Genomic DNA, 1,153,433 nt, shown 5'->3' with positions numbered 1-1,153,433 from the left:
TGAGACTTTTCCGAGGGGAGGACAAAAAGCACCCCCATTTTATGAGCAGCCTCAAATGGGCAGGGCCATCACATAGAACCCATCAGCTGTGGACTTTACTTGAATCACTAGGGTGATTTCAGCTCCCTCGATAGGCACACCAAATAGTTTGCTGAGTCCTCCAGTCTGTTAAGTGGCACAGTCTAAATAGGTATCAGTCTTAGTGGGAGGAATGTTGTGCCTAGAGAAATATATATTTCTATAGAATGCAGCAAATATTTCCTTCACCTCTTTGTTGCTGCTACACATGGTGCACTCAGGGGTTTCAATCTTCAATTTTTTCCTATTCTTCATCTTCCGGCATATTATCCAGAGCCACAATTTCCATTGGTGTTCACACACCCTGTATTTTTGAGCCATGACCTTGTGAGACATAAATCACATCTGGTGATTATCCATATCTCAAAATTGTAATATTTACTATTTTATAATGGGGAGGAGATCATCTCCACCACCTTTATAGTAAGCTATCTACAGCCCATGTTGCTAGATTAGAATCCGAGTGATCAGACCGCGGCTGATTTGGCCGCGGTCGGAACGTTCGCATGAAAAAGGTGCAAACTACCAAAAGTTTGCACCTTTCTCATGCGAACACGCGTACTACAAGGGCTGCAGGGGTTGTCCCCCGCAACCCCATGCTCCCTATACTGTAAAGTATAGTGAGCGGGGTGTTGCGTGGGACACCCCTGCAGCCCCCGTTTTTTTGTTTTTTTTTGTTTACGGGTGTGCTGTGGAGGTGTCCCTTGCAACACGCCGCTCCCTATACCACACAGTATAGGGAGCGGGGTGTTGCGGGGAACACCCCCGCAGTCTTTTTTTAATTATACTTACCTGCAATGCAACCACCAAAGGTACAAACTCTTGGTGTTCGAACCTTTGGTGGTAGCATTTTTAGAACTTTTGGTCATTATGACCATTTATTTGCAGTAAAATCGACCTAAACCGCTCAAAGGTATCCCTGAATTTCTCTAATACAGTTTGTGTACCCACACCTCATTGACAGTAAAAACACCACATACGTAAAAACACCACATATCTATATGTTGAAGGTTCATCATATACAAGTGAAATAAGAATCATTTTCTGTGGCAAAGTGGGAGATTTCCCAAGAAAGCGATGTGCCCAATGGCAGGTTGAAAATGATATCCGTTTTACATCATTAAGATTGGGTGCTCAACCTGGATTATGTCCAATGAGAGTGTTGGGCAAGATTGTATTCAGTACCCTGTGGGAGACTGCAACAACATTGTCCTCTTGGCAATATTTAACCCAACCTTTGGTATAAGTCTGCACTACACAAGTTGGTAGAGTGACTGAGCAGCCAGTCTTATCTCAAGAGGGGATAATGTGAGCTGTAGGGTTGCATCATAGTTTCACAGTGACATGTATCCAAATAACACCTACACTCAGGGTTTATTGATTAAATAATTATTTATCAATTTAAACAGTCAGTCTGAATAAGCCTTCTTTAGAAGGTAGCAAATATGTAACATTTCATTATGCTTCGAAATACACACTCTCAGTTACAATAAATCAGTAGATATCCTTTGGGGATGGCACGCAGACACTTCGTACAACCTAAGGTGACTTCAATAGTTAGGATACTGTGGACATAGATATATAATTGGTACATTTAAAGCAATACTGAGTTTTGTGTCAAAAAGGAAAAGGTTAGGCAAAGAAACAATGGTAAGTTTCTCAAACATGTAAGCACTTTTGAACCCCCAATGCAATGTAGATTAACACTTTCCCAGCTATACAAGTAGAAAATGTATGACTTTTGGAGGGACAGATCAAAACACAAAGTCAGAGTTTAGAAGAATCTTCAGGGAGCTAGGACAGCCAATGTCAATTTGAGCAAAGTCTAGCGGGAGCTTGAAGGTAAGTAAAAAGTCTTGCACAATGTAATAGAGAGTTTTGTTGAAAAATAAATCACTGTTGGGCCACAAGCTGGGAGGCTTGTGGTGGGCAAAGATGCAAGCAACTCTGCAAATGGCAGCAAATGCAATTCACCACTGAGAGCAAGCAAGCTACACAACAAGAGGCAAGTACCCTTTAGGTCACAGTACCTTGGGTCTGAAGAAATGAAATTGATTCCAGCTGGCTTCTTTTCCTGTTGTAGTGTGGCATATCCTGTTGTTCCTGGGCCTCAGTCACGGGGACAAGAGGGAGGACTTCTGGGGACTCCTGCACTATGATTTGAAGGTCGGTGGCAGCAATTGGCAAAGTTCAGATCATCGGCACTTCACGGTTTCAGCTTTCTGCAAATGGCACCACTGCAGTTCTTGGACACCTTGTAGGCTTTCCTTGCTTCTGGGGTCCAGCACTCTGTTGAGGTGGCTCAGGCTTGGTCAGCCCTGCTTCGAGGGAGCCCAGACACAGAGAATCTTCCTGGAGCTTGGGTTCAGCTTAAAAACGATGCACTTGATTTTTTGTGTTCTTGTCCCCTGGCACTCAGTTTGTGCAGCAATGGAAGTACAGCCAGCAAAGATAGGATTTCCAGTGAAGTTCGTCTTGGGGTTGATTGGTCCCACCAACCCAAGGGGAGAGGTCGTCCTTTGCAGGACTTCTCTAGTCGAGGCAAATTCTTAGCTTCAGCACTTCAGTGTGGCTTCACCGCGCAAACCAACTGTCCAGTAGTTACAGCAAGCTTCTATTCCAAGTTCTTCTTCGGATTCCTTTGTCCAGTCATCAACTCTGCCTTCTTTGCAAAAAGACCTTGCCTTGCATTTCAGTCTCTCCCATTCATTTGCAGCCCAGCTGTCACTCACACAGCAGGATTGCTGTCCTCGAGCCAATCACCTTTGGGTGCATTCCTGTAACCAAGGAGACTAAGTACAGGGAGTTTAGGGCCCCTCCCTCACTTCCTGTCCTGCCAGACACGCTGGAACCAGAGGCAGGCTTCAGCAGTGAACCCTGCCAAAGACAAAACGAACATAGAGGGCACATCTAAAGATGACCCTTTACAACAAGAAATGGCGAAAAAAGATGACCAGGGCCATTTTGACAAAATGGGCACCCATGGGTGCTGTACTGCAATTGCAGCCTGCGGTAAAAACACATAATGGTTGGAAAAAGTAAACCACTGCCACCAGCCATTACTTGTAGAAAGGGTAAGATAAAAATGTTACATGAAAAAGTAGACAAAGGGGATACTAAGTAACCCCTCCAGCACTCTATGGAAGATAGTGTTTGCTGGGTCTACAAAGTTACAAAAGGTAAGTAAAGTCAATTTCACTTTACTGCTTTTGGAAACAGTAGTTTAACCACAAGTAGGTATTTCAACATTTGGTAAATCTGAAAGACTTCCCTGTGCCACTGCATTGAAGGTGCTGTTTGTCACAATGTAAAAAGATGATGCCTATGGAGTTTGTCACACTCCAATACCAAACGAAACACAGTGTTCAAATCAAAGAAAAATAGACGAGAGAGTGGGAAAAAGGTCTCACTCTCTCCAGGATAAAAATTAAAAGTACTAAAGTCGAGCAAAAGAGATGTGGGTCACTAAATTAGCACATTTCTGAGAATTCTCACTAACAGAGAGTTTGGCCAGAAGCAGAGAATAGTCTGAAAGAGTTTGAGGGAATATTATACAGTCGAATCCAGCACAACATTCACATTAATACAACCATAGATCAACCCTTGAGGAGTTGTTGAGAACCGAGGAGAAGTGTGTACTCCTCCATGTTAATGTAGAACTGACATCAAACATCTCTCAGTTCAAAAGGTTCCATGTTTTGCAGCAATGTTATGGCTGATTGTGAGAGTATGCATGCCGCTGTAGAGGGCATGTGCATTATAGTGTCAATTATTGTATTGACAACTCCTCCCATTAACAACACCAAAGTTATAAATGTGTAATACTTGGAGAATAACTGCTGTAAAAAGTTGGGAGATTCAATTTGGGGCATATATATTGCAGTATGATGGGGCTATAGTCAGGGGGGGGTCAACATTTTTACATATTAATAGTTTAGGGCCCCTTTGTCAGTAGCTGCTTGTAATACAAGATCTTGATCACAGTGATTGAAGGCATAGGCAATAATCAACCTCGGTGGAATGCCAGGAGCTGGTCTGGGGCCAGGTACATTATGCACCTTTTCAATCTGTTATTTTACGCAACCACACATTTATTTGATTTTACGGTTTGAGGTTTTGGGGTGATGTTAGCCACAGTTTGCTTGCAAGTGTTGGAGCATAGTTTGGACTAGTAGTGCATTGACAGCTGCAGCTAAGCCATTAACACCCAGCAGACACTGTTACTGATTGGCAGAGCTAGCTTAAAGAGATCTCGGGAGGATATGTTTTGGGCAGTTAGTGGGTGGGAATGGCCACAACTCTCTCATAGCTCTGCTTCAATGCATTTGTGTCGTCTCATAAATGGTGGCTAAGCACCACCGTGGAGCCAAACCTAAAAACATGAGACGGAGAAGAAGCTGGTTATAGCATGAGTGGTATATCACAAATGGTTACTCACAGCTACATGCTAGAAAACCTCCATTTGAAAGGTAAGCCATTCATTCTACTGGATCCAGTTGAAGCTTGCAGGGACTAATGCAATTTAGTAGATAAGTAGTAGAAATCTTTATTTTGAAAGTTACAAACCATCATAAAAGAATACAAAATTAAAACACTGAAACTTGAAAGATCACAATAGTAAAACCCATATGGGATGTATTGAAATAAGTTAATTGTTCAGACAGCATTGTTGATTTAATAATACAGCTATTTCTTTAAATGAGTAGACCGCTTGAGCTTCACTTTAACTCGGGAAAAAGAGCACATATCTTAATTCTTTTGGCGTCTGATATTGTCCTCCAATTGTTCTTTCAGTAACGGAACTAAAAACCATTACCTAAGGTTATGTGAATGCAAACAAAAGAATAAGAAATGTGTGAAATCATCCTGAAATGTATTATTAGAAGGACAAAGTTACTCAAATGGAAACCTTTGATATCCGTATGACGACTCAACATAGTGGGCATGGGTAGGCAGTTAGCCCTTAAACTGAACAACAGACTCCTTGTTAGGACTCAGGAACCAGCGTACATAGTTAGCTTTTGTTTGATGGCAACCATGCATAAAATAATGAGAAACCCAGTTCTTCCTTATCTCAGTACTAAGGTGCAGATTCCTTCTCTGTTCCATATATCTCAATGAACCAGAGATGAGTCCTTTTGCAATATATTAGAATGGGGGCCGAAGAATTTGATATGGCCAAGGGAAATCAATTGCTTTTTTAGTTGGTCAAACGTGGGAATTTTGGTACATATATCATAGACTAATAATTATCTGATGATATTCAGATGTGGCTTTGGATTTGACCACAGTCTCATCCAGAATAATAGTGGTTTGACACTGCTATGATCACTTTTATACTCCGGACTAACTTCCAGGTGTGGCAAGTGTTTTGCAACTCCAAACAGATGTCGTAAGAACATATTTTCTTTAATTTGGATTGGTGTAAGAGGAGAGAAACCGCCCCCCCCACACACACACAATTCAGCCCAAGATACACTAGTTACAATCAACCTGGCCCGATAGATAGGACGTATGGAATTAGAAGTTGCACCACCCACACCTCTAGCAAACCGAATAATTGTGCCATTTAACTGGGCGAATTTAATGGCAGAATAATTGTGTCACCAGTTCAGTGCACTGTTAAACACTATCCGGAGTTATCTTAATTTGGAGACTCGCTTTAGTTTCCGCCCCGATTCTGGATTGAAGAAGGGTAGGTTAGCCGAAGGCTTACCCGCACACATAAGATACAATCACCCCTGCACCATTCTTTGTAGCAATTGAAGAGATGTGCAGGCCCTCGCCTGTGAGCAAAAGGATCCATATGAAACCGTTTAGAAATAGTTGACTGGGATTTGCATTGGGACACTATGCTTTCAGGTAAAAAAGCATGCGACAACCGAGTCTATAGGATCCAGGGGCAGGTGTGTACTTTATTTGGCAAACTGGTACCCTATACAAATAGAAGAAAACATGAACCCCTTTTATGCACCACCCCAAAATGTGTAATATTCACACTTTCATTTAACATGGAGCACTCATGTGGTCCTATCCTTACACTTGCTTCGATGCTAAGAGGCGTTTCATTGCATCTCTCTCGTCTCTACGGGTGTCCTTTCCTGTTTTAATACACGTTTCCTGCTTGCAGATTTAAATGAAGTTCAGCCATGCAGGTATTTTTGTATTAGATGCAGGATAGGGAGGCAAAGCAGACACATCATGCTTTGATAAAGTGCTCTAAAGGGTTGAATGTAGGTGTCCATGGGAGTTGTATTCTTTCAATAAGTATAATTCACCATTTGTATTTCTTTGTCTGGCCCAATATCGCAACCACATTTGCCTTAAGAATCCAGTTGAGAGCAAGGTTGTATTAAATTAAGAGGGGGGGGTTGGGATGGAATAACTGGAGTGAAGGGTGTGGATTCACTGCATTTCAGAGACGCTTGGCTACAACACTAGGCACCGTAAATTTGTTGAATGACCCGGGACTCCTTCAAATCATGGGATGATTGGTTGACCTATGCACACACACACACGCACGAACACACTGGCACGTACGCAAACAATGACACGACCACACTGACACAATCAGACACGTAAGTTCACACAATAAACGAAGGCATTTTCTATGATGCTTGTTTTGTATTAAATTGGTGTTCTCATTCAGGAATGTGACCAGGATTTTAACCATGTCGGCTAATCTGACAGCAATAATGATCCTACGGCAGGAGTATGCCAATAACAGTGGGATGTCAATCCTTCCCTATGCTGACAGAGCATCATATCTATGGTCAATAAGTGGTTCTATGTGAAATTGACAAGTAATGAAGGGCGCACACAAAAAATATAAAAAACAGATCTGTTTCTGCCGATTTGGTATGGCCCTCAATACTCATCATATATCACTTTTTGGGGAACGGTTTATCCTTCTAAACCCTGGCTTCACCCAATCCCCCTCCCCTCTAACCTTAAAACAAGGGTTTGACCCCCAAACCTCCCTTCGCTCCTTACCCCCTTCCTGACAAAATACATTACCCTAACCCCCCCCCTCTCATGACAGATGCACACAAACTAATAGACATACACCACACCCGCCGCCTCCCTTCTATGGCACAAACACTCCTCCTGGACCCCCCCCCCCCAAACACCCTTACACATAACATATCCTCCCACCATGCTACATTCTCCCACAGACGCATTTGATATCTCTCTCTCTCTCTCTCTCTCTCTCTCTCTGTCTCTCTCTCTGTCTCTCTCTCTGTCTCTCTCTGTCTCTCTCTGTCTCTCTTCTCTCTCTCTCTCTCTCTCTCTCTCTCTCTCTCTCTCTCTCTCTCTCTCTCTCTCTCTTCTCTCTCCCTCCCCTCCCCCCCCTATTCGGCCCTGCCTGTCTGCCTCTGTGCACACTCGTTTGCAGCAGGGGCGTGACAGTTTGATTTAGAAAGACCGCTTTGAGGGGACTCAGAGTGGTAATTCTGCATGTGCTTTTTATTGGCCGGTAAATATAAAGGGTGATTTTCACTCTATACCCAATATGTATGTATGTATGTGTTGGATTATTCAAGCCCAAACCTAGATGTGAAGCAATGGAGTACGGTACATTGGGATGCAACAATAGACCTACATGTAGGGTGCAGAGGTGGCAGGGAAGCCACAATCGATGTAGGAGCTCAGAAGGGGGAACAAGTAGGTTTGGGTGAAGTGATCGGTGAGATGTTTTTAAAAAGTAGGGTCTTCAGGTCCTTTCTGAACCTTGGTATGTAGCAGGACAGACTTGTCTATGTTGGTAACATGGTACAGGGTGCATAGCAGTATTATTTAATCATATTAAATCACAGTTGTATACAGCACCAACATAATCTGTGAAAGGAGAGTTGCTCCAGGACACTTAAGAAGTCCAAAGTGCAGATATTTTGAGTTGGCATTGGGGATGTGTCCAAGTTAGCAATATGTTTCCCCTTAAGCAAGCATTAAGAGGTGCATACAATAATTTGAATGCTCAAAGTGAAGAAGAATGCTTTCAAAATGTCCATGTACATGCAACAGGAAGATCTGTTCATGCACCTGGAAGGATGGTGGTTTGTAGGCTTGTCATGGGTGCAATGCATTGCTTGTAGACTGTGAGGCTGAATGGGGTATACTTGGCAACTGATGGTGACTGCTCATGGCACTGAAGTGAACCCCTATTGTAGATCTTGGTCCAATTACTTCCATAGACATTCCAGGCAACTTGTTCAACATGTATGTATCCATTTGGTGGCATGTGGGTTTTTGGTAATCTGCAATATTGTTCAGGAACAAAGTTGATTCCATTTGCGCCTGGGAATTGGTTACTGCTGTTGAATGGTGTCTGATTGTGTTAATGGCCATTGCTATGCATTTAGCAGCCTGCACATTCATTATTGGCTTCAACATGGCGTTGGGCTGTCATTATGACATCACGTACTGTAAAAGGAAAGAAATACTGCGTCATACATCCATAAACTGAACAGAGAGCTCTTGCTTCTCCTGTTGGTGGCACTGTGCCACAACTGTGCAAGAGCAAAACACAGTAAGCAGTGCTCACCAAATTTTGGTAATGGGGATCGCCAGAGGCTGTGACAGCCCAGGGAGTTTGCAGCATAATGTATCTTAAAATGGCCGACATTAAAGGAGGGAATAGAATTGGTGTGATTCGAAGTTTACTGTGTCTAGCATGATGAGGTTGATCGTCTTTAATATGCCAATAAGCGTAATTGCAAGCATTTTGTTTGTTTTCTAAGCACAGGATGACTGCCCGATTTCCTTTAAAAGTACTTAGTATGTTTGCAGTGCTTTGTGAAAATGTATAGATGGACTGACACAGCAGCCACTATGTGACCATGTCTGTAACCCATACGTTATTTTCATCGCAAATTTGCCATAGATTATAATTTACTTGTTGCGAGTTAAATGGCAATTTAAACCTTTCTTTGGGCAGTGTTTGGAGTAAGTTCCAAAAACAGTCGCCTCAAACAATGTTAACCAGACATTTCACCTAGGAAGTGAAGTCAAACATCCTCTGTTTTGTGGTGACGGAATATCTACTAGCCACCATGTGACTCCTGTTGAACCAATGATGGCACTAAGAAGTAATGCTGGCTTCCTCTTTCCTGGAACTCTTAGACTGCACTCTGCTTACTTCTCCTTTTGGAAAAATGTCTCCACTCTGATACTAGACCGAGAGCTTCAAAATATAAAAAATAATGTTCTGTACATTACAAGATAAGTACACTTGGGAAACGAGTATCATTATAAACATTTGTCTCAAGTCATTTCAATGAAGCATTCAAAGGTTATGCCTTCTTGATCGTCTACCCTGCTGACTCAAGCCGCAAGGACATGCCCCCATTGAATACACATCATAATTCTTTTACCACAACAGAAAATAATCAACAGAATGCTCCTAACACCCCTCCCTGCTACTCCCAGTGGGGCCAATTCACTTTGGTTGGTGCCATAGTAAACTCGCAACTGGAAGAAACTCACATTTTCCTCCAGCCTGGCAGACTGAAATCATCCCAGAATCCAGAAGGTGCCAGGTGTTGTCTGGCAAAGTATCTTAGGGTAACAGGAATTCCAATTTTTAGAGAAACAGCCAAGCAGCCTTGACTGGTGTCTGGCTCGTGCCAGGTTGACATTCAAAGCTACATGCCTGGTCTACAAGAGTATCAATGGTGCAACCCGCAATACCTCAAATTCGACATACACAGATAACATCCTGGATTCTCCTGTTTGCTCCCCTGATGGCCATCTACTTATTGATCCCCACTCACAAGACAATGGGCCTCTGCCGCTTTGACAGCCCGACACAGAAACGAACAATCGCCCAGTGTTTCTCTCTGTTTAAGGCCAAACCTGTGATCCACTCAACAGCTCCCACCGTGCACTTTGATTCTGGCAATGCCCTTGTAGTCAGGCTTTTCTGGGATGCAGTGGCCCCTCCAGGCCATCAGACTGAGTCATGGGCCTGAAATCCTCACATCACCTTTCAACTCTCTGATGCTCTCCATCCCAAGACCAAAACAACCTCATCGACCAATATTTTGTTGTGCTGTTTTCATCATGTTCCATCACCAATTAATAGGCTGCCTAGTTAATTAGTCCAGGTGCTGCTTGTTAGAGTATGAGGTGCCCTAGCACTGACCTGAAAATAATCAAATACAACAATCCCACCATGCACTTCCACTCAATGACTATAACTGCCAACCACAACTATCCAACACACCAACAGAATGCATCTTATCAAAATTCTTCATACGATTTGAAAAAGTGATCATCCAGGGCAACCAACGCGATTTGTTGCTGTTTAACTTGAATTTCCATGCGTCAAAACTGGGCAACCTGTCTATGCGAAGGGCTCTGACATTCTCCGTTGGTGACTTTCCCAATCTGACAGCAGCTTGGTTCCTGTTTATTCGAGCACTCAACTGCCCAAGCTACCCTTCTCCTACGCCTGGGGAGACACCAGACACCACACAACCTGAACATTCCTTGCTACTTCTAACCTTGCCAACCAGAGAAGTGTGGGCATTTTCAGAAACCAATACGTTGCGGAATTCCTCTCCTATTTGGGTTACCCCCCCTGGCTCCAGGTTCGCGAGATCCTTCCTAAAGAATGATCAGCAGTCAACAAAACCATGAGATTATCATAGAGCACTCCATTGATTTTCTAGCCATTACTGAGATCTGGTTTCTCGGAGTCCTGGTTCCATCCCATCTGACATACTTCCTGCGGGTTATAACATCCTGTGCAAGAATAGAATTTTGGGAAAAGGCAGAGGAGTTTCAATAATGTATTCTGATGTCATCCCATGTAAGGAGATTCTAGAACCCGGCTGTGGTGTTTTAGAATACATTTTAGTGAAGTGCTCCAGAAGCTCTCTTTACTTTCTGATGATCACAATGGTGCATCATACGTTAGCTTGGAAGGCTTGCTCAACATCTGCTTCCTATTTCCAGACACACACACATGGACATTTCAGCATCTAGGCTGATGACCCATAATTAGTATGCAGAAGGTGGTGTTCAAGGATTTGGATAATATAGATTTTGCATAGCTAGTTTACTATCAACTCTTGCCATCTGCAGTCTACATCATTTGTTTTCTCATAACTAAACTGTTAATATGTCTGACTTTATTTTAGTCTCATGGTCTTGCCACTTCTAGATTATGTTTACCCACCAAATAAATCTGCCCACCCCTCTGTTGAATAGATAAGCTAAGTAACCAGCCTAATGCCAAAATTCCAGAATGGTTACAGCATACTTTTTCACCGATGAGATCCCCAGAATGTACATAACCCCTTGACAGGTCCCCATACAAGATCCTTTGATTAGAAATGATATGTCATTCATAACGTGCCTGTACACAAGTGTTTCTAAGCGCGACAAGACAAGGAATGGGAAACAGAAGAAGGACAAAACAACGATCTTACTAGACCTTGTGTCATTCAGATCATGCAAGTGTGGGGAAGAGGGAGGGGAGAAATGCGAGGGGGAGGAAGGGAGAAGTGCAGGTAGCTCAGTAAGTGCTACCAAAAGGTTGCTCATAAGTGAAGAGAGACGAGACTGTAGGGGTGTAGATACAGACCCTTACATGCTGGGGGAGCCCAGAGGTAGTGCAAAGGCAACTGGACAAGAAGGAGCCTGGGCCCGAGTTCAGTGGGTGTCCAGGTGACCAGTGCCCAGATATGGAGTGACGTAGGCACAGAATCTTGTGCCACCTTTTGATATTCCAAGACTAAGTCAACTAAATCGGAGGGAAATGCATGGCTCACACATTATCACCACTCTCCCAAACTCTGGTAGAGTCCTTGAAAGAAGCCAGAATATGTCCAGATGTGGTTTCTACTCTACTGCATGTCTGATCATTTGTATAAGTGTCAAGAACATGGCCTGCCATGCTATTGCATCTCCTTCCACATTGTGCACCTCACCATCCTTTCGCTTGTGTCTCTTGCGCCCTGCTGCAGCCTTGATAATACTCCCCTCCCCCTCAGTCCATGGCCTCGTCAGAAGGACGAGTGGGAGGTCTTTTGCAAAACAATTCAGAGAGTCAGTCCTGGCCCTGAGACAGAAGCCCGTTGGGGGATGGGGGGTCGTAATCCTTGTCCCTTCCTGAAAGTTTATATGTTGGCAGTCGCCCTCTGGTTCCAACAATGCCTCAAATGGCAAATGTTCTCGCCAGTTTGTCGCTCATTATTTTAGACATACTAACCTGACTGCAATCCAGAGAGGAAGAAAACACAAAATGGCAATCTTCCAGTGCCCCACGTTTCCAGTGTCCGTCTCATCGATAGGAGCAACCCATTTGTGTCCCTTGCGGGATGCCTTACTATGGCAAGAGCACACCAACCAGAGATGAGAAGACCCTGATTAGGGTTCTCCAGTACTGGTGGCAAGGACTCACTTCCGGCAACAGAAACCCTAGAGCATCAGGGACGAGTTGGGGGCTCGGAGCCCTTTTGGGATAATGCACTTACCTTGGGGGTACCAGTATTATCAACCTTCCGACCTGCCCTGGCACTCCTCGCTGACCGTGTGCAGAGAAAGTTGGCAGAGTTTAGCCCTCTTTTTTTTTAAAGAATTTCCCTTGCATTTCCGGGACAGGATTAGCTACTAAAAGGTGTGCAATAAGGGTAGGGGTTGGAAACCCTAAGCACACGACAGAAAACTGAAAGTGTGGATTGTCCAGGTGAGGTCAGAGGAGAGGAAGGAGGCAGACCAAGAGACCTGAAGGAGAAACCTGCAGAATGTGGAGACTCTTCATTCGGAAGATGAGATATTGGTTTAGTGAGTTCAAGGATACTTCAGTTTGAGTGTGTGTTTTTAGGTGGTGTTTGATTAGAGTACGTTAGTGTGAGGATTTAAACTGAAGTGGTTGGTACAGAGTACAAGTACAGTGTTTGGGTACTGGTGGAAGGAGAGTATGGGTGGTGGGATGTGAATAAGAGTGGTGGGGGAATATGTGATGTGCAGTGGAAAGAGTGGTGAGATCAATGGTTGGAGGAAAGAACTAGGAGGAGTGAAACATTGGAGGGATAGAGGATTGGCCGGAGAAGTAACAGAAGGGGTCAGGGTTGAAAGGGAGAGTTGCTCGTGAGCTGCAATGAATTTGCTTGCAGTCTATTGAGTAAGTGTAAGGCACTTCAGAACTACTTTAGAACACTAGCAACTGGACAGAGTAGGAACAGGTAGTACATCCCTGAGGGAGTTGAGACTGCCAGCAAATTAGGGAGACTGCTCTAGCATAAGACCAGCTCTTAGACAGTAGGGGTTACTGCTCGTTAGAACTAACCTGGCATTATGGTTATCTGGGTTAGGGAGGCATTGCAGGCCGTTGACAGAGTGAGAGGGTGGCCCTTGGGCCCTCAAAGTACCAATAAACACATTTGAACCATCTTTGAGCCTCAGGGTGCTTTGCACCATTTGCAGCACCTATCATACAGATCTAGAATGTGCACCGATGGGTTACCCAGGATGACAGTTGGAGGGGGACCAAAAGGGGGAGAGCTGCACAGGGTCCTCCCCCTTCAATGCATATTCTTACCTTGCTTGCCTCATTCTTAACAGGGCCAACACACCATTTTGTGGATAAGGAAGCACACCCAGGACCCTGTGTGGCAGATTTGACCACTCAAGCTCTCACTGGTGACAACACACCCTGCAGCGTTCAGCCACTGCCACCCTCCTTGTGAATACCATTTCTGCTGTACACAAGACAGCCTAAAGTCAGCTCCCCACACCCACAGTGCCCAAAGGCTGACTATTTACACACTGCACCCCATCAGATGCCCCATTTTGGCCAAACAGTGCCACCAGCATGTGAGAAGCAAACCTTTTCATAGAAGGCAGTACAGTACTGTTAGTGATATAAGATTTGTCCAGGATCACTGTATTGTCTACTAGCAAAGCCAGGATCCAAGCATGAATGCTTTGGTTCCACAGTCTGGAATATGGAAACATAAGCAACTCTAACACTTTATTGTCATCATTGGAGGTGCCTGCCTAGAATTTGCAACTCCCCATCTAAACAAACCAATTTCTAGACCTTCACCATACTGCTGCTATGTTAGTTTCTATATCAACCGCTATCTGGTGCAGGTACATAGGTTATGATAACACCTGGAATGCTATAAAACAAAGTACATATACATGCAGGCTTAACAAATTCATACATTCAAAACGCTGAGTTGACCTTACTGGAATTTGGTATTGTAATATTGTAATCTTGCATATGAACGCATATCTCTGCAATGAGTGCTTAACACACTGAGCTATCCTCTGAACCATCATGGGACTCAATTGTATCAATATGTATTTCAACTTTGGCTATTGCACATGATCAATATAATTCCCACAGAAAGGTGAGCATGCTATAGGTGTTGTGCCACACAAACTATGTATACCACAGTAAACATAGCATTGCAAGATAAAAAGATCAGAAAAAAATGTGCTCGTCAACAACAGACAGAAAATAGGTTTAGCCTTAGCAGCACACAGTAGAAAATCCTGATGTGTGATAATTAATTTTGTTGACTTAGGGAAACTGACTTTTTTTTAATAAGCTTCCTTCTTGGTGCCCCCTCGAAGGTGGGGGCCCGAGGCAAGTGCCCCTTTTGCTCTCCCATAAAGACGCCTCTGAATTAATGTGCCCTCCCCACAAACAATGAAGGCAAAAAACAAGTCAAACTTGTGAAGAAATACTAGGAATTCTAAGAAAAAGCGAGCTAAGGATCACGAACAAAGAAAACCGAGAGAGAGAGCGCTGCCTCATTTACTGACACTAAGAAATACAAATGCGTCTGCTGTGGGAGTTCTAGCCATTTCCACAATTCCCACTGTTGCTTTGCAATTAACCAAAAATGTTGTAATTGCCTCACCAGAGGATATGTTACAGTGGTGTGTTGCAGCAAGAAAAAGGTATCCTACGTCCAGGAAGATGACCGCTCCGATGTGGAGCCAAGTAATGATCACTAGAATGCAAACTGGATGGTGCAGATCAACCTAATTCCAACACGCATGATTATAGAAAGTTGCTCACCGTATTCTGTTTTATTTGAAATACAAATGCAAAACACTGTTGGAAATGGGCATTAACAGTAATGCAATCGAATATCAAAGAAAATGGAAGATTTGCAAATCGCAAATCAAAATTGTTTTTCCACATCCTCCTGGAGCTTAAAGTGATTGAGGTCCTTAAGTGGAGACACGAGGCTGCCCTGGTCATCAAGCTTCATCATACAAAGCAATAGCCTGTTTTTTACCTAAATGTACAACTACAGTCAGAAGAGAATGTATTTCCTGTTGAACAACAAGATTGGTTAATTCCAAGGTGCATACACGCATTCATATTGAAGACTGAGGCAGTACCCGTTGGTCACAAACCTAGGAAAATATCACAAAAACGCCAAGAGCAGAAGTGGAACTTGAGTGGCTTGCGTTATTGGACATTGTTTAACCAATTGAATCACCTGTATGTGTTAACCCCATTGAAGGGGCTGTGATGAATCCAGTGAAATCATTACTAAAACCCGGTATGGGCCTCCTCATGTGGCCATGGGAAGGCCGCCACTACCTGATCCTGACCCTCGTGGTGGTATCATGAGGGAGGATCATGTGGGAGGAGACTCCTATCAGGAGGTAGTGGTGACTTCTCTGACTAACGATTCCTCCATTCTCCCTGAAACATTAATGGCATATTGTACAGTAGAGCCAAGCAATGTAACTGATATTCATATAACATCTCAAAGCTCTGATTACTTGAAGTTTAAAAATCAATCAAAACCTTAAACCACTATGGACTTTAAAATCCATTATTCCTATGGTACTGGGGTGAGGAAGAGGAACAAAGATTTGATGATGATCAATGGTGTTGTTAAGAAGATTGTGCAGTCTAGTTGTTTTGCTTCAAATCACTTAAGCAGGACATTTAAATGTGGAAAGCATCCACAGGCGAAGGTATCGGAGGCAGAAGTAGTCAGTAGCAAGACCGAAGTGGTTGGAGCTGAAGCATAAGCGAGAGTGCCAGTCGAAGCCAACGCGGAAAGAGAAGGCATGTGGTTTTGCAGAGTATGCACAGCATGAAGCAGAGTCGTGGAAGGCAGTGGAAAGAGAAGCCCAGCTGTTCGGGAGACGTGCTCCCCACCCGAGCTGTGCCGCTCAGGTGTGCTTGATGCATTTGAACCATCTTTGAGCCTCAGGGTGCTTTGCATCATTTGCAACACCTATCCTACAGATCTAGAATGTGCACCGATGGGATACCCAGGATGACAGTTGGAGGGGGACCAAAAGGGGGGAGAGCTGCACAGGGTCCTCCCCCTTCAATGCATATTCTTACCTTGCTTGCCTCATTCTTAACAGGTCCAACACACCATTTTGTGGATAAGGAAGCACCCAGGTCCCTAAAGAGGGAGGTAACCCTGGGACGCTCCGAGCAGAACCATTGACCATAAAAGACCATTTTGAATACCAAACAAGTAGAATAAAAGGGCAAAACAGGTGAATTCTCCTTTTTTGAGATACCTTGGGGAAACATGTAACCTACATTGCCAAGAGCCAAGAAACTGTAAAGATGATATATAAGACGTCAACAAGAGGCACAATATTCCTTTCATGAGATACCAGTTTCGGGAAATCTGTAACCCACATTACCAACATTCAAGAGATTACAGAGACAGGCAGACATTGTGCAAACCTCCTCACATGGGATACTGGTGTGGGGAATCTTAGAACACATATTGCTAATAGCAGAAGAGACCATTTACAGTTATAGGAGGTTTTCTTCCTGGCAGGCGGTTAAACCAGGAAAGGGACATGTTGTAGTTTACCCTGGTAGTCCTGGAAGGCGGGTTGGCCAGGAAAGCAACAGTGGCTTTGAAGAAATGTGGTTTTGAACAGTTTGTGGAAAGAAACAATTAACTTTATCATCCTGACAAACTGTTGTATAACAAGACATTTGTGAAATCTGTCCTGACAGAAGTATTTCACCGGAAGAATAATTGTGATTGTGGAAGAAACAGTTTCTTTGTTTTTGAAAAAGTGTTTTATGAAAGAGACATTTACTTTACCAAGTTAAGGGATGTATTAGATTGAAAAGACATTTTTCATTGAACTGAATAGAACTTTATTGAACCAGTACTTTTTAAAAGGTCTTCCTGGATTGATACAGGGCAAGGGAATGAAACCCTGATCAAAAGGAGTACTTTGTAAGAACTATAAGTTTGAACATTTGCACAGTTTTGTAGAACTGAAACTAGATATATTTACCTTATGAAATGTGGTTATATATATGTTAGTGTGAGGGTCAGATACATTTGGACATTAGGTCATCTTTCTTTAGTTTCGTTTGCTAGGTAGGAACATTCTTGATAGGATAGGAACAGGTCAGCATTTATCTCACCCCTCTTTATTTTTAATGAATATGACAAACATTTAGAAAACTACAACTTTGTGTCCGTCTCATTTTTGACCCCTCACAGGGCACAGAAATAAATTGCAAGATCCAAATGCACATAAATCTAAGAGATCTCAACAAGAGAATTCTTATAGACCATTTCCCCATGTCCATCATTGTGGAAATACTTACATGTGTCCACGGAGAGAACCTGTTCACCAACGTGGACCTATTGTTGGCTTACAACCAGACTCCAATGAAAGAACACTGCAGACATTTAACATTCTTAATTTCACCCTTTGGCTTATTCTATTACCACAGTATGCCTTTTGGACAGACTTCCGTGGTGTGGTGACAGTTTTCGAAAGGGCGATGAGCGATGTCCTCAAGGGCATTCCTGGAACCCTTGTATATCAGGACAATATTTTTGTTTATGTATGGGGCACATTACATGCAACCCGAAACTGATTAAAAGTGAAAGAGCTGACCAATGAATCTAAGAAATGCAAGTTTAGAGTTCGGGAGGTAAAGTATCCGGGACACCTCCTAATGGGCAGCGGAACAGACCCAAGGAGAGCAAAACAAGACCTCTTAGGGAAGCCCAAATGCCTCCAAGCAAAGATGAGGTACATTCGTTTTTGGTCATGACTACTTTCTACAGGATGTTCATGAAGAACTTTTCCATACTTAGTCATCGTAGCTGTATGTCACTGAAGAAAGATACAGAGTAGATGAAGGAACAATAATGATAAGGAAGGGACATCTAGGACCCCAAACTTGGAAGGATAAAATAATCAATTTTGATGCAAGTGGGAAGGGCCCTGGTACTTTTTTAACCTCCTAAACCTTACATGATGAAGAGTAGTTTGCCATGCATCCAGGTTGCTGACTGAGACCGATTCCCCTGTGTGGCAGAGTGAGTTTCTTTTATGGATTAGGGATGTGGAGTACTTCATGCTTTACATTTGGGAGAGCGTTTCACTCTCTGCAATGACCATAAACGTACATGAACTTCTCACTGTAAAAGGCATGTCTAGTGCAAAACCAATAATTCAGCAACTCTGATTGCAAGAATATGGTTTCATCATGAAGTATGCCCTAAATGTACACAATAGAATCACAGTCTTTTTAAAATAATAATTATTATTGTATTTATTCACAGCAGGCCTAGCTTTGTGAAGCAACAGAGCATGTTGCAAATCATAGGGAAAGGACACAGTGAGGGAAGCAGAGATAAAATGGAGTTGGAGGAACTAACAACGGGAGGGGGCAATTCGGCAGAAAACAATCATCAAGAAGCTAGGCGAGGAAACAGGGGGTGGGGAGATAGATCTCCCAGTTTCAGGTTAGGTGGGGGGTGAAGGGTATGTGGACCAGGTGGTGGGATTGTGGTATTTTATGAAGGGGAGGGTCTTGAGCTACTTCTTGAAAAGTAGAAATGAGGGGGCGAGTCTGGTGTTGACAGGGAAGAGGATCTAGAGTGTAGGGGCATAGACAGAAAAGGCCTATCTTCATGTTCTTCTTCCTGCACTGGAGGAGTTCAAGTCTGCACATGTTCTTACTTCTGGTGGATCATAGTCCTCCGGAGATGTGAGTGTCTCAGCTAGGTAGTTTGAGAATGTCAGGGTCGTAGCCTTGTAGTTGATGTAGCAGGATTTGAAGATATGTGCAGTCAGATGAGAGTCGGGGGATGTAGTCAAGTTTGATGGGTCATGTTGCAGCATACAGGACACATCTCAGGGGTGGTAGGGTAGTTGCTGAAAGGCATTGCAGCAGGACATTGCCACCATCAAGGTGGGAGAGGACCAAGGCTTGGACAGCAGATTTGAAGTTGTTTTCTGGGATCAAGGGCTTGATTCTCCACGGTAAATAAAGTTGGTATCAAGCCATTTCCTTGCTTTGTGCTGAAAGAAGGAGAGGTCTGTCAATGGCTACCCGAAGGCACTTGGCACAGCGTGGGTGTAAGGCCCTTGAGGTTTAGAGCAAAGAGCCATATCTGGGTTCCAAGGTGTTTGGTGGTGTTGGTCAGCAGTAGTAATTCGGTCTTGGAGGGTTTGTGGTTCAGGTAAGCACTGCACATCAGGACTGGATCAATGTGAAGCAGGCATTGAGCCTGTGGATGTCTTTGATGTAGGAATTCTTGAGATTTTGAGATGGAGCTGCTTATCTGCATATTGGTGCATGTAGAGGTTGTAAGGAGGGTTCAGATTGGTTCCATGTAAAAGATGAAGATTACAGGGATAGAATGGATCCATGCCAACTCCACACATGATGGCTTAAGTAGGTGATCTGGGGGAATTTATTTGAACAAACAGGTGGTGGTTGAAAAGGTAGGATTTGAACCAGCTAAGGCTAAGCCAGACATTTCAGTACAGCCCTTTAGGGGTTGCTGTGTCCCACATCCATGACATACAGGGCACAGCAACCCATGTGTGCATGAAGCATTCAGTTGAAGTACATGTACATGTACTGAGTGTGTTGTCTTCCTTAAATATACTGTCATTTAATAGTGCTTCACATGACAGTACACTTTAGAAAACTGTCATATTGCGGAATGGATAGGTCGCAATCAACATGGTGCACCTCAAAGGGACCTGCACCCAGCATGCCATGCCAAATGGGCCAGGACCAAAAGGGCTGCACCTAAAGAGGGCATACCTGGCTCTGGACATTCTTGCTGATCGCCATGCAGCAATATACAATGTTGTTGAGCATCTGCTAGTCTACTGTGGTAAATCCTGCCAAGAGGTCGAAGGAGAGCCAGGAAGCAAGGATGCACATTATTGAGGATGTGAAGGTCATTTTCATTCACCTTGATAGCAGCTGTCCATTCTGCATCTGAAGCCAGGTTGGTAGGACTGAAGGAAGCTGCTTGCTTCTGTGTCTTCAAGGAGTTGCATGGCTACTGCTTTCTCAAGGATCGTTCCTAAGAACGGAAGATGGGTGATGGGGCAGTAGTTGATGAGGTTATCGGGGTTCAGTGTTCCCCTCCTGCCCTAGCTTGCCCTCCTTGTGTGTTCTATTACTAGTGCATTATTCTACTTTTTACAACTTTCATTTTATAGATGTATTGTATCATTAATAATCGAGCTATAAGCAGACATTTATTATTTAATTGTTTACTAAAGCACAATTCACCAGAAGTAAAGACCTGTGCAGACTTGAACTATGCCAGTGCAGGAAGGAATAAACAAGAAGCCCGGCCATCTGTATATGCTCCAAGACTCTGGAACCTCATCCCCATCAACATTAAAATCACCCCCTCACTTCTACAGTTCATCAAGGAACTGAAGACCCTCCTCTTCAAGGAATGGCTCCTTCCTAATACCTAGTGTGGATCAAATCATCCAGTCCCATGTAAGGTGGAGAGTGGATGGTGTATGGACCTGTTTCCTCCCCTGCTATCCATTGCTGAATATTGCCATCCCTTCCCTGTTGCTAGATCCCCATTACATTGTTGGTATGCTCCCGAACCTTATCCTTCCTCCTTTGATTGTAAATGATTGGCTGACCTCCTGCTTCACTAACTGCCCTTCCCAGCTGTAACTGGACCCTTTCTCCTCCACCACCACCCACTCTACCTGTGGCATCCCCCAGGGCTCTATCCTATTGCCATGGCTCTTCAATATCTATCTTGCCCCTCTTGCTCACCTGATATCCTCCTTCTCTCCCCATGTCTAGCCTTATGCCTGATGACGCAAAGCTTTCCATCAAACTTCCCTCTCCTTCTTCCACCTCTCTCATCCCAGACTGTCCACCATTAAGGCCTGGGGTGCAGCGAATGATCTCTGTCTCAATGCCAGTAAGACTGAGATCCTCCTCATTGGGATACCTGTGCCCCCTTTCCTCCTACCCTCTGGCCACCCTCCTTGGGCCTTCTACCCTTACCATCTTGTCAGGCCAAAAACCTCGGGCCATCTTAGACTCCTCTCTCTCACATCATGGACTTTACCAAGAAGTTCCATGTCCAGCTCCACCTCCTCAGAAGCATTCTCCCTTTTCTCACCTTCCCCCAAAAGTTCAATGTCTCCAGAGCCCTGGTCCTCTCCAGGCTGGACTATTGCAACAGCCTTTCTCAATCTCCCTCTTTCCTCCCTTTGCCCCTCCAAATAATCCAGAGATGGGCTGCAAGTCATATCCTTAGCCTCAAGCCCAGGGACCACATCTCTCTAGCCCATAAAATCTCTCCACTGGCTCCTGGCAGCTGCAAGGATCAAATTCCCCCCGACCGCCCCTTCTGAGGCCTGGGACCACGCTATCTCCAACTTTCCCTTCCTAAATACATCCCTGAGTACTACACTCCTCTAATTCCAACTCTCGGACTGTAAAACACTTCTCCAAGTAGAGAGTGGGGGCTGGTCTCCCTCCTCAGCTGGTGCCTCCCTTTGGAACAGCATCCCTGCGCCTCTCCTACTTGAGCCGACAAGTAATACCCGCCTGTGTTGTTGGAGCCATTCGAGTCAAATTCCCCAGTGACAGCTGTCAGTACAAGTTGTTTTCCCACACTGTGCTGCAACCCGAAGTATACAATTTGTAGTACATTTGTGCAGACAACATCAGCAACAAATTTAAATACAAATCATCTTTTTTGAACAGTTTACATTTTTCAGTGAATCAAGGAGACACTCACTTGTCTGAGTGACATGCAATAATTGTTGGTGCTCTTTTATGCTCACCCCCTCTCCAATAATCCATACCCCCTCTAGTATCAATTGCAGTTCTCACCTGTAGCCGTGTGCTCCCAAGGGGGCTGGCAGGGTGGGAATGGGGTGGGAATGGCCAAGGTGCCAAACCTCATGTACACTTCAAAGGTATCTTCCACACAGCGGCCATTGTACACATGGTCTCCCCAGACCTAGTGTCTCCCGGCTCCCCTGAATCAGACCGTGCCAGAAACATGTCACTCATTCACATACACACCCACTTTTCTAATTCTTTATAAACCCCTTGATATTTATTCTGAGAACATCTGTGAGCACTGGAAGTCAACTCGTGATCGTGCTACCTGTTCTCCTGCTACCTACTAACTACCCTGCTTGCTGAATCTAATTGTTTGCTAGTCAAGGTAAGGGCAGGTCACCTATTAACTTCACTATAGTCATCTCTTTCTGATCTCAAAATGTCTATCTATTTCGAACGAATGTACCCAGTAGCGTAATGTTCATTCATCTCAATGACTTTACCATTATCTACTGTTTAAAGTGTTCTGATCTCGATATATAGCACATTTCATCAGTATCAATTCTGATAGAATTACATCTTTCTTACACCATGTCTATAAGCAAGTTTCCTTTTGATGCATGAAAGTACATTCAATCGGACGAGTAAAATGTTACGATTTGCGTTGCATCAATCAATTTTGTATGACAGTTATCCCAGTGTATATTCAACTACGCTACACAGGTTTTGCTTCTTTGACGAAAACAAACATTGCATAGAAACGTTTATATAATTCCATCAATCTCAAGCATTCAGTAGAATATGTTTGTAATTATGTGTACTTTTTTTATACAGCTCTTCTAGATTTTTCAAGAATGCCTGCTTGTATGGTTTTCGGTTGCTGTTCTAAGAGCTATGTCAAAAGTAAGGGCACAATCATGCATACATTCCCGAGGAATATTGATGTAATAAGTGAATGGGTTTGGCATTGTGGTTTTCCGGTGGACGAGCTTGAAAGTAGTGCCCAGGTTGTCTTGGGAGACTCGAGGGCCAATCAATATCGATTCTGCAGCCTGCACTTTACAGACGAAATGTATGACCAATCACAGTACACAAAAGAGCATAGACTTAGAACGTCTCGTCAATTGCTTCCAAATGTAATTCCAACCCTTTTCATGCACACGCTGCCTCAGGTGAGCCCCGGATGATGAATTAGCTGTAGGCGGTGGGGTACTGAACAGTTAACTATATGAATGGATGTGGTGTAAATGTGTCTTACTAAAGTTTGCATATTTACCAGATTGTATTACTTTGTAACTATACCACATTTTATTACACATCTGTCCCCGGTTTATGGAGCATCCTAGAAAGTAATTATAACCGTGGAAAACAATCCCATAGTGCCCTTCATAAGAAGCATTATCTTTTCGTAACCGGTTGCTTGACATTTCCATTTTTTTAGGAGAGCATACTGACGGAAGCACCGACCCTTGCAAGTGATAAAACCACTGACACGTCCAGTATACCAATGGTGAGCCCTACAGACTTGCAGAAGTTCATATTATCGACAGTTGGATCGTCCCACATATCTAATGCAAATCTAATTTTCCCTTTTACCACTTTGTGACAATGCACTGAAAATGAAGGAGCAATATTCTGCATTCATTTCATTTCCAGAGTCAACAACTTCAAGCGCTTATCTGGTAATTTTATTTCACTTTTCAATTACAAGAATGTATTCTGCATGGCATTTAAAATAATATGAAATTGATTATGTATCCTGTCGGTTGTTTAGACAAAGGGCCTCATTACAAGTCCGCCGGTAGCCTTGCCGGTAAAACCGCCCATTAGGGCTCAAATGGGAATGGGGAGGCTGGATGCACCAGCACCATTCTGAACGGTGCCGCTGCATCTGACATGCTCTGCTCGCAGTGCTGGCCCACCCGACAGGTCTGACCTGGCGGGTGAAAATGCACTCGCAAGCAGAACTCTTAGTCTGCCGGTCCAGTAACTACGGTACAGGCAAGCTTACCGGTACTGTAGTTACCTGACCGGCAAACTTGTAACGAGGCCCAATGTGTCATTTATGAGTTTCTCTTTATATGTACCATTGTCTGCATCCCATTGTCTCTGTTCCATTTTGCTGTTTTCATCCATACTAAAACAAGTACTGTGTTACAGGGGGATGCTGGTACTTCGACTACAATTACATCATCCTTTGGAGCTGGTCTAGAGTATGAGGTATGCGTACTTACAGTTCCCTTGAATGAAAGTAAATCCTACATAGGATACTATTAAACCATGACATTCAAATAAACATGCAGTTTTTCAAACTTTTATGATTTCAGTCCTAACATTACACTTCCTCCCTAATGCAGAATACATTGAAAAATGTTTGAGGGCAACATTACAATAAGTATGTTTTGCACACTGATGTCTGATAGAGTACACTTGCCATCAATCAGTTGAAATTCAAAACGTATATTTTGACTAAATGATGTACACAGTTTGCGAGGGTATGTATGTAAACGATGTGTGCGATGAAAGATTTTAATTTCCAATAAGTTTGACTTTTTTTTAATGAATATTATATTCAAGGAATTTATACAAGGTGTGGAATTAGAAGAGGAGGGACATGGATCAGAGGTGGTGGACCATCTTCCTGGTGCGGTCATTACAGAGAAGACCACAGTTTCACAGAAAATCAAGAAAACAAGGGTAACTTACAAAAATTTTGTTTTCTTGAAGTGCTTTGGGCTGGTGTTTTCTTCAATGTTTTTTTAATTTGAAGTGCTACCTACTGTATGTGTGATTTACATTGAACATGTTTTTACAAGCCTTCTCCTAGAGAACCAGAAGGAAAAGAAGTATAAAGACACAGACAACAAATTAAACCAAAGATGCTGCTTGCCAAACAGATTTCACCATTGAGCAGCTACTATTTGAGGCACAGCGTGGTCCAGTCAATAAGCACACTCGAGATGCTTATTTCTAATGGCCAGAAACTGAATTGAATGTGACCAGTGAAGCCAGCAAAGTGTGGTTGGACCATTGCTACAATGTGGGTACTCGACAAGATGAAACTATATAATGAAGATTTTTTTGAATTCCTCACTGACTACTTGACACAATCTACTCCCACATAAAAAGGTCCACCCAATAAACAATCAACGTTGATGGTTTCTCTAATTCGTGTGCAAATAAAACAAGTTGGACTAGACAGAAGCTTCAACGCAATTGACCGAGGGACTTGCCAAAGAACTTGACTACAGTTTGTCTAGTTTTGGCGATTTGTCCACCACTGCTGAGTCACAAACCACATTCATGCCAGAAGATTGGCTATTTAAGGAGCACAAATACATTGTATTCGACAGCTGCCAGGTAGTGATTATACTGATACTGAAATGTGTCTATCAAGTGAGGGGGAAAATATGCAGAGAGCCATTGGTGAATGTGACTCGTGTATTACAAGGCACTAACCTGAAAATCCAAGCCACTTGTGCCCACCTCCATGATACATTTTCATGGTCCGCTCAACCGATGCTGGGCAAAATGCCAGCTAGAAATCTACTGTGTCAGCAGCTTTACTTTTTAGTGGCTCGACTTTTAGTAAGTTGTCCAGTTTCTGTCAATTTGTGGGAGTTCTGCTCCTTTCTAAAACACAGTACTACAAATAACAAAGAGAATGTTTATTCCCTGCTATTAGTCGAGCCTGGAAAATTTAACAATTGTCAATTGAAAGGACATTCTCTGGCAAATGGTTCAGGCTACCTGGCGATGGACAGTGTGACAGCCCCGGATTTTCAGTAAAGTACTGCACATACCACTTTCAGGACATGGAAACAAAAAAAAATGGTGAGTTCAGAGATCGTGCAGGTGTCCCAATGTAAATCCTCAGTGGCCCTGGAGAAACATGGTTTCATAAAATCCCTCGAACATCTTCAATCGAGGGGAATGCAAATAGACCTCATAGCCACTGACAGACATGTTTCAATAGCCAGGGCCATGCGAGAGCAGTTTCCAAACATATGCCATCAATTTGATGTATGGCACGTTGCCAAGTCAGTCAATAAAGAAATCACAGCTGCTGGTAAAAAAAGGGTTAGGAAAATGTTTTCCAGTGGTCTCAGTCTCTCAGCAACCATCTTTGGTGGAGCTCCAAAACTTGTGATGGGTCTGTGGAAATTCTACTTGAAAAATGGCACTCATTGATGCACCACTGTTCCAACATTCACTCATGGACATTTTCATGAATGTGCACATGGACCTTTATCGGAGGAGCAGGAACGCAAGAAGTGGTTGGTTCCATCTTCACCTACACACAAAGCTCTTGAAAAGATTGTGTTTGATAAAACTCTTTCAAGAGACCTGAAGTGACTCACAGAATTCTGTCACACCGGAAATTCGGAGGTGTGCCACACTATGTGCCTAAATTACAGACCCAAAAGGATGCATTTCGGCATAGACGGTATGCAATCTAGAACATTACTAGCCATATTAGCGCATAACGAGAATCTAGGGATAGATAAATCGAGAAAGGACATTTTGGAATGCTTTGTTACACAATGGCCTTTGCAAAACGAAGCAAATAATGGGTTGCCAAGCCAATATACCAAGAAATGGAATTCGATTTTGTGAAAGATTTTACTTTGGCTGTGTTGGCCATGCACACTCATGGAATCAATCCTGATTTTCTTCCTAGGACACATACATTGCCACAAAACATTGCAAACGTGCCCTGTCCACCAAAAGCGGACCTTGTTGAACAGTTGACTTCCCAATATAAATGATTAGAAGCGAGGTGTATGTTTAACAATGTTTGTACTTTGTACATGAACAATGGAATGCTATTAAACTCGATTTTCAAAGCTATTAAAAGTATTAAGAAGTATTTAACTATGCACAATTAATCCGGTTTATGAATCATTAATGTATATCTCGAACGATAACATGCATGTCTGTGGTTGCTTGGTGTCTGTAAAGCTCAACACAGGAGGCCATAGCATCCAAATTGTCTTTTCAAATGCATCCTCTTTGTCAACTTTTTTTTGCAAGAGGTACCTGCTGTAGGATGCCATACAGTGTAACTCAGCTTTCGGCCAGCTCTTGTGGGTCCTTCACTGATCAGGGCGTGGGATGGTCAGATGGATATCAGCATGAAAGCAACTGTGGGGTCTGCAGTTGCCTTAGCATGCACATGTCCAAATAGAACAAATACGCGTCCCACTAGGAAATGAGACCATGAGAGTAATTGCAAGGGAACCACATTTTATATAAGCAAATAATTGGAGCAAACAACTCTGCTGCCTGAAAGCGCTCTGCAGAACATTACAAGAACAGTACATTATAAGTTCTCGAAACATCGCTACTGATGTTTCCCTATAGGTGCAAAGTGTTACATCAGCATTGGAGGAAGACATGGCTACAGATATAAGGACTGGCTTCACATGATTGGCTGGTGTCTTGGAGATCTGGTGGGCCGCACGTGGGTCACCTGGGCTCCTCTCGGCGGGGTGAAGGTCAGGCAAAGTTCCATGGAGATGAAGTACAGCTATCTGACTAAGCTAAATAACAAACTTGGCATTCAAGAACTAATGACTGTAAGCAAATCACTGCATGAAAAGGGGATGTTGGTGTAAAATAGGTGCATTCTGACTTCTATTTTTATGGGGGAATGTCTTAGAGCTCACTCCTTTGGATGCCTTATCAGAAGGGACGATCTTTGATTTGCGGCCTTTGGAGTCTTAAAATTTCAAACACAGTTACTGTTTCCAAAATATATGACCACTCATGTGTTCAAATGGAATAGGGCGACCGGGTTCAGGGGACCGGGGGACCGCGGCCTGGCAGGGAGGTGGTGGAGAGGGCATTAGTCGGTCAGCAGAGATTGATGGGGCAGTAAGGTTGGAGCAGGCCTTGGTGGTCTCACATTCTTGGATGAGCACATTTTGTCAGGGCTCGATACTCGCTACTTGCAAAAATGAATTGCTGCATTTCCAAGCTAACAGAGGTGGTGGGGGCTTGCTTCGCGTGGCGCTGGGAGAGGGAGAGTGAACTTTTCGCTAGAGGGGCAGAGGGCCTACAAAAATTTGGCATTTGGAAGGACACAAAATGGAGTTCAAAGTATACACATTAGCACAGCGTTAATACACTTGTATGAAGCATGGGTGATGCAAATAGGTGCAGGAGGAGCGGAGATGTCTCCCCCCTTAGCTTATACGTCATTTACCCGGTACAAGAATGGTGCAGGGGGGCAGGCTATACCGCCTCTCCTCTTACATTTGTCAGTGCACAGGAAGTTCAGTGGAGATGGAAGGGCACTTGGATTTTTGACTTGTCAGTGTCTTGCATTATCCGCAGAGCACATTCCTCCTTAAAAACAGGGTGCATGCAGACGTGACAATGGGGAGAAACCTAAGTGGAACTGTTGTCATAAAATAACGAAATTGCTATCAATATAGAAGAGTAAAAAAGTATTCAAGATAGTGCAGCATTGGTGGATGCCAGCAAACAATTTGTTTGTTTTTCGAAAATATTTCGAATGCCACGTTGGTCAGCCTGACTAATTGCTCCCATGGAGTGAAGGTCACTGTGTTTGATGTTGCTTGTGGGGAGATTACACCGACGCATCTTGTACAATGTTTTGATTTGTGGCTTTCCTTCACCAAAACGAAACTTAGTATAGGCGCTCCAAAAAAATTTCAATTGGTGTTTGTCCTTGGAAGAAAGGGAGGATTCGCTATGGATTGAAGGATGGGAGATGTGTAATACCCGCACACATGATAAAGTTCACCTTTTTAAACCTGGACAAAGTAACGTGTAATTTAATTTTATGAAAACCGTTGATCTGAGCGGACACTCTGCGTTATGCCAAGAGAATGGAAATACCAAATACAATGTATGTTTTACTGAAGACGAGTTTATAGACGAATGAGTCAAGGTTTCATTTTCTTAATGGTATTGCTTGCTTACATTGTAATGGGTTGTTGGTTGGGGCATATTGTGATGACACGCAAACAACACCTGTATGTATTTGTCTTTGTCCCAGGCACATGGACAGTCCAGCACCGAAATGCTATGGCCATTCCCTTCTGAACTAGAGTACCTACAACAACCCCATACACATGTTTCAGCCTTGTTGTGCCTCATCAGTGAGGTCGAGCTGTGCCTCTCTGAGCACAGTGAGCATGGAGTCCACATCTGGGTTCCCCCAGGTTCCACCAAAACCCCAAGTTCATTGCTAATATTCCATTATAATGCCGTCTATGTGTTGTTCGAATTCTTCCGTCAGCTTCTGCATTCCATTGCGAGCTAAACATACTCCACAGCACTAACCTCTCAAGCACATCGTAGACTCCAATATGCCACAATGTTTTCTCTGTGTTTCCATTGTTTCTGATTTGTGTTCATTATTAGGGTTCACCTGTTGCAGAATTAAAGGGTAAATGGATAAATTAGAATAAAGAACGGCTACTGAAATATATTGTTATGTTTTCTACACAGCTACATTATTCCTTTCTGCGAATGCCATTGTTTCCAGATACCGAGTAATGGTTTCTTCAACAGGCAGTGGCAGATGCACCTAAATGGATGGATCACCATTACGCTGATGTGGGACAAACGCCCGGGACCGATATGCTCTTTGGCGGTACCAGCAACAAGGAGCAACCTGTCATCTTTTACAGTGATCTAGCAAGAAGCTGATGCCGAAGCCTTGTGATTCAAGGTGCGTCAAATGCGCTTCTTCTACCAAAAGGAACACTGTGTGCCTCATTAAAAAGATGTGATGCACGAACAGAACGGAATTAAAAATTTGGTTGATGATCGAAATTGGCGGATGTTCACGGAGCATTTTTTGTGAAATAAAAGCACATTATAAGTTGCAGAGTATTGGTGTTTCCTTTAAAATAGTGTTTTCTATTCCAATTTGGGCTGTGCTGTGAGAGGATGTGTGTGTTGATATTCCAGGTTCTGCGCCAACTGATGTTTATATGTAGGTGATGACTTGGCGGTTTGGCTACGCTGCTCACTAACATCATGAACATAGGTGGAGAATATTGCTAGGAATACTGATGTCGGCTTCAGGGGCCGGGGATATGATTTAGTGCCTCAAAGGCAGTTCAATTTAGGGCGATGCAGCAATGGATAAGATTAGCACAAGATGGTCACCCTATGATGCTTGATTTTGCATGTGTGAAAGTGAGGAAAACTAAGTAAAATGTGTAGGAAATGTTTTTACGATTGCTCACAGATTGCTTTAAAACACATGCCCGAACGCTCGTGACAATAACATTTTTGAGCGCACTATTCGTTTAATGTCCTTTTGAACAACTTCTCCTTGTGGACTACCCTCGGCCATGTTCACTCTTGTCCGATACAAAGTTCAGCTTGCTTTTTCACAGTATGGGATTCACTCTCGTTGGCTCTCCCCTTGGCATCCCTCCGTCAGGTTCATATAGCCGCTTTAACATGCTGTTCACAGTTTACTTGTTTTATCTCAACCTGTCAACATGGTCCTCCCTCTGCCCGGTTCACTCCGGCCTGTCTTTAACACAGTTCATGTACCTTTTAACACAGTTCATGAGTTGCTCATTTTCATCAGAAAGCTGGGTTTTCCTTTTAGCTTTCATTTGTCATCCCTCTGTCAGATTCACACTTGCCTGCACAATACTTATTGGAAAGTGGGGGTTCCCATGCCCTAGCTTTCCTCTGGCAATGGGTCAGAGACTTTCGATTGTACCAGAGATTTGACGTGACCCTTGTAGGACCACTCTGACTCCTCTCACCACCCCTTGTTAGGACCTCTGGTTCTTGCAGTTTCAAAACAGGTCCCGGTCAGTCTCTTTCGAATGGACCCCTCTGCACCTGGACCTCTTTATTTAAAGTTAAAACACACACACAAGTTCTTTCTATTTCAACTCCTTGCATTCAAAATATTGCTATTTGCAACTTTGGGCTCAGCACATTTCGGTTTACTATTGGCTTCCTCCGACTCGCCAGCTGTGCTGAACCCATTAGCTTCTCTGATCTCTGAAGTCAAGTATAGTACCACAGTAGCCAGCATGCCTCTCTACATGCATTATCAATGCAGGAGGCCCTAGTGTACCATACCATTGATATCTGCTGCTCCGCACGCTAGCTGCAACTCCCAGTCTTACGATTTCCCTTTCAGAGGCTTTGCATGTTTGAGTTGAAAATGGCAAGTGTAATACTCCCTTCGTCGTTGCCTCCTTTCTTCTACATTTGAACTGCCGGTTTGGTGTAGCTGTCTCCTCATGCGTTCAACCTTGTTCGTAGTGTGTTCTTGTGCTATGCCTTTTATCCCCATGGGGAAGAGAAAGGGCCGTCAGGAGTGTATAATTATTGGTAATTGCCTGACTCTGCCTGACCCTTGTGTCGGAACATGTCAGGTAGACAGTTTTGGTTTTTATCTGTTGTATGTCATAGAAAGTGTTTGTGTCAAAAGAGAGGGGTGGTAAAGTTTCCAAGTATCCTACGGGGTAGGATGAGGAAAACGTGTTATATGGAATTATAGCCCTCGTACTAGGGGGGGAGGGGAGTTGGTAATCTCAGAAGGGTGAGATTGGTAGGGTTTGTGAGGCAAATGGGAATGACCGGGATTATTATGGTGAAATTAACTGGGGGGATTGTGGAAAGGGTAGTGTTTTATCAAAGTAGACTGTGAGTTCGGGAAAGAATAATTAGAGGCTGTGGTTTTTGAGTGTAACAGGGTTTGGGCTCCTATGGGATTTACCAGATATAGAGGGGTGGTTGGTTTTGGATAAGGGAGATTCTTTGGTTTGGAAGGGAGGTAGATCTGGAACAACCTACAAAAGCCTCAGGGAATTTGCCCTCCTCGCCTTCGTCCCGGTTATAGTACCGCGTCTCACCTGGGATTTTTCTCTTAGCATAACCCCGGGCTACCCTCCCCAGGTGATCCTCCCTCACTCACCCACCCCCAGGGTTGGGGTCTGAGAACGCCAGCCCTTCACGGGCAAACTGAATAAGGGATTCATGAGGTCTACTTGGGAGAATACCTTCATGTTTCTTACAGCCCTCCTCTAGCACTTGTCCACCCCTCTCTTCCCCGTTCCATAAACTTCCCTGCACCTCTCAGGAATGCACTTGTACGGCTGAATGCCACAAGGCCTAGTAGGACCACGACACTGTCACTGTTGTTATTTCCCATGTTCCCTTCTACAATTCTGTTTTATAAAGCACCTTACAAATGCTCAAAATATAAATAAAAATAAAGCGCTATATTGCTTCCTGAAGCTAGGTCTATACTTAATAAATACCCTAATAATACTATTATTAATAATAATAATAATAATAATTATAATTGTGCCTTTTAGACCTTGGACTTTACTGCAATTTTGCACTTTATTCTTATGATGCTATGTGGAAAGAGAAAACCTTTTCAGTTTTTAAAAGTAGCACATGCACTTTCATTGACTACTCTCATAGCATTTTTCACAGTATTCCTAGTTATTAAATCTAGGAAACTTTGTATAACATCAACAATTGATATCTACTGACCATCTGCCTTTATTGACCCATGCCTAAGTGTTAATTGGAACCAGTATGTGGATCTTAGATTCACTGCACCTTTTACGCCAACACTACGATATGTGTAGTTTGCCATGTTAATCTTTGAAATCTGCACATACACTTTGATTGTCGCTTATTGTATTTGAACATATTTTGATGTTTGCTAGTTGGTAAAACATAATTAAGGTGATTTAATTGAAGATTGTTTTACTGCTGATTCTAACACTTAAGTATAGGCAAAATTAAGGAAACATTTCCTACTACTTGTACTGAAGTTTTAGATATGTCTAAAAGGAAAATAATTTCACATATATCTCTGCCTAAAAAGATCAGAAATTAGCCAAATGAAATGCCCCAATTAACAATGCTCATATTTTAATTAACGAGAGCTATTTTTAAATGACTTGGGAGATAGTAGCACTTCCAAGTCAATTAATAAAAAGAAGTTACAACAACCTGATAGGAAGACGCACATTGATAACCCCGTAGCTCCCTCAGTTAGCTCCTCTTAACAGTCAACTTGATGAGAAAATTAGCAAAGAACCTATGCAAGTTTGACAACAATCCCCTTCCTCTGCCCACAGTCTTCATTTAACAACGGGAATGTATTCGGTCATTCGAATATTTGAAAATCTTATTCTGGAATGTATCGGGTATTCAATGCAAGTTGGCAAACTCTGATTTCCTGCTACTCCTGGCAAAATACATAATGATTGCCCTGCAAGAAACGTGGGCCATCCATACTATAATAAAACCAAGTTTCACATATTTCATAAATACTGCGCCAGGGGGGCATAGGCTGACCAATTGGTCTTCTTCTTATATGGGTCAAAACTGATCTCAATGCTAAAATTCAGCAAGTAGGCCAAAACAGTCTGGATATTCAAATTCTTAAATTAACCCTTTCCGGTGGCCTTTTATTTACAATTTGTATTTTGTATATGAGGCCTTATCAGTGTGCTTCCTTTGTCGCAGTCCCTTGAGAACTGGCTGGGTATTGAACAAAACAAATCAAACGGGGGCTCAGAAATCTGTGATACTACTATTGGGTGATTTTGAATGCCCAATTTGAGCCTCTAAGTTGCCCTATGGGCGTTCTTGATGACAAAGACTAACTCTGGGGAATTCCAGAAATTAATATTCCACCTAATAAAACTTGCCATGGGAACGCGCTTACCCTAGGGTTCGTGTTGGCTGAGATATTATTATAAAAATGTAATGGTTGCATTTTAGAAGACATACCTCTTTCTCCAACATATAGATCACGGAATCTAACCAGCCACATTGATTTTTGCTTAATCTTCTTAAGGAACTGCAAGTAGCCCTCACAGGAAAAATTCTAACACTCCAGAAAACAATCTGCTCCAAGCAACAAGCCATCCGAGCCACACCTCGACTCTTTTCTCACCTGATGGCACCACATTCCCCCACCTCCACGCCATTTGACTTTCACCCTGTTTCAGAACTGGAAGTAGCCAAAATAATCAAAATGTCATGCCATCCCACTGCAAAGGCGACACCTTCCCGGCTCCCATCATCAAAGACTGAACATAGTCCTCATGCCATTTATTACTACCATAATCAATGCTACAAAATCTGTACCAGCATCCCCGAAAGAAGCATGGATCCTCCTGCTAAGAAAACCAACCCTCAACCCCTCCATCACTACCAACTACCGTCCCATTACGAAAGTGCCATTCAGCCTAAAGATCCTTGACCGTGCAGCCTACAACCAGGTACAACAACACATTGAAGCCAACCACATTCTGGCACCCGTCAATCAGGCTTGTGCCCAAGGTATGGCAAGGAAACCACCCTGCTCAATCTGAAAAATCAACTAGACATCAAAGACACAGGTACACCTGCCATGCTCCTCATGCTGGATCTCTCAGCCGCGTTTGACCTCATGGATCATCAGATTCTCTGTGATCACCTCACCACCACAACAAACTTCTCTCCTGCACCCACTGACTGGATAAGATCCTTCCTGGCAGACCTATCCTCTCAGGGACTTCATAGACTATCATTCTAGCTAACCCACGCCAGTCACATGCAGCGAGCCCCAAGGTTCTTGCCTTTCTCCGACGTATAATATTTATACAAAAGCCCTTTTAAATCACCTGGATGTCCTCGACATCTCCTGCATGAACTATGCCAATGACACCCAAATCCTCCTTCCCCTTTCAGGCTTTAACTGCCAAGATACCGCAACCATATTTTCAATTTACAACATCGTCCAAAATAGGATGGCAACTCATATGCTATGCTTAAACGATGACAAAACTGAGATTCTCGTTGTTGGCTTGCCCACCAGTCTCTGCAAACTGGATCTGGCCTATAACTCCTTCAACATCGACGGCAACCTGATCCACATCTCACCTGCCATAAAAGCCCTGGGCTTCTATCTGGACATTTCACTTGACCTATTGCATCAAGTAAAGGCCATTTCCTCTGCTGCCACCCACACATACAAACTACTCACTGACAGAAAGCCTTTCCTCTCCGTACCCAATCGCCTCACAATTACCAGAGCCATCACCAGGTCCAAATTGGATATTAACACCGTTGTTCACCTCGAAACGCAATCTGAAAAAACTATAGACTATTCAAAATAATGCCCTCCGGGCTGCGCTTGTGCTTACCACACACGCACACATCTCAGAAGCCAGAAGAGATGCCCAACTGGATACCGATTCAAGAGCGAATCAACTTCAAGATCCTTTCCATCATTCACAAGTGCCTCTCCAAAACAGCATCGGCCTACCTTACACAGCGCATGGAAAAATGCATCCCTGTTCACCCACTAAAATCCTCAAATGATCAATTGGTCAAAGTGGCCAGGTTCAGTCACCAAACTGCAGGCGGCTCTAGCTTCCGCGTTGTCGCCACCAAACTTTGGAACAATCTACCAGGTTCTTGAGAATGGAACCCTCTTATTGGACCTTCAGGAGAAATTTTAAAATCTGGCTCTTCACCTAAGCTCCTCAGAGCCATGTCACTGCATCACTGTTGAACCTCATTAACCGATGCATCTTATTTATTTATTTATTTAACATTTTTAAAGCGTGCACACAGCCCACAGGCATTGAGGCGCTGTTACAGGAATAGTTTTTTTAGTTGCGTAATTGTTTTTGTCTTACTTGCGTATTTGTAACGCGCTTAAACACCCAGAGGTTTCTAAGCACGGACCCAGGGCTCGAACCTGTGTTGCTTCGTGTTGTCTGCTTTCCAAGGCGTGCACGTAGCCACTGAGCTATCTGCCCCTCCCACTGCCATCTTGCTTTTCCTGCTTACCCTTACCTGCACGCTTCTTCCCCTTTCCCGAATGTAACTGGCGCCTTGATACCTGCGGGCTCAGAGCGCTGCAACAAATACAAATTTATGAATAAATAAACTTTGGGTCATCTAAAGGGACAAAAGTGACCTGTTAGTCTCAACACTGAATGTTATTATATTTGAATCAGGAAGTAATCGTTCCACCGCAGAAATACATTCTACAAGTGATCACTGTAAACTAAAAAGGTCACCAAAGAACTCTAAGGAACTTTCCCCAGACATCTATAATGCAATACTCTCCCTACAGTGTGATTATCTTACAGAACACCCATACAATAGGATGGATGGAACTTCCTTCTACAAGAACCTTGTGACATGTAATTCCATGATTATTACACAACCTTGTTATGAACTAAAACTCAATTCTACAAATATTCGGACCTGGTTTGATAGACACTGCATACATTTTAAAACTGGTCTGCATAAGCCGCTTAAGACAAATAGAGAGGTGAATTCCCAAAAGATCAAGAGTTTAACATCCACTTATCGAATCATGGTATCCAAAAAAAAGAAAGAAGCTATGATGCATGTCTGGGATGCTCTTAAACAGACGGTCAGGGAATAAGACCAAACATCTTTCTGAAAAGCGTTAAGCAAGGGAATGCACATGTTTCCATGTGCCTGATAAAGCCTCTCCCCGAGAACACCTGGTATCGGCACCTTAACATCGAATATAGTTCAACTGCAGATACCAATACTCTATCCAATGAGTTTTGTTTTCTTGGAGTATACTGCAGCTAGGAGCTTGGTGTTCACAACCAATGAGGTGGAGCTCGCTCTAGGCTCACCATAATCTGGTAAAGCTGCAGGACCTGGTGCACTGCCGATTGACTTATTTCCAACCCATCATTTGGTTAACACTATATACTGACATGTTTAATTTTATTGTATCTAAATCTGCCATCTCTTTGGAGAATGGCTGAAATTGTCCCCATTTTAAAAAAGGTTGACCAAAATGACACTGCCACCTACCTCCCAATATCCCTTCTTAACGGACTTAATCAGTGGGCCTCAGAAAATAGGATCTTGAGCCAGGCACAGGCCAGCCTTTTCGGGAAGTGATGAGGATCATTGAGCAATCCATCAGGCTAGCATTAGTGATACAAAAATATGTCATGCAAAAACATGTTGCCCTCTATTTAACATTTGTTGATCTCAGAGTGGCAAATTGACAACGTCAATAGAGACCTGTAATGGGCAACTTTGATTAATCATGCAATGTCGCTTGAACTGTTACTTGCTATTCAATCGTATACAGTGAACGAAGCAGTTGTAAAATGGGGACAAGAGGGACAAAAAACACAACCTTTCCCTGTTTAGGATTGTGCCAAAGAAGTGTCATGGATAGATTGAAAGGATAAGTTTCCACAAAGATCTTTGGCAATTAAGCATGTTATGTAATGTTATGTTAATTTGCATTTATATAGCGCCTTATATACCATTGGTATGGTATGAAGGTGCTGGTAGGTTGAACGCCCTTGGGATCCGAAGTTCAGATCAGTAGAGGGAGTAGGGAGAGTCAAAGGTGTGTGAGCGCACCAGGTATGTGTGCAGCTTGAGTGTGTAATAGCTGCTTCTTAGCGATAGGTGTGGTGATTGAGGGGTCAGGAATATGTGTTCGTTCTGGCAGGATTTATCCAGACCAGATGTGGCTGCTTTAGGCTTGAGGAGCACGCTTGGCTGGGGGTGTGAAACCAGCACTGTTTACATAGAGTGATGTGGAGTATGTGGCGGTTGTAGGTATGAGAACAGTTATACCGAATGGTGTCATAGTATCTCTGTGTTCTAGTTGAGTGGTGGTGTAAAGGAGAGAGTAAGCGTATGGTGGGTTATGTGATCATTCAAACGTTTTAAGCATTCCAACTATCCTTTGTACTTCGCAACATCCGTTCCATGCACCCAATCCACTCCATGTACCCAGTCTGTTCCCAACATTCCGGTCCGCTCCACGCACTCATGCATTCCAGTTCGCTCTGCGCGATCTAGTCCGTCCCGCGCGCTCCAGACTGCCCTGCGCTCACGAGTCCGGACCACGCAAGCCCATCGTCATCATCCGTTCTACGCAACTCGTCTGCTCTACGTGGCACATCGGTTTGTTCCAGGCACTCCTTTGCTCGTGGTACTGCACTCCTTCACTCCAGGCACTCGTTCGCTCCAGGCACTCCATCGCCTTATGCCCTTACACGCACTACGCATTCATCCCCTCTCCGCACCCGTCCGCTCTCCGCACCCGTCCGCTCTCCGCACCCATCCGCTCTCCGCACCCATCCGCTCTCCGCACCCATCCACTTTCCGCACCCACCCGCTCTCTGCACTCACCCGCTCTCTGCACTCACCCGCTCCCCGCACTCACCCGCTCCCCGCACTTATCCACTCCCCGCACTCATCAGCTCTATGCATCTATGCATCCGTTCCCCGTGCTCATCCGCGCCCCGTGCTCATCCGCGCCCCGTGCTCATCCCCGCCCCGTGCTCATCCCCGCCCCGTGCTCATCCCCGCCCCGTGCTCATCCCCGCCCCGTGCTCATCCCCGCCCCGTGCTCATCCCCCGCCCCGTGCTCATCCCCGCCCCGTGCTCATCCCCGCCCCGTGCTCATCCCCGCCCCGTGCTCATCCCCGCCCCGTGCTCATCCCCGCCCCGTGCTCATCCCCGCCCCGTGCTCATCCCCGCCCCATGCTCTTCTGCTCCCCGCGCTCATCTGCTTTATGTACTCATCACTTTCCGGGTATTTAACAGCACTATACTGTTCTACATATTCATCTCTACACTCATCCGCTCTACACACTCATCCGCTCTACACACTCATCCGCTCTACACACTCATCCGCTCTACACACTCATCCGCTCTACACACTCCTCTTCCCAGCATTCTACACATTCTTTCGCAGTCACTCGGTCTACACACTCATCCGCTCAACGCACTTCTGCATTCTACGCACAACTCTGTACTTACCCACTGCTCTACGCATTCATACATTCTGCACATCCAGCTGCTCTACACACTCATCCGTTCAACATATTCATGCGTTCTATACACTCCTCATATATACACACTAATCCGATCTACACGCTCATCTGCTCACCGCATTCATCCGCTCAGCGCATTCATCCGTTTCATATGTTTCGTCGGTTCTAACGATTTCATCCACTCCATTCACTCCATTCACTCATCATGCATTATATCCATTTCATTGATTTAAATCTGTTTTTGTATGATTTATTCACATTATTCACTTCACTGCTTTGCTCTACTTTACTCGTTGTATTCTGTTTGTCTTTTCAGTTTATATTAGTGGTTATTAGATGTCGATTTCTCACATCTGGTAGTTTGTTGCGTTGGTGTCATTGAGGTGATTTTATTTTGTTTGGGTCATTTCGCGTACGGGTCGGTTCTAGGGGAAGAGCCAGGTGTTCAGCAGTTTGCGAAAAGACATTAGATCCTCAGTAAGGCGGATTTGGTGTGGGAGTGCATTCCACAGTGTCGGGCCAAGGCTGAGAATGATGATCCGCCTAACCTGACGGAGTTTGTTTTAGGGATGACTAAGAGGCCGGAGGAGCTTGATCTTAGAGTGCGTTGAGGGTGATGGGGTTTTAGCTTGTTTTGAAGATATTGAGGTCCGGTTTTATGCAAGGCTCGATGGGAGATGCATAAGGTTTTGAAGGTCACCCTTTGGGCGACTGGAAGCCAGTGCAGAGTGTTAAGGGCCGGGGAGATGTAGTCTCTAGGGGCGAGTGTAAGTAGCAGTTTGGCTGCGGCGTTTTGTGCCCTTTGAAGTTTATTCTGTTGGTATGCGTGGAGTCCGAGGTAGAGGGGGTTTGCGTAGTCGAGTCTTGATATAACAATTGATTAGACAGCAGAGAGTCTGTTGGGAAAGGAGAGATATGGAAAGATGCGCCTAAAGGTTTTAAGGTGGTAGTGGCATGACTTTGAGACGTTGTTGACTTGGCATGAGAGTGTTAGGTCAGAGTCAAGCGTGCATCCAAGGTTTATCAGAAACCATAACCAGGAAATCTTCCCTCCGTCCTAAAAGAAGCCACCATGCCAACCAACGCCAAGTTCCCACCATAAGCAGAGCCAAAGCTGGCGGCATTGGCTTCCCACACATAGCACCCAAGCTCTGGAACGACCTCCCTACCTCTCACAGAGCTGAACCCTCTCTGTACTCCTTTCATAAATCCTTCAAAACCACACTTTTCACATAACCTGTATCCTCGCCCTCCCCCCATTGACATTAACTGTACCTCAACGTTTTGATGTCTGTACTGCCATCTTATTTAACTAATTATGCGCCTGTAAAGCAAACTGCCTTGTAATTATCAGCCTTCCTTTGTAACCAGCATAATGTTTTATATTCAACAGCGGCACGATGCCCACGGGCTGCTGTGCGCTTTAAAAATACGAATAAATAAACTCTCAACCACTCTGATATTTTCCAAATGAGAGGTCAAAATCTGTTGCTCTGGTACTTTAGTGTTTTCCACTATATTATTAGCCTGATCCTCATTTATCAATAGGCATAGTTCATTCAATTAATCTTCTTTTTGTTCATGTGAGCTTACATTTAATTCTTTGGATAATTTTTGCTGATTTTCCTTCAGCACCAATTCTTTCAACATCAGCTGCTCGTTCATCTTGGTACAAACGTTTAAAAGAATGTCTACGGTAGTTAAAAAAAATCAATTTTTCCATTTAAACTGAGCGTACTATCTACCTCTAAATCCGAACCACACCAAGATTCATTATCTTCATCTAACGTTATCGCTCAGCAATTTTTCTAAGTCCGGCGTGATAGATACATTAGTCCAATTACATTATTCATATCAGCCAAAGTCTCTAAACTTCTCTCATGATGTATTCTTTCCTCATTACTGACCAGCCCCATAGAGTCTATGATATTCGTGCTGCATATTTGATAGTTATATCCTCCTTACTTGGGTGGCCTGAAGGCTGCCCCATTGAATGGCGCTGAAAATCCTTAGAGATTTAGAAGGGAATTATTATCTATTACTGTACTGTTCCCTGAGTGTTGGGCTAACTCTTCGTTAAATTCTTCCTTCCCTTCCTTCTTTTTAGTTAGGTAATCCGAAATTTTACTTTGTTCCAAATTTGTCCAAGTCATTTTCCCCCATTACTTTTGCATTTGACCTAGTAGTTAGTTTTACCATAGCCTCATTGGGAGTAGTTTTGATAACTATTTCTTCTCCCTTTCTGTGATCTTAATTTAGGAGCCATTCTATTCCTAGAGGGAGATTACTATTAACTTAATATTTACAATTTGTATCAGTTTCTCAGCCACAAAATCCAGATAACCTTTAGCTATATAGCTTTAATTAGAAATAACATGCTCTGTTCCCAGTCTAATCTATATCTTTATACATTTCCAACCAGGTTCTCACTATGAAGTTCAGAGTGCAATATAAACCATTAATGGTGTAAATCAGTATAAAGCGCAAACAGTATAGTTCCCAATATGAGAGTGCAAATACAGAATGTGTCCCTTCAATTTGGCAATTTGTAGTGCCAAAAACGTACTTCTCAACAGAAGGTGCAAAATATGCAATGTAAGTCTTCATAAGTGTAAACAGTATAAGGTGGAGGCGAAACAGTACTCGTTAGAAAAATACCAGTACGGAATATGAGCCTTCAGTTTAAGAATCTAAAGTGTCCATGATGCTCTTCTCAATATTAAGAGCTAAATTGCACTATAAACCATCTATGATGTGATCAATACAGAGTTCAAATAATGTCAGTCTCAAAAAGTGCAAATGTTAAAGGACATTTGTACCGTGCACTATCACCACCGGAGTTGTCCCCTGGCGGCTCTGAAAGAGAAAATGAAAGGTTGTTAGTGGGAAGTAGCTGGAAAAGTGCAAGAGAGCAGTGATGTGCTGTTGGCGGTCTCCGTGCGGTGGGTCTGTTTGGCTGGCCCTGGGGTGTTTTGCGGCCAGTAGTCGTGTACTGTTGTGCGAGTCTGTGTGTTTTTGTTTTGTTATTGCGGTTTGTTGTGCTGTAGCTTTGTGGTTGTGTTTGGCTAGGAGTTTGAGAGGTGTATGCAGAGGGGGAATTTGTTAGTGCAATTGGTTAGTTGGCATCTTTATCCTGAATTGAGGCGCTGGGCTTCTGTAATTTCCCCAGGTGGGGTTCGGGAGCACGCCTCTGCCTCTGTCTAGATCTTGGTCCGTCTGGCCCGCAAGGTCCCTTTCACATCTGGCCCCCTACTGCCCCAGTCTTCCCTTCCCACGCATACGGCTAGCGCACCTGCCCATGTCCACAGCTCATATATTGTGGTGATTTCCAATATCCCGATAATTCCACTATACTCTGGTACCCATTGGCAACTTACGAACGAGTGCAGTTGCTTGGTGGGAAGTTGATTCCTTCTCAGTTTGGGTGTCGCCTGTGTTCCCTCTAACCGGCGTTCTTCGTTCACATGCCGTGGGAGCTTCTTCACATCGGGAGATGTCCACCGTCTGTACTGGGGGTTGTCCGAGTCCAGTTCATTCATGCCTTTCCGATTCGGTTTTCAGTTCGAGTCTGTAGTGTTGAAGAGCCAGGTTTTTAGTAATTTCTTAGGTTTTAGGTGATTTTTGGTGTGTGGGATGTTCCAGGTTTTTGTGGCTAAGCGGTAGAAGGAGGTGCCGCCCAGTTTTTTCTTGAGGTATGGTTTAGGTTGTAGGCGGATTTCATTGCTTGACCCGAGGGGTCTTGTTGGTTTGTAGATTGTCATTTTCTTTTGAAGGAATTCTGCTCCCTGTCCACTGATTGCCCTGTGCGTTATGCACATTGTTTTGAAGGTGATGCGATACTTTACTGGGAGCCAGTGTAGTGTTTTTAGGGCAGGGGTGAGGTGTTCTCTTGATAGTTTGAGGAGTAGTCTGGCTGCTGCATTTTGGATCTGCTGTAGTTTCTTCAGGAGGTATTCTGGAATTCCGAGGTATTGGCCATGTGCATAGTCGATACTTGACATGATGAGGGCGACGATAGTGAGTGTTTTGTGCGTGAAGGAGAGGAAAGGTAGGATTCTTCTTGCTGTGTGGAGGAGCAAGAAACATTTGACTGTTGCGTTTAATTGTGGTTCTAAGGTTAGGGTGTTGTCCATCAGGACTCCCATATTTTTTTACTACCTTAGATGGTGATGGTGCAGTTCCCATTTCCGTTGCCCACAGGACGGTGATTTCGTTCTCTTGGTCTTTGGATATGAACATGATTTCTGTCTTTCCTGGCTTGATTTTCAGGTTGTTGGCAGCCATCCAGTTGAAGACCTCTTTTAGACACTTTGTTATGGTTGAATGATCAGCTTGGGTATCATTGATTTTGTAGATGATTTGGATATCATCTGCGTAGTTGTAGCATGTGATGATGTACTTTTTGAAGATTCGGATAACCAGAGTTTGGTAGATGTTGAAGTACAGTGGTGATAGTGAGGATCCTTGTGGCACTCCACAGTTTTTAACTTTTGGAGCAGATTTGAAGGGTTTAATCCATACGGTTTCTATTCTGTCTGCTAGGAATGACAGAGCACAGAGTAGTGCTGTGTCTGTTAGGCCTATGTCTTCTAGTCTTTTGGTTAGGGTGTCATGACTAACTGTCGAACGCTGCAGAAAGGTCGAGTAGAATGAGGGCTAAGGTTGTGTTGGAGTCTGCGTTGGTTTTTAGGTCGTCCCAGATGGATACTAGTGCTGTTTCCGTTCCTCTTGCGGGCCTGAAACCGACTTGAGCTTGGTCCAGCAGGTGGTGTTTTTCTACGTCTTCTTGGGTTTGTTTAAATACGTAGGTTTCCAGGTAGGGAATGTTTGAAATTGGGCTGTAGTTGGAGGTCTTCTGTGTCGCCACTTGTGTTTTACAGTGATATATGCTGATTTGAAGATCTTTGGTACAGTTCCTGTTGCTAGAGAAAGGTCCATAAAGTTTCTGTAGTATTCTGCTGGTGTTCCTTGTGCGGGGATTGATTTGTAGATGTCCGGGGGACAGGGATCCATGGGTGACCCAGCTTTCTTGCTTTGTTTTACCAGCAACGCAAATGCCTCTGCTGATATTTCAGGAAAGTTTGAGTTTATGCTGAGGTTCTGTGATGGGTTCACTTTGCAGTATGTTGTGGTCGGTTGATATGTTTTGTATGGATTGTTGTATGCCGATTTTCTTTTTTTAAGTGGTCTGCCAGGTCGTTGCATAGTTTCTCTGAGGGTGTTGGGGTGTTGTCGCAGCCTGGTGGGTTTCTCATCTCTTTAATGATGTTAAACATTTCTTTGTGTGCTGGCGGCATTGGTGATTCTGTCATCATAATGCCTTTTCTTCACTTTTTGAATTTCCTTCTTGTATGTGCGGATTTGTCTCTGGAACAGCTTTTGTCTGGGTTGTATTCTTTTCTCCATTCCAGTTCCATCTTATTGTTTTCCTTTTTCATGGTGCTTAATAGTGGGGTGAACCATTTTGCCATTGCTCTTTTTTTTGATGGGGTGAATGGTTTTTCTGGGGCGATCTTGTCAATTGCGTCTGCGATCCATTTGTGTAGTAGCTTTGCTTTCCTGTCTAGGTCAGTTAGCTGTAGTTCTGTAGTTAACGGTTTGGTTAATTCCAGTTGTTAGAATAGGTTGCTTTCTTTGACGTGTTTCCAGTTTCTTTCTGAGGTGGTTGTGAGTTTAGGGGGCTGGATGCAGACTTGAGTAGGCAGAGTGATCACGAATGGGATGATGAGATGGTCACTCCACAGTATTTGTATCAGGGGTGCCGTGGTGATGAGTTTTTCCTCCGCGAAGATTGCGTCGAGGGTGTGTCCTGCCGAGTGTTGTCCCTTTGACTAGTTGTCGTAGTTTCATGGTAGTGAGTTCAGTCAGTGAGTTTAGGGAGTTGGCGTGACTGTCTTCAAACCAGATGTTGAAGTCCTACAGGATGATTAGGTGTTTGTGGTTGATGGTTATGTTGGTGGTAGCTTCTATGAAGTTGTCAAAGGTTGCATCATATGTCAGTGGCCTGTACACCAGGATGAATGGGATGTTGGTTTTTGGGCTTGCTGTTTGGTGTATTACCATGGTTTCACAGTTTGGGATGTTATGCGGTTCATCTGTTTATTTTCAGGTGTTCTTTGAATGCTGTTGCATTGCCTCCTCCTTTTTGGATTTTCCTGTTTATTTGGAGGTATTTGAAGTTGGGTCGAAGGCAACTTTGGAGTGATTTTGTAGTTGTCGTCCATCCATGTTTCTGTGATGAACAGGATGTCAATGCCATTGTCATTGAGTACGTCTAAGATCTCAGTTGAGTGTTTTGACATGAATCTTGCATTTATAAGATTTCTGTGGAGTTTGGGGGTGTCGTTTGGGTTGGACTTTCTTGGTGAGTTAGTCTTCTGATCAGTGTTGGGGTTTCCTTCCTGGTCGAACTCTTGCTGAGGTTGGGTTTTGGGGTGTCGGTGTCTTCAAAAAGTTCTCCTAGGTTCTGTCTTGGGTTTTTGTTTTCACCGGGTTCATCTTCCATGAGTTGCGGTTGTCGATTGGAAGTTCTTCTTGCTTTGGTGATGAAAGGTGTTATCGCATCAGCGGTACGTTTGTTGTTTTCTTGTGTTATTCATCCTTCTTCTGCGCTATTGTGTGTGGTAGTTTAATGTTGCGGCTTCTAGCATTGAGTTGGTTTGCTCTGGTGACCCGTGGTCAGCGAGGTAAGGAGTTAAGTAGAGGAATTTGGGGGAGGAGGGGTGTTCTGTAGTTGTGGTTCTTTGTTGCTGTTCGAGTGTTTGTTGCTTCTTCTATTTTTCTTTCTCTTGGGATGGGTCGTTTGCGCGGCATTGTAAGAGGTTGCTTAGTCTTTGTTTGCTGATGTCCAGTTGGTTCTGCTTAGGTCTGGTTGTCTTGTGGTGTCGTAATGTGCGTGGAGGGCTGTCCGCTAACAGTTAAGTCTCTGTCTGTAGGTGGTATTTCCAGATGATGCTGTCGTCTCGTTCAGTTGCGTCTAGAGAGGGCTAAGGGAGGTGGATTAGGATTATATCGTTGGGTGTTCTCAGTGGCTCTCTTTAGTATCCGTATCCTTATACGTGGTTCACTGCAGTGAGGGTTTAAGGAGGATATCAGCGGGGTTTGGGAGACCTGTCAATGAGATCTGAATATCGTGCTATGCAATCTAGAACTGGAACCCCTTCTAAGCTTGAGAGACCCGTATAGCGGGAGAGAGACCTATCAATGTAATCTAGATATCACACAATCCAATTTGGACAGAGACCCCTGCTAAATTTGAGAGACCCGTATAGTGGGAGAGAGGCCTATCAATGCAATCTAGATATCTTACAGTGCAATTTGGAGATAGAACCCCTACTAGATTTGCAAATGCAGAATGAGATGGTATGAGCAGTGACGGGTGTAAACAAATCAGTTCTCAGTTATAAGTGCAGGGTGCATTAAAAATAATGTATGATGTAAACAGTATAATGTGCAAACTATGCTATTTATCAATTTAAAATACCAAATGCTGTCTGAACCATTAATGGTATAGACAGTTTAAAATGCAATCAAAAGTCCCAAAATATAAATGCAAAATGTACTGTTGACTAACAACCAATTTTAAAAGGCCAAGCGCCGTCCACTCTTATTATATTTTCTGTAATATTACAATAATCCTGCTACATGTGTTTGCACGGTGCATAAGATATTACATTAGGTTTTCAGCCCAGCCAGCAGGTCTTTATTGCACTGGCAAGTCACAGAGTCCCAGTTAATCGTGGTAATTCAAACAAGGCTCACTTTCGACATACCAGCCTCTAAGAATAGGTTCCCTAATGAGCTCACTTCCTTCACCGCTACAAAGACCGCACAGGGCACGCCCGACAGTTTAAGGAGCTGCCCAAGTCCGACTCCCCCTGACCCCCCGGGTGCCGTCCACTAGCTCCGCAGGATGAAGTAAATAGACAACCAACTCACTGCAAGATAGGTTCGCCTGTTTTTTTTTATTTTTTAGATGTTATAGGTAGAAGCCGTTTCTGTTTAAGACCTACGGTGGTATGATCAGTTCCTGCGCCAATCCTGAGCCAAATGATTTCTCCACGCCCAGCCAAACAGCATTGCCGCACCCCTTTCGCTGCTGTGGGCTTATCGCCGTAAGAGGGCGAGTTTCGGTGAACTGCCTCAAAAGGGAGAATATCCTTGTGAGATTGAGGTAGATTTTGGGTTTCCCTGGACATTTCTTGCAGCCAAAATATGCATACATCTTCAGGGAAGTTAGGACAGCTTCAGTATGATTATTGGGATAAAAAACATAAAGGCTTTAAGAAGGGAGAGAAAAATTAGGGCAAATAGGGGGCTTGGGTGGAACTGTTTGTTTTGGCAAGGCGAAATTGAGTCCTAATGCATCTCTGATTGTTATGCAAGGTGGACCACACATTAAACTCTGCAGTAAGTTATTTTAGTAGATTAATTCACCTACTGCAGTAATCTAAGTATAACCTACAAGTCCCATCTTTGAATCTAGGTTTGTCGAACTTTCATCCTTCTGATGTTGATCATAGGTGAAGTGGGGAATTGCACAATTGCAGGTCTTTTGTGTGAATAATAGAGACACACATTCAGACTTCCTTTTTCATCCCCTTTACATATTTACACAAATAAGGGAGTATTTCTGCACATTTTAACGTGCATTGTGAACTCAGAAGTGCCATTAAAAACGCACATTCCCTTGTGCCTCTACATAAAAGACACAGGGAACGTGCAATGCATGAATGAGTCCTTTCTGACCTATTCAAGCATTTTTAGTTTGGGCTTTTAGCTGGCGCTGAATGCGCTACCTTTAAAGCCACAACTATTGTCATTAGCATAGGGGCTTCAAATACCTGCCCCTAGCCAATGTAATCCCCATCGCTAATCCCACCCACTCCTGCCCATCTCAGAACTCTTTGATTTTGTGTGATCTCTTCCATGGAGGTAGCCATCTTGGATGTCGGTCTCTAAGGAAGGTCTCTGAAAATACGACTGCCCTTTGTTTATGGGAAAGATACTGTGCATCTTCCAAATAAAACAATACATTGTTTAAAATAGGTAAAGTAATTTGCATGTTTGTAGCTTGTTTTGATTTTACTTAAACAGGAAAACAAGTTTGCCAATGGAATTAGTTCTGTGCTAGTTCAGAACAAAACGGGTTCCACCAATTAACCCATGCCATTCTTCATTTATAGAACGAAATACATTTTGCAATTGTGTGTTTTATTTAGCTGTAGGAGCATTTATACATTTGACATGCATGTTTACTTCATTTCAGGAACAAAATAGGATTCTGGGAAAAACGTGCATGTGAGCATGCAAGCTGGATACAACTAGCACCTTTGCCTTTGAGTTGGCATCTGGCGTTCCGTGGCATTTTAGGGGCAGAGACGTGAAACGCAATGCCTGCTGTGCTGCAGTTTCACATTTGATGTGACGTTTAATGAGCGCAGGCGGAGCAGCAAAGTCCAGAGGAATGCCTCTGGTTTGATCTGAAAGGTTGTGGCGAAACGAGCACGGTCTTCCTTGCCAGCACAGTCAAACAAGCAGGCTGTTTTAATTGACATTTGCTTTGGCAGTGTGTGCCATATTCTCCTCTCTGTGCCAGGACGCAATGTAAACTTCTTTCTCTCCGAGTGTCTGATGGAGTTTCTCTTTAGAGATGGAGACATTGCGTACCTGAGCAGCGGGCTGCCGGCAGCTCTAAACAGCGCTGACGGTTCTGAAGTATGGACGCTGAATGGTGGGATGCATGGGGCGGTGATGAAATCCAACTCATCACTTTCACTCTCTGTGCACCTTCAGCTTAACGTTCCTGCTCCCACCCTACACCCTCCCCGCCACATGTAACTGACAACAGACCGCTCTTAGCAATGCAGTACTTTTTATGACCATATAGTAAGCGATAGTTGAATTCATAATAGGTTCTGGCAAACAATTATGGGGAGTAAAGGCTGCTATTCCACCTACAACATCCAGATGTCCCCACAAACCAATAGGGAGATTTAAGAGTGTAGTTCAACCGACAACATACAGATGTTCCCACACGTGATTATTGAGCCTAAACGCTGAAAATCCACCGACAACATACAGATTTTCTCACAAACCATTTGTGGCAGAAGCTGGACAAGTGCTGGACAAAAAGCTGCTAGTATTGCATTGGTATGACATCAGACTCCAACTTGGTGGTGGTGTAAATTCTGTATTGTAATTAGTACCGCTCCCCCTCCCCTTTCCCTTTTTTAAATTTTTTTAGTTTGGGCTTTAAGCTGAAATGTATTGCATTAGAGTACAGAACCACTAAAACTCAGGACATCCTGTCCTCTCTCTACTCTTCCTCTCCTTCTACCTCTCTTGGCGCCCCTCTGGCACCTCTCTAGCTCCTCTTCTTTTCTCCTTTTTCTCTCTGACAACACCTGACAATGTTTCTAGGCAAGTCCAATCTATGTAAGTGTTGTCCTAACAGGTGCGTCTATGCTCCTACAGAACCATCAAGGACAAAATTGAAACCCTTGCTCGAGCCTTGGCCAATTTCTGCAATCACTCTTCTGCCACTGGATCCTTCCCCTCTCTTCTCAAGCACTCCCTGGTGTGCCCCTCCTTAAAAAGCCATCTGCTGATCCTACCTGTCTCACAAACTATCGACCGATCTCTATCACTCCTTTCCTGGGCAAACTCTTGGAAAAACTGGCCATCTCACAGCTTACTCGAATTGAATCTGTCGGTTATCTCCACGGCCATTAGTCTGGCTCCAGAGCCGTCAGAGGCATGGAAACCGCTCTCCTGGTCACCCGTGAAGGTCTGATCACTAATCTCGATTTAGCCTTCCTTCTGTCCTCATACTCCCGGACCTTTCTTCTGTCTTTGACATGGTCAATCACGCCATCCTGATCAAATGACTCTGTGGGAATCTGCACATCCCAGGTCAGGCCCTGGAGTGGTTCACCTCTTTCCTCCTGAACTGACCCTCCCATGTCCAACTTGGGTCCTTTCTCTCCACCACCTCTCTCTCCACATGTGGTGTTCCCCAGGCCTCTATCCTCTCACCCTGAACCTTCAATGTCTACTTGGCCCCTCTGGCCCACCGGATCTCTGCCTTCTGCTCTAACCTTCAGTGTTATGCCGATGACACTCTGCTCTATTTGTGGCTCCCTTTAGCCTCCTCTTCTTTCGCACTCATTCCTGCCTGTCTATCTGCTGTTCAGGATTGCTGCACATCCAGTGATCTCTGCCTTAATGCCAGTAAGATGGAGATCCTTCTCATTGGGACCCCTGCTCCTGCTTTTTCTCTCTCACTCTGGCTGCCCTCGTTGGGCCCTCTTCCTTCCCCTTCATTTGAGGCTAAAAAACTTGGTATCATCTTCGGCTTCACCCACTCTCTCCTTCTCTCCTCACATCACAGACCTTGCCAAGAAGGCTCACTACCAGCTGCATCTCTTCAGAGGTATTCTTCCTTTTCTCACCTTCCTTCAGAAGCTAATTTTCTCCACAGCCATGGTTCGCTCTAGGCTGGACTACTGCAACAGTCTCTATCTCAATCGTCCTTCATCTACTCTACGTCCTCTGCAACTAATACAGAACAGGACTGCAAGACTTGTCCTTGGCCTCAAGCCCAGGGATCGTATCTCGCCAACCCTGAAATCTCTCCACTGGCTCCTGGTGGCTTCAAGGATCAAGTTCAAGACCCTTTGCATCATCCACAAGGCTTTCTGGGGCTGCGGCGTGCACTACATTCAACTCTCTTCAAAAATAACTTCCTTCTTGAGCCCTTCACTCAGCTACCTCAAACTCTCTGATGGTCAGACTTTACTCCATGCAGAGAGTGGGGGGTAGATATCTTCCCCTCTGCAGGCGCCTCCATCTGGAATTGCCTACCTACCCCAGTCAAACATGAGCCGGACTACCTGAAGTTCTGGAATCAGCCAAAACTTTCCTTTTATCCGCTGATCTCTCTCTCTCTCTCTCTCTCTGTCTCTGTCTCTGTCTCTGTCTCTGTCTCTGTCTCTGTCTCTGTCTCTGTCTTTCTCTGTCTCTCTCTCTCTTCACTCTCTCTCTCACTCTCTTCACTCGCTCTCTCGCTCTCTCTCCCCATCCCTCTCCCTCTCTCTCCCCATCCCTCTCCCTCTCTCTCTCTTTCCCTCTCTTTCCCTCTCTCTCCCTCTCTTCCCTGCTGACCTACCTGTCTCCTGCACCGACTGGTTGCTTGGCTACCCTCAGAGTCTACTGGATAACGGGTTCCTCAATGATAAGTCTTCCCTGTACTGCTTCTGGGCCTACCATGCACTTAGGGGCTGTAACTGTTACCCACAGTCCCTCGCCTCCTTGCAATTACCCAGAGCCACGCTGCCCTGGCTGCACTTACTCTGAGCAATGCTGCCTTGATTGCACCCCCCTTCCCTCTCCCTGGCACTTTCCTCCTCCTCCCTCCTACCTGCACTTTACAGCATTGCACTTGCACGATCTGAATGACACCAGGCCTAGTAAGATCGTTTGTCTTGTCATCCCTCTGTCTTCCCTCCCATGTTTTGTCGTGCCTAGAAACACTTGTTTCCAGGCGTGTTTTAAATGATGTATCATATCATATACATATAGGGAGGAATGGCATTTGAGGAGGGACAATCAACCTGTAGGTGGTGTTTGGTTATTTTGCCCAACCGTTAACTGTCCATGGCCATGCTAATCCCTATGGCCATTCCCAAGCAGTTCCTGCCCCTCCCTGCTCAAAACACCTTCTCAGGGCAACTATTTGAGCTCACCTTAAACAAGCCTTACTATTAAACCTTGCACTCGAAGTGCCTGCCAGTGTTTTTTTCATGCAGCCTTCTGAGATTTTATGACATAATTGGAGTTGCAAACATGCTCCTGGTGCAATAAAAAGGCCTAAACCAGGTCTGCCTTCAGCCACTGGATTTATAAGCACTTTGTGTTCTTCACTGAAGTCCTGTTAAAAACAAGCATTTGCAAAGCCATCAGTTTGGCTTATGTATAAGTATTAGGCACACAAACACCCAAACTGTTGGCACTGCCAATGCTTGTACGTGTGGAACAGCAGCAGCCGAACCGCTGATGTGCATCATACAATACTATCCCTCAAGCGGGGATAGAAATGCTCTTTTTGTACACAATTCACAATGACAGCCCATTTAAGGGCCCACAATGAAGAAATGCACTCCGTATCCACGTCTGTCTCTAAATTGCTCAGATCAGAGGCATCATCAGCAAATTCCACCATAGCACCTCTACTATTGTGTGATCTGATTTGAAGAGATCCTATAAACACTGGGCACATAGAAAGTATGAGTTACAACAAATCTACTGTTGTTTTACCAAAAAATTAAATAGTTTTTACCAGCTGAGTGTGAACATTATATAGCGAATAATGCAAACTGACATTAGATTTTCGCACCCAACTACTACATTCACACTCCTGTTTCATAAACATATACTCACGCTGATCTCTCAAATCATGTTCTGTAAGTCCTGGAATTGTAATCACATGCCATTTTGCATTCCTGTACCGTTTGTTATAAGTGCATAACCCCAACATACTGAAAGGCAATTTGCTGTGACCCTCAAAGAATAGAGTGGTTTATTTCACATCTGGCCTGGGACAACTTTAGATAATTACAAATGGGTTATACCAGTTTCAAGATTTCCTGTGTGATAAAGTCAAATGTGTGTCCTATCTTGAGACATACATGTGTGAAAATTGGCCATCCATCACATTTAGACAGAATTGTGAAAATGAGCTGTTCGTCACACTTAGACAGAATTGCGAGAATTAGTCATGCATCTCTTTTTGACAGAATTGTGAAAATTAGCCACCTAGAAGAACTTTGAAAGTACCCAATGTATTACCCAACCCTTTCCTGCTCCCCTCCTACACACCTCACTTGTGTTGTACCCCGGGGGAAGCCCCGTGGTGGTGTGCGGGCCTCCCAGGGTCAGGGTACCAGCGTGCGTAGGCGGGCGCGCAAAACACACGCCGGAGACGTCTGCTCGTTCCGGTGCTCCGGCGCGAACTGCCGGGCACCGCCTTTATTAACTAACGCGCATGCGCCGGCCCGCTGGGCCGCGCATGTGTGCTTCGTGTACCACGTACTCAACATCCCTCTTTTTCCCCCCAAACAACAACACATTAAAGAGGGGAGCCAACGTGGCTCAAATCAAACTGTACTTAACAGGTTTTGTTACTCATGCTGCTGAGTCCATGATGAAATCTTGGAATCTTTGCGGTGGACGACGTCCTTCCCTGCGCGGGTACCTGGGCGAACCTCTCTCGAGGTTCTCTGGTCCCTCGGGGTCCTCGGGCGGCTCACCGCCTTCATGCGGCGCCTCCGCTGCTTGTCTTTGGTCAGGATTGGTTTCTTCCTCCGCTGCCACGGGTCCTATGCGCTTGAAGAAGGATACGTTTCTGGTTACCGTGCCTCGCAGCTGTGACCATTGACCCTTTGACATGAGTTACTCCCATTGGTTGGGTTTCGTAAGTCATCGAGAGTTTTCCTTCCGGTTTCCTGTTCCGGACTAGGACGGTGTCTCCTACCGCTATCTCTTTTTCCGGCAGCCTCCGCCTTGTTGTTTCGTTCTCGTTTCTCGCTGCTCTATCTGCTGTCACCCGTGAGCTATCGATCACTCCTGGACGTCGGTCTCCCGCTTCGGGTATCAGCCCTCTGGGTATTCGCCTGAACAGCGCCTCGGCGGGTGCGATTCCGGTGGATCGATGTGGGGTGGACCGGTACTCACGAAGGAAGTCGATTAGGTTGTGTCATAGGTCCTCCCCCCCATTGACAGAAATACGAAAAATTTTGTTTAGTGTCCGCATGAATCGCTCAACCTCTCCATTGGCCCTTGGCCATAGCGGGGTTACCTTCCGGTGCTTGATGCCTCGTTCCTCGCAGTATCTGGCAAACTGCTGTCCTTGGAACGGCGCTCCATTGTCTGAGCAGATCTCAAACGGGAACCCATGGGTGGCGAAAATTTTGTCCATCGCCAGGATGGTGTGATCACTGGCGGTGGATTCCACGAGTTCCACTTCCGGATACCTCGACCACTGGTCTGTGACCACCAGGAAATACAGGCCTCTTCCGGTCGAGCCGAAATCTGCATGCACCGTTCCCCATGGCACGTCGCTCCGTTCCATGGCCTGAATGGGTGGGCCTCTTTCTACAGGACTCGTGGCCTGGCAGGGAATGCAGGTCCTCACGAACTCGGCCACCCTGTGCTCCAGATCGGGAAACCAGACCTTCAGCCTGAGGCGTGCCTTCATCTTGGCCATGCCTTGTTGCCCTGTGTGGGCCAACTGGAGGACTCTCATGACCAACGACCTGGGGATCACGATCTGGTGCCCTCGCAGCAACAGGCCGTCCGTGGACACCGAGAGCTCGTGTCGAGCTTTCCACAGCAGTTGTAGGTCCCTTTGTACCTCTGGGTTCCTCCTGGCATTGTTCAAAAGGATGTCCCGCCACACTCCTGTGGCCACCGCCCTTTTCACTCTTAGGAACGCCTCGTTGGAGTTCGAGTCGTCCGCAATGTCCTGTCTCGATAAGGCCACTGGCAGGGCTGATTCAATGACGAGATGCACGGCGTCCCCGGCATCCGTTATCTCCACGGGACTCTGGATATCCCTCGTGCCTGGGTGACGAGAAAGGTAGTCAGCTGGGTTATGGGTGCCTGGGCAGTATACTAGCTTGATTCAATGAGGGATAGCATCCATCTTTCGATGCGGGGAGGCGGCTTGGATGACGTTCCTGACAGGATAGGAATCAGGGGTTTGTGGTCCGTTATCACGACGACAGGTTTGCCGAGGATGTAAATTCTAAAGTGTTTGCACCCCCACAGGATGGCGAGAGCTTCCCTTTCTATCTGGGAATATCTCCTTTCTGTGTCGGTGAGGGCTTTGCTGGCATATGCTATGGGCCTCATGACCCCTCGTTCGTCAGCCTGCATGAGGACTGCCCCCAGTCCCACCGGGCTAGCATCGACCACAATCTCCGATTCCCGGCTGTGGTTGAAATAGGCCATTGTCTCCTGCTCTGACAGGGCCTCTTTGATGGCTTTGAAGGATCGTTGTTCAATCTCAGTCCACTGCCAAGCCACATCGTTCCTGGTATGTGCCCTCAGTGGTTCCGACAGAGAGGCCGGGTCCTTGATGAAACGGCCACAGTAGTTGACCATCCCTAAAAAGCTCCGGACCTCCGCCGGTGATGTGGGTGGAGGCGCATCTCTTATGTCTTTCACTTTTCCAGGGTCCGGGGATATGCCCCCCGCATGGAAGGTGAACCCAAAGAATTCCAGTCGGTCCTTTAGGAATTCGCACTTTTCTTGGTGCAGGGTCAGACCCACCGCCTGTAGTCTCTCAAAAGTGTTCTCTAGCCGTTTGAGGTGTTCAATTTCCGACCTGGCGAAGACTAAGATGTCGTCGGACATGTTAATGACACCTTTCAGTCCGGACAGGGCTCCTCTGATGGCATTTTGGAAGACCTCAGCCGCGGACGAGATTCCGAAGTTTAGTCTCTTGTACTGGTACAACCCCTCGTGAGTAGTGAATGTCGTAATGTACCTCGACTCGGGGTGCAGCTCTAACTGGTGGTACCCAGACCTGAGGTCCAGTTTGGAGAAGACTTTGGCACCTTGGAGTTCTCCGACGATGTCATCTAGAGTGGGTGTGAGGTGACGCTCCCTTGATGGCGGCATTTGGGAGTCTCATGTCCACGCAGATGCGTACTGCCCCTGGCTGTTTCGGCTTTGGGGCTACTATGATGGGCGAAACCCACGGGGTGGGGCCTTCCACTCTTTCAATGATGTCCCGGTCGACCAGCTGTTGCAACTCCTCCTCCACTTGGGCTCTTAAGTGAAAAGGAATCCGGCGATGTTTGAGGGCTGTCGGCGTTACGGACTTGTCGATGTGTAGGCGAATGGGCTCTGCGTTCAGCTTTCCAATGCCCTTGAAGAGAGTTTCAAACCTGTGTAGCAGGCTTTTCAGATCGGCGTGGTATACTCCAAACGTGAAGTGGACAATGTCGAGTGCTTCTGACGCTGCACAGCTCAACAGGGAATGTGGGCTGACGCTGGTGACAAAGAACCTTGCTTTGATGGTGTTTTGTCCATGAGAAACCGGGGCTACGAACACACCTTGGATGGGTAGGGGTGTTACCCCACCGAACGCATATATTCGCGCCATGGACGCTGACAGCTCCGGCGGGCCTGGCAGGGCCTCATAATGTTTGGTGGCTAGCACACAGACCGAAGCCCCAGTGTCTATGAGAATGGGGGTGGGGACGTCGTCGATGTTGACAGTGCATGTGGGTTGGCGCCTCGTGCCAGGACCTTTTACAATGCTGGAGATGAAGAAAATCTCTTCCTCCTCCTCTTCTGCAATGTCTAGGTCTTGCAGGCCCTGATCGATCGAGGAGATGCCTCTCACTCTGCGAGCGCCTCCTCGTCCAACTCTCTCCGGTCCTCTTCCCGCCGCAACAGGGGCGGCAGCCCGGCACATCCTAGCATAGTGCCCCGTTGTGCCACACCGGCTGCACGTTCTCAACTTTGCCGGGCATTCACCTCCGTGGGGGAGGTCATACCCACAGTAGGAGCACGATGAGGCGTTGCCTGGCGTGGGCGGGGTATCAGGTCTTCTCGACACCCATTTTGACCTTCCCGCTGCTGACCGTCCCACAGCAAATGTGTCTTCGTCATTCTTCGGTCGCGTGGCAGCGTCCATTTTCGCACCTCTGGCTTCCGCCAGCTCATGTGCTCTTCCCAGGTCCAAAATTTGCTGGAGGGTCAGACCAGGTTCTCTCAGTACTTGCCTTCGAAGTTTGCCGGAGCTGCACCCCTGCAGTAGCTGGTTGCGGACCATTTCTTCCTCATCGACCCATCTGCAGGAGGTCGCCAGGTGTCTCAGACGGGCACAGAATTTGTCTAGGGGCTCGTCGTCTAGTTGTCTTTCGGCGCCCATGACAAATCTATCGAAATCCACGTTAGCCATGCGGAGAAAGTGGTCTTTGAGTGCCTGCTTGACTGTGTCATACGTGACCACGGGGATGACGAGGGAGTCGTAGATCTTGTGGACTTCTGCGCCTGCCGAGTAGATCATAGTCGCGATTTTGGTGTCATCGTCGTTCACCCCAGAGCTTTCCGTCTCTCCGAGTCTGTCGGAGCACGGAAGCTGTCCGTACCTCCTCGTCGCCAGTGTTGTACCCTGGGGGAAGCCCCGTGGTGGTATGCGGGCCTCCCAGGGTCAGGGTACCAGCGCGTAGGCGGGCGCGCAAGAACACACGCCGGAGACCTCTGCTCGTTCCGGTGCTCCGGCGCGAACTGCCGGGCACCGCCTTTATTAAATAACGCGCATGCCCCGGCCCGCTGGGCCGCGCATGCGCGCTTCGTGCACCACGTACACAACAACTTGTACTATACGTGCCATTGGCTAGCCAAACTTCACACAATCACACACCCAACATAACTATAACCATCACACGCACAACCATAACCTTAAATACCAGACAATTTAACTCATTAAACGCACCCCAAAATACAAGAGACATCCACACACACACACAACTAACAAACCAGGCGTTGGTCCTCACTCTTACAGAAACACAAGCCAATGTGTTCCACCACAGCCATACATACCAGCCAAGCTACACTATAACACACACCCAACCTAACAAACACTCACTTGCAACAAACACCCCAGGCATTGGACCTCACCCTTACGGATACAAGCCAGTGCGCACAATCAATCCATCAGCAGCCCAACACACACAAGCACCAGTTTCTCCTGGTTTTGGACCTATCCTATCCCTCTACCTTCACTAACCAACCCCTTAATTTTTCTTGCAGAGCCACATAAGCGCCTGGAGACTGGCCCTGGGTGGTAACGATGCAGGGTTTAAATCAACATATCATAAAATACATGTGCCATGTTGTGTTGCATAACATTTGCAGTTCCACTAAAAAGGTTTAACTTTTTTTGCACTTAAAAAAAGAAAATATGCACCATCCGCTGTGAAAAGTGACGACCCTTAGAGCAGAATGGTAGGGGAGTTGCTGGGTAGGGATGAGCAAACTGTTTAACCTGAATTTTTGGGTGGTTAGCGTTTTATGACATTTTAGGCCTTTTTTTATATCTAAAGAATTAGATTAACCCACATTTTTAGAAACTTTTCAATTATTTAAGAAAACTAAACACATTTTTAACTACTTAAAAAGCCTCTATAAGCCCTACAAAATGTTTATTATATGTGTAATGTTTCTATACATTATAATAATTGCTTTGCAATTTAAACGAGATTTTAGTTGATTTTGATATCACTATTTTTATAAACGATTTGGGAATGTGTTTTTTTAAAATAGTATAAAAGCCACAAAAACAACATAACAAGTAGATTACGTGATTGCTAGTATCCCTGTGCACAATACTTATTTTGAAATTGTAAAGAGAATTTACTTTACTCTGGTGTCTTCTAGATGGATCCTTTCCAGGGGTCCCATAACAATAGCAAGGGTCTTAATAGCTCTGAGAGGTGTGTTCCAATTGCCTAGGTTCCACTGGGGCTTTTCACTCGTGTGCTCATTCTCGTTCTGATTGTCTTTCTCCCTCTCTGTGTCCCTCTCCAGCTTCATTCCTTCCTCCCTCTGTCCACTACTATCCCCTCCTAACTCCCACCAATCTCTCCGTCCACTACAGATATCTCGCTCGCATTCTACCCAGGGCCATCTTAAGGACTTGTGGGTCCCCCAATACAAAAAAATGAAGCGTTCCAGAATCTCTGGTCATGCCCTCGCACCACAACTCAATCATAACCCATAGCTTGACCTGTTGTCCTGCAGAAATCAAAATATGCGTAGATACTCCTTTCCTGCGCCTCATCCTCTTCAGACTTGCTGTAATTAGAATCATAAACCAGTGGTACTTCAAGGGCAACATTAGCAGTCCATTATGAGGTTACAGGAATCAATTGAACAAGCATAAGCAAAGTCAACAGTTTGGGATTTTTTTGATGGCATGATATAGGGATTTACATAATATATTTAAAGAGTGGGCACAGCTCTATAGTATTAGATTAGTAATCAATGTAACTCATCTGTATTGGAGCACACCACGTGGCCTTGGCACAAGGTAAAATATTGAACAAAAAGAAGAATCAGAACCTAATCCGATCCTGGGTATGCTCACTCCCGGCTCCCCAACTTGGAGTTGCTGAGTATATGTTGTGATCATTCGTTGAAAACTAATTCACATCATATTTGAAATCATGAAGACTTTATTATCTTCTGTTATGTTTCTGAGGCTTAGGCTACCCTCATTTATATAGTGCCAATACATGTATTGCCAATGCATTTCGGTCTGGCGTCCGTCTTCAGGCCACTTAAGCACTGTACGTTTCAACATTTTCACCAAACAAAAAATTATACGTTTGACAACCATAATCAAGCAGTTCACATAGGGTTCCCAAGGTAAGTTGCAAAATAAAAAATATAGGTAATATAAATAGCATTGACCTATGTTCAGTTGTTATCAATCATTTAAGTCAAAATAGCGTTCAAAATATGTTCAATGACATACCATATTGTTCGATGTCCAAAGTGTCCAATTGTGTAAGGAAAAATGAGCAAACAAAAAAATAAAAAATACATTAGCTCCATGTCTCATTTAAAACACTCTATGGCCTTACTATTTTTAATGCAGTGTCTGTACCTGTATTGTAACGAGAGATGACCGTGTCCTCCATGCTATTCCAGCATGAACGCTCAAACAACTGTAATCACCATGGTGACCTGTGTAATGAACATATCTGTGTAACTATGGTGTGTTGGTGTGTAAGCTTGTCCTTTACAACTCCTGCGTGTGTGCTAGATGCCCTTCATTCTCTTTATTTTACCCTTTAAGGTTCTTACCTTTCTCGCCCTTAGTCTATCACAATGATTCAATCGTACGAGCAAACCGGCGTTTGTCGCGAACGTCGGTTAACAAGTTTGTTGACTTCTGTTGCTAGGTTACCTGTGCATGCACATCTGCAACAGACAGAGTTACTTTAGTTTCTCATATTGCACCGAGAATTAAACCTTGTTATTGTGTTCCTCTACTTCCTTATGTAAATGAATGTATTAAACTAATGTGTTTTCCATATATTTTAAAAGGACGGTAGGACGTATTTCCAAATAGTCTGACTACGTTGATATTCCTTACCTGTATATGTCAATTCAGTATGGGAAATGTAGTCCGCAATCTATCAATATCAAAACATGATCTAAACAATGTAAACAATAATGGAAGTAAAACAATTATTATGATGGACAAGCTTCGCATTGCCCAATGCAAATATTCCTGATGTGTGGTGTATAACCGATTAATAGCACTACACAACTTTTCTATTGTGGGCAATGTTATGGCAGTAGCACTCGCCGCTGCCTTGGGTCCCGCCTGGTATGTGCCAAACAGGAAGAATGCCCACAATTTTCACTTTATCTCTATCATTACAAAAATATATCTATGTTCATTTTGATATTTATCCATACATGTCCAACACTGTTCATTATCCTCTTAACCCTCTTCACAGAAAACATATAAAGTTCATATTCTTCATTGATCCCGCCTGGTGTTAGTGCATCTAACCTATCGATCCAATAGGTTTCTCTGATTAAGTCTCCTAATCAGATCTTCTGTCTGTCTCTAGGCCTTATTACTTCTAGGACTTGAATCCTTATTTGATTAATGTTGTGTTTCATCTTTTTCCAATGTCTTGCTACTGCAGAGTTCTTATTATTCATTTGAATACATGATCTATGCTCATTCCAACGCACTCTTCCTGCTCTTGTTGATTGTCCAATGTAGTAGACACCACATGGGCATTTGATGTGGAGAGATTATCACTTTGTGCTGTCGTCACAGAACTTCCTTCCTGTGGTCTACTCCTTCCACCCCTGTCTTCAAGTCAGTGCTCGAAGAATTATCTGTACTCCCTCTGTTATTCTTTCTCTGCGGTGGTACTGTGTACTTGTCCATCCACATGTAAACCTCACCATTCAAATAATCGTATGTATCACAACGGAATTTTCTTACCCTCTAGCTCGGTTTTGTAGCAAACATTTAAGAGACAAATTAGTTAAGACGAGACCACTACTACAACCACCAGCGACGAAAAGAACAGGAACTTATCCATGTCTACACTGTAGTAATTGCAGCTTCATTATAAAAGGCGACATAATTAATCATCCACGGACAGGAGGAAGGATCAAGTTTAGGAATTACGCAACCTTCTGTGCAAGTACATGCATACTGCTTATCCATCAAGTGGCTGAAGGCACACTTCTGAATACATAGCACCAGTCCCACATTTACAACTGCAATTAAACCATTAACTCTCAGAAGACTATTTAGAAAGTAAACTGGTAGGCCAAAGATTGATGTAACAGCTTGGTAAAACTAACTCAGAGATCCTAGTAGGATGTGTTTTTTGTGCAGGGAGGCGTTGGTAGTGAGTGGGAATGGCCATAGGGATTAGAGTGGCCATGTGCAGTCAATGGGTGGGTACAAATCCAAGCAATCCACACACAGGATGTGTATCCATTTTAATAACCTATCTCCTTTCTTGTTGTACTTCAATGCAATAGTTTTGGCTTACAGGTGGGGCTTTAGTGCCATCTAGTCGACAAAACTAAAAAATAAATGGTAGCCATTAGGAGGGTGTAGTTTTAGATGCAGGCCAGAGATCAGTAGCTATATGAAAAATGTACATATACCCGAGCATAGACAAAGGACTCATATTAACAGAATTCAAACGTGCTCAAGCATACAGACAGATTGGAACCAGTAGGAAAGGTACACATACCATGGCATAGAAGAGATAGTGAATATAAATTAGAACCTACCAGGAAGCTACATGTATGCCTACAGAGGCTGAGATAAGAAAAGATGTATTGTTTTCAGGCTGTATTGGGGCTTGTCAGCGAATAAACAAATGAATGTGTGGTGTGCAAAATATCAAGGCCACTATTATTATACATGAAGCAATACTGTAGCTAGTTAACCTATGAGATTAACTTTTTTTGAAGAGCATACCCTCAGGAATCAATCAGTTTTTGAGGCTGACAACTTGACATTTTTAGAGAATGGTAATTTTGACAGGTTAGGCACCACAAGATTAAGTGAATTGCTCAGGATCACACGTGTTGGTTATGAGGTGAGGCTGGGATTCAATGTGCAGGTTCTGCACTTGATAAAGTGTTTTCCAGTCATGATCATAAAGCAAAGGTACAATTCTTTGTGAATGTTTCCCTTTCATGACCTCAAATAATACCCTGTATGTAGAACTTAATTGGAAAGTACACAAATCATGTTATAACCTGACTTGACAATATTTAAAAAACAAAACATTATACAAGCATGTTATGCAAAAGGAGAATATTTCCAGCTTCTTGTTCACCATCATCAAGGTACAATTTCAAGTACCGGAATATTAATTGGTGTGAGTTTAAAAGATTTAATCTGGGGTTTTCTGTTGTATTTTAAAGCTTTAGATACACCCAATATATTGGGCCTCATTAAGAGGTTGGAGGTAGCCTACCCCAAAACTCGGATCCGGCTCTGGGTCCCATGAAAGGGGGATTACTGGGCCTTTCCGACCTTGGAGGGCCCAGTAATTTCCCTTTTTTGCGGGACCCTTAGCCGGTACGTCCCCATTCCCATTTGAGCCCACATAGTGTTAAACAGTAATTATATAGTGCCTCCCTAGTATTTATATTGGCCTAAGCCTATTGGCACTACACGGAAAACCGTGTTGCAAAGTTCCGATCTTGGGTTAACTTCCCTGCCATTTTAAGATCCACCGGCCATTTTGATTTCCACTGGTGTGTTCTATGTTCTAAAATGGTGGACCAAGTTTTCGACTTGCAGCCAAGCCTTCCAACCTTTGAGTTTTGTTAATGTTTAGGTTGTCCGAGAGCTGATTGTTTAGACTGAGCAAAGAGACCTTGTGCTTCATATGAACTGTCATTCAAGTGTTGTCTGCGCTCACAAGCCTCATCCTTGTATAAACATTGGGACAATGAAGAACAAACCTTGAGCGTATGCTTTAGCTGAACTACATTGAGAAGAAACTTGGAACAAGGTTTACCGCAGGATTCGAGAACATACATCACTATTGTGTCTTCATGGAAATAAAAACTTATGTAATCCTTTGCATAATATTGTAACATCTGTATATGAACTAGGTACAAACTCTAGACCACGAATTAACGTGAAGAGAGGCTGGACAATATTGCATGAATTGTATAAAAGCATGAATGTTTAGATGTTAAGCTCTCTCTCTCACCTATCCTTGTCAGCTGGTGCACACTGCGAGGTGTTGGGAGCCAGATAGATATCTGTTTTGCTTTGTAAACGGTACAGTAATAAAAGATCTGTGCATCTTTTTAGCCCGTGATTGGTGTATTTCCTTTGTGGTACTCAGCCTCGATATTTCTTTGATCTTTCAATAGGGCTCAATGGGAATAGGGAGGATGGTAGCAGCAGTACCGTTCATAACGGTACCGTTGCTACCATCCCGTTCTGCTTGCGGGTGCCACTCTGCACGCTGACCAGGCGTGCAGAGCGGCATCCGCGAGCAGAACTCCTAATGTGGCAGCATGGTAACAACAGCGCCGGTAACACTACCGGCGCCGTTGTTGCCTTACCGCCACAGATGTAATGAGGCCCCTAGACTTGTTAACTATTATTTATGATGCCTGAAATACCTACAAATTGTGTAAAAAAGCAACCGATTTCTTGTGCTAAATGAGCACACCTGAAAATATTCTCGCCAGAAGCTGAAGACATTTGGCCAGCTCTCTTCTATATATGACCCTTCACTCAAATGGCCTACATCAAAAGAAAGATCAGGAAGGAACTAAACAATGGCACCAGCATGTGAGATAGAAAGCCTTCCCGTGGAAGGCAGCAGAGTACTATACAGTGAGATAAAATGACTTGTCTAGAATCACTTTTTAGTCCACTGGCAAAGCCAGGATATGAGCCTCAATACTCAGGATTCACACTCTTGAATTTTACCATCTAATCGCATTTCCTGACTAACACTTTATGCTCTTTATTGGGGTGACTGCTAGATTTATGACTCTTATTTGGGGGGATCAAGCGCTAGACCTGCATCATACTTATGCTATGTTACCTGTTATAGCTAGCACTGTCTTAGTTTGTAGCACAGAAGTTGTCACCATGACAAAAGTATACATATGCCTGAGTTTATCAACCTTAGACATAGGAAATGCTCAGTCTGCTCTGCTGGAGTTTGGTATGGTGGTCTGGCATTTAAACGCAGATCCCTGTAATTAGTGTTTAACACACTGAGCTATCTTCTGAGAAATGATGGCATTCAAATATATCAATATGCCTTTCGAATTGTAAGAATGCATATAATCAAAGGGTGAGAATGCTACAGGGGTTGTGCTATAGTGAATGCAGAGACTGGAGCAGATTCTCAAAATTGAGTGCAAATGGCAAAAATGCAGAGGACAGTTTTTTTCATTTGCGCTGTGAAAAACCTGAGGGATTTTCCCTTCCCACTCCCAGGGCATCCTCTTAACAGGTGGCCAGGGGAGGGCCACCGCTTTTGGATCCTGACCCAGGGGTGGACTAGCGAGGGAGGATCCACTTGGGTAGAGGGTCCTCTGGGTTTGGGGAGGGATTACCCAAAGGTGAGACCTGGCATCCTGCCTTCTCGAATACCCCCCTACCTGACATACTCTCAGCCTATATGGCTTACTGTTCCCCAGACACCCACTTCCCCACTTCCTTTGATGAAAGGACTGAGACAAGGAAGAGTAGCATTTCACCAGTATACTCTTCCTTTCCAAAACATCACGTTGCCATTAAAACAAAGTGAACATTATGTCCACCTGAAGCCTGTTAATATTCTACAGGTGTATAAAAGGAGTAGCTGCAAGAAACAGAATGAGTTGGAGCCTGAGAAGGAACCTGAGTAAGAGATCAACCGGACAGCCAACTGGGAAAGCCTGAGCACCCTCAGATCTGCTGTCAGAGAATGGAGTGCTGAGATGCTGAGAGCCCGTGGTTTGAAAGGCTAGAGAAAGCGTTGCGAGGGAGCCGTGTCTCCAAGGAGCCAGAAGGGGATGTGTGGTATGCTGATCTCTGAAGGGAAGATCTTGGAGAGGTACTTGTTCCCCTGGGCCAGCAAGGAAGGCCAGGAGTGTCTGAGGGGCAGGCAAGGAGCCCCTGACCTCGACATGACACAACCGCAAAAGCTCTGCCAAATTAATCACAACCGGTGAGTTCAAAGTGAGATGGGAGCCCAGTTGGTGAAAGACGTGAAATGCGAGAGATAATTTGTTGCAAGTGAAGAAAATGCATAGGATGAAAGACACACTGAAGAGAAAGCATCAATTGTCCATTGTGAACTGTAATGTGAAAGCGATAATTGTGAAAGTGAACGAAACATAACAGAGTGGTCGCGTGTACGTTTACACATTGTCGAAAGACTGTTAAAATTGAATCACTCGCCAAAAGTAGAGCGGAGCGGTGCGAAGCACAAAGTAGGAGCTAAATTGAAAGCATGAGAAGCGAGCTGCAGTCTAATTCATTGTAGAGGTCTCGACAGGCTGAATTATAGATATTCAAGCAAATGACTTTAGGTTGGCAAATGGCTTTCAAAGGCAAGAGGCCTCGTTGCTGCAGAACAATGGATTTAAGATTTTGTAGTCCAAATTCAACTCTAATGTATTGAATTGGACAGTAGGGGGGTAATCCCAAGGCGTTAAGCCAAAACAAATCAATTTTCTCTAACCATGAGCGATTTTCCATTGATATAGCCCCCATCCCATACGTTGTGACAGGTATCAGCTACTGCCTGTAAAGCATCATAATCCCATTTAGGGAATTTCTTGGCAATTATACTGAATGGCAACCTGCTCAAGGTTGAGTGGCATATGCATCCCTTTTTAAGAGGGTCAAGTATCGGACTTTGTCACACAATTCAATAAAAAAGTTACTTAATATAGAGTCAACATGATATAATGTATTGCAACAAAACCAATGATGTTTAGCAGGTATGATATGTGACAACCATCTTGACTCTCGAAAGTAGCTCAGTAGATGTTCATCATGATGTCAATGTTTATCTCCTTGTTAATCCCTGCTGTAATGTCATTTATGTGCACACAGGCTGAGTAATGGGGCGGGGACTCTGAGTTAAGATGGTAATTTTAACCCTGTGACCTAGTGTTTTCTCCTTCCTCTTCCCCATGATGTGTACCAGACTGATTTTTTTTTGGGAAAAAATTGCTTTGTCTATTTCACTCTTCCCCTCCTACCATGTTTTATGGTGGCTGCATTCCTATATTCCTTTAATGCTCACACCAGCAATGTGCGGCAGGGGCCTCCTTTTATTTGGTCTCCACCCGTATCCCCACATTCATGGTAGTTGAATCTGTTCAACCCACATAAAATTTAGATCTTGCTCTCATTTCACTGATGCCTCACCCACGTGCAAGACTTTTTCCTGCACACTGTCCTCCATAATCTCCCTGTTTCTGGGTGTATGTATGTGTGAATATATGCAAATATCTGGATTGTGGAAATGTGCATTTGGCCCCCAGAGAGCCTCATCTGGACTAAGTACCAATTCTGCCCTAGATTTTTGTATATAAGCCTGTACCGGATGGCGGGATGTACCAGGTGTTGTGGGCACTGAGGCTCAAGAATTAGATGGAAGCTGTACTAGAAATGTGGTTGTCAGCTGCAGACTATGGCACAGCTAGGCTAACTCCTTCCTAACATAGTGTTAAAGAAAAAGAATGGGGTGCCACAATAAATGCTCTGATACACATATTGATAATTTAGAATGAAATTGGTGTGAAATAACAAAAGTTCTAGAATACAATTAATGTCAAATAATGTTCCGGTTGAGTAAATCATTTGGTGATTTATTTTACGTTTTCCTGCCTTTCTTGCCAACATGTGTTTCGACCTATGTGGTCTTTGTCAAGGCAAATTGATTACGTCAGTGTCTGATTGCACAATGCTATTATATCATAGCCAAACAATTATCATGGACACATTAAATCATAGCATTTCCATTCCATCATGGTGAGAGAAAAAAAAAACGATTAAATTAATGGTTTGGTCAAAAAATATTATTGTCCCTATGGGTCGGCCATGTGCTTTTAATCATAATTCAATCAATCGTACAAACATTTCCTATGCACCTTACCCGAGTTTTCGTCTTTTGAACACAAGCAAAATCAGGCAGCAAGACGCGGCCATTTTGGAATAATCCTATCACTTACCACATCGCCCTGGGTGACCTGCGTTTGCAGCACTAAATCATATCCCACGCCCCTGAGCCTGACATCACTAGACGCGTACCGCCCATTTCACAATGCCAAAGCACGTCTTGTGTCAACATTCTCTGCGCCTCAGCTAATGACGTGTCACCATGGAAACGGCAGGAAGCCTCTTTCCTCGACAAGTATAAACAGAGCGTTTCACAACACACAACAGCAGATTTTCTTTTCCATTCCTCTCGCTGTATTTCTTTGAGTATTCTGTGACTATTTCTGTGCTCTGGTCAGCTACCTTTGTTGCTTGTAGCCAATGTGAACAGATACCAGTACGACCGCTATAAATTATTTTCGTTTCTTTACCACAAAATGGCAACAATAATGCCCTACCTGTACAAGCCAGAGTATTCCGAGGAGGAATTACTGGAAAGAGCAAGCTCTGTAGATGATGGGGATTTGGACAACAGTTGGGCGGACATTTCAACAGATGAAGAGCCTGGGCCTAGTCGCATGGACGGTGTTTCCACCTGGTGTACCTGCAATCGGTGCGTGCTAATGCCAACCGAGGTGGAGAACTGCTGCTGCCGAGAAAACTCTGGATGCTTGTCCTACATATCGCAAGGCGATCCACAGCCGCAATGCGTTACCGAATCGCCAGACTTCACGGCAGTCTGTCTCACTCGGTCCGTGTTGAGGATTCTGATGGTGCTTATGCACGAACTTCGCGCAACAGTTCGCCCTCGTAATCCAAGTAACGAGTAAGTGTAGTCTGGTTGTGATGTCAGTTAGGCCATTACTATTTCAGGGTTGTCCCCTATATTCTCGTAACTTCAAGATATCATTGTCATATCCGTTTAGTCTTGCAATTCTCTAGTAATAGTCACATAAAAGTCGTTCAATATTATGCAGTGTCTAGTTAGCATTTGTCCTGGCAAATATGCCATTGCACACAAGAATTGTCATTGACAACCAAGGTTTAATACACTTAGCTTGGTCATTTAAAAACAGATTGTATCTTTCTCTTTCATAGGTGGTACCGGCTGGTGGCATATCGTTCGTACACATGGTGGCTACATGGGAGGCTTGGGCACCGCGTTCGACGAGTAATACCCGCCTGTGTCGTTGGCACCATTTGACAAACTTTCCCCAGCGACAGTGGTCAGTACAGGGGATTTTCCCTCGCCGAGCTGCAACCAGACCTTTACCTGTAGTATTTTTGTGCCATCAAAATAAGAAACCAAATAAAACGCAACATATTTTTTATCAATGGTTGTTTCAGTTTTTAAGTGAATCAAGTGTGTTTCCATTCAGCAGTGTTCCGGTGCCTTGTCTGCACGCCTCCCGGCCCATCCATCCCACCCCCCACTATCAAAGGCAGTTCGCAACAGTGGATGTGCGCTGCCTGGGGGGCTGTCAGGGGCGCTAACGGCCAAGGTGCCAAAAAACATGTACACTTCAAAAGGTATCCCACTCCGAGGGGCCATTGCTCACATGGCCTCTTCAGACCCTGTGTCTCCAGGCAGGCCTCCCCTGAAGCAGATCGCACCCCTGCAATGTACATAATGCCATGACATATACACGTCATTAATTCACAAACACACCCCTTTTTGTTATTCTTTATAAACCACTGGATATTTACCATGAGAACATTCTTGAGCACTGCAAGTGAACTCGTGAACGTGCTGCTCTGTGACTGCTTCGAGTGAACTCGTCAGTTTGCTACCTGTGAACAGCTCCATGTTCTCCTGCCACTAATTACTATGCTTGCTGAATACAACTGTTTGTTGGTCAAGGTAAGGACATGTATCCTAATCATATCTCCTTCATTTGTAAATGTATATCTATTCCGAAGTATCTAACTCCGTAGTGCTATGTTAATTTGTATCATTGCTATTGACTTGAGTTTCTTTTGTTATCTTATCGGTATATCAATTTTTACCATTGTCAATTGGCATAGTATTGCATCCTTCGCGGACCGTGCCTATAGTATAAGCATGTTTCATTTTCGTGCATGGTAGAAAATTCAAGGGACGAGTAACATGTTCTGATTTTCAACACATCAATGAATTGTTTGTGAAATGTATCCTACAATACAGCCGCACACGCTGCATTGGTTTTGCTGTGGTTCCCAAAAGAAAGCGTGCATAGAACAATGTATGGTCCAATTCATTCTTTTGCACATGCTTATGCAAAATAATTTTCTATTAATGTTGACCTCCTTTATTTTGCAGAATTTACAACAATGCCTGCATGTTCTATTTTCGGTTGCCCTTCGAAGACCCATGACAAATCCGAAGGCATTACAATGCATGTATTCCCTAAGACTGTTGATCGAATAAGAGAATGGGTCAGACGTTGCGGATATCCACTGGAAGACCTTGAAAGTGGAGTCAACCAAGTATTGGAGGACAAGAGGGGTCATCGATACCGCATCTGCAGCCTGCACTTTTCACCGGATATGTACGACACATCCTTGTACACAAAGAGGAATCAACCGAGAACAACTCGGAAATTGCTCCCAAACGCTATTCCAACTTTACTCGTGAAAATGCCGCCACAGGTGAGTCACGCTTCCGGATTCAGCTTTATGCCTGTATTTTCGGTGTAGATGCCACTTATAGTACTTTCAATATTTATGTGATTGAATAGCTGTTGAAATAATTGACTTTTTTGCTAAACATCAGTCCTTGTTTTGTCAAACCCACTTCGAAAAATGATTTATGGGGATGGATAACTATGCTATATTATGCGTTTCAATAAGTGTCATTATCTCTTATTCAGTCTCCTTACATACCATTTTGTAATGTTGGAATTTCTGAATGGAATAATACTTTCCCTTTACCACTCCATGACTATCCACCGAATATGAAGGAACAAGATTCAACATCCATGTCTTGCCTGGAGTCATCAACCAGTTTGAGCGCGTATCAAGTAATCTTACCTAGCTATTCTGTTGCAGACTGGTTTTATGTACGGAATTCTAGATAATGTGATCATATTTTTGCAACGTATAATTGCATTACACAATATTTCTTTACCACTTTACTGTTGATAAGTACATATGTGGTCTTTCAAAATTGTGTGTCCCGTTTCCAATCTTTTCGACATCACTAATGAAAGTACTGTGTTTCAGGGAGATGCTGAAGCGTCCACTACAATACAAACACCCCTCATAGTAGATCCGGTGTCAGAGGTAAGGGTCTTCATAGCTCAATAGGACGAGATAATCTGATCATGTTTTCGCAACGTATCATTGCATTGCACAATGTTTCTTTGCCACTTTACTGTTCATATGTACCTTTGTCGTCTTTGGCCCATTTCCAATCTTTTCGACCTTACTAATGCAAGTACTGTGTTTCAGGGAGATGCTGCAGTGTCCTCTACAATTACATTATCCATTGTGAGTGTTCCGGAACCAGGCCATACAGTTGCTCCAGAGCCAGAGGTATGCGCACTGACCGTACCATCGAATAAAAGAAAGTCGGTCTAATTAGATGTGTAATGCCAATGACTTATTTTAAATGGATACTAATTTTTGTAGGGATGTATACAAGATCCGTATATTGAACCGGAGGAATGTGTATCAGAGTCGGTCTGCCAGTTTGCTGATGTTAGAGTAAAGAAGGTTTCAAAGAAAAGAAATAAAAATAAGGTTCGTTTTAAACACTTTCTATTGTTGGCAAAAGTTTTGTGCCAAGGCCTTCATTATATGCTTTTTTAATGTCATTTGTACAACACTGTATGTTGGATTTACACTGAACATCCCTTTTCCTATCTGTCCTGTAGTTGCCCAATCGAGTAAGGACTATGCAGACACAGACAGCGATACACATGACCGATGCTGCTTGCCAAACTGTTTTCACCATGGAGGAACTATTCATTGAGGCGCGTCGTGTTCACACTGGAGATGCCTATGTCCAATGGCCAGAAATTGAACACTTCAGTGTTCAAAGGTTTAGGAACCTTTGAACACTAAGGCCTGCAGCACGTTTTACTTAGACTAGCTCGGAGGTGCAGGAGGCATATGTAATGCCACACGGCACATAATATTTAAATATATGATGCAAGATGGCACCCGCGGTAGCACACAAATTGATGCCGGACGATGGCAGGGTGGGCCGCAGCAGGGACCCGCAAGGACCTTTGCTTTCACATCTAGTTAGTACGTTATTCTTTGAGCACTGGTGAATTGTATTTTGAGACTACGACAGTGTCTGTATACATTTCTTTAAGAGTACCTCTGTATTTGTTTAAAGGTACTTATGTATTAAAACATGAGATTGAGCCACCAGCAGGAACTTACAACAGTACGATACCTCAGGATCAAGTACCAATTGGTGATCCAGCACTAATGTCATGCAAGTGAGCATGAACGCATGCTGTATCCGTTACATCACATCTAATGCCCACCCTTAACAAGTCTGCGTGCACTGTATTTGTCATCCACATACGGACAATAATTTGCATCCGAAAGGATCCGATTCCTCAAACACTTAAAATGTGAACATACCAAAATATGCACTATTGTATTTGGGGCAATGCATCCTAAAGGATCTGACCCCTTTAACACTCTAAATGGTGACCATACCGGCATATGCCTAATCACATTTGGGGGTGATGCACGTCACGTGCCGTCATCTGAACAGCACAACTTTTCACCAAATTAAAAGATTACTTAGGAATCGACCACCAATATATTTGATATCAGCATGAAATGGTCCCCACGGGATCGCATGCTACACTGCATATAAGCAATATAATTGTTGTTGACTTATGCCAATGCACAGAACATTTGGTTCTTGACCTTGGACTGCATCCTGTTACAATCAGAACTCTGGCATTTTGTCATAACAAGAAGCATGGCATCTTAAGCCATGGACACGCCGTTTATTTAATTAACGTAAACACAAGAACAAGGACATGCAGGGCTTTTCTGACTGTGAATTGATTAAAGAAGGGCATCAAACATATAATCTATTAGTAAACTTTGTTGCAACCTCCAAGGCCACTAATAGAAATCCAATAACTCATTACAGTTATAGCTCGCTTTTTGTCCCCATCTTCCTTCCCCGTTTTCAATTGGCTTAATGCATCAATTGTTTTTCTTGCATGGGGAACTACACTTTCTATGTTGTGACATTGATTAACTGTTCGTGGTGCTCCTGAATGTGGGGGAATGCCTATATTAAAGGAATGGTTCGGTCAGAAATATTATTGTCCCTATGGGTCAGCCATGTGCTTTTAATCTTAATTCGATCCATCGTACAAACATTTCCTATGCACCTTACCTGAGTTTTCGTCTCTTGAACACAAGCAAAATCAGGCTGCAGGGCGCGGCCATCTTGTGATAATCCTATCACTTGCCACATCGCCCTGGGTGAGCTGCGTTTGCTGCACTAAATCATATCCCCCACCCCTGAGCTTGACATCACCAAATCATTTATATTCTCCGCCTCTCTCTGTGATGTTGCTGGGCAGCGTGGCCAAACGTACCCAGTCGTCACCTACACGACTAGACGCGGAACCCGAAAACAACACACATCATCTCACAGCTCGGCGCGTCACAATTAGGAATATGAAACTCTACTTTGAGAGGAAACAACAAGACTGTACAATTGGTAAAGTACATTTATTTCACATTAAATGTTTCGATAACAATCGGTGTGTGACTTAATCAACTAAAATAGAACTTTATTTCTTTGCTCTTGTTTAATAAATCCGCAAATGTTTATCGTGAGTCACGCGCTGTTCCTTTTGGGTACACAGGGTGTTCGTTTTGGGTAATCAAAGCACTTCGGTCGCACAGTGAATTGCAAGACTGGTGCTTCAATTTGGCACTAGAGCACCCTAAAGGTTGTTATGTTGCTCCTAACCGCTGGTACCACGTATGGACAGATTGGACCTTGTCTGACCTCCCAAAATACAGTGAAGTAGATCCCGCGTTTGACATGTAGCTGCAGCTGGCGGTTGAAGAAGCCATTGGTCGGGGTATGGAATAGATGACAATCGCAGAACGGCACGATGTACATGTTTGCAAAAGATAAAAATTGATAAGTGTCTCAGTAGCCGATCTTTATTACAATTATTCATTTCCTTTATTAGTGCAGAGGTGACACAATGTGAACCGAGAGAATACAACATGGAATATCAAAGTACTCTGCTATTTGCTTCCGCGGATAGTGCGAATGCGAATGTTGAGCTCTAAACGTAATGCGTAAACTGGGGCATGAATTTGAGGTGCAAAAACAATGTAATGATTTATTAGCGTAGAGCCAGGGAGAAACGAGTGGTGGTCTACATGTGTCTCGATGCTGGCCTGCCCCTGTTGCCAGAGGCGTGGCCAGGATTGTCTAACAAGTGGGGCCTGAAGCTAATGTAGTTGGGCCCACCACAGTGACATTAACATCTGTACATTCCTACACAGTGCTGCTGAGTGAACGTCTACAAATTTTGGGTGGGCCTTGCCCCTCAGGCCCTACCCTGTCTACGCCTCTGGATGTTGCCCGGTAGATAGAAGTACTAGCACTTAATTGCAATATGCCAAACAGAACGAACGAGTACAATGTCACCCATCAGTAAAGGTCAGCTATTCGTATTTTGATTAGTTCTTGTATGAAATCGTCTAAAGAGAAACTTTATATTCGCAATTTCCATTCTCTAGGCGTAATGCAGACCGTGATGCAGAATCCTCAGTTCATGTCAACGTTTTCTCAAAAACTGAACATATAATAACCAGGTGCAGTTTCGGAATGGGCAACCTTATCATATCATACGTTATTACACCCCCCTTCAATTGAATCCCTTTCGGAATGATCCCTGCCTCTTAAGGTCAAAAAACAATACAACCGTATACTGTGCGAGGGAGGCGTGGGGGCTCACAGCTCACAAGCCGAAATTCAAAGCTGGTGACCGTCACTCAAAATGAACGTACATTCTTACTTTGCAACATCCCGTGTCAATGCATCCATGAGAAAATGAATTTTGAAACACGAGCTCAGGAAATAGGGGGCCGCTCGTTGTTCGTGGCGCTGCTCAGCTGTAGGTGAAATTTGCCAATAGGGGCACCTCTGCTCATCTCATGGCCTCCTATCCGATGGCATGTTTTCAGTCAGTACTTCTTGCGTGCCTAGAGTGTTTTGTGGCCTAGGTGTAATCCCTTTTGTAGGTCCAGCAGTTATTCAGCTTTTTGCAGAACTTTATTGCAAGTCAACTGCCAAATCCCAAATATTCTTGCACACTGTTACCCATTGTTCATTAACACGAAAAATGAAGGTCCCACAGTATCTCAACTAAACTGTGAAATGTGAAAGCAATCGTAACAATTGTAATATATTTTTAAGAAAAGGACTGAGAGGATAGATTTCAAAAGACAAAATGCATACTTTATTTATACAGATTATAGAAGCATTTTCTGCAAAAATAAAAACAGACGGCCATCATTTCAACTGGGATTTGAACAATTTAACAAGCTGTGCTTTGGGTGGACATGGCACGCTGGCAATGTTTTGTGGCAATATATGTGTACTCTGAAAAGATTTGTGCATGATTCCATGACTATGCATCTCGACGACATTAACAATGAGATCTTTCACAAAATCGAATTCCATGAATTCCATTTCATCATGTACTGGCTTGACCACCCATTTTTTGCTTCTTTTTGTAAAGGCCATATTGTAGCAAAGCATCCCTAAGTTTCCAACTGTCCTAGATTGCTCACGGCCCACATTCTCGTTATGCGCTAATACTGCTAGTAAAGTCCTACATTTCATCCCCTGGATGCCAAAATGTAATCTCTTTGGCCTGTACTTTCGGCACATATTGTGACAGAATTCTGTGAGTCCCTTCAGATCTCTTGATAGAGTTTTATCAAACACAATCTTATCAAGGGCTTTGTGTGGGAGGTGAAGATGGTATCAACCACTTCTTCTTCCGTGCCTGTTCTGGGTACAAAGGGCCATGTTCACATAGGTGGAAATGTTGGTTTTCTGTCCAGTGGTGAATGTTGGAACAGTGGTGCATCAGTGAGCGCCATTTTTCCAGTAGAATTTCCACAGACCCATCACATGTTTTGGAGCTCCACCAAAGATGGTTGCTGAAAGACTGGGACCATTGTGAAATACTTTTTAAACCTTTTTTTTCCCTGCAGCCGAGATTTTTTTAATTAATTGATTTGGCAACATGCCACACATCAAACTGATGTTTCATATTTAGATACTGCTCTCTCATTGTCTTGGCTATTGAAACGTGTCTGTCCGTGGCTATGAGTTCGATTTGCATTCCCCTCCATTGTAGATCTTCCAGTGATTTTATAAAACCAACTTTCTCCATGGCCACCGAGGATTTACATTGGGACACCTGCACGACCACCGAAGTCATCATTTTCTTACTTTCCATTTCCTGAAGATGGTAGGTGCAGTACGTAGCAGGAAATCCGGGGCTGACACACTGTCCATCGCCGGCTAGCCTGAACCGTTTGTTGGGAAATGTACTTTCAATAGTCAATTGTTCAATTTTCCAAGCATCATGGATGGAAGGGAATAGATAATCGCGTTGGTATTTGGAGTATTGCGTTTTGGAAATGAAATGGAGTCCCACAAACTGAAAGAAACTGGATAACTTTTTGAAACTAGAGCCACTGAAAAGTAAAGCTGCTGCACACAGTAGATTTCCAGCTTGCAGTTTCCCCAGCATCGGTTGAGCGGACCATGAAAATGCTTTATGTGACTTTTCACAGGTGGCATTTATTTTCAGTTTACTGCCTTGTGTTAGACGAGTCACGCTCACCAATGGCTTTCCACATACTTCCCCTCCCACTGAATGCACACATTTCAGCATCTTTATAATCTCCATCAAGCTGCTGTCGAATATGATGCATTTGGCCTCTTTTATAATACTGTCATCATGCAACATTGTCGTTTCGGACTGACCCGTGGTGGACATATCAGCAAAACAGGACATACTATAGTCGATATCTTTGTCTGTTTCGTCGGTCTATAGTGTTGATGCTTCCGTTTCTGTCATTTCAACATCTGTTACTTGATGATAGCTAGGAGAAAACATCAATGCGGACTGTTTTTTGGGGGGCATTTTTTTGGCAGGTGTCGATTGTCTCAAGTGCTCATCGAGTAATGTAAAACTATCTTCTATAAATTCAATTGCACCTTCCTCTGGCAGAGCGGGCGCATTGTAGCAATGGTCCAAGAACACTTTGCTGAAATTGCCGGTCTTGTCGGTCCTCATGGGGAGTGTTGTATTGTGTGCGGATGCCCATGGAGTTTAATTATGACCTGGCTTCAAGCCCCTGTGGAGCTAAGTCAGTTCTGCACCTCCCTCTTGTTAAATTCATATGTTGATACTGAAAAAGTTCCTGTCTAAAAGAGAGACACTGAAAAACACAATCACTTGAAACTTATCCAACTAATTGCCTCTTAAATCAATTGAAAGTGGAATCTGGAATGACAGGCAGTACAGAGATGGAGCTCTATGGACCAGGAGATAGATTCTCAGTGCACAGTGTATGCCACTTGTTATATTACAAAAAGACATTCTCTCATCTTCTTTGAGACCTTGGGTAGTGCAACGCAGTCTGAAAATCATGTGAGATTCTAGTTGTCTTAAAAGACGTCTTTGATCATCCCTTCTTCTGGGCCGATGTGCTTGCTGTAGACCATCGAAACGGATGTCCTCTTTGTTTCCCATCTGATGTGGTTCCTGCCGTTGTAATGCTAATGGCATTTTGGGGTCTTGGCTGTCCAGACTGAATAGATGTTCTCTGATCCGGACCTGTAATTCTTGGATGGTGTTACCGATATAAACCTTGCCACAAATGCAAATGATACCATAGACAATGAACTTCAACCTACAGTTGATAAAGTCTCTGATTTCAGTTTGTATCCCTCCATGGCATGCAAAGGTAGTTGTTGCTGAAAGAGCAAATTTGCATACACTGCATGATCCACACTTGTGGAAACCAATGTATTTATGCTTGAGCCAATTACGTGTGCTTGTTACTTAAGTGTCCGGTTTGAGGAACGAGGGACTTAATTTGTTCGTGTGTGGGTGCCCGGGTGAAAATAAGCCTGGGTTTGGTCTCAATGTACCCTTGTAGATAATGGTCTAAAGTTGGTAAATGCCAGTTCTTTTTGAGCATTCAATACATCTGATTGCTGTTGTGAAATAATTTAGTAATAAAGATGCCCCCTCTGCGTTTCGCATTGGAGCCTCTTATTTTGGGCTGAAGCATGTCTTTTCTCTGCATGGGTTGGATCTTGGCATCTGCATTCGCGATACATGAACCCGAGTACCCCCGTTCTTCAAACCTTTGGCTGAGTAAGTCACATTGTTGCTCATAGATCTGCTCTGAACTGCAATTCCTTTTAGCACAAGAAAATTCCCCAACCGGCATGAATCGTAGTTTTCTTATGCCAACTGGTACCAAAAAGTATTGAGTTCATGTCAGTGGCCTTCCTGAAGGTTTTAGTATAGTTTCATTTTCAATATGTATTCTAAGATCTAAAAGATCTATCATACGGGTGTCTGCACTCCCCGTGAAGTCTATGCCAAAAGTGTTGTTTTTGAGATGCCTTACAAATTGGTTAAACTTGTGCCTGCTACCTCTCCAAATTCCAAATTAACAAGACATCATCTATATACTTTTTCCAAAGTATGATCTCTGCACCACATTAATTGTTGTTGTATACATAGTTGGCTTCAAAATAACCTGTGCAAAGTTTAGCTAATGGAGGAGCTTATTTTGCTCCCATGGCAGGCCCTTTATTTTGGACATAGTAATCTTTATTGAAAAGGAATTGATTGTGATCGAGAGTAAATTGTAGAAAAGCTTTGATCATGTCTACATGTTTGCTGTGTGATGCTGAGAAATTGCGGTATACAAAATCAAATGTTTGGATTGCCAAACTGTGCTCAATTGAGATATATAACGCTTTTGCATCCAGCGTTGTCAATAGATATTGTGGTTCCCATTGTATCCCTTGAATAATCATTAGAATTTCTGTGTAATTCCTCAAATAGGATACAAGCGATGGAACTAAATCTTTGATGGCTTTGTCAATGTACTCTGAAAGTCCCTCGGTCACCCATCCCAAACCACTCAGTGTAGGGCACACATCAGGAAGTTTGTCAACATTTGTATGCACTTTCAGTAGAAAATACATGGTTCCGATTACTGGATTTGTTCTCAAATGAAAAGATTTGTCTTGATCAGTGAGAAATCCTCTTGTGTACCATTCTTGTATGAGAGTGATTAATTCCTTGACTGTCTGTAGTGTGGGATTACTTTTCAATTTTGGTGTAGCAGCCCGGAGTTGCCAGGTGTGTGTTAGCCATTTAAACCTAATCACTTTTGTTGAGAATGACAATGTTGCCTCATCTGTTGGCCTCCTTTATCACAATCTTGCCATTTGCTAGATTTTTGAGGGATGTCCTTTCAGAATGACTTAAATTGAATGTTTTCTCATTTATACCCCCATTTAGCTTGGTCCATATAGACATGGATATCTGAAGTTACTGCTTTATAAAAGGTTTCAATAACACTCTCTGTTTGTGAAGGTGGAGTGAATCTAAACCTGTTTTTCAATTCTTCTATTTCTAAGTTTCTATGACGGACTCTTAGGTCTTGGCAGATAGCCTCTTTTGTATTGGGCGTATCTAAGGTTAAAGAGCATAGTAGGTGGGTATTTTCAGTATCTGATATTGTTAGTTGACTTACTGGCTCGATCAATCCTGGTGATTCAAAGGTTCTGACTTTATTATGAAATTTATTTTTAAATTTAATTTTCCTGACAAATCGATTTGGAATTCAATTATATCAGTCATAGTAGTGGGTGCAAAAGAGAGCTATTTATTGAGCAGTGTTTTCTCATTGTTAGACAGAACCCTGTCTGATAAGTTAATAACTAGGTCCTCTGTGGTGTTTTGCCCATCTGTGATCTTGTACGGCCCTTTGATCCTCCTCCTTGTCTTCTTCTGAAGAGGTTCTTAGTGTTGTAGTATTCGGTCCTAAAGGGGCTTGAAATCTTACATGTTTGGAAATTGATTGTGAATTCTTTTGATTTGCTCTTTTATTTCTTTTGATTTCAGCTAAGAAACCTCTTCTAGCACTGTTTGTTCCTCGGTAAACACTAGCCTCTCCACACTCTGATGTCAATAATCCCTCATGTTCGGATTTGACATCCAAAGTACCTGGTGTGGTCACTGGTGTATTCTTAAAACTATAAGTCTTTTTGTTGACATCGTATTTGGCTTGAAAAGTATAGACCCTGATGTTTTTCGAATCCTTGTCATCCCTAAAGTACTTTCTGAATTTTCTAAGTTTCACCTCATCTTGGCATTCTTTAAGAATCAAGTACATTTTATTGAAATTTTTCTCCTTGGTGCTTAGAGGTTTACTCATGTTTGCAAATTCCAGTTTGATTTTGTCACTTTGAGTTACTACTCTGGCATGTTCCCTACCCGCATGTTGAATAAGGAGATTTATCATTTTGTCAGAACTCTGTAAGATTTTCCTCCCATTGCTGTGCTAAGTCTTGATCTTATGTGTTAGTAAAATCTGGAATAATTAGGCTACCGAGGACCCTCTGAATTTAGTTCTCTAAATAATTTAAGGATGCCTTTTCCAAATATTTATTCTACTTTTTGGAGAGTCTCTCTAGTTTGAGACATTTCTGTGATAAGGTTTCAGTCTGTTTAGTTCTACTGCTTAAGACATTGCCAGTGCTCCCTCTCAGTGCAAACAGTGCTGCTTTGTTTTCCTCCCGATGAAGGAGATATTCTGCCATGTTGTAGTTGTATGTATGTCATAAACTGCTCCCACCTGGAATGAAAACCTGAATAGTGGATGATGGGGTATGCCAGGTGTTGTGGGTGCTGAGGTTCAAAAATTAGATGGAAGCTGTACTAGATCATACCGGTATATGCCTAATCACGTTTGGGGGTAATGCACTTCACGTGCTGTTATTTGAACCACACAACGTTTCACCAAATTAGAAGATAATCGACTACCAATATGTTTGATATCAGCATGAAATAACCTCATCACGCACACATGGGAACCGTCCCCACGGGATTGCATGCTATATTGCTTATAAGCAATATAATTGTTATTGACTTATTCCAAAGCACAGGTTTGGTTCTTTCAGCATTTAAATTTGAAAATACTCAAATTAGATACATTGTAGTGGATGACTTCCACACTGCTGCTCGCATAGTTTACAGTCCATCGGTGGATGAGTATTGTAGGATCTGAATTACAGTATAAAGATCTGGCTGTGGGCTCCTCAGTGCAGAGTCTGGTTCGCACTTAGTGCTATTAGAAAGCGCACTATCCAAAAATGAAATGTTATGTTATGTTCTGTATATTTGTACAGCGCACGTACGCCCAAGGGCATCTTGGCGCTAAGCAGTGGAGATGAGGAAGTGATTGAGCATAATAGACATTTAGAAGAGGAAGGCTTTCAAAGACCACTGAAAGGCCAAATGGTCAGTTATAGCTCAAAGAGCGCAAGGCAACTGATTCCATGCCCTTGCAGCCACCACAGAGAAGGTGGGGCCACCAGTTCATGACCGTCGGACCCGAGGGACTGATAATAAGAATAGTCTGGGAATGGAGCGAGCGGGTACATAGTCGACAAATTTTCCAGAAGGTACTAGCCTCCTAATTTTTAGAAGGCCCGGTGCACCAGGCACATTGATTTAAACAAAATCAGTTTTGTGATAGAGAGCCAGTGCAGCTGTCTCAGAAGCGGTGACATATGTGCTTCTGCTGGAGGGTGCAAGATTGCTCTGGTCGCCGCATTCTGAAGCAACTGGATATGAATTATCAAGTAGCAAGGTTGACCATAGTACAGCGAGTTGCAATAATCAGCTGTACTAAAAACCAGTGCCGCAACCACAGGGGCATGGAAAGCACAGGGAATAAAGGGGAGCACCTTCCGTAGGGTGTGCAGTTTGAAATGACCAGATTTACAGACTGAACTCACCTGCTCTGCCATTGAGAGGGAAGAAGAGAGCTGCACCCCCACATTTCTCACCAGAGGAGATGGAGGAGGAAACGGGCCAAGAGAAAGAGGCCAGAAATCAGTAGTTCAAAAAGAGAGAGGACTAGTCGTGCCTACCGCGAGAACCTTGGTCTTGCTTCCATTAAGTTTTAGCGAGTTATTGGCCATCTAGGTGCCAAGATCCTCGAGACAGCTCCTAAGCCGGGATGCAGTTTCCTGGTGGGAAAAATCCAAATGGACCAGGATCTGCGTGTCGTTCCCGTAGGAGTAGAAACGAAAGCCATTTGACAGAATAAGAAGAAGGAGAGGGCAAATATAAATGTTAAACACAAACGGTGATAGAGCGGATCCCTGTGGGGACTCTGCAATACAGTGGCATAGATTTTGAACAAAAAGGAGGAAAAAAGACCAATTGAGACCGGTCAGCAAGGAAGGCAGTGAACCAGCTCAACACTTGGTCCCCCGATAACCGGGAAATCAGAATAGAATAATCCACAATGTCGAACGCCGCTGACAGGTCTAATAAGAGCAGAGCTCCCACCCCACGCTGATCAACTAGGCGGATTAGATCGTCCAGCACGGAGTTGAGCACTGATTCGGTTTCTCTCCTCAGCTGAAAGCCGGACTGAAAAGTGTAAAAAACCTAGAAGTTTCCAAAAAGTATGAAAGAAGGGGAGAGACCAGAGCTTCCAAATCCTTCATCATGGACAGGAGAAGAGAGATGGGGTGAAAGTTTGCAAGCATGCTGGGGTCAAGAGAGGCCTTCTTCAAAAGAGGAAGCACACAGGCATGCTTCAAATTGGTGGGTATAACTCCTCTTGAAATGACAGATTCACTGCCGTTGTGATGTGGGAGATCAGTCTCCTGAAATGTCTTTGAGTAAGGCCAGAGGGATGGCATCATCTGGCAAAGCCGATTTGAGACAATGAATGGCTTTAAGAATGTCCTGCTTGGAGAAGACAGGAAAAGACAACAAAGAGGCGTTGGGGGCTGGTAACGCAGAAGAAGGTCTGAGCGGTAGTGATCCTAGCAGAGTCATCTCTAATATCCTTATAAATAGATTCGATTTTAGAGTGAAAAAATAGAGAGAGAGTTGCATAGGGCTTGTGAGAATTCAACAGAAGCAGCCGCCTTTATAGGTGTAGAAAGGGAATGGACGTGCGTTGGCATGGGTGTCTTGTTTTTGGAAATGCATGGGGTTCCCTGTTTTCCTTCGTGGCTTCGACAACCTAGGCCCAAATCTGTAGGTTGTCCACATGAGCAAAATTCCTGAAAATCTGCTGTGCGAAAAGACTTGGGGTTACCAGGGTTTTAGGCTTTTCCCTTTGCACCCAGGTAGGTGCACCCACACATGTGAGGTACTGATTTTGTCGGGAAACCTGTAGGAACGTGGGAAGGTAGGCCATGTGTTGTTGGCTGCGTGTTTCGGTGGGTGACCAGAGTGAAATGTGCGGAAATTGTGGGTTTTTTTCTGTCATTTTCCCGATTTCCCCCCAAACTATGGAATCTTTCTCTACATAGTTTTTGCCTGACCTGCACAAATCACCCCTTCCTAAACTTGGAATATTGCCTTCTTTTCAGATATGTATGCCTTTCTGGCTTCCCATTTATGTTTTCTACCCTTTTATTCCATTCCGTCCACGCATGTCCTACTGGACAAAAAAAACCCAAAATCGCCTACCTCTCACAAAATGGCTGATTAGCATATCAAAATATGTTATTTTGGTTTCCACTCAATCTGTTCTTGAAAGCCTGGAAAATGGTAAATCCACACAGCAAACCATTTGTTCCTAGCTCCTACAAGGAAAACACTACAGGCTTCTTTGTACAACATTTTATTGGCATTTTCTGAAATAAAACCAAATGTTTTCCTTTTTAGTTATTTTCTCTCACCCCCCTAAAGCAAACTAGGATTCCTGGGTGGCATTACGACCACATACATGTGGGAAAAAAGGGGCCAACTTTGGCCGAGATATCTCATGTAACAAAGAGGTTACAAGGGATTGAATGGCGATATACCGAAATCACCAAAAAAGGCCTTGGCACTGGGGGGGAAATACCCATGGCAGTTAAGGGGATAAGACGGTAAAGCCCCAGAGGAGATATCATTTGTAAGGTAGCTCAGTTAGTTCATGCTCCAAATACATTTTGTGCACAGGCATATGTAACACCTGTGTTCATTTCCTGGCTTAATCTTCCGGTGGGATAATGTATTTCGCTTCCGATGCAACACAGCATTTTCCAGGTCAATTGGTTCAGAAAAAGTGGTGGAAAACACTATTACTGTCCCTTTTTCTAATTAGCCAGATGTTCGTGAATTTTCTGGGTGGAGTTCGGGAGCCGAGTGGACATATCAGGACCCTGTGTATTTACGCTCCATCAGACAAATGCGGCCTTACTGCCAGCATGGATTCTCATACTGGAAATAAGGAAAGGGATTCCTCTGGGATCTTCTTGGAAATGAAACCTGGTAAAAACGGGCAGAGTCCAGAGGAAGCCATTGTCAATTCTGCCTGCAATCGCTAATTGCGCAAGGTATTCACACTCTTCCAAAGTGGAAAAGGAATGTGATTTCACCTGCCTTTTATGCTAAAATCTTCCATTTTGTGGCGGAAGAGTAAAAACGTGCGCCAACGGAAGTGGTCCACTCCATACAGTTTACTTTGTGCCTTGATGCTTGGGGGCTTTGGGTGATGCTACACATGTAATAAATAAATAAATACATTTAACATGACCCCCGATAAATGGCAATTAGTGATCAGAATGAGTGAGCATGGCATGTTGCTGGTAAGAGGGTGTCCTGTGCTTCTTGAGTGTGTTGGCAAATGTCCTTAATTGCCATCTCGCATTAAGCAGGTGCTTAAACCCATCAGTGTGGATTGCGCAATGATAAGTCCACAGAGGTATTTCAAATGGCCAATTTCGCTCTTTGGGTGAAATTGTCAAAGTGGGAGAATGTTGCCCAGCATGTGCCACTTTCTCTGCGGAGTGAATTGTGCCCACCCCGAGGAAGAAGTGTGAAAACCCACAAGGGCACTGTGCCCTGCTCTTTCTGCGTGTGTCTTCCCCACAGGGCGACAGATGCCGACTCAGACATGGTTAAGTCTCAGGTAGCAAGCCTGTACCCTAGTATATGTGGCAAAGGATTCTAGACTTCTGAGGCTGATAACATTAGTAGCATTGAGTTACATGCCACCTGACAGGTATGTGTGATAAAGCTGCAAAGCAGAGCTGTAAGTGGGCTAAAGCAGGAGGCAATGTCTGCCCACCCTCAAAGGGTTCGTACAACCAAAAGTAATAGGCCCCTCCCCCATCATGGATGTAGGGGCCAGGCTCCAAACCAGGGCAAGAATGCCCTCCAATCATCCATGCCCGCGAGTAGGGCACCCCTTGTGCTCCAGGAACCCTGTTGAGCAACATCTGTGCTTTCCAGGTGATAGTAACGTTATTTAAAGCCAGAAATCTAAAAGGTAATCACTTAATTGCAGCTGGAAATTAGCTCCTGGCGTGATCAAAATGCCTTAACCAAGTGTGACATCATCCCCTTCATTTATAAGCAATATGTGTGTTCTTGTGTTTCTTGTGTTTCTTCATCCACTGAATTACTGTTAGAAACAAAGGCAAGAGTAGTGTCTCTTGTGTAGGCATTAGGAAGGCAGTTGCCAGCCTCTGGCATAATATGCCCATGTTCTTCCAATATTGACTAGCTGTTGTCCTCTTATGGCCAGGTGAACCATCATGGCAGTGACTGGCAAATGCCTTTCCCCTGCAGTCAGAAAAGCGAAAATAAGAGGCCAATTCAAGATACGGAACAAATAGAAGTTAAGACGGACTGTAGCTGCCATTGCTGTGTTAGGGAGAATATGTTGAGTGTTCAAGGAGGAGGTATGTACTAAGCAAGCAAGCGGTGAGACAAGGGAGAGGAAAAGAAAGGCCAGAGGGGCTCTTTGAATAATGTAACAGGGCAGAGGACCCATGCTCTGCCGTCCTAGTAACATATAAGAGAATCAAATAGACCAGGCTTTGCAGCAAATGTTAAATGAGAAAGGAACAGAGTCCAGCTCTGCATTCAGATAACAAAGGCAAAGAAAGGCTAGGCTCTGAAGCCAGCATGAGATGGAATAAGAGGGACCAGATTCATTGTGAGAGGCTGGCCCGGCCCTCGCAGGGGCGCTAGAGGGGCAGCCCACATAGCGGGCACCCCCTACACCCCACCTACTAGGCATCCCCCAGGTCCGACACATCTGGCCGCGGACCTCGGGAGTGCTTATAAGGGGGGGGGCTTGCGATCGCTCATCCTCCTTGTTTGCTGTACCTCCCCCATCCCAGAGGCCAGTCAAAACAGCAACATCACACACCTGGTCCCTCTACTCCCATAACAGGGCTTACTCAGAGGTACAAACAAGATTTCCTCTTTCTTTGAAACCCCCATCCTTCCATTTCAAAAGACACACATGTCCCCTTGCCCCACACAAAAAAAGTAGCAACTTGCAGTTGGTAGAAAAGGTTGCAACTCCTTTATTTGGCAGGAGTCCACTTACAGGTGATCTGCCTCTTAACGAGCTGGCATCCTAGCTGTGGCCCACTGAAAGTAATTGTTATTTCCTCTCTCTTACCATGAGCTAAAAGTCAGATGATAAATCCAGAAATGCAACATACAAAGACATGTTATTTACTGCTGCATACTTTAATTTTCTTCTGTTTTATTTTATTCATTTCTCTTGTTTTATCCAGTGATATTTGTAATTTAATATGTTCTGCTATTTTAATTCTAATTTTGTGAAAAGTTGAGTTATTTGACTAAAACACAATAAATAAATAAAACAAAGTCCCCAAGATGTCCCTGTCCCCCCAGATTTTATGCGTCTCCTACGCCCCTGTGCGTTGGGCCTATTAATAGCACATTCAATCTTTTTACTGAAAAAATATTTTTTTGCAGCCAGAATTGCCTTTTGGTACAGCGTCAGAGCAAGGCGAAAGGCAGATCTATCAACGGTCGTATAGCCTGCACACCATTTCCTTTCAGCAAACAACAAATGGAGTTGTCATTCTGGTACACCCAGACAGAAGGTCTTAATGTTTTCGAAAGTTCATTACCACAGACACTTGTGAATCATGCTATCATGATCGTGAACTGCATCCTGTTATAATCAGAACTTTTCGTCATAACTAGAATCATGATATCTTAAACCATGGACACAGCATGTATTTAATTAACACAAAATAAGAACAAAGACGTATAGTGCTTTTATGACTTTTAATTGATTAAGGAAGGGCATCCTCTAATGCCACTAATAGAAACCCAACCACTCATTACAGATATAGCTCTCTTTATGTCCCCTCCTGTCCCCATCTTCCTTCCCTGTTTTCAATTGGCTTAATGCATCAATTGTTTTTCATTCATGGGGCACTACACTTGAATATTTTTTTTTGTGACATTGACTAACTGTTCGTGGTGCTCCTGAATGTGGGGGCATGTCTATATTAATTGTTTGCTTTTTTCTCACCATGATGGAATGGAAATGCTGTCCATGATAACTGTTAGGCTATGACATAATCGCATTGTGCAATCAGACACTGACTCAATCAATGTACCCCTTGGCAAAGACCGCACAGGTCAAAACACGTGTTGGCAAGAAGGGCAGGAAAACGGAAAATAAATCACCACATGATTTACTCAACCAGAACTTTCGGTATTTGACACTAATTGCATTCTAAGTTATCAATATCTGTATCAGCACATTGATTGTGGCACACCTTTGTTTTTCTAATCGTGTATGGGTTTGGCATTGGACAACTCTTTTTATATATATATATATATATTTGGGGGCGGGAGGCAGTCGCTACCCTGTAGGTGAGGTAAACCCAATTTCTATTGGCTTTTATGAAAAATCTATTGCTAATAACTTTTGACTCCCTGCATGGACCGTTCTGAAATCTTCCAACAAGCATGGCTGGCAGGACCCCCTACAGATTGCATGGACCGTTCTGAAATCTTCCAACAAGCATGGCTGGCAGGACCCCCTACAGATTGCATGGACCGTTCTGAAATCTTCCAACAAGCATGGCTGGCAGGACCCCCTACAGATTGCATGGACCGTTCTGAAATCTTCCAACAAGCATGGCTGGCAGGACCCCCTACAGATTGTTCATTTTGGGGAAAATCAAAAACTGTTAAACGGTTCAAACGTTATTTAGCAAAGAACAAAAACCTGTTTTCAGCCTAACGCCATTAATTTTCCCATAGAGAAACATTTTCTTTCATTACGCACGTGTAGTGTGAAAACCGCTGGATGTATTTGCACCAAATGAGAATCAAGATTTTATTTGTATTTCATTTTGATTTATAGAGTGATTTACACCAAAGCGCTTATCAATAAGTAAATAAACAGTACAATTAAAATGCTAAAATGACTGAAGAACCACAATTTACAAAGAAAGCAAATGGGCCTTCAGGCGAGAACGAAATAGAGGAGAAGAAGAAAGTGAACCGAGTGAGAAAGGAAGAGCATTCCAGTGAAGAGGGTCTAGAAGAGAAAAAGAACAGAAGCGAGATTGTGCACAGGTAGGAGGATGAGAGACAGACAGAAGAAATTGGACCTGAGAACAAAGAGATTGAGCAGGGGAATAGAATGAAATCAGAGAGGACAGATAAGGAGGGGCAAGATTATGGAGAGGCTTAAAGATGAGACGTAGGAAATGTAACCTAAGACTAGAGTGATAAGTTAACCATTGCAGTGTAGACCGGGATTGAGAGATGGAATCCTATGGGGGGGGGAAGCAGAAAAAAGAGGTGAAAATAAGAATTATAAATGGACATTAAAGGGCATATGTGAGAGATCGGGAAGAACAACAGAAGTGACGGGAGAAGATAAGGGAGGAAAATAATGGCTTAGTAGCATGGAAGATGAAAAAAGGCAGAGCTTTATGGATATTAAATGGGTCCTGCACGAGCGAGCAAGGGATGAGATGTGAATAGTAAAGGATCAAGATAGATGCCCAGATTCCGCCAGAGAAAGAGATGGGGAGTGAGGAGGGACGAAAAGAAATTGAAGGAGGAGGCAGAAGAGGCAGAAGAGAAGGAATAGTTGAAGCTGGGAAGAAAAGAACCTCTGTTTTAGAAAGAATAAGATAGTAGTCAGACATCCAAAAGCCACGAGACACAAAGTTAAAGTAGCATGAATAGAGAATGAAAAAGCAGAAAGGGACAGAAAAAGCTGAGTGTTTTCGCATAAACATGATGAGACAGGCCAAAGGATGAGATTAGATGCAAGGGGGAAAGAAAGTATGGAGAGAGAAAAAGAGCAGTCCCAAGACAGAGCCTTGAGGGACACCATGATAGAGGGGGGTGAATAGGAGAATCTTTCCAAGCCCAGGAGACAAAGAAGGTGCGGTCAGAAAGATATGATTGGAGCCAGAACAAGACATCCACAGACAACAAAAGAGAGGAAGCAGCTTTATCAATTCGAGAGAGAAGCAAGGGCAGAATGAAGGGAAGAGGAGCAGGAAGTGATGAAAGTAAAGACATTGAAAGAGCGGTGCTCACAGCAGTAATACAATAGCAGTCACAGCTTTTGGTGCCGGGGGGGGGGGAGCAGATAATAAGGCACCGGCAGGGAGCTGGGGGTGGCCACTCCCCTGCTCCCCCAATGGCTCTGCCACTGTGGAAAAAGGTCTGAGGAGGGGGAACATGAGAAGGGACTGGAAAAAAAAGGGGGGATGACAGAGAAAAAAAAGAAGATAGTGGTGAGAGGAGTAGACGGTAAAAGCCGAGACAGAAGACGTTGATAGAGCAGTAGAAAGGATAAGATCAAGATGAGCGTCTGATATGAAAGGGGGGTAGGCATAGGGAGAAGGTGAAAGGAATCCGGAGTAGGAAGTGGGGGTAGCGAAGAGTGAATAGAAGAAAGATGAAAGTTAAAGTCTCCTAAAATGATGAAGGGAGGAAAGAAGGGCATCAAGATCATCACAAAAGGAGCCAGGAGGTCAGGGAGGATGATAGATTATAAGGAAAGCTAATTTTTTTATTTTATTTATTTATTTTATTTATTTATTTGTAACGCGCCGTAACTCGCAAGCATCAGGGCGCGAAAAAGACACGAGGACGAAGATTAACAGGACGACACAAAAGAAAGTAAAGAGAGGGGGGTAGAAAGATGGCAACATGATTCGGTGTAGAAATTGCCTAGTTATTTGAAGAGAAAGGTCTTCAGATGCCTCCTGAAGAGTTGGGTGTTGCTTTCCAGTCTAAGGCTGCAAGGCAGTTTGTTCCAGTGGGAAGTTGCCAAACTCGGAAAAGCTCGACCTAGACCAGTGTCTTTGCCTGGAAGGCTAGGATTGATCAGTCCTTGCTTGGCGGATCTCAAGCTACGACTTGGCTCATACCACCTGAACTTTTTCTTAAGGTATGCTGGTGCCGTGCCATAGAGACATCGGTGGGTTAGGGTTAGTGATTTAAACTAATGAGTGCGGACTTAGAAAGGAAGTACTGTGACATTCAAATGATGAAAAGCGGGGAGAATGGATAGAGCAGGAGCAACAATGAATGAAGAATAAAAAAGTATACTGACCTCACCACCACGACTGGAGGGGCGTGGTGTGTGCAGAAAGGCACAGGAAGAAGTGGAAAGAGCAACGGGAGTGATGGAGTTCAAAGGAGAGATCCATGTTTCAGAAATGCACAGAAAATGTAGATTAAGACAAAAGAAAGAGTCAAGAACAGAATGGGCCTTATTACAGAGGAAACGTGCGTTCCATGTAGCAATATTGACATGTGGAGGAAGGTCAACCTAACTAGAATAGTAAAGTTTGGAAAGATTGTGTCTCAAAAGGCGGCATTCATTCATTTCCTGATAATGGTCGTTGAGGCTCTGTGTGTATTCATGGTTGCCTAGCAGCGCTGTACCTTCATTCGTGTCTGATTTTCACGCTCATATTGGTGATCGGGGCGCCGGGAGGTGACAGCCGGCCCCCCTCACCTTAAGGCCCCTAAGGATAAGGCCCAGCCTGTCTGGGCCTATCCGGGCCGCAGCGGCCACTAGCAGACAGACACTTAAAGCCCACCCCAGCAGACTACTCTAACCGCATAACAGAGTGGCTTCTACAAACTACCTGCTCAATCTGAAATGCGTGGTAAGCATATACAGAGCACACTGTACTGCGCAACGCTTTACACTATTTGCCTTTAAGACTTTTAACAATATATAATATTGCCCCACAATGCAGCTGTATTCTACTACACGACACCTGTATTGACCTAATGTTGTATCTTATACTGTTGAAGCTCTCAGGCCTGCTCACCTCTCAGCCTGCACCCACCCCTGCCTTGGCTGGTCTAGCCCTCTTCCTGATGAAACCCGGCCTTGTCCTTTGATTAGATTTGCGTTATACCACTTGTCACTAGGCCGTTTTAGCCCATTGACCGCATTTGCCTTTGCGAATGACGGTCTAGCCCACCACTGAGTAACAACTTTCCACACTGCAATCTGGCTGCCCATATGTTCCTAGGTCTAGGCCACCCAACACTACCTGTTCAGATGCTAAGCCACATGAACAGCCACAAGATTAGAATCGGGGACGTCATTTAGGGGTCGCCAGAAGTCGCAACTGCGACCTCTGAGGTCTCCCTTGCGACCTCTCTGCTCTCGATATTTTTTTTTTTTGTGTAATGCAAGCTCCTGCGCTGTGGCCAGCACCATGTTGCTCTTTACTTCTGGAGTGTATGGCTGGAGTGCCACAAGTCTAGCACTTTCGGCACTGACCCTAAATAAGAAAAAATAGGAATACCAAATAATGTGTCTTTCTGGAATTCTATACAATAATTGCTAGACTCATTAAAGGTTTATTTCAGGCACACTTCAGGGGGTGAGTCACTGATTTAGTCTGTTCTTAAATGCCTCAACTCAGCCTTTCATGCTTCTGAGGTCGATAAATGAGTACCAACACAGTTTGGGTGATATTGGCTATATATTTTTTCTATATAATGCCCTTAGGCGTAAGTGCTATATAATAGCACATCATTATCATTTGGTCATGGACGTCTACTTGCATTCACAGTAATTTGGTAATATGGGCCTATAAACAAAGATCTTAACGATACATATGGCGATCCATTCTTGTATGAAATGTCCATCACATTATAGTGATATCATAACCATATTTTTCGTAGTGTACACTGCTATGTGATGCCACTTTTCTGTTTTGTCAACGGGTGAAAAGTTGTGTTCCATCGCTTCCCACGATATCACTTCGGTGTGAGGTCGATGTCATCAGGGGTCAATGGTTGTGTGATGTCACATCCACTACCCCTGGCATTCTGATGAAATGACAACCCTGATTAGAATGCAGCAGCTCCTTAGCTACACCAGCCTATTTTGCAATTGTTATTGAATTGTATGCAGCAGCTCCTTAGCCGCACTAGCCTATTTTACAATTATGATTGAACTGAATGCAGCAGCTCTTTAGCCGCACTGGTCTAATTTACAATTATGATTGAATTGAATGCAGCAACTCCTTAGCCACACAAGCCTTTTTCGCAATTGTGATTCAATTGTATGCAGCAGTTCCTTAGCCGCACTAGCCTATTTTACAATTGTGATTGAATTGAATGCAGCAGCTCCTTAGCCACACTAGCCTATTTTGCAATTGTGATTGAATTGTATGCAGCAGCTCCTTAGCCGCATTAGCCTATTTTACAATTGTGACTGAATTGAATGCAGCCAATCCCATTCACATAATTTTGGTCTTCCTGACCACTATCGTGTTCCCTTTCTGTGTATACCCCATTCCACTCCATGCAGAGGATACTTCATCAAGATCTATGAAGGACTAGCAAGAGAGGGTTGTCAACGCCACCACCCGATACAATGCCCTACCCCATTCCTACCTTCACTACCTCCATTCCCCATAATAATTCCACCCACAAACAATACCTCTTCTAACACCACAAATAAAGTCCTAACCATCCCTAGCCTCAATCACAATCTTGGCAATTACCCCCCACCTAACGAGACAAACACAAGACCATACCCACCTTGGGTATTGACAGGCTCAATAGACTCGGAGCTAGAACCAAAACCACCCACCGAGCCACTATCCTCACCACAAACACAACCACCACACCAAATCAGACACCATCTCATATAACTGCCAATACAAAGACCACCCCAAGAAACCCACCAAGCCCCAAACCAATTCCAAAACCAATACTCACACCTCCAAACTAGGTAATACACTAGGTAATACACATTCACATTGTGACCCCTTATCCACTCTCAAAGGCACACTTATCAATGTGCGATCCCTCTGAGCTCATGCTATAGAAATCCATGACCTCATTGTGGGTCAACAACTTGACATCCTGGTAGTCACAGAAACATGGCTACACACTGCTGCAGGCCCACCCTTAGCTATTGCTATCCCCCCAGGATTCAGCATCCACATGACAGACGGGACAAACACCCAAGGAGGCGGAGTCGCCCTAATAGCCAGAACTACCTTGCAAATCAGAACCTGCCCAATGGAACAAATACAGAGCTACAAATTACTACTAGTAAAATTCCCATCCAATCCTAAAACCACCATCAATTTTCTGGTAATATATAGATCACTGAATAAAAACACTCATTTGAATTTGGACATCCCTCTACAATTAACACCCATTATGAAGCCTAACACCACATGTATCATTCTCAGAGACATTTACTTAGGCTTCAGTGATCCCCTAGATCTTGACGCATCAGCCTTCCACACAGCTATGTTAAATATGAATTTCGCAAAGCTGATAAATGAACCCACCCATTCCAAAGGAAGAACTCTGGATTGGCTCCTCACTCTTAACTCACAAGTCAGTATTGACTCTATCCTCAAAAAGCTCTCAGCAGGTAACCTCTACCCAGCCTTGAATGCTGCACTAGCCAATACAACTCCACCAAAACTCGAAGGCCAGATAAATTGGTTCAACGAGGAACTAGTCTCCCTGAGATGCATAAAAAGATTGCTTGAGCACCTCCACAGGAAAGCTAACACCCCAGAATCAGCAAAAGCCTTTGATGAAGCTAACAAAAATACAAGCTATAATCACCCAAAAAGCCAATGCCTTTAACCTTCGCATCACCAATGCTTCCTCAGACAGCAAAGAACTGTTCTCTATCCTTAGAGAGCTAGAAAATCCATGTCAAGTTATAACACCCACGAACGCCAGCAAAGTCTGGTGCACCACAATACAAAATGCCTTATCATTCAAATCCTACTACTTCAAAAGAAAATTGATAGCAAAAAAAACCTCCTAGTGGAACAAAACTCCACCCACCATCACATCTAACCCATCTAACACCACTCCTGGCACTCCATTTCACTTCACTCTGGTCACCCACAAAGAAGCACCATAGCCAAACTCAAAGCCTCCAACTGCAAAGAAGACCAATTCCTATTCCACCTAGTCAAAATCTGCGCCCCTACCCTCACACCTATCATCACCGAATTTGTTAATGCTTCTTTTTACACCAACACAGTCCCCAACAGCATTAAAAAGCATGGGTGACCCCCCTCCTAAAAAAAGACCATAGATCCATCAATCCCCACTAATTACTGACCTATCACAGCAGTCCCGTTCCTCCTGAACATAATTGATAAAATAGCTTACTCCCAAATACAAAACCATCTAGAACATCACCAACTATTGGGGGACCGACATTCAGGATTCTGACCTAATAGCATGGAGACAGCCCTTCTCAACCTGATGTCATGACCACTGCTTTCAAGGAGTCAGGACCTACCCAACATCCTTGGGAGCAGGCTCATAACATGTCTTATCGGCACCAGCAAGTCCCAATAGGGACCTTTTGGACCTTGTCCTGGCACCGGTGGTGCCAGGCTCATAGTAAGGATCCGTCCCGGCACAGGAAGCGCCGGGCTCATATCAAGTGTAAAGGTGCTTGGGTGAACCTACCTAGAGCAGACCATGCTGCTTACTTACCAGCAAGATGAGGCTTTACTCTCTTCTGGCAGGGACTACTTTTCCTTCTGGGTGGGGCAGGCACCACTCCCTGGATCATTGCTGCTGGAACCTTTCTGGAAGCAGGAACTCTTTTACCTGGGCGAGGCTGCTGTGGAAGAAGACACCTAAGCACTCCTATGGGCTATTTAAACCACACCCGATTGGTACCACATGCTTCGCGTTATTCTGCATCTGCAGCAGGACGCTCACCGTGTCAGCTCCAGCGAATCTTCAGCTCCGGATCCTGTAATTACGAAAATTACCTGCTGGGAACCAATCTTCAATCTTCAGCGGCTCCTGCAAAACAAAAGGCACAGGTTAGACAAAGGCAAAGTTAGCGCTTCAACTCACCCGATCCATCGGCAGCATCCAAGACGTTTTTTCTGCATTTCTCGTCCGGCATCGGGCCTGCAAAGACAAAGAACATTGGTTAGTAACGCTTGGTTACAAAACTGCTTACCTGTGTTGCGCTTGCTCCAACCTTGCTCGCACTGCATTCCGGCACCTGTAGAGACAAAAGGGGACATTAAGGTGCATTCAACGGCCCCAAAACAGCCTTCCTACTTACGTGCCTTCGAAATCATCATCTTCTTGTTACGCTCTCTGCCACGAATCGGGGAGAGCATCTTCTTTGGCATCGACAGCATCTGAAAAGCAAAAGACATAGACATTAGGGAAAAAGACATTTGAAGAGAGCAATCTAAAGAGAACTTTAATACTTACAAGTCACGCTCGTGCAGCAAACGGCGGCTTCGCTCTCAACTACCCTCTGCAATCAAGAGGCGGAACTCACATCCAGTGAAGTAACTGGATCCAGCGCCCCTGCACAAGACGCAGGATGGAGAGCTCAGCATTCACTTACTTAAGGTGAGCACAACAATCACCCGAGTACCACGGGAAGAGAGGGAGAGAGGGGCTAAGAACTTCTCCCAATCTTCCAGCCACTAATACCTTGATTTTCCACTTGCAGACACCTCACACTGCAGGTCAAGCTTTCGGTGAGGAAGGGGTCAAATCCGGGAGCCAAACGAATCCTACGCCTAACGTTGAAGACGTTTTCACCGCCCAGTCACGACCAGCGCCTCTGAGGGAACCAGGTGAGCGTTACAGAACGCGAAGCCTCACCATACATTTCCCGCCCAGGCGCAATGGAGACTTCGGACACAGACCAATTGGCCCAGTTGCTCGGGGAGTTGAGAGCAGTAGTACACGCAGCTCGCCAGGAAACAAATGCCGTAAGGAGAGAGCTAGTGGTTTCTAAGGAGCGAACAGACGACTTGGCTAGACAATTGTTACAAGCCCAAGCGGGACAGACTCCTCTGCCTACCCCTGGTGGTAGCCATGCCCCAACAGCTTCCTCTAATCCGGTGCAAATTAATCTACCAGGAAATGTACCTTTGGCTCCGCCCGAACGCTTTTCAGGTGATCCGAAAAGATTTGCTGTTTTCATCAATCAGTGTCGTTTGCACTTTCTGTGTAGACCTGCCGCTTTTCCAACAGACCAGGCTAAGGTGGCCTTCGTGCTTTCATATCTTAGCGGCAGTGCCGCAGATTGGTCTATTCCTTTAGTGACTCAAGATAACCCTATTCTGTATAATTTCCAGGACTTCCAAGCTAGTATGGAAAGATTGTTTGCAAGACATTCTCAGGGACAGGCCCTGGACAATGAACTTCTTTCACTACGACAGGGCAATCAAGATCTTCTGGCCTACATTGCATCATTCAACAGACTAGTGGTTGAAACCGGGTGGCCTGAGGATAAGAGAATCGCCCTTTTCTATAGAGGCCTTCGTGGAGAACTTAAAGACGTTCTGGCCCAGGTGGTGAATCCTCCACAAGACTGTTCCGAATACATTGATCTGGTGGTGCAACTGGATCATAGAATACAAAATCGAAAAGCCGATCGTTCCAGGTTTGAGAATCGAGTTTTTTCAAGACCACAGAGCTCCGTTAAAGGAAATGATACTGTGGAACCCATGCAGATTGGGGTGGTGAAAGGACCTCTAACCCAAAAGGAAAGAGAAAGGAGAAGACAACTGCAATTGTGCCTCTATTGCGGGAACTCAGGGCACTTCCTCCAAGATTGCCCAGTGAAACCAAAGAAGAAGACAGTAGGAGCTTCCGATAAGGGTGCCAAAAGTTCAGAGTCGGAAAACGACCTCACCTGTCAAGTGTAGAGGTCCGCTTGCCGAGCGTTAAAACCAGTTCTTTGACCTCGCATTTTACCATGCCCATGGTCCTCGTGAGTCCGGAACAACCCAATCGTATGCATGCCATTAAAGCATACATAGATAGTGGCGCAATCGGCAATTACGTGGACTGTGAATTGGCCGCCAGGATGAATCTATCTCTTTGTCCTAAGTCGGTGAAAGACGTTATCACCACCGTGGATGGTACGGAAATAGCTTCCGGACCAGTTACTCACGCCACCATGGAAGTGACGTTGGTAAGCCAAGATGGACATCAAGAGAAGATCGTGTTTGACGTGATCAAGGCTCCACAGTTTCAAGTTATCCTGGGAATCCCTTGGCTGGAGAAACACAATCCTCAAATTGATTGGCGAGCAAAGACAATCCGGTTTCCAGAATGCGCACCTACCTGTGATCCGCAGCCCCGCACGAAGCTAGCTGCAACTGCTTCTGAGAGTCCTCACCTGCCTCCTGAATACCGGGAATTTCAGGATGTCTTTCGGAAAGATCAAGCTAATTCGCTGCCTCCTCACAGATCATACGACTGCCAAATAGACTTGGTTCCAGGATCCACTCCTCCATGCAGTCGAATTTATGCCCTCACAGAACCTGAAAATCTTCACCTAAGGCAGTATTTGGACCAGTACTTGACTAATGGATTTATCCGTCCCTCGAAGTCCCCAGCCTCTTCAGCTTTGTTCTTCGTGCCAAAAAAAGAGGGAGACCTAAGAACATGCATAGATTACCGTGCCCTGAACCAGATTACGATTAAGAACAGATATCCGTTACCATTGATCCCTGAACTTCTTGACCAGGTTAAAAGTGCCTGTATCTACACAAAGCTGGACCTCAGAGGAGCCTACCATTTAGTACGAATAAAAGAGGGCGATGAATGGAAGACGGCCTTTCATACTAAATATGGACTGTTCGAGTATCAAGTAATGCCCTTTGGGCTTTGCAACGCTCCGGCAGCCTTTCAGTATTTTATGAATGACGTCCTCAGAGAGCTCATTGACGTATGTGTAGTTGTCTATATTGATGACATTCTGGTCTACTCGTCCTCTGAGGCAGAACATCGAAAACATGTCACCGCAGTATTGGAGCGGCTCCGAAAACACAGACTCTTTGCAAAATTGGAAAAATGCGTTTTTCACGTCACGGAGGTCGAATTTTTGGGATTCATTTTGTCACCTAATGGAGTCCACATGGACTCAAGAAAAGTGGACGCTATCGTTAAGTGGCCCTCACCAACGTCGGTGAAAGGAGTTCAAAGCATGTTGGGCTTCGCCAACTTTTATCGAAGATTTATCCCAGAGTCTTCTCGAGTAGTCCAACCCATTACAGCCCTCCTCAGAAAGAATAAACGTTTCGAATGGTCTACTGAGGCTGAACAAGCTTTTCAGGAACTAAAAACAAAATTCACCTCGGCTCCAGTTCTAAAACATCCTCGCCCGGAACTTTCCTATATAGTAGAGACTGATGCTTCCAGTCTCGCAATGGGAGCAGTACTTTCGCAAAGAGACCCGGAAACAAATCAGTTACACCCAGTGGCATTTTGGTCCCGCAAATTTTCAGCTCCTGAAATCAACTATACCATTACAGATAAGGAACTTTTGGCTATCAAGTCCGCCTTTAAAGCTTGGCGGCATTATCTCTTGGGAGCCCGACACACAGTCACTGTCATCACGGATCATCGTAATTTACAGTACCTTAAATCAGCCAAAGCTCAATCCTCTAGACAGCTTCGCTGGGCATTGTTTTTCGCCGAATTCGACTTTGTGATAACTTACCGACCAGGCAACAAGAATGGAAAAGCAGATGCTCTCTCCCGAATTGGAGTAGATGAACTCACGACCAATCCTGAACCCGTACCCATAATTCCGGAACAGAGAATCCTGGGTTTGATAGATGCACAATCCATTGAAGACATTGAAGCTAAAGTTAAAGATCTTCTGACTCCAGCAGAAGTGCAAGACTGGCAACGCAAGGGAAATGATTTCACAATGGATAAGAACCTACTATACTTTCGAGGAAGATTATATCTACCATGTACCGATTTACAAAGACAGGTGATCTCTTGTTACCATGACTCCTTAATGGAAGGACATCCCGGCATTACCAAAACGTTGGAAAAGATAAAAAGACATTTTTGGTGGCCGTCTTGGAGAAAGGACATTAAGGATTTCATTAATTCCTGTGGTGTGTGCGCTCAAAGCAAAAGCCAGAAGGAGAAACCAGCAGGCCTCCTACATCCAATAGACATTCCTCCACACCCATGGCATACTCTCTCCATGGACTTCGTCACGGATTTACCACCATGCTCCGGATTTAATACAATCTTAGTGATTGTGGACCTATTCTCGAAAATGGCTCATTTCATCCCATTGAAAGGGTTACATACAGCTCCAATTTTGGCCCGAGAATTCCTCGAAATCATCGTTCGGTTGCACGGCTTTCCTTCAGTTTTAATCTCAGATAGAGGGAGTCAATTTATTTCCCACTTCTGGCGGAGTTGTTGTCGCCTAGCCCAAATTGACATAAGGCTTTCGACCAGCCACCATCCCCAAACCGACGGGCAGACCGAGAGGACCAACCAAACCTTGGAACAGTATCTACGCTGCATGTTACAACAATCAGAGGGCACTTGGAAAGACATTCTCTGGATTGCGGAGTACGCTTATAATAATTCAGTCCACGCCGGAACTGGAAAAACTCCGTTTTTTCTTTCATATGGAATCCACCCTCGCACCTCAAATCTTGACCCACCTCAGACTCTTGGAACACCCGCTGTAGATCATCTGCATTCGACAATCACTCAAGCCTTTAAAGAGGCCACATCTCACCTCAAGCAGGCCAAGGAGCAATACAAGAAGTGTGCAGATCTACATCGAAAGGAAGCTCCTCAATATCTTGTGGGAGATCAGGTCTGGCTATCCACCAAACATTTACCCCTAAAGGGACCGCGTACTTTCAATCCACGATACCTGGGGCCTTACCCAATCACTGCCATAATCAATCCAGTGGCGGTTAAATTGGGCCTACCTGCCCATATGAAGATGCATCCAGTTTTCCACGTCTCACTACTGAAACCCATGCAACCTGGAACCCGTTTGACAAAATCTCCAGACCCTATTCTTGTGGACGGAGAACTAGAATTCGAAATACAAGACATATTAGACTCCAAGATTTCCAAATCTAAATTATACTATCTGATTGACTGGGAAGGTTATGGCCCCCAGGAACGATCTTGGGAACCGTCGGAACATGTTCATGCACCCCGTCTGGTTAAGAAGTTTCATCGAACTTTTCCTGATAAACCAAAACCCCCGGAGAAGACCAATTTGGGAGGGGCCTTGGGGGGGGGGGGGGTGCTGTCATGACCACTGCTTTCAAGGAGTCAGGACCTACCCAACATCCTTGGGAGCAGGCTCATAACATGTCTTATCGGCACCAGCAAGTCCCAATAGGGACCTTTTGGACCTTGTCCTGGCACCGGTGGTGCCAGGCTCATAGTAAGGATCCGTCCCGGCACAGGAAGCGCCGGGCTCATATCAAGTGTAAAGGTGCTTGGGAGAACCTACCTAGAGCAGACCATGCTGCTTACTTACCAGCAAGATGAGGCTTTACTCTCTTCTGGCAGGGACTACTTTTCCTTCTGGGTGGGGCAGGCACCACTCCCTGGATCATTGCTGCTGGAACCCTTCTGGAAGCAGGAACTCTTTTACCTGGGCGAGGCTGCTGTGGAAGAAGACACCTAAGCACTCCTATGGGCTATTTAAACCACACCCGATTGGTACCACATGCTTCGCGTTATTCTGCATCTGCAGCAGGACGCTCACCGTGTCGGCTCCAGCGAATCTTCAGCTCCGGATCCTGTAATTACGAAAATTACCTGCTGGGAACCAATCTTCAATCTTCAGCGGCTCCTACAAAACAAAAGGCACAGGTTAGACAAAGGCAAAGTTAGCGCTTCAACTCACCCGATCCATCGGCAGCATCCAAGACATTTTTTCTGCATTTCTCGTCCGGCATCGGGCCTGCAAAGACAAAGAACATTGGTTAGTAACGCTTGGTTACAAAACTGCTTACCTGTGTTGCGCTTGCTCCAACCTTGCTCGCACTGCATTCCGGCACCTGTAGAGGCAAAAGGGGACATTAAGGTGCATTCAACGGCCCCAAAACAGCCTTCCTACTTACGTGCCTTCGAAATCATCATCTTCTTGTTACGCTCTCTGCCACGAATCGGGGAGAGCATCTTCTTTGGCATCGACAGCATCTGAAAAGTAAAAGACATAGACATTAGGGAAAAAGACATTTGAAGAGAGCAATCTAAAGAGAACTTTAATACTTACAAGTCACGCTCGTGCAGCAAACGGCGGCTTCGCTCTCAACTACCCTCTGCAATCAAGAGGCGGAACTCACATCCAGTGAAGTAACTGGATCCAGCGCCCCTGCACAAGACGCAGGATGGAGAGCTCAGCATTCACTTACTTAAGGTGAGCACAACAATCACCCGAGTACCACGGGAAGAGAGGGAGAGAGGGGCTAAGAACTTCTCCCAATCTTCCAGCCACTAATACCTTGATTTTCCACTTGCAGACACCTCACACTGCAGGTCAAGCTTTCGGTGAGGAAGGGGTCAAATCCGGGAGCCAAACGAATCCTACGCCTAACGTTGAAGACGTTTTCACCGCCCAGTCACGACCAGCGCCTCCGAGGGAACCAGGTGAGCGTTACACCTGAAGATCCACATGGATGCCACTAGAGAAGCAGGCAAACTCTGCCTACTAATGCTACTGATCTCTCGGCGGCATTCGATTTGGGGGACCACGACAAACTCTGCGGCACACTAGCCAAGATCATCAATCTATCTAGTGATGCCACTGACTGGATCAAATCCTTTTCAGCAGACAGGACTTCAAGAGTGTCCATCGGTAAAGAATCAGCCAAACCCATATCAGTTCCCGTAGGCATCCTGCAAGGTTCCTGCCTATCCCCACCCTGTACAATGCCAATTCTAAGCTGCTCTTTGCAGCCTGGATGCCATGGGTGTCATCTACACCAACTTTGCAGATGACACCCAGATCCTCCTCCCACTAACAGGCAACCACGAGCAAGACTCACTGCTCATCATCCAAATCTACTCACTTATCCAAAACTGGATGGCTAACAATAGCCTTTGCCTCAATGAGGATAAAACAGAGCTACTCATATTAGGCTCATCCTAGAAAATGTACTCTCTCCAGCCTGTTTAAAAATCATTTATCATTGATGGCACCACAATCCCAGTACTTAAACAAGTCAAGACACTGGTTGTCTACTTAGACACCACCTTAACTATGTCAAAACAAGTAAATACCCTAGCCTCCTCCACCTAATATACCTCCAAACTCAACTCCTTAAATCGTGAATTCCTCTCACCTGATAACTGTGTTACATTAGCAAGAGCACTTATACTTTCCAATCTCGACTATTGTAACATCCTCTTCCTTGGCACCTCCAAAACCATTACAGCCAAACTTCAACTTATGCAGAATAAAGCTCTGAGCTGCCCTAGGCATAAAGAAATCTAAACACGTCTCCAATATCAGGAGAGACAACCACTGGCTCCCCATCTAAGCCAAGATACTATTCAAAACCTTAAGCATTACACATAAATGTTTTGCCAACAAAGCTCGCAAATACCTCATCAACACAGTCATGATGAAATCTCAGACCAGACTCCTTAGATCCAATAACAACTCACAACTCAAAATCCCACAATATAAAAGAGAGAAAGTGGGGGGGGCAGCAGTTTCAAAGTCCTTGCTCCTAGACACTGGAATTCCCTACCTACCAATATCAAGAATGAAACATCCTATCCACAATTCAAAAAATCATTGAAAACCTGGTTATTCAACCAATATTAAATTGAGCCAAGACCCCTAACCTATCCAGACTAGACCTCCACCCCCTCTTGTATATACATTGTATGCAACATTAACATCGTTTTATTGTGTTCTCATGTGTTAATATAAAGACTGTACTCGTATTGTGTTCTGCTGTTATAATATAAAGATAGTACTTACCCACTGTCTGTAAATACGCTGTGATATCTCCGGGTCTGGGCGTATTATAAATGTAATAAATAAATAAATTGTGTGAAGCAGAACACATTGGAGAAATGGTAGGAATAGAAAGTAGGAATAGAGAAAGACATGAGAATAGGCAGTTGGGCAGAAAGCTTTGCAGCTATTCATTGTTTTGGTTTGGTGTAAATCGGTCTCGTACTTTTAAAACAGGTTGCCTCCGGACGGGTGGGGGGGGTGTCCAGTCCAAAAAACTTTAATATATCTCCCATGGTGTATTGCTGTGAGAAACCTTTTCAGAAATGAAAAGCTTCTTCTTTGTTAATTTTGGTGAATACAAGTGATTCCTGAAACAAATAAATGCTCAAAATCATATCTGGAGGAGGGGAAAGAGGAGGTTTACATATTGTTATGGTTGGGGAGGATGAAAGATGACCAAATATAGGCAGGCAGACCATTTTTCGGATTACCACAAGAATCTTGCTGGATTACCGAGAGGAAACAGCAAGATTACTGCAGTAATGTTATTGTTTCACATGAAAAATGAGAGGAAAATTATATCAAGTGAGTGGCTTGGGCCAATTGATTAAAGGAGAGTTCCGGGACTTTTTTTTTATTGTCCCTACGGTTCGGCCATGTGTTTTTAAGCATAACTCGATAGATCGTAGAAAACTTTCCTATGGACCTTACCCGACTTTTCGTCCATTAACGCACTCGAAATCAGCCGCCATTTTCTGATAATCCTATCACTTGCCGCATCGCCCTGGCTCACCTGCTTTTGCGGCACTAAATCAAATCCCCCGCCCCTGAAACAGACTTTATCAAAACATTCATATTCCCCGCCTCTATCCGTGACGTGACTGTGCTGCGTAGGCAAACGCGCCCAGGCGTCTTCTACGCGACTCCACACAGAACCCGGAAATCAACACAGATCACTCACACAACACAGCGCGCCACAATTCGCAATATGAAACTGTACTTTTAAATCAAACCGCAAGATTGTAAATTTGGTAAAGTACATTTATTTGACATCAAATGTTTAGAGAATATTCAGCGATTTTCATTTTTATTTGCTCACGTTCCAAAAAGTTCGTTTTGAGGCACGCGATGTTCCTTTGCTGTACACAGGGTCTTAGATCATCTCACAATACAGCGCCACAATTCGGAATATGAAACTGTGGTTTAAAAGCAAACTGCAAGATTGTACATTTGGCAAAGTACATTTATTGGACATCAAATGTTTAGAGAATATTCAGCGATTTTCATTTTTATTTGCTCTCGATCCAAAATAGTTCGTCTTGAGGCAAGCGATGTTCGTGTGCAGTACACAGGGTGTTGGTTTACGATAAAATAAGCTCTTCGGTCGCACTGATAATCGCATGGCTGTTCCAACGACGAGGCACTAGGCCACCACAACGGTCTGTATGTTGCATCTAGCCGTTATGACCGCGTAAGGGCATACTTGTACTTGGCGATCGTCCCATAAAATGGTCAGGGTGGTAACGTTGTTCACGCGGAGAAGCAACTGGCGGTTATAAAAGCCATCCGCCGGTGTCTGGTACTCGTGACACAGACAATAATGGGTGAAGTACCTGTTTGAAAAACATAAAAAATTAAATTAGTCTCACCATCAGATCTTTATTAAAATTATTCATTTTATATATTCGGTCGGGAAATTATTTCATAGCTAGGACAGTGCAACTGGGTTTTAAACGTCAAGGGGGGGCTGTAGGATACTGAGACAGTCCCTCAGTGCAGGGGTTGACAGGGAGTGCAGGTGGAGAGTGGAAGGGCCCAGGACCGAGATCGCAGACAGTGGACCAGTTGTAGCAGGGGAGAGGGAGAGAGAAAGCAGAAGCAAAGGTTTTGAGGTGCTTCCGTAAAAGTAGACGGTTCTCCCCAAGATAGTGCGCGGTACAAAACAATATGCCACATAGAACGAACAAGTACAACTTAACCCGTCTTTAAAGCTACTGTATAGTAATTAAATTGCGGTATAAACTCATCTAAAGAGTTACTTACATTATATTTGCATTTTCCATTGTGTCTGTGCGTAGGGCAGCCCCGAAATACCACTCCTTCTATGCCGACGTTATTTCTTCTAATGAACGAACATGAAATGGCTTTCGTTTCTGAAATTATATTCATTATCGTTTCTTACGTGGTCCCGGCCTGTCAAGGTCAAAATACAATAGAACCTTATACTGAGTCGTGGGCCATTCTGGCACCCGAGAAAAAATCAAAGCAGCTGACCTTCACTTTGAACGAGCACACATTCCTAGTTAGCTACATTCAGTGTAAGGCATTCTCACAGGACTTGAAATTTACACTCCATCTTTGCATTTTGTCTGCGTGCTTTGCAGCCCCACAGAACCATAAATACGGAGACATTCTATATTTTTTGAAAAATGATTTATATTACTGTTTGGTTTAATTTAATGCGCAAATGAACAAGGTTGGATAGATACACATATTCAATGGGCCTGCGACATGAGGAGACTCGAGAGAACAGACAATCAAATTACAATCATTTAAACCGTGATGTGTATTTCTCAATGAGTTCTTCTTTAGGTGGACATGGAACAGATGCAATGTTGGGTGGCAATGCAGTTGTCCCCTGCACAGGTTCGTTCACAACTCCATTTATGTGCCTATCTAGAACGTCAACAATAAGTTTCTCAATAAACTCATATTGCATATCCTCAAACACTGGTTTGATCACCCATTGTTTACTTCTTTTAGTGAAGGCCTTATTGTAGCGAAGCGTCCCTAAAGTTCCGGTCGTCCTACTTTGTTGACGGCCAACATTATGGTTATGTGCCAAGACCGCTAAAAGAGTCCGATTTATCATGCCCTCCATGCCAAAATGCAATCGTTTTGGCCTGTACTTTAGGCACATATTGTGGAACACCTCCAAATCTCCTGTGTGGCAGAATTCCGTGAGTCCCCTCAAAGCTTTTGTTATAGTTTTATCAAATACAATCTTTTCAATGGCTTTGTGAGTGGGTGATGAAGGAATCAACCACTTCTTCTTCCGTGCCTCCTCTGTGGACAAATGGCCATGTTCACAATTGTGGAAATGTTGGTTCGTGTTCCATCGGTGAACGTTTGTACAGTGTGGCATTACTGACCGCCATTTTTCCAGTAGAATTTCCAACGACCCTCCACATGTTTTTGAGCTCCACCAAAGATGGTTGCTGATTGACTTGGACCACTGTGAAATACCTTGCAATTCTTTTTTTTTACCTGCAGCCGACAATTTTTTATTGATTGATTTTGCAAGATGCCAAACGTCAAATTGGTGATTTATATTTTTGTACTGTTCTCTCATTGTCTTGGCAATTGAAACGTGTCTGTCCGTGGCTATCAGGTCGATCACCATTCCCCGCGATTGTAGTTCTTGCAATGATGCTACAAAGCCAACTTTCTCCATGGCCACTGAGGATGTACTTTGTGACACCTGCACGACCACCGAACTCACAATTTTCTTACTTTCCATGTCCTGAAAGTGGTAGGTGCAGTACTTGGCTGAAAATCCTGGGCTGTCGCACTGTCCATCACCGGCTAGCCTGAACCGTTTGCCCGCGAATGTACTATCAATAGACATTTTTTCCATTCTCCAAGCTTCGCTAATGGCTGGAAATAAATAATCGGTTTGGTATTTGTAGAACTGAGTTTTCGCAATGAAATGGATTCCCACAAACTGAAAGAAAGACTCTAATTTTTTAAAACTTGAACCACTAAAAAGTGCAGCCGCTGCACAAAGTAGATTGCCTGCTGGCAGTTGTCCCAGCATAGGTTGTGCAGACCATGTGAAAGGATGATATTTTGTACAGGTGGCATGTATTTTAAGGTTAGTGCCTCGAATTGCACGAGTCACATTAATCAATGGCTCCCCACATACTTCCCCACCTACCAAATGCCCACATTTAATCCGAATAATAATATCAATCAAACAACTATCGAATACAATGAATTTGGCCTCTTTCCTTATACTGTCACTCTGCATCCCAGCTGGTTCGGCCTGTAACGTTGAGGACATGTCACTCACATGAAAGGTAGAATCTCTGATATCGTCTTCCGCTACGTTCAGTGATATTGATGGTGTTTCATTGTCGTCTACTTCATTCTCTTCCATTGCAACATCTGTTCCTTCTCCGGCGATGGGTGAATAAAACAATTTCTTCAACTTTCTCGCGGTCTTAGTTTTTGCGGGTGTGGATTCTATGAATTGATCTCCGACTGCATCCGAACTACCAGGAGGACATTCACTATCAATGGCTGGTGGTGGTATAGCTCCGTTGTCAATCACTTCATATTCTTCCCATTGGCACGATGCTTCTCCAGTCTCAAGTCCCTGCCAAAAGGTTTGACAAGCAACATCTCTCGTTCGCTTCACTGTCTGTGTAGATCTAGTTCGTACACCCACTCGCAACTAGAGGACAGATTGGAAAAGGGGTGTTCAGTTTAAACACAACTTACAGTATTGAACTATTAACAGTAAAAAACAACATAATATAGTGACCAGGACACTAACCTTCTTTTGCTTTCTTTTCTTTGAAACTTTCTTGCCTCGAACTTCAACATCAGGACGCTGTTGATCCGACTCGTGTGTGCATGTCTCCACTTCCTCTTGCGCTGCAACGACTATGTTTTCCTGATAAGCACATCCATCACGCACTGACGCTCCATCGACTCCCTGAAACATAGAACTTTCATTAGTATGTATAATAATATCGAAAACACAAAATGTACTTGGGGACCAATACCCACGTACATCTCAATAGCAAAACACGAATGAACGCTTTGTGTAGAACATTCAAACGACAATTATTCACGCATTGTTGATCTAGTTAGATGGAACTGTCAAGATCCATACCTCGGGCTCCTCATAGACTTCCATTGATGATATTATTGAAGATGATGCTTCAGTGACTCCCTGAAACACAGTAATTGCATTAGTATGGTTTTCTATTTTGATAAAAAGAACAGAAAGTTTGTGCAGGCGTGAACGGCTCATCTAAATAGACCTGCACAAATGATCAGTTGTCTAAAATAAATAATGGATATCTAAATATGATTCGATTTGCTCGATCGTTGGAAGTGTCACCACCCAGAAATCTGCATCAACTACTAGGGGTGATGTTCTTGTAGAAGAAGCTCCGTCATCTCCCTGAAACATAGTACTTGCGTTAATAAAGAAGGAAGTATAGCGGATGTAATCACGTCATATGATTTCGCTTCATCGAACTGTCAGTATCCATACCTCGAAATGCATAAGAACATCAAGGGACGATGTAACTGCGGTGCACACTTCTGCAAGCTGTTGCGCCGACCCGTAACTGCACGCTCCCCCATATTCTTCTTGGACTAATGCTCCATCGACTCCCTGAAACATAGGACTTTCATTAGTAATGAACACAATATTGAAAAAAGAAGACACATAGGAGGGCGACGACAGAAGGACATATCAATGGCTAAAGAAACATTGTGTGTAACAATCACGCTACAAGAATGCAAGATCTGATGATCTCCATCGATGGAACTGTCCTGAAACGTACCTCGAGCATCTGAGTGACATCAACGGTAGTCGTCAATACGTTGGACTCCTCAGCATCTCCCTGAAAGACAGTACTTGAATTATTTTGGATAACAATAATTATAACTGAAAACAAAGACTAGAGGACGAGTACAAGGGTGTACCATTAGGTAAAATAATTACACGATAAATTAAAACTATTGATTTACATGCCTAAAACAAGTCAGTGGCAGAATAGCCAAGTAAGATTACCCGATAGGCGCTTGAAGTGGCTGATGACTGCAATAACGACACGGATGGAGAATCTTCCGCCTTCATATTGAGTGGATACATAAATGGGGAAATTATTGTTAGCTAATGCTACACACTACCGCAAGGCCGAGAGATAAATACGTAAACTTGACTCACCAGTGGAGGGATGTGGACGAATAGAGTGGGAATAGCGGTTGAGAGCAATTTTCGCCTCGCTCGCGGTGTGTTCTTCTTTATTAGCAATGATGTGGAGTACATGTCAGAGGTAAAGTGCCTGCTGCAGATGCGGTATCGATCACCCCTCTTGTCCGCAAAGACTTCTAGGACTCTACTTTCAAGCTCAGAGGGTGGATATCCGCAATATCGGACCCATTCTCTTATCTGATCTATTGTCTTAGAGAAAACATGCATTATAGTACCTTCAGATTTATTATGGGTCTTCGAAGGACAACCGCCAATGGAACAGGCAGGCATTGTGGAAAGTTCTGAAAAGTAAAGATCAACAATTCTCTATGAATACCAATGTAAACTCAGAACATGTGACTAGTTCCTTGCATGTACTGTCTTGAACGAAAAGAAATTGGACGCAAAATGAGTATGGTACATGGCCTTACCTTGACGAGCAAACAGTTAGATGCAGGAATCAGAGTAGTTTCTTGTCGTAGAACAGGGAGCAGTTCACAGGTTGCAAACTGACAAGTTTCCTCGAAGTGGTCACGGAAGTTCACAGAGACGAAGAGCAGATAACCAGCACCTTCACGGGTTGACTAGCAAAGTGCAAAGAAGTTCTCATTATAAATATGAAGTGGGTTATAAAGAATTCGAAACAGGGGTGTGTTTGTGAATGAATGACGTGTATATGTCGTGGCATTATGCGGTTTGCAGGGGGCCGTCCAGCGTGAGGGGGGATGCTTGGCAGGAGACACGGGGTCTGGCGGTAGACATGGGAACAACAACCCATGCTCTATAGACCACTTTGGTCTTTGGTACATGGTCTTTGGTACATGGTCTTTGGCACCTCTTGGCCTTTATCGCTCCCTGACAGCTCCACTTGCCAGCGCAAGTACCCCGGTGCGAACTGCCTTTGATAGGGCGGGGGGTGGATTGGGCGGTGGTCGTGCAGACAAGACACAGGAAGACTCGTGAATGGAGACACACTTATGTGGATTGCAGGGGGCCGTCCAGCGTGAGGGGGGATGCTTGGCAGGAGACACGGGGTCTGGCGGTAGACATGGGAACAACAACCCATGCTCTATAGACCACTTTGAAGTGTACATGGTCTTTGGCACCTCTTGGCCTTTATCGCTCCCTGACAGCTCCACTTGCCAGCGCAAGTACCCCGGTGCGAACTGCCTTTGATAGGGCGGGGGGTGGATTGGGGCGGTGGTCGTGCAGACAAGACTCGTTTGCCGCAGGGCCTCACCAAGGAGAGGCCATCTAACTGCATGCAAGAGGCAGGCTGTAGGATCTAGTACATGGAAGGCAGGGGGGTGAGTTTATAAATACCTCACCCTCCCAGGAGAATATATGGGTGCAGTTCACCCTGGAGACCCTGGATCCCTAGGCAGTTAGTCAGCAGCAGGCTGGCCTGTGGTGGCAAGGCGGCACGGGCCAGAGGGGGTCATCTCTGTACCCGGTGCCCAAAAGGATGATTTATTATGATCAACCATATTGATTATTTACCTATAACCATGTTTTGTATCAATAAAATCCAACGGCCTTCCTTTTATTGCCAACGCTTGAACAAAGTGGTGTGGTAAGTATTTTTGGGGGAGGAGGCAAGGCCGGGAGGCTTGATGCCAACCCGCAAAATAACATATGTATGTCTGCTGCATATGGGTTCAACGGTTATGTGGATTGAAGGTGGGCGGCCAGCGTGAGGGAGGATGCTGGCCGGAGACATGTGGTGTGACAAGACAAGGCACAGGAAGACTATTCAATGGAGACACACTAGATTCATTTAAAAAATCAAAACAACCATTGTTAAAATATATGTTGGGTTTTATTTTAGATCTTAATTTCAATTGAACATAAATAATAAACATTACACATTGTAAAGTTGCGGTTGCAGCACATCCAGGGAAAATCCGCGGTATTGTCCACTGTCGCTGGGGAAATGTTGTCTAATGGCAAGTACCGCACAGGCAGGTATTACTCTCCGAACGCGGTGTCCGAGCCTCCCGTGAAGCCACCAAGTGAAGCAACGATAGGCCACCAGCCTGTACCACCTGTGAAAATGAAAGATGCAAACTGTATTAAAATGACAACTTTCTTATCACTGTCGATTCAGGTAAAAAATGTCATTCTGCTTTGAAAAAAATTCTATCTAGAAAATGCACAACATGGAACCAATCTACATGCATTCGAATGATATGTAGATGTAGTTTTATATGTGGGAGACGACCATGAAATAGTAGTGGCATCACTGACATCACAACCAGAGTATACTTACTCGTTACTCGGATTACGCGGACGAACAGTGCCGCAAAGTTCGTGCATAAGCACCATCATCATCCTCAACACGGTCCGCGAGAGGCAGGCTTCCCTGAACTCTGGCAGCTCGGTGATGCATTGCGGACTTGGCTCGCCTTCCGAAATGTAGGCCAAGCACCCGGAATTTTCACGGCAGCAGCAGTTCTCCTCCTCAGTTGGCATTAGCTCGCACCGATTGCACGTGCACCAGGTGGAGACGCCGTCCATGCGACATGGTCCAGGCTCTTCATCCGTTGACTGGTCCTCCCAACTGCCGTCCGAATCCCCATCGTTTTCGCGTGCTTGCCTTTCCAGTAGTTCTTCCTCAGTGTACTCGGGCTCGTACATATACGGCATTATTGTAGCCATTGTGTGGTAAAGAAAGTAAAATAATTTATAGCGGTGGTACTGGTATCTGTTCACACGGGCTACAATCAACGAAGGTAGCTGACCAGAGCACAGAAACGAGTCACAGAATACTCAAAGTAACACACAGAGAGTAATGGAATCGAAAATCTGCTGCTGTGTGTTGTGAAACGGTGTGTTTATACTTATTGAGGAAAGAGGCGTCCTGCCATTTCCATGGCGACACTTCATTAGCTGAGGCGCAGCGATTGTTGACACGAAACGTGCTTTGGCGTTGGGAAATGGGCGGTACGCGTCTGCTGATGTCAGGCTCAGGGGCGGGGGATTTGATTTAGTGCCGCAAAAGCAGGTGAGCCAGGGCGATGGGGGGAAATGATAGGATTATCATAAAATGGCGGCTGATTTCGAGTGCGTTAATGGACGAAAAGTCGGGTAAGGTCCATAGGAAAGTTTTCTACGATCTAGCGAGTTATGCTTAAAAACACATGGCTGAACCGTAGGGACAATAAAAAAAAAAGTCCCGGAACTCTCCTTTAAAGTAGGGATGTGGGCGATCCAAAAAGGAGGGAGGATGTTGATGGAAGTTTACAAGGGTGGCTTCCATTTCTTGTTAAATGCGAGACCCTTTTCTTGTTACCACGAAAGTTGAAAAAGAGTCTCAATAGCCAGATAGAGCAGTAAACATATTCGGGGGACTTGGCACATGAGCTGTATTCACAGGTACACCCTGTTCTGAGCACCCTAGACATATCCCTGTCCCTCTCGGACTTTGCTGCTTGTGGCTATGTGTTGTGTATCTGTAGGTGCTATGGCTTGATTTTTGATTTAGGGGTTTGAGAACTAGTCATTCCCCTATCCCTGAATGAGAAAACAACCTGACCACAGTAATGCATGATGCTGGACTGGGTTGGCAAAGTTCTGTTTCAGTACAGAGGTCATTGCATTAACACTTAAGATGGATTTCAGGACACCTTGGTTGCTTTGTGGATCCCCATTAAAGCACTTATGTATTCTCATCGCAAGTGGTAATGTCAATATTACCCTCCATGGTGGACTGATGCTGCCAGTAATAACACCACTCTCTGTGTAAAGGGACCTTTCCTTCGTCCGAGTCTTTAACTTTGGAGACAGATCGTTACTGGGATGGTTATTTTGCCTCATTGTGATATGTCTCCTATTTAAAACTGTTTAGGGTGGTTCTTACAAGGACCTATGGGGGAGTTAGTAAGGAAGAGGGGAACCTTGGGAGAAGAGACCGACTGGGGAAATAACCTTTAACAAATGAAAAAAAAAATCTACCAAGAGCAAATCTTTTGTTTTAAAAAAAATGTGTTTTCATGAAGAACTGTTAATACATATGTAGGGCAAACCTGCCCCTTAAAAATAGCTTAATGGCGGTAGTTGGTCCGGTGATTTGCAATGTTTACAGTCCGATCCACTTAAGCCGGTCGCCCTCAGTATGATGCGGCTCTGACATCACACACATTATCAGGCAATCATCAAGCGGCACTGAAGAAGCTGCTGGGGGCGATGAGGCAATACATAGATGTTGATGTGGAGGTAGTGACCAGGACAGAGGTAGAGGCTGTGACGCCTTTTGAAGCTTTATGAATGTGCTGAGACAAGATGTCTACATACTGCAGGTTTTTTTTTATAGGTGTAAATTTAAAATATTCTATACCAGACACTTTTCTTCAATTTCGATGGTGGTGTTGAGGAGGATGGTGTGTCCTTGATAATTAAGGCAAGTAGCAAAGTGGCTTTGGAAATGCAGAGCTGTTCTTCTTTTACTAATTTTTATAGATTATGATCCAGAAATGATCAAAATCCAGAGAATGTTTCATTTTCTTTAATGCCTGTTGAAAGTTAAGTGGAGCATGCAGTAAGGTGTATTTGTTGTAACTAGGTATCCAGATATGTTTGGTTCCATTAGAGCTCTCTGGCTGGAGTGTATAAATAAACAGACACTTTTTTAACTGGATGTTAAGATTTTCAATATTTTGGAAATAGAGTGGTGCTTAAAGCGGACCACTATTGCAGATGTATATATTTTCTAATGTGAAAGAGCATGTTAGGAAACCACTTTTTTAGTGTAGCAAAAGGTATACATTTAGGTAAAATTCACTTTTTTCCCCCAAGAGCCATAAATAAACATAAAGGATTACGTTTAATAAACATATCATAGTCTGTCATATTTTGCCATTTGTACAGTAATGCTGATGGATTATTATTGTTTTACTGTCTTTTGATTTGGATCTAAAATACGTGTAGAGCTGAATTAATATTTTCAAGGAAGAATGCATTAGCAGAATCTGTTTGACTCCATCATGCCTATACTCATGGAACATGTAAAACTGGATGTTATTGGATATACAGTAGATCCCATGGTCAATCATATATGCCGAGAACCCTTGTTGACATTTCTGTGCTCTTTCTATTGTAGTAGTAGGTTTGGTTGTCCACTTCTATTTATGTGGCGGTGTAATGTTTACAAAAATTGGTCATGCGAGGGTAAAGCTCTATTAGTTTGGACAACTCATGCTTCGTAACCAAAGAGAAACCCTGTTAATGTCTCCAAATCATTGCCTTCGCATTGGATGACTCACATCAGGGTGTTTCCTGTTAGTCAAGGAAGATCATTTTGACTAACACATTGTCCTATTTCACAACTTCCACAGTAAACGCATTTTATCCTAAAATTGGTTACATTTAGATTAATGTGCACATGCAATGATCTGCAACACATAATTAACCAATAGATATATGAATTTCCCAATTACCAAAACGTTTTACCTTGAAAATTCATGTTTCTGCTTTCCTAGTTCGGTCTGAGATAAATGAAAACACCTCTCCTTGTGTTGGTTGTTTCAGTTTTGTGGGGAAACACTGTTTGTTAAAGGGTTTCTGATTGGTTATTATATGCATTTTCATTGTGTTGAGAAGTTGTCTCATTTTTATCTTAGTACTGTTTAATCTGCATTTTGTGTTGTCTGTTCATTGCGCCAGTCACATTGCAGCATTGTTCACAATATTTCCACTATTTCCATCTAAACTATATTTTAGACATTAAGCAGCAAATCCCCTGGACAGTGCATATATAGTGAAGTGCAGTTGCCCCTTTTGGCAAAAATAAAAAGCAGTAGTTATTGAAAATAGTGTTATTGTCACATCTTTTCTGGCGGTTTAAGTGGCAGCTCTCCCTAGTTGCAAATACTGTCCTTGTCTCTTCTTTTGTGGGATTATAAAATATGCCTCAATTGTTATTATGTAGTTTAACTTTTTGGTCTAACAATGTTCAGACTAGTTTTTCGTTTGGACACCTTATTGATATATTGTAAATATTTCTGAGGCTTGTGGAATCTGCTTAGATCACATGCTATGCGTAGGCCGACATCTAGTGGAAGCTGTGGAGTATTACTGTTATTGTTTTTGTTTTCGAAACTTGAAAAGGGCCATGCCAGTAATACTATCCCTAGTGTGATGTCCACTGTACCCATGGTCCTTCATGTGTCAAGGTCCCTCAGGTTGTTTTTTTCTGCCATCCTGACGGACGGTTATCGCAGAGTTCATTTCGGTTAACTCTGTTTGCTTGTGAAAAATTAAGACTAGTTACTCTTTCTGTCCTTTTCCAAACCGACTTCGACTCCTTCATCGACGCAGTGGAAAAGACGACCGTCGGACACATTCCCAGACTCGACTGACCCTTTCAGCTTTGGAAAGCCGCACCGGGCCTAAGCCCTAACAGTAGGGAGAGTTAGGGGTGGTCATTGTAGAATGCATTTTCCCCTCGTTTCCCTTTCTCGCCTGGTTGCCATCCTCCAAAAACATGGAGAACACTACATTTAAATTTTGCCCCACGTGCAATAAAACATTTCCGTGGATAGACAAGCACGGGTGTGCAATTTGTGACAAGCACGCAATCAAGATGAGGGGCATTGTCGAGCCTGCAAGCTCTTCAAAGCAAAAACTCTTTGAGACCGAGGAACTAAACGCTGGGCCCATCATGCCATGCCATGCAGGCCGAGGCCGCCATCGACATGGAGGGAGCCTCCAGTGATGGCAGCATTGTGGTCTTTACAGAAAGCAAAGGCGACAGGGAACCTTTAGGTTCCCAAGTGCAGGCCCCAACCCCAAAAGATAGGCCAGCGGCTTTGTTACGGGGACAACACCCGGCATCGAAAGCACTACCACGACCCCCGGCACTAAGCACATAGCCCGTGGCAAATAGTCGACATTGTCGACCAAACTCCCACACATGCTATAGCCTCGAATAGCTGCCACCTGAAAGCAAACTGCATAAGAGAAACTGCTTGTGTTGTGGGGGGAGAGAGAGAGGGCAGGCGAGGTGAGGAGGCCATCTGGGGAGTGGGAGAGCTGGGATAGATGAGGGCACTTGGTGAGAGCCTGGTGGGGGAGGAAGCATTTTTCTTCCAGACATTTTGCTGATATTCGTGGCTATATCTGGGGCTATCAAAGACTAAGTAATACCCGTGAGTGAGAGTTGTTCCGTGCCCGCGGCAATACATTTTGGGGTGTCTGTGTTTTATTTCTTTTTTAATGTTATTTTTATAGGTATATTGACGTTGGAGGTGAAAATCACTGGTCAGTGACATGGTAGGTATTTGGGAGTCTTATCTGTTTTGGCTGTGTGTTTTTAGACTTTCGTACATGTGATTGTGGGGAGAGAAAAAGAAGGAAATAGTTTAATTATTACAAAAAGGAGCCACCCTACTATAGTCTTAGATGCCCCACACACTATAGTTTAGTCTGTGCATTGTTACTCATGCTATTATACCTTGTGCCTATTAAATGTGTCCCTACCTAGTTTACTGTCATGCAGTATTATTTGCCTTGTTTAACCTCACCTACTTTACATTTACATGTGCTGTGTTGTACTGTTTTGATCTTTTAAGTTCTATTGTATGTTAAAACCTGAAGTGTGCCCCCCCTACCCCTTTTAACTTATAATCTATAACCATGGTTATAATAAAATTCAATTAACTGTATTTAATTGTATTTGTGTATTTATATGTGAGCAGCAGTCCTTAAAAGGACTGTTTTGGGGTACACCAAGGGTAGTATTTTAGGACATTTGGAGTACTGTTTTGATGTTATGAAGGAACACTGCATTTCCTTCATCAGTTAGGTGTACTCCATCATGTCTATAGAAATTGGCCATGTAGAAATGTATGTTGTTGTCTGAAATCCATAATTGGTTGTGGTCTCTAATGAATGCTGAATCTACTTTCTTAACGTTTCCCAGGGATTTTTCAATTTTACCATTAAATCTGGTGTTCCATCTTCACTTTTGCCTCTGAGTGAAATTGGAAAAGGTAAAGATGATGTGAGGAAATAGTTCCATTTGTTTTCCCATGTCTTGTTTCATCATTAAAGTAAGGGACACACCTTGTACATTCCCCAAATCATTGCCTCCACAATGAATTAGCATGATGTCTGGCTGCCCTGTAATTCTCAGACTCAACAATTTTGGAAAAACCTGGTACCAACGAATTCCCCACAATCTAAACCATTTAATTTAATTTTAAAATCTGTCAAACCTGTTAATGTTTAGTTTCTCACAAAAAGCCAGTAACCAAAACAGCCAACTGTCACCGATCAAGCACATATTTTTCAAACCAGCCATGATATCTGCATGATTGGTAGTTTGATATTCTAGTAGTTTGTGTGGCCAGGGTATGTATGATGTGTGTTATTGGTTGATACTACTGTTGTAATTATCCACGGCTATTCTGGAGCCACTCAGTGAGCTGAATTGCTACTCACTGTAGATGTGAACCCCTGTGCAGCAGCGGCTATATTAGGGCAAATGGAACATTGTGTGTTTGTGGACGTGTGGTAGCCGGGACTATGCGACATCTTGGATGGAGTAGTTTGATAGATGCATTGAGTTTTTTGGGGGATTGGAAGACACCAGGGTAGTGGAGTAGTAGCGTTGGGAGTGGATGGGGGGCTGGTATGTGTGTTAGGGACAATTGTTTGGAGTTTGGGGAAGTGGACATTTTAATTTGTAATTTGTAGTTTTTGCGAATAGCCAAAGCTAAGAGCAAACGTCCATGAAAGGCCTTTGTAAAAAGCACATGCACACGCACATCAACGGTTTCCGTCATTTTATTGGTTATGCCCGTAGGCATTGTTATAATTATAGCTTTGTCTACAAATATAAACCTTTCGGGCAATAATCATATTGTTATGTGGATAACACACCACAGAATTTTATTGGTGATTATTTGATCTGCTTAGGTGTTCTTTTATGTCATTTGAAGTTTTGAAGGCCGACTTAGTTTGATTTTGGCTTGCATAAAAATGCAAGTGTAGTCGCGAATACAAAGCAAGATCTGCAGCTGCTTCTAATAGCTGCAGCTATGAAAGATGCTGGTTGGGGGAAAATAGATGTCTGTGAGTTATTGTTATTGGTTGTTGTTATTTTCTATATCTGTAGTTGTCTGTGATAGGTTGTGGTGAAAATGTGTCCATTTTAGTTTTATTTGTATATAGTCCTCTTTTTTTGGTATTCATTTTGGCAAGTATTAAAGCCACCATTTTGCTGCTGTTTCATCCTTTTGATTGCAGAACTCTGCCTGTGTGAATGGCAGAAGTGTGGGTTATGTGAAAGTAAGTGTTATTTACTGGCCGATTCATGGAATTAATGTGCGCCGAAAATCGCAGCGCAAGCGTGCGAAAGCCGAACACATCGATTCGTGGAAGTTCGTGCGCATGTAAATCCTGGGATGTGCGCTAAAATCCTGCGTGGCGCACACAACATCAAACGGCGTGCGCTACACGCACAGCGAAAGCACGCATAGTGCAGCACACGCAACAAAAGTGGGTGGAACACAGGGCGGAACACGCAGAATGGGGAACAACGCGTGAAAATGTGGGCGTTACGGGGGAAGTAGAGGAGTTAAATGCGCGCTTACAACACGTATTCATGGAATCGAACAGGGGAAACGCGTGCCCCAAAAAAGACGCGCTAATCCAGAAACACGTACGCCAGCAGGAAGCAGGCGTACGCGGCCCTGCGCAGCATAAAAGTGCGCGCAAACAAGCTCAGATGCTACGATGAACATACCGTTGCTCGCAGAGTGGTCGTGGGACACCGCAGGAGGAGGAGGATAGTCAGGCCCAGAATTTTTACACCCAGGACCAGCCTTTTTGGGATGCCTGATGACCAGGTGTATGGGAAGTACAGGTTTCCACCTCACATAATACTCGACCTGGTGAGTGAGTGGGAGGATGACCTCACATCACCCACCCTGTGCTCCCAAGCACTGAGCCCCTTGGAATAGGTGCTCAATGTTCTGCACTTCTTGGCCACTGGTTCTTTTCAGCGGACAAGTGCCATAGTGGGGGGAGGGGTGTCACAGGCCACACAGTCACGCTGCCTACACCAGGTGTTGGCCATCATGACTGCAAGCTCTTCAGTCCGCAGGTACATATACCTGCCCAGAACACCTGCAGAAAGGCAGGCTGCCGTCCAGGATTTTTACAGGGTGGCACTCTTCCCCAAAGTGCTAGGTGCCATTGATTGCACTCATGTGGCTCTATGTCCTCCCAGGACAACTGAGCACATCTATAGAAACCGCAAGCACTGGCATTCCATCAACCTGCAGGTAGTATGTGATGCCAAGGGAATCATCACCTCAGTATATGCCAACTATCCAGGGTCCACCCATGACAGTTTCATTTACAGAATGTCACCCCTAAACCGGGACCTAGAAGCTGGGCGGCATGGCGATACATGGCTGCTTGGTGAGTATAAATGCCTCTGCATATGCATGCATGTCAGATACTGAGTAATGTCACAACCTCACTAATGATACCCATCATCACCTCCCCAGGGGACAGTACCTACCCTCTGAGCACCCACATGATGACACCAATTCGGAACCCCACCACACCACCCGAGGTAGGATACAACACAGCCCATATTGCAACCCTGGGCAAAGAGGAGCGCACATTCGGAGTGCTCAAGTCACGCTTTTGCTCCCTTGACCGCTCTGGTGGGCATCTGCTATAAGCACCCCCAGTAGTGTGCAGGATCATAGTGGCAGCATGTGTCCTGCACAACGTTGCAACCTGCCGGGGCCTGCCAGTGGACATGGTGGTGCCCCACATCCCCAACCACATGCACGGCCGCTGCGCATGGGAGGGGAAAGGGCACGTGGTGAGGCAGCCCGTACACAGCTGGTGGCTAATTACTTCACCTAAAATCACACCCCTGTGGAGTGCACACAGTCCTGGCTCATACCAGCTGACAATCAATGATGATGACATAAGGGACAGTCAACTGTCACAACCATAAAAGCCTGAGATTGGTCACCTGCAAGTGTTACATTGTGTGCATCCCCACCTACCGAATGTCAACCAATGCTGTGTCACAAAAAGACACACATTTATGCTGCATGAATGACTACCCGCTTGCAAAATACAACATGAAAACAGCGCCATGTCACAAAACCCCTCCCCATCTCCGCTACCCAACACACCATGGAATGTCATGCAATGTGAAAGCAAACAAAGGAATGCAAAACACATGACACAAGTGTCACAAAGTGCACTGTCCCAAATGGAAACAGGCCACAGACAATATGCTCCCAGTAATCAATAACAAACAGCACACATGACCAAATACTTACCAGCAACACAGTACAGCAACACAGGATGAAACATTGCCAAAATATGACAGTACCAATTAAAAGTAGTGCAAGTCTTACAACCTGAATAAGCCAGCACATCGACCCCTTCCAACTGCAGAGTGTTGCTGTCAGGCAAATGTGTCAGTGTACTGCATACAACATGAACTGCATCTGCAAAGGAGATAGCCTTGTGAAGACATGAAGAAGTTACCTGTGATTAAGGAGGAAGACATGGATGCACAAGCACATATCAATACACCATGCAGTGTTCAATATAACAACAATCCCCCCTAGGGATGTACACACAGTTTTGACTACAGACTGCCCACACAGCTCATGGGAGCCCAATGTCACTGTGTAAGTCACTGTCACTTGGTCACACCCTTTGCAAGCCCATGGAAAGGGAAGCAGGAGGGGTGTGTGTGTCAGGAACCCAAGCATCTAACCCAAAGACAGGACAAGCCTGCATGTGCCCAGCTGGAATACACAGTGGATGCCCACGGGAGCAACACAAGGCAACACACTGTAAAAAAAAAAAAAAGGCCATGTGTGGACAGGGGGGTGGGGGGTGGAGGCCACCCAGGAGGTTCGAGGACTGGATGCACACCAACACCCACATGCATGGATGTTGTGAAATAAAAACCTCCATGGGCTCATGGACTGCACGGCTACGCTATTGTGGGAGAACTGCTGTTGTCGCTCTCTTCACCCTCTGCTGCTGCATCAGGAGGTGGTGGGGCTATGGGAGGCAGCCCATGCAAAGCCCTGGTATGGTCCTCCATGGCAGCAAGAATGCGGGTGTTGAAAGTCTGATTCTGAAGGATGATGGTGCAGAGATCCCCATGCAGCACCTCACGGGTTGCCTGCATTTCTGCATGCATGGCCTCGCGTGATGCCCGGATCTCCTCCCGATTTGCCTGCAGCTCTGCTGAGAGCGAACGTGTGAGCTGCTCCAGCTGCTGTTCTGACCTTAAATTTCAGGAAGCCTCAAGTTCACTTAGTCTGCCTGAGGAACTGGAGTTCTAACCTCAGGGTTTCCCTGTGGCCCTGTGACTCTACAGAAATGGCTTCCCGCAGAGTCTCCAGTGTCGCCCGTCGGTCCCTGTTAGACGCCAACATGTCTTCCCTGTGTGAATGGCAAATGGAGTCTGCTGCCTGCTGTTGTTGTTCCATCTGCCTTTCAGGGGGGAGAATGGAAGTGGCCACCCTCTCCATGCCTGAGCCATCATTTCAACCGATGCTCCCTGTTGTGCTGCTATACCGTACATGGAGTTTTCCCATACAGTATTGCCTGGTGGCGTACGGCCACCGCGTCGGCGGGCACCACACCTGTTTGGGGCAAGGCAATCTGCACCTTGCTGTGCTGGCACTGCCTGAGGCTGCAGGACTGCATTCCCCCTCTGATCTGCTGGCCCAGGAACAGGATCAGATGTTGTGGAGTGTGACCCTGCATCCGTAACTGCCAAAGGCAAACTTACCAACACTGACATCCCCATAGAGGGTTCTACCCCTGGTGCAGGTGGGTTGGACAGAACAGAATCCCTACCAGAAATACTCACCTGCGACAGCACATAAGTCTCATCATCCGATTCAGCACCTGAATCATAGAGGTCTGGGGAGGTGCAACCAGATACACCCCTGGACAGTATGGTCTGCGGTAAGATTCAGTTTTCACCCACCACCACACCACGTCCCCCACTGGTGCCCGGTCGTGCCTGAGATTCCTCCTGGGTCTGCACCATCTCCTCCACCTCAACAGCACCAAGTGCGTCATCATCTGCAAAAACATGAAAGACAACTAATGGAAACAGGCATGAGCACCATAGCACACATAGGCCTGACAAGCCAGAGATCCAGTACATGAATTACACATGTCCCACATGACTATAACCCTGGCATGCATGCACTGTCAATGAGTTGGAAGGGGAGGCAAAAAGCAGACACTGAGGACACCAAGATGGAAAAGCAACACATTTGCTGCATGCTGGGTAGCACTGGCATCACACATTAGCCTCTGAGTGGCATGTCCAATACATATACATGACACATGCCAGCACATAGATGCCATGTAGCAGAGCCATAGTACATTTCACAAGTACAGCCATATGTCAGTGAATGAGTACTGTCACCCATCCATGTGAGATGGACATGATGAGATGAAAAATGCAAAATAGTGTGTCAAAATACGCATGTGCCACACACTGCAGCACATCCAGTGTACAATGATACAGTGATGGCATGCAGATGGATACATCAATGGTTGGTCACTTCAACATGAAACGAACAGACTATCATGTTCCACATTCAAACAGGCACCAAAAATATTCGGGAGCAGGCCCTTACTCAATCAGCCTGAATGGTCTAATCATTCCCATAACAAGGTAATACATGTGACCCAATGTGGGTGTAATCAATGACAGAAGAATGTCACATATGTGGCATTAGGGCTGAAAAATGCGTTTGAAAAATGGGAGAATTGAAACAATCAGGCTGAATGAACACAGAAAAATTCAGAACAATGTTGTTGCAAGATGACAGTTCAAGGTCAACTGCAGTAATGTTGCGCTAATTTGCTACTGTGGTCAGAAGGGATACTGTCATACCCAAATCCAAGGCCGCTGAATGTTTCGGAGGAAGCACATGGGTGACCTATACCACTCAGGACTACACACCCTCACCTGGCACTCAATCTGAACACGTCACCCATGCAACATACACATGGATTACACCCACATGCATGGGCACTCACCGGACAATCCTTCGTAATCAGGTAGGTCCCCCACACCTTGGATCTGTTCCTATCTGACCAATGTTCCAGCAACAGACTCATGTTCAGTGAGTTGGTTGTCCTCTGGTGGAGACCCACCGCCAGTCACCAGAGTAGAGGCATGATTGGAAGCCAGCTTGTTCTTTGTTCTGCGTTTCAGGTCGTTCCACCGCTTTTAGCAATCATCAGCTGTGCGCCTCACAAATCCAAGGGCACTAATGTGGTCCGCAATGGTCTGCCAGTGTGTCCCAAGTTGACCAGGTGTGGTCTTGCACCCTGCAGTCACCAACATTTCGCGGATATGTGCCGGCACATAGGCCACAAGTGCATCAAGTTCGGCGTCATTAAAGCTAGGCTTCCTTGACGTGCCGGAGTGTGTAGCCGTGTCTGGGATCTCAGCCTGTAGTGCCAGAGCACCCTTCTTCTTCTTCTTCAAAGGTGGTGCGGATCCTGAGTGGCTTACGCCACTCTGGTCAGTAGGGGCAGAAGTGCAGGTGGACTGGGTAACAGAAGCCTGTAAAGGCACAATGACCATAGGTCTTGGTGCAGGCATTGGCTGCAGGGTGATGTCGGCAGGGCCAATGTCGGTTTGATGGACCTGGACCGACACTGTCCCAGCTGGGAGACTCGGAGCTGGGGTGGATTGAGCTGCAGCTGCCCCTGCAGCCTCCCCACCCTGGCTACTTCGGGCAGCAGATGACATTGCTGCCCCAGATCCACGTGGCCTGGTCACAGCAACTTTAACCGCCACACGTGGCTTAGACTTGCTGACCTGGAAGTCAGCCTGGGAGTCATCCTGTGCCGGTTCAGGTGCCAAAATGGGCCGGTCCAACAAGGGCTGAGCTGGGATGGTGTCAGCTACGTTTCCCACAATCTTTGGGGGGGAATGGGTGTCCCCGATTGGTCCTCCACACACAGGGCTCTAGGAGCACCCTGCAAATCCTGGCCACATCCCCTACCGTGCCCACCATGCCCACCTTTTGGAGGTCGGCCACCTTTGCCTCCCTTACTGCTTGGTCGCCTCCCAACCATGGCACTGATGTTGTTGTGCGTATGGGAGTTGCAGTTAACAATTGTCCTGGGCAATTGGGGCGAAAGGGGTAGGGTACTAGATGGAATTCGTACCCTAGTGCTCTGGCAAGGCTGTATGTGACCCCTGGGGGAAGATGACAGGTCATACAATGCACAGGCACCCCAAAAACAAAAGCACATGTGTGCGCAACCCCTGGTAGACCACGTGCATGGAAAAATAAACCTGCACTACGCTGTGGCACCCAGAAACAGAAAAATAAGCGTACGCTTGTTACACGCAGCCTACAATGACCTCTGAAGGGGTACGCGACACACGGGGGCAACCACAGTTGGAAAATACGTGCGCGACTCACTGTCTGCCTTGAAAAAGAACGTGAAAAAGACGCGCGCGTGCATATTGGCAACACCCCCGCCAAAAGAAGAAAAAAAATGCAGTCTGAGCAAACGGGGACTACGAACTGGAAACATTGTGAAGTAATCGCATGTGAACCGATAAGAAGTACAAGATACACCCGCTCACTCTCCACAAAAAGCACGTTCAAGGAAATGGCGTGATACTCGTACCTTTTAAGCCAGCCCACACGTGAAACGTCACTTATGCGCTTACGCGCTAAGGCCCTTTCCTCCAATAGCATGGTGACGTGCAGTTTTCTCACATGCTAATTCACTATGCACCCGTGCTGTGGGCAACACATGTGCGTGTAACGTCACTGATGCGCTTACGCGCTAAAGGCCTTTCCTTGGATTTCACGATGACGTGCAGTTTTTTCACATGCCAAATCACTCCGTATCAAGCTGGCCACGCGAATACACACGGAAGACCACGCTCCTGCCCAAAAGGCCATTTTCCTGCCCCCCAGATCCCCGAGCACGCTCCCACCTGCTGCTGCTTGCTGCCCACGTGCCCTGCTATTTGCTGCCTGCACGTCAGCCAGGGGTGCAGTTGCTGTGACCACCCCTGCTGGACCTGAAGACTCCCGACTGCGATACCATCACTCCACAGCCCAGCCCCAGGACCCAGTTGCCAACCCACACCTGCCTCTGGGGTTGCCATGTCGGGCACAACACCATCTGACACCACTGGCAACCCCCAGCCAGAGCGGCAGAGGGCCACCAGCTTCAGTACCAGGGAAGTTGGTGTCCTAGTGGAGCAAGTCCTGGGGCAGTATGATGCCCTCTTTGGAAGTTTGCGCACCGACAAGGAAGCACGGACCAGGATCTGGATGGACTTCGTGACTGCCATCGAGGAGGAGGGGGTCTGGAGTCGAGCGGTAAGTGTCCATGCATACTGATTGGACACTGTGCGTGTTGTGGTGTGCCAGTAGTGTGCAGGTTGCACATGTGTTTTTGTAGGGCCATGTATGGATGTGGATGTACAGGGGCATGAGGCTGACACATGTGAGTCCTCTCATGTGTGAGACACATGGATGGTGTATGTGTTGGTAAGCATGCGTTCCAAATGCAGGTGTGGGAGCACACATGTTTGAATTACTGTGTATGTACGTTGGCATGCTTGGGGTGTCACACATGGATGGGGGTTCCAGCTGCATGTATCTGCACTGTGTACATGTGCATGTGTGTGTATTTGACAAGTGTGCAACTGTGATGCAACATGGATGCATGTGACACTGACATGTAGAAGGCTGAATGCCAGATGTGACATGGATGGCGATCTCATCACAGCGACAGTTGGTGGAGATGTACACATGCATGTAAGTGTGGTGACCTGTGTGCATGTGTTGTGCACTACACGTGTTTCATGTGACATCAGGCTCAGCTACGGCTGCTCGTGCTGTTGTTTGTGTATGGATGGTGCTGCCTGGTGCAATATTGCTGTTGAATTGCTCATCTTTGTGAGTTGAAATGACGTGTGTTGGGGAGGGAGTGTGATGCCATGTCTGAAGTTTGACACTCATGTACAACTGTCATGTGTGGTACATATCAGTCCATTGTCCACTGCCCTGATGCCTGTGTTCTATCTCTCCCTGTCTGCAGCGTCAACTGATGAAGAGGGCGGAGAGGGTGCTGTGGAACAAAGCGGCAGGGATCGCACCACCAGCTCGAGACGCAAGGCCCGGCTCCCCTCCCAGGTTGCCATCTTGTCGGGGAGTGAGGAGTCTGGTGCCACGTCCCAGGCTGCAGCTGCCGAGGGTAGGTCCAAGAGGCGGAGGTTGGAGGTGGACTCCTCGGCAGCAGAAGGGGCAGCTGAGACCCCACAGGGTCCGACGGAGGAAAATGGCACGGAGTCATCCAGGTTGGTGGGGGATTTGGTGGAGGAGGAGGCCGTGGAAGGGACACACACGGGGTCTGGAGGTGGGGATTCCACTGGTGCTAGTGGTGCAGTGCAGGGGCAGGGACAGGAGGCAGCACAGGCCGCCGCAGAGTTGCCTGTGTGTAATTCTGTCCCTGATGCTGTGACTGCATCATCCCGCACCAGCAGGGATGCCTACGTCCAGACCGGTTTTCAGGGAGGGGATCCACTTACAACAACTGGCCTTCCTCTCCCTGTGGACATGGCTATCCGGGACCGGTTTGAGCCTGTCCTGAGTGGGATGGCGTTGCGTCAACGGGGCATGCGAGGTGACCTGCAGTGTTTTCGTAAAGACACTGCATGTCATTTCGAAGGCCTCATTCACCGCGTTCACCTACTGGGACTGGTCACCAGGGCTGGATTCCTCCGTATGCTGGACCTGGTTCCGACCCCCTCCTCACCTGAACACCCTACGCACCAGTCATCTTCCATGTCATCTTCCCACCCATGTATCACCTGTGTACCCTGTGGAGCTGCCTCTGACCCAGCGGCCAGGCTGGTGGAGGTCACATCCCTGCCACAGTCGGGAGTCAGACGTCCAGCAGGGGTGGCCACCACAACAACTGCACCCCAGCCAGAGGAGGACGTGCAGGCAGCAAGAGCAGGGGCACAGGCACAGCAGCAACAATGTGGGAGCAATGATGGCTCGGGGCCATCGGCCAGAGGGCAGGAGGACCCAGGATTACAAGTGTCTTCCATGTGGCAGCGGTTGGGCCACGCCATAGATGCAGAGCGGCAGCGGGTGGAAGAGGCACGGCTCACAATGGTTAGGGAGGAGAACTCCATGCGGAGGGCACTGAGACAGGCTGAGTGCCTTGAGGTAATTCGCAGGGAGTTGGAGGTCAACATGTCATCGTCCCTGCGAACCCTCGGGGCCATGGAAGAGGACCGCCTCCAGGACATCGAGCAGGAGTTCGATGATGCCCTGGCCCGGGAAATCGGGAAGTGAGCCATTGGACTAGCCTGCCGCCATTGTATATATAGTTTGTAGTTTTAGGTTTCCTTTATCTTTTTCATTCATTTGGGGCGCTTGGACCATGCCCCGCCTTTTTGTATATAGCTCTTTATTAGGTCTTTTTTTTGCTAGGTTTCATTTCATTCATTGGACTCATGGACCCTGGATTACTTCTTTGTACATAGTTGAATAGTGGATTTATCTATTATTATTTTTCTTACCATGGATCAATGGTTTTTACTGTTTCCGTTTACTTTGAATTTTATTTGTTGGCCGGAGACACATTTTCATTTCGATTGATTTGGATTCAGGCTTCATGTTTTTCTGTTTGTGTTTTGGACATGCTGCATTTCATCTTTTTTTGATACATTTTGTTCATGGTTTCATTTGATTACATTATTTTTCTGTCCAATACATTTTGTTTTATTACTTTGATGTGTGGTATTCTCTCATTGGTTTCATGCATGCCACGGTGTAGGTTTTCACAATCACCAGCACCCATTGTGGGTTTGTGACAGACATGTGTTGATGTACATTCTTGCCATTTGGGTTGTATCATGTAATGTGCATTTCAATGTGGGGTGGATGGGATACTTGGTTGGGTCTTTGCACAGGGGTGGCGTGCGGTGGGATTTGGGAGGCCATGAGGCACATGATTGTGGATCATGATGACGTGTTGGGGGGACATGAGTCGGGCCTGCTGGCAGGTGCCCGTCACTGCTGGGTGGGTGGGGGTCCTGGGGGACATGAGTTGGTGATCACTAATGCAAGGTGACATGTGGGCTGGCTGGGGGGCATGCCCATGGTGGATGGGCTGCGTGTGGAACATGACCAGGGGCGCAGGGTAGTCCCCTGTGGTGTGGGCTGCCTGCAGGGAACATGGAGGGTGTAGAGGGCACACCTGGGAGGACCCAACACTGCCAATTCACGTGTGCGACTCCCCGCGAACCCCAGTAATACACGTACCCCGCTCGCACAGGCCCAATCGCGTGTGAAACTCCGTGCGAACCCCAGTAATACATGTACCCCGCTCACACAGGCCCAATCGCGTGTGAAACTCCCCGCGAACCACAGTAATACACGTACGCCGCTCGCACAGGCCCAATCGCGTGTGAAACTCCCCACGAACCCCAATGGATACACGTACCCTGCTCGCACAGGCCCAATCACGTGTGAAACTCCCCGCGAACCCCAGTAATACACGTACCCCGCTCGCACAGGCCCAATCATGTGTGAAACTCCCCGGGAACCCCAGTAATACACGTACCCCACTCCCACAGGCCCAATCGCGTGTGAAACTCCCTGTGAACCCCACTGGATACACGTACCCCGCTCGCACAGGCCCAATCGCGTGTGAAACTCCCCGCGAACCCCAGTAATACACGTACCCTGCTCGCACAGGCCCAATCACGTGTGAAACTCATGTATTCAGAGGGGTGCGTAGGGAGTTTTACAGGCATTTTCGTGGTTGGGGGCTGTATGGCTGGCCACTGGCCTGTGCGCCATGTGCGCTGTGCATGGCGCACGGGGAGGGGTTGAGGGCGTAACTGGCGCTGCTGCAGGGTTGCTGCACCACTCTGCGCCTCTGCTGGTAATGGATGTTGAAATCCACTTGTGTGCTGATTTCTATGAATTACCCCCTAAATATTTACATCGTTTAAGGTGTATTTTGCAGTGTTGTGCGTGGTATATTAATTACTGCTATCAAATGGTGTTTATTATCATCTTTTCATCTGCTCTGATTATGTGGCATTTATGTATTTTTTAACTTTCACCAACATGGACCTACAAAATTAGATTTGTCAATCAATGGCATTCATATGTAGGCATTTAGTTTTTGTTTTCATGTTAGAGAGGTTGAAGGTTTATTTGATTGTATTTGTTGTAATTTTAATCCAATTCAGCTATGCAGTACTCTTAGCTGTTTTGATTTTTCTTTAAAGTAGTACAATTGATGGTGTTTTGTAAGTTAATTTTAGTCATTGTTTATGTTCGTATTGTTTTATAGCTGTATCTTTCTCTTCCTCCCAGTGGATTTGCATCAGATGTTGGACAGTTAACTTATATGAAAGGTCAACCTATATTCAAAACATAGTGGTACTGCTGAAGATGAGAGCAGCACATTTGTAGATCATTTTTGAAAAGCCTTCTTTTTGAACCTCTCTAGCATTTCTGATGATAGTTGAAATGCAGTGCTGCAGGTGTTTCAAGTCGAAGATGGATTTTATTTCCCCAATGACCCAATGATTAGTATGCGAAAAGAGACCAACAGTGGTGTATGCACAAATGTTGTATCTTATACAGGATATGAGGGTCATACAAACGTGTATTAAATTGTGTTTCTTAAAGTGTGTGTGTTTAACTGATTCGTTTTTTTCCAGATGGAAGGATATTAATTTTTAAACATAGAAGAATAACCCCGGTTACGGTGTAGCCCAAGCGACCATTGCATATTGGAGGCATGGTCAACCTCAGCAACGACTGGGGAGGGTCTTAGTTGTGGTCTGTTGGTCCATACCCGTGGCTATAAGCAATGTGGAAAAAAGTATGTTTATACCCAAAAGAGTTTTTTCTAGTACCGATATATTATGAATATATTTATAACCCATCTATGTGACTTACCCCCTAAGGTTTAATATTGTAACTGCAGCTAGAAAAAAGTCAATGAACTCTAGACGCGGCTATGAGTGATGAGTTATTATCTACTTTAGTTAACTGTTTATGTACTCTACTGTCTCCTTTCTTATCCATATTCTACGGTCAGTTACTTTAAAAAAAAAACATTCAATCCTATTGCTGTGGTACTCTTGTAAAGATTTATTCTAAGATATATTGAGTGTGGTCTTTGTTCAGTTACTGTAACACTTTAATAACTTTCTATTTATCAACAGTATATATACATGTAAATACTTTAAAAATGTAAGTACATATGCAAACAAAGTTTTTTAACAGGTTTTTTTGGGGGAATGTGGTTGTCCAATTTCTTTTTATTTTACTTTCTACACATCATATATTGTTTTCATTAGCCCAATTGTCTGTATTAATAATGTCAATTGTGTATGGCATAACAAAGCCTTTGAAATTCAAGGAAAAAACATCAGTTGCAGGGATCTTAAGGTGAGAACCTAATTGGCATGGGCAAATATATTTTAACACATGAATGGGTACTAGTCATGTCCTTCAGTCATTGACAGTGGTCACATCCATCACCCATGTGCACTGAATATTTTAAAACACTAACAGGATACCAACCATAGATTTTGGCCTCTACCATTGGATACAGCTTTCAACCGTGTCCACTGTATATTATATACAATGATCAGGCATTAGCCATGGACTTTAGCACAATACTAGCCACTGGCCACAATCTTTGGCTGTGTCCACTCTATATTCTAACATTAAGGAATGGTCTTTGACCTTTAGAAGTGTGTACATCTTTTGGCGATGTCCACTGTATATTTTAAAATAATAAAATGCAATAAGCGATGGCCTTCGGCTGTGCTCACTGTGTATTATACAACACTAACCAGCCACTAGCTATGGCCTCCGGCCGTGACCACTGTATATTATATGCACTAACCAGCTACTAGCCATGGTCTTCAATACAATAATAGCCAGTGGACATGGTCTTTGGCTGTGCCAATTGTATATTCTTACATATTAATGGGCACTAGCTATGGCTTTAGCCATGGCCACTTACTATAGCTTTCAACGTTGCCCACTGTATATTAAAATACTGATGGGCTACTAGGCATGGCTTTTAACCATGCACATTGGTATTTTGAACACGAACCACTAACTATGGCATTTGGTGCTGGACAGTTACCCCAGCCTTTGCCATGGCCAAGTTCACAGCCGAGTCCACAGCCTTTTAAGGTAATAAAGGTTTTCAAGAGCTAACTTATAAATTATGTTATGTCTTATTCCCTTATTGATGTAATCAGTTTTGTCACCAGTGATGGCATTTAGTGATGTGATTTGTGTGATTTGTAATGTCATCAGTGTTCTCATGCAACATGTAATTAGTGATGTCATCAGTGATGTGATCTGTGATGTCATCATTGTAGTTGTAGGCTGTGCAATAGGGGGCACAAAGTTAAGGTGGCTTTAGCTGAATTTCAGGGGTTTTGTTGCATCAACGTAACGTCCCTACATCTGAAGTTTTGTTCTTGTATATATCAAAAATGGGATGAAAACGTAGGCAGACCACACACCAGAGGCAGGAGAGACAAAAAATGACAAAAACCTGTGAAAAAGTAACACTATTATTATATTATTAAAATAGCATAGGATGCAGGGTACAATGAGAGAGAGGAAGCCTAGATTACATCACATTTTTGAAGTCCTGTGTATACTATAGGTATGTGGGCAAAGCACACTTTTTCTTGCAGCATGTATTCATGACTTTCTATATGACACAATTGACAAGGGCTAATCTCTATACCTCATATGAATGTTTCACCGATAATTAAATGTACACATTTGCTTGATAACCTTATTGAGCAAAATCTAAAGAGATATTTTTTGTTTTATTGTATTTAGATTTTGAAAGTTAGTTTTCTAGATAATTGTCAAAAAATTGTTCATTATTAGTTTACTTTTATGACAATTATCTAGAAAACGAACTTAAAAAAAATAAATGTAATTAAATAAGAAAATAACATATCTTAGGATAATGCTCAAAAAGGTTATTAAACAAATGCACACATTGAATTATCTGTGAACAATGAGACAAACTACCCAATCTAACAAAATTCCCCATACATTCAAATGTACACCGGGAAACTTGTGTATCTTAATGATATATTTCAAATCATCCTATTGATTGAAAATAATTCATAGATAACTGTAAACAATAGTATTTACCATTGTTTAGATGTATCATTGAACTATGTTTTGGCAATTATCTAGAAAACTAACTTAAAAAAATAAATACAAAAAAATAAAAAATAATGTTTCTTTGGATATTGCTCAATAAGGTTATTGTGTGAATGTAATGTACACATTGGATTCTCTGTGAACATTGTATATAATGTGTAAGTCTTCAGCTATGCAGGATGCTTTGTAATTTAGAGACTGTTCATCATATGATAATCATGTCATTTGTAATGCATGTTATTTTTTAAATAGATGTGTAAGTTAATGTAGAGTAGGAATTTCAATAAAAGTACTCACTGTTTAAAAGGTGTCTTGAAAGTATTGTAAGATGTAAAAAAAAAAATGAGGGCTTTTATAGACTCTGCCTCTTTCGTTCTCTTCATGGTACCTCATTATTAATTCATTACATAACCTCTATCCAATAAATATTGTTCATGTTACTTAAGTAAACTATTGCAGTACTCTAAGATGAAGGAGGCAACCACAGTGTAGATGTGTGTATAACAATATTGTGCAGGTGCCAATGTAAGTGTCCCCTTTTTTGTTAGCCTAATACCTACCACATAAGTAACATATTATATTACACCCATTCCCTTTTCCCAAGTACACCATTTATTTTATTATTTACACTATCCCTATCTACATATGATTCTTGTCATTGTACTACATGAGTAATCTGTTAGGATTCTAGGTTCTCCCTGTTTTACTTCTTGTTGGCCCATTAGTAATCTGTTACATGTTTTGCTATCGTCTTCTACATTCCTCCCTATCTCCTTCTAGCTCATCATGGTACCGTAACAAGGATCCAATATCTTACCCCTGGTCTTTAAATAAATGCTCTGGTTCTGAAACAGTAATCCATTACCCTACTGGAATTGTTATAGGATAGAGAAGAACATTTGGATGGATTGGTGCATATATATCTCTTCAGTAGTTGCAGCATAAATTGCAATTGAATCTACATGCTTCATCATTAAATCCACTGGATTATCTGTCTCCCTCCCAACCACCCTAGTACATTATTAATCTTTCTTTACATTACCTGCAAGGTACTCTTTCCTTATGTTCATACTCATCTATAAACTATTACACTACCCTCAACCCCATCTATGGTGGTCCAGTATCTCATTACTAATTAATTACATTACGCATGGTTCCATGTTGTTCATCTTGATAGTCCATTACTAATTCATCACTTCATTGCACATCATCATGATGCCCTCAAAATGAATCCATTAAAGAACCCCTGCTGCTAATATATTTTTCTTCATACTCTGTGAGTCATACATTACAAAACCTAAGTTACTTTTTGGTGAAGGAAAAATAGTCTACTGCATATGTAAAGTGTGCTCTGTGCTTGGTTTTAGTTTTGTGTTGACTTAACATAGCTTTGAAAATGTTATGAAGGATAATGATTTTAACTTTGTTTTAGTTCTACATTTTCCAAACCACCAGTGTTTATTTTACAGGAGAATGATTAAAGATTCGTACAAGGAAGTGGAAAAAGAATCACACATAAAAACACCACTATCTGATTGGAGGTACAATTTATACTAATTAGTGTTTTGAAAATGTCATGCTATCTGCCAGTAAAAACTAAAATGCCCTAATGAGCAAATCCTAAACTTCAGAGTGAACAAAGCCATCCGAATTAACAATCCATCCTGAACCACATGTAAATCGAACCAGTCAAAGAATGTGTAGAAATCAAAAAGGGAAACTCAACAGAAAGGACAGAAGCAATTAGCAATTCAGAGATAGACAGAAATTGGAACCTCTAACTAATAAAGCTTTTCGTTTAAAGAAGAGGCTATTCATTTAATTTTGAATCACTTGAAAAGTTTCACCAGGTTATATAAAATGCAGATGTGAAATGCCTTTACATTTATGAACGATCTCCAGTCCATAGTGGCTCCATATTTCTATCACTGAGGAAAAGCTTTCCTCAGAAATCCCATGTGACATTTGCAGTACTGAATTAAGGAGAGGTTGTGTGGTTAAACATAATATGATGTGTAAACTTGAGGAAATAAAGTTTTGTATTACAAACATATGAAGTGAGTTAAGGGACAGATCTTCTGAAGTAAGTGAATCTCTCCCTCAGCGTATGGGTTCTTCTGTGTGCAAAATTCACCCACAATTGTGTAGGCTTTTAGTTTTTCTCTTTTTGCAAAAATGACAATATGAAAAATCTAATTAATAAACTACAGAAAATTGATCACTGCAACAGTCATTTCTTGGCTCGCCTGGGAAAAAGGAAGGTGTACTAATCATTTTGCACCATAGCAAAATGTGCTATCTCCTTCTTAAAATATATCCATGCCAAACACCATATTTGTCAACTGCACTTCTCAATAAGTGCTGACTACTGTCACGATATGGGAAGTTAACTCTACTATAGAACATCTTTTATTGACATTTCACATGATGCAGCTGGACATGAAGACACAAGGCTTTCAGATTAGGTAATGATTAAAATGTTGGGCAAGGGAATAGCTGTGTTTGAGTCTATTACCACTGTAACTCCTGAGAAATTGTGTGTCTTGCCAACGCAAATGCTATACATAACAAATTTAAAAGTAGATATTGTGAAGAAAGGACATGATGGAAGAAATAAGGCTGGGAAAAAAACATTGTGAGCCTAGTGAAACTCAAATCGTGCGTAAATATTGTTTCCCTATTTTCAAAAAATGACTTAAGTAACATGGAATTGCCTGTAATTCCTGCATTACCTGACAACCTAAATATTCTTGAGGTGATTTCTTTGAGAAAACATCATCTATTTAAGTTGAAAGTTGGATTAGAAACATAATCTTCTAAAAGGCCTTTATAAGAGCCAGTAAGAGGCATGAAAGGAAAAGTGGTGTATTTGTCACTTGATTTGAAGGACAATTTTCAGAGTCTAAAAGTGAAATGTCATCTTGAATTTTCATTGTTTGGTAAATGGTGTTTCCACAAAGGAAACAGAAATCTGGCATTGAGGTTAGGAAAATAAAAAGAGCATTGCAATATTTAGCTAAAGAGAATTAACTCTACATTGACATATAAAATGTACAATAGTTGTCTCTTCTTGATCGATCTACCTGATAGAGAGATCAGAAATGAAGGGTAATTTCTGTGAATTACATCAGCTGAAGCCAATGTATCTTATGAGGTCTGCATCATTTTCCCATTCTATTGCCATGAGGTCACAGTTGAAGTGCATCAGATGTAACGAGGAACAGATGCACAAATCTGTGAATGGGAGAAGAGCCTACAAGCTCAGTTTCCCAGTGATTAACTCCACTGGAAACAGTGGATAAATGGATAATTGCAAAACAACTATTTCCTCAGAATACCATTACTCAAAATGTATTCAGGGAACCCCAGCTTTGGGCAAACATAATATATTTTGCAAATATTATGTGAAAGTTCTACTCTTTGCCTTCCAGTGGCATACACTCTTAGAAGAGGAACATGTTTCCAATGCGTACTATCAGTGAGAAGGTGGAGAACGGAAAGGATTAGGTGTTAAACTAAATCCAAGATAACTAACTTCCTAGCCAGCATGCAAGGAACTCAAAGTATTAGTCAGGCATATTTCAGAGGGCTGATGTATGTTGTAAAACTTGTGTCCTACCCAATAGTTTGTGACCTTACATTGTGCAGATTAATGTTATGATTATCTTGCAGATTTAATATGTGAAGGTAACCAGAAAAGAAGAAATATTGCATGTGGCACCACCCAAACCCTGTGCTATGCACCATGTACTTATCTCAGATTTATTTCATCATTCTTAGTCATGCTGCACTTCATTTGTAGTAAAGGAAATGCTCCATTTGCTCTAGTTGAGCACCCTTTCCGGAGAAAAGAGTATCACGCTCTCGGAGCATTCCGCATTCATATGCTTTTGTCGGTACAAGATGTCCCAAAGTTTGAATGAAATACTGAAAGCACTGTTCTAGGATTTTTAGAGCAGATTGTGATATGGACTATTTCTACAAAAGCTAATGAAGCATTACGGACACAAGTACTACAATTCCAGACCTGCAAGTGCTAAAAACCCAGTCATAGAAATTATAGGACTTTCCATACAAATTCCAGACAAATTCCATAAAAAATGCAGACTTGGTTTTCCAAGGCACACATGGGGAATTGGTCATGCTAAGTGTGTCCTGTCTTATGTACATCAGTGTTACTGGCAAATCTCCCGAAAATACAGATCACCTCCAAAGATATGCACAGTCTCAGTTTATTAACAACTACAATTGTGTCATTAAACTGCTTTGAAGTGCAAATATTAATGTTCATTATGTAATTGATACATAACAGCAGTTGATTATTATCTTGAAGCTTAATTAGCCAAACAATAAAAGAGCAAAGCACATAAGGTTTGGGCTGATTTGTTGGCAGATAATAGTTTAAGTCTGAAACATCTAAGCTTTGGCATCATAATGCTGTACCATACTAAGTATGGTGAATTTCAAAGCTCAGATTGACTCACTACTTTACCTCTATATGGTTGGGCTATGAAGGTTGTTTTGCTAAGCCTTGGGTATGCCGTTATTAGGAAATAAGTGCTGTTAGGCTATTACTGTCATTAACATATTGTCAGTAAGACTGCCTGCCAGTACAGATTTCCTCAACACTAATCTGATTGACAACAATTAACAAAAAAAGGCAAGTGCTTGAAGGACCTTTGTTTGATTAAGTAACAGAAAACTGTGCACACCACATTATGTTTGTTCATTCATTCATTCAATATACTTTATTCGACATAAGACTTTCAGAAATATGAAGAAAAAACATAGATTCCCATATGTCATAATAACAAGTAAATGCATGCATTCATTATCCACATAATACAGGAAATAGACATTATGCATAAAATCAAATTACAGAGCTCCTTTTGTACACATTTCTTTTTAAAAAGTTATTAAAATTATGCCAACTTTAATGTATTCTTATGAAGCCATGCTGGATGGATACATTTCGCTACCACTAAAATCACTGGGCAGTTTGAAGTCGATTTACAAAATGCATTGCTGTCTTCAATAGTCTTAACTTAATATTGGTTGACCAGATTTTGAGGTGATATGTTCTCAGATCTTTATAAAATGGGAAATTAAACATAAAGAGAAGCAAGGTCTCTTTTTCCATTAAGCATGAAACAGACAAAACATACTCTGAGGCTATCCATTTCTTTCTCAGTCCTGCAATAGTTATGGTGAAAACCCTGAACTTTATATAAAGGGTCCTTTGCGAGAGATGGTTTTTACACATACAATATTCTCTCAATAATGATGATTCTTGGCCGATCTCAATCAAGATAAGGGCTGATCTGTCCCAATACAATGTTTTCACTAGTAACTTGGAACTGCTAGTAAAGTTGGCAGGATGAACCCATAGATCAAAAAGGTTAAAATCACCTTGATGTCTCTACTTCAGAGCAACTTGGAGCTCCCGTCAAGCCATTGTGCCAATATGATGGTTTAAAATGGGGGAGGACCACAGCCGATTCCAGTAAATTACTGGTTTAATGTTTAAATTGTATGTGACATCCTACAAACCAAGCTCAATTTTAAGTGATGTGTTTGGGGTACTCAGAGAGAGTCCCAGTAAACATTTTTGTAAGTTATTTTCAATGATGGCCATTTTCATTGTGTTCACATGGCCCCATAACTCGATGCCATACAAAGATGAAGAATATTGCTGAGTCCTATAAACAGTTAAGGAGAGACTAACTGTACCATTACCATGTATTGTGGCAAATCTTCAAAGGTTGGTACAAGATCGCCCCAGCATAAGACATGATTTTTCTAGCTGTTTGTCCCACAGCCCGTTACTATTAAATGTACACTGAGGCAAGTGTTGCTGGTTACCTGTTTTATAGGCAAAACCCTCAAAAGAAACAGAGAGCTTAGGGACTATATTCCTTGTTGTACCAAATGCTGTAAACTTGGTTTTGTTTATTTCCATACTGTTATCTTTCCAAAACTTGTCAAATATGCTTGTTTTCCGGCTAAGGCCTGTGGTGTTTTCTAGATCAGTATGGCTTCATCAGAAAAAAGGAGCATTGGAATAAATGTATTGCCCAATATCGGAACATCTGTGTCAGCAGCTATGACTAGTTCAACAGCAGCATTAACAACCAGACAAGAGATAGTGTCTCACTCCCCTCTGCACGGGAAATGCTCTGGTAGTCTTTTCCAATAGACTCCAAAGCACTTTTGCTACATTGTTTGTGTAGAGACTGATTATTGCATTAAGCAATTGTGTCAGCACCCCCAGATTGCTTAATCTATCCCAAAGCAGAGTTCTCAGTATGCAGTCAAAGGCTGTTTTCAAATCAATTAATTTAACATTGCCATGTTCCAACCACCATTTATCTACCACAATATGAAAAGTGATGTGAAGTCTGGATGTTATAAATGAGTTGAACTTTGAGATTTCAGATCTTTTGTCCAATGAGAAATTGGCTGTGCAGTCTTTACTGTTGTGACTGCCCCCACAGGTTTGACAGCATTTAACATAAACAGTGTTACTCTGCATTGCTTGAGAATGCCACCAGTGGAGCATGATAACAAGTTGGAATGTAGGAAACCTTTTGCCAAAGCTACCCAAGAACCTGGACATGTGCTCTAGAGAGTGGAATTCTGGTTGTGAATGAAGTTATCATAGTGTCTACTGTTGTTATCTCCTTCCAGACTCTTCATTCCAAAGATGCATAGAAATATATTGGCAGTAAAGGCAATTCAACCTTTGAAATGACTTCCAGTACAAACTACTTACTGTCAATATAAGTACATCTGCAGACATGAAGGAATGCTTAAAAGTATTCCCGCTAGATGGGCTTGTTGATGTAGCTAAGAATGTTCATCAGAGTAAACTAATTTCAAACATATTTCTTAACTCATTTCATGCACTGGTTCTAAATGCCTGTTGGATTAACGTTGAAATGTTTTTTAGTTCTACTGTCAGAGTGTGATACATTTTAATTTGTGATGATGAGCTTAAAACATGAAACAAATGCTAAATCAACTGAAGTCAATTGAAATCTTAAATTGAAACACAGTGCCCTCAGAATTAAATAAAAAAGCAAGGTACATTTTACTTACTTAGAAAATTCTATATCCCAATTGAATTTGTTTTGAAGCTTTATATAAAGTGTTGACATGTTAAAATGTAACTTGAATGTGGAAATTGTTCTGGTGAGTGGAGCAATGGAAATAGTCCTTAGTTTTGTCATTTTTACATGTAGTAACTAGTTCTTCCATTCAGTATGTTCTTGTCAAATTTGATCACATTAGGGTGCTTCATCTGGTAGGTAGAACGTTATCATGTTTAATGATTTTCAAAGACATGTTTTTGAAAAGAGCACATTTTCTTTTGTGATCTGCTTATGCCGTCACTGTGCACACATCTCAAGGCTTGGATTTTAGATGCTCAAATTATTGATATAGGCAACACTGTTTTTAATGATGGTGTGCCACATGTGCATTGCTTCAGGTAATAAGTATGACAATAATATATTTACTTTCCTTTGAGGGATCTAAAATGGCATCTGGTGTTACATGTATGGGAGAGTACAGTCAGCTTTGTGTGATGTATGCTTGTCACCTTGGTTTGTTGCCTAGACCTGCAAGAGTTCCTGGACATTAAAAAAACAGAATGTGTCTGTAATTAAGCCAAAGAAAGTGCATATCCCTGCTACCAACCAGTCTGCATGCTTCCAGTAATAAACAAGGGGTTGAATGCTACTCAAATTCAACCTATGTCGGTTGTTTCAAATGGCAAGCTTTATGCAGTCAATGAGTATTGTCTTACAACAACCTCCTTCAGGAGCACTGACCACTCTGAAAAAGGCTATGGATGAAAAACAAGGTCAAATACATGGTGTATAAAGTAGTCATATTTCACACCAACAGAATCTCATCACATATACTTTCTTGGGGTTGTGGAAAAAGAGAATATGCCTGTGATATCTTGCCTGTGATGTCTTCCAAATATACATTGCACACTACAAGACTTGGTCGCGAAGAGATATAGATTGGCTTGTTTGTAGTGATGTTTTGTTTCATAAAAGTACATAATGCCAATGGATTTAAAGAATGCATATTTATTACTATTATAAATAAAGTTTTAACTTTTTATTTCATAAGATGAGAGGATAAACGAAGGTGGTACTGGATAATGTCTTAAACATGAAATGCAGCCTAGTTAGCACATTAATTACCCACTGTTATTCTGTATTATTTTTTTAAAGTCTAGTTTTTCTTTTCTTTTCAAAAATAGTATAGCTGTAATATATTTTGCATCGTCATTATGTTATACACATGAGATGTCTTTATTAATGTGTAGGTGGTCTAGTTGTGGATACACAATATTTCAATGTTTAGAAGACATTTATATCTAAACTTCTTTCCATAGCAGATTTGTTTTTTAAATCTTAATACAGGAAATGTCCTTTTCATTTTAAAACATTTTGGATTCTGCAATCTTCTATTTCTCATTTTTAACATAAAATGTGGTACATATTACTATTGTCTTCTTGTCTATTGAATTTATGACCTACAATCCAATTACAACAAGTGGTTCCCTCTGTGTCTTTATTTCCCGCTCAGCTTGTTGTCCCCTTCATCCCATTTACTGGAATAAACCTTGGACATGTCTAGGGGTGTAGATCTACAAGCCTACAACTTGCCCGCATATGAGCAAAATCTTATTTACTTAAATTGATATTCTATATCTCCTGGTGAGAGTATTAGGAGTTCAGCACACAACTGTTCATCAGCACCCTAGGATGCTCCTTTGAGAGGATTGGTTGATCTTCTTGTAGCCTCATGGAATATCAGTGGTTTTGTTAGTAAAATTGAAGATTGTGACTGGAAAGCGTTTGATGGTACATTTGATATTCTTTGTTTCCAGGAAAACATGGGTGTTAGAGCCTAAACAGATCAGTGGTTATTCAACATTCTCTAGTCCTTCTGGTTTAGGTCTCACTAGCGCTAAATACATCATGGTCTGTTTTGGACATCTCCTCCCCTGATATGTTTGTACTAACATTTTAACTCCCTGGTTGATGTACATTATGTTTGTGAATGTCTATTTTAGGCCGCAGTTATATGTGTTTGGGCTATTAGAAAAGACACTTAATTCATTGTATGGAAAGCATGATAATCTTGAAAATAAAATAGTTGTTAGTGTTTTTAACCTGCAGTTTAAAACCCTGCCTACATTAGATGTATTGACTGAGCGAGAGGATGAGGCCTATCCCCCAATCCTGGCAAAATAGCCACGGCAAACCACAATGCAAAACGATTAGCCTTATGTATGTACCTGTTAGTATTCAGACCATGTTGTGGTAGGGTAGAGGGGGATATCCTGCTCATTATACATGTTGAACTCATTGCAAACAATCACATGTTTACTATTTGCTGGTTGTAAAGTTGGTAATTCAAAAATATCAAGAGCAGGGAAATGCTTTGAAAGTGATCAAGATCCCCTGGTGCTACTCTATTGATACCTGGCTATATTGTACCTTGGTTGATAATAGACTCTCAGAACATGTAATTGCAATCTGCTTCTTACAGCAAAAAACGTTGATCACAACTAAGGAAGGATGAAAACAGTGTGTAACGATTTATTTATCATGCTTGTAGAATAGTTCAAGCCACGCCCAACCATTAACCACTGAGTCACATAAGAACATTATTAAAATTGTAAAACATTTGTCACTCAGCCTGTATGTACATTGCCTAATGGGTATTGCAGTAGAGCTGGGTGTTTCCATTCACAATATAAGAGGATCAGAAAGAACCTACAAGTATAATTGATAGTGGTGGGGGACGATATAGACTAGCACTAGCTTCAAAGAGAAACATTTGTAAAGACCTTGTGGTGAAAACAAGAAGGAACATGTAGTAACCCATGGCTTGCTCTAAAGAATGCCTCTCTTGGGGGTAGCACTATGATTTTTGGTAGATGGTCCAGAATTGTAGCTTGAGTAACACCTCCCCAGCAGAAAATAATATTAAAGATGATGGATGGTTAAATCCTTTCAAAACCTTACACATTATCAGTTTTGAAAGTGAGTTGTAGTTTGGAGGCAGCAGATACAATAGAACTACTGCAAGTTAATGTTATTTTCTGAATTTTCTAACCAGGAAGCCCCCTCCTGTTATCTTCCACAATAGACAAATTTCATGCGGCAGTGTCGCAGAGTTGAGGATTTCATTCCGGCTGACATTTTTAAGGATAACCCTGAGAAATGTGTTACATTTTTAACAATGTTTTCTAATGTTAGTTACATAATGGGTAGTTCTACAAGTTTTTCTGGGAGCAATTGCTGTCTGTTGAGAATATTGTGGATCCCTCACTAAAACCCTACCTAATGTTTCATCCCAGCTTGCCAGGAAAGGGCAAACAATTCCTGATCCCAATCCTGTGGCTGGTGTACCACATGGGCGGAAGCAGGGCCCAGGGTCATGGGGTGATTTCACAGGGTGAGACATGGTACTCTTCCTTGGAGGATGGCAAGATTATCCCAAGAGAGGTTATCGCATCTTGCCATTCTGATGAATGTCAGTCTATGTTGCAAAGTAAGTCAACAAGATCTAGGATTAAAATGTCCAAAGATATGAACTGCCCAGAACCTTTCTTTTATACGCCTAAATCCCCATATTCTCTGCGATGCCAAGAGTATGTCAATAAGAATGTTGAATATGTTCCTTTTACGGTACCATCTAACTCTAAAAAGGTAAAACCCTATCATAAAAACATCAAGGAAGCAAAATCCATTTGCAAACCTTATTAACAAAAAGTAGGGATATAACCAGGTGATTATAAAATATAGAAACATGACCAACTACAAAGACTGTAGGAACATTTGATTTATATACTAAATTATGATTATTAATTATTCATTATAGATTTGAAAAAGGAAATAAGGAATCGGTCAGACAACTCCTGAAGAAGGGGGAGCACACACCCCAAAACGTTTAGAGAAGCATCCAAGGATTTAACACATCACAGATCATTGACTTGTTTGATCTAGTCGAATGTGAGATTGTATCATATTATATGTATGAAAATTGTCTACCTATGATGTAAAGATAAGAAAACCAATTTCTTTTACTAAAAAGTGAACAACATATTTCATAACTAGAGGTTACCAGTTTTCAACTGATTGCTAAGCAAATATGATGTAAGATGAATCAATGGTCTAGATACCATATGACGAAGTAAAAATATTTGATCTGTTTTATCAAAAATGTGAGTGCGAATGTTATTATTTTATCTAATACAATTTACTGATAATTTATAAAGTTGATTGTCTATACAATTCCAATTGGGTGAGCAGGGGACAGAAGAGCTCCAAAAGATTGTGGACATCTATTGTCTTTACACTTAAACCCCTTTGGCCAGTGGCCTTTTTCATCTTTTTGTGTCAGGATAGATGTACTTGAGACGACCCTCAAAACAAGGTTGCCTTCCTCATTTTGGCTGATTGCATATGTAGTGAAAGCATTTTTGAGTCTTGTTGAGTCATCATGTTTCTTGGTGGATAATGCTGTTTGACTGGTGTTATTTACAGTTTGAGTTCTGAGCATCATTTCTGAGGGGTTTTAGGGCACCTAACATTTCATGAGATTTCGTTTAGGCTTGTCTTAGAAATGTGTACATTTTCTTTTTACAATAAATTTATCAAAAAATGTATTACAAGCTGTTTATGCTACTACAGACAATCCCAGAAAATGATGCAACACTTCTTTCAGTCACACGAGGACCTGAAAACAAGAAACGGTCCATATTAATAGACCAAGTATAGCATCTCTCTCATTTATAAAGGATATAGTGTGTCAAAGAAGTCAATGGCTGTCCAAACCAAAGACCTACAATTGTATGTTACATTACATAAAGCCTCACCATTGACACTGAATATAGGTATAACTAAAGTAAACAAAACTGATGCCCATCTATACCCACAATTCTCATACAAAATATATTGGTATTTACTTCCCCATCCGCACAACATCCATATCCGATGAATACATTATGATTGAATGGCCAACTTACAGATAGTCACATCCCAGATATACACGGACGTCTATGTAGCATCACAACAGTAGGAGAAAACATATGACAGAAGGATGTGTGTACAATTAAATAAAGTGATAAAACAGCATACAGAAAGGTTCAGCCATTTCCAGTAAAAGCCATTTGGAGATATCTCTTTTTTCCTTGTTGCAAAGCTGCACCATCTTAACAGAGAGCAGCCAGTTTTGATATTCTTTGCAAAATATACATTCTCCGAACTGAAAAAGCATCCAAGTGAATGACTCTTTCCTAAAGATTCAAGGGGGGTGGCATGCCCTCCCCAAAAACCTGAAATGCGGCTCAGGATGGCAATTCACAGCCAAAACATAGCTTCTCTCCTAACCACTATCAATAGTTTATGTGCCTTAGAGCAGGACCAAACTATATGACCTAAAGCTCCCACTGTTTTGTATCCTCACCAAAATATATTGGACTCCCCTAGGGGATGGTAGCAATCTCTGAGGGGTATAATAAGCACCAAGAAAGAGCTGCATTTGCATTTCCCTACTTCAGAGACAAATGGAAACAGTGGGATATGATCCCATTGTGCAATGAAGTCTGTAATGTCCATAAATAGACCTCCATGTCTGTCACATAAGATGGTGCTAACACTGTGGTTCTGTGATTGTGGTCCAAAATGAGCAGCTGATGCATTGCTTTAATGTGCGGAAACAAATCACCTGGATCTGCTATGTTCTCCTCTCCGAGATGAAAAGGACCAGTCTAAATTCTTTTAGTGACTCTCCACTAGCGCTGTTGTGCCAACCAGGCTGTTCAAAGAAGTGCACCGTCCGTGCAGAGTTGACCAAACTATAAAGTGGTCCGACACTCAAATATATATCTTTAATTGCCCTGCACACACACCTTTTGCGTAGCTTCAGAGGCCTTTCCCTCCTGATTCCAAGATATTTCAGCCGCAATCTATAATAGGTTAAGGGGATGGTTGATTGAATGATAAATGCAAGGCATGAAAGGTACACTTCTAATATTGTTACCATTTAGCCTATAGTGGGTGTAACTTAAGCGTTAGGGTCAGAAGGTAAAGTAAAGCTGACTAAATATCTTTCCAATCCAGTGTGTCTGCTGGATTCACCTATAGTCTAATCATAGCAGGCTGTGACAAGTGATGATATAAGTTCCATTGGTTAAGGGTGCACGTGACCCCCTTAAAGCCTAGCAGCAGGTATGGACAAATTTAATCCAGGGTGTTTATCCTCCAAAAGAATTTACTAAAGCTAAAGTCTCGATTTCAGTGAAGGGTGTTTGGCGTTGGGCTAGGTATCATTTGGAAGATATCAAACAATTGAGGTATGGCTTTCATTCTGATTACATTCATTCTGCCTGTCAAGGAAGGGGGAGAATATGCCACCTTTCCAAATCTGGTTTAGTTGGGGTTCTCACCAGCGCAAAATTGAGGACGAGGCAGGGCAGCAAATCACTACAAATCCATTACTTAAAAGGGGACTGCCATTTTTGCTATTTCTCCATTAGCCTTTAAAATGCCTCATAGTTTTGAAAAACAAATCTTGTATCCTTCTGAAATGTCATACAGGATAGGAATATTTAACCAAAGTGGGATAGGCCTTTCCGGATTCGTTTCAGCCACAAGGATAAACCGGTGACACAAATGTATCTTATTTGACGAGACTGCTAGGTTGACCCTTGCTTGACGGCTTGGTGTATAGTAAAGGAATATGTACTGCCACTTTTGTTGCAGAGGTGGACAGATGTTATTTGGAGATCACTCAATGAGCTGTACTGAATAATCTTTTACTTCGGCTGCCTGGCAGCCATTCGGCTCAAGCAGATGTGGAAATATTGCTTGGGAGTTCCTCCTGAAGTGGGAAAAGTGAACAAAAGGCTCCCACCAATCCCCTCTCAACCCTGGCCTAGAGGCTCACGGCCCAGACACCCACCACGAGAGGAGTTCGCCCATCTCCCAGACGACCAAATACCCTGGTACCAGAACATACGGATGTGCCCACTCGCGTGCCCACCCGCCTGCCCACCAGCCTGCCCTGCACATGCCGACACCTGCGGCATGGATGAACTCGACTAAACCATCCAGCACCAAATCAACACATCGTTAGAGATGCCATGACGACCTAGCCAACGGTCAGCACACCCGTGCAAACATACACACCGGACACTCCCACACCAATCCACACGAGCAACATACTCAGTGCTATGACGTAGGCGACGGACACACCCACGGACGTGCATCTTTATTATTTTCCACATAGGCTTCTCAAAATGCAGAAACGCAAGACACATAATGAACGCATCTAAAAAGGCTTGCTCACGCTTCTTCTAAACCCTTGTACCATAATGAGAAATATAACGAAGACACGATACTGGGGATAGAGCAATATGATACCATAACCTAAAGCGCTCTGTATCAAACGGTTCCACCTATGCACCAGGCCCAAGTAGGCCGCAAGCAAAAGCTTCCATGAACATTGAATGAGCAAGAGCTCGGTTGCTAACCCTGCAGAATGAGCCCGGCGAAAGCAGACAGTCAAGGGCACAACGTTGCAAACTCTCGAAGCGCAAGCCGACGCCAAGGTCGCACCTGCAAGATAAGCCAGGCACACAGTGAGAAATGCAATATTAATTGTGCAGAATTCTGCCTCAAACACGGTCCCACCTCACGTGACCAAGCCAAACCTGATAGGATGCCAAGCCCAGGAGGAAGAAGGCGCCTGGATCCCCCGTCTCAAGACACAGGCAGATACAATTAAGCGACTCAATGGACATCTGCAGCGGTGGGAGTAGTCGGCCTTCCTGCTTATGAATAAATCCTCACATTGTCTGCACATACCCATAGTGAAACATTGTTGCAAATGACAGGTGCACCGCGAGCTGGGAACAGCAATGGTCCCAGACTGGGGGGCTCGCGGGAGAACCAATCAGAACATGGGGCCCTTATCACTGACGCCATTAACATTAACCAATCCTCAGGGGTCTTCATGTAACAATTTTTATGTATCAAACTGAAGGGACAACCCAAGTATACCACCTGACTGACCCTTAACCAATAACGACGTTCTCTATACGTATGCTATACTAACCCTACCACTCAGGGAACCAATCCAGAGTGGCGATATGTTTTTTGCTAACTTTCTCAGGTGACGCAAGTAGCGCGTCATACTAAGGTAAAAAGGGCCTGCAAGCCCCACGATGTTGAGAGAGTGTCAGGACGGACGCGTACGATCCTTGACCCATCCCTGCCATTTTGTTTAATAAACAGCAGAATCACCTTGCTTCTTGCATGTGTCTCATACTCTATATATTTTGGGATATACGGGAGGAGTTGGGGCCTCCCTGCCCGGAGGTCCGCGGACGGCCCAGCCGACCCTGGGAGAATTCCCCCCCCGACAAGTTGGAGGCACTGGTGAGATCTGTTTAAGGTCCGCTTTTATTTTTATTTTTCCAAGTACTCCCGTTGCGAGGAGGCCCGGCGGCGCGGCCCCCTCTGCCGCTGCCCCCTTTTGAGGACTACAGGACCGTCGCGAAACTGCGAGAAGACCGGACAGCGCAATCCGGATATTGGCCCTCGGGAGCCGGTTGAGAAGTATCCCACCCGCGGTTGGTGAGTGTCCAGACGTAGTCCAGACGAGGGGAGGTGGCGAGCCGCTTGGAGGGGTGCACGCAGTCGAGCGACCCCGCATCAAGAGAACTTGGTGAGTATGCCACGCCCAACAAGCAATGTGAAATTGTGAGGGAGGGGGGAGGAATTGAATGCGGGAGGTATTGCACAGGTGCGCGGCGAAGGTTTGATAATTTAGTGTTGGCAATGAAATGAATGGTAGCCGGACGAGTGCGAGAGCAGTCCGCTACGTTACGGGAGAGAAGAGGGCGGAGCACGAAAACATCACGTGCGGCCGCTCGTAGACACTGATTGGCCTAGGTCGTGACCATGTGTAGGGGTGTGTGTGTGCGTGGTTTCCTACGATTTGGCATTTATTGATCAATGAGTAGATGAGGATCCCTATTGTTTGAGCCGGAAACTCGATAGATAGATGACGTTTCCCTGTAGGCGGTAGCTAGCTAGTTGCCCAATACGGAAGATAATTGGCTGGTTAAGCCCTCCTGTCGAGGGGCGTATCACACACGAGGCGACGCAGCGTGCGCAGTCCGATTATATTATTGACTACCTTTTTCCAGGAGTAACAGGAAGACAGCTGTGGGGTTAACGGGGGTAGATTACAAGTGTATTTTGGACTTAAAGAATATATGAAGAACTTACCAGTAGTTCGAAGAGATCGGTGACGTCACCAGTAGGGCTTTCATAGGACATCTCGAGAACCAGGCATCTTTATTTTTGAGTGGCGTGGAGGAGAGCTGTGTTAAGGGTGTGGAAACGGAGGTAAACGGTAATGAGTTGATCGGGGAAGGCGAAAAGGGGGACGTGGCTGCGCACGGAGAACGCCGGCCACGGCAAGTGTAGAAGAGGGAGGAGGGGCAAGTGAAAGTAGGACGGCAGTATAAGAACGTCACAAGGGGCACGCAGCCGCAGGGGGCTACGTGCGCCCCGGCCGCAGGGGGCCGTAAGGGTGTTGTATAAAGGAAGAAACGAAAGAAAAGAATATACAGATGTAAATACTATATTTTACTAATTTTTCCTTAGCGGACTATCGCAAGTCCCCAAACTTACGGGGCCAGGTAAAGATAAAAGGCTGTATATTGTAAACTGCTGGTGAGATAACCGCTACCAAATAGGGGAAGGGTAACAAGTGGAGCGCTACTATGTCATACGGGACTGGATCGGGGGGGTGGGGGAACACCCTCACTACCCCGCTGCAACACATATGTAAAACACTATCACCCCATAGGGAGAAATTGATCAAGTACAGCATAGAATGGACACAGGGGACGGACAACAAAATGACGACTCCATGGCCGCCTAATGGTAGCTTTGATCCATATACCCAACACTCACTATTAAACCATCTGCATAATACATACAAGGGGAAGAAGTTGGCACACCATGTGGAGGTGTTCAACTTATGGAGGATGTTCCAAGGGTCCCGACCAGGACCAAACGGAATGTTCATTGTAGGAGAAAAAACGGGAGATAAGGAGATTAAGGAGGAGGGAGAGAATGGGGAAAAGGAGAGTGAAGGGACACAGAACACGGGGAAAGGACAAAAGGGAGGAGAAAAGAGTGACAACTCAACCGAAAATGAAATAAAAAAGGAACAGAGCGACGATATACCTCTAGCGAAGGTAGTGAAAACAGAGGGAGGGGGGTTGTATCCTTTAAGAGAACTAGGAGAAATAGCAAGAGAACAATTAAGAGCGGCTGAGGGGTACTCGAACCCGGCATACAGCCCGCCTCCATATACAGCTACAGGTGGCCACACGGGAGGGGGGCGGACTAGTACAACGGGACAAGCTCATAGGAAGATGCTAGCAGAGGTGGGGAGGGCTGAAGAAGAGCAGACTACGGACGTAGGAAATGATGAGTGGGTAGCTGCGCAGATACTATTAAAATTACGAGGTTCATTAACAGGAGAAGAGAAGGAGGTGGTAAGGAAAATGGACGAGGATAATACCAGGGGGAGTGAAATGGAAGGGGAAGAGGGGGAAGGAAAGGGGGAAGAGCTGTTAAGACAAAAGGAAGAGACTTTGGAGGAACGATTAGCAGAATTGAGGGATGAGCAGAATGCACTGATAAAGCAGCTCGAGAAGGGGGAAAGAGAGAGAGCACGGGAAAGGAAAGAAGGTAACAATGAGTTGGAAAAAATGAGAGAACGAACTGAGGAGCAAAGGAGGGAAGCCGAAAGGTTAAAGGCAGCAGCAGAAAGGGTATCAAGAGCAGCACTGCGGGGGCGTGGCTAACCGCCATGTGAAGAGGACGTTCGCTCCTTGCGCTCCGCTTGATGCGACCATCATAAGCTGCTTTTAACTACTTTTTTCGGGGGCCCCGAACCCCACGAACCGCCTCACCGAGGGCCGACATCCTGCTGCACCTGCGAGTCGATTCCTGTGACCCTGGAGGACCGGTCTCGCCCAATAGACCGTGCGACACGATCCCGCGGACCAGGGCCAAGATGGCGGCTCTCGAGCCCTGCAAGACGCGGCGGCCCGCGCCCTAAAGCCGCCCTCGCCGTAACACTCAGCTGAGGGCCGAGGACACACGAACGCCCAGCTGGACTGACGAGGGGGTCCTGCGGGGCACCCGCGAAGCTTGGAGCGCGAACGACGGAAGGTGCCAACGGGACGACCAGCCTGGAACGTCCCGGACGAGGGCGCTGCCAGCCACAGAACCGGGAGCCAGGGCCTCGGAGGCCCTTCGAGGTGAGCGGGGGGGACTAACGCAACCGACACACACAGGCGTGCCCGGCCTGGTAATCCGAAGAAACGGCACACTACCCGTCCCCCCTGCGCCTACGGAGCCGCCCACAGCATACAGCGATCCGCCATCGCGGCCCACCCGATACGGCTTCCTCGGCCACTCCATAGCGGCTCACCTCGGCCACCTCGTCAGCAGTGAAGCCCTGAGGCTCAGTTGACATGTCTACCAAAGGAGCAAGGGCTAAGCAACGCCAGACCACCATCGACACGTTCACGGCGGCGGGGCCCACAGCGCCAGATAACATGAGCGAGACTCTTGCTGCAGACCTGCCCGACCCCTTGGGGCCTTCAGCGGAACCTAGTAACACACAGATCCTTGAAGCTATCAAACTTTCCCAGGCTGCCGTGGAGCATAAAATAGACGCTGTCGCCATAGACTTAAACCTCCTGCGCCAGGACGTTCGATCCCTGGCCGGCAGAACAGAGGTGCTGGAGGCCCAGGTCCGCGAGAACACTGAAGCCAAGACAGTGCTCCTCAAAGATGTCGATGTACTTCAACAAAAAGTTAAAAACCTGGAAGACAGGGCCGAGGAGGCAGAGGGGCGCGCACGCCGCAACAACATTCGCCTCCTGGGGCTCCCGGAGGGCATCGAGGGATCGGACCCCACGAACTTCGTAGAGAATCTCCTGATACAGGAGATTGGAGCAGAAAAACTCTCTCAGGGCTTTGTAATCGAAAGGGCTCACCGATCCCTCACATCGAAACCCCCTCCGGGCAACCCACCCAGACCCGTGATCGCAAAAGTACTTAACTACAGAGACCGGGAAACCATCCTCACCTTCTCGCGGTCAGGCGGCCAGATCTGCAGGGGTTCAGCCAAGGTATCCATCTACCCTGACTATACCTTTCAGGTGCAAATGAAGAGGGCACAGTTCATACACACCAAAGCAAGACTGAAGGCTGCTGGCCTACGCTATATGCTCCTCTACCCCTCCAGATTGAAGGTGATACGAAACAACAGAACTCACCTCTTCGATACCCCGGCAGAGGCCCGAGACTGGATGGACAGGGAGCAGATCCCAGATGTCGAGGTCAAGAAACGACAACCCCGCTGAGCCCCATCTCCCAGGGCCCCGGTGCCTTTCGGAGGCCCCACCATGGAACGGCCACTTACGCCGCAGCTGACCAGATTTCATAACACGAGGCGCCCGGACGAACACTCTCCTACCCCTGGAAGTTCTTTCTTGTTAAGGGTATTCATTACCCGCCCGTAGGGCACCATGCGACCGTCCTTCGGTCTAAAGGAGCGGAAACGGGTCTGTCATAGTGAGGAGCTCCTCACTCGACCTGGTTTATGTTGGGGAAGTTCACAGTTACGGGGGGGCGGGACAGGGGAAGTTGGCACAGTTGTTAAGTGCCCGAATCAGGGACAACCAAGACCATCTACATCCATTTCAGTCGGCACGGACGAGGCACCTACCCTCCGCTGGATAGGCTGGCAGCCACCGAAGCAGAGGTTCGGGGACGCAAGTAACCCGGCTGAGACCCGCATGCACGAATCTCCTGGAAACCACAAGACCCCCACGATCCTCCGGCCACTCGTGGTGCTCCCGGTGGCGTTGGACATGGCCACCAGAATCCCAAATCCCACATGGCCGATACGTTGAAAATCCTGACGTGGAACGTCAGAGGCATGAACAGCTTCGTGAAACAACGGCGCATACTCTCCTATATTAAAAGAAGCAAAACCAAAATAGCCCTGCTACAAGAAACACACCTTACGTCGGACAAACTGAAAGCATTGGCAAAGGCCTGGCGTGGCACCCTGATAGGTTCCTCCTACTCCTCCTACGCCAGGGGTGTCCTGATCTGGGTGGACCCCTCTGTCCCCTTCCGGTTGGTCGGCTCCCAAGCAGACAATGAGGGCAGGATGGCAATTGCATGTGGTACCATTGAAGGGAGAGAGGTCTGTCTAGTCAGCACTTATGCACCAAACCATGATGCAACCACCTTCTTCCACTCCCTGTATCCACGCCTCGGCCCTTACAGGGACCAAACCATGATATGGGGGGGCGACCATAACTGCACCTTAGACCCCCTGAAAGACAGGTCGGACGATAAGCATACACGCCCTTCCCCGCCTGCCAAAATCCTGTCAAGGTTGATACAGCAGCTACAACTCCAAGATTTGTGGAGAGAACAGCACCCAGATGCACGTGTATTCTCCTTTTACTCCCCTCCTCACGCAGTCCACACCAGGACAGACTACCTCTTCGTGAGCCTAGAACAACAGGCAACGTTCGGCGGTGCTCAGTACCAGCCCAGAGTACTGTCCGATCATTCCCCACTAGTAGCCACCTGGGAGATCTACCCGCCTAGACCCCCGGTCCCCACCTGGAGACTTAGGGCTGAAGCTCTCCTAGACATAGCCCTCCGCGAACACATCGCTGATAGGACTGAAGACTACTGGGAAAGGAACCTCAACAGTGTGAAACACATAGGCACCGCCTGGGAGGCATACAAAGTGGTCCTGAGAGGGGAGATGATTGCAACCATGGGTGGAGCACTGAGGTCGATTACTTCCTCCTTAGAACATGCAGAGAGCGAGCTGGGGGAGCTCGAAGGCAGACTAGATCCATCCCCAGAACATTTACAGAAGGTGATTGACCTCAAACAAACCTGTCTCACACATTGGGAGTCCCTGGGTAGGCTGAGCTATGCCAAACACACTGAACGTACCCACGCTCTAGGTGATAAACCTGGTAAACTCCTAGCTTGGCTGTACAAGAGAGAAGCCCCCAGAACCCCCATTTGCCAAGTACTCAAACCAGATGGCTCCTTAGTGCACACCCAGACCGAAATTAATTCGGTGTTCTCTGATTTTTACAGCAATTTATACGCCGAACCCCCACCCGTGGACGTCTCCGATATAGAGGACATCCTGGACGACATAGATCTCCCCAGGCTAGAGCCCCATATGACGGAAGCCTTGGACGAACCCATCACCCCAGATGAGGTCAAGGCAATCATTAGATCACTCCCGACCGGTAAGTCCCCAGGCACTGATGGCCTCCCCGGGGAATTTTATAAATTGTATGAGGAGACCCTGGCCCCATTGTTGGCACAGGTGTTCAATGAAGCCTACGAGCGGGGTGCCCTCCCCGACTCCTTGAGGGAGGCGGTGATTGTCCCTCTCCTGAAACCCGGGAAAGACGGATCGCACTGCGGCTCATATAGACCCCTCTCCATGTTAAATGTTGATTGCAAGATCCTAACCTCCCTGCTAGCTAGTAGACTGCGAAGGGTAATTCCACACCTGATCCACCAGGACCAAACGGGTTACGTGCCCGGTCGCTCCATAACAGAGAACCTGCGTAGGTTGCACCATATTATATACAGCACGGAGCAGAGGCCTCAGAAATACGCGGTGGCGTCACTAGACGCCACCAAGGCCTTTGATTCAGTGCGTTGGGAATGGCTTTATGCCACTATGGCTAAAATGGGGATAGGACCTGTTTTCCTGAGATGGACCCGGCTTGTCTACACCAACCCCACCGCTAGGGTGCGCACGAACAGGACCTTCTCAAACAAATGGGCGTTACATAGAGGCACTCGCCAGGGCTGCCCACTCTCCCCGATGCTATACATCATCGCCACCGAACCCGTAGCCACGTACCTCAGGCAGGAATACGGAGATGGGGGTATTGTAATTGACGGAGAGACCCACCTCGTCTCTATGTATGCGGACGATACGCTATTGTTCTTACATAACCCCGAACACCTCCTGCCCTACATCCTAGAAACACTGGACGGATTCAGTAGATACACGGGTATTCGTATTAACAAAGAGAAGTCCTGCCTCTACCCTCTAGCCGCCCTACACAAAAATGGCCCTTCCCTCCCCGCCCTGGATCTGGAGTGGCAGGCGACCTCCTTTAAATACCTGGGAATCACCATACACCGGGACCCATTCACGGAACATACACTTAACACGGTGAGAGCCAAAGACGCTCTAGAAAAATCCATGGAATTCTGGGGTAAGCTTCCGCTTTCGATGGCCGGTAGGGCCGGTCTACTTAAAATGGTTGCTCTCCCCCGCCTACTGTATAACTTTACGAACGTTCCCTACAATATCCCCCCCTCCTTCTTTAAAAACATAAACAAACTATGCAGGCGGTTCCTTTGGCAGGAGGGCAGACACAGGGTGGCGCTGGACACACTCCAAAGACCTTACGAGAGGGGAGGAGTTAAGGTCCCTAATTTCGAATTGTACTATCTGGCGAGCCAGCTGAGGCATGTGATGCGATGGATGGCCGATGAGACCACCTCGGACACTAGGCTCCTCCAACCTGCATTACCCGACCTCCTCCTGAGGGACCTATTGTGGGCACAGGGCAGATTCACGCAGCCCCTTCCATACTTAATTAGACTTGGAATAAAGCTCTGGAACAGAGCGTGCAAAACGGTGGGGCCAGCTGATCCTTTCTCACCTCAAATCCCTATAGCAGCATTTATGGCTCATCAGCCATGGGGCTTTCACGAATCACGCACCCAATGGGAGCCTCACGGAGTGGCCACTCTGGGAGATCTAATGCGGGACGAAGAGATCATGCCCTTTCCTGATCTTACTGAAACTACGGGACTACCCGCTGGCCAATTTTTGCTCCACGGAGCAGTGACACACGCCATTAGGGTCAGATGGCCGGAGGCCACCACCCCCATGACGGAAAATACGGTCATAGAAGCATTATTGAACACAGCCGAGGGCGGCCATGAAACCTCGAGATTGTACGAAACCCTGCTCCTGGGCACGACCAACACCGAGCTTAAATGTAGAGCAAAATGGGAAATCGAATTCGGCTTAGACTTCACGGATGCCGTATGGGAGAAAATAACCCACTACCATAAAAAAGTCTCCAGGAATGCCCGTTTGCAGCTCATCCAACTGTACATCACTAATAGATCCTACCTAACTCCAGAGGCTATATCTAATTTCAGGGGAGCCGAGGTCCAGCTGTGCCCCAAATGTAGGGAGCCGAAGGCGGGTATGACGCATATGTTCTGGGGCTGCCCGGAGATACGCCACTTCTGGACACAGGTTCAGGGGAGGGTGGCGGACGCAGACATCGAGCTAGAGGTGAACTCCCCCGCTGTATGCATCCTGGGCAGATGCAAACGCAACCACAAAAACAAACCTCTGAACAAGCTCAAAGACTTGATCTACATAACTGCGAAGAGGCGCATAGCCATGGGATGGAAGAGCCCTAGGGCCCCGCATGAGGCATTGTGGTGGGGGGACCTGACTAAATGGATAACGGCAGAGACTGGCGCGTGGGAAACGGCAATCCTTGAACAAAGGCTAGACTCCAGCGGAGAACTACAACGCTGGGTGGCCTTGACTGAGCCACTTCTGCATCCTAATAACTCTGACGATGCCTCGGATGGATCGGACTTCCCTAGCCATCAATCTGGCCGATCGTAATGGGACAATAATGTTTACTTGGTCTTGAGTTGGGGGGGTGGGGGTGGGAGGGTTACGTTACTTTTTGATTATTTGCCTGATATTCAATTGATGTATACTTGTTTTTGTTATTCTGTTAAAACCAATAAATACATTTAAAAAAAAAAAAAATCAAGAGCAGCACTGCGCGACAGGAAAAAAGAGGAAGAGGAGAAAGAAAAAGAAATGGCAATATGGAAGAAGAGATTGCTGTCAGAAACGACAAGGAAATACGAAGAAGGGAGGATGATAGAGAGTATATTAGAAAGGGAGAGGGAGAGATGGGAAAGGAAGAAAGAAGATGAAAAGATATTGGAAAAAATGAGTTGTGAAGTAATGGAAGAATTAAAAAAGAAAAGAGAGGAAATTGGTAGAGAAATAGCGGAGAGAAATGAAGGGGGAGAGTGAAGTAAGGAGGGGGGAGAGTGAAGTAAGGAGGCATGTATATAGAGATACAGAAGTAGCAACAACATCGGCACAAAGGGGAGCGAGTAGTAAAGAAGAAAAGGGAGGAACGGACCTAATAGACTTAAGAACAGTAATGATTGGTGGGAAAAAGACAGTTTGGGGGTTACCATTTATGAATGACTTTTGTAGTGAGGAAGAAGAAGGAATGGAGAAGGAAGGAAGAAATAGTGAAAGGGAAAGCCTAGATAAACTATACACCACCCGGACAAATAGAGACTCACCATGGATCTGCAGGAGAAAGGAAGAACTGCAGAGAAGTGAGGAGGAGGAGCATGGAATAGCGGAAAGGCAGACACGGGAAGCTACGCCGTCACCGTCCCGCCCTACATGCTCCACCACCTCACGCTCATTACGTGCAACATGCCCATCTAAACTAGCGCCCTTCACAAGCGAACTGACACCCTATGCAGGAAGGCTTAGAGACCTCCCTGGACGCAGGCAGGGACAACTAATACACACGCCCACCATAAATAAAGGAAACGATGAAAGAAGGGGAAGTGGTGGAGGTGAAAGGGTGAAGAGCAGGAGAAATATGGACGAAACTGACGATGTAGAAGAGACGGAAGAAGAGGAGGGGTGTGAGGACTCGATTTTGTGGAACCCAGTGGGTAAAACGGGACACAACTTAATGCCTCTTCTAGAGAGGGGAGGGGTTAGACCACAATACGTGCCTTGGAAGCATACAGACAAGGAAAATATAAAGTGCAGACTCACATCATTAAGGGGAGGTGCGGGTAAATGGATATATGAAATGGAAAAAGACACCGCAGGACAGAAGTTGGCAGTGGGAGATGTAAAGGGCCTTCTAATATCAATATTAGGGGATGCTGCGGATGACATCTGGAAGAGAGCGGGCTTCCCCGGGGTCACAATAACAAACACATCGCACGATGGGGCACCATTCGCAAACTGCAGACATGCGTTATGGCAGGCACTGAGGGTACAGTATCCAGACACATCAGACATAGGAGCAATTACCTCGCGCAAGATGCGTGAGAACGCAGATCCTGTTGATTATATCCAGGAAATTCAAGAGAAGTGCGGTATGGAAACTAGAGAACAATGGGACAAAACACCAGCAATATTCTATCATATACTAGTACAGGGGCTCCCAGAACCAGTCCAGAAACAAATAAAGAAAGTAGTGGGGATGGAAGCAAAAGCATGGCCAGAAATACAACTGACTATAGTACATCATTGCAGGACATGGCAAGAAAAAATGAAAAAAAAGGAAGAGGATAGGAAAACGGAAGAGGCTAAACTAGTACAGAAGAAACTCACTAAATACACGATCGAAGGCGCACTAATAACTACACCTGCCACCATAAATCAAAGCCCCACACAAGTAGTGGCTGCACAAGACCCCTCCCAAATACAATCATCGCAGACTGTAACACAACAGATGCCGCCACTCCAACCATACACGACTAACATGGGAGGAGGATACTCAACGCCAGGAGCTGGGTATTATAATTACAACCGGGGAAGGGGAGGAATAATGAGAGGGAGAGGATACGGATATAACACACAACAGGTGGGGGGACTTAGAAATTCCTACCCCACCGGGCACCCAGTATACCAGGACAACACAGGAAGCTTTCCATGGCAGAACAGGGAACCACTGGTGTGTTGGATTTGTGGATTGGTAGGACACATGTCACGTACGTGTAGAGTGAGACCAGGCACACCGTTGTGGAGTGAACAGGGACAACAAGAGCTCACACAGGAACAGCAGGGCCTCCAGCAACAGCAGACATTGCAACAGGGAAATGGACAGCAACAAATAGTAACACCACAACAGCCACGGACATATCCACCGCCTCAACAACAGGTAGCGATTACACAACAACCCCAAGCACAGCAAGTACAGCCACTTGCACAAGTCCAAGACCATAACATAACCTCAACCAATACCCAACTACAGCAAACACAACTGGGTAGGGTGACAGTGCTGGGACACAACCCTTACACAGGAAGTGGTCAATCATTATACCCCCAATAGGACAGCCCACAGACGACCTTGGTGTGTCCCATCCTGTCGGTAACACATAATAGTGTGGAGGAACCACGCATAGAGGTAACGATAGGTGACAAAAAATTATCATTCCTTGTTGACACCGGGGCGACCCGGTCTTGCATAAGGGAAGGTGAATTTAAGATGTAAGGTGAAGCCATGAACACCCAAGGATTCTCTGGGGCTAGGGCGTTGGTTCCCTTTACTGATAACATTCCCTTATCAATAGGGGATTATGACATGTCAGTCCCACTTTTATATTCTAGGGCCTCACCAGTAAATATAATGGAGAGAGACATAATGAGCAGGTTGAATATGACGATCTCCTTTACGGAGGACGGCATAATTTGCTCCACTCCAGGAATTAACATGCTCACTGCACGACAGATTCTGCAGGCATACTGTGGACAGACAGTGATTAGGGCTGAGCCAGTAGATGGTGAACTATTCCAGTACGGGACGGACATGGCATTTGCATGGATGCCAGGGATAGAGGGCAAGATGTGGAGGAGGCCAGCAGCCTACTTGTTTAGACCAGAAACACCAGCCAACGAACCAGAATGAAAGGTGATTTCAGTGGACATAGAGAGCATTATAGCAACCGCTGATTACATTGCAGTGCATTCCCAAGACAGAGAAGGAAGAGCATGGAGGGCAGTAATAGCACTGGCAGAGGGATGTAGACTCACCCAGGTGTCAGATGAGGAGCTCTTCTCAGGAGAAAAGGAAGAAGGTGAAATGGTATTTATGATGAGTGTGGAAATATGGCTAAGGGTGACGTACAAACAAGTGGCACAGAAAATTGCAATGGCACTTGAGGCACCCACGTCCACCCCAGTTCCCTTTTTTGAGGAGGATATGGCAAAAGTACCCGCATCATTATGGACTACTAGCCCCTATGACGTGGGGTGCATAAAAAGCATAGGGGGAGTTAAAAAAGGGTGCAATACTCCCCAGAGTGAAACAGTACCCACTATCAAAAGAGGCAGATGAGGGCATATATGAAACAATAACGGCCCTTATAAATAATGGCATATTGGTCCCATCAGAATCTCCATGCAAACCAGCTGTATACCCAGTGCGCAAGGCTAAAGGGGGATCTTGGCGCTTCATACAGGACCTCAGGCCTTTGAACAACATAGTGGAAGCAGAATACCCCATAGCAGCAAACCCGGCTACAATATTGTGCGGCATTCCAGCAGAAGCATCACGGTTTACAGTGATCGACCTTAAAAATGCCTTTTTCTCAATACCACTGCACCCAGACTCACAAGATCTAACAAGCTTCACTTACAGAAACACAAAGTGGAAACACCCCAGACTGCCACAAGGGTACTGCGAGTCACCCTCAATATTTAACAGAGTAATACAGATGGATTTGGGTAACATTGAAGTAGAAAGCACAGTGTTACAGTATGTTGACGACATAATCATTTGCAGCACAAACGAAAAAAGATGCAGAGAGGATTCATTAAAGATGCTGACAATATTGGCTGAAAAAGGTTACAAGGTAGACAAGGATAAGTTACAATACTGTCAGGAACAAGTACTTTATATTGGACAGCTCATATCCTAATATGGAAGACAGATTGCACCACAAAGAGCACAGGCCATTTCAAAAACGCCATTACCACAAACAGTGAGAGAATTACAGCAGTTCCTGGGCCTGTGCAACTACTGCAGAGCATGGGTATTTGATTACAGCTCATACATAGGACCCCTACTTGAGGGGTTAAAGGAAGCTAACAAAGGGGAGAAAAAGTTGGGGTGGACAATGGAAATGAAAGAGGCTTTTGATGAACTGAAAGATGCAATATCAACAGCTCCAGTACTGGCCACCCCAGATTATGAACGACCATTTTTTATATTTTCACACTGCGACTCGACAGTAATGAAAGCAGTGTTGGCTCAAAAAACAAGCATGGGCTACAAACCAGTAGCGTTTTACAGCGGCCACTTGGATCCTGTGATGCTAGGTCATTTCCCTTGCGAACAAGGTCTCGCCGCAGCTGCCTTTGCGGTAGAGAAAGCATCAGCCATCACCATGGGGTGCCCGACCACACTATTTGTGGAACATGCTCTATTTGCAATATTGAACAAGCCTAAGTCCACGCTAACAACGCAGAGGGCGTCAGGTTATGAGATAATATTATCTAGAGCTGAACTATCAATTGTTAGATGCAGCACGGTCAACCCTGCAAGGTTTATAGCAGAAGCAATAGAGGAAGGACACTATGCACACGATTGTACAAAGATTACTGAAATATATTCATGCAGTAGAAGGGTTGAAGAGAATGCACTAGACGGAGGTGAGCTCTTGTTCATTGATGGGTCATCAACAATTGACTAAAGTGACGGGATTAGGAGAACTGGGGCAGCAGTGGTAAAAATGACGGAGGTACCGGTGTGTGTGGCGATGAAATGCGTACAATTACCACAGCATTACTCAAATGCACCGCACACACTAATGGTGAAGACCATATTTCAAAAGGGAATGCAGCAGCAGACGCACACGCGAAGTATGCTGCATATTTTGGCGAGATATATAACCCCCCAGAGTCAGAGAGAGGGAGAGGGAGGGGAATAGCTAAGGAGATGTTAATAAGAGAAGGGTACACCCATCTCCCAGCCACACAGATAATGGAGCTACAAGCGGCTGCACCAATGGCAGAAAAAGAAATATGGGTAAAAAGAGGATGTACAATGTCGCCAACTGAACCACTATGGCGCCAGGGGAGCACTGGAAAGATGGTAATGCCACTGGCACTATTGAACACCGCCCTGAGCCAGCTACACCACCCAGCCCACACAGGCAAGGAAGTCATTGCAGCACGAATTAGGGAAGATTGGTTCTGCCCCGAGTTAAATTCCCACGTGTCAAATTTTATCAGCAATTGTCTCACATGTCAGCAGTTCACGGCCGGTCACACGCTGAAGGTGATAAAAGGTACTATACCCCGGCCAGAGGGACCTTTCCGACACATCCATATTGACTATGTTGATATGATCAACGTATGTCAAGGAAATAGGTATATGATTGTAGTTGTGTGCCCATTCTCGAGGTGGATTGAGGCAGGGCCCTGCTCACACCCAGATGCATTCCGAGCAGCTAAATTCCTAGTGAGGGAGGTCTTCCCCAGGTGGGGGGTGTGCGAAATACTGCGGTCAGAAAATGGGCCGCATTTCGCCAATGAAATGTTCCAGCATATCACATCCTTACTGAACATCAAGCATAAATTTGCATTGTCATATCACCCGCAGGCCAACGGTATATGCGAACGCCAGAATGGCCTATTAAAAGAGGCAATTGCAAAAATACAGCAAACAACAAAGAAGAGTTGGCTGTATTGCCTTCCGCTAGCCCTATTTGAGCTAAGGAATAGACCGGGCTCCGACCACCACCTCACCCCTCATGAGGTGGTGACCGGACGCCAAATGCGCCTTCCTCTGACGCCAACATCAAGAGCATTCACCGACCATGAGAGTACTGCAAATGTCCTTGGTGATGAAATGTACCAATATGTGTCTTCTTTGATTACTAGTGTAGTGTTTGTGTCTCAACAGCTCGAGCGCACGGGGGGCGGGTCTAAGAGTGATCAACAAGAAGACGCGGATGAAGAATTGGAAAAGGGAAAACTGTGCAAAATTGCCAAAGGTGACCACGTACTACTCCGCAATTTCAACAGAAAGTGGAACAGCCCACGCTTCACTGGCCCCCACCTGGTAGAGGAAGTATCAACGAGAGCCGTAAAGCTACAGGACAAACGTGCCTGGAATCACCTACACGACGTAAAGATCTGCAAACTCCAGACCCGCCCCAGCGTCACCGACAGGGCCATTGGAAGAACAGCAACAGCGTCGCCAACGGAGGAAGGGACTTCTACCGCAACTAACGGCCAAAGTGTCCCCATACCCTGCCATCCCCCTGATTCCCCAGAGACAACTACTGAAATAGAAAGGGGTAATTACCATACCGCCCACCCCATGGTCACACGATCAAAGAGTAAAGAAACCTCTACCAGTTGAGCCCCAACCCTCTGCCCATCGACCCCCTACCCACTGCAGTAATAACCCAACTGAAGGACATTGTTTTGCACATACACATGTAAACACTTGAATGTTCTCTCTTTTTTCTCTCGCACATGCAGGTACGGCGAATTATTGTACCGCTAAGAAAACAGATAACTAACAAAGTTCACTGCCCAGGAGTAGATGATACCCTCAGACAATAACTACCCTGAAGAATTATCGCACCAATTTGTCTATTACATAAAAAGGCCAAAGTACCTGAAAAGGAGGAGGGTACGTGTCTACTACACAGCACTTCTCTTGGCCATAGAACAATCAATGCCCCACCTCCACCCATACTTGCCTGTCCTAAGAGATAGATCGCTTAGATTGGCGTGGAAACAGCTCTTCGCCTGGGCACTGAATGACTACTTGATAGGGAGAGCTTGAAAACAACAACTAACACTAATAACAAGCATATTGAGAATTTTCAGGCGGGCAACTTTAACGTCGCAAGAATTAGCTGCCGGACCGCAGCAAGGTAAGAGTAAAATGCCGGTGAGACTAGCCTCTGTAATAAAGATGATAGGGATTTTGATGATCACCGGGTTTGTGGCTGCCTCTGTATGGCGGAACAGCTATGCTATAAATATTTTTGCTGTACCCAAATCTAACATACCCCCACCTGCAACAGGTGTTACGTCAGGTGGTACTAGCAAAATTGCACACAAGGGAAATAGAGTTAAACGCAGCACATACTCAGACAATAAAGATATTGACAACTATATACAAAATTCAGCACACGTCTCAAACAACATGTGGTACCAGCACATGACTCAAATAGGTAAACAAACAACAGAAGACAGCTGCTACGTCTGCTCATTGATCCCATACGCCATGAGTGCCTCCCGAACTTTCGTTGCCACGGAAATAGATGAAAAAACAGCACGGTGTATAATATACCTGCCACTGTTCCAAACGAAAGGGCGATTTCAAGGGAACACGGTGCACCTGGTATGGAAAACACGAGACACGTACCCGTACGAAAATAACTTCCTTAAGAGTTATTTGGGTTACCACAAGGCCAGTTTACATGCTGAAGCATTCAAATACATAACAAGTGGCCCTGAAAAAGGAGAAACGAAGAAAGTTACATTACAGTACCTACCATGTGATTGGTACGCCACTGAAGTTCCTGGTAAACAAGGATGTTGGGAAAGACCGTTGATAATAATAACAGGAAAGGTGTACCTGGGTGACAAATGGGACACAGGAGTGGTTGGCAGTAACATGGTAATGAGAGAAGATACTACAACTATTGCTGAACACAAAAACAGATGTTGGATGACTTGGGTCAAGTACGTACCCACGCTAACGTGGATAGAGAAGGATGAAGACCCAATAACAATACTGCCGATGACTGCACCTAAGGTATGCTACCAACACAAAGGAGAAGTGGACGTAGGATACAACACCAACTGTGCAAGCGTAACAGAGCTACCTGAGGGGGGAGCAGGAACAGCAGTAGTAATGGACCATTACTGGGCCTGTGGAGACCAGGCATACCACACACTACCCCCTCTGTGGAATGGTATATGCACAATAGTACACGTTAATGTACCATCACTAGTGGTGCCCCAGAAACATGTGAACGTGGCGAACTTCCCAAAAATGGATGAAGGAAACAAAAGGAAGAAGAGATCTGCACAGCTTCAGAAGGGGCCAGAGAACCGAAACAACGGCAACAACACTGTCCTGAATAGGAAGAAAAGACAAGGAGAACCTCTGACAGGAAATTACCTGTGGGGAAGGTCGGAAACAGCACTCACTTCAATTCCGCCAGAACACAGACTATTCAGCAGAGCAGCAATGTTCTTCTCCTCAATAATACATCCTGGACTACAGGCCTACGCAAACGCAAAATGGCTCCAGATAACTAGATGGGAACTAATGATGACAATTAACTCTACAGTAAATGGATTCAACGCAATAAAAGAGGAACTGCGAGCAGTGAGGATGGTAGCACTACAGAACAGATATGTACTGGACCTCCTCACAGCAATGGAAGGAGGAGATTGCGCAAAGATAGGACAATCATGCTGCACATTCATTCCTGCTAACGATGCTGACAATGGTACACTGACAGAAGCAGTATCACAATTGGCCCAGATGCACTCCAAAATGATGGATGAAAGTAAAGGTGTAAAAAAGGATGAGAGCTGGTTTTCAACGCTATGGTCATGGATGCCATCTTGGCTGTCAGATGGACTGAAGATCATAGTTGGATGCATTATTCTGGCTGGTGCTGCACTTATCATAATAAGATTTTGGAAGGCCCGCAAGGCACGCACCACAGACGAGATGATCGAAATGGTCGGTATGCACCCCTTGATGCCAGCAGATGACGGCCAACACACAGGCACAATAATAAAAGAGAGAGAGAGGTTGCGCAACCAGATCATCACTAACCACCTGGACCCACCATCTGTGAAGCTCGAAAACCCAAGAAACCCAAGGAGCTACATAGGGAAATGGGTATACTGCACACCTGGAGGAACCTGTGTATATATGTACTGGTCATTTGAAGACCATGTTAATCACTATGGACATCTGGGAGGAGTAACTAAAATATGGAGAGTGAGAGGAGATAAGGAAAATGATATGTTTGTGGTCGACCAGTCGACCAGAGGGGGGACTGAAGTGGGAAAAGTGAACAAAAGGCTCCCACCAATCCCCTCTCAACCCTGGCCTAGAGGATCACGGCCCAGACACCCGCCACGAGAGGAGTTCGCCCATCTCCCAGACGACCAAATACCCTGGTACAAGAACATACGGATGTGCCCACTCGCGTGCCCACCCGCCTGCCCACCAGCCTGCCCTGCACATGCTGACACCTGCGGCATGGATGAACTCGACTAAACCATCCAGCACCAAATCAACACATCGTTCGAGATGCCATGACGACCTAGCCAACGGTCAGCACACCCGTGCAAACATACACACTGGACACTCCCACACCAATCCACACGAAGAACATACTCGGTGCTATGACGTAGGCGACGGACACACCCACGGACGTGCATCTTTATTATTTTCCACATAGGCTTCTCAAAATGCAGAAACACAAGACGCATAATGAACGCATCTAAAAAGGCTTGCTCACGCTTCTTCTAAACCCTTGTACCATAATGAGAAATATAACGAAGACACGATACTGGGGATAGAGCAATATGATACCATAACCTAAAGCGCTCTGTATCAAACGGTTCCACCTATGCACCAGGCCCAAGTAGGCCGCAAGCAAAAGCTTCCATGAACATTGAATGAGCAAGAGCTCGGTTGCTGACCCTGCAGAATGAGCCCGGCGAAAGCAGACAGTCAAGGGCACAACATTGCAAACTCTCGAAGCGCAAGCCGACGCCAAGGTCGCACCTGCAAGATAAGCCAGGCACACAGTGAGAAATGCAATATTAATTGTGCAGAATTCTGCCTCAAACACGGTCCCACCTCACGTGACCAAGCCAAACCTGATAGGATGCCAAGCCCAGGAGGAAGAAGGCGCCTGGATCCCCTGTCTCAAGACACAGGCAGATACAATTAAGCGACTCAAAGGACATCTGCAGCGGTGGGAGTAGTCGGCCTTCCTGCTTATGAATAAATCCTCACATTGTCTGCACATACCCATAGTGAAACATTGTTGCAAATGACAGGTGCACCGCGAGCTGGGAACAGCGATGGTCCCAGACTGGGGGGCTCGCGGAAGAACCAATCAGAACATGGGGCCCTTATCACTGACGCCATTAACATTAACCAATCCTCAGGGGTCTTCATGTAACAATTTTTATGTATCAAACTGAAGGGACAACCCAAGTATACCACCTGACTGACCCTTAACCAATAACGACATTCTCTATACGTATGCTATACTAACCCTACCACTCAGGGAACCAATCCAGAGTGGCGATAGGTTTTTTGCTAACTTTCTCAGGTGACGCAAGTAGCGCGTCATACTAAGGTAAAAAGGGCCTGCGAGCCCCACGATGTTGAGAGAGTGTCAGGACGGACGCGTACGATCCTTGACCCATCCCTGCCGTTTTGTTTAATAAACAGCAGAATCACCTTGCTTCTTGCGTGTGTCTCATACTCTATCTCTTTTGGGATATACGGGAGGAGTTGGGGCCTCCCTGCCCGGAGGTCCGCGGACGGCCCAGCCGACCCCGGGAGAATTCCCCCCCGACACTCCTCTGCTTTGTTTTCCTACACAATTTATTTTCTCACGTCTTGGCATACGTTGGATAGATTTGAGGGCCATACATAGAATTTGTCTTTATCTTTCTGTGGGCCCAATGGCTCTATGTAATGATTTTAATGTCGAATTTCAATAAAATCTCTATGTGCTGGAATCGGAGGAGTTCCCGACGTTTCAGAATTCTTCCCCTTATTGCATATGATGTATCCTATCTTTATCTTGACCCCTCAATTGCTGGTTTGGCTGCCTTCCCAAGGTTCCAGTTGGTGTCATTCAAGTGCAGATCTCAATTGCCAGACGCATACCTTGCTGGTACGTTGATGCGGAAGTTGAAAGCATGTTCTCTGAGGGAATCCAGGATGGCTCCTGTTGGCACCTCTGTCACCCTCCTCCCCTATTACCTGATTTAGTACATCTATTTTCATGGCTTGCCGGCCATAGGCTCATCGAGAACCATTTGACCAGTGGCAGCGCCATATGGAACCACTCTGCCTCAGCCTCCGGTTTCAGCAGAGGAGCCGGTCCTTGAATCATGTGGTATAAAAGCACAACTAATGGGTGAAAGCCATCGCATTTTAGTAATCTGCTGGAGATTTTCAGCCATCATCAACCATTAAAAAACAGTTTAAGATAAAATTCATACTTTTAACCAGTCAGTTGTTTTACGTAGCACAACCTCACTTCTCTGTCACAAATGACTTGACACAACAAAATCCTTTCCTCCTGGAAAGGGCTAAGACAAAGGGTTGAGCACCATTAAACATGTATCTGTCGTACCATGTGTGCATTACAACAGGGATCCCCCCATGTGCCTTTACGAACTGTTAGTTGGAGTATGTCTAGGAACTTGTGAAAGAGGATAATACAAGCCAATAAATCATGATGACAGCTAAGTGTTGTAATTGGACATAGAAAAGGTAGATCAGGTTTTGAACTCTAGAATACCCCATAGAGTAAGGGAATTAGGGAAAGGTTCCCTTTTAACAAGGTTTCAGAAATAGCCAGTGAAGGGAAGTGTGTCAGGAAGTAGGATTTGTCAGATACTGAAAGCTGATGATCAGAACAACATGACAATGATTCATGACAGATAAACGAGGAGATTCTCTCAAGTGAGCAGAACAGAAGTCAGACTGTAATGGTAAAAGGGGTAAACTGGTTAATTAAGGGTTTCTCGAGAACAGGAAAAACATAGGCTTTTGACAGATGCTGGACCGGTAATACAAGACAGTTAATGAATACTAATGTAGTATGATGTTTGTCTTCAAAATATAACTAACAAATACACCCCACTCCTATTTTTCCTCAGCTGGCAATGAAATGTTTGGTATAGGTCTCTTTTTTTGCTCCCATGTTTGATGACGTTTTCAGTCTCTAGTATTACATAGTTTCCATAGACTCTGCTGTGTTTCTCAAGCCAATTGCTTTGACATGCCATCTCTCCGTCCTATCTCTAAGATGTTTGTTGACAGGAAAATAAATATTAAGAAATGCGTGTGGACATGTTTGATAACTTTTTAAAGAATTCTGTATTTAAAGTTCGGCAAGTACATTAAATAGGTATACGAAGAGCATCTACAGGGGTAGCACATGATTCGATGACGTAGGATGTTTCATTTTGTACTCAAATAGCATAGTTTCCAGCATGTTCCATTCTAATCTGTAGGTGCTTATCTAGTCCTGTATTTTTCCTTTGCATTCTGGGACCTGTAGTTCTGCTTTTCCAATTATAAAAACGTTAACTACAAGTCACAGAATGCAAAGAAAAAACAGGACTGGGTAAGCATCTACAGATTGGAGTGGTAAATGTTGGTAACTGTGACATAGCTATGCTCAAAGTCTTGACGAAAAAGCACCCTCTAATCATGCAGGTCAACGGCGTTCTTTCTCTTGCACATTTTCTCTGTCCGTTATTAATTTCAAGAGATGTTTCATGAAGATACAGCCCAATTTAGGGAGATCTTGCCTTGTCTGATTTTCTCAATAACTGCTTTTCTCGACTGTGTGTTGCCTATGTTCCTTAAAATATCAATAATGGCGTTAAACTTCCATCACAATGTTGATAGTTATTACCTGGAGTCATTACTTCATTACTAGCTACTCAGGGTATTTTGTTCTTGCTCTGGAAATCTTTGCTTCATTGTAACTGCATTGTCAACTTAATATTCACCACATACACAAACAAGTTCACAGGTTTGCTCACTACATACTGCTGCTTACGGTCAGACTGGGGAATACAATTGTCTGTGGCACCAATGAAAAAGTGGCCCACAGTAGCCAATGGCAATTCATTCCTTTTGTGAAAAACGGTTTAAATAGTACCCAAGGCGGGTGGGGGGTCCATAAAATGTGATGCAAATTGTGCATTTTAAAGAATATTTATTCAGTAACGATGGGCAAAACTGCTAGCCGCATGGTGAAGTAACTCATCAAACTTTCCCACAATGGCCAAAAAAAATGGTCCACTTTGACCCCAAAAACTGGCCCTCAATAGCGTTTTGGTTACATGCATTGCCCTATAGTCCAACCCGAGCCTGCTTCTGTTACTCACACCCCCCTTTCAAGTCTTGCAAATGCAAATCAAATGTGTAACACGTTTATCTGTCTTCTCTCTTATCAAGTTTACATCCTTTTGTGGTTGTTCTGGATTTCCAGTTTTCACCCTCAGTTCCACTCTACTACCCTTTCCTACCCCCAAGTACACTCACACTCATTTAAGCTCATTGCAGCTCACAAACAATTTTCTGGCACAAACATAGTAGTACTCGGGAACTCCAACCAGGGGCAGGAACATGGACAAGAAGGGAGCCTGGACTGTCTTCTGGAACTTTATGCGGCATATTTGCATGCATCGTTCCATTGCTACTGTTTTGATGCGAGTTGTTAAGTTGTTCTTAATGATAAAGACGAGAAGAGCGACTCATGTCACGGGCATGTGGTGATTCCTTTCTTAGGGGTCATGATCCAGGCTCCTTTTGTAATGTTATGTTTTGATTTATTAGCATTTGGTTTATAACGAACCTTTTAGCATGGCTTAACATACGTCAAATATCAAAATATTACTGTCACTTTTTCAATCGGTATACTATAAAACCACAACATTATGAATAGTTTATGAAAAGGCGATTGCCTTTGCAAATCTACAACCTAAAAATGTTCTTCTAGGATCAATGAGGTAGATTCGCCACTTATTAAAATTATCCACCATTTTTCAGGGTTTAAGGTGCTTAATTGTTCCAAAAAAGTGCCAAAATGCTTAGTTCTCAGTGACATTAGACTTGTACAAAAGAGTAAAATATGGCAATATCTGCACTTGAGGTCCCTAGGCTCAGTTCTAGCTATGCTAGCTAAAACCTCCTTTATTAGATACAAGTTAATCCACAGTCTGAAAAACTGGGTTCTGTAATAGCTATTCGGACATTTACATAGATATCGTGGAACTGCGTCGTACGACATAACTTAATGTTTAACGTGATAGAAACGTTTGTACTGTTTTGCTTCATCTTGATTGTCTATCCAATCTTGTTTCCATAATTTCACCTTTACCATATTTGGGTTTGTAAATGGGTCGTCTTCCGTGACACATAGTTTAGCCAATTGTCTTTTACACGACTTCCCCCACTCCACTAAGATCTTATCTTAAGCATGATCTAAGGCACTTTCAAAATCTCAAACATCGGAGCCGGGTTAACCAGTATAGAGTTCTTGTACAAAGCCAGTGTTTTTCAAATTACCATTACTCTTAGAGACAGTAGCCCGAGTTCGAGACGAATAACCTAAATTGGTGTCGAACTCGGTACTCTAAGCTCACGTTTCCAAAATATGCCTTCTAAGATGGATCATAATGCATATGGCAGAAACAGCGATTTAGATCCATATGCCAGGACTGCCACTACTTTTAACTTATAAAACTGCAGTATCGAGGGATTTGGGTTGTTTGACTGTGATAGAAATGTTTGTGGCGGAATTGACCATAGTCAATTTCGCAGCAAAAACTATTTTACCACAGCCAAATGCACCAAACCCATGTCCCCCGTCCACCCTCTACTTACCTTTTCACCGTCCGCCGCATCTCCTGACCCGGCAACAGCAGTTCTGTCTCTCTAACCTGGGTCAAATCCGATGCTGCAGGGTCCCCTTTTCTTTTTTTCCATCCCAGACTCCAATGTTCATCAAGTGCTGACACCCCCGCAACACCCCAAGGCCAAAAATACCAAACACGGGGAGCAGGGACTCCCCCACAACCCCTACTCCACATGTTCAGTATTATCTATAATCGATCCAAATGGTACTGGCTGAATTCGGTCAAATGTACCATTCGATCAATTTGGGTAATACCGTATCGAGCACTGGCTGCATTTACTTAAGTATCCCTGCTTGACTAGCCAGATTTCATTCTAACTGCTTTCTCACTGTGGGCATCAGCCAGGTTTGTATTACATATCCCCAGATATTTAAACGTTTAACCTGCTCTTATGGCTCCCTCCTCAATCTCCATACAAAAGCACTCCTCCAACTTGCATTGCTCGACTGGAGGATAAGAAATTAAAATTTTGATACATTTATCGCTAAGCCATTATTTTGGACATACTCTTCCAATTTATTAAGCTGGGGATGTAGTCCCTTTGCTGTTTGGTCCAAAAGGACCAAATCGTCGGCATACTGCATCAAGCTTATCAACCTCCCTTCAATTTCCAGAAGGAAGGTTCTTGCCTGTTTCAGAGTGTCTCCCACATCCGAGATGAAAAGATTAAACAGTGCAGGCACTAGTGGGCAGCCCTGTTTTAAAACCTTAAATGTAAATATCTCACCTGACGGGGGCCTTCAGAGTTTAATCTCGCATTCATGGAAGTTGCTGAATATAGTGTTTTTATTGCCTCTAGTAAGTACTTTGTCCAGTTTCATCAGGCCATCTTTGCCCACAGTAGACTCTGGTTAACACTATCAAAAGCTTGTTCCAGGTCCACAAAATCCAAATAGTTTTGACTTATTTTCCGGATTTCTGCCATCAGGAAAAAGATGTTACTTGTTCCCAGTCCCTTGACAAACCCTGTCTGGAAGATTTCACTCTTTTTTAGTCTCACAACCCACTCCATCAGGCACTGAATTACCAAGGAGGCAAATATTTTTGCTGCTACATTCAGAAGGGCAATAGGGCATTAGCTTTTAGGATCCTCCCTATTGCCCTTCTTGAATATTGTTATAACTATGGTCGTCTTCCAAGAAGGGGGCATTGCACTGCTCTTCACGACTTGCCCAAAGAGGATCCATAGGAAGCCCGTCCAGAGCCCCGGCTCTTTTTTTAACATTGCGTTCATCAATCCGCCAGGACCTGGGGCTCCCGAGCCACTTCCTCCTTGTCGCATAAGATGGACCAAATTTCCATACCCATATTGTCGTCCGTACAGGGAAACACATCCTGAACTTCAAAGAGTGCACTGAAATGATCCATCCATATCTTTCCGGGTACCCTGTTCATTTGTAGGGCGGTCTGGGGAGTGTCATTTTGATTTATCAGCTCCCATATCTCGCCTCATAATTTTTTACCAATGGCTATTAGCATTGCTTCTGTGTTTTGCTGCCTCATAATGGCCTTATGCGAGAGCAGACAGTTTTTGTACTTCTGTTTTCTCTTGTTCATGTATCTGGAGTGAGCGCTTTTTTATTTGTCTCAAATCTTTCCTTAGTTCTCACTGCTTTTTTACCACTGCCCAGTCAATGACCTGACAGTGGTGTAAGGTGTTCCTCCCACTCCTGTTGTTAGTCTCTACAAAGTTCTGCATTATGGGAGTGTAGTCCAGAGACTCCCCGATATTTTCCCCATCCCAAGATCTGTAACTGGTATACTGTGCAATGAGACTTTCACTCTGATTTCCTCTCATTCTAAGACGGTTCCTCTCCTGTGTCACTTCCACTTTAGGGGCATACCCATAATAACAATATTTTATTCTCTCCGACCCAATGCATTTTTCATATGTTATGGTCGCTATCTTTCATTTCAATAACCTGGAAATCATGTATACTGTTTAACTAATACTATTTGGGCTCCACGAATCCAAGTAAGATTACCAGGGGTATCTGCCTGAGTTTGCCCATTCAGGATGTGGAGATCCCTCGGCTTCATAACCTTCAACCAGAACAGAGCTCTTTTTTTCTGACAGTTTCATGCCAGGGCTTCGTCCATTAACAATCCACCACTCTGATTTTAGCCTACCTCTGCACAGTTGATTTTAGCCTACCTTTGCACAGTTGATTGTAGCCATTTTATGCACAGTTGATTTTAGCTAATCTATGCACAGTTGATTTTAGCCTACCTCTGCACAGTTGATTTTAGCTAATCTATGCAAAGTTGATTTTAGCCAATTTATGCACAGCTGATTTTAGCCTACCTCTGCACAGTTGATTTTAGCCAATTTATGCACAGTTGATTTTAGCCTATCTCTACACAGTTGATCCTAGCCTACCTCTGCACAAAGCTGACACTAGGCCCTCCATACAAGCTGACCTCAGCTTTTTTAAGCTAAACTAATCTTAACCTATCATTGTAAGCTGTTTTAGCCCACTTGCAAAGTTGTTCCCCACCTGCACCTTACTCAGCACACTGCGTCAGTGCTAAGCTTAGCCTCCAGCGAACCCCTTGCACCCAGCTACAAACCTATTGCCCCTCTCTTGGCAATCGATCTTAACCACCACATTATGTATGCTAGCACCTCTCTACTACTACCGGCCCTCCTGCTCCTCGTTCATCTAACATCAGCAATTATGGATCAAATTAAATATGGACCCTGCCCTACCATCTCCAGAAACAGTAGGCTTCGCGCCAGACTCTCCCCCCTCCATGAACCCAAACCGCCCAATACGCAACTAAACCACTGCACCAACCCCAAAAATACTCCCAGGGACCTGCTGCAAGCATCTCCACAAACCCCTGCTACTGGCATATGGAATGAACGCACCTCCACTACCCTAAACATCAAATGCCCGCCTAAAACTATGACAATAGCAGGAGCCCTAATCAAGGCAAGATCGATCATGGCCCATGCAACTGAAGTAGCTGATACCCTAACCTCAGATAATCTTGACCTCCCAGTGGTCACAGAAACCTGGTTACAGGATGCAGCAGGCCCAGCACTGTCACTGGCTATTCCAAATGAGTACCAACTCCTGAGAATGGACAGATCTAATGCCAGAGGAGGTGGCTTAGCCATCATTGCCAAATCCAATATGGAACTAAGACTCACAACGCTACCACCACTAAAATCATGTGAATTACTATCTGCTAAACTGCCCATATCCCCATGCCACACCCTGACTATCTACCTCATTTACAGTCCGCCAGGGCCTGTAGGCTCATTTGAAGAGGATATCTCCAGCCTGATAGCCAGCAATACTAAAGAGTCATCTCAGATATTAATCCTTGGTGACCTCAACCTAGGACTTAACGACCCTGATGACAAACAAGCACAAAAGCTATAGCCACAATGTTCAACGAACATGGGCTATCCCAAAAAGTCCTCACCCCCACCCATGACAAAGGCAGGACCCTTGACTGTGTAGCCACCTCAAATTGCCCAACTGAAATTACCAAAATTACACCCCAAACCTGGACCGACCACTTCTTTATTGACTTCAGCCTAACACTCAACAAAGAAGTAAACAAAGATAAAATAATAGCACTCCCCCTCCCTACCAGATCTAGAAAATCCTCAAAACTAATAACATCCTACCTTGTTTCCTTCCAGTGATTAATGCCCTACCAAGCAACTCTAACCCAGACACGCTGGTCGACCACTATAATGAAGCTATGACAAAAATCTTAGACGTCATCGCCCCTCTTAAGAACTGTAAGAGTAAACAACAAGCTTACCTGAACACTTTGTTCACCCCTCACCTAAAAGAACTTAGACTGGAAAAAAGAAAGCTAGAAGCTACATGGCATCACACCCGCACGGATGAAAATAAATTAAAACTCAAACTCTTTGCCATTAAATACAAAAACGAAATCATACAAACCTAAAAAGAGGTCTATAACGAAAGGATCCCCAAAGCATCTTCTAACACCAAGGAATTATTCACGATTCTACACGAATTAGAATCCCCTTTACTTCCTCTGGATAATCTACCTAAAGATAAACAATGGTGTACCAATATTCAAAATGCCCAAGCAATTAAAATAAAAACACTGCACACTAAAATTGTGCTAAAAAAAGCCTCACTCCCACCAACGGAAACCTCTACTGTACCCCCTCCTAGCAACAAACTTGACCTAGCACCATTCAAATTTTCCAAAATTTCTATCCAAGAAACAGAAACAATCATTACCTCACTAAAACCCTCAAACTGCAAAGGCGACAGCTGCCCTGCCCAAATAATCAAGGATGCAGCTCAGGATTTAGCTCCATTTATCACCAAACTTATCAACGCTACCTTTAGCTCAAGTACAGTGCCAAGCAGCTTAAAAGAATCCTGGGACTTATTCCTCCTTAAAAAGCAAACCTTAGACCCATCCATCCCAACAAATTACAGGCCCATTACCACTGTCCCTTTTCTTCTGAAGATATTTGACACAGTGACATACTTACAAATTCAAAAATACTTTGAAACAAACCAATTACTAGGCTCTCGCCAATCAGGGTTCAGACCCCAACATGGCACACAAACAGCCTTAATATAGATCTTAAAGCCCAAATTGATGAACTTAACGATAAAGGAAACACAGCCATGCTACTCCTCCTTGATCTGTCGGCCGCCTTTGACTTGGTGGACCATGCAGTTTTATGCAATCACCTAGCATCAGCAGCCCACTTCTCAAGTGAGGCTATAGCCTGGGTCCAATCATTTCTTGATAACAGAAGCATGAGAGTTTTTTCCACGGCAGCCTCTGCAGACCCAACCATAACAACATGCAGACTCCCCCAAGGCTCTTGTGTCTCGCCCACCATGTACAATATCTTCACTAAGCCTCTATTTGATTAATTGGACAGGCTGGGTATCACCTACACTAACTATGCAGATGACACCCAGGTCCTTATCCCCCTTACGGGCAATTTCACATTGGATACAGCCTTAGTGAATGAAATCCACACCCTCATTCAGGCATGGATGGCAACCCACAGGCTCTGCCTGAATGACGATAAAACGGAGATCCTAATCCTTGGCTCAGCCAACAATTTAAAAAAAACCTAACTACATCTACAAGGCCTTCAACATCGACGGCAATATAATTACAGTTGCCAAAGAAGAGAAGACTCTAGGCTTTTACCTGGATTCTACACTCTTCCTAAGGAAACAAGTAAATTCCTTGGCCTCATCCACTGCTTACACTGGCAAACTCATGAAAGCATGCAGACCCTTCCTCTCACCAGCCAGCTGTATCATTCTAGCCAATGCCCTCATCCTTTCTAAATTGGACTACTGCAACGCACTTTAAGCAGAAGCTAATACATATATCACAAACAAACTACAAACTCTGCAGAACAATGCCCTCAGAGCAGCCCTGAACCTACCCACTAGAGAGCATATCTCCAATAGCAGAAGAAAACACAATTGGCTAAAAATCACTCATCGGATCCTCCACAAAGTGGTCACTTTAACCTTTAAATGCTTAAATAAAGCAGCACCACCATACCTGAAGGAAAGAATAACCAGAAAACCCTCTACACGCCCAACCAGAACAGCCAATTCCTACTGTCTCCAAATCCCCAGATTCCGCCTACAAAAAACAGGTGGAAACAGCTTCCCAGTTAAAGCAGCTCAGCATTGGAATGCTTTACCAGTCGAGTTAAGAAGAGATCAATCCTATAATGGCTTTAGGCGCAACACCCACAACTGGCTACGGCACAAAGACCAAAAACCCATAGCCACATATGCTCGCTCTCTACTCTTTCTGTCTCAGTCAGAATTCATGCACTAACGATTACTATCCATGCACATGTATATAGCTGTAACTATGCAAACTGTAACTTATTACTGTAGCTACTTTCGGACAAGTACATACTTGTAACAATGTAAACTGTAACTTCATTTGCACCTGTATATATTCACCTATGCAAATGTAACCAATCCATAAGTATCCTGCCTCCTCGTCCTAGATCTCTGGATGACCACAAATCACCTCTTGCTAAATCCCTCCAAAACCGAAATCATGGTATGTGGCAACACCAAACATCTTCCACACCCACTACCCTGGCCATCTACCATGGGCAACTCATCGACACCCTCTAATTCAGTAAAAAACCTTGGATGCACACTAGACTCTGACCTAACCCTCTCGCGCCAAGTCAACAACGTCTCAAAGTCCTCCCACTACTACCTTAAAACTCTTAGGCGCATTTTTCCGTACCTCTCCTTTCCCAACAGACTCTCTGCGGTCCAATCAATTGTTATATCAAGATTAGACTATGCTAACCCCCTCTACCTCGGAGTGCACGCATACCAACTGACTAAACTTCAAAGAGCACAAAACGCCACAGCCAAACTGCTACTAGCACTTGGCCAAAGAGACCACATATCCCCAGCCCTCAAAACTCTGCAGTGGCTTCCGGTCGCCCGAAAGGTGACCTTCAAAACCTTATGCATTTCTCACCGAGCACTGCATAAAAGCGGACCTCAATATCTTCAAGACAAACTAAAACCCTATCACCCAGCACGTACCCTAAAATCAAGCTTAGCCGGCCTCCTGTTCATACAAAAAACAAACTCAGTCAGGTTAGGTGGATCATCATTCTCAGCCTTGGTCTCCACTCTGTGGAACACACTCCCACCCCACATCCGACTCACCAAGGACCTAATGTCTTTCCGCAAACTGCTGAAAACATGGCTCTTCCTCTAAAACTGACCCCTAACTCAAACTGGATAACAGCAACTCAATGACATTAGCCCGAAATGCTAGATCATAAATAACAATCCAGCATCATGATCCAAGCAAGAAATCGAAAGCTAATAACCTCTAAGATAAACTAAAAAGGACAAACAAAATAGAATGAGTCAAAAGGATCAAAGCAATGAAGTGGATAAAAAAAATAAATTGTATGAGAGCAGTAAAGTGGTTGAAATTTATGAAATAGATGAAATAAATGTAAAAGACAAGAACATCAAAGTGGACGAGAGGAATAAAGTGGATAACAGCAATTCAATTAGCTCAAACTACCAGATCATAAATAACAATAACATAAATAACAATCCAACATCAAGATTCCAAGCGAGAAATCGAAAACGAATAACCTCGAATGAAAACTAAAAGGGAGTAAAGTGGAAAAAAGCAGTGAAGTGGATAAAAAAAATACATTGTATGAAAGCAGTAAAGTGGTTGAAATTAATGAATTGAATGAAATGACTGTAATGGATGAGAGGAACAAAATGGACAAGAGGAATAAAGTGGAGAGGATGGAAAGATGAATACATGATACGGATGAGTGCACAGAGTACACAGAACTGGTAGAGTGCATGAAACAGATATATGGCATGAAATGTAAGAGTACATGGTATAAATGGAACGAATAGAATAAACGACTCAAGTGCATGTGACGTGTGTAGTGCGTGGGACAGATGGAGAACATGGGGCGGATCGAGTGCGTGCTACAAATGACATGAGATGAACCGATAATGCATGATGAATGGATGAAGTAAACAGAGCAGATGAAGTCGGTGGAGCAGATGAAGTTGTTGGAGCGGATGAAGTCGGTAAAGTGGATGAAGTCGGCGGTGCGGATGAATGTCGGTGGAGAGGATGAAGTGCGTAGAGCAGATTAGAGCGTATATCGGATGAGAGCGTAGAGCGGATGAGAGTGCAGAATGAATGAGAGCGTGGAACGGATGAGAGCGTGGAGCAGATGAGAGCGTGGAGCGGATGCAGTCTGTGGAGTAGATGATAGCGTGGAGCGGATGTAGGGTGTCGAGCAGATGTATGATGTGGGGGTGTTTTGAGCAGATGTAGGATGTGGAGTGGAAGTAAGGTGTGGAGCAAATGTAGGGTCTGGAGCGGGTGTAGAGCGTGTAGTGGTTGTAGAGCGTGGAGCGGGCGTAGAGTGTTGAGCGGGCGTAGAGTATGGAGTGAACGGGTGATGTATGTGTCGGTACGGGTGTTGTATAAGACGGAATGGGTGATGTATGTCACGGAACGGGTGATGTAGGTGGAAGGAACGGGTCAAGTATGTTGCATTGAACGGACGTAGAGTGTGGAGCGGGTGTAGAGTGTGGAGCGAATGGGTGATGTATGTGGAAGGAACGGGTGATGTATTTGGAAGGAACGGGTGATGTATGTGGACGGACGGGTGATGTATGTCGATGAAATTGGTGAAGAATGTGTTCGGAACCGGTCAAGTATGTTGAATGGAATGGGTGAAGTATGTGGATGGAATGGGTGAAGTGGATGAATCAAATGAAGTATGTGGCTGAAACGGACAAAGTATAGGTGTTGGAACGGGTGAAGTATGTGAGAGGAACGGATGAACTGAGTGGAATGGATGAACTGGGTGGAACTGATGAACTGGGTGGAACGGGTGAAGTATGTGGACGGAACGGTCAAGTATGTTGAATGGAACGGGTGAAGTATGTGGATGGAACGGGTGAAGTGGATGGATCAAGTGAAGAATATGGCTGAAACAGACGAAATATAGGGTTGGAACTGGTGAAGTATGTGAGTGGAACGGATGAACTGGGTGGAACGGATGAACTGGGTGGAACGGATTAACCGAGTGGAAGGGATGAACTAGGTGGATGGAAAGGATGAAGTATGTGGATGGAATGGGTGAAGTGGGTAGATGGAACAGAGAAAGTGGGTGTATGGAACGGGAGAAGTATGTGGATGGAACGGGGGAAGTATGTGGAAGGAACGGGTGAAATATGTGGAAGGAATGGAGAAAATGGGTGCATAGAACAGGTGAAGTATGCGGAAGGAACGGTTGAAGTAGGTAGATGGAACAGAGAAAGTGGGTGTATGGAACAGGTTTAGTATATGGATGGAACGGGTGAAGTATGTGGATGGAACGGGTGAAGTAGGTGGATGGAACCCGGGAAGAATGTGGGTGGAACGTGTGGACAGGATAGAATGGGTGGAGTGGGTGGAACGGGTGGAATGGGTGGAGTATGTGGATGGAACCGTGAAGTATGTGGGTGGAATGGGTGGAGTGAGTGGAACGAGTGAAGTATATGGATGGAATGGGGGAAGTATGTAGATGGATGGAACGGATGTAGTATGTGGAAGGAACAGGTGAAATATGTGGAAGGAACAGAGAAAATGGGTGAATAGAACAGGTGGAAGTATGCGGAAGGAACGATTGAAGTAGGTAGATGGAACGGAGAAAATGGGTGTATGGAACAGGTGTAGTATATGGATGGACCAGGTGAAGTATGTGGATGGAACTGGTGGACTGGATGGAACGGGTGGAATGGGTGGAATGGGTGGAACAGGTGGAACGGGTGAAGTGGGTGGATGAACGGATGAAGTATGCGGATGGAAAGTGTGAAATAGGTGGAACCGGTAAAGTGGGTGGAACCGGGGAAGTGGATGGAACGGGTGAAACTGGATGTATGAAACAGGTCAAGCAGATGGATGGATTATGCATAGAGAACAGATAACGTGGAAATGAGCAGACCGGATGATGAAGGGATAGCACAGAACAGATAGAGGCCATGGAGTGGACAACTACACAAATGATTCGAGAGCATGGAATGATCTGAAGTGCATAAAAACGACCGAAGTAGATAGAATGGTTGGAGGGCATAGAATGTGCTGGAGTGAATAGAATGGTTGTAGTGCATAGAATGGCTGTAGTGCATAGAATGGCTGGAGTGCATAGAATGGTTAAAATGCATGAAACGGTTTGGAGTGCATGGAACTATTGGAGTGTGCTCGATCTCAAAGCATCTAAGGTAAACAACCATATCACATCTCCATGCTTACTCTCTTCCTTACACCACCACTCAACTAGAACACAGCGATACTATGACACCATTCGGTATAGCTGTTCTCATACCATCACTTGCCTCTTACTCCCCATCATCCTAACTAAACACAGCTGGTTACTCACCCTCCAGCCTAAGCGTTCTCCTCAGGCCTAACACAGCCAGAATTGGTCTGGATAACAACCTGCCAGAACTAACACATAATCCTGATCTATCAACCACCACACCTACCGCTAAGAAGCAGCTATCACAGGAATATAACACCTGCTGCACAAATATCCGGTGCTCACACGCACCTTATGACTTTCTCTCTTTTGACTGACTTGAACTTCGGTTCCCGAGGGCGTTCAAACTACCAGCGCCTTGAGATAATACCAATGGTACATAAGGCGCTATATAAATGCAAAATAACATAACATAACATGTTGTGTGCCCAGCTACCCAAGGGTTTAGGGTGCCCTATAAATAAACAAACAAACAAACTCTTATTTCTACATGTAATGTAGAGTATAATTGAGCAGTTGGCCCCCCTTGTATAGCCCTCATCTATCAATTCTATGGCACTCTCAATAAAATCTCTCTGAAATTGCAGCTGGATTCCAATACAGGTTAACAAACATAATAGTTTTCTGGATGAATGATCAGGTTCTGCCAAGTTCACCTCCACCATTTGTATGAAAGGGTTAGGATTTCGGAATTCACCTAGGCTTACTCCCTTGGCATTTTTAATAGCCATTAAATTACCTGACGAGGATCTCCCCATTATCCCCTCTTTGCCGGGTTCAACATAATTGTAAAACCATCCAGACAGGGCTTGTGGCACAGCCATGTCTCCTGTAGACCTATTATGTTGAACTCCTCAAACTCAGATCTTCTCTTTTAAGAAGGTGTATGTACCCTCTAGTGTTCCAGGAGGCCAAAGCAGGGCTTTAGCCATGCAGGACTGTGAATCATCCGGAGCTACTGCCTTTTCCTGTCCACTAGCGATTAAGTCTTTTCTTCCCGGCCCGCTGTTAACCTCTGATCGCCCATCTCAGTTGATGATTTCGTCTGGTCCTGGGTTATTTTCTCTGTTTTCCAGTGTGTAAACCATTCTGGGCAGTTCTTAATTTGGGGGCTGACCCGCCCATTTCACCAATCAGATTAGATCTCTTTGACTCCCATTTGTTTCTGTGATCTCACTTCTTTGGTCTGATCACTCATTGCTCACAGGTGTTAGGTTGAATCTGTATAGTAATTAACTAGAGGCCGTCTCAAGAAGCATTTGTCTCACCATACCCACATATATATGCAAATTAACCCAGTCCAGGAGCCTCAAGGTCGGGATACAGTGCAATAGTTCTAAAACGTTTCTTTGGTTTAGTACTAAGTTATCATGAGTGTCCTCTAGCCTCTCCAAAAGGAGTAGTCTTTTCTGGTTGATGACTTTGTTTTCGGTCGCTACCCCACTCGATTTTTCTCTAAAGTGTTACAAATGGCTGGTTGATAGTCTTTTCCATAGTTGGTGTTATTCTCCGTCCACCCTTTGCCGCTTTGGCCCAAGGATATTGTGTTCATGTAGAGAGTGAAGGTTACATTCTTTGCTTTAGTCTTGCTGCCGAATCTATCAGAATCTGGCTGATGCCTCTCGGTATATCTTCATCTTCGACTGTGCATCCTGACAGATTCAACAAAGGGGCTGATGAACATCTTTATTCTTCCCCTACAGTTCCTTCTTCATGCTAGAGTTGGTCTGAGAACTGAACTTTTTCCCTTTTTTGGTCTTCCCTATTTTTTTTCTGGTTCGCGAGTGAATGGGCTACAGACAAGTTATGCAGGAATTTCTGTGAGTCGTTTGCACTTATCTTCCTTTGACTTGGGTGATTATTTGCCTTCTTAAGCATCTGCTTTCTAGCATGTCTTTTATTACGTCTTTGTCTGAAAATGGGAAAGGACCTTACAGGTTGTGCCACATCTTCTTCTTGGTGCACTTTAGGTCCCCCCACGCCACTGTGCCTTTCTTCTAGTTGCACTTGAGTGAAATGGTCCTGCTTCTCTGATAAAAGCTTATCTCCATCGTCTCATCCAATGGGCGCCCTGCCAGTATCTCCAGTGAATTTAGTAATGTGGTATCCCTACTGGGTAGTCCCTTCAGCACTTTCTTCGATTGGCAACACACTAGCGATCTTCTGGACACCCAAAGGCTCAGTTCTGTTTTGTTCCTTGTGTGGCCCTTTTCTGTCCGATGAGATTTTTTTTGTCCATTTTCCAAACGCAGCTCATGGGTTGGTGCCCTTGAGGATATCCTTTTGTGATCTGTTCTTGTTGATGCTTCGCTTCTTAGAGATGTAACAAATGCCTCTAGGAATATCATTTTCGAATGAAGCTTTGCCAAGAACGTAGCCTGATCTTTAATGCTATTGTTAATTGACTTGTATAGCTTCATAAATGGGGATAGTGCGATGGTTGAAGTTGACATTAAATTGAAACGTTCACCATTTGGTGGGTTTGAACATTTATTTTCCAGAGGCTGTCTCGTACTTCTAAATTCTAGGTCTGAAAGAGTAGAATCTGATTTGGATGAGAATGGTGTCTTATTAAAAGGACCCATAGGTAAGCTAGGGATCTTTGGTGGTATCAATTCAATTCGCAGTTCACATAAAGTTCTTTCAAAAGCCTCTAACGTGTTCATAAGACCATCCACTCTTGCCATGCCATTTACTGTTTTCGCGATGGGGGTAAGAGGCTGAAGTCCACCATATGAATCATCTTTGTTATTTTTTCGATGACCATATTCCGTCTCTTTTCCATTCTTTTATTCAGGGCTATTTCCACAAGGAACTCCCCTGACCCTGGGGTGCTGGTGTATGGCATCGTCGGCATGTAAGCTCCAAATCAAGGGATTCCGTCCCTCGACTGCTCCTGCTCTAAAGCGGCTTTAATCCCTATATCCACTCAAGGCTGCTGGGACTGGGCTGGAGAGCGAGGCAGATTTCCATTAATTTGGGCACCGTCCACCCACCCCTTCCAAGATTTCCACATCAGTCATCTCACCCTGATCAAAATCCAATGTTTGCTTGGTTTTTGTTCCTTTTTTGTTCAGAAATATGTTATATTGTTTGGGCCTTGTCTCACTCTGGCTGCAGGATTTCAGATGCCCACCAGCATGGTCGGTGGGAATGAGTTTGGATGTCCTGGCAGTGTGGATTGAATGAGCGACGGAAGTAGTGGTGGTGATGGTGAAGTCGAGATAACTTTCGAAGTGTTCTCTAATTCAGTCTCAACTACTTGTGCCAGTGCTGCTTTGTCTAAGCTCGTATTTGCAGCACAGAGTGAGTTGACATCCAAAGCATTACCCTTCGTTAAGTGGAACATCTGCGGGTGGTCCCTCGTAGTCATATGTTTGTTTTAATGCAATAGACTTGTGCCTTTGTTATCACTCTTTTTCCCACTTCAGACACTTCAAATGCTTCAAATGGGCTGCCTTGCTGGTTAAAGAAGTCATTTCTAGGTGATGGAATTTCATCAAGTTCATTCACTACATCTGCTGCGTTTGTGGGGCTGTCGTGAACGCAGGGGCTGTTTTCACTGGATTTTCACTCATGATTGTATTCCGATCCCTCGCCTGGGCTGCCCCTTTCCAGGATCTGTTCTGCAACCATAGGCCTCATCTATGTTAGCCTCCACCTGCCTCCATTTTTTTTAAACAAAATGGTGGCGTCCTACCACATACATTTACTTCAATTTGCATTTTAATTTTCTGCAAAGATTATCTCAATCGACATGCTGAATATCAAAACCATTGTATACTCATGGTTAGCCGAGGTATAAATACAAAAGGAATGTCAAGGTTGACTTTTAGCTTATTTATTTGACTAAGGTCAAAGCACAAGAGGAAATAGGGGGTTCAGTTTCCCTTAATATTTAGTGATTTTTATAAACAACACTTGCCTTCAAGTTGGCAAATATATTTAAAATCGAACAGAACAAAATGCAAGAACTTTTTAAGACACTTCAAGTAATTTGTACATGGTCCTAAAATTGCTAGTGCATGAACATAAGAGCAGGGCAATTGTTACAGCAATTATGATCACATAGGTCATATACCTGTAAATAGTAAACCAGAATTAGGTTTTTACAAAGAGCATCCTGGTAGTTGCTTCCAAGGTGTGTTAGGTTCTTGAGGGAGGTAACCAAGTCTTTGGCCTACGTCTAGATATTGATCAGATGGTGTGAGGGGACAGGCATATTTGAGCCAGATGGTGTGTAGTCCCGTGACGTTTCGGCGGAAAACGCCTTCTTCAAGGGTAAAAACCCAGTCTTCCTACATGGAGGAATCAAGTGAGGATGGATTTAGTTTAATAAAGACACTATGGTGTTGTTACAAAAAGCACAACAGGATATTCGCATGTCATAAAAACAAAGAGAGTTTAATTAAAATATAAAAGCCCCCCGGCTGTTAGAGAGAGTTAAACAGGAGAATACTCAAACTTGTGGCTTGTGCTAGCCAGAGACTCTCTCTCTCTCTTAGGAACAGACCAGCGTTTGCTCCCCAGACCCTACACCAAGGCCATTTCTTCACTGTTCTACAACAGTGGAAGTTGAACCTCACCTTCAACTTTAATCCATTCTGGTCAGTCTCTGGCTAGCACAAGCCACAAGTTTGAGTATTCTCCTGTTTAACTCTCTCTGACAGCCGGGGGGCTTTTATATTTTAATTAAACTGTCTTTGTTTTTATGACATGCAAATATCCTGTGTGCTTTTTGTAACAACACCATAGTGTCTTTATTACACTAAATCCATCCTCACTTGATTCCTCCATGTAGGGAGACTGGGTTTTTACCCTTGAAGAAGGCGTTTTCCGCCGAAACGTCACGGGACTACACACCATCTGGCTCAGATATGCCTGTCCCCTCACACCATCTGATCAATATCTAGATGTAGGCCAAAGACTTGGTTACCTCCCTCAAGAACCTAACACACCTTGGAAACAACTACCAGGATGCTCTTTGTAAAAACCTAATTCTGGTTTACTATTTACAGGTGTACGACCTATGTGATCATAATTGCTGTAACAATTGCCCTGCTCTTATGTTCATGCACTAGCAATTTTAGGACCATGTACAAATAACTTGAAAAGTGTCTTAAAAATGTTTTGCATTTTGTTCTGTTCGATTTTTAATATATTTGCCAACTTGAAGGCAAGTGTTGTTTATAAAAATCACTAAATATTAAGGGAAACTGAACCCCCTATTTCCTCTTGTGCTTTGACCTTAGTCAAATAAATAAGCTAAAAGTCAACCTTGAGATTCCTTTTGTATTTATACCTCGGCTAACCATGAATATACAATGTTTTTGATATTCAGCATGTCGATTGAGATAATATTTGCAGAAAATTAAAATGCAAATTGAAGTAAATGTATGTGGCAGGAAGGCACCATTTTGTTTCAAATGTTTGTAGCTCTAAAAGTCCTACCACTTCTCTGGAGCAGTCCCTTCTGTTACCTATCCACCTGCCTCCAGCTGGTTGCTGGTTTCTGTTTCTGTTTCAGCTCTTCCAGGTTTGAGCTCAGCTGTTAGTAATCCTGTTTGTAGTTTCCAAAGCGGTCCTTTCAGCAAACTTTGTAGCGTATCGGCTTGGAACGGTGGGGTGTGGGCGGGGCGAGAGGTTTGCTGTCTCTGCTTTTCACCACTTTCAAATTTTCACCAGCATTAATCCAGAGAACCCTGAGCCCCTGGGGTACCGCAGGAACTGCTTGTTTGCCGACGCCTCTGCTACACTGACGCGTGGGCAAGTCAGCTTTCCTCAACTCCTCTGATACTGCTCTGTCTCCACAGGTTCACACGTCTCACTTCTCACTGTTCACAACGCTGCAGGAACTGCCTGTCTGCTGCTGCCTCCGCTATGCTGATGCCTGGGCAAGTCAGTGTTTCACAACAACCCTGATAGTGCTCCGCCTCGACAGGTTCACACATCTCACAATGCTGCAGAAACTGCATAGCCACTGCTGTTCAGTTGTTCTTAATGCTAAAGACGAGAAGAGGGACTTGTGTCACAGGCTTTTATGCACTGGGGCATGTGGTGATTCGCTGTTTAGTGGTGTGAGAAATCTGAAGGTATCTCAGCCACTAGTTCCAAGGGATCTGTCATTCTGGTGTCCAGGACACAGCCATTGCTATTGGATTCAGTTCCCTGGGGTAGCCCAGTGCCGGAGGATCACCTGGATGGCGTGTCTTCAGGTAGTGGAAGTGGGACACCGAAGAGTGAGACGTGGTATCCCCTTCCTTGTAACACCTTTTCTCCCTCTTACCAGGTAGGATACCTAGAAACTCAACCCCCCCCTCTTTTCCAAAATGAACACTTTCTCATGGACAGTTCATCGTAAATGACAATGGACTAACACCAGAGTCACACACCTGACCTGTCCCAACGCAAGGGTCAGGCAGAGTCAGGCAATTACTGATAATTACACACCTGACTTCCAACACACTTCCCCACATGGATAAAAGGAGGAGCACCAAAGCACACTTGGAGGAAGGCCAAACGCATGAGGAAACAGCTATTATGGGATGGCAGTTTAAACTGAGGAGAAAGGCAGCGAGACCACAGAGGACGACAAGGAGGGAGTTATCCTTGCCCTTTTCAAGAAAGGATTGCGACTTTCAAGAAGCTTCAGGGAAAAGAAACAGAAGACCAGGAACTATAGTTTACGAGCAGTGTAGCATGTGTCAAAGGTACACAGGGCCCTCCCGCATTGATGGCCAAGGCGAGGAAAAGCGATTGCCACTGTGGTACTGTCGTTGACTCCAACAGCAAAAACAAGGCCAACGAGTTCAGCACAGCCGGTGAGTTGGGAGAAACTGATAGCAGACCGGACTGTGGTATGTTCAAGGTTGCAAGTGACAACATTGTATGAACCAAGAACTTGTGTGCGATTGAACTTTATGAAACCAAAATAGGTACCAGAAATAGTGGTCCAGTGCCACGTGGGTGCTCGCTCGAAGGTCTCTGTTTGGTACCCCCCCAGAGCGTGTAAAAGATTCTTGAATAGTGAAATCAAAGTTGTCCTGCAGCGGGTTAAGTTGAATCCTGTGCACATTCGCAAGTCTTGGATTGCCTAAGAACTGAAATTGGTCTGAGCCCGGAAGAGGGGGACTAATTGTTTAAAAGGGGGGGATCTGGGGTGAACAGTAAAACTCACCTGTGGAGATGATGTTGTGCCAAATGTGAGCCTGACTGAGGGATGCCTGAGAATTAAAGTTGGTCTGAACCCGATTGAGGGAGGCTAAAGGTGAAAGAAGGATCTGAGCCCGGCTGAGGGGGATCACCGGCGAAGAGTAAACCGGCAGACTTGACTATCTGGAAAGGAACTTTTCTTTGTTATTTTCTGGTACATCAGGCCCTCTGAAGCAAGAGACTTTTAACGAAAGACTTGGGCACAGAAGGCCCTGATGGTAGGTAAACGGAACTGTGACCTCTCGCCGAAGAAGCCCAAGAGTGTGCTGTGGTCGAGTGTCCCACCCTGTCCCATTATAAAAAAAAAAAAAAAAACGTGGGGAAGGAGGCCAATGGCCTAAACATCCTGACTTATCATTTTGTGAACATTTCTTCCTTTTTGTGAACATTATCCCACACTTTTTGTAGTATAGCAGTAAGGATTGGCAATATTTTTTATTTTTTTTTTTTTTATTTTAGTATAGGCCCTTTTTATTTGACTAGACATCACTAGGACTGTATATTATTATTATTATTATTATTATTATTATTATTATTATTATTATTATTATTATTATTATTATTTGATGGTCGTAGCTTGCTCCCATCTTAGATTTAGGTTTAGATAGGCGTTTATCACACCCCTGATAAAGTTCATTAAACACCCTTGCACTGTGATCACTTGTGTCTGTCTTACTTTGATACCAGGCCTTCATCACAGGGTTCATGATTCCAGGCTCATTAGGAAAACACGTTTCAAGTTCTCTTTTAAAAGAATTCTTCGCTTCTGGATGAGTAAATAAAGATGAGTGCATGATAATCCTTTCCATGTTTTAATACAAACGTAAACCCACAAATTCCACCCACCGCCCCTCACACCGCTCACCATAGTTAGTCAAAACATTTAACACAGTGAATTATTGTCGACCTTCATTCTAATAACAATAGATTGTGCAACTTAAAGTTAAAACTGTAATTATACCTAGGAGAAAGCACCAATCTCTCACAAACCAGCTCAATAAACTAATGTGCTCACAGTTCCGAGGCAAACGGGTGACAAAAACTTCAGCATGATTGCAATGTTAAGTTAACACCGGTACATGAGATCATCAGAACACAGACGAAAGGATAATGTCCTTCTGCGAACGATTATTGAGGAAGCTTCCGTTGCAGATTGTTATTGCCTTGCTGCTGATCTGTGATCCTGCTGCATGTTTGAAGTTAGTGCGACTCTCTACTGAATTCATGCATGGAACATGCCGTTAACCAGTCTCTACTTTTTGATGAAGAAGACTTGTGGCTGTCAACACACCATGGCTCTACTGCTTGATACATATTGGAGGAATCCCTGGTTGGTCCATTGTTTTCGTTGTTGGTCAAGGGCAGTTTTTATCGCTGCTGGTATGTGCTGAAGGATGAGTCAGGGTGTAATCGGAATTAATTGTGGGAGATGTTGGCTGTCTCTTGATAACGTTGTGTAGTTCTCTTGATGACTTTAAAGATGTATACGCTATTCGGGTTGATTGCTGTTATTACTTAATTTTTAAACATTTGATAATGCGTGTAATACCGTATCCCCGTGTTGGTGCATTTTACTATACTTCTATCAAAAAGATTGGCAAATTAGGAGTTTCTCTCTCTACCCTGCTGTTCATCTAAATGTAGCGATTCAGCCCTACTAAGATGTGCAGCTACTGCACATGAGGGCAATACCAACTCTGCTGGAAGGTGCTGGCACTAATTACAATTACAGCAGATGTTATGCTGAGACGTTCCATTACAGTCCCATAAAAAGACAAAATCGCTTGTTGGAAAATGCAGAACATTCTCATCAAGAACAGTGGTGTAGCACAACATTTGAGTGTCCCCCAGTGGGCCATCAAAGCATAGGCCACCCAACATTCCAGGCCAGGCTATTTCACCACACATGGGCAATGTCCATGATGCTGCAGGTAGGGGCATGCAGTGCACTGCACTAGGTGAAAGATGTAAGTATATTCTGAATCAAAGCTTAAATCTTTCACCTAGTGTAGAAAAGAGGGACGGTGCCTGGCTCCAGGCACCCAAATGTACCAGGCTCAGTGGCAGCTGATTCATTTTTCAATTGGGGGCAGGGGGATCTCAACATTTGCCACAAATATGCAAGAATGACCAAGTGTAGCCCAATCCTAGCACAGTGGGTTCGTGGAAGTTCTGTCCCCAGAATTATTTTTGTTTTTTAACTAATTAGTTAAAATGGTGCATCATACATCACTATTTTTGTGAAACATTGGTGCTATCAGTTTTGAAGAGTAACTCATGAAACAATCTAATAGATGACAGTCACCAACTGTGCAAGGAGCATTATCCAACTCACTTTCATAATGCCTCTTCCCACAATATATGCCAGTATAAAAAAAAAAATCTCCATGCCGGCTGCGCCCATATATTTCGGTATTACCCAAATTGACCTTTTACAATTGACCTTTTGCACAATTGACCTAATTATAGTGGTCCTAATTGACCTTCTGCACAATTGACCTTTATATTATTTTAGTTATTTTATATATGTATTGGGTTGGTTTTGGATTATAAATAATATAAGGGGATTGGGTGGGGTGTTGCAAGGGTTTTTGGATTGGGTGGGGGATTTTGCGGGGGGTTTCCCCCCGCATATATATCCTAATTGACCTTCTGAATTAGGTCAATTCTCACAAGGTCAATTCTCCCGAGGTCAATTGTGAAAAGGTCAATTAGTATACAACCTATATTTCCATGCTGGCTGCACCAATATATGGCAATATTCCCATATAACAACATAATCACGTTTCCACATAATGCCAATAATAATGCTACAAGAAAACATGTCCAAGATGGCTCTGCCAATGAATACCAGGGCCCCCAGATTGGAATACACTTATGTTGTTTTTGCCATTAATAATTCCATGCCACAATAAGAAAACGTGTCCAAATTTGCTGAACCAATGTAGGCCAGTCTAGACACGTATTAATGCTTATATGTTTGCTTTATCAAAGATGCATAGTAAGAAAATGTCATTCCATAGAAAGAAATTGATAGACTGGCTGCACCAAAATGCCAGTTTAACCAGGTAATAACACTTATCTTGATTGCTTTCTCACAGATGCACAGCACCAAATGTCATGTCACAGAAATAAATTGCTAGACCGACTGTACCAAATGCTAGTCTGGCCATGTAATAATTATCAGGCTTGCTTTATCATAGATGCCCAGCAATAATTTGTCATGTCTGTCCACATGGGCCACCCAGCACCTCACATGCAAACACAATCACATTCATACCAAACTTTCCCCTCATGATTCACTCACCCATACACCTTATCAGACTCTCACATTCATTCACACGCTCTGCACACACAGAACATTCAAACTGCATTCTACAGGCATGCACACAGAACATTCACACACATGGCATCCTCATTGACACGACGGATACACACAGACACACACACAGCCACACACACACAGCCACACTCCAGCAGGCCAAATGTAGGCTCCACAATAGAGACAGGTGAAAGGAACAAATAAACACAGTGTAGTTGATACAGATGTTTCTAATGGTTAAAATGCAAAAGGTTTGCAAAAATAACAATGGCAGCAACAAACAGACAGAGACAGGACGCTATGATGCACGACCTGCAACACAACGCGTTTTGCGCTACACTGAGCGCTTGATCACGTGAGGGGAAGTGGGTCTCCTGGCATAAATACACACAGAGCAAACAGACAGCAGCCCACATCTCTGTCAGTCACTCTCGTAGTAAGCCATAGGGCCTCATTCCGAGTACGGCGCTAACCAATGGCGCTATTAACGCCTTGGTTGACGCCGTAACCGGACCGGCAGCGCCTTGGTGGATGGCGGAATTACCGCCCCATTCCAAGGTTGGCGGGGCGGTAATTCCCCAATCCCCATTTACCCTTCCCCATTCCCATTCTTGCCCCATAGGGCATAATGGGAGTGGGGAAGGCGTTAATTACGCCACCGTAAATTACGGTGGCGTAATTAACATCAAGGTCCCTTAGCGCCATGGTTTTTAACACCTGCTAAAAGCAGGTGTTAAAACCTCCATGGCGCAAAGGGAACTCGGAGTATGGTGGTAAGGGATTACCGCCACCGCTCTCGTTAGCGGTGGCCGCTATCCCTTACCGCCATACTCGGAATGAGGCCCATAGTATTAGATTTAAACCAAGGCGGCCATGTTGTCAAGTGGACAGGAGCATACAAAGCATGGTGAACTGGGGTCCAACCCGTCCCAGCAAGGATTGCAGGGACGGCAGTACAATGATAGCGCATAGTGTGCATATAATGCTGGATTGTAAGAATAACAATGAAAAAAACACACCAAAAATGAATGTCAAAATAAACATCAAAAATAACATAAATACGTTGTATTAAAATTCGAAAAGCAAACATAAAAGCACATACTGCAGTATAGTCCCCAGATCACTGAATACATCCACACACTAAATAAATGCTATCTGTCAGAGATGGCTAAAGGTAAAATAGCAAATATTAAAAAAGGCACATGTATGTGCCACAGTTTAGATGACGGGCGAGGAAAATATTAGGGGTGGGCAAACCATGACAACCAGATAAAGGAAAAGCAGCAGGTGGGTACCGAAGTCACAGAGATTGTAAAAATGTTCCAAGAGCTAAAGTGCTAGTGCAGGAATGGAGATGGCATCGCCACCATTGAGGGCAATAAATTAATGACCCAATGTGCAAAGGCATAATGGCAACCAACCATAGCTGAACATAAGACAGGCAAAACATAACAAGTCTTATAGTAAAAATACCGGTGATCTAAACAATGAATTAGAAAAACGGTTGCATGGAAGATTAGAAAAGCCCAAATAATCATAATGAATTCCTTGTGATGTAAAATAAAGCAATTAATCAATCCACTGACAATGTAAAAAAGGGGCAGCCATCATGGCAAAGATAGCCACTTGTAGATAAAACCAAGGCATATAATATAGAATGCAAGTATAGGCGATGCCCCACAAGTAAAGTGCATAAATAGCAGCAGATACAGCAACATGGCAACACAGCCTCTAATTGTCAAGGCCTAGATAAGATGGAACCAATCTTAAAGTGCAAACAGACTGTAACAACTCTGACAATAAAGTGCAATAATGATAATTATCATAATATTTAGGGTCATATAAATGCAATAAATATGAAAGCCAAGGTAAGATTACATCAAGCAGGCATAATAATTCATTACATCAGGCAAACAGTAGGGACCAGCAGGAGATGGAAACTACAAGACTGCAAAGCATGACCATCGAGATTTAAAGGCCACAGGAATCCCAAAGAAAACAAAGCGGTAAATACCATTCCCCACAGATTGCAAATATAAGCAGCCAAATCGAGAAAGAAATTAATAATATAAAAAGATAGGAAATTAAATAATCATAACTCAAAATCCAAAATACCCATAGAGGAACAAAATAATATCATGAATAGATAATAAACATACTCAAAATCAGAACAAAAGAAGAGAAAAGGAGAAGGAAGACTCAAGACCCGGCAAGGAGAAAAGCATAGGAGGGGAATTAAGTGCCCAAAAACGTGTGTAGTTCATCATCCACGTTATGACCCTTCGGATGCTTGGTGTCAAAGTCCAAAATGAATCTTGTTTAAAGTTGCCTCAATTTAAGAACACAATCCCCACCCCTAGGATGGGTGGGGACATGTGCTACTGCAAAGAATGTTAACAACCGGAAATTGTTCTCATGTTCCTGTTTGAAATGTTTGGCCATAGGGTACGCGGGATCAGAGTTCTTGATCGCTCTGAGATGCTGAAGAATTCTCAGTTTAAGCTTGCATGTCGTACACCCAATGTACAGGGGCATGGGAGAACATACACCACAAAAGTAGTGTCACAATTAACCGAATGTCTTATCTCCTGATTAATTTTGGTAACAGGGTGTATGTATGGTTTCAGCACAGTAGCATATGCACAGGCTTTGCATTTCATACATTTGGTAAAGCCTATGGGTGAGGCAGAGAGCCAAGTAGTGGCAGAAGGATTCTTGTCTACAGGGGACAGAAAGCTAAAGACAAGTTTATCTTTAAGTGATGGCACACGTTTACATGTCATGGTAGGACGTTTGGATAATATAGGGCTGAGGTCATTGTCTAGAGTAAGAATACGCCAATGTTTCTCAACAATATTACGGATGTTACTGGAGGCATTGTCAAACGACATAATCAATCTAGGTTCGTCATTGGTGATAATTTTGACAGAATTAGTATCATACTGAAGTTTGTCTCTGGACATTCCATGTGCATTGGCATAGGCCATTTCGATAGTTCTTTAATCGTACCCTTGTTTCAAAAAGTCAGCAGCTGCCAACGCACAGTGATGATCAAACCTATTAATGTTGGTGCAATTCCGACGGAAACGGATGACTTCACCATAAGGAATTCTTTTTTTGCATGAAGGAGGGTGGCAGCTGTTGGCATGAAGAGGCAGGCCGTATTCGAGGGTTTCTTATATAATGCCCTGTGGATGCCTGAGATATCAAGCATGACAATGACATCCAGATAGATGATTTCAGTACAACTATGGCATTCCGTACAGCTGAGATTGGCCTTGTTGTTATTGATACTCTTAACAAAGGATAGGCAGTCACTTTCCATGCCCTTCCAAAATATAAAAAAACATCGTCAATGTACCGCCACCAGGAAATAAACTGGGTGGGAAAACTAGACAAAAGTAACTCAGATAATAAAGTAGCCTCCCACCACCCCATCATGAGGTTGGCATAGGACTGGGCAAATGTACTGCCCATAGCAGTGCCTCTGACTTGCCGGAAAAAAGACCCCTCAAACAAAAACACATTGTTAGTCAGACAGAATGAAAGGATATCCAAAATCGTAGAGCTGTGTCCCAAGTGTTTAAGTGAGCGAGTATTGTCAGGTGTATCAACCCACGTTCAAGTTATTATGCTACAACATTTGGTACCGTGGGCTTAGAAAATCCAAGATGGCTGAAAAGCCCACATTTGCGCCAGAATCCAGGAAAGCCGTGCAGTTTTTACGCACACCAAAATGGTCGCCTGACCTGCCACCCACCAGTGCGAGCGTGATGGGCCAGAAGCGCCATGAGCGAAATCAGTGCAAAGGAATATGGTGCTGTTCAAAATCTGTTTTAATGTCAAAAATCATTAAAATCATGGGCACAAAACCACGGGACAAAAAATCCAACTTCTGGTTGGGTGTTCTACATTACTCTACTGCAGAATACACATTAATACAATGTTAGCAAGGATCATGTGCTATCAAGTAAAATCCCCTTTTTGAAATGTATTAATTCAAGACAGCTCCCAGAAATGGGTGCAGTACCGGTGTTTGACACTAACCGGCGCTAGCGATCTAAACTCTGACAGGAGAGCGGTATTTCAGGAGCTGAAAAGGAACCTGAGTTAGCTGGAAACTTCAAAGCCTTGCTGGTTTATGAGAATTCTTAACACCTACTGTTCACGGGCCCTATACTAGAAGGCAATCTGATTCAATTAAAAGTTCAAGAGGCCTCTGTCCATGGGAAGCCTAGACACCTGCTCTTACCAGCAACATCACAGGAAATCACATGGTCATGTTAATCAGATGCAGAGTGGCACCCTGGTCTGCTGACCTCAGTCAACACAATAAACTCTTTCTACTGAATAGGATATGCTGATTTGAGGTGTAATTGTCAACAGTTGCTCTGGGGGAAGGAAAGACATTTGATCTCTGAGTCAAGCCATGTTCCCGGGGGTCGGGACAAGCAAATGGGTGTACTGAATTGAGAGCAAATGTATGTTTTATTAAATTGCTTATAAAATATTGTATTAAGCTGACAGAAATGTACAATTTGGGGATTCTTCATATGAGAAATGTACCAACATTTTGAGACCAAGCTCAACGTTGTGGGATGTTCTGAGGCTAAACCCCGGGATTTATCAGTATTGCAGATGCAGGCTTTATGCTAGAAAAATGAAAACTTACTGTAATATGCGTAGAGGGGGAGTGTACCTCCGTGGAAGATTTGATGAAAAACCAACATGACAAAACCCACTAAAAGCGCAAAATGTTGTCGTTTCTAAACCCAAGCTCGCAGGAACATGAGGCTTGAACAGAGACTGGTCTTAATTCATTTGTGATGTGTACATGTATTTTGAACCACTTGTATATTTGGGAAACATGTTTGATTATGAAAAATTGGGTTCTAAGTAAAAGCAAAGGGGCGTTTCTTCAATAGAATGTAAAAGGGTAGCATCACTCTGACTCACAACTCAGTTATCCAGTTAAAGGACAGAAAATCCTCTAGCCTATCAGGATCCTTAGTGGGTTGGGCATAGAAAGTTAGCCTTCCCACCCACTTTCAAAAGACATAAAAAGAGCCACTGAGACCCAGGGCGAGATTCACTTTCCAATTTCTTGCGAAGCAATTTGACGGACGACATCCAAATTCAGGCACTATCCAGAGACCAGAACTTAGAAAACCAGACTCCAGACTTCAGAACTTTGAAGCAGAAGGCCTACTGCAAGCTAAAAGTATTCTTAGCTGGCCTTACAATTTTGCCAACTGATTTACCCCTGACTTCCAAGGGGCACATCAGAATAAAACAGCCGGGCTGTGCTGTTTGATTCTAGCCAAGAACTTTTGCCAGAACCAGACCCAGAGAGCAGTGCTGTATCCAGAACAGTATACCAGACTGCTGTGCAGTGCCAAGAACTTTTGCCAGAACCAGAGATCCAGACCAGCATAGCAGAGTGAACCGCAGCTAAACCTGTTGACCAGATCTTGACGAGGCCCATTCCTTCCAAAATTAGGAGTGAATATCCAGCCAGAGCTGTGCAAAACCGATCTCTTAGTTTAAAATAATCTAATTCAAACCATTTCCACCTTTTTAGAACTGCATAGAAATCGTGTGTCCATTCTGTGATTTCAAACCTATGAAAGTGTCATTTGTCGTTTGAATCTTACTTTATTTCTGAGAATCTACCTCAACTAAATCGTCCGTATCTTTTGAACCATACGTGCTAGGAGATATAACTTTCATTTTAAAGCTAAGAACCCAAGCTTTCCAACAAGCCCAAAACCGACTATCTACTCCTTATAATTTTTCCGTAATCGTGATCGGCGCACTCGGGAAAAGTGCAGCGAATTAAAAACTAGCTCAATCTCACCACACGTAAAAAAAATAGCTGTCTCATGCTTGCGTTGCTGAAATTCGTTTTCAGCTTGACAATCCCTCATGAATCACTGATAGTGTTGACCTGAACAAATCTTAAGTAGCTATCACCTACCCTGAATCTCCTAGAGGGAATTAAAATCATTTTAGCATATTTTCACTTCATTGCAAATCACATTATAAGTATTTCTGCATGTTTTAAAAGCATACCAGCTGCTCTAAACTTTCTAGGGGGGAACTAGAATTTGTATTGCATTTGATTATATTCCTGAAAATTGTGTGTTTTCTCCTTCCATCTCTTTATATTGCATAGGGGGGGAGCGATATTGCCACAAGGGGAAAATGATTATATTATCTCTTGTTGAAACCATATCAGTTTATCCCTCTGCTGCATTCTTTTCCATCATTGCATTTCCTTAAAACCATAAAGGATTCTCAGCTACCTTATCCTTTCTATACCAACTCCTAAGTGATAAAAAAAAGTGTGCTAGTGTAATATTATCCATTGTTGATCACTGTCATATTCATAAGTGTGCTATCAAATATTAATTTATTTATAAAAGTGTGATATATTGTTTCATTTTTCAAATAAATCTTTTAATTTCCAAAACAAACCTACTTCTTGGCCCAGTGAGGTCAGGGGGATTCAAAGAGAGGGGCGTTATACAAGGGTTTATCATCCAGATCTATGAACTTGTCATAAAAATATATAAATAAGGGCTTCCCTTGGCCATCCCAGACTAGGCATGGATTTAGTTGGAGTGCTGAATTGAAGTCACTTAACAGTATTCAGGTAGTATTTGCATGCATTAATCCCTACTGTGTGGCCGATAGAGGTGTATAATGAGACCACATCAAGTGTTGCCAGAATAAGACCCTCTTCCCAAGGAGCATTAGTGATATGTTGTAAAACATCCTTAGTATCCCGCAGGTAGGACGGCATCGCTGATACAAATGGAAACAGCGTTTCATCAATGAATTGAGCCAAATGTTCTAATAATGAGACACACAAAGTGACAATCGGCCTACCGGGGGATGTTTAAGTGATTTATGTGTTTTGGGAAGAAAGTAAATACTTGGTAAAGTGTGGCATTCGGGGATAAGGAATTTGACAAAGTCATCCTCTAATAAGTCTTCGCTAGCCCACTTGGTACATAGCGCAGTAAGATCTGCTCGTATTTCCAGAAATTGACCTTTTGAAAGCTCAGTGTAACACATGGTCATGCAGTTGTTGATTGTCCTCAGCCACATAGTTCTTCCTGTCTTGGATCACGATGTCAGAACCTTTATCGGCCAGTTTAATTATGATATTGGATAGTTGAAGTTCACCAATGGCCGAACGTTGTGCAAAAGTGAGATTCTGCTTGATGTTACTGTTTTTTTGCTGCAATTTTCTCAGGTCTCTAACACAGAGATGATGAAATGCCTCAATGCAACCCCCCCACCGGAAATTGTGGATTAAATCTTGATTTGCTCTTTAACTTGGTGCGTACATCCCAGTTTGGATTGATATCGAAGTCAAGAGGATCAAAGTTGGCTGATTCAAATTGGTCATCATTGAGGCAAGCCAGATCCATGAGTGAAGGAATATCCGAGATGAGAACATCATTGCAGCCAGTTCATGGTGTATGAGGTTTAACAAAAGTAGAGTTGGTAGAGAAAAACTTCTTAAGTTTGATTTTGCGTAAAAATGTATCAAGATCGATGCGTGTTTGCACATAGTCAAAACTCATAGTGGGGCAAAAGTTTAGGCCCAATGAGAGGAGTGAGGTTTGAGGTTTGGTAAGGACATGGGATGATAAATTGATAATTTGACAGCACTTCATGGTATTGGTCGTTAATTTTTTGTCCCAGAGCACATTGATCTGCCCTGGTGGTGCCCCTATGAGCCGTTTCCCACGTCGGCCTCAGCGGGTTGTCTTCCTGCCTCTGATTTCTGTCCTCTTCCCCTTCCTCTTGCTTTGCCGCGACCCCTGCCTCTTTTTTGATTTTTCCCATCCTGACAGCGCAGTCGCATTTCGTCTAAAAAATTTGATCTCGTTATGGGCTCATCAGTCTCAGACGCTCAAATATCCGACTCAAACGTAGCAGCAACTAGATCACCAGACTGAATAGCTGCTGACTGTATTGCAGTATTTTTTCGCAGGGAATCAAAGCGTCTGGCAAAGGTTAAGACACGTACTGTCTCACAGTCTATTTTGTCCCTGCAAAATGTCCTATTGTTACATCTATGCTTACATATATGTATATATATATTTTCAACCCTGAACACCTGGGGAAGAGTTGGATCCTCATTGGCTCTACACTACAGTAACCAGAATTCCCTGCTGCCACTGCCTGGTACATACCAGAGGGATTCAAGCCTGCACACCTGCATCCAATTAGCCTCCCTGAAGATTGCTGAGGCATGAAAGTGTGCTGGGAGGAGAATATCTTTGGACTGTTTGAGCTCACTGCAGCTGGGACCCAGAGTAGCACCCCTGCCATCCCTCTTGTTTCGTTTGTATATATCCATATATATATATTAAAGCCACGCGGCATGCCACAGAGGAATAGAAGTAAAGAATGAAGTCCTACTGAGCCTGATTTTGGGTTGGCTGTAATAGAAACAGCATCATTTATCTATCTACTTCAAACAAGATTCCAACAGCATTGATGAGTGCACTAACCAAGTTGTGCATAATGCAAGCTATAGAGAGTATTTCTGAGCAAACTCCAATAGGAGATGGCTTAACTTGACCGAAATAACCAAGGGTTGCTTGGACAATAGATTGTGGCTTTAAAACGTATAAAAAAACTTTGGAAAGAAGAGTGTGCTTTTAAACCCTGAGGAAGACCTTTTCAAAAGGTCAAAACACATGCTTTCTCAGACATCACAGCTCCAAAATTTCTACAGGCCTCAGGGCTGAGGTGGGGCACCCCCCGGGGACATTCAGTGGCAGGGCACCCGCAACCTGGGGACCCTCACTACACCAATTATAAAGTGTAGATACATTGTTCTCCCAAATCCTGTTACTTTTCGCCCTTACCCTTGTTCACCTCTTTCCTCCTTCTTTCATTTTAGTACTTATTCTTAACACAGTCCCTTGACGTCTGATAATAGCTTGTCTGTTTTCCCCCTTCCTCCTTGTTTTCTCCTCCCGCTCCCTCCCAGTACTATCTTGGGAAATCGCTGACCCTTTTAAGATAGTCAAATGTTTGTTCCTCTCCTCCCCACCTCTCCTCTGCCTCCCCTCACCCCCTCCTCCCGCTCCTCTTGTCACTCTTGCACTGCAACAATTGCCGCCAGGCATAGTAATGTTACTGCTTGTATTGTTTCTCCTTTTTCCCTTCCCTTTCCTCTCCCTTATTGTTACATGCACTTGTACTATCTGTTATGATTTGATAGTTATTTTTCACTTTCTGATTTATTTCAAGGACCAGTAAGAATGTTATTGTATGTTCCCATGCTCCCTCCCTCCTTGAAGCGCTTTGAAGCACATTGTGCATAGGCGCTATACAAATAATCAATCAAAAAAAACAAAACGATCCCATTAAATTCGCGATTGTGAGGGGCCATAGTGACATGTAGTGATGGGTGAAATGTCTTCCATTTGCTCTAAGAAGTGAAAGAGAAAAATGGTGTCCATACCACCAAAATTGCCTGAACATCAAATCCACTCACAAAAAGTCCATAGAATGCGCAAAACAGCCTAGGTGTTTCAGCTAATCTGATTGGCTGACATATCACAGATGCAGCCACAGGTCAGTTTGGTTTTCTAAAACATCTGTGAAAAAATGATATCAAAAGATGCAGAAAGTCATGCGTTCCGTTCTGGGAGGTTGACCAGAATCTAATGTGGATTACACCAGTCCTTAAACATTTTGGGAAAGGAAGTAATACATTCTAAGCCTAAAAATGTGGAAGTAGTTCAGTTTTCTAGGAAACCCATGCTTAAATATTTTGGAGTAAATTTCTTCCATTCTTCAGCCCTTTGTCTTTCAAGTATGAGAACAAAATGAAAGGCACTTATGGACTTGAGGAGACATGCATGGAAAATATCCTTTTGCAAGTTTAGGAATTCTTCTGAAGCAGTAAAATCGGGAGTCATATTTTAAACGCACGGCAGTCTATGGAAATCTTTGACTTCTTGGCCCTTGTTTTGAAGGTTTTGGGCATTTTCTGACTACATACCATATAAAGGGCTTGACTTGGGCACCAGACCTCCCCTTCGATCTACCTATTATCTCACATGCCCCATCTCTCTGAAAGTGTGGTAGCCCTACTGAGAAGTGTTGGTACTATTTGATCAAAGTAGAGGCTCCCTGCTGAAAAGTTGCATACAAGCATCTGCAGCAGCAAAGTGTTTTGTTCAATTAAAAGTATTGACGCCATATTGATGTGAAGAAGGCAAGGTCTTCATGGATGGGGGCACAACCTGTAGCATGCACACTAACACAACAAGCTTCATCAATAGCATTGCAACTTGCGACTTGTATATCCTGCCTACATGTATGCAGTAAGTTCAAATACCAGCTGAAATGTATTTCACAGCAGACTTGTGTCTCTGGGACATTTCTAGGCCACAGTAGAGCAGGAATGGCGTACCATACTTTGAATGTTTTTGCCCTCAGCCTTACCAGCATATGAAGGGCTTTCCCATAATGAATTTTGAATGTGTACAGACTATTACGTCTGAGGAAGTGACAGTCACTTGTAAGGCATTTATGACGGAAAAGCTAACGGAGCTGCTGCTGTATTGAGAGCCAGATTGAGAGGACTATTGCCTAAAATCTCAAGCAATAATACACATTTTAAAGGGTGGCCCCCAATGTATACCTTCTCAGGAAATGGAACAAATGTGTTCAGACAATATTCCCATTCAGTCTTTTGCTTCTCTGCTGACACTGCAAACAAAATGTTTATACTGTGCCATTAAAGGTTAAATGGCTCTTCTGAGAAGTGTATGTATTGTCCCAATAATAAAATGTTTGTTCTGCTGAACGATTTGTGCACTGTAGCAGCCCTACTAGGGCATGCTGGAGCTTTCACATTTAAATTATATTGGAATTAAAAATAATAAAACTAAATTGGCTTTTATGTTGTACTTCATGCCAGAGTCCAGTCTCTAAGCGTGGTAAAAGGTATCAAATCCATGTTGCCCAGTGTTCCTTTACTTTTAAGACAAGCATGTTTCCCCACCCCAGAGCAATCATCCCACCTCATAGTTACTGAAAGTTGACGATACCTTCACACTAAAATCATAGAAGGGAGAATGACAAGTTATGTTGGTGTTCCATTAAAATCAGAGCAGCTACTGATGCTGTGAAGTGATGGTATGTTTACTCTATGCTGGCAGTAGGCGTTCTATAATGTCATGGAGTTAAATGATACTTCTGAGTGAATATCAGACAATACTTACCCCATCCTCTGAAAATAACAAAACATACCTCTATTTCATTTTTACAAACCTGTAATCTGCGAATTCTTTTGGTGCAATGAGAAAGCATAGTATGGTGAAATGGCCATACAAGTTAACAGATACACAATTTCACAAAATTGCACAACTGAGGCAGAATATGCTACTGCTACAGAGCTGCCTTCAATGCAGGCAATGAGAACTCGGGAGAAAAGTGAAGCAAATGTGCAGTCCAAGATTGGGACACATTTGAGCAAAATATCTGTAAATCTTATGTGTTAACTATACCTTTAAGGGCTGCACAAATATTTTTTAAAAATTATATTGCGCAGGAAATTAACCTGCAATTATACTATAAGCCAGATAATGATAAGAAAATCAAACATAGATTATAGCCTTTATAAGCCCAACATCATCACAGTCACAAACAGGAAAGGAGTTTCTGAAATGATCTTCCCTTCTGTCAGGAAGAGGGTTACCAAAACACTGACCCTGACCTTTCAAAGTGCTCACGTTAAGGAGACCATCAACTGCTTGCACTGCAACAAAAGTAAATGATGAAAGGGAGGCCACAGCCCAAGCTGCCAAATGTCAACTACCTCCAGAATTTATGGGCGGGGGGCATCAGCACCTCCAGCACCCCTACTTCCAGTGCCACTGGGTTATTAGAGAATACTACTGATGTGTTTACTTTCCCGGAGAGGTATGGGGCACTAATCTGTGGGAAATGTATGTATTAGACACACCTCTATCAAGGAGCAATGCTGCATGTTTGCCTGGCACTGTAGCTTTTACAAATGGCCCTCTTGAAGCTACATAAATACTTATGCGCCCTCTTCCCTTTCCAGGGCAGCTCTATTGTGTTTAATTCGTGGTACTGTAATCATCCTTATAATAATTGCTAGCCGAATACTGCTGACCTTGCCAAGGGTAAAAATGTGCTGTTTCTCATTATTCTCTTCTGATGTCCCAGTATGTGTTACTATACTGTTCCCAGCCTAGGTTCTTAAAAAGGTTACCTTATCCAGTGATCTTCTGCCTTACAAATATGACACCCAGTGTCTATCATACATGTTTCAATATTTGGCAGGGCAATATCAGTTCTTCCTCCTCTATAGATTTTATTTTCCCTAGGTGTGCACATATTGCCTCTGCCTCTTTCTGGAAAAGCATGTTGCATTAGCAAACATTCGTTTAATTCCTTAATTTTCTTTTCTTTCTCTCCTTTATCTTTAGCATGGTGATTTGCATTATATCTAGCCATTGTCAAAATCTAGGCAGCAGTTTGAGTTGGCCATGTAGACTCATAGGTTTGTATATCATGTTTTAAATAAGGCAACAATCCTTCTACAAAATGTGAACAAAAGGCTTGCCGTCTCTCTGGCATAGCCATGCCCATTCCGCTAAATGAAGTAAAAGCTTCTTCCTTTCATGCAAAATATTTTTCAGCTGACTCCCCTTCTTCCTGTCTGAAAGCAGTGAGTTTATCCCAATTCATTTGCTTGCAGGGAAACATTTGCTGGATATGTGTTATCAATAGATTGGAAGAGATATTATTTTTTTGCCAAATCCCCCTTCCCTCTTTTTCCTACTGCCTCTATCACCTCTTCATACTTTCAGACAGGTTCTAAATTGTCCTGTATTCTGCATTGATGCCATATATCTGTTGGTAAAATGCATGAAAACAACTGATCTATATCTCCCAATGTGAGCAGACCTGTTTTAAGTACCTGGTCTGCACCTGGTCTGTCTGGGTGTACCACTGTTCTGGATGGTGTCTAATATTTGTATAATCTTTAGTAAAGGACAGTGATTAAATACGGTTCCAAGGGACATGAACCTGGTGTGTCAGATCATCAGTGTTAAACCTAGGCACTTCTCTCATTGGTAACAAGTGAGTTACCAAAGACTTTGATGGGGCATTTATGATCACTGTTGCAGGACAGAACTTTGCATCAAGTTTATACTCCTTGACTGCTCGCTCTATGTCCTCATAATCATCTGGCAGGGAATATAGTTCATCCCTAGCGTACATTTTTTAATGAAATTCCCACATTTGTTTGCACAGCCTCTCTACTATTGCAAATGCAAGGATATCTCATTCCTGGGCACATCTAATTTAGCTTGCTCCACTCCTTATACCACATTTTTCATCCATGCCACTACTACCTTTTGTGCAGTTTCTATGTCGTGGACTGTAATCCTGCGAAGACGAGGTGGCGAAGAGACTACTTTGTCACTAGGTACTTGACATGGGATTGGGGAAGGTCTTTTAAACATTAAGCATTCTAACAATGGATCTGTTTTATCCTCTACAGTCACTTTTTGATTCGGGTGCTGGGGCTGAGGGGTAAGACTTGTCTACATATACTCCCTTTATCCTCATTGTATTTTCACAATCTCCTCATCCCAAGCAATTTCATCTCTTTCTGATCATATGCACACACTTTCTCTTTTTCAGTTTGTGGTTTACGTTTCTTAATTCTTAATCTGTGCTTCCCACATGATTTTTTGTCTTGTAAAATCTTCCCATTGCTTGTATATTTCCGATTGCAGGGGTCTGATGACCTGATCACCCTTAGCGGCTAGTACTTCCCTTAAATAACCTATTTTCTCTAGGTCAATAGGTCCATGCAGTGGGAATTGCAGATCAGGGTTGTCAGCAGTGTATTCGTGCCATTTATTCAGAAGCATCACTATATGCTCAAGCCTAATTTAATTATTAATTCCCAGCCTGGCGTTCCTTCCAGTGGGGTAAACACATGTTTTTCTAACTCCTGTTGCCCCTTACATTTTTATCCCATTTTTTTTCTACTTACTTGTCTACTTACTTTGTGATCACAAAGTTGCGTTGAAAATGTCTCACTTAAATGCAGTGTGTCCACAATCAATGTAATCTCCAAGCTCATTTCATGGTTCATCCATGCCATGGTTTCTAATTTTTTATACACCAAGTGTATTTCTCTTATAATTCATTACCGGTATGCTTCCTAAAGAAACATTACATTACATATCCAAGTGTGTTTCCCTATGGCTCATTAGCAATATGCGTTCACAGGGAACACATAACTACATATCCAAGTGTTTCCCTATGGTTCATTAACAGTATGCTTACATAGGGAACGCATCACTACATATATTTTGCTTCCCTATGGTTCATTAACAGTATGCTTTCACAGGGAACACATCACAACACATCCAAGTGTATTTCTCTATAGTACATAAACAGTATGTTCCCTATAGGAAATATATGTCATTCTTATAATATCAGATCATAGAATATTATTGCGGAACAGTCTCACCCCTCTTTCTGCAGTCTTCTGTTCCAGTGCTTCACCAGGAATCTAAATCTTCTTTTCACACAAAGAGGGGATCCTCAGTTGCAGATACTTGCGTGTCGAACAGGTCAGCTGGTGAGGGAATGTGTGGCTGCTAGGAAAGCTTCTTCTACTGATAACAGCAGTGCGCCCCACCCCCAACTCCTGTCTTTGCCTGCTAGACGACCGTGGCAGCTTAGTCCAACTGGATCTTTCTGCAATGAGGTCTCATCTGGTGGTGCCAAATTGTTAAATAAAAAATAATACTTCTATTTTCCTTTGAATAATCTCAAGACACCATGAAGCATTAGGACAGAGTTTTGATTTTAAAAACGCTCAGAGAGGGACTGGTTTATTTTGACAGCTTGCAGCTTTACTCGGTTGGTGTAAAGTCACCACCTGATCCCTCTCTCTCCATCTCTGCCCCCCTTCCATTCATAAAGGGGGTAACTATACAATTTACAACATAGATTACATTACAACAGCCATTGCCTTAGTGCTGAAATTGAACTGCAGAGTCTCACGTTTCCTTCTACAGCTCCTCCTAGCAAATTTAACACTTTTCGTACGTGCTCTAAATTCAGGCCCAACAGCTGAGACCTAGCAAGGACATTCTGTGTCTTTGCATGCTAAGGCTTTTTAAAACATGTTTGCAGTTATCTGTTTGAGAATAGAATTTATGTTAAACACTTGCAAAGCCTAAAATGTTAATACATATTGCTAACAAGCCACAACAATGCTGGAATTGTGTGAGAATGGGACATATAGCCCGAACATGCAGGAGTATAAGGGGGCATGCAACAGAACCGGCAGGTTCCAAGAGGGGGGATGGGTTATTCTCCACAGTATAATCCGTAACCGCAGGAATATTATTCCCAAGATCACACACAGAATCGGACACATGCGCCACAAATAAAGCAAGCACAGAAAGGCCAAGCACAAGTACAGATGCTACAAGGGTATCTACAGCAAGTGCCTATACAAGTACAGCAAGTACCGATACAGCAAGCAGCAGAACCACAATGAAACCTGAATGCAGGCCCCACCAATATCCACATCTAGGATAGGGAGTGTGACCGGGGTAGGAGTAAATCATTTCACGGCTACTGGAATTAATTTATACCCACAATAGGACAGCCCAAAGAGTGACCTGATGTGTTCAGTACTATCAGTGACACCGGACCCCCAAGAGGAACCAAGGGTGACGATAGGAGGCAAGAAGTTTTTTGTTTCTTGTGGACACTGAAGTGAATCGTTGATGTCTTTCAGATGGAAAATACCCAATGTCTGGCATTGCCATGAATGCGCAGGGATTCTCTGGAGCGATGAATTTAGTTGCTTCTACTGACAACCAATTTCTATAGGAGAGCAAAATGAAGATGGACAGATAAGTCCTCTAGAATTAGAAGCAGCAGTTTTCGGAGAAGAAAGGGTGGTTGTTCATGGGTAGAAGAGGATTGAGCGCATTGACTGCTCTTTGTGAAGGATACAGATGAACAGATTTGACAGACAAGGAACTATTCAGGGATGATTATTCAGACAATGAATATGACAATGAATAAGTATATGTCTTACTTATTGGATTAAAATAGAGAACAGAGACATCCTACAAGGAATGGCACTAGTGAAAATGAAATGGCATACTTCCAGGAAGACTTTGGCAAAGGTACCAAGCATCTTGTGGTCTAGTAGTCCTTATGATGAAGGTCTACTAAAAGGAGTCGGGCAGTTAAAATCGAGCTCAAGCCTGTAACTATTCTACCACGAGCAAAGGAGTACCCCATGTCCAGAAAAGTGGATGAGGGCATATTTGAAACCATTTCCGCTTTAATGAAGTAAGGAATATTAGTGCCATCAGATTCCCCATGCAACACGGTTGTGTATCCGGTAAAAGAATCAAAAGGGAGGATCATGGAGATTTATTCGGGATCCCTGCCCTCTTAATATTTTTGTCAAAACAGTTTCCTTTATTTCCAAATTTAGCTACAATATTGTGCAGTATTCCATCCACAGCCAAATATTTTACAGTAATAGATTTAAAGAACACGTTAATCTCAATTCCCTGCCATGAAGATGCACAGGATTTCACTTGATGTTCGTAAAGAAATATGCATATAAGCCAAACTCATTTGCCTCAGGGGTACTGCGAGTCTCCCTCAATTTTGAATAGGGTCCTTCAGATGGACCTTGGCAATGTACAGCTCGAGAGTGCCATAATCCAGTGCATAGATATATTATTGTACAGCAAAACAGAAGAAAGATGCAGAGAAACTCAGTTCGACTTATGAGCATACAAGCAGAAAAAGGATACAAGGTAGACAATGAAAAGCTTCAATATTGTCAGGAAGAGGTCCCGTACATAGAACAGTTGATCTCACAAGATGGGAGAAAATTGACAACTGAGGGAGCAGATGCAATCCGAAAGACTCCCCAACCAGAGACTGTAAAGGAGATGCAACTATTCCTAGGCCTATGTAACTACTGTAGGGTCTGGGTTTTTAATTACAGTACATACATTCAACCACTTTTAAAGGGAGTCAAGGAAGCCCAGGTGGATAAGAAAAAGAAAATGATATGGATTGAGGAAATGACGGAGGGGTTTGAAGAATTTAAACTAGCAATTTGCACAGCCCCTGGGTCAGTAATACCAATTATAATGAAGAGTTTAATTTGTTTTCAAATTCAAATGGAGTAGTGATGACAGCAGTCCTTAAAAAGAAAACTACTTTAGTGCATGGGCATAAACCATTAGCATATTACAGTGCCATTTTTGACCCTGTCATGCAGGGACATTACCCTTGCGAACAAGCTTTAGCTGCTGGCGCATTTACAATTGAAAAGGCTGCAAGTATTATGATGGAATGCTCAATGACGTTATTTGTCGAGCACGTGTTATTCACTGTTTTAGAGAAGCCCAAAAGTATATTGATTACAAAGAGAGCATCAGGGCATGAGGGATTATTTCAAATTCAGCGATTAAAATTGTTAGATGCAGAGCAGAAAATCCAGCAAAAGTTTTAGCAGAATTGGTAGAGAAGGAAGGCTATAGGCATGATTGTACAATGTACAACAAATTCTATGTTGATTGTCCCTATGTTAGAAAAAAAAACTCTTGCAGTGGGGTTCTATTTATTGATGGCTCTTAAAAAATTGACCAAATGACTGGTGAAAGGCATAATGGTATGCAGGGGTCAAATCCTAAAAAAAAAAGAAGTGGGGGGACTCTAGCGTAGCCAACCAGAAGTGACATCGCCGGAAGTGACATCGATTGCACTGCATGCTTGTTACGGGGTACTGCACAGATCTGGCTGGACACATTAGGCTGCATTTCCTCTGGTGCATCCAAGCCCATAGAAAACATCAATTGGCACAGACTCTGTTCTGTTTCACCCAAACTCCCACTCCCCCCGCCCCCCCCTCCCCACGAAAAAAAAGGCTTTCTGCAGGAATTGGGACTATGGAAATTAATACAGTTCAGAAGACAAAAACTCAGCCAAGATTGTGATTTAACATTTTACAATTATTTGCAGAAAGTATTTTAAGGGTAATGTCAGTGGCCCTTGTGGTTTACACACATCTTGGCTCTGGAGCTTTCCCACATCTACAAACAATGTACTTGTTTAAATGTCTTCCCTGCTTACTTGCACAACAAAGGACGCAAATTGTGGATTTAAAGGTTCCCCTTTAACGATAATACCCAGGTGATATGATTACCAGCAAGGGTCTACAACATGTGGCTCTCCAGATGCTTTAGACTACACCTCCCATGATCCTTCACCATTGACTATACTGGCAAAGGCTGATGGGAGTTGTAGTACCAAGCATCTGGAGAGAAAAAGTTTGTATACTCAAATTCTTTGTGTAACTGCAAAGTCTTCAAAGTTATATCCAGGCTGCCTGAGTGAACTTCGCTTTGAAAGGTCTGTTTTTTTTGTAATGTTGAAAAAGCAGATTGGATATTTGTAAAAATAAAATAAAAAATGTAACCATGAAATGTGAAATTAAATCCTTGTATATTCAATTATCTGTGTGGTAGCCTCTTATTTTCTAAAGAATACAATCATGGAATAACATGGTTTTTAACAGTTAGTGCCAGACAGTGGTGAGTGCTGAAAGAACCTCTTTCATGCAAAGCACACAACGCTCTACAGACTGAGTAGCTCAGAGCATTACAGATGGGTGCTAGAGGTATCGGCCACCGTATGAGGCTGCAGCTGGACAGGCTAGATATTTTTTGGGTGGGGGCTTGGGTGGAGGAGGTGTGAGCATTTTTTCCCATTGTTCAGCTCTTTCCTATTTTATGGTGCTTATATTTTAGGCTGTTTGGGTGGGGCATTGGGTACCCAGTTCCTGTAGCTAGTAGGCTGGCTTGTCTATACTGTCATTTCAATCACTATGACTTCTGTGCATACACGCTGCCTGGTTCTCACCACATGCAATGAGAGGAGGGGGAAGCAGAATAAAAACTGGAAATGCACAGTGCTTACAAAAGGCTGCAAAGTTGTGAAACTCGAGTAGTTCAGCACACATCAAAATGTGTGCCCTAGTGTACGTAGTTGCTCAGTTCGAGCACTGTAACTACTAGGTGAAGCTGTTGATTGTGGGTGCCGAGCAAGTCTTTTGTGTGCTATGGTGTTTACATAACAAAACAATGATATCTTACAGTGGATGGTGGAGTGGGGCTTTAACAAGCACTTTCATGTTTGGGCACCCACGCCAGTGCTCTAGGTTGGAGGCTGGCTGCCTGTGCTTTCAGTTTTGCATGCAATCTGCCCCCAAAATTAGCATGCACATAGAGACTCTGCTACTGCTGACACTGTGATGTCAATGACCTGACGATATTCCAAACATTTCCAACTCCAACAAGCGGCACATTTTCAGACACGATTCTCTCTTTCTTTTAGACTTTGCTTTTTTTTTATGCTGTTCACGTTTCACGTTTATACTTATTGTCTGTGAAACATGAACGGCATTAAAAAAAAGCAAAGTCTAAAAGAAAGAATTGTGTCTGAAAATGTGCCGCTCCACTCAATCTGTTGCTGTAAGCCACGACCTAAAAGTAATTAAATACGGCTGAAGCTGTAGTGACTGACTCACTTTCACTTACCACTTAACGGCAACTCGTCAAGGAAGGCCACATGCGCAGGTCCGATCTGCTTCTTCTGGCTTGGCTGAGGCTCAGCTAGGCTGGCTCACAGGGCCTCTGCTGCAGAATCCGCACGACTGCTCTGCTGCCTATTGTTCTCATGCACCACTGCGCCCACCTCATCAGTGAGCACAAATATAATTGGCTGACACAAACAGCCAATGAAATAAATGTAAGCATTTCTCTGGTGTGTCTGACCCGGCCTGACTGATGTCAACACATTGTATGCCTATAACTATTTCATCAGCATATCTGGTGTAGTGGTGAAGTCCCGGCCTGTAAACCTGCCGACTGCGGTTCGAATCCTGAGAACTGCAAAGTTCAAAATACAGTCAAAGCCAAATGTTTCTTCTTATTACACACAGCCTCTAAAATACCAAGGGGGACAGCGTCCACCCTCTGAAAAATGTGGGTGGACACCGTGTACCCTCGACTTGAGCCCTGCTCGGATGGCAGTAGTGAAATTAAACTGTGAGGGCAAATTTGAGGTGGTGACAAGTGCGAGATTGCATTTGCATTGTTCAGCACAAGTGCAGAGTTAGTGGTACTTATTGACACACTCCAGAGATATGAAGATACAGAAGTGACCATGTACTCTGACTCCGCCTACATGACGTCAACCGTGCATGCAGAATTGTCACGTTGGAAAAGGTGGGGTTCGTCAACGCGCAGGCGTCTCACCAGTGCAACATGTACCACTATTTGACAAGCTTATTAAAGTACTAAGTCTTCCATTGGCTATTGCAGTCGTGAAGTGTGGAGCCCATACTAAAATGGCAGATTTGATTTCTCGCTGTAACAAAGCCACCGATTTAGAAGCCAAAAGGGCAGCATATTTCCCAATCAGTTCTGACTTTGATGTAGAGAGTGTTAAACAATTGTCAGGAAGATGAGGGACGATGAAGGAAGTGTTTAATATGTTATTTATTGTACAATTAATTGTGCTGCAAGGTAGAGCACCAAAGGAAGATCAGGATCTGTGGTAAAACAGGGGTGTTCTTTATCCCCCACTGAGACTTATGGAGACAGAACAGCACTGGAAAGCCAGTTATGCCGCCAGCATTATTAAAGCTGGCGTTGGAGCAGCTTCACTATCCAGCACACAGAACAAGAGAGCGTTTTGCTGCCACGATCACAGAAGACTGGTTTGCACCAAATCCGTTAGGACATGTGGCACAGTTTATTGTGAACTGTGTTGTATGCCAGAGGTTCACAGCAGAGCACACTTTAAGAACAGTGAGAGGAGAAATCCAAGGCCTAATGGTCCTTTTCAGCATCTAGATATAGATTACTTGGATATGTTGCAAGTATGCAAAAGATATAGGTACATGCTGGTAGTAGTGTGTCCCTTCTCCAGATGGATTGAGGCAGGTCCATGTACACACCCCGATGCCACATGCACTGCCACATTTCTTGTGTGTGAGGTATTTCCAAGATGGGGTGTGTGCAAAGTTCTGTGGTTCGGCAATGGTCCGCATTTTGCAAATGAGCTATTCAAACAAGTTACTCCTTTATTAGGCATAAAACACAAGTTTTCTTCTGCTTATCACCCACAAGCCAGTGTTGTCTGTGAGAGATTAAAGAGATTCTTCAAAGAAAGCATTGCGAAATTGAAGATGACTCTGAAGAAGTGGTGGTTGCATTGTCTACCCCTGGCTTTGTTTGCATTGAGAAACCATTGAGATCACCATCTGTCTCCCCATGAGTTGGTGACTGGCACTGCATGAGAGTACCTCTTGCTCCTCCGACTAGAATAGAAACTGATGGCCACAGTATAGCGATGGCTCTAGGTGATGATATGCATAATTATTTAACACGTGCCAACTAGTGTTTCTTTTATTTCTCAACAGAGCAAACATCAGAGGGAAGGGTCGATTGAAGAAGACAGCCAAACCATTGATCAAAGTGAACTAGTAAAAAAAGCCTTGTTTGTACGCATGGGACCATGTGTTTGCACAAAGTTTTGTGCGCACTTGGAATACATGTAGAGAAACGGAGGGGATGGGTGAGGCGTGCACTCTAGTTCCCAGTGTCGAATACCTGTTCCATTTCAAGTTTCTGTTCTCCTCCAAGCGCTTTCATGTCTCGAACAATCTTCAGGGAGGCTGTCTTTTCAGGTGTTGCAAATTAATCTCAATTGGTCTCAAGGAATTCTGGTAGCTGTAGTTGTTTATGGTAACCAGGAACCAACACCCCTCCAAAAACACAATTTTTTCCTAGTGGGGGTAGGGGGTAAAACCCATGATGTTGCTCTCCTGGGTAGGGCATGGTGACCCCGGTGCCACTGCCTCTAACCGCTGGGAACTAGAGTGCGCCCCTCACCCACCCTCTGTTTCTCTACATATTGGTTCAGAAGTCCCGGGCTTTAGAGGCAACAGTTAGAGGCAGCACCACCGGGGTCACCATGATTGTATAGTTGCACACCTTTCTGACTGCTCTTTTTACATATATTTTCCAGTCATACCCAGCTTTAGTAAGACAAGATATTGATGTCGTCACATTTATGGGGAATTCTAAAAATGGTCCTATCATTCTTAGAATTTGCATTGCAATTATACTGCAATATTTATTGTGAAAAGGGGAACGTTTTTTAAAAGTGACTTAAGCACATATTGAAAAAAGAGAAGAAAATGGGAATATATCAGAGTACAAGAGGCACTAGGTCTGTGGGAAGAAGATCAATAAGTTCATTTGGGTTGATTACTGTATTATCATTCTGTGCCAGGATTTCTCTTTTCTTCCTTAATATGGCATTTAGGAAAATAATCATTAGTAATGCTAATGAAATGTTAGGTAATGGGTAATGACACCTCTATGATAATCCCTAGCAGAGGTACAAATTATCTTTTCCCTAATATTTCGGGAAAAAGGGACTCAAGTAAAAAAAGATGCTGTGGAAGTTAATGAGGATAGAACTCATATCTTGATAATTCTGCCCATTTAAAGAATGTGTTATCAGCAGATGGGAAAGGTGAGGAAGAAAACATCAGAGGAACGCTCTTACCTGTGTACTCTCATCACTTATGCCATGATCGCAGCCAGAACATTACTTGTAAAAGAAATATCTGCACATGATGCAAAATGCCTCAGTCATCTAGCAGCGTGCACAACCAGGGGACAATTTGAAGGAAGATGGGCAACCATACGATGGCGATCAAGGAGAATATTCCCATATGAAGATGCTTATGTAAAAACACAAAAGATGGAAACGAAATCCATTGGCCAAGCAAGTTGCTTGTATACTCACCCCTGACTGGAGAACGAGTAAAGGTTGTTGAAATGAAGAGGATGGAATGTTCAGACACACTGGAAAGACCAGGAGTACCGGGATGCTGGCAGAGACCTCAGCTGTTGGTATATGGACGAGTTGCCTCTAGCACAGGATGGGAAGATGGAATATTATCATGCAGAGCAAATTTATTGAAGAAGGAATCAGTGGACATAGTGCAAATTGTAAATGAATGATGCTTAAAATCAAGGGCCAAGTATTCAGAACTACTAACATAGGTTGTCATTGAAGCAGGACCGATGTCCATAATACCACTAAAGAATGCAACAGCATGCTTCAGGAATGAAGGCCTGGTTTGAGTCAGAGAAAATAAAGGATGTAAAGAGATGTTTGAAGCACCAGGAATGAATGGAGGAACTGTTTTACAGATGGATCACTTTTCGGCTTGTGCATACAGAGCTTACATGAAGCTTCCTAAGAACTGGGAAGAAATATGTTCCATAGTAATCAAACACGTTTCTCCATTAGTGATTGCCCAAAGTCATCTTTATTTTGAGGTTTCTGAAAATGGATGTGCATCAGAGAAGGAAGAGGTTGCTTAACCTCTCCCGGATGAAGAGAGTTATTTCTCATCAAAATCAATAAAAGCCTATGATGATATTCCAGATAAACATAAACTATTTGGCAAAACAACAATGCTATTTACATTCATATTCATGCCAGGACTCCAGACTGCAGTGAATGCCAAATGGTTACATATCACCAGATGGGAACTGCTGCAACCAATGAACACAATGATCAAAGGATTTAATGTGATTCGATTGATGACCCTCCAGAAAAGGTATGTTTGGACTTGATTACAGCAATGTAAGGTGGCATGATTGGGCGTTCTTGCAGTACATACACACCTGCCCATGATGAAGAAAATGGAACACTGACAGAGGCAATAACAATGTTATTGAACCTGCATACACAGATGATGGAAGAATCAGATGGAATGGCAGGAGATGATTGGTTCTTGTCCCTGTTTTCATGGATTTCGACCTTGATGTCAAATGTCTTCTAGCTGTTAGGAGCAATGCTGGTGTTGGTAATGCTGGGATTCTGTTTTGTGAGAATTTTCATTGGACAATGTCAGAAGACGGCAAAAAAAGCTGTTAGGGTGAAGATAATGATTGACATAAATGCAGAAACTGGTGAACAAAACATACAAAATAAGAGCACTACCTCTGATCATATAAAAGGAAGTCCCCTAGCACCTGAAGGGAAGTGCTAGTATCCAAAGGATCGTAAGTATGTAGGACGTTGGATATTTTGTCAACTATCTTGGGAGGGTTGCCACATGACTTGGAGTGTGGATGAGCACATCAAGAATGCAGGTCATCCGAGGGGGGTGAAGAAGATATGGATTCCAAAGAAACCTCAGTGCAAAGAAAAGGTGAGGATTAAGGAAGTGGCTGAGGACTCAACCAGAGGGGGGAATGAGGAGGAGGTGACGTCATCTCTAGTGCCCACCCCCTAACCTCTGTCATACTGGAAGAACAGCAGTAGAAGAGCCATATGTGTTAAACCCGGTATTGTCCCAGTACCGCATTGAGTGTATGAGACACATTATGCACTTAGACAACCATATCGAATGTACGCTCGTACTGAAGTGGTGGAAGGATGTTGACATACACCATTAGACATAGAAGAGCTGTAAGCACAAGTCGATGCAAGTAAAGATACATCATAAACTGAAGATATGAGGACGTAGAGAAATGATATGCAGATACTTAAAGAATGACAGTGTAATTGAAGTAACCAAGTAATCAAGTAAAAAGGGTTGCAAATCATTTATTTTGAAACGACAAGTGAGATGAAGCTGAACAAATGTATATATGCAGGAATGCAAGGCAGATGAGACAAATAGAAGCTTTATGCAGTAGAAATTATAATGTAAATAGAGCGACCATGATGAAAAGGTAGATGTCAGATCGTGTTGAAACTACCTCAGAGACGGACCAAGGCTGCAGAGTTGGGAGACGCTGCAGAAACAGCTTCCTGCAAGGAATAAAGATGATCTGTTTTGCTAAAACTAAGGATGGCACAGCAAGGCATAAGCGAAACTACAAAGGGAGTTAAACAGAATAAGCTGTGAACAAAGGTCACATTTCTCTTAGATTAATGAGAAGCAAAAACATCTGCAAATGCCAAGTACTGAAGGATATAAAAAAGCATATGTCAGATGGAACAACTGTGAGAAACTGGAACAACTGTGAGAAACCAGAGGGTGTCTCACCTGCTAGTCCCAGGGATCTCTCAGGTGGCCAGGGCATGGCCATCGCCTTTGGATCCAGAGCCTGGGTGTGGGTGGACTAGTGCGGGAGGATCACTTGGGTGGGTGGTCTTTGCGGAGTGGGGGTTAGACAGCTGATGGTTAGATGTGGAAAGACACGTGGAGAAGGCCAAATCCCACAAGTGAAGATGTCCTAGTGTTTCAAGGACGCCAACGACACTCCCAGGTGAATGGCAGAGTTGGGAAGGGCCAGGCGAAGCCTGTGGTAATGACCTTGACTCGAAAATTGGAAATCGCAAAACAGGAAAGAGGCGCACACAGATGGAGAGTAGGAAAACAACCTGAGAGACTGGTGTGTGTTAAAGTGAATGAAGTAGCAACATTATATCATATGTTAAGGCTGCATGCATGTGGATGAGACACAAAGAAAGGCAGACCTCTGAATGAACGTTAAATTAAAATGCAGCTATGAAATCAGTGATACTAAGTAATGGAGTAGTCCGGTGAAAGGAAGTAGCCCATTCGAAAGTCTCTGTGAAAGGTACATTGTTTGAAGCTAAAAAGGCGAACAAACAGCAAAGATGAAAGTAAAACCGTGAACATGGAGTCAAAGCGGTCCAGCGGTGGTCTGTAATGAAAGCCATGCACATTCGAAAGACTTCGACATCCGAAAGTGGTCCGAGCCCGACTCAGGGAGACCCGAAGTATAATAAGCTGGGGAAGGGAATCCCTTTGCAACTTTGTGCTGAACTTTATCATGAGAGGTCTGAGCCCGGCAGAGGGGGACCTACGAGAACTGTATGGTGAAAGGCCTGAGCCTGTCAGAGAGGGATCTTTGCAAAGGTTTTGGTAAAAACATTATTTTGGAAATTGGAGAAAGAGACTTTAACGTGGAAGGCCAGGCGGGCCTCAATCCATGATTTTGAACTGTGTATTGTGTTGGAAACAGAGCCAGAGTGTGTCATCCAGCCTACTAGGATCCCCTTACTCTGTGAGGCCTAACGTAGGGAGGAGAGCTGGTTCAGCCATATTATCAATTGAACACTGATTTTTCCTTTTGCATACATTTCTTCTTTTTACACTTTGTGTACAAAATATAGGGCAGGCATCAGGTTTTGTTAGCATTGGCCATTTTGATGTGACAGACTCCACTAGTACTGTTTTGTTTATCGTTTGATGTTCGAGACTACTCCCATCTTAGTTACAGGGCAAAATAGGAGGTCCCCAACCCCAATATTTTCACTAAAGGTATTACAAATTGTATCCATTGTGTCAGTGTATACTTGTGATACCATGCCTTCCCCATACAACCAAGTCTCCAGTATCCAAGAAGGGTAATAACAGCCAGCACAATTAAGTCAAATAGCAGTAAATGGAAGGTTGAAATGGACAAATGTTGGGTCTATTGACACATGACTCAGAAGTCGAAAAAAAAAACTATTCATTAAGCCTCAGACAAAGATAGTTGTGTACCCCGACTCCTTAAAAGTTCCAGAGAAGAAAACGGTGAGCAAAGGCCTTTGCTTGTGGCCTAACTGATGACATATAGCAGGTTAATTGGCCAAAATGGGGAGTGTTCTGATGTTATTCCCTGCACCTGTGTTTCATTTTGTTCACGTGCTGTTTGCGAGCCGAATGTCCAAGGTTGGCATACTATGCCAACCAGTTATGAGTGGCTATGAATCAGCATGCTATACAATGTTGCAGAAGCCATTCCGCTGTTAGTATGTTTGCTATAATCAGTATTACATGTATTTTAGAGGTAGTTTGAAGTATGCCCACCAGATAAGGGGCAGCCAATAATGCTATTAACACTTACACATACTATAAGTATATTATTATTTATTATTTATTTGTGTTTGATTCTAAAAGATTCTCAAAGAATCTTTACAAAACATTTAATTCAAAACACATTTAATGTGCCAACTAAAACCATTTCAGCAATATAATTTTCATTTCTGAAATATGCATGAAAAGCATCCATACAAACGAGCGCACAAAGGCACTAACAACATGAGATTAAATATTTTAAATATATTTAAATACATTTATAAAATAAAATAGATGAATGTCACATGTCATTGGTATGCTCAAAGCATTCACTAAAATTACATTCACGAGAAACAACAATACACCATTTAAAATACCAAGGCACCAAGACAGCAAGTCTTCATATTATTAAGACCATATCATTAAAACCCATATGTATACAAAGATCATCATCATTACTGTGCAGATTAATTATCCACACATGTCAGCACCTCTTTGCTGTTGGTCAGCAATACCCAAATTAATCTAAGTAGGGTTAAGGTCTCTCAGGTTTACCTATCTCTCCTTGAATGGGATATATCTTACCATCTACTGGTAACAACTTTAGAATATGTTGCCAGATCCAATACAGAGCTATCTGTAGGCTCTAAGATTCCGAGTTTAAACAATAGTTGCAAAATGCTTCACTTTTGATTGAATCATAGCTGTGTGCATAGTCACTGCACAAAGTCATGTAAATGGGGCCCAGTGCTTGGCATTCAGTGAAAACATGTTTCAGAGTCTCAATCGTACCAACTATTCTGCAAATTCGGCATTGTCTTTGTACCAATGGAATCTTAAGGTAGGCAACCCTATAGACAAATAGAGGTAGTTGATATATACATAGCCTTAATATTAAATTGCGGACCGCAGGACTTGGGTCTGACAAAGGTAGGGCTGAGGTCTTAGGTATCTATGAGTAACATTTGATACATATTGTTAAGATTTCAACTTCGATAGATGGCCATAATTATTAGTCCATTCCCATTGGTCAAACGTCTTGTGAAATAAGGTTTTAATGATTTCATACTTTGTGCCTAATTTAAAATTAGAATGCCAATCTATAGTTTGATATGTCTTGTTATTCATGGGTGCTAAACTCACCTCCACCACATGCCCATTTAGTCCTGCTGTCCGACCCCACGACTGCAAGCAACTGACATTTAGGGTTGGAATTGGCCTTTAAATGGAGCTCACCTTGTCTAACCTGCAATTGACCCCTCAAGAACACCAAGCCCAGCTTAAGCCTAAGCTATTCAACCAGTGTGTTTGTTGGTAGTTTAAAAATCCATCACCTCATCTTTGTCCAGCCACCTAAAACCCTTCATTGCTAAAGCCTCAAGGCCATACAGTACCATGGGGCAAAGGTTTTGGCGGTAGAGTGTAAGTTTCCCTTCCACTGAATAGCCAGCCGTCTGTTGAGCAAACTTATCTATCATATTCGTCTGGCCTCAAGCTTTGATCGTTTTTGACTGTATGATATTAGTATAAGCCAGACTAGAGCTCATTTCAAGACCTAAGTACGGATACTGATCGACGTACACCAAATCACCCAGGCTTGTTGAAAAGGTGGATCGGGCTACCTTTTGGGTTGAAACCTGCATAACCTTTGTTTTGACCAGATTGACCACCAAGTCATTTTCAGCCGTGTAAGGGACCAGAGTTTCAAACATACTCTTTGCTCCAGTGTAAGTGTGATTGAAAATGACTAGGTCATCTGCATACAGTAGTCCAGATGTAGGCACACCACCAATCCTCAGATGACAACCATTCACCTCGCCAAAACGCTGTGGGAGATCCACCATGTATAAATTCTATAACAGGGGAGCCAAACGCACCCTTGTTTGACTCCCCTGTTCAGCTGCACCCTGGTGGTCATAGTGCCAGACTCATCGGCCCTCACTCATGCAGACCCTTCAATATGCACAATAGCCAACTAGGGCATCCCCTCCCCTCCAGTTTAGCCCATGGCTTAGTACGACTGACACAGTCAAAGGCAGCCCGAAAGTCTATAAAGAAGGCATACAACACTGGTCCTCCCTTGGCCACTGACCTGCAAAACAATATATCGAATGCCCTTAGGTTATGTGTAGTTGAGCTTCCCGGACAAAAGCAAGTTTGAGTGAAGTGTAATAAATGTTGTCCATCAACCCAAGCCTGCAAATACCACAGAAGGATAGTTGAAAAAAGCTGGCCAGTGACGTCCAAAAGGGACTACAATCTGTAGTTAGCTGGCAGCAGTCTATCTCCGTTCTTGTAAATGGGAGGAGAATCGACTGCTGCCAGGAAACAGGTATTTCCTGCGCATGGTAGACCTTATCGAGGAGTATTTTTAAGAAACAAGTCCACCCACACCAGTCCTGTTTTAATATATTATTAGCAAGACCATTTGGTCCCAGGGCCCTAGAACTCTTCAATTTCACCATCATTACTTCAATACTCTCTATAGTAATCTGCAAGGGCCACCCTCCAAGACAATATTCAGCACTAACATCATTTATATTTACTCGTGTTTTATCACTAAGGTGAAGCAGCCACTCTTTTTCCATAATTGGATTTAGTATTAGCTTCTCTCTATCACTCTTGGCCTGGGACAGGATCTGCCATATATTTCTACTATTTCTACTTTGTAGTGCGCAGATCATACCCTGCCAATTAATATTTTTGGCCGAATAACGCAGTTTCAGCTATTGTTTGTATTCTGCTTTAATCACATAAGCCTGATGATCGGTCTCATGACGTGAGCCACCGGCCCCAAAAAGCCTCCTCAACTTGCCCCTCATGTCTCTTTTAGCGTCACGTATGTCAATATCAAATGTATTTGTGCGTTTATCGACAAATGGCAAGTTGCCCAATGGGACCACTCCTGACTATCTGCTTTAACCAGTCTTCAATCTGGTTCCCATTAGAAAATGCCAACCAGTTTGTATCCCTCTTAAAGGCTTGCGTAAATAATTGGTTGGTCTTACAGACACTTCTAGCACTCCAACAGATATAATTAGCCACGTGTTTGGGGAGAGCCCAACGACAGCTTCCAGGGTGAACTTTGGCTTTAGGACAGTCTAAAGTTAGGGCCAAGATGACATGGTCACTAAATTCATTTTGCTCAATCCTAAATACATTTGTTAATAACAAACAAAAATTATTTCCAAAGAAATAATCAAGAGTCAAGTCTGCTCTTACCCAGGGCTCATGTGTATTGCCCAGGTCTATCACCCCTAGTTCTACCATTCATTGTCCAAATGTACCACCCGATCATCAGGTGTGTCAACCCACAGGCCAAAACCTTGCCTGGTAAATCAAAAGTCCCATCCAGGACTATATTATCGGGGTGGGAATACAAATTTACTATCAAGAGACAGCACTTCTCACCCATATCACCAAACATCAACTCTACAGTTTGTAATAAGTGACTAGATGCCACAAAGTCAATTTGCTGAGACTATGGTTTGGCTGACACCGATTATGAGTACCCCATATGGTCTACCGCAGTGCCCCTCTTTTGCCTTTACTTGATATAGGTGGTAGCCCCCAAAAAACATAGACTCAATAAAAGTTTCCTGTAATAAAAAAAAAAACATTGTATTTGGCAAGTAAGGGGGCCAAACCATCCTTGCTCAAGAGGTGACCATGACCTCTCATATTCCAACATGCGATGGCACAGCTTCAATACCCGATACTACTATATTCCCCAATGGAAGCCAGATACCTGTGCGATTGACCCCAATGTGACCTCATGTTTCCAGACCTGATGCTTTCTTTTGGAAAGCAATCAGAGCTGGACCTCCTTTGAGATCTAGCGAGGGCCCCAGATAGTTGCTTAATATGCCTATCCAAGCCAGTTGCCCAGGGACAAAGACCAACGTTATTCCTCATCAGAGGTTGTATACAACATACTGTCAAGTTATATCCAAGTGTATGCAAAGCATTCATACACATACATAATAATGAGATGACCGCGTGGGACACACATTTTATCAGCGCCCAATTTGGCACACTGTCCCATGGTGGAAGTTCAATTTGTGCAGTGTCTCTGCTGCTAATGCTTGACAACCCAGGGATTTGCTTCCAAATTTGCAGCATGGATGATCAATTCAGGAATGGGCTACACACAGTAGGGGACAGTTCTTTGCGTTTTACCAAGGGAAGAATGCTCAATAGGAGGCTTGGTTGTTCAGGGTGTTTAAAAGTAACTTGCTCATCAGTCCGTGTAGCCATCTGACCATCCACAGCTATGGCACCACACCCTCTAGATGCAATTCATCCCACCAATCATCCACATGAGAGCGGGAATCCTCATTATTCAGATCCCCATCTTTCACTGAACAACCCACTGTGGGCTGTAGTAGCTTGCCATCATGATTGACCACCATTCTTCTCGGCGGATCGCCGGATACACCCTTAAGCTCCAGTCTTTTTTCCTGGCTTTTAAATATTGCATTCTCGGGGACCAGGATGGACTTGACTCTTGCATAGGCCCATTTATCCTGTGGATCTCTGTTATTTGTCTCATCGAACTGATCTTTAGTGAAAGATTTTTGGCCATCCATTGAGCATCCAATGCATCATTTTCATTACAGGTGTCAATATTTAGTGAGCCCTGGGTCAGGATGGGGGCACCGAGCGGGGGGACCCAGGCTCTTCGGTTGACCAATGTATCCGTACAGTGAACCGCTAGGTTTGCACCTCTAGTTGTAGATTTAGTTATCACCAACTGGCCACTTTCTACCACCTCCTGAGGCCTTGAACCTTTAAAACCTTCCTGGCTATTTGCAGTGATCTCTGAATAGTTGTCCAATATGAAATTATCCACCTTTGCCGTAATGGACTTTAGTTGCAGTTCGTCAGAGGCCATGTCAGAGCAGAGGCAGAATAGGCCCTCTCTTTTGGCCAGTATTGTATTAATCCTAGAAGATATAGAATTCATTTCAGCCTGCAGAACGTCTCTCAGAGGAGAATTCAATGTTCTTCATCCAAGCTATCACCCCAACTGACTCAGACCTGTCAGAAAATACAGCAAGATTAGGGCTGCTGCACAAGTTACCCACAGTGGTGTTATTGGGCCATAGGGGAATAACCCCTGAAGAGTTAAGCTTCAGTGTGTGGCACAAGTGAAGCAATGACCCATTATTATCAATTGATGAAATGGGACGAAGTATGTGTTTGTCATAGTCTTCAACTAGCCCGATTCCATGGGCATCGACTGTTGATTTTTGGCTAGGCCCCACTTTGGGCATGTCATAAGTACCGGTAGATTGAACAGGTAATTTACAAGCCAATGATGTAGTTCTATTTTTTTACTGACAACCTCAAAGTAGCCAGTAATCCTTGACTGATTTGGTAACAGCAGCAACCCTGGTCGTGCTTCTTCTTTTTTGTCCTTAGCAGTAAGACCCTCCGGCAAGCTCCCTACTGCTCCCAAGCGACTCCATGGGCATTTGCCCACCTTCACCACACCGGTCTGCAGTTACGGTCTACGTTGCATTTTGGGTTTTGTCATACTGAGTTTACGATCAAAGATTTGGGCTATGCTTCACAGTAACGAGCGGCAATACTTGTATAGGGATATATTTTAGTTGCTTCAGCAGGTGTCTAGTCAAATGGTCGACAGACAAAGGGTCGACAGTCAAAAGGTCGACACAATTTGGTCGACAGGTCAAATGATCAAATTTTTTTTTAGTTATATATATATTTTTATGTTTTCGTTTAGGGAAAAAAAGTGGTTTTAAGCACAAAAAAAGGGGGCTAGGAGGGACCCCCCCCAAAAAATAAAAAAGTGGAAAAAAAACATTCGATCGTTTGACCTGTCGACCTTTTGGTGTCGACCATTTGTCCTGTCGAACATTTAGATTCGATCATTTGTCCTACAACCGCTTCAGCAGTGTTTACCACCTGGCCATAGTTGGCAAACTTGGGTAGCAGACAGTGCACAGTACACACTAAACACCAAAAACCACCTCGCCCTTGTGAATTGCTTACTGCTTTTTACTTGATATGCCTTGGGCTGGTCGTGCATTTGCACAAACAGCCGACAGTGCTCGTAGAGGCACTCCATGCCACCTACAAGGGAATAGGACACTGTCCCCACCCCACTTCCACCATGATCACTCCGGCTGTAGCGGGGATGTAGCCTACCGCTCTAGGGCTGCGTGGATCAGCTGGATAGGGGAGGGGGTGATGGATCAAGAAATGTATCTGGCCACCCCGAAGGGCGAGGAGCCCTCCTACCGCTTGTTGCCCATCAGAGGAGGATTCACTGCCCGATTGCAGTCTCCAGCACAGCTGGGCTCTGCAGGAAGACAGGGCATGGGAGAGTGAGGTTGAAACAGTGCAGATGCCCAAACATGGCACAGCACCTCCGACCAAACCTCCTGCAGCAGTTCCTCCTAGGAGCTAGAGGAAAAGACCAGGTAGGGGCATGTCCAAAGCACGTCAATCTGCACTGAACTCTCTGAATCTCACATTCCCACACAGCTACAGCCGCTACCGACGTTTAGGAACCATGCACCCGATTATGTATATATGTTGCCCTAACAAATGCCTCTCCTCAGTAGGTTTTGTTGTTTGCCACATAGGATGATGTCATAGCTGTCGTACATTGAAGTATAAAGTCTTTGTGTAATCAAAACTTAGTAGTGTGTGAGCTGCGATTTGTTATGCTTGCCAGATTGCCCTACTTTATTTGAGCTGACAATAGTACTTTTCCACATTTTTTGAGTCGTTCTGTTTATTTGGGTGCAAGGTCATTTATTATGGTAATTTCATTCTGTGCATGAAATACGCTCCAGGTGCTGCTGCACACTCTGCACTTTTTTTTACTTTGACCACTTTCAAGTTTAATTTGGCCACTAAAGATAACAAAGTCTGACATAGTATGCTGTGGGATGTTTCAACCCACTAGTCCAAGCCCTGCAACATTACTGTGCATTGCTTGCAGCAGAAACATCAGAATGGCCGCCGGAAAGCATGCTGTTCGCTAAAAATCACCAGAAAGTGTGCAGTAAAAATCTGAAAAATAGGCCACCATCCACTTTTGCCTATGTCAGTGGGAACACAGGAGACCACTGCCAAAACCCATGACTTGGCTGCCCACAGAGCAAAATCACTGCAAAAGAAACACAGAGCTGTTTTAAAAATCTGTTTTTCCCTAGCTGTCAAATTTGCGAAAATCTTGGCTCACAAACCACCCAAAAATATCGAACCTCCTTGTTGGGTGGTAAACATCATTCTACTTCAAGAATCCACATAAATATAATGTCAGCAGGAGTATATGTCATCAGAACAAAGTCCACTTTTGAAGATGGTTGAGCTGGAAGAAATCTGTCAAAAATGGGTGTAGTACCATTCCTCACCTCTGTCAGAAGCCTGCAATTTAAAACCTGTCGGGTGTAAAGTTGTACATTGAACTCAAACTATGCCAAAGAAAGACTTGCTATCAGAAGCCTAAGAGGTGGATACAATTCAAAACTATATTCTAAAAAGGCTTGAAGTAAGAAATTGGTTGATGTATTTGTTAAAAATGTAAGTTCTATTTTAAGACAAGTCAATTTCAGACATTGGGTTTAAAAGTTAGTTTCCCACGCTGGGCTTCAAACACATTCCACACATCCTCCATAAACAAAGGAACCTGTTCTCCGGTGCTTTGCTAAGAAACTGGCAGGCTGGTGTGAAAAGGAACTGGGAGGGGCACCCTGGCCTGTTGCTCTGAGTGCAGACAAAGGGCTCCCTTAAGTTGAATGGAGATGCTCATTTGGGGCGTCAATAGAAACTGCCCTGGCAGGAAGACAAGCCATGTGACTCTCTGACTCAGCCAAGATTTGTAGGCGGGCCAGACTGAAAATGTGGATTTGACATTGGATTAAATATATGTTTAAGGAAAATATTTCTCAAATATTGTACCGAACTGACAAAAATATGAAACATAGAGATTATTCAAATGAAAAATTTGCTCACAGTTTAAAACTAATGTGGAATCTGTGCGATGTTCTGAGACTGAACCACAAATGTTTTTAATATTGTGGCTGTTGTGGTTGTGCTAGGAACATGACAAATTATAGAAATATGACCAGATGGTATGTGCATGTATATGTAAAAAATTCTACAGATCTGAAAATGTGTAACCAACCAAAAGTGCGAAAAAACTGTCATTTGTGAACCGAAACTCGTAGGAACATGGGACTTGAACAGAGACGTGCCTTAATTAATCTATCATGTAAATATGTCCTATGAACACGTTGTGCATATGGGAAATATGTTTTTTGGGAAAAATATATTTTCTAAGTAAAAGCAAAGGGGAGGTTCTTCTCTAGGTTGTAAATGGCAGTATCACTCGGACACATGATGACACACTGTTCCCTTCTCAAATCAGGGGACAGGGAATTCTCTGTCCTATCAGATCCTTAGAGGGTTGGGCATAAACAATCAGCCTCCCCACCCACTTTGGAAAATGGATAAATAGGGACTGTTGAGGACCCAGACAGACACACACTTTCTCACTCATCAACTGATCCCCTGGCGAAGCACCCTGCAGGAAGAACCAGACTCCAGATCCAGACTCTAGAACCCTCAAGCAGAGGCCTAATCCAAAATGCTGAACCCTTTTCAGCAGGCCTTTAAAAACCTTGCAAACCAATTTTAACCCCTAAACCTCCAAGGGGCACCACAAAATCTAACAGCCTGGCTGAGCTGTTTTGCTGTTCTAGCTAAGAACCTCATGCTAGAACCAAGATCCGGACCCATAGAGCAGAGCTGTACCCAGAACCAACCTATCAGATCCAGTCTAAGAGGCCACGCAGACCAGAGTGCCTTTCTGAGAGCAGAGTCCAGGTGCCCTGATCCTGTCCGGTGGCGAAGGAAGTCCAAACCCTTGACCAGATCTTTGATGGGCCCATTCCATTCCAAAGCCATAGGATTGAGTATTTAGTCTAGAACTGTCCATAGTCATCTCTTAGTTTAAAGTAATCCTATTTAATCCATTTTTACCTATCCAGAACTGCATTATAGAATCTCGTGTCCATCTGTGATAATTGTAGCGATAATCATCTGTGCGCTGATACTTTCTGAAGAAAGTCAAGTGTCCTGGCGCACAGGAATCAGAGTGGAAGGCGCCCTGTTCTGGTGGTTGTCCTGTTGGGTATCTTGTACTTTCATAGCTCCTTAGTAGAAGTCCATCTTGGTTCCTAATCTTTAAAGCGCATCTTTCATTTTGAATTTTGACTCTGTTTCTGAAAAATCTACCTTCAGAAAAACCTCTGTAACTTATGAACCGTACGTCCTAGAAATGAAATTTAAATGTCATTCCTTATAGTTTTTCCATGATCGCGTTTCCCGCACGCAGAAAAGTTGCCGTGATTCGCAATTTGGCTCAATTTCATTCTATGTAAAACAGCTATTTCTTCATTTCAACCTCTGAATTTTGTTTTCCATCTGCTTATCATTTTACAATCATTACTAGTGTTGACCTGAACCAATCCAAAGCAACTCTCACTAGTTCTGAATCCATTTAGCGAATTAAAATCATTTTAGCATTTTTCCCATTCAATTCAAACCACATTCAAAAGCATTTTGACCTGTTTTTTTTAAATCATACCTGTTCTCTCTAAGCTTGCTGGGGGGGTGGAATTGGGATTGAACTGCATTATTGATTGTTATTCCTGTTACCTGTGTCCCCTTATTCCATATCTTCATATTGCATGTTGGGGGGGAGTGAGTACTAACAGAGGAAAGAGTGATCGTATTGTCTTTTGATTGAATTCCTATCAAGTTTTATTTCTGTGTTGCATTCTTTCCTATCATTGCATTTCCTTGAACCACACAAAGTATTCTCTGCTACAATATTCTTCCTATTCCTACTCCTAATTGATTAAAGAGATTGTTGATATTGTAATATTATCCATTGCTGATCATTGTTCATATTCATAGGTGTGATATTCAGATATTGTCCATATTTATAAAAGTGTGATATATATATATATATATTGTTCAATTCTTCAAATAAATCTTTTAATTTGCAAAACAAACCTATTTCTTGGTTCAGTGAGACAGGGGGAATTCAAAGAGAGGGGCGTTATACAAGGGTACATCATCCAGAATTAAAAGAACTTTGACATAAAAATATATAAATAAGGGTTTCCATTGGGCATCCCATACTAGGCGTTGACTTAGTTGGAGTGCTGGATTGAAATCACTTACAATGCCATACGATTATTTAACAATTTTCACCTGGTGTTGCAGCCATGTTTTTCATTCCTGTAAGCTATGTGGTCCATTCTCACTCGGAGGGCTTGCAATAGCATCAGTTGATGGCTAATACGTCGGGACTGTTCAATCCGTTGAACGGGCTGTATGAGTATTCATCATCCATAAATGAAGGCAACAAAATGGTTGAACTCTCCACGGATGTAAATGCTAACAGTGAAGTGGGCGACAAACAATGGGAAAAAAGTGGCAATACAGGCAAGAAAAGGAGATATAGTTAACTGCCTCCCGTGGGCAATGGGCAGTACGATTGGGAAGTACAGAAGAAGAGAGACATAGAGAAATCCAAAGCCACAAGGATATCAGTGTTAAAGGTAGAGGTCCAGGTTTCACTGAAAACGGAGGTATTGAGGATTCAAAAGAAGGAACTGGTAACGTGACAAAGTAGATTCATTGAGTAGAGTGAGCAAGTACGCCAATGGGCAGTGGCAAAGGTATGCAGGCTCTTAAGCCAGCAAGGGAAAGGATAGGGCAGGAATGGATGACTGAAAACGAATGATAGTGTGTGGAAGAAAAGAACATAAGGGGCATGGTCAGGATGCATAGCCTTTGAATGTAGCATTCAGCAAAGGGGCGGGCAGTCTCTTGTGAGAAGAAGGCATGTACCGCCAGGCAGTCACAAGGGAAGGGTACCCTTCAATGGTGCATACCAGTTTCTACTCCCGGCCACATGGATCCAGGCCTTCCTGCCCTTTGCCGTGGAGTCATGGTCAGGAGGCATCATCTATGAAGGTAAGAGCCAGCAAAGGGGAGGACAGAGTCTCTTGCAGTCAGAAGACAATGGTGCATGGTACCCCTCGATGGTGCAGACGAGTTTCTACTCCCGGCCACATGGTTCCTGGCCTTCCTGCAGTGGAGGCATGGTCAGGAGGCATCGCCTATGAAGGTAGGAGCCAGCAAAGGGGAGGGCAGTCTCCTGTAGTCACAAGAGAATGGTGCATGGTACCCTTCAATGGTGCCGGATAGTTTCTAATCCCTGCAACATGGATCCTGGCCTTCATGCAGTGGCGGCATGGTCATGAGGCATCACCTATGAAGGTAGGAGCAGCAAAGGGGAGGGCAGAGTCTCTTGCAGACACATGAGAATGGTGCATGGGTACCCCTCAATGGTGCAGACCAGTTTCTACTCCCCGCCACATGGATCCAGGCCTTCCTACAGTTTGTAGTCGCTGTCTCGACACTGACACTAGAGTGCAGTGTTTTGGGAGGGCTGCAGTACCATGATAACATGTGGTCCGTAAATCGCCTCTTGAACAGTATCCTCTTCTCTTCTTTCCCAACAAACACTGGATCACCCAGTGCAGAGGACATGTGTAAACTTTAATTTCATTGTAGGGATAACCTTTGTACAAATTATTCTCAAAATCGGCAGTATTTTTTTTAGCTATATGTTCCGAATGCCTCATTTCGAAGCAGTCTGCACTTGTTTTAAGGAAGTTGCCAGTGTGAAATGTAAAAAAAAAGACTTCCTGTGAGAAGAAGACTTGAAATCGGTTTGAAGAAGTAGGCTCGGTGCGCTCGCTTCTGACATCCTTTCACAAGCGGTGGCGGTGCACAGCATGCGCGCGGCGCGGACGTGGTTAGTCTTTGGTTGACAGAGGAAGCTGCGCCCTGACAGATAATCGGGCTCTGCAAAGTATGTGCTTCCATTTTCTACTTGCCATTATCATTTGCCAAGAGTCGTTTTTTAGAGCCAGGCATTCACTATTTTTGTGCCGGACGTATGTTGTGTTCTAGGGGATACTGCCGACTTCCGGGCACAGCCATGGGCATCTTTCCCAAGTTCATCCTGGCAGTCGCGCTCCTGCTTCAAGACCAGCCTGACCAGGCCAAAGGTAAGCGACAACAGGCCTCCATTTGTCATTGCTCGACTTCGCATGCTTGCAATCAAAATAAAACTTTTTTTTTATTGTGTTTTAGTTTTGCATTATTTAGCTGCATGTCCATAGCTACTCCAACATAATTAAATGTGCACTTCAACCTTTGGCACCTTTTATTCTCGACTAGCTGTATCGTAAGGCATCGTCTCCCATAAAAAAGAAAAGGTTGATTGAACACTTTACTGTGCAATGAAATAGGGGGAAAGCACTGTTGACGCTGCCTGTCATCTGGCTTCTTTTTTGCCAAGACAGGGGACAGTTCCTCATTTCTTTTTATGTATTTCAACAGCATGGAATAAAGTTGGTGAACTAGAAATATTGCAGTTTTAGTAAAGCATTTGGGTATATACGTTCGAGAGTTGTTTTTATATGCGTAATACGTTCTTGGTTGTTTAATGTGCGAGTGTTAGGACTCAGTTTGAGAGTGCATAATGTGTGCTATGAATATACAGTTTAATTAATTACATAACCTTATACTGCTTATACACAGCTGCAAGTTGAGTTTTGAAACCATTCCCCTTTCAGAACGTGTATCCGAGTATGCACGTGTCTTTATCTTACAACATGCAAATTGAAAGCACACCCGCGACTTGTCTTTCCTTTGCTTACGATTCTGTATTAGCCTCTGGGTGTTTTCAAGCTACCAGCAAAGCAACACAACATACGTCCGGCACAAATTAATTGAAATACGTTTTACGATTCTGCTTCGGGTTTCAGAAGAAAATGTCTATCCAACATGAATGACCGCAGCTGCGCACTCCGCGTGTGGGTGGTTTCAGGACCATCTTGCTTTCCCTTGAATACAATCTGCCCCCCCTCCTCGGCTTATCACTGATGCAAGATTAGTGAGAACACCGATGGTATCTACTACTCCCTCTGCGTTCTTCGATTTAACTCGGTGTCCGTTGGACCGAAACCATCCCAACGTGGGATGGATGCACAGACTTTGGATTCAGAATAGAAGCAGAAATGAGATATTGTAGACTTTTAAGACATGTGACATTAATAAAATGTATTAACCAATTCAAAAACCGAAAACCGCAAAGGGCTTATTCACTTAATACTGTTTAACCTTTTAGTGGAGTGGCCGGATCCGAGTCAACTCCCTGCCGCACACTGTGTGCACCCAACTAAGCAACCCGAGTACAAGTTACTCACCACTCCATACGATGCAGTTGCAAAATGTCGGCTCATTTAAAATGGCTCCTTCAGCTTTGAAATGCAGAAACGTGTTCTGCTTCCACCTTGATTTTTCCTTTCTCCATTGAAGTCTATGCCAAGCACTCTAACTTTAGGACCACCAAATGAAATCTACATTATTTTAGACTGAAACATAATTGATTAACATGGAAGAAAGGGTTGGTAAGAGTAAAGTGGGGGTAGGAAAGCTACAAAGTAACTGTAACTAGTTTATGGTAACTTTTTCTATTGCAATCCAATGGCTGTTGGTATACGGTTGGGCGCCAGGCAGCTTTTTGCTGAATTTAACACCATCATTCATTCATGGTGATCCTTCAGTACTACACAGATTTGGTTGGAAAGGCCTTGAATGTATAGAACTTCAAAAGCAGAAGAAAGCAATCATTTTAGATTTCTTATGCTCAATCTTTAATTATCCACACAATACCCAAAATACATTTGGCTTTGGAACTGGATAGGCAAACGTTTTCACCGATTGTATTCTACAAATGTACTTAACTCGCATGTTAACTTCCGCATGGAAAAAAACAGCATTGGGCGAAAATACGAAGCCCAGGCATCAGAATACAAAGATGGCTTTTCAAAGCAAACTGTTTGACTGTGGCTTGTTTGAGAGATTTGGAGCATAGAGGTTTTAGGGTCCAGCCGTTTGGACAGTGCCCTATTTCCTCTCACCGGAGCATTATCAAGAATAAAATGATCTGTTACGGAACTATATACACTATTGTGTGTTTTTGGTGTGAGAACTCCTTCCTCAACGGCAGGGCATACATGTTTGGATAGGTACCGTGTCCATGTCGCCCAAAAATATCAAATATTTGTCTTTTTCAGCAGTTTAAGTTCCTCGAGGTTGATCTTATTGTGAAAGTGCCGTGGGGGGCGAAGGAGGACGTTTTTTTTAGATACCGGGAATTCGAAAAAGTGGCAGTGAAATTATTCGGCAGTAAAATCATCTGGCAGACCGATTTGGAGAGCAGAACGGACCCAACATGTCCACCTGCTTTTCCAAAACCCCTTCCAAATAATGTACGTACTGTGTTTTTATGCAGCATCGGCTGCAAACACAGTTGCATCATAGCACCCCCAAAGCATAAGGAAAGGGTACAGGGAAATGATCTTTTACATGCTACAGAAACATTTGGATCAATTACGTACCAAGGGATGGGTATCGGAGAAGTGCAGTAAGGAAACGGGGAATACAATGGAACAAGGACACGGAAAGTGCATTGTGGAGGATACATCCTACCTAGCTTCCAATGTGCTGGAAGCGGTAGTATATTATGGGGGTCAAGTCCAAGTCAATGAGCCATAAATAATATAATTGGTTATTTATAATGCGCTTGATACCCAGAGGTTTCTAAGCGCGGACCTGTGGATCGAACCTGTGTTGCTCCACGTCGTCTTGCTTCCAAGGCAACCATGTTGCACGTGAGCTATCTTCCCAAGACAAATAACGTTACAGCAAGGGTGTGGCAGGACCAAGAGGAGGTGGACTGGGAATAAGTGCAACTTTGAAGCTTGTGCTTCAGGGGCCATGTAAACCTGTAGGGTCAGTGATCCAGCTCCTTGCACCGCCCAAGACCTATCGAATGGGCAAAAGTCAATTCAAGAGCATGAATGATTTCCTCAAGAGGTAGGTTTTTAAACACTTTCAGAACCAGTTATTGTTCTCCTATGACTTCACCACTGTGTGCTCGTTCCAAAGAAGAGCACAAGTCAAATACATTTTCCTATCTCCCAGTTCCATTTCCTTCAATATAGAGCACAGCAAGGACCTGGTCCCAGAGGACCGCAGGGGGCTTAAACATGAGGTCATTGGGGAAAGAAATCCAAACGTTTCTATGGAAGAAGCAAAGGTTCTTGAGGTTAATGCAAACACTGACAGGGATCCCATGGCTTCTGGCCAAAAATGAATCTGGCTGATTCGTCCCGAATCAATTGGAGTTGTAAGTGTGGCTTTTAGGAAGGCCCAGGAAGAAACTATGACAGTATTTCATGGCATGAGAGAAACAATAAGTCGCTTGAATGCTTAGAGGCAGGTTAAACATTGGTTAGATGTCCATGAGAACACCGAGATGGAAGTGGCCTTCTGGACATGAGATAAGGGGGAGTGGAGATTGTTCGATATGACACTCAAGTGCACAGTTTAGGAGGCCAGGCTTGCTTAGGTCCACAATGAGGAAGGAACGGAGAAAGTGACGGATGAAGGACTCGGAAAGCCAAAATAGATGATCTCAGTCTTCATGGCATTGAGAGAGAGGCTGTTGTCAATCATCCAATCCTGGACTTAACTGTAGTCCGAGAAGTGGTGTAGGTCATCGGGGGTGGGGGGGGGGGGGGGAGTCTTAACGCAATCTGCAAATAGTAAGTATATGTTTGGAACGCTGACGAGTGAAGCGTGGTGAGATCTGGTAATGGTTTGACCAGTGAAATAAGGTACATCTCTGCAGAACTCCACAGGTGAGATTGAAGGACTCAAAAGAAAGACCCCTGTCATGGTTTGGTGCTCCCCAACAGATTACAAGTAGGAAGGGATCCATTTCAATGTGGTGCCAAAGATGCAGGAGGAGGCCTCATGCCACTTCAGGAGGGTGGAATGATTAACAGTGTCAAAAGATGCAGAGAGGTCCAGTAGAATGAAGATAGAGGGGGTTTCTACATCCCAAACCAACCACAAGGTCTAATCTCTCAGAAAGATTAAGGCCAATTCAGTTCCTAGGAGGTCAGAAACCTGAATGGTGGTCATGGAGGAGGGAGTGGTTGTCAATGGACCCAGATAATTTCTGTGTAACACTTTTTCAACAAATTTGCTGATAAAGAGGTTATTGGCACTAGGGCAGTGGTTATCTTGTGCACATCATTTATTTTCTTTAGGAGAGGAGACAAGCAGTGGATGCATGGAAAGACATCAGATTGAAGAACACTGATGAATGGGTGGTCAACACTGGGGAGAGAGTGAAAATGTTTATCATGATGGCTTTTGCCAGGGTAGGGGTCCACTCGCTTTGAGGACGTTCTCATGAATGTCACAAAAGCATCCTATTTAACCAGAGCGAAGATGGTGAAAGAAGCTTTTTTGTAGAAGTCTTCAAAAGAAGGGGAGGGATTAAGGATCTGGACAACTCCAAGATAGACAGGTAGATGGCATCAATTTATTCTGCAAAAGAAGGCAGAGAGGGAATCGGGCCATGCTTGGGAGGTTGTCCAGGAGGATGAACATTCTTGAAGGGACCAAAGTTCAGTGTAAATCCGAAAGAGTTTAGCTGACGGGTGGTAGTCTAAGAAATGCGACGACTCGGCTATGTGTTTTGTCTGCACAATGAAACACTGTAGTCTTTGCGATGATGTAAAATAGCTATTTTATCTACAGGTTCCTTAGATTTGTGCCAGAAGCAATCAAGGGATCAAGATTTCCTTCACAGTGAGGCAACATTGTTCTGAAACCAGAGGTTAACTTTAGACGGTGGCTTAACTATTTTGTCAGCAAGGGGGGCATGTACATGTAGGGAGCTCCTGATGGGGGTTGGTGGGAAGTAGGTCCGGAGGCTTTAACACAAAATGGGATTTTTAAAAGTGTCAGTCAAATGGAAAGCCACAACTTGCTCGTTGTGATAGTTCTAAGAATTGCTGAGTGAGAACAAGAAAGAGTGTAGGTTCACTAGGTTTTGCTTATCTTGCTTTCAGTAAGCGGTGGGCTGATCACAGAAGTGGACTCATGGGGATGTTTCATAAAGGGCAATTATAAGAGGTCTTTGTGGGGTGAGGTTTGTAGGTTAGTGGTAAGGACCGACCATTTGCTCATGAGGAGTGTCCTGAAAAAATATTGAAGAGATTGATACTAGTATTTGGGTCAACCGAGCACATAAAAACTAGACATTAAGGTAGTACAACTGCAGATATTAGTGATGGATTAAGGGTTAATAATAGCAATGCTTCCTCCTGATTTTCTTTACTCAGTTGCAGACCTAGACCTACTATCCGACAATAAGGAGCAAGGCTGCCAAAGAGGTGTAACTGTCACTGAACCAAGTTCCTGTGAGAGCTAAGAGGGTCACACAGAGATTGTTTAGTAGGTTATGTATGTTACCTTCATATTTATTTGTAGAACCAAGGTTCAGTGTGGCACAATTCCAGTAGAGTCTGGGCTTCTGAGTTCTGGAGGGGGGTGATGGCAAAAGGGCAAAGGTGCTGACTGGATCTACGCAGAGTGCAGGAGCCCCAAGAATCAAGCGCAGGGTCTTTGTGGGAAGATGTTCTGCCAAAGTGACTTGCACAAGAGCTGTCACAGTAGCTAGATGAAGAGGAGGAAGGAGAGGATGAGAAGGATTGGATGGTGGCGACACAGAAGGAGAATCCAGCATAGAATTACTTGCCAGCAGCAGAGGTATAGAAACGAAGGAGTCAAACACATGCAGCTGACTTGTCACCTAATGGTCCCATTTCCTTCCACCAACATTATATTCTCATTTTGGCAGAAAATCACTGGTTTCCTATAGAATCCGTAAGACCCTTGCCTCAACTAAAAGCAGGCGGATTCCGTAGGAATCCATTGATCATTAATTGAGGGAGGCATGACACTGCGGAAGGCTGAAAAGTCTGACCCTGGTTAAGCCATAGACCGGCTTTGTGTCCCTAAGCAATTGGCACACTAGCACAAGCCTAGGGTTTTGGCAACCATGATGTAAATGAGGAAACTGTGGGTTTAATTTTGCTCCTTTTATAGGGAGCTTTTGCAAACTCAGCAGATTCAGATTTCGGACAAACAACGCTTCCCAAATGCTGTTGGGGGCCTGGGAAAGAAACTAGACAGGCTTTGCTGTCTGTTTTCTTAGTCATGGCTTCAACATTCGCAGGCGCAACATGCAGTGAGTTCATGTCAGACATATTCCCTGGCGCAACCAACACCTATTCATGTGCTACCTCTCCTTTCAGCGATGCACCCCATAGAATATAGTTGAGTCCCACAATACATTCGGTCCAATTGCATCTCAACTATCCCTGGCCTTCATCCCAACTATCTACCTTACTTCACTCCTCCCTACTACTACTGCATCTTCTATCATACTCCTCCTGCGTCTCTATGACAGACAAAAGCGCTTTGGTGCAATAAACTAAGTCAGGAGGCGCTATACAAATGCAAGATAACATAACTATATGATTGAAAGTCTTAAGATTTCATAGAGGTATCCTTTTCCACATACAAAAGTGTTGCGCATCATGCCATTTACTGTAAAAAAAAAAAAAAGGAAAATGATCCCATGTACAATTGACACATGATAAACACAAAGCCCACATGGCCGGCAATTTCCCTGCCTAACCTCTCAGGATTTGCTCAATTGGCCGCCTGCGATTTTATGTCTATGACCTGATCACTTTCACAACTTTTACGCATCCTGCTTCCATGAAAATATGAAAAGACGGGTCAGTTCAATGTGCTCTGTGAATTTATTATCCCTAATCCTAAAAAGCACTTTTGCTAATACAGCCTTGAACTTTGTTCTTATTGATGTACTCTTCTTGAAGTGCATTAGTACCTCTATTTGTGCCCTTCTAATGTGTTCGCCCATCTTCTCTCCTCTTACTGCTAATGAACAGTGTGGGGCTCATTTTCTACAAATGAGTAATTTGACAGCAGGGAGCTGTTCATTTTATACTGTAACGGAAACTGCTCCCTGCCACCAATTTTTCGTCATTAGCACTGCAGGGCGCAAATGTTAAGTGCTAAAGGCAGCGCTCCAGCATGTCCTCTGCCTTTTGCCCTTCACATTAGCACTCCACAGTGCAAAGTGAGTAAATGCTGCCTGCCATTCTGACATGCCAGGCACCGTTTACGTGAGCGCTGCTAGCCATGCTCACCTGGCAGATGGCACTCACAAAAGAGAATAAACCGTCTTTGACGTGTAAGCTTGTCGGGGAGGGTTTAATTCTCCTCACTGGAGCATGTACGTTGGATCTCTATGAGCCCCACCTGCAGGCTGGTGCAACATGTGATGGGTGGACCATGTGGTCTGACAAATGCAGCTAGACCTGGGAACCCTCACTGTGAAAGCCACCAACATTGTGAAACAAAGCAAGAAAAAGCACTTAAGGTGAACTGTTAATGCAATTCAGAAGGAGTGTCACAATGACCTGGAATTGTGTGGAACCTTGAAAGATTGCAACCAAGTATAAGTTGATATTTTGGAGTCTTGGGGAAGGGAACCCTAAGGCTTGATGTACTGCAATATTGTCTTGAGGATGCAGCCCTCAATACCCTTTTCTTTGGAACTCTGTTCCCTTGAACTTCGGGAAGAGATCCCTAAGGATTTGTAGAACTATTTGAACTTGGAAAAGGTAATCTCAAGACTTTTGTGGAACTTCTTAAACTTGGGGAATGGGAAATGAAAAGGAACCTAGGAGCAGGAAGAATCTCAGAACGTTGTGTTGATCACCATTTCTTTTATTATTGACATCCTTATACATTGTTTAGCCCTAGTTGTGAGGGCAAGGATAGGTTTTGGACACAGACAGACTTTTATGTTGAACCTTCTGACTCAGACTTTCCTTAGGTGTGTTCAGGTAGGGAAATCCCATCTAAGCATAGGGCAAGTTAGGCCTTCAAGTATCGTGACATTTGATTTAATAAACTATTTTATTTTGAATGTTGAATCTGTTGTCTGCGTCTTCATGATGCCTTCACACATGATATGTTCTTAGGTAAAGCCACATTATAGCTCGGAACATACCATCTCATCACAGAACTCCCTCAATAATGCAAGCAAAACAAATCACTTGAAGCTGTGATGCCTCCGACACTCTTAACCAGTCTGCCGAAAGGAACATTTTCTGTAATTTGTGTTTGCAGCTAAACAGTGCTGTCATAGTGAAAATCTGGGGTGTTGATGGGTCTGGAAAACATCTGGGGCTATGCTAATATTGGGATTGTAAGGACTCTGGGCTAGCTAGCCTTTTGGTTGTAGCCCCTTCCATCTGGGGCTACAACAGAAAGACCCGGGGGTATAGCCTCAGTTCCCCCTAACAACGCCTCTGGTAAAAAATGTGAATCTGTGATGCCGAAGTTATTTAGAAATTAGGATTTCTTTGTGGCAGAGGTATATGAGAGCGAAACGGACTATTCATTTGGAATGTGCAGTGCTAGCTTCCCTGCATTCAGGAGCATTCTGCATTAGGCTGTGGTGCAGCACACACAAAAGCAATAACGTTAGGCCAAAGGTTATGATGCAGCATAGATGCCCTCAAAGCTATCTGTGCAAAGGTGTCTCTGTCTGCCCCCTCTTTCCAGTGCACAGAGAATTCTGTTCCAAGCTCAACCTTTTCAAAATGGCTGTGTCATTCCTTGTATAATGCACACGACCAAAGCATCCTATACAAGGAGCCAACAAGAGGAATCGGTTCAAAACTAATCAGACATTACTTTTTGCTCATCAAAGAACAGTGGATCCACAAACAAAACTGCATTCACGTCTTCGAAAGCCCCATATATGTTTTCAATGTATTGTCACAAGAACCCTCAGATGGAGCTAAATCTCTCTGTAGCTAGATCCAAAATACTAAACACATTTTTCATAAGCGTTTTATATGTGGCTCCAAACTGGATAACAGGAAATGGGTTCAGGATTTTGCAATGTCGTTCACCGACACCACCAGATGGTTTCTTGGCAATGACAGACAGGTGCTCTAATCCAAGATGGCTGCACGAATAAAATTGGAATGCTGTTCTCCTGATTACAGTAAGAGAGTTACATCACTACCCCCTCCCCCCCCCGCGAAAGCAAAAGGGATTTAATACAGCAACCAAAGAACGGGCAGAATGGCTGGTGTTCTTTAAAGCAGACCCTCAAAATGGAATGGTTCACGGTGCTTGTTACTCACTCATGATCGGTGAATCGTTTTACAGGCTGTGGGGGCGGAAAAGGGGCTGGACACGAGCAATAACGTTCTTACGTTATTTTGGGATTGTGACACTGAAAAAATGAATAGTGAATAAAAAATTTCAAAACGGGACAGCTACAGATAAAAAAGTAGGAATCCAACCGCTCCCTGGCTCTGGTGTGATCACATAGTAAATATTAAATAATTATGAATGCCATCACTGCTCCTGGATATATTTGATCAAACTATACAAATGTTTCTCTGGCTTATACATTTTATGAGATGTAGGGCCCGATTCACAGAAGCATTGTATAATGGTGCAATCCCATAGGCAAACGTTCTGTGAATCGGAGCCATAGTTGGCAGATTGTAAAGATTTAAGTGGTCACCCTCCATTCCTGAAAAATCATTTTTATATACAAAAATCTCTCGGGGACAGGTGACGGACGACCCAATTCTGGGTCAGTCTCGTTAAAACCCAGACATCTGGTCACCCTAATGGGAAAAAGAGCACATGGATTGCGGCCCATATTTTGCATGTACACATGATCTACTTGCCCCTGTGCCTGCTTTGTAATTGACACAGAAGGGTGCATAGTAAACATAGCTCATTATTGTAAAGCTGTTGCTTGAAGATATTCGTATTTCTCCATGTCCGAGAATCAGCAGCCTCCTAATCTCCCATCTGGCAGGGAAATGGCCTGTGCTGCTGAATGCAGCAGATCTCCACGAACTGCACACTCAGCCCAGGACACACGTGGATCACTTGACACGTTCTGTCCTTATTTATTTCCTTGCATCCCCCTTTAAACTCCCATGATGGGACTTTGTGGCCAAATGTGCTTCTTTGGGGATATTATGTCAGGTTAACAGGTCATTGCGCATCCCCAAGAACAGTGGAAATCCTGCTGGGTGAAATCATCTCCTATTGCTCAATTGCGACAGTGCCTTATTGCTTCATTCATGTGTACACTAGTTCGTTTTTTCTGTCTTGTCCACATCTGAATTCTTATATGCTGTAGATTCTGTTTAATGGAGATCTAGTTTGATTTACAGTGATTGCTTTTCACCAAAATACCAGAGACAGCAGATGTGACATCAAGCACCCCCCCTTCTCCTCTGATGACATCACAGGGCCTGGCAGCATATGATATCAGGGAAGGTGCTTTCACTAAACAAAGGAATCGACAATACGTGTATGGTGCATGTCTGAAAACGTGGGACATTCAAAGCAGATACAAGGGTTTTATTATCAACCATGTTTTGACTTGGATTTTTCCAGGTTGCAATCATAATGTAGAGGATCAGGTAGATGCATATATCCTAACTCCTGCCCCCCCTCAACACCATCATCCTGGAACTGCAGGAGAAGAGATGCATGTGGGTGCCCCTGTGTTGTCCCTATACCGTGTATGATAGATGATATGCCCTCAGACAACCGTACCGAATGTTCCCTCATATTGAGAGAGTGGATCGATGTCTGCATGGTCCATTAAACATAATGGAGTGCTGAGTGACATCTGACGAGGGCAGAGTGATGTCATGAAGATGTCATGAAGAAGATACATGTTGAAATGAAATAAAAAAATGTAAGAATGAAGCTGTAAGAGACGCATGTAGGAATTGATAAAGTAATCATGTATTCAAAAAGAAGATGAAGTAACTTGTGGATCAATTAATGTACCAGTGACGCAAGGTAGATGAGTTGCATAAAAGCTTGCTATAGAGGAATATATAACGTGACTAGGACAGCGATGATTGGAAAATGGACGCTTGCTCGTGTAAATATCCAAACTAACTACCTCAGAAACAGATCAGGGCTGAAGAGTCGTCAGATGTTGGAAAAAAAGATTTGTGCACAAAGAGAAGTCTATGTTGGCCTAGGATCAACGATGCTATTTCAAGAAATAACTGAAAAGCACAAAGGGGAGGCAGACAGATAAAGACATGTGCGCGAGACCCATTTCTCTTAGATTAAAACATATGAAAACATGTGCAAGAGCCAAGTATTGGACCATTAACAGTGACTAAGGCTTATACAAGATTAAGTGAGCAAGTCTCTAGAGGCCAAAGGAGCAATAAGAACCAGCTAAATGGAATCAAATAGCAGTAAATAGGAGGTCAAAATGGACGCTTTGGCAGTCTCCTCACGCGTGATGCAGAAGACGAAAATGAGGGCTATTCACTAACTACGGTTGAAGATAAATGATGTGCTCATACTCCCTCGAATGTCCTAGAACAGAGAGCTATGGCAAGGCCAACTACAGATGGGAAACTGCCTTATGGTCAAGTTGATGAGAGATGATGGACTAATTGGGAAAGTGGGGAGTAATCTGAAGTGACTAAAGGACCTGGGTTTCGATTTCCTTACGTGCTAGCGGGCCGAAAGTCCAAGGTTGGGTAGGATGCAAAACAATCAGTGGGTCTATGGGGCAACCTGCCATACAATGTTGCATAGACCAATCCACTGTTATTTTGTCCACTATAATCAGTATTATATGTATTTAGAGGTAGTCTGAGGTGTCTTACAGGTAAGAGACAGCCAATGTAGTACTAACGTGTGTGTGTGTGTGTACGTACGTACGTACGTACGTACGTACGTACATTGGTGCAATGTTTGTCAGTCTACCCTGCTTTATAAAGTAGTACTTTGCAATATTCTTTAATTCAGTCCAGTTATTTGGTCTGAGATCTTTACTGGAAATTCCATCTAACACAAGAGACATCTGCAGGTGCTAGAGCACAAAAATACCGCATTGGCCTGATACATCCGCACATGACCTATGCAGCCTCATATGCCAAGCCAAAGACTCATGAGTCCAGCTACAGCTTCAAGCATCTGCCTTCACACTCATGTGCCAAGGTGCAGTGTTGTTTGCCAGGCTTAAGTCTCCTATACCCAGCTTATTTCATCATGTATATTCAATAACTTGGTTAAAGCATCTGCTATGAAGATCTTTGTGCAAACAGACCTTTGAGTCTGGCATGCTTCTGAACTCATTGTTAGAAGTATAATTGCTGTTGAATAAGGGTAAACGCTGCAATTTGTAGCTCTGCATAGCAAAACTGGCTGTAGGTAGCAAAGGTTATTACAGTTATCTTAAAATGTCTCAGTTTGAAAACAGTGGTTAGGATAATGAGTCTTTAGCTTAATCAAGCTGATATGAACTATTGACAAGTAACATTATAGCGTTTTGTCTCATTAAAATGCACTGTTTGCATGAACACGTTTCGCACATGGGCTCTGCTTGTGCTCAAGCGGCATGGCCAGTTACAGCTGAGAACGCTTGTTCATTTTGAACAAAGAAATTGAATGAGGAATGAAAACCTCAGCAAGCATTTATGAACCACTACAAGATCTTTCTCAAGTCACAGTAAACTAGATCTAGGAGAAATCATATGTTTTGCAGAAGATATTATGAAAGAAGCATCTTTTACTTCAAAAACGATCACTTGTTTCATTGGCGAAATTCATGAATTTATTTTGCACTAGGATACGTATCTACTGTCTACATTGGGGGGGAGCCCAGGTCATTCTGCATGAAATACAGCAGCGAAGGCACAGCACATCGACTGTGCACACCCTGGTCTTCAGTGAGCTATCCTTTCAAGGTATACATGCTTAGATTACAGTCAACGGGAACACAAATCCGCCATTTAAGCGATATTGAATTCAGACTGTGTAACATCAGTCCTCTATCGCATCTGTAGGAGTGCATTTGTCGGTGTGAATATATAAATCATTGGATTCACATCATTAATTTATAACTATCAACCACTGAACAAAGTTTGAACTGAAAACAAACGGGTAACCTGTGTTATCCCAGTACGCCCACAAACTGCTACACCACGAGAAAGCCTGTGCACGCTCAGAAGTGTGTCTTGTCTGGCCATAAACCATGAAGCTGCCTTCATGGGCCTTCTTTTTGATGTTTGTTGAATCAACTTCCGGGGCACTATTTGTCCATGGATGAATATCTGTTTCTAAACCATCAATCAGCCCCTCACCTCAAATACACCAGAAGGGATCCAAACACATTGTAAAAGCAAATTATAATCCTCCTTGTCCAATTTTGGTAACATGGACGGAACGGCAGGCTCATCTAAGTTGTGGATCGTTATTTAGTTGCAACACAGCGAAAATAAAATTATAAACCAATGATAACATGGACTGTCTGATCAAGGTTGTATACACATATCTACTTTATTATCACAACAAATAGTTCTAGCACAGCACAAAATACATCTCACCCTGTAAAGGACAGACAGTTTCAAAGAAGGAAAAGGGATGCACTCTGGATACTGACAGGAGGTTAGTCGGTATAGTAGATAATCGCAACAGTTTAAGGTTACTCGGCTTTAGCACAAAGGGAGCAATGAGTCATAAAATGTCAATAGCGGTCTTTGGAGAAGGACCAGAGTGGGAAAGCACCACAATGTAATTTGTGTTGTAAATGTTGGTGCTCGACAGGGTCGAGTCAGTTTCAGGGTGCTTTGCTGCTTCTGCAACAGAGTTCAAGATAAGAGACAGCTGTAGGTTTCAGGCAAAAGGCAATTCAGTGAGGGAAGCGGGATGGACGGCTGCAAGCTAGCCTACCCGTTTGCTCGGGATCAGGAATCACTGTCTCAGTTCTGGTCATTGTTTCTGAAGTACTGGTTGAAGCATCTCAGGTGGCTTTAGCGACTGTGGCGTAACAGTCAGTGGTGCGGTCAGTTGCAGCTCGAGGATCTAAACTGGCTCATTAATGTCCTTTAAAGGGATATGGTTCAGACAGCAATTGCATTGCCCAATCGATCAGCATTTATTTTAGAGTATGCATCAATCGTTCTTGAAAAGATTCCCAATGCAACTTACCCACATTTTTCTCTCTTTACCAAATGCAAAACCAACGTGTCAGGTACCGCCATCTTGTGCTAATATTCAGTTGATCGATCCCCCTAAATTTAAGTGCCATCGCAGCACTAAATCAGATCATCCAACCCTAATGGTAACATCACTAGATGCTCACGATGAGCTTGACCTATTTTAATGACATTAGTAGGCAGCGTAGCCAAACGTACCATCATCATCAATGTCATAACGTTATCTAACGCAGAACCAGGAAACATAAACACACCCCAGCAACAGATGCAAAACAATAAAAAGAGTTCATTTTGAAGGACACAGCAATAGTCCGGAGCGTAACAACTACTATTAATTTTGACATAACGCTGAAAAGAAGTAATTTAGTCCACAAAAAACATGGGGAACTTTTTCCAATGGAGGTTATAACTAGCAAACATGGACTGGTTCTCATTTTTTGTGAACGGTGATCTCATAATGCTGATTCCGTTCATTGATTGATTAATCCCTGTCTTTGCATTCTTTACAGAACGTGATTATTTTCCATCGAATATTTCTGATCGATGCACATGGCGTTCTATTACAGAGAAGAAATTAGTGGTTTTAATTTCAAATGCAACCCTTTCACATCTGCACATTTTCAGAACGCATAGGCTGCCATATTGCTCTTTATCAATGCAACCTCAAAGAGACAGATTGGTGTCTGGCAATCGTCTTATATAATAGCAATCACAGATGCGTCATTGATGATTATTGTCCAATTACAATTGAAGAAGCCGGTGTCTAATAAACTGTACCCATGACAGGCCCGAAATCGGTGTAATATAACTATGCAAAATCGAGAATGCAAAAATGTATTTCAGCACCCACAGTACATATTAATGTTAACTATCAATTTAAGTTACACACTTACGATGTCTATTATTGCCGTCAAAAGGAACATTAATCCGTCACCACGTAAATCATGTAGCATACAGCACAATTGCCATCCTCACTTGCATAAATATTATTAAAAACTTTGCTTACATTGTGTCTTGTGTTTCCATTCTTCCTATGTGAGGGATGACTAACCGCTTCAAAAGACAGATCTCAGTAATAGAAACTTAACATTACTACATTAGCTTTAATTATAATGAATCTGATCACTTTTTGTGGATATTTGGCCTTCAAATTGTTAGTGCAGTGGATTCAAGGACACATAACAATGCGACCCTTCATCCAGAGTTCAAACGGCCTGCCAGAGGGAGTTTCATTTTGGGAACACATGCCACAAAATTGAACCATTTTAATGGCAAGCAGTGCAGTGAAAACCAACAAAATATTTCAAGTATCCCACAAATGAAAAATATTTACTTCCATTTGAATGGTATCAATGCACCTGGTCACACAACATTTACGCATGCTTTCAAAGATGACCCTAGGTGAGGTGCAGACAGGCTCAGATTCCCCTATGCTTCAATAGGAAAGTGCCTGAAAAATACAAAAAATGTATAGTGTGGGGCAGATTTCGAATACAAAAGCGGTGGGTTTATATATAGAGACGGCACGGATGGACCAGCAAGGAAGGCGATGAGGGGGGGATTTCACACCAGGCTGGATGGACTGTTGCAAAGCGCCTATACAAAAAATGGTTAGAAAAAAACCCATAATAGTCCTACTAGGCCTTGTCATTCAGATCACACAGGAGCGGTAACAAGAAGTGCAGGGAGGAGGGGCTGGATAGGGGGAGAATTATAGGTCGGGCAGAAGGGGAAATGCTACGGTGGGAGGGATGAGCAGTGCAAGAGGAGGTTAACAAGTGCAGGGGAAGGAGGAGGAGGAGGGGGAAGAAGAGGGCCAAATGGGCTAATCCAGTGCTAAGGGGAAGCAGGGAGTGAGAACCACTTGCAAAGCAAGAGGAAAGGGGTGGGCCAGGCTCAGTAGGGATGCAGACAACCCCAAGGATTGTCACTGGAAAGGGGCCCGGGATGGCAAGTGCAGGTTGTGGGATGGGGGGTAGCAGGAAGACATGGTGATAGGTTACACTGGACGAGGAGGGTCAGGTGCCATGTGGAGCTCAGAAGGGACCAGGCAGCTAGTCAATGCGACAGAGGAGGGCATTAGCAGGGGGGGATGAAGAAGAGAAAAGCTGGGTCCTGTGAAACTCCTGCAACTTTAGGCAGTCAGACAGAAGCCTGAGAGGGGCAGAGAGGCCATTACAGAGGGATGCTCCTGTCGAGTAAAGAGATCTGCCTGACCTTCTCTGCTTAGAATAGCATCTGATCTGTAGAGTACTGCAGCTAGATGACCTTAGGTCTCTTAGAGGGAGGTATTTAGGGAAAGAGTTGGATATAGTTGGAACCCTGGCACCAGAAAGCCTTGTGGATGATGCAGAAGGTCTTGCACTTGATCCTCACAGCCACTGACAGCCAGAGGAGATATTTCTGGGCTTGAGAGATGTGGTCCCTGGGCTTGAGGCCAAGGTAAGTCTTGCAGTCCTATTTTGGATTATTTGAAGGAGGGGAAGGGAGGATTTAAGTAGATTGAGGAAGAGGCTTTTGCAGTAGTCCAGCCTGGACAGGACCAGAGCTCTGGAGGGATTGAGTTTCTGTATGCTGCTCACATTTTCTTCTTGGATTCTTCAACTATTGTGAGTTCACTACAAACAGGGCTCGCAATTAGGATTGGACAAGAAGGAATTACAAGCAGTTCCAGGGAATCCAGCTGTAACCGGTCACCAGGAGCTCCCACTATGGAACAAGGAGCTAGTTTATAGCGTTACGTTAGTTGGCCTAGGGGAGATAATGTAGCTCCTGGTGACTGTGGTTTTAAGCTCACTAGTCTCTTCTACATTTGATTTGATTTGAGTCGCATTCTTGAAATAATTAGACTGACATTGTTGTAATATAAATAAGTTATATTGATGGTAATAAATATACAAATCAAAGAAATAAATAGATGTTAAGGCCTAGTGACAAACAGTAATTAATTAAAAATACATTATTTAACATTATTTAACAATTACATATCAAGTGACATACTATTCAATTTATTGTACAATGAAAACTGTTTCCAAACACTGGGCAAAAACTTGAAACTGACTTTGTTAAACATTGTGAAGAGAGCCACACATCATTTGAATATTGAAGTCTATCTTTCACCATGTTCATGCTTGGGAGGGCAAACCTCTTTTGCAATGTTGCGTCGCATAGACTGGGCCCTGGAAACAAAATCTGGATCCATTTCAATGTGTTTGCATGGCAACACATTCAATGTCATATCTTTCATACATTCAAAATCCATCTAATTGAAGATTTGCTTTGCCACTCACTGTTTGTTTATTTTGGTAAACTCCATGTTGCATTGAGACATCCTGAAAATTCATGCAGTCTTTGCTTGATCCCTTCCAACATTCTCACTGTGTGGAAGTACAGCCAGTCTTGTTCTGGTCGCCGTACCATCTATGCCAAAATGCAACCTTTTAGGCCTGCATACCAGTGAGTGCAAAGAGGGGAACACTCCTACTGGGCCACTGCCGGTGCTGGAAGCAAGCATGCCTGAATGCCAAACAAACTGAAAACTATTATAAGGGATATGAGAGGCAAGTCAAGTGTTTTTGAATACTGACTAAGCTGCAAGGTATTAAAAGCACTCTTAAAAATTGCAAGAAGAATTATTGAATATCAAACAAACTGAAAGATATTCTGAGTATACTTGAATACGGCACAAGACAAAAACAAATGATGAGCACTTATGACTGAAGTGAAAGCAATGTGGTGCAAAGAGGTGAACACCACTGAGTGAATCATGTGAGACACACATTCTGGCAAAGGAAAAAGACTGCCAAGGAGAATGTGAAATGACTATTGGCCCAAATTACAGGAGCCCAAAGAGCTACAGGTTAAGAGAGAAAACCTGTGCTTGCAAAGTGTAGAGAGTTATCAGTTGTGTGACCTGTAAAGCAAGTGTAAAGAAGCTTGAATTTTGCAACAGTTACAAAAGTGAATGATAAATGCAGATGGAGTGCAATCTATGTAAACTATTGAAAAGCCTGGACGACCAAGGATTTGAACTGGTGTTGATTTTGGTTTTGGAAGCTGGAGTTGAGTTTGTAGAGAAGGAAACCCTGAGGCCTTTTGGAACTGTTATGATCTTGGGTAAGGGGAAACTGAATAAAAGCCAAGAGCTAGAAGAAGCTCAGATCCTTTATTTTGAAACACCATTTCTTTTTGCCGCTGACATCCCTACACATTGTATATAATTAGTTGTGATGGCAAGTATAGGTTTGGACACACACTTTTTTTATTTGAACTTCCTGACACCGACTATCCTCAGGTTACTTTAGTTATGGAAATCCCACCTTCACAGTGTACGTTTCTGCATTTTTATTGTTAGAATTTGGTGTTTAAAGGTAGAATACTTTGGCCTCCCATCGGGCATTGCTCTGGAAGTCAATGTTGACAGGCACAAAGAAAGCGGGGGGCAGTCTACAAAAAATATTGTACATGTCTGTTTGCAACTATTGAAATATGTATTGAATGTTGCTGTATATAATTGGGCAATGTTATTGTGACCCAAGGAGCAGTATTGTATTCTTTTCACCTTAGTATATAGTGAGGTATTTTTAAGGAACACACTGAACTGAATCCCTTCCAATTGATTCCGATTTAAATAACTAAGGTGCATGCTGCATTGATAGGTGCATTGAATTTCTAAGGATCATGTTCTTTGGTCAAGTGGGAAACTCAGATTTGTATATCCCATAGTTTTCAATTGATCTGGTAGATCACATCTTCTTCTGTCTTTCATTTTACACTATGACGCAAAGCTTCTGAAGCAGCATACCAAATACTAAATCTGTATGAGGTCTTTATGGAAACATGTTTGTTAAATGAGGTAGGAGTTATTCTAAAAAGGGGTCTTAGTATAAGATAGAGAAAATATCAGCATCATATATGCATGGCCCTCAAGCAGCTCCTGTGTATGTACAATGAATCTATGCTTCCCTCTGTTGGAAAATGGCAAATGCATGAAACGGAAAAGTTCATTATGTTAAACTCTGATTTAATATTACCATGTATTTATAATTAAGAGGTTGATGGACTAGACCATTACTGGCATGTTCATCCACTGATATTTTCTGAAGCCACTTGTTTCTTTGTGCACCCTTGGAATATTGATTATCAGGCGAGGTGGGCCAATAGCAGAGGAGAAAGAGGATTGGAAGGACTTTGTTTGGACCAGCATGAAAGCCCTGTTTGCTCTTGTCCATTAGGCCATTATAAAGATCATTCTCTGCGACCAGATTTCTTTCACCTATCAGTGATCCATCCCATCAACATGGCCAATTCATCACAGCGACGGTTGATGGTTACACATATACTACAATTTTAATCCATGTAGCCATATCTATCAAGCTTTCCGATGCCAGACATGGGAAGGACATGCAGTCCTGGTTTATTGGCTTTGAATTCTGGAACTTGTCGTTTTTTCTATATTTAGGAAAACTACAAGTACTAGAATTCCAGTCTGGCTGACTTTCTCATGCATTGCATGGGCAAACTTAAGTGCTCTGTGTGCTTGCAGTATCATCCCATTTTCAGCCCAATGACTATACCACAAACAGAATCATCTTGGATCATCCTAGTAAAACAGTATGTCCACAACACAAAGGCATGTTAGTTGTCATTTTCTACAAAGCCTGGAAAACACATTATGAAAAAAATCAGCTTGCATCCAAACCTCCCCCAGTTTTGCAAATCAAGTTGAAATCTGTTGTTTACTGCCACCCAAACTCCCTCTGGCAACCACCCAGTCTTTCCTCTTTACCTCTCATAGAAGCATGATGCCTTCTGCGTGTATTTATGTGCCAAACAAATAGCAGCAAGTACAATATACACGTGTAGGGGTCACATTGCTCTGCTGATACAGTAGATGGAACAAAAACACCTGTAGTGCCAAAATAAAAAGGATTAAAGCAATTGGAAACACCCTCCTCTCTTAGCTGAGGAAGGTGAGGAAGGATAGCTCGGGGGGAACTCGTTTGTCTTTGAAGCAAGACAACGCAGCGCAACACAGGTTCAAATCCCGATCCGCACTTAGAAACCACTCTCTGGTATTAAGCACGTTATAAAAGAACAATTGTGATGATAAAATAATAATAATTAGCTGCCCGACACACTAGAAAGCTGGTGGAAGCCTCACTACAAGGGGCAGTATTGACTACCTTCTGTATTCCCCAAGATAGCATCTCTGGCGGCAACACTTTCCCCTTACTGCAATGGGCAAATAGTCCCCATAAAGTCGCAATGGGAGCATTTCTGCATTGCAGAAAGAACACATGTAAGTGGAGGAGTGCCAAGGGACCATACAGGATTAGACATCCAGGTTTGCATCCATGTTCAATGCAGAGGACGCCATTATAATACTCTAGTGGTTCCCAATATTAAGTTAGACAGTTTGAATTGGGGACCCTGGAGCTGTGTAGAGGACAGCCTGGCATATGCTAACCTTCACAAGCGGTTGCAATAGCACTAGCAATCCTTTTCAGTTCCTTTTAATGGATGCCAATTTGTGACTGTCAGAGTGAGACATGCTACCATTTAACACAGTTTGCAGAAGGGAGAATAATACCAAAAGGACAGCTAGCATGGTCCCACCAGTGTAGGCCTATAGGGAGTGACCTATGAAGGTTGGGACTAGATTGGATGTAGAATTGTGCTGTTCTATTTCTAGAGATGTCGGGTTTCACCACACTGTACAAGCGCCTTTCAAAAATCAATCAACCCTCCCTCGACCTACATAAACCACAAAAGAGCCTTTGCAAGTGGAATCAAATCCATCTTTTAACTGTTTCACCAGGATAAAAGTTCACACTCGACTGAGGGAAGCAAACTGGTTTCATCTGATTAAAGCACATTATTCATTCCTTTTTTGCTTTTTTTTTGTTTTGGCTGTAAATTGGTGCTAACCATCTATAAGCTGAAACTAATGAATTCGAGTACAGCTAGATAGAGATGCAATATGAGGAGGGCCAAAATGCTTTTAGGTGTTGTTAGTTGGTACAGGTGTTCCTGACCCACCACCCCACCCAAAACGCACAGTTCTGAGATCTCTTTGAACTAACACAATCAAGATTTAAAATCAAACTTTGCACTGCAAGTGCCTTTTCAGGGTTTTTTCAAAACAGGCTTCTGAGAGCTAATGGCTTAATTTGTGTTGTAAACGCACCTTTGATGTAATAAAAATGTCTTATGCAGGTCTGCCTTAAGCTACTTTATTTATATGCACGGTGTGTCCTCTTTACTGAAGTCCTGTTAAAAACAAGCATTTACAAACACAACACTTGTCTTTTGTATAGGTATTAGATAGTCATTTTTCAGGCACTGATATCATATGCCCAGGTACTACACCATTTTCAAGCTGCTACCATTAATGGTCAGTTAGTAACATTACAGCAGTACCTGGCAAATACCTTTCCCATGTCTAAACTAAAGCCAAAACTGTTGGAATTTCCAATGCTTGTTTTGGGTTAGTGTGCATCTGGGCGATAGGTGGAAAAGAGTGTGTCTAAGTGGGATCCGATACTGGGTTAATTAAAGCAATCTGTGGAGTGTCAGAAGGACAGTCTTCTGTGCACTGTTCTTAGGTTTTATGTTCAGTAGTTAAACTACCTGAGTCAGGATGCCAGAAATGAGAATGCTGAAAGTTGTCTTTCCATGTGTGGACCTTTTTTCATGTACAGTGGTAATGACCTAAATGTCAACTACAAATTGGCCATTACAGAGGTCAAACTGAAACCTTCTCGCCTGCCCTTCCTGTGCAGGCCCCACATGATGTCATTTCTGGCCTCACTGTCAAAGTCCACTCTTTTAATTGAATCTGTCAAAAACTCACTTGTGGGTTGATACACGTTATCCTCTTTCCAGTCAAATGAAGTGTCTTCCATCACCGGATGGATAGCTCTCAGTGTTAAGTGCTTGCATCAAACATGGGGCAAACCTGCACTTTTCAAGTTCAAATCAATAGCATGTCAAACCCACTGCTTCATCTATCTGAGGTCAATACATTTAGCAGGTTAAGCACTCCCCTCAGATGTAGGTACCAACCCACACTTCTCCATTTCCTCTTCAGAAAGATACAGACCGAAGAGAGATCCTCCAGAGGGGGGGGGGGGGAGTACCAACATTGCACATTAAGAAATGGAGGATAGAAGCATGTGTTGTTGACTCAAATGTTCCTAACGTGTAAGCAGAATGCAAACTACAAACATTTATCAATGAAATAGTACAGCCAGACCTAGAGACCACCTCAAATTGTGGGCGGAGGGTGATACTGAGCAACATGAAACCATTGTTGGAGAAAATTGGGCGAAACCACAAAGAAAGATCAGGAAGAGAGCTTGTGACCAGGCAGGCTGAGCATTATCAAGATGCTATCATAGCAGACTTGGCTATCTTCGTCTGCCGCCAAATCCTCTTGTCCATGCTTCAATTAATATATTCTCTATTATGCTTTGATAACTTGTCCTCTAATGCTTAAATTATTCTCTTGGGATCTGCTTTCGATAATTGTTTGTCTTTTTGCATTTCTTCCTTTAATTCTCTCTCAATCTCTTCCCTTGTCACTCTCGCTCGCTCCAGCTCTATTAAGTCTGTATTTCTAACAGTCTAAACTTCTCTGCGACCTATTCCCTGTTTTTATATCTCATGCTTTGTTTGGGCATTGTCGACTGTTGTGGACTGAAGGGATGGTAGGGGAGGGGGGAGTGGGGAGGCACTGATAGACGAGCTTAATATTTACTCGGATGATACCACTATCTCACAGAGCATTTGAGTATATGCATATGCCTAGGACTACAAGGTTGCTGAGTTGGCACAGTATAAAGCTTTTTAGCATAACCTAGGGCATTTTCCAATGAACATTTTGAGGCTACGAGGATGAGCCAAGTTCCTACATATGGGGGCCGTAGAATACTTCAGAAGGCTTCGAATATGTGAATCGTTCCACAATTTTATTTATGATGTATTATCCACTAGACTTGAAAGGGAATGGTGCAATGCCACCTTAACTACCGTGGAAGGTATTGACACCAGCTGACCATGCTAGAGGTGGCAACTGGCTTCACTTTGAGAAAGAATGGAGAAAATATATGTCCAATATTTATCAAATGTTATTGAACTGGAGCACATGGGGACAATGCGTGAATCAGGTACAAAGGTGCATAAGTGGTGGCAAAGCTTAGTCATGTTAGTTTTGGCTATGGTCTTATACCCTCACCATCATATTTCTTCACTATGAAAGTAAACACACCTTTTAGGCTATGGCTTATCTTTAAATTGTTCTACTGGGAGAAAGATCTATCTTCTTTTTTGGGATGGCCAAACGTTTGCATTGCTGAGGCCTCAGGGCACACACAACAGCAATCCCTAGCAGAGTGGCTCTAGGGAGAAGCACGGGCCCTAACTACTCAGTTATACCCTGATGCTGTCCCCATGTGGTTGTGTCAGACTAACATGTATCTATGATATATCTCATGCAAGGCAATCGGAACCGCATGCTTTTTACCAGGTCACAGGTTTTTGAACTTGCTTGGCCATTTCGCTCTGGTCATTATAAAGCCCTCAATACCGAGATACAGGTTATGCACTAAGCATACTCGGCATTGAATCATTAATGATCAATATTTTCTAAACAAAATGATGAACTAACACTTTCTAGATGGGGGTCATGTAAGAAGAAATCAATAAATGTGACCCCAGAAGCCAATATTCTTCAATGACAGAGCTCCTTAATTTCCCCCTTATTACATTAATTAGTCATAACTTTTTCTAAATGTTTAAAATTCTAAATTCACTTACGGCTGTTATGTTTCGCCTCTTTTTGGTAACTTCTTTACATGGAATGGAACACCCCCTCTCTTTTCAGAAATCATGACCCAGTATTGCTGCAGATGCGAGACACCTGTGGGGCACATCATATCAAGTACTTCACTTTCAGACTTCACTTGGCCGCAAGCCCCAGCTTTTCCTCAGTGAAAGGAGGCATCAGCCAATACATATTATCACTTATTATTGAGCGGCGGAAAAAAAACACAGAGGGGAAAAATATTCTATTCATTTTACGGAATAATCTGCTTGTGGCTTTTCTGGTTGGTGAACCTGAATGTATTATCCCGAATCTAAAATGTGCAGAAATGTTTTGTTGTGTTGCTATTATTTTCATCTAATTATTGTTTTCATGCGTGATTGTGATTATTGTCAATTGTGTCTTCAATCTGATGTGATAATGTTGCTTCTATTGCTGCCTTGCTGAGTGGTGGGTCTCACCTTACACCAAAGTCTAATTGCTATGTGTGCTGTTAATGCCTGCTGTACTGCACTTCAAACGCTGAAAGAGTGGATTGACAATAGTTTGAATTTCATCCCAGAATTGTGGTTCCAGGAACACATGCTCCTTGTCGTAAATATTTGCGTCTCCGGTAGATAGTCTACAAGAAGGAGAAAGAAGATTGCAAAGTTGCCATTCCATCCAAATCTACAATCTCTTGGGCTCAAATTCTGATGGCAAACAGTGCTTTTTAATATATGTTGGTGTGAAGGCTTTTATTTCTCTCATTTATGCTGGAAATCAACCAATTCATAGATTTCAATACTGATGGGTGGCTCAGGTCTACTGAATCGATACTTGTTGGGGATTTTAGCATTGATTGGGCTAACCGTGATTCCTCATCTGTTCAACGATCCTAAGTACTTTGTTGAGTTGCAAGAGTTTCATAAAATGTGTGACTCCGCTAACTGCAATTTGGCGCAATCCTGGATCAGATGTCCATCTCAGTTTTCCTCCTAATTTTCATTGCAATGTTCTTGGCTGGTCTGATCATACGGCAGTCTTTTGAAATATTCCTGAGTCCTTTCTTGAGCCTTCAACACATCCCAAATATCCATACCACATGCGTAGATCTTTTGATGACCTTCCTCTGGAGTCACTTAAAGTGATTGTATGTTGTCTCAATATATGGAGGCTTCTTATTACAGTCTCCACTACAGTATATGAAATGATTAACACTACAAATTGCAGATGAAGTTGCTCCACAAAGAAAAACCCAAGCCACGGCCCCTTGGTTCTCTCCCTCTTTGAAACAAATCCCACATGAGGTTAGGAGGCTTGAAACATGGAGTTAAGGATGAAGGATGTGGAGAAAACATCCTTCACCCTGGTTGCTTAGGCACTTTAAAAGAAAAGTGACCACCTTAAAGAAACGAATATGTACACCAAAAACAATTTCATATTCTCCACAGAGCAAAGGCCATATTTATTTAGTGTGAAATGTATCAAGATGCCCCAACCTCAGGAATGTGGGAATGTGGGGCAGACACTTGATTGAACTGCAATTTGTTTCTGAAGTTGTTCTCTAAGAAAATCTTGTATCATAAAACAACATTCTACCACAAGGGAGGTTCAGTTGTTACACACTGTCGGAAGTGGACACTCGGATGGATCCTATAAGCTAAAGAAGATGATCCTCTGGTTAACCCCATACAGTTATCTGTAGCCTCATCTCCTTGATTCCATTGTTAAACCTCACTTTTTCTAATTTCATGGCCAGTGGCATAATGTTGTGAATCTATCTCTGTTTTAAGGGAAATGTCCTTATTCTTTGAATGTGATATATGGGATTCCACTTCTAAAAACCTTTTGTGGCATACCAAGTGTCGACATAATTATACACCAGTTATGTCTTCCCCCTTTTTGAGACAATCTCTAGAAGGTGTTGTTTCAGGACAGTTCAACAACTTTGTGTTGCAAAACAAGATCCCTTTCAATCTGGGTTCAGGACTGGCTTAAACACAGACATGGTGATACTGCAGGCATAGGCTGATATATTGATCATAATAATAATGTGTTATTTGTATACCTCTTTACCAAAGTGTTGTACATTGAACATCTTTCATATAAAATTATTATTACCCAGATAAAGTTGTTACTCATTTAACAACCTTGCAAGGGTGAAAGGCTGGGTTGGCCTTTGCGTTATTCGAATCTGTGACCTGCAGCTCAGAGTTGTGGGGTGGTCAGGAAAGTTCATAATGATGACGATGGGTTCATGTGGCATGCACCATACTTGTGACTGGGGGTGCAGCAAATTTAGCGCAAGGTTGCAATTTTATATGTGCATCGAGTGTAGTTAAATGTGACTGGGATATATTACTTTAGTGTTACTCTGTGTACAAATTGATACATATTTGATTTGCACGCACGTAGAAAGAGAAATGCCAAAACTACCAAATGAAATGTAAAACATAATCCAGATGTAATGTTCGAGGAAGTGCTTAGAGGCTGGGCAGCCAGGAGTTTTATAATGCACATGTGAGGAAGGGGACTGGTCATAGAGAACCCACTGTGAAGAAAACATGACTGTTATTAAGCATGCATGCACACTGATATCCATACACAGGCAATTAAATCTACATGTGGTCGGCACTTTCATAAATGGATTAAACTCGGCAGCCAGGGTTTTGTGAGATTAATTTTTTTTTTTTTTAATTTCACTTTTATTGGTTTACGAAAGCTTTACAATCACATAAATGCAGCTTACATCTCTTGTTTACAAAGAAAGCGAGCATGTAAGTAGAGTTACAATCTCTTATTTCGCATAACAAGAAAACCAAACCTTTGTTTCTAATTATATCCCACCCCTCAACTCCCACCCCCTGCACATGCTAACAGACCTGGAACTAAAGAGAGCGTTAAACAAAACCACTAAACCGCCATTTTAGTCATGGCGTTGGGCATAGAAGTCATGCATTGATTCAGCTGACACGCACTCGAGTCATTTCAGGTACTGAACGATAATAACCTTAGGCAAAGCGTAATTCAGGCACGTTTCATGAAGCATATGCGGAGCGAAACTCCAACCAAGTGTTCTCTACAGTGGCACGGTCCCCGTGCAATGCTGCAGTCAGGCATTCCATTCTGTATATGCTCAGTGCGACTGCTCGCCATTCACTCTTGCTGGGGAGCGTGGGCCTTTTCCATGTCATGGTAAGGCATGCTCGAGCAGCCATCAGTAGGCCCTGTACCATTTTGCACGCCACCACCATCTTATCCCCAGTTTCAGTTAAGGAAAACAAAACGAGTAGTAGGTGCTTCTCTCTTTCCTCTCCGTCAAGGTCCCTGATCCAGCTAAGGACTTCTGACCAGTAGATCTGGACCTGTGCGCATCCCCACCACATATGCCAGTAATCGGCCCGCCTCCCACATCCCCTCCAACAATTCGGGCTTACTTCCTGGTACATTTTGGCCAGGCGGGCAGGGTCGTATTGCCACCTGTATAGTAGTTTGATAGCATGTAATTTGTATTGACATGATAGGGATGATTTCGCCGTTCGTCTGCACATTTGTAACCATAGCTTTGGAGAGATTTGCCTGCCCATGTCTACTTCCCATTTGCCTTTGAGTGTCAAGGAGGGTTCAGTATCAATATCAATGAGTGCAAGGTACATAGCACTGATCAGGCCTTTGGAGCTTGTGCATGAATCAAGGATCTTTTCAAACGGTGTGAGGTCTCTGTAACTGTTGTTTCCATACTGATCTAGTCATTACCCCCTTGAGTCTGAGATACAGGAAGACCGAGAGGTTACCTATGCCTAGGGCTTCCTGCAATCCTGAATGGAAATGAAGGAGTCGTTTCGGCGCAATTGGGCTGCCCTTTCTAGCCCCGCCTGGTACCATGTTTCAAAACTTCCTGGCTCGGGAATTGCGTCGCGGATCCCAGGTGACCAGAGATGCCCCAGTGGGGCGGGCCATGTTGTGACACCCACCATTTTCCTCCCTGGTTTCCATATTGACCATATCGTACCTATGATGGGGTGAGATTTGACAGTATTACGTAGTTGTGGTCCGGGTACCCATAACCATTCACACATGATGAAGGGACGAAGGTGATAATTGCTATCCATTGGGGCTCAGACTGCTGTCTGAAATGTGGGACAAGGACTCTAAGCTGAGTGGCTCTATAATATGTCTCAATGTCTGGAAGACCCACCCCAGCGTTATCTTTTCTGAGTTGAAGGAGAGATCTCGGGATTCTTGGCTTCTGGCCGCGCCATAGAAAGTTTAATATCAATTTCCTCGTATCTGTAAAGTATTCTGGGGGAATTTTAATAGGGAGCATTTGAAAGAGATATAGTATCTTAGGGAGCAGGACCATTTTTATAGCATTTAAACGCCCTAGCCATGAAATGGTAAGTTTGGACCACCTTTGGACATCTTTCTGAAGAGCAAGGGACATTGGGGGAAAGTTGGCCTCATATAAGGATCCAAGTTCACGGGTGACATTAATGCCCAGGTATCGGAGCGTAGTGAGGCTGACTTTTACTCCCAAAGGGGCGAAGCGCTTGGCATCCGAGTCTCTGCGTTTATCTATTGGAAGGAGGACAGATTTCCCTGTGTTGATTTTCAGCCCCGCAAGCTCTCCATATTCCTCAATAATACTAAATGCTGCCGGGATCGAGTCTAAGGGGTCAGTCACATGTAGCAGAATATCATCAGCGTATAGGCCCAATTTATATTCCCGGTCGCCCACTGTGATACCCCTAACTCTGGTGTCATTTCTCAGCTTTTGTGCCAGTGGCTCCAGAGACATCACAAATAGGATTGCCGACAGTGGGCAACCTTGCCTTGTGCCTCTCTCAAGGGGAAACCAACGAGAGTATCCCCCGTTCACCGCCACTGACGTCATGGGGGAGCTATAAAGTGCTTTAATGGCGCGGGAGAGCTGTGGTCCTAGCCCATATGAACTCAGTACCCTCTCCAGGAATTCCCATGAGACCCGATCAAAGGCCTTCTCGGCATCGAGAGACAGAAGGGACGGGTCTCCTTCCATCTCCTGCGCTTCATGGATTAAATGCAGCGTTTTCCTCATCGTATCCGCGCCTTGTCTGCCAAGGACGAATCCAACTCGGTCGGAATTTATCAATCTAGGGAGGAATGTTTCTAACCGAGCCGCAATCACTTTAGCGTATATCTTCGCATCGATGTTAAGTAAGGAGATGGGGCGGTATGAGCTACAGTGCCTGGGGTCACGGCCTTCTTTTGGAATGACAGCAAGGAGGGCTTGTGAGAAGGATGGAGGTGCTTGGCCTGTGACAAAGATGTGGTTAAACAATGATGTAAGGAAAGGGGCAATAAAGGGGGAAAACGTTTTGTAAAACCCAGGTGTGAATCCATCGTCCCCGGGGCTTTCCCCGTCTTCAACCTATTGATGGCTTCTATGACTTCCTCTTCAAGGACAGGCATGTCTAAGGAATCCGCTTCAGTGGGTGTTAGTGTGGGGATCCGCAAATCCTTCAGATATGTGTCTATGTTCCCTACGGGGGGGGGGCGGGTCGCACATATATAAGTCTTCATAAAAGCTGGCAAATGCTTCCTGTATCTCTTCGGGGACAGTGACTACCGTGTCCGTGAGAGTGCCGTCCAGTCTCTCGATCGTTTCAACCCATCTCTCCGCTTTTTGCGCACGAAGGCGGGCAGCCAAGAGAGCATCGGCCCTGTCGCCCTTCTCATAGTATTTTTGCTTGAGATATTGCAGGGTCTGGGCCGTCTTACCGGCGATGAGTATTTTCAACTCTTCCCTGAGACGGCGGGCTTCAGCAATATATACAGACCTCTCAGATGGAGATGACTGTGCCATATCCTGGGCCTTCCCAAGCCTTCCCCTTATATCTGCCTCTACCAGGGCACGTTCACGTTTTTTATCGGCTCCCTCCTTTATTAGTATTCCCCTCAGCATTGCTTTGGCGGCCTCCCAAACGTATGTCTTCCCCACCTCCCCTGTATCATTGATAAGGAAAAATTGCTTGATTTCAGTCTCGAGGTTTTCCCTGAAGACCGAGTCAGCCTATAAGGAATCATTACATCTCCATTTGGAGTTTCGTGGGGTCACATCGTGCCAAGGTATATACACCATCACCATGTCGTGGTCCGTCCATGCGGAGATTTGTATACTAGCTGCCTGCAAGATGCGCAAGTGGTGCTCTGAGAGAAAAATGTAATCAATGCGCGTAAGTGTGTCATGGGGGAGAGAAAATGGAAAGTGAAGCCTCTCTCCAACGGGTGTAAGTGGCGCCAGGAATCAGTGAGGCCAAAGAGGTCAAGAGATAGTTTGATGCTTGCCTCGTTTTTGGTACCGGGCGGGTCTACTGTATCTGCTTTAGATTGTCTGTCTAAGGAGCTATCCATCCATGTGTTAAAATCCCCACCGAGGACCGTGTGTCCTCTGGCCATTCCGAAGACCTTCTCACTGATTCTATGTAGAAATCTGTTTTGCCCCTGATTAGGTGCGTAAAGTGTAGCAAGGGTGACTATCGTGCCCCTTATGTTCGCAATGACTATCAGAGCCCTCCCCTCCTGATCTGTCCATGTCTCCATGATTGTGCTCCGCAGGCTTTTGCGGATTATGATCCCCACTCCCGCTTTCTTCAAAGTGCCCGAGCTCCAAAAGGTGGGGCCAATTTCCCGGGATGGGATCGTTCTCTCCTCACCCTTTCGATATCGCGTTTCCTGAAGGAAAAGAATGTCAATTTTCGATCTCCTAAATTCCCTGGCCACCATGGATCTTTTGGTAGGGGAGTTCAGTCTCTTGACATTAAGTGTGCAGATACGTATCGTGTCCGTGCATAGTGTATGTGCCATTTTAAGTTATGTACGTGTATGTGCGCCTCGAGTATGCCTGTCTCCATGCCATTTTCGTGTGTGCAGCCCTCACATATACACATATTGTGCTGTTCCGCTCTTCAAGTCTGAGTTGTGCTCGATGAAATATTCCCCACCCATCCCCCCTTCCCCATCTCCCCCTGTCCTCTTTATGATCGGCACCCGATCCGTCTGGGTTAACCTCACCCAGTCGAACTCGGACCATCAGTGGTGACCGCAAGAACAAGCAGTCCCATCTTACTACAAGCATATATAACAGTGAGCCCCCAACAAACAACTCATACAAAAACTTTAACAATCTGCAGCTTCGGAATAGTACTATCAACCCCCCCCCCCAGGGTGTCCTTACTGCGTGGATATTACCTCATATCCTTCGCCAGGTTTCTCATGCATACAGAATCGAGTGCTCCATGCGCTCGGGCAGGTTAACATATTGCAGTCAAGGAGCGCCTCAAGGGAGACATGTGGAACAATGATCTTCAATATGCGAGTGCCATCCCAATCGACACTGCGACCTGGTTACGCGCCACCCCGGGCGGGGTCCTAAGTGGCAAAAAGTGCCCATCAGAAGAAGCCATTATCCTCAGCAATTGTGCACATAAGTCATCTGTCTAAGTTAATGTTCCATGTCTTGCGAGTTATTCATCCTCCGAAATTTCCTGGACCCTTGGATCCGCCTTCGACGGGGACCCTTGATATGCCATTCAGCTCCCTTTTTGTTTGGATCTCCCTGGGAGGAGTCCTCTGCTTGGTCGCCCAGGAGATCAGCTGTGCAGTCTGTAATTTCTTTTTCCGAAGCGAGCTTTATTGTCGAGCCTTGCCACTCAAAGGTGCGAGAGAACGAGTAACCCCAGCGATATCTGTTTCCCTTGTCCTTCAACATCTTTGTAATTGGGATACATTTCCTCCTCAGGGCAAGCGTGAGTGATGATAAGTCCTGATAAAGAGAGACAGTTGTGTCACCCAAGGTGAGTGGCGGGGCATTTCTAGCTTTTTCCAAGATGCGGGTCCTGTCAGCGTAGTTATGGAATCTGACTAGGACTGAACGTGGGCCCCCTGCCCTGCCTCCTGCTCTGTGAATGCAATCAATTTTGGGTTTATCTATCAGATCGTCTTTAAAGAGGAGTTTTAGGATGCTGTGAATGGTTTGTTTCAAATCAAGGTCAGTTTCTCCTTCTTTTTCAGGAATACCGTGGACACGTATGTTGTTGCGGCGTTCTCTGTTTTCAAGATCATCCACTTTCAGCTTTATTTCTTCTTCCCTGTGCTCTAACTGTGCAATACGAAGGTCCATCTGGGCTTCCAGCGTGTTTAAGGAGGTCTGAGTGTGTTCGAGCTGCTCCACTCTGTCATCCATTTTATCCATCCTTTGCGAAATCTTGTCAATCCGACCCCCTATGTCTGCCCTCATACTTCTCATTTATTTGAGTAGGTCAGCTACGTCCCCTTTGGTTGCGGCGGCCTCAGACCCTTGGGAAGCCATCATTTGCTCGTCGGGGCCCTGGGGGTCTTCCTGCGATGGGGCAAACTTATACTTTGCCAGTTTGTCCTTAGGGTCCATGAGTAGTGGGCTCACATCCATACAGTGGGGTGCTCTCAGGTCAACGTCTGCACAGAGTTCCAGTAGTGCAGTGCGCCTTGCGGTCCAGATAGATTCAGTTGAGACCTGTCGAGGTAGGACAAATCTCTTATATGTCCAATAGATGGTGTATCAGAACGCTGTATGAGGGCGGGGGCCTCTGTAAAAGAGCCATCTCCAAGGGGTACCTGTAGCTGTGACCGGAGGTCCCCGCAGGAAAAGTCCTGGCCAGGCGGGGTGTTAGTTCAATGGGACCAGCAGGTGCTTGGATCACGATGTGGGCCGAGGAGGGCACACGCCCTGGACACCAGGGGCCCAACCCTCAGCCCTCTGAAGCCTGGGGAAAGTGGAAATATGAAGCGCCGTGCTACGCAACGCGCGTAGTCCCAGTACCCCGGAATGGGACCGTGTCTGCCCCACGTTGAGTGTGTCTTTCCTCAGGTGAGCCCACAGAAGAGCTGAAAGTTCGGGGGAGGGCTTGGCAGATCCGCGTAGAAAGGGCCTTCCTCCGCCGCCGCCCGGGCGGGAACCCGCGCGCGGGTCACCGGGGCTCGGCGCGCAAGACGCGGCCCGGAGTCCAGGGGAGGTCCACTATGGACGCGTATGTGGTCTCCACCTGCGTGAGGCCACCGCGACGTGGGGGTTGCTGCGGTCTGGCCACTGATTTTGAGGTGGGTCACGTGGCTCAGGAGGGGCCACGGCCTAGAGTCGGGGACCGAGTCTCCCGCGTTCAAGCCCGTGGGTGGCTCACTCCCTGTAAACCTCCTGCAGGTCCGTGCGTCTTTTTGATTGCACGTACCTTCTCATGGGGTTCAGCCGAACCGGGAGTCCACGTCGCAGCAGGCTCCGTGGGATCGTGTCGATGCGACATGTGCTGGAAGCTTCCAGGCCTCACCCGTCCCCCTTCGATGTGACGCGGGAGAGTATTTCTCCAGAATGCAAGGTCCGATTTCGATCGGAGCTGGAATCAGACGATGCCTGGGTGGTTCCGACACCAGGTTCCGACGCTATTCCAGCCGGCTGGGGTCTCGTGGTGGGGGCTCAACCCACTTTCCGGGACCCTTGCGCAGAGCTCACACGGGGAACGTCTCCATCCGTGCGCCCCCTGGTGGCCGTCCAGTGAGACTAATTTTAAGTGACTCGGAGAAACTGGCTTCGCAGAGTTACAGAGGACAGAGGCAGGGTAAATGATGAACTCCAGCCTTAGCAGATGGTCAGCTCAGCTTACGAACCGGCCAGAGTATTTATGGCCTGGTAGCATCGCAAAGACAGAAGTAATCTTTTTTAAGTGAATGGGGGCTTGCAGAGGGATTCTAACATTTTCTTTTGACTAACAATAAACGTGGAGTGAAGGACGACTGAGGCCAGGGTTAACTGATGATCCCTGTGTTTCAATTGTTTTCAGCATGTGCCAAGCATGCTGAATTGGTCGTCATTAGATTATAATTTTCCAATGATGCCAGCAGGGGTGGATGAGATGGCTATCTACATTTCAAAGGGAACCTGTTAATTCTGCTCTCTCTCATGTTGTTTGAAGTATCCGTGCAAACCATGTGAACATTACATTTAGGCTTTAGAGGCCTCAGACCAGCTGGGACTTGCAATTAATTATGTTTGTATATAGATGGTTAACTGTGTGATGATGTCATGACCTACCACAGACAAATCTAAATAGATGTGTGTTCTACAGATAGTAGTTAAGATATCAATGACCAATGAGCATGGAGAAATTGGAGAAAGATGGGATTTCTTTGTATAGGTTTTAACCAATCACACATGCGGGGTGGTTTGTAACAAAGTATATGGGATGTTTTAACTTTTGCAAGAATGATTCTCCACACAAACTGAACATTTTCACAGTCTTTATTTTCAGCTATGTAAGCACAGACCCTCGGCACTGCCTTCTTCCATGCTAGGACGGCAACGACTGGAAACAGAACCTTGTTCAATAAATAACAGTCTGCACAAGTTCCTGACAGTGTCACACAGCATTACCTATCTACATTCTGATCACTACTCAACATTCCATAAAGAATTCTAACTACATTAAACAATGCCTAGTATCCAATATTTATAAAAGCTACATTATAACATATATAATGTGTCATCTTGTTTGGTTCAGGGAGAAATGGGTTAGTTTGGCTCCATAGGGTACTCTAATCTCTCTCGGCCATTTGTACAATAAACTTGCTTTACGTACAAAACATGCACTCGCTTCATAGGTGTTGGCCCTCTTTTGGTTAAAGTGATTACAAGACGCAGATCTCTGCAGCGAGCACTCAACCCACTTACCTATATTATTGGCTTGCAGGATGCTGGTTAATGGTGGTCCCTGTATTTGGAGCACACACTCTACCATGGAACACTGTTGGTTGTGATCAACTTTGATTGGGGAGAGGGGTATGTACTCTGTTGTCTCCCTTCTTTTTAGGCTTGCTGATCCCAGTTAGAATGGTATAAAGTGCACCGGCTCCCTGTTCTTCCTAACTGAACCTTTCACATACACTGGGGTTTGACCCAGTCCACATTGGCTTTGAATCAACTCTGACAGCTTTATCTGTGTGTCTCATTTCTTCAGGATGTCCAGCTCTTACAGGATTGCCTACAGAGGGTCAAGGAATTGATGACAATTCATTATTTTATTTTAATGAAAGACTTCTAAGGCAGAGTTTTTTATTTTATTTTCCCCACAGGTTTGTTTTGCCACTTCTCGCATTTTCCTTTAATGAGTTTCTTTCTTCTGGATTCCTTTCCTTTTCTTCCCTCTCCAGCCAAATATGAGAATAACATAGCATGCAAAACACCATATCTTGATCCTCACATTATTTCTTTGGTGAAATGTAAAATGTTCATTTATTTTCATTGAAATCTATTAAACATTTTGTTTCTTTTAATGAGGTCCACCCTTTGGTTCAATCCCCGTTTTATCAGGATTGATATGGGGAATGATATTCATGCATGTCTTTCGACATTGTCTCTTGCTCCTCTACGTGCCATATCCAGGCTGGTACATGGTGCCAGGAAATTGTCTGCATAACTCCCCTCCTCTAGGATTTACATTGGTTATTTCGTAGGGCAAGGTTAAGGCCATATGTCTTAATCATGCAGCTGTCTGCTAAAAAGCCCTATTGATAATGTAAGCTCTGAATCTCCGGGAATCCCAGGGTTTAAGGAACAGATAAGTTTTATTTGGGGATATCCAAATTCATCAAGGTCTGTCTCTACCTTGAAGCATTCTGCTATTGGAATGCTGTTAACTTGGAAACAGCTTGTGATTGTTCCACTGCAAAATGCTGAACGTTTGCCTAATAGGGATGTTTTCAAGAGTTGGTTGTGGGGGCAGGTTTACATCAAAGTTGGTTTGGCTGATCCACCATTTTGCTAACAATGTGCCTGTGCAATATTTATCTTGGTAATATTATTGGTTCTGCTTGTACTTTTTATGACTATTATGGTGTATGGGTCGGACAGATTAGATGGGTTTGTCAAACATGCTCTCGCATTTTAATATGTCTGTTTCAAGCTATACAAACCTCTTAAAAATGTTTTGAAAAAATATATTTTTCAAGATGTGCAGAGATTGTTCTCACACTGCAGCATGAGGCCTTCCAATTAAGTGGATTGTTTAATTTAGACCGAGGAATTGTACGTTTGTGATTTGGCATTCACATTGTTCTTGACATTTCCGATTTTGTGATTGTGATTGAATTGTAGATGTTTTTTTTTTTCTTGAATTAAATTTCCAAACATTTTGAATGATTAATCAGTCAAATCCTAAAATGAACACCAAGAAAATGGTCTACGGGCAGTATGGTCAAATATAAAGTGCAAGAAACTTTTATTTGATCTGATCTCAATCATTATTTTATTTTTCAAATGATTTAATGAAACGATTATTGGACACCAGCGAAAATGCTTTCCTCAAAATATGGAGATGCTCTAACTTGTAGTAAACATTGTGGTATTCTAACCCAGGTGGATGATTTTGTGATAGTGTTAACCTCTTCAGGATCACCAATGCATTAATATTCATTATTACTGTTAATTTCATGCCAAACCAAATGGCAAGCACTGGCGACCCAACTGGTAATCTGAAAACTGACATTTATGAGAATCATTAGTTTTTCATAGCACTATTAATCACAGTATGTGTGATATATACAATATGGCAAGAGATCAAATTCCAACTATACAGGATGAGATCAATCAAATGTGCACTCAGGGTACCTTTTATATTTATGCTTTTATTAATAAGAGACAAACATATTTGTTGAAAATATCTAGTCAATATGTGTGGTACCTTTAATTGAACATAGGGGTTGATATCTTCAAAATATACTTTTTCAATCTCTGTTGTTCTTATTTGTGTATTTAGTGTAACAAATAATGTTATGACAAATGCCTATTGGAAAGTGGCATGTTAACATTATTAAAACATGGGAAATATTTTTGAAATTAGTCATGCTATAGATTTATAGTAATGTCTCTATAGGTTTTTGATGGACACATTTTTGTTTGTGGAAATTAATGTTGAGCATATTAAAGTATACTGTATACAAATATAAAAGCAGATTTCAATTTTTTTTCTTCTGTGGCCTGAAGCTGTTTTCTATTTGTTAATACGTTTCTGACATCTTTTTTGGAATACTATTTTAGTTCATTTTTATTCAAGTTGTGGTTTAGACCACCTAACCTAAAGAAATCAATACAAATAGACCCTCTCACTTGTAGAGGAATCACCATTTAGAGTGCATTTGGTGGAGAGGCAAGTCAAATGTGGCTGCTGGTCAGCATAGGAACAACTGTGGGTCCCATAGGACTTTTGAGGCTAATAATTGTAACGCATTTAGTTAAGCTATTAATCTTATTAAGGTAAAGGCAACAGCTGTATGGGGACAGTAAGAATGAGGGTAGCGGGTGAGGGGGATAACAGGATATAAAGGGAAAAGGTAAGAGGGAGGGGAGAGGAGAGAATGGATTGGAGGGGAGAAGAGAAATATATATATATATACATATAAATTAGAAAAACAGCAGCACAAACTAACGCACTTGAGAATTGCACTCGCAGAAGTCCATAAAAGTGCCAGAAAATCAGACCTCCATTAGCCATGGACAAGTTTTGTGGACCAATTCCAATTTATTCGGGTCCCAGGATTAAAAGATATTACGTGTTTCGTAGCCCACTGGCCATTTGCTCACATATATACAGTCACACGGTTACTCGGATTGTTCACTTAAGTAGATGGTCATGCATTCTCTATGGTGATTACAACAAAGTCCCTTTTTGATTTCTGCAGCCAAAATACAACAGATAGGCAGTAGACAAGTCTTTTGTTAATGCATTCGGCCATTTGTAAACATTTTGTGAATATCTACTGCAATTCTAGTTGTGTTGACTTAGAGGGACACAATATTACTGACTTAGAACTGGTTAAGGGGGGCGGAGTCCAATAGTGCTCAAATGGGGCATTGATTTGGAAATGAACATTTTGCAATACTTGTGTAATTTAGCAATTTAAAGTGTGTGGTGCTTTAAAAACTGCAGAGCCATTAAATGAAAGGACATGCATTAAGGTAAGGACACTAAAGTGCACAGTGTTGGAGATTAAGTAGGACTATGTGTTGTTTTGACGTTTCATGCTTTGTGTCCAACATAATTAGAATTGGACAATACTCTAATTTGACTTTAGGCATCTAGCCCAATAACGACAAAGGCAACTTGTGCAAAAGATAAGCGAAATTAATTAGCACTAAATGTGCAAATCTGCAAATAAAGTGCACTGTGCTTTGGAATGGAAAAGAGTCTTAGTAAGAAGTACTTTAAATTGGTCACATGAGGCCAGAATGTTGCAAAGAATTGCATCACGAACTAAATAAATGTCAATATAGGTTCAACAAGCTTATTTGTGTGCACATTTGCGAATAAAGTGCATAGTGCTTGCAGTTGAATAACCTTGTTAAATTGCTTATTGTGTTGGTTTTCAAACATGCAACCAAAAAAGGGGTGGGGGGCTAAGAATAGGCGAGCTGCAAAACAGCATACCCACACCACTCATTGTGATTTGTGGGAAATGCTTTGTGAATATGCTACAGAATTAGTCCAGACTTGCCTTTTTTGGCTTAGTGCATTTGGAAAAGATGCCATGTGGTGAGTAGGCAGTTCGGAATGTCCACAGCCACATCAGAATAGATACAAATAAAGCCATAATCCATGGTATAAAATGGACAGTCCACGTTCTAAAATGCATCATACCTGGATGGATTGCATGGAACCAAAGTTGTCAAAATACTGTCCACCCTTACTCCCAATTGGCACATGCTTATGAGGAAGGCAGGCTTGGGGCTTAACTGCTCCTGATGGACTATCTTGGTGGTCCCCTTAACATTCAATACTCAAAGTTATTATTAAAACAATCAATTGGAGCAAAACTCAAATATTCAAAACAAACATTCATAAAAAAAGGAAAATTATGAGAGGTATTTTCAAACAAGAAAACAAATTGTGGCAAGACAAGTAGTAGGGTAAAAAATACTTGAAACATTGAGAGCATGTATCTTATCATTTCTGATTGCTTCACCCTAATATCATGCCCAGAAAGGTATCAAGTTCTAGGTTGTGTCTTCTTGGATTCGAGATCTGGGATGTTTTTCGTCTCCATTTGATGGAGCCCAAGCTCTCTATTTCCCCTTCTAAAATGTGTCTCTATGGTGTGTATGGCAAAAAACGTTGGACCTTCTAATTTCCCATTGTGTTCTTGATGACTCCAATATGCTGAATAATCTGTAGCTTAAGTTTGCCTAATGGTGCTACCGACGTACCACAGTGCACAGGGACACGTCAGGACATAAACTACATATTCAGCATTGCGAGTGATATTGCAATGTAGTTCAATTTTGTGTCCCAACACCGGATGTGAAATAGCTGGACTTGTTTGCAGCAAACTTGCATGCCTTGCAGTGAGTACATTTCTGAAACCACACTGGGCTTTTATTCAGCCAGGTTATGGAGCTAATGGGTTTTACAGGAGGCATGAAGCTTTGGACAAACACATCTTTAAAGGAGGAAGACTTTCTGAATGTGAAGTTCACTCTGTCGCCTCAGATGGGCGACATGTTGGTGTCTAGTTTTAACACATGCCAATAGCGGTGTATTATTTGTCAAATGCAGCTGGAATAAGCCCTAAAAGTGAGAATGAGACGTGTTTGTTCAAGTTCTTGTTTATGGTCTTGTCTTTCACTTCAGGTCAAAAGGAGATCACAATCTAGATTTCGTGCTTTGGTGTATGCTCTTACCAGAATCGCCTTGGGGTATTGTAGTGTGGCATTCTGTCATGCGTTTCTAGTTTGGTACAGTTACACCATATGGTATGCTCCATTTGAGAGTGGAAGGGTGATTGCTGCTGGTGAACAATGGCATGTTGGAGCTAGTTGGCTTGCGATACAGCTCTGTTATCATTTCACCTTGGTCATGTCTCACTACTACGTCTGGAAACCTGATTGATTCATTACATTGTTTTTAAGTGAATTGCAAATTCAGCATATGTTTATTCAGAATCATAACAAATTCCTTTTAATCTTTTTCAGTTCCTTTCCATTGAATAAATATGTCTATATAGAGAAGCCAAAGTAGGATGTTATTGGTATATTTGCTGTTCATTTCAGTTCAGACTATGAATTTTTCCCACCAAACCATCAAAAGGTTAGCGTAGGTGGAGCAAATGTCATGCCCATAGATGTGACCTGTAGTTGGATATAGTAGTCGTTGTTGAATAAAAAAAAATATTTGTCAGGCAGATATCAACCATGTCTATGATCATTTCACTATGTAATAGATAATTAAGAGACCTTGTATCAAGGAAATATTTATAAGCACATTTACCATATGCATGTTGGATCGACGTATACAGCAAGACAACCCCCAGGGTGTCCAACATAAAGTCCTGTTCCCATGCCACATCATTGGCCATGTAGTTATGGTTAAGTTGCTCAAACCATAGGAAGAGAACTTTTTATGCAGCTTATAATTTTTCCCTCTTTGGACGAATCCTCATGAAACTTTTGCAAAAACAATATATGGCCCGTCAGATTGATTCTGCAATGGTGAGGTTTTGCGCAGGGGCAAAGTAATAGGGGGGGTCTCAAAATGTGTGGTTTTTCCCATAGACACATATGAAAGAAAATGTTGCTCATGTCTACAGCCCAAACTGCTGGATGGATTTTCACCAGATTTGTGGCAGGAGCATGGGCTTGGTCCCGAAAGCGTGCTTTTGTACATTTGGTGTAAATTCATCCTGTAGTTCTTTTTAAAATGGCAAATAGGTAAAAAAATGGTGATATCTGGGTTTGGTCCGTGGACTCACTTCCTTGTTTGCTCTGCGGATGGGCCTCTGATCTGTCCAGAGCGTGACTGATTGTCCACGGACATCAGATGCGCCCGATGATTGGATGGTGAAAAGCGTGAGGTGTGTCCTATTTCCAAAATGCCCGCCATGTTGTATCCGTGGACAGTTGCGTCTGACCAATGGACATTGTGGTGCAGAAAAAGGCTGTAAAACACCTTTTGGGTTATTTGGTGGTGGTATGAGGGGCTGGGAAGGGAGGGGAGTGGAAAAAAAAGATGATCTAGGCTATTTATGTAGGTGGTAAAAGGGCATGAAGGTGCTGTAGCAGTCCGTGTACACTGTGGAAGTTTGCAGACAGCACTGTGAATGGACGACTTGGGAAACACATTCAGAGTTATTTGGTGGGTGAAAGGGGAGTGGAATAAAGATGATATGCAGCTGTTTCTATGGGTGGAAAAAGGGTCTGCAGATTCTGCTGTCAATTTTAGTGTCCACAGACATCATTTGGGTGAATGGGGGTTCTGGGTGCGTTATTTGAAGGTGTATTTTGGTTAATTGTATTGTGTTGGTTGTGGCCATGCCCCCAAGGATCTGTCCGCTGGCCACAACCACCACAGTAGTAATATATGTATAGTAATTATAGGTAATGTAGTAGGAGTATAAAGTGTTTGTAATATGGTGGAATGATATAATTGAACTGCATATGGTACTTATGATTGTAGTACAATTGAGGATAGTGCTTATAGAATATGTATTTGGTTATACTTTGGTTACTTAGTTTCATAGCGTTATGAAGCTGGAATTTCTGGTCCATTTTCTGTGGGAAAAAAAAACAGTATCATGTGTTAAGCAGGATAGTTTAAAAGCTTTAATTGTATACTATTTTTCATATACATTAACTTTTCTAGACTCTCAAAAACAGTACATTCTAAGAACTATGTTTGGTACAACATAAGAGTAAGACAGTCCGCTGTTGTATTGACATTAAATAATCATTGGGTCATTGGGAAAATAAACCCATACTGCATTTAAAAAAGCTTGATTACAATTATGTGAGTGTAAGTGTCATAGTGTGTTTGTTTGAAGTATGTTGTGATTAAGAGAATGCTTAACATAGTTAGATACATGTTGGTGTTTTGTAATTGTAACTACATTAGAGTTTAGAAGATGTTTTGTCGTATAAGAATTGTGATGGCGTATTTGAAGTGTTTTGCAATGGAGGGTATTTTTAAAGTCGTTAGATACATGTTGGCGTATTCTAACTATATTGGATTTTAAAAGTACTTTTGTAGTATTATGGATGAAGTTAGATACCTGTTTGTGTATTCAAACTGTTAATTGTGGTACAGTTTAGTGACCAAATTTGTGGTGAAGGAATATAAAGTAGGCACTTGTTACATTTGCTGGTAACCTATGTTTTGGAGTAATAGAGGTGTTGGTACATTCAATCCAACCACTTCTTATTTTGACATATGCAGAATAGTGTCCTGAAGTGGTTGTGGCACTAGTTTGGTATATTATACCTACTGTTGTGAAGATTTTCTTTCTAAGTGGTACTTGGCCGTGTGTGAATCCTGTAAGTTTACAGTTATTTTTTATACTATCTGCATTGTACCTTTGAAGCAATGACATATTGGCTATGTGAGTTAATTTGTATGGTGGACCGATTATCTAAATAGCAAAAATGTCATAATATGCCATGATTTGTATTCTGCAGAAGTTGGTGAAATGCAATGGATTCATAATTTGGTATGGATACATAAACAAATCATTCATTAGGGATGTGTTCTTGTGAAACATGGCTGCAGAGAGTGCATGTATATTTCCACCTGTGTAGGCATGTTTTTTGTTTCCAGTACATTAGGAATTCTTGTGGATCTTCCTGTGTGATTATGGTAAATGTTACTATTCCTTTATAGTAGTCCAAATCTTGCCTTATACCTGAGACACTGTAAGTAAGTGCTGTTAGGATTATTTGTGGCATTTCTCTGAAGGACGAGCATTTGCAAATGCAACTGGTCCAAGCTGTTTAAGTAAATGTGAACAATTGGTGGCAATTGGAAAAGAAGATTGATTGTTACATTAGCATAACAATTTAATCCAGTTGTGTTGCTGAATTTAAAGGGACCACAGAGTTCTGTTTGTGGACGTTCGAAGGGCCTGCACATTTGGTTGGAGCAGATACATGTGTGTCTTTGTTTTCTGATTTTATTTTTGGATGCAGAAGCGGTTGGTCATTGTTTCTTTAGTGATAATATTGGGAGATCTGTTCTAGATTCTTTGTGTATTACTTCTCTTTTTAAAGGTTTCCTTTTTGGAGGAACAGGGGAATGTAAGGAATTTCAGTGTTGACTTAGTTTGCATCGAAGTTAACTATGAATAAATCATTAAGTGTATGCAGATGTGAAAGTGCAACATAACTCATACCTTCTTTAAAGACTGTGCTGCCAATGTCAATCAATGCTTGATTTAGGGTTAGACCTTGTGATTTGTGAATAGTGACATCATATGTAAGGGATAGAGAACATTGTTCTCTATCTATGTACATGTCTTTGAAAACAAGGAAACGTGCTATTGCCCAGCCAATATTTTTAACTTCTGTAAGTTTGTCAAAGTGGATGTTGACAAACTGAATGTTTTCATGTGGATATGTTTGGAAGCCAACAACTGTACCAATTGCTTCATTGACTAAACCTTGTTCCACGTCAAGGTTATGTTTTAGAACTACGCTGCAGTTTAGACACAAAGTCAATATTTTCTCAAATCCAGCTGTGTTGGAGATACATTTTTCTAACTATTTAGTCATGCTGTTGTTTGTTGACATATAGGAAGTGTCATGCCATACATTTCTAGTTTGTCTGTGTAGCTGATATGCAATATGGGTTGCATTTCATTTTTTCAACATTGTCTCGTTAAATTGACTACAGCTTGCAAGGGTTAGCATTAAAAACATATATTTTAGATTTTGGTGAGTTAATTGTTCCATGACATCAGGAGCAGATGTTTTATCCATCTAGCTCATGGATGAGTCTCTGTAGTGAAAATAATGCAAGAGATTTACATTTCCAAAGCTACCAAGTGATTTGCGGTATTGTGTCCTAATATTTTGAAAATAGGTTGACCTTTTACTGGTGTTAACTGCAGGAGGTTTCTGAAAACAATAACATGTTTTCCTCCAAACAGTTCTTCGTAGTTGGTTTTTAGGACTTCGTAGTTGGTTTTTAGGACTTCTTCCATTCTGAGATGAATTAAAGAAAACATGAGGTTGGAAACCATTCTTACTTCATGTATGAGGAACACTTTCATTTGTTTCAGAAATCTGCATACTTCATTAGCAGCTACTGCCGATAATATACATTATTCTAATTTGTTTTGGTGTTCTACCGGGAGGAGCAATAGTTGGTGTAAAGTTACACCTCCTATGTTGTAGGCAGCTAAACATGTGGAGGATGTTACTACAACTAAAAGATTGTTGTTACATTTTGTATACATTTTCTGATTATTTTAATTAAGAATGTTTTATCAGAACCAGCTCAACCACTTACAGCAGAGGTTTATAATTTGTACAGCTACAGGATTTAGTTTCATGTTTAAAACCATGTTCAATGTCTTGTGTGACTTCGAGATACATGTTGAGTTGTTCATCATTTTGCTGTGATTCGAGCACAAGTTCTTCTCGGATTGTCTATATTGATACATGGTATTTTCTACCTCATTCACAGCTACATATGCTTCATTTAGAATGAATGGTTTTCCAAGTGGTGCTTGGCTTCCTGTAATGAAAGATTGTTTGCCCTCAGGAGTTTCTTTATCTATTTGAGCTTCAATTGGTTCCTCTTGTTGGCGTACATTGTCCAACATTTCTTTGTATTGTTTGAAATTGTCATTTGTATACTGCTTTAATTTGCTTTGAATGCTGCTTCAAATGAGTCATAGTCACCTCATAATTATGTTCAATTTCTCCAAGGTTTAAAAAGTTGAAGTAGGGACATGTAATGCAGTTCTCTATGATGTGGTGATTTAAATGATAACTTTATATGATTAATTAGATTGGGTTTTGTGAGTTTTACTAGGCTTCCTTCACAAGTTGAGGCTGAATATTTGCCAGTTGTCTCATTTGGTTCGACATTATTTTTGTAGGTGTAGTTTTGGGCAATGTCGTAAAGACACGTGTTTTCTGAAGCAGTACTTTCTGGGTAGTATGTGTCAATCAAATTGTTTTTTAGAATGTCCTGGCTGTTGGGATCATTTGTGGCAATGTTTTCTATCGCTTGGTAGAATTTTAGTACTCTTTTTTGGGATGAAGCTGGACCAAGGTTCAGCCAAACAATGTGCTCAGATTTATATATATAAGGCTGTATCTGTTAAATGGTCTGTAGCTTCGTAGCACCCGCATTCTCTATGGGAGAACATTTTTATACCAAAGCTATTTCGTCAGATGATATGTAATCCCAGAGGTCGTTCAGCTTTGTTCTCTCAGCTTTGGTGAGATAGGCTGTGACATATATTGCAACTGCAGTGGAATTGTCTGTAATGTATTGTATGTCTAGGTTTGTGTTCCACAAGTGGGAAATGATTGCATTGTAATCATTGATGTACTTGTATGCTTCATCCTTTTTAATGTTGTATGTGTTTTTCGGGGATTTAACTTTTAAGCTGTGTCTAACAGAAGACATCAAGCTATTGACTTGTCCTTTTTGTGTAAACTGGTCTAGGGATGCCAAAGCAGCATTTGGTATAGTATTTCCCTTTGTTTTTATATCGATGTCGGCAGTATTTGCCACACTTATACTTTTGGATTTGTAAAATGTATATGTAGCTCATTATCTGTGGTTTCTGAAGGGATGTTGCAGGTAATGTATTTATCAATAAACTGTAAAACAGTGGTGTCACTATTATGGGCAAATTTAGGAACATCTTTTTTACCTAAAAGTATGCAGATGTGTGGTGCTCCTCTGGATTGAGGGTTGTTGTATTGCAGATAAAGTGGCATGGCAATGAAGCAATGGAGAAAGTACCTTGATACATTGACAGGGTCAAGAGAACATAGTTCTCCCCATGTTTATATATCGATTCCGTCTTTATTTTGGTTTGCAGTGCATAAGAAGTTGTGCAAATCATCCCATACAACATACATCAGCGTGACATCAGAACCAGTATTCTTTCGTACCATGCATGTTTGCCAAGAGATTTGTGATACTTGACTGCAAAATGTCATCTTTGTCTTTTGAAGTATATTTGTTAAAGGATATGTTTAAAAAGTTAGAGCCTGTTTTTAATGTGTGTGCAACTCCATAACATAGAGTTGCTAGTTCACTTTCGAAGAAGAGGTGGAAAATGTATTCAACATTTTGTCTGAATCTGGGGTCTTCAGAAAACAATCTTAAAGAGCGATATTCTAATTTATGTGGACCTTTAATCATATGTTCCTCTTTTTCATGTAGGAAAGAGTAGAGGAAAAGAACGTGCTTCTTCACTTTTTTCCCATATGCTCGTTGGGTATCCTTTGGCTTGATGCATTTGATAGGTTTCTAATGCATCATCAATGGTGTCTTTGGAGTGTAGTGGGTGAATTGTATACTGGTCTAAAATGTTGGCTGCAGTAACAGGATCTACACATTCGAATTGGCCAGTTGCTTGTGAGTCTTGAATTATTTGGGTGGTTCCAATTAAGTTTTCCTCAATGTTCATATCTTTGTAATATTTATTGTTTTCTTTTAGATATTGAAGGGCTTGTCTAGCTAGTCGACTAGTTGTTGCCAATATGTTTTGTCTTTTGTTGGTACACCATTTAACTAGTACAATCAAAGATCATGAGTACCACTCTGTGGGATAATAATGTCTTCTGTTATTTGAGTGCTCTGAGACCTATGGGTGTTTAGCCCTATATAAGAAATAAATTATTATTGGTCTCTGTACTCCTAGAGTTTCTACGTATTCTTTGAGATCTAATGGCAAATATACTACTTTGCCACAGAAGCACTTTAGTAACTTGGATGGAGGTAATTTGGATGATTTTGGTTGAAGGCGTATTATAGCTTGAAAAGGGTGTACTGTTTGGATTATAATGCTCTCATACAAGTAAAGTTGTTGGAGAGCTTTTGAAAGTAGGAATACTGTTAAGTTATTAGTGTTAGCACGTGATGGCATTTGGTTTTTGTCAAGCTTTGTGTTGCAGCATGTGCAAACTATTGAGGGGTCAGTTATTTTGTATTTAGTTTCTGAAGTTAGATATAACGCGAATTGGAACCATCAGGATTCCTCATTGTCCTCTATTTTGTAGGCTATAACTACTATTTGTGTGCTCTTTTTATAAAAAATGTCTGCGACAAGACACATATTTGGTCTGGTATTCCAGCAGATGTATTTTGAAATTTAGCTATTTATTTTGTGTATGTCTTTTTTAGGACATTCGTGTTTGAGGTTTTCGGTAATGTTTTCTGAAGATACATAATTTTCTAAGTCAGCTTCAATTCCAAAGTATTTACTTTTTATGTGCTTTATTTCTAAAACAGTTCTTTGGCTGTTCCATGTAGGAGAATGTTATTCAGATTTTGCTGTTCTAGAGCGGAATTATTTGTGTAGTATATTCTTTAACCATGATTCCGTATAGCTGAATGTTGTGTTGCTAACGTGCTGATGTGGTGGAAGGTGCTTTTGCAAGCAGTTGCTAAAATGCAGGCTAATGAATGTCTTCGAAGTCCAGTTTGGCTGCGCACTGGAGAGGAGTCCATGGTTTGTAAAGTTTTCATTCTACTTTTGACTTTTATTTTCACATAGTGAATGAGGAATTGTCATAAAGATTTAAAGGATTGTTGGCGTACATTACACATTGAGATGCATAACCATTTATACACTGGATGGTTTGTTTGGGTGAAAGGAGCATTTGGTTGAAAGCTTGTTTGGGACTTTTTTTCTATAAGGGTTTCTTTTGTCATAATGGTGTCTTCTACATTTCATACACTCATCCATTATTTTCCATGTAATTGTTTTTTTGTTGTTCATGTTTATAAGCTTCTTCATTGAAATATGGTACTGTGCTGCTTGTGTGAATCCATTCACCATCACAGAAGTTTGAAAAGGTCTCTATATTGACACTGCACATGTGTAGAAGTACTTTTTGTAATGTATTGAATAATTTACTAAGTAGTTTCATTCTGTTTAAAATCAGTATAAAAACTGTTCTCTTTAGGAGAGAAGCGCTGTCAATTATATCTTTCAGGATTATTCTCCTGCTCTAGTTTTTAAGTGCAGATTGTGACTTTTCAGCTGCTTTTATAGGATTGTGAAGAACTCTTCGGTGGAACTTTTTTTTAGTTTTGATTACTTTACCGTAACTTTGTTCACACTTTTAGATAAAGTGCTAGGTTTATTAGTAGGTCTGTTTTTTTGTTGCATTTTTTTTCTTTTAGCTTTTACAATAGGGCCCTTGCCTTTTTTAGTCATGGCTGGTTTAGTTTTGTTGAGTGGGGTTGCTAGCTCTTTTGTTTTAATATTTTCTATAACTTATTTGAGGTGGATGACTGTTTGATTTGCTTTTATTCTTATCTGCTCTATTTTGTCTTTCTTTTCTACAGAGTTACTTTTTAGTAGGCATTTTGCTGTGTGTGTTGGGAAAAGAGAATGTTTTTTGTTTGAAAGTTGTGCAATGGATATTCATGTATTGTGATTGGAGAGCTTCATCCAGTGCTGTTTGATTGTGAGGTGGTATATTAGGTGTAGTTGGGAAGGTTCTGAGAGTAATGGTTTGCAGAGGTGTGTGATGGAATTGTCTTAGTGGGTTAGGGAGTGGTGGTGTGATTGAATCTGTAGGGACATTGTGCTGTTTTAAGGAAAAGACTGGGTAATGCAATGGTGGTGTTTAGATGAGAAAAGGAAGAATTTGAATGGTGCAATATAATGGCTTAGAGTGTAAGAAATGTTGGTTCGAAAAGAGTAGTCTGGTGTAATATGTAGTGGAACTGTGCTGCTGTAATTACATAAATATAAATGGTACATTAATGTACTTACTTTGTAGGATATGCTGGGTATTCTTTTTTTTCAGTTCTTGTCTTCGGCAATGTGCTTCTTTCCTGTAATTGTAAAAAGAAAGTTAATGGGGATTTGTGGTATTGGTCAAGTACTTTTAGTTGGCAAAGTTATTATTTATGAAGGTTGGAGGAGTTGTTGGGGGGGGGGGGGAACAGTTAATGACATTGCTGGATGTTCATAAATGTTTAGGTTTTTGGGAGCATTTTTATGAAATTTAAGAAATGTGGATGTGCATTTATAGAAGATCTGTGTTTAACATTTTGTAAAAGATAAGAAAAGTTGATGGAAAAGATTTGTGGTACACTTTTAAATGGCAGTTGGTGTGTGGAAGTTTAATATGTTAAGAATATATGCATACTTTACAGCATGATCAATTTTAATCTGCAGTTGTTTTTGTAGTCCTAGATGTTTTTGTTTGTGTTCTGGGACTTGTAGATCTGCTTTTCCCATTATAAAAGTTGTGATACAAGTCCCAGATTGTAGAGAAAATATTAGGACTGCATAAACAGCTAAAGAATGGAATGGGTTATACATGTACTGTCAATACTTTTATGAAAAAGTGACACATTGCTACTATAAATACAGACATGCATTTTTAACACATCAAAATGCTTCAAAAAATAAATATTTTGAAATGCACAGCATTTTATGTTTATTTGATATACATCTCACAGTTTTGCATCTTTGTCCAGTCCTGCATTTTTTCTGTGCATTCTGGCACTTGTTTGTGTTTTATAATTGGAGAAGTGGAATTGAAAATGACAGAATACAAAGGAAAAAATGAAGAATTGATAAGCACCTACAGATTGGAATGGGTGATGTTGGGATGTATGCCAACATATGAAACTGATGCACACTATGTGTCACTTAAAAATGGTCTACAAATCTATTCCATCTGCTTTTCCTTTCTTTTATGAAAAAGTGACACACATTGCTGGTGTAAATGCACATATGCATTTTCTAACTTTCATGCAATTGCTCTTAAAAAGAAACATGTTCAAACGCATAGCATTGTAATTATTTGCTGCTTCATTTGAGCAGGTGCTGAATGCTGTAATGCATGGCTTTTGTTAGAGTGGTTACAAAGGAGAATATGCTTATTGAGAAGCGTATTACAGGGTAATTAGCAGGAACATTATATATATTAAATTAACATGAAATAAATATTTTCTTTAACTCTTCCAAATTGTATATATATATATACAATTTGGAAGAGTTAAAGAAAATATTTATTTAATGATCAGCATACCTGCACTATGTCTTGTTAGATCCAGATCTTGATGAATCTTGATGAATCTGGAAATAGAAATCTTGGCCAGTTTCAGAGTAACCTTTGATGCAGATGCCTTTTGATAAACAGGAGATATTTACTCTGAGTTCAAGTGTACATCTGAAAAGAGGTTTTGGATGTGATTGGTGGATGGATGTGTGACTGTTTGAAGGCAGCCAATGAGTTAGTGTTAAGAACATGCAAGTAGAAAGGCTAGATGGGCTTTGCCCTCTGTTACAAGGTCCGTGGACACTGCGGTAGTCCGTGGATGGCACATGCCACATCCGGGTCTTTTGAGGATGCATTGCATAGAAAGTGGACTGTGGGGATAAGCCATTTGGGTTTGCTGGGTGTGGTGTACAGGAAGAGAGGGTAGCAGGAGTTTTGCTTGCAGGAGTTAAGAGCACTGAAAATGGCCATGGCTATGTGTTTGAAAAGGCAGAGTGTCTGGATTTTGGGGGACTCTTCAATTCAGTCATTTAAGGTGTATGCTGAAAATCATAATATTTTTGTAAGCATTGGATTGGCAGAAGTGGAGGTTTTGTGGCATGCAGTTTGTGGCTTAAACTGGGCAAGCTTGTTTTAATTCTGTGAGTATTCTGCACTTTAAATGTCCAGACATTATTTTGTCTGCAATAAATCGGAGGCAAACATGGAGATGTCCAACAAACATTTTCAGTGCACACATGGAAGAATCAAGCAGGAATGTCATCTACTGAGAATGACAATGTAAGGTCTGATGGTGTTATTTTTTTGTGGCTATGGAGGTCATTTCACAGATGTCGGAAATGCAAATTTCATTTATAATGTTAGTAATGCATTGAAAAAGTTCATATAAGACAATTTTAAGGGAAGATGTAGAGTGCACAGTGCTACTGTACATAAAAGCAAAAAAAGGTGTTTTAACAACCCCACCTTCACCAAAAAAAGGTTCTTTTCAGAGCCACCACTAAAGAATAAACAACTGAAATTGTTTAATTTCCCCCCACCCATGAGTGGCTGTGACGTCCATGGATGACGCGGTAGTCCGTGGATGGCATGTCCATATCTGGGTCTTTCCAGGATGCCCGGCATGGAAAGAGGACTGTGGGGATTAGTCAATGAGGTGTTCTGGTTGTGGTTTACAGGAAGAGAGGGTAGTAGGTGTTTTGATTGTTGTGTGTGGGGAAGTTGGATGTGGCTATTGCTAAGAAAAAGATCACTTGTGGATGTTGGGAGATTGTTGGATGAATAATTTGAAAAGGTACATTAAATTGTGTGGCACGTCTGGTAGTATTGGCCTGGAGGGTGTGGAGGTATTCAGTGTCTGGGCTAAACTGGGTGAGTTTACTATCATTCTGTAATTCTATGGCTGACTTTCAATGTCTTGATATTATTGTTGTTCATTGTGGAGGAAATAGTTTGGGTTACGTTACTCCACTATATTTGCAGGTTGCATTAAAGTATGTTACGAGGCCTAATGGAACTATTTCCATGTGCAAAGATAATTCTTTCAGAAATACATCCAAGGGAAGTATGGAGATGCCTGAATGTGTTTTGTGCACAACTAGAAGAAGGGTAGGCACCTTGTAAACAAAGGTGTATGAGGTTTTTATGGCAATTTTGGTGCAAATAATTTCCAGAATGATGTAGTGATTTTATTAAGTTTGTGAACAGGATGTACAGTGCATATGAAACATTTGTAAGTAGTTTTAGGCAAATAAAATCAAAAAAGCAAAAAAAAATTAAAACTGAAAAAAAGAGCCACCATTATACATTTTTAAATTAAGTGTACACCTCCTCACTCCTTTAATTGGATGACCTCTCTGCAGACGGCATGTGCAACATCCAGGTCTTTTAAGGATGCCTGGAATTGGGGACTGTGGAGACCGGGTACAGTTGCGATGTCCGTGGACAACAAGGGATCAGCCAATCAGGTTTTTTGGGTGTGGTGTACAGGAAGAGAGGGTAGCAGGAGTTTTGTTAGGAGTTGTGAGAGGATTCAAAATGGCCATGGTAATATCTTTCAGAAGACCCAGTGTGTGGATTTTAGGCTACTCTTGGGTCCATTGGTTGAAGGTCTATGCTGAGCAATGTGGATTGGCTGACAATCTTTGATTCTCTGAATTGGAAGTGTTCTTGTATGGAATATGAGTCATGAAGTGGGTGGACTTGCTCCCATTTTGTGCAAATATGGCTGAATTAAAACATCCAGACATTATTATTGTTCATTGTGGAGGGAGGAGTTTGGGGTATGTGACTGGAATGTCATTGCAGTTTGCAATGAACGAGACATTGGGAAAGTTGAAGGAAATGTTCCCTAATTCAAAAATTATTTTTTCACACGTTGCCTTGAGAGATGTGGATACGCTCGAGTTTATTTGGTCCACAAATGGAAAAAGCGAGGCGCAATGTCAATAAAGCTGTGTGTGCTTTTCTGCGAGATGTTGGCATTAAATTTGATATTTCCAACATTTTTCTGTGAGATGGAGTCCTACTACTTGATGCAGGTAATCAGATTTATGGGGAAAACATTCCAAATGCTTTGAAGCAATTTTTGTAAAAGTGAGAAGAAATAATAAAATTCACTTAAATGTTTCTTAGTTCAGTTTACAAAATTAAAAATAAAAAAAACAATATAATAGCCAAAATCACAAAAAAGGGTTTTTTCAATAGCCACCATTTTTTAAGGCTAAACAATTAAAATGATTTGAATTCTCCCACCCCACACCTGGAATTTTAGATGTCTGCGGACTACCGTACTGTCCGTGCACTATGTAGGCTGCACAGAGGCCTGTGACTTTTTTTCTCAATTCTATTTTTTTAACTGTGAAAGGTGGTTCCTAAAGTAACCCTGTTTTTGTGCTTTTATTTGTTTTATTTGTGTGGATTTTTTTTTCCAGGAGAGGCAAGCTACTGTGGGGTAGTGAAGGAAGGGTAAGAGGCACCGGCCACAGAGATGAAGGAGCAGGTGGACAGAGGAAGATGTTTGGTGGGCCTTAAATTTAAGGTGGGGGGCAGTGTTTCTCGTGTTATGTGACCGCAGACTCGAAAGCATTCCGAAACTGTTCCCCCTACATATCAGTGCTTCACAGTTCAAACCGAGCATTGTGACCCTCAAAAGGTAAGGGTCAACAGCATTCTGCAAGGCATGTGAAGCTCCTGCTGGGATCCTGTGCCCCAAAGTAGTGTCCTTTGTGGTAACAGGAGCAGATGAAGATGAAGGGCTGGAGGATGTCAACCTACTCTTATCTGAGAAAGGTATCTCCTTCCTCACAGCAGTCGTGTGGTTAGATTTGGTGTGGCACCTCATGGAAGTTGTCCCATAGGAATACAAGCCAGGTTTACCGCGACTAAGTACACCTTTGCAGTCAGTGCATGGAACCTTGCTTGCACGAGACTTCAGGGCATTTCCAATGGTTGTAAAAAATTGCCACACCCAGGACTCACTCTGATTACTGGAGATAGGGACTTCCTCCACCTCATCCTCTTCTTCCTATTGATCCTCATTTGTATCACTGCGCCTGTTGCCCTGTCCAGTCCCTCCAGGTTGTTGAGATGGTGGTGGGAGTGGGGGTCCCTGGGAAAAAGCGATGGCCATAATAGATGCCTTGATGGTCTCCAACAACTTCTGCAAAACAGATCTGCAAAGCAGCAAAGCAGGTGCTCTCTCCTGGATGGCCAAATTGAGATTGAGGTAAAGTAATGGGTGGGTCCCTTCTGAGGAACCGTCCGTGGACAGTCATGTTGTAGGATCCAAAGACAGTAACACGGCAGAACGCGCTCCTCCCTGCCTTGACTACTGATGCAAGTGAGCCCCGGGTACCTCCGACACTAAAGGCAGGTTTCTTCATCTTTAATTCCAGGTCTTATTTTTCTTATTCTCGAAGGCTCGTGAAAGTAACTGTCTTTCTCTGAAAAGGTCAAGGGCACTTCCCTCCTTGCATCTCTCTCTGGTCATGCTGTCTTTCTCCTCATATTAAACTGCCATCTTGGAACTGATGCTTCCTTGTGTGCTTTGCCCTGCTCAGAGTGTGCTTCCGTGCTCCGCCTTGTATCCATGTGGCCAAGTGCGATGGAAGTCAGGTGTGTGTAATGATCAGTAATTGCCTGACTCTGCCTGACCATTGTGTTGACATGTCGTGTATACGGCTCGGGTGTTAGGTTTTCTGTCACAGTGAGCTGTCCATGAGAAAATGTTTGTTTCAGGAAAGAGGGGTGACGGGGTTGAGTTCGTAAGTGTCCTACCTGGTAGGATGGAGAAAAGGTTTTACAAAGAAGGGGATACCACGTCGTCCCATCCGGTGTCCCACTTCCACTCCCCGAAGACACCTCATCCAGATGATCCTCCCGCACTGGTCCACACCCAGGAACTGGATCCAAAAGTGATGGCCATGTCTTGGCCACCTGGATGGCAGATCCCTGAGGACTATCGGGTGAGACACTTCAGGTTTCTCACATACCATTTCCCTATGCGAGGTGGATATGAGTGGTCTTTGTCCAGGTTCTTCACTTTTAAAACCTGGGAAAGAACAGGGATGAGATGTATCCAAGGACTCTCGAATATTCCATGAATTTCGTTTCGACTGTGTAGGTAGAGACAAGGTGATTTTATTGGTCTCTAGAAAATAATCAACAAACTGGTCTCTAATGGCTGACTCTGGTTTTATGGGTTCTTTGTCTTGTGGGAGGTTCATGGGATTCCGTCTTTTCCCAGTCCCATATTGGAGAGTTTTGGGAATAGTAATTAGAGTGTCAGCAGTCCTGGGGTGAAAACTCTCTATAGAAAAGTGGGGGATTCTGCAAAAGAGTGGAAAGTGTAGGGACATCCCACCCCACAATCACTTCCTCAGGGAGCCCAGGAATGATTGCTGAGATATTAAACATGACTCTTCCCTGATGTTAATGTACACAGGTATCTTGGGGGTATATTTAATTGTCCCAGTGTACACAGGTAACTCTAACAAGGGTAGCTTTCTCGAGGTCTGTTGTGACCAAGTCGGCTCATATGGTGGTTTCCTTGCTACCTGAGTCAATTAAGGCATTCACTTGCTTCCCATTTACCCAAGCCTTTTCATATGTGAAGTCAGCAGAAGACTTACACAAACTTATGTTGAAGGTCGCTAGATCTTCTTCGGGTTCTCCCCACTCTTCTCCCTTTAAACAGACTATTTTCATAGATTCTGCTTTTAAATTGTTCGGACAGTGTCTGGACAAATGCCAGTCTCTACTTTTAGGGTTGGATGCTTTGGCTTCCATTCTTTCCTCTGGTATACACACCTTGATTGTATATGACCCTCCTTGTTTGTCTACTCCTTGAGGTTGGGGTCGGTTGGTAGGTTTGTAATCTTTCCGTTCCTCACCTCGATGTACAGAGTGGAAGTGTTTGGCCGCATCCTAGTGGTTTTGTGCAGTTTCAATTGCCATGGCTAGGGTAGGTCAATTTAATTGTAATACAGCCTTTTGCAGAAAAGGGGGTAAGGGAGTGGTGAACTGTTCTAAAGTAATCATTTCTACCAATTCTTCAATGGATTTTTCATTAATCCAAAGGGCTACGGTATTTTTGATATGTTCACCCATTTGAAGTGGGGTTTCTCCAGGATTTAATCTAATGGCCTTCAGGTTTTGCCCATAGAAGTTATAGTTTTGGCCCACTCTTTTCAATAGCCCTTCTTTTTTGGATATGAAGGTGGCTCCATGGGCAATATTAAGTAGTTGGTAGGTGGCCTGTAGTTAACATTTCAACAGGGGTCCCAAATAACATCTTTTTAGATGTTCTTCTCATCCCAACTGTTCAGCTAATCATTTGAAATTAAGAAAAAAGTTCCCTAGATCTTCGCCTTCTAGGTATGGTTGAAGTATCCCCTGTGTTAGTAGGGTTCTGACTTGCAACTCAACCAATTCCATCAAGTTTTCTTGAAGCCTAGCTTCGGGCTGTATTTGATGGGCAGCCAACTGGCCTATGACAGCTGCTAGGTCGGCCATTTCTTCCAGTGGGGCAAGGGTTCCTTCAGTGTTTTCTTCTGAATTGGAAAGAAAACAGGGTTTGATTCCTTCGGATAAAGGTTCGAAGTCGCCTGATCCTTATGAGTCTGATTCCGCCAAAGGGAATAATTTAAGTAGGTTAGTCACTAGCAGCAATGGCCCCGGAACTGATAGTAACTGGGTACCAGACAAGAAAGATTCACGAGCGGGGGGATTGGAGGTACAGGCTGGCCCTATTTTCAATATTATTCAATCCCACTGTTGGATATCATAATGAGAAAGTGGGAGGGTGTCTAATAACACTTGAGTTTAAAAAAAATGAGTCTTGTTGACCAGTTAGGATGTGTAGTTGAGAGAGCAAAACCTCTTTAAGAGTGGATACACAATCAAAGTCAAGGAGTACAATGATTCTATTTTCCCCTTCAGGTGGTACGACAATTATCAGCATTGACTCTAAATTTTTGTCAATTGAATCACATCCCACTACTGACACCATAGATTTGGACCAATTTCAATTTGCATCAATTATTGAGACTTGAGACTTTCGAATGTGCATGGGGGTTAGCTTGACCCGTTGTAGCATCACTTGCATTTTACAATAGCTTTTCACATTTGTCACCTCTCAGTTGGATACCTAACAGAGACCGTCAAATGAGTACCCACGTGGTGCTGTACCACTCTGTTTGTGGCATCTATCTTGGCTTCAAAAGTTCAGTAATTCATCTGCTGTTCAATTATATTTGCATCGTTCGTCACACTGTTCTCTTCAGATTTCTTCATACAATGTTGCAGCTTGCAACGTTGGCTCTAACACAGACCAGTCTGGACACAGTCTCCCTGCCTCACCGGTTGTGCTGACTTCACTGGCACTGCTTTGTTGTAGGAGCCAAGGATAGTAACACAGCGGCAGGCACTCCTCCTCACCTTGACTATCGATGCAGGAGAGCCCCGTGTACCTCTGACACACAATGCAGGTTTCTTCAGCTTTAATTCCAGGTCTTATGTTTCTTATTCTCGAAGGCACATGAAAGTAACTGTCTTTCTCTGAAAAGGTCAAGGGCACTTCCTTCTTGCAGTCCTCTCTGGTCTTGCTGTCTTTCTCCTCGTATTAAACTGCCATCTTGGAACTGTTGCTTCCTCGTGTGCTTTGCCTTGCTCTGATCCGTGTGGGGAATTGTGATTGAAGTCAGGTGTGTGTGTAATGATCAGTAATGGCCTGACTCTGCCTGACCATTGTGTTGGGACATGTCGGGTATATGGCTTGTGTGTTAGTCCATTTTCTCTCACAATTAGCTGTCTGTGAGAAAATGTTTGCGTCGGGAAAGGGGAGTGGGTTGAGTTCCTAAGCATCCTACCTGGTAGGATGGGGAAAATGTGTTACAAAGAAGAGGATACCGGGTCTCGCCATCCAGTGTCCCACTTCCACTCCCTGAAGACCCCTCATCCAGGTAATCCTCCCACTTTAGTCCACCTCCAGGAACTGGATCCAAAAGCAATGGCCGTATCCTCGCCACCTGGATGACAGATCCCCAGAGATTAGCGGGTGAGACACCTTCAGGTTTCTCACACAGTGAACAAAATTGCATTGCCTAGATATGTCGGTGAACAAAAAAAGAAGTTGCCCAAATATGTGATGTCATCAGTGATGTCATCAATGCCATTTGTGATGTCATCTTTGATTTCCTTTTCTGGGTGTTAGTCTTAGCAGTGCACAGAGGTGGTGAAATTTATGGTTGATTAGCATCTCAAACCAAAAGAAATGTCCCCTTTCCGTGTCAAAGTATTCCTTAAATGAATATTCTAGTTTTGTACCTCCTCTACTTCAGTGAGGCACAATCTTATTCATTCCCTGTCCTTGCTTCTGTAATCAGACAATTGAGGACAAGGAAACTGTCTGTGAACTTATCACACTTCTTAAACTCATCTAACCTTAGTTATATGATGAAAAGGGAAAGAAAAAACCAAATTCAGCCCAGCATATAGTAATGTGTGTTTTATATAAGGTAAAAATCCAAAATCAAACCTGAGAAGCGTATAGTGCAGTCTCAATTATTCACAGTGGCACTTGCCGGAATTGTAAACTAAACATAACTTTCATCTTCTTATGCTTAATTCCTAAAAAATAGGTGGGGGGGTTGTATATTGCCACATCAAATATTTACAATAACATATACATAAAATAAAAATAAGAAAAAACATTAATCTTATGAGAAAACTCCGAGATCATATCAACTGTAACACATTGTGTCCCTTAATTGTTTCAGGAAGCAGAAAACGAAACAAATGAACATGTTAACATATGCTTCTTAGTTGCACACCTTCCCAGAGACACAAGTTCTTTGGGGTGTTGCTGGAGTTATGTTCAATATCCTCCTAGTGTATATGATCTATGCAGTTTGGGTCTTGGACTTACAAGATATCTTTGTATTGCCTTCAGGTTTCTCACACAGTGAACAAAATCACGTTGCCTAGATAAGTCGGTGAACAAAAAAAGAACTTTCCCAAATATGTGATGTCATCAGTGATGTCATCAATGCCATTTGTGATGTCATCTTTGATTTCCTGGGTGTTAGTCTTAGCAGTGCACAGAGGTGGTGCAAGTTATGGTTGATTAGCATACCATAACTGGCAAATATCATTTTTTTCCGGTTTTACTTGTAAACATACCGTCCCTTTAACAATGTTTTTTCACTGAATTTCATAGGTTTATGTTAGTGCAGTTTTTTCAGTGAAATATATCGGAATTTCAATGACCGTGACAGCACAAAGGTTTGGGGGTCAATGGTGGGTTGGAATATGCAGTGAGAAAGAGATGATTATTTAAGAAGTTCCAGTCGCTGGAGGCAACATGAAGGACGCAGGAGAAACACATTTAATGGAGAATGTAGAAAAACAGGAAGGAATAACAGTAGGAAGTTGTGGCTTGCAACTGCAGTCCTTCTTGCTTTTCTTATTTATTGCTTTTGTTTTCTACGGGCTTGTCGAACAGAAGCATGAATCTTTCATGCAACAATATGTGATGCCCAGCTTGTTCGGGAGGGTAAATTCATGCTGTAACTTCCTTATCAATTAGGACATATTGGGATGTGCAAGTTGAGCGCTCACCCCATTGACTATTCTCCCAGCACAGTGTTCTATAATGTAAACCTATTGCCAGATGTACATTATTTGTACAACCAAACAGTGTATCCTCCCTACTTGTATATTATGCTAACAGAGGCCACAAAATCTGTACTCACCACTCGCTATCTGTGAGTGATAACTGATTCCCGGTGTTTAAGAAATCCTGTGCTGTGTGCATGTGGAGAATCAAGGGGGCAGTGTCTTTTAATTCATGTCTAGTATTTTGCAACCTAGCTTTTCAAATGTATATGCAGACGAGATGCACACTTTGGCCTCAGTTGCAATAATTTAACAATACAATGTGTTTGCACCATTGTGTGTTTGTTTTACAACCAACCTCTTTATTTAAAAAAATACATGTGATCATTACAATCAATACAATACCTGTTAAAATAAAATAATATATCACATTATTGCGTAATGATATCCAAGGAAGATGTGTTTCCATATATATATAGACTTACATTCTACACCCTAGTATAAGTGTCCATACAGACGTCAAACGACTGCATAATTCCCAAAGCTATCCACAAAGAAGCCAACATACGACCATGGTCCAATATCTCTGCATCATTCACAAAAGCTGCCCATAGAAAGACCCAACACATTTAGGCGACTGGCTCACCCTCTTGAAAATACATTTCAAATACAACCACGACTTCAGCTAACCAGCCACTTCAACTAAATACCTCATGCCCCCCATTAATAAGAAATATAACTAAGCCTTCTTCAATCCTTAAGTAATTACTGGATTGTGGGTGCTAGAAGCACTTCAAGTTGGCCGTGGGTTCCTGATGATTTGATTAGTCTCAAGGTCCTGAGGGCTCGAAAAACAGGGCCTGTGTAGGTCCCAGATCACAGAGCCGGAGGGTGCAGGGTGACTCCTGCACCCTCCGGCTCTATTATCTGGGACATACACAGGCCCTGTTTTTCCAGCCCTTGGGACCCTGAGACGGCCAACTTTAAGTGCTTCTAGCACCCACAATCCAGTAATTACTTAAGGATTATCTACAGCACCACACTGCTAATGCAGCAGCAGATATTACGGACAGCACCGCATCCAGTGTCAATCCTGATGAAGGCCAACACAGACATGCTTCAATCAAGCCCTACATGGCCGAAACACCCCCGTGTTGATCCCCTGTGATGCAACTGTACAAAACCCCCCTTCGTGTATGTCTCATAGATATTGTTGTGTACACCCTGGTTAACTACGCCTGGACTACCTTCCGTCCCGGGTGCACTTTGTTCAACAGTAGGTTTATCCTACCATCATACATGATTGTGCCCTTATGTGAAGTCCTTACCTCTACAATATAGATGTTGATACTTACCTTGTATTCCCACTGTATATAATCACACCTGTCCGTTGTCACTTACTTTCGTGCTTATCGAAAGTTATGTAAATTAACTGAGAATTCACCCAAATCTGTGTTTCTTGAAATAAATGTATATGTTCAGAACCACACGGCTGTGTATAGGATCTCTCATCCTAATTTTCTTGATGTATATATCTCTATAGTGGTGTTACATCTCAGAAATTCTTGTTATTTCTGAAGCGTCTCCTAACATTTTGCAAGCTTTCGAAAATACTACATTAACTCAAGTGAAGAGGTTTGGTTTTATCAGCTCTGGATTTTAGACCTGGCCAGATAGTGGCAATGTATTGTCAGGAGCAGAAGGGGAGGCCATTATCCAAGAGGGAGGATAGCCAGAGCCAACGTGCTCGCCTTGGAAGCAAGACGACACGGAGCAACACAGGTTCGATCCCCGAGTCCGCGCTTAAGTGCATTTTAAATAACCTAACATATCATATATCAGAAGAGACTCCCACCTGAAGCACCAATCAAGAGATGCCTTCACTCAGGGAGGTGAATAGAAATTGACACAGGCGCCCGAAACAGGTTGCACCATAAATGCAACATTACTGGCAAACGTTGAACAGTGACAAGCTTGCTCTGCAGGTGGCACAATATCATCATTTCTGTTGTTTTCCCGTGATTGAGTCCAAGGGATTTAATGTGACTGCCATATTGTCGTTAACCCTGCTTTGTAGAATTACACAGAATTCTGACTCTTCTTTAACTTTTAAATTTCACTTTCAAGCTATATACCAGTGCTCCAGCCAAGGACTGACATACCTTTGATTTTGCAGGGATCATTTTAATTTTCTTTGGTTTGTGAGGTCGGTTTGTAATGTTAAGGAGAGGATAACGAATAAATGGATGAAGGAAAGGGAATCGATTTTGTACATAGTAGAAGTATCCAGCTGATGTTCTATTAGGACCATTTGCAGCCATGTTACTGGTTGGCACTGGCAGGAAACTATCTGGAAATCCGCCGTAAATCTGCAAGATGTAGAATAATGCAGATTTCAACACCACCACCATTCTGCATTCACTTTAAGGAACCCCTGCTGGGCCTTCACCAAGTACCACACTGCCGTAAATGTTATTGCCTGCACAAACAGGTAAAAACTGCACATGAGGATCCTGGACAACCTCCGCAACACCTCTCACTTGGCTTTATTACATCTGATGAGATGGATGCTAAAAGCCGCTGCTGTGTACATGTAGACACAGCATCTGTGCACAGGTAGACCCCTCAGTACTTTAAGCCACACATTCCACCTCTCTGGCCTATCCTGAATCGCGACCAGAGTAAAATTACATGTCCTCAAAAACACTTCTCCTTGTAGAGCACCTCTTCCCTCAAAAACAGCAATAGTAGGAACTGAAATCAAATGGCTGTTGCAGAGTAACAAGGCGCCTCAGGAAAGGAAAGATTGAAATACTGGAGGAGTATTCCCCTCTAGAAAGACATAACAGAATGCAGGGAATGTAAACATCCCCGTTCGTCTGCAAGGGGAACAATATGGGGATGGGCAGTTTAGTGGCGAGCCGAGAGCAGTGTCCCTTCTTAGTGTTTACTCTAAGTTCTTCCTCTTCCATTGGGACAGGCACCATTATAGGAACAAGGGAGGATCTAAATCAACCCCCTTTATCAAGTTGGTGCAACGTGACTCAGCCTCTTTAGCAGGCCAGCGCGGGTAGCCGGCGGTATTGGATTTAAATTAAAAACGCTGATTGTTTATGGATTCTTTGTGAGGTAACTCTAACTGAAGCTAATGAAACATGCAGCCATTAAATTCGCCATCACCATTGTGTCTTGCCTCTTTTATGGGGGTGTTGGGGATGGTCATTCCAAGGTCGTCACTGTTCTGATTAACATCAGCATATGCCAAATTCCAGATTCGAAATTAGCACTGGGTTTTAGTCCATAAGCACAATATGCATTCATGTAGTATTTGCTAGTGCATACATTCTCAAAAACCAACGCAGAAGCAAAATGCTGGCGGGGAATGTATCAATACACTCAGATAGTTTAGGTGTCAAGGTCAATGAAAGACGTACTTGAGTCACAAAGTCTGAAAGTGACATTACCTCAACTGAGCATGCATTCCATCAAGTCATCTGCAAGCCCCTTCACGGACACCTGATTGCAAAGATGCCAAACTTGAAGTGTGTCCTTGACGCAAGCAGGTCTCCTGCATATAATGGTCTTTCTTATGCAAAGAAGAAGGGCGGTGGGGGAAAGGAAAGGCTTGGGCAACTGTTATGCAACTCGGGGCGGATATGAGGGGCTCAACTTTGCAGAGGACTGCAAGCTAGGTCCATACTGTTTATTGCTTTTAAGCAAGGTGTGTTTGGAATACCAGCTCAGAATTGAAACTACAGCTGACCGATAACTTACTAGGAGCGGGTTGAGGCATGAATCCGTCAAGCTTCATGAATGCCATTCCTTTCTGGACTTGGGCACACTTGGTAGGATTTGCTAGAAACATATTGGCCCTTGTCAAGTTAAGCATCTGATAGGTGCCGCACATCCAGGCTTGGATGCGGGACAGTTGGATGCTGTTGATGGAATCTTTCATGCAACAATATGTGATGCCCAGCTTGTTCGGGAGGGTAAATTCATGCTGTAACTTCCTTATCAATTAGGACATATTGGGATGTGCAAGTTGAGCGCTCACCCCATTGACTATTCTCCCAGCACAGTGTTCTATAATGTAAACCTATTGCCAGATGTACATTATTTGTACAACCAAACAGTGTATCCTCCCTACTTGTATATTATGCTAACAGAGGCCACAAAATCTGTACTCACCACTCGCTATCTGTGAGTGATAACTGATTCCCGGTGTTTAAGAAATCCTGTGCTGTGTGCATGTGGAGAATCAAGGGGGCAGTGTCTTTTAATTCATGTCTAGTATTTTGCAACCTAGCTTTTCAAATGTATATGCAGACGAGATGCACACTTTGGCCTCAGTTGCAATAATTTAACAATACAATGTGTTTGCACCATTGTGTGTTTGTTTTACAACCAACCTCTTTATTTAAAAAAATACATGTGATCATTACAATCAATACAATACCTGTTAAAATAAAATAATATATCACATTATTGCGTAATGATATCCAAGGAAGATGTGTTTCCATATATATATAGACTTACATTCTACACCCTAGTATAAGTGTCCATACAGACGTCAAACGACTGCATAATTCCCAAAGCTATCCACAAAGAAGCCAACATACGACCATGGTCCAATATCTCTGCATCATTCACAAAAGCTGCCCATAGAAAGACCCAACACATTTAGGCGACTGGCTCACCCTCTTGAAAATACATTTCAAATACAACCACGACTTCAGCTAACCAGCCACTTCAACTAAATACCTCATGCCCCCCATTAATAAGAAATATAACTAAGCCTTCTTCAATCCTTAAGTAATTACTGGATTGTGGGTGCTAGAAGCACTTCAAGTTGGCCGTGGGTTCCTGATGATTTGATTAGTCTCAAGGTCCTGAGGGCTCGAAAAACAGGGCCTGTGTAGGTCCCAGATCACAGAGCCGGAGGGTGCAGGGTGACTCCTGCACCCTCCGGCTCTGTTATCTGGGACATACACAGGCCCTGTTTTTCCAGCCCTTGGGACCCTGAGACGGCCAACTTTAAGTGCTTCTAGCACCCACAATCCAGTAATTACTTAAGGATTATCTACAGCACCACACTGCTAATGCAGCAGCAGATATTACGGACAGCACCGCATCCAGTGTCAATCCTGATGAAGGCCAACACAGACATGCTTCAATCAAGCCCTACATGGCCGAAACACCCCCGTGTTGATCCCCTGTGATGCAACTGTACAAAACCCCCCTTCGTGTATGTCTCATAGATATTGTTGTGTACACCCTGGTTAACTACGCCTGGACTACCTTCCGTCCCGGGTGCACTTTGTTCAACAGTAGGTTTATCCTACCATCATACATGATTGTGCCCTTATGTGAAGTCCTTACCTCTACAATATAGATGTTGATACTTACCTTGTATTCCCACTGTATATAATCACACCTGTCCGTTGTCACTTACTTTCGTGCTTATCGAAAGTTATGTAAATTAACTGAGAATTCACCCAAATCTGTGTTTCTTGAAATAAATGTATATGTTCAGAACCACACGGCTGTGTATAGGATCTCTCATCCTAATTTTCTTGATGTATATATCTCTATAGTGGTGTTACATCTCAGAAATTCTTGTTATTTCTGAAGCGTCTCCTAACATTTTGCAAGCTTTCGAAAATACTACATTAACTCAAGTGAAGAGGTTTGGTTTTATCAGCTCTGGATTTTAGACCTGGCCAGATAGTGGCAATGTATTGTCAGGAGCAGAAGGGGAGGCCATTATCCAAGAGGGAGGATAGCCAGAGCCAACGTGCTCGCCTTGGAAGCAAGACGACACGGAGCAACACAGGTTCGATCCCCGAGTCCGCGCTTAAGTGCATTTTAAATAACCTAACATATCATATATCAGAAGAGACTCCCACCTGAAGCACCAATCAAGAGATGCCTTCACTCAGGGAGGTGAATAGAAATTGACACAGGCGCCCGAAACAGGTTGCACCATAAATGCAACATTACTGGCAAACGTTGAACAGTGACAAGCTTGCTCTGCAGGTGGCACAATATCATCATTTCTGTTGTTTTCCCGTGATTGAGTCCAAGGGATTTAATGTGACTGCCATATTGTCGTTAACCCTGCTTTGTAGAATTACACAGAATTCTGACTCTTCTTTAACTTTTAAATTTCACTTTCAAGCTATATACCAGTGCTCCAGCCAAGGACTGACATACCTTTGATTTTGCAGGGATCATTTTAATTTTCTTTGGTTTGTGAGGTCGGTTTGTAATGTTAAGGAGAGGATAACGAATAAATGGATGAAGGAAAGGGAATCGATTTTGTACATAGTAGAAGTATCCAGCTGATGTTCTATTAGGACCATTTGCAGCCATGTTACTGGTTGGCACTGGCAGGAAACTATCTGGAAATCCGCCGTAAATCTGCAAGATGTAGAATAATGCAGATTTCAACACCACCACCATTCTGCATTCACTTTAAGGAACCCCTGCTGGGCCTTCACCAAGTACCACACTGCCGTAAATGTTATTGCCTGCACAAACAGGTAAAAACTGCACATGAGGATCCTGGACAACCTCCGCAACACCTCTCACTTGGCTTTATTACATCTGATGAGATGGATGCTAAAAGCCGCTGCTGTGTACATGTAGACACAGCATCTGTGCACAGGTAGACCCCTCAGTACTTTAAGCCACACATTCCACCTCTCTGGCCTATCCTGAATCGCGACCAGAGTAAAATTACATGTCCTCAAAAACACTTCTCCTTGTAGAGCACCTCTTCCCTCAATAACAGCAATAGTAGGAACTGAAATCAAATGGCTGTTGCAGAGTAACAAGGCGCCTCAGGAAAGGAAAGATTGAAATACTGGAGGAGTATTCCCCTCTAGAAAGACATAACAGAATGCAGGGAATGTAAACATCCCCGTTCGTCTGCAAGGGGAACAATATGGGGATGGGCAGTTTAGTGGCGAGCCGAGAGCAGTGTCCCTTCTTAGTGTTTACTCTAAGTTCTTCCTCTTCCATTGGGACAGGCACCATTATAGGAACAAGGGAGGATCTAAATCAACCCCCTTTATCAAGTTGGTGCAACGTGACTCAGCCTCTTTAGCAGGCCAGCGCGGGTAGCCGGCGGTATTGGATTTAAATTAAAAACGCTGATTGTTTATGGATTCTTTGTGAGGTAACTCTAACTGAAGCTAATGAAACATGCAGCCATTAAATTCGCCATCACCATTGTGTCTTGCCTCTTTTATGGGGGTGTTGGGGATGGTCATTCCAAGGTCGTCACTGTTCTGATTAACATCAGCATATGCCAAATTCCAGATTCGAAATTAGCACTGGGTTTTAGTCCATAAGCACAATATGCATTCATGTAGTATTTGCTAGTGCATACATTCTCAAAAACCAACGCAGAAGCAAAATGCTGGCGGGGAATGTATCAATACACTCAGATAGTTTAGGTGTCAAGGTCAATGAAAGACGTACTTGAGTCACAAAGTCTGAAAGTGACATTACCTCAACTGAGCATGCATTCCATCAAGTCATCTGCAAGCCCCTTCACGGACACCTGATTGCAAAGATGCCAAACTTGAAGTGTGTCCTTGACGCAAGCAGGTCTCCTGCATATAATGGTCTTTCTTATGCAAAGAAGAAGGGCGGTGGGGGAAAGGAAAGGCTTGGGCAACTGTTATGCAACTCGGGGCGGATATGAGGGGCTCAACTTTGCAGAGGACTGCAAGCTAGGTCCATACTGTTTATTGCTTTTAAGCAAGGTGTGTTTGGAATACCAGCTCAGAATTGAAACTACAGCTGACCGATAACTTACTAGGAGCGGGTTGAGGCATGAATCCGTCAAGCTTCATGAATGCCATTCCTTTCTGGACTTGGGCACACTTGGTAGGATTTGCTAGAAACATATTGGCCCTTGTCAAGTTAAGCATCTGATAGGTGCCGCACATCCAGGCTTGGATGCGGGACAGTTGGATGCTGTTGATGGAATCTTTCATGCAACAATATGTGATGCCCAGCTTGTTCGGGAGGGTAAATTCATGCTGTAACTTCCTTATCAATTAGGACATATTGGGATGTGCAAGTTGAGCGCTCACCCCATTGACTATTCTCCCAGCACAGTGTTCTATAATGTAAACCTATTGCCAGATGTACATTATTTGTACAACCAAACAGTGTATCCTCCCTACTTGTATATTATGCTAACAGAGGCCACAAAATCTGTACTCACCACTCGCTATCTGTGAGTGATAACTGATTCCCGGTGTTTAAGAAATCCTGTGCTGTGTGCATGTGGAGAATCAAGGGGGCAGTGTCTTTTAATTCATGTCTAGTATTTTGCAACCTAGCTTTTCAAATGTATATGCAGACGAGATGCACACTTTGGCCTCAGTTGCAATAATTTAACAATACAATGTGTTTGCACCATTGTGTGTTTGTTTTACAACCAACCTCTTTATTTAAAAAAATACATGTGATCATTACAATCAATACAATACCTGTTAAAATAAAATAATATATCACATTATTGCGTAATGATATCCAAGGAAGATGTGTTTCCATATATATATAGACTTACATTCTACACCCTAGTATAAGTGTCCATACAGACGTCAAACGACTGCATAATTCCCAAAGCTATCCACAAAGAAGCCAACATACGACCATGGTCCAATATCTCTGCATCATTCACAAAAGCTGCCCATAGAAAGACCCAACACATTTAGGCGACTGGCTCACCCTCTTGAAAATACATTTCAAATACAACCACGACTTCAGCTAACCAGCCACTTCAACTAAATACCTCATGCCCCCCATTAATAAGAAATATAACTAAGCCTTCTTCAATCCTTAAGTAATTACTGGATTGTGGGTGCTAGAAGCACTTCAAGTTGGCCGTGGGTTCCTGATGATTTGATTAGTCTCAAGGTCCTGAGGGCTCGAAAAACAGGGCCTGTGTAGGTCCCAGATCACAGAGCCGGAGGGTGCAGGGTGACTCCTGCACCCTCCGGCTCTGTTATCTGGGACATACACAGGCCCTGTTTTTCCAGCCCTTGGGACCCTGAGACGGCCAACTTTAAGTGCTTCTAGCACCCACAATCCAGTAATTACTTAAGGATTATCTACAGCACCACACTGCTAATGCAGCAGCAGATATTACGGACAGCACCGCATCCAGTGTCAATCCTGATGAAGGCCAACACAGACATGCTTCAATCAAGCCCTACATGGCCGAAACACCCCCGTGTTGATCCCCTGTGATGCAACTGTACAAAACCCCCCTTCGTGTATGTCTCATAGATATTGTTGTGTACACCCTGGTTAACTACGCCTGGACTACCTTCCGTCCCGGGTGCACTTTGTTCAACAGTAGGTTTATCCTACCATCATACATGATTGTGCCCTTATGTGAAGTCCTTACCTCTACAATATAGATGTTGATACTTACCTTGTATTCCCACTGTATATAATCACACCTGTCCGTTGTCACTTACTTTCGTGCTTATCGAAAGTTATGTAAATTAACTGAGAATTCACCCAAATCTGTGTTTCTTGAAATAAATGTATATGTTCAGAACCACACGGCTGTGTATAGGATCTCTCATCCTAATTTTCTTGATGTATATATCTCTATAGTGGTGTTACATCTCAGAAATTCTTGTTATTTCTGAAGCGTCTCCTAACATTTTGCAAGCTTTCGAAAATACTACATTAACTCAAGTGAAGAGGTTTGGTTTTATCAGCTCTGGATTTTAGACCTGGCCAGATAGTGGCAATGTATTGTCAGGAGCAGAAGGGGAGGCCATTATCCAAGAGGGAGGATAGCCAGAGCCAACGTGCTCGCCTTGGAAGCAAGACGACACGGAGCAACACAGGTTCGATCCCCGAGTCCGCGCTTAAGTGCATTTTAAATAACCTAACATATCATATATCAGAAGAGACTCCCACCTGAAGCACCAATCAAGAGATGCCTTCACTCAGGGAGGTGAATAGAAATTGACACAGGCGCCCGAAACAGGTTGCACCATAAATGCAACATTACTGGCAAACGTTGAACAGTGACAAGCTTGCTCTGCAGGTGGCACAATATCATCATTTCTGTTGTTTTCCCGTGATTGAGTCCAAGGGATTTAATGTGACTGCCATATTGTCGTTAACCCTGCTTTGTAGAATTACACAGAATTCTGACTCTTCTTTAACTTTTAAATTTCACTTTCAAGCTATATACCAGTGCTCCAGCCAAGGACTGACATACCTTTGATTTTGCAGGGATCATTTTAATTTTCTTTGGTTTGTGAGGTCGGTTTGTAATGTTAAGGAGAGGATAACGAATAAATGGATGAAGGAAAGGGAATCGATTTTGTACATAGTAGAAGTATCCAGCTGATGTTCTATTAGGACCATTTGCAGCCATGTTACTGGTTGGCACTGGCAGGAAACTATCTGGAAATCCGCCGTAAATCTGCAAGATGTAGAATAATGCAGATTTCAACACCACCACCATTCTGCATTCACTTTAAGGAACCCCTGCTGGGCCTTCACCAAGTACCACACTGCCGTAAATGTTATTGCCTGCACAAACAGGTAAAAACTGCACATGAGGATCCTGGACAACCTCCGCAACACCTCTCACTTGGCTTTATTACATCTGATGAGATGGATGCTAAAAGCCGCTGCTGTGTACATGTAGACACAGCATCTGTGCACAGGTAGACCCCTCAGTACTTTAAGCCACACATTCCACCTCTCTGGCCTATCCTGAATCGCGACCAGAGTAAAATTACATGTCCTCAAAAACACTTCTCCTTGTAGAGCACCTCTTCCCTCAATAACAGCAATAGTAGGAACTGAAATCAAATGGCTGTTGCAGAGTAACAAGGCGCCTCAGGAAAGGAAAGATTGAAATACTGGAGGAGTATTCCCCTCTAGAAAGACATAACAGAATGCAGGGAATGTAAACATCCCCGTTCGTCTGCAAGGGGAACAATATGGGGATGGGCAGTTTAGTGGCGAGCCGAGAGCAGTGTCCCTTCTTAGTGTTTACTCTAAGTTCTTCCTCTTCCATTGGGACAGGCACCATTATAGGAACAAGGGAGGATCTAAATCAACCCCCTTTATCAAGTTGGTGCAACGTGACTCAGCCTCTTTAGCAGGCCAGCGCGGGTAGCCGGCGGTATTGGATTTAAATTAAAAACGCTGATTGTTTATGGATTCTTTGTGAGGTAACTCTAACTGAAGCTAATGAAACATGCAGCCATTAAATTCGCCATCACCATTGTGTCTTGCCTCTTTTATGGGGGTGTTGGGGATGGTCATTCCAAGGTCGTCACTGTTCTGATTAACATCAGCATATGCCAAATTCCAGATTCGAAATTAGCACTGGGTTTTAGTCCATAAGCACAATATGCATTCATGTAGTATTTGCTAGTGCATACATTCTCAAAAACCAACGCAGAAGCAAAATGCTGGCGGGGAATGTATCAATACACTCAGATAGTTTAGGTGTCAAGGTCAATGAAAGACGTACTTGAGTCACAAAGTCTGAAAGTGACATTACCTCAACTGAGCATGCATTCCATCAAGTCATCTGCAAGCCCCTTCACGGACACCTGATTGCAAAGATGCCAAACTTGAAGTGTGTCCTTGACGCAAGCAGGTCTCCTGCATATAATGGTCTTTCTTATGCAAAGAAGAAGGGCGGTGGGGGAAAGGAAAGGCTTGGGCAACTGTTATGCAACTCGGGGCGGATATGAGGGGCTCAACTTTGCAGAGGACTGCAAGCTAGGTCCATACTGTTTATTGCTTTTAAGCAAGGTGTGTTTGGAATACCAGCTCAGAATTGAAACTACAGCTGACCGATAACTTACTAGGAGCGGGTTGAGGCATGAATCCGTCAAGCTTCATGAATGCCATTCCTTTCTGGACTTGGGCACACTTGGTAGGATTTGCTAGAAACATATTGGCCCTTGTCAAGTTAAGCATCTGATAGGTGCCGCACATCCAGGCTTGGATGCGGGACAGTTGGATGCTGTTGATGGAATTGATCATTAGGCAAAACTGTGTGTCAAATGCAGTGTGTATCTTGATGTCACTGTTAGCAAGGAGTCCCCCCCCCAGAGATTCCATGTACGGGTTGAGGGTGACTGCAGAGAGAGTGCTGGTTTATTGGTTCATTCCAAAACAGTGGTGATAGAGATGTCTTATACAACACAAAACCATGCACGGTAATAGCCAACTGAAGGAAATGCATCCCAAATTCAACTCCGGTGTTAGTCCACAATAGATGCCAAAATGGTCCAAATGATGGCATTAAACGTTTCTAGTTGTAAATGGCCTCTTCTCCCCTTGCCTAATCACAAGGCTGTGAGTCCAGTGTTAAGAGCTAAAGGAAAGGGTTCTAAGTCGGACCCGGAATTTTCCTTGTAAACAGAGAGTCTCAGTATCACAGCAAAATACATTCTAATTGATTTGATCTGCATGTCGCATATACGTCTACAACGTGGTCAAAACAGTCATTCTTCAACTCAGTCACATTAAGGGGTGCTGCTAATCTACTCTAAGAGCAACCATTAGCTGTGAAACGCTTTCCTGAGTGTGCCTAGAAGAGGAAGTGTATGCAAAGGGGCTCTTATCTCTGTTATATGTGGTAAGCCTGTCTTTTTAGCCCCTTTGATAAATGAGACGTACAAGTCTGTTATCATGTAACTGGGCTACCATCAAACCCAAAGGGGCAACCATATCTGACCACAAGTGCAAGTCCACCTGAATGTTCTGGGAAACCATGTGATATGATGTGATGTGATAAGTCATTTGTAACGCGCCTGCACCCAAGTGTTTCTCGGCGCGACAAGACAAGGAGGGGGGGGGAGAAACACAAGGAGGACAAAACAACGATCTTACTAGGCCGTGTGTCATTCAGACCGCGCACGTGCAGGGAAAGGAAAGAGGGAAGGGAGAAGTGCCCAGGGGGTCGGCGAGGGGGGGTTGGAGAAGTGCAGGCAAGTGCACTGCTTCACAACAAAAGAGTTCCAAAGCATGGAGCTTTCAGTCTATGAAATACCGCAACACAGAATAGGGTTTTGGCCATGTAATCACGCAGGTTCCTTGTCATGGTATCATGGGCTTAATCCGAAAGAAAGATTTTGAAACATTAACTGGCATAACTAATTGGAATGTCATTCAATCCTCCAATTGCAAATAGAGTTGAAAGAAGATCTATTGCAACCGGAAATGATTAACAATAGTCTGTAAACAATTGCCTTTGACCCCGGCCAAGAGGAAACATGAATGCAGAAGCCAGAGAGCAACCACTTTATCCAGAGATCACTAGTAGTGCAACGAACGCTCCACGATACACGTCGTCTTGTTTGAGTTGATGCCTTCTTGGCAGCACCCGCTTTCCATCCACCCTCTTCTGACAGATGAAGACAAATGAATGTCCATGGTTTGTATAATGACCAGCAGATTGCAAGGAGCAGCTGTGAAAAAGTACCTCGTCTGCAGACGCAACTTGATTTTAAAACGGCAGTTTTGAAAGGGAAAGTCTTGATTTAAACTCCACTTACTAACATAAACAGTTCTTTTTATTGTCGACTACCAAGCGTTATATTAATTCCTTCAAATGAATGTTCAATAAAGCATTTACCCGTTTGGAAGAACTATTTTCTTCATACAATTCTGAAGAAAGCTAACACAGTTTCAATTGCCCAAGAAGATGGATCACTAGTTCGCGCTGTAGGTCAGTACCTTCAGCCCCCCCAAACCCCTAGTCTTCTTCCCATCCCTCCCTGACCCTTTCCTACCTTACTTCACTGCGCTGCTTACCACAGTGAGGTAACATCCCCGCGTGGCTGGCAGAGCCGCCAATGTAAACGACAGAGCGGGCAAGCCCAGTGATGCCACGAGCAGCGTTTGGCACTAGTGATCATAGAGAGTTGATGGTACATCCTTGGGGAAATTCGGAGCATTCGTCTTAAAGGGATTTCCTCCTTCCTGCAGGACAGGATCAATCGGGCGGGCATGAGTTCTTCTGGTTTGCTCATGCGCCTTATGGGATCCCGAAGAGAGAGGTCCTCTTTCCTCTATTATTGGAGGCATATGTCAGGCCAAGGGGCCATATCATCCCAGAGGCATAGACTGAAGTGTCATTAGTAGGCAATTGACCTGCAGTTCTACCTCTCGATACAAGGCAGATTCTGTAGGGCCTGTAATCCTTGCTTGACTGAAGCTCCCATTTGGGAATAAGTAGCATGGCTGAAAATGATTTCAGATGAGATGAATATAAAGATTGTGGCCACTGAACACACCTGAAGTTGTTTCTGGGACAGAGTGAGTGGCCATTGGATTATGGTATGAATTCACTCCCTTCAGCACAGGTCTCAAACTCACTGTCCTGCTTGACCACAATCTTGGCATCTTTAGCACACTTTGTAGCACTGGTCAATGCTGGGTGTTTCTATTATGGCACGGAAAGGTCTGCACCGCTACCTGTTATCTGCAGATCAAGAATCACTACTTGTCCATAGACATGTGCTATATGGACATCTACCGTTTTGCCTGTTTTGTCCAGCTGGCGCAGTGACCTGCGGATCAAAGGTTGAAGAATGGTTAGCACTTCAAGGTTATTACACACATTACATGCATGATTTGCGCTGGTTGCTGGTTATTTCCGGTTGAAATGCAAATTGTTCTTTATTTCCTTTGCAACTTTGCAGGACACAGAGTCGCTGTATCTCCAATCTTGCACAACCATCAGTTTTTCTGGGAGGCGTGCCTCACTATGTAAAGGTGTTTTACTCACCATTGGAATGTGCCACCTTCTTGAGTGTGTCTCTGAGTATATGGCAAGCCCGCCTCTCTACTCAATGATGGACACTGACACTGCACGCAATGCAGTTCCTCTGTAAGACCCGTGTTTGGGATTGACTTATCCCTTTTGAGGTGGATTTTATTTGTCTGTTTCTCTGCCACATCATGCAGGTGGCCCTTAAACTGGTGGCATAGGAAGACCTTGATATGGTAAATATCACCTAACAGTCATTTATTCAGAGCAGGCTGGCAGGGACATCCTTTGAACCAAACGGGGGCGGGGGGGCGAGGGGCAGGGACAAACTTATTTACAGGCTAACTTGAAATCTATTGCATGCTCATAAATCAAACATTTCCCAGACCTTTTTGATTCTTTCTGAAGTCTTAAAGCAAATGGCCAGATGCGAGGTGTTTCACACGGGTGAAGGTTTTGAGTGAACGGTTCCCTCGTTTCTTTCCGTGACAGACACAGGTCTGTTTTGGGAGCTAGATCTTGTGAGGGTGGCATGGATTCAGGACATTCTTTAGATACTCACTGCCATGTCATGTTTTGTGGCACAAAGCAGAGGGTGTAATTCCACTCTGTTGGATTGGCAGCCAATGTGGCAAATCAGTCCTCAGAACACTGAATATTCGACATTTCTTGTAGTTTTGATCCATTTAGCTTTTTCCAATTTCGTTAGTAGGAAGGCCCCTCTATTCACTACGTTAACAATCTTTGTGAAAGAAGAGAACTGTGAGAAAAGGGGCAATCAAGTGATGGAAGAGCAGAAGCGTGATGATGTGTAGAAAAGCAGAGTTAGAACAACGTATTTTTGCCTGCACAGTTTACCAATGGATACATGTCGGCTCAAAATCAACAATTGTATTAAGAAATTTGAATGAGCTTGCCGGATGCAGTAGAGTGGAAAATGAAAAGGGTTTGGCAACAAAAGTGTCTATTTGAGTAACAGGACCTCTGTTTTGGAGCAACTTAGTTTGTCAGTTCTGATCACTGCATTACTTAATATAAATGAGGCACTTCCTGAGATGCCTACAACGTCCTGTTACTTCAGATTCTAAAACAGGTGGTAATAAGCATACATATGGAAGTCATTAATTTAAATGAATTATAAGAGTACAATGGGTACTCAGTCCTTCCTCTTTACCTTAGATCAGTTCCACCTTCTTGGCACCAGTCGCTCACAGATGTGTAGGGCAGTGAACTTCCTTTTTGGTCCTTGTTGGGTCGTTCTTGGTGGTTGCTGCCACTCTCATGTATGATCAGGTACCCCCACCATCCAGAAAACATACACTAACCCCATTACTGTCCCTATGATTATGAACGCAACAAGCCTAACTTTAACAAAAGTGAAATGAGGCCTACCCCTAAAACGAAGGAATGCTGTCTGGTTTTCAACCCCACCTCGACATTTTTTTATCAAAACAAATGGGCTTCTTGCCCCGTGGCGCAGTTCAAAATAGAAGACCTAATGTATCAGAATTCCCCTTCCTTGGGGTTGCGTGTTGGTCTTACACCAAAAAAAAAGTAGCTCTTTGCCCCATGGTGCTGTTCATCTCAGAACAACAAATGTCTTTTTCTCCTTGGTTTGGTCAAACACTTTCTCTCAGAGTCTGTTTGTCTTCTTTCATTGGAAACCAACTGGCTCCTGTGTCCACTCCGGATATTCTTCTTGGTTTTCCCAGCAGGGAACCTCATGATACTCTGCAGTGCATTATCTCCAGGGTTTTACCCCTCCCCGGGGCTTGGAGTTTCACAGCAAAGCTTTCATTTGGGTTTTGCTTCTCTTATTTCCATCCTGGGGTCTATAGTTTCTCTTTCTTTCACTCCACTTTGGGGTTTTGTTTCTTTTACCCAGCCTTCGGTTCTCGGCCCTCTCCACTCACCTTGCAATTTTGCTGCTCTTCCTTAGTGAAATAGCAGAAAACCCTTAGGTTTCTTGATTCTTTCTCCAAAGCGTGGCTTCTTTTTGTATCTCCCCCCACTCTGGTGTATCTTGATTCTTTACTCACACCAACACTTCTCACTGACACTCTCCCCACTCTAAGGATTTTTGTTTCTTTCCCCTCACCGGGGCAGCAATCTGTCCATTTTCCCACTCTGGGGGTTCATGTATCTTTTCCCCATGTTGGGATCTGTCTGGACCTTTTTGTTCTCCCGGTTCCCTGGAGCAACTGTGTAAATCCTGTTTCCGTACGGTGGTGGATCAGTCTGGCCTTCCAGTAGGCAGACATGGGTTTACCCTTCGGGCTCCTTCTTGCCATTCCACATCTTAAGGAGCTGGTGCTCTCATCACACTGTCTTCTGTCGGGGCTTTGGCATCGGTTCCTCCTTATGCCGCTTGTTTGCCACTAAGGTGTTCACCACGTTTTGGGGTTCTTGGGAATCGGGCTTCTCTGATCGGTGTCTCAGCAGGGTTGCTTAGTGTTATGCAGGCTTGACCACGCTTTGATCAGTCATGCCTGATGAGCAACAGCTTCTCCTTGCCACACCTTACAAGAGGAGATATCTCCACCTCTGCAGCTCTGTGGGTTCCTCTCCTATGCAATTCCAATGTTGAATGGGTTTTTATCTTGCACTCAACGAGGGGGTGGGCTTATTTACCATTCTTTGTTCTTTGAAAAACATGAACATGTATCACCCGCTAGTCCCTGGAGATCTGTCATCCAGGTGGCCAGGACACGGCCATCGCTTTTGCATCTAGTTCCTGGGGTGGACCTGTGTGGGAGGATCACCCGGATGAGGGGTCTTCGGGAAGTGGGAGTGCAAGTGGAAACTGGATGGTGAGATGTGGTATCCCCTTCTCTGTAACATCTTTACCCCATCCTACCAGGATATTTAGGAACTCAACCCCCCCCCCCCCCACCCACCCATTTCCAACACAAACACTTTTTCACGGACAAATCACTGTGAGAGAAGATGGACTAACACCCGAGCCATATACCTGATGTGTAATAATACAATGGTCAGGCAGGGTCAGGCAAATAATGATCATTACACACACCTGACTTCATTCACACTTCCCCACATGGATAAAAGACGGAGCACAAAAGCACACTCTGAGCAAGGCAAAGCACACAAGGAAGCAGCAGTTCCAAGATGGTAGTTCAATACATGGCGAAAGATGGCAAGACTGAAGAGGATTGCAAGGAGGGAAGTGCCCTCAACCTTTTCACTGAAATACTGTATCTTTCATGAGCCTTTGAGAATAGGAAACATAAGACCAGGAATCAAAACGGAAGATTCCTGCATTGTGTGTCAGAGGTACCTGGGGCTCTCCCGTGTCGATAGTCAAGGCGGGTGGAATCATTTGCTGCCAAGCTATCCTTGGCTCCTACAACAAAGCAGCACCATTGAAGTCAGCACAGCCAGTGAGTTGGGGAGACTGATACCAGACTGGTCTGTGTTGAAGCCAAGGTTGCAAGCAGCAACATTGTATAGAGAAAACTGAAGAGAACAGTGTATGAACGCGTATGTGGCATGCAATGCAAATATAATTAAAACAGTAGATGAGTGACAGAACTTTGAAGCCAAAATATAATGCCATAGACTGAGTGGTCTAGCACCATGTGGGTGCTCATTCGAAAAGGCTCTGCTAGGTATCCAACTGAAAGGTGGCAAATGTAAAAAGGAAAGGAATTGTGAAATCAAAGTGGTCCTGTAACCGGTCAAGCCAAAACCTGTGCACATTCGGAAGTCTTTCGATAGTTGATGCTAATTGAAATTGGTCGGATCCCGGCCGAGGCAGACTTATTGTGTTAAAGGGATCTGAGTTTTCCTGAGGGGGATCTGGAGTGAATAGAGAACCATCTACATTGAGTACTTGTGAAAGTCTGCAAGAAGAAAAGAACATATTGTTTATTTTGTCGCATCAGGCCATCTGCTCATTCAAAGAGTCTTGGGCACAGAAGGCCCTGATCCTAATGATTGAACTGTATCCTTGTGCTAAAGAAGAAAGGGACTGTGCTGTGCTTGAGTGAACGACCTTGTCTCTTCTGAAAATGTGGGGGAAGAGAGGCCAACGGTCCGAACATCCTGACATATCATTTTATGAAAACTTCTTGCTTTTGAGTAACACCATTTCCCACACTATTTGTATTTAGAGGTAAGGATTGGCAATAGGTTTATTGGTATAGGCACCTTTTTTGACAAGACACCACTAGGACTGCATTACTATTATTTGATGGTCTTAGATGGCTCCCATCTGTAGATTTAGGATTAGATAGGCATTTATCCAACCCTTCTTGAAGTTCAATAAACACCCTTGTACCTGTGGACACTTGTGTCTGTCTTAATGTTAATACCATGCCTTCCTTACAGTTCTGAGTGGATGACATTGCCTGAAGAGGATCAAAAAGCATACCTGCCATTCGAGTACAACGTTTTTCGTCCTTGTACCAAGTTTAACACCCAACTGCTAACTTCCTCAGACAAAGAAGGATAATATATATGCCCATTTAGGACTCAACTCCCTAGTGCCGAAGGGGGGGGACTCCACTTTGGGGAGAGGGATCAAATTCCCTGGATTCTTTACAGCACTTCTTCCAGGTAAGAAACTCTATTGTTCCACATTGAGTTAGGAATTGGGGGGGGGGGGCTTTATTCTTGTAATTGTGGTGCAGATGCTCTTTCTATTAATTTGACTTTGACAGTCATTTTCAGGTTTGGTTGTTTTTACAATTGTTTCTTTTGGAGAGGTTTGATGACCAATTTGAGGGAAGGTGGAAGGTTACAGATGCCCAAAGATGTGTTACATAATTCTGAGATGGGTGTGACTAAGGTAGTGACGAGTAAATGTGTCAAATGTGCTGAGCACGGTTTCTTGAACTTTTGATTGCTTGATTTGACTGGCCATTTAGCATGCGTCTTCTGTAATCAGAGTTGGTAAGTTGGCAAGGTGGACCTAGCCAATTGCATTTGGGTTTTGGACAGTTCTGTTTGGTAACAAAATACAGTTCTTTATCTCATTCACTTTAACAATAAATAAGGATGCAGTGCCGTCCGCCAGAGCTTGTGATGACTCAATTGCAGTAGTAAAGTTGTGCATAGTTTTTTACGGTAGGCCTATGGTCCCTTTGGTTTTTCAATGTTTCATTCTTTGATGGCGGAAGGATGTTTTTTCTTGGGTTATTGTGAATCAATATTTTATGGAGTGTTTTGTGCATTTTATTCTGTCAGTGATTAAAAAAGGACACCCTCCAACTTCCTATCTAGTTTGCGACCTTCCCGTTTTATAAGGGCCAACTTTAATTCAAACCATGTTTTAGTTGTTTTGATGGCTGTTTTAGGGTGTTGCGAGGCAAGGTGATAGAATAGCCAGTGGCTCTGAGATAACCTTGTGGAGCTTTGTTATGAGCGACTCAGCGTTATTGCCGTGGACCGATTTGGATGTACTGGAGTAAAAATATAATTTTGGAGACAGCGTCAACAGATACTTTCTATTGTTTTCTGATGGAAATAGGGTTATATTCCCTAAACTGGTGGCATGATTGTTTATAAAACAAAGTGGAGGTTGGTGATAGTGTAGACCAGACAAGTGCAAGTGGCGTCATTGTGGTTACAGCAGTTACGAATGAATATAAAATCGATTGTGTGGCCATGTGAATGGTTTGGGCCTTGGATCAGTACTTGAAGCCTTGCTCTTGCATAGTCTCCATCGTTTTAGAAACACAATGTTTGTCGCCACACACTGTACGCTCAGTTTCTTCAAATGGCCACTTGGTGTTCTAGTTGCAGTTCACAATCTCAAATGTGGGGCAAACTGTAATTCATCGTGTATTACACAAATGTATATGGTGCAAAATGACACAACATGGATATAATTTACTATTAAACCATTAAAACCATAGATATATGGACAATTTGTTGTTTTTGAAGGAACTAGATCACTGAGTGACCAAGTTAAGAAACTGAGTGCACAGCGTGGGGTGTCAAACATTTAGTTTCTTTATTCTTTAGACTGATCAGTGTTAGTCTCCTGCCCATTGCAGACAGTTTCTACCTATTTATAATATATACAGCATACAGGTTGGCGCTGCAAAACTGATAAAACACTCATCGTTTTTGGACAATCGATCAGATTTTAAGCTGGTTTATTTTCTGGGATATATTGCCATGTGTTCAGATCCCTCATTACTATCATTTAATCTTGATATAGTTGCTGCTTTTGCCATGCTCTCTATATACTCAAGTAAGGAATTCTGATTGTGACCTGATGGGCGGCAAGGTATAATGACGAGTGTGCCAGTGTTGGTGTTTGACCCCGCTTCAATGGACAATCATTCAAAGGATTTCAATTCCCCTAAATCTATAGCATGGATTTGTACGTTTTCTAAGTAAATCCAAATGGGGCAGCCACCTTTTTGTGTAGTTTTTCATACAAATTTTGTAGTCTGAAGGGATGAGATTTTTGAAGAGGGCAGAACAGCCATATGTAGACTATGGGGCTCATTACGAGTATGGAGGCAGCCATGCCCTTAATAAGGGCATGGCTGCCTCCATACCGGGTTCCAGTACCATGTTCCTCCAATGAGGGCTTACGGGGCCATTCCAACCTTGGAGGACCCGGTAAATCCTCATTGGAAACCCCATCCCCCATTTGAGCCCCCATAGGGCTCAATGGGGATGGGGAGGGAGCTTATAACGGGCCTGTTAATAATGGGCCCGCTATTAGCTCCCTGGTCCCCTTGCGGACCCGGTAAGGACGCCAGGCGGGAACCTCATAATAGGGCGTCCCGTAATGAAGGGTGCCGGTCCCGTACCGGCACCCTTCATTACATGACCGCCAGCCTCGTAATGAGGCCCTATGTCTCTGTGACTACCATGAATTCACGTTTTTCTTCTTCCATCATAGTTTTAATGTTGGGTATATTTCTTGTGCAGATCTGGAATGGATAGATTTAAATGGGATGTTGCCCCTATTGAGTGGGATACCATTATTGTCAGAAATGTCTTTGCTAGTGAGTGGATTATTGTGATTGTCTTGTGGAATTGTTAGTTATTTGTGTAATGTCTTTGACATGCTCAAGTCTGTGTTTTCTGTGGGGTCATCTACCATGAATCTATGAGCATTGCTAAACACGAGAGCTGCTTGCATGTTGAGTGTGCAAAATGTGAATCACTTTGCTTCTGGAATTGTTGAAGAAAAGTGTAATTTGAGTGCCAGATTTGGTGCAGACATAGCGCCCCGCAAAAAGTATGTTGGGGTTCTTGCACGGGGTATGGTAGATCTCTGCATGGTTGGTGGAGTAAATGTAAATGGTGGTAGTGACATCTGATTTGGAGGTGATTTGGTGCAAGTAACTTCCATGGTTTCCTGGTTCCATGTGATAATGTCACAGTGAAAAAATCACATGATAGGCAACTTTTTTTTCTGACCCCCTAAAATTCTTTCCCCAAATATTATGGTAGGGGTATAGTTATATATCCTTACCTCCAATCCTAGCATATTTGGGGAAAGTGTTTGGTTGTCTTGAGGGTGAACTTTCAGGGAAATGTTGCCACCTGGCAGCCATTTTCACTGCAACATTATCACTGGATACAGGTTTCTTGTGGTATGCTAAGACTTGTATCCCAACACTAGAAGAACCATTGGGCATAACTGTGGTTTTCATAGTTGGGTCTTTGCAAGGTGAACAAGCAGCCGCTTACATCGTAAAAGTGTTTGCCTTGAGGTAGGAACATGCCCTTGGGCAATCATGCACAACTAATTTGCTAGGACCTAGGAGTGTGTTATATACATCAGCAGATCGGTCCAGTGTTTAGCATTCAGAGTATGGGTCCAGTTCTATATAATGAGGGAATTCTAATACTGGAGATGAGTAGGCGACTAGGGTCCGTCCTCCCCGCTGATCCTTCTATGTCCTGTGTACTGTCATAACTGAAATGTCCCTGTGTTTATGTGCTCACTGATACCTTCGGGCTACGGCCAATACAAATACATAAATAGGGAGCAGTAGCATGGTATTTGCTACAATGACATGCTATATTCCGAAGCTTATATACTGTTCCAGTCACCATCGTAGTAGTCTTAGGGTACCTAGGCTTGTTTATTTTGTTTTTGTTTTTTTAATTAAAAGTTTTATTGGATTTGATAGTACAACAAAGTAACAAAATAAACCTTTAACAGTTATAAAAATCCCACAAACCTCAAATTAAATGTTATCCAATTATAAAAAGAGGAAGCAGAGGGACAAAGAAAAGTACCTTCATTTTAGGAAGAAAAGAAAACAAGTTTCGACTTTTCTTTTTTCCCCTTTCCTACTCTCCTCCATCTCCACCAAATCCTACATGGGTTTTAAGCTTCAACAGCCTATTCTCTCTATTCCAACAAAAAATCCAAGAACAAAACAGAGGGCAGATGCCATCAATAGAGTTCCATGCGTTTCAACAGGCTGCGTGGGGGTTCATACCTCCTATAATTTACAATTTACAGAAAGACATAGCATTGCAGCTAATTGTTGAATACACAGATTTGAGCATTCCCAAAACCTGGCTTAACTTTTGCCTCATTAGTAGCCAGTCCCAGCATTTCTCCACAGATAATGATCTTATCCTCCCTAGATGTTCTCCCATATCTTGGGTTCTAAGCTCAGTAAGTGCCTGGCGCTCCAACACAATGTGAAAAAGTGATACCAACTGTTCCCTATTTCCACAGAATCTGCAAAAATGACTTTTCACCCCAATCTGATGTTGTCTAAATTGTACATCATGTATGTGCATACCATTAAGGCGGCTTCGCAGGAGGAGATCCCTATAGAAAGCTAAGGGGAATTTGCGAAGATAGAGAGGCAGATCATTCAGCCCCTTTTTTTTTCTACCCACCATCTAAAATTCAAGGGGTCAATTGTTCTTGCTTCACAAGTATTGATCTTATCTGCCCTCTCTAGGGTCTCCTTGACTTTAAAGGGGTTTGCCTTCAGCAAATCAATATCCACCTAACATTTGGCCAGTGTTTTGTACACCTTATCAAACCACAAGTTGAAGATTCATTCATTTGACCTGTCCAAAGTTCTCAGTATGGAGAAGGGGGAGGGCCCCTTAGTTACGATACATTTCTGATATAAAGAGATCACCTTCCAGAGGACAATGGAGGACATCAAGGGTAGACCTAATTCATGGCAAATGCAAACTATAGGGAGGGACTTAGGGAGTCTTAGTATGCTACGCCAGAAGTACCCCTCCATCACCGGCCACACCTTTTCACTTAAGTTAAGAAGCATCTCTTCCCCATAAGTCAGGATCTGGATCACCTTCTGTCTATAGAAGGTCAGGACGGGTATAACGGAGAAGGCCCCATACTGCCTGTGGATGGCAATTCCTTGAGTTGTAAGGTTTTTAAGTTTGTTTCTCAGCCAGTCCAATTGGGCACATTTGTTTGTTTTCTTTTTTATTTTCACTCCCAAATATAATTGTTTCTACTACCTTTATTCAGCATTCCTTAATCTTCCACGTAAATTGACATATTGTATCCCCTCCAGGAGTATTCAGACCTATGTTTGCATGAAGAAAAGGGCCAGGGAAAAATAGGAGAATGGGAAAGACGAAAAAAGGTGCCACAGACAGAAGGGTGGGAGGGATTCACCAGGGGGAAGTATATTTTGCTACAGCACAGGTGCATGTAATTCCTATTAACTGGATAATAGTTGCATAATGCAGAATTGAAGAGTATATCCTAAAGCATTTGGATTTAATTGGACTGGGAGGCAGATTTGGAGTGCAGGAAATGAGTGCACACTGGAATGTTTGTACGATCAAAGTGCACTACGTGTAGACATGTTATGAAAGGATAGGTCATTGATAAAATGATGCAATTTGGCATTGTATTTAGCTAGTGAATTTAGACAATCTGGCCATACATTGTTCTAATCTTTGTACATGACAAATATTATTCCACCAACCTTTTACTGAAACATTTTGAAATTGTTTCCAGTTTGCTGTAATCAATTTTATGGCAGTAGCAACAAACAGATCATATAAAGTAAACACAATATTAACTTTATCTCTATAAAATGCAATACTACGCAATATTTTTGTAGGAGACAGTGATATTGATTTTCAAAATATTTCCCAAATGTCTCCAAGTCTCCTTCCAAAACCTGTGAATACAAGTACATTCCTATGTCTAAAAGCTCATTTATTATCTTTACAAGACCAGCAGATTCCATGGACTCCCCATTTAGACTTAAAGGAGTAATATATGCTCTATGCATAACGAAAAAGACTTTGTGTAATATTGGCCAATCAGGAAGTGATTTTAATTTTGGACCACAATAGCGACCATGTATAATCATGAAACATCTCATTACAATACTGTTCCCACTGTAATTCAGATGCCCACTTAATATTTGATAATCCTATATGCATCAACAAATCATAAAATTTTGCAGCATTAAACAATGAAAGTGCAACTAAATGTTGTAACCTAGCAGGGTCAGGTAATACCTCATTATTGGTAAAACGGTTACATTTATCTAGACAAGCATTTATTAAACTATTGTAGAAGTTAAAATCATTATGCAACGAGAAGTTTGCTTTAAGGTCCTGAAAGGATATCATATTGGGAGCTTGAACAATTTGATAAATTAACCTGATCCCTTTATTCAGCCATTGTTTATGATAAATAGAACTCCTTTTCACAGTAATGGATTTTGTATGCCATAAATAGTGTGAAAACAGTTGAGATGGGTTCTTTTTGAAGGGAAAAAGAAAGACTTTCAAAATGTTATGTGTAGCCGTCATAGACTCGAAATTCTAGAGATCTGTCCAAAAAATATACTAAAGGTCACAGAGGTTTATTTGGTGAACCATTTCTTTTTCCAAGGTGAGCCAGGTACGGTTATCACTCAGTCCAGATGATAAAAACCATATACGGCATACTTCAATTTAAATGCTTTGTGGTAACATTTGAAGTTCGGAAAACAGACCCTCTGTTCTCATAGGGAGCGTTCAATTTGCTGATGGCAATTCTCTTATTTTTTTCCTTTACCCCATGACAAATTCATCAGTATAGAGTTAACAGAATTGAAAAGGAAAGGTGGTAGAGCGATGGGGAGCATCTGCAAGTAGTAAGGGATGATTGGGGAATACCTCATTTTAATAGTTTCTAAGCATCCCCACCAGGATTAACATTGAGGAGACCAGGCTGATGTTAAATCTCTGAATAATACATCAGAGTTAAGTTTGATGGTGATGCATACAGAAGGGGTAAATTGTAAGCTTAGATCCTTAACAGAACTGTTACACCATTTGAAGCCAAATATATCTATTTCAAGGATAAGGCAAAATGAGTTAAGGACCAGAACCTCAGAGTGTGTCTCTATTAAGGCTCTATCCTGACACTGAAGAAGAGAGTTTCAATTTATCCTAAACATTTGGAAGATGGGTTTTAGGATTTTTTAGCAATATAAGTAGATGTTGGCATAGGCAGTGAGTTTAATCTCCTATTTACCACTTTAATATGTGGAATGTGTACGGCACTTCTAATAAGTTCCAGTAAGGTTTCCAGTGACAAAATAAATAATATAGGGGACAGCCTTGTCTAGTTCACCTTTTAAGAGGAACCACTGATGAAGACTGGCCATTGATAAAAATAGATGTTCTGGGGTATGTGAGGAACCCGGGGGCATCCTCACTTCTACTCCCCCGGGATCCTCCTCTCAGGTGGCCAGGGTAAGGTCATTGCTCTTGGATCCTGACCCTGGGGGTGGATCTGTGAAGCAGGATCACCTGGATGGAGGGACCTTGGGAGTGGGGAGAGAATGTCTATAGGTGAGATATGGCATCCCCCTTGTCAGAATGCACCATAACCTCCCCTGCCTTCATAGGTTACTGTCAGTCTCTACCTCTTTTTTGCACACAAGGTTCCACAACCATTTAACTTTAAGACTGGGATGAGGAGGAAGCCACTGGGAGTTATGCACACTTCCATTAATTCACACCACTTTGGTCCTGAGATGAGGAAGAGGACTGTGGAGGAGTACAATTGCAATAGCCAGGCATGTCCAGCAAATAGGCTTAACTATGGTCAGACACTTAAAGTAAAGGACGTGCATCTGCAACCATTTAACAGGCCACAGCTGCATAAAAAGGGAGCCTGCCAGGCAAACAGGGAGAGAAACCCCCCTGAGAGAAGGGCGCACCTGGCTGTCATGGAGTAGGCTGGTAAGGGGCTGGCGGGAAGGACGCTGTGTGCAGAACAAAGATGGAGACGCCTGGGGCCAAGCAGTCATGATAGAGTCGAGAAACCTGCAATTCTTCTTGGCGGGTGTCCACAGTCGGAGCTGTAGAAAGGTTCGAGGATGACGAGCACTGCTCGCTGGAGCTCCTGAGATACACAAGTGGAGCGAACGAAAGATGAAGAGGAGAGAGAAGACACCTGGATACTCTGGGAATACTCTGACGGGGTGCGTCAGAAGCTGCAAGCAGGTATATGTAAATTCTGAATGAACTGAAAACGATGATAATTGGTTTGAGACCAAAATGAGGATTCTTGAATAATGAGCACTGCAGCCGTGCCAAAGTAGAGCTTGTAAAAAATAACTCCAGTCTACCGAATGAAGGCCTTTTTGGCATATTATGCAATTGCAGCATATCCATCCTTATCTTTTTTATCATTCTTAATTGGGTGCATAGCATTGAGTAGTAATCTTGTATTAAAAGAGATGTTCCTTCCTTTGATGAAACAAATTTGGTCAGATTGTATCATTTTGGGAAGAAATGACTCAATTTATTGGAAAGAAATTTGACAAATTTACATTTCAGGGAAATGGGTCTGTAGTTGGATCGGAGCTTAGTGTGCATCTTAGTAGAAAAAAATTGATCAAGACCAATTTGTATAGAACAAAACACAGAAACCTTTAGATTTTTGTTTCAGACTAATCTACATTTGAGAGCCCACCATTCAATTTGTCACTGGTTCATTTTTTAATTCCAATTCATGAGTTAGCATCTAACAACACTATATAAAATTATTGAAAAAACATATCCCTCTACAAATATTTGTTTGTTTTTCTCCTTTAAATCGTTAACGTAAATTCATACATATCTTGCATTCATACTCCAACTATACCAGCTGCCATATCTTATCCATTTCAATAGATGCTAGTATTCACTTAAGTTAAGAACTTGTAAACAGAAAGACATTCCTGAACACCAGAGTTTTAGAAAGAGGGCAGGTCATTCATATACCACCATTTTTCCTGATGATGGCGGGAGCAGGTTTTGGCATCAACGTTTTGTCAACAAGCTCCGCTTGAAATACGCGTCAACAGAAAGATCCACTATTTGTTAAACATTGCTTAACTTAAGTGAATACTATCGCGTAGAGAAGTGGATAAGATATGGCAGTAGATATAGTTGTAATAAATGAGTATGAATGTGAGATGTATGGTTTTACTTGAATGATTTAAAGGAGAAATACAAATATTTTTTATAAGGATATATTTTTTTAATATTTCTATACGGTATTCGATGCTAACTCATGAATTTAATTGGAATTAATAAATGAACCAGTGACGCAAATTAATGGTGGACTCTCAATGCTAAATGAGTCTGAACTCCGAATCTAAAGGATTCTGTTATATGTTCAGTACAAATTGGTCTTGATCATTTTTTTTCTATAACGTGTTATGAAAGCCTATTACATCAAGACACAATCAGGCACCCCTACCCACATACCTTCAACTATCCCTCCGCAAATACCTCCCATCTCGAGCACTCCACTCCTCTACCTCTAACTCCCTCAGGGTCAGTCGTTTCTCAAAGAAACAAGCTGGGGGTAGATCTTTGTCTTTGGCTGATGCCTCCCTCTGGAACAGCCACCCTGCCACTCTAAAACTTGAGGAGAACCATCTCCAGTTCCGGAAGCACCTCAAGACCTTCCTCTTTGCTTCTGCCTTTGCCCCCCTCTCTCCTGCTGATCTACTTTCCCTCGGCACCATGCACCTGGCCGCCCTCTTTCCTCCGGGCCCAGGTACCTGCTCCTCTTGCCACCCGCACACACTGCCTCCGGGCCACCCCTTGTACTGGGATCTGTATCTGTACCCATACAGCCCCCACCCCTTTGTTTTGTTCTTCCTGCACTTATCAGACCTACCCAGCCTGCTGCCTTAAACCCAGCACTGCCACTTGCTGGCTGCACTCCCTCTGTTTGTTGCCTTTTTACTTATTAATTTATTTATTATCTGTTTTTTTCCTCCTTGCTCTGCACTCTCCTTCTCCCCCTCTACCATGCACTTGCACGTTCTCAATGTCACTGGGCCTAGTAAGATTGTTGTTTTTGTTTCTCCTCTGTTCCCTTTCCCTTCCCGTGCCTTGTCGTGCTCTGAAACACTTGTGTATGAGCACGATAGAAATAAAATATCAATATAAATACTTAGAATTTTTTTCTGCATCTTACGAAAAATAATTAATAATGCTTCAGAAAACATGCCAGATGAAGAGCCTCTGTTAAAAAACATGTGAAGAGTGTTTCCAGCTTGGCGGATTGTATCTTAAAAAAACCCTATGGATAGACCATCATGACCTGGGGCTTTCCCTTTCTAGACATCTTTAATGGCTTTAGAGATTTCACTTTTAGTGAACTTATTATCCAGACACTGAGATCTACATTCGGTTAAGAATTTCTGTTCATGTTATGAAAAAAAGGGGTTAAGATTAGAGGGATGGCAAGGTTTATCTGAGGGGTAAAGATTACAGTACATGTTTTAAAGGCTTCCAAAATTACTTTATCAGAGATTGTAGCTCCTTATAAAAGTGTTTTTTTTTTTTAGATTTAAGGTAGGAGGCAAGTGCTCTGCTGGCTTTGTTAGCGGTTTGGTAGATCTTAGATTTGTATTTTAGAAAAACACCTGATACATGTTCATTTACTTTTTTTAATTTATTTAGAGAGTGCAGGGTAAAGACCCTGAGACACCCCTGTTCAGTAGGGGATTGGTAATATTGTTTTTCGGAGTTGGTGAGCATATGGAACAATGAGTCTAGCTCCCTTCTTTTCTCTTTTTTCTGTTTTCCAGCATAATCACTGACTTGTCCTCTTAAATCTGCTTTGTAGGCATCCCAATTATTAACCGTGGACGTGTCTTCATGAACATTGTTATCAAAATAATGCTGATGGAAAGTGAAGAAGGATCATTCAAACTCCTTGTCTTGTGGAAGGAAATTGTTAAATCTCCATCTGTCAGGATGCTTTTTAATGTTCAAAAGATCAAATGTTCTGATAACCAGAGCATGGTCCGATGATATTATATTGACAATTTCAGGGGTTTGGTAATGCAAATATAATCTAATCATGACAACAGGTAATGGGGTAAAGAATGGAAAGTGAAATCAAAGTCTGCAGGGTGAGACAAACACCAAGAATCAACGAGCCCAACCTCTGATATGCAATGTGTAAATGATTTGAGATCTAGAGCTCTTTTGATCTCCTGTCTATGAAGGGGTCAATGACCTTATTAAAATCACCACAAACAATGAGATTTGTGAGATTTGATTGCCTGATAATATGTTTAATTTCGACCCAGAACTGTAGATTAGGATTAGTTGGTCCATAGATGTTCATGATGGATTAGTTTCGAGCATGTTTGCAGTTTAACACATACACACCTTCCCTTATCGTCAGAATCTTTATATAAGATTGTATGAGGCAGATTTCTGTTAATTTAGATTGCTGCACCATTCTTTTTAGAATCAGCTTGGCTTTCAATAACATCCCAAACCAAAAAAGATTTGAGTTTCATGGATTTGGGCATCGGTAGATGGGATAATATTTTATGTCTTCTAATTGGGCTGTTGATACCTTTTATATTCCATGAAGCACATAATACGATTAAAGCAAATCAGATATATCCAAACAGTGCACAGATGCACAACTATAAATGAAAATTATATATATATATATATATATATATATATATATATATATATATATATATATATATGGGTTGGCAAAGCATTTGAGCAGTCTAGAAAAAGATATTCGTTTGCAGAGGTTGCAAATGAAACAGTTCTATGTGAAATTTCTGCATTTGAAAGGCCAAACAAAAAAGACTGATTGCATTTTTTTGGCCTTTTTTTGTCACCTTTAAAATGTTGAAATATCACACTCACCCCTCACCCTGGAAAGTGATCTAGTCCCCACCCTCTTCCGTTGTTATTCCTGTTAAATGTGGGTTCTAACCCCACAAAGACCCATTTCCCGACCCATTACTCCCTTCCCAGCCCAACACACACTTTCTCTCCAAATGCACACACACACACAACACATTAAACACACTTACTCATTCGATGCTCTTTTCCTCACCTGCCCACCCTTGTCAGCCCCTACGCGTACTTGTGTGTGGCAGGGGCATGACAGTTCGCGGTCACAGAGCGGTCTTTCTAAATCAATCTATTTTTTTCTCTGATTATCATAAAACTACTTTTTCACTTAATACCAATGTAAATTTGGATGAAATACAAAAGGGGGATCACATAAGGATTAGGGATATTCTAAAACTTGATATTCCCTTAGCGATATACAGAAAGCAAAGAGTGAGTTGGAACATAGAATAGTCTACATTGAGAAGAGAAAGATATAATAAAGTTTGTCAAGGTTACAGATGGAAGAAAGAGAGAAAAGGAAAGGTTTAGCACTATGTGACACCAAATTGACCAAAAGGGCCCTAGGGAAACTAGGAACCTGGCCATCACCTTCACCCATAAAATTGCATAAATATATGAAATCCGTAACACCAGTACCATAACTGAATGATGTCGAAGGCAGGTCAAGCAAAAAGTCAAGATATTGGCAGAGGAAGGTTTGGAGGTGGAGATGTATCCATATTTTCTGACTTTAGAGACCTAAGGAAGATTTAACACAAGCCAGATCAACAACTATTGATGTTCTTCAATTGATGGTGACCTTAAATGAACACGGATGGTAGAGGCTGTATCGGATATTAAGTTGCTTTAACACTGTGTGATAGGAAACAAATAGCAACATTCTGAGAAATGTAGATTCTATTGCCTTTCCACACAAGTCTACTCTTTTCTTTAGCTTTTGTGATAATGAGTTGTAATTCCAACATTAAGAAGATCAATGTAAGCTATGCTGAGTGTGAACCATGAGTGCCATCTTTAGATCCAAAGCGGTGTGCCTGAAGAATATTTGGGACAACTTCTGGTGGGATATGAAGTAGGGCAGACAGCATTTTTTGAAACACGATAATTCTATCTTCCCCTTCAAAACCCGCTAGCAGGCCCTACACATGAACGTTGAAACTCATGCTCCTATTTTCCAATACTTTCTTAAGTTTTTGTATATCTTTGACAATTTTAGTTGTATCACTATGGGTGTTATGTCTTCAACAGCACTTATTTTATTCTCCATTTTGCCCGTACTGGATTCAAATGTAGCCCATCTGTTGTCAAGTTGTTGCAGCTCTTGATTTATGACTTCCATAAAGGACTTGAGTGGCCTTATTTCCTGCAAGATCACCTCCATACCAGGGTCTGTTAAAACGAGCAGGGGAGGGGATTCACTTTTTGGCCTTTTATATATAATAGTTGTAGCAAGTGATTGGACATCTTTTATTGAAGGAATCTTCTGTCCCCCTCTTCCAGAGACCGTTTTCCCTAGTAATCTGCAGTTATTCAATGCACACTAGGGTAGAGATGTAGTGTAAGTGATTCAATCCAGCACTCCAACTAAGTCAATGCCTAGTATGGGAAACCCTTATTTATATATTTTTATGTCAAAAGTTCTTTTTAATTCTGGATGATGTACCCTTATATAACGCCCCTCTCTTTGAATCACCCCGGTCTCACTGAACCAAGAAGAAGGTTGTTTTGCAAAGTTAAAAGATTTATTTGAAGAATTGAAAAATATTTACATTACACATTTATGAATATGAATAATATCTGAATATCACACTTATGAATATGAACAATGATCAGCAATGGGTAGTATTACAATAATCAACAATCTCTTTAATCAATTAGAGTAGGAATAGGAAGAATAATGTAGCAGAGAATATCTTTGTATGGGTTCAAGAAATGCAATGATAGGAAAGAATGCAACACAGAAACAAAACTTGATATGAACTCAATCAGAGACAATGTGATCACTCTTTCCCCCTGATATTACTCAACCCCACCCCCCCCCCCCCCATTATGCAATATGAAGAGATGGAATGAGGACACACAGGTTTCAGGAATAACAATCAACAATGCAGTTCAATCCCAATTCCCCCAGCAAGCTTAGAGAAAACAGGTATGATTTTAAAACAGGTCATTTGCTTTTAAATGTGGGTTGAATTGAATGGGAAAAATGCTAAAATTGACTTTAATTTGCTAATTAGGATTCCGAACAACTGTGAGTTGATTTGGATTGGGTCAGGTCAATACTAGTAATGATTATTGAATAGTTAACAGATAGAATACGAAATTCAGAAGTTGGAAGCAAGAAATAGCTGTTTTTACATGGAGTGAAATTGAGCCAAATACGAAATCATGGCAAACTTTTCAGCGCACGAAAAACGCGATTACGGAAAAACTATAAGGAAATGACATTTAAATTTCGTTCCTAGCAGGTACGGTTCAAGAGTTTCATAGGTTTTAGTGAAGGTACATTTTTCTCAAAAAGGTTAAGATTTCAAATTGAAAGATGCGCTGTTGAAGATTTAGAACAAAGATTTCTTAACACTAGGGAGTCTATGGAGCCACAAACTACACGGACAGCACAGCCACCTATCCTGAGGTGCCTCCGGATGGTTTCTATCTGCCTGAGATGATTGCCTTTCTCCAGAAATTATATATTAGCGCCAAGATGCTTAGCACTACAATTATCACAGGATTATGTGGAGGAGAGAAAGATTTACGATAGACAAAAGAGATTCAATAATGCAGTTATGGATATATTGGAATGCGTTGGATGGGATTACTTAATACTAAGAGATGACTATGGACAGTTCTATGCTAAATACTTACATCTATGGCAATGGAATGGGCCCGTCAAAGATCTGGTCAAGCGTTTGGCTGGGATTCGCTCGCCACCGGAAAGGTCTCAGGCGCTGGGTTCTGCTCTCAGCAAGGCACACTGGTCTACACAGCCTCTTGGAATGGATCTGACGGGTTCTGGGTTACCGCTCTGCTGGACTGGTCTGGATCTTGGTTTCTAGCACGGGTTCTTGGTCAGAGGTTGCCAACACAGCACAACCAGGCTATAGTATTGGTTAGGCCCCGTGGAAGTTTAGAGGTTAAATCAGGTTACAATATTTTAAAGGCCTGCTGAAAAGGGTTCAGCTTTTTGGGTTAGGCCTCTGCTTCAGGGTTCTGGAGTCTGGTTCTAGGTCTAGTTCTATGTTCTGGATACTGGATCTTCCTGCAGGGTGCTTCGCCAGAGGATCAGTTGATGAGTGAATGTGTGTCTGTGTGGGTCCTCAACAGTCCCTATTTATCCATTTTCCAAAGTGGGTGGGGAGGCTGTTGTCTATGCCCAACCCTCTAAGAATCTGATAGGTCAGAGAATTCCCCCTCTCCTGATTTGAGAAAGGAACAGTGTGTCATGATGTGCCAGAGTGATGCTGCCATTTACAATCTAGGGAAGAACCTCGCCGTGGCTTTTACCCGGAGAATCTATTTTTCTCAAAAAACATATTTTTAATATGCACAACTTGTTAATAATACATATACACATCACAGATAGCCTAAGGTACGTTTCTGTCCAAATCTTATCTTCCTAGGAGTTTTGGTTCATAAATGACAATTTTTCACGCTTTTGGTTGGTTACACATTTTCGGATCTGTACAATCTTTTACACATACATGCACATACCCTCTGGGCATATTCCTGTAATTTTTCATGTTCCTAGCATAATCACAATAGCTACAATATAAAAAAGTTTGTGGTTCAGTCTCTGAATGTCGCACAGATTCCAGATTAGTTTTAAACTGTGAGTGAATTTTTCATTTTAATAATCGCTAAATTTCATATTTTTGTCAGTTCGGCACAATATTTTATAAGTCTTTTCCCAAACATACAGTTACTGCAGTTTCCAATCCACATTTCCAGTCTGGCCCGCCTCCAAGCTTGGCTGAGTCAGAGAGTCACCTGAGCTTCTTCCTGCCAGGGCAGTTGATGTCAGTCACACCCGAATTAGCATTTTCATTCAGCTCAAGGGAGTCCTCTGTCTACACTCAGAGCAACCTGCCAGTCTCCCCCTCCCAGTTCCTTTCACACCAGCCTGCCAGTTTCTTAGCAGAGAGCAGGGGGAAGATTCCTTTGTTTGGGAGAAGGTGTGGAATGTCTTTGAAGCTCAGTGTGGCTAACTTTAACTTTTAAACACAATGTCTGAAATCGTCTCGTCTTAAAATATAACTTACATTTTTAACAAATACATCAACCAATTTCTTAATTCAAGCCTTTTTGAAATATAGTTTTGAATTGTCTCCACCTCTTAGGCTTCTGATAGCAAGACTTTCTTTGGCATACTTTGAGTTCAATGTCCAACTTTACACGTGACAGGTTTTAGAAATCACCAGCTTCTGACAGAGGACAGTAACAGTATTGCACACATTTTTGACATATTTCTCCAAGCAAGCAATCTTCAATGTGGATTTTCTTCTGATAAGTGTACTTCTGTGGATATTGTATTTATGTGGATTCTTGAAGTAGAATGATGTTTAACACCCAACAAGGAGGTTGGGTCTTTTGGGTGGTTTGTTAGCCATGATTTTTGCAAATTTGACAACCAAAAAAAACGGATTTTCACACAGCTCTGTTTCTTTTGCAATCAGCCTTGCTTTGTAGGCAGCAAAATGATGGGTTTTGGCAGTGGTCTCCTGTGTTATCACTGAGATAGGCAAAAGTGGATGGCGGCCTATTTTTCAGATTTTTACTGCGCACTTTTGGGTGATTTTTAGCGAGCAGCATGCTTTCCAGCGGCCATTCTGATGTTCCTGATGCAAGCAATACACAGGAATGCTGCAGGGCATGGACTAGTGGGTTGAAACATCCCACAGTAGAATGATGTGCCCTAGTGAAAACACCCTAGTTGTGACCCAAAACGTCAATGAGTGCATGATGCAATGGATTGTATGTCACTATATTAAAGATTCATTTTGGAAAACCTGATCTGCACCTAGTTTAACATAAAGACTTGAGCAGCTGCTTCAGATAGATTCCATCCCTTCTTCTGCAGTCAGTGAGATGCATCCGTTTTTGAGGCAGATGTGAAGGTATTGAAAGCTGCAATTCCCAAATTGACATTGCTTGCACATCTTTACCCTACGGAGCGGAACAAGAACCTCTCAACAATATGCAATTGCTCATCTGGAAAGGGGCAGTTCAGCTATCCAGGTCAGTGGAAAACGCTATCCTGAAGGCCGGCTGATGCTATGGGTCGATTGTGGCTGTAGCCAGGTGAGGTAGCCTAAGATATCTAATCAAGTGGCCAATAACCCAAGAAAATAACTGGTTAAATGCATGCTCGGTAGGAATCATGCCCTCAGATGGATAAAATCCCACAAAAGGCCCGATAAGGAGAGAAGCCCATATCGTGTTATAACCATTAACCATCTTTTGTCAATGAAGATTCCATAAAGTACAAATCTCATGAAATCATCCATAATGGAAAAATATTAAGTTTGAGAGGGAAGAAATCTCCATCAAGGCCCTTGCCAACTTAAAAAGTGTGAACCTAAAGGAACATTTCGAGTGGGAAGTCCCACGCCAGCACTATATGGTCACTCTATCCAAATAAATTAAAAGCAATTTTCAAATGGCAATGAGTAATCGTAGCAGGTCATAGGTCAAGGAGGCATGATCACCAATTACTTATTCTGCCGTGGACTGAAAGGGAGCAGGAGAAGTTCACTTTGGCAGTGCATGAAAAACAGCGACATCTGTAAACATACAGTGATGATGCTGTCCCTCCTTTGTGAACATTGCCTATGAGTCAAATACTCTGCCGTATATAAAAACAAAAAACAGATCAACATGGTGTTAGAAAGAAGGACAGATGAGTATGAGCTTACCTTTTCAGAATCTTCCACAGACCAGGAGAAGATTTTGGCAAGATGGTTATTGATAATGCCTCGATTTAAATTCCTAAAAAGAACCTGAAGGACAAGGAGCGGAAGCAAAGCTAAAATAGGTGGGAAATATCTTTACCTAAACTGATGTTGCTATCCAAGTGTGAAAGGACACTAGCACCATGGAATATCACCTCTCAACATAGGTAGTTCTGTGATAAAATGCATCAGTCAATTGCTTGAGGTATATCAAGGTGAGCGAGGTCAAGTATCTAGTAGTCTAACCTTTTACCACGTCATTTCTGTTACGACTGCATATAGTATTTCCTAGGGGAAGGCCAGTCTCATCATATTTGGTGATGCCGTGATCTTACAGACTCAACACCGGTTTCATTCTCTTCATGCATACGCTAATCGTTGCTGAACAACTGCATTATGATTTCAATTCTGTTTTTGCAAGAAAAGGTCATCCCAAGAAGAACATGAAAGAAATACACCATTTTCACCTCAAATTCTGGAAAATATTAAAACAAAGCTAAACATTTTCAAAACGTATCCGTAGTATGCATTGCTGTTGGAACAATATTATAGTATGGTTTCTGCAACTCGTGCTGACCTGCGGCTTTGCATTGTGTGGCTATGCATGTTGTCTGAAAACAAAATTAGAGCAAGTACATTTCTTCAGTAAAATGGCACCTACTGGAAGGGCTTTAGATAGAATTACGCCTGCCACATCCTGTGATAGTAGCTTTGTGCATGAGTAACTGTTATGGGGAAATAAGAAATACTTATTCCGGTTACTGTGACTTCTGTACAAAGGAAGTGCATAGTTATTACATTAGGAATACATTGTTGTCAAACATATACTGCCCAGTGTAAACTAGCAATATTATTGTGAATTTAAATGTGTATTCTGCAAGTTTGTAGAACTGTAATTGGCACATGTTAATATTAAATGCAATGGACCTCATCACGATTTAGGTGGTGTGCTTAAACAAGTGAGTTATTCCGTTCCTGCCACTTTTGGGACTGTTACAGAATTTCCACCGTTTTTTACTGCAAGGCGGTGGGGTGCATTGCGGCAGCTGGCTAGGATGTTTCTTTACAGAGGGTGGCATTTTCTATTGGCATATGTGCAACGGCAATTCTAAAGTTCTTGTCTGGGGAGGAGGTCTGGGGAGGGATGACAGTGGGACAGCCAGCCTTGACATTTCTCTACAGTGGCATGGCATGTTTTACTTGCCTTACATAGGCACATTTCCTGCAAGGAATACTGGCCTACATTTGTGCCACCAATGTAACCATGATTTCTTAGTGGCATGGCATTTTTTACTGGCATTCTGGGCAAAGCTGACTGAAGTATGTTCTTATGTAAGGATCCTGGCATATATTAGCAGAGTTGGCATGGACATGTTTTCTTATATGGTCTTTACCTCCGCAATGGGCAAAGCAAACTTGTGTGTTTTGTGGAAATACTGGCACATATTGGCTTAGTCAGCCAGCATGAACATGTATTTTTCTTTTTTACATTGGAAGATTACTGGCATGTATTGTGGGCGAAGGCATCATGAAAATGTTTTGGAAAAAGATCAATTCTTCACACAATGTTTGCTATAAAACGCAACATTTTTAGCCTTTATTGAAAATATTTTCTCTGAGTGTGGAGAGTCCCCCTAACCTTCCTTGCTTCAAGCTTGCTCACTGTGCTCAGTCACATCTGCTTACTCATAGGAAATGTTAACAGCCCTCCTATTAAAAATATCACCAGTCGCGCACTACTTATTTGCCAGAATTGGAAGTCCCCAGAACAGAATTAGCTCATACTGGCCTTTGCTAAAAAAAGAAAAAAAAACTATTGCTATTGCCACATAGGTAAAACAGTGGCCATTATTATACTGGACATTAAAGCTTTTGCTACATCTGGAAGTTCCTTACAATGTAACATCCCATGATCTGCTTCCCCATTAAAGACGTGATCTGTGATTTTATTTTGTATTATGTTGCTGATGTTTTTACATTGTTCGACAAGGTCAGCAGATTGACCTTGTCAAGAGGGAGAAGGGCAGACCTTCCAAAAATTAATCATGTGCCAGTCCTGGCTATGACGGCAGTGGGGGCAGACCCAGTTTCTATCGCATCCCCTTGTGCCTGCATGCTTTACATCATCACACTTTTGTCTCACAAGTCTCACCATGGGGTACATCACAGCCAATTGTTCTTGGCTCCGAGGAAAGGACCAGATTTCTTTTACACCTCCATCATGGGATGAATAAATCCAGATTTCAGTGCTATCATTAATGTCAAAGGTGCATTTCAAGCAATTTTCTAGGGAAGCATCGTTGACAGTGTCAAATATGTCTGGCACAAGAAAAATGAGTATAGCTGGAGGGTTATTTTCAAGAGATTGTAGAAGTTCATCTCTCCTGAGTACAGGGGCTAATTCAGTCCCCTTGGTGGTAGGTGTTGAAGCAGGACAGTATTCCAGGAGAAGGTGAAAGAATGGATTTAGGAAAAAAGGCTGAAAAACATGATTTGTCTGGTGTTCAGTAGCTTAATCCACAAAGAGAATCTTCATAAAGTACAAAGACTACTTATTGGTGGGTGCCCCTTCATGCTTGATGACAGCTGAATGAAACTTCTTCTAGTGTGTTCTGCAGGAGAAGATCTCTGATAACGACCTAAATCCAAAAGCTTTTCATGCCACCAAACTACCACCCTTTTGGTTCGTTTTGACATTTTTATTTAAACATATGTTCATCTTTCAACAGTCGTAGCAACGTCAAAGACATAACATTGTTAGAACTGACAGTAAGGCAGTGATGCCTCTTAATCTCAAACACAATGTTTTTTCCACTCTGTTTTACCAACATCTACAATGTAAACCGAGCACACACAGATAGTAAAACTGGAACTAATCCCAGCGTCCACTCCTTACACATAATACATCCACAAATTGTGCCAAAATTGCAATGATTATTTATTTTGTAAGGTATTGTAAAGAAAAACATCTTTATTTTTACTTGATGCACTCTAGATGCATTTTGCTCTAACAGAATTACGTTTCGGTTCAGGGAATGTCCCAGGTCTGCCCTCATGGCGTTGTAGCAGAACAATATTCCAGGTGAAGGTGAAAGAATGGACTTAGGAAAAAAGGCAGAACACATGATTTATTGTCTGGTTCCACAAAGACAATCTGCATACAGCACAAAGACTACATATTGGTGGGTGTGTCTTTATGCTTGATGACAGCTGAATGAAACTTCTGCTCGTGTGAAATTGTTCTGCAGGAAAAGATCACTGATAATGACCTAAATCCCAAACCTTTTAATGCCGTCACACAACTACCCTTTTTTTCCACGTGGTTCAAATATCCTTTGACCCTGGACTAGTACATCTCTAACAGGTTTGCCTTAAGTGACTGGCGAAAGTCTGCACGCGGTTTACACCCTGCCTTTCTGTAAAGCCTACAGTCGAAGAATGTTCTGTGTCCCTGTCCATAGTCACCCTCAGTATGAGGATGGCCTGTACATAATATATCTTCAGGCCTGGCACTAGTGCCTTGTGCAAAATGTTCACCTTAGAGAAGGTGGTACATTATGCCTTTAAAGCTCACCGTTGGTCCTGAGCTAACCTCAAACATGCACTTTCATAAGATGTTTTGACAGATGTTTGCTTGATAGGGGAGCTTTCCTGCCAAAGGTAATTCTGTTGAAATGCTCAATCACATCTGTGGATGAGCTTTCCTTCACAGTGTGATTGTGTAAAGCTGAATAGAACTGTGAAATCCCGAGCATTAAGAGACACTGGGCCACATTACCAGTTTGGTGGTATCTCCGCAGTAAATCAGCCGAGATGCCACCAAATGGAATTATTGTTAGCGCCACTTGGTGCAGTGGAGTTACCGCTGGATTACAAGTGGTGGAAGGCGGTTTTAGTCCCAAGGGGGATCCCTGCAGAATTTCCACTAGCGGTCATTCTGCCGATTTGTTGTTTCTTTGGCAGCAAGGTTGCAGATTTTCATCCAGCTCTTAGTTGAAGGTAGATCCTCCACCTCTCTGCTAAACTCGTATGCGTGAATGTGGGAATTACTGACAAATTACCACTGAATATTTTCTTACCGCCATACTTGTAATCAGGCCCATTTTTTTCACTTATCAGCCACAAAAAGCTTCCTCACCTTGCTACTTAACTCGGCTATGAACATTGTGGTAATTTTCCATAGTATACTGTGCACACCATGTTGTGGTAAGGTGGCAAGTAAAAACAGAGATTGACTCACAATTTCAGTCGAGTTCTGTAGTGTGGTTGCTCATGCCAAAAGCCAGACTCTAACCCCAAGCACCAGCATGATTAACACAATTTAGCCTTTGGTTGTGACTTAATATTTCTCAGCAAAGCAGAAAAATGCAACTTTGGGCTACAAGAGCTGACGCTACAAGGACTAAGTGGGCAACACATAACCGCCAAGTAGGACATTGCCTTATCTCGCTTTAATAAGACAGATTGTAGTTTTCTTTTGAACGAAAATATATCTGTTTCGTTTCTTTTGTGAGGTGGTAAAGAATTCCAGTTGTTTACCACCTGATAGCAATAGAATCTACTGATCGCTCTGCCCTTATTTTGGGGATGGTCAGTGGGTACCTTCAGTTAGATCTTGGATTTTAGCTTCTGTTGGGTTAGAAACAAATCAAGCATTGTGAAAGGATATTTGGTCTTTGTCAAAATTGCAGTCTTATGGATCAAGCACATTAACTTGAAAACCACCCTCTCCCAGACTGGTAGCCAATTCAATGTGGCGAGGAAAGATGAGATGTGCACAAATGTTTCAATTTTAAGAAGCAGCCTGGCCACAGGGTGCTGGACACTTTGCAGCTAGATTGAGGTTCTCCAAAGGCCCGCGAATAAACGGTTTAAAAAATCATGGTGTGATGAAACAAGGGTGTTTAATTTATGATGCAAAGCTCCTCTGGTGACCAGTGGGAATCTGCTTTCATTCAACCTGAACACTGCATTTATTTTTAAGTGTAGTACTGTGAGCGTTGCCTCACTGTATCCCCCTGTTTACTGTGCCTTATTTATCTTGGATTACCATAATAACTGATCTCAGATAAAAATAACGAGACTGACTCAAAGAATATGGCAAAATTCTAGTTTATTATCGGTTCAATAAAGTAGGGAAACCTGGTGAACAAATTGTAGCTTACACACTCTCAAAAACATATTGGTTACATGAAGGCTTTATACCACAATGTGGGTCAGCTATGATGTCATCCTACATAGCAAATAGTAAAAACCTATCGGGCAGAGGGTTTGGTTAAGCGAACATATGTACCTATAGTTCATTTAGGTGTTAGTAACATTATTGGCTGCCCCTTATCTGGTAGGCACACCTGAAACAACCTCTGACTACATATACAGATAATAACAGCAGCGGATTGGCTTCTGCATCAATGTATAGTCCATCATTACATAGGCCCTCATGATTGGTTGGCATTCTCTCCCATCCTTGGACATCCGGCTGGTTAGCAGCACGTAAGAAAAATAAAACCCAGTTGCAAGGAACCATGTCATACAACTGCCCACTTGTCAGATACTCATTGGACTTCGCGCGCGCAGTACACACAGGCAACCTTTGCCATTGGGAATCGTTCACAGTATCCAGACCGACTATCACGTCAGATACAAACTGCTCTGGCCATTTGTTAATGCACATCCAGCCAACGCGACTAACAACAACAAGACTCACATTCAGGAATCCTGGCTGCCAATGTGCTTTTCTGCGCGCAGCACCTTACTCAGACCACTTAAATTCCAGATGCCAAGTATCTTATTTGTCCTGCCTTGAAAAAGACTAGGTACTGGTCGAAACACGTGTTGGCAGGCTATCGCTTTGAACACACTTATCCAAGAACAGAATACAAGATTTTATGGAAAAACTTGATTTGACTTTTGTCAGCGCATGTATTCACAAAACCACTGCCTAACAACCAGGGCTTTGTTTCTAATTTTGTACATACAGCAGCACACCAAAAGGGTGGAATTTATACCTTCTTGCACTTGTCAGATTAGCCTACCATCTATCATCAGTTAGGCCCTAAGCCAAGGCTTTCTCTTTGTAGTTGAACTTGCTGGATGTTCTCTTCTTCGGAACATTAAAGGGACTTAACATACATTATCTTAATCTGGGCTTTATGAATAGACATTGTTTTTTGGTCTTGCACCATGTGTGAGGAGACCATGATTTTGTCAATTGTGCCCTTGTATTTGATTCAATTATATTGAATGTCATTACTCGCTTCAGTCTCTGAAGACTTGGTTGCTCGTTCTTTCTGTATTTTTAATTGTACAATACTTAGCATTTGCAAATGTTCACATATATGGTAATGTAAGAGAATATGTCCTGCATGCATAGTTTCTTCTTTCACTCCCTTTGTACATTGCAGTTGCTTCTTGCTGCTGCATCTTTGACCCTTAGCCAACAGCTATCCTTTGTGCAGGAATGTGTGTTCCAGAACCTGTCAGCTGCGCCGCCTTGGTCTCTCTCCTTCGAGATTTTCACATGCTATTATACAGAATCGATGTCCATATTTTCGACATGGCTGCTTTACCCATGTTTTATTTTCTACATTCACAAGCTTCTATGTGGCTCATCTACCTTGCGTTTCTGCGTATATACATTTACTGCATTGCTTCTCACTTATCTTTTTGTGTATATGATTTCTTCACATGTGCATATATGTTTACTTTGCTTCTTCAGTTATATCTTCATTCTTTAAGTATTTTTGTATAGTTTCAGTGTGTCATTGTATCTTTTCTTTGTGATGTTACCTTGCAACTGTCAGATTTCACTTCCAGTTCTTCTAACTCCATTGATGTCTGCAGACTTCCTTCTACTGTTTCAGTTCTAGGATACATTCAATACGGTTGTCCGAGTGCATAACAATTCTCATATGTGGTATTGGAATAATACCCAGGGTCAGATACAGTATCTTTTTGTTCTTTGAATATGACAGAGGTGAGGGGGTGAGGTCTGTTGACATATACAGCTGCTTCTCTACATTCCCCCCTCTGGTCGAGTCCTCAATCACCTCATCAATCTTTTTTTAACTTCTCTCCACACAAGGGTTTCTTTGGTATCCATATCTTCGTCTGTCCCCTTGGGTCACCTGCATTCGTTGCGTTTGTCCACACTCCAGGTGATATAACAGCACTCCCCAGTTGGCGAACAGAACACTGAATGTCCAACATAGTTCTTATGGTCCTTTGCGGTGCCAGAGGGTTGTCATTCAGGTAGTCATGGGTGGTGCTTTCAGTCTGTGTGTGCCCATCGGCTACAACATTCAAATTGATCATTATCTTCATCCCAATAGCTTTTTTTGCAGACTTCTTGCATTGTCCTATGAATATTCGTATATGACAGAATCCCAGCAACACTAGCACTAGTATTGATTGAAGTGGTTTGAAGGCATTTGCCATCCATGTTGGAACCCATGAGAACAGAGATGAAAACCAATCCTGATCTTCAGTCTCATCTACTTCTTCCACCATCTTCGTATGCCGAGTTGACAGCATAGTTATTGCTTCTGCCGGGGTTCCATTTTCTTCATCATGGGTAGGTATGAACAGCAAGAAGGCCTATTCTTGCACACATGTCTTCTTCATTGCTGTAAATTCAATCCATGACATACCTGTTCTGGAGGGTCATGAGTCTGATGCACCTCAATTCTTCTTTAATCACATTTAATCCTTTTATTGTCGTGTTCATTGTCTATAGCAGCTCTCACCTTGTGATCTGTAACCACTTGGAGTTTGCTGCTGCTTGAAGCCCTGGTAGGAACATGGCTGTAAATATCACTGTAGTCCTATCGAACATTTTATTCTCATCTGGGATGTCGTGATAAGATTCTACTGACTTTGCCGAAAAGTAATTCTTCTTCTTCTGTCGGTTAAGGTTGAGCAACTTAATTTTTGGAAAACTGTCAATATGGAGGTCACTTTGAGGGATCACCAAAGCAGGAACATGTACTATTACCAAAGAACAAATTCCTTCCCAGCTGTTGGGTAACTTCATATACGCATTGGATCCACAGGCCCAATATTGATCCATCAATGCTGCAGTTCCTCCTGACATTCCTGGAACATAACCTATTTTCTGGCATCCTTTATTTTCTCCAACTTTGGTCAGATCCCTGTTTCTGAAACACAGTGATGCATTCTTCAGTGGTAATATAGATACAGGTCCTGCTTCTTCTTAGACCCATGTTAGTAATTTTGCAAACTTGGCCCATTCTTTAAGACATCCATCATTCACATTTTGCACTGTCTGCACTGGTGATGTCATCAATAAGTGTGAATTGAATGCTAACATTCATACTTCCTATCTCGTACTAGTGGACACTTGTCCATATATCAATAACTGAGGTCTCTCCCATCATCCTGGAAATTCCGGTGTTTCCCATGCATCTGCACAATTCAATCTCTTTTGTTCAACAATCGTTATCTGTCCTCCAGAGAGACCACAACGTGAATACCCCAGCATCCTGTACTTCCAACCTGGATTTTTTTTTGTCTTTATATAACTATCTTCATATGGAAAGGTTTGTCTTTGACATTCATCACAGAGTTTCCCATTTTCCTTCAAATTGTCCTCTAGTCATATATGCTGCTAGATGGAAGAGACACATTGCATGATGAGCAGGTATTTTTCTGGCAAAAAATGTTCTGTCTGTGCTCATGGCATAAGGGATGAGAGAACATACATCTGATGTTCTCCTCCCCGCCTAACGTGTGTTGATACTACATGTTGTTCTTTAAATGGGCTGAATTATCAAGATATGTGTTTAAATACTGAGGGTCTTCTCCACCATCCCTCTTAGCTTGATCAACTTGATAAATTTGCTTAAAGATAGCAGGGAAAATAACACTTGTGCTTTTGTTAGGAATAGAAAGAGATGTCTCATTGTTAGATACTTCCGTTAAATTGTTATCAGCATAAGAAAATAAAGACTACAAATAATACAGAATGTAGCTACGAGAAGTATTGCCATAGTATTCAAGTGTTGCATTGATTCTTGTGGAGTGTGTGGTCTTCCTGCTAGCAATGTGTATCTTACATAATGGAAAATTCCCATTTTCTTTACTTTTTTTGTTCACTTTGTATCACTTTTATAAGTCACACTTTTTATAACATAATTTGTAATAATATTGCAATAATGACTATTATTAAGGGACTGATTTAAGGATTTCCCAAAAAACCAACAATATTCATGTTTCGTCGCACTAGAGCTGGTTGTGATCGAAGTATATGAGAACAGCATGCAGAAATGCGTGCAATGTTTCAGGCAACATAAGGTGTTGTGTACAATCTTCATTTTTTTTTTATTTTAGCCTATGTTAAATGGAAATGCTGCTAAGTTAATTTGTTTACTATTAAACTTAGGAAAAGTCAATAGTTTCAAAATGTTTTTAGTTCATCTGTTCTTTGTTTTGTCTCTTGGTAGCGGATTGTGTCTGAATTTGTGGAACTTTGTCTCTTGCTTCACAGTCAGCGGGTGCCAGATGGGACAGGGTCTCTCCTGTTTACAGTTTCATGTCATTCAAATGCAGCCAAGCACTTGCTCCTTCGAGTTTCACAGTGGTGGGAGTGACCCCCCTCTACTAGAAATGTTCCCTCAAAGTGGGTCTTATTCCAAGTGTGGAATAAGCTCCTTACAAGCAGTTGGTCCCCTGGGTTCAAACTAGGTTCGTTCAGCAAGTCTATAAAATCAATTTTTTGGCTGTCTTCATCCATCTTCTTTGACCCTTCCCTCCAATTTTTGATCTCTTGAGAAATAAAAGAAACACTAGTGGTCATATTTGTTGAATAATCATGCATCTCATCCCCTAATATTGTTGCTACACTATGGGCATCAGCTTTTATACGAGTAGGAAGAGCAAGTGGTACTCTCATGCGGCATCCATTCACCAAATCATGAGGAGTCGAGTGTTGATCTGAGCCAGGCTGGTTTCTCAGGGCAAACAAAGCAAGGGGTAGGTAATGTGGCTATTTTGGATATTCGTTCTTTGAGAAGTCCATTTATTTATGTATTTTTTTTATTTTTATTAGCATTTTGGTTTACACAAGAAAGGAAATCATTTGGCTATACAAATGAACAGTTATTGACAAACAGAATTAATATCAATACTTCAAAAAGGTAAGGTTTCTGATTAGGAAATCTGATTTCTTTAGGAGTAGAAAGAAAAGTATGTATCTTGTCGTAGTCTCTTCAAAAGTTGTTCATCCTTATCAAAGTTAGCCTACAATACCAGTATGTGCTCATTCCATTTAACCATTGTTTCGTACTTACAGTCAAGTTTTTGCAAATTTTTCCTATTTTTGCAAAAATAATCAAGAGAAATGTTTTTATTGCCAGGTTGACAGATCTTTTCCCCTTCTAACAGGCATCTCCACTAAAAATCAGTGTCTTTGTTCCAATGGTCCCTCCAAATGTGGCCCAAGTAACTCTGTCTTTCATCTCTAAGAGACGGACATTCCAACAACAAGTGTTTCAGGGATTCGATCACTGTTGTGTCTTGACATAATCTACAAGCTTTGGTCCGTCTTTGGTTCTATTCCTATAGTTGTTAGCTCTACATGGCCATAAGTTAAGGCGAAATCTCAGATAACCGTATCTCAAGAACCAATTAGGGAATAACAGCAGATATTTTGGAAGTCTGTTCAGCTTTGGGTGAACTGCGCAGAAGTCTTTGTATCCTTGGTATTTGTAAATATCTTCACTTGTTTCAATCCAGTCAAGCCTGTACATTTTTTTCTTTGCCTGGTCTGGATTGTTTAGTAATGATTCTTGAGATTCGTTCAGGTTTCGTCAGTCTGGTTACTTTTTTCAGGACTGAGAAACCTCCCGTCCCAGGTGCTTACAAGCATTTCCTGAAGAAGGACATCATTTTCCACTCTGAAATAACTTTCAGCGAAGACAGTACTAATTCTCTTCATATTATTTGAATTAGATAGGATTTAGGTAGTTGAAGAGTCTATCTCCAAACTTTTCCTTCTAGGGTAGGCCATATTTTAGCATCCAAAAGGAGCAAAGTTTCTGCTCCGTACGTGAGGATTGCCACCACTTTTGCTCTGTAAAAATCCACCAATGGTTTCAAAGAGAATCTGCAAAATCGTGTCAACAGAATCTTTGCTTGTCCCCTCAGGTTTCTTGCTTTGTTTCTCAGATCCGTGCATCTGGGTAGTTCATTTTGTATCGTTGTGGACACAAACTCCTAGGTACGTGAAGGCAGAAGTCCATTTAGCCTCTCACAGACACCATTTGCATGCGAGTGATGGCTGGATGAAAATGTGTGCTTTATGCCCAACAAAAGAATTATCTGTTTGAACAATTAATTTACAAAATGTGGCTCATTATCAGACCACAGGACGTTGCACACCCAACTAAGAAATACCTCATTTACAAGATACTTGGCAGCACATGTAGGATCGGACATACGACCACTAACCTGAATCTGTAGCCATTGCATACTTGCAACCTATCCACATAATCTATATGCAGATGCTAAAAAGGACCATTGAGTCTGGGGATTGCTTCTCTCACCATTCGCAAGGTGTGCCCTGCTGTGAATTTCTGGCACACAATGCAATTTACAATAAACTGTGCAACGTGTTCTAACAAATCATCTGCAATCATGGCAGCAAGATTCTCTATGGTAGTGTGAGTGGGGTAGTGAAGGTGCTCCAGTGCCACTTTTAATAGTTCTAGAGGCATAACTGGCTTTCCAGAACTGTCCTGTCTCTGTACATCCTCAGTGGGTGATAAAGAACACCCCTGTCTCGTCCCTAAATCCTGTTCTTCCTGTGGAGCTTGACCTTGCAGCTTAATTAACTGTAAAATGGAAAACATGTTAAAGCTTTCTTTCATCAACATACATCGCTGTGACATTTGCTCAACATCTTGTACTTCAAAATAAGAAATATTTAGAAAATATGCTGCTCTTTTCTCGTCAACTTCTGCGGCTATGTTATAGTGAGAAATCATGAGAGGAAGAGGAGGTGGCTGAGGGCAGCCTGAAAATGAGTTAAGTGTTGTCAGCCTAGCACTGGAATTTTGAGCAGAAAATGGCAATGCAGTGGGCGAGAGTTGCCAGTTATAGGTTGAAATGCCAAGGCAAGAGGTTAGACCCCTGGGGAACACCACGGGTAGAGAGGAAGATAAATGATAGGAAGGACCCAAGTTGGACCTGGGAGTGTTGATCAGAGAGCAAAGAGGTCAGCCAGGCCAGAGCCTGATCAGTGATACCCAGGTTATCATGGAGATGGTTGAGCAGGATGGTATGGTTGACCGTGTCGAAGGCAGAAGAGAGATCAAGGAATATGAGAATAGAGGGAATGTTAGAGTCAAGGTTGGAGATCAGATCTTCATGGATGTTCAGGAGAGCAGTTTTGGTGCTTCTGGTAGCTCTGAAGCCAGACTGGTGGTCATGGAGACAGCTAACAGAATTGGAATGACAGTTAAGCTGAGAGATAGCCAACTTTTCCAGGAGTTTGCCCAGAAAGGGAGCAATGGAAATTGGCCGATAGGTAGCCGGACAAGAAGGATCAGCTGTGGGTTTCTTGAGAAGAGGATGAACAAGGCAGTGCCTCAGAGGAGAGGGGAAGTATCCTGAGGCAAAGGAGTGGCTGCAAAAATCAGCAAGGGCCGGAGCGAGGGTGTCAATGTGGTCCTTGATGGTTTTAGAGGAACAGGGATGTACCTGTTTTGACAAGGATTTCATAGATCAGACTTATCTAGCAACCACATCAGGGCATGTGGTTGTGGTGAGCTAAGCAACCATAACTTGCGCCACCATAGTGCACTGCTAAAACGAACACCCAGGACATTAAAGATGACATCACATCTGGGACACTTTTATTTGTTTACTGACAGGATTAGGCTAGTTTTTCTGTTTTTACTGACAATGAGAATTTCTAAAATGTAAAAGGTGCTATATATCTACACATTAACCTTTTATGTTTTTAAAGTATTTTGCTTCATGTTTATGGTGTTGTCCTTCCTCCATAGAATGTGGAACAGCATTGTGGAATGTCGGCAGGACAAGCTGAGTTAGAATGTTATGGTTCAGGGGTAGAGACAGTGGGTAATGGTCGTGGAAAATTCATTGTTGTGCTTGTTGATTTATTTTCATGGTGGACTGAGTTCCAAGTTTTGTGAGATATTTCAGCTAATGTGATGTTTGAATTTTTGCAGGATGTGTTCGAGAGGGAAGGCTTGCCTGATTCTGTATTGACCGATAATGGGAGATCGTTTATTGGAGGGTGCTCCCAAGAGTACCTTGAAAATTGTGGGGTGAAGCACAATAGAACTGCGGCTTACCAACCACAAACAAATGAAATGGTGGAAAGGGTAAATAGATGTGTGAGGGAGGCCGTGTGGATGGCAGGAGCATGCAGGAGAGATAGGAAAGCAGCCATGAGGGATAGATTATATGCCCTACGGTTCACTCCATATGCATCCACAGGAGTGAGTCCGTTTGAATTAATGAGGGAAAGGAAACCCATTACTAGGGTTTCTCCTCCATGGCTGGGCAAGGCATATGAATCTGATTATTTTGTGGAAAAATTGAGAGAGAAAATGGATAAAAAGAAAGGTGAGTGGGGGAGGAAGATGAATGAGAAGTCAGGGAGGAGGAGAATGGATGTTGCTGTGGGAGATTGGATGCCTGTTAAGAAAGGTATTGTGAAAAGGAAAGGGGATATGTTGTATTCCAATCCTGTCCAAGTAATGGAGGTTCTGAGAGGGGTGCTGAGTGTGCGGGGATGCCAGGTATGGAACCTGACGAGTGGTGAGGGTCACAGGGATGGTAAATTAGCGAACTGTGTGAGCCACCTTCTCCACATTGCGTGGACGCCACCTTCTATTGGTTGATATTTCATTGTTGATGAAGCACTAATGGTTGTTTGTACATAGTTCAATTGGTTTAAGTTAAGTCTAGTTCATCAGTCGCAAATGTAATGTGTCAAGGGAGGGAGATGTGTTGTGATGTCCTTCCTCCATAGAATGTCGAATATGGTTATGGAATGTGGGCAGGACAAGCAGAGTTAGAATGTTATGGTTCCGGGGGAGAGACAGCTGTGAAATCGAGGTGCAGGTGGATGTGATGGGGTCTATTGCTGTACAACCTGATGACAAACAAAGACATTGTTTGTACTCTCACGGTGCGTGGATCTACGTCCTTTGAGAGTTTAATCTGAGCTCACAGTGCACATGCATGGGGCAATACACACACTTCAAACACACAATTTGTGTACATGATGTTTAACTCTATTGTAATTTGTTGGTGCTGTTGTTTCTTTCTTCCTTACTTTAGTTTTCCTGTATGCTTCTAATTTGTATGCACTGTGATTTTTATATGTATTTGTTTTACTAACACAAATGTGTGGTAATTTTGCAGATGTTAACCTATGTATTCCTTGTTTAACATTACTCAGAACTCTTAAGGTAGCATTTATTATTTTACTGTCAGAAATGAATGAATTAAAAATATTGTACTTATATGGTGCATGCTGGAACCATTGCCTATACAGAAGTTTGATTACTTTCCTCTAATTTAGAATATAATCTTTTGTTTTCATGAGTACATGTACATTCATTAATACATTAAGTAGTTTGTGATGGTTCTCCCAATAAACCTTAACGTCTTATTACCAACATTATAAACTCAACCGCTTGCAGCGATTGTTTATTAAAAATTAATTTCATATGATGTCATCAATGACATTTGTGATGTCATCTTTTATGTCCTGGATGTTAGTTTTAGCAGTGCACAGTGGTGGTGTGAGTTATATTTGCTTAGCTTACAATAACGGGCACATTTCTGGGGATTTTGTGTTTTACTTGTATTTTCATTAAATTTCATAGGTTTTTATTAGTGCAACTCGACCATATCATCCTTAAGTTGTTTCAGTGAATTTCATGGGTTTTTACCAGTGCATGCTAATTTCCTACAACTTACTAATATCATACTTACCCCAATATAGCAACATTTTTGTCCAATTTACAAAGTTTCACCTTTAACCTCTGCCATTCCCCACCTTCTAGCAACATTTTTAACATTTCTATACACTTTTTGCAACTTTTTCCACAGTTTTTGTGTTAATTGACGTGAAGTGCAATAAACACCCTTGAACTGTGATCACTTGTGTATGTCTTATTGTTTGATAACATGCCTTCCTTACATATGGTGTGAGAAGTGGGATCTGACTAAATTGAGACAAATTGGGGAACCCTAAAATTATAGAAGCTTAGTCATAGAGCCTCATATCCCTCCATCAAATGTGAAACTTGTTTGAAATCTAGTCTAAACTCACATGGAAAATGCCCAAACACAAAAAAATTCTACCTATGACAAAAAGGTAAACTTAAGAACTTTTGTTCAATAGGACAAAAGGTATTTGTCCTCTTACCTACCTCAGAAAATAAACTTGTCTCTAAGTCGCATGGGCCATACGAAGTGTTAGAATGAACAGCTACCTGTACCTATAAAATAGTTCAACCTGACAGGAAACAAACGAACCCACCTCTACCACGTAAATCTCTTAAGAGTGGAAAGAAAATCCTTCCACAGCCACTGCCACGATACTGTCTTGTTTGGTACCAGAGGAAATAGATAATCTTGAATTAATTCCCCAAGAGCTATCAGGGCAGGATATAAGAAGACTTAAAAGATTTAGTCACAACATTCCCTGATGTATTTTGTGAGTAACCAGCAAGGCACTCATTATTATATCAGAACTCCAAAGCGAAAAGTGGTCCATTTGAAACCACATAGACTCCTGAAAGCCCATAGACAGATAGTGGTTGAGGAAGTGAACAAAATGCTAAGGGCAAATATTATCAAACCCTCTTCAAGCCCATGGTCCTCCCATATTGTCTTGGTCACAAAACCTGATAATTCCTGGAGGTTTTGCATAGACTTTGACAGGTCAACGCCATCTATGACTTTGATGCCTATCCCATGCCGTACACTGAGTGATAACCTCCGAAATGCCACCTAGGTATCAACCCTAGACTTAACCAAGTCGCAGTGCATGGACCTGATCAGGAAAAGACAGCTTTCTCAACTCCCCCGGGACTATTCCAGTTCAAATTCCTCCCTTTTTGGTTTACACAGGGCCCCCACCACTTTCTAGTGGCTTATGGACAGGATATTACAGCCATATTCTCATTTCTGTTGAGCTTATATTGACAACGTAGTCATTTATCGTAAAACTTGGGAAGATGATCCTTTCCAGCTCTTTACTATTATGAGAGCCCTGAGAGAAGCCGGCTTCGCTGCCAATCCATCCAAATGTAAACTGGCTCAATCAGCCATAAAACAATTTGGCTTCTTTGTAAGGAATGGACGTGTCCAGCCTCAATAAGAAAAAGTGAAAGCCATCCCAGATAATCCTCTAAAGGTAGTAGATTTTTCAAAAGAGTTTGTGTTACAAACTGACGCCTCTCTTCCAGGGTTAGGAGCAGTTTTGTCACAGGTTTGTGATGGATTAAAACAACTTAGCCTATTGACTAGTCGAATACTCTTCCCTCATGAAAAAATAAAAAACGACTCTGCGTTACAAATTAGAGATCCCTGTCATCTAATGGGCCATTACCCATCTAATATACTATCTCTTATGAAGGAAGTTCACACTTTTCACAGATCATTCTCCATTAGTGTGGATAAGCGAGAAAATTGACTCTAACCCTCAAGTCATGCAATGGTTTCTAGACCTGCAAACCTACTATTTCACTGTGGAGCACCAAAAAGGCAAAGACGAGGGGAACGTTGATTTCCATTTCTCAGTTTCCTTGTGAAACAGATGCAGTTACATCAAATAGGGGAAGGGCATGTGAGAAACCGGAAGGTGTCTCACCCACTAGTCCCTGGGGATCTGTCATCCAGGTGGCCAGGACATGGCATTCGCTTTTGGATCCAGTTCCTTGGGATGGACCAGTGCGGGAGGATCACCTGGGTGAGGGGTCTTCACAGAGTGGAAGCGACCATCCGGTGTCTCACACTCACTCCCCATAGACCCCATATCCTCCCACACTGGTTCCCTCCAGGAACTGGACCCAAATGCGATGGCCGTGTCCTGGCCACCTGTTAGACAGATCTGCGGGGAATAGTGGACGGTAATACGGGATGCTAAAAAAATAATTTTCCTTCCTATAGCGGGACGCTGCATGTGTCCTGCTGTAGGAAGGAATATCCTTTTCCAAGATGGCCACCATGGAAAGGGAAGGTGGGGCTCCATACAGAGCCCCTCTTCCCTTTCCATGGCAACCTGCAGTAGGCAAAAAGACGGAGTGAATGCAGCAGTGGTCCGCCAAAATAAGGTAAGTAGGGGAGGTGAAAGAAAAAAAAGTGGGGTGGGGGAGATGGCAGCGGGAGAGCTGGCCATCATGCAGCTTGGAATATGGGCTTGTACCGGTGGTTCAAGCATGGGTTCCTAGACAACTGATTTGCTGTCTCCCCCGCCCTGGGTGCTAATGGACAAATGTATACTAGAGAAAAATATAAATGGACAGAAACTATTTTCTGTCCCAAATTCTTTTTTCTAGCATACTATAAGGACCATAAAGAATGAACCTTTATAACAATCCAAAGTCTCCAGAGTCCCCTTTCAAGGCCATGGATCATTAAAAGACCCGGATGGCACTTGCACGCCATTGCACATGGCAGCCCTTCTACCCTTTTTAATTTTATAAATTTAACACTACCTCATCAGTGATGCCATCAATCATATTTGTTATGTCATCTTTGATGTCATGGGTGTTATTCCTAGCAGTGCACGGTGGTGGCGCGAGTTATGGTTGCTTAGATTACCATAACTGGCTGATTTCAGGGGTTTTTCGGTTTTACTTGTTACCATAACGTCCCTTTAACAAGGTTTTTTCACTGATATATACATATATATACACATATACACACACCAGATTGCATCTGCTGTATTAACCCAAAACCCGTAAGGAAACATGACATTTGATTGGCCCAAAACTACAGTGGTAAAACAATTAATGAATGCAGAGGCAGTTTGTAGGTTTTAACTTCACAATTATGTCATAAATGAGTCTCTGCATGTGCACATGTAACAGTGCTGGGTGTCAGGTGGGTAGGATCCTGATACTCTTTATTATTAATTAGATGGACTTCCTTAGTAGTTACTTTCCATGCACAAAAATAACATTCTTAAGTATCTCAGGTGGACTGTCTAAAGATTGTAATCACAGGTTATGTGTTGATATGAACAATCAAGGAATTTCTCATCTTCATCCTGTGGGTACTTCATGGTGATCTGAGGCTGTGGTCATCATCAGAGCAGCAGATAGACAGCCATAGCCCCTTCTTGGATATTAACCATGACTAGGCGTGACTCCAGCATTTTGTGCTGATGACACATGAGTACTGCTTTCTGTGCTGTGGCCTGGTGTTTCCCAACCCATGCAGAGCTATTGCTTAATTTAACAACAAGCTGAGCCTTGTTTCCCTTTAACCTTCAATCATGATTGTTCCCTCCCATCGTAGGCCAGATCAGTGGGAGATCAAAATCCCATGAATCATTTCTGTAAGTTATTTGTGTGATAGATGTTTTAGAAATGCTTTGGAGTGTTTGGTTTGACACAGAATAAAATAGCCTTTATTTAGTCTGAAGGAGATGTTGAGCAGGTATAGATAGCTTGTAGTTTGCAATCATAATCTACATGTTCAACGTGTTTCAACCCATTACATTGACGATATTTAATCTTCTTATGACCTGTACCTTTGCCTCAGGATTCAGTGTGTATCATCTGTCTTCATGCACACCTTCCAGGGAACCCTAAGACTGCTGTAATCCCAACCACTTGCTATTTTACAAGACTGTAAGGACCAAACGCTAGTGGTGCGCGGGGCTTATGGATCCTTATCCTCCGCTTCACTCCTTATGTATAGTGGTGCACAGATAAGTGCCAGTTTAGTTGGTCTGTATGATAAAGGTGAGTGGGATTTCTTGAGGGAGATGCACATCAAAGATGTGTCTGAAGAGGAAGCATTCTATTTTACTTGGTCTCTGCATATCACATGTATATAAGCCCTAGTTGCTGTGCATAGGTGTCGATTTAAAAAAATTATTTCATGGAGTGACAACTTGATTGTCCCTCTTTTGTCAGAGGAACAGCATAATGTTTTAGAGTGTGTTTCGTAAACCAGTTGCATGTGCTGTATTGTTCTCGGGCAAGGTGGAGCTAAACCCTGATAGTGTTGAGGGCAAATACAACATATACTAGGTATCGGGCAGGCAACCTGATGTTCTTCAGATGTTTTTCTGCTACAACTCCAATGATCCCTCAACTCAGACTCTGGTGGCTAGGGAAGATGGTAGTTTGAGTCCAAAACATCAGGAGACCTATCGGTGTCCTAACCATGCCCTAGGTTTCAAATAGATGAAAAATAACCTAGATGATCAGTTTATTTAAATGTTTGTATTTTCTACAAATCCATCCTCTTTATTGAGATTTCTTTATTTTAATGTGAGATTGTCTGGAGTTGTGCATTTTAAGCTTTTGGCATGCACAGATTAGAGGATTTTTGGCTAGCTTAAAATGGGCTGGTGTAGTGTGAATTCCGGCGAAGTCACCTAGGATGCGTGCGACTCCGTAAAATCTTTATGTATGTTTTTTTTTAAATTTCAAGTTGATTGCCATTGAGCTGTTATTTGCACTTGGGGTACTGAGTACAACCAACCAGATGGCCAGGAAAGTGATAACTGTCAGTGACTGCCCACGTCCTCTTGACCCACTCATGCTGGTGTACACTATGCTATTTGCTACCCATCCAGGTTCTTTACTACCCCCACACTGCAATAGACCCACGACGTCCACCACGTGTTGCCACCACTTTCCTCACCCCCTAATGTTTGCACCATCGTCATTGGCAAATGTTCTCCTTTGCAGTGCTGCTACTCTTTTCTTTTTTCCATGGTTGTGGCCATCTTGATTTTTCTTTTTTTCCACAGGACGTTGGGTATGTGCAATATGTATGAGCCCATCTCCTGTAGATACTGACAATACGTAAATACTTTAAAACTATTTGCACACTGGAGGGAGCACCCCGGTGCAGATAGTGATCACCTCTATGTTTGGGATGTACAGGGCAAGTAACAACACGTAGCCCTTTCTGAGGCCCTCACTTAGATTGGGCCTGTAACAGCCTTGTATGCTTGCAAACGCGGAAGCCATCACTATATTCAACATACAGTAATTTCTTGGTACAAGAACAAAAGAACAAATGCAGTCAAACAAGAAATACCCAGACCAATAAGCAAAACATTTGTCATAGATCAAAGAAATGGAGGATTTCTTCCAAATAAGTAGGTTAGACTTGGGGCTAGCACAGTTTCTTTGAAGTTGGAAGAGGAAGGTTTGACTTTTCTGATTAAACTAACTTTGTGCTTTCTTTGTTGATGATCGTTTTGAGTGACAGGTGTCGGTCAATACAGACTGGATTGTGGTTTAGTGGTACCTGCAGATTTTGATGGCAGCTGCTGAGAAGGGTAAAGTCAGTTTTTTTGCTTTCTACTTGACATCAAATCTCCACATCCTTGATGTTGGGGCAGGTCCTTAGGTTTGTAAGGTCTGCGAGTGATGGGTAATCTAGCTTAGTATTTGCTATTCCGTTTTGAGGGTCCCTTGAATGTTGATGTGCATATTAAATATCTTCCACATAGGGACTAGGAGGATGCCTTATATGACTGGTAGAAAGGGCACAATATGAAGGAATACGTTTGCAGAAAGTGCTAGTTTCCTTTAAGACACCAGTTGAAAAAAACCAATGACTGTTATAGATCGGGGGAGAGGACTTGTTTTTGATTCACTGTGCCTAAAATGGCGGCATGGTAACTACATATTTTACTGTGGTTATTATTACTAATGTTTACTTGATGTCTTGTTAAATTCGTACTATTAATGTTTTGCTCTCTTGCCTGTACAGCACTCAGTTGCTCCTGGGCTAGTTCTGCAATCTAAAAATATATTGTATCACAAAATTTGTTATAAAGTTCTTTAAGATATTTAAATCGAGGTGATATATCTTTCCTAAAAAAAATATACTTTGCATATGTCTGTGACATGCCTCTACGAGACAAATCAAATGCAGTATTTATATAACGGAACCACGTGAAGTATTTATTTAACTGGGAAAAAAATATATGGTTCTTAAAAAAACATTGAATAGTGTAATTGTTAATACAATACATGAAAAACCTATATCTTGGTCATAATAATTGATCTATTTGTTCATGATTTATAGCTTTGTTTCTGCGATAAAAGGTGTGAGAAAAGGACACCATTTTAAGTGTGATAAAATATTTGTTCCATCTATCTAATAATGTTGGCTAAGATTTAATAGTCTTTTCAAAAAATATTCCCTCATTTCTCGTTACTATAATGGAGTGGTCGAAGAGGGCAAGTAGGCACATGCCATGATTGTCTAGGATTTTAAAGGCATTATTAACTGCAACAGCTGTTGTTCAATGTGGATTTGGTAGATGTAGAGCAATAGATGTTTCAAGTTTTGCCGATGGTGGTGTTGATCTGCTGTTGCTTTTGTGATGTCTCAATTGCAATGAGGGCATAACACTCTTAGGGAAGTGAGATCTCTGGCCTCTTTTCATTTGGACTAAAGCAGTTTCCACTTGATGATGTTCATCTTCTTGCTGAAGCCAAGACCTCAGGATTACCCTTGTTGAATTCTGCATTTTAGCTCAGATTTGCAAATTAAATTAAATGTTCAGATAAACGTTGGACAACATTGGTTGAAACATAATATCTTTGTTTTCAAAATCCTTCAGCTTCTCATTGTCTTGAATTCCAGTGAGTGAGTGTGACTTTCATTTGTGAAATAAAAAATGAATGTCTTCCTTCAAGTCAATTATCGAGTGAATATGCGCGTGGCACCAGCTGGAGGCAGAGGCGTCCGGGACATCACAAACACCTGTGAACGTCCAGATAACGTAGGAGAACGGGATGAATGGCATTTACTCCAAGGAGCAAAAGGCACAGAGGCTTTAAGCAGTGGCATAAATGCAGAGAGCAAACCCCATCATGAGTGCTGAAGGGAGAGACCACAGAAGGAGAGGCGGGAGTGAGAGACCTGCCCCAGCCCTGAGTTCAGAAAACCAAGCCAAAACAGGGCTGAACCAATCTGCATTGCGAGGTAGAACTCATGAGAGGCTTGGAGAAAGAGCACAGAAGTCCAGTCAATGACCCAAGGAAGGAGTGGGAGCTGCAATGAACAGGGAGGAGAGAATACAAGGTACAACTACCCGGGGAAGAGTCCCAATGTTGGACCACAAAAGCTAAGAAACATCAAGCTGCAGGAACAGAAGTGTACATTCATCAAATCCTCTGAACAAGAAGCTGTGTGAGGAATGTAAAAGTAAAACAGAAAATCCATTGCTGGAATCTGAGCCTCTATTACAAAGTCCCTCTGAGAAAGGGATCGAGTTTAAACAGATTGCATATTGGAACCTGAAGCTAAAGATCCTGGAAACATCTGTGAAAGGAACTGAGTGTAATACAATTGTGGGCCATGAAGTGACGTCCAGGATTGTGGATACCAAGAAATGCATCCTGTGAATTGATGTTGATATTCTACAAATCCCCAGAAAGAGCAAGGAGATACTACAGTCAAGAATTGAAGTATACCTTTCCACAAAAGATGTCGAGAAACATTATGTTTTGGAACGTGAAGCCCAATTTCGTGGCACTGTCTGATGCACCGACCACAAAAGTGATGGGTGGAAGGTTTCGAATTAATCTAAACCACTGGCAATTGCTCTGGGCAACCTTCCACACCACCGTTTTTTAGCCCGTCTGTGCCGTTGCAAAAGGGGACCAGCCATGTGCAAATCAGTCAGCAGCTGCCGCCACCGAAGGTAGCAGCCCTGCCTGAACTGCTAGGCCAGGTCCCCTCTGCACAGAAAACCAAGCAACCCCAGACATGTTTCGGCCTTGTTGGACCTCCTCAGTGAGGTGCAGCCTGGTTCCCTGTGGCGCAGCGAGCAAGGGACCCACGTCTGGGCATACCCTCTCACACAAGGAGAAAGAAACTGACCACAAAAGTGATGGGTGGAAGGTTTCGAATGAATCTAAACCACTGGCAATTGCTCTGGGCAACCTTCCACACCACCGTTTTTTAGCCTGTCTGCGCCATTGCAAAAGGGGACCAGCCATGTGCAAATCAGTCAGCAGCTGCCGCCACCGAAGGTAGCAGCCCAGCCCGAACTGCTAGGCCATGTCCCCTCTGCACAGAAATCCAAGCAACCCCAGACATGTTTCAGCCTTGTTGGACCTCCTCAGTGAGGTGCAGCCTGGTTCCCTGTGCCGCAGCGAGCAAGGGACCCACGTCTGGGCATACCCTCTCTCACAAGGAGAAACAAACTAACCACAAAAGTGATGGGTGGAAGGTTTTGGTCTTGTTGGACCTCCTCAGTGAGGTGCAGCCTGGTTCCCTGTGGTGCAGCGAGCAAGGGACCCACGTCTGATGCACCGACAAAATGTCTGAATATTGCATATTGGGAACTGGAACTGTCTTGTATGGTCCTGTACAAACTTGAGGTGAGACCATATGGATTCGTAATACTCATTAGGAATTCTAGTGCACATTCCCATAAAAATCTATAGACCGTACTAAGTTACATGTGGGGACCCAACTTCCACTTTCCCAGAATACTTAGGGAATAGAGACTCAGGCTAATAAGAGTGCATACTGCGAACTGAATTCCCAGTTTCCATAGCCCTCCGGTAAAGAGACTGAGCTTATTGAGAGTGAGTCCTGAGAACTGAAGTCCACATGTTCAGAACCTTCTGAAGGAGACAATGAGTACAATAAGAGTACCCGTTCCTCTCATATTCAGAGGAAGTCTGTGTTTCCCAAAGAAGATTGAGGCACAGAAGCACATACTGGGAAATCAATTCAAACTCCTCAGGATGCTTAAAAGGCGGATTCAGGGAAGAAATGCTACATACTGTTGGGGTCAGTGATGAGCATTTTTCCTCCTACTAAACTGGTATCTCAACATATTCCCCACTCTTAGAATATGTGGAGAAAGTGCTGGATAGCGGTGGGGGAAACAAAAACAGAAAATGATGGACCCCAGTAATGTGTTTGTCACGGATGCAATGTCTGGGTACCCCTTACACATGATGCCTAGACCATGCATATGATGGGATTTCTGGAGCTTTTGAACTTGCACTTCTCATTGGTGGAAGCACCTGCAGATGTATGGTTACCCCGTAACATATGGGGCTTATGCCAGGAGTGTGCTGGAATTTTTGGAGTTTTGCACCTCCGCTTGCCATAGATTAGGAGCCACCTGGTCATTTGGGAAAATTGATTACATATGGGGACTCTTACAACCTCAGGATGGTATGTATTACATATTTTTTGTATGCAATTAACATATTATTGGGGCTCCTTACACATTCATGTAATTCCATGTAGTGATTATATGCCCGGGTACTCGCTTGTTTACAATCTATTGCCATATTTTGCCAACTTCCTCTCACCATTTGTAGTACAGAGGTGCTGGAGATAGCCCACTCAGAAAGAACATGCATGACAATATCTTTCATATAATGGTAGTAGCTGTCCATGAAATCCCAGATGGCAAATTGTCTGAGTACCCAGGCACATGATGGCAGTGCCTGACAAATAATAGACACATGCCTCATGCCAAACCAAGAGTTAACATTTCAATCTAATAAGTATTTTTCTAACTCAGGCCAACTCCTAATCCTCTCAAGAACCTGCGCGCAGCTCAGTAGTATTGCTAGGCTGCCATCATATGCCCGAGCCGCATTCACAGCTGGGAGCCCGTTTCTCCAATCTCATTATGCGTGCGGTTAATCACAGAAGTGTCACGGAAATTCCGAACCCACGCATTGCTTCAAGCCTAGGGTTGTGATGGAACACGGATATGTGTTCTTTGAAGACTATTTTCTTTTTCCTTTCCTCATAACGCAACATGTCTGGTTGGCATGGCGATACAATTGAGCACTCGGATTCGAATGTCTTTAATGGAAAGTCGGTTGTTGTTTCTTTAGACGTCTTTGTGAGGGGATGAGTGGATGGACGTGCTGACACTCGATAGGGAAAGTAGACTGGCAGGGCATAGATGTCATACTCTGGGGTATGTTTTGGACCGCTGGGACAGTGCTGCACCGCGATATATGAAAGATTGGGAGATGGGGCCAGGTGATTTAAGTGTGAGTGGATATTTAAGATCCTTTTACAGAAATGGGTTTGGACTTTGTGTAGCATGTTTACAGTATGGTGTGCTTCGCCATCCAGTACTTTCTATTTACCCCATGCCCAAATCTGCCATGCATTCCTACAGCCCAATTAGGCGGCCATCTGTAAACGGGAAGTGTTTAAAATCGCACATGATTTTACCGTTGGCATCGTACTCCTAATGATCCCTTGGAGTTTGCTCTGATAGTCCTCCCCCTTTACTCTGTCTCATACAAAAAGCGAACCCCCCACCCCAAATTATCTACACACCTAGTGCCCATGCCGACATATTCAGGAACTGAATCCCACCTAGTTTTGGCTAAGCAAATTCAGATAACATATCTCCTGAAAGGAATGATCTATTCTATTGTATGTTATGTGGGACAGCTTCTGCTCTCTGCGGGGGAGTGTGCTGATGGTCAACGAGTAGCAAAAGGAAAAGTTAATGCTGTTAAATTGGTGGAGTGAAGATTTCAAAGATCATGCTATGCTGAGAGTAACCATCTGCAAGTTCACATTTAGGGCTTGGAGGATAGCTCAGGGGCAAAGCACTCACCTTGGAAGTACGATGACGCGGAGCGACAAAGTTTTCGATCCCCTGGTATGTGTTTAGAAACCTCAGGGTATTAAGCCGTTATAAATAACCAATTACAATTTGCAAATGTAGTGTTGTAGGCTGAGAATCTCTCACACCGCATGGCATGAAGCACCTCGACCATCATGTGATCTGCCGTGAGATGACGTGGTGGTCAAGGTGCTTCCTGCCGTGCAGTGTCTGGAGGGGGGGTCATGATTCTGGCTTGCTTGTGCGTAAACGTGAGGAGGCTATTGGCATTTTGAGTAGTGTCAGGGTGCTGGGTGTAAGTGGATATTTACTATACTTCAAGGTTAGGGCGGGGTTACGTGAATGACTGCTGGGTGCTATTGTTGATGGACCTGTGTGTCTGTTAGGGTAAAAGGCTGGGAGTTGGATGTTGATATTGGGTTAATGGTCACATTGGAGTAGAGACAGGACCCACATGAGGTGACTTTTGAGTTTATGAATGCAAGCCCTGGTAGGTTGCAGCCTTAAAGCCGAGCCCTGGCATGGATATGAAGGTCACAGGTGCTGGTGGGTGCTCTGGCCCTTTGATAACTTCCTCAACATGATGTCATCTGGGTTTTGGTCCTTTTTGTGCACGGTTGTTAAGCAGTGCCGGGTGAGAGGATGGGGGTCTAAAGCTTTCTTCTACACAGACCATGGGATGTGTATCCATGCAGAAAGGGCAAGTCATCTTCCCTTTCCTTTCCCCCACACAATTATTTTTACATTGAAAACGCAGAAGATGAAAAATGCATATATAAATTACTTTTCCGGCAGATAGCAAAGGAAGACAGCAATGCACAGGAACTAGTTAAGGGCATTCCACGTTTGCCTCCCCTCTGAAGCGCTATGCCGCACTCAAGTCAATAATTAATAATATAATAATAATAATAATAATATAATAATAATAAGTCGACGGTGTTCAGAAGGCCTCCTGGAAATGGGGCAAGAGCCGCTTTATTTGCAATGCTTTAATAGCGTTAAGTTATTGCAAAGGCATGCACTGCAGCAGGCCCACTCCATATAATGACGGTGTTATCGGGAACAGCTAGGGATGGACATGACTGCTATTTTTAGATGGTCCATGGGCTTTTCGCACCCCCATGACGTAATATTTTTTAAATGTCCCTTAATGAAGTCTAGGCAGTCATGGAGTTTGTATGTTTTGGTGCCAAGTCAAGTGGTCACACGTGACCGTTATCTTGAAATAACATCATGAAAGCATTGCATGTGTTTAATAGACGCAAGCACAGTGTGCATTCTGTACACTCCACTACATTCTGCGACTTAAATGTAACAGAGGATGCTTCAAAATGTGTCCCTCTGAGGTCGCAGCTAATAATGACTGCCATCTCAGAATGAAACTAGCGCCCCTTTTCAGATAATGTGGCACAAGGAGCTATCCGTTTCCACACGCTCATGAGCTGGTTACGGATCACACATAGCAGACTAACCAGGAGATCGCTTGACTATGGCGGGGGGGGGGGGGGGGGGGGGGGTAAACCTAGGTGCTTCAGACATCTCTGCAGGTAACAGGTTTGCATGTTCATAGGGAGACATCCATAGCTGAAGAAATGCTTAGCATTGAGCTGAGCAGTGTATACACGTATGGCAAAAATCTCCACAAGATAATGGGCCTCATTACGGGTTCGGCGGTAACCCTGCCAGTGCTACAGGGGGGTTGCCACCGGACCCGTAAAAAATTAGCAGCGCCTGACATCCCGGTACCACTTGTTGTTCCAAGTCCAGCGGCTGGAAAGTCAGGTGCCGGTCATTTCGTTATTGTCCATTCCCATATGACCTTCATCTCCAAGACATTAGAGGTTGGCGAGCAAGGGGGTGTCTCGAACTAAACGTCTGGCTCAAGCTTGAGACAAGTTTTAAGCCACTGACCGCAGCAAAAGGAAGCTGAGTAATGACTGTTCAACTAACAAAAAGAAAAAATAGGAAAACCTGTCATCTAACGTCAAACCACACCACAGAGCCTTGCTCCCAGGGGTTGCAACATGTTTACAGACCCAACGTTAGGAGAAGGCATGCTGAGGAGGGGGTCAGGAAGGGCCTCGCCAGGGGAGGCTGGAGAGGGTGTTACCTTATTAACATGCCTCATTTGTATCCGCTGCACAAGTAATTAGGTGGAAACCTAGATCCCAGAAAGCAGGAAATGGTTTGTTTGTCTGCTCGCCATAGGTTTGAACGGGCTGATAAGAAATGGACAGGTGCATGGATTCAGTTAACTCTTAGTCCACTCTCAGCCTTCTTACAAGAGAATTAAACTGAGTTTTAGAATGAATCCATTTTGTAAACTATCAAGTTTATTTGCATGGCAACTTCGGGCTTGACATGCACACATGCCGAAAGAGTCCACTTTTTTTGTGTGCAGAACGTGACATTGTCTTCACATAATACCAGGTTGTATGACTGCTTCGATCAATGACTACAAGGAGGTATTCTTTCCACATGGGTTTGCAAGTTGCTGTTCTGTGCCTCCAAGTCCTGAGAGTTGCAAATCCAGTGGAGAATGTGTAGGCTGGCAATACTTAAAATTCTTGCACTTGTTGGGAGTCCATGGACGATAGAGAAATCAAATCTACAATCCTACTTGTTTGGCTTAAAACAAGAATGTCTGTATTTTCCAGGTTGATTCGAGCAATTTAAATATCCCTTCTGTACAACTTGTATTATATCTCTTCAATGTCATACATTAGAACATGTTTGTATTCATTGAACTGTATAGAGTTCAGAATGGGCTTAAATCAGGTTTTACCGATGTAAATGGGTAAAACCTGGATTGAGGTACGTGGTAAAACCTGGATTGAGGAACCTGGTAAAATGTGGGATTGCCAGTATACAAACCTCGGCAAATAACTGTCTCATTGTGTAAGATCTCCCACAGTCAGTATGCTCGGTATAGGTTTTGTGTTGTAAGGACTGGGGAAGCAGGATACCAGATATAGGTTAAATTTTTTCAGGGTTGGAAGGTAGAATGCCAGGTATGGGTTTTGTCTTGACACTCAGCTCTGTCTTGGCTCTAAACATAATTTATCGCCCCCCCCCACCTCTAAAATATATGCGTGAGTGCCAAGGAAAGTTTACATTTTCTTTTCTGATGGGGAAAGGAAGGATTAGTTCCAAAGATGAGCACAACAAGAAAAATGCATATACTATGGGCAATTAGCACAAAAGTGTACATTTTTGCCAACCACAAATCATTTATTTCTATTGAATTTCCGAAGTTTGTCTACACTTTTCAGCCTGGATCATATGGGAGATTGGTTTACTTTACAGTTTATGCTTCTTTAAAAACCATCTCAATTGAGTTTGAACATGGGTAAACATCTTCCTGGTTGCCTCTGCTGCCATTTTAATGGAAAGGGTTCTGGATGTCCGAGGCTCGACAGAAAAATATTTGCTTTCCTCGACTTTATTTATTTCAAGTATGTGCTCATTGTGTGTGAAGTGCCTTAATGAGTGTGATGGTGAAACACCTTATTGCTATACTTTAGTCATTTGACACTTGAGGGACTGTATGTTTTCCTGCTTTTCCAGCAGTTAAATGAATGCAGGAGTTGGTCAGGATGAGGGCTTCGACATCCCAAATTACTCATAAATCAGTGTCTGTGTGTTTACTTTCCAGACATGACACGTGCTTCACATTGCATCAAACGTTTGAGTTTACCATATTTAGCACTAGTGGGGAAGCAATCTATATTTGTCCATTCATCTTAACAATTGTAGAGCTTAATTTGGTTATGTTGTGAAGATAACTGGTGTTAAATTAATGAGTCAATTTTACCCCTGTACCAGGCAGTATTTTGTTTTGTCTGTAATTGTCACTCATTTTGGAAGGAGGAAAAGCATGATGGAAAACCAGAGAAACTGTCTTCAATCTACCGGAAATGTAGTAGGCAGAGAGTCTTGGGTGAACAGACTATAATCACCCTTTAAAAATCCATATGTATACGACCCTGATGAAGGTGATTTTAGTTTCATCATTTTTTGCAACTTAAATCCTAGGTATCATATTAATATTTGAGCATATGAAGCGCCAAGTGTCCATTTAGAATTGATGCATTTTGGAGGAGGAGGCTTTTTAAAATTATGTTTTGCATTAGTCTACATATAAGGGAATGTTTCTCAATGGAAATTCTGTCTCAGAAATAGGTAGCTACAGAAATGCTGCACCTGCACAAAGGATACTGTGTTAGGATTCAACATAATTACAGCGCCGGGGTCTGAAATCTGCAGCTGTCCAGGTGTTTTGGAATAAGACTCCCATGATCCCAAATTAACTGTGGTGGCTGCGGTTATTGGGAATCGTAGTCCAATACACCTGGGGAGCAACAGGTTTCAGAACTCTGTTCTAGAGACATGAAAGGAGTTGGATCACATACACAGTGTCTGCTGCATAACAAAGGTTGCCTATCTACTATATGACAAGGCGTTGCTTATCTCTCGTCACACATCAGTGAAGCCACCTTCTGAAGGCCAATTTGCGTCTAGAAATTGTGGGTCCATGGGGCCTTTTACAGCTGGCACAATCCCTGAGATTGATCCAAAACCCCTGAGAAACCCCCAACTCCGAGGTAAGGGCATTGCGTGGATTTCCAGATGGATCTTGCTGTAGCTCAAAGATATTAAACATTATTCTCCATAGGTCAAGGGCTGGCTAGTGCAGAGAAGTAGGTTACATTTGTCCAGGATGGGGTTATTAGAAATAGGATGCATTGTTGCCTCCATCTTTGCAGTTCTGGGGATTTTATAAGAGCAATTAATTACATAAACCTTAACCAATGCCCATACATAGATGAAAGCATTGCAAAGGTATCCAACATTGGTTCTTAATGTCCACAAACAGGTCATGTCTGCAGGGTAAAACATAACTTTAATAAGTGACTTGTTTGGGGGTCAAGGGCGTGATTCACAATGGCATTTATGAGAGCAAATCAGAAGATGGATAATTCTGGTTGAGTGGGCAAATTGATTGTGGTTTCTATGTTTTCTTTTAATTCCAAACTTTTCTTACTTTATTGAACGTTTTTGTTACCATCACCTGAATAGCCCCACTTGCACTGTGGGGTAAATAAAGCGCTAGAAATGTAATCTGGGTTGAGGTTACTCAGGCGCCTGTAAGGGCCTTAAGCGAGTGACTCACATTTAGGTAAACATTTTAAATGTCAAGACTCATTTTCAAGTATTCAAATTATTGGAAACATTCGTACAGAACAATAATCTTTGTCGTCTTCAATTCTTTTTTCATAAAAGTGAAGCATTTATTCATTCGACATAGGGGTTCTTATGGCGTCAAATGCATTTCGGTCTTGAGGACCATCTTCTGGGACCAAGTTCTGTCTCTCCAACATGCGCTTCAAATTCACACATCTCTGTGTATGATTTACTCTCAAAATAAAAGGCTGAATGCGAAACGTAATCTATTCGGAGCTGATGGTAGTACTACTTTCCATATTTCCCAAAGAGCACACTTTCGTTATGTTCAAGTTTTTATCTGGCTTAATGGGATGACAAATGCGTCACTGAGCAATGTTGCTGTCATGAAAGTTTGTAGTGGAATTGTATTCTGATCAGTATTCTGTAGTCTGTTAGCTTGTTTGGCGAGGCATCTGAAATTGCACACGCGAAAATGCTGCCATTTTTACAAAAGGAAATCATTTTTCAAAGTCATTTGTCAGTCCTCTCGTCACTCACCCCCCCTCCCCTCCCTCACCATTTGTTGGTGTTCTGCATGTTTTACCATGGTCCGATTAGCAAACTCTCCTCTGTACCCAAGGCAAAGCGCTCTCGTGCCTATTTTTGTAGACCCGAGAACCGCCGTTTGTCTCATTGGTGGCAGCAATACCGTCGATGTCACTTATGCATCCCTGTTGATCTCATCAGTTTTTTTTCTGAGATTTCATACATTTTCCATTTTTAAAATCTGAAGGGTGCATTGCTCTTACAGCCTGTCCATGCATTGCCTTGTATTGCTGCACCAGCACGGGCAAACATCACCTTGTAAAATAAAGAAAGCATGTGTACTTTTCTTTTGTCGTGTATTGTGTGCAATGTCCGAGTTCTGTCTTAGTCTTCACATGTTGGTTGTTTGTCACTGTTCATTTGGAAACCGTGCTCTGATTAAGCCTCGGGTTTGGGGGCCTACATTTGTACTAACCTCGTGAGGTGATGACACAGGCTTCTCATGCTCAAGGCCCATTGCTTCTCCTTGGTTGGCGCCGTCGTTTGAGCTGTGGGTGTGGTTATGGTGATGAGGTAAAACCCTCCAATGCTGAACGAGTGGTAGAAGTGTACGGAAAGAAGTGGAACGATATTTCCTACTGGCCTACCCCCACTGCCAACAAACCCCATCACCACGCCCCCTCCCACGCACTATACAGACCCCCAAGCACATGCGCCTGGTGTTTAAGGGAACGGTTCAGTACAGTGCACTGAAGTGCAAGGTTCAACTTCTTCCTAAACTTTTATTTTAAAAACCATTCTGGAACTTTTTTTTTTTTTTTTTTTTTTAATGCATAGGAACAGTAAAACGTAATTAAAAAAAAAAGTAGAGGAGCATCGCTAACGCCCACTTCGACCACTGCTCTGAAACTCTACCGGTTTGCGACTGTGGCTTAATCCCACGTGGAGTTCTTCCTTCCCCAAATCTGTATTCGTTTATGGAGGCCACGTTTACAGCCCCGCATGTTAATAAACACAGAGTGCATGCAGGTGAGGTTGTGGATGTCCTCATCACTTGTTACATTATTTCTATGGTTACATTATTTCTATGGTATTATAAACATTGGTGCAAGAGAACTGTTGGCCGACAGAGATGGCCAATGAACATGTTTGAGTTGAGACACAAGGTGTCATTTGCCATAACGGATAGAGTGTCATTCAAATCACCTATAGATTGCATCAATGTCATTGTCTCCCACCCCAGCAGCCATGTTATGTTATGTTATTTTGCATTTATATAGCGCCTTATGTACCATTGGTATGGTCTGAAGGCGCTGGTAGGTTGAACGCCCTTGGGAACCGAAGTTCAAGTCAGTAGAGAGAGTAGAGAGAGTCAAAGGTGCGTGTGCGCACCGGATATGTGTGCAGCTGGTGTGGTGTTCGTGTAATGGCTGCTTCTTAACGGTAGGTGTGGTGGTTGAGAGGTCAGGAGTATGTTTTCGTTCTGGCAGGATTTATCCAGACCGATTGTGGCTGCGTTAGGCCTCAGGAGAACGCCTGGCTGGGGGGGGTGTAACCAGCAGTGTTTAGTTAGAGTGATGGGGAGTATGAGAGTGATGGGGAGTATGAGAACAGCTCTACCGAATGGTGTCATAGTATCGCTGTGTTCCATTTGAGTGTTGATGTGAAGAAGAGAGTAAGCGTGGAGATGTGGATATGGTGGTTTACTTTAGGTGTTTGAGATCAGGCCCACTCCAATAGTTCCATGAACTTCATCCATTCTATGTACTCTGACTGTTCCAAGCATTACGACCGTTTCAACCACTCAGAACGTTCCTTTCATTGCTCTTGCAGACGTTCCATGCCCTCCAACCATTCCATGTACATCATGCCATTCTTTGCACTCCCACCCATTCCACGCACTCCCACCCGTTCCATGCACTTCAGGCATTTTATGCACTCCACCATTTTATCCACTACTCGTTTCATTCGTTCTACCCACGTTATCCTTTGTCCATGCATCATCATCCACATATGTCCTCTTCACACGTTCCATTCACTTAAATGATTCCACCCATTCCACTCGTTCCATCCACTTCACTAGTTCCGCCCACTTCGCCGGTTCCAAGCACATCACCCGTTCATTCACCTACTTCATCCGTTCTACCATTTCACCAGTTCCACCCACTTCACCCATTCTACATCGGCTCATCCGTTCCATCCTCATACTTCACCCGTTCCATCCTTACACTTCACCCATTCCATCCTCACACTTCACCCATTCCATCCTCACACTTCACCCATTCCATCCACACACTTCACCCGTTCCATCCACACTCTTCACCCGTTCCATCCACACACTCCACCCGTTCTATCGACACACTTCACCCGTTCCAGCCACATACTTCACCCGATATAGTGCATCCACTTCACCCGTTCACCTGATATAGGGCAGACTTTCTAGATTTTGGCACAGTGACGTTATTAGCGACACTGTCCATTTCCGCTATACCAGAGTGGTGGTGTTATATACCCTTCTAGAATCAACTGTGTACCGAGAGGACACCAGGCACATCTCTAAAATCAGCCAAGGCACACTAATAGGCAGACTTCTAAGTACAACCAGGGCACGTTGTCAGGCACACTTCAAGGTACAACCAGGGCACGCTATCAGGCACACTTCTAAATTCAACCCTGAACAGAGAGGATATTATGCATACTTCTAAATTCAAACAAGGTACGCTAATAGGCATACTTCTAAATTCAACTTTGCACAGGGATAATATTAGGCACACTTCTAAATTCAACGAGGGCACGCTAATAGGCATACTTCTAGATTCAACTTTGTACAGAGAGGGTATTAGACACACATTCTAAAGTCAACCGGGGCACGTTAATGGGCACATTTATAAAGTCAACCAGGGCACGGTAATTGGCACATTTCTAAAGTCAACCAGGTTATGTACATATGCCCACTTCTAAATTCCACTTTGCACAGAGAGGATGATAGGCACACTTCTAAGTTCAACTTTAACACAGTGACGCCATTAGGCACACTGTCTAGATTCAACTTTAACACAGTGACGCTATTAGGGCACACTTTCTAAGTTCAACTTTAACACGGTGACGCTATTAGGCACACTTTCTAGATTCAACTTTAACACAGAGACACTATTAGGGCACACTTTCTAGATTCAACTTTAACACAGAGACCCTATTAGGTACACTTTCTAGATTCGACTTTAAAACGGTGACGCTATTAGGTACACTTTCTAGATTCAACTTTAACACAGTGACGCTATTAGAGCACACTTTGTAGATTCAACTTTAACAGATTGACGCTATTAGGGCACACTTTGTAGATTCAACTTTAACACAGAGACGCTATTAGGTACACTTTCTAGATTCGACTTTAACACGGCGACGCTATTGGGTACACTTTCTAGATTCAACTTTAACACAGTGACGCTATTGGGTACACTTTCTAGATTCGACTTTAACACGGTGACGCTATTAGGGCACACTTTCTAGATTCGACTTTAACACAGTGACGCTATTAGGGCACACTTTGTAGATTCAACTTTAACACAGTGACGCTATTAGGGCACACTTTGTAGATTCAACTTTAACACAGTGACGCTATTAGGGCACACTTTGTGTCCTCTAAATCCTCCCAGAGTTTGTGGTCCGGCGCATTGGAGGAGGGGAGATCAGCATTGTTGGCACCACTCCCATGACTTATCTTATGCCTGTACCCATGTCCCAGCCAGTGAACCAACATTGACACACTCCTCTGTCCATCACTACTGTCCCAGCTCCATCAGAGCTGCTGCCTCATTGTCCAAATCGTCTGTGGTTTCCTGGACATATGCGGCTGATACTTCCGTATCACTTGTTTTGTCTCCAGTGCTGTTTGCCAGATCGTCAACATGATACACAACTTCCACATCGGAGAGTATATGGGCTTTTTATGGGGGTGGGGGGACATGTATCTGTGTCGGTGCTCGTCGGATTGAAGGCAATGGGTTCACTGCAGCTTCCAGCCAGCATTTTCGATTCCATTAACCCTCCCTGTAGTATGCATGGCAGAGGTGTCCTCTAGCAGGCAGTAAGAGAGAGATGGGGTTGAGTCAGGACATATCCTAGAGTACCAGTATATGTCGGTGATGGGTTAGGGCCAGCAAAACATGCCGAGTGGTGTGCGAGAAATCACTATCCCTTAGCCCCTTTTCTATCCATGCACCCCACAACAATATATCTACTAACCGTTGGAATGTTTCTGGATTCCATGCTTTCATTCAGGTCACATGCAACCTTGATGGTGACGGGTTGTATGACCAGACCCAATCCTCAGGGTCTGCATTTTCTACTCCAGACACCTGTCCTCAGGTCAGACCACTGGAGATGTTCTCTTCCCATTCTCTGTATTTGCTCAAAGTCTTTTCCTTGCTGGGAGTACTAAACATGAATTTGGCCCTTATCATCTGACACTTACCAGGCACTTCTGGCAGTATTTAATCTTGATTTGTGCAACGTAGGACCTGCATTTGTGTGCATAAATGTCTACACACCTCACACTAGGTCTTTCTCTGTTCATGGTTTCTCCCTGTGGCACAACAACAGGGCACAAGGATGTACTTCTTGTACAAGTATCAACAAATAAGCTTTATGGGCTCTCTCTGAGGTGGTGCTCCATTGGTGTTGTGTTTAGGTGTGTTTTGAGGGTTGTTGTCATCGGAGCGATTTGTGGCTGTGGTTAGTTCTGCAGCGGCCTCTTTTACTGTCGAAATAACTGAAGGTACAGTGGGCTAGGTGTCTTCAACACTGCTGGAGATGTCTGTAGGCGTATCCTCCTCTGTGTGTCATTTGCACAAAGGTTCCCTGCTGTTGAGCTTCCACTGAGCTGCTCTTGGCATGGATTTATTCAACAGGGGTTTTCAGCATCTCTCCATTGCAGCATTATATGCTGTCTGGATGCATAGACTCTGCTCCAGCCCATCACACATGGACCCAACATCACACCAACTCTCTAGGACTTTTCAAGGTTTTTATTGAAATGTTTGGGAAGAACCTTATTAAGAACTGTCTACCCTGTCCTCCCAGCTACACTATACTCCACCCACATATTCTCCTGCAGTCCCCCTCCTTTCACTCTCCCAGTCGCCTACACCATGCTCGCTCACACCCCATACTGTCTCCTTTAGTCTTACTTTTTCCCATTACACACTTTCATACCCAAATACCATTTTCTCTCACTGATCAATACCTCACCTTACACACACTTCTGCAATCCTCCCCATTGCTTGCTCTGCCACACTGTTCTTCCTGCGCATCGTCTCTAGGTCTGTCTTCTCCTCCCTTGACCTCACCTGAACAACCTACATTGCCTTGCCCTCCTGTATTCTCCCACTTACCCTTCCATTGACTCTCAACCTCAGCTGGTTCCCTGGCACAATTTCTGACTACTTCTCCCCCATGGGGTGGGTACCTCTTAAAACTGTCTACTTTTGGGACCCTAGTCTGCTGGTGGCCCACTTTGATCAAAGTTATTTTCAATGACTGTACATGCGTTGTATGGAGCATCTGGACTGTCCTTCTGTTTCCCATGATGTTCTGCTGCCTCTTTGCTGGTTGTCGCCTGTCTTACTGGTGAGCCATCTCACAGGGTACTTTGTTCTATTAACAAGAGACATTTAGAAAGTACAGAGAATCTGCCCCCCCCCGCCCTCCCTATAACTCTCAACCCACCTCTGGGGCAGGACAGGCTCTGGCAAGCACTGTTGTGCTTGCCAGAGCCTGCCCAAGCTTAGGAGGGGTCCCCATCCCCGCTTCAAAGGGTCAGACCTCTGACCCATCACAATACCCCCTATCTATATGCTCTAGGGCACATGCAGTGCATACAAGATGATTGCAATTGTTGGCAGATGCTACTCACTGGTGGCTGTGGCAGGTGTTCTGGACATATTTTCAAATGTTGGGGCTGGAGGGTGGTAGGTGGACCTCATTAACAACCAAGTGTGGGGTAGCTCAAATCTGGGGCCGAATGCTGATTTATTTAGTGCTGGTGCTCAGGGTTTGGTAAAACATGGTTTCAATTGTATCTTTGGCAGGATGACATAACTGATTGACTTTGTGCCAATGATTGAAAGTCCTCCAAAGCACTTTGCAGTTTGTTCGAGTTGGCAGATGGATGTGAGAGATGCAGCGATAATTTTGATTATGCCCAGTAGCATGCCTTGTTGGGAACTCGTCGGCAGATGCATGGGGATGGCAGAAGAGCATTTTGAAGTCCCTTTGGTGGGTGACTATACTGCTGATGAGTTTTGTGACTTTTGTGTCAGCCAATTCCTAATTCAAACCCCTCAAGCCTGAGATGATGACGTTGGGAGTTTGGTTGAGTCTGTGGGATGTATTGACCCACTCCGCTATTTTATGCGGCAGCACTCTGATAGTTGTGGTGCAATGAACAGCAACAATGGTGGCAAAACTCTTGTGTGCGCCAGAAACCTCCAAAACCATGGGTTTAAATGCACAAAAAAATGGATGCACAACCTGCCACCCATGGTGCATGTGTGGTGGGATAGAGCACACACTGCAGAAAATGTGCCAGTGGGCTCCAGGACCAGCAAACAGTTTGCAGACAGAGAAGCAGCGCTTTGCAAATGAAACTCCAAAATGTGCCTATAAATGACATCTGTTTTGTTGCTAAAAACTCCAAAATGCCTATACACAACACTTCTCAACATTCAAAATCTTACTTGGCTTAAACATTCATGTAATGTAATGAAGGACAGTGAATATACAAAGTCATAAAGGGTAAAAAGCAAAACATTTCCTGACAGCCCCTGTCTACAGCTGTGTGCAGTACCCTGGGCTAACTGTGGATGACAGCTGTCAGATGAGTTCCTGATGAAACTTAAAAGTATTTAAACTAAAAGTCTGCCGGATTAGCACAGAAAGAAGGATTGTTGCTGAAAGGAATACAGATCTCAGTTGTGTTTTTGATCCCCAGATGTAAAGCTAAGAAAGTAATGTATTTATGTTTGATGCAACACGTTTGGGTTTTGCTGGATTTAAGAAGTAATTAGCTTGCCTGAGCTGCAGGAACTGGAAAAGCAGGGTTCCCCCACGGGGAGGGAAATCCTCTCAGCAGAAACTCACTGGGAGATAATTGTGAGTTAGGCCAGGCTCCTGTCTATAGAAAGAGAATGAACAATGGCAGATCCTTCATCCCAGGAAACGGAGGTGTGAAATGGTTGTAAACTAGGCTTGCAGAAGGACACCCAAAGGAGGGGGCTGTTCCTGGACTCCAGGGAGAGACAAATAGGCTGACCATTTGCTGTTATAACTGAACAATGAACGATTTTTAGAGACTCATAACTTGTGATTCAAAGTGGTGAAAAATATAAAAAGGACAGAGTTGTTAATCAAATTTTTGGCTTCACATTTTAAGAGGTGGTAGAACTGTGTTACATGTTATGGACAGGAATGGCAATATATGTGGTTTTATGTGAACTGTGTTTATGCTAGAATTGTACAACTTTATACACACATCCCTATGGTAAACAAAAACATTTGTGGAAAGTTGCAGACCACTTGGAAAATGTGTTCATGGCGAAAAGGACAAGATTCTGTAGAAAGTTGAAACAAGATCCAACAGCTGCGAGATTTTGATGAACAGATGCTACATAAAATATGGAATCTTTGTGTGTGATTTGTGTAGAGATTACCAATGTAGAAATATGTATTTAGGATAAAATCTGATTTTAGTACTAGTGGCTCAGGGGAGGTTTCTAAGGACTGTAAAGCTCAACCATAAATGTGACATCATCCGGCCTTGATCCAATCACTCAGATACAAGGCGGAGATGTGGCCCTGACCCAATCCAAGTTCACAGGGGCAAGCTTGGTTAAGCCGGCCCATACAACCATTTTGTGATGTCATTTGAAAGGATAAATAGAGACAGCTGACAACACAAAAAAACTCACTGATTCACTCACTTGCCTGATTCCGGCGAAGCACTCTGATCCAGCATTCAACATCCAGCTTTAACATCCTTCCAGATCCAGATGCCAAGACTCTTGCAAAGCAGTAGAGAACTATTGTATTCAGCAAGGCCTAAATCCTCAAACTAAATTCTCGCAACCCAGTGAAGCGCTGTGTTGTGAGAAGGCCTTTTGAACTAGTATCCTGAAATTCTCTGGCTTGCTACCACAAGGCTTGCCTGCTGAACTCGCTATCCCGCTGATTCGGAACACCCAGAAACAAGAAGGGCAGATCCTGTGCAAATCCGGTGACCGGCCTAGCTGATCCAGTCACATGCCTGATGTGCCGTCCTCCCTTGACAGATCCAATCCATGACCAGAACTGACGGTCCAATTTAATAACTTATTCTGTAAGTATTCATAGGAAGAACCGTGACCCATAATATCTGCATTGTATGATCTCAATCTCAAACCCATCCCATCTTTAATTCCGAACTCCAGGATCTTTCTTGCGCTGATTGTCTCTCCTGTGTTAATTTCATAGTGATTTTGAATAACTAAAGTAAATCCCAGGAAGAAGTAGAGTATCCACAACAGGCCTGTTACGCTGATCACGTGACTGTAAGATCCACATGTGGGCATTCTCTTTTTCATAGTCATTATATAGTGTCATCAAACCCATCTGTCATTTTCAAAAGCAAATTTCTGTTTTCCATTCTCGCATCTATTTTACAAAAACGTCTTTTACTAAAAGCTCTAGAACTCCCTCCGTTTTATTATAGAAACAAAGTTCCAACTTCCACTTGTACCTAACATCCTTAGCTATCCATAGAACTCTAAACCGCAGTGTGAAACAGTGTGATTGGCCTGTTACATTGAATATTGCATGAGCAAAAGTTTGCAGCGATTTGACATTCTGAGAAATTGTACACGTGTGAATTAGCTTTAAATTATTTCCTACTTGGACTTTGAGATTTCAAATGTTTTCTTTTGACTAAATCATTGCTTGTGATTTTGCATCTGTTCAAAGTGGCTCCCATAGAAACTTATCATCATTTAAGCATTTTGACCACATTTGGTGTTTTTGCTCAGCCAATTTCAAAGCCAATTCTGACAGTTGAAAAGTCAATTCTGTTTTTCTCTTGTGTTTAAAAGGGAAGGTGGTAGTGATATTCTGTTTGATTTGTGTTATTCCCGAGTACCTTCTCTCTCCTCACATCTATTTCATTGCCTATTGGGAGGTGGAAGGGTGTTGCAGGGGGAACCTCTAACCATAGTGCTATCTGTTCCAAACCAACCCAAAAGTATTCCTTTCTGTGCTGCATTTGTTTTTGGTGCTCATTAGTTGATGCCTAGTGCATTAAAGATACTATCCAGTGGTCTGTCACCCCGTTGGTGATTGTGGTTACCTATTCAAATATATTGTGATTTAAATTCTGAATACATAAATAAATATTTACCTTTGGAAACTAGCCTGATTCCTGGTTCAGTGTGACCGGAGGGGGTCTCAGGGAGAAGGGTGTGATATGAGTGGTATATCGTTCAGAATATTGAGCTTATAGATAAAATAATGAACGGTTTCATTTGCACACTACATGCTGTGCGTGACTTGGGTGTGTGCCGGATTGAAATCACTTACAATTCCTATCCCAAGTAAGTAATTTTGACTTGGTTTTCCATTGTGTTCAGCTTTGTCTGCTGCTTAAAACACAACAGCAAGGCCTGTTTCATGATGGTGGGGATTTGTCCTTATATAGGGGGTATGTTATCATGTTGCGAGGCATGTCTGAAATGATTAATTGCACCTGTTTTACCCGATTTGTGGTAGTGTTTGCTACAAATTCACACAACAATATTTATTCTGATGCTGTTATGGCTTTTCCTGAGAAGTGAGGGCAGGTTTTATTTCCTAGCCAAATGGTGAGTATTACCCAGTCACCCACACACCAAACATTCATATTTACACCCTTTGCTCACAATTGCAATGGCCTCCTTACTTGGTTTTAATGCCATTCCGTCAAAGCCCGGTCAGACTGCCATTTATCATTTTAGCATAACATAGCACCTGTTTATGCAGTGGACTCCTCAGTGCAGTAAGTCCTTCTTTGTTTAATACACATTTCCCCATGATTATATGCAATTAAAATATATTGAAAACTGAAGTGTCTATAACGAGAAGTGTTTAATCCTGAAGATCAAAATCCAAACCATAGTGTTTCCCAAAGCTGGTAAGCAGCGACAAAATAGGCAGGACAATGTAGAACTTGTCTAAAGATCTGGCACCTGCGAGATCTTCCAGAGTCATTAAAAATAAAAAACACATTTGCTTCCATTATCATACAAGAAGAAAGCAGACCGGGGTAGTTAACTGTGTAATTAGGAAGGACAGATCGTTGGAAACTCACAGAAATACAACTTCGATGGCTATATCCCTACCCAACCTAGACTGGGTCCTCCATTCTCTCTCTATTCTGTAACCTGGTCCTGTAACCCAAACCCCCCTTACACTTACACTATCATTGTGTAAATCTGAGCTCTGTTGCTTTGTAGCTTGAATTACGCTATATTAAACGCTTGTCCCAGAGTTGCGACCAAGAAGGTCGCCAAGATCGTATATTGAATTTTACTGTCTTTATTATGGGATTTTGTACAAAAAATACTTAACTGAAATGGAAGTGGGATCTTCCCACACAAAACAATAGGATGGTTCTCTCCTACAATGAAGTGAACGCCTTTCCCTTAGGGACCCACCTCTTGTCTAATGTTTCTTCTTGCCAGCCTTTGGCTCAATTTTCCCAGTGTGAATAGTTCTTTAGGAGTGTTTTCCCCTTGATGTTCTCAAACCCTTCTTCATTTGGCTGGCTTGCTGCAGCTTCTGGGTTTCCACACCCCAAAGATCAACTTACTGGGAAATTGATGAGGAAATAACAATTGACGCGCACTACTATACCTTCCTTTTGGTTTGTGCTGTATATAGTTTCCCCACAAAGTAGGAAGGTTGTGTACCCCCTGTTACGCTCACCTGGTATCCATGGGGACGCCACCCAGCCCTGGTTGGATGATTTGCACTCTCGAACCCTCTCCCAGTCTCTTGGTAAGGCCTCTGGTTAAAGATGGGTCTGCAATATAGGAAAGCTGGATTCAATACCAGATTGTCTTTGTTATCCCACTTCCCTTGGCCTCAACTCCTTCCTCCCCCTTGGGCCCTCTCCTCACCTTAATATTGTAAAAGGTAGATTCTCCATCCTGCTCCTCATGGCAGGGGCGCGTAGATGTGGGGGGCGGGCGAGCAGCGACCAAGTTACTTCACTGGTGCAAGGCCCTGTGGGAATTCAGGCGTGCTGCGACGCCGTAGGTTTGCTGCTTTACAGTCTTTATATGCAGTTCTTATTTTCCTCTTAGTTCGAATAATAATGTCTTGCTTCTTTCCTTTTAGGTATGGAAAGGTATTTTGGTGTTGTCATGCAGTTTGATGAGCATGGGCAGGTAGGCAAAAGCGCGATGTGCGCATTGCTGTCCGGTGAGTAATGCGTGATGCGCGGCGCTGTTTCGCCTTTTATATTGCTAACCTGTGTCTTTTTTCTCCTTGCAGGTTGCGACGTTCCTCGCCGAGCGCCGTAATGTTCCAGCAATGATACTGACAAGGAGATGACTAACCAGTTAAGAATTGTGTGGTTTTCTTCATTCGGGAGGAAACGTGAGTCAACGCTTACTAATGCTGTCTTTCTTTCTACTCTTTCCAGGTTATGGTTTTCCAGGATGCATGCAGTGCCGGTTGATGGAGTTCGTACCTTCAGGTGAGTGGAACTGAAGTTGGCGATGGATTGAAGACAGGATACTGTTCCAGGTAAGTTTCACAGTCTTCTTTCTCTCTCTGCAGGTCCTTGGGTTCAGGTAAACTGGCATCAAAGAACTGGACACGGTGAGCGTTACGCTGCCCACAGCAGAATAATGCAAAGCATGTTCTGCTGTTTGGGTGCGGTTTATATAGTCTCAGGCAAAGTAGTCCAGGTAAAATAGTCCCAGGCCTGCCACACCAAAAAGACTAGACCGCAACGCTCAGTTCTTCATATGTGTGCCTCCATGTTGGCTGAACCCCCCAAGTTAAATAATCCAAAGTAAATAGTCCCATTCTAATGTTGGTCTTCATGATGGTTATGAGCCTGGCGCCAAAGGCGCCATTACTGACTCCAATAGAGTCTTGGATGAGGTTTTAAGACCTTTGACCTGGCCCTAACTGGAAGGCTGACTTGCCAGTGAGGGCAAGTGTCATGACACCCCCAGTGGGATCCGCCGATGTGAGATTGGTGTACCATTCACAACTAAACATAAGCATGTATTAATTGATCACTGTGAACAATTTTTTTAACGTCTCCTATTTAAGAGCTTATGAACTGATAGTCTATCAGGCCAAAGAAACAGAGAGAGAGCTGTTGAGCCCCTAAATACTTGAGAAAATTGAAGATTTTGAGCAAGTGCTTAAACTTAATGCGGCCGTCTTGGAGTCTAGTGGACATTTCCTCAAATGATGTATATTCACAAGTGTTGAGATGTTATAGCGCATCCCATCACTTGTGCCAATGCAAGTAGCCTCTATGCACAAAGGGCTTTTGAATGTGTGCACCATGGATGTGCATATTGAAATGCCCTCTTTCCCACCCTTTACACATTTGTGGAATTAATGGGTCGTTTCTGTGCATTTTAAAGAGCACTCCATATCCCAAAACAGGATACACTTTAAAATGTGCACAACACAAAATAACCCCCCCCCCCGCCTGTTTGGAAGAGGCGCAGGGCAATGTGCATAGCTTGACAAGACCATTCCTGACGCCTTCATGTCTTTTTGGTTACTGTAAACGCAGCGGTATGAGCCACTGTTTACCCACTTGTATTTCTATTCCTCAGAGATATACATGTTTTCCCCCTTTTTTTAGCATTTGAAAATGACGGGCCCTCTCTGAACAGGAGACCACAGTTCTTAGTAGGTCCACCTTGTCCTGAAAGTCTGATAAAGGACCAATGCTTTGTAGCATGTGGAGTTGAAAAGTCTCTTTTTTGGAAAATGTTGGGGTTAAGTGGTGTAGCCAAGGAGCAAGGCAGATAGCTGGTATGTTAAACTTATTAGGATACAGTGAGCCAAAAAGTACTGTCAGATATTCAGACGTCAATTTTGTAATGTAAGAGGGTTGTAGCCATGTAGTGACAGCAGTTCTGTCTTAGTTGAGTCATAATCTATACAGTGTCTGCATATAAGTGACTATACAAAGCAAACACATTTACAATGCGGCCAAGGGACTCATCTAAACATTGACGAGCCAAAGGAAGAATGGAGAACCGTGTGGGGCCCCAAATTGAGGTGATGTAGTGTCGGAGAGAAAAGGATTTGGTTTAATATGGCAGGTCGTGCTTGGGGGCGGAAAGATTTGCACGATTTAAGAAGGTTATACCCTTTACCTAGCTTTGGATGAGATGGTGTAGTATGGTGATGTTGTCTAAAGTGTCAAAGAGAATGAGCTCTCCTGGTTGATTATCATTGCATTTGGGAAGATTTTGTCATTTGGCAAATAATGTTGACATCATTCATCTTGAGGGTCCGAACTTTATTGACACTATTGTTGCTTTTACATTTTCCAATACAACTTTTACATTGAGCTTTACTTGATATTATTTTTTTATTTGGTGGGGGGGAGAAGTGGTTATATTCATTTATGACGCAATAGAATACTGCCAATTAATGTTACAGGGGCATAATGAGGTTGGGAGAAACAATCTTGCATGAGCATATCGAGACAGTAATGAGTGGGGAGAAGAGAAATGGATTGTGAAGATATGTTAATGGCTCTTTTCCTGCGCACTGTTGTCACTTGCATGGTCTCTTGGCACTCTGGCAAATCTGCAATGGGAGGGATTTCGGCGGTTTGTTAGTGGGGTTGAGAGGGAAAAGAGCAAGAGAGCTTTGATGTGCTGTTGGCAGCTTCAATTCAGGGAAACCGGTCACTGAACGGTGGTGTGTTTTCGGTCGGTAGCCGTCATGTGGTGTTGAGGTGTACTTGTGTATGGTTTGGTTTCATGTTGGGTGTTGTGAAGTCTGTGTAGTTTGTGGTGTGGTGGAGGTATGGTTGTGTTTGGTTCAGAGTATAAGGGCGAGTATGGAGAATGGTGAGTTTTTAGTATGGTTAGTTAGTAGCAATACATTTCCTATCTCCAACAATCCATCTAGATGCGACACAATGTTCCTAACAATCCATCCAAGTGTGATACATTTCCTACCCCCAACAATGCATCTAAGTGCAATACATATGCCACCACCAACAATCTATCTCAGGGAGCATTGCCCATCACGATACGGATGTAACACCATTCCTTTCTCTGGGTGCTGCAGGGAGCTTAAGGCTAGCCTATACAGTTAGACCAGATGCAGAATATGGCTAACCTAAACAAACAGGCTAAGTGCAAATATGGGTAATTTACAAAATGGGGCTACATGCAAGATGCAGCTAATCTCTACAAGTTGATTAAATGCAGGTAGACATATGATATTAGGTAATAAGAGTTGTGGCACACTTACCTTTTCTGTCGCTGTAGGTCATCTGCATGAAGCATCCATGGGCTAACAGGGGCACACATTGAGTTGAGATGCTCATGGGGAGAAGCCCTTCGTCTCTGTCCCTTAGCCGGCTGCCCAGGCAGGATCCCTGAAGGGGGAACTTCTGGTCAAGTGACCATTCTGACATCCCAATCTGCAAGAGTGAGAGCGGGCAAAGGGAGGGAAGAGAGGCAGAAAGCGGGGGAAGCAAAACTATGATATGATAAGTCATTTATAACGTGCCTGTACACAAGTGTTTATAGGCACAAGAGTGTTTCTTAGTAGAGCGACAACAGAGCTGGGACCAGGCCGGGAGGAGGTGGACAGGAGGGATCAGGGGGTGCACTCACCTGGACTTCTGGGCCTGCAGCCCAAAAAAAGAAAGAATGATTGACCCAGCCAACTCAGGAGGCAGAGGAAGCCTTGCTTCCTATCCCGGTCACATGACAGCTCCGGCAGCCCAATCCATATGTTTGAGGGAATGAGGGAGGTGGGAAGCAGGGGAAGCAAAAGAATTGAGAGAACAGGAACCGGCCGGGAGGAGGTGGACAGAAGGGATCAGGTGGTATACTCACCTGGACCTCTGGACCTGCAGCCCAAAAAAAAGAAAAAGAATGGCCGGCCCATCTCAGAGCGGTCTCTGAAGCTTACTGAGCAATGCTGGAACCCAGGAGCTGCTTTTTGCTCCTGCTCAGCACACCCTGAACATATATAGGTACATTTTGTGGATCCTATATAAATGACATTATCGTGCATAGTAAATCGTGGCAAGAACATATGTCTCATTTATATATGGAAACTCAAGCTCTAAGGAAAATTGGACTTACTGCCAATGTGAAGAAGTGTCACCTTGCCAGATCTTCAGAATAATATCTAGGCTTCTTTGTGGGAAATGTATTGGTTCAACCACACACTGAAAAGGTTAGAGCAGTTGAAGAAACCCAGGCTCTAAAAACTAAAAAAGAACTGAGAGCCTTTTTAGGCCTAGTGGGTTATTACAGAAGGTTAAAACTTTGCTTCCATCACTTACATTCTCACAGAAAAGCTTAGGAATGCAGAACCTCAAAAACCTAAGTGGTATATTGAAGACCAAATTTCTTTTGATTAATTCAAACATATTTTGTATATTAACCAGTCTTGAAAGTAACAGCTTTCAATACACCATGCATTTTACAAACAGATGTGTCGCATACTGGTCTAGAAGCTGTGTTATCACAATGGCATGATGGTATAGAGCATCCCATTCTCTATATTAGTATAAAGTTGTTTCCTTTAGAGAACAATTCTGCCACTTTGGAACTTGAAACCCTGGCCATCAAATGGGCAGTGATTTAGCTAAAATACTACTTGACAGGTAGGAAATTTCACCTGGTTACCGATCATGCTCCTCTTAAGTGGTTGAGTCTTAGAAAAGATACTGATGCCAGAGTTATGCGCTGGGTTTTGGATCTACAGCCATATTGTTATGCTGTTGAACATTGGAAAGGAAAAGAACAAGGTAATGTTGGTTTTCTTTCATGATTTCCACAAGAGGCTGTGAAAAATAGTGACATTAGGGGAAGGGTATGTGATGAATCTGAAGTGATCATCACAAAGAATCTGGCCTAGGACCCTTCTCATGTGGCGAGGGAAAGGCAGACACTACCTGATCCTGACCCTGGGGGTGGTGTTTTGCAGGAGGATCACTTCGGGGGGGGGCGGGAACTCATGTCAGGTAGAATGGGAGTAATGTTAGGTAGGCATGGTATCAATAGTTAGATTAGCAAGACAACAGACACAAGAGAACAGTTTCAAAACCTTTATTCAATTTTCAGGGTTTATAAAACTCCTGCTTTGCCCTATAGCTATGATGGGAGTAGTCTCTACCATCAAATAATAAATAACACAGTCCTAGTCAGTGTCTGTCAAATCAAAGAAGGCCTATACTAACAAAACCTAATGCCTGCGCTATATCTCATACAAAATGTGTGTAAAGGAGAATATGAATGCAAAGGAAAATTAGTGTTAGGATATAAACATTCAATGTGGCTCAGTCAGCTCTCTTCCCCACATTGGACAGCATGGAGTAAGGCGGTCCCCGTAGACAGGATGATGCACTCTGGCTCAGGTTCTCAAAACCAAGGAAGTTCAAAACGTGGATCGAGGCCCGCTTGGCCTTGCACGTTAAAGTCAGTTATTCCAGCTTTCAAAAGTTCTTTCCTAGTTCAACAAAAAAGTCATGCAGGTCTCCCTCGATCTAGCTTGGACCTCTCAAAGCAAACGTTCACATAGGTCTCACTCGATCATGCTCGGACCTTTCAATCACAGCACTTGCAGGGGTTCCCTTCCCGAAGCTTAATTCATATTCATTAGGGGTTCCCTTCCCATAACTTATCACACTTTCAGTCTCCCACTGTCGGGCTCCGACCTTCCTGATTTCGAAAGGCTTTCAAAAGTGTAAGGCTTTGACTATAGACATCCGCCGGACCACTTCAGCTTTCCCTTCAGCTAACACTCTTGTGTTATTTGGCCCAGTGTCTCTTGGTCTGGGTAGCTCAGTATCATGATCACAAAAGTTCAACATTCACTTTTTCACTTCCCCTTTTTGCTGGGGTTAATCTAGACGGTTCCATGTCATTTCCTCGTGGAATGTTTATTCGTGGCGGGTTTTACCCCAGAACTTTTAACGAAAAAAACTCATCAAATTTTTATTTTTTTTATTTTTGGGGGTTGCCCCCAAACACCCATCCCCTTTAATTTGTTTGCTATTCTTGAATACCCACACCCCATATAAATATTTGGCTAACCCCGATCTAAACATTTGAAGAGTTTTTTTTGTTAAAAGAAATTGTGGTAAAAACCCTTGTGAAAAAACATCCCACGATGAAAGGACGTCATACCATCTTGACCATTAAGCATTTCAGAGTTTGTTCACTGGTTAGCTTTCTTTCGCATCTCATCCGCACTCAAAAATAATGTTAGCTCTCATTTCACTACAACTCCCAGAATGCACTTCTTCCTTTGCCTTTTATCTTCAAACTTAGAAAGTCTGCTTCCAGATAGCTGCCTCTCTTCAGCCACACACATACCACAGGATTACTCTCCCTCTTACTCACCCAGATAGTCTGGTGCTGGCAGGTAGCCCATCTGGATCTGTGGACTGATGTCAGGGTCCCACCGTCTGCCCCTTAATGATCCTGGGGTTGGCACTTGCCCCACGGGAACAAGCAAGTGTCCTGGCCTCACCAGCAGGGTTCTGACTGCCTGATCCCAAGGATTCACAGTTCCTGTCACATGCCTTTTGTTCTCACTGGGCCAGCCTCATAGCACACCGTCCTTCTTTGGATCTCCTTGGCAGCCCCCAGACTTTTGGCTTCTCCGCTCCAGGCAACCTTCCCAGCTTGCTTCCGGTGTTTGAAGAGGGATTCTCTGCCGGTCTCAGCCTTGCAGCCTCCCTTCTGCTCTCCCAACTGCATCTGACTTCTTTTTCTCAGCAGCCTCCCTTTAAACACCTGTGTGATGTTGATTGTCTGCAGGTGTGTGGTCAGGGTTGGGTCTGCTAACTTTGCCTGCCCTTGTTAAGGAGACAGCCTGCTGTCAGAGAGTTGTTTGCTGTCCTCTGTGTCTTAGTGGGTTTTTCACTGGTAATCTTCACCCCCTCCAGGTTGCCTCCTCCTCTTCTTCTTCTTAGTATTATTAGAAAAAGGGGCGGGGGAGAGGTTCTGTGTTTTAAAACAGCACAAGAAGGTAGAGGGGGTTTGCAAATGTGGGCAAGTGGTAGAAGGAGGATACCATGTCTCGCCTAGGGTATTCCCATGAAAATGACTGCAGACTCCCCTTCTCAGGTGATCCTCGCTCGTCCACCCCCAGGGTTGGGATCCGAAAGCGACAGCCACCCATTTAGAGGATTATCTGGGAGAATATCCCTAGGATTCTCATAGTACCCACTGGAATAATTTCCCTAATGACTCCACAATAATAATGGCTTACTGTCAAATTGAAGATTTCCATGATAATTCAATTAAGAACATTATGGACTTCCAGTCCCATAATGCTATTAGTTCTGGGATGAGGAAGAGGTTCAGAGTTACCAGACCGTAGTATGCGGTCTAGTCATTGTAACTCCCCACACCTGAGCTGATAATCTAAATGGTTAAAGGACCTTCAGGTGCGGGAGAGGCAGCAGGAACAGCAGGAGTATCAGAAGCAGTGTAAAGCAGAAGTTGGCTTTGCCACTTTTTTGATAGCGCGACACCGAGAAGTATAGGTGCCCAAGAGATGCAGAAGATCCGCAGCAGGAGGCACTGCTGGGATCAGCTGTCCTAGAGAAGAGAAGTGCTCTCTGCATCCTGCGTCTCGCTCCGTTGAGCGAACCATACCGGAGCGCTTGTGGAGCAGGGAGAGTTCCATTAGTAGACTGCACGGTCAGCTGGAAGCCGGCGGAAACTCTCAGACGTGGGTATGGAGGTAACAGCAGCAACAAACGATGAGTTGGCCTAAGCGAGTTATCACCGAGGTGCTCCAAGAGGAGCTGATTTACCCAAAAGCTGACTTTGAATACAGAATATTTGTATACAAACAAACTGAATGTAATGCTTTAAAAGAGAGAGGGCGAAAAGAAGCATATTATAACCCCAAATTGTCCACGCCAAAAAGGGAGAATTTATGAACAAAGTGAATATGACTTTTGAGAGAGGAAAAGGCCAAATAAGAAAACATTGTTACCCGCATTGCCCAAGCCAAAGAAGGACATATGTACATTCAAAGGGGTACTAATTTTCCAGCAAAGAACATTTAAATAAGGGGCCTTGTTTCCTGCATTTCCAAAGCCAAGAGACAGCAGGTCAAATTGAATGTGGACAAATTGAAAGTTGTAAATCACTATCAACAGCCAATGGGTTGTGTGGGAAGAAGTCAGTGACAGCAGGGGAAGAACCCTTCTTATAGAAATGATGAATGGTGAGAGAGTTGCAACCTGCACTTGCAAACAAATCAATGTGAAAATCATCATCCTCTTTTGTATGAAAAAAGTTGTAAGCCAGTTGTGTTTCAAGTCAAAAGACTTAATCTGAAAGATGTTGATTTAACTTTCCCCCATTAAGCATTTAAATGTGGAAAGTTTTGAACAAGCCTTTCCATTCAGTATGAGCAGTAGTAGTAGAAGCTTTATCTGGCAGTTGAGTATACCAGGAAAGGGTCAATTAGTGGTTAGCCCTGGCAGGTGAGTGGACCAGGAAGAAAAGAAGCTGACGTATTGTAGCTGTGATAGAAGGTTGTGGTTGAAGTAGAAGGTGGAAAAGTATTGCAATTCCACCACTGTTTTTGGATGAAATGTTGCATAACCATCCTGACTAAAGGACAACTGTTGAATGATCTATCCTGAGTAAGGTGTTGTTTCTGAAGAAGAAGAAATGTAACATAGTGTAAACTGATTGGTCTCCTGAGAAAGACATATTTTTTGTCATTGCCTTTTCAAGTTGATGTATGAAGAAAGAGACTTTGATTTGGCAAGTGGAAACTGTAACAATTGTTATAAGAGTAAGAAACTTTGGGGATATAAGGAACCTCCTTTTATCAAGGGAAGGACACATCGTATACAAAGAACTGCATATTCCACTTGAAATTGAACTTGAGTTAACACATTCTGAATTAATCTGGGGGAAGTGGTCCAACCGTGATCATTAGAGCAATAGACTCAAAGTAAGGATCTATAACAGAGTATCTTTTTGCAGTATCTATTTCAGGGCCCATTTGAAGCACTTGGGATTTTCCGGTAGCTAGAAATCTCTGTTGATTTTCTTCCACAACATCGGTCCCGAAAGAGGGATTGCTGTGGTGGGGGAAGAGGAGGGTATAGCCCCGGGTAGTTTGTTTGTAGCCCCCAATAGAAGCTCAGGGGCTTCAACCAATAGGCTATGTAGCCCTGAGGTCCTGACAGTCCCAACATTAATATAGCCCCAGATCTTTTCTGGACCGAGCGACACCGGCGAGTCCCGAGGTTTAACCTTAGGCCTTTTCTTTTTCCTTGCAGTTGTACCTATTTCTTCCTTGAAAATGCCACTAGATCTGGGTTTCAAAACCATCTCCTTTCATCTCTTTCAGATACTGTAAAGCTATGAAAGAAAATGAATTGCATAATCGACCCACTCATTGACTGAGTGCTTATTAGGCAATGAAAAATAACCACTGTGTTTGCACTGGCTGTCTTCTGTGAAGAGTGAAAGAAAGGTGTAAACCCAAGGTATAAGCAGTTTATCCCTTGCTTTTATACTTTGGGAATTTTCAAAAGTTGTGCAGGAGAGGGGACCTGGACAGTGAGTGTTTCTTTTTACCTACCTATTCCACTTCACCCACATAATCGTCTGTTGTTTGCATTTGGTTTATGCATGCAGATTCCATAGGAATCCATTGCAGGTGCCGTCTGTCACTACGAACATGGCAGGAGGCATTTGCACGTTTTGGAAAACTGACTGTCAAAAAGGTGGGAAGGCAGTATCACCTGTTTCCACACCTTTTCTTAAAGCACCATCTTGCAAATGTGGGACACTTCATGACGTGTAGCCAAGTGCACGTATATGATAATGCTGCTGGTTCCCCCTCATGCAAATAACTCTTTTTGCAAAATGACTCCTAATATTTTTAGTGTTTGATCAAGTTACAACTTCATGCGCAGCCAATGTGCAAGCCGGTTATATCATTAAGTTTACTTATTACTCATTCCGTATTTTGGTATCTATTCACTCAAAACTATGACAGCCAATTGTAAAGTAGGATATGGGTTGTTTGTGCAAAACAGTATGGTAACGTGTTTACTTTAATCTTAATAAGGGCCCCTCGTTGTGTGGGCATTCAACAGCAGCACATGGACAGCTTGCTTAGCTTGCATGTAAGTAGATGGAACATTGTTGATAAGTGGCCATCCTGTGTGTGAGAGTGAACACACATCCACAAGCAACCTCCACAACCTCGTAATATAGATGGGTTCAGAAGGCGATCAGCTCACTGAAAAGAATGTTAGAAATTAGAATTTTTCTATTAAGACTTGCAGAGTCTATCTTTGGTAGAAAACCCTTGTGAACAGTCAATGTGAACTAGAACTAACCTACAAACACATGGCTCACGTTTGAGATTTTGGACTCTATTTAACACGTGCTTGTCTTTTCATATAGAAGACGTTGAGAAAGCACAATCCGAGCTGAACGCGTGTTGGTGGTCTGCCTAATAAGCACAATGAATATGATATCCGTTGTATGGTTTACATTTAGTTACTTTAAAAGGCAGAGCATTGTTGGCAGTTTACGTGCGAGCTGCTACATAAAACATGGAAGCCATAATATGACAATCCTGAAACGCATTACAAATGTGAACTCTGCAAATAGAAATAAACAGTCATGAAATAAATTAAACAGATATATCCATAACATGTAAAAGTACACGTGATGTCATATATACATACATATGTCATATAACTATCAAAGAAAAATCCACATAAACCATCCAAAGTTATAGCACAAACTGTATACATTTGAAAAGTACATAAACTTCAAAGGGCAAGAAATCCAATAGCTGTGCAGGTGTAAAATGCTGTCTATGCCCTGCATGTTTTGATCCCCTACACAAACCTCGAATCTTCTTCAGGAGAAAAGAATAACAATGAAGTTGTAAACAAAAGAACCTAAAGGAAGAGGTGCCATGAGGAACATTATATGAAGAAGTAATATAAGTGAACCACGCTATATTTTGCCAAAAAGTGAGGATAAAACAAACTAGTAATCTCACTTCAAAAATTATGTTTACCATGACAATTACAATGGGCAAATAGTTGTCATTACCACATTGCCGTACAGTTAGACACAGACCTGAAGGGAAGAAAAACAATACTCTACAAATTTTGCAGAAGGGGGATATCAGAAAACGCTTGTGGATGAACCTAATGTGAAGAACCCGATGAAGTCATCACTGATTTCCCGGCAGTGACCTCACCAATGTGGCCAAGGGATGCCAGCCACTACCTGATCCTGACCCTGAGGACCGCTATATGAGGGAGGATCACATGAGGGAAGACAATCTCAGGGCTATATCATGGCTTCATCGGGTGAGACAGGGTATCTTCCATTTTCTCTTGAAAATAACCCTCCCATATCTAATACCCTCATGGCCTATTGTTTTACACCCACTCCTTCTCCCATGAAGAACAGGGAGATCACCCTCTCCAGTTCCACCTATCATTCTTCCAAGATTCATTCACCATTGAAGAATACTGAAAATGTTTTTTTGAGTTTTCTGAATCAATTCCCAAAATTGGACTTCCTTTCACAGAATAACCAAAATACTGGGATGAGGAAGAGGAATAGAGTAATGCAGATAGCGAAAAAAGGCCACAAGCCCAGTAAGTGCTTTAGAGGTTGCTCATACACACCTGTGGCCAGGAAGCTAAAAAGGCAAGTGAAGCAGGGAATCAACATCTGCTTCTTGCAGGAGAGAGTTGCCTCCCTCTGTGAGGCTGAAGAAACCGAAAGGGCAATTACCAGTGTGGTGGAGCCAGGGGACTCACCAGCGAAGAAGGAAGAGGCTGCTGCATGGGGAGGACGCACTGTGGGAATGCCAGGAGCTGGCGAGAGACTGCTGGGCATTTGCAGGTTACAGACAGCAGAGTTTTACTTACCGGAGCCCAGGACGAAGCAGATGTGTAAAGTGGAAGCCAGGATAGCCAAAGAAACCAAGAGGCAAAAGCCACGAGAAGGAAGCAGACATGAAGACTTTTCGGTTGACCACGAGGGAATCAAAAAACGGCAACAAGAGCTGGTGAGTCCAACCAGATGCAGTGGGGCTCCGGGGGGTGTCTGCCATCATGCCGAATTAAAGTAATTGAACAACAGGCAAGTGAGAGCGAAAGAACACATGAACTTAATATTAAAAGTGGAATTAAGTTTAAAAACAAAACCCCTACAAGCAGATAAATATAAATTGTGCAAACATAAGAGAAACCAGGATCGGATAAAATATCCAAAGGACAAATTTACAAAGTATATACTTTGGGGAAGGGCAGAGAGCCTGTGTGAAGACAAGGAGCACTGGCAGGAGATTATAATAGGCAATCACAAGTGTGCAAATACAAGAAGCCCTGGCAGGAGAGTATAACAGGCAACCATAACTGTGTGAAATAAATAGTTCTTGAGACAAAACATCAGGACTAGAAAAGGATTGTGCCAGGGCTTCTTGTTTTCTATTTTCCATGGACTATCCTGTCCATCGAATATAGAATCTGTCAACTATTCAAGATGGTCCTTACACCCCCATCTAAGTTGCCCATCTTAACTGTCTAGTTATCTTCTTGATTATTTTTCTTACACTTCACACCCGGTGTTCGAAAGAAATATAATCACAAAGTCAGATAAGTTAGTACATCAATATTGTTGTGAGCCAAGAAAGGCCTAGGAACTGTTGTGTTGTGTGAACCTTCAGAGAACGGACCGGAATCAAGGGGAAGGGAACCACCCTCTGGAGCAAGGACCTTTACCCTTAAAGAACATTTGTGTTGGAGCCATGTATTCTTTTGTGAACACTTTTGTGAACACTTTTCTAAACCTTCCAAGTTTGAAGACATTTCCCATTTTCTTGTTAGTGTTTAGTCTTAGTGTGAGGGTCAGAATAGAACTTTGGACATGGACAGTTTTCTTTTGGGCATTCTGACACAGACACATAGTTTTGGTTTAGGTAGGGAAATTCCTCTTAGAGCAGAGTCAGAGAGGCATTTTCCTAACCCCCTTTCATTTTCAATAAAAGTCTTTAATCAAAATCATGGCTAACTTGTGTCCACGTTTTATTCCCGACTCCTCACATCAATTATTCAATTAATTCCTGATAAATTATTTATTTGCATCCATGGCATATCACTTAACTTTCTACACAAAGACACAACATGCAATCATGCATGATATGTATATAAAAAAGTAAACGTGTTGAACAAAGCAGTTGAAAGTCTTACCAGTGAGAATTAGGCAATAGTGCCGGGGATTGTCACCTGAATGTAACGATGTGGAACGAAAATGATGCACCAAAAATCACTGGCTTTATTTTGTAAAAAAAAAATAATCAAGACGATAACTAGACAGTTAAGATGGCCAACTTTGATGGGGGTGTAAGGACCATCTTGAATAGCTGACAGATTCTATATTCAATGGACAGGATAATCCATGGAAAATCCAAGTAAAATTGGATATTACAAATAACTAAGAAGAGGCCAAAATCGGTTTACAAAATGCTGATGAAATGTGAAAAACAAACTTCGTTGTCAGCTTAAAGAAGGTTTGAAAAACACGATCGTTCACAATGAAAGGGTATGGAAAGATGGCCAAACCCAATTGAAACATGGCTACCATTGTAAGTGAGTTGCAAATTATATTCAGACAATGTAAACATGACTGAAAGTCTAAATATTGGAATATACACTGGACAAATGAAAGTGTGCATATTGCACATGTCATCTGACTGTTGTTAATCAGATATTCTGATAGGTGGTTGAATCTAGTCAATCAATGTTTTCACACAGGAAATTGAGAGGCCACATTGCACAAAGACCACTTATAGTAAGTATCAAGAAGGTATCAAAGGGACCATCACACACAAAATGGAGCAGATATTGAGCTTTTCTTCTGGACTGCCAAAAAATCAAGGCATTGAATCCCATAATGAATGAGACCCTAATCATATTTCTTCTCGAAAACCACATGTTAAAAGTGAAAATGTCAATGATCTCATAAACAAGGGAGACAGATACAAATAAATGACTTGTCATAGATAACATTTATCCGTTTACAATGTATTCATTAGCACTTAGTCTGTAACAAAGTGCTTCAAGGCAACCACATTATATGCTCATTCAGTCCTGTTTCATGTGCTCTAGTTTTGAAAATGACCCATTGTTCCAAAGTGAATAGTATCTTCTATGTATTAGTCCCTAAATACATAATAAAAAAAAATGATTAGCAGGAATGTAAATGTGTGAACCTTTCCCAAAAACACTGTACTAAAGAGGCTGTTACATTTTATTACAATACATTTTATGTTCATCTCCTCGTACTTTGATTTTCCACATTGCAATACCAATGTAGCCGACATGAACAGGTTAGAAAATATGCAACTTTAGTACAGTTACAATTAGATGACTCTGTTTCCATCCCCTTTAGGGACATTGAACGTACAAACAGTGCTGATATGCAGGAACATCATTTCAATCAAATGCCACGGGTAGCAAAAGTGCCATGACATGACCTTTGACCTCTGGTGACATCACAGGCAGTGATGTCATTTCACCACGCCTCCAAGTGACATCATGGGTAAGGATGCCACACGGCCTTCAGATGCATCTACAATCTGTGCTTCTACCCAAAATATTCAAACACACACTATCAAATTCCTACTACTTCGCCCGCCAGTCACTCACTCATACATCTTCTCTTACATCCACTCTCACTACATTCTCCAGACAGCCTCACACCCACCCAGAACATTGAAACACACACAAACACTAGCACATTTTTTCTCATTTACCCACCACTCACTGACCCATAGCACATACATTAATCTGACTCACACTTCTCACATGCAAAATACACATTGCATTTCTTTTTTTAAAAAGCCGCCTTACATTTTTGTTTTTCCAGCTTTGGCGCGTCACTCCAGGCCACCCTCGGCTCCTCCTTGTTGCTCACAAACATGAACCAGGATGCTAGGAGAGCTTCCTATATATAAGCCATGGGGAAGCCGCAGGAGAAGGATTTGGAGCTGAACGTGCCATGTGACACGTGCCACATGTAATTGTCAGCTCCTCCTACTAAGTGCTTCCTTCTCGTGCTTCAAGACCCGAACTAGCCTTATCCCTGACGGGTGAGGGCTGGGATGGAGCACCCGCCAGGCCTGGTCTGGTAGGGGCCCCCGCAAAATCCCACTTCCAAGGAGCTTCCATTTTAAAAATATACATTTTGTTTCTTTTTTTTTAACAGGGGTATCACGGGAGACCACAAGGGTTGCCGCTGCAACCCCTGGCAACCCTCAAATGACATACCTGCTGAGATATATGGCCATAGGTTACATCCACTGAGAAATATTTGTTATGTTCACACTGCCTGGAGCTTGGCTGGTGAACATACCCTATTTGGCACTGTTCATATGTGCACTGTGCGTGTGGTATGGCTGCATGCCATGCCTAGTGGGCATTGTTGAAATATGCACTTTATCCCTGGCATGACTAAAAGCTGTTTGTATGTGCACTGTGCCCCGGCATAGCTGTAGACTGTGCCATGGTACAGTGTAACCTGGGCATGGCCTGACACACTTTATACCTAAAACTAGTATTGTGAAATAGTGGTGCAGTGTGAGTTATGGTTTCATTTGTAGCGTTATGCACTTTGCATTAGGCAAATAATTTGAAGGGAGTGCTTGTACCTTACCGTTGCAATTCCCAACACTTGTAGATTTCACCTTGTTATATGAAGTAACCTTAACTTTTTTGTTTGTTTGTGTTTTCCAATAATGTCTTTTTTTAGTGTATGGCTGTTGGTTTGCATAGTAATATGCTAGGTGCTCCAAGCGTCTTATTCCAAGTGTATGGTTGGTGGTTATTGCATGTCCATGGTGTACACTTGTATACAACGACTGTTGTGTATGGCTATTTTGTTGAATTTTGTTACGCTCTTGTCATTTCTAATGTATTGTTGGTCATAATGTAGTTATAGAGATGGCCTGCATTTATTAACTATTGTGTGTCTGCAGTGCTGAATTGCATGGCCATGTGCTACTACAGCACATTAATCTGTGCATACTGTTGTTGGTCACGTGTGGGCTTGTACACAGCACCATTTATCAATAGCTGTTGTGGGTGACAGTATTACGTGCGTGCAATTCTGACCTTATTGTTTTTTATATTATGCTCTTTTCTCTGGCAATGATACAGAATTTTATGCCAAGCTGGTTATTCAGAGTGTATTCTTTTTTGTCATGGTGGGATTATGTTGTGCACTGGTATGGCATACATTATTTTCAAACGCACATATGATTTCTACAAGACTCTTAATGGTTGTGTATGAGTATTTTGATACATATTTAATTTTGGAAAAAGGTGAAGATGTTATGTTTGGCTGATCGAATTCTCAAAGGTTTGTGGCATGCACCATTTTAAATTAAGGGCTACATTTGTGCCAACAATCTAGAAATTTGAACTGGACTGTTTTGGGATATGGTTTCCAAAATCGTGCTTTATGTGGGTCTACACAAACCCACATGCATAAAACACTTTCTTTTCATCATTTTTCTTTCTACATGAAACCTTTGAAGAAACGTTGGCACATGTGGCATGGCTGTTCAGATCTGCACGGAGCAATTGCATGCGAAACCTGGTCAACTTCCATGGAAGAGACAAAAGTTAGTTGAGGAAAACATGTCATTTTAATTTTTCTATGTAAACTGCAATATGACCTCAACTATAGAGTCACAATTGTACTGCAGACACATGGGGTGATTGCATTATATAACAGAGATCACCTTCTATCTCTATGTGACTTGGATCCTTGGATCCAGGAAGATTAGCAAAACAGAGTTGGAGGAGAGGAAAGATTTTAACACGCAAAAGTATGGAATTATACTCCAAAGAAAGCCTTGCGGTGTGATTGGGGTTGCAGCACACATGACATGTAAAATGCGTGCATATTTCTGTGTGTTACATGAGGTGACAGCTTCTGGGAATGTGACATTTTCCATGCTGTGCTGCTACCCTAAACACACTGCCAGGCATATTTTTCAAAGTAGAAATCCATTCTTTTGTAAGTTAAATGCCACCCTTTCCTCCAACTCTGTTTTGCTTATCTTCCAGAACCCCAGTCAGACCGAAACAGCAGAAGGCTATGTACTTTAAAATAAAATCTAGATGTATTTGTATAGTTGAAAGGCACTACGACCCATGAGTAGCTCAGTACTAGACGGGTAATTATTTGATTTTACTTATAAAAGGGAGTAATTTCATGATGTAATGTGTGCGTATCATAAGAGAGTTCCAGTATTTGGCTGTGAGGAATGTGCAAGCATGGCCCGAGCCTCGGTCTCATTTGCAGATGGCGACAAAAAGTAACTTTGATGATCTGGACCTTTGGGAGTGACCTTGGGAATTAATTTATAAACTATTTTTGATATACAAAGTAGAGAGACCATCGGCTGATTTGTGGGCCATTGTGATAAGTTTCAAAGGGATGTAAAATGTAACCAGGGACCAGTGAAGGTTCCCGACCGCAGCAGTAAAATGTACATATGTGGGTGTATTTGTTATAATCTGGGCTGCAGTATTTTGAAAAATTTGAATACGCATGATCCAATATTTTTGTGCACCAGCATATAGGGTATTACAATGATCAGTTCCGGAACTAATGATGGCTCTTGATGTGGTGACACAGTGTGTCTTCAAGCGGCTGCACTTGTCTCAGATGATCGATTACTGCGCTGATAACTAAATTAATTTGAGCTTTCATGGAAATCAAGCAGGGCACTCAAAGTATTTACTTTTTTAGAAATTGGGATTGAGAGACCCCAAAGACACATTTTGGTATGTATTTTAAAATAAAAGCTGAAGAAAGAGATTTGGAGGATGAACTGAGGAGATGTTTTCTGTGCATTTAAACCTAAGCGATTGCCTATTTTACATTTTTCAATTGCTCCAAAAAACATGCTGAATATGCATGCTGTTCTCATCAGAATTCTTATCAAGCTTGAAAATAATTGACTTGTCACCAGAAAAGTTTTGAAATTGAACCCTGTGGTTGAACAGGAGGTCATGCAAGGGTTTTAAATACATGTTGACTTGAAGTGGTGATATATATGATCCCTAGCCCCCCCCGCCCCAATCCCCACCCAGGAGACTAATTATGGGTGAGATTAGAAGTTGTGAACTTTACAGTAGAAAATAGTCCTCTGGAATCTTTCAAGTAAGACTTTATGGTCCAGAGTGTCAAAGTCAGAAGACAAGTCTAGGAGCACAAGCAGGCCTCCATCACCGTTATTGATAAAGTGAGGAAAATTGTCTTTGACATCAATTAGATCCAATACCGTGTCTCTAGTGGGTCGAAAGCCAGACTTATGATCTCCCTAAAAAGCATGTTGTTTGACAAAGGCCTGCGATTGCATAGTGGTCGCCTTATCAAATATTTTCCACAGAAAAGGGGCATTGCTGATAGGGCGATAGTTCAAACAGGACACCGGGTTCATGTTTATTTTTCTTTTTTTTTCTGTAAAGCAATGACCTATGATTGTTTCAGACCATAGGGTACAAAGGAGTTAACAAAAGAGGAATTGAACAGGCTGGCATTAGTTGAGAGGTTTACAGCCAACTCAATTTGAAAACTATAGAATGCACATTTATACTCAAGTATAGCTGTTTTATATTGTCTGCTATCAATTTTGCATTTGTGTGACCGCTCGGAAGAGGTTTTTACTCCACCTCCATACAGTTCTACGAAGTGCTGAACTTAATAGGAAAAGTTCAGGGGAGAATCATTTATTACCAATTGTCCTGGCTTTGACCAACTTAGATTTTAGTGATGACACAATATCTATGGTGTTAGTTAAGAGGTGATTCATGTGGAAATAGTATGATCTGGAGAAGAGGTGAACTCAAGAGAGCCTTCAAGCTTAGATAGGTGTGGTATCATGTATTGTGCAGCAAGTTTGTTTATTTGTCTAGTAAACTCACTGAAATAATATTTTCTTTAGTAAAGGGGGACTGAATAAACACATTAGTCCTAAATTAATATCGGCATGGTCAAAACAGACCAGACTATCGACTGTCATGTCTCAACGAGCGGCAGGATTCCACTATGCTTTGTGCTCCCGTCACGCTGTGCTGGAAAGGCGTTCTTGACACCCTAGTTGTTTCTAGAGCCTACGTTCAATGAGCTATGCGGTGCAACATAACAGGAAGCACCTGATAATAATGGATGCAGCTGGAGCCTCCTCACGTCGCAACATTTCTCTCTCCAGTGCGTTGCTGCAATGCTAGTTTCCTATCCTTCTAGTCAATGCTTTGTGATTGCCTTTTGTCACACACTTCCTGTCCCTGCTCTCTTGACAATTCCGTGCCTTCTTTCTTTTTCTGCTGAAGCATGTTTTGCTTGGCAGTGGTTGCTATATCTTGTTATGTGAAGCCTGGCTCTACTCATCTGTGATTCTGAGGTTGGCCGGCTACTGGAGTTGGAAGAAAGTCCTGTGAGAACTTGGAAACTCTGCTACATCATCAACAGAGGGGTATTCTACCCCAGACGGTGTTTTGGATCCAGCTCTGGTGGTGGCCTTAATGGTCACCTTGTATATAATACTTGGGTGTCAGCCTGCCCACTCCTAGAGATAGACCATACCTTTACAACTCTAGAAGTCACTGAAAACAAGAGGTAAGATGAACTACGGTTCGAATTCCTGACAAAACACTTGGATCAGAGGACAAATATAATGAGTAATGGTTGTGAGGGGTCAGAAATGAGAAACTGACTGCTGTTGTAATGCTTTCAATATTATACATTTTATTAAAATAAAAGGGTTTGGATGAAGGCCTGCCTATCCCTATCCAAATGAGTTTCCCTATCTAAAAATCAAAACTAAGGAACAATCTGTGTCTCATGGGTGAACTTAAGCAAAATGTCCTTGTGTCCAAAACGTATCTGACCTTTACGCTAAAAATAAACAACAGAATGAGGAAGGACAATGTCTGATTTAAACTCAGAAAGATCAGTGCAAAAACTAAGTATATTAATGTATTTGAAAATAATAATCCTTGTATCAAGGGAAGATTCCCTTCCCCTGAACTGTTTCATGTAGAATAGTCGAAAGATTCAGTTCACACAATAGTTCTTTAAGAGTGGTAGGAATGTCTTTCACATCGCACGTCCTTGAATATGAAAATGTCTCTTTCAAACAAATAATGCTTTGAGGATGGTAAAGTATATCTTGGCAACTTAAGTAATGATATTTTAGCACTTCCTTACGGATGATGAAAACATTATCCTTCCCAAACAATGGCTCCCAAGAGTTGTGGAAATGTCTCTCTTGTCAACACTTTAAGAATGACAGAGTATATTTCAAAGCAATTGTGTTTTTTGCGAGGATGGCTGGAAAGTGTTGCTTCCACTCCGCAACTTATTGATGAGCATTTCCTGGTATACTCTCATGCCAGGATCTAATTTTACAATGTATTTTCTTCTTTCACATATTTTGGCTGAATTACCTTTGTACTCCCCCGCCCGGTATCCCCCTCTCTGAGCTTGGTAGGCACCTGGTACCATCTTCTGCCAGGTATCCTTCCCCCAAAGACTCACTGCCGAATACAACATTTTCACTAGGTCTCCTTAGTCTCTTTTTCCTTCTGGGCTTGACAGATCCATGGTGTACTCTCCTGACGGGTATCTTTTCCCCCAAAGGCTCAGTGCCTGTTGCAACACATTCACCATGTCTTCTTACAACCTTTCAGTTCTCGTTCTCTTTTGAGTATAACACAGTTCTTACTTCTTCACTGCTTTATACTCCACTGGCTTTAGTTATTACTTGTTCCAACTTCCCCCACATTGCCATCCCTTATGACAATGTCATCCCATATGGAGGCTTGTCCAAGCGTTGCTTCTTAATTTCATTAGTAATATTCATTGGCTTGTGGCAATGTTTGTTCCAATCTTTCCCACGTTGACCTTTCCCACATTGATCTTTCATATATGAAGAATTGTATAGATGATGGCCCCAGGTGTCTAACCTCTCGCCCTGGCTTTTCAAAAATACCTGGCAAACCTCACCCACTGCATTGCCATTTTCTGCTCCAATTTCCAGTGCTATACTGATGACATCATTTTCAGGCTGGCCTTGGCCACCTCCCCTTCTCTCATTTCTGAGTGTCTAACTGCCATTCAGGTTTGGTATGCCACAAATGACCTGTGTCTGAATGCCACCAAGACGGAGATCCTCCTCATCGGCACACCTTCACCATCCTTTCCCCCCACTCTCTGGCCGGTCTCTCTTGGCCCTCCTCCCCTCACCTGCGAGGCTAAGAACCTTGGGGTCATCTTTGACTCCACACTTCCCTTCTCCGCTCACATCTCTGAGGTCTCTAAAAAGTCAAACTTCCTACTGCACATCCTCAGAGGTACACTGACTTTCCTCTCTTTCCCCCCGTCTCCCAAGCTCTGGTTCTCTCCAGGTTGGACTATTGTAACAGCCTCTTCCTAAATCTACCTGCCTCTACTCTCCGCCCTCCGAAAATAATCCAGAACAGGACTGCAAGACCTTGTTCTTGGCCTAAAGCCCTGCAATTGTATCTCTCCAGCTTTGAAATCTCTCCATTGGCTCCCAGTGGATGCAAGGATTAAATTCAATCCCCTCTGCATTGTCCACAAGGCTTTCTGGGGCCTGGGTCCAAAATACCTTCAGCTATCCCTCTGTAAATACCTCCCCTCTCAAGCTCTTCATTCCTCTACCTCTAACTCCCTCATGGTTAGTTGTTTTTCAAAGAAACAATCTGGAGGTAGATCTCTGTCTTCAGCTGGGGCCTCCCTCTGGAATAGCCTCCCTGCCACTCTAAAACTTGAGGAGAACCATCTCTGGTTCCAGAAGCACCTCAAGACTTTCCTCATTGCTTCTGCCTTCGCTCCCGCTCCCCCCTGCTGATCTGCTCTCTTGGCACTGTGCACCTGTCCACCCTCTGCCCCCTGGGCCCAGGTACCTGCTCACCCTGACACCCTCCGGCATTGCCATCTGGCCACCCCTTGAAATGGGGACTGTATCTATACCCATACAGTCCCCCACCCTAAAACCCATTTTCTTCCTTTTCTGCACTTATTCAGACTTACCCAGCCTGCTGCCATAAACTCTGCACTTGTCACTTGCTGGCTGCACTACAACTGTTTATTGCCTCTATTATCAATGTATTTGTATTTTTATTATGTATCTGTTCTCCTCTGCTCCGCACTCTCCACTGTACCCCTTCCATGCACTTTCTCCCCTTTCCCTTTCCCATGCACTTGCGCGTTCTCAATGTCACTGGGCCTAGTAAGATTGTTGTTGTGTTCTCCCCTGTTCCCCCTCCCTTGCCTTGTTGCACTCTGAAACACTTGTGTATGAGTGTGATACAAACAAAATATCATATCATATATCGTATTGCCTTTCAATTACTTCATTAGTATTCTTCTTTTGCTTTTGACACCATTTACTCCAAAGGTCCCCATATTGGCGTCCCTTATATGGAAACTTGTGTAAACTTAGTCTTTCACTGTTACTTGGTGGGTATTCAAAACAGCTGTGTAATTGCTTGTACGACTGGCAGTGTGCCCCATGCCTCCCAATACTCCAGGCTAGATGCACCAGTGTTTCCACCATTCCTGACCCGTATTTCCCCCATGATGTCTGTCCAGTGGGAAAGTGTTCCTCGCTCTGTGGCCACTTCGCCGGTCTTCCCGCTGGCTTTTCTCTCACTTGCCGGAGGGATGGGTGCTACGCAGAGTGACCATTCTCCCGACAGCCTTCTCCTTGCTGCTGGCTCTTCAGCAGCCCCCTTTCTGCACCTGCTGTGCCATTCATGGTTCCTCTCCACTCCGGGAGGAAGCGCCTGCCTCTTTTAGCGTAGCTGTCTTGTGTGTGTCTGCCTCCGCTTCTGCTTCCCGCTGTGACCGCTCTGCATCCCTCCTCTCTTTCTACCCTGTATGCATTTTCGAAGGCATACCATTTTTAAATATCCCGCACAGCTAACTGGTATCATAACAACTAGTCTGCGCATTCAGCTTGGTGTGCTTTTCACTCCTCATGAACTCTGTTCTATTTCTCAACCCATTACTATAGGTTTTATGGGACTTGAAGTCCATTGGAGTTTGAGACTCTGTAAAGCTTTAATGCTTAGAATTTTTATGCAAGTCAAGATAGTCAGACATAGAAGATGTAATGTGAATATTATGTGCACATGATGTGTGAATGTTATCTTGCTTAAGGTGTTTAGAAAGAAGAGTTGTATTATTAAAAGGATTGGTATACTGGAAATATGTTATCAAGAAATCCTGGATTATAGGATGATCTTTTCATGGAAGAGGAGCATTCACGTCTCTCCTGATGAGGTCACCACATCTCCCAGACAGGGATTCTCCCATGTGATCCTCCCTCATAATACCACCCACAGGGTCAGGATCAGGCATTTGATCTAAGGCAGTTTTGCCTGATCCTTGTACCTCACCACCCTCCTGACTCCTGACTCCTCCCAGGTGATCCTCCCGCAGCACACCACCCTGGAATCAGGAAGTGCCTATCTTTCCTGGCCACCTGGGAGGAGACTTTAGGAAGGGATTCAGTGAGGGGTCCTTTGGATTCTTCACAGTAGATAGGTTATAAATTCAAACATGACAGTAAATACAGTGACTCAGAATCTTGTTATTAGCAGTACTCCTCACATGACAAAAATGGGGGTGCCTACATCCTCCAGTGTTGGAAAGGCTAAGAATGACTTGAAGCAATTACCAGAAACCAGACTTCTACCCAGGAATCAACAAATGAAGGCTGAAAGGAGAGTTTGGCAGAGAACTCAAATTGAACCTCCATGGTGGTTTGGATATATGTGCTTGCAGAGAACAGTGTTTGATCAAACAATACATACAACATCTTCCATTAAAAAGCATCAAGACCTTGTGACTAGACTAAAATAATACCTATTAGTAGGCTAGAGAGCTGTGTATTATCTATTACAGTGACGTAATATGTATAAGTTAGGGAGAGCAAGGGGACAGCGGAGAGCAGCATCAGGAGCTTTAGCCCCCAGACAATAGAATACACATGGTAAATATATTTTAGGCCTTCATGTGTCTGCAATGGGGATTTACTCTAGGTTTTACTTGGAAACAGAAGAAAAAAAGAACTGTGCAATCGGTTTTCTTCAGGTAAAAATTAAACTAAACTATTTATTTATATATATATACAGGGAGTAGCAATGCTCTTTTGATCACAAAAGAATATACAATGGATAAGAAATAAGATTTGTCTGGAAGCAAGTACCTTCTTACAATGGGGTGAGTTCAAGTGACATTCTGACCAAGTTGTGGTGGGTGAGTAAACAGAACAGTCAGCAGGAACAATACACAAGTAGACATACATAGATTAAGGACAACAAACATTAGAGATTTCTTCGTGCAGGTAGGCGGTACGGCCACCTGTGCTCGGGATGTGACCATGATATATGAAGTGCTAGAGTGGAGGCAGATAAAATGAGGGACACAGGCAGGTTGAAAGCGAGGGAGAAATGGTAGCTAGAAGGCAGATGGGAGGTAGGTTAAGAGGTGAATCAGAGACGAGGAGATCGGCTTTTCGTTTTTTTTGCTTTTGAACTAATCCGTGTGGACTGTTTCGTCCGGGGTAGGGGAATTCCATGCAAGTAGAGCAAGAAGTAAAAAAGAGCAAAAGCCAAAAAATACACAACCAATCACATGCCCACTCTGGCCCAGTTGGATAGGTTCAGATTCTCATGGTACCACTTAGACAATGAGGGAGGTGTCCATATATAAGTAAAGCATCCTGTTTTTGGCACTATGGGTTGCAGTAGTCTGATGCCTGAGTTCTGTGTAAGCTGGTGACTGGAGAGCAGTGAGATGGAACTTGATGGAGACACGTTGCTTGAGACTGCATAGCGGTGGAGAAGGCGGCAAATGGAGAGGGGAAGAGAGCTGCAGCAATGGCAGAAAGAGCAGGAAGAAGGCGAAGTTTACAGAAGAGAAGGTGTACATTTTTAAAGTGGTGGTAGTGACAGCAATGATTAAGGAAGTAGAAGATAAGCAGAAGGTGGAAAAGAAGTGGTGAGTTCTGCTGGGACGGGAGTGATATAACCTACAGTGATAATTAACAAAGTGGAGAACCCAGATAAGAAGGAGGTGGTAAAATCATAAAGGTGTTATAGTAACAGGAATAGCAAAGGTGGCACAAAATATGGGGACAATGCTAATGCAGGAGATAAGACCGAAGTTATCGGAGATGTAAAGATCAAAGGAGAAGGCAGGGGCATCAAGAGCATCTAAAGGTGGTAGAGCGGTGATAGTGGTGACCAACAAAACTGTTTGTGTTGGCGGTGAGGTGGTCCCAACATCAACAGTCCAAGGTGGTAAAGAGAAGCTGGTGGTGTGAATATTTCCACCTGGTGGTATAGAGATTGTAGAACCAAGAAGAATAGAGTGAGGAAATAGTGACTAGGCAGTCGAGGGAAAGACTGCAGCAAATAGTCGAGAGGAGTTGGTACTGATGAGAACAGTGACGAGAAGATAAAGGACAAAAGAGAGAAGGTTGGTGAAGAAGTTGGAGAGGAGTTTTTTTCAAGATGAGTTTGGAGGTGAAGATTATCACAGCAGGGAGGAAAAACATTACAGTGAGAAAGTTTTTGTTGAGAATGAAGAAAGCAAGGTAGAAGATTTATCATACAGTAATGAGAGATGGATGTGAAAGGAGTGAGAGCCTTCGAGTTTAGAGTGCATGCTTTTTTTGACAAGCTTCTACACGATGCTCAGATCTGGGAAGAGACCAGTCAAACAGAGCAGGTAGGGCTGCAAGCTTTCCTGATGCCTGGGTCAGGTCTTGGGTAGGCCCAGGTCACTGGAAGAGATTAGTGTTAGCTCACTTAGACTGGAAACACAGAACAGGCTCTCTCAGAGCAATAGGGACTAATCCTTCTTCCGTTCAGCTGGCTGACCCCTATACCATGTTGGCAAAGGATCTGGATGACCTTATAGAACGTCAGAGACTTTGTTAGCCATGTGGTACAGGATGCCGGACAGCCCTCATCTACACTAATTTGGCAGATATTAAGCAGATTTGGGAACCGAGTGAGTCCCTAATGGCAGATCTAGACATTGGCAACAGGGGCCCCAGGGCCCAGCTCTCCTCACCCAGAGGAAGAGATTTCTGAGGAGACAATTATGTTCTCTTACTTAAAGATCCTTAGTTAAATGTTTAAATACCCTGCCGTTCTTCCCTGCATTTACAGCCATTAATACAATTGTTTATTTTAGAGTGCTAGGTCTTGCCATTCTTTTTGATCTCAGGTTTCCGCTACAACATGGACTTACTCCCAATTAATATTAATTGCAAGGCACATAGGATTGATGAATCACTTGCTACATCTCAGTTGTTAATTAGTAATGATCCTACAGCAACAAAGATGGGGCTTATTGAAGTAAATTCGCCCACCCTTAGTGTTGCCAATAATAATAAACTGATGGTTAATCACCATATCTTCAGTGTGGTGGTGGCTGTCTTCAGGACCACAGCATTGCCATCAGTGTAACAGAAGATGATGGTGGAAAATGTGTGGGAGAAGAAGCCAGGACATGCAGTCAAACCTGAGAGATTGATAGTTGGCTGGTGTGCTGGAGTGAATCGGAGAATAACCATCCCTTTTAAAACTTAGTAGGCATCTGCCATGTGTAATTGGTACAAATCAAGAGTGTTCTGGCAAGACCGGAGGAGCTGACCAGTTCAAATCAGTCAAACTGAAATCGAGGCAGTTAATTTAATTTCGTTTTGGCTTCTAACTTGCCCAAAGAGAAATGCAGTTGAGGTTGGTCTCACCATACAGAGTTGGAGAAAGAATCGCCCCCAAGTAGCCAGACATGAATGATCTGATTCATCTGCTAAGCCAATAGACTGGTTGGAGAGAGCCTTTGACTTTACACATTACTGTCACACTGAGAGGCTTTCTCAAAAATACCTCAGTCAAAGAGGACTGCTTAACCCTCTAAGCGATTTCCTGGAGAGAGGCTCTGAATCCACACCATGCCGAGCTGCCAAGAGGCTGCTGGGGAAAAGCCAGTGAGTGCTTTGGAGAGTAGTCACTTTGCATGGAGGCATCTGAGCTACTGGGCTAATGCCGGACAGAAACTTTAAATACTGATAATGAAGCTAGTGGATGTATTTAAGCTAGTGTGGCTTTGTGACTAATGACCAGGATGCTAGAGGTAAAGTACCAACGACTGAGAGATTTTGAATCCTGGCTAGGAATATTGAAGTAGGAGAAGGATCTAGAAACTGAAAAGACTGGTTAGGAACCTATAGTTTGTCATGCATCTTCCAAGCATAACCAAGACATAGAATGCAGATAAGGACATTATGGGGAAAATGGGCTATCTTAATTGTAGCATTGTTGTGTTTCACCTTGGTGTAAAGAAGGGAGGTGTGTAACATCCTGAGTTGTGTTTCACCTTGGTGTAAAGAAGGGAGGTGTGTATTGATATTGATATTTAATTTCTATCGCGCTTGTACACAAGTGTTTCAGAGCGCGACAAGGCAAGGGAGGGACCAGGGGAGAACAAAACAACGATCTTCCTAGGCCCAGTTACATTGAGAACACAAATGTGCATGGGAGAGGGGGAGGGGAAAAGTGCATGGAAGGTGGGAGAAGTGGAGATGAAGAGCAAAGAATAAACAGATAAATAATAATAAATAAATAATGAAGGCAACAAACAGTGGTACTGCAGCCAGCAATTGGCAAGTGCTGTGTTTATGGCAGCAGATAGGGTGGGTCTGATAAGTGCAGGAAGAAAAAAGGGGGGTGAGGGCTGTATGGGTACAGATACAGACCCAAGTGCAAGGGGTGGCCCGGAGGCAGTGCGGGAGCATGGCAGGGTGAGTAGGTACCTGGACCCAGAGGACAGAGGGTGGCCAGCTGCACGGTGCCAAAGGAGAACAGATAAGCAGGGGAGAGGGGGAGTGAAGGCAGAAACAAAAAGGAAGGTCTTGAGGTGCTTCCAGAACCAGAGATGGTTCTCCTCAAGTTTTAGAGTGGCAGGGAGGCTGTTCCAGAGGGAGGGCCCAGCAGAAGACACAGATCTACCCCTGGCTCGTTTCTTTGAAAAACGACTGACCCTGAGGGAGTTGGAGGTAGAGGAGCGAAGAGCTCGAGAGGGGAGGTATTTGCAGATGGATAGCTGAAGTTATTTTGGACCCAGGCCCCGGAAAGCCTTGTGGACAATGCAGAGGGTTTTGAATTTAATCCTTGCATCCACTGGGAGCCAATGGAGAGATTTCAGAGCTGCAGAGATAGGATCCCAGGGCTTGAGGCCAAGGACAAGTCTCAGTCCTGTTCTGGATTAGTTGGAGAGGGCGGAGAGTAGAGGCAGATAGATTTAGAAAGAGGATGTTAGAGTAGTCTATCCTAGAGAGAACCAGAGCTTGGGAGACCTTGAGCTTTTGGGGGAAGGAGAGGAAAGGCAGAGTACCTCTGAGAAGGTGCAGTAGGAAATTTGACTTTTTAGAGACATCAGAGATGTGGGCGGAGAAGGAAAGTGTGGAGTCAAAGATGACCCGAGGTTCTTAGCCTCGCAGGTGCGGGTAGGAGGAGGGCCAAGGGAGGCCAGCAAGAGAGTGAGGGGAAAGGATGTTGAGGGTGTGCCGATGAGGAGGATCTCCGTCTTGCTGGCATTCGGACAAAGATCATTGGTGGCACACCAATCTTGAATGGCAGTTAGGCAATCAGAGATGAGACAGGGAGAGGAGGTGGCCGAGGGAAGCCTGAAAATGAGTTGTGTCATCAGCATAGCACTGGAAATTTGAGCAGAAAATGGCAATGCACTGGGCAAGAGTTGGCAGGTATTGGTTGAAAAGCCAGGGCGAGAGGTTAGACCCCTCGGGAACACCACAGGTACAGAGGAAGATAGATGATCGGAAGGACCCAAGTCAGACCTGGGAGGGTCGATGAGAGAGGAAACATCCTGAGTTGTGTTTCATTTTGGTGTAAAGAAGGGAGGTGTGCAACTTCCTGACTGACAGACTACACTTAGTTTATAATCAAAGGTGCATTGGAATCTAGAATGTGGGAAGCCCCAGATTCCAGTGAGTCCATTGGACAAGACTTCAGGTTAGGAGCTGGAACTGAATAGATGTATATAACCTGTGCTCTCCTGCCCAACTTCTGATCTTAACTCTGTAATATGAATACATATGTTTCCTTTCACATGCGCTGTGTATCCTCATGTTCCTGCTCCATGTGACACCTACCTGAAGTCCCAGGATGCACCCTTGAATATTTCAACGCCACGTGAAAAATTGATAATGGATGTATATGTTTTCTCATAATGGTTAAGAAATAGTGACAGGCCATGCACTCTGTTGCCAGTCAAGTTTTCCTGCATTGACTTCTCCTCCAAACGCACGTTTTCATGACTCCATCAATCTTCAGGGAGGCTGTGTTTCTTTTCCTTTTCAGGCGTGTCTTCATTTCCTTTTCAGGTGTAGCAAGTTCATTGACTTTAGTGTCTCTAGGGATTCTGGTACTTGTATTTTTCGCATTTAATTTCTCTTGCATGTGACTGGAAACAACTCCCTCCATAGCACAAATTTTACCCCCGATAGGGGGAGGGGAAAAGCCATGATTGTGGCTCTCCATTGTAAGGCATGGTCGCCCTGGTGCTGCAGCCTTTTGAGCCCGGGACTCCTGGAACATAATAGTTAGGAAATAGTGACAAGCCACGTACTCTGTTGCCAGTCAAGTTTTCCTGCATTGACTTCTTCTCCAAACACATGTTTTAATGACTCCATCAATCTTCAGGGAGGCTGTGTTTCTTTTCCTTTTCATGCGTGTCTTCATTTCCTTTTCAGGTGTAGCAAGTTAATTGACTTTAGTGTCTCTAAGGATTCTGGTACCATCAAGGGGAAGATTTGTGCTATGGAGGGACTTGTTTCCAGCCACCTGCAAGAAAAATTAAGTGCGAAAAATACAAGTACCAGAATCCTTAGAGTCAATTAACTTGACACACCTGAAAAGGAAATGAAGACACGCCTGAAAAAGCAAACAAACACAGCCTCCCTGAAGATTGATGGAGTCATGAAAACATGCGTTTGGAGGAGAAGCTAATGCAGGAAAAATTGACTGGCAACAGAGTGCCTGCCTTGTCACCAATTCTTAAACTATGTTTTCTCATAAGGAAGAAAAATATGTTCTACTTTTCCCCAGTGTTTGAGTTCTTTTTGAGGATTCAGCTAATTTGCAAGGCGTCTGGGAGGTGATTGTGACACATGAGAAGAAATTGAATAAAGTGGGATGTTTGGCACAGTCGACACATAATGCATCAGATGACACACATCAGCAAATGGACCACCCAAAGCCACCTCTTAAATACACACATTTTTAGGGTACCCCTTAAAAGAAAGGAGGAAATGAATGATGTGTGTGAGTTCGAAATTCATTTGTTTTCAAGAACAGTATTGATGCTGGGCACAGGTATTGAATTGTTAATGACACCCAAAGGACACAAAGCGTCTTTCGTATGAGAGATAAAAGAAGAGAACCGGCACGGACAAGCTGAGATTTTTACTATTGTTTACTTCATGGTCCGGGTTTGCAGAGGTCCAGGCATATGTGCAGTAAAGTAAGACAAGGGTAAAGAAATGGTGGTCAGAAGCATAGAACCAGAAATTAGTCGAATTTGCACAAGGGTATGAACAATTAGATCATTGAGAGCAATAATTAAAGGATTCACTAGTGACGATTTGGTAGAAAGAGGAAGAAAAGCCAACATTAAAAACATGTGCGGTCGAGAGAATGATATGGGGATGAATCGGGCATAGCTTGAGTCCACGTTTTCTTTGTACTTTATTTTGAATTTGGTGCGCTGTTTCCTGGTTTTCTTTCTCTCCATGCTAGATGAGACCTATAATGCCTCGGGCCCCCACCCCCTCCTATGTCACATGAAGCAAGCAGAGGATGTGGGTGTCGCATGGGCAGGTCAGGGGGCGAGAGGCTGTTTATTAACAGAGAAACTCCCTACTATGATCTCATCCCTGTCTCACGCCCCAGCTGTGCTCCACGTCTGGCCCAGCTCAGAGGCTGCTCCTGCCACCTAGCCATACCCACTCTAAGGCTCATCTCATGTCCTAGACCTGGCTCTACCCTAAGAAGCTTACACTCTGGGGCCCTTTTCCACTTCATCGCTGTTTCTTGCCATCCCCTATGGTGACCATTTCTGCAGAAGCCCACCTTTGGACCTTACTAGGGGAAGAACTAGGACATAAAACTTTCCAATGACATTCATTCCAACTGCATGCGATTTTGTATCATAACCATGGAATATGTTTAGTACATTTGCTATTCTTTTTGTGTTGGTATTATAAAGAATAACATTGCCCCAAAAACTACATTATACAAATATTACAATCCACCTCAGAGTTGTGTGCCTAAATAAAGCAATCAGCCAGAGGTTCATTATTTTCCATTTTATTGTAGCTTGATTTCTTTACATTCCTGAACTTTTTCCATTGGACTTTTACACCTCTTTGATCCCTATGGGTCTCTGACCGTGTTTCTGTAGACAATAACTATGTAGCGATGAAACATGTCAGAATCATAGGATTATATTTCCCAAGTGTTATTTAGATACAGTATTAGGTACATGAAATGGATTTATAGTGCAAAACATCAAACTGAAATGTTATAGGACAAGACCTAGAAACCATGAAGCATTCGATCTTATCAGGAGGGCAGCTTGGACTTCCAATCATATTGAACAGCTGAGGCAGGCACATCTGCAGCAAACATTGAAATGCTAGCTGCTGCTTTACATCAGCCCCCCAAACGGTGCACTCCCACCAGAGGGACACAAGTTTGCTGCACTTGTGGGACTTGAAGCGTTCAAGGGAAACTGTGCAAAGGGCGCCACACAGTTAACTGCCTGTAAAGCCATGCGCTGCCTTTTTAGTTTGGGCTATTAGGTGTCGCTTGCATCATTTATAAGATAAAATTATTGCACCAGAGTACAGATAGGGAGGAATGGCATATGAGGCGGGAGAAGCACCGTTTAGGTGCAGTTTGGTTATGTACCCAACCATTCACGGTCCATGGCCATATTAATCCCTATGGCCACTCCCACCCAGTTCCTGCCCCTCCCTGCCTAAAACATCTGCTCATGAGAACTCTTTGAGCTCGCTTTATTCAAGCCCTACCATCAAACGTTGCACTGGAAGTGCCTGCCAGTGTTTTTTCAAAGCAGTCAAGTGAGAGTTAATGACTTTATTGGAGTTGTACACCTGCTACTGGTGTCATAAAAATGCCTTACCAGGTCTGCCTTCAACCACTCAACCTACAAGCACTCTGCATATCCTTCACCAAAGTCTTGTTAAAAACCAGCATTGGCAAAGCCAACAGTTTTGGCTTGTGTATAAATATTAGGCATTTGCTACACGCTGCCGTTAGATGCCCAGGTACTTGCAACATTTTGTACCTGCTGCCATCAATGGCCAGTTAATACCACTACGGCTGTGCCTGACAAGTGCCTTTTCCATGCCTACATGAAAGCCCAAACTGTTGGCATTGCCAATGCTTGTTACACTGGCCTTCGTGGGTTGAACAATTTTGAGAGACGGTGGGGGCGGCTCGACAGGGGAAGTGCATTGCGTGCGTGCGCTGAGGGAAGCTGTGGTTTGGTACAGAAGTAGTTGAAGTTGCCTAAACCCTCTGCTGCCATAGAAACCTTCTTACACCATGTGCTTGAGGATGAGCTCCAAACCGCACCCTCTTCCTATTTCGTGAAGTTAGGCTGAAGAAAAACAGAAGTAAACGCCAGGAGGAGGCCGAGTTCACGCTGTTAGCTGCGCGTGCAGGAGGCAGCGAGGCAAAGGAAGGGGCAGCTAGTAAATGCATTGGAGATCAACCCAGGCCTTTACTCTCTGGACTTGTGGGTAACCTGCCCTGTGAACTAAAGGATTTTTGGTAAATAGCATGAAACTCTGTTGGGTTCGAAGGGTTTCTGTGTGGTAGAGTTGAAAGAGGAAGGTGGGGTGTGAGCAGCCATTTCACTGTTTCTTTTCAGAACGGAAGGAAGAGGGCGGGCCAGTTCGGTGAAAATTCTGTACGCTGCCTTTTTTTTAAGCGTCACCCACTGCAATAAAAATGTACTCTGGGGAAAGTCCAGAAACGGTGTCTTCTTTAAGTAGTTCTTTTTGTGAGACTATAACGAATACAACAATTTCTTATTAATTTCCTTATAAGGATCTTATCAGAATCTTGTAAAATCTTACATACATCATTCTGTAAAGTTCTTCTCATTCGCAAAATCCCACTTCTCATTAGAATCTTATAGAAGGCCTTTGTGAATGGGTTGCGCCATTTTCAAGGAGCCCTCTTACTACCACAAAGTCTCTCCCTCCACCCCATGCTTTATCGTTCCTGTTTAAATAAAGCCTATTGTGAAAGCAGTGTACATCCCTGCGTAGATAGTGACTGGCAGGGCAGATGGTGCAGTCTGCGCCAGATGCATTTACTGGCTGTGAAGGTTTCAACACCTTCTGTGATGGTGGCAGAGCTGTGTGCAGGTGGCGATGAATTAAAGCAACTTCATGAGAAGCAGTCATGTTTTGCAATATGTGTCCAAGATGATTCACTTCCTGTCTGTTCCATTTGAAAGCATCATTCGATCAGTCGATCCTTGAGACGACTTCGAAAAGTTATCTGGCTCCTATTCACCGAAAGTGGTTTTCTTTAATTTTACAAAGGGCGATTTGATGCTACATTTATGGACGTTTATGAACAACATGGTACGGAAATGCTGCACATTCCATGTAATCTCTCAATATGCCATGATTGGCATCTTCCTTCTCCTTATGATGCCTATGTTTCCTTATGATGCCTATCTCCTCTCAGCACACTCCTTCATGCCACAGTTCCGTTTCACCCGTGATGGATTGCCATCTGATAGGAGACCTAGCAAAATTCATTCTGCATGAAAGTAAGGTCTGTCACAAGTTATCTCACTATCATGGCACAGTCTCTTCCTAAAACAAGGTACCATTGGCACATGGGGAGCACAACTGGACCAATGACATTCCATATGGTAGAGACCCAACTGAACTTTCTGTTGTGTACTGTCTAATGGCAAACCAGCAGCAATCAGACAAGATGGCTGCCTTTAAGAACGTATGTCGCATGCTGAAGGTAAAATGTGTGCATAGACAACTATATTGCAGCTCCTATGTACTTTCCTTTGAATGCCTATTGACATTAGGACAGTGAGTTAATATTATAAGGTATCAATTGGCATCCCTTACCTTGTGAGAATAAATGGTTTTGGTCAGAGAACATATACTATTAATCCACATGACTGCTAATCCCAAAATCATGCCTAGGTAGAAAGGATTTTCTTTTTTTTCAAAATGAAACCCCATGTTAATGCTACAGTGGAATTCTAAAAAAAATCACTTGTGGGTTAGTGCTTCCCTTCGTGACGTAGCTTGCTAGTACATATAAAACAACAACAGTATGTTGACAAAGACCAAGGAATGTGGGAAATCTGAATCAGGAGATGAACTAATTGTGGTTTAACTCAGTAGCATTTTTATATTCCCAAAACCTTACACTAACTCTATGGCTGGTCCCTAAAATAAGAAAGAAAAAGAAGAAAAAAGGGTGCAGTCAGCAGGTCTAATAACACACAGTCCGTTGGCTGTCTAGAAAACCTACTCTAGCCAGATCCTGGCCCTACCACTACAAAGGAAGAATAATGTACTCAAATATAAAATCATGTTAGGCCTTTTGCCCAATTGGTATATCCCTGGCTGATTTCTGACCCGCCATAGACTATTCCAGGATTAAGGAAGGGCGTCTTGCCCTAAGCAAGATTTGAGACTTGTCACAAGCCAATCTCTCCCGACCTTTCGCCTGATTCACAATTTTAACCAAGAGTCACTAAGTTTCCTTGGGGCTTACCGTCCGGTATACAATGGAGTAATCCGAGTCTCTAGGCCTCCTGGCCAGCTGTTCAGTTCAAGTTCTCAATTAAGCAAAGTACTTGCAAATGTCCTTGGGTAGCTGGGCCTTGTCTTGCTTGGTTTGGAACCTCTTTGGCTCCTTCCCCTCCGTGGGTTCTCAGATTGCACTCCCCACTTCGGGTTGATTTTTTGGCAGCCCACTCTAGGCCCAATTAATTATCTCCACACCCTGGTGTCTAGGGTTTCACTACCCCTCTTTGGGTATCTGTTCTGTCAGCCCACCTGGGCGTTTAGTCTTCTCACTGGTTATGGGGTACATGGGGATTCACCCCAAACTGGGTTATCTCATGCTTCAGCCCTTTCTGGGCTGGTAATCTTCTCACCCCAGCTTGGGCTATGTGGATTCTTGCTCCGGTTTGGGCTATCTGATGCATCAGCCCCTTTTGGGCCATTTGCCTTCTCACCGTGGCTTTGAGTACATGGATGCTTGCCCCAGTTTGGAATGCCTGATTCTTCAACTCCTCTTGGGCCATTCCCCTTCTCACCCCTGCTTGAGCATATGAGTTCTTGCCCCGGTTTGGTTGTGCGATTTCTCAGCCCCTCTTGGGCTGTTCATCTTTTTATCCCCACTTGGGGTATGTGCGGATCTGCCCACCCTCTTCCTGCTTACCTGAATACACCAGGTACCTGGTTGGCTACGGACGCGTCCCTTGTGGGAGGTGGCAGAACTGATCCAGTTCCGCTTTTGTCTTCTGCATTAATGTTTGGGCTTCCGTGCTTCCCATTGGTGTCTAAAGGGGCTTCCACATCAGCTCCAGCCTGCGCCGGTTGACCATGGTTCATGTGGTTGCATCTAGTCTCTCGTCACAGGGCTGACCTTCTCCAGCGCCAGGCATGGCTGCGGGGAGCAGCATTCCACTGGCTTTCTCGCTCCTCCTCACTCCATGCCGTCTCTGTGGACTGCTTCCTGATTTTGCCTCAAAGGGGAATGGGCCTCCTCTGTATCTCAGCTCCACAGACTTGGGTGCCTCTCTCTTGTTCTCCTGCTATTTCTCCATCTTAAGTGCCCTTAATGTTTCCATCTAGGGAAAGATAGAACAGTCAATTTGTCCTGCATTTCACACAATAAGAGCAACATTAAAAGGTAAGAACCCATACCAGCTACCTCCTTATGAACATTCCCATAGTAGTGTGGTGCAATTCATGTATAGCCATTAAAAACTCTAGCTGGTTGGGAAAAGGGAGTATAAAACATATGCCCGTTAAGGGATGGCCTGTCCTCTAAGGTAGGTAACCCCCAGTGGGATCCCGCTTATCCTGCCCCATATGGGGAGTGAGCTTAGCAGGTTTATCTCCCTAGACCCAAAGAGGGTTCACCCACCTACCCCCCATGGCAAGAGGGGAGGAATTCCCCGGAATCTTCAATTCTTCACAGGTAGTAAACTGACCCTTCAGATATTTTTAGCCTACAACTTCCATCATTCCCATCCAGCATAGTCAGTGGTGCTGAGGAATGGGAGTTCTAGGCCAGAATATCTGGAGGGTGGCATGGTGTACTGTGGGATATATTGACCCACTCCGCTATGCTATGCGGCATCACCCTGCCAGTTATGGGGAAAGAAACAGCAACAATGGCGGCAAAACCCTTGTGCGTGCCAAAAACCTACAAAAACCTACCAAAACCATGTACTTCTGCACACAAAAAGAGGGATGCACAACCTGCCACCCATGGTGCATGTGCGGTGGAATAGAGCACATCCTGCACAAATGTGCTAGTGGGTCCCATGACCAGCAAACAGAGTGCAGACTGAGAAGCAGCACTTTGCAAAGGAAACCCCAAAATGTTCCTACAAAGGTCAGTTGCTTTGTTGCTAAAAACTCCAAAATGCCTATAAAACAACACTTTTCAACATTTAAAATCTTGCCCGGTGCTAAAATTCATGTATCAAATGAAGCATTGTGAAACATATAAAGTCTGAAAACTGACAGCCTCTATGCCAAAATCTGGGTGCAGTACCCGGGGCTGCCTGAATGACAGCTGTCAGAGGAGACTGATGAAACTTTAAAAGTGAGCTAGAATTCAAAAGCCTGCTGGATTAGCAAACAGAAAAAGGATTATTGCCAAAAAGGAATACAGATTTTAGTTGTGTTTTTGATTCCACAGATTTTAAGGCCAAGAAAGAAATGTATTTGTATGTGATGCAACAAATGTGGCTTTTGCTAGGTTTAAAAGTTAATCAGCTTGGCTGAAGATGCAAAAAAACTGGAAAAGCAGGCTTTGCTCCCAGAAAGAGGGCCTTCCTCTCAGCAGAATCTCACGGGAGGTGTTAATTGCAGGTTAGAGCAGAATCTTGTCTACAGAAGGCAAAGGAACAATGACAAGGCTGCAGCCCAGGAAATTGGAAGTGTAAAAGGGGTCGTAAATGACCTCTGGAAGGAACAAGCCAAGAGGGGGATGCCTTGGACAGCAGGGAGACAAAAAGAGGCAGAGCCAAACGACCATCTGTTGCTAAACATGAACAAAGAACACATTTTAAAAGACGTATAACTTGATATCCAAAATGGTGAAAAATATAAAAATTACATAGTTAATTTAATTTCTGGCTGCAAGTGTGAAGAGGCGGCAGAACTGTGCGACATGTTCTGGACAGGAATGGAAAGATATGTGATTTTATGCAAAATGTATGACTGTTAGAATTGTGAAAATGTACACGCCTATCCCTATGTTAAACGCACACATTTGTGGAAAGTTCCATAAAGTTTGGAAACTATGTGCATAGCGAAAAGGACAACATTCTGAAGAAAGTTAAAACAGGATCCTACAGCTGCGAGATTTTGATGAAAAGATCCTTCACAAAATATGTCATCTTTGTGTGTGATTTATATAAAGGTGACTAATGTAGAAATGTGTGTTTAGTGTAAAATCCGATTTTGAGACTAGTGGCTAAAGGAAGGTCTCTGAGGACTGAAAAGCAAATCCTAAAATGTGACATCAGCCGGCCTTGATCCAATCACCCCAAATGCAAGGCGGAGATGAAGTGTTGACCCTATCCCAGCTCAAAGGGGCAAACTTAGCTAAGCCAGCCCACACACCCCCTTTTATGATGTCATTTTAGAGCACAAATAGAGACAGCTGATAGCACATAAAGACAGACAGATCCACTCACTTTCCTGATGCTGGCGGAGCGTCCTGCTGCTGAAATCTACATCTTCCTTGCTCCAGACTCCAGAAACTTGGCAAAGCAAAGGCCTATTGCATAGCTGAACCATTTTCAGCTAGGCCTCAAATTCTAGAACAGAACTCCAAAAGCCTAGGGGAAGCATCATAATACAGCCGGGCGTACTGTTAATGCTTGCCTGCTGAATTGAAATATCCTCAGAACCAAGAAGGGCAGATCCCATCCAGTTCTGTGCCGTGCTGTGACCAGAGTGCCTTGCTGACCCTGTCCAGTCTGATGTGCCCAGCTGTCAGTCCCTGATAGATCCGATTCAATGGTCCAGAATCCTGACGATCCAGAATCCTGATGGTCCAAAATCTTAAATCCATTTGTTTTGTGAGTATTAACAGTAAGCTAGAAACTGTTGATTACTGTGCATTATCTTGTCCCCTCCTAACCTCTGAACTATCCTTAATTCCATAATCAGTAACATTGTCTGACTCCGTAATGAAATCTTATTCTGTTTATCTGTAAAAGTATCCTTTTTCCTAGTCATCTTTGTCAACTTTGATCTATTAATTTCATTTGAGTGACCAGCCTAGCGCTCCAAGGTGGACAGCGAGGAACCAGGACTGAGTCGCGAATCACTCCTGACTTTTACCTGTGCCGTCCTGGTGGCTTAGCTTGGATGCTCTAGTCCATAGTCAATATTTTTCTGATTTTAAAACTAAAGCCTCTGTCCAAATCCGCGGCTATATGTTTGAAAAACGACCTTTACTAAAACCTCTACAACACCTACTTGTACCTAACATCCATAGCTATCCATAGAACCCAAAACATTTCAAAACAGTGCAATTCTCCCGTTGTCACAAATATTGCACACAGAAAAGATTGCTGCAAATTCCCATTTTGAGAAATTTTTACACGTGTGAAATAGCTTCCATTTGTTTCCGACCTGGACTTTAAGATTTCAATTGTTTTCTTTGGACTAAATCATTGCTGGTGATTGTGTGCAACTGTTCAAAGTGGCTCCCGTAGGAATTTATAATAATTTAAGCACTTTTCCTCACATTTAGAGTTCTTGCTCAGCCACTTTAAAAGTCATTCTGACAGTTGACAAGCCCACTTTGTTTTCTCTTTATGTGTAAGGGGGGGAAGGAGGAAGTGGGACACTTTTTGATCTGTATTATTCCTGAATACCTGCTCTCTTCTTCCATCTCTTTGAATTGCCTATTGGGGTTGAGGGGTGTTGCAGGGGGAACCTCTAACCATAGTGCTATCTGATCTGAACCAACACAAAAGTATTATTTCTGTGCTGCATTTGTTTTGCTCATTACCTATGTCTAGTGTATTAAAGATATTATTCTGTGTTCTGTCACCCCATTGGTGATTGTTGTTTACCTATTATTATCTATATTGTGATTTTGATCTTAAATACATAAATTAATACCTTTTACAAACTAGCCTGATTCCTGGTCCAGCGTGACCCAGGGTATTTTTAAAGTAAGAGGTGTGATACGAGTGGTACATCTTTCAAATAATTGAAACCATATATCAAATAAGTTTTTCCACTGCGCTGTACACTAGGCCGAGAGCATAGTGTATCGCCTGATTGAAATCCTTAACAGTACACCTAAACTAAGTCATTTGGTATTGTATGGACAGAATTAAAGTTATGGCCAAAACATATTTTGGCGCTGAAACAATCCTAATTTGGGAGCCCCACCTAATACTTTGAAAAATGTACTCTCTAGTCACCGCTCACCAGGAACTGGAATCAGCTGATTTGTGCCCAAACCAAGGATGCCCTTTGTCAATCCAAGTGAACCCTATACACCATATCTTTTTGTGAAAGGGAATTCTAAGGGCTGATCCGCGGCTGCAAAAGACTCCTGGAACCAGTATAGCAAGGCCTGATTAAGGCAATGAATGTGCTCATTACAGCCTACAATAGTACTAGAAGATGCAGCACATAGGTATAGCTAGCAAGGGTGACTTTGATGATTATAATTTTGATACCTTACCATGCTATGCACTTATCACCCAGCAACTCTGCCAAGATCAACTCACCTGAGGACTTCTACTGACATAAGAGGATGGGCCAGTTGAGAGGTGGCACCATCAGACTCTAAATAGAGCCTTCATTTCTAACAAACCATCCTTAGCATATGTGTATACATTAGGTGTACAAGGTGCATTTGGTTTGTTGACTTATTGAAGATTGCAAGACTGAATAGTTTTTCTATAGTAATAAAGATGGGGGAAACCAAAAGGGGAAATATACTTTCCTTACATTTCTGAGGAATACTAGGGAAACCTGTTGAAAGAAGTGCACCCTGGCTGCCTCTGAGCACCAGAAGGCCAGGCCACCAGCAACTTGATAAGTAAATTGTACCTGGGGATACAGTTGCAAGAAAAGAAAAGGAGAGCCTACGTCTCATGGAATCTTTAGAAAATAATGCTTGCGTTTTACCAGAACCTAAAGATGCCCCTCTGTTTTGCAACTGATTCCCAGCTGTTACTAAGGACTTTCAATGAGCCTTTAGAGAGATGTGTGAATCAACTACCCAGATAACACTAGCCAACTCTGCCTCACATGTACTGTGCCAGCGCAAATTCAGCCCATGCATCATTGAGGGACTTGTTGATGGAGCCAGCCCATCTGTCGACCCACAACAACACAGCGCTCACCATTTGGGCTTCATTTTACAGCAGGAAAGCTACCGTTAGACCCAGCATGTGTACCGTTGTCAAATATACAGTGCTATAAAAAACACTTGACACTATTAAACCATGCTGCTGTATAGGTATACTAGAGGAACTGGTGTTTGTGCTACAAAACAACCGTTCAGAGTGCCTAGGACCCAATAAACCCTCCCCCGGTACACAGACTGGGGACTCTGCCAAAGGAAATTTAGAATTTTTCTTTGTTTTCCATAACACACAGGCATCATATAGGAAATAATTCTCCAGCAATCACAGCTCCTGAGCCTGTGTCAGGGGCTTGTGTTGGTGTCTGTCTTCACAAGTTGGGGCTCTTAACCAAAAACCTAAGAGCTTACACTATTGGGTAGCTGGGGTGGTAGTGCCTATAGACAGCACGATAGAGGTTAGCTGACTGGTCCTCAGATGCCAGGTGGCTTTGCCTGAGCCTTCCCCAAAATCTATTACATTGTTGTGGGGTTGCAGGATTACCATTGGCCCTTGCCATCACTCCTGGATTTGTGTTCCCTGATTGACTAGAGTGGGTCTCCCCATGCCTGGGACCCAGCTTTGTTCTCAGCACTCCATGCACCTTCTCAAGGTGATGACAAAGATGATGTGTCCCCATTGTTGCTACTGGTATAACCCCTTTGCCTTAGAGAGTGCCTGCTGGCTGCCATGTTGAAAAAAAACACATGTATCAGTTCTTGTCTGCTTCGCTGGGAATTGCTCCTCTTCCCACCATGGGAAAATGGCTATTGTTTGGCTCGGTCGGATCACGTGGGGGAAGACCGCAATATTGAGCTTTTCTGTCTGCAATTAGTTAGCATTTATTCTGCTATTTTGCAGGTGGCTCACTATCCTTGTAGCCAGGAATGTTCTGCTCATCTCTGACCTTTGCTAGGAGTACCAGCCCTGGACAGTGTGCTCCAAAATCTGTTTTCCTTTGTCCCTTAACATGAGACCTGTGGTTTCATGTAACTCTAGTATAGTGTTGCTATGATTTCTATATGTCTATATTGTATTATTTTCCTTATGGTCTAGTGGTACTTGGTCCTTTCAGGCTCCCCATATGACCCTGTAGTTACATATGGTTAGTTGCAATAAGAACATGTAAGCTTGCTCTGCATCTCTTGCTTTCTTGCATTTCTGCATTTCTGGGCTTGGCTTGTGAGAGAAAATAAGGAAGGCTTATCTGTCATCTATGTACAGAACTGTGTAAGCATGTTCTTCATGTGTGCACATGTGTATCCATGTAACGTCGTGTATAGATTCAAGTTTGCTTCGTGGCTAATGTTACTATGTCGTGGTATCTCTAATGATGTCATCACAGCTGGGTATTTATCATTAGTCAATCAGGTCCAATGAGGCACCTGTATCCATGATCAGTGATGAGGTACCTGCATACATGAAGACGTTAGCTGGATAAGGTTTGAATGTTTGTCTGAGAGAATATCTGTCAGCATATGGAGACATCACTGGCCGTCCTGGGGGCTGGCCAAATAGTGACTGACATCTTGCATTCCTGACTCTTCAGGCTGTCATGCTTATAGGGTTCAAGAGGGGCATTCAAGGAACCCTCTCTTCAGTCCCCCTGTGGTCAATTTATCAACCAAACCTAGTCACTGTCGCTTTTCAGTAGCCATATCTCTGTTATTCCTCCAAGATGTCCATAGTGATTTGCAGGGTCATCCATACTCCATGTCATGTAACTGCATTCTCCTTCCGGGTTGCACCATACTCATTTCGCCCAGTATTTCCTGTTGTCCATGGGATCATAGCATGTTATCATTGCGGTCGAGAACAATGGACACTCCTTTATATGTGTCCTTATTTTATTTCTTTCCTCTACTATCTTGTCTCCTTCACCATTTGCATCCACAAACACTTGTGTCTTTTCTGACGTCTTGCGCCATTGCGTGGTGCAGATCTTAATCACACCTAGTGCTACTAGTACCAATATTAGTGCTTCTGGTAATACTTTTAGTCCGTCTTCCATCCATGTTGGCATCCATGAAAATATATACGACAGCCAGTTTGATCTTTTCCTGTACCTTTTGCTTCTTCCTCATTTTGGCGTGCCTTTTCGACAACTTGGTAACTGCTGTGAGTGTGCCTTTACGGGCATGAATGTACAGCAAGATGACCCGATCTTGACATAAAATCCTCCTTCCATTGCTGTGAGAAGGTCTAGCACATATCTGTTCTAGCGGACCTTCAACCTTACTGCTCAGAGCTTTTTTTCTATCACATTGAAGCCATTTTTCAATCTGCAGAGCCCATGCTATGGAGAGATCACTGTTTGGTAACTTGCTCACTTTTTACAGCATGAGGACAGCCTAAGATTATGCCGACTAGAGTGTGGCAATGCGGCTAATGCTCAGCTAATTTACAAGCCTTGCATCCTCTGTTTAAGCTAAGTGTGTGGCAGCTACAGTTTCTTATCTCCCGCTCTTGTCTACTGCTCTTCAGGTAGCAGCTAATGAGTAAGTCCCACTCCAGTTTAGTCAATCACGGAGACTGCTTTGGAGTTTTCAGAACAGCTGAGGTCGGCTTGACTAAAACTTAGCAGAATGTAAATGGCAAATTGATTATGATCCTGTTCTTAAGACACAGTATAAGGCTTGCTCAGCGGCCTACTCATCTGCCATTTTAGCAGCAAAAAAATCTTATTTTGCCCAGAAAATTGAAACCTCCCTGTGTCAGCCCAAGGCCCTTTTTAACTCTGCTAAATCTGTATCTTCCTCGATAAGCTGTGCACCTATTGTCAAGTCGACCCACGAGCTCTGTGACTCTTTATCCCAGTTTTTCATTTGCAAGATTGAGATCATTCATGCCAACATTTCAGCTAGCGCTGCAGTAGCTGCTACTATATATATTTCTGGGAATGTACCTTCTGACTATGTCATGGGAACTATGCAATCGGGTTGGTCTTCTTTCCCTCTCTTCTCGGAGGAGTCGGCATTAAAGGCCATTCAACAGATCAAATCCAGCACCCATCTGATGTGGTGCCTTTGAGAGTTTTGAAGGAGATTTCGTCTGACCTTCTTGGGCCGATCACGGAAGCTGTAAATACCTCCTGCCAGTCAGGGTATATTCCGCCTGAGCTAAAGGCTGCTACGGTAATCCCCTTTTAAAAAAACTTTGCTGGACCCTTCTTTACCATCTAATTTCCGTCCTCTCTCTCTTCTACATGTTGTTCTGAAACTCTTGGAATCACTGGTTTCTCCTCTCTTGTCCTCTTTTCTGGAGCTATCTGATTGTCTTGACCTGGCCCATTCTGGATTTCAGCCGGGCAGGGTCACTGAGAGCGTCCTGGTCTCTGTCCAGGATGATATGGCCAGGCTGGTGGATGCGGGGGAGTTGGAGCCCTGATTTTATTAGACCTATCAGCAGCCTTTGACACTGTGGTCCATCCTACCCTGCTCTCCCACCTGGCCCAGATCGGGATATCTGGTCAAGTACTAGCCTGGATTTCCTCCTTCCTTGCTGATAGATCTCAATCACTTATACTTCCTCCCTTCTCTTCTAAATCCTGCCACCTTAGCTCTGGTGTGCCTCAGGGCTCTGCTTTGTCCCCTATTGTCTTCAATATTTACATCTGGGCACTAGTGTGCCTCATCCGCTCCTTCGGCATCAGGTGCTATTCCTAAGCCGACGACACCCAGATCATGATCCGTTTAGATCTTGATCGGGGTGAGGTGTCATTGTGCCTGACGGCCGAGGCGAGTGAATGGGCCTAAATTGGTTGAAGTTGAGGTATCGGCTGTATGCCAGAATGTGTTTTTCCATCTGAACATTTTAAAAAAGGTGCTTCATATGATACCGCCATCCTTGCGCCTGCCGGTCATGGCTGTGATGGTGTTAAGTTGGTTAGACTATTGCAACTCTCTCTATCTGGCACAGCCTAAGGGCTTGGTCCACCGACTTCGTCTTAAAAATCTTGCAGCACGTGTGGCTATGGGGTCACCCGATGGGGATCACATCTCCACAGTTCTACGCTTTCTGCACTGGCTCCCGGTTGCCCAGTGTATTGAATTCAAGGCGCTGTGCATTGTTCACCGAGCTCTGCATGACCAGGGGGGTAGAGTACATTAGCACTTAATTTGTGTGCTACCTCCCTGAGCGTTCTCTGCAATCAGCATCAGCTGGCCTGCTGTGCATGCCCTCCTTCTGTCGCTCCCGGATTGGGGATTGCACTTCCTCCATTGCTGCTGCTCAGCTGTGGAATAAACTTCCTCCGGCAAAAAAAAAAAATGGCCAACCATCTGGCTTTTAGGAAAGCCCTAAAAATACATTTATCTGAGCTCAGCGACTGTTTGGCCTATGATTTCTCTATTCCTGGGTTTTGTCTCTTCTCTCCACTGCCATGATGTCTTTGGGCAACCGTGCGCTATATAAGAATTCATAACATAACATAACATTTACAGTTGAGTTTATAGTCTGCATCAGCTCCCATCTCATAATCTGGAGCCATTTTCCTTTTGTGTATGTTTGTACAGCTGGAACTACTGATGCAAAGAACATTTCTGTCCTACTGAACAATTGGCATTCAGGTAGTACGTCGTTCAGAGATGCTTCCCATGCTGAAGAGAAGTAGTTCACTCTTTTCACTCTACTCACTTCTACTGACCTCTTCTTTCTTCTTGTATTGTCCATCTTAGGGACGACTTCTATTTTGATGCCTTTCTGTGGCATTACTAGTGCTGGTGTATAGATGTTCACCAACAAACATATCCTCACCAGTTGTGTGGCAACTTTTCATATGCTTTAGATCTGCATTCCCAATAATGATCCATTAATACCACCACCCCAACCTTCATGGCTGGATGCTTTTCTGTGTGATTGCACTCTGTTCTCTCCAACCTTTACTGCACCATCATTCTGGAAACATCATGCTGCTTTTTTCAGTGGAATTATGGGCATTGGTCCAGCCTCATTCTCCACCCAGGACAGTTACTTTGCACTTCAATCCCATTCCTTCTGGCATTTGTCGTTCTCTGCCTGTATTGTGTTTACTGGAACTGTCAGGAGAGTGTGTGCCTTGCTCCCTAAAACTCATCCTTCCATCCTTCAGCTGTGTACACTTGTCCACACACAAACATCTGTAGTTGTTCCCAACATCCTGGTTCTCCTCCCATTTCCTTGGATCCCTTCTTATGACATGATAATTCTTTCGGTGTTATTGTTTTTGTCTCTCCTTAATGTGGGCTGTCAGTTATGTATTGTATAGCCTGGTCTTGTTTACAATAATTGTCCATCATGTCAAGTGTTTTTATGTAGCTATTATTATAGGGGAATGTTGCCTTGGACAGCCATCGCACTGTTGCCGTTCTCCCGTGGAATCTTCCCCGGGTTGTAAATATGGTAAGGTACATAAGGCATTATGCTTGTGCTGCTTGTATTTCTACAATTGTTCTGGAAGCACTCATGGCATAGGGGATTAGTGAGCAGACATAGCAGCTCTCCCCTTTGTTTTGTTTGCCTACTTTAGTCATGTGCTTGTACCACATGTTATTAGATACTCGAGCAGTATCAGTGAGATACAGCTCCACCCCTCCCATGTCTGAATCAGCAATGCGTCTACCTCCTCTTACTGTACGTGCATGTTTACCTTTCTAATTAACATGGTCGTTCCACCTGCTGGAGCTGGGGTTGTGTTGGTAGAGGTCTGTGCAAAAATACTGCATAAAAATAAGACACAGGACACAATAAGCATTCTTTTAATAATAACACCCATCACTTACTCTTCTTTGCACTCTTGTTTTGTCCTGGAGATGTGTGTTGCCCTCCTGCAATGCGCTAGATAAGGCATTTTTGTATTAGTGTTTTATTAATTCAAGCACCACGAAGTTGGTGTTTCGTCATTGCAGGAAGGAATAGTTCCCAAACTATGCGTATTCTAGGATCACACAGAACTGCGAGCACAGAGGGGTTTCCCATCTCTAGGTGTGGGTATACTTTGGCCAGATAAGCTATGCAACCATGGAAAAACGCATTAAGATGGCACCTTCTTCTGTTGTTGGATCTTCTAACAAATTGGACAAATTGGCCTTGGAAGGTTTCGGGATGAGGATCAAGGGTAATCGTGGAACAATGCAATAATAACAGTCGCAGGTTCACGATGAATGCTGTCAGTCTGCAGAAAGAAAAATAATAACCAGTGTGCTCTCACTCCTTTCCTTATTTCTCTTCCTCTGAAGCGAGTAATCAAAGGTTGGTCTCTGCTGGGTTGTGATGCTCCAAGGCAATTGTTTTGTACTTCTGCTTGTGGATCGTTTGCCCTTTCATTGTTGGTGCGAGGAGGTGCCCCTGCTTTGCAGGGCTTGATGTCCCACAGGTGATTCCAGGCCTTCTGCCCTTGTAGCTTTACTGCTCAATCAGTTACTTTTTGTACTGTATATGGTCCTGTAAAACATGGTTTATACCACTGCCTTCTGAAGTATCTTAATAACACCTGATCACCAGGATACAGCTGCGTTTGCTTCAAACGTTCCTTGTTTGCTTCTGGTTCATTGTTCTCTTCTCCTGCTGCAGGCCTCTCCTGTTGTCCCTGCAGTTGACAAGACATTAGAGGCACTAGCCATCAAGGAAGCAGTGTACTCGTACATTTCCTGACCTAATAGACATTTTCTGCATCTTTCAGAGCCCTAGTGGGAGCAGCCACAGGAAGTCTAATGCGCCGACCTGTCACCACCTCATGTCGGGTTAAATGGTGGTCGGACTCTGGATTATTGCGCAATGTGAATAATGTTAATGGAAGACAGTGCAGCCAGCTTTTATTAAGGGTCTTTCTAATTTTGCAGATGCCTCCTTTGAGCAGGCCGTTGAGGCACTCACACACCCAGTTTGCTTGCTGCTGATAGGCACAAGAGAATTTGTGTTGTATTCTCAGCAAGGTTGTGATGTGGTTAAACATCTCATTAGCTAAGTCAGGACCATTCTCAGACCGTAGGACCTCACCTCCCCACCCCATTATTTGAAGAATTCTTGAACCAGAAACTTTGTCCCTCTAATGGCATCAGGATGGGAACATGGACAGGCATTGATACATCGGGAACATGTGCACATAACCACACTAATGTAGCGTGGGGTGAATATGGATAGTAGAATCACTAAGGTGGTGAGCTTGTGATTGCAGTAGTCAATGTGTTAATTGCAGTAGGCTATTGATAGCAGCAGTCAATGGGTTGGATAGATGCACACCTGTGAAAGTAGAGATTAACCCTCTAATTCCCTATTAATTAATAATCAATACAAATACACATTCACGGTTGTGTGCTTGTCCCTTCTAAGATTCTAACAAACAAGCTGTTAATGATTTTCTTGTTCAAAATTATTTGTAGTTGCAATTTATTAATTGCTCGACTGTTTCACTGTTGCCAACACTTGTTTCGACCTTCTGGTCATTTTCATGACTTTGCTATATACAATCAAATCACATGATAAATTATAAAAAATTAAATAATAGTGTCAAATACAGTAATAAAGCAATAATGGAATAGAACAAATATAAGTTCATCGCCATTACATTCTGTTGTACTTCTGCTTGTGGATCGTTTGCCCTTTCATTGTGATGTCAGTTGCATGGGCAGGTGTGTCTATGGGTTTGCGTTAGGGGGCCTGTCCTTGTTGTTGTGTCTGGTCCTGGGCATAATACTCATTCTGTTCTCCTGGATATGTTGGCTAGTATTGCATTCCCACATTCTATGGCATCCCCCCTGCTTCTATATACCCTAGAGATGTGTCATGTCTGTCCACACACCGAGCACTGCAGCGATTCTCTTATTTGCCTCTGATACTCTCCAGAGAACCCTTCTGGGCACTGCTGCATTTGTTGCCCGTACCTGCGATACCCTCCCAAAAAAAATCCCTTTGGCTTTTTTACATTTGATGCCCATACCTGCATCCCCCAGGTCACGTCCCTCTTCCTTGGAACCTATGCTGTGCATCCTCTTGCCAATGAACTCCCCTCCCGCAGGTGGTGGTGTGTATTTTGTCTGTGGTGTGCTCTGTCCTACTGTGCTGGTTAACACTGCCCCTTCCATGGTGTATTAAGACAGTGGGCCTCATTACGACCCAGGCGGTAAGTTACCACCTGGGTCGTACCTTTACCACCATGGCGTAAACTACGTTTACGCCATGGTGGTTGGCGGACTTATCGCCCCATTCCGAGGTTGGCGGGGCGGTAAGTCCCCAATCCCCATTTACCCTTCCCCATTCCCATTTTTGCCCCATAGGGCATAATGGGAGTGGGGAAGGCGTTAATTACGCCACCGTAAATTACGGTGGCGTAATTAACAACAAGGTCCCTTAGCGCCATGGATTTTAACACCTGCTAAAAGCAGGTGTTAAATCCTCCATGGCGCTAAGGGACCTCGGAATCAGGCGGTAAGGGTCGGTGCTGTTTACGCCGCCGTAAACCCCTTACCGCCTGGGTCCTAATGAGGCCCAGTTTCTTCTGTACTAACTTTGCCTCCTCCTGCTTTCTCTCTTCGTGCTTTTTCCTTGCGCTTTCCTGCATTAACCTGCAATAATGTACTATTGTGAGTTGAATTTCAATTTCAGACTACGGTGTTGCCTCCATCCCCACCAACTTCTTTTGTTGCCTTTGCACCAGCTATGGCATCCCTTGATATAGTATATGATAGAATAATGTCACTGTCTTGTCCTGTAGTTTTCGTTTTTAAAGTCTCCATAACTCTTGAATAGCCTAAATATATTTTAGGGGGTCTTTGTCTTCCGCCATTCCGCTTGTCATGATCGTACTAATATCTGATGTGTCTGGTTACTGTACCCATAAAGCTTGCCATATGACTGTCAGCAGTTATCAAACAGTGAACCATTGTGTGCCATGGTCTGGGTGGTTACTCACAGGCATTCATCCCTTTTCCATACATACTCAGCAGCCTCTTCGACGGATGCCACTAGTAAACATTTTATGTCTCCTACTGCTAACTTTTGCCCTGCTGTCATCCTCTCCATTTCATATATCCATTTCTTTGCACCCGCAGTCAACGATGGTAGCCTGCATCTCAAATGTTCATTGTCGATATGTTTCCATGGTATGTATTGAGGTTGCCCCCTCCCTTTTCTACTAAGGGGAACTGTGTCAGCCCACCCTGACCATCCTGTCTCCTGGTGTCTTTGGTGGCGGTGAATGCCCTAGCCACTTCACCCCTCCTTCCTGCTAGAAGATCTCTAAGTCTCTGTGCATACAGGGTTATGTTATCCATGCTGCACAATGCAGCCCTAGACAATCTGCCTCTTGTCCTTGTTGCCCCGCAATCCCTATGTATCTTTTTCTGCTCCCCATGTGGAGCTTCGATCAGTATGTTTCCCTGTCCATTGATGAGCCAGTCGCCCTACTCCCTTGCCCTCACTCCCTACCCAGTCCTCTCCACTCTGGGCTTCTCCCAGGTCACTGTCAAAAGTGTCCTGGAAGCTAAGCCTCTTTGGTACTGTGCTTCACTGCGGCTCCCCTTCTAGGTAAACCAGGTTCTCACAGTCCCTTCTCACGGAGGACTCTGTGTTGGTATTTCTTGCCACGATCTTGCTCTGCTTGCCCATCCCTTCCCTTGTTGTTGTCAAAAGTTGTTGATCCCAATCTTAGTCGTATTTCACTCACAGCGCATTCATCATCCACTTTGCGTTTGTGCTCCCTTACTAGCCACTCTATTTCTAACTTCCTCCTCTCCTGCTTTATGAAAACCTGCTTTTCCTTCTCTTCTCTCTCCCTTTTTCTCGCTATCTCCTTGAGCTCCCTCTTTCTCCTCATTTCTCGTTGCTCCTGCTCTTTATCCTATGCCTTTTGCCTCTCCCTTTGTACTCTCTCGCACTCCTCCTTTTCCTGTTTTTCTTGTCTCTCCACCTCCTCCATTATCTCTGCCCACTCACACATTTCACTGTTCTCTTTGCAACCAGCTATTTCCTTACTTGCCCCTCCTGTTAATCCATCTGTCTTCCTGTCTAATTTCAGTAGTATTTGTCCTCCCACCCATTTGTTCAATACTATATTCTCCAATCCCTCCCTTGTGCTTGTCTGGGTCTCGCTGTTCACCCATTGTCCACCTCCTGCACTCGCTGCTCACCCTACTGCTTGTCTGACCCCTTTCTGCCGCTTGCATGGTGGAGGTGCAAATATTGGATAAGGGGACTGCTCTGCTGCTCTTAATTCTCATATAGGGTATAATCCCTGGGCTCCTGCTGTAGCCCCTTCATTCCCCTATTCAGAAGGGGGGGTGGCAGAGGGCTTTTCACCCACGGTCTCCGGTTGGCTTTGCATCCATTGACAGCGCGCCATATCCCCTCCATCGTCCTGAAACATCTTCCAGAGTTCAAATATCACCATACGATTGCTCAACTTTTTTTCCTTATAAACCTCTTGTATGTATGTGTGTGTGTGTGTAACAGTTGCTGCACATACTTGGAGAAGCTTCCACCCTGTGACCATGGCTTAGACAATTTACCCTGTGTGCTTCTGGTCCATTCCATGCTATATTTACACATCTTGTTCTTATATCGCGGAAGGGCCTTGCATAGGTGCTGTAGGGGTGTGACCCCGCACCTTTACCACAATAATTTTTTTTTAATACTTACTTGACCTCATGTCGAGGTTTTCGACTCTTTCGCTGTCATTCAGACACAGAAATACAGGTTATCTTGTTGTTCTTCAATTTTACATATACCAGTTCCTTTCAAAACATCATAAGCCTCTCTGGCTCCCAATCCACTTCTCAGGCATGCTTTACGCACCGGTCTTCTGCAATTCTCTGCCTCCTCAGGCACACCCACCAATCTCACGCATGCACCTTCTGCGCACCACCACAGAACAGCCTACTCAGTCAATTTTTGATTTTCAAAACTGAATTCAGCACCTCCTCGTGCTCTCCTAATCCTATACACAGACCTCACTGGTGACGCCACCTCTTCAGTAAGTAAGTGAATGATAGAAATCACTAATCGAGCTCTCAATAATATTGTCCCATTACACAGACAGTTTCACAAACTCAACCAACATATACCCACGGCAGTTGTCCTGCCTCCTAACAGGGGATACCAATATTTCACATACTCAATCTTTACCTGCAGTGTTGCCTTATAGATAAAATACCTCTGCAAGACATAACCAGAAGAACACCTTCCGCAGTTCAATCTAGCCTCAGTTGCTAAACCCTATACTCTGGGACACCAGCATCCATGACCTGAGCTAAAACGCCCAATCCAAGGGAAATCCAATATTTTCATAACTTCTGTCATCCGTACCCTTAAGTCAATAGTCTAGGCTAGCCACCTGAACCTTTTACCTCAAGATTGAATGTTCCTTAACCATGAACAAACAACATCTAACGCTGCTCCTTTCTCAACTAAACTTCACAATTCTCAACACTACTTCAACGATACTCAACAATACTCATAACCACCCCACAACCAACATGTCTTTACCACCCCCTCAAATACTGTGTGGCTGAGTCAATACTCACACTTTGTGATCCAGTGACGCTGCTCGGCCACCGGCTCTCCCCAAAACTGCCACACTACCCTTCTGGACTTCTGAGCTCCTCACAGACCATGGGCAGGATATTCTAAAAAATGGCTCCTGGTGGCCTCTGTATGGTCTGCACTCCTGTGTGGTCTCATGCTCTGTGGGGCGCATCGCAGTCCCACAGGTGTTGCAAAGGAAGAGGCGGCTCTATGTGGAATGGGCGTAGTGAACCATCCCTGTGCTACCAATTTGTATAGGTATACCAGAGGACCGGAGTTCGTGCTACACAACAACCGTTCAGAGTACCCAGGGCCCAGTGAACCCTCGCCTGCAACACAGACGGAGGCCTCAGCCAAGGGCAAGTTACAACTGTCCTTTATTTTTTATAACAGACAGGGATCATACAAGAAATAATTCTCCAGCAATCACAGCTCCTGAGCCCGTGTCAGGGGCTTTTGTTGCTGTGTCCCCTCGCAAGTTGAGGCTCTTCCCCAAAAACCTAAGGGCTTACACTATTGGGTGGCTAGGGTTGTAATACCTATAGACGGCACCTATAGAGGTTAGCTGACTGTTCCTCACATGTCAGGTGGCTTTGCCTGAGCCTTCCCCAAAAACTATCTATTACATTGGTGCAGGGTTGCAGGATTACCATTGGCACTTGACCCTTGCCATCTACCCCTGTGTTTGTGTTCCCTGATTGGCTGGAGTGGGTTGCCCCAGGCCTGGGACCCAGTTCTGTTTTCAGCATTCTGTGTACCTTCTCAAGGTGATGAGAAAGACTTTGTGTCCCCATTGTTGCTACTGGTATAATCACTTTACCTTAGAGAGTGTCTGCAGCTTGCACCGTTGTAAATCAACACATATCAGTTCTTGTCTGCTTCACTGGGAACTGCTCCTCTTCCCACTGCGGGTAAATGGCTATTGTTTGGCTCAGCTGGATCACGTGGGTGAGCTTTTCTGTCTGCAATTAGTGAGGATGTATTCTGCTGTTTGCAGGTGGCTCATTGTCCCTGAAGCCAGGAATGTTCACTCATCTCTGACCTTGGTTTCGAGCACAGCCCTGGACAGTGTGCTGCAAAATCTCTTTTCCTTTGTCCCTTAACATTAGGCCTGTGGCTGCATGTAACTCTACTATAGTTATGCAATGATTTCTATTTGTCTATATTGTATTATTTTGCTTATGGGTTAGTGGTTCTTCGTCCTTCCAGGCTCCTCATATGACTCTGTAGTTACATATGGTTAGTTGCAATAAGCGGCTGCAAGCTTGCTCTGCATCTCTTGCTTTCTTGCATTTCTGCATTTGGCTAATGAGAGAAAATAAAAAGGCTTTTGACTGTGTGTATATATATATCGGTCTTCTATTTACAGAACTGTGTAAGCGAGTTCTTCATGTGTAAACATGTGGGTCCGTGTAACTTCGTGTATGGATGCAAGTTTGCTTCATGGCTAATATGACTATGTCGTGGTGTTTCTAATGATGTCAGCACAGCTGGGCATTTATCATTAGTCAATCAGGTCCAGTGAGGCATCTGTAGCCATGATGAGTGTTGAGGTACCTATATCCATGAAGATGTAAGCTCGTTAACGTTTGAATGGTTGTCTGAGAGAATATCTGTTTGCATATGTAGACATCACTGGCCCTCCTAGGGGCAGGCCAAATAGGGACTGGCATCTTGCATTTGTTACTCTTCGGGCTGTCATGCTTATAGGGGTCAAGAGGGAAATTCCAGGGACCCTCGCTTCGCTGCAATCTAAGCAACTAAGGTGAATGAGTCTGCAAACTTGGTGACAAACGTAGTCACATGCACAATTGGTTACCTTACACACCTGGCTAAACACGCTGGCACTAGGAACTCAAGAAGAAAGTGTTTTCTCAACTTTTTTAAAAGATGCCCTATCCTTGCTGCCACACTGCAGTGTAAATCCCAGGTATCTAGCCAGCCAACTTGTTGATATCTGGCCTGCCTAATCTGTATCTTCCCCTTGCAGATGTGGGTGGCTAGTCTGACTAGTCTTTATTGTGTTTTAGTACAGAGTGCAATAGACGGGTTGGGCATTCCCTATATGTAGTTGGACTGCACTGCGATTGTGTGGATGCTTGCTCCTATGGGGAGTAGAGCCTGCCTCTAGCTGTTATTGAAGACAAAAATGGTGCACTGTCTACTTTTGCCTACGTCACCCATCCGATTTGAATATCTCTGGGCCAAGTTGTGCTGCAACTTTGGGTAGAGCACAACAAGCCGCCTTCTACCCAGCAGGGATTTCAATGCAATCCTTCTTGCAGTGTCGTCATCTCCCCACTGCCTGTCATTCTCTTGACCATTGTCCATAGCCCACCTTTACCTCAACACTTTTTAGGAGTGGGTTTCCCATATTCTACCATGCTTTTCATAGGTGCCCGATTCCCCGCCCACTCCTGCCCCACTGCCTGGCATGAGCATCCAATCTTGATTAGGGGATCAGTGCAGACATAACTAAGATAAATGTAACTGCATGAAGTCAATTAAATTATGTAGACGCTTCACCTTAACACATCTGGTGAAGGGAGATGCAAATCCATATGTGAACGTTTATAAGATCACATGACCAGTCCAGCAGCTGTGTCCTAACCACATGTCTGGTGGAAGTCGCAGAGGTCCCGTACAACATTCCACAGAGGGCTCCAGTCAGTTTGTATTACGCCACTGTCAGTCAACAAGGAAAAGAAACAATTCAGAGCTTAATCTCTCTCTGTCCCCTTCATTTCCTTTTTCTCTTTCAAGCCAGGGCAGAGCTAAGTTAAAAGGCAATGTGCGAGGTCCCCTTAAGGCTGAAGGAACAAGAGCAGAGAGGCAGGATGCTATCTGGATCTCATGGCACCTGATGGGAATACAAAACAATATGGTCGACCTAGCCATACTATGTGCATGAAAAAGTACAGAGCACAATTAACATAGTCACACTAGGGCATACACAAGCCTATAAAAAAATAACCAAAACACATGGGTCAGGGCAAGATTATGTCCTGGAATCCTCGTGGTAGGGGTGAGACTGCTTACCCACGATAGCATTTGAGATATTTATATAGATCATTACAGCATGGTGATATGATTTTCCGTTTAGAATTTCTAACAGTTATTAAGTGATTCTTAAATGTTGGGGCACATGCAGCCCAATAATGACAGCTAGGACAAGTTTTGGAACACTTTACGGGTTAGTTGTGGGTTTTGTAAGTCCCAAATGAGGGTCATATTTCTAATACAAAATATGTTTTAAAGTTGTTTTTTAAATTAAATTAAACAATACAACGAACCTAATTGCGGAGTTCACATCCTTTCTCAGAAAGCTTCTGCTTTCAAATGTTGCGGCAGCCATTTTATTTCTCCAGCAGCTGTATGTTCATTGTACTAAATTCATGCTCAAACATTAAAATGACTCCTGTGCAATGGTTTAGAGAGGACTGGTCCCTCAGCTATAACTGAATTTAGAAGGCATATTACCAGAAAGGTAGCCAGACGAGCATTTTTATGTATTCATGTTCCCTGCGTGTATGACGCAATCCTAACAGGTTTTCACACATGGTTGATATCTGCAAGTAGCATCTTTCATAGAGTTGCGACTGTACAGCGTGGGCTTAGAGAGATGATAGGACGTTGGCAGTACCCGCCTGTTTACCACTAGCTATCCTTTCTCATAATTTTGACAAGAGTTGTGTGGCATGCTGGACATCTGCCCCCCTCTCCCTCGTGTCTCAAAAGCTAGTATAGATGAGGTCGGATAACATGACATTGTACCAATGACATTTCACTAGTCTACACACAATGACGTAGGTGTGTAGCTGACCAATCACAATGCATATTATGATACTCTTGGTTTAAAACCTCTGTGCATGCCCTTTATAACACCCCATTTCGCGATCATGTGACCCTGCATGTCTGACGTTGTATATGTTGAGATGCTTTGTCCGGCATTATATATGGTTGAGTACCACTGTATAGGCAACAAAATGATAAAGAACACTCCTTTTAGACTTAACTTCAAAGTCTTCATTTTAGGAGCTTACGTTTCAAGCGAATACTAACAAGACAGTTTCATTATTTTTTTTTTTAAATAAAATGCAAGCTGGAAATAATTAACGTGGCAATATTTCAGTGTGAGGCGTCTCTGTGTTACACGTCTTTCCACCCGTAGTTGTAAGTGAATCAATCAAAAGCAGCTTCGTGTGGGAGTCAAGCTAGAGATCTCACTCAAGTTTTCCATTTCTAGCTATAGGTTTTTTCCCTTGGAATGTTGGGATTTGAAGTCCTATATTAAATATTAAAAGTGGAGAATACAAAACTAGGGAAAAACGTAACTTAATCACACAGGGAACTGAGAAATTTGAGAGCTCTGGTTGCACGGTTCCCGCTTTAGCCTAGTAGGGCAGAATCAGCCATACCAAAACTAAAATAACACGTAACAGGATGTTTAATGGTGCGCTGCTGAGGCACCAGACCTGCTGCCAGGCTGTTGCTGCCAAGTGCATTCTGCTCGGACCAGTTAATCCTATTATGGTACACACTCACGTTTGTCAATTCACGATAGCACAACTCCTGTAGCATTCTCACCTTCTGTGGGCAGGGTTGGTTTGGCGCCTCAGGCTTTCGGCCCGTGGCCGGGTCGAAATCGTCCCTGGGGAGTGGGGACCGGTTTCTGGCCATGCCTGGGCCGGTTTGGAGAAAAGAAATGTGAAGAAAAAAATTAATTTTTCACTTTTTTTTCTTCTTTTTTTCAAAAAGCCTTTCATCCTTCTTAGGTCGATAAATGAGTACCAACACAGGTTGGGTGATATTGTATGCATATTTGCTCTATAAAAAAGAGCTTAAGCGTAAGTGCTATACAATAACATATTTGGCCTTGGACGTCTGCTTGGATTCACAGTAATTTAGTGTACTTAGGAACAATGCTATTTGATTCCACTTCCAGTTTTGTCAAGGGGTGAAAGGTCGTGTTTCATTGCTTTGCAGGATGTCACTTTGGGGTGGGGTCAAATGACATCACTTCATGTGATGTCATCGGAGGTCAAGGGTCGTGAGGCGAGGGGTGGCCACTTTTTTGAGGCGAGGGGTGGGCTACTTTTTTTTGGGTGACCGGGCCTATTTCTTGTCCCAGTCCGACCGTGTCTGTGGGGAATATAGATCCCATGCCATACGGAAAATTGAACTACATATTGATACATTTGAGTTCCATGAATGCTCAGAAGATAGCTCAGCTTGTTAAGCACTTCTCACAGAGATGTATGTTCATATGCCAAATCACAGTTGCAAATTCCAGCAAGGCCTCCTGATTCAGCCTTTCCTATGCCCACGTTTCATAAGCTTACATGTATACATACTTTAATGGCAGTAACACTTACTGTGCACTATACAGCAATAACATTCCACCAGTTAGAGCTCACTATTAAGAGAGGCATAGCATCATTCTGGTGCTGATCTATAACTTTGTTGCTCCAAACGAGGATTATTAAAAGTGGCAAAATCAGTAGCATGAGGTATTAGAAGGGAGAGGTGATTAGGTAGTCAAATATGAGGCACTGGAAACAAAGTGTTGAGGCTCATTTCGCCGGTGGTAATTCTGCTGAAATCTCCATTGAGTGCTATGGACTCCAGAAATGTGGACTTAGACCAGCCTGCCATCACTTGTAATCCTGATGTAAATCCACTGCACCAATTTACAATTAGGCCCATTGCCCTTTTGTATAAAATGCTTCCATAAAGTTAGTTTTTAAATGATGTCATGTTGGGTAATTGTGTGATTAGTACATTTCCCAAGTCCATTCTTAAAATAATAGTGTATTATTTTAGTTAATGAAAGTGAAACATTCACAAATAATTGCACTGTTTTCTATGATAAAAAATGGGAAACAATATGGCCAATTGTAGAAATTGCAGATTGGGCTCAAATCTGAGTTTGATCCTAGGCAATTTGTCATATGTAGCAGTATGTACACTTTTGAAAATTGATAGCCCCTAAAAGTCATCTAGGTCTGAGGGAATACTCTTGAAAAAGGTCTCATTCAAGGTTTAACTGGCTACAGTGTTGCTTTGTATATAATAAATGCGACCATTGATATATTGCACACCACAAAGGCATTGGTTTCTTTGCTGACCAATCACAATACCTTTTGAAAACCATATCTTATCATTTGTATCCAAAATCTATGCAATCTGTCTACATGCTTGAGAAATGTTACATTTAGTGAGACTGCTAATCAAAGCCTTCTCTTTATGCTGGGGTACTTATTTGTGCCCTGCATCTGAACTACACCTTTCTCATGGCTTCTATCATTAAAAGGTGTCCCGCAACTATGCTTGAACAGAGGTACTCTGGCAGTGGACTGAAAATATTGCCCTTCAAATGCTCCTTGTTTATTATTCTGATTCCAGCAATTCCAAAGAGGCTAAGGGGACTGGTAGGGAGTACCCATGCATATTTTCATTGCTGCAGGATGCTGAACATAAAACTGTAGGTTGTGATCCACGATGAAAGGGGGGCAATTGGTTGAAAGGGGAGGACATCTGTGGTGCTAGGAATCACATGGTTTAAACAGCATACCAGAGATGTAGTGCCCTCTTCTCCTGTAGGCTTGCTGCATAATCTATTTCTTTTATAGATGTGTGTCAAACGTTACAGACAAAAATATGCTCGTATATCAGTGGACTGTTATTGGTATGTGTGTGTAGCACTGTACCCTTGTCCAAAATTGCAGTCGCTGCACAGCACCAGTATTTTATAGACCGACATCTGATGTAGGGATGAATGGTGCCTTGGATGCATATTACTCCTGCATCATGACTAGCTGGTGGAATTTATGTTTAAATGGTTGCTGCACTTGTCACTTCAGTGGAATTGTGCTGACGTGGGCTGGAAGATGAGCAGTGTGCACCTTTTCATCTGATATTGGGTTCCGTGCATGCTTGTGTCAGGCGATTATGTTACATTCCACATGAGTAGTTAATGGGGACCCCTTTCCACATCAAGTACATTTTGTCAGTTGGACATTCAGCCTTTGTGTATTTAGTCCTGCCACCTCTTGATACAGTTTTGATATCAATTTGATATATGTTTTATATATAAAATGATGTAAACTTGGGAGCAGCCGACGACAGTGTTGCTTTGCCGACTATGGAGGGCGAAATGAGCCCTGAAGACAGGGACTGTTAACTTAGAGTATTGCTGCGTGACACTGCAATGACGTAGGAGAGGGGTTTGGCCTTTAATGTTATAGGATGCAACAAATTATATTAAAAAATCTTTTTTTATATTCAATGTATATACAAATCAATATATTTTATATTTTCAATATAACGTATATAACTATATACAAATTCATTTTTGTTAATATAAAAATTAATATACAAATCCAATTTTCTGATATAAACATTTCTATGAAAACTAATATAAAAATGACAATGTTATATGAAAATGTATAGAAACCTATATTTTTCACAAACAATGAATATAACATTTTTTATATAAAGTTGCCCACAAAAATATTTGATATCAAACATTGTTTATATCAGTTTTGATATAAAATGTATATCAATGTTGTATGAACTAGACATAAGGTCTATATATAATATAGATGAGGTTATAGCATTCCAGACGATCAACAGGGACTAAAAATAACCTTCTAGAGTGGAGTTGGCTTTATCGCCCAGTAACAGTGGTGTAGATTTTAGATAGTCTCCAAACAGACACTGGCAGCCCAAAATATGTGGCACAGAGTCTATACAAAAGGTAAACTATTAAGTTTGACAATGCATGTTTCTTTTATATAATGAATGTTGTTCGCTTGTAAGTAAAGTGTCTTCACCAGAGTTATACAAACTTCCAAATTATTGCTATGTCAAAATGTAAATGACAGAGTGCAAATTATCTTCACCAGAGTTGCACAAAAGTATGTAGATCTGGACAGTATGTGCACACAGCTCTGATCTCTTAGAATAAATGCTGTTTAAAAGGGTTGCAAGGGAATGGAGAGAGAAATGACAATGCAGATCAGCTGTGAAACAGGGCCACTGTGGGAAAGGGTTTTTATCTGCCAAACTCAAGACTTTAAAATGCTCACTGAGTGCAGCCGAAAAGACAGATGACGGGCCTGAGAAGGCCTGATGAGGTGGACAGCACATATGGAAAGGGGTCCTGCAATACACAATATTGTTTTCTATGACTGGCTAGGTAATTTCAATATTGTTATAAAGGTCTATTTTTGCAAAATAAACATAAATATATGAATGTGCTCGTGGATAAGGATTTTGCCCGGGGATGGGCCTCCCTTTTTGCAGAAATACAGCAAGCTGTGCGGTGCTGATAACGAAGCAGCATGCAAGTGAATGCAGCTCTTAATGTTTAAAAGCAGACTTTGCTTTGATCCCCAGGACCTGTTTATTTCATGCAGTATGAATAATTGATTTGAGCTGCCAGCAGCTTTGCGTGGAAACCTGTTTTCTGAGAGCCTGGGCGTGTGGAGCGCCTGGAAAGCTTTTAACTGAAAACAGGCCTAGTCTCTTTTAGGCAGATTATTTCTAGAAAGAATAAAAGGGGCTTTGTATTTACTTTCAAATGAAACCACTGTGGGCATTTAATGACAAGATTGTAGTTTAAAAAAGTATTGTAGAATTTTGTGAGAATGTATTTAGGCCTTTACATGTGTTATTAGGGTTGGACTCTGTATTAACAGGGCTTAAGATTTCAGTGTAAAATGTTGTTCAGTTTATTAAGAACATTTTTTGTAACATTTAGTCACAAGGCACTTTTACATTTTCAATGAGGGGAACTATGTTTTAAGCAATTTTATGAGAGGTGTTTCACACCCTAGAGACTGAGAGCAGTTGCAGCCTGTTTTGATGTATCAACCAGCACAAAAATATAAAGGTTATATTTGCAGTTTAGACTCCGGGCCTGAACAAAGCATTATAATTGACATTATTTTGTTTTGTGCAAGCAAAGAGCTCTGGGTGCTAGGGAGGCTGAGTGTTACGATTCATTTTCTAAATGTGAATTCTGCAATTTGTGCTTTGTTACTTACAAGTTAGGTGGAAGTGGTAACAATTGAAATTGCAGTTTTTAACTTTTGAAGTGTGGGTGCTGAGATTTTCTTTTTTATTCAGGAGGAAATAGTTCATAGACCGGAGGTGCCCGACTGATGAAAGTTGCCTAAAATTTATAGAAAACAGTCCAAGAGCCAGCAAGGGCACACGTGGGCAGCTAAGAGGACAGACTGTTTCTTCTGGACCAGGCACAGGTCAAAATCTCTGGAGGTGAGGATAGGAAGAGAGGAGTAGAGGTGCAGTCAAACAATGATATCGCACGCTGAAACTTTTCTAGGAGCCAGTGCAAAATCCAAGAAGAAACATCCCAAAACACTGCACAGAGAAGGCACCTATTCTGAAAGTTCAAACGCTTATTTGAGTGTCAAAGTTTCAGGGGAGATCGAGGAAGCAAGTAGAGAATTCACTGTTAAAGTACTTAACCGAGAGACTGGACATTTTTCATCTGGTTTCATCTGCTCAAAGTTCAATAAGAAAACGCTGGATCCATTTTACCCACTTTCAGGTTTGCGTCGCCAATTATTTCACATTGTTTACACCTTGTTCACCATTCACGGTTTCCTGGTCGGTCTAGGCACACTTGTCAGACTAGACGGTCCACCCATCACAGGTCACGCAACCAGTAACCCTAGACTTTTCTTTGACTTGATTCTTGATGTTTGGAATGTTCACATTAGGAAATGTTCTGGTCTAGGTGCAGTTGTCAGATCGCATGGTCCACCCATCACAAGTCATGTAACTATAAGTCTCCCCACAGCTGTTGGGCCCCTCATAGGCTCTGCTGCCTTGTGCTTTCACTTTCCACACTTGTATTCCTTGTAACACTCTTTGATACCAGCTCTTGGCTTCTCATATGCTTGTGGCTCTCTCACGTTTGCCGTTATAATGGGCAGCCTTGCTTATATTTGTAATTGTAATGTTAAAAATTCATACTGCGTTTAACTGTCAGTGTGCCATTTGATGTGTCTATTTGATTTAGAGTGTTCATTCACCGTTGAGCACATCATAGTTTACCCATTTAGCAGCTTTCTTTCAGTTTGATGTTCATTCAGTTAACAGCTTTCTTTCGGTTCGGTGTTCAACATGGGTAGCATTTCCTTGTGCTCACTCAAATAGTATTGTAGTTTATTAAATTATCAGCTTTCTTTCAGTTTGGTATTCAACATGAGTAGCTTTTACTGATGCTCGTGGACTGTTACTTTATTATGGTCCCTTCGGAGCGTGCCGGTCTCCCCAGTGTCTTTTGACAATTATTGGTACTTTGCAGCTCCTCCTGTTGGCTCTCGCCAAGCAGGAAACAAACTGCCACCTCGCCGGGTGTTCACCATAAACACACCACCTTCTCTCCTATGCTTCGCATGCAGTCCACTTCCCCAATTTCTTCCGCAGCTCCAGCTGCACCAGGGCTTGTGCGCTGATGGCTCATTTCACTCCTCTGTTGTACGGCAGCGCCTGCTGCCTGCCTTCTGATAAGAGGGTGTCCGGTCTTGCAATGTCCCTTGCAATGTCCCTCTAGCAGGTCCCCCAGGATCGTCGCCAGCATCTCTGCTTCCCGGGCATGTCCCAACATGGCAGATTCTCTCTCTCTCTGAGCCTGATTTTGTTAGTGGAAGCATGTATGTGAAAGAGATGGCTACTGCCAACCTTCTAATGGCACAACACGTTTTGTGGTTAGCATGATACAATAATGCAAAATGGTGGAGAACATTCACCACATAACTACCTACTTTCACCGAAAAGAGACCCAGATTGTGGGAGCAATTGAGGGCAGGTATATGCCAGACCATGTATAGAAGATGAAGTGAATCCATTAAAATCAGGAGGGTTGAACAATGGTCAAGCCTTTCCTGGAGATCAGCTCCTTTTTTCCAACCCATCTGACTCTTGAAACTGAAGGAATAGGAGTCATGGGACATACGGCAACAGTTCCAGTCCTTAATATAGAGGATGTAGGAGTTACAACTTGTCTAAGAAACCTAAAAGTGGTCCTCGCCTCTTTTTAGCAAAATATAATTTCATTTTGGAACCTGTCTATCAATGTAACCATCAAATAACTATACTGGTCACTTCAATGCTAAATGCACTACATTTAATATTGCAGTCCTTGATGTGACTTTGACGCTGTATCTTAAGAAGTGCAGGTGCATTCTATTGTCCTGAGAAAGATTAAAAACACATTTAAGAAAGGTCAATGGAAACCAAACCAAAACAACTTTAACGGTGAATACTCAAGAAGAAGCCGATGAAAATATTTTATTTCAATTCCTCCGTTTGCCACACTTTGGGCATTATAAGCCCTTTTGAGAAAGTAATTGATTAATACAATAAAGTATTGTGATGAATCTGAGGATATCTCCCCTTGTCCCCTAAGGGGAGACCTCACCCATGGTGCCAGGGCGGAGCTTCCACAGTACAATATCTCACATGGGGTGGTGCACCAAGGGAGAATCACATAGGGGAGGAACCTGCTCATGGGATTAGGGATGACCATGTTCAGAGAACACGATATTCCCCCACGTTAGTACATCTCAACCCTTCCCACTGTTAAATCCCCCTTTCCCTTTTGTTGATGGAGCCAGTGCCCGCTATTCTCAAGTTAGCCAGCCTAACATATTTGGCATGATTGAAACAGCAGAGAAGACCAAGTATACTTCATACGGCTCTGTTTCAAGTATTGGCAAACCTGCTATACCTGGTCCCATTAAAACATCAGAGAACACCAAGTATACTGCAGATTACTTTACTTCAAATGTTGGATAACCCAATGTGTGTGGCAAGATTCAAACATAAAATAGTGCAAAGTATACTGTATGTGGCTCTACTGCATATATTTGGAAACTTAATCTACTTTAGGAGTCTAAAACATTAAAGAAAAGATTCTTACATCTGGCCCTGTAATGTTCTGAGAAGATGAAGATGCCCAGGAGTTCAATGATCACTATGGTGAAGCAGAATGAGCACTCTAGCTTCTCACTACTGAGAAGTAGATGATCAGGAGTCCAAAAATCACGGCTGGGAAGCAGAATGAGTGTTCTAGCTTCTCAGAAAATGTAATTGGCCCAAAGCACTGTAATTTTCAAATGCGGGAGCTTAAACAATCCACAGCTGTGATGCAAAGGACGAACGATCCTCCACGGAGGAAACCAACAAGCCGTGCTGTTACACTCACCTGGTATCCACGGGGGTGCCACACGATACTGGATGGAGGTCCAAGCGCTATCCCGGACCCCTCTCTGCTTGGTTATGTGCCAGACATTGGGTAGCGCCTATAACAGGAGAATAAAGGGTTAAGATACTGGTTCTGTGATGATTGGACTCCGACCTCCCTCTGGTCCAAAACCCCTCCCTTGGGGTGATTGCTCACCTTAGGTTTTTGTGCCTTGAGCTCTCCATCCTGCGTCTCTGTGCAGGGGCGCGTGGTTGGTGCGGTCGTTCCGTGGACTTAGTTGCTTCACTGGTCTGTGTGGCCTTATGTCGGGTCCAGACCGGCTGTGACTCCGACTCTGCTTGCTGTCTTCCAGGTGAGTTATAATTTCCTTTCCGTCTTTATTCAGTCTCTTTCTTTCCCTCCGTTTTTTCCGTCTTCTCAGCGTCTTGCTCCACTACGCTGCTCCCTAACAATGTCTCTTTTTGTTTTCACAGGGAAGGTTGCGATCTTGGAGTTACCACGCCAATGGTGAAGACCACAGTGAGTTATTGATGCGCAGAGCGCTGCGCTGTTTATTGGTGTTAATTGCTAACCTGTGTTCTCTTCTCTTTGTACAGGTTGCGGTGATCTTCCGGAGTGATGAGCAATCAATGCGCTGCTTGCCCAGTTAAGTGATTTGTTAATGCAGACCTTGTTCCTTCTCCCTTGCAGGTTGTGGTGAAACCCGGAGATGGGCGAGGTAAGAGAAGCGCAGGGTGCTGCCAGGACTCACTGCTTGCCCAGGTAAGAATTGTTATTAATGCTGTCTTTGTTTCACTACCTTTGCAGGTTGCGGCGAACTCGGGAGATGGGCGAGGTAAGCGAAGCGCAGGATGGATTCAAGACCGGTTATTTCACAGGTAAGTGTTCTTGCTCCCTAAAGCTGTTCTTGTTCTTCCAGGTTATTAATCAGACTCTCCAGAAAATTGCGGCATGAAATGGAAAATATTGCGGCACAAAAAAGAAAAAAATTGCGGCACCCAACTGCGTTTTTTGCGGCATTTTCTAACGTTGAAAAATATATCATTTAACATCTTTTTTAGCCTAAAACCAAGTAATTGCAAGGCTTTTGTTAGTGAGGAACAAAATGTGTTCTGTCTGGCTGCGCTCTGTAGGACAGCCAGGTCGAGTCACCACAGCCTAACATTTTGGATTGTGGTGGGGGACGGGGGATACAGCCTGATGAGCTCTAAGGAAATGGTGCTGTGCCACTACTTCCAGCAGACAAGTGGAAAGCAAATAAACAGATAGGCTTGAATTCAAAAGTGTAACCCTGGTTGCAGCCCATAGGTTTGCTTTTCGCTTGTCCTATGACCCCGGGAGAGAGGGGGAACAACTCTACACTTCTCCATGGAAGGAATCCATGAGGCCAAGACACAGAGGCAATGCAGTGGCAGTAACTGCAAGCCCATAATACCTAGCCAAACAATGAACTCTCTTGGGTGGTCATAATTCCTTGGTTATGCCACCCACACATGGTGACTAAACACACCCACAAACAGAAATGAAACATCACAACACTACCAGGGGTCAAGTCCTACACATTAAAGTGGGGGAGGGAACTCATTAACAAATGCAATGGCATGTGATGTCATCAGAAATTAGCATATCAAGGTGAAATATGCATACATCATTTGGCTTTGCATAACCACCAAAATTGCACAGGACGAATGGCATTTGCCTTTCATAAATTTTAACACCCAATTTTGTGCGTAATTGGTGTCATACAGCCCAGCCTTGATTCAAGGCTGGGCTGCATGATACAAACGCTCGTAGCTGTATTCGTTTCAAATTTGAAACGAATACAGCTACGAGAGTCTTCAATTGGCATCATGCAGCCCAGCCTTGATTCAAGGCTGGGCTGCATGATACAAACGCTCGTAGCTGTATTCGTTTTCAAATTGCTTTACAATTGGTATCATGCAGCCCATGATACCAATTGCAAAGAAATTTGAAATTAATACAGCTACAAGAGTCTTCAATTGGTATCATGCAGCCCAGCCTCGAGGCTGGGCTGCATGATACCAATTGTAGACGAGCGTCAGGAAGCATTAAGTTTGATTTCTTTTCCGGCGCTCGACAGAAAAGTAATTTACTTTCCTGTCGAGCGCCGGGAATGAAAACAGTCCAGTGGCCTCTTTGGGTGCTCTGAGTTGGGGGCAGATGAGTGGACAGGCCAGTGCTTACCTGACTAGCTTCACCAACTGTCAGCTCGGGCACTCAATGAGCCTTGGAGGTGCCTGGGGTCACAGCCAAATGCTGTGCATCTCCCAGGCCTGCGTGACCCTCCCCCAATCCTGGGCCTGCAACGCAGAGCCGAGGTGTTAACCCTCAAGCTGCTGCAATCAGCAGCCAGCTGTGTTCGCTCTAAATCATTAAATGAGCGCAAAAAAAGACACACTAAGCTAACGTGTCTTTTTTGCGCTCATTTAATGATTTATAGCGGCAATTGTGGGAAATGGCAAATTTTGCAATTTATTTTATTTTTTTTTTTTGTTTTTTTTTGCAAATCGCAAAATCGCCATAAGGTGGATGGTCTGATTAATGGAATCCGGATCTAGGGCTTCAGGATCAGGCCGCCGGAGAAGCAGATGAGCAGGAGCTGGACACGGTGAGCGTTATGCTGCAGGAGTGCAGAATAACGTGAAGCGTATTCTGCTGTTTGGGTGTGGTTTAAATAGCCCAGGTAAAGTAGTTCCAGGCCAAGTAGTTCCAGGCCCAGCCACACCCAAAACACTAGACTGCATGGCTTGGTTCTAAAGAACGGAGCTGTGTAATAGGCCTCCATGTTGGATTAAGGTCCAAAACTGGCACCAGGACTGACTCCATGTATGTTTCTGATGGAGTTTTAAGGCCCTTGGGGCCAGTGTGAAGAGCTTTAGCCCCACTGCTGCCAGGGGGCTGTTATACCTGAGGGGGTGAGGGGCATGGATTGTGACAGTGCAAGGGCAAAAAGGGTGAGAGTCAGCTGGAGGGAAGCTGAGACCTAGGCCATCATGTCGCCGCCTCGCCCCACCTGACTCGCTAGATGCTGTCCATCCTTCTCCTCTCCTCCCCATCACCCGGCACAGCTGTACCCCTCCTCTGTGTCCCTATGTATCCTATCTCCCACTGTATATCTGTTCTGTTGTTACCACAGAAAAGCGATCCATTGCTTCTCAAAGCTAGGTCTGCACTCAGTAAATACAATAATAATAATAGAGTAGAACGGGAACATGGTCCCAGAAGCAAGAACTGTTCACGGATGTGGAATCCCTGAAATCCATAGCACGGGCAAAGCACCCAGAAGAGAGGCCGCACCCCCGGGAAGAAGATGTTAGGAAAGCCACTGCCGACTGCGATAAAGCGACGACAGCCTCCTAAGAAGGTGCAGCTGCTCAGGAAATGCAAGTAACTTCCAGAGGGAAGCAAACGGGTACTTGAGTTACACAAGTGGTGCAGGAGGTCCAAGGGTGCAAGGGGGTGAAGGTAGAATCCGGTGCAAGAAAGGGTCTGTGACCCTGCGAACAAAGTGGGATATGCACCCATATGAAAAACTGAATCAAAGCCAATCTGAATAAAGCGAGTCTGGGACCTGCACCCAAAGAGAGGAAGTCCAGATTGGGAGTATTGCTTGCCAGGAGAGTGGACCAAGCAACTGTGAATATTACGAACCTTGGGACTCACACCCAAAGAGGGACAGTCCATGAAAGGATGAAAGGTTTGCAGGAGAGAACACAAAGTTGATTTGAAAATTGCGAGTCTGCCGCCTGCACCCAAAATAAGTGAAGAATATTAACTGAACCAAATCTTACGCTTGGTAAAAGGAGTGTACCAAGTTGGTGGGGTAAATAGGATAAACATAAATAGTACATTCTTGTGAACTGCCTATTGACATTTGTACGGGTAAGTACAGGCCTCGGAGTCCCCAAAAAGAAACACTATGAAAGGAAATGTAGGGGGAAAGGATTACAAACCTAACTCAGGAGTGCTACAGTTTTGAACATTATTTTTGCCAATTGTGAATACCGGAGAGACTGAGAACGATTTTGTTGGTTGGATCTACAAAGAATACTTTACTTTAGGAAGAGATCATAATTGCACAGTTGGTTTAAATTGTTAGTGTTAAGGACAGAAGGAGGCTTTTGGAGATACGACCGGGACATGCATTATAATTTGGACATCCTGACAATTTCCTTAGTTTTCTTAGAGGCATGGAAACCCCTCTTAGTTTTAGAGACAGAGAGGCATTTTCTTGACTCCCTTTCAAATAATAAAGGTTTCTGCCCAAATATATGCCATCATTGTCTCAGAGCCTTACTTCTGCACCCTCACTCTCATCTATATGTAATGTGACTAACGGCTCTCTTCCTGAAAGCATACATGAAAATGAGCAGCAACTAACTGGTTTATGCTCCTTTACCTGTCAACAAGCAGAGGTAGTACAAAAAAGGACAAGAAAATGAAGGGAACAAAACGAAAATTCCTCAAAGACTAAGAAAAGAACCCAAAGGCAAAAAAGGGGGCAAGAAATGAGAAATTATAATGAACATGTAAAATGTTATGTAGACAATCCTGAAGGTATCGGTGAATTACATTCTTGTACAAACTTTCCAGCTCGAAGGAATAAAAGCAATTCTCATGAAACAAACAAAATAATTATGATATTAGAAGGTTCCTGTGAAGGCAGCTTCCCATATAGAAAAACCTAGCACAAGAATATAAATCAACCTAAGGGAGAAGGAATAATCTAGAAACTTCAAAACTCATATCAAAAAGTAATGATCAGAAGACTGTTTCAAAGTTCTAGAATGAATGCTCACCTATAAAACTAAAAATGAGAACATTGACAAAAATAAGCTGGTGGAGAAATGCTGCAATACAACATCAATGCAATCTAAAGTATTAAAACACATTGTGACTAATAAAACATGGGCATTGGGGCATCTCTGTGTTTTATATGGTGTAGTTTTTCTACACCCCTGAGCTGAATGTGTGGTGCACCAGAACATAATTTACTTTATCAAACCCTAAAAACAAGAAATATGGACCTATGAAATGCAGACCAACACTATCTATAGACATCATATTACACCATTGCCTACAAAAGGTATGGAGTGTGGGGGGAAATGCAAGAAAGCCATAAAACCATTTCCTGTTCCTCCATCACCTGTACAAGGCTGTCAAGTATATAAAAAGAGCCAGACTTATTTCATATTGAACAAAAAGAAAGGGGATCTACACTCTGAACAGCATAATTGACTGTCAATATTCAATTAAATTCATCTAGAACTATGGTGTGCTCAAAACAAGTCACAAGTAAGAAAACATAAAAAAGTGTCTGGAGTTTGTCAACATTTAATAATGCAATAAATAGTGACAAGTACATACAACAATGACACAATCTAAAGGTTGAAACAAAAATTAGTGATTTACAATAAATAAATATATATATACACCAATACCAAAAGAGCAAATAAATACAAAGGTTTTTGAGGGTTTGGGAGCATAGGAGACACATAAACCTGAATCATAAAAATCGATTAGTGTTCCTTTGTAATACACTTTCTTACTCCTTCAAACATTATCAGAATCCCCAGTAATGTACTCCTGATTGATTGTCCTTTACAATCCATGATCATGTTTATGATCTGCCAACAAGCATATTCATGAATCTAAACATTCTTGTTCAATGTATTTATTTTGGGGGATGGGCACTAAAGACAAATGTTAGCGGTATCTATGTTGAGCCTTCCGGAGGGCAAATGGACCTCCTAGTCCTTGGCTTGCCTGCAGTTACGGTCATCTCAATACAAGCTGCTCCTGCTTGCTGTGGGTGTGCTCTGGCCACCCTGCTCCCAGTCCTGTGTCACAGAATGCAGAAGCCAAAAACTTCCTTCATTCAATAACCAACATTAATAGGACGGGTTATACCACCGGGCAATTACTGCCATTAGATTTGCTTCGGCATATTCATGTTTCTAGATGTAATAAGAGTATGACTGCGGTGTTCCATCAACCACATACTCAACAAGAATGATGTACATGGCCACAACCCCCTTGTTAAACTTTGCTGATGCTATGAATCACACCAATCTACTTAGTGTTTGCAAAAAATATTATCTTAGCAGATGTGGATCATTGCGGAGTGTGGATCAAGTGATGCGTGCAACCTGGTTCCAGTGGGTACCTTATCTTCGAGAGACCATTGCTACACAGTATAGTTGGTCAATGGCGTCAGTGCCAAACTAACATTTCTTGTTTAAAAAACACACCAGCCAATGTATTCAGCTGTCACTATATAAACCAAAATGCCAGGTGTTAGCCAATGATGCACAGCTTTGGTTTTGAAAGAAGATAATGACTCCTCCAAATCTTATTTTTACTAAAAAGATGAATCTATTTCAGAATTGACAAGGTGTGTTTTTATTTTGCCATGTATTTCATTTGAAGCATGTGCAATACTGTTGAATGCTAAAATAGCTTTTGCAACAGTAATACAATTGACGTAAAGTACTACCATTTCAAGAATATATGCCAAATAATTCATTATGATTGAGCTATCAAATGAGAGAAGCTTACATTAAATGTAACACATGCCCATAATTACATGAGTTGCTCTTAGAAATTATACAGGGAATACATTCCGGTTTAGACTTAATCACCATATGGCAGTTCCAATTATGGCTTAGCCAACACTTGTCTTTGTTAGTTTTTCAGTGAATCTAATGCAATGTAAATCTCAATTCAATGTGCATGGGATGCACAGAAAGAAGAGAGGTTTGGGATCCCAGGGATTTTGCTCAGCCATCTGGTGAAAAACAGACCAACTTATCTTTCCTCAAAAAATATATTGGGCCCAGCACTTCAAAGGAATCCCATGCTCAATATATCTGATGAATGGCCTGCCCCACCCACATGAGTTTGTTTGAAGATAAATACTTCTAAAAATGCATTGAAACATTTTCCATTAGACCCAAAATGTGATAATCCAAGTTGATACAAAGCTGAGTTAGTCACATGGTGGGCAGGTCTAGGTTTTAGAACTGGAGCTTCAAAGGCTAGATGATGCATATAAAATGTCAGCTCTGAATTCTGTCTGCCCTTACAATTCACTCTAGACTTAATGGAAAATCAAGCAAAAGGACCTGTCAGCCTCTCATATTAATCATTGGCTTGACTAAGGGCCTCTGAGAGCTCCAATGATTCATTATGCTGACAAAGGTTTCCCATGCAGAGTTCAAAAGGAATACAGCTGACCATTTAAATCACATTATTTAGTGGTTACAAATAGTTTTCTCTCAAATGTTCCACTGTTGTGGGTTAGAGAAAAAACAAGTTGTACGACACTGTGAGAGTTGCCCCTACAGAACGAGAACAAACATGATATATTAATATTCATAAATAATTAACAAATTATATGAATTTAATATGTCAATCAAATTTTATCTCACAAACTTATGTCGCATATGCCTGAATTTGGTGTGATCCTGCAAATCTGGAAACCCTTATCTTATTAATAAATTCATGTCTGAATGTATCGAAGAAACTATGATTGATTCCCAATTGTTCAGAATATACCTCTGTCACATGTTAAGATTGTGTAATGTAATGTAATATGACATTTGTATAGTGCCTAGTTCCATTGGTACTGCCACAAAGTGCTGTAGGTGAGCGCCCTTGGAGAACAGAAGTCTGAGGTATGAGAGTTTGGTCAGAGGAGCCTAGAATGTATGTGTGCATTTTAGCCAGTGCAAAGGTAGGTAGGGGTGGCTACGTCCCTGCTAGCAGCCAATGTAGAGCTGGTTTGTGGATTAGTGCTGTGGAGGCTGTTCGGAGAGTATGCAAATCTGGGAGACTGATCAGATGTCCAGCTAGACCACATTTTGATCCTGAGACTTAGCTGCATCTAATGGTAGAGGTGTTGTAATATATGTATTCAGGTGGCAGATGATTGCACATGTGTGTGGGTGGGTGGACATTTCTTCAGAGGGATACATCTATCTTCCATGATGATAAAGTGTGAAACAGCCATGGCTAATTACTTGTTTCATTGACAATTGCCGGTCCTGTCATGCCAGTCTCCAGGAGTACTTTCTGTTCATGGTCGTTGCTTTCTTGAGTATCCTCATGTGACTCATTGATGCCCCGTCTACCTGTCTTGGGGTCTAATACACCCGTGAGCCAGGTTAGGTTAGTAAAGACTTCCGGAAGGCAAGGCAATCTTCTGTGTGGCGGATGTTAAGAGGGATGGAGTTCCACCTAGTGGTTGCTTGGACATAAAAAGAGGATCCCCCTACTCTGGTCGATTTTGTGACAGGTATGACCAGGAGGAGAGCGGAGCCTGAACTCAGTTTTATGTTGGGTCTGAAATGGGTGAGCTTCTTGGCGTGTGTTGTGCAGAGCACAGTGGGTGATGCACATAGCCTTGAAGGTTGACTGTCACCCACAGGATGTGTATGATGTGCTCTCTAGGGCCTAGGGTTAGGAGGAGACTGGCGTCAGTGCTTTGGACTCCTTGTAGTTTTCTGAGTCGGGATTCAGGGGTGCCCAGGTGTAAGGAGTTGGTATAATCTCTGTGAGAAGATCATGGGCATGATTGCAACCCCTCTGTGAGGGTAGGAGAGGAAGGGGATTATGCATCGGAGAATGCATAGGTGTAGATAACATGATTTTGATACAGAGTTGATGTGATGCGATGGGGTCAGGTCTGCATCTATGGTGCATCCAAGGTTCTTAATTGTGTTGGAGGCAGCGGGTGGGGGGCCTAAGGAGGGTGGCTAAGGGGGGCTTTGAGGGAATAAGGTGGTCTTCCTGCAGATTATGATTTCAGTTTTTCCCGGGTTGAGAAGGAGGTAGTTGGTCGTCATCCAGTGCTCAATTTCTGGGAGGCATGAGGTGAGGTTGGGGGCTGTTAGACGGTGCCTTTTGTGATCTTGAAGATGATGTGGGCATTATCTGCATAGTTGTAGTAAGAGAGGCGGTGTGATTAGTTAAGAGCAGGGAGGCTGCTCAGGTAGAGGTTAAAGAGTAGGGCTGATAGAGAGGCACTGCAGTGGTTACGGGGTGTGGAGTCGAGAAGAAGGTAGTTATCTGTGTAATTTGGGATCTGTTCGCGAGAAAGGAGGATATCCACTTAGCACAGCATCCCCAATGGTGAGTGAGTGGAGACTGTCCGTAAGGGTGTGGTGGTTGATGGTGTCAAAGGCAGCTGAGAGGCTAAGGAGAATAGATGAGGCATAACTTTTTGAGTATGCAGTTCTTTTGAGGTCGTCCCAGATGTAGACTAAGGAAAATTCAGTTCCTCTTACAGGTCTGAATCTGGACTGTGCGAGGTCAACATGGAGGTTACATTTGGTGAAAAGGCATAGCTGGGAGTAGGCTGTTCGGTCATTTAGTTTGACTATGACACAGTTGTTAGAGATAGGTCTGTAGATGGCTGGTATAAGTGGGTCAAGGGAGGGTTTTTTGAGTAGGGGTTTCATGTGGGAAGTCTTAAACTGCTGGGAATGTGCATGAAGTGAGGGATTTGTTCATGGTGGATCCAGTGATGCTGCTGGCACAGGTTGAGGAAAGGATGTCTTTTAGGAGGGAAGGTGGGCAAGGCTCTCCCAGAGATCCTGAGGGTTGACTTTTAGCTAGTAGCTTCAGGATTTCAGGATGAGAGAGGAGGAAAACAGTGATTGGTGGGTGTGCTCACCAGACTTGGGTTCAAGGGAGCAGGGTGGGAACACTGCCAATTTAGTGCTTATTGTAGGTTTTCTTTCCATGACTATGTTGTGGAAGTGGTCAGTGAGAATGTCACAGAGTGCATGGGAGTGCAGTGTGATGGAGGAAGTGCAAAGAAGTGCATTGTATTCTAAAATAATCTTTTGGAGTTCCCTGCTGGTGTTCAGAGTGTTGGAGATTCTCTTTCAGAAGGAGTTTTTGGCCTTCTGAATTTATGCCATGTAGGCTTTGATCTGTTGAGTGCAAGCCATTCGATTTTGATGTGAGGGTCATCCCACCATCTCCATTCCAGGGTGTGGTTAGAGGGAGGGGGTGAACAATCTGGGGTTGGGGCCTTGTCTTGTAGAGGAGGATCGGAAAGGAGTGAGTGGTCTGAAAGAAGTAGAGAGCCATTGGTCAAAAAGACTGATCATGGGCTGACTCGCCTGAAGTGGGAAGGACGGTAGGGATTCAAGCAGGGAGCCAGTCAAGACTTGTGTTACTTTGACCTTATTCTATAGTTGTAAGCGGGTAGAAGTTGCAGGGATAGTCCAGGGATGGCTGTTGAGAGAGTGAAGAAGATGGTTGCATGGACTGTCCAGATTAGAGGTCGGTGGGACCATGGAGATCAGTTTGGAGCAGCAGAAGATCGCATCTAGCGTAGGGCCGGCAGTGTGTATGGTGCCCAATACCAGTTGAGTCATGTGGAGGGCTTCCAGGTTGGTCAGGATTGGTCATGTCATGGGGTTATGCAGGAAATCGAACCATATGTTGTAATCCCCAATCATGGTGAGGGACTGAGGGTATCAGCAACATTTCTGTTATAACTAGGATGTCTGTATATAAGTAAGAAGATGTGAGTAAGAGTGGGAGTGATGAGAAAATTCACTAGGAGAGATTTGCAGTCTGCATGTTTCCTCGGAGTGTGAGATGGTGAGTCTGGATTTGTAGAGCATGGCAATTCCACCTGTCCTGATCTTTCTGTTGTGCATGATAAGGGTATAGCCCAGGGGAAAGGCGATGTGTGCAATGAGCCGGAAGTCCTATGAGAACCAGGTTTCTTTGATGAACAAGAAGTCGGGGCCTTCAGAAGATATTAAGTTGTATATGTTGCAGTGATTATTAGCAACAGATCTGGCGTTAATAAGGATGCATTATTATCCTTTGCTAAGATGGGTGATTGCTGTGAGGAGAGGGGGATGGAGGGGGGACTAGGAGGGGACAGGTGGCTGCTACCAGTGGGCATTGCAGAGGTGGGATAGGTGTGGGGGTGGTTGAGGGATGAGGTTGATGTCCACTCGGTGGGTTCCCAAGGTTGGTGGTGGTATGAGGCAGAGGAGCTTAAGGGGATGCAGGGTGTGGTGGTTGTTGGGAGGTGACGGGTACTACAGGTGGGCCCAAAGTCTCTGCTCCTGGTGGTGTTAAGAGGTTCTGGCTGTATATTAGGGGTTTCTGGGAAGAGGGATTGAGAGGTGTGGGTCTTTAGGAAGTTGGTGTTGGAAGATGGAGGGTGCGAGAGTGAAGGAAGCAGTGTGGATTCCTTGTTATGAGGTGTCAGAAGGGGTGTGGAATCTGTGATGGGTGGAGTGGAGGGGTGTGAGGTGGTGACTGGGGCCTTCCTGTGGGAGTAAAGTTTAATGGGAGAGGTCAGAGGGGTGTCTTCTATGGTTAGATATAGGGATAGCATGCTGGCTTCTAGGGGAGCGGGGTAAGGCATCCCTGGTGTCAGTCCCTGGAGTATCGAGGGGTAGGCGCAAACGCATTATCACTGGGTTGGGTGAAGTGGAGGAGGCTGTATGATCAATTTATGACATGACGTGGACTATTCTCTGGCAGTGTAAACCAGTTAAGCAAACCAGCATGAAGATATCACCAATCAGTCATTGCTTTGTCACATGGCATACTGTGGGATATTTCCTGGAGGTTGTGAGGGTCCATACTGGGTCTTTGCTTTAAAAGAATGATCCAAACGTGAGTATTCAACATCCCAAAGCAATCAGATATGTCCCTGCCATAGTCATTTCTTTGCTAAATTCCTGGAATGGTTAAAGGTGGGGTGGGGGGGGGGGCAACTAAAGGGACCTGAAGGGAAGACAAATATTTGAACTGCAGCACTTGGAACTATAGCATATGCCACAACGACCTGGCTGACTCCATACCCTACAACAGATCAGTCCTGCACAGAATGTGAAAAACCACGTGCACCACCGCTAGGTGGTTAAACACCTCATGTTCTGTACAAACATGTTTGAGTTATCCATTGCCATGATGCAAAATAGGGTCGGGATTTCACTGCTCCTCGATTTGGCAAGAGAAGGGGAATACAGTTCAGGACCTGAGCTCAAGAGTTGTTATTGGGAAAATATTGTATTGTGCATATCATCTTTAGCAAAAGTCATGTGCTTGAAAAGTCTGCAAATAAAACTGATCAGAAGCACAAGGTGGCAATGACATTCTAATGACATCATACACAGTTTCTAATGCAACACATACTTTAAATGTCAATAAATAATGTCAATAAACAAACATACGTTTGAGTTTACTAATAAGTGTTTGCATGTTATTTTTAGGGCAGACTTCAATGATAGTACCTCCACCTGCAACCACTGCTCGTAAGTTACCACTATTTCTTTAGATTATAAACTGACTTTAATGTATTTATGATGGTTGATTCGTGTGTATTTGTCAAGGCTCCCAGTTATCGTTTTCATGAACGAAATGTTGTTTCAGTGCATTTGCTTTTTTCAAAATATGACTTAATCTGTAAATCACTTGCATCACATGTCTACTTCTTTCCATCTCGAGACACACATTACATTGCCTCATCTTAAAGCTCACTGTAATTTTGAATAATTAACAATTCCTCACAAAATATCTAGCTTGTCACAATTCCCTTCTGTGTTGAACATCATACATCTATAAATGGTTCCTGCTCGACTGACTGGCATAAAGGAATCATAACTGTATGTAAGTGTTGGAAAGACTTGCAGCCACGTTCTGACTTTCTAATCAGATTCGATCTTTTACCAGTTGGTGATCTGTTAGAATATTATTTTTAAATGACTTATATTATGTTGTATCACTTGCTTTTCTTCAAAAGGCGTGATTACTTCTGTTCTTCCTCAAGACATCCTTCAGGAAATGATGTTTAAATAGTTTTGAATTTTAGAGCAATTGAAACATAGCAACATGACGTGCAAATGGCATTTCCTCGATTGTGAGTCTTCAAGCAGAATATTCAAGATTGATATGGTAGTGTTAACCAAATAACATGTATCGCATGGTAACTGCTTGCTTGCTGTATACTGAAACATTGCATAACACAGATACTCAGTTGTTGCTATGTGTATTGACGACTTGAGCTCTACTTGAATCCTAGAGTTTTTTAAAATGTCAAGTCAAGTCAAAAGAGCTTTATTTCGGATACTTGTATGCATAGTCCTACAAGTCAATCCAATTCAGAAAACGATTAAGAAAAGAGAACACACGAGCACAAAATGACATTAATTGTAGTCAATATCCATAAATACAAGTTAAACCCTATATGGTACATATTACTCGGTTAACACCATAAAAGTGCAACGACTTAATAAACCTCTTTTTAGCTAAAAAGATTCTAAAAAACGATTAAAACTGCAGTGTGCCCGGAAGCTAACCAATATGTTTTTTGTAATTCCCTGCCTCTTAAGATTAGTGCTTTCATGAGAAGGGTAGATCCTGCCAGGTCAACATCTTCTGGGGTCCACAGTAAACATAAAAGTGCAGGGTAACATTTTCTGTATATTTTGCAAACAAAACAGGCCCCGGGAAGGGCTTTCGGGTGTGCCCACACAATATGTAAAAATGATGCTCTCATCTATGTATACTTGTCTCAGACTTGTCACCCTGTCAACTATTTTAGGAGGTGTGGCCCGAGTAGAGTTGTTTTACTCACCATTCTGGTCCCTCTCTGGTAGAGTGTAAACCTTTATTTTAATTTGTGTAAAGTAATCTGTTTGAGTCTATACAATGGTTTAAGGAAAAGAGGTATCGTCGTAGATCTATCAATTGAGTTGTTGCCGTAGTCTTACAATGATGTATTCTCAACACGTTGAGACCCTTCACAGCCTTCTTTTTCTTAGCCAAGATAATTAAAAAAGTAATTGACTGTGTTGCCGAGAACAACCTTTTAGGAAACCAAGAATATGTTATCGGCAGGATGTAGCAATGGGAAATCACAAAAAGTTAAGACCTTGTGAAAAATGTCTGATCTACAAGTATATGCATTTGATGGCCGAAACAGACCTTCCTCAAGGACCACCCATAGAGACCCATATTAAAAACCCAGGCCAAGTGCATTTAGTTTGTTGGAGACCATGAACAGTATAGCCACTGGCAGGAGGAACTACTAATGCAAGACCCGAGTACATTGGACTTCAAGGAGGTGCTCCTGTAACATTGGCCCTGATACCGTGAACATTCGAGGAAGCCAGCTGTGAATGCATGAACGATTTGAGGTGTGGCAGGCTTCATACATGTTAATAGCCAGTCCAATGCAATGCTTCAGAGGTGCAGAGCAACAATGGAAAATGTTCCACTTGAGAAAAATCTATAAACAATTATTTATAGAATTCAGTAAGAAATAACTTTTTCATAAAGGGGTTAAAAATGATTACTAAATATTCATAATAAAATACATTTAAATGTGGATAACATACATAGTAGTTCAGAAAAAAATCATACATACAATGATAAATCGTAAGCAACAGTTTCACCTTAAGGACGCAAGAAAAATAATTGACAAATGAAATAAAATAATTGACAAACATGCCTTTTAATCAAATGTCTAAATAAAGTAGACCCTCTGATTTAGGTAATAATGATCAAATAGAACTGCTTTACCTCTCCCTACATTTGTGAATCCATTGAACGTTTGGCAAACAAAGTGTATTGTACCTGTTTCTATTCAGTCCATGGAGTGTGGACACATTTGAATGTGTAATCCACTGTAAGTGTTTCCGCATGTAACTGGGCATTCGAAAGTAGGTGGCATTGACGTGCCACAATATTGAAGCAGCTGTGGCATTCACCGCTGACGTCTGCTAATACTTGTGAAGACGTATTTATTAAAAACAGCTTCCACCAGTTCATTTATCTAAATTAGTGTACTGCTAGGTTACAGTTCCGTTTTCTTTTCAGTTGTTCTCTGAATATTCAATCCCATCCACCCATCAATGGTTAACACAAAGGTTAGGTTAATCATTGGTTCTACGATTAATACTTCAATAAAGATCCGCCTGCATCTATGCTTCATCTATAAATGTGCAACCATGATGAGTTATGTATAATGGCTTGATAACCATAGGTTTCTAAGGGTGGACCAGGGATCGAACCTTGGTTGTCTTGCTTCCAAGGCACACGTGTTGTCCCTGAGCGATCCCCCGAGACAATGAAATACAATTGACAAGACCAACGATGGATGGGGACAAGTGTAGATTGTGAACGGAGGATAGCACAGGGGCAACATGCTGGAAGAAGGACCACACCCAGCAACAGAGGTTCGAATCCCAACTCGGGCATTAAGCGCGTTATAAAAAATAAATGTTCACAAAAAGCTTAAGGGCACAACATCTAACCTGCACTCCTGATTGACAGTTTTTAGATATTCTCTTGGGCCCATAATCTCACTTCCACCATTTGAGTTTGAATGCTGGCCATTCTTTCTGGGTGTCTATTGTCCGTATTTTTATATATATATATATATATTTTTTTAAACATAGTTGAGGACAATATCTATAGGTAGATTATAGAGAAAAGGTCTCGTAACAGGATGTCAAGGTCTCATAACAGGATAGCAGCATCATGTTGTTTTCACCTAAGTTTGTTAATCACACTGATGGCCTGTAAATTAAATATGTACAACCTTTAAAACACGTATGGAGTAACATCTTTGCTGCTAGGCCACTTCAATCTGGGACTTTCTGTTCCCTAGAATTGTTTTGATGTTAAGAATTGGGTGTACATAGCACCATCTAGTGACTGCAGGCTATCTAGAACAATGGTGGCAAATGTGCCCTATTTCTGCCCACATCTGTTCATCATGTCTGCCAGTATTTGTGGGAAGAAATCGGATGCCTGTTGCCTTTCTGTTTTTTTTTTATTTGCCAATGCAAAGAAGATTTTTATTCCTGTGACCTTCCTGCTTTTTGTTTTTGCCAGTGCCAATTGACTACTCAGAAACAACTGTGCATCCAATCCTTGTAAAAGGTTGCTCTGTAATTATCATTGGTGAAGTAAATTGGTTTCAGAGCAAGGTCAAAGGGCTTTCATTTCAGACCTTCATAAGAGAAAGAAGCCCTTCCAGTATGGTGCTATGCAGATTATGCATGAGCAAATGCAGGCATTAGCGTTATAGGGCCTGGTTCACAGAAGCATTTTATTATGGTGCAATCCCTTTGAAAAAGGCTCTGTGAATCAGGTCCATAATCTCTTCACTCTTGGTCATTTCATGCTCCAATAACCCTAACTAGGTCACCAAAATACAAATGCAAGACTGACCTTCTAAAGCATCTCCCCGGCCCTAAAATCTGGCTCCCGGAGACCGCAAGGATCAAATTCAAGACCTTTTGCATCCTCCACAGGGCTGTCGGGGCCTCTCTACATCCAGCTTTCCATAAATACCTCCCTGCCAGAGTCTATCGGTCCTCTGGCTCCAACTCTCTACACGTCAAACGTTTCTCTAAGCTGAGAGTGGGAGGTAAATCTCTTTCCTTGGCTGGTTCCTACCTCTGGAACGGCCTCCCTGCCCCCCCCTCCCAACGACTTAAATTCTGGAAACTCCTCAGGACTTTCCTTTTCTCCCCCCCACCACCTCCTGTGCTAATGTTCCCTCTGCCACTTCGACTGGGGGCTGGCCCCTTCAGAGTCGCACAGGGGCCAGACCAGCCCCTTACTAGTCCCCCAGCATACTTTGCCAGCATTATCCGTGGGTAGCCTTCACAGACTAGCCCTACCCTGGTCCTCCTCTCCACTGCACTCATTCTCCCCTCTACCTCTCTTCCCCCTGGCACTTGCCTCCTTGCCCCCCACCCAGCACTTGCCCACACCCCGCCCTTGAGCCCCCCACTCCTGCACTTCTCCCTCCTCCTGTACTTACCACCTTGTCTTGCACTTGTATGGTAGGATTGTCACAAGACCAATATAATAATGTTTTCCATTTCTCTCCCATGCAACCCGCACCCCCCAACTTTTCTTGTGGCGTCTGGAAACACTTGTGTATCGGCACCATACAAATGTCCAATGAATAAAAAAATGTGTTTTTTGATTGTATAATGTAATTAGTTAAACCATCACGAATTGTAGCCACCTGATGAGCTGCAAAACTTTGACTAAATAAATGGGACCAGCAGGCCTGGGCTGGGGAGTCAGAGGGATCTTAGGTAAGAGATGGCCTGTGGGTGTTACGGGAGCAAACTGAGGCTACTGCAGTGTTATTAGGGTCATGCAGACATATGGAGATACTTTCTTTTATATGTTTTGTCATCTCTTGAGAACTAACATGGGAACAACTTTTGAGACAAAAGTAGTTGAAACATTTTTTGGGGCCAACTCACAAACAAGTTACTCACAATAAGGCTAAGGTTTGTATAGCAACTTGTTTGCGAATCGGCACACTGGAGGAAAAATAAAAGCCTACAAATACTGACACTGTTATTAGGGCGACAAATAGGGAATTTAGTATGCAAGAAAGAGAAGACATTTTAATTACACTGGCATTGTAGAATGTTGCGAGAGGATACCATGCTTTAGGAAGTCTGATTGCATTTGCGATCGCAATAAAGACTTTTTCAGCCAATCGGGTCAGGGTTATGTGGGTAAACTTGCATGTATGGGATTTATAAAGCAGAATCCTATCAGGCAAGAAAGAGAGTGCTGTACAAAAGGGACACATCCAGGGGGTTAAGTGTGCGGTGTGGCAGAGGAGCTGTGATGGCTCGAGAGAGCCCATTGTGCTCCAATCCACAACCACCACACCCATGGCCACGTGTAAATCGAAAATAAAACCTACTGCATGAAATATCCTGGAATAGTGTAAGCAAACATAGCAAAAGAGTGCCCTAATATTGAGTGCGGCGGAAATCCAGCGACCAATATATCTACCCACCCTCTGCTGGTCCAGGGGATTTCACACTGTGAATGGAACTGTGACTGACAAGTGGCTCATCCGGAAACCGCTGCCACAGAGCTTTGATGGAGGTCTCTGCCAGTGCCCTCCCTTCTGTATGTGTACACGAGAAGTTTTACGTGTTAACTACTACCAACAAGCCAAGATTCTCTGAACATGGGCACGCTGTCAGAAGTAGAGGTAACGCAGAAATGTACCAGCCGTGTCCGGCAGAGTCTATTGAGAATGGTCAGAAACAGCCAAAGTGACAGCATAGAGAGACTCTGCCCTCTGACCAGGAGAGTTGCTAGGTCTGGAAAAGACCCGGGGCTAAGCTGATGTCGGAACTGTTGGGACTGGGGGATAGCTAGTCGTTTGGCTGTAGCTCCTGAGATTCTATCCGGGGCTACAACAAAAAGATCAGGGGCTATAGCCCCCTAAGCCACCCCCTAGCAACGCCCCTGCCTCTGACTAAGTGGCAAGAAAGAAGGCAGTGGACGTCTTGTCATATGTTTGAGCATGAAAGATTGTAGAAATCAGACTGTAGATCCACTCTCTCCTATGAATCAAGCACTGGCAAAGCCAACAGTTTGGGCCTTTGTGTAGGCATGGGAAAGGCTGAGTAGTGGAATTAACTGGCTATTGATAGTAGCGAGTGCAACATAGTGTACCTGGGCATCTACTAGCAGTGCCTAGCAAATGCCTAATACTTGTGCACAAGTCATAACTGTTGGCTTTGGCAATGCTGTTTTTTCAACAGGACTTCAGTGAAGAACATGCATGGAGCCAATACATCAAGTGGCTGAAGGCAGACCTAGTTAAGAAATGTTTAATACACCAGTAGCTTATTTACAGCTCCAATTAAATCATTAACTGTCAGACAACGGCTTTGAAAAACAAACGCTGGCAGGCACTTCAAGCCCAGCGTTTGATGGTAAGGCTTGATTAAAGTGAGCTGAAAGAGTTCCAATGAGGAGCTGTTTTGGACAGAGAGGGGCAGAAACTGGGTGGGAATGGACGCAGAGATTAGCATGGCCATGGGCAATCAATGGGTGGGCAAATAACCAGCAACACCTACAAGCCATTTCTCCCCATCTGTACGCTAATTCAACAGTTTCGACTTCTAGTTGGCACTAAAGTTCCACTTAATAACCCGAACTAAAAAAAAAACAAGAACGGAAATATCCCATTTGTACGAGCATGTTTTGCTTTACGAAGGGACCTACGGCCCCAAATGTATTTGCTCTCAAAGGGCAGCATTTACAAATGAAATGAAATGGGGAGGAACATCCGAACTTCAGGGGAATACATCAGTGCCCAGGTGTTTTGCAAAAAAAAAACATGCCAATGAGAAGTACAACCTGTCCTGCTAAGAAATGATGTTTTTCGCAAAAACATAGTGTATTTCAATACGTGTGCAGCCATTAACATTCGTCAAAACCCATTCGGTTTTAAAGACCCCTTCACAGGGCGGGTCTTGCCAGAAAATATTCAGGAAAATGTAGCACAAACGTTGATTTTTCTTTGCAAAACAAAAGGGCAGCGATTCTGATGCAAACCTGGTAGGATTTAAACGCCAGTTTATAGGCGACTTGGTCTTCTTATCAAAGAAAATATTGGACACTTTAGTGACAAATTGCATTTAAATGTACTGGGGACCAGCAGCATTGGCGACAAGGTGGTCCAATTTAAAGACACTCTTTCCGGGGAATTCAGTTATCGTTCACCAAGGAACATTTGGTAAGTTGAGTGGCAAATGGTGCATTTCTAAGCAGAAAGTCCAAAGGTGGAAAGATTGCCAGACCGCATTGCAGCAGGTTTGAAGGGTCACCTCCACATATGTTCAGAAAGGCCAATTTACAGGGGTACATTTTGAGAGTACATGAGAGTTTCACTTTGGATTTAAGCAGGTGAACCCGGTTTCCAGTAAACACATTACGGTTTGATTCCAGTAGGAAGAATAATGCATCATTGAGGTATACCCAGGGAACACAACGCATCATTCGTGAATGCCTACTAAGCAAAGTAGTGCATCATAGCAGTATGCCTTGTAGGGATATTAAGGCCTGCTTCCTGTGTGCCAAGTAAGGATATTATAGTGTAATTCCAGTAAGCACAAGAATGCATCATTGCAGTACACCCAGGAAACACAACGCATCATTATAGTATGCCTACTAAGCACAGTAGTGCATCATAGGAGTATGCCTGGTAGGGCTATCAAGGCCTGCTTCCCGTGTGCCAAGTAAGGATATTATAGTGTAATTCCAGTAAGCACAAGAATGCATCATTGCAGTACACCCAGGGAACACAACGCATCATTCGTGAATGCCTACAAAGCACAGTAGTGCATCATAGGAGTATGCCTGGTAGGGCTATCAAGGCCTGCTTCCCGTGTGCCAAGTAAGGATATTATAGTGTAATTCCAGTAAGCACAAGAATGCATCATTGCAGTACACCCAGGAAACACAACGCATCATTCGTGAATGCCTACTAAGCACAGTAGTGCATCATAGCAGTATGCCTGGTAGGGCTATCAAGGCCTGCTTCCCGTGTGCCAAGTAAGGATATTATAGTGTAATTCCAGTAAGCACAAGAATGCATCATTGCAGTACACCCAGGAAACACAACGCATCATTATAGTATGCCTACTAAGCACAGTAGTGCATCATAGCAGTATGCCTTGTAGGGCTATCAAGGCCTGCTTCCCGTGTGCCAAGTAAGGATATTATAGTGTAATTCCAGTAAGCACAAGAATGCATCATTGCAGTACACCCAGGAAACACAACGCATCATTCGTGAATGCCTACTAAGCACAGTAGTGCATCATAGCAGTATGCCTGGTAGGGCTATCAAGGCCTGCTTCCCGTGTGCCAAGTAAGGATATTATAGTGTAATTCCAGTAAGCACATGAATGCATCATTGCAGTACACCCAGGAAACACAACGCATCATTATAGTATGCCTACTAAGCACAGTAGTGCATCATAGGAGTATGCCTGGTAGGGCTATCAAGGCCTGCTTCCCGTGTGCCAAGTAAGGATATTATAGTGTAATTCCAGTAAGCACAAGAATGCATCATTGCAGTGCACCCAGGAAACACAACGCATCATTCGTGAATGCCTACTAAGCAAAGTAGTGCATCATAGCAGTATGCCTTGTAGGGCTATCGAGGCCTGCTTCCCGTGTGCCAAGTAAGGATATTATAGTGTAATTCCAGTAAGCACAAGAATGCATCATTGCAGTACACCCAGGAAACACAACGCATCATTATAGTATGCCTACTAAGCACAGTAGTGCATCATAGCAGTATGCCTTGTAGGGCTATCGAGGCCTGCTTCACGTGTGCCAAGTAAGGATATTATAGTGTAATTCCAGTAAGCACAAGAATGCATCATTGCAGTACACCCAGGAAACACAACGCATCATTATAGTATGCCTACTAAGCACAGTAGTGCATCATAGCAGTATGCCTTGTAGGGCTATCGAGGCCTGCTTCCCGTGTGCCAAGTAAGGATATTATAGGGTGATTCCAGTAAGCACAAGAATGCATCATTGCAGTACACCCAGGAAACACAACGCATCATTATAGTATGCCTACTAAGCACAGTAGTGCATCATAGGAGTATGCCTGGTAGTGCTATCAAGGCCTGCTTCCCGTGTGCCAAGTAAGGATATTATAGTGTAATTCCAGTAAGCACAAGAATGCATCATTGCAGTGCACCCAGGAAACACAACGCATCATTCGTGAATGCCTACTAAGCAAAGTAGTGCATCATAGCAGTATGCCTTGTAGGGCTATCGAGGCCTGCTTCCCGTGTGCCAAGTAAGGATATTATAGTGTAATTCCAGTAAGCACAAGAATGCATCATTGCAGTACACCCAGGAAACACAACGCATCATTATAGTATGCCTACTAAGCACAGTAGTGCATCATAGCAGTATGCCTTGTAGGGCTATCGAGGCCTGCTTCCCGTGTGCCAAGTAAGGATATTATAGGGTGATTCCAGTAAGCACAAGAATGCATCATTGCAGTACACCCAGGAAACACAACGCATCATTATAGTATGCCTACTAAGCACAGTAGTGCATCATAGCAGTATGCCTGGTAGGGCTATCGAGGCCTGCTTCCCGTGTGCCAAGTAAGGATATTATAGTGTAATTCCAGTAAGCACAAGAATGCATCATTGCAGTACACCCAGGAAACACAACGCATCATTATAGTATGCCTACTAAGCACAGTAGTGCATCATAGCAGTATGCCTTGTAGGGCTATCGAGGCCTGCTTCCCGTGTGCCAAGTAAGGATATTATAGGGTGATTCCAGTAAGCACAAGAATGCATCATTGCAGTACACCCAGGAAACACAACGCATCATTATAGTATGCCTACTAAGCACAGTAGTGCATCATAGCAGTATGCCTGGTAGGGCTATCGAGGCCTGCTTCCCGTGTGCCAAGTAAGGATATTATAGTGTAATTCCAGTAAGCACAAGAATGCATCATTGCAGTACACCCAGGAAACACAACGCATCATTATAGTATGCCTACTAAGCACAGTAGTGCATCATAGCAGTATGCCTTGTAGGGCTATCAAGGCCTGCTTCCCGTGTGCCAAGTAAGGATATTATAGGGTGATGCACAAACCCAGTGAAACTGTATGCTATTAAGCTGATGGAGGGCAGCATTGCCCGCTTTCTCCCTCCCCCGGCCGCTCTTCCCGGCTTCAGCCGGATGATGTAAGGCTTGATTTCCCAGGGGTGATGAGGTAGTTATGTTGCTGCTTTCTCCTTAGCCAGAGCAATGTTGCTGCTTGAGTCCAGAAGGGCTAAACACTGGTGGAGACCAAAAACCACTCCACCAAATTACCACTCGTGGCAAAACAGTGAGGCCATCAATCGTATCCCTGGGAAGTAGGACTCCTAAAATAGTGGTAATTACCAGAGAAAATATGATCATATCTGTGCTGATCTTAAACCATATCGAACTAGTAAGCAGTGTTTGCAATGTAGACTGTATCTTGTCACATATCATGAGTGTCATCCCTGCAAGGACTCTACCCCTTCCCCAAAAATGGGCATTTGTTTTTGCAGGTTGTTGATACTATTAGAACTTTAACACTGACAACATTCGTGGTGTTCCTTAGAAATCTGATCATTATGTGTTCCAATTATATATATTTTATCACAAGTGGTAATAACTATTGGCAGTGCTTACCACCGGTGGTGTACCAGAATATCAAAGGTAAAACATCAAACTGAGCCAAAGCTCCCCTTTATAGACTACCAGGATCAAACGTGAAGGAGAACAACCTAGTCACTAAATACCAAAAACATATTATGACCCTGGTTAGCATTGAGCTTCTACCATGACCCTTTCTTATACAGGTGCCGTAGGAAAGACACATATACTCATGGACTCATGGATTGGTAACAACATGTGCACTGCGTTAAAACATTATTGGAATGAATACATGAGAACCGAAAATGCATAAACGGACACATATTGAATTGTTATAAACATACACTGACAATACCAAATGATAGCGCGCCACATAATGATGGTCAAGTTATGACCAAATAAGCACCCCATGTGGATCCTAGCAAACCAAACACATAAATGACTGAACACATGATTCTGAATGGTAAAATGAGGATCTGTAGTGGGCAACTCCACCACTGATCCATGTTGTTGAGATTCCCACAGCGCTGCCCACATCTTATCCACATGGAGGGGCTGGGGGAGGGGCGGCTATGGGTGGCAGAGCTCTGTTTTACCAACAGTATTTATTGTGTGCGGCCCGTCGAGTGTTCTCCACAGAGAATCTGTGCTAAGCTCGCGAGGGATCCTGGGTCGATCTGAGACTGGTGTATCCTCCGAGGATTGCAGCGAGTCTCAGTCAGCCCCATCTATTCTTCCCTTCTGCCCGCCTGGGCAGGAATGATGTCCAAGTAGGGGGATGTATACATTTGCTTGACTTGGACAGGGGTGGGCATATGAATGTGACCTTTCGTGTTACTAGACTATCACAATGTGGACCACGATGACTTATAATGATTCTCGATTTTCTTAATTGACAAACGCTGTGTTTGTCCTCTGTTCTTTTTGCGACTCTTTTTCAGACTCCCACACCACAGTACCCTTCATTGTCTCATTTACATATTGTTCAACACAAACCATTTACTTGTCTCATTGTGGCCGCTTTCCTTCCCTCCTTAATACTTTTCCTATCCCTGCGTTTTCTCTTTCCTGTCTAATATGTGCACTATTGCATTTCAAAACATCACCTGCCTCCACGTGCTCCCTTTTCGGGCCTCTATGTTTTCGCCATTTTGCAAGGCATGCCTCACCCCACTGACCCATCTAGTCCTTTCATAGGCCATTGTCTGAACCTCCACTTGGCAACAGTAGACGAAGGTCAAAAAGGACGCACAGGCAGGCGTGCTTTTTCTCCTTCCCTTTTCCTTCTGGGATGTTTCTTGGAAGTTTTAATTGTATGTAGTAAATCTAGGGAAGGGTGGTTTAGGGAAGGCCCTAACTATAACTGACGAGACGGATTTGGCAGCAACAACAGCAACATCTTCACGAAAGGTATTCATGGCATTCCGCCAAACGGAATTTTTTTTCCTAAAAAAAAAAAAAAAAAGGAAAAGCAGACCTTACTGATGACTTAGATTTGTCTAATATTTTTCAATCCGTCTTGGCTGCTTGGCTGCAGCATTCCCTTTCCTTTCTTCTGCAGAATGTTTTGCTACTCCCGCAATCATTGTATCCGTTGACTCTTTGTTTAAGTACTGTTAAATTCTGGAACAAGAAGGCCAGATTGATTTTAATGATAAGGAAATCCCCAAATTGATGATGGATAATATCCCATCTAATACTGATGCAAAACCTAATATGGATTATTGCGGTACCCAGTCAATTTCCCAAAAATATTTCAGAGTGTTACATTTCATAGCAAGCATTAAATAAATATATATAGGGTTGTGGGGTAAGTGGTTAAAATGGGACGGGATGGGGTTGTGGTGGCATTATAAGGATACAAATCCAAGGGGTCTTGAGCGGGGGGGGTGTCAAATAAAATAAACAAATCTGTGTTTTTCAGTATTTTTATCGCAATTAAATGTGCCACTCTGAATTTTCTGTTGGTAAAATCACCTAAAACCACCCTCACTTGCCCACGGATCAGAACACAGGGACAGAAAGTGTGATCCCCTTCCCTGTTTTCACAACTGCACCCCCTCTCTGGGTGCATTACATGCAGTGCTTCGATGTCTCATAATCCTTTACAACGCAGATTAACTGGTGTTTGGAACAACTCAAATTATGTAGGAGAGTGAACAGCTATATATTTGGCGACAACTGGCCTGATTTACAAAAACATTTTCAATGGGCCTTTCCTATGCTAAAACATTTTTGTAAATCAGATCTCAATCTCCATTTGCTAATTTTTCCAAGCAAATATGTGACCTGAAAATGGATGATCAGATTGACGTCTAATTAACATCCCACAAAGGGAAGGTCTGTTTCAACTATGATGCAGTGAGTCTATTAATACACAAGCGGCCTGTGCTACCCATTAAATACTAATGGGGATTGCTCCGAATTATGAAAGGATAGATGTGCGAGCTCCAGTTTCAACTGGTGTCAGGACAAACGAAATACATGGCAAAGCAAGATCCAGAAAATGGAAGCATCAGAAATCTGAGCAGTCGGGTCACCTGAAGAAAAGGCGTTCGCATCTGTTTCAGGATGCTGGCTTTGAGGCGACAGTGCAAATCATGTACCTGATGTACTTGTGTTACGCAGCACCGAATCCCACATCGCATTCCGTCACGCCCTGAAGACTTTTCTGTTTTAATTCCGTTATCTTGATCCTTGCCTCTTGTTAGCGCCAAGATGCCTTCGCTCTTATGTTGCGCTCTATAAATGTTGTTAAGATAAGATAAGTTAATAAGATTGAGACTTTGCTTTTGTGTGATAAAGTCTGTAAATTGCCTCATGACACGTTATTACCCAATAAGATTTTATTTTAAAAAGAAAGTCATATTCAATGGATACCAGTGACATCAGTTGATTTATGACAAACTAATGCAATCTCTTGACAGTCAACAAAATGATCTTCCGGCCCACACTAATGCAGACTTAAACTCAGCAAGTTGTAAAACAGAATTAGATTTTTCTATTGCAGAGAATCTTGAATCTTTACTGAACAGACAGACATCTGCAGACACTGAGATGCAATCTATCCTAACCATTGGGAGCTCAACCTTGTCTATTGATCAGAATATAAATTGCAATTGTGCATTTGCCTGGAACCCTTTTTAAGGAAGGTTTTGCACCTTTAATTCGACAACTGGTTTTGGATGTTTTTCATCAAGTCCCCTCTGTTACAGGGTCCACCAAGAATAACCACAAGGACGCCATCTGTCTAACCCAGGGTGCGCATTTGGGTTCTTTACAACAAATGGTCTGCTTGGAAAATTAAGCCACATTATCGTGTAAACCAGAGTCTTGAGGAATTTGGTGCTATGGTCATCCCTCTCTCTGTTGACTTCCCTAGCCTTTTCCATCCTCCCTAGCCCAGTTGTCCTTAACAGGTTTTAGTAGCCCTGCCAGGTGACCACTACTGCCTGTTGTTCTTCCTAGCGCTAATGGTGTTCTCACTGAAATTATGGCCTCCTAACTCCATACAGGCCTTTGATCTGTCCGTTGCCTAGGCAGCTTAGATTCCTTGGGAACTTAGGGATGGTGCCTCCTTCCACAGACCCATTACTCGCTCATGGTCCCACCTGACCCTCTACTACACTGGGTCCCAAGATGTAATCCTGCCCACCACACTTCAAACCCTGTAGCTCTTAGACTCCTCCTTCCTACTTCCACCCTTTGATTTTCCTTCTCTTCTCATTTCCTTCTCTCACTAGTACCACTACCTCCAACTACTCTGCTGCTCTCTCCGCTGTTATTTTCTCTTCCTCCTTCCTACTACTCAGTCTCCTTGCTACTACTACCTCTGTGTCCTTACACTACTCTTTCTCCACTAACGCTCCTCATTACTACCACCTCTCTACTACTGCTACCACCTCTCTATACAACTACTCCCCTCTACAACTACAACGCTACTACGTTTCTCTGGCTCTTCTCTCACGACAACACTCTACTACCACTACTTCTTACTACTGGACTGCCCCTCTCTCTCCCACTACTATGCCACTACTCAAAGTACCACTGCGACTACCTCCAGCCACAATTACTGTTACAGTTGTACGGAATTCTATATTTTGTATTCTGCCGAATACAGAGCGGAATAGTTACTTTTTAATACATAAACTGGTGAGACAATAAAAGTATACTTTGTAAATTAAAACCACGCTTATAAATATGTATCCGCATTCTGTATTTTATTTCTCTTTTTTGTTAACTATGGAATGTGCGTGAATGAAAGAACACACTGAAGGGTTTATTTCCTTGTGCATTCATGGGTGATCCTTCCATGTAGCATGGCTGTGCTAGGACCAAGTAACTAGGAAGAGCCTGTGGCAAGAAAATGCAAATACACAATCACTGAGAGAGGAGCGTTTGGCCTCATCCCTTCAAAAGTTTATTTTGGGCCTGTCCAATCTTGCCTTTTGGCTCTAGCCAGGGCATTGAAACACAGTTATTACAGCAGCTACCACCCTGCTGATAGCTAAAGTGCTTCTAAATGCAAACATTTTAGTTGCTAAAACCATCACATAGGTTTTCAGCAAGTGAAGTAAACACTGAAGAATAGACCTACGTTTTCAGATAGGTGATTTCTTTACAAATTCCTCCAGCTGAAGTTTTCCCTTACACGGTAGATGCTAGGGTTAAGGCTTTTCTTTGCAGTTTTAGAACACTGAAGCTAGCACTCCACCCACTGATCTATATTTCATGCTTTCTTTAATTTTGCAAAGCATATTTTCGGTAACACCTTGTTTCCTTTCCAGTAAATGCAGATGCCGTGCCTGCCCCCTGCACAGTCTCCCCAGGGCAAGGAAAGAAACACCTCCCTGTTCTATCCCTTATTCTTGTATCCTATGTTTCCAAAGAGCAAAACATTTGAAGGGCATGAAAGTAGCAGCAAGAAAGCCCTGATTCTCCTTTTCATCAGAACAGATGCGGCAAATACACAGGTATCCAGAAATGTATCTGCATTAAATGTGATATCTGCATGGGCTGAATCTGCAGCCACGTGGTTTTGCATTTGTCATCATTAGGCAGGGGCCAGGGCCAATACCCCTCATCCCCATTCTTCAGGCTCTTTCCTCTGCTCCTCACACCTCTTTGATATGGCTATAAGTGCCCAATCCGGCACTAGGCATTTCCATGCGAGGCAGTCCCTGGAGGAGGAAAATAATCAAATAGCATGAAGACTGACAGAATTCTTGGAGCATAGAAAAAGATCGATAATCCATTTATCAAACAAACACTCCCAGCAGCACTCAGGCAGTCTCCTGTACTGAAATTCGGATTTGAGTGAAAAAAAAAAGTATTCGGCCGAAGCCGAATATCACTTTGAAAGCCGGAATTGGGCCAAATACTTACTCAAAGCTGAATTTCGGTGCACCCTTGATTACTATTACCTCCTCTTATTCCTACTCTATTCCTATCACACTTAGCCCTTACTCCCACACACAAACGCTCCACAGACCCCTCTCTCGAGTAAACCCCACACTCCTTACATGCTCTCCTCCTCTGGTTTCTCAAACATTCTTCTCCACCCAGGGGTGCACTGGCCTATAAGGTGCTCTGGAGATTTCCCGGTAGCCCTCGGCACCCTGAGCCTCTTTTGTGCGGTGGCCTTTTTTATTTCCACATGTTCTCATAAGTAAAGGGTTGGGCTTGTGGAAAATGTGTAATATGGGGCCACTTTGAACATTATTTCAGGGCCTCTTATGGTTCCCAGTCCACCTGTGCCTCCACCTCATGTTCTCACCCAACTAACCCGCACTCACCCATCCCCAAGCATACCTTTAAAAACACCACTCCCCCTCCCAGGATTGGGCAACTTACCCTTACCAATCAGTTTACCTGGCTCCAGGGGGTGTCACAGGGGAAGAGTTAGGAGAGGGCTAATAAAGGCTTTAACAAGCTACCTCGCAGGCTGACCTTCATTAAGTAATTCCCTGGTGGTTTAGTGAGTTTATTCTTGCTAATGTGCCTTCAAAGAGGATTTGCTTCATAATCATTCCCTGGTGGTTTAGTGGGATGTCGTTACTACCTTCCTGGAGGCCTTTCTCTATTATTAATATACCTGGTGGTCCAGTGGATTCCTCTTTCACAATGGGGAATCCCTGGTGGTGTAGTGGTAGCTTCTTCTAACCGCAGTCTCCAGCATGCAGTGTCTGCTGGAGCTCTCTGTTGCTCCACACTACTGCCTGGTTTTCACCACCATGCAGCGACCCTCCTGATGCTGGCTCCGCCCCTTATAGACTTCTAAGGATGTGTACCGTGCTGGGACTGCTTGCAAGGCCCGGCTTCTCCACATCTCGCTGCGTTGCTCCTTGTTCGGGCATCGTGTGCATGGCAGAAATGTCCCTCGTGGCTCTGGCTCTCTTTCCAACTCCCGCTGTCCCTCGGCGGTCTTCTTCGGTGGCAGTCATCGCTGCAGGTCAGGAGGGGCGTCACACTAGCATTCTGACTCCCTTTGGTGTGTTCGGCTCCCTCCCCCTGTGACACCTCACTAAGGGTGATTAATACATCTGACGTTGACTTTGTTGAATATGAGGGTTACACAAATTAATCTTTAATATGACCATCCTTGAGTCCTTGCTTTATAATCACTCCATGGTGGTTTAGTGTTAAGTTGTTACAGCCTTCCTGGACACCTTTCTTTATTTAAAAACAGTTCATTTTACCAACCTTATTATGGCACATGGTCATGGCCTATGCTTGATCGTATATGAGGCATTCTTTGGTCAAAATAATACAAATTATAGTGCTGTTAAGGAAAAAAAGGAAACACAATTCTGCTATTGAATATAATAGACCTAAATGGGGCAATGTAACAGTTGAATGTTGTACACAAGATAATAGAGATAAGAATCACTCAGTCTGCTATCAGAATCAAAATGTCAAGACAAAAACTTTGGATGGGGAATGGCTATGAATCTCGGATGTGTTACAGTCACAATCTAAGTAGCCTTTGATGGTTTGCATACATGCTATACATTGCTGCCATGGAATTCTCATGTATTCAACAGTGATATAAATAATAGTGAAAGATTATGCTACGTTTCTTCCTTTCACTTGATTACTTTGCAGAATTAGCTTTATTGTCTTGGGTTAACATTGATGGGTTTCTTTTCAAATTTAAAACCAGCTCTAAATGGTGCTAGAGGATTCCCTAAAGGATGCTTGTTATTTCTTATTAGCAATTCTGTGCCTTTTGTGTTGATGTATTACATATAGTTGTAATGAAATGCAATGTATTGGGCTTCATTGGAAATCATTGACATATACAGAATGTTGGTTGATGTTTTCTGAGCAATACCTTGCTTTCCTTGATTTTGAACATAACAGAGACCTTAAAAATGAGGTTTGATAGGGGTTACAAACACATTATTTTAGTTGATGTTAACAGTGCTTGTTTTAGTCAACAGCAATTTTAGGGATGCTATTTTTTATAAACTGAACATACCACTTGCTATTACATCAAAACAAGGGTCAGCCTGGTATGATTTACGATCTTCTTGGGGCTTGGTCATGTTAAATGGAAGGATCAATGAGGATATTCCTCCTAAATATACTTCGAGTTAATGGGAAGTACAGTCCATACTAGACTTTATCTTCTTTTCTACAAAGGCTTTTCATTTGTTTACCTCCATGAAAGTTGTTAACACTGCAGTTAGTGACAATGCCTTTATGTCTGTGAAATTCACTGCTGTTCCTATGTTTTGACAATACATTCTTTCTAAGGTGCCGTAAAGTGATTTCCTCTCTAGATAAACTATAATGGAATCAATATAACGTTGACCAAATAACAAGGACAGTGTAGGAGTATGATATATAGAGTGGAATGCCAACAAACTGTTGATAACTTATCGGATTTCATGAATATATTGATGAGGGGTTTAAGCCCGAAATTCTGTCAATTGATTCCGTGTAAGAATAATATCACTTATTCCCAATTTGATAAAGTAATATCTGAAGTGAAATTGTGAATGAGATTAGCTTTTAAAGATCTACTTTTACTTGATAAATGGGATTCGTATGCACAGGATAAGTAGAAAATTATACAATATTAAAATATTAGTATAATGGCTTATTTAAAAAAATACATTACAAAAAAAACAGCTGCTTTCTGTTTGATCAACTAACAATACCAATGCTTTTTGGGCTCTGTTGACAGATACTCTTGACAGACAATCAGTTTTACAAACACACGCTGTCTCTGAGACTAGTTGCACAACATATCATATTTTACCCACTTGTACATCATGGAATGCAAAGGGGTTTTGCCCAGTTGTACACATTTAGCTATCTTAGATAACTGTACTGTAAAGAGAAATGGGATTCAATAGTTTTTTCCTCCCTTTATGCAAATACATTGAATGGGGTTTTCTCCCATGACAGGATTAGTTCAGCTATTATCAAATTGAAATCACCATGTACCCAGGGTTCAAGTGGACTGTCTAATGTTGTTTTGGAGGCTGATATTCCATGATTGACAAATGGATTGTCTATGTTGTTATCATATGTATTAAGATCATTTTGTTTTCCCATGAGATGGATGGTCTGTTAATTTATAAGAAAGGTTGCTATAGTTCCTCAGAAAATTATCGACCAGTTGCATTACTGGACAAGGCCAGTAAAATATTCTGTTCAGTTTTATTTGATTATTTAATTGGAAATAAATGCCTGACTATATATCAATCTGGACTTATTTAAGCAATATGACCCGAGCGGCGGGGGCATTACTGACTCAGGTAATGCCCCGGGGCCCATAGGTATAGGCTCCGAGTGAAGCAATGGCCTTACCTGAGTCGGTAATGCCCCCGCCGCGAGGGTGAGATTGCTATTAGTACCCCAGCCCGCATTATGTGCGTGACCGGGGCACTAAAAGCATTTTTTTTCTGTCCCGAAACGCTGCAGCGTTTCGGGATAGAAAAAAAAAGAAACAACCAAGAAAATAGCCACCATGGAAAGGGGAAACGGAGTCCGTTTCCCTTTCCATGGTGGCCATCGGGAGCAGACGTGCTTGGAACACAAGTGTTCCCAGCGTGTGCGCTCCCGAAAAACGATCAAAAAGAAGGTAAGTGGGGTTGGGAGGGCGGGAGTGGGATGGGGGAAGAGGGAAAAAAAAACATACCTGCGTCCCTGGCGGGGGACGAGGGAAGCCCCCAGCCGTGTTGGTGCGCAGAGCGGGGATCGCCGGGTACGCAGGAACAAGAAGGTAAGTTGGGAGGGTAAGTATGGGGGGGTGGGTGTTAGGGAGGGAAGGGAATTAAAAAAATAAAATAAATAATAAGTATTAATATCTGACCAGCCCCTTTTCCACGGCTTAGACAGGGGTAGAAGACTTTTTTTTTGTTGGTATGTTGAGGGTTTCCCGTTGACATAGATTGATCACTTGAAGTACTTGGGTTTTCACATAAGTCACTGCTATGATGTGAGTTTTTTTTTATGAAGATAAGGAAAAGGCAATCACTTGATTAATATGTTTTGCTAATAGGCTTAATTTTAAATATGGGGGCTTTCCCCTACTATGGGGCCATGACTGGCCAAAAACAGATTATTACGAGCTTTCCCAACTATGAAAAATCAAGCCCCTCGTCCCAAAAACAACTGCTGTCCATGCCTTGGTCCTCTTCCACCTGGGTAGTGGTAATAGCCTTTGGGAAGGCCTTTTTGGCAAGGACACTGGCAACCTTAAGATGTATCCAACATGCTGCAGCACAACTCAAGAAAGTAATTGAACTACATCACCCTGACCCTTGTATAACTGCACTGACTCGCGCTACAATCACATATATACCACTCCTGTGGCATCACCTACAGAACTGTTGACTTGAAGTCCTTACTCTACCTCGCTGAGAAACGCAGCATCCCTGGAGGCCTATAATCCATCCCAAGTAAGAACATGTGCAGACTTGAGCACCTTTGGTACATGAAGGAACGAAAAAGAAGATATAATTTCTTCTCTATGCCCCAAGACCCTGAAACTTCCTCACTGTCAACACCCATCTCCCCACCCCTTTGTTTATACATTTCAGGAGCTAGCTCAAGACTATCCTCTTCAAAGATGGCTCCTCCCGAACACCTAGACACACACACCCTATGCTGCCTTCTGAACCTGAGACTTCTCCCCTCTGTTTCCACCCCTGGTTGCTTGTACATCCCTTGCTGCCAAGGTCCACACCCTCCCTGTTGTTAGCGATTGTTAGGAAGAATTTTCAGTTTTGTGCCAATTCCCTTCAACCTTAGAGATCCTGAGCTCTTTTGTTGGACTTTAGGACTTTTTAATTTCAACCCTGGAGGGAGTGAGACCTTTTTCTCATTCTCTCGTGTTTTGATCTAATTTAGATTGTTTCCTTTGTTTTTGGAGTCTGACAAACTCCATAGGCATCTACTTTTTTTTTGTTTGGTGACACACAGCACCTTCAGTGCATTGTCACAGATAAAGCCTTCAGATTTCTCATAAGGTTTAATTACCTTTTCTTAGGTGAACTACAGTTCCCAAGAATAGTAAAGTGAAATTGACTTTACTTGCCTTTCTCTTTGAAGGTCCAGCACACCCCATCTTATGTGGAGTGCTGGGGGGTTACTTAGCAGCCCCTTTTTCTACTTATTTTTTAACATTTTTTTATGTTACCCTAACTACATTAAATGGCTGGTGGCAGTGGTTAATTTTTCTACCATTGTGCTTTCTTTCTTGGGTTTTACTATGCACGCCAAACCAGGTTTCAGCCCTGTGTTCATTGTGGCTTTGGTGGGCTTCAGTACTGAAACCCGCCTCTGGCTCCAGTGTGTTTGCAAGGGCAGGAAGTGAGGGAGGTGCCCGAAACTCCCCTTTCCGTAGTCTCCACGGAAACCTGGATGCACCCAGTCCTGATTGGCTGGCTGACCCCACCCTGCTGTGTGAGTGACAGTTAGGCTGTGCATTCATGGGAGAAACCTGCTTAAAAAGTGAGGGGTCTTGGACTAAAGACTGAGTGACCACTGGGAAGAGCAACCCTATGACGAAACTGTGAACAAAGCTTGCTGCATCCTCCTGGAACATTTAACTGCCTGGTGAAGCCCTGCTGCTGTGCTGAAACTCCTTTTTCTGATCAACAAGAGAAGCTCTAGAAAGGACGACTTCTTCCCTTGGGTAAGTGGGACCAACTAACCCCGATATGAACATTGCTGGAAGACCTTACCCAACTTGCTATACTTCTTTGCTGCTGCTGGAACTAAGTGCCAGGGGTTGAGAAATCCATAGTCGAGTGCAACGTCTGTAAGCTGGCCAAAAGCTCCAGGAGTCTCCTGAGGACCCTCCTGAAGCAAGACAACCCAAGCTCGAGTCACTTCATCAGAAGTGCAGGACTCAAGGAGTGAAGGAAGCCCAGCCAGTGTCCAAGATCTGCAGTGGTGCTGTTTACCGAGCACTGAAACCATGAAGTGCCGCTGATCTGAAAAGAGCCTGTAGCTGCCGCCGACCATCAAATTGCTGCTGCAGCAGTCCCCAGACATCCTCACTCTTGTCCCCACAACTGAGGCCCAGGAACACAGGATCTGCATCATTGCAACCAGACAGGATCCAGCTGGATCCTCTTCTTCTAACCAAAGATCCTGTTCTTGACTTTGGGGTACTTAGTCATTGTCTGTAGCTTGCTCTTCTCTGTTGAGTCTTACAGTAGCTGCTTTTCTAGAGTTGATATCAGCTCTAACTTTCACAAGTATAACAGCTTGTGACCCTAAAGTGATTTTTCTTCAACAAACTCTCTAACTTTGTGCAAGACTTTTACTATCTAAGAATTTCCTCAGCTCCATAGACTTTGCTCCAAATTACTTTGGCTGTCCTGGCTCCATGTAGACTATTCTATTCCATTGACTTTCATTCTTACTGTCCCTCCTAGGTGATGCACTGGTTTCAAACTAATATTGCTTGGAAAGGTTTTTTATCTAGACTTAATTGGAAGATTTAAAGTGCTCACATGCTCTGAGAACATATTTAACCTTTTTCCTTCCTTGAACCTTTCCTTTCTACCAACCTCAGAATGTACAAATTCAAAGGTGATATATAAATGCCATTACTGTCCTAGCTAGTGAAGTCACCTCAGGGTGTAGGAAGTGTGTATGCAGCACCTCTAAAGAGTATCTACTTGCTTTGTATCGATTCTGAGAAAATATTTTGAAGTGTATTTTTACTGTTGCACATTGCCCTTTTTAAAGAATGCTTATTTAAAAAAAAACTGTTAAATTCATAAATATATAATATGCACTGTATCACTATTTAAAATTGCATTGTGAAACCTAGGCCTTTTCTCCCTCCATTCAGGATTCTCAAACGTAGGTGTGTTTTTCCTGCTGTTTTTATAATATGCACTGTATCAGTATTTAAAATTGCATTGGAAACCTAGGCCTTTTCTCCCTCCATTCAGGATTCTCAAACTAGGTGTGTTTTATCTCCCGTCTTAAAAATGTGCATTTTGTGAGCTCTGTAATCAGGAGTGTAGTCGTCCTGCCCTATTGCTCAACCTGCTTGCCTCTCGCTGTCTTGTCTGCCTACTCTAGTGTCCTTCTCGAGTGTCTCCCCCTCTCCCTTCCACCTCTCTCCTCTCCCACCTACTCTATGGTGCTCTCTGTCTCCACTATCTTTTCTAACTGCTTCTCTATTGACTGTCCTACTATCCTCACTAATTATGGTAGGAAGAAGTTTAAAAAGGATATCCTGGTCTCCAACCCAGACCTCCCTATCACTGATACCTACACCAGTGCCTCCGCCAAGGAAGTCTCACCGACATCCTCTTTGTCGTTCCTTCGCCAGACCTATGGACCCCTCATATGGTCTCTGTGCTCTCTCCTTTCTACTCTTCTCCGATTAATGATGGCAACTGTTGGGACGCCCTCCTGGCCTCCTTCCTCTCCTCCAAGGTCATCAATAATGTTTACTCGAATGGGACCATCTTGGTCCAAGGCCCTCAGGCCAACCTTCACCTCTTTGATAGATGCTTTCCGCGCCTCATCAATTTCCTTTCTTCTCCTGCTGTCCCCTCTCCCCCTTCCTTGGCTACCTCGCCTCCCCCTTCTGCTTCCTCCGGGGCTATCTTACCTTCTACCTCCCTCTATGCCCCCTCTCGGGCTCCCTCTACACCTCCGAAGGGCATACCTCCGATATGTACCCCTCCCCGGAAGTTCTTCAAGGATGGCAACCTTCTCCATCTGCTGTCAAACACTCCTCTGATATCTGCCGCCTTCTGGAAGAACTTGACCTTGATGTCCTCGGTCTCACTGAGACATGGCTCACGGCGAGCTCTGTCACTAGCTTTGACACGCTCCTACCTGATGGCTACAAGATCCTCTCAGCGTCCAGGTCCAACCGAACTGGTGGGGGAGTAGCTCTGATCTTCCCAGAGTGGATTCCTGCCTCTGTCACTTCTACACAGGCCTACTCCTCTTTTGAATGCCTCGTCTGCAGGCTCTCTCTCTCCCCTAGCCATTCCCTTACTGTGGCTACTATCTATCGGCCACCTGGTCAGATCTCCTCCTTCCTTTCTGAGTGGGCGGACCTCTCCTCCTCACTCCTGGCCTCGACTACTGAACTCTTTCTTGGAGACTTCAACATCCACCTGGATGCCTCCTGTCCTCCCTCTGGACTCGTTCGTGACCTCTGCGACTCTCTCTCACTCACTATTCTCCCCTCTGGCCCGACTCACTCTGCAGGGCACACTCTGGATGTTCTTATCTCCTCTGGCCCCCTCTTTACTCCACTCTCCTGGAGTGATCACTTTCTCCTATCCTCCCACCTCACCCTCCCTACCCCTCAGGCCAAGCCACCTCCATCACTGCCACCCACCTTCTCCGTCATCCGACCCATGAAGTGCATGTCAGTTGAGGCTTTCGCCACCACCTTCTCAACCCCTCCTCCCCCTTTGGCTGACTCTCACCCTGACACAGCCCTCTCCATGCTCCACTCTTCTATATCCGATACTCTTGATATCCTTGCACCTGTCATGAGAATCCGCATGAAGCCCAAAGCCAAGTGTAACTCCTGGTATGATTCAGATCTTGTCACCCTAAAACGCAAGTGCAGGGTGGCTGAGAGGAAATGGTGTGCTTCATGTTCATCCTCTGACAAACTGGCCTGCCGCCAGCTGCAAAGGCAATACCGGCTCTCCGTCCTCACTAAGAAGAGAGCTCATATCCAAGCCCTCATCTCTGTGGCATCTAACAACTCGGCTGAACTCTTAAAATCTGTAAGGAACTGGCCAATCCTACCACAGTCTCTACCTCTCCTGTACCTTCCCAGGCCCTCTGCACGGCACTGGCTTCTCACTTCATTTCTAAAACTCAGGACATCCTGTCCTCGCTCTCCTCCTATCGCCTCCCTACCTCCATTACCTGCTCCTCCTCTGGGCCTCCTGCAGCCACCCCCCTCCCTCCTTCTTTGCCTTTCCCCTTTTCACTGCAGACAAAGCTTCTAGACAAGGCAGATCTGTGAAAGTCTTGTCGAAACTGGTTCACCCCTGTTCCTACAAAACGATCAAGCACCATATCGACTCCCTGGCTCCTGCCCTGGCTGATTTCTGCAATCACTCCTTCGCCACTGGAGTCTTCCCATCCCCCCTGAAGTACTGCCCTGTGCACCCTCTTCTTAAGAAACCTTCTGCCGACCCCTCCTGCCCTTCTAACTATCACCCAATCTCCATCACTCCCTTCCTGGGCAAGCTCCTGGAGAAACTGGCCATCTCCCAGCTGAATCTCCACAACAAATCTGTTGATTGTCTTCATGACCATCAGTCTGGCTTCAGAGCTGCCAGAAGCACGGAAACTGCTCTCTTGAACATCCGTGAAGACCTGCACTCCAACCTTGACTCCAACACCCCATGTGTCCTCATCTTGCTTGATCTCTCTTCTGCCTTTGACACTGTCCACCATGCCATCCTGCTCAGCCGTCTCCGTGATAACCTGGGTATCACTGGTCAGGCTCTGGCATGGCTGAACTCTTTCCTCTCCGACCGACCCTCCCAGGTCCAACTCAGGTCCTTGCTCTCCAATACCTTTTTCTCTACCTGTGGTGTCCTCCAGGGATCTAACCTCTCTCCCTGGCTTTTCAACCAATACCTGGCACTCCTTGCCCACCGCATCACCGCTCTCTGCCCCAACTTTCAGTGCTATGCGAATGATACTCAGCTAATTTTCAGGCTACCCTCGGCCTCCTCCTCACCTTCCCTCATCTCTGACTGTCTGTCTGCTATCCAGGAGTGGTGTTCCGTCAATGATCTCTGCCTTAAATCCAGTAAGACTGAGATTTTACTCATTGACACACCCACTCCCTCCTTCCCTGCAGCTCTCTGGCCGGCCTCTCTTGGCCCTCTTCCTGCTCCCACCTGCAAGGCAAAAAACCTCAGGGTCATCTTCGACTCACTCTCTTTTTCCCCCTCACATCTCTGACGTCTCTAAGAAGTCACACTACCAGCTGCACCTCCTCAGGGGTATTCTTCCTTCCCTCTTCTTCCCCCAGAAGCTCACCGTCTCCAGAGCCCTGGTTCTCTCTAAGCTGGACTATTGCAACAGCCTCTATCTAAATCTGCTTGCCTCTACTCTCCGCCCTCTGCAACTTATTCCGAACAGGACTGCGAGACTTGTCCTTGGCTTCAAGCCCACGATCGTACCTCTCCAGGACTGAAATCTCTGCACTGGCTCCCAGTGGCTGCAAGGATTAAGTTCAAAACCCTTTGCATTGTCTACAAGGCCTTCTGGGACCTGGGGCCACCCTACCTTCAACTCTTTCTTCCCAAATATCTTCCTTCTCGAGCTCTTCGCTAATCCGCCTCCAACTCCCTCAGGGTCTGTTGCTTCTCCAAGCAACGAGTTGGTGGTAGATCTCTCTCCTCGACAGGGGCCTCCCTCTGGACCAGCCTTCCTGCCTCCCTGAAACTTGAGGAGAACCATATCCAGTTCCGGAAGCACCTCAAAACCTTCCTCTTTGCTTCTTCTTTCTCTCCCCTTGCTGAATTCCTGGCTGAAACTGCACTGGCTACCTGGCCACCCTTTGTGACCTTGGGCCCAGGCATCGCCATTTGCACACCTGCACTGCCTCCCTGGCAACCCCCGCACCTGGGGACTGTATTCTGTATCCCTACAGTCCTCCACCAGCACTGATGTCTGCTCTTACCTTTCACTTGCCAGCATCCGGCCGTTTATTTATCTTATTTATTCTATTATCCCATGTACTGCACTTTCCCATCTCCCATGTATTGCACTTTCCCCTCTCCCTCGCACTTTTCCCTTTCCCCCTTCCAATGCACTTGCGCAATCTGAATGACACCTGGCCTAGTAAGATCATCATCTGTCTTCCCTCTGTTCCCCCTCCCTTGCCTCGCCGCTCCTCAAAACACTTGTGTATAGGCGTGTTATAAATGCCATATCATATCAAGGCATATGTCCATTGGACCACTGGCGGTAAAAAATGTATAACTTATGACCATTGGTACACTGCCTGTAAACAATGTATAATTTATGCACGTACCCCCCCCTGTAACTAAGTCACATTCTTGAAACAGCGCCGCGATGCCTCCGGGCTGCCAGGCGCTTTACAAATATAAAAATAAACAAATTAAAAATATCATATCATATCAAATAATTATTTTAACTAGAAACCTTGAGTGTAAGTGTTATTTGGATAATTGTATTGGTGGATTTGATTGCTACAGCTCTACAGATGTCTGGCTGCTCAGTCACACTACCAACTTCTGTAGTACAGACCTATACCAATAAGTGGGTTATCCAATACCAAGAGGACAAGGGTTGTGTAGTCTCCAAAAGGGTTGCTACACCAATTCTTGCCTAACAGCTCCCCATGCCCTTGTTTCTCAGTTTCCCTCACTGTGCCCTTCCCCCTATGACTTGTAAAGCACTCCCTTGCATCCCAAAGCTATGTTTGTGCTCAATAAATACCATAATAATAGTAATATTAATAATAATAATAACGATTATGAATAAGCTGTGTTCACAGAAGATGGTTCCATCATTCTGTTATGGAATTACAATTACACTTCTTTTGTCGGATCAGTATATGGATCAGTACATGAATCTATGGAAAGGTAGCGTTTGGAAAGATCTTTACGTTTACTGAAACCAATTCCAACTCAAGCAATTAATTTACAAGTGGCTACATTATCTATGTATGCTTTGGATATGGAAGTCATATATACAAATATGGACAGCTAAGTCGAATACTCTTTAATTCCAATTAAGGTCCATTGAGGATATGAAAAAAAGTACTTTTCTAGTTGAGTTTAAGATTTGTAATTACTTTTCTATTCAGGCCAATTTTGGATCCTTTCATCCTCTATATTGAATGTTTCATTTTGGGATTTTTAGAGAGAGAGATATTTATTTGAGATTTAAATTGTAACTAGAAACATTTGAAAACTAATATTTTTAATATCTGATTTTGCCAGCTCTTATCCTTCCCATTTTTATAAAATAAAGCTATATAATGAAGTGCCCTGCATGTTACTGAATTGAGTCTCACATGTACTTTATATTCAATGTTATATTCTGTTATGTTGATTTATATGGAGCACCACTACCACCCAAGGGCAGTCTCCTGGCACTCATGTGTCTCTGCAAGAAAAGAGGGCGGGGTGTGTTAGTGAGGATAGGATGTTAGGATAGGTTCAGAACCAGGAGAAGACTAAGTGCCTTCGAAGTGTGCTAGTGTTTATGTTGGCTTGTAGGCAGTGGTCAAAGTGTACATAAAGAAGTAGTGGAACTATGTTCCCTGCTGGCCTGCTCCCGTTCCCCACAAACCCCATCACCACACCACATCCTATATGCAATCCAAACCCCCCAAAAAACACATCTGCTGTTTAAGGGAATGTTTAGTGCAGTGCAGTGTAGTGAAGTGCAAGTATCAACTTCTTCCTACACTTTTATTTTAAAACAAAACCATTCCAGAACGTTAAAAAAAAGGATAGGAACAGTAAAACTGTTTTTTAAATAGGAGAGAAGCACCGCTCCCACCCGCTTCGACCAATGGTGGAGGGTAGTGTGCGGTTTGGGTGGAAGTACGTTTGTGTACACCGGTTAGGTATATCCATAAGGGGGTCCATTGTCACGGTTGTCTGTAAGGTGTGTGATGGAGTTATGTTGGTGTGGGGGTGTGTGTTGTGGATGGATTGATGGTTTAAGTGCACTGGTATGTTCCGCCTAAGGTTATGTCCAGAGTCTCTGAAAGTTAGTTCAGTGTGAGATTTCAATGAATGCTAGATGTGTCTATGTGTAGTGTGGCTAGCCCATAGTCCTGTATAGTGACTTAGGTTATGTTGGAGGAGCAGGAGTGGGGAGGAATGGTTAGTGCATTGGTTGATCTCACCAGTGCTTCACAAGTACATCTTCAGCACAAATCCAATCGCAACTCAGTGGTACCCTTTAACACTCCTAGTTGTGGTCCGTTGGCCAGCCCTGCTTCCTCTCTAAGCATAGAGGCTAACTTTCCCCACTGTTCCTTTGAGTGCAATGTGCTGGTTGCACCTAGTATGCTACTAGTTACTCGGCCGGGATTTTGCAGTGAAATTGTGCTTTGGTCTGTTGTGAGATTGGCTGCTAAATGGAAGCACGGCTGGTTTCAGTAGATTTTGAGGAAGATATGCACGACTGAGCTGCCCTAATTATCTTGGTGGAGCATGTTTAAACTAATGCATCAGTTTAATGTGTTACCTGGCTGGTCTTTCCTGAATGCATACATTTTGTGTGTAGGGTGTCTTTCCCTGAATCTGCCTGCTTTGGTGCAGGCTACTCTTCGCCAATCTCTCTTGCTGTGGCGCATGACTGGGGAAGGGCAGGGGATTGGGCGGTGGGGTCTTTTTGGTCCTCTTTGATTTTGCCACTGTTATCTGTTACCACCTCCCTTGGTGTGTTTAATCGAATTGGGTCTCGTGTGTAATCTGTAAAGTACTAGGGATAGTATTGGTGCTACAACTGTTTGTTACATCAAGGTTGCATATGTGGTTTCGGTATCGCATTGATTTGCCAACAGATGTTTTTTCAATGTCATTTTTTTTTTTAAATGACACTGAAAAACTCATTGAAAATGTTGGGCGGTGGGGTAAGGGATTAAAAGGGGCAAGGAGGTGGTTGGGGTAGAGTTTAACATCTAGGGAAGGGGAAACAAAGAATGTCAATGAGCTTTTTAGAAATAATGAGTTTGAAAAAAACATTTTTGATATATGTCTACAAAACAACATAGAACCGTGCTTTCAGTAATGCAAGTTCTGCTGTAGAACCCTGTTATATAGTGTTATCACCCGGTTCCAAGGGCAGGAATGCGGTGTATTTGGGCAAGTTATAGGCCAGCGCGAAGCGTGGGCCTATAACATGGGCAATGTGATGTTACCCCCGTTCCAACCCTTAGAACAGGGTGATAGCGCTATTAGCACTCAGGGTTACCAAAGCAGTAACCAGGGGTGTAAAAAAAAACAAATGCATTTTCATTCAAAGAATGGGGAAAAATAGTATTTTCATTCTAAGAATAGGACCTCAGGTGCGTTCCATTCTTAGAATGAAAATACTTCACTAAGATGGCCGACATCTTTGGAGAAGGGGGGGGGCTCCGTACCGAGCACCTCTTCTGTCTCCATGTTGGCCGTAAAGTGAAGCTGCTGCGGTGGGGGGGGGGCGACATTGCAAACAAGTAAGTGGGGCTGTGGAGGAAACAATGGTTTGGGTGGTGGGTAAATGATGCAGCAGGGCCTGGGAGGCAGCCGGCGGGTTCCGTGGGACACAGGCGCTGAGATTAGAGGTTCACAAATAGTCTTTGTTTTTATTTGTTATATATTAAATCACTTAGATTGTTCTGTTTTGGATCCTCTATTCATCAACTGGATTTTGTTGAGCGTGATCAATCTGGAGATGTTTAATGCTGGGGAATCAAGTTTCATTGACATTGGATTTACTGCGATTTTGTAACCCTATAATTTTATAATAGTATTTATAAAAATAATAATTGATGTTTTGAAGCAATATAACATATGCTTTTATTTATTTTGTTGTATTTTGCAAAATAGTATGTTTTAACATACTACGAATATATTAGTTTCTTTATGTAAGAATGTATTTTAATGTAAGGTTTGCTGCAAACCATAAACAATGGATACATACAATAAGTATCTCTTAAAGACCTTGAAATGAATGTACAGATCAAGTTGGTACACTGTTATTGAAGCATGCCTACTACCTTTTTTTTGTATTTTTGAAAGGAACCTGGGGTTTGTCACCCTAAGTTACCTGGGGGAACCCAGACGTGGACACCTTGCTCACGGTGCTCAGAGAGGCACAACTCCACCTCACTGAGGCCCAGCAAGGCTGAAACGCCGTGTCTGGGGTTGTTGTTGGTACTCTTGTTCAAAGGCGATTGCCTGGCATTTCGGTGCTGGACTGTCCTTGTGGGCGGGACAAACACTGACATGCAAATGGGTATTCCTCCTTTGTGAAAAGTACAGTGAGCAAAAAGCGATGGCTGCAGGCTCTCAAAGTGGGAAACAAACCACAGAGAGTATTATCATGCCATGTTCATTCTAGAGAGGGGCATATAGAGGGGCACCCGCTACCCCTTTTTTTGCACTTCAACAACATCTATCATTGCAACAAACAGAATGAGCATGGTTCTTCCTGGTCACCGTCTACTATTGCAAACTTTCAGAATAATTTTTAACTTGCGTCTTTCCACCCCCATTTCTCTTCACACAGGGCACAGTCGTACCAGTATCAATTGTAGGAAGGCATGGTATCAATAGTAAGACAGACATAAATGACCATAGTTCAAGGATGTTTATTGAATTTTTGCAAGGGTAAGATGAACACCTATCTAAATCTAAGATGAGAGCAAGGTACGACCATCAAATAATAAAGATGCCAGTCCTAGCGGGGTCGTTTCAACATAAAAGGGCCTATACTAAAAAACCTATTGCCAATCCTTACTACTAATTTGTAAATATTGTGTGGTGAAGATCATGAAAAAGAAAGAAATGTTCGAAAAACTGATAAGTCAGGATGATTTGGCAGTTGGCCTCCCTTCCCCACGTTTTCAACACGGGGCAAGGTGGGTCACTTGAGCAAAGCACACACTCTGGCCCTGCAGTATGAACATACAGTTCGATTTCCACACTTCAGGACCTTCTGTGTCCAAGCCTCTTTGCTCCTGGTAAGTCTGTTGGCTCGGAGGGCCTGCTGTACAAAAATAATAAAAAAAACATTCCTTTCTTTCAAGTAGGGTGTTCACCTTGCACCCCCCTCTGCCAGGCTCAGATCCTTTTTAACTCAAAAGTTCCACATTGGATCCCCCTCTGCCGGGCTCAGATCCCTTTCATGCCAATGTCTGAGAGTTCTTCATGGGTGACTCACAGTTCATCCCGGATCCCCTTCAGCCAGGCTCAGATCCCTGTCTCTTGGTCAATTAGTCTCCCTAAACTGGGCTCTGACCAATTGCGATGTACTTTAAACTATCAAAGACTTTTGAATGTGCACAGGATTTAGCAAAACCCATTGCATAACCACTTCAATCTCAGTATTCTTTTATCTCACACTCCGCATCAGTTGGATACCTAACAGAGATATTCAAATGAGCGCCCCATGGCTGCAGACCACTCTGTTGATGGTATCTTGGTTGCCATCTTACAGAAGCAATCAGTGGTAATTCCGATGTTTGAGAAGGGGAAGAGAAGTGCCTCCATGAATTACCGACTGATATCGACCTTGAACATATGCTAGAATGGCATATGTTAAGTCATGAACAGCTAGTGTTGTAGAACATGCTCAAATTCAAGATTGCTCATAACGGTATTAACGTAAGGTGGGGGCATGCTCAAACCATAGAAGTCCAAACTGTAAAACAAATATTGGTCCTCAAAACATTGAGAAGGGAAAGTAAAAATACTTTAATAGCCCTTTTTTCATTATATTATAAACTACTCTATTAGATGCAGCACAACCCTTCAGCTAAGCACTCACTCTGCCTCCTCTCTCAGATTTGAAGGCTTGCAAATTCTATCCACACCCAGGAGGTTGGTAGCAATGTCTGGCGATGCACATGGAAGAGCTCTTCCCCACTCAGAGATTCCACGCACATCACCTGCCATACACAGCCCGATAAGAAACCTCATGGTTTCCTACCAACTATCAACAACAGTTTAGACCACACCTTTACGTGACTACTACAGGAATCCAGCCAATAAGTCGATCACAACAATAGATGATGGCTATACTATTCAAAAGACATGATTTAAAAATGTGTTATCTTTGAACACCCTTTATTCCTTAACATGCCTTAAGTATGCTTCTTTCCTTTTCTGAACTTTTTCCTGAAGGCCATATTGTATAACTCTTTCTCAAATTATTACTATTCTGGAAAAATGTCTTTCATGACTGCTTTAAAGTGTAATTCGAGTGTTGCATTTGCAGTGGTTTCTCACATTCTCAATACACAAATGCTAGTGTACCGGATGCAGTAAAACGTATACATGTGATTAAATGTGATTCTCTTTTGTTTAATATTTTCATAAATTTCAATCTGTTTTAGAAAGCAAAACATGTTACAACCAATCCTAAAAAGATAAACATTACAAACAATGATATGGTTGATACAACATTTTATGAAAGCAAAGAGGTTTTCAGTCAAGATTAAATACAAGATCATTAAATACAATTTTGCGGACTGCAGAAAAATGCTTTGTTTGTACACATTTATTAAAACCAATATCATGTACATACAGAAACAAGAAATCATGCTTCCATATAAATGATAATTGAATATTTGTTCAGTTTGAATTGTCCCACCTTTTTTCCTGTAAGTATTTATTGAGCTTTTCTGTTCAATTCTATGTGCTGGAATGAGATACTATTTGTGTGTAACGGTTGTACCTTATTTAGTGTCTAGTGTAGGATTTCACATTGCATGTGTCTCATAATTAATTGGTGGAGCATTGTAAAATATTGTCCTTGTTCACTTTCTACAGGAAGTGCTCCGACACCCGACCTTACTCAGCCCTCTACCACGCAACCACCCACCACCATTAGTACTGCACCTTTTGATCCAAACAGCAATCCGCCACTCGTCAGCATGGCAGCCACTGCACCAGGCATACCTCACACCCGCAGGAACCAAACCTCAGGTTGACATTCTTACTGTGACAATGCATTTTTGAACAGGAGCATGAAGGAGTGTTTGTTGAACCTAAAATGTGATTTTTGTCTACAAGAAAATAATGTGATACAAGATGATTGACCTCCGTAACGTGGGCCGTAAATAAAGTGGAATCTCTTTGGCATGGGCTTAGGGTCTGGTTGGTAGTGGGAAGTGAAGGAAAGTGTAACACCTGTTTTGAAGTGAGTCCTCCACGCTGAAGGTTTAAAGGGGTGAAACATTCAAATTCAATTGCTTAAGTTGTTTTTTAAAGTAAGGAATGGGCAATGCAAATTTTTTTTTGTTAAAATGTTTGTAGTAGATATTTTTGCAGTAGAGACGGCCACATCAAACCATATCTCTGATCTAATGTAAAGGTTGAATGCGAAATAGAGTCTAAAGAGTGGTAAGCACCCTGAAATGATTGTCCATTTTTCTTCATAGTTATGTTACTCCCAAACTCATTAAAATCTTAGGCTGGAATGACATATGTCCTTAACTTCCTGTTGCAAGTGTGGTGTGGTGTATTCTGCAGCTGTTCCAAGGTAATTGTCTGACCTTGCCTGTCCATGGTATGGGGACATGTCAGAGATATGACTCTGGTGTGAGTCAATTTTCGCTCATGGTGAACTGTCTGTGTGAAAGTGTTTGTATCGAAAAGGGCGGGGGGTTGAATTTCTAGGAATCCTACCTGGTACGATGGGGAAAAGGTGTTATTGGGAAGAGGATACCGCATCTCACCCTCCAGTGTCCTACTCCCCCTCTCTAAGGACCCATCATCCAGGTTATCCTTCCGCACTGGTCCACCCCCAAGAACTGGATCCAAAAGCGATGGCCATGTCCTAGCCACCTGGATGACAGATCCCCAGGGACTAGCGGGTGAGACACCTTCAGGTTGCTCGCCTACCCTTCCCCTATGCGATGTAGCCTCATCTGTTTCACCGGGGAACCGAGAGAGGAAAGCCACATTCCCTTGGTCTTTACCTTTTTGTTGATTCACAGCGAAAGAGTAGTGTTTCAGGTCTAAGAACCATTGCATGACTCGAGGTTTAGAGTTTTTTCATTGGCTCATCCAAACTAGTGGAGAATGGTCAGTGGCAAGTGTAAACTTTCTTCCTAAGTGGTAGTCACTAAGATGGATAATAGCCCACTTGATGGCAAGGTCCTCTAATTCGAGCACACAGTACTTTTTTGATGTGGGAAAGTTTTACGACTCCTAAACAAGATGGGATGTTCCAATCCATCGCAAATTAGTGGTAATACTGCTCCTAACCCTGTAAGGGAGGCGTCTGTCTGCAGTACAAATTATTTTGAGGAATCTGCTACCTTTGGGATTGGGTTCTGGCACAGGGTTTGTTTTAGGTTGTTGTAACATATATCATCCTCGTACGTCCAATGAATTTTATGGGGCTTGCCATTCTTTAGTTTATCTGTCAGTCTAGGTGTCCTGTCCGAGAAGTATGGGATAAACCTACAGTAATAACCAATTAACCCTAGAAATGCTCTGAGAGCTCTTTTAGTTTTCGGTGAAGAAGTATTTAGTACGGCTTTCACTTTCTCGTGTTGAGGTTGCACACCACCATTGCCTACAAAGAACCCGAAGTATTTCATGACTGATTGGGCCAGTCTGCATTTGGATGGATTGGAAGTTAGGCCAGCTTCTCTGAGAGCTCCCATAATGGTAAAAAGATGGGAAAGGTGGTCTTCCCAAGTTTTACTATAAATGATGATACCGTCAATATAAGCTCCACAGAAATCAATATAGGGCTGTAATATTTGATCAAAAGCCGTTGGAAAGTGGCTGGAGCCTTGTGTAAACCAAAAGGGAGGACTTTGAACTGAAACAGTCCTATGGGTGTCGAGAAAGCTGTCTATTCCTCATCAGGTCCATATACTTTGACCTTCCAGTACCCTTTTTGTTTAGTCTAGGATTGATAGAAAGGTGGAGTTTCTGAGTTTTTCAAATAGGTCAAAGTATGAGATAAGCATTGAAGTCAGAAATGGCATTAACTTGGCAGACATCTATGCAAAACCTCCAGGAATGGTCAGGTTTGTTGACCAATACGATAGAGGAGGACAGTGGGATTGAATAGGGTTTGATATTGGTTGAGGAAGTGAATGAAATGTTAAGAGCAAATATGATCTGTTTGCAGGCTTCCAAGAGTCTATATGGGTTCAGATGAACCACATTTCCCTTAGGTGTTCTAATGTAGTGATAGGTGCCTTTCACTCTTCGTGGTTTCTCAGAGAATACAACGAGGAATGAGATAATTAAATCTTCTAAATATTCTTGTTGTTGACTAGATGGCTCTTGAGGAATTAATTCAAAGTTGTCTACCTCTTCTGGCACCAAACAGGACAGTATTGTGTCATTGCTGGAAGACTGGTTTTCCTTCCACTCTTTTAAGAGATTCACATGATATAAATGGAATGTATGTTCCGTGTCAGATTGTGCTACCTTATAAGTAGAGGTTCCTGTTTGTTCCAGTATTTCATATGGCCGATCCCACTTAGAGACAAGCTTGTTTTCCGAGGTAGGCAAACGGACAAATACGTTTTGTCCTTTGGAAAATGATCTTAGCTCACTTTTCTGTCTTGGGCAGATTTTTTCTGGTTTTGGGCCTTTTCCCTATGAGTATAGACTAGATTTTGCACGAGTCTCATATGTCCCTGCAGTCTGGTAGCTGTCTGCAAAAGGGGAATGGGCGTCTCTTCTCATTCTTCCGAAGTCTCCCGAAGCATGCCCAGGACATCACTTAGTTCTCTACCATAGAGTAGCTCAAAAGGAGAGAATACAGTAGATGCCTGAGGCGTTTTTCTCACTCCAAATAGTGCCCAGGGAATCCTACACTCCCAGGCCTTCCCATACTTATTTGCCAACTTTCTTAGGATCATTTTAGGCATTTTATTGAATCTCTCTACCAAACCATCTATTTGGGAATGGCACACTGAAGTTGATAAATATGGAGTAGTTCCTTGACTTCCCCATGAGCTTGCTCATTCAATTTAAGCCTTGATCCATCAGGATTTCCTTAGGAAAGCAAACCCTGGAAAAATACAATAGGTGGTGTTTTAGAATTTGCTGAGTGGTGCTGTTCCGCACAGGGAATGCCTCGGGTATCTGGTCCTGCAGTCAACAATCATGAGGACATACCTGTTGCCCAGTATAGATTTTTCTAAGGATCGGGGTTGAAAGAGCGAGGTAGAAATATTCGAGGGAGAAAAGACTGAAGATTATTTTTCTGAAATAACGGTCAGTCTTTTCTCCCCTAAACATTTCTCACTTGGCCCACATCCCCACCCCCACCCCCCTTCTTCCCTTCCTTCCGACTCGCTGTGTCCCTGCAATGCCTGTTCCCTTTCACTTCCGTGATCACGAATCGGCGCTGCACAATATAGTGAGCAAGGGTGCGTGGGACACCCCCGGGGCCCCCAGCACTGAATGCGTGATCTGGTCGAAATTTTCGGCCGTTAAATTCTGCCAAATCACGCATTTGCTCATTTTTAATTGGTAATTTTGGCTGATTCTGTTTCTAAAGGTCCAATGATGTCCATCCCAATTCTTGAAAAAGGGACTTCCATGTTTGGCAAAGGATTCAGGGGGCAGGCAATGGGATGTGAGTACTGGTTTTCTGACATATTTCACACGTGTGAATAAAGATTTTTCTATCGGCATGGATACCTGGCCAGTAAAACTTCCCGTTGATGTGTGCCTGGGTTTTGGATTGTCCTAAGTGTCCACTGGGAATACAAAATCTCAATCACAATCTTTCGGTGAGTTTTGGGGATTACTAACTGAGTTTTACACAAGCCTTCAGTGGATGTTTCTTTTCTATATACCAATCCTTGCTTTAAGAGGAAGAAAGGGCTTCCCTTCTCTACACCCTATCCTTCGGGAATTGCTTGTAAAAAAAAAAGCCTAGGCGAGGGCTTGGTCATTTCGCTGGATGAAGGCTAGGTCGGGATAGATGGTAGGCTCTTATCCCTTTTTCTCTTCAGTGCTTGATAGTTCATCAGCTTACCCAAAGCCTAAGGTAAGTCTCTGTTCCTTCTGGTCCGCTTTCTCTAAAATGGGGAAATTGAGTTTTTCAAGAATCCCTTCGGCAATTATGTCTTTTATATGTAATTGAAATGGGATCGCCATGTTTCCGCCAGAGAACCTTTGTCTCCCCGAAGTCAGGATCAATGACGCCTCCTCGAATGTCTATACCGATCTTCCAGGCTAGGCCTGATTTTGGGGCTAATCTTACATAACACCCAGGAGGGGGTATCAAAACTAGTCTGCGGGAATCATTCCTCTCTTGCCAGGGGGGATAGTAGCCTCTCTACTGCTACATATATCAAAGCCTATTGATTTTGTCATGGCAACAGAAGGGTTGGGCGCTCAATGGCTAAGCTTCTGGAATTGTAGGGTTCCCCAATTTGTCTCAATTGACTCACATCCCACTCTGACACCACATGTAAGGAATGCATGGTATCAACAGTAAGACAGACACAGGTGACCACAGTTCAAGTGTGTTTATTGAACTATTGGAAGAATATGATATAACACCTATCTAAACCTAAATCTCAGATGGGAGATAACTACAATCATCAAATAATAAAGACGGCAGTCCTAGTGGAGTCATCAACATAAAAGGGTCTATACTAAAAAATGTATTGCCAATCCGTATTACTAATTTACAAATAGTGTGGGGGTGAAGTTCATGAAAAAGTGTTCACAAAATGATAAGTCGGGATGATTGGCCCATTGGCCTCCCTTCTCCACATTTTCAACACGGGACAAGATAGGTCACTCAAGCAAAGCACACACTCTGACCTTCTGTGTCCAAGCCTCTGTACTCCTGGTAAGTCTCTTGACTCAGAGGGCCTGCTGTACAAAAATAAAAAGAAAACATTCCCTTTTCTCCATCTATATTCAAGTAGGGTGTTCACCCTGGATCCCCCTCTGCCAGACTCTGATCCCTTTCACACCAATGTCTTAGAGTTTGTTTCACAGGTGACTCATGGTTCACCCTGATCCCCCTCAGCTGGGCCCAGGTCCCTTTCTCTTGGTCTTTTAGTCTCTCTCAGCCAGTCTCGGACCAATTGCGATGTACTTTAAACTATCAAAGACTTTTAAATGTGCACAGGATTTCGCAAGACCCGTTGCATGACCATTTCAATCTCAGTATTCCTTTTTCACACACTACGCATCAGTTGGATACCTAACGGAGACCTTCAAATGAGCGTCCCAGTGGCTCCAGACCACTCTGTGTATGGTATCTTGGTTGCCCCACAAAGTTCAATTACTTCTTTTGTTCTAATTATACTCATGTTGCTCATCGCCAATGATTCTCTTCATTCAATGATGCCGCTTGCAACATTGGTTCAATACACATGCCGGTTTGGTATCAGTCTCTCTGACTCACCGGCTGTGTGGACTTTTCTGATGCTGCTTTCTTGTAGGAGCCAAGGACAGTAGCACGGCGGCAATCGTTTATTTATTTATTAGCATGTATAGAGTGCACAGCAGCCCTTAGGCATCGTGGCGCTGTTACAAAGACTTGTTGGTTACAATGAATGTAGTAAGCATATTGGTTATAGGCAAACGCTGGCATATTGGTTACATGCAGAAGCTGGCATAATGGTTACAGGGCAGCTGCTTTAGTTTAGTGATTACAAGAAGCATGGTACATATGGTATATGCAAGGTTACAGTGGGGATTTATTGCAGTTGAAATTATATAAATACTTAACCTTCATTGGTTGTAGTAGCTGTTGGTAACGTTCATGACTTAGAAGTTATTGGAGCAGCAGAGGGGCGATGAAGGAGAGGCACGGATACCTCTGACACACTGGTCTTCGATTTCTTACTTTCCAAGGCTCACAAAAGTAACAGTCCTTAGAGGTCACAGGTACTTCCCTCCTTGTGACTCTCTCTGGTTTTGCCGTCTTTTTCCTTGTGTAAAACTGCCATCTTAGAACTGCTGTTTCCTCGTGTGGTTTGCCTCACTCAGAGTGTGCTTTCGTTCTCCGCCTTTTATCACTTTGGAGAAGTGTGATGGAAGTCAGGTGTATGCAATAATCCGTAATTTCCTGACCTTGCCTGTCCATGGTGTTGGGACATGTCAGGTATATGGCTCTGATGATAGTCCGTTGTCGCACACAGTGAACTCTGTGAGAAAGTGATTGTGTCTAAAAAGGGTGGGGGTTGAATTCCTATGTATCCTACCTGGTAGGATTGGGAAAACGTGTTATTGGGAAGGGGAAACTGCGTCTCACCGTCCGTTGTCCCACTAAAACTCCCCGGGGACCCGTCATCCAGGTGATCCTCCCGCACTGGTCCAGCCCCAGGAACTGGATCCAAAAGCAATGGCTCTGTCCTGGCCACCTGGATGACAGATCCCTGGGGACTAGCGGGTGAGACACCTTCAGGTTTCTCACACAATGAACAGTTAATTACTTGCTCAATGTTTCAGTGCCTAAAGATCCAAATACTGTAGAACAAATGCCTCCTCACAAGCTAAAACTGAAAGTAGGTGCTGTAATGCACTGGGACTCTGCAATGGAACAAGGTTGACAATTACGCATCTACAAAGACGCATCATAGAGGCGTTTGTGATTACACGATACTTATATACTGTTCTTATACTGTGCATACAGGGACCTACGCCACCTTCCTGGAAACATCAGTGTTAATCCCGATATTCGAGAAGGGGGACAGAAGAGTCCCTATGAATTACCAACCGCTATTGACCTTGAAGATCTGCTAGAATGGTGTATGTTACACCAGGGACAGCTTGTATTGTAGAACATGCTAAATTCAAGATTGCTCATAAAAATCTTAACATAAGGTGGGGGCATGCTCAGACCCATAGAAGTCCAAACTGTAAATCAAACATTAGTCTTCAAAACTTTGAGAAGGGAAAGTAAAAATACTTTAGTGGCCCTGATTTAATTATATTATAAAATAAACAACTCTATTAGATGCAGCTCAGCACTTCAGCTAAGCACTCACTATGTCTCCTCTCTCAGGTTTAGAGGCAGAGAACCCCCCTCGTTCAAATATGAGTCAGCAGAAGGCTTGCAAATTCTATCCACACCCAGGAGGGTGGTAGCAGTATCTGGCATTGCACATGGAAGTGCTCTTCCCCACTCAGAGCTTACACGCACAATCACCTGCCATACACAGCCCAATAAGAAACAACATGGTTTCCTGCCAACTGTCCACAACAGTGTAGACCACAGCTTTACTTGACAACTACAGGAATCCAGCCAATAGGTCGATCACAACAATAGATGAAGGCAATACTACTCAAAATGCATGTTTTCAAAATGTGTTCTCTTTGAACACCCTTTATTCCTTAACATGCCTTAAGTATGCTTCTTTCCGTTTCTGGTTTAATGATGATTACAGCCTTAGGGCAACTGTTGGCGAGTCCTTGTGTTTACACTGATGTATAACTCGTCTTAATTAAGAACTAACTGACTGCAAAGACAGATCCACTAATATGTCCAATATTCAAAATACTTAATGACAAAAAATAATGCAATCTGTAGTATTGCGCCAAATTGGTTTGTATTTTATTCTTATATTTTTAGACAATCATTTTATTTTGTTCTGGCATTTATTCACAGTCCCTCAACACGTGTTTCCCCACCTTGGTATGGTGGTTCATCAGGAGGGTACAATGACTTTTTCTAAATGATAAACAGAAAAATGACTTTGAGTCAGTCTAACATTAGTATTCAAAATGCAATACATAATTGAAAGTTATACAAATTTCAAACTCTGATTGGAAGGAAAAGGTCTATACTCACTTTGGAGTGTGCCGATGCTGTGGCAAAGATGAAGTCCTAATCATTTAGGGACCATTTTGAGATTTAGGAAGAGATCGATCTTTTTTGTTGTTGTTTTTATTCCAAGTAAAAGGATGGTACCTAAAATGAATTGTTCACTATTTAGTTTAGACATGCTGGTTACATGATGAATTTGTCCTTTTTTGACCTTGCAATGCCCTAATGTCAAGATGACAGGTACTGTTCTTACCGTTAATACTTTTGATCAGCGGTTTCCCTTAAATATGGTCTCCTCGCGACATGTTAACCGCATATGGACTAAGATGGCCGCTATTTGTAGCGTGTGATGATGCAATGTCGTCAAATAAGCGCGTTCGTATCATCACGCTTTCCTTTCCTTTCCTGAACTTTTTCTGGAAGGCCATATTTTGTTACTCTTTCTCAAATGATTACTATTCTGGAAAAATGTCTTGCATGGCCACGTTAAAGTGTAATTCGAGTGTTGCATTTGCAGTGGTTTCTCACATTCCCAATATACAAATGTTACTGGACCGGAAGCAGTGAAAGAAATCTTGTACATGTGATTAAATGTGATTTTCTTTTGTCTAATAATTTCATAAATCTAGATTTATGTTTTAAAAAGCAAAACCAGTTAAAGCCAATCTTAAAAAGATAAACATTACGAATAATGAGATGGTCAAAATGGTTGATACAGCATTTTCTGAAAGCAAAGGGGCTTTCTACAAATTGTAATATGAAAAACAAGAGTGAATACAAGGACTCAAAATAATTGTGCGGACTGCAGAAAATCGATGCTTTGTTTTGTACAAGTTTATTAAAACAAATATGTACATACAGAAACAAGAAATGATATTTTCATATACATGATAATTGAATAATTGTTAAGTTTGAATTGTTCCACCTGTTTTCCTGGAAGTATTTATTGGGCTTTTATGTACAATTATATGTGCTGCAATGAGATACTATTTGTGTGTAATGGTTTTACCTTATTTAGTGTCTAGTGTAGGATTTCACATTGCATGTGTCTCACAGTGTTAAGTATTGTCCTTGTTCACTTTCTACAGGAAGTGCTCCGACACCCGACCTTACTCAGCCCTCTATCACGCAACCACCCACCACCATTAGTACTGCACCTTCTGATCCAAACAGCAATCCGCCACTCGTCAGCATGGCAGCCACTGCACCAGGCATACCTCACACCCGCGGGAACGAAAGCTCAGGTTGGCATTCTAACCGTGTCCATGAATTTTTGAACAGGAGAATGAAGAAGTGTTTGTTGAACCTAAAAAGTGTTTGCCTTCTTCTTATCGGCTACAAGATGATTGACCTCCATCACATGTGCACCAAACAAAGTGGAATCTTTGGCATGGGCTTAGGGTCTGGTTGGTAGTGGGAAGTGAAGGAAAGTGAAACACCTTTTTCGAAGTACAGCAAATTCTCCATGCTCAAGGTTTAAAGGGGTGAAACTTTCAAACTCAATTGCTTATGTTTTTAAAGTAAGGAATGGGCAATGCATATTTTTACAATGTACTTTTTTTGGTTAAAATGTTTGTAGTAGATATTTTTGCAGTAGGGACAGCCACACCAAACCGTATCTCTAATCTAATGTACAAACTGAATGCGAAATAGAAGCCAAACAGGGGTAAGCACCCTGAAATGATTGTCCATTTTTCTCCATAGATGTGTTACTCCCAAACTCTTTAAAATCAAGTGTGGCGTGGTGTATTCTGCAGCTGTTCATAAAAGTGTGATGCTACTTTTACTCTTGATGAAATCTAGAAATATTGCAGGATTCGATTACAAAATGCAGAAATCTTTGCAATTAGGGCAGCTATTTTTCAGACTGGTAAATTAATGAAAATTAGGAGTGATAGGCATTAATACACTTACTGTAACCCTTCCTCATACACCGTATTTTACTGGCAACCAATTCAAAGATGTCCTGAAAGGTGCTTCTCGGGATAGTATTTTGGACTTGGAAATGCAATTTTTGTGCATCTGGCCGCTTTGGGCACTAATCTTCTCTAAAAAGTTATCTTTAGAGAATGTGTGGTTGGTGCTTGAAAAATGATTTGCTTCTAAGTGGATGCACCCCATCCCTTTGTTTACAGGAGACCCTAAAAGAAAATTCCTCATTCTGAATCACTGTGCCATTTTTCTGGATGTAAACCAAAGGTGCCCCAACATGGCATGCACTTTTTCCACGTTGCTCTGAACAGTATTGTGAAATTGAAGAAGTTGCTAAAGGTGCACAACTTAATCACAGAAACCTTTCACCGTTCGAAGTGCAACTTTGCATGGTCTTATCCCTAGGGCAAACAATGTCCTACTGCAAATAACGTATTCTGTCTATGCATGCTTTCTGCCAGGGCAACGTTTGCCACAGAGCTCGTTCAATTCCGTGTTGGTGCTAGGACAATCTATTGCCTGGTGCAAAAAGGCATTGACGGAATACGTTACTTTTAATAGAGCAACTTTATAGTTCGAATACTGTGTTAAGGCCCATCACTATGGGTGCACTTTGTCTCTAAATAGATTTGGAAACATTATCTTCCTCCTTTCCTTTCCTTCCCTTCATGGAAGACGAACAGGAGGTGTGGTACTTCTAGCGCCTACAATGTAGGCAAGAAGAACTAACAGTTTCTGTTTCTATGCTAAACTCTGAAGTTGCCCGGTTGACTCATTTCTGGTAAGTGGCGGCCATTGGCTAATAGCCGAGACGTAGGTTGCAGGTCATTTATCATGATGAGTAATTTAGGCCTGAATTTAGAACTAGGATGGCATGTGATCTATAGAGCTTTCTTTTCCTGGCCAGCAGGCCTAAAGGAACCTGGGTGTATGTCTCTCACCTGATATTTGCTCTGCGATTGCCATCTCTGATTATAAAAGCAAAAGGTTTGGGGAGATGGTAGGCCTCGACAAAGTATGGAGAGTTCAGTCACCTGAACTCTGAAAGAAGACTAAACAGTACAAGCTCCATTACATTAATTGTGCCGGGTGAGCAATGGGTGCACCATCTTTGCACTTCCACCTCAATTTGGAGTTGCAAAAGGCAGCAGCATGGAGGATTGGCTCTTCTTTAAAAACAAAATTCCTAGTCACCCACAGGACGGCATGTTCCATCATGTGCACAGGGGCGTTTCCTCAAACAAAGGGTGGAAATTCCCTGTGTGCTTGCACACGTTCTCATTATTGCAGAATGTGCAAGCGAAGAAGGTCCTATAGGAGAAGAGGGAATGTGAAGAGAAGGAATGTGGGATTGGTCATGGAGGGAGGCCAGTGATACATTCTCATGGAATAGTAGGCAAGGTCACTCTTCCATGATTGTGTTTTTATTTTGTTTTTATTTGTGTATCTTGTTTCCAAAGAAACCGTTTACACATGTGTAATATGTACTGGGATACCTGTCTATTGCACTGAGCCTTGATTTTGCAATGAGAAAATCCATTATTTTAGCCTGTCTTTGCCCGTTCATGCAGAATGCTGATAAAATTGCACTTAGAAGACACCAGATAGTGGAAGCCTAAGACTCCCGAGGGTAACCTCTCTGATGTGCTTGGAAATCATATTAGACCAGCTTGTCCATTGCAGCTAGAGAATACCACAGCCTTAATGTAGATGGTCCTCACAGAGCTACTTCAGGACAAGAATCCATCCAGCCTTAAGGTATGTATGCACCCACCACTGCACCGAACTTCTGCCACAGGCACAGGCTCCCATCTACATGCACTAGAATGCAGTGAAGACCTACGACAACTACGGTCTAGCTGGACACATAACGCTTCTCTTACCACCGCACATAATCCTCTCCAATTCAGCACCCATCCACATGCCTGAGCCCATGGGTAGCTTAATGGCACTTGGCCAGCCCACCAAACTCCTTAGCTTGGCCAAGTGCACACACGCATTTTACGTCTACTGACAACTTTCCCATATCTTGGACTTAGGTCCCTGAGGGCATTCCCACCACAAGCGCGTTGAAGCCATATTGATTGGATAAAAGAGCTATATAAATGACTACTCTAAATGCAGTTCAAACAATTAAAACATCATAAATAAAATACATTGATGGTGCAATAAAATTGATAAAGACAATATTAAACAATGCAACAAGTACAAGCATTTCATTAAACAGTCCTTATTAATAATATTAGAGCTAAGATTACAATTTTTTTTTATTTTATTTTTTTTTTATTTTTATCGGTTTATTACAAACCTTTAAAATGTTTACAAACGAACAAACAGCACTGGACTTCATCAAGAAAGAAATGTCCGTTGACAAACCCTTAACAGTCCCTTAGCAATCGCTTAGCGATACCCCTCCAAGATCGCCGACAACTATACAAGACATTTGTCACCCTTGAACATCAACCGACAATGCGTTCAGTCGATTTTCAATCAACATCAGAAATCGGGTTAATGGTAATATCAACTTCCTGTCACATCCTTGAAACATAGAGGCCCACCACTCGTCCGCACAGCGGGAGGGGTAATTTGCTCCCCAAGGCCCCAGATGAAATGTCCTTTCAGAGCGAAGTTTAGTGCAAAATAGCACCAAGTGCTTTAGGGTTTCCTTGTCTTTAGTGCATATTCTACACTTCAAGGATGCAACTTTATTTGCTCGCCAAGACACCTGCCGTTCACTAGTTTTAAATGCATTCAGCCACATCAGCATGAACGCTCTTCGTGCCTGTGGGCCTGGAAATAATTCAATGTAACGTTGTAAGATGTTGAAAGGCCTTATCTCAAGCGGGGCGTCCTTCATCATGGCAGCTGTGGTGCGTCGAGTACAAGTTTGTTCCCAGTCCGCACGCCAGATTTTTAATTTAGCAGCATTCGGGTCGTTATGCAGCTGATCCATGGTGATTCCATGAATACTTAAGATCTCTTCGCATCTTTTCGACCATAATGATAACATGCTGTTATATGCCGATGAAGGGTCGTGAAAGATGTCAAATTGTGGAATGTGCTCTCGCTGGCGTGATTTTCGAAATAAGCTTATTAGGGCCCAGCACACCCTTGCGTGTAACGAGATAAGCGAAAGCTCGTACCTCACACAAGCAGTTGCAATCCCCCTAGGCAACGCCAGTACCTTCGACCAAAAGCAATGCTCCAGCGAAGACCATGTGTCATAATTGCAACCCAAGGCGTTTTCTGCGCCATATAGTAACACTGGGATTACCTTCTGATGGTAAAAGGCAAGGACCGGTTTTAGTGAAAATTTCCCATATTTGTTCTGTATGATGACTGCTTGACTGGCCAATTGTTTGCATTTCCTTTTATTTTCAGTTATCCAAGGGCCGTCGTTAACTGATGAATTTAGTAACATTCCAAGATATTTTACATTCAGAGATATCTGGATGGTGTCACTACCCAAATACCATCTTGGTTGACTTTTCTTGTTTTGTCTTCCGCTATTAAGATTTTTTAACACCATAATTTCACACTTTTTTGTGTTTATTACCATGTGGTTTGATGCAACATATTGGGCAACTGCGTTCAATTTCCTCTGCAAACCTACGGGAGTTAGATCCATAAGGTCATCAGCATATAACATCCAACTTAAGCAGGTCTTGCCAATCTTCGACGGAAAAGATCTTACGGCATTAATTGCCAATCCAATATCGGAGATAAATAGGCTGAATATTGCAGCTGCTAAGGGACAGCCTTGCTTTACCCCCTTATAGGTTTTAATTGGGGTTGTTACGTTTCCAGATTGATCCAACCGGATTTTTATGGAGGTTTCAGAGTGCAATTCGTGGATTGCTGCCAATAAGTCGACTGGACATCCCCAACTTTGCAGTTTTGACCACAAGCGGGACCTGTCTATGGTGTCGAAGGCACAAGAAAAGTCGATAAAGGCTAAGTAGACCTTAGATTTAGATTTTAGTGCTTCCATTTTCAACAAATTTAGGACTAACAGGTTTAAAGAGCAGCCCACTTGCTTTACGAAACCTGATTGTCTTTTATCTACGTGATTAGACTCATTTGCCCATTTCACCAGTTTGTGTTGTAACATTGTGGCATAGATTTTCCCCAAACTGTCGAGTAAAGCCACAGGACGATAGTTCTTTGGGCATGATCTGTCACCTTTCTTAAATATTGGGACAATAACCGCAGATTTCCAGGATTTCGGAGTTTTTTGAGATTTACAAATCCTATCAAATAGGATTACGCATATGGACGCCCATAGCTCAGGCTGTTGTTTGATCGTGAAATTGGAAAGCCCATCCGGTCCAGGAGCTCTTGATTTTTTTGCTTTGTTAATAATAGAAACAATCTCTTCTCTTGGGAACGTCAATTTCCATGGATTCGCGGATAATCCCAAGGTGGTAATCTCAGGGATTTTATCTTTATATAGGGCTTCAAAATGATTAATCCAGGTTTCTTCTGAAACCATGCTGGACTGTAGTGCCAATTGAGGAGCCTGAAAGTTGTTAATGAGTCTCCAAAAATCACTTGTGTTTTTGTTTTTTAGAGTATTTAACATCTGTTCTGCGTCGTTTTGCACTTGTATGTATTTGTGCATTTTCAACCAATTTTTGTATTTTTGCTTTGCCGCCTTTATTTCTTGTTTACAAGTGACCCTGTCAAGAGCCTTAGCTCTCCTTATGGTTGTGTGCATCATTCGTTTTTGCGTCAATATCTCAATATCAAAGTGGTGGGCACAGACCATGTTGGGGTTTTTGGAACCCACTTTTACCGTTTTGAATTGTGTCAAAAGATGTTCATATTCGAGCTCAGCACTCGGATGACAATACTGCAGCATCACCCCCTTAACTTCGCTCTCCTCTAGTCTTAAGCGAACCCTGTTAGATTCAACCTCGAGCTTATGAGACCATTTTGGTTTTTGAATGGTGCAGCTTGATACAAATTCCATAAGCAACATGTTGTGGTTGCTATGATCTTTTTCACTAATCCTCAACGATTGTATCCTCGGGTGTAAAGCTTCGATGCGAACATATAGTCGATTGTTGAGGATGAGTCCATACGGTGCCATGTTTGCCTAGATGGTAAATCGCCGCGAGTGTTGCCATTCAACATCTGAAAGTTACGTAGCTTCATTTCAGTTATCCAGGCCAGTGCCAGTGAGTTTTGGGCTAACTGTGGATCCTTACATAGATCGATGTTTAAGTCGCCGCACAAAAGAATCTGTGGAGAGTCTGAATGTTCCATCAGATGATCAATGACGCCGGTGATCTGGTCAATGAACTCCATTTTACCGGCACGTAGGTGATTCCAATATACGTTCAATGTTATCATCATGTCTTTCTGCAGGACCCGTCTCCCTAAATTTTCAATGGTGGTTTCCTGGATATATGGAGAGTGATTAACGGAATTTGTGACGCGCCAGCCAGAAGTTCTTCTGACCATCGTTACAAGCCCTGACATAGCTTTTATGGCCGGATTTATTACAGACTCGAAGTCCGCTATGAGTGGTAATTCACTTAGCCATGTTTCCTGTAGACACACAATTTGAAGCTTTTCTCACCAAGGTTTGTTGAACAGGTGAAAAAACCCTCGAGTGTTCCATGAGGCAACAGAACAAACCGTAGGGGCTTTAGAGTCCTGGCGTTATTGGCTCTTTTTTAACATTTAACGCCCCGGCAAGCCAATTCCATTCTAGAGTTTCAGCTGCAGGTGTTATGAAGTGCTGGCGTTCATTAAGAGTTCCGTTGAAAGAATCCTTTCTTTTAATTGTAATTCTTATTTGAGCATTGGAGCCATCGCATTTAGCGGTAGCCTCGCTAGATGGCAATTGAGAAGTCCTTGACCGGCGCGGTGATTGGTTGAGGCTTTGAATACGGGTGTTTGTCAAGGCAGACGATCCTTCCGGTGTCCTTATTGGCACATCTTTCGACAGCATTGGTACTGCAACAACAATCGAAGGTGCATCCTTTCCATTATTAGGCACTCCACTGGAATATTGAGGTGGTACATCAGAGACGTTCAGATTGTAAACATCGAAGCCTAATGAAAACAATGCTACGTTTTCTTTTAATATTGAGTTAATCAGAAGGTTCGATGTAAAGTGAAGCAACACCTTGTCATTCGTGCCTTCAGCTGGAAACTCCACGACTTTTATGTCGTTTGAGGAGATTGCACGAAGGCTTGGGACGAGATGAAGTAACTGAAGGACCGTTCGTCGATTCAAGATCAGATTCTTGATTGGTTCCAGGCTCTCGATTGCCAGCTTATATATGCAGACTTTATTCAGCGCTGATTTTAGAACCTTATCGTGTGAAGTTTGAGGACGTCTATCAACCGCCAATTCTTTAAATCTTCTTCGATTGGTTTCAAGGTGATCTTCCTCGATACATTCCAGCAGAGTCCTTACGGGCTCCTTATTTGTATCTGTTTTGATCGAGGGGCATGACAATGCCAAGGGTCCCCCTGGGCTGCTGATTTGAGCCTGAGCTATGCAAAATTTCCGCTTATCGGCCATGGTCATAAACACAGGACTGACTGTTGGCAGACACGTAGAGCTCGAATTATCACAAACTTCAATCAGTTCACAGTGTCTTTCGTGGGACTTATGTTTGAATGTCGAATTGTTACCAGTATCCTCCTTAGTACAAGGCTGATTTGTTATTACAGTATTTGAAGCGACTTTGACCAATGATGGTACAGATTTCTCCACACATGGAATCGGATCAACTTTAGGTAATGGCAAAGTGATTACGGGCACATCAAAGCTTGTGGGTGAGACAGGTTCTAACTCTACAAATTCTGGGTCGTCGTAAGTTGAGAAGTCCAGGAGTTCAGTTATGTCGTCATCAGATGGCTTAGTATTCTTTAATTGAGATTGTTTGGCTGAAATCGAATGTGCACTTTTTTGTGATATTAAGGCGTTACTCATAGCTGGAGCTTGAGCTGTTAAAGTTTTGTCCGAGTCAATAGAAGCGGCCTGCACCATCTTTATGTTGCGTAAACATTTTTGAGATCCATTTGAGACTTTTTTCTTTGTCTTTTGGTTTTTCGGTTTCTTACTGGTTACAGCAAGTTTTGAGTTTAAAGACGAAGTCGCCAGATTCCCTGTAACATTAGAGGATCCTGTAAAAACGGAAAAGACCTTGGGTAAACCTACATTTGCGGGGATAGTCGCAACTTCTGCAGTCGCTTCAGTTGCAGAACCAATGCCCGAAGGAGAAGCCATTTGGGGGTCTACGGAGGCCTTGTTAGCAGCACATCTAGCTTGCTCAAATGCTGTGTTAAATGACAAATTGACGCTGTTTGGTACAAACGGAATAATCGATGAGCAAGGCCCAGTGATTGAAGTAGGTGAAACAATCATGAGCCCTTTGTCGTGAGGGGCTCCAAGGGCCTTTACAGGTGCCAGAGCAAGATCCACTTCCACTAAGGAGTTATGTGTCGATTGTGACGATTGAGAGCGCAGAAGATCTTGGTTTGGAGCAGCATCAGTTAATGAGTGCTGTTGTTTTGAAGCCCTAGTAAGGTCTTGGTCAATCTGAGGCTTATCTTTCATGCTAGTTAACTTGCCACGTGGGCACTCTTCAGACGACCGCCAACCTACATTTTTAATGTCATGTTTAAATAGGGCAAGGGTCTCACGCGCCACTTCGGCGAACAGTCTTTTGTCAGAGGAGTCGGTTTTCTTGCACTCGTTTAACGAGGTAAACGCTCCTTCCAGTCTTTTAAGGCACTCATGTTGCTCTACATACGAGCGGTCGCAAGTTTTTTCAATCTGAGTTAATTTGGAACTCCTCATTGCGACCACAGTTGTTAGGTCCTTAGTGGCTTCATGTATATTTTCGTACAGTTTCGTAAACGGGGCCAATGAAATCGACAAAGAGGCCATGAAAAGGGCTTGTATTTCCGTTGAAGAAGACATCGTCGGCAGGTTTGTACAAGATGAATTGGGTTGAGACTCAGCAGGTCTGGTCGCATGTGGCTCCTTGTCACGACGAATTTTCGGAAATGGGCGTTCCATTAATGAAGAATCCATAGACCCGTTATGGGAGGAATGTTCGACTTCCATTTAGAGGTGGCAAGTCTTTTTTGGGAAGTCAAATGTAAATCAGATGTCTCGTACCTCGAGTCGACCTTTAAGGATTGATCGGTTGCTTTTAACCGTTTATAACACGAATCAGGCCATATGTCAGAAGTTGCCCCCAACAGCTGGCTGTTATTGCGTTTAACTGCAGATTTTGCTTTCGTTTCGGCTGAAAGGTTCGGCTCTTTAGATGCCTTACTGGCGCACATCTTGTTCAAGAGCGATAAATTCTGAAGAACGTTGTTCACTACCCCAAGGGAGTCTCTTCTTGCGAGCGTTGAATTGCGCGCCTCTGGCTCGCCCCTTGTACCGTGCTCCAAGTTAAGAACGCAGTTGCGATCACAGTCGTGCAAACTTGAGTTAAAAATGCTATGTTGATTGCTAGAATCGTTCGTATTCATATGTACGATTTCTTCATGCGAGCCCACAGTGGACAGTCTCGTGGTTACACTCACTGGAGAACTCGCAGTGATCATTATACTAGAGTCATTTAAAATGAGCCCCACATCGTCACAGGATAAGATAGAAGGAGAATAAATGGCCGGCCGTGGCCCAGCGGTCTGTTTTTCGGCAGAATTCGGTTCCTTCACTAGATCATTATCCTGGCCAGTAGCGAGCTTACTAGCAAAGGGAGCTGCTCCGCCTTCAGCGAGACCTCGAGCCGTGACGGAGTCTAGGCTGCCCTGGCTGCGCGCGTTCAAGGACTCGCGCGCTCCGAGTCCCACCCCCGCAGCGTGATCGCTCGCGGGAGCGGCGGCCAAGCAAACACACCCCACGTCAAGTGCCGGGATGAGAGAGCCGCCGCGGCGGTGTCCAGACGGTTCGCCACTGGCGCTAACGCCACCTCGAGGCGGCGGGGCTCCAAGAACCGCGCAACCTCCAGACCCCGCAATCACATGCAGGGGCTCACCGACATCCGGCGCGCGGCATTCATTTGCCGCCCCGCGCCACCCGTGAGTAATGTCGCGACCTGTAATAACATCATGCGTGAGACCTGCAGTGTCAAACACATTGTCACAGAGAGGGGGTAGATTAGATATGTTGATTGCTGCGTTTTCGGGGAGCTGTGCCTCATGTGCTTGAATAAGACCTTCGTTGTGCTCAACAGTTTCAGAGGTGCATGAGTGATAGCAACTTACTTTCTGTAAGTGAGAAGGTCGACGAATAGCCATTATCTCATCAGAGGCTACCACGCCATCACGCCGCCTCTGTGCCCGGGTCCTTAGCACAGGGGACTGGGTAGACGCCATTATTCGCCGCTCGCCAAACAGCAAACAGCTTTGCTTCCACAGCCCTTTCCACCTCAGGGCTTCATGCCGCAAGGGTCACGGAGGCGGCCTCAAGTAGTCAGCTGGGTGGTCAGCTGACAACCCAACAGTTAAAGGCACACGCACCTCTCCCCTCTTCCATGGGCTTCCACGGGCTTCTCTGGTTTTCTCAGGTTATTAAGAGGAGGATAGCTATAATGTCTCTCTACCACTCGCCACAGCAAACAGCTTTGCTTCCACAGCCCTTTCCACCTCAGGGCTTCACAAATTAGGATGATTATCGCGGTGCAATCCTGTTTATATGCAAGGATTAGTGTCAGTTCTGTGATTGTGCACTGTGTGGACTCGCAGGGAGCTGCACACAGTTGAGTTCTCACAACATGCACCCTTATGTAATGTAGCACAAGGTACCAGTCTGCACCTCAGGACTTAACTGTGAGAGACGTTATTCTTTTCTGCACAAAAACGATACAAAGACATATGTTTGGTAAGAAAGAAAAGAGAGAAAAAACATATACTAGAAAAAACAGTGTAACAAGAAAATGTAAACTAGTAGCAAACGTAAAAGATTAAATGCTCGTATCTGAATACAGTTGGTTCGGTACTATTGAAACAGAACATGTTAGACTTGAAAATATGACCAATATATTGGCAAAACCAGTCTCCTAATGGCTGTAAAGCTTAGTAGGAATCAATTGCAATATCAACCAAAAAATACCTGCCCTTTATGAGCAGTTAAATTCAAGAAACCAATCTCTACAAAGTTGGACAAACAGTAAATTAAATATCAATGGTACCTAGTTTTGCGTCATGGTAGGGTAAAAAAAGTTAAACCAAAAACAGTAAAAATTTTGAGTTATGACAATGCTCAGAATTCACATGGTCATCAGAGAGAAATAACTATATATATATATATATATATCATCAATGACATTTCTGATGTCATCTTTGATGTTCTGGGTGTTAGTCTTAGCAATGCACGTAGGTTGTTTAGCGTCCATATTTAGGGATTGTCAATTGTTTTTCGGTTTTACTGTGAACTATAACAGCACAGTAACAAAGTTGTTTCACTGAATATATATATATATATATATATATATATATAGCAGTGAAGAAAAACAAAGGGGCGAAACTTGTCATGTTGTCAGTGGTGTCATCAATGGCATTTGTAATGGCATCCTTCATGTTCTGGGGGATAGTGGTAGCAGTGCACAGTGCTAATAGCAGGAGTGGGTGCTTAGCCTACCATAACTGGCAAATTTTAGGGGTTTTTAGGTTGTAATGTGTACCGTAATGGCAGGCTGGAAAAGTTTTTTTAGTGCAGCGCACAGGTTTTTGGTAGGTCAACTTAACCATAAAGTCCCCTTAACAAAGTTTTTTTTTTGTAGTGAATTTTACATGGTTTTAGTAGGGCAACGTAACCATAACGTCCCTTTAGCAATGTTTTTTTCACTGAATCCCATAGGTTTTTAGTAGTGTAATTGAATCATAACATTACTTTAACAACATATTTCTACGGCTTTTATCAGGGTGCGAATAGTAACACATAAGCATACCACTGTAAAAGAACATTTGAAGTAACTGCCTACCTTCCAAAGAATTCCACATTATCATATGCTAGCACACAGCATGGGGGCATGTTCGAAAACTCAGACACACTTCACAATAACATATGTGACTGGTTGATAGTGCGGAAGTACATTGTTTATTCTTGTAGGAAGTTGTAACTGCAAACTTTCAGGCGCAGAACTCCACAGGGCAAGTTTGCTACACAATACAAGCAAGAGTGCATACCAATGTCTCTGGATCATTAACCCCCATTCCTCCCCAAAAAATGGGGGATTAATGCCATTAGCAATCAAGATTTTACAGCAGTAACCCGTGGTACCCAAAAAGAGGATTTTGTGTCTTCAACCGGAACGCCACCAGCGTTCCCAGCTGAAGAAAACAAATCCTTTTCCAAGATGGCCACCATAGAAAGGGAAGATGGGTGTTGGACAGAAACCCTTCTTCACTTTCCATTACAGCCTGCAGAAAGCAAAAATGAAACCGTGTGACCGTAATGGCAGCACCACATTTTTGTTCCTTGAGAAATGTGTCGTTACGAGCAAGACCTTTACCAGAAAGCCAGTCCCTGGTGGACATGGCGACTTCAATGAAATGTTTTGTCCCTTCCAGTAATGGCCAGTAGCCACACCCCCGACATTGTGACCACTAACCATACATAGAACCTACCCCTCAGAGACGGAAGATGTACCGTTGATTTGTTATGTACATGACGACACTTGTTAAATATCAAAACATATGCGTATAAAACGCAAAGGAGTAGTCTTCTTACGTCTGCACAAAATCCCAACAAACTCTGTGATGGCAAGCGCATACACGTCAGAAATACTGCAAGAAACATCATTACCACTCACCTTCTGACACATAATTTCATAAGTAGCACTGGTCGAAATGTGTGAAGATATGTGTATTGGGAGGATGTAACCATGTATTATTTTACAAACATTTCTATACAGCAAACACTTTCAGCGCACCTTACATCATTTGTCCTCTTTTAGAAAGATCCTAATCATTCTGGGCTAATGTTGGTTAATGGGGCATCTGGGTGACAGAAATTGCCCTGACGGCACTAAAGCATATGAGATGGGCCTGACCCTCCCGTAGCCAAAGCAAGTGGTATGCAATACCTTTCTCCATAACATTCCTTGGCAGCGCAAACAAATGCGTCCATAGGGACTTACGTGCCATGATACATCACCTACAAAAGAACACATTACGACCTGCAACGTAGCACACCACATTTTGAAATAGGTGAGTACATTTGTAAAAAAACACTAACATCTAAGAATTAGTAACGTAGTTTTATTTCACAATAAACTGAGCAAAGTCATTGCCCTATGCAATTAGTAAAGTAGGTTTGTTTCACAATAAACTGTGCGAAATGATCGCCCTATTCACATTTCCAAAAAGTAGTAAGTTTGTCTCTTTGGTCGAAGTAGTAAGTTTTTCTCTTTGGTTGACAATGAAAATGTTAATGGTAATGGCCACGTTGTTGTTTTCCCACACAGAAAGTAAGCTTTGCCGGCACAGTAGTCGTTTTCCTTGCACATTAATTTGCAAGACCACGTCAATCGCTGTGATCTACACCACCAGAAAGGATGGAATGTTACTCCTTATGGCGGCAGCAGCGTAAGGACATAGAGGTCCGACACGGTCATCCCATTGAATTATGACGCACAGACAACCGGTGACGAACAGTTGCATTTGACGGTTAAAAAAGCCGTCACTCGGCAGCTGCAATCCGTGACAATCACAGTAGGGAAGGAAGTAGCTGAGGGGGAAAGGGGAAATAAAACATGTATCAATACGCAACCTTTGGACAAAATAAAGTTGTAATACATAACATTTTCAGTAAAAATTATTTCAATAGGAGGAAATGTAGTAGGAACCTATGCACAGCGACAATGTGCAGTCTCCATAATGTGAAAAAAAATGTCAATGGCACAGAAAGCTGGAACCTCTTTATTAATAATCCAATTTTTGTTTGGAACTACCTGAGCGGTGAAAGGGGAAATAAAACGTGTATCAACACGCAACCTCTGCACAAAACAAAGTTGTAATACATACCATTTTTACTAAATATTAATTTAATTTGGGGAAATGTAGTGGCACCCTACAAACAGCGACAATGTGCAATGTCCATAATGGGAAAAACATGTTAATGGCACAGAAACCTTGTAATTCATTAGAAAAAATAAATGTTTTCTTTTCGAAATTAAAAATGTAATGCCAGTTCGGTATACAGGCGTCAAAAATAAACTTACATGATGTGGACCGCCTCCATTGCGTTCAGTACACTCAAAAAGTAGTGTATTTGGAAGAGTGCCTCTTCGGAAACTGATATTTCATGTTTGTTACAAACGTTTTTGAAGCATAACCTTATCAAACGATATGTTTTTCAAACTGTTACTCCCTGCATTCTTTCTGCTTTTTCCCTGTAGCTCAACGTTAAAAACAAGTGACCCTTATCGGTGCCAACAAATATGTGGCCATACTGGGCTCGTATTGAAAAGAGAAAATCAAGTGACCTTCATTCCGAATGCAAATACATTCTTATTTTGCAACAGCATGTCAGCAGCTATTCATGAGAACCGCTACTCCCGTACTCGTGCAGAAGTGTTGTGTGTACGAAATAGTGCAGGTGGCTGGCTTGGATTTCAAACTGTAGGACGCCAGTCTGACCGCAGTAATGTTGTTTATGCATTGTACATGGACGCAGTAAGTTAATTTCGTAAAATGAGTAGCAAGTACCACTGTACCTTATGACAGTGATAACAAGAATACACCAATGTTTGACTTTCTACTGCCATATCTCATTAATGCTCACCTTTCGAAACAGTGTTCCCTAAGTGTAACAAGTGCATTGGTTTCTTCTTCGTTTATGTATGTTAGCGGCGATGTCCGCGTACAACAGAAAATAAAGTAAACATGGCGGATTTATCGAAAGATTACGACACACTTCACGCTGTGGCACAACCAATCGGTGAAAGCGCAACATGGTCGCGGGCAGCACGCCACGGAATAGCCAATTGAAATCTTCTCCACGGAGCAAACAGGGAAGTGTGTCCGCGGAGCGGAAATAGATATCACTAATTTTTAGGGACATACTTTTTGATTGTTTTTAAGGAAACTACTGGATGGATTGTCACAAAATGTATAAAAGCACGCTTTCGCGGCCAAGCCCCTGCCGCAAATTTGGTGCAAATCCGTCCAGCGCAAAGTTTTCCCCCATTCAGTCTAAGGCAAAAAAAAGACTTTTGGGACCCCCCCTTATAACTTTGCCCCCCCGCCTGGACCAAGCATCACCAAACTTTGCAAAAAGAAAATCAGAGTGGGCCATATACTTTTTTTTTGCAAAGTTTGGTGACGATTCGTCCAGGGAGAGCTAAGGTTGGGAATGAACAGATGTGGCCACAAAATTGAATCTCTTGCTAAAATGCGGTTCTGCCACAATGCTTATGATTGATGGCCATGTCTTCCTCATGAATGTATATGAAAATATTGCAATGATTTTGGGGAAAAAACATGACCACCCTATGCGAGGCAGAGCTCTGTACCAAATTAAACAGAAGGTAAGGCGAGACAGAAAAACATATTACATTGAATTCATCTTCCACTACAGAACAAACATGCGCTATTGCAAATTTAGAGAGATACACCTGCATCATTAGAGGAATATTACTTCTGTGCCAAAAGTTTACCAGGCATAGATTTTGAATGGGCACTAAAAATGCTACAAAAACAAGGAAATGCACCTTTTCCATTCAGTTGTTTGTTGATTATAAATATGTCTCATTCCTCAATTATATTTGTGTAATTATTAGTAGGCTGGAATCTAGACATCGGAAGGGATTTCAAGAAACCATCTTTCGGTAAATTATATTGATAATGAAGAAAGTCAAAGATTTCAGTATGGTCGCTACATATTTTTGGTCAATAACTTTTCGGTCGTAAAATTCTTACATTTGGACATCAGGTCACTGAAAATTGCTGTTAAGCCCAAGTTTCCTTAGAAGTTAGAAAGGTCTGGTGAATTTAAATGGGACAGGAGAGTACATCTGAAGTAAATACCTGAGTTCCTCTGTACACAGATGGGAGTGTTGTTTGGATGAGCAATAACAATGTGACACTTGATGAATGTGGTTTACAAGCGTCTCTTTTATTAGTGGTCTGCCAGGAAGGGGAATGGACCAAACTTCAACAGGAAATTGGGAAATGACTACAAATAATATGGATGCTCTCAAAACAAAAAGTGTCAGGGATGGGATCAAATAAAGTGGTGTTTCTCGCTTTGTGTCCAACACCTCCATGTATGAAGGTCCACATCATAAAGTTCTTAACATAGTGATATGTCATTGTCCCTCTAGTAATTCCTTATCCTCCTGGTTATCCTAAGCTTATAGTACAACATTGTTCCAAGGATTGGCCAATAGAATAGTTCACCAATCTTATTGTCTGATGGCAAAACTAGCCTAACATAACAAAACAGAAAAGATCTGCTAATGCTCTTCCAGTGAGGACGGTTGTTCGGTCTTCCTGCTTCATGATACTTTTCAAGAACTTTCCCGGATTCCTGGGTAATCGGGTTTCACCTCAACCTTGCAACATTTAGTCATAGGTCTCTGTCAGACCTTTGGTTGGTCAGCATTCACTTCAGGTCTCTACCAGACCTTGGCTTATCTGCTTTCACTTGTAGGTCTTTCCCCAACCTAATGTTTCTGAAAATGTACTTGATGTCTCTACCAGACAAAGAGTTTCTCTGCATTCATTGTGTAAGGTATGTTAAGGACCTCTGCGTGCTGGCATTCACCTCTCTAGTCTCTCATAGAACTCTGATCATTTTAGCATTTAATCCAAAGGTCTCTGATAGACCTCTGGTTTCTTGACATTGATTGTGCTGGGTAATTCATAGATCTCGAGTCTGATATTTCACTGTGCAAGTATCTCTTAGAAAACTGTTCTCTTATTCCAATGGGAATGTTTTGCATTGACCTTGAATCTCTTGCTGCTCTCCTTTGTAGGTCTTCCTTATACTTCTGGCTGCTCAGCATTCCACTTGGCAGATCTGTCATAGACATCTGATATCCAAGCACTCCTCAGTGCAGGTTTTTGTACATATGTTGATCTCTTGGTGTTTCCCTGTGCAGAACTAGCAATGACCTCTAGTCCCTCAGTCCTTTTTGGTATCCTAGAATTCTGTGAGTCATAATGCTTTATTCGCCAAAATTGTCCTTGGCATACACACAATTATTATAACACAATTCAATGCATGTGTTAGACAAGTGGAAAATAAAAATAGGACATTAAAATCTCGTTAAGAGTTGATTCCTCATTAGCTAATATACATTGTTGTCAAAAAGCACAAATGTATCTGATACAAGAATGCAATAAAATAAGCCGGATAAAAGGAGAATAGATTGAGAAAAATTAAGAATTGTCAAACTTTGTTCAATTGCCCAGTGAAATGATTCCTACGGGTCCATGCTCAATATATAAACCTTGCCAAACCTATACGTCATTAGTATTATCAGGTGATTGGCACATTAGCAAAGCTTGCACTACTCTGCGCACACGGCCCTTCTTAAATAATGGCATCAAATACAATCGCCTCAGATCATTAAATGAGTTGCAAAATAGAAAAAAGTGTAAAATTGTTTCCATGCTAGAGTCGCATAGCGGGCACATTTCAGAGTTGTTATTCTTCCAGCCACGGGTGAACTGTACAACCTTGAGAATGCCAGTCCGGACCTCCATGAATAGTGATCATGGATATGGCAGGATTATGAAATCGAGATATTCAATTTCCTTGGTCAGTTTTCAGATTCAGATAATTCAGCCCCACATTTAAACATAAACAAGAGTTTACAAGCTGCTCATATATGGTTCATCAGGCTGCCAAATGAACTTAATTTTGGGCATATTTGGAAAAACTCAATGGGTTCGACCAGAGGTGGCTCAAGTTGAAAGCACTCAACTGTTTCCTCACATGTTTAACCCACGGCAGGGAACACCCACCCACAATGCCAAGCATGTGGGCAAGAGCCTCTCAATACCTTTCCAGCTCAGGAGTCACCCAGAGTCCAATTCAATTAAATACGGGCTTCAAGGCTATCTGGCACACAATTGGCTCATGACCACACTTCTTCAAAAGTTCATTTGGGAAAATCCTTGGGAACCTAAGGAGCAATTTCAAGAACTTATTTACCACAGATGCCAATTTCTGACAATTGCAGTGCCCCCACGGCTCTAGTCCCTATATGGCGGCTGAGGCAGGTTGTACTTTGTATATATTAAGAGCAGGCGATACAGCCCCTTCACCATGACTCACAAAGAAAAGGCCACTGTTGTTCTTTTCCAAGGTGACCATTTATTTTTCAAATTGGCCAGACCAGGAGCCAGTATCAGTAAATCTTAATCCAAGGTAGTCGTGGCATTTGACCTGTTCAACTTTGTCACCATCTACTACTAATGAACAATCGCAAAACTTGGATCTCATGGGCCAGTGTCTTGGTTTTGTTCAAGGTCATACCTAATTGGTGATATTTACTAATAAAACAATCCAAACAACCTGTGATACCCATTGGTGATGTAGCTAGCAGTACAGCGTTTTCAGCGAAAAATAATGCTGGTAATGTGTCAGCACCAAGCCTCAGGAAATCAAACATTTTCCACAGGATGCTTTGTCACAGGTTCTAGGATGACTTCATTGATGTATATAGAAAACAGGAGGGGGCAAGGACACAGCCTTGGTGCACGCCCCTGTCAACCTGAACTGGTCAGCTGTTTCTCCTGCAAGTCCCCACCTCACTGGTGCTTTACTACCTGTGTAGAACTGGTGGATGATGGATAGCAAGGTATCGGGCAACCCCATGTTCAATAACATCCACCTGAGCTGGTCTTGTGGGACACAGTCAAACGCAGTCTGAAGGTTTACAAAGACCACATACACCCTAATTTTATTTAATACTGTGCAGTTTTGAAGAATGACAGACAAATGAAAGCACTGGCCTAGGGTACTCGTCCCTTGCTGGAACCAACCCTGGAGCTGGGAGATGAGATTTTTGGAAGTTAGCCAGAAATGGAATTGTTTAAGGACTAATTTGGCAAACATTTTGCGGATGGCGTCTAGTAACACGATTGGCCTATAATTACACTTTTTGTAAATGGGCACAGTCTCAGCACTAAGCCAAGAGTCAGGCACCTTGTTAAGTCTAATGGCTGCTGTAAATAGTCTCCATAGGTATGGTTCCCATATATCGGGCTTGTCTTTTACCAAATTGGCGGATAGCCTATTGGGACTAGGAGGTTTTTGTCCATTGGAGTTAGCAATTGCATTAATTACCTCTGCTATGGTAAACGTCACCACTGATCTGTTAGGGTCTGACATCCCCAAACTCTAGTTTTGGGACACCTCAGCATTAATACACTCCATATCCATGGACTCTTGAAATAAAGTGCTGAAATGGTTAAACCAATCTTCTGGGGAAATAGTTCAATGTGATGTATTGTCGTCTACTTCCTTTTTATCTGCCACCAATGACCAGAATGCTTTAGCGTCCCCTCTACTGCCTGCCCTCAGCAGATCATCCCATTTGGCCTTGTAATATGCCTTTTTTTCCCTTAATTGTTTTCTTACTGGTCGCTCTACATGGTTGCATCTCATTTTTATTTACCTGTCCATCAGTGGCCAGACACTGCATTAGGTTTCTCTTTGCAGACCTACGCTCGCATTCAAACCAACCAATCATTCTTTCCTATCACCCTTTATGACATTTTCTGTGCTGGTCGAGTAAGCAGAGGAAGAATTCCTGCAACCATATGATTGACTTTTCCAAGCACTTCCCTATCACCAAGCTCGTTGTTACAAATACACTCTAAGTTTACCAGTTCCGTTTGATTGATAGTTTGCTTGTCCCAGATGACACCGTTTGGTCGCATTTAATGGTACGACAGGCATTTCCCAAAATACTGATTGGTGCTACTTGAGATTTTATAGGGCTTGTCCCTTAATCTTCTAGTTGGCGAGAGTGGCGTGTGGTCCCCTTCCCTATGACCAATAATAGTAAAGTCATCCACAAGCTCCCAGTCACTAGCCAGCACTAGGATATAATCAATTCTTGAGGAGCAGTCAAACCCAAAAAAGGTATTCCCTGCAGGACTGTCTTAACTACATCGTATGTTGCAAACCCTTAGGTGGAGTATCCGGGCTGAGTCCAATACATGTTTGTGGACTCTGGGGGGGTAATCTGCCTGCAGGGCTGGGATCTCCCAAACCAGATCTTGCTCATCCCATAGTCCTTCTAGTTCTCTAAGGGGCTTGAACTGCAGATTAAAATCTCCTACAACTATAATATGGAGTTTCTCTGGCACCCAGCGATTCCAACTAGCTATTGATTCATGTAAGAGTAATAGGGTCCCCAATGGGTTAATCCCTTATGGGCAATTTATACACATTGAATATTAATAAGATATGGCCATTCTTATTCTTATCAGTTACTAGCTGCAAATCCGGAGCTCAGATCACACATCTCAGTTTCCCACTCAAACCCTGCTTTCAGAAGAATAATCTACCCCCCTCCCAAACTCCCTTGTGATCTTCCAATAGCACCTTTGGCTTCTGGGATGTTAAATACCCTGAATACTTGAAATTCAATTTTTGAGAGAGCCCAGTTCTCCTGGATACACACACCCTCAAAGTTCTGGATTGAGGCTGTCCAATCTGGGTCCATCATATGCCTCTCGATACCGGCTACATTCCAATGTAGTACTCTATATCCCATGGGTGCTATGGTGCTTTCTACAATGGGGGCGGGGGTCGTCAATCCACCTCTTCTAAACCTTCAACTAATGGTGGTAGAGTATGCCCATCTCCAATTGTCAATTGCCCCTTGGCTCCCTGGTCCCAGCAGTTAGAAGGAAAAGGCTGTAGCGAAATAGATGACCCAAGTTCTAGTGATGACCTTGCTTCTATTGCCAGTAGCCCTTCAACTAATGCCTTATTTTTTATTTTTCATTTTATTTAGCTGAAATTAATCAACTTTTAAAGCAGTTTCATTATTATTTCATTTTACAATATAAAAAAGAAAACCTCTCTTTCCATTCATACAACAAGTTCAATTAACAAACTTAAAGCACATCATGATCTCAAATTAAAAAAAAAACGATTCATATACATTTACATTTACAAGTTAATATTAATATTCATGTTGGTGCACAACTTAACTTAGAGGATAACAAGGAGAAAGCAGAAAGAAAATTAGAAAAGGAACCAGGAACCACTTACGGATTATTCAACGTCCTTGATCGTAGTGTTGTCATGTAGTTTTATCTCGTTAAGGAATCTAATTGTGTTAATTCTCAACGAAATATTAGCACCTTCAAAAATTAATTGCCATAGCAGATTAGAGGTAATTTCTCTATAGTTCATTAAGCTAGGTCTCTAATAGTAAAGACGCTTGTCTTCAAGCGAACCACATTCGGTGAGGATGTGGTATAAAGTTTCCAATTGACCTTTGTTTTTCGCAGTATCTACAGAAATTATCCTGTTGTGGAATGAGTTTTCGTTTGGCCAAAATCTCCTTTGTAGGCCACAAATTGAATCTCAACCGAGGGAATTACGATCTGTGAGTCACAGATGGGGACTTAATTAAATACGGCTCTATTTTGTTGTAGTTCTTATGATGTTTGAAATTGCCTTTAAAATCTTGGAATTGTAGCCATTGTTCTCTATTTTTTATCCAATCACATATAAACATTTTTGTTTTCGCTCTTATAGTGTCTTTAGCGAAACATCCGCCTCAGCTAAAGCGTCCACTAGAGTCTGACGCCATTTGCGAATATAAGGATCATTACTTGAAAAAATGTAATTAGATGAAGTGCCTATAAGCATAGTCGTGTCAATAGTTATGATGCATTTCCAAAATAAACTGACAATTTGCCATAAGTGACGCATGTATAATGGTATTAAGCCCAGTTCATTCCAGATACATGGTATTGGAATACAATTAATCCCTTATCCTTCATAGTCACTTGGATGAAATCGCTGGAGCCATATGCGATGGTTCCTCTTTCACAAGCGGTTATGTCTTCTCCGATGATAGAGAGGCACCCCCTGACATGGCAAACCCAGTGGATTCTCTTGTTAGTCAGCATTTCCTGGTTTGCATAAGCCTCGGGGCTCAGTTTGGGGACTTTACACATGTAAACCATGGCTTGCTTCCTGTCCCCAACCTGTCTGTCCCTATATACAGTTGTTCCTATCCACCGTTTGTTAATTATTGAGCCAGGACTGTTGCTGCCCGATGGTGGGTGAGTGGAGACGTGTTTTTAATGGTTTCTGAAATTGCTTTGGCCCACTGGGGATTATTCTGGGCCCTCTTGGTTTTAGGGAGTAAACCCCCACCTCTACTGTGAGCATGATGCTGCACCTGTGGGAATGGGTGCCCCTCCACAGGTAGAACATCTCACCTCCTTCCCAAGTGTAGGATTGGGTACAGCATCTGCTCACTACTTCCGTATACTAGTAGTTTCCTTCCCCAATCCTGTGACTATCAAATAACTTTACTACCATGTCTCTGTGTGTCCCAAGCTCCCCCATAATATCCTTAAAGTTACTGTTCATCTTACATTTACAATTACAGCTGTGCAACCCTTGGGGCAATCTGGGTTACATGCTAGCAGTAATTCTATTCTAAGTCCCTTGAGTTCTTATTGTTGTGTTACTTGATATTTCCCACTCGGCTTCTCCCCTTTCACAATCTAATGTGTTTTTAGTGGACTCTAGAGGGATAACCACTTCTTACAAAATGGCGTTTACCACTTCTTCCCTGGGGGTCCTCTCCCTTGGATCCTCATCCTCCAATGGGGAGAACCTATTGTAAAGGGGAGTATCTGGGGCAACTCTAGTGGTTCCGAGGTGTTCTCGCTGAGTAGGAGAAGTCAGATGGGTGGGTCCTGCTCCGTCTGTTTCCCCCAAATCAATGGGTAGGGATATAGTCATGGCCACCTTAGGAGATTCAATAGCTTGCCCTGGTTGCGAGGACACCTCAATTACATCACTAGTAGGGGAGCAGAAATAATTGGAGCTCTGCACTGGGATGAGATCATTTTTGCCCACTTCCTGTGCCCTGCGATTCTCCACTTTATATTTATAAAGGGGATGATTTATTTTAATTGTATTTTATTTATTTTTAAAGCGCACAACAGCCTAAGGGCATTGTGGAACTGTTACAGAAAGCAGTTAACATATGTTCACAATCGAGTCTTGACAATAGTCGAGTAATGCAGAGTACAGGTGGATAACTTGTGCAGTTTGTGATACTAGCATTAGTGACATTCTTGCTTAGGTTATTTATCAGTGTCTAGCTTCCTTGGCGATTGCAGTCCTGAAGTCCTCATAATACCATGTAAAACACCTTCCTCTCCCCCTTTCTCTATTTATCTATTTTGCATTTTTAAAGTGCTCACACAGCCCGGGGGCATCGAGACGCTGTTACAGGAATATGTCTCTTAGTTGCGTATTTGTAACGTGCTTAATACCCAGAGGTTTCTAAGCGTGGACCCGACGATCAAACCTTTGTTGCTTCATGTCATCTTGTTTCCAAGGTGAGCACGTTGCCTCTGAGCTATCCTCCCGGGACTATTGTGCCTGATACGTTGGGACCCTCATCAAGAACTGCACGGTTGGATTTGATCACCTTTGCCCACCCCCCAACCCTTCATCTATGTCCTGCAACAGGCTCTTTATTACCGAAATAAGAACATTTACATCCATTATTTGCTCAAAAAACTTGTATACTCTTTTGAGGCATGTCCCCGGCGAAATGGCAGTGTTAGTTTTACGTGTCACCATCCTGGGTGACAAATAAGTTCGATATGAAAGTCCATGATCTGAGCACTGTAAACATTGTGCTGTACAACTCTACTACTATGGGTCATTGCATAAATGCTATGTGGCTACGTTCACAACAATCGTCAAAACAGTCGGCTAGATATAATGTATCAAGATGCAATATGCCAAGTGCAACGTACAATAACCAAGTGGAACGTGCAATATGAAAGGTACCAAAGTGCAGTGCAACAGTGCAATTTGCTTAATGTTAAAACAGACGGGCAGAGTAAAACAGTCTCTCCTAAAAGTTTTCAAAGAATCTCCAAAGGCTTTTCAAGTAAAAGTAGAATACCCACACATTAAAAATAAAAACTCTTACTAGCTGTGGAGGGCGGGGGACACTCAACTGCTTAGGGGGCATCCATAGTCTCACTCCACCTCCTAGCTCTAGTATCTGTCTGTAGAAGGGAAGGCACAGACAGCCCAAGAAGTGGCCAAGAAGAAATCTCAAGATGGCTGAGTATCAGCTGCAGAAATGTTAGTGTTTAAATAATTACTGCTTCCACCAGTCAGGCAGTAAAATCCGATTATCAATGTGCCCAAAATATGCAAGGCACCACCTCATCATTAAACAAGCATTGGCAATGCCAACAGTTTGGGCTTTTGTGTAGGCATGGGAAAGGCACTTGGCAGGCACTGCCGCAGTGGTGTTAACTGGCGAGTGATGGTAGCCGGTGCAACATGGTGCGGGTACCTGGAAATATAACCGCAGTGCCTGGCAAATGCCTAAAACTTATGAACAAGCCAGAACTGTTTGTTTTTCCAATGGTTGTTTTTAACAGGACTTCAGTGAAGGACGCATAGTGCTTACAAATCGAGTGGCTGAATGCAGATCTGCTTAAGACATTCTGATTATACCAGTAGCATGTTTACAGCTTCAATTAAGTATTTAACTCTAAGAAGCCTGCTTTTTAAAAAAAAAAAAACACTGCCAGGGACTTTCAGTGCACAGTTTGATGGAAAGGCTTGAATAAAGTGAGATCACATAGTTCCCATGAGGAGGTGTTTTGGGCAGCGGAGGGGTGTTTAACTGAGTGGGGATGGCTATAGAGATTAGCATGACCATAGGCAGTTGATGGGTGGGCAAATAACAATACAAAATCTACAAGCTGTGTGTCCCTCCTCATAAGCCATTTCTCCCTATCTGTATTCTAATGCAATAGTTTCAGTTTATAGGTGGCGCTTGCCCAAACTAATCAAAACATATGCTTGTGCCTGGAAGACATGACTGGATATGCACATTTTAAGGTGGGGATGCCTTATATAATAGTCAAACTGGGCCTGTTGTTAAATGTGATGGCAGAGGGTGACTGCCCTGTGTGGTTTTTGGCAGGTTGCATACAGAGCCGGCCCGAGGGGGGGTGCAGGAGAGGCAAAGTACCCCGGGCCTCGCGCCTAGATGGGGCCTCGCGCCTAGCTGGGGCCTCGCGGCTGCAAGAAGCACAGAAACATCTTCAGCCTCATCAAGCTTGTTGTGTTAGGTTCTCACGTCTGCAGCATTTCCAGCTACGAAGTTTGGGAACAGTGATTATTGACCATAAATCCCCCTTCCGCCCGACCAGTCCGATTGTGTTTATTCTGACAAAAAATAAAAGTGAGTATCCACTACAACCAGTAGCAAGTTTTGTTTTGATAAAATGAAAACACTGCAAGGGCACCATAGGGCCAGTAATTAAGCCCGCCTTGAACATCTCCTGTCGCAACAGCCTATGCTCATGTGTGGCATTTCCGCATAGCTATACTTTTTAGCTAACACCGCTGCATACATCTGACTTAAAATACCCACATGAACAGTACAAATTTAAGTTCAGACTGCAAAGTGCTTTTGACTTTAAGGCCAAGACACTTGTTTTTTTCTTATAGGGCAGTGTTTTTTATACACAACTTTTTTTTAACCTAAGGCAGGCAACTCTCAACAATGCAGACATAAACATCCTCAATATTAATCATCCAAATGATAGACTATGACATCCTTCTTAGTTTTAGCTATTAGGTGCGCCACCGATAAGTCAAAACTACTACCTTAGAGTACTGATAGTGGGAAATGGCACAAAGCTTGTAGGTGTTGTCTGGATACCTCCTTCTACCCCCCCATTGACTTCCTATGGCAATGCTAATACCTATGGCAATTCCCACCCAGTTCCTGACCCCCTCCCCCAAAAACAAGAACACTGCCACATGGCAGCACTTTGAGCTAGATTTAATCAAACCTCAATGTCAAACTTTACACTCGAAGTGCCTGCCAGTGTTTTCTCAAGAGTCTTCCTAGAGTGAATGACTTAATGGGCACTGTAAACACACCACAGGTGTAATAAAAATGTCTTGACCATGTCTGCCTTCAGCCACTTTATTTAAGAGTACCATGTGTGTCCTTTACTCAAGTCCTGTTAAAAACAAGCATTGGCAAAGCCAGCAGTTTTGGCATGTGCATAAGTATTAGCAATTTTCCAGGAACTGCTATTAGTTGGGAAGGTTCTCGAACCATTTTGCACCTGCTGCCATTGATGGTCAGTTAATTCCAATACAGCAGTACCTTTCCCATGCCTACACGAAAGGCCGAACTGTTGCCATTGCAAATGCTTGTTTTGTTTTACCCCGGTCACGAGAGGATAGCTCAGGGGTAACGTGCTCGCCTTGGAAGCAAGACGACACGGAGCAACACAGGTTCGATCCCCGGGTCCGCGCTTAAAAACTTCTGGGTATTAAGCGCGGTATAAATAACCAATAAGATCATATCATGCACAGGCCCATGCATCAAGGGTAGAACAAATTTAAATGTTACTACATTGACTGTAGGCCAGTCTAGCCAGTAATAACACTGATGTGCAGCCAGTCTGGATATACATTCTGGGAGTCCTTAAAGGGTAATACTGGCATATATTGGTGCAGCCTGCATAGACATGCAAGGGAACAGCCAGCATGAACATATTTTTATACTGGCATATGTATTTGGCAAAGGCGGCATGAAAATCATTTGAAAATGTTCCTGTGCATGGTTGGTGACTTGCAACTATTGGTTTTTCCATGTGCTACCATACAACACCAATTGCAAACTGTATGGCTTTCTAGCCAATTATTTTAAGAAAGTGATGTAAAATGCACCATTTTAACCCAATGTTTCAAACATTTTCTCGGGAGTGAGAACCCCGCTCAAGCACCCCTTTTTTGGTTTGGGCTACCTCACCAGCCTCCACTGTACATGTCACTTTGTATGATGTGTGTTGTAATACGCATACAGGGGCTGGACCATGCTTAATGCTGGCGCCTTGCACCACACGTTGGCATGCGATCATATACATATTTATGCATATGATACAAAGGTTAGTCTGACATAAACCTTTCTTCAGTAGAGAAACCTGACTTTGCTGTAGTTGATTCACAGTTGTAGGAATAAACCATATTTTGGTTCCTCCAAACAAAAACTCAAGGGGATATTTCTCATGTCTCCTGTTTGCAGCGGTGGCGCCGCTGGCCCAGCAGAAATAATCATAAGGGGGCCTCACCAGATTTTTTGCCCAAGGCCTCTCCACACCTTGTGACAGCCCTGGTTGCATAACGTTTACCGTGTGATTTATACCAGTGGGCCACAATGTTTTTCTTAGCAATTAGGGAGTGCTGAGGTCAAGTACCTCTTCAAAAATGAACTGTGCTCCACAAAGTCAGTGAGGCACGTTTCAAAGATAAAATAACAGATTTGCCTTCTCTGACATGTATTGTCGGGCACTGCCAGATTTCCATAACTGCTGAAACCATATGCATGCATTAGTAATGGCCGAACCCCGAACCCTCACCCGTAATGATAGGCTCACAACTTGTTACAAGTGTTGGCAATAAAAGGCCATAGGATTTTATTGTACAGATATGGGTTATGACAATAAAAATATCACATATCATGATGGTATCATACATTTGGGCACCGGGTCCTGGGGTTACCCCCTCGGACCCATGCCACCTTCTTGTGTCCCACGACTTGTTGTGGGCACCGTACAGTGCCTTGTACTTCTTTTTGTTCTTCTCCCATATTGTAGGGTGGGTGGGTTCTGTGGTAAAGGAGCAAGAAGATTTGGAAGACACTGAGTAAACAGTGAACCTCCTCTTTGCTTGGGTCCCAGTTCAGGGTCCACAAACAGATTGTGTTTACTCTGAGCATGCTGCTCTCATTTATAGGACCCAGGGAGGCCCTGGGTCTTTGTTGTGTATGTGGTGGGGGCCGCTGTTGTCGCAGCCCCCGGCCGGATAACCGACTGTCTGACCCCCCCGGTGGGGGCAAATCTTTGAACCTGGGCCCTCTCTGATGGTTGTTTCCTTATGGCGCTTAGCGCGTTGTTGTTTGGAGGAAGGGTGCTATGGCTTTCGCACCTTACCCTTCCATGGCTTTTGTGCCGCAGAGACTGCGTGTCTCCGTAGCTGGGGGGGAAGGAGAGGAGCAGGCGCGGGGGGTTGCGGCTGCCCCTCTCCCAGCTGCCGATGGGAACAGCAGTTACCCTGCCTCGCTTGTGGGATGCCCATGCAGCATTGTCCATAATGTATGTATCTTCTCACACTAGCCTCATTCTCAGGTAGAGCGCTGTTCGGAGCCAATGCAACCAACATAGCCTCTGGGTTCTTTACACTTCTTTCAGGAAACTAGGGTGTAGGTAGGAGGGAAGTGGCCATTTTATCCACGTTACCGATGCTGGGGATACTGCAGTGGAAAGAAGAAAAAAAGCAATTTCGAATTCAGCGTTTTTCACTGGAAACATCCCATGGGTGGCCTGCAGACTTTAAAAGAGCACCACTGAGGTTTGCAGGCTGGTGAAAGGGAGGGTGGGCTCATGGTACATCTATGTTCAAGTTATGTGATCAATAGTACGCAGATACCAGTCTGCAAGGGTCGCCATCGCCCAGTGCTCGTTTTTCCTTAGCCAATGATATTTATTTCGCATGCTGGGACTTGTAGGCCAATAAATACAATTTGTAAAATTGAAATGCAAGTCCCATCAGGCAGAACAATGTTTGCAGAAAAAAAAAGAAATGAAGGGCGGCTAGTTGAAATCTTAGAAAGGGCAAGTGTGATAATGTCGGGCACTGATTAAAATGAAACCTCTGAATTTTGACAAGCAGCATGGCATCCACCACCTCCGCATAGGGCTGTGCCGTGGCCTCCACTCCTTTTTTGTTATCAACACATTACCCCAATGATTGCACACGTGGCTAGCAACATAGCGAATGACATATCTGAAACACACGCACGTACGGTGCGGGACAAAGTCATTGTTAAAGTTGACTAGAATGACATCACGACATGCATTTTTATGAGCAGATGAGTGCGATGAACTGAGGAAATAAAAGAAAGACCAATTGATTTCATGTAGAACTACACAAAGAATGGGAAAATGCCTTTGTTCCACTAACCTATTCACTATTATATAAGCCACTCTCCCCATGTTGCCTGGCCGTTTGTGAAATACATTCACACTATCAAAAATTGTACTGATTAATTATGCATTTCCAACCTTTACATTTAAAAGTGCTGACAGCATCGGATACATGAGCTGTACTTGAACTCCATCCTTGACATTCATCATATTCATTAAGCCCAAGGAAGAGAGTGAAAAAAAAAGTGCCTTTGCAGAGTATGGTCTACGACTTCAGTACCTAAACAGTGGCAGAGGTCACTAGACACCCTTCATCAATGATTGGCCATTGTGATCAAAGTATGTTGGTGGTGTTCCTAGGAGGTAAGAGAGTCTGGTTTTCTGCAATTTCTGCGGACGCAGTCGAGAGGAGAGGCTCCAAAAAAAACCAGGAGGTCAATGTATCACACACTCGGTTGACATTTGCCCATAAAAAAGTGTGTTTTCAGTTGTTCGAAGTAATCACAGACTGCCAAACGTGCACTGCCCTTTTGCTCACAGCCCAAGGCCATTCCTTGGGAAGCAGGACGGGCGGCCCTGAGTCTGAGGGATGCGAGTCCAATCTCGAAGCCTCTGAGTGGGAGGTGACCTTTTCACGGTCGCCTGTATTTCCGGATATGATTTTAAACATACTTTGGCTTAAAGTCGTTTTAGCTGTGTAAACCATCTTGAATTTATTTCTGGATCACTGGCTGCAGTAATAATATGCATTGATGAAAAAAATGTTTTTTAAACATTGGCAAACATGCAAACAAGCAATGTGTCTATTTTAAAGATACATGGTATCTTGTTTTCCCGAAACCTTCCTAGAGGCAGTAATCCAATATGGCTGCCTCCATGGAAGAGCTCAGAAACTCAGAGATCCTAGATGAGCAGGAATGGGTGGGATTAGCAATAGGGATTAGCATGGCTAGGGGCAGGAAATTGGAGAATTCAATGACCTAACAACACTGTATCCATCCTCAAATGTCATCTCTGTTGGAAATGCATTACAGACCCTCATTCAAAACCCATGTTTGAAGCACTTACATTAAAGCTCCTATTGTAATGACAATAGTGTTGGCTTAAAGGTAGCGCTTTCAGCACCACCTAATAGCCTAAACTAAAAAGCTTAATTGTAGTGCGGTGGACAGCCAAATGGCTCACAGACTGCTCACGGTAGTTAATGTTCTGTTGCCCTTGCCTGGTCATTGGCAGAAATCAGTCACTGTCAGTTAGTTCTACCTGTTAAACTTAGTCTTACTGGGTTGCAGCGTCACCGCTCCAAGTTGCTTTTTTCTAAGGGATCACCCTCTCTGCAGAACACACACACAGCTGATGGTCTTCCGAGATGAAAACAGCAGTGCACCCGCTAGCTGCCAGCCTGAGATAGCAGGGAACAGCAGCGCCCTCTATCACAGCAGGCTTCCTTTTGGACAATATTCCTTGTGTTGCCAGCTACAGTCTTCTCACTCTGCCTTTGCCATTTACATTTGTACTGAGCCATCGAGTAAACAGGGCTAGCGGCACTACACGCCAAACAGCACCAAAGAGGATGACGTGCTTGACCAAACGGCTTTCCAATTGTTAATATCATCCTTTGTTAACCCTGCAGCACAGCAATTCCTACCCCTTCGGTGCTCAAGTCTTCTCTATTATGGTGCATTTGGAGCCTCTGGCTGTTTGTCCGTGGACTGATTTGTCCGGGAACTCACCTTTACAGCTGACTTCTAAGCACCGGCCACGTATACAGTGCTTTAAACATATCTGATGTTACCCCTGGAACTGGGATAAATGGAGTGCCCACAAGGGCAAAGAAAGGCAGCATCTAAAACGATTCCGGACCCAAGGGAGATGGTATACCATTCTGTAAGTCTCTCAAAGATTTCTGGCTTCTGGCTTTTTCAAACTCTTTACGGTATGTCTCACCTGGACACCTCGGGTCTCTTAATTTTCACATACACCACTGGGGGCTTCAAACCCTGGTCTCAGGGCCCAGGCAGTAATCACCCTCCTTCTACAAGGCGGGAGTCTGCTTGCCTCCACAGGTGCTGACGGCAAACACACCCATCTGCTTCTGGGTAATGCCTGTCTCTGCTAGTTTTGCTCCTGTCTCCCTCTTCACTGGGCTCACCCATTTTATTTTATTGCCCTTGCCAGGCATAGGCTCTTGAGCCACCCCTTCTGATAGGCCTGGGTCACAAAGATTGTATCGAATATTTTGGATCGGTTTCTTCTCAACTCTCCATTTTGGGTAATCAATCTATCTGTTGCAGCTGGCGATTCTGCATCTATAAACATGTGGTCTGGCATCTTTACCATCTTGAATCCTTCACCACTGCTGCACCTTGCTCTGGGGTTGCAATCGCCCTCACCGGCTTGGGGTGTAAGTGGCCAGCAAGCCCTGCACACTTCAGATCTCTATCTTTCCCTTGTCAGGAAGTCTCAGTTTGCTTTCCTTGCATGTCTGAAAAGGAGGAAGATATGTGGCTTTGCTTTTTCTTGCTGACCTTCTGGGATTAAATTTGTCCTCTTGGCATCCTCCACTTGCTTTATTGAAGGGTTTCTGGTTACTTGCGGTCTTACACGTGAAGTCTGAAAGCAGGGTCTCTTGGACTGAGATAGACTGTGAAGGAAATTCCCTGATACAAACCGGGATTATGGTTGTCCAAGGTGGGGCAACACCTCGTCTAGGAGGTGGCTGAAAGTCTGCAGGATCTTACTCGATCCTCCCCAAGGAAGAAACATCTGTTAGCCGGCCATACCACCCCAGTTCCTTGTGGCATACACTTTTACAAACTCATCACAGGAGTGCATCAATATTGAAATGCGTTTTATGCTTGTCCTGTTTGAATTGCAAGGTCCTTTAACCAGTTCACAAATGCTTCCCAGTTAAACACGTTTACATCCTAGTGCTAGTCTTCCCTGCATCAATCTCCAGAACTACTACTAATGGCTCCAACTTGGAGCCTTGCCATTCTAAACAAATTAAATGAAAAACACATGTATTTTCTTTAATTTGGAAAAATGACGCCTGCACGTTGAGAGCCCTGAAGATAAGACAAATAGAAATGTAGGAAGGGTTATCATTTTGATGATGTGAATTCTACTCAACAGAACAATGGGGAACTCCAAGCATGTATTCAACGATTGCTCTGTTCCTCCAATAATTACATTTTATCCTGCCCCCTGTATGGTTCCGTCACTGTTATGATCTTCAAATATCTAGTACAATTGATGGTGTCTGTTTTTTTACACCAACTACATTTTAATCAGACAGGGTACCAAACCAAAGAGCTTGGTCAGAGAGGCAATTTATGATTATCAGTTAAATCAATTGTGCCTAGCAAAAAAGGGTTAATCTTATAGTCTTTCCTTATCATCTGTGTCAGTGGTTTAAAATATAATGGAAACACAATGGGCAGATGTGGTCGCCCCTGCCTGGTACAGCATGTAACGGGTAAGGGCTGAGGTTGTATAACATGAAAGCCTCCTAGGGAACACATTAGCACTATATATATATATATAGATATATATATATATTTTCACATATTCAGTGAAAAAACTTTGTTAAAGGGAGGGTGTTTTTAAGTTGCACTAATAAAAACCTATGTAATTCACTGAAAAAACTTGGTTAAAGGAATGTGTTATGCTTACAAGTTAAACCAAAAAACCTCAGAAATTGACTAGTTATGCTAAACTAAGCAACCATGTCCTGCGCCACCACTGTCCACTGCTAAGACACCCAGGACATGAAAGATAACATCACTGATGACATCATATATCTTGGCCACTCACTTAATGACCTGATTAGGCTACTTTTTTGTTTTTACTGACGATGAGAATTTCCAAAATTTAAAAGGTGCGATATACCCACACATTATGGTTTAAAAGTACTTTCCTTAGAGTTTAATCTGCGCAATAGTGCACATACATGGGGCAATAAACACACCTCAAACACAATACATTTTTGTACATGATGATTAACTATAATGTTGTCATTTTTTGTTGCTGTTGTTTCTTTCTTCCTTACATTAGTTTCCCTGTATATGCCTCTAATTTGTATGCATTCTGCATTTTTATATGTATTGCTTCTACTAACACAAATGTTTGGTACATTTTCAATTGCTATCTATTTCTTCCATGTTTAGCATTACTCAACACTCTCATAAGGTAGCATTCATAGTTTAACTATCGGAAATTACCCGATTAATAATATTTCACTTTTATGGTGCATGCTGCAACTATTGCCTATACATGTTTGATTAGGTTCCTCTACTAACAACTAAACTAGAATATAATGATTTGTTTACATGATAACATTCCATGAGTCCGCCAGCAGTACCCTTGGGAATGGGCAGGAGCTCTTTCTCCCCTTTGCCACGAGAAGCCAGCCAGCAGCCGGATACGTTCTGTGCATCACACTGCTGCATCCAGCCTCCACGTGTGCCATCTCCACTGGTAAGGCTCATTGCCCATCCATACTCCTGCCTGGAACTTGTAAATCGAAGTCTGTGACCTGATTTAGAGAGCCCTGCACCAGCTGTAATGCACTCACGATTCCTGATCTTCGTTCCACCTCACTCCTTGATGGTGGGCACAACGCAGCGCAATATCGAGGCTCTAGCCTCGTTGCTAGGTAACTAGTGTTCTTCTGTTCAGACGACATCCGCTGGCAGGCGGATACACCAACAAGCTTCCTACGAAGGCCCATACAAAGGCCCTGTTTGTCCCCTGGACCCCCGCAGTCCGCTAGCAGCATCCTTGGAAGAGGGCAGGAGCCCTTTCTCCCCTTCGCCATGAGAAGCCAGCCAGCAGCCAGATACGTGTCGTGCATCACACAGCTGCATCCAGCCTCCACGTGTGCCATAACCACTGGTAAGGCTCATTGCCCATCCATACTCCTGCCTGCAACTTGTAAATTGAAGTCTGTGACCTGATTTAGAGAGCCCTGCACCAGCCGTAACGCTCTCATGATTCCTGATCTTTGTTCCGCCTGACTCCTTGATGGTGGGCAGAACGCAGCGCCATATCAAGGCTCTAGCCTCGTTGCTAGGTAACTATCGTCCTTTTGTTCAGACGGCATCTGACGGCTACGAAGGCCCATACAAAGGTGCTGTTTTCCCCCTGTTCGCCACAGGGCGCGATGGGCAACCCATTGATCCAATACCCATAACCCTCTTTCGTGCAACTAGAACCTCTTTCAGACTCCAACTAACCAGCGGTACCGACTTCTATGCTCCCAAGTAGAGCCCAGGACTGCCACATAGCAATGCAATGCTCATTTGTGCTGGATATTACTCAACTAAGTGTGATCACCATTGAACATCAGGTACCGTGTGTAATCAATGTGCACTTCACTAAATTGACTCTAGCGGCACATAATTCCTGCTCAGGTACTTTGAAACTACCCCTCCTCTAGCCATCTACTGCTCTGCACAATGTCTACCTCATTGTATATCCCAACATGCATAGTACAAGGCACTGCACTGACTTTTACAATGTTACTGCTTGTATTCACTGCCCACTGTGAAGCTCCTGCTTCATCATTGTGTTTATGCCTGATTCGCGCCATAGCAGCAGTACGCACCCTCCAACTGTGACCCCACTGTGTTCGCCCTTAGCCATGCTAGCCTATTATAACATTACGTTCACGTTACTATCTCCACTGTGAACCCATGTGTCTTGCATAGCCATATTAGCTTATAGCAGCACTATATGCCATTTCTGCAGTGATTCCACTGTGTCTTGCCTGAGTCACACTAGCCTATCATAACATCACGTGCCCTTTATCTGTGCCACTACTGTTTTCAGACAGGCAACAGCCCTGAACTTACATCATACAATAGCTACCCACATACACACCACTACCAATTAACCACAACACCAAAATGGCCACATACCAACCTATCATACCGCCATGCTCACAAACCATTCCTCCTACACCTTTCCTCCTCACCCTCACGATAGGCAAGCCAAATCCTGTCCCACTCAGGACCACCGCACCTCAGCCATCAAGTACCACCCCCTCTCAGCCGATACAAGTTAAACAGCCACATGCTCCCTCACCACTACACCTCAGGAACCAAAAACCGCCAGCACACTCCCTCCCTTTATCACCCAAACAACACGTTCCAAGGAACCAAGCTCCGCACTCCCCCTCATCATGGTCAAACCCATACCTAGCAACAAAAACCTCCTCGCAAATCCAACTTGCACTCATCAATGCAAGCCCACTCAACAGAAATCCATGACCTGATCACTGACTTGGAGCTGGACGGTCTAGCCTTCACTGGAACTTGGCTACACAAAGCCTCCAGTCCAGCCATATGCCAGTCCCTACCCCAGGTTACACAATCCTCTGCCAGGATAGACCTACACACAAAGGTGGATGGGTCACCCTCATAATCAAATAAACTTTCAAGGCTAGACAAATTAAGTCTGCCAACTCAGATAACTTTGACGTTCTCTCTGTTAAAATATCCTTCTCGCCAAATGACACCTTGACAATGCACCTGGTATACCGTCCCCCAGGCTCACTATTGGACTTCCAAGCCAAGCTTCTACACATCATAGGCAACAACCTTAAATCCAACACCAGAGCCATCCTCTTAGGCGATTTCAACCTCGGCTTCAAGGACACAAAAGACAAACAAAGTAAAGCCTTTGCTAAATACCTCCTTGAATTAGGATTCATTCAAAAAGTGAACTCCCCTACCCACATCAAAGGATGCATATTAGATTGTATAGCAGACCATAACTGTAATGTTGACATGAGCTCCAACACCCCACGCCCATGGAGAGACCACCACCTCATCCATTTCAACATTCCCTCACAAGTTCCAACTCTACACAATCCTCCTATGCCGGCCTCCACCGCTAGATCTTAAAAAATGCTCACCAAAGACAGAATTCTCCCCCTCCTGGAAGCATCAGCACTTGCACTACTACTCTCCAACAACCCCACAGAACTGGTCGATCTCTACAACACCATTCTCAAACAAGCGGTTGACTGCATTGCCCCACTAGAGAAAAAAAGAGCAAAAAGCTTCAAACACACCAATGCATGGTACAATCAAGACCTCCTCAACCTAAAAGCACTCAAAAGGCAAGCCTTGAACAAATTGCAATCCTGCTCTTCTGCCGCCACACATGATTCTTACCTCTCCATTGCCAAGCAATATAAAAATGCCATTGCCACAGCAAAAGCTGCGGCCTACCACATCAGAATTGATAATGCCAAATCCCATTCCAGGGAACTGTTCACACCATTTTCAATTAACTCCCCCCTCCTCCACACACCAAACTATAAAGGATGACGAATAGTGTAATGATATCCAACATGCTATGTTGGGCAAAATCAATCTACTCCATGAAAAAATCCAAACCAACTTCGACAACCTGCCCAAGGTTACCGCTCTAGCACACACCATCACCAAACCAGATCCCCCTAACATCTCTGAGACTAAGGCCCTGCCTTTTACCTTAACAAAAGTCACCATCCCTGAAGTCTTATCAATTATGAAGCATATAAAACAATCACTCTGCAAAGGTGACGTCTGTCCAGCAAGCATAATCGAAGACTGTGTGGTAGCACTAGCTCCCTTCATTACAGCCTGTATCAATGCATCAACCACCTCGGGCATGGTACCCTCTTCCCTCAAGGAAGCATGAGTCTGGCCACTGCTAAAAAAGCCCACAATGAACCCTGACTCTCCTAATAACTATATGCCCATCAGCACTGCACCATTCCTTTTGAAAATTATTGACAAGGCTGCAAATCTGCAGATCCAGTCCTACCTAGAATTACACAACATCCTGGGAAAAAGTAATTCTGGTTTTCGCTCTCGGCACGGCTCTGAGTCAGCCCTGCTTGACTTCAAAAAACAACTACTACAAAACATGGACAAGGGTAAATCTCTGCCCCTTCTCCTCCTCGACCTGTCGACAGCGTTCGACTTGGTTGACCACAAGATCCTAGGGAAACACCTCACAGACTCTGTCCACTTCTCACGTGAGGCCACCACCAGGATAGCTTCCTTCCTATAGGGCCGTGCCATGAGGGTCTTCTCATACCAGGCATCAGCCGCTCCATCCCCCATTCGGTGTGGTGTACCACAAAACTCATGCACCTCCCCCACGCTCTACAACTTATTCACCCTACCTCTATTCAATGATCTAGAAGAATTCGGCATAACGTTCACCAATTATGCCAATGATGTACAAATTCTTCTCCCACTATCTGGTGACTAACAGCAAGATCTCAAAACCCTACAACACACATACGCTATCATCCAGGCCTGGATGGCAGCAAACGGCCTCTGTCTCAATGGGGACAAGACAGAAATCTTACTGGGGGGCCCCAAAGCGACCCTAAAAAAACTAGACAGCAACTACTGCAACTTCAAAATAGAGAACTCTGTAATCACAGTCTCCGCAGCTGTAAAAGCCCTGGGGGTTTACCTGGACTCAACCTTCTCTATGGATAGACAAGTTAGCTACATCTCCTCTTCAGCAGCACTTACCACTAAAATTATCAATGCAGTAAAACCCCACCTCTCTGACAAGAACTGCCTTCACATTGCCAGAGCTACCATAGGCACACAACCTGACTATTGTAATGTCCTGCACTCTGCATATCCTCCAAAAACATAAACCGATTACAAGTTGCACAAAACAATGTGCTCAGAGCAGCTCTCAGCATCCCGAGGAGAGAGCAAATCTCCCTAGCAAGACAACAGGACCACTGGCTCCCAATCAGAGAGCGCATACTTTTCAAGACATTCACAATCACTCACAAATGCCCATCACAAACAGCACCCCACTAACTAGTTGAATGAATACACGAAGCTCAAAAACTCAGACCTAAATGTAACATATACTCACATCAACTCACAATCCCTGCCTTTAACAGAGCCAAAGCCTGGGGATCCATTTTCGAAGTATTAGCACCGAAATCTTGGAACTCACTACCACGCGAACTAAGAACAGAAACCTCTTTCACGGCTCTGAAACCCAAACTCTCTCCTCTATTCCCCTGTAACCATGGAACATAAGTACTGTTTGCTCCTAACCATTCAACCTGCACCCAAAATACTAAGTGTATATTCTGTAACAGTGCCACAATGGCTGAGGGCAGTTTTCGTGCTTTATAAATGGAAATAAATACAAATAAAATAAAATGATACATTAAGTAGTTCATGATAGTTCTCCCAATCACCCCTAACATCTTGTTTCCAGCATTATAAACTCAGCTCCTTGTAGGGACTGTTTGTTAACATTGATCCATTTATTTTATTTTGTCATTGTTTACATTTATAAAGCACACCAAGCAGCCCTCTGGCATCGTGGCACTGTACAGGCATGACTTACTTGGTTACAGGCAGAGAGTGAATACATGAAACAACAATAAAGACAAAAAGACAAGAAGACCATGTGTCTGTGGTTCTCGATTACAGTGAAACCATGTTACAGACATTTGGTAGTTAAGCAGGTGAGATAAACAAGGAAGTGGGTGGGGGGGCGAGACTTAGCGTGCGAGTGGATGTGTTCAGTTCAAGAACATGGTTTGAGAGCTTTCCTGAAGGATAATGTAATATGTGATATCATCAGTGATGCCATCAATGACATTTGTGATGTCATCTTTCATGTCCTGGGTGTTAGTCTTTACAGTGCATGGTGGTGGCGCGAGTTATGGTTGCTTAGCTTACCATAATTGACGAATTGCAAAGGTTTTTCGGTTTTACTTCTAACCATAACTTCCCTTTAACACATTATTTCATTGCATGTCATAGGTTTTTATTAGTGCAACTTAACCATACCGTTCCTTTTAACAAACTTTTTTCAGTGAATTTCATGGGTTTTCCACAGTGAACGCTAATTTCCTACAATTTAGGAATATCATACTTTCCCGCAAAATGTTTCTCCAATTTACAATGTTTCACCTTTGAACTCTGCAATACCCCACGTTCTAGCATAATTTATAACACGTTTGCAACTTTTTCCACTGTTTTGTGTTCGTCAACGTCTGCGGACGTCTTACGTCATTGCAGACTTTTCGGACAGTGTCACATGATCTCTGGCGAGCGCGGCACGATGACGTGTTAGTGAATGTGTACGTACTTCGCGAGTGGGTCCTTGCTTCACAGACAATTTGGAACTGCATTTTCCGCTGATCTGAGAACTTTCAAGCTCTAAATGTACCCTTGCACAGCTCCTACACCTAGTCTTACTCATTATCCATTAACAATTTAGCACAGAGCACATACTTGGAAGAATATTAGTAAAACTGCTATTTATGTTAACAATGGCACCAGCTATTGCCATCCTTCCTCCCCAAGAGCCACCACCACCTGCTGGAGGACTTACAAACCAAAACAAGCGCAGTACTTCCAAAGACAATGAAGAGGACCAAAACAATGAGGAAATGTCTAGCACCCAGAGAGAATCATGGGTGTGACAGTTTTTTACCATTGTTGGGAATGTACCAAACGCTAAAGCTACCAAAGTGGAATGCACAGTTGCAGACTACCTCAGCAGTACTCCTACGGGACCACCTACATGTGCCGGCACACAAAATCCAACCACCGCAATGCTCTCAGAAAGGTTGTTCCTTTCTTAGCAAGTAGTAGGCTGTCTTCCTCAACCTCATCTTCCTCAACCAATACTGTAACCACACAACCTACTTCTGTGGGACACAAAAACACACCAGCTGCCTTGCAAGTGATAAAAGAGGCTGTTGAACCATATCTTTCAAAGACAACAGTACTCTCTATATACTGCAACACACCGCTCTGCAGGGCAGAGCAATATTGAAGTGCTTTTGAAGCTGTAATCAAGGAGCATGAGAAACACTGCCCCCTAGCTTAGATGTAACACAAGCGCACATCTTCCCCTATCCACCTCACCCTCAATATAAGTGGTTGGTGCCTCTTCCCTCATTTCCCTCCCCATCTTACTTTCTGACCTCTCCTGAAAAATAAAACGTCCTTTAGGAACCACCTTTCACAGTTAAAAAATAGAACTAAAAAAAATATTATATCTACTTTACATTTCTAAATAAAGTAGACGGATTCAATATTCTCCAACATTTCAATTAGCATTTTGTGTTATGATAATGATAATAATGTGGCGTTCATCTTGCGTTCCAGGGACTGGAACGGGGGATAACGGCCTGGCAGCCCAAGTTATCGACCCAAGCAAAACGAGGACGGATAAGGCTCTGGCCCATTATCTTCCATTCCAGCCCCTCCAACAGGGGATGAAGGCCATTAGCACCTGAAAAAATAGATTTACCTTCCTACAGCGGGATGAGCACAGTGTCCCATTATTGGAAGGAAAATCCTTTTCCAAGATGGCGACCATAGAAAGGTGGTTCAAGCTGTCATTCCTAGACACCTGATTGGCTTGTTCCCCCACTTAGGGTGCTAATGGACAATTATATACTAGAGAACAATATAAAAGGACATACACATTTTCTGTCCCAAAAACTTTTCTCTAGCATAAAATAAGTACCATAATCGATGAACCTTTATAACTATCCACAGTCCCCTTTCCAGGCCTTGGGTCATTAAAAGATCTGGATGGTACATGCACACCATCGCACGGGGCAGCCCTTCTACCCTTTTTAATTTTATATTTGTAACCCTCCCATCCACCAATCACTTCCAAAAACTGTACATATAACCCTATGACCATACTAAGCTTCCACACACTAACCGCCATTTAACATTCTTCTACACATTTTTTGTATCTGTATTTCCCCTACTTATAAAAAGAATTGCACACAATGCTCCTTTAAATGCACATATACATTGTGCAGTGAGAGAAGTGCACAAACAGAAGGGGCAGTAAGAATGGGCAAGTGCTCATGAGAACCCAGGAGGGAAATGCCAAGGGATGCCAAGGCGGGAGTCCGCTGGCTAACTACTGCAGCAGAAGAGCCCCAAGGGCCGGATGCATCTTAACCGTAAGATCCTTTTAACAAAGTTTTTTCTGTCAATTTAATAGGTTTTTATTAGTCAAAATGTTTCATGGTGTTGTGTCACTGTATACAAGTTATTAATAATTCCTCTTTTCATATATATGAAAGAACTATAAGCCTCCTTTAAGAAAAATATTTTTGGCAATACATACTTATGTCTGTCATTATCAGCACTGCATGCTGGGGATGGAAATCGTCCTACAATTGCCGACGGAATAAGGCTACACCATGACCACAGCCAAACCAAGCCACCCCTATTATTCACTGCACCTACCCTGCATCCTTGCTCAGTGTCCACTATATCCTAATAATCCATCCAATGGCCGGTTCTCATGGCTTGCAGCCATGGCCAGTCTCCAAATCCATGGGGCATAGGCTTTGTGTATGCTTCATTCCAGAGTACACATTTGCATTGGCTGAGGGCCAGGTCCACTACCCACGCACCAAATGTATATCACTAGTTTTTCTACTTACATTCTTACACTTTTGAAAAATAAAAAAACAAGACATATTTTCAAAAACATGTTTTCAGGTCCTTGCTTATGCTCTTTACGCAGGTTTGTTGTAATCTAGTCCACCACTTCAGGCTGCAACCACAACCATAATATTCTTTCCCATTCAAACCTACCACTTCGGCCATGCCGCATGCCCCAATAAGCAAATTAGAGTACCCATTTCTCCTTGCTAACGGCCAGGCCCTTTGCCCAGACACCAATGTTATATCACTGTGTGTGTACTTACATTTTACACTTTTGAAGAAAAATAAAACACAGGACATATTTTCAAAACCATGCTTTCAAGCTCTTACCGACCCTCCTCGTGCATAGTGCCGCAATCCCATCCAGCACTTTAAGCTGTACCCACAAGCAGCTTATTTTTTTCCCCATTCAAACCTATCCCAATTTCAAAAAAACATTACCGTATAGCTGGTCCCTGGTGGCCATGCCCACTTTAACCCCATTGATGGTCCTTCGTGGTCATGTCCAGTAGTCCGATTGTCCGGGTTATGGCCTTAGATCATGGTCCACACAATCTGGCCACTGCCCATGGCCACAGGCTGTACCTCAGTCACCAAAGGTATATCACTATATTTTGTACCTATGTTATGACACTTTTCAAAAAATAAAAAAGACACATTTGCAAAACCATGCTTTCAGGTCTTTGCCAAGCTTGGGTCTATAATCCTCCTGAAAACGTTTGTGCACATTCGTCAAACAGCAACAAAGTTATAAGGCATCTTAAACTGATGAGACCCACCTCTAATACTGCCCCTCTTGAAAAAATCCCACCAAACTTTGCAAAGACATTTAAATCTAGGTCTACAATCATTTTGCAAACTTATGTGCAGATTTTTCAAATGGCACCACATTTATAAGCTTTTTAACTATTTTGGACCCCCCCCCCGCTAATTTTGTTTCCTCTTAACAAAACAGCACCACACTTTGCAGAACCATTCATAGTCAGGTCTAGAATATAATTCCAGGATTTCAAGCAGTTTCAGTGACTAGTGCCAAAGTTATAATTATCCAAAAACTGATTTTCACCAACCCTGTAATGCAAAAATAAGCATAGATGCCCCTGAACAACTCTGATGTCCGCGAACATCATAGGACTGCCGCAGACTGTTCGCAGACATCAAAGAAGAAAAACACCTGTTTTTTGGCTTTTTATGGCCATCCTCATCACCCCTCACCTCCCCAGAGATTGTTTCATTAGTTTGACAGGTGATATTTTGTGTTTTTTTAAATGATTTTACCACGATGTTCGCGAACAATGGGCGTTGTGCGCGAATCCAACATGGTGGGCATTTACAAAAATTATGACTCACCTCACACTTTTCACCATCTAATGAGCGGGTGCGTCTGATGTCCGCAGACATCCCGTTGCCTTCTGCACCAATCGGAGGCCCATCCGTGGACCCAACAGGGAAGTGAGTCCACGGACCAAACGGAGATATCCCATTTTTTTACCTACTTTTTGGTCATTTAAAAAAATACTACTCACTGGTTTTACATCAAATTTACAAAAGCTCACTTTCGGGACCAAGCCGCCGTTCTTGCCACAAAAATCTGGTGAAAATCCACCCAGCGGTTTGGATTGTAGACTTGAGCAAACTCTTATTTCCAGTGCGTCTATAACTTTCCCCCCTTAACAAAACCTCACCAACCTTCGCAGGGGCCTGAAGTAGGAAAGTCCATTTGAGCTAAGTCACACATTCTACAATACCACCTAGTGGCCATCGCTGGTTCAAATGGATTTTCTTACTTTCACATTTCATGTGAAAGTTTTTGTACAAACCTTTTTAAACCCACCACACTTCGAGTTGCACTCCCAGAAGATGGTATTACATCAAAATTCGCCTGAGTCCATTAGTTAAAACGTTTTCTTTTTATTAGTGAAATAAGTTTAAAAACATCACATAGACATTCCCAAAAATAAAGCCAAAAAGTATGACAGCGTGAAACATTTTGCAATGTTGCCGTTGATTGTTCATACACACAACGAAAGTCAACCACAGCAGGGAGCTTGAGGGGAAGGGACAGCACAGTGTGGTACTCTAAAGCCAGGCATAGCCACTCTGGTTCAGTTCCTTTGGAATCAGAATCTCCATAATATTTTTTGCAATGGGAGGGTGAGTGGAAAGTGGCACAGTCCGCAATGACTTGAGTTACCAGAGGTCCTTGCTGCAATCAGTGGTTCTAACCACAGACAACTACACGTCCTTGAAGACAAGATTGCCTCCCTGATGAATGGAAGAGTCAAGAAAACATTTGCCGGAGAAAAACAGTGGCTGTCGAATGAGCACTCAACCAAGGGGGGCACTCCTTCCCTGCCCTCGCCACAGAGATAATATGAAGCTAATTTGCATTGACTTTTCCCAAAATTCTATTGTTAATAACTTTTGAAACACAGGCCAAAAACAGTTTCCAAATGAAATATCTTGTACGGCCCCTCCAAACCAGGCCAGATTTGCCAAATGGATTAAAGGCTTTCACAGGTAGAAAAAAAGCTATTTTCACCCTTCTTTTTTTCCCGTATATAAAAGGATTTTCTTTCCCTTGATCACGAATACAGTGACACCTGATGGATGGAGTGCTACAAATAGGAAAGAAGTCGGGCACAAAGTGTTGCAGATATATTACTTTCCTTGGTTTGGCTTAAATCCATCCAGTAGTTTTTTTTTTATTAAAAATGTGGCTGTGAAAGGGGTCCCCAGTCCAAATTTATTTTATATCTCCCATGGAGCACTGCAGCACTGTATCATTTCAGAAATGTTGTTGCTCAATGCGAGTGATTACTGCAGTAATCCCATGGAACTGTGAAAAGAAAAGTGTGCTGAATGGTGTTGAGGGAAGCCAGTGGGTTCACATTTGGTTAGGGAGGGGGGAAGTGGAGCAAATGGTTCCTTGAGCATGTGGGTATGGCGGGAGAGCCCAGGTCAAGGCAATCATTTAGTTGTTCAAATATTTTGACCTAATTGAGTCTAAAAAGAATATAGCAAGCCATTTGTATGTAGCCCCCCTTAAATAAACACCATCAGTGTTTTGACAGGGTTTGAATTTCAACTTGGAACACACAATATTTTGTAAACGTCTAGATATCATTGTACACTAGGGTGTACAATCTTTAATTCTCGATGATTTGACCTCACTCAAAAATTGCTGTTGTTTAGCGTTCCTCTAGAGATATGGCCTCTTTCTCTGGTGTGATGAAGCTAGAGGACAACCATAAAAAAGGCTTTTTGCATGTTCTTCTTACACAAATATTTCTGCGTGAAGTCTGCCAGCTGTCCCTCCCCGTGGTTCATATTCCCAGTGTGCAGGAGAGACACCTCAGGCAAAGCCTGAAGACCTGAGAGTCCATCATGATGACTATCCTGAAAGCTGGAATGCCATGATTCTACAGACTCTCTGGGATGGTTGTGCCACACCTGGTCACATACATTTATTTTCTGGAAGGGTGGTGGGAGGGTATGGTACAATCTTTCAAAATGAGCAATAGAGATCAAAAGAATGCCATGTGCGAGTGTGGAGTGTGCTTATCAGCATGCCTGCAGACAATTACTGTTCAGCATTCATCAGGTAAATTCAGTACGTGACTATAAGGGAAAAATATCTACCCATCTATGGTGCAAGTGGTCGTAGTGGTTCCGACATTGGAATTCTCTGTAAAGGAGAAAATGATGCTATTAAGTGCATGACACATCCCCTGGAGTGATAGAGTGGGTCTAAAGCACACATATTGTTACCTTAAATTATGATTTCTTTTGACATCCTACTGCTTGCAATACGTAGTTGATTAAATATCACACACTCTGAAACCCACCCCCAGCCAACTTGCCTCCAATTACTGTTGCTTAAAGGTATTGGCACTGCCTTGGTCCAGGGACCTCAGGCCAATCTCCTCCTCTTTGATAGACACTTCCTGTGCCTTATCAACTTCCTTTCCTGTCCTGCTATCCTTTCTTACCCCTCTTTGGCTCCTGTGCTGCCTCCTTCCTCTGCCACCTCTAAGGCACCCCCTGCTGTTTCTCTGGTGACCCTGTTGTCTCCCTCCTCTACCCCCCTCTGGCACTCCCTTCTCCCTCTCTGACTACCCTGCCTTCTCTTCCTTCCTCCTCTGCCCATCCCTGGGCACTTCCAATGCTTCCGCAGGGTGTACCTCTGGCCTGTACCCCTTCCCGAAAGTCCTTCAAATGAGGCAATCTGCTCCACATCTGCTCCACTCTCAACTCTTGTTCAGCTGTCAAACACTCCTTTGACTTCTGCCGTCTCCTGAAAGAGCTTGATTTGGATGTACTCGGTCTCACTGAGACTTGGTTCATGGCCAGCTCTGTCCCAAGTTTTGACACTCTCCTTCCCGATGGCTACAAGATCATCTCTGAACCTAGAACCAAGCACTCTGGTGTGGGTGTAGCCTTGGTTTCTTGGAGTGGAACCCTGCTTCTATCATTCCAACCCAGGACTACTCCTCCTTTGAATGCCTGGTCAGCAGGCTCTCAATCTCTCCTGGCCTCTCTCTCACTGTGGCCATTATCTACAGGCCTCCTGGCCAGGTTGCCCTCTTCCTCTTTCAGTGGGCTGCCCTCTCCTCCTCACTCCTTGCCTCTATCTCTCATCTTCTCCTCCTCCGAGGATGCTACCAGCCCTTCTTCAGGACTCTTTTGCAACCTCTGCAATGTTTTTCTCTCTCTCTCTCTCTCTCTCTCTCTCTCTCTCTCTCTCTCTCTCTCGTTCTCTCTCTCCCCCCCCGCCTCTGGCCCAACTAACTCTGCAGGGCACACCCTGGATGTTCTCATCTCCTCAGACCTCCCATTCTCTAACCCTCTCACCAGTCCTCTCTCTTGGAGTGATCACTTTCTCCTTTCTTCTCAGCTCTCGCTCTTCCCTGCAGGTAAAGTGAACTCCAGCACTGTCACCTGCCTTCTCGGGCATCCAACCCATGAAGCCTGCGTCTGTTGAGACTTTCACCGCTACTATCTCTCCTCCTCCTGCACCTTTGGCTGACACACAACCTGACACAGCCCTCTCTAACCTTCATCTCTCCATCTCTTATACTGTGCATGTCCTTGGCTCTGTCATGAGGATCCACTTGAAACCCAATTCCAAGTTCAACTCTTATTAAGATTCTGACCTCGCCACCCTTAAACGCATGTATAGGGCGGCAGAGAGGAAGTGGAGGGCATCGGACACCCATCTGACAAACTGGCCTGCCGCCTGCTCCAAAGGCAGTACATACTCTTTGTCCTCTCTAAGAAGAGAACCTATATCCACGCCTAAATCTCTGTGGCATCTAACAACTCGGCAACATTTTTCAAAATCTGCAAGGAGCTGGGCAATCCTGCTGCAGTCTCTGCCTCTGCTGTTCTGTCCCACGACCTCTGCACACCCTTGGCCTCTCATTTCATCACTAAATCCCACGACATCCTGTCCACCTTCTCTTCCTCTACCTCTTCTTCCTCCTCCTTGACCACTCCTGGCCCATCTGAGACCGTTTCTCTAGCCTTTCCCCGTTCCACCCCTGATGATGTTTCTAGACAAGTCTGATCTTTGAAAGACTCATTAAAGCAGGTTGTCCCCTGCTCATCCAGAACCATCAAGGACCACATCGACACCCTTGCTCCAGCATTTTCTGATTTCTGCAATCACTCATTTGCCACTGGAACTTTCCCCTCCCCCTTAAGCACTCCCTTCTGCACCCCCTTCTAACGAAGCCCTCAGTCGATCCTACATCTCCGGCTAACTATTGCCATCTCCCAGCTAAATCTATCCTCTGTTTTTCACACGGTCAACCATGCCATCCTGCTGAATTGCCTCTTTGACAACCTTGGTATTACTGATCAGGCCCTGGCCTGGTTGAACTCGTTTCTAACTGACCCTTTCAGGTCCAACTGGGGTCATTCTTCTCTTCTTTCTCTCTCTCTACTTGTGGTGTTCCTCAGGGGTCTAAACTCTCTCCCTGGCTCTTCAACCACTACCTGGTACCTCTTGCCTACCGCATCGCTACTTTTTGCTGTAATTTCCATGTTAGGTAGATGACACTGAGCTTTCTGTCACGGTCCCCTCAGCCACCTCTGCTTCTTCTCTCATACCAGACTGCCTGGTCGCAATTCAGGAATGGTGTGACACCAGTGATCTCTGCTTAATGGCAGTAAGACTGAAATCCACCTCATTGGGACATCCACTTCTTTCTTACCTCTCTCTCTCTCTCTGGCCCCCCCACCCGGGGCCCTCTTCCTCCTCCTTTCTGTGAGGCTAAGAACCTTCAACTCCATCCTTTCCTTCTCTCCTCACATCCCTGATGTCTCTAAAAAGTCAAACTATCAGCTGCACCTCCTCAGAGGTATGCTTCCTTTTCTCACTTTCCCCCAGAATCTCACTGTCTCCAGAGCTCTAACCCTCGCTAGGCTGGACTATTGCAACAGCCTATTTCTAAATCTTTCTGACTTTATCCAGAACAGGACTGCAAGACTTGTCCTTGGCTTCAAGCCCAGGGAACGTATCTCTCCAGCTCTGAAATCTCTTCACTGGCTCCCCGTGGCTGCAAGGATCAATTTCAAGACCCTCTTATCATCGACAAGTCTTTCTGGGGAAGGGGACTGCTCTACCTCCAACTTTCTCTTCCAAAACATCTTCTTTCTTGAGCTCTTTGCTCATCCACCTCCAACTCTCTGAGGGTCAGACGATTCTCCAAGCAGAGAGTTGGGGGCAGATATATCTCCTCAGCTGGAGCCTCTCTCTGGAACAGCCTCCCTGCCTCTCTCAAACTTGAGCAGAACCACCTCCTGTTCCAGAAGCAACTCAAGACCTTTCTTTTCACTTCCACTTTCTCTCTTCCTCTCTCCTGCTGATGCGCCGGTCTGCTCCGCGCACAGGTCACCCTCTGAACTCGGGCCCAAGCTCCTGCATGTCCAATTAACCTTACAATGCCTCTGGCTCCCCAGCACTTAAGGGTCTGTATCTGCAACCCTGCAATCCCTTCTGTCTGCACTTATGAGCCACCTGATGGCTGCACTTGTGAGTTAACAGCACTTCCCATTTCCACCTCCCCAGGCACTTCTCCCCTTCCCTCTTCCCCGCACTTGCGCGATCTGAATGACACAAGGCTTAGTAAGATAGTTATTTTGTCCTCCCTTTGTTTCCCCCCTTCTTGTCTTGTCGTGCCTAGAAACACTTGTGTACAGACGCATTGCAAATGTCACATCATATCATATATTGTAACACACCTTGTTGTCATTTTACTCCTTGCATGTAATCCTAGAAAATCTTGCCCCTTACGGTACGCCACTGCTTCTCGATGCTAGGTACGTTCTCAATAAATAGCCAAAATAAATACATTAAATATAGGTACAACTATAGGTGTGACAAGTGGACTACCACTTTGCAGAAGCCTAGGAATGAGTAGTGATTGAAATGACTAGTCTGCCACACACTACTATTACACCAGCTGTGACATCAGTCATAAAGGGGGAACAAGCACATCCTGAATGGTACACCTCATTCACCTCTCTAAGGTTAGCATGTGCCCAGGGCAGGTTGTACTCCGCATGAGGGTGTGTGAGCTAGCATAGAATCATCCTAACAACAATAGTACTGTAATAACAAAACAGAAAAAAAGGTCCAACCATGTTGCTGGGAAAAATAGGAGACTTTAATTAAGCTAAACATGAACCCATATAATATCCCACCCACGTAAGGCTAGAGACTGGAATACATACTTTCGAATAAAAGAGGGTACTCTGGATCTTAAGGCATGGGTGCTCAGGCAATAATGTCTTCTGAAAGGTTCAATTTCAATGGAGATATCCTTAAAAAGATAGGGAGTGTGGTATTGTCACCATGGCCCTTTATGGCAAATCAGGGGAATAGAACCACTTCTAATATCTGTTAGGTTTGTCCAGAGGCTCTGCAACATCAGTTTGGGAGCTTTATCAGGTGTTTATTCTGCATTGGGTTTGTAAGTGGGTCAACTGGGTCTAAGACATAGCACTGTACAACATGTGCAACAACAAAGAAGCTTGGGATATAAGGTGTGGTCAGGGTCAATATAGCACACAAGCGGCTTTAGGTGGGAGTCCTGAGCTGTTCTTTTGTTCCTAGTTTGCTTTGAGACCCAGTTCATGTTCTCAAATGATGAGCTGAGTCCTCCTTCGGCCCTTCCCGGCCTGGAAGGTTGCCAGAAATTATTTGCAGCGCTAACTCTTCTAGTAGGCAGAGACCTGAATACCAATGTCTTTGTAGGCAGGCCTTGTTCTAGTAGCCGGTCTGCCCAAATGTTCTTCGTGGAGTGGTAAGGAGAAGGGCTGGCTTCTTTTTTGGAACTCTTTATCTTCTCCTCTATGTTAGAGGAATTTGTAGCAATCTTTACCCCGATAAAATACTGGTGAAATCCTTCTGTAGTCAAAATATAATTCAATTGAGGGGGTGGTTCAACCCCCTTAAATAGCCAATGGGCTCATTACGAGTTTGGTGGCATCTTAGCAGTAATGCCACCTAGCTTCAAACAAACTGTACTACTGTCACCGCCACTTCATCTGGCGGTATTCCCACTGGTGGTGGTTTTGCTGTGTAAATATGGGGATTTTTGGCAGTATTGTTTGAGATAAAGTGGAGGAGTTACAGGGACGTCATTTCACCAAAATTCCAGGGGTAGTGGAAGTGACATTGCATGACCCTTGAACCCTGATGCCATCACATGAAGTGATGTCATTTGACCCCACCCTGAAGTGATATCGCGAGAAGAGATGGAACACGACCTTTCACCCGTTGACAAAACAGGAAGTTACATCACATAGTATTGTACACTACAAAAAATATGGTTACGATATCACCATAATCTGATGTACATTTCATAAAAGAATGGATCGCCATATGTATCGTTATGATCAGTGCGTATAGGCCCATATTACAAAATTGCTGTGAATGCAAGCAGACGTCCATGACCAAATGATAATGATATGTTATTACATAGCACTTATGCTTAAGCCCTTTATATAGAAAAAATATACATCCCAATATCACCCAACCTGTGTTGGTACTCATTTATCAACCTCAGAAGGATGAAAGGCTGAGTTGAGGCGTTTAAGAACAGATTAAATCAGTGACTCACCCCCTGAAGTGTGCCTGAAATAAACCTTTAATGAGCCTAGCAATTATTGTATGGAATTCCAGAAAGAAACATTATTGGTATTTCTATTCTTTCTTATTTAGGGTCAGTGCTGAAAGTGTTAGACTTGTGGCACTCCTGTTCTTATTTTCCTTCTTTTTTAAGGGGCCTAAACAAGAAAGCCAACCACTCCAGAAGTAAAGAGCCACATGGTGTTGGCCACAGTCCAGGAGCTTGCACAAAAAAACCCTTTTTTTTCTTCTTTTTTAGCGGTCGCAAGGCAGACAGACATCAGAGGTTGCAGTTGCGACCTCTGGCGACCCCTAAATGACGTCCCTGAGGAGTTGCCTTCAGCATCAAAGTGGAACATTTTAGGTAAAGGAATTACCTCCACTTCTTTCCATGCACCACCAAACTCGTAATGGGGCCCAATGTGCCACCAGAAGTTAGTCCACTCATAGCAGTCTGGAAGGGTCCAATCTGGCTGCTGTATGAAGAGTCGTTTGCCTGGTGATTTCATTCCCAGAGTACTTTGTCTGCAGGAAGTTGGGAGGGGGCACAGGAAGTGTGAAGTACTTAAGAGATTCCAAGATTGTGGAACCATTTTCTGGCCTGTATTACTCTCTTTGTCTACTGTAACTCTACCACTTACATTTTCTGCCCTGCATCAAAGGGACTTTAACAATTACCACCATGATTTAATGTTGTTCTTTTTTTTGGCTGACAGTCTTTGCTTAGATCCACAGGTTCCTTCCAGGCCATCTGTGGGCCACCTCCTGTTCTCCTGGAAGGTGACAAGCTTTTCCAGAGAGGTCAAAGGGGACTTCTAGTACTGCACACAAATGATCCAATCCTATTCATAGGAGTGGGTCTAGAAACCATGTTCACAATCAAATGGCATTAACATGGATTGGGCCAGTACTACTGTAGCTTTCAATAACTTAACCTATCAAAGTCGATATGACAGGTATGTTTATTTTTAGACCGCCACCAGATTTTAGGTATGAGGAATGAGGGTTGGTTCAGTGATGTTCAACATTGATTTCTTACTCTCAAAGAGATTCCCAAAGTTATCTAAAAAAAAGCCAGCATGAAAATGTCAATAACTTTGGTTATATGCATATCTGCTAGAGATACTTTGGCTGATATTTGCCTGCTGTCACCCTGAATGGACCCTGCTCTACCACATTTTATAGCAGATTTAACAACCACAATCCCATTCACACTTGTTAGTGAACACATCGATTGTGGCACTTTTGCAAGTGTCACCTCATTGCTGCTGGAGATTAATTTAGCTGTGGCGGATAGTTTGCAGTTCCACACCACACTGTCCCTCACCCTAGCATACTAATTACATACGGTCAGATGTTTCGATGGTCCGCTGTGTGATGTGAAAGCGTTTCCTTGGTGCCAGTAACATGTTTAAAAGAAAAACAGCATAAGAAAATGTCCCTCGGTTTCATTGCACGGATTCAACCATATAGTCAAAATAAAATGCAAACGTCATGGTGGCGCATCCTGGTTGGTGATTGTTGAACTGTTAAATTTATAAAGTTCATTTGCATCTTTCAGTGGGTTTCATTTACGGTCCTAGTCGTTACTTTATAATATAGTGGCAGAAAATTAAAGACGTCTCATTGTATTGTGCTCACTTTCTACAGCAGGCACCACGAACCCCAGCATTGCTCAAACTACCACTCAAGCACTCACGCCCTCTAGCGATGCATCACCTCTTGCAGACAGCAATCAGCCACCCGACAGCACTGCGATCCTTACCCCAAGCATCACAGACACCAGCGGAAGTGAGACTGCAGGTTTGAAATCTTATAGTACTGTAGGTTTGGAAAGTGTAATTTTAAGAGTCACGCTGGTGTTCATGGGAAATATGGTCATACAAAAACAGTGGGGGTCATTACGAGTAGGGCGGTAAGGGGTTAACAGCGCCAGTAAGGTGCCAGAGCCGTCAACCCCTTACCGCCCTATAACGAGGTCTCCTTGCGGGAAAACCAGTTGTCCTTAACGGGTCCCGCGAGGAGACCAGCATGCTAGCAACGGGCCCGTTGTTAGCCCTCTCCCCAATCCCATTGAGCCATATGGGGGCTCGAATGGGAATGGGGATGTACCGGGTCCGGGTTCCTTGAATGAGGAATTACCGGGCCCTCCAAGGTTGGAATGGCCCGGTAATTCCTCATTTAAGGAACCCGGACCCGGTAAGGGGGTAGCCATGCCGCTAACAGCGGCATGGCTACCGCCCAACTTGTAATGACCCCCAGTATCTTTGATTCTGAAGATCCTTTCGGGGGAATTTTTAACATCTTCTTTTTCGCTACATGCATGTCAAGGTAAACATCTTTATTTAATCCTCTGATGCAACATGATGTTTATAAAATATTATGCTTCCTATCAACTGGGCAAGTAGGTCAAATGTGCACCTTTTTCATTTAGGCCCATTCACGCAAACAAAACGTTCATGTGCCTTTGCTCACACATGCATTTGGGCACTAAGCGAAATTGTTAGGAGATATGTTCATGCTTTGTATAACCTACAACCCAGAGGGCGTCTGTTATTCACAAATGGGTTCACTCTGGAAAGGGCTCTCATATGGTACTTGCTTTTGTGTCTGATATTCGCTGTCACAGGCCTGGTGTAATGGGAGCAAAGTAGCACATTTTAATGAAGGGCAGGTTTCATCGGCCAAGTCCGCCCAGTATATTGTGAACACATTTAGTAATAGAGGTGAGAGTGCAGAGTCCTGCAGAATGCTACAAGTGACTTTAGCTGGATTAGCAATGATGCCGTACAAAAACGCTTGAAATACTCAAATATTAAAGCATAGTAATAATGATAATAGCGCTGCATGCCGGAATCTAGTTCCAACACACAAGTCCAGTGTAAGCCAGTTTTAGTGTCACCCGATTTCCATTGCATCTATCATAAAAGCGGCCCATTCTCTCATTGGCCCATTCTACGGGAATGGAGCGGTTCCCCATGGACTGACATCACTGTTAAGAGGATCCGGGTTCTCTGGCTCCGTCAGGATGGTGGTGCCCCTCAGCGTGAGGTGGGGCGGCCCGGCCCATGACACGTAGACACACAGCACCAGAATGAAGAAACAGCCGCGTCTTTATTCTCTTACTGGAACAACCGATTGGGAGACCGCTCTGCAAATTTATTAATGCGAGCCATGTGTCGGCAAACATGGCCGCAACATGTGACTGTGCACGAGCCATGGCACTCATGCTCACGTTACAGCATTCCAAGGCTAAAGACAAAGAAACAATGAACGTTTAAGATGGCATGTGTTACAACAACTATTAACGCTCACGCTGACCGTGTGTGTCATATCGGAACGCAGATATACACATTTTTTGTTAGGCATGATGCTGTACACACTATCTCCAGGGGTGCATTGACAGGGGTTGGGCAGTTAAGTTAATTGTCGAAGGAAGGGTGATGCTAACTCCCTTTTCCGCTTGCAGTTCTGGCCAACATTGGTGCCAAACTGTCCTACAGGGCCTACTTTACACACGTATCACTTTTGCGGTGCTACTGCATTACCAACCTACCTCTTTGATCTGGTAGACACCTAGGCACATATATACATTGGGGATGTAGCACACCTATGGATCTTTGTTACTACAAACTTTATTAGTCCAATGTGGAAGTGGGGTGACCCCACTGGCTGGAAAAGCCTCACCGGGGATACCGGGGCCACACCGGCAGATGGTCACAGGGCAGTCACTCTGTGTCAGCTCACCCATGATGGAAAGCTTTCCACTAACTAGCAAAGCCGCGCCCAGTGATAACGGTGGCCAAATCGGCTGTTGTCTTGTCCAGCAGGTCTCTGGCCCGTCTGCTGTAGGGTGGTCCTCCGGTGGGCCTGTGTGGTATTTGCCCCTCATGGCAGAACGTAGTCTGGAGTCTTTCAGGCCCCCTCTTCCCCATGCGGATCGGGGCCAGGGAAGGACACTCCTTCCGTCCCTCACTAGGTAAGGAACCGCTGAATGGCAGTGGGCAGACACGTGCCCAGGTTCCCCCTTCAGGCGGGAGTTCTTACTTGCTGCCGCTGCGGCGGCAGTCCCACTCTGTTGAGGCTCCCTGCTGTAGGAGTTGGCACTTGCAGCGAACAGGGCCATGCAGTGCCCGGGTCTTCCTCTGCCTCACAGATAGTACTTATGTTGGAATGTTGTCAGCAATGGGTGCACCATGGCCAGGCTCCCCCAGTCAGGAGCTCTTCCTGGCCTGCCTTCTGCCTGTCCGCACAAGCACTCTCTTCAGGGAGAGCTGCGGCCTGGCTGGATGTGTCCTTTGTTGCCTCGCCCAAGTAGGGCTTCTTCCTTGCTCTCCTCTGGTATACGGCCACTGTGGCAACAGAGCTTGCAGCTCCACTCTCAGGTGTTGGTGGTGGCGGGAATGTACTCCACTACGTGATCCGATCCTGTCCCATTGGCCGCAAGTATAGGCACTTTAGTGGCTTGCATGAAGCCGTGGCAGCACCAGTTGTTGCTGCCCTCTACTTCTCTCCGGGCACAGGCTAATGGCAGCCTTCTGCATCCAGGCTCCCCTACGTGCTCACCTCCTGCTTGACCGCACAAGCATTCTCCTCTAGGAGGGACGTGGTCCTGCCAGAATATTGGCAGGGAGTACTTGTGTGCAGATTGGACAGCAGTCCATGTTGTGCCATCTATGGGCTCCCTTCCAAGCGGGCGTTCCATGTCGTGCTCTCTGTGGGCTCTTTTTTAGGTGGGAGTAGCTCGAGCTGCTTGGCTGCAGGATGGGCAGCGATCTATGTCGTGCCATCTGCGGGCTGCCTTCTTGGTGGGAGTGTTCACTTACTGTCCTGGGCTCTGGGGTACACCCACTGCAGCAACGGCTCTTGCCGTGCCGCTCTGCTCCCGTTGAGTGCTGGGACCTGCCCCAATGCATGACCTACTCCTGACCCGTTGGCTGTAAGGATAGGCAGAGTCAGGTTGGTGGCTTCCTAGGAAAGCTGCTGCAGCGCCGGGGCTAGCCGAGCTGCACTTCTTCTTCAAGCGTCTACTTCAGTCAGGAGTTGCTTTAGGCAGGGCATCCTTGCCCCCAGATGGGAGTGAACCTCCCCCTCTGGCAGCAGTGCCTGCTTCCAGTGTCCAGCAGGCCAGGGAGCTCCTCTGGCTTTTGCGCCAGGCAAGGGCCTGTGGCACTGTCTCTCCCCCAGACAGGAGTATTTAATGTTCATGGGGTGGCATTGACCAATTGCTCTCGCCCAGGCTGGAGATTATACAGTCCCGGCGGCAGCATGTGCCCAGTCTCTCTCCCAGGCAGGAGCATGTCCTTCTGCTGGAGCAGCATGGGCTGATTTCCTCCCCCATTCAGGAGCTTGTGTCCTCATGATGGAGCACCGTTTGCTGCTCTACTCCCCCAAGCAGGAGTTTACTTTGCACCTGGTGGCACGTGCCAGCAACCGTGCCCAGACAGAGTGTCCTTGGCTGCATGCAGGGGGCAGGTTACATGCAGGGGACTGACTATCCCATGCCGGTCCCCCTTGAATGAGCAGAGCCTTCCCTGTCATGTCTCCTCCAGGCATGAGTGCTTTTTCCATAACGCAGGCGGCCGGCAAGGCGCAGTCCCTCCCCCAGTCAGGAGTTACTTTCTTTTCAGATGCGGGCAAGGCCACTCCGCACAATCCCTGAGTCGTGAGTTCTGCAGTCCTGGGGCACTGAACCTCTCTGCACTGCCCCGTTCCCCCAGGCAGGAACGTTAAATTCCTTCTCAATGTTTGTATTCCTGTGCGGCGTAGGCTGCGCTCCTTGCTCCCCAGGCACGAGACACGTCGCAGATGGCGGCGCTGCCACCTCATTGTTCACCACCCACGCCCTCAGCGGGGCCACTGCTTTTGTTGTAGCTCTGGGCCACTCGCATCCCCAGGCAGGAGCTTACCTTTTGCCGCCTATGAGGGTTGAGGGGCCCGCACCGCGGTCGGTGCCTCCAGGAGCAGCGACAGGCAGCAGGTCCTACACCTACCATGTGTTGGGGCTCCTCTATTCAGGAGCCTTCGGGAGGCAGGTCTCTCTATCCTTGGCAGGTCCCTCAGTAGGTGGCTCCAACAGGGCTCTCGAGCCCTCAGTGTCCTGCTGGGCTCCCTCTGCAGGAGTGCGCAGCGTGGCAGCGGTGTGAGGGATAGGCTGGGTTTTTCTTGGGATCGGCATACAGCCGATCCCATCCTCGTCACCAGATGTTATGGGGTGCCGGGGTCTGCGGCTCCCATCAGAATAGTGGTGCCCTCAATGTGGGATGGCCCGGTGGCCACATGGTGTGCGGGCATGCAGCGCCAGGAATGAAGACACAGACACGTCTTTATTCTCTGACTGGAACTGCCGAGCAGGCCACATGTCTGCACATGTGGCCCCAACATGTGACCGTGGTGCACGAGCCACATCGCTTGTGTTCACGTTACAACAATCACCATCCCTTAGAAGGGGGAGTCTCTCTTTTCATCAACAGTATTGCCTTTTCCTCTTTTCTTTCTGACTGGTGTAAACACCAGACTTCGAGTTGCACTCTCAGAAGACGGTATCCCAACAAAATCTGCCAGAGTCCTTTAGTTAAAGCGTTTTCTTTTTATTAGTGAAATAAGTTTAAAAACATCACGTTGACATTCCCAAAAATGAAGCCAAAAAGTGTGGCAGCATGAAGCATTTTTGCGATGTTCCTGTTGCTTTTTCATTAACAGTCAACCAGAACGGGAAGGTGGAGGTGGAGGGGTAGGGACAGCACAGTGTGAAATTCCAAAGCCAGGCATAGCCACTCTGGTTCAGTCCCTTTGGAATCCGAATCTCCATAATATTTCTTTGCAAGGGGTAGAGTGGAAAGTGGTAACTGAATTCTTTGCGGAATATGCCAGAGGTCCTTGCTGCAATTCTAACCACAGACTACTATACTTCCTTGAAGCCAAAACGGACTCCCTGATGAATGGAAGAGTCAAGAAAACATTTGCAGGAGAAAAACAGTGGCTGTGGATTGAGCAGGCAACCGGGGGGGGGGGGGGGCACTCATTCCCTGCCCCAGAGTTAATTGCATTGACTTTTCACAAAACTCTATTGTCAATAACGTTCGACACATAGGACAAAAGACAGTTTCCAAATGAAATATCTGGTACGGCCCCTCCAAACCAGCCCAACTTCGCCAAATGTATTTAAGGCTTTTACACACAGAAAAAAAGGAATTTTAACCAATCTCCTATTCATTTTCCCATATATAAAGGAATGTTTACCTTGAGCGTGAACACAGTCAAATCTGATGGATGGATTTGCAACAAATAGGAAACAAGTTGGGCACAACGTGTTGCAGACATATTACTTTCTTTGGTTTGGCTTAAATCCATCCAGTAGTTTTTTTAAAATAAAAAATGTGGTCGAGACAGGGTTACCTCAGTCCAAAAAAAGTGTTATATCTCTCATGGAGCACTGGATGACTGTATCATTTCAGAAATGTAAAAAACGGACTTTTAGTTGCTCATTGCACGTGATTGCTGCAGTAATCCCATGGACCTGTCAAAAGGAAAGTTGCCGAATGCTGTTTGAGGGAAGACAGTGGTTTCACATCTGGTTAGGGAAGGGGGAAGTGGAGCAAAATGGTTCCTTGAGCATGTGGGTATGGCTGGAGAGGCCAGGTCGATGTTGACTTAATTGATTTTTGAGACTAAAAAGATTATAGCAAGCCACTTGTATGTAGCCCCCAGCCCCCTTTAAAAAACATCAGTTTCTTGACAGTGTTTGCATTTTAACTTGGAACACACAATATTTTGTAAAAGTCTAGATATCATTGTACACTAAGGTGTAAACTCCTGAATTCTTGATGATTTGAAATCACACTGAATGAGTACAGTTGTTTAGCCTGCTTCTAGAGATATGGCCTCTTTCTCTGGTTTGCTGAAGCTAGAGGACAACCATAACAAAGGCGTTTTGCATGTTCTTCTTACACAAATATTTCTGCGTGAAGTCTGCCAGCTGTCCCTCCCCGTGGTTCATATTCCCAGTGTGCAGGAGAGACACCTCAGGCAAAGCATGAAGACCTGAGAGTCCATCATGATGACTATCCTGAAAGCTGGAATGTCTTGATTCTACAGACTCTCTGAGATGATCGTGCCACACTTGGTGGGGGGGCATGGCACAGCATTTCCTAATGAGCATTAGAGTTCAAAAGAATGCCATGTGAGAATGTGGAGTGTGCGAGAATGTCTGTCCTTTTTTCGCATGACTGCAGACAATTACTGTTCAGCATTCATCAGACAAATTCAGTAGGTGACTATGAGGGAAACATACCTACCCGTCTATTTGTGTAAGTGGTCGTAGTTGTTCCGACACAGGAATTCTCTGTGAAGGAGATAATTAGGGTATAAGTGCATGACACATCCCCTGGAGTGATAGAGTAGGTCTAAAACACAGGTATTGTTACCTTAAATTATGATTTCTTTTGACGTTCTACTGCTTACAATACGTAGTTGATTAAATATCACACACTCTGAAACCCACCCCCAGCCAACTTGCCTCTAATAACTGCTCTGCTCCTGTTGCTTAAATGTTTTGGCACTGTCTTGGTCCAGGAAACCTCAGGCCAATCTCCTCCTCTTTGACAGATACTTCCCGTGCCTTATCAACTTCCTTTACTCTCCTGCTATCCTTTCTTACCCCTCTATGGCTCCTTTCTTTGTCAGCTCTTCAGCACACCCTGCTGCTTCTCTGGCCACCCTGTTGCCTCCCTCTTTTGCCCCCCCCTCTCTGACTACCCTGCCTTCTCTTCCATCTTCCTGTGCCCATCCTCGGGCACATCCAACACTTCCGCAGGGTGTACCTCTGGCCTTACCCATCCGCGGAAGTCCTACAAATGTGGCATCCTGCTGCACATCGCTACTCTCAACTCTCGTTCAGCTGTCAAACACTCCTCTGACATCTGCCGTCTCCTGAAAGAGCTTGATTTGGATGTACTCGGTCTCACCGAGAGTTGGTTCATGGCCAGCTCTGTCACGGGTTTTGACACTCTCCTTCCCAATGGCTACAAGATCCTCTCTGAACCCAGAATCAACTGTCCCGGTGGGGGTGTAGCCTTGGTTTTTTGGAGTGGATCCCTGCTTCTATCATTCCAATCCAGGACGACTCCGTCTTTTGATGCCTGGTCTGCAGGCTCTCTATTTCTCCTGACACCTCTCTCACTGTGGCCACTATCTACAGACCTCTCCTCCTCGCCCCTTGCCTCTACCTCTCAACTTCTCCTCCTCTGAGACTTGAACATCTACCTGAATGCTACCAGTCCTTATTCAGGATTCTTTTCTCTCTCTCTTTGACTCTATCTCTCTCTCTCTCTATATATTTTTCCCTCTGGCCTGACTAACTCTGCAGGGTAAACAGAGTTCTTCCCACCTCTCGCTCTCTCTTCACCGCAGGTCAAGTTGACTCTGGCACTGCCACCTACCTTCTCGGTCATCCAACCCATGAAGCGTGTGTCAGTTGAGGCTTTCGCTGCTACAATGTCTCGTCCTCCTGCACCTTTCGCTGACTCACAACCCGACATAGCCCTTTCAAACCTTCATCTCTACATCTCCAACACTCTAGATGCCCTTGCCTCTGTCATAAGGATCCACTTGAAGCCCAAATCCTATTTCAACTCTTGGCACGATTCTGACCTCGCCACCCTTAAACGCAAGTGTAGGGTGTCGCACACGAAGTGGAGGGCATCTGGCGCATCGTCTGACAAACTGGACTGCCGTCTTCTCCAAAGGCAGCACAGACTCTCTGTCCTCTCTAAGAAGAGAGCCTACATCCAAGCCCACATCTCTGCAGCATCTGACAACTCAGCAAAAACCTTAATGATCTGCAAGGAGCTGGCCAATCCTACTTCAGTCTCTACTTCTACTGTTCCCTCCCAGACCCTTAGCATGCGCTTGGCCTCTCATTTCACCACTAAAACTCAGGGCATGCTGTTCACCCTCTCTTCCTCTACCTCCTCCACAACACCTGGCCTGTGTGAGGCCGTCTCTCCTCCTCCTTTCTCATCCTTTCCCTTGTTCACCCCTAACGATATTTCTCGACAAGTCTGGTCTTTGAAAGACTCGTCAAAGCAGGTCGTCGCCTGCTCATCCAGGACCATCAAAGACCACATCGACACCCTTGCTCCATCATTGGCTTTCCCCTACCCGATTAAGCACTCCCTTGTGCACCCCCTTCTAAAGAAGCCCTCAGCCGATCCTTCCTCTCCAGCTAACTATTGCCTAACAACCTCCATCATTCCTTTCCTGGGCAAACTCTTGGAAAAGCTGACCATCTCCCTGTTTATTCTACAAACTGAATCTGTTGGTTGCCTCCATGACGACAAGTCTGGCTTCAGAGCGGCCAGCAGCATGGACACTGCTCTCCTGAACACCTGTGAAGACTTGCTCTCCAATATTGACTCTAATCTCCCTTCTGTCCTCATTGTTCTCAAGCTATCCTCTGTTTTTGACACGGTCAACCATCCCATCCTGCTCAATCGCCTCTGTGGCAACCTTGGTATTACTGATCAGGCCCTGGCCTGGTTGAACTCCTTTCTCACTGACCGACCGGTCCTGGTCCAACTGGGGTTTTCTTCTCTTCTATCTCTCTCTCTCTACTTGTGGTGTTCCCCAGGGGTCTAAACCTTCTCCCTGGCTCTTCAACCACTACCTGGCACCTCTTGCCCACCACATCGCATTCTATTCCAATTTTCTATGTTATGCAGATGACCCTCAGCTCTCTTTCAGACTCCCCTCAGCCACCTCTGCTTCTTCTATCATACCAGACTGTCTGGCCGCATTTCAGGAATGGAGTGTCACCAATGATCCCTGCCTTAATGCCAGTAAGATTGAGATCTTCCTCATAGGGAGACACGTTCCCGCTTTTACGCTTTCCGGCCGCCCACTCTGGTCCCTCTTCCTGTGAGGCTAACTTGGTGTCATCTTCGACTCCACCCTTTCCTTCTCTCCTTACATCCCTGATCTCTCTAAAAAGTCAAATCAGCTGCACGTCCTCAGAGGTATTCTTCCTTTCCCGCTTTCTTTCAGAAGCTCACTGTCTCCAGAGCTCTGGTCCTCTCTACGCTGGACTATTGCAACAGCCTCTTTCTAAATCTTCCTGCCTCTACTCTTCGACCTTTACAATCTATCCAGAACAGGACTGCAAGACTTTTCCTTGGCCTCAAGCCCAGGGTTCTTCTCTACATCTATGAAATATCTTCACTGGCTTCCTGTGGCTGCAAGGATCAAGTTCAAGACCCTCAGAATCATCCAAAAGTCTTTCTGGGGCCTGGGACTGTTCTACCTCCAACTTTCTCTTCCAAAACTTCTTCCTTCTTGAGCTCTCTGCTCATCCATCTCCAACTCTCTGAGGGTCAGACGCTTCTCCAAGCAGAAGATTGGGGGCAGATGTATCCCCTCAGCTGGGGCCTCCCTGCCTCTCTCAAACATGAGCAGAACCACCTCTGTTCCAGAAGCAACTCAAGACCTTCCTTTTTGCTTCCACTTTCTCTATTCCTCTCCCCTGCTGATGCACCTGACTGCTCCGTGCACTGGTCTCCCTCTAAACTCGGGTCCAGGCTCCTGCATGTCCAGTTTCCCTTGCGCTGCCTCCAGGATCCCCAGCACTTAAGGGTCTGTATCTGCAAACATACAATGCCTTCTCTCTGCACTTATGAGCCACCAGCTGGCTGCGCTTGTGAGTTAACTGCACTTCCCCCTTCCACTTCCCCCTGGCACTTCTCAACTTTCCTCTTCCCCACACGTGCACAATCTGAATGACATAAGGCCTAGTAAGATCATTGTTTTGTCCTCCCTTTGTTCCCCCTCCTTGTCTGGTCGAACCTAGAAACACTTGTGTACAGGCATGTTATAAATGTCATATTATATATCCTATATTGTAACACACCCTGTTGTCATTTTGCTCCTTGCAATAATCCTAGAAAATGTTGCACTATACGGTACGCCACGGCTTCTCAGCACGAGGTACCTGCTCAATAAATAGCCAAAATAAATACATTAAATATTGGTACAACTATAGGTGTGAGGAAAAAACTACCACTTTGCAGAAGCGTTGTAATGACTAGTGATTGAAACAACTAGTCTGCCACACACTACTATTATACAAGATGTGACATCAGTCAAAAAGGTGGAACATGCACAACCTGAATGGTACACCTCATTTAACCTCTGTAAGGTAGCATGTGCCCAGGGCAGGTTTTACTCTGCATGAGGGTGTGTGAGCTAGCATAGCATCATCCGAACAACAATAGTACTGTAATAACAAAACAGAAAAAAGGTCAAACCAAGCTGCAGTGAAAAATAGGAGACTTTAAGCTAAAAATGCACCGATATAATAACCCACCCACATAAGGGAAGAGACGGGAATACATACTTTTGAATAAAAGACCGTTTCTGGATCTGAAGGCAGGGGTGCTCAGGCAATAATGTCATCAGCAAGGTTCAAGTTCAATGAAGATATCCTTAAAAAGATTGGGAGTATGTGTGAAGGGTTTTGACCCATGCTGAATCAATAGACTGGGTAGATGTGGGGATGAGCTACCGCCGCCCACATTCACGCCAGAATAGGAGAACTGCGCAGTTGGCACGAGACCACTCCAAAGATACAACCTTCTTGTGGGGGGTTCCACATCACCACTCTACTGTAAGGATGCCATCTAAACAATGTTAAGCAAGGGCCCTATACTATCAAGCAAAAGACCACTCTATTGAAATGCAGTAATTCAAGACAATTCAAAAATGGATGCAGTACCGACAAATTCCCCAAGGTGGCGCTAGCCGTCTAATCTCTGACAGGGAGACTGTATTTAGGAGTTGCAAGAGGGGCAGGGACTTCAAAGCTTGTTGGTTAATTGAACATCTTAGCCACCTGCTGTTCCCAGAGGCCAAGAGGCTGGGAAACCTTAACACCTCAGAGATTCCCACACCAGGAGGCAGGATATCACATGACCCTGTTCATTGATTTAGGAGAGACTTCCAGGCAGCCTGCTGGAGCCCACACAAAAGGCTCTTTCTGTTGAATGGGGTATGTTAATTTTGAGTGTTTCCTGTCAACAGCCCTCGGCCAGCAAGGAGAGACATGTCATCACTGACCCACCCAGACTTCTGGAGGTGGACCCAAACACTTGGGGAGTTGAATTGCAACAAATATATATTTTATAGAAACAGTGATAACTTATTGTAACCAAATGACAGGAATGTACAACTTTGAGAGTCTTAGTTTGAAAAATGCCCTCACGATTTGAGTCCAAACTCCAATTTATACCATGTTCTGGGGCAAAACCCCGCTGAATATGAATATTGTAGACAATGTATGTAAGCTAGAGACATGGAAAGTTACTGGGATATATGTGGAAGGGAAATGTACCTTTGTATAATTTTTGATGAAAAACCAATGTTGCAAAACCCACTAAAATCGAAAATAAGTTGCCATTTTTGAATGCAAGCTCCTAGAAACGCCAGAGTCGGGACAGGGACTATCTTTAGTAATATATGATGTGTGTATGTGATGTCAAACAACTGTGTACCTGGGAAATATGTATTTGGATCAGGAATAGATTTGTGTGCACATTGACCAGGGGAGTGTCATTTCTGCAGGTCATAAAAATGACATCACTCTGACACACTATCCCTTCCCAAATCAGGGACCAAAGAATCTATTGACCTATCAAATCAAGAGAGGGGCAGGCTTTGTGATGCTAGCCTCTCCACCCACTTTTTAAAACACATAAAAAGAGACTGCTGGGACAGGTAGAGACATTCAATTGCATTTTCTGCGGGACGCTCTGCCGGGAGACTCCAGGCTTCACATCCATCAATCTCCAAAGACCAGAACTTTACTTCAGAACTTAAAGCAAGGGCCTAAACCCACAAACTGAGAACTCTTCTCAGCAGGCCTCACCATCCTTAAAATCATCTGCAAACTATTCAACAGCCGGGCGAACTGTTTCAATTCTTTGCCAAGAAGAATTGCCAGAGACCAGACCAGAGATCCAGAGAGCTGACCCAGACCGCTGTGAGCAGAACCGGTGCCTGATTGACCCGCCGAGCAGAGAGAACCGCCGCCGGACGTGTTGACCAGTTATGTGACGAGGCCTATTTCAAATTTATATTGTGAGTACCTAGCAGAACTGTGCAGAACCAATCTTAGTTAAAATAATCTAATCCAAACTATTTTAACCTAATTAGAACAGCCTCCTAGAAATCGTGTCATCTGTCAGTTGTAAAGCTGCACAACTGTCACCTGTCAATTCTGAAACTGCAAGCTGTCACCTGTCATTTTGAGTTTTACTTTAAATCCGAAAATCTACCTTTATTAAATCGTCTGTATCTCCGGAACTGTTTGTCCTAGGAACGTGGTTTAACTTTCATTTTAAAGCTGTGATTCCAACGAACCTAGAACCTCCTCCCTATACTTTTTCCGCAATCGTGATACACGCACTCGCGAAATTTACCGCGATTTGCGATTCGGCTCAATTTCTCCACTTGTCAAAATAGCAGCTCCATTCTTTCCTTTGTTAAAATCCGTTTGCAACCTGGTAATAACTCATAGAGCATTGCTAAAGTGAGCCTGAACTAATACCAACAAGCATCTCTCACTCACCCTGAACCTCTAGAGGGAATTAAAAGTCATTTTAGCACCTTTTATCTTCCTTGCAAACCACATTAAAGTAATTTGCCTGTGTTTAAAACTCATCCTTGTTTTCTCTAAGCTTGCTGGGGGAACTGGAACTGTGTATTGCATTATAAAGTGTGAGTTGTTGGGATTCTTGAAGACTGTGTGCTCTTCTTCCATTTTTTACATTGCATAGGGGGGGGAGTGAATTGTCAAGGAAAAGTGATTACATTGTCGTTTGTTGAAGCCATATCAAGTTATTTTCTGTACTGCATTTCATTCATCATTGCGTTTCCTTGAACCGTATAAAGCATTCTTTCCCACCTTATTCTTCTGTTACTATTCATAAGTTACCTCTTGCAGATTACTGTTCATATTCACAAGTTTAATATCCATTATCAATTTATTTATAAAGTGTGATATATATTGTTGAATTGTCCAAATAAACCTTTTAAATTTGCAAAACAAGCCTACTTCTTGGCTCAGTGGGGTCAGGGGGATTCTAAGAGGGGGGTGTTATACAAGGGTTGTCATCCAGAGTACTGAACTGGACATAAAAATACATCAATAAGGGTTTTCCTCAGCATCCCAGACTAGGCATTGACTTAGCTGTAGTGTTGATTGAATATCGCTTACATATGGTCGTGTCACCATGACCCTTTAAGGCAAGACAAGGGAATAGAACCACCTCTAATATCTTTTAGTTTGGTCCAGAGGCTCTTCAACATCAGTTTGGGATCATTATCAGGTGTTTATTTTGCATTGGGTTTGTGAGCAGGTCAACTGGGTCTAACACATAGCACTGTTCAACAAGTGCAACAGCAAAGAAGCTTGGGATATAAGGTGGTGTCAGGGTCAATGTAGCTCACAAGCGACTTTAAGTGGGAACCAGAGTCCAGAGCTGTTCTTTTGTCCCTAGTTTGCTTTGAGACCCAGTCATTGTCTCAAATGATAAGCCGACTCCTCCTTCGGCCCCAGGCCAGAAGGTTGCCAGAAAGTACTTGCAGGGCTACCTCTTCCAGTAGGCAGAGACCTAAATACAAGTGTCTTTGTAGGCAGGTCTTGATCTAGTAGCTTGTCAGCCCAAATCTTCCTCGTGGAGTGGTAAGAGGAAGGGCTGGCTTCTTTTTTGGAACTCTTTATTTTCCCCTCTATGTTAGAGAAATTTGTAGCAATCTTTACCACAATAAACTTACTGGTGAAATTCTTCTTTAGTAAAAATATGATTCTATTAAAGGGGTGGTCCAACCCTCTTAAATAGCCAATGGGCTCATTACGGGTTTGGTGGCATCTCGGCAGTAATGCCACCTAGATACTAACAAACTGTATTACCGTTACCACCACTTGGTCTGGCAGTATTCCCACTGGCGGTGGTCTGGTGGCATAAATCTGGGTATTTTTGCCAGTATTGTTTGAGGAGGAGTTACCTCCAGCATCAAAGTGGAAAAAATCGAGGTAAAGGAATTCCCTCCACTTTTTGCCCACACCACCAAACTTGTAATGGGGCCCAATGTGCCAGCAGAAGTTAGTCCCCTCATAGCGGTCTGGAAGGGTCTAATCTGGCTGCTGTGTGAAGAGTCGTTTGCCTGGTGATTTCATTCCCAGAGTACTTTGTCTGCAGGAAGTTGGGAGGGGGCACAGGAAGTGTGAAGTACTTAAGTGATTCCAAGATGATGGGACCCTTTTCTGGCCTGTACTACTCTCTTTGTATACTGTAATTCCACCCCTTATCTTTTCTGCCTGCATCAAATGGACTTTACCAATTACCACCATGATTTTTATTTTTTATTTTGGGCTGACAGAGTCTTTGCTTAGAAGCAGAGGTCCTTTCCAGGTCATCTGTTGGCAACCTCCTGTTCTCCTGGAAGGTGACAGGCTTTTCTAGAGAGGACAAAGGGGACTTCTAGGACTGCACACAAACGGTCCAAGCCTATTCAGCGGAGTGGGTCTAGAAACCATGTTCACAATAAAATGACATTAAAATGTATTGGGCCAGTACTACTGTAGCTTTCAATAACCCAACATATCAAAGTCGATATGACATTTATATTTGTTTAATCAGACCACCGGCAGATTTTACGTATGAGGAATGAGGGTTAGGTTCAGTGATGTTGAAAATGGATTGTTTACTTTCAAAGGGATTCCCAAAGTTATCTCAAAAAAGGCAACATGAAAATGTTAATAACTTTGGTGATATGCCTACCTGCTAGAATTCCTTTGTGTGACATTTGTTTGTTGTCACCCTGAATGGACCCTCCCAATCTACCCCATTCCATAGCAGATTTAACAATCACAATCCCATTCACACTTGTTAGTGAACCAATCGATTGTGGCACTTTTGCAAGTGTCACCTCATTGCTGCTGGAGATGAATTTAGCTGTGGCGGATAGTTTGCAGTTCCACACCACACTGTCCCTCACCCTAGCATACTAATTACATACGGTCAGATGTTTCGATGGTCCGCTGTGTGATGTGAAAGCGTTTCCTTGGTGCCAGTAACATGTTTAAAAGAAAAACAGCATAAGAAAATGTCCCTCGGTTTCATTGCACGGATTCAAACATATAGTCAAAATAAAATGCAAACGTCATGGTGGCGCATCCTGGTTAGTGATTGTTGAACTGCTTCATTTGCATCTTTCAGTGGGTTTCATTTACGGTCCTAGTCGTTACTTTATAATATAGTGGCAGAAAATTAAAGACGTCTCATTGTATTGTGCTCACTTTCTGCAGCAGGCACCACGAACCCCAGCATTGCTCAAACTTTCACCACTCAAGCACCCACACCCTCTAGTGATGCATCACCTCTTGCAGACAGCAATCAGCCACCCGACAGCACTGATTTTCTTATCCCAAGCATCACAGACACCAGCGGAAGTGAAACTGCAGGTTTGCAATCTTATAGAACTGTAGGTTTGGAAAGTGGCACTTGAAAAGTTACGCTGGTGTTCATGGGAAATACGGTCATACAAAAACAGGATCTTTGATTCTGAAGATCCTTTCGGGGGACTTTTTAACATCTTCTTTTTCGCTACATGCATGTCAAGGTAAACATCTTTATTTAATCCTCTGATGCAACATGATGTTCATAAATACACCCAAAGGCAAGATTTCTAAAATATTATGCTACCTATCAACTGGAAACTATATGGGCAAGTGGGTGAAATTTGCACCTTTTTCATTTAGGCCCATTTACGCAAAAAACTTGCTTTCCCAAATGCCTTTGCTCGCACATGCATTTGGGCACCTAGCAAATTTGTTAGGAGATATGTTCATGGTTTGTATATCCTACAACCCAGAGGGCTTCAGTTATTCACAAATGGGTTCACTCTGGAATGGGCTCTCCTCTGGTGCCTGCTTTTGTGTCTGGTATTCGCTGTCACAGGCCTGGTGTACGGGAATGTGTGAGCAAAGTAGCACATTTTAATGAAGGGCAGGTTCCATCGGCCAAGTCCGCCCAGTATATTGTGAACATATTTAGTAATAGAAGTGACAGTGCAGAGTGCTGCAGAATGCTACTAGTGACTTTAACTGGATTAGCAATGATGCCGTACAAAAACGCTTGAAATGCTCAAATATTATGGAATCCATTGAAGCATAGTGATAATAATTATACCGCTGCATGCCGAAATCTAGTTCCATGTCTAAATGCCAACTCACAAGTCCAGTGTAAGGCAGTTTAAGTGTCACCCAATTTCCATTGCATCTATCATAAAAGCGGCCCATTCTGTCATTGGCCCATTCTACAGGAAAGGAGCGGTTCCCCATGGACTGACATCACTGTTACAGGGAGCCAGCCGTCCAGCCCTCGTCAGGATGGTGGTGCCGCTCAGTGTGGGGCGGCCCGGTGAGCCCATAGCTCGCAGGCACGCAGCACCGGAATGAAGAAACAGACACGTCTTACTTGAACTGCCGAGCGGGAGACCGCTTAGAACCTTTATTAGTGCCAGGTACATGTCTGCACACGTGGCCCCATCATGTGACTGTGCACGAGCCACATCGCTCATGCTCACGTTACAACATCCCCTGCCAAGGGTAAAAACAAACAAATGATTAACATTTAAGATGGCATGTGTTACAACAGCTGCTAACGCTCACGCCGACCACGTGTGTCATCTCGGAACACAGATATACACATTTTTTGTTAGGCATGCTGCTGTACACATTATTTCCAGCGGTGTATTGACAGGGGTTGGGCAGTTAAGTTAATTGTCGAAGGAAGGGTGATGCTAACTCCCTTTTCCGCTTGCAGTTCTGGCCAACATTGGTGCCAAACTGTCCTACAGGGCCTACTTTACACACGTATCACTTTTGCGGTTCTCCTGCATTACCAACTTACCTCTTTGATCTGATAGACACTTAGGCACATATATACATTGGGATGTAACACACCTATGGGGCTTTGTTACTACAAACTTTATTAGTCCAATGTGGAAGTGGGGATGGCCCCACTAGCTGGAAACGCCTCACTGGGGATACCGGGGCCACTTTGGCAGATGGTCACAGGGCAGTCTCTCTGTGTCACATCACCCATGATGGAAAGTGCTCCACTAGCCAGCAAAGCCATGCCCGGTGATACTGGGGGCCCCCTCGGCTGTTGTCTTGTCCAGCAGGTCTCTGGCCCGTCTGCTGTAGGGTGGTCCTCCAGCAGGCCTGTGATCTTTGCCCCTTGTGGCAGACCGCTGTCTGGAGTCTTTTGGGCACTTTTTGCCCCATGCGAATCGGGGCCAGGAAAGGGCACTCTTTCCATCCCTCACCAGGTGAGGAACCAATGAATGGCAGCGGGCAGACATGTGCCCAGGTTCCCCCTTCAGGTGGGATTTCTTACTTGCTACCACTGCAGTGGCAGTCCCACCCTGTTGAGGCTCCCTGCTGCCGGAGTTGGCCCTTGTAGTGACCAGGGACATGCAGTGCCTGTGTCTTCCCTCTGCTTCACAGATGGTACTTGCGTTGGCATGTCGGAGGCGACGGCCGCGCTCTGGCCAGGCTCCCCCAGTCAGGATCTCTTCCTGGCCTGCCTTCTGCCTGGCCGCACAAGCACTCTCTTTAGGGAGAGCCACGACCTGGCTGGCTGTGTCCTTTGTGGCCTCTTCCAGGTAGGGGTTTTTCCTTGCTCTCCACTGGTGCATAGCCACTGCTGCAGCAGAGCTTGCTGCACCACTCTCAGGTGTTGGTGGTGGTGGGGACATACCCCACTGTGTGATCTGCTCCTGACCCATTGGCCGCAAAGATAGGCAGTCACTGAAGTGGCTTGCGTGAAGCCGTAGCAACGCTAGTTGTTGCTGCCCTCATCTTCACTCCCGGCAGGGGCTAATGGCAGCCTTCTTCATCCAGGCCCGCCTGCGTGCTTACCCCCTGCATGACGGCACTAGCACTCTCCCCTTCAGAAGAGACGCGATCCTGCCAGCATCGTGGCAGGGATTCATGGTGCTTGGGTTCAGGATGGGCAGCGGTCCATGTCGTGCAATCTGCGGGCTCCATTCCAGGCGGGAGTATCTCGAGGTGCAGAACGGGCAGCAGTCCATGTCGTGCTCTTGAACTCATGGGGGGCATTTAAATTCGTAACACGTTATAAAAGGATGGGATGCAGAATAACTCTCGCACCAAATAATAAGACTGACTCATGAAGTTGGCAAAATGTCTCATCTGACTGTTTTATTTTCAATTATCTAAAACAGGGAGTTACAATGGACATCAAAGGACGTTCCACAGCATATCCCTCAATGCATTTCATAAAAAATTACACTTATATAGTAAAAGTTAATCCTACGTGATGTCCTACTACATGCCAAACTAAGAAATACTATGGGCTATTGTGGTTGGCTTAAGGGGAACTTCTAAGTATACTTTCTATAAGGGTTGGTATTGTGATTGGATCTCTAAAGTGAGGTGGAAAACTTATACCCATCCCTATTGTAAGTCATCTTCAACAGTATTAAGTACACAGTACATGATTGGCACTCAAACTATAAGGCCTTTCTTATTTAACCTTCTACAATTGGTTGGCACACTCATGCCCTTCTGGAACACTCGCCTCACTAGCAGCACGTAAACTGGTACCCCAGGTGTCAGTGGGTGGACTTGACCATGTCTCCCCACCCAATTAGCCCATCATCTATCATCACTCATGCCTTCTGCCATTCAGATTGTCTTTGATCTTGTCCTTGCAAAGTATCATTGCTCCTGAGAATAAAAGGGAGTATAGGCACATTCTTATCACAGTTCAGGTCTGAACGCACAACCCCTATTTCCATCCTTAACTCATGTCACAAGAGACCATATTTTGGCCTGTTTGCAGCATTTAATTGTCTGGAATAAATAAACTTGGCACTCATTGTGTTCTTTCCTCACACCTTAACAAGGGCTGATACAGCTTCTCGCTTTCACTGGACTTCAAGGATAGATAACCAGTTCTTGGCTGCTCCATCCTTTGACACCAGGCCAGACAGCTATTCCAGGCCCTTCCTTGATTTTCAGCTGTTTTCATGGTGCGACACAGCTTTTACGATCCTTATTTCTCTGTGGGTCTGAGCTTACTAAATATGTGACACCGAATGTCCAGCTTCTACATAATGGCAGCATCGCCTGTAGTCTATTCAGTACGTATAGCTAGCTTCTAAGATTACTTAGACTACTTGTGTTGTTGCATCTGTACAGTTATAAAATGGCTTGCATTTTCTGCAGTGTTCTTCACACATGCAATCTTTATTATGCATATGTAAGTTCCCTCAATTCTTTATTTTCGTCATCAGATTCTATGAGGTCTATGCATTCTTTTTTCTTCTCAGTGTGCCACGCTTGCTTCTTGTGATGTCACCAGCTTCTTTGTCTCATCTTCATATTCCTTTGGGGATCTCCTCCAAGAGATTCTCAGCTCTTCGGGGATACATCAGGTAGGGTCTTCTCAATGGGTACCTTGTCTCAAAGGCTCTTCGTGGAATAGCCACCATCACCGGTGTTGTACATGTCGCAACTTCTGGCTTCCAGCATATAGGCAGGATGGGGGCAGGACTTCCTGCAGGGGCATTCAGGTGTACCTCTACACTCTCTGCAGGATCCCTTCTAGGTGGGGGTAGCTCGAGGTGCTTGGGTGCAGGATCGACAGTGATCCATGTCGTGCCATCTGCAGGCTCCCTTCCCGGCGGGAGTGTTCACTTACTGTCCTGGGCTCCGAGGCACTGACACTGCAGCAACTGTTCTTGCTGAACGGGTCTACACCCGTTAAGTTCTGGGGACGTGCCCCAATGCATCACCTGCTCCTGACCGGTTGGCCGCAAGGATAAGCAGAGTCACACTGGTGGCTTCCTGGGAAAGCCGCTGCGGCACTGGGTCTTGCAGAGCTGCACTTCTTCTTCCAGCGTCTCCCCCAGATGGGAGTGCCTTGTTTGAAGCAAAGTGCCTGCTTCTAGTGTCCAGCAGGCCAGGATGCTCCTCTGGCTTTTGCACCAGGCAAGGGCCTGTGGTGCTGTCACGGCGTGAGCCACCTGTTTTTCCCCAGACAGGAGTGCCAACTGTCCTTTTGGCAGTGTGGGCCACCTGTTCCCCCACAGGCAGGAGTATTTAATGTCCATGTGGTGGCATTGACCAATTGCTCTCTCCCAGGCAGCAGCATGTCTCATGTGGTGGGATGTGCCCAGTCTCTGCCCCAGGTAGGAGCATGTCCTTCTGCTGGAGCAGCACGGGCTGCTTTCCTCCACCTAGCAGGAGTTTACTTTGCACCTGGTGGTGCAGGCCACCAACCTTGCCCAGACAAAGTGTCCTTGGCTGCATGCAGGGAGCAGGTTACGTGCAGGGGACTGACTTTCCCATGCTGCTTCCCCTTGCATGAGCAGCGCCTTCCCTGTCACGTCTCCTCCAAGCAGGAGTGCTTTTTCCATAACGCAGGTGGCAGGCAAGCCACAGCCCCCCCCCCCCCCCCCCCAGTCATGAGTTACTTTCTTTTTGGGCGCGGGGAAGGCCACGCCACATACTCCCTGAGGCCGGAGCTCTGCAGTCCTGAGGTGGTGGTCCTCTCTGCACCGCTCCGTTTCCCCAGGCAGGAACCTTAATTTCCTTCTCAGTATTTTTTTTCATGTGCGGCGTAGACTGCGCTCCTCGCTCTCCAGGCAGGAGGCTCGTCACGGATGGCTGCGCTGCTGCCTCATTGTTCAGCCACCCCCCCCCCCTCAGAGGGGCTACTGCTTTTGTTGCGGCTCTGAGCCACTCGCTGCTCCGGGCAGGAGCTTACCTTTTGCCGGCTACAGGGGCGAAGGACACTCACTGTGCTCTGTGCCTGCAGGAGCAGCGACCGGCAGTGGTCCTACCCCTGCCGCTTGTTGGGGCTCCTCCGGTCTGGAGCCTTGGGGAGGCAGGTCTCCCTATCCTTGGCGGGGCCTCCGCAGGCGGCGCCAACAGGGCTCTCCAGACCTTGGTGTCCTGCTGTGCTCCCTGTGCGGGAGTGCGCTGTGCAGCAGTGGTGTGGGGGACAGACTGGGTTCTTCTTGGGATCAGCATACAGCCGATCCCATACTCATCACCAGATGTTACGGGGAGCCGGTTCTCCGGCCCCTGTCAGGATGGTGGTGCCCTCGGTGTGTGGAGGCCTGTTGGGCTCATGACACGCGGGCAGGTAGCGCTGGAATGGAGACACAGACATGTCTTTATTCTCTTACTGGAAATGCTCAGCAGGAGACCGCTCAGCACCTTTATTGGTGCGGGCCACGTGTCTGCACACGTGGCCCCAACATGTGACTGTAAACGAGCCATAGCGCTCGTGCTCACGTTGCAACAATCACCATCCCTTAGAAGGGGGATCTCTTTTCATCAACAGGTTTGCCTTTTCCTGTTGCGCACCGCCAGACACTTCTTCCATTTCCCCCTTGGAGCCCACATCAGTCGCCCTGCTCACCTGATTCCCCCTTGGCTTGGAATTGGGGTACCCCCGTTTCACCCTATGACATTACTGCCTTCCATTCTCGAGCATCCCCACAGAGATGCTCCCATTGCCATGCATCACCACCTCTCATCCCCCCACTTTGCTCACCTCCTGCCATGTTCCTTTCCCTGAGCTCCACCTCAACTGGCTCCATTCGGTACATGCGTATTCCCCATTACTGGACGTCCATTCCTTCAGGTCCAAAGTCTCCAATGCATATCCATTTGCACTGTCTCCTATTCCTGTGATGCCACCAGTAGATCCTCTTCCCCACCACCCCGCCCGCTCTTAAGGCTTCTCTGCCTTTAGCGTCACCTCCCATGGATGCATAGTCCCATAGTGTTTTCCCATGGCTTCGTTCGGCGATGATGCTGTTTCTGCGATAGAAAGACATGTCATCAGCATCCCCCTTACTTCTAAGCACTGTAATGAAAGCTGTGCTTATTATCAATTTAATGGTACTAAATGCATTAACCTAGGAAGGTCAGGCATCATCAAGCTTGAAAAATACTGGCTGGCGCCTTGCAGGAGGTGAGCACAGTGGCTTAACACAAAATGTGGGGGCCCCCCTGCGAGCCATGCTGAGGGGGCCCCCCAATTCGGCAACAAATCACGGGTTGCGCCACACTCTGGGCCAGCCTAGACTGTCACGCTTGCACAATACGCATGAACGTGCTGCTGAAGGGGTATGCCGCACACTGCACTAGGAACAAGATATAAATATGTGTTTTAATGCAATAAACAGCACACTTTCTGAGATACATTGGCTATAAAGCCAGAGTGTTTGCAATTGTTTTGTAGGGTAACACAATCCAATACATGCAAGTCACCAACAGTGCACAGGAACATTAATGCTTCCAACTGGCTGCACAATGTAGACCAGTGTAAACACGTGATAACATTATAGTACAGAATGCCAGGCCACATTTAGACATACCTAGACTGTTTTCAGCAAAATGCCAGTCAAAGCAATAACACTCATCAAGAAGAGAGCACACAATAAAGCATGTGTCTCCATGGCCTCGAACAACACGGCCAAACTCTTTAAAATCTGCAAGGAACTGGTCAATCCTGTTGTGGTCTATACCTCTTCTGTTCCCTCCCATGCCCTCTGTACAGCTCTGGCCTTTCATTTCTCTGCTAAATCTCAGGACATCCTGTCCTCGATGTCCTCTTCCTCTCTCGGCCCATTTTGGCCATCTCTTCTCTCCTCCTCCGTTTTCCTCTTTCTCTCTGACAACACCTGACGAGGTTTCTAGACAAGTCCGATCTATGAAAGTGTCGTCCAAACAGGTGCTCCGCTGCTCCTCCAGAACCATCAAAGCCCATATTGACACCCTCGCTCCAGCCTTGGCCGATTTCTGTAATCACTCTTTCGCCACTGCAATGTTCCCCTCTCCCTTTGAGCACTCCCTTGTGCACCCACTCCTCAAGAAGCAGTCTGCTGATCCTACCTGCTGGAAAACTATCGCTCAATCTCCACCTTTCCTGAGCAAACTCTTGGAAAAGCTTGCCATCTCCCAGCTTACTCTCCACACTGAATCTGTTGGTTGTCTCCATGACCATCAGTCTGGCTTCAGAGCTGCCAGAGGCATGGAAACTGCTCTCTTTAACACCTGTGCTGCTCTTTAACCTTGATTCCAGCATTCCTTCTATTCTCATCCTTCATCTTTCCTCTGCTTTCGACAGGGTCAACATCGCCATCCTGATCAATCGACTCTGTGAGAACCTGGGCATCACAGATCAGACCCTAGAGTGACTGACCTACTTCCACTTGGACCGCCACTCCGCTCCCAGGTCGATCGTGGTCCCATTATCTCCGCCACCTCTCTCTACCTGTGGCATTCCCCAGGGCTCTATCCTCTCACGCTGGTTTTTCAACCTCTACTTGGCCACTTTGGCCTCCCTGATCTCTACCTTATCCTCTAACTTTCAGTGTTGTGCGGATGACTCAGCTTTCCTTCAGGCTCCCCTCATCCTCCTCTCCTCTCTTGCTCATTCCTAACTGTCTATCCACGATTCAGGATTGGTGCGCCTCCAACAATCTCTGCCTTAACGCCAGTAAGACACAGATCCTTCTCATTGGGACCCTTGCCACTGTGTTTCCTCTCTCACTATAGCAGACCACCTTGGGCCCTCTTCCTTTGCCTTGCTGCGAGGCAAAAAACCTTGGTGTCATCTTCAACGCCACACTCTCTTTCTCTCCTAACATCTCGGACATCACCAAGAAGTCCCACTACCAGCTGCTCCTCCTCAAAGGGACTCTTCCCTTTCTCACTCTCCACCAGACGTCACTGTCTCTAAGCTGGACTACTGCAACAGCCACTTTCTCAATCTGTCTTCCTCTAGTCTCCGTCATCTGCAAATAATCCAGAACAGGACTGCAAGACTTAGCCCTGGCCTCAAGCCCTGGGATTGTATTTCTCCAGCCCTGAAATCTCTCCACTGGCTGCAAGGATCAAGTTCAATAACCTTTGCATTGCCCACAAGGCTTTCTGGGGCCAGTGCCAACACTAAATCCAATGCTCTCTTCCAAAATACCTTCTTTCTCTAACCCTTCACTCAGCTACCTCCAACTCTCTAAGGCTTAGACATTTCTCCAGGCAGAGAGTGGGGGTAGACCTCTCTCCTCTGCTGGTGCCTCCAACTGGAATGGCCTCCCTGCCCCTCTCAAACTTGAGGCGGACAACCTGAAGTTTCGGAAGCAGCTAAAAGCTTTCCTCTTCTCTGCTGCTTTCGCTCTCTCTCCCCCCCTGCTGACCTACCTGACCTACCTGTCTGCTGTACTGACTGGCTGCTTGGCTACCCTCAGAGTCTCTCTGAGTCCAGGCTCTTTCTTGATTGGTCACCCTTGCACTGCCTCCGGGCCTACCATGCACTTAGGGGATGTAACTGTAACCCTGCAGTCCATTGTTCTCCTTGCACAACCAATAGCTGCTCTGCCCTGGCTGCACTTACTGAGAGCATTGCTGCCCTGTTTTTCCCTCCCCTCTCACTTGCACTTCCCTGCTCCCTTTTCCCTTGCACTTCTCGTTCTCACAATGACACAAGGCCTAGTGAGATCATTTGTCTTGTCCTCCCTCTATCATCCCTCCCTTGTGTACACTTGTGTACAGGCGCATTATAAATGACTTGAAGAACATCATATCATTTTATCACAGATGCCCAGAAAAATATACAATGCCGCAGTAAGAAATGGCTAGACTGGCAGCACCCAAATGCCAATCTAGCCAGGTAATTAAAGTTAGCAGGACTACTTTATCAGAAATGTCCAGTTAAAAGAAAGTCATACCAAACTGAGGAATGACTAGACTGGCTAAATCAAAATGCCTCTCTAGCCACTAATACCACATATCATGCCTGCTTAGCCTGGACATGGACAACCATTATGATTTATCACACAATCCTGCCCACCCACACATCCACTCTCCCTCCCACCCACCACCCCAACCTCCACAATCAGCTCCTTGGCCCAGAATTACCTCTGCGTCCCTCTTCCTTGTCCCAGAGCTTTCGTATGAGGCTCCTTGCCTCATAGGTAAGTACTGGGATGAGGAACAGTGGGACTAGGAGTGATGAAGATTACAGGTAGCTAAATCAGGCATTACCTCCATGTACCTCTACCTCTTCCCAGTACTTTTGTATGAGGCAGAGTGCCTCAAACAGACGTACTGCCTCGTATATAAGTACTGGGACGAGGAAGAATAGGGCTAGGAGTAAGCAAGGCATTAAACACAAGTAGTAGCGCAACACCATTGAGTTGACTGGGCTTCGGCACTACCCCCCCTGACATTTTGGGCTGTATTGACTCAACTTGGCTAACCTTTAGAGCAGTTGCCAGACCGAACAGGACACAGATTTTAAACGGCACCTGGTTTTTGCTGTTAACAAGAACCCAGCAATTACCAACGTAAAGCATTTCACTGTTAGTACCTGCATTCAAATTCCACATTGTCTAGGCGATTGAAATCGTGATGTAGGTTTAGTACTTGCATGCCAGGGGAGTGATTGGAAGGGTAGAAAGGGAACAGGAGACTTATAGGAGAGAGTTAACTGCTTGTAACATTGAATCTGCACTAGAATAGTCTCATTAAAATGCGTAAATAATTTGGATACGCCCACACAAATAAGTTTCCCCCTCCCCACCGCATGTGAAGTTAGCGCCTCTCCCAATATTTGAAGGGTTAGCCCCCCCGAAATGAAGGTTTTCTTGTGCCCCTGTACACAAGCACACACACCATTCACCTTATACACACCCAGTCATCCACACATTTAAGTGTGCACCCTTTCACCATACACTCACACAGGTAGCCACCTATACATTTATGTGTGCACCCTTTCACCATGCAGGCACACCCCCACAGCCACCCATACATTTAAGTGTGCACCCTTTCACCATACACACACAGGCAGCCGGCTATACATTTGAGTGTGCACCCTTTCACCATAGACTCATAGACGCACACCTCATGGAGTTGAGGGGGGGCCCTATTACTTAAAAAAGAAATTGGGGTTCATTACGGGTCCAGCGGTAACCGTGCCGGTGCTACCGGCGGGTTGCCGCCAGACCCATAAAAAATGACTATGGCCTGACTTCCCGGTGCCACCGTGCTATTTCAAGTCCGGCGGCTGGGAAATCAGGTGCCAGTAATTTCGTTAAACCCCAGACTCCACGGGAATGGGGACACAGAAGCACCTGCACCATTGTTAACGGTGCCGGTGCTTCCGTGACAGGTCTGCCTACCGTGGCTGCTGTGCCTGGCAGGGTCAGACCTGTCGGGCACGGCAGCCCCACCAGGCAGACCTGTAATATGCCGGTCCGGAAACAACAGTGCCTGTAAGCTTACCAGCACCGTTGTTTCCGGACCGGCATGGTCAGAATGAGCCCCATTGTTTCTTTTTAAGTCACTATAACTTCATTAAGAAATTATTTCAGTTAAGGACCGAACCATAATCAAAATAATTTCTTTATGATGGCTGAGTGGCTTCAAAAACAAACAATTTCTTTTTGAAGGCATAGGGTTCCCCCAACCCCCCCCCAACCCCATGACATGGAGGCCTCCAGCCTAGGGTCTTCCATGTCATGGGATACGGGGGCCCTCAAACTTCAAAAAGAAAGTTTCTTTTTGTAGTCACTCTGCCTTCATAAAGAAATTATTTCTGTTACAGAAATGTTCTTTATGAATGCAGAGTGAATTTCAAAAGAAACTTTTTTTTTTTAGAATTTTTTTTTTTTTTTTATTTATTTATTTTTTTTACTGGGGCCCCCTCCCAGCCATGTGCTGGTGGGGCCCCCCACACCGCGGGCCCCCCCGCACCGCGGGGGCTGCGGGGGCCCCTGTTACGCCAGTGGACCGTGAGCACCTACCTCGTGAACCAACCACACGGGCAGACTTAGACATCTTCCATCAAAGGGAACCACCAAGCCAAACTAGGCCATGCAATTGCAAAGACCAGACGGCACTTCCGGAAGCACCGCATATTTAATGAACAAGTTGGTTTTGTAATTGTGCAAAGCATGACTCCTTCGTATGGACTACGCCTTGTAGTGACATTTGAAAGAGCTGTCACCCAGACATGTCTCAAAGGATGGAGGATATGCCCCTTATGCTGGAAGTAATAAGCAGATGAAGCAACGAGAGGTCCTAAGGGATCAATTCGTTTTTTAAACACGTTTAGTTGGGTTTGTGTCTCTGGAAAGAAGATCGATTTTATTTGATGTTTTTTCTCGGACTGAAATTTCATTAAAAACTGTCGGCGTTTTGGCCATTGCATTGCCCTTCTTTTGTTTGGTTTGAATGGTGATGAAATATCACGGATAGCAATTCATTTGGTAGAAAGCTGAGTTGGGTTTCACAGTCAAATTCGGAATATGACCAAGGTCTAAGAATGAGCACAAAAGCCAGGATGTATAATTCATAGAATGAGAAAAAGATCCCCCATCTGTATTAGATGCAATGGAATAATGGTAGCTGCCCCCCTCTGCACTTTATTTATTGTGCATTTGTTAGGCGCTTATCCAGCAAGTACATTCTGTTTCAAAGCGCCCACAGGACAACAGGGAGGGAACATGGGACAGACAACAAATAATGCACTGCGGGATAGGTCGAACCTACTAGGCCTTGTGAACATTCACAGCAGGCAAGTGCAGAGAGCGCAGAGGGGAAGATGGAGATGGGGTAAGTGCAGGAGTGCCCCTTCTCGTGAGTGAGCAGCGGGTGTAAGTGCCCAGAATAGGAAGTGCTAGGGAACTTTTATCTATAAAAATAAATAAATTGGTAAGTGCAAGCCTCCACTGGCGAAGGCCCGTAAGTTCCAGGCAAGTGCTGTGTGTCGAACGAGGCTGAATGCAATTGGGTGTCGGAGGCCATCGCCCCAAAGGACACATAAGGGCCCTGGTCACCAATCACAGCGACTGTGAGATTAGCAGAGAAGTGAAGGAGGAGGAGGTGAAAATGAGTCTTGAGGAGCTTCTGGAATTTGTGGAGGTCCGGCTCATGACGAAGAGGGAGGGGGAGGCTGTTCCATAAGAGGGAGAGAGCTGACGAAGAGATCAGCCTCCAGTCCTCTGTTTAGCAAAACGCTTTACACACAGAGAGTAGGTACCAGAGGAATGGAGAGGTATAGAGGGAGAGCATAGTAATGCCACTGTTTCCCTCAATGTATGGTTGAAAATATGGTTTATATCCAATTACTATTTTACAATCAGTAATTGGGGATGCACGTATTATAGTTAGCACATGGAGATCGTTATTGACCTCCTCACAGCCAATCAGAACATTTAGAGTGCAGTCAATAACAGTCAATAACTAGTGGTAAGCTGTATTCTGAACTTTCTGTCTTCAGAAGCAGACTGGCAAACAATGCATTTCCTACAAAAAATTGTTTTCAAAAACATAATTTCTCTCTGGTAGGACCTTTTTTTGTTGTTGCTGAAACCTGCTATTTAACATATTAAGGAGAAAACTAAAACATTGGAAAATGTGCTCACTTTCTTTTACATGATATCTAATGAAATGATATGATATGGCATTTATAACGTGCCTGTACACAAGTGTTTCTAGGGCCCACAAGACAAGTTAGGGAAGACAAGACAAACAATCTTACTAGGCCTTGTGTCATTCAGATCGTGCAAGTGCGACACGAGAAGTGCAGGAGGAAGGGAGAGGGGGAAGTGCAAGGAAGAGGGAAAGGGAAAGTGCATTCAGGGCAGTGCAGCTCTGGGTAAGTGCAAGGAGGCAGGGGGGTTGTAGTGGTTACAGTTACAGCCCCCAAGTGTGCGCTAGGCCAGGTGGCAGTGCAAGGAGGACTGCTCGTGGAGGGGGCTGGTACCAAGTGAGACTCTGAGGGTTCCAAGCAACAAGTCGGCACAACAAACTGGTAAGTTAGCAAGAAAGAGAGAGCAGGCAGAGGAGAAAAGGAAGGTCTTGAGGCGCTTCTGGAACTTCAGATGGTATGGCTCAAGTCTGAGAGGGGCAGGGAGGCAGTTCCAGACGAAGGCACCTGCAGAGGAGAGAGATCTACCCCCCACTCTCTGCTCGCAGAAGGATCAGACCCTCAAAGAGTTGGAGGTAGCTGAGCGAAGGGCTCTTTAAGGAAGGTATTTTGGCATGCTCATTTTAAACCTATTCCAGTTCAACACAGTTGCTATTAAAATGCTTAACTTAGTAAGGCAATCATGTTAAAATGAAACCGAATTTAATTTACTAACTCAGTTTCTCTATTTACTGCCTTTGCTCTTAAATTAACATTTTGTACTTCACCTCCAAAACATGTATTCCTGCTGCCACCATGTGCTAGTATCCTTATAGACTTGGAGAGGGGTCATTATCGCTTGGGATAATGACCCTTCCCCAGAGTATGACCCTCGGTTTCGCATTGGGGCATAACTTGGTGGCACGTAATAGTCCTGTCATAATGAACCCTCCTTCTGTCTATAGGGCTATGATAGGCCCCTTTGGCACTGCTCCTCTCGTTTGTAATGGATGTATTGACTCTGTGAGCTGACTCATCTTACTTTTACGAAGAAATACATCTCTGGTGAAATGCACTCTAATTGTTTGATGGGTGCTTATGGGAGTTATTTTACATAATACACATAATACAACCTTTGACTAGCCTTCTCACCCTGGGCTGCAGTTACTATGTATTGTTAATAGAGGCCATCATGCAAATACTAGGTGAAAACAGGAGTCTATGGTCTAGTTAACAGGTTTGATTTCTAGGTCTGCCTTCCGTTTTTTGTTGTTGTTGCTTTTTAAGGGGTTGCTACCTGTTGTTTTATGGCTGATTCAAAGGCACTTCAAAATTAGTCATGTAAAACATTATACTGAAACCACACTATAATAGAACTTAATATCCTCCCTCCCCCAAAATGAGTGAAAGGGTACATGCATTAACAGTCAGGTAGATTTCTGCTAACGTGCATTTAGCTTTATGATATGATATTTTATTTGTATCGCGCTCGTAAACAAGTGTTTAAAGGACAGGAAAATAACATAGCTTTGGGAAAATAACACCTTGATTCCAGAGGAGCAAGTCACACCATGTTTCTACAGCTTAAAACATGAAATGGCCTAGCATAACATAGCAGAGTGGCCACTTTAAAACTAGGCTGGGCCTAAAAAAAAATTTAAAAAAATAAAAAAATCAGACACACACTTTAATTGAAAACCAATACATTTTTCCATGAAAACTCTGAGAAATTATTTTTCATTGATGTGGACACTTAAGTGCAAAGTATGACAAAATAATACATATTTAAAAATATGAATATCCTTCAGGGGTTCAACAACTGATAAAATACCTTTAGTGGCATAAGAGGCGAGTGCTATCAGTAATTATTACATGGTTATTCTTTATCCAGATACTTTGCAGTGACGTATAAGGGTCCTGTCGGAACCTTAAGACAACACGCAAGGTGTTGCTAGGTCTGGAAGAGATCCGGGTCTAAGCTAATGTCGGGACTGTCAGGACTCAGGCTTAGCTAGCCTTTTGGTTGTAGCCCATAGCTTCTGTCCTGGGCTAGAACCAAAAGACCCAGGGCTATAGCTCCCTCAGGCCCCCACCACTCCCGCTAGTGAGGCCTCTGCACTTACTCATAATGCATAGCAGAACATGCATCCCTGAAAAATGTGTGGGTAGTATTGTTTGACATTGTAGAGTTACATTGCAACGCAGACTGCAGGACAGGCCTGCTATTTGACAAGATGTAGCTCTGCTTAAACTAATCATGAAATGTATTTTTTTGTGTGGTAATTGAGAGGCACTCCCCACTTAGAAAAGTTTCACTGACCGTCCCTCTACCACTGCCCCTACCGTTGAGTGCTGTGTGAATTACATACAATGCAGGACGTCTTTTGTTGAGGTTAATCAGTTTGCCCCCAGAAAAGGCAATTTTTCCCTCTCCTCTGACTTTTGTTTGTTTATTTATGTGTATTGCGCACCAGACCCAAGGGTATCAGGATGCAGAGATTACAAGGAGGTTCAGAGCTTGGGTTACAGATATAAATTACGCATGGCAAATAAGGCACAAAGTCAGGCAAAGGGTAGCCCTACACGTCAGCTTAGGTTACAGAAATACGTTACACAAGGCAAATATAAGACAAAGTCTGGCAAAAGGTAGCAATTACACGTCATCACAAACAGAAGTAGGAACATGAGCAGGAGCAATATGTCTAAGACCTAGTTGCCGCATCTTAGACGATTATGTACAAAGTGATGAGGTGGTAGAACTTAGTGGTCTGTAGTCTTAAGCCAGTTAATGCAATTAGATCTAAAGCACTGGTATGATTGAACAGCTCGGAGTGAGGGCGGCAGAGAGTTCCAAAGCTGGTCCGCTTTGGCATGAAAGCTGCTGCCCCAACTTTTGATAGTTTTAACCTGGGGAGTTAGAGTTAATTAGTCTAGAGGGTCTAGTAGAGGTCCTTCTGTGGAATCTCTCTGAGAGATGTTGGGCGCAGAGTTATTCAGCAATTTGTGAATAAGCAAGGCGGTTTTCAGCTGAATTTTGTCATTGGTAGAGAGGCAGTTGTTTTGTCACCTAATCTCAGAGATAAGTTCTCTCCTGGCTATGCCCAGTGCCGCTCTGAGGGAGTTGTTTTGGAGAGTTTGGATTCTCCTGCTACCGATGTAGAGGATGTTGCAATAGTTAAGCCTAGACAGGATGAGGGCTCTGGCCAGGATAATGCAGCTGTTATTGGAGAGAAAAGGTTTGCCGGTTCTGATAAGTTTACAAGTGTAAGCGGTAGTGGACGCCAAGGTATTGACTTGTTTAATGAAGGTTAGAGTGGAGTCGAGGTAAAAGCTTAGTGTTTTTACCTTGTTGGCAACTTTGATGAGGTTGCCATCAATTATGAATGAGGTGTATTCGGAGCCTAGTTTCTTGAGGTTGGTGGGGGTACCCAGGATTATAAGCTCAATTTTGTCATCATTCAGGCATAGACCTTGAGTAGCTACCCATGCCTGGATGATGAGGTAAACTCTATTCACCAAGGGCAAATCCTTGCCGTAATCCCCAGAAAGTGGGAGGAGAATCTGAGTATCATCTGAATAGTTACTGTAGGTGATACCAAGATGGTCCAGATCATCGAAAAGGGGCTTAGTGAATATGCTATACAAGGTGGGGGAGACACAAGATCCCTGGGGTACTCTGCAGGTGAACTTTTGATATCCTTGACAAAATAATTACTTAAATGTATCTCTTTAGATTGGTCTGATATCTTTGGATGCAATGTTTGCTGAATGTATGAAAAGGCTTTAATATGTTTTGAGAAATGTTCCAATTCAATCCCAAATAAATTGGACTATGCACTGTTTTTGGACCATTTGCTTTGTGCAAAAATGGTTGCACCGCTATTCACAATAGAGTAGATGCTGAGAACGTGTTCCTATTTATAAAAAATAATGGTAAAGATGGGGCCAGCTGTTTTGGGGGAAAAATGCACACAAAGAAACATTTTTACTAAGACTGTTTCTATATTGTGGACAAGTACAGTAGGCAAGACCACCCTCAGATCCAGGAGAACAGGAGAAAGGAGAGCTGCATCCTTCCCTACCACTCCACTCATATAGGACATTGATCTAGAAGGAGATAATGACACATCTCTATAAATAGTAGAAGAAATTATGTTTTTTCATCTGGTCATATAGTTCAATGTGGAATGATCATTTGACCCTCTGTTACATGCTCCCTTTTATGAATGAGGCCACAACATATAGTCACTATTTTGCAGAAATGTCTTGACCGTTTTGACACTAATTATTCAATTTGAAGAAAGAAAAAAAAAATAGAAAGTGTTAAGGTGATTTTACAGTTTCTCCGAGCCTGCGTTCGTCCACGTTTGATGGCGGTATATGACAATGTACATTAGGAATTGAGTGTTACATTGTATTTCTGTATTTTCTTCAGTGGTGCTGAATTGCACATCAAATACTGTGAATTCAGGTAATACATTGCACTAGGTGATAGGTTCAATTGGTTACTTCTTTTTTTTTCTTTGTTTTCTTATTGTGAAAAAATAGTTTATTAAAAGTTTTCACAAAAACATTGTAAAGCGTACAGTATTTATACAACATAGAACATATCAAAAAGTCAAGAGCACATAAATACGATTATTCTTAAGAGTAATTCCTAAAAGTGCAACTCGAGTTAAGAGTATGATAGTGTTGTGGGGCGGGCGAATACTTGGTTAACACTTACTGCCCCTACTCAAATGAGTATGCAGCACCCTTTTCCATCCCCACCACTCACTAATATCATCCAGGTGAGAAACGTTACAAGCTGAGACTGCCTTACCACACTGAGAGTGTGACGGTGAGAGACTAAACAAACTAAGACCACAGAGATATTGTACAGAACAGAATAGATGGTGTGAAAAGTAGAGTGGCAGGAAGTTATTACTATATATGTAGATGGAGAGTAACTAGATGGCTACACACATACACAGGAAGTACATATAGTAATCATAAGTACACATAGACATGATGAATGCATAGACATGAATATCATTCACCCATAGACATGAAAAACACACATGCACAGGCATGAAAAACATAATGTGCATGCAGACACAATGAATATATGTACATAGCTCTGAAGAGCATCCACATCTAAGAAATGCAAAGTGTGACATGACCGAGAATGAACCAAGGTGCAGCCATTTTCCTAGCACAGAGGTCATAGTAGGCCCAGAAGCATTAGGGCTTCAGACAAGTGCCGAGCTTACAAAAACACATTTATCTGGGAAGCTTAGACTATCATTTGCCAACTGCGCCAAGGTTAAATACAGAAGGAAGTAGCAAGCATACAGGACGGACACAGAGACGTGATAATAATTCCCAGAAGCCGAAGCAGTAACCATCCAAGTTAATCAAATAAATAGAAACAAACAGCCCTTGGTGTCCAGGGTCATGAGAACATTATGTCAAGACAATCTATATAGAATAGGGAAGGAATGATCCTTGTGGTCACAAAGAACACTACATGCACATTAGCTAAAATCTTCATAAATTAAAAAAAATCCACACTCGGAAACAGAACCCTAACACGCGTTCCAGATATAAAGACATTGGCTATTCATTGCAAGCAACATATGTATGAAGCACCTGCAGAACTCCCTAACAGCACACGCAGTCACCAGACAGCACACAAGGCTGAGTTCAAAGGAGAGACAAGGCTTCATTGCCTTGGGATGTTTTGGAAAATATTATTTTATTGCAACTACAGCAGCAACAGTTCTTTATCCATCTATTTGGGTCTCGCACATCTTGATGCCTTGTCAAAATGTCCAAGGTTGGTAAGCTAGATGCCAACCAAATGACTATCCCTAATGATGTATTAGAAATATAATCAGCAGAAGGATGGGTCCAGGTGGAGCCATCACAGAGATATTGCCAATGGAGTTAATAATCCATGTACATTCTATATGTAGATTGACCTTTTAACCAACCCAACTTCACCCTAGGTTTTGTTAACTGATCATGAAATGTGACGTCAATGACAAAACTTGCTTTTAATCGTTGTAAGAGTGCGAGATATGAGAACATCGATGCTTGTCTGCTATCCCAGCTTGGATCCACTATGTGTGAACAAAGATGGGTTTTGGCATGCACCTGAGTCCTCCATTCTTGGGTATTAGTTTGAATCATTGTGTGATCCTAGGCCTACCTTTCCTAAAAGGTTTTGTATAATCTTTGAAAAACTGATCAGAGCTGAGATAATGGAGGTTGACCGTCCCTTCCATCAGACAGGCCCAAAGATTTGTGTTGTAAACAAATCAATTGAAAATTAGGATTCCTATCCATAATTTATACCTTGCCATTTGTGAGTACTGATGTGCCCAGTCATATAATTGCAAATTCTGTTCAACTGCAAGATGATTTTCCAACAGAAGCTGTCAAGTTGCATCTATGTCATCTAAAGTTGCATCACAAGCTCTAGCAAACTTCATCTGAGGTTGAGGGTGGTTGTTAAAAAGTATGTAGTTTACATTTATAAAAGAGAATTAGATGGGGAATTTAGAATTCTGTAAAAGATTATTAATTTATTTCAAGTGCTTAGGTCTTTCCAAGATTGATTCTCTCGCTCCATACAAATCAAGTATAGTGGAGTACTATTTGGAAGCCAAAAAATTGTTCACCAAAATACCCCTACCGATTGCCTCAATATGAGATTGTTTGATTGAGTCCAAAATTCCATGACATAGAGCAAAGAGGCAAGAACTTTACCCTTATAGAATGTAATCAGTGGCAACAGTGTGCATCCACAGTACTTCGTTTTGATTTTTATCTTGTGTCCCATTAGTCGAAGGATCTTTCTCTTCAATCAAAGGGTTGCTGTTCGACAACTTAGGTTTTCATAAGTAGGGAACCCAAGATAGATCAAATTCGAAACAGCAAGAGGGTTCCCACCTGCAGACCACTTGAAACTTTTTAAACAATACTTCCTGGGCTTGCTTACTAAAACTACCGATTGTCTACGTTGATCTTCAGAGCGTTGATTTTAACATCATTTTCTAAAGCCTTCTGTGCCCATTGGAGACCAATCTGTGTTTTGTATAAAAGGAATGATATCATTGGCAAATAATAGTAGTGGTATTTTTAAAGAGCCCATTTTCAAGGGAAATAAACATGTATGTTAAATTCATCGTCTAGATTGGACAAGCATAGCTTACAAAGGGAAGGGACCAAGACACAACACTGTCGAAGACCAGTGTTTGTCACTATGGGTGATGATAAAGCACCATTGGAATTCAGCTTGATCTGGATTGAAGTGTCAGGTGGAGATTGATGATCAGTTTCAAAAGATCTTCAGCAATTCCACTCCCTCAACCCATACCAGAGCTTATTCCATAGATGTTTTCTGTCAACGAAATGGAAAGCTGATAAAGTCAACCGAGGACAGATGAATAGGTAGCCCTTGACAAAACATGATTGACTTTGGAGTAGGTGTAATATAAACCTATTCAGAGCCATAGCTGCAGAAGTTTTAAAGTCATTTTGGAAGACAAATGGCATATTTATAGAGCTGGCCCAATCATTTTGATGATCTAGAGGAACTGAAAAGAGGATTGTTGAAGTACCATCCAATAGGGTAACTGGCCGATAGTTGGAGGAATCGGGGTTATCTCCTTTCTTAAAGATTGGAACAACATGACATTTACACCATGTAGAAGGGAGATTGACACAAATGTGCATGTCTCTAAATAGGATGCTTGGGACTTTGGCCCATCTCTGATGGTCTGCCTTCAAAACTAAATTTGGGAGACTGTCAGGGCCAGCCGCTGTAGATCACTTACTTTTCATAATCTTGTCTTCAATTTGTGAACAGTCGAATTTACCCTGCTATGACAGAGATTTCACATTAAATGCCAATTTAGAGTCACCTATATAAAATTTCTCACCAAAATGGACCAGCCATTTGGATCCTTATATATTATTTTCTTTTTTAATGTGTAGCCGATACAAACGATTACACATTTAAAATAAAATAATACACACATAGCTTCTGTAAGATGTACCTTGATACAATTTGCATATTGTATCCTGTGCAATGCAGCAGAATGATCAACACATTCATTTAAACAAAGCAATCTTAATTGTCAACATCCAAAGCAGTGTATGTGCCTACAGCCATTGTGTGAGACACTTACATTTAATAAACCATAAAAAGGTGGTGATCTGAAATCCTGCCCCTCTGAATGGGTTACAATATACTTCCACTTAAGGCATTTGCATGGAGGTGGCAAATGATGGCCTATCTGCACTAGTACTCATGTACTAATGTGTGTGTTTGTTTTGTTGCAGGAGATTTCACCGCATCACCCACCACCACGCCAACTACTGCAGCAGACACAAATACGTCAGCACCAAGCATCCCAGTTCCCACTGCTTCGATTGCCACGTCAATAGGTGACAAACTTGCACACAACCACTGCAATCAATTCACTGCACTCATTGCATTGAAGAAATGTGCATTTCCGGTGATATGATCTTGCGACTGTTTAATTCCAGATTTTCTGTTTTCTGTGTTTAAAATCCTAGACAGCAAGAAAGTGCTGTTGAGGAAATCAGTGAATGTAAATCCTACACAGGTTGGACAGCCATGTTGTTGCAGTTAACCTAGAAAATCATTGTCATCCTTCATACTTATGTGAGCAGTTTGATGGAACTGCACAAGAGTATGGACACGTTTTGTTCTGGTCCAAGACCAATCTCAGTTAAGATGTTCGCCATTTAAAATGTATATTGTAGATATATGTTTAACTGACATTCGGAACAAGGGTTTGTGACTGATGGACTAGGGCATATCTTATCCTTTCCTTCTTTCTGATTGCACTGATTTCTGATTGCACTGTTTTGGTTTTGGAAACTGGCAATGCTGATCCAATTTTGAAATGATGCCAAATAAGAAAATGGAAAAACAAATCTGAAACGTGAACATCAAATGTCACTTGCAGTGGGTGCAGCATGCCCAAAGAAAATGAATGCAATTCAACCGCAGGTTTCTTTCCTCTTTATGCCCTCTGCATGACTGCTGTCTTCATGTCCTGCAGCGGTGTCCCTATCGAGCGCATCATAGACTTCCCTTTCCCCTGAAATGTCGACACAATATGTATACCAACTAAGCAGCATACATATGGCACTGTGGCGCCCCTCCCAACTTCCTCCCCTGTCCCACCAACTAATATCACAGGCCTAACCAATGCACCCTTATGCTGCAGGCACACAAATGACCCTCTGTACACGGGTGCCACAGGTGCTCTCCACACAGAACACCTAGGAATAGTCCTGTACTCACAGCTCAGGGTACTTTCGGTCTACATATGCCAACACAAAGCTCTTTCATTTTCCCTCTGTGCCTAACAACCTTACCCGGGCCCCTCCCATTCAGACCCTCCAAAATCCCGGAAACCATGCAAATTAGTAATTTTTATTAAAAGAAAAAAGTGCTTTGGAAAAGGGCCTACATCTTCCTATCCTAATGAGTGTCCCTGCCTAGGAAACTAAAACTAAAGCAAGCTGAGCTTGTGTCCAAAATATATCTGACCCCCACACTAACATACACTATCAAAACGTGCAAGTTAAATGTCTCTGTTTTCAATTCAACAAAAGTGTCTACAAATCCAAATGTATAATTCCAACAAAGCAATCCTTGTATCCAGTGTTTGGTGCCCTTCCCCTGAATTGTTTCGGGAAAACAATTGAACATGTTCTGTTCCAACAATGTTCTGGTAAAGTTAATGAAAATGGCTCTTTCACATAATAGTTTCCTCAAGATGGCAAAGTGAATTTCTTTTCCACAACACTATTTGGAGTATAGCAAAAACTCTTTCACACAGCTGCTCCAAAATGATTTCCAGGTGCCCTCGCCTGCTAGGAATCCCCCCGTGTGGCTCTTGCAGATTTCCTGTTAATGTAATGTAATGTAAAAAGAATGTATGAAGTGCACATTCACCAACTGGGCCATCATGGTGCCAAGGTTAAAGAGACTACGGGTGATGACCAAAGAAGAGAGAAACCGAGCACTGAGAAAGATGGATTAGGCTGTAAAAAGATGGGTTTTCAATGCCTGACGAAAGGAGAAATGATTCACTGAAGCGCGCAAGAACAGAGGAAGGGTGTATTCCACAGCCAGGCTACTGCAACAGCGAAGGATCAGCCACTCATTTGCGCTAGCTTGAAGCGAGGAACCGTGACCCTCAGGCAAGAGGCAGAGCGTAGTGACCAGGCAGGGATGCAGGGTTGGAATTTCACCTGCAGAAATTCTGGGCCTCGGCCATAAAACGCGCGATGGACCACACAAAGGGCTTTAAATTGAATACGATTGGCCACCGGAAGCCAGTGTAGTTTCAGCAAAATTGGGGTAGTTGGCAGAACCAAGGAGCCCCCACTGCTAAACGGGCTGCAGAATTGTGCAGCATTTGCAGCTGCTGGAGAAGATAAACCAGCTGTACCAGATACAGTTCATTACAATAGTCGAGTGAGCAGGACATGATGGAGGATACGACCAGTGAAGGTCGGAGGCCAACTGGAAGACAACGGAGAGGAGCCAACTATCAGCACCTTTGTTTTTCCGCCATTGAGGAGAAGTACTGGTGTACTCTCTTGCCAGTTAACTCTTTCCAAAAAGCGTTCACTGCCTGATGTGCCTCCTTCACCAGGTCTTTCTACATGGTTCACTTTCTTTCAAGTATAACAGAGTTGCACTTCTTCAACGTTCATACCTCATTGACTTTAGACATTACTTGTTCCAATTTCCCCCATATTAATATCCGATACATGGGAGTTTGTTCAAGTTCTGTCTGTCAACATCTTTCTCAGTATCTCTTGGCTTTTGGCAATGTGTGTTAAAATTTTCCCCAAATTGACATTTCATATAAGGAGATTTGTACATCCTTTGCCCTTCAACTTCTTCATTAGTGTCTTTTGGCTTTTGGCAATGCGTGTTCCAAGCTTCCCCAAATTGACCTCTTATATAAGGACATTTGTGCCACTTTTGCCCTTCAATTCTACATGGATGACATGCCATCAGGGACTCTAGAATTAAAGGGTCTTCTTCACACGACAGAGAAGAAAACTGTGTCTCTTATGTTGGAGTCACCACTTCTTCCCGACAGCCATCTCCTACCACATGTTCCTCCCTCATGATACCACATGTTCCTCCCTCATGATACCACCCCCAGGGTCAGGATCAGGTAGTGGCTGCCTTTCCCTGGCCATGTGGGAGGGGACCACCATTGACGAGTCAGTGATGACTCTGCAGCATTCATCACACTGCACAACCTCTCCTTATTGTATAGTACAGTGAAATTAGAAGCAATATGTATGATAACATCCTAACTTGCATAGTACAAAGAAATGTGTGTACTTTTCAACTGCTTGAGCAACTTGTACCAATCTACCCCAAAATTAGTTGCCCAAATGTCTTCAACCTTTACAAAATAGCGACTACTCAAAAATGAAAATATAATTAACACATTTGCAGTAAATAAAGTCAGCAGATTTCGTGTTAGCAGTTTTCTTAGACCCACAAAATGGCTGCACAATAGTGATCAAAGGGAATCTGTTGCTTAAGATTAACTTTACTAGCCAATTGAAAGGTTTGCTAAGAAATCTTCAACAATGTTTCATTAGTAGTTTATTTTATATCAAAGACGTTTTTGTCAAGAAGTTTAAATCTATATCACTAACAAAAACATTGTTAGAGGGACGTTATGGTTAAGTTGCACTAGCAGAAACCTATGAAATTCAATGGAAAAACGTTGTTACAGGGACGTTATTGTTACAGGTAAAACCGACTCCCACCCCAAAATTCGACAGTTATGGTAAGCTAAGCAAACATAACTCATGCCACCAGTGTACACTACAAGGACTAACACCCATGACATCAAAGATGCCATCACAAATCTCATTCATGACATCATTCATGAAATCACATGTGCATTTAGTTTTAATAGGAAGCCTCCACAAGGGATTGTTATTGTATCAATGTTTACCAACCGCAGTACACAAAGTAATTGACAAAGTGAATGCCTCCCTTTCCTGTGACGCACACCCAGAGCACCTGATTGGCCAAAAGCCATTGTCCCATTCCCATTGGCCACCATGGTGAGAAGCGCAAAATTTGACATGTGCCTTTCCCCAATAATCGTGAGGGCCTCGCTCCGGTGAAGTCTTTAATAGCTTTTGTGTTTTTTTTTGTGCTCACATTAGTACAGTAAACTCTTCACCGCATCCTGAAGATGAGCAAACAAAACTGCATTGCCAATGGGTGAGAACAAAATGCCATTTTCTTGGTGGGGGGGGGTGGCGGGGTAAACAATATCAAACTGGGAAAGGGATTTGGTGTTCCATCGTAGATGTACAAAGGTGTTATTTTTTTACATGCGTGCAAGCAACTTTTTTTTGTGTTTTTTCTTTATATGCATTTCTGTTTGCCTCTCCTGACATTTTTAGTGCATTCTGGTCAATGCTTCTTGCACAGTGTAAAAGAAAACGGCATTGCCAATGGCGCTCAAATAAATGCCATTTCTACGGAACCACTGCATATTTTGCAACCTCATGATCTCATAGTGGGTGGAGAACATGCGAGCAGTCTGCATAAATTCACGCATAATTCTGTTTATAGCACACCTCCAGACCTCTGGCTGCAGACAAATTACACCGTCATGGACCCATACTCCTCTTGGCGTTATGCATGAGAAAACTACCTTGGCAGTAGGAAAAATACCCATCACTGCGGTCAGCAACCTCTTCAGGTGACGGATTAATCGTCCACATGACATTTAACCCAAATGTAGACTTCTACAGAGCACCACTACAAAGTCAACATTCGTGATGGACGCCACATATCTGCAAAGGCGAACCTCCCCGCCGGAACTGCAGTCACCCTGACAGGCCCAGAAAGCGTCCACTCCTTCCAACCCAAAATTACCAGCAATGTCTCTTCGAACACAACACCTGTGCAGATGGCGCACAAAGGTATCGCCGACGATAAGCACTGTGCGTCTCTCCATCCCGACCACCCTCACGACACAGTATTGGGACAAAATGGTACTGCCCCTTCCAGTGACCACACCCTAAATGCCTAATTGCCTATTTCCCACAATTCTATTTCCCTTTCCACCCTTCTCATAATGGCAGGATGTGGCAGGATGTGGCATGTGCGCCTACCCATCTACAGTGAGAGCCTTGGTCCAGTAAAGCACACACAATACTTCTTCCCTTTGCACTCCCCCATTGGGTGCTGTCAAATCTTCAAACAGAAACGTCAAATCTTCAAACAGAAACGTCTTGCAAAGAATGCATGATTGCAGCATCCACAAACATCCGAAGACGCACCAAGCACACCTTTGGCCATGCACACAACAGTGCAGCCCTTTCCACACCCACCACAACACTATACATCCAAGCAAGCGACCATGTGGGCACCTAATATTATGCACAAACATAACATATGTAGGGGCACTTCTACCCAACTCCCCCATACCATAAAACACCCACTCACGAAAACGTGTCACACTTAGCAGCATCCACAAACATACCACAGCCTACACCGCCCCTACGCACTGCCATTCACAAAGTATTGTGTCACTGGCAACCTATGCACAACAGCTTCAGAACATTGGGCCTACTTCAATAAATCTGATAAATCTGCACACAGCAGAATAACCAACCACATATAAGTTGCACTTCAACCATATCCACTTCCATACTGACATTACTTACACACTGCACCCTGTGACCACACAACTTCTCACTGCACCATCTCCTGCCACACACCAAATACTGTAGCATGTTGCAACTATCACCACAACCATGGAACACACAATACACGCTTTGCAACTCACTTGTGGTGTTGTAGCACATTGACAATGTGCTCCAAACACATTCTCCAAAGATCACCACCCTGTGCCTCATGCACTGTTAAACCTGCACTGCTCCTGTGGGAGTGCTCCTTGCACACATTCCATGCACCGTAATGCAACCATGCATGTCAGCATGTCACCAACTACCACTGTGCACATACGCACCACTGGCACCAGCACTCCTAACCAACCTCCACACCGCAATGGACATGCACAGCGTTACATGCAACAGTTACCATAATGTATAAATATTACACTGTCTCTCACACCCCTACGCCCATTCATTCACATACTATTGTCTTACCCACTTCAACTCAGAAAGTATTGTCTCACTGCCAACTTAATCGCAACATGTTTACAACATTGGTCATACTGCAAGCATTGTGCACACAACACACTATCCAATCACATATACGCTGCACTTCAACCATACCCTCTACCATACTGACAGTATGCAAACACTGTACCAACTGCCCACACTACATGACTTTTCACTGCAGCATCTCCAACCACAGGGCACTGCCATGGAGCTATGCAGCAACAAATTACAACAGTTACTATAATGTACAACAAAACACTCTCTCCTGCTCTTCTGAGCACTTTCAATCACATACTATGGGCATACCCACTTCCTTTCATAAGGTATTGTGCCACTGCCAACCTACCCACATTCTGTTTGCAACACTGGGCTATAACGGCCGAAATGTGCTCCACAACCATTCCTTACATGGCACTACTCTGTAACTGATGCACAGTCAAAAATGCATTTCTGCCATGGGTGTCTTCAAGGCCCAGGCTCTTGAGTGCATGGCCTACGGCCTACGGCCATGCACCCAATAGTCTAGGCCCTGAACACACCCACAGCAATGTAATGCCACCATGCATGTCACCATGTCAGCAACTACGACAATCCACATACACACCACTGCCACCAGCACTCCTACCCAACCTGTGCATCGCCATGGAGCTATGCAGCAACAAGTTGCAACAGTTAACATAACGCCCATGTGGACAGGTAACATTATGCACACATGTTACTTACATAGGTAGTGGCACTTCACCCCATCTCCCCTCAGCTCCCCTACACCATAAAACACCCATTCACGAAAACAGGTTGCAATTAGCAGAATCCACAAACATACCACAGCCTCCGCCACCCCTACCCAAGTCATTCACAAAGTATTGTATCACTAACCACAACATTTCCACAACATTGGGCCTACTTCAACAAATCTGCACACAGCATAGGCCTTGAATACACCCACAACAACGTGATGCCACTGCTGTGCAGCCATTTGGTCGACAGACAATTGGTCGACAGACAAATGGTAGACGCAATTTGGTCGAAAGACAAATGGTCGAATTTTTTTTTCAATTTTTATATATATTTTTCAGATTTTCGTTTAGGAAAAAAAAGGGTTTTTAAGCAAAAAAAGGGGATTGGCGGGGACCGCCCCCCCCCAAAAAAAAAAAAGTGAAAATACCAAAAAAAATTAATTCGACCTTTTGTCTTTCGAACAAATTGCATCGACCATTTGTCCTGTCGACATTTTATTTTCGACCTAATGACCTGTAACCGATGCCACCATACATGTCACCATGTCACCAACTACGACCATCCACATACACACCACTCCTACCCAACCTGCGCAATGCCATGGAGCTATGCAGCAACAAATTACAACAGTTAACATAATGTAAAAACAAAACACTCTCTCCTGTACCCCTGTCCACTTTCATTCACATACTATGGGTGTACCCACTTCCACTCATAAAGTACTGTGTAACTGCCAACCTACCCACATTCTGTTCGCAACACTGGCCCTACTACAACCAATCTGCACACACCACACTATGCAAGCACCACCCTCTACCAGATACACAATCAAACATGCGTTCCTGTTGTGGGTATGTTGCAGCCCTACGGTCTTGAGTGCATGCCCTACAGCCTACGGCCTACGACCTTCGTCCATGCTTCCAATAGTCGAATCCTTCCACAGACCCACTGCACCTTTATTCACCCATGCATGCCACCATGTGCCCAACTACCACATTCCATCCGCAGCGCACAGCCACCCGTGCTCCCATCCAACCTATGTCATGTGCAATTCACACCCCTTCTGCAATTGACCTGCCACCACTCACCATGAAAAGAGGTTGCCGCAAACAGGTCGCGACAGATGCTATGGGGCCATTACGACAGCTGCCTCAAATCACCACACAAAGTACTCGCCTACATATGTCACATGAACCACTTCTCACTCCCCCCACCCATTCCCTCCCTTATTGCCGCCAACACATTGCATACGGTCCATTTTCCAGACCCTTCCACCTCCGCACTGTCCTCCGATACACCATGGCGGCTTTCCCAAAAAATGTTGATGCACAGCACGCTTCCCTTCAGCCAACCACCGGCCGCGTCCAAACTTCTCAGACAGCACGCCATACGTCGAGCTAATGACATTTCTGTCTGCGGAGCGAACAGGGAAATGGGTCCGCGGCGCGCACCCATATATCACTAATTTTTTTGGACGTGCATTTCAGTATTTTGCAAAAAAATTGCTGGGCGGATTTCCACCAAACACACAAAAGCACACTTTCTGACCCAAGCCCCCGGTGCAAATTCTTTTGCAACCCCCCCCTATAACTTTGCCCCCCGCCCGCCCGCACAAAACCTCGCCCAACTTGGCAAAAAAATTCATATCCGACCATATACTTTTTTTTGCAAAGTTTGGTGAGGATTCGTCCAGGGGGAGCGAAGTTATAAGCTGCCAAAAAGTGATCTTCCTATGAGTTTAGCAACTTAAGCATAACTACACAGCCGCTACCGTGGGCCGTGCAATGCTCTAATGTTCTATTTATTTTGCTGGGAAATACTTGTATTGGAGATTCTCTCAGTTAGCTGAGTACTTAAGCATCCATTTTCTCTGTCAATTTTTTTTTCTCTATTTGAATTAGTCATTCTGATAGAACACCAGCAGAAACGGAAGTAAAAATATGTAACATTTTCAAAATGTTTATCTTGAGTTTTCAATTTAATTAGCAAAAAGAAATTAGATGGACCTTTATTTCAGATTTCCATAGCAAACTAATCTCCTAGGTAAACACTATCCACTACAGTTTTCAGTTACTTTGCTGATAATAAACCCCACAATTTGGTTATCTGCCAGATGTTCTGTCAGTGCACTAACTGATAACTTAACTAGCGCATTTCTTTTTTATAAGATCAAATCCTGAACATTGTTTTTTGTTGTATTTTTTTGTTTGAATTTTTTGCAAGAGGCTTAACTGGAAAAATAGATTCATAATTATGCAGAGTTAAACAGTGACAATTTTGCTAATGGGATTTTACCGGTCCAGGAATAGCTGGATACATCAACTGCACTGATTTTCTTTGTGGCTACAACAGGAGACGCTGAAGAAAATGTTCCACAAAATTGAAAGGGTGATTGTGTTTGTCTTCATTTTGAGCATTTTGCCAACATGGTAAAATCAAATGTAGTTATTTTTAAACTTCTTAACATGCATGGTATATCATCCGATATTGCGTTTTTCGAAGTATAGCTACACATTTCAAAGCACGGTGACTTGCAATAACATGTAAAACCGCTAGATGGCAGCAATTCTCTATAAAAAGAAAGCTAGTGACCAACCCATGGAATTCACTGAAAATGTTCACATACGTAGATGTTAATGTGACAAAAGCATCACAAGTCCTTCACATCGCATTTTTAGTTATCAAAGATTATAAACGGCAGGGTACACAGCCAGTCTGAGCAACGGCAAAGTATTTAATTGTACATATGATCAAAACAAGGCGTAGCCGACACGTGTTTCGACCAAGCGGTCTTCTTCTGGGCTTTGTTTGTCCATATGTGGCCCTCTTTTTTCTTGAGGTAACTAACCTATTGTTGCCAATCTTGGATTCTTGCTGTGCTGAAAAGTGTTCCCATTATAATTGTGCCTCACAATTGCAGTTCGGTAAATAGACACAGGAAACAGAATTGGGTTATCTTTAACATAAGCATTTGGCAACAATAGGTTAGAAAAAATACTTTGCCATTGCGCAGATTGGCTGTGTCATCTTGTATTCACATTTTCCACTTGGACACCTTGGGCGCAGGTGTCCACCAATACACAAACATCTGCTGCAGGCACATATTCTCCAGTGGCAGTAGTAGATCTTTTGGGTACTTTGGTACAGACAAGCGCACTGACTTCCGGCTGGTTGCCTGACTTTGCTTTGTAGTTATCAAAGAAGCTGGCGTGTCACATACGATCTGCCATGCCCATTCACCCAAAAGTGGCCATCGTCTGTCTATAGGTCAACCATGGTGGGTGGAGGTTAAATACCTGTTGAACCAGTGCCACTTATCCCCCCCTCACCTTCTTTGTTTACAGATCCATAAGAACACATGGAGACCATGCAAATTACAGTGGTGCCCAGTACAGGTGCCGATAGCATAACAGAACGCTTTCCAGGTTATCTTGCTTGAATGCTAATTTGTTCCTATGCTTTATTTATTTTTAGCTTATCAATGCATATTTTTGACTTTTCATGGCTCCTGCTCTTCCGAAGGGTATGTGTGCTTCCGTCGCAGGCTGGACAGTCCCCCCTGTGGATGACATTAGAGTGTCATATCTTCTCTAAGAGCATCTACAGCTGCCTTCACACTGGTAGAGCAGGTTTAGTTTTGTCCCCATTTTACCCATATTTTTTTTTCTCTGTGTAAAGTGGAGCAGCGTTCATTGGATCCCTATGAATCGGGGGATGACTGGGAGCTCAAATCGGCCATGGAATATTTTTCAAAGTGGCCGGATATCACACCGCGCTAGCAAGCCCAACCCCTCTAAATTGGATCCGGGGTATTCTCCCACAAGAAAACAAATAGTTAATTTTAAAGAACTTGTGTCCCGATTAAAATGTAGTTAAACAGAAACAACGGACACACAACAGTTGGTAAGATTGAGGAATAACATACTGGACGCTTTATGACAATCTTTCCATCAAAGAGTTGTTGGGGATAGGGATGGGCAGGGAACCTGTAGAGGCCCTGAGAATAATGTTAAAAGTGGCCCCTTATTACCCATTTTTAGCAAGATCAACCCCTTTCCCATAGGATCATTTGGAAAAAAATGGATACCCACACACAAGAGGCCCATGGTACTGAGGCTCACTGGGAAATACCCAGAGTTCCCTGTGGGCCAGTCCACCACTGCTATCAATTAATTGCTTTCAGGAACAGTCCCTACTTCTTACAGTTCAATGACCAGGGAAGACATTTCCAATCGATGCAGGAGATGTCCTGCAGTGAATGTAAACAGCGGGACCTTTAACTTACTCTAGAAGTGTAGCATTTCAATTGGTTCTTGAAGCTGCACCACTGTTGCACGTGGGCAAGCTGCTCATTGGACTGTGCGCTTCTGGCCAACACTCCGGGAAGCGCCCAAGGAGTTTTTCACAAGGATACTGAAGTGAGCAGTACTTGTGCAAAAGTCTGTAAGCAGGCCAGGCACAGGGAGAAAAAAGAATCTACCGTGAAAACCTGAAAATTAGGACAAAGTTTCTGGTGGAATCGGAAGAGGCTCTGTTGTGTCCTCCCTTTGTTTTTTCCGTCTCCTCGTCTTTTCGCGCCTAGAAGCACTTGTGTACAGGCGCGTTGTAACTGCCATATCATATCATATCTGTCAGGTGACTGAATAATGACTACACAACCTGTATTCATACCTATGGAGAAAAAAAAGAAAACGGATAGATGGCAGTGCCATTGTGACACATTGTAATTTTATAGAAAATTGTCCCATGACCCGCATTCCTTCTTTGAAATTAGCGAGCATATAAAACCCCTGATCCCACTCTCCTCCGGCTGTATCCCTCGCAATGCTTTCGGATTGACCTCATTGTACCTAACAACGGATTGAATTTGGGGTTTGCACACTGCTGCCTTCTGAAAGTAAAGGTGTTGTAGCTGGCATCGCCATCCCAGCTGGCGCTAGAGCCAAGGGGAGGCTGGACTCTTTTCCTCATGATGCTATGAGCATTAATAAAGGTGTGTCTTCATTTTGACAGAAAGAGACAAGGAAGAATTCATTGGAGAGGAGTATGCAATCTGCATGTCCTGGCCTTTAAAAGCAAAAACACATTATTTGTTGCCTGTCAAGAAAAGCTCCTAGATGCCTTAGGGCTTGATGCGCTATATAATTTGCTAAATAATTAAATGCAGCCTAAGAGCTCGTCTTGACCTGGTGTAGCTTTGCACTGACTAGTGATGGAGCCACGGATGCACACCCTGCTGCAGCAAATAGCCCAGATGTGTGTACACGTTATCCCTGGACTCTGGGCATCTCTTACTAATATAGGCACATGAGATGCTAGTATGGAAGGACGTCCCCTCAGCTGGTCCATTCTGGGGGTCATACTTGAGAGGCCCTGTATGGAATCTTTAAAAGAGGAGTGTGACTGACGGTGGGAACTGTGATGAAGTCACTCGGGTGAATTCCTGGGAGACAGCGGGGGGGGGGGGTTGCAGTGAAAGCCACCCACTATGACATGCCCACCCCTGGAAATGGTGCAAGGCAGGTGCCCCTGTGCCTCTCTAAGCTTACCAGTCTCTTGCCCGAAGTCTGCACCATCCCCAAGAGAACAGGGTAAAGGTGCGTCCCACAGACACATGCAATGAACACAAAAGACTGGATACACACTTGGGGTTTGTGGCCCGTGGACCGATTATTGGGACCGCATTCATACCAAAGCTTGAGTGGACACAGGCCTGCAAACAAAGAGAAAAGGCACGAGGCTTCCCTAAGCCACGGACCTGTTTTGCAAACAGAGTGAGACAGGAATTTCGGAATGCATCGGCAATCTCCCATTCTTATACATAGGGTCAATGGGTACAGCTAGTTACAAAGTAGCTTTTCAGGTGGATCAATAAGTCAGAAAACAGCCATGACGCATTTACCTTGCCTTGGATTAACGGTACCGGTGCTACCACCCTCTCCATTGAGCCCTATGGGGCCGAATGGGGATGGGCAGTCCCTTATTACCGGTACCTGCGAATGGGCAATTACCGGGTCTGCCAAACTCGGCATGACCCTGTAATTGCCCATTTGCGGGTGCCGGATTTCTTTGGCAAGTTTGGAGGTAGCCTGCCTGTATTACAGGCATGGCTACTTGCAAACTCGTAATGAGGCCAAGTGACGTCATTGTGACATTGACAAAAAACATTGCTGCTGCAAGGCACAGCGAATTGTTATGGCCTTTAAGGAATGCAAAAAATAAAAAGGTGTACATTGGGAACCATTCACAAGAAGTTACAAACAGCAAAAACATATTGCTAAAAGTATACCTAGTAGGTCCTGTATGAAATATGCTGTGAGAAGTATTTCTTACTACCCCTCAACCATCAAGGCGGCCTCTAACAGGAGCAAAGCCTTGTTTGGTATAGTCAAGCACTGCACCAGGCCCACACCTGACCCTGAGGTGCCGGCTTCACAAGCAAAATGGGACGGAATCAATACCATCTACCTGAACAAAATGAACACAATCAGGACTCTGACACCTAAAAGTTGGACAAGGGTCTGCTTTCTATCTCCTCCTACACGCTTCTCCCTTGGACCAACCTCACCAGCCTCTCTCCCAAGGATCCACCAGCCACACTTACCTGTCTCCGTAAAACCCACCAGTAACACAAACAAGGTCATCACAGCCTACATTATCAAGAAAATGCACTGGCCAGCACTATTCAGCAGCATGAGCATTTCCCTCAATGATTCCCACATGCACATAAAACAGGTCTCATATGACCCTTCTTAAAGAAGCGCACACTGGACGCAAACCAACTCCAACCTCTGCCCCAAATGCAGTACTGAAACAGTTAGCATCTAAGCGGTGGTCATGCCTCCTAACCCTCTTTGGCCTCTCTGCTGCCTTCAACACTGCCAACCATCAGTCACTCCTCACCCTCCTTGCTGACAGGATGGGTTTCTACGATACTATCCTAAATGGTTTGCTTCTAACCTATCTGGCAGCCTCCAAGCCATACAGATGAACCCTTGTTCAGATTAAAATGACATACAGGGTCCCGGAGGCTCCATCCTCGCCCCGATTATCTTTAATCTCTAAATGTGACCTCTCAGAATGTTCCTTAAAAAAAAAACAAAATAGTATTCATTATTACACCAAGGAGGCCCAGCTGTAACTCAAAGGTCCCTAGTATATCACCTGCCTCCAAGAGTGTGTGGCTAGCATCCAAATCTCGATGTTGAACACCTACCTTAAGCTTAACCCCACCAAAACTGAATGTGTCTTCATCAGCCTCCCGGCCAAACAACGGCACCTCCAAAAGTAGCTCGGTGATAGGCAATCGGAAGGATTCATCCTGCAACTTGTCAGACACAGCCAAATCCCTAGGCTTAATTACCGATAGCACAATGTAAAGAAATCCCAAATGGTCAGGCTACAGAGGCTACACTCTGAAAAATCAAATGCTTCCTCCCACAGGCATGACTTCCATATGGGGGTTGAGGTTCTCTGGTATCCCACATTGATGTGAAAAATGCCCTCCTAACCAAATTCCCAGCTATGCATCTGCTCCCCTTCAAGGCTGCCCACCATGACAAATCCGAACTATGAAAGTGTCTTCCAAACAGGTGCTCCCCTGATCTTCCAGAACTATGAAGGACCACATTGCTTCCATTTATGTAATCACTCTTTCGCCATCGGATCTTCCCCTCTCTCCTCAATCACTCCCTTGTGCACCTGCATTCTAAAAAAGCCTTATGCCGATCCCTCCTGTCTGCCAAACTGTCAACCGATCTCCACCACTCCTTTCTTGACCAAACTCTTGGAAAAGCTGTCCATCTCCCAGCTAACCCTCGACGCTGAATCTGTTTGCTCTCTCCACGACCATTAGTCTGGCTTCTGAGCAGCCGGACGTATGGAAACTTCTCTTCTGAACACCCCTGAAGATCTGCTCTCTAACCTTGACTCCATCTCTCCTGCTGTCCTCATCCGTCTTGACCTTTTGCCTGCCTTTGATATGGCCAAACACTCCATCCTGATTTATCAACTTTACAAGAACCTGAGCATCACAGATCATGCTCCGGCGTGGCTGACCTCCTTCCTCTTGGGCTGACCCTCCCAGGTCCAACTTGTGGTGTCCCCCAGGCATCTCACCTCTCACCCTGGCTCTTCAATGTCTACTTGGCCTCTCTGGCCCACCCGATTTCCACCTTCTCTTCTAACTTCCAGTGTTATGCATATGACACACAGCTCTCGTTCAGGCTTTCCTCAGCCTCCTCTCCTTCCTTGCTCTTTCCTGACTGTCTATCCTTGTTTCTGGAATGGTGCGTCTCCAATGATCTCTGTCTCAATGCCAGTAAGACTGAGATTCTTCTCATTGGGACCCCTGCTACCGCTTTCCGTCTCACACTCTGGCTGCCCTGCTTGGGCACTCTACACTCAGCCACCTCTTAGGCTAAAAACCTTAGATCATCTTTGATTCAACTGTCTCCTTCTCTCCTCACATCACAAACCTTGCCAAGAAGGCCCCCTTCCAGCTAGACCTCCTTGTTAAGCAGAATGACATGCAGTACCCTTTGGGAACACTACATGCAATTAAGACTTACACATGGAAGCACAATTTCATCTTTGGTACAAGCCTGTACTACACAGTGAAGTGGTAGCGATGGCTGAGCAGCCAGACTTATCTCAAGAGTTTAAGTGAGCAGTAGAACAAGTTACACAAAGGACCAACTAATACAGTGATTCAAACAAACACTTACTCAAGGTTTCTTGGTAAAAGAATATACATGTATTTACTCAGTCAGTTAGAAAACATTACACTAGCAAGAGCAGCTCAATATCACACACTGATAAACCAGAAATACACAACCGGTAAGTAAATGAACAAGTTTAGCTCCCCTGAAGTGGGAGCAAAATGGCACTTCAGATACTTAATAAAGGGGTAAAAAGACAAGCTTATAAGAATAGGCAGCCAAAATACATTCATAGGCAGGGCAAACTGTTTCAGTTAGCTACAACCAGAAATTATTCTCAGTAGGCCTGGGCCAAAGTCAATGGTTCAGAGTCTTTGTATAGGATGGCACAGTTCTGGTAGATAATGGTTAAGTCTTTGCCATGGAGTTTAGAAGAATTTGGCTAGGCGAAAAGTTTGACGAATGTTTAGTTAAGGACGAGCCTTCAAAGTTGAGAAAGTTTCCACAAACTCTCGCAATGGGGGAAAAGATTCCCGGACTGCGTTTGCACAGTACCTTTGTATTGAAGAAGAGCTGTAGCTGAGGTAGTTGTTCCTGGCAGTTCGAGCAGATCTCGCTGTTCCTGAGCTTCAGTCGTGGGGACAAGGAGGAGGATGTTGCGAGGTTCCTGCACTGCCCAGGGATGAGGCGAAAAGCTTAGCAAGACCTTGATTTAAGGTGTGAGTGCCTTAAAGTCCACAAGCTGGTTTCCTTCCCTCTGGCTATCCGGTTTTCAACAGCACTCTAATGAAAATTCGACCAGATGGGGACTGTGTCGAGGTGGTTTACGAGTTGGTTGTTCCCACCAAACTCAAGGGAAGAAGTTAACCTTGAAGGGCTTCTCTGTCGATTGGTGTTTCAGGTGATTTGGACCTGAAGTAGGTCCTCACCGGTTGTCCAGGAGTTGCAGCAGTCCTTTTCCTTCAGCTCGTCTTCAGTTCTTTCGTTCCAGTGGTCGACTCTGCTTTCCAAGTCCCAAAGACCTGCTTTTAAACAGTTTTCCCCCATTAATTCCAGCCTGGCTGTCACTCACACAGCAGGGTGGCTGTCCTTGCCGGACAGCCAGCCGGCCAGTCACACCAGAGTGTATTCAGGTCCCCTAGGAGACTAAGCAGAGGGAGTTTCAAGCACCTCCCTCACATCCTGTCCACCCCAGACACTCCGTCGCCAGAGGAGGGCTTCAGCACTGAAGCCCGCCAAAGGCCAACGAACAAAGGGACCAAACCTGGTTTGGCGCACAGAGACAAACGCAAGAAGGACCTTTCCTAAAAGAAATGGCGAAAAAAGATGACCAGAGTCTGTTTTTACAGATAGGTCTGGGGCGCCATATTGAAAAACATGGCTGACCTGATTTTTAGCTACCGTTGTTAGCGGTCGGGAAAAATGACAGTAGTTGATCTAAACCACTGCCGCCAGCCATTTAAAGTAGGAAAGGGTAACATTTGACTGTTAGATGTGTGTTTTGACTCAGGGGAAGCTAGGCAACCTCTCCAGCACTTTATAGTAAGATAGTGTGTCCTCGGTCAGTAAATTTAAAGGGACTAGTAAAGTCAATTTAACTTTACATGCTCTGGGAGACGGTAGTCAGTCCCAGAGAAGGTATTTAAACCTTGGGAAGCCTGAAAGACATCCCTGTGTCACTGCACTGAAGGTGCTATGTGACACACAGAAAAAAGATGATGCCTATGGAGTTGTTTTAAAACTCCATAACCAAAGAACACAAAAGTACAACATACACAAAATAAATGGAAGAGTGGGAAAAAAGGCTCACACTCTTACCAGGTAAAAAGAAAAAATCAAATCCTAGAAATCCAGCAAAGTTGCTGGGGGTCTCAAAAGGTAAGGGACATTAGCACATATTGAGAATTCTCCTCAAAGGTATTCTACCTTTTCTCACCTTCCACTAGAAGCCCACTGTCTGCAGAGCTCTGGTTCTCTCCAGGATGGACTACTGCAACAATCTTTCTTAATCTGTGCAACTCTACTTTTTCGCCCCCTTCAAATCATTGAGAACAGGACTGAAAGACTCATCCTGGGCCTCAAGCCCAGGGACCACATCTCTCCAGCCCTGAAATCTCTGCACTGGCTTGCAGCGGCTGCAGGGATCAAGTTCAATACCCTTTGCATCATCCACAAGGCTTCCTTCTAGAGCTCTTCTCTCAGCTACCTTAAACTCTGAGGGTCAGACGTCTCTCCAAGCAGAGAGTGGGCGCAGATCTCTTTCCTCTGCAGTTGCCTCCCACTGGAATGGTCTCCCTGCCCCTCTCAAACTTGAGCCAGACCACTTGAAGTCCTGGAAGCTGCTCAACACCTTCCTTTCCTCCTCTGCCTTCTCTCTCCCTCTGCCTTGCTACCTTTCCTGTCTGCCTGCCCTGACTGGTTGCTGGGGACCTTCAGAATCTCACAGGGTACCAGGTCCCCGCATGACCAGTCTTCCTGCATTGCCTCCGGGCCTACCACGCACTTAGGGGATGTAACTCTAACGCCTATTGCTCCCCGCTTCCATGCACACACCCAGAGCTGTGCTCTCCTGGCTGCACTTATGCAGAGCCAAGGTGCCCAGATCGCTTTTTACCCTACCCTTTCCACCTTTGAACCGAGTGAATGGTGTGTTTGCTTTGACTAGCCCGGTGTCTAGAAAGCCCACAGTTGGCCGAAACACATGGGCATAACATTTAAAAATAACATAAAATAAACATTAATTACTAATTCATATACTACAAGCACAGGCACACTTATTGAGTACTTTTTATTGTCATCTACCAAACAATCTTGACTGCTACTCCAAGATATATATCAACATATATATCACTTGCTGCCAATGGCAAATCCATCAAAAGATTCGAGTCAAAGCTGGCTTTCAAAGAGAAGACTCCCAAACAGTTCTCCTACTGCCATGGGTCAACCCTCTGGAACTCGATCCCACTGAAGGTCTGAACATCCCCACCACCCGCCAGTTCCACAAGACACTAAAAACCTGTCTCTTCCATACCCTTTAGCCAACAGTATTGTTCTACTGTCCAAAATCGCCATGCCCAACGTTGCCTTCTGCATGTGTTAACGCGCTCCCCTTGGAAGCTAGGCTCACATGCTGGAAGCAATAAAATAAATAAATAAAATATCAAAGATTAAAATGTTATCAAAAAATTGAGTGGCTCTGTTGAGAACATAGAAATATGGCATGGAAACAAGTATTTAATGGAATACATATTTTGGGGCTTACTTAGGAGTGTTGTGGTGAAATGTGCTTCAGTGCAAGGTGCGCAGGATAGGATAAACTACCAATACAGACTGGCATAAGATGTTCTGTGTGAATTGGGTGCAACATGAATTATTTTTTTTGCACTCGAATGTTACATCTACCTTTTGACTTTTGATTTTAAGAACGAGGCGTAATGAGGCAAATGTTCCATCCAAAAACAAAATTCTTTTAAACCTGGTACCACAATGTTTGCAAATAGGAGATACACTAGATATGTAGGGGTGGTGTGACATACCCAGGGTCAAAATGAGTGAGGTTTAATAATAATAATGTATTTCTTGTATAGTGCTACATACCCATAGGTCTGAGAGCGTTGAAATAACATAAGACATTAATATATCACCGAGTGGAACTCAATATATCGACCTCGGAAGGATGAAAGTCTAAGTTGACAATGCCAGGATTCGACCAGCTAGATTTGACTGGCTAGAGGATAGATCAAGATGGCTACCACATCTGCATAAAGTCGCTGAGCATCGGATCAGGATAGACCTATGAGCTCCTGAGTCCATCTTTCTGAGTGAAGGGCAATTGTGCCGGCCACTTGGATAAAAGCCTCTTGGAAGCAACCTGATTCCCCACCCACTTGCACTGAAGCAACAGTGAATTTGCCGGTGTTGCCGCAACACACATCTTAGAATGCCTTGGTATTTGCACAGCCTGGGCCATATTACATAATCTTTGCATTGGTGAATGTGCACTCCGCACTAGGGCACAACAAGTCCAAGTGGAAGAAAAACGTGTTCTTACAGTGCATGTTTGCACCTTCCACTAGCACGGCACAATTTGGGCAAACATTGCTTTGAGCAAGTTTTTTTGTTTTGTTTGGGCAATTTTTGCCGTAGTGCCAGGTGCTGGCTCTACAGTTTGTTTGGGCAAAATGCATTTACCCAGTAGACAAGGTCACGGGCAAATTGACCAAAATGTTAAATGCGGCTGCTTCCAGCTGTGCGATCTGGGTTTATAAATGTTTTGCTCGTCATAGAGAGACATATAACCCACTAACTCAAAAGCTAAAACTTCTGCATAATGAAGTCACACAAAAATCCACACAACCACCTTCTTTCACGGCAAACTGCACGCACTTCACCACAGTGCAACCACAAACAAACAACACATGTGGCACCAGCAGCACACAAGGACTCGCATCCATCCAGTATTCACACCCAAGCTCTGCGCACAGTGCAAACCAAACTGAAGTTGCCAACAGGACATCACATTCTCAATTTCCTTAATCCCTCATCTCCCGACTAACCCCACCCCACCCCGCCTTCTTGTTTGCAGATCCGCTCGAGTGCCTGGGGACCAATTCCGTTGGTGACAGTGCACGGTACAAATACCTTTAACATTAACCTAAAATACAACATATATGCTATGGGACAATTGTGAACTCTCTACATTCGTTTCTTACAGTAGCTTTGCAAATTTGTGACCTTTATCTTAAAGCTAACACTTCCGTTTTCGTACCCACGTGTGCATGTGTAAATGTCGAAAGCCTGTTCAATCAGTCCCTCACTCTTTGCTTTAGAGGAATGTTAACGTGCCTGCTGGCAATCCATTTGGCTTTTTAGCAGAAGGAAGACATGTTAACGGGAGTTTCTTTGTTTACCGCAGGAAATGCCACTATGACACCTGCAGCCTCTACGCAAACGGAGCCATCGATAGACTGCAGTAAGTTTTATTTCACATGTGTGTTCTCTTACCAGTGCCTTTGTTTGGAAATAATAAGGTACATGTTCTGCTGCCCACAGGACCTTCATTCTGAGAAGCTGTGACAGTCATTGAAATCTGTATTTCATGCCTCTGTCCGTGTTCTATGTCAATTAGCTCCTCTGGATTCTATTTCTTCCTCTCTGGCTCAACTTGGAGGGCTTTCTTTTCATAACTGTCTAAAGTAAAACATGTTATGTCTGGTTTTTAAAGCTCTTTATGGTCTTGCTCCTCCTTATCTTTCCTCACTCGTCTCTTTTTATCTTCCTTCGCGTTCTCTTCGGTCTGCCTCTCACAACCGTCTTGTAGTTCCCTCTCCTCCTTGTGCTCAATCCCGTTTTTGGTCTTTTTCTCTCCTCGTACCTTTAAATTGGAATGCTCTCCCTCTTTCTTTGTTCTATTACTGTCTATTCTTCCTTGTGGGTGTCTCTTCGATTCAATTTTCTTTTATCTGGTTAATGAGGACTTTTTACAATTATTGAAATACTTTGTGTTTTAAATATTGACTTCATTTTTTTTGTACTGTTTTTACTACTATGTACAGCGCTTTGGCGTAAGGCGCTATATAAAATAAAATACAAATAAAATACAAATAAAACAATCAATCCAAGATTACATAGTACATAAATCCAATCAAATATTTGGAAATGTTGGCTAGTGAATTTAAAATTATAATTGTTCTTTTTTATAACTGTTCTTTTATAACGCGATAAATACCGGGGACCAGTTTCTAAGAGCACCCGGGTTTCAAACCTGTGTTGCTACGCTCTATCTTGCTTCCAAGACAAACGCGTTGGCCCTGAGCTGTCCTCCCTGCCCTATCAATCTGGATGAGCAGTTAATCTGTCAGCTGGTGAAGAGGTGTCTGGGCACGGAGCACATGCGAGCACTGGTGCGTGAATGTGTTATCCTTGAGTAGGTCCCAAGCGAGCACTGGTGCGTGAATGTGTTCTCCATGAGTAGGACCCAGGCAAACACTGGTGCGTGAATGTGTTATCCTTGAGTAGGTCCCAAGCGAGCACTGGTGCGTGAATGTGTTACCCATGAGTAGGACCCAGGCGAACACTGGTGCGTGAATGTGTTATCCTTTAGTAGGTCCCAAGCGAACACTGGTGCGTGAATGTGTTATCCATGAGTAGGACCCAGGCGAACACTGGTGCGTGAATGTGTTATTCTTGAGTAGGAGCCAGGCGAACACTGGTGCGTGAATGTGTTATCCTTGAGTAGGACCTAGGCGAACACTGGTGCGTGAATGTGTTATCCATGAGTAGGTCCCAGGCTCTCGGCCCTAAGTATCCCCTCAATGGCAGCCAGAGAGGGAGGGTTGGGGGTTGATTGTGATGGAGCTTTCGTGTCACACAGACTCGCCTTTTAAATAGGCATACATCTTTGGGATTAAAAGCGTATAATTAAACTATGGTGCTCATCATTTGCTACCGCCTTAATTTTTTTGCATTTCACTTTTATATTTCAGACCGTTAACAGTTAACGGTAATTAGGTTTCACGTTTATTGCAGTGCATTCAAGAGCACAAGTATTTTTCTAGAACATCTTGACATTATCCCAGTGAATCGTGAATCACAGATTGGACACTTTTGTTTAGAGTTAAACATAACATGTGTATGTGTGTAGGTGTCCAGATATGTGCATAAAGCAGTTTCCTTGGGTGTGGTTCTGGACTTTTAATCCATTCATTCTGATGTTTGAGGTTCTAATCCTTCATTTTGTCGGCCAGGAGTGTCTTGTGTTTTTATCCCTTGGTTCCGTACTTTGGTGTTTTGCTCAGTTTCATTGAGGGTGTGTGTGATTGTGTGTGAGTGGTCTTAACGATGCAGGACGTTATCTATTTGTGGTGTTGGCATCTATTCATTCCCCTCTTTGCTGTTCTCTTCCATTTCATTTTCGGTATCTCTTAATTTGTTTGTGGTGATATTCTTTCCAGACTTTCATCTAATGTTCCATGTGCAGGTTTCAGTGGCGCTCCAGACTTGGGGTGTTTTCACCTGTTCCTTCAACACTGTGTTAGTTAGTTTCATTCACGCATAATGATGTCAATCTCGATCCGAGTTGGAGAAACCAGGCTCGGACATCAATTTTGGGTGATTACTAACAAAGACAGCCTAATTGTTGTCTTGCAAGACAAGAACCCAAGGATCCTACTTCTATCAGGGCATGACCATAAAAATCTGCCCTGCCCTCCAGATGCTTCACCTTTTATAGGTCAAAAGGCAGGTGACAAATTCATAATTAAGAACATTATGGAGCCTGTCTTTCCTTCTAGCAGAAGAAATTCTCCCTCCTGTAAACACACAATTTTTATGGTTCGTCCCGCCTTAGTGTCCACTTCAGGATATCTCGTCTCATGAAAGGTTCTCGCAAAGATATGATATGATTGGTATGATATTACAAGTTATTTATAACACGCTTAATACCCAGAGGTTTCCGAGGGTGGACCCGGGGATCAAACCTGTGTTGCTCTGTGTCGTCTTGCTTCCAAGGCCAGCATGTTGCCCCCGAGCTATCCTCCCGAACTTGTTCGTTGAATCAATCCTTTGTTTGTGCAGGACACAACTGTTTTAGTAAGTCACATGGGCTCAAACGTTCTAGGCTTGAATTCCTGCACTTTACAGTCTTGGAATCTGTGCATACCCAAAGGTTTTGCAGAGAGTAAACATACATTATCCCAAGCTTCACAGCATATACCAAGGCACTACAAAGTCTGCTTAAAGGAAAACCAAAAGGCAGATCGAAAATAAGGTGCAGCACGGGGTAACCCAAAAGATTTGTACTCTTCAACACGTATTGTGCATGCATAAATGTACTAATACATTTTCATTTCTAAAAAATGAATATCTTGCTCCAATCTACGAAATATGTACAGAGTGCACAACTTCAAGTTTAAGGCCTATGTATTTGGCTGCTTTGGTTATTGATATTTTTGTTATTTCCGATTTCTCTGCACTTGCAGTCTCCCCTATATGTACAGTTCGGGGGATGGTGAGCAGAGAACATATTCTGCTTCCTAGACCAACAAAACCGTAGGCGATTTTGTTCTTGGGGAAAGCTTGAGACATACATATTCCTGTACAGTGTGGGCTTCACAGGTTCGAGCTACTCTGCCAGAATATATGAAGTGAACATATAGTAATAAGAGGAGTAGCACTGGTCTGAACTGTGGGACGTTTTTACCCATGAATCCAAGCCCTACCATAAAACTGTGCAGTACTGGCATGGAAAACATCATGATGGCCAGAACTCCCCAGAGAGTGCACAGGGAAAACATGAAGAATAGGCTGCCACCCATTTTTGCCTATGTTGTGAGCACAGGAGGGCACTGCCTAACCACCATTGGGCTACACACACAGTAGCCTGAAAACATTGGGAATGGCAATGCTGATTGCCAAAAGCAACTCAGAACTGTGGGGAATTCATTTTCTTAATCCCAAAAATGGTTGCAATACCGGTACTCACCACTATCAGAAAGCCAGCATTTTAAAACCACCAGACTTTTGTGTAAAACTGAACACAGGAACCCAAACCAGACCCAGGAAAGACTTGCTCAGAGGTGGATACAATGTAAAACTATATTCTGAAATGACTTGAAGGAAGTAATTATTTAATGTATAGGTAAAAATTGTAAGTTTGATTTAAACTGGGAACTAACGTGACATTTAGCTGAATTCTGCCTGACAACTACCCCGACAGAAGAAACCTGCTCAGCCACTCTTCCCAGTCCTAGCTGCATCCTGCTTCCCCACCAAAAGGAGTTGACATCTCTCTGATTGAATTACCTGGGGACTGCAGGAAACTGAACAATGGACTCAGGCAAATGTTATATTGGGGGGGCCGTAAAGTTGCTTCCTCTTGGGAGAAGTGCCTGTGAGAGCCAGCTGAGCTTGGGGGAAGTGGATAAACCAGTTATTCCGCCATGTGATGTGGGAAGCGTCACCCCTGTTTGACCAGGGCATAATTTTAAAAAGATAGATAACTCATAGTGCGGACTTGTCAGAATTATATAAGTAATATCATTATTTTTGTGATTTTTCTGTGCACGTTTTAAGAGGCGTTAGGACCCTGTGGTGTATTCTGGGGGGTTGCTAGCGGAAAATAGGGTCTCACTCCAAATGTCTGCATGTTAAAAATCTGACAATTCATCAACTAATGTCCATACTCCTTGCGCACATGTGTGTAATTTTTGGTAAATGTCTGATATTGGTAAACCAGTCAAAAAGTGCAAAATGTTGTCATTTTTGAATGCAAGCCCCGGGGAAGATCAGAGGCGGACAAGCATGGACCATAAGGAATATATAATGTGTACATGTAATTTCAACAATTTGTGTATCTGGGAAATATATATTTGAATCAAATATAGATTTGTGGGCAAATTGACCAGGGGAGGATCCTCTGGCCCATAAACAGACCTCATCATGATGACAATCCATTTCCTTCCCCTAATTATGGGAGAGGGGAGAATTGGGCCAATGACAAGTAGAGAGGGGCAGGCTCAGTTATGCCACGCACACACCCACTTCCAAAACACATAAAAAGAGACTGCTGGGACAGGTAGAGAGATTCAATTCCATTTTCTGCGGGACGCTCTGCCGGGAGACTCCAGACTTCACATCCATCAATCTTCAGAGGCCAGAAATTTACTTCAGAACTTAAATCAAGGGCCTAAACCCACAAACTGAGAACTCTTCTCAGCAGGCCTCAGCATCCTTAAAATCATTGGCAAACTATTCCACAGCCGGGCGAGCTGTCTGAATTCTTTTGCCAAGAACTTTTGCCAGTACCCAGAGAGCAGTGTTACATCCAGAATCCACTTGATCTGGACCGGAAAGCAGAGCAGTATCCAGAAGCAGAGGCCGCTGTATCCAGAGAGGCTAGACCAGCAGAGCAGAGCTGACCCAGATTGCTGTGAGCAGAACCGGTACCTGATTGACCCACCGAGCAAAGAGAAGCGCCGCTGGACATGTTGACCAGATCCGTGACAAGGCCTATTTCAAATTTATATTGTGAGTACATAGCAGAACTGTGCAGAACCAATCTCTTAGTTAAAATAATCTAATCCAAACTATTTTAACCTAAGTAGAACTGCCTCCTAGTAATCCTGTCATCTGTCATTCTAAAGCTGCAAACTGTCACCTGTCATTTTGAGTTTTACTTTAAACCAGAAAATCTACCTTTATGTAATCGTCCGTATCTCTTGAACCGTTTGGGCTAGGAATGTGGTTTAACTTTCATTTTAAAGCTGTGATTCTAGGCTTTCCAACGAAATTTACCGCGATTTGGCTCAATTTCTCCACTTGTCAAAATAGCAGCTCCATTCTTTCCTTTGTTAAAATCCATTTGCAACCTGGTAATAACTCATAGAGCATTGCTAAAGTGAGCCTGAACTAATACCAACAAGCATCTCTCACTCACCCTGACTCTCTAGAGGGAATTAAAATCAGTTAGCACATGTTCCCATCCGTTGCCATCACATTTAAAAGCTTTTTGGGCCAGTGTTTCAAACTTCTACCTGTTTCCTCTAAGCTTGCTGGGGGGGAACTGAGTTCTGTATTGTATTTGATTGTATTCCTGAAGACTGTGTGTTACTTCCATCTCCTTGCATTGCATATAGGGGGGTGAATTGCCACCAGGGGAAAAGTGAACATATTATCTCTTGTGAAACCATATCAGTTTATTTTCTGTATTGCATTTATTCCACCTTGCATTTCCTTGAAACCATAAAGCATTTCAGCTACCTCATCCTCTATACTACTCCTAAGTAATCAAGTGTACCACTGTAACATTACCCATTGTGGATCCACATCATATGTCTAAGTGTATTATCAGATATTAATTTGTTATAAAAGTGTGACACATATATATTGTTTAATTTTTCAAATAAACCTTTTAATTTGCAAAACAAACCTACTTCTTGGCTCAGTCGGGTCAGGGGGATTCTAAGAGGGGGGTGTTATACAAGGGTTGTCATCCAGAGTCCTGAACTGGACATAAAAATACATCAATAAGGGTTTTCCTCAGCATCCCAGACTAGGCATTGACTTAGCTGTAGTGTTGATTGAATATCGCTTACAAACGAGGGGGCTCGTAGCCGGAGATTCTGGGTTAGATCTATCACTTGTGCAGATTAATACAGTGTGCAAACTGACAGGAGACGTACATCCGGTCGGATCACCACGCTGTGTTATGCTGTAAAGCACTCCTCAAAGGAACGCTCTAAGGAAACGATCTGTTTTGCAAAAATAAAATACAAACTTCTGTAAGTCAGGAAGGAACTCAAATTCCAGAATGACGACACTGGTAGAGATCAAAATAGCCAGAGAGCACTTCTTACATAAGCTATTTGTAAGAGGTGAGTGGACTCATCAGGACCAAACGGTCTGGTTGCAGGCAATCGCGCAACAGGTCACTGAAACAGGGTCAGATACATGGAGAGATCAGGGTCCATTACATGTGGCCCTGAGTGAATTATATATGGCTCCTAAAGCTAAAGATGAACACGACAAGATGGTTAGGATAGCAGCATATTTGTATCTATATATGGGAGCCATGCAGGACAAATGTGCTGAAGGCCAAGATCTGGCAAATAGGCAACAGATGGCGTTAGAGAAGGCCCAATCTGATATGGACTCTTCTGAGCAGAGGCAGCTTAGGAGTCAGAAAATGACAGCAGACAGTACATCACTAAAATAAAGGAGGATATGGATGTGCTGCAACAGGAAAAGGCTGACCAGGATACCAGATTTCTGGTCTTGCAGAAGGAGTACCAAGAAGGTTTGGACTCCCTACTGCAGAGCCAGAAAAAGCTGGAGCAACAGTTAGACTTCAATAGGGCATGTGCTGAGCAGGTAGTCGCCCTGCAAAGCCACCTAGATAGGGAGAAGGCAGAGAGCAATAAACTGATTTTGAAAGACCTGGATACCCAGGCAGAGTTTGACCAGGAGCGCCAGAAAGCTGGTGCCTTCCAAAGGCAAAGGGACGACCTGGCGACACAGATGCAGGCTTTTAGTCAGGAAAGGGATACCTTAGGCCAGGAAGTCTGCCACTTAAAAAGGAAAATGGAAGAAAATCACCTGGCCCTCCAGGGACTGGGTGACCTCCATAAAGAACACCAGAACTTGTTAGAGCACACCAGGAGGGTGGAGGATGCTCTGGCAAGAAAGGAGCAGGCAAATAGGGACACAGCTTAGGAGGTAACCCTCCTGCAGCAAAGACTGGCCCAGTACTCCAGGACCAATCAGGAGGCACAGAGAGAGAATGAGGCTCTCTGCCAGCACAATGATAGCCTCCAGCAACAGGTAGCGATGCAGGAGAGACTGATAGAGTCTAGTCAGGCCTTAACTGAGGAACTGAAAGCGCAGGCTCTTGCATTGCAACAGGGAGCAGGGGCGGATAGGGATGAGGTTTGCTGGGAAAGAGAAACTCCTGAGCATAACCTCAGGAGCCCTAGTCCAGAGGCCTCCTTCTCTCCCAATCCCTGGACTCTGCCACCCCCATGTCCCCTCGCGCACATGAGCCCAGGGCCACGGGGATGGCAGATTACTATCCAGCTAGAAGTATGGGGTTCATAGGCCAGTACCTCCCAGGAATGGATGGACGGGCATCCGGGTATGGGCACCCAAGCACAGTGCAATTTAGTGGGGAACCCCAGGAGAGTAGGCCCATTAAGGGCATCCTGAAAACCTCTGCCCAGTTAGGTCAGTGGGGGGGGGGTACCCATCAAATCCTGGCAGCAAGGAGGGATCTGAAGACACCTCTGAGCATTACAGGACACAGGAGACCAGGTCCCCACATTCTACCAGCCATTCCCAGGCTCGCAGAATCCGGGAAAACCTGGAGGATCAGACGGGCACCTCTGGGAGCAGTGCTTCTGAGTCAGAGGATGAATGGACCAGGGTTACCCGAACCAAAAAGGCCAATAAGGCAAAAAGGGCCTTGCTTAAGGACCCATTGAAACAAATAAAGGCAATAAGGAGTGTCATCACGCCTTATCATAAGAACGCCAAGTATTCTGTTTGGGAACACTTGGAGCTCTATGAACAAATGATGGAGACTTTCCATTTGAAGGACAGCAGTAGCTGCATCCAGTACGTCAAATGGACCTTCTCACCAGAATACTCCAGTTTCTTTGCAGGGCTGGAGGACCAAAACCATTCAAGATGGTCCGCATATAGGGCGGCCATCTTGAAACATTTTTCTGTGCACAGAAATCCTCAAGAGGCTTGAAAGGCAGCCTACAATTTGCAATGTGGGGAGGATCAGGCCCCACAAGAGTTTGTGCAAGAATTAAAGCGTGCTTTTGCGCAGACCACCAGAAGGGTGCGCACGGATAGCAGAGAATTTATCAATACGTTTTTCCATGCCTTACCCAAATACATAATGACCCAGCTTGTGAGAGATTTTCATGAGAAAAGATCTTTAGATTGGGTCATTGAACAGGCTACCCGGATCTATGAGGTGCAGAAGCCCATCGAAAATAAAAATAATGCGCAGAAAAACCCCAAAACCAACAGCACCCCTGCTGCTGCCAAGGTGGCAGAGGTAAAGGTCACCCCAGTTTTGGATTTGGAGATGGGGGGCCTAAAAACCTACCTGCACCTAATAATGCCAAGCCCAGAAGGCCCTCGGGCCAGTCACAGACAGGGAGCCAAGGAGGTAGTCCCACAAATGGGGTCACTCACTCCCCTGATTATGTCAGTCCCCGCTACAAGGGAAACCAACCCATCCTGGGTTATGTGTGGACTCCTCCAGCCCAAGGGCGGGGGGATCCAGCCAAGCACCTAACCCAGGGAACTTCCCTCCCAACTTCCCACAGGAGGGCAGAAATTCTCCAAATCCTGGGCAGAACTTTTTCCCCAGGTATCCACCCAATTTCCAGCCCCAAAATCATCCATCCTTCATTCCCCAATTCCCTGAGCCCAGACAACCTAATCCGGGAGAGGGGAGGCCAAGGGTGGAGGGGTACCCGAATATTCCCAATCCGGGGTATTACCAGAGAAGAGATAGCTACCCTTCCTGGGATCAGCCCAGGGGAGAAAATAGAGCCCCGTATCAGCCTGAGCGGGTTTCACAACTTGAGCGCCAGGTCCAAAATATGGCACGGGATCTGGGTCACATACTGAGGGCTCAACAGAACCCTCAGATGAGCATGCCACCGCAGAATGCCCCAAACTCCGGGCCTGGTGCTCCAGAACAATGACTGGTACAGCACCCCGATAACCCAATGGTTCCCAGGGAGGAGGCACAAGGGGAAGGGGCTGTGAAGCCTTGGAGGAAGCTTCCTTCCCAACTTGTAAACCGCCCCTGGAAAACCAGGAACCGGAAACAAAATCTCCTACCCCTGAAAGTCTGCCACCCAAGGAGCAGAGAGGAGGTAGGAGAAACAAAGTACCCAAACAGGCCCAGTTTGTGGAGGAGGTACAGATCTTCCAATTTGAGGGAGAGGAATCCTCAGAGGATCCTGGGAAAAGGATCTTCTCCTTTAGAGATGGGGGAACTCCTCCCAAAGAAAAATGTGTCCCAAGGGATGCCAATTCAGACTGGGCAGATATGGAGACTGAGCTACCGCCGCCCATCATCTCATCCCAGAACCCACAATACCGAAATCCCCTGGTTCAAACCCATTCTGGTCACTGCCTCCAAAAAAGGGGGGGTGGCCCAGAACCGGAACCAGGGGAACCCACAATGGCTCTGATCTCCAGTTGGCAACTTTTTCTTTCAGATTCCCCAGGCTCTTCACAGAATACTGCTCAAATCTCTTAGCTAGCAATATCCAAAACCAGAAAGTTAGCCCACCAGTTGTCCAAAAATGTGCATTATCTGTGCCCCCTTGAGGAGAAGGAGGGAAGATATTATGCCCCGGTACAAGTACAGGGGCAGGGTACAATTTTGGCACTGGTGGACACTGGATCCCAAGCTACCCTTCTGTCCAAAAGGGCCTTTGATGAACTAAATGCAGGAAGGGGGGAGAATTACCGTATTCCTCTCACCTCTCTTCCTGGACAACTGCAAAACTTTGACGGGAAGGAAATTCCTGTCGCGGGGACTGCAGATTCGAACATCAAAATTGGGCGACACAAGGTGAAACACCCGGTCATAGTAGCGACTCCAGAGGGCACCCCTTGTTTACTAGGGAATGACCTCCTGAGAAGGTTGTCACCCCTAATAGATTGTGTAAACAAGGTCCTCTGGACCCAGACTAGCCGACCAATAAAATTAAAACAGAGTGTCAACCATGTTAGTTTAAATGGCACCTGCCACATGGTTGAACAAAAATCTGACCAAGTAGAATTTCACTTCCAGAAAAACCAAATTCCAGACGTGACAGTAATAGCAGTAGGGAAGCAGATTGGGGGGGGGGTCCTCTCTATGTCTGAAAATCAACCTTCCTTCCAGTTTAAGGTGGTACTCCAAACTGGAAGGAAACACTCTGAAATTCTTTACCAATCCACAATCAGACACTCCCACTCCTATAGTCCAGAAAGATGTGTAATCAGCTCAGAGCCTGGCTGATATTCAGCAAATTGGAGAGCAGTTGTTCATCCCCGTTCAGTTAAATGATGGGAAGGACTCTGTTCTCGCTCGAGTGTGTGTGAACAACGGTAAGAGCTTCATCAGCGAAGCCATGTTCCGCCAACTCCCAAAAGATCCAGCCATTCCCACATTCAAACTGATAGACAAATGGGAAATGGACCTGGAAGCACCTAATTCCAAACATCTCCTACCAAGCAGGTGTATGCTCAAAATCTCCATTGGCAACAAGAGCATAGTCCATAATTGTTGGGTCGTGCGAGACGTCACTGCTGCCTTTTACTTAGGCAGTGACATTCTCAATCGCTTTGCCATTAGTTTGGACCTAATAAACTTCAAAGCTTGGTCCCAATTAGCGGATAATCCCATGGGCTTTGATGATTCAGAAAAAGCATTTAGATCAGCTCAATTGCTACCTTATGAAGTTGAAATTCAGATTAAAGAGGAAGTCACCATCCCAGAAAGGACCCGACAATTCTCCCTGGAAGTGAAAGTTAAAAGAGGACAAACATTGAAAAACCCTGATGCTTACATACATCTAAATGCTTCTCTCCAACAACAAGGGTTGGGGGTAAACCCAACTCCATTAGTCAACATAGAACATGACACCATTCTAATAGAGGTGGATAACAGTGACTTACGGAGTATTACTCTAGCCGCAGGCACCATTATTGGAATGGCGGTTGATGACCGACATTTCTCCATTGATTTAGGAAATGAACTGTTAGGACCAATCCCCAAGGACTGTTTTGACAGTGACAGTGATGACAATACAACACCAGACAGGATTTTCACTCGGCATGGGGGGAACTCCTGATGTACACTTCTTGCCCTTATGGTAAGGAAGATGTGACTTGTGACTTCAGGAGGGATGAGGTGATTTTCCAGGTCCATGAGGGCTGCCTTTCCCACCTGAAGCCTCCAGTCCAAATCAGCACTCTGACCAGGGACTTCTCCACCCAGCTGGAGGAGCCGCTGAGATAGCCAAACCAGAAGTCTTTCCAGGCTTCAGGCAGATGGTGGCAGAAAGAGTCAACCTAGCTGATGCCTGTGTGACTCTGGAACAGAAGCAAAAGTTGAAACAAGTTTTCTTGGATTTCCAAGATCTCTTTGCGGTAGACTCATATGACTGTGGTCGCACCGACATCCACACAACAACAATTCCCACAGACCCTGGCATGACTCCAGTGTTTGTGAAGCAATATCGCTTGCCTCTCGCATCCATCGAGTCCCTTACTGAAATATTTAAGAACCTGGAGTCCCGGGGAATAATCCGTCCAGTCCACAGCACCTTCAATAATCCAGTGCTGGGAATATTGAAGCCAAACAGCCAGTGGAGACTCTGCGCCGACCTTAGGGAGCTCAACAAATGGGTCCATACTTCCCGATGGCCTCTGCCCTACATTGACCAAGGGCTGGCCCAGATCCAGGGGTCACAGGTATTCACTGCAATAGACCTTACCAATGGGTATTGGACCGTGCCTGTCAATAGGGAGGATCAATACAAACTGGCTTTTACCTTTGGGGGCCAGCAGTACACATGGACCCAGACTCCCTTCGGATACCTCAACTCTGGCAATGAATTCAACATTTTCCTACATAAGGCCATGCCCGACCTGAGTGCGAGGGGTAACCTGGCTTATGTAGATGATGTCCTCATCAAAAGTTCATCTGTGGAAGAACACATAGCGGAGATCCGTTATGTTCTGACGCAGTTGAGGGCCGCCGGAGCAAAGCTTTCCTTTCAGAAAGCACAGTGGTGTAGAACCCGTGTTAATTTCTTGGGGCATGAGATTACTCCTCAGGGTCTCTGTCCCCAGGAAAAGAAAGTGGAAGCACTCCAGAAACTAAAAGACCCCACAACTCTGCGGGAACTAAGGAGCCTCCTTGGACTGACTAATTACAGCAGAAAGTTCATTGAGGGCTATGCAGAGATCACCAGACCCCTGATTCATCTCTTGAAAGGGGGGGGGGGTCAAGTGGCAATGGGGTCCAGAACAAGCCGAGGCAGTAAGACAACTCAAAAGAAGCCTCTCACAAGCGCCTTGCCTAGCTTACCCTGTCAGAAACGAGGAGTTTTTCCTGGAGAGAGGGTTTTCTAATATGTGCTTGATGGCAGTATTATACCAAAAGCATGACAAGGTTAATAAAGTAATCTCCTATGCGAGCAAAACTTTATCCTCTGTGGAGGAAAAATTCAACGATTGTGAGAAGGCACTCCTGGCAATGGTGTGGGCATTGATGAATTACCGCCCGTTCATCCAGGGGGAACACATCATAGTGGAGACTCCACACCAGCCTCTGCAATATCTCCAGAGTGACAGAATCCGAGCCAGAAATGTGAGTAATTCCCAAATTACTTCCTGGATTGTGTCAATGCAAAGCTTTCCTGTGGAGGTCAGATATGGCCAAAACAAGAAGAGTCCCCTCGCGCAAGGTCTGGCTGACTTGCATGATTGTGCCAGAGAAAACTGTCTCAAGGACGAAAGTCTAAAAATCAAGGACAACATGGAGGCATACCTTAATTCCCCACACAAAGTCTTTGAAGAAGACAAGTGTGAGGGAATGCCCACTGTCTATGTGGATGGATGGATGCTCTTACCATGTTAACAACAATGGGGAGAAAGAACTGGTGGCCGGCGTAGGGAATGCATGGGTGAAGGAGTTTCCAGAACCCTCCGCTGGATACAAAATTGGTCCCCAAAGTAGTCAGGTGGCAGAATTGATGGCTGTGCATCAGGCCATCCTCACTGCTGTCCAACATCAACTCCACGAACTGGTCATAATCACAGATTCGGATTATGTACGGAACGGATTCGTGGAGCACCTGGTTAATTGGAAAACCAGAGGCATGTTATGTGCTAATAACAAACCCTTGAAACATGGGAAGTTAATCCAAAATATTGATGATCTGGTCACATCGAATGAGATGACCATCTATTGGAAAAAGATCAAGGGTCATTCCAAAGTAGAAGGACCAGACAAAACTGGTAATGACCTAGCTGATCAGCTGGCCAAAACTGGGGCCATCCAAGGGGATCTAATAGAAATAGAGTCCCTGTTGGGGGAAATCCAGGTCACTGCTATCACTAGGTCCCAGACAAATGCTCACAATGCTCGTTCAACTGCCCAATGGAGAAAGGAGACCCCTGATGCTGATTTGATTACAGCTCAGAAGGGGGATCCAATAATTGGTAAGTTTTACCAACACATTGAGGACCCTGAGAACTTTCCCCTGACGGATACCGATTACATTGGGAAAGAGGACCCAAGAGTGTTGATGAAATGTCCAAAGATGTTCCGAATCCAAGACGGTTTGTTGGTAAGGAAATCCCAAGCTGGCCATGATCAGTGGGTGGTCCCTACCTCATTCCGAAGTCTGATGTTAAGTCACGCCCATGATGCGGCCACCGCCGGTCATAGGGGGTTTCACACAACACTGGAAATTTTGGAGGTTGCATACTGGCCACACATGGGGCAGGACCTCGACCAATACTTGAAGGGGTGTCTTGTGTGTGCACAATTTCAGCCATCATCCCTCACACACCGGGCGCCTCTCCAAAAGAGGCGAATGACACTGCCATGGTCAGATTTACAAATCGACTTTGTAGGCCCCATGATTCGCTCGTCTAGAGGAAACAAATACATGTTGACCGTTACATGCTTGTTTACCAAGTGGGTAGAATGTCTCCCAGCCACAAACTGCAAGGCAGAAACAGCAGCTGCCCTGATGATTTAACCACATCTTTTCCCATTTTGGTCTACCTCAAATTATTGAGTCAGACAGAGGTAGCCACTTCACCAGCGAAGTAATGACAAAGATGTGGGAGGTAATGGGGGTTAAAAAGAAGCTACACATTGCTTACAGGCCACCCTCTTCTGGAGCAGTGGAGAGATACAACCGAAACATTGTGAGCATATTAAAAAAGTTTGTGGCAGATTCTGGGCCAAGTTGGGATATCCGATTACCTCTGGTCCTAATGGCCATCAGATCTACCCCTTCATCTGCAACTAAAATGTCACCATTTGAGTTGATGACCGGACGCAAGATGGTGCTTCTCCAGCATCTGCTCTACAGGACCCAAGTGCAGACACTGATAAATGCCTCCTGAGTATGTGGAGAATTTAAGGAAACACCTTCAACATGCTTTTGCCTATGCTCAGCGGAATCTAGAAAGATCAGCTGATAGCATGAAGACCCACTACGACCTGAAGACCACCAGGAAGGAATATACTGTGGGGGACCGGGTTTATCTATACAATTTCCAAAGGAACCAGGCCAAACAGCGAAAATGTTTGCCTACATGGAAGGGACCGTTTGAAATTATAGACAATATCTCCCCTGTAGCGTACAAGATCCGCATCCCCAAAGGTAGTTTGGCGGAAGGGGAAGAAAAGTGGGTACATATAAATCAGCTAAAGTGTTGCTATCCCAGGCACACCCTGCAGCAACTGGAGGAGTCCTCTGCAATACCAGAGGGGACCGCTCCAGAGTAATTCAATTCCAACCCTAAAATATCCCACATATAGTCTCTAAAATATTATGATTTGGAAAAACAAAAATGTCTTATAATTGTATCTTGTTTTTCATTAAAATAAGAACGCAAATGTTTTGACTATAAAATGTATATGCCACCCCACTATATCAATGGTGGGGAAGAAATGTCTACGAATAGGTATTGCTGCTTTCCTTTGTCGTCCTAGGAGAGATGAAACCATGGAGACTGACCACAGGAGGACGACCGGGGACCGGGAGCAGAGACCCGAGAGGCCCGGGGTGCCGCCCAATATTTCCATCAGGACCAGCAAGGAAAACTGATTGATCGACTGGAGGGAGGAAAATATGCTGAACTGTGCCATCTATAGAATTGGAAGAAGAGGAGGCGAACATCCCAGATCTTGCGAGTTCCATCAGTGAAAGGACAGAATGGCCATCGCAAGAGGGGGTGCTTGTGGGATGTTTTTACCCATGCATCCAAGCCCTACCATAAAACTGTGCAGTACTGGCATGGAAAACATCATGATGGCCAGAACTCCCCAGAGAGTGCACAGAGAAAACATGAAGAATAGGCTGCCACCCATTTTTGCCTATGTTGTGAGCACAGGAGGGCACTGCCTAAAACCACCATTGGGCTACACACACAGTTGCCTGAAACCATTGGGAATGGCAATGCTGATTGCCAAAAAGCAACTCAGAACTGTGGGGAATTCATTTTCTTAATCCCAAAAATGGTTGCAATACCAGTAATCACCACTATCAGAAAGCTGGCGTTTTAAAACCACCACACTTTTGTGTAAAACTGAACAGAGGAACCCAAACCAGACCAAGGAAAGACTTGCTAAGAGGTGGATACAATGTAAAACTATATTCTGAAATGACTTGAAGGAAGTAATTATTTAATGTATAGGTAAAAATTGTAAGTTTGATTTAAACTGGGAACTAAAGTGACATTTAGCTGAATTCTGCCTGACAACTACCCCCGACAGGAGAAATCTGCTCAGCCACTCTACCCAGGCCTAGCTGCATCCTGCTTCCCCACCAAAAGGAGTTGACCCCTCTCTGATTGAATTACCTGGGGACTGCAGGAAACTGAACAATGGACTCAGGCAAATGTTATATTGGGGGGCCGTAAAGTGGCTTCCTCTTGAGAGAAGTGGGAGAAGTACCTATGAGAGCCAGCTAAGCTTGGGGGAAGTGGATAAACCAGTTATTCCACCATGTGATGTGGGAAGCCACACCCCTGTTTGACCAGGGCATAATTTTAAAAAGATAGATAACTCATAGTGCGGACTTGTCAGAATTATATAAGTAATATCATTATTGTTGTGATTTTTCTGTGCACGTTTTAAGAGGCGTTAGGACCCTGTGGTGTATTCTGGGGGGTTGCTAGTGGAAAATAGGGTCTCACTCCAAATGTCTGCATGTTAAAAATCTGACAATTCATCAATTAATGTCCATACTCCTTGCGCACGTGTGTAATTTTTGGGAAATGTCCGATATTGGTAAACCAGTCAAAAAGTGCAAAATGTTGTCATTTTTGAATGCAAGCCCCCAGGAAGATCAGAGGCGGACAAGCATGGACCATAAGGAATATATAATGTGTACATGTAATTTCAACAAATTGTGTATCTGAGAAATATATATTTGAATTAAATATAGATTTGTGGGCAAATTGACCAGGGGAGGATCCTCTGGCCCATAAACAGATCTCATCATGATGACAATCCATTTCCTTCCCCCAATCATGGGAGAGGGGAGAATTGGGCCAATGACAAGTAGAGAGGGGCAGGCTCAGTTATGCCACGCACACACCCACTTCCAAAACACATAAAAAGAGACTGCTGGGACAGGTAGAGAGATTCAATTCCATTTTCTGCGGGATGCTCTGCCGGGAGACTCCAGACTTCACATCCATCAATCTTCAGAGAATAGAAATTTACTTCAGAACTTAAAGCAAGGGCCTAAACCCACAAACTGAGAACTCTTCTAAGCAGGCCTCAGCATCCTTAAAATCATTTGCAAACTATTCCACAGCCGGGCGAGCTGCCTGAATTCTTTTGCCAAGAACTTTTGCCAGTACCCAGAAAGCAGTGTTACATCCAGAATCCACTTGATCCGGACCGGAAAGCAGAGCCGTATCCAGAACCAGAGGCCGCTGTATCCAGAGAGGCTAGACCAGCAGAGCAGAGCTGACCCGGATCGCTGTGAGCAGAACCGGTGCCTGATTGACCCGGCGAGCAGAGAGAACCGCCGCTGGACGTGTTGACCAGATCCGTGACGAGGCCTATTTCAAATTTATATTGTGAGTACCTAGCAGAACTGTGCAGAACCAATCTTTTAGTTAAAATAATCTAATCCAAACTATTTTAACCTAAGTAGAACTGCCTCCTAGTAATTCTGTCATTCTAAAGCTGCAAACTGTCACCTGTCATTTTGAGTTTTACTTTAAATCAGAAAATCTACCTTTATTAAATCGTCCGTATCTCTTGAACCGTTTGGGCTAGGAACGTGGTTTAACTTTCATTTTAAAGCTGTGATTCTAGGCTTTCCAACTATCCTAGAAATCCGTTTGCAACCTGGTAATAACTCATAGAGCATTGCTAAAGTGAGCCTGAACTAATACCAACAAGCATCTCTCACTCACCCTGAATCTCTAGAGGGAATTAAAATCAGTTAGCACATTTTCCCATCCGTTGCCATCACATTTAAAAGCATTTTGGGCCGGTGTTTCAAACTTCTACCTGTTTCCTCTAAGCTTGCTGGGGGGGAACTGAGTTCCGTATTGTATTTGATTGTATTCCTGAAGACTGTGTGTGTTACTTCCATCTCCTTGCATTGCATATAGGGGGGGTGAATTGCCACCAGGGGAAAAGTGAACATATTATCTCTTGTGAAACCATATCAGTTTATTTTCTGTACTGCATTTATTCCACCTTGCATTTCCTTGAAACCATAAATCATTTCAGCTACCTCATCCTCTATACTACTCCTAAGTAATCAAGTGTACCACTGTAACATTACCCATTGTGGATCCACATAATATGTCTAAGTGTAAAATCAGATATTAATTTGTTATAAAAGTGTGACACATATATATTGTTTAATTTTTCAAATAAACCTTTTAATTTGCAAAACAAACCTACTTCGTGGCTCAGTGGGGTCAGGGGGATTCTAGGAGGGGGGGTGTTATACAAGGGTTGTCATCCAGAGTACTAAACTGGACATAAAAATACATCAATAAGGGTTTTCCTCAGCATCCCAGACTAGGCATTGACTTAGCTGTAGTGTTGATTGAATATCGCTTACAGAACAAGGGAGTGGCGATGACCAGCATCACAAAACAATTGACTGATTCTAATGCCCTGACCAACATGCTCTCTACTAGTCCATTTACACAGTTAACTTTCATAATAAAAGTCTGGCTGGTGCCTGGTCGATTTAATACATTTTTTTAAAGCTGTTTATTGTATATAAATTGGAAGAGAACTGAAGCCAACACGTGGCTTAACCTTAACACAGGTCTTCTTCAGGGCTAAATGAACTGTCCAAGTGAGGACCAACATTTACAAAATGTGATAAAAAATCAGTTATATCCGTGTGTTACTTGACGACCATAAATACTGATCAGGTAGTCAATTCGAGAAATTAATCAAGGTCTCAGCAACCATCTGTTTTCTGCATCTTAGTAAGATAATTTAAGGAGGAACAAAAATAGACTCTGGCGCAGTCAAATCCCATTTTGTTACTTGGCGTGCCGCGTGTTTGAACACGTGGGTTTGACTGAGCCTAACAACTCAGTCTACTTTTGTTCATCCTTAATTCTTCGTACTGAGATACAGAATAGAGACGATTGCTGAGAAAAACTGATTTTTTTTGTCCAATTGTTTAAATGTTGTTCTTTATTTGGACAGTTCATTTAGCTTTGAAGAAGACCTCTGTTAAGGACAAAACACATGTTGGCTGTAGATTCCTTTCCATTTCTATACAATAGAAATCTTTTAAGAATGTATTCAACTGAGCCGGAACAAGCCAGAATGTCATTGTGAAAGTTAGCACTGCAATTTGACTAGTAGAGCGCATGTTGGTAAGGGCATTAGAATCCATAAACATTCCATCCCTGCACCTCCTTACCATTGAACATTATTATTCAGAGTTAATGCTGGTGTCAGTCTCCCAATTTTCAGCTCGCAGGAATAGCAAGCCCTCGAATTTAATGAGTTGCTGTTCTGGAGCTCCACAGTTTCATGACATTCCCGCATAGAAGGTTCAGGTGATGCCTGCATTGTGTTCACCAGGGCGATCACTCCATTATGTTTGCACAGGGTGAATTCTCTACTTATGTAAGGTCTCATGCAACGTATCGACTGTGACGGAGATCGAAGATGATGGTGAGGAAGGTGAATTTGTAGGACGCGTTAATGGGACTTTTATGGGCAGCTATGATGTGGAGTAGGCATCCATAAGACATGGCGGGTCAATAGCAAACCTACCCCTTGTTTGGGAAGAGGTGCATGTGGAGGCTCCAAAGGGAAAGAGAAAAAGTAGATGGGGTGCGGTAGGCTGGGATAGATTGCATCAAAAACACTCAAAATATTGCCGGCAAAGGATGGTCACAGGGGAGAAGGGCCAGGAGACTTGTGAATTAAAGTCCCTGTAAAATCAAGGCACCACAGATCAGCTGTGACTGTATGAAGTATCATATGCTGTTGGCAGAATTCCAGGAATATATGTATGTATGTATGTATGTGTGTGTCTTTCTGTGCACATAGCACATAGATATGCGGACTATACAGTCATGAAACAGCAATGCAATTTTTTGGGCTAATTTATTTCATGGTGGTTTGCTTTTTTTGTTTCAGGTTCCATACGGGTTGAGGCTGGAAATTTCACCTATACAACTGATAATGGGGTTTCACGAAGTTTGTCATTACCCAGACTGCACATTCCACTTGACAACATAGACATTACCTGCAAGCCGAATTGTACCATTACCAACAGAAATATGTCATATATTATTGAAAAGCTTAAAGAATGTGAAGAGTATAACATTTCCATCACCAATGTGGAATGCATCACTCCAAATTTTACTATTTCGGAGATGTGGTATGTCCCACCGGGTAAGGATACTCTTTCTCTGGACCACTTGGGCTGGTCTCTTCACAGATATATATTTTGGTTGTAAGAAATGTTGGGGGCAAGTTGTTGTTGGCTGTAAGTGTGAGAGGAACAGGCCCTCATATTACTAAAAGGGAATGAGGGCAAAAAACTCAGAACATGTTCCTAAATTTCTGCCCCATCTGTCTATTCTCCTCATTGTTCGATATTGATGTGTCACCTTGACTCCTGCCATAGACCAGATAGTCAGGGCACCTCCTCCCATGACCCCTCACCATTGACTAAGCTAGTTGGGCCTAATGTGAGTTGTAGGCCAAAACAACCTGACTATGGACTGGTTGTGAGACATTATTTCAGCTTTTCAGCTGAGGCAGTCGAGAGCCCTGTCCAGTCGATTTAAGACAGGTTTTTAACCAGTGGGACAAGAGTCCGCTGGTGTGGCAATAGACGCAGAGTGGGGTGTAAGTCAGCCAGTAAAACCTTGAGCCACTAGATTTGGAGCAGCAGTAGAGGTTGTTAATCCCGTGACACGCAAGAGTTCCAGTAGAGTCTAAAATGGCATGATTCTCTATTATATGTATATTATATGTATTTAGCCGTTTTTGTAGGCTCAAACCTAAAGCAAAAGAGTAACTGAGTATCGAGCAACAGTACAAAGCTCTCCTAAAATGATCACAATGTGGACAACGCCACAAAAAATGAAGCTGCTTTAAAACTATGACCTGAGCTAAAACATATTCATAAAATACCCACCGATTTTATCCAGAAACTGACATAAAATGTACTTTAGCAAGAGCTAATTGTCTATTACAGTAGAGGAACGTTTTCTGTTCCATCATGAAAGATGGAAAGAATAGACACAGTCGCAGTGCTACAGGCAGGGAGTTCCATGGAAAAGGACTTTATTTGGGAATATGTATGCCATGCTTGAAGACATCTGGGATAGTGTAGGCAGGTGAACCAGTCAGGGTGTGCAGTGAAGTGAGTCTGGGAGACTCTGGATGTAGTGCATTGGTGAAGCAGTGGCAGTGGGTGAGTCGGTGATACTGGTGCCAGGGGAGGTAACAGTGATACTACCAATCAGTCAGTCAAATAACTTTATTAGGATGTAAAATACAATCCATCAAACAATTATGAAACACATGACAATATACACACAATCTTTAAAAATTATGCAGATAAAAGTTCAGATTTATTTTCAAACATAGTTGTTAAAATAATCATAAAGCAAGTATGGAGTTCATCAGTGATTTCCTATGGCTCAATTCACAACTCAGATATTGGAGCAATGTGCAATTCACCATCTAAGTATTAGCACTGGTTCACACTTTTGTAATACTGTGTTTATTGTTCTAGCCCTGATTGACTTGTGAGCTGGACAAAAGAATAAAAATGCATAAACTCCTCTGCGCCAGCATCACATAGCAGACAGCCTGATTCGTTAGGTTGTCAAGACACCAAGTGTAACTTCCTATCTGTAACGGCCCTTAGAGGAGTTCTGGCGCTAGTTATCTGAACTCAAATCTTTTTTAAAATGTGTCCATAAAAGATGTGCAGAGATAGTAGACAGCGAGAAAAGAACACATAAACAATTAGACATTTTCTGAAGCTCCATTTGTTCACCCTCTATCTTCAGATGAGCATTGCATATTTGAAAGCCACAGTGATAACCAAAAGATTAACCAGACCATTAATTGCATTTACTTCACCCAGGCAACTCTTAGTATATGAAATACAAGGAATTGACAAGTAGTTTGACTCACATTGAAACAATTGATTTAAAAAGCAGCGAGTCAGGCTCTCTTTTGTATTACACAAAAACTCTAAACCACTGCTTTGCTGGTTCTATGCAGATCTCATCTTCAATGTATTGCATCCCCAATTCAATATGAACAGCAAAGCAAGGGCTGAATTAGGGAGACCGAATAGGTGTTTAAAAGTGTTTCTCTTTCATCTGTAAGCCATTGACACCTGCCATGGCCCATAAAGTTGAGCCATAGCCTGCCACCGATTTAACCTTTGACGAGTATATTCTCAAAATGATGCTCAGTGGCAGTGCTTTCTATAACTTAATAATGCTTAACATACTTCCACATGCCTGTGACATTTACATAGGCCATGATTAAAGCCTGTAATGAGTGCAGAGTTCTTGCCAATAACATGGTATCCTCTGCATGTATCAAAACTTCTATCGGCATACCCCCCTGTTTTGGAATGTCTGCATTAAGTTCCACCAGATGTTCGTACAGGTTCATAACATATAAGAAAACAGCAAAGGGACACAGACACAGACTCTGCCTTGGCATACCCCAGCACCGACAGAAAACCATGTTGTGGCATGGCAACCACCATTTGCACCAAATATTACACAGGCTCTATTATTTGTAATGTGGCAAGAACATTGACCAGTTATTCAGGGCAGCCCCAAGAAGCCAAAATCGACCAGAGCTTCTGCCTATTCAACCTAACAAAGGCTGAGTTTACATCCATAAAAGCTATGTAAAGTTTTTCCTTTTTATATAATTGGAAATTGCAAGATACAAATTGAGGGCCTGCTCCAAGGTTCCTAGGCCTTCCCTGAAACTTAAGTAGGTTGGTGCACGGACATTATTAGCTTCTACCCAATCTTGTAAACTGGGCAAAATTCTGTGCAAAATATTTTGATAACGAATCCAACAAGACAATAGGGCGATATGAAGTTGTTACATGTTTGGGACTTTTTTTGTAAAGCAGGCATATAATGGCTTGATTACAGGAATCAGTATAGATAGCAGTGGTAAGCCTTGAGTTAAAACAAACTGTCAGTAAAATGGCCCAGAATTCCTCCTGTCCCTGAAATAAGTCTACATTGATGCCGCTTTAACGGGGACTTTAATTAAGTGATTGTTTCTTTAGGGCAATCACCAACTCTGCTACAGGAAATATGATGGGAGATGAAGCAATTAAAAGGCCCAGAAATAATAGAAGGAAAAGAGAATGGAATCAGGAATGGTCGGGACAATCTTAACATATAATGAGGATAAGTGATCAACCCAGTCAGAGTCATGGACAGTAGTTTCAGGAAAGTGAAGTTGAGCAAAGTATTTTGGACTGTCATTTACCAATTGGCAAACAGTATTTGAATTATTGGTCATGGCAGCATCAGGGAGTTCATCCCAGGCCAAAGTATCCATATCTTTTTTATGTTATGTTATCATGTGTACTCAGAGAAAGCCTTGGTAATGGATGACTTGTTCAAAATGGGATCCTTCAGGTAAATTTGAAGATAGTTGTTTTGCAATTCTACAGTAGTGTTCAAAGCAATAATTTCTCTTCCGAGTACTAAAAGATTTAACTGAGTTAAAAAATGGTCTGGTACCCAATTCAAAAGCTCTAAAAAGTCACAAACTACATTATGAACCAAGGCATCTGGATTAAGACTACTTCCAGTTATTAACAGTTTTTTTTTACTACAATATCAGGGTTAAAAAACATCTCCCTTAGCCACATCCCACCTAATACGTTTGTGTACTCCAGTGGCTACATTACTCTTGAAGTGTAGAAATACAACATCCACAGTCTCGGACAATGACCATCTAATACTTAGCAAGAGTGTGTGATGGTCGTTAAAAAGATTAATAAGAACTGTAAAATTGGAGATTACAAGCCATCTGTTAATAGATGCACAAATAATCAATTGTTGAGGCACTCTGGTGGCCTTTAAAAGTATGTGCCCCTGGGAAGTCTGATCTAAATCTACCATTCGCATAGCGTAAACCATACTCTAATAATAGAGTACACATCTTTGTGCCCTCGGAATTAATTCTTGGATCAAGCATAATGGGGGATGGTACAATTAAAAGAAAGTCTCTGTATGTAAAGTAGGTAATCTAAACCATGGGCCATTTATTTGTTAAAATCCCCTCCAGGAATTATCCAACTCGAATTCAGTTACAGAATCAGATATCAAAGCCAATGCTTCAGCTAAATCACTAAATGAGAAGTCTTCAGAGTAATGACAATTATAAAAATATTGGGGCACCATCGTGGCCCTTCTACAGTCTTACAATTAGGATGTTGGGACAATCAAATGGAATTTGCGTCACCTCCAATGATAGTTAAGCTCTAACAAGTATAGCTAAGCCACTAAAAAAACACCCACAACTACAAACTTTCCTAGCAAGTGTGGTAAACTAAATGAATCCATTGTGGTAGATATTGGATTGTGACCATGTCTCCTGGAGCAATATCACGTCGTAAGTATGCAGTTTTGTTCTAGTATCAGGGATAATAAGCTTGTTAACAGCTATATTCCAGGTCACAAATTATGTTAGGTACATCAGAAGAATTACAATTAGTGCCCATGTCGGGTGTATGCCCAGTTGGAGGAGATGAGGTAAAAGGTAAAGTTGGTACAACTAAGACTCCGGGTGCCATTCACTACACACCACACATGGTCAATCTAATTCTTCAATTGTAGACAAGACCTCAAAATGGTTCCCTGTTAGGATTGGGCCATTAATTTCTTGCGATGGATAATGAGCAGGTAATGCAGAAGAATTAGGAACATTTACGGTATGGCGTAAGTGATCAGACAAGACTTTAGGGCACAACACATTCTTTAAGGATGAGGGGGATCTTTGGAAAGAGAACTGGGTCGATTGTTTGTGTAATGAAGGAAAAGACACAGGAGGATAGCAATAGGATAGTGGAACCAACCTGCTATTTTAGTTCCCCCAAAAATGTCTTAAATTCGAATTCAGTAAGTAAGATGCCACAGCAGGGAGTTAGAAAATGTAACAATAATACAATCGCCTTTGCACTGCTTAGGCGTAATACCTATCCATGGAACATGCCTAGTCATCAAGATAGTTTTGGGATTAATTAATAGGTCCCTGATCTTTATATCAATCAAATGGATGAACTTATTCATTATTGTGAATTCAAATTGGCCTTTCCTAAATTCAGGAGCATTATATAAATATATACCCCCCACCAGTGGTTCAGAAATGGGCGGAAGATGGAAAGAGGACACACTTGTTGCAAACTTGTGACCACCATCTTCAATATTGTTAAGCAAATGTTCTATAATTGGAGAGGGATGAGAATCAAGCACAGGATTATGTGGGGGCAATTTCTGGTAAGGAGGTTGAACGTTTCGTAACATTGACATCAAATGAACCCTTTGTGTATGCTAAATTTCTCTATGAATCATTATGGATAATTTCTTTTTTAAGAGTCCTGGACCTAAATGATTTTAGGAAGGAAGAAATCATACATTAATAGCCATTTCCTCCATTGATCTTGCCAAGTCTGACACTTTCTTGAGAAGATCTTCTACATCCAGTTAAACAGATGAGAGGCCGTTGCTACTAGGCGTTGTTACAGCTTGAGAGATCATTCCACCATGTTCCTTGGGTGGTTTGGAGGTGAAAGATGCTCTTAAGATATCTGAAGTAGTTAAGCCATTACAGGCTTAGTTAAGCATGGGGCAGAAGTAGAAGGCTTGCAGGTTTTTTGGGGGGGCAGTCAACCATCACAACATACTCTGTACAGTTAATGATGGTATTATCCATTGAGGCCCATTGTCACACAGTATGGAAGACTTTCTCTAGTACCTCCTCTACAAGTGTGATATTGTTCTTGATTCTCGCTGACATCTCTTTTAAATAAGCACTCAGAGAATCTCTGTGTTTAGAGGAAGACGCTGCATCTGGTTTACTCTGTTTCTTCCCGACCGCAGAGCCAGGGGATGATGAAGCGTTTAATTTCCTCATATCAGAAACCAAGCACAAACCTGCTTAAGTTAGATCAGCAATCCAGCATAAACCAAAAGCATAACATAAACACTGAGGCTAACAGTTGCCTCAATGATAAGTAGAGCCTAGTTGTTAAAGTGCTTGAAAATACTTAAAGTGCAAAAAATGCTATAAGTGCAATGCGGAGTAACACCTTAAATAAATCACTTTGATAGTCCAACACAGAGCAGAAGTCATAAGGGCATCCTCAAACAGTGAAGCCCATAGCCCACAGTCACCTCTGTGATGAGTGGGGGGTATTCATAAAGTGCATGAAGTGCAAAGCAGTGTAGTCCCTTCACTAAATATGTTCATCGATGCAAGATAAGCCAAAACAAAGCACTGTGCCTCAAACACTGAGGCTCAAAGCACACCACCCACAGTCTCCTCAGCAATGATCAATCCCAGGCATAAAGTGCAATACTTGTGCTGATCGTTATGCAATTCCTTGTTTAATTCCCTGTGCGATTTATTATTTAATTTAGATTAGTGCAGGTCAGCTTCGCTCAAAAGTTCAATATACAACAAGATTAAAATCATGTACAAACGCTCAAACAAAGTCAAGCTACAACAGGGAAGAGAGACATAAATTGTCGACTCGAATCCCCAGTAGAACAGAAGGCAATGTGCAGTGATGCTGCGGGGGCAAGTGAGTCAGAGAGACTGTGATGGCAGGAGAGTCTTTGAAAGTGTGGAGGCAGAACACCTGTTGAGACAGATGAAACTGCAAAGGCATGTAAGCCATTGAGATTGTCACTCTTTTAGGGGAGGACAAGAAGGTGCGATACTACTTTCCAATGTATCTATCACTTAAACAAGAATTACTTCATAGTCATGGAATTTTTTTTCACAAGAAAAAAACATGCCAAAGTAAACTATATTTTTTACTATGAGAAGTTAATCAACTTATTTCATATTTGAAATTCAAGTCGGAATGTTTAACTTTCTAGCATTAGCACATGAAAGTAGTTATTGACCTCCTTTCAGTCAAACAGAATATTCGGTATGCAGTCAATAACTACTGGTAATGACTGCATTTTGAATACTCTGACATCAACAGCAGACCGGGAAACGGCAAAGCAAATTCTAGGTATGATTTTGGGATAATGACCCTTCCAAATGTATGGGCCAAGGCGTAACTTGGTGGCAGGTCATTATCCTGCGATAATATCCTCTCTGTCGGCCTATATGGCTACATTAGTAAACACACTTGTTGTCTTGCATGTGGGATTGGAACATAATGTTAAACTATTTGTTAGACTGATCTGGGACCGTAAGGTGACTTACATCTCTGGCTATGAGGGCCTTTCATCAGATGGTGAAAGAGGTACTCTCTACTGGACGTTTGGAGGCTTATTCACCCCACTACAAGATACTAAACATTCCAAGTTTCCCATAATTTTATTTTCCAGTGAATTCATACTCTTTATCTCTGGATTGCAAACTCATGATTTACCGGTGGCAAATATACTGACCACTCCTTTGCCAGTGTAAGACCACACAACACTGGTCTTGCCAGGTTCCCTTTGAGATGGAGTTACAACCCACGTTTGATTACCACGGAAACACATGTCCTGGCACACAAGGAGAATATTTATAGTAATGTAATATTCCTTAATGTCACCAGCGCTAATCGTCTACGAACACTGGGAGGCTGCAAAAGCCACCATCGGGGGGTGTTGGTAGAGAAGGACTTCAGAATAAAAAATAGATGGTCCTAAAGCATTCGTAAAAATTCTGCAACAGTAATAAAGAGAGAACCTGACTGGCCTAACTCTGCCATCTCAATAAAATACGAGTTGACCAAGATATATGCAGCTAAGGCCAAATTCTTACTCCAAAAAAAGCAGGTTGCACCTTTTATGAGGAATGGAATAAAGAAGAAAGACTACTTGCACAACTGCCTGAGAATAAACAACTTTTGAAACCCATTTTGGCAGTCAGTAGGAACATGGCTACCTTGCAACTGAACAAGCTGACATTTGCAAAGCTTTTTAGTCCTTCTACTTTTCTCGATGCTCGTCAGAGCAGGCAGGGAACGTTGCCCTACATTACCACTTCTTTCAAGTAACTACCATTCCTAAATGTTCACGGGAAGATTAAGACGGGCGTGTGATATGCCACCTTTCTGAAGAGGAAATAGCAACAGTGATCTCTTCTCTTCATAATTGAATGGTGCATGGTCCTGGCAGCTTCTCAGAATGTAATAAGGGTGTTCAATAGACAATCACACCCTAACTGACCAGTCTGTTATTTGTCTTCCTAGACCATTGCAAACTCTCCACAATCACACACTGGGTGACCATTGTGATTATTGCAAAACCTAGGAAGGCCCTGTTGGAATGCGAGTGCTACCACCCCGCTTCCTTACTGAACACAGACTTGAAAATCCTCACCAAAATACTGACTGACCATGTCCAGAAACACATCAGAGACATTATTCACATGGGTAAGGTGGGTGCTACCACTCAGAGGTCTTCAACAGATAACATGTGTTGGCATGCACACATGATCAACATTTATTCAATGGAAAGGCCCACAGACGTCCACTGGGTTGAAATGAGCCATTCAAAGAGAGACTGAAGACACCTCTTTGAACAATATGTACCCCACAGCTGGCTGTCCACCCTGACGAGCACCAGAAGCAGGCAGGACACCTGAAGGTTGTACTATACAGAAGTCCCAACAGAATACATCATTTTCATACCTCTATCGATCATCTCAAATGCTACTACTGTACAACTTGGGCATTCAATTATTGTTCATCTATGTTAGCAAGGAGAGTCATTTTGCACAATATAGGCTGTCCTCTGTCAGTGTCTCTTCCCTCTCGTACAACTAAACTTCTAAAAAAAAAAAAGAACAATGCACGCCTATTGTTTTCAGATAGCTGAGAATTGCAATTGTGCAAGACTAAAAACATATTAATATAATAGTATCATTTATGTATATTGCAAAAACTACAAACATAAACTGCGTTTTGGCTCTTTAGTAACTATTACCCACCTCCATTGTACATATTTAGCTGTCCTCGCTAGAATGAGTCTCGCTAACTCTGCCTTTTGAGATATGTATTGGTAATGTGCAGGTCATGCACATTTGTCTGTATTTGGCACTCAGCCCACTGAGTTGCATTTTTGATTAAATGCCATTTACCATAGAAAATCCAAGTCCATTGCCTTTACTCCTGTTTTGTAGGTTAATTTTCCATGGAGTGATGGAGCAGAGGCCTCTGTAGGTAGGAGGTAGGAGGGCACAGGTCCATCCAAACATGCGCACACTTTCTTTTTAGTTGTAGTTAGTCCTTTTACTTTTAAATGGGTAGTAAGGAGATATTCATATGTGCATGCCTCAAGGCAAGAAGAGAATGAGATTGACACACCTTGGAGTGGTTATTTGATGCTCTGTGACGCTGTTTCTCTTTATTTCTCAGATCCGCGCAACGTCAGCCTGACCACAAAACCATACAATACTTCAGTCAAGTTTACATGGAATTATGCACGTGATACTTGTCAGTTGGACTACCTATTCTCCTGTGAAGGTGAAGCTTGGGCAAATATTTTCACTATTTCAGCAATGATTGAGTCATGTTTTTTTTTCTTAATGTAACATTTTCTTACCCATGACCAGGGGCACTGGAGGCACCTACCAAAGATGTGGCACAATTATGTGGCTTACAAATAAGGCAATTCATGTGTCATAGTCTGCTATAGCTTTATTATATACATTATCACCTGAGACACACATACCATCCTACAAAAGAAGGTCCACAAGATAGATAAATATGGAAATTACCTTTAAGGAAGAAAAGGTATGCCTTCAGTTAGAATTCAAATTATTATTCAACAAAATTGTTTTTTCCTGGCATTGAACACCATTTTGCATTGCTTTGCTCAGGAAAACCCTCCACATCTCAGAATATGAGTCTGGATGAATCATATTCAATGTTACGCGTAGGAGAACACACATAAATGCCCTTAAAAAGATTACCTTTTTATTCTGTACCAACATAGGCATGCATATAAAACAGCCTGTGCTCTGTGTGGGTTTTTACTCTATGTTCAGAAAGAGCAGTATGTGTTGAATGGTACTTTACCACCTCATTAGGAGTAACGGCTCTTCACCGAGCACATTACTACATGACTGCCTCAATAAGAGGTCCCATTGACATTCACAAGGAGTGAGGAATTATTCACCTCTTGAGCATTTTTCGAGGTTCTTAATCACGGTAGCACTGTGAAGAAAGATGTTTCCAGAACATGCTCATGTGACATTGACTGGCTCTGCCAGTGACGCAACATGAGCCCAATCTGCAAAGAAATTATCGAACGTTGGGAATGTTGACATTATTTAGATGTGAGCATGAACCTGTCTGTACATCTAATATCTTGATTTTGATTGAAAACACACATCTAATATCTTGGTTTTGATTGAAAACAAAAACACCAAAGTTTCAGTTTTCAGCCCATTCATTTTCCCATAGAGAAAAAGTGCAGTTTTTGAACAGCCGTAGCACGAAAAACCGCTGGGCAGAGTTGGACCAAGTAAGAAACAACTTGGGCACAAAAAACGGACTTAAATTGGTTTGGGGTAAATCCATCTAGTGGGTTTTAAAATATTTGACATAGAAGGGGTGCCCACTGCTCCTTAAAACCTTTGGTGCTTTTTACAGGAGAGAGGCTGAGCCAGGCTAGTAACCTTTGACTTGCTGGATGGATTTGGAAGACATTTTCAAAAGTAAATGTTTGCCAAGAGCCCCACTAATCTGGACATTCTGGGAACAATTTGTTAGAAAATGAAAAAGGTATTAAGAAAACATAAAAATGCTGTTTTCAGACTACTCAGATTCAGTGTCCCATAAACAGAAAGTGCTGTTTTTGAACTGCTGCAGTGGCGGATCTAGGGGAGGAGCGGGCGGGGGGGGGCTTCCCACCTTTTCAACCGTCTGGTGCCCAGTGCCCTCCCCCCATCCTCCCGCTGCTGCCCCATTATCCTCCCTGCAGCACCAAAAGCTGCCTCAGCCATGGAATAGAGATAGCATGAAAACCGCTTGCCACATTTGGACCAAGTAATAAACAATTTGGGCACAAAGTGTTTACTTAATTTCCTCAACTGGTTTTAGGTCAATCCATCCAGTATTTTTTTAAATATTTGACAGAGAATGGGGTTCCCCCCGCGTCTTCAAACCTTTGTATCGGCCTTGGTGCTTTGCAGCAGAGAGCTTAAGTTGGGGTAATAACCTTTGACTTGCTGGATGTATTTGGTGACATTTTCAAAAACAAAGGTTTGTCAAGGACCCTTGCAAACTAGACATTTTGGGAACAATTTGTAAAAAATTGAAAAAAAAATTGAAAAACTGAAGAGCCTACACTTATTCATTTCCATCGTGAAAAAGTACAGTTTTGAACAGCAGTTGCACGAAAACCACTCAGCAGATTTGGACCAAATAAGAAACTATTTGGGAACAAAGCTTTGACTTAATTTCCTTGACTGGTTTGGGGTAAATCCATACTGCAGTTTAAAAAAATATTGGCCTTAAAACAGTTTATCAGCCCTGGTGCTTTGCAGCAGAGAGGCTTTCCATTTCTGAAATCTGTCTTTTCTTTTTGCTTGATGAGCGATTTCTGCGATATTACTGGGAGAAGCCGCAAATGAAAGAACTCAAAACGCTATTTGGAGGAGGATATAGGATGCCATAAAACTTTGGAATGAACTCCCCCACGGCCAAATCTAGAGAGACCTTAAGAAACTATGCAACATGTTCAGCTGTGGCAACTGGCCAAGGCTGAAAGACATTTTGAACAATCCCACCTTAACTATCTGACCCCTCTTTGCGCAACGTATGACCACAATGATGACATCATACATGATATCACTGATGAGAACAAAAATTACATCAAATGTGACATTACTGATGAAATAAGTTAGAATATTTTTGTTGACCTCTTTTGCTAAAGGTTTTATTTTATTGAACTTAAAATAAAAACCTGACATGGAACAATTCACTGATACAAAAGTATGGTATGAGTACATCTAGAACATTCATTTGTAGTACTTTTCAACTTTAAAATAAAAATATGTAACATTATACAAATGGTTTGAATGTCATGTATTGGTAAACAATTACAATACTTCAGTGCAGGGAAACTAGCTGATTCTGGTAAACCTTTTTCAGTTAATTCAGACGTAGTATAAGTATATGTAGTAGTAAAACAATAAATATGTATCGATAGAAGTAGAAACATGTTTAATAGTAAGTGTTATGAAAATAATCAATGCTCACATTTAAATCTACATTTCTCCTTACTGTAATAACATTACACAAACACATTTTTTCTAAATGACACGTGCTATCAAAAATAATCACATACAAAAGAAAGTATGTGACCATGTTCCTTGTGATATCTATTTTTTTATTATTTGGTTGACATATAACCTTACACAAGTTCAGCTAAAACGTATCTTAAAAGAGAATTACTCATTGATATTTACAACTTCAGCTTTTCATAATACATGACATCAAAACTTCACATACCATATTGCCTTTTGGTCATCAAAATCATGGTATTGTTATATTTGAGCAATTGTAATGTTTTTTTAATACCTTGAGTGTTTCGAGTTGGTCCCTCTGAATTTATAATCTAAGAATTCAAAGTTTGGTTAATATGCAAAAAAAATCAGTTAGAAAAGAAATGAACTTTAGAAAGTTAATATTTAATTATAGACATAGCAATGGTATAACTAATTTATGGAAGGTTTAATAATAAGTCTGTACATTTCCAGTGTTGCGTTTATGGAATGGCGCATGTACAAGTAATTGGTATGGGGGGGGTGCATGCTTGATCCAGTTCCTAAATGTACCTGTTATTTGATCCAAATCTGCCAGTAGTTTTGACGCTACGGCTGTGGAAAAACTGCACTTTTTCTTTATTGGGAAACAATGTGACTATGTTTTCTTCATTACCTGTTCATTTTCTAATGAGAAGTCACTATATTCTAGTGACCATATCTAACAGCTACTACCTCTTACACTTTAGCTAACTAGTAGCACCTAGAATACTTTTGTGGGGTTCAGTAATTACAGTTTTTGACTGCATATATTACACAAATTGTATATTGAATGTTATATATGTATACATATTCAGGAATACAACTTTAGTTGCAGGGATGTTAAGGTGAGCAATAAATTGTAACAACACCTTTGAAATTTAGGGAAACAACTTTAGTTGCAGGGACATTACATTGAAAACTTTAAGCAACAAAAACCCTGAAATTTGGCATACAATTCCAGCAAAGCCACCTTAACTTGCCACCCCGTGCTGCAAATTATATGACCACGGTGAAGATTAGCCTGTGTCACATCTTGCCAGAACTGTGAACCCTACTAATAAAAAACTCACCCCTCTTCATACAGCTCTCAAACTCTGAATTAAAAACAACCTTACCTCTAAAGCAAAACAAACCGCACACGCTTCACTACACTGCAACAACAAAAGAAACCACACACAGCCTCACACAACAGCACATGAAGGCTACCAACCGAAAACACACCTAAGCTCAGAGAACAGTGTAAACTGAACAGAATCTGCCAACAGCAGATCACAGCTCTCTTGCTCTTTTCTCCTGCTCAGTCTACCCAACCCTCTCGCTTTTCAGATCTGCCCGGGGACCACTGCAGTGGTGACAGTTCACAGTATAAATATCCTATAATTAACAGTGATGATATCAGATATTATATCACTGGTGAGATCACTAATTACATCACATATGACATCGCTGATGGCATCAGACATATGATGACTCATTAGGTATGTTACAATATTGTCAGGACCCATATATATATATATATATAAATATGTATATATAAATATGTGCTTTTAGTATACTTCTTAAAAATGGGACGATTGTATACAAAATGAAATGTCTACACATGCATGACATCAGTATTTGTGAAGCTTTCATGTGTAGTATTTGGTAAAAGATGAACATTAAAGTATGCATGTGGATTATTTTATTAATATATTAACTTTTATTAAAAAGCAAGAAAATAGAATTGTATAGAATGAACCTGATTATGGCAAATATATGTAAGACATTTGTAAGATAATGTAATACGAATTTAAAACAGTAATAACACAATTTGAATATAATATTAATATAAATACAAATAGAAACATGTTGAAACATGATTGTTTCATACATCTTAAATGTGCAGATTTAAATGTTTGGTTTTGCCTATTATAAAAATAGTATGTACATGCTTTGTTTTGTAAATGAGAAGCGAAGTGGTATAAAAACAAAGAATGCCTATATATTGGGATCTATTTTAAGCATTCTGAGCATGGGTATTCTTAAAAAGTATTATTACTGCAAAATTACACACACACATATATATATATGTATATATATATATATATACATATATATATATATATATATATATGTATGGTTCTGCATTTTTTTTTTAAATGTGTAATTTAGGATTGGATTATACAATACCGTTTATACAAATGCAGTTTACAGAACGCAAGTCGTTTGCACTATGCACTTTATATTATGACAGTGTTGTTCTTTTAAAATGTGAAATTAATTCTATCATAGGAATGCATCTTTGCACCTGAAAATATCTATGTATACTGAAATATTTTTCAATACATTAGGTATGCACTATGCACTTTATATTTTCACAACACTGTCTTGAAACTGTGAAATGAATTTTAATCGTATATATATATATATATATCTATTATTATGGTGCTACATACATGCACTGACTACCTATGACCTGAAAATACGTTTCTCCGACTTGAAGGCATTGTACCATTCTTGCCATGGGTCAGGGTAGCGATTCTCCCATGTTTATGCACTTGGCACTTTAAAAATCATTAATGGTGATGAATTTACCAGTCTGAAAGGGATTTTATGAGCATATCCCTTTCTTTTGAATTGTAGAAATGTGTCATTTTAAATTATGTCCATAGCACTATACTAGCGATATTACAGCATGCACGACTAGGTTCTGTTTTTACATCACGGATCGAGTAACATGCAATTGTTCAGTTTGCAAATGCTACCATTTAAATATTAAGAATTGTGCTCTCATTATGTTTGCTAAAAGTCAAGGTTCACTTGTGCAATATAAATTAAATAGGTTTAATTGGGCGTAACTTTACGAGATTTGTAACTAGACTTAGCAGCCCAAGCCAAAATGGCTACTAGCCACTATGCCAATTTTGTAAGTCACCTCTTTAATGTCTTCACTGTGGTGTTTTTTATAAAAATGAACTTCCTGTGGGTGATGAGTGACTGTGAACAAGCCACTAGGTTGTGGCGAAACGTGTCAGGCTGCCGTCTGGCAAGAAAACTCACTGGGTGAATTTAATGGATTTTTTAAACTGCTTCAAACGAAAAATAAAGGTTGTTTTATAATATACAACCAGTTTAGCAGTGTTTGTTGCTGGCTGCCCGTGATTACCATCTGGAACATTCTTTGTGTGGAGTGCTGCTCGCTTGAACAGCGTCTTTGATGCCGTTTAACACTGAAATATATATATATATATATAATTAGGTTTACAAATTCAACTTTTGTAAACATGCAATTACATTTGTAGAAGTTTCAGTTCGTCCCCTATAAATTAATAGAACTTAATATTAAAGTATGATATGGCATTTGTAACGTGCCTATACACAAGTGTTTCAAGGCTCGACGAGGCAGGGAGGGGGAACAAGGGGAAGACAGACAACGATCCTACTAGGCCAGGTGTCATTTAGATCGCGCAAGTGCAGGGGCAGGGGGGAGGGAAAAAGTGCAAGGTGAAGGGGGAGAGGGGGAAGTGCAGGGTAAGTAGAATACAAATAAATAATAGGGCCAGCAGGTGGCAAGTGCAAGGTAAGTGCAGACAAGTGCTGGGAAGAGGGGGCTGGAGGGATACAGAGACAGTCCCGCAGTGCAGGGGTTGCCAGGGAGGCAGTGCAAGTGGAGAGTGGCTGGGCCAATGACCGAGGTCGGTGAGAGTGGCCCAGTTGCAGATTCAGTGCAGTTTCAGTGAAGAATTTAGCAGGGGAGAGGGAGAGAGAAAGCAGAAGCAAAGAGGAAGGTTTTGAGGTGCTTCCGGAACCGGAGATGGTTCTCCTCAAAATTCAGGGAGGCAGGAAGGCTGTTCCAGAGGGAGGCCCCTGCCGCGGAGAGAGATCTACCCCCAGCTCATTGCTTCGAGAAGCGGCTGACCCTGAGGGAGTTGGAGACAGATGAGCGAAGGGCTCGGGAAGGAAGATATTTAGGAAGAGAGAGTTGAAGGTATTTAGGTCCCAGGCCCCAGAAGGCCTTGTGGACAATGCACAGGGTTTTGAACTTAATCCTCGCAGCCACAGGGAGCCAGTGTAGAGATTTCAGTCCTGGAGAGATATGGTCCCTGGGCTTGAGGCCAAGGACAAGTCTTGCAGTCCTGTTCTGGATGAGTTGCAGAGGGCGGAGAGTGGAGGCAGGCAGATTAAGATAGAGGCTGTTACAGTAGTCCAGCTTCGAGAGAACCAGGGCTCGGGAGACAGTGAGCTTCTGGGGGAAGGAGAGGAAGGGAAGAATACCTCTTAGGAGTAATAAAGTATTAAAGTAAAATAATATTAAATATTAAAGTAAAATAGATAAACTGCAACATGAGAAGAATCTTTAAATATTGTATTTATTTATTGTATTGGTCATTTATAAGGCACTTATACAGTCCCATTTTTTAATATATTCAGTTTTGTCATATATGTTATGCCTGATGCCATGGGAGATGTAATCAGTGATGTCATACATGATGTAATTAGTGATGTCACCAGTCATGCCTTCATTGTGGTTATATGCTGTGCAACAGGGTGCAGCAAGTTAGGGTGGCTTTGCCTAAATTGTCTGTGAATTTTGGGGGGTTTGTTCCATTAAATTTTCCCTGTAATGTCCCTGCCACTAAAGTTTTTTCCCTGAATAAAGCAAATGCTCAAATATATAGATATAGGTATAGATATATTCAGTGAACACTCTTTAGTTAAGGGACTGTTAAGGTGAATACGTTCAGTGCAATGCAATCCTTGAAAGTGTCAGTACTCAAATGTCTTCTTTGCAAATTGGACTGTTTTTAGAACAGTCACAAAGGTGCTAGAGTATCTCACCATTGCTAATGCTCAATCAATACAGAGTAACTCTGATGTGTAAGAATACCATGGTTGTAAATGGACAATATGTTTAAATGCTAACTCCAACCAAGCTTTGCACCTGAATCCACCCTTATATGCAGAAAGACACTTTTAAAATGTTGCATCAGTCTTTCTTGCATGCGTGATCTGCTGTACCAGTGATGTCACCCATGATGCCCTAAGTGATATCAGTGATGTCATTTGTGATGTCATCAGGGTGCCTATGGGCTGCAAAATGCTGACCTCATAGTTAAGCTACCAAAGATGCTCCTTTTAACTTTTTGTTCATTTTGTGTGAACTATTGTATTTAAGTGTTTATCAGGATGTGTTCTAAATCTTCTTTATTACATGTTTGGAAGGCACCAGTTGACCCTAGTAGCCAAAAGTAGCTCCTCATCGCTGTTGGTTTCAAGCTGACCAGGCTCTACTGTGCTAGAAGCAGGAGCTATACTGTGCTATAGCTCCCAGCTCCCCTCAATTTTGAACCCTGATATCTGTTCTTGAGCTATGCATCATCGGGTTTCTCAAGTATTTCATCTTTTGTGTGTCCACTAGATAAGAAGAGATTAGTAATGGTGTACTGTGATAAGGAAGAGCAATGTGGGGTTAGTGGAGGACTGTGACACGGAACATTGAAGTTGTGTAGTTGTGGGACTGTTATGAAGAAGAGTGAGGTGGAGTTAGTGGGGGACTGTGATCAGGAAGAGTGAGGTGGGTAGATGGGGACTGTGATCAGGAAGAGTGAGATGGAGATAGTGGGGGAATGTGACAAGGGAGAGTGAGGCGGGTAGTTGGGACTATGATGAGGAAGAGTCAGGTGTAGTTAGTGGAGGATTGTGATGAGGAAGAGGCATCTGGTGATAGTGAGTGATTGTGATGAAGAAGAGTGAGGTGGAGTTGGGGGGATCTGATGAGGAAGAGTAAGGTGACATAGTTTGGGACTGTGATGAGGAACTGTGACAAAGAAGAGTGAGGTGGAGTTAGTGGGGGTCTATGAAGAAGAATTTTGAGGTGGTGTTGGTGTGGGACTGTGACAAGGAAGAGTCAGGTGGAGTTTTTGAGGGACTATGATGAGGAAGAGAGGTGGAGCTAGTAGGGCACTGTGATGAGGAAGAATGAGGAGGTCTTAGCCAGGGACTGTGAGGAGGAATAGTGAGCTGGGGATGTTTGGAAATGTGACAAGGAAGAGCGAGGTGGAGTTAGAGGGCACTGTGATTAGGGGACTGTGATGAAGAGTGAGGTGGAGTTAGTGGGGGAATGTGAGGAGTTTGATGATTCATCAGATGTTGTTACTTATCTCTGTGGGGGAGACACTTTTCATGAGGCCAGGGAGGTGAGGCTGCTACCAGATAGTCAACCTGTGGATGGTATAATGCAGGAAGATCTCATCTGGAGGGACTCACCCATAGGAGAAGGATGAACACCTGGTCAGAATTAGTCACAATATCCCCAACCTAACCTTCCCAAATACATTTGCCATCTTTTAGCCAACCTTCACTTGCTAACACTTCCATTTGCTATTGTAACATTGTACCATTTACTGACTAGTACTGAGATGAAGAAGAATACCTGGGAGGCAGGTACTGACACGAAGAGGATGCACAGATGTAGGAAGAGCACTTCTGTGAATTCAGAGGAGTGTTCTAGCCTTCCAGGAAGAAACATACCTGTATGAACTTTAAAAACCAAAGACAGACTTGACATGATGTCGAGCTGTCCCCAGAGCAAAGGTATTCATGGAAGCTGTTTGGTGCTGTAGATTTGACAGGCTGGAGTTAGGGACACGCTCGGAGGAGAAGATGCAGCTCTAGCAGGTCTGATACAAGAAGCTGGTGAGGGAGTAGCACAATCTCCAAGCGGAGGCAGATTGCGTGGTCTGTAACAGGTACAGACAATGCAAGGAGCCAAAGGCTGCAGAGCCACCGCAGTGACCCAGAAACCATTGGAAGACGCTGAAGAGCAAAACAAGGACAGTGCAGACCCCAGGGGAGACTGGAGCCTGGCACGTAGAGCCCAGAAGGTATGGGAGAGAGCGGGCTGACCGGTGGGGGCACAATAGGATCCTGGCAACTGCACATGGAGAAACAGGGGCATGCACCAATCTCCTAATTTAAAAGCAAGTACAAGTGAACTGTGCATAAGAGGAAATCTTCCTTGTTTCAGTGATAGTGCCAAAACCATTGGCCACCAGAGAATGGTCAAGGAGCCCAATGTGAGAGAGTGTGACTTTTGCATCCGGAGAGGTCTTCCTCATTTTGGTGGTAGCTTCAGGGCCATTAACCGTCAGAAAAGGGTTGAGGACCCCAATGATAGAGAAAAAGATAAAGATAAGAGTCATCTTCCTCGTGGTGGTACTTGGCAGGGTAGTGAACCAAGTGGGCCAGTTCAAAGAAGAGGCAAAAGAGAAACCAGGTTCTGGGACCCAATACCAGAAAGAGATACAAGTCATCTTCCTTGTGGCAGTATTTGGTAGGGAAGCACACCAAGTGGGGCAAGTCAACCTGAATTGGGTGTTATAGGTGTAAAGCCTGATGAAAAGAAAACCAGAGGAAGTTAGACATTACCCATGGTTGTGTTGAATTGAGAGCAAGATACCAGGAGAAGTGTGAGGGTCAGAAAGCAGGTTTTCATGACACAGGACGGTGGACTTTAGGGTTGGCAGACATCCTGACAGTCACCTTAGATATTTTAGTTGACAGTGAACCCCCCCACCCCCTTCCTGGAGATAGATAGGTGTCTGTTAAGAAGTCCCACCAATAACAATGTGAAACAACTAGTAGTTTCTTGGTTTTATTGTAAGGAAGTCCCTCACAGCAATTAAAATCTGACTCCATCTTCTCCTTGTGTGGTTCTGAATCTCTCTTGCAGAACCACACAAGGTGAACACTCTAAATAGAATATAGAACACACATAACATTAGCTAGCTTCTACATTATAACATCTCCTCCTCCACAGTGTTAATAAAGGTTGCAACTATAAAACTATATACATATAACTATGAACACATATAAACACTATATGTAACATCCAGATTTATACTGTGACTGTTTAACTGTAAAGGATACACGTGGAGATTACTCGATGGTTCTCGGATGGCAGACATAAATGCCGTACTGTTCATATACAGTTGGCAACCTCAATAATAAATAAAATCCTTCTTGAAATTGTGCACAATTCTTCTAGGTCTCATAGAGATTGCATTATTTCTTTGATGGTTAGGCTTCTTCGCTTGATCAAAGTCTCGTGTATTTGTGAACACTCAACTTCATTGCCAGGTACCATGTGTCCAACCTTCCATGTTCCTTGTGAAGAGTATCTATTGTCACTGTTCTCAGATCGCTCTTTCATTCTTGTTAATATGACATCATCACATGACCACCTGTTGCCATCCTCTAGAGTCACTGATTTTTTCGGGCATGTAACCACTCTCTGTGGGGAACGATACTTGGATTCTCCTTTAAGGACTCTCTTGGGTTCTCTTACTCTTACCCAATCCCCACTCTCAATTTTACTTTCCTTTACATGCTTGTGTTTGTCATAATATTTTATATATTCTTATTGTTTCTTTTTTCTTTTTTTTACAATCTCCTCCATATCAATGTTCTTGCTTCTCTTGAGAGTCATCCATGCAGGTCTCAGTCTGTTTGTGGCAATTCTTCCTCTCATCAGTGTGAAGGGTTCCACTTCTGTCACTGAGTGTGGAGTAACCTTGTATGTATTCAATGCCTCTTTAAGAGTTTCTTTCCACGAGAAATTATTTACAATGGCTAATTGTACTGCATCTTTTATAAAGCGATTCATTCTTTCCACTAATCCATTTCCTATAGGGCGATATAAAGCTGTCGTGCTGTGTTGGATTGCTCTCTTTTCTAGAAACTCTTGGATTTCTTGTGACATAAATTGGGCACCATTTATCTGATATTAGCTCTTGTGGTTCACCCTCTCTGCTGAATATTTCTTCTAGAAATGTCTTTACTTTTCTGGCTGAAACCGACTCTTCAATGATTCCACACTCCACCCACTTGGACGTATAGTCAACTAATACAATGAAATAAATCTTTTGTGGTTATAGTATCTCATACGGGCCTGCTATGTCAATAGCCAATTATGTCCAAACTGCATCAGGTACTGTAACTGGTTGTAATGGTGTCGTCCTGGTAATCTTTCCTTTATCACTCACTTCACACGCAGAACAATCTTTGACCATGGCTTCCAAATCTCCCCACATGTTGGGCCACCAGTATGCCTCTCTCACTCTCCTCTTCATTAGACTTCTCCCTACATGCCCTTCATGTGCAATGTCCATTATTCTCTCTCTCAAAGTTACAGGCGGAATAATGCGATCTCCCCAGTAGATGCATATCTCATCACATGAAATTTCATCTTTAATCTTCTCCCAAGTTCCTATGTCTCTATTTATCTCCTTCCAGTCACTTACCACTGCTCTCCTCAACTGTTCTTGCTCTGAATCTTTCTTCGTAGCTTCAATCCATTCCTCTCCATTGAAACTAGAATGTACTTGCGCAATGACACACTCAGTGTTTTGTTCCTCCATTGTCTCATCACTCTCACTAGAATCTTCTCCTTCACAGATACAAGGCAAACGGGAAAAACAATCTGCCACCACATGTGTTCTCCCTGGAATATACTTTATGATTACGTTGTACTGCATAATTATCCGAATTCACCTTCTAATGCGTGGAGATGTCAAATGTGGGTTTTTTGGATTCATGACATGTATTAGTGGCTTGTGATCTGTCTTGAGTTCAATGGGAATTCCCCAAATAAGTCCTTTAAAATGTTCGAGGATCCATTTCACCGCCAGGGCCTCTTTTTCAATATTTGAATAATTCCTTTCCGCTCCTCTCAAGGTTCTAGATGCGAAGGCTATTGGAACCACCAATCCATTTTGCACTTGTTCTAAAACACCTCCTAAACTCATGTTACTAGCATCCACAGATATCATGGTCTTGGCACTACAATCAAACATCTTGAGAACAGGTGCTTTATTAATTAACATTTTGATTGTCTCCAGTTCCTTCTTGCACTCATTGGACCATTCAAATTTGGTGCCTTTATTCATCAAGTTTCTCATTTGAGTTGTCCTATCGGCATAATGATCCACAAATTTTGAATAATCTTCTGTGAGGCCTAGTAAGCTCCGAAGTTGATCTTTGTTCACAGGATTTGGTAATTTGAGAATGGTGTTCACAAGGGTTTCCTTAGGCTTTATCTCCTCCGCATTTATGCAGTGTCACAGGTATGTCACCTCCTTTTTTTTTATTTTACACTTTTCAATCTTGAGAGTAAGACCTTTTTGCTGCATGACTTGCAACACTCCTAGTAGTTTGGCATCATGATCCTCTTCAGTCATGGCAGACACCAATATGTCATCCTGAAAATAATACACATCTCGTAGACCCTTGAATAGATATTGCATCAGTCTCTGGAATACAGCAGCTGCCGACGCCAAACCAAATGGCATTCTTTTATATCTAAATGCACCCAGGGGTGTTATGAACGATGTGAGGTGTCTAGACTCTTCTTCCAGGACCACCTGATGGTATGCAGAGGATATGTCCAACGTAGTGAAAAAATTTGCAGGCTCCATGGTAGTGAGCATTTCTCCAATGTTAGGCAGAGGATGGCGATCTACCCATATGCTGTTATTGAGATCTCTCAAGTCAACACACATCCTTATTGACCCTTCCAGTTTTCTTACAATCACTATAGGAGAAAGCCACTCAGAGCTCTCAATTAGTTCAATGATGTCTTGTGAACATAATTCTCTAATTCCTTTTGTAGTGCTTCTCGGGTGCCAATCGGAATATTCCTTACTTTGTGAACTACTGGCTTTGTCCCTCTCTTAAGAATTATGCGATGTTTGAAACCTTTGAGGACACCAATATTATCATTAAATACCTTCGGAAAACTCTTGGCTAAATCTACAGCTCTTGTCTGTTACACACAATATGGGTACATCCTCACCTGGGTGTGTCTTGATCTTCAATGATACTTGTTCCCACCAGCCTACAATTGAAAAACCATCTTGGGCTACATATAATCTGCATTATGTCTTTCTCCCTTCAAAGTCCAAATGTACCCAAGTATAACCCACAATATTGATCGATGTCTTACCATATCCACTTGCTCTAACCTTGGTCATGTGTAAATCTTCCATTTTCTTCTTTAACACATTCAGATACGTCTCCATGTCCACCATCGTATAGGGAGGCCCAGTATCAACCATAACTTGAAGGGTGATGCCATTTATAGCCATAGACACCCAGGGGCCAACAGAACTTTCCATTGATGTGAGTGCCAATATCTGCACTTCTTCTTCGAATCCACTTGTGATGGCTACTATATCATCTGAACCACCAACCTCTTCTAGTGCTCTCACACTGTTTGTGGCACCTCTTTCAAACTGAGTTCTATTCCTTGCTGCGTTGTAGCGTGAATTGAATCTTCCCCTTCCTCTGGAAGTGCGGCGAACTTTGCCAAAGTGTCCTACTTGTCCACATTTATTGCACTCAGCCCTATTTGCCGGGCAATCTTTTTCTGGGTTGGCATGCCTATACCATCCGCACTTACCACAGCTGTTCTGTGACCTATAGGATGTTTCTCTGTTTTGCCTTGGGTTCATGCCAAAATCTGACTTGACTATTCTCTTTACTATTGCAACTAAGGCCTCTTCATCTCTGTTTGATCCCTCCGACTCTTGTACTGACTTAATGTCAACATATTCTGGCTTACTTTGAACTTCTTTCATGCACTTTTCCCCAAGTTCAATTGACCTGGCTATTTCCAGTGCTTGTTCCAACGTTGGGTTCTTTGCTTGCCATAGTCTTTGTTGGATCCGGGGATCAGCTACATGCAGGACAATTTGGTCTCTCAAATACTCGTCTGCAACTCCCGTAAATTCACATGTAGATATCAGTCCTCTCAATGCTGCAACATATGTATCCCCAGATTCATTCTTGTGTTGCCTCCTTGAAATCATCATTGAACTTAGCCCCTCCAATTGCCCTTAAGTAGACTTGAAAGTTATCCACCCATTGCTCCCATTTGCAAATTGGACTTCCTGGTTGTGCTAGGATTTTCACTGGGGCCATAATGTTCTGCATGGCTATTCTGTTGCTGTGATGGAATGTGTGCTTATTGAAATGCCAAACTGTCTTGTATGAACAATCTGCGTGTCAAACCTCTCTTTCACTGCAATCAACGTAGAACAAATGCTGCTGCACGTTTGATTCACTGTTTGTTGCCGTGCATGATGTGTAATCTTTACTCAGCTAATTTATATGTAAAAAAATATTCATGCGCACTTATATTTTTGTTTCCTTAGTTCTTATTTTTTACTGTGCGGAATTCTGTGCAAGTCGAAACATTGTTGCAGGCATTATGCACTTAATCTGCTAGTCAGCACTCGTTCCGGTAACTGCAGCGTAGTATATTTTCCCGTTCGTATAACAGTTCGTAGCGTTACACTGTAGCGTTTCTCGTTGTCAAGCCAATATACACTCAAAATGGCGGCACGTAATGCACTCTTCAGGGTGCTTTGCTCTAATCCGCGTTGAGCGTTTCCTACGGAGAGGCTGCGCCCCGACGCATCGAGCACTCGCGGAGCTTGTTCAGTTGAGCTCGCGCACTGTTACTAACCCGCATCCGCTTTCAAATGATGCACTCCGGGCCTTCCACTTACTCCCAGTGAGTACGAGCCCCATCAATACATTATGTCCATTCACTCAACTGACCTTATATTCTACTACAAAGGCTCTGTTTGCGTGGCTTCAGCTGTCACTGTTTCATGACCCAAAACAGCTTGTTACATTTCTTGCGGGCCGTCGTGTTCAAATCTTGCTTTAGCGCACATTCAGGGACTTCCTCGGTTGACATCTCCTCGTCGCCAATTGTTAAGAAGTCCCACCAATAACGATGTGAAACAACTAGTAGTTTCTTGGGTTTATTGCAAGGAAGTCCCTCACAGCAATTAATAATCTGACTCCATCTTCTCCTTGTGTGGTTCTGAATCTCTCTTCCAGAACAACACAAGGTGAACACTCTAAATAGAATATAGAACACGCATAACATTAGCTTCTACATTATAACAGTGTCCCCTTCTCTTTTTCACTGAATAAATGTCTTTGCCTACACATATGCCACCTTTGTGTCAGCCTGGTCCTTCTTCCCCCTTGCAGGAGGAAGAGTGAGGCGGAGTAGTTGGGAATTGTCACAAGGCATAATGAGGTGGGGTAGATGGGGATTATGACAAGGGAGAGTGAGATAGTGGTACTGGGGGACAAAGAGGAGTGAAGGTGGAGTTAGTGGGGGGCTGTGATGAAGAAGAGTGAGGTGGAGTTAGTGGAGAATGTGACAAGGAAGACGAGGAAGAGTGAGGTTGGGTAGTTTGGGACTGTGATGAGGAGGATTGACCTTCACTGACCTTCACTCACTCCCTGTTGAGTCAAGGATGTTCTGGCTGCTCACTATTGTCCATAAATGTGTTGTATCCTGCATAAGTATGAATGAGGTGTGAGTCAGTGTAAGAGCTGTGTTGGAATGCTAGGGGAGCCTGGAGTGTTGGGGCACCTGGGGTTTCCAAGAGAGATGGTTAAGGACTTGGAGCTGGGCAGGGAACCAGGGTAGAAGCTACTTATGATCTCTCTCTCCTATATTCATTACTGAACTTGTAACTAAGACAATAAAGCGTGTTTCTACTTTGTACATACCTGGGTCAGCCTGGTTCCTGCTCCTTGTTGTTACTGGCCCAGGGCAGATCCTGCAGGAGGCAGGATACATCATTTGGCAACGAGAATCTAAAGAATCCAGTGAAGGTGGAGAGAAAAGTAACATGGAACTGGAGACCTGAGAGAAGAAGCCCTGATGGCAACACCAGCTGGGAGAAACGCTGGTTTGGTGAGCTGGAGAATTACAAAGCGACGTGAAGTTGATGCCATACTGAGAAGTCACTGTAGCATCAAACAGGCTGTGGATGAAGCCTGTAGCCCATCCGTGGGGCCGGTAAAATGTCGGGCTCCGATGGAGACATGGAGGCTGGAGCGGCAAAAAAAAAAAAGTTTGGCAGGAGCAGATTTGCCATTGATGTTGCAGAGGATCATGGAACTTGCAGTCCGTGGAGGAATGCACCGCAGCATAAAAAAAAAAATGTAAACGTAATTTGGCATTTTTGAAGGGTGCTTGGGGGGTCCTGGGTGGCGCGCGCCCACGTGAGCCCCCTGCGTTCCAGCCGAACCGTTGGAAGAAAGGCCCTAAGGTCGTGGGCCAACGTAATGACGCTGCATCAGGAAGTAGGTGTCACCCATTCGAATTTGCGAGGCGAGCAGTGTGTTTATTTACGGGCCATGCCTAGATTCGAGGGCTTACGTAATGATGCCTCATCAGGAAGAAGGAGTTGCCCATTTGGAAGTCCCCAGGAGGGGAGTGAGTTTAGTTAGCCCAGCATGGCGTTTATTTAAGAACCGTGTTGGAACTGGAATGACATTGGTTATTGAGCTTCGCTGTCGATGAGGACATATGACTGAAAACTGATTTTTCTGCCAATAAGTTACTGTAACTTCCAAGGATTTATGCATCGTGATAGAGTGTTTAAATAACGGAAGCTATAAATAGAAGCTACACATTCCGCATTCAAGGATCAACGTGCGTAGAGTTGCAGCGTAATTCGCTCCGTGGGTAATGATGCATAATGGCAGTTTTATTCTGAAGCGGTTTTGGGAGAAGCCACGTGTTGACATCTAAGTCCTGAGTTGGACGTGCTTACGGCAGTGCATTTATGACTGAATCGAGTAGTATTGAAAACGTTGTATTTAAGGAACGTGTTGATACGTTTGTTTTACAGGAGGACATAAAACGGTGTGATGCATTTCAGAATTGTTATGCGACATCAGTACTGAATGTGCACGTTTATCGTGGTAAAGTTGAAATTAAGTTATTGACTTACATACATTTTGGTATGGATGTGTTGTATGTATGAGTGCAGTATGGGTTTTTGGGTGCTGTTGTGAGAATTGGAAAAAGCAATGTTTTTTTTTATCATATCAAGACATTTTTACTTAAGCTATAAAGGACTTTGAAGGCACAATGAAATACTTTAGAATGAAGTTATAGCTTGATACACATTTGTAGGAGTTAAAATGCAGAAACGCTCTAAATTTTGTGAATAATGCTCATGATATGTGTTTGGGGAATCATTATCATCTTCACACTTAATTTTGAAGTGCACTTTGGGGAATAAGAATTTTGGGAAATGTAAATTTTGGGGAGGTGAGTGCACATTTTGTGTATTGCACATATATTGAAGTTGTGTCTGTGTGTTGATGTTTGCGTTTGTGGGCGCAAGTGGAGTTTGGGTTTGTGACACAATGGTGCGCACTGTAATTTGGAGTTGTGTAGTTGTAGTGTGTTTGTGCGAGAAGCAGCACATGTGTCTTGTAGTGGTGTGCGTGTAGGTGTTTCACGCTTGTAGATGTTGACGTGTGGGAGTGTACACCTTTGTAGTGAAGTATTTTGCACAAAATGGGAGTATATTATTGGGAGTTGCATGCATGCAATGGGGTTAGGCTGGTACACCCTGGCCAGGTGTATTGGCAGTAGTATTAAAACCATCACGAAGAACCCTAAGGAGTTTGGACACAGTAGAGTGTTTCATTATTGGAAACCTAAGGGCATGGGGCCCGTTTTCTTTTTCTTTAGGTTGTTGTGGAGTTCAATGCAGTTGTGCGTGAAAGGAAGGGAAAGGAGATTTTTTTTCTCAAGTAGTGTATGTTTACATAATCAGGGCTACACTAGTTTGTCTGCGTTGTAGGTAACCGCACGGCAAGATGTTTCCTTTTGTTGAGTTTAGGGTTTTCCCTAGATAGTTCTGTGATGCCAGGCGGTGCATGCGGGAGCAGGATATTTGTAGTTATTGCACGCCAGTTTAAATATTGGTTTTAAAGAGTATTTGGAGGGCACACAGTTTGTAGTCAGTGTTAGATTTGTATTTGAAGTTGTGGAATATACACTGGCATGGGTTACTGATTTATTTCAGTTTGAATTACAATGTTCAAATTTTTCAGAGTTTTCTTCTCACACCATCGAGTTTTCATCCTTGTGGTGTGTCTGAGATTTTGGGTTTTGCAAAATTATTAATTTGCAAATGCACCACTGTTTTCCTTTCTTGGGTAGTGTTTATTTTTACATCTGAATTTTGGGTTTTTGCAAATGCGAATGTGCAACGCACTACTAATTTTGTCATCTGGTAGTAATTGCATGTTAACATTTTTTTCATAGCTTTTGCTGTGCAATTTTTAAGCCACAAATTCTCCTTTTTGTGGTTGTGTTTTTTGTGATCTTTGTATCGTGTGTCACTTTCCTATATTTTTCATTCCTTTTTTCATGTTCTTTGTAGGGGAGAGGGGATGAAGCAATGTTAAATTTGTTTGGCATGTTTAGGACTTTTGTGATGGCCTTGTGTAAGTTTACTAGATTCGTGGCTACACTATGTTTGGCAGGTTAGTTAGCCTCTTTGGGGGCGTTTTTGGATTGTGCTCAGGTGTGGCAGACCTGAGGCCAGGAGTGGCAGTCTTGGCGGAAGTGTTTAGTTTAGGAGGTTTGATGTCTGTAGTTTTGTTTTGTTTGTCCATGTGGCAAGGTTTGTGCTTGGTGGTGGCGGCACCGAGACTCTGGTGTGGCAGGTCAGGGTGGAAGGAGCAATAGTAATTTTGTGGTTGCTAGTCCTAGCATGGTTGAGAGTTTGTGCGTTTTCTTTTGATTGAAAAAGGGGGGGGATGTGTTGTATCCAGCATAAGTATGAATGAGGTCTGAGTCAGTGTAAGAGCTGTGCTGGAATGCTAGGGGAGCCTGGAGTGTTGGGGCACCTGGGGATTCCAAGAGAGACGGCTAAGGACTTGGAGCTGGGCAGGGAACTAGGGTAGAAGCTACTTATGATCTCTCTCTCCTATATTCATTACTGAACTTGTAACTAAGACAATAAAGCGTGTTTCTACTTTCTACATACCTGGGTCAGCCTGGTTCCTGCTCCTTGTTGTTACTGGCCCAGGGCAGATCCTGCAGGAGGCAGGATACATCAAAATGTATGCATGGTATAGCCCCTGTTTATCTCAAGGAGAGCATTAACTGCCTGCCTGACCATAGAGTATTGCGCTCAAACAATACTTGCCAATTGATCCAACATAGATATCATCTAGAGCAAGCTGGTAAACCTGCTTTCGATCACATGGCACCAATGCTGCGAAACTCACGCCCGTCTGATCTGAGATTAATCAAAGTTATTTTGTTCTTTAAAAGTGCTTTGAAATCTCACCTCTTTAAGTGGTGTTGTATTGTGTTTTATGTGGGTCTTGTCTAGTTGGTTTTGTTGGTCAAGTTCTGTGTCTTGATGCTAAATCTCATGCACCCTGATGCCTACAGGTTTGTTGGTGCTTTATAAATAAATACACAATTAATAACTGAGGTTGAGTTAATGGGAGACTGTGGCGAAGAAGAGTAAGGTGGAGTTACTGGGGTCAGTGATGAGGAACAGGGGTCTGGGGGTACATAGGCAAGACTAATTTTCAGAATGGGCACGAGGAAGAGGTACGTAGGAGTTCGGGTAGAATTCTAATTAGGTACTGTGACGAAGAAGGGGCAGGTACGATCAAGTAGATTTCTTGCTGTCTGACATCAGGCATGCATCGAGAATTTCACCAAGTCAAGTCACATGAAAAGCTTGTCCAATCACAAGTAAAATAAAATAAAGTTGATTGTTGCATGCCATCAGGCCTAGTGATCCCGCAGTTACACAGGGACTACATCATCAGTCACTGGAACCTGGGGATTTGGCCCCACATAATTTAATATGCACGCCAAACGCTTTGCTTGGAAGAATTTGAGACCCCATAGTTCTTGTGCCCAGGTTTGAAAAAGACCTGAGACTTTGTCAAAACACATGTCAAATTTAAGGGGCACCACCAACAATAAAGACATTCACTGATTACCACAGCTTATCGCTGTTTTATTGTAAATGGGAATTTAGCAAGCTGCCTAAATATTACTTGTCAAAAGACTAGTGCCAGATCCAGTGTACCCAATTTAATATATATTTAACATGTCAAGGTTTGGATAACCTTTTGGTGCCTGGAGCAGCTAAAGCTCATAGACTACGCATAGCTTATCACAATAACGGTGACCGCGTTTGGCGCAGCAATAACCACTTATAGTTTTTTCCTAAAATAAAATATAGTAAACAAGCATCGGATTCCTCCGGTCTGTCACTAAGCACTTTTCATTAAACTAATGAAGCAATTATAAGCTTTTTTAATACATTTAACATCACTATCACACAAAAGGCCCCCTAAAACACCCCTCGCGCACAAATTAAGAGAACTTATGAAGCAATGCCTGTAATCTTTTTTTATATTCCAAAAACCAAATGCTTCCTAAATTAACTTACAATACTCCTCGTAACCCTAACTAGCAATCACAGTGATTGCCACATCTGAATATTTTCTAGTTGCGTCGATTCTCAAACTTGATTCTTGGGTTGGGTAATAGCAGATTTTCAGGGATATCACTAACTTTTTCGGAACAAGGGCAGCCCCGCTCTACGCCAAATAAAAAAAAGAAATAACTGGATGGATTTACACAAAACCAACAAAGGATTTCCTTCAAACACTTTCTGCCTGACTTAATTCTCTTTTGGTGCAAGTCATGGTTTGGGCGGTATGCGTGAGCGAAAATTGACATTTTTTCTGTGGGAAAATGAATGGAACAGTGAAATATAGGCCTTATTTTGACCCTTTATATCTTTTGAACCGTAACACAGATTTACACATTTACCGGTTTTGGTACAGCCCAGGCCCAACCTTTAGTTTATAATATTTTGTGCTGATCCATCATACGGACCAAAAGCTATTGGCTATAGAATGTTCACATTTCCTATGGTTAATAGGTTTCACCTTAACTTTAGGGTGCAATATTGGTTCATTTTCTAACTCTGTGCATAGTCGAAATTTCAATTGCATTTAAGAAATTGACAAATATGAACACTTGCTGAAAGCTTGGTAGTCTAACCAGTTATTTTATGAGCAACGGTTGTGCCCAGTAATGCATGATGTTCACATAGATTAGTTAAGCAATAAACCCTGCGTCTGGGCTTCATTCAGGCCTGTAACTATTGGCTCCGGGGCATAACCGGACCCCCCGCAAGGTTGCTATTAGTACCTCGGACCATTAGACCGTGGTACTAATTGTTACTTTATAAAGTTGTGTGACGCCTTTGGCGTTGCACAACTGAAACAAAGAAAAATAAATGGCAGCCTCCAAACAGGGAGAAGGAACTGTACTTAGTCCCTTCTCCCTTTCCATTGTGCCATTGAAAAACAAATAAGAAATTAAACAAAAAAGATGGCAACCATGGCATGACTACATCTAGTCCCTTCTCCCTTTCCATGGTAGCCATTGGAAAAAGTAATCAAAAAAGATGCCCGCCAGGGAACGGGGAGAAGGGACTACACGTAGTCCTGTCTCCCTTTCCATGGCATCCAGGACATGGACGCGACTTGCCAGAAAAAGGCTTTGACAGGCTTGTAACAACAAGGTGAGGGCAAATAATCTTGCTTGTTAAAAGCTCATTGATCCTCGCCAGGTAGTAATACTCCTTGATATTATGGCTTGAACATTGGGTCACTGTAATTAGGTTTTTTTTCCAACTCATTCCCTTTCTTGTAATATATATTTTTTTAATTACATTTTTATTGGTTTTTAAAGGTAACAACAAGCTTATTCAGAACATAAAGTTTGGGCACATGCCCACAACAAATCCAAATGTAAGCCATTATTCCTTGATGTATTCTCCCACCCTCCCCCCACCCACCTAACCCATTGTCTCGGGACACTCAATCCGCTTGTCCATGCTAAACGACTTGGAGCGGCTCCGACCAGGCTTAAGACCGTCGGTGGTTAACGGACTCTCCTGGTTCAAAGTCAATTTCTTCTATACAAAGGCGTGATTCAGGCCGGGTCAAGGGCCCCTGGGGACCTCCGGGCAAGACCTCCGTCAATTTCTTCTATACAAAGGCGTGATTCGGGCCGGGTCAAGGGCCCCTGGGGACCTCCGGGCAAGACCTCCGTGTTGACAAACACCTAATTGAATTGCAGACAATCGACCTCTATCTGGGCACTTGAACCGTGTGTTGCTGCGTAAGTCTTTCCATAAAGTAGATGTCCATGGCCACTGTCACCCATTCTCTCCTCGTGGGAAGGGTGGCCCTCTTCCACGTTCTAGCCTGGGTGCTCTGGCTGCCAGCAGTAGGGAATGCATCTTTTTGCTGCAGTCCAAATATGATCAGAATTGGGTCTTACGGGAATACCCCCTCTCCCGTCTCCTTAAGCCAGCTGAGCACTTCTGACCAGTAGGCTTGGACCGTCCTGCATGACCACCACATGTGCCAATAGTTGTCTTTTTCCCCGCATCCGTGCCAGCACAACGGGACTACATCTGGGAACATCCTAGAGAGGGTGATTGGGTCATACTGCCACCTGTGTAGGAGTTTGATGGCATGCGTCTTGTATTGGCAAGAGATCAATGTTTTGAATGACCTGCTGCAGAGTCGCCCCCAGAGGCCATCCCCGATTCTGCAGCCCAGGTCCCTCTCCCATTTTCTTCTAAGGCTTTTGGTTGTTCCCTCTCGGGGGGCCAGGAGAGCTCCATAGAGGAGTGAGATGAGCCCTTTCATTTCTACATGAGTGTCTAGGATTTTCTCAACTGGGGTGAGTTTTGTTTGTATACATGGTTTTAATTTCGGTTTCATTAGGACTCCCTTAAGCTGTAGATAAAGGAGCGGGGAGAGCCTGCCGATTCCCAGTGCCTCTTCGAGCTCCTGAATACTTATGAAGGAATCCTCCCTCACCAGCTGGCCAACCCTGCAGAGGCCAGCGTCGAACCAGTACTGGTAGTGTTCGTGGCCTGGGATTTCTTCTAACACTGGCGTGGACCAAATGTGGCTCATAGGGGAAGGCCATGTGGTCACCTTCTCCCCGTTTCCCTTCCCTTCAACATTGTTCCTAGTATTGGGTGATCCCTGATTCTTCTTGGGAGCTTTTTCATTGGGACCCATAACCATTCTCCTACGGTGACTGGGCTCAGGAGAGAGTTTTCGAGGTAGACCCATTGTTTGTTGAATGTAAGCGTCCCCCAAAAACACCCCCCCCTTAGGGAGAAGCAATGATGGACACACCCCAGGAGCGAATGAGACCAAGAGCAAGTGCGGGTGAGATCAAAAGGGTTTTTATCTAAACCAATATAGGGCATGCAATGGACTCTGCAGACTCAGAGAGCACTCTGTCTGACAATAGAAAAGACAGTCCTACTTATTACAGAACTACGTCACGCATGACACAAGCTATAGGGGGCACATAGTCTTAGGGATTGGGTGGTGATGGCTAGGTGGTATACATTGTATACAGTTGCTTCCTCAGGATTGGCAGACGTCCGTTCGGTGCCACGCAGGGTGGATGGGTCAGCTGGGCTCATCGGGGTGGAGTGCTGGGCCGGACATGACTTGTAGTGATGATAAGTGGCAATTTTGATACTTTGCCCTTGTGGCCAAACATTCACATTCATTCATCACGCTTTACAATTTCAGTTGTCTTGTAACTCTTGAAATACACTGACCTCAGATCGAGAATGAGACAGGGACATTGATATATAATAAGAAGTGCCCCAATACATCTGTTGTAAGGACACCTTAGGTTCAAACATGTTAATCCCATGAGTTCATGTGTGGGGTCAGGGGCACAGGAGGGGTTACTTGATTGTCCTGTCGGTGAGGGATGGTATTATGATCTGTTGGTACAGGGGTGGGCGCCCCCCTTTGAGGGCCATTAACTTGGGGTGAACTGGGATACCAATGGGCCGTGGGGGGCATGTAACCGGTACCCGGGAGATGATGGGATTTAGGACCAGGTAGCTCGTAATTCATAGAGTCAGGCTGTGGCGGCCTCTTGACATGGGGGCGGTGGATGCTTGAAGCGGGTCCAGCAAGATTGGGAGGGGAGGGGAGGCGAGGCTGTGCTGTTCAAACCCTAGCTATCCCCAGCGAGCCTGGGAGGGAGGAGGGGGGAGTTGACCTTGCAGCTCTGAGCCTGTCTCCCTGCACGGGGCAGTGCATCGTACCATTGGCAAGGGGTGGGTGGCAACACTTGGGAGTTTCTGGGTTGTGCACATATGTGTACATAAGTGAGAATATAAGCTGGGTGACTTTGTCATTTGGCACAATTTCATAACAACAGTTGACTTACGAACATGAGGTAGTGTTAGATCGGTTGGTGAGTAAAAGAGGGCAACACATATTGTACCCTGATACAGTCTGGCTCCAGTCGCTTGGTGGGCCTACATACATTTCAGCGGTTCATTATTACACTATGTACAAGGACTGTCAAAAAGCTATCACATATCATATGGCCACTCTTTTACACAATAGCAGCAAACGTTAGTCAATGCAAGAAATATCACAAACATGGTTACCATACAATACAAGATGTCTCGGGGGAGGGTGGGGGTGAGGGGCGCCACACAGTCCAACTTAGAAGACTTGGTACAGGGTCAGGGCATGCAGGATTGGGCTGGTTTACAATGATGTACTGTGGAAGGTAAAACGATATTGTTTATTTTGTTGTTTGTTCGTGTCTGGTTGCTCGTGAGAACGAGCTCTCAGCGGATCTACCATGAGTTGAAGGCCGGGGGGGGAGTGCAGGCCTCTGTGAATGCGGTCAAGCAGGGGTCAGGCTGTAGCTTTCTATGTGTGCAAGTTGTTCTGCCTGTGTTAGGTTTTAGCACCTTTGACAAAAATGGAGTTATCTAGTACAAAATGGTGCCTGAGTTGTGCCATATATGTGGTCGTGCAGCCTCACATGTCGATCCGCAGCCAACTCACCTCCCGGGCTCTGGGGCGTGGGTGCTGCCGACGAGTCATGAGTCTTCACCTGGGTAGGAGATGTAGGCTAGAGGGGGGTCCTATCGACCTGCCCTCCCCTACATTTCCCCCCTTTCGTTACTTAAGTAACGAATACCGTAATGTCCCTAGCCGCTCACGTTCTTTTTCATCCATTACTGCCTCTTCCCATGCTGGTGTCCCCTTTATTGGCATCCACGCTCTACATACTCCTCTGAGGCTTTCTCCCCTTCTAGCATACTCATCTGGCGTGCAGGTCATATATATGCATCCCCATCTCCCTCCAGGTCTACCCATACTTCTGTGTACCACTCTAGTTCGAGGGGCTCTTTTATTGTTGTATGATATAACCTATCTACTATATCCCCATCATAGTAGGTTATAATTTTAATTTCATTCCACAGCCTGACACGTGTTTCGAGCAAAGCTCTTTTTCAAAGGCTTAGATCGTTGTCCAAATGAGTAATCAATACTGCAGATTAAATAAGGAACAGTACCTGAACTTAATTTAAATTGCAAATGCAATGACTAATAAGGTTGCCGTCCTTCCGGCAACAGCCGTATCCAAGGGAGATCTGCAGTATTGAACACTCATTTGGACAACGATCTAAGCCTTTGAAAAAGAGCTTTGCTCGAAACACGTGTCAGGCTGTGGAATGAAATTAAAATATAACAACCAACTGGTTGTTATATTCATTGTTAATTGGCGCAGTTCACTGTTATACTCATCTTGCTATTACTGAGGGTTCTTGGTCTAGGCACCCTCAAACATTTCATGCTGAACGCTGCCTTTTTATCCTTAAAGAATTGGCACTAGCGCTGGCTGTTCATAGTGACCTTTTTGGACCATATTGTTCTACTCCCCATCATAGTATATTGGCACCATTCTGAACTTTGGCTCAGATTTCTCACCAGTCTGTACGTGTACCTCCTTTTGCGTTCGTGCCACTCCTCTAACGTTGCCCATTGTCACCATCATCATTACTCCATTGGGGACTGTGCCTGCGCAGCAGCGAAGACCCAGCTGCAAACCCAAAAAATCAAGAGAAAAAACACGATGAGGGGCATCAGCATTTTAACGGCGAGTCCCATCCAGGAAGGCACCCATGAAAAGATGTTGTTGAACCATGTGCTTGACTCCGCGCCGCCTTCTTTCTTCATGCGTTCCCCCAAGTTGTGCACTGCTGTGATAACATGCAATAGTGTCCCATTATCTGCGTCTTCAGAAGGCACGAATGTGCAACATGTGCTCCCAATTTTTCGGCAAACACCTCCATCCATTGCCGTCAACAGGTCTAGGACATACCTGTTTTGCATTGTCATTATTCTCAGAGCCCTAAGCTCCACCTTGATCACATTGAACCCTTCTTCAGTGTCGTTTGCCAGTTTGATCAACTCCCAGCGTGTGATCTGCAGCCACTTCATGTTCGTTCGTGCCTGGATGCTCGGGACAAGGGAGGCGAAAAAGGTCTCTGCTGAACTGAATAACCTGTACGAGTCTGGGATCTGTGCCAACAGTTCTTAGGAGGCTTTTGATAAATAGTTTGATGATCTTCGTTTCCGGGATTCGATGTGGCCCCTCCGACAGGGCATACAGTGGTGGGTCCTCAGTGGGTGGGGCGTTGACTGCTAATCGAACCACTGTCCTACTTCCTTCTCCAATGTGGCTCTCCGGGATCACCATTAAGGCTGAGTGCAGAGTTGCCAGGGAACACGTGCCCCTCCATGATGGTGGAAGGTGCTTGTATGCCCGTTTGCCACAGACCCAGTAAGTGTCTATCAGTGCAGCTGTCCCCTTTTTCATGTCTGGTATCAGGAGCGTTTTATTGCAGTTCGTGTTTCTTCCCAGATCATTTTTTCCTTCTCTCAGGAAGCAAAGTTCATTTGAGATTTCTTTCTGCAGCTTGAACAGTTTTTCTATGGCGCTCACCCACGTCAGTTTGGCTATGTGTTCTGTCCAGATTGTGGTACAGGTTTTTTTGACCCATTGTAGTTTTTCGGTTGGCAACCTCGCAGTGCTTCAGCCTTACACGTTATCACGTCATTCTTCCACTTGTTTTCGGAGAATAGTGTTCCTTTTATGATGAAAAACGGTTCTTTCAAGCATACCACTCCTTTGGCTCTTGAGTAGCAAGTCTTCTCATTTTGCATCATTTCGAACGATACCATGTGTTCCTGGAAGGTGTTCTTAATTCTACACAGAGTGAGATGAAGGAGACATTGGGCATTTGTGAGAGGCAGTTCTTGTGGCAGCAAGACCTTAGGTGTGCCTGAAGCATGGGGAATCAATGAGCACACACAGCAACTTTCATTAGTTGTTTGCTTAGCTGTGGAGCTCATATCTGCATACCATTTATTTGATTGGTGTGGGTGTCTGGGATCTTCTATTGTGTTCAGCCCCAGGCCGGAGTATTCGTCATATTTTTTCCTACCCACTTCCCTCCTCCTCCTCCTACTGCTTTTAAGGAATTTTTTCGCATTCCTGGCTGCTCGTAGTAGTGTATCCCTTTCCCCCACCCCCCCTCCTTTTCCCACTCGTCATACAGGGTCATGAAGTTATTAATCATTTCTGCATTTTCTCTCATTCTATCTGTGATGTAAACATTTTCTGTTGGTTGACTGGTTGCTGGGGTGGGCAGGGTAGTAGTGGTGTCATATAGCCATGATATAGCAGAGGGATTGCGATCATTTAAATCATATACACTGACATCTTTTGCATTGAGTTGGGGCTTTGGGAGTGTATTTGGGCTTTTACTGGTAACATTATGCTGCTTAGCCTGGTCGGGGTGAGGGCCGTACCCCCATACCAGCTGGAAACCATCCCACATCATATAATTACCCTCCTTAAACGGTTTTGTTGCATTCTCCATAATGGTTCCATTACCTCCCCCCTCATTTATCTCAATGGAGATAAATGCAGCGGCCCAGTAAGTTACGAGCCCAAACATGATAGTAAAAATAGAATTGCACAAGCAGTCAAACCATATTCATACGAATAAGTCAGTAAATCAAAAGTTACATTCCTAATTTCCCTATCCCTATCCGTTGCAGGCTGCCTGTTTTTTGACATGATTTCTCCTACATGTTAAAACATAAAAACATATTATGCATACAGATACATTGAAATTCACATGTCTCAATTTCTGATAGTACAGGAAAAAGAGACGAGCGAGAGAGAGAGAGAGAGAGAGAGAGAGATGCATTTCATTTATTTACATTTTCCTTTTACATTTTGACACGTTAAATATACTTGTCATATATTGTCATTCAGTATTCTTGTACATCACGCGGAGACATTCAATGTGGCTATTTTGTCATTGCCCTACACTTGTGCCTCTAGTGCATTTTTACCTTCTGTGCTATTCACCTGTGTTACACTGTCATAAGCCCTTCGGACGTCTGTCAAATGTATCCAATACCTCAGGCCCTTCACCTTTACAACCATGGGCGTGCAATACACCACCTCGCATGGGCCATGAAATCTTGGGGCATTCCACCTACGTACAAAGCTTCTGACATAAACCATGTCTCTTGGCTTTAGCTGTCCTGTTGGTATTTCTTTTTCTGTATTTGATGCGTCTGATTCTCCCTCGCCTGTGAATGGTGGTGCGAGCTGCCTTGCTATCATGTGGGCTGCTTTAGTACGTTTTGTCAGGTACTCATTAAATTCTTCCCCCAGTACAGTTGCGCTCCTGTGGACGTCAGAATGTCTGCGAAGGGGTGAGTTTGCTGTGTGCATTCGTCTTCCTGTCACAATTTCATGGGTGACAGATGGTGGTCCTTTTGCTGGGCTGATTTCTCAGCTCGAATAGGGCCAAGGGGAGACAGTGCACCCAATTATTTTTAAGAGTGAACCAAAGCTTTGAGAGTCTCCCTTTCAACAGGCTGTTTATTTTTTCCACCACGCCATTACTTTGCGGGTGATAAATCGAGCACAATTTGTCTTTTATGCCCAACATTGATGTTACTTCCTTAAAGAGATCATTAACGAAGTGCGTGCCATTGTCTGAGCGAATTGCGTCGCAAATTCCCCAGCGGGGGAATACCTCTCTCACCAGAAACTTTGAAAAGGCACTTCACATCAGGAAGTGCAAATGGTCCTGCCTCGACCCACCTTGAGAATGGGCACACTACCACTATCATGTACCTAGCTCCATTGCACCTTTCCCCCATGTCTTCATAGTCAATATGCAGCTCTCTGAATGGGCTTGTTGGCTTGGGTATTGTCCCTCTTAGTGTTCTTAGAGTCATGCCTGAATTGTATATCTGGCACGTTGTACATTCCATTGCCAATTTTGAAAGTTGATCTTGCAACCCAGGGACGAACCAGTGTTCTTGTCTTTCTGCAGCAATGTGTTGTTTTCATTGTGTGGGGGAAAATGCAATTGCTGGAAGGCCACTTCTAATAATTTAGTGGGCATGACCACTTTCCCTGTGTTGTTTTGTCGCCACAATAAATCGGTTGCTGACTGGCTGCATCCCCTGTTTCCCCACTGTTCCTTTTCCTCTTCTGCTGCTCCTTCTTGTAGCTCTAATATTTGCAAAATGGGCATGGTGCTGTAACCGTCTGGGAGGTCCTCCACTATTTCCTTCCTCACTAAGTACTCACCTGTCCTTTCTTTCACAAAATAGGATGCTTCCTTGGCGGCAGCATTCGCTGCCGTGTTTCCCAAAGAGACGAAATTGTTGTTGGTAGTATGGGCTTGGCATTTCACTATTGCCACTGCAGTGGGATCCTTCAAGGCCTCCATAAGTTCTTTCAGGAGTTACGCATGTTGCACCGGGGACCCATCAGCCCTATTAAATCCCCTTTTTCCCCATCTTCCAAGTCCCCCATGTACCGTTGTGGTCATGTTGCTGAGTCTGTGTAAATTGTGACTGCACACCCCTTTGCAGTGCGCAGCGCTTCAATCAGTGCTATGAGCTCTGCCACTTGTGCTGAGAAATGGGCGGGCAGGCGCTGCTGTATTAGCACTTCATACTCACCTTCTTCCACTCGCACGACAGCCACCCCTACATGTTTTTCTCCTGTTTCGGAATTTATGGAGGCTGACCCATCTATGAAAAATATTTCACCTTTAGCTAGTGCGTTTTCACCCACTATTGTTGCCCCACTTTCCTCTCCTTGGAATGTCGCACAGTCATGTGCTTGTATGTCCTCCACGGTGCAAGGTTCTGAAATGAATCTAGCAGGGTTGACCACCTCACATCTCACTACATGTATGTTGGCGCTAGATAGGATTACTATCTGTGGTGGCTCTTTTTGTGGTCAGTGTGCTTTTGGATCGTTCTAGTATGGCAAACAAGGAATGTTCCACATACAACGTCACTGAACACCCCATTACTATTGTGGCGCTTTTCTCAATGGCTAATGTGGCAGCTGCGAGGGCCTGTTCGCACACAAAGTGTCCTTGCATTACTGCGTCTAGTGTTCCACTGTAGTATGCCAAGGGCTTGTACCCCAATGATGTTTTTTTGTGTTAAGACTGCTGTCATGAGCATTCCTTTGCAGTTTGAGAACAGGTAGAACTCGCGTTCATAGTTTGGGTTCGCGAGTACTGGTGCACTTGATATGAGTTCTTTGAGTGAGGTGAATGCATCGCACACTTCTGAGTCCCACTGGATCTCTGTATTTTCCTTCTGTGCTTCTTTGAGTGCCTGAAGCAAGGGGCGTGTGTATGACGCATAATCTAAAATCCATGCATGGCAGTAGTTGCACATCCCTAGGAATTTTTGCATTTCTTTCACTGTTTTTGGTCTTCCTACAGCTGAGATGGCTGCTAATCTGTCTGGAATTATTCTCTTGCCATCCTTTGAAATCAATTGCCCCAGGTACAGCACTTCACGTTGACAGTATTGCAACTTTTCTCCGTCTACCTTGTACCCCTTTTAGGCTAGCAATGTCAAGAGGGCAATGAAGTCTTTTCTACATTCTGCTTCGTTTTTACTGCAGATCAGCAGATCATCCACGTACTGAATTATCGTGCTGTCTGCTGTCATGTTTCCAAGGTCTTCATGCAGTATTCTGTTGAATATGCTGGGGCTCTCACAATAACCGTGGGGCAATCTGGAGTGTTTGTACCTCCTCCCCCCTAGGGTGAATGCTGTCAGGTATCTACACTCTTCTGCGAGTGGTATGGAAAAGAATGCATTCTTCAAATCCACCATGGTGAAGTGAGATGCATCTTTTGGGATATTGCATAGAATAGATGCAGGATTTGGGACCAAAGGGAACTCTTTCTGAACAACGTCTTTAAATGGGCGTAGCTCTTGGATAATCCTCCATGCCCTCCTTTTGATTTTTTGATGGGGTGAATGCATGTGTTACATGGGGAGTTTGAGGGTACTATTATCCCCTGTGTCAATAGTGCGTTGATTGTTTCCTTTATCCCTTCTTCTGCTTCCCGGGACAAGGGGGTATTGTTTTACTCAGGGCAGTATGGCTCCAGGCTTAAGGTTAATTTTCACTGGAATGACCCTGTGTAGTAGCCCTACGTCATGTGGACCTGCTGTCCATAACTGGCAGAGTACCGATTAAATGTAATCGTTGAAAAACGATGGTGGGGCCCCACTACCGCCATGACCCGTACTGGCACCTGTCTTTGCTGTATCATTATTTCACAAGGGATCGCTATCTCCATTATGATTTCTCCATCACTCTCTGAGTGTGTGAAAAGCTCCTCGTCTGACAAATCTTGAAGTGCAATGTCGGCGTTTATGCACAACACTGTATGCCACTCACACCCGTGTATGTCCATTGCAATTACAGCTATTCTCTTGGCCGAGACTTGTACTGCATGTATGTCCAGTGACATGACCGTCCCTGGCACTATCTCTGGGCGGGCTATTGGACGAAAAAAAATATTCTGCTGGCACCCTCCACTCCAGCTTTTTTAACTCTGGGACCACCCGGGTCAATGTTTTTAACCCATGGATGAACATATCTGGGTCCACCGGTATGCCGCGCACCTCTGGGCATGTTGCTCGTAAATATATCACTAGCATTACACGCATGGAGCACATCCCTGGGGTTGAGCAAACAATCCCTCCTCTTTTCGTAAATGAAATAGTCATGTTAAGCTTGCTGAGGAGGTGCCTCCCCAATAGGTTGACAGGGGATTGCTCATAATAAAATAGAGGTGCCCTTACTGTTTTTCCCCCTACTGTTACATCCAAATCTTCTGTGTAAGGAACTTCGACCACCGCCCCAGAAAATCCCTCCATCTCCAATTTACAATTAGATAGCGGAAACCGGCCTTCACGTATACATGACTTCTCGGCTCCGGAATCCACCGTAAAGATGAATTGCTTATTCCCTATTTCTGCCCCTATCAATGGTTCCTCAGTTGCATTGAAGGTTGTCGATAGGATTGGTCATGCAAGTGCTCCCTGTGGGCTGTCCTATGCTGGGTGTCTTGTCATTCCCCCTTGACTGAAGACATTACCTGACACTACTGCTACTCCTCCATATGGGCCAGGTGCGCCATTCGGTGTCGTGGTGAAGGGGTTGTTTTGTGTGTAGGAGAGGTGTTTGCTACTTTGTGGGTGTTGTTAAACATTATGTGGTTGTTCCCTATTTTGCTCTTGCCCTCTGTATTCTTGCTGTTCTCTCCCCCTGACGGGGCAATCCGTAGGGGCTCCCTGGATGGGGGTGCCCGCAATACTGATCATCTTGGCCCCAACTCCCACAATTCCAACAGTTTCCTTGGTTCCCTCTGGGTCCTGGTCCCCCATTTCCGCCATTACCTCCATATCCCTGTCCACCTCCTCGGCACCCCCTGCACCCACCTCTCCTGTTGCTGGGGTGCCACACTGGCCACTGCTGCCCTCAGTATTCCTCCTGTCCATTCGGCTGTCTTTGCCTGTTGTCTGCCCAATTTGCAACCATCCTCCCCTGTTTCGCTACCAATCCCTCCTCCTCTTCTGTGTCTCTGTCGTGGGGGAGCGCTGCTACAGCTGCAGCGACCTTCACTAGTTTTGTTTGTATTAGTTTAGCTTCATCTGCCAGCCTTTTTTGTACCACCTCCTTCTCCCTTTCTTTGATTCTTTTGCAATGGTGAACTATTATGCTCTGTATTTCTGGCCATCCCTTCACCTCGATCCCTGCTATTTTATCAAGCGCTTTTTGGACTTCTTTCGGGAGCCCCCTCTTTATTATGAAGTACAATAAGGATGTTGATTGGTCATACGGTGTACCCGTTTCAGCTCTCCACATCTCCTGCACTCTGAACATGTAATCCATAGCCTCTTCCCCATCATTCATGGTGCATTGCATCACTGATGTAAATCTGGTATATCCGGGAAGGTTTCCCTCAACGCGTTCCAAACTCGCGCTCACACTGTATTGAAAGCAGCGCCATCATGTCTGTCACTGTCCAATCTTATTCCTGGGAAACCTGCTTTTGCCCATACCCGGTCTGATTGATCACCTACTGCTGACACAAGTAAACTCTTGACATCTCCTATGGCCAGGGGTACTCCCGTGGTTTGCTTCTCGAAGGCATATATCCACTTACTGGCTCCTCCGGATAGCGGGGGCAATGATTTTAGTAAATTAGCCTTATCCATTTGTGCCCAGGGTATGTAATTTGGTCTTCCCGCCCCCCGATGTATCAGTGGGAGTTGTAGGCATCCCTTGCTTCCTCTCCCAATACTCACCTTTGTCCCTTTCTTTCCCACCAGGGCCATCCTTCCCATCCTGTTCCTTAATCTCCCTGTCCATTCTTGTTCCATTGCTATTCCTAATGGTGTCTCCCCAAACTCCACTAAATCACCTCCTGTGGACATACCTAATCTCCCAGCTTCGTGCTCGTCCTCTTCTATATCACACCATAGCTCTTCTCTCCCTTCGTCCGCCACTTCTTCCCCCTCTGCACTCCCTCCAGGGTTGTGTGCTCCCAGTTCTGCTATTCTTGTGGGCTCCTCCTGTATCCTGAATAGTATCTCCCCCTTTTTCCACCCCCATTCATTTGATTTATCTAGGGTGTGTGATCGGGACAATCGCCATGATCTTGTCGTGCCTGGCTCACTTTGTTCACATATGCTTTGTATCCTTGATAGCTCTTCTCTAGCTATTGAGAGTTGTGTATCTAAGTCTTCTGTTAGTTTACACATGTTCACTGATGGCGTACTCGCCTGCCCACTTGTTCGGGGGCAATAATATGGTGGTGGTGGTGCTGTTGGTCGTGCGGTGGGGGCAGGGGTGCTGATGGGCACATATGTCTTGTCACTATAACCTTCAGCAGATGCAGGCTTATTCAAGAGTGGGTACAATAGAGTTACCTCACCGATCCCTCTTTTCCCCGTCCTCCTTACCACCTTCTGCTCTTGCTGATGGGGTGTCAGTGAGGGCATGTTGATCGAGTGTGGTGTCTATTTTCTTCGGTGGGGGTATTTCCTCGAATAATCGCCACAGGTCTAGTATTTCTCTCCTGTTATGAAAATGTTTTCCTTTGTATTTTAGGAATATGCAGGTGGCCACCATATCCAGAATGCTCTTATCAAAGGACCCTCCTTGTGGCCAAACCTGGGGGAGACCCCCCCTTTAGTTCCGTGACCTACTGGTCATGGTACTTAGTTATTCTTTCCGCATGTCCCGGTAAACTTTTACAAATGTGTGCTAAGGGTGTCTCCGCCCCCATTTTTAGACCTATGTTACTCTATTCTCTTGAGTCAATCTCCTCTATCACTATATGTGTGTAGCTGTATATGTGGGGCTCTACTCACTGTCAGTTCCTAACAATCAACTTATACTTTTAATTAAACAAAAACATTTCTTTGTCAAATCTTACCAGGTCACACTTACATTGACCACATCACCTGGAAAACACTTAAATCAGTATTAATAAATAGAGACAATCGATTGCAAAAAACCATAAACACACAATGTGCACAATATACGACGACATTCATCATACTTCAGCATACATGCACAGCATTTACCCTCCCTGCCTGGCCCTTCGCCTTTCTCTACGGCGACATCCCCTAACCCTCACACAGCTTCTTAATATATAGAAGAAACCAGAGGAAAGGGGACGGACCGCACTCTCCGTGGACCCAGTGAGGTCCTACAATCCCAAAAGGGAAGAGAACCCAGAAATATAGAGCTCACACGGTAAGAGTAGGAAGTTATTTTAATAGTAGGAGACTGCACAATTGTGCAGAACAGAAGGCTGGGGAAGCAGCAAGACAAACAGGGGCAGGACGCCTAGTGCACGGCCCACCTACAATGCGTTTTACACTCAACTGAGCGCTTGATCACGTAGCACAACAAAGGACAAAGACACAGTTAAAAAAGACATGTAGTCCATCATCTATGTCAGTTGGAATAGAGGTGCAACCAAGGACTGATTCTATGGCGGCCATGTTGGAATGGAGAATCAAAACTAAGCCAACAGTGTGACACTTACACCCAAATATAATATGAAGCGCAAAAGAAAAGTTCCTTATAAAAAGCCATATGAGCCAAATCCCTTGCACCTCAATTTCCAACATGTGTTACTGGTTTTAAAAACAAGATATTACAATACATATTTGATAATTAAATGAGTGCATAGTGCGCTTGAAAAGATAAGATTGCAGTTTATGAAAATCTATCAGTCAATTGTAAAACAGGCTAGAAGGCAACATAATGCCATGTACAATCTGGCTTTGTGCAAATCTGCAAAATAGCAGAATAAGTATGTAAAATTTAGCTTTATGCAAACGGGCAGAATAGCAGCATAAACATGTGCAGGATAGCAAACATTGCATCACATTGTCATCATTGACGGTTCCAATGGCTCAGTGCCGATAAATTGATCATGGAGGGACCATCAATCTTGTAGAATGATCGGAATACGAAAATATGTATAAAATGTTCAGAATTACAATTCTGATAATAAAATACAGGGCAACAATGATTTTTACAAATAAGTCAAAGGACATTTCATACTCTAGTCAGTATTGACATAAAGTGCAAGTGCAAGTCAATCAAAAGCAGCATGAAAGTTGTGCAAATAGGCAAAATCACGTAGGCAACTATAATTAGCAGCAGTATGGCAGATTAATTGGCAGATGGTATCGTAACTTACATAGATGTACACTTTTGTAAGCCTAACTGAATATCTAGACTGAAGCATGCAAATTTGAGATGATCTTGTATAGGACGCACGATAAAATGTAATGTAATGAAAACAACAACTGAAACAACCAAGTAACCAAGATGGAGAGGGTGACAAAAAGCACCAAGTTATTAAACACCAAAGACTACAACAGAAAAATAAATAAAAAGTGCCAAATGTCCCGCTAGGTCGTGAATATAGCAGCTTAAAAAATAAGGCTAAGAATAAAGCCAATCCCAATTATAAACCTTAGTGGTAATATAACCACCATGGTGGTAATGAGAAAGGGTGAAACTTGAGCACAGGTCAGGGACTGATAAGTGAAATGGGAACAACATGTTTATCCCAAAAAACAAAAGAAAAAACACTCGATAATGAGAAAGCACAATCCCATCGACTAAATGTAATCAAAGACGGATTGATAATGGAAGGAAAACCAATCCAAAACAAACAGTTAGGGGAAAATACTCTCTTATGTGCCTAGAAACGTATAAAGCTCCTCGTCGAGATTGTGACCATTAGGGAACTTGGTGTCGAAATCCAAAATAAATCTGGTCTCTAGCTGTCTTAACTTTAACACACGATCCCCACCTCTAGGATGGATCGGGATATGTGCCACTGCAAAGAATTTAAGGAGAGAAAGGTCATTGTTGTGTTCTTGTTTAAAGTGCTTGGCCATAGGGTATGCAGGATCTGAATTTTTAATTGCCCTAAGGTGCTGTAATATTCTGAGCTTGAGCTTACATGTGGTACTCCCGACATACCATCTCATGCAGGGACATGAGAGCACATAAACCACAAAAGTGGTATCACAGTTCATTGAATGCTTGATTAACTGGTTACATTGGGTGACCGGATGTACAAAGGATTTACATGCAGTGGCATGAGCACAGACCTTACGTTTAAAACATTTAGTAAAGCCTATGGGGGATTCCATCAGTGATTTCATGAGAGATGGATTGGTGTTAATAGGTGACAAGAAACTAGAGACCAGTTTATCCCTGAGCGAGGGTACACGTTTGTACGTGATGGTGGGACATTTAGAAAGCAGAGGACATAAGTCTTTGTCAACCATGAGAACCCGCCAATGTCGCTCTATGATTTTGCCAACATGATTGGAGGCATTGTCGAATGTGACAATCAGACGGGGTTCATCGTTGACAGTAGTTCTAGCAGGCTTAATGCCATACAATAGGCGGTCCCTGCATAGTCCACGTGCTTTGGTGTAGGCCAATTCTATGATTCTGCGCTCATAGCCTTGCTTAACAATGTCTGGAGCCGCCAAGGCACAATGATGATCAAAGGATGCTAAATCTGTACAATTCCTGCGATATCTAATAAATTCCCCATATGGAATACTATGTTTACATGACGTAGGATGACAGCTTGTGGCATGTAAGGGCAGACCGGTGTTTGAGGGTTTTTTGAATAGTGCTGTATGAAGGCCAGATCTTTCAAGGGTCACAACTATATCAAGATAGACAATTTCAGTCATGCTGTTACACTCTGTGAAGCTCAGATTGGACCTGTTGGTATTAATCTGTTTCACAAATGATTGCCATTCAGCTTCGGTCCCCTTCCATATGACGAATACATCGTCAATATATCGCCACCAGGCGACAATATGTGTGGCAAAGCTAGATGCAAGTAGATCACTAAGGAAAGTGGCCTCCCACCATCCCATTGTCAGGTTTGCATATGAAGGAGCAAAAGTACTACCCATGGCAGTGCCCCTTACCTGACGGAAAAAGGAACCCTCGAACAAGAAAACATTGTTATTTAGGCAGAAAGAGAGCATTTCAAGAATCATGGAACTGTGACTGTGAAAATTCAATGAGCGGGTATCAAGGAAATATTTGCAGGCACCCATACCAACTTAATGGTCAATGGAGGTATAAAGGGAGACAACATCAAGGGTTGCTAGAAGCAGACCATCCTCCCAGGGTATGTTTGAAATATGTTGCAGAAAATCTTTAGTATCCCGCAAATAAGAAGGTAGAACTGACACAAGAGGAAATAAAGTTTCGTCAACAAACTGGGCCAAATGCTCAAGGAGAGAACCACACAGAGTAACAATAGGTCTGCCCGGTGGATGAACAAGAGATTCGTGGGTTTTGGGTAAAAAATAGATTGTAGGTATAGGGAAACAGGATGGAGCCAAAAATTTAACAAAATCATCATCTATGAGGCCAATGTCAACCCATTTAGTGCATAAGTTTTTAAGTTCAGACTGTATGTCACAAAAGGGATTTTTCGAAAGTTGGGCATAACACAGTCGATCTTTGTACGTAATGTACTCGATCTTGAATTACGATGTTTGAACCCTTATCGGCCGGTTTAATAATAATATTCGGCAAGCTTTGTAATTCGCCGATGGCCGTGATTTGAGCAGAAGTGAGGTTGTGTTTGCTCTTGATGGTACTTCTCTGTAGTTTTCTGAAATCACTAATGCACAAATCATAGAATGCTTCAATGCATCCACCAACAGGGAACTGTGGATTGAATTTAGATTTACCCTTGAGTTTGTGCGTACATCCCAGTCAGGGTCAATGTCGAAATCAGCAAGACAAGCATTTGAGGGATCATAGTCAGAATCTTCAAGACATGCCAGGTCCATGAGAGATGGAATATTAGAGATCAGAAGGTTGGTGTGGCCAATACGAGGTGTTGGTGGTTTTGGCACAGTTGGATTTAAAGAAAAAAAATTCTTGAGTCTGATCTTTCGGATAAATTTATCCAGGTCAATGCGTGACTGGACATAATCAAATGCTTTGGTGGGGCAAAAGTTAAGTCCAAGCGAAAGGACCGAGGTTTGGGCTTTGGTGAGGACATGCGAGGACAGATTGATAATTTGACACAGCTTCATATTGTCACTGGTTATTTTTTGGTCCCAGAGCGCGTTGCTCTGCTCTCTTGGCATGCTTCTGGGCCGTTTCCCAGGCTGGCCTCCCCGAGTTGTTTTCCTCCTCGTGATTTCTGTCCCCTTCCTCTTCCTTTTCCTCTGCCTCGCCCCTTTCCGCGTTGCTTTTGATTCTTCCCATCCTGGCATAGCAGTCTCATCTCGTCTAAAAAATTTAATCTGACAGAAGGCTCCTCATTTTCAAAAACTGAGACATCTGATTCAGACGAGATAGAACCAGGATCACCACCAGCTGTGGGCTGGATTGCTGTTTTTTTGCGTAGTGAATCAAATCTTCTGGCAAAAGTGAAGATCCTGCCTGTTTCATTGTCAATTTTATCCCTGATGAACTTGCGATGCTTTAGTTGCTTAATATCATCTTCATATACGAGTAAACATTCATTTTGGAGTTGTTTCCCTTCCTCAGAATGCGACATTTTGTTAAGTTCTGTTTCATTTTTTGCAAGCTCTTCCAATGCCTTTGCTCGGTCTGATTTGGCATATTTGACTAAGATGGTAAGGAAGTGTGCTGAACAACCTTTACTGGCATCTCCCCATTCCTGGAGCATGCCAGGATCTTGATCCTCAAAGGAGGGCATTGTCAGAATTCGTAATCCTCTTGGTATGCGCCCGACGTCCAAGTAGTTTTGTAATATATCTTTTTTTTTATTCCCTTATGCGGACCTTGTTTTACACCAAATAAGAAGAATAAGAGAAAGAAAGGCTAATTGTAACGTATTTACCATGTCTCTTTACTTAGACACCCTCAATTTATTTTTCCATTGATTTACTTATTCCCAGCACTAGTCGAGATAGCACTACGCGGCGCCACCTTCTACCCCCTTGTAGAGTTAGGTTCCCGTCCTCTTTTCCCTTTTTCACTTTAATATCCTAATGGCCATATGCAAAGAAAGAGAAAGTATTAGAAATTGAAAGTCCCCTCTATGTCCCCAACTTATTTCCACTTGTCCTCTCGATTTTTTCACCTTTTATTATCGCTCGCACTTAATACTCACGTGCCCGTCTTGATCCGAGACTCTCCGGACTTGGACCGTCCAGGCGGCGCGGCCTCGCACTTAATGGCCCCACCCGGCTCCGGCGAGCGGTACTAAGGGTTTTTTCAAACGGGACCCGTACCCTCTCGCCCTAACTGCATGCGCACGTCTCTGCGTACCAGTTGCCGTAGGTGGGCGGCTCTGTTGAGCAGGTGTACCGTGCGTCTCTACTGCAACTGGGGCTGTCTCGTGCCAAGGGGACAGTTATTAAAATAAATCACGTCTATGGGGTCACCACTGAATGTAAGCGTCCCCCAAAAACGCACCCCCCTTAGTGAGAGGCAATGACGGACACCCCCCAGGAGGGAATGAGACCAAGACCAAGTGCGGGTGAGATCAAAAGGGTTTTTATCTAAACCAATATAGGGCATGCAAAGGACTCTGCAGACTCCGAGAGCGCTCTGTCTGACAATAGCAAAGACAGTCCTACTTATTACAGAACTACGTCACGCATGACACAAGTTATAGGGGGCACATAGTCTTAGGAATTGGGTGGTGATGGCTAGGTGGTATACATTGTATAGAGTTGCTTCTTCAGGATTGTCGGACGTCCGTGCAGTGCCACGCGAGGTGGATGGGTCAGCTGGGCTCATCGGGGTGGAGTGCTGTGCCGGACATGACTTGTAGTGATGATAAGTGGCGATTCTGATACTTTGCCCTTGTGGCCAAACATTCACATTCATTCATCATGCTATACAATTTCAGTTGTCTTGTAACTCTTGCAATACACTGACCTCAGATCGAGAATGAGACAGGGACATTGATATATAATAAGAAGTGCCCCAATACATCTGTTGTAAGGACACCTTAGGTTCAAACATGTTAATCCCATGAGTCCATGTGTGGGCTCAGGGGCACAGGAGGGGTTACTTAATCGTCCTGTCGGTGAGGGATGGTATTATGATCTGTTGGTACAGGGGTGGGTGCCCCCCTTCGAGGGCCATTAACTTGGTGTGAACGGGGATACCAATGGGCCGTGGGGGGCATGTAACCAGTGCCTGGGAGATGGTGGGATTTAGGACCAGGTAGCTCGTAATTCATAGAGTCAGGCTGTGGCAGCCTCTTGACATGGGGGCGGTGGATGCTTGAAGCGGGTCCAGGAAGATTGGGAGGGGAGGCGAGGCTGTGCTGTTCGAACACCAGCTATCCCCGGCAAGCCTGGGAGGGAGGAGGGGGGAGACGACCTTGCAGCTCTGAGCCTGTCTTCCTGCACGGGGCAGTGTATCGTACCATTGGCAAGGGGCGAGTGGCAACACTTGGGGGTTTTTGGGTTGTGCACATATATTTACATTAGTGAGAATATAAGCTGGGTGACTTTGTCATTTGGCACAATTTCATAACAACATTTGACTTACGAACATGAGGTAGTGTTAGATCGGTTGGTGAGTAAAATAGGGCAACACAACCTGATACAGTCTGGCTCCAGTCCCTTGGTGGGCCTACATACATTTCATCGGTTCATTATTACACTATGTACAGGGGCTGTCAAAAAGCTATCACATATCATATGGCCACTCTTTTACACAATAGTAGCAAACGTTAGTCAATCACAAACATGGTTACCATACAATACAAGGTGCCTCGGGGGTCGGCGGGGGTGAGGGGCGCCACACAGTCCAACTAGAGGGCTTGGTACAGGGTCAGGGCATGCAGGATTGGGCTAGTTTTGGTTGCTTCCTAATGAGCTTGGTCACGACTAGGACAATGATGTACTGCGGAAGGTAAAATGATAGTGTTTATTTTGTTGTTTGTTCATGTCTGGTTGCTCGTGAGAACAAGCTCTCAGCGGATCTACCATGAGGTGGAGGCCGGGGGGAGGGAGTGCAGGCCTCTGTGAACGCGGTCAAGCAGGGGTCAGGCTGTAGCTTTCTATTTGTGCAAGTTGTTCTGCCTGTGTTAGGTTTTAGCGCCTTTAACAAAAATGGAGTTATCTAGTACAAAATGGTGCCTGTGTTGTGCCATATATGTGGTCGTGCAGCCTCACGTGTCGATCCGCACCCACCTCGCCTCCCGGGCCCAGAGGTGCGGGGGCTGCCGACGAGTCATGAGTCTTCACCTGGGTAGGAGATGTAGGCTAGAGGGGGGTCCTATCGACCTGCCCTCCCCTACAGTAGACCCATTGTTTGTTGGGGTCCTCTCTAATGTGGGGGCCAGGGCCCTAAATTGGGCCGCTCTGTGGTAGGTGCCCAGGTCTGGGAGGGTGACACCTCTCTTTCTTTGTGGAGGGTGAGGATTTCATATCCTATTCTAGGTCTCTGGCCCTGCCATATGAATTTCATTATGCGCTTTTTGGCTTCCCTGAGGTGGGCTTCCAAGGCCTCCAACGGGAGCATCTGGAAAACATATAGCACCCTGGGTAGGCGATTAATCTTTATGGCGTTTATTCTTCCCATCCACGAAATTTGCCCCTTCCCCCACCCCTCCATGTCTTTGAATAGTTTATCAAACAGCGGGGGGTAGTTTGCCTAGCTCAAGTCCTCATTGGGTCTAACAATGTTGATCACCAGGTATTTAATCTCTTCAGTGCAGATTTGGATGCCCAGGGGAGTCAGTTCGACCAGGTTTCTTTCCGTATCTGGTGCGAAGGGGAAGATCATTGACTTATATTTACCCAAAAACCTGAGAAGCGACCAAAAAGTTCAATAACCTGTAGGGCGGCTGGGACTGATCTAGAGGGTTCCGTCAGGTGTAGCAGAATATCGTCTGCATAAAGGCCGAGTTTAAAGGTCCGGTCTCCCACGTCAATACCACGTACCATTGGGGAACCTCAGAGGTATTCCGCAAGTATGCCCATGGTCATGGGGAACAGGAGCGGTGAGAAGGGGCTGCCCTGCCTCCTCCCTCTATGGACGCTAAAAATGCGTGACAGGCGCCCATTAACCGTGACTCTAGCTGATGAGTCTGTGTATAGGGCCCTAGTGGCTTGCCTGATCCCCACTCCGAAACCCAGTTTCTCGAGGACTCCATGTAAAAAAAAACAATCCACCCGGTCGAACGCCTTTTTAGCGTCGATGGCCACCAGGACCGGTTTATCCCCCTTCGGGGCTCCCTCCCTCGTGACATGCAGAGTTTTACGGAGGTTGTCCGCCCCCTGCCTCCCCTGTATGAAGCCCACCTGGTCAGAGTGGATGAGTCCCGGCATATGGCCGTCCAATCTCGTGGCAAAATTCCTGGTGAATAGTTTTGCATCCGCATTCAGGAGGGAGATTGTGGTCTGTAGGACCGGCAGTCTGTTGGATCCTTCCCCTCCTTCAGGATCATTGTAATTAATGCTTTGCCAAAGGACGGGGTGCCCTCCCTGTCGTCATGATGTTGGTGAATAGGCCTGCCAGGAACCCCGCCAGTTGGCCCCCAAAGGCCTTGTAAAAGCCTGCAGTGAATCCATCCTCCCCTGGGGCCCTACCCTGCTTTAGTCCCGATATCACCTCAAGTACCGCCTTCTCCGTTATTGGGGCGCCTAGAGCAGATGCCTCCAGAGTTCCAAGGATGGGGAGCGTGACCCCATTGAGATATGCCTCGAGTGCTTCCTTCTCTGCCTGCCCTTCCCTCCCTTTAAAGGGTCTCGTAGAAGCCAGCAAATTTCTCTGCTATGCCTTCCAGATCAGATCTTTCCCCCTCTTCCCTGCTTGCAATTCTTGCCACCCATCTCCGCCCGCAGGCCTCAGAGTTTGGCTGCCAGCATAGCGTCGGCCTTATCGCCTTTTTCATAATATCTTTGGCGCAGGTGTTAATGGCCTGATACGATTTTGCCCATCTCCAATTCTCTCAGTTCTTGCCTCTTGCCTCTTGCGCTGCCCAGGTCCCTCTCCCTCTCCTCCTCTCCCTTCTAACCTCTCCAGTGCTATTATCTCTGACTGCAATCTGTGGACCAGGAGGGTCCTAATCCTTTTTTTTTTTAAACAGCCCCTTCACCAATCAATCTACCTCTCCAGGTTGCCTTTGCCGCCTCCCATACTGTCTCTATGTTAACCTCTCCTGTGTCATTCAGCTCAAAATATTCTCTTATCGCCATTCCCATCTCCTCCTAAAAGACCACGTCCTGAAGTAGGAAGTCGTTCCAGGCCTGATATGCTAAGGTCTGACCAGACCAGATTGTGGTCCGACCAGCTGACCGGGCGGATGTCACACGACTCTACTCTGCTCATGTTCTGGTGCTCTGTGAAGAGATAGTCTATTCTCGTCCTAGTGCCATGAACTGCAGAGTAGAAGGTGTATCCCTTTCCGGTCGGATGTAGCTCCCTCCATATGTCCACCAACCCGTGGTCCCACATCAGGTCCCAGAATTTCCCCTGTGGTCGTCTCCCTCTGCTGCCTAGCGGAACGGTCTCTCCAATATGGTCCAGCTCCCGGTTCACCCACGTGTTAAAATCTCCACCCAGGAGTAGAAGCCCTTCAGCTGTGGCCATTTCCTCTGCCATTGCTTCTTGAATGAATTCAATCTGGCCCAAGTTGGGGCAGTATATGACTGCTAGGGTGACTCTGGAGTTATGCAGATTACCCGATACCACCATGGATCTCCCGTCCTCCCTTCCCCACCTGGTTACCTCAGTGAGCCTCTGGTTCCCTTGTAGTGTGATGCTGACTCCGCCTCTTTTTGTGTGGATGGATGCCCGAAGGTCTGACCACCTACAATCCCGGGATGGTCCTCTCCTCCCCCTTCACTGTTCTAGTTTCTTATACAAAGAGGACATCTAATTTGGCGTTCTTCATTTCCCTCCCTAAGAGGGAGCGCTTTGCTGGGGAGTTTAGCCCCTTAACGTTGAGAGAGCCTATCCTAAGTGTCTCGACCTGGCCCCTTCGCTTCATTGTCTGCCATTGGTTCTTTGCCTTGTGTGTATCGGCTTCCCGGTCCTGTGAGGGCCGCTCCGTTCCCATATGTAGTTGGATCGATACTGATCCCGAGAATCCCTACCCCCTACTCCCTCACCCCCTCCCTCCTCCCACCCCTATGTGTGACGCCTGCCAACCGGCAAGCCACCAGGGTGAATACATGTCCATCCACCGCAATTCCCTTGGAGAGCTCTGTGTCCCCGGCCGGGGTTGCTTGACTCGAGCCCTTGCATTCCCTGTTAGCGAGTCTTGATCCACCTAGTCATCTCCAGCATCCAACGTGGGGGTGTTTGGTTTTTGAATTTTCTTCTGCCCTTTGTCGTCTTCTTTGTAGACCAAGGGCCCTCTGGTTCTCTCCTGGTGTCTGGTGTTGCCTGTATGCCCACCTCGTTTCCCTCCTCTGGGATGTCTCCCTTTAGCACCTGCAGCACATGTGAGGCTTCTTTGCCGCTAATCACTCTATAGTCCACGCCAGCACATTCGAAGGATAGGGCGAATGGGAAGGACCACCTATATCTTATGTCCTGGCTAGTGAGCCACTGGGTGAGCGGACGACAATCTCTTCTGCGGGTGAGGGTGGAGATGTCTTGGTAGATCCTGATTGTATCTCCTTCAAAGATGAAGCTCTCCAGCCTTTTTGCCTTCTCCAGAACTTCCATTTTCTCTATGTAGCGGAGGAAACGCACAACAATGGACCTTGGGCCTCCCCCTCTGCCACCTCCCCCTCAATGTCCTCTTTCCAGCTGGACTTCCTTACCCCCCCTCTAATGTGAAGACTTAGTTTATAAGGCCTTGAACTTTCCTTCCCACGTCGGCCGCTGCCTCCCCTCTTTGCTGAGTCACTCCCATAATGCGCAGATTATTAATCGCGTTCCCTGTTTTCTAAATCATCCATCTTCAGGATTATATTCTCCTCTCTCATTTCTAAGTCTGTTAGCCTCGCCTCATACTTCATGTCCTGGAGAATGTCCTTGAGGTTGTCCTTCGTTAGTGCTGTGGAGGGGGGGTCGCTACCTGTAGGCATGGTGGCTCTGTGAACCTCACTCGGGGCCGTATGCGACTGCCAAAAGTGTTGGAGGGAGATGATTGCACTAGTGGTTGGGGTCCGCTCGAGGGTTTTGCCTCCTTGTTGCACCTTGGCGTGGGGGCACTATATGGGCACACCTGGTCCAGTCCCGATATTCAACTTGGTGGCCCCGGTCCCTCTTTGTCACCGGGAAATCGTGTTCTCGGGTGGGGGACACCGGCGTTAGTCCGGGACTCCTTAGGGGTCACAGTACTTTGGGCCGGGGCCCGTTTCTCAGGGTGAGCCTCTGCTGCTAGGTCAGAGGGAGGCCAGCGGGCTTTCAGGGGATGAGGTCGACTTGTCCCACTTTCTATGAGGGGCGTATCACTCAGGCATGGCCCCAGAGGGCTCCAGTGGGGTTGGGGGGGTAGGTCCTCGCCACTATATCCTCTCCGTGCAGCTCCCCCCCGCAATCTCCTCACCTCTTCCTGGCTCCCACCGGGGCCCGGCGTGCGTCCATCAGGCCCGCAGGGTCTGCACACTAGGCCTGAGCTCCTCCTCTGTAGGCCCTGCTAAGTGCGGGATTCCGTTCGGGTGTCCGTGTTCAGGAGGTGAATCGGCGGGCTCCCGTCACTAACCCAATGGGTGGCTCATGGGGGCCTGCGGGGGTCCCCCTCGATTCACCCGCTCCGGGTTGTCTCTCGGTGGTGGGGGCCCGGGTTGGGCCCTTCTCTCCCCTCGGGCCCGTGCAGCGCCCAGTATCGGTGGGGATCGTGCAGCGGCACCTTCAGCTCGGGGCTATGTGCAATGGGGGGCCACCCCCAGCCCTCGATCTCCGGTCCTGTTCTGTGGGTGCGGTGGGTGGAGTCACGACACCTCGGGCCCCGTTGCGGTCCTCTCAGGGACCAGTGGCACTGTGGGGTGAGCTGTCTCAGAGGGCCCGGCTGCGCAATGAGCTCCGAAGCGGTTGTCCTCCTGGCGATGCTTCTCTGGGGTCCCAGTCCAGGTCTAGGCTGTGCTGGGTCTCTGGATGCGTTCAATCAGCTGGGCGACCCCCGTGGGGCTCGGGTCCTCGCCGGCGCCACTCGAAACTCCTGGCCGGTGACTGGAATGGCACACTAGGCACTGCGGTGCTGGAGGAGCGCGAGTCTTACGTGTCCATCATGCTCCGTGCCCCCTGGTGCTCTCCTTCTTGTAATATTTAATCCGTTTCCTGAGGTAAGGCCTTATTCAAGGGAGTAAAGATAGTCTTCCAAGCAAGTGCCCATGATATGCCACTGTGCATTGGACTTAAATGCCATTTAGCAGCATGTCTTATTTGGCCGCATGTTGATGTGCCATAGTCTGAAAAATAAATCCTTCTTTGCTTCTGATTAAAATACATCAACAGTTGACATACTGCTTGAAATAAAACCAGTGATTATGCAGCATTTCCTGCCGAATGCATTCTGCGTCTGAGTTGTTACTATTTTCCAATGTAATGCTACTCATTGTATCAACCTCTGACGGATGAAGGCATAAGTTGGCCCTGCTGGAATTTGAAGTTGCAATGTGCAGACTGGCTCCCGATCTGCTACCCACTCTGGTCATACTTAGTTAAGTCTGGGGCAGTCGATTCCTGTCCATAAAACATGGCTTGTCCTTCGGGCCTAGTCCTCGCTCTTCTCCATTTACTTTTGGAATCGATTGTTTACTAAAAAAAAAAAAATCATTTTTTTTTATAATCGAAGATCTTCTTTTCTATTAATTCACTCATCAGGATTGATGTAATGGCATTTCTCAACACACCAATGCACTGATTGGCCATCTGCACTAGCTTGGAAGGCTTTAGGCAGCATTTAATGTGCCATTCTAAAATGAGCTCTTGTGAGTCCATCCAAAACAGCTAACGTGTGGCCTTTTATTATTACAGGGGGTGGACAAAACATGTCAATCTCTTCTGAAGTTCCAGAAGCAAGAGTTGAAGGATTATCTCCAAACACCTCTTACTCCTGTACTGCAACGGTATCTCATTCTAATGAAATAATTCGGACCAAGACACAGTCTGTATTAACCGATTTTGGGGGTGAGTATCAAACTTGCTGCCTTCTGAGAACAGTTTCTTTTATGTTTATTGAAGGCAAATTGTACAAAATAATGAGTATACTTCGCTGTGCTTTGGCTTGACATATGTGGCATAGAAAGAAGATGAATGAGAATGGAGGATTGTGCGACAAAGAAAACGATATCTTGGTGTTGCACATTTAAATGTGCAAGAGAATTGAAGAAAGTCATGGTAAACTGTGGCTTCTTTTACTCAAGTTCCCTACCTCTGAATGCCAACCACGCAGATCTGGTACTGTTGGCCTCCTTTTGCCTCTGGTAGCTGATGTTATGGATTACCCCTCCCATCATCCCTCACTATTGAATATATAGGCTGCGGCTGAGGGGAGTTGTTGGCCAAACATCTGGATTGACTACACCCATACTAAAAAAACAAGTAAAAGCATTTTTCCATCCATGAGAAGAGAATAATTGAGAAGAACATCGGCTAGTCACATTGCCTCCATTGAGGTATCATAATTAATGTTATAACTGGTCAGTTTAGATGTCTGTAATGGAACCTCATCACAAGGAAGTGTCCTTGAACATATCTGTCGCCTGAAAGTGTGTCTTTTAGAATTAGCACCTGGGGCAGCAACCAATCCAGTTGCTCGGAATGGGAATGAAACTATCGATCTAAATCTGCCTTCCAAGCAACCGGACAGCTGCTTCCCCTGCCTGGCCATCTTCCCTCCCTACCTCCCTCCCTCCCTCCACCCACCCGCCTTTCCCTTCTTCTTTTAGCCTCCCACTTACCTCCTCCCATTGTCCACGCTGGCCACCATGGAAATGGAAGAGGGGCTCCGTATTGCGCTCTGTCTTCCAGCACCTTGGCAGTCATCTTTCTAAAGTATTTTGTTTGAATGAACAGGATGCCCTAACGCAACACGTACAGAGATAAAAAAAAATACAATGCTCTCAGCACCCCAGGTGACCGGATTGGCAACCCCGGTTGCTAATAGCATTCATACCCTCTCCAGTCTCACAGTTCGGGTGTTATCGTCCCAGGGCCCCTCCTTAGAAGTCCTTGATATGCTCGGGCCTTTAACTAAAGCACCAGGCCAATAAAACCCAATCCGGCTTGTGGCTTGTGGGTTGTGGTATGAAGGCTTAAATATTAAATGAGTGAAGAGGTTTTGACAAAAAAAGTCACATCAGCTCTAAAATTAGATATTGAAACATATTTTCTCTGGGATGAGGTAGATTATGTACCCATTATTAACACACTGGACCTATCACTGTCTATATAAATGATCTGCATATACCCATGGAAAAAGAGAGGATGAGAAATTCCAGCTGTTTTGAACAACAGCCTGTCAATTGAGTTGTACGGTTCTCGAAAGGCTATTGGCGATTAACACAGTGCTTCTGTTTCAATGCATCGTCAGATACACCTGATGAAAGAACTCGTAGCATAAGCATCACACATCCTTCAGCTCCTGAACTGTGACAAGTGAAGGGGGGGATTGAGGCTCATTACGAGTTTTCAAGCATACGGTAAAAGTGGTAATTCCGGTTACCAGCACTTTTTCCGTTCTGGCGAACTATGAGTTGGCGGCAACAGTGTCAGAAATACTGGTGCCTGTAATGCTGGTGTCGGAAATGGTATTACCAGCATTACTTTGCCCGTATTAGCGTTCAGTAGGCGTTGATGCCAGTAATACTGCCAGTCGCTATTACCATTTCTGACGGGGGTTGTGAATCGTAATATGGCAGTAATTCAGCTGGTCACCGCACTGGTATTACCACCAAACTTGTAATGAACCCAATTGACTCATTGCTTATTGGTCTAGCAACCTGTATCCTTCTTTTCAGACAGGTTTTCGTTGTGAGTATCTGGGACATAGACACACTAGGCATTCAGTACAGTGTTCCATAAAGCCATTGTAGAAACTCTGAACGAATTTCCATGCATTGGGTAATTGACTGTAATCTTACTACACTCAGTACATTTTCCCCAGATCTAATAATGGTATGGAGCAAAAGGTGCAGTGATTAAATAACCTTTTATTTCCAGATTATTGAAAACTATGTAATAAGTGAAAATCTAGCCATTCAGATACTCTTATCTGGGTGTTTGATGGCTGTGTGGATGGTGACATTTTTTGCGAGGACATTTGACTATTTTCCATGCTTTTTTCTATTGTGGAGAACCAGAAGAAGGAAGGAGTCAGAATTAAGTACATCACTTCAAGGGTGTTTATTTAACTTAAAAGAATAACGCCTGTCTGACCCAATTGCTAAGAGGGATTTCCCTTCCTATCAACTAAACTAAGGGTGCTCGTCTTTAGTCAAAACATGAAAACCTATTAATTACCTGGCCCTACCCTTTTAAGGAAACAAAAACTAAATATGGGCCAAAGTATATGCCCTCTACTCAGGCTTCTTTATATCAGGATGTCTCAGGATTTCTTCCTGAGTTTGTGTCACAATGCCAATGTTAGTTTTCACAGTTTATCAAAGAAAAATCCCTTCGTATTTCTCTGGGCTCTTCAAGGAAACAGTTAACTCTTTAAAGAAGCCAAATGTGTCAAGTTCTATAAATGGAGATATGATTCCCTTAATCCATCTCCACCAGTTGGGTAATTTGCTTTCTTGTTCTTATTGTATACAAAGGGTGTCTCCCTGTTCCCCTTGTTTCTCCTCTTGGCTTGGCTGACTTAACCCTCCAGGTTCTCTTTCACTTATTGTTTGCAATGTTAAACTTCTCTTGGCAGGGATTTCTAGATACCGTTGGCTTAGCTCTTAGGGATGTCTCTTGAGCCTCTGCCGAAGTTTGATGCTAGTCCTGATTCTAGTGCTTCCATAATCCACTAGGTTATTCTGTCTCTGAGGGCTAAACAGACCGCACATGGTTTTACTCCATTCCCTCTTTTTTGCCCTTAAGGTTTCGTTTGGCTCACCTTCCTCCTCCCTGGGCAACCTAGCACCTTTACTGCCTTCTGGTGTGCTTCAGGGTTGTGGCGTCTCTAAGGTGATGTTGTCGTTCCTTTCTCTCCTCCGTCAAGTAAGCGTTTGGCTTGCTTATTCTGCCTGCTTCAGTGCTTTCTTTGTTTCTCGCACAGGAACCGAAGATTCATTCCTCTTTCGCTCTCTAATATTAGTTCTTGTTCAAGGGCCCCAGGCCCACCACACCTGCAGCATAGCCATGCCACCAGGGACTATGTGGTTTCTCCAGTCCTCACCTCTATGATAATTAACTTCTCAATGCCGGCCTCCCAACGCCTCTCTTCCACGTCTTGGTCTTCCCACAACACAGGGGACCTGTTTCTTCTCATCATTTGTTGTGTTTCGGGGATGTTCAGCATTACCTTGAGCCAAAGGTACGGAATGGAAGCAATGTCAGTATGATTTGATTTCTATCGATGGATATAACGTCAGTCTCTTCTACTCCCATATAGGCAGCCACAGTATTTCTTATAGGGAGTTCCCAATGAGAATGGGAGTCCTTGTACCCTCGAGGGGAGTCACTATTAGTGAGGTCCCGCTGACCAAAACCCCTAGGGAGGGTTTTGGTTAGCAGGCTCACCTCTCTAGCCTCAAAGTGGGTAGCTCCTTTCTGGGGACACTATTCACAATATTCTTAGATTGTTGTTGACTCCTAGTTTATTAATTTGTCAGTGTTTGTTCTGTATGCTTGCCTCTCTAAGAGCCAGGCCAGGGCTGAGTGGGATTAATGCCTGTCAGTTTCATGGCATTGTTGCCACAGCTTGAGGTTGTGATCTTGCGGGAAGCAGTACGTCTGGCATGGGTAGTTGCTGCAAGAAGGTTCCCTGATTTTGCCAATTTCTTCGGGATTGTGCACTCACTGAGTTTTTCATTTTTGTGTTTTTGCCACTTTACCTGAAACAATGTCCTCCCTACTCTGACAAACTCACATAGACGTTTGAGATGTTCTGTGTTACCACAGTTCATTGGAATACCCACTAACCATTTTATTGGCAAATGTCATTGCATGGGTGAACAATTCCTGGATAGTCTGCCATGAAGATCCTGTTAACACAAGGGAAGTTACCTATTGTACTTAAGCCTGCAAGGTTTAGGCTGCCATATACTGAATCCATTCCTGTCAGTCTTAAAATCTGCTGCATTAAAACAACTTCACTTAATAGAAAGTTGACCAGGAAAGAGGCTTGCCACAATGGCCACATTCTCACAATCTTCGAGTACATAGGATATTGGTTGTGCTTTCTTCTTGGCATTTGATTTGATTTGATTGAATATTTTGGCACTCGCATCTCATCACTTGCACCAACAAAAAATTGCTTCCAATTCTCAAAGGATATCTGAACTTGCACATCAGATGCCATTTCCTACCCGCTTTGCTCATTTGCACAAATAAGGGTGCATTTCTGTGCATTTCAATGCACATCCCAAATGTGATGCGCAATGAAATGAAAAGAAATGTGGAATGCTGGAAACAGGGTTCAGGGGGGTGCACAAATCATGACCCGGATCATTTGTGACACTGTCAGGCATTATTCTTTAATTTTGACAGCTATTGTTTAAACTGTAGCATACATTTCCATTTCTACCCCCCAAACAGTGATGTTTATTTTTGCTTGCATTACACAGTGATGGATCCTACTGCAAAATACGGTACGATGTCCTTTCATCGCCTGCCTGTTCATCCCCAGGCTTTTTACCGTGCACATTCCTTCGAATGTGCTCATCGAATTTTTTTGGAGGCGTTGGGAAAGGGCAGATAAGGGTTTGGGTTGGTGGGCAATAGCAAAAAATGTGTGGGAGGGGGTTTCGGGGGTACCCCCCAAAAAAAACAGTGAGCACATTCGATGGAATGTGTGTGGGAGAGGGTTTCGGGGGGTACCCCCCCAAAAATGATGAGCACATTCGATGTAATGTGCACGTTAAAAAGCCTGGGGATGAACAGGCAGGCGATGAAATGACATGGAACCCAAAATACACTCCCAGCACCCTCTTCGGTGATGAGAGCCAGTCACATAATGTATTCAAGGGGGCTGGCCAGTGTATCTTTTGCATTACCACACAGCCCCCAAGAAATGTGCAGATCACCTGATATAAATGGGTGACCTGCATATTTCTAAAATTAAATGAGTGCTTCCTGTGTGCTCTTTTCATTTGCGTTGCATTTTGAGAATCTGGCTACATTTCTCCAGATGTCGACAAAAGTGCAAGAACCCAGAAATGAACCTATATAATTGTGAAGCAAATCCTCAAAGTGCAGGAACATGAATTTAGAAAGCTCTGACCACACTTCAAAATGTGCATGTGATGTGGTTTGACGTTAAAAGATGAACGCAGTAGATTCAGGAAACATGAAGTAGCACAATCTTCTGTATGATGGTAGTATGATGGCTGGAGGAACATTTGAGCCATTGTGATAAAAGATTCGGGTCATAATATACAAGGTATGAATGACATTTTTTGATAGATCGAAAACAGGGGAGATTTGCCAGGATCATGGAGATATTGTCTATCTTGGCCATTGCCAATGGCAGTCTGGCATCAGCATTATGAATGTGCCAATGCCAGCAAATTAGATAAGAAGACCAAGATGGACACTGTTACATTAACCCAACCTTGATGCCAACATAGCTTATTATTGTAAGATAGGGTTGAAGGGTGTAAGGTAGAATTCCCCTAAATAGATTAAAACAGATTTTAGGGGACGTTCCATGGTTCACATAGTGGGTGGATAGTCATTGGTCAAGGATACTAGGCCTTTTCCCACATGCATTTGAATGGGCCAGTTGCCAAAATAACCACAAAAGTGAATTACTTTTTACCATTGGGTTTTGAAAAATAAACTCCCAGCCAAGGGGAACACATATCGATCCAAAAGGCCCTAACAATGCCCCTTTGTAGGTTAGGAGATACCCTAACTCACAAAGAACAACTATGTGAAGGGTCAGGAATGAAAGTTGGACACAATTCAGACATGGTTTTGGCTAAAGACGTTTATTGATAAAATAAAAAGGGTTGGTAAAATGCCTTGCTTTCCCTGCGCTAGAGGTGTTTCCCTACCTAAACTCAAAACTAAGGCTCTGTCAGTGGCAGAATGTTCAAAACAAAACTGTCCTGTGTCCAAAGTAATATTCTAACCCGCACATTCTAAGGAAATAAATGTTAAGGTGAAAAGGATAATGGGGGTCATTACAAGTTTGCCAGTCCAGAAACAACAGTACCGTTAAGCTTGCCGGTGCCGTTGTTTCCAGACCGACAAACTACGAGTTCTGCGAGCGGGTCCCTTTCAGCCCACACGGTCTGACATGACGGGCGGAACAGCACCTGCTCGCAGACCTCGATAGGTGAACAGGCACCATTCATGAATGGTGCCGATGCATCCGTCCTCCCCATTCCCATTGAGTCCAATGGGACTCAAATGGGAATGGGGAGTAATATTTTGCAGCACCCGGCAATGGGAAATTACCGGGACCGCCGTGGCTGTAATGCCCTGGTAAGTCCCCATTGCTCGATGCCAGAAAAAAAATGACTCCGCCCGCAGCCGTGCCAGTATTTACTGGCACAGCTACCACCAGAGTCATAATGAGGCCCAATGTCTTTGGCCTTCAGTGTTTCAAAAGTGTTCAAAAAGGAACAAATAACTCGAACATAATGTCTCCCAAGGATGTGGCTCCTTAATCCAGTTGGGTCTCCCTTTCCCTTGGATTCTTCTTCAACATTTCTTGACAATAACAGTTCTTGTCTTACTTCTTGATTTATACCAAAGTTATATATGTTTATCTTTGGCCTTTGGGTTGTTCGGATTCCTAGTTTACTCTCCTGTCAGGGTTTCTCTTTTTCCCTATTTGCACACACTTGTGATTACCTAGTATACTCTTCTACCAGGGCGTCTTGTTTTCACACACTTGCAATTGCCTGATATACTCTCCTGCCAGGACTTCTAGTAGTTGCCTATCTCTGCAACTCCAACTTTGAGAGTTCACTGGTTTAGCCCTTTTGGCTATTTCCTTTAGTCCTAGTATGTTGCCTCATTAGTGTTTTGTTCACACTTCCAATCATTCACCCCTTATGCATTATGGCTTAATTTGCATTGTCTGATAACACTTTCCTTCTGAGGAAAATATGGCATTAACTTCTTACTTTCAACTTTAAATAAATAACGATTTTCTCTCTTTATCCCAATTGGTTTGTTCAGATTTTAACATACGGAGTGTTCAGCAATACGCCCCAGTGTTCCCTTCATGCCAGTGTGAACTCTTTGTGGAGTTTCCCGTTCTGTTTGCAGCCTGCCGATGACCGCCGCTGAATTCTCTCTCCTTCGTGCTGTTTAGTGTTCGACTTCCTGGCTTCCCATACTTTGGCTGGGCTTCTCCACTCCTCGGAGGCCTAGTACATTCCTTCTTGCTTCTTTCCACCGGCGAATGCCCAGGATCCTTGTACCTGCTTCTGGCATTTGTGCATGGAATATTTTCTGTGAACAATTCTTCAGCCCAAAATAAGAGCTGGTTGGCTCCAACTTCCTCTTCTTGGCCCTCCGTTAATGCAAGGAGCTGCAGCCCGATGTCACCAGCAGTCTGCCGACCCGGGCACAGGTGCATGCTCCCAACAACTAGAATGTTGCCTGTGATCAAGACCTCCTCTGCTCTGCATTACTCCACTCCTCTTCCTCGTCGCATTGTTATGGTGTTTCTGGGAATCGTAGATCCTCTTGACTAACTTGCATGAAGGCATTGGAGGAATTGCTTTAACATGGGCTGTGTGTCAGTAACTGTTTGAAGGTTGGTTTGGAGGTTTGATTGAGAGAAATACAGCACTCTCCTGTGAGGGAGCGGGGGAGGAATAACAGGCCATTACAATGTTATATATGGGAGATTCATTCTGCAAAGGCAAAGGGGGATACCATGTCTCATCCTCTGATATGACCACTCCCTCCCAGAGGTTGTCTCCCCCGATGTGTTCCTCCCTGCTATAGTTGGCCCCAGGGTCAGGATCAGGTAGCGGATGCCATCTCCTGGCTACGTAAGGAGAGGTCACCACCAGAAAGGGAGTAATGATGTAATTGGAGTCATTACAACTCTCACTTGTGAAGCGAGGCAGCCAACCCCTTCATGTGACTGGTAGCCCAAGTTCAGATAAGACGTAAGAACCAACAGTGTCAAATGTGGTAGATAACTCTGACAGCATTACATCACTGACATTGCTGTTTTCTTCCATCTAGAGCAGATAATGGACTAGAGCCAACACTGATTCCTTTGCTTTAACGGGATGGACATACACATTCCCAGGGTTAAATGCAGCATTATCTTAAATAGACTTCTGGACATGGTGGCTGACTAGTTTTGCATCAGTCTGGTTGGTTGTGGAAGGATGGCAATAGGGTGATCTCCAGAACTATGGCAACACTGCTCATTTTAACTCTGTTTGAACCTGACCAGACATAAAGAGGTGTTAATTCCTTTTTGTTATGAGAATAACAGTGGTTTTGACATCCTTTGCCAAATGGATACTTCTAGATGTGTACCCAGTCCCCTACAGTAATATAATTGCCTGTTACTCATTACCCTCTTCTTGATCACACTCCACTATTTTAATATATATGTGTAGCTATTAGCACACATACCTGGCTTTTCTTCCTACCCCAGTGTTCATCATACTTCATGAAACAATCTATACATTCATTTAATCCATACATTCCCACTGCTCACTTTTGTTATGTCTTAATGACAGGAGACATGGTAACAGAATGCATTTCATGTCTACTTGGTTGGTTTTATTTGTGTGTTGCGGCATCTGCAAAGCATATACCAATATGTGAAAGCAAATACAGGAAACACATGTGGTAATTATAAAATCACTACATGTCCTTTGAAAACATCAAGCGCCTGACCACATCCCAAGGCATGGAGGGGACTCGTTGACTCATGAAAGCCGGCCTACTATGACCTTGCTTCCAGAGCCTTGAAACCACATGGAGGTGGTTAATTGGAGGAATTGCAGAGCCCCGCTTCCACACTATTTACTCCTCACTAAAACTGTTGGTTGTCCTATCCGAGGAATATCTGGACTATAGCAAGGTGTTTTTGCCCTACTACAAAGACCCATGTGCCAGCTTTATAAAATGTTCAGAAGGGAGGGTCCAATCCCTAGTATTAACTCTGTAATGAAAGTTACCCAGGCACAAGTGCAATAAAATAGAATCCAGCATATAAATAGTACTTCCAGGCATGTGGCCCTATAAGCCAGTGGGCCCCCAATGACAGTTCATACACAGAGATAAGGGTCCCGAGAGAAAAATGCTGTAGTGCCGCAAGACCCAGTATGCCAGAAGGGAACTTTACAGAGAACATTTAAAATACCCCTCTTCCCCCACCTCCACACCTAAGACGAGGAAAGAAGACTTTGCAAAGTCTGAATCAATTCCAGTGGATCATGCCATTTGTCAGTGGGGATCCATTGGACATTCCTCAAACTATAAAGAAAGATCTACAGTGTAGATACCACCAGCATTACCAGAGCCTGCAAGGCCATCTGAGGAACTATGAGCAGCCAGAATGAGGCCAAGTGAGGAAGGGATGTCCACCTGGAATAATGATGAAGGCCAAGGTTTTGAACACTTGGGATGCCACAGCCCTTCAACAGCTGTGGATATTCATAGCATTTGGACGCAGAACATATCGGGATGCTTCACACAAAATATGTCAGTAGGAATCCAGAAGAGAGCCACAGACGATTGGTATTTAACGGAAGTTGTTCGTATAAGGCCAGAGACAGACAAATTGAATGGAGAAGAAGCCAACCAGGAACCAAGGAGCACCTCACACAGCAAGCACTTTTCCTAGATGATTCATTGCATTACGACCCTCGGTCCTCACTGGCTCAACATCATCAACTCCTGTCTCTATTATGGCACTATGCCCTCTGCACTCAAAACTGGCAAATATCACCCCTACTCAACTCTTGACCCCACACTACCGGAAAATGTCCACCCATCGCTATCCTGCCAATACCATATCAGAATCATAAAATGCTTCGTCACTACCCAACTGCAACAACACATTGCAACAATGACCCAACCTCTTCCAATCTGTCTTTCAACCTGAAGACAGCACAAACATCGCTACACGTCGCGTCCTCAATGACTTCCACTGACAAAAGACACACTGTACTACTCGTAATCCTTGACCTCTCTGCAAACCTTTGACACCCACGACCACACCACTGTACTCCACATCCAAGCCCTCAGGATGAAACACTCAGGCACCGCCCTCTATTGGCTAACCTCCTTCCATACTGACAGGACACACTATGTCTCTAAGCCCCATTTTTTATCCAACCCCATACCAGTCAAGTAGGGTCTATGCAAGTCTGCTCCCTATTTCCACTCCTCTTCAACCTATACATTTAATTCCTTGCTGAGACCCTTAACAAACATAATGCCCATTTCCACAAATATGCAGATGACATGCACATATATACTTCAACATCTCCTAGCCCTCACAACTCCACAACCTCAAAGTCTGCCTCCCAATCACCACCTGGCTGGCCACCCACTTCCTAAAGTTCAACCCTTACAAAACAGAACATCTTTTCATCTGCCCCCCTAGACAAAAACCTGAACTCATCCCCTGGATCAAACAATTAACCATGGACAACCCACACATCTCTATTCACACCTGTCAAATGACCTTCACACACCACATAGCTGCGGTCACCAAAATATGGAACCTAAAACTGCACCTCCTACGAATGATAAGACACATCCTTCCTCTGATGATGGCTGCACCACAGTCCAACCATTGGTTCTCTCAAAGTTGGAATATGGCAAAGCTCTCCTCACTGGATTCCCCAACAGCACCATTGCCCCCTGCAAGACATACAAAACACATTAGCCAGACTCATCCTCCACCTACCCAAACATTCTCAGATCACCTCCGCTCTAGCCCACCTCCAGTGGCTCCCTGTACCACAGAGAATTGCCTTCAAAGGTTTCTGCATTGTTTTTAAAGCCATCCACCGCTAAACACCATCTTGCCTTCACAAAAAACTCAAACCCAGCACCCCCACAAACACCAGAAAAGCAAGACCAAATCTCCTACACATTCCACTCTGCAAACTAACATGCACACACGAACAAGAATTTACCCATATGGCACACGGGTCCTGGAAAACCGTACTGCTTCACATCCACACTTCACCCGCCATCACTACTTTCAGAAAGAGCCTCACAACATACACGTTTCCCCACAAATAAACCTGCCCCTGCACCTCCTCTGCTACCATTTGTCTATCATATCTACAGTTCCACGTGCTGCATTTTCAACCTTTGAGCATTGTAAGGTGCTCTGAGACTCTCTGGGTTGTGCCAGTGCTGAACACAAATGTGAACAAATAGGCATTGTAGCCAGACCCCAGGGAAGCTGAGATGAAGCAAGGACCAAATTAGACCAACAGTTAGCAGATCTGAAGGAACTAAAGGTACTGGAAAGGCTTGTAAACCTGACAAATCATTTGGTCCAGAGAGTGCTTAGAAATATGAGGCTTTTAAAGCTTGCAGCACCGTTAAAGCCTAAAACCGCTGGAGGGGTAAGCTGGCCACTAAATCCCTGGACAGCGAGTTTGCCTGCCACTACATCCCCAGACAGTATGCTGGGCACTAAATCCCTGGATGCAGATCTGGGGACTATATCCCTGAAGAGTGGGATGTACATGATGTGCCTGAACCGCGAGCTGGGCACTACATTCCTGAGCTGTGAGCTAGGCACCACGTTCATTTGAGCAGGGAGACAGTGTGCACCTGGATGGATTCCAAATGGTGAACTGGTGGTTATATCCCCGTGACTGAGATTATAGCAAAGCAGCAGATTTGCTGTTATACTGAGAGACTGTACTAAGGTAGGGATCTTGCGGGAGACCAGTATGCCCTATTTGAGAGATTACCCAACACTTTATATTTCTACACACCCTTTCGCCTAGCCCATTCCAGGATAGGAACATTGTGTTCAATTCTGTATAAACCCACAATTCCCATAGCTGTTCATCTCAACCACATCATGGCAGCAGTTAAAATGCTTGAAACAGTACGTTTGTTTCAGGTGTTTTGTTCGTCTGCCACAATGCCTCCTTTAAGACGGAAAGAATGCATAGCAAGAGCTAACATTTAATGTTGATATTTGTTATGACAGAATTCAATTTGTTGGGGAATTCCTGTGCTACTTTGTAGGGCTCCTAAACCTTTTGGTGTTTCCCCCTCTAGTTTTTGGGTCACTAAATAATTTTTGGTAGCCGGACAAAATTCTTCTAAATTCCCTTTTCCATTGAAACCCTTTTTCTTTACCTGAGGTACATGGTCCTGGGTCACCCATGGGCTCCCAGTCCCATGGGTGCCTCTCAAGCACCCTATATTTGCTCTTTCGACTTCTGATCACCCTACAATGGCTTTTGGGAGTTGGCTGGTGGCAGATGTAATTTAGTTTGGGTTCACCAGGAATGCAAGACATGTTACTGCATTGGTAGCATAATGTACCATTTTGGTAGCTGTTAGAGTACCAATGTATAAAGGTCCTGATTTAGGCCATTTTGTATTTTAGAGTGTTCAGGGCAATCGCAAGGTAAGCTTAAAATGGAAAATGGTAGTCATGACCACGTGGGTTATTTGTGAGCAAACAGGTCAGCCTCTATATTTAGTCTAAGTGTTGTAGAATAGTGCAGATTCTGAGGCACTTACTCTAACTTCCTGTGGGGTGGTATGGGGTGAGTGTCAGTCTGCAGGTTACTAATCAAAAAACACCATGCCTGTAACTACTGTAGTGCACTGCTCCAGATGGTGAACATGGAAGAGTTTGCACAAGATCTTTAAGTGGAAGAAATACACAGTGACAACAGATTTTACCAGTGCAACCCATAGTTGTTGATCCACTGGGATTGGAGAAGCTGGGAACCTATGGACAAGTACCAGAAAGAATTGTCCCAAATGAGAGCCGTACCCCTGACCATGAGGAACTGCATTTAGCTTGATATCAAGTTCAGTCGATTTGTAGTCATCCAACTGTTTACGGCCAGCAGACACTACTTAATGGATGAGGCAGACGAGCCAGTGCCTACCTTAAAACCAACAAGCATCTGCATATCCTAGGTAAAACTGGAGGCCAAACAATTGAATAAGACAGGCCAGTGAGTTTGTCTCAGGAGGATAGCTCAGGGGCAACATGCTCGCCTTTGAAGCAAGACGACCTGGAGCAACACCTGTTCGATCCCCCGGTGCGCGCTTAGAAACCTCTCAGTACTAAGCGCATTATAAATAACCAATTATAATAATTCCAATATTTTAAAAAAAGTTGAAAATAAAAAGTCAAGTATAGAGGGGAAAACAAAATGCCCTGTGAACCCCCAGAGCAATGGCGTCTGAGGAAAACGGGGCAATTAAAACTGAGTATGTGCAGCCTATTAGGAAGGATTTAACCTACTGAACGTCTGAGCCCTAAATTGAAACTGGAAACGTAGATTGTGTTGGAGAATGTTGTAAATACATGACAAATAGAAAAGGATGAGAACACCCTGCACCTGGTGGGGTAGGTTAAACAGAATGAAAATAGCTCATGTATTGTCATGACTGGGGAACTCACCTTGTGTTATATCACTTCACCCGGCTATCCCCTTGCATGTATCGGGCATTGTTCCACCATCCTTTAATGAATAATTTAGTCATATCTTTGAAACTACTACTTGTTTTCTAAAATGCAATGACTATGAAATGTAGAATCTATGTTATTCTATACACTTAGCACATAGGTTTCCAAGTATAATATTTCAGTCCAAGGGAGGAGAGAAGGTGCAGAAAAGAACATCCCTGAGCTCCTCTTGAATGTGTTTGACAATGAGACATTCAAGCACCATGTGAGGAAATACTATATTTGACCAAATGACTACCACTTTGCATATTTTGGCTATTTATCCCTAACCAGCTTAACCGGCATTACAAACACCTTATGTATGGACAAGACGATAGGTTGTGACAGATGACGAAGCAGACATAGGTCCATTCCATAGATTCACCCATACCTTACCTAACCATGAGGACCCACACATACCCTCACACTAAAATATACATGTTAATTTCTTCCTAAATTCCCCTCGTGTACTGTGGTTTCATCCCTACAAATTACAAGACGGGTAAACGGATATATGCATACACGTGGGGTGTCTGTAGGGTAGGAAAGGGTATGGGAGAAGATTTGTAAGGGGTGTGTGAAAATCCGCCCTGTGAAATCTGACACATAGTAACATATGTGTGAGCTTGCAATCAGATAGAACTACTTCCTCTACCCCTGTTAACTATAAACACATAAACTTGGTGGGGAGAGGAGAGAGATCACATTCTGTAATCGTGGACCGCATCGGAGTGCATCTCCAACAAGTATTCAGCTTTTTGAATAGCATAAGAAATTGCAAATGTGGAACCAACATACCTTTGTCCAACCCATGCAAGTCAATTAATACAGGTATTCATCTGTTTTAAAACACTAAAAAAGGACAAGATATGCCATGCTTCCTCTCAGACTATCTGGGTCAGATCCAATTTACAGGTTATTGGAGGATTGATTGATTGATTGATATTTTATTTGTATCGCGCTAGTACACAAGTGTTTCAGAGTGCGACAAGGCAAGGGAGGGAAACAGGAGAGAACAAAACAGCGATCTTACTAGGCCCAGTGACATTGAGAACGTGCAAGTGCATGGGAGAGGGGGAGGGGAAAAGTGCATGGAAGGAGGGAGAAGTGGAAAGTGCAAAGCAGAGGAGAACAGATAAATAACAAAAAATAAATAATAAAGGCAACAAACAGTGGTAATGCAGCCAGAAATTTGCAAGTGCTAGATTTAAGGCAGCAGACAGGGTAGGTCTGATAAGTGCATCAAGAAAAAGGGGTGGGCTGTATGGGTACAGATACAGACCCCAGTGCAAGGGGTGGCCCGGAGGCAGTGCGGGAGGGTGGCAGAGTGAGCAGGTGCCTGGGCCCAAAGGACAGAGGATGGCCAGGTGCACAGTGACAAGTGAGAACAGATCAGCAGGGGAGAGGGGGAGCGAAGGCAGAAGAAAAGAGGAAGGTCTTGAGGTGCTTCCGGAACCAGAGATGGTTCTCCTCAAGTTTTAGAGTGGCAGGGGGGCTATTCCAGAGGGAGGACCCAGCCGAAGACAGAGATCTACCCCCGGCTAGTTTCTTTGAAAAACGACTGACTGAGAGGGATAGCTGAAGGTATTTTGGACCCAGGCCCCAGAAAGCCTTGTGTACAATGCAGAGGGTTTTGAATTTAATCCTTGCATCCACTGGGAGCCAGTGGAGAGATTTCAGAGCTGGAGAGATACGATCCCAGGGCTTGAGGCCAAGAACAAGTCTTGCAGTCCTGTTCTGGATTAGTTGCAGAGGGCGGAGAGTAGAAGGAGGTAGATTTAGAAAGAGGCTATTATAATAGTCTAAGCTAGAGAGAACCATAGCTTGGGATACCATGAGCTTCTGGGGGAAGGAGAGGAAAGGCAGAGTACCTCTGAGGAGGTGCAGTCAGAAATGTGACTTTTTAGAGACCTCAGCGATGTGGGCAGAGAAGGAAGGGGTGGAGTCAAAGATGACCCCGAGGTTCTTAGCCTCGCAGGTGGGGGTAGGAGGAGGGCCAAGGGAGGCCGGCCATAGAGTGAGGCGAAAGGATGGTGACGGTGTGCCAATGAGGAGGATCTCCGTCTTGCTGGCATTCAGACAAAGATCATTGGTGGAACACCAATCTTGATTGGCAGTTAGGCAATCGGAGATGAGAGAGGGAGAGGAGGTGCCAGAGGGCAGCCTGAAAATGAGTTGTGTTGTCGGCGTAGCACTGGAAATTTGAGCAGAAAGTGGCAATGCAGTCGCCGAGAGTTGCCAGGTATTGGTTGAAAGGCCAGGGCAAGAGGTTAGACCCCTGGGGAACACCACAGGTAGAGAGTAAGATGGATGAAAGGAAGGACCCAAGTTGGATATCTGCTTGTTTTAAAACAAAAGCAAAATGATAGTTCTTAAAATCAGCATAGTTGTCATCCCCATAGATGTGATAACAATCCTAACTGGTACTTTACCATTCAGATGTAGCCCATGACCCAAATGAGGCCCAGCTACAAAAGGCAGCATCCCTGTCCCCAAGGGACAACCTAGAAATAAAGACACAGACATCAGAGTTTAAAGACTATACTTTATTAAGTGTCGTGTGTGTGCGTTTTTGTGTGTAGGTGTTTTGGATCAGTCTATCCAGCACACCATCGGGCTGGATGGAATGTTGGAAATATAAATGAAGTGGGGGCGCTATTGCGCACAACTAAGATGGCTGTCCGAGAGAAGAGCTCCACAGTCCGGCTCCGTTAAACATCTGAAATCCAGGCACATGTGGTGAGATATGTGAAATATAGGTGCCACCCATACTGAGGAGCACCTACACTGCTGAACTGCTGGGTCTGGCCCTTGCTAAGCCTTCTGTAACACCCCTTGGGCCCCCATCACTACTTAGGCACGTGGACAGGGTGATGCCAGCACATCCCACCCGTTTCCTGCAGCGCATAACCGCCTGGCTGGGAAGCACTGCACACTCGCTACTTGAGAGCACCTGGACCACTGCATAGTTGCTTTGCGGGACACCCAAACTGGGGGGTGCTGTCCTCCAGCAACCCTCAGTTGAAGACTGACTCTCTGCTACCCCAGACCCGGGCGATCCCCTTTCATCAAGTTACATGGCCATTGTGACCAGAACTGGTGGTGCTGTTGCTGTATTGATCTGAGACCTTTAACGGCAGCGGTGCACACAGCCACCCACTGCCCCATGCCGGGTGTAGACCCACATCGCTTTTTTCTCCCTCACTTGTGGGAGGTCGAAGGCACGGTGTGGCAGCAGCCAGCCCACAAAAACATTGGTGTGCCTGGATATGCTATGTGGCCACTGCGGCCAGACTAGAAGACCATTAGGGCTGTTGTTGTGCTAATTTGAAATATTCAATGGTGGCAGTACACGCAGTCATCCACTAGCCTGCGGCGGATACTGATCCGCATCACCTGTAACTGCATTACTTGTGGGGAGTTGGAAGTGTGGTGTAGCGGCCACCGACCCACAAAACATCAGAAAGCCTGGACTCTGCAGCTGACCTCTGTTGGGCCCTTCGGGTCACTCCCTTGGCCTCCTCTACTTTTGGGGAGAACTGAGAAGTTTTGGCCGACCCCAGCTTCTGGACTTAACCCTGCAGGACAAGGTTGCCTTGGTGATCGTACACCGAGCAGTGGATGCATACAGACCCCAACCGCTGCACTGATGCCTTGGGAGCCGGCCACTATGTAGCACGTGACCAGAGAGGATCAACCTCAAGGACCTGAATCCCTACTGACTGGCCACTGCCCTGGACTTAACTGTCCTGTCACTGCAGCGGTTTGTGAGATGTCATCTTGAGCCGACCTCGTAAATTGGGTGTACCCCACAGCTGCGAAGTGCATGAATCCTTCTTGCCCCAAACACGTGCTGCGCTGCCTGTGCCTACCTTCAATCCTACATCACGGAAAGCTGGAAAGTAAAAATTGAACACCCCACCCCCCCCCCCTGCTGCCATTACAGCCTGCATTGAGACGTAGTGCCCCTCTGTACTAATGCTTACACCGCTGGTATCTGTGTGATCTACAAAACTTATTTACCTGTTCCTGAGACAGCGGCTGAGCCTTGTATTGGATGAATGCGGTGATACCCCTGCAGGACCCACTAACCAGTGCTAACTGGATAATGCAGTGGCTCAGCCACTACTCTCATCTCCCTCTCATTGCTGCAACGTGCTTTCACAACAGACCTGCAAGTTCACAATGACTAAAGGAACTGGGAAAAGTTCAATAAATATGTTGGCTAAAGCTGCACCCAAGACTGTGGATGGGACAGATGGTGCAGACAACACGGTGGGTGGTATGCCAGAGCAGAGCGAACCCATTGAACTGCACCACATGATGGAGTACATGCGAGAGGGGTTCACAGCCATATATAATAAGATGGATGATATGAGTGGCACAATTAGTTCAATAAAATCCCGGATGGAGAAAGCCGATGCCTGCATCGCAGAACTTTAGACTAGAGTGGGTACGACGGAGGATGAGGTCATAGCCTTCAGAGCGGATGCGACCTCACTCTTGAAGCAAGTGTTATCCATCACCAAAAAGAAAGACGACCTTTAATCAAGGTCACAACACAATAACCTGTGACTAATAGGTGTGCCGGAAGATAATATTGCAGGATCAATGGAGGAAATTGTGGAGCGTACCCTAATGTCATTACTGGATGCCCCCAAACTGTTGCCACAATTTGTGATAGAGCGAGTCCATCATGCACTAGCCCCTAAACCCAAGCCTGACGCTCCTCCCCGCCCAATAGCCTGCATCCTCAACTATTAAGACAGAGACATGCTACTCTGAGCTGCAAGAGCCAAAGGCGACCTATTACTGGTTTCTAATAGAATCCACCTATACCCTGATTTTTCAACCACAGTGCAACAAGAGCACAAAACCTTCATGCCACGGAGAAAAGACTCTGCAACCTTAATGTGAAATACGCCATGGTATACCCGGCAAAATTGAGAATAGAACATGGCAACAAGGTGTATTTTTTTTCAATTTTTTTCACTATACCCAAGGAAGCCTTGAGGTTCTTCGATGACCACTTTCCTGGGTGATCCCAGACCACATGGTTTTGCTCCGTAGAAGCCTTTGTCAACTGATCCTAATTGGGACACTGGTAAAGGGTGACATTTACTGTGTACTGATGCTGCACTTCCCCTGCAGTGACCGTTGCTATTTTTTATCTTACGTTTTGTATCCTTGAGAAGCATCACTGGTAACCTGTTCTGAAGATATAAATGCGGAGAGCTGTGTTGATGGTGGGCTGTAGTCGGCCGACAGCCCCCCATGCAAAGTTGCAAACGCTGTTTGGATGTTTGGTGTGGGGTGTTCATTCCTCTGATGGGGAATCATGGGATAGTTATTCAAAATATGCTTGACGTGTGTTTTTATCGATAAAAGCAGCGTTACATGGCAATGATCCCACTGAGATACCCAATGCTTTCCCTTTGGGGTTCAAGACCTATATTCCTTGCTGGCCCAATGGTAATTGATTTGTATCTGTTGTTTTCAAATTGTTTTTATATGTTTTATGGTAAGTTATAAAATCACTGTGTGGACGATTAAAGAAGCATGGTGGTGGCGTTGCCACAGCAACAATCAGTTACTGCAAGTATGGAATGAAAAAAATGAAAAACGGACAAAAATGTAGAGCACTGGTGGAGAAGGTCCAACACAGCTGCGATGGCTGCTGTCCTGCACCCTTTATTTAATAGCATGTATTTTATTTTGAGTAGTGGACATTTCAATAATACAAGATTTTTTTACTGTTAGGCCATTTCAGATCATAATAGTTTATTTAAAAAACAAAAAAAAAGCAGAACACTTGTGGAGCGAGTCAAACCCAGCTCACAAAACTGATACCTTGTTCACATTCCATTTCCATTACACTATCAATACTCTATAAAACTCACACAATCAAATCTAAAGCTTGAAAACAGTATGGTAGGTCACTCACTCTGCACCGGGTGCCATGACAGATGGCAGTCGGTGCCCACACTTCTGGACTGTAGACAATGACACATTTTGGGTATAGCTAAACGGTGTGCATTGACAGCCCAGCCTGCATTTAGTGCCACGCGATGCACAGAATAGACGGGTGCAGCTAGTTTTGTATTGCGCATATCAACATTGGGGGATCAAAGACGTATGTGGGACATACCTCGCCGTGAGGCATCTTTTGCATTGAAGAAAAAACTCATTGTGTGACTGTAACTAAAGCGTTGATGACAAGAACAGTAGCCTCTTTTTGATGAGAAATCGATGCCAATGAAGCCCGGTTTTTTTCATATTTTAAGGAAATAAATATTTTCTTAAATTGAAATAATTTCTACAGTTATTTCAAAAGGACATTATTTATTAATTGACATGTTGAATAATCTTTATTCCTAACTGTAATTTACAGAGCCAGGTGCAGTTAATATCAGCTGTGAAGAAAGTGCGTCAAATAGTACAACGATTGCATTTAATTGGAGCTACGCATTTGAATCGAACCCAGGAATCGATGGCTTCTTCGTATGGTGTGGACACAATGAAGGTAAGAATCGTATTATTGTTTGCTGGAAACATTAACCGACTTGTTGGTCAGGTACATGAAAATTGGTAATTAATCTAATAACAAAATCAGTGTGTTCATGAAAGTGTTTTTTTCTTAAACACTGAATTCATTTATCTTGTTCAGTCATGATGAGCCGTGACGATTGGTAAGATATCATTACAGAAGTGGGCACTTTTTTCCAAATGAGGGGCTTTGAGGGCTGTATAGTCTCCACTGCCTCGTTTAAAACTAAAGATCCATTTCTGTGCAAGATGAATGCAAAGTTTTCTGACTTGATTGACTCTGAAAATTAGAAACATTTATGCAATAATGGTGTTTAATGGGGGTTGTGGGTGATTACCACCCGGACACCTGCCAAACTCGCCATTATTGCTATTCGCTCCCTGGGATAACAGTTTTTGGGAGAAAACACAGGCTTCAAAGTGTATGACCCATGCTTCTGCTAAGAAAAGCTCTAAAACTAAGATGGCTGCCATGGAGAACGCCAGCGGACTGTAGTCGTGCATTTCCATTTCAGCAGCAGCAATGACGGGGAAAAGCACCTCGTTGGAGTGGCCCAGCAAATGAGCAGCTAATTCAGGCTTTCAAAGTAATTGAGGTTTGGTGCAAACATCAAGGTAATGGGTAGGAGTGCCGGTTGTCAGGGGGAGAGAGCGGGTATGGGCAGAGAATCAGTCTGCTTTCTCTGAATGCAGGCTTAACCGGAACGTAAAGCTTGTCTACTAATTAATTGGATAGGCTTGGACTCCAACACCCAGTGCTAACTGTGACCTCACAAAGTAGAATTGTCATATATAAATGATAGAGGGAGCATGAACCTTTGGCATTAAATGTCACTTGTGTGAAGAATCAAGATGCTGGATCTCATAAGAATCTCTACGTTGCTAACAGATTGCTAAGAACAAGAGTGACGAGTTGTCCTGCATAATAGTTAATGTTAAAGATCATTTATACAGTGAACTGCCAGCACCGGAGTGGTTCCCTGGCGCTCTGGCGGATCTGAAAGGAAATGGTAGGCGACGGGTTAGTAGGGCATAGTGGGAAGAGGTAGGGCGAGAGTTCTGATGTCCTCTTGACAGCTTCAGTTCGGTTTGCACCATTCACTGAGCTTGGGTGTGATTTACGGCTTGGTAGATTCCCACGTGCTGTTGTGCAGGACTATGTGTGGATTGTTTGATGTTGCAGTGCAGTGAAGTGCATGCAGAATGCTTTGCAGAGAAGAGGTTACGTCTGCTTAGTGTTTAAGAGGTGTATGTGGAATTTGAAATTTTAGGGTTGGGTTAGTGGGGCTTTTCTTACCTCCTTACTTCGGAGTACTGTTCTCGGCATCACTGCCCTTGCTGTGTGCTGGGCGTTTTGTAGCGGTTCATTCGCTGGGTTCTGTGCTTGGTGATGACTTTCCTCTGTAACTGGCTTGCGGCATGTGGGCATGAGGTGGTGAATAGTGGACAAACTATGGACCCATATTTGCTATTCTGCAGGCTTGTACATATTTGTGAGATTCAGCAGCAGCCTGACCTCTTGACTGAAAATAAGAATTCAGCAAGGAGGCTCGTGTTTGGTTGTCGAGTAAGAGAGATTCATTGCCTGATTCATGGAAGTGTTTTATAATGGCGCAATCCCATAGGAAAACTTTCCATGAATCAGGCCCTTAATCTCTATGGAGGTTTGATGGCCGGAAAGAATGCCCAGGTCACTTTCTGGTTCTCTGCTGGTTGTGCTTTGCAGCTAGAGGGAGAAATAGGGCTTATTATCCACACTAGGACAGAGAAGGAGAGCTGGTCAATCGGACCATTTCATTATGCTATTTTCACATTTGGTTCTCAATTTGTCATATTGTAATTTCAATTGTTCCTCTTTCGTGAAGTTACTTAATTTCTACTCCACGTCCGAGAAACCTCTTGTGAATTGCTGGGCGATTTTTTATATTTTTTTCTTTTTTATTTCCTTCCATTTCCTTACCTCTGTCCTACATAAAAAAGGAAAATAATAAACCCATAAACCTATTCTGAAATAATTTTTCAAAATTATTGAGACCCTTCCAGATTGTGTGTTAATCCCTTTTTTCTTACCTTTGCTCGTACCACCCAGAAAAGGACAAAACAAAAACACGTGGTCACACACTTAGTTAAAAGACTCAGTGAAAATCTTGTTCACCTGCTTAATCATGTGTTTTTAATGGTTGTCCTTATTTTTCCTTTTTTTCATTGCACAAATAAAAAATTAAAACACGACTTGTACAAACGTTGTGTTGCACCCCTCGTGTCATTTGTTTTTGCAATCCTCTTCTTTAACGGTCAACAAAATAAGAAAAATCCTTTGGTCAAACACTCTTTTTGTGATTTTGTTAATATGTTCCCTTAACCTTCCTCGTTACACAAACAAAGGAAATAAAGAAGCCCTTTGTGAAACCATTAGTTACCAATCCTTGTGAAGTCCTTTGTGAAAGCCTGTGTGGTAGGTTTTTTAAGACATATATTCCCCTACCCTTTCTTTCTTCTACTGAATGAAAAGAAACATAAAACAAACCCCTGTGAAAACCTTAATGGCGTACCTGCTAGTACTTACCTTATTTTCAAACACTTTCCCTGAACCTTGCTCCTTCCAACATGAAGAAAAAACGGTTGTGACAAACGTTCCCTTAAACCCTACTCCCCAACAAGTTACTATGGACAAAAGGACCTAATGGATCTTCTTCAGAACATGTTGTCTTTAGGTTTGGAGTAGATGGTGAATGTTACGGTGGATATGGTCAAAGAGTATGCACCGCTCCTTGGTATTGCGGATGACACCTTGTCTGAAGATGTGGTAGCATTATATCTGTTGTTATTAGTTCACCGGTTGAAGAAATGGGTAGCAGGGCAGTGATCTGTAATACAGAGTCACAGGGTGTTGCAAGGTCTGGAAAGGATCAGGGGCTAAGCTAATGTCAGGACTGGCGGGATTCGGGGCTAGCTATATCCTTTTGGTTGTAGCCCCTGAGCTTCTATCCGGGGCTACAACAAAATACCCGTGGTTATAGCGCCCTTAGCCCCCCCTAGCAACGCCTCTGCAGAGTCAGCTACTTGGCCCTTCCAAGAGAGGGTAGGGTAGCCTCTCATCCTGTGTTGGGGAGCCTACCACTGTGATTCTCAGAGCCAGTCCTGCCTCAGAGGGGTGTGGGAGTTGAGTGGGCTCCAGTCCCTGTTACTTCGTGTTGTGCCTGCATGCTTGATTCAAGTACCAACTTGTCTTGCCCAATACCTAGATTTCGCAGTGCTCACCAATCTGTATCTATTTCCCCTCGGAAACTGCAGTTCCCAGAAGACCCAGTGGGAGAAGGATGTGCAACTGGTCTGGGCAGGAGAGAAATAGCAGGAGACCTCCAGGTGGCAGAACACCTTTGCAATCAGCCAGGCTATCTAAGATGCCTAGACAATCAGTGCACCAATGCAACTGCATCTATGAGATGAGCGTGAAATGCTCTGTAACACCCAGCAACACAAACACCCCCAAGGACTGAACTGTTACCTGCTCCTGGTCTTAGGAGTGGTCCGCTTAAGAGTCTGCATCCCGTGTATGCCGGAAAGTCCTCATACAAATTGGGACACTAAGACTGTTTGTTGCTATAGAGGGCCATCATTGCTGAGATACAATGGACCCATACATCAGAAAGGGGTGGGGCCTATGCACACATTTATGCTTTCACTCGCCAGTAACATCTCCCAGGGGGGAACGGAAGCCAGTAGTTCGCCAGGGGAGCCAGATAAGGGGGATAGCCAATGGAGTGATAAGAGGGAGGATAAAAGGAGGAACAGGACACATGTTGGAGTGGGTTATTTGGGTGAAGTCGAAGAAGGAGAAGAAGAAGACCAAGAGACAATCTCTGTTCTCATTAACACCTATTACCACTCTATTTATTCCCTTCACAGACCTTGCATACACACTCAAACTCAAGTACCACTTTCTCTCACCATCATCTTACCTCACTTGCACCCTCATTCAGCAATCCTCCTGCATGCTTTTCTTCCTCATCCTTCCTCCAACTGTTGGTTCTCCTCCTTCTCTGAACTCATCTGAATAAGCCTCCTCTTGGCTTGCACCCTTCAAATATTCCCCCTCCATTAGATCTTTGCCTCACATAGTTCCCCGCTTCACCCTCTGGCTCTCCTTTTCCTAAACGTGGTGTTACCGTGTGCAGAAGCAAAAAAGGGTCTTAAGCCCCACCCCTTAATTGTGAATAGGGCCACCATCTCTAGCGAATGGTGGCCCGCTGCAGCAAGAATCCATTTTAATGTTGCAGTTCATGTGAGGTCTTCTTGGCTTGTGCAAGATGCCGGTTTAACAGGGGGACCACTCTTCTGCCCCATCAAAGGTTTGACTATTGTCCTCGTGTGTAGGGTTGAGCGTGCTGCGATCATTATGCTGAGAGACGTTTTCTGTGTCTTCACTGCTGATGAGTTGTTTTCCTTATTTTGATCTATGACGCACAGTGTCTTCGTTTTCCCGGTCTGCTGTGCGGATTGCTCTGAGTTCCAATGATTCTCTACAGTCCTGCTCCCAGACAGGCTGCTTGCTTGCTAATTCATTGCTGACCATGCCGGATTGTGAAGTCCTACAGGACAGACAATAACCTGACCAGCATTGTGCAGTACAGGCATGGGCCAAGAATAAGTGGTACTCATTTCAACCATGCAGGCACAGGGACGAATAGGTCCCTCCCCAATCCCAAACCCATACTCTGGAGCGTGATTGGCTCTGGTGAAAACCTGGTAGGACCCTCCCCCCCCCCCAGGCAGCTGAGAGGGGTCCACACGCCCTCTTGACATAGCTAGGCCTCAGACTATGGAGCAACTAGACACACAAATAATTGCAAGGGAGAACCAGAAATGTTCTCATGCTTGTGGCTCCCTTGCAGAAGGGTGAAAATGAAAAAGGCTTGTGCGAGCATCCTTCATACAGCAAGAAGGACCTAAAAAGTTTTCATTCTTGTGACTCTTATTTAGTGGGTAGAAACTATAAATGTCGAGGTTTGTGCTAGTCATGCATAAGAGATAACTGAAAATAGTCTCTTGTTAATGTTTCGTCTAGAGTGGGATAACTTGTACAATGTTGATGTCTCTGACTCTTCTATAGCAGGAAGAACCCAAATAAATCTCTAATTCTGTTTTCCACATTTTTGCAGGCATCTTGTAAGATTGCGGGTTTTCAGATGTCCCAAGGAGGTCTGTGGACTTCTTGGATGGATGTGCAAACCTGGAGAGGTCCACAAACTTTGCAGATTTGTGGGAGGCAGATTCTCTGTACCTGGAGGCAACAGTGCCCTTGCTAGTCACCCCTCCTTACAGGATTTAAGGACTGTGAAGGGGTTCTGAGGGTCTTCACATATGGTTAGGGGTCTGGTGGGTTTACAATAGTCATTCCCGACTAGGAGTTTCTGTGTGGAGGGGGGGTTCTTGTGCTTGCTGACTGACCCATGCCAGGGGCAATGGGAGGGTGATTAGGGAATCCTCCCTATACTGACCCAGGGCCCATTATCCACTGGTTCAGGGAGGTAACTGGCTCCCATGCACAGACATGCAAAGTCACAGACCACCACAAAGAAACAGATACACACAGACATACACACAAACACACAAAAGACTCCAAACCTCACAAATGGTTCAAGGGTTTTTATTGTTATTTCAGTGGGCCCTATCACCCTCTTTCGTCTAGCAAAGCACATCCTCCCCAACGCAGTTGTTTCTCATGCCTAGAAACACTTGTGCACAGGCGTGTTATAAATGCCACATCATATCATATCAAAGCCAGATTACTAGATGTTGATTATTGACCTCTACTCTAAAGTTCGATTTAATGTTGAATGCAAAGACCTAGAGGCAGCATGCCTTTTCTGTCTAAATTTTCTTAGGGCTTCCTAAAAATGCCCTACTCTATCCGCATGTTAGTGTTCTAAAGGGATAGGGCATTGCCCACTACAGACACTCTGCCCAACGCAGTCTTCTTTCCATCATGTTCATGCTCTCTGTTTCATCTCCCTAACTCTCACTCCTCTTCTCCACCGACTCATCCGCTTCCAATGTCTGTCATTTCATCCTGTGTTCCTCCGATGTCTCTCATTCCTTCTAGGCATCGCTTTCACTCTTTGATGTTATCTTCTCTGCAACCCTACTACTTCCTCCTCCACTCTACTAATTCCTCCACTCTGCTACTCCCCCCTCCACTCTACTAAGTCCTCCACTCTACTACTCCCTCCTCCACACTACTAATTCCAACTTCATACTACTACTCTCCCATGATTGCCCAAACATCCCCTTTCAGTCAGACAAAACGCTTCACATTCACTCCTCACACTTCCTCCCTTAACCACACTCATTACACTCGCACTCAATGCAGTACCACTTGCACTCAGTAACCAATACCGACCTGATTCAGAATTTGCCTCCACACTCCGCTTCCTTATCCTTCTTTCCTTGTGCTGGCCTCTGATATGGCTTTCTGTTCCCCCTTGTATACTCCTCCTCCTGTTTCCATTGCTCCATTGCTCCAATCTGACCCCATCTTCCCCGTCTTCCCCTCCTATGAGGTATTATATATGTCTAAGTTGCTCAATAGTGGCTGAAGCCCAGCCACCTTTCTTTGCATGGGTTTTCTGTGATACCTCAATGCCGTACCATGGTTCACCAAGTCCCATTTCTGAAAAGGGGACTGTGGATGCTTTTCCCCAAGTAGCTACGGCTCCTTTTAGGGTTTCTAACCCTTTTCATGTCCCTGGTGGTCTAGGGTTTGGTCCGTGTTGCCCGCTAAGCACCCCTGGTGTTCTGAAGTGGACCACAATTTGCTGTGCAGTCAATTAAGTGCTTTGGTTCCTGTGCTGCTCTTTCTCTGGCTGGATGCTGCTCTGGCCCAGACAATCTGTTCATGTAAGGCCTTGTGGGCTGTTGCTGTGCATCTGGTTCACACGGCTACTCAGGTCTGGCACATTATCTCTAGAACAAAGATAAAGACTTTGACTAGCATGAGGGTTAATAGGCATGGCGTTAGACAAGGTTGTACTGCACCAAAACATACAGGCACAATGGGGGTGCAGGAAATTGGGGGAAGGACCTCTCTGGATTCTGCCCGCCCTGGTAGGCCTACTACCCTGGCTGGGAGTTGATCCCATCCCTTCTTGACAAGGCCAGGATGCTGACCTGGTTATCTCACTCTCTCACTCTCTCAAACTCGCACTCTTCTGTTGTTGGTAGAAATGTGCATGCTTCTTTTGCAATGGACGAAGCTCACACTGCTCTGGGAACCTCTTGTAGTGGTGCTTTCCATCGAACAAGCGTTTTTAAAGTCGAATTGGATAACACTTATAGTGTTAGAGCCAATGCTATTTATTTCAGGCCAATAGTGCTTATTCACTTTATGGCATCTACGTATGAAGGCCAGTAAGCCACTGGTCTCAAGGGCAGTGCCAAGTGTCCAAATCTATTGCCAGGCAGATCAGCTGCAGTAACTGGTGTCCATGACACCCACTCCTGAGATCCATAGTATGTACTTTAGTAGCCTTGCCCTTTGAGAACAGCTGACAAGAAAATGTCATTTCTTCTGAGAGGGGATAGCTGTCATGTCTCCCAATCCTTAAACAAGCATTGCCAATGCCAATAGTTTGGGCTTTGTGTTCCTATCTGCACTCCACTGCAATAGTTTCGACTTGTATGCGACACCTAATTGCTCAAAATAAAAATCTGGGTTCTTTGGCATTCTCTTCTAAATCCCCGGGGGATTTCAGGGCTTCCCTCCTGCTGGGCTGGGCTGGGCTCAGGCTCAGTGAAGTGTTCCTGTATCCCTGGCCATCAGGCTTTGTTACGGCGCACAATGCAGTGATCAGGAGCTCACCTCAAATAATTCGCAAAACTATTCTCTCAGCGCCACCAACTGCGCCCAGTGAATGCATCCGCGGCAAGTCTTTGGATAACCTGAGTAAGAAATACTCCACTTCCTGCCTAGGTCATGTGGTGATGCTCAAATCCACAGCATCGTCTCTCACTAAAACGGGCTAAAGAGATATCAAACAGCTTCCTTGGAGGCACAGTTAGACTGCGGCGCCATAATGCAACATGTTGTGAACCACTGTTCCTCTTCGGGAATGCACCAATATCAGGCTGAGCGCCTAAATCAAAACCCCAGTACCCAAAAATTACTGTTATAAAGCCATTAACATTAGAGACAAAATAATGAATTATATGCAAATAGCAAACAGGAAATATGATGCTTACACAGTGCATTCTTGTGGTAAAAGGTGGGATAAAGTGGGCATCCTATCAGAATAACCATTTGAGTACCATGTTCCTTAGAATTGTCATCCAAGATGACCGTGCTCACGGAAGAGCACAGAGCGAAACGAGTTCCAGAAATGGGCATGAATGAGTGGGATTAGCCTGGCTATGGGAAGGGAATGTGAGGGATCAATAACCAAACAACACCAATATACACTGTGTGTCCCTCCTCAAATGCCATGCATGTGTGGCCCTTGGCACAAGCCCTCCTCCCTATGTACACATGAATCAGTATTTGAATGCAATAGTTGGGCATGGCCCAAACTCAAAACTGGTCCAGCTGGAAAACTTGTCAGGGCGGAGAAATGAAGAATCAAACGCCTAGCTTCAAATCTAGTGAATGAAGCAGGAAATACAACTAAATCCACTTCTCGTTCCTTGGATAAGATTTTGATTGTTGAAAGTGTGGATTCCAAATTCCCCATGCAGAGGCCATTTCATCACTGATCTTCAAGCGGTGCGTTGACGGACACATGATTGCATGTGTAACTAAACAAAGTTATACTTTTCTGTAATAATTACATTTGACAACTCTTCTTAACACTAGAATACCACAGGAATGATGAACATTTGTTATACAGAATACTGATGTTTTAACAGAATTTTAACTGCCTAACAGCCTAGCATAGCTGTAATAAGTTTACTAAATCCCAACAAGCCCCTTCTTCTAACCATAAGCCTTCCTTCCACTGTCCCTTGGTTTTTGGTAATGGCCTCATTACCAATTTTGCAGCAGTGGTAAAATATCCGATAATGCAAAGCAGATTTTTTAACTATCAATTTAAGTACTCGTTTAAATGAGTCTCGAAAAACACCTGCCTTGGTGTTGAGAAAATGTGCATGTGATAATGGTAAATAATGTAATGCTGTCAAAATCGTAATAAGTCCCCAGTTGTTCCTCAGTAAAACGTACAAAGGGCCTCATTACATGTTTGGTGGTATTCCGGCAGTAAATCGGCTGGAATACTGCCAAATGAAATTACTGTTACCACTTGGTCCACTGTGTTTCATCCCCATAGGGTGACAAGTGGCGGTGCGGCAGTCTACGTCCCCATTAAGGAGCCTCTAGGACTCCATTGGGGATTTTTGGTGGAATTACACCATCAGAATTAATGAGTGGCAATTCCGCTGATCATTGGTGGAAAAGTGAGGGATTTACCTTAGCTCTAGCATCGGAATTACTGGCACTTTTTTCCAGCACTGCCAAACTTGTAATGAGGAACTTGGTCTTTACCAAAGAAGGCTAAGGGAGTCTAAGCCTTCAATAGGAAAACACATAACGTTTAAGAAAATGATCCCTCTGAACATCTTTAATTGATGAAAGAAAGGCATTTTAAAACTTTCATAGACGAGACAAGTGTCTAAAATAGGATCCTAAAGAGCAAGAAAGAACCCAACCTTAATGCAAATAAACAAAATCAATAGCAACCACATATCTGATTTTGTAATTCATCCTGCTCCAAATCACGCAGAATGATTATATGCCAATTTGATCCAGCAGACACTTCAATGTTAATAAAAGGAAGGAAATGCAGTGTGGCAATTCAAAGTGACGTTAAGCCCAGTTACGCAGGAATATCGGGTGGTTCCCCACCCGCAAGCGCCAAGGCAACACTGTTCCCCTGTCCCCTCAGTCTCCAGGGGGCAAGGTCAGATAGGTAAAGTGCAACAGTGCAATTGTGCAGTTGCAACTTGTACAGTTAGCAGGAACGTAACTCTGTCAATGGGCACATTCTGGGGTATTTCAGGAGGAAAGCGGAGAGTAAAGTTGAGGGGCGTTTGCCTATCAATTCTGAGCCCGACGGATCCAAGGCACATCCGTCCCAAGGTTGCCTGCGTGAAAGTAAATAAGAACCAAAATGCAACAATGTGATACACATTAGCTGCAGCAGCACACTTGTCAACCCTGCAGGAGCCAGAAGGAGGCAGTAGAGATGCAGGCAATGGAGCAATCGGGTCCTGCCAAAGACAGCCACACCCTACGGCATGCAGCCAAAGTTCTTTTCCCTCAACCTCTAATCATGCTCCTTTGAGGTTTGCTCCAATGCTTTAGGTACACAAGATGCTATTCCACAGCTAGTACCCTTCACTGTTCATCAACAGTTTCTTAGCAGTTGCTCAATTCCCAAAATCAAACAAATAGCCTATTTGAAATAGACCTATTTGTTCGATTTTGATTATTACGATACCAGGGACGGCTGGTTTGCTGTCCTTCCCCTGGAGTTCCCCTTTGTGAGTTGTGTTGCTCGACTCACACCAGGGCTAGTGCTCCTTGATATCAACATTTAAGAAGAACAGCAGTGGACAAAGCAAACTGATCCTCATCCTAAATGTCCCATAGGTTTATGTAGAGAACCCTGGGAGTGTCAAAGACAGCACAGTTAAAATATATGGCAACACATTATAACTGTCTACTAATCCAATCTGGTGTTGTTGCACTTTCAATGAGAGAGAAAAAAAACCACAAGCAATACAAATGCACAATGGTGCAGAAATCAGCTAAATAGCACACAGAGGGGAGCAACCAAGGAAAGTTTGGTGCCATGATGCTCCAATGTTGTTCCAATGCCGTCAGTTCCACCTCAGCTATCTGTAGTAAACCAGTGCAATCTGGGGGTATGATCCGAACACCTCTGCATGCACTCTAACTGAAATAGCTGCGCGTGGCATAACACCTATGATCTACTGCCTTCCCAGCATGCACCAAATCCTTCCGGCTTTTCCCGGAGGACACATGAAAGAAGCAAGGGGGAGACCGAACACATCTCAGAACTATGCTAGCCATCCATGCAACTCCACTAACAGGCTCATAACTGCCCATATGTAAAGGCAACTGTCCTGGAGATCCTTGAATCCTTTTCCAATTTAGAGGTCCGACACAAGAGGCCAACAAGCATGGAGTAATCGCCACACAGTAAACCGCAACCACGGAAAAGTATGGAATGTGTGTGCTGTTGGCCATACTGGAAAACGTCAGGAGAGCTGCAATGCTCAATACCTGCAACCCAGCCGCGAATGCTCTCTGAAAAATGCGTCACTGCTTCATGCACTGAGCGTCAATCCCTCAGACCCCCTCCTTATGCGCACATCGACTGGCATCTCAGAAACTCCACTTTACCACCAATAGCTCCAGTGTTAAAAGAGCAAAGGAGCAGGAGAGCAACTTCGCGTAGTACACTCAGAGGCTGCGGCGCCCACACACATCTGTTCAGTACAGCTAAGCTCAGAGTTCATGACATGCTTCATGCTCGTCTTCTGGCACATGCCATCATGCACTATGTCATTTCATGATCTGCCGTATTATGCTATGTCATCTATTATGCCATGAAGTTCCCTGCATCATGTCATATGTCTTGTCATTATATGAGTGTTCCATTATTTCCAATTTATTCATTTTCACTTTTTGTTTTGCACATGTGTATTAGAGCGTTGTACAATAAACCTATATAAAACACAGTATACAAACATTAGACAATGATCATACAATATTTAAATTAACGTAAAACAAATTAGAAGCAATTCGACATCGGCTAAAAAATGGCAACTAAGACCCAAACTTCACTGCCACAAAAATATTCCAAAGCCAAGATCCACAACAATTTGCCAGACCCAAACTTCAATGGTTTATTTCCACCTGTAAGACTGGTGCTGCCGCTCATTCTTTTTACTACTGCTCTTTGTCCAGGGTGGACAGTGTGGTTAGTGATTGTATCTGAATGAAACAAGTGTGTAGTTTGCTTTACAACAGCTCATCTCATAACCCTCCCTCTAAGCTCCTGAGCCATTGAAATAAATGCTCGGAGGCAGAAGCTCGGTGAATGAGGAAAGAAGCAATTTGAGCTATTTTAAAGTTGTGATGACCCCTATTATTTAGTTAGCACATCTATTCACAATTTGATGTATCCAAAACAAATATTTTCAACATTATTAAAAAACAACTCTGAAATCATTATGTGGTCTGGAGAGCCACATAGAGAATCTTCCTTTCATCTTGTGAAGGTGCAGTGGGTGAAACACTTTTTCATAAATTTTGGTTATACGGATGCCATTCAGAAAGGCTTGCTAAGTGAGTATTTTAAACCCATGAGTGCTTCAAAAATGTAATTGAAAGGAATCCATTGAAGATCCCAAAGCCTACTTTAATCTTGGAAAATCCAAAGGAAAATTTGAAGGAGCAGCATTGGTTAAAATAATCACATGAAAGAATTTGGCCTGTCTCCCGTTAGTTTTGTTCTTGTAACATTCAGATTGAGGCCACAGAATTGAGATTGGAGTGCAAGTGTATTCCTAATTCACCAATCATTTGAAATCTCTTAGCCCTGAGCAATAAGCAGCAAATGTAGCAAACACAGTGTTAGCTGAAGGATTCTAGAATTTGACACTGAACAGCTTCCTTAATTTCTTAGCAAATCATATCTTAATGTGTGCTGTGACCAGGACAAATACACTGGTATGGAGTTACAAATAAATTTGAGAGTAACGCCCGCTCAGAGCATGGTTTGTTTAGCTCCACAAATGATTCCCTTGCTAGACCTAGATTACACCATTTTCAAAACAGGCTGGACTAAAAAACAAAGTGGAATTTTCAGGCTCTAGTTCATGTGACGAAACAGCGCAATCCTCCACGCAAAGACGAGTGTAAGTGTTTAGGGCACTCCACGTGTAGTCCCATTTTTCTTACTTTCTCACTTGTAATGGTTCAGAAATTGATGCTTTATCATCTATTGGTGGCACCGTTGATGGCAAAATAGAATTGTACCAGCTTCCTCGAAGAACAAGAGCAATATAAAAGAACTTAACTTGAAGAATGCCGACATTTCTAGGACACAAGCAGTTGTCCATCTAATGAAACAGAAGTCATGGGTTGGAGCAAGATTTGTATCTAGAGCATAAGCATAAAATAAAAATAGGACATAGTCCTACTCTGGCATTAAATTAACAAGCAGCATATGTGACAACACTTTAACTGGCTGAAGGCATCATTGTAGCTACTGACGATATGGCTCACTGTAGGGTTCAGCAGTCAGTATTTGTACTGAGGAATGCCTTGTGACAACTAGGGCGATGTGGGTACAGTGATTCAGGAGTATTAAAAATACTGTGAAGAATCTGAGGTTGTCGTCCCTTCTCCACTATGGGGAGACCTTTCCCATGGGGCCAGGGTGATGCATCCACAGTTCAATAGTCCCCGTGGGGGTTGTGCACCAAGGGAGGATCACATGGGGAAGGGAGCCTGCTATCGGATTTGGAATGATTATTCTCATAGAACATGGTATGACCCTGTTTCAAAACACCCAGTCTAGCACTAAATCCTTCTTCCCCTCTTTAGATAACGCCCAAGTGCTCTATTGTCAAGTTAGTCATTCTGATATACTTGACAACACTAAGATCCTAGAAAATAAAACATTTGCTACATTTGACTCTAGGTATGAGATTAATTAGAATAGAAACAGTCACACAGCGCCAATTATGTTAAATTGTAATGTGCTTCAAATGCTTGAATTATTTATTATTGAACTGATGGTCCAAAGATTATGGTATGTATTATTTAGAATCAGTTGAGCCAGCTATTCCTTTAATACAAATCTCATCAAACAGTGTCTCAGATGTCTTCCAGTAACCAATGGTGTAGCTCACCCCATCCGTTGCTATGCGTTGCTACAATGTGAAGTGTAGTCAATGGCATCTGTTTCCCTGGTAACCGCACTTGCTAGATGATACGATCACCCAGTGTTAGTCCGTGCTGAAAAGGATATCTGCATATATTGAGGATATCCGCATATCAAGAGGCCTAGTTCCACTGAAAGGCCAGTTCTTGCATGTAGAACTATGTTGTACATATAAATATGTCTCTATCACTTACCACTGCTGGCTACCGATTGCTGCTATTGCGTGTGGAGTCTGTGGCGTCTGTCACCTCGGCAACAGCATTCACCGTTTGCCTGTGGCACCCGCCATCTTACATAGGATTATGGGTTCTGGAGTGCAGGTTAGTGGAGAGAGGACTTGATGGGAAGTCTCCCCCCGCCCTATCCCCATCTTGGAATGGAGTTTTCAACATAGCCAGATAACGGTAATTCCCTAACCCCCGTGATAACATTATCAATGCTGGTTCCTCCCGGGTACTCAAAATACTCACTTCTAGGCTAACAATATATTCAATCTGGATATATATATCGATCAGATAGGCAACAATAAATAAAGATTTTGGGGAAAGTGAAATAGTGTGAGATGAATAACTAGATAAGAAATAGATCTCCAGGGGACGCTATTCTAGAGGATAATGTGTACCCCAGTCCTTCCATTTATGTGTACATAACAGGTCAACATCTAGTTGGCTCATGTGTGTCTAACCAAGATGTGTCATCCTAGTAGCTTGGTGCATACATTTAATGTTACCCCATTTTTATGGATGCATATCAGTATGATCATGTACTTTCCATTCAGCTACAGTAGCCTATTCATACCAAAGGGCCAATTTGCAATTTACATTATTACAAATCCATACACTTTATACTTCAGTTACATACTTTGGACACAAATGTGCTTTCAATCCATATTTGTAATATATGTACTTATATTTAATGAGGCAATCTCTTACCAGGTAAAAAATAAGTAAACATGGCAGATTGATAGATAGCATTCAAACAATTAAAATCCAAATGGTTACACAGGAACGGCAAATGTTGTTCTTTGAGACCATACAATGTTAAGTGAAAAGATAGATAGATGCAGTGCAAACCATTGCAGAATGTTGATAAGCATTACATAAAGCAGTTCAAGGAACAATCCTCATTCAAACCCTTTGGTTGGACAGTATCCAGCAGGTGGACCCAGTACATCTCTCTTTGCAAAGGACGGAATGGAATGGTAGTTGCCCCCCCTCTGTGAGCGTTTAACAACCTCAAATATTTGGAATATTTCAATTGGGCAATGTTGTGATGCTGCTCTGCGAAGTGTCTAGCCACCGGGGATCTAGGGTTATTACATCGTATGTTCGATTTGTGTTCCGTCCATCTTTCTCTGACGGGTCTCATTGTCTGTCCAATGTAAAGTTTCCCATATGGACCTTTTATAGCATAAATCACCCCTGAGGTGAGACAGATCGAAAAATCCCTCAGTTTGATCTTTTTTCCAGTTTGTGGATGTGAGATAGTGTCCTCTTTTATAACGTTGTTACAGTGAGTACAGCCAAGACATGGGAATGTACCCTTCTTCTTGGTTTTTAGGAGCAGTTGTTTTTCTTTAAAGGGTTTCACAGCTCTTACCAATTTGTCCCTCAAGTTTCTTCCTCCTTTAAAGGCCATCATAGGGGCTTTGGGAATAACTTGTGCAATGTTGGGTCATTGTGGAGAATGCTCCAATGTTTTCTGATAGTCTTACTAATGTGGAAGCTCTGTGTTGAGAATTTATAGATAAACAGTAAAGGCACCTCCTTGTTTCTACTCTTAGGCATCAACAGATGGTCTTTCGACAATTCCGTCGATCTTGACTTAGCCTCATTCACAACTTCCTCTGGGTATCCTCTCTTCTTACATTTTTCATCAATGTTCAACATTCTATGTCAAGTCCCGCTGGGGCTGATATTATCCTTTTTAATCTAAGGATCTCATTGTATGGCAAGCTTTTGAGCATAGTGGGTTTATGATAAATAGTAGTTGAAATATTCTAGTCTTTGATCTCAAGGCTCACATCCAAGAAGAGGAGTGATGGTGACCCTATGTCAATGGTGAACTTGATTCTGGAATGTGCTGTGTTTAGATAAGTGAGGAATGATGTTGGTTCTTCCTTAGGTCCACAGCGGACTCCGAAGATATCTTCAATGAACCTCTTCCAAATCAGTATGTTTAATGACCATACAGGGTGGTCAAGTACAAATAGTTTTTTGAATTTATACATAAAGGCATTCCCGTAAACTGGGCCCATCGCTGACCCCATGGATGTGCGAGATGCCTGTATGTAATATGTATCCTGAAACCGGAAATAGTTGTTAAATAGTATTAGATTTAATAGTTCAAGGACAAGTTGAGCATCTCCTCAGAGACCAGATGAATTTAGCAAAAGCCACTCTATTGCCTCTAATCCTTCCTCATGGGGGATTGGCGTATATACACTACATATATCTAGGCTAAATAGAATACAATCGGAGCTAAGTGCCGAGATGTCTTTCAAGCCATCAAGGAAATCAGTAGTGTCCTTAAGGTATGTTGGAATGTCCTGGATTGAAGGTTGTAGCAATCTGTCTACATAGATCACCAAGGGATCGAAGATACTCACCGCCCCGGCTACTATGGGTCTTAGTGGAGGATTTATTTGATCCTTGTGGATATTGGGTAGGCCGTAAAAGACGGGGGTTATTCGATGCTGCTTAATCAAGAATTGGTAAGTTTTATCACTAATCCAATCATTTTCCAGAGCTCTCTCCACCATCCTTTCAATCAGAGTCTTAATCTCATTAAGGGGGTCGCTATCCAATCTAATGTAGGTTGATTCATCATTTAGCAGTTCAAAGCATCTGTTGGTGTAGTAAGTGGTGTCCATCACAATGATGGCTCCCCCTTGTCTGCCAGTTTGATGGTGAGTTCCTCGTCTTGCGCTAAAGTTTCAATGTGGTTGAGCCGGCAGTTATTAATATTTAAGGGGGTGGATCTTTTGATAATTGATCCTACCAAGAAAAGCCAGAACACTCCTCTCAAATAGGTTCTTGATGGAACTTTGTATCTGAGGGTCAAGCTGACACTTTGGGCACATTTCTAGTCTCTCATCCATAGGTAGTGCTGGTTCCATGGTAGACTGAGATGAAAAAAAAAATATTTGTAATCTCACCTTCCTGAGAAGCCTATGGAGACAGACTTTCTCATCAAAGAGAGATGTATTGCAGGTAGGTACAAAGGATAGTCCTCGGTTAAGGATATTCAATTGGCCACTACTGAGCACTTTACTAGAGATATTGATCACCAGGTTCTGACTGCTTATTTGTTCTTTCTTTTTGATGGTTTTCTTCCCTCTCCTTGTTTTTCTCTTAAGCCTAAAAAAACACCTCAACCAGAAGTGGCAGGTGTTGCTTGAGGCTCAGCGGTCCCCGCTGTTCCACTCCCTACGCTCTCTCCCATGATGTTACAATTGTCAGCAGGCTGCTGTGGTCTATCTACTTGAATAGGTTCCCCTATGCTGATGTTGCTACTACTACCAGTACTTGGAGAGCCTGGTTGGTGTGGCCTAACCCAATTCTGATTTCTGTGGTGGTAGAATTCTTGCCAAGTATAGACAATGTTGTTAAGGTAATCAAATGTATCCCGTTAGAACAGAGGAAGCTGAGGAAATTCAATGTCCGATTTGTAGCTAGCCCATTTAGAATTCACTTCTTCCAACAACTGTGTAAGCTCTTGTTCCCATTTAATCTTTGATAGTTGAGTTTTGAGTGACGAAATGTCTGAGTCAATGGTGGTAAGCAACTTTGATAGTTCCTCTATTTTGAGAAAAATCAGATCCAATGAACATTTGTTCAGTATCTGATCCCATTTTTCTACAAATTATTTGTTCTCGCTGCACAAGGTGGGTCTCAAATATAGTCAAAGTCCTTTGGGAATTTTATGCGATTTGTAGTATTCCACCAATGTTGTTGCGTGGAGTTTTGAGAAATGTCACGTCTTATGAGCTTTTCTAGTTTTAAAACCAATATATCTGGGTTCTCCTGACTTTGAAGAGCTTTATCAGTGTCCTTAATGATAAAAATGTGTTTCGCCTCATCTGCACTAAATGCTAGTGTTGTTGCATGCTTATCAGTTCATTCATTTATTCTGGAAAATGACATCCTATGTAATTTAGGTGTAAAAAGGTGCTACTAAATCTATGTGCCACACTAGCTAGCTAGTGAACAAATACAGAACCAGGAAATTTTAGTGCACACCAATCTTTCAAAGATACGCTTTCAAATGTCTCATAGGATTGCTTAAGGTGCGGGGGTGGAGCTGTGGCCCTGGCACAGAACCACCACAAGAAACACTTTAAAATACTGTACACAACAGTCACACTTTTACTGAGTAACTCTCCACATCTATTTTCAAATAATTAATCAAAGGAGACATGTCTGTCCATTTTTTATAGAAAAAATAGTTTTAATGAAAAGGATTGTAGAGGATTGTACCTCTTCTTCATGACCCTTACGGACTGCAAAGAAAATATCATATAAAAGGACATGTCAGTCTACATATTCATTTAGGGAAAACCTATATTCTTCAAAGTAAATGGAAATCAAAGGCATTGCGTTCAAATATTCAATATACATATATAAACCCGTTCAATGTGTACAAATCATTTAACCCTGAAAGGATATTGCAAGTCTGGGACCCGCACCCATATTGAAGTCAAAGAATAAAACGGGTTGGGACCCAGAGAATAACCAAGATTGAGAAGCAGGAATTGTATGTTTGGTAGGAAAGTGAACCACGCAGGTATGATAATGATTTGCAAGTCTGGGAACTGCACCCATATGAGAAGCCAAGAAAAATATGGTTTGGGACCCTGACTGTAAACGGAACAAACAAGGAGGAGGTATATGCTTGGCAGGAGAGTAAACCAAGCGGATACAATGCCACCCTGTTAGTCTGTGACCCACACTCATTTGAGAGCAAATAACATGAAGTAACAAAGAATAAGAGGGTCTGGGACCCTGTGTGACAAAGAAAGACAGTCCATGAGCGGACAGTTGCTTGGCAGGACAGTAACCCAAGCTGTTCAGAATATTGTGAGTCAGGGACCTGCACCCAAATGAGAGTGTGAGAATAAGTGGACCAAGAACCCTGGATCTGAAAAGAACTAATTAGGAGTCATACACTTGGAAGGGAAGTGTGCCAAGTTGGTGGGATAAGGAATTGTTGTGTGGTGCTCAATGTCTAACAGCAGAAAAGAGCTCTGATTCCATGCACTGTTGTTCTCTCTCATGTTGTGGCAATTGTACATAGATTGTATAGTTATTCAGGTCAGCGCATAGGAACTCCATCTCTCTTTCTGCTGTTTTCTTCCCACTGGCTGGGTTCTGGATTAAGTGCGTTGCTGTCCTGCACACCTCTCGTGATTTTGATTCCCCCGGGAGCTCTGAAAAAGATGGAGAATACCCTTGTGAAGCACTTTTGAGCTATGGGGTGATGTAAATCAGTACTTCTCATGAATAGACCGACACTTGGGGAAGGAACAAGAAATGGGGTCCTCCCAATGTCCACCATCCCCCTATGGGAAAGACTGGCTCTATATTACTCCTGAGTGGGCCTATCACCCCAGGCTGAGAGAAGGGTTCCCATGACCTCCTGACAAGTTCAGGTTACAGACCTTATCACAACTGCAACTTGGGATCCTGTTCCCTCTTAGTATTTGCATTGTTTTACTGTTTCCTAGTCAACTCCACTGCTCTTTCAGTAAATCACCAGAGCATCCAGCCTCTTCTTTCTTTGTACCTCCGCTTTCTCCACCACTCTTGCTTCTCCAAACACCTGCAATCAGTTTTTTCCTTTCTTGGGTAACAGAGCCACTTTTCCCTCCCCTGGGCTTCTCCTAGGTTTAGCACATGTGAATGATTTGGTTCCCTGGAATTGAACTGTCTGGGTCTTAATTGCCTAATTAGCAGTGGTGTTTCAAGTTTACCTGTGTGGGCCAAGCCTACATCAGCTGCCTTTTGAAGCAGTAGAGCACCCTCACAGAGTATTCGTAGAAATGGTTGCATGGAAAAAAAAAAACAAATGGTATATTTGATCGAATTTTGGCTGCACGAAAATGTCATTACATCCGAAAATGTTGAACACCTTTAACATGCAGTGCCCTTATAGTGAACAAGGGTGGCAGGGGTGTCTGTAAGTGAAGGGAACAGGCGCTGCAGTATGATGGAGGAGTCGGAGGCACACAACGAGGTGTGCCGTCAACAGTTAAGTAAGGGGAAGCCATGTTGCCAGAAATGTCCAAGGAAGAAAAAAACAAGTCATTTTCGTTCAAATAACTTACATTTTATTCTTCAGACATTTAGAATGGGATTAATTTATCGACAACCCTCCCACACATTTGATCTATGGCACAAACACTGCACTGCTCTGACAGGATGTCTATTGCTTTCTCACTGACCACATTCTCATGACAATACTGTGCTCAAACAAGTCATTCTTAAGCCTGCGTTTAAACAAGCCACACACCCAAATTATTTTTCTCCCCTCGAATTGTGGTAAAAAATAAAACTGGCAAGAAATTAAAGTGGTTATCTCAACTACGGGGCTCAACCGAGTGGAGCATGAGCACACATTCACTTAACAACAGCTCCCCAAAGAGTTTCCCCTTCACTCCAGGCATGTTATGTGGTGAACCAGAAGAAGGAGTCAAACTAGGACTTGTCATGCTCAAGGAGAATTTATTTAACTAATAAGAAAATGTCTTTCTAACCCTACTGCTATGAGGGTGATTCCCTACTTAATAAACTAAACAAAGGGTGCTTTTCAAATGTCCAAAACAAAATAGTACTCATTCCAAAGTCTACTTGCTATTTGACCCTACCACTTTAGAAAAAAACCTAACAAAAAAAAAAAAGACCAGAGCATTAGCCTTTCCAGTTGGGCTCCGCCTGACCAAAATACTTGGGTTCCTCAAAGTTCATAAGCCATTCACAATAACAATAACAATAATACAGTTCTCCATCCTCTTTTCAGATGCTGAATGACAGGTCTTAAGTGTTCACATACATCCAATACATTCCATTCTTTAAAGGGAGGAGGGATTTTCTTAGTGTGATTCAACCACTTTTGACCTGGTCTTTGATCATGTTTGATAATGTTCTTGGTTTGGATTTGAGCAATGGAACCCTCCAGGTTCTCTCTGTTCCCAGTCTTGATCAGTACAATTTGTATTGCTAAGGCTCCCCAAAGTCCTCTGATGTGTTTAATTCAACCAAGTCTCTTGTGGGCATCAGCATGTATCCAATGTTTGGGTTTGTCTCATTCCTTTAACCCGTTTGGCTTCGCCAGCCTCGTATATCAATGTCAATTGTGTTTCTAGGGTTCCCCGAAGCCTGCTGGCCCTCTGATATGGTTAATTTAGTAGAGTCTCAATTGGGCAGCCGCCGGTGTCCAGTGTTTGGGTTTTCCAGGCTCCCGTAACCCCTTTGTCTTCTCTGGGACTCAGGGACACTTGGAGCATTTGCTTCCCTTTCTCTGCCCATCTCGGCAGTTGTCATCATGCGGAGGTCAGTGATCCAATCTCTCTACTGTGGTCTGGTTTCGGCATCGGTTAACGAGCCACAGGTCGAACACTGTTTTGCTGTGGTCGTGCCACCAGGCGAGACTGTCCTTTTACCGTCCTTGTCTCATTTTCCACTTCGGCTTCATTGCCTCTCGGGATGCCAGCTTTCTGCCGTCTCCTTTGCAATCAGCTCGCGCTCCGTGCTACCGCTGGCTCTTTGGTTTAGGGTGGCTCCGCCCCTGCAGGATGTCATCCCATCAGAGGCTCACCTCTGCATAGATTCTTTTTCCTCCACTCAAGCCTCCTAGTCTTTTTACATTTGGTGCCACAAACGAAAGGGGCGTGTGGTTCTTCTTTGACTGTTGAGCGCAAGGGGCATCCAGCATTACCTGAAGCCAAAGAGATTGAAGTAATGTTATTATTTGCAAAATCCAAAACAGAAGTAACATCCGTCTTTTCGATTTCCATATAAGCAATGTGAGAAGTAAGACATGGGAGATGGAGACATAGATGGAGTTTTCTCACAAGTTTCCATTTCTTAAATAATAATTGTTGAGACATATGCTTGGCTTTCCCTAACCTAACAAGGAGTTCCCTACCTATAAACTAAGGCTAAAGCAAAAGGAACTAATGGCTGCACAATATCTGTCCCTCACACAATGCATACAACAAAAATCATACAGGAATCATTTGGCTGTTTCAACTGTACAACATAACATAAGAATTCAATATAAAAGAAAACAGGAATCCTTGTGGCCAGGGTTGGATACCTTTCCACTGGATCAATTCAGGATGTTTCTAAACCTACAATTAAATTTCAGAAAAGTTATTTTCACTAGCCAAATGTCACTTCAAGTAGAATACACAGTTAATTTCATCTTATGTGTCCTTCACTTGGCAACGTGATTATCTCAGTTCCAACAGAGGTTTCTCACTCTTAAGATAATTGACAGTTGTTACAACCTTCTACTTGGTGAACCACAACAACTTACTCTCCAATTTTCAAGTTGAAAATGAAAATGTCGAAAGTTAATTTCTTGAAAGGCAAATCACTTTGTATCACATTGCACTTCTTCATAAGCAATACCTTAGACAGGATGGTTCATTCAGAAAGTTAACATTTTAGTCAGGATGATTATACAGCAGTTTATCACAACAGAGCAATGGAATTTTCACTTATTTTCCACCATAACCTTTCACTACATTCACACTACTTCAAATTATCTTCTTCCTGGTCCACTTGCCTCACAGGACTAACCACAATGTGTCTCTTTCCTGGTTTACTCACCTGCCAGGATAAAACTCCTACTACTACAACTTGTACTCTGTGCGGAGGCCTGTTCCAAACTTTCAATACTGCAATTGTCAATAGGAAAAGTGGAACCGACATCTGCTTCTTGAATAAGTCTTTTTACTTACACCACCACTGGCTTACATCTTCTTTCACACAACAGATAATGAATCTCACATGGGTCTGCACATTGATCTGTTTGCCCCAGGCAATGCCGGTTACAATTCTCTTCCCCCTTGATCCTTTTCCCAAGGAGGGCTTTTCTCCTGCAGTCTCTGAGCTACACAACCTACTGGCTGTTCACAATGTATTTTGCAACTTTTTCCCACAGGATATTTTGTTTGGGACTGCCACTTTTACTTTGCCTTGGTTTCACTCTCAGCTTTCTTTGGCGTTGGCAATGTAAGTTACAATGTCCCATTGCTGGATGTCCCTCTGTGGGCAAATTGTATTCCTGTTGTTTTATTCTTGCTGTGTTTTGGCTTTGGCAATGCAGATCATCATTCTTCCTTATTGGCTATTTCCCTTTAGAGAAGTTGCATTCACTGTTCTTGATTATTGCTCTCTTTTGGCTTTGGTAGTCTGGTTTATCATATTCTTCTACTTGAACTCTCCCTTTTGTGAGATTGGTTTTGCTTTGCTTGATTTTACAGGTTCGATATTCAAAAAGTGCATTTCTGCACAGTGGTATTTTTCGGAGAGCCCCAGTGTCACCCATGTCAGGCCAAATCACTGGTCTACTCTGGAATTTCCTTCGGACCCGCTGCTTCGGGTCTGAACAGGACTTCCCTTGCATTTTACAGCTCTAGCCCACCTTCGGCTGTTTGTGCTATCTTTGAAAGGAGCTCACAAGCGCTCTGGTGAACTTGTTATACTGGAGGAAGATGCAGCACTCAGATGGCGTCCCTTTCCTTCAGGACATCTGGTTTTCACACTGCTTCCCGCTGCGTGTCCTCTGCATCCCCTGGGCACCATGACCTCTGCCAGTTTAGCTGCATGGCACCCCGCTATTAGAAAAGTGGCAGCGCCAACCTCTGCTCTCTTTGGCTGCTTCTGTGTCTCCCTCTCCTGCTTCTTCTTAATGACCCATACCTGAAAGGTCCTTTTAAAGGTCATTATAACAACTAGACCGCACACTACATTATACAAACTCGGGATCCCTCTGCCTGTTACTAGTACTTGGAGTTTTATGGGACTTTGAAGTCCATAATGTTCCTAGTTGTTTTATTCACAGAATTATCCACTTTGCAATAGTCCATCGGGGTTGTAAGATCATCAGGGACATTAAGGGGATTATCCCATTTCTCCTGACCTGAGTCCCCTGCCATGTGATCCTCCCGCAAAATACAGCCCCCAGGGTCAGGATCAGGTAGATTCTACTTTTCCCTGGTGACATGAGAAGGAGTCCAGGCCAGGGTTTTTGGGATGATCACCTCTGATTCATCACAGCAGACAATATGTTCTTGATAGGCAGTTCCTCATAATAATAGGAGGCATTGTACCCTAGAGGGAAGTCAATCCCAGTGAGATCCGACTTTCCCAGACCGACAATGACAGTCTTGCTTATCAGGCTCACCTCCCTAGCTTCAAATTGTGTGGCTCCCCTCTGGGGAGAAGGGAGGAATAGTCCAGATTCGTCACAGTTAATACATTTGACAAGTCATTCAAATGTTTGTCAGCTACTGTATTTAACCAAGCCATGCTTGAGCGTGCATCCAATCAATCAGCGTTCTGTAATGATATGTTCCTTCTCTCACATGTGTGCTAACTTGACAAGCAATTCAAGTGCATGTGTCAGCTACAGTACTGAGCTCAGTCATGAATACCTTTCAATATGCACTCCTGAAAAATGTTTGTCCTTTCCTCAAAGTGGTCTTATACATTTGACAAACAAAAATTCTTGTATCAGCTACTGCGTTCACCAACGACATATTTAAGCGCACCTTCAATCAACAAGCACTCTCCAAACACATTTGCCCTTCCTTCAAAGAATGGTAAGGAATTAATGTGCTTGTGCATGTCAGCTACTCTGCTGTTGCAGGTTATGCATGAGTATACATGCCACACACCCCAAAGACTTTTTCCTTTTGTTCAAATGTGCTAGTGCGTCAAACAATTTGTGTGCAAGAATAAATTAAATAAACCAGTGTTCTCCGCAAAGATATTTGCTCCTCCCGCAAAGTGTGCCTGTATCAAGTACTGTGCTCAATCTTATGATGCTTGAGCACATGTTCAATCAAACACCAATCCCCAAATAGATTTGCCCTTTCGTCAAAATGTGCTAATGAACTCAACAAGAAATTAAAATGCTTCTGTCAGGTACTGCAATCGACCACATTTAAGTTGTGCATGTGCACACGTTAGGTCAACCATAATTCATCAAAGTTGTTTGCTGTGAGGGCCAGCAGTGCGAGACTCAAGACTTTTAGCCTCATCACGACCTCAGCGGTAACCCTTAAATCTGGCGTTAGCGCTATCAACGCCAGATTTAAGGGTCCGCCGAATCAGGGCCTCGGCGGATTTCAACCCAGCTCTGAGCTGGTGTGAAATCCGCCGAGAATTCGCACTCATACTGCCGGCGGGAAATCCGCCGGCGGTATGAGCGCAAAATTTCCCCATTGAGCCCAATGGGGAATGGGGCATTCCCGAATGGGCACAATGGGGACTTCCAAGTCCGCCCAACTCGTGATCCCGCGCCATTAGCGCCGGGGGCTATGGCGGTCGCGCTAATAGCCCCTGCGCTAATACCGCCGGCGTTACCGCCGAGGTCGTGATGAGGCCCTTTGTTTAGTATTCCCAAGGTTCAACATTTAATTTTAAACGAACATAAACAATAAACCCCAACTAAACCTACTCTACCAAGGGATTCCCTACCTAGTTTAGGATCTAAGGGAAAACCTCCTAGAATTCACAATACTAACCCTACACTAAACGGTGTCCGCTCATTTGGTCGACAAAAAAAGATCGAATGACCATTTGGTCGAAACCAAATGGTAAAAAAAAAATGGTTGAATTTTTTTTAAAATTTATTTATATATTTTTTTGTTTTGTTTGGTTAAAAAAAATCATATATAAAAAGGGGTGTTGGGAGGGGGGGACCCCCCCAAAAAAAAATATGTAAAAAAAAAAATAATAAATTCAACCATTTGGATTTAGACTATTTGGTTGTCGACCAAATGACTGGTAGCCACACTAAACAACATAAACATTTAAATAAACATGAAGACAATATAAATGAAAAGCTACCAAACAACCAGTGTCTTGGATGACTTCTATTTGTTCTGGGCAGATCTTGCACCCCATGAAATGCCCCGAAGTCAATTCCTCCAAGGAAAAGGAAAGACTTGAAAAGTTCCAAAGAAACAAATCACACAAATAAAAATCCACTGGTAGCAGTTTAACTTCACTTGATGAAAAGATTCCCCTTTCCAAGTTTCTCAAAGAAAACAACAGTACCAATGGGATTCCTGCACAGCCTCTCTCCAGGAGTAGATGAACAAAGTTGAAGACAAAAGTACCACTTCTGCTTGACAACTCTTCTATTTGCAACTTCTGCAGCGTGTTCTATATGCAGTTTTGTCTGAATGCTTCTGTTTGGGGATTACTCTCTCCAGCAATTCCCTTGATGAAACTGTGGGTCAAGGGAGACATTTGGCTTTGCTACATTCAACTACAACAGCTCTGACAATTGTATTTGCTACCACAGTTCTGCTGATATGCTGCTTCTGCAATGTATAGGGTTAGGCAACATCCACAAGACTTCTTTGGCCTGTACAGGTTGACAAGGAACTCTTCTCTCTCATGTGGTAAGGCAGGGCCGCCTCTTTGCCTTTCTTTCTGCCTTGTTCAAGCATACAGACCCCTTCCCCAGCTTCAATAAAATAGTTTCTTCAGTGGTTATCCCAAGGTGGTAGTGCCACTCTTTACAGCCTTGCATAATCTTTGTCACCCTTGGCGTTGGAAGTCTGAGGTAACACAGCTTCAACAATTCCTAAACAATAGTCTTCAGTTCTTTAATGTGATGTGTATGTGATGTAATAGGGTTTAGTCTATTGGCTTGGGTAGTACTTGTTCTCTGCCAAGCTTTTGCTGCTTTTATAACTTCTGTTTCATTGTTAGGGATGTTACAAGAGAACGGTTTTCCAATAAAATTGAAATTAAGCACACAAAATGTCGTTTTCCCTTTGAACTGCCACTTCAAAGTTACATGTTCCCACCTTTCGGTCAGCTCTTAGTCTCCAAGGTACTCGGGAAATAATGTTTCACGTGTGACTTCTCAAGATGTGAAAACTGTACTTGTAAGGCTTCAGGAGAGTCCATTATGATTCAGTCACTTAACCATCAGCATTTTTTGTGTTAAAAAGAGACACGCTACTGCTCAGCATTGAGCTATGCTTAACAATGGGAAAAGAAAAGGCTTTTACAACACAGGGGTGTTTTTCGGTTTTGTTATTTTCATTATGTATTACATTTCCTGTGTTAATAGGACTTCCCACTTCTACAAACAAGTTTATCTCGCACACATATGCCCTCGAGGGATAAGAAAGCTGGATACTGTTACCAGCAAGGTATTTTAGTTGATTTGGAGTACAAAGCTTCACTTTCCTGACTGCCCAATCACTGCAACTGCAGGCTCCTTTTGCTTCCCGCGTTGGTTTCTTCTATTACTGCAGTAGGCACTCTTGGGACTCACACCCCTCTGATGCACGGGTGTCTCCGATCTGGCCTCATCAAATGAGTGACTTCCCCTCTCCTGTTCACATCAGTTTGCTTCTGCACATGGCCTTGGGTGGATGCACGACTTCAGCTCTACATTCATGGCAATTAGGCTCACCTGGAAAGACTGCCTGTTTCCTCCTGTCTCTTCCAATGCTGTCACAGCCAAACAGGGTTTGTAAGCATAGGGCCAACGCAGAGCCATGCAGGTGAAATCTGCCCTTCCTCTGCTCTGCTGTCCCTTCTGAAGTCACACTTCCTTGTGAACTGCCAGACTCATGCTCTGCTCCTTCTACTTCTGTTACTGCCAACCTTCCAGTTCCCAATGTTGCTTCTTTCTACTGCTCCTCCCTGCCGCAGCATTGTATGCCCCTCAGGTGAGTTAACTGGTTTCATGTAAAAGCACTTATAACTAATTGCATGGCCCTGCCAAGAGCTATTAGGCTTGCCTGCCTGACCAGAGCTCCTATATACCTAATTAGTCGTCATCTTATTCACAATACCTTAGGGATTCTGGGACATGTAGTCCTTGGCTACATCTTTAGAATGATGAAAAGCAATTAAAAGGGTGGGGTTATGGCGAAAGTCAAAAAGGGGTCCCCCCCAAGTTGTCCTGGTCTGATTACCCCCTTCCCCCATGTGATCCTCCCGCAGTGCACCACTCCCAGGGTCAGGATCACAGAGCGCCTGCCTTCCCCTGCCACAGGAGAAGGGTCACAGACCAGGTTTATGGGGGAGGAGTCCCATCGGATTTTCCACATTGCCCTGTCCCTCCCATCAAAATGTGCTGGACATTCCACTACTTGTGTGTGTCTTTTATTGTGATTAGCCAAGTATGCATTCAATCAAGCCACACACCTCAAACACTTTTCTGTTTCACGCAAAATGTGCTGATAAATTTGACATGGTATTAATTTTCTTCTGTGAGCTACTGCACTCACCTAAGGTGTGAGTCAGCATTCTGTGAACAAGTATTTCCCAAGGATGTTTTTCTTTCCCTCAAAGTGTGCTAATTAATTTGACAAGAAATTGAAGTGCTTACATGTTTTTAGCTATTGTCCAACAATCAACCAATTTGCTTGTGAGAAGCACATTCTATTAAGTTGCCCCGGCAAAAATAACCCCTCCATCCAGGCAGGTGGTGTGTTACATCACCCAATCACGCACAAATACTTCTGCCTCAGTGATCTGCAATGCCCTGTAATGAAATGCACACTTGAAGCACATTGAAGTAATTGTAAGCATTTATTACTTCCATCAAATTATCAAGTTACATAGTAAGCAGGCCCAACCTGCCATTTCATCAGTCTGCCTTCTTCCTTCAAGTCATAACATCTCTCTCCAACAACAGTACCCAAATGTTCCATTCCAGAATGGAATGTGTTATACTGTTCGCTCCATGGGCTACAAACATTCAAGGTTAAGGTTAAAATGGCAGAGTAACATATTTACACATGTTTGTATTGGGAGAACAATGTATTTACATATGTACACATTTACCTGATACAACACCCTGCAAAGAAAAAAACAATCCAGCGTACACCAAAGACATTTATGTCCCTAAAGTGTACTTATACATTTTCAAGGAAATTCAAGTGCTCATGTTATCTATTGTGCTCAGCCACATAAAAGCCAAGTTAATAAAGCCAACTAATTGCAAAATATCCAAGCAGGTTGCTGTAGCAAGGCTTACCTAGCTTTCCCTTTTCAATAATTTATAGGTAATATATAATGCATTTTGCAAAAAATAAAATAAAAACCTATTTTGTTCTGCCATGCCTAAAATCATCCCTAAAATAAATGCGTAAAGGTCACGCCCAAGTAAAATGCTCTTGCTCGCAAATAGAAATCACCCTCTTCCCCCTTTGAAAGATTCACAGTGTATTTTGAAGAGATCCAGAGGAGGTTCCTGATATATACAGGCGAATCTGGCTAACTGAACTCAGTTATCTGAATTGCTTAAAAATCGATTAGGTTCAGTAAATCCAAAATGTTGCAGAAAAAAGATGATTTGGGATTTGACTGAAAAAATCCGACCAGGTTTACTTAACAAAATTTGCTCCATTTGATCCCAATCCTGCTAGATGTAGTAGCCATCACAGGTTTTACATATGACTACAATATTGCTTTCTGTGGAGATCTAGCCAAACTATTAAGGGCCCGATTAATGGAAATAGGCGCATTGACCCCACACACAAAGTTCGTGCCTCGAATTGTCCTTTGGGTGTCTCAGCGCAATTAAGATAATCTCCACGATACGCATATTCACAGCTCTTTGCGCAAGGAGCGGTCGGAATGCCCATGACACACCCCCACACATAGCAAATTCCAGCCTGGCATACAGACCTTCGATCGCACCATGACCGCAGAGAAACACACCCTAGAAAAGCAGCATGCAAACCTCCACAACCAAGGCAGCACCCCAGCGACACTGCATAGTGTCCCTCGTAACTATTCCCAGCAACCCATCAACATGCGTAACATGTCTTGTAAAGGTTGTCAGTTCCTGGTAAATATGGGTGCAAACCCCCGTAAACTGTTCCTGCACCCCGCTATGCTTTTAACGCACACCCGTAACTTCTATCAGAAGCCTGCATGTATGCATGCACAACTAAATCCAGCATGTGACCTAACCTCTGTGCAGTGATTCCTATGAGCAATTGTCTGTACGCCTTCGGGTGGCGGTAACATCGAGAGCTTTACTTGGTCATTTCCCCGGCGTGATGTTGCACGTTCAGATCCATGACAATTTTACCTCCGTAGTTATGGGTGTGAGACCGCCTCTCTTGGGCCATCCCTCAGAATGCCCACAATTGTCCTTGATCTTCTTAATTCTGCATGTTCCAGCCCCTACTCTGGTCTATGCGCAAGCCACGCCCACGCTCAGCAAGGTGTCTGGCGCAGTGCGATCTACTGCACGCAGGGATGTGCCAGACCAGCGCGAAACCCATGCAGAGTACTGATTTTCTCCGTGCAGTCGATTCCATGAATCGACAAACAGGGTTTTGCGCACGGTTTGGTGCGCAATGTCCCTGTTTACCACGCAATCATTCCATGAATCGGGCCCCAAATCTACTACACGTGTCTAGACGTGGGCTGATAGTCTGAATTTTTTTTGCATAATGTCTAGTGGATATTTCTTGTTTTTCTCCAAGTGGCAACCTCAGCCAGGCTGGAGATTGCTTATCTGATACGCCATGTCATATTTTGTTTGTGTCCCGCCTGTCTCAGAACCCATTAAAATAGACATCAACACATCCTCTGATTAGAACATGTGGCGCTATTTGTATCCCATATGTTTAGGTTGATGGCTATGGCAAAAAGCGCTTAAGGATCCTGGCACCCTCCTTCTGGAACACTGCTCCAGACTCTCTGAGATTAGAATAAAATGATATAATTTTCTGAAATCACCTACGAAGGACAGTGCTTAGAGACTGGTGCATGAAATGGGCACTATAAACGTGTATTTCTTACTCATTCATGTTGCAGATGGTTATCAAGTACAGAAATTAAGATGCTTAAATAATATTTGACAATGGTACGCTTTACTCTCCACCTGTAGAATGAACCCTCATTAGAACCAAAAAGATTGGAGTACTCCGTATTCTTACTGTTATAATAGAAAGCCCTATTGGTTCCATTGCTGTCAAGTTAAGAGTTGCTGTGGATGTTATTGTCAGTAACTAGCAGTACACGTCACAGAGAAACTGCTAGCGTGAAAATTTGACGTCTGAGGCGCGTGGATGGAACGATGACCCCCATTCTGCTTCTCCTGTGCCTTTCATTTCAGGGCCTGCAGAATTGTGTGACGAAATAAACAGTCAGGAGTTTAACAGTGCTCATGTATAGTTAAACATGTTTCGGGTGTTTTTTTTTTTTTTTGGCTTGACTTTTAATTGATATGAACGTATTTTTGTTTTTTTTAGAGAAAAAGGTGCTTGAGGGAAAATCTTCTTGCTTTGTCGGTTCGGCTTACCACGACACTGAGGTGAATGTTCAGGCCTTCAAAACGAGTCGATATTCAAATGACACTGACATTCGTGGACGTATAAAAGCAATGACGTGCAGAACAAATGCATCAAGTAAGTTACATGATTCAGAAATGTTTACCATTAACAAAGAATGTGCCGACATATCTTTTCACTTGTGAAATGTAGAGCGACAATTTAAACACCATCGCAATGATAAGCACTGCACCTTGTTCCCCTACTGTTTGCTCAGGTTTTGTTTGATAACCTTTTCTTCATGAGAAGTCCACGTGAATTGTTGAAGGATCGTGAATTGTCCAACCAAACAGGCAGGATACGTTTCACATATCCAATATGGGGTTTGAGCTATACGTCCGGAATCTTGAAATGACCAGGCTCACCAAACCCAACTACAAGCTCATGTCTTATCCACAGTCGTCATCTAAACAGTGCCCCTTTTCAATGAAGACGCAATTCTGCACAAATCTGAAGGGATAACACATAGGCCCACAGATTTGTCTGCTATGCTTTCACACGAGAGAAATATGTTTGTCAGGAAACTGCACCCATGTAGAAACGTTGGGGGCTTTGCTTTTACGTTTCTGACTTATCACAACAAAAATCACGTTCACCGAAAAGTGACTTTGAAGCCATCAAACGTATGTACATTTGAAACGGATCTATGAGCAAACGGCATGCTTCAGGACCTAGGGTAGCTGTACTCTGAAATAATCGTGCCTTTATCAAGTCAAACCTATTGATGGTTGAATTATATGGTATAGAGGCTAAGTGGCCTGTGAGTACTTTGATGAACTTGGTGGTTAGGAGGGATAGCTCAGGGGCAACGCGTTTGTCTTGGAGTCAAGACAACACAGCGCAACATATGTCGAATCCCGATCCTGCGCTTAGAAACCAATTTCTACTATTAAGCGCATTATAAAAGAACAATTATAATAACAAAAGTACAATGACTTTCTCTCTCTTTCTCTCTTAATGGTAAAAGTACCTCCAGGTTTCTTCAGTCCTCCTGATTATGATTTGCAAACCCATCAGGAGTTAATACAGACAACATATGTATGGAGGCATTATCACCAAAGAAATGGAGGAATTACATCCAGTGCAATTACCTTTTGGGACAATTACTGCATTTCCTTTTTTTTTTTTTTTGCCCCTCAATTACTGCATTTCCTTATGAAGCCCTGCATGACTTCTTTTCATGAGAGGACAAAGGGCAGTGGATATGGCCAAGAAAATGTGTGCAAGATCACATAGTGTGTAGTACGTTTCAAACACCATACACTCGAGAACCAAAAAGCATGCACACTAACCCCAGGATGTGCAAATGGAACCTGTTAGAAATATATGAAAAGGGATGTGGGGTAAGCACTCAGAAGCTCTGCATGTTTACAAAGATAGTCTGCAAGCGTCTCATCCACAATTGCTTTTACAGCTACTGTCAGCGCTAAGCCCACATACAGGACAAGCAATGACAGGGTCTGTACGCTACCACCCTTGATGGTATTGTATAAGGTAACCAGGGCCGTCATGAGGGGGGTTCAGGGGAGGGGCAAACTGCCCCCGGGCCTCGCACTTGGGGGGGCCTCGCGGCCCCCTCGCCTAAGTGGAAGGCATCACAGTCTCCCGTGTCCTTTATTCACACGGGGGACTGTGCTGTCTGCTCTCTGCCCCTGCAATGATTTCGCTGTTTGTTGCGAAGCCGTTTGGCTCTGCAACAAACAGCAAAATAATGGGAGACAGCAGGGCTCAGAAGTGGGCTCTGCTGCCTCCCGTCATTCAGCTGAAAACGTGGACATGCTGAATGACAAGAGAGGACTCCTCTCCTGTCAGTCAGTGTGTTCACGTTGCTCAGCGTGACCACGCTCACTGATGGGAGAGGAGTTCTCTCTTGTCAATCAGTGTGTTCATGTTGTCAGCGTGATCACGCTGACTGATGGGAGAGGAGTTCTCTCTTGTCAATCAGTGTGTTCACGTTGCTCAGCATGACCACGCTGACTGACAGGAGAGGACTCCGCTCCTGTCAGTCAGTGTGTTCATGTTCTCAGCATGATCATGCTGACTGATCGCAGAGGAGTTCTCTCTTGTCAGTCAGTGTGTACACGTTGCTCAGTGTGACCACGCAGACTGATGGCAGAGGAGTTCTCTCTTGTCAGTCAGTGTGTTCACGTTGCTCAGCATGACCACGCTGACAGGAGAGCACTCCTCTCCTGTCAGTCAGTGTGTTCATGTTGTCAGCGTGATCACACTGACTGATTGGAGAGGAGTTTTCTCTTGTCAGTCCATGTGTTCACGTTGCTCAGCGTGACCACGCTGACTGATGGGAGAGGAGTTCTCTCTTGTCAGGCAGCATGTCTATGTGTCGGCTGCGTGGATGCTTTTTAAGGGTGCATGGAGGTAAGGTAAGTGTTTTTTAATTTAAATTAAAAGTGTATATGTGTATTTAAATTAAATTAGTATGTATATGTGTATGTATGAATGCATGCGTGCATGTTGGTGTTTGTGTCAATGCTGTGTTTGGTTTTATGTACACATGCATGTATGGAGTTGTGTAACTGGTGGATGAATGCATGGGTGGAAGTGTTTTTTGTGAGTGTGTGTTCAGCACCACCCCTAAATGTAGCGGCCATGTGGGCCACTTCATTAAGGGGTGGGTTCATGGCATCAGAGGTGCACCTAGGCTATATTGTCAGGGGGAAAAAGGGGACTAACACTTCAAATGTTGGGAGAAGCGCTAACGTCAGAGGCTGTGAGGAAGGGACAAACTTCCTTGTGTGGGGGCACCTAACATCTTTCCACATTTAGAATGAGACCACTCTGGTGAAGCTTCAATGTTACAAGCAGCTACCTCTTGCCTTCATTTCTGAAACGTCACACTTAAGGACTGCTGTGAGAATGAGATGTCTCATGTCACCACTTCCCTTCTAATCACTCCCCTATCATGCAAGTGCTAACCCCACATCACAATTTCAATTACCTAAAAATGTATGGATATGAATGTAGGTGCTAAAAGTGAAATGACTTCTCATGGCCATTTTAATCCCTATGGCAATTCTCACCCAGTTCCTGCCCTCCCCACCCAAAACACCTCCTCACTGGAACTGTTTGAGCTAGCTTTAAACATGCCTTGCCATCAAACGTTGCCCTCAATGTGCCTGCAAGTGTTTCCTCAAAGGATCCTTCTGAGAATTCATGACTTCATTGGAGTTGGAAACATGTAACTGGTGTAATAAAAATGTCTTAATCAGGTCAGCCTTCGGCCACTCAATTTAAAAACACCTTGCGTGTCTTTCGCTGAAGTTTTTTAAAAAATAAGCATTGGCAAAGCCAACAGTTTTGGCTTGTGTATAAGTATTAGGCATTTACCAGGCACTGCTATTAGCTGCTCAGGTACTCAAACCATTTTGCACTGGTACTATCAATGGCCAGCTAATACCAATACAGATGTGCCTTTCCCATGCCTACACGAATGCCCAAACTGTTAGCATTGCCAGTGCTCTTTTTGCCTTATCCTTGATGCACAGGACTATGCATCAAGGTTAAAGCAAACATACTACTTGGCTAAATTGGCCCACATTGAATGTAGGGCAATCTAGCCAGTAATAACACTTATGGTACACAGTCAGCCTGGATATACTTTCTTTGGCATGGCATTTTTACTGGCTGGGAGTCCGTACATGGTAATAATGGATATATTGATGCAGCCTGCATCGACATAATTAGAACAACCAGCATGACTATATTTTTATACTAGCATATCTCACGTGGAAAGGCGGCATGAAATGTATTGGAAAATGTTCCTATGCACAATTTGTGATTTGCAACTATTGGGAATTTCCATGTGCTTCCATACAAAACCAATTGCAAACTGTATGGATTTCTACCCAATTTTGCAAAGAAAGTGCTGTAAAATGCATACTTTTAACTCAATGTTTCAAACATTTTCTTGGGAGTGAGAACCCCCCTCAAGCAACCCTTGTTTGGTTTGGGCTCCCTCACTGTGCTCTGTTGATACTGCCTAATTGGCACAAACATTTAAGCCTCTTAAGTTCAGAAATGTACCAGCCTCCACTATACATCATTTGTCACTGTGTATGATGTGTGTTTTAATGCGCACACAGGGGCAGGGTGCTCCTTAATGATATGATATGGCATTTATAACGTGCCTGTACACAAGTGTTTCTAGGCACAACAAGGCAAGTAGGGAGAAACAAAAGAGTAGGACAAAACACAGATCTTACTAGGCCTTGTGTCATTCAGATTGCACAAGAGCAGGGAAGGGGGAGGGGAGAAGTGCTGAGTGTGGGGTAGGATGCAGAAGTGCAGGAACAAAGGAGAAACAAGAGTGCAGCCAACGGGTGGAGAATAAGAGCAAGAGCGGGGACTGTAGGATTACAGATACAGACCACAAGTGCAGGGGAGCCAAGAGGCAGTGCAATATTGCAACAGGACAGGCAGGGGTCTGGGGCCAAATTCAGAGCTTGACCAGGTGACCAGTGCATGGATCAAGCAGGTGATCAGCAAGGGAGTGGAAGAGAGAAGGCAGAAGCAAGAGACAGGTCTTGAGGTGCTTCCGAAACCGGAGATGGTTCTCCTCACGTTTCAGCGAGGCAGGGAGGCTGTTTCCAGAGGGCGGCCCCACCCGAAGAAAGAGATCTGCCCTCATCTCTTTGCTTGGAAAAGTGACTGACCCTCAGAGAATTGGAGGTGGCGCAGTGGAGAGCTCATGTCATCTTATATATATTTATTCATACAATAAAAAAGTTTGTCTGGCATGAACCTTTCGTCAGTAGAGAAATCTAACTTTGCTGTGGTTGATTTGGAGTTGTAGTAATAAACCATATTTGGGATCCTGCACACAAACCCAAGGGTAGATTTCTCGAGTCTCCTGTTTGCGGATGTGCCGCCGCTGGCCGAGTGCAAAATATTGTAAGGGGGGCCTCACCAAATGTTTTGCCCCGGGCCTCACCACATCTTCTGACAGCCCTGAAGGTAATATAAAGACAATACTAACAGGGACGAGAAACACCACCTGGAATGTCCGTGAAGCCTACAAACCCTGGTGATCAAACTGGGACCCAGAAAGGCTATTACAGCAAAGGGAGGATATCATAACATATAAGACTCATGACAAGGGACAAGTAGCAATATTGGTTACATAATAGAGAGGAAAACATAGGCATGCACACGGGACCTGGTCACAACAGCACACCACAGCTAACAATAGGCAACCAAGAGAGAAAACCAAAGGAAAACCAGGAACAGACTACAAAAGAAAGTCAAGGAACAGGAGCAGGGAAAACCAAATTACAAATACAAAACCTCCCCCCTCCTCGCCCAGGGAAGGAAAGACAAAGGGTACAAAATAGGAAATCTCTTAATGAGGTGTTTATAAAGGATCAAGTCCAAAGGAATACAGAACACAGAGAAACTGGTTTGCACTGGGAAACGGAAGCACTGGAAAGTGCTGACTGCAAAATGGAGGGAGACAGAAAGGGAATCCAGGAAGCAGATCTACTAATAAGCACACTAAATTCAAAATCCAGGGATCGAGGAACAAGAAACTAGTAACTAGACACTAAGCATAAGAACAGGAACAAGGGACCAGTCACAAACAGGAACATTGCAACAATTACCAATGCTGGACTGAAGCAAACTGCGACTTTTAAAGCTGGCTAACTAGCACACATCTCAGGTGTGCTGCTTGCTAGCACCTGCCAGCCTCAGGTGCTCTTTAACCTCCAACCATCATATTCCTGCAAGGGTGGAGATGAAACAGTGGGACAAGCATTTTGGGAAATATAGTCTTTTGATTAAAGCAGCATACGGGCTGCCAAACAACTGGAATGGATCGGTAAGGGAAGTGAAATTGTAAATATGGATTTATAGCTTCCAAATCACTGCAGCCCTGTGCTGTAAGGTTTGGGAGAAATATACAGTAGATAATACACCCCAAAACAGGACTCCAAGAGGCATGAATGAGAGCTAAGGGAATGAATTGTGACACCTCTCAATGGGGAATAAGCTAAACTCCTAATCAGTTGGAAATTGCAGTTACCACTGGTGGTAGATGTATTTCCGTTTGAGAAAATTAGCACTGCTAATACCCGAAAACTAATTATGAGTCTCAATATCCTTTTACTGTAGATCTGAGTTAATCTTGTCTGATTTGATTGTCCTTTTTAACACATCACTATTTTCCTACTCGTGTGCGCATTATTCATTAAACTTGGCACCCTTATGCTTTCTCTTAGTTGGCCAATAACTCCATGGTTGCAGTCCCAGCTTTCTGAAGAATACATTTTAGCCCTAAGTTGATCAAATCATGTATCCGATCCCTTCCACAACACATGGCCCTGAGGTTGCAGTCTCTAATGAAACATGGGCCTTTAGCCACTCTGTCCATCACAACCTGTTGGTAGCCCTCTAGGTCTGTGAATAAAGAGGGTGATGGGCGATAGATCTTACTATTACAACCAAGCTGTACTTTCACAAATATTTTACAGCTGGACTATTGTACTATACATTGCCAGCAATTGTCTTCACTTGTTTCTCCAGTCTCGTCCAGATGGATCAGCCTGTACCTTGGTTCAGTTATGGAGAGCTTCTTTTTTTCTGCTGATTAGTGCTCACCTGTACTGCCCCTTTCCCCCCGTCCCCCAGAATGGCTCCAAATTCACGAATTGCAGTTTGCGGCTTTCATGACAAGGGTTTGAGTAATGCCTGTTGATGAATTTAGCTCCACAGACATTGAAGAAAACTAGCTGATACTGGACTGTTATCGGACTGGCCTTTTCGGCATTCACCAAAGTCCTACTGGCCAGACCCAGCCTACTTGAAGCATCTCCCATTGGGTTTTCTGATCTTTGCACCCATCTCCCTAAATGTCTGGAGGCACAGGTATAGAGAATGCATCTCATGCTCACACCCTGAGCCATTACTATGACAACATGTAGGAATAAGAATTCTGACTGCCATCCATTTAAACCAAGTTTTTTACAGATATCATTTCTCCAGCCATCTTCGCTTCTCGTTCAACATGTAACCACTTAGGCCAATTATTCCCTCCTCCCATAACACGTGGGCTACATTGATGGTATAAATGTTAGTCTTCATTTTAAATGAGTAGCACACGCAGGAATGGCTGGGGAATCTGTGATCACTGCGCCACCCGTAACTGTGCCAATGAAAATGTCAACGCCAATAATGGCGCGGCGCAGTGATCAAATAGATCACTTTACCGATGTCCCCCGGCCCGCTTTCCCTTACCCGACCCCCACACCCGACTTACCTTTACGGCAGCACACTTCTGTGTGCACCACCGACTTCCCGCTATTCCTGCAGCGTCGGTTCTTCCCACTTACGTGGGTCGGAGCTGATGCCGCAAACTGCGTTTCTTTTCTTTTTAAAATATTTTTTTTATTTTACTTTCTTGCCCCCCGCAACCCTCGACTCCCGTTGCTGCACCCAAGGAGAGCAGGGGACACCCCTGCAACCTCCGGTCTGCTTGGGTGCAGTAATGGGAGTCAGTATTTTGGGTGCCCCCAAAGTTGCAGTAACTGCTGGGGCGCACTACTGAGGGTGACATTTTTGTATATTTCCATGGAAAGAAAGAAAATGAAGGATTTCACCTGAAAGGCACAGCAATACATATTCACAATAAAAACAGTTGGTCTCCTCTTTTATTCAGAACATTTTGAGGCGAGTCTATCAAGCGATGAACCCTCTTTCCTTAAACCGAAAGTGCTTCCCAGTAACAGGTCTGAAGTCCTAACCAGAGTAGATGTTTGAAGGCGGTCCCAGAAGCAATGAGGACTTGCCCTCCGCATTGGGTTGCCTCTGATCAATTTCCAGCAATGCCTCTCAGCTGACCAAATGAACTAGTAGACATCCTCTTTGACCACACACTGAAAAACAACGGTTTATTTTATGGGGGAGAACCTTTTGTATACTAAAAAGAAGTCAAAGGTGTCCCCATCAATGGTAACAGTTTCATGAAATCAGGCATAATCAATAGCAATACCACACGCACATATTGCAAGCTAAAAACAGCTGAATATTTCACCATCTCAGACATTAGACTATGAATCAAATGTCATTGTATGCCAAATAAAACTAAATTATGCATGGAAGGGGGTATGAGACGGTCCTGGACTGTAGCAGAGGATCAAAAGGGCTGTAGGAGCCATGGGCAATTAATCCAATTAGGAGAATAGAGAGGCACGCTTCCTTTGTCCACTCTGCTGTTCCCACCAGAAAAATAATTTGATAATTCGAGGGCAAATTCTTATCCTGGAACCAAGAAACCGAAACAGGAAGGTCATGACCTTGTTGTAACATCCCAAAGGTCATCCACTAACGGTTTGGTAGGTTCCACTGTAGGTTTGGCTATATAGAGCTTTAACTCTGTCAGATCTCTTGCAACTGGTGTCCATTAACTGTTAAGTGATGCAGAAATAGTTAATTATGGTGTAATTTCAGTTACAGCATCAGTTAGTGCAACAGTGTAAATTGAGAAACTTGCCAAATATTACTTTTAAAATCTGCCCTTTGTTTCATTGCTTGCCACATTGATTTATTTTTGTGATGGCCTACAGTTTGGGCAAAGAATATAAAATGTGTCTCCCAAACAGTAAAAATCAGCTACTCCATGTCTACCCTTTAGGTTTTAACTTTGAGCTATGCCAAGTAATGTAACAATCAGAATCTCTATATCATATAGAACATTTCCACTTATGAATTAGTGTTTTTTTCTCCAAGCTATTGAAAATCAGTGGCGCACAGCACACATCTGACGGGGCAAATGCAGAATTTCAGGGCGGGATTTCTGGCTATTGAAATTACAGAATGTTTGTAATGAAGTGCAGGCTACTTCCGGTTGTTTGATCTCTGAACTGGCAGAGTAAACAAAGCAAGACAGAAATTAAAACAGGTTGTGACATCTTAATTGTCTACAAGTTTATACATGTATATGGAAAAGGGAACAACAAATCCCCAAACCACCTGTAAAAAAACATTTCCTTGAATAGAGGCAGCATTTCAATTATGCCATTAAAAAAAGCAATCCTAGTGCTTGGAATGTAGCTTTAAAGAGCGCTGACAACTTCTCTACATACAAAAAAAGTTAAACATTGATTTTGATGCTTTAGTTATTAAACTGCTTGACAATGCAATTTTGGTTCATAAAACTTCCCAAAATATTTAAACATCAGTTATAGGCATAGGTAAGCTAGTGAGGGAACAATTCTCCTTATCTCTCACAACACATTTTTACAACATCAATTGTCATTTTGGTAGTTCATTAAAAGAATAACATACAAGGTGTTGCAATAACATGTGTTAGGTAGGATGGATTATTCTTGACTGTCACTAGTAGTACCTTTTGATATTGGGCAAATGGTATATTCATGGTTCTTTTATTCCTGGGAAGGAAAGGGATGGAATCGGCATTAAGGTAACTTAACAAACACGAAGCTCTTGTGTTTCATACGGAGGAAAGAAAGAAGATCAGTACTGCGAGGTAGAGACCCTAGATGCAGTGCATTCCTTTGTCCTTTGGTAAACAGTTTATGTTTAGCACTTATCTTCCATGGAGAGAAAACAAAATCAATTGGCCTTGGGAGAGGAAAGGACTCGTCACAGTACAGCCTTGTGATCAGGTTAAAAAAATATGTGGTGAGGTCTTGGTTTCTATGGGAGGAAAGAAAAATAATCCTCACATAGATGTTAAGAATTAAAATGCAGTGCAGCCTTGTGATCTTTGGCAAACAATATATTCTGAGCTTTTGTGTTAAAGCCATCGGGAGTAAAGCAATCAACGCAACATGTCATCACCTACGGTAGAGGGATTTGTTACAGTGCAGTTTTGTGATCTTGGGCTAAAAGTAAATCCAGAGATCTTGTATAGCAAACAAGGAGAGGAGTGGGACCAATCCGCAGTGGAAAGTGAATGTATTATTGTATTATTGCAGAGCATCTTTGTGAGCTTGGACAAACAGAATATGCTCCATTATGAAATTGGGCACACACCACTGTGCAATAACACTTATTCCAGTGTGGTTTTCCTCCTAAACTTCACCCACTGTTATAAAAAAAGGGGCACAGCTTCAACTACCAGGACCATGAGAGTTTAATTGCCTGGAGGCAGACTCAAGAATCGAGGAATTGCACAATGAGTACACGCCCCGTTCACTTCATCTGTACTAATTTCCTTATCTTAAAATGGCCCACCGCTGCTCTCCTATCTCTTGCAGCAGTTCTGCTTTCTGCAAAATGGAAAAAGCTGATTTTGAACATGTTGATCACTGTTTGAATATATTACATTCCAGACTTAGAGCCTCATTACACGGATGGCGGTGGACCAAGGTGCTATTAGCACCTTGGTCCATGCCGGTAAAATACCGGCACCGCCTTGGTGGAAAGGGGAATTACCGCCCTATTCCAAGGTTGGTGGGGCGGTAATTCCCCCTTCCCCCATAGCCCTTCCCCATTCCCATTTTTGCCCCATATAGCTCTATGGGAATGGGGAAGGCGCTAAATACGGCACCGCAAATTGTGGTACCGTAATTAGTTCCCTGGTCCCTTTGCGGGTTGGTTTTTAACGCCTGCAAAAAGCAGGCGTTAAATTCCCCAACCCGCAAAGGGACCTCGTAGTAAGGCGGTAATGGTTTATACCCTTACCGCCTACCGTGTAATGAGGCCCTAAGTCTGTCAAGGCAATAGCATTTCTGTACTGCTAGGTATAGGTCTGTTGTCATTATGATTTTATGAAACAATACATTTTTCCTCAGAAATATTTACTGTTTTAATAAAATGTAATTCAAATATTAAAGTAAAAAATGGTGACCAACAACATCAATAAGTACAGCAACACAATGCCCCATGTAGTAGTTAACAAACATATTCCACTTGCCTTCATACCCCACCATAGAAGACTTGCGAGATACACTTACACCCTTTAGCAAAACCACCCATGTACCGCAGAAGTGTTGTTTCCATGAGGTTTTACAAAACAGCTGGTGGAGTAAGAGTGAGGTGTGCGTTGCTTTTGATAAAGCTTATTGTGAACATCTTGTCAGTCTATTGCAATAGTTTTCAAAGCTATAATGTTTAGGCTCCTTACTCGGTTCATCCACTCAACTCTCTCAGTTCAACCTCTTGTGTTACTGAGAGAAAGGCCCCCACACGCCTTACTAATCCGGACCTGAGGCAGAAAGACCTGTCGTAGCTTTTCCCAAGCAATAGTCAGGCCGCAGAATTGCTGAATGAACCGGGTTCTGGGCGAACGCCCCGCGGATAAGCTATTTGTGGATCAGGGCTTGGTCGTTGCCTCTCTGAGATATCCCTGTCAATGTGAGGCTAATGTGAATTCCAAATGCAACATGGCAAGTCAGCCTTACCAAAGCTCGATCTGAAGAACATGGGAGATCTGGGCTTCACAATTAAAACCATGTGTTACCAGTTACTTTAGAGAGAACTACACATTCATAATTACTGATACTTAACCTGCACAGCTGAGCCATAGGACAAATAACCCTTCTTTGGGACAAAGCTATGGGAAAACTAGGGTTTAGGAATAGTTGGCCAACCAATTAACAGCCTCAATATCCACACCCCTCAATCCCCATTCAGGAAAGTGGTTCCCGCATAGGACTATTCAAGCCACTATACAATGGTGTGGAACTTTGAGTTCAAAAGCTCAGATGTAGGCGAGACCAGTACTCTCACTTTGAAGAGATATTTTGGCGGGATATTGACCGCCTTCTTCACGACCAAGCACAGGAAAAGGACCCTGCATGTAAACCTAGCAGTACAAGGCATATTACGGATATAAATCATGATCATGTGTGTTGTAAGTGCACACTGTCAAATAAGGGAAATGGTACAGAAACTGACTTGGTCTATGGGTCCAACCCACAGGAATAGTGAAAGCACACACAGGTGCCAAAAAATGTAGGGATGTAATGTGCCAAATATTCAAAACAGTGTGTGGCCATCAGTTGCCAGCTAACCCTGGGATCTACAAATATGAAAGAATATGAACTCTAAATACCCAAATGTATTCAAACACAAGAGTGATGGAGTCCTGTCACTTATTATCATTGGAAGAAAATAGCTTACCTCCAAAATGCACCGTTCCCATCTGTGTGGCTCATCATGTATGGGAGCCTCTGGGGCATGAGATCTGGATATCCCGCTGGGCACAACCGCGAAACCAGCAAGCAAAGAACACATACATGGGATTACATAGTGTCCCAAGAACGAGTTGTGCATTACACGTGACTACTGAGCTGATTTAAAGGGCACAGAGCGAAACCGCTAAGCTGTCGCCCTTGGCGTGGGAATATTGAACACATTCAAAATAGTGAAGTATGGAGGGGCAAATGGATATGGCTTAATGTATTTATTATTTAACTTTCATAAGGTTATTTTACATAGATATTATTGATTCACAGGGAACATGAAATGTGCGTCTTCACTGCTTCGCTTCTCCTCCAACCGTCTCTCCCCACGTTCCATCTCGTCACCTTCATCCTCCTGCCCGAGCATTCTCTCGTGCAACTGCACGGACCATTTTACATGTGAGGATACTACAAATAGCGACCTGACTTACATAAGCGCTGTAGGACATCATGGAATTGTTATCTGCCGCCGTGTCGGACATAAAGCACTGCTGTATCGCACCAAAAACTAAAATCCTTGCAGGCATACGTACGTGACATGCAGTAGTGAATACCACATGACTCAGAGAATGTAACTGTGATTCCCAGAACAAAAAAAAGACCATACATTTCCAGTCTCAGGAAACGACACAGAATAACAAAGGCGCTGTCAAACTGGTTATTACAGGTCACTGTGAAGTCATAAAGTGACACCATCCTCAAGTGGAAAAATGGCAAAGCAGAAATATATCTGCCTCCTAGTTCACCATATATACTGTAAGGCAGATAGTATAGTAGGGAGTGGGCATGCTAACTTGCAGGATTCACAAAATGATGGCGAGTTGCTCATTGAGACCCGTAACATGGGTGTTTCATCTATGGATCCACCATACCGCTTTGTGTAAAAGTGTAGAGTGGACACCCAGTGATGTTCATATAACATCTATTACCCACCAAAATGTCATCTGGTGAGCGAGAGCATTCCAGAAAATGTGAGACCATTCTACATTCTTGCATCTGAGCTTAGATCCTTTTGTGTATGGAACGGCTAGCTTGGCCAATATACTTGCGCCCACAGAGCCATTTTATGCAATAAAAGACACCTGTTGTCTTACAATTAGAAAGTTGTCTGAGACCACCAGCGGGCGCAGAGATGTGCTGAAGCACCTGTGTTGACCTCTTCCCCCGTGGCTGCAACAAGAGACCTGAGCCTCACCTAGCACCAGATCAATCTCGGGGGCAGCAGCTGAGTGAAAGCCTGGTGCCCCAACCCCCGTTTAAGGGGAGATACGGAACCTGCTTGAGGAAGCGGAGCTTCCGCCCACCGCTTCCCGCTTTTCCGCTCCACGAGACGATGATACGAGTGGCGGTGCACAACCACTCAGAGGGCTGGAACCGCCCAGGGATGTTGCCACAGCTTGTGGAGACACCCGGTCTCTGCCAGGGGCGGTAGACCCCGGAGAGGCCACCCGTGCAAAGGGCGCTCTTCAACCCGCTGTTTTGTTTCACTGCCCCCAACAACGTGTCATCCTTCTGCCCCGGAGCCCGGGAACGTCGGTTCCAATGGGTTAGCTCCAGGAGGGGTGAACCAGATTCAGCAATATGCTGTTCCCGCTCCCCAGCCTTCTGCTACAGTCATCGTGGGCTCCGGTGAGGGCCAGACATAATGGGAGGGAGAGAGTGGAGCGCCGCAGCTTCACAATGCACGGACCCAGACCCAGCATCGGAAATGTGGATCTTCACACCACCAAGGTCACCAATAAACCAAGGAGGGCAAACAATCATTTATAGCTGCCCAGGCGGACCTCAGCTCAAATCACCCGGACCTGGCGGAGAGGGGGGTCGGCCACATGGAAAAAGTCTTCACCAGAGGTGAGGGAACCCAGCTCACGCTCCCCCACCACCACCCCCAGCCTCACGTGAGCCCAGCTCACAGCCCAGCACAAATTCCTTGGTAGGGGGAGTGGCTGGGCGCTCCTTGCACTCCGAGCTCGAGGGAGGGACTGCCCCCATGGCCACTCAAGCCGTGGCCCGCAAAACCGGATCACAGCCGCCGGCCTAAGTCCCCATGCACCCCCACATGTTGGTCGTGGTGACTGCTGGAGCTCCGGGCCACGAGCCGACCACTGCACGGACCCTGGGGAAGGAGGGGCACCTCTCTGGGGCCGCTCTCTGAGTTCACACTCTGGACGAAGGATAGCCGGAGACCCCGGTTCTCGGACGTTACACCATCTCACCAGAGGAGCCTGGCAAAGGCCTGGGAGACACGGACGTGCTCCATCAAGTGAAGGCGGCTCGGGCCCGGAAGGGGTTGGGCCTTGGGTTAACGAAAGAATCATTAAGGATCTGAGGGACCCCCATGCTCGTGCTGAGCCTCCTGCGAATCCCCGGGCAATACCCAAACTGATCTGCCGCACCAGGAGAACCACAGCAGTCACCCCAACAGAATGGTGAGTGATACCGGCCCTCGTCTGGAGCCCCTCCGTTGTCCTGCCTCTGCCTTGCTGAGTCTACCCTTTCTGCCACTGGACCCGGGGAGCACTCCACCCACGACTGCGGCTACTGGGCGCGGCCACCCCCCCAGCTGCTCGGGGTTAGGGGTGTGCACCAGTTTGAACCAAACTACCCTGTGCAGAGCACCCAGCCCCCAGGGAGGCCTCCACATTTGTGCTCCGGCACCAACGGGGACACCAACGGGCCTGTGGGACCATCAGAGGGCCTTCCTCATCCCTTCGCCCTCTAAATAAACCAATGACCGGAACCCCCTGGGGAGAGGAAGAACCGACTACAACTTCACAGGGCGGAGAGACGACCCCCATCTCGGGAGCACTGTGGGGAAGATCAGTGCTCCCCACCACTCTTGTTGGAGATCCACTCCATCCCCCGGGGGGGAGATACGGCACCTCCAGACATAAGGCCGATGAGTAGATTCAGGGCACGTGGAACCAGTGAAGCAGGGCAAAGACTAGGTCAAACTTTCACAGACGGTAACTACCCCGAACCACAGGCACCCCAGAGACCTCACTCATTCCAAGTTTCTGTGCAGACCATGCTGGACCAACACCTCTGGTCCTTCTGTACCAAGTGACATCCCTCTCCCTCTCCGCAACAGTAAGGGGTCAAAGGGGAGACCCCTCTATTCAGCCGGTCTTGATGACTCCCCATCCCCACTCCACGCCTACGTCATCCACCCGATACACCAAGGAGCACAACATTTGGAGTGGGTTTATGTCTTGGCCACATCCCTCCAGCAGTATCGACATGACCAGCCCCCGACAAAACCCCAGCTAGACATGTCGTACTCACCACCTGGGGGCACAGAGGAAGCCCAAGCAATGAACACAGGCATGGCGGATCTGCTTCAAGAGATCAAGGGCTTCAGGGCAGACATTGGAAGGGGCTGGAGGGAATAGTTAAAAACATCAGCAACATGCATGACCGTATCCAGGGCTTGGAGGCCAATCAAATGTCGATAGGCCTCCTGGAGATGCAGTTTGACATGTGGCTGGCCTAACTTGAAAGGAAGGAGGAGAAATGTACACTCAAAATGGATGAACTCAAAAATTAAGAGTGCCGCAACAACCTAAGATTCCTCGGCCAACCGGAGCGAGACGTGGAGACTCAGGCGGACATCCTCAAATCTGTTAATGCAGTGATTGCGAAGGTACCATAAACAAGCCCACAATTGACAGGGCGCAAAGAGCAGCAGTATGCACTAGAGGTCCAAAAATCAGTCCAAGTAAAGTTCCACTACTACACTGACAAATCCAAGATTCTGGAGGTGGCTCAAAAAAGTGGAGCGATAGAATCGGGAGGTGCAAAGATAAATATCTACCAAGACCCCTCAGCATTCACCCTCAACAGACGTAGACTCTGCGGCCCCCTAACAAAATGGCGCCAATCAAAAGGTGCTCGATACTGATGGGGTTTCCCCTTCTATCTTTCTTTTGAGTATGAGGGGTACAAGAACGCCCTTATCACAGAAGATGATATACAAGTCACCCAAGAACTCCTGGGGAATCCCCCGCAGGGGAGCAGTTCGACAGAAGCCTGTGGAAGGGAAATGATGGAATCGCAAAAGGAAAACAGCCTAGTGTAGAGGCAATGAGTCCAGGGAAAAAGAAAATTCATGAGGGTGGCACCGGCTTCCCCTTCATCGTCAAAAGACGAGAATACAACTCCGAAAATCCCATGAAGCGCACATGCGCTACAACCCCGGGGTCAGGTGCTTTCAGCTACTACACAATGGTCTTCTGATCGAGCCGGGCAGATGCCCAGTTCATCACTGGTGAGGGCCTAGACCGTGAGACACCATCCAGAGATCCAGGGGCCGGAAGCATAGCCCTGGTGGGAAATCATTACCCTGAGCCCTGCTTGGCCCACAAGTTTGTTGTCACTGCAGTATTCTGTTCGAACTGTTGGGGGGGGAGAGGGAAAGGTTCAATTGGCATGTTACCATTGCACTGTTTAAAGAGGGGGGCTCAGCGATGATTGTTACTGGACAGCAACCCAGCCATGAGGTGGAAGAGACTGGTGGCCTGGTACAGCAACAATTCCTTTGCCGCAGACTGACCAGGCGCTCAGGGGGACGAGGGGAGAAGGTGGGGGAAGGGGAAGTTATGGGTCTGGTTTATTTCAGTTTTTATACCACCAGGTTTGAAGCCAAGTCTCAGAGGGGAAGCCATTGGTCCTCGGACCACAAGATCCCACAGCACGGGCTTAGACGCACATGTGAAGGCAGTCACACACACAAGCAGGAGGCCCTTTTCATCTTTAAATGGCCGACTCTCTAAATAGGCTGGTTCTGGGATCTCTCAATGTCCAGGACTTAAACTCTCCCCACAAAATGTCACTGGTGGTGAGAGAATTTTACTGGTCAAAGCTGCATTTTTTGTTTTAACAGGAGACCCATTGAGTACGGGGTAGGGAACCATCCTTAAGAGCCAGAACCATACAAGAAATTTTCGATGCATCAGGCCCTTCCAAAAAAAGGGGGTGGCCTTGGTGTTGTCAAGAGAAGCCCGTTTTGCACCTACCGCAAAGCGCAAGGACCCGGAGGGGCACTACCTGATGGTCAGCGCTGAGGTAAAGGGAGCAGTCAGGGGTTACGTTCGTCTCAATCTACGCTCCGAACGAGGCACAGGACCAATTCTGGCAGGGGGTGAGTGCCAAGATAATGGCATTTGCAGAGGGAACCCCGATTGTGGGAGGAGACTTCAATATGGTTCTACACCCAGAAACCGACAGGAAGAATACGTCCCCATACCTGGTTTCTCTGACCCGGCGTCGACTAGCGGCCCGATTCCGACTGGTCAACAGGGACCTGGGCCTCTATGACACACACACGAGGAGACAGGGTCACGCCCCTCCCCCCCCTATTCACTTTCTTCTCCAGAGTCAACATTCTCAAGGATTGACTATATCTTAGTAGATGAGGGCATGAGAGAGCGAGTGTTCGAATCATCAGTAGAAACGGTACCATGGTCGGATCACAACCTAGTGAAGACAACAATAGGTGCCCCAAGAAACCCCAATACAACTAAAAATGGTTGTGTAACAACCCCCTGCTGCAAGACAAAACCCTAGCTCTCTCACTTCTCGACACAATTAAATAATTTTTTGAGATAACCGACAATGGAGAGGGGAGTGTAGCAGGAGTCTGGGAAGCCTTCAAAGCAACTATAAGGGGTTTGCTCATCAGAATGGGTGCAAGGCGAAAAAGAGAAAGGGAGGAGCACATTCTCAGAGATAAGATCAGGGCTCTCCATCCGGGGGGAATCTCCATTCCCAGATGTTCCCGGGCAAATGGGCCGAGCTCCAACAGCTCAAAGAATAATTGAGAGCTCTCATGGCAGCCCAAACAGAGCGCAAACTGGCTTTTCTGAAACAGAGGTACATGGAAAAGGGGGAAAAGCTGACAAAATCCTGGCATGGAAACTAAGGGAGCTCAGGAACAGTCGTAGGGTAAACTCTTTGACATCGGCCGAGGGTTTAAAACTTCTGGAAGAATCCCCAGATAGCAAAGGAATTCCAGCAATTCTACGCTGAACTGTACACTTCAGAATATTCCGGGGCAGGTTCAGAAGCGGATCACTTATTGGACGCTCTCCCTATCCCACACTTATCCCAAGAACAGGTGGAGCCTATGGAAGCCCCCATCACCCCCAAGGAGATAATTAACATTAGGGGAATGAAGGGAGGCACTAACCCGGGTGACAATGGTTTCACAGTAGCCTTTTATAAAGTTTTCCACACCACATTAGCTCCCTTTATGGCCAGATTGTTTAATACGTTTTTGGAAACAGGCTCCTTTCCCCCCTCCATGTCCGCAGCTCTTATCGTAGTTATTCCCAAGGAAGGGAAGGACCCGTCTCAGTCCACCTCATACAGGCCCAACTCGCTCCTAAACACAGATGTGAAAATCCTTGCCAAACTCCTCACCAAAAGACTGTCCCAACATCTCCCCATGCTGGTCCATGACGACCAAGTAGGGTTTATCCCAGGCAGACAGGGGGCAGACAACATTTGAAAGACCATAGCCTTAATGCACAAAGCGTCACAGAAAGACTTAGATGCCCATCTCCTGTCCATAGACTCAGAAAAGGCTTTCGACTGGGTGGAATGGCAGTATATGGGGAAAGTATTTAAGAAAATGGGCATGGGTGAAAAATTCAGAGCATGGATCGCAACATTGTACAACGTCCCCACTGCAAGGGTGGTGGTCAATGCGGTAATCTCTTCCCCCTTCCATCTCTCCAGAAGTACCAGGCTGGGGTGCCCGATCTCTCCCCTGCTTTACGCCCTGGCCATGGAGCCCCTGGCCATTGCCATCAGAATAGATAGGGGGATTGAGGGTATTAGAATTAGGGACCGAGAGTTTAAAATATCTCTCTGCAGATGATATCTTTTGCTACCTCTCCAATCTCCCGAGGTCCGTCCCATGCCTACTAGACAAAATTAAATCCTTTGGCAGGTTTCTCAGGCCTTAAGATAAACCCATCCAAGTTAGTCTTATGTCCATGGGTGGGCAAGATCGAGTCACAAGGGGTAAGGATACAATTGGGGGAATAAAGAGAAAAAGTCCTCCCAGTACCTGGTGGTGCATCTCCCGAGGGATCTGACAACCATGTTCGACCTTAACTATGCCCCAGTCTTGGAGAAAATTAAAGCTGATCCCCCTCCACTGGGCACCTCTCACGCTCGCCTGGTTTAGCCGAATAGTCTCAGTCAAGATGAACGTTTTCCCTCGCCTCTTGTACCTGTTTTCAGCACACCCGATCTGGTTGCCCCCTGCTTCTTTCTCTGAGCTCCATGGGGCAGTTCAGCTTTTTATCTGGAAAGGGAAAAAATGGAGAGTTAAATACTCAACGTTGACCCTCCCCAAGGACCACGGGGGCTTCGCCCTGCCAGACTTTAAACTATACTATAAGGCAGCTCAACTCTGAGTCTTAGTAGAGCATCTGAAGGGGAGGCTGAGACCCAATGAACATATATAGAAAACTCCTACACTCATCCCAGAAAGGTGAGGGACTTCCTGTGGGTAACTCCAATGAGAATTCCCACGCAAATTAGGACTCGCCCCACGCTGGCAGTCCTCTGGGAACTATGGCGCCCCAATAAGACACACACACATCTCCTCCTGGCCTTCGCCCCCGATCTCGCTTTGGGCCCGGCCATTCATCTGGGCAAGATGGGGCTGTGCCATGCACAGACCCTCTTGGATGGTGGCCTGGTATGGGCCACCCAGATGTTCAGGGAACATACCTTAGCCAACTATTAGTCATTGGCTTGACCTCCGGTCCGGCCTCAGCTGTCAGTCTTTGATTATCTCTGTGTGAAGGGAACCTTGACAGACCCCAAATGGTCCAATAACCTGTTTCACCCCCTAACCCCATTCGAGAAGACAGTCTCCCAACAAACTACTAGAAAAGGAGTGCTCTCCAAAATCTATAGAGTGTTAATCAAGGCAGATCTCGAGGGTAGGCAGAGATTTAAAACCTGCGGAGGGGGTGGGGGAAGAATTAGACAATGCAAAATGGGGTTCTCTTTGTAAAGGAATGTTAGCGGGATCTCTCTACACAGCAGCAATGGAAACAATTTCAAAATCTTTCATGCGTGGCATCTTCCCCCCATGATAGATTGTTGGGGGAACAACACCGTTTTGCCTGAGGGGATGTGGGCAGTGGGGTACATGGTTCCATATGTGGTGGGAATGCCCGTTCATTCACATTTACTGGGTTGAGCTCCTGAGCTGGATTAAAGAAATAATAGCCTTGGCCCCGAATCTGCATCCCTGGGTAATCTTGCTAGGATCGCGTGCCCATGAATCTGGCCCAAGAGATAGCCCTAGAACACTTGAAGCCATGTTGCGAGTGGGTAGAATTGCAGTAGCGCAGAAATGGAAAAACTCTCAACCCCCCCCTCCTCCAAGAAGGAATGGATTGCCAAGTTATGGGCTGTCTTAGTGTATGAAAAACTAACAGCGATGATAAATGACAAAATTGACTCTTTCCTGATGAACTGGAACTGCGTACTGAGGACACTAGGGTGTGAGGCTCTCAAATTGTAATGTGCAAATGTTCCTAAAAGCTTCTCTGGCCCTGTGACCCCTCTCACTCATGCCGACCAGATCGAGGAATCAGGAGATCCACCCCATACATAGAGCCCAGCGATCAGTTACCCCTCTAAATATTGATCCCATCCTGCCTTAGTTGTGTGTCATGCCAAATTATTGCCAACCTGTAATCAGTGTGCTGAGGGAGGGAAAGGAAAGGGGGGGATACAAACTGTTTGAGTCATAAAATGTAGAAAATCCCCATTGTGTACGAAGTATTCAATATTACAATGTTCATTATGTAAATGCAGAATAAAAATCTATGTGGAAAAAAAGAAAGGTGTCTGAACCTTCATTCCTTACCCTTCACACAGAAATATTTCATTTTCTTGGTGTAACTGCAGGCCGTGCAGGTGCAAGGGTGATGGCCCACCACTGGTCCTAAATTGCAGAGCTTCATCTTAATTTAAAACTGCGAGTGGGTCAGATATTCCTGTAGGTTTTCAGATCTTTTTAGAGCCATCGTGGGAATTACCTCATTGGAAAGACTCAACTGAATGAGTGGTCAGAATGTTCTAATGATTGACCTCATCTGGGCCGTATTTTGACAGTAAGTTAATGCACATACAATCCGAGCCCCATTATTGCGCCTCACTTTCGGGGTAAGGAGGGTCTCCAATGGGGGGAATCTTGGTCTTTTGTGTGATTGATTCACAAGTTTCTTTGGTTAACCTCTTGCCTTGAGGTGACCTTCTAGCTGTTTGGCATGTTGTTGATAATCTTGTATAGAGGAGCAGTTGCAGCACACCTGTAAATATTGACCATAGGGTGAAATGTTTTTGAGGGATACCGGATGGAAACTCGAGTAATGCAACAGTGTTTTCCGATCTGTGTATTTCTTGAAGAGACTTCATTGTAACCTACCCTCATCATGCCATACCCAGAGGTCCAAAAAAATAATCTCTGTTTTGTTGAATATCATGGTGAACTGTATTTGGATATTGCATTCATTCAACCTTGTGAGGAAATGCAATACATCTTCGCCTTTAGGGATATTAGACTTAGGAAATGGTTCTCGTGATTGTATACATACATTATTTTAAAGTCAGCCATGTAAAGGATGGCTAAGCTCGGCACAAACGCTGCTCCTATTACTGTCCCACACACCTGTTGGTAAAAAAACTCTGTCAAAAATCTAGTGATGGCAATCGTTGAGAGTTCCACTATGAAGGCAGTGGGGACCCTGTTCTGGGTATTCCGTGCACCCAAGTTATTTCTGATGCATTCTAGTGCTTCCTGCTAAGGGATACTCGTTTAGAGGGCCTTAATTTCTTCTTTAAAGCAGCTTATCATTGGGATTGTGTACCTGAGGTAGGAATCTTTCAACTGACTTAGTGGTTTTAGAAAATAATCAATAAACTTGCAAACTGGTTTCAGAATGGATTGGCACCCTGATACGATTGGTCTTCCGGTGGGATTTCTGCTGACTTAGGAATCGTATTGATCGTAGGGGCGCGCCCTTGGACATTATTCAAATATTCAAATAGTCAAACTCTAGTTTGGTAATCCACTCCCTATCCAGGGCATTGGTGGTCACTTCAAAAATATCTAATTTGATCGCAGGGGTGGGGTCTTTGTTAAGTTTCACATGGTGTGAGGAACCAGGAATGAGACATGGACGCTGAGACTTATGAACAGAAGTCCGAACTGGAGAAGCAAATCAATGATGTTGAATGTACATCATAGACTGGGGTAAACCTTGTACGTGAAGACACTTGGGAAGAAATCCTTTGTCCTGAAGATGGCCTTGACACCCTTTTCCGAATGGACACTAGAGAGGATGTCTAATTCGTCACATGGCCGAAACATGTTGACACCCAATCTCTCAAAGGACATCTAAATTTAGTCGTCTAATCAATTAATTTGTCTCTGAAAAAATCTCCTTGTTGTCCATAGATTGACATACCCTTTTTTTGTTTGTTTTTATGATAAATATGTATGAATTCATGCAATTATTTTAAATACTTTGGAACTATATTAAAAAGAAAACTTATTTTGTTAAAAATGACCGCACATGTCTTTCTGTCTTGCTAGCATTTTTGTGATTAACAGCAATAGAATGCACATGTTGGTGTGAATGTTAATTTTTGTGTAACTAATACTCTTTTCTCGCAACTCCCAGTTCGATTTAGAGAGGGGTAATCAATTCTCTGTGCTTTTGCACTCTTTTGTCTCACATGGGGAGAGGTCACTGTCAGGAAAGAGTGATGACCCCATCAGATTCATCCCAATAGTTAACCCTACCTTCCAGTAAGTCTAAGGCCATACGTTGATATTGACTGGTATTGAAAATCACCATGACTTCCCTTTTATCTGCTGGTTTCATAACAAAACAGTATTAGGATGGAGGGATTTGAGCGCTACTCTCTCTTCATTGGAGAGATTAGTCTAATCTGGTGCTTCTTGGATTGAAAAATTTGAATTTCCAGCATTACACATTTTTAAAAGATCACTACCTCTTTCGGCAACTGGCTCTCGGATGGCATGAATGTCGACCTCAGATGGAGTCCTGTGTCCGCCAACTCTTGGTACCTAAAAAATACTTTTAGTCTGATGTTCCGAAATAATAGGATTTATAGTCCCTTACTCAATAGTGTAGATTGCTGGGGACTAAGTTCCACACCTGATAAAATAAATACTGGAAGGCTTTGGTTGTGATCTATCTCCTGTAGGGAAGTCTCTTGGGGCGAAATGGTCTGGGGTTCGACCTCCTTCTGCTGACAGTCATTTTTTCAATGGAATTTTACAGAAAATTCCATGTAAAAAACGAATTGAAATATATATGGGGGTGGTTAAGGGGTTAAAAGCAATGGGGAGGGGATTGGGTGGAGTCATTAGCATAGGTGGAGGAGCCTCTATCATAATTCCTACTCTCCAAATAGTTTCCCAATAAATATGGGTAAACATTTTCCACCTTGAACTCTCTAGTATTCTCAGGCAATATTTTTGTTTTCTTGTTAAGAGTCGCTGTTCTTAATTGATCCAATTGAGAGTTGATCTCGGTTCATTTCTCCTGGGTGTTAATAATGGACAAATTGCTACAACATTCCGCTTCAAGTTCTAATTTGAAATTTGTCACATACCTTCTATACTGTGGTGATTATCAGCACCACGAGGTCCCGACTTCAGTAAGTCACTATTTGGATAAATCTCGTCCTATATTATGTTTCATCCATGAATAGAACTGGTTACATTCTCAGAATCAGGCCAGCCGGTTTAGTGTTGTCCTTCAGATATTCCCGCAAGAAATTCCCATGCAATTCTGTGCGGAAATATGTTTTCATCAGTTTTAAGAGACAATCCCCTGATGTATGAATTGCCAAAGGTTGATCATTACCTGTGGGGTTGAACAAAGAGGGACCCCTGATGACCACAGTAGTCTGCTCTTCTGTATAACTCAAAGTATTTATCTGCCATTGTGAGTCTGGGAATGTTCGTGACTGAGCTTGACAGTGGATACATACAGAGACCTAAAAATGTGCTTCAACTCTGAAATGTTTTAGCCCTATGTGATGATCCTAAACTCTGTTGGATCAAAAAAATCAAAGAAAGAAAGTGCACATGGGTGAAACAATATTACAGGTGCATGCTCTAATATTAACAAACGTGAATACACTCTTATTAAGAAAAATACCAAATAAAAGAAAACGTTCCCAATGAACACATGGGTTTAAATAAATTCACTGATTCCCAATTACCAATATGGTTTCCTTTTTATTCTTTTCTAGAACGAAATTAATAAAGTGTGGCGTAAAAGTACCATGTAACTTGAAGTCTGCCAAACATCAATTACATGTTAACAATCTAACATACATAACACATGATCCTTTGCAAAGGATACAAAAAAACATTTAGCTAGTACAAACAGTAAATAAGTCCTAGCACCATAACAATGTGAAAACATGAACATATAGTACACACGTATAATTCCTGACATGCAAACACTGCCACATCTAAGTGCAAATGGGCAACAATTCCAGTGCAATAAATGCAAAGTGCTTGTTCTAGTCACATTCAATGAGACCATTTGTCACCGTAGAATTTAACAACTCTGATGAAAAGTGGAGAGTTCCTGTGCAAAGAATTCCAATTTTTCATAACCGCCACACTTAATATGGTCAGTCAACAGGTGGCCCATTATTCTAGGCAACCTCCTGGGTATACGAACTGCATCTGAAATACTATCTGAAAGAACATATGAAGCAGAGTCTCCGGATGCAAAGGGGTACTGAGTAGGTCTAAACATTTCCCACTGTACACTTGAGTGGTGTACTAATCTTGAGGGTCTACGTCTCTATATACTATAGAGTTCAAAAGCTCATATATAGGTGAGATCTGTACTCTAGCTTTGAAGAAATGTTTCAGTTGGATTAAGGGTGTATTGACCACCTTCTTCAGGACCAAGAACAAGAAAAGGACCCTGCATGGAAACAAAACAATACAAGGCATATTGAGGATATAAAGCATGCTTATGGTTGTTGTGTGTGTACACTGCCAAATAAGGGAAATGGTCCAAACACAGACCTGATTTATGGGTCCAACCCACATGCATAGTGAACGCTGTAATGCACCAAATATTGAAAAGGGGGGTGTCCAGCTAACCTTGGGATCCACAAATATGAAAGAGAATATGAACTCTAAATACCCCAATGTATTCAAACACAAGAGTGATGGAGTTCTTTCACTTAATATCATTAGAACAAAATAGATTTCTTTTTATTGTGAAGCAGTTTACAGAAAAACTTACACAAAGATAAAATACAAATGTGTATAGAATAAATGCTTCAAAAGATTTCAAAGTTTTCATACTGTTATAAAATCATTCAAGTCTTATCATTACATCTTTCAAAAAAACGAAAATGCAATTATTAGAGCAACATTTTCTCCCATATCAGCCTAGTCCAGAATAAGTTCTTACAAATCAGTATCAAAACAGTCCAGATCTTTATAAATTGCTTGTTGTCTATTAGTAAGAAGATGCAGACAATCACCAAGTGTCACAAGGATTCAAAAGACACAAAGATTACAAAAGCGACAAATCTTGCTAATATCTTATGTGGGCGCTGAATCCCAGAATTTAGTCCACTCTCTGGTCGAGATCTGATTGTCAAAAACGCATATATAGAGTGCGTAGTTTATTACAAAGGAATCGAGTTAAGTACGAGCAAAAGGTGACCCTTTTTCTGAGGAACTTTTGACTACTCACAGAATAAAGAGTATTTAACAACTAAAGTGTCAACCTCCAATCGTCCATAAAAAGCTTAGATTTCACACATCCTGAGTGATGTATTAGTTCTTCCTCTGTTGAGCCAATTCAATCCAATAACTCATGCATCTTGTTTTTAAACACATGTATAGAATGAACAGTGGAATCTGCCATCATTATAGATAGATCATCATACAATGAGTTTTATGGAGGTTTGTAAAAATGTGGCAAAATTCAATAGTTACCTACATAAAAAGTAAGCCTGTAATGATGTCAAATGACGTCAAATGTAGTTTAAGACAAATAGTGGCATTTGGTACGGAAGTAGATAAACCAAGTACATTTTTCCATATTTGTCCTTGAAGGACATTCAAATATCTTCCAAGATCATTAAGGGACAAATCAATCCCATTTAATAGGACAGGCTCAATCTTTAGTTGATGATAACTCAGAGCAGGAAGTATGGAAATGTGCACAACTTCCAAAACAAATATTTCATGTGAGAAATAAAGGGCAAAGCATGTCCTTCAGGGTCACATTCTACATTGCCATAGAAGAGATGTTGACAAGATTTAACCCAAGTATCGTAGATACGGTACAAGTTCAACTCTCTTGCTACCCAATGACCACCACATTGTTTTTGGCTTTGCGCTTTTGGAAAAGATGACCACTTTAGATTTTGGATCCGTTCACCTGACGATTGTTCTTTACAGCATACTGATAAAACAAATTCAATTTATGCTGTAGGTCCTTAGCGGTTTTGTCAAAAAGTATCACATCATCTGCGATGGCCAACCAGTGTAATCTTAAATGGCCTAACCTCACAGGAGAAAATGTTATTTGAGTTCCACAACTCATCTTTTCCACTAACATGCACCTTGGAAAGTGTTGGGGCTAATATACAACTCTGTTTTAAACCAAGTTCAGACGGAATCAGTTTAGACACTGCACCTTCACGAGACAGGTGGATCTTTATAGTGGAAATCTTATGTAAAAGTACAATGAGTTGGAACAACATAGGGGGTACCTTATATTTCAGCAACTTCATCCACAAAATGGCTCGTACTACATGGTCAAATGCACAAGACCTGTCTAATAAAGCCATAAAGACAGGTACTGAATAATTGTGTTTGATGCTATATAATAAATGTGCCAAAATTGTGACATTAAGGTGAGTACTCATACATTGCGACAATCAACTATTTTCAGACAATGTTAGATTCAGTTCTCTTAATAAGAGAAGTACAAAAACCTTACCAATAGCATCAGTTAAGGCAATAGGTCTGTAATATTGTGGATTTTGAGCATCCCCTTTTTTAAATATGGGAATAATTAATCGATTGGGACCATGAAGTTAGAATTATATGAGTCTCAAAAATATAATCAAAGTATGGTTTCAGAAGTAAAGACCACACATATGGAGCCTGCTTCCCAACAAAGGTAGAAGGCCATCTGGGACTGGGGGCCTAGAGGGCTTCAGTTTAGTAATTGCCCATGAGCAAGACCTTTGAATTATTGGGCCCACCGTCAGGTCCAGTATGCCGACAAAGGTCTTAGGTAGGTTAAATTTATCTTTAAGGAAGCATGCCCAAGTGGTCTCTGAAATTGGGCAATCCATGATTGAACTAGTGGACCATGGAATATTACTAATACAAGCCCAAAATTAACAAATATTAGAGGCCGATAAAAGCCTTACCATAATATGGTTATCATTTTTATATAAATCAAATTTAACAAATTTGACACAATGCTTATGTTGTTAACAAATAATATTTTTGTAGCCAAATACTGAGCGGGTTGTAGCCTCCAAGCCCTTAAATGCCTGATATTATGCCATTTCGTACATTAAGATGTTGCAATTTTTTGTTCAAACTGATGGAAACGTGTCTTCCTTTTAAGACATCATATTGTCGACTAATACATTTCAAGCAATCAAGGATGGTTTCATTTAGGGTCAAAAATATCTCACCATAATACATAGGGGAGTTACATATCCAACCCAATTGATCGGAAGCATCATACATACGATTTGTACATGTTTGTGATGTTCTGTTGTTCCATTTAAGAGTCAGGTCACCTCTATCCAAAGTTAGAAATGCCAGGGATGGGTTCCACCCATGTGCAGGATATCCGAATTGTAAAGTGTATAATAAGATGGTCTTCTAGATGTGGGTCATAGAAACAGACAGGGCCACTTTTAGATTTTAATTGAAAGGACACAAAGAAATAATCAATCCACAAAGTTGCCCACCCTCTATGCCATGTAAAAATAAGGGCATTAGTTGCATCTTCAACTTCCAATTGTGATAATTCCCAGTCTGTAAGAAACAAATCCCACACAACCCCCCTAGTGGCCCTTTTCCGAGAAGTATACCTAATGGCTGTAGATGGGTTTACTTTAAGACCCAACGCACAATTTGAATTGAAATCCCTGCTAGGATTATAGGATGATCATCTCCATGCCCTAACCAATTCTCAAACAACTCAGACAAAACCAGATGCAGTGATTCTATAGTTTGTGTTGCAGAATTCCAATACACGTTAACTAATAAAAGCTCCAGGTTTGTCGTATTTGCAATAAGGCGAACAGCCAAAACACCTTCTGTAGCTGATATAAGTTCAGTGTCTAAGTTCTGTGTATTATCTATGGCTATAGACAAACCACCACTCGGCTGCTCCATGTCGGCTCGAGTGGCTGGAAATGTATAATACCCCTCCAATACCAAATGAGAAATGATCATGGTTTCCAGGAACATAAGAACATTAACATTTCTCATAAAAGTGGAATCCCAAAACATTCTATTCAAATTTACAAACCCACATACATTCGAAAATAGGGAATTATTTGACTTAATGTTAAAGATGGGTTAGCCCCTGTCTTAAAATTGATTTTTTTTTAAATACTCAGTCAATCCAAGACCAATCCTGGCCCTCTTTTAAGATGTTAATAAATTAAGTTGCAGAGGTATGAGGTAAACAAACACCAGAGCCAGTAAGGTTAAAATCCTCATCCAGCCCCACCCTTTGTGGCAGGATGGCTATGAAAAACTTGGCTTCCTCTATAGATTTAATTCCATACAAGTGATATCGTAACGAGTGAAAGTTTAGGTGCTGATTCCCAAACCATAATGGAACATATTTCCCAATGGAAATGAAATACCATGTGACTGTTTAATATTGCCAAAGATATCAAATCGATATCTTCTGAATGTAGGAGCCTCAGAGAAGGAACCTGTTGGAATATATCCAGTAATTTGCTCCTATTCAGTCGGATGAATCCATTCTTTTGAATATTAGTTCCCACTGGAATATCTCAGAAACATACTGTTCGTTTTTAAAGGGCAACTGATCCTTTGCCTGAGAATTCCCCTTAGGCTTAAAAACCAGTTGAAAGGCAATTGACTGTCCAGACACATCGGCTAGAGGAACTGCAGTTGAGGGACTATTAGAATTTACTCTCACATTCCCCTGAGTATTACATGATAGATCAATTGTGTCTTTGTGACTTATTGTCTTTTTGACAGATTGCAAACAATAGGTAATTTTAGTCTGTTGGCCCATCATAAGCTCAATGGGCCAACAAAGTAAAAGGCAAGGAATCTAGAGAGGAAAATGTAACTGTCCTATCTTGGACTCCCACCACATTGATGTCATAGATGATACATGGATAAGTACCAACATCTATGGTAATCCGTGTAAGAGTGTCAATCTGAGAATTTGTGGCAGAACAATTGGAGGGGAATGTAACCCTTACCGGTGCTGGTCCCACCGCAAGTGCCACCTGAGTGTCGTTCATTATTGACTTATGGATATTTGGCTCCTTTACCAATGTATTCTGAGTGTTTACGTCTATTATAACATCTCATATTGAAAGCTGCTATAAAAATGTAAGTGAATAATTTCAGCTATTTAGTTTAGATGCTGGGAGATTTTTAGATTTTTTTTTTCCCCAGGCTTCTTTTTCTTGTTACGTATTATTCTTTAATAGATGATATAATGTAGTTCTCAGTAATCACATTCCCAGTGCTTCTATTTTCAGGCGAATTGGGTGAATGAAACAAAACAAGACAAATGCTCATTATAGTAACACATTCCACTAATTGAGTAGGGGTATTAGGAGATTGACTCATAGCTATTTGGTCAGAGTTTGAAGTATCCCTTTGTCTAGATCGTAGAGTGTTTGAGGTACATGTTGTTACGATCTCATTGTCATAAAATGCTGGTTGTACCAAATTCCCCTTTTTACACAAATCCGTCAGCCTTTGTACATTTTTTTTCCAACAGAGAGTGTGTCTGAATTTCTGGTAACAACATATTTTATATTATCATAGTCTTAAAGGGGATTTTAAAACCAAATGCAGTGCAGAAACGTAGGCAGTGCCTGATGACTCAACCTGCGGAAAAAAACCTCAGATTGCATTCTTAAATTAATATTTTTAGGAGTAAAACAATACGTATTCTGACCTGGGTGCGGGATTTGGTGTGATTACATACAAAGTATTTAAGAAAGTTGGAGAAGCATTGTTAATCTGAGAGACTTCCATTTTCCTATATAGTCTCAAAAAGGATTGATCCAAAATAATTGATTTCTCAAGACACAGGGTGTTAAGAGAAGCCGAAGCTCCAGTAGCAGGCTCTTTTGGTTGGTCTTTACCCCACCCGATAGCTTGTTAGGGCAGGTTGGTGGTACATGCATAAAAGATGTCAGGCCAGCCACTTAATCTTCTGAACAGGGAACCTGAGTGTATGTAATCCTCGACTGACTAAATTCGGAAGTCCCAGTAGAAGACCAGATTTGAGGCTTGTCCCGCATTTCCAGCATTTTCAGTATTGATGCAGATGAGCAAATGTAAATATGTTTATGGAGAGTTGCTACGTGTAAATTGTTCATAAACAAACCCATAGCAGAGTCCAAGGTAAGAGGCATAAAATCATCCCCCAAAGGGGTGGGGGAAAGCTGAAAGAGTCTTAGCCACCCGTGGCTTGCTACGAAGGGCAGCTGACATATATTTGATTAAGAATCTTCATACATGTTCTGCCCCATATCTAACAAAATCACTCGGGACTACAGATTCTTCCGTCTAAGTATAACTAGACAACATATAACCTTACATTCCATGGCCAGGCAACAAATGTCGGAATCGCTGCTCGACCCAATTCCTTTCATACAAATATAAGGAATACAGGATTGGCACTCAAGAGTGTTCAGTCTTACCAGCAATACTTTTATTCATTTTCTGGCGTTGTGGGGTGATGGCTAAGTAATAAATTTAAACTGCTAATGCGAAAGACGGCCTCCGGGCCGTTCGCCGAACACCAAACACTCAATGCTCTCTCCGACACGCTCTGTTTCCAGCAGGAGCTTTTAAAGATGCAAGAAAGACTCTGTAATCCGCTGTTCGCAGTGAAACAATGTAACACCAACCACTCAACGTATCTCTCTGCGAAAATAGAATACCCAAATTCATAGAACTTTGCCATCATTTTGACGGTTGAATATATCAACTATGTATAGTGTAATGTACATTTGTAACCTCAGTTCTGGTGCCAGGTGTAAATGTAATTTCCAGGGGAGTGCTCTCACCTAATGTTTGTCTGACCGTAATGCAGAGTTTCAAATTGCATTGGTTTAATTTCCTGGTTATCAACAGGTTGGTTTGAGTGTCATCGTTATGTACTTTTTAAATTCTGGGAGGTGAAACAAATCACCTAATTGCACCAACATTGTGTTTGCCTCTCATAATTACGGTGACCTCTACTTTCTCTAGTCTACTACGCCATTAACAGTTAGATCCATAAATATGTAAATTGGAGACACATGTATTTTTATGCTGACAGGCCTTGTTCATTCATGTGCTCATTTTATGTACTAGTGGCTGCGGCTTGTTCCCTATAACGTCTAATAATAATATGTCTGCCTGTCAATAAAGCAGGTTTGTTACGCCCTGGGTCCACTTCAGGTTAGCAAACAGCATTCCGTGTAGTGACTATAGGCAATTGATTGTCAGACTTCTGTCAAAATTTGACGTTATGGGGAGCAAGACAGTAGATAAAAAGTGAGGACCTGATGATCACATGAGTGGTCGAAACACGTCTAGGCTGTTGCTGCTTGCTTTTTGAACTAATACATTTCATATGTACTTTTATCCTATCATATCAAGAATAATGGAATTTGTTCACCCAAATTTTGGACTGAGTTGTGAGAGCCGGTTGAGGTATTAACACAGCACTAGTTCATCTTCTTCAGTTGACCCTGGTTCTAGGTCACCTTTATTCCTTAACTGTGCAGCTCGCGGACTGAGAAACCCATCGATGCCTTAGCCATAACCCTGGATTGGCCACGCTTCTCTTGTTGTGGCATCATTGCATGTAATTGCTCTTTTATCATTGTTTTTTAGCCAATTTATGGGCGTACAAAGTATGTCTATCTCTCAGAAATAATTGTTAATTATATTGGGCATATCACATCTCATCCAAAAAAACAAAGCCCTCTTTTATTGCTACAAGGTAGGTTATGTTTTCAAAGTATGTCATGCATGCTGGTATACTTATGTAAACAGGGCAACACTGCCATTTTTTAAAACCTCGTTAACAATCACGTTCCATGGACGTAGTCACCCAAAATAATGTATAGGTCTCAGTACCCTTGTCTGCACAGATATTAACATTTGTACTTACAGAGCAGTTTACTTTCACACTACACATTTAGTGGCCTAAGCATGTTATCTGCACCTGTTTAACTACCATGCACAAACACAGTGTTAGCTATCTTTCTTCAACACCACAGGTCCTCTACAACTCAACCAGAAACCAACGCTAAAGGGAAAAAAGCCCTTGGATCACAGGAGACTAGGGTTTATCATGGAGCAAACTCCAAAGAGGGGCCTCCTCTGCTGTGGGACATGTGTACTTCAATGTATATGAGTCACATCATGTATGTAATCCAAGTCAAAAGGTCTTCCCGTTTAAAAATAAATAAATACATATTTAGTTCTTTATTGGCAAATCATGTGATTAATGAAATACAACACAGTGATTAGTAAAGTCTGATAGTTTGGAAGGGGAACAAATGAACATACAACAACATCAAGGGAAAGACGCTGCAAAATGAGAAAAGCCTTTTCACAACGGGTGTTTCCCACACTAAATTACAAAGGTATACCATTTTCCAGTGATACAAAGGACACTTCACATGTACAAACGCTATTCACAATAGAAGTCAAACTACAACATTCCAGAAACCGAAGTACTTAATCACCGAAACGTGTGTGCATTGATACGTCACACTGAACACCCACCTACAATGTTTTCAGAAAGCATCTTAAAACACTGTTGTTCAACTCACTCACCTCCCCCCTGCCCGGCCCCTACTGACTTCTGTTTGTTCTACTTGTAACTAGCGTGTAGATGCCTATGGGCTATGTGCGCTGCTTTAAATGTACAAATACAAAAATACATAAATTAAGATGAGACCTACATGATCCATGTAATCACTAAAACACACTAAACAGAAAAAAGAATTAAAGCTCATGAAGCATAAGCGGACAATGACTTGGCTTCCTGGGTAGCAAGTGTAATACTGTAAATGACTTCACTTCCTGTGTAGCAAGCATGATACTGTAAATGAATTAGCTTCCTGGGTAGCAACCTTAATACTGAATGATATGATATGATGTGGCATTTATAACGACCCCGTATTCAAGTGTTTCTAGACGTGACAAGACAAGGAGGGGAAAACAAAGGGAGAACAACATCACAATCTTACTAGGCCTTGTGTCATTCAGATCGTGCTATTGCGAGGAATAAGGAAGGGGAGAAGTAACAGGGGTGCGGGGAAGTGAAGTTAACTCACAAGTGCATCCAACGGGTGGCAAATAATTGCAGAGAGAAGGGACTGCAGGGTTACAGATACAGACCCTTAAGCACTGGGGAGCCTATGAGGAACTCATGGTGGCAACAAGTAAGAGAGACGCAAGTGAACACAGTTCAAGGGTGTTTATTGAACAAGGAATGCTGTATGCAGTTTGGAAAAATGCCTATCCTAAACCTATTTCTAAGATGGGAGCAAGCGTCGACCATCAAATGAAAAATAAGGCATCCTTGTGGAGTTGTGTCAAAATTAAAAGGGCCCATACTAAGAAACCTATTGCAAAACCTCAAAACTAATACAAAAAGAGGTGTGGGATAGTTCTCAAGAAAAGAAAGAAGTGTTCTCAAATAATATGTCAGGATGCAGTAGCCTGTGTCTCCCTTTCCCACTTTTTGGTCACTGGGTAAGATGGGAGCTTGGAGCACAGTACAGTCTTGGGCTTCTCCAGCATGAGACGACAGCTCTCTTTGGCAGCTCTTAGGACACACTCTCAAGCTTTTGGCTGTCGGGGCCGTCGATGGCCGAGTCTCGTTTCACTTGAAAATCTCTTGCCTTCGAGGACCTGACGTATTCAAATAACAAAACGAAAATTCTGCTAACAAATGAAAAATGTGTTTCCAATGTTCGCTGGGTGATGAGTTCACCGCTGGGTCCCTCTCTTCTGGGCGCTGACCCGCCTCAATTATTTATCTCAGTTTAACGTAGGGTGATGCCTTCACCCCTGGGTCACCCCTCTTCTGGGCGCTGACCCTTCTTGTATTGTATTCCACAAATTTTGATGTCTTTTTAACAGTTCCAAACACACTCTTTCTTGGGACTTTAGACTTTGCCCCTCTTGGGATTCACTTCCCTTGTTTCATACTGCTTGATTCACGTCCTTTTCTTTCACTTAGTTTGTAGATCAAAGTCTTTCGATTGTAAAGGGATTTTGCATGACCTCTTTGACCTATTCTGCTGGCCCTCCTACAGCCTTCTGGTATACGTAGTTTCACCCAGATGGGGATCGACCAGAGACTCTTGAGTCAGCAACCACGTGGTACTGATTTCCCCCTGCAACTGGTCTCCCCTTAGCTCTCTTTCCAGTTCTTTCATAGATCATCAAACTTGGTTCAAAACCTGCCACTTTGCGATTCTCCCTCAACACAGCCAGGTTCTTATCAGTTCCCCTACGACTCACCTGTTGATGAACCGCTTGGCTTTTCTTCTTCATCGAAGTCAAGGCTGGTACCACGGTCGCGGGAGCTTCCCTTGCTTCTGCTTATCGGCGTATGCTTGCCCAGTGTACTGCTGACATCTGCTACAAGACACTAGTACTATTGTCTGCGGTCTTAGGCTCTCTTCCACAAAGGTTCTGCGGGTGTGGGACAAAAGGGCAAGGTCACTTCTCTCTTTGCAACCATCTTGATTCCTGTCGCCTTTCTCCTTTGCTTGAACTGTCACGCCTGCTTAGCCATGTAGTTGTGCTGCCTGCCGTACTCGCCTTGCTCGTACTGTGCTTTCTGGCCCACCTTTTATCCCTGTGGTGAAGGGAAACGTCCGTCCAGTGTGTGTGATTCTGATCATTTGCCTGACTTTGCCTGACTCTTTTAATGGGATCTGTCAGGTTAAGTCTTTTTTTCTTTTTACTAGTTTTGCCCTGGGAAGGCTAGAGCTCCCAATTGTTCTCTTGTGGCCAGCAGTAACAACCCCTGCTCGCTCCTTGGTGGAGCTAGGACTACTATGAAGAAAGATGCCTGCATTTGGACCAACCATACTTCCAGATAATTTGAAACCAGGCAGCTCTCTTATTGGCTCTTACAGGTCATGTGCCATTCACTAACTACTGGTTTAGAGGCATCCACAGCAAACATCTTCACAGACGAGTAAAGGTTCTGTTTTGCCATAATTGGGCCTGGTAAGTCTTCAGGTCCTCCCATGCCCTCTTTAATCTTGGTCAACACAGCTACATTCAACTGTTTTGTAACTACATATCTCCAAAGCCCAATATTTAGTTCTTTATACCCTGATTTGTTATTTTCTGCATACATGTCCCTGATGTAGGCCTAAATCCCAGAAATACCTGATGCATTTAAATATTATATTGTTTCTTGCAAAGTTAAAGGAGGCATCTAACACTGAGATCTTGTGTCTTCTTATACATGACAATCAGATATATCTGCATGTTCGTGTGCATTTCAAAAATGTAATATGGCCCTAAGGCCTTGTTTCATTGACTGTGCATTTGACATTCATTAAAACAAATAATCTTTCCCTAAAGCACAGTATTATTCAAAGTACATTTATATTGCATGTGACCAGCATTTAAAAATGAATCTTGACCTCAGTCTTGTACTACTGCTGGTATAGATGATCTGCATCTGATCTGTATTTGAAATGGATCTGTGCCTTAAGGTCTTAAATTACTAACGGTATGTCCAATCTGCATTTCAAAACTTAGTCTGATCCACCAACCAAACTTTCTCACAAACAACCATTGTAATTGCATTAACTTCCCGCATGAAATTACCTTACAAAATTGATATAAAAACACCAGACTGCTATTGGTGCCATAACAACAAAGAAGGGTGAACTAACATTCTCAATTTTACTTATCACCCTAAACGCTGTTTCAATTAGGTATCTGAAACCCCGATAAATGTAGGACTATTCTGAGGCACAACCATTATGATGCGACAGAATTTTCACTGTGCAAGCCTTATCTTTTTTATTTTCATTATTACAAAATGATGCAGGTAATTCTGTTTCTGAAAGGGAGGCCCATTTACCAGATTGCCTTTCATAAACATTCCATGCCAAAAGCATGGTATATCCGTATACCTTTGCGGAACCTGTCTCCTGACATCTGCAGTCCATACTGTCCAGTGGCACTTGTATGCTTTAATTAGTCTGATGGCAGGGTAATCTCTTAAGATATACTGGGCCTGGCTGTGTTGGCTGATTAGACGGTCAATCTTGAAATCCAGAGCAAATTGATATCCTGCAAGAGCTAACTCTGTGACCCTAAGCGATGTCAGGGCAATGTGCATTTATGGCTATCCTGGCTGTCTCCACTCAGCCAGGTGAAACAATAGCCAGGATGCTGCCATTATTGAATCCCAGGAAGGAAGGGAAACCCCTCCCCTCAGGGCGCAGGACCTCTCAGTAGGAGATCTCTTTGGCACCATTGTTTCTAAGGCAGCACCCGGTATAACAATGTCAGCATCACATTTGGGTGATGCACAGCACAGATCCTTTAAAGAAACCAGGCATGGGGAGGTGGTGGTTTTAGATCTGCTAGGGTTCTCTTAATTTCTGCCCTCTCCATTACCTACAGGCAAAGCACTCTGGGTATGATTTCAGAAGGCAAGGATCACTTGTTACATCAACAGGGATTTGACTCCTTACATCATGCTTGCTTTAGACCAATTCCCTTGCCATTTTCCCTTTATAAGGAACGGATCCCTCATGCCATCCTGGATTCATTTTTGGACACCAGGAAAAATAATACACCTTTGGACCTCTGTTGGTAGTGCAATCCACTCCAGAGTTCACTGCCATTGAGGTGAAGACCGAAGACCTCAAAGGCAGAGGACAACTCTCCTCCCTAACCATTGCAGGGCACATTGAGAATGAACAGTTTCTGGGCCAATACCTCAATGGACTGCCCTGGAAGCAGCACCCTGTCACTGTAGGCTATAGAATCACTGTAGGAGCCTGACAATATCCCTGAACTCGGAATACATCAGAAGGACTCAACTTTTCCTCGAGCCCTTAGAGCCACCTGTATTGGTATTGTCAGCGGCCGAGAAGCCCGTGGGCAGCTGCAATCCTGTTTCACCAATTAAATCTGTCTTTGAGATGCTTTGAGCATTCTTGACACATTTGAACCACCACAGGACCTGCAGTGCTGCTTTTGGCATGCTAATCAAACTATGAAAGTATGCTTGTTGCATCTCAAGCTGCACCTCAAACTACCCACCTGCAGGCTCGACCCTGGAACAAGAGCGACCAGTTTAGGTGTTGAACCAGCAGAAGCCATCACCTTGCCGCCAACTGAACAGCTGCTCAAAATGTTAGAAGACATTGTTGCACCATCTCGAATGTTGACTCAGACTTTTGGGATCCTGCACCCTCTAACTGAATCAATACCAGCCACCAGGGAATCACATCGGCTCAAACCATTGCTGCATCAGTTCAACCACACCTAAAGTGACACGAAGCCCAGTTTAGCACTATTGAGCCTCCTAAGAACAGAATCAATTACTGTTAAGGGACACTGTCCCTGTTGGGGGTTGGTTGCGACCCGCGGTGCTGTCCGTAAACCCCGGACCCCAAAGGACTCACTCGCACACGTCCTCTCGGTTCGGGCTTCCCGGTTGCTCTGCCGCGGCCGGGAAACTCCCTGTTTATTTATGCTGCACGCGGCGGCGTGCAACGTCACGCCACCACGTGTGCGCCCCATCATCGGTCAGCGCCACACTCCTCCTTTTTCGGGAGGACAAACAACAAACGCTCAAAAGCTACACACTGCAAACCAAAACATACTACACCTATAAAATTTCAAATGCCCCGTTCTGAAATGCCCCTTTATTAACATCCACCCGGGTCCCCTTATTTAACAGTTCTCATCGTCAGGATGATCAGACCGATTTCCCAAGACGTAGTCGCTGAGGTGAGAAGGTTTCCCTCGCCCAGCCCTCTGGGGGTACCTCCTACTCACCTCAGGCACTGGTGATCTGTCCATAGGCATTCGCCGGGCCGGGGACTCGGGCAGACATGGGGCTTCTTCTTCGTCCTCAGGGACCACCTCTAAGTCCGGATCAGGGGGCGGATCAGTCCTTGGATCCCGTAGCTCCTTAAAGAAGCTCACGTTGCGTGTTACCGCAGACCGGCCGTCCGATGCAGTCACCATGGATCCCTTGACTGCAACGACGTCCAGCGGCTCCGGCTCATACGGTAGGGAGAGCTTTCCATGGGGGTGTCTATTCCGAATGAGGACCTCATCACCTGGCTCCAGCCGCTGCGGGCGAAGCGCCCTCCGGTTGTTCTCCTGCTCAATCCTTGTTCGCCGGTCTGTCTCGACTTGTTGGTTGTCGATCACCCCTGGTTCTTTCTCTCCAACCTACAGTAACAGCCCTTGAGGGCACCGTTTGAATAACGCTTCTGCAGGGCCACTCCGGTGGATGCATGCGGTGTGGTATGGTACACACTCAGGAACTGATAAAGGGCTCTCTGGAGGGACTGCCCCTGGCCCTGGGCGATTCTAAAGGTCTTATTTAGAGTCCTCATCAGTCTTTCAGCTTCGCCGTTTGCCCTTGGCCAGAGAGGCGTGATTTTCCTGTGCACCACCCCGTAGCTCTCCATCAGTTCCGAGAACTGTTCATTCTGGAACGGCGCCCCGTTGTCCGAGCACAGCGTGTGTGGGAAACCATGGGCCGCAAACACCTTTTCCACGGCCACCACAACGTGCTGAAATGCCACTGACTCCACAAACTCCACTTCGGGGTACCTTGAGTATTCGTCAACCAGCACAAGGACGTGGGTGCCCATCGTGGTGGAAGCAAAGTCACCATGAACGACTTCCCACAGACGCGTCCCCCGAGGCATCGCTTCTATGACGGGCGCACACTGCAGGGGAGACGCCGCCTGACACCAAACACAGGCCGCCACAAAGTCGTCCACCTTCCGCTCCAGTTCCGGGAACCACACTTTCAGCCTTAAGCGGGCCTTGGTCTTGGCCGCGCCCTGGTGACCACAGTGGGCAAGGGCGATCACGTCCCCCACCTTCGACTGGGGCACAACAATTCGATCTCCCCGGAGCAGAAGGCCGGATGTTGAAAACGATAGTTCCTCCCGGACCTTCCATAGCTGCTCAAGTCCAGTTCTGGCCTCCTGAGTACTCCCCACCAGGGCCTCCAGCACTGACCTCCAGGGTCCCTGTTGCATAGAGTGCCTTAAGATTTTGAAGAACTCATTGTCCGCTGCAGCTATCTCAAGCTCCCCTAAGGGCATGGCATTCGGTGTGGCTGCCTCCACCACCACCCGGACATGCTCTTCGGCCTCCTCCGCACAGGTGTCATGGTTTTCCACTCCTGGCGCCCCAGGGTGTCTGGAGAGATAGTCTGCCGCGTTATTCGCCCCCGGCCGGTACACCAGGGTGACTCCGTATTCCAGGAGGGCGAGCATCCACCTCTCGATTCTTGCTGGCGGCTTGGATGACGACCCGGCCAGGATGGGAAGCAGCGGCTTGTGGTCCTTCACCACCGTCACCGGGTGTCCAAGGACGTATAGCCGGAAGTGCCTGCTGTCATGAACCATCAAACTCGCCCTTTCTGGGCCTCCTGGTCCCTGACATGTCAGGGTCTACACTCCATAATACTACCAACATGGCTGCAAGCCCAGAACGCCGCTAACCAGTCTTCGCATTCTACACAGAGTGCACTATAAAGAGGCCACACCCCCGCGGCCCCGCGCGTCTCAACGCTGCTGCTAGCTGTGACCGGACGTGTGCTCCGTACTCTTCCTTGTACTATTCTGTTGTTTCCTGGTTCCAGGAAACCCTTCTTCCAATCTACCTTTCCTCCTTCTTATCCAGCCTTCCCAGAATCCTTGCACTGCCTCTGCATGCTTCTTATCCCTTTCTCTGAGTTTCCTGGAGTTTCCCCTTGATCCCGGACATCGAAGCTGAACGAACACTGGAAGCCGAGGACGGCCGAGCGGGCTTGTATAAGACCCGAACCATACGAAAGAAGACGACTCCTAAAGAAGTCATCGGGCAACGAAAACAGGTGAGGAAGGGGGAAACCTGTGACACCTGCAGCCCCAGAGCACGGCCAACGCCTTGCGCTCAATCTGCGAGTACCGTTGCTCCGCCTCTGACAGCGCCTTGCTGGCATAAGCCACCGAGCGGACACCCCCATCACGGCCAATCTGTGTCAGCACGGCGCCCAGGCCAAAAGGGCTGGCATCGACAATGATCTCTGATGGTAACGCAGGATCAAAAAATGCCATGGTGTCCTCTGCTGCCAGGGCGCCCCTGATGTCGTCAAAAGCCGCTTGTCCAAGCGGGCCCCAGTTCCAGGTGGTATCTTTCCTGGTCAGTGCTCTGAACGGTTCCGACCTGTAGCAAGATTCTGGATGAACCGTCGACAGTACATAACCATACCCAGAAAGCTCCGCACATCCGACACAGATTCTGGAGGCTGCGCCCTTTTAATGTCCTGGACCCCCTTCTTTGAATACAAAGCCAAAGAACTCTATCAATGGTCGTAGAAATTCGCATTTCTCCTTGTGGAGGGTAAGGCCCAGGGACTGCAGCCTCTCAAACGTTTTCGCCAGCCATCTCAGGTGGTCTACCTCCGTTCTGGCAAACACCAGGATATCATCACTGATGTTTAGGACACCCTCCAGATCTGCTAGGGCACCCCGGATGATGTTTTGGAACACCTCTGCCGCCAAGGACACACCGAAACTCAGTCTCTTATAATGGTACAGCCCTCTGTGTGTAGTAAAGGTGGTGATGTACCTCGACCCGGGGTGGAGGACAACCTGGTGGTAGCCCGCTCGGAGGTCCAGCTTTGAAAAGAAGTGAGCGCCCTGTACCTCGGCAATGATATCGTCTATCGTAGGGGTGAGGTGTCTCTCTTTTAATTGCTTTGTTCCGCAACCTCATGTCAACACAGATTCTGATAGCATCCGGTTGTTTAGGCTTCTGTGCCACCACAATTGGGGACACCCAGGGGGTCGGACCTTCCACCTTCTCTATGATGTCGAGATCGACCAAGTTGTCCAGTTCCTTGTCGACATGTTCACGAAGGTGAAAAGGTACCCTGCGATGCTTCAGGGCGATGGGCTGCACAGATTCGTCAATATGTAACCTCACTGGGTCACCAGCCATCTGTCCGATCCCCTTGAATAGTGCGGCATACTTCTCAAGCAAATCATTGATGTCTTCAAGATGGACAGAGTATGCAAAACTGACCATGCCGAGGGCCTCCGCCGCTGCACAGCTCAGCAAGGTATTGGTGCTCACCGGTGTCACATAGAATCGTGCAGTGATTTGGAATCTATCATGCTCCACCTTCGCCACAAAAACACCGTCCAATTGGATTGGGTCCAGACTACCAAACGCGAAAATGCAGGCTTTGGGTTCTACCAGCTTGGGAGGCCGATCCATAGCGTCATAATGTCCACGGGCCATTACATTGATGGACGCCCCTGTGTCGACCAGGACCGGGACTGGAGATAGGTTTACCTCCACCACGCACCTCGTCTGTCTCCTCTTCTTTCCTCTCAGCATCTCCACACTCGAGACAAAGAAAATGTTCTCTTCCTCCTCTTCCTCTGCTTCCTTCACCTGGGCACCCTCCTCACTCTGGTCCACTTGAGCGACGTTGGGCGATCGACCCTGGTGAATGAAAACAGGCCGGGCCAGGCCTCGCGGCAACAACACAGGCATCGCCAGCTTGCACACTCACGAGAAGTGGTCTGGCAGCCCACACCGTCCACAAGTCTTTCCGGCCGCAGTGCATTCCGTTGGGTGGGGCAGGTCATACCCACACTTTTGGCACGCCTCCCCTGCCCTCTCGGCTCTATCCCGGGGACCGCCGCCAGGTCTTCTGGTGCCCCTGCCACCGCACCACATCGCACATACCCCTCAGTCTTGATGGAGCGCGATCCAGCCTCCATTCTAGCTGCCCTCGCCTCGGACACCTCATGGCACCTCCCCAGTTCAAGGATACGTGGGAGTGTGATTCCGGCCTCCCTTAATACTTGGCGCCTGAGCTTGCCTGAGGAACACGCCTGGATGAGCATAGTCCTGATCATATCTTCTGCATCACCCCAGGCACAGGCCAGAGACATGCGCCTCAGGCGCCCATAGAAAGTGTCCAAAGTCTCGTCCTCTTTCTGTTTGGCGGACAGCATCATGAAGCGTTCATAGTCCGTGTTGGCAAGAGGCAGGAAATGAGCTTGAAGGGCGGCCTTCGCTTGACCGTAGGATCCATCCCCGGGCAGAAGTGATTCAAAAATCTCCTGAACAGAGGGCCCCGCCGAGTATAACATGGTTGCCAGCCTGGTGTCATCATCATCCACCTGGGCGGCACGAAAGTACATGTCCAGGTGGTCGACCCACCTCTTCCATCTGGGCCCCAAGCTGGAAGGTGGCCCCGAGATATCAATCTCCGGGACGGGCTGCAGGGCCGCCTGTGCACGTGCCTGGGCCATCGCAGGAGGAATTGGCTGGACAGCCGGTACTACCGCCGGCTGCACGGGAGGCAACGGACCTGGATGACCTGCTTGAACAGCTGGAGGCTGCTGCACCGGCTGCACTGGAGGCAATCGGCCTGGAAGCACCACTTGAGTATGTGGAGGTTGCTGCACCGCTGCTGGTTGAGCACCGTCTTGATCCTCAGTATCACTCATGACCTCGAGTGCAGAGGCACCCCCAGCATGGAAAATGGGGGCCGCAACTCAAACTCTGAGCCACCTCCAGGCAGAAGAACAGTCACTGCAACACACCTCTGTGATGATGAAGAGGATGAAAAAACAGTAGGGCCACCAGCCTGCAAACTGAAGAAGAACACTGCAACACACCTCTGTGATGATGAAGAGGATGAAAAAGGCCCCAGCCTTCCACTGTTCCAAAAATTGAGACAAGAAAGAATAATGGGCTCTGCAGGCCCAGCCATTGTAGCCCTCCTCCTTGCTTGCACTCGACGTAGGAGACCCAAGAAAATGAAATGAAAAAAATCACAAATTGGGCACCTGTGTATGCAGGTATAGCTGCCTGCTGACAAGATTTCCAAAAATTATGTTTGGATGCACTTCAGAGCCCGAACCGGATTTCCGTGAAGTTCCACGGCCTGATAGGTAAAATGGCCGCCAGCCTGCGGCTCGAAATGAAGTCTTAGCAGGCTTCGTTTCAGTGAAAAGAATTACAGAAATGTTCACCGCCGGGCCCAGGCATCGTCTCCCCCACTCGTCGCCACTGTTGGGGGTTGGTTGCGACCCCCGGCGCTGTCCGTAAGCCCCAGACCCCAAAGGACTCACTCGCACACGTCCTCTCGGTTTGGGCTTCCCGGTCGCTCTGCCACAGTCGGGAAATGCCCCGTTTATTTATGCTGCATGCGTCGGCGTGCAACGTCACGCCGCCGCGTGCGCGCCCCGTCATCAGGCAGCGCCACAGTCCCCATCGTCAAGTTTCTGGACCAAAGTGACTTGTAAGCCTTTTGTAATCTTATTTTTCAAAGACTTTTGAATAGTGACATTGTTGCAATTTCTTACCGGAACATCCTGCTTTTAAGTACTCAAAGTGCCATAATATTTCAGTCTGTAATTTCAGTTTTCATTTTACAGAGGGGTGCGTTTTAGTAGTTTCTTCAGCTAGTTGATTGCATTTTTGGTTAACTGTATATATTTTATATAACATTGATTGGCCATTTCTATATTTAAAATTCTTTGTAGTGTTGCTGTTTAGCTTGCTACTGTTCCCACATCACACTCCTGCAGAGAATATAGCCTGACCTAGGCCAACATTACCACAAAAGCTGATGGGATGTGTCTATTTAACCTTTGATTGGAATCACTGCTGCTTTATTAGTAGCGCTGGGTTGAGATGGCGGTTTAGCCACTAGTCAGCCCTGCACTCCTGGACAGCAGCAGTTATATTCTTACACCCAGCACACACAAAAGAGAAACTCGCCGTAAACGCATACAAAAATGGAACCATTAGCTTGCAGGCTAAACACTCAACCTTAATTACACTTGATGACAGACTACCCACATTTACTAAATTACTTGACGGAAAGAATCTCCAGCTGACTCTTAACTGTTAAAAAAAATCTCCTTACCCCTAATCAACTCAGCAAATAAAGATATGCGAACAACCCAGGAAACCACTCAAAGCACTGCTCGAAGGAGGAATGTACACAACCTCAGAAAAGCTGCTGAAGCTCCAGCACCCCGCGGATCCAGAGTACCCTTGCCTACCATACCATACGCTATGCTGATTTTCAGGCAAAATACCTACAACCCCACACTCTCTCCCCCACACAATAAATTAGAAATAAAATCTCTAAAAATAGACACAGTTAACAAAAGTTAAGCGATTAAGAGTGCAAACAAAATCTTTCAATGTATACAAGAGTTCAATGTGGACTTACTAGGAACCACAGAAACATGTTTGAATGACAATTGCCAAATAGCGACTGACTCCATAATGCAACTTAAAACTTATGGATCCAGTAGAACTAATAAAAGATAGGCCCTCACTTAGCCAGAGATGCTAGGGTTATCCTGGGTGGACACACATTCCACTCAGTTTTGAAAAAGTAGTGTGCAAATGCTTCATGAATAATGTCATATCATGCTATTGTGACTTTACTGCACACCGCTACCATTTTTCATGGTCTGCAGGTGCTCAGGCGGATCTGAAAAGGAAGGTGGTGGGAAGGTTAGTGGGGATAAGAAGGAAACGGGCAAGATACCTTTTTGTACTGTTGGTAGCTTCAGTTCGGAAAAATCTGTCACTGTGTGCAAGTATGATTTTTGGTGGATTGGCATGTGTATGTTGTATGCATGTGTTTCATGTGTTGGGTGTTGTGGATGGATGGGTGTGTGTTTGTAGTTATGGTGTCTTGTGATGGAGGTTTGTGTCAAGTTAGTTACAACTTCCAAGTGTAGCACATTGGCTATATTCATATTTCATGTAAGTGTGGTGTGTTTGCTATTCTCCTAGATCTATTGTGTGCTACGCCTAAGCTAGCTTCACCATCTGTTAAGTTCAGTACATGGCTGCCCTGTAAAATATCCTGGGTGTAAGGCAATGGATAACCTACAAGGCTCACCGGCGCAGTGGAGGGCTATCCTTCACAGTTTATCTAAGCAGAGTCCACCGAGTGAGCTTCACATTTCTTCTAGATGCATTACATCGGCTGACCCGCCCAGTTCGTTCTTCTAGATGCTATGCATAGGTTACCCTGCACAATTCATCTGAGCACACTGCAATGGCAAAACAGCATAATGTTGAGAGTAGGTGGTAGTAGTAACGGTGTGGCAGGGTTTTACAGGAGCACAGTAATGGCTGTACTCCCCGCCCATATCACCTTACCTGGTTGTAGCTTTAGGTGGTTCTGTCCGGCATCTATGGGCAACAGGGGCTAGGGAGCGGGAGCTACCCAGATGGGAGCTGTCCTTTGCTGTGGGCCTTAGCCAGTTGCCTGAACAAGGCTGCCCTGGGGTAGACATCTTAGTATGGCCTTTTTTGTAATGTGATGACTATTCCATCCTATTGGAACACTGTGGGGGTGGCCTTGCAGCAGAGGTGGAGGGGGAAGCAGGCTCTGAGCACGAAGTGGGTAAAGGGATTTTAAATGCTTCTAGATACATCCCCAGGTTGGGAGGAAAGCCACTTACTGCTGGTGTCCGATCCTCTGTGCAGCAGGCAGAGAGGAGGTTCCTGGAGGGTCTGGGAGGTAAATACAGGCCCTCAAGGTAACCAGGCCTTTCTGGTCACGTCAAGACTACTGCGATCTATTGGGTGACTTTGCAGCAGTGGAGGAGTGGAAAGCAGGCTCCGGGCATGCAGAGGGAAAAGGGGTTTTAAATGCATTTAGATGCATTCTCAGGCAGGCAGGAAAATGAATTACTGCTGGTGTGAGATCCTGTGTAGAGTAGGCAGACATCTCCTGACAGTTATTGTGGTCTACCATACTCCAGGCTCCTCTTTTATGCAGAAATGGTCAGAAATATTGGCTAGCACACAATTCATAACAAATAAAACACTTGTAATAGGGATATTAATATATGGGTCAACAAGCCCGTGGAGCCACATTCTAAACTGTTCGCCAAACCAAAAATGATCTGGATTTTGAACACTGAAATAAAAAGCCTGCCCATAGGAGACCACAAGGGGGCACAGACTTAATGGTAGCCTATACCACTGTCTCTCTCACTGAGGAAAGACAAATGGTGGAATGAGCCATCTAGCTTAAGTATTGGCATTAGACAGACCAAGCAATTGCAACCCTATCTCTTTGGGCAGAAGTGGACCAAGGCAGAGCAGCAACAGAGACCTCTGTTGCCCTGAATACTGCCAGGACTGCAGCGTAGTGCGTGTCCACCGAAAAGTCATGGGGGATTCCGTGCGAATGTAGAGCTGCAGGCTTGACCTCCCGGCAACAAGTGAGCACAGCTTAGGCATCACCAACTTCAAGGCATCACCTAATGTCCCTGCAGCAAGCACCCAAGGCAGTAACTAGGGGGGACAGAGCTTACAACACCTATACCAGGTGCTGGCCAGCACCCAGGGAGTTCAGGACCACAACGCCTCGAGCTGGAGCACACCCCCCCTCCCAGTGCACACAGCTGGTGCGTAAAGCCTGGGAAGTCTCTTCATGTCAGGTGAAGTGCTGTCGGCATGAGCAACACCCAGTAGGGGACACCGCCCCGCAACAAGCATTAAGATTTCAAGCGTCTTACAGCTATAGAGTCTGGAATCCATAAGAGCATCACTACCCCCGCAGAGCACGAGCCGACAAGAATGCACCAGTAGCCCACACAAGCAAGAGCCCTAATTTCAAGAGGGTAGAGGCAGCCACAGGAGAACACTTTGCACTTCACCTTTATACCGTACCCAAGAATATTAGGCAAATGCTCCATGACTGGCAATACCATACTATAGCCTGGGCACAGACCAAATATGTGAAGGGGGAGTGGGGGAATAAGCATGCTTGGCCACTGTAGATTCACAATGAGCCCACTGATCAAACATCAAACACTGCTAATAAAGAATAGGCTGTGCTCCAGCAAGGGGGTCATAGACGGACGTGCTCAGAATCAGCCTGGACCCGCTCACAGTGCTTAAATTCCAAAGCTTTCGCTATATATCAGCAGACATGGAAACAGACAATGCGGAGGACCGACTGGACATCCCAGGGGCAGACCACGACAGTGCCAAAAGAGTAGACTTTAGACTCTTGCTAGGGAAGATCAGGTCAATGAAGTCTGACCAAGAAAGTCACTGACCTGCAGTGTAAGATGGTAAAGGTTGAGGACTGCATAGAGGCTCTTGAGAACAACCAATTAACTGTTGACCTTACAGTAATGCGCAACGAAGCCCGGTTCCAGGATCTGGAACAGAAGGAGAGAGATCTAGTGCTGAAGATGGACGACCTGGAAAATGGGGAACAGCAGTCAAACCTACAATTAATGGGCCTCAGTGAGAAACCGGGTGAGTCACCATCCCCCTTGGAAACGTGGGTGAGGGCGTTAATTGCCACACTCTTTGATCCTTCAACGCTTATAGACATCGAGTTTGCCAAAATACACTGAGCCGGAGTCCCATCAAAAGGCCCGTATGTCGGTCCTTGCAAAGTGCCATCACTTTGAGCAAAAAAGTGACATTTTTCAAAAGGCAAGAGAGAAAGAACCCATCGAATTAGAGGGATCTAGTACTATAATTTTTCAAGATCTTTTGGAGATCACTCTTCTCCAGCGAAAAGATTGTTGACCTCTCACTACCTGGCTGAAAGTGCAAGATGTGCGCTACAGATGGAGGTTTCCGTTTTCGCTGTACTTTGAGCATAGCAGAGAAGAGTACATCGTTACATCAGAGGAAGAAGCATGAGGAGTTCTGGAGGGTCTACGATCAGGCACATAGGATCAGAGGCCCAAATGACAGCAGGACAGCCTCCTCGCTGCATAGGGGTCAAGGTGCACAAGGCTCAAGGAAGTATAAGCACTTCAACACCCTGTGAAGACAAAGATGGCAAGGACAGTTTAAATCCGTCTGAGGTTCGCTTAATCCTTTGATACTAGCCAGTCTGGCCTGGGAGACGCACCTTAGACCCAACAGTTCAGCGTCAAACTGTTGGAGCGACAAGGGAAAAGTTTTAATTCATTAGAATGACCTTGTAAAGGCTCCCCTTCTTGCTTCGGTTCATATGAATTGAAGAATGGTTCAGTTGAGCAGTTTTGGTTTGCAGGGGCGGTTTGTCACCACCGTTACAGCAATATGTACACTAATGATGCACTAGCCTTGATGAGGGGCCTCTGTAGTGTGGCCCTTACTACTTTACGGCATCTCATCCAGTAGAGAGACATCAATTGAGGCTTCTCTCATCAGGGGGAGTGGGGCGCAGGTGGGGGTTCCACGTTGGACAGGGGGAAGCATTCAAATCAATGCATTAAAGTCAAGACAGAAATGGCAACGTAAGTACGCAATCTCAGGAAAGTGTCCCTCTGAAGAAACACTGGGCAAACAGACTGACAGAGCAAGGTTAAGAGAATACACAGGTCATGGGATCATGGCGTTAGCTAATGGGATAAGGTTTGGGTCCCTTAATGTTAAGGGTTTGAACTCACCACAGAAACGGTCCATTTCGATAAAGAAATTCAACCCTTCTAACTTAGATGTGCTATTTGTTTAAGAAACAAAATTTGCTGATAGGAATGAATCCATGGTCGGGGGAGAAAACTGGGGGGTCTTTATAGGTGTCAGCCAACATGGGAGGGGTGGGTATATATACAGGAAATCCTGGACCTCCAGATAACACAGATCCACAGGGATAAGGTGGGGTAATACATTGCACTGAATGGAAAAGTGAGATCACACATGGTAACCCTTTGCTCAGCCTATGCACCTAACCAGAAACAGCTGGCCTTTAGTAGGGATCCTCTTGCATTTTTGGAAGACTGGAAAATGGGCTTGTCGGTATGTGGAGGGGAGTTCAATGTGATATCAGACCCCATCATGGATTGGGATTCTATTAGGCAGGGATCGGTCCCCCTGCCCCCTCTATCTCGGCTGGAGACAGCTTCCCCGACATCCTGAAGGCTAACTATTTAGTTGATAAATGGAGGAAAGTACACCCGGAAAGAAAAGCATTCACATTCTACCCCCGCCTCACTTGACCTACTCACAGATTTACTACATCCTCCCAGATGCTGCATGTGCATACACTATACTGACAGCAGCTAACGAGATAGTGGGATGGTCAGACCATGAACTGTGCATGTTAGAACTAGACTTAGGCCCCCACCGACCGATTGTAGATGGGTCTGTAATGACACCCTCTACAAAGACCCAGACTTTAGGGATGCTCTCGTTGGGGAAGTGAAAAATCTCTTTCTCAGCAATGACACTGGGGAACACTCACTAAATATAGTATGGGAAGCGGCCAAGGCAACATTCTTGGGCGTTATGATATCAGAGGGAGCATTCAGGAATAGTAGAATGAGGCTGTTGATAGAAACAGCACTTAAAAAAGAGATTAAAGAGAAGGAATGGCTCCTCCTATGCTCAAATGGCTCCAACAGTAGAGCGCCTAGCTGGTATAAGGACGCTCCGGAAGGAGCTGAGCAACATATGGCACAATAAAGCGCTGACCCAGTTCCGGTATCTTAAACAAACTTTTTATGAGAAGGGTGACAAGGCCCACACGATGCTAGCCCCACATCTGTGGGCTCAGAGAGCAGACAGGGTGGTCCAAAGGGTAAGAGACTATAAGGGGGAAAAGGACTGACTGATCTGGGTGAAATAGCCAGGCACATTTCCTGATTCAATACTACCCTATATACCACAGAGGTGGGATGCACAGAAAAGGACTTAATTCAATACTTATTTAATATTCCTAGACCAGCGCCTCCTGCGGAGAGCCAAATGCTACTAAAGGCCCTGATAAAGATAGAGGAAGTACAGAGAGCCATAGTGAAGCTCAAAGCAGGATCCGCAACAGGGCAGGATGGGTTTACAACAGCCTTTTATAAAGCCTATAGCAATTACATAGCCCCATTCCTAGTGAAACTTTTCAATAGTATTTTGGAAACTAGTCAGGCTCCAGGCTCATTCACAATGCAAGAATTATAGTCATACCAAAGGAGGGCAAGGACATTGCGGGCTGTGCTTCGTACAATCCGATATCATTAATACATTTTGACATCAAGATTTATGCCAGAGTGTTGGCGAACCATCTCGCCAAGATCCTTCCTCAGTTGGTACACACTGACCAGATTGGATATATAAAAGGCAGGCATTGAGCGGGCAATGCCCGCAAGACCTTAGACCTTATCGCCTCCATTGACAACCAAGATGACTGCCCCACCCTAGTATCTATCGACGCAGAGTTGAGTGGAATTTTCTGCACGCACTAATGCAATAGGCGGGATTGAGCCCAAAATGAATAGCGTGAGCCCAGGCGCTACATCGTAACACTAGGGCTAAGGTAGTTGTAAACAGTATCGTGTCAGAGTGCTTTCTCTTAACGTGGGGTTTGTGTCAAGGCTGCCCTCTGATGCCTCTCCTGTTTGCTCTGGTGCTAGAACCACTAGCGCGATCTATGCAAGTGAATGCTAGGATACTGGAGCTGGTTAAATCGGAACGCGAGTACAAACTATTATTTTCTGACAACATCTTAGCATTCTTGACCCGCCCATCAGAGCACATCCCGGCACCATTTGATACGCTAAAAGAAAACGGGGCATTATCAGGGTTCCATGCCAACCTGAATAAAACAGAAGCTCTCACCCTGAAACAATTCTCACCCATTCTAAGTCACCTGGTAGCGGACTGGGGATTCCATCTACAAGCTGATAGGATTAAATGCCTGGGAATGATCACTAAAGATCTGGAAAACCTGTTGGTGCAAATTGCAAGCCATTGTGGGAAGCAATTAAGGCAGATTTGCAGAGGTGGTCTAAGCTGACACTGTCCTGGACAGCCAGATTCACATCTAGACTGCTATTTCACTATCAATCACTCCCAGTGGGGGTTCCAGAATCATTTCACTAAGACATGAAATGTTCCCTACTCAAGTTTCTGTGGGCAGGTCAAACTTTGGTAACGCCTAGGGATAAGGGGGGAATTGGCTACCCAGTTCTGTTTGGATATTACAGAGCATCCAAACTTCGTGTCCTTATAGACCACTTGGTGAAAACGGAAAAACAATGGGTTAACTTGGAAAATTAGTTGTTCTCCCCAGTAACACTAAGCAAATGGCTATGGGTCCCCTTTGGCTCCATGCCATGCAGAATTCATGAACACCCAGTGCTAATGGTGTTGTTGTCCCTTTGGCATCCGTCACACGGTATGCAGGGGGCTGCAACATGGCCTTCACCTCTCAGTTGCATATGGGCCCCCCCCCCCATAAGGGACCTCCTGGCCAACCCAAACTGCTTCCAGCCCCAGTATGAAAGTTGAAAGTGGTCTGGTAAGAGCCGGACAGATGTGGAATAATGCAGCCTTCTTGACAAAACAAGAAATGGAAGCAACCCAACAGGGTATCACAATCTCACCATTGCATTATTCACAATTAAGGAGCATGCTTCTAAAACCACGCTGGGGCGGCACCCTCTATAGGCCTCTTACTCCTCTGGAACGTGTTCTAAATGAGCATAAGGGCTCCAAGGGGTTAATTTCATGGTTGTATTCCTCCCTGGTCGATAGGGGCCACTTAGCAAAGCTGAGCACGCAAAATAAATGGGGAAGTAGAGCTGGGTTTGCAAGACAGTGAGAATGCCTGGACAATCATTTACAGAGCGGTTTGGTCCACCTCACTATCAATGCAGTACAAGATGCATAATGGAAGATTATTAATGAAATGGCATCTAACCCTGCAAAGGCTGGTGAAAATGTACCCAGGCGTTGCACCGTTGGAGGAGCTGCCCTGAAGTTTGCAATTAATGGCACCAGTGGTGGGGCTATCAGGAAGTCCAGATATACTGCAAGGACATTCTGGCATACATAGAAGCCTATCCCCCTGCTAATACAGTTTTGGGTGGACACAGACACTGAGGGTGTACACATGGTGCTGTCACACATGCCTAGGAACCTCCTCATAGCGGCTAGAGTCTGCCTGATTATTCGATGGAAGCGTAACACTCTCCCCGCCAGGAAGGAATGGTTAAGTAAGGAGCACGAAATATACCAGATGGAGAGTATTATGGCGGCATTGCTAGAGACACATTCCCACATAGATATGACCTGGCTTCCTTTTTCTAGACTATTACACGGCGTACAGAGACGCACAAGCACAAATAGCACCGTAACAAAATGAAAGGCGACCCAACATTGCATTGAAATCTGTTTCCCAGTTTACCAGCAAAACCTTGGTCCATCAACAATATTGAGCGGCGACTTGACTTTATTAACAGTTTAAATTTGATCTTGGCTGAACATTGGAGTTGTGAAATTAACAATACCGAATTGTGATCTTACCTATTCATTGTTTTTCATTTTCTTTTTTTACACTCTTTCTCCTTTGCTATCTAATGTGGAGGGTGAGGGGTTGGGGAAGAGGGAGGGAAAGTAATCCCTCTTTTTCAGTCTAGACATCCATGAGTTAAAGGACCACTCAGAAATTGTTCATCAAATTTTCACTTTCTAATATTGTTACACCTGTGTCCGCGATCTCTAAGCTCTTTTGAAAACCTAATTACTGAAGTAAATTCAATGAAGTACTATTGAATAAAAAAAAGCCTACCAATAAAGATGCATTACCTTGACATCATTTAGTCATTTGAGATAGAGCTCAGTCAAACACACACGTGGATGTGTCATTGTCTGACATTATATTACATAAAAAATGACTAGCAAAAACAACATATTCTTATAAAACAAACAAAGTCAACAAATACAATTTTGAAGAAACTTTCACTCCGCCCAAGATGGATGGAACATAACACTGGGAACAGCCTCTTGCTCTTACTAGAAAAAGTGAACAACCACATCCATAGTTACTGGATCTTTGACATCCATATCCATAAGAGAAAGAAATGTGTCCGGGTCGGTCTGCATAAGATCAAGAAATCCGAGAATCTTAGTCGGATTGATAAAACACAGAAGAACACATATCTGCTTTTAAAGTATAAATGTTGGTTCGAAACTGTTACAAAGTGACATCCTTGGACACTCAGGTAGGTTCCTTCAGTTAAGCTATATTATAAGTTGTTTATTTGTAGTCTTTATTATAAGTCACAAGTTGTTATGGTGAACCACTGGGTCCCATCACCCAGGCTAGCTTCTCCCAACTGACTAATATTAGAACACTTACGTAACATTCAAATCCAAACATTCCACAGAACACACATTCTCGCAGCTCATCATTCACATGCACACCTTGCCAAGCACTTCACAACACATCTCCCTTTCTACCAAACACACCACATACATGTAAATCACATCACAACACATCTCCCTCTACACACACACACACAACCACAAAAGGGTGCACATGGGAAACACAATAACGCAGCTTCTTTTAATGAGAGATGCAACTCGTAAAAATCTGGAGAGCGTTGCCCCTCTCTACATTTGCTGCCTTCCATGCAGCACTCTTCAAACCTATCGGGATGTGCCTATATCCCTAGCCAAAGTACGGAATACTCTCACTTTTCTCCTGAAAGACGCGACCCTCCAATCCCTGTGGGACAACATCAAACCCACACTCACATGAAGGAAAGGCGCTACCCCCCAATCCTAGCGGGACACAAAACACACTGACATATACACTGGGAATGTGCTACTCTCCACTCTATGGAACACATATCCTCACTTCACTCACGGGAGGCACTACACCCGAACCTTCTGGTACACCACACTCATATTCTAGGAAGGCGCTACCCTCCAACTTTGCAGGATATCAATCCCACTCATCTATTCATGACAACTTCACTTAAAGCATTGTGTTAACTTCTAGCAAAAACATGCTCCTGTTTTAAACAACCTTAATTCTAATGAATAGATACTTCACTATTAACATCTTTTAACTTCTAAATGTCCAATGGAGCTTTTCACCTCTACCCTAAAAATTCCTCAAAATGTTAAATCTAAGATACTCTCAAACAGGATCCTTCACACATAATATGGAATGCAAAAATCTTTGCACACTTTGCACATTTTAATTACAGCTATGAATGGTTTTTCACCGTACTGTTTTAACACCCAAAGGATAGAAATGTGTGCTGTGGGCTTCTCCTTCAGGCCCATCTTGTCACCTCATAAAGCTTTTCAAGAACTAACCTGCACAACGTTGTATGTCATTGCAGCGCAATAACTCTGCTTATCTTCTCGCAGCTGTGCACCACACTATCTTCACACAAACAAGGGCAGGCAGCACCTCACCCACTCCCTATCCTTGGGCATCCACTCCCGTCAGCTTCTCCAATGCCTTTCTTAAACTTCTGGCAAACAGTAGCTTTAAACAAAACAAAAAAGCATTGCAGCAGGGACGTTACACATATCGCTCACTGTAGCGTCACAGGCCGTACTATATAACTTACAGCACACCAGATCCTTAGCATGCAGAAACCTTTTCCGATGCACACATTCGCTGACTTCTTGGGCATTTTAATTTAGTTAGTCCTTCCTGCCTTCCTAGTGAACTCTTCCTCATCATGACGTACTCTGGTAGAACGTCAAACGCAGGCAGGTTCTTTTTTCTAAATATCCTGTTATGGACAAAGTAGCAGAGGCATTCGGCTTGCCGGCAGCACCAAGCATTCTAATAGGTCACCATCCCCTTTCAGCTCTAATGCTACATCATTACGGCACTGGCCATCAGACCCAACCGAGCTCCCTTCATGTAACAACATTCTCACCCATGTTGCTGGATGAGAGAGCGTTTATCATTTTACTTCAAAAGGCTTACCCCTCTGACCTCCCTTTCCAGATCAGTGCGTCACCCCGATGCCGTTCAGCAGGTAATTGCCCAAAAGTCATAACAAAAGGCACCCCTTACTTCGCACAGGGACTATCAAAGTGTGCACACATGGAACTGACACAAAAACTGTTCCTGTTTCTCCCTGCAATGTCTGGGCGCAGTTACAACTCCCTCTGTTCCCATCTGGGGTCGACATTTGAACTTGAGTGCAGGGCTGGGCTTATGCTTCCCTTCGTTCACTTTCACCAGCCCAAAAGTCCACTTCTCCGCTGCCCTAACCAGTCTAGGCAATGTATGGGTGTATTCTCCTTGGGTGGCTGACCCTCTACATATCCTGTTGGGGCGGGCTCTGACTCTTGCATTCTTCTTCTGGGAGCTGGGGCAGATCTTTTTTCCTGGGGTCTCGTCACTTTTCCCCTTGGGTGCCTCACTGGGGTTATGCTTCCTTTCTCCCATGGGTACACCAGTGTGCTTATGCTTCCTTTATTTTCCTTCCCTGGGTGATGCGCTGGAATTTATCTTCCCTTTACTCCCCCCCCCCCACGAGTACCTCTCTGGGATTTATACTTTCTTTTTCTTCCCTGGGTGATGGAACTTACCTCTCGTGGGGGGCAGTGGTTCCTCTCCTTTTATTCTGCTCCCCCCTCAGCAGACTGCTGCAGCTTTGCACGTAGGTTCTTTTTTACTTCTTAGAAGAAACCCTTGTCGCCATTGTTAGTAAATGACCTCCTTGGACACGCAGGTAGGTTCCTTCAGTTAAGCTTTATTATAAGTAACTTCACAAGTTGTTATGGTGATGGGTCCCATCATGCAGCCTAGCTTCTTCCAACTGACCAATATTATAACCCTTACATAACATTCACATCCACACATGCCACAGAACACAGCAACATTCTCTCAGATCATCATTCACATGCACACCTTGCAAGCACATCACAACAAAAACATACACATTTCACCCGCATTTTTGGAATATCAAGATCTGGAGTTAATAAGAAATGTTAGCATATGTATCAGGCACATTTGGCTGATGATAATTCTCATGAGGCGAATCCGAGAACGGAAGCTGGATGTGTTGCTCATATCAAAGAAGTATTGTGTGTGTTCACTTAGTGGACGAAGGAAAAAAAAGAAGTTATAGTTATAACATCGCTGCCCCTGACATGGGAATAGTGAAAGAAAACATCCAAGAGACCTTTATTAATGACTGTACAATTGTTAAACCGGCTACTGGATTTGGGATATAAGTTAGGTTAAAGATCAAAGCATCTTGGGCCCCAGGGCCTAACTGAATTGCTAACTTAGTCATCAAACGAAATCCTGAACTATGGCCACAAATACTCTATAAGATGTTGTGATGAATCTCCAGATGTCGTCACTTCTCCCATAGGGGGAGTCCCTTTCAATGGGGCCAGGGAGGTGAGGGTGCGGCCCAAGAGTCCCCCTGCGGTGGTACTCAGCAGGTGGATCTCATGGGAAGAGAAACTCCCATGGGATTAGTGAGGACCTGGTGATAACGTAGTATTCCTACACAACACATGACCCTGGTGCCCCTTTCCAAAGTTTCTCCACCTTTTCTTACTCCCCCATTCCTCTTCACACTTAGTCACATCCCATCTACTTTGCTAAGGCAACTCCAGTGGAGAACACTGAAACACAAAGGAATACTTATGAGTTACCATCTCAATACTCTTTAGTACTGAGACGAGGAAGAGGACTAATGAGTTCCCATCTCAAGACTCACCTGGGACTGAGACGAGGAGGGAATACAGAGCAATACCGAGTCCATGTTTGAACCAGTGTCCATAATCTAGTGGTTCATGTTCCAGTATTGGCCAGAGCAAGTTGAAAACCAATGGAGGATTTGACCGAGTGTCAAGCCCTCCCAGAAGGAACCGTGAGAGTGAAGGCGAGCCCGACAGGCAGACAGGTGCTGGCCTGGGTACTCTACAGAGGAGGAGAGAATACGGACTGGTACAGGATTGTAGGACAACATGGGCCAGAAGCGGAACAAGACTCCAGGTGTCTCCGAAAATGGGGAAACTTTGAAGGTGAATGAGCATGCTGGCCCTAAACGGAGACATGCAGAGCCACTGCAGGGGAACAGAAGCTACAGAAGTACTTTGATTGAGCCCAGCTGCTTCGAGCGAGATACTACTCTTGTATACAATGCAGAAGGCTACCTGGGAAGCCACAGGTGCTCGAAGATTGCAGAGAGACTATCGCAAACCTGGGAAAGGCGAGTCTGGGACTCACACCCAAATAATACACAGAGTGGTACTAAGACTTGGCAGGAGAGTGAACCAAGTCTACATAAAGTAATAACACTGCCAGAAAGACGAGTCTGGAACTAACGCCCAAATAGTACACAGAGTTGAGCTATGTTTTGGCGGGAGAGTGAACCTAGGCTAAAAAGAGTGAGACTATTGCTGGAAAGGCGAGTCTGGGACTTGCATCGGAAATAGTACATGGACTTGTAATAAGACTTGGCAGGAGAGTGAATCAAGTCTACAGAAAGTTAGAACACAGAGAGAAACGAGAGTCTAGGACGCTCACCCAAATTGCACACAGAACTGTACTAAGGCTTGGCTGGAGAGTGAAACAGGTTTACAGCTTGGAGAGAGCATCCAGGAAACATGTGAAAAGTGCATCACTTGGTGAGAGAGAACCAGGTCTGCACCCAAGGGTCGGGGACCCACACAGGTTGGAGAGAGCATCCAGGTAAAGCTTTTTCAGCACAGTAGCTGGTAAGGGTAATCCAAAGCTACCAAACCGGTTCTGGGACCCTAAAAAGCAAATGTGTTCAGAAGGCTGGGGAAAGAGAGACATTTCTCTGACAGCCACGGAGTGGCTGGAACTTGGATGAACAGAATCTAACGCAAACTGCCTTTTATGCCTAATTAAGCATGAGAATTAAGAGGAAACTCTTAGGTCTCATGGCTTGTACTTCTTATGATAATGATATAAATCGTAAAGAGCTTTGTGGGACCTCTTTGGAGCTGCTTCTGGCTGTCATCTTCGATTACAAACACTAACGTAATGAGTTAATGAGAAAGTTGAAATCTAAAACAATTGACTGGGACCATGCACAAACTTTGGAAGCTTTGTCCTCCAAGAAAAGATATTGTGAATATGTTCGACAGAGTATCCCTCCTGGGTTGTCTTGTAGCTATTTAGTAAATATTAATGGCCTGCAACTTAAGAGTTATATTGTGCTGGCGTTTTAACATATTATCCACATTGGAATATACAAGGGCCTGGCTTGCCATTCCTTACGAAAAATGATTATGCCGTATGTGCCATAAGAATGTAGAAACTCCTAGACCTGCATTATCAAGCTGCCCGCCCGTGTGTCTTTTGTCATTACTGGAAAGGCTATGCTTGATGAGTTTGTTCCCCATCCCGTAAAGTTACTGATCATTTCTGGACTAGTATTTACTCTGCAGAATCTCTGATTATTACGGCAGTATAATATCATACATGGAAAATTGCCCTTCCGTTCTTAAGTGGTATGATATAATTGGAATATGTATTGATTGTAGACATCTATTTTTGCTCATTTGTAATATATCCCGACATCTATATGGAGACATATATAACATTTTATAAAACATATGAATGTTGTAGGATACATGACTTTTATGAGGTATTTATCTAAGCTATTGCATTTTAAGAAATGTTAGAGTTTGTGGTTACTACTTATAAGATGCAAGTATTGTGATGTTTTTTTAAATCTATTTTATTTTATCATGTGCAAAAGGTTTTCTTTGTCAATCCATAGACACTTAATACATTTTTTTAAATGAATATAGAAATCACTCAGACAGTGAACATGATGGCACGAACATAGCTGAAAAAGAACATCCCATAAAAAAAATGAACTACAAATGGTTTGATGATGAACTGGCCTCTCTTAAAATGGCAGGTAGCAATCTAGAACACACCTGGGGGAGATCAGTCACCTAATGACAAGCTATCATTCAAAATGAATGGTATGGGCTATCAGAGGACAATTGCAAGAAAGAAAAAGATATAGCAAGAAAAGCTTATCTTTTCTGCACAATGTTTTGCTAAATATGTGTCCACAATTTCTAGTGAGCCTAACCCAACCCCATCAAATTAGTAATCAACCCAAACTCCTCAGTGGAACTGTGCAATTCTCTTTCTAGGGGAGTTCACGATAAAGATGCCACATTTTAAATCAACTTTGATCAGAATATATCATTTGGAGCAGGCACCATAAACCAGAGCTAATTAATATCACTAAGAAACGTAATGCCTCAGTTGATTAATCTCAATGACCGGCCAAATTGATGAAGAAACACATAGCATACCTGGTAGAAACACTGATCAGATTTTGAAAAGCATCACTAACATCAGGCAGCATTCTGACATTCCTAAAGACTGTAACCATAACACCCCCTAAACAAAAGTGTGCTAACTTTGATGAAGCCAGGTAATGCATCCCTTTTCCTTGTGAGGCTAGGGAGCAGAGCCTGCTCTGCAACACCCTCTCCAGGGGTCGAAGCAAGTGGTACCTCACCAGGAGAGAGTCCCCCTTTGGGGACAAGGACTCCCTTTTCTATAAGGAGCTCACCAACTCATTCCCCATGATGGCAGAAATGGGAAGCTCAGGGGTGAAGAACGATATAGAAGCCAAAAACGTGGCTGAAGGTAATATACATAGTAACCAACAAGAAAGAGGATCTGTCTCTTTAAAGAGAGACTGCCATATCACAGAGATGAAGAAGTTGAAAAAGGAGGACAAGGTGAGCTGAGGCAGAGAGGTGTAGGCAAGCGTGGGAAGCCCCCGTAGAGAGTAACACCTGAGAGACGCAAAGTCAAAGAGGGCCATGGAGCCAGCGATATTCAGAAGTGCTCTGAATCTAAGAGAAAGACACTGGAGTTTAAGCGTGTTTGCAGATGGAGAAACCGAGGAGGTGGGAACCCAAATCCTGGAGGACCATGACTGTCTCGTGGTGGGCAGGGTGCCCATTCTTCAACGCTGATAACACAATGTGGAAAAAGCAATGAGCTGTCCGGTTCCAGACAGGAACCCCTGCAGATATCGAGGTAATGGGGAGACTCGGGAGGCCAGCGGGTAATCTTTACTTAACAGGGTAAACTCATCCCAGTGGAACTGGCGAGAGTGGATATAAATCCCATTAAGTGGAACTATAATACAGAGAGAAAGAGAATCACAGTTGAACCTGAAAGAGAGATTATTAAGGCTGGGATACAAACTCCCTGGGAAAGGGGAAAAAGTCCCATACCTTAAGAAATTAAGAAAGATAATTCTATGAAGTGAAGGCAGGAGTCCTTAACAGTCTAATGAATCAGAGTTGATCATCCCAAATACCCTGGCCTGGAACATTTCTCATGTGTCCAGGGAAAGACTGATGCTTCCTGACCCGGGGTGTGGTGTTCTGAAGGAGGATCACATGGGAGGGGACTCAGGTCAGGAGAATTGGGTGTACCCTCTAACTTCCCTAATGATCCCATGGTCTTAATGACCTATTGTAAAATGTAACCTTTGATGTTAAAAGGAGTAAGGACATTGGGGACTTCAAGTCCCATAATGCTCTAGGCACTTAGACGAGGAAGAGGAACTCTGAGGTGAAGAACTGTGGTGTTCAGTCTAGTGTTCTGGTGACCCATACCTCAATGGAATTTTCAAACATTTAAAACCCACTCAGGTGCAGATCATTAGTGGGAAGCAATGGGAGCAGCAGAGAAGGGAAGAACGAATCGGAGCCGCTGCTGTCATGGAAGCAGGACGTTGTGTCGTGGAAGTAGCAGAGGTCAGAAGCCCTGTAGCAGAGGGAAGCAGTGTGAAGACAGACTGTCCTGAAGGAGAGAGGAAGTCTCCTGATGCTGGGTGTTACTTCAGTGTGTGGCGTTCACCGGAGTGCAAGCAGAGCATAGAAAGCTCCGGCTGCAGGAGGTGCAAGTGAGGTAAACGTTCCAGAGCTGTCATATGCCTGAGTGAACCAGACAAAGGAAGAAGGAGCAGAAGGTCTGTTGGAGGCGCGATGAAAGACTGGTGAGTTGGCCTTTATCAGGTAACCCTGGGGTGCTCCAAAACAGATTGCTGACTGCTGATTCCGGAACATTGTATCCACCGTTGTCAAAGTGGGCACAACTCTTATATTAAGAGAGATAGAGTTGAGAAACAATTTACCTAGCATTGTCAAAGCCAAAAGGGGAGGACATGTGACCAAAGTATAAAAAAAATTTGTAGCCACCTTAGCCAAAGCCAAAAAGGAAGACTAATCAAACAAGGTGAATGGCGATTTAAAAGAAAGATCACTTATCAAAGGACATTATAAACACGATTGCGAAAGATGGGTGATTAAGGGAAAACAAAGATGGGAGAATAGAAGCCCTCCTTGTTACAATTATCAAGGATGAGAGGAATTTAATATGCATTGCCTGAGGCAAAATGAATCCGAGTGAGAGACGTTGTCAAGGTGTTGTGATTTATTGATGAAACAATTGATCTAACTTTTCCTCATTGAATATTGAAGTGTGGGGAATTTGAAGCAGCCTCACAACAGAGTACTTGTAGTAGTGGTAGAAGTTTTATACCGGCAGGCGAGTAAACAAGGAAAGGGACTATAAATGGTAAGTCCTGGCAGGTTAGTGCACCAGGAAGAAGACAATTGAGGTACTGTAATGTAGTAGAAGGTTGTGGAGGCAAGAAAGTTGCAAGTCCGTTAATGTGTTGTGATGAACTGTGGATGAACCATCTTGACAAAACTTTTATCGTTTATGTAGAAGAAATGTGAAAGTGGTTGCTCTTTAAAGAAAAGAAAATATATTGAATACGGAGCAGTAGTGTGAACAAAAGTCTTTTGATTTTTCAAGCAAGAACTCTTACTTTACAATCATATTCAAGAGTGATAAGTCTTGTTTAGCAATAAAACAATCCAAGTGCCAAGTGAAAGACGTGTGTGTTGAAAAGAACTTTGTGTTACATTTGGAGCAGAAGTTGTCTACTGAAAAGAACTGTCTTTATTTGAATTTTGGTTTGGAAAATCCTGAATTAATCCTGGGGAAGGGGATCCAACCCTTGTTACAAAGATACATGTTTACAAAGTCCTTGTTTGAATATCAGTTATTTTAATGAGTTTTAATGGCCATATGAAACCTGTATGGATATTTTGTATATATAAGTGTGAGGGACAGATTCGTTTTGATATTAGACTGTTTTACTTGAGTCTTAGTTTAACAGGCAGGGAAATCCTTGTTAGGTTAGGGGTAAGTGAGGCATTTCTTTCTTTTTATTTAATAAAATGGCGACTTGTGAGAACTTTATCCACTTGTCCGTCTCGCATTTCGGACTCCTCACCACAGACACAAGAGAAGGAATACTCTAAGGAAAGAAAGAGAATTATATGAAGAAAAGGCAAGAGAAGCTCTTAAGAGATTGAAGGGAAAGATTATTCAAAAGGGCGAACAAGATGTTTATGAAATAAAGGCAAATGAAGCCTTTAACGAATCAAAAAGAACTCTTTGAAGTGAAGGCAAGTGAAAGCCTTAACAGACGAGAAAGGAAGAATACTCTAAGGAGAGAAAGAGAATTCCAAGGGAGATCGTACAACTAAATTCCTTTGGAGAAAAGACATCCAAACCAAAGCACTTCCAGAGAAGTAAAACTGTACTAACATAAGGAAAAGACTTACGGTAAAACTGAAAAGAGAGATTGTTAAGACTGGGGCACCAAAACACCAGGAAGGGAAGAAAGCATACCCCACATAAGAAAGACTTTGTTACAGAGATCCCAAAGACATCTCAGTTATTAGTAAATGATTTATACAGATTAGTTCCGAAAGAAGGGAAACTCAGAGATCTTAGGAAAGAGCTACAAGAACTTCAGAAAGTGGCTTGAGACTATTTAAGAATAGACTACTAAAAAGATCCCCACAGTAGAGGGAACACAGGTTTAGAAGAGACCAGCAGGAGAAGGGAGACATTCTCCTGACCTTATTCTTGATTAAAATAGTGGTAGGGTCAGTTAGCTTTAGTTTTTGGACAGCAGACTTATTATTTTCTTTTGTGTGACATCCTGAGGACTAACAAGCACCTTAGTTATTTATATTGGAAGGGAGTAGCCCAAATCAATAGGAAAATATAGGTCTTTTTCTTATCAACAAGTAACAAAGTAAAATGTTAATCCAGTGTCTGCATCCTTCTTCGAACCGGTCACATTACCCAGAGATACCTGTAAAATACTATTAACCCTTGTTACCCTGGCAACGAATACAGAAGTACAAGGAAAGCAAAACTTAACTGGGCTCTTAGAACCATCTTTATTTTTAGAAATCATCCTGCAATGTATTTTTTTTCTCTAATATATTTGCAAAGGTGCAGCTGTAATGTTTGCCTATATTGACCAAGCAGACTGGATGCCCCGTACCCTGCTTAGGGATTACTTGATTGTTTTAAATTTCTAAGGCCTATCATTCTGTATAAACATGCTCTATGCTTTAATGTTAATGTGACCAAGATGTTCGCACATTCAGGTAGAATTGTTGGTGTTATAACATATTTGTAGCATAGTTGTATGTGTAGCACTTCATGTCCATCTCCTGACTCCTCCTTCTAAGTGCTATAAAAATAGATGTTTTTACAAAGACATGTAATAGAACCTAATGTGTCAACCCCAGAAGGATGAAGGGCTTATTCAGCCCTGCTGAAATATGAGCTTGGAAAGTGCAGGCTGGCACATGTCAGAGTTGAGCGTTTAACTCGTTCAGCTAACCAATTGTGACACAGTATGCTGTTTAATCAATTGGGCAGTTAAAAGGACATAATGTATTAGGATATCTACCCACTACCCTCTCCTGTCTCCTCTAGTCCTTTTAAAAACAAAATATCACACAACTAGCGCAGGGATACCTCCGGGTCCGGGCGCTACCAACAAATACAATAAATAAATAAACTATCATCACAGTTACTAGTGAGCCAGGTCATATTCCTCTTGCTTCAAAGCACGGTAATCATTAGTGTTGTGTTAACAAGAAATGTAACCCTAGAATCAATGCATTACACCATTGGTGTGGTAGGTACATTTAAGGAGAAATGGTGTGTAAGATATTTCAGCTGGTTAAGAGCTCAATGCTGGGACCTATGTGTGATCTGCAGGTCACAGATTTGAATCCTAGCATGATCTATTCAACCTTTCATCCTTCTGATGTTGACACATGCATATTATTTTGATTACCGGGTGGTAATAATTTGATATAAAAGTGTTTTGTGTCAAGTGCTTTGGTGAAAGTGCTATATAAGTAATGTAATAATTTAAATGTTGGCATCAGTAAATAGGCTCAGAATAGTGTCATAATATACAATTAGTGTTGCTTTGACAATAATTTCTTTGCTTCCTTGAGAAGTGTGAATCCTATTTTATACTGACATGCTTGAAGCTGAATCAGACTGGGCTATGAAAGCATTGGAACAAAAATCAATATCAGAATGACACAAACGTATCAACTGATATAAATATGTGTATGTATAGTATCCAATAAAACAACTTTAGTTTACGCGTGGTTAATTTGAGCAGATTTAACGCAACAAAACGCTTGAAATTTAGTGGATGTGGGAAGTCATAATGCTTAACTAGGCGCAATCCCGTTGCAAAGCTCATGAGCACATACATATTATAAAAGAATGGAGTCACATTGACATACAAAATGGCATTCTGGGGGTCATAGCATTATCAACAATAACGCGCTGGGTTAAGCTGGTCATGACTTCCCACATCCACTGAATTTCAAGAGTTTTCTTGAGTTAAATCAGCTCAACTCAAACACTACCTTTCTTTCCAGCTCACTAGCCATGGCCTTTGGCAATGGGCGCTTTACATGTTAGCCCAATAGCTTTCTTCTGGTTCCACTAGTTATGGCCTTCGGCCATGCCCAGTGCCCATGGTCTTTGACCTTGGCCACTCTACATATAGCTCCAATAGTGTAAAAAAGGTAGCAGGCACCCCTCTCAAAAGAACATGGCATGATAAGCTGTTCTGTGGTTCCTACCCACTGTGAGAGTCCACAGCCATCACTTTTAGCTCAATGCACTTTTCACAAAGGAGGAATGTCCATTTGCATATCACTCTTTGTCCCGCCCACAAGGATAGTCCAGCACCGAAATGCCAGGCAAACCTCCTTTGAACAAGAGCACCAACAGCAATCCCATACACGTGTTTCAGCCTTGTTGGGCCTCATCAGTGAGGTGGAGCTGTGCCTCTCTGAGCACAGTGAGCAAGGGGTCCACGTCTGGGTTCCCCCAGATAACTTAGGGTGACCAACCCCAAGTTCCTTACAAAAATGCAAAAAAAGTAGCAGGTGCCCGTCTCTCAAAAGAACATGGCATGATAACCTGTTCTGTGGTTCTTACCCACTTTGAGAGTCCGCAGCCATCGCTTTTACATAGCTCCAATAGGTTTTCTAAAGAGGCCCACCAGCCATGGACTTTGGCAATGGCTAGTGGCCCTAGCCTTCGGCTGCGTCTACACCACTAGGTTTCTTTTGGGCACACTAGCCATGGCCTTTGGCCATAGCCTTTCGCTGTGGCCCCTTGACATGTTGCCCACTAGGTACCATGTCCACTGTACATGTACCCCCAATATCTTTCTTTTGTACCCACTAAGTGGTCACGGCCAGCTATACATATCTTTCCGACCTATCTTTTAAGACACTACCTTTCTTTCCCACTCACTAGCTATGACCTTCACCCATGATCATTGACCAAAGCCTTCGACCGTGGCCCCTTTGTATGTTGCCCCAATAGCCTTCGGCCATGCCCAGTAGCCAGGCACTTTATCTGTGCCACTCCATAAATTTCTCTAATACGTTTCCTAAGCAGGACCACTAGCTGTGGTCTTTGGACATGACTAGTGGCCCCAGCCTTTAGCCGTGGCCACACCTCTAGGTTTCCTTTACACACACTAGCCATGGCTTTTCACCGTGGCCACTTGACATGTTGCCTACTAGGTTTTGTTGGGACCCACTAACCATGGTCTTTGGCCATGGCCACTTTGCATATTCTACCATTTGGTTCCTTAAAGTAACCCATTAGTCATAGCCTTCGGCCACAGCTATTACTACCCACCTCACTATAGCTGTAAAATTTCCCTTTTTTGTCTTCATCTTATTTTTTAGCTCTTTATCTTGAATAACATTTTCCCCATAACTACGGTTATCAATGTACCACAAATAAACACAATTATCTGTAAACTTATACAAATAACCACAGTTATCCGTCAAAAGTGTATACATTTCCCAACTCTTACCTGCCCTCACAGGCACTCACAAAAGTGCCCTCCTCCTTGTACCATGCTCCCCACTACCCTTACATTTATATCCCTCCCTAGCCCAATTCCATTTCCTTCCCAACACTCGTCCTTTCATCTGATGCACTTTCATTCAAAATCTAGTTTTCGATCATAAATGTGGTTATCCCGCTGGATAACACCAGTGATGCGAAAACGTCCAAGCTCTGAACTTGGCCCCCAGCACCCCCACCCTCCCATTTTGCATGGTGTCTTCTTTCCCCCTCTCAACTTCTAGCTTGATGCCATTTCATCCCTTTTCCTCCTTCCAGTGGCTTTTTTCCCACTTTTTGTTTTTAGATAACCCAAGTTATACCCTTTATAGCCAAGGTTATCTCTCACATCAAGCAAAAAAAGGGAGGCTTTTTAATTTCTGAAAAGACTCACTGATGCATTGTGGGACACATGTATAGCTATAATTTTGGGAGAAGGGGCCACCCCCTTACCCATCTAATATTTTAACAACTACTGGAAGGACTAACCCCAGACCCCTTCCAGGAATTTGATTAGCCCTTCTCAGCCTCTCTGCTGCAAAGCAGCAAGACTGATATAAAGTTTTAAGGAGAGGGGGGCACCCTGTTCTATGTTCAGTCTTTAAAAAAACTACTGGATGGATTTCCCCCAAACTAGTCAAGGCAATTGAGTCAATGCTTTGTGCCCTAAATGGTTCTTTTTTTATCCAAATCTTCCATGCCGTTTTCACACTAAAGCTGTTTAAAAACAGCACATTTTCTCTATGGGAAAACGAATGAGAGTAGGGCGAAAACAGTTATTTTCTTTTCTTAGTAACTTTTTAAATTGTTTTGACAAATTGTTCCCAGAATTTCCAGTTTGGAGGCAGGAGATTGACAAACCCTTGGTTTAGAAAATGTCTTCCAAATCCAAACAGAAAAGGTTGTTAGCCCTTCGACAGCTGCTCTGCTGCAAAGCACCAAGTCCAATATAAAGGTTTTGAGGTGCAGAGGGCACTCCGTTCTCTGTCTAATATTTTAAAAACGACTTGATGGATTTACCCCAAAATAGTCAAGGAAATTAAGTTAATGCTGTGTGGCGAAATTGCTTCTCATTTGGTCTAAATCTACTAAGTGGCTCTCACGCTACGGCTGTTCAAAAGCTGCACTTTTCCTCTATGGGAAAATAAATACGAGAAGGCTAAATACAGCATTTTTATGTTTTCTTAATGACTTTTTCATTTTCTAATGAATTGTTCCTAAAATATCTAGTTTAGTGGTGCTCCAGACAAACTGTGTGTTTGGAAAATATCTATCCAGCAAGTCAAAAGGTATTAGGAATAGAATTTTGGGGAAAAATTGCTGCATTTTCATTTATGAAAAGCCTGTCGGCCTCTCTGCTGCAAAGCACCATGGGATATATAGCTATAATTTTGGGAGAAGGGGGCACCCCTTCTCCCGTCAAATATTTTAAAAACTAGTGTACAAAATAACCGTAGAGCCTTATCCATTCACGTCCAAGTTGTTTTGTACCTGGTCCAATTCCTTATAGCAGTTTTGACTGGTGCGCTGGATCAAACGTTTGCCATTTTCTCTATGGAACAATTGATCGGGATTTGGCCAAAACACCATTTTTTTTACTTCCTAGAAAACATTTTTTATTTAACGGATCGTTCCTAAAATCTGTGTCATACGAGTCCAAAGTTATTAACAATTCATTTTTCAGGTTTCCAATGCATCTCGATACTCAACTTAACTATTTATTTTATTTATTGTGCATTTGTAAGGTGATTATACAGCAAGTAAATTGTGTTTCAAAGCGCCCACAGGGCAACAGGGAGGGAGCATGGGATTGAAAAACAATTAAATTAAAAAGACAATAAAAAATGACATGAAATAAAAATGGACAGCAATTACAGCAATGAAGGATAAAGATAGACCTATTAGGCCTTGTGAGTATTCAGAACATGCAAGGGGAGAGGGAGGGCGGGGTAAGTGATGGTCAGCTATCAATGAATAGGTAAGTGTTATGGAGTGGTCAGCTGCCAATAAATAGGTTAATGCAGACCAACAGTGGCATAGGCCATTGGGTGTCATGGCAAGTGCTAGGAGCGGTTGTGGGCTGAAGGTGACTGGGTGTGGGAGATCAGGGCACCGAAGGACACATAAGGGCCCTGCTCACCAATCTCAGCAACTGTGGGATTAGCAGAATGAGGCGGCAAGGTAAGGAGGAGGTGAATAGGACTATCTTGCAGAGCTTCCAGAATTTGAGGAGATCCTACTCAAGATGCAGAGGAAGGGGGAGGCTGTTCCATATTAGGGAGCCAGCTGAGGAGATCAGCCACCATCCCTCGGTTTAGCAAAGCGCTTGACACACAGAGAGTTGGTCCCTGAGGACTGTAAAGATCTAGAGGGAGAGTATTTCATGAAAACAAATTGTAGGTATCTTAGTCCCCGGCCCTAGCCTTATGGATGATGCATAGGGATTTGAAAGTGATCCTTGCAGCAACCGGGAGCCAGTGGAGAGTTTTTAGAGCTGGAGACATGCGGTCCCTGGGCTTGCGGCCAAGGATAAGTCGTGCTGCCCTATTCTGGATTAGCTGCAGGGGTTGTAGAGATGAAGAGGGTAGATTCAGCCAAAGGCTAAGCCTAGAGGGAACCAGAGCACTGGAGACATTGAGCTTCTGGGGGAAAGTGAGGAAAGGAAGAATTCCTTTGAGAAGGTAGAGTTGAAAGTGGGACTTCTTGGCAATGTCCTGAATGTGAAGGAGTACGGAAAGAGAGGAGTCGAAGATGACTGCTAGGTTTCTGGCTTTGGATGAAGGCGATGGGGGAGAGCCCATAGAGGGAAGGCCAGAGTGAAGGGAAGAAGAAGGGAGCAGGAGTCCCAACAGGACGGATCTCAGTCTTGCTGGCAATAATGCACCAGAGAGAAGTGCACCAGGACTGGATGGAAGATAGGCAGTCTGGACTGATGGAAGAATTAAGGAGAGGGTCAGAGCACAGTTTGAAGAATATTTGTGTCATCTGTGTAACACTGGAAGTTAGCAGAGAAGGTAGAAATGAGGAATGACAATGGAGCAAGGTAGGTGTTAAAGAGCCAAGGAGAGGGGAGCCCTGGGGACACCAGAGGTGGAGAAGAGAGGTAGAGGAGGAGAAAGAGCTCAAAATGACCTGGGATGGACGGCCACTGAGGAATAGTCCAGTGACCACTCCGAGATACCCAGGGTATCATGGAACCGTTTTATGAGGGTGATGTGGTTGAGCATGTCAAAAGCAGAGGTGAGATCAAGTAGAATGTGGACAGCTGGAGAGTTGGAGTCTAGAGATACGAACAGTTCCTCACGGGTGTTCAGAAGAGAAATTTCCGTGCCTCTGGATGCTCGGAATTCAGATTGATGGTCATGGAGGCAGCCAACACATTCGGTGTGTGAGTTGGGGTAATGCCAGCTTCTTCAGAGGTTTCCCAAGAAAGGGAGTGATAGATACTCCAAACTCGATCACCTTGACAATTCCCCTAAATCAGTCCTAAGCAGAAACTTTAAAAAAATCACACATGACATTCTTAATGAAGGACTTATATATGTCATGAAAAATACCATTGATAATGACTCTTGCGAGAACATCTTCCGCAAATTTAGTAATCACTTCCTGGAGCTATTTGACACACATGCACCACTTAAAAATAAACAGGCTCGCCCTAATCCCAACCACCAGCATTGGTTCATGCCTGACCTGAGCATTCTCAAAACAGCTAAAAGGAAATTAGAAAGAACATGGCTTAAAACCCCTTCAGAGGAAAATAAAGACAATTGGAATAAATGCGATCTCTTATACAGAGCTAAACCGACGGAAGTAAAAAAAGATTTCTACAATACTCTAATTCCACCGGGAAATTATTCCAAATCCTAAAATCCTTCGAAAAACCACCTACACTTTCCTCTCCCTTCCAACCAACTTTGACAGACTGTGAAGCAGTTCAACTTGCCTTCTCAAATAAAATTAAAAAAGCCAGAGACTCCATCATAAGTTGCAATGTATCAATCCCACCTCCATCTGTGCAACCTAGGATAACAAACCCTGACTTAAACGTTCCTAAATTCCTATTCTCCCCAGTTTCTACTAAAGACATGAATGACACTCTTTCCGCCATGAACTGCACCACCTGCGCTGAAAACATCGTACCTCCAAAACTGATTTTGGACAACGCTGAAATCTTTTCCCCTTTTCTCTGTCGTATGACAAATGTCTCCTTTAGAGATTGTAAGGTGCCTACTGTAATTAAAACTATCACAGTCACTCCCTTAGTCAAGAAACCCGGACTAGATCAACAAGACCCCACTAATCTAAGACCCATTACCAATTGTAATTTTCTGTTGAAGGTACTTGATAAAGTAGCAACCGAACAACTGCAAGAGTATGTAGACCAACACAGCCTGCTACACCCCCAACAATCGGGCTTTAGAAGTGCTCGCAGCACAGAGTCAGCACTCCTGGACTTGCAGACTGAAATGTTGAGCATTTTGGATAAAGGCAAGACAGGACTGTTAATCCTCTTGGACCTCTCAGCAGCTTTCGATTTATTAGATCATGAAAAGCTCCGAGAGGCCCTAGGTGTGGCTGGAAACTGCTCCAAAGATGCAATAGATTGGGTTTCATCTTTCCTAGAAGACAGGAATTCTAAAATCAATTGGGGAGGCCATTCCACCTCACCCAAACCTGTAGATTGTGGCGTCCCTCAGGGAGCTAGTTTTTCTCCCTTACTCTTTAATTTATATATTCGTTGCCTCTGCAACATTCTATCACAACTTGGAATCTTCTTCACTAATTTTGCTGATGATACACAGCTCATTATGGAATTGAGTGGAAGTCATTCTATAGACAACGCCAAGCTATAGGTCATCTATAACACCATAGAAAACTGGATGTTAACACACTGGATGTGTCTCAATAGTTCCAAAATGGAACTCATGACTTTTGGAAACGCAAAAGCCTTAAACAATCTTGGCCCGGACTACTCCGAATTCTCTATAAAAGATTCCACCATCAAGGTATCAAATAAGGTCAAAACCTTAGGTATTTAACTACAATCCTCCCTAGGTGCAGAAGCCCAGACCGCTTATCATAAGCGAAATTGCCAATATTATCAAAGGCTCCTCTGCCATATCAGACCATTCTTAAACACCAAGAATAGCGCCACGATAGGGAGAGCTACTATTCTGTCTCGCTTGGACTATGGAAATGCATTAATGCTTGGCGCCAGTAACAACTGCCTGAAACAATGCCAGACTATCCAAAATAATGCTGTCAGGTCCATTGTAAACAAACCTAAGCGAGAACACATTACTAAGGACAGGAATGATCTTCATTGGCTGGCAGTGAAAGAACGGATCTTGTTTAAATCACTGACCTTAACCCACCGATGTCTCTACGGCACGGCGCCAGCATATTTAAAAAGAAAATTCAGCTGGTATGAGCCAAGTCGCTGCCTGAGATCTACCAAACAAGGATTGATCAATCCCTGTCCCCCAGGCAAAGCCACCGGCCTAGGTCGAGCTTTCCCAAACCTGGCAATCTCTCACTGGAATAAACTGCCTTGCAGCCTTAGACTGGAAAGCAACATTCTATTTTTCAGGAAGCAATTGAAGACCTTCCTCTTCAAATAACTAGGCTTCTACTTCATGGCTCTGGGTCGCTTCTCTTGCTTCTCTTCTCCCTTGTTCTGTGTTGTCCCGTGAAATTATTGTCCCGAGTCTTTTTGTCGCGCCCTGATGCTTGCGAGCTTCGGCGCGTAATAAATAAATAAATAATAAATAAATAAATATGGGGAGGTAGTTGGCAGGACAAGTGGGCTCTGCTGAAGGTTTTTTTTCTGGAGGGGCCGCACAAGTGAGTGCTTGAGAGAGGAGGGGAAAGATCCACTGGCAAAATAGTGGTTGGAGAAATCTGCAAGTGCAGGAGCAAGAGAGCCAATATTGTCCTTAATGGTTCTGGAGGAGCAGGGGGAAACCCTATGTGGAGGAGTCCTTCATGGAACAGACAACTCTGGTGACCTCATTAGGTGTGATATATGGGAGAAGGAAGAGAGAAAGGCAAAAGGAGCGTGGGAGGCCATAGGACGCAGAGGGCTGAGGAAGGGAGGTTTGGAGCGAGGGAGAGGGGGAAGTTACGCAAAGGTGCTCAGGAGGTCCTGAGTTTTAGTAGTGAAGTGTGTGGCCAATGCGTTGCAGAGGGTTTGAGAGGGGAGGAGAGACTGCAGAAGGGTTGGCTAGTTCCCTGCAGATTTTAAAGAGCTCAACCATATTGTTGGATGCACCTGACACACGCACCTGGATGTGGGCCTTTTTCTTGGCGTGGATGGAAAATCTGTATCGTCTTTGGAGCAGGCGACAGGCCAGTTTGTCAGAGGGTGAGCCTGATGTCAGCCACGTCCGTTCCACAGCTCTGCACTTACATTTTAGGGCTGCAAGTTTGGAGTCGTACCAGGTGTTATTCTTAGAGGCAGGTTTCAGGCGGATCCTCATGACTCGGGCAAGAATGTCAGAGTGTTTGTAATGGCCAGGTGGAGGTTGTTGAGCACAGAATCTGAGGTAGAGTCAGCAGTAGGGGGGTAGGAGAGATGAAGGTGGATGCAAAGGCAGCAGCTGACACTCGTTTCATTGGATGGATGTTTGTGAATGAGGTTCGGAATGCAGGGGGAGGGTGTGGTCAGAGGCCCGAGAGGAGCCAGGTGAGAGGAGCGAGTGGCCTGACCAGGAGATAGGGGTGGTGAGTAGGGAGGATAGTGAAAGATCAGAGTGGATAAGGGCATTGAGTGTGTCCAGCCAAGTGGGTTGGACCAGGAGGGAGAATAGAGAAGGAGAGCGAGGTGCAAAGGTCACGGAAGAGAGAATATGCTGTGATAGAGGAGTACAGGTGAATGTTGAAATCCCCCATGAGAATGAGTGTGTGATGGTTGTGAGGAGAGAAGAGCAGAAATCAGCCCACTCAGAGAAGAAGAAGGTGGTGGAACCAGGTGTCCTGTTTAGAGAGGAGAGATGACCAGGCTCTCAAAAGAAGAGTAAGACTGGGTGGATATGAGGGAGGAAGGGACCTACTCAGGCAAAATCAGAGCAATTCTGCCACCAGCACAGCTTGGGTGAGGCTTAGATATGATCTTGTAGCCATCCAGGAGAAGGGAGTCAAAAGCAGTGACTGAGCTGGCATTTAATCACGTCTCAGTAAGAGCAAGGATGTCGAGGTCAATGTCTGCAAGGAGGAGGCAGATCTCGGCAGAGTGTTGGATGGCTGCATGCGCATTAAGTGTTGCTAGATGTAGGAGGTGTTCACCTTTGAAGGTTTTCTGAGGAGGGGTACAGGGGCATGGTATACCAGTCGAGGGGGAGGGGACAGAGAGTGCAAACGGGAGTAGCAGATGTGGGAAGGAAGTTGCGGAGGGACGACGTGTCATAAAAGAGAAGGAGATTGGGTTGAGGACCTTGGACCAGGATAGTGCCAGTGTGATAGATATTAATGATACACCTAGATGATGCGAAGCCTGCCAAGAGGACTTCCTATTTGGTGCCACCATTAATAGGAGAGGAGGTGAAAGAGGATAGAGTAGAGATGAGGAGTCCATAGATCTGGCGAGGGGACAGAGAAGAGGATCTATGTGAAGACCTGTCTGGAAGTTGCACTGACATAGGTGTCTGCGATGGGTAGACCAGGGTTAGTGATCAGGATATCTTTGTTGTACTTTATTCTTACAGACTTCATGAGAGAAGGATGATAGGTGACAGTGTAGCAATTAGAGAAGATAGGGGAGATGTTGAGTGCCATAGGGTTGGCAGAGCATAGTTGAAGGAAAGAGGAGTGGTGGCGCAGAACAGTAAAGGCCCAAACTCACCAGGTGGTGGCCTAATAGTTACAAGGAGGGACACAGAATGCAATGCAAAATGGGGTGAAAAGGAGTTAAAACACACACCTAGATTTGAATGTCCCAGAAATGTAATAAGAGAAGAAGTATATTAGGTGAGACAAGGAAGGCACAGCTTAGTTCATAATTGTTAGTGGAGGAGGCAGTTGAAATATTCAGCCATCACTCACTGGTAGATCTGAAGAGGGCGTAGGGTGCAGGGGCCCAAGTTTGTGGGGGGCAGTCTGTATCTCAGGAGGCAGAAGAAAAAGCTGGGGGGCACCTGAGCCCTCCAAGGCTCCGCCTTGGGTGGGGAGTCGGCTTTCACCTGCCAGCTGACCTGATTGGGCATATGAAGGGAGCAGGGCCCAATCAATATTGAAGGGGGGAATAGGTTAGATATTCCAGTGCATGCCCATCAGATGGTGGCCATGTTGGAAGGGAAGGCCACCAGAAGCATGGTCGGATGAAGCACAAGTATTCAGGCAAAGTTGAAAGCAAACACCCCCATATGGCTGTGAATTGCTGCAGTGACCATTTTAACACTTGGCATATATATATTTCTTTATATTTAAGATTAGAAATTTTGGAAAAAACGCTTGGTGCTTCCCTTTCATCCAGGTGTTGTAAATACCCCCACAAAGCCCTTCAGGGATTACCTTGCAGTCTGCTGATGGTGACTCTTCCCGAGCCTTTGTGAGAGAAATGAGTGAGGCAGGTCCTGATGCTCTTTGAGTGGTGTGGAAAAGGAGGCAATCCAGGCTCAGACAGGAGCCTTAGGGGTGGGCCTGGGTGGCGTGGTGTCATTCGCCTGCCGGCTAACCTGATTGGGTCTATGAAGAGAGTAGGGCCCATAGTGCATATAGTGCATCAACCGCCACACTATCATCTATATAGGTAGACATACATATGTATATACATAGAGAAATAGAAAAAAGACAGACATTTTTGTTAATCTTATAAGCAACTGTACTTGTCCCCAAAATATAACTTCTGGACACACTACTATCCACTTCTGCCCCACAGCATGTATGATGGCCATGAACCATACAACCAACTGTGAGATTAAGAAGTAGGCGGTATCCACAGACATTAAAATCCTGAAGGAACAGTAGTGTATAACTCCAATCTAATGGAGACCCAGTTATCAAACACTTAGAAACAATACTGATATGTAAGCACATTTTAATCAATAAATATTTGTTTTTAAAAAGAACAAAAGGCGGTTAACACGATTTAACACACAAAATTATATATACACAATCACAAAGACATTTCCGATATAATACAATTATAACTAAAATATCAGGAGGAACCGAAGGCAAGTGCTAGGGACAAGACGGGGGTGGGGGGTGTCCTATATGACTCAAAGTAGCACCAGGCAGCCAGTCAACGTAACTAAGCAGGAAAAATGGAAGGAGAGCAGAGGGAAGGCAGAGAGAAAAGGGGGAGGGGAAAGGTTAGCAGGGGAGAGGCAGGGAGAAGGAAGAGAATAAAAGGAAGGTCTTGAGGAATCCTGCAACTTAAGGCGGTCCGGCTCAAGGCAGAGAGTTGAAGGGAGGCCATTTCGGAGGGAGGCACCTGCAAAGGTAAGAGATCTACCACCTAGTCTCTGCTCGGTGAAGTGACTCACCTGCAGAGAATTGGAAGTAGATGAGTGGAGGGCTCTGGAAGGAAGGTACCTAGGAAGAGAGCATTGGAGATAGTATGGGCCCCGGCCCCAGAATACCTTGTGGATGATGTAGAGGGTCTTGAACTTGATCCAGTGGAGGGATTTCAGAGCTGGAGAGATGCAGTTCCTGGGCTTGATGCCAAGGATAGGTCTTGTGGTCCTGTTTTTGATGAGTAGAGGGTAGAGTTAGGTAGATTGATAAGGAGGCTGTTGCAATAGTCAAGCCTAAAGAGAACCAGGGCTTTGGAGACAGTGAGCTTCTGGGAGAAGGTGTGAAAAGGTAGAATACCTCTGAGGAAGTACAGTTGGAAATGGGACTTTTTGGATATGTGTGGAGAGAAAGAGAGAGTGGAGCCAAAGATGACCTAAAGGTGTTTTGCCTCATAAGAGGGTGAGGGCACAGGGCCAAGGGAGGCCGGCCAGAGTGAAAGAAGAAAAGCAGGAGCAGGGGTTCCAATGAGAAGCATCTCTGTCTTACTGGCATTAAGGCAGAGTTCATTAGAGACACACCATGCCTGAATAGCATAGAGACAGTCAGTGATGAACAAGGACGAGAAGTAGGCCGAGGCTAGCCTCAAAGAGAGTTGCATGTCAAGCGCATAACACTGAAAGTTAGAGGAAAAGGTGGAAATCAAGTTGGCCAACCAGGGCGAGAGGATAGATCCAGGGGGAACACCACATGTTGAGAGTGTGATGGAGGAGAGGAAGGGGCCAAGTTTAACCGGGGAAGGTTGGTCCAAGAGGAAAGAAGATAGCGACACCAGAGCCTGATTCGTGATGCCCAGGATATATCGGAGACGGGTGATGAGGATGTTGTGGTTCACCGTGTCAATAGCAGAAGAAAGGCAGAGGAATATGAGGACAGAGGGAGAGTTAGAGTGAAGGTTACAGAGCAAATCTTCACAAGTGTTCATGAGAGCATTTTCCATGCCTCTGGCTGCCCTGGAGCCAGACTGATGGTCATGGAGATGACCAACGGATTCAGTGTGGAGGGTTAGCATGGAGATAGGCAATGTCTTCTGGAGTTTTTTCCAGGAAAGGAGTGATATAAATCAGGTGATAGTTTTCCAGGATGCAGGGGTCAGCAGAAGTCTTTTAGAGCAGGAGGTGCACAAGGGAGTGCTTGAGAGGAGAGGGGAACACTCTAGTGGCAAGGGAGTGGTTGCAGAGATTGGCAAAGCTGGAACGAGAGAGTCAATGTTGTCCTTAATGGTTCTAGAGGGTCAGGGTGACACCTGTTTGGAAGAGACTTTCATAGACTGGACTTGTCTGGAAACCTCAACAGGTGTGACAGGAGAGAGGGAGGAGGGGACAAGGGGTAGCCAAGGAGGGCCCGCGAGAGGTAGAGGGAGGGAAGGAGGGGAGCAGATGAGAGTGAGGACAGGATGTCCTGGGTTTAAGTGGGGAAATGAGAGGCCAGGGCCGAGCAGAGGGCCTGGTTGGGTGTGGTACAGGAAGATAATGAAGTAGGATAGGCCAGCTCCTTGCAGATTTTGAAAGGTTTGGACGCATATTTAGATGCTGCAGAGATGCAGGCTTGAATGTAGACTCCTTTTAGGGAGGATTGATAGTCTATATTGCCTTTGGAATAGGCGGCAGACCAGTTTGTCAGAGGCTGAATTTGAAGCTCCCCATTTCCGTTCAGCTGCTCTGCACTTGTGCTTCGGGGCAGCCAGGTTGGAGTCAGACCAAGAATTGCATTTTTCGGCAGGCTACAGGTGGTTCCTCATAACAGGGGCAAGGATGTCAAGAGCGTTAGAGATGGAAAGGTGAAAGTTGGAAAGGGCTGTGTCAGGACGGGAGTCAGCCACAGGAGTGGGTGGAGGAGAGTAGGTGGAGGCAAAGTCTGCCACTGACTCTCTCTTCATGGGTCGGATGATCGTGAAGGAGGGTGTCAGTGCTGGGTGAGCCATTGCCAGGGGAACAGGAAGCTTCAAGTGAGAAGCAAGAAGAAAGTGGTCCGTCCAGAAGGGAGTAGTGAGTGGGTTAGAGAGAGGGATGTCAGAGGAGATGAGAGCCTCCATGGTGTGTCCCAGCAGAATGGGTCGGATCAGAAGGTAGAATGGAAATAGAGAGTTGAAGAGGTTTTGAAAAAGCCCTGAGAAGTCGGGAGAGTCCCGGTGGATGTTGATCTCCAAGGAGGAGAAGCTGGGAGGAAAAGGAGAGGAGCGAAGAAGTGAGGTAAGCCCATTCAGAGAGGAAGATTGTGGCAGGTAGAAGGTGACCAGGGTCAGAGAGGAGCCAGGATACACAGAGAGCCTGCAGACCAGGCATTCAAAGGAGGAGTAGACTTGAGTGGGAATAATGGAGACAGGAATCCACTCAGGAAATATCAGTGCCACTCCGCCTCCGGGCCTGTTGGACCTGTGCTCGGAGAGGATCTTAAAACCCACAGGGCGAAGTGTGGCAAAACGTGTGACAGAGCTGGCCTTTAACCATTTCTCTGTAAGAGTGAGAACATCTAGATCCAGCATTTCAAGGAGGTGGCAGATGTCAGAGGAGTGTTTGACAGTTTAGAGTATCAGTGTGGAGCATGTTGCCACTTTTGAAAGACTTCCGGGGAGGGGTACAAGGGACAGGGGTTCCCACCAGAAGTGGCAAAGGAGTGTGGGTGGTAGAGAGAGGAGGAGACATAGGAGCCAAGGAAGATGTGGGTGGCAGATGGGCCAGAGAGGTGGCGTCCAAGGGAGGAGAGGTAGCCAGGAGAGAGATGCATCTGGCAAGGGAGCGAGAGAGGTAGAGGGCGATGGAGGCAAAGGAACCAAAGCCAAAGCTGGAAAATTAGCCAGAGTAGTGGAGGGAGGGGGTGGCAAGGGAATCATGGAGGAAGCTGGCAAGGAAGCCAGGGTGGTGGATGAAGGTGGCTGAGGGGCCAGCACAGCGGCAGCCATGGTGGCGGAAGGAAGAAAGTTAATGAGGTGAGGGAGGGGCCTATCAAAATGTAGCAGGTTGGGCTGAGGCCCTTGTACCAAGATGGTACCATTGAGACAGACATAAATGATGACTCTGGAGGAATGGAAGGAGGCTAAAATGACCTTCCAACGTGTGCCACTATTAATGGGAGAGGCAGAGTAAGGAGAGAGCAGAGCGACCATATGAAGGGTCCATAGGTCAGGTGAAGGAATGACCGAGGATGTCAGTAAGGCTCTCTCTGGTGGACACACTGACATAGGTGTCAGTGATGGGAAGGCCTGGGTTGGAGACCAGTCTGTCCTTCTTAAATATCTTCCTACCGGACTTAGTGAGAGGAGAAGGATAGGAGATAGAAAAACAATTAGAGAAGATGGGGGGGAAATAGAGAGCACCATAATGGGTGTGGAAGGGAGGAGAGGAGGCACTTTGCAAGTCCGAGCTACTCAGGTGCAAGGGAGGGGTAAGAACAGAGGGGGAGGGAGATAGAGAGAACACAGGGATACACAAGTACATGGAACAGTCTAAGAACAATAGGTTGCAGTAGGATTACTACATCTACAGCAGAATACAAAGACCAGAACAGCCGCAGGCAGTGTGTACCAACAGTGGGAGCCAGATCAGAGCACCCATGGGGGGCGGTTGGGGCAGGAAGCCAGAGTGGGGGAAACTAGGGAAGAGGAGAAAGAGCTATTGGGAAATGTATATCATGAGAACAGAGCCATGGCCCAATACAATCTGTAGGGGAAAGTCGTTTTAGGGATCCACAAGCGATTACCTAGAAGGAAGAAGCAGGAAACGTGAGAGAAGTGCAAGAAAAACAGTAGTAGTAATGAAGAAACAGAGTATGGCTACCCTGGAGAAAGGGCAACCTAGTGGATTCCTGTGATACAGTGCAAGGTAAGAAAACGCATTGGAAAGGAAGGTATGTCTGAGGTTGGGCAGTTTAGCAGGACACAGTAATGGCTGCACCCCCGCCCACACCTTTCCTATCTTGCATTGCTGATGGTCGATGGCTGCTCTGCATGCTCGCTTTGAATCCACGTCCTGTTCCGACCTCTTCTTTGCCAAAGACCTGCATCATTTGTCCTGCGAGGGCTTTGCCGCAGCGGGTCCTATCCTCCGTTCTTAAATGCTCAGAAATATCAATGTAGCGTTGCATGCTGTACATCATCGAGCAGTGTCTCCTGCACACCTGCATCGCTCAATACCGCAGCATTGTCCTGTGAGGGCTTTGCCACAGAGGTACCAATCCTCGGTTCTTAAAGGCTCGGAAGCATGGACGTATCGTTGAGTGCTACGTATAGTCTGGCAGCATCGCCTGTGCACCTACATCGCTCAACACTGCGGCTTTTTCCTGCGAGGGCTTTTCTCAACATATATTTAGTTGGTGTTCTATTTAATGGAAAAGGCATTTAGAATGTTCTGGAAATTACAGAATATGCAATTTGGATTACTGTATTGTAACATATACGGTGCTTAATACTTGGGTAAGGCCATCACACCGGGCTTGAAGCACTCTAGTCATGCCATTGACAAATCAAGAATGCAAATTAAATTATGTTGCTAAACACACACTTTAATAAACAGATGTCTTCCTAGTGCTTAAAATCCGGAGGGTTGTCTTGATATCAGACGTCCAGATGTTATCCATTCTGCAGGTGGGCTCCTCTGTGTTTTTTTGTTTAACACACACTGTGCAAGTGAATAACTTAAGCAGGCACTTAATTGAATTTAGCTAGAAAGAGAACGGTCCTACAGTTAGAAGATAGAGTCAAGTGAAGAGATGTAAACCCACACTGGTTAGAGAGAGGGAAGTGTTCCACTTAACAAAATATCCTCAAAATCATATCTTTCTGCCTATAGAGACCGACAACACAAGTGCCAATTAGAATTGAACCTCTCCAGTTATCATGGTTGTGGGGCATTACAAATGCTAGTCTAACTTTAACTATACAAGGAAATGCTTTAAACGTAATATTTTTAATATATATATGTGTTATTATGGCTTTAAGGAGAAAATGTATTGCAACGGTTGTGCACATCAAAATATATACATTTCACATTATTTAATAAAGAAATCTGATGAGAATTAATTTCTCTAACTAATCAGGGGGGCATTGTTCAGTTATGGAAAAATAAATATTCAGCACAATATACTCTGGATTATGTTGAACTGTTTTTGTTACATTACTGGGGGAAAACCGCTTCATATACGACACATGGTCCTCATTACACTGTAGGAGGTAACCATGCCACTATTAGCGGCATGGCTACTCCCTTACTGCATACCGGGTCCGGGGAGGCGGTATGGGGACTTACCCGGTCATTCCGACCCTGGAGGACCCGGTAAGTCCCCATTCCAAATACCATTCCCCATTCCCATTTGAGCCCCCATAGGGCTCAATGGGAATGGGGAAGGAGCTAATAACGGTACCGCAATTTGCGGTACCGTTATTAGCTCTGAAGTCCCTTAGTGGGTCCCGTCCTTAACGTCAGGTCAGACCAGGCGTTAAGGACGGGACCCACTGAGGGACCTCGTAGTAGGGCGCTAAGGGATTACCGGCACCGGTGACCTTACCGGTGCCGGTAATCCCTTAGCGCCTACTGTGTAATGAGGCCCATAGTGTGGTATGAAATACTGCTTCCTTGTGTTAAATTGCTCCATAAGCTACCTTTGACACTCGTCTGAGTGAGGGATCCATGTCTGGGCTTCTGCTCATGTATACCCATGGCTGAAATGAATAGATGGTGTAGGGAAGGGCTTCATTTTCATAGTGTATTCAATCAAACCTAATTTACACATTTGATAGGGGAGTGTGGTAGGATGGGCGAAACGGGTCTTGTGAAAGGACACCGGGTTGAATCGAAATGTCTCTGCAAGGTTTGTGCTTGGTGTTTTGAGGGGGGTCAAGCGATTGAGCAAAAGAGGCAAATGTAACTTATTGAAGAGTTGATTTGGAAGGAATGAGGACACCCCCTTTCCCCTGTGTATTTCTTTTGACCCTCAGTCGTCTCTGGAGTCCCTCTCACCTGCCCCTTTTGCTTTTTTCACTCTTCCTTCACTTCTCTCTCTGTTTATGCACAATTGTGCTTCTTCCCGCTCACATGTATCTCCCCATTACGGTCTTCCTCTCTCAATTTCACACCTTCAGTCTTCCACCACTGGATCCGTCAATGTCTCATCTGTTTCTTGCCCTGTATAATCTCTCTCTCTCTCTGTGGTCTCCCTCCACTCCTATTTTTCTCTTCCTTCCTCTCTTATCTGCCTCTCGTCATAACTTCCTCCTAAACTGGCTTTTCTGGGAAATGTGAGGCCATACTTTGCAGATGCTGCCAGTAAATGGACATGTGAGGATGCACATGACCTATTCTGCCAACTTCGCCTCTTCTGATGTTTTGGACTACATCTCCAATCAGCCTCACACTGCATAGCCAATTGTGAGGGATTATGGAAGCCAAAGGCAAAACATTTGATTAGGCACAGAATCCTGATGTTAAAGATGCGATGCATATGACGAAATAGGTGACATTTCACCGGCATATGAGCCATCATTTGGCATATGACGGCAGCAACTGGGCATGAGGCTGTACATTACAGGTGGCAACATTTGCTTGAGGCTTTCTTTGTCATTTCTGAGGCATTTGGGGCTGCCCATTAACCATGGTAAAATGACCATGCATGTAAGGAACTATGTAGTGTTTAGGATCACTTGAGGCTGAGGTTGGTACACAATGTAATTAATTACAAATGGAGCTACACATATGGTCCCTTTACCATGCACAAAAAGGCATTACATCGCTTTACTGGGGCATTTAACACTGCACATCACATATGATGGCAGCAATTAGACATATGAATCTCTCCCTGTCACATGGTGACCATGCCAGGTGTATGAGGCATCACCTGACATTGGGTGGCATTACTAGACATTTGAGGGTGAACCTGGCATATTATAGAATCAACTGGCTATATAAGGCTGTAACTTACATATTTTGACTGTACCTAGGCTGTACGTTTATAACATTCATAAGATGGCAGTATCCCGGGAATGTCGGGCGTTTCTTGGCATGAGCTCATTAGACCTGACATGTGTAGATATAATTGGAATACAATGGCAGTACATGACCATATGAAGCTGTAGTGGCATATGTATGTCAGTGCCCCTAGCCAATGTTAGTTCTACCATGTCTATCCCTTTAATAACATGACCCCCCTCCATGGCATATCTCTCATGACCCATTGGCTTGGAATCCCCAGCAGTACCAATATTACAGCAGGCAGGGGTAGGCTCAAATGCACTATTGCAGATGGCCACCATCTGGAGGCGAGATCAGTCACCCAATATGGCAGCAGGTGGTATCATGTATCAGGAGCACAGAGTAGTGCTCTAAGATGCCAGGGCAGTGGACCGAGGTTTTTTTAAGCCATACCCGGGGCCCACACCCTTTGCTTCGCATTGCTTCTGTCACTGAGACAGCAACGCTTGCCGCGTTCAACTCACCTGGCCAGTGAAACGCCCTGGCTTTACTTGCTGTTAATGGAACCCAGAATCCTGCATTCTACCACAGACTGATCCGCATCATCCGAGAAAACAAGGAAAGATCTTGGTAAACTCTACACTTGATCGCTGCACTGACTGCTCAATGAAAGGCATGCCGGGTGCTCTCACCTGAGGTTCGTTCCAGTGTTCGCTCTCACGCCACGCTCTGGCTTCTAAAAGGAGATAAAAGACAAAGTGAGCAGCTAGCATCTAAGAGGGTGTGTATAGCAGCAAGTAAGACGATATTGAATCAAGAGAGACAATAGATTAATTGAAAAGAAACCAGGATCAGACCGTAGAACAAGAGATTACATATACAGACTGCAAGAATAAAGGCACAAGAATCCTTACAGATAAGGACTACAGAAAATAAAGACAGGAGACACTTTATAGGTAACGACTGCTGGGAAAAAGAGACATTAGCAGAAGGAATAACAAGACACAATCGGCAAGAACAAAGCAGTAACAAGCAGTACGAATAAAGCCGCAGCAAAAATAAAGCAAAAGCAAGAATAAAGCGGCAACAAACAGCAAGAATAAAGCAGCAGCAGCAAAAGGCAAGAATAAAGCATCAGCACAAACTAGCAGTACCAAGCAGCAAGAACAAAGCAGCAAACGAAACAAAAGGAAGCACTACTGCAGACCTGGGCAGACTAGTAAAGTAACTAGTCAAAGAAGCGCAAGCTGCTAGAAAGCCATAGCACCACAGTGTTCAGTGAGTCCAACTTCCCATTGGATAGGACCGAGTGAGCAGGAAGGGGTAGAATAATTAGGCTAGATAGACACGCACTTATTCCTCCTAGTGGATTGCCCGTCTACCTCCAGAAGCCCAACCAACCCTGTGCAGTCATCTACATTCCATAATCCTTGCCCCTTACATACTAAAACGTTGCAGTATGCCACTTTAGAGTACAGCATGCGATTTGGGTTGCAAGAGGTGTGGAACAATCAACGAGGTATCCAGGTGCCGCCCCAAGACACCAGGTAAGAGTTAGAATATCAAGGCAGCACCCAAGTTAAATGGGATCATTCCGAGTTGGGCGGTAGCCATGGTGCTATTGGCACCATGGCTGCCTCCCATACCGGGTCCGGTCTGGTTGAATGGGGACTTACTGGGTCATTCTGAGCCTGGAGGACCCGGTAAATCCCCATTCAACCAACCATTCCTCATTCCCATTTGAGCCTCCATAGGGCTCAATGGGAATGGGGAAGGTGCTAATAACGGGCCCCCGAATAGCAGGCCTGTTATTAGCTCCCTGGTCCCCTGCTAAGGGACCTCGGAATTGGACGGTAAGGGATTAGTGGCACCGGTCTCCTTACCGGTGCCCGGTATCCCTTACCGCCCAACTCAGAATGACCCCCAAAATGTGGTTGGGATCTACAAAAGTCTTATGTCTGCTTTACTTACCTGTTTGGTATATTAGGATATGTAAACATATGCACATTCTTTGCATTCTTTGCACGATTCAATTACTTCAGATGTTGTCATCTGAGTTAAAAGTCATGTAATGTTATTTCATGTGATGTAATCAGGGTCAACGGTCATATGACATCATTTCCTGTAATGTTATCATGTGTGATGTCACTTCCGCTACTCCTGGCATTTTCTGTGAATTGACATCACTGCAGGAATGAGGATATGGTGAAAATGTATGGAGTCGAAGAAGAGGTGAAGAAATCATCAAAGTAGTGAGGAGGAAGTAAAACATACAAGGAGTGAGGAAGGAGAGGAGGAGCAATGAGAGGGAAAGGAATGAGTAGCGAAAGAAGGGGCCAGCAAAGAGAAGAGTAATATATCACTGATAGAGATAGAAGAACAGCGGAAGAGTGAAGGAAGGATAGTAGGCCTTCAGAAGAAAGGGCGGTAAGTCCTAGTCCAGAAACCTTCTGCCAAACTTGCGTAGAGGGGTCAGTTCAAGAGCCAGAACAAAGCAAGATAACTTGGCTAGGGGAGGTGATTTCTAGTTAAGCCTAGAGTTGAGTGGGGATAACCTCAAAACCACATAGAAGGGGCAAGTTAAAATTACCCTGGTGGTCACCCGTTTGTGTTGTGTCTGATGCCTGCCCTTGTCCGATAACATAACGTAACCGGGTGTTGTTACCTGCAAGTGGTGTACAGGAAGACCAACACAGTGCCATGATGTCCTCGGCATTCCCCAATAACTACACAGAGCCAAGAAAGAAGTGTGGGGGAGGGGCACTATTAAAACCCTGAGACTCTGGCTGACTGTTTGACTCACCAGATGGTAAACTTTAAGGGTGAGAGGAAAAGACAGAGTTCTAAGGTCTTAAAGACAGTATACGTTTCTTGTAGGGTGCAGACCTGATTATTCTACAGTATCTAACCCCATCACAGTGGCACAATCAGCCCCACACCCTTTAGTAAAGAGAACAAATGTGACTAAACAGTTCCACGCTCTTCCTAGTCTTCAGTGAGTATTTGGGTGGCGTGCAATTGCCAAACCACGAAAGATTATTTATTCTACGAACAGTTTCTCTTAATATTATTTGTACCCATCTGTGCTAAAAAATAATGCATCTATGCATTTCATCCTTGCTGTTTATATGTCATGAATCATTGATGTTCGAGCGTCATGTAATCAATAATGTTGATGTATTAGCATATTGTTTCTCTTTAAACAGAACCTGGAGTGGTTCAGAAAGTGCACTCATTCATAGAATCATCAAACGAAGTGCGGATAAAATGCGTCCCTCCAGATCGAATAAATGGACCCACAACTAAGTATATTTTGGAATTTGACGGCAAGACGTATACTAACAATACATGCGAATTTCATTTGCAACGCCTGAGTTATTTAACAAAGTATGAATTTCAGGTAAGACCAACACTGATTTGAAACTGTTCTTCCGGGTGAACGTACATCGGATGATTGTTAGAGACATGGGTCTGATAAAAGAGCAAGCACATTTTATAAACCTTAAGATGCTTCCTTTAATTAGGGACCAGGCAGAGCACAACTTATGTCTGCGAAAAGTGGATCATTGGTTAGATTTTAAGCTCACTTCAGGATGCAAAAAATGTAAGAAATAAAATAGGAATGTTCGTGTGCAGATCCGTTTCTTTCTACCCAGGTTTAGCCCTAAGGCACCCTGGGTAACATGTAAAGATGGTAATTGATAACATCGGCAATCTAAAGAAAGACCACTTTGGAGAAGCAACCCTTCCACATTGTAACAGATGTCTGTACTGTTCCGAGAATTCTACCCGATGTTTCTGTGCCATGATCACTTACTTCTTTGATGGGGATGAAGTCCATCTCCAACGTGACTCTAGAGTTGCCCAAATAGCTACAATTAAGGCCTTTCCTCAATGTTTAGTGAGAGAGTGCAGCCCTCATGGGAGAGAGGTGACCGACTGAGGCCCAGATTTCCTCTGACCGTACGCTGCTTTGCGGCACGATGCAGTGCACCACAGCACAAGTGCTGTCATACTATGTGCGGGCTGTGATTGTTGAATTTGGGTACCCTGTTGCAAGTGCCAAAAAACGAATGTGAAGGAAACGCCTGGAATCGGTGCTCTTGCTCTGTTGGGCCATTTTCCAGGCGGAAAGTGACACAAGGGTATCAATGGCTTCTGCATGGCAGTGGGCAGACTTCCAAGCCTGTGCTGTATTAAAGAGCCTCCTTCAAAGTTGGTGGGTCGGTGAGAGCATGCAGCAGATGAACTGTGGGTATGCACGGGGAACGTACTGTGCCCTTGCTAATCATTTCATGAGGCTCTAGCAGGGCAGGTAGGACAGGTACTTGGCAAGCCCCCTATGTTCCACTGAATGCTCTCCCCATCATGTCCCCCTCTCTATTCACTCTGCCCATGCACTCCAAATTCCAGGTGCTGTGCAGGACCTTTGTTTTGCTGCTGGTTAAGCAAATGCCTGCACTGCAGTACGTTTCTGCTGAGTTTGCGGAGCAACACAAAGTTCCTAGGGAACATTTTCCATCACTTTTGCAAGTGACTAAAATTCGACATTAATGCAGATGTGACAGAACATGTACTTCGGTCGCAAACACAGCTCAAGGACCCGAGGAAAACCTTGCTGCAATTCTTTCAGTCTAATGTATCAAAGGGTTGTCTCCAATTACAGCCAGAGAAATTGCTACAAGACCACAGTACCATGGAGCCAGACACTCGATAAAAGAAAATGGCATCCATTATATGGATGCCATTTTCTTTCTCAAACTATCGCCCAATGGTGCCTCTGTTCCTCACAGATATCACATGGAGCATTTCTTGAATTTTTAAAAATTGGTTGACCGATTTAGCATTGCGAGGGAGCTTGAAGCAACCAAACGGTGTTCAGTGGCAGGTTTCTTTATGAGCACACTTTTAAAGTAATGTATTAAAATAGTGTAATGTACAGCACATATTCTGTGAACAATTGGGGAAAGAACAGTTATTGAAATCGGTTTTCTAATGAAATAATCCAAAAGATGCAAAGTCACCAATAGTGCACAAGAGCATTTTCTAATACGTATTCACAATGCTCTTTTATGGAATGCTAAACGTTTCTTGTAAAGCACCCAATCAACATAATAGGCTAAAGAGATCAACGGGAAAAGAGGCTTAAAAGAACACTGAAAGGGATAATGAGGAAACAGGAGGAAGATGTCTTTGCCCATAATAGATGCGTGTATAAATATATAATCATATTGTCTCTGCCTATACATCTCCATGCTGGTTTCACAAATAAATACCCGTATTCTCATATAAGAACAACCTCAATTGAAGAATCCAAAGGAAGCACTTGTAAATTGAATGGCTACTATTAAAACGTGTTTAATTATTCTTCGGGTATACATTAAATAGGGATACATTGGTGATGGTGGGGCCAAATATCGTTTGAAATTGTGTCCGAAATCTATTAAATATAAAGGTATTTCTATCGCCCCATCGAATGCAGAGATTATTAAATTGAATATGCACACCCTGTTAGCGAGATTGCGTGAACCTGTTGCTGTATGCTCCTCGTTATAAAATGTAGCTCTCCCCAGTGGTTCTATGCTATCTACAAATGCTACATAATCCCTTACCTGCTACTATTTTTAATCCATCAACACACTACTTCTAGATTTTGTGGGGGGGTCACAAGAAAAGAAAGCAAATATCTTTAAGCAAATTAAAGAACTCTTTTGAGAATGGTGGTGTTAGATTCCTGGATTTCAATTCATATCACTGAGTCTTTACTCTTAAGCAAGTTCAGAACTGGTTCCTTCCAAAGGAGCCTGACCTTGTACATAAATGGTTGACTATTTAGAAAGAACAGGTTCCACCCTTTGATTTTGAAAACATGTATATGTTTAGTCATACTCCAAATCAATTTCTTGGCAGTCTCAAATTTAAAATAATTTCTTTTGTATCAAATAGATAAGCTCTTACAAGCTATCGCTCCATTTTTATGGTGCAATAAAAATATAACCATAAATGGCAGATGAGTATTGTGGAAAGCCTGGTTAAGCAAAGGTGTAAGATATGTTAATCAAAACATAACTGGTTATAACATTCTGTCTTCTGCAGAATGTAATGATATATACACTATTCATAGATTCACAGTCACTTATTATTTTAACTTGATTAATGCGTGTTTGACTATATGAATTTGGAATGGATTGACAAGCTTGTAATGGACCCAGCCAGGCTAAATTGTATTGCTTCTTTATGGTAATTTAAAGCATCAAATATCTACAAAATACTGAATAAATTAAGACCACTGAACATTAAGTGGCCACCAGAGGTTCAATGGGAGGAGGACTGTGCAGTGCAATTCAACAAAATGGATTGTCCTGTATCTGGTCCAAGATTAAAGTGGTTTCATATTCAGCAAATCTAACACAATTATTTTGTACAAAGAGCCTTTATGAAGTTATTTATTGCTAAACTCTTAAATGATTTATGTTGGTCCTGGTTATGTGGAATCCAGATTATTTTAAACATATGTCTTTAGAGTGCTCTATTTTGAAAATAGGTATGTAAACACTTGCAACTTATTTTTAACGTGTCCATCTCTATCGGCATTGCGTACAAATGTAGTCAACAAAAATGTAGTCAATGAAAATGTCGTGGTGAAAATACCTCTGTAGTGAAAATGTTGCCAAGCAAAAAGTAGTAAAAAATGTTATTCAAAAGTAGCCAAACATGTAGTGCTGCTATGGTAACTGTTAGGGTTAAGGTGGCTTTAGTGGGCTTGTGATTACCTGGTTAAAGGTTAGGATAGGGGTTGTGGTTAGGAAAGGGTTACAGTAAAGAAGTTGAGGTTTGTTTAGTGGCTACGGTACATTACAATTTAGGGTTGGTGTAAAGGTAGGGGTTATTGTAACACTAGGGCTACTAGAGTAATAGTTTGTGTACATGTTAAAGAGATAGGGTGGTTGGAGAGGACTGGCTGATGTTGACGTAGGACAGCATTTTTTTTTTATAACTGTTTATTTGAGTTTAAAACATCATAAACATATATATTCGTCAGAACAAAAAAGAAATATGGCAGTATTGACAATGGCAGGTAGTAAAGTCATAAGGGTACCCAAAGTACCCCTGAGAGTCAGGACACGGGTGGCAGTTATGGCTGTGTAATATGTCCCAGGATAAGGAGAGGGGATAGGGGGGGGGGGGGAGAGGGGGGAAGGGCGGGGGGACGCGGGATGGTTGGGGAGAGGGGGTAGGGAGGGTAGGGGGTATCTCTCAGTACACATCTAGCCATTTTCCCCATATCTTTTCAAATTTTTGGGGGCAGCCCCTCACGTTGTAGATGTGGCGTTCCATAGATGCACACCTACTTAGTTCATTGATCCAGCGGTCCAGGCATATTGAGTCTGCCGAGCCCCAGGTTGCAGCGATCAATCGTTTCCCTGCGCCCAATGCCACAGCTAGGAATGCTTTTTCATGTTTAGTAAGGTCAACCTCCCACCACATTCCCAGAAGCGTCATTTTGGGGTCTTTCAGAATTGGTGCTCCTAGTATGTTGGAGACCGTATTGAAGCATTCGTCCTAGAAGGTTTGTAGCACTTCGCAGTCCCAGATCATGTGAAAAAAGGTGCCCGTCTCCCGTTTGCATCAGAGACATGATATGATATGATATGGCATTTGTAACGCGCCTATACAAAAGGGTTTCAAGTGTTTCAAGGCGCGACTAGGCAGGGAGGGGGAAACGGGGGAAGACAGACAACGATCCTACTAGGCCAGGTGTCATTCAGATCGCGCAAGTGCAGGGGTAGGGGGAAGGGAGAAAGTGCAAGGGGAGGGGAGGAGGGGAAGTGCAGTACAAGGTAAGTATATATAAATAAAATGAATAGGGCTAGCTGGTGGCAAGTGCAAGGTAAGTGCAGACAAGTGCTGGGAACGGCGGCTATAGGGATACAGAGACAGTCCCGCAGTGCAGGGGTTGCCAGGGAGGCAGTGCAAGTGGAGAGTGGCTGGGCCCAGGACCGAGGTCGGCGAGAGTGGCCCAGTTGCAGATTCGGTGCAGATTCAGCGAAGAATTAGCAGGGGAGAGGGAGAGAGAAAGCAGAAGCAAAGAGGAAGGTTTTGAGGTGCTTCCGGAACCGTAGATGGTTCTCCTCTAGTCAAATCTCCGGTCCCTCCCCATCTGGCGAGGGCTGTGCGAGGGTAGTAGGAGTGGTGAAGTATAGAGTTGTATCAGTCTGTTTGTCTTCAATACCTATCTCACAGGGAAACATCAATGCATCTACCCAGTCTTCCAGGTCGCCTAGATCCCTTTCTCATCTCTCTTTCAGTTTAGTGAAGTCTTTAGTTCTGAAAGAGTTAAGGGCTTGGTAGAGCGTGGAGGTGACTTTGGAGGGGATAGGTTTTGGAAGAGTGTTGGTCTCCAAGGGGGAGCAGGGGGGTATAGTGGATATGTCTGGGAACTGGGTGTGTAAGGCATGAGCCAGCTGTGCGTGTCAGAAACGGTCCATCAGTGTCAGACCAAATCTGTCGTGAAGAGGATCGAACTCTAGTATACGTCCCTCTTGGATCACGTGTGCCAGTGTGGTTATCCCTCGCTTTTCCCAGAAACAGCCCATTTCTGGGAGGTATGGTTTTGCTCCCCAGCCAATATGTTTATGTGCTTCCCTCCAGGCATGGCGGATATGGAGTGACATTCTTGGTATTTTTGAGGTTCGGTTCTTGGTGGCGTATAGGGCTTGAAGGGGTGGTACGGGGTGCATAGCATTGGTTTCAATGTGGATATGTGGTAATGTGGCTTTGGCTTGTAGCCATTCATTTACCACCCCTGTCTGTGTTGCAAGGTAATACGTGCGCATGCATGGTAATCCAATGCCTCCCTCCCATACAGAGCGTTGAAGTGTGGTAAGTGCGATTCTGGATTGTTTCCCTGCCCAAAGCAGTGTGCGTAGGTTCCTGTCTATGCGTGCAAATATGTAATGGGGGATGGGGAGCGGAGCATTCTGTAGAGTCTTGGGAGTGTCATCATTTTAAACAGAGCTACCCTGCCCATTAATGATGAGGGGAGCGATTGCCAGTGGGAGACATCCTTGGTTAATCTGTCTATTACAGGCTGCAGGTTAAGCTGGAGGTATCTGTCTAGGGTCGGGGCAATACGTATGCCTAGGTATGTGAATTCTCGGATACAGACATGGTAAGGGCAAGTCTCGGGGATCACAGTGTCACCACCCTGGGTCAGGAAGTAGATGGTTTTTTGCTTGTTCACCTTCAGACCGGCAACATTTTGGTATTCCTTGAGGGTGTGGGACACAATCGGACATGAGGTGAGAGGATTGCTAAGGTATATCAGGAGGTCGTCCGCGTAGAGCGAGAGTCGATCTCCTCCTCCCCTTGGCCAGGCAAACCTGGTCCAGTTTTTATCAGATGCGAGTTTGATTGCTAGTGGCTCAATAGCTAGCAAGAATAGGAGGGGAGAGAAGGGGCAGCCCAGCCTGGTCCTGCGGCCCAGTGGAAACAGTCTAGAAGTCTTGCCATTTACCCTTACGGTTGCCTCTGGGGATGCGTGTAGGAGTTTAACCCAGGAGATGAAGTCTCGGCCAAAGTTCATTCGGGCCATGATTTCCCACAGGGCCTCCCACCCGACTGTAGGACAGTGGTTTTGGTCAGCATAGTGGTTAGAGTAAAGTAAGCATTAGTGTAAGTGGAAGAGTTGCAGTTAGGGTAAGGTTGAGGTTAGTATTAGAGCAAGGGTTTGGATTAAGGCAAGGGCTATCTACTTTGTGGTGATTGTGAAGGTTTCGTTAGAGGCGTGGGTCATATTTGCAGCTTTGACCATTTGTGTATTTAAAAATAACTTTTTTGGCAACCTTATTACTGGCAGCATTTTCAGAATTTACATTGCTTGTATTGAATGACTACATTTTTTGAAACGAGTTTTCGCTGACTACATTTTCCTGGGGACATTTTCACATAGAACATCTCCATCTGCCAAATATGATAAGAAATTGTGTTTCTTTATTAACTATTTAGATCACCAGGTTCACAGTAAATCTTGAACACACTATGTAGTATTTTAAACAGACAATGGGGCCATTACGAGTGAGGCGGTAAGGGGTTAATGGCGCCGGTAAAGGTGCTGGAGCCGTCAACGGCTTACTGCCTCATTACGAGTCTGCTCGTGGGAACCTGCTGGTTTTACCAGGCACCCTTAGCGGGTCCTGCGAGCAGACCAGGGTGCTAACAACGGGCCCTATGGGGCCGCGAATGGGAATGTTCGGGGTCTGGGTTCCCTGAATGGGGAATTACCGGGCCCTCCAAGGTCGGAATGGCGCAGTAATTCCTCATTCAAGGAACCCGGACCCGGTACCCTGTAAGTGGGTAGCCATGCCACTAATAGCGGCATGGTTACCCCCTACCTCGTAATGACCCCCAATGTGTATTAAAATAATTAAATGAATACTATTACATATATTTGATAGAAATTTGATGTACCATATGCAGTGACTTAGCAAATAAAATTAGTGTATATCCCCCCTTCTTTCTTCCCAACCTCCTTCTTTCTGTTAGATATATTTTTCTTAAAAAGTATGTCCTGCTCAATCTGTAGTTTTGAGGTCAGTTGAGATCCCTATTTGGTTTCTTAATATGTCTATGAATTATGTGTTAGAAGTCGTACATGTATGAGTAGTAGTGAATTATACATGTATGAGTAGTAGTAGTTTCTTCATGATGTAGCTGGTAAGATAGCTCAGCGGGTTGAGCGCTCGCTATTGCGATCTGAGCATGATCTGCATGTCGCAGGTTTGAATCCTGGCAAGGCCAACTCAGTCTTTCATCCTTCAGAGGTCAATAAATGAGTACCAATTTCGGTTGGGTAATATTACATGCAAATATGTGCTATGTAAAGCGCTTTGGATTAAGGCGCTATATAAATACACACATCATTATCATAATTAGCATTGTCATTGATGAATTTTATGTTATATTTTGGATCTGAATAAAAATCAATAAACTAAAAAGAAAATGTTTAAAAAAAATCCTCATGTTTGCTTTGCCTGTAATGATACTATTAGAAAACATGCCCTTGCTGGCTCTACCGCGATATGCTGGTATGTCTACATAATAACATACTTGTGATAACTTTGCTGGCAAAAAGTACCATACAACTAAAAGAAAACATGTCCAGAATGGCTGTAACAATGTAGGCCAGACTGGCCACGTAAGAACATTCACCATGTTTGCGTTGCCCTTGATACCAGCACAAAATGCCATGCCACATTAACAAAGCTTGTTCAGTCTGACTGAACCAATGTAGCACAGTTCAGCCACTTACAACCTCTCACCATGTTGGCTTTATCCTTATACCAGTAAAAAATGTCACAGAAATAGAATATATTGAGACCGACTGACTACACCAATGTAGGCCATTATGGCCATGCAAGACAACTCCTCAAGTTAGCTTTCCCCGTGATGCCAGTGGAAATGCCATGACACAGGCACAGTGAGAACATATGTCCAGACTGGCTGCTGCTGGCCCAATGTAGCCCCCAACCCCTTCAATAAGAGTACTTCTCCTCCCGCCACACACAAGCTCATGCTTTCACACAGCACACACCCCCTCTCTTTCAGATGCACATCCTTACAATATACACTCTCATTAACCACACAACATAAACTATACATACTGGTTCTCTCTAGGCTGGACTACTGCAACAGCCTCTTTCTAAATCTGCCTGCTTCTACTCTCAGCAACTCATCCAGAACAAGACTGCAAGACTTGTCATTGGCCTCAAGCCCAGGGATCGTATCTCTCCAGCACTGGGATCTCTGCATTGGCTCCCAGTGGCTGCAAGGATTAAGTTCAAGACCCTCTGCACTGTCCACAAGGCCTTCTGGGGCCTGTGTCCTCAATACCTCCAACTCTCTCTTTGTAAATACCTTCCTACTCAGGCTCTTTGCTCCTCCACCTCTAACTCCCTTAGGGTCAGTCGATTCTCCAAGCAACGACTTGGTGGTAGATCTTTCTTCGGCGGGGCCCTCCCTCTGGAACAGTCTCCCTGTCTCTCTGAAAACTTGAACCATAACCGGTTCTGGAAGCATCTTTAGATTTTCCTCTTTTGCTTCTGCCTTCTCTCTTCCTCTCCCCTGCTGATTTCCTGTCTGATACTGCACTGGTCGCCTGGCTACTCTCTGACTTCGGGCCCAGGTCACTGCCCACCCAGTTGCACACCCACACTGCCTCCTGGCAACCCCTGCACTTGGGTCTGTATCTGTAACCCTACAGCCCCCCTACCTGCACTTTTGGACACTTGCTGTCTGCACTTACCCTTGCACCTGTCACGTGCCGGCCGCACCTCTTGTTATTGTTTTGATCCCATGTACAGCACTGCCCCTCCCCTTTGCCCTGGCTCTTTTCCTCTCCCCCCTCCACTGCACTTGCGCTATCTCAATGTCACGTTGCCTAGTAAGATCGTTGTCGCTGTCCTCCCTCTGTTCCCCCTTCATTGCCTTGTCACACCTTCAAACACTTGTGTATAGGCGCGTTACAAATGCCATATCATATACTCATACACAAGCAACACACTGTATATTCTCTCATTCACAGGCACACTTAGACACAAACTCTTGCATGCATACATGCATTTTTTGATTTTCCTTTCATGCAGCCTTAGCCTGGACCCCACTGATCATATTGGCTATTACTGCATAACCATCTCTCTTTGGTATCTACCTTCCTTTTTGTGGCCCTTATGTCCGGTGCCACAGTCTCATAAACAAACAGACAATGCAGAAGAACTCAGGCACTTCATAATATCAGACTTCACCACCATTGATATGGAACAAAAAATGAAAAAGAGCATTTCCTGCTATGGAAAGTAGAAGGTAAATGTGTCCCATAAGCAGCGTTTCATAACACAGCGCTGCCCAAGCATCCATTATCAAGTGCTTTCCCGTCTCAATCAAGGCGCTACCAGAAGCTGCCGTTCTGAAGACCTCCCAAGTTTATCCAGTTTCCTTAACTCCGAAGCAAAATCTCACAATACTATTCTCATCAGTGTCCCATTAAAGGTGACTTTCTGAATGACAGATATACAGAATCTCTCAGGCCCAATACCTAGTTGGTTGAGGATGTATGGCAGCAAGCCTTTTAGTAAAAAAGTCCAGAAACGGTTGCCTTGTGTTATAATATTCCAAACCGAGCTTATCAGCATGGTGGTGCGAGGGTGGTGTTCCTCACATCTCTTAGAGGGATGCCAGGCGTGGGTCGGCGGCACAATTAAGGGAGAAAAGGTGAGGCCACTAAAAGCTAAGGCCTCTTTTTCTAAAGCCTGAAGCTCTCACGCATAAGCGAGAGCTTCATGCTTGGCTTCTAGTGGCCTTGCCTTTTCTTCCTTAAACGTGGTGTCGACCCCGCCAAGCATCACTTGGGTGATAATACCTGGATCTTTTATTTAAAGGGATCCCAGGGGGCTTCAGCGTCACAATTAAGGAAGGAAAGGCCAATGGGAGCAAAGGCCTTTTTTCTAAAGCCTGAAGCTCTTGCTTATCTGCAAGAGCTTTGGGATTTAAAAAAAAGGCCTTGGCTTCTAGCGGCCTGACCGTCTGGGGCTACCACGGGACTGTAGGAAGCCCTGGTAGCTCCCGACCTCAGAAACACTTTTCAGGGACTGCCAGGGCCCTGTCCATCCAGCACGTTCCAACTTTAAGCCCTGGTGATGTAATATCAGTGCACATCTAAATGATGCATACTGCCCAAAGCATACCAATATTTTGTCCCTGGCTCCCTTTCAAAGATAAGATGCCACCCACTGCCCCTTAAGCATCTCGACAGACATGATGAAAGGAATAGAAAGTCAGGTGCTGAAGGTCCCGCTACCCAACATGATCCTCCCACTGTACTACGCTGTGGGATTGTCAGGGAGCATCTCCCCCTGTTTCAGCGAGATCACAACATGTGGAGGGATGAGGAGCTTTTTTCTATTGAGGGTAGCTACATGAATGATGTATGGTCAGTAATGGAGGACTCCACATTGAAACAATGATGCACTAGGAGGAGATATGTTTATTGAAGCTCATCACATCCTTGCTCATTATTGCACCCTAAAACAACCACTTCCTGTTCTGTTATACAATTCTACCATAACCCCTCACCCCCATGGAAAGAACACACCTCAAAATTACAAATCCCCCTATCCACCCCCTACTTGATCTACCCTTGCATGTGACATACTTACTAAAACACAAATAATCTAGACACTCAAGGATGGCATGGAGGTAGGCAATGTGTGTGCATCTATAATGATTGGAAGCAACCAATTGTTTTTTTTGTTTTGTTCCGGAGGCCACAGGGAAATCATTTAACAAGGAGGGATAATCACATGAACAGAGGCTTTGCTGGGGGGTGGTGGGGCTTAGGAGGCTATAGCCCTGGATCTTTTGGTTGTAGCCCCGGATAGAAGCTCAGGTGCTACAGCCACAATGCTATCTAGCCCAGAGTCCGACCAGGCCCAACATTAGCTTAGCCACTGATCTTTTCCAGACTTAGCAAAACCCCTGCACATGAGGTCAGGTGTGATTTGTGTGTTGTAGGTGAGAAGTTACAGAGGGGATCTACATAAGGTGGGGACAGAATGAGGAACACTCTGGATATGTGTTATAAAGTTACTCGCACAAATACATATATCAATAAAATGTAGTTTATTCTGACGAGCCCCCAGAGCCTAACGCCACCGGGCAAGTTCAGATACAGGAATGGTTCTGGAATGGCTACATTCCAGAACCATATTGCAAATGCATTCCATACATTATGCGATTACGTACGACACTAAATGTGTGAATCTACTACATAACATCCCCATCCCTTATATTGAAAAAGAAAAGAAAAACAGAAACGAAAAGAAACTAGATTATACAAAGGATACATGAAAGTTCACCAAGTGGTAAACTTCATTAGTAGTAAACATAGTCACTGTTGAAATTCTGGATCATCTTGCGATTCCTTTTGGATAACCCGTACTTGGCAATCTCATTGTCACTCACTACCACATTGTCTCCTTTATCATGGACTGCAACTTGCATTTCCCAGTCAGTAAGGTCCATTACCTCAGTATGGTCTATTTCTCTTCGAGAGTTGTGCTTGCTGGTACTTGGTCTGCTATCATCCTTATGCACCTTCACAATGTCATCACAGGATCACATTTTCCCATCTTCCAACACAACTGATTTGCCAGCAGAACTTTGTACTCTCTGTGGTGCTCTGAATCTGGATTCACCCTTTAATGACTTCTTAGGTTCTTTGATACAAACCCAGTCTCCTTCCTTAATCATCTTCTCCTTCACTCCAGTCCTGCGATCATAGTATTCTTTATATTTTGCCTATTTCTCTATTACTCTCCTTATAATCTGATCAATGTCCAATTGCTCTTTTCTTGTGTTCATAAACATCCACGCAGGTCTTAGCCGATTAGATGCTGTTCTGCCCTGTACCATAGTAAAAGGTTCCACGTCAGTGGTTGAATGAGGAGTTGTCCTATATGTGCATAGGGCCTCTTTGAGAGCTTCTCTCCATGGGAGTGAGCTGGCTACGGCTAATTGAATCACACCTTTCACAAACATGTTAATCCTCTCAACAAGTCCATTTGCTATGGGATGGTAAAGTGATGTGGTTATACGTCTAATCTCTCTCTCTTTCAAAAATGCTTGAAATTCTAGTGAGGTGAACTGAGTTCCATTATCTGACACTATCTCTTTGGAGTCACCTTCCCTGTTGAAAATCTCATTTAGAAAATTCAGAATAATCTTGGTAGTGACACACTGTTATGTACAAAGGGAGGCTTTCACATAACCAGTAGTTTAAAGGTAAATAACCTTTTATTTGCAAGTTGATGACATAAGACGACCCCCAGCAGGAGGAGTACAATCTTCCCACTAAGGCCCTGCTTCTTCACTGGCTCTCCTTGGAACCCTGCTACATAAGATGCAGTTCTATGTTCTATAGTATCTAAGTGACAATAGACATAGTGAAGGAAATATTATACACTCATGGTTTAACAGGTAAACATTGGAAACACTGCACATCCTAACACCTCTCCTCCTTAAACATAACAAGTAACTGTGTGGGTGAGGACCCACTAAAATTGAAACCTGTAAAACACATATTGAACAACTGAAATTGAAATCTGTAAAATAAATACTATACACTCGTGGTTTAACAGGTAAAACATTGGATGCGCTGCAAGTCCTGGCACAAATCAAGAGCATAGGTATATGACATCTAGTGGTTGATTAGGTAGAGTCACAAGAAAGTCCCTGTCTCCAACTAACTGAAGACAAATTAACATTGAAACGGAAAAGCCACCCTTTCCTTATTCCAAATAGCTCCTCCTTTGACCAACACTGACGAACCCAAGTCTTTCACAACTTGCTTGGGTTCAGAAAACAACGAGGCTCCTTTACGAACTTTGGTGGGGAGCTTGACTTTAATCCAATCACCCTCTTTGACCTTGAGTTCCCTACAACAATTCTTCTGATCATACCTCTCCTTGGATCTAACTCCAGCTTCAAAAATTCTCCTTTTTACACTCTCTAGATCCACATCCACCATTTTTGATTTGCCCATCCAACCTGGACATAAATGAGTATTTGGTTTTCTTCCTCTCAAGATCTCAAATGGACTCACGCCTGTGACACTATGGGTAGTTAGCCTATAGTGGAACGTGCGTTCCATCACTGTTCTCACCCAATCTCCTCCAGTAGCCACCGCTATCCTAATAGCCTCCATCAGAGTCCTATTAAATCGTTCCACACACCCATTACTCTGGGGATGACATAAAGAAGTATTCACCTGCTCAATCCCATGATTCTCTAAGAATTCTTTAAACTCTCTGGAAACAAGTTGGGTCCCATTGTCAGACAAACACTTTCTTGGAAACCCTTCTCTCCAAAACAGTTGTTCCAAAAATCTGATTATACTACTACTGGATATGTCCTTGAGTACACATACCTCCGGCCATTTTGATAATAAATCCATGACTACTAATAGGTAGCTATCTCTGCCACCACCAATATTAAATGGACCGAGGAGATCCAACGCAATTTCGTCCCAAGGGACACGCGGGGACTCCCTCACTACCATGGGAACTTTTTGCACTTTCAAGCCTTTGTTTCCCTCAATACATTCCACACAGTCTTTGACTTGTTCCTCTATGTCCTTGTCGATACCAGGCCACCAAAATTCAGACCTCACAAGTCCCTTCGTCCTGGCCAGACCTAAATGCCCAACATGGGCCAACTCCAAGACAGACTTCCTCATACCGACTGGCACAACCATCTGGTGACCCTTGTATAAATAACCATCCTGAATCCATAGCTCCTCCCTCACTTTGGCAAAACCATTCATCTCGCCCCTGTGGCTCTTAATTTTACCTTCTGCAACCAGAGTAAGTACTCCTTGATATACAACATCCTCCGTGCAAGACACATCCCACTCACTTTTCTTTAATGTTTCATGCACCTGGAATATTTCTGCACTCTCCTCTGAACTTGTAAAGTCACTATCGTCAGAAATTTCCCTCTGGACAGATCTAGACAAGGCGTCTGCAACCACATTAACCTCCCCCTTTACGTGGAGCATGGTATACTGTAACCCTTGCAATGCCGTGACCCATTTCATAATGCGTCTTGACACTCCCTCCAAACCACCTTTCGTAAAAATTCCAACCAAGGGTTTATGGTCAGTGCAAATGGTGAAACTCCTCCCCCACAAGAATCTTTTAAATTTCTCGACACCCCAAACGCATGCTAGAGCCTCCTTCTCAATAACTGAATATCTAGATTCTGGGCCCTTCAAAGACCTGGACGCAAAAGCCACAGTCTGTAAACCTGTCTGATCCTCCTGCATCAGAACAGCCCCAACACCATAATCACTGGCATCAACAAAAAGCAATGTGGGTTTACTTTCCTCAAATATTTTCAAAATGGGAGCATTGACAATAGCCTCTTTTATCATCAAAAATTCTTTCTTGCACCGGTCACACCATTTAAAAACGACTCCCTTGCGAGTGAGAAATCTCATATTCCTCGACATTTCTGCTAACCCCTTGACAAATTTGCCGTAAAACTCCACCAGTCCCAAAAATGATAGTATGTCCCCTTTAGACTTAGGCTCCTCCATTCTTTTTATGGCCTCAATAGCCTCCTCCTTGGGTCTAACCCCTTCCCCAGTGATCTCATGACCCAGGTACACCACTTTGTTGGCTTTAAAAGTACATTTTTCCAAGGCAACGGTGAGGCCTGCCTCCTTCAAAATATCCAAAACTCTTTTCAAACGAACATCATGCTCCTTCTCATCGCTCCCACATACAAGAACATCATCCTGATAACACATCACCCCTTTTTCACCCCCAAGTAATTTATGCATAATACTCTGAAACACACTTGCGGCTGAGACCAAACCAAATGGCATGCGAACACACCTGAACAATCCAATCGGGGTGATGAAGGCGGTGAGATCCCTGGAATTAGGGTGCAATTCAACCTGATGGTAGGCCGATTTAAGATCTAGTATGGAGAACACTTTTGACCCAGCTACTCCCACCATCAAATCATCTATTCGGGGAAGAGGAAACCTGTCTGCCACAACCATGCTGTTTAGATGTCTAAGATCTATACAGAGCCTCAAAGACCCATTGCCTTTTCTGACTACAACTATAGGACTGACCCATTCAGATGCTTCTATCTTTTCAATGACACCATCTCTTTCCATTCTCTTGAGTTCTTCCTCTACATCTCCTCTAAGAGCAAGAGGAATAGTTCGCAGTTTTGCAATCTTGGGGACAGCTCCTTTCTTTAGGCGAATTACATGTACAAAGCCCTTAAGACACCCCAATTTCCCAGATAACGTGGTTTGTATCTCTGTGGGCTCTCCTCCCGCAACAGACATTACCTGCTCGGGATGACTTGCCTCAAGCCTAATCTTCAATTCAGCTTGATCACTCCATGACAACAATTCACCCCCTCTGTTGGTAACATACACACAACCTTTGGCCTTCCTGTCCTTAAACTGTAATTCAGCATCAAAGCAACCTATAATATCTATGGGAACATCTCCATAAGCATTTGCTTTAACAGTATTTTCCCACAGAGTACAACTATCGAATTTGTTCCTCCACACTTCCACACTTATCAAGGTGTAGTCAGCACCACTATCCATTAGCATGCGTACGGGTACACCTCGAATTACAACCTCAGCATAAGGTTTCTGCATTTTCACTCTGCCATTGACAGCATTCACTGTAAATACCACTTCTCTGCCATCCTCACAATATGACTCATCTTCATAACTTGCACTTATTTCATGCACTTGATTTGACCCAGCATTAAAATTTCTACAACATCGGGCAATGTGCCCTCTCACACCACACTCATTGCATATGATATGAATAGCAAAGCAATCCTTATCCGAGGCTATATGCGACAAGCTTCCACATCTAAAGCATCTTCTCCCTGGAAAACCTCTGGATTGTCCTGAATCCCTAACCATCTTGAAAGAATTCATGTCTTTGGGAATCCCTCTGCTATCTTTTGCAGGAACCCATTGACGCCATCCTCTGCCAGTTGCCGGTCTGTTCTCTTCGCTCCTTTTAGCATTCTGCGAGGCGCGTCTTGGATTCCACGTACTCTGCCTCTGAACAACCTTTGACACCTTCAGCACTGAACCCTGACTCTCATCCAACTTGGGTTTACCATTGTTCACAGTATCCGATTGAAGAACTTCAATGCACTTATCTGTGTGTTCCACCATTTTCGCTATCTCAATTGCTCGATCCAAAGTGGGGTTCCTCTCTTTCCATAGTTCTTTCCTAATACTGTCATTGGAACATTTAATCATTAGCTGGTCTCTCAAGTGCTCATCCTGACAGTGAGTGAATTTGCATTTCACTGCTAAGCCCCTTAAAGCCGTGACAAAATCCTCGATACTTTCCCCATTCTTCTGCTCTCTCGTGGCAAATTTATATCTTTCCAATATAATGTTCTCCTCCACTCTAAAATGCATGTCCAGTTTGGCTAATGTCCTTTCATATGGACCAGCATCCAAAATGTCAGAAGGCTCCGGCAATCTCTTTAAGACTTCTTGGCCTGCAGTTCCCAAACAGTGAAATAGCAATGCCTCCTTGCGCTCATTGGAGTAGTTGGCACCAAACACTGCTAAGGCATATTTTCTGAATCCTTCCTTCCAGTCTTCCCATCTAACCCTGGGTTCACCTGGCACTGCCAGAAAAAACACAGGAGCAGGCACATTTGCCATGTCTCAAAGTTGCAGAAAGAATAACAAGCTTGCAATTCTGGTTTAACCAATAGAGCTCCCACCCAAACAGGTAGGTGACACTAATTAAAAGATAGCTGCTTGGTTATGTACTCACCCTGGAGCGCCTCACCAGGGTCATCGGCGGCGACTCCTTTCTCAACCTTGCTCAGTGTGGGGCCAGGGTGTCCAATGGCCGCTCGGAAAACACACAACCCAAAATCCAATTATAAAAGTGCCAAAGCCGTGTCTTTGCCAGCCCGGTCTCCACAAGTTCAACAAAATTGCAGGGGTCCAATTCCAGCTCTCACAGACCACGGAGCCTCCAGGGGTTTTCCTCTGGCGCTAGCAATGTCCCTCCGGTGGATGCCACACACTGGATGTCAGGCCGTCAATAATCCACTGAAAAAGGCCCTCCCTCAGGCAAGTCAGGCTGGCTCCGCTCCACAGCCAGCACACTAGATCTGTAGAAAAGGCGCTGGGGGTCGTCCTCCGGGTCCCAGTCAAAATCCTCGTCGCCAAATGTTATGTACAAAGGGAGGCTTTCACATAACCAGTAGTTTAAAGGTAAATAACCTTTTATTTGCAAGTTGATGACATAAGACGACCCCCAGCAGGAGGAGTACAATCTTCCCACTAAGGCCCTGCTTCTTCACTGGCTCTCCTTGGAACCCTGCTACATAAGATGCAGTTCTATGTTCTATAGTATCTAAGTGACAATAGACATAGTGAAGGAAATATTATACACTCATGGTTAAACAGGTAAACATTGGAAACACTGCACATCCTAACACACACCCTTCTACAACACCCCACTCAACCCACTTCGAGGTGTAGTCTATCAAGACCACTATGTATATTTTGACAGCCTCTGTTGGGAATCTCTACAGGTTGCAATTGTGTTTTCCTCACGATTTTTGCTTTATCGTTTGTGGCACATGTAGTGCATTTCCTGACACTCTTTTCAATGTCTCTCCACATGCCAGGCCACCAATAATTACTTCTGACTCTTCTCTTGGTTAAACTCCTTCCTAAGTGTCCTTCATGGGCTAAAGCAATTATTTTGTTTCTCAGTTTTGTTGGAGGAATGACTCTATAAAGATGTTCTGAGTCCATCCACAATTCCTCCTTAATTTGAACAAACTCTCCCAAACTTTGATCATATTTGTTCCAGTCATCATTAATAGCTTCCCTGATATTTGCTTGTTCCGGGTAAATGTCAGCTATATTCTTCCATTCCTCTTTTGTCACACCAGGGTTTATGGTAGCAATGATGTCATTACACTCTGACTCTTTCTTAAGCTTGGCATTGGTATCTGCACAATCCCATTGCAACCTGGAGAAACAATGGTTCACTAGATTTAGCTTGCCTGGAGTGTAGCATACACAGATGTTGTACTGCATAATGTCCAAAATCCAACGTCTAATTCATGGTGATATTAAATGTGGTGTCTTAGATTGTAACACATATACAAGAAGCTTATGGTCCGTTTTGAGCAAAATGGGTAATCCCCACACTAAATTCCTAAAGTGTTCTAATATCCACTTTAGCCCCAAGGCTTCTCTCTCTATCGTGGAATAGTTCAACTCAGCACCTTGATGCAATTGCGATTGTGACCAATCCTTTTTCTTGAAGTTGTTCTAATACACCACCTAAACCAATTTTGCTGGCATCAACTGATATTATGGTTTTGGCCTTTCAAACTTCCCCAGTGTCGGCGCTTCATTTATTGCGGCTTTTATCTGATCAAATTAATTTTTACATTTGTTTAAACACAAACAATTTCTGATTTTTTCATGAGTCTTCTCATGTTTTTAGTTTTGTTGGTGTAATCATTTACAAATTTAGAATAGTATTCCGTCATGCCCAAAAAACCTCTCAACTGTTCCTTGTTTTCTGGCTCAGAGATGCCCAAGATAGTGTTAATTTCTTTTTGGGACTGATTCCATTGACGTCCATTGAGTGGCCCAAATAGGACACTTTGTCGCACTTAATTACATTTTTCAAGTTTTAAAGTGAGTTTTTGAATTACTTGCAGCACGCCCATCAGTTTAGCATCGTGTTCCTCTTCTGTATTGGCAGATATCAAGATATCATCTAGCCGAGGCAAGGCCAAAAGGCATCCTTTTAAACATAAATGCACCAAGTGGAGTGACAAATGATGTCAGACTCTTGGAATCTTTTTCCAAAGCTATCTGGTGGTAAGCCGAAGATAGGTCTAGTGTGCTGAAAAACATGGCCGGCTTCATGGTCGTCAACAATTCTCCTATATTCGGAAGGGGGTGTCTATCTATCCAGATGTTTTTGTTAAGGTCTCTCAGGTCTACACACATTCTTATGCTTCCATCTGATTTCTTCAGCAACACTATGGGGGCCAGCCACTCTGAACTTTCAATAGGTTCAATTATGTTTTGCTCACTCAAACGAGAAAGTTCAATTGTTAGTGCTTCTTTTGTGGCAATGGGAGCACTTCTTACTCTATGTGCTATGGGTATTGCCTCTTTCTTAAGAATTATCTTGTGTTGGAATCCTTCCAGAAGTCCAATTTTCTAATTGAACACTTTGGGGAACTGCCTTGCGAGTGTGGCTTTGATGTCATTACTGTCCTTTAAAGCACTCAGAATGGGAACTTCCTCCCATGGGTGAATCCTGACGCGCAAAGCAGCTTGTTCTTCCCAACCTACTACACACGAGCCGTTTCTTGCCACATACATATTACAATATGTTTCCTTATCACGGAAACTTAACTTCACCCATGTGCATCCTATAATATCAATGGGGGTTTTACCATACCCTGTTGCTCTCACTCCTGTGCATTGTATCTTCTGTAAGTTGCCAGACAGTACGTTGACAAATGTGTTGATGTCAACCATGGTATACAGTGACCTCGTGTCCACCATGATAGGTAAGGATACTCCATTAATCTGCATGTTTACCCATGGACCTCTGTTTCCTTCTATTGACGTGATTGTGAGGATCTGTATATGTTGTGCACTCTCACTGCCAATGGTTAGCATGTTGTCAGGTCTCTTCCACTGCTCTCACTGTGTTTCTTGATGACCTGCTAAAAGAGTATCTACTGAATCTCCCACCTCTTCCACGAGTATTCCTGCACACCTTAGCAAAATGGCCTGTGTGACCGCATTTGTAGCATTCAACAGCTGCAGCAGGACATTCTTTTTCAATGTCATTATGTCTATACAGCCACATTTTTTACATCTGTTCTGACTCTGATTCCTGTACCCAGTATCTCTGCCCCTCCTGGAGCTAGCTCTCAAGTTGTTGGTGGACATTTTTCTTACCATTGCGACTAAAGATCCATTAGTGTCATCCCTCACTTCTTCTTGGACCATTTTGATCTCCTTATCCTCTGTTTAATCAAACCTTTCTCTCATGCATCTATCGCCAAGTTCCATAGCTCTGGCAATATCCACCGCCTGATCTAATGATGGATCTTTGGTTTGCCACAGTCTTTGTTGTATTCATGAGTCAGCCACATTTAACACCAACTGATCCCTGAGGTATTCCTCGCTGACACCCGTGAATTTACATGTGGACATAAGTCCCCTCAGGGCTGCAATATAGGCATCTATTGTTTCGCCTCTCAATTGACGTCTCGAAAAAAATGTGTACCTTTCCAACAACATTGGTTTTGTTACCAAAATGTCTAGCCAGTTTTCCTAGTGCATTCTCGAACTTGCGATTGTTGTCACCAGAGCCACCTTCTGTACCTTCAAGATCTGAAAATCCTCAGGCTTCTACTCCGATAGAGTTTAAGAAGGTGGCCTCTTTGAGATCGTCATTATATTTGCTGCCTCCTATGGCCCTCAAATAAACTTGGAATCCATCGACCCACTGTTCCCATGGGCATGTGGGATTACCTGGAAGTGGGAGGAATTGCATCAGTGCTGTGATGTGGTGCATGTCAGATAGGCTGATTTACTTATCCTAAAATGAGGTTGGAGCACCTTTTTCCAGATTGTCTCTCCTTATTCGTGTGATCTTTATGTGATAATTTTATTTTTTAGAGCTTCCTTTGACACACGGGTGTTTTATCTTGCATATATCTCCCTATAGTTCATCAAATTGTCTATCATGTATATAAGTTATGCTTTAAATATTTTCCTTGAAATGCCTTCACGTGTAGTTAACTTTTTTTTTTGTAGTGTTTGCAGGTCATAAGTTAGACATTTTCTGTATGAGGCTTCAAATTATGTGCATATTGCGTGCGTCGTTGTATGCTCCTTCACAGCCACTGTTCATACGGCACGCTTTTATCATACAATGTGTACTTGGTTGTTTGTGTGTTTTCCGTTACGTGCTTTCTGAATTCGTTACTATGGTTACTTCCTTTGATACGATGTAGAAAGCAAAATGGCTGGCACGTCGTGGCACGTTTTTATGTCCTTTTACTCTAGTGAAGGATTGTCGTTGAAGGATTTGCAAAATGGCGTATGCCCGCGTGGCGTTCAAATTTAATGTTATGGCGTACCTTCAATCAAAATGTGTGTGGCACATGGTGTCTTCTGCTCTAGGGCCTGTTGGTTTGCCGCACATTTCACTGTCTCTAAACAGTCTCCTTCATGTGTCGTCGTGGTGGAACTTTCACTTACTGACAGTTGATGCACAGCTTTTTATGTTCGGCTGAGGCACCGAACTGAACTTCGGGGGCTCAATGTTTTAGAGGTACCTTGTCGCCAATTGTTATAAAGTTACTTGCATGAATACATATATTAATAAAATGTAGTTTATTCTGACGAGTCTCCTGAGCCTAACGCCACCGAGCAAGTTCAGATACAGGAATAGTTCTGGAATGGCTACATTCCAGAACCATATTGCAAATGCATTCCATACATTATGCGATTACGTACGATACTAAATGTGTGAATCTACTGCATAACAATATGTTCACCCTTTTTTTATTGGTGGGAAGAGTGAGACCTCAGTGAGGGATAGGTGGAGGTGGATGACGAGGAGTGAGACGTTCACACATAACTGATGTATAAAGCAATGCCATAAATGCCCTCTTCATCCCCTGCAGTGCTCTTCTGTGAGAAAGGAAGACCTCTAAGAGAGGGCAGAAACAACATACAACATCATGGTAGGTCTCAAGAAGGGGGTGTTTGGCAAGGTAGCAGAATGAGTGACATCATGGGTAATTCAAGAGAAACTCGAATTGTCTGCTCGAGCTTCTCCCAACATGTCCAAAATGTCACTTGGCATCCTTGGCAGAAAATGACTCCTTTTGGATCATACATACCTTTCTGTTTGTAAAGCTTTCCACAGATGTCAAGGAGGCACCACGTTTTGCATTTCTACTACACTGAAGAGTGATGGAACGTTTTGAAGGAATAATAACCACTGGCATTTATCTGGACAAAACTCCAAACAATTGTCTTTCAACCGGCTTTGCCATTACAGAAAGAGGAAAACCCATATGCAAATCAGTCAGTTCAGCGCAGGCAGCAAAGTCGCATCCGTTCTTCACAAGGCCACGCACAATCCCTGACATAGTTCTTTGAACATCATCAATGAGGAGTGGCTCAGAATTCCAATTCCTGTAAACTCAGGGCCCAGGCTTGGGCATATCCATCCCACATATAACGCTAGTATGCAACTTTGAACAGTGATCGATGGAGGGTTTTGAATTGATCATATCCAATATGGCAACACAGATATAAAGAGAAAATAACCCTGCGTTGAGCTTCCTCGGCGTGTCAGTCATTCAGAGCACATGGACCAATGGCACCTCTTCGTGGCTGTGCAATGTAACCACAGAGGTGCATCTCATTGGTCCAGCGACAGAAGAAATCCAGACTTTCGAAACAAAACACAGTTACTTACATCTCAAGGCAGCAATGGCACAGGCACAACAAAACTCGACCTAAATATCTACATCAGAAGGTATCAACGATGACAACGGCAATGAGAGCCTGTATTTAAGAATATCCGTGCTAGACATTTGATAGTCTGATAGAAAATATTGTGACAACCTGGGTGTGGTTTTAGTACAGTGTAAACTGGAGTAGTAATCTGCAATTGGAAGCACCGTGTGGCAATGTGTGATGCTTGTGTGCATGTGTGTTGCTGGGGAGGATTCATGTATGTAGATTGCTGATATATGATTTGTGTTTCAGCTGAGCCAATGTTCTGATGGTTGACAGTGTACAGGGAGCTGGCTGAGGGTTTGGATGTATCAGGGGGGTTGTATCTGACATCACAAATGTGATGTCTGCTTGCCCGTAGCTGAAGACCAATAAACAAAATGTTTGTCTTTTTTAATTAATGGCTGGCATTTGTGTACTTGAAGAGGCCAAAATTCCCTCCTACATTTTGGCGAAGGGGGGTAAAATAACTTTGAGGCAAGACAGCAATGACAACCCCCCCCATCCACAAGAAGAGCCATCCTACCTTCATAAATGATAACGTGGGCCAGCCTGCAGGAGGGCAATCTCGTGTTTGAAGACAAGTGGAAAAGACAGCTGTTTTGAGGAGCAGCTGATACCAGGGCAGTGTCCCGTACCCTGTATGTGCCATTGCCATTCTTGAAGCCAAGAAATGGATGGCTGGAGTCATGGTGGGTATCAGATGCAGAAAAGAAGATTCAAGTCCGCTATCAACTGTTGAAGTGAAGGGGTATAGACGCTGTATATCTGTTCTGTTGTTGCCTCTGAAAAGCGCCCCGGAATGCCTCTGAACTGGTGTGTGTACCTCTGTAAAGCCCTACGTTATGTGTGTGTATTGTTGCATACCTCTGTAAAGCACTTTGTTGCTTCTTAAAGTCCGGCCTGCACTCAATGAATACCATAATAATGAACATAATAATAAAAGGAGTGTCGCTGGGTTGCTCTCAACTGTACATGATGGCAGACGGTCTCTGGCCATGTAAGGGCGAGAAGTGGAGGACAACTAAATAATCATAGTTCCTTCACAGCCCCAACGTTGTCTATCCCCCTGGCCATTTTTAGAGCCAGCCACAGTCTATTTCTCCGGTGTTTTGTCATGTTTTCATATGGCATAGCTTTGGACTGTGTAAAGGGGTTCGTTTTCCTGATCTCTGGGCTTGTCTGTGACATCACTGGGGTTTTATTAGATCATCTGCCTGGACTATGCTGACCGGTTCATCACCTTAGCGGTTTGTGTGGTTACCAGGGATTATGTAACAAGGGAGGGACAATTGTTAGATGACAAATGAGTTAGCGAATGGTAGAGCCAACGCATGTGGTGACTTTGACAGCATTTTCGTAGTTGGAACTGATTGGTCCATGTGGGGGGCAATTGACTGTAGCCTCCAGAGAGTAGACTATTTGCTGGTAAGGGTAGAACTGAGTATGTCCCAGTATTCCGGTGTATTACCTTTTAAACCGTGCTGTTCCTCAGCTCAAAATGAAACCAGGCCAAAATGCTAGTAGCAATAGAGTTCTCCTTGAGGGATCATTAATATGTAAGGTAATGGCCGGAAGCCAACATTTAGGCCCTCTCTTCACTTGAGCATGTAACTTGGCACTGGGCACTGGGCCACTACCTGATCCGTTAATTTCCCACACATCAGGATTTTTTGCTTAATTAGGTTATCATCCCTGGTGCTTTAAATAGTACTCTTTTGAGTTTGCATCTTTAGAAGACCCAAAAAGAAACTAAAAACTAAAACATAAAATAAAAATATCATAAGCATGGCATCCCAAACCAAATAAATGAAATAAATATATAAAGTGCATTTATTGTTGTTTCAAACAGCCTTCTGCTTATAATTAATTTGGTTTCTCTTTAGGTCATATAATCATCTGGGCTTGCTCTCTGGGCAATTCCTCTACCTAAATGTTGGCAGCATCAGCCCCAGTACTCTCAATCAGCACTGTGGCTTTGTTGCCAGGACACCTACATTGTACTCTTGCTTCTCATTCAGCCCTTGCACTTCATTTGTATGTTGTGGAATGATACAACTAGAACTCCCATGATTCCATTCACTTGGTTGGTCAACACAAGTGATGCTGTACTTATGGTTCCCTTTCATCTCTTGGTGCCCCCTCCACTAAGTTGGGAGTGAAATAATTCAAACTATCTTCAGACAGTTCACTTGACATATCAGCACATCATACACTGCACTCTTCATTCTTTTGTGGGGGTTGGTGCCCCTTTTGCTCTTTCGGGATTGATAGTGTCACAACTCCCATCGGACAGTTGACTTTGCTTGTCAACGCACCATACACTGCACACTTGATTTCCTTTTGGACTTTGTGCCTCTTTTGCTCTTTGGGAAGTGAAAGAACCACAACTTGCACCAGACATATTAGTTTGCTTGTCAGCACCCAAACGTCCAAGCAAACTATTGCTCAGTTGATCTCTTTCTCCATTCTTCAAAAGTCCTTGAGCTGCTGGTCGTTGAGGATCATGGCCTTGCAGATCCACCTCAATATGGTTTTCGTAGTAAACACTCCACCAAGACTTTATTTTTTAAACGTGTTTCTATTGGTATTTATACAACATTTGCACCCCTCAATTCCACCGTCCCACCACCCTCTCTGCCTCCCATGGTTCCCACAGTGTCTTTTTTTAGCTTTCATTGTTCTACTCTGGCATTGTGGAGACTATAGCATAATTGTGCAGAATGCATTTAATGCAACATCTATGTTGAGATAAAACGCACAGTGCAATTTAAAGTTTTAATACAAAATGTTCAAATTCACTGTTGCGTTGGGCCTTCATTTCCTGCATGTAAGGTGGAGTTAACTGGCAGTGGAAAGTGTCCATTAAAATGCTCATTGCAGGACAGTTAGAGTGGGTAACCGAATTAAATGGATAGTAGAAAGGACATGCATGTTACAGCACTGCATTCCTTTGAAAGGTATGCGCAGCACATTTAATGATGACTCAATTGATGAGGGATTTTTTTAAAGAAGCATTGTTTGCATGGTTAAAATATATAGACAAACATGGGCAAAAATGTTCGGCATCAACTGGAAATTGAAATATTTACCATTTTTGATCAATCAAGTTCAAAGCATAAGCACCGATTCATGCACAGTGCTTTGGATGGTTCACGCTAAAATAGAATAAAACGTGCATGCGTAATTTCTGATTGGGATCAGCCTTGTTAAGCACAGGCAGAGAAGGGAGGCTTTAGTTGAGGGACAGGTAGTACATTAAAAAGGAACGCATTGAGGAGTGCCTTTGGTGAGTGCAGTTGCGTGGCAAAGGACTGTGGTGGACGTGATCCCTTCGATGCAAGCAAAATTGGACACTTTGGACACTTTTATATCGGTTTTGCTTCCTTAATTGCATCGCCCCGCCCACTCAAGCTGCATTTGACTACAAAGGTAGCCGGCAACGTGCATTTCGTGCACGTGCATTGAGGAGTTCCTTTGGCAAGTGCAGTTACGCAGTTGGGCTGGTTGCCGCCTTTGGCGAGTGTGGAGTTTAGTTACATGGCGAAGGAATGTGGTGAACGTTATCCCTTCATATCAGTGGATGGTATGTTGGGCGAACTTTCAGTTGAATTAGTGACTGGCTTTATAACCCAAATTAGGGTGACCAGACGTCCCGGTTTTCCCGGGACAGGTCCGGGGAAATCACCCCCTGTCCCGGGGTTTTTTTTTTTTTTCAAACCCCGTCCGGGGTTTTGCTGCGCGGGTGTCTGGTGTCCCGATTTTCGGACGACACCGCTCCGACGCTGCAGTATGAGCCTGCGCTGCAGTGCGCAGGCTCATACTTTCACTTTCTCTGCGCCCAAGCCCCCGCCCAAGCCGGAAACACAGCCACACAGCCTATAGACACCCTCCAGGACCTGGAGACTTCCTGCAACGTCAGCTTGTGACGTTGCAGGAAGCGCGACTTGCTACGTGTTTGGGGGAAGTTATGGGACCCCTGGCTGGCAACACATAAAACCCTCAACCACGGGCACGAACGGTTCATTCTTTTTCTTCCGTGGCTGTCGCAGCATCATTCTTCCATCTTCTTCCGTGAGTGGGGCTTGGAGTTTCTAGCAGCATTCGTTTTCTTTTCCTTCGTGACTGCTGCTGCTGTCTGGATTCCATCGCCTGAGCGTTCGAAGAGCATTATTCTCGTGGACCTGCTTCCTGCTCCAGCCTGCAGCGCATCCCTTCACGCCACCAGCTTGACATCAGTCGATCCTCTTGCATCCAGCTCGTTTGTGACCCTCATCCCTGCTGCAGCACACCCACATCGTCCTGCAATATCCAACAGGTAAGGAAATGAAATGTGACTTGCAGGTTACTCATTTTGCATCCATCTGGTAGCGGAGCAGTTCCTCTGTACATGTTCTTTAAGAATACTTGCCAACCCTACTTATTTATTTGTATGATTTATTTTTACATTTGTACAGCGCGCAGACAGGCCTTGGCCATTGCAGCGCTGTTACTTGCACACCTGTGATGTAATTGTTATGCAAGCCAATGTGCTGAGTGTTATTACATGGAGGGCACTACAATGGGGCTGGCTGGGTTGTACTATGGCATGGAATGTTGTGCTCGCATTAAGAGTAAAGCCAACATGTGTGTTCTCAGAGGGGGGCATATGACATTTGTTTACAGGTGTCAAAGGCAACATGATTAATGTTCTTACATGGGTTGCATTTGTGCAACCCACAAGGCAAGCTTTCCTTGACATGTAACATTTTACTGGTGTTAGGAGGCAACTACAACCAGAGTGTTTTTATATGGGGGGCAGAGGGCATTGTGCAGCCAGCAAGGACATGTTTTCAATGGTGGCGTGGCTTTTATTTCTAAACTCAGCCGCTCCTGCCTCTGGGACAGAACAAACCCCCTGCCTTCTGTCCTCAACATTTTTTGTTTATAAAGAGAGCCTGTGTAGGCTTTATGCTTGCCTGTAAATGCTTGCCCAGTTCCCTCCTGCAATTCAGGCACCACTCTACTCTCATTTTGTTTTTTTGGCAAATGCCAATGCTGTGCCCTTTGTTGCACCTGTATAAGTCACAAACACATTTGAGGATTTATTGACTTTCCAGGTATACTACTACAACCGTAGTTCAGTCATCAAGATATTTTTGTTGTTGTTGCGTGAGACGTAGTTCACCATATCACGATGACTGACATTACTTTTTTCTTCAAGCTTTATCTAGAAACACTAGCTAGGTAGCTACCAAAGATGCCCAAGAGAGATGTACCGCCACTGAGGAGATGCAAACGTCATTCCCTTTCCTGAGTAAGGTTGCAAGGAGTGACAGTGACGTGTATTGCAAGCACTGCAGATGCTCTTTTTCTATTGCCCATGGTGGAAAAGGAGATATTAAGGAGCACGTGCAAACCAAAAAGCACAAATTTTGGTTATCTGCAGCCAGCAGCAGCAATATCACACAGTTTTTTGGGAAGGCTGTTCCTGGGGACACAGACCTCAGTAGGGCTGCTGCTGAGGGCACTTTTGCCTATCACCTTGCAAAGCACAACCACAGCTTTAGATCAATGGACTGCACATCCTCATTGATAAGGAAATTGTATGATGAGAAATTTACCTGTGCCCGTACAAAAGCAGAAGCATTAGTATCCAAAGTGCTGGCGCCTTTAGCTATGGAGGATCTCCAGCGTGATTTGAGTAATGTTACCTGTCTATCAGTTTCGGTTGATGCTTCGAACAGGAAAGAGGTGAAGCTCATCCCAATTGTAATCAGATATTTCCAGGACCTTGAGGGGGTGAAAGTTGATTTTGGAGTTCACCTCGGTCCCTGGGGAAACCTCATTAATATTATTTGGGGAACTGCTTCAAGCCCTTGAGAAAAACAATCTAAGGGAAAAGGTAATAGCCTTTTGTGCGGATAACACAAACACAAACTTTGGTGGGAAAGCAAGAGCAGGGAAAAACAATGTTTTTTGTAAGTTGAAGGAGGCAATCCCTGAAAATAAACTAATTGGTGTGGGGTGTGCAGCACACATTGTGCATAATGCAGTGCAAACTGCTGCTGATGGGCTCCCCTTGGATATAGAATCCTTCATATTGAAAGTGTATAAATACTTCCACATCTATACTGTTAGAACAGAACAGTTAAAGGAATTTTGTGAATTTGTGGAGATAGACTACCAGAGCCTTCTTGGCACCAGTAACACACGCTGGCTGTCCCTATTGCCAGCTCTTGACAGGGTGCTCCAACTGTACCCAGCCCTGAAGTCATACTTTTTCTCACAGGAAAAAACCCCTACAGCCATTACCAAGTTTTTGCAGAACCCTATTGGTGAGGCGTGGCTCTGTTTCCTGCAGAACCAGCTAGTCCTGTTTAATGATACGATTAAGGTTCTTGAAAAGCAAAACTCAAATGCTATTGATGTTGGCCAAAGGTTGATGAGGCTGAAGGAGAAAATGATAGGGCGGCGTGATGCATGTTTTCTGAGTAACAAAGTAAAAGGCCTCCTAAATGACCTCCGTGAACAAGGGCAACTAAATGAAACCCAATTCAACGAATATGTGTACTCTTTTTATGACTGCTGTGTAAAGTACCTAGAAGAATGGGGCGCTCACTTCACAGAACTGAACGTTTTTTCCTGGGTCCTCCTAAACAGTGTCCCTGTTTGGGGAGATGTAGAGGGCTCCCTACAATTTGTGCAGTCTACATCAGGAAGGCTCAAACGCGATGACACAGAGCTTTTTGATGAGCTGAGCTGTGTGCGTAATTACACAGCTTGCAGGCTGGCCCAGTGGAACGAGCAAAAAAAGTCTGCAGATGAACGGTGGGTGGAGGTTTTCACCTATTTTTCACAGCAGAACATAACAATGAAAAACATGAGCATGATGGTCCAGTTTGTCTTGTGCTTGCCCGGCACAAATGCGCCAGTGGAAAGAATCTTTTCAATTATGAACAATACATGGACCGATGAACGAAACCGAATGGACATTGAGACTTTGAAATCCATATTGGTTACTAGGGTTAATTTCAGCCTGAGCTGCTCTGAGTTCCATAGCAGGCTACAGAAAGACAAATCGGTGCTACAAAGAATACATTCATCAGCAAAGTACTCATAATAGTAATAAAACGTGTACAGCAATTCTCTTGCTTTTTATCTTCACTGTTTTCAATCTTCACTGTTTTCATTCTTTGCAATAAAGGCATAGTTCTTTTCATCACCAAAAACCTTTTCGGGTGAAATAATTCCACAATAAAGTTTGCCATACGCATGTGGGGTGCATTACTTTTGTGCCATTCTATGATGCAAGGGGGCCAGCAGTCTTCATAAAATGTGTACAATTGTGAAAATGCTTGCTTTAATCTCACAGCGAAATATTGTTGGGTTGACAATAACCCCAGTCCACTGCAGTGCTCTACCTGTACAGGTGGATCCCCAAGAATTCACTCTAAAAACAGAAAACCGTGCCACATAGTGGCTTCACAGGTATGTGTACATTAATCCAGCATTTGATCTGCTGTGGCTGCCCCCAAACTTCACTGTCATAAGTGCTATGTTTGTAGTCCCTTTTTTGTCTTTATCAGTGCTACGATATGTAGTCCTACTTTTGTGTCAGTGACCCGCGAAATTGTAGTCCTACTTCTATGTCGGTGGCCTGTCCTGTCCTGGGTTTTTATTTTGAAAATCTGGTCACCCTAACCCAAATGCTACTCTGATATACTGTGGTCTCTTTTTATACATTAGCGAGCAGAATTGGACACTTTTATATCGTTTTTGCTTCCTTAATTGCACAGCCCCACCCACTCAAGCTGCATCTGACTACAAAGGTAACCAGTCAAACGCATTTTGCACGTGCATTGACGAGTGCCTTTGGCGAGTGCAGTTACGCAGTTGGGCTGCTGGGCGCTGGGAGCGGGTGATTAGCGATTCTGTCCCGGTTTGGTGGTAATTATCTATATTTGTGTATGTTATCTTCTAGCAGTTTTGTAACTTTGAGTTATGCATTCACTTTAAAAAAAGCAATACCGAGTAAACTCAAGTCTCATCGACCAGCGACTGTACCTCTAAACACCATAGATGGGAGTAAAATTGCTGAGCTGTTGGAACAAATGTATGAAAATCGAAGACAAACTTAATCTTTAACATCAAATGCAACAAATTTATGTAGTAGTAAAGGTGCTGCAAAGGCGAGTATGATCCGAAATGCCTTGCATGTGGGTACCGTTGGTGCGGTGGTGGGGCTGAAAGTAAGACTTTATGGATAGATTTCACTGACATCTCAGATACCGTGATGACGGCAGCTTTGTCATCTTTGGAACAAGAACCCTCTGCACCAACCTTACATAGTGAATCCACCCAGCTGCCGTCAGCAAAAGTGGGCGCAGCTGGAGTTCACTTGGGAATGCCTTCGGGCGCCCTATGCTGTATATTACCGTCGCCCAAATTCATGCAGGTGTTCAAATAGCTAGGAATTGTAGACCTGGTGTTGTGGGCGATAGCGTAGGTGCACCTAGTCCTGCTTCTATGACCCCTGAAACCCCAAAGAAACTACTTTAGTAAGTCAAGAGATTGAAATGTTTGCTAATAATGTTCCCCTGGAGCAGCCGGACTCAGAAATAGTTCTAGTTCCGGATACACAATTGTCGAATTTAGGGGGACCTGTATCCTCATTTCATCAACTTGATATATCTCAATCTCCAATACTGTATAGGGACTCCCTAGACTCTTCAACATGCTCGTCAGATTCTTATGTTAATCCAACCCGACGAAGACCTGAGAACTGTAGGCAAGAGCCAGTTGCACTTGGAGCTATGAACACGGCTTTAATATCTTTAGCTAAATGACATGAGACCCTTGACAATCAATTAACTGTACAAACTGAATTAATAAATTACCTCTACAATCAATTACTAGATAAAGACTCTAATAGACTCCGCAGCTAATTAGAAATAAATCAAGCAATTGTAAAGTGCGTTTATCCTCATGCTCGCCGAGTTCACCTACTATAAACCAGCCCTCAAATAAAAGCAGGCCATGCATTTTGATTAACAAGGCCCTACATTTTATACCATTGGTGGAACAGTTGAGTAATATGATTCAAACAACGGATTTGAAATACCTTGAACCAATTTTGCAACGGGCGAAACCAACCTTTGGCACTTTTTTAAGGACCAAAAAAGAACGGAAATCCTACACAAGCCAAAAAAAAGTCTAAGAATCAGAAAGCACTTTTGAAGGGGGTCATATATCACTCCAATATACGACCAATGAAAAGATCAATGAAAATGATCAGACTGCAGAGAGGTGCTAAAAAAAATCTGTCTGCCATGCAGTCTTTGCATCCAGATGGACAATCCGAGATTTCAGAACCTCTGGATGAATTGATTCAGGCAGCTGAGTCAAAGAAGCAGTTCGGACCTATGAATAAAGAATCCCTGCACAGCCAAGTTCCTGACAACACTCAGGCTACTAGTAAACATCAATCTAGAAATGGTGACACAGGTACTCTTAAATCTTGGCAAAAAAAGTGAATTTCCTAATGTTGGAGCCGAGAAGAAATGAGATAGAAAAAAATCTTTTAAATACCTCTAACACCACAAGATACCCAAATTGAATTCGTGAGACTATATTCAGATAATAATGCACATCGGGTCACGTTTATCTTAAGCACGGGTAATAAAAATTGATCATATTCAGCTGGAGAAAAGAAAGTACCTGAAAATCTAATATGAATGGTGAAGCCATCAATTACTTTAAAAAACTGCCATACTTTGATCTCACAATGTATAGCTGCTCCTTATCCACAATATGTACTAAATAGATCAAGTATCCTAAATGTGTTCAGCGATGCACACATAGAAGATGTAAAATCTAGTGACATAACAGAAGTTGAGTTTGTACAAGGTAAGAATGTTGGAATAATGTGATTATGGACCCAATTAGGAGTAATCCAAAACATACTTTGGCAAGCTGGAGCTCAACTATATCAATTGGGCTTTACCTTACACCAAGACCACATCCAGAACCAAATAAGTTCCAGGGTTGAAATTGACTCTGTGCTGCAATGTGACGGGGTACAACTCTAACTATTGTTCCATAAAAGAGGGAAATCTCAATCCATTACTATTAGTTACTTCTACACATGGGGCGTTCAATGACGTTCGACAGGTATAATTCACGACTGCGCAGCCATAGACGAATCCGATCTCAGAAAGGAACTTTGGTATTGAAGTAGATGTAACCGAAAGATAACAATTCAACAAAAACTCAACTGGGCTTAAAAGTTTAGCGTTCTGGAACAAAAGAGTGTTTAAACATCTGCAATTCAACAAAACTGATCTCTTTAGGATCTTTGATATTATTATGCTCAAGGAGACTTGGCTCCTAAAAACCCCAGTGTGGAAAGTTTATGCTTTAACCCTACTACCTGCTATCCGAGGGGCCCTGGGTCACCCCGTGGCTGGCCTTTTGGTAGTGGTGAGATCTAGTTTACGATTCACACTGGAACCATGGACATCCCCTAATGTATTTAATTGACTAGTTAAGAAGAAGAAAAAAAAAGAGCATAACAGATCATTTATTTCTATTGCGAGCAGTACAGATGTTAGATTTGATTAGCCATGAACCATCAATTGTACATGTGGTTGTTGTAGGTGATTTAAATATCAATTGTAAACCCTCTAATTAAGGAAATTTAACAGATGAAGCCAGGAAATGGTTGGAACTAATGCACGAGAGGCAATTCCTTATGATGAATGGAACACTAAAGGGTGATATCCAACATAGAGCAACCTGGAAGTAAGATAACTTGTCAACTACTGTCAATTATATTTTTGTTCAAAGAAGTATGTTTAATATAATCAAACATTTTAAAGTCATTAGCCAGTCTAAAAGTGATCACAACCTATAATCACTAACCTGGAAATTGCAAGTACTGAATGATGAGGTGGAATATTACTCAAATAAACTGCTCCTCACAGGAGGAAAGAATAGATTTAGGTGGGCAAATGCCTCTTTAGCAAATTTGAATACACACATCACTACTCAGAATCTAAAACTTAACTCCGAACTAGCCATTTTGGAAGGCAGATATGTTGCTATCATGATCTTATTTAAATTACAGCCATCTTGGAAACTAAAACCCTGTTATAAGCATAAACATCTTTTTGACCCCTAATTGAGCAATAACAAAACGCATCTGCGGAAAGATGTTAGGGCAATTGCTCACTATGATTTAGCCGTAAAACTGGCCATGATTCGGCAAGTCAAGACGAGGTACCATAATTGGTGTAAACTTCATAAAACTTGTATCTTGCAACAAGATGGAGAATATATGTTGAATGCTATTGCATCAAATAATAGTGGGCGAATTTGGGCAACATTAAATAGTGCTTTTCATGAAAATCAGCTGCCATTCCAAATGAATGCTGTCCAGGAGGTGAGTTGGATTCAATATTTTGAGTAGCTGTATGGCATCAGTAATACAAGTTTTGACACAGTTACCAAATCGTGGAATACTGAGGAGACAATTGTCTTTGATAGCAATATATTGTTGCAGATAGCACAACTGAGTGCTTCTAGGCCCCCTGGCTCAGATGGCCTTAGAAATGTAAAGTTAAGGGCACATCCAGAAGCCTAGGCGGACATCTTATTCAATCTCTTTACCTATATATAACGATGCAAGCACATTTCACCGACCTGTAAAAAATCTATAATCATTCCGTTCTTCAAAAAGGGTGACCGTAAGCTCCCCCACAATTACCGGCCAACAGCATTGCTTGCTGTTCCTAGTAACATTTTTGCCCATTTGCTGCTGGTGTACCTTACACACTAGGTGATGGATAATTTTCAGACAGGCTTAGTCTCGGCTTTGGGGACATCAGTACATGTATTGGCAATGTCATTAATAAAGTATCAAGGGCAGGAATCATGGCAAATAATTCATATGGCATTTATTGATTTTAAAACTGCCTTTGATTCAGTGTCGGGCAAACTATTATTTGACCAATTAGAAAAAGCAGTGTGTCCCACCTATATTCGGGCCTTGATCTCACAATTGTATTCCAACACTTCTGTACACATTTGTTTAACCCAAGATGCCCAACTCTCACAACCTATTATGACGTTTAAGGGTCTGAAACAGGAATGCACACTTGCTGCAACTCTCTTTAATTTCTTCATAGCTAACATTGGCAAATCCTTTAAAGACATGGTGTCGGATTCCCCCAAGCTAGGCTCATGTGTGTTACTGTGGCTTTTATATACGCTGATTGCCTGGTTCTATTGTCTAAAACACTGAAAGGGCTACAAAATGTACTAACACTGGCTTAGAATATTATGCTATAGAGAACCATTTATCTATGAATCTGGAAAAAACTAAAATTCTAATTTGTGGAGAAAAAAAACACACAAAAAAACATGTTTTAAATGGACGCTATATAAGACCCTGGTTGATGTAGTTATTGAGTATTACTATTTTGGGATAAATATGAATAACAACTTGCAAGATCTCCCCAATCATTTTGAATTAAGGAAAAAATGCAGACAGCAGTTTTGCAAGCAAGTTTGATTCATAGGAAATACGGGAAGTTTTCCTATAAGCCTTAATTAGTTTATTGTGAACAGAAAATGGTTCCTATTGTGACATATGGTGCGGAGTCTAGAACATACCAAGGAATGGTTATTGTACCACGCTTAAAGGTCTATTTTGGAAGAAAGTGTTAGTGCTACCATCTAGTCAACCTATGGGTATCATAAGCTAAGAGATGGGGCTGATGTCACAGCATTATTGTTGTATTGAAAATCCTAACATCGTTTTGAAAATGCGTGATGGCCCCTCCCTCGAAGGCCTTGTTATCTACTTTGGCATTACCTTGATATGCCTGGCATCAAAGTATATGGAAGCCGCTGTTATGTCGGCAGAAATGTTGATGAATAACCCGACAAGGGCAAAAACTAAGCTATGGTGGCATGACTGGCAGATGACATGGCAGTTGTGCTTAAGGTATCAAGAGTTTTAAATACTGTAGTTTTAATCTGAAATCTTTAAATAACCCATAGCCATTCTTGTTAACATTTCCGGCACCTAAATATAGGACTATGTTTCTTAGATTGAGGCTAAACCTCTTGAGTGTAAAAAACAAAGGCAACTTCTGCTGATAGGGCTTGCCGATACTGCAGAAATGGTCTTGAACCAGAAACGCTAAAACACATCCTGGTGTACTGTCCAGCCCTTTTAGTATTGAGAAAACTGTATTTACAACATTTGTTTGAAGATTTTAAAATGTTACCACCTGATAAATTATGGCACATAGCTTTCAATGGTCAACGTATTTCAGTTACCTTGGCAGTAATGACATTTTTAGAATTACCCATTTTGGGCCAAGCAGTGCATGAATTTAGTCTGCTCTGATATACTGTGTAATATGCATGATGAGAATCTTTAGCAATGTATTTAATGTTCATTAATGTATTTTACCAAAGAGAACTTTTTTTTTTTAACATGTGGTAGTCTGAAATTGAATACGATTTTATTGAAAGGCTATTCTAACAACAATATCAATAAAAACTAAATAAAGGATTAGGTTGAGGGGCAGGTAAAACATTGAAGTATGATTTAGCTGAAGGAAAGGTCAGAGGTTAAATTCAGATAGGCCATCCTTTTGTCACCATTACAGACTCTACTACATCCTCAATCAACAATGCCTTTGTCAATGAAATCACAGACATTGTGGCAGCATTCGTTGACAACGAAATTAACATCTTCTTTTGAGACTGCAGTCTGCCCAACGACCAAGCCATCAATAAAAACAGAGATACTTTACTCAAACTGCTACATACCATAAACATCAAACAACCTGTCAATGAACCAACCCACAACAAAGTCAACTCACTCTACATGGTATTCACCACCTGTTCAGCCAGTGTATGCCTCACCCAATATTGGACTGCACACACCATGCAGCCATACCCTTCCTGCTCCACCACATACCTCTCCGCTTTTGGTACCAATCCAAATAAGGTTCCATACCACTCTTTCAAGAGCATTCCCATGAATGCATTAGAAGGAAAACTCATCACCTTGACTTCCACATCTGATTCCTTGGAAAATGTCAATGCCCTGGTTGTTGCAATAACCCACATTGTAACTGAGACCACAAACACCCATATATTAATGGCACTTTAACTCCACAAACATAAGCCCTCCACATCCTTGTACATTGTGGGAAACCTGAGGCTATCCTCACACCTACTCCCCTTGGCTCCTCTTCTCAGGTGGCCAGGGAAAGGCCATAGCTTTTGGATCCTGGCTCTGGGGGTGGTGATGCGAGGGAGGATCACCTGGGTGGAGGGTCCTTGGGGATTGGGGAGAGGATATCCTCAGGCAAGACATGGTACCCCCCTTTTCCAAATGAAAACAAACATCACCTTCCCCTCAATTTCTCTCATTCATTTCACTATAGTACAGGGACGAAGAAGAGGCGACTAGGAGTTATGCACACTAAGAGATCCTTTCACCCTTCTAGCACTGAGACGAGGAAGGGGCCTACAGACTGGTGTAAGAGTCAGGCATGTCCAGAATGCTTCACTAATTGTGGTCAGGCAATTGGGCCTGAAGACTCACACCTGCAACCTGTTAAACGGTTTCAGATCTACAGAAGGTGTAGTCGGAGAGAACAGATAGAGAACATTAGGGAGACCTGCAGAGGCAGAACTCCCGGGGAGTACAAGGCAGCCGAGGGTGGCCATGTGGGGAAACTAGGACGCCAGTGAGAATGGAAGAAACTCTGGTGCCGAAGCCAGGAACAGCCCTGCAAAGGCCACAGTATTGGGAGCCTCACTGGCATGGTAAGTCCCACTAGGCTCATTGTTCTTAGCAGTTAAGTGATTTAAAGTTCTACTCATCCTTGAATGTCACAACTTGGTCAAGAACCAACTCTCTGTTCTACCCATCTCAAAAAGAAAGCAGTCTTAGACCTTTTTAAAAGGAAGCAATATTTACCAGGCGGAATCAATTGAGGTCAAAACAAAGTGTAAGGAGTTATCTACCATTCTTGCAACTAAATTGTAGTAATGAATTTCACCTGCTTTGCGTTCACAACACAGCAGCAAAGAAGTGGATAACAAAACTACATTTCAACCAGCTTCCCTTTGTAGCTAATAGAATAAATGTGTAAAATTATGATCTGATTTGTAAGTGTGGCAGTATCTCATTAGAGACTAATATGCATGACCTCTTCTTTTGCCGTTGGCACTAATTGCTCTTTTAAAGGCCCTGGTTTAGGACATTAGAGTATGGTGGTCCCTAAACATTTTATTCCTGAATTGTTCAGTGGACAGGTAAGTCTCCCAGTGGAAATGTAAGTCTGCTTAAATGTTATCCTATACAATTTTGTCAGCCTACACACCTTTATTGACACATTTTATTGAGTGATTATGGGAATTTTAACAAGTGACATGCATTTGAAGTCTATTTTTTATATTTGTTTAATTGTTTTTATGTACATGAATTCATGTTGATTCTTTTATGGAACTTCTTGTCTGAATAAAGATAATTACCACGATGTACGGGTTTTGTTAAGCACAGTTTAAAAAGTAGGGGCTGTTCCTTGGAACAAAGATAATAGACAGTTTGATTTGAGACACCGGCTGAAAAAAGTGGTTGGGGTTCCCACACTAGTCCAGATGTCTACCCCCAGTAAGTGCTATTGATTGGAAACCCACACAGTCTACCACTGCCTTTTCTCATGGTGACTCTTTGAAAGTAGGCCATCTAACTCCATCAGGGACTTTCTCTCTGCCCATACCCTACCGACGGTTAGTTCTAAAAGGGTGGTGTATGCCTGTGCAGTTTTGATCTTCCAGCCCTCTATATTTGTTTCCAATTCTGCTCCTTCCTCTGCTCTCTTCCATCCAACTTCACCCACCTTCTCTTCTTCTCATGTCTGACTCTGCTGTGTGTCTGTTGTTTTTCTCTCACCTTCCTCCTGCCTCCACCCTTTGATGTTAACACGTCATCTTCTTCTCACACTCTACTATCATTCCTCACACAGAACTACTCCTCCAACACAACTAGTCCTCCCCCTGCCACACAACTAATACTCCTTCCGCTACCAATACTTTCCACCCACTACTATCACTACCATCTCTCTATTACTACTACTCGTCCTTCCGCACTCCACTGCTAATCTCCTCACACCGCCACTATTAATACTCTCACTGCTAATGCTCTGTTATTGTGTTTGCACTGCTTTTGCTACTCACCCCTCCCACTTCTCTCAGCACTCCTCTCATCACACTCACTTCTACACCTTTCTCTACTAGCCTTACTCTCTCCTAACACCCACTCCTTTTCACCTTAACTACTACTACCCTAGTCCTCTACTCCTATATCCTACACTATTTCTATCTTTCTTTCTCTCACACCTTCAATGCACCCCTTGCCCACAATACACTTACACTACACTATACACCACTGATACCACTCTCTCTCAAGTACTTTACTTTTTCAAAGTTCTGCCGTCCTTCCTCTGCCTGGTCTCTCCGTCCCCCTGCAGCTTCTCCTGTGGCCTCACTTGTACAACTCACAGACCGTCTTTCCTTCTTTTTCCTTTTAAATGGTGCTGCTGGTCGTTCTGTGCCCTTCTCTCCTCACTATTTTACTCCAGCGCTCACCTGACAACTTGCAACAATCGGTGCATGTCTTTCTCCCATGACCCAGGTGGGAGGCTTTAAAACCCCATTTAACCCTCTCTCCCTTTTCCAGCATGATTTCTATTATATTCTTTGAGGGTTTTCCTGCTGGTTTTCTGTTGTGCTGTATGGCTGGGAACTCGAGTTTCTGTTGGCATGGTGAGTTTGTGCTTCTCTGGGCTGCTGGTCATTGCTGGCAGATGGTGCCGCTTCAAAGTCTGCATGAATGGCTGCGTTTCTGTTTTTTCAGTTGTTTGGCTCAGGTCTAGGTTTCCTGGCTGTCCAAAAGGGGATTCTTGGTGTTGTGGTTCTGAAATAAGAAAGAGAACCATGATCATCAACTGAATGAGGAGGCAGTGGGAGTCATGGGGAGGTAGTGGGAGACAGAGTGGTATTAAGGTTGACATTTTGGCACATAGGTGGCTTTGTCAGGGGCGAGGGACTCCCTATTTTCCACTTTACATATCCGAGGAAGAGCTAGTCCTACACCAGGTTGTAAGGGGTCCCCTCATACCACTCTCCCGTCCCATTTGACCGGGCCCTTGCGGACAACACCTTGACGGACCACAGATATCTCATGCCTACCAGCCCACAATTATTATTGTTATTACAGTATTTATTGAGTGCATACCTAGATTCAGGAACCAACAGAGCACTTTGCAATCATAGGGGGAAGAACAAGGTCAGGGAGCATAGAAACAAGGCAGTGGGGCTCTAACAACGGGGGAGGGAAGGGAATTGTCGGCAATGGATCTGCAAGTAGCCAGTGAAGGAAACAGACTGGATCACCCAGTCTCATGTATTGTGGGAGTGTATGGAGCTATGTGTTAGGGAGGAGCCATTATTTGAAGAGGAAGGTCTTGAGCTCCTTCCTGAAAAATAGAAGCTATGGGGCAATTCGGATATTGGGGGGGGTAGTCCAGAGTCTTGAGTGTAGACAGAGAATGTCTAACTTCTGGTTTCTTCCTTCCTGCACTGGCAGACCTGCACTGGCAGAGTTAAAGTCTGCATGTGTCCTTGCTTCTGGTGGATCGTAGGTGCCTGGAGACGCTGAGTTTCTGAGTGGCAGCTTGTGAAGTTCAGGGTGACAGCCTTGTGGATAATCCATCAGGATTTGAAGATTTAAAAAGCCTGCCGCAGGAGCCAGTAAAGTTTGATGAGGGTCAGGGTAATGTGGTTGAATTTGCAGAATCCTTTGATGAGTCATGCTGCAGCTTGGGTAGTCGTCGGAAGGTCTTTCAAAAGGGCATTGCCACCATCCAGGTGGGAGAGGACCAAGGCTTGGATAGCAGATCTGAAGTTGTTTTCTGGGATGAAGGGCTTGATTTTGCGCAGGAGACAAAGTTGGTAGCAAGTCATTCTTGTCTTCTATGCTATGTTCTGTTTGAAGATCAAGATGGATCAAACTCTGGACAAGTAGTCCAGAATGCCTGAACAACATGCGTGCATCCCCCAAACCCACCAACTACAAAGATGAAATGCTCCCCATCTCCATTATGAAGGTGATGAAAGGTGAAGCATTCGCACCATTACTCAATGTCATCAATGAATCACTCACACAAGGCACCTTCTCACATTGACCAAAATTGAGAAAGATCCACCCCCTTGCTGGAGAAACCCAGACTCAACCCAGATGACCTAGCCAACAATTGCTCCATTGTGCATCTTCCGTTCCTCATCGAATTGATTGAGGAAATGTTTGTCATCCATCTGCACAAAAGGAGCCCTCCGGACATTCTCCTAAAGAGCTACCAATCAGGTGTTTGATTACAATGCAGCACAGACCTTCCATGTTATTGATGATGCTCGATGCATCCTGCACAAATGGGACCCCTGCACACTCGTCCTTCACCTCATTGCTGCTTTTGATACTGTTGACCATGAGCCTTCCTCAACATCCTTGCTTCACACATGGGCTTAGATGGAATATTCCTGCAGTAGGTTTCCGCATAATTCTCCAATGAAGACCAACCTGTACAGATGGGGCCAAACAGATCTGAGCTTTACCTAGTAACCTAACAAAGAAAAAAGGGAAATAAAGGCCCTTCTTCACTTGGTAGGCAGCGCCAGCGAAAAAATGGTCAACACAAGGTGTCTTTGAGAATTAAAGTACATTTGGTGTGCCCTTTTATGAGACACGTGTTTCGGCGATAACTTTACTTTTTCAATCAGGGCTATATACATTAAAATGCAATAGAATGAGTATCATAGCCACAAAATAAACGGTAGTAATTGCACACAATGTGACACAGAAAAAGATGAGGGGGTGAGGGGAGGATTGAATTAGGGAAAAAGAGCAATACATTGGTGAAAAAAAGAAAACAAAACATTGTTTTAGAAAGCATTACATTTTCAACTTGGTGGACAAAATTTAATTAAGGTCCATTATTTGGTCATGTTTGTCATTGGGTAAGAATGTAGGTCTTACCTCATTGGTGTGACATTGACTGTCTAGCTCATTTGAAATTTGCTGGTTGCCCTGTTCATGGGTTAAATCCCACCTGTGGAAAGTATAGTTTGTTTGTATGTTGGCATGTATATTGATGAGAGTATAAACACAATAGAAAAGCCAGTGAGTTGCAATTTCAGATGGGCAATGGGTATTAATAGTCACTCAATAGGTTCCATGCGCCCATCAGGTACGTTGCTAGCAGACTAATTAACCGTAGAATGCAAGCACCACATTCAAGATAAACCCATATTTTCAATTGTAGAAAGGACAAATGTCCATTAGTGCGTTTTAAATGAAAAATTCTTAAGAAGCGAAATGTGATTACTATACCCAAACACCACTTGTATGCACGCGGTGTACAGTAAAAAATATTCTTAGGGTTTCGGTGAAGGTTATGCATTGCGCATTCAGGTGAAATTGAACTCGAGTAAAATAAAACCCACATTTTCAATTGTAGGGAGAACAAATGTCCATTAGTGCATTCAAAGTGAACAGTTATTAAAAAGCAAGATGCGAGTACTGTATCCAAACCCTGCGTGTATGCACACGGTATACAGTAAAAGGTTATTCTTGAGTTTTCGGTAATGATTATGCGTTGTGCGTGCAAGTGAAATTGAAATCAAGTATCCAATATCGTGGGGAGATCGTACATCTGATGAAACACAATAAGTGTGATTTGTGCACTTCGAACCGGCACATAAGTGCTCGGTAGCACGTATAGATGCCCTCCAGACCTGCAGGAATTCATTAAATAGCAGTGCGGCTTGCAACAGTGGTTGCTGCAATACGAGGGGCACCGCTTATACATAACCTACTGCGGTCTACGAGCCAGTACTCCAAGAAGAACTAGACCAATTTATGGTGAGAGCAAACATGAACAAATTAGGAATTATTTTCACGGGGACCAACAACAACACAAATATCAATTTCTTGGATTTAGTGATCTATGTGGAAGACACTAAGCTCTTGACAAGAACCTTTCGGAAACACACAGAGGTCAACTCGACCCTTTTTGCTAACAGTTGCCATTTTGGACTAGTAAAACACAACATCCCGAAAGGGGAATTCATTAGAGCCCGACGCAACTGTACTGAGACTAACATCTTTGAACAAGAATGCAAATTACTATGCCACAGATTCAGAGAAAGAGGGTATAAAGCCAGACCCATCAAAGCTGCATGATTGAAAGCAATCAGCATAACTAGAGAATCAACCTTGATACAGACAATACGACCTTTTGTCAGCAATTCAGACAAAGTGAAATTCATCACCACTTACTGCAGCAATAATGGAACTTTACGTGCAATACTATGAAAGAACTGGCATCTCCTAAAATTGGATGAACATATTGGCAAGCATATTGATGACCACTCAACTATTACCTATCAGAGGGCCCGGACCCTGAAATCAAATATCAGCCCATCCATGCTACCAGAGGAAGAAAAACTCAAAATAAATACATGGCTAGACACGACAACATCAGGCTTCAGAAAATGTGGGATATGCAAAATGTGCAAACATGCGCATGAGCCAACAACCAAGTTCACAGACAACTTTGGCACACCATTAACTATTCAGGACAATATAAATTGTCAATCAAAATATGTGGTGTATGCAATCATCTGTCGAAAGATCAATATTGGAAGTACCATTCGCAAATTAAGGATATGAATACAGGAACACCTTGCCTCAGTAGGCAACCAAGACGCAACACTGCCCCCTGCAGTCCACTGGCAACATACCACCAAATGGACAATAAATGCAACATCAAGTTTATTGGACTAAGAAAGATACGTCCCGGCAGACGCGGAGGAAACCAAGAACTACGACTACGTCAACAAGTGGCACGAACCATATGTATCTTTAGATCCACCTTGGTGGGCCTGAACTCTGACAATGAGATGGGAGCCTTTCTGTAACAAGAATGTGCCAGACTTTTCTAGCTGATGTATGCTAAACTGCACCAAGAATAGAGATCTATTTGTGGCCCATTACCACTAAATGATCGCATTATCTAATTTGGGCTTTTTCCCTTACAGATATATCTTTTTTAAACAATGCCAACCCAGTGACGCGCCAGACAATTAGGGGGATCCTCTCCCCCTATTTTCCAAACTCAGCAGGATGACCAACCCCTTTCCCAGCATCTACCTATTCACGCCATAGTGGTCTTGCACTTTGCATCCCTATTCCTGATTAGAACATATCCATAGCTTTGAACTTTACCTTCATACAATCCATTGAGCATTTTTGGAAAAGTCCACTAATCTCAAATTCATGGCTCTCACCCCATTCTACTGATATGGGGCAAAATAAATAATATCTCAACCTGGTGCTTATTACACATTTTGTGTTCAGGCTGGCATTGATGGGAAACATTTGTTTCCTAAATACCGGCACTGAGGTAATAATTACATATGAAACATAGATGTTAAAATGTAGTACTCCTGTGAGTTTGCTTATGTTTTGCAGACTTAATCAGTTATCTAAAAGTCTGTCCCCTTTAAATTAACAGGACTTCAGCCTGGTTAGAAACCAAGAATACGCTCACATGGAGCCCAAAACATGGCACCCATAGCTATTCGAATTCATGAACAACAAGAAAGAACTAAGATTTCCATGACAACTGAACCACAACACAAAATCTGAGCGCGGCTTCTCGCAATCTGTTGCCCACACTAGAGGACAAAACTTAGACTTTCAAGGTAAGCCCTAAGCCCCTTGCAGTACTGGCTCGTAGACCGCAGTAGGTTATGTATAAGCGGCACCCCTCGTATTGCAGAAAGCACTGTTGCAAGCCGCACCGCTATTTAATGAATTCCTGCAGGTTTGGCGGGCATCTATACGTGCTACCGAGCACTTATGTGCCGGTTCGAAGTGCACAAATCACACTTATTGTGTTTCATCAGATGTGCGATCTCCCCACGATATTGAATACTCGATTTCAATTTCACTTGCACGCATAATCATTACCGAAACCTCAAGAATAACCTTTTACTGTATACTGCGTGCATACAAGCAGGGTTTGGATACAGTACTCGCATCTTGCTTTTAATAACTGTTCACTTTGAATGCACTAATGGACATTTGTTCTCCCTACAATTGAAAATGTGGGTTTTATTTTACTCGAGTTCAATTTCACCTGCATGCGCAACACATGACCTTCACCGAAAACCCCAAGAATATTTTTTACTGTACACCGCGTGCATACAAGTGGTGTTTGGATATAGTAATCACATTTCGCTTCTTAAGAATTGTTCATTTTAAACGCATTAATGGACATTTGTCCTTTCTACAATTGAAAATATGGGTTTATCCTGAATGTGGAGCTCCCATTCCACAGTTAGTCTGCTAGCAACGTAACTGATGGGCGCATGGAACCTATTGAGCGACTATTAATACCCATTGCCCATCTGAAATTGCAACTCACTGGCTTTTCTATTGTGTTTCTACTCTCATCAATATACATGCCAACATACAAACAAACTATACTTTCCACAGGTGGGATTTAACCCATGAACAGGGCAACCAGCAAATTGCAAATAAGCTAGACAGTCAATGTCACACCGATGAGGTAAGACCTACATTCTTACCCAGTGACAAACATGACCAAATAATGGACCTTAATTAAATTTTATCCACCAAGTTGAAAATGTAATGCTTTCTAAAACAATGTTTTGTGTTCTTTTTTTCCCAACGTATTTCTCTTTTTCCCTAATCCAATCCTTCCCTCCCCCCTTCTCTTTTTTCTGTGTCACATTGTGTGCAATTACTACCGTTTATTTTGTGATTGATTGTACAAATTTACTTTATATTTTATGAAAACCTCTTTGTGGCTATGAAACTCATTCTATTGCATTTTAATGTATGTAGCCCTCATTGAAAAAGGCAAAGTTATCGCCGAAACACGTGTCTTAAAAAAGGGCATACCAAATATACTTTAATTCTCAAAGACACCTTGTGTTGATGATTTGTTCACTGGCGCTGCCTACCAAGTGAAGAAGTGCCTTTATTTCCCTTTTGTCTTTCTTAATTTAAACGGAGCAGGGGGTGTTCTCCGTACCTTAACTAGGCAGTCGACACCAACCATAAGAGCAGGACATCAATAGGTTGATATATCAAGACCCTTGTTCGTGAACATTTACCTCGTAACCTGCAGAGTTCTGCACGGCCTCTCTTCAACCTCTACGTGGGACCTCTTGGGGAATTCCTCACCAACAATGACATCAAGATACACAAATATGCAGATGATTCAGCGCTTTATTTAAATATCAAATGCAACACTGACATCCATTGACTCGAGCATTGTCTAGCCCTAATCCAAGCCTGCATGACAAACATGCATCAACACTGAACCCTACAGAGAACAAATTAATTTTCCCAAGAAACCCCATCAATCATGTCCTGGTCCTGAATTGGCTCACTGACATGGAGTGCAATTGATTCAACCCTCAACTTTCACCCATGCAAAAACTCCACACTGCACTATTGTCTGTGTCCTTCAATTCAAAACACACATTGCCAAGAAGACCTACACAGCATGGTGCCTGTTTGTGCTCCCCACAAACTCAAGCCTTCCATCCCTGCCCGAGTTTCAGATTAGTGGTCTAAGCTCTGGTCAGCCCCCACCTGGATGGTGTCAAAGCCCTACTTGCAGGAATCCTGGATGCCACCTTGGAACCTGTGAAAGCCATGCGGCATGATGAAGCACGTCTCATCACAGAGCCAAGAACATTTCTGCATAATTCCCATTTTCAAGGAGCTACATTGCCTACTACTTCAAGCATGCACCTGTCCAAGATTGTCTGTGTTACCTGCAAAACAGTCATAAACAAAGCACCACTCTAATTGGCCAACAAACTCTTGAGGTCAGTAAACCACCATGAGCTACAACATTTCAAGCCTGAGAACAAAGATGTGCATGACGGAAAACAACATAAAACTGATCTTGTCCTGCTGTGCACCATTTCTGACGAACAGGTTACAAATATAGGTAAGACAGGGCCCCTCCAACTTCCACTTCAGGAATGAACTGAAGACCCTATTCTTCAAAGGACATCTTGCCAATTGCTGATCGCTCACTCATTCTACCATCTGTAGTGCTGCCCTTGATTGATATCCCCCTCCCACTTGCCATACCTGATCCTCTGTTGCCACTGCACTCTATTTGTAACCACTATGAGCATCCCCTCTGTACAGCACTCCCTTGGTTCCCAGGTAGGTTCACGCTTTGCAATCCAAAACATACATGCATGCCAGGAGGATAGCTCAGGGGCAACGTGCTTGTCTTAGAAGCAAGTCATCACAGAGCAGCACAGGTTCAAATCCCTTTCCTGAGCTTAGAGACATATCCTTGATATTAAGCAGATTGTGAAAGATTCATTATCTAATACATGCAAACTTTCATAAGTTAAGCCCATGTGACGTTTCATGTGAGAGTGGTGTGATGAACACCACAGAAGTGTTTGGAAGCAGGCAGGAGATTGAATTCTGTGACTCTCACTGATTGTGCCTTATTTATGTGGAAATACAAAATAGTACTTCCTTGCAGATAAAACATCATGTAATTCGTCAAAGGCACAAGAGTGCATTCAAGACCTGTAACTATGCACATCGTCTTTTGGTGGTAATACAAAATACAAGTTGTGGAGACCATTCTTAGTCTTCTTGGTCGTCGGCAGGAGCATATTATATTTAGGGGTTACAAGTTATTTTATTATTTTTTATGGCCTTCTTTTAGTATTTGCATAGTAAAATGTGATATTTCTAGCAGGCAGGGTAAGAACATATTCAGGGTTCTAAGTGACACTGTCATCTTTCAGTGGAGAAACCAAATATTAGCTGCTTGGAATATGCAAATAACAAATCTTCGAATTTTCAAAAGAGGAAAGGGGAGTATGTTACTGATTGTCGGTCATACCGAATACTAATTGCAGAGAGAAAGCCTTATATTTATTGTTAGGGAAAGGAAATTGTGTATACCATAATTTAGTAACCATTGAAAATGTTAGTTGCAGAAGGAAAAGTATTGTAATTGTTGGTACGTAAAAGGAGATTATAATCGGGGCCTTTAAGATAGATTCAATTATTGTTCAGACCCAATACTAGTTGGCTAGAAAAAAGTCTTACATATTTCTTGATAGGCATAGGAAGACCATGTTAACTGGCTCCATTTGACTTCACCATCTATTATGTATGGGTTATAGCAAATATTTGCAGCTTGAAAAGTTATGAATAACAGTTCTTTTCATTATTTTGAGAAAGAGTGCATGCAATATTTATAACTGAGTGTGCCATCTTTTAGTGGCTATACCAAATGCTAGTTTCACAGAAATAAATAATATATTTCTCAGTAGTCAGGAGATTTAATTGTGCGCTGTCAAGTACAACAAGTTCTAGTGACATTTGCGACAAGGCAAGTAACCTACTCTTGTCACAGGTGAGTTGAAATCCCTCTCAGCAGGGGGTGGAGGGTTAAGACTGAGTCCAGAACCAACCCTATTGTTGGGGACAAGTTCAGTCAAAGATGCCAAAAGCCCTACATTTCCCCTTGTGCTGAGATGTATATTTGTAGACGACTGTTGTCTCAAGCCTACCCTCAGTGTTACGCCTCGGCAGGCACGGAGAAGGATTATAGCCCTTCGGAAGGGTATGCGTCACATCGCCAATCCTTTCTACGCCCACTGGCAACTGCCCTGGAAAATAGTGGCCTCGGCTCACTCCGCGGCGCCCTGCGGCGAGTTGAACTACGATTCCCAGCATTCCGCCTCCCGCTCTCAGCAGAGGGGCGTGATGCGTGAACCTCGGTTTCGTCTGGTTCCGCCTTTCCCCTTCCCGATTTAAACTGCACAACCGGGAATATCGCTGCTTCTGATTAAAGTTGCATCCCGGTGTATAGAAGTTCCGTCTTCGATCCTACTATAATTACCCGTGTACCAGACCTATTTTCTCCCTCACGGACTGCCTCTGCCTGCCGATTTGGAAAAACTACTGAACCGTGTACCAGACCCTTTATTCTCCCTCACGGACTGCCTCTGCCTGCCGATTTGGAAAAACTACTGAACCGTGTACCAGACCCTTTTTTCTCCCTCACGGACTGCCTTTGCCTGTCACCGAAATCATCACCTACAATTCATATAGTTGTTGTTCCCATCAGATCCACAATCAGACTTCCATTGGATATCCTCCAGTAGTGCACAGGGACGCCTTGCAGAGAGTGCACCCACTCGACTCTAGCGCGGCCCTCGTTCCGCCCGGGTTTAGTTCCCTATCTAACCTTCCCCGTTTATTATTTTGCACTTCCGTTTTTGGACTCCTTTGGGATAACTCAGAATCAACAACAACATCCGTGGTAAGGGTTCTTTAATTTATGATTCTATACCTTGTAGCCTAGCGACAACTATCATTAGTATAGGTTACATTCTCCTTTCTTACTTATAGGTGGTTCCGGTTGCCTTAAACAAGGGGAGGGCATAGCTCAGGTACTACTAGAAAGAAGTATCAAGGGAAAGGATTCTCCTTAAAGTTCCAATTGCTCACCTCTTGTTTTTTCCTTTACAGCAGGGTTCTTGGCGGCGTGTCCTCCCCGCCCTTTTGAGCGATCAGTCCATCTGCCTGGTCCTACCCAGCAGAAGGTCATATCGTTAAAAAGGTCTTGTGCCCTCACAGAGAGGAGGCTAGGTTGGAGGCCCCGACCTAGCTCTTCAATCAATAGTGCAGCCCTGTGTCTTCCGGCCACCGATTGGTTTACTTCCCGTCCGGTGAGTAACACTCAGACCCTAAGGCCATTGTCATTGTCTCTTTGTAGAGACGACTAGCCCAGAGGCCAGCCGTGAAAACCATGCACAGCAAACAGAAGAGACTCCACACAGCAATCAAGAACAAAGGCTGAAAGGAAAGGGCACATTCATCCAGGGGCCCAGCCCCAGCAGTGCACTGTTATGAAGAGTGAGAGAGACACCAGAAAGTGTAGATCACTGGTGATGTGGCCACAGAAGCATGGAGCCGCGTCGGTACATGGTCATATCGAGAGTGGCTTGCATCTGCCCAAGGAGCAGGATACCATGCCATGAATTTATTAAGCCCCTACACCACCAGGGACAAGAAAGAATCAAGAAGGATCCACCCTCCCCAAACACAACCCCTTGATGCCCCTTCAAAGATAGTTCAGAACTATCTCTGGTGGCCATCACCAGTGCATGGAGAGGCCATATGGAGAAAAATGGCTTAGATTAACCCTACTAAAGACTTCTCTCTGTAAATACACATTCCAGGAGAAGAAAGGACAGGATTGGCTACGGAAGGCTGACTATTCAGAACAGATGGAGGGAGACTTATGCAGCGAACAGTAAGCAGGAAGGGTGGGTTATTAATGTCAGCAGTAGAGGTGGAGCCGTACCAAGAGACAAGCAGGAAGGAGGAGGAAGCAGTGGCTTGTGGAGGAGATTCACAAAAAATGTGGAATATTTCCACAGGATTGATCATGGTACAGCTGTGTGAGTGTGCATGTATGTAAAATGAGTAGTTTAGTCAGTGTAAGGAGTGTTTCTGCAGTGACAGAGAAAGAAGAGTGGGTGTCGTTGTACTAATATTAGTGGGAGGAGGGAAGTTGTAGTGGGAGGAGGGTTAGTGAAGTGGTGTGGAAGGAGAAGTAAAATCGAAGGGAGTAGACAAAAAAGTGATTGTATGAGATACATCAGAGGGAGAGGAGAGAGAAACAGAGAAAGGACAGGTGGGAGGTGTGCAGAACATAAACCCCCTGCTCCCTGAAGGAGCACTAACATCTACAAAGAGTAAGGACAGCTAGGATGTCCCTGAGGGAGAATTAAGAGCCAACATCTTGGGGAGCAATCTGTAGCCTCAGGCAGCTATGAGACGATAAGGGCAACCGTTCTATAGCACTAATCTTGTGTTTTTGATGTGTGAGATAAGGAGTGGTCAACGGAGACAAGCGGAACATAGATGACCCTTTGGCCCACAAAAATCTTACAAACATGTGAACCATCTTTAAGCTTGTTAGTGATGTGTGTGTTCTATGTGATAGCAGACTACACATGTTTTTCCCTGTTGAGCTGTGAATAAAAATACTGCAATAATTTGAGGCAAGAGCACTTCACAGTCCCAATAACTGGGTCGGTCATCTTTTAGTGGCAAAAGAAACTACAAGTTGCAGAGAAAAAGTAAAAAAATAAAGCAATAGAAAGAAAAAAATGTCTGCCATGGATCGGGAAGAAAGGACTACATATAGTCCCTTCTCCCTTTCCATGACAGCCATTAAAAAGATATTACACAAAAAATGGCACCATGGAAGGAGGAAAAAGGACTACATGTAGTTCTTTCTCCCTTTTCAAGGCAGCTAATCGCGTGGCTGAGATGCGCTGGGACCAGTACTGTTACGGGTGATATGATATGTGATTTATAACGTGCCTATACACAGGTGTTTCTAGGCGCAGCTAGACAAGCGAGGGAAGCCAGAGGGAAGACAAGACAAACAATCATACTAGGCCTTGTGTCATTCAGTGCAAGGGAGGGAAGAAAAGGAAAGTGTCATGTGGGGGGGGCGGGGTTCTGGACAAGGGTAGTGCAATCAGGACAGCAGATCTCTGAGTAAGTGCAACCAGGGCAGAGTGGGTCTGGATAAGTGCAAGGGTGGAGGGCACTATAGGATTGCAGTTTCTGCCCCTAAGTGCACGGTAGGCCTGGAGACAGTGCAGGGGGGGATTTAGGGGGGACTGGTCATGGAGGAGCCAGGTACCCAGTGAAAATCTGAGGGTAAGCTAGGAGAGAGAGAGAGAAAAAAGAGAGAGAGAGAACAAAGAGAGAGAGAGAGAGAGAGAGAGAGAGAGAGAGAGAGAGAGAGAGAGAGAGAGAGAGAGAGAGAGAGAGAAAACCTGCTTCTGTAACTGCGTGCGGTCCAGCTCAAGTTTGAGAGGGGCGAAGGGTTTGAGCGGGCAAGGTATTTAGGGAGAGAGAGTTGGATGTTGTGCAGGCCCCAGCCGTGGCCGCAGAAACCTTTGTTGGCGAGGCAGTGAGTCTTGAACTTCATCCTTGCAGACACCGGGAGCCATTGGAGAGATGTCAGGGCTGGAGAGTGGTTTCTAAATTTCAAACACAGATCATTCATACATTGGTATAGAGAGTCAATTGGTGCAGGCAGGAATGTAGGCAATATTTAAGCAACTTTCCACAATTAGTGAAAAATAGTGTGCATAGGAATAGTGACTAGATAGTAACAATAAGACATGAATATAAGAATCTGATTAAATAAATACATGTGGCTTGTACAGATAAACATTGGGAGACCTTGATATTAGCAACTGAAAATAATGATTCCAATATGTTCTGCAAACTAATAAATAGTGGTTATCGGAGAAATTGTGTATTTCAGGAAGCCTGTACTCCTAAGCCAGGCAGGTCCCAACACTTTGGAAACTTATATTGTGAACAGTCAAACTTCCAAATACTGGAGTGTGGTACACCATTGACCCTGACAGGAATAGATCCCTTGATATGTTCAATGGAAGTACAACTAGCCACAGGTGTACCCACATCTGGGACAGTGCCTGGCCCAGATGGGATTCCAGTGGATACATTTAAAAACAGATAATCTCGGAAGTGTACTTAAGTACATTGTTCATTGCTGCCGCCTGTCTTATTAAAGCGCTGCGGTCATGGCAGAATGTGGTTATTGTTCTGATGTAAAAGGAGGACGGGTGAGGCAGTCCCACAAATTATTGGTCACTTTTCCATCCAGACACAGTGGGAAAGATATAAGGGAACATCTCATTAAAGCGTCCATAGGACTGGTTACTTTGAACAGTCTGTCTATGTAACTTGCAAGTTGGATTTCAATAGAGTATTGGAACGATTGATCAAAGTTTTAGATTGTTTCAATTGATTGTGAAATGGATAGTACTTAGGATGCTTGATCTTTTTTCGGGAGCTCCTGTTCATCAGGGGCATAACATTAACGGAAGGTGTAAAAGTCTTGCGAGATGCTTTTACTGCTTCCAATAATGTAACGCCCTGTTTTCCATGTATGTATGGCAGAGGGGAGAGGCAGAACTCAAAATGCATTTACGACGCCTCCCTTCCTCCCTCCCTCTCCACCATGCACATGCCCCAGCATGCATTTTCATGCATTTTAGGGAGCGTTTACAATTACTATTGATTGTTGCCTACCATGAGAGCACGGCAGGCCGCATTTACTCATTTGCACAGCGGAGTGCAAATGTGCAGGGAAAAGGCAGTCTACACAATTTTATGCCAACGTTTGCCCTGCACTTTACACTCCACCATGCAAATGACGAAAATTCAACTACTGTGACCTTTCCACGCCAAAGTGCATGCATACAGGTCCCTGCCGTCGAATTACACCGGGAACTGAAAATTAACCCCTATATATTTCATTGACTATCGGACTGTATTTGATTCAGTGCCAGGACACATTTTTTTTGGCATCTGCTATGGGAATTGAATGTGCTAGTTCAACTACTAAGGATGAGTAGGACTCTATATTCGGCAACACTGCAACTGTTCACAGCTGCTTATATGTAGAAAACAATCCATATTAAGAGAAGAGTTAGCTAGAGGTGTGTCCTGGCACCTATTTTTTGTAATCTTTTAATGAATTACTTTGATGGAAGCATTTCATTTTTACCAGTTGATGCACCTGTTTTAAATGGTTTTGCTTCAGGCATCTTAATATTTGCTGACAGTGACATTTTATTGCCACAAACGCCATCAAGTTTATAAAAGCAATTGTAATTTGCAGACTTATCTACGGCTATGGGCCTTGACATAAAATATTGTAAAATGAAAGTAAAGGAATATTTTGGAATGAAAGTAAAGTAAAAGGTGTGAATTTAGCGATTTATGATTTTATTATTGAGAACATACCTTTTTATTGATACTTGGCCATTAGATTCAATAAAAGACACTTTTGCCTGGACCACATCTCTAAATCAATTGTGACTTTAGTTAGGAATTCTACTGCAGCTTTAAAGTTTGCAGGAGAATTGGAAGGGGGCGGTTAGACCAGCATTGAAAAATATGAATCAAAGGTCCTACCAGCATCCACGTATGGGGCTATATGACATATAATTTATTGACCCAAAATGAAAACACCTTTTAGAAACAGTTGCGGTGGATCTATTTGTGCTGTGGTGGACCTCTAGTGAATCTGTAGTACATCTGAAGCCTGTCTTGTACTAGGTAAAGTTATGTCAATACCCCTAATTGGCATTGTATAAAGGTGCCATGATTGATGTAGCGAATACAAATGGATTGTCATTGGTACCTTGGTTTAGGCATGGACGGATACCCCCCAAGCCATTGGCATTCCTGAGTTTTGGGAAAACCTAAATATAAAAAAAAAACTAAACTAAACACACACGCCTTATTCAATAATGAGAAAATGCTCAATCTGGGGCAGGGAGATTTGTTCTTTTCACTGTTAAAACAGTGATCTGCTCTGTAGGTATGTGTCAGTAAAGAGTACTGATGCTCTGAGGTTCATCTTGACTTGATAATACATTTTGTGGTAGACTCGTTCTCATGAATTTATGTCTGGACATACTGCCTATTGAACACCTTATGAAGAAAAAGAACTCAAATTGATCTGATTCATGTCAAACCTGCAAGACAACCAACTAAAGTGTCCAACATTTTTTGTTTTTATGCCCAGCTTTTAAAAGTGCAAAAGATACCAAGTTCGATGGTTAAGGAATAATGGGATTTGTAGTTTGATATCTGCTCTGCGCCATAGCATATCGTTGACAACAAATGGCAGTATATTAGCTATCTCTGAAAATGTTATATTCCTGGCGCAGGAGAATTACATTGTTTACAAAATATATTTTGTAATTGTACACTGTTACTGATTGTTGACGGCTGAATGCTATTGTGATTTCAAGTTCTTCTGTGTATGCCAAGTTCATCTAAAATTGTATGTCCTGTAAATTTATCCTATTTTATTGTTATCTTTTTTAAGTTTCATGATATGTAGAAATGGGGTTAGGACGAAATTACCTAAGTAGAAAAGTCCTACCACCAAAAGTCCGACCCCCATTTATTCGCATATGTTTATGTGGGGGAGGGGTAAAGTTAATAACGTATGGGTGTAAGATGGGGGCTGTGGGAGGTCTCCCTCACACATACACATATATATATATATATATATATGTGTATATATATATATATATACATATATATATATATATATATATATACATATATATATATATGCACAAAAATGGAAAAATAAATAAATATACCAGTTGTATACCAGTTTCAAAATAAAGCTGTACTTACTGAGTGCCACAATCTTGCTGGAAAATTCAGTGACATAGATTGGCCTACCAAACAGAACTCATCGATATAGGATACAGACATGTCCTGCGGGAATGATAACTGTGGAGAGGAGGGGGTATTCTGTTCGAACAGCAGGCGAGGCTTGGTGGAGGATTTCCGTGCCTTAAGGAAAAGGCATTCGGAAATGTTATTTTAGAAAATAATTTGTGCATGCTTCCACATGCTAATCCCCTGAAAAGGTCCTTTATTTTAAATCTAGACTTTCATTCACCCAGCAATAGATTAAGGACAATTGTGTGGTATTACTGATCAAAAAGTGTCCATAAAATATTGAATGTGTGAACTATTTTCAAGTCAATACTGTCATTTTTTGTGACCCCACCCCATTCTCACAACATTTATGGATAAAGGCATGCACTTCCTTATCTGAAATATAAGACAATCAATGTAAATTAACAACAAAAAATATATTGTGAAGATATTAACACAACAATATTTTTCTTTTTGTACAATTCAGTTGAGATTCTGCAATGGGATTTTTGATGGAGAACCTGTTAGCGGCGAAGTAACAACCAAATGTAAGTATTACAGGGCATCAGCGTCTGCAGCGTGTTGTACAGTTTAGTGTTCAAACTAGACTAATAAAGTGTTTAAAGAGGTCGGTCTGCTAAATATGCAATGTAGCCTATTCCCGGACACTGTCAACACTACTGAGGTCGAATTAATTTATTTTTTCAGCACGTGGTGATGACTGGTAAAAACAACTATATCAGACCACTTTTATTTTGTGTAAATCTATTTTCAAGGAACTATAGTTTCTTTTTTGACATCTTGATAAAAAACATACAAGTCCCAGCGTTCAAAGTGAAGAAGCAAAACTGGATTTGGGTATATCCTGAGACAGGACATGGATACATTTTGCAGAATGGAAATTAGATTGCACAGTGCAAGTTACATGCACACACACAAGCAACACAATGACAGAGTATAAACTGCTGAGCACACCTCACTTAAAGTCTAATAGGCTTTTACATCAGCAAAAGCAAATATATCTATGCAAAACTCGTCATGCACCAAATAAAAACTGATAAGCCTGGCTGCAATATGCAGGTTCAAACCTCAAACTCCTCCCAATTATCACTACCCAAAGATTTTGCACTGGCCAAACATGTTTGCGGTGTGGCCTCTGATTGCACTATGTGCACTGTTCTCTTAGCAGATATAGTAAAATCTCAAGTGGGCCTGCAATTTATTTTTCCCAATATGGCAATACAAGACATTTCTCTGTACGTTTAGACACAATAAGATACATCTTCTAATTTTATTATCCCTTGGTATTTAGTTTTTTATTGGTAATTCGTATTACGGAAACCTGCTCCATAGTGTCGGGTAGTTGGAAGGGCTGTAGTACGAATTAGAGTAGTAACATACTATGCAATCACAAGCTAGTCCCTTTTTAGGGTGGAGTTCGGTTAGGGTAGTAATGCTTACATTGTCATCTGGCTAACTGTGGTTCCTTACACTCAGTGGGTAAGGGTTTAGTGTATAGCCATCATATGCACAATCCATTACTTTACTTTTAGTGCAGAGGTAGGGAGTATAGTTTGTACCAGAGGGTACAGACGTTAATGATGAATCTACACATACAGGTCAGCATTTTCTTTGGTACGAAGTTTCATTTGTGAGGGCATGGGACTCTCAGGCATTGAATGCTCTGCTAAAGGTTTACTTTTTGGTAGCTTACACAATTTTCCATGATTTTCTAAGACCTTAAGGGTAAAGGGAGATTGTTCCATAATTTGAGTCCGAAATATATTATGGATCTTTCACTATGCCATAGTCCCTTGCTCTTGCACTTACATAGGCTGCTGTGGCTTGTGCTTCTGTGGTTTAATTATGCGTGATGTGCAGAAAAATGGCACTTGGCAGAATTCCATTAACCACCAACATGTAATGTAACTTTGTTGAAAATATTTGTAAAGAAGCCTGAGATGGGGCATCACAAAGAGAGGTGGTCTACAGAATGGATCTATTACAGTATTGAAAAGATCCAAAATATGAATTTTTTTTTAAAAAAAAATTGCATGCAAGAATATTGTCCCCACAAAATATAATTCTAACTTCTTTGTGAGCCTAATTCCTGCCAGAATTCAGCACTATCAACTGATTAAACAAAAAGTCACAGAAAGGAGAGAATGTGTAAAGATATTCCTTCCAAGGTTACATCTCCCCCTATGAGTTGTTGTATTTGATGATGCCATTATATATGCACTAGCTGTCACCTGCTTTAGATTTCTCATTCATATCCATGACTATAGCATTCCATTCCTCCCAATCAATGTTTTGTATTCATTCTGTTCCTCCATTGTTCTAGTAAGAGTGACTTTGTTTACACTATAGGATCCTAAATGTGATATGTGTATGCAGTCCTAGTTGATCATGACCTGGTATTTAACTATTTGCATTAAATTAGATTGGCCTGGCTTGGCCAGTGTTACAAACAGTATGACCTACAAGAGTATGTTCTGTGACCTTACCCCCAGATGTGTGTCCAATCTGTTGTCTTTGCTGCCCACCTGCACCTCATTGTGATCAGTGTGCAGGAATTTGGCTATGAAATGTTCAAGGATCTCACCGTCTTGTATCCCTTTTCCTCTCCTGGCTGGAACATTTCCTGCCCAACAGGAAATTCAGGATGGTCTAAATTGGCCAGCATCCCAGACCCCTTGGGCCGCACGTGTAGCCATGCACAGTGAAGCTAGTGGGACCACCAACTGAGCAGCCAGGCGAATGTTGCATGGGCAAGTACAAAAACGTGCATACACTACTCACTGTTCAAGCTAAACACCAATGAAAACAGCAGCAGGTAGAAACCTCCCAAAAGTTCTCAAGTTGGATTTTGAATTCTGACTTCTCTTCCCTTTGCAGGTTCTTGGCTCCATCAGCCCCTTTGCACACCTGTGCTGGTCTAGAACCACTCTCCCCATCCCACCACCCAGGGTTGGTTTTGGGCTCCTGCCCCCCACCCCTCCAGGCTGTGTCCAGGATCTGTCTTCCCCTTTCCCACCCAAGTGGCCTAACACTGGAAGTATATGCCCCTCTCCTACGCCATGAGCCTGATCTGGGCTCCTTTCCCCCCGCTCTGATTCCCTGCTTTTTATCTGGGCTACCTCTTCCTACCATGCCCCTCTGCTGGGGCTGGGCTCCATTGTCTGCCCTTTTTGTTGCTATACTTACCGTGTTGTTCTTTTCCCATTCATTTATGATATTCGTTTCTCTCTCCAACTTCTTTCAATTGTAAAGAACCAAGAAATGGGATTGCTACCATTATGCTTTTTCATGGGGATTTTGTGTAAAAGCGACTTTTGATATTCCATATAAAATAAAAACTATAATACATATATCAATATATTCAGAGCAGTTACCTCTCAATGTGCTCGGTCCATATGCGTTGCTGTGCTTCTTGACACTTAAACTGTTACTGCTCATGAATAAGACTGAATTAGTACTACAGACACATATTCCTTCCTCATCGGATGTAGGAACGTATTTACACCTTCTACCTTAATTGTTGCTTGATACTTTTGATGTTCCTCTGGATACATGTTATTATGTATGTTCAAGCTTCTGTAACATTACATATACTATCAATTTAGGCATGCCCCACCTAACTTAGAGAAGTTAGGTCATGCCACTCCATGCTCGCTTCTGTATTCTTTCTAAGATTTGTAAGAAGATATTTATAAACCAAAACACATAATATTTTTGCATCGAACACACCTAGTGTGGTGCGGCTGTTTGACATAATGGGGGAGGGAGGGATACAATATATAATCGGGATTTTAAATAAGTTCAAGGTGCTTGTTTTGGAAGAGCATATTTGCAATGCCATCAAAACCAGAAAGCAAAAAGAAATAAAAAGCAATGAAACAATTTACAAGTGTGGATATATGTATATATCAAAGACATGTGTGTTGAAGTAGGATCATTTGCATAAACACAGATCTCTGGCACCCGACTTTACCTCATGTGTTTCCTTTCTATTGTCTTGTTTACAGAGTAAACCTGAAGCAGACGTAAATATCATAATCGTGGCCCTTAACAGAACCTACATTTACAGTCGAAAAAACACACAAACACACTTCATGGCAGACAACCTCATCGCTCACTGGCTCCAGGTGTTAACATGAATGTAAAACCCTGGTTATCCCACTTAAACATTCTTACCAAAATTCTTATTTCCCCTATAATTCCTTAATAGAGTGGATTACAGCTGCCCATCCTTTCATCCTGTCTTGAGTCGCTGAATAGCCTGTACCTAGAATCCAGACATTTCATCAATACACATCTTTATCCTTTTGAGAAAGATAGCACCCCCCCTTCCTCCGGGTCATAAATGTATTATCTGTGTACAATGAACGGCAGGACATCAAAGTGCTGAATAACAATCACTCTGGAAATGCCTATGCACGTGATTGGGGGAAAAAACGAATAAACTGGGGGTGCTGGCCATCGGCATGGAGGGCATCTATTTTTGGATGGATTATGCTTACAAGAGAAACTAGGTTTCGAGAATCATATGTGTTTGTCATGGCATGGGGTGCTTCTGGCAAAGGCCACCAGCATCAGGAGCTCTGTCTGTTCAGATGCGAAACTTGGTGACATCGGAAGATGAGGCCATCCGAGGAGTAGATGCCAATGGTCAGCAATAAGATCTGAATGTTGAAAGCCAGAATAATCTTGAGGCGATCAGAGATGCAGAGTTGATTCAAGCATTGAGGGACATCGCAGAAGGGTCTGACCCAGGTTGGGAGGGAGTATCCTTAAGTGGATAAGCCAACCACACGAGGGGATAGAGGAGAAGGGGGGGTTGTTAAGCGAGGCTGCCAGTGAATATTTTGAATGGCTCTCCAACATCAAACGTATCAAATGCAAGCTTCTAATTCGCATCTTAATTGCACCCCCACATCCTCCCCTTCTACTCTCCTGTGATGGCTTCTCTGAAATCTGAGTGTTTCAAAGATAACGTTGCTTGCAGCTATGACTCCTGGCAATTCTTAAGTAATGTGCATGCCTCTCCACATATTCAGTGGTAAAATCAATATAACTGGGACAGCTGGTACTTTGCTAAATATCTGTGATTGGATATAACAGTAGAACTCTGTATACCCCATCTCAACATAGCATCAAGATTTACACTCTTCACAAAATTGAAACTTTTATGATATGATATATGATATGGGATTTATAACGCGCCTATACACAAGTGTTTCAAGGCTCGACGAGGCAAGGCAGGGGAACAAAATGGAGGACGGACAACGATCCTGCTAGGCGTGGGAAAGGGGTAGGGACAGTGCAGTACATGGCAGAGATAATAACAATAAGTAAGTAGCAGCCAGCATGTGACAAGTGCATGGATAAGTGCAAACAACAGGTGTCAAGGGCTGGGATGGGGACATTAGGGATGCAGAAACAAACCCCAAGTGCGGGGGTTGCCAGGTGGGCAGTGCAGGTGGTGCTGAGATCAGAGGGTGTCAGTGGCAAGTGCAGTTCTTGTTCCAGTTAGGGGGTCAGCAGAGGAGAGGAGGAGAGAAAGCAGAAGCAAAGAGAAAGGGTTTGAGGTGCTTCTGGAACCAGAGATGGTTCTCTTCAAGTTTAAGGGAGGCAGGGAGGCTGTTCCAGAGGAAGGCACCAGCTGAGGCAAGGGATCTACCACCAACACGTTGTTTTGAGAAGCAACTGATCCTGAGGGAGCTGGAGGTGGATGAGCGAAGATCTCAAGAAGGAAGGTATTAAGGAAGCGAGAGCTGCAGGTATTGAGGTCCAAAGCCCCAAAAGGCCTTGTGGACGATGCAGAGGGTTTTGAACTTAATCCTCGCAGCCACTGGGAGCCAATGCAGAGATTTCAGTCCTGGAGAGATGCAAGCAAAAGAAAGGTGCTGCGTGGAGGATCCTTGACCATCTCAGAGCTGCCCCTCTAATGTTTTGGGAAAGAAGTACAAAGGCATCAAAGGTTACTTAGAAGGCAAAATAAATCGTTGACACAATAGTTTGTATGTTTTCTTTGTAATGACTGTTGCTTTATTTAAACAATATTGAAAAGGTACCTACATGCCTGCTAAAATTTGCAAAGTGTGTTTTAGGAATTATTATGATATTTTCAAATGCTATATCCTCAGAAACATGATTTGACAAACAACTTCTTTTTTTTTTCTTTTCTTTTTTTTACAGACAATGAAAAAGCTCTGATTGGCTTCCTGGCATTCTTGATTATTGTGACATCAATTGCATTGGTTATTGTGTTGTATAAAATCTACAAACTGCAGAAGCCATCTAATGGGTAAATCGGTTATCAATCAGTTGTGTGTATTCAATGCTTACTAATCGTGCTTTGGTAGATGGCAACATAGGTTTACATGCATCCCATTGCATCTCGCCACATCAAGTTTGCTTTTGAGAAAGATGAGACTTTATTGATGTTGGAAATTCTAAAAAAAACAAAGTAATTAACTTTAGAGAAATCTATGCTTGCTCAACACATCTCTTTCTAATAGCTTGTTTCATCAAGCTTTCTACCACAGTTTTGCTATTTTATAGTTCTATAAGTAACCTACTTATATTAGCCAATTCAATTGTTCTCATTGTATCAATCTCTGGCTAAGGGTTTTCCTTCTCTTCACTACCAATCACCCAATGTTTGCTGTTTTTTTCAGTTCATCTACAAAGTGCTGCTTTTGGCAAGGGCCACACTATGAAAATGCTTGTATTAACTCTATCTTAGAATTATGTGGGATGGGGTTAGAATTTCATGCTAACATTAGAATGTCGAATGGCGGTAATGACAGGCTGAGAGCAGCTTTTAGGCTGGTTCTAAAGGCTATACAGAGCCATTTTACCACTCCTATTCAAGTTGACAGTCCTTTCTTTGTTCCACCAACAATTCCTGCCCAGTTTGGTGGCTCTGCAACTTGCTTCTGAGATAACCTCCAGATCGAAATACTGGGAATCACCCTTGGTAATCTTAAAAGATTTTTTAGCCTGTACCACATCACCCACTTTAACGTCGCCCTCCTTGACACACACCCTGCTGTCAAAACAGATCTTGTTCTTATGTTGTGTCTCAACACCCTCTCATGAACTCTTCCCACATACACCTCAGGCACACAATCACCCAACAATTGACCAACCCAGCCTGGCACCAACTTTGACCCACCGTTCCTTCCTTTTAACAATTCGAAAGGAAAAACTCCAGTCACCACAGTGGGAGTGGTTCGATACGCCCACAACATGACAAACAATGCACTCTGCACTGACACGTGGTTAGCAATTGCCCACTGAATACACCCTTTAACTGTCCTGTTTACCCTACCCACCAAACCATTGGCCTGGGGTTGGTAAAGAGCTGTTCTCCAACTCCTGTTTCCCATCTCGCTTAGAAACATCTGCATTTCCCTCGAGGTAAAATGAACCCCGTAATCAGTCAGTAACATTTCAGGAGTCCCTTCTGTTCCAAAAAGTTCATGCACATACTCAATGACACTGAACACAGTTGGCATAGACATGAACTCCACCTCACACCATCGGGAGTGACAATATACAACAACTAATGCATATTGTTCCTCAGGACTCATCTTGTGCATGGGACCAACGAAATTCACAGTTAACTTGCCCCATGGCTCCTTGGGCCAATCCACAATTTGCAAAGGTACTCTTTGAAACTGCATGCCCGTGTAATCAGTAAAACAAATGCCACACCATTAAACCATCCAATAAACCTTTGTCCATTCCTGGCCACCAATAACACTCATACAGATGCCTCTTTGTATGAATATCCCCCACATGACCTTCATGAGCCATTTTCAATAATCTTGCACATGTACTTACCAGAGGTGCTACCCTGTGATCACGTATCAACATACCATCTTCCACAAACTGCTCCTCTTGGACCTTGGCAGACACTTCCATTGCTTTGTCCAAATCCCGCCCTCCAGGCCAGCCATTCAACACATATTGTTCTACTCGCGCCAACACTTCATCATGCATCAGCATGCTTTTCTACTCCTCGCATGTAATTGAGTTCTGTCCATCCCTAATACGCGCTACCATCTCCACATCCCCTTCAACATCATCCTTGCCCCCAACTTCCGGCAATGGCGACCAAGACAAAAAATCGGCGCCTGTATTAGAAGCTAGTCGGGCTAAACTTGGGGTTGTTTTACCTGAACCTTCAGCATGTAAAACTTTCAACAATGGTTTATGATCCATTCTCAATTTAAACACTGTACCCAAATATAGGACTTGAAATGTTGCACCGCCCATACACATGCAAGAGCTTCTCGCTCAATTACAGAGTATTGTCTTTTGTCTCTCTGCAGAGTGCGTTAAGCAAATGCCACAGTACACTCCTTCCCCATATTCATCTCCGGCCATATAGCACAGCAAGCAGAGTGCTCACTTTGACATCCTTGCAGAGCCTGCTGATGCAGGTTGGGATCCTGCCAGGGCCAAACTTAGCCTTTCATATAAATGCTAAATTATTATTATTATTCACTTCCCCAAACACAGCGCCAAACCACACAAGCTCCCACACAATTCATTTGCATTCTGGAATCTGGATACAGTTTAATCTTTTGTTATGCAGCTCTTAAATCCAGAGTTGAAAAACACTCTGCATTTGCCAACTTTGAAATGAGGTCTTCGAATTTCGGCAAGGGATGACAATCCACCCAAATTGCTACACTAAGTCCCCTCAAGTCTACACACAGCCGAATGTCTCCATTCTTCTTTCTCACCACCACCACCCATCGACTCAATTGGTTTGATTATTTGTTCCTTTACCATATTCTCCAAGTGATCAGCAAGTTCTTTCCGCACACTGAAAGGTACAGTCTTTAAACCTTGTCTGACAGGTTCTGCATTGTGCTTCAATTTAATCCGATGTGTAAATCTTTTAAGCTTAAAGGCTATCCTCAAAAAAGTCATCATGCTCTTGAAAAATCTTCTCAAGTTCACACTTATCAGGTATGGCTAGAACCTGCTCCTCACTGCTCCTATCCCAAACTATCCTATACTGCGCCTGCATTTTCCAACCAAACACATTAATACATTTGCTGGGCACATTAATTCTGTCATCAGCATAGCATCCCTTAAATTCTAGTTGTGCATGAAAATACACCAGTAGTGTAATTCATTCTCCTTCGTACTGCTCTGGAGCAATTCAAGCTTTCATCAAACCTATGTGTCTAAAATTCACTTGCTATGTTTCCTGGGATATAATACCGACTGTGGCACCTGAGTCTGCGACCAGGTTTACATATTTACCACAAATCATCACAGTTATCTTTTCATTCAGTTGCATATTGCTGTTGTCTTTTGCATCACTTTCCGCTGAAAAGTTCACGTGACCTTCTCTGGCCCAATGGCATGTTTTCACAATGGCCAATCCATCTACACATGCCACATTCCTTGCCACACGCTGGACACAACTTTCTGGATGCAATATGAAAAACACTGCCACAATGGTAGCACTCCCTGGTGTCAAGCATGATGCCTCTTCCTCTTCTTCTTGCATTTATTCCTCCTGCTCTTGACAGTGTCCTTATGGTCCTGTCATTGGCATGAGAACAAGATGGATTCTCACCACTTTGCTTATCCAAACCTTAACAGCAGTGGCGGACATTACCATACTTTTTTCAATGTACATCACCTGATCCAAGGTAAGATCCCTACAGTTTAACAACCTTTCTTGAATTTGTTTGTTGTTGCAATGTACCACAGTTTGATCTCTCAAATGCTGGCCAATCAAATATACAAACTCTGAATCCGCTACCAGTATCTTTAGAGCAGCCACTTGCTCCTCCATCTGCACCCTGGTGGCAAGTTTAGAAGTGGTGCCTTTCCAAAATAACCGTAGACTGCAACTCATAATGCCTCTTCATTCGCAGTACTGCCTCCATATATTAAGCTAAATCTTCTCCCTTCACTTGTACCATGGGCAAATGGTAAAACACAGTGTGTCCTTCCAGACCCAAGGAATTAATCAACAATGCAGCCTTATTTTCCGGTTTATATGTTACGCCATCCCTGTCTGCTAAATAAGTTTCAAATACCCTGATCCGCACCCCCCATTTCACTGGTGGCTTGCCTGCGGTTGCTAAAAATGGTGGCATTGGTTGGGCCTGTCCAATGCAGTTCATTATGCCAACTTGAAAATTCAACTTGAAAGTCTTTTAAATCATGTTTTGGCGCTCTCGTGTCGTGTGACCAATGCTTTCTTGACATGGGCCTCCTATTTTCCTCTGTAATTTGACGTTACTGCAGATCAAACACCTTCACTCACTACTTGAGCCCCTGTGTGGCCACCAATCAATGCAGGCCCCTCAGGCCACTCCTTCAACAGATATGTAATCTGCCGACACCACCTCCACAAAACCTCCCTGTCCCTCCAGCATACTTTATGCTCCGTAGGCAGAATGCAGTGAACATGGCCTCTGTGTTGCAGTTTAAGCACCTTACGCTGACCAGCCTTCTCTTCAGCCGTGAGGGCCTCACACAACATGGTCCCTCAGTGACACTTGTGTTGATGTAAGTACTTCACAAGGTATGAGTGGTAGTCCATTTATTAAGGGCCCGCACACAGGACCAATGCCAGCCACCACCGATCAGCACAACCCCAACTGTCAAACTCTCCGCTCCCTGTGCCCAACGTTCCAATTTTGTGTACCATGACACGTGGTGCAAAGGCACCTTGCACCATGGAACAGAAGATCATAACACTTACCCATGGGGACTCTGCCTCGTTTCACTGGTGACGAGCTGGAAACATGAGCAGATGGTCTTCAGAGCAAAGGAGCATGCAGATGGTGGAGTGGCAAGTGGTGGGGCATAGGTGAATTATGTTCCTGTTGCACAGAGTATTGGTCTCCAATAGCTGACTGAGCACTGAGGAACTTCGTACTTCCCAATGTGATTGTGGGCCATCAGTTCATTGCCCCAATTGAATAGCTAATTAGCTAATTCAATGCCTTACACAGCAGCCCATCTCTGTCCCACTGACACTGATGCATGAAGAGGTGAATTTAGGGAAAGCAATTGTTGTTGAATGCTCCGGGTCCTCAGTGCAACTACTTAAAGTTTCCCTTTGATGATGGAACTAGCACTGAATTCTAGTGTGCAACCAATAAACCTTTTTATCAAAAGGCGGAGGAGAAACCAACCGTGCCATCACTGTGGTTTAGTTCAAGGTAATTGTCACAGGTGAAGCAGCCGCCTAGTCCCTTGAGCAGCCAGTATTTATTCAGAGTTAACAAGCCCCATTCGAAGGAGCGTGCAGCCATCAAATATTTGTTAAGATTACTACAAATCAACCCAACACCTTTTAGACATTCACATATGAGCACACTGTTATGTGAATAATTATGGTAGGGTTTGCAGGTGCTTACACACTACTTGGAGTGTCAGAGTTGGACTAAGTGGTCATACACTCGGTGGGGCACAGACGTTTTCCTGACATTGGGCTGGGTATTGGTGTGTCCTCAGAGGAGTCCCTCAGATACTAGTTTGACTGACAGTGGACAAGTTGGAATTTGAGGGCACGAGGACACAGTAAAGTTGGAGGCCATACAGACTGTACTTTGGGCTCCATCCTTTCTAGCATTCCTTGATAAACCACTGTCCAAGTAGAAATATAGGTGAATAGTATTTGGCTATAATGTCCATGCAGTGTTCCAAACCTTTGGGCATACAGACATAAATCCCTTCAACTGCACTTATTCTCAGGAGGAGAAGCAGTTATTGAAAACCTTCCTGAATTAACCAAAAATTAAGGTGTTTTGTGACTGGGTTAAGCATGCACAAACTAGACAAGTATAATAATACCGAAATAGGTGTTGGGTTGATCCTCTATCATTTGCAAATGCAAGTTACAGAAGATGATGCAAGCATCGATTGTTAAATATCTATGCTAAGGAGTTTGAAGGAAACCTATCATTTTGTGAATAAAACTGACAAAAGTCTACACAATTCAGTTCATGTCCATTGTTGAGACAGAACGGTAAGTGAGCCGCTATGGGTCCAAACCTAGATGAATTGTTCGCTCCAACACGAGAGTGGCACACCCCATGGAATGCAACACCATAAAGACATAAGATGTGGCAAGTACAGGTTGTACAAAGAAATATAATAAAAGGTGGTTTGTAAGGCCAAGTGGCAATTTCAAAGGACACTCTAACCAGTGTGATAATCTGTTTCAATGGTGAGAAATCACCATTGTCCAGTCATAAACATTCTATGCAGCATATGTTGAAGGAATGAGGAATTTGCAAGGTGCTGCAGGGCAGCCGTTTCGTGGATAATTTCTTTAAGGAATTTGAAGATTTTTTCTTAGAAGTCAACATTGTGGTGGTAGGTGAGATAAACATCGCAGTGCAACGATATGTCTGAATAGATAGGTGATGGACATGTGGATTTCAAGCTTCCAGCAGAGTGAACAGTTGAAAGAATTAGACCTGGGCCCTATTGTGGAAGCCCAAGGCTAAGGGCGATGCAGTCTGCGGCAATCTACCACCTGAGTGCGGTCACCTCTTGCTGCTGCCGTCGTTCTTACTCACAAATGTGTCATGGGTCACATGCCAGCCTATCTGTTGGAGGCTATAGTGGAAAAACAGAGACTGAGATCCAACAACACTAACCTTCTGAAAACACTATGATGCAAAACAAGTAAGGCTCTCAAGGGAGCGTTTAATATCGTGGCTCCAATAGCTTGGAAAGCCCTTGTACCTGACCTTGGAGACATTAAGTCCATGGACATCTTCAAAAAGAAATTGAAAACATTCCTATTCTGTTAGTTACCCCCACCTTACTGTGGCTTCTCTACCGATCCTTCTTGAGTTTGAATATAATCATCCACTCTTGTATATGTCTGCTCTGTTTGTGTCATGGACGGTGGGCTGGCAGAAGATGCCTGGTCCTGTGACAAAATGGCTGGGGCCTGACCCACTGTCCAATCTTTCACCATGTGGGGCCGGCCACAATCTCTGTGGTCCACAAGCTCTGTATCAAGTCCTGGGCATCCCTCTGTGAGTGGGGGCCTACCAGCACTCACCGCGCAGCCCGCAGCAATATTTATATATTTGGGGTGGGTCCCCTTGGGTGGGAGCCCACCTGACATCACTGCTGCATACAGAGCACTCTTTTGTATTCAGGCAGTGTCCCTGGCGGCATGGGGATTCCGCTGTGCTCACCATCGCACCTGCTGCCATGTTGAAAACAGTTGGCCTACCCATTGCCACTCGATGAGGCCTTCATCTGCCCCAACCACCTCAGCAATGCATCGTTAGACTCAGGCGGGCGGGCTGTGCTTTTCATCTGGGCCGCTCCACTGGGTGGCCTGGAGCTTTCAGCACCCATGCTGCTCAGCAGAGATGCCTGGAACTTCCTCCTCCTCCTTATCTTCACCTGTGTTGGATGCCAATGCCACCACGGGACTTCCCTTACGCTCCACCCTGCTGGGTGTAGCGGTCTTCCCAGCTCTCTTCAGTTCACCTCCCGGGCTTCTCCTAGCATACGCAGATCAGGAGGAAATCAATGCAGGGTCTGCCTCGCTGGCCTTGAGGTGGGCCATTAGAGTACATCACTGAGCAGTTTGGTCTGGGCCTTCCCCAAGTGTGGCCCGGGCCGGGCTGTTCTTTCTTCAGCCCAGGCAGCACCTGGCACACTGTCTGTTCCATAGGATATTGCTGGGCCCATCTAATATGGCCCCCGGATGGGTCAACGTCTGTCACGGCACCAGGGGGGGCTGAGCTGCCCCTGACTTAAGTAGCTCATCCCCTTGGATTAGCCACTGGGGGGTCTCCCCACATGCCATCTTGCGTCAGAAACGAGGAGTCAAGCAGGGCTGCGTCACAGCTCCGTTCTTATGCAACCTATTCACATATGACCTTCCGATTATTGGTCCCTCTCTGTTCTCCAGCTTATCGCCCCCTCTCTGGTGTCTGACCCATCATTCCCTCTCTCCTCTCTGGCTTATCGCTTGCTCTCTGGCCCATCGCTCCCTTTCTGCTCGCTGGCTTATCGATTCCTATCAGCTCTCTGGCTTATGGCTAACTCTCTGGTTCATCGTTCCCTCTCTGCTCTCTGGCTTATTGCTTCCTCTCCATTCTCTGGCCAACTGCTCCCTCTCTACCCCATGGCATATTGCTTCCTCTCTGCTCGCTGGCCCATCACTCACCCTCTGCTCGCTGGCCCATCACTCCCTCTCTGCTCTCTGACCTATTGCCGTAATTATACTCTCTGACTTTTTGCTCTCGCTCTTTTCTCTGGCCCCTTTCTCCCTCCCTTGTCCACGGTTCCCTCTCTCCTCTCTGGCTTCCCACTCACTCTCTAACCTATTGCTCTCTCGCTTATGACCCCCTTTCTGCTCTCTGGCTTATCGCTCCTGCTCAGCTCTCTGGTTTATCACTCCCTCTCGGTCTAATTGTTCCCACTCTGCTCTATGGCCAATCACTCAACCTCTGCGTTCCTGCTAATCTCTCCCTCTCTGGCCCATCATTCCCTCTCTGCTCTCTGGCCCATCACTACCTCTCTGCTATTTGGCTTGTTGCTACCTCTTTTCTCTATGGCTTATTGCTCCCTATGTAGCTTATCGCTTCCTCTATGGCTTATCTCTCCATCTCTGCTCTCTGGCTTATTGCTCCCCCTCTGCTATCTGGACCATCGCTCCTTTTCTGCTCGCTGGACCATCAAGGCCCCACTATTCTCTCTCGGACATTAGCCTCTCTTTTCACTAGCACATTGCTCCCTCTTTCCCCTGCTTAGGATAACTTTATTTTAAAAAAATACAATTCTTTTTTTTAAAAACTGCTCTTTTCCAAGTGGTGTCTTTTTTTCTTTTAAAGGCATTTTTTGTGAGTGGGTTTGTAAAAATGGCTGATTTTATGGTTGTTATAGCAATCTCAAAACCTCTGTAATCTTTGAGGTCTGACTCTGCCCTAACAGAAAAGGTACAAGGCAAAAGCCTAAGAGCTTTACAACGTCTAATGCGGAGGGATGGAGGGTGGGATAAGTGGACATGGATTGATATTTGGTGAAATTGAGTTACTGCCTAACAGGCAATTGCTGTATTGGAGCTTGTTGGGTTTGTGAAGATTCAGTGACCTGTCAGGCTTTCCTACGTGATTACCCCAGCTTCAACCCTATTTTCCCAGATGAAACATGGTATTCCCTTTCTTTTTTAGTGATGCCCCTTCTATTCCCCATGCCTTAATGGCATACTGTGATTACCCCCTTCAACAAGCCTTAAAGCCTGCTGATAGCATCCCTCAATTTTCTGTGACCAACAGAGTGATAAAGACTGAGACCTTGAAAAGGTGTTGAATACTCAGAATCAGAAGGAGCATTCTAGTGTTTAGTCGAAGTCGGTTGGCTCCAAGCAACTCCCTTCCTGGATGCAGGAGGCTAAAAAACAGCTGAAGGTAACGGATAGTTGCTGCTGGCTAGTTAATGCAGGGGAAGCTAGCCTGAGAAGGCCACAGACGAGCAGGAAGACCGCAAGAGGACTGCAGGAGTGGGTTCACTGTGCTGGGATCGCAGCCAGAAGAGAATAGGACCCTTCCTGGTGACCGCAGGTACCAAGAAGCAGTATCTATGCCGCCCGATGATGGAGAAGGGATCAGGAATGAGGCAGTAACTGTGAAGGACATGGAAGCTGCCAGACAAACCTTGTAAGCCCGTGAAGCGGAGACGGGATGCCAAGGCACTTCTGTGGGTTTGCTGCGAGAGGTCCAAAGAACGCCAAAGAAAGCCGGTGAGCCCTGGGAAGGGAAGCTGGGTCACTGGGGCACTTAGGCAGCTCCACCAAGTATCGATGAGTGCCAGATACTTGAGCCGGGTGACCCCGAGTAAGGAGTTTGGGTCACTTGGACATTTAACAAGGAAAGTGAATGAAAGTGGGTTTGAGACCCGGCATTGTGATGAAAACAATACAGAAGAATAGAACTGTGTGACTACGAGAAGTACAAGAATAAGGAGAGTACCTGGCAGGGGAGTATATCAGGTGTTTGGACATTTAACAAAGGAAGTAAATGGAAGTGGGTTTGAGACCCAGTGTCTTTGGTGAAAACAATACAGAATATTGGAACTATGGGAATGCAAAAAATACAGGAATAAGGTGACAGCCTGGCAGGAGAGTATACCAGGCGTTTGGTGAGTCTGGGACATCCACCCAAATTGCATAAAGAAATCACATGAGAGAACCTGGCAGGAGAGTTTACCAGGTGTCTTGCAAGACAGGGACTTGCACCTAAGTTGTGCTCCTTTATTGTTTAAAGGAGCTATATGGGAAACCCCGGCAAGAGAGTATACCAGGTGTCTTCTGAGTCTAGGACCCATACTTAAATTGTGTTACTTTGAAACAAGAATCCTAAGGAAGAGCAATTCCCCTGGGATCTTGAGTTACAGTGTTTCTGGAAAGACTTGGGGAAGGGAGTTATTTTCCATGGAGTGAGTTGTATCACCAAGAGGAGAGAGGCATCTTCTTGGGCCTTAAGGAACTTGGTTATTCTTTGGAACTTTTGTTTCATGAAGAGAAACCTGGGGAAGGGGGCAGTTCCAAGGAACTGTGAACATTTCCATTTGGAACTTGTGTTTGATTACATATTGTTGTTGACCCTGAACATTTGTGCACTTTTCATGCTAGAGACAATACCCTTAGCACCTTAGGGTTAGTTTCAGAATGCGAGGGCCAGGATATGATTTCAGACACAGAACATTCTTGGTTTGGACATCTTGACACAGGACAGACCCTTAATTTGGTTGGGGTAGGGAAATACCTTTTCAATTAGGGACAGTGAGGCATTTTCCAACCACTCTATTGTTTATTAAACGTCTTCAACCAATACCATGACTCCTCTGTGTCCCGCCTCATTCCTGGTTCTACAAAGTCCTCTCTCACATTTCACTTCTGCGGGAAGGTGTCCCCTCTTTCAGAATAGTAGGGAGATGTAGTTCACATACCTCACATGTGCTCTCAACTTGTCTCCTGCCAAATGGGCAGACACCATTTATACATTTCTATGTGAGATGCAAGGAATGTTTGAAATTCACTTTCCACGTAATCTACCTTGCAACTCGAGATTACAATGTGTGAGAAGTGCAATGGCAAAATGCAAATAGCAGTATCCATTGTGTTATTTGCAACCCAGCAGTTTTCATTCATAAAGCCTGCCACTCTTGTTTTGCATTTGCAATAGCGTTCCGTATATCCGGTTTCTGCTATTTTATTGGTTAATTATTTTCTGTCTTGTTTGATTTTAAGAAGGCCATGTTGATTAAAATTTAGAAAAATAAAATGCACAATGCAACACATTTAAAAAAGTGCTTCATTTTTATTTTTTTAAATGTGTGTTTTTCAAATTTGGAATATGGTTCATGCAGTATAACGACTACTCGGCTTCATATCCTTTTTCTGATGAATACTTGACAAACTATTCAGCATTTGGCCAAATGCTAAAATTGCTGTTCTCTGCACCCCTATGTGTAACTAATTATAGTCCTACAAACGTGGAATGTATTTTTCATTATCAGATGTAGCATCTGGAGAGGATAATTACTGAAATACATTAGCTAGGAAATAGCTAAGAAAAAAAAAAGCATCTGCACTTTGTTGCTAAAGGCAAACTCTTAAAAACAGTTAACCAAATGAATTATTTGGATTTCAAAGAGCATTTAAATGTTTTCGGATATGATATGAAGGATGATTTGGAATATATATGATCTAAAATCAAGCAATAATGGCAAACGTGTGTCTAATCCCCAACACGAACTACAACAAATGGCACTAATAACATGTTTGATATTCTTAATTTTCAGGCTCTAATATTTTTCATTGCTTTTTCAGCGATCCATATGAATTCCCATTACTTCCCTCTGAAGGTTAGTATTATCTTATTACTTGTTTAAAACATGCACACCTTGCTAGAAGCAGCTGCCATATTTCCTGTGGAATGGCCCATGTTTAATGCAGTAAATAGTCCCAACAATGTTTTTAATAGAAACATATTTTTAATATTACCTTTCTGTACTTTACAGTGTTCAGGTACCCATTGTAGGAATTGTCCCATTCCACAATGGATTTTACAACACGTGTCCCTCTGTTTGATGTTAGCCGTGTGCCTTCATTCACCAACTTGTGCTATTGTGTCTGCAAACAAAATTAGAGAATTGTGTAACTGAAGTAAACACCCTTACGATCCCATGACCTTAAAACGTAGACCGCTTTTCCAAGGACCGAAGACATGGGTAAAGTAAGGGAGCAATCAGGAAGACTCTCTCCCCCAGTCCCCCTAAAACAAAGGGCAATATGTAAATATGGGACACGAAAGCTACGTAAACATAACATTTGGTTCCTTCCCTTGGAGCAAGGAAACATGCTCCACGGTTGAGTAGGAAATCCAACTCCTCTCTTCATTACAGCAGTACCAGGTCATGTAGTGTTGGATGACTTTAGTGGTGACGGACATGGCAAATGATCCAACCCAGCAGGGCATTGATAGAAACCAACGGGGAACAAAGAATGCATGCCTGAGGCATAAACTTGCAAAAGGGAATCTGGGGGTAGAGCGGGTGCTGAACTTAAGGAACAGGAGCAAGCCAAGTGACAATGGCTGTTTCCTCTTCTTGGGGATTTGCTAGATCGGCCCTGTGATTCTGTTTAAATGTACTGCCTACCAGGAAGAATTGGTTCATGTGGAAGGAGAGAGGGTTAACGGGTCCGGAATGTCGTTACTGTCGGACTAATACTGAATGTTTAAAACGCCTGGTCCTTGAATTCCATACACACCAGGGATTTCAAAGCTCTCACTTTGAGTGTTTTATTCAGGATCCAAAATTATCCCCAAATGGGATGTCCTTTGGGAAAGATTATTTCTGGATCATTGTCCAATTTCAACTTTGTTAGCACTTTATCTGTTTCTTATAAAAACGGACTTGTTACATTTTAAATGACTGGATGTAATCTATTGACTCATGTTTAGCATACTGCCTATTTTATGGTAGGTTTTATTTCTATAAATCTATTGTGTAATTTGTGTGTTTTATATTGTGAATTTGAGTTAAGGTTTAAAGGTGTGAACCATGTGAAACAAATAATTATAGTTAGCTCTGTGTAGAGATTTTGTAAGAGGAAAAAAGTTTGCCGATAGTCCTACCGCAGTTTTTAACTTCTATCTCACATTTTGTCCTGAAGTGGCTGCTTGTTAAAAAGACTGCCACCTTGGAAAAACGATCTCATTCATTATTTTCAAGTCAATATACCATTCACCTTTTGTTGAGATATATTCCGTTATATTGAATCCAATTATGTATTTTTGAGATATAGAATATCATGTGCTCTATAGTGTTTTCCTCTATGCTTTTCTTGTCCTCACCACATTTAAAGCTCTCGCGCTGGATCCTGCAATATAGTTCTGACCTTTCTTCCTGAAAGTCCCCATTGTTTTCTATTTTGCAACAAATTGAATTTCTGTGTATTGTCTGGTGGGTTTAAATTAGCCAATAATATTTGTCATCTTTTTTTAATGAATCAACAAATTATTGTAAAAGCTGCTTTTTTATTTAACACAAATTCTTGCTTTTGTAAGGAAAAATCCACTTTGGGGGTGCAGTCAGTGTTGCACAGTGCAGTCGCTGTATGGTGTGCTTGCCCCCATCATGTAGTGTGTAAGGAGAATCTCAGAAGTTTCATAAATCAAAACATTTACAATGTCAAAGGAAAGTCATCATTGATATCAAATCTTTTCAGTGTAGCATTCAATACCACTTTAGTGGGAGGTCAGGTCTGGTAACATCTCCCAAACACATGCCAGGTAGGCCCAAGTACATCATTCCAGCCCTGTGCACCCATTGTTGTTAGTACTCCGAGCCACCATCTGGGATGCTGATACATTTTTTGATCATTTATAAGGGAGCCAGGCTTTGTGCATTATGTTTACCTTCAAAAACAAGTTGCACGTGCATCTGCCGTTAGAAATAACTATTTGCAGGACCTGGAGATGGGCTAGGTGGTGCACAGGTGGGCTGGCTGGGAACTCTGCGGGGGCAGGGGCTTCCAGGTGAGGCACTGCAGTGGATGATTGGCCTGTAGCCCAGCCTCTAAGGCCAAGGTATTGGCCAGGCAGATGTGCAGTGGGCCAGCATGAAAATGCAGGCGGCTACTTGCACTTCTGCTTGCTTTACCTGCCTCCTCCTTGGCCAGCTGTCTCCCTCAAGGTGCGAATATATAATGCAATTATAATCGTAGAGGAAAAACAACCTATGATGGCAAACTACAGTCTGTTATTGCAGTAGGTCTGTAGATCCCCAGACTGGATGGAACTATTGATTGCTCATTTAGGTAAACATATAGTTAGCTTTGTGACTGCAAAGTGTACGCATGCTGCAGATACACTGGGAGCTTGCAAGATTTCTGCTCTTTTCTTCCTTTTTCCCCAAACGGTGCTGTATGGAAAAAACTGCCCCACCCACTGGTTAATTAAAAACTAGCGTCCTCCGTGAAGCGGACGCAAAGTGGCTGAAAAGTGAAGGCAGTTTGCAGCTCAGCAGCGGGAGCTGAGCCAATGACGGTTTCTGCGTTTATCGACCTGATTCAGAGTATGTTCTAAATGCAGGCTTGATTCCAAGGTAGGAGAGCATATTCCCTGGTGTGTCTCCTCTGGCTGGCCCAAAGCGAGCGGGGCTTGTTTGATCATAGTGTTCAGGACATGTTCTGGTTAAGGAGTAGTAAGGATGATCCTCCTGCTTGTGAGGTAGATTATATTGAGTACAACATGCTTTCTGCACATATGACTATTAATCCACTTGAGGACATGTCACAAACAATACAGCCTGATAACTTGGAAACTACTCCGCATATGGAACAGTCCCTGCTAGTTCCTTCGCACAATTTAACTTTTTCCTCCAATGTGATCAAGAGAAAAAGCACAGATTCTTTTCAAAGGGGTGTAATGCCAGTTTGGGGGATTTGAGGCTGGTCTCCTAACCAATGCCACACATCGAGTAGTGGAATTTCAGGTCCAAAAGAGAGGAGGAGGGGAGTTGAAGTAGTCAATGATGTACTCCAACTACTGTGCAAGCGTGCAAACTTACATCAAGAGCGTTATCAGCAATGCCCAATATTTTCATAATGCAAGAATAGAAATCGCAGGAAGATCTTCTGGATTCTTCGTCCTCATCATGTTCAACTGAATTTTCTTATCATCCCACTGTTGGGGCAGTAGAAGATCATACCATGCGTCAATTTCATACTTAACTCCCTTGTCAAGGTCTTTGAGTCTATCAAAGAAGAAGTGTAAGCTCATTCTGGGATGATTATGGTCATTAAAAAGGATCTTGCGAAATGTGCCCAGACCACTTTGAAAATAAGAGACCTTTGGACTCCATAATAATAACATATCGGAAACAAATCCTTAAGGAGCAGCAGATGCATGCTATAAAACTTACTGATTTGAAAAATGCACCAAAGGTTCTTACTTGCAATGCTTCTGATGAGCTGTTAATCCATGACATGATTAATGTTTCATTAACAGCTCCATTGATTCCGTACTGATTGTAGAAACCCAAGAGGCGTGTGCTTCTGCCGATGCTCCACCTTCAACATTGGCACGCGAAGAGATGACTAGGTCAGCAATACTACCCTGTGATGAAGAATGCTTTGAGGTAAAACTTTAGCCTAAGAGGGAAGCACAATTTGGGACCACAAACAATAAAGCCAAAAAACATAAAAAGGAGTATAATAAGCTAAAGTTAGTCTTTAACATTTCTGCAGGCCCTCTGAGTCCTGGCTAGTCTGAAGAATTCTCAGAAGTGGATCACTCATTTAGTCAGTAAAAGGAGGATATGCAAAGACCTATAGCTCCTATTTTTTTGAGAGTAGCCAAACCTAAAATGAAAAGGGCTGATGGGATGAATGAGAATGTGGGAGAAGCAATTCAACTTTGAACCATTTGATGCCGAATGCCAGGCAAGCACGCAGGCAATAAGCGGTCCACAGAAAGCTGCTAAGCCGCCTAATAAGGTGGTTTGCCCCGGAAACAAGAAGCACATAGCTGTGACACCACCAATCTTTTGTATTTCAACCGCGTAATTGGCGGGAAAACCGGCTCCTATGTTAAAAACTGTCAACCGTGTTTTAGTACAGTGTGGGGATCCTATGCCTCTCTTTGACTACAGGAGCAATGATAACTCTTGTTGATGTATGGGTCCCTGCAAATCGGCTGGCTCTTGTTGGTCTGATATAACCAAAGAGCAGGCTACCAAGTTTGGCTCTGACCAATATTGTTTTGTTATTGAGTCCGTTTTTCCTTGAGAGGATAATATTGTTATGAATCGTAGAACTATCTTATCGTTGCTGTATGACATTCCTGCCTTATGGATTATTTCTACAATGACATCACTCATGGAGTACTAATAGAAGAAAATAGATTAGACATTACAGTTTTGGACATAGCATACCCGTATGTGCAAAAACCTCTTTTATCTTTTGCCGACAAGTTTAGCCAAATAGATTTTGATCTTCGCCCATATGAGGGTCTTACTACTCATTCAAACCAAATTAGAAGCAAAAATATTGTTCATTCTATGCGTGTTTCTTGTTCTGGAAGACTGAACTCACCACAGCAGGTAACAGTTTTTGATAGGGTTCTCAGCCCTTTAAGAAGAAGGGATTGATCATGTGTAGCTGAGTCCCTCAAGGAAAATAATCCTATGGCGGGGTCAGAGGCCAGGTTTTTTATATCATATCATGGAACTCGCATTGCTTCACCCACTGTATATGCAACCCTTACATTACACAGTTGGGGGAGCAGACTTAGGGCCTCATCACGACCCAGATGCTCCAGTAATTAGGGGTGCCAGTACGGGACTGGCACCGTTAATTACAGGACGCCCTATTACGAGGTCCCTTTGCGGGACCCGCTCAGAACATCTGGTCAGACCAGACGTCCTTAGCGGGTCCTGCAAGGGGACTAGGGAGCTAATAACGGGCCCGTTTTAAACAGGCCCGTTATTAGCTCCCTCCCCAATCACATTGAGCCCTATGGGGGCACAAATGGGAATGGGGATGGGGTTTTTCAATGAGGAATTACCGGGTCTTCCAAGGTTGGAATGACCCGGTAATTCCTCATTGAAGGAACCCTGTACTGGAACCCGGTATGGAGGCAGCCTTCCTCCACACTCGTAATGAGGCCCTTAGTGTTTCTGCAAGAAACGTTTTTGTTATCCTGTGCAACATTAGATGGGCTCTATGTTTGTCAACAGAAGGCATTGGGGGGAAATTGTGGAGCCCATGCAGGGGCCTTTTGGTTGCCGCTAGCACAACCTGGGCAAATTATGTATAAGTGGTAGTCGAGCATCCTCTGAGTGTGCTTGCAGTGTGGATTGATGCCATGGGGTGGTAAGCATTCTATTGATTGTAAATGTGTATTGCAATTACTTGGAGTGAAGTCAGGCTGATCTTATGGAAATATTGGAAGAGATTCTGTTGAATTGGCATGACACATATAAGGAAAGATATATAATTATTGTGTGTGATTTGAATGTCTATTGCCTAGGGAAGCACGGTACTAAAAATATGGCCCTTGACTATGGCATAAAAAACAGTGAGCTGGGAAGTATGTGGGTTAGGTTTTTAGGTGATGGGGCTTGCCCCTCTGAATGACAACATCAAGGGGGATCTGGGCAGAAGCCCCCACATGGCAGCCAGGGAAGCCAGAATGTAGGGTTGAGTTTGTTTGTATCAGGTGGTTTATTCCAACAATGTAAGTATTTTAAGGTATGCAAGGTCTTCCCGATCATTCTATATCGTTGGGTTATTTTATGTCTACTGGAATTTCCAGAACCATTATTACAGTGCCTGTGGTTGATATTAATACGAGTAAAAATCGATTGTGTTGGAGTGACCATGCAATAAGACATTTCTTAGAGACAATTGAAATTAAATGGGGCAAGGTTTTGCTATTTGAGACATGCAATCAGCGTCAATTGAATGTTTTTCTGGTTATTATTCAAAGATCTATCAAGCCTCATATCTTTACAAATGTTACCAAAGCACGGAGATCATGCTTTTTTGTTCCTGAAATTCAGGCCCTCAAAAGATAAAGAGGGGGAACATTCATCGCCTGACCAAAGCTGGTCAAAATGGTATCAAGAATGAAAAAGTAATGAAATTGGGGAAATAAAAATATAAGAATAAGGTAAAAGTGGCACACTTCTCATCCACCAGGCAGAGGGAGGGGTTATTCTGAAGATCATCATACATAATTCTGATACCAACTTTTGGAGGTTAGTTAAATCCAAAAGTAATCAGCAAAAATTGGTACAGGAAAATCCCATTTTGGAAAATTGCGTATCTAATTTTGCACAACTTTACACTTCTGATTTAGCCCTATCTGATCTTCTTAAGGTACAGTATAATTGGAATTTAGAGTTTGATTGTTTGGATATTGAGCTAATGATCAAAAAGTGCAGCCAATCCTGGGCCCAGGGACCAAATGAACTTGGGCGGACTCTTTTGGTATACTAAAATCAAAGCAGATTGGATTTTGACAGGGCGTACGGCTGGCTTGGTAATAGACCATTTGCAGCAGTCAACTCAGCAAAAACGGGTGGCCAGGATATATATTGTGAGTATAGACCTTCGGCTAGCATTTGATAAGGTGGACGGGAATATGCTCTGAAAAGAACAGAAAAGTTGCGGAGTCCCCGATCATTTTCTTAGCATCTGGTCCATCTTCATAGTAATAAAAGGTAAGGCTTAACCAACTGGGTAATTTAACACAGGATATTCCTGCAAATAACAGATGCTGGCAAGGCTGCATCCTTGCCCCCGTTTTAATTAATCTTTATTTAGCCGTCTTAGGCCAAGCTCTTTTGGATTGTACAAAAGTCAGAATGTCGCGACTACTTGGGGCTTTTGAGCAATTTTCAAAGGACAATGCCCTAATTACAAATACTGCAAAGTCAAAAATGCTTGTGCTTAAAGCTGGGAATAAAGGTGTAAAGTTTGCCTGGCGGCTGCATGGTACAACTATTGATGAGGTCCCAAATCTGAGATACTTGGATTTTCAAGTATCTGCCACTCCTGGGAAAGGGATGCGGATCAAGTATCTATTTGAAAAAGCAAAACACCTGTTGTGTCTGATGAAATATCTACACAATCGCTTTGGGAAATTTTTCTTAGTACTGTGACTAATCCCTGGGTATTGTCACTCCTCCCATGGTGGGAACCCCTTCCCATGAGGCCAGGAAGGTGGGACCACTAACCGATAGTCTCCCTGGGGGTGATTCTCAGTGGGTGTATCTCATGGGGAGGGGAACCCTCCATGGGACCAAAGATGACTATAGTGGGAGAAGATAGTATACACCCCCCTCTATTTCTGTCCCCTCACTCCTCTCACCCCACTCCACCCTTTATATATCCACACAAGTCATGATGAAGAAGAGTAAACATTACCCAGATGGAGTACTTTTTACAACTGACGTGAAGAATATTGAGCAAGGAGGAGAAAGCTCACCACAGAATCAACATATTCATTCAACAGATTCAGTCATTCAGAGTCAAAGGGAATCAAAGGGAAACATACAAAAGGGATGAACGACGACTATACACTGAGGCAGGTCCTCCCCGGAGGAACCGAAAGCTGATTGGAGGCTCACAGCAGAGAACAGGGGACGCTGATGGAGCCTCGCTGAGCACACACTGTGCTCAGAGCTATCCTTGCTGGAGAATCGGAGGTCCTGGAGAAAGCAGGTACCGGACCACGCGGTGAAAGCAATAGACATGAGCTGAGAGGGACCAGGCTTGGAAGCATGGCGAAGAGATGCTGAGAGTGCAGAAAGGTGTCCAGAAGCCCACAACAAGCAGACACGATCTTGCAAGGTCACCCAACAAAGCTGGTAATGCCACAAAAGGCATCTAGGTTACTGAAGTGGGTAACAGGGATTATGTAGAGTGAAGGAGGCAGTTGGGGAACGTCGAGGTACCCTTTCTCCCTTGCCTCAGTACTTGGGAAGACATACAAGGTGGACATGTGAACAACAGTACCTGGCAGGTTAGTGAACCAGGCCTGGCTAAGATATGCAACACACCAGAGATAGAGAGTGGTCTGGGACCCATATGAGATGGGATAAGCCTTGCAAGTACAGTGCATCAGGGTCTTGGACCCACATTAGTTTGGTGAAGCCCTGCAGGAACAGCACAGAAGGGTAAGGGACCATTACAGTTTAAAGAAGCACACAGACAAGGGGCTGAGGCCCATAGCAAGTTGGTGAAACCCAAGACCGCATGAAGAGAGAGGTGTCTGGGACACCACATAAGGTAGAGAAAAGAGGAAGAGAAGCACAGGGGAAGGGTTGAGGGCACATTGCTTAAAGAAAATATTCTTTCTGGAACAACCCAAGCCACAGTCAAATCTGGCAGGATAGTACACCAGACTTGATGCTACAATTGTGAACTTTGCTTTTTAGTCACTGTTTTTGTGAAACATAACTTCAGGCGAAGAGAAGAACACCCACAGTCAAGTCTGGCATTATAGTGAACCAGCCTTGATAAAACATTTGTGAAGTAAAAGAAGAAGTGTGGAAGGGACTCCCCCTTGATACTTTGGAATTGTGTTTTCGCACCAGGAATGAAACATTAAGAAACTAACATTCTAGTTGGAGTGCAGTATGAGAGAAGACTCCTTCTGGACCAAGAAGACCACAGTTTTCTTTAGTTAAGTTAGTGTCTAAGGGACGGAAATGGATTTGGACACAGGACGGTGGACATTTTTCGTTTTCAGACATCCTGACAGAATCCCTAGTATTATTGCTGCGGTAGGGAGTCCCCTCTTAGAAATAGTGCCAGATTGTTTTTTCCTTTTCTTTGTCCTTAATAAAAGTATTTGCCAACAAGTAAGTCACGTCTGTGTCAGACTCGTACTTCTGCACACTTACAGTACCCATAATGAAGTTTTATGAGGTAAATATTGTACCCAGTATTTAACATGGCTTGGAAATATATTATTTGCTTTGTGACTATGACTTAGATCCCATTGAGGGCCTACTTTAGAGAGATACCTTGGGGTTACCACAATCGGTCCCAATGTCTGTAATACGGTACAAATTAGGCATTGTCTCCATGAATACAAAGGAAATATGGAAAAAGCTACAGCTTTGTGACAGCATTTTTAATTCACCATCATACTCTATCTATGGGACTCTTGAGGCGAAAACAGTTCGGGAGTGTGCCGCATTGCTGCATCATTGTGAAATACGATTAGGAAAAATACCTTATTCATTGAAAGTAATGAAGGAGAATCTTCCTGCATGTAATAAAAAAGTTATGGGAAAACGATTGGGTCATGTGATGAATCTGATGGCGTCATCACGGTTGACTTCCTTCCATTTGGCCAGGGACGGAAGCCACTGCCTGGTCCTGACCCCGGGGGTGGCTATGTGAGGGAGGATCATATGGGAAGAAACAACCTCCAGGAGGAAGTGGTGGTTATCAATTCATGAGACATGGCATCCCCCTTTTCCCTTGCAGGATGAATCTGCCAAAAATAACACTATAATGGCAAATTGTGGTTCTTTCTCTGCTACTTCAAAGGTGAATGCTGAATTTCCCTCAAATAATTCTTTAGATAAACTTTCAAACATGGATTCACCCTCAGAATATGTTAAAACCATTCCTTCAATATTGTTGTGCAAGTTAGTAAAAAAAAACTACTATTCTCAGAAACACCTTAACATTGTGACGAGGAAGAGGAATGGAGGAATAGAGGAATGCAGAGCAGAAGAAGCCCCGAGCACAGGCAACGCTCCAGTTATTGTGGGCATAGATCTGTGACCAGGATGTTTAAAAGAAGATCTCAAGAAGAAATTGCAGACTGCTGGTTGGAGTGGGCTGCAGCTCTTTGAGTGGCCGAAGAACTAAAGGAAGCACGTAGGAGTCAATCAGCTCTTACGGTGAACAGTAGAGGATGATGCAAAGAAGAATTTATGTGGGAATGCCAGAAGCAAGAGCAGTACTGCTCAATGTTCACAAGTGGAAAAGCGCAAAGAGAAGCTTACCAGAGAGCCACGAGGAGAGCAGCCCAGCCAAAGCCACGGGAGCCGTGGAAACTGAAAGCCGAACTGCACGAAGCGGAGAGAAACCAGCAGGACCATCGGCGAGCTGCAAACAGACCCAGAGATGCCATGAAGAGTCCACGCTGGAAGGAAGGGAGCACCAGGACATAATGGTGAACATGCTGTATGTTAAATGTTGAACTTTTCAATTGGATAAAGAGAAAAAAATGTTTCTTAAAACTGAAAGTAAGGAGTTAAAAGCATGTTGCCCCAGAAGGGAAATTTTAGCGGACAATTAAATTAACCCACAATATTAAGGTGGTGAATGATTGGAACTGTGAGCATAGCACTGAGGCAATGTATTATGGATTAAAGTAATTACCTAACAGGACTAATGTGGTAAACTATCAAAGGTGGAGTTGCAGAGACAGGCAGCTACAAGAAGTCCTGGCAGGAGAGTATAGCAGGCAATTACAAGTGTGTGAAAACAAGATGTCCTGGCAGAAACGTACACCAGGCAATCACAGGTGTGTGCATACAGGGAAACAGAGAAAATCTGGCAGGAAAGTATACCAGGTATCCTGATATCCACATAGGACAAAGACAAATAGATCTATATGACTTTGATATTGAGCAAGAGGAAAGAGAAGAACTATTATTATTAAGAAATTTTGAAGAAGAATCCAGGGCACTGGAAACACCCTCTGGATGAAGGAGCCATATCCTTGAGAGACTTTATGTTGGAGTTTTTTATTACTTTTTGAACACATTTGAAATACTGAATGCCAAACATATTATCCTTTTCACCTTAATATTTATTTTATCAGAATGTGAGGGTCAGAATAGTACTTTGGACACAGGACGGTTTTTGTTTTGGACATTCAGAAACTGACAGGTCCTTAGTTTTGTGTTTAGGTAGGGAAACACCTCTAGTACAGGGACAGCAAGGCCTTTTCCCAAGCCCTTTTATATTATCAATAAATGTCGTTAGCCAAAAACCATGTCTAAATTGTGTCCGACTTTCATTCTTGACCATTCACAGTCATTACATGTGGAAAGTTGGGCGTTTATAAGAGATATAGCAATCTGGGGCTGAGCCAGCATAAAAGGGACAAACCAGCATACTTTCTCATAAAATACCCTTCTTGGACATTTTCTAGATCAATCCTGCAATTCTGATTAAATGTACTGCCTACTATGGCGAATCAGTTCATGTGGAAAGAGAGAATCTTAAATGGTCCAGAATGTCATTACTGTCAGACTGATATTGAAGGTCTAAAACACCTGGTTCTTGAATGTCATGCACTCCAGGACTTTCCAATGTCTCACTTTGAATGTTTTATTCAGGATCTAAGATTATCCCCATGGGAGCTCCATTGGGAAAGATTATTTCTGGATCATTGTCCAATTTCATCTTTGACAGCACTTTATCGGTTTCTTGTATAAAGTAATCTATCACCCATGTTTATAAGCTTATTGCCTATTTTATGGTGTGTTTTATTGTTTGAAATTTATTGTGTAATGTGTGTTTTATATTGTGAATGTGTGTAAAGGTTTAAACCATGTGATGCAATAAATAAATAAAAGATGTAGCTTTGTGTAGACCTTATGTAAGAGGGAAACAAGCAAGGGACTTACCAGTGTATGGCATAAGAGACTGAGAACTGAACACACTAGGTGGACTACTGTAGTTTGAAACATCTGTCACTTTTAGGGGACTGGTATAAAGAAACAGGTTGATGAGACAGAATGTTTATGAGTTTGGGATCAGCTGATGTCTTGCACACAAGTTGCACAGATGGATGTAACCAGCAGGTCACAGAACTAGGTTTTCCATCAAAAGCATTTAACCTGATCATGTACATTTGCAAAAGTGTTCACTCGTGCTAGTCAAACACAAAAAAATTAAATGTGGTTTATACAAAAAAATGTACATATGCTAACCTAAACTTCACTTAAAGCATGGAGACAGTGCAGTGTTTTACAGTGGAAATACTGTAATTAGGCATTATGTTACAATTTACATTTTCAGGAATGGATTTGCATGACTGTCTTTCAAAAATGTAATGCTGTCATGTACTGGTCTTTTCCAAACAGAATATAGTTAGCTTAATCAAAGTATCATCCTGATTACTTTGGGTTTGCAATAATTTGAAGAAAAAATATTTTCTTGGGTAGCACTCCCACACAGGCCTTTGAGCTGTGCTTTCTTTTAACAGTGCAATTTAAATCGTCAGCTATGCTACACCAGTGTCAATGTCATTAGCAAACCCACAGAATTGCATAGCAAATTGCGATGTGACACTGCTTATTTTATGCCTTTCCCTACAAAGGAATGCCTTTCTATTCCCTGGACCCAGAACGCCTTGTGTGTCATGTTTTGCATCTTCATGCTAATTATTCCTGTCACCAGCAACCAAATAGCTCGATCAACTATGGATAGATGTTTTATCTTGGTGAGCCTTTGATTTGTTCTAATAGCCTTGCTTTGACAAAATTATCAGCAAAACCAGTATACAGAGAGCTAGCACACTGAAGATGTGATATGCCTCCTGATTCCAAAGCGGACAACTTATCCTTAAGGCACACAGTTTCATAAAAGGCAATGTCTGCTCTTTTTGCTAGCCTCTACAGTCACAACACTGAGAAATGTGTTTCTTAAAGGAATAGCTTTCCTTACAGAATTCAAGTTAGGTGAAAGAAAAAGCCCTTAGTCTGATCTAGTTGTGCTGCAATGGTCGAATGCTGCAGAAGTCATACTACTCATATAATGCTTTCCTGGCAAAATAAAAGACAGCAATGCAACAGTGAGGAAATCAAAATCTGAAAACTTTATAAATGCCATGTAAGAAAATATATTTTTGAGTCCTGTCAAAGTATTGTCTTTTCCATTCCATTATATTGAAATTTCCAAAGGTTCTCAGTTTTCACTATTGTTAGTTACTTTGTTAACATAGAAACATTCCTGTAAAAATATTCTAGCAAGGTATTCAATAACATGTCAATTTATTTACCTTATGATGCTGATGATCTTCACAGGTGACGAAAAACAACTTTTGAGTGTAGACCCAATTCCTGGCGAACTTCTGTTAGAGACCCACAGGAGGAAGATGGCTGATGAAGCAAGGCTCTTTCTTGCTGAATTTCAGGTTTGTTTTCAAATGGCATTTATCATGTGTGTGTTTCAATGTTAAACTCTGAAAACTAAACATGAAAAAAGGGATGTTATGTTATTGTTACCTCTATAAACACTATCAGCAGGGGGTATCCTGGCACTGTATCAAATTCCTCTAATGGTAGCTGATGGACTACGCATGAGACACTTGCCAAACCTGACAAATAATAGCTTAACTGATATCCTTTCCCAAAAACACCTCGATAACGCAGCTTGGTTTGTAAAGTATTTATCAAAATGTTGAAAAAATAATTTAAATGAACTTTGACATCACTTAGATTTCACAGTCCGAATCAGACCCAATCCATTTCATAAAGAATGGATTGACTGCAATTGGACATATATGAACAATTATTGGCTTCTGGTCAAATAAATGTCCCCTCAAAAAGCAAATTGTATAAATGTTGCTGGAAATATATACCTCCCCTAGGAGCAATAATTTAGATTGATTGACCAGGTTGGAAGGCCGCACTAAGAATTATGGGCCTTGAACATAAAGTTGTTGTATAGATTTGCATTAATTCATTTTAGGTTTGACCTCTTTCCAGTCAACGGAACACTGGTGATCTGGAAGGGTTTGAACAATCAAACATCAGAATGCCCATTTCAAAGCTTCAAAAGGGTCACTTGTGCATCTGTCACGCAAAATGCTAATGCAAAATACCAGCTCCTCTATAATTTTATGAGTTCTTTATGAACAAATTTAATAGTAATCAATCAAATATTGATCAAAACATTTCTACTTCCTAATACACCCCACCGGATAGTGATCAAATAAAATTCTTATTTGAATACATTCAATTTCACTCCAGTCACTCCTGAGGAAAAGTCTATCCTAATTACAACCTTAAAACTGACAAATCATCACTATCACTTCATTCCAGCATGTATGGCCAAACAACATGCATCTGAATTAAGCAAATGAATATCTAGTTTAATAAACTTTTCCTCTGCCCAAGGCATGTTCCCAAAGGAGCTTAATGGGTCCTTTTTGACTCCACTATTAAAGGACCCTTTGTTGGATCATAATATACTCAGGAATTATCGTCCAATTGCAGGCCTGACATGGCCCATGAAAATCCTTGAAAAGGTTGCCACCTCACAACTACAAAGGTTTTTGGAAGATCATCAGCTTCATGAGCCCTGTCGCTGTACAGAGACAGCACTTGCTTGACCTATCAGTGGGATTCGACACAGTTGACTTCGATATACTCGAATCTAGACGGACCGAAGTCACTCAAGTTTCGGATGATTCCCTAAAATGTTTTTCATCTTTCCTGTTTGATCGGATCCAAAAAGTGACATTGGGAGCTCAATACTCTAGCTCTCTTCCTGTTCTTGTGGTATTCCACAAGATTCCCCCCTTTCACATCTATTATTTAATATCTATATTCTACCACTATTGAGCTTTTTTTTCCAAATTCAGCCTATGTTACCACTCATATGCCGATGAATACACAGATTCATCAGACTCAATCAAATGATTATCTGACTGCGCTCAAGAAATACAAGGCTGTATGTTGCCAAATAGGTTGCAATTTAACCCCACCAAAACAGAGGTTATTTTATTCGGCCGCAAACATCTTTTGGCTGACTCACAACAAAACACCTCTTGCCTTTTCCTTTTGATCTTCCTATTTCTTTCACGCATAAAGTCAAAAATCTTGGCTTCATTTGGAAGTCTAATTTAAACTGCAATCTGCAGATCAGATCAGTGAGACCGTATAGTGTATTTACTGCCGGCTGTGAGGGTTCAGAAATGTTAGGGTGTACAACTTTGTGAAGATTTTTCAAACTATGCTGTTATATTAACTCAAAAGGCTGGATATACGCCTCACTATCCCTACCATGACATTTCCCTGCCTAAAATAAACTAAAGGAAACACTTTAACAAAAGGATTCTGTCCCCTCACACTTATATATACAATAACTCAACAAGGTAGTGTATGACAGTTCACATATAACAAATTTAACAGTAATATTCCCAACCTGATAACAGTCTCTCCTTATAATCTGGGTGAATTCCCCTTCGCCAGATCCAGCAGGATTCTATTCATCAGTTCCAAAAGGCTAAGGCAATCCTGTTTTGTAACAAAGTTCCAATTCATTACTTTCGGTTCCACCTGACAACAAATGTTCTAACTTGACAACAAGAGCTCCAACTAGAAATCCAGCAACTGTTCAAAATTGTTCAACAAGGTTTGTTCTCCTTCCACTTGTGACAAAAAGCTCAAAAGAACTTTTGCTTATGAACCAAGTATACTTCCACAGTTTATTAGGATCAACAGAAATGTCTTTGTGAAGATCATTCTGCAACAGTTCATTAGCCACATCTTATAACAATATTTAGATGATTTTGCAACAGTAAACGCAAAACTTGCTTCAGCAATATTAATTTGTCAGGATGATTCCACAACAGTTCACAAGAACATCTCCTGAATGCCTTTTATCAGAAGGGCAGCCCTCCTGCCACTCTTGTTTTCCCACTTCTGCATAAACCAAGTGCTGACAATAATTATTTCTCACTCTTTGACTTTGGCAGTATGGGTTTAAGCCAGTTCCTCATGTGACCTCCTTTACACATGGTCATTATAGTTTACAAACACTTGATTTCTTAATTGCCCTCTCTTGGCTTTGGCAATGTTGTTGCTTTATATCTTGCCTTGGTATGATTCTCATTTGGCTTTTCCAATAGTGTTTTCTATTGATTTCTCAATGCTGCTGGTCTCTGCTCCACATACATACATTCACACCTTTTTGGTCTGAGGGTTAAACTCTTGTTCTGCCACCTGCTTCGTTTTAAGTGAATTTGGTTTGCAATAGGGTAATCAATCTGCTTTATGTCAGTTCTGTATTTAAAACAATGTTTCTTTTCCGACTTTACACTGTTTACCGCTGTTTGTGCTTAAGTGGGCTGAACTTGGCCAGTGGGTGGTAACAGAGCGCTCTGGTGTTGCAATCTACACGTGAACTCACCAGGTCTGACGTGCGCATCCACTTGCCTCGCTGTCTCCAATCCCTTTGAATCTGCTTTGCTGAGCAGACCGGCAACCTCTCTTTCTCTGCGTCCCGCTGCCCACGCTAGTCAATGAAGGAAATCTCTTTGCTCCCCGGTGTTTGCCAACCACTGAAGCCTGTCTGACAAATTGAAAAAGCTTCAAATTGCATGCTTTTCACAGTGCGACCTCTGTTGCTGTGGTCCTCAGGGGTAGAGCCGTATCTCACAACGCTTCACACTGTGCAACCTCTGCAATTAAGATTCTGAACAGCAAAGACTCTACCAGGACCGGCATCCGTTCAGTACACAACGGTGGTCCCTGCGTGTCTGCTCTCCTCCAACGTCTGCTACTGCTGTCACAACAGTTCCAACTCCTGCTACTACTCTTCTTGGCATCCACAATGTCAAAGTCAGCTTATCGAGTGGAAATAACAATACCAAGTTCCTTTCTCTTCTCACTTCTATTCCTTAAAGGAGTATTATAAGGATTAAATGAAGTATTTGGCTTCAGAGGGTAATGAGGGTTTTCATGGTCTAAATTGGTAATATTTACAGGTTCATCTCCATTATTCTTCTGGGAGTCGTAGGTGCTTTCATCCCTATTGATGGCAGTCACTTTAAAGGGAGTTGTCTTACTGCAAATACACAACGGGCTATGATTTTTTTCACCCACATTCAGATAGCTAGCTTGGGAAAATACAGCTCTCTCTGAGAGCAAACCATTACAGATTCTAGTATCAATGATATTTCCTTCCTTGGGGAAGCCAGATATTGGCTCACCTTGAGCTTGAATTGATGTTTCGGATGGTAACCTGTTCTTCTCTTGAGTTACCCTCTTGCCTTTAGAGGGATTTTGTATATCAAAGAGGAATGGTCTTTCCCTACTAGATGCCACAATGCCTGCCTAAATGTATTCAAGGCTGGACAGAAGGGACCCCTGCAGGAACAACTTTCTGGGGGGAAACCTGAGGAAACAGAGGCTCCTCTTCAAGATCCATTGTCTTGTTTTGTCTAAGTGCCTCCCTGGTGTTGAGAGGCAAATGAACACATCATCAATAGCTTCTGTCCTGCACTCAATCCAATAATGCACAGGTGAGAAACATTACTCAATCAGACAAACATACCACCCTTATCCCAGGCAGGTACAAGACATAGAAATAATTTAAGCTAAAAATGGCAAAAGCAGTCAAACTGATGTTGTAACATCAATAGGTGCATGCACTAGACACAAAGTAGATATCCACCTCACATGAACACATACACAATTAATGACCAATTTATAAACACATAGGTAATTTCTACATGAAGAACATTAGCATAGCATCCACAAGATATGAAGAACACTAACATAACCAATGTATAAACTGAATGCAACACAAATTACATGCAAATATTGCTCTTCAATATAGAAATAAGAGTGTAATAGGGCAGTGTGAGAAACCTGAGGGCCTCCTCGCATCTACTCCCCTTGGGTCCTCTTCTCAGGAGGTCAGGGAAAGGCCATGGCTTTTGGATCCTGACCCTGGGGGTGGAGAAGTGAAGGAGGATCACCTAGGCGGAGGATCCTTGGAGATTGGGAATGAGATATCCTTGGCTAAGATATTGTATCCCTCATTTCCATTTCAGGAGGAACCTTCAATCCCAGACGCAGTTATCAAATAATGCTACCCCTGTCCCACTGACCAAGAAAGCACCGGGAGTTATTATCAGTGTAGAAGCACCAGGAACAGGGTGAAGAAGAGAAGGTTTAAGGGTGCAACAGGTTATTCCCTTTTACCTTATGGGAACCAACCTAAACCTTATGTGGTCTTTATGGGATATTACAAAACCTCTGCCTTCATTTTCACTTATTCAATCCACTGCAGTACTGGGACGAGGAAGAGGCGACTAGAAGTAATGAACACTAGTAAGTCATTTCACCACTCTAGTAGTAGTAGACGAGGAAAAGGCCTGTAAAGTATTGTAAAGGTCAGGTATGTCCCACATTCTCCTCTAATTTCAGTCAGACAATTTCAATTGGGAACGCACACCTGTAACCTGTCAAGTGGTTGCAGGTGTATAAGAAGGGAGGAGACCAGCAGCAAAGGGACCAGGATGGAGACCAAGACCAGCAGGGGATCCTGTTTGTGAGGAGGCAGCCGTGGTGGGTCCTGCAGTAGAGCCAGGAGACCAGCAAATGACCCCAGGGAACTGTGAAACCCAGGAGCAGGCAGGCAGTGCGAAAACCGCAGGTGTGGGAGCCTCCAAGGTCAGAAATACGCAGCGGGAGCTGCAGGCAAATAAAAGGAAACAAAGTAGCCACAAGCCTACGTGGAAGAGAAACAGAGCTGCCGGCTGGAACAGAGGAGCACCCAAAGTGTGAGCGGGGCTTGCGGTGGATGACAAGCCAGCAGGCGGAGCTGAAATGAACCAGCACAACTGTCCAATAAGAACACCTGGGACCGATGAGTGAAGGGGAAAGTCACTTGGAACCAGGCCACTCTTGGGGGCTGTGTGGAAGTGAGATGAATGGCAAATGCACAGAAAAGTATACATATAGTGAAATAAACCCGAAGCCACTGGTTGGGAGAAAAGTGAAAGCGGCGTAAGTGAAACAATGACTAATATTGAATACCGAACTGAATATATACTTTATGGGCAAAGCTACGGCCTGATGACAGATGAATGTGAAATTGCAACATATGAGATAAGAGCGCAAGTGTGGAAAATTGCGAAAGAGCATGACAGAAAGGTGGGGAAGAAAATAAAACCACTGCAAAGTGAATTTTATATATGAGCACAGTGTGGCAAGGCCAAAGACTGGAAAAGGATTTGTGGCATAATGTGGCAAAGCCAAGAGGCTGACAAGGAGCAGCCACCTGAGGGTGAAACCTTCACATAAAGCCAAGAAGCTGACAAGGAGAAGCCACGTGAGTGAGAATATACACACAGGGTCATATACAGAAGAACCTGTGTGGGTTATTAAAGAGCCTCGGGTTCCTGGTTTGTGCAACATGTGATGGGTGGACTGTGTGGTCTGACAACTTTGCTTAGAAGAGAGGGGCCCTCAATTGTCAAAGCCAAAGACATTGGTGAAGTAAAACCAAGAAGGAGTAATCTGATTGAACTGTTTTTCCAATCCAGAGAGAGTGTCAAGTTGAACGGGAGTTGTTTTGAACTTTGAAAGACTGAGGCTATGTAAAAATTGGTAAGTTGAAGTCTTGTGGAAGGGAAACCTGAGACTAAAGGAACTTTAGTGCTGTCTTGAGGATGTAAACCTCAAGATCTTTTTTTCCGGAACTGTGTTGTCTTGAACTTGGGAAAGGGAACTCCCGAAGATTTGTGGAACTGATTTGGGAAAAGTAGGCACGAGACTGTTGAGGAACTTTTTAAAACTTGGGGAAGGAGAGCTGAAAAACAAGCTAGAAGCTGAAAGAAGCTCAGAACTTTATTTTGATCTTCATTTCTTTCATTGCTAACATCCCTACACATTGTTTAGCTATAGTTGTCAGGGCAAGGATAGGTTTTGGATACAGGCAGACTTTTAAGTTGAACTTTATGTCTCTGACTTTCCTTATTTCATTCAGGTAGGGAAACTCCACCTTATTTAAGGGCCAGTTAGGTCTTCATCCATCCTGAAATGCGTGTTAATAAAGAGATTCTGTTTGAACTTTCAATCTGTTGTCTGTGTCTTATTTCATGATGTAGCCATCTTCTTTGAAATGGATGCCACAGCCTGCCTTTAAATAGAAAAACGTCTCAAGGCCTTCAAAAAACTCAAAAGGCTGAATCTTTAGAAATACAGAGCTCTGCAGAGTGCAGGCACTAGTTAGCAGTTAGTGCGAAGGCCAGAAAGAGAGAGGGTGGATGGAAACAGCGGTTCGAAGGAAGGAGATAGTGATTCCCAGGACATAGACGGGATACTCCCCAACTAATTCACGTGTACAAGAGCACCAATGACTCTTGTTAGCAGAAGGCCAGGGCACAGTGAGCCAAAAGGACACCATGGAGAATAACTCAAGGGAATCGACAGAGGCAGCAGAATGCACTTCACACATATTCATAATATCTAAAACCCCAATAAATAGGAGTTCATTCCACTTCATACATGGTCCTCTAGCACGTGACTCATAATTTGAAGACACTGGCTATTCATTTGGTTCCAGCAGAAAATAGGAAACCTGTGTACTCCCTAAAAGCACACATAGACCCAAGGTCAAGAACATAGAGATTGCCAATAATATATAGAAGACCGTTCATGGGCCTCTCACCTCCTACTTACTACCTGTCTAGGGCATATCTTGACAACCTGTCAAAATGTCTACGGTTGGTTAGCAAGAAACCAACCCATCGAAACCCTTAGTGTCATGCCGCCCATCATGTATTATGCCAGCAAAATCAGTTTTCTTCGAAGTTCTGTATTTGTACTTTGATCAATATTGGGATGGTCTCAGTATGAGCCATTACAGACAATTTACCCTATTAACTGTCTAACCCTTATATGATCCATATGTAGCCTCATCCCTTAACCAATCCGTGTAGGTTTTCTAAAATTGTGATGATGTATGATACAAGAGATGATGCATCAAAAGTACTTAAGATGTTGTTTTGTATGAATTCGGGAAGAGACTCAACACGTTGATGCTGGTATGCTGTCCATGCTTTATTTGGATGATAATAAAGTTGAGCCTTTTACTGGGAACCTCTGGGCCCACTGAACAGTGGCTTAGCATATACCTACCTTGTTTCTAAGATCACTGCCTATCATCCAGCACATCCTCTGTGCTTGTCCGCTCAAAATATGCTACATCTCACTTTTTACATAGAGGTGATAGGTGTTTTTCTGTACTCAGTCTACGTGCATGGAACACACTCCCTTTTGACCTTCGGAAGCTTGATTCCTATATTTCGGAAGAAGCTCAAAACATACCTCCTTTTTATGACATTCTACAATGAGGCTACCTGTTTTTTCTTCAATAAACATCTGCACCCAGATACAGTCTTCTCTGTCTGGCTTGCCCATATACCAAGGAAACAAGCATGATAGAAATCAAAAACTCAAATTCTCCTCTCTTAACAGCAACAGCAAAAACGGCCCCCCACATGTCCATATTGCTCACATATATTGTGTGCCCAGCATGTGGGCTAAAGTTCAAATATTGTATAACCCAGTTAACAATGGTTTACCCCCCCAAAATGTTCAAAAGCAGTGGAGCCGGAAGTGCCCCCCTTTCAGTGTATATGTTGAATCAGCAACTATAACAGATTCTGAAAATGTTTTTTTACAAACATAATGCATTTCTTTTCACTCACAAACAGACATTTTTGGGGTAGTGATTGATACAGTTTTTAATGAACTGATCTTCCCTCCAGTTGACTTGTGCAACCTGTCGGGGGTCAGAAATGTGAGGCTGACAACTTTATGAAGGTTTTTCAAAAAAGATGCCATTTTATTAAACTCAAAAAGGTTTGCTAACCGCCTCACTATCCCTACCCTAACAAAGATTTTCCCTACCTTAAAAATAAAAAACTAAAGGAAACACTCTAACAAAAGGATTCTGTCCCTCATACTTGTACATACAACAAAACAACAAAGTAGTACACAGCATTTCAGATATAACAAATATAACCGTTATGTTCAAGCCCTGGTAACTGTTCCTGGGTGAGTTCTCCTTCCCCAGATTCAATCAGGTTTTCAATCAACAGTTCAAAGGAATAAGGAAATCCTGTCTTGCAACAACGTTCTAACAAAGTTCCTTCTACTCCAGTAAGTCTCTCACTTGGGCTTGAGCAACAGTTCAAAATGTTCAGTAAGTATTTTATCTCTCCACTTGTGGCAGAGAGTTCCACACAAGTTCTTCTTAGAAAACTGTTCATTAGTATCATTAAAACTAGTTCCGTCAGTATAATTCTGCAACAGTTCACAAAATAATTGCATCAGCAACATTGATTTGTCAGGATGGTTCAACAATATTTCACCATGAGCTTTTGAGGTCTTGCCTCTTCTTCTTGAACATTTTTAACCACACCACAGTATGTCAATGACTTTTTACTGGTACACTCACCTGCCAGGCTTATACTACAAGCTCCCTTGCCCTGGTGTACTCGCCTGCCAGGACCAATTAAACTACTACAAGTATTTCTGTGGCACAGTTCTACTTAACACAACTAGTCTTTTGACTTTCCACATCATATTTGAGTGCTACTTCTGGGAAAACATGAGATACATTGGTACTGTTTGTTCCACACTTTTTATTGCCACATGTAATGCAGGTTATGCTCATCTCCTCCGGAACTCTTGTTTTCCCACTCTTGCATTAACCATGTGCAGACAATGGGTTTCTCTCGCTCTGGATCTTCTTTGGCTCAGGCAATGCATATTTAGGTCAGTTCCCCCTATTGCTTTTTCCTCCCTCCTACAATATGGTCTTTAAACAACTTGATTCTTAATTGCCCTCCCTTGGCTTTGGCAATGTTGATTCTTTTTAACTGGATTTGTTATTGCACTCTTTTCGCTTTGGCAACAGTTGTTTATATTGGTTTTCAGTAATATTGCCCCCTTGTGGTGTTGGCAGTTATTCTGACCTTCAAAAAAACACCATAACCCTTTGTAAGCCTGCTTGCCAAGTTCTTATGATGCCACTTGCTCTACTTCGTATCAGCTTGGTATTCAAAATAATTATCGTTCTGCTTCTACGACTTTGAACTTGTTCCATTAGTTCGATATTTAAAACACCCTGACTTAGACAGCAGGCGGTTACGGAGTGCTCCGGGGTCACTGTACACTAGCGAACTCACTGGGTTTCGCTTGCACGTCCGCTCGCTTGGCTGCCTTTTGGGTAGGTCTACTTCTTCTACACAGAAAACTGCTTCACTCGGTTTTCCCCAGCCTGTGTTGGTCAGAAAATGAGCATTCCTTGCGCCAAAGGCTCTCTGGTGCTTGCCTACCACCAGAGCCTGCCTTACTGTGGGGAAAGCTTCTCAACTTCACGCTTCCCACCATGCAACCTCAGCAACCACGATCTTCAGGGGGAAGGCTTTTACAAATGATGCTTCCCACTGCGCGACCTCTGCAAACTAGGTCCATGAAGGAAGAGACCCTCTCATAACCGGCATCTGTACTGCAAACTACAGCATCCCGGAGTCTCAACTCTCCTTCAACTGCGAGTTGGAGTCACTGCAATCCCTCCACCTCCTTCTACTACTCTCCATGGCCTGCACACGAGGGGACTTTTATGCATCTCGGTCTCCCTCAGGTGTGCATCATTAACCTGCAACCTACAGTCCAGGGCCTCTGCATCCCTCTTCTTCATCCCAGTACTTTTGGCATTGTGGGAACTGAAGTCCCCAATGTTCAACTTGCTCCTTTTAATGGGATAATTATTACCACATTTGTTTCTATCCGTTATGATCTTTTTGAAAGGAGTGTCATAAGGATGTACTGAATGGTTTTGCTTTCTAGGGAAATTAGGGTCTTCAGAAGTTGAGATGAGAATAGTTAGTGATTCATCTTTAAGTTCCCCTGAGAAATATGGGAGTTTTCACCTCTACAACTGTGTTTAACTTTGGGACAAGATTCTTACTCCCAATACATGATTGCTTAGAACAGTTTTTACCACCATCTGGATAATTAGTTTTGGGAAAGAGCAGCTCCCTCCGACAGTACGCCATTACATATTCCGGCATCACTGACTCTTCCTCCTCTGAGGAAGGCAAATACTGTGTCCCTCCCAAAGGAGTCCTCCCTTTCCATTGGGGACCTTCTCCTCCCTGGTGATCCTCCTGACTAATTCCACGCCCGCCCAGGGTCGGGATAAGTAGCGGCTGCCTTTTCCTGGACACCTGGGAGGACACCTTAGGTAGGGTCTTTGTGAGGACTCCCTAGGATTCATCACAAACCTTCCAGATATTCATCTGGATAGGACCAAGCCCCTCCCCACCCACTGCCCTGGTAGTCCCTTCAGCAGATGGCATCAGCACTTCCCTATCATTCTGCCAATTTTCTGAATCATTTCTGTAACTTACCCCTCTTGATGCTGCCCCTACTGCCTTACTTTGCACCTTCCATCTTGCCACTTGGGCTGCAATCTTGTTTCCAGGCTTCTGCCTCTTCCCGAACCTAAATCCATTTATTTTCTGGGTCTTTGTTTCCTTAAAAACGTTGCAGTGCTATCTTTTGCACTCCTCTGCCATATACTGTTTCCTTCTGTTTCTATTTATTTTTAATTCTTTTCTCTCTCTTCCCCTTGCATTGTCTATCTCCATTCCCTGTTTCTATACTGCTGATGCCCCACCCCTTAATACCTCAGCTTGTAACATTAACAACCTAATATTTCCCTCTCAATGCACCGGTCCATCTTCTCCTAACGTAGATCTCTGAAATGTGTGTTTCATTTGTAAAAAAAAGCCCCCAATCTGTCCTTGACATTTTCCTTCACCTTAACTTACCTTAACCCTGATGCTTAACTCTAGCACTACCTCTTCCTCTCATACCCATGTCTCTCTGGTCTTGGGGGCAGTGTTGGTATTCTTTATCACTCTTCCCATTTGATGGCTCCTTCCCCTCCTAATCTTCCCCTTTTATCATCCTTTGAATATCAGTTCTCCTGCTTTACCAGCCTCATTTTATTGCCTTTCTGTAAATCTGTCACCCCCCCGGGTCCTTCTGGAAATGAAGGGAGACTACCAGGACTTCTTCGATATGTCATTTTAAAAATTTAAAGAAGAGGATGTAGAGGCCATAATTACGGGTTTAAAATCTTCCAGAATCCCTGGACATAAGCAACCTCCCAATGCGTTGTTTAAAGCTAACCCAAAGATGTGGCCGCGTACATTGTATATTATCTTCCAAAAGATTGTTATAACTGGCTGTCTACCAAGTTCTTGGGAAAAGTCCATGCTCGTACCCATCTATAAGAAGGGTGCTTGCTCCTCACCTGCAAACTATCGCACTTTAGCGATGAATGATTCTAGCGCAAAAAAGTTATTTTCTTAGTAACCAACAGACTGGATTTAGGAAAGGGTGTAGTACATTACCTAATCTTTGGATGCTGGTGTATTTTATCCGAGAAACACTGAAATCTAAGTCAAGGGCCTTTTATATATGTTTTGTGGACTTTTCAAAGGCCTTTGACACAGTAAATCAGAATTTGTTATGGGAAAAGATAAGAGTTGGGCAATTGCATCCACATATTTTGTACTTTGTAAATGCATTTTAAACCAACAACAATATCCAGACCCGATTAAATCAGGAAGGTTTACTTGGTGAAGAATTTATTAACAACCATGGCTTGAAGCAGGGATGTTCCTTGGCCCCCATACCTTTCAATATGTATACAGCCGAATTATTCAGTCTTTAAAACATGTAATAATGCTCTGCTACGTTTATCTCGACATCAAATAGCGTGGCTTTCATACACTGATGACATTGTCATACTCGTTCAAACAGCATTGGCTCTTCAGCGTAGCTTAGGGGCATTAGAAATCTTTCCAACCAATCATAATCTTGGCATAAATCTCTCTAAAACTAACATAATGACATTGAAAGCTAACAGAAGAAATGTAAAAAAGTAAGTATTGATGGTCCATACAGAACACGGTGGTAGAGGAAGTCTCTGGCTACCTGTATCTGGGCCTGTCTATCACAAATGATCTGAATAAGGAAGCCTTTTCTCAGTATATTATAAACAAAACTTAAGGCAATTAAAGCATATATATCCAGTGCAGGAGGTCATTCAATTGATGGTATGTTGCAACTGTATAAGGCATCCATCTTTCCTTTCATCCTATATGGGCTGGAAGTTTACATGACCAGTGAGACAAGTTGGTTAAAGACTGGGCCTCTCGCATTCAGTTCCCGTTTGTTGCGAATTGGGTATTACATTACTCGCAACACGGAAAATGATTGCAACATGTAATTTTTATGTTAAGATGTGATGCTGCAGAAGAATGTTGGATCAATGTTTTCCTATTTTTTGGGTCAAAAAGGCAATGATGGTTTCCAACACGCTCTAAAACCTCGGAGTAATGAGATTGAGTCTTTCCTTATGGAGATAGGGTGTTCCTGCTCCACTTCTGAGAACCTAGCTGTAAAATGTAAAGAGATTAGGATGAAGGTAACAATTTGGGATAGGAATGAATTCACGGCTAGGTTAGTGAAGAAATCAAGTTATCCTGCGTATACTATGCAATCCTTCCCTGTAAATGCCACCTATACCTAAATAAAAAACACTACAGATGTAAGGTAAGGCATTTCATAATGTTTTTAAGGTTCAATCAACTGCCTACCTTATCTCATGTTGGGGCCTGGTACGACATACCCAGAGCAGAGTGGATTTGCAGATTGTGCAAGGGAGCTCTCGAACCACCTAGACATCTGTTAACAGACAGCCCCACCCTGCTAACACTATGTGAAAGGTAATGAAACATTGGTATATGATATACATTTTATATACAGTGACCAGTTTTGGTCTCATTTATACTCTGGGCAATAATTTGGTTATGAATGTTACTATGTTTTATGTTTGGCAAATAATTTTAAAGCAATTATCTCAAGAGAAATGTGTCCGGTATGATCCAAGATTAAATTGTTTTTATATATCATGGAAATGTGCTAAAGTTCATTCTTTTATGATCTAAGATGAAATTATTTTTATATTGAGACGATGTCTTAAAAGTAAATCTGATGTATTGGTTGTACTGTTTTTATGGCATTGTGTTGTATTTGTATGTAATAGTGTTTTTAAGGTTATATTTAATCACCTTATTCTATCTTCTCTCCTCCCATTAGCTGTCCCTCTGATTAACCTGGGTGAATTCAACCTTCATTTGTCCTCTATTCACTCTTCAGCCCCTCTTATTTCTAATCTCTTCCTACCCCTCCTTCTGATATCACTGGTTCTTCGCTGAATCTGTTTTTCTCTTCTCCACAATCTCTCACCTTAGTATCAGCTCTTCCCATGTACTCATCTGGTCATTCTCTCCTTTCCTTCTCACTCATTCCCTCCCCTACATCCTCACTTTCTCTTTCTTCCTCTGCCTTTTCCTATCGGGATCTTCACTGCTTTGACAGCTCTGTTTATTTCTACTCTCTGAATTCTTCCCTTTCTCCACTCAATACCTTTATCCTCACTCTGCTGACTCTCTGCTTCTCTTTTCTCTTGAGCAATCTCCCACACTCTTGATTGTCTATATCCTGCATCTTCCTTCTTCCCATCTCGCAAGTCACCTCAAACTTGTTTTAGCCTAGACCTTTGTTCCTCATGGTGTAGTTTATGTTGTGTCAAGCATCGATGGAGGAAATATCAATCTTTGTTTGTTCTTAGTAACCTGTTCTCTCTTCAGAGGGGTTTTCATTCTGCTCTACTTCTTGCAAAACAACACTACTTTTTCCTCCCACCCTCTTCTTCTTTTTTCAAACTCTGAGACATATTATTTCTACTTCTCCCTGTGATCCTTTGTTACTTTCTTTACTTTCTGCCTCTGATTTTGCCTCTTATTTTTCTTCCTCTGCTCGTCTGTCTATCTTTAAAAGACCGACCCCTCTGCCCACCCCCTCTGACTCCATCATGTCTTCCTTTCTTCCCCGTTCTGTACCACATATTTCTTCTACCTACTGCTGCCATCTTCCTTCTTCTCCTAATCCAGTCTATCCTTCCCTTCTTCCTTACCTTGCCTCTCTTTTAAATCTGTCCCTTCAATCTTCCATTTATCCTTGCTTATTCAAACATGCTACTAATCTTCCTATGCTCAAGAAACCCTCTCTTGATCACTCTCTTCCCTCTAACTATCCTCCTATCTCACTTCTTTTATCCCTTTCCAAACCTTTAGAGTGCATTGTTTATTCTGATGTCTCCACTCATTTTAACACTGCATCTCTTCTCCTGTTATATCAATCTGGCTTCTGCCATCTGGCTTCTGCCCTTCTCATGCCATGGAAACTGCTCTTTTCTGCCATTGATCCTCTCCTTTCTGCCCATTATTCAAAGCAATCTTCTCTTCTGGTTCTCCTCCACTTGTCAGCAGATTTTAACACGGTTGATCACTCTCTCCTTTCATCGTTCCCTTTCTTGTCTTGGTTTCAGGGATTCTGCCTTAAACTGGTTCTGCTCTTATTTTATCAATCGCAAATATATTCTGTTTCTAGGGCTGATCTAACATCATCTGTTTCTCCACTTTACGATGGTGCCGCCCAAGGATCAGATTTTGGACCACTCCTATGTTCTCATTGCACATCCCTCTTGTTTCCATTATCTATTCTTCAGGTCTTTCTCACCACTTGTATGCCGATGACATACAGCCCTTTCTTTCCCTTTCCTCCTTTTCCTGTTCTATCCATTTTGATCTTATTGTCTCCTCGCCATCCATCGAGTTACCTCTATCTAAACCCGTCTAAGACTGAGTTCCTTTTCTTTCCTGCCACTACTATACTGACTCCTTTGCCTCCTCCCTCTATTTCATTTCCTCTGGCTCCTCTTAGTATTTCATCATCTGCTCAAAACCTTGGTGTTATTCTTGAGTCGTCTCTTATGTTTTCCTATCATGTCTCTGCTAATTCTTGCTCTTGCCCTTTCCAGCTTTTTAATATTAAGAAAGCACAGTGCTTCCTTTCCTTTCAAGAAAACTCTTGTTTCCACTGTTATTTTCTCACGCTCTACTGTTCTTCTTTTCTATTTGGCCTCCCTGCTACCCACTTGACCCCTTTCCGCTCTATAATTCATCCATACATCTTCTTTGCTCTCTATGTTCTCGAGAGTATCTCCCCCGCACTTGTATCACACCAGTGGCTTTCGTTTGAATCTCACTAGCTCTTTAAATTCTTTTGCCTCATCTTCAAATGTTTCTATGCCCTGGCCCACCCTATCTCTCCTCATTGATTTATTTCTATTCCCCTGAACAACCCCGCCACTCTCAATCCTGTTTTCTACTCTCAGCCCCTCTCCGTGCCAAATCAAGTTTTCAATAATGTTTCCTTCTGGCTCCAATGCATTGGTTAGCACTCCATCTTCCCTCTCGCTCTCTATCCTCCCTTTCCCAGTTCTGCTCTGATCTCAAAACCTACTTGCCTGTTACTTTTGTTATGATAAGATGTGCCATTTATAACACGCCTGTACACAAGTGCTTCTAAGCGCGACAAGACGAGGAGAGGGAAACAAAGGGAGGACAAAATAACGATCTTACTAGGCCTTGTGTCATTCAGATAGTGCAAGTGCAGAGAAAAGGAAAGGCTTGAAATGCCAGAGGGGGAGTGGAAGGAGGAAGTGCAGTTAACTCACAAGTGCAGCCAGCGGGTGGATCATATGTGCAGAGTGGGGGACTGCAGGGTTGCAGATACAGACCCTTAAGTGCTGGGGAGCCCAGAGACAGTCCAAGGGCAACTGGACATGCAGGAGCCTGGACCCGAGAGGGTGACCAGGTCACCAGTGTGTGGAGCAATCAGGTGCATCAGCAGGGGATAGGAAGAGAGGAAGCGGAATCGAAAAGGAAGGTCTTGAGTTGCTTCCAGAATCAGAGGTGGTTCTGCTCATGTTTGAGAGAGGCAGGGAGGCTGTTGCAGAGGGATTCCCCAGCAATGAGATATATCTCCCCCCAACTCAGTGCTTGGAGAAGTGTCTGACTCTCCGGGAGTTGGAGGTGGATGAGTGGAGAGCTTGAGAAGGAAGATGTTTTAGAAGAGAAAGTTGGAGGTAGAGCGGTCCCAGGCCCCAGAAAGGCTTTTAGATGATGCACAGGGTCTTGATCTTGATCCTTGCAGCCACTTGATCCTTGCAGCCACTGGGAGCCAGTGTAGAGATTTCAGAGCTGGAGAGATACAATTCCTGTGCTTGAGGCAAAGGACAAGCCTTGCAGTCCTGTTCTGGATAAATTGTAAAGGTCTAAGAGAAGAGGCTGGAAGATTTAGAAAGATGCTGTTGCAATAGTCCTGCCTAGAGAGGACCAGATCTCTGGAGACAATAAGCTTCTGGGGGAAAGTGAGAAAAGGAAGAATACCTCTGAGGAGGTGCAGCTGATGGTTTGACTTCTTAGAGATGTCAGAGATGTGATGAAAGAAGGAGAGGGTGGAGTTGAAGACGACACCAAGGTTCTTAGCCTCGCAAGAAGAGGGCCCAGAGTGGGCATCCAGAGGGAGAAAGAGGAAAGGATGGAGTGGGTGTTCCAATGAGGAGGATCTCACTTTTACTGGCATTAAGGCAGATATCATTGGTGGCACAGCATTCCTGAATTGCGGCCAGACATTCTTGTATGAGAGAAGAAGCAGAGGTGGCTGAGGGGAGTCTGAAAGAGAGCTGAGTGTCATCCGCATAACATTGAAAATTGGAGCAGAAAGTAGCGATGCAGTGTGCAAAGGGTGACATGTAGTGGTTGAAGAGGCAGGGAGAAAGGCTAGACCCCTCGGGAACACCACAAGCAGAGAGAGAGATAAAAGAGAGGAAAGACCCCCGTTGGACCTGAGAGGGTCGGTCGTTGAGAAAGGAGGTTCATCCAGTCCAGGGCCTGATCAATAATACCAAGGTTGTCGCTGCGGCGATTGAGCAGGATGGCATGGTTGACCATGTCAAAAGCAGAGGATAGATCAATGAGAATGACGACAGAAGGGAGATTAGAGTCAAAATTGGAAAGCAAGTCTTCACAGGTGTTGAGGAGAGCGGTCTCCGTGCTTCTGGCTTCTCTGAAGCAAGACTGGTGGTCATGGAGGCAACCAACTGATTCAGTATGTAGATTGTGCTGGGAGATTACCAGCTTTTCCAAGAGTTTGGCCTGATGGAGATCGGCCGACAGTTAGCCGGAAAGGATGGATTGGCCGAGGGCTTCTTTAGAAGTGGATGCACAAAAGAGTGCTTGCGTGGGGAGAGGACAGTTCCAGCAGCAAAAGAGTGATTGCAGAAATTGGCAAGGGTGTTGATGTGGTACTTGATGGTTCTGGATGAGCAGGGGAGAACCTACTTTGACAAGACTTTCATAGATCGGACTTGTTTACAAACATTTTAAGGGTGAACAGGGGAAAGGAGGAGAAAGGAGGAGGAGAGATGGCTCTGAGGGGCCAGGAGTGGTAGAGGAGGAGGAGGAGGAAGAGGAAGAGGCGGTAGAGGAAGAGAGGGCAGATAGGACATCCTGAGTTTTAGTAGTGAAATGAGAGGCCAAGGCCGTGCAGAGGGTCTTGGAGGGAACAGGAGAGTTAGAGACTGCAGCAGGATTGGCCTGCTACTTGCAGATTATGAAATGTTCGGCTGAGATGTTAGGTGCTGCAGAGATGCGGGCTTGGATGAGTGTTCTGCCACATACTGGAAGACGAATACACAGAAAACAAGGACTAGATGGTCCATCACCTCTGAGCTTACTGGGTCAAGGACGCCAGCTTCAGCCCAGACAAATAAACTGCCACGAACTGGACTAAACAATGAACTGTTGTAAGTAAGCGATTATGGCCATCAAGTGGTAATATGAAAAACAGACATTTGTGTGGTCAATATTGAAAATAGGATTTGAACAAATCAGCACTAAGTTCTTTGGCGTATAAGAAAAGCGATATGTTCAGAACCCGCTCCCATGGACTGTTGTGATCGTATGGAAAAATATCCCCACAGGTTTCAGAGCAGCTAGCATACGTATGAAGGGTGAAAAGAAAATTAAACATTTTTACAATGTATTTGAATCTGTAACGTGGTCCTTTGGGCTGCTGACATGTGTTGAGTGTAAGAAAAAAAAGGGCTCACTCACTGGCGCCGTTTAAAAACTCGCCCTCTGCCCAAGGCAGACAGTAAAAGCAGCAGCTGGGACGCCCCTCCATATGAGCGTTCCGGTGCCCAGGAAGGCAGCTCTCAATGCAGACAGAGCCCAGAATCTCATTTCCTCAATTCTTTCATTCATTTGCATTTGATGTGTTCTCTTTATTTTAATTTGCTAAACACTTTGGTGTATTGCGCTGTGTAAATACAATAAAAATACATAAATACTAATTTAATTGAGGCTGATTTGCAACAATGCTTAAATTCATAACTGTCGCAAGCATAAAACAAACAGCATTATTTCATGTTGCTCAATGGTTTCTCTACTAAATCTTCTGCCACTCTGCTACTGAGAGTAATTTGGGTATCAGAATGGTCTTTGTGGCTGAAAGACACGTGTTTGATGTTTGGATTGGAATGTTGGACCTTTTAAATGTCCATTAGTTTTTTTCTGCAGCTATTGTGAATGTGTTCAAGAAACGTTTGACAACTATCGATTCTTACTTCTCCTATTCAGTTGCTGTTTGTTTTTTGTTTTTGTTTTTTAAGAGTATACCACGAGTGTTCAGCAAATTATCAATAAGGAAGGCTCGGGAACCATACAATCTGGTCAAGAACCGCTATGTAGACATCCTCCCTTGTAAGTATGCACAAAACTGTTTCATAAGAACTATGTCAACGTGTAGTATTATCATTACTATTATTGTTTTTAAAGAAAAATATTAACAGATTAAACAAACTTTCGACAAGCTTTAAAAAATCATTTTGCATTTATTTCATCAGATGATGAGAATCGGGTTGAGCTCAGTATGATAGATGGAGAACCAGGTTCGGATTATATCAATGCCAGCTTCATCAACGTAAGTGAGATTTCACAATGCCGTTTAATTTGTGCAACTAAAAACGTGCTGTTACCAATATTGTTTGACCATAATAGGTCTTCCATATGGCGCCAGCTTCCCTTTCCATGGCGACCATCTTGGAAAAGTATTTTCCTTCAGTCAACATGATGCTGTGCGTGTCCTCTTGAACGATGAAAATCCTTATTTTTTTAACACTGCATTACTGCTTTGGTAGCTTGGGGTGCTAGTGGCCTTAAGCCCCCGTTCCAAGTGCTGCAACATGGCTAATGGCCTGGCAGCCCAAGTTAATGGCCCGAGCAAAGTCCTTGAATTCTCCCATCACTTCTGGTGGCCCAACATTCATTTTTGTGAATTTAATCAATTGTGCAGCCACCATTGCACCAGTACTATCAGACTATGAGAGATGGAAATGTCATTAATTGCCCTGCTGCATCCACTGCCCATCTCGAACCTTGTACCCTCTGGGGGACAACCTTGGCCTTTCCTTCGCCCTTTCCATCCCTACTCTCCAAATCCGGGTGACAGAACCGTGCCACTCAACTTCCCATTTCATTCGCCCTCCCGCCCCAGCTCACTGTACCCTATTGACCACTTACCTTGACTCCCCTAATACTGTCCTGGTCCATATTGTCCCCATTTGTTCTCAATCTATTGTGGAGAGGACATGTTACATTGGATTACATATAATACCTCCTCCCCACTATACATGCTGCACACTCTAATGAATGCCTGAGATGTGTGTTCCATTGTGTGCGACTTTCACATTGTTTCGATACTGGAATCAGTAAGTCTGTGGCTCTACAAGCTGGTATAATTCCTGCCGTGCATCTTATTGTCAGGCGGGAGTACACGCTCCTACTGATTATAAACTAGACTGACTTTGCTCCCCAAGTCTGAACTCCTTCCGTGGCCTTTTTGTGATTGTGCATGGACTGCGATCTTCAATGGCAATAGGATTTCTACAAGTGTTCATGGAAATATCTTTGTGAGCGCTACCCCAGCAACCTTTCTCTGCTTCTCGTTGCTGACTCTGCCATCCTCTCTGTCTGCCAGGTATGCTCTCAAGTTGCTGGTCCCCTTTAATGATCCGGCCCAACCTCCTGTCAGATCCTTGAATATCACAGAGCACAGCACCAACTCAACTCCTAGGACTTCCATGATACAAGAGTTGGCCAAGCCCATGCCCTTACCACCGTGGATATCTTCATCTTGTCTGCTGTGCATAACACAGCTAGAGAAAGTTCACTGCAGAGCAGAGGGTTAGCTCTACACTCTGAGTCTGTCACTCTGAGGTCAGATCCCTTGGGTCAGGAGAAGACCTTCGATATTAGCTCTGCTGCTCCCACTCAGTGCTACTGCCAGGTAACCTATGGCTCTAGCTGTGTTGTACTGGTAGGTCTGCTTTTTGTGCTATAGAGGCAGCTCTTGGTCAGGGGATGGAGCCGGAGACCTGTCTTCCTCACACATGCCAAAATATGTCTAGTAATATTGGTATCCCATTATTTAAACGTCTTCATTTTGGTAAAGCACTTTCGCTCGACCAGAATTTGGCCAGTTTTTTTTAATTATATGTATATGTGTATGTGGGGGTTCGATGGTAGTGGTGTGGCTTTATGGGTATCCCCATAATACAAACACTAAAACTGTTCAAATTCAGGTCGAGCAAGAGTTTGCAACCAACATTTCCTTCAAAACACGTTGAACTATAATATGAAATTGTTCTGAAGCCTTACACAGACCAATTTGAGAAACTGAAAGAAGAGTCCAAAGTACTTTTTATGCAAATCATGGATACTGTAATTCAACAAAAACTGCAAGCAGCAAGTTCCCACTTACAAGTTGTTCTAAGGTCAACGAATGTCACGTGCATCTCTGAATGACGGCTAGAATAATGCAATGGTAAAAGTGCTCTTGAAGCTTCGTAGGTAAGATGGGAAAGGCAGATGTAGGCTTTGCAAACTGCACCTGGTGGCTAAGAAGAAAGGTACTGCTTAAAGATGACATAGCTGAAGATTGTACACTGGCAATATTCTAGATAGCATGGCCCCCAGGAATCCTGCCCCCACATAAAAAAGAAATGGTTGCAATGTTGTCAGATCAACAAACCACGAGTCATAAAATGAAGGCACACACGTTTCTTATTCGAACAAGGGGTTAGTTTGGAAAATCGCATATAGGGTAAATAAGTGAATTTGTAATGCAACTGGGAACTCCTCACTAGAAGCAAAGGAATAATATAAAATTATACTGTCAGTGTGGGTCAAATAACAGTCACTGGCAGTGTCCAGTGATAAGGTCACCTGGGAAATGGCCGCCAGGGGCCAACATTTCCCAAAAAATGCACCTTCAGTAAAATAACACTTTCCCCAAATATTCTATGCTAGGAGTTTATTATAAAAATAAAATAAGGATAACCCGTGCCTGTCTGGGAAATCACATTCATTGTCAAAGGGCCAGGATAACTGGGGTGGAGATTGGGCCAGCCTGTACTTTCCAAACCCCAGGGAAGACCGCACAGGGGAACCCCCACACCATGTCCACGTGAAAGGAGAAAGTGTACCCCATCCACTCTTTAATAAGAGCCGGGGACTGAAGGAGAAGAAGGAACAGAGGTGGTAAGGAGCCAGAAGGGGTGGATCAGTTTAGTAGGCATGGCACATACCCCTTGTAGGCGAGCAGTGCATCTCATCCCTAGTGTGGGTTGGAGGCGAGGTATTGACGGATTGCGGTATACAGTTGAAGGTTGAATGTGTGCATCATCAGAAAAAGTGTTGGGAGGTTTGCTAGAGGATTTAGAAAGACCCGGGAAAAGGGTACTCGAGTTGTTTGGAAGTGTAAAGGGGAAAGGTTGTTGGGGAAGTAGGAGAGTATAAGGAGGATCTGCAGGAGTTCCTGACAGAGGTGAGGGACATCAAAAAGGAGGTTGAGAAGTGGAGTGGGGTAGGAGAAGATGGTACAGGATGTGGAGAAACAACAACGGGGAGACAGCGGTCTGGAGAGAAATTGTGTCTCAATTAGGTAATAGAGTATCATGTGGTCGAAGGAGGAGAAACGAATAGATGTAACTTTAGGGAACATTGGAATAGCAGGGGAAGGAAGGGTAGGGCGTTAAGGAGGAAGACATACACGAAAAAAAGGGGCATACAATCTTTAAGGAGGTGGATGGTAAGTGGAAGGATGTTGGTGGTGGTGATTTCTGTAGAGTACTGTGCTGAGGAGAGCAGTGAAGACTCAGAAGACAAAATAGGTATTTGTTGATGGGCCTGGGAAACATTAGTTTGGAGGAGGGAGAGTTGAAATATTATTGGAGGAAGGAAGCTGGAAGGGAGTTAAGACAGAACTGAACAGCAGAGTGAGGACAAAGGAGTGGGGAGAAAGTTGATGATGTTTACATAGATGGTGGAATTAAGCAAGGGGTGATATGGAGTGTGGAAAGGAGCAGAGAGTGGAAGAAGGAGTTTTGTGTTAAGGATGAGCACAGAGGAGGGGCAAGAAGTGTCAGAGCAAAGGTGGGATCTCGAGCTTCTGGGTTGTGGTTAGTAGAGTAGCCCCACTCTGAAGAGGTGGAACCCAAATTGGGAAGATGTACGACAGTGGGCCATGGTAACACGGAGGGTAGGACTGATTTAGTTATTGGGGCATACCCTCCTCCCTATTGGACCATAAATACTGTTCCCCAAGAAGCACACCTTCCCTGTCAAAGGGCACAGAGGTAGCGACCCTCCAAAAGAGACTTGGACTGGAGATCTGAACCAGATATGAATCAAATTATTGTTCTATATTACTAAAGCCAAACACTTACAAATGTGGTATATTTATTAGTTCAAAATCCATCATTTGTGTTTCCAATTTAAGTTGGCTTTAGTCAAACATATAACTTGTTTAGTCTAAAAACAAAACAAAAGGAATACAAACCATCATGTATTTTGACAGGAGCCAAGACAGAGGAAGTTTCTCATTCAACCATGTTTAAATACTCTACTATAGAGCTTTGGTTATATGTTTCAGATAAGACTACCTTGGATAAGTTAATGTGTTAACCATGGGTGTGCGTGCAATTAACCTTTTTAAACACAATTGCACATGTTTACATATATTTTAATTGAAATCGTTTTCGGAAGGGCATATTAAAATTCTTCACACATCTAGAAAAATAAGTTCCTCCATTCAATACAACTGGGGAGCTGCTACAGGTGATGAACTTAAAATGTAATGCTTTGTGTATGTACCACAAGGATCGTTCAGTGTAATTCCTCACTTACATTTATATAGTTATTAATCGTGTTTCATCACACAAGAGAGCACTTCTAGGTGCATTATAAAACAGTAAGGCCACATTACAAGTTTCAAATCCATTGCAAAATGGAATGATTAATGAAACACTAAAGAATTAAATGATAATTATTGTCAAAGAATTCAGGCAACAGGGACAATATGTATTCCGTTTACAATTAAGAAATCATGAAATTAAATGAATCATGATTTAACAATCACACACACATGTTTTATGATAACCGCAAACCGACCCTAATATCATGTCTTGTTCTGTTATTCATGTGTTTTATTTAGTGGCCTACAAAATTATGAATAAATGTCATTTCACTAATAGTATCAGCCTTATTTTCTATTACATGTCAATTGCATGCAGAGGACCACCAATGTTAGCGCTTCCTTGATGTGCCGTCTCCTGCAATTTTAAACAGAGAGGTGAACTCGTTTTTACACTTTCATTTTTCTCTCCGTCTTGTGAAAATGTAAACTCTGCCTACCAAGAACACTTTGCAGACGTCTTTTACATTGGATTCCCATGGAATCCGCCTGGTCTTTAGCAGGTGCTAAACAGAGGAGGATTCCATAGGAATCCATTAGTTTAATGTATGCATAGAAAGGTCATGTAGGCTTGAAACTAAGCGCACTGATGAGACGCGAAGGAATGCACTTTGGCGATCCTATCTCTGCTCTGTGCCCTAACTTCACCTGATCACTGCTTGTAAACGGGATGGACCATTAAAGAGCGTTAAATGGAGGCGTAAAAGCAATACACTATACTATCAAGCCTCCTTTTAATGCACCACTTGTTATAAAATGTCGTAATATACAATATCTGGATTGGAAAAAATCCTCAACTTATAATAAAATACACTTGTCTTGAGAAAGTGCTCAGCTAGAAACATGTGACTGCACAATTTGTATTGCTAGAGGCAAGACGAAGCTTCTTTGACAAAAACTGTTATACAACAGCATTGACGGCTATCCATAATGGTGAAGTGTAGATAACAGTATTGTCTAACACTATTATGCACATTATAGGGAAGAGATTAAACAGTTGCACCATTACCTTTTCATTGTAAAGGCTCTGTCGATAAGAGAACGGTGTTAACATTATATGTGGCCGACTCCAGGGAGGGCCCTGTGCTACCCTGTTTATTTCCCTGTGCATGAAATGCAAGAAAAATCCAACTCGCGGGACAGCTTTTCCCGTCTGAGATTGTTACTGCTCGGTAGAGCATTCGTATCTGGACCTCAATTGTCGTAATTTCAGGTGATTCGATGAGGTTGCACTATGGCCAACCTTTTTAAACTACAGTGTCCTTAGAGTAGTTGAGTCGGAAGAACAGTATGGACAGGTAGCAAGAGAGTGGACAGCCAGAGTTTTAGATTTATAGTTGCTTTTCCTTAAATAGTGTTATGGGATTCATTCAGTTACTTAAGGTGGATGAACAACACAAAGGCTATCACCAGTGATTTGCAGCGGCGGGTGACACACCAGTCACCATATGAAATGTGCCATTGGGTGACACCTGGGAGCAGGAACGGGACGAGCAGAGTATCCCTGTGGGAGGCTTGTGAGAGAGACATGCTTGCTTGACTTTGCTGCCAGCGAATAGCGGAGATTGGCAGAAGATGGATAACACAAGAGTCCGTGAACGCAACACATTGTGGAATACATTTGGAATAACATGTCCCCACTCAAACAATATAGAGACAATTGAAGATGAGATACCCGTGGTCTTTACACTACTGCCGCAGCACTTGCTGTGTGGACGGGAGAGGTCAGAATTGCACGCAGTCAATTGAAGGTTTCCTCCTTCCAGTACAAGCTAATGAAAGGGTATTGCACCACAACAATTAAAATCCATCAAGACAGAGTGGAGGCTCCACGTTCAATTCCATCCAATAAATCAGATGTGCAAGAGGGAAGTGCAGATCGCATCTACTGAAGGATTAGGGAAAAAAAACACACAGAGCAGTTGAGCAGCAGCAGGAGTTTGGAAATCCCAGGTCTCTACCATCACCGGCCCCATTCGCTGATAAGTCAGATCATAATGATGATGGATTATGAGCAAGACAAAGATAATGATCCATCAGGGTCCAGAAGAGACTCCACATACCTTCTGTAATGCAGAAATACTGAGGAAGAGGATGAACATGACACCAAAGATGCTATGGATGTAGTAGTATCTGAGGTTCAGCTGTCCACTTGTATTCTCTCTTCAAGAGACAGCATTCCTTTTGCAGATTGGAAAGTACTTTACATCATTACATCCAGAATAGCCACCTGCAACACCACTTCCAGTATCTTTGCGCTCACAAGAGCACACCCTGTGTAGTATCTGTGATGAATTTGATGGTGTCATCACTCCTTTCCCAGCGGTGACCTCTCTCGAAGTGGCTTAGGGATGGCAGCCGCTACCTGATCCGGAACCTGGGGGTAACTTTGTGAGGGAGGATAATGTGGGGGGAGGCAACCCTCAAGAGCAATCCTACCATTCCCCTAAGAAGTACTGCGATGAGAAAGAATAGGAGTATCCTAAACGAGGACCACTTTTCCAGTACTGTGACAATGAAGATCCCCAATGACTCACATGGGAGTTATGAGATCAGTACTGTGACAAGGGTGAATAATGGAGGAATGAGGATTACCTGTATGAACAGCATACAGCATTCTTGTCTTTGCCAAAATCCTATTGCCAGCGCCAGTATAAAATCAAGGAAAGACTCAGGAAGTGTGAGAGCAGCCCCCCGGGCAGAACCTGTCTGCAGGATTTGTTTGTTTGTAGCAGAAGAAGAGACTTTGGACTGCTATCCCAGAGAAGTGAAGGGGGAACCCTTGAACCCCAACAGCTGGTGGAGGGCTGGGGAATGCTGGGGGAACCCCAAGAACCACTTTGGTCCCCAGAAAGGGGGTGAACCCCTGGGTAACAGCAGTGAGCCAGAGAAAGGCTGGAGGCTCCTTTACTGGGGAACTACAGCTGAAAGCAGGATGTTTGAATATGCTACCCCTACAGCTGCATGCTGCTGGAAGGAGAAAGTTGCTTCTTAAGATTTGGACCGGGAGACCGTTGGGCTGCAGAGAGTGCACTGGAGCCATCCGGCTCAAAGAGACAGAGAAGACGACCTGTTGGGGAGAAAGAGCAGGCTGCGGGAATGCCAGAAGCTTGCACAGGGCTCCTGGGCGTTCACAGGTGTTAAGCAACAGCTTTTAGCTCAGCGAAGCACATCATGAAGCACAAGAGCCCAGCAGGAATTGCAAAATGCAGAGGAACGAAGGCTGCAAAATGGGGAGAGACGCTCAACAACTGTCACCGGCTTGCCACGGGAAGAAGGATATACACCAGCAAGAGCCATTGATTCCCCGAAAGGGAAATAGTTACCTCCAGGGCATATTGGCAGCCATCTTTTATGCAAATAAGCATTCAAGAGGCAAGTAAAGTGCTGGAAAGAGAAGAAGCCGTTGGACAGTTTGTTGAATGGGAAAATAGAAGAAATGTAAGAGACTTCAAAATCTGCTAGTGTATGCAATACCCATTTAAGCCCTAGCAGGATAGTGTACTAGGCAGCCACAGTCTTAGATAAAAAAAATACAGAAAGCTATCCTGTTTGAAAGTGTGTGCAGTGCCCACACAAAAAAAGACCTGGAAGGAGAGTATACCAGGCAAAGTAAAGCTGCAAGTATGTACGCTTAAGAAAGTCCTGGCAGGAGAGCAGGCAAATGCAAGTGTGTTCACATAAGAAAGTCCTGGTAGGGAAATACACCAGGCAAGTACATAGTTACAAGTGTGTTCATTTAAGAAAGATGTGGCAGGAGTGTAAGCCAGCCAAGTGTATAAGTGTTCATGTGAGAAAGCCCTGGTGCAGAGGCATACCAGGCAAAGAGAAACTGAACAGTGTATAAGAAATGCATCACCCAAAGAAGTCCAGAGAAGGCTATATCAGGACTAGCAAAAAGCTGTCTGAAACCAAAGAGAAGAGTAGTGAAAACCTGGCAGGAGAGTACCACAGCTATCCTAACAAGACACAAAGTGTCAAGTTGCTTTATGTACCAATTGTGTTGTGAATCAAGGAAAACTCAAGGAACTGATATCTTTGAATATACTACCGAGGGAAGAGAAATCCAGGGGAAGGGAATCTACCCTTCTTATCCTTCTAAAACATTGTGTTGCACTGGTGCACAGGGATCCAGAATGCCCTAGCTAACAAAATCTCAGGGCTCCAAACTAAAATCAACAACAAACGACAACAACTCACTCTCGATCCCACCTCCTTCCCCACGCCCCCTCCACCTACTGCCACTAATTCAGGCTTCACCTTCAAAAAGGTATCCATATTGGAGGTTCAGAAAATTATAGCATCCCTTAAACCATCGAATTGCAAGGGGGACAGCTGCCCCGCACAGATCATAAAAGATGCAGCTAGGGATCTCTCCCCATTTATCACCAAATTAATAAACCTGTCCTTCGCCAACAACATGGTCCCCAGCAATCTGAAACAGTCCTGGGTCCTACCGCTACTAAAAAAAACTACTCTCAACCCTGACATCCCCACGAATTACAGACCCATTACCACCGTCCCATTCCTACTAAAAATCCTGGATAGAGTGGCTTATTTACAAATCCAGGACTACCTTGAGGCCAATCACCTACTAGGAACTCGCCAATCTGGCTTTCGACCTCAACACGGGACAGAAACGGCCCTTGCTGATCTCAAATGCCAGATAGACGAACTCAAAGACAAAAACAAGGCTGCCATCCTTCTACTCCTTGACCTCTCCGCTGCCTTTGACCTGGTCGACCATAAAATCCTGTGCAACCATTTATCTCTGGCAGCACACTTCTCCCACTCTGCAGTCACATGGATCCAATCTTTCCTGGACAACAGAACCATGCGGGTCTTCTCCCCCCTAGCAGCGGCTGACCCCATCCCCATCACCTGCGGTGTCCCACAAGGATCCTGTGTCTCACCTACCCTTTACAATATTTTCACTAAGCCCTTATTCGACAAGCTGGACAATCTGGGTGTCACCTATACTAACTACGCAGATGACACCCAGATACTCCTCACCTTATCAGGCAACTACAACAAGGACGCCAAATGGATCAATGAAGTCTTTTCCATCATTCAGGCATGGATGGCCACACATGGCCTATGCCTGAATGATGACAAGACTGAATTGCTTCTTGTCGGCTCACCGAACACTATCAGTAAACTCTGTCCCGGCTACACTAGCTTCACTATTGACGGTAATACCATACCCATTGCCAAGAGCGTAAAAACCCTCGGTTTCTACCTAGACACGAACATCAACCTAGCTAAACAAATCAACATGACCGCCTCAGCCACTGCCTACACCGGTAAACTTATCAGGGCCTGCAGACCACTGATCTCCCCTAGCAACTGTCTCATCCTAGCCAGAGCACTCATTCAATCTAAACTGGATTACTGTAATAGCCTCTATGTAGGTGCCAACAAAACAGTAATCAATAAATTGCAAGTTTTACAAAATAATGCACTCCTTGCCGCCCTCAATATTCCTAGAAGGGAACACATCTCCGCCACCAGAACTGCCTGCAAATGGTTGTCCATCCAACAGAAAATTGATTTGAAAACCATATGCCTTACTTACAAAGCCCTCAATCATCTTGCCCCACCCTACCTCTCGAACAAATTTACACTAAGACAGAACACTAGAACCACCAGATCGTCCAACTCATTACAACTAACAGTTCCCAAATACTCCCTCAAAAGAGCTGGAGGATCCAGCTTCCCAACCTTGGCATCACAACTCTGGAATTCCATCCCACTGGATATTAAATCCACACCTACTTTCCAACCTTTCAGAACCAAGGTCATTTCCTGGTTAACCAACAAATAACTGTCCTACCACATATGTATGCACTCCGAATGTCCAATTTTATGTATACTGTTTGAATACTATTATCTATGCCCTATCAATACTGTACTATTGTCTTTTACCTGTAACCTGATGTTCAAAGCGCATATATACCCCCGGGTCAAGAGCGCTATATAAATAAATAAACAAACAAAACAAACAAACACATTTTACTTTCTGAACATTTATAAACCACCCAAGGCCAAAGACATCACCCTTTTTACCTTAGAGCTTATTTTGTTATAATGTGAGTGCCAGATTAGTACTTTAAACATGGGACAGTTTTGCTTTGGACATTCTGACCTCGACAGACCCTTAATTTTTGTTTGAGGTAGATAAACACCTCTAGTGCAGGGACAGAGGGGTATTTCCCCACCCCAAACATCTTTGACCAAAACCATGAACCCTTTTTGTCCTTGTTTCATTCTTGGCTCCTCACATAGCCCACAATGTCCAAAGTGTGGCAGTACTTCACACAAAATAAAAAGTTACAGAAGATGGCCACTTGGACATTCTGCTTGGAAGGAAAAAGACCTGAGGTGCATGAATCCCAATACCATCAGACAAACAGAATTACACCAGTTCACCCTATTACTCGTTGCAAAAATGCAGTGGCACTGGTGCTTAGCAGTGGGACACCAATGTCTACTGTAGCCCAGTGGTCTGTAGCAGATATCACCCAATATATAAGACAAGAGTTGTGGGAGTGTTTGCGAATTGTACTCCACCAACTACAGGAATATGAAAGAATGCCTTTGCAGAGCCTGAAAGCATCAGTGGTCACCATTTGAAAGTCTACTTTGCACATTATGGCCATACTGTGTCAGCAATCCACTGCCATAACAGAATACTGCAACACTCACAACAGATCCTTAGATGGGGCATTTCTAACCTTGTGAGTGGCAGCTGCTGACAAAGGAATGTTCCATGCTACAATATTTTGAAGACACTACCAAGTGAGTTAATCATCACAATTCATCATTATGTGAGGATCTCCTTTTGGTGCACCTGCTTGAGCTCAACCTGATGAAGTCGTCTTGGCCCGTGCCTTGGCAGAAGATATTGATGTGGCACAACTGGTAAGGGAGCTACTTTCAACCTTTTGTGGTAATCCAGGCGTAGTAGGATTTAAACTGAACATTGACTACCTGCTGGCTTGATTTATGTCTCCTGTTTCAAAGTAAATGTGCCTGCCTTACGTCTGTGTTCATGGGGACTTGCAGCAGACACTACAAGAAGAAAACATTGATTAAAAGTACACAAATGCTTTGCTGCAGCACGTGCAACATCTATTGGAAAAGGAATGCAGGCAGCCAGAGGAACAGCAAGCTGCCCATGATTTGCCTAGTGTACCAGTTATGTCAAGCTCACGACTGAAAGGGTCAATGAAAGTACATCACTGACACCTGTTGAAAGCCTTGTGAGTGCTGTCCTATATTTGCCAGTGTCTTTTGTACAAGTAATGCTTTGCAATCCTTGTCTGTATCATGATGATTTCACCACTTGTCACATGTTCTCACAAGGTGCAGGCACTCAGTGAGCTTATCAGATTTGTGCAGACCATCCCTTGAGGTTCTCCGTTTTTGTACACAGGGCTCAGCCACCCACTAAAGCTCTCGGGTTGTTGCACCATATGCAGCCATCCAATGCATTTCTCACATGTTCTCATAGAGCATTTCTAAAGCTACCCAGCTTTCCCATAGACTGCTTCCCCTTTCATGTGCATCAGTCTTCCTGTGAGGCCAGTCCCTTCCCCATGACTGCCACATTCCCGCTGCACAACTCTCTGCGGGAGTTAATGTTAGTGGCGCTCCCTGTACCTCCTCCGGTTGGCTGCCATCACTATGTGGTCTTGCTCGCTTCACCTAATGGACTGCCTGCAATAAAGGCATCACAAACCTCTGTGACTTATAATACCCTTGAGGGGTCATTGCATCATGACAGGGACGGCTACTGACACCAATTGAGCAGGGTGGATTGGTGCAGGGTTTGGCATTCACACCCTATGTACCTGTTTTGCTGCACCTTGGCATTTGAGGTGCTCAGACTTTTCCATCCTCCTTATAGGGGCAGGGAACTAGTTTTCAGGTAGACCTCATTGTGTCACCAACAAATGTGGTTCCTCATGGCCATTGTCCCTGTGGACGGACCCTAACCGCTTCCCTTCTGTTCCATCTTCATCTTCTTTCCTGAGTCTTCAGACATGCTTGAGTTGAGAACTCCCCCTCCCCCCTGACAGTCTTCTTTGATGACAGGGCAAAATAGTGTCATACCAAGGATGATGTGGGCTGTGTAGGGGCATTGAGGACTCTGCTCACTGTGGCCCCAAATGTTCCTTGCTCTCCCCTCTACCATGACATGCACAGGAAGAGTCTCCAGTGTCACCTCCTTGACCCCTCAAACTCCACCGCACCCTCGCCCGCATGGGTGGAGACCAGTTCTTTACTCCCCAATGCTGTCCATCCAGATCTGAACTGTCTCATACTCCCGGCCCAGGGTGCTTGCCCTGGCTGCACCTTCCCTCCCACATGAGGAATATGCCCTTTTTACTACCCCACTGGCCCGCCTCTGTGAGTCATAATCTGGAAGAAATGTTGTGGCTCCCACGCACACTATTCCCAGACCTATTACAGGCTGAAACCCAGGTTCTGTAGGTTGCAGGGTCCGTATCCCACACAAAAGGTAGACAGACAACATTGCCTGGCAGGTTGGAGCATGTTGTGTGTTTGTGGGCACATTATTAGCCAGGGAGATTTCTTGGAGGAGGAGAGATTGGCTTGTGGGCTTCAGCATTTTATGAAACACCACCCCGACTGTATTTGAAAATGCTGACCACAACGTTGTGGATGAACATGTAATCAGGGGAACTGCCGTGATGTTTATTTTTGTTTGGGGGGGGCTAGGCTTTTTTCAAAATATCAAAACTTTAAAAAAAAAATCAAACAAAAACAGCAACAGCCCAAAGAAGCCATGTTAACATGTGTTATTTGAAGTTTGCTTTGGTGTAACGTCTTCAATAATATAGATCCAAGTCTGGGTAGACATTCAAATGGCAGATACCCTGCTTCAGGAATCAAGAGCCTTTTGCTTTGGCTCAGAAGGTATCAGTCACTGAGTCTCGTTATATTCTCTCTTCATATTAGGAGGCACACAATTCATGTGTCTTGGGAGAGACCATATACATAGGGAGAGTTCTCTTTCTCAACCCAAGAATGCTTGATAAAAGTACTAAATCTGAATCCTGTTGTGTAAGTGGATGCAAATATTGGCAGAATTATGTGTAGAGCTCTACTATCTGCCACCTATTTGCTAGGTGGCACAGTCCTGTCTTCTAACACTTTGCATTCCCTGGGCCTTGGTCCTTCCGGCCCACTGCCAGTGTCGGGCATCAAGGTGGCTGGTTTTTCAGGGCCCTGTAAGGGTAATGGAAAGAACATGGTTCTGAAAATCCACTAGTGTTGGAGTGGGTTCATCAAGATACTCTTCTGTTCCCCTTTCTCTACACCAGTGGGGCAACGTTGGTGTGTTTAGCCCATTCCATGTGGGAGTGCACAAAGAATTACATGTCCACCCCTTCCAGCTGCGAGTGGATTAGAAATTGTGGTGCATCCCCACCCTCTGGAAGGGAGGCAGCCATTAGGTTACTTTTCCTGCAAGAGAATGGCAACATTTGTATGTGCAACCCATTTGATATGAGAGTGCATCTTTAAAATGAGGTATGCACCCCTTCCCTTTGGAAGTGCATTAGACATTTTGTGCTTGCCCCCTTCCGTGTGGGAGTGGGTCAAACATTAGACATAGGCTCACTTCTCTGCAGGAGTATGGCAAAAATGATGTGCTCTCTCTCCCCTTCATGTGGGAGAACATTAGAACTTGTGTGAGAGTCCCTTCCGTGTGGCAGTGCATGAGAAATTAGACATACACCATGTAGCAGGTTTGTTATTTCACATTATGCTGCATCAACAACCATATTTTCCTCCCCACCACAAAGGTCGTTGACGATTGCCTGTACCACCACACTGCCATTTAATTGACATACATTGATCTATTAGTATCAATGATGACAGCAGTTGCCGCAACTCCCACTCAACTGCCCTGGCCAGCCTGCCTTACTTTGGGACAGAGGTGATCATTTGAAACTATTTTTAGCAGCTGCTGGCATTGAAGATGCTGCTATGATTATAAAAGCGTTGACTCCGTGCAATGGATTTTTGGGCTATGCCGCTTAGTCATTTTGTTGGATTGCCAGTTGTTTGGCATGAGGTCCAGTGAGACTTCTCCGGGTTTCAGCAACAAATACTCCAGCAGCACTGAAAGTACGTTAGTATTGCACACTCGGTGAAGGCATTTTAGGATGTAGTTTGCAACATGGTCAAATGCTGCTGGCCACACAATCTACCTGGAGAACTAATAATGCAATGGGTTGTCTTTCTTTCTGGGGTGGCATGTGTCTTACATGCCCACACAATCTGCACACCAGTGGGTGCGCTACCACTCAATGTTTTAAAGTTTGGCTCAGACATGCATAAGAATGTAGAACCATAAAGTGAGTCCAAAAGGTGTGTGTGTGACAGTTGCACACCGTACATGATGATCCCCCGTACCTAACACAGAGACCTTGATAAGATGGGGTTTCCAGGTGCCTGACAGGTTTCTGGAGACGCTCAACTATTCTGCCTTCATACCCTTACTCTGCAGGCAAATGATCTTGCAAATTTCCATTGGGTCCCATCTTGTGCCTTCCTACTAGGCCGGGTCTGGAACACAGCCGTTTGTACATTTATATGGATCCTAAGGAAACATGCCAAACAATGTTTAATGTATGTTTTCATGCATTTTGTGTGTGAATCAACATGAAAGATTGAAAGACATAGTCTCATTAGGTGTGCAATTTTTGGCAGAGCCGTGCTTTCAAGCTCAATTGCTTTTTTGGACATGTTATTTCTAACTGTTATATCAATGGAAGTAACTCACTAACACATTGTTGTGGGAAACCCAATAAGTGACTTCCTCAAAGGGCTGCAGGAAATAGCAGAGATGTTAGCTGCACAAATGTGACTGAGCTGCCACTGTGTGGGCGTGAAGAAGGCCCTATCCAATGCTTAACTGTGAATATAGCTGTTGTAACTAAATGCATTGCTTTGCACACACATATGATATTATATGGCATTTATAACGCGTCTGTACACAAGTGTTTCTAGGTGCGACAAGACAAGGAGGGGGAAACAAAGGGCGGACAAAACAACGATCTTACTTGGCCTTGTGATATTCAGCTAGCGCAGGGAAGGGGACGGGGGGAAGTGCAAAGGATGGCAGGGCTGATGGAGTATCAAAAGTGCTGCCAGTGAGTGACTCATAAGTGCAGAGAGAGGGGACTGTAGGGTTACAGATACATACCACAAGGACTAGGGGAGCCAAGAGGCAATGTGAAGTGCACGAGGTGCAACTGGACAAGCGGGGACCTGGGCCCTAGTACAGAGGGTGGTCAGGTGACCAGTGCGTTGAACAGATGGGTTATCAGCAGGGAGGTGGAAGAGAGAACGCAAAAGTGAAGAGGAAGGTCTTGAGTTGCTTCTGGAACCGGAAATGGTTCTGTACAAGTATGAGAGAGCCAGGGAGGCTGTTCCAGAGGGAAGCCTCAGCCAAAGATAGAGATCTGCCCCCAACTCCCTGCTTGTAAAAGCGACTGACCCTCAAAGAGTTGGAGGTGGATGAGCAGAGAGCTCGAGATGGGAGATATTTAGAAAGAAATAGTTGGAGGTAGTGCAGCGGTCCCAGGCCACAGAAGGCCTTGTGGACAATTCAGAAGGTCTTGAACTCTATCCTTGCTGCCACTGAGACCCAATGAACAGATTTCAGAGCTGGAGAGATACGATGCCTGGGCAAGTCTTGCAGTCCAGTTCTGAATAATTTGTAGAGGAAGGAGAGTAGAGGCAGGAAGATTTAGAAAGAGGCTGTTGCAGTAGTCCAGCCATTAGAGGACCAGATCTCTGGAGACAGTGAGCTTCTGGGGGAAAGGGAGGGAAGGAAGAATACCTCTGAGGAGGTGCATCTGATAGTTTGACTTCTTAGAGACTTCGGAGATGTTAGGAGAGAAAGAGAGGGTGGAGTCGAAGATGACCCGAAGGTTCTTAGCCTCACACGTAGGAGCAGGAAGAAGGCCCAGAGTGCGCAGCCAGAGAGAGGAAAGGAGGGAGCTGGTGTTCTGATGAGGAGGATCTCCATCTTACTGGCATTAAGGAAGAGGTCATTGGTGACGCATCACTCCTGAATTGCGGACAGACAGTCTGGAATGAAAAAAGGAGTAGAAGCTGCTGAGGGGAGCCTGAAAGGGAGCTGGGTGTCATGCACATAACACTGAAAGTTGGAGCAGAGAGCAGCGATGGGGTGGGCAAGAGGTGCCAGGTATTGGTTGAAAATCCAGGGAGAAAGGTTAGACCCCTTGAGAACATCACAGGTAGAGAGAGAGATAGAATAGAGGAAGGACCCCAGTTGGACCTGGGAGGCTCGGTAAGTGAGAACGGAGCATGCAACAATGAATTCCCATTGGGCCACACAGACATTTTCATTTCGTTATTTTGGAGCTTGTGCTGAACCTGCAACACTTGCTCATCATTTCAGGGGATATATGACTGGGTGAAATGACAGCCGATGAAAGATGCACCCGGATAACCTTTTCACATTCAGGGGAGCAATCACTGTCAAAAGGTAGAGATCATGTGCCAGGCATTAGCTATGCATTGTGGTCACCAGGCACAGGGCAGACATGACTATCAAGTGATTTTCGATTGCCACCAAGTCAAAGGATACATTACAGCCACTCTGCCATCACCTGATTTACTTTACCCCAGATGGCTGTGTCTGTGTGGCTCCTGCCATCAAAGCCTTTCATGCACAGAGTACTTGTTGGTAAATGACATGCTGCTGCTGTGCTGAAACCTTTCACTCGCCAGTGTTGCCTCTCAATTCTAAGGTTACTCCATGTGCTGTTACTGCCATGTAGTCAGTGCTTTTGATGTTTTTCTTACATGTCTATTCGAAAGTGGACTTCCCTACCATCTGGTCTGTCCAATGCCTTTCTTACCACAGGAATTACTGGAACATCTAACTCGGTTATATCGCATTTTGCATGGACTTTGCCAGTGTGCATCATCACTTGCCATCAAAGGCAGATGACAAAAGGTTTTCTGCTTGCATTATTGCCAGCTTGGCATTCAGCAAGCCTACTTATGGGTATTTCCGATAATATTTGGGACTGAATTAAAATGATTCACTGAGGGTGGGATGGAGCATACACATTGTTCCCCTGCCTTTACTATAGCTTTGCTCTCTACTGGGAATAATTTGCTGAGGGTTTAACATACCTCACACTTTTTGGAATGACTGTGCAGGGCATTGTCAGAATGCTGCTGAATGCTGACTGATTCCTTGAGGCTGTTGTGCTCTTTGGTCCCATTCCTTTGAATGAGGTCACTTGATATGGAAATTCAACAATTAAGAATCCAGAGTAGCCCCTGGCTTCCCATGAAACACATTTGTTTCACAGTCATCAGGTGGCAAGATGCATCTCCTGAACCTGAACAAAATATTTCAATGCAAAAGAGATGCACTGTAGTCTAGCAGTCAGTGATACTGTTTTAGGAGGAGAGGAAACATGGTTCTCTGCAAGGTGAAAAGGACCTGGTCGGCCCTGCCACTGCTTGATGATCATTTTTCCCCCTGATACTTCAGGGTCTCCAACTGCATGTCACAAAGAAGCTATGCATAGGATGCGTGCTTTGTGAAATATCTGCCGCCTGAACACATGCAATGGTTGTGAAGGCAAGCCCCATTTCAGAGTTTCATTGCTCATTTATCAGTACCTCTGGCGCACTCTTGGAGCTGGTGTTACATTTAGTATCAGTGGTCTCGGATATTTACCTCTGCCTTCTCTGAAAAGAAGGCTAGCTACTTTGAGCATCTTGATGATGGTCATGACCACCACCCTAACTAGATCACCAATCCTCATCATTGTTATCATTGCAGTAACAGGCCAAAGAGATTGTAGGAGCGGGGAGAGATGCAGTGGGTGTGCCATGCTTCAAAACATTCTACACCTCTAACATGGGAAATTGTCCATGGCCCTGCTGCCTCTAACATAGGAAAATAAATTCAGTTGGTGCCTCCTCTCTCAGGCTCACACAAAACCTGGAAATGTACTCTTGTTAGTTAAAATAAGAGAGGCTGAGATGCATTCCCACCTGTGCCAGACTCAGATGTTAGGGAAGGTGATCTTTGAACTAGCGTATTGAAGTGACAGTAGAAGCACTAGCAACCCCCTGAACCAGTCTTTCATTGCTCTCTGTACTCATAGACGCTGTAGATCGTCTCCTTCTTGTTGCTACCTGTCGCTGTACTATACTGCTACCATGATGTATGCATCCATAGCCATTGCAGCAGCTGTTTCTTCTGTAAACCATATACCATTTCAATGCTTTCATCTACCTTACTCTGTTTGACTGCTGTCCTTGTGGGCATCTTACTTGTTTATTATTTCTGCACATAACCCCTAAAATATATTGCTTCCAGTAGCTGTTCTCCAATGGCCAGGTAAAGTTCTAGAGAAAGTGGTTACCTGCCAACTGTAGGAATATGTGGAGGAGGAGTCAATACTGGACTCCTTCCAACCCGGATTCCAGCCCAAGTTCGGTACCAAGACGGCTCTGTTGACTGTTCAGAATGACCTTCTAAGGGTCGCAAATAGAGGAGATCTGTCATTGTTGGTAATGCTGGATCTATCCGTGGCCTTTGACACGGAAGATCATCACATCCTGCTGTGAAAAACCAGGTGGTGTTTCACAACCTAGTCCTTGGGAATACTGTAGTCAGATGGCAAGTCAAAGGCCATCACTTTTGGATCCCAAACCTGTGGGGTGAACAAATGAGGGAGGGTCACTTGGGTCGGGGGTGCTACGGGGTAGGAGGGTGGTGGAGAAACACCCAATGGCAAAACACTGTATCCACCTTTTTCCACAACCCATCTAATCCTTATCCCTGTTTATTTTATGGGAAACTACAATTCCCATGATTCTCCCCACTTTGTCTAGACAAAGGTACTGCGCCAAGGAAGATGATGGATAAGGTCAGAAGGATTACCTACACTGACTTTCTTTGGCCTTGTCCCTATAATGAGGCCATGCAGAGTCAGGCATGTGGCTCTAATAATCTTACACCTGCCACTTATTAAGACTCCCTGTGAATATAAAAGGTGGCAGGTATAAGCATACTTTGAGCAAGGCTGGGTACGAGAAGGAACAGCCATTCTGAGGCTGATGGCAACCAGGCTGTGGGAGCTGGAAGGCCAACAGGCAGATCAACAACTGAGAGGATTGAGAATAAACCAGGCAAGATTTCCAAGCTTCGGGAAGCAGCAAGTGTTCGAAAAGCAGAGACGAGCGAGCAGAGGCAAGAAACCTTCCAAGTGCCAGGAAACGGCCCATGTCCCTACTGAGTAAACGCCAGAGTTAGGGAGTTGCAGAGGAGGCGGTGGTAACGGCCTTGAAGTGCGAGGAAAAGATGAAAGCAAGTCATTTAGCACAACAAGTGAGTTAACGAGAGCAACAAAAGTCTGTTTGATGTTAAATAGAAAGTGACTGTTATTTGAAAGTTGAAGGTTGCGCGTGTGCCAAAGAAAATGTGAATGAAGAGGAAAGTTGTTAAAGGAAAAGTAGCCAAGGTACCACACTGCGCAAGGAAGTCTCACATTTGAAAGAGCAAACAAAAGAAAACTGAAAAAGGGGAAAATTAAATATGTGAATTTTGGAATATGCCAAGAAGGCGACAGTTGAGTAGAAGAATTTTGGAAAGGGACAAGTAGGTAATTGAAAGAGAATAAGAACAACAGGTACCAAGAGGCATTGGTGCTACATGAAAAGATGGGAATTATATAATATGCAAAGAGGGCAAAAGTGAAATGTAAGAATTATAAGTGCCAATAACCACTGATTGGAAAACCAAGAGATACTGTTGTTGATCACAAACCTTTTTTTAAACAAGCCAAAAGGGAAGACTGAAGAAATCAAGAGTCATAAATACCAAGATGTATTGGTGTCACAAGATTAGTGTGGATTGTGAATATTGAAGGGCAGGTTGAAGTGGTCATGCCGAGGTCTTGATAAATTCCTTACTGTTTCGAAAGTCTTCGACAGTGATAGATATCTGGAATAAAATGTGGGAAATTTAACCCCCACGAAAAGACAGGCTTGAGCCCGGCAGAGGGGTAGCCTGTGCAGAACTGTGATAAATTGAAGGCATATGAACTAAGCATTGATGGCAAGGCGGCTGGAGCCTAAGGAAGTGATTGAACTAACAAGAGTTAAAAGCCTGAGATTGAATTGTTGAACTGTACCAGTAAGCCAAAGTGTGTAAAACTAAGAGAACTGTGCCATCCACCTATCCTTTGTTTATTGAGAGACTCTCTAGACCCCGTGGTGTTCAACTTGTGGAAGGGAGTTGGTGCTGAAGCCATTCCCACATTTATTTTTGACACACTATTTTTCTTTTTGTATCCTCTGAACACATTTGTGATCTTAAGAAGGAGAGCAAGGATAGGTTTTCTTAGAATAGGCCTTTTTATTTTGACCAGACTGACTTGGACGTATTTATTATTGTTTAATGGTTGAGATTACTTCCATTTTAGAGTTAGGGCAAGTTAGGAATTCCACCATCCCAACCAAATTCATAAATACAGGATTTCAAAGTTGTAGCCATTGTGCTGTGTCTACTGCTTGATACCATGCCTTCCTGACACTGCTAAGCCGTCTGAGCAAAATAGGTAATGTTTCCTAATAAGCAATGAAATGGTGTGGATCCTTTCTATTAGACCGTCTACAGCAGGTCAAATCTGGGGGGTTCATTTCAGATCCAATATCACTGGGATGTGGAGTACCACAAGGCTCCTCACTATCGCCCCTGCTTTCAATCATTATCTTCGGCCGTTAATGGATATCCTGAGGAGTCATGGGGTTAATTTATGTTCCTATGCTGATGATACTCAGGTCTTCATTAAAATAGGGAATGTTGAGGAAACATTCCTCAGGGTCAAACAGAACCTCAATGAAGTGAGCAACAGGATGTTGGTAAACCAGCTTCAACTAAGACCGAGGTTGCTTTGTTTAGACCCAAACATTTAATTGTTGCACGGAAGTGTCGCAAAGTTTGGCACCAAGATAAAAAAACTTAGGCTGTATCTGGCAAGATAATCTTGGTAGCAAAGGTCGGATCAGTGCTAAGGTGCAGGCAGCTTTCTATTCACTGCATCTACTACGGCAAGTTTTGCTGTTCGTTTCAGGTGATGATCATGCTGTTGTAGTTGGAGCACTTGCAAATTCACATTTGGATTATTGCAACAGCCTCCTTGCTGGCATTCTGGCTAAACAGCAGCAGAGGTTGTAAAAAGCACAGAATGCAGCTGTGAGATTGGTCTGCTGGTTGGGTAAGTCTTTTCACATTTCAGCCTCTTTGAAAAACCAGAAGGTGTCTCACCCACTATTCCCTGGTGATCTATCATCCAGGTGGCCAGGACACGGCCATCACTTTTGGATCCAGTCCCTCTGGGTGGACCAGTGCGGGAGGATAACCTGGGTGAGGGGTCTCGGGGAGTGGGACTGGGACACTGGATGGTGAAACACAGTATCCCCTTTCCTATAACACCTTTCCCCCATCCTACCAAGTAGGTTACGTAGGAGCTTTACGCCCGTCTTTTCACAACATGAACACTTTCTCACGGACAGCCGCCCGCTATGAGATAAAATGAACTAACACCCAAGCCATATACCTGGCATGTCCCAATACAATGGTCAGGCAATTACTGATCATCTCACACACCTGACCTCCATTACACTCACCCACACGGATAAAAGGTGGAGCACGAGAGCACACTCTGAGCAAGGCAAACCACACGAGGAAACAGCAGTTCCAAGATGGCAGTTTAATGAGAGGAGAAAGACGGCAATACAGAAGGTGGTCACAAGGAGGGAAGTTCCTTTGACCTTTTCGACAAGGAACCATTACTTTAATGAAACCTCAAAAACAGAAAGCATAAGACCAGGCTGAAGAATCCTGCATTGTGTGTTGGAGTTACACGGGGCACTCCCACATCAGTAATCAAGGGGGGGAAATCTCCGGCCACCATGGTACTGTCCTTGGGTCCAAGAACAAAGCTGCTTCATTCGAAGCAACACAGCAAGTGAGTTGGGGAGACTGATACAAAACTGGTCTGTGTTAAATCCAGGGTTGGAAGCTTCAACATTATATGGCGAGCGCTGGAACGAACATTGTTGAAACGCGTGTGATAAGAGACGCAAATGAAGTTAAACTGCTGATGAGTGATTGAACTTTAAAACAAGCTACAATACCTTTGACAGAGTGGTCTGGCTCCACCTGGGTGCTCAATCGAAAGTCTATGTAAGGTATCCGACTGAGAAGTTATAACAGTGAATGAAGTTGATCTGAGCCTGGAGGAGGAAGATCAATTGATAGAGAACGAATAAATGTGAATCGAAGTGGTCCTGAGACCGGTCAAGCAAAATCCTGCACACAGTCGAAAGTCTTTGTTCTTGATGAAATAGAGAAAGTTTGGAAAAGTACATGAATTTGGTCCAAGCCCGGCAGAGAGGGACCAATTGAAGTTTTGTGTTAAAGTGGGTCTGAGCCCGGCAGAGGGGGGCCCAGGGTGAATCAACAATCACCCAAGAAATTTTACATGAGAATCCGAGGAGAAAGGAACTTTGAAATGTTTGTTTGTCGCATCAGGCCCTCTGAAGTAAGATACTTTGAATGGCAAAGAGACTTTGACATAGAAGGACCTGATAGTGAGATTTGAACTGCATCCTCATGCTAGAGAAACCAGAGACTGTGCTACGCTCGAGTGTGCCACCTTGTCCCATGCTGAAAATGTGGGGCAGGGAGGGAAACGGCTCGAGTATCCTGACATTTCACACTTTTCCTTTGCATAACATTTTTTCCCACACTATTTGTATTTAGAAGTAAGCATTAAGCAATAGGTTTATTAATATAGGCCCTTTTATTTTGACAAGACACCACTAGGACTGTGTTATTATTATTTAATGGTTGTCGCTTGCTCCCATATTTAGATGTTGGATTAGATAGGAGTTTTTCAAAACCCAGTTGAAGTTCAATAAACACCCTTGAAATGTGATCACTTGTGTCTGTCTTAGTGTTTGATACCATGCCTTACTTCTATCTCTCATCAATCACTTCACTGGCTGGCCGTGGAGGACAGAATCAATTTCAAGGTGGCCTGTTTGATATACAAATGTTTGAAGGAACCTCACCCTTCTTATCTGCATACACAATTAGCTGTTATCAACCAATAAGGACGTTACAATCAGGGGATCAATTGCTTATGACAATTCCTTCCTCCTCCTGTGTTTGAAGACGAGATAGGTTTGCAGTCTAAGGTCCCAAACTTTGGAAGAGCCTCACTCGAGACATCAGAACTCTTGACTCTATTTACCAGTTTTGTAAAGCCCTTAAAACCTGCCTTTTTAAGTAAGAAGAAGAGGGGGCACTGAGGCTTTAATAATGGTTGTGCTGGTGACTAAGTTCTCCAAACTGTCTTCTTTTGGATTTTCATTTTCTGTATCAGCTGTGCATTTATATGGTTGAGTTTGTTCTGTGTGCATTTTAAATGTTCACATCAAATCAAACAATGATATCCCCAAGTGTGTGCTGTGATTTGTGATCTTGGACATGGCCTTAACTTCAAGACACTACAAACAGTGTTTTCTCAACAATGTGTCACCTTTGCTCAAAATGTACTAATACATTTGACAACAAATGTGAGTGTCTGTGTGTGTCAGCTACTGTGCTCAACCGAGTTGTGCATGGGCACACATTCTATCAAGCTACACTCCCCAAATACTTTTTCCCCTTCTCTCAAAGTGAGTTTTTACATTTGATAAGAAATTCAAATGCTCATGTGTGTCAGATAGTGCATCCAAGTGGATCACGTAGGACCATGCTTTCAATCAGCCAGTGCACCACAAAGAGGTTTGCCCGTACCACAAATAGTGCTAAAACATTTGACAAGGCCCATATTTCAAAAGCAATACATGATTCCCCCAAAAGTAATTTGTTATATGACCACTGTCTATTTATGTTACTGCTCATCATTTTGTTTAGTTATACTACTGTACATTATCTCCTTATCTGACCCACCTGTACCCAGGGTCCCTCTTGTTGTCTCCACACTGGATTGTAATCTGCCTGCCTTATTTGTATGTAACCACAAGTTTTTCAAGCGCCCAGTTACCTCAGGGTTTGGTGCGCGATACAAATAATAAACACATACAATCAAAAAAACAAAAAATAATGGTTGCCTAAAGTTCTGTAAAATGGTATGTGGAGATGGAGATCCTTTGACACTCGAGAGAGACCATTCCAGAGAGCCCTTTTTGGGGAAAGAGCTCTATATAAATAACCAAATACAAATATAATACAATACAAGCAATCAAATGCTCATGTATGTCAGCTTTTGCACACAATTAGGGTATAGTTAATTCTACTTTGTCAGCCAGTGTGTCCCAAAGGCCCTTCCCTCAAAATGTGCTATACATTTTACAAGAAATTAAAATGCACATGTTCCAGCTACTGTACTCAAGCTTAGCGTTTGTAAAGTTAAAAATGCCAATAAAAACAATTTTAAAAATTGCAAATTTCATATAAAGCAGAAATGTGGGTGATTCAGTCTTCAGACAAATACATTTGTTCAGACCTATTGCTGGGAATACTGGTAACAGATGGTCTCATGCCCTCGATGAAACAGTGACCAACACAGCTGCACTCTTTACCCACCCTAAACAGCAATCCAAATGGCAACTGACAATGGAGGAAAATATGAGCGCCATCACTGAGGCATCTTTATTTGGGAGGAATCATACACTGGGAGAGTGAGAAGAGCTAATTGAGCATGAACCAGATATGGCAATGGTGTTTAACACGATACACACGACTCTTTTACTATACAAAATTGCAAACTCGAGGAAACGGGACACAATCATGATTCTAATAGTTTATCAGCATTGGTAAAAAAAAAACTTGGATTACAATCCAGTTATTCCTAGTACCACGTTTTTTCAAGTGACTTTAAAACCATAACTGGTAGAATGACAAGTTTCTCTTTCAATTGTTTCTCTCAATAATTTACTAAAGATTTACCATAAAAATATGTTTTCTCACTGAACAGGGGTTTAAGGAACATAGAAAGTACATTGCTGCACAAGGTAAGAAAATGGCCAAATGCTACGCTTGCACATTTTTTTTACATAGCTGTCTGAAAATCTTTGATTTAAAAATGCTGTTGAGGGAAATGTTTGTCAATATGCAAAATGGACAGTGTGTGGTTTTACAATCTTCTGTAACTTGTTGTGTGCCTTCAGTGGGCACAGGAAGCAGCACATTTAAGACGAAGAGGCAGTTCTGCCTAATTAGAATTTGATGTCCTCCATCTTTTCAGGGATGGGTGTCATTATTGACATAAACATGAGGTCAAACCTGAAAAACACTCCATTTTGCAGTATAACCGGTCTTCCTTTCAAACTCAATCGCATAGTTGATGACATTAACCCATAACGTTTATTTCAATCTCACTGCAATGTAAACCTTGGCATAGTTTCCCAGGACTAATGTGATTTTAATAGTTTTTCTGCCCAGCCCTGCCTGCCTCAAAGCATACACACCCTTCACAATCTGCTGTTTGCTATACTGATGGTATAACATCACTCATTATGGGGTAGGATTCAGACGGTAGATCTGGGTAGGAATCACTGGAGTTGTATGCAGCAGTCCGTATGCTCCGACTGACCAGTGCTCCAAAGTTACATATGGAAGAGCATGTTTACTCATAATAAAAGTAACGGGCCGCTTCCGGCTCGTCAGTCTTGCCACCATCAGGCTCCAGTGTCGTTCCTGTGAGCACCATGCTGGTGCTGTGCTGCACGTGCTGGGCCCAAGGACGGGGCCCAGCCCGAGGACGGTGCCCCTGCCGGGCAACGCCGTCTGGATGGCACCCCTGCCGGGCAACGCCATCCAGGGGTGATCCCCATGCCATGTGACCATAGGCAAGGAACTGGCCCCGGCCTGGGTGCCCCCAGAACCGGGGCCGCTGTGCTGTGATCCGGAGCGGGTGAGGTGACCCCCACCCAGGAGTCCATGGCGTGAGCGCCGCATCAGTGTGTCCCGTCGAGTGACCCCAGCATGTGTATGGGGGCTGCCCGGTGGTCCGGAGCAGCCCCCCCAACAATGGCAACGAGGAAGTTGTTCCCTGCATGCCCCCAGGAATACATGCGGAGGCGGGCCCATCTCCAACTGAGCCCTCAGAGAAAACATGGTGGGCGAGCTGCCTGCCCGTCCCCCGAGGGGGACAGAAGAAGTCTGCGGCATCGGTCGTGTGGGTGGCTGGGCCCCTTCCCCCACCATGAGCGCGGACTTTGCCGCGACGAAGGAGAGGAGGAGTGGGAGCTGCGTCAGCAGCCACCACTCAAGGAGAAGTGCCACGGCATCCACATGAGGAAGGTGAGCGGCCCCCACGGTGAGAGGTCCCCTGTGGGGATCGAGGGGGCCCGTGGCGTCTGCCGCAACGAGGAGGCGCTGCCCCTCCCCCACCCGCCACCCGCGGAGGGGAGGTGCAACGAACATCACACGGATGGAGCCGCTCTCGTCCGTGTGGACAAGGTTTTGGTATGCGACTTCGGCCTCACATGGGATGGTGAGATGCCCCCTCTTTCACCTGGGGGGGAGATGCTCTGCGGCACCGACCGCGTCGTGGTGCCTGGCGGCCCCGAGCCGCAATGAAGCAGACCTGCCCTTCGCCCTAACGTGAAGCGGGCCCATTGTCACCGGGGCCCGCGCAGGTCAGAAGTGTGCTCCGGACCGGAGAGAGGCAGAAGGGAGGCGGGCCTGTCACCACCTGGGCCCACTACTGAAGATAGGTGCTCCGGAGCGGAGCAGAAAAAAAAATTAAATTAAAGGGAACGAGGACGCAGGCCCAAATTCACCTGGGCCTACAACAGTAACAAATGGAGGGGGTGTTGCCCAACAGGACAGGTGCTGCTGCCCCCCCTGTGTGAAGGGAGATCTGCGGCATCGGCCGTCATAAGGTGCTCAGCGGCCCTGTAGTCGTAACAAGGTGAGGAGGGCCCGACTTCGACCGGGGCCCGCGATGGGAAGATGGACGCGAGCTGCACGCCTAGTCCCCCGCGGGAGGAGGATGGGTTGCCGGCTGCCCGCAACGGGAGGTGTGCCCCCCCTCCGCTGCAAGGAAAGAAACAAGGAGGGCCCAATACCAACTGGGACTGCGAGGACAAGGAAGGGCCCGCTCCGAGGAGCGGGGAGAGGAAGTGCCCGGCGGCCCCTCCCCAACTACAACAAAGAGGTGAGATGCCTGCCCCTCCATTACAGTTCGGCCAACATCGAGTGGGGTGCAGAGGCATATGAATGAACATGTGGGAGGGCAAGAAGGGCGCCCCACGAAGCAGATGGACTGATGGGAAGGGTCTCCACGCTCAATAGGTGGAGAGGGCTGCATTCATCAGCCAGCCACAGGGTAGCGGCTCCCCAAGGGAGTGCTTGTGCGCTCTCAAGTAAGAACAGCTAAGGGAGACACATGACACCTGCCCTGGGAGAAAGTGGAAGAAGCGGGTTCTGCCACCCTGCCACGATTTCTTCTCCAGGCTATGGACCTGGTCGATGTGGCCCCCGGGCCTCCCTGGGGCGGCTTTGCCGGCCTTTTTTGTGTTGGTGACTGTTGGTGGGCCACACACTGTTTTCCGGCGGATCCACAGATGTGGAGGAGCGAATCATCATTGACATCCCCATGAAGAATGAAGGACCTGCGGAAGTGGACTAGCTCGAAATGGCCCAGTGGGGGGGGGGGCGGCAATGTGTTGTTGTGCACACCGGCACGCTCGGAATGCCTCGGGTAGTGCCAGCACCTCGTAGAGTTATTTTGTCATAGTAAGACCACTCACCCAGGTTAATAAAGGGTGTATTAGAAGAATGGTCGTAGGAGCAATAGTGCTTAGTTAGTGGCATATGTTTTGTTTTGTTGTTTATTAAAAAATGGAGTGGTGTTGCAAAGTAAACCCTATGGAAGCATGGTAGCTGCCAGGATGTTGTCATGGGTCACGTGGCAGTAGCCACGTGACCAACATAATAAAAGTAACGGGCCGCTTCCGGCTCGTCAGTCTTGCCACCATCAGGCTCCAGTGTCGTTCCTTTGAGCACCATGCTGGTGCTGCGCTGTACGTGCTGGGCCCAAGGACGGGGCCCAACCCGAGGACGGTGCCCCTGCCGGGCAACGGCGTCCGGATGGCACCCCTGCCGGGCAACTCCATCCAGGGGTGATCCCAACGCCATGTGACCATGGCCAAGGAACTGGCCCCGGCCTGGGTGCCCCCAGAGCCGGGGCCGCTGTGCGCCGGGTGCTCCCAGCCACGTGTGGAGCTCCGGTGATCCGGAGCGGGTGAGGTGACCCTCACCTAGGAGTCTGCGGCGTGAGCGCCGCATCAGTGTGTCCCGTCAGGTGACCCCAACATGAGTATGGGGGCTGCCCAGTGGTCCGGAGCAGCCCCCCCAACAGACTATGCCACAATACGGTGTTCCTGTTTTGAGTCATTAAAAAAAATCCAATCCTTGCCACCAAATATTTGTGATTGCTATAGCATTAATGCGTGGTTTCATTCCCAAGACCACACCAGGTGACAGGGTTTATGGGTGTGATGGGAGATGATAATTGTGGATGCAGATAACTGAATCGATAAGAAATCTTGGAAATGAGAAAAGAAATCCTTTTATTATTCAAGATGTTTTTTACCATAAAATTATCTTTAAAAGAAAAAAGGGAGGCACAAGATGGGAGGAGAGTACAGTGTAAGAAATCAGGAGGGGGGCAGAATGTCTTTATAGGGAAAGCGCTCTGGAGCATGTGACTGGGAAGCGGAGGAGGTGGGAACGTGTGGAGATGGTCAGAGGGGTGCTTTATTTCCACCGTAGTAGTGATGAAGGGGGACAAATCATTCCTTAATAATCAACATTAAAAAAATAAAAAAAACTGTTCTAGAGCACAATGTCAGTACATCAGTGTTTTTGAAGTTCGGTTTTTACATCACAAGTATGGATAATTGGAATATCCTTATTCATTTTATTAAATTATTTTACATGTTCTAATATCGTAGTGTTTTTATTTATTTTATTTTATTTTTACATTTGTTACACGCCCAGACCCTGGGGTATCATGGCGTGGTTACAGACAGCTTGGTAATTTTTCATACATTTTAGGAAGAGGAAGGTAAATAGTAGACAGTGAAGAGAAAATTACAGCAGTAAATAGTAGACAATAAGAGTAGATTACAAGCAGTAGATTATACAGTTTGAAGGACATAAATACAGTTTTGGGCGTATATAGGCGTCTCTGGTATCTGTTCGGAAACTACTAGTACTGATTGAACAACGAGGTTTTGAATTGCTTTTCGAATCCTGGGAAGTAAGTCTATTTTTTAATGTTAACTGTATGTGTTTTGTTTTTATTTTTATAAATACAGAGCACCAGAAAACTCCAATGGCCTGATATTTGCACAAGTTCTCGTTTGTCATGATATTGTCCTGAGCTAGGAAATTAAAATACAATCTTCAGTGTTGGGGGTCAGGGAATGAGCAACCAGAAGGGGAAACCTTGTTAATCAAAGAAGGGGATTTTATATGACAGATTAGAAAAAGTAAATGCTGGCTTTGAGCTTTCACTGCAGATTGTAGGAGCAGCTTTTCTAGTAAGCGCTATTCTTGGACATGGTGCTGGAGATCAGGGGGAACGTGTGAGGTGGCTGATGCAGCCGGCCGCTGTGTCAGTCAAACGTTTCAGGTTCACACAAGTTCTCCTTTGGCTGTCGTAGATTGTGCTTTCCCAAACATTCATTCTCTAGTTACCCCATGTATCAAGAAGAGTTCTCTATGTTCAATTATGACATGAGGTCTACACTTCAAACTGATTGGTCTATTCACCTCCTCACCAAGGTCCAAAGGATGAGACCACAAACGACTTCTGGAGAATGGTCTGGGAGCAAAAGTCATCCATAATTGTAATGGTCACACGCTGTGAAGAAGGAAACAGGGTGAGTGCACATATTTCCCTCAATCATTGCCTATTGCTTGTTATTGTGATCTACAAGTGGGTGCTGAAGGACAGATAAGCACTGGGGGCAATATATCCTCGTTAACAAACAGTATGCTATTAATTATCTAGTTTGTCTTGTTTATAGATGTTCTGTAATTGACGATGTTGCTAATGAAGAACAGTGGGCGTGTCATAAAATACATGTTAATAAGGAAGTCACCTAGTGCTCTGTAAATTAATTTTCTTCTTTCAAATAGTGAGCAACGAAACAGTGTCAAAGTGTGATATGTTCAGTATTTGACCACAAAGTTAATTGTGGAGGTTATTTCCAGTGCGCTTACATGAGAGATTAGCAAATTGCTTGCTTAAAAAAATAAGAATCATTCGTGTGATAGTAACATTGATTGTCCTTAAGAATCAATTTGTTTTTTTTTTTGTTTTTTTAAATAGATTAAATGTCATTTTTGGCCATTTCTTTGAAAAATCCTTTTTTAACAAAAAAAAGTGTTTTGTTTAATATGCATAGATTTACACATTAATTTGTTTGCACTGTGAATCGATGTTTGCACTGTGAAACAAATTCTGCAGAGAGTTGGTTCTACACAAAATAACAACAAACATATAAATAAAAGAACACCCCAAATGTGTGAAATAGCTGGTAATGGTCACGGTAAAAAAAGAAATCTACCCAAAATATAATTTTCATTAAAATGAAGACATAACTATCACTCATGATCTCACTCAGAATGTTAGACTGTGTGGACAACTGGAAAAGTCAAGGCAGATGGAATATCTGGACAAGTTTGTATAAAAGACCATTTCATTTTTGATTCAGAATTGCTCGGTTACGTGAGGTCAATGAAGGGAGTCAATCAAGGAAACGCCTATTTTTCTTGCAGTTTTTTTTAATTATGGTTCTGGATGAATAAAAAAAAAAAGAAAACTCCTTTTCGGTGTTTATGCACAGACAGGACAGTGGGGCATGTATTATCTGAATGTGACCGTCCCTGACCTACGGTACAAATGTTTTCCATATTTAACCCCATATGGTCGTCACAAAAGCATGTGCAATAAGAGCAAGGAAACTCCCAACAGGCTTTTGAACCCCAGCACTTATTTGAGGTGGCATCCAAGTGCCCTAAATCATCGTCAGGTCCTCCAAATGTCTTTGGCAGTGACTTGGGAGTCTTCTCCAGTGACAAGGGTTTCTCGGTAAAATGGTGAGGTCCAGAGTAAATTAGCATGGCCCTTTTCTGGAAGTATTGCCATTCCTCATTCATTTATAAAGAAGACAAATGCCTTACTTGCAGTGTCTCCATGTTTTTCAGATCAAATGTGCGGAATACTGGCCAACAATGGAGGCGGGCACGTTGGCATTTGGAGACATCACTGTGGTGATAAAAGAAGAAAACCGGTGCCCTGATTACATTGTTCGTAAACTTCATGTCTCCAATGTAAGTGGTTTGATCGTTTCATTGATCCCTCTATGACCATAGCAATGGATTCCAGAGACTCCTGAGTATGTGAATGGTAGTGCTGCCCATGGGCCGCGTCCACGCAAATAACACTCCTGAAAGCCGAAGAAATGTCAATTTAATATATTATTGTTTTTGCCAAAAACGGGTGATTGTGGTCTAATCTCTCCTGCATAAAAAAGCAAACATTCTGCCTTCACAAATGGAATTGCCCGATTTCAGTATTTTATCTTTTAATATGCATTCTACGCGAACCTAAAATTTTTTGATTGTATAACTGTGTACAGTGGATAAAATCCAATGCCAGCGCATTCTGTTGTTTCAGGGAGGATGGGTCGCAGAGTTTTTCTTTTTTTATATATATATTTATCTAAACAACCCAGAATTCTGTGTTACTCTTTTTGTGTTGTTTTGTTTTCAGTATATACAGTTACTGTCTCACATCAACCTATAATGCCTGGCTTGCTAGACACCTGGCAGCTAAATTCCCTCATTCCTATTATAAGCAACACAGCTTTGAAGACAGTGGCCCAATGTAATGCTGTGGTAGGGATAGAGGGGACAGAAGGCGTCATTTTCAGCAGACGGTTCTACTATCAATGTTGGTGGAACATAATGAATGAAAAGGTGCCCAGTTGAAGATCATGGTGGCAATCTCAGCATCGTTTTCCTATTTGCAATGATCCACCTTCAATCAAATATTCCTCTCAGGATGATCGGCGCTCTGACTGAACCCATTTGCGAGGTTACAGGGATTGTCCATTAACACATGGGGCATCATTACGAGTCTGGCGGTAACCAGGCGGTAAAATTGGTTGCCGCCGGACTCGTATTACCATTCCAGCTCCGTGATTCCCGGAATTACCGGGTCATTACAACCGCGCTGACCCGGGAATCTCGTGATGGTGCTGGTGTTTCCACGTCCGCCTGCAGGCGGGCGGTGTTAAACCCGCCAGGTCAGACCTGGCAGGAACATCACCTCCCGCCTGCAGGAGTCGTGATCACCTGGTATTGAAACAACGGTGGCGGGCGGGTTTACCGGCACCGTTGTTTCTATACCGGGTGAGTTGTAATGAGGCCCCTGGTGTTTGCCTTTTCTGCCCACATATCAAAATTTCAAAACATGGTAAGGCAACATCCATCAAGGAGATTTTATCTCAAGGACTAAACACTCTCACTTGAGTAAAGAAATAAGGGCGTTAACCACAATGTTTAAAGTTGTAGCCCTGTACTCTCCACAAAAGCGGAACATTTTGCTGCCAGAAAATACAAGCATTGTCCATTCCATTTGTGAGTCTGTCACTACCAGTGCAGTGACACAAATACAAACCCCTTCAACTCTCTTCACACTTCCTGAATCCATACTGTTACTGTAACATTGGTTCAGATACAAGGCAGCTTTGTTCTGATAAAAAGGAATGAGTCGTTGCAGAGGCGATGTTTAGAACCTGTTAAAGAAGCACTCCATAGGCAGGTGGTAGTCACTTTAGGGCCCCTGGCATCCAGCGGGGGACTCCCAGAGCCTGGGGCGCCAGGATAGGCCACACCAAGAAACACCCATTGACTGCAGACAGCTAAAAGCTCCCTCCTTCTAGAATCAAACCAATGCCAAGAGAAATTAGCTTGTTCACTCTCAGGGAATGGAGTGGAAGCATATCTAAAACCGAGACAATGGGAGTGATGCGTGTATCCCTCCAACGATGATGCTGCAGGGATTACTCATGAAGGTTGGAAGGATCCATGTGCTTCACGGGATCCCCAAAAACAATCAAACACCTGTTTAACAACAAAAAACAAATGTTCTACCGCTGCACAGTGGTACAATCCACACAACCATGGTTCTCCCACTGTGGCAAGCTTGCAGGAGACACAATGTTACAATTCATATGCATCAATCACTCAGCATGGATAGTAAAGGCATCCACATACCCCCAACCTTTCCAAAGGGTTTAGCAATTTTAAATTCACATGCTGGGCCCCCTACTTCACTTCCAACTTGGTCACTTAGGTCCATTATCCAGCCCTTTGCTTATGAACACAGACATCATACTGACACTTTTGGCATTTAGTTTGGCAAGCATCCCGACATATCATGCTGGGTTGAGTACTGGCTCTAATAGAACACTTACACTTAACTCCTATTGTTTTCTCATCTCAATTAAGAGAATACTGTGGTTGGCTGCCATCCTTTGGCTTACCCACACTCGGTTGCATTTTTCTAAAATCGCAAACCAAATCCCCCAAAATATACAAAGCACCTTTGTTCATGTCTGCATAAGAATGCCTTGCTGCATCAATCTGCCACGGTCTCCTCCCATTCTTCACTCGTGATTGGTCTTGCTTTTTCTTCTGTGCCCTCTCTGTCCTTGGTCCTTCTCTTTGCCTGCTGACTTTGCCCAGTGCTGCACTAAGGCAGCGCAGCTACTTTATCTTTTCCAGTCTTTTTAGGTTTGGCTAAAGTGCCACAGATAAATCGAAACTATTGAAATGGCATGTGAGGAGGGACACAAAGCTTGTAGGTACTGTTTGGTTATTTACCAACCTGCTTGACTGCCCATGGCCATGCTAATCCCCATGGTGATTCATAGCCACTTCTGCCCTTCTCCACCCAAAACACATCTTCCTGGAATCTCTTTGAGTTCGTTTAAATCCAGCCCTACCATAAAACGGTGTGCTCAAAGTGCATGCCACTGTGTTTTTGAAAACAGTCTTCTGAGAGGTAATGAGTTAATGAGAGCTGTAAACCAGCTACTGGTATAATAAAAATATCTTATACAGGTCTGCTTTCAGCCACTCGATGTCTTTGTCCTTCACTAAAGGTAAAAGCAACCATCGACAAACCCAACAGTTTTGGCTTGTGTATAAGTATCAGTCATTTATCAGGCACTGCAATTATATCCTCAGGTATTTGCAGCTACTCCCATCGTGCTCATTCCACAGTCCAGAAGCCTTGCCTTCTTCACATACAGAGATGCAACAGTCGGAGCACGTGGGACAGATGTGCACTAATGCTTTAGGCCCGAATAGTAACCAAAGCATTATAAAGAACACAGATGATACAGCATACAAGGTAGTATCCACAGAAGGGTTAGAAGGAGAAGGGATCCATTACAGGGTAAGAACAACCAAATTGACAAATATTATTGTTAACCACAAAACCTCTGGTGAAACATGCCACAGAGATGGCTGACTATATATTAGAACAGGATGTAGATGTATGTGCTCTGACTGAGACTTGGCTGTATACGGCAGCCGGCCGTAATATCGTACTGGCTATTCCTGCAGGCTATTTATTTATTTGCCCGTTTATATAGCGCCAGAGCCCGCAGGCATCAGGGTGCGGAAGAGAAATGGAAAAAAGGAAAAGTCGAAAGCCTGGTCAGGTCACGCAAAGGTCCAGAGTCATTCAAAAGGGAGAGATCTCAGACGCTTCCGGAAGTTTCGCAGGTTGGATTTGGAACGCAAATCTTTGGGTAGCTTGTTCCAGGCCTTAGCTGCCTGCACAGGAAAGGGTCTACCATACCCTCTGACCCGTTTGTTGTTGTTACGAACCGTAATACATATTTCATCACTAGATCTAGTGGCTCTTTTGGGAACACGTGCCTGCATGTGTTTTTTTGTTTTTGTTTAGGGCACGCAGGGGTTGCCCATAGCAACGGGTATGCACACTAGTTAATGGCTTAAACCAGGACCTGGCCTCCAACGTGAGCCAGTGGAGGTTTCTCCTGTGCTCCGAGCCAAGGGACACTTCCAGAGTGACACCTAGAGTCTTCACCTTAGAAGCTATAGGGATGAAGTGTTCATCAATGGTGAAGCCCATGTAGGAGTCTGGCCTGAGATGAACCAAAAAGCAACAGCTCAGTCGTCGCAGCATTCAAACACATACCATAACATATCATCCAATCCTGGATGACATTGTAAACCAGTGAAACTCTGTCGGCATCTTCCTTATAAACTCCACACAGCTCAAGAATGAGCTCTGTGTCATCTGCATAATTAGTAAAGCAGGCACCTAAATGTTGCAAGAGGATAAACAATGGTTGATAGAACCAATAAACAGAGATGTGATAAACACGCCCCCTGAGGAAGGCCACACTTCAGCACCTATGGGGTCGAGCAGGTATCATCCCATACAATCCTGGATGATAGATCATCTAGAAAGAGGTGATCCAGGCAGATGATTCATCAGAGCATCCTACTAACATCCTCATCCTGCTCACGAGCTTCGTATGATCCACAAGGTCGAAGGCTGCCAACAGATCTAGTAACATAAGCAGCCCCGCCTTGCTCTGTCAGTAGGTCCACCAGAGCACTTTCAGTGCTGTGGTGCCCTCTAAAGCCAGATTGCCTCCAGTGCAAAACCTGTGCACTTTCCAGGTGTTCCTGTAGTTGAATCGTTGGTATCCTATCAATTACTTTCAGAAGAAAGGGGGGCATTAGAAATCGACCTATAATTTGAGTAGTTCTTAGGATCCAGGCCAGGTTTGTTTTAACAGCGGGGCCACCACTTAAGGGCCATGGGAACCTTACTTTCCCTAAATGTGGCATTAATTAAACGTGTCAGAAAGGTTATAAACAATTATCTATTCTCCATAGTATGTCATGAATTGATGGACAGGATGCGAGAGGGGTGGAGCGGATGTTATTTACAGCTCAGACCTAGAAGTATTGTATGTGGATATATTGGGTCCAGAAGGATGTGAAACGCTGCATGTAAAGATTTGTGTGGATCTAACACGTTAGTTAATTTTATTCAATCGGCTTCCTACACCAATGCCAGATTTTGCTTTTCAATTAGATATTATGTTGTTACCTTCATTAAAATTGACAACCAAAATTGTGCTTCTGGGAGATTTTAATTTAGGCTGGGGGATGACAATGATCTTGTGACTAAAGGACTGGAGGATTCACTAAGCAACATGGACTTCAGTCAATTGGTCAATCGGGCTACACATACAAAGGGGCATAACTTGGACTGGGTGGCAACATATAACGTCATTACTGGCGTGCATAACGTGTTGCCTTGCCCCTGGTTGGACCATTTCTTTGTCCATGTAGGTATGCTGTTTAAAAAAAGGAAAAGGGCTACCGAAAGCAAGCAAGCTTGGATCACCTGTAGGAATATACGTAAACTCCTGCCCCAGGCAATGGACGTATGGATTGCCCTCTAACTATAGAGGTAGGTCATATGCAAATGGGAGATGAGATATCCAGGGCATTCCTTGGGACGATTGCTAATGCAACTAATGCTATTGCTCCTTTACAAACAATGTTACTGCCAACTAAAATAGTAATTACATGGTTCTCACTGGTATTGCAGAAACGTAAGACAATTAAAAATACATGTTGTTATTTCTGGAATTAAACCAAAGTGATCAAGATAAGGTCGTATAAAGTGCTCCAGCGAAAGCATATTGTTAAAGCCAAAAATATAATACATGAAAAAGAATTGCCAATGCAGAACACAACTCTAAAGAATAATTTAAAATCCTGAAGGAGTTGGAAAATCTGTGTCCAAATAAACAGGAAGGCCTTGAAAAAGACAAAAGCCTCATGTGTGTCTATTCAAGAGGCAATTCTGGATAAATTGAATGTGATCAAAAAGAATATTAACCCCGTAAGGGCAAAGGATGATTATGTTTGTCCTTTTTGCATAGACTTGCATAATAGCCTGGCACTTAAGAGGAAGACACTGGATCTAAAAGCAGAGACAGAAGAGAATAGGTGGAGGCTGAGGGAACCTTTGTTGAAAGACTCAGATGTTTCAGATTGTTTCAGCTTTAGACCCATCTCGGAAGCAGAGCCGGCAGACATTATTAGCAAACTGAAGCCTGGCAATTACAGTCAAAGAAGCACACCATTAATGGTAGGGATCCTCACTAAGTGTGTCAATGCATAATTCCTAGAAAAGCATTTGCCAGATGAACTCAAAAATGCTCTGATAACACTGCTGCAAAAAAAAATAAAAGGTTGAATCCTTTGGTGCCGGCTAACAATAGAGCCATCATGAATACTCCCTTCTTACTGAAGATAGTTCATATAGCTTACATGCAGATATTAGAACACCTATCTAATCAAAATATATTTTACAAATTGCAGTCAGGTTTCAGACCAGGATATGGAACTGAAACAGCTTTATTTAATTTAAAATCCAGCCTGCTGCAGGCGATTTATAAAGGACAAGCGGCCCGTCTCATGCTGCTGAACCTATCTTGCGCGTTTGATTTAGGGGACCATCAGTTACTTATAAAGAGGTTAAAAGAGGTGGCAGCTTTTTCAAATAGTGCAGTAGCATGGATTAAGTCCTTTCTTAGTAACAGAGTGATAAGTGTGTGTAGTGCTAGCACAGAGGCTGCCCCAGCCCGTGTGCTATTTGGGGTTCCCCAAGGGGCATGCCTCTCGCCTTCTCTATACAGCATTTTAACTGTTCCTCTTTTTGAGATGCTTGAAGACAGGGGGAAATGATTTACAAATTATGCTGAAGATACACAATGCGTTATTCCCCTGTCAGGAATCTATGAAGATGATGCAAACACCATTTACAAAGTGTATGGGCTGATTCAAGCCTGAATGGTCAACAGTGCCTGGTTCTTCACCCCTTAAGTGGCAGGCTGTTATGCAAGTCTATGCAAAAAGGACGAGCATACCCGTCCTTGGCACTTAAGGGGTTAGTGATGACAAAACAGAGCTGATGGTGCTTGGCACAGAAAACAAGATACCCAAGTTTGACTCGGTATACCGCCACTTTAAAGTGGCAGGCTGTAGTATCGCCACCAAACCAAAAGTCAAAACTCTAGGGATACACCTTGATCAAAATCTCAATATGTGTGCCAAGGGTTAGTAGTCTCGTCTTAGCCTCTGCTTATTATGTGAAACTTAGACCATCTCTTAAAGCTGTGAGATGGTAGCCAGGGCAATTATCAGCACTGACTTTGATTATTGCTGTAGCCTGCTGATTGGCATCGTATTGAGCGATTGTGCAAGATTGCAAGTGATACAAAATAGCGCTGTGAGGGTTATAGCAGGCTTGAAAAGGAGAGATCATATATCTGAGGGAAGCAAAGAACTACATTGGCTTCCTATTGAGGCTAGAATAGAATATCGTTTGTTATTAATCACGCATAAATGCACAATAGCAACCAGTCCACTGTACATTGAGGAAGCAGTTCAGAGGAAACCTGTTTTAAGAACACGTAGGTCTAAGGACACCAATCTGCTGGTGGTGCCTAGATCAAAACTCACTCAGGTCGGCAAATTGACTTTTTTTGCCATGGCCCAGAGGGCATGGAATGTCATGCCAACAGATCTGAGAGGAATGAAATCTACAGACCAGTTTAAGAAAAAGTTGAAAAGCGTTTTGTTTAGATAATCTACACACTAGAAGTGGTTAGCTGAATGTGTCTGCCTGCCCATGCTGCTTGTTTATCTTATTGCGTCTATTGTGAAGTGTGTTCCACCTACTTAAATTTTCACCCGTTTACCTCCGGGCCACTTAGTGTGCCGTCCAAATATATACATGTAAATGTAAATCGATGGCCAGTTAATATAACTAGGGCAGTGCCCAGCAAATGCCTTACCCATGCCTACACAAAAGCCCAAACTGTTTGCCTTGTCAATGCGTGTTTTTTTAATGTTATACTCTGGAATGGTAAAGTTAAAGTTTATTTCGACAAAAGATCCGTAAAACATGTAATGCGAAAAACCAAACATACACAGAGTACGCTTTATGAAATGTGTACGCATTATTTTAAATTGTATGCAACCACTCACATTACAGTGAACATTTTGAGAAATATTTTTAAGATTTAGGATGCCTTTTTTACTTACAATTCCAGCTCATCACTGGGCTTCACACTGTGATTTCTTTAAAGGAAATGCTAGCTAGTAAAGATAAAACCGATTTAAAATGTAAAGGCCTGTATTTAACATGAAATGCAGTAGTAATTGTGCTGAACAATGCACGCCTCTTTGCACGAATCTTTTCATTCGATTCAGAATTACCGTTTGTTTTCAAATAATGTTCAATTAGGACACATTTTTAATACATGTTGTCTAAGACATTTCTGCTTAACATTCTAATGGCTCTGTCCAGGATGTCCAGCATCATCAATAGTTGTACACCTACAATATTAGAGGCAGAACATTGCTCGGAATTAGTATGGTTTTATCATACAGTTTAGTTGTATGCTGGCGTTTTCAAGTATAAATAAAAACCCTTCCAACTAAGGAAACAGTCATTTTTTAATCGATGTGCGGCAGTGCCAATATCTAGCATGTTCTGATAACGCTTAAGTAGTTGTAAGAGCCACACACAGTTCAAAATGGAAACTCTGTCATGAAATGCCATAGAAGTAACCAGACCCTTGTAGAAAACAAAGACTTAACCCAACCTGGACCCTTTCATCGTCCATTGATTCCTAGACTGGTTGAGCCCAGATGCAGGTCCTCTTTCATAAGTAAAAGAACCTCGTATTTCCAGTCATTACATCTTTGACTCACTTTCTGTATTTTTACTGTAAGTGATCATATTATTGGAATCTCTGTGTTCCCATTTACAGAGAATGCTTCTGTTTCTCAATGCCAGGCTTTCCTACCCTGTTTCCAGCTGGATAGATTCCATTGTGTATCTCCCTGTCCTCCTGTTTTTAGTTTTGCCTATTAGGTGTCTCTTTAGCGGCCTACCTATAGGCCGAAATATCTTTGTACAGGAGTACAGTCAGGAGAATTGCATGTGAAAAGTGACACACAATCTTGTTTAGTTATTTACCCACCCATTGCCCGTTAATCTGTATGGCCCTTCCCACCAGCTGCCTGGCACTACCCGCCCAAACCACCCCATTTCAACCTTTTTGTACATGCTGCCTGTCACTGTTCTTTCTAAACAGTCGTCAAAGAGTAAATGGCTCAATTGCCACATTCATTGAGGTCCTGGTGTTATAAAAAGATTTAATCAAGTTTACATTCAGCCCCTTATTTATAAGCAATATATGTGTACTGGCATATGCTCCATTCACCAATATTCGGTAATGTCGGCTCAGCTATCACTTGTACAGAAGACATCGCCAACCTCATCATTACACACAGCCTTTATGCCATCTTCATCAACGAGACCTGGCTGACACCAATCTCCACCCCCATCCTAGACGTACTTGTCACCGACATCTACAGCATCCAAAACAGAGACCAGACGGACAAGACAGGCGGAGGCCTGGCAGTCACCCACAAGACCTTGTGGACCTGCACAGACTTGACATCAACAAAATTGGCTCCTTCAAAAGTACTCTCCTGCCACTTCTGGCTCTCCCCGATGAACACAGTCATATTTCACCTCATCTACAGACCACCGAAACCCAACACCACCTCCATCCGAGACTTCACCAACCTGGTCACCACCATATCCCTCACGCACACCAACATCTTTCTAGGCAACTTCAACCTCCCAGGCAACAAGGCCACCAAACTGATGAAAGAAGTTCTCCTTTGCCTTCTTGACATGCTCATCCTCCCACAGCACACAAAAGACCCAACATCCTCGACCTAATCATCACTGCACTGCCTTCTTTCCACTCCTCTCCCGCTTGAAGGGTCTGATCACCTGACCGTGCCTTTCAAGATCTTGCACACCATCCCAGTCAAGCACTCCCAGCAGAAACTATTAGACAAACCTTCAGGTCCTTCAAGAACATCCTGGTGGAATCCCTCACAGAGGACCTTGCCAACCTCCACCTCACATTTACTGAACAACCCAAACCCCCGAACACCCCCAACTGAACTGCGACTCTCTACTGGAAGCACTTGACGCCACCCACTCAGCCTCGATTGACCGACATGTGCCTCTGAGACCAATGCACCTGCAAACCCAAAACATCAGCACCCTGGTACATGCAAGAACTCAACCCCAGCAAAAGAGTAATCAGGAAACGAGAGAAACCCTGGCACCATTCCAGGATCACATCCAACCTGGCGCTCCTCAAGGAACTCGGAGCAACCCACTGATAACTAATCAACACAGCCAAGACCTCCTAGTATCAGAACACCGTAGCAGAAGCCAACAACAAAAGCAAAACCCTCTTAAAAGTGGTCAAGCCCTGTGTCACCCCACTACCTGACCCTTCTATAACACACTCAATTGGAAAATCCACTGCAATCGGCACCTTCTACATTGACAAAATCTGCAAGGTTTCCCAGCACATAGACACCAGCTCTGCATCCACAGACCCACCTCACGTCGCTCCTCGTGAAATCTCCACAAAATGGACAACATTCAATACACTTTCTACAGAGGACCTGGTAGAAACCCTGACCGCCCTCAAAGCTGCATTGTATAGAGATGAAATCCTCCCAGCATCCAGCCTCAAGAGCCTCCCCACAGAAGCTCTCCTTCCCTACCTGGAGATCAACAGCTCCCTAAATCAAGGCACCTTCCCATTGACCTTAAAGGCAGGAAAAATCCTCCCTCTACTAAAGAAACCCACTCTGCATGCCGACAACCTAGGTAACTATCGCCCCATCACCCATCCTTCCTTCCTACGAAGATCATTGAGAAAGAGGTAGCCACACAACTGCAGCAACACATCGACACAAACAATCTCCTCCGCGCCTATCATTCCAGGTTCAGCACAGACACCGCAACCATACATCCTTGACAAAAGCTACCCCTGCCTCTACTCGACCTCTCGGCCCCTTTCAACACAGTAGACCACCATGCGCTCACGGACAGCCTACAGCGATGCATGGGGATCAGCAATATTGTCCTTTGCTGGTTCACCTCCTCCCTCACCAACGGCCAGCAGTTTGTTGAGATGGACTCCTCTAGATCGCCAATGCTACACATCACCTATGGAGTCATCCTCTCACCAGTGATCTTCAATCTATTCCTGGAGCTGCTGGGAGCCTACATAGCCACACACAACATCCATATCCACCAATACACTAATGACACACCTGAACATTGACTCCATTATGGACATCCACAGACTCAAAACCTCCCTCTCGCTGATCCAGTCTTGGTTGTCCAGTTCATACTGGAAGCCAAACCCCTCCAAGACCAAATTCCTATTCCTCACCAACAACACGGAACACCCAGACATACAGACCTGGTTATCAACCATGAACGCTGAGGGCTTCAAACATGAGCTCACCTCATGCACCATGTCCCTTGGGTTCCACATCAACAAGCACCTCTCCTTCAAGACACACATAGCTAAGACAATTCAGACAGCTTGGTCTCACCTCTCCCTCCTGCAGAAAATAAAGCCCTTCCTCCCTACGGACAGCTTTCGATCCACTGTTCAAGCACTGGACCTATTCCACCTGGATGGGAGCAATGACCTCTTCAAAGGCCTCCCGTTTTCCTCCCTTGTGGCCCTGAGAAGTGGCCTACACGCGGCCGCCGCCACATCACACAACCCTTAAGGATTTGGCAGCTGCTTCTGGCACCATGTTCGGACTCTAATGTGGGGTTTATCACAGCAAGGACATTTCCCCTCATACAGTTGGTGGTAAACCACCTAGATAGTGAAATAGCAATTGTCGCCTTGAGTATTTGTGCCACCATTTCCCCCCTTTGCCTAACGAGGCTCCTAGAACCTGGCACTAAACATCTTTGTAGTCGAATTAGTGATGGCATGGTTACCCAGCATTAGAGTGAAGTCAGGAACTGAGGCAAGGCAGAATACCTTGAGTTCTTGTTCTCTGCTAAAATATGAGTGAAAAACATGCAGGAACTGTGGAGTAGATGTAATCACTGTGTACGCTAAGCGAACATCTGGCCCATTGATCATTTACATGTATTCTGTACACACATGTATTATACAGAGTGTAGTAAACCGATTTCAGCATGGATTTAGTCTCAAGATTTGCTTTTTAAAAGGGGCAATATTTGCTTGTAGCAATGCCAATTGTCAAAGCAGTAACAAGGGTCGGACTGGGGCATAAGATTGTCTGGGGCACAGTGGCCCACAGTTGAAAATAACAATGCATTCCTTTTGTAACAGACTGTATGAATAGTACCCAAGGGAAGGTTTTTTAATAAAAAGGAATGCAACTTGTGCAATTTAAAGAATATTTATAGAGCAACAATGGTCAAAACAACTAGCTGCATGGTGGAGTAACTCATCAAACTTGGCCAAATTAGCCAAAAATATGGCCCACTTTGACCCAAAAAACTGGCCCTCTCTAACATTTTGAATTTTTGCTTCGGGCATTGCCCTATTGCCCTATAGGCCAGTCAGAGCCTAGCAGTAACAACGTTCCAAACTAACCAGTGTGTCCTATTTGTACCATGTTGGCCTGTATGTGAATTCCATCATTTTTTCCTAAATGCATGTTTTCCTCTTACAAATTGCCAATATCAGATGTGCATGTGATGACAAGTGTCTGCCTTTCACAGAAAAGGGACAAGAGTGCAGAGAGAGAAGTTACTCACATCCAGTTTATCAGCTGGCCAGACCACGGCGTTCCAGATGATCCTTACCTGCTTCTCAAGCTGCGCCGCCGCGTCACAGCTTTCAGCAACTTCTTCAGTGGTCCCATCATTGTGCACTGCAGGTAAATCACTTATTCAAATTAAGTGCCACACCCTGAGACAGATGCTACTAGGTTAACATGGTTTATTGGAAGTAGCTCTATTGATCATTTTATTTGTGATCGATTTTTTTCCCTCGAATTTAATGCTCGAATTTGTGGCTAAGCCAGCACGGCTGGGGGGACTGCACGGCATCCCCGTCTCCAGACGGGTAGAATGAGGACTTGTGGCCGCGGCTCCAGGTAACGTCCTATGCAGCCGGAGCACAGAGTGATGTGCGTCTGCTGGACGCTGACTCTTCCCAGGTGGGAGGAACCTGGGCAGAGTCCAACTGGGACTTCTCCTGGCACAGCCACAGAGGAAAAAAAGGAGGAAATCAATGAAAGGGGTCCCAAAGCCTCGACCAATGCCAGGATCAGGGCGTGCACCGCCACAGAAGAAAGGGACCAAATGGCTCTCAAAGCGCTAGGACTGTGTTGCAACACAAGAGGGCACTAGCATGGAGAAAACCTTAACCCCTGCCCTGCCTGGGAGGAAGGCAGGGCTCCTGAAGTCCTATCAGCAATGTCATTGCACCAAAATGCCAGGGGTAGTGGAAGTGACATCACACGACCCATGACCTCTAATGACATCACAGGATGTGATATAATTTGACCCCACCCCTAAGTGACATTTTGGGAAACGATGGAACACAACCTTTCACGCCTTGACAACATAGGACTTGGCATCACATAGCATTGTTCCTAAGTACACTACGAAAAATATGGTTACAATATCACTATAATGTGATATACGTTTCATACAAGAATGGATCGCCATATGTATTATTAATATCAGTGTGTATGGACCCATATTACCAAATGACTGTGAATGCAAGTAGACATTTAAATACAAATGATAATGATGTGTTATTATTCAGCCGTTACACTTAAGCGCTCAATATAGTACAAATATACATACATTATCACCCAACCTGTGTTGGTACTCATTTATCGACCTCAGAAGGATGAAAGACTGAGTTGAGGTGTTTTAAGAACAGACTAAATCTGTGGCTCGCCTCCTGAAATGTGCCTGAAATAAACCTTTAATGAGTCTAGCAGTTATTGTGCAGAATTCTAGAAAGACAAACTATTTGTTATTCCTATTCTGTCTTTTTTAGGGTCACTGCTGAAAGTGTTAAACTTGTGGAAGCTCCTGTTTTTTTTAAGAGGCCTGAACAAGAAAGAGCCACGTGGTGCTGGCCACAGCCCAGGAGCTTAGATTTTGTTTTTTTTTAGGAGTCAAGGAAGATCACAGGTTTAGCGAGGGAGACCTCATTGGCCACAGCTGCGACCCCTGGCGATCCCCAAATGATGCCCCTGAGGTCTATGTGGACAAAGGGCCCCCAAAGCCCTACTAAGGCAGAAAAAACACTGCCACGGAGGAAATCTGGGCTCTTAAAGCCATATGAGGACACATGGCTCCCAAAGCCCAGACAGATGCCACATGACAGGCACCCGCGGCAGAACAGGGTTTTTCATTTGTGGTGGTTGGTGCATCACAGCTAGCAGGCCACAGCTGGGAAAAGGTACTGTTCTTGGATAAATTCATGTAATGACTTGTATGGACTGATAAGTAGGGAGTGTATTAATAGGTGCAGTCTGCAGCTGTCTATCTCATTTAACTGATGGTAATCAAATTGCTATGTGAGGAAAGTGGGAGGTTGGGCTGTTCAGGAAGTGATGCTCATAGGGAGAGATGGGAAACCTACTAAAGGTTAACATGCATAGGGGTTTATGCAATGGGTATCTCTTACCCATATTATTGCATTATTAAACACGGAATGGGAACATGGGGTGGAGCATGGATGGGTTTGAAGGTTTTGGAGATGTTTAACAATGTAAACCTTTTTAAATGGAAAAGACAGTCAAGGCACCAAAATTCCCCTCCAGTCTACTGCGCCTTATTTAAGATCAGGAACTCAGTGTTGTGGCCCATCCCCTGAATTAAATTCATATTTGTTTGCAAGTTGTTCAGAACAGCTGGTCTGGAATGGTGGAGTGCTGCCGGTATAGTCCATCTGTGGGCCAGCGCAATCAGAATGAAAGAGCCATTCTGATTGGCCCTCGCCGAGTCATTACCAGGCCGGGAATGCCTCCGTCGGGGTTCCACGGCCTTTGTCCCCGGCGGGGGCATGGCAGCCCCTCAGCCAATGAGGAGACTTGAAGCAGGACCATCCCCGCTCCGAGCCTCCCCGCGGCTGAGAGGCTGCCTTTGCCCCCCGCAGGGGACTCGGGTAAGACTTTTTTTTTTTTTTTATTCCCTTCCCTCCCTCTGACCCGCCCCCTCGACTTACCTTCATGTTCCTGCGTCCCCGGCAGGAGACGAGGGAAGCCTCCAGCCGTGTGGGGACTCGGAGCGGCGCCATCCCCGCTCTGCGCCTCCACACGGCTGGGGGCTTCCCTCGTCCCCCGCTGGGGACGCAAGTACGTTGTTTTTTTTTTCCCCGTCCCACTCCCGCCCTTCCAACCCCGCTTACTTTCTTTTTGATCCTTTATTGGGAGCGGACGCGCTGGGAACAATTGTGTTCCCAGCGCATCCGCACCCGATGACCGCCATGGAAAGGGAAAACGGACTCCATTTTCCCTTTCCATGGCGGCCATTTTCTTGGTCGTTTCTTTTTTGTTTTTCTGTCCCAAAATGCTGCAGCGTTTCGGGACAGAAAAAAATACTTTTCGTGCCCTGGTCTCGCACATATTGCGGGCCGGGGTACTAATAGCAATATGACCATCGCGACGGGGGCATTACCGACTCAGGTAATGCCCCCGTCGCTCGGGTCATATTGCTTAATTGTGCGCTCCGGGGCTACGGGAAATAAAACAGGGTCTACAGTTGGAATGCATTTCGTGAAATATTGAATTAATTGCAACAGGAACAGTAAGACATGCCAGATAGCAGCATTAAATATTTTTTCTTGCAAGTGCTCTTTTTGGGCATGTGTCCCTCATTTTTCATGGCTTAGGCTCAGATCAGTGGCCATCGTAATATCGAACGTGCTGATCATGAGGTGGATACTTAGTACATCATTTCATAGAGATGCCTCACGATAACAAAATAATCGCACACAGCTACAAGGAAATCATAATCTGAGCATTTCGAGAAGAAAGCTTTGTTTTTCCCCACATTTAATGGAATCTTAACCGCCGCAGCACGGCAAATAATGCAAGCCTAACCAAATCTACCTTGCCTTTTAATACTGGATTATCAAAACCAAAAGGCACCCACTGAAAGACAATGCGATATCCTATTACTTGATCTGCTGGTAGCCACATGTCCACACAGCACGCTACTTTATGCAACCCTCACCTTTTCTTAGCAGTCCCAATGTGCATCATTTAGTGTAGACAGTGCTCCATCCCAGGGTGGGGCGGGGGGCGTGGGGGCATTCGCTGCTGTGTCTTCAGCCATTGACCTCTAATCACTTCTTTGGTAATGCTTTGATGCCACAAAGCGACTTGAAAAGAACCCACTACACACACCTTATGGAGAGCCCCTGTCCTGCCCTGTGCTTGAAATGTATTGCAGTGAAGAAGTGTGACCTCTGAGAGCTGCTCAATTCTGCAGCTGACGATCAAAGTCATGACTTTTCCCTGTCCTGGACAGGTTATATTTATAATTTGTTTTCTATAACGTGCTTAATACCGAAGAGGTTTCGAAGCACAAACCCGGGGTTCAAACCTGTGTTGCTCTGCGTTGTCTTGCTTCCAAGACGAGCAGGTTGCAACTGAGCTCTACTATCAGTGCCATGTCGAGTGCGGGACTCGGGACAAAACCCTTAAAATTAGGACAGTCACGTAAAGTATGGCATGATGGGCCTCCCTAGCAAGAGGACCTGCCATAAACCTGAACCCATTATTGCTAAACTTATCACAGATGGGATCATCAAATAACTGAACCATTACATCCGCCCTCACTGACTCATTGCAATAAGGAATGAGAGCTTAACCGCAGAGATGGATCTGTTTACGCCAACCGAGCATTATCAATGAGTCAAATAATATCATCTGGCCCAAACATTGAAGCAAGAGTTTGGGCCCTATAACGGATCCTGTCTTGGTACCTAGTATCCCACACTACAATAGGTCATGCCTCACAGAAACATAGGGTCTTAACTCCATGACTAGATCTTAGGTCTACGCGCATCATAGACACAAAGAGGTCCTCTGGCATAGAAGACCCTACACTTACAATTGGCAATGCAACTGTGCTCGGGGATGCATGTTGTGCTTAATGAAACTCTAAAACAAATCATAAATAACCAGCTGAAAGGTAGGTAATGGGAATGTTCCCAAACTGTGTTGCATACATATTTCATACACTGTTGTTATCCTGTCAGCAACCCAAGCTAGACAGTCGTTAGAACTACAACAGAGCGTGCCTAAAGGGATGCATCCAGAATTAAATAACTGTGATTTGTAGCCCATTGCACAATATAGTAACCAGGTCAGAGCGAGTTATTGGGTACTGTCAAAGTATAGCAATTCTAGTAAATGATAGTAATTAGCAGTTTTAGAAATTCAGATGTTTAGAACTATATCCGCATTATCATTTTTAATGAATTCCATTGGACATGTTTTTCAGCGCTGGTGTTGGGCGCACTGGCACCTACATTTCCATTGATGCAATGTTGGAGGGGCTAGACAGTGAGAACCGTGTGGATGTTTATGGGTATGTTGTCAGCCTGCGTCGACAGCGCTGTCTCATGGTGCAAGTTGAGGTAAGTCCTTAAGTTGATCATAAAAAATAATGATACATGCTTGAGCGCTAGTTCATGACCAGAGGTTTTCTGGAATGACGGCTCACATCTTGACACAGTTAAACTGTAGGCAGCCTGGAATATCTGTATAAAAGCCTGGAAATACTTCTTAGTATAGGCTATTTGTGACATCACAAGTTACCTGCAATACGAAAATTACGTGACGACCGCTCTGCAATTAGTTATTATGCTTCAGTTGTGACATCAAAATGCCTCCTGCTGAGCCAACCGAGAGAATTCCAGCTGTCCCTGCAGCACTTCATTAAAGCCATGAAACACTTTCTGAATTCCTTGCTTGCAGAGTAGTTTTGTGTGACGCATTGCAGCCAGGAATTGACAAGGAACTGTTTGTTGGAATGCTTAATGTGTGCACTGCTGGAGTTGAACACATGTGAGCAAGAATCTGCATGCTATTACTTATTTGGTTTCTATGGCTCAGCAAATGGAAGATCTCCGACATTAAATTAAGCAAGAGCCGAGGTATTAAAGGGAATAAAATACCCCATACTATACATAAAAAGGTTATTGAAAGTCCTCTTGTAGTTCTGTGACCTTCTATAGAAACTCACCCTCGTTCCTCGATATGGTCATGAAACTCCTCAGTGACTCATTATCTTGCATATTAATTTGTAAATAAATAGTAGAAGTCGTCGAGCTTGGTCATATTTCCCATGCTATTATAAATGTGTTCATTGGTCCAGCAAGGCAGCAGTTTTCCTTGAACTGAACTCTCACTGTGTATCACTTCCTTGCTGAGATCTTGAACTTTTCTTTAGGCGACTGTGACAAGAACAGGTGTGTCTCATCCTCTAGTCACATTGACGGGCCTCTGCACTCAGAGATCAGAATGCAGAGGCCAATGTTGAGGTGGTTGTATAACTTTATGCAGCTTTGTTACAATAATAAGTAGGACCACTGGTGTTCGTATCTAATGCCCCTATCTTTTTGGGTCAATGTTGTGCCACTGCAGTGTACAGTCCTTCATGGACGTGCACATCTCTGATGTCTCTAAAAAGTCAAAGTTCCTACTTCACTTCCTCAGAGGTACTCTGCCTTTCCTCTCCTTCCCCCAGAAGCTCACTGTCCCCCAAGCTCTGGTTCTCTCTAGGTTGGACTATTGTAACAGCCTCTTTCTAAATCTACCTGCCTCTACTCTCCCCCCTCTGCAACTACCAGAACAGGAGTGCAAGACTTGTCCTTGGCCTCAGGCCCTGGGATTGTATCTCTCCAGCTCCGAAATCTCTCCATTGGCACCCAGTGGATTCAAGGATAAGATTCAAAACCCTCTGCATTGTCCACAAGGCTTTCTGAGGCCTGGGTCCAAAATACCTTCAGCTATCCCTCCACAAATACCTCCCCTCTCGAGCTCTTCGCTCCTCTACCTCTAACTACCCAAGGGTCATTCGTTTTTCCAAGAAACGAGCTGGGGGCAGATCTCTGCCTTTGGCTTGGGCCTCCCTCTAGAACACCTTCCCTGCCACTCTAATACTTGAGGGAAACCATCTATGGTTCCGGAAGCACCTCAAGACCTTCTTCTTTGCTTCTGCCTTTGCTCCCCCTCTCCCCTGCTGATCTGCTCTCTCTTGGCACTGTGCCCCTGGCCACCCTCTGTCCCCTGGCTCAAGGTACCTGCTCACCCTGCTACCCTCCTGTACTGCCTCCTGGCTGCCCCTTGCACTGGGGACTAAATCTCTACCCATACAATCCCTCCTCCCCCTTTTTCTTTTTTTTCTGCACTTATAAGACTTACTCAGTTCTGCTTCCGTAAACACAGCACTTGCCACTTGCTGGCTGCAATACCACTGTTTATTGCCTCCATTATCTATTTATTTTATTTATTTTTATTTATCTGTTCTCCTCTGCTCCGCACTTTCCACTCTCCCCCTTCCATGCACTTTCCTTCATTCCTTTTCCCATGAACTTGTGCGTTCCCAATGTCACTGGGCCTAGTTAGATCGTTGTTCGTTCTCCCATGTTCCCGTCCCTTGCCTTGTCGCGCTCTGAAACACTTGTGTACGAGCACGAAACCAATAAACTATCATATGATATCATATATCATATCATTCAGTACCCACACGGCCTCGCACATGTGCCACTACAAACCAGGCGGAGATGGGAGGAAGATTCAAACACCTATATTCTTCTACTCCCTGGCTTCAACTGGTTTCCCCTTCCCGCCCCTCCCCTTCCCGTGGCTCCTTGTCCTCCACAACCTGATGTGTATCTCTGATGAGAATGACGACACCACACCCCGCGATACTAAACCTGATGTCCACTCTAGTTGATTTCCTCAATTAGTCTCTGAGGCTTTTTCCGTGTTCTCTGAGCTCTTGGGGACATAGAGTTCTTCCCCAAACGCAGCCATGCTCTTCTGGCTCTATGCTTGCAGTGCTATGACCACGTCTCTTGGTTTCAGGTCATTGTGTCTGGCTCTACACTCTTCGTCTGCCCGTCTCTTCACATTTCCTTTACTTCTGGAATCTTGTTCTCGCATCTCACTGTAATCCCTGTATCTTTCTTCAGGGCAGGTTACGTGGGGGTAGTCTTGTCCTTAGGTTCCTTCCAAATATGACCTTGGATGGTGTCTTCCCCCGTGGTGCTATGTGGGGTGTTTCTATCGTCTCATATTTGTTGGGATAGCATCTTCTCCACAGGCTCCCCAGTTAGTTGAGCGATTTGCAAATTTCTCTTTATATTGCTCATAAAACGTTCTACTGTGCCATTCGCTTGCAGCCACAGCAGCTTATCCTCCTATGGTTGAAACCCATGTATTCAGAGGATGTTTTGAAGTCTTGTCCTGTGAATGGTGGCCCATTGTCGGACTTCAGGACTCTTGGAATGCCATATGTGGTGAACATTCTCTCAAGTGCTGGAATAGCGTGGAATGCCGATGTGGAAGGTACTAGTTGTATGTCTGGGAATCGAGAGCATTCGTCTACTGCTACTAGTATGTAGTCACCCCCATCCCGGGGTCTGAAAAGTCCACTGCAATCTCATCCCAGGCCCTCTCGGGGATGGCCGTCATGCACAGAGGTTCAGGCCTCGTGTGTGGGTTGATGACCGCACAAGTAGGACAATGTTTTAGAAGATCCTCCACCTGCGCATCTAGATGAGGAAACCATAGTTTTTGCCTGAGCATTCTAATGGTAGATACTATGCCTCTGTGGCCCTCATGAGCTAGCTCCAGTACCTTCCGGTGCAGAGTCCTGGGACTCACCAGTTTGGTGCCTTTGAGCAGCAGTCCCTCCTCTGTTTTCTCTAGGTTGTCCTTGACAGTTAGGAGGCAGTTGACGTCTTGTTTTGTTTCCTCACATGTGTTATCGCCCAATTGACGGGCCTGCTTCCAGTGGCCGGTCTCTACGCACCTAAGAATGATCTGTAGACCTTGGTCATTTTCCGTTTCTTGGGCTACTTGATGCGGGTCGAGACCTTTTGGGGTGCTTCTGTGTATCACGTAACAAATGTACTGATCTGCGATGGACTGCTTGGGCTGGGACTCCTTGCAGGGATGCCGCAAGAGGAAATCCGGCGAGTTGTGGTCCTTGCCGGGCCTCTGGACTAAATTGAAGCTGTAGTCCTGTAGTCCTAAGGCCCACCTCGCAATTCACTGTGGCATCTTAGCCTGTGGATTCCCATAAATGGCCAACAGCGCCTTGTGGTCCGTGGCGACCGTGAATGGTTTTCCATACAGGAAAAGTTTGAAGTGCTTGCAGGCCCAGACAGCGGCCAAACCTTCCTTTTCTGCCTGTGAATAGGCTTGTTCCGTCTTTGATAGGCTCTTGCTGGCACAGGATACAATGTACATGGCTTGGTTGTCCTTATCATCGATTTGCGTCAAGATGGTGCTTAGGCCTACTCGGCTGCCTTCTACTATCAGCTCTGTTTCTTGTTTTGAATTTAAGTATCCCATGTTCTTGGCATTGGATATGCCCTGCTTATCAACTGGAACTATGGGGGACACCCACGGGGTGGGCCCTTCGGCCGGCTCGAGTATGATGTCCGCTTCAAGCAGTTTCAGGAGTTCTTCTTCCACTTGCTTTTTTTTACATTTATGGGGATTGCCTAGTAATGTTGTGCTACGGGAGGAACTTTTGCGTCAATATGACGCTAAATCTGGCGTTCTTTCAATTTCCCCAGATCTTTGAACAACACAGGGAAGAACTGTTCGATTTATTGCAGAAGGGTCTAGGTAATTGTGTACAATGAGTCTGTATAGGATGTGGATGAGGCCCATGTCAATTGCTGCCTTATGGCTCAGAATGCACCCACTTTCGATGGCTGCTTCCAGCACGTGCATGGGGATTTCCGTTGAATGTCCTTTGTAGCTGCACAATGCCATAAAGTACTTTTTACATAGTAATGCTGTCTTTGTTCTGTATGGGTCGATCATTGCTTTTGCAGGCTGTAGATGTGGGTGTGTGATATGCTGTCATATACTTTCTTGCTTATAACGTTCACAGTTGCCCATGTGTCCAATAAGAATTCAGCAGCCGTCTTATTTACTGGGATGATCAGTGTCAGACTGTGTTCCTTCGACATCGGGCTTCCCAAAGCGTATAGATACCCTTTTCTTCTTGGTTCTTCCTGCAGTTTCTCACTCCTTCTGGTATCTTCCTCCGAAGATGCACTGGATTTGCTATCGGATTGTGAGCTTTCGACCAGATAGAGAACATACCTCCTGGACTTTCTCCTTGATCTTGAAGACGGTGGTTTACTGTCCGTCAGTCTCCTGAGGCTCTGTCACATCTTCTCTCTGACTTCTCTTCTTTGTGCCTGCGTTGGGGAGTCTCATACACCTGGGTGAGTGCCCTTGGCTGACTCTGTGTCAATCTTTATCTGCCCTGTGGTGGTTTTCCTCCTGTTCCTTCTCCTCTCATTTGACTGCCGTACATGCAGCGTACTGCTTTGAAATTATTGTCTTCCCCGCAGGCTGAACACTGTTGGCCTATAGCTGGGCATTGTCCTTCATACGGGAACTCATATCTGCATCGGTAACAAAATGGTTAGTCATTTCCTTTGGTTGCACTCTCCAGCTTATTGATGCCTTTACTTTTGCTATGGGTGATCTTTATTTCGCCCAAACCTTCGACTTGAGATGCCAATGCTGCATCTGAGTGAGCAAGACACAGGATTTCTTCTAGATTCTGTGGTTTTTGTAGTAGTCGTTTTGTAAAGTCGGCGCTTTTGCAACCTACTATGATTTCAGAGAGTAGTGTTTCCTCATTTGAGTAGTTATTGGAGTCGCAGTGCTTCATTTTTAGCCTCAAATGAATCACAAATGCGTCCATGGATTCTCCTTTGGTTTGCTTGGTTGTATGACATGTGTCTCTCTCATAATCCACGTTGTGTGCCGGGTGAAATAATCTGTTAGTGTTGCTTTTCAGTTTGCATGCATTTCTGTGGTACTTGAGGGAAGCTCATCCACAATGATTCTGACATTTGAGCAAATAGAGAGTGTTAGGAGGCTGTGCTTCTTCTCTTCGTCCAAGGGGCCTATTGCTTTTATACACACCTCAAATTCTCTTAGCCATCTCTTCCAGTGAGGGCCCAGGGTGCTGGATTCGGTGAGGTCGAAGTTTGTGGGCAGTTGTGTAATGAGGCTATCCTGTATCCTGGTGGGCAGTGCCTGACCTGGAGTAAGCGGAACCGTTAGCATGTCATCTTCTGACATCTTGGGTCTGGCCTTCCCCCAGTGAGTGTGCTATGCTTAGTACGATGTGCTGTTTATGTGGCCCAAGGTTTGGACTGACCTTTTAATTGCTGCTGATCTTGAGGAAAATGTGTGGAGGACTCTCCTTATTCTTCACGATGAAAATGCAGTGTTTATAGGGTGATGTGCACTTTCTCTTTCACAGGTCACTACTCTTGATGATCCACATGTTTTTGGGAATTCTCTTGTGCCACGTGTGTCCAACACGGAAGTTTCTCGTTTCCGGACCGGTCTGATGCTTGTTATCCGCAGGCCGTGTACTTTGTGGCTTTCCTTCAGCACGTGCATTCCTTTCTGCCTTCTGGATCATGTTGCAGTTGCAATCCTTGTGTCCATTTCTGACAGGGGAACTATCATGCGCTCTGTCCCTTTCCGTCAGCGCTCTGCCGTAGGCGGAGTATTCACTTGTCTGCCCGGGCACCGGATGGAGTCTCGCTTGTGACTCGCAAGCAAGTTCTGTCAATTGACAGTGGGCAGAGGCAGCCCCACGCCGGTATGGTGTGTCTGGGCCCCTCATACACCAATCGAGCAGGCCTTCGTGTTCGCTTCTCCAGTGGCGTTATGACTGAGACTCAACTTGAGCGCAGAACACACGGTTGCCGCAAGGTTTTTTTTATGACCTTGTTGCCAGTGTACAGTCCTTCATGGATATGCATTCAGTACCCACACAGCCTCGTACATGTGCCACTACAAACGAGGTGGAGCTTGGAGGAAGATTCAAACACCTTTATTCTTCTACTCTCTAGCTTCAACTGGTTTCCCCTTCACGCCTCCCACCCCTCTCCTTCCTGTGGCTCCTTATCCTCCACCACGTGATGTGTGTCTCTGACGAGAATGACAACACCACATGCAGTAGCAGGGTAGCTTGGTGGTAGCTACAACGACCTCTTCTACCTCTCTAATTGTGTCTCATCACCCTGATAAAACATCAGAAGTAGGGGGGAGCCAATTAACGCACAATGAAGGGGCACACACGCAACAAAATGAAGCAGTTTAGGAAAACAAGATGGTTTTATTTGCGGTATGAAAGGGAGAATACACACCAGGCAGACCGAAAACACAAGGCAACAACGGGGACTGACTCTGATTTTTAAGGTTGCTGTTCAAAGCCCAGGCCCCTTTTTAATGTTTGAACAGGAGACAGGAAGCAACAGCGCGGAGGGGCTAGAGACTTAGTGAAACTGGTACAGAAGAGGTCAGTTGCAGAGACGCGTTTCCATGGTGTCAGACTTCTTTAGGATTTACTGATGTTTTCAGTAAACCGGTTCCAACTACCAAATCCCCTCTAAAACAGTCCCTGTGCATGTACATCTAACTCTGCGGGGTTCATCTTGGTCTCCCGCACTTCTGTGCCAGTGTGTGTGCGCCCACACTGGGTACTACCTAACACCGGAGATGTCACAGGAACTCATGCAGTTCCAACCCTGAGGAAGTCAAGTAAGGAGATTGGGAAACTGGACAGTGTACTGAAGGTGGGAGGTACTGCAGAGCATGGATTGGGATCAGTGCTCCTTGAAGGATCTGTGTGCTGAGTCCCGCAGTCAGGTGAATGGGCCCAGGTCCTTCAAGATGTGGGCGTATGCCATGGTGGGGGAAATCATCTTGCCCACATCTCCTCCTAAAACCTGCAACAGTACAACATGGAGAGAGGCCAAGTAGCCAATGATACAGCTTCAGAAACTGGACATGTGCTTTATTGAAGCTGTGCTGTTTGCACACCATTGACACTGGGTTTGCCCCACTCAGTACATTGTCCGTGTTGTTTGATAGGAGGCAAATGGAATAGGTCTACTTGTGTGATTCTGAAAATGTTGGCACACCAAGCTGCCAGGGTCGTGTTTACTTGATTCGGCTTTACTTGCCTGCAGTGTAGCACCAGCTCGATGGATGCACTTTGTCTACCACACTAAATGTGGTCTGCAAAGTGTGCTCTCAGTGTGTGATCTCTTCCAAGAGGCCTAGTGTGGACCCACTGACCTTCTGGGTACACCACCAAGTCATTGATTTCTCTCTCCAGGTGACTCTCCTGTGTTAGGCAAATAATTGTATGTAGTATTCTGTGGGAGACTGCACCAGCCTTGTCCTCTTGGCAATAGTTAACCCAAGCTTTGGTATAAACATGTGCTACACAAGTTGGTAGAGTGAATGAGCAGCCAGGCTTATCACAAGAGGGGTCAATGCGAGCTGTAAGGTTGTAACATAGAGTTTCACAATGACAGTTGTTCAAATAAACACTTATACACAAGGTTTATTAATAAAACAATTATTCATTTATTTAACAGTCAGTTGAATATGCCTTCTTTAGAAGGGAGCAAAACATGTAACACTTTAAACTATACTTCAAAACACACAATTAGTTTCTCTAATCAGATGATACCCATTGGGGATGTCACACAGACAAGTCCCAAACCCTCAGCTGACTTAAATAGCTGGGACACTGTAAACATTGATTTATTACTGGTACATTTAGAGCAATACTGATTTTTGGTGCAAAGGTTAGATAGGGGAATACAACAAAGGTAACAATTCATAAACTGGTAAGCACTCTTTGAACCCTCCAAGGCAAAGTAACTTAACCCTTTCCTGGGGTAAAGACAAAAGCACAAAGTCAGAGGTAAGAAGTGCCTCTCAGGGAGCCAGGACAGCCAATGTTAGTTGAGAAAAGTCTAGGGGAGCTGGAGATCTTGTGCAGGTAAGTAAAAGTCACAATGTTTTTAGAAAATGTTGTAGAAATGAAATCACTGAAGGGCCACAAGCTGGGAGGCTTGTGGGGGGTAAAGCTGCAAGCAACTCTGCAAGGGCAACCAAGACAAGTCTCAACTGAGAGCTAGCAAGGCTACATGACAAGAGTTAAGTCCTCTTAGTTTAAAGTACCTTTGGTTAGAAGAAAAAGAACTTGCAGCTGCCTTCTGTTCCTGTGTAGGTCTGCATATCCTCTGTTCCTTTGCCTCAGTCACGGGGACAAAGGGGGGGGGGTGTCTGGGGGCTTCTGCACTACGAATGGAAGGTCAGCAGCAGCAATGGGCAAACTTCAGATCAGCAGCACTTTGCGGTTTCAGCTCCTCGTGTCTCTCGCAAATAGCACCACCGCGGGTTCTCAGATACCACTATGGACTTTCCTTGTTTCTGGGGTCTGTTGAGTTGGCTCAGGCTTGGTCAGTCCTGCTTCAAGGGTGTCTGGAGGATCTTCCTGGAGCTCGACTCTGACATAAAAGCCATGCACTCAGTCTGGTGTTCCTCTCCCTGGCACTTGGGTTCCTTCAGCAGCAATGGAAGTACAGCCAGCTCCGAGAGGATGTCCAGATGAGTTCTTTTTGGGGTTGATTGGTCCCACCAACCCAAGGGGAGAAGTCATCCATTGCAGGGCTTCTCTAGTCGAGGCGAATTTGGAGTTTCAGCAATGCAGCAGGGCTTCACTGGGTAAACCAATGGTCCAGGAGTTGCAGCAAGCGTCTTCTCCAATTTCTTCTCCGGATTCCTTTGTCCAGTGGTCAACTCTGCCTTCCAAGCAAAAAGCCTTGCCTTTTAACGCATGTTTCTCCTATTAATTCGCAGCCTAGGACAGCCAAATGTCCTATCACCTTTGGGTGCATTCCTGTAACCAAGGGGATTAAGCACAGGGAGATTTGCGCACCTGCCTCACTTCCTGCCCCTGCCAGACACGCTGGAGACAGAGGCGGGCTTCACTATTGAATCCCACCTAAGAACAAAGGGACCAAATCTGGTTTGGCACGCAGTGTGTGGGGGAGGGACAACGTGCTGTACTCATTATCCGTCTCTTAATGATTATTTTGCCACCCACTGTCACTCTCCAATGTCACTTGCAGCTCAATGCCTATTAATGGAATGGTAGCGTTTCAGCATAATTGTAATATTGGGGGAGGGTGGCCCTCATTACATGCATGAAAGGTTGAGAGCTGAGCATCGATCGCATGAGCACATCATACCACCTCTTGACTTTCTCTCTGCCCTACTATCCTACACCTGCCTCCTGATTCCCATGGATCCCAAAAAACGTATCAACTGCCTCTCATCTGCCAGTAAGGTAATCTCATTTGGAGTATCCAGACAGCATTTGACATTTCCTGTCTCAAAATGACCATGTTCCTACTGTGATATTACAAACAAACCCTACCAACCATGGCCTTACACTGACAAGTTTAAGTTAGACCATTTTGATTAGGCAATCCTTGATTATAAATTTGAAAGTTTAGAAACTGAGCATCGGCGGACAGCGCACCACCAGAGGTCAGAACGTGTGTAGATCGGAAATCCACAGCTCTACAAGCGAAAGGACCAGAAAACAAGCCTTCTCTGCCTATGCCCCAAGAATATGGAACGTCAACATCAGACTCGTTCCCACTTACCTACAGTTCAGAAAAGAACTCAAGATCCACCTCTTCAAGGAGTCTCTCTGGCTGAACACCTAGGCCATCGTGTCACCCCTCGCACTACCTGAATTGTTATACACCGCCCACCCATCTCCTCCCCGCCACCTCCGTGCCCCTCTGTATCATACCTGCCGCTGTATATCTGTTCTGGCCTCTAAAAAGCACTCTGTTATGTATCTGTAATGTTGTACACCTCTGTAAAATGCTCCCTTTTGGGTCTGTATTGTTGTAGACCTCTGCAAAGCGCTCCGTTATGCATCTGTACTGTTACCTCTGTAAAGCGCTCTGTTATGCATCTGTACTGTTACCTCTGTAAAGCGCTCTGTTATGCATCTGTACTGTTGTATACCTCTGTAAAGAGTTCCGTTATGCATCTATTCTGTTGTATACCTCTGTAAAGAGCTCCGTTATGCATCTATTCTGTTGTATACCTCTGTAAAGAGCTCCGTTATGCCTCTATTCTGTTGTATACCTCTGTAAAGAGCTCCGTTATGCATCTATTCTGTTGTATACCTCTGTAAAGAGCTCCATTATGCATCTATTGTGTTGTATGCCTCTGTAAAGAGCTCCGTTATGCATCTATTCTGTTGTATACCTCTGTAAAGAGCTCCGTTATGCCTCTGTTCTGTTGTATACCTCTGTACAGCACTGCATTGCTTCTCAAAGCTAGGTCCGTGCTCAATAAATACCATCATAATAATAAGAATAATCGCCGACATGAATACATCATGCTACTCTTCACCCCAGCAGCCTGAGAAAGCATATGTATTTAACCTGGCTCCAGTCACACCCCTTCTTTACGTCATCAGGGGGAGCAAAGGTCAATCGCTGTCAAATGGCTCCTTATATCTTTTGGTGGTGAAGCAACTTCAGGGCTGTATTATATTGGGTTCTTTCCCGATCCAGAAAGCCCAGGATAAAAGGTCCCGCCAACCCATTGAAAGAGTGGAAGAAAACAGAGAACAGCCTTTGACGGCCATAGTGGAGAGCGGATTCTGAAATGGGTCGGGCTGATGACTTTATTGCAAATGCCTTTGTGCAGATAACTACTAAGACTTGTGGGAAGGGTAAGGCCAGACAGAATGCTTCTCAACAGCTGTTGAGAGCAGGTGAAGTATGCGGGTGCGGCATCGTGTTGGACTTTGAGAGATATCTACCCTGGCGCCTTATCAGGAATGCATCCGAATCAAATGTACCTCATCATGGGAAAGAAAGGAGAAGCTGATGGTGGAAATAAATAGCCCAACTTCACCAGTCTTTGAACGGTTTCCCATGAGGGTTTCTGCCTCCAGTTTCATCTCACAAAGTAAGAGTCCCTACCGCAAACTTTTAAAAAGCATTCTCCTTGCTTCCTCTAATCAACCATGTCATTTACGCAACGGTACAGCCCCTCGTATGGTCCCTAGTACCTCTGATGCTGTCCCAACCCATCACCATAAACCGAGCACGCTGGGCTGTCTTTTTAACAGAAAATATGTTGAATAAATTGCACTTTCACGACCTTTGTTCCCAAATTTGCAATTTGTTAACATAAACAAATCAAAACAAAGAAAACAGTAGAGAGGGTGGCAGGGAATGGTGTAGAGAAAGGTGATGGGGGCAAAAAGGATAGAACAGAGGATATGGGAGAACTGCCCCCACCCATAAAGTGCAGATCGAAAAAATTGGGAAAACATCTGTATAAAGTAGTTGTGAACGATAGCCAAGAACCAGCACCTATGCAGTTACTTAGATCCCTGTGGCAGTCGTGCTTTCGCACGTGCACCATTAGAATGGAATTATATCGGGCTCTACCAACATCATTCAAGGGCCTACAATTTCATCACCCACCTTGTTCACATCACACCTCTGAATATGCTCCCCGCGTTACCAATCAGAGGACAGTCTTTAAAACTAGCTGCCTAGTCCATAAAGGGCTAAGTATAAACCATCCCACAAAAGAATTGATGATGTCATAGGAGCTGACCGAGTGCAGGTGTGTGGCTTCTTGAACCCAGTGGCCTTCCTACCCAAGGATTTACAGACACAATAGTCTAGTCAAAGGGTAATACTTGTTTACACTTAGGATGTACATTATGATATCTTATTAAAACATTCTCTTGGCCTCCCTCCTCTTCCTCCTCCCCTCCCTTACTGACCAGGTGTGATCCTAGCAGAATTCCTGGCACTATGGATGGGTTGCAGCTGACTGTTTGATAGGCTGTTCTCCGGGACAGAGGAACATGAGGAAAGAGGAATTGAGGATGTGAGATGGACCCCTCCTTGTTCTTCATCTGAACAACACTGGGTGTGTAAAATACCTGTGGTACCTACCGTCTCTGCCCTAGACTTAGCAGGCTATCACTCCTCTGCATCTGCTTCGCCAGTTTTTCCTCCACCTACTCTTACTAGTCTGTCACCGCTTTCTTCTGCAGGTGCCTCAGCTCGCTTCCTTATCTTTCGCTACCGTCCCCTGCTGACTCATACACTGCTGTTGTCTTACCTTTTCAGGATATTGCAACACCTTCTCCTCTGGATGTCTTACTATCTCCTCTACTATCTCCTGTTAATATACCCCTCTTCCTGCTGTTCCCTCACACCTTTCACCTAGGGATATCTCACCACCTACTGCTCTTTTTGTCTCTCCACCTCCTCTGACTGTCTCACTGCCCCCTCATCCTGATATCTCACTAACTCTTCCTCTGGCTGCCTCACCACCATATCATGTTTTCTCACCGCCTCCTTCTGATGTCTCACCAACTTCCACGCTGGTTCTCCCAAATTCACGGTCTGAACTCTTTTGACCACCTTATGATATCACACCATCCATTCTTCTTGGATGTCTCACTGCCGCCTCCTCCTTTTCTTGTTGTCTCAGTACCTGCATCTGCTGTCCTAGCTTCTCTTACTTGCTTCGTCCCCAGGAAGTTTTCTCATTTGCTGTCAATTTGTTGCCCTTGGGTGCATACGTCCTACGTCTTCCATTCCTCCCTATGTTCCCCCACTCTCATTCAGGGCAGTTGCTGAAGATGGTCCAATGCCAGCGATATCAGCACATTCCAGGGCGCTTAAGGACTTCTCCTCAGAAGCACCTTACCCCAAAGGGCACCTCTACCAAGATGTTTTCTAAAGTCATCCTTACTGAGATGTCGCCGTGGCCACACTGGATTGAGGCCCCAAGTTCTACCCTCGGACCTCCACTAACCACTGCACTGACATTTGGAACCTCCTTGCTTAAAGACACTAAACACACAACTAAGGCACACAGCAATTGAATAACTGTCCCAACAATTATCAAACAATAGAACACTACTACTCTAGCACCAACTGACCTATCAGAGTCCCAAACGATGCTTCCTAGCACCACATGCACACAAATCTACCCTCTGCTCACAAATGCCTCGATACTGTTGCTGCAGGACTCCTAGAAACTGACATAGACACAGAGTTCAGGGTACTTGGGCTCCACGCATCAACACTACAGCAAGGCTATATTGCATTTTCCCACCACCCTCAATAAACCTAAACCACCATCCTCTCTTTCCGCCATAGTGCCTGAATACCATGTAAAATGCAGCGGTGCATAGTATACATCCCAGTAACATAACATAACACTTGTGTTTGCATTGAGGAAACCTGGCACTGAATTTGCTCCATTGCTTTAACATTACATTTGTGTTCAAATAATTCCATAACAGTTAGTACGACAAACTGTACATCTCATCATACTTAATGCAATTGTGTCTGTTACTCTATTTGAGGTAACATAGAACCAGCCAAAAAAGTTGCTGTTAATGACAGTCCATCTGATTTACTCCTGGGAAGAGGAAAGTAAGTCAGAGTTACTACCAGTAGCCAGATTCTAGGTTTTTAGATGTGCATTTAGATCCAAAAATAGAGACGAGCATTGCACAGATCAGTCTGCATCCTCTGAGGCCCAATCAACGGGTTCGACTAAATGCCAGATCACGTGTGCATGTTCACATGGCTAGAATGTGGGCCTTCAACATTCAGATGATTGGTTGTGTTGATTCCGTTGAAGTTCACATGTTGAAATAGGGAGTCCAAATGTTGTTCCAGCTCCTCTGAAAGGTTGCTAGCATAATTGCATATAATGTTGAAAAGTTACACAGACCACCTCTGGTCATTGCAGTATACATGTTCACCCAGATAATTATTTAGGAAGTAGGCCATACTGCTCGTTGATGTGTAGAACCTTGTTTGAACTCCACACTAATATCTGTGCGAGAGAAGGAGCATGGAATTGGCATACTATGTGTACAAAGGTTCCATATGTGCATAGGGCATACAAATATAGAGGGACACCCCCTTGCTTTTAAATGTGTGATAGATGTGTACATGAATTATTTTTCTTTTGTATGTTTTTTACTTGTGTATTTATTATATTTTTTTCTTCGATTTTGTGTTGATATATGTTTAATAAAAATGTATTGAAGATATGAATTATGATTTGAATATTGTATATGTGCAGTTGTTGCTCTTGGTTTCCCATCTTTTGTATTGTGTGTTTAGTATACCTTTGTTTAACACAAAAGTAAACTCCACACAACATATTTTTATGTTTCTACACCAAAGTGTGTGTACCTGTTTCTAAAGTTAGGTGTCATATTGGCTCTAGTTAATTCTGGATACATCTAGAAATGCCATATTCCTTAATTCGAATCACACTGAAGTGCTCTTTCCAATCCACACATAAGGTATTTGGTTGACTTGCATAAGGTAATGCCAACAGCTGTGATTTCGGCCACATGGAAGCCATCAGGAACACAATAAGGATAAACTGAAAACTGAGAATTAGATGTGCAAATAAGTCTCGGGGAGATGGGTCTTGAACGTCCCCTGTAGAGCATCCCCTTAACATAGTTGTACCTTTTTTGCTTTTGTTTTCTACGTCCTGCTCCCTTCTTAGCTTTGGCTTTTAGGTGGCACTGTAGACATTGCCAGTGTGCAACAAACCAGCTTCGGAAGTAACGGTGGTGTGTGAAGAGGAACACAGTCTGTGGGTGTTTGGAATTGTACCCATGCAGGAACCGCACGTGACGATGCTAGCCCAGTGCCTGCCCCTCCCCACACATAAATCACAGCCATGGCATCTATTTGAGCCATAGAAATCGAGAGACCTAGTCTGTTTAGACTCCGGTGTGGGTTGCACACCCTAATATCCACTACGTGGTTACAGTATATACGTTTTGATTTCTCCATGTAATTCTTCATATAAAGAATAGTTCTTGATTCTTTTGGTTTCCAGATAAGGTTTTAATTAGTTGGAATTAAGTGCAGATGCAGACTCTGCCAATGCATTTCGGACTCATAGTAGTTCTACATTAGGGTCTATAATCCTCATCTGTTCCATAGGTGGTCAGTGACAGTTACCCACCACCATTTGCTACAGCCCCTCTAGGATCCATCCTCCTCATATTTGTGCAGATGTTTACCCAGGTAGAATATCATTCGAGCCAAAGGAGATCACCATTTTCTTCCATGTTAATCACATCAAGGTTTGATCACATTTCCAACATTACAATATGTTTCAAAATGCGTTCATATGCATAATAGTTCATAGTGCAGAAGCACATGCAAGTATTTCATAAGAGCCAACAATTGTATGTATTTCATATCATTGTAATAGTGTCCAACATGCATTAGGCCACTGGACGTACCAACATAAACTACACAAAAGAAAATAGGAAACATAGAAAACATTGACAACATAATATACCATAACGGATGTTGCAGTTCAGCCATCTTATTCCGTCACTTTGTGCATCGACCTATGTTTATGGTGATAGTATCCCTCGGTGTGCGTGTGACCCTATAATCCAAAGGGAATACCATTCCTGATATTAGCAATGTGTCTCTTGCCATTTAAAATAACTCCGCGTGGATTGACACCTGTGGTTTACCAATAAACTAATTGTGAGATTTAATATCGTATTCCTTCGCACATATCCTCATCACGGGGTTCGTGCTGCATGCTAACTATGTGGGGATTTCATATGAAACAATCAGACCTGTCTTCGTTCCCAAAGGACAGAGCAGCGTTCTGCCGAAATTCTGTAGAGATGTTACACTTTAGTCACATGCTTATTTCCAGTATGATGGCTGGTGTACACCAGTATTACTGGTGTAATGAAAATGCATCGCCCAAATGTGCCACTTAATTTATAAGCACTAAGTGTGTTCTTCCATACGTTATGGGCACTGCATTTCACTTCAAAAAACAAACATTGGCAAAGGCCTCCGTTTTGGCACTTGCATAGGCATTAGATAGTCCTTTGCCAGGCGCATCCATTAAATGCCCAGCTACTAACCCCATGCGCCTGCTGTAGCCATTTTATGGCTAGGCAGTACTTTTATGGAAGTGTCTGAGAAATATCGGGCCCAAGCCAAAACTGGTTGCTTTGCCAATGCTTCTTTTGGCTGCCCCCTTGCTTCTTTCAGTCCCATGCTAATAAAGCACCAAACGCAGTGTATTTCGAAGCAAACATGTGAACGTACGTTTTCTCCCTAAATCCTACTGTCCCAGTGCTACTTTGCATTCACAGCAATAATGTAAGCTCAGTACTCCTGAGTCGGCATTTTCAATGTCAATGTTGAAGAATGATCTTTTTAAACTACATATCGTGTGAATGGTGATCTTCTTGATAGTGTGAAAAATATGTAGGAGTGAGCAAATCTGCATGGCCATATGTAAAGGGTACCCTGCGGCGTCAACGGCCTCACATTGATCGTCTTTTGATGGGTGACTTGGGAATGGGCATCAAACATTAGAATAGGAGAGACAGGGTCTCCTCCAGAAAAGACCGAATTTATCGAAGATGGTGACAGGGTTGTTTAGAGCTTAGAACCTCATTGCACAAGAAGTCCCTGTCTCAACTTTTCAGGTGATGGGAGGGTGCGGAAAGTATTCTTAAGCTAGTTCTTCATCCAGCCCTTAAAAACATAGCAATTAATTCAGAATCTTTATGAATTCCGTGATTTACCTTTTATACCATGCATAAGATATGATAGGTTATTTATAACGTGCTTAATACCCAGAGGATTCTAAGTGCAGACACAGGGATCAAACCTGTGTTACTTGGTATTGTCTTGCTTCCAAAGCGAGCACGTTGCCGCTGAGCTATCTCCCGAGCAAATGTCTTTGTGTTTCAAACTACTAAATTGTTCTTTAAGAATTCCCAAACTCACGTGTTTGTTCCAGGATACTTTGTCTGGTCTAGCTTGCTTCTGCTTACACTTAAAGTAAACCATAATGAAACAAATGACCATAGTGGAATGTCAACTAGATGGGTCCAGCTGACTGTGGTCTGGAGGAGCGGTTCTTTTGAAATCAGAGCCATTCTTCCCCTGTTTTGGTGCATTCTGACCGCTTTCTTTGTTCATCTGCCTTTTTCCCATGCTCATCTCCTGAAATCCTAGGCGCAGTACGTCCTGATTCACCATGCCTTGGTGGAGTACTATCTTTTTGGTGAAACTGAAATCGATGTTCCACAACTGGCCATTTCCCTCGTGAGCCTGAAGAAAAAAGATCCTCCCACCGACCCGTCACTGATGGAAGCTGAATTCCAGGTTCTGTATATTATGAACGATCTTCGAATTTAAGATGTTTGCTCGTTCGTTTAATAAAAATTGGTAACATATTCCCCGGGTGGAAATGTGTTATGTTGACTTTGGGGGTTTTCATGGAAATACCATGTCTCGCACCATTTTAAGTTGATTCAAAACTGACTGGGTTTGCCAAAGGGTGAGTTTTAGAATGATTGTTCTGAATGTTTTATTAATATGTTTTGCACAGTCATTTATGTGCCCTTATATTCAGAATTGCATTTCATATTGCATGTAACATGTTGGATTTCATGTAGTTTACCATACCGTGCCCAAACAAACTTAATGTACACTCTATCAGCGCTGGTCTCAGACCCGGCCGGCCTGCCCCAGCCCTGGCAAGGATTTACCAAACCCCAAATTTAGCAGAGGGGGGCTGGGAGCTCGGTGATCTAATCTGCTTTGTCTCCTTTCCTCAGCAGTCATTCGCGAGTTTGCAAGCCCTATTTCCTGAGCCTGTGTCCTTTCTTCTGGCCTGAACGGGACACCACGAGAATTAATGGTCCATGACTGTCACTGGGGTGGGGGGGGGGAGTTATTATTTTACAAATGTGCATCTTACACTTTTGTAGAAAAAAATATATTTCCAAACTCAAAAATGCTGCTAAACTTGGATTCACTAGTTTTCTTTGAAATGTGTTCATTTTTTTGTCGGACTACCACACATATACCTTGTATTTTCTGTGCCCGATCCTTTAGTGATTTATCACAGGTCATATTTATGAAGATGTTGTATGCTTGTAAAACTGATTAATCACAAAGAAATGATTCTGCTTTGTTGATAGCAGTTAATAAGACATTAAACTGTGGGTTCATTGGAGCCAACATTTGATTTTCACTACAGGGGCAGAAATACCCCCACCTCCATGACCAGCCCAACCCATCCCCTGGCCAAACACATTTTATAGCACTTGTTTTTTAAGCACTTGTTTTTTTATAAGGATATGCAAACAGTCATACGATTAACAACCAGTTTTTAATATATAACATCTCAGCAGCGTTCACTTAACTTGCTGAGCTACCATGGTAGCCCTGTTGTGAGGAATTCAACCATCTGCCCGGTGGGTCTGCACTCGCCTTTGCTTTTTTGAAATTTGTAATTAAATAGAATGATGGTTGACCAACCTCAGAAAAATGTGTGGGGCTAATCACGTTCCTGTACTCGTACCACAACAAACTCATTCATCTGTGTGCTCTAGTTGGACACAGCCTACAGGCAGAGTCTACCTTTTGATATTTGGTTGCAACGTGACAGCCAGGAGTAGACTGTCATCTCCAGGAAGGGTGAGGACCAAGCTTCCGCCTGCCATGGCCTGCCTGATTAACTAACAAAGGCTGCATGTATCCGCCATCCACCTTTGTTTGGCCCTGCAGCTGGTGGCAGTGATTAACATAGCAATTAGAGGGTACTTCAAACAGGCCGACATGGGGCCTGGCTGCAGAGGTTAAAGGAGACAGGAAACCCCAACAACCTTTCATATGTAATTGTGTCAACTTGAAGCCAGCTCCTGCATACAGTGAGCTGTCATGTCTGGGAATGCATGTTTACAGTAGGCCAAATGAGGGTTGGAGAAATACACTCCTGATTCTAACACGAAGAGGGGTCCCAGCCTCAAAATATTCTAATGAGTGTAACAGGATAGACAAAAGAAACAAGTCCACTGTTGTTTCAAAATTGCTATTTCCAGCCCTCACAGAATGTAAAGTAATGAGCAAAGGGGATTTTCTTTAGTCTCAACGTTCTGTTCCAAATTGCAAAATAAAGTTACAAGATGGTGCAACAAATAAACTCCAAACAAAGGACAACCATACTCCTGAGTTGTCATGCACACCGAATGTTCAATGAGGGACATTTCCTCTTTCCTTCTCCTTGGTTTCACAGCCAACCTGGTACACTATCCTGCCAGGTACTGTGACTATGAAGAGTGCTTTAGTTCCCTCTTCTGTGGACGCGTCCCTGGGTTTGCCTTCTCTGAAACTGTGTGGTTTCTTGTTTGACCACTAGTGCTTTGCTAGGTCACAGCCAACCTAGTAGACTCTCCTGCCAGGTGCTGCGCAAATGTAGATTGCTTTGGCTCTCTGTTCATGTGGGTGCAAATCCCAGACTCGCCTTTTCTTTAAATGTATTCTTCTTGCTTGACCACTACTTCTACTACTACTACTACTCCTTGGTATACTCTCCTGTGAGGGGTTGTGAACAAGAAGATAGCTTTGGCTCTCTGTTCATGTGTAGTGCAAATCCCAGACTCGTCTTTTCGACTACTACTACTAATACTGCTGCTTCGTTGGTCACAGCCAACCTGGTTAGTTCCCTGTCTCCCTGACTTCGCTGAAAAGTTTACCGGTACCTTTCAGTTGTTTGCGGGATGTTCAGGGTCATAGTTTCTCCTCGCTGCTTTCACTGCCTGGGGTGGCTCCACACTGACTCCCGGCCTCTGAGGTACATGGTTCGTCTTCTACACACACTCCAGGCTTCCCGAGCGGTTGGGAGCTCGGGCTTCTGCCTCTCGCGGGTGTTCGTCTACGACAGAGCTTCTAGGGACACCTCTGCCAACATGTAAGCATCCGGTGCTCTGTACTGTCAGTGGCCTGTCTCCTCTACTGCTGTCAGCGTTCGAATATCCTGCTTCCTCCTGAGAGGGCCACTCTCTCTCTTCCCAGTCCTTCTTCCCTTTTTATGGTAAAAATTATATTAGGCATTCTACGGCATCTAGTCCACGCACATTGGTTCTGCAGAACCTGACATATGGATCTGTGCCTCTTCCTCGTCTCAGTAGTAAGGTCTTCACTCCTCACTAGGTTGTTGCTGTTCTTCCTCATCTCAGTAGTGAGATCTTCACGCCTCACTAGTTTTTGTTTTGCTCTTCCTTGTCCCAGTAGTGAGGTCTTCACTTCTCATTAGGTTGTTGCTCTTCCTCGTCCTAATATTTATTGAGGAAATGACCCTGTCTGTTCTGCAGACATACATGGATGTATGTGTGGTTATATCTTGTGCAGGATAACAGGGTGAGGGAGGTGCAGGGGAATTATACTGCATATCTCCCAAGGTGTCATACCTCTTCCTATAGAGGGATTCCTTCCCCATGAGATTCACCCACTGACTACCACACTCAAGGGGACTATCGGGAAGTGGCCTCGCCTCTTTGGCCTCATGGGAAGGTGCTCCCCCTAGGGACAAAGGACGATATCCAAGGATTTGTCAGTACATTCTGACTTCCTTCTCAATCTATATATCAACAAAATTATCAAGAACTTTGCAGATGTTGGTGACATTCACATGGTGGGTTTTCATGAATTGAAAATCCTTTTATATGCAAAGAACACAGTATTATTTGTCCATTCCCGATAGGCTTTTCAGACCCGGATTGACCAGCATATAGAATGCATTGATGCTAGAGGACTCACAGTAAACACTGTGACGAATCCAAGGATGTCATCACTGCCTCTATGGGGGAAGCCTCTTCCCATGAAGCCAGAGAGGTGAGGCCGCCACTGGATAGTCCCTCTGTGGGTGGTACTAAGCAGGTGGATTTGATGGTGTGATAACCCCCTATGGGACAAGGGACGGCACCTTGGGAGATGCGCAGTAAAATTCCCCTACACACCAACCTCCCTCACCTTGTTATCCTGCACAAAACATAGCCCCACACACCACCATGTATGTCTGCAAAATAGACAAAGTCACTTCACAGATATGTCGCATGTGCACACTAAATCTTAACCATGGGTTTGACTTCAGCTTATCAGATGGGCAGGTCGGGGGTTGCCCTTCCTTACTGGTTTATGTCTGCTTGGACCCCAGATATGTTCACAGTTTTATAGCTGCTTATTTATGTAATGTGTGAGAATTGTGACAGTGTCTCACTTATTGGTCCCCAGGGATCTGTCATCCAGGTGGCCAGTACATGGCCATCACTATTGGATCCAGTTCCTGGGGGTGGACCAGTGCGGCAGGATCACCTGGATCACTCCTTGGGGAGTGGAAGTGGGACACCAACTGGTGAGATGTGGTAATACATTTCTTTACAACACCTTTTCCCCATCCTACCCTGTAGGATACTTAAAACCTCAACCCCCCCTTTCTTAACACAAACACTTTCTCACAGAACGATTACCCTGAAAGACAATGGACTAATACCAGAGCCGTATACCTGAAATGTCCCAACTCATGGGTCAGGCAGATTAAGGCAGTTGCCACTTATTTCACACACCTGACTGCCCTTTCCCTTCCCCATTGGGATAAAAGGCGGAGCAGAAGATCACACTCAGAGAAAGGTGAAATGTACAAGGAATGTACAAAGAAGCAGGTCAAATGATTCCAGGACGGCAGGTCAAATGGAGGAGAAAGGCGGCACGACCTGAAAGGACATCAAGGAGGCAATTGCCCTTGTCCTATTCAACCCTATGCGATGACTGAGAAGATCCTAGCACACCTCAACATAATGAAAGCTATTCCTTTGGATCTGTATAAAAAACAAATTGATGTGTTACTTCTTGAAATTAATTATTTCAGGAGAAGGGACGCTACGGGACAGGGTTAGGAGAATGAATAAAGATCTACTCAACTTCACCCATGAAAAAGCTTTCCGCTTCACCCGAGGACTACAAACATGATGATCCGCAGAATGGTGCACTAGATACTAGGAAAAAGAGAGTGACCTTCCGGAACACATCGTTTAGCTCGAGCGATGGTAGTAACTACGGTGACACAGGAACCAACACGACGCGGCTACAATCGTCGGTCTCATGGCAATAGAAACAACTACTGCGGCAGGAATAACAGCAACTGGGGTAACCACGGCAAAAGAGTCAATGCAACACAACAGCCTTTTTTAGAACGGGGCCCAGAGTCTTGGGACCCAGAGCAACGTGTCACACACAGGATGCAATCCTTATGGTAAACCTTTCCCATTATTCACCAACTCCAGATGAAATTCGAATCCTTGAAAAAGGGATGGGCTTTGTACCCTCTAATTCACACAATCAGTTCCTGTTTAGACAGGAGTTTTTCAAGTTCATGAGAAAGGTACCCTTGAAACAATTTTTTCAAGTTCATGAACCGGAAGATAAAGACACAGACTCAGGTCTTCGCAAAATATCTTCATATTGTGTACTGTTACAGGTCAGAACTGCAGAAGCACACGTTTTTGAAAGGAGGTTGCTCTGCGAAGTAGCACTTTTGAAGAAGTCACGTAGTAACAATTATTTTTTTCAAAACGTCAGTAATCGCGAAAAGGTGGACATGAATAACTTATTGCCCAATAGAACCATTGTTATCCACAAGGCGGACAAAGGCGGTGCAATTGTTGTGCAAGACAGAGAGGCATACATCGAAGAATGCAGCAGACAACTACTTCACCTGAATTGTTACAGACCACTCAGCAGTGATCCTGCTAAGTTACAAGAACTTATCCTCTCTAAAGTAACCAAAGCTAAACAGAGAGGTTGGGTATCCCTGAAAGAGGCCGACTTTTTGTGTATGGATAAACTACAAATCCCACAATTCTACACTCTGCCTAAAATACACAAAAGTTAGTTTGGAGGCTGCAACGGGCAGACCCATCGTTTCTGGAGTAAATTCAGTCCTGGAACCGCTGTCACGCTTTGTAGACTTCTTCCTGCAACCATTAGTGCACAAAATGGACTCATATGTACAAGACACTATGTAGATCATTAAAGAAACTGAAGGTCTTATTTTTGATCCAGAATTTGAGATACTGGCAGGACTTGATGTCGTATCCCCTTACACAATCATTCCCCAAAGGGCCACTTTAGAGATGCTTGAAGAAAGACTCCTTCAAGAATATACAACATCTAACACTCCAATGTTGTTTGTCCTTTGGTGTGCTGAAATTTCCCTAATGGAGAGATATTTCCACATTATTGGAAAGTTCTTTAAGCAGATACAAGGGAATGCCATGGGGGTGACACTGGCCCCTAATGTGGCTCATTTGTATATGGAGGCTTTTAAACTAAATAGAATACTTACAAATGAGAATCCCTTTCACAATAACATTCAGGTATGGAGGAGGTATATAGATGACATTTTTATCATCTGGAAAGGTAATGCCACAGATTTAGATAATTTCTGCCACTGGATTAACAAACAAGTCCTGTTTTTGAGATTTACCAACACTTACAGTACTATTGAAGTCAACTTCCTGGACATAACCATAACAGTGGATCAGACTGAAAATAAGTTGTTTGTCAGGCCCTACCACAAACCGACTGATAAGAATTCTCTTCTACACTATACCAGCTTCCACCCACAACACGTAAGAGACAACCTCCCTTTCGGTCAGTTCTTACGCCTCAAGTGCATAGCACCAACAAAACTGATTTCATGATGTAAGCAGAGCAAATGAGAGAATGGTTACACCAGAGATGCTATCCACAGGCTCTCACTAAGAAAGCCTTGAAGAGGGCCAGTAATAACAATAGAGAATGACTTTTGGAGTACAAAAAATGACCCAACAATGAAGATGAGAAACTTATCTTTGTTAAAACCTTCAGTAACCTTTCTAATCCCATCAAGGAAATCGTAATGAAAAATTGGAACATCAATGAACATGGGACTAAACCGTTAGCCAAGACAATTTTAGCCTTTAAAAGGAGTACCAACTTAAAAGATAATATCACAAGAAATAACATCAATTCCATCCCCATATGACAAACCACGATCCCGGAACAGTGAGGTATGTCCAAATTGACAGGAAATTTTCTGTGCGGTACTTGTAATTGTTGCCCTTCCACTGTTAAGAACAACCAAGTAGACATAGGTTTAGATACACCATGGAAACAAACTGCACTGATAATTGTAATTCAATGATGCTTGTTTACAGTATATGGTGTCCATGCAACAAATTGTATATCGGCAAAACTGAAATGAAGATTAAAACAAGATTAGGGGAGCACAAAAGCTATCTCCCTAACTGGATCACCAATGCTCCATTAGTAGACCATTGGATAGAGCTTGCAGACAAACCAGATGATTTGAGATGAACAGTTCTATACAAACTGAAATAGAGCCCAGATCTTAACCGGGATAAAAGAACATTGCTAAAAAAAGAACAACTCATGTATCTGGGTAACACTCTTGGAAAAGGTTTGAATGAAAAACCAGATTGGTTACTTTAAATTCATGCTTCTGTGGTTAATTTAAATTCATGCTCCTGTGCACATCTGCGTTTTCCGATTCCTAACATGAGTTTAGGAGTGTTCCATTGATGAAGGATCGCAAACTATTTAAATTCTCGTTTTTTCCTTTTTGACTGGTGTTTAAGTTTTGTGACTCCAGTTTGACAAATGGTCACTACACCTTTAACTCTTGTCCCAAGAGTGCATTTGGTGAACATTTACTTCCGAATATTCATTTGTTTACTGTCATAACCTTGCCTTGACGTTCCATTTCTGGGCATGCGGACATAATGCTCTTGGAACTATTCTTCAGATTCTACAAGTTATTTTAGGAGTAGATATCTGAGCACATCCCGTCCCTCAGCGTTAGAAAGGGATTACGTGATTAACAAGACACCTGGGACTACGTAGGTATTTAAAGAGCACAGTGGACGCCACCCACCATTCACATCGATTCCTCAGGGGACGAGACTACGGCGACGTGGGACCGTCTCATGTCCGCACGTGAGAATTGGCATTTCTGGCTTTGTTACATGTTGAATTTAAACAACGGTTAGACCAGCACACTCAACATTGTTGTGGTGGAGCCTTGTCTTTTTCTGTCCTTTGCGCAAACCTTTTGTACACCATGGCATTCATAACAAGTCTATTTTCAGACAAACACCAGAACTTTAAATAGGAGACTCAGTGAGACACAAGGTGCAACCCACTGGGCGTGCTCTGTTGACAGACTGCTAATTTGATAATCAACAGCTGCCTGCTCAGTGTGATTCCGGAATCTCACCGACATTTGTGTCCTTTTATTTTACGTGCTGGGGATCGCCATCACTCTTGTATTACGCGTGGCTGAGCTTCCTCACATTTACTCCGTATGTACCTTACCTTTTACTTTCTTTCTTTGCCTTAACAAATGGAATGCCAGTACAGCTATGCTTAGCATGCTCGTCAGAGCAACAACTCCTTTGCAACGCGGTGCTCGAGAGTGAAGTAGTAAAACCATGTTGTTGATGTGACAGCACGAAGATAGAGTTTTACGATACGGGCCAAGCAGGGCGCTGTACGGCCGCTAATTGGACAATCTTTGCGAGTCTGGCTTTAATGACAGTGGGTGAGCACGGCTAATCTCTTCCATCTCTTCTGTTCGCACAATGAGCCTTCTCTTTCCCCTTCCCTCTTTTTTTGAGAACCACAACAGTGCAAGGTTCTCCCAGTTGTTTTAACATCCTTTTCCCGTAAAACGGTTACTCGACTAATTAGGTTGGTGTTTCTCCTCCCAGATTTTGTGACATTTAAGTGTACAACCCTTGCCAACCAACATATATTTCTTGAGATGTGCTCTCTTTCCCTCTTTTTCAGACTCTTCCATCTGTCAGTTTTGACATGTACAGTTTGAATCTCAAGTAGAGGTTGTGTATCCTCAATTGCAGTCTTTCGCTCTTGTAAGCCTCTGCTTTGTCCTACCCACTGTGTATTGGTCTAATAGTTGCAGGTGCGTACTTATAGAACAGGATAAGCTTTCCATCACACCTCCCTTTGTATTGTCAGTGAGTCAGGAGGGAACCTGATAAGATCTGGACTGTGTTAAGCTTAAGGTTGCAGTGGCAACAAGAAAGAAGATTAGGACTACAAATACCAAGAGGCTGTATGAAAGGCCAACAGGGGGTGTCAAGATGGGTATACAAGGGGCCAGCCAAATCCTTTGTACAATTGAAAGTCCTTGACATGTTGTTAAAGAATAAAGAATTGTGAAATTGGCACTTTGACCCGGCTGAGGGGAACGCCATGTGAACGGTGTAGAAAGCCTGACTGGGGGCTAAGAGAAAGCCTGACTTAGGGCTAGATAAGCTAAGGAAACGTCTGAGCCCGGATGAGGGGGACCTAACTAAGCAACGTGGCAGAAGAAAGACATTGGTCCTCATTACAAGTGTACCAGTCCGGTAACAACAGTGCTGTTAAGCCTACCGGCACCGTTGTTACCGGACCGGCCCACTACAAGGTCTGACCTCAGACCTTGACGGAAGCACCAGCACTGTTGCACACAGTGCCGGTGCTTCCATCCTCCCCATTCCCATGGGAATGGGGAGTTCCAATTACTGCCACCTGACTTAAAAGACCACCGGGGCTGTAATGCCCGGTCTATCCGGCAAGTCAGGCGGCGGTAATTCATTGCAAGTCCGGTGGCATCCTGCCGGTTTTACCAGCAAGGTTATTGCCGACTTGTAATGAGGCCCCTTGAGACTTTCTGAATATTAGAAAATAAGATGAGAAGTGAATTGGTTGGTCTGAGCCCCACTGAGGGAGACTAACATTGAGAAATGGATCGGAGCCCAGCTCAGGGTGATCCACGGGTGAAGAAAATTAGAAGGAACTCTTTGTGGACAAACGTGAGCCTGACTGAGGGATGTCCGAAGTGCTATTGGCTGATCTGAACCCAAATGAGGGAGACAAACATTGACAAATGGATCGGAGTCCGGCTGAGGGGATCCACGTGTGAAGAGTAATCATCTGGCGTAAAGAGAAGTAGAAGGAATTTTTTGCTTTATAGTTTATGATAGATCAGGGACTCTGAAGTAAGAGACTTTGCTTGAAAGTGTCTTGGACACAGATGGTACGAGCATTGTTAAAAGGAACTATATCCTCGTACAGGAGAAGCCCAGGAGTGTGCTCTGCTTGAGTGTCCCGCCTTTGTCCCATGCTAGAAAATGTGGGAAAGAGAGACCCCGGCCATAACATCCTGACCTATTATTTTGTGAACACCTCTTATTTTCCTGTGAACATCAGCCCTCACTATTTTATAGTTTAGTGATAAATATTGTCAATATTTTTTTTTTTTTTTTTGGTATAGGCCCTTTTATTTTGAGAAGACACCACTAGGATTGCCTTATTATTATTTGATGGTCGTGGCTTGCTCCCATCTTAGATTTAGGTTTAGATTAGGTGTTTTGCTCACCCATTTATACAGTTTAATAAACACCCTTGAACTGTGATCACTTGTTTCTGTCTTTACTGTTGCCACCCTGAGTTCTTTAGAAGTGCATGTACATATGCTATCATTTAGTCTCACAAATTAATCAAACCTGCAGGCTGAAACAAGAATCTTACTCAAAAGGATTTTAACCAAGTGTTTTGTCTTCATTTCACAGAGGTTACCAAAGTACAAGAATTGGCGGCCACAAACTGTTGGGAATAAGGCAGAAAATAATGATAAAAATTGGAGTCCACATGTTGTGCCATGTGAGTAGTTATATCATTCAACTACTATATTGTCTTTTCAATTGAAGTGACATATATACCACCTGACTCGTTAGACGCTGTCCTTCCCTCTCCTCCCTGCCACCCTGTACAGCTGTACCCCTCCTCTGTATCCTACCCCCGCTGTATATCTGTTCTGTTGTTACCCCTGAAAAGTGCTCCTTTATGCATCTGTACTGTTGTATACCCCTGTAAAGGGCTAGGTTGTGTACCTATATGGTTGCATACCTCTGTAAAGTGATTTCTTGCTTCTCAAAGCAATACGTTCAATGAAAAAACGTTAAAGTGCAGTTACGGTGACTAAACATAAGACAAAACCCTTGAAATTCAGCACATTGTGAAACTCATGGCCCATCCTTCTGCACTTTGAAGCTGAGCAGGGTTGGTCCTGGTTACTGGATGGATGGGAGACAGTTCACAGTCTGGTGCCATGTGTTATCTTTGTTTTAAATATCTCATAACGACCTAAGAAAACACATGGCATCTGCTTTTTTCAAACCGTGCTACTTTGAGTCCTTGAAGGTATTGAACTCTGAGGCCATTTCATTGCCTTTTAATGATTTACATTCAGGTATTTGTAGTCAGCCAGTCAAGAGTGGGGAAGATAATAGCACAATTGTACACTGTTTGCCTAACATAGTTCAACAAGGATTCATATATTTGAGTGACACTATGAAATGTGTACCTTTCAAGTTATCTTTATAAAGCAGAGTGTGGTTGAAAGGCAGACATGAGGGCGAGGAAAGGAAATGATGAGTGGCACAGCTGGTCAAGTGGCACAGTGAGTAGAGTGCTTGCTTTGACACCTGTGCAGAGCCTGCTGATGCAGGTTCGAATCCCGGCAGGGCCAAACTCAACCTTTCATCCTTCCGAGGTCGATAAAAGAGCACCACACACTGTGGGTAATAATAAGCAGCGCTTAGACACCTGAGGGTTTGTAGCGCTATATAAATGCTAAATTATTATTATTATGAGAGGGCAAGTAAGTCATGAATATTTGCCCACAATTTGGCAAGATAATTTGTAAACCTGGGCACTGGTGCAGTTTTTCTCCCCTGATTGTGGCTGCTTTTTGGGCACAAGTAAAGAAGCATAACTTTTATTTCAGAGAGCGGACACAACCCCTTGGTTTTTATTGAGGTTGGTGAGCTTGCTCAAATATTTGGCTACCAGATTTTTACTAAGGTTGTCATGTTCCTAGTGCAGATGCTTACGCACAAGACCACAAGGATTTGTTTCATATTGGGATTTTGTTTACGAGGGAATATTTCACGACAGATTGCTGGGTTTAAAAGGTGGGCACCTTTTATACTTTGCTAGCATTTTCCTTGAAACAGTTCTGCTCTCAGGTTATTTTTCTGGTGATCATTACTTATTTTTTAAAAGTCCAATGCTATTTTGTCTTGCACACTTTCTTGTAGGAGAAGGTCAAATTAACTACATTTGTATATTTCACTTTAAGATATATGTTCACTTACTGTAAGTATATTCAAGCTTTTGATTTCCGCTATGGGTGCATAAAGTACCTGGGCATATGTTGTTCTTTTTCCTTTTTCTTTGCTACTTAAATGTGGTTAGTTGAGGTTGTGCGATGTATCACAACAGCCACCAAGAGACCGGCCATAAAACAAGGGGCTTGGAGCACGCTCTTAACCGAAGTGCGTGGTCCATGACAAATTATTTAATCTCACTGTGCATTGCCTAAAAATATTGCCACTGTCAAAACATGATCAAATCAGTCTGTGATTGATGAACTTCTTTGAGCGATTGGTTGCAAGTGTTTTAAAATATGTGGTTGCCGTGCCCACCGGCCATGACCAAATGCCATGGCTAGTGGTCTGGTAGCGTTTTAAAATGGACAATGGAAGCATTCTAAAAATCTATGGAATAACAAAACCCTTAAAACTCAAGGAAAAAACTTTAGTTGCTTGGATATTAAGGTAAGCAATACATTGTAACAAAACCTTTGAAATACAAGGAAAAAACATTTTTTGCAGGGACGTTATGGCGAGAACTTAATGCAACAAAACCCTTGAAATTCAGCTAAAGCTACCTTAACTTTGCACCGCCTATGACTACAATGATGACATCACAGATCATATCACTGATGACATAACTAATTGCATTACAACAGTAACTGGCAGTAAGCATGGCCTTCAGCCACCATGGTCAGTGTGCATGGCCAAATATATTTTAATGCATGATTGAGTACTAGTCATGGCCTTCAGTTATGGACAGTGGACACAAAATAATAATTTTCCACATAACTTAAATTATGTACATCACACACATTTAGTTTTTATAGGGTCCCAATGAGCTTTTTCTCCTGTTTACTTTGAGCCTGGTGTGGACTCACTGGGACACACAATATTCCTTCTATTTAGGAAAAACTATATTCAATGTTTAATCAATGACAGGGCATAACAAGTGTCTGTAGGTTTCCATTTCCCTGAAAACATGTGACCAGCCATCTGGTTTATCCGTGTTTATCTGAAAAAAAATGTGTGATTGGCTACAAAGCCTTGCTCAGTGCTTAATGTACAGTTTATGTGAAGCTTGACCTCAAGGTCACTTCTGCAGGGCATGTTATCAGCAACTAATTGACAACCAGACATTCTCCTTGGTAGGCCCAGCTCCAAAAGGCCCGGAGTTCAGATTTCAAAGGGTCTTTGTTCAGAGTTAAATGCACTTTCTTTTTATGGAGAACCTGACCTTAAAGGTTGTGGTTGTTGGTTGTGCTATCAGCATTTCACCACAAATTTGTTCTCTAGCTTTGTATTTCTTTATATTTTTTTTACTGAAAATGGTCATTTCCCATTGGCACTGTATGTTTAATGTGTTCCACTTCAGACTGTATTTAGGCCTGATGTCCATAAATCCCATTTTTCTTTACATACTGTATAAACAGAAAGAAGTTCACTCTCTCCACAAAGATAATGCATAGTTACAAAAGGAAGCAATATACAAATCTACACCAAACGAAAATAGGCCCTTCTTTGTTCATACTGTAATTTTATATGATGGAATTAATGTCGCTTTCTTCCTGATAAATACACTATTCATTAAAATGGCAGGTATTATTCCTCCTTTTTAGCTTTCAAATGCACAACTATTTATTTTCATCCGACGTGTACTGCCACAGTTTTTAATCTCTCCATGGGTGATGTCTTTCTTTAATAAAACTGTTGAAATAACATGAATATCCCAATGCTCCAAGTAGGCATTTTCGAAAATGTCAGCTCATTCGTGAAAACTAATCGTTTTTCTCTACTTGTACACTTGTCCATTTTAACAGAGTGTAACTGAACCCATTTCTTTCCATGTCACTTGGCCTTAAGTCAGGAAAGGAAGTGTTTTGGACTGGCCTGCATTTTCCAATGGATGGCACTAGCCAGCTTCGCACTGGCCTGGCCTAGCCTCTTCATTTCTGACATTCAGGGGCTATATTTTACCCCACACTATTCTGAAAGTAAGTGCCCATCACATTCTGGGCCACACTTTATACTGAAGCGGGACCATAGCCAGTATCACATGAGCCTCATTTAGTTGATGCCTGTAATCCGTACTGCATTTTGAAGAAATATCCCATGAATAACATATCTACATTTACTTAGCGCTGTCATTTAACTGTCATTTTTAAAATGTTCCTATTTATTGGCAACCAATATTTCTTGGGCGGTTTTCTATTGAGTAAAAAATCCCATTTAACTTTTTATGAATTTGTCAGTAATTGAGCACTGCAAGTCAGTCCACTTTTCAGAAATCAGTGAACTACATGGAACACCAGGTATATGAATCATAACCTGATGAAGGCAACTGAAGTGCATCACTTCTCCACCACTGAAACCTGAGGTATGGACCCCCTGCCGCACTCCAAGCATGGCCTAACTCTGTTTCAGTAGCTGAAAAATATAGAACACACTCTAGGCTCTGCAAATTCGGTAAGTCTGCAGGTTCACTATAGATTTGCTAATCCACGATCATATTTACTTTTGCAGATGAATTCAACAGGGTGGTAATCAAAACCGATGATGAATCCAGCACTGACAATGCTGAGGAAGATTCGAACGACTCCTCAGATAACGAGCAGGAATATGAGGACTCCAGCAAATACATCAATGCCTCCTTCTTAACTGTAAGTCTGTGTTGGTGTCAATCTGCATGCAACCGTATGCACTCATTTCTGTAAGAGACAGAAGCTGCTCTTGCCTAATTCCATGGCAATGGTCTGTATAATGAATGTAAAATAAAATGGCTTGTAACAAAGTTAAGAAGGAGCTGCACCTAAAGGATGAATATACATTGATGGTGCCCAAGTCCAGGTTTGTATATGGAGATGATCGCATATTGGCTGTAGCAGCTCCCATACTCTGGGATTCTTTACCAAAAACTATTTTTAAAATAATCTGCTTCAATTTCCGAAAGCATTAACAACGTGACTATTCTGTTGAATTCAGCTGGGATATCTGAATTAGTGCATCGCACCTTGATACAATTAATTTTGCCTGTGGTGAGTTAAAAAGGACCATTACAAATTACAGATCTCGGGCCTCACCACAAGTTGGGCGGTATCCCGGGGGTAAATCCACTGCAATGCGGTCCAACGCAAATAGCGGTAGCGCAACTTTGTCCGGCGCTATCAGCGCTGGATCCCGAGTTGTGGCAAGGCTGCAAATCCCCATTTTGTTTCAGATTCCATACCAGTCTATGGGGCGTTTTCGGTGCATTTACTGCAGCGGAAATTGCGCTGTGGTAAATGTGCACAAAATGAGCAGAAAGTCGACAGATTTACCTCCAGCTCAAAGCTGAAGGTGAATCTCCCAACTTTACGCCCAAACTCGGGATTGTGCAGAACAGCAAAGCAGCGGTAATAGCATTATTGCCACATTTTTACTACTGCCCCAAGCCGTGATGAGCTCCATCTCATCAGAAAATGCTTAACTTTCTTAGTTATCTGACGGGATAGCTGATTAACTTTAATTTCCCCTTTATTTGTAAAGATAGTTGTGAATTCACAACAATGTGCTTCTCTGCAAGTGTGAAAATATCGTCTTGTTGAGCTATGGGTGTAAATGTCTCCTGCTCCAACATAGTGACAGATGTGTCTCATTATGCATAGTTCCAACTTCATGGTAAACTTTTTTGTCTTTTTGTAATAAAAATAATATAACATTTCTTTTTTAAGTCTGGCTCTATAGAGCTTAGGTTTTCCGCTGCAACTTTTTTTTTTATCTGAAATAAAATCACATCAGAAAAACGCTTTGAAATGCTGAAAAGCAGTCATATGATACCAGAGGACAGTGCACACTTTTTCATTAGTAAGTCAAAGTATCACCTTCCATGAAATAGCCCTTGTGACATGGTCACAATAATATTTTAGGTACCGACCACTGTCTTCCCGATGGTCGAAATTCCTTCTCACGCCTTCCTTGTGAGAGTCACCCTGCCAGCAACCCTTCCAGCTCTTACCCTAATCCGGCCACCAAACCTCTACCAATAGGTTTTGGTTTATGGTAATTGCATCTAATTCCATTCCATCAAAATGTTTCCATCTACAGAATTTCCATCAAATGCATTTTTTTTTTCTTTTTTGGGGGGTTCCCCCCAAAACCCCTGTTTTTTGCCCTTTAAAATACACCTGAACAAAAACCCTTTACCCCCAAAAACATGCATTAGATGGACATTTTTTAGATGGAAAAATTTCGATGGACTGCCCCTCGCTGAAAGCAGCGCCTTATAGATGAAGTAGTTGTGTGGGCACTCCCCACTTTATCAGTGGTTGGTGTAATTTAGGGCTTAATTCACATAAGTGTTTTAAAATGGCGCAGCCCCTTTGGAAAATGCTCTCTGAATCGACCCTTAGTACACTAAAAGGCATGAAACCAAAATCGGGAATGTAGGCTTTCCTGATCCTGTTACCACCAAAAAGATTGTGCGACAAACAACATATATATGTATATTCACTTTAAAAACTTTGTTGAAGGGGCGTCCGAGTTGCAAGGTAATCATTTCATAGGTTTCAATTTGTGTAACTTAACTATAAAGTCCCTTTAGCAAAGTTTGTTCACTGAATTTCAAGGGTTTTATACGCAAAAATGTTTCATGATCTGACAGCATGGGATATAAGTTATCAATAATTCCTTTTTTAACATATGAAAGGACTGAAAACCTCCTTTAACACACATATATTTTTGCAGCACATACTAATTTGTATCATTTTCAGCAGCACATGCTCTGGATGTAAGCCTTGGTTGAATTGCCTACGGCGTGAGGCTCGGCCATGGCCGGCCCCACCAAACAACCCCCATTATCCACTGCCCCTATGCTGCATCGTTGTCCAGTTTCCACTGTACCCCCATATTGTGACCAATTGCCAGTGTTCATGGCTTGCAGCCAGTGTCCACAATCCATGGGGCATGGGCTTCGGCCATGCTGCAGGCCTCAATGAGCAAATCAGAGTAGACATTTGTCCTTGCCAGGGGCTAGGCCCACTGTCCAGGCAGCAAAGTCATAGCCCTATTTTTTGTACCTATATTTTGATATTTTGGAAAAAATACATCCCAGCACAGATTTGCAAAAGCATACTTTCAGGTCCTTGCTGACGCTCCTTGTGCACGTTTGCTGCAAACCAGTCCAGCAGTTCAAGCTGTAGAAGCAGGCAGAGTTTATTTCCCCTTCAATCATATCCCAATTTAGAAAATGTTAACACATAGCTGGTCCCTGGTGGCCATGCCCACTTTAACCTCATTGCCCGTTCCTGGTGGCTATAGCCCGTGACCAGATTGTCTGGACAATCTGGCCACTGTACATGGCCACAGGATATGTCTCAGGTACCATCCCTATTTTTTGCACCTCTCCTTGCAGTTAAGAAGCATTATCAGACATCAAATTGCAAGGCCAAAACGTGTAAATGCCCATTTAGGCAAGTTGGCACAGGGATTCCTGTACTCAAATCCTGAGGCTCTTGATTCTCTTTTGAAAATACATGTAAAGGCTCACGTTGTGAGTATTATGAGGCACTGAGGAGTTGCTTAATACCCCAATCCATTTATATGTGCCAGAAAAAAATACTCCCGGAGGCCTGCGCCTGTTAAGTTGACATTCTCAAAGTTTAATTACACAATTCACAGGGTGCCCCTCCTAATGACACGTGTTTCAGTCGATCGCCTTTATGAAATCAGGGCAAGTTCTCATACGTTATTCTAGATTCATACTCTCGAATTTCGCTTTTATCATGAGTCAGAACCCGTAACTGCTGCTGTCATTCGCTCCTGTCTGAGCCAACGCGAATGACAGCAGCAGTTATACCATGATAAATACGAAATTCGAGAGTAATGAATCTAGAATGATGTATGAGAACTTGCCCTGATTTGATAAAGGCGATAATAATAAAAATAATAATAATTTTGCATTTATATAGTGCTACGAACCCTCAGGTATTTGAGCGCTGCTTATTATTACCCATGGTGAGTGGTGCTCATTCATCAACCTCGGAAGGATGAAAGGCTGAGTTTGGCCCTGCTGGGATTTGAACCTGCGTTAGCAAGTTCTGCACGGTTGTCAAGGCGAGCGCTCTACTCGCTGTGCCACTTGACCGGCGATCTGCCGAAACACGTGTCATTAGGAGGGGCACCCTGTCGATTGTGTGATTAAACTTTGAGAATGTCAACCTAACTGGCGCAGGTCTCCGGGAGTATTTTTTTCTCGTATATTTTTGAGGTTTTTTGGCTTTTCGCCGCCATATTCCAGCGAGACGCGACAGGCAACAAAATTAGCATTACCAACTCAATATTTCACACGTGTAAGAAAAGGAACTAATGTAAAGGTGTCGCCGAACAGACCAGCTTTAAGACAAGAGCCTCGTTTTGTGATTGAATACCATTTATATTTGCCTATTACCTATGTCTTTTGGACAACAGCATTATTTCGCTTAGGTTAAGAATGTATGTTCATAATTCCTGCTTGTGAAATTTTAGATTCAATTTACTGCCCCTAAAGCTTTTATAGCAAAATGGTCAGGAGGCGCTTCCAATGATATTAGTTGTCAATGAAACCCTGACGTATGTGAGGTTTTATTATATTTTTGAATCCTCTGTTGTTCATTGGTAAGGTCTTGCCATTGCTTGTTTTGTGGGAATGTTTGCCAGGTCTCAGCGGTGGCGCTTATTTCTGAGCTACGGCACGTGTCTTCTCATACTCAAATTGATCATGATGTGGACTTTATTATTTTAATAGTCAGTAAACAAGCAGCACCACAGTGCTGCCAGGATTTCTGTATCTTGGACTGGCTCCTTGTTTTTCAAGATCACAACAAATAGGGCGGGAGGGGAAGCGCTAGTACACTGACAATGCAGGGTTCTCGAGTTCGTCATGCCCACACTCTGCTCCACTCAGCTGGCATGACATTGGCGTAGCACCACAATTGTATCAACAAGCAGATCTGCCCGATCAGGCTCAGTCGAGACCAACAGGACAGTCACCAATCAGCAGCACCATCACAGGGGAAAAGCAAGGGAAAAGACCACTCACTGCAATAGTCCATTACCAGGCAAGGAAAGCATTCATGTTCAATTTTCAGTGGAAAGATGGACGACATGTTTCACTGGCCAACTGTAGAATTAGAGAAAAATGGTACCGCTAATGAGGTGTTTAAAGAAGCACTTAAATATGTATCTTATTTCAACATGCAACCACTATATTATGTTATGCCATGTAATGTTGATTGGTATCTGTAAATTGCACATTTGCCATTGTCATTGCATTCATCACATTGAAGGAGATGGTGGTAGTTTTAGCCTTACCCCCATATATGTTTACACTGGGGGGAGGAGCCATGGGTGGTGGCAATAGCGAGCTTAACCTATGCAAGACAGACAATCTCCACTGTTCAAAATCCTTTCTGCTATGGCATTGTAAAGCAAGCTGCCAGAAACGAAAACTTAGGAGATACAATGCGCCAGATTGTCAACTTGTTTGTTTTCTGCAAACGAGGAGATGCAAAGGTGCACCAACAAGGTAGCTCCCTATTCACAAATGGCATCTAAATGTGCACATCATCGATTGACACGTTCAGAGGCCCTGTTTAGCTCATGTTTCACATTTGTGAAAATCGGGGCATGATGCTGGACACCTTATAGCGAATCCATAATTCACAAATGAGATGCACTTAAAAAATGTATAAAACAAGCATTCCCTTCTGCTTCTTTATGCAGGCACTGGGGATGCATAATGTATGCCAGGGCCATGTCTGACCTGGTCTTCTATTTTGTTAATGTTATGTAATGTAAAGTGTACATTACATATCATTAACAAATGTTAACAGCACTTCAGGACACAAGGGTTCTGGAGGGAGAGGCATGTTCAAACGAACTTCTGAAGGCAAAGTGGCCCGCACCATGGTATGAAAAAAAGACAATGGTCAAGGCTTTGAAATTAAACCTTTTTATTGATGAGCAACCAATGGAGAATGTGTAATGCTGACATGATATGTGAGAAGTAGCCTTGCCACTGCATTGTGAACTCTTTGAAGTTTCCTCATTACGTAATATGGGAGTATGACATATCGGCTGTTCGCATACTCTAGTTTGAATGGACTGAAGCATCTTGGAAGTTTCTCCTTTTTCCACTCACTCGGTTTCAGCCTTGGAACACTCACAGCTTTCCTAAAGTGTGGAATTCTCGGCTGGCTCTCTCTCGTTCTTCGCTTCCGCCGATCAGCCCCTTGGCCTTCCAACTTCCATAGCCTGGTCACATCAGCTCCGAAAGAGTTGCTCCTTCTCGTACCCAACCTCGTTCAGAGAGTGCCTGTGCACGCCACCTTTTATCCTGACAGGGAGTGTTAACAAGTGACAAGTGTGCATAGTTAGGATTACGTGCCTGTCTCTGCCTGGTCTCATTAAAGAGACAGAGCCATTGCAAGTCAGTAGAGGTAATATTCCTGACCTCATTCCTCATCTTCCTTGGCTCAGTAGTGTTGTGAATGTGAAGTGGGGGGGGGGAATTATGGGTGATGCAGTTTCCCATAAAGGGATAGGGGTTAGATGGGTGTGCAAAAAAAGATACCATGTCTCGCGATCAGCTGCTTCTTCCACACACATGTGGACCCCCGACCCAGTGGATCCACCCTCGCTTGTCCACTCCCAGGGTCGGGATCCAAAAGCAATGGCTTTTGCCTGGCCACCTGAGTACGGGATCCCCAGGGACAATGCTTTGAAACACCCTCTGGTTTTTCACAGGAACATCACATACCACACACACTAGCCTTTTTTTCCTCTGCTAATCTCTTTGTAGATATGAGGCCTATGTGGTGTTGTAAAGTAGACTACCTCAAGCTCCTGTAAAAGTACTAAGACAAAGAAGAAAATCAAGAACATAGCTAACACAAGGACTAGGATGAGGCGGAACACCAGAGCAATGCTAAGAAGGAATTGCAGCTGTACAGACTTCCACTGAGGTGTGGTCCTGCTTAAGCGATAAAGACGAAAGATGGACTGCCTGTTGGCGAGACACAGCCAACCAGGATGAGAGATTGTGAAGCCCAGGAAGCATGAAGGAGATTCTGAGAATGCCAGGAAAGGGCTGAGAGCAGTCTGCTCCCAGAATTAAAAGGACAATGGGACTCCTTCACCCGATGGTGTCTAGATTGTACTGTGAGGCTGCAGACAGTGAGGCGAATGCAAGAAGCAGCGTCATACCATCACCCAAGCCCGGTCAGGAGATCCGCAAGGCAAAGGAACTGAGATGTGGAAAAGCCCGCGCAGCACTCCGAGCAGGAGAAGGACCCCAGCAAGAACCGGCCATGCATCACCGAGACAAGGCAACAGTGTAGGCGCTGGGACGGGTAGGGGCCAAAGTTGTGGGAGGCACAAACCTTGTACAGAGAATACGAGCAAGTTTATCTTTCTCGTGTCAGTACTTTGTAAGCAAGACAGCCAAGGTGACCTAAAGAGAGGTGGAGAAAAATCAGGGTTGAGGACACAAACCCAAGTCATAAACCTCGTGGCAGTACTTGGCAGGGAAGTGATCCAAGTGGGCCAAGCCAAAGAAGAACAGAAACAAGGGTTGAGGACCCAACCCAAAAGAGTGATACGAGTCCTCTTCCTTGTGACAGTACTGGGGAGGGAAGTAAACCAAGTGGGCCAAACCAAAGAATAAGAGAAACAAGGGTTGATGACTCAAACTAAGAGCACAATACAAGTCATCTTCCTCGTGGTAGTACTTGGCATGGAAGTGGGCCAAAACAAAGAAGAAGTGAGAAACCATGATCGCAGACCCTCACAATACAAAGGAACTGAGATGTGGAGAAACTGGTGCAACACTCAGAGTAGGAGAAGGACCCCAGGAAGAACCAACCATGCATCTGGGGTGCAGTCAAGGTAACTGGAAAGGTGCAGGAGGCACAAACCTTGTACCGAGATTATGAGCAGTACTATCTTCCTCATGTCTGTACTTGGCAAGCGAGGCAGCCAAGAGGACATAAAGAGAGGGGGAGAGAAAGGAGTTGAGGACCAAAACCCAATTGAGTGATACAAGTTATCTTCCTTGTGGCAGTACTTGGCAGGGAAGTGAACCAAGTGGGTCAAGCCAAAGTATAAGAGAAACAAGGGTCGAGGACCAAACCCAAGAGAGTAATGCAAGTAATTTTCTTCATTGCAGTACTTGACAGGGAAGTAAACCAAGTGCGCCAAGCCAAAGAAGAAACGAAACATGGGTTGAGCATCCAAACCAAGAGCGCAATACACGTCATCTTCCTCGTGGCAGTACTTGGCAGTGAAGTGGACCAAGTGGGTGAAACCAAAGCAAAAGCGAGAAACGGGGATTGCGGACCCTCACAAAACTCAGAGTTGGGTGAATAGGACCAGTTATGACATTTGGGTAAGAGGTTTAATTGATGTGTTGATTTAGCTTGGTTCAAATAGTTCAGGCAAATACAGGGAGTCCAACCAGTTATGCTTTGGTGGTCTTAGTCTAATACCATTAGCTATGCAGTTATTATGGGGACAGCACAGAGAATTAAGCTCATAAGGTTATTGGAATACAAAGCATATATGTGTTTTGTACATAGGCAGAACTTAAAAGTAAACTTATATGTACTAGGTATACAGGAAGCATTAATAAATCTGCAGTTATTGTGGCAGTGCACACACTGATTTACTCTCCCTAAAAACTAGTGATGGAGGCACACAATGGAGCTATGCAGTAGTTAAGCAGGTGGAAAGTGGGTCAATCTATCATGCAAAAGTTTATGGGCGAAGCACTGTGACACAGCTTGTAATGTGTTTGGCATGCATGGAACTGCAAATAATGAAATCTGGCTGTATCTTGGGTTTGCATATATTGAGATAAACAGTTGTTGTGGACGCCTGTATAAATCCAAAGGAGTTCATCTAGCTATGTGCAAAGTAGCAGACAACACAGTAAGTGCCGGATTATCAAACATGCAAATTAGGCACTTTTGAAATAGTACACCTTTGTCGTACATAGAGTTTCACCAGGTTTGGTAAAAATTGAATAAAGTTTCTAAACGCATTTGCTCTAGGAATTTATAAATTTTAAGAATCTAGGAAGTAACCTTGAAGAAACGTCCACCTATTATGTATTATGTATGCACGAATGTATGTATGAGTGCATGTTATAATGCGGTGGTCAACATCAAGATCCATAGGAATCCTGAACATTAAATTGCTAAAAAGATTTGACTTCATTTTTTTTAAACCAATGTATTAAATGTTAACACATTGTAAAAGTAAAACAGAGATTTGCAAGTCTTACATATCTGCAAAGCATTAGCAAAGAGTGTGATATAAAAAAAAATAACATTTGACTTCTATGACGGATTTGGTTGATATTTTGAAACGTAGAAGGTTTGTCATGGCCTAGACGCTGCCCTTTTGGTGAAAAATTCTTTATATAATGAAAATGGTATTAAGAAAGCAAAAACACGCCGGTTTTTTTAGCCTTCTCCCATTCATTTCCCCATAGACAATCCAAATTTCTGTGCAGCGCACAGAAAAATAGCTGGATGGAATTGCACCAGGTACAAAACAACTTGGGCATGAAGCATTGACAAAGATTCTGTCCAGTAGTTGTTAAAATATTTTAAACTTTGTAGCTATATATGTTTTCCACAATGCATCAGCGAGGTTTTTCAGAACCTGGGTTAGCCGAAAACGTTAAGTGGAAAAAATGCCATTTGGAGGAGGAAAAAGGATGAAATGGCATCAGGCTAGAGGTGGGGAGAGGGAAAGAGGACACCATGTGAAATTTGAGAGTTGGGGGCCAAGTTCAGAGCTTGAATGTTTTCGCAAACCAGGGTTGTCGAGCAGGATTAGAAGCGATCATGAATGAAAGTGTGTTACATGAAGCAACAAGCGTTTGGAGAGAATGGGAGAGGGCTAGGGAGGGGACAGGGGCTTGAGGGTAGTGAGGGAGCATGGCAGGGGGTGGGGGCACTTGGTGAGTATATGGGAATGCAGGGTGGAATTTGGTATTTTGCGTGTGTCTTTTCCAAGAACTGTGGTTATTTGTCTGCCTTTACAGATAACCACGGTTATCTTTAGTACATTGAAAACCGCGGTTATTGGAAAAAACTTTTTTTTTAAAAGAGAGTGTTTAGAAAATGAGAGTAAGACAAAAAAGGGAAATTTACAGTGAGGTGGGGGTGTAATAGATGTGGTCGAAGGCTTTCGGCCATGGCTAATGGGCCCCAAAGAAACCTATTGGGGTCAGCATTGGCCAGTGTGACCAAAAGAAACCTAGAGCAATATGTACAATGCTCATGGCTAGTGGAAGAAAGCTATTGGGTACACATGTAAAGGGGCATCGGCCAAAGGCAGGAAAGATGGGTAGTGTTTTAAAAGATACGGTGGGCACAGTCGAAGGCCATGCTCACTTGGCCAGTGCTGATGGCCCTGGCTAGTGGGCCTGAAAGACATGAATAGTGGATCCAATAGAAACATATTGGGGGAACATGTGCAGTGGACATGGCCTGTAAAGAGTTTTGCTGCATTAAATCTGATCACGTTAACTGTCCCTTAACTAAAGTGAATTTCAAGGGTTTTGTTATACCATAGTTTATTCAAGGGCCACTAGTCATGGCCTTTGGCCATTGCTATCGTACCTGTTGCTCCAAAAGGTTTCTTTAGGGCCCAGTAGTCATGGCTGTTCATCCTTTGCCACTGTACATGTTCTACCTGTAGGTTTCCTTGGGGTCCACTAACCATGGTCTTCAGCCCTGCCTCTTGAGCACAGCCTCTGGCTTTGCCTACTGTATATTTTAAAATACTAGATTTCTTTCAAGCCCACTAGTCATGGCCTTCATTTTTTTAACAAATCTTGATAATAATTTCCTGTCTGTGGGGTGTGGCGTGACACAATTGTTGTTTGGACAATGTCTGCCAAATCCGTCATGCAAGTCAAAAGTTATTATCAATATCATTTTTGGATTTCCTATGGCTCATGTTACACACCTTAACTGTGTGCGGCAACTGCAGCATCATAATATATATCCCGCACCCATTTAATTAGGCATACTCACAGACTTCTATTGAAATATTTATTAAATACAACCTTAAGGGCCCCATGATGCAGATGTTTTACCTGCTTACTGCATTTGATTAAAACATTCTAAAGATTTCATATGTGAGTTATTCAAATAAATGTACTTATTCTTTCTATCCTAGGGATATTGGTCTCCAAAGGCAATCATCGCTGCACAAGGACCAATGAAAAATACAATCAACGACTTCTGGCGAATGATATTTCAAAGAAACGTCAGAGTTATTGTTATGTTGACCCCATGCACTGAAGAAAATCAGGTTTGTTGTCTATTTCCATACCAGTTGACTTTGATTGGTATTTTATGAATAAAATACACGAGTGAGGAGTAGAATTCTGACAACTGATTGTTTGTCACCTCTCCTTACTCAAGGGATCCAGTACAAAATATTGGGGAGATGGAAAAGAAACCTACGAAGACATTGAAGTGCAGGTGAAAGATGTGAACAAATCAGACAGCTACACAGTTCGATTATTTGAAGTTAGACATGCAAAGGTAAACACGTTATAATTGTTTCCTCAGACTATTATGTCTGTGACTGGTGTGAATTTTGCATATTTAGCCAAACTGTTATTCCTTAAACTTGTTTCCAAAATCAATTGAGAATTTTGAATGTTGCAATCTGTTTGCAAAATTACAATATTAATTGAAAATAATAATTGATATATTCTTCCTCTAATGCTGAGGCTTTTTTGGTCCTGAGTGCTCCGAAAAAAGGATAATACTCATTCACTGAAATTGTATTTTGGATTTCTCCATTAACAATAAAATGCGTACAACAAAAATTGTCTACCACATAATCTTCCCCCTTATAATCAGTCCATTCCCCCCAGTAAACATAAATTAGTAAAATAAAGTTAAAATCGGGACATAAAAACTGTTTTTCAGTAGTCATATGTTAGAATACTTGTTTATGTGTTTTTCTTCAAACATCTCATATTGAGAGCCCTGTCTATAAACCTCACCCGGATGTACTCGTCCGAGGCTCAACAAAGTTTATCAACATTGCCATGGCATCCTTACATACCACACAGGCATTTTGGTGAGGCTCTTCGACCAACTTGCTCCTTTAAAGAGTAGAAGTACATTTAATCGAGCCATCATTAATACCCTCTCACCTGTCTGCAAGTTCATACTACTAATAGGCACGGGACATGTCAGGTCTCCTTAACCTCAACGTACATGGCCAGTGAAGGCAAGGATGTTCTTTCTGCATCCATGGCCAATGCCCTCTGTCTAAACCACATTTCTATGGCTGATTTGACTTGTAACAAGTTCCCCATATGTATGTCTGGCCCACTTCCAACAGATGAATCCTCCCAAAGCTTATTTCCTTCCTTATACCAGAGATAGTTGTCCCTGTTTGCTGAGTCCCCCATCTCCAAGAAACTCATCACTGTATTTGGGTTATCAGAGAGCCATGGTTTTAAAATGGAGTAGAACGTCGGAAATCTGGTTTGTACTAAGGATGCAATACTGTAGCCCTAATCCTATTCTTAAAGCTCAATGTGGGCATCCCTGAGGTAAACCTAAAACTGTGTGCAGAAAATGTGACTGTGCTACATCCATAAGTGTACAGTTTCCATTCTCCCATATTTTGCTACCATATAGCATCTTGTAAGCGATATTCAATCAACACTACAGCCAAGTCAATGCCTAGTCTGGGGTGCTGAGGAAAACCCTTATTAATGTATTTTTATGTCTAGTTCAGTACTCTGGATGACCACCCTTGTATAACACCCCCCTCTTAGAATCCCCCTGACCCCACTGAGCCAAGAAGTAGGTTTGTTTTGCAAATTAAAAGGTTTATCTGAGAATTTAAACCATATATATATATATCACACTTTATAATAAATTAATATCTGATAGTACACTGAGACATATGGTGTGGATCCACAATGGGTAATGTTACAGTGGTACACTTGATTACTTAGGAGTAGTGTAGCGGATGAGGTAGCTGAAAATGCTTTATGGTTTCAAGGAAATGCAATGAGGAATAAAATGCAGTACAGAAATACTTGATATGATTTTAGCAAAAGATAAGATAATCACTTTTTCTCTGGCAATTCACCCTCCTCCCCTATGCAATGCAAGAAATGGAAGGAGATGGAAAGAGGAGCAAACAGTTCTCAGGAATGCAATCAAATACAATACGAAATTCAGTCCCCCCCCCCCCCCAGCAAGCTTAGAGAAACAGGTATGAGTTTTAAAACACAGTCCCAAGTGCTTTGAATGTGGTGGCAGTGAAGTGAGAAATATGCTGAAATTCTTTTAATTCCCTTTAGGAGGTTTAGGGTGAGTGAGAGATACCTGGGATGAGCTCAGGCTCACTTTAGCAATGATTCAGGGATGGTTATTAAGAGGCACACACATTTTTAGCAAAGGAAAGCACAAAGCTGCTATCTTTTTACAGGTAAAGAAATCAGGCCAAATCGCAAATCGCGGCAAAATTCGCAAGTGCGTGAATCGTGATTGCGGAAGAAGTATAGGGAGAAGGAAGTCAGTTCTAGGCTTGTTGGAAAGATTAGATTCTAAGCTTTCAGATGAAAGTTCCTAGCCCAAACGGTTCCAGAGATACGGACAATTAAATAAAGGTAGTTTTTCGGATTTAAAGTAATCTCAAAATGACAGGTGACAGCTTGCAGCTGCAGAATTGACAGATGACCCGATTTCTAGGAGGCTGTTCTACTTAGGTTGAAAAAGTTTGGATTAGATTATTTTAACTAAGAGATTGGTTCTGCACAGTTCTGCTAGGTACTCACAATATAAATTTGAAATAGGCCTCGCCACGGACCTGGTCAGGTTTTGGACTGGACTCCGGTTCTGGTCTCGGCACTTCACAGTGATCTGGGTCAGCTTTCTGGTTCTGCTCACAGCGGTCTGGGTCACTCTGGATCTCTGGTCTGGTCTCTGGCAATTGTTCTTGGCGAAAGAATTCAAACAGCTCGCCCGGCTGTGGAATAGTTTGCAAATGATTTTAAGGTTGCTGAGGCCTGCTGAGAAGAGTTCTCGGTTTGTGGGTTTAGGCCCTTGCTTTAAGTTCCGAAGTAAAGTTCTGGTCTTTGGAGATTGATGGATTTGAAGTCTGGATCTCTGGATGTGAAGTCGTCGGTCAGCATGCTCCGCAGCAAATGGAATTGAATGTCTCTACCTGTCCCAGCAGTCTCTTTTTATGTGTTTTGAAAATGGGTGTGTTCCTGGGCCTAGCTAAGCCTGCCCCTCTCTACTTGTCATTGGCCCAATTCTCCCCTCTCCCATGATTGGGGGAAGGAAATGGATTTTCATCATGATGAGGTCTGTTTATGGGTCAGAGGATCCTCCCCTGGTCAGTTTGCCCACAAATCTATATTTGATTCAAATACATCTTTCCCAGATATACAATTTGTTGAAATTACATGTGCACATTATATATTCCTTATGGTCCATGCTTGTCCGCCTCTGATCTTCCTGGGGGCTTGCATTCAAAAATGACAACATTTTGCGCTTTTTAACTGGTTTTGCAATATCGGACATTTACCCAAAATTACACACTTGTGCGCAAGGAGTATGGACATTAATTGATGAAGTGTCAGATTTTTAACATGCAGACATTTGGAGTGAGACCCTATTTTCCGCTAGCAACCCCCCAGAATACACCACAGGGTCCTAACGCCTCTCAAAATGTTCACAGAAAAATCACAAAAATAATGATATTACTTATATAATTCTGACAAGTCCGCACTAAGAGTTATCTATCTTTTTAAAATTATGCCCTGGTCAAAAAGGGGTGTGGCTTCCCCCATCACAGGGTGGAATAACTGGTTTATCCACTTCCCCCAAGCTCAGCTGCTAGCAGAGGCACCGCCCCTCCCAGTTTCCCCTAAGAGGAAGCCACTTTACGACACCCCAAATATAACATTTGCCTGAGTCAAGGGAGTTGCATTGTTCTGTTCCTTCCAGTTCCCAGGTGCTCCACCCCTAATCTAATCAGAGAGGTGACAACTCCTTTTGGCAAGGGGCAGCAGGATGCAGCTAGGCCTGGGAAGAGTGGCTGAACAGGTTTCTCCTGTCGGGGGTAGTTGTCAGGCAGAATCCAGTTTCACTAAGCCAGGTTTCAGCTAAATGTCACTTTTTGTTCCCAGTTTTCTACATTCAAATCAAACTGACAATTTGTACCTTTACATTAAATAATTACTTCCTTCAAGTCATTTCAGAATATGGTTTTACATTCTTCCACCTCTTAGCATGTCTTTCCTTGGTCTGGTTTTGTTTCATTTGTGCAGTTTTACACAAAAGTCTGGTGGTTTTAAAATGCCGGCTTTCTGATAGTGGTGAGTACTGGTAATGCAGGAGTATCGGAGAGGTGGGCACCACAAGTTATTTTCTTCTCTTTCTTTCTTTGCTTAAATCATATATATAAAAGATTCACCTTCAGTGTCAGGTAAAATTGGAGCTGCCAGTTTAAATCTAGTCCTATAGCACAAGGACCTTAATAAACTGCAAATGAAGAAACAAGGCAACTCTGCCTTATTAAAACTGGCGCTTCTCAGATGGCCTTTTTTATAGGACTGCAAATTTTCAAAAAATTCGATTTCTTCTTCGATATCTTATTTCAATAAAATGTGAAAAGTCAAATATATCTGTGTATTTTTAGACAGGAATGTTTATTCACATTCTCATGTATTAATTCACATTGCACTGTGTTGGGCGATCAAATTTTGCCTTCAATATACATTCTGCCAGTGCATTTCGGTTTGAACCTTCGTCAGGGCTGTATAAAGGCACTTGATTACATCATCAAGCTAGTCATAATTATGTATTCATTAATTTAAATACACTTCACGGTTTGAAAACAATATATTAACAAATTCACACATACCATTTGGATTGTCCCACGTATATGTAATAGTTCCGCCAGATGAAAAATAAACAACCAACAAAAGCCATTTAGTTTCTACATTATAAGTTTTGTATGCATTAATTTCTAAGATAGAAACCAGTCCTACCTGATTGCTTTGAAGGCGTTTTCTCTCTAGTTTCGCAGCTGTGTGTGTTTAAATGCGTAACGAGGCGTATATGTCCATAGTCTTTCTGTTGAAGAGATAGGCGGTTTAGACAACCATTCTAATGTTGCTATATCTAATCTAGAGCACGGCGAGTGTTCGCCGATGCTTACCTGGAGTTCCAGCGTTGTCCTGCGGTCTGTAGAGAGACGTGTACGCGCAGGCGTCTGTGTGTTTCATTTAAGCGTTGTCATGGAGACGGATGCGAGGTGCCGTGGTCCAACCCGGTTGTCGGAGCACGTACGCCTCGTGCCCCACCCCCGGGTGGTAACCCTGGGGCGGGGATGTCTCCATGGCAACCTCTGTTCCACTATATGCAAATGGTCGAGCTGTCAATACCTATGTTTAACTCCAAATTCGGATAGCTAGACATACTATTTGTGATTACACATGGGTTCCTACAGTACGTTACGTATATTGCGTAATATATGTGCTATATTGTTATTCATTTGCAGGTGCAAGCAGCAATCATTCACCCAGAGTGATTTCTAAACAATTAAAACATGCATAAATTCTTCAAATGAGGTATAAATGTTAATCCAAGTGTCTAGATAAATCGGTCTCATGCATCAATGCCTGGAGTACATCTAAGGTTATCCAGCGTCTGTAAGTACATATGTAAAATCGGAAATTCTAAATTACAAAAAACACATATAGTTAATCTCTTCATTCATTCCTTTAGGCATTAAAGAACTCAAACGGTCAATCCAGAAGGTTTCTCGTTGATCCATTGTTTTTTGGAAGTTTTCATGTGGATCTCTCTTTTCCACTATCTCTAGGATAGCAAAACGTATTTGTGGCAAGTTATGTTTCTTGTCTTGCCAGTGTCTGGCCACAGCCGAAGTTTTGTTATTATTGCGTATACAAGATCTGTGTTCGTTCCATCTTGTTTTTGCTGTTCTCACAGTTTGGCCAACGTAGTGTAAACCACAGGGACATTTTATAGTGTATATCACGTTTTCAGAGTCACATGTCCCGAAACCTTTTAATTTTATGGTTTCTCCTGTATACGGATGTCTCAAGGTATCCCCTTTCATTATGTAGCCACAGTTGTTACAATTCAGGCAGGGAAAGGTACCACATCTTTTCGTAGTTTTCTTTTTGTGTGCTGGTTTGGTTTTTACCAGTTTATCCTTAAGGTTATGGCTTCGTTGATATGCGAATACCGGAATGTCTTTAAATAGGTGTTCTACTCGGTGGTCACAGGTCATTGTGTTCCAATGTTTTTTGATGATTGTCTTGATGCGGTTACTCTGTCTTGAGTATTTTGATACAAAAACTAAGGGAGATTCATCATCCTTTTTGATTTTTGTTTTCAGTAGGTCTCCCCTTGTCTGTGTTTCTATACGTATTTCCGCTGCCGACACTTCTTCTTGCTTGTAACCACGGTCAAGGAATTTCTTTGCCATTTCTTTGATCTCCTTTTCGTACTCTATTGGATCGCTCACCAATCTTTTCACACGAAGCATCTGACTGTATGGTAGATTTTTAATGAGGCTCGGTTGGTGAAAGCTTAGTCGTTGTAGTAAATTATTCCGATCCGTAGATTTACGAAAAATGGTGGTCTGATATCCTGTGTTTGTTATTCTGATTTGTACATCCAAGAAATGTATGTTTTCACGAGAGTATTCGTATGTAAACTGTATTCTTCTGTCTATGCTGTTCAGGTAATCAAAGAATTCAAGTAGTTCCGATTCGCTACCTTTCCATATTCCGAATATATCGTCAATATATCTTATCCAAATCCCTAGCTGTTGTTGCCACCGTTGGTTAAGTAGAACGTTTTCAGTTTTAAATTTGTGCATAAATGAGTTAGCGTAAGAAGGGGCCATAGTGGCTCCCATGGCTGTGCCAGCTACCTGTAGGTAGTAATTATCTTTGTATCTAAAGTACGAGTTGTTGCCAATGAACTCTAAGAGTGCCATTATAAATTCTTTTTGTGCTCCTATTTCATCCGCTTTAAGAAGAATCCACTCAACTGCTTCATTTCCTAGATCGTGTGGGATTGACGTGTATAAGCTTTTAACATCAATTGTGAAGCAAATGTTTCCAGAGTCAAATGGTGTTGAAATCAGATGTTGCAAGAAATGGGTGGAATCTCTGATATATGTACTTGTTTTTTGTATAAGGGGTTGTAGGAAGTAGTCCACATATTTACCAAGGGGTTCTAGGATGCTGTTTATCCCTGCGACGATAGGTCTGCCTGGTGGTTTTACTAAATCCTTGTGCACCTTTGGGACAGTGTAGAAATGTGGTATCCGAGGATATGAGTTTGTCAAGAATTTCTTTGTATGATGGTTTATCCATGCCAGTTCCTCTGCTTTATCCAGAAGAATTCCCAAGTTTTGTCTGATTTCTGCTGTTGGGTCATTAGCTAGTTGTGCATAGGTGTTGCTGTCTCTGAGTTGTCTTTCGCATTCTTCATTGTAGTCCCTCATATTCAGCAGTACTAGACCACCACCTTTGTCTGCAGCTCTTATTGTAATGTTTGGATCACCATATAGATCTTGTATGAGTTTTAATTCATGTGGCTTCATATTGCGTCTAGTTTTAGGCTTGAAATGTATTTTTTCAAAATCTCTCGTTACTTGTTTTTGAAAAATATCTATTGATGGAACACTAATTGGAGGGATAAAGGTGCTTTTACTTCTGAACTCTTTCAGATCTTCTTTTTCCTTTATGCCTTCAGTTTCTAATTCCTCAAAAAATACTTTTAACTTCATTTTTCTAATTAGTTTGTATAGTTCAATTTTAGATTCAAATAAAGTACTGTCATATGTTGGCACAAAGCTTAGGCCTTTTTGTAGTGTCTGCAGTTCTTGGGTCGTCAATATCCTTGTTGACAAGTTTATCACAATGTTTTCTTTTGTTGTAACCTTGTGTTCGGTTTCCCTCTTTGTCTTTCTCTTCCCCCTTCTTGTTCGCCTCTGCCTTTCTCTAAAAAAGCTGTTCTTCCTCTTGTTGAAGCTTCTGAGTGTCTTGTGTTCCCTGAAGTTGTTGGCAGATTCTCTTCTTCTACATTAGTAGACTCTCTTTCTATGTCTGTTCCTGAACTGGACGTTTCACTAATGTTAGTAGGTTTAGGTTTTCTTATTGGAGGACCATATTTGTCCATCCAGGTATAGACTTCATCCTTTAAATAGTCGTATGTATCTCTTTTGAATTTTCGAATCTTTTTTGTTTCAAGCTCTGCCTTGTATTCAGCTAGTTTGATATTTATTTCTTCCAAGATTGTGTCGACCTCTTCCCTATTTAATGTTGTCACAAGTTCTTTTTCTATCTCTTGGATTTCATTGTTGAGATCTACTAGATTATTTGCTAATTCTTGGATAGTCAGTAGTATGAGGTCCAGTGAGCATTTATTTAATATGGCCTCCCATTTCTTAACAAAGCTCTTGCTCTCTTTGCACAATGTCAGTCGTAGTTGTATTCTCAGCCCTCTTGGGATCCTTTGACTCTTGTGGTATCTCCCTAATGTGATTGCATGCAATTTGCGATTTATTTCCTTACGTATCAGATATTCCAATTGTTTAATTTGTTGTTTGGGATCTTGTGTCTTCTTACTGCTTGCTCCAAATCCACTGTCTTTGATTAACCCGAGGATTGTTTCTGCTTCTTCTGTTGTAAAGCCCAACGTATCTGCTCTATTACTAGTCAGTGCTTCAATCTCTATGAATGACATTTCTTTTTTTATTTTTTTATAATCTTCTTTTGTGAGAATTGTGGGATAAGTGTGCCTCCGCCTCAATTGTGCTGAGAGAGAAAAATTACAGGAGTATCGGAGAGGTGGGCACCACAAGTTATTTTCTTCTCTTTCTTTCTTTGCTTAAATCATATATATAAAAGATTCACCTTCAGTGTCAGGTAAAATTGGAGCTGCCAGTTTAAATCTAGTCCTATAGCACAAGGACCTTAATAAACTGCAAATGAAGAAACAAGACAACTCTGCCTTATTAAAACTGGCGCTTCTCAGATGGCCCTTTTTATAGGACTGCGAATTTTCAAAAAATTCGATTTCTTCTTCGATATCTTATTTCAATAAAATGTGAAAAGTCAAATATATCTGTGTATTTTTAGACAGGAATGTTTATTCACATTCTCATGTATTAATTCACATTGCACTGTTGGGCGATCAAATTTTGCCTTCAATATACATTCTGCCAATGCATTGCGGTTTGAACCTTCGTCAGGGCTGTATAAAGGCACTTGATTACATCATCAAGCTAGTCATAATTATGTATTCATTAATTTAAATACACTTCACGGTTTGAAAACAATATATTAACAAATTCACACATACCATTTGGATTGTCCCACGTATATGTAATCGTTCCGCCAGATGAAAAATAAACAACCAACAAAAGCCATTTAGTTTCTACATTATAAGTTTTGTATGCATTAATTTCTAAGATAGAAACCAGTCCTACCTGATTGCTTTGAAGGCGTTTTCTCTCTAGTTTCGCAGCTGTGTGTGTTTAAATGCGTAACGAGGCGCATATGTCCATCGTCTTTCTGTTGAAGAGATAGGCGGTTTAGACAACCATTCTAATGTTGCTATATCTAATCTAGAGCACGGCGAGTGTTCGCCGATGCTTACCTGGAGTTCCAGCGTTGTCCTGCGGTCTGTAGAGAGACGTGTACGCGCAGGCGTCTGTGTGTTTCATTTAAGCGTTGTCATGGAGACGGATGCGAGGCGCCGTGGTCCAACCCGGTTGTCGGAGCACGTACGCCTCGCGCCCCACCCCCGGGTGGTAACCCTGGGGCGGGGATGTCTCCATGGCAACCTCTGTTCCACTATATGCAAATGGTCGAGCTGTCAATACCTATGTTTAACTCCAAATTCGGATAGCTAGACATACTATTTGTGATTACACATGGGTTCCTACAGTACGTTACGTATATTGCGTAATATATGTGCTATATTGTTATTCATTTGCAGGTGCAAGCAGCAATCATTCACCAAGAGTGATTTCTAAACAATTAAAACATGCATAAATTATTCAAATGAGGTATAAATGTTAATCCAACTGTCTAGATAAATCGGTCTCATGCATCAATGCCTGGAGTACATCTAAGGTTATCCAGCGTCTGTAAGTACATATGTAAAATCGGAAATTCTAAATTACAAAATACACATATAGTTAATCTCTTCATTCATTCCTTTAGGCATTAAAGAACTCAAACGGTCAATCCAGAAGGTTTCTCGTTGATCCATTGTTTTTTGGAAGTTTTCATGTGGATCTCTCTTTTCCACTTTCTCTAGTATAGCAAAACGTATTTGTGCCAAGTTATGTTTCTTGTCTTGCCAGTGTCTGGCCACAGCCCAAGTTTTGTTATTATTGCGTATACAAGATCTGTGTTCGTTCCATCTTGTTTTTGCTGTTCTCACAGTTTGGCCAACGTAGTGTAAACCACAGGGACATTTTATAGTGTATATCACGTTTTCAGAGTCACATGTCCCGAAACTTTTTAATTTTATGGTTTCTCCTGTATACGGATGTCTCAAGGTATCCCCTTTCATTATGTAGCCACAGTTGTTACAATTCAGGCAGGGAAAGGTACCACATCTTTTCGTAGTTTTCTTTTTGTGTGCTGGTTTGGTTTTTACCAGTTTATCCTTAAGGTTATGGCTTCGTTGATATGCGAATACCGGAATGTCTTTAAATAGGTGTTCTACTCGGTGGTCACAGGTCATTGTGTTCCAATGTTTTTTGATGATTGTCTTGATGCGGTTACTCTGTCTTGAGTATTTAGATACAAAAACTAAGGGAGATTCATCATCCTTTTTGATTTTTGTTTTCAGTAGGTCTCCCCTTGTCTGTGTTTCTATACGTATTCCCGCTGCCGACACTTCTTCTTGCTTGTAACCACGGTCAAGGAATTTCTTTCCCATTTCTTTGATCTCCTTTTCGTACTCTATTGGATCGCTCACCAATCTTTTCACTCGAAGCATCTGACTGTATGGTAGATTTTTAATGAGGCTCGGTTGGTGAAAGCTTAGTCGTTGTAGTAAATTATTCCGATCCGTAGATTTACGAAAAATGGTGGTCTGATATCCTGTGTTTGTTATTCTGATTTGTACATCCAAGAAATGTATGTTTTCACGAGAGTATTCGTATGTAAACTGTATTCTTCTGTCTATGCTGTTCAGGTAATCAAAGAATTCAAGTAGTTCCGATTCGCTACCTTTCCATATTCCGAATATATCGTCAATATATCTTATCCAAATCCCTAGCTGTTGTTGCCACCGTTGGTTAAGTAGAACGCTTTCAGTTTCAAATTTGTGCATAAATGAGTTAGCGTAAGAAGGGGCCATAGTGGCTCCCATGGCTGTGCCAGCTACCTGTAGGTAGTAATTATCTTTGTATCTAAAGATTAGTGAAACGTCCAATTCAGGAACAGACATAGAAAGAGAGTCTACTAATGTAGATGAAGAGAATCTGCCAACAACTTCAGGGAACACAAGACACTCAGAAGCTTCAACACGAGGAAGAACAGCTTTTTTAGAGAAAGGCAGAGGCGAACAAGAAGGGGGAAGAGAAAGACAAAGAGGGAAACCGAACACAAGGTTACAACAAAAGAAAACATTGTGATAAACTTGTCAACAAGGATATTGACGACCCAAGAACTGCAGACACTACAAAAAGGCCTAAGCTTTGTGCCAACATATGACAGTACTTTATTTGAATCTAAAATTGAACTATACAAACTAATTAGAAAAATGAAGTTAAAAGTATTTTTTGAGGAATTAGAAACTGAAGGCATAAAGGAAAAAGAAGATCTGAAAGAGTTCAGAAGTAAAAGCACCTTTATCCCTCCAATTAGTGTTCCATCAATAGATATTTTTCAAAAACAAGTAACGAGAGATTTTGAAAAAATACATTTCAAGCCTAAAACTAAACGCAATATGAAGCCACATGAATTAAAACTCATACAAGATCTATATGGTGATCCAAACATTACAATAAGAGCTGCAGACAAAGGTGGTGGTCTAGTACTGCTGAATACGAGGGACTACAATGAAGAATGCGAAAGACAACTCAGAGACAGCAACACCTATGCACAACTAGCTAATGACCCAACAGCAGAAATCAGACAAAACTTGGGAATTCTTCTGGATAAAGCAGAGGAACTGGCATGGATAAACCATCATACAAAGAAATTCTTGACAAACTCATATCCTCGGATACCACATTTCTACACTGTCCCAAAGGTGCACAAGGATTTAGTAAAACCACCAGGCAGACCTATCGTCGCAGGGATAAACAGCATCCTAGAACCCCTTGGTAAATATGTGGACTACTTCCTACAACCCCTTATACAAAAAACAAGTACATATATCCGAGATTCCACCCAATTCTTGCAACATCTGATTTCAACACCATTTGACTCTGGAAACATTTGCTTCACAATTGATGTTAAAAGCTTATACACGTCAATCCCACACAATCTAGGAAATGAAGCAGTTGAGTGGATTCTTCTTAAAGCGGATGAAATAGGAGCACAAAAAGAATTTATAATGGCACTCTTAGAGTTCATTGGCAACAACTCGTACTTTAGATACAAAGATAATTACTACCTACAGGTAGCTGGCACAGCCATGGGAGCCACTATGGCCCCTTCTTACGCTAACTCATTTATGCACAAATTTGAAACTGAAAGCGTTCTACTTAACCAACGGTGGCAACAACAGCTAGGGATTTGGATAAGATATATTGACGATATATTCGGAATATGGAAAGGTAGCGAATCGGAACTACTTGAATTCTTTGATTACCTGAACAGCATAGACAGAAGAATACAGTTTACATACGAATACTCTCGTGAAAACATACATTTCTTGGATGTACAAATCAGAATAACAAACACAGGATATCAGACCACCATTTTTCGTAAATCTACGGATCGGAATAATTTACTACAACGACTAAGCTTTCACCAACCGAGCCTCATTAAAAATCTACCATACAGTCAGATGCTTCGAGTGAAAAGATTGGTGAGCGATCCAATAGAGTACGAAAAGGAGATCAAAGAAATGGCAAAGAAATTCCTTGACCGTGGTTACAAGCAAGAAGAAGTGTCGGCAGCGGAAATTCGTATAGAAACACAGACAAGGGGAGACCTACTGAAAACAAAAATCAAAAAGGATGATGAATCTCCCTTAGTTTTTGTATCAAAATACTCAAGACAGAGTAACCGCATCAAGACAATCATCAAAAAACATTGGAACACAATGACCTGTGACCACCGAGTAGAACACCTATTTAAAGACATTCCGGTATTCGCATATCAACGAAGCCATAACCTTAAGGATAAACTGGTAAAAACCAAACCAGCACACAAAAAGAAAACTACGAAAAGATGTGGTACCTTTCCCTGCCTGAATTGTAACAACTGTGGCTACATAATGAAAGGGGATACCTTGAGACATCCGTATACAGGAGAAACCATAAAATTAAAAAGTTTCGGGACATGTGACTCTGAAAACGTGATATACACTATAAAATGTCCCTGTGGTTTACACTACGTTGGCCAAACTGTGAGAACAGCAAAAACAAGATGGAACGAACACAGATCTTGTATACGCAATAATAACAAAACTTCGGCTGTGGCCAGACACTGGCAAGACAAGAAACATAACTTGGCACAAATACGTTTTGCTATCCTAGAGATAGTGGAAAAGAGAGATCCACATGAAAACTTCCAAAAAACAATGGATCAACGAGAAACCTTCTGGATTGACCGTTTGAGTTCTTTAATGCCTAAAGGAATGAATGAAGAGATTAACTATATGTGTTTTTTGTAACTTAGAATTTCCGATTTTACATATGTACTTACAGACGCTGGATAACCTTAGATGTACTCCAGGCATTGATGCATGAGACCGATTTATCTAGACACTTGGATTAACATTTATACCTCATTTGAATAATTTATGCATGTTTTAATTGTTTAGAAATCACTCTGGGTGAATGATTGCTGCTTGCACCTGCAAATGAATAACAATATAGCACATATATTACGCAATATACGTAACGTACTGTAGGAACCCATGTGTAATCACAAATAGTATGTCTAGCTATCCGAATTTGGAGTTAAACATAGGTATTGACAGCTCGACCATTTGCATATAGTGGAACAGAGGTTGCCATGGAGACATCCCCGCCCCAGGGTTACCACCCGGGGGTGGGGCGCGAGGCGTACGTGCTCCAACAACCGGGTTGGACCACGGCGCCTCGCATCCGTCTCCATGACAACGCTTAAATGAAACACACAGACGCCTGCGCGTACACGTCTCTCTACAGACCGCAGGACAACGCTGGAACTCCAGGTAAGCATCGGCGAACACTCGCCGTGCTCTAGATTAGATATAGCAACATTAGAATGGTTGTCTAAACCGCCTATCTCTTCAACAGAAAGACGATGGACATATGCGTCTCGTTACGCATTTAAACACACACAGCTGCGAAACTAGAGAGAAAACGCCTTCAAAGCAATCAGGTAGGACTGGTTTCTATCTTAGAAATTAATGCATACAAAACTTATAATGTAGAAACTAAATGGCTTTTGTTGGTTGTTTATTTTTCATCTGGCGGAACGATTACATATACGTGGGACAATCCAAATGGTATGTGTGAATTTGTTAATATATTGTTTTCAAACCGTGAAGTGTATTTAAATTAATGAATACATAATTATGACTAGCTTGATGATGTAATCAAGTGCCTTTATACAGCCCTGACGAAGGTTCAAACCGAAATGCATTGGCAGAATGTATATTGAAGGCAAAATTTGATCGCCCAACACAGTGCAATGTGAATTAATACATGAGAATGTGAATAAACATTCCTGTCTAAAAATACACAGATATATTTGACTTTTCACATTTTATTGAAATAAGATATCGAAGAAGAAATTGAGTACTGGTAATGCAACCATTTTTGGGATTAAGAAAATGAATTCCCCACAGTTCTGAGTTGCTTTTGGCAATCAGCATTGCCATTCCCAATGGTTTCAGGCTACTGTGTGTGTAGCCCAATGGTGGTTAGGCAGTGCCCTCCTGTGCTCACAACATAGGCAAATATGGGTGGCAGCCTATTCCTCATGTTTTCCCTGTGCACTCTCTGGGGAGTTCTGGCCATCATGATATTTTCCATGCCAGTACTGCACAGTTTTATGGTAGGGCTTGTATGCATGGGTAAAAACATCCCACAAGCCACCCCCTCTTGCGATGGCCATTCTGTCCTTTTGCTGATGGAACTCGCAAGATTTGGGATGTTCGCCTCTTCTTCCAATTCCATGGATGGCACAGTTCAGCATCTTTTCCTCCCTCCAGTCGATCAATCAGTTCTCCTTGCTGGCCCTGATGGGAGGATTGGGCGGTACCCTGGGCCCCTTGGGTCTCTGCTCCCGGTCCCCGGTCGTCCTCCTTGGTCAGTCTCCATGGTTTCATCTCTCCTAGGATGATAAAGCAAAGCGGCAATACACATTTCTAGACATTTTTCCACCACTGTTAATGGTGTGGCGAACATGTACATTTTATACATCCAAATGCATTTTTCAGTCTATTTTAAAAACAATATATAACAGGGCACATTTGCATTACGTTACTATATTTTTGATATGTGGAATATTTTAGAGTTTGAACTGACTTACTCTGCAGCGGCCCCCTCTGGTATTGCAGAGGACTCCTCCAGTTGTTGCAGAGTTTGCCTGGGATGGCAACAATTTAGCTGATTTATATGGACCCACTTGTCTTCCCCCTCTGCCAAACCGCCTTTGGGGATGCAGATCTTGTAGGCCACAGGGGAGATTTTGTCTATAATTTCAAACGGTCCCTTCCATGTAGGCAAGAATTTTCGCTGTTTGGCCTGGTTCCTTTGGAAATTGTATAGATAGACCCGATCACCCACCTTATATTCCTTTCGGGTAGTTTTTAAATCATAGTGGGTCTTCATGCTCTCGGCTGATCTTTCTAGATTCCGCTGAGCATAGGCAAAAGCATGCTGAAGGTGTTTCCTTAAATTCTCCACATACTCATGAGTTGTGGAGGCATTTATCAACGTTTGCTCTTGGGTTCTGTAGAGCAAATGCTGGGGATGCACCATCTTGCGTCCAGTCATCAACTCAAATGGTGACATTTTGGTTGCAGATGAAGGGGTAGATCTAATGGCCATTAGGACCAGAGGTAATCGGATATCCCAACTTGGCCCAGAATCTGCCACAAAGTTTTTTAAGATGCTCACAATGGTTCATTATATCTCTCCACTGCTCCAGAAGAAGCTGGCCTGTAAGCAATATGTAGCTTTCTTTTGACCCCCATTATCTCCCACATCTTTGTCATTACTTCACTGGTGAAGTGGCTACCTCTGTCTGACTCAATCCTTTGAGGTAGACCAAAACGGGAAAAGATGTGGTTAATCATCAGGGCAGCTGCTGTTTCTGCCTTGCAGTTTGGGTCTGGGAGACATTCCACCCACTTGGTAAACAAGCATGTAACGGTCAACATGTACTTGTTACCTCTAGACGAGCGAATCACAGGGCCTACAAAGTCGATTTGCAAATCTGACCATGGCAGTGCCATCCCCCTCTTTTGGAGAGGCGCACGGTGTGTGAGGTATGATGGCTGAAATTGTGCACACACAAGACACCCCTTCAAGTATTGGTCGAGGTCCTGCCTCATGTGTGGCCAGTATGCAACCTCTCTTAAGATTTCCAGTGTTGTGTGAAACCCCCTATGACCGTCGGTGGCCGCATCATGGGCGTGACTTAACATCAGGCTTCGGAATGAGGTAGGAACCACCCACTGATCGTGGCCAGCTTTGGATTTCCTTACCAGCAAACCGTTGCAATTAAATCAGCATCAGGGGTCTCCTTACTCCATTGTGCAGTTGAAAGATCATTGTGAGCATTTGTCTGGGACCTAGTGATAGCAGTGACCTGGATTTCCCCCAATAGGGACTCTATTTCTATTAGATCCTCTTGGATGGCCCCGGTTTTGGCCAGCTGATCAGCTAAGTCATTTCCAGTTTTGTCTGGTCCCTCTACTTTGGAATGACCCTTGATCTTTTTCCAGTAGATGGTCATCCCATTCGATGTGACCAGATCATCAATGTTTTGGATTAACTTCCCATGTTTCAAGGGTTTGTAATTAGCACATAACATGCCTCTGGTTTTCCAGTTGACCAGGTGCTCCACGAACCTGTTCCGTACATTATCCGAATCTGTGATTATGACCAGTTCGTGCACTTGATGCTGGACAGCAGTGAGGATGGCCTAATGCACAGCCATCAATTCTGCCACCTGACTACTTCGGGGACCAATTTTGTATCCAGCCTAGGGTTCTGGGAACTCCTTCACCCATGCATTCCCTACGCCAGCCACCAGTTCTTTCTCCCCGTCGTTGTGAACATGGTAAGAGCATCCATCCACATAGACAATGGGCATTCCCTCACACTTGTCTTCTTCAAAGACTTTGTGTGGGGAATTAAGGTATGCCTCCATGTTGTCCTTGATTTTTAGACTTTCGTCCTCGAGACAGTTTTCTCTGGCACAATCATGCAAGTCAGCCAGACCTTGCGCGAGGGGACTCTTCTTGTTTTGGCCATATCTGACCTACACAGGAAAGCCTTGCATTGACAGAATCCAGGAAGTAATTCGGGAATTACTCACATTTCCGGCCCGGAGTCTGTCACTTTGGAGGTATTGCAGAGGCTGGTGTGGAGTCTCCACTATGATGTGTTCCCCCTGGATAAACGGGCGGTAATTCTTCAATGCCCACACCGTTGCCAGGAGTGCCTTCTCACAATCGTTGAATTGTTCCTCCACAGAGGATAAAGTTTTGCTCGCATAGGAGATTACTTTATTGACCTTGTCATGCTTTTGGTATAATACTGCCATTAAGCACGTATTAGAGAACCCCGTCTCCAGGAAGAACTCCTTGTTTCTGACAGGGTAAGCTAGGCAAGGCGCTTGTGAGAGGCTTCTTTTGAGTTGTCTTACCGCCTCGGATTGTTCTGGACCCCATTCCCACTTGACCCCCACCTTCAAGAGATGAATCAGGGGTCTAGTGATCTCTGCGTAGCCTTCAATGAACTTTCTGCTGTAATTAGTCAGTCCAAGGAGGCTCCTTAGTTCCCGCAGAGATGTGGGGTCTTTCAGTTTCTGGAGTGCTTCCGCTTTCTTTTATTGGGGACAGAGACCCTGAGGAGTAATCTCATGCCCCAAGAAATTAACACGGGTTCTACACCACTGTGCTTTCTGAAAGTAAAGTTTTGCTCCAGCGGCCCTCAACTGTGTCAGAACATAACGGATCTCCGCTATGTGTTCCTCCACAGATGAACGTTTGATGAGGACATCATCTACATAAGCCAGGTTACCCCTCTCACGCAGGTCGGGCATGGCCTTATGTAGGAAAATGTTGAATTAATTGCCGGAGTTGAGGTATCCGAAGGGAGTCCAGGTCCATGTGTACTGCTGGCCCCCAAAGGTAAAAGCCAGTTTGCATTGGTCCTCCCAACTGACAGGCACGGTCCAGTATCCATTGGTCAGGTCTATTGCTGTGAATACCTGTGACCCCTGAATCTGGGCCAGCCCTTGGTCAATGTAGGGCAGAGGCCATCGGGAAGTATGGACCCGTTTGTTGAGCTCCCTAAGGTTGGCGCAGAGTCTCCACTGGCCGTTTGGCTTCAATATTCCCGGCACTGGATTATTGAAAGTGCTGTGGACTGGACGGATTATTCCCCGGGACTCAAGGTTCTTAATTATTTCAGTAAGGGACTCCATGGATGCGAGAGGAAAGCGATATTGCTTCACAAACACTGGAGTCATTCCAGGGTCCGTGGGAATTGTTGTGGTGTGGATGTCGGTGCGACCACAGTCATATGAGTCTACCGCAGAGAGATCTTGGAAATCCAAGAAAACGTGTTTCAACTTTTGCTTCTGTTCCAGAGTCACACAGGCATCAGCTAGGTTGACTCTCTCTTCCACCATCTGCCTGAAGCCTGGAAAGACTTCTGGTTTGGCTATCTCAGCGGCCTCCTCCAGCTGGGTGGAGAAGTCCCTGGTCGGAGTGCTGATTTGGACTGGAGGCTTCAGGTATGAAAGGCAGCCCTCATGGACCTGGAAAATCACCTCATCCCTCCTGAAGTCACAAGTCACATCTTCCTTACCATAAGGGCAAGAAGTGTACACCAGGAAGTTCCCCCCCCATGCCGGGTGAAAATCCTGTCTGGTGTTGGATTGTCCTCACTGTCCAAACAGTCCTTGGGGATTGGTCCTAACAGTTCATTTCCTAAATCAATGGAGAAATGTCGGTCATCAACCGCCATTCCAATAGTGGTGCCTGCGGCTAGAGTAATACTCTGTAAGTCGCTGTTATCCACCTCTATTGGAATGGTGTCATGTTCTATGTTGACTAATGGTGTTGGGTTTACCCCTAACCCTTGCTGTTGGAGAGAAGCATTTAGATGAATATAAGCATAAGGGTTTTGCAATTTTTGTCCTCTTTTAACGTTCACTTCCAGGGAGAATTGTCGGGTCCTTTCTGGGATGGTGACTTCCTCTTTGAGCTGAATTTCAACTGCATAAGGTAGCAATTGAGCTGATCTAAATGCTTTTTCTGGATCATCAAAGCCCAGGGGATTATCCGCTAATCGTGACCAAGCTTTGAAGTTTATTAGGTCCAAACTAATGGCAAAGCGATTGAGAATGTCACTGCCTAAGTAAAATGGCGGCAGTGACGTCTCGCACGCCCCAACGATTATGGACTATGCTCTTGTTGCCAATGGAGATTTTGAGCATACACCTGCTTGGCAGGAGATGTTTGGAATTAGGTGCTTCCAGGACCATTTCCCATTTGTCTATCAGTTTGAATGTGGGAATGGCTGGATCTTTTGGGAGTTGGCGGAACATGGCTTCGCTGATGAAGCTCTTATCGCTGTTCCCACACACTCAAGCGCGAACAGAGTCCTTCCCATCATTTAACTGAACAGCGATGAACAACTGCTCTCCAATTTGAATATCAGCCAGGCTCTGAGCCGACTTCACATCTTTCTGGACTATAGGAGTGAGAGTTTCTGATTGTGGATTAGTAAAGAATTTCAGGGTGTTTCCTTCCAGTGTGGAATACCACCTTAAACTGGAAGGAAGGTTGATTTTCAGAAATAGAGAGGACCCCCCATCACCAGTCTGTTGTCCTACTGCTATTACTGTCACGTCTGGAATTTGGCTGTTCTGGAAGTGAAATTCTACTTGGTCAGATTTTTGTTCAACCATGTGGCAGGTGCCGTTTAAACTAACATGGTTGACACTCTGTTTTAATTGTATTGGTCGGCTAGTCTGGGTCTAGAGGACCTTGTTTCCACAATCTATTAGGGGTGACAACCGTCTCAGGAGGTCATTCCCTAGTAAACAAGGGGTGCCCTCTGGAGTCACTACTATGACCGGGTGTTTCACCTTGTGTCGCCCAATTTTGATGTCCAAATCTGCAGTCCCCTCGACAGGAATTTCCTTCCTGTCAAAGTTCTGCAGTTGTCCAGGAAGAGAGGTGAGAGGAATACAGTAATTCTCCCCCCTTCCTGCATTTAGTTCATCAAAGGCCCTTTTGGACAGAAGGGTAGCTTGGGATCCAGTGTCCACCAGTGCCAAAATTGTACCCTGCCCCTGTACTTGTACCGGGGCATAATATCCTCCCTCCTTCTCCTCAAGGGGGCACAGATAATGTACATTTTTGGACAACTGGTGGGCTAACTTTCTGGTTTTGGACATGGCGAGAGAAGAGATTTGGGCAGAATTCTGTGGAGAGTCTTGGGAATCTGAAAGAAAAAGTTGGCAATTGGAGATCAGAGCCATTGTGGGTTCCCCTGGTTCCGGTTCTGGGCCACCCCCCTCTTTTTGGAGACAGTCACCAGGATGGGTTTGAACCAGGGGATTTCGGTATTGTCGGTTCTGGGATGAGATGATGGGCGGCGGTAGCTCAGTCTCCACATCTCCCCAATCTGAATTGACATCCCTTGGGACCCATTTTTCCTTGGGAGGAGTTCCCCCATCTCTGAAGGAGAAGATCCTTTTCCCAGGATCTTCTGAGGATCCCTCTCCCTCAAATTGGAAGAACTGTACCTCCTCCACAAAGTGGGTCTGTTTGGGTCCTTTGTTTCTCCTACCCCTCCTCTGCTCCTTGGGAGGCAGGCTTTCAGAGGCAGGAGATTTTGTTTCCGGTTCCTGGCATGCTCATCTGAGGTTTCTGTTGAGCCCTCAGTATGTGACCCAGATCTCGTGCCATATTTTGGACCTGCTGCTCAAGTTGTGAAACCCGCTCAGGCTGATACTGGGCTCTATTTCTTCGCCTGGGCTGATCCCGGGAAGGGTAGCTATCCCTTCTCTGGTAGTACCCCTTGTTGGGAAGATTTTGGTACCCCTCCACCCTTGGCCTCCCCTCTCCCGGATTAGGTTGTCTGGGCTCAGGGAATTGGGGAAAGAAGGATGGATGATTTTGGGGCTGGAAATTGGGTGGATACCTGGGGAAAAAGTTCTGCCCAGGATTTGGAGAATTTCTGCCCTCCTGTGGTAAGTTGGGAGGTAAGTTCCCTGGGTTAGGTCCTTGGCTGGATCCCCCCCTTGGGCTGGAGGAGTCCACACATAACCCATGATTGGTCGGTTTCCCTTGTAGCGGGGACTTACATACTCAAGGGAGCGGGGGACCCCATTTGTGGGACTACCTCCTCAACTCCCTGTCTGTGGCTGGCCCGAGGACCTTCTGGGCTGTGAATTATTTGGTGCAGGCAGGTTTTTAGGCCCCCCCATTTCCAAATCTAAAACGCGGGCAACCTTTACCTCTGCCACCTTGGCAGCAGCAGGGGTGCTGTTGGTCTTGGGGTTTTTCGGCGCATTATTTTTATTTTCAATGGGCTTCTGCACCTCATAGACCGGGTAGCCTGTTCAATGACCCAATCTAAAGATCTTTTCTAATGAAAATCTCTCACGAGCTGGGTCATTATGTATTTGGGTAAGGCATGGAAAAAAGTATTGATAAATTCTCTGCTATCCGTGCGCACCCTTCTGGTGGTCTGCGCAAAATCACGTTTTAATTCTTGCACAAATTCTTGTGGGGCCTAATCCTCCCCACATTGCAAATTGTAGGCTGCCTTGCGAGCCTCTTGAGGATTTCTGTGAACAGAAAAATGTTTCAAGATGGCCGCCTTATAGGTGGACCATCTTAAATGATTTTGGTCCTCCAGCCCCGCAAAGAAACTGGAGTATTCTGGGGAGAATGTCCATTTGACGTACTGGATGCAGCTACTGCTGACCTTCAAATGGAAAGTCTCCATCATTTTCTCATAGAGCTCCAAGTGTTCCCAAACGGAAAACTTGGCGTTCTTATGATATGGAGTGATGACACTCCTGATTGCCTTTATTTGTTTCAAAGGGTCCTTAAGCAAGGCCCTTTTTGCCTTATTTCCCTTTTTGTTTCGGGTAACCCTGGTCCATTCATCCTCTGATTCAGAAGCACTGCTCCCAGAGGTGCCCGTCTGATCTTCCAGGTTTTCCCGGATTCTGCGAGCCTGGGAATGGCTGGCAGAATGTGGGGACCTGGTCTCCTGTGTCCAGTGACACTCAGAGGAGTCTTCAGATGCCTCCTTGCTACCAGGATTTGCTGGATATCCCCCCCACTGACCTAACTGGGCAGAGGTTTTCAGGATGCCCTTAATGGGCCTACTCTCCTGTGGTTCCCCACTAAATTGCACTGTGCTTGGGTGCCCATACCCGGATACCCGTCCATCCATTCCTGGGAGGTACTGGCCTATGAGCCCCATACTTCTAGCTGGATAGTAATCTGTCATCCCTGTGGCCCTGGGCTCATGTGCGCGAGGGGACATGGGGGTGGCAGAGTCCAGGGACTGGGAGAGATGAAGGCCTCTGGTACTAGGGCTCCTGAGATTATGCTCAGGAGTTTCTCTTTCCCAGCGAAACCTCATCTCTATCTGCCCCTGCTTCCTGTTGAAATGCAAGAGCCTGCGCTTTCAGTTCCTCAGCTAAGGCCTTATTAGACTCTATTAGTCTCTCCTGCATGGCTACCTGTTGCTGGAGCCTATCATTGTGCTGACAGAGAGCCTCATTTTCTTTCTGTGCCTCCTGATTGGTCCTGGAGTACTGGGCCAGTCTCTGCTGCAGGAGGGTTACCTCCTCAGTCCCATCCCTACTGGCCTGCTCCTTTCTTGCCAGAGCGTCCTCCACCCTCCTGGTGTGCTCTAACAAGTTCTGGTGTTCTTTTTGGAGGTCACCCAGTCTCTGAAGGGCCAGGTGATTTTCTTCCATTTTCCTTTTTAAGTGGCAGACTTCCTAGCCTAAGGTATCCCTTTCCTGACTAAGAGCCTGCATCTGTGCCGCCAGGTCGTCCCTTTGCCTTTGGAAGGCACCAGCTTTCTGGCGCTCCTGATCAAACTCTGCCTAGGTGGCTTTGCAGGGTGACTACCTGCTCGGCACATGCCCTATTGAAATCTAATTGTTGCTCCAGCTTTTTCTGGCTCTGCAGTAGGGAGTCCAAACCTTCTTGGTACTCCTTCTGCAAGGCCAGAAATCTGGTATCCTGGTCAGCCTTTTCCTGTTGCAGCACATCCATATCCTCCTTTATTTTAGTGATGTACTGTCTTCTATCATTTTCTGACTCCTGGCTCCTGAGCAGCCTCTGCTCAGAAGAGTCCAGATCAGATTGGGCCTTCTCTAACGCCATCTGTTACCTATTTGCCAGATCTTGGGCTTCAGCACATTTGTCCTGCATGGCTCCCATATATAGATACAAATATGCCGCTATCCTGGCAATCTTATTATGTTCATCTTTGGCTTTGGGGGCCATATATAGTCCACTCAGGGCCACATGTAGGGGACCCTGATCTCTCCATATATCTGACCCTGTTTCAGTGACCTGTTGCGCAATTGCCTGCAACCAGACCGTTTGGTCCTGATGAGTCCACTCACCTCTCACAAGTAGCTTATGTAAGAAGTGCTCTCTGTCTATTTTCATATCTACCAAGGTCGTCATTCTGGAATTTGAGTTCCTTCCTGATTTACAGAAGTTTGTATTTTATTTTGCAAAACAGACCGTTTCCTTAGAGCGTTCCTTTGAGGGATGCTTTCACAGTTAAAACAGTGTGGTGATCTAACCGGATATGTGTATCTGGTCAGTTGGCACACTGTATTAATCTGCACAAGTGGTAAATCTAACCCAGAATATCCCGGCTCCGAGCCCCCACTTTTGTAAGCGATATTCAATCAACACTACAGCCAAGTCAATGCCTAGTCTGGGATGCTGAGGAAAACCCTTATTAATGTATTTTTATGTCTAGTTCAGTACTCTGGATGACCACCCTTGTATAACACCCCCCTCTTAGAGTCCCCCTGACCCCACTGAGCCAAGAAGTAGGTTTGTTTTGCAAATTAAAAGGTTTATCTGAGAATTTAAACCATATATATATATATCACACTTTATAATAAATTAATATCTGATAGTACACTGAGACATATGGTGTGGATCCACAATGGGTAATGTTACAGTGGTACACTTGATTACTTAGGAGTAGTATAGAGGATGAGGTAGCTGAAAATGCTTTATGTTTAAAAGGAAATGCAATGAGGAATAAAATGCAGTACAGAAATACTTGATATGATTTTATCAAAAGATAAGATAATCACTTTTTCTCTGGCAATTCACCCCCCTCCCCTATGCAATGCAAGAAATGGAAGGAGATGGAAAGAGGAGCACACAGTTCTCAGGAATGCAATCAAATACAATACGAAATTCAGTTCCCCCCCAGCAAGCTTAGAGAAAACAGGTATGAGTTTTAAAACACAGGCCCAAGTGCTTTGAATGTGGTGGCAGTGAAGTGAGAAATATGCTGAAAATGCTTTTAATTCCCTTTAGGAGGTTCAGGGTGAGTGAGAGATACTTGGGATGAGCTCAGGCTCACTTTAGCAATGATTCAGGGATGGTTATTAAGAGGCACACACATTTTTAGCAAAGGAAAGCAAAAAGCTGCTATCTTTTTACAGGTAAAGAAATCAGGCCAAATCGCGGCAAAATTTGCAAGTGCGTGAATCGTGATTGCGGAAAAAGTATAAGGAGTAGGAAGTCGGTTCTAGGCTTGTTGGAAAGCTTAGATTCTAGCCCAAACGGTTCCAGAGATACGGACGATTAAATAAAGTGAGTTTTTCGGATTTAAAGTAAACTCAAAATGACAGGTGACAGCTTGCAGCTGCAGAATTGACAGATGACACGATTTCTAGGAGGCTGTTCTACTTAGGTTAAAATAGTTTGGATTAGATTATTTTAACTAAGAGATTGGTTCTGCACAGTTCTGCTAGGTACTCACAATATAAATTTGAAATAGGCCTTGCCACGGATCTGGTCAGGTTTTGGACTGGACTCCGGTTCTGGTCTCGGCACTTCACAGTGATCTGGGTCAGCTCTCTGGTTCTGCTCACAGCGGTCTGGGTCACTCTGGATCTCTGGTCTGGTCTCTGGCAATTGTTCTTGGCGAAAGAATTCAAACAGCTCGCCCGGCTGTGGAATAGTTTACAAATGATTTTAAGGTTGCTGAGGCCAGCTGAGAGGAATTCTCAGTTTGTGGGTTTAGGCCCTTGCTTTACGTTCCGAAGTAAAGTTCTGGTCTTTGGAGATTGATGGATTTGAAGTCTGGATCTCTGGATGTGAAGTCGTCGGTCAGCATGCTCCGCAGCAAATGGAATTGAATGTCTCTACCTGTCCCAGCAGTCTCTTTTTATGTGTTTTGAAAATGGGTGTGTGCCTGGGCCTAGCTAAGCCTGCCCCTCTCTACTTGTTATTGGCCCAATTCTGCCCTCTCCCATGATTGGGGGAAGGAAATGGATTGTCATCATGATGAGGTCTGTTTATGGGTCAGAGGATCCTCCCCTGGTCAGTTTGCCCACAAATCTATATTTGATTCAAATACATCTTTCCCAGATATACAATTTGTTGGAATTACATGTGCACATTATATATTCCTTATGGTCCATGCTTGTCCGCCTCTGATCTTCCTGGGGGCTTGCATTCAAAAATGACAACATTTTGCGCTTTTTAACTGGTTTTGCAATATCGGACATTTACCCAAAATTACACACATGTACGCAAGGAGAATGGACATTAATTGATGAAGTGTCAGATTTTTAACATGCAGACATTTGGAGTGAGACCCTATTTTCCGCTAGCAACCCCTCAGAATACACCACAGGGTCCTAACGCCTCTCAAAATGTTCACAGAAAAATCACAAAAATAATGATATTACTTATATAATTCTTACAAGTCCGCACTATGAGTTATCTATCTTTTTAAAATTATGCCCTGGTCAAAAAGGGGTGTGGCTTCCCACATCACAGGGTGGAATAACTGGTTTATCCACTTCCCCCAAGCTCAGCTGGCTTGCAGAGGCACTGCCCCTCCCAGTTTCCCCTAAGAGGAAGCCACTTTACGACGCCCCCAATATAACATTGCCTGAGTCAAGGGAGTTGCATTGTTCTGTTCCTTCCAGTTCCCAGGTGCTCCACCCCTAATCTAATCAGAGAGGTGACAACTCCTTTTGGCAAGGGCAGCAGGATGCAGCTAGGCCTGGGAAGAGTGGCTGAACAGGTTTCTCCTGTCGGGGGTAGTTGTCAGGCAGAATCCAGTTTCACTAAGCCAGGTTTCAGCTAAATGTCACTTTTTGTTCCCAGTTTTCTACATTCAAATCAAACTGACAATTTGTACCTATACATTAAATAATTACTTCCTTCAAGTCATTTCAGAATATGGTTTTACATTCTTCCACCTCTTAGCAAGACTTTCCTTGGTCTGGTTTTGTTTCATTTGTGCAGTTTTACACAAAAGTCTGGTGGTTTTAAAACGCCGGCTTTCTGATAGTGGTGAGTACTGGTAATGCAACCATTTTTGGGATTAAGAAAATGAATTCCCCACAGTTCTGAGTTGCTTTTGGCAATCAGCATTGCCATTCCCAATGTTTTCAGGCTACTGTGTGTGTAGCCCAATGGTGGTTAGGCAGTGCCCTCCTGTGCTCACAACATAGGCAAAAATGGGTGGCAGCCTATTCTTCATGTTTTCCCTGTGCACTCTCTGGGGAGTTCTGGCCATTATGATGTTTTCCATGCCAGTACTGCACGGTTTTATGGTAGGGCTTGTATGCATGGGTAAAAACATCCCACAATCAGTAAGGACACTTTTAGTTTGAAAGCATCAATACATTTGTGAAACCCGAGTGTTCCATATCTGCAGTAGAATCTTAGGAGCCCTTTCAGTCTGGTTGCTACTCTTCCTGCCTGGTATTGAAAGTGTGCCACCCATTGGCTATTCTTGGTATCTTTAGTCTGAGGTAAACATAAGAGTTCACCACTTCAATTGGGTCCTATTTAATTCCCATCTATATGGTCTCCCATTGTTCCTGAAGATCATGAATTTTGTTTCTGGCTTTTAGTTGTAGTTCATGGCATTCCAAAAAGTCATTGGCATACCAGAGACCTTGGTTCAAACCACCTCGGTTTAACGCCAAGATGACTGCCTCATCCGCATACATTAGTGCGCTGTACTCTTTGCTATTCAAGGAATACCTTGTTGTTATACATGCCTGGATCAAAGTCCAACAAAAATAAACAATAGGAGGGCAAGGGGACAACCCTACTTTACCACCCTGTTCATCTCAAAGTATGGTATATTTACGCCTCAGCCTCAATACCCAACTGCTTTCATCGTGTCCCCATAGCATAATTACACCAATCTTAGTAACCCTGGCAGGATCCCAATAATGTTTACTTTGCTCAATGGAGAACCCCTGTACATAGCGTCAAATGCTTTTTCCAGGAAGGCCACATAGATAGAACCTCCCCTGACCCTACAATACTTGTGTATGATTGCGCTTGAAATGAAGCAGTGAACTACGGTCAAAAAGCCTGCCTTTGTTTGGACTCAACCATGTTCTGTGGCCTCAGCACTAAATGATGATTGGGCTATTTTAAATTAGTCTATCAAGCCCAATGCCAACTGTCTACAGCTGAGGGACCTGCTATACTTTATATGCAGAACACATGTACACTGAATAGAATGCAGCACATGCAGAAGACATGCATCTTTGTTAGCTATGCATTCTGCACATCTCCACTTGGCTGTAACATTGAGTTAATGCTGTAGAAATACCTTAAATTGCATTTAGTGCTGCCCCATTGAAACCAGGTTTGATGCATTGGAATATTTTACTTTGGCTACAAATGCAGTGTTGCACAATGTAGTGAAAAATACATATTTAGTATTGGCGCTAATACATTGCCAAATAATATATAGCCAGCACTTCCCCTGAAGGCTGGGTTAATTAGAATGTTGAAAGACACAGGTGGATAAGGGGCAAGGGAAAAAAGGGCCAGATGCCTTTCTTTCTGTATGCAGTGGCAGTCTGGCAACCCATCCTCTATTGTGCTATGTTACTTAAGCAAGTGCTTTAGTCGCAACGAAGTCACAACGAGGGGCATGCTTAAATGTAAAAATGCAGGACAACTCATCAATGAGAGACTGCAGAAGTTAGGGGCATTTGGCATAACCCCATAGAATACTGTTCACTGTGTCTGCTCGATGATCAAGCCTGGGCAAATAACTTCAGCTAGACCTTGAAGGGATTCGGATTCAGGTTAGGCTTATGGCAATTCGTGCTGATGAAGGGTTGCTGTAAACAATGTGTTGGAGAGGTCAGACTTCCCTTGCCTGGCAGTGCATGTCCACAGCATATAAAGTATAGAGTTCATGGAATCGGTCAGAAGTTCAGAACCTTTCAGGTCAGATATACTCAAAGAAAGCAGTGTCTAAATGACAAATGACCAACACCTGTCTTTTTCTTATATCTATAGAAACCCAATTGACTCTGTTTGCAGCTGTAAAAAAATTCAATCTTTAAAAAATAACGCTTAGTGTAAAATGTACAAAAAGTAATGCAAATACTATTACTTTGAGAAAAGTGCATGTCAGCTTAGTTTTGAAAGAAGCCCTGCGTATTCCCAGGGGGATGTACTGCAGCAGAAATGCTTTGCTGGCCAGCCCCGTTTGAATAAATTAGTGTCAGGAGCATGTATGGCACTCCCTACACCCATAGGCCTCTTCTTCTAGATATGTTTTGTATTTTTCCTCAGTTAAAGAGCACATCATATTGCAAACCTGCCTGACATCTAAATGGTATCACTTTAAGAAACAGAGTCTACATCATGAATGCTTGAAATGTGACTGACTCTGCCCTACTGGCCTTTCTGTGTTCATTGGTAAATATCCTCAGCAGTCCTCATTGGAGCAAACTCAGTAGGGTAACTCGTTATGCCCCCCTAATGAATGAATGACTGACTCTTACCCAGCCCAATAGGTTTTCAGAGATCCATGTCTGTTATGAATTACCTGTATTGGAATATAAACTTCAATAATAAACAATGTGTCAACCTCTGATGAAAAAAGCAGAGACAGGTATTCCTAAAATATGACTTTACTTATTTGATCACCTCAACTCCAGAAGGATGAAAGGCTGAGTTCTTTTTACCCAGATTCAAACATGGGGCTTGCAGATTGCACATAGCTCTCCACAGTAGGTGCATTAACCCACTGGCATATCTTACTGCAGAGTGTAATGTGCTTCCCTACTTGGATAGCATTTAAAGATGCACGTGTGTCGGGAACCGGATCCCACGACGTATCCCCTGACCTCCAAAAACATCAGGGGGCTCCTTCAGGGAGAGACTCCCCCTGAGAGCGAGGTCTGCAGGATAGAAACAACCTGTCAGACCAGGGGCTCAGGTGAAAAGGCCAGGCAGCAACAGAGCTAGAATAGGAAAAAACACATAAGTATACTGGTCATGTTATAAAACAACAGGCAATGACCCTCCACCACCAACACACTCCCCAACTCTTACCTGTGGTCCAAGAAAGGCTGGTCAGAAACCTACGTAGGCTGTGTTTGGCCTTTGGATGGTGTAAAAGATACGCCAGGTGTAGTGCAGGATCTTTTAGAAAGGTGTGCTGAAGATGATGACCTGACCCAGGCGAAACAAGGGCGCAAACTGGGAAAACCCAAAGTCAAAGTCGGTTCACAGCAATCCCAAGTGAAGAGTAGAAAGTTCCCAGTGCAATCCGTTTGAAATGAGAAAAGTCACAAAATCCAGTTAATCAAAGATGTAGAACCACGATGAACTGCTGAACGTACAGTCTGTGCAGAAGAATCCGGTGCGTTGATGAAGAGGAGATGACTGTGTTGGGAGCGAGAGTGAAGTCCCAAAAGTGCTAGGGTGAAATGAAAAGGCAAAAGGGGGCAAGCGTGAAGAGTGGCATGCGTACAAGGAACAGTGCGTAAACCGGCTTAACGCTGTGAGGTGTTCACAAACTGAAAACACGGGCAGCCCGAGGTATGGTAATGATAAGGAACACCAGAGCAACGTGCGAGTCCACTGATGCAGGTGATCCGTAGGGATCCGTGTACGGAGGCCAGAGACTGAAGATAAACGTTAGGCAAGCAGGCAGCCCGTTGTGAGAAGCAGATGGTCGGAAACCGGGAGAGCAGTAGATTGGGAAGGGATCCGGGCGTCGAGGCAAAGAGGACAAGAAGCAATTGGCAAATCCAGGGAACGAAGCAGGTTGTAGAAATCCAGGAAGTCAATGGGCGAGAAGAAAGCAAAAACAAACACACAGCAACCTTGCAGGGCGAACCCAATGGTTAAGGAGAATCGCCCGGCAACAACGAGGTAGCTTTGAACTGCTGCTTACATATTGCGCGTGAGACGCAATGATGTGGTTTGCATGTAGGGCTGCTGGGAGATGTAGTGTAGGATGTTAACTGTCTGTGGGACAAACGCCATGGCACCTGCCATCGTCTCTGTGCCAACAGGGGGTGTCTCCTTCTAATGAAAGCACTGCATTGCCTGCTATTACCCCCCGCTGCAAAGACACCCCCTACCTATGCGACAATACCCCTGAGATCAATGGAATGCACACAGCAGCTGCGGAGCATGGATGTTGGAAACCGGTTCCCAGTTCCAATCTTCAGGGCCATAGCCCTTCTAGTCTACCAGGTAGTAGCAAACCCCACCCTGGACCAGGGAATCCATGATGGCATGTACTTCATACTCCTCTTCCCCCTGCACCGAAGCCGGGGCAGGTGTGGCTTGGAGCCAAGTACCATACACCTAAGGACACAATAGAGATGCATGAAAGACACGGGGCACTCTCCAGTGTGACGGGATTGCCAGCCGAAAAGTCACTGGGTTAATTCATGCCACCACATCGTAAGGCTCTACAAACCGCGGGAGCAGCTTCTTTTTGCCGGGAAACCGTAGGTGCTTAGTAGATAACCAGACCTTATCACCTGGTTGCCATGAAGGAACAGGAACACAGTGTTTGTCTGCCTGTAAATTATGACTCTCTTGCGCCGCATGGAGATAGCACACAACGTCAGCACGAATTGTGGTGAGTGTCCTAGAAACACCATGAGCTGCAGGGACATCAGGAGAAGCAGAGAAAGGGGAGGGCAAGGTACCTGGATGTTGACCGTACAAAGTGTAGAAGGGCGAACAACCCACAGAGCTGTGGAGCATGTTGTTATATGCGAATTCCACAGCCCCAAGCATCTCCAAACAATTTGACTGAAACTGGAGACAGAGGCATCGTAAATACTGTTCCATGGTGGAATTTGTACGTTCTGTTTGTCCATCAATTTGTGGATGGTAAGCTGAGGAGAAACGTGCATCAATACCTAAGGACTGTGTAAGTTCCAACCAAAAATGTGAGGTAAATTGGGGTCCCAGATCCGAGATGAGAACTGTAGGCAAGCCAAAGAACCGAACAATGTTGTCAAAAAAACAAAGAAGCTAAGGTCATTGTTGTGGGCACCCACCGACATGGTATAAAACGTACCATCCTAGTAAATGTGTCAACTATCACACATATAGCAGTCAACCCGTGTACTGGTGGCATTTCCATCACACAGTTAATTGTCAGAATGGTCCATGGTTTTTGTGGAATGGGCATTTTCTGCCAGAGCCCCAGCGGTTATCGGTCTGATTTTTGCATTGGGCACAAATAGCACATTGCATGATGTACTCGGTGACGTCTTTTCACATGCATGGCCACCAACACCATCTTTTCAACAGGTCGTATGTTTTACGCTGACCCGGATGACCGGCCAGCTGGGCTTCATGAGTCCATTCCAGGTTAAGTATACAACTTCTGGTGTCTGGTATGTATAAACAATCATTTACATAGGGCAGAACCTGGTTTATATGTGCCTGTATTCATTGTAATCCAGAGTATGATTTGTCCCCCATCGCCGGATCCCGTCCACAAGAGAGGATGAGAGGGCACAAACACAAAAAACCGAACCCCTTGGTAGGAGGGGAAGCACCAGAAGATCAGAACCGGCTTCACCGCCCAGCCTAGATAATGCATCTGCTTTCTCATGTAGAGGCACAGGTCGATATGTCACTACAAAGCGGAACATGGCAAAGAACAAATGCCATTGAACCTGCCGAGCATTAGTACATTGGGCACATGTTAATGCCTGCAAGTTACGATGGTCGGTAAAGACCGTGACTGGATGTTCAGCCCGAAGGAGATGATGGCGCCATTCTTTGAAAGCGGCTTTGATTGACAAGAGTTCCCGCTCATTGATGGTATAATTCCTCTCTGCTGGTGTCAGTCCTAGAGAAGTAGGCAACAGGTTGTAAACATTGTGTTGTGGGACATCTCTGTGAGAAAATGGCACCAAGGGCCACAGCTGAGGCGTATGCTTCCACTATATATGGCTGAGAGGGGTTCGGATGCTGTAATACTGGTGCTGACGTGAAGGCGTTTTAAGCATTTGAAACACTGTCTGGGCATCCATTCCCCAAACAAAGGGAACCGAAGCACTGGTGAGCCGGGTGAGATGTTTCACAATATTTGAGAAGGAGGCTATGAAACGCTGATAAAAGTTCGCAAAACCAAGAAATGATTGCAAAGTCTTCACTGAAGTAGGAACCAGCCAGTCCAATACAGCTTGGATTTTGCTATTGCTCATATGAACCCCCTGGGTGGAAAGAACGAAGCCAAGGAACTCCACTGTGGAAGCGTGGAAGGAACATTTCTCCAGTTTGGCGTGGAGGGCATGTTCTCGGAATCTACTCAACACAGTACGAACATGTTGTACGTGTTCTTCCATGTTATTGGAATAGACGAGAATATCGTCTAGGTAGACGACCACATAACAATCCAACAGATCCCTGAAGACATCGTTGGTAAAATGTTGGAATGTTGCTGAGGCATTGCAGAGTCCAAACAGCATTACCATGTACTCAAACAGACCATATTTGGACTTAAAAGTGGTCTTCCATTCGTCTCCCTTCTTGATACGTACCAGGTTTTACTCTCCTCAGAGATCTAACTTGGTAAATACTGAGGAGGAAGACAACCGGTCGGGCAGCTCTGAAATCAGTGGTAGTGGATAGTGATTCTTTATTGTGATTTCATTCAAAGCACTATAGTCCACACAAGGGCGCAACTCCCCACCCTTCTTGGGTACAACAAAGATGGGGGAAGCTGTGGGAGAACAGGACGGACGAATATGACCCAATTGAAGAGATTTCTCGATATAATCCTTTAAAACCGCCTCCTCCTGGCGGGACAAGGAATATATACGGCCATGAGGGACTGTAGTGCCAGGAACAAGGTCTATGGGGCAATCGTACTCTCTATGTGGGGGTAATTGTTCGAATAGAGTCTGGCTAAAAACATCAGCGAAATCATGATAGTCATCTGGCAAGACCGTAGCAGTCGCCTGTTGTGTGGCGCTTATCGAAGGAACCCCAGTCAAAAGAGCCATACAAGGAGCAGATGCTGCCCCATTTATGGTTACCCTACACAGTTTTTGACAATATGGCGACGGAAAGGACACTGACTGATCCATCCAATTAATCAAAGGATTATGGAGTCGAAGCCAGGGCAGTCCTAAGATAACCCCGAATGCCGGTGCCGTGATGAGGTCAAAAACAAGCTCTTCAGTGTTTCCTTCGTGAGTAATTAATAAGATCAGTTTGTTCTGTGACCAGACCAGATACCAAACAGGTACCGTCCACAGCTCGTACAACATCAGGACGTGCTTTGGAAAGTGTTGGTACCCCCATCTTCTTAGCCAGAGTAACATCCATATAATTCCCTGTAGCTCCATAATTTATCATAACCTGGAGATCCACCAGGTCCAACCCCAAGAACTCAAAAACCATAGGGAGATAGATGTGAGATATGACTGGGAATCATTAAGGCCTTTTTCAAACATACCCGTCCCAGAGGCCCTATCTAGGGACGGCTTTGGAGTTTCCTGAGCACTTTACGGGGCGTTTTGGGCAGACTCATATAAAATGCCCCGTCTGGCCACAATAGTGACACAAGTTGTTCTGCATACGTCTCTCTCGCTCTCTCTCTCTCTCTCTCTTCCTTTGATAAGGGGCCACGTATGGCTCTGATATGCTTCTGCTCTTGCTCCCCAGAGGCAATGTTGGACGAGATCTCAGACCTGCCTGCAGGCATATCGGGAACTCGACACTTGCCCCTTCTTTGTGCAAGACATGCGTCCATCTGTAGGACCAATTCCAAAAAGGCCGAAAAATCAGAGGGCATGGAAGGAACTGTTGCCAAAGTATCCTTCAGATTATCGAAAGGCCCCTGTAGAACACGGAGGCCTTCTTTTCTTCAGGCCAGGAGGTCTCTGCTGCCAGCTAGTTAAATCGGACCAGATATGAAAACAATAATTGTTTTCCTTGGGTCAGAGCCAGCAGTTCCAGATCGGAGATCTGAACCTTATACCGGGCGTCGAAAACCAAAGTCATGGCAGATATTGGGGCATCAAAATCATACAATGTTGGATCATTAGTTTCCAGGAGCGGGTTAGCCCAAGCAGCCGCCGTACCACCCAAATGTGACAGCACAAAGGCCGCTTTAGTGGTGGTGTCTGGAAAAGCTGCTGGGCGGCAGGGAAAGCACAATTTGCACTGGTTCACAAATTTCGGGAGGTCTTAGGGTCCCCTGTGAACCGTTCAGGAGGAGCCAAAGGGAAAGGACCGGGTAAAACAATCGGTGCCTGGACAGGATTTGGGGTAAAGGGCTGGACAGAAGGAGCTGCAGATGCCCCATCCACAAACTCCTCATCTGTAGGGAGTGGTTGTACCAAGCTCTGCATCACATCCATGCGTTGATGGAGGAATGCATGTGCTGCGGCCATTTCAGTATGCAAAGAAGCATACACCTGCATAACTGCAGTAAGTGATCAGCCTCTGATTCCATTGTGTCACAATTTGGTTTTGTATGTATACATTGGGTGGTCCTGTCCTCCCTGAGTTTTTTATGCTGCACACAATTTGAGGCAGTAGATGATTCAACCTTCCTAGGTGCCCCATGCAAAGGTACATGGATCCCGAACATGGGTTGAGAAACAACCATTAGCAATGTTTGGTTTTTTGTGGTAGCCTTATTTTTATTTCTTAAATGGCTTTTTCTTGTAAATTTTATAAAAACAAACATTAAATTTGGATTCAAATGTATAGGAAAAGAAGAAAGCATGGAAAGCACAGTCAAGCACCAAGATTTTAACATTACATGATTCAATCAAAAACTGGTAAAGAACTGTGTTGTATAAACAAAAGAGGAGGTAAACAGTTTTCTAAGTCAGCTTTTCACATGTCTGCATAAAAAGTATGCAGAAACTCCTTATGTTTAACAAAAGAAAAGATTAGAGGTATATGTCATATTACTTCATATCGAAACACAACCTCTTAGTTACAATGCTGTCCAATATTATATTTGCAATTGGATTCTTTGCATATAGTAATCTAGATGGGTTATTTTCACTTCTGTGTAGAAGTAGTTCTAATAATAGTGGCCAGCCAAGGCTGGTCCTAGACCGGGAGAGACTGGTCCGACGTCTGTTTAAAGAATAAAGAAAGTTCAGTGTGTTCCTTGGTAGTGGTTTTGCAGTGGGAAGCCACGGGGAACACTGACGTTTCGATTGATAGTAATTCTCAATCTTCTTCTGGGGCATTATATGTGCAGGTCTCCCTAAGGGAAAAGGAAAGAAAAGGAGACTCCACTTAGAGTAGGGTACAAAGTGTTTTCCATAAGGGTCACAGTATACGGGGGGAAGGTTAAAATGAATGCACTCAGTGAGTGCTGTTAACAACAAGTAGCGAAGGGCTGGGAGCCCTGCCAGTCTAGCCACTGACCTGTCCCCGGAAGCTGTGTGGATACTCCTGTGCTTCCAGTGGTAGATGGGGGTGCATTGTTCAGAATGTGTTCTGTTGGAGTGGTCAATGCATATAATTCTCTGGCATCCACGTGCGTGTCTGGTTGCCTTGTTCAAATCTCAAGTTCAAGCCCTGTAGTACAAGGGGATGACAAAAGGGAAGGGGGGGGTTTAGTTCCGGGATGTGTGATCGCAAGTAGTTTGCAAATAATGGCTTAGGAGAAGGAGTGGCCACGGAGTGGTGTCGCTTGTCCTGAAGGGGGCCTTGGGGGATCTCACCTGAATGAGGAAAGACTTGGAAACGGCTCGGCTGAGTCCGCCGTTTACTGTGTGGCACTCAAAAGTCTGCGATGTGTTGAATGTGGAGCTGTGGAGACTCCTATAAGTGCGCCTGAGCTCAGGCGAAAAGGTCCGGCAGCAACAGAGCTAGAATAGGAAAAAACACATAGGTACACTGGTCATGTTATGAAATAACAGGCAATGACACTCCACCCCCAACACACTCCCCCAACTCTTACGTGTGGTCAAGAAAGGCTGGTCAGAAACCTATATAGGCTCTGTTTGGCCTTTGGATGGCGTAAAAGACACGCCGGGTGTAGAGCAGGATCCTTTAGAAAGGTGTGCTGAAGATGATGACCTGACCCGGGTGTAATGAGGGCGCAAACTAGGAAAACCCAAAGTCAAAGTAAGTTCACAGCAATCCCAAGTGAAGAGTAGAAAGTTCCCAGTGCAATCCGTTTGAAATGAGGAAAGTCACAAAATCCAGTTAATTCAAGATGTAGAACCACAATGAACTCCTGAACGGACAGTCTGTGCAGAAGAATCTGGTGCGTTGATGAAGAGGAGATGACTGTGTTGGGAGCGAGGGTGAAGTCCCAAAAGTGCTAGGGTGAAATGAAAAGGCAGAAGGAGGCAAGCGTGAAGAGTGGCGTGCATATAAGGAACAGTGCATAAACCGGCTTAACGCCATGAAGTGTTCACAAACTGAAAACACGGGAAGCCCAAGGTATGGTAGTGATGAGGAACACTAGATCAACGTGCGAGTCCGCAAATGCAGGTGATTCCGTAGGGAACCGTGTACGGAGGCTGGAGACTGAAGATAAACGTTAGGCAAGTAGGCAGCCCGTTGTGAGAAGCAGAAGGTCAGAAACCGGAAGAGCAGTAGATTGGGAAGGGATCCGGGGGTCGAGGCAAAGAGGACAAGAAGCAATTGGCAAATCCATGGAATGACGCACGTTCTAGAAAATCCAGGAAGTCAATGGGCGAGAAGAAAGCAAAAACAAACACACAGCAACCTTGCCGGGCGAACGCAATGGTTAAGGAGCGTCGCCCGGCAACAACGAGGAAGCTTTGAACTGCTGCTACCGTATTGCGTGTGAGATGCGATGACGTGGTCTGCATGTAGGGCTGCTGGGAGATGTAGTGTATGATAACTGTCTCTGGGACAAACGCCATGGCACCTGCCATCGTCTCCGCACCACTGGGAGGTGTCTCCTAATGAAAGCACTGCATTTCCTGACAACATGACTCAATTTCATTTTGCTAATTTCCACTCCACCCAGCCTCACCTGTCCCCTCCCTTTCACCTATGGGGACAGATTTAGGATGGGAGAAAATCTCTATGAACCTACCCGAATATCACTAGGAGATTTGCAGGAGCCCGGAGATCACTTGAGAGAAAGTGTGCCTAGGCGTATTAAGGTTCAAATGAGTCTGTCTAGCCCAGCAAGATAATTCATACACTTAAGTGAAAGAATACGTTCAGTATTCTGTTTCTGTTGTGGATTTGTTGTTCAAATGAAATTCATGTTCCTTGCATGTTAACGAATCAATGAATGCATTGCAATCTGATGCACAGTTGACAATAACTTATCATTTGTAACATCTGGAACATATAAAAAAAACTTATTTGGTTTACAATTACAAGCCAGAATGTGTCACAGGTGGCCTAAATGTTCCACAGACATAGATGGTATTCTAATGATGCTTTGTTAACATGTTAACAAAATGGTTTCTCAAGGCTGGGCTTAGGGGTTCCCTATGGCTCTCTCGACCTCCGCCTGGCTCCCTCCACCCTAGCCCATGTTTCCCTACCCCACAGAATGCCCCGATGTAATCTAAAGCACAGTAACCCCCTACTGTGTTAGTATTTCTAATTTAGGAGGGAAACCTAAAGAATATGGCCGTCTCTAGCTAGCTCCCTCAGGGAATTTCTAGATGACCTCCTGCCTTTTGTCAGCAGTCAGATTTCATTGGGGTTTCTCCACTTGTCTCTCCCCCTTGTGCTCTCTCTCTTTCTCTGTCTCTAAATGTCCACCTTTATTCTCCCACAATATCTTATGCCGTTCGCCTTCTGAGGTTTTCCTACTCTCCATCTCTGTCTCTTGTTCCACTCGTCCCTCTTCTCTACCTGACTTTGCTCTTCTCCCCAATCTTTTCTCCTTTTCTCTCTCGCTTTCGCTCTCTCTCTCTCTCTCTCTATCTCTCTCTCTCTCTCTCTCCATACACTCGCCACTCTCCTTCCCTCTCCTTCTTTCTACTATCAGTCTCCTGTCTACGCCTCTGTGTCCCGATCTTATCACATTCTCTCTGCCTGTCTTTCACAACTACTCCCCTGTTCTGCTTCTCTTTGCCCTCACAACTACTCCCACAGATGCCTGCGGTCCATCACACTCTTCTATCATACACTCTGACACATTAATTCTCTATAATTCCCCCTTACGCTTTCTCTCTTCATAGCTCTATCTTTCACTCACCCCTCACCTTTTACCAATCTTTGTCACCCTCAATACCATACAAGCACTCTCACAAAATACAACCACAGTCTCCTAAGAACTGCACCGTCCATCCTCCGCCTCTTGATACATCACTGCTCCATATGATCTCAGACCATCACCGTTCAGTCTCCTCTGTGCTGGATGTGATTTGTAGCCCAGCCTTCCCTCTTCCAACAGTCCTCCGGGCCACTCTGGTCACATGCTCCCCCTGGCCAATCTCTGGCTAATGCTTTTAGCCCTGCTCCCTTTTTCAAAACAATGTTTAGGGTAGCAGCCATGTGCTCAGGATGCTCATTTTCCTTTTGGATTTATTCATGTGCTGGTGGGTTTTGCTTATAAGTTGCTCACGGTTCCTTATCACATTCAGTTCATTTTCTGTTTTTCCACCATTCCCATGGGGTCCATCTGGGGTTGGTTGGTTGGGAGTCAGGTGTCTCATCTCTGTTGGGCAGGAAAAATCCCAGTTAAGTCCATGTTGTGTCTTGATTCAAGTCTGGATTTTATTAATTGCACTCAGGTACATTCTGGGAGTTGTGGTTCTGAAAAAGAAAAAAAGTGACCTCTGTCCAGACGAGAGAGTGTCAGGCATTGTGAAAGTAACAGTGGCCCCAGCAGTCATATACAAAATACACTGGGGCAGGAACTGAGGCTCCCCAATTCTGCCACTCTGCCTCTTGGGTAGGTCCAGCTCTGGGATACACCCTGTTGGGCCACCTTACCCAGGGTTGGAAGGGGTTTTGTTCCCCCAACAGAGTAATGAGCCAGATCCTATCACAGATTTGAGTGAGATCAGTTTAATCATGCCTGCCTGTAATCAAACATGTGGAAGGTTGCTGATGTAGTTTGGTCAAATACTACAATGCAAGTGACTGTGTTAAAATGGCTACACATACAAGGTTCTTTAAGTCTATGGCACTTTTAAAGTGCTGTTTAAGATTCCAACCAAACATGCTGCATTGTAAAGTAAGGTCTAAGTGCATAGGAAAGGATGTAAGAAATAACTTATTTTGTGACATCAAGTTTCGAAAATATAGTGAAAGGGGAAAGGCAAAAAAAATGCATGAGAAGTTCAATTCATTTGTCCTGCGTACTGCAAAGGATGTTGATGATAATTAGAACTATCAAATCAATAAGTCTTTAATTATCCACCAGTGAGTCGTAAAGCCTTTTGTTACTGAGACAGTGTCTATATATGCGAATTGGCAGACCCATTGGTTACTCATTTCTTGTTGACAAAATTCCCTTTGAAACGTAGAAAGGGTCATATTTGAAAAGTAGATGGAAGTAATTAGCTCCTACTAGCGGATACAATGACAGTATGTCTGTGATTCTCTACTGTTGTTTCATCATATGTTTCTACAGGCAAAATTATTTGATTGAATTACAAAGCCTGAACATTTGTTTTTGATGTACAATTTAAGAATTGGTTTGGCTACGAACAAAGCTCTCAGACAGTTTTGATGATCCATGTGTGTGCTGATATTTTATGAAATATTTTCGTCAAGAGTATTTTCCTTGTTTTCAGTTTCTGTTTCACTTTACAACAGTCTTTCGATCTGTTTATTCGATACCTGCACTGGGTCTTTGTCTTTTTTTCTTTATCTAACACAACCCTTAATCTTTTCACTTTGATTATGTTCCCTAGCTACGAGTAGGTATTCAGTGTACCAGCTTTGTTGGTGTTTCTCACTGATTTAAAATGAAAATATCTGAGTGAAAATTCAAATTTACGGCCTTTTTGATATGCTCCAGTGATCTGCATGATATTTTGTGGATATGAATACAAATGACATGAATAGTTTGTGATAATATGTTGATACAACTAGCTTAACATGAATAACCAAACAAGTGCCAACAAGGGTAGCAGTCGCCTTATTTTGTTTCTTATATATGCGAATTGGCCTTGTGTGTAAAAGATGCAATATATTTGCTAATCAAGTTATATGGCATTCCATGTAGGAAACATGCATTCTGGTACACTGATTATTTACTCATTATGAATGGCAATAGACCATGAAAACCATACCTGAATGCATGTAAAACTCCACCTGCTGGGATAGGGAGAGAATATACGAGGCCTGGAACATGTATCAAGCTTTATAACCATGTCATTCTCTATCTGAAACATCATGGGAGTTAGCTGTGGATTTGTGATGGCTGTGTTACTGAATGTAGGCAGTAATGAATGCTCCTATCACGAGTTGAATGCAACACTTACTTTCGAACGTAGCCTGGCTGTGGTAGAAGTCAAGGGTTACACAGTTCTGGTAATAGAGAAGAAGCATTCCTCCACAGTTCACAAGAGAAAGCAACAAACTACATGTTGCATGCTTCTAGCTGCTATCCTAGATCCGCAATTAAGGCAAAGCAAATGATAAAAAAGACAACTCAGACTACCTTTTCTATTAATTCATTGTATCGTATTGCCATGTGTAAAATGTGATTCGCGAGTCTTGTAGCATACACCAGAAAGTTGCACATGGCTCTGATGGGATGGGATGAGCTTTGAGCTGGAGGTAAATCTTGCCACTTTCCACCCATTTGCTGCGCCATTACTGTGGCGCTATTAGTGCCAATACTGCCCTATAGATTCGAAAGGACTCTTAAAAAAATAGGGAGCAACAGCATTGCCGCAACTCGGGATCTGGCGCTAATAGCACCAGACCGAGTTGCAGTAACGCTATTTGCGAGGGTGGTTTCCCAGTGGGTTTACCGCCGGGATACTATATACTACCCAACTACTGGGCCATATGTCTGGTTTTAGAACATTGTCCTTGTTACATAATCTTCTACCCAATATTTTGAGAATGTCAACTAAAAATGTGCAGTTTAGAGAGAGAATAAGCCCATAAACCCCTTTTTTGCAGTGTTTTGTTTGTTAATTCTGTCATGTGGCTTAGCCTGCTTATCTAAACATCACTTTACTGTGCTGCTTCTAGAGGAAAGAAACCAGAAAAATATATCAGTACCACTTTGAGGATTGGAAACCAAAAGAACTTCCTTCAGACCCCATGGGATTACTTACTATGATTCAGAACATCAAGCAGAGGTTTCAAGAGAATGCAACACAAGAAGAAGGAAGACTGGACAAGACCAGTCCAATTCTCATTCATTGCAGGTATGTTGCTAATGTCATGTAGCTTTTCATTGTTACTTGGAAGAATAGTCTTTCTGCATATATTGAAGTGTGCCTCTATGTTGATGTGATGCTTGTGCCCTGCTGGCATTATTTGGAACGCAAAATCTCCTGAAACTAAGGTCCTAATTCACAGAGCGTTTTCGAACAGGGTTTTGCCATTATAAAATGCTTCTGTGAATTTGGCTCTGAGGCTCAATCTGGGTGGTTGCACAGAAACGTTGCACTATTGCAAGTACAATGAGCACTACATGGTCCTAGTGAAAAACACATCTTCTTTCAAAAATGTATTGCTGCAGGGCAAGGATTGCCCTCATCCTTGCGTTTTTCCCTAGTTTGAAAATGCATTAAATGAGTATTTCTTTTTGTAATTGTCCCAGAGCTAATTTCACTTCCACTGTGCAAAGTGTCTGCTGTACCACCTGCAGTGCATTAAAAGAATGGTCTCTCTGCCCAGTAATGAACACAACGGCTATCTAACCACTTATGTACTCTTCTCATTGCACGTGTGGTGAGGCGCTGGAGGGCCCTAGACTTGCGACTAAAACATTGTTTAAAAAAAGTTTCCATTTCTGGGTTTTGATCAATACATAGACAAAACATCTGCCCCCGGCCTAGATGGGAGATCACGACATATTTGATAGATATCGGGTGTCATTTTAAAAGGAGCAATCGGAAAATCAAACTGTACATTTGCTTGTACGCTTTCATTTTCCGCTCCAGCTCATTTTGCAGGTGTCCACAGACGTAGGAGGACAGCAAAGCGCTTTGCACCCCCATTTCAGGTAAGCGCTTCATTTTAACCCTGCACGAGATTTTGATGCAGGTGTAAAACAAGTGGATTCCAATGGAATACGCATAAAAATAGCATTGGCTAACGAGCAGGTTAATTCCACTGGAATTCAATATTAAAACACTGCCTGCAAATCGTATTTCCAGGCAGTGCTTCAGTTTGCTCAAAGAAGAGTCAAAGGTGGCTTGTTTTCACACTTGTCCAATCCCCTGTGAGAGTGATGGGACCAGCAACACATAAGTGTAAGCAATGGTGATCCCCTGCATGTAATTACCATATGACCATCATGGGCTAGTATCTGCAATTAGACACTGAATGGAGACCAATGGTTTAATATGAATGGCTTTTACTGTATCTATGAAATGCTGGGCCATTTGAAGGGCGAACATTTGAAATTGTGACTGTACACTAGTGTTTTGCATACTTGCAGAATCAGTGCAGATGTCCATGCTGTGCCAACAAAGAGACAATAGAATGTGGCGCCGACAATTCCATTTAGCAAACAAATCTCTTAACTACGTTTAATAATAATAATAATGTACCGAGGGATTTGCCAGGCAATCTGTGTGGAATAGAATAATGAAGGGACTTTCATACTGGAGCCAGTGGTTCAGTTAAGGCAACACATGTATAGTGATTGTCTAAAGATACCACACCAATCTTGTAAAACGCACACACACACACTAAGGGTCCGATTCATGGAATATTTGCCCGGTTCAAAGTGACTTTGCACTGCCGACACAAAACCTGATTCATGGAACTCTGCAAAGTGTATTTTTGCAGTGCAAAGTCCGGGCAAAGTCACTTTTCAGCAGTGCAAATTCTTTTTGAACCGGGCAAATATTCCATGAATCGGGCCCATAATGGTCTTCCTACCGAAAAAATTCAATTATATCAATATTTAGAATCATGGTGAATTGCCATGTGCCAGATAGTTAAAAAAAAAAGGATAAGAAACAACAACAAAAACAGGGCAGGGAGAAATATGGCTGGGCTTAGGTAGGCAATGAGAATAACCTAAGAACAAACATAATTTGACAAAGCCAAAAGACTTGATTATTGTGTGGACAATGTTGAGTCATTATTGCCAGGCACTCATCATTGCCATCCCATGCCTTGTTGCTACCCTGATTTGTAGCCATATTCATGTTCACATCAAAACATTGTCATTGCTATTATGTACACACATTTACAATCACAAGCCCAGATACTACTTCATTGCCAGCTTTTGCCATCACAGGGTGTGTACTAAGATCATTGGCATGGATTGACTCACACACATGCAATGTCCGTCATATGTCCACATGCTCCCACCACTGACAGACATTACCATTAATTGGCAGGCACTATGTGTCACTCATGCTTGTACCAGACATAGCTATCAAATGGCCAGGGATGCACACCTATGTCACAGACTGAATCAAATCTACAAGTATTGAAACCACTGTTAGCTTTTGTGATCAAAGGCACTTAAACCATTTTTAAGTTCTGCCATCATATTCCCAGATGCCTACATCATTGTCAGGTATTTGTATCAAACTTCCACGTGCTCAGATTATTTTCCAGCTATTGCCATCAATTAATCCTGTCAGATAAGTCATAATAAGAGTTCTGCTAAGACAGCTTCGCCTCATCTAACATCCACTATTACAACAATCTCACTCCAGCATTCTGGGACGAGGAACAAGCTGTAATTGGTATTATTGTTCTGTTTTTATTAAATTGTTAATTCAAATCCAATGGCCTACCTTTATGCTGCAGAGTTACCAACAATGTTGTACAATCACACACAGCTTGTCTTCAAAAATCTATATATCCAGCCTGTAAGAATCTCAATAATTCCCTAAACACACACAAGCATTCAAAAAAATCATAGCTCTATTTCTAGGGACAATATGTATTTATATTGCAACATTGCGACTCATCAGCCAGTGTGCTACAGATTACCATGAACAAGAAGCTCTTTAATTTGTATGCATATCTTGAATGATAGATCATTTAATGAATTTTATTTTCTCCACTATCAACACCAAATGTTGCTCTCAAAGAATACTTATCACACATACATGACATCTAGAATACAATTCCCCCTTTGTGTAGTATAATACAGTGTAGACACATGTAATGTTTTTGGCTTCTAATGTATGCATGTATGTAAAATAACAACCATGGTAGATTGTATTACCAATCTATAGGCTTGATTTGAGGGAAGCTGTGCTTTCATTTTAGAGCACACCTGAATATAGTATTTGTCATTCACACAGATATTAAATTATGGTTTTCTGAAAGTATACTAAGGATCCCCCCACCTTCACTTCACAGATCGGGTCTATTTTATGCAGGGTCCTGCCCTGTTTGGGGAAAGTTATGAGATGGAATTGAATGTTCATTTTAACTTGCTTCCTTTTCTGGGACTAGAGGTAACCCCGTTATGCACCCTCACACCACATTATAATGCTGTTTTATCAATATGTCACTTATTACATTTTTTTTAAACGATGGCCTCCACATGTCAAAATGCAAAAGTTTTGGAGCATTTTACACAAGTCCAGAGTTTCGGTCTCTGGCTACACTTTAAACACACTGGCCCTCATTACAATACCGGCGGTAACCAATGGCGCTATTAGCACCATGGTTGCTGCCGGTATTGTAACGAGTCTGCCATGGTGCGATGGGGAATTACCACCCCATTCCAAGGTTGGCGGGGTGGTAATTCCCCATTGCACCATTGGCCCTTCCCCATTTTGCCCCATAGGGCTTAATGGGACTGGGGAAGGTGGTAATTACGGTACCGCAAATTGCGGTACCGTAATTACCTTCAAGGTCCCTTTGCGGGTCCCTACTTTAACGGCTGGTCCAGACCAGCCGTTAAGGTCGGGACCAGCAAAGGGACCTCGTAATTAGGCGCTAAGGGGCTAATGGCGCTGAAGCCTTTTACGGCGCTGTTAACCCCTTAGCGCCAGGGTCGTAATGACCCCCACTGAGTTTAAGTTACTTGACTACTTTCAAGAAGGCACGATTTGCTCAGAAACTGCTAACACCTTACACTAGACCAGTTTTTCTCTAGCTTTACATCTTGTTAGAATGTAAGTAGACTTCTCACTTAAAATGCTGCAGTATTATTTTTAAAATCCGTCCCCAAATGCACTTCCTTTCCAGTTCCAGGGCCTACTGATAACAGATTCTTGAGGACATATATCTAATTGCATTGTCGCTGCTATTCTAACTTTGGGGTTTTTATTTTAAGGCATAGAACCAGATTGGCCCCTCACAGCTCAATGGAGCAAAATGCAGTCAGATAGGCCCACCGGTCTCTATTATTCTAATGGAATCTGGTCTTCTCTAGATAAGGTCTACTTCAGTCTTCCTCGGGTTAAGGTCATCCTAGGGAGTCCTCCCAACAACTCAAGGTGATATCTCGTTTCAGCAATCATCCATTCCAGCGGGGTGTCCAGATTTGCAGACTTCCAGATTCCCAGAGCTCTCTTCTGTGCGTTTTGACTTAAATAGACTCTACATTTCCCCATGCCCTGTCATTTAATATGATCAGTTTTAATTGGTTGAATCTTCACATGTGTTCTCTTAAACATGGGGCACACCCAGTGAAAACGCCCTTTGATTCGAGAGATCCATTATTTTAAGACATTTGATGAGGAGTGGTTCTGTTTAATGTTGGACTCAAACACATATTTATCCCATAACTCTTGTAGGAATATCTCGCTTTATTGACATGCCAATTTTCAGAATCGCAAAATCATACCAAATCCATAGAAACGTGACATGTACTTGTGGCATAAAAGGTAGCTGAGTTATTTAAAATATATAATTTTGTAAATAACTGATGAACATTAAAATATCATGTTTAGTCTTCTGTTGTGTGCCTTGTCCCACTGAATCTAGAACGGTCCTTTCTTCCGCCACAAACCACATATTTTCGAAGTTATAGAGAAAAATTGATTGCACAATGGTGCAATTTTAAACTGAACAAAAGTTTCATTTCTTGAATTTTTATTTATTTATTTATTTATTGCATTTATTACTCGCCCAAACCCTTGGGTACCACGTCGATGTTACAGACAGCTTGGTTAAAACATTTCTTAGAAATTGCCAATCGGGCGCAGTGCATGTGAATACAAAATAATCATACACAAAGACATTTAATGCAGGGCTTCAGTACAGTGATATTTCCTGAAGCATGGAAGGGGATTTTAGTCTTGGTTAAATAGCCACGTTTTCAGGGATTTCTTGAAGCCTGAGAACGTTTGCTCATTTTTGATGGGGAGGGGAAGAGTGTTCCAATATGTGGGTGCGAGGTATTGGTATCTGTCCATGTACATTTCATTTCGCATAATTATTCACTTAAGCAACCAACTTGACTTCTTAGGGCTGAAGCTGTCAATCAGTCATGCGCAGATGCATTTAATGTCCAAGTGGGACACATTGACCTCTTCCCGTGCAGGAGTACACGAATGCGTAAATATTAAAGTGCCCAGTCAGCACTCACACTTCTACTAACCAAGAGCCAACACCATAATAAAAGTAAAACAGGCACAGTTAGGACCTCCTTCGCCTTTTGGGCTAATGTGGGCAGAGAGAAGGCTGTCTTCTCAAGAGTGCTGTGAATGTGATTCAGTAGTCACCCAAGCAGCGAAGTATAACAATCCAAAATAAAGGAGTGTTCAATCAAGGTTGTATACAAATTATATACTTTAATCAAACACACCAGGTAGAATAATAACTAACTAGAAAACAGTGCAAAAACCCATCCCTGTAGAAGGAACCCAAAATATGCAAACATAGTATAGATGCAGTACTATGGGTAATGAGAAGGGGGAAAGAAAGGCAATTAAAAGACCACAATATAAAAAAAGGGTATTCTGTGTGCCTGCAAAAGGGATTACGGTGACCTATTCAGTCTCTAGGGCCCAAAGATGGACCATGGGTGCATATATCAGTGAAAAATACCTTTGCAGGTGATTTGTCGGTTCAACAACATTGAGCTGGGCTTCGGGGTGCAGTTTATAGTTCGGTTCGATGATGCGGCAGGCACAGTGATCCGGTGACTAGCAAGTGACGAGTCAGGATGGATCCGGAAGGTAGCTGTGGTCCAAAGCATTACTCCAGCGATGCAGATTGGGCGATTACCAGGTTTAGTTTTACAGTCTTAGTTCGAAGGGGGCCAGCTGGTACCAGAATACGCAGGCTAGTGAGTTTGATACTGAAGCTTGAAGGTTGCGGTTCAAGCGATGTCCGGTTTAATCGACTTAAGTGCCGGTTGCAATTAAGCATGTGGTGGTTTGAAAGCGGTTTGAGAAAATTCATTGGCAGCAGTGCTTCATGGTTTGAGCCTGGGAAACAACATACTTCAGCTAGCACAGTACAGCGGCAAACTGTTTGAACAGGGTGATCTTGTGACTGGTAGAACAAAGAATGCCAAAGGCAGCACTGGAGTGTCCTGCTGGTTTGAACTGTGTCAAACGCGCTCGACTGAAGGCCGGAAGCAGCTTGACTGCGAAAACACAGGTATCCTTGCTATTCTGGCTTTCAGGTGCTGTGAGGCTCAATCCTGGGACTCTGGGACAAGATGGGTCCTTGTTCTCATGCTCCCAAACATGGAGGAGGCTGGCACAGAACTGCAAGGGTCCTCCAACATGGTGGTATCCTGGGTACCGCTGTGGCTGGCAGGGAGGCAGGTCTTGCTCCAGCAGCAGGTCACCCCCAATGGTTGCAGCGGATGGTTAGGGGACAGAGCACTCCTCTGCCTTGGAACACCTGCGTTCACCTCACAACTTGAGTACTCAGTAAAGGACTGCTCTTCCAGCAGGGTACAATGGAATCTGTGCAAGTGATAATCCAAAGATGCTTCAATATAATTCCCAAGATGATTCAAAGCAGTGGACGGAGACACCTTCTTTTAAAGGTAAAGATCTGCAGGTGATTGTAGTAAAGGTGGCCCGCCTTAAAGGTCCAATCTCTGTTCTTGAATTGAGTGGACTTTGTCCGCCTGACATCACACCCAAAGTTCTATGCTCAAGATGAAGGGAAAGGAACAGGAAGGCGAGAGAGAGAGAGAGGCAGAGAGAAACAAGATGGTGGAAGTATTCCTCCACTCTACGGAGCACATTTTCTACTCCAACCCCTCCACTTCACTTTTGGCTATGAAGGAACAAAGTTCTTTATAAATGCAGCACGCTGGTGTGATGCTACTCCCTTTGAATGGGTGTTCTCCTTTGATGCCTGTGCCCAGGACATCTGCCTCTGTGGTGTTGCTGTCTCTAGTGCTACATACCCTAACAAAGAGATCAAAGAGAAGGTATGGCCATTTTGGTGCCTGCCCTGTCATTTGGAAGGAGGAACCTATGTAGCTGTAATACACATCACCGTCCACAGCTGAGCTGAGCATACAGGAGATGGCACGTGTGTGATATTAAATTGGATTTGGCTGCAATGATATGATCATAAGTAGCACCATGCACCATCCCTTAACTCAGGCATAGTTTATCTTACAGTCTGCTCTGCCACCAGCTTGGGCTACTTGTGATCACCATGGATTTGGTACAGGTGTGCATATCTCAAATGCAAACCCTCTACTGCAGAGACGTGGCTCTCATTCAGCTTTCTAATGGGCAGCTGTGTCCTATGAACCTGCCCTGTGCCACTGATAGAGAAGAGCAACAAATCGGGATACTGAAGCAGCAGGAGACGGATACAAGCTATATTTTGGCATGGAGTTCATGAAAGGGTAATCTGATCAGCAGGTTACCATTTCAGAATGGAATTATCCTCATATTTGTATTATTTAATTACAATTTAAAACACCAGGGCTTTCACACCCTTGCCAGATAGCAATTCACCACACCAAAAGCTCGAAATCTAATAGAAGAGCATTCTTTTGATGGATTTTTAAAAGGGGGAAATTAAACTACAGTTCAATGGCCATCTGACAGATGTAAAGTAAACTGGAGTTGATAGGGAACAATTATTTAGATCTATTTCTTAAGTTTTGGGCATGGGACTCAGTTAATGCAACCAAGGTTAACAGGTTTATTTGATGTTGGATGGAGGCCTGGCTTTGAACAAATGGCTGACGCATTACCAACTCTAAGTCACCCAAGACTCTTGTTTTTGTATGCAATGTGAACTTAAGTTTCCTTGTTAACTTAAGCTCCTTCCATGCTGTTGCTGCTTGGGCCTTGTCATAATAATAATAGTTCGAATGAACCCTCTGCATGATCAGGAAATGATATAATGCACAGAGGTTACTTGCACCATTTCCATGGATTGCAAGCAGTATGCAGATATGAGTAAGTACTCATCTCATTCCCAGAGATATCCATGAAATGTCTCTGAGTACATTCATTTAGGAGAGTTGAACGGTTTAAGCAAATGCCATTACATTAATTGCACACACAGTCGTGCAGGAGTAGACAATGGAACATCAGATGTGTGACACTTACTTAGAAATGTGGGCGGCTGATTAACTTGGTCATTGATTGGTCACTCTTGACTGGGGTTTTCTGTTGATCACGTTGGGCAGTGGACATAAATGTGGGGTTGCAAAGGAACTGGTATGATGCATGAACAAGATAGTCGATTCACTTCTTGGTACTGGGAATAGCAGCTTTTCTACACGGTACTGCAGTTGAAGTAGTTCAGAGAGAGGAACAGTGCAGCAAGGATCATTCATTTCACCTGGATACTGCCCCAGGCATTCATGGAGTTAACAGGTCGTGGAATGTGTGGAGTGCCTGGTCCCATGGTTTCATGTTGTGAGAGTGAGACCCTGGGGCACTGAGACTTGTTTTATTTGAGGTTCTTCATGATTTGTTTGACTCAACCTGCACAGTTGTATTGCAAATGTTTTGCGCAGTTAAGTTGCCAAGGCCGACCAGGATCCGGAATTAACAAGAACCTTTTTTCCTTTGAATACCTGTGAACGTTCCCGAGAGACATTGACTTTCGAGTTTAACCTAAGAAGCGACAACATCCTGGTGAAAGGCCACCCCAAACACACTACATTATTTTGTGCACATTCTTTGGTTTCACCTAAGAGAACCCCTAATAGAAAATTGTGACGACAGTTAATTCATTTGTGTCTAGCCTGTGTTTCAGGCACTGTGACATAAAAGGGAGTACTTGATTCGAGCCCCTGGTGATCGCAAAACGATGTCCCTCCCTCTCGGCATTGCGCTATAGAATACCATGCTATTTTCACTTTGCAAGTTGGTTAGGAAGGAGGTGTAGGGTGGAGTAGCTCTGCAAGCACTGCCCGTGCTCCCTAAGGTGTCAGAGACAGAGAATATGGCCCATTTGAAGCAGAGGCTAAGCACCATACATGTCGCTTTCACTACCCCTATATTATGCCCATATCATTGTCTCTATATTCATATCAGAAATGGAACGAATGCCAAAGAAGTCATTGTGCTGAAAGGTATTAGAAGCAAGGTATTATTAGAGGTTTCGTACAATCCTGTATCCATTCTCCAGTACCTCTGTTGGCATGGTAACACGTTTTAGCATCTCTAACTACAAAATGTAATTGTTAGATTCTGCACGATGTGTTTCATCGTACAAGGGAACATGTGGTTTAAATGTCCATACGAAATATGTTGCATGACTTCAAAATAAATGACGTTAGAGGGAGCATTGCAAAATAATGCAGACATTGATAAGTTGGTTAAATGTCTTGTGAGAGACTAAACTGCCCCCGTAAGCTCTGTGAAAAAAAATAGTCCTGCTATTTCTTGTGTGAATATCATACTATTGAACTGCACGTAGCACACTCAAAAGAATAGGTCGCAAAGGAATATTGAGCCTGAAGACATCACACAAATAGCATCATTCAGCCTAAGACGCTGATGGGATAAAATGCCTTGGTGGGAACAGCTGTCTTACCAGTGTGCACTGATAGATAACATGCCGATATAGGCAACACATTTCAAAATGCTACAGCCCCCACCCCCACACTTTGCGTTGGACAGCCCTGCCATCTGGTGATGCCCCACATAATGCTGTGGTACCTGCTTTTTGCTGCTTTTTATGATGGTGGCGGGCAGCTGGTAATCAAATGTACCCATATATCTTTTGCCAGGGTTGTTATAGATGCAGGGTATGTATCATTTGAAAGGCAAGAACTCCAAAACCATCACTGTGACCCCCTAAATGTTTCCATGGTGTAATAATTCACATTACAAAAAACCCTCAGGAGCTCATTTTGCTCCATTGCATAATTTGGCTGCTATAGCCTTTCTGTATAGACATATGCGTAGGCATCTTCCCGCCGCCAAATTTTGCTCATTTGCATGGCAGAGTGCAAATATGCAGGACTAAAGGCATTTTGCTCTGCGCATTTTCAATGTGCCGTGCAAATGAGTAAATGCTGCTTACCATGCTCGCATAACAGGCAGCATTTACAATCACAATTAAACACTGCCTACCATGTATCTACCCATGCAGCAGGCAGTGTTTACTCATTTGCACAGCAGAGTGAAAATGTGTAGGGCAAAAAGTGGCATACACAAATGTACACAACCTTTTGCCCTACATATTTGCACTCTGCCATGCAAAAGAGCAACATTTCCAGCGTTAAGCGGCCTACGTCTAAACATATAGGCTTCCCGCGGCCGAATTACACAATGGAGCAAAATGACCTGTTTTTTTTTATAATGTGAATTATTACACTGTGGCATAACTTAGGGGTTGCACCAGTGACAGTTATGGTTTTGGAGTTCTTGCCTTTCAAACGATACACATCCTGAATCTATATCACCCCTGGAAGAGGTGGTAGGGGTACATTTTATTACTTGCCGCCCGTCACCACACCGCCTGCAATGGATCCCTGAGGAGCCCACTTGCTTTATGCTCGTGTATAAAGCTAGCAGGCTCCATGGAGATCCCCAGCTTTTGCCTGGCATGAAAATGCAGGCCGGTGCAAATACAGGGGCATTCGTATGGCGGAGACGAAGGGAGACAGTGGAAACGCGCAAGGCTTTTACTCCGTTCATTCACATTATGCCACAGAGCAAAATGAGCGCCTCAGACTACTGGAGGCTAATACCACGAGAGGTATTAAGAAAACTATGATAAAGCATGTCTGCATAAACATGTCGCATTCCTATAGTTCTAATTTAAAATTCACATCAAATCATTTATTTTTCAGTGATGGGGCACAGCAAACCGGCATTGTATGTGCGTTGTGGAACCTGTTGCAGTGCGCTGAAGCCGAAGGTGCAGTGGACGTTTTTCACACAGTGAAAACTTTGCGCAAAGAACGCCCGGGATTTGTCACGTCTTTTGTGAGTAAAACCCTCTTCTCTGTCTCCCCTAATGACAAGTATCAACACATGTTCCTATCTGACGATATCAACCACAAGGGATTGATTGCATATGTTCTGTCTCTTTGATGGCAGGACAGGGTATTCCATAACATAACCGTGTTTGGTATTAACCTCTTAAGTGCCAAGGACAAGTATGCTCGTCCTTTTTGCATAGACTTCAATAATAGCCTGTCACTTGTGCATGACCTCTTAATGTGCCTATGTTGCTGTTGGGAGGAGACCTGATACATATATGATTCGTAGGAGAAAACAGGAGTCAGCATGCCATAGAAATCTAAATTTTCTGGGATTGTGGGGGAGGTTTGTGGCATTTCCACCCGTTCATCTATCTCCTTTGTCGATAATGATGGTGTATTGTGGCAGGGTGCACTGAGCCACTCAAGCCTCCCCTGGCCTCTGAAACACTTGCTTCACATTGATCTCCCATCCCAAGGTATTTCCTCCTCAAAGGACCATTGGCCCCTGGGTTTGATGCTACTGCCCCTGGGTTTGATGCTACTGCCCCTGGGTTTGATGCTACTGCCCCCGGGTTTGATGCTACTGCCCCCGGGTTTGATGCTACTGCCCCCGGGTTTGATGCTACTGCCCCCGGGTTTGATGCTACTGCCCCTGGGTTTGATGCTACTGCGCCCTTCTTTTTTGTCTTTTCAGGTGCAAAACTGTGTCAGACATTTGCTTTCAATTTCTGTGGGGACGAACTGCATGTTGCAATGCAGAGGGAGACAGTCCAATAACGGCCATTTTTATTTGGTCCATTCAGTGTTTTTGGTTGTCTCCACTGCCCCTGTGAATTAGACCCTCCTTCATTTTATCCCGCTGCAACATCGACTGGTTTGTCCTTGAGACGCAGCGTAGCAAGAGTTGTGATAAGCAGACTGTGTGCCACGCGTTATGTCTGGTGATTGTGAACAGATACTTGTGAATGCGAATGATTTTTAGTAGAATTCAATGAGTCTAAACTTTCCACACAAGATAAAAAGCATCAAAAGAAAAACATATGAGTCAACAATCATATACAAGTTCATAGTATATTACTATACTACTGTATATATTATTACTTTTATAACCGGAGTTGGGTGCAAACATGGTATTCTCTAAGATGCTTTGTGTGATAGAGCACAATTCTTTCTCCAGGGGTTTCATTCAGAATTGTTATACATAAGGGTCCCAAATGATAAAGCATTAAGAGGGATTGATCAGCCATCATCTTTCCTTTCCAGTCTGAGCAGAATGCAGCAGCCATTTACTGGACCATTGCTGGTGAACTACTGCTCTGTGCAGAAGCTGGGGGGACATACTTGGTGATATTACTAGGCCTCTCTGTGACTTTTGGAAATGCAGATGGCAACATTTTACTGATCATGTTTGATAAAAAATAGTAGACCTCATTTCTCAGCAGTCATGTCCAATAAATTACATTTGTCCTGCTGAGTCCTCTTTATGGATACCCTGCATTACCTAGCAGGTATCCATCTTCCTTCCTTCTCTTCAACCCCATTCGAGTATTGGTCTGTACTCATTGTCCCTTTTTTCTAATTTGATATTGATAGTTAAGTCCAGATTTTATTGACTAAAGTGTGTTTTGTGTGACCGAATATTACTAACGATAACACCTCTTTAATCAATGTTTTTTTTTCCATTGAGGGTCAGAGGTTAAGATATACTTAAGCATAGCATATCTCAACGAGGTTTTTCAATGTGTATAATAATAAATACTAACAAACCTACAATGCCCATGGGTTTGCACTGCCAAGCTTCTTTTTGAATTTGCTGGCCTCGGCCCGTGGTCATGCCCTGTGGCGCCATGCACAGCTCAAGACTTTACTCCATGCCTCAGGCAAACTATAGCCACCCTTTGTCTACTGGGCTTAGCCTAGCACGTGGTTCAGCAACCTTTGACGTATCCGCAGACGTGCTGGACTTCCGCGTCCACCCACCCTACCCAGCATAGTCAATGCTACTGGATCATTTGGATAAGTGCAGGTTGTAGACCTCTGGTAGGCAGTTATGCCCAGTGGACATTCTGCATATGGCTTGCTTTTGTGACCATAGTCCAGGCTCCTGTCAGATCCTTCATCTGTCCACTGGTGATTGGCTCTGGCCCTGTCCAATGGACATATTGATTCGAGCACTGCCAATGCCATGCCTCAAGGGCATTCTGACACCCCTTATGCATATGTTATGCCTGAAACAAGGTCTTTGGTAATGCCACGGGGTCCTGACAAAGACCATATCCACTCAGTGGGCATAGTTGCAGGCTGTTTCTTTACTTAGAAATCCCTATGTTAGCATTCCCAGTGTTCATAGGCAAACCTTTTATCCGTTGCTATCTTAACTCCATTTGAAAACACGTTTTTAACTTTGATCTATATATGTCGTGTCATAGACGGCCCAAAAACACTCCAAAGCAGGGATCAAGGGCCGTCCCTTTCCCACTCTCGTCTAAATGCACCAATCCCTCCCTGACGCAGGTGTTTCCTGCTCCCAGGTTTCTTGTTACTGTCTATGTTCTGACTTTTGCACTGAGGTAAATGCTAAAGGCAAATGCCTCGTATACCTGAGCTTCCTCAGGAACTTCTTAGACTGACCCTGCTCTATCTATGTTGCTAGTTGACTACAATGGATTATAGGGCGTGCCTTTGGGACACGATGCCCAACTCCATCTTCTTCCTATCACACCCATGTCCACCTCTGATATTCTCCCCTCACTACTTCAAGCTCCCAACTACATTCTTCTGCCCTCCCTCACTCCTCTGACCACTTTCCATCACCCTTCTAGGTTACTTCTCCCTCCTCCACACTACTACACCCTTATCCACACTATTACTACTTCTATACATCACCTTCAATTTAGTCACACACTTTTCACTATCAGAAACATTGTGCATTCACTCACAAGTCTTAGATGCACACTGACAACACGGTACCACTTAGACTCACCAGCCAATATCTCACCTGCACCAAACATTGCCTCCACACTGCAGTCTACCATCTTTCCTCATGCAGACCTCTTGGTCTTTCACCTCCTCCTCTGTTCTCTTCCGAATAACCCACAGGTTCCTGGGGGTTTCCCTTATCCCCCACCCTATCCTCAGATAGGTTGTCTGACCACAGCCAATCTCGCCCTGCACTCCCACCCCCCAGGAGCAGTTACATACACATTAAAAAAAAATGTGTGTGGAACAGCAGTGAGGCACAATGGCAGCCCACATTGTGTTCATGTTAGGGGGGCCTTGGCATCGCTTCCCCCAAGGTTGGTCTGGTCACTGGTGGGGATTGTGGCATTTTGAGAAGTCATTGGTGGTGTAAAGGTTTTTCAGTGGCTTTGTTTCGGCACATGCCACTGCTGAAGAGTAGTGTGCTGCAGGCCCAGCAGCTTTATGATCTACCCCTGCCGTGTCTTTCCCTCACTTCATGTCTCTTGAGGATAGCTCAAGGGCAAAGTGCTCGCTTGGGAAGCAAGACGACACGGAGCAACATAGGTTCGATCCCCGGGTTCGCGCTTAGAAACCTCTGGGTATTAAGCACATTATAATTAACCTATCATATCTTATCACTTGCCAGTTCAGCAACTCCAGCGCAGAAATGTTGATCTTGTGGGACACTGGCGGCATTGCTCTCCACACTGTTCTCGATTAGTTGTCCTGTTCATGGTGGGTCAGAAATCAAGACAGTGAACATAGCGAGAATGTGCTTCAAGAAGCGCATGGTTGATGTAAGCAGGTACTGTTTAAGGCACTTGGGGGGGGAAAAACAAGAATTGGGGCTCTTTCAACACCCACCATCCCCTTCTGAGGTAGGGCTGACTCTCGCATCCACGCTGGTAGGCCTTCCACCCCTAGCTTAAGATGGGTTCCTATCCCCTAATGACAGGGTCAGATTATTGGCCTTGTAACAGTACATATTTTTACATCCCACAGGCTTATGCAAAGTTTCAATCTCAGGAGTATGTATAATTGTGACAGACAAAAGCAAAACCAAAAGTTGATGGTTGGAAGGTTTTGAATAAATCAGAGCCACAGGCTCAGCTCTGGGCAACCCTCCAGACCATCGTTTTTCATCCTGCCAAGCCATTACAGAAGGGGAAAGACCATATGCAAATCGGGCTTGGTCCTTCTCCAAAAGGGGTAGTCCAGCCCAAAACTAGTAAGGCACGTCCCTTTTGCCTGAGACCACAAGCTTCCCCAGACATGTTTCAGCAATTGTGACAGACAAACGTCTCTTTACCAATTTCCTTTAAATCCGGATCTGCCACTTAATGCAGCTTTTGGGATCTCTCCCATAACTTTGCACCCTGTAACCATGCAGGCAAATAAGAGAAGACCCATAAAATAGGCAGATAGTATTAAACAAGACTTTATTGTGCACAGAATAAGAAAAGCAGCGCAAAACGTTGTACGTTGAGGGTGGATGCATCTTCTTAAAAGTGATGAGGGCATAGAATCAAGGCGTGTGAGGATAGTTCATACAAAGTTTTTCAGTCTGTTTCTAAAAGAGTGCTCCAAGTGCAATGTTCAAAAGTTCAATCAAGGCTTGAAGTTCCAGGCAATAAATGCAATTGCGATCTGCAGGCGGCTAAAATGGACCCTGATGCACAAAAGAGCCCCAGATGTAGCCGGTGCACAGTGTGTATGTAACCATGCATCCCCTGCAGTTTGCAGACCGCAATCAGCAATGCAGAAGGCCACAGAAAGGGAGGTGGGGCAGCAGAGGATCTGTGAAGGAGGGGGACAGGGGAAGGGGAGTGAGCTGCCCAATGGTGTCCATTTATGATGTCAACTTTGATGTTGTGGACGATAGTCGGAGCAGTGAAGGGCGGGGCATGAGTTATGGTTGCATAACTGTCATTTTTCTTTGTTGTTTTGATTTTATACTGCAACCGTAACTTTCATTTAACAGAGCTATTTTTTCTGAATTAATTTCAAAGGTATTATTAGAGCGACTTAACCATTAAGTCCCTTTAAGAAACTTTCTTTACCGAGTTTCCGCAGGTGTGTTATCAAAAGGTGGTCCATGATGTACCACCACTGTAAATTATTAACAATTCCTCTTTTAAAATATATGAACTATAGTCCTGCTCTAACAAACATATGTTATTTTTTGCAGCATATACTGATAGGTGTCACTTTGAGAAGGGCATGCCCGGAATGCAAGTTATGGCTGCTTTGCGTAGGGCATGAGGTTTGACCATGGCCCTGGCACCGCCAAACTCCCAATCAATATCCACTGGACCTAGCCTGTTGCCCGGTCAAATGTCCACTATGCCCCCATAATGGGACTCTGAGCTAATTTCTAAGTCTTGTGGCCCTGGCCATTGCCCTCACTCTATGGACCATGGGCTTCAGTCAAATTGCATGCCCCGCCAACCAATGCAGAGTAGAAATTGGTCAAGCATATTAGCCAAAGCGCACCTCTAGCAAAGATTTTTCAGTTACTGTCAACACTTTTGAGAGTGATCATGTTCAATTCTTTTACAGCACTGTATGCACGATATTAAACATTCCTCTTTAAAATATATGACACAACTATAACTTTTCTTAAACATATATATTTCAGCACACATTGATGTCTCACTTTGACCAACTCATGCTGGTGACAAAAACATATCTCGGGAGAATAGCTCAGCGACAACGTGCTTGCCTTGAAAGCAAGATGACACAGAGCAACACGGGTTTGATCCCCGGATCCGCGCTTAGAAACCTTTGGGTATTTAGCACGTTATAATATCATATTCCTTCAGCAAATGATCCAAACCAGGAAGGTTGGTAAACGTCTTGATGATAAACAGCAAAACAGCACGCTGACATCAAACAGGACAGGACATCTCAAGCAAAGCCCAACCAAACCTGTTCCCTCCAATACACAGCATTTCAAGACACATGTTAAAGGCATTCATCTGCTTCCTGCTCATCTCACAAACTTCAAACAAGACCCATCTGTATGTCATCCCTTTGGCTTTCGCATAGGGAGGCACCAAAGAGATTAACAGCTCTGGTTTGTTTTAAGTGATGTATAGAGACATTATGCAGCATTCACTACAAAAGCAGTCCAGTACTAACTGGATTGCCCATAATTGTAAAGTTCAAATAAATAACCTCACCGTGCAGAGCATGAGTAGTATGGAGAATTAATTCTTGCTCATATGCGCCAAGAAGAACTACATACTAGACTAGTGAGCATTTTAGTGAAAACATGGAGTCGTCTCTTTGCATAGATCAGCGCACAGTTGCAGCATTCTGGCCTATCTGAATAACATTGCAGAATGTTATCGATTTGCTTTAAACATAGCAACACGATTGTTTCTTTTCATCATGTGAATATCATCTTTTAACAGGCCTTAACTACTCGTAATTTTATTTCACAACACTGCGGATGCAAGTTCTAGATGAAGTGCCTGGAGCATGACGTTCGGTCTTGCCGCAGGCCCCACCAAGCCATCCACAATAGACAGTGGACCTAGCCTGCGACCTACTACAGTGGCCACTATAGCATAATGGGACATCCTCTCTTGTCCCTGCAACCACAAACTCTCTTCTCCGCAACTCATTGTGCTTTCCTTGCTCTCCTCCCCTAGCCTTCCTTCTTCCGGCATGATCTCCCACAAGCATGTCTTGCCCCACATCCCCCATCTCTAGATTCCCATACACTTTAACATGAGTGCCATCCTTGTATGCAGACCTGGGCCCTCGCCCTGGCTAAGGTGTAGATTAAGAGTTCCCGCCTGCTTTTGGGGATTGGCTAGTGAGTTTATCGGTAGCCTACATAGAGCACACCTCTGTATGCTATCTCTGGGCTGAATGGAACACAAAGGTTGGGAAGCCATTTCGTATTTCATTCACTCGTATGTTTGTCGAGCTGCAGGACTAGGAGATAGCCTGCAAGGTGTTCCTGGTCCAGTTACTTCCCACCTTCCAGGTATGTGTGTTTGCCGACTTCCTGTCGCAAACTCTTTGGAGGTTGACTTTGTGGACCACGCGGGCGGGGAGGGTAAGTTGACATTGTCTGGGGCCTGCTCAGCATACTGCATTGGAGCTTTGCTTATGCTTCCAAGGGGCCTGCAGGTCTGCCGAGCTGCCCCACAGGCGCATTATAGTGGACCTGCAGCTTCAATTGGGCATGTTGCTGTATTCCCGGTGCCCTGGGGCTGCTTTTGGCCTGACTACAGTGGCAAACCTATGGTTGAGGGATATATTGTACTAAAGAGACTGGTCTTTATCCATCCTCACAGTGATGGAGTTGCACACCCTTTGGAAATCTCCAGGTTGGCCATGTTTAGGGACCTCTTCTTCTAGGTCAGACAGTGCCCATTGGCTGAGGAACTCTCTGACAAGTGATAGGGACCAAAGGAGGACAACCCGGAGATTTTTCCTATACCACCTTCATGTCCATCTAATTCAGGATTTGTGAGGCATCCAGCCCCTTTGGTCACTCCATTGGCTTTTCCCAACGCCAGACAGAAGCCTTTGCTCATGTGAAACATGTATTCCGATTAGAGATCCAAGTTACACTGCCATTTTCCTATTTCTATCACTGTCTCCCACTACCAGGGTCCATTATGGTACAATGCATGATGCACTTGGTCCTTTATATCTGCTTTCCCTCCCCGCCTGTCCCACTCACCCTCTGAATATTCCATAGGCAACAATGGGGCAAGGCCAGAAATGTGTATCGCGTCTCAGCAGCTTTAAAATGACCCATTTTCCCCTGGTCCAAAATAAATGCTGTACTAGTTCCCACTGTGTTTTCTAATTGGGTGCTGCTTCAGGGAACATGTTCTGTCATGGGAGCACTTCCTTTGAGTCCAGTTTGTGATTGCTTGCAAAAGATATTACTTCCCATGACACTTATTGTAACCAAAACGATTTAGAAATATTTGTGGATTATTGAAAGGAATTTAAGTGTAAATACCACTGTATTGAATGTATTTGTGCATGCCCCAGAAACAAACAGAAGATATGCCCTTGTGTTGTATTGCGATAACACGCCTCTTATTTTTCTTTTAGGAAGATTACCAGTTTATCTACGACACCCTGGCCATGAACTACCCAGCACAGAATGGGCAGCTGCAGAAAAGCAGCGGCCAAGGGAATACAATAGAAATTCTGAACGAGACTGGGGCCGAAAGTCAAGAGGTTCTTGATCAAGAAGCCACACATGCGGAAGACAAGGAAATGGCCAACCCTTCCAACGGCCAGGTGCGCCCAGCCTCATCACAAATCGAACTGAGAATTGAGTAATGGGAGCGGGTTAACTGAAGCTAAAACCATATCCTGGCTCTGGAAAGACAGTGGCTTCTTGAGAGTGGTGGTGAGTGAATGGGATGCCTGGGCATTGCCTTGGGTGTGAGCTTCGGCCTATGTGGCGAAATAAAGATTACCGGACTACGTTTTTGAAAATGCTTACAGCAAGATTTGCGCAACTTAATCTAAGCTGCTTCAAGAAGCAGCTGCTTAACTTGTCTCCTCAGGATTTCTTGACTGATAATGTCTGGCGAGGACACATTCCAGGTCGTTGTCAACTTAATAGTGTACTGAACTCTCCTGCAACAGGTGTATTATTATGCCAGTAATTTAAACCAGCAGGAAAGGGATAAGGGGCTCTGTTGACAGAAGCCTGTGTTACAAGCAAATGGTTAAACGGTCGCTCATGGGAGACTTTTGGTGACACTATGGATGCCACTTTCATATGTTTTTACTCCAGTGTGAGCAAAAAACAAGCTCTACCCCCCCCTGTAAAAGATTCCGTCTGGTTCCCCATTCATCGGACCCATATGCGATAGCAGCAACGCTAGCAGCCATTGGGGAACTATGCATGATGCAACAGAATAAGGAATGGCAACTACTTAAATCTCTGGCAAGCATGCACGAGAAAGGATAAAGAAATTAAGCATGTATACAATGTCAAGAAATTGGAGAGCGCGCACAACGAGCAAGCTTAACAAAGTTGGGCTGCACTGAGGTGATGGAGGAACAATGAAAATGTGGGTTGGCACCCTGAGACTAGAGTTGGGGTTGAGGGAGGCCTTGTCCCCTTTGCATTGGTACCGACATCCCCTGCCTCAATCCCAGATAATATAATTGATCAGTACAGCTTCATTGCTGGTCTGCTGTTCAGCTGAAGTGCAGCTCTCTCAAGGAAACCATGGAGCTTCTCAGGTTGGCTCTCCTGGCAAGGACATGCATGATGGCCTTATGTAGCAAAGCTGTTGTGGTCCAGTTGTAACATCAAGGTGGAGGCCCTTGGCTATTGTTTTTTACGTTGTGCGCTCCCGTTTGAATAACATTCTTACGTTTTCAACCTGGCCTTTGTTGCATCTAATGTTCGCCCCCCCCACCACCCTCCCCCCTAAGTTGCTTTCCATCTGTGCCCCCAAGACAGTGTTTTGCCACATATCTCAATAAAGACTTGTGTGGTCATTGATTTGGGTTTTATAAGTTCTGTCCTAGTGATGTCAAATATCGGATTCAATACCAAAGGCATGTAAACAAAGAAACATCCCTGCGTGTGACCAGAATACTTTTAAAGAAGTTCCGAAAGTGCCTTTCAAACTATTCACATCCAACGTAATGGTTTGGAGGGCTACATTAATACATGTTGAAAGATAATGTTGCGCTTTATGTCTTGGCTAACAAGAAATGTATGCATTGTACATTGCTGATGACAGATATGACATTGCTCTTTCCTTTCACATACTGTAAATCATAAACATCGTGTTTAAACGTCTGTTCTTACTGAAAATACGATGTACACGTGTTGAGGCCCTCTGTGACGCATGCAGTTTGTCATGACCCACACTGTCATCCAAAATGGCGAGCTGCTGTGCCGTGCAATGTTCAGTCTCCATTCAGGCAGAGGTACAGGAGGCAGGCACCGTACAGCAGGCGCTCAGGATTAGGAGCACGAGGGATGTACAACGTCACAGAGTGCCTTGGCCTTACTTTCTTGATAATGCTTCTTCCATTCCATCGGTATTGTTTTCTTGGCCTGACCATGGAAAATAGGGCTTGCTTTGCATACGACTAAAGAATACAATATAAATAATGTCAGCGGATATTTGTTATGTCTGAATAAAATGCTAAATAAATGGAATTTATATATTTTCGCCAAGACTTGTATACTGTAATATACATTGTTCATGATTTGGATTCATTATTTAAATTTTTCTTAACCGTAAGGAGGGGTGGGTGCAATAAAAGTGTGGCTTCCGGGGCCAGAAAAGTTGCAGGGGCAATACATCAAAGCAAATCAAAATATGCAAATGAATGTCAGATAAATAAAGATGCCTATGGCCAGCATGCATCCCTGTGCCCAGAGTGGGGCACCTATCCGCCCATGTCACAGGGGACACATCATGCATGCACCACTTGTACCTCCGTCATTGTGCTGCCCTCCACCTCTGCCGCTGATGAGCTCACTGAGACGTTGCCTCTAGAAGAGTTCACATGCTGGTCAGGGTTATTCGTCTTATCCGTACTCACTACACATGGGGAATATTCTCAAAGCTTTCTCGGTGGAGAATGCGAGATACAACCTGTGTCTCACATCCGGCACTCATAATTTTCTCCATGCAGGTCCCTAATTTACAGCAGGGATTTGCGTTCCATGGCGGTGGGCTGGCTGTGGAAGCAAGAGGCATGCAGCTAATAACAGAATGCTTATCTGCATGAAGTGGAGTGTGGGGGGACTGGCTGTGAGAATAAGAGGCATGCAATTATTAACTGCATGCACATCTGCATGGAGTGGAGTTTGAGGGGACTGGACGTGAGAAGAGGCATGCAGCTAATAACTTCATGCCTAACTGCATGGAGTGGAGTGTGGGGGATTGGCTGTGGGAGCAAGAGACCTGCATCTAATAACTGCATGAATATCTGCGTGGAGTGTGTGGGGACTGGCTGTGGAAGCCAGAGACATACAGCTAATAACTGCAATCATAGCTGCATGGAGTGGAAAGAGAGGGGACTGGCTGTGGGAACAAGAGGCATGCAGCTAATAACTTCATGCCTAACTGCATGGAGTGGAGTGTGGGGGATTGGCTGTGGGAGCAAGAGACCTGCATCTAATAACTGCATGAATATCTGCGTGGAGTGTGTGGGGACTGGCTGTGGAAGCCAGAGACATACAGCTAATAACTGCAATCATAGCTGCATGGAGTGGAAAGAGAGGGGACTGGCTGTGGGAACAAGAGGCATGCAGATAATAACTGCATGCATATTTTCATGGAATGGTGTGTAGGGGACTGGCCCTGGGAGAAAGAGGCATACAGCTAATAACTGCATGCATATCTGCACTGAGTCTAGTTTAACGGGACTGGCTGTGGGAGCAAGAGGCATGCATCTAATAACTGCATGCACATCTGCGTGGAATGTATGGGGACTGACTGTGGAAGCAAGAAACATATAGCTAATAACTCCATGCAAATCTGCATGGAGTTGAATCTTGGTGCCATTTCACGTCAGCAGCACCTCTCGCTGCTGGTCGAATGTTCGCAAAATTCACTCGTAGCACACATTCGCTAGTACAAAGGAATTTGCATTGGCAAAACCATGTTTGTGAATTATGCCATCTGCACTAGGCAGCTTTTGTTTGCCTTGATTGTGCAAGACATCAGTGCCAAACAGTGGACTCACAAAGTCTCTAGTCATGTTGTATTGCTATTTGTAACGTACATGTAGCTTTATTTACCTTTATTAGATTCCCTTTTCTCAATTCTGCTGTGAATATGCTCTGCTCATTCTCCGCTTTGATTGCAGCTGTTTTAGGGGACCAATCCTGTTCCAATCCTGTTCACACTCAGCACGTTATAACAAATCATTCCAGTTCCAAAACATGAGATGCCAGATTGTACGCCCATGTTGCTGTTCTGTCATAAGATACCTTTATTCAAGTTTTGAGCAACATGTTTCCCTTTATGTACACTAAGAAGTCATAGTACTGAGGTATGGACACCAAGCAACTCTCCCACTAAAAGCAGAGGGAGAGGGTCAAACATCACTGTAATGCCCATACCTGTCAATTAGGGCAATGCTGGGGAGCCAAGCAGGGCCAGAAAGAAAAAGACCTAGGCTGATTAGCCTTCGGTGTGGGCCGCACACCCTATTTCCCACTTTGGGGTGTATTAAGTTTTATCTTCAAAGTAATTCAGTTTTCTGTTGACTTGTCTATGCTTCTGTTTTAAAGGTGTATAGGGTTTTATTGTTTGAGTGTGACTTTCATTGCAATTGTGAGTAAAGGTCTATGCATTTCGGACTTATGGGTCCTTCTTCAGGGCATGTGATTTTTCGCCTGTTTGTCTTGCGAGCCTCGCATACTCATATGCGCTGAACGTGCGTGTTAATCTCTCTTATTCGAAAGTGGTGATCATGCACGGCAGCAGGAGAGGGACACGCATCACTGTAATGCCCATGCCCATTAAGAGAGTTATCATCTTCGACTCTACACTCTCCTTCTCTCCTCACTTACAACAGCTTCTTTTTAAATCTGCCTTCCTCTACTCTCCGTTCTCTACAACTCATCGAAAACAGGACAGCAGCAAGACTTGTCCTTGGCCTCAAGCCCAGGTATCGTATCTCTCCCGCCCTGAAATCTCTTCATTGGCTCCCAGCGGCTGCAAGGATCAAGTTCAAGACCATTTGCATTGTCCACAAGGTCTGCTTGGGCCTCGGACCACAATACCTCCAACACTATTTTAGGAAATATCTTCCTATTCGAGCACCTCAAACTCCTTGAGGGTCCGGCCACTTCTCCAAGCAACGAGTCAGTGGCAGATCTCTCTTCTGCTGACACCTCTCCATGGAACTGCCTCCCTGCCTCTCTGAAACTTCAGCAGAACCATCTCAGGTTCCAAAAGCATCTCAAGACTTCCCTCTTTGCTTCTGCCTGCTCTCTTCCTCTTCCCTGCTAATCTACTGTCTGAAACTGCACTGGTCACCTGGTTATCCTATGAACTCCGGGCCCAGGTCCCTGCCCGCCCAGTTGCACACCTTCACTGCCTTTTAGCAACCCTTGCACTTGGGACTGTATCTGCAATCCTACAGTCCCTTTACCTGCACTTATCAGGCCCTTGTTGCCTGCACTTAACCCTTGCACTGCCACCTGCTGGCTGCACTACCTGTTTTTGATCCTGTGTCCTGCATTTACCCCTCCTCCCCTTCCCCTCACAGTTTCCCCATCCTCTCTCCCTTGCACTTGTGCGATCACAATGTCACTAGGCCTAGTAAGATTGTTGTCTTTGTCCCCCCTTTGTTTCCGCTCCCTTGGCTCGTTGCACCTTGAAACACTTGTGTGTAGGCACGTTATAAATGTCATAGCATATCATATCACTAAACAGCTTAAGCTCAATGTAAGGAGACAATTAAGGAGGTACATTTGACAGATGGGTAAAAACCCCTGACTTTTTTAGACCCTCCTCAAGGTTCCAAATTGCACTATTTCTTTCCTGAGGACCATTCACTAAAATTACCTGAAGGTACTGGGATTCGCATGACTAAACCTGGGTGAAATAATTCATCTGAATCCCAAATCAATAGAATTTTCACTGTTTTTGGGTAATTCGTGTTTGGGTCAACTTTAAATGAAAACATTTGAGTGACAGATTTGGGTTAAGCTTGTGACAATTCATGCTGATTAAATGTTGCTGCAAACATTGGGTGGAAGAGGTCAGTCCTTTTCCTGCCAACACATATTCAAAACAATATGTAAAGTTAATGGAATAGCCCAGGAGTTCTGAGCCATTCCACAGAGGCTCTTTTATTAATGAACGCAAAACCAGTCCATTAACAAAAATAAGGAAGTGTGTCAAGTGCAAGAAAAACAGCTTTATTTACTTTATTTAAAATAATGTTTTCGGCCAGGAGTCAAGATACAATAAACTCAATGAGCCCACATCGGGCTATGGATTATAAGGTGCAAAACCACAACATTGGAAAGTTAAGATAAATAATACTTGTGACATTTTCTAACATAATAGTTGGCTACACTAATCAAAACCCAAATAGATCCCTATAAATTGGAGTCTACCATTGGCTAGTCCATTACCTACAACCCCACCCAGATCCAACATCTCAAACACAGTCATCAATACAATAACATAACTACCACACAATCTGGTTTTCTGCCAAAATTACAATGACAATCCTTTGTGGATGCTTTTCATGAAAACTAAATGCACATGTCATGTCATCAATGACATTTGTAATGTCATCTTTGATGTCATGGGTGTTAGTCCTTGCAATGCACAGTCGTGGCGCGAGTTATGGTTGCTTAGCTGACCACTACTGGCACATTTTTGGAGGCTTTCGATTTTACCTGTAACCATAACGTCCCTTTCACAATGTTTTTTCACTGAATTTCATAGGTTTTTACCAGGATACCCTTAGTTTGTATAGATGTACTGTACAACATACTGAACCTGCTGGCACCATGTTAATGTACACATCAGTCGTGGACTAAGCATCTGGTTGCGGACTTCGGGTGGCATCCATCCTGCTCAGAAAGGCAGGGGCTCTTACGTAGTGGTACCATTCAGCAAACACAAGGAGCATATACAAACAGCACCATGTACATGAATTGCAAGGGAAAATAGAGTAGGTCTGTAAATTGTGTACTTATGAAACAAACAGCACAAAGGCATAGAGAGTACACCATAAAGGAATGCACCAACAAGAGAAGTGACGTCTGCCCTCAATGATCTTACAGCACTGCTACTTTACATGGTAACAAAGAATGAACGGGCAGAGTAAGCACTGGAAAGTACTAAGACCAGAAAAGCACTACAACGTAGTAAGCACACTAAAGTTTGTCTGATAATTGCACAGGTGGTGAAGTATACAATAGTAGAAAAGCATAACGTTTCTTTTTTTACACAGCAATGGCAAGCACCATAGAGTGGCTGGAAGAAAATGTCCCTTCTTGACACAATTACTTACGATAGTAACCCCATTGGTATGCACCGCAGTCTGAAATGTAAAATATTTAATATCTATTGCTTCATGTGTAGAACCTGATAAAATGGAGAGACCTGATTTGTTATCATTACACAACCATTACCCATCATTACCTATTGTTAGAGAATCATTACTCTTTGTTACAGAGCCATTACCCATTATTACCCATTTAGGAATCATTGCATCCTGTTTAGTTATCCATCATATATTCTGATTAATATTGACTAGTAACATTACACTATCCACATAAATAGACTGCCAATTTGTATGTCTTAGCCATTTGCTTATAGAATGACACACTGTCATATTCGCAGAGACATGTAATGCCATTTAGAGAAACAGTATATTTGTAGTTACACATTTAGAGACACATGTTATGTTTTAGAGACACCATGCATTGAGTGTGCACTATGTAGCGCTTGGGTTTGCGAGAGAAAGCGTAAATGCTAGAAAGCATGTAGCTGGCTCCTAAAGCTATTTCTAGAAGGAGACACAGAAGTGCCACTGGGCTCTGTGCGAAGTTGCTATGGTACACTGTGAAAGATTGGAATGCAAACAGAGATAACACGACCCTTGTCCAAGTAGAGAGAGGCCCTGACTTATCATCATGGCTCGGGCTGGTGTTCGCAGAGACAGAAAAGGTGGGAGGCAGCGCCATCGGCTCTGTTGCATGGTGAGAGGGAGAGTGTGCTTTTGCAGGGAGAGCTCTTGCACACAGACACGGAAAGAGGGATTTCGTGAAGCCAACAGTGGAATGAATGAAGAAATAGGAGGAATAGATGGTGTATTGCAGGCACCGCAGACGGAAGGCCATGACAGAGATATGCTTAGAAATGTCACATTGACAAAGAACATGACAAGAACACAAAGTGAAAGTGCATGCAAACACAGACTTTCAGGCATTACTCATATTTAGAAATGCTGCCAGAGAAAGAGACATTGTTAGTAAAGTAACCATAGGGATTTGTATACGTCATTTGACAGTATAATGGAGAGAGTAGAGAAGGGGAGTTCACTAGTTGTTGGAGATGGTGCTAGATGGAGTTTTGGATAGAGCTGCTCTCTTTGATGACTGAGAGAGAGGTGTTTTGGTGTGGCAGTGATGCAGCCTTGGCAGACCAGCTTGGGAGAGATTGAGAGCTTGGAAAAGGCTTGAGGCAGTTCGAGTGACATGACTGACTAATTGCAGGAGTAGCGAGAGTGGAGAGCTTGCACAGAGCAAGAGGGGAGTATTGCTGAAAAAGACATGAGTGTATGGGGGAATTAGGACAGACACTCACACAAAGAGATTTGGGTTTGGTAAAGGGGAAATCAGACAGGGATTGTCTGAGAGAGAGAGTGTGAAGCATGGTGTGAAATGGAGAGGAATGCTGAATGCTGGTACTTGCCATATGTATATTGCATTAGAGACTGCGTTAGTCACTGAATGGTAGATTTGCACTAGAAGTATAAAAGGTGCAAATTCGATATTTGCAATAGTTTTAGTATCATTTGCATCATGCTTTGCTATGTATGAATAAATCTATTCTATTGTTATAATTGAACCAATTCATGTGTTTTCTTTGTGTTTTATGTTTTGTGGCCAAAGGAGTAGGATAGGTGTATGTTGTTAGGCGAAAGATAGGCATAACACAGTGCACTTAGGCCCTGAGATACAAAAGCAGGGGGGGTATAGTGATCCACATCCCCCTAGAAGATTGTCTAAGATTGTCTAAGACCGGTACATGGTTGCCCAAGGGGGGCCAGACCGTGATAGGATTTGTTTTACGGGTCACACACATGTACACCTAACAGATTTATTTTTCCTTAAGATAACATATTGGAAAGGAAAGCAAGGCAGCACAAGCAGCACCCTTTGTGCAACAGCATACGGACACAGGAAAGGAAAGAACCTCTGTAAGTAGCAACTTGACAGCCTGGAAGCTAAAATGGAAGACTAGGTGAACAATTTGCCACCTTAAAAGATTATGTAAAAGGAAATATTATGGACAAAATAAAATACCACTGCCCAACATGCATGTGTACCCCTTCCACATTTCACAGCCCGCCATCCCCTCAAAATCCATGTGATTAGAGACGTTACGCTGATACCTCAATCCCTTACTCCCCTTACAACCAACTTGTGCAAATCCCCAATTCCCCACAATAAGTATCCACTTCTGCTACCCCATCCCTTTCCTAATGGTATGTATGAATGTGCGGAAGTGAATTTTGATATTTAAATTGTTTCGTGAGTGTATATGTAGCTTTTCCTTTGCTGTTAAAATGTTGTTATGACTCAGCAGCGCACAGTACTGGTAAGAATGACTGCAATTAAACAAAAGGGAGGTGTCCTATGGAGACCGCACTTGCCCCGGCCAAGCTGCAAGCACAATGGATTCATCGTACAATGCCAGTACGACCCACAAGTCCGCATCTTGTGAATCACCTATAATTAGCTATGTGAGCAGACGTTTGTCTGTTGCACAAGTACACGCATGTGTATCTCTTCCTCTGTCTCCTGGTGACACCGCCACTGTGCAGCATATGCAAACAAACTTGTGACAAACTTTAATTAGGTCGAGCTGCCCACCCACGTCCTACAGGTAGCTGCACACATAAACATCCCACCTGCTATACCCTATAAACACCCAACGTGTCCCGAAATGGTTGGCACACGTGTGTCGCACTATTAATCAGTCCAGAGATCCCAACGGTGTGCATATGAGAACTATGCACATGCGCACTAAGTATTCTGCCTAAAATGCGTCCTGCTTGCGGGCACGATCCAGAGCCTCAGACAGTGAAAAAGTACAGTGTTCTGCAATCTACAGAGTGTTATTGGGAAAGTACACGCTTACAAACACCCCACAATGTGCCACATGTATGTATTTGCCCATCATCCTCAAAAGCCCTGGATGTGGCTTTCATGCTGTGTGCGGGGGTGGGGGAATAAATTGCAACCAGGGTAGGGGATTTCGTCTTTAGGGGCAGCTCTGAAAAGAGCCTTTTTTTAGGTGCTTCTAGAGAAACACCTTTATTTTCATTTTATAGGGTTTTCTGTTTTCTTCTTCTCACATTCTTACAGTAAACTTTTCAACGCCTCCTGTAGAAGGGCAAACCAAAGAGCATCACCAGTGGTGGACAAAGAAATACCATTTTCATGGAAAAACTCAGCATTAATTATGTCATTGTTGCAGAAGAAAATCCCACGAGCGGACAAAAAAATCACACATGCTTCTGTTGATGAGACCCCCTCCAGCCTCTATCTGCGAACAACATACTTTAGGATAGTCCCATACTCTTCTTGGTGGTATGGCTGAGAAAACCACATGGGCAGTGGGGAAAAAGCCTCTTCACTGTATTCATCAACCTTTTCAGTTGATGGAACAAACGTGAACAAGCCATGTAACCGAAATGCATGCTGCCATAATGCACAACGAGTACATGAACAGTAGCAAAACTGGCCACTTGTCTGCAAAGTGCAAACATATCACCGAAACTGAGAACATGGACAGCGCACCAGAATGCATCCACTCCTTCCGAACTGAAATCGCCATGAAAGTATTTTTCTTGGGCATACTTATGGCGATCTATTACAAAGACCTCACCCAAAACCAACACAATGTGTTTCTCCATGTCAGCCCGCCTCACTATGAGAGTAATGAAAAACAGTATTAGCGCCCCTTCCGGTAAACCACACCCTCAGTACCTGATTGGATAATCCCCACAGTCCCATCTCCATTGGCCAGCATGGTGAGAAGCGCAGAATGTGGCACATGCGCTTCTCCAAGTACCACAAGGGCCGCGCCGTAGTAAAGCAGGAGCAGTCCTTCTTCCCTTTCCACTATTTTGTTTTTGTCCAGCACTACCTCATTGGGTACTGCGAAATAGTCACACATGAATCCACCAATTCCATCCAAGATGTCAGCATCTAACGCTGACAGTTCTGTACACCACTTCATATGTACCGTTACACATAGAGACTGCAAATGTGTCACATTCGAGAGCACGTCCAGTAGAAAGTTCAGTAGGACTATGCAAGATGTCTGCATCCACATATATCCACATGGCCACCCATCACCACAAAGTAGAGGTATGAATAATTTTTCGGCAGTATGTTTACAACTCTGTTGTAAGTGCCTCTGAGCACGGTATCTGCCACTGAATATCCATTATGTACTTTAAAAACATACTGTTTTTTCTCCCATCACCTACCATCAAGTGGCACTTCAATGGTATATGTTTTCAACGTTTTCATTTACCCATATCACCCATTGTAACATACAAACAGGAACTCTCTTCTTTCCTTCCGACAATGCTATGATTTTCTTTCCACACTAACCCATCTCCTACATAAATCGTAAAAATATCGCACCAAAACCAGCACTGAATGTATTTTACCAACCTAAACCAAGTTCCCAGAAGCTCACTGTCTTCACAGCTGTGGTTCTCTCTAGGCTGGACTATTGCAACAGCCTCTTTCTAAATCTGCCTGCTTCTACTGTCCGTTCTCTGCAACTCATCCAGAATAGGACTGAAATGTCTGCACTGGCTCCCAGTGGCTGCGAGGATTAAGGTCAAAAACCTCTGCATTATCCGCAAGGCCTTCTGGGCCCCGGGGCCTCAATACCTTCTACCTTCAACTCTCACTTCCTAAATATTTCCCTGCTCGAGCTCTTCGCTCATCCACCTCCAACTCCCTCAGGGTCAGTCAATTCCTCAAGCAACCAGTTGGTGGTAGATCTCTTTCTTCGACTGGGGCCTCCCTCTGGAACAGCCTCCCTGCTTCCCTGAAACTTGTGGAGAACCATGTCTGGTTCCGGAAGCAGCTCAAAACCTTTCTCTTTGTTTCTGCTTTTTCTCCTCCGCTCCCCTGCTGGCTTCCTGTTTGAAACTGATTCTGCAATGGTTACCTGGCCACCCTCTAATGTCAGGCCCAGGCCACCTCCCCCTGCCAGTCGCACCCCTGCACTGCCTTTCTGGCAACCCCCGCACTTGGGGACTGTTTTCTGTATCCCTAACAGTCCCACCACCACCTGATGTCTGCACTTATCCTTGCACTTGCCACCAGCACCCTATATCTTTACCTGTTGTTATTTATTCTTCTTCCCATGTACTGCACTTTCCCCTTCCTTACCCATGCACTTACACGATCTGAGCAACACCTGGCCTAGTAGGATCATTGTCTCTGTCGTTCCTCTGTTCCCCCTCCATTGCCTCGACGTGCCTTGAAAGACTAGTATATAGGCGCGTATCATACCATATCATACACACATTTCATGCATAACAACATGATGCCTGCAACTTACACTGCACACTTCATATTTTTTTTTTCCACAGTAACCCATTTCCTACAAAAATATCACACAAAAGCAGCACTTAATGTATCTTAGCAACTTTAAACAAGTACATACAGTGCATGCATACAAACAGGATGCCTTCCCCTAACCGTGCACACTTCAACCATAGCCTTCTGCATTTCTCTATACAAATAGACTTTCTGTCACAAATTTTGCATACACACTACAACCAGAAACCTTACTGAGCAATGCGTTAGCTTCCACAGTCCCCTTCCCATGCCTGTCATCCTGAAAAGGCCTGGATGTGGCATGTGTAATCCTGAAAGCACAGCAGAATCCATGGAGTTATCATGCTAGGAACGAGAGGGAGGGGATTTCAAACAGGGTAGGGGATTGGGTCTTTAATCGTGGCTCAGAAAATGTTTTTTTTTTTTACATCCTTGCAAACAACCTTTTTTTGTTTTTTCTCTTTATATGACTTTCTGTTTGCTTCTCTTCCTTATATTTTTACTGAATTCTGGTCAAGGCTCCTTGCACAGTGTAAAAGAAAATAACATTGCCAATGGCAGTAAAACAAATGCCATTTTCATGGAAACAGTGCATATTTTGCAACTTCATGATCTCATAGTGAGTGGAGAACATCCCATCAGTGCAGATAAATTCACACATGCTTATGTTTATAAGACACCTTCTGAGCTCTGGCTGGGGACATATTACACCACCATGGTCCCATACTCCTCTTTGTGGTATGCATGAGAAAACGACTTTGGCAGTGGGAAAAATCTGCATCACTGCATTCATCAGCTTCTTCAGGTGACGGAGCAAATGTCCACATGCCATACACCAAAAACTGTAGGATGTTCTAACAATGACCACAGCCATGGAACCAACAATGTAGGCATTGTAGCTCACTTATGGTGCTCTTTCAAGTCTAAAATGTGCCCCACAACCATTCTTGAAAGGTCACCACCCTCTGAGAGATGCAGAGTCAAAACTGCATTGCTGTGGTGGGGCGTCAAGGCTTTGGCTCTTGGTTGAATGGGCTAGGGCCTACAGCCTTTGGCCATGCACCCAATAATCTAGGCGCTGGCCACACCCACTGCAACATAATACAGCCATGCTTGTCAACATGTGACCAAGTACCACAATCCACACACGTACCACAGCCACCGGCACTCCTACCCAACATCCGCCCCATAATACAGCTATGGATGGAAACATGCAACAGTTAGCAGAATCTGCAAACATAACACACCCTCCGGCACCCCTACCCACTTTTATTCACATACTATGGTGTTACTGCCAACTGAACCAAAACATTGTTCACAACAGTGGCCCTGCTCCTAGCATTCCATTCAGTGCACAAAACCAATACTTCATAGTGCAGTACAGTAGTCAGCACTCCACGCAATGAACACTACCCAAGCCCATAAAATATGCAGGTCAACTTTATCCACTTCTATGCACACACTATTTGAACATTGCACCCACTTTGCACAGTACAGGAGTATTCACTCCATCAGCTCCAGGCATGCAGTAAACACTGTAGAATGTGCTAATAATCACCACATCCATGTAACCAACAATGTATGCAATGCTGACAAACCACACACACAAGGTAACAATGTCAAACCTACTTGCAACTAGGGCACTTAGTTGTCAGTGAAAGGCCTCCAGCCATGCATGGAAGGGGCTACGGGTTTATGACGCGCAACACAACATAGTACACGCTATGTTACAATGTTTATGTCATGTGCAATGCACTCCCCTTCTGCAAGTCACCTGCCATCAGTCACCACAGAAAGTGGTTGCCGCTCGAGCTATCGTGGTGTAACAAAGGGTGCCTGAATTCACCACACAAGGTAGTCACCTCTGGTGGTACCCACAAATTGGCGCAGTATGGATGGATACTGAAGGCATACCACAGTCTTCTTCCACCTAATGAGATATATCCCATGAACCAATTCTCACTCCCCCACCCTTTCCATCCCTTCTCCCCACCACCGCATGGCATAAAATGTTTGCCATGCCCTTTTGGCGCCGCACTGTCCTCCAGGAATAAACATGCTTACTGCACGACAAATACTGCAAGCGTACTGTTTACAGACAGTAGCTCGGGCTGAGCCAGTGGACGGCGTCTGTTCCAGTACGGAACGGACATGGCATTCGCCTGGATGCCAGGAATAGAAGGAAAGATCTGGAGAAGGCCAGCAGCGTATTTGTTCAGGCCTGAGACACCAGCCAATGAACCAGAAGGGAAGGTGATTTTGGTGAGCATCGAGAGTATTATAGCAACTGCTGATTATATCGCAGTACATGCCCAAGACCGGGAATTGAGAGCATGGAGGGCAGTGATAGGCCCTGGCTGAGGGATGTAGGCTCACCCAGGTGTCCGATGAGGAGCTCTTCTCAGAAGACAAGGAAGAAGGTGAGATGGTATTCATGATGAGTGTAGATATATGGCTAAGAGTGACATATAAGCAAGTGGCACAGAAAATGGCCATGGCACTTGAAGCACCCGCATCTACCCCAGTTCCCTTCTACGAGGAAGATATGGCAAAAGTTCCAACATCACTGTGGACCACCAGTCCCTATGAAGTGGGCTGCATAAAGAGTATCGGGGGAGTAAGAATAAAGCTGAAAAAGGGTGCAATACTACCTAGAGTGAAACAATACCCACTATCAAAAGAGGCAGATGAGGGCATATACGAAACAATAACGGCCCTAATAAATAATGGCATATTGGTACCATGAGGCTAAAGGAGGGTCTTGGTGTTTTATCCAGGACCTCAGACCCTTGAACAACATTGTAGAAGCAGAATACCCCATAGCAGCAAACCCGGCCACAATATTATGTGGAATTCCAGCAGATGCCTCACGGTCACAGTGATTGACCTCAAAAATGCCTTTTTCTCAATACCCCTGCAACCAGATTCACAAGACTTGAGACGCTTCACATACACAAACACAAAATGGAAACACACCAGGTTACCACAAGGGTACTGCGAGTCACCCTCAATTTTCAACAGAGTAGTACTGATGGACTTGGGAAACATTGAATTGGAAAGTATGGTACTGCAATATGTTGACGATATAATAATTTGCAGCACAAGCAAGAAAAGGTGCAGGGAGGACTCATTGAAAATGCTGACAGTGTTGGTTGAAAAGGGTTACAAGGTAGACAGAGAAAAGTTACAGTACTGTCAGGAACAGGTACTATACGTTGGTCAACTAATATCCCAACACGGAAGAAAGATTGCACCACAAAGAGCACAAGCTATATCAAACACAACTCTACCACAAACGGTGAGGGAGCTGCAGCAGTTCCTGGGATTATGCAACTACTGTAGAGCTTGGGTTTTTGACTATAGCTCATACATAGGACACCTACTTGAAGCATTGAGAGAAGCACACAATGGGGACAAAACATTGGGGTGGACAAGGGAAATGAAGGAGGCATTTGACGAGTTGAAGCAAGCCATATCCACTGCTCCAGTACTAGCCACCCCAGATTATGAACGGCAATTCTTTATCTTTTCACATTGCGACTCAGCAGTAATGAAAGCAGTATTGACTCAGAAAACCAGCATGGGACACAAGCCAATAGCGATCTACAGCAGTCACTTGGACCCTGTTATGTTAGGACATTTCCCTTGCGAACAGAGTCTCGCCGCGGCTGCATTTGCGGTAGAGAAATCATCATTGATTACTATGGGGTGCCCAACCACTCTATTTGTGGAGCATGCGCTGTTTGCAATATTGAATAAGCCTAAATCCACACTGACCACACACAGGGCGTCAAGTTATGAGATCATCTTGTCTAGACCCGAACTGTCAATTGTCAGGTGCAGTACAGTTAACCCAGCCAGATTTATAGCGGAAATTATTGAGGAAGGTGATTATGCTCACGACTGTACGCAGACTATCGAAACGTACTCATGTACTAGAAAAGTTGAAGAGGATGCACTTAACGGTGGAGAGATTTTGTACATTGATGGGTCATCAACAATAGACCAAAGTGATGGGATAAGGAGAACAGGGGCAGCAGTTGTAAAAATGACAGAAGATTTGATGTATGTCCCGGTGAAATGTGTGCAGCTACCACAGCATTATTCGGCCCAAGCCGCAGAATTGGTTGCACTGATCTTGGCGTTGAAGGAAAGCGTTGACAAAAGAGTTACTATATATTCTGATAGCGCATATGTCACGTCAACTGTCCACTCGGGGTTGATAAAATGGCAGAGAAGGGGGTTTAGGAGAGCTGACGGCACCCCAGTGCAACATGCTCTCTTGTTAGCAGAATTAATTGAAGTAATTAATGATCCCCAAGAGATAGCTTTGGTTAAATGCCCGGCACACACTAATGGAGATGACTATATCTCGAAAGGGAATGAAACAGCAGACGCACATGCCAAACATGCGGCATACTTTGGTGAAATATGGAACCCCCCAGAGTCAGAGAGAGGGAGAGGGAGGGGGACAGATGTTGATGAAAGAAGGGTACACCCATCTCCCCGCCACACAGATAATGGAATTACAGCAGCCGCACCAATGGCAGAAAAGGAACTACGGGTAAAAAGAGGATGTACGATGTCCCCAACTGACGCACTGTGGCGTCAAAATAACACTGGAAAGGTGGTCATGCCATTGGCCCTGCTGAACACTGCCCTGGCCCAGCTCAATCACCCAGCTCACACAGGAAAGGAAGTAATTGCAGCACGAATTAGGGACGACTGGTTCTGCCCCGAGTTAAATTCTCATGTAACAAATTTTATCAGCAATTGCCTCACATGCCAACAGTTTACGTCCGGTCACACGCTGCAAGTGATAAAAGGTACTATACCCTGGCCAGAGGGACCCTTCCTGCACATTCATATTGACTACGTTGATATGATCAATGTATGTCAAGGAAATAGGTATATGATTGTAGTGGTATGTCCATTCTCCAGGTGGATCCAGGCCGGACCCTGCTCACATGCAGATGCGTTCAGAGCAGCTAAATTTCTAGTGAGAGAGGTTTTCCCAAGGTGGAGCGTGTGCGAAGTGTTACGGTCAGATAACGGCCCACACTTTGCTAATGAAATGTTTCAGCACATCACGTCCTTGCTGGGTATTAAGCATAAATTTGCATGTGCATATCACCCGCAGGCCAACGGTATATGTGAATGCCTGAATGGCCTATTGAAAGAAGAAATAGCAAAGATACAACAAACAACCAAGAAGAGCTGGTTGTATTGTCTCCCGCTAGCTCTGTTTGAGCTAAGGAATAGGCCAGGGTCTGATCACCACCTCACTCCTCGCGAGGTGGTGACAGGACGTCAAATGCGCCTTCCTCTAACGCCTACATCAAGAGCATTCACAGACCATGAAAACACTGCAACTGTTCTTGGTGACGAAATGTATCAATATGTGTCTTCTTTGATTACTAGTGTAGCGTTTGTGTCTCAACAGCTCGAGCGCACGCGGGGCGGGTCGAAGAGTTTTCAACAAGAAGACGCCGACAAGGAACTGGAAAAGGAAGGACTAAGCAAAATTGCTAAAGGTGACCATGTGCTACTCCGCAACTTCAATAGAAAGTGGAATGGCCCACGCTTTACTGGTCCTCATTTGGTAGAGGAGGTAGCTACCAGAGCTGTGAAATTGCAGGATAAGCGTGCCTGGAATCACCTACACGATGTGAAGATCTACAAACTCCAGACCCGCCCTAGCATTAACGACAGGGCCATTGGAAGAGCAACGACAGCAACAGAATCGGCCACAGAGAAGGAAACGTCGGCCACAGCTGAGGACAGTAGTGTCACCACACCTGATCACCCCCCAGATTCCCTAGAGGCAACTACTGAAATAGACACTGGACGCTTGCCCACAGCCCATCCCATGGTCACGAGATCGCAAAGTAAACAAACTTCCGCCAATTGAGCCCCTTCCCCCTCCCCTCTAAGGTCACCCCCGATTGAAGGACATTGTATTGCGCACACACACACATGTAAAACACTTGTACGTTTTCTCTTTTCTTCTCTCGCACATGCAGGTACCGTGTATAATTGTATTGTTCAGAAAATAAGTAACTAACAGTGTACTGTGCCCAGGAGTAGATGCTGCCCACGGATGATAACACCCCTGAAGCCCTATCGCACCAATTCGTATATCACATAAGAAGGCCAAAGTACCTGAAGAGAAGGAGGGTACGCGTATATTACACCGCATTTATTTTGGCCATAGAACAATCATTTCCCCATCTTCACCAGAACTTACCTGCGCTAAGAGATAGATCACTAAGATTAGCGTGGGAACAGCTCTTCGCCTGGGCACTGAACGATCCCTTGGTAGGGAGAGCTTAATAACAACCACTAACAATAATAACAAGCGTTTTGAGGATTTTCAGGCGGGCACCTTTAACGTCGCAAGAATAAGCTGCCGGACTGCAGCAAGGTAAGAGCAAATGCCGGTGAGACTAGCTTTTGTAATAAAAATGATAGGAGTATTGGTCATCACTGGTCTATTGGCTGCCTCTGCATGGCAGAAAAGTTATGCTATCAATATTATGGCTGCACCCAAACCTAACATACCCCCTCCCACGGCTGCAACAGGTATGACGTCAGGTGGTACTAGCAACCCTCCGCATAAGGGATTTAGAGTTAAACGCAGCACATATAGAGATAACAAGGGTATTGATAATTACATAACAGATTCAGCACACGTCTCAAACAACATGTGGTACCAGCACATGACCCAAATTGGTAAGCAGACAACAGAAGATAGCGGTTATGTTTGCTCATTGATCCCATACGCCATGAGCGCTTCTCGAACATTCGTCGCCACAGAAATACAAGAAAAGACGGCGCAATGTATAGTATATCTGGCACTATTCCAAACGAGAGGACGATTTCAAGGAACGGTGGTGAGAATGCAGTGGAAACCAAGAGACACATACCCATACGAAAACAATTTCCTCAAGTCATATTTGAGTTACCATAAGAGCAGTTTACATGCTGAAGCATTCAGATACATGACAAGTGGCCCTGAAAAGGGAGAAACGAAGAAAGTAACCCTACAATACCTACCATGTGATTGGTACGCCACTGAAGTTCCTGGTATACAAGGCTGTTGGGAAAGGCCACTGATAACAATAACAGGGAAGGTATACATGAACAATGAATGGGAAATAGAAGTGGTCGGTAGCAACATGATAACGAGAGAATATTACCACCATACAGGAACCCAACAACAGATGTTGGACGACATGGGGCAAATACGTACCCATGCTGACATGGATGGAGAAGGATGAAGACCCAATAAGCATACTACCGCTGACCGCGCCCAAGTTATGCTACCAACACAGAGGAGATGTGGAGGTGGGATACAATACCAACTGTGGAAGCGTGTTAGAATTACCAGAGGGGGGGGCAGGAACGGCAGTGATAATGGATCACTATTGGTCCTGCGGAAATAAGGAATATCTCACCCTGCCCCCATTGTGGAATGACATATTCACAATGGTACACATCAATGTACCATCGCTAGTGGTGCCCCAAAAACATGTGAACATGGCCAAGTTCCCCAAAATGGATGAAGGGAACAAGAGGAAGAAGAGATCCGTACAATCACAGGAAGGAGACAACAACAACAGCAATGTCCTAAACAGGATAAAGAGACAAAGAGAACCCCTGACATGAAACTACCTGTGGGGAAGGTCGGAAACAGCACTCACTTCTATCCCACCAGAACATAGGTTATTTAGCAGGGCTGCTATGTTCTTCTCGTCCATAATACATCCTGGACTACAAGCTTATGCGAACGCTAAATGGCTCCAGATCACCCAATGGGAATTAATGATGACGATTAATTCAACAGTAAACGGATTCAATGCAATAAAAGAGGAACTGCGTGTGGTAAGAATGGTAGCACTACAGAACAGATATGTACAGGATCTCCTCACAGCGATGGAAGGAGGAGTTTGTGCAAAAATAGGACAATCATGCTGCACATTTGTTCCTGCTAACGATGCAGATAATGGTACGCTCACTGAAGCAGTATCACAACTGGACCAGATGCACTCCAAGATGATGGAAGAAAGTAAAGGAGTAAAAAAGGATGATAGCTGGTTTCCATTGTTATGGTCATGGATGCCATCATGGCTGTCGGACGGGCTGAAGATAATAGTTGGATGCATAATACTGGCTGCAGCTGTATTGATTGTAATAAGGTTTTGGAAGGCCAGGAAGGCACGCACTACAGACGAAATGATCGAAATGGTCGGCATGCACCCCTTGATGCCAACTGACGATTACCAGCACACAGACGTGATAATAAAGGAAAGCAAGAAACTGCGCAAATAGATCATCGCCAATCACTAAGACCCACCATCTGTAAAGCTTGAGAACCCAAGAAACCCGAGGAGCTATATCGGAAGATGGGTATACTGCAAACCGGGAGGGAGCTGTGTATACATGTATTGGTCATTTGAAGACCATGTCAACCACTATGGGCACCTGGGAGGAGTGACCAAAATATGGAGAGTAAGAGGAGATAAAGAAAAAGATATGTTTGTGGTCGACAAGTCGACCAGCGGTGGGACTGAAGTGGGAGAATGGGAGAAAAAGCTCCCCCCAATCTCCTCGCGACCATGGCCCAGAGGATCGCGGCCTAGACACCCACCACAAGATGAATTTGTCTATCTACCAGACAACCAAATACCCTGGTTCAAGAACATACGGATATGCCCACCAGCCTGCCCTACTCGAGCCGACACCTGCGGCATGGATGAACTCGACTAAGACCTCGACAACAAGCACCCACATCGTTAGAGATGCCATGACGACCTAGCCAACTGCCAAGAACACACGTGTCACCATGCACACTGAACACTCACACACCAACCCACACAAAGAATATATTCAGTGCTATGACGTAGGTGATGGATACACCCACTGACGCGCATCTTTATTATTTTTCACATAGTTTTTCCGTAATGCAGAAACGCAAGACGCATAAAGCACTCGCGTATACGCTTGCTGACGCTTTTCCCACCCCTTGCATCGTGATGAGAATATAACGAAGACATAATACTGCCTATGAAGCCATGTCGCACCACAACACAGGTGCCGTGCGTTACACCTCCCCACCTATGAACCAGGCCCAAGTAGGCCGCAAGCAAGAGCCGCCATGAACACTGAATGAGCAAGAGTACATGTGCTGATCACGCAGAACGAGCCCAGCGAGACCTCACAGCCAAGGAAGTGATGTTGCAACTCGTATGCTACCAGCCAACGCCAAGGTCACACCTGTAAGCAAAGCCAAGCACGCAGAAGCAAAATACAACGTCGGAAGCGGCCTCGTCACGCCACTTTGCTGGAGCCTGAGTGTGTGTGTCGGGTATCGAAGCCGTAGGGTACTTTCCTCTAGCAGCAACCAGTAACCAGAAACGTACGACGAGGTGAAGCGGGCGCAGCTGCAGAAATCAGGACGGACACCGCGCCGGAGTGGGGGATGCAGAGGGCTGTGGAGGGCCGGAAGAGAACCGTGAAGCCGAGGTGAGCTACCCAGAACCTCTGGCGGGGACGCGGACACGGATGAGTGCGGCAGAGGTGAGACACTGCAAGCGGTGATACGGAGGATTCGAGGGATTGAGCTGGGATCTTCCTCGCCCTCAGCCCCTCACACCTCTCACCCTCTCACCTCGCCCTCAGCCCCTCTCACCCCTCCCCCCCCCCTCCCGGGGCCGAAACAGGGATCGCGGAGAGCTGGGAGAGGCGAAAAGTGGAGCGGAGCTGAGCCTAGCTAACCTGAGGCTCAGACAGCTCCCAGAGCTTTTACAAGTTGAAGGTGAAGGTGAAGCACAGCGAGTGGCGTTCCGGGGGATTGAGCAGGGATTCTCTTCGCCCTCGGCCCCTCTCGCACCCCCCCCCTCAAATTGTCAAAAGAACCTGGGCCCACCTTTCCCGTTTTCTCCATTGCCCGGTGGTCTCTACTTCTCATCATTTGGCACACGTGTTCTGACATTGCATCCAGCACAGTCGCCTGAACCTTGTACACCAGACTACAACTTCACAACGGGAACCTTTGCATATTCCCCTTGCTCCCCTACCTGCTTTGCCTGTATTTAGAACAACGGCATGTCAGTCAGAGCTTAGGGTAGACGCAACTTAAAGACACAGGCCTTAGTCACCCACATATACTGTGAATCGGGGAAATTTTCGGACATCTGCCCGAGCCTAGGACACATTAGTGGTGCATACTGATTGAAACCTCTATTTGGGTCCCCAGAACAACGGCGCTAACTACCTGAGAATTTGCTCAAACACCCCTAAGATACCCCGTTTGCGTTCCCCAACGTTTTTGAAAGAACCAAGGGAACATTATATATCAGCTAAAGACAACCTTATTGGACATATTGCCCACGGTACATTCCCCTTCTACCCTGACCCGACAAGGAAGCGAAGGAACAGTATCACTATGCTAACTGTCAAGAAGTGTTCTGCCACGAGATACAACCTTCGGAATCAGAAGGGCAGAGCCTCTACCACAGGACCGAATAAGGGTAAGGGTATGAAAACAGTTCCGAAGGAAAGAGGAATTATCACTGACTTTTTTCCACCTCCGCCTACTCCAAATATCATAAGCCCATCGCTAAGCGGGGAGAAGGAGCCGAGTATTCACAGCAGAACGAACAACTCAGCGTGCCTAGGGGAGAGTATAATTGATAACAACTCATTGCTTGACCTCTGTCTGTCTATGCAGAGAGCCATGACTCCGCTACCGCGAAGCAGCACAAGCAATCAAATCAATAGTTACCAACCCCAGACGATAACTTCACAACGGGAAGCGATAGATAGATTATCCGCTTCCCCTAACCTTGCTGTCCATTTAGACTCGCAGGAATCCGAAAACAACAGCGACCTCAGAGAAGGCAGTACGAGCCTGGGGGATTTGCAAGCATCTGTAGCATCTGTACAATTTGCATTAAATATCCTATTGAAGATGTGCGGGAAGATACTTGACGTTACCCTCGCAATCGCAACAAGCGACACTGAGAAAAACAACCCTAAGGAGACCGAGCCGGAACTCATCAACACTAACACGCAAGATGGTTCTGACTCTGGGACCCAGGACCCAAATATTACCAATAACTCGGAAATCTACCTCTCACGTAAACAGAGACGCCTGACAAAAAAGGCGATTGGAAGAAGAAAGCGTCAAATTGCAACAATCATATTACCAGACACAGCAGAGACAGCGGAGGAAATCTTGAGGCCAACAGTAGGCAGCACTCCCAAAAAAGGACAGAGAAAAGTCAAACGGAGAGCGGCACGGGCACGCAAACGCATTGCAGTAAAAGAAGGAAAGCTCACTAGTTGGCTTATTAATGACAAATGCAATACCCCTAAATTAACAGTGGCTCCAGAACCAGAATCCTCTCTATGTGAAAAAGAACAGGACGCAAATATATCCCAGAATAACACAAACAATATATCAGCTATCTCAATACCCTTGATCAACGAGCCTCAATTAACAACAGCATCACCAGCTGAGGAAAAGGGCAACTATATGTACCTAGAGGCGGAAGAATCTGCCTGATTAAAAATCTCTATCAATCTAGTAACCATGATTGGATTACCAGATCAGCATTGATGACCAGACTGTATACCATTCCGCAGCTGAGAGTGCTACGATCTGAGGACTTTGCATTTGTTGAACCACTAGAAGTGATGAACTCAAGTACATCGGCCCTTCACTGCAAATTTCTAGCCACTGCAGAACTACTGCGTAACTTTAAAACCAACTTGAGGGAAGTTGACCTGGAAATAGATGCTGATCCGAACATCACCGATCCACAGTGGCCGACCCAGATGCCAAATCCAATTATGGAAGAAAGGACCATAATACAGCCACCTAAAGATGACTCTGTACAGTTGGTAGACATACAGAAGGTCCTCAAATGGCTATTAGAGTCCCTACCAGGAACAACAGCAAATCGATGAGATCAAACCATCATTTCTTGGAATTGCCGGGGATTCAGCCATCTATTATCGCCTGATGGCTCAATGCCCTTATTAATGGGCAATACCTGTATATGTCGACAAGAGACGTGGCTTACCTCCCGAGCCCTGCTAAATGGGTACACTATACACCAGGAATTAGCAAAAAAGGGACCAAGGGGAAGACCATATGGAGGTCTATTAATTGGCATCCTACATCCGCTAAAATCTATCCGCATTCATACGAAAATGGACGAATTCATACTGGCAGTGGAACTGGAGCTCCCCGGCGAAGATAAAACGGAGCATGTCCTCCTGGTTAATATATATAATCCATTTGAATCTTCTCAGAGCGAGACTATCCAGGAAGCTTGTCACGATCTGTTGATCAATTGGCTGACGGAGCCGAAGAAAAATATGGTTATCTTTGTTGGTGATTTCAATTGCCACTTAATTGGTGAGCCGAGCACCAATAACAACCCCCTGCTGAAGAAAAAAGGCAAACTGAAACATGGAAGCGTAAATGCGGAGGGACAACTATGGTTTAATTTCTTTAAAGCATGGAACTTTGAACTATTAAACGGCAGAACCATCAGTGACTATCCGGGAAAATCAACATGGAGAAACTTCATATCCAGTAATACATTGGACTATATATACGTAAGTCCTACCATGACCACCTGGGTCACAGATATGAAGATCAAGGATAATGATTGGAGCGACCATGCTACTCTCACACTCTCTTTCAATTATATTACACAATTTACATCGTATAAACCTATTGGTGAGTTGAAGACGAATCATGCTCTCTCCAAGATACGATGGTCTGACATCAATATTAAACGAGCCATAGACCATACAATCAACTATCCAAATCTGTGTCAAACAGAACTCTTGGCCATGACCAGCAAGGAGATTGAAGAATGGATCGCAGCATTCTCAAACACCTATGCAGCGATTAAAACAAATATGCGGGCCCCCGAGACCAAGACCACTAATATATTTGATATTGAAATCAGAGATGCCAAACGAACTCTAAGAGCTGACCTGAGGAAATTAGGTAAAGCTTCCACTACATTGAACAACTATCTGACTCTTAGCAAGAAGCTAAAAAATGCCTACAGAACATGGCTAAAGCAGAAACGCTATGCAACAAAACTGCTCAAATGGCAAACAACAGTCCAAACGTTATGCACGGGTAACTCCCGAACTATATGGGGACTACTGAGCACGGCTCGGGGTGACACCAGCATCCCCTTAACCAATTCAATTGGCATCAGCCAATGGGAGGAATTCCTGAAAACCCGGAACGGCACGGACCAGGTAAAGCCACAGGAGAGGATGCCCCAGGATCCACCTCCGATCCCTTTCAAAGTGTCAGTCGAATCTCTGATTATCAGGATAAAAAAGCTCAAATCCTCAAGAGCTCTGGGACCCAACGGCTTAGCAAATGTAGTATTAAAGAGCAACCCTGAATATTGGGCAGAGGTACTCAAGATCCTCTTTGAAAAGATTCTGAAGGAAGGCCAAATCCCCGAATCCTGGCAGACAGCAATCCTGATCCCTGTATATAAGAGAGGTGACCGCTCAGACCCTGGAAACTACCGTCTACTTTCAATGCTGGACTGCACGGGCAAGCTATTTGCAGCATATCTTCTTCAGGAACTCCAAATATGGGCAGACAGAGAAAAGATCCTTGATTGTTTCCAATGTGGATTTAGAAGCGGATATTCCACTACACATAACCTGGTAGTAATGGATATTCTCTGTAACAAGGCCAGAACATCAGGCAACCCACCTCTATATGCCTTGTTCATAGATTTCAAGTCCGCCTTTGATTTAGTCCCCAGGGAACTACTTTGGGCCAAACTCGAAAAACTGGGATGTCCTAAAGAAATACTACATTACCTCAAGTTATTGCACTACAATACCACAGTTTCCCTGAAGCTGGACGCAAAAGGGAATATGACCAGCAAGGTCAACCAAAACTGTGGCGTGAAACAAGGATGTGTTACGGCACCAATACTATATAACCTGTTTGTCCATGATATACCTAAAGCACTATCATTGGAAAACAACTGCCCCCCCAAGATTGGATCCACCCATTGTGTAGTGCTAGCATATGCTGACGATTTAGTCATCTTGGACCACACTATCAGCGGCATTCGTAGATCAGCTGAGGCACTATGGTCCTATACTCAAGCCAATGGGTTGGCTATCAATCTAAATAAAACACAGATGGTAATGTTCAGTTCCAAGAAGATAGCAAGAACCGGTCTAAACCTATACGGGACGGCAATCAAATATACCCCATATTATAGATATCTGGGTGTCGAGGTTGAGCACAACGGGCATTACACCATTTGTAAACAAATTAGAACTACAAGAGCTGCTCAAGTAACAGCACTTATTCATCGTTTTTCTACAACTTACTGTGGCTATACCATCTGGGCAGCACGCCAACTATACCTACATGTCTTAACACCAATGATAATCTATGGCCTGGAGGCATTGCAATTGATAGAACTGGACTGGCTTCAAATCCTTGAAGGAAAATTTTGGAAAAAAATACTCTGTCTCCCGGGCTGTATCCCAATGGCCATCCTTAGATTAGAGCTCGGCCTTACTTCCTGGAAGTCTCTTGTACTCAGGAAGAGAGCCGAATTATACCTAAAAGCAACACCGGACACAGCCAATTTATTGTTAGTGGCGATTCATTGTGAAATTAACAAAGCATCCTCATATCCTTTTATGAAAAAGAACATCGTCAAATATCTTGAAGAGATCGGCTGGACCCAAAAACAACAAGAGGTCTCCACTCCAGTGTTGAGAGCGTTAGCCAAGAAATCTGAATTGCACGATTGGATCAGCAATTTTGCACACTTGGAAAACCTAAAGCGCTATAAATTTGTGCAATTCATGAACTACACTCTCAAGAAGCCATTGCCATATCTGAATCTATGCCCTTCGCCACGGCTACGACGATTTATCCTTTTGTTAAGGATCGATCAGTTGCCTGTACTGGCCATAAGTGGGATTAAGAATAATCTCCCCTTACCTGAACGCTTCTGCAGGTTGTGTAAGGACAGAATGAAATCAGAAACGGGCAAACATGTTCTTCCCAGATGTGTCGCTATGATAAAGGTCTACACATCATTTTACACAGATTTTGTCCATAACATGGAACATGTTGGCAGTAATGAATTCTGGCAAAGAGCCGTTAACGCAAAGGGAAACGGAATGAAATTATACATTGCCATGTATAATGTTTGGACGACTGTCGAGAAATTATTGGGCATAAACATATAGCGAACTGTCAACTCATGGATGCTCTCCTTCTGTTTTACTATGAGAAAGTTTTTATTAGGAAAAAACTCTATAATTTTCCCACCAGCAATTACTATTTGGACTTGTAGTCTTTAATATGTAAAAGAATTAATATTCATCCACTGGTGGATTACGAACACATCCGTACATTCTTTTAACTTTGAACTCTGAATGTAACTCATTTCTCTTTTTATGCTCAATTCTTCTTCTTCTTCTCCTTCTTTTTTGTTTATTCTGCTTATCTTGCTCCTTATGTTATTACTTTCTTTTCTATATTCATTTAATATGCTAGTATTTATTTGTATGATCAATTGTTTTTCTTTTGCTGAATGTAATTTCTTATGTCATGTGAAAAGCTTATAATAAGCTGTAACACATTAATAATAAATTAAATTAAATTAAATTAAAATACAACTTTAAATGTGCAGGATTCTGCCCCAGCCAAGGTCTCCCCTCACGTGACCAAGCCAATCTGACAAGGTGCCAGACCCACGAGGGAGAAGTCACCTGGGTCCCACGTCTGGGACATAGGCTGCAACAATGAAATGACCCAACGGACACCTACAGCGATGGGAATGGTCTGCTCTCAGGCCTATGAGCAAATCCGCGCATTGTCTGCACGAACACATAGTTACATATTGTTGCTAGTGACAGGTACACCGCGAGCTGGGAACAACGATGGTCCCAGGCTGGGGGGCTCACGGGTGGACCAATCAGAACATGGGGGCACTCATCACTGACGCCACTAACATTAGCCAATCATTAGGGGTATTCGTGTAACAATTTTCAAGTATCTAATAGAAGGGACAACCCAAGTATACCACCTGACTCATCCTCAACCACTAATACTGTTCTCTATATGTATGCTATACTAACCCTACCACTCGAGGAACCAATCCAGAGTGGTGATAGGTTTTTCGCTAACTTTCCCAGGTGACGCAAGTAGCGTGTCATACTGAGGCAAAAAGGGCCTGCGAGCCCCACGAACCTTGAGAGTCTGGACGGACGCGTCCGATCCTAGACCCATCCCTGCCGTTGTTTAATAAACAGCAGAACCACCTTGCTTCTTGCGTGTGTCTCATACTCAATTTTGGGGAGCACGGGAGGATTTGGGGCCTCCCAGCCCGGAGGTCCGCAGACGGCCCAGCCGACCCCGGGGCAATCACCCCAACAGTATCTTGTTGTGTATTGTTTTCATTGTTTGTATGGTCTGTTAAAAAATAAATAAATAAATATGTATATATATATTGAGTGTACATAAAGTAATTAAAGTAATGCTTATTAATTTGGTTATATAGAGAAGTGTCTACCATTAGTTTCACTATCTTCAGACATTTCACCATGTGGGAAATTCTCCTGAAGCCATTCTAAAGTATTTGCCATTTCTATGAGGAAAAATAAAATAATACTTTTATTGTATTTAATATAGACATTTTAGAAATATATAAGAAAAAAAAGTTTACTTACTAGATTGTGGTAAGTTGTCTCCTCACTGTTTTGTAGATCTGCTGCTGCTCCTAGTTGTGATGTTTCTGTGAGGTAATTATGTTAGAAGCATACCTTTCTTGTTTTGGTATGTTCCATTTTACTATATATGCTATTTAAATGGTTGTTTGATGTGTTAGATATATAAGTTCTAATTCTTATGTATTACTATATATAATGTGTTGGTGTGTTGGTTTTTCAACTTTTACAGTGTTCATATGGCATGATATAACAATTTAAGATACCCCTGAGTTTTTGGGTAGTATTGGTGTTGTCCGCGTCCGTCCGCAGACATTCGCATGGTCCACGGACATCAAAATCACTAGCTAGGGGTTCAGTATGTTCTATGCTACATGTATATAAAGTAAGGGAATCCTAGTAAACATCTATAAAAATTTACACTATGAATATGTATATTCAGTAAAATAAAATGTGATAAAGGGAGGTTATGGTCAAGTTACGCTAATAAAAACCTATGAAATTCGGGAAAATATTTTGTTAAGGGGACGTTATGGTTCAAAGTAAAACCGAAAACCCCTGAAATTCGTAAGTTAAGCAACCACAACTCGCGCCACCGTGCACTGCTAACATTAACACCCAGGACATCAAAGATGACATCACAAATGGCATTGATGACTTCACTGACATCTAAGAACAAACGCCTGTCCGTGACTGTTCGTTTCACTTGTGACGCACTTTTAATCACTTCAGGACCCGAACAGTGTCCATATACACCAACGCGCACCCGCAAAACAGTTTCAGTGCATTTGGCATCCTGCGGACACCCGCTCCCTTCGCGAACATGTTTGCGAACCTATCATGTGACCGCGCCCATGATGAGCCTATGTTCAGATTGCGAACACTGTTCGTGTCCCCGAACAATTTAAAACTACATTTTCAAGCAATCTACAATATTTTTCAATAAAAACTCACCATAGAACAAGTCCCACATAGTAATCCTGAGTTTCTACATACTTTGACTTTTTTAACCCTTTTTTCTGTTCGATCTGTCCGCGGACAGCACGCATTTCCGCGAACAGCGCACAAGCACCCCTATAAAAGACGACGCCCTAGAGCTCATTCTCATTGTGTTTCTGTCTATCCTACAGAACACAGCAAATTTTGCTGCCAATTTGCAGATTTTCATCTCGAAGTTGATGGCTTCATGGCTCCACTCAAGCCACCTGGTGCTGCATCTGCCTCAGCACGACCCCCACACCCCCCTCGTCCACCACCACATCCCCAAGGGCCTGAAGAGGGGGAACAGGAGTGAGGATGCACAGGAGGATGAAGAGAATGACGAGAATGAGGTAGTAGAAGTCCCTGCTACCAGCACTCGGCGTGAGTCTTGGGTGTGGCGGTTATTTACCATTTGTGGTAATGGTCCTAAGGCGCGTGCGAACCAAGTCACCTGCAACAAGTGCAAAATGGTACTCAGTCGTGGGAGGCCTGGTTCATACAGCTTTGGGACAACTACCATGAAGCGACACCTAAGGTCATTCCACACTGGTGCTATTCACAAGGCTGTACCTTGCGAGGAGCGTAGCAGGTTGACTTCCTCTACTTCATCCTCCGTTTCTGATCCTGCCACCACAAGGAACACTCCTGTGGGACAGCGTATTCCTTAAGCTGCCTCACAGGCCATACGCAATACTGATGACCCTTACCTTTCGAGGGTCACAGTTGTGTGTATGTACTGCAACGCAGTACTGTGCAGGAGGGAGAGACTTCGTAGTGCTTTTGAGGCTATTGTCTCAGAGCACGAGAAGATCTGCTCACTACCCAAGTAAAACCCACTCTACATCTTCCTCTCTCAGCTAGCCCTTTCTTATCCCCGTGGTTGGTGTCCACCCTTACCCTCCTTTCCTCTCCTCTCCTAGTGTTTCGTGTATAAAAAACCCAATAAAATATAAAACAACAAAAATAAAAAAGGCTCTTTTCAGAGCCGCCTTTCACAGTTAAAAAATAGAAGTGAACATAAATGAAGCTGGGCCCTGTGTATTTTTTAGAAGTCTGTGGACAGTCCACGAACATCTAAAATTTTGGAGTGCTGCCCTATCATAACCATTGCAGTTTTATCTGGGAGGAAGTGGTGGCTCTGAAAAGAGCCTTTTGGTGGTGTTTGTTTGTGTTTGAAAAATTTGAAATGCTCAACACCTACTACAAAATGGATGTTGTAATTCCAAAAAAGGTTGCAATACATTTTGTAGATTCCTCAGAAAAATCTGATTCCCAGCATAAGTAAGATGGATTCCATCTCTGCAAAAAATGTATGTTCTACGAAACATAATATTTTCATTGTGAAAAGAGGACATGGCAAAATCTCTTAGAAAGGCACAAACAGCCTTATTGACATTGCGCCTTGCTTTCTCCATTTGTGGACCAAATGAAGAGGAACGCAGTCACATTTGTCTCTGCGCAATCCGTGAAAAAATTACTTGAGAATTTGGAAACACGTCCATGACCTTCCCAAGTCCTTCTTTCATTGCAAATTGCAAAGAAATTCCAGACACATATCCTAAGCTGTTCCCTCCACAATGAATTACAATTATGTGTGGATGTTGCCCTGTCTCCAAAGTAAGCACAGAGAGGTAGCAAGTCCAACCACTTCATTCCACGTACTCCATGCCACTGAACTTCCACATGTGGGAATCCAAGATCTACCGCTACTCCACAGCTTTCTGCATGCACCTTCAACCAATGTATCTACGAGTCTCCCAAAATCCAAACAATCTGTTTTCTGAAACACACAGCCATAGCTATCTGTTCTTCTCTCAGGAAAAAGAGTATCTGACAAACTCTCTCCTGGCACAACACACCCACTAAACTTTCCTGACCAATCCTTTTCTCTGCTCATTCTCATTTGCATGGCTCCCCAACCCAAAATCCCCAGATGTAACACCCGATGTCCGTGGACTACCGCCATGTCCGCGGACATATCGTAACATGGACAGTCCTTCTACCATTTCAATTTCACTTTCTGTGCCATTCCCTCATTGAATATAGCTAAGAAGTCACATGAACATCCACCAATCACAACCAAGACCTCTACATCTAACTACATCATCATAGATCAGAACTTCAAATGTACTGTTAATCTCTCTTAAGTACAAGTGTCATATCATTGGAAAGCACCTTCTACCAGAAATACTGTGCAAGTCTCCAAGATTTCTCCTTGCAGCTGCATGAATATCCATATGCATGAACACAGACTACAGGTATGTATATTTTCTGTATAGTACATGTACAATTCTTATAGATTGATATAAACAGATTAACTGACTTTTAGCTTGTATAATATATAACATGAATTTACTGTAATTTTTTCCATCTCCTAAAATCAACTGTCACTTCCAAACCTATCTGCTATTTAATTTCTTTTTACACACACATTTTCAAAGCATGTTGAACTAAAATATTTAAAGTACAATATGAAGAGTTAACATACTCAAACAAAATTGCATGCACACAGTATGTTCAAATATCAAACAACAATACTTGTACAAAAACATAAAAATGTATTTACTTATATTTATATAGTGCGCAAGCAGCCCATGGCATTGAGGTGCTGTTACTTACAAGAGCTTAGTTACAGAAATAGGTGTATTCAGTAGTACATTATGAATTCCACAAGGCATAGAAATTATATTTTGGTTGGTACAGTTAGTCATTACAATACAGTTTATGCATTAAGAATATATGATATGTATTCAACTAGTGTGGCGCATCTTATGTGAATAAGATAGTTTTCATGATTTTGAGGAATGCGCTGAGGGTCAATGTCAATTGAAAAATCAATGTCTAAATTAAAAACAGTGCTATATACAAACAAAATTACTAATTTGTTTCCTTTACAATTGCAGTGAAGACCATTCTCCTGAAAAGAAAGTACAAAGAACAACTAAGAAGAAACCTGCTCATTTCAGAAAAAAAGTAAGTTGAATACCACCATATTATTTGTACTATTATTCAAACACACTGTAAGGTTAATTCATGCTATTTCTGTGCCTAAAAATAGAGATTGTGCACCATTCTGTCTACAGATCCCCATTTCTTAAACAGAGATTTACAGGCAGAATGGCACACAATTTCCTATTTTTCGACCTACAAATAACCCAACTCAGCCCCTAGAATTTTGTTATTATAGAACAAATAACTGTTTTAATTGTATACCATTATATTTACTATTTGTACTTCTCCACACCACTAGCTTACTTTCTATAGTCATCTGAACCCCAGTTTAGTAGCACATAAATTCAAGAATATCCATCACAACTAGTTGTAGTTGCCCAATGCACAATCACACACCATTACATATATCTTTATCATATTACTCAGACACTCATGCACACATACATTCAGAACACCCCAACCCATACCTTCTTTATTTTTTCAACAGACCCTAAAGAATGCCTACCAAAAATCAAGTCCATAGAAAGCAACTGAGAAGCAGAGTAAATGAAAATAGAAGTGTCCAAAACAAGCATCCATCTCTAGCAGAATTTGTAAAAAAAGTTAAAACAAAACAGCTAATAGTCATTTAGCGAAACAAAACAAGCTTGAACTACAGAAACTTTGCATCCTCTATCAAAATGTAAAACGAACCACAAACCAATTAACGAAAAATCAGCTACCACTACAGATAAAACTGCTCCTATAAATCATTATATAGTGCAAAGTAAGCATACCAAAACAGGAGAGAAATCAGGCTCAACCCTTAAAACCTATCGTAGGAAATTAATTTTAGAAGCGTTAATATCCTTCTCAAAAGAATTTTATTTATTTTAGTGTTAAACAAAATGAAACCACTAACAAAACTAATGACAACATGACAAAAAAGACGTCTCAATAAACAAAATGTCAACAGAAATAACTTCTTAAGTATTTGTGGAGGTGAAAGGAGTCACACTACGAGCACAAAAAACATACTTTAATGAAGAAGCATACAAACAAAAGCAAACAAATACAATTGCCATATATAGCAGTGGACGAGGTTATGAAAAAGTTAATAATACCATAATGGAACAAGAAATACTGCTTACAAAAATATCCCCAGAAAACTTAGAATTACCTCTCCACTCAATTGAATCAGAACGTCTAGTATACAAATAGCCATGCACGTCAATGTGTAAAATTCCCAAACAATCTTTCAAGTCTTTACGCCAATTTCTCAATCAATATGTGAAAGGCAAAAACAAAATTAAACTACTGCAAAATATGGATTCCTGTCCAGTGCACAAGTACAAAGGACTACAAAGACATTCATTGGCCTGCATTTCAGGACCTGCTTGCAAAACCACCTTCCATCATATCAAAATGATATCAACACATCATTCAACTATAAGAAATCTAGGCTATAAACTGTATTATGCTAACAGTCCTGCTTTAGCAGTAGCCAATTTAAATAACATTCTTCTACATGGTACAGCAAAGGACCTACTTGAAGAAATCGACTATATCCAGAAAAAATATTTTGTAAGTGAAAGCCACTTACAGAATGAAATAGCTTTAAAGCAAATTAGCAACAATTCTATGCATGGTAACCTTCTACTACACACATACAAAAAAGAAATACTGAAATTTAAAAGTACATCGGCTGAAGCACCAAACCATGTGTGTGTATGTTGCTGTAGAACTTTTTATAAAAGTAACACAAAAACTGTAGACCTAACATACAAAATAGAAGACAATGAAGATTCTAAATGGTTTGAATTAGCTCTCTACCTTATAACAGAAAACAAATACAAAATAACAGACTCCTTAATACTTTGCAGTTACTGCACTACAAAACTTGACAACAACCAAACTCCTTCACGTGCTATCACAAATAATTTGGAATTATTTCCACTATCAAAACCCCTACAACAACTCAATTTATATGAGAGCATCATAATTCAAACAGTGCACCCATTTCAAGCAATAATACGCCTTCAACCAAAAACACAAAATTACCTCCCTCTGAATTAGTGAAAGGTTTTCGGGGGAAAAGTAGTGTATTTACCATTAGATCTAAAATAAAATGTGCACACTCTAGGAGTGCAACATCCAATGGAGCAATCTTTAATTATCTTAGTAAATGGTGTACCTACAAAAGACAAACATGTTGGCAACAACTGGTAGATTTACATAAAGTTAGACAAGCCTTGCAATATCTAAAAGACAATAATGAATACTACAAAGAAATTAATATTGAAGAAAACTTGAAGGATACAACTGAAATAATTCAAGAGACACAAGAAGCTGGTCAATTTGAGCTCCTAGATCCTGCTACAATATCCAATACTTTAGACCATTACACAATTCACCCATTGCACTCTAATGACACCGTAGAAGATGCACTAGAAAGGTACCAAATGCGTCAAACAAAAGGATCACCAATCGGCATATGGGAAAAAAGTATAGAAGCACATGCTTTTCCTCTACTCTTTCCTACAGGCAAAGGAGGAAGGTACGATGATAGACCTATTCAAATAACAGCATCAGAATACCGCTCATTACGGATGTATTCTGAAGATCCCAGATTCAGACAAAATGTAGAATACATATTCCACCTACTCTTTGAAAGTGAACTAGCAACTTTATGTTACGGAGTTGCATACACATTAAAATCAGGATCCCACTTTCAAAATATGCCAGCTACACAATTATTACAAAAAGTGCAACAAAAAGAAGAGGTTTTACAATCAACTATTATAAATCTATTAGCAAATATGCGTGCTACTAAAGAGTACTGGTTTCAACGTCATGGAGATGTACGTTGTATAATAAGAAACCTTGGCCCACTCACTTGGTTTGTTACATTAAGTTGTGCAGAGTATGCATGGGAAGATTTACATGATTTCCTATGCATATCAACCAAAAACAAAACAAACATAGATATACTAACACCTGGAGAACTTTGTTCTCTAGATCCTGTTAATGTTTCAAGATATTTTAACCATCGCTTCATTGCTATGCTACACTTTATTTGTAATAAAACTGCTCCTCCCCTCGGAGAAGTGCAACACTTCTTTTGGAGAAAAGAATACCAAGCCAGAGGAGCACCACATATCCACATGCTTTTATGGAGTAAATATGCTCCTAAATTTGGTGATGCCACTGTTTTACAGTTTATTGAAAAATATGTCACTTGTGCAATTCCATTAGAAGCAACAAATAGTGATCTTCATGCACAAATTTTACAATTTCAAAGACACAAATGTGGCAAATATTGTTGTTGCAAATACAAAACCAAAGGGAAATACTACACCAAATGCCGCTTTGGTTTCCCTAGACCGGTTACAAAAACAGGTCAAGTGAACAACTTCATATCTTCAGTTAGACATAGTGTTAAAGGTAAATCACCTAAACATACATATTACATAAAAAGAACAGAAGAAGAAAAATATATCAATGATTACAATGCAATCATTGCCCACTTATGGAATGCAAACATAGATGTGCAGTACATTGCAGACAATTCCACTGCAGTTGCACAATATGTTACAGCATACTTAACAAAGCAGAAAAAACAGAGCTCCAAGACCTCTGGAATGACCTGTCATCAGACAAAACACTGTCTCAGAAATTATACAGCTTGGGCATAAAAATGCTCTCCCATAGAGAATGTGGCTCCTATGAAGCAGCAGATCGTTTAACTGGTACTGCTTTGTATGGAAAATCTGAAAATATAGTATGGCTAAGTCTTGGTCCTGCTAAATCTAGAAAAAGAGTTCTAAAAATCATACGAAGATATAGAAACAATAGCCAAACATGATCCCAACAGCCAAGACATTTTAAAAAACAATTTACTGGACATATACTACCCAAAGAGAAGTAACACTTTGTAAACCATGTGTCTATACCGCATAGCCCAAAACTTCACATAAAAAAATAATACAAAACCCAATGAAAAATAAAGGTAAATACAGAGTGACAAATTGTGAAGGCAGCTTAGTAAAACTCACCAAATGAAATGTAATTAATCATATCAAATTGTCATTAAAGACACCTCAACATAAAGAACTATGTTACATGTCCCTGCTACAACTCTTTGAACCATGGAGAAAAGAAAAAGAAATACTAGATAACTATGACTCATATGAAGACGCTTTCAAAGCACATGAAGGCACTATAACTGATGTAAACTTTACACAGTACAAAACAATGTTGCACAATGAGCAGCAAATTAACAAGGGGGGGTCCTGGGAGTCCCTCTGCCAGACATTAGTCCTGGTTATGAGAGACTTACCCAGAGTCTTTAGCTCATTATCTTTCACAGAGAAGAAATATCCCAAACATATCAGTCTTTGTCCTGCCCTGGGGCAGTCCAGCACCGAAATGCTAGGCAATTCTCCTCTGAACAAGAGTACCAACAGAAACCCCAGATACGTGTTTCGGTCTGGTTGGACCGCATCAGTAGGGTGGATCTGTGCCTCTCTAAGAATAGTGAGAAAGGGGTCCACGTCTGGATTCCCCTAGTAACTTAGGGTGAGACCCAAAGTTACTTAAAAATGCAAATTAACAAGGGGGGTCCTGGGAGTCCCTCTGCCAGACATTATCCTGGTTACAAGAGACTTACCCAGGGTCTTTAGTTCACTATCTTTCACAGAGAAGAAATATCCCAAACATATCAGTCTGTGTCCTGCCCTGGGGCAGTCCAGCACCGAAATGCTAGGCAATTCTCCTCCGAACAAGACCTCATCAGTAGGTTGGATCTGTGATCTCACTTATGCCAGCATCTTAAAAAGTATTAGAGTTGGTATACTATCTCAAGCAGCACAATCAATATGGAAAACCCGGCACATTCATGCACTTCATGGCGATAATGTATGTGCTACAGATGTTATGGAACAATTAGCCCACAAAAATGTCAATTGTATGGCCTTAATGCCAACTCTTGCAAGCTGTTTCAAATTCAATGAAACAATGTTAAAAAAAGAAATGCAACCAATAATAGAAATTAGCGCGACAGACAAACTAGACGTACATGGTATGACACTACCCATGTGTGAACAAGCCACAACAAAACTAAATACTTTATAAAATTCAATCTCCAACAAAGCTGGATTGGACAAAATATTAAAATTATCCTTAAATTGCACAGTAATGCTTAAACGTAACCTTGACTTGAACCAAGATCTGGTTAATGGAGCACTGGGTACAGTTGTTGGTTTTCAAACATACCCACGTGACAACAACATTCAGTTTGTCAATATTCTCTTTGACAAAATCTCAGAAGTAAAAAGGATAGGACGCTCAACAGCTCGATTTCTTCTCTTCAAAGACATGTATGTACGCAGAGAACAATTTTCGCTAACTCTTGCATACGCAGTCACCATTTATAAATCACATGGTCTTACCCTAGACAAAGCATTAATAGACATTGGTAACATAGTCGTTAAAGAAGGCTTGAGCTACGTAGCACTATTATGCTTGTGTACACTTGACGTTCTATTTTTAATCAACTTTGATGCAAGTAAAGTAAACGCTGATATTCCTTGCATTTTAAAATACAATAGACTTCGTTCACTATACACCCCCATCTAAAAACGTATCCTGTTCCACAAAAAGTAAAATGTTGTAAAAGAAAACTAAATCAAACAGAAATACAACAGGATATCACTGCAAATCCTCCAAAGAGAGTAAAAGAAACTAATACTTCATCAAGTACCACAAGCAAAAAAGAACCAATTAGGGAAAGTAAACAAGGTACTTCATCAAATAAGGAAGACAAACTCAAAAAAAATCACTCAGATACAGAATTACCTGGTTCATTTAAACTCTCAAATATAATTGGTGTAAATTGCTACTCAAATGTAGCAATGAATATTCAATTTCAATTACCACCAATTGTTGACAACATATACTTACACAGTACAGACAAATTGTGTTTGCAAATGTTAGTACTTCATAGAAATGCAACAAACAATCCGAATAACACATTTAGTGTTTATGGAATAAGACAACAATTGGACTACTGTGCTGGAATGGTGAAATTCACTATACACTCACAGGAAGATCCACAAGAATTTCTAATGTACTTACTACAAGTACTGGAAAACAAAAACATACCTATAAAGGAAATCTTCTAGATTTCATACAGGTGGAAACATACATGCACTCTCTGCAGCAATGTGACAAAAGAACAAATCCCCAATGAACGCCTCGTATATATATCAATACCTAATTGTGAATCCATTCCATTTCAGCAACTTGTACAAAATGCAAACCATGGTAGATTATGTTCTACCTGCAATTCGGATAATTGCTCCACCTTACTAATACAAACACATGGTAAATATGTAATACTAATGCTTTTACATTACAATGCAGATGGTACCAAAAACAACTGCAAGCTGACTGGATTCACACATGGTCAAGTATCACTTGGTAAGAAAACCTTCAGAACAATATGTATAATCTACCACGCAGGAGCCACAACCAATTCAGGTCACTACACTGCATATATAAAAAAGAATTGTGGATGGCTCGAATGTAATGATAGTACAATTACTCTAAAGCAGAGATTACCAGCAAATCTTACAAATGCTTATTTAATCTTCTTAAAACCAAACTTTATTAACTAAACTATACTTAAACCTTAACTAAACTTGGAATATGCCAACAGGTATCTAACTGCCTCAAGATTCTACAACAACTAAACAGATAAATGAATACTACTAAATTATATAAAAAAATAGATAATTAGAATACGCCAACTGGTATCTAACTGCCCCAAGATTTTACAATAACCAAACAGATAAATCAATACCACTTCATTATAAAAAAAATAGACAGTTACAATATGTCAACAGGTATCAAACTGCTCCAAAATCTGCAACAAGCCAATCCATAGAGCATTAGCCAGAAACACCAAGTAAACACTGAAAGCAAACAAATAGACTGTAGCATAACAAAAACGTTTTTTTTTTAATCCAACATGGATTTTTTTTTCTCCCACAGACCCAATGATTTTAGCAACAAACACAGAAACTTAGCAAATTGCACAGTACACTGGTTTGTAATCTACTAAATAGGAGGGTAAAAAAAATAAATGTTGATTATTCAATGTTATAAGTCATTACAACATACCAATACTAACATGATCTTTTCTTTCATCACAGAAATGAACAAGAAATACTTGTACTCCAGTTACTAAACCAAACAGTAAGTATATTATAAGAAGTAAAACCATCGCAGCAAATCACTCCCATAGTGACTCATAACTTTGGTGCTTATAAATTTGGTCTTGTCCATGCACCCAGGACTATAGGCCCTACCCAACACCACCACGGCATATCACACCCATAGTAGCTTGCAACTTTGTTGCTTATAAATTTGTTCTTGGATCCCAAAGTTATAAGTCACTATGGGTGTGATATGCTGCGGTGGTTGTGGCCAGGACATAGAGTCTTGGGTGCATGGCTATATGGCCATGATCCCAAGACTCTATGCCCTGGCCACAACCACCGCAGCATATCACACCCATAGAGTCAAACATTTTGACTATGCCATATGGGCACTTTTAATGTCCGCGGACATGATGGGCCTCATTACGACCCAGGCGGTAAGTTACCGCCTGGGCCGTACCATTACCACCATGGTGTAACTACGTTTACACCATGATGGATGGGGGATTTACCACCCCATTCCAAGGTGAGTGGGGCGGTAAATCGCCATTTCCCATTTTACCCTTCCCCATTCCCATTTTTGCCCCATAGGGCATAATGGGTGTGGGGAAGGCGCTAATTACGCCACCGTAAATTACGGTGGCGTAATTAGCACCATGGTCCCTTAGCGCCATGGATTTTAACGCCTGCAAAAAGCAGCCGTTAAACTCACCATGGCGCTAAGGGACCTCGGAATCAGGCGTTAACCCCTTAACGCCTGATTCGTAATGAGGTCCGATGAGTGTTCTTGGAACAGATTCAACTTGCCAGCGAACAATACGGACAGCGTCCTCAGGACACTCCCATTTCGTTTATTTACGAACATTTCAGGACACCGCAAGTGTTCTTAGGACAGTTTCAGCTTGATTGCGAACAATACGGACAGATGTACCGTCCTCAGAACACTCCCATTTTGTTTATTGAAGAACATCCCAGGACACATGATGTATTCTAAGAACAGTTTCAACTTGCCTGCGAATGAAACAAACAGACATACCGTCTTAAGAACACCCCCATTTTATTTATTTACGAACATCCTAGGACACATCATCTGTTATTAGAACAATTTCAACTTGCCAGCGAACAATACGGACCGCGTCCTCAGGACACTCCCATTTCCTTTATTTACGTACATTTCAGGACACCACGAGTGTTCTCGGAACAGTTTCAGCTTGCTTGCGAACAATAAGGACAGATGTAGCGTCCTCAGAACACTCCCATTTTGTTTATTGACAAACATCCCAGGACACTTCATGTGTTCTTAGAATAGTTTCAACTCGCTTGCGAACAGTACGGACAGTCATACCGTCCTCATGACACCCCCGGAACAGTTTCAGCTTGCTTGCGAACAATAAGGACAGATGTAGCGTCCTCAGAACACTCCCATTTTGTTTATTAACGAACATCCCAGGACACTTCATGTGTTATTAGAACAGTTTCAACTTGCTTGCGAACAGTACGGACAGACATACCGTCCTCAAGACACACCCATTTCATTTATTTTCGAACATATCAGTACACCGCGTGTGTTCTTAGAACAGTTTCAACTTGCCTACGAACCATACGTATGGACGTACTGTTCTCAGAACACCCAGATTTCATTTATTTAGAACATTTCAGGACATCGGTGTTGTCCGCAGACAAATCGAACACAACAAGGAGATCTACCACCTAAATTAATACAACATGTAACCCATCTCTTACTCCCCCACCCTCCCCCAAACAGTCTGACACACCAACACACTCTGCTAAATAGCATTTCTCCACCAAGTTTCACTGCGCTGTCCGCGGATGTCCACGAACTTAAGATGGTGGGCGTTCCCGAAAATCTGATGCGCTTCACGCTCTTCGCTGTCCAATCAGCGAACACGTTGCATGTCTGCGGACATGATGCAAGTCGGTCAGCCAATCAGGACACTGTCCGCGGAGCGAACAGGGAAGTGTGTCCACGGACTGAACATAGATATCACTAATTTTTTGTGACCTACTTTTTGGTCATTTTAAATAAAACTACTAGACAGATTTTCACCAAATTTGCAAAAGCACGCTTTCGGGACCTAGCCGCTGCTCCTGGTCCAAATTTGGTCAAAATCCAGCAGTTTGGCGTGTAGATGTGAGCAAAGTTTTTTCGACATTCAGTCTATGGGAAAAAAAGTTTTGACACCCCCCCTATAACATTGCCCCCCCCCTGGACCAAGCCTCACCAAACTTTGCATTCAGAGTGACCCATATACTTTCTTTGCAAAGTTTGCCATGCATGCCTCCATTGTTGTGTAGTGGTTGGGGGCAATGGGCGTAGGCCTCCCCATGTACACAAGAGGATAGGGCTCAGGCACAACATTTCTTCAGAGAGGGTAGTAAGACATTGCCACATGGAAGGATATTTTACCATCACAGTATGGCAATATTCACCATTCACGCAGCTACTCAAATATACTTCATTGGCAGGTAGCTGCACAGGCCACTAACATTCTTTGGTGAGTGTAGGTACTCCATTGGGGATGTGCAGTGCTTTGCAGACACTATGAGCATGTTTGCAGTCGGTGTACTATGTTGTGTTGTGCCTGCAACCCCCCGACTGCCTTGTGTGCATAGCTATGGCCCTTGGAGGTACCAGTCTGGCCACTGGTTGTAAGTAGGTTTGACAATGTTGCCTTGTTTGGGTTTGTTACTATACCCATACGTACCTGCAGTCAGGAAAGCTACGTGGCCACATGTTCCCATGCATGCCTCTATTGCGTTGTAGTGGGTGTGCCCAAAAACTAGGCACTTGGGCGCATGTACCCAAGAGGCTAGACCTTGGCCAGAACCCCCGCAACACAATGCGGCCAAGCATGGGAGCACATTGCTATAGGTATGTGCATTGCACACTTATGTATAAAGAGTGGATTACTTTTGCATTAACTCATTTGGATAAGTTATTATAACCATACATTCTTACATCCCACACACTTTTAAAAATGTATGTGCCCACATTTGTACAATCCTTGTGGAGGACATATTAGACTTCCTACAGCAGCAGTGGTGAGACATGCAAGTAATTCCCTTTGCAATGGTGTGGCTGTCAACAGAGCCTTTCTTCAGGGAGTCTAGTAAGACATTGTGACATGTAAGGATTGTTCTACGATCACACTTTTGCCATATGGACCATTTACGCAGCTTCTCACACATAAATCATTGTTGGGTACCTGCCCAGGTGACTACCTTCAGAGCCCATTGGGGATGGGGACAGTATTGCAGATGATAATGGGATATTTCCATTTCGTGTACTATGTTGTGTTCGGAGTGGGACACCCCTACTGCCTTGTGTGCGTGGCTAGGGTCCTTGCAACTGACAGTCTGACCACAGGTTGGAAGTAGGTTTCAGAATGTTGCCTTCTTTGTGTTCGTTCCTATACTGATATGTAACTCTAGCCTACACTCTTGGAAGTATGCATCTCTCCTGTGGGTGGCCACCATTGCAGAATGGGTGTGGAGGACATTTTGCAGTTGGTACACCACCAGAGGTGGCGTGCAGTGCCTGTACTTGCATATGGTGTACGTCATTTGATTTGTTGCCGTTCACAGACTGGCATGCCACCATTTCTGTTTGGTATGGCAGGCCCCTGATAATACTCTGTGCTTTGAGAGTGAAGAAAGCCATTGCAACATGACACGCGTAAGTAGGCAACACACATTTTAAGTATGGATAATGTATAAACCTACTCACATACATTTGCACTGAACAAAACAATGTACGCCAATGAGTCCTGCTATGTACAGGACGGCAGGTCGTCTGTTAGCTTTCTTTTACATACTTCTTGTGATGGCCAACAAATGCGGTTGGCTTACCTATTGTGTGCAATTTGAATGTGTGCATCGCTTCCATTACCTATACGTGTTTGCACACTACACTATCGCAACAGGCACTGGCGTAGCTGACTTCAGTTGGGGAGATTTGTTGCTCATGGTGTGAACTCAAGGTATTTTCGTTACGTGCGTGCCAAGCATAGCGCACTCTGTCATGTGAGCACTTCGCTCCAGAGAGGAGCAACATAAACAAAAGCAAAAGCACACATGCGCACACAGAGCATACGGCTCCAGAACAGTCCCATACTTTACGACCAACACTGTGAATTGTTGCAAAAGCTTTATTTGGTACAGAATGATCATGAGAACTTGTAAGGTGGCTACAATTACCGTTCTTTATCCAGCGTGCAATGCCGTCTGACCACTTCTGTCCATTTGTTGTTGTCTAGCAAAGTGGAAAAAGAAATAATGTATGGTCCTTGGTGGCCTGTGTGGAAGAAGGCATTTTATTTGAAAGGTAAAGAAGGTACCATTTGTTGCCTCTGTGATGCCTTACATCCAAAACATTTGCAGGTTGGTTCGTATGGCCGGAACGACAGATGGACAAACAGGGCGATATCGGTCGGCCCAGATAACGACGACGGAAAACACATCCCTTATGGTAATCTTGATATGCTTGATCCACCACCCGTCTGTTGGAATGTGGAAGGTGTGGCATGCGCAATAAGGTGCCAGATATCTAAGAAGAAACAGGAATAAGAATAGATGTGAGTAGCCATTATTACTGTCAGTGTACAGGGCAAGATTTTTCGGGAAGGAAATTGTCATAACTGGCTGCCTCAATGACCATGTAGTGAGTGTTATTGAGTAGAGTCACATGTTAACCTACTGCTTTGCTCTCTGTTGTGTACGTGATACTGTCCTTGCACAAGCGAAATGTCTTTCAAACCTTCACACAAGACGCTCCTTGCATATGTTTCCTTTTTATAAAAAAGGACATTGCTAGCGACTGCTGTTAGACCCACACCACAATGTGTCTGTGTGTGTTCAAAGGAAAAAAGTTTTTAAAAAACCGCATTGGGGTCCCCTTGGATTGCATGAGAAAGCAGGAGCTGTTTTGCTAAAACTTGCAACATTGAAATGTGCCATGGCAAAGTTTGTGTGCCGGTTGACTGCTGCTTATTAATTTTTTTTTTAAAGTTTTTTTTATTTGCATTTCTTTAAACATGAACATCGGGACTCAACATTGTCCCATTACCCTCCCCCCTCCACCGCTCCTCCCTTCCCGGTTATATAGTTCTTAGCTGATCCACTGCCTCCAGTTTTCTTTCTGGTTATGCAGAGAACATGTCCAGTATACAGATTTTATGCGGGCACCATTGGAGCATGTAGTCGCTTTGTAGATATTCTATTGCCTCCCCCCAATCTATTGCGAATCTTTGTCCCCTTGTATGTTATAAGTGATTTTTTCCATTGCCACATACGTCCATATTCTGTGGAGCCATTCTTGTTTGGTTGGGGGGTACTTTTGTTTCCATTTTTGTGCTATTGCTAGCCAGGCTGCTATCAGGAGGCCCATGAAATTCCTCTTTTGTGTTTTTGTAAGTGACCTATCTCCCGGGTCCCACATGCCGCACATCATTACTTCCTCTCCTAGGTTCGCCGCTTCCTTGTAGATGTTTTGCATTTGTGATTTCACCTCTGCCCAGAAGGGTTGCAGTTCCTTGCAGTCCCACCAGATATGTCTCCAGTTTGCTATCTTGTTGCATCCTCTCCAACAGCTAGCTTGTGCAGTGTTGTACATTCTGTGGAGTCTTTCTAGGGTGCAGTGCCATTGTATCATTATCTTTATCCATGCTTCTCTTGTTTGTATCGCCCGTGTCCATTTGGGGATTATTTGCCAGATATAGGTCCATTGATCCCTCATGATGTGTTTCCCTAGAGTAACTTCCCATTTCTTCGTGTACAGCCAGGATATATTTTCGGTCTGGGCGTTTATGAATTTGTATAGCCTGGATACTATTTTTTTTTCTCCCGTTTGGGTCATCATGTATGTCTCAAATGGTGTAAGTGTTCTTGTCAATGCTTGCATTATTCTTGGCGTATTGAGCTAGTGAAAGAGCTGGTTGTATTGGTATCTGTACTTTTCCGTTAGGCCCAGTAGGTCTTGGCATTCAGCAAATGTTCTGATGTGTTGGCCTGTAAACATATCTCCCAATTTTGTGGACTCTGTTGATCTCCACTTCTGGAAAGCTCCTTTTTCGGCCCACGGAGGGAATTCTGGGTTGTCTATGATTGGTATGAAGGGGGCGGGATCTATGGTGAGAGTACCCTGCTTTATCACTCTATCCCACACTTCGATAATGGAGCTCATAATCTCACTTATTTTGAAATGTTGGTGTCTGTGCTCAGGTTTGCTCCACAGTAGGTGGCGCAGGTTTGTTCTTGCTATTGCTCTGTCCTGTGCCTCCCACCATTTGTCCGAGGTGTTGGTAATCCATTCGTTTAAGACCCACATTTGTGCTGCCTCATAATATTTCTTAAAGTGCGGGAGCGCCATTCCTCCGTCTGTTTTTGTGCTGTAAGCGCTTTGCGAAAGTCGTGGTGTTTTGTTCTGCCAGATGTATTTGGTTACTATTTTGGTGAGAGACTTAAAGAATGAAGTCGGTCTCCGTATGGGGAGTGCTTGGAAACAGTACAATAGTTTGGGGAGTATTGTCATCTTAATGACTGTTATTCTGCCCCACCAAGATATTGCTAGTGGGTTCCATTGTGCAGATCACTTTGTTTTCTAGGAGTTTCGGATAGTTCCCTGTGAAGAGGTTCTTTATCGTGGGTGTCAGTGTGACTCCGAGGTATCTCACCCCGTCTTCCACTGATTGTAAGTAGAGTTCTTCCGTCTTTCTGTAAATCTCTCTTTTGTCCACGGCCAGGACCATTACTGACGATTTCTGCTTGTTGATTTTTAGGCCTGATATTGTTCCGTAGTCATCTATCTGTTGGATGAGGAGGGGGAGTGTCTTGGTTGGATCTGTAATCGTCATCATCATGTCGTCTGCGTATGCCACTGTCTTGTGAGTTCATCCTCCCATTTCTATTCCTTTTATGTCTGAGGCCGCTCTGATCTTTGTCAATAGTGGTTCGAGAAATATTGTGTATAGGAGTGGAGATAGAGGACATCCCTGTTTGGTGTCCCTTTCTATTCTAATTGAGTCCGAAAGTTCTCCATTCACTGCTATTCTGGCCGTTGGAGAGTTGTAATTGGCTCGAACCATGTTCATGTATGAATTCCCCAAGCCCATTGTTTTTAGTGTCGCAAGGAGCATGGACCATTCTACTCTGTCAAACGCTTTTTCCACGTCCACTGACAGGATTGCACTGGAGCTCTTATGATCCCGACTTTCTCTATAAGGTGTACTACTCGTCTTATGTTGTCGTGGGTTTTCCTGTTAGGGATGAATCCCGACTGTTCCTGATGGATTAGTTTGGGGAGTAGGGGTGATAGTCTGTTAGCTAGTATTTTTGTGTAGAGTTTGTCGTCTATATTGATTAGGGCTATGAGGCGATAGGATCTCGGCTTTTCTGGGTCCTTCCCTTTCTTGTGGAACACTAGTATCTTTGCTTCGTTCATTGAATTCGTGATATTGGACGTCTCCTTAAAAGGTGTTGAAGAGGACTGATAAAGTAGGTGTTAATAAATCTGCGTAAGTTTTGTAGAAGGCTGCTATGTAGCCATTGGTCCTGGCGCTTTGTTTTTTGGTAGTTCTCTGATTGCCATCGCCACCTCTTATGTTATTGGATTGTCCAGTGCTGTTTGCTCATCTTTTATTATTGTTGGGAGGGTTATTTCCGGCAGAAAGGCTGTTTGTTTCTCTTCGATCGGTGTCTGTGTTATGTATAGCGTCAAATAAAAGTTTCTAAATATCTCTTTAATATCTTTTGTTTGCGTTTTCTTTGTTCCTTATCCATCTTTTAGCGTTTGTATCGTTTGGTTTTGCTGTTTGCCTTTTAGTTGTCTTGCTAATAGTTTATCTGCCTTATTTGATTTCATCGCGTACCAATGTTCTGTGTAGAGAAGTTGCGATTCCGCTCTTTTGGTTCTTAGCAGGTCTATCTGACTCTGGACGTGGCGATATGCCCTCTTTACTTTCTGAGATGAGTTCTTTGTCATTTCTTCTCTTATTTCTTCCAGTTTTTTCTCTAGTTCACTTTCCCATTTGTATGCTTGCTTATCTTTTTATGCCTTCAATGCTATTATTTGTCCGCGTATCACCGCTTTGAGGGCCTCCCAGACAGTGGATGGAAAGACCTCTGGGGTGTCATTCTGGTCTAAGTATTCCAGAATCTTTTCTCTGATTGTATCCTTCAGGACCGGGTTTTTTAGGATTTCTCTGGGTAGTACCCAACGCCAGAGGGCAGAGCGTCTCCGTATTTCTGGTAGTGTTATCCATAGTGGGGCGTGGTCTGATAGTGATATTTGACATTTTCAATGTCCTGGATCTCTCCTACCAGGCTTCCTGTGGCCCAAATGTAATCTATTCTGAAGCTTGTGTTGTGTACATGGGAGTGATATGTGTATCCCTGGGAAGTTCCTCTGATTCTGCGCCACACATCTTCTAATGCCATCCTATTCATCATCTGTTTTAACACTGCCGATGGAGTCCCCTGGTGGGTGTTTTTGGGATCTGAGCGGTCTTCCTTCTGATTCCATGCTAGGTTGAAGTCTCCTGTTAGAATAACTTCCCCTTCTGCAAAATGTTCTAGTTTGTTCATCGTGTCTCTGATGAAACCATCCTGGCCCGTGTTTGGGGCGTATAGGGTTGCTAGGATAAATTAGTGATTTTCTATCTGGGCTTTCACAGATATCGACCTTGTGTGTCTGCCAGTGTGGCCTTAATTCGTGCATTGAGGTGTGTGACGAAGGCTATCATGACACCTTTCTTGTTCTCTTCATCGTTGGATTGGAGGATTTGGTTGTAGCCTCTTATCCGGATTTGTCCCTTCCTCTTTTTCTGTATGTGCGTTTCTTGAAGCGTGATAATATCAAACTTCTCCCTATGTAGGAAGTGTTTGTTTTTTTTCTTTTTAACTGGCGTGTTCAGCCCTCTGATGATGTGTGTTAAAATTTTCAGCCCCGTTCTTTCGTTTAGGGTTCCGGTGCCCTTTGGTTGTTATCATGTAGGACGCAGTGAAGTGCTAACTTTCCAGTGAGTAACTCTGTTTCCCTTTGAACTTTTCCCTCAACTCCCCCCTGCCTTTTCCCTCTCTCTGTCCCCCCCCAACTTTTTCCCTGAGGAGGGAGCTGGGCCGTATGGTTGCTTGGGTGTTCCGCCTTTGCTCCATCCCCTCTAACTTCTCAGGAATATAATTTCACAGGGGATCCTAACCCTGCTAAAGTTCTGATTTCCGCAGGTGTCCCATGCCTCAGCCGCCATCATCTGATCACCTGATCTTCTGTTGCTTCTTGCCTTTATTATTGTCTCTCCCTCCTTCTTAGCTTGTTCCCGATCTTCATTCCTGTTTGGTATCCGCTGTACGGAATTGGAGTCTCGTCCTTCGTTTCGTCGTTTGCCATCCCCTCTGATCTCTTTTTCGTCTTTGCGGTTCTTTATCGATTGGGGGTTCCATCTCCTGATCTGGGTGTCCCAGAATCCGCAGTCCTTCCTCACATGTTGTGATGCAAAATTGCGTTTCCTCCTATGTGAACAGAAGGCCGAAGGGAAATGTCCATTTATAGCGTATTTGTTTCTCTGTGAGGAATTTAGTAACTTGGTGCATCTCTCTTGTCTTTCTGAGCGTGGATTGGGCTAGATCCTGGAACAGTTGGATTTCTTTGCCATTCATTCTTATCTGTTCCATTGTCCTGGCTTTCCTGAGGATCTGTTCTTTTTGTGTGTATCATGTTAGGGCCACCAGAACATCTCTTGGGCAGGATCCAGGCTCTCCGGTTCTTCGTGGGCCTACACTGTGAATTCTGTCTATTTGAATCTCCTCTCTGGAGCCGTCTGATACTATGTCTTGGAACACCTGTTTTACTGCAGAGCGTAGGTCCTTGTCCTCTACCATTTCCGCCATGTTCTTATTCCTTATATTTGATCTTCAGGATCTATTTTCCAGATCTTCACATTGAGATTCTAGTTCTAGTGCCAGGCGTGCTAGGCAATATTGTGCTTCCGCTTGTTGAAGTGTTTCCTCGTCTATGTTTTGGACCGTCCTTTCAAGTTTGTCCGTTCTTTCTTCTAGATTTCCTATGTCCTTTTTCAGTTCCTGAACTGCCTGTCTCATTTCCCCCTTCATGTTTTCAAACTGTGCTTGTGTGGAGGATATGAATTGGTCTTGAAATTCCTGAGAGATACCACACATTTTCTAAACTGTATTCAGGACATAACAGCACTTAGCTCTGAATGCATAATTTTCACCATGGACGTATGCAGCTTATATACGTCAATTCCACACAAAGAAGGCATATCAGCAGTGCAATGGCTAATTTCCAACAACAACCACACAACGGGAAACAACAATTTGATTTTGGAATTTCTGGAAATAATACTTTACAACAGCTACTTCAGGTTCCAGGGCAGATTCTATCTGCAGACAACAGGCACCTCCATGGGATATTCCATGGCACCAGTATATGCCAACACATTCATGTATAGACTTGAACACCAACATGTACCGGACCACCCGGAGTGGTTTTACAAGATCCTGATGTGGAAACGCTACATCGACGACATCTTCGGCATATGGTGTGGGACACGGGAGGAATTAGATTCTTTTTTCAACTACATGAACAAGATCCATGAGAACATCAAATTCACCATGGAAATAGGAGCACCACATCTACACTTTCTCGATGTAGACCTGGAAATCAAAAACAACCGCATAAGCACAGTATACCACAAACCAACTGATGCCAACAATCTGTTACACTACACAAGCCATCACCCGAAATCTATGTTAAAAAGTTTGCCATACAGTCAAATATTAAGATTAAAACGCATCATCTCGGACCCTGCAGGCTTGGACATAGAAAGCAGCAAACTATTTGAAAAATTCAAAGCCATAGGGTACCCTGAGACCATACTAGAAGAAGCAAAGGAAAGATCAGCACAGATCAGCAAAGAAGAACTCCTGACTCCGAAGACTACACCAAAGGATACACCATTACTGCACATTACTAAATTCTCTAGACAGAGCTTCCAAGTAAGCAAAACCATCAGGAAACAGTGGAGTACCCTCCACAACGATCTGATACTTAAGGAGTTATTCCCCAAAGCCCCTATGATTGCCTTTAGACGTGGCAAGAATCTCAGAGACAGATTAATCAGAGCAGAAATACCACCAAAGGATAAACAAATGGTCCTTCGAACCAAGAAGATGGGTACTTTCCGTGCCTTTGCTGCTCACACTGCAATAATGTAATCAAAGGTGACAACATAATCCACCCGTGTACAGGCAAAAAGATTAAACTACACCATTACGCCACGTGCATGACCGCAGGAGTGATCTATGCAATCAAATGCCCCTGTGGCAAACTCTACGTAGGTCAAACAACCAGACCGGTTAAAGAAAGGCTTACAGAACATAAATCTAACATTAGGTGTCAAAACTTGAAATCACTCCTCTCAAGACACTTTAAGGAGCACAACCACACAGTGGCTCAAATCAAATTTCAAATCCTGGAAGTAGTGAAAAAACCTTATAGAGGTGGAGACTACCAATCTAAACTGTCATGTAGAGAAAAATATTGGATTCATACATTGAATACACTGCTCCCAAAGGGCCTTAATGATGAATTTTCATTAAAAAGCTTGATCTGAATAGGATTTCCCAATTGATCTTCTTCTCTCTCTGGCACAATCAGGCAGTTATTTTCCTTTATGCCAATTTATTTCCTTTATGCCAATTTATCTATTTGAACTTGATTGTGTAATGAAGCTCAGCACATACACTTTGTACAACCATACAGAATGTCTAACTATAGGTGACACAAACCGCTGCTGATTCAGAAACAGTACATATTCCACTTGCTTAGAAATACGAGTGACTTGTCAAAAACAATTGTCATAACCTATATGGATCTGATACACTAGCTAGCACTCTCGTGCATTAGTGTCTCTGTAAATCCATAGCCCCCCAACCAGAACCTTCTTGATCCGAATTTTCCCTTCAGAGACTTAGCTCGCCATTCTATTTTTTATTTCCAATTAGACTGACCCCTTCCTTATTAGACTACCCCTTTCCTAACCCGGTTTACCACACAGCACCTGTATTTTAATATGGCCGCCGCGTTATTCACACTTCCTTTCAATGCCCGAGAGCTCCGCATCACTCTCGTTGTCCGTCTTTCATTTCTACACCCTTAGCTATCCGCAGACCGCTCGAGACACGCTAGAGGGTCTCACAACTTACGGACTGTGTCCTCTCCCTGGTTACAATCACTATAGAGAAGCAGCGCACCCGGCATTGAGCTCCGCATGCAGCACCCCACTGGAATTACATGCCAATTAAATGTGCCTAACCCAGTAAGTACATACAGGACCCTTCGGGACCTGATCCTTGACTCTCAGGCAAATCACAGCCAATATTTTGCATAGTAAAACGTATTCAGATGCACTCATCACATCACTGTATTCTTTACAGACTAATCTGACAGATGCTTACCTGCACTCTACGGGCGAAGACATGCTGTTCGCGGCATTCATTTTCTAGCATTGCTACACTCTGACCCGACTTGCATACCGACAGGGTGAGTGTTTATTTTTTGACTATACCATCACAGCATCTTGGCCACATAGATCAGGCTTTATTCAACGCGCCCATTATATTTATTTCAGCCTCTGAGAAGTCCGATCAACACCGAACGCACATCAGAACAGACGACCTATACCTCCATTTTGCACTTGTTGCAACTTTTATCTATGCACTAACTGGAAGCACTCAATCAGGTACCATGAGTATTCGTTTTTACCCACATATATATCAATTAGCAGTTCTCTATGGGTTCTGGTTGTCAGTGGCTCTGGATCCAATGCATATCTGTAAAATGTAAAGATACGTTTCAAGATCCCAATAGTTGGTTGATTTTGGTCACTTTGGTTTTGGTAGTAACAATGGCAACATTCTGTATGTTTTCTCAATGTATTATACCTAACTGTAGAAACTATTTGGCAGCAACACAAGCCTGACTGTTCATTTTCTATACTTTTTGATATTCAGTTCATGCACAAGACTAAAGGCTCATGAAGAAGAGAGTTCACTTCTCGAAACGCGTCAGCCATTTTCCAAAGAACTGAATTTCCTGTGTTTCCTATGTTTTGAATAAATTGTCACTTTGTTTTGTACATTCACAGCATGGATGTCATTACTTAACCCACAATTAATCTTGTCTTGCTATACTGAAATTTGAAGATAAAAATGTTCATACCGAATACTATTTGAAACTGCAGTTGAGGCGTCTTTTCGACGCACTATTACGGTGTGCAGGGGACGGGAGGGTTCCAGTTTGGATCCTCTTTCCTCCTCCCTTGAAATTCCTTGAACCAGGTTTTCATATCGTCTTTAGTGGCCATTTCTATCTCCTCTTCCTGGTCTGAAGCGTTACCCCCCCTTTCTTTTCTGTTTGTTGGTTTGCTTTGTCGATATTTTGTCCACTCCCCCGATTTGGGTCAGGTCCTGGTCCTGTCTGGGTCTGTTGTTGTGCTCGGCTGGAGGCTAAATCCCGTTTTGGCATGTGTGTGTCCTTATGGGGGCTTTGCTTCTTAACTACTTGTGCTCCCCTTTTTGGGCTCCACAAACGTATGGGTGTACTTCCTTTTCCGTATTCCTTAGGAGCTTGTCTGGGTTCTGCCGCTTTGGGTCGTTTCTTTCGGCTTCTTTGATTCTGTGTGCCAGCGCTGGGTCTACTGTGGGACAGTGTTTCTTTTTGGAGGTTCCGGAATGGCCCTTGTGGTGCTCTAGTGGGGGAGCCGCCCCCCCCCCTTACTTGGTTGGTTGTATGCCGTTCTGAGTGCCCTTAGTTCTTGTTGTGACCCCCGGGTTGAATAGAAATTCCTTCTGTCTGGGGGGGCCCCACTGTGGCTTTTTGGGTTGTGGGGTGCTTGAGATCGCGGCCCTGCAGGTGTGCGTCTTGTTTTTATTCCCTTTGGTGTTGCGGGCTAGGCCCATGATCGGCTGTCGGCAGTGGGCGGGGGGTAGGGCATTCTTCCTTGTGCGCGGGCCTTCGTCCGCTGCGGGTGTGTAGTTTAGAGCCTCTTATGCCTTCTGGAGTACGATATTGTTATTGGGGGTCCCCCCCCCCTGATGGCCCATGTCTTTCCACCCTGGGGGCGTTCTGGGGGGGGCTCGGAGTCTGACTATGCTGGGGAGGGAATCCTGCACTTCTGTGTCCTTCCCCCGCCTCATACCTGCATGCCGCTTATCCTGCGGCTCTGCTGGGAGTCGCCGCCTTCTCAATTGGGGCTTCCGTCGATGTTGTCCTCTCCTGCCTGATCGGCGCCTTCTCCTCTCCAGGCTGCTTCCTGGTGTGGAGCTTCTTTTCGGACGGCGCCTGTCCTCGAGCCCCGATCCGGTCTCCTCTGCATCCGGCTTCCCTCTGCTGCGTAGGTGCCTTCTCCCGGCCTCCACTCGCTTCCATCTGGATCACGGTGCCGGTAGGTCTTGGTTTCTTCTCCCTGTGGGTTCAGTCCTCTGGCTCCAGCTGCTAGGGGGACCTTCCGGGGCACTTTTACCCACAAATCGGGCCCTCCCGAAGTTCGCGCTGCTGGGTTGTTCCGGGGGCAGGCCTCCAGTTCTAAGGGGTCCTTTCAGGGCGGGATCGCGCAATGGAGCTTGAGATCCCGGGCTGTACAATCCACCCAATGTCGGAGGGAGGTTGCACTTCGATGGATCAGTGTCAGCTTAATTGCATTTCTTCTTTGTATTGCGGCCCGAGCTGGGGGACGGAGCACACGCACGTCTACCCTGCTCGGGCCGCCATCTTGGAATTGGCTGTTTTTTTTAATTTGACTACAATGAGGGTGGGTGGAACTGGTGATTGTGAGAAAGGGCATATTGAAGACAAAACATGGAATGTAGCACAGCACAAAATGCTTTCACTTTTTGTCTTGCCTTTTGTGTCTGGATTTGCAGAGGCTGGGGAATAATAGCAAGAAAAGAAAGTGCAATCATAGTTGCAATGCATGGGGAATGGTGGTGACATGGCATTGTAGCGGCGCGTGAATACTGCCGTCACAAAGCTCCGTAAAATGCACACAGAGAAACTGATCGGCACATATGCGAATTTGCTGCATTCCCACCCGGAATTGAAGAACTACTTGCCCCGGCGGCCACTGCTTCCTGTTCGGTCTTGATCCTTACCTTGACTTCGGAACACTTGTGGCGTCCCATCCTGGTAACTTGGTGTCTTCGTCTGCAGTCCACAGTAATCACAGCTCTTGGGAACCTGAAACCAGAAAACAACAATAGTAAGAGACTGAAATACCACATACCTCCCAGTTCCCGTACTGTTACACTCACCTGGTCTCTGCGGGGACATTGGGGCACGGTTGGAGCCCTCCCTGGACTTGGCTCCCCTGGATCGGTTCTATCCCCCAGCTGTGGTAATGTGGGCTACTATGGTTGCTGGTACTGCCCCTGAGAGAATACAAGAGGCAATGAGAGTGGTGTGGTTGGATCGTGATTCCCCTCAAACCCTTCATTTTAGAATGAGATGAGTAAGCGTTTACCCATATAGGCTCACCGGGTTTCTTGTGAGGATGAGCTCCCCGTCCTGCTTCTCATCAGCAGGGTCGCCTGAGGTGAACCTAGTTGCTTCACTGGTCTGTGGGTGTGGCGGCCCAGGCCGGCTGCAACCGTACCACTTTGAAGGTAAGTGTTCTTAACAATGATTATTGTCCATATCCTTGTGCAAAGTCTTTTCACCATGATTATTGTCCGTAATTCTTGCAATGTCTTTTCTCTCCCCAATAGGTGTGAAGATGGCCAGGCGGAGTTGCGGTGTTGAGAGCGAGTCCAAATTGTTCAAAAGGGGATAGCGAAGCTCTCAATTTAGAAGGTAAGTTGGTTTTCAGGGTTGAACGCAAGGCTCAGGTGTTGAGCGGCCAACCGTAAGTTATTTATGTAGTTTTTAACCTTCTATGTTCTTTTCTCTTGCAGGGATGGCCTGGCGATGTCAAACGGACAGCGGCTCTCCGAAGACCTGTCAGCGATCACTGATGGATGACTCAGCGAAGATGATGGAGGAGAAGAAGAACTCCGCGTAGCTAGACGTCCGGAACAGGTGAGGATGCCCTCCGACTCTGATGACAATGGGAATCAGGTAAGATGTGATGCGCTGCAGGCAATAGGATTGCAGGAGACCGGGAAGATGCTCATTCAACGATGATGTTGCTGGAGCCAGGTAAGCTGCGCATCGAGCAGTGGTATTGCTGGAAGCAGGTAAGGTGCGTGCTGAAGAAGATGCTCAGGAACCAGGAGAGAAGCGTATCGAGATGATGAGCTGGGAAACAGGTAAGGACTTTGCAGGCAGCGGTAAGCGTTATGCTGCAGAAAGCAGACTAACGCGAAGCACCTGTATGTGGGTGGGGCTGGCTTAAATAGCCTGGTACCGGCCCCGCCCTTTGGCCCCGCCTTGTGGCTCCACCTTGCCACTCCCAGAGACTCCTGCACAAGCTCCTCAATGTTCTCTAATGGCCACTTGCACGTGGATGCATGTGCCCTAGACACAGTGTGCAAAGCACACTTTTTCATGAGTCAGTTGGACCCTTTAGATGGCAAAGATAGTTGCCCTTGCCCTGTGGCCATGGCACTTACCCGGTTTAACTTGGACTCACTTCCATACAAATTCCAACTTCTTCGCTCCGCTCCGAGTACAGACCGCTTGACGGTGTTTAGCCTAGAAGTGAAGAAATAAAGAGACTATTAATATTCAACACATCTACAAAGACATTGCACATACAAGCTACCTTTTACTTTGTGAAGTGGTCAAGATCTAGAATAATGCCTCACCAGAATTTACCTGCTTATCATCCGTATCCAGTGCGTTGTAACCAGTCTGGAACAGTAGTCTTCAGTGAAGTAACTGGAGTCGAATACCTACCAGCTAAACTTACCCTTTAGGACTCGGTTCATTACGGTGAGCTAAACCCGCGACACACAGCCACCCGCCTACCATAGGGAAGAAAGCAATAGAAACCAATATTTACTACCTACACTTACCTTTAGGTTATCCAGACCTCCCAAACTCCATTTTCCAGAGGAACCAAGTTCATACAGGTCATTCTCAGCCTCATGTTCCTCTGGAGGTTAAGCTACCAGCAGACCACTGGGGAAGAGAGTGTGTGGGGTGTTCTTGAGTGCAGAGGTAAATCAAGTGAGGGGGCAACGTGTCCGGACCAGACACTCCTGTAGGACACCAGAGGTAAGTGTTACAGAATGCTAAGCCCACGTCACAAGCTGTGCCTGAGTGTCATGGAATCAGGGGTAGACCTTTTAGCATCCCTTTAGGGGAACTTGCGAACAGAGGTGCACGCAGCCCGTTCAGAAACATACTCAGTGAGGAGGGAAGCAGTACTTAATAGAGAAAGAATCAATGACTTGGCCAAACGTCTATTGGTAGCGCAAGCAGGCCAGGTGCCACTACCTTATTCTTCTGATGAGACCATAGTTGGGATGCCCCATATCCATGTAACCACCCCACCTTCTGTTCCCCTGGCCCCTCCTGAACGATATCTAGGGGACCCACAAAGGTATGCTATTTTTATGAACCAGTGTAGATGTCATTATTTGTGTCGGCCAGGGGCCCTTCCTACTGAGCAAATGAAAGTGGCTTTAGTGTTGTCATATTTGGGTGGGCATGTCGATATTTGGTCAGTACATTTAGTGAATCGAGATGACCACATCCTGCATACTTTTGGTGAATTCCAACGGGAGTTAGACAAAGTATTTGCTCACAGAAGTCGGGGGCAAGCAGTACATTGGGAATTGTTGGCCTTACGGCAGGGACCACAGGAATTGCTAGTATACATCACTGTATTTAAGCGACTCATTGCTCAAACCAATTGGCCCGAACACAAAATTAGCACCATTTTCTATTGGGGTCTGCATGGGGAACTTAAAGATGTATTGGTGCAAGTGGTCAATACGGCGGAACGATGTTCAGAATACATAGATTTAGTAGTGCAGCTAAATCACTGATTACTTGAGAGAAAGACAGAGCGTGCCTAGTCGGAGAATAGGCCCTTATACATCCACACAAGCAAAACACAACCCTGTGCTCAGAAGATTACGCTGGAGCACATCAGTTGGGTAGTGTGAGAGGGCCACTATTGAAGAAGGAAAGAGAGACGTAGGCAGGACCAGTTGTGCTTATATTGTGGCAAAGCGGGCCACTTTCTGAAAGACTGTACTAACAAACCAAGCAAACGGGCCTTGGGAGCAACTGAGGTGCTCCCAGTGAACCCAAAAGGTCCCACTCCACCGTCGAAAAACTCCAAGACTCGACAAGAGTAGGCATCGGCTTGTCGAGGGAGTGAAATCAACCACGGTCTCACACCTTACGGTACCTGTCATCATTATCAGACTAGAACAACCCCGAAAGATGTATGCCTTGGAAGCCTATATTGACTGTGATGCAATCAGTAATTACATAGATATGAAAATGGCGAAGAGAATTGGCATACCAGGGCACCAAAGGAAGAAGGTGGACAACATAGTCTCGATAGATGGTTTACCATTGTCATCTGGGCCAGTAACACAGTGTACGGAAGAGGTTGAACTATTGTGGAGAGACATCCACCTAGAGTGTATAACCTTCGACCTGATTAATGCCCCACAATTCCAACTTATACTTGGCATGCCTTGGTTGGAGTACCACAATCCTGTTATTAACTGGAAAACGCATACAGTAATCTTTCCATCCAAGTACCTTTTGCACCTGTTACCCATTTGCACCGGTTGTGGCCATGGAGCCAGCGTCTACAACACAAAATTTGGGGGCCGTGATACAGCCTAATGGAGAGAAAAAACGACCTGCCATATACAAGAATTTTGAAGACGTGTTTCAAAAAGAACAAGTCAATATCAAGCCACTATCCTTCCTCCTCCTTCCTCCTCTCGGGCCATATGAGTGCCAATTGGATACCAGGCTTGCACGTTCCATGTAGCTACATTTCTGCTCTTATGCTTCTTCTGCTGTCTTTTTCACACCAAAGAAGGAAGGGGACCTCAGAACTTGCATCGATTACAGGGGACTCAATAAGATAACTGTGAACAATAGGTACCCTCTACCTTTCAATCCTGTATTGTTGGACCAAGCTTAAGAGGCAAAAATATACACCCAATTGAATTTGCGCAGAGCTTACCATTTAGTCTGCATAAAGGAGGGGATGAGTGGAAAACAGCTTTTCACACCAAATTTGGGTTATTCGAATATACAGTGATGCCCTTTGCCCTGTGTAATGCACCAGCAGCCTTCCAGTTTTTATGACAGGCATTATGCGAGAACTCCTGGATGTTTGTGTCATGGTCTATATCGATGATATATTTATCTACTCAGCCACCGAGGAAGAACATGTGCTTCATGTTAAAGCTGTCCAAGCAAAACTCTGCAAACACCGTTTGTAGGCAAAGTTGGAGAAATGTTACTTTCACGTGACCACAGTTGAGTATTTAGGAATCTTCCGAACACTGCACCTCATCCAAATGGACAATCGCAAGGTGGAGGCAATCTTAAAGTGACCCTCGCCTACATCTTTGAAAAACGTGCAAAGTTTCTTAGAATTCACTAACTTTTACAGGCGATTCATACCCCACTTTTCGAACATTGCACACCCCATCACGGCATTACTGAAAAGGCATAAAACCTTCATGTGGACCAATGAAGCTGAACAAGCGTTTAAACAACTCAAGGCACAGTTTATCTCAGCCATGATTTTGAAACACCCAGATCCTGACCTTCATTCATCATTGAAACTGATGCGCCCAGTGTGGTGATGGGAGCTGTATTGTCCCAACAAGATACGACCACTAATCAATTACATCCTGAGGAATTGACCTACACAATAAGTGACAAAGAGTAGCTAGCCATTAAAGCTGCTTTCAAAGAATGGCGTCCTCATCTGTTAGTCGCAAAATATGCAGTTACTGTCTACACAGACCATCACAATCTACAATATCTGTGGAGAGCACAGGCGCAAACTCCCCGTCAGCTTGGATGGGCCCAGTTATTTTCAGGATATGACTTTGTCATAACCTTCCATCCAGGAGTCAAAAAACGGAAAGGCGGATGCCCTATCCCGCATCGGACGGAATCTAGAGGGAAGAGATGTTTATGCAGTTCTAGACCCATGGCTATTATGCCAGGAAGTAAATAGTTGGGATTGACACATTTAATGATGCTTGCTTCACATCAGGTGGGCATTGAAATTAGGCAATATCTAACACCAGGCAAGTTACAGGTTTGGGTGTCCTAAGACCCTCAACGAACCATAGAAGATGGCCTACCATAGTATGGTGCACAATATAAATGGACTTTACTGATTCATCACCTTCACATGGGTACAACACCATCCTGGTAGTAATAGACCACCTTACCAAGATGGCATATTTCATCACGTTAGAAGGTTTACCAAATGCAACCAAACATCGTATGATTACAAGGGTTTCCATCCATAAGCATCTCGGACCCAGGGAGTCAATTCATACCCAAATTTTGGAGGAGTTGTTGTGATAAGGCTAAAATTGAAATCAGACTATTCACCAGCCACCAAACATTTGAGCAATACCTGCGTTGCATGTTCACCCTGGTGGACAGTTGGGTTAATCTGCTGTGGGCAGTGGAATATGCATAAAGCAATAGTATTCACAGTGCCACATGTTTTTCACTCTTCCACTTTTTACATGGAAGGGATCCACGTACCACAGCTCTTGATCTCACTACCGCTGTGAGAATGCCAGCTGTAACATCTCTGCATACTAGTATCAGAGAAACTTTGCGCAAAGCCACCAGAACCCTGCACAATGCCAAAGCTACTCAGAAACATTTTGCTGATAACAAAAGAAGAAATGTACCAGTTCATGAAGTCCGCAACCAAGTCTGGCTCTCCACCAAACATGTTTGGTTAAAAGGCCCCAAAAGAATTCACCCTAAGTTCATTGGTTCCTACCCCATAACAGCCATCATTAACCATGCTGTACTTAAATTGGGGCTACCCCCTCATTGAAGATGCACCCTGTCTTCCATGCATAGTTACTGAAACCAGTACACTCGGCACACAATACTGAATGTGTAATCCTCCTCTAGTAGAATTTGTAAATGGGGAGAAATAGTACGACGTACAGGAAATCATAGATTCCAAGATTATTGGACAACAATTCCTTTACCTGGTGGATTGGAAGGGGTACAGTGCTTTAGATGGGACTTGGGGACGAGTAGAAAACATTCATGCACCCCGTTTGTTAGCCCTTCATCACTATAATTATTCCACAAAGCCAGGACCTGGCTCTATCCTCATTGGGGGGTGGGGGGCTTTGTAGGGGAGTGCTATCAGGATTGTACTGTGGTTACAAGGCAGATGGTCAGGGCCAGGATGATCTCCCCCCATGACAGTGTAGGGAGACGATGGGTTTGTGGGATGGATGGCTGGCTGGCAGAGGCATACATGGAACAACACGGCAACCCATCCCAACATGGCTGCCAAAGAGGAACCAACTGTGGATCCCAACATGGCACCGGATAGATACATGGATCTGACATCCTTGGTGCTCTAGTGCTGACCGGGTGCAGTCGGCAGCTATGAAACCATGCCCCAGACCACACCCTGCGCTTAGCGTTTCGTCTGCTTCCTAACATAGCAGTGTTACGCTTACCGCCCCTATTTATGTTGCATGTGCAATCGGCACCTACGCAAGTTTATAGCATTATCACCCACAATGGAAAAACTACTTGCCCTGGTGGACTTCTGCTTTGTGTTTGGTCTTGATCCTTACCTTCACCTCGGTAGACTTGTGGTGTTCCATTCTGGTAACCTGGTGTGCCCGGTCCTTCGTCTGCCGTCCACTTTAATCACAGCCCCTGGGAACCTGAAATCCGAAAATGACAATAGTAAGAGACTGAAATAGCACATATGTCCTAGTTCCCGTACCTGGTTTAACTTGAACTCACTTGCATACAGGTTCCAACTTCTTCACTCCGCTTTGAGTTCACGAGATTGCTGATGTTTTGTGTAGAAGTTCCAAAATAAAGAGACTATTAATATTAAATGCATAAACAAAGACATTGTACATCCAAGCTATCTTTCACATTGATAAGCGGGCAAGATCTACGCTAAGTCCTCACTAGAACGTACCTGCTCATCATCCGTATCCAGTGCGTATCAGCTGGTCTGGACCATTAGTCTTCAGTGAAGTAACTGGAGTTGGATACCTACCAGCTAACCTTGGCCTTCAGTCTTTAGTTCATTACGGTGAGCAAAAGCTGCAACGTGCCAGCTAGCCAGCTATGTCAGGGAAGGGGAGAGACGGGAGGAGGGAGAGAAAGCAATAGAAACCGATACTTAATACATACACTTACCTTTATGTTATCCAGACCCCACGAAAACCATTTTCCAGAGAAACCAAGTTCATCCAGGTCCGTCCCAGCCTCACGGTCCTCTGGAGGTTAAGGCATCGGCAGACCGCTGGGGAAGAGACTGGCTGGGGTATTCTTCAGTGTACAGTTAACCTGAGTGCGGGGGTAACACGTTAGAACAGTCCAGAGCAGGCACTCCTGTAGGGCACCAGAGGTAAGCATTACAGTTTTGCAAGTATTGTGCCATTGTACTGTGCGTCTGCAGGATTGTGACAGTAGTTACGTACCTGTTGCCGTATGGTAACTGCTCATACTTTGGAACTGTTTGAGGATATGTTTGTAGCACAGTGGTTGATGAAGGTTGAGTTGGGTTGTTGTAATGCTGCAAATAACATTGTGCTATTATGGTGTGAGGTACATACCAGGTGGCATATTCAAACTGTTTACAGTGTCACATTCCTGTAGGGTAGGTTTACAAGCTTGTGCATTCATGTTGCTACTTTCACATCTGTGTACCATTCTGAAGTGGTGGTGTACCACTATGGATTTACGTAGTGATAGTTCCATATTTATAGCATTTTTATGCATATTCTATGAGAGGCAGTGACTCCTTTGCACACTTGGTGGTTTCAGAGGTTCCTTAGGATGGTTTTGAACCCTCATACCTAGTACTTTCCCTTTTAAGTATCATGTGGAAAACAGTGCTACTGTCATTTGTGTACATGTATTGTTTGTCTTAGAGTACTCATTGGGTTCACTGGGGATAAAATTATCCAACACACACTTTAATGCATTTCCCGAATGCGTGCTCTATGGTAACCTGCTTTAGGGTGACAGTGAGGAAGGTAATTCTTTATTTGAGCCTTTACCAGGGCATTGGTTCCTTTTGGGGAGTAAGGTATAGATGTTTTGTACATCAATGACTACATTTTGCCTTCAAGAATATAAAGTAGGCATTTGCAAGATTTCCAGGTACTCTCTGCTTTGGAATGATGGAACTATCATTGCATTCCCGGCATGACTGTTGCTTTGTAATGTATGTGGTACAGTGCCCTCCACAGGTTGTGTCACCTGTGTAGTACATTATGGCTACTGTTGTGAAGGTTTTCTTGCCAAGTGATACCTGGCCATGTGTGACGGCTGTACGTTTGCTCTTGTTTTGGGCTCTATCGCCAATGTATCATAAGAGCATTACAATTACATATTGACTATGTGAGAGTATATGTACCGTCGACCGATTATCAGAATTGCACAATGTACACAATATGCTATAGTTTGCATTGTGCAATAGTTGCTGAAATGGAATGGAGTCACAGTTTGTTATTGGTAAATACACAAAGCATTTGTTGGGGACTTGCTCCTGAATGAGATGGTTGCAGAGACTGCATGTATGTTTATGAGTATGTTTTTGATTGCCAGTATTTGTAGTGAGTACATTACAAATTCCTATGGATTGTCTTGTCAGTTTAACGTGCATTTCACCATTCCAGCACAGAAGTCCAATTCTTGCCTTACTCCTGAGACACTGTAAATGCTGTCAGGATTACTTACTGCATTTCTGTGCAGGAGGAGAATTTGTAAACACAACTGGGCTACGCCATTTAAATAAATGCTCTGCGCAATTGCTGGCATTTGGACTATAACATTTATTGTGACATTTGCATAGCAATTAACACCTGTTGTATTAGACATTTTGACTGGATCAGTTCCTTCTGTGTCTGAGCACTTTGATGGAAAGGTACGTTGTGTGTTTGAAGAGGCACTTATTGTGTGTGTGTGCAGTTGGGTATGTCTCGTCTTCTTTACTCCTTTCGTCTGTGCTTTTGGTAGTTGCTGTAGTATTAGCTCATTTCAATTTGTTTGGTTGTACTGTTTCAGAGTTTTAATGGGCTTATTGCAACAAAGGAAAACGTACATATAAAATCAGTAACACTTGACATATTACCCTTTATTTGCACACAATTATAGCCACTATTCAGAAGTGGAAGGGAGACCAGAAACGGATACATATACTGGAGATTTCGGCATTTCTACAAGTTAATGGTGAGGGGAGGAATGGATTGAGGTCTCATCAAAGCGTCTCTCATGACACGGAATTTGCAGGGAAGAGGGGCTAGGAAATGGGGAAAGGGGGCATGTGCAGATGGGGCAGTGGTATTTGATGTTCTCCATAATATGTTATTGTACAAATTTATGCCAGGCAGCAAATTTGTTCAGCAATTCATCCGTTTTGGCGTCCAGGCGGTCTACTTTCATATTCACACCATTTTCTTTGGTTTATGTGGCCGTATGTTGCTGTGGAAGAGGTGCTGCTATTGGTCTACTCTTTTGTATTCCTGTATGTTCTTTTAAAGAAAAACAAATGTTTACAGTATACCTGAAGCAATATATTGTAATTGTTACTTTTCACACTACGTTCACTTCCTATGGGGTTACTATGGTCCCTCATTTCGTCATGCAGGAAACTCTCCTCCAGCCATTCTAGGGTGCTTGCAGTCATTCTTTCTCTTTTGACACTGCGGTGCCTACCAATGGGGTTATCGTCCTCATTCATTTTTTCATGCAGAAAATTGTTTTCCACACATTCTAGGTGGTTGTCATTTCTGCACACAAAAATAAAACCTTATGATTTCCTATTATTGTACACTACAGGACCTGTTCACTTACAACATAAACTTTAGTCTACTTAGTGCATTGCACTTTTGTTCTGCTCTCCCTAGCTGGCGTCCCTAAGTTTGCCTCTTTGTGCTTTGTTGGAATATGAAGCAGGTATGCAGTAAGATTGTTGAAGGCAGATGTTAGTTCCCTTGTTGGTGCATTGCATTACGCTGCATACCCTATGCCTTTGCACTTGTCTTTGTTGCAGAGTACCACTTTGTATGACCACCCCTCCCTTTATCGGCAGGTTGGATGCCACGCAATGTCTGCGAACAGACACACTGTTCGCAACCACTGTGGCTATTACAATGGAGGAACTGGCTTCAGTATGCTGTACAGTATATCTATACAAAATAAGACTATCCTCTTAAAAACATATGAAATTCAGTGAAAAAAACGCTCTTAGAGGAACGTTATGGTTAACTTGCGCTACTACAACCATATCACCTTCACTGAAAAAACTATGATAAAGGAACATTACGCTTACAGTGCCCTATTAAAAACCTATGCAATTCAGTGCCAAAAAACATTATTCAAGGGATGTTATGGTTATGTTGCATTATTAAAAAACTTTCATCTTTCCTGAAAACATTATGCTAAAGCAATGTTCTGGTTACAGTGCACTACTAAAAACCTATGAAATTCACTATCAAAAAGGTTGTTAAAGGGATGTTATGGTTATCAACTTCACTGAAAAAAATATGCTAAAGGAACATTCTGGTGACAGTGCCCTACTAAAAAAACCTATGCAATTCACATGTCTGGCTCCCTCTTTTTTTGTTCACTGACATATCTAGGCCAGGGAGTTTGCATAGTTTTTTAGTAGGACACTGTAACCAGAATGTTCCTTTAGCATAGTTTTTTCAGTAAAGGTGATAGGTTTTTAGTAGCGCAACTTAACCATAAAGTCCCTTTAACAACATTTTTGTTAGTGAACATGTATGTTACACAGCCACGGTAGTGGCCATGTAGTTATGGTTAAGTTGCTAATCAACTAGGAAGAGCACTTTTTGGCCGGCTTATAACTTCGCTCCACCTGGACAAATACTCGCCAAACTTTGTAAAAAAAAAAGTATATGGCCCACTCTGAATTGTTTTGCAAATTTTAGTAAGGTTTGGTTTTGGGGGTGCAAAGTTATAGGCGGGGTCCCAAAATGTATTTTTTTCCCAAAGACATAATTATGGGATTAAACTTTGTGCACGCCTACAGCTCAAACTGCTGGACAGATTTCCACCAAAATTGTGGCAGGCGCGGCGGCTCAGTCCCAAAAGCATGCTTTTGTTAATTTGGTGTAAATCTGTCCAGTAGTTTTATTTTAAATGGGCAAAACGTAAGGCAAAATAACAAAAGTGATATCTATGTCCACTCCGCAGACACACTTCCCTGTTCGCTTTGCCGACAGGACACCGATTGGCTAGTCAGTTTACGTCATGTCAGCAGACATGCAACATCTTCGCCGATTGGCTGGGGTGAGGTGTGAGGTGCCTCACATTGTTTTGATGCACTCGCCATCTTGGATCTGCTGACGGCGCGGTAGCGAACAGAGGCAAGATACAATTTTGGGGAGTGTGTTGGTGTGCAGGAGTGCTTCGGGAGGGTTGAGGAGTAAGAGATGGGTTAAATACTGTATTTGTTTAGGTGGCAGGTGCCCTTGATGTGTTTGCCATGCCCGCGGTCGTAGCGGCTGTCCGCAGACATAATGAATGCACTACTAGCTATTTTACTTTAGTATGATGTTGGTTTTGGGTTGTTAGTACAGCATTGATTATTATTAATATGATCTATAAGCAGCCCACATACCACAGTCAAAATGTTTGGTATTATAGGTGTGTTATGCTGCGGTGGTTGGGGCCAGGGCCTAGAGTCTTGGGTGCATGGCCGAAGGCCATAGGCTGTAGGCCATGCACCCAAGACTCTAGGCCCTGGCCACAACCACCGTGGCATAACGCACCCATAGAATCAAACACCCATCAAATATGCTCAACCCAAAAGTTTGTATGTGAAGTTTTGGCTAGGTCATGCAGTTAAGATTGTAGAGTTTGTAACAACGAGTGCAGTGTTTCTGGTTTATTTATTGGATACTTACTGTTGAGTTTTTTGTGGTTGTATGCAGTTTTTTCATGATATGAGTAACTAATCCCGACATACTTTTTCGCTCTCTGTGGTAAAAGAAAAATCATATGTTAGAGCAGGTAGTTCATAATGAGTTATTGCATAATAGACATTTCTTTATTTTTTTTTACCCTCATATTTAGTACTTTACAAGTACTGTAGTTCAAACCAGTGTACTGCGCAATTTGCTCAGTTTCTGTGTTTGTTTTCTAAATCATTATGTGTGTGGGAAAGAAAATCCATGCTGGATTAAAAAAAAAGCTTCTCTGTTTTTGGTACAATATATTTCTTTCATTGTTTTACTGTTTATTTCTTGTTTCTTGCTAATCTTCTATCTATTGGCTTGTTGCAGATTTTTGGGGCAGTTAGATACCTGTTAGCATGTTCTAACTGTATATTCCTTGTTTGATGTTAGTGGTATTTATTTATGTTTGCTTGTTGAAGAATCTTGGGGCAGTTAGATACCGGTTGGCATATTCTAACTGTGTAATTCTTGGTACATTTTAGTAGTATTTCTTTATTTATGTGTTTGCTTGTTGCAGAATCTTGGGGAAGTTAGATACATGTTGGTGTACTCTAAATATGCACAGTTTTGAATTTGAAGTTTTGCTTATGTTCATACACAGATTACATATTAAATGTTGGTATTAAGTAAGGTTTAAAATATTGGCTCGCAATCTCTGCTTTAGAGTAATGGTACTATCATTACATTTGAACCATCCACAATTCTTTGTTATGTATGCAGTGTAGTGACCTGCATTGGTTGTGGCTCCTGCGCGGTAAATTATACCTATTGTTTTGAAGGGTTTCTTACCAAGTGATACTTGACCATGTGTGAATCAAGTCAGCTTGCAGTTGTTTTTGGTACCATCTGCACTGTACCGTAAAAGCATTACTATTACGTATTTACTATGTGTCTGTATTTGTAAGGTGGAGCGATTATCTGAATTGCAGGTAGTACATCATCTGCCATGGTTTTCATTGTGTACAAGTTGCTGAAATTGAATGGATTCACAGTTAGGTATGGATACATACACAGAGTTAATTAGAGACTTCTTCCTGTGCCACATGGTTGCAGAGAGAGCATGTATGTTTCCACATGTATGAAATCCATTTATAGGTATGTTTTTGTTTTCCAGTACTTGTAGTAAGTAAATTAGAAATTCTTCTCGATCTTCTTGTGAGTTTACAGTGAATTTGACAATTCCAGCACAGTAGTCCAATTCTTGTCTTATAACATGAACACTGTAAGTGTTGTCAGGATTGTTGGTTGCATTTCTATGAAGGACTAACATTTGCAAACACAATTGGTCTGTACTGTGTAAGTAAATGTTCTCAATAATTGGTGGCAATTGGAATAGAATATTTATTGCTAAATTTGCGTAGCAATTTACAGCAGTTAGATTTGAAAATTTGAATGGACCTGATAGTTATGTGTGGTTGAGTTACTTTTACCACTAGATTCCTGTTTGATTATGGTACTTGATGAAGTATTTGTTTCTTTTTTTTCTTTGGAGGAATTGTAGTGATATCCTGTATATTTTCAGTTTGAAGTAGTTTTCTTTTAAAACATTTTGCTTGCTTTGGAACAGGATAGGTTTTCAGATGGGGTGTTGAGTGAACACAGCATATTGTGTTCTAGAATGCAAGGAATATCAGCATTTACTTTACTTGCATCAAAGTTGATTAGAAATAGCCAGTCAAGTGTACGTAAGTGTGATATTGCTACGTAGCTCATGCCCTCTTTAAAGACAATGTTCCCAATATCTATCAATGCATTATCTAGGGTAAGACCTTGTGATTTGTGAATGGTTACTGCGTTGCTAGAGTTAGTGAAAATTGTTCTCTGTGTACATACATGTCTTTGAAAAGAAGGAAGCGGGCTGTTGAGTTTCCTATCCTTTTAACTTCTGATAGTTTGTCAAAGAGAATATTGACAAATTGAATGTTGTTGTCACGTGGGTATCTTTGAAGACCAACAACTGTACCAAGTGCTCCATTAACTAGTCATTGCTCCACGCCAAGATTACGTTTAAGCATTACTCTACAGTTTAAAGATAATTTTAATATTTTCTCCAAACCATCTGTGTTGGAGATAGTTTTCTATGGTATGTAGTCTTGGTGTGGCTTGTTGACACATGGGTAGTGTCATACCATGTACGTCCAGTTTATCTGTGGAGAAAATAAATTTCAATTATTGGTTGCATTTCTTTTTTCAACATTTTTTCATTGAATTTGGAACAGCTTGCAAGAGTTGGCATCAAGGACATACAATTGACATTTTTGTGTGCTAATTGTTGCATGACATCAGTAGCACATGAGTTATGGCCATAGAGTGTATGGATGTGCCTTGTTTTTAATATTGATTGTGCTTCTTGATATAGTACACCAACTCTAATACTTTTTAAAATGTTGGCGTATGTGAGGTCTGCAGACTGGAGCATGTTTTCAGTTAATTCTCTGTATTGGAAATGTTGCCAACGGTTGACATTTCCTATGCTGCCAAGAGGTTTATGGCACAGTTTGTCCCCTACGGTTTTAAAAATAGGTTCACCTTTCACTGGTGTCAATTGAAGAAGATCTCTGAAAACAATAATATCTTTTCCTCCAAAGAGCTGGTCGTAGTCTGTTTTGAGGACCTCTTGTAATCTGAGGTGAATCAAAGCCAACAATAGCTTGGAGACCATGCTCACCTCATCTATTAGCAGAATTTTCATTTGTTTGAAAACTCTGCTTAGTTCCATTGCAGCTTCTGTGGAAAGTTTGTAATAGTCTAATTTGTTTTGGTTTTCTACTGGAAGGAGTAGTAATCGGTGTAATGTGACACCGCCTGTGTTGTGGGCAGTTACAACAGCTGACAGTTTGTTGTTTGTCAATTGTTGAAGGAACTTGCTGATGATTTTGATTAAGAATGTTTTGCCTGAACCAGCTTCACCACTCACATATAACAGTATAGGTTTGTAGTCTTGGCAGGTTCAGTTTTTATTTTCATGTTCCATACCATGTCCAATTTGTTTAGTTATTTCTTGGAAATGCTACGCTGCTCATTGTTCAGTTGTGATTTCAGTACAGCAAAGTTTTCTGTAGCTTGTTCATACTGACACATGGTGTTTTCTACTTCTGTCCTGACTAATTCTGCCTCATTTGCTATAAGTGGCTATCCAAGTAGTTCTTGGCTTCCTGTTACAGAAGGTTGACTACTGTCGGGAGTGTCCACTTGTAGTTGGGCCTGGAGTTTTTCTTCGTGTTGCTGTTCATTGTGCAACATTGTTGTTTGGTACTGTGTAAAGTTTACGTCTGTTATAGTGCTTTCATTTGCTTTGAAAGAGTCTTCATAGGAGTCATATGTATCCTGTAACTCGTCTTCTTTTCTCCATGGTTTATACAGTTGTAACAGGGACATGTAATACAGTTCTTTATGTTGAGGAGTTTTTAATGACAATTTGATATGATGAATTAAGGTGCATTTGGTAAGTTTCACTAAGCTGCCTTCACAATTTACCACTCTGTATCTACCTTTCTTTTCATCCGGTTTAACATTATTTATTAAACATAAGTTTTGGGCTACTTGGTACAGACACATGGTTTCCAAAGTTGTACTCCTGTTTGGATAGTATGTGTCTAGTAAATTGTTTTTCAAAATGTCTTGGCTGTTAGGATAATTTTTGGCTGTTGTTTCTATGTCCTCATATGATTTGAGAACACTTTTTCTAGATTTAGCAGGACCAAGACTTAGCCATACTATATTGTCAGATTTTCCATACAAGGCAGTCCCCGTTAAACGGTCTGCAGCTTCATAGCAGCCTCATTCTCTATGAAAGAACATTTTTATGCCTAAACTGTACAATTTCTGTGATAGTGTTTTGTCAGATGATATGTCATCCCAGAGGTCCTGAAGCTCTGTTTTCTCTGCTTTGGTTAAGTAGACTGTGACATATCGTACAACTGCAGTGGAATTGTCTGCAATGCACTGCACATCTATGTTTGCATCCCATAGGAGGGCAATGATTGCATTATAATCATTGATGTATTCTGATTCTTCTGTTCTTTTTATGTAATATGTGTTCTTATGTGATTTACTTTTGACACTGTCTGAATTTCCCTTTTTTTTTTATATTTGTGACGGCAATATTTCCATCATTTGTGTCTTTGAAATTGTAAAATGTGTGCATGAAGGTCACTATGTGTTATTTGTGAAGGGATTTCACAAATGACATATTTTTGGATGAACTGCAAAACAGTGGTATCACTGTCCTGACCAAATTTAAGAGCATCTTTAATCCATAATAGGATGTGGATGTGCGGTGCTCCTCTGGCTTGGTATTCTTTTCTCCAAGAGAAGTGTTGAACTTCTCCGAGGGGAGGAACAGTCTTATTACAAATGAAGTGTAGCATCGCAATGAATCGATGATGGAAACATCTTGATACATTTACAGGATCTAGAGAGCAGAGTTCTCCTGGTGTTTTTATATCTATGTTTGTTTTATTTTTGTTTGCTATGCATAGTAAATCGTGTAAATCTTCCCATGCATATTCTGCACAACTTAATGTTACAAACCAAGTGGGTGGGCCAAGATTTCTTATCATACAGCGTACATCTCTGTGACGTCGGAACCAGTATTCTTTTGTACCATACATGTTTGCTAAAGGATTCTTAATTCTTGACTGTAAAACCTCAACTTTTTCTTGTACTTTTTGTAATAATTGCATAGCTGACATATTTTGAAAATGGACACTTGATTTTAATGTGTGAGCAACTCCATAGCATAGAGTTGCTAGTTCACTTTCAAAGAGAAGGTGGGATATGTATTCCACGTTTTGTCTGAATCTGGGGTCGTCAGAATACATTTGTAGAGAGCATTCTGATGCTGTTATATGTGTGGGTCTATCATCGTACCTTCCTCCTTTTCCAGTAGGAAAGAGTAGCGGAAAGGCCAGTGCTTCTATACTTTTTCCCATATGCTAATTGGAGATCCTGTGGCTTGTCGCATTTGGTACGTTTCACGTGCATCATCTATAGCGTCTTTAGAGTGTAAAGGATGAATTGTATTATGGACTAAAATATTTGATTCTGTAGTAGGATTTAGAAGTTCAAATTGACCAGTTTCTGGTGACTCTTTAATTATTTCAATGGTTTTCTCAGGTTTTCTTCAATATTAATTTCTTTGTAGTATTCAATGTTGTTTTTTAGATATTGCAGGGCTTGTCTAACTTTATGTAAGTCCACGAGTTGTTGCAGAATTTTGTTTGTCTTTTGAAGGAACGCCATTTACTAAGACAATTAAAGATTGATCTATTGGCCGTTGCACTCCTAAAGTGTGTACATTTTCTGTGAGATCTAATCGTAAATAAACTACTTTGCCACAAATGCCTTTGACTAATTCAGAGGGAGGTCATTTTGCTGTTTTTGGTTGGAGGCATATTATTGCTTGAAATGGGTGCACTGTTTGAATTATGATGCTCTCATATAAATTTAGTTGTTTCAGGGGTTTTGGTAGTGGGAATAATTACAAGTTATTTGTGATAGCACGTGAAAGCGTTTGGTTGTTGTCAAGTTTTGCAGTGCAGTAATTAAAAAGTATTAAGGGGTCAGTAATGCCGTATTTGTTTTCTGCTATACGGTAGAGAGCAAATTGGAACCATTTTTAGTCTTCATTGTCTTCTATTTTGTAAGTTATGTCTATAGTTTTTGTTGTACTTTTTGTAAGTCCTGCGGCAACACACACAGACATGTTTTGGTACTTCAGCGGAGGTACTTTTAAAACTTTAGTATTTCTTTTTTGTATGTGTTTAATAGAAGGTTGCTGTTTGTACAGTAGTTGATAGTTTGTTGTACATCTATTTCATTTTGTAAGTGGCTTTCAATTCCAAAATATTTTCTCTGCATATGGTCTATTTCTTTGAGTAGGTGTTTGGCTGTACCATGCAGAAGATTGTTACTTAAGTTGGCTAGTGCTAAAGCAGGACTTTTAGCATAGTAGAGTTTTTGGACTAGATTTCGTATAGTTGAATGATGTTTTGATATCATTTTGATATTATGGAAGGTGCTTTTGCAAATAGGTCCTGAAATGCAGGCTAATGGATGTCCTTGTAGTCCTGTGTATTTGCACAATCAATGGACAGGCATCCATATTTTGTAGTAGTTTCATTTTGAATTTGTATTTTCTTCTTACATACTGATTGAGGAACTGGTGTAAAAATGTGAAAGATTTTTTGGCAATGTTACACATTGATGTGCACGGCCATTTGTAGACTGGACGTTTTGATTCAGTAGATTGGGGAGGTGATACTGAATTTTCTGGGGATATTTTTGTGAGCAGAGTTTCTAGTTCCATAATGGTGTTATTAGGTTTTTCATAACCTCGTCCACTGCTCTGTATTGCAATTGGGTTTGTTTGCTTTTGTTTGTATGCTTCTTCATTAAAATATGCTTCTGTGGTCGTGGTGTGACTCCATTCACCTCCACAGATGTTTAAGAAGCAATTTTTTGTGATATTCTGTTTATTGAGAAGTCTTTTCTGTAGTTTAGTAGTTAGTTTTGTTAGTGGTTTCATTCTGTTTAAAGCTAAAATAAAGAGAACGATTCCACTGTCTATGAGAGCTTCTAGGATTAATTTTCTACGGTAGGTTTTAAGGCTTGTGCATGATTTCTCTCCTGTTTTTAAAAGGTTCTGAAGGACTCTGTGGTGGAACATTTTTTGTAAAAAAATGATTTGTTATTTTGGTATGCTTACTTGCCACTACATCAATATGTATAGGTCCAGTGTTAGCAGTAGTGGTAGTTGAAGTCTTGTCAATCATTTTCTGTTTGGTTTTCCATTTTGATAGAGGAGGGAAAGTATCTGTACTGGAAGCTTGTTTTCTTTCGCTTAATGGCTGTATTAGCTGTTTTGTTTGAACTTTTTGTACAAAATCTGCTAGAGATGGATGCTTATTTTGGACACTTTTATTTTGATTTGCTCTACTTCTGCCTTGCTTTCTACAGAGTTGTTTTTTGGTAGGCATTCTTTGGCGTATGTTGGAGGAAAAAAAGAAAATGTGGGTTGGGCTGTTGTGCACTGCATGCATGCTTTGTGCATGAGTGTCTGAGTATGATGGTAAGTATGATTGTGGAGGTGTTTGAGGCTATTCTTGTATTTGTGTGTTACTATACTAGGCTTCAGATGACAATATAAAGTATGTAGCTGGCAAGGGGAAGCACTAATACTACATCTAAAGGTAAAGTGTTAATATATTTGTTTCTTCTTATACACTAAAATGCTAGTGTGTTTGAGAAACAGTTAGAACATTATGTTAGTTTTATACTTACTTTTTTGTATGCAAAGAGAAGGTGTCTTCTAGGTCCTTGTTCGTACTTCAGACGCTGCTGCTTTTCAGGAGACTGATGTTCTCTGAAAGTGTAAAAGAAAGAAGTTAGTGCATATGTGTGTTGACAGCACTTTTGTTAATGTAGACATTGTTTTGCACTTTTATTTGCCTATGTGCATCCTGTATATTTTATTTAGAATTTGTTAGTTGAATATGTTTTACGAATGAGTATAATAGTAAAGTATAGAGCACACTTGTTTTTTTAATGTTATGTTAATGGATGTTAAGAGATAGAAGAAATAATCATATGCATTTTGTGCTATTCTTAGAGGCTAAATGGCAGATATTGTACATAAAAACATTCAATGTATACCTTTGTGAAGGAGTGGGTAAAAAAAAAAAAGTACCTGCGTCCCTGGGGTGGGACGAGGGAAGCCTCCAGCCATGTTGAGCTCTGAGTCTCCACACGGCTGGAGGCTTCCCTCGTCCCCCGCCGGGGACGCAGGAACAAGAAGGTAAGTTGGGAAGGCGGGTGGGAGGGAGGGAAGGGAATTTAAAAACAAAAAAAGGCTTACCCGAGTCCCCGGCAGGGGGCGAAGGCAGCCTCTCAGCCACAGGGAGGCTCGAAGAGGGGATGGCCCCGCTTCGAGCCTTCTCATTGGCTGAGGGGCTGCCATGCCCCCCGCTGGGGACAAAGGCCGTGGAATCCCGACAGAGGGATTCCCGGCCGGGTAAGGACCCGGCGAGAGCCAATCAGAATGCGTGTTGCATTCTGCTTCTCTCTCGCCGGGTACTAATTTGTTATAGGCTATATTGATGGCTACTTTAGGATAATGCGAGCCACAAAATGTCTATGTATTTGCATATTTAATACATTAAAGGTACATTTTGAATTTGTGTTTCTTTTTTAAATAGTCAAGTATTGATCATTGGTAATATCTCAATATTTTGGTTTCACCAACATGTCACATGAGTACTTACACACCTACCATTACAGAATGTAACTGCTTAATGGCATGGGTATGAGAGTGCACATGGGAAGAAATAGTGGAGAGACATGTTAATTATCATGACATAGGCAAAATTCCTGATGTAATTGTGTTACACGCTGAAGGTAATAATGTGCGGTAAACGAGACGAACAGAAATGTGTAAAAACATAAAATTGACATTAAGATTGGTATGTATTTTTTCATGTGCTAACATTGTGTTTTCATGCTAAGTTGCATGTAAAAGTTGGACGAATGGAAATGAAAATCGTGGTAACAAGCATTGTGTTGCAATAACTTTATATAGATGTATATTAAAATCTTTGGTTGAACATGGCCTACATTGTATATTTCACCACAACTTAAAACGTATCAATTCAAGCATTTTTAGAGTTGATGGAGTACATTTAACAAATGAGGGGAATCGTTAATTTTTGGGTAATTTTTTTTTTTTGTATTTACTTGTTTATAGCCTAATATAAGCTTTTACCAATAAAATTGGTTGTGGTGAATTGCATTATTTGTATGCAACTCTTTGCTTAACCCGGCCTGCTTGAGAAATAAAGTTGGGTCTTAGGTAACGTGTGGTGTTATGTTTGTATTTGTATTTATTTAGTTTACATAGTGCTTTCATCCAAAGCGCTTTACATTAAACAACAGTATACATAGACAATAAAACAGTAGAAGCAATTTACAATCATGAATCGAACCAGTAAAAAACAGTAATGTTGTGGTGTGTATGTTTGCTTTTGTGTGTGTCATAATGTGCCAACAGTTGCTGTGTGCTCATCTATGTACACCGTTGGTTTTAATCTTAAGAGTAATAACATTGTTTGTACATTTTCATTTGCAATAAAGTAGCCATTGTTCATGTCATATATAGATACATTTTGAAAGGGTAATATCTTAAAACACGGCAGTTCATTTAATTTTTCAGTGCACCAATTCATGCTAATATTTATGCACAGTCCGAAAATCTTGAAAAGAGAAGTGGACAGTTTTTAAGATATTTGGGGCCATTTTCTTTTTCCTATGGGAAATCCCAATGTTAAAAGCTGTTTAAAACCTGATCAGAGTTAACCTTTTTTTAAACTGAGACCTTTCATGAAAAAGCTTGAACATTTGCATCCACAGGCAGCCAGTGCAGATTTATTTTAAAAATGTTTCAGACAAGAGTATTTTTTAAATTATTTTTTATTGTTTCTTTAGTTAATACAAACTTTAAAGACATAGAAAAAGAAGTCCATAGAACAGTATAAATCACATGAATCATTACATTTCAATTTTAAAAGTGTAAAAGTTAAAAAAAGAAGCTCATATAGATTTTTATTAAAAGTAGAACAATACTCTTCATACACAGTGAGAGAAACAAGCAATATTATTTAAAATGCATCCAATACTGTTTTCCAAATACAAAATACATCTGCCACTATGTATTCAGCTCCAAATAGAGTAGACCAAAATTGGTTGTATACTGCATGATCTATTTTTTAAACAAGGTGGCCATAACCTTTTTGATAATTAATTTTTAGGGCAGGACAAGAGTTGAGTATATGTCGACAAGTTTCTACTTCTTTGTGACAAAGATAACATAAGCGTGCAGGAAGTGGAATGTGCTGCCAAGTTCCAATAAGCTCCATAGTAGGTAGTAAGTTTAAACATAGAGTAGAAAGCGCTTCAAGTCAATTGCACATAGTTTAGATAAGTAGCTACAAGGTGTGTAGGGCAAAACATTCTGATGGGCATATTCATTATATCGTCTTTTGCTACTTAAGATATCTATATTATTGCATCATGGCACATTTTTGTTTTGTTGTTGATTATGATTTTAGAATTAGGCAGGGTAAGAGTAGAAGCAAATTCTAGTCCCAAATGGCTAGTTGTGCTTCAGCAGTCTTTTTCACATCAGTAACAAATCCATTTCTTTCGCCAATATCAATGCTTTTGCCAATTAGTTGTAATAGGCCATTAGAATTTGGGGTGGTGCACAAAAACCTGGTGTAGAGAAATGTTCTCTGGTATGTACAAGGTTGATCGCAGAAAAGGTACCACAAATTCCTGTCTCAGCGCTTCAACAGGCACTGCCCTAGGAAGGTCCCTGATAACACAAAGTTATTTACCCTCAAAAGTGTCAAGCCACATGACATACTCACTTGAGAGCAGAGACAGGCCATACAATAGGCCTGGTATAATGCTAGTGAAATATATTTGCAATAGGTCCATCACTGTAAGCCTCCACTGCATGCTATGTAACACTTTATTGCCATCAACTTTTTCGAGGTCTTAATAGCAATTCTGTCCCTGTAATAGGATACTGGAGGGTTCGATCTAATCGAAAATCCTAAGTACACATACTCATTTACCTTTTCCGATGGTCGGTCTACCTTTTAACCTCCAAGTGAGTACACACTTGTCTAAAGTATGTGCACCTAAAGACATGATCTTTGTTTTCGTAATGTTCATGACCATAACATTCTTGTTGGCATAAGTTGTGAGAGCCTCAATCGTATATGGAAGGCCAATGGGAGGTCTGATCAAACTATATTATGTTGTCTGCGTATGAAAGCCATGTTATGTGTTCCTTATTGATTCTTGGTGGGAAGTTATGTACCATCCGAGGGTTTTTATTCAGGTCAGCAGTATATACATTATTCAGTATAGGGACTAGCACACAGCCTTGTTTAAGGCCATAGTCAGTACTAGAGTAATGAGTGTGTACTTCCCTACTATTTAATCGGACCGTGATGGAAGTGGTTGTGTACAGTTGTTGTATAAGCTAATAATCCTTCTCCAGTGGCAATCAAGGTTTTTTGAAGATGGTGTATTAATATGTAGATTGTTTACCTTTAAATCACTGTGAGGTTCTCTCTCGGTAGATCCAAACACAAATAACTACAATGAGACTGAAGGTATATCAACTTGTTTCTGAAACAACTTTTATTCACATTTAAACTTTCTTTTCTTGTGTTTTCTTTCAGGAAAGGATACGGGTTCTGACTCTTGAAGATTGTTCTTAGGGTGAATGAGATCCTCGAGTAACTCAAAGGAGATATCTTCAGGTAAGATTCTATTCAGGTTTGATTTATCTTTTCTTCATAGTTTCTATCGTGTTTAGGCTTTGTTCCATACAACTGTTCTATTTCGAATCATGTGTCTCCTCTTTTATTATTATTATGTTCTTCTCTTCTCAGAACTTAGATCACAAAACATTTATGGACTTTCAGGCTACTGAGTTTCTCTTTATATGGGATTGCTCTTTTATGACTCGCTTTACATGAACTTTCCTCTGATTTCTTCAGACAGTTCTTTGTAAACTTTCTCCTCTCTCTATTCAGTCAATCAGTTTTATAGCAGGTCTCTCATTCAAACTTGTCTCTGCTCTTATAACTCTCCTAAAATACTTGTTATGCTTTCTCTTCATTCTTTGCCTCTTTCTTTACTTCTCTTCTCACTCTCTCACCCAGTCACATACCTCCACTTTCTTTAACACCGTGGATCTCTTCTAGTTGCTCTGGTGGGATCCGCCTCGGCGCTCTTCCTGTCGGATCAGCTGTTCGTTCCGACGCAGCTACTCGCCTCCTCCCTCTTTTAGCTGCTCTGTGCCTCGCAGCTGACCGCAATAAACTCTGCCTCTCGAAACATTTCCCTGGCTTCTCGTTGTCTCTCACCTTTGAGACTTTCCAACGGTGATTCGGTCGTCGGCAGAACCTGAATCGGCTGTTTCCTCATACTCGTAGCCTCTGATCCGATGTCGTGGTGCGTACCCTCAACTTCACTCGGCAGGATTCACTCTTTCTTTACAGCGTTCATAAGAAAAGACAAACGATCCAACTACGTAGCGATTTCAGAACTATCGCTTGTAAGAATAACTTATAACTTTAGCGCGTAACTTAGCGCAATGATATAATGAGCTTTCTTTCAGCACGGCCGCATGCTCCTCTTCATCATGTTTGTTTTTTAATAAGCCCATTTCTAACTGTCAGCCTTCAACTCCTCGGCTTCTATCTCCTGGCAACACAGTCAAAACAAACAAGAACATCATTTGTTGACACAGACCTTCATTTACATATAAGCTAGTCTCTGATTGGTTCATGGACTTGTCAATTACTCTTTTCCGTCTGATTAACCCTTCATATGGTCTTTCTGCCTGGTATTGACAGAGTCTGAGCCAGCTGGTATCCTTTTGTACATTTTATCTCATTTTTATCACAATCACCCATCAGAATTATATAGCCAGTAGGAGAGATCTCGTACCATTGCATAAGAATATCGGCAATGGTGGCCTATATCGTTTTTGACTGTGC

At 43.7% G+C, this 1,153,433-nt stretch overlaps 1 protein-coding gene across 7 annotated transcripts; it reads left to right on the top strand.

Annotated features, from left to right (window-relative positions):
* Nucleotides 1-229,624: 229,624 nt before the first annotated feature.
* On the top strand, nucleotides 229,625-1,075,648 carry PTPRC (protein tyrosine phosphatase receptor type C). Of its 7 annotated transcripts, XM_069641232.1 has the most exons (33): nucleotides 229,625-229,757; nucleotides 229,859-229,956; nucleotides 445,437-445,478; nucleotides 479,188-479,343; nucleotides 488,221-488,376; nucleotides 540,521-540,673; nucleotides 577,717-577,821; nucleotides 597,913-597,969; nucleotides 617,908-618,165; nucleotides 627,374-627,481; nucleotides 675,875-676,027; nucleotides 696,049-696,180; nucleotides 727,653-727,808; nucleotides 814,142-814,335; nucleotides 870,060-870,120; nucleotides 875,774-875,882; nucleotides 887,436-887,470; nucleotides 900,680-900,789; nucleotides 920,067-920,157; nucleotides 920,301-920,377; nucleotides 945,799-945,835; nucleotides 950,622-950,719; nucleotides 952,050-952,175; nucleotides 964,588-964,745; nucleotides 969,343-969,478; nucleotides 987,038-987,187; nucleotides 997,504-997,594; nucleotides 1,001,611-1,001,747; nucleotides 1,012,294-1,012,428; nucleotides 1,012,542-1,012,664; nucleotides 1,054,215-1,054,393; nucleotides 1,065,364-1,065,499; nucleotides 1,073,545-1,075,648. In XM_069641232.1, exons 2-33 carry the CDS (start codon nucleotides 229,887-229,889, stop codon nucleotides 1,073,776-1,073,778), a joined length of 3,963 nt encoding a protein of 1,320 aa, XP_069497333.1. In that variant the 5' UTR covers nucleotides 229,625-229,757; nucleotides 229,859-229,886; the 3' UTR covers nucleotides 1,073,779-1,075,648. The 7 variants fall into 7 exon arrangements, with proteins under 7 accessions (XP_069497333.1, XP_069497335.1, XP_069497334.1 ...); XM_069641234.1 differs by lacking the exon at nucleotides 479,188-479,343; XM_069641233.1 differs by lacking the exon at nucleotides 540,521-540,673.
* The last annotated feature ends 77,785 nt before the right edge of the window (nucleotides 1,075,649-1,153,433 follow it).

The sequence above is a fragment of the Ambystoma mexicanum genome, chromosome 1q (assembly GCF_040938575.1).
Source record: "Ambystoma mexicanum isolate Mex_15411 chromosome 1q, UKY_AmexF1_1, whole genome shotgun sequence".
NCBI classification, from domain to species: domain Eukaryota; kingdom Metazoa; phylum Chordata; class Amphibia; order Caudata; family Ambystomatidae; genus Ambystoma; species Ambystoma mexicanum.
This window is presented reverse-complemented; position numbering and strand designations above follow the sequence as displayed.

Excerpts from the sequence above, each read along its gene's own strand:
- PTPRC (XM_069641232.1), top strand. The coding sequence starts at position 229,887 with ATGGGCATCTTTCCCAAGTTCATCCTGGCAGTCGCGCTCCTGCTTCAA. Across the intron at positions 488,377-540,520 it reads CCGCGGGAACGAAAGCTCAG|CAGGCACCACGAACCCCAGC; the intron begins GTTGGCATTCTA and ends CACTTTCTACAG. Across the intron at positions 920,158-920,300 it reads CTATGTAGACATCCTCCCTT|ATGATGAGAATCGGGTTGAG; the intron begins GTAAGTATGCAC and ends TTATTTCATCAG.